Source organism: Phocoena phocoena, chromosome 9 (genome assembly GCF_963924675.1).
Source record: "Phocoena phocoena chromosome 9, mPhoPho1.1, whole genome shotgun sequence".
NCBI lineage: Eukaryota > Metazoa > Chordata > Mammalia > Artiodactyla > Phocoenidae > Phocoena > Phocoena phocoena.
Window position 1 is genome coordinate 50,946,357 of NC_089227.1, and position 1,153,433 is coordinate 52,099,789.

A 1,153,433-nucleotide genomic window follows, 5' to 3' on the forward strand; every position below is an offset into this window, starting at 1 on the left:
TCCTGAACACAAATCTTTATCTACAACTTTCAGCTTTCAATATTTTCACCGAAGAAGTAAGTTAGGACATTAAAAAGTCCAGAAAGAAACATAAAACAGATGGGACTAGATTTTGTGGGGAGTGATGGCCGTATTGAATTTAATGGAAACCTAGTTAGAGGGAGGACTCAGAGGAAAATCCATGAAGCATACATAGGGAGGGCCCTGGCTTGGGATGGAATCTCAACAATGCACAACAGTTGGCTTACAGTTGTAGGTTGTCCTTGAAGTTGGGTGTTCTTTAAGATGGAGTAAGAGGTTGGTCGTAGGACCTTCCTATGGTACAGGGCAAGTATTTTCAACTATTGGACAGTACTGATATTTTGTGAGTCTAGTGTTTATTCCTTTCACTTCCCATCCTGGGCAAGTGAAGAGCCTGGGGCTCTGACCTAGGATGAGGTCCCAAGATCCATGGCTAAGGCACTGGTTGTAGCTATGGTCCTGGAGCAAAGGAGAGGTAAATTTGGAGGGCTGGACTGGACTGATCTCAGAGAGGAAGAGCCCACTAAAGTTTGAAGGATTAGCAAACGGCTTGGCCAAAGTAGAGGTTGCTGGTTCAGGAGGCTGAACTTGGAGGCAGTGCTTGGCAGATAGAGGGACTCTTTTCTGTAGTATCTACCCATAACCCAGAAGAAAGGTATGGGGGAGTCTGCAATTAGTGCAGGGTGATACCGGCAGCAGCGTGCACCCTTAGACATATAACCAGTGAACACTTTTTGTCCCTGTTTGTTCAATCCCTCCCTCTCAACTGGACTATTCCCATCAATATTTAAATATTAAATACCCTCCAGCCTCTCCTATTTAATAATAAGAAAAGAGGCCCCATTTAATGTTGCTTTCCCTTTCATGTACTAGCCCTCCCTTTTCTCTTCACAATGAAATTTGTCAGAACTCTATATCCACTTTCTCCATTTCTTCACATTCCATAACTCCTCTAAAGACACATTTCATTTTGACCTCTGTTCCATCTATCTAACAAAGAGCCATCTAACAAAATGGCTATCTCCACAGTTACCTGTGACCATCACATTGCTAAATCCAGCAGACAATTTCCAGTTCTCATCTTGTTTGATACTCAGCAGCATTAACCTCCACCCCTCCACCATTGATCGCTCCCTGCATCTTAAAACCCCCTCTCCCCTTGGCCTCCCCCCTCCCCCTTCCCCACTCTTCATGTTTTCCTTCTACCTCTCTGGCTGCTCTTATTCAGCCTCTTTGCCAGTTCTCCTCCTCCAACCATTGAATGTTGGAGCTTGTTAGAGCTCAGTTTCAGGCTGTCTTTTTTCACTTTACACTCCGTTGCCAGGCCACCTCATCCATTCCCATGACCTGAGTTACCAGTGCTGATGACATACCTCTCCTTTGAGCCCTAGACAGAATTCTAACTGCTTATGCAGCATCTTCCCTTGGATATAAGGACCTCAAACTCATTATCTGTAAGCCTGAATTCATTCTTTCCTTTCACATGTGTTTTTCTCCATTGTGATCTCTCTCAGTGAATGGCATGGCCATTCATCCTGTTGCTGAAAAGCTATGTAAAAATCATTCTTGACCCTTCCTCTTTCCTCGCATCACATGACCAATTCATTAACAAGATAGTAAAGACTTTTATGTCTTAAAAGTATCCTAAATCCTTTTGTTTCCATTCTCCTTTATCTATACAGTCAACAGCCCAATCCAGACTACCATGATTTCTCACCATGGATCATTGCAGTAGCACCCCAGCCTCACTTTTACTAATTCCTCCTCATCCAGTCTGTGTGTCTTTTCAAAAAACAATTCTGACCACATTCCTACCTTCCTACTTTCATGTGCGGTTAAAACTATTCAAAGTCCCTTCCTTCACTTTTGGGTTAAAGAGCAGTGTCCTAAACACACTCTATAAAGCCATGCATAATCTGGCCTCTACCTACCTTGCTCCTCTTCTGCCTTCACTCCTCTCTCTGTACGTTATCCTTCAGCATAGGGCATCTTTTTATTTCTTGATCCCTCCATATTCTGTCTTCCTCAAGGCCTTGACACATATTTTCCCCTTATCTTGGAACATTCTCCAATCATCCTCACTTGTCCACAGCAGATTGTTGCAGAAGACCAGTATGCTGGCCCACTCTCTGAGCTAAGCCTGTTGTGCTGAATGAACCCCAAGTAAACACACATGTCTTGAATAATGCTCACGCTGTTTTCATTCCTCAGATAAGTTAACAAACCAAACTTAAAAAAAATTAAAGCAACATAAAAAGTCCTAGGAGTTTATTAATTTCTCCATATTTAACAGATTATTGTAAAATTAACCACAATTTAAACTGTGTCATTTTTAACTAGGTAACTAGGAAGTTTCAAACAAGAACTAGTTGCATGGTGATATGAAACAATTCTATATTTTATAGCAACATTTGCAATGAATATGATTGGTATTGCTTTTACTTAGCATGCACTTTAAAATGATACTGACCAGGAGTAGATAAAACTAAACTCTCAGCCTCTGGCCCTCTTGATACCAGACATGTTGAAATAATAGGTCTTGGTCCTGACAAAACGCTTGAAGCAGGCAAGGAGAGCGAGTTAATGAGATCCTGTAATCTGATCTCCAGCAGTCCTGGACAGCTGTTCTCAGAGCCCTAATGAACCCTACACCTTTACAGATCACGGACTGGCAGAATCCGATGCTGGTGGGCGCAGACAAGCCCTGACACCGTGGAAATGGCTTTGCTGGTGTAAATAACAGGGATCTGTTATCATGAGATTACCTGTCTGTAAAATGCCTATTTATCTTCATTATGTTGCTTTTGTGGGGAGGAAGGAGGACGTGAGTGTTAGTGTGTAAGATGATGGAGTTAGGAGAGGAGAAATGCATCTCTGACCTAAGGTGAAACCTGCTTTAACACAGTGGGTTTATTCAACAGCCAGATGGAGTCCATGATGCTGATTCCCAGTGCTGAGCTCCCTTTAGTAGTATAAGCAAGTGTCTAGCAAAATAATGCAAGAATGAATTCATACCTGGGATTCCAACTTCATAGTTTGTGCAAGAAAATAAGATGGTAGTTTTCATCTGGTAGTTTCAATATGATAATTTTTTCATTCATTCATTCATTCATCCATTCACCAAATAGTTGAGTGACTACATGACTGGCAGTGTGCTAGGCACAGGCTATTGTATGGTGAATAAAACAGACACTGTGGTGCCCTGTTGGACATTTGAGTCCATGGGGCAGAGATGACAAAATAAACAATCAAATAAACATGTGATTAAAATGTTATAAATTCTACAAAGTGGAAGGAAAGGGTACTATGAGGGAGAAAAATAGGAAGAACCTACTTCAGAGAGAGAAAGGGAGATGATTTTTTAAATGATATGTGAAGAATAAAATGGAGCCAGCCATGCAAAGGAGATGCAGTGGGGATAGCTGATCAGTTTCATTTATCTTGATTTTAATATGAAATTTAAATAGAGGTGCAATACAATTATGAAATATTCTTTTAATCAAAATCAAACAGTTCCAAAAGAAAAAAGTGACTCCTTTTTACCTGTCTCCCTACAAAAATTCCATTCTTTTATAGGAAGTGTGATTAACAGTCCTGGTGTGTTTTATTCTTACCCGATCATTCCCCATCTATGAAAGAATACAAACAGTAAGGCTCTTGCTTTGGAAAGAATGAGCAGACTGACCCTAAAGTAACAAAGGCAGCATATTACTAACCTCAGAACATGTTTGCAATATCTTAGTATGCTTCCAATCGTATGATAATTTGCATCTGTGAATAATCAGGGGACATGAAGTTCTGTACAATCTACATTCCGATAATCACACTTGCAGATCTTTCAGAAATTTACTTGAAATAAAGTTTATAACTATATCTTTTTGACGATCACTAGAGCTAGTAAAAACTGTTTTACTGCTTGTTTTGGCAGCTCAAATCTCAGTTTTGGGTCATTCAAGTTGCCTTTGCTTTTGCTCACATTTGATTGATTTTGCAATAGTGGGGAATAAAGGAATAAAAAAAGCCCCTAAAGTGGATGAACAAGGCATATCACATTACTAAATGATAACAAATGATAACAAACAGATGACATTCAGAATATCTAATTGATAGCATTCAGTATTTCACTAGATCAAAAATATACTTTAAGCAGCCTGGATTCCTTTTAAAAGTTTAGTTTAAAAAAAGTCAATTACAGACTCATGGTATATCTTATGAGGAGAAATAAATCCAGATTTCTAAAATATTGACTGCTGAGCTAGCTCAGCTTCATGTGAAATTCGGGGTATCTCAGGACCACAAGTTATTTATTTCTTAACACAGCGTGCTGCATGCAGTGAGCCTGACTCATGTGGCGTTCTGGGCCTCAGGGGAAGCCAAACCACAGGGTGAGGAAAGTCGTGGTCCAGAGGCAGATGTCCTTGGCCTACCAAGAAAAAGTACCCAAAATGTTTGACTTATTTTTTAACTATTTAAAGAATAGTGAAATATAACACACGTGGGAAAGTGATAAAATCTAAAGATGTGTTTAATAAGTGTCACCTGTGTAACCATGAACCAGGTCAAGAGACCAACCAGCCAGTACCCCAGAAGCGTCCATGTGTTCCTCCCCAGTCCCAATCTTCTTCTTTCCTTCAAAGGTTAGCACTTTCCTGACTTTTATGGTCATCAACCCTTCACTTTTCTTAATACTTTTGCCATCTGATTATATACCTCTAAACACTGGAGTGTAATAATACCTGTTTTAAATTATGTATAAATGGATTCATAGTGTACGTGATTTTTGTCTGGCTTCTGTCACTTGATATGATGCAGCTGTGTGTGGCTGAGATTCATTTATTTTCGTTGCTGCATGATTTTCCATTATATGCTATACTGTAATTCATTTATCCCTCTGCTGTTGATAGGAATGTAGGTAGTTCTGCATTTTGGAAATAATGTTGCTATGGACATTCTCGTATACATTTCCTGGCACACCAGTATACAAGAGTACATACTTAGGGATGGGATTGCTGGGTCACAGGTTATGCATATATTCAATGTAACTAGATAATTTCAAAGTAATTGTATCAATTTACACTCCCATGGGGAGAGTGTGTGAGAGTTGTCATTGCATCATATCATCAACTATATTTGCTGTTGTCAGACTTTCATTTTTTGTGAATTTGGTGGGAGTATAGTGTTAACAAGGTTAACTTCTATTATCTTTCTTAGGAATCATATATAATATTAGCTAAATGTAATTTTTATACATAGAACAAATAAATTAAAAAAAAATAATATAGAGAGAAGAGAAAAATATAGGTATTTTATTGACACCTGAGTGAACATTAGATTAAATAAGGCAGTGTGGCAATCAGCATATTTCTTTTGCAACTGAACCCATTATTCCAACCATATAATTTGGGGATAAAGCAAGAATAGAAATAGTATGCCTGACACCTTATAATTTGTGCCTATCTTAGTAAATATAGTTAAATTGATGATAAAATAAATAAATGAATGGTCCACCAAGACATGTTAAATGCAGTCTCTACATTTATGTGGATTTGTTTCTTAACTCATTGTTTGTCATTGAACTGTTTATTCTTGTGATGATTCCACACTGTTTTAACCACTAGAGTTTTATGACTGTCTTGCTATCTAGTAGGGCATGACATTTGTCTTAGTTTCTGCTAAAATTAGAGCCATTTTCTCTTGGACAATACTGCATTTTGATTGTTTTTAAAAACAGGGGGACTTCCCTGGTGGCGCAGTGGATAGGGCTCCGGGCTCCCAATGCAGGGGGCCCGGGTTCGGTCCCTGGTTGGGGAACTGCATCCCACATGCATGCTGCAACTAAGAGCGTGCTGCAAATGGGGAGCCCACATGCCGCAACTAGGGAGCCAGCGAGCTGCAGCTAAGGAGCCTGCCTGCCACAACTAAGACCTGGCACAACCAAATAAATAAATAAATATTTTTTTAAAAAGCATAATGAGGTAGAAATTATACACATTAAGACACAGACACTGATGAGAGAATTTCACTTTTTCTATCTTATCAAGTAGAATGTCAGGTGATACCTATATTTTACCAGTTATGCCTCCAAGTCTGCTGAATGGGAGATTCTTCTGTAGTCTGAATCTGACCCACTCTGGTCTCCAGAGCTGGCATTGCTCTCCCATAATGGGGTGGACCACAGAAGGGTGGTTCACAGATGCAGCCAAGTTTCTGCAGGCATGACTGAGCTATTGAACTGCAGGGAGTTTTCTTACCTATGAACATCGTATATACATTTGTTTATTTACTCAAAAATTCTTGTTTCCAAATATGTCTTGAAAATTTCTTATAGGTATGGTCTTAGGTGTAGGTGTTTTTTACTTTTTATGATATTGTAATGGGATCTTTTCTTTTATTACATATTTATTATTTCTGCTATGTAGGAAAGTTTTTGTTTTTAATTGCATCAGTCTTTTGGGAGGGAGTTCATTGAAGAAAAACATACTGAATATTTGTGTTCTCTCCAAATTCATATGTTGAAACCCAATTCCCAGTGTAATGGTATTTGGAGGTGGGACCTTTGGGAAGTGATTAGGTCATGAGGGCAGAGCTCTCATGAATGGGATTAGTGACCCTATAAAAGGGACCCCAGAAATTTCCCTTGTCCCTTCTTCCATGAGAGGACACAGTGGAAAATGGCTGTTATGAAACAGAAAGCAGGTACTCACTAGACGCTTATCTGCTGGTACCTTGATCTTGGACTTCAGTCTCCAGACTGAGAAATAAGTGTTTGTTGTTTATAAGCCACCTAATCTATGGTATTTTTGTTACAGTAGCCTGAATAGACTAAGACATGTACATGTAGAAAAATGCTCAGTAAATTTTTAAAAACTCCATCACCCCTTTAATCAACACCTAGATCAAAAACGGAAACCTTCCTTTTGTCACTTACACCTCCTAAGAGTAACTACTATCTTGACTTATAATATAATAAAACAACTTTGCCTGTTTAGAACCTTAAAAATGGACTTATTTTGTACCTGACTTCTTGCATTTAATATTTATATTGTAAGTAGTTGCAGTAATAACTGCTGTGTAGTATTTTCTTTTCTTTTTTTAAAAAAATTAATTTATTTTACTTATTTATTTTTGGCTGTGTTGGGTCTTCGTTGCTGTGTGCAGTCTTTCTCTAGTTGCGGCGAGCGGGGGCTACTCTTCATTGTGGTGCGCGGGCTTCTCATTGCGGTGGCTTCTTTTGTTGCAGAGCACGGGCTCGAGGCACGTGGGCTTCAGTAGTTGTGGCTCACAGGCTCAGTAGTTGTGGCTCGTGGGCTCTAGAGTGCAGGCTTGGTAGTTGTGGCGCACAGGTTTAGTTGCTCCGTGACATGTGGGATCTTCCTGGGCCAGGGCTTGATCCCATGTCCCCTGCATTGGCAAGCGGATTCTTAACCACTGTGCCACCAGGGAAGCCCTGTGTAGTATTTTCTTTTGTGAATTTACCACAATTTGTCCATTTTACAGTTGATAGGCATTTGAGTAGTCTGCAGTTTGAGGCTATTTCAAATAGTGCTGCTATGAAAATGTTTGTACATGTGAAATATGTATGCATTTTTGTTGGATATTTACGTAGGCATGGAATGTCTGGGTAATAAGGTATATTCAGCATCATATTAATAGATACTGCCAAGCTTATTTCCAGAGTGGATGAACCAGTTTACGTTCCCACTAGCAATGATTATGTTCCTCTTAAGTCAAACGATAGAGCATGGCCCACATTACAGACCCCTGCTCCGGTTAGTGTAGATCGGGAGCACTGATGAGACCACTAGTGTAACACTGCTGGGTTTTGGTGGTGTTTCTCTCACCTCATATCCCAGGAAGTTGGGCAGCTATCTGCTCACCTAGCAAAGATCCAGTGTTTCCCCCAGTGATATATGTGAAGGAAACTGTAGTCAGTGATTCTCTGCTCTCAAGTTAAAAAACTACTGTCCTAATCATGCCCTTGTACTGCATACCCCCTTTAGGCTATTTCAGTGCTTTGAGCAGAAGCTGGTCTGAATGCAAAAACTATTATGAAAATCTTTACAAATTTAGCACAACTTAGGCAGAAATTCTTCCAGACCTTTAGCAATCACAGGAAGGCAACCTGCCCATGGTTCTTCAGTTGATTTTCAATAGCTTTTCTTTATCTTTCAGGCTAGTATAAAAACATTGTCTTTTTAAAGTAACGATATCTTTGTTAAGGAAAGCTTTTCATTAAAGATACCACAGAGTTATTAAAGACTTCTGAGGGAATAATGGCTGATCGAGTGAAGCTACCCATTAAAAACCCTATAAATTTTTTTTATCTAAAGGATTTCTCTCTTCAGTTGCCAAACTATGCAATCTACATTGCCTTTATGAACAAGTGCCCTTAAGTTGGTGTCTACCTGCAGTACCATTGAAAATAAACAATTGTAGCGTTTCCACGGTGAAATCATTAGAATTCTATTCATTTTGAAGCCTTACACTATTTGTCACCTTTCCAAGCTACCAGGCAGACATACTCAAAACCCATTTTTGTGTGAGCACACTCTGTTACTCTCCTTGTCATGGATTTTTTTTTTTTTTTTTTTTTTTTTTTTTTGCGGTACGCGGGCCTCTCACTGTTGTGGCCTCTACCATTGCGGAGCACAGGCTCCGGACGCGCAGGCTCAGCGGCCATGGCCCACGGGCCCAGCCGCTCCGCGGCATGTGGGATCCTCCCAGACCGGGTCACGAACCCGTGTCCCCTGCATCGGCAGACGGACTCTCAACCACTGCGCCACCAGGGAAGCCCCTTGTCATGGATTTTTATTCCTTACTGTGATGCCTCTGTTTCTTCTTAGGGAAACTCAGCGCAGAGAGCCCAAACATGTGGGTCCTATTACAGACTACACTACCCAGTTGCCGCTATGCCTTGCTTTTCTTTTTTATAAAACAAAGGAAGACAAAGCCAGCCACTTGTACTAAGAGATTTAAATATCTGTTCCATCATCTTGTGATCTTGGATTTCCTCTCAACTAAGTTTCCAGGCAAGAGGCAGATAAGCCAATCAAACACATAGTGAATATTAGAATTCGCAAGCTGAATGATGATAAAGGGACAAGTCAGCCCTTGGGCTCTTACGGTGATGTCTCATGAAGCAAGCAGATCCCAGAATAATCATTAGAAGCAACCACAGGGAGAGATAATGGACTTGGACATTGTCCTGACACCACACATTCTGACCAAGGTTTACACATAACATTTTTAATAAGCAGTCTGTCATTGTGACATTTTGAGCAGTGTATTGTTGGCATCTGGGTCATGGCAACAGTCATGCACTTTGTTGGTTGGCCAAATAAAATTGCAACACTATGCAGTGGTTTTATTCCAAGCCTGTTAATTTGGGATAGGTGTTAGCCACATCCTCTTGAGCAACACAAACATGGGGGACCTAACAGCATCTTAAAGTCCAGCACAATGCTTGGCACATAGTGGAAACTTAACAAATGTTTATTGAATTAATGAATGACTGAGTAAACGAATGAAACAGTGAGTTTGATTCTCCCCCTAATGATCTTCTAGGCTTCCATTTGCTCTTGCAGGACTGACCTCTTATGTGAGGAAGGGAAGCGGAATTCAGAGTTCTCTGAGAGGTTTCCACTCTATTCCCCTAGCTGTTCAGTGCAGAAGAGCCCAACTCCCTTTCTGACTAAATGGGATCAGAGCCAACAGGATCCCACAGGGCTGGTCTGATGGAGGGAGCTCTCTCAGAACTGTGGGTATTCCAAAGTCAGGGAATTGAGTCAAGCTCATTCCCCTTGGAGTTGGGGTAGGGGAACCTCTGGATTATCTTCTAGTAATCCTAAAAGAAGAATCCGAATAGATGCCCCCAAACCCAGGGTCAGGAAAGATGTGGGAAACCAGGGAAAAGATGAACAAAATAGGGATCAGGGACCAAAGAGTGAAGAAAAAGGCAGGCCTTTGTAGGTAAATGGCAGTCATGTACAATTACCTAGGCTCTCTGTGTGCCTGAGCGGTTTGGTATGGGAAGGGCTTCTGGGCCTGCCAGGGTAAGAACAGGGCAGATGGGTGATATGTCCTGGGACCCTGTATGTTCAGCACCTGGAGTTTAGTAGCTTGAATGGTCACCCTGAGGTCTGTCTATAGCTCAGTGAATATGGACTTGGTGGGCTCCTAGGTCCAGTACCAAGACATGCAACACAGCCTTCCCCTCATTTCTTCATGAAGGCTTAGGGGGAAGGACATGGGGTGAGTGTGAGTGGAGAGAAGAATGGAATGATATTTGTGCCTAATATCAAAGCACAGGCTTACAGTTTCAGATCTTTTTCAGCAAGCTTCAAGAATCAACATTTTTTTTTTCAAGAGGAAAAAACAATGAAAATGAACTTTTCAGTGGTTTTCCTAAATTAGTTCACTCCTTGGAAACAAATAACTCTGTCTCTGATTAATTCTTCTGACTAATTTACTATGGCTCAATTTATTCCATGCAAATCTGCTTGTCAAGCTACTATGAAGCCCAAGCAGAATATAATATAGAATTGGAGGGAGGGGAGGAATCCTAATTACTGTTTAGTAGAAGTGCTAATTACTCAGAAAATACTCATAATGCTCATAAGGAATCATCTTGTGGAAAAAGAAAAATCCCTCAAGAATTAGCTAGAAATATGCTGTCCTTTCACCTATCTGTGGAAGAAAATCCGGCTTGAGATGTTCAAGAACTCAAGTGAAGGTATTCCTTCCTTTTGTGTGCTTTGGGGCCTCTCCCTTCGGTCATCGGGGGCAGCACACCCAGCACTGACAGTGTCTCCAGCACCTCCAGGTGTCACCTTCCTCTGGGACCCTGGGATTTTGTGAGCCAGATGGTTGGGACTAACTCAGCATCTGTTTACCAGATCTCTGGAGGGGAGAAGTAGCTTCCAATTTCCATCATCTTCTGCCTTGCTCCTTATGGTACTACAGCCCAGTAAAAAAAAATGAAACTGACTAACCATGTCTGGAATTCTCTAGACTTCTTCAAATGTGTGAACAGAATGAGAAACTCCATTTGTTTAACTAACATTCCCAACTACATCATGCCTTGTTAATTTCCCCATTGATAATGCTACACTTGGCAGACACACCTTTAATTATTGTTGCTTTCTCCTTTCCCAGACCTGTTCTTCTGCTTTTCTTTGTGTAAAGGGGTATGTACTGGCTTTGTGAAATCCCTGTAGCAAGTTGTGAATGATGTATGAAGTGAAAAGTCTTTACGCAAGGCACAGTAGGAATACAGAAAGTGCTGTGCATTCACTGCTGGGCTGAGTTTTTGACTGTGTAGTAGAGTCATAGATATCCTGCATTCATCCTACACTGCCTCAAAATCCCAGGAGCTCTCAACTGGGGGCAAGGGGCACCATCCTGCAGAAAAGCAGAGTGTTGAATTTATTGACCTCCAAAAGTCCTTTTTAGCACTGTGATTCTGCTTTCACTACAGGTAGGGTTTTTTTGCCCTGTAATTTTAACAAAGAAACAAGAATAGGAATCCACAGTCCAAGTCCAGAGTGTAGAAAATTAACCCATTCCCTGGCCTGTGTTATGGGAAGGTTGGGGAAGGAGGTTGGCAATTGTCAACGCTCTGCTAGCTAATATCACTTGGAGAGGATATGTCTCTTCACCCCGGCTTGAGAGAGAATTTGTTATTCCAAGGAACCAGGAGGAGAGCTAGCCTTCTGATTTATGTGGTGTTTTCCTTTTAAGGAATCAGAACTCTCTGAGGATTATCACAGTTTCTCTATGAGCTGAGTGTCACATTCGTGTATGATCCAAAATTCTACCATGTTTCAAAACTAGATGCCTAATCATCCAACAAATATCTTATACAATCAATTAGACATTATCCAGTGTTAATTTATGGATTAACTGATTCAGGTACAGCAAGGATGTGGGGCACACACCCACGGGAGAGGGCAGCTGAATAATTAGGCACTGGCTACTTACTGCTAATTGTGACCTCCTTGAAGATGGACAGAGGGGGTTAACAGAGCAGCTCTGGCTGCGACGAGTGGAAGCAGAAGGGACAGAGTCCTCCCACTCTGACTCATTTCTTTCCCCCAGCAGGAAGCCCTGGAACTTTAAGCCTTGAATACTCTCTTCTGGGTGGGGATAGGAGAAGAACTAAGCAACTCTTTGTTTAAGCAGTACTCGGGGGCGAGCATGTTGTAGATCATGCTACTTCTTTTTTTTTTGCGGTACGTGGGCCTCTCACTGTTGTGGTCTCTCCCCTTGCGGAGCACAGGCTCCAGATGCGCAGGCTCAGCGGCCATGGCTCACGGGCCCAGCCGCTCTGCGGCATGTGGGATCTTCCCGGACCGGGGCACGAACCTGTGTCCCCTGCATCGGCAGGTGGATTCTCAACCACTGCACCACCAGGGAAGCCCCATGCTGCTTCTTAATGACACGTATGACAATGCCGAATAACTGAGTCATAATTCTAGTCTCATTTTTATGCTTGATGTTTTGTTACCCTACGTCTCCTACCCAAATCTCACCGACGCAGTTCAATGAGAGTTGCCTACTTTACCTCTCTTGTCTCAGAGGATGGGAAATTGTTATCCAAGCTGATAGACCAACATTCAAACAGAATCCCTGACATCCCGAATTTCACCTTTTTCCAGAATCCTCCAGCATTTATGGTTAGGTTTTAGGCATTCCATTCAAAGTCAGGCTATCTTTATTACGTGACTGAAGAAAGAACAAACCCATGGCCTGCCAGTCTCAGCTTTCTACTTGAATTACCACATCCTGTTCCCTCATTCACCACATGGAGGGTAGCAAACCTAGAGGAGACCTATGAGGGAGCAAGAGGCCTCACAGAAAGCCAGGTTAAAGAAACGATGGGTCCTTTAATCCTGGAGAGAAGAAAGCAGAGACATAACAATGGTTTTCAAGGACAAGAAAAGAGAATCCAGAGAGAATGGGGAGCAGTTCTGTTGAAATCAGTCTGCAAAGAAGGAATGAGCTCAATGCACAACCAGGGAGATTTGTGTGAGAATCAATATAAGTCATTCACCTAACTCTTACCAGCTCTTGCCTTTGATATGGAGAGGTTTCATTTTGTTCCTTGCATCAGTTATTTCAGGGTGCTTAAAGTAACAGAAGATTCTGAAAAGGAGAATACCTTGTAGAATAGTTGGGATAGAATCTTTTGAGGACTTTGCTCATTGTTGTCTGTGGATTAGAACAGAGAACAGCTATTACTTAAAGCACCAAACAGTTTGGTGAGTCTGTTTTGGGAAAATCGGTATTCTATTCATGCGTGGTTTTCTGTGTTGGGGTAAAATGTTATTATGACATTTCAAGTTCCCATCTCATAATGTTTCTTGTCCCAGGCCATTTGCCCATACTTTCCTTCCAAATGAAACTTGGTGCCTGAATTTCCTTCATACACCTCTGGAGTTCTATTTCCTATTTTCCCCTTTTATTTCTCTTGATGATTATTAGGTGCTCATTTATCCATCCTTTGCCTGCCAAAATTCCAGCCATCAAATGCATAAGGCAAAATGGTGAAAAGGAGGGAGTGATAGTAGAGATGCCTGTCACTTAAGTTAAAACAATCCTTTTTAACTCCAAGGGGAAGAGCCAACCTCGGTCTCCTGTATGCCTAGGAATATATTTTCCCCCTGATTTTAAGTAGCCTGAAAATGACTGGTCCAAGGAATAAAATGAAACCTCTCCTTCTCAAAAGCAAGAGCCTTAAGCAAAGATGGTAACAAACCCTGACACACGAAGCTTTGTCTGAACTCAAAATGCAACAGGGTTCTATCACACTCAGCACATTTTTTCAACAAAAATCTGAATTGGATTTTACAAAAATTGACCGTGGGCTCCGGGTTCATTAGGAGCATATTAAACCATTGAGATATAAAACATTTTTCTCTCTAGTAGTAAAGATCAAACAAAATCCCAAATGCAAGTTTACTCCATCTTTTCACCAATAGATCATTTCCAATAACGTAGACAATGCGTGAGGAAGCACCCCATCCTTAGGAAGAGTTGTGTCTCAAGGGCAGGGATAGATAGACCTGTCATAATGCCACTGCTTGGGCTCATCAGTGACAGCACAGCACATTTCACATTTATTTCTAGCATGATTGTCAAAACATTCAACTTGGAAACCACATGCTCCAAAGAGCGCTACTTGATGGAGGCACAGCCTATTCATACCCTCAGTGGCGAGAGATGGCGCCAGTCCATGACATGGGAGATTGCTGAGCGCTCATCCAAGCTCCAGACGAGCCCTCAGTGATTTCTTACAGATATTTACTTTTGCACATGGCATATAGAACATTAAAAGGGTTTTGAAAAATCCCTCAGTTTTTCAACTTCTGAAGGATTATTAACTTCAAAGTCTGAAGAAATGTCGCCTTTCTATCTTTGGAAATGCCAGGAGCCTTTGCATATCCCTACCACAGTACCAAGCAACCCCCAGCAGAGAATAACGATTACTGCCTCGGTGGCGAGAGGATGGCTTTTGATCTCTTAACATATTGGAAATTACTTAAAGGTAAGCCATCTGCTAGCTGAGGAACAAAAACAGATTACATCACACCCTGCTAGAAAGATTGTGTTAAATCCTGTATATCAAGGCTTTTAATAATTCTATATTAAGTCAGCTAATAGGATTAGGTACACATCTTCTTTAGGCTTATTTCCTCAACTATTAAAAAAAAAAACTTTTTGTGTGTGTTTGACGACCTGCAAAATTCAAGAGTATTCCACTGTGAATAAAAAGGGTTCTTTCAAGAGGAAGCATTTCTTCAGATCACCACAGCTCTCCAAAGAGATGTACAGCAGAGGTGCCTTTCCAGAGCAGTTTGTAGGGGGAAGGGAAACCAGTGCACTTCTGTTGTTGCTAATATGATTTATTGCCTGTGCATTACAAACCTGCCTACAAGAACTTCATACCTGCATTGTTCTTCTTCAACAAGTCACAGGTGGGATCCAGGCAGGTGGGGAATGTGAGTTTGCCTGGTTCCCTTAATAGTAGTAGTTAATGGTGACCTTGGTTGACAGTTTACCATGAGGTTGGTGTGGCACAAGTATTGGGGGCGATAAAGGAATAAGCCTTGATTAATAAGAGCTTCGAGCATCTGCAAGACCGGACAGTGCCAGCCTTGAAAAAGCTTGCATGCTAAAATTATACCATGCCCACATCATACATACTGTCCTCCCTACCTGTGGTAAGCTCTAGGTCATGGGAATATTACAGTATATTCACTTGATTACATGTGGGGAATAAAAAGAAAGGGTCTTCTTTATTCTTCGCCCCTTCTTTCGCTAATTTGTTTAGTGTTATTCTGCAATCCCAGAGCATTAAATATGCACATGATATAAATTAACCTCCACTTATTGCTTCTAAATCTTTTATAAGAGGTTCATTTACTCACTCGGGGATACTAAATGTTGAATAAAGTTTTAACAGTGATAACAACAAACACTACCTCTCAATGGTCCTTGAAGTAGTACTTGAAAACAAAAAAAAAGGTCTCAGGTCTTCTGAGATAAGGTAATTCTTATCTTGGTGACAATGAAGGGTTACAAGTAATCATTGAGAGCCAAATAAAATACAGGATTAACATATTTAGAAACCAACATTATGTGTTTGCATATTGAAAGCACTTAAGAAGTGGGGTGGTTTTTTTTGAAGTGTAGTTGATTTACAATGTTGTGTTAATTTCTGCTGTATAGAAAAAAGTTTCAGTTATCAGAATTCTTTTCCATTATAGGTTATTACAAGGTATTGAATATAGTTCCCTGGGCTATGCAATAGAACCTTGTAGTTTATTTTATATAAAGTAGTGGGTATCTGTTAATCTCAAACTACTAATTTATCCTTCCCCCCACCCTCTCCGCTTTGGTAACCATAAGTTTGTTTTCTATGTCTATGAGTCTGTTCCTGTTTTGTAAATAAGTTCACTTGTATCGTATTTTTAGATTCCACATGTAAGTTATATTCGATATTTGTCTTTCTCTGTCTGACTTACTTCACTTAGTATGATAATCTCTAGGTCCATGCATGTTGCTGCAAATGGCATTATTTCATTATTTTTAATGGCTGAGTAATATTCCATTGTATATATGTGCCACATCTTCTTTATCCATTCATCTGTTGATGGACACTTAGGTTGCTTCCATGTCTTGTCTATTGTAAATAGTGCTGCTATGAACGTTGGGGTGCATGTATCTTTTCGAATTAGGCTTTTCATCTCTTCTGGATATATGCCCAGGAGTGGGATTGCTGGATCATATGGTAGCTTTATTTTTAGCTTTTAAAGGAACCTCCACACTGCACCAATTTACATTCTCACCAGCAGTGTAGGAGGGTTCCCTTTTCTCCACACCTTCTCCAGCATTTGTTATTTGTAGACTTTTTGATTTTGGCCATTCTGACTGCTGTGAGGTGATGCCTCATTGTAGTTTTGATTTGCATTTCTTTAATAATTAGAGATGTGGAACATCTTTTCATGTGCCTGTTGGCCATCTGTATGTGTTCTTTGGAGAAATGTCTGTTTAGGTCTTCTGCCTATTTTTTGACTGGGTTGTTTGTTTTTATGAGCTGTATGAGCTGTTTATATATTTTGGAAATTAAGCGTTTGCTGGTCACATCATTTGCAAATACTTTCTCCCATTCCGTAGGTTGTCTTTTCATTTTGTTTATGGTTTCCTTTGCTGTGCAAAAGCTTCTAAGTTTGATTAGGTCCCATTTGTTTATTTTTGCTTTTATTTCTTTTGCCTTGGGACACTGACCTAATAACACACTGCTACGATTTATGTCAGAGAATGTATTGCATATGTTCTCTTCTAGGAGCTTTATGGTGTCATGTCTTATATTTAAGTCTTTAAGCCATTTTGAGTTTATTTTTGTGTATGGTGTGAGGGAGTGTTCTAACTTCACTGATTTACATGCGGCTGTCCAACTTTCCCAGCACCACTTGCTGAAGAGACTGTCTTTTACATGACTTGATAGAGATTATGACCCTAACATAGTGAATCAATTTCTAGTTTTTGTTGCTGTTATTATTGATTCAACCATGCTCTATGGCAGCAGCCTTAATCATATTTACTTACCACTCCAAAAATGTGCATTAATTCTACTCTGTAACACACCTTGTGGTAACATGAAGGATTTTATTAAAGTCTGCCCTTGCTAATCTAGATTTCTGGGAGTGAATCAGCAGCCACACTGTATAATGGAAACGGCAGAGAGGAGCATACACTGATTTAGTACCTCAGCCTTCATTTTAGGCAAGTAACTTATTCCCTCTGAGCCTCAGTTTCCTCAAACAGAAAGTGATAATAATAATGCCTACCTTCCAGAGTTCTAGGTACAGCAATATATATATAAAGAACCAGAATAAAGTAGAATATAGAACGTAGTAGGCACTGAACAAATGGTAGTCATCATCATTAATAATAATGATTGATCATTTATAATGTTACATTCATAATAAAAATGATAAACATCATGCAGTTTTGTTTCCTGTTAGATGTGTTACATAAGAAAGCTTAACATCCAGAGGCAACACCATAACAGAATCTGAGGTAGAGCACAAGTTTTTGCAGCCTCCTGCTGTCATCTGAGTCCCTATTGAGCAGATATAACGCTGGAGACAGAGGACTACCCATCAGATGCCATGTCAGCTAAAAGCTCGAGCTGCCAATTTTACCTCTATTTGCATTGGATTGAGTCAGTCAGCCCTCAGCTTCCACAATGATAAACAGCCAGCAAACCAGTGAAGCTCTTATGACTCAGTCCCAAACAGCCTTATTAAAGGATCTTGTCTATTTCAATACCTGCCAGTAGGTGTGGAATATTAGAATGTACACTCGGAGTCTACTGCTGTCTTGAATTAGTGACCTTGGCTGGGAACTGACATATTTTTATATCAAAATAGTAGAAACCTTTCTTTTCTCTCTTTCCTGATGCATAACATTCTAAAAGACAGGAAGGGCCTTCAGCTAATACAAATCAATTTCCACTCAGCTTCAGTCACCATTTAATTACTGTTGACTGCTTTAACTTTTCTCACTTCCTTTATGGATTATGTTTCTTTCTACTCTACAGCCATTTAATTTATTCAGTGACATAATCAAACTTAAAATGATGTGATGTTTCATATTTTTCTTCTTCTCTCATATTTTTATTATGTTGAATTTATTTAGAAGCAAATTATTTCCTGAAGGAGAAAAAATTTTAATGAGCTGACTTTTTACTTAGTCTCTATATTCACTTGTTAGATCTTTTTTTTTAAACATCTTTATTGGAGTATAATTGCTTTACAATGGTGTGTTAGTTTCTGCTTTATAACAAAGTGAATCAGCTATACGTATACATATATCCCCATATCTTCTTCTTCTTGTGTCTCCCTCCTACCCTCCCTATCCCACCCTTCTAGGTGGTCACAAAGCACCGAGCTCATCTCCCTGTGCTATGCAGCTGCTTCCCACTAGCTCTCTATTTTACATTTGGTAGTGTATATATGTCCATGACACTCTCTCACTTCATCCCAGCTTAACCTTCCCCCTCCCTGTGTCCTCAAGTCCATTCTCTACATCTGCATCTTTATTCCTGTCCTGCCCCTAGGTTCTTCAGAACCATTTTTTTTTTTAGATTCCATATATATGTGTTAACATACAGTATTTGTTTTTCTCTTTCTAACTTACTTCACTTCTTAGATCTTGATTTGCTAAAAGAGCACTCTTTGATTTCTTCCATCACATGTTTCAGAATGATGGACCCCTGCCATTCCCTTTAACACTCCTACAATATTTACCTGTAGAGAAGTACGCTGTATACTAATTTACATATTAAAAAGAAAAACTAAAACTTAAAGTGAAAACCAGCCAATAATAGTGCAAAGGGGGTTATCAGAATGATACAAGAGTGTGAATCGTCTTCTTTCTGAGTACTCATTTTTGTCATCACTGACCTAGGCGTGAAGGTATAGAGGAAGGACCTTGAGCTTTAGAGTTAGACACTTTCTGGGTCAAAACCTGGCTCTGCAACTCATAAGCTGTATGTTCTTTGGCAAAATCCTTGACTTATCTGAAACTGTCTCCCTCCCTGGAAAAGAGAAATAACTGTTCTACCTCTCAAGATCATCGTGATGATTAAATAAAATAAAATAAAATATGTAATGTGCCTGGCATATCCATTGTCTCCCAGCGAGTAAGTATATTTGAACCTACCAGCAGGACAGCAGCCTGAGCTTGGGTTCTCCTGAAAGGGGAACCTGAGGCAAAGGCGTCTGTACTATTCCTTTCTCAGCTTTCAGAGTGCTGGAGTGAGGGACAAGAGGAGTGAATCAGGGAAAGAAGAAGGAGAGTCAATATAAGTACACATGATTAAGAGAGCTGCCACTAAGGTCCTCTTCCTGATACTGGCTATACTCCTCCCTGGCTGTATTCTGTAGCAGCAGCTGTAGCTCCACTTAGTAATTAGGTTGATGAGCACATACAATAACTCTCTTCTTTGTCTGCTGATGCACTGGCATTAAGAGTTACAACATGCTAGTTAAATGTTCAAGTTCAATGGAACCCTTTCTGTGCACGTGGTAGAAAGACCCCTACCCCTTATCCACCCCACAGTGGAAACCAGAACCTTAAGTTTGTGGGGACTGAAATTACAAAATTTCACAAGTGAGTTGCTGCCCCTGCAATGTGAATGTGAGCTGCTTTTGATCCTTCCTTACGGGCATTGAGAAGAACACATTCACCAGATTAATTGTCTCATAGCTGGTACCAGAGTCTCTTTTAATCCACTCACAGGAAAGATAACACATCTGGCATGGTAGATGTGACTGGGTTTAACACCTGGCTAAATTCATGGTAGTTTTACATTATCTGCCATGATCCCTCAGGATTTTTCAGGGCCAGACGGGTAAACTGAACAAGAGATATGATGGAAACAATCACATTTGTATCCTTCAAGTAGGTCGGACAGTGGCACCAAGCTCTGCAGTTCCTCCTGGGATGCAGCATTGCTTCAGATTTGTGGTCTTGGCCAGAGATAGAGGCAGTTTCTACTTGGCTCTTTGTATCATAATGGCCTTTACATTACAGATCTGGAAACCAGTGTGAGGGTTCTAACAGCTGATAAATGTATTTATCCTAATGATACACTCAGAGAATGAGAAATAACCTCAAGATGGGTCTATGAATACTATGGACCCACTGTGAGACAATTTTGGGCCAAAACTTTATTATCATGGTTCTCAGATGAGCTTTTACTCTAACTGAATGTCCTTGATGGCATTCAGGTCTTTTGGTTTCATTTCAGCCCCAACTGTTTATCTAACAGACTTTAAAAGGGCTAGGTTTTTCCCTTTCAACAGTGAACAGTTACTCTAACAAATGGCCACAGGTACATTTGGGGGACAAGTCAGAGGAAGATTTCCTGTATATACTTGTGGTGACATTGAAGGGTTCTTCCTCAAGAGATCCTGGCCTCCCTAACGATCATTGTACTCTGGGTCTGTGAACTGATTTAGATCTGGAAACTGGATGATAGGCTGTGATTTTTCTACCATGGTAGTTGGTGTTAGTATTCTCTTCACCAAACTTCAAGGCATGTCTCAACAGACAATTAGGACTGGCTCCCGGGGTTCTTTGTAGGATATCGAATTCCAGTCATGGATGGGTGCCCCATGTCAGTAAATTTTCCTCTATCCAGCCCCGTACCTGACCTCCTCACTCCAGTCCAGGACTCTCAAGCTCCATTTTCACCTGTGTAGCCCCTATTCTTGCCAGGCCATATTAGCAAATCTCTGCAATTCTTTTGGTGCGTATCCTCCAGGAGTAGTGCTTGGGCTGGGCTGAGACTTCACCTTGGTCAACAGTCTCGAGGCTATGAGGGATGCTGGGGCATATGTTAAGGAGAAAAATTATCATTTTATGAGGCACCTGCCTTAGGGGAAGTACTTGAGTAGTCTCCAGGCAGACAGCCACTTCTGTCCTCTGGTAAGGGAGGGTTTAGTGAGAGCTCAAGATTCTCAGCCTGGTTCAGCCAAATAGTCCCATCCACTCCTTTCCTGCCAAGGTACTAACTTTCATAGCGGAGATTTGTGAGGCTACATATTCACTCTGCCACCTTTACAATTAGATCCTGGGTTTGATTTTCAGCATGGTCTTCCCTATGTTTCCAGGAGATGACCATTTCCATTGAAGCTTTTGTAAAGGATTTCTGGCTTTTACAGACTGGCTTAAGTTGACACTTCGCTTCCTCGAGTCTGTTATTTTCTAAAGCTTCCACTGCAGCTAACAACAGTTGTCTCTATTCCACAATTTCTATCATCCATATTTTATCCATGCCTTAAACTACCATACCTCGCTCATTTACCACCTGCATCTCAGCCCATCACCATATCTGCTGCTAGCAATGGGGTCTTTTAAACTGATATCCAAAATACCCTCCTGAAGGGTTGCTTTCTGGAGCCACTCTGCTATCGGTTGTTTTCTCCTTGGTTCACCAGAAAGTAGAGTTTGAACCAAAGTCTTACATCGTACTATTTAATTAGGCAGTATAATTCAGAACGAGGAATATGGAGTATGAAGCAGAGAAGGATGGAGGAAAACACAAGAATGCTGATCAGCCTGGCTGAGGCTAAGTTCAGCTGATTGTTTCATGTTGAAAGACCATCCTCTGAGAAGCCATACAGCTGCTTCTCAGGACTGTTTCTCTAGGGGGACAAAGGGGAAATACGTCAATTCATGGGCTCCTGTCACTCACTCACTGGTCAAATTTTCATCCCATGGGGGTGCTAAGTCCATTGCATTTCCAGGTTGTATTTACACGAGTGCCTGGAAGTGTCCTGTGGCATTCTGTATGGGGACCCTTTGGCAGCAGGTGCAAAATCAAGACATACAGTGCATCACTGTCAAGTTGAGCCTAGATGAATTTTATCAGAAACTATGCAGAACTAGTCACCACAGCAGTGGCTGGAGTTAGAGACAGGTAAGGCAGAAAGAATTGGAAGTGATGCATGTCAGGTATCTGATATAAGGGTGTTTTCATCTTCCTGAGGTAAGAAATCACTTAGCATTACAGAAGCAGCCTCCCTATTTGTGTCACTTCAAACAAATAAAGAAAACAGCTAAAGAAAAAGTAATTAAAGGCTAACTCCCTATGGGCTCACTCACTTTTTCCTCCAAAAAGAATCTGGTTATGGAGTATGTTATGTCTCATTTTATTCTCACATCAGGGCAGGTACTATTAGTCTTATATGAAGAAAACTAAAGCTCAGAGAGGCTGTGTATTATAAAGTTAATATAGCAAGTAAGTCACAGATCTGGAGCCCATAATCTAATTTGTTTACCTGGAAAGTGATTTTTTTCATGTACCATGTAGCCAATTTATCTTTTCTCTCCCTCTAGAAATTCTCTTTCTCATGACTTTTGCCTTTGTAAATATGCTATTGTAAGACTTATTCATACATCAAAATGAGTCTAGAAGCTAAGCGTTTAAAATATCGATAAATTGGACTTGAAAACATTTTCTGTGGTGTTCTATCTTCAGTTTTATCTTCCTCAGTTTGTTTGTGGTACTTGTTTATTTTCGTGGTAGAAGAGACTTGAGTGGTGGTAACAAATAAGGATGGTCCAGACAAAATGTCGGCAATACACCCACCATGTCTGTGTGACAGCAAATCCTGTCCTGCTGTTTGTCTTCATCTTATCCCTTCTGATAATTTCAGACATTACTCCAAAGTCTTCTTCAAGAAAAGGACCATGCCATCTATCCCTGCATTTTCCTCAGCCTCTAGGAACATGTAGAAGCTGCTCCATAAAACTTTTTGAAGGAGTACATAGAAAGTCTCTCCCCAGGGTGTGGAGAAAAGGGAACCCTCTTGCACTGTTGGTGGGAATGTAAATTGATACAGCCATTATGGAGAACAGTATGGAGGTTCCTTAAAAAAACAAATATAGAACTACCATATGACCCAGCAATCCCATTACTGGGCATATACTTGAGAAAACCATAATTCAAAAACAGTCATGTACCACAATGTTCATTGCAGCACTATTTACAATAGCCAGGTCATGGAAGCCACCTAAGTGTCCATCAACAGATGAATGGATAAAGAAGATGTGGCACATAAATGCAATGGAATATTACTCAGTGCTAAAAAGAAATGAAATTGAGTTATTTGTAGTGAGGTAGATGGACCTAGAGTCTGTCATCATACAGAGTGAAGTAAGTCAGAAAGAGAAAAACAAATACCGTGTGCTAACACATATATATGGCATCTAAAAAAAAAAAAGGTTCTGAAGAACCTAGGGACAGGACAGGAATAAAGATGCAGATGTAGATAATGGACTTGAGGACACGGGGAGGGGGAAGGGTAAGCTGGGACGAAGTGAGAGAGTGTCATGGACATATATACACTACCAAATGTAAAATAGAGAGCTAGTGGGAAGCAGCTGCATAGCACAGGGAGATGAGCTCGGTGCTTTGTGAGTGGGATAGGGAGGGTGGGAGGGAGACGCAAGAGGGAGGAGATATGGGGATATATGTATACGTATAGCTGATTCACTTTGTTATACAGCAGAAACTAACACACCATTGTAAAGCAATTATACTCCAATAAAGATGTTAAAAATAAATAAATAAAATGGATCCCTATCAAAAAAAAAAAAAGTCCCTCCCTAAACACATAAAAGAGCATCCTCCCCTTCCCCCTCAGGGGTAAGGCTAGTTTGTCGGCCATATATTTTATAAAATGTCCTTTGCTAAAATGAAGCAATTTTCAAATGAGGAGAGTCACCTCAGACATTAGGAAGGCAATTAGGGAGGACTTTGTACAAGATGATTATCATCAAATCCTCCTGTGGGTTTTATGACATCTAAAGCCTCTTTTCAAAATATTGAGTACACATATGATGGTACTAGGCAGCCAAGACAGATTCACCTGTCTTTTTTCTAACAACCCTAATAGTTTTGTGGCAGCACTAAAAGCGTCCTCTGAAGGGAATATGTGGTTTACCTCTGGGCTTGGGAATGTGAGACTAGTGTCATTAGCCATTTCTTCCCTGGGTGACTTATATCATTTCTTTGACATCCATCTCCTTTGTGGGTAATGAACCCCAGGAGTGGGAGCTGTGAAACACACTTCCCAACAGTTAACCTCCACTGACCCTCCTGCCTCTACTACAGTAGTCAGTGCCAAGCAGGGGGATATAGGAGTCTTGACTTGTTCCTAAGGATTGAGTCACAATGAGACACTGGTTCACCAGAAACTTTGCTGCTGTTGTTTCCATTTTCTTGGTAGATATTTTCCAAGACTCCCCATCAGCAAAGGAGAACACTCAAAATTGGTGAGAACCAATCCAGTTTTCCTGATTTATTCTGAGTTTTTGAAACCCTCAGTATCAGTCCCAAACCAGTGCAAGGTGTACTAGTATAGGTGGGTGGTTAAAGTGATGGTATCTGGAGACTGACTGCCCGTGTTCAAATTCTTCTTCTGCCACCTACTGGTTGTGTGATGATGGGCTTATTACTTACCCTCTCTGGCTTAGTTTCCTTATCTATCAAATGCAGATAGAAGTAGGATGCACCTAGTAGGATCATTGTAAGAAATAAATACGTAGAGGAACACAGATAAAACACTTAGTGCAGCATCTGGCACATAGTAAGTGCTCAATTAACAGGATCTATTACTGTTAGTTCCTATAAACTGGAATAACTTCCCAGTGCCCTCAGTGACTGCATTTGAGAAATGATCCATAAGGAGCAGCTTCTCTGAAAACATTTGGTTGTAAGAAGAGCGCATTCCTAGAATTGCTTTGAATTTTTTCAGGTCTCATTTTCTTTTCCTCTTGTGAAAAAAAAGAGGTCAACATTCCTTTAGACTTGTAGGTACTGCTCAGCACAAATCACAGAGGGCTTTTAAGTGAATATTCCTCCTTCATATTTCCTCAAAGGATCAGTCCTTCTTTGGGGTAAGACTCCAGCTAAGAGACCATATTCGGTTGGCCTACCCTCTCTTTATTTTGAATTGGTGTCATGGACAATCCAATCGCTAGGCTTTCACTGCAGTGTGAATTATTTTCTCAAAGAGGAGAGCAACAAGAGGACAGGGTCAGCACTGCTCAGCAGTGTCTATAGTAATAGTCCTCAGTAACACTGTTACTCAAGCAGCCTGTGCAAAGAGAATTCACCTCTTGAGCCAACCATTTCTTCCTTAGGGCTGCATCTCTCCTGTGGTCCACATGTATGATAATCAGACTCGTGACAATCTGGTATGTCTAAAACATATGCAAGTATAGATTTATATATAAATGCTCATATAAAATACTTCTAGATATGTACATACATGTACAGTACCTATGCATATGCAATGTATGTGGCTTTCTATAGAGAGCGAAGCTTGGTCTTATATTTTGCTTGCTGCAAGTCCTTATCTATTCTTTGGTCTAGTAATTAAACAATTAAGTGTCATTTATGATAATTAAACATTACAACAAAGTAATAAGTGGGCATTAACTCACTTGAGAAATATGTTCTATTTTAGAGCCAGCAAAACATGGTAGCCAAAGTCAGGAAAGCATTAGTGCTTGGCACATGGCTCACTGTTAGCCTCCTTGCAGACAGACTACAAGTCACTAGAAATGGGAAAGGCCCTATAATCAGTCTGAACCAGCAAGGCTCAATGGCTCACTCTGGAATGTTATCACCACTCTGCTAGTTTCACTTATAAGTGGTTCAGGAGATACCAATTCCTGTGCCACTCTTGAGGATTAAGGGAAGGGTGTGTATTTGCCCATTTCTTCTACACACATTAAAAAGGCTTCTTCATTTACCTTAAACCGTGTCATGTGGAATATTAAGACTGCTGGGCTTAAATTAGAGGAAGGAGTATCCTTGTCTTCTCATCTGCTCGTCTTACCCTGAGCTTAAAGATACTTCATGAACCTCGGCTTTGGAACTTGAGGAATTCAGGGCTGCACTGGCCATATGGCTCCTGAGAGGAGAGGAAGTGAGGGGACTTGGAGTGGCTACACTTGAGCCCACCCCACCTGGCCATTTCTTTCTCTGCTGTGCGCTGCCCCAGCCCTGCCTGCAGCTATGACTGTTCAGGGCTGGAAGCCTTCAGTGCAGGGCAGGAGAAGAATCGGCAGGATTGAAAACATCTCAGAAAGACCATGCCCCAGATGGCCAGCTAGAAGGCAGAAATTTTCACATTTGTTACCTTAATGGATAAAGTCATTGAAAGTCTGAAGAGAAATTATAATATCTGGGGAGGGTGATTATCATACCATTAATAGTTGCTGCTGCTGCTGCTGTTGATGAATAGCTTTTCTTTGATTCAGCCATTATTATTTACAATGAAATGTTTTATATATAATGGTTTGACTTTAAAGCAACTACTCTTAAGGGCTATACTATATTACCCATGTAACCTTATTATGTGCTGGTATATTAAATCTCTTAATGGTTATCTACAAGATCTTGAGAAAAAGGAACACAGGTTGCTAAAGTTTTGCTAAGATAGATGATCTGGCAAGACGCAGAGTTTAATAAAGGAGGTGGGGTGACATTCTTGAGAGGAACTGTTTAGAGAGGTAAGACACTGATCAGGTGCTACAGTGAGGGTGCCATTGGCCAGTCAGGGACGAAAAATGCTCAGCGGGTACTAGAGAAATAAGATATAAAGATGAAAAATCTCCATAGACATAAGTCACCTGGATTGCAGTTTTGACTTCAACAAGTATTGAGGTTCAATCTGAAGCCCTAACCCGAGCCTGGTGGGGAAGAATAGCGCTGGGATGATAACTGTCTTTCTATTAATTCTAGTAGTGTTAGTAATAGTAGAGAGAATTGTTTTATAAAACAATTTTATAAATAAATCAGGGCAAATATTTTAAGGGCACAAAGGCTCCCTCAAGGACATCTGCCATGTCACAGTCACAGGCAGCCACAGATACTGGGGACTTTGTGTTACATCTCTGTTGTAGTTAGGGTATGAAAAGATCTTGAGGAAAACATGGGACATGTCTTGGAAATGCAGAATTCTTAAACGTGTTTTAGTCTCTAAAAACCATCATGCTTTCCATTGTTTGAGTAGAAACCATTGTTTCTACTCAAACCAAAAGTGTGGTGGGCGTCGGGCTCCTATAGTCCTGTGACTTTGTCGCTGACCAACATCAACATGAGCTGACAGAAATTGCCAGAGTCACATATGGTGGGCCATGGACTGCTTGCCTATTAAATGCTATAAAACTCACCATCTTTGCCCTTTCCCTGTCGACAATAATAGAACCCAGAGCAGGAAGATGTCTTTCTTTCTCCAGTGTGAAACTGAACTCCGGAGGAAGGATCTCTCTTATCTGCATCCTCTAGAAAGATCTCAGAAATATGGCTGTGGTAGTAATATGGAGGAAACAGAGCAGAGGTGTTGGAGTCTGCAGGCATCATGGAAATTCCTACTTGACCCATGACAGACTAAGGCAATTTTGTCTGAGATAACCGGGATTTTTAAAATACCTTTCTGGAGCCAAAACATACCACGTGCCAAATATGGACTCATAAGATTGGAATAGCCTCTCTCTCTCTCTTCTTTCTGTCTCTAAAGCTTGTATTATATAAGTGGATATAGCTGGACCTTTTGTTCTCCAACAAACAATTCCCATCAACATTCAGAAAAAGTTTAAAGCTGACCAGTTGGACAAGGGAAGAGGAGAGGGGAAATTGATGATGGTAGAGATAAACGTGAAGAAAGACAAGCCCGTCTATAAGTTCACAGTCTAGATCCCAGGTTAATAGACCCATTAGTGCTAAAAGAAGATCCCACTTCTTTTGAATGAAGTCAGATGAAGAGACTACTCAGTTGCTCCACTCTCAGATTAAATCCAAAGCAATTAAGACAGGTATTTGAAAATACTTCTTTTTTCAAAGCACTTACTTTTAATGTCCAACTGACATTTTTATTGTGATATAACATTCTGTGCTTCAAAATGACTTTGAGACATTAATGTTTGGCCTACTTGGTAGATTGCCAGTTTGGGGCAGGGCTGAAAAGATGGTGGCACTGTTTTTCTCTTTAATTGTATTCAACATCAAGGATATCACATGGAGACAGTTATTTAATATGATTCCAGTCCCAACCATGGTGCAAGATTTCCCTTAGCAGAATCAAGTGGGAAGGCTATGGGGTAGTTCTCCAGGAGCCCTGGGCTGATAGCTATTTCCAGATGGGCCTCAGTTTCTTTGTTTGTAAAATGAGACAGGAATAGCTTCCCTTTCCAACTCTGTTTTTCACCCCAGTTAACATCTTTAAAAACATGAAGTGTGTAAAAGTGATTATAGTATATTTGCCTGATTCTGTATGGTATCACTTCTTGAGACACTCAAAACAGAGTGTTTCTCATTCGTTTTCTGCCAGGTAAAAAGACAGATAAGTCTAACCACATAACCCCAGTTCAAAGAGTGAAGGTGAGATTCAGAAAAATTTTCCACGTAACACACAAAGAAATAAGAAAAGGAGGCAAAACCAAAATGCAACTCAGTGTTAGTCCTGAGCAAAACTGAATTTGGGAAAGTCCGTCTTTGGCCTCTATTGAAATCCCACTTCCTACTTCTTCTTTGTTTTCTACAGAAAGGTTATTGTTCTCTGTTATAGCAGTAATTAAAAAAATTAAAAGTCCTCCCAGGGACATTGTATTTGAGTAGAGTCTAGAAAATGAAAAAACCTTCATGCTCCAATGATGGAATCTGAGGGAAGAAATATACGTTGAACAGAGAGTCTGGCTTACTAACAACTACCACACTCTGGCTTCATGTTTCCATTTTTCTTCATGAATAAAATTTAAAGACACTGAATGGAAATAAACAAAATACGAAACTCTTCCCTCCCCTCCCTATAACAGCCTCCCAGTTGGCAGCTCTCTTTTCTCGGAAACCACCATAATAAAGAATGGATACCATGCCCAGGCTTTTCCAGCTCCTCATGGGCTTTCTGCCTCATCCCTCAAAATTCTCTCAAGGTTTTCTGATTCCCTTTAACTTGCTGCTTCTCCAAGGAGAAACTACGCCCAATGGTAACTTAAGATATATCTGACCAGTGTAAATGTTGTTAACTTCATTAATCTACTTCTAATTGCCTTTTCTATTTATGAAGGGAGCATCAAAGCTCTGGGAAATAAAACTACAGATAGTCTGACAATAGTAGCAGGATGGCATTTCAAAAGAAGGCATTAAAGGAAACTCACCAACAGTGATACTTTTTCCTAATGGTTCTGGGAAGATAATTAAGTTGTTTATCACCTTTGATGCTTATAACCCTAACATAGGTGTTCCCTGGAAACCAATTAAAAATACAGCTGATAAACAGTGTCTCTTAGCTCAACAAATTTAATAATTTCAATCCCATTTGGAAAAGAATCTTGTCAGGTCTTTTGACACCAAAAGGCAACTTTCACACTCATTTACACTTCAGTACCTGTAGTGATAAGCACACACAGGGTATTTACTCAGCCTCTCTTGATCTCAATAGAAGTGTCCTCCAGAAAGCTTCCCTTGGCCATTGAATGGTAAGTTTAGTTTCAAGGTATGAATTGTGCTCGGTAGCCTGGGCTTTCCTTTGAAAGGCAATGGACCAGGATCTCTCTGTTGATATCTTTGCCTAATTGTCAGGAAGTAGTGGTACCTTGAATCTGTGGCCCTAACTTTGTAACTTTCAGTGGGCATCAAGTTGATGATTTTTTTTTTTACATCTTTATTGGAGTATAATTGCTTTACAATGGTGTGTTAGTTTCTGCTTTATAACAAAGTGAATCAGTTATACATATACATATGTTCCCATATCTCTTCCCTCTTGCATCTCCCTCCTTCCCACCCTGCCTATCCCACCCCTCTAGGTGGTCAAAAAGCACCGAGCTGATCTCCCTGTGCTATGCGGCTGCTTCCTACTAGCTATTTATTTTACGTTTGGTAGTGTATATATGTCTATGCCACTCTCTCACTTTGTCACAGCTTACCCTTCCCCCTCCCCATATCCTCAAGTCCATTCTCTAGTAGGTCTGTGTCTTTATTCCTGTCTGACCCCTAGGTTCTTCATGACATTTTCTTTTTCTTAAATTCCATATATATGTGTCAGCATACGGTACTTGTCTCTCTCTTTCTGACTTACTTCACTCTGTATGACAGACTCTAGGTCTATCCACCTCATTACAAATAGCTCAATTTCGTTTCTTTTTATGGCTGAGTAATATTCCATTGTATATATGTGCCACATCTTCTTTATCCATTCATCCGATGATGGACACTTAGGTTGTTTCCATCTCCTGGCTATTGTACATAGAACTGCAATGAACATTTTGTTACATGAATCTTTTTGAATTATGGTTTTCTCAGGCTATATGCCCAGTAGTGGGATTGCTGGGTCATATGGTAGTTCTATTTGTAGTTTTTTAAGGAACCTCTATACTGTTCTCCATAGTGGCTGTACCAATTCACATTCCCACCAGCAGTGCAAGAGGGTTCCCTATTCTCCACACCCTCTCCAGCATTTATTGTTTCTAGATTTTTTGATGATGGCCATTCTGACTGCTGTGAGATGAGATCTCGTTGTAGTTTTGATTTCCATTTCTCTAATGATTAGTGATGTTGAGCATTCTTTCATGTGTTGGTTGGCAGTCTGTATATCTTCTTTGGAGAAATGTCTATTTAGGTCTTCTGCCTATTTTTGGATTGGGTTGTTTGGTTTTTTGTTATTGAGCTGCATGAGCTGCTAGTAAATTTTGGAGATTAATCCTTTGTCAGTTGCTTTATTTGCAAATATTTTCTCCCATTCTAAGGGTTGTCTTTTGGTCTTGTTTATGGTTTCCTTTGCTATGCAAAAGCTTTGAAGTTTCATTAGGTCCCATTTGTTTATTTTTGTTTTTATTTCCATTTCCCTAGAAGGTGGGTCAAAAAGGATCTTGCTGTGATTTATGTCATAGAGTGTTCTACCTGTGTTTTGCCTAAAGAGTTTGATTGTTTCTGGCCTTACATTTAGGTCTTTAATCCATTTTGAGCTTATTTCTGTGTATGGGGTTAGGGAGTGATCTAATCATGCTTCTACATGTACCTGTCCAGTTTTCCCAGCACCACTTATTGAAGAGGCTGTCCTTTCTCCACTGTACATTCCTGCCTCCCTTATCAAAGATAAGGTGACCATATATGCCTGGGTTTATCTCTGGGCTTTCTATCCTGTTCCATTGAGCTATATTTCTCTTTTTGTGCCAGTACCATACTGTCTTGATTACTGTAGCTTTGCAGTATAGTCTGAAGTCAGGAAGCCTGATTTCTCCAGCTCCGTTTTTCGTTTTCAAGATTGCTTTGGCTCTTCAGGGTCTTTTGTGTTTCCACACAAATTGTGAAATTTTTTGTTCTAGTTCTGTGAAAAATGCCAGTGGTAGTTTGATAGGGATTGCATTGAATCTGTAGATTGCTTTGCGTAGTAGAGTCATTTTCACAATGTTGATTCTTCCAATCCAAGAACTTGGTATATCTCTCCATCTATTTGTATCATCTTTAATTTCTTTCATCAGTGTCTTATAATTTTCTGCATACAGGTCTTTTGTCTCCTAAGGTAGGTTTATTCCTAGATTTCTTATTCTTTTTGTTGTAAATGGGAGTGTTTTCTTGATTTCACTTTCAGATTTATCAGATTTTTCATCATTAGTGTATAGGAATGCCAGAGATTTCTGTGCATTAATTTTGCATCCTGCTACTTTACCAGATTCATTGATTAGCTCTAGTAGTTTTCTGGTAGCATCTTTAGGATTCTCTGTGTATAGTATCCTGTCATCTGGAAACAGTGACAGCTTTCCTTCTTCTTTTTCGATTTGGATTCCTTTTATTTCCTTTTCTTCTGTGATTGCTGTGGATAAAACTTCCAAAACTATGTTGAATAAGAGTGGTGAGGGTGGGCAACCTTGTCTTGTTCCTGATCTTAGTGGAAATTCTTTCAGTTTTTCACCACTGAGGATGATGTTGGCTGTGGGTTTGTCATATATGGCCTTTATTATATTGAGGAAAGTTCCCTCTATGCCTACTTTCTGGAGGGTTTTTATCATAAGTGGGTGTTGAATTTTGTCGAAAGCTTTTTCTGCATCTATTGAGATGACCATATGGTTTTTCTCCTTCAATTTGTTAATATGGTGTATCACATTGATTGATTTGTGCATATTGAAGAATCCTTGCATTCCTGGAATAAACCCCACTTGATCATGGTGTATGATCCTTTTAATGTGCTGTTGAATTCTGTTTGCTAGTATTTTGTTGAGGATTTTTGCATCTGTGTTCATCAGTGATATTGGCCTGTAGTTTTCTTTCTTTGTGAAATTGGCCTGTAGTTTTCTTTCTTTCTTTCCCTTGTCTGGTTTTGGTATCAGAGTGATGGTGGCCTCGTAGAATGAGTATGGGAGTGTTCCTCCCTCTGCTATATTTTGGAAGAGTTTGAGAAGGATAGGTGTTAGCTCTTCTCTGTTTGACAGAATTCGCCTGTGAAACCATCTGGTCCTGGGCTTTTGTTTGTTGGAAGTTTTTTAATCACAGTTTCAATTTCAGTGCTTCTGATTGGTCTGTTCATATTTTCTATTTCTTCCTGATTCAGTCTTGGCAGGTTGTGCCTTTCTAAGAATTTGTCCATTTCTTCCAGGTTGTCCATTTTATTGGCATAGAGTAGCTTGTAGTAATCTCTCATGATCTTTTGTATTTCTGCAGTGTCAGTTGTTACTTCTCCTTTTTCATTTCTAATTCTATTGATCTGAGTCTTCTCCCTCTTTTTCTTGATGAGTCTGGCTAATGGTTTATCAATTGTTTATCTTCTCAAAGAACGAGCTTTTAGTTTTATTGATCTTTGTTATCGTTTCCTTCATTTCTTTTTCATTTATTTCTGATCTGATCTTTATGATTTCTTTCCTTCTGCTAACTTTGGGGTTTTTTTGTTCTTCTTTTTCTAATTGCTTTAGGTGCAAGGTTGGGTTGTTTATTTGAGATGTTTCCTGTTTCTTAAGGTAGGACTGTATTGCTGTAAACTTCCCTCTTAGAACTGCTTTTGCTGCATCCCATAGATTTTGGGTCGTCGTGTCTCCATTGTCATTTGTTTCTAGGTATTTTTTGATTTCTTCTATGACTTCTTCAGTGATCACTTCGCTACTAAGCAGTGGATTGTTTAGCCTCCATGTGTTTGTGTTTTTCCAGATCTTTTCCTGTAACTGATATCTAGTCTCATAGTGTTGTGGTTGCAAAAGATACTTGATACAATTTCAATTTTCTTCAATTTACCAAGGCTTGATTTGTGACCCAAGATACGATCTATCCTGGAGAATGTTCCATGAGCACTTGAGAAGAATGTGTATTCTGTTGTGTTTGGATGGACTGTCCTATAAATATCAGTTAAGTCCATCTTGTTTAATGTATCATTGAAAGCTTGTGTTTCCTTATTTATTTTCATTTTGGATGATCTGTCCATTGGTGAAAGTGGGGTGTTAAAGGCCCTTACTATGAATGTGTTACTGTCGATTTCCCCTTTTATGGCTGTTAGTATTTGCCTTATGTATTGAGGTGCTCCTATGTTGGGTGCATAAATATTTACAGTTGTTATATCTTCTTCTTGGATCGATCCCTTGATCATTATGTAGTGTCCTTCTTTGTCTCTTCTAATAGTCTTTATTTTAAAGTCTATTTTGTCTGATATGAGAATTGCTACTCCAGCTTTCTTTTGGTTTCCATTTGCATGAAATATCTTTTTCCATCCCCTTACTTTCAGTATGTATGTGTCTCTAGGTCTGAAGTGGGTCTCTTGTAGACAGCATATATATGGGTCTTGTTTTTGTGTCCATTCAGCCAGTCTGTGTCTTTTGGTGGGAGCATTTAATCCATTTACATTTAAGGTAATTATCGATATGTATGTTCCTATTCCCATTTTCTTAATTGTTTTGGGTTCGTTATTATAGGTCTTTTCCTTCTCTTGTGTTTCTTGCCTGGAGAAGATCCTCTAGCATTTGTTGTAAAGCTGGTTTGATGGTGCTGAACTCTCTCAGCTTTTGCTTGTCTGTAAAGGTTTTAATTTCTCCATCAAATCTGAATAACATCCTTGCTGGGTAGAGTAATCTTGGTTGCAGGTTTTTCTCCTTCATCACTTTAAATATGTCCTGCCAGTCCCTTCTGGCTTGCAGAGTTTGTGCTGAAAGATCAGCTTTTAACCTTATGGGGATTCCCTTGTGTGTTATTTGTTGCTTTTCGCTTGCTGCTTTTAATATGTTTTCTTTGTATTTAATTTTTGACAGTTTGATTAATATGTGTCTTGGCATATTTCTCCTTGGATTTATCCTGTATGGGACTCTCTGTGCTTCCTGGACTTGATTAACTATTTCCTTTCCCATATTAGGGAAATTTTCAACTATAATCTCTTCAAATATTTTCACAGTCCCTTTCTTTTTCTCTTCTTCTTCTGGAAGCCCTATAATTTGAATGTTGGTGCGTTTAATGTTGTCCCAGAGGTCTCTGAGACTGTCCTCAGTTCTTTTCATTCTTTTTTCTTTATTCTGCTCTGCAGTAGTTATTTCCACTATTTTATCTTCCAGGTCACTTATCCGTTCTTCTGCCTCAGTTATTCTGCTATTGATCCTATCTAGAGTATTTTTAATGTCATTTATTTTGTTGTTCATCGTTGTTTGTTTCATCTTTAGTTCTTCTAGGTCCTTGTTAAATGTTTCTTGCATTTTCTCTATTCTATTTCCAAGATTCTGGATCATCTTTACTGTCATTATTCTGAATTCGTTTTCAGGTAGACTGCCTATTTCCTCTTCATTTGTTAGGTCTTGTGGGTCTTTATCTTGCTCCTTCATCTTCTGTGTGTTTTTCTGTCTTCTCATTTTGCTTATCTTACTGTGTTTGGGGTCTCCTTTTTGCAGGCTGCAGGTTCGTAGTTCCTGTTGTTTTTGGTGTGTGTCCCCAGTGTGTAAGGTTGGTTCAGTGGGTTTTGTAGGCTTCCTGGTGGAGGGGACTAGTGCCTGTATTCTGGTGGATGAGGCTGGATCTTGTCTTTCTGGTGGGCACGTCCACGTCTGGTGGTGTGTTTTGGGGTGTCTGTGGACTTATTATGATTTTAGGCAGCCTCTCTGCTAATGGGTGGGGTTGTGTTCCTGTCTTGCCAGTTGTTTGGCATAGGGTGTCCAGCACTGCAGCTTGCTGGTCGTTGAGTGAAGCTGGGTGTTGGTGTTGAGATGGAGATCTCTGGGAGATTTTCGCCATTTGATACTACGTGGAGCTGAGAGGTCTCCTGCGGACCAGTGTCCTGAAGTTGGCTCTCCCACCTCAGAGGCACGTACTGACTCCTGGCTGCAGCACCAAGAGCCTTTCATCCACACGGCTTAGAATAAAAGGGAGAAAGAGTAGAAAGAAAGAAAGAGGATAAAAGAAAATCAAATAAAGTAAGGTAAAAGAAAATAAAGTTATTAAAATAAAAAAATTATTATTAAGAAATAGAATTTTTTTAAGTAAAAAACAAAACAAAAAAAAACCGGACGGATGGAACCCTAGGACAAATGGTGAAAGCAAAGCTATACAGACAAAATCTCACACAGAAGCATACACATACACACTCACAAAAAGAGGAAAAGGGGAAAAAATAATACATGTTGCTCTCGGAGTCCACCTCCTCAATATGGCATGATTCGTTGTCTATTCATGTATTCCACAGATGCAGGGTACATCAAGTTGATTGTGGAGATTTAATCCGCTGCTTCTGAGGCTGCTGGGAGAGATTTCCCTTTCTCTTCTTTGTTCGCACAGCTCCCGGGTTTCAGCTTTAGATTTGGCCCCGCCTCAGCGTGTAGGTCGCCTGAGGGCGTCTGTTCTTCGCTCAGACAGGACGGGGTTAAAGGAGCCGCTGATTCGGGCGCTCCGGCTCACTGAGGCTGGGGAGAGCGAGGGGTACGGAGTGCGGGGCGAGCCTGTGGCGGCAGAGGCTGGCGTGATGTTGCACAGGCCTGAGGCGCAGCGTGCATTCTCCCGGGGAAGTTGTCCCTGGATCCCGGGACCCTGGCAGTGGTGGGCTGCACAGGCTCCCCGGAAGCGGGGTGTGGAGAGTGACGTGTGCTCGCACACAGGTTTCTTGGTGGCGGCAGCAGCAGCCTTAGCGTCTCGTACCCATCTCTGGGGTCTGTGCTGTTAGCCGCGGCTCACGCCCGTCTCTGGAGCTCCTTTAAGCAGCGCTCTTAATCCCCCTCCGACCAAAGCCCGAGCCTCAGTTCCCAGCCCCACCTGCCCCGGCGGGTGAGCAGACAAACCTCTCAGACTGGTGAGTGCTGGTCGTCCCCGAACTTCCGTGCGGGAATCTCTCCGCTTTGCCCTCCGCATCCCCGTTGCTGCGCTCTCCTCCGCGGCTCTGTAGCTTCCCCCCTCCACCACCTGCAGTCTCCGCCTGCGAAGGGGCTTCTAGCGTGTGGAAACCTTTTCCTCCTTCACGGCTCCCTCCCACTGGTACAGGTCCCGTCCTGTTTGTCTCTGTTTTTTCTTTTGCCCTACCCAGGTACGTGGGGAGTTTCTTGCCTTTTGGGAGGTCTGAGGTCTTCTGCCAGCGTTCAGTAGGTGTTCTGTAGGAGTTGTTCCACGTGTAGATGTATTTCTAGTGTATCTGTGGGGAGGAAGGTGATCTCCGCGTCTTACTCTTCCGCCATCTTCCCCCTCCAAGTTGATGATTTTTAGTTTCTTCAAGGACTCATAGAAGCTGGAATGTGTTCTTTGTGAAAATCTCAGGTGGTAACAGGTGGCTTATGTGGCTGACTCAATAGAAGGTGGGCTCTCACTTGATAAGTTTGGTCAGGACCCACTTGTTTACTTATATACTGAGCAGTTGGTACACCAGGCCCCCAACCCTGATCCAGTCCACATCCACTGACTATTTTTCTGGAAGCTATTGAATATTTATAGGAGGCCTTTTCAATCTGGTTGAAAAGCTCATTGACAAAGTTCCTGATTCTTATGCCTGAAGGCTCACTAGTTCTCTTGTGGGAATGTTTGCTGGTTGATTGGCAGATTGGTTTAACTTCTTTCATCTGCCTCAGCCTCATTCTGATCGCTTCTCCATGTCTTTAGAGCTATGGTAATTCTCAGGTCACTTTATTTCTCATAAGTTATTCACTCTTCACTTGGGGCAAGAGGTGTGACTTTAGATTCAGGCATTAATCTCCTAGCTCTACCCTTTAATAGCTTTATGGCTTTAGTCATTCCATGCTCCTTTCTGGACCCTTATTTCCTCATGTCCTTATTTGGAGGGAAAGAATTAGACCAGATGATGTGTGAAGGACCTTTCAGCCCTAAATTTTAGATGATGTTTTTGGCAGATGGCAGATTTTCATATGAAACATTATTTCTTACTACTTCACTCTTTTAAGCGAGTTATTTTGTAATCAATTTCTCATCCAGCCCTCTTGAATGTATAGTTGCATTTAAGAAACTGATTCCTGGCCAGTGTTGCTGCTGTTGAGAGAATGGAGAAGAGAGTGGCATGTGATAAAACTGGAAAGAGAAGTTGGAGCCTTCTAAAAAACCAAGGAAGAATTTTTCACAGGTTGAAGAATCCCTGTGGCTGTAAATGTGGAAAACAAGTTAGGAAGAGGTTGGAGTCATTGAATATAGCTCTTTTGGTTAAGAAGCGATTGCAGTGGTCTAGCAAGAGTTAGTTAATTGTCCTTTGTATTAGGTGACCATGGAGATAAAGAGAAATGAATGGATTCAGGAGTTATTTGGGAGGTGAAATTTACAGGAGTCAAGGATGACTGTTGTTGTCTGGCTTATGCCATTAGATGCACGGAGGTGTCATTCACCAAGATGTGGTACAAAAGAAGAGGACCAGGGCTTAGATAAGCAGAGGATGTATTAAATTCAGTCTTATGTAATTGAGTTTGATACAACTTTGAGATATCCGGTGGAGATATCAAATAGGCATATAGGTCTGGAACTAAGAGGGGAGCTTTGTGCTGGATGTACAAATTTTGGAGTCATCAGCTAATGAACGGCCATTGAAGCCACACAGAGGTTACCTGGAGGAGAGAACATAGAGTGAAAAGAGAAAAGGGCCTAGGACTAAAGTCAAACTTTAATGGCCAGGTAGGGAAGGATACATTGGCAATGGAAGTGATTATGGAGGTAGAAGGAAAACCAGGAGGGTGTGGTGCCAGTGAAATAAGGGACTTATTTCGTGAAACAGGAGTGGTCAATAACATCAACTCTTGTTGAGAGATTAGATGGGGGTAAAAAATGTCCATGTGATTTAACAACATGGAATTAATCCGTGACCTTCGAGCTGCTTTGGTGGAATAATAAGAGTGGAGCCAGGCTGGAGTAGGAAGAAGAGGAGCTGGGCTTAAGTCACAGGGACAATTAGTGTTAAGACCTGTTACAAAATCAGTTTCTGAAGTGGATGAGAGAGATGGGGGAGTAGATCTAGGGGGATTATGGGGTTGTGTGATAATTATTTTAAAAGAAGAGAGAGACTCAAGCATACATTTATTCAACACATATTTATCAGACACTTATCTTGTGCTAAGCCCTATGTTAGGCAAAAGAGACGCAGCAAAGAATTTAAAAACCCCTGTTCCAATGGAATCTACATTCTAGTGAGAAGGTGAAGGGAGAGAGACAATAAATAAACATATAAATACATAATAAGCCCAGTGGTGATAGTGTATGAGGACAAAAAAAGTGAAGGAAGGTAATAGAAACTATCTGAAGTGGGGGAAATACTATTTTATACAATGAATGGTCAAGAAAGACCTCTCTGGTGTACGGTTGCCAGATTTCACAAAAAAAGATGAAGGATGCCCAGTCAACTTTGAATTTCAGGTAAACAACAAGTACTTCTCAATATTAAGTATACCCAATGCAATATTGAGGACATACTTATGTTAAAACATTATTTGTTGTTTACCCTGGATTTAATCTGGCAAGCCCACTCTGGTCAGATGACATTTTCCATGTTTAATGTCAGTGGAAACTCTCCTGCTAAAGAGACCAGTTGAATATAAAGGAGAGAAGGTAGGCTATACTCGAGAGTGGTCTGAAGCCCCTGAGAATCATTAAGGGATGGGATCCAAAGCCCAGGTGGAGGGGTTTACCCTAGACAGGGGAAGGAAGAGGGGATGCATGTGGATGGGCAATGGTTTGTAAGCATGGAGAGAGAAGAGGAAGGCTTCCTGTGTGATACCTTTGATGTTTCTCTGGGAGTGGGGTGGAAAGACAGGGGCTGAGAGGCAGAGGTGTGTGGCAGGGAGATGGGTTGGAGGTTGAAGAGGGGAGATATGAGAAGAGGAAGAGCATGAGTTGGCATGACAGGTTGAGAGCTCTTATGAATAAGGTTGATTATTCATAATCTCCATTACCCTTATGGAGCACCCTGAAGGTGGGAGCAGAGAAGCTCAATCTACTCCCCCACTGACCCACGCTACCCCACCAGAGGCTCCTGTAGGGACTACTTGTAGGACTCACTCCCAGCATCTTTGCCCTGGGACTTCTACAGAGAATTGGACCCATTAAGCATTTAAGCTATTTTCCTTTAGATAGAAAAATTGCTGCCACTGTAAAAGCTACTTTAATAGCCCTACTTAGGAAAGGAGATGAAGATAACATCAGAAGAGCCATTTATGAAGCGTCTAATTTTGACACACAAACTCCATCTTCACAGCCTGAAGTAAACTGGAGATCTGGCAATTAACCAGCTAATTTGAAAAATATTGACAGCCAGTCTGCATAGATAACACATTGAACTTGACTTTTGGGTTTTTGTCTCCATTGTGTTTAGGTTTCTGCCTTTTACATGCTCCTTCAGTGTGGCATCTTTCCTTGTTTTAGTTGCACACAGTGCTTTTAAGAAAGAGACAAATGATTTTCAACAAGTTAAAACACATTTTATTCACTGTTAACATTTTTCATGTCATAATCGTATTGTTGCCTTCTTAACAAGCATAATAATTGCTTTGCATTATTTCATTTATATGCAGAACATTTTTACAACATGTGTTTTCATGTTTCATAAACGCAAGGCTGAATACAGAGCTCCTTTCCAGAGGGAGAGTAACTAAGGCGAGGGTAACCTTCTTTCCTGTGAAGATTAGCTCAGCAGGCCATTACGCAGTGCTCTTATCCGTGCAAATCAAGAGCTCAGCAGGCAGCAGCATTTAGTGACATGTCCCTTCTGCGTATGACCACTTGAGTGCACGTGAGATCAGCGGCCAGCAGGAGACTTGTAAATGTTCACCAACAGTGAAAAGACAGATTTGAGGTGGGGGGTAGGGGGGGAGTTCTGTGCAAAGGTCCCCACTCTTCCCTCCCCCAGGGTGAGAGCAGCACTGAAAACCTTCAGAGGCACACTTCTAGTACCATCTCTGGATGAATTTAAATACAGAGAAGAGGCTATCTGGAATAACCAGTGACTTAGAACTAAAAAAAAAAGGGTCGGGGGAGGGAGAGATCAGGATGGGGAAATTTGATAGTCAAATATTTGATATTTGGTGTCCTTGGCTTCCTTGGGTCCTGTCCTCTATGGACCTTTCCCTTGATACATTTTTACATGATGTAGAACTGAGTTTCCACCTATTATCTGTAACCATCTCATACAAATGCAGCTTTAGGCAGAAGTAAGTCTTCTGGAGTTTGTGGAGTGAGTGAGGGAGCAGAGGGAAATTTTCTTCAGGCCAGATGTTAGGAAATGTTGTCTTATATGTGAGAGAGAAAGACTGGTCCTCTGTCAGCTTTCTGGGTGTTTCTATACAAAATCACTCTGGTTGATCAAAATCCTATGAAGAGTTGTTGCCTGGTTGTGACTGGGATCTTTGTATCTTTCATAGAATCAGAGAATTCAGATGTGAAAGAGACCTGAATAAGAACCTTCTCCAGTGTTCCTGAGACGGCGTACTGGACTACGCTGGTAGGTCACAATCACTTGAGAACAAAGTGTCAAAGTTTTGCGCATCAGAAGGGATTAAAGATTATCCTTAGGTTAATAATTCCCTCACGTTCCCTCACTTGCATTCTGATGTGTTTTCTTACCTGGGTGACAAAGTGAAGGTGCCACTTCCTATAGCTTGTGTGTATCTGTGACTGTGGGCTGTGCTTGTGAACAATATCTACCATGAAGCTATGGAGGGATAAAGGTTGAGAATTCAGTCACCATTAGCATATGGCTGTCCCACATCCACAGGCCCCCTGGCAGGGTCTAGGTTCTGCTGCAGTGTTAGCAACACCCCTTCCAAGTACTTGGGGATGTGGCCTCAGAGATCTAACAGGCAGCCTATGGTTTTGTACTTTTACTAGAGTGGTGGGTAGTAGCAGAGGCCAACTACCCTTGACCTCTGTCTTCCAGCCCTTGGACAAGAAGAAGGATTGCATTGGTTTGGGGAGGATTGTAAACCGTATATCCCAACCCTGTCTTTAGGAGAAGATCCCATTAAATGTCACCACTTACCCTAAGACATGGGAGTAAAGCAAATTCTGCTGTACCATCTCTTGTGTTGCACAGACAAAATGAAGTGGAGAATGGTCCAATTAATTAGAGCATATGAGGAACTTGGAAAATTAAGGCCAAGACCCATATATTCCTCTTACTTCCCTCTTATAAAAACTTTACTGTTCCATTTTATTTTAAATTTGTAGATAGCATATCAGAGATAGAAAATTCAGCTTCCACTTTCTTAGTAAAAATTTCAGCTCTGTCCCTTGCCAGAAAGACCTGCTATTACTCCACTGCTATTTCAGGGACAATTTAAAATAAAGTAAAACAAACATAACACAGACACATATCCAAAACAAGAAACAAAAGCTCATATTTATTCTGTGTATCAGAGCACATCAATACATCTTTCTTTCACATACGTCACTTTATAGTTTTTAACATTCAGTTCTGATTTACTTGCAAGAGTAACGTATGAGATTTAAATAATTTACTTTAGAATATAAGTTATCAGCTGAATAAGTAGAGGTTACTCATTGGATAAAAATGAATTTTCCCCTTTGAGAGTACCCATTAGATGTTGCCTTGTACATTCAGTTATCAACAGTTCTTTCTAAACCCATGCAATAAATCAATATTCAAATGATGATGTTGACTGCATTACAGGAAGTGTATTACTTCTCTCTCTGTATATCTACCAAGTGTTAAATACATTGAGAGCTTAGAAGCTAAAACCAATATAGTTAGGTCATTTATATTTGATAAATAATGAAAATAATCCACTATATTTAGACCAAGTCTTACGGTTGACAAATCACTTTATCATATATTATCTTCCTTGGACTTTACAAAAGACCATAGAAAAAGGAATCACTGAACAAATTATGTAACATCCAGGCAATGTAGTATTTTGCAACCATTAAAACACTATCATGGAGACTTCCCTGGTGGTCCAGTGGGTAAGACTCCGAGCTCCCTATGAAGGGGGCCTGGGGTTCAATCCCTGGTTGGGGAACTAGATCCTGCATCCATGCCACAACTAAGAAGTTTGCAAGCCATAACTAAAGATCCCGCATGCCGCAACAAAGATCCTGTATGCTGCAACTAAGACCTGGCACAGCCTAAATAAATAAATATTAAAAAAAAAAAAAACAGGACCATTAGGAACCAAGACGGCAGAGTAGAAGGACGTGCTCTCACTCTCTGTTGCGAGAATGCCAGAATCACAACTAGCTGCTGGACAGTCATCGACAGGAAGACACTGGAACTCACCAAAAAAGATACCGCACATCCAAAGACAAAGGAGAAGCCACAATGAGACGGTAGGAGGGGCGCACTCACAGTAAAATCAAATCCCATAACTGCTGAGTGGGTGACTCAGACAGGAGAACATTTATACCACAGAAGTCCACCCACTGGAGTGAAGGTTCTGAGCCCCACATCAGGTTCCCAACCTGGGGGTCTGGCAATGGGAGGAGGAATTCCTAGAGAATCAGACTTTGAAGCCTAGTGGGATTTGATTGCAGGATTTCGACAGGACTGGAGGAAACAGCGACTCCACTCTTGGAGGGCACACACGAAGTAGTGGGCACATTGAGACCCAGGGGAAGGAGCAGTGACCGGAGGGGAGACTGAACCAGACCTACCTGCTAGTGTTGGAGGGACTCCTGCAGAGGTGGGTGGTGGCTGTGGCTCACCGTGGGGACAAGGACACTGGCAGCAGAAGTTCTGGGAATTACTCCTTGGAGTGAGCCCTCGCAGAGTCTGCCATTAGACCCACAAAAGAGCCCAGGTAGGCTTCAGTGTTGGGTTGCCTCAGGCCATACAACCAACAGGGAGGGAACCCAGCCCCACGCATCAGCAGTCAAGCGGATTAAAGTTTTACTGAGCTCTGCCCACCAGAGCAACAGTCTGCACTACCCACCACCAGTCCCTCCCATCAAGCCTTTTAGATGGCCTCATCCACCAGAGGGCAGAGAGCAGAAGCAAGAAGAACTACAATCCTACAGCCTGTGGAACAAAAGCCACATTCACAGAAACATAGACAAGATGAAAAGGTAGAGGGCTATGTACCAGATGAAGGAACAAGATAAAACCCCAGAAAAACAACTAAATGAAATGGAGATAGGCAACCTTCCAGAAAAACAATTTGGAATAATGATAATGAAGATGATCCAGGACCTCGGAAAAAGAATGGAGGCAAAGATCGAGAAGATGCAAGAAATGTTTAACAAAGACCTAGAAGAATTAAAGAACAAACAAACAGAGATGAACAATACAATAACTGAAATGAAAACTACCCTAGAAGGAATCAATAGCAGAATAACTGCGGCAGAAGAACGGATAAGTGACCTGGAAGACAGAATGTTGGAATTCACTGCTGCGGAACAGAATAAAGAAAAAAGAATGAAAAGAAATGAAGACAGCCTAAGAGACCTCTGGGACAACATTAAACGCAACAACATTCGCATTATAGGGGTCCCAGAAGGAGAAGACAGAGAGAGAAAGGACCCAAGAAAATATTTGAAGAGGTTATAGTCGAAAACTTCCGTAACATTGGAAAGGAAATAGCCACCCAAGTCTAGGAAGTGCAGAGAGTTCTATACAGGATAAACCCAAGGAGAAACACGCCGAGACACATAGTAATCAAACTGACAAAAATTAAAGACAAAGAAAAATTATTGAAAGCAGCAAGGGAAAAATGACAAATAATATACAAGGGAACTCCCATAAGGTTAACAGCTGATGTCTCAGCAGAAACTCTACAAGCCAGAAGGGCGTGGCATGATATACTTAAAGTGATGAAAGGGAAGAACCTACAACCAAGATTACTCTACCCAGCAAGGATCTCATTCACATTCGATGGAGAAATCAAAAGGCTTACAGACAAGCAAAAGCAAAATTCAGCACCACCAAACCAACTCTACAACAAATGCTAAAGGAACTTCTCTAAGTGGGAAACACAAGAGTAGAAAAGGACCTACAAAAACAAACCCAAAACAATTAAGAAAATGGTAATAGGAACATACATATCGATAATTACCTTAAACGTGAATGGATTAAATGCTCCAATCAAAAGACACAGGCTTGCTGAATGGATACAAAAACAAGACCCATCTATATGCTGTCTACAAGAGACCCACTTCAGATCTAGGGACACATACAGACTGAAAGTGAGGAGTTGGAAAAAGATATTCCACGCAAATGGAAATCGAAAGAAAGCTGGAGTAGCTATACTCATATCAGATAAAATAGACTTTAAAATAAAAAATGTTACAAGAGACAAGGAAGGACACTACATAATGATCAAGGGATCAATCCAAGATGAAGATATAACAATTATAAATATATATGCACCCAACATAGGAGCAGCTTAATAAATAAGGCAACTGCTAATAGCTATAAAAGAGGAAATCGACAGTAACACAAAAATAGTGGGGGACTGTAACACCTCACTTACACCAATGGACAGATCATCCAAAATGGAAATAAATAAGGAGACAGAAGCTTTAAATGACACAATAGACCAGGTAGATTTATTTGATATTTACAGGACAGTCCATCCAAAAATGGCAAATTACACTTTTTTCTCAAGTGCGCACGGAACATTCTCCAGGATAGATCTTGGGTCACAAATCAAGCCACAGTAAATTTAAGAAAATTGAAATCATATCAAGCATCTTTTCTGACCACAATGTTTTGAGATTAGAAATGAATTACAGGGAAAAAAAACATAAAAAACACAAACACATGGGGGTAAAAAACACAAACACATGGGGGCTAAACAATACACTACTAAATAACCAAGAGATCACTGAAGAAATCAAAGAGAAAATCAAGAAATATCCAGAGATGGGGGCTTCCCTGGTGGCGCAGTGATTGAGAGTCCGCCTGCCGATGCAGGGGACACAGGTTCGTGCCCCAGAGCGGCTGGGCCCGTGGGCCATGGTCACTGAGCCTGCACGTCCGGAGCCTGTGCTTCGCAATGCGAGAGACCACAGCAGTGAGAGGCCCGCGTACCGCAAAAAAAAAAAAAAAAAAGAAATACCTAGAGACGAATGACAATGAAAATAGGACGATCCAAAACCTATGGGATGCAACAAAAGCAGTTCTAAGAGGGAAGTTTAAACCTATACAAGCCTACCTCAAGAAACAAGAAAAATCGCAAATTCACAGTCTAACGTTACACCTAAAAGAACTAGAGCAAGAAGAACAAAGAAAGCCCAAAGTTGGCAGAAGGAAAGAAATCATAAAGATCAGAGCAGAAAGAAAACAATAGCAAAGTTCAATAAAACTAAAAGCTGGTTCTTTGAGAAGATAAACAAAATTGATAAACCATTAGCCAGACTCATCAAGAAAAAGAGGGAGAGGACTCAAATCAATAGAATTAGCAATGAAAGAAGAGAAGTTACAACAGACACTGCAGAAATACAAAGCATCCTAAGAGACTATTACAAGCAACTCCATGCCAATAAAATGGACAACCTGGAAGAAATGGACGAGTTCTTAGAAAGGTATAACCTTCCAAGACTGAACCAGGAAGAAATAGAAAATATGAACAGACCAATCACAAGTAATGAAATTGAAACTGTGATTTAAAATCTTCTAACAAAAGTCCAGGACCAGATGGCTTCACAGGTCAATCCTATCAAACGTTTAGAGAAGAGCTAACACCCATCCTTCTCAAACTCTTCCAAAAAGTTGCAGAGGAAGGAACACTTCCAAACTCATTCTATGAGGCCACCATCACCCTGATACCACAACCAGACAAAGATACTACAAAAAAAGAAAATTACAGACCAATATCACTCATGAATATAGATGCAAAAATCCTCAACAAAATACTAGCAAACAGAATCCAACAACACTTTAAAAGGATCATACACCATGATCAAATGGGATTTATCCGAGGGATGCAAGGATTCTTCAATATACATAAATCAGTCAATGTGATAAACCATATTAACAAATTGAAGAATAAAAACCATATGATCATCTCAATAGATGCAGAAAAAGCTTTTCACAAAATTCACACCCTTTTATGATAAAAACTCTCCAGAAAGTGGGCATAGAGGGAACCTACCTCAACATAATAAAGGCCACATACGACAAACCCACAGCAAACATCATTCTCAGTGGTGAAAAACTGAAAGCATTTCCTCTAAGATCAGGAACGAGACAAGGATGTCCACCCTCAGCACTATTATTCAACATAGTTTTGGAAGTCCTAGCCATGGCAATCAGAGAAGAAAAAGAAATAAAATGAATACAAATTGGAATAAAAGAAGTAAAACTGTCACTGTTTGCAGATGACATGATACTATACATAGAGAATCCTAAAGATGCCACCAGAAAACTACTAGAGCTAATCAATGAATTTGGTAAAGTTGCAGGATACAAAATTAATGCACAGAAATCTCTTGCATTCCTATACACTAGCAATGAGAGATCAGAAAGAGAAATTAAGGAAACAATTCCATTCACCATTGCAACAAAAAGAATAAAATACCTAGGAGTAAACCTACCTAAGGAGGTAAAAGACCTGTACTCAGAAAACTATAAGACACTGATGAAAGAAATTAAAGATGATACCAACAGATGGAGAGATATACCATGTTCTTGGATTGGAAGAATGAACATTGTGAAAATGACTCTACTACCCAAAGCAATCTACTCATTCAATGCAATCCCTATCAAATTACCAATGACATTTTTACAGAACTAGAACAAAAATCTTAAAATTTGTATGGAGACACAATAGACCTCGAATAGCCATAGCAGTCTTGAGGGAAAAAAACGGAGCAGGAGGAATCAGACTCTCTGACTTCTGATTATACTACAAAGCTACAGTAATCAAGACAATATGGTACTGGCACAAAAACAGAAACATAGATCGATGGAACAAGATAGAAAGCACAGAGAGATAAACCCCTGCACCTATGGTCAACTAATCTATGACAAAGGAGGCAAGGATATACAATGGAGAGAAGCCAGTCTCTTCAATAAGTGGTGCTGGGAAAACTGGACAGCTACGTGTAAAAGAATGAAATTAGAACACTCCCTAACACCATACACAAAAATAAACTCAAGATGGATTAGAGACCTAAATGTAATACCAGACACTATAAAACTCTTAGAGGAAAACATAGGAAGAACACTCTTTGACATAAATCACAGCAAGATCTTTTTTGATCCACCTCTTAGAGTAATGGAAGTAAAAACAAAAATAAACAAATGGGACCTAATGAAACTTCAAAGCTTTTGCACAGCAAAGGAAACCATAAACAAGATGAAAAGACAACCCTCAGAATGGGATAAAATATTTGCAAATGAATCAACGAACAAAGGATTAATTTCCAAAATATATAAACATCTCATGCAACTCGATATTAAGGAAACAAACAACCCAGTCGAAAAATGGGCAGAAGATCTAAATAGACAATTCTCCAAAGAAGACATACAGATGGCCAAGAAGCACAGGAAAAGCTGCTCAACATCACTAATTATTAGAGAAATGCAAATCAAAACTACAATGAAGTATCACCTCACACCAGTTAGAATGGGCATAATCAGAAAATCTACAAACAACAAATGCTGGAGAGGCTGTGGAGAAAAGGGAACCCTCTTGCACTGTTGGTGGGAATGTAAATTGATATAGCCACTATACAGAACAGTATGGAGGTTCCTTAAAAAACTGAAAATAGAGGGCTTCCCTGGTGGCGCAGTGGTTGGGAGTCTGCCTGCCAATGCAGGGGACGCGGGTTCGTGCCCCAGTCTGGGAAGATCCCACATGCCGCAGAGCGACTGGGCCCGTGAGCCATGGCCGCTGAGCCTGCGCGTCCGGAGCCTGTGCTCCGCAGTGGGAGAGGCCACAGCAGTGAGAGGCCTGCGTACTGCAAAAAAAAAAAAAAAAAAAAAACTGAAAATAGAATTACCATATGACCCAGCAATGCCACTACTGGGCACATACCCAGAGAAAACCATAATTCAAAAAGATGCATACACCCCAATGTTCACTGCAGCACAATTTAGAATAGCCAGGTTATGGAAGCAACCTAAATGCCCATTGACAGACGAATGGATAAAGAAGATGTGGTATATATATACAATGGAATATTACTCAGCCATAAAAAGGAACGAAATTGGGTCATTTGTAGAGACGTGGATGGATCTAGAGACTGTCATACAGAGTGAAGTAAGTCAGAAAGAGAAAAACAAATATTGTATATTAACACATATATGTGGAACCTAGAAAAATGATACAGATGAACTGGTTTACAGGGCAGAAATTGAGACACAGATGTAGAGAACAAACGTATGGACACCAAGGGGGGAAAGCGGCGGGGGGTGTGGGTGTGGTGTGATGAATTGGGAGATTGTGATTGACATGTATACACTGATGTGTATAAAATTGATGACTAATAAGGACCTGCTGTATAAAAAAATAAATTAAATTAAAAAATTAAAAAAAAACAGAATCAGTATGAAGTGGAATGATGCCATATTGTTGAGTAAAGGAAAATGTTATAGAACAACATGTACAGCATGATTCCATTTTTTATTAAAAATTATAAAGTGTGACCCTTACATATATTTAATTAAATATATATTATATATTGGTATGAGCCTAGAAAAATATGCTTCAAGTTCTGGAATGGTATTAGATGGGTAGAGAAGGAACACTACCACTACTGTTTGTATCTACTTCCAAAAGCATAGTTAAATTATGAGTGATTTAACTATTTTATGTCTTTCTGCATTTTTCAAATGGAAAACTATAAAAAATAGTGTTGTCATTTTGAGGATGAAAAAGCAAGGCTTGGAGATTTTAAATGACTCTTGCAAAGCCATGCTGCGTACTCCTAGAATCCAGGCCTCCTGATTCTCTAGCAGCTGCCTTGGCCACAGTATGCCCAGAACAGAGCATTTGAACTGTTGACTAGGTTGGGAAATATTCACAAGCTTCAAACTCTACTCTTTGGTGTTCTTTCACCTTAAGACTTCTTGGTCTACAGCAACCATGTTTTAGCCTAGTTAGCATATTAAAATATAAAATAAAAGCTGCTAACTGCCTGTATTTTCTTTCTGGGAAGAAGGCAGCCTACTTGAGTGTGTCCTGATGGAAATCCAGAAGTTTGTGTTCCTACCCGAGTTGTACATGTTGGGTGAACCACCAAACACTGTATCTCAGTTTCCTCACCTGTGAAAATATTGTGCTGACCTACTTTCTTGGGATAGCTGGGTGGGCTACTTCATGATTTAAAACTGCTTTGAAAATACAAAGCTTCATTGAAATTGTTTGTCAAGAGTTCCTCCTGTCTTAAAGCTTCCTTCCTTCTCATGCCCTTCTCTGGCATATAAGCCCTATAGGCTTGGTATTTTTCTAAACTAAAAGTCTACAGAATTAAGCAGTAATTTTCAAGTCAGAAATATGTCCTCTGGTATTTGGTTCAAATGAGAATGGAGTCATTCTTTCTCTTAAACCTGAATGTAAAATGTGCGTGTGTATGCGCGTGCACTTGTGTATTTAACACAATCAAGCAGAAGCCCCATTGGGCCTGGAGGTAGCTTGGGATGCTAGCATCATGTGGGCACTTCTCTGACTTCACACGGCATTGTGAGGCTTCACATCACCTGGACAGTAAGAATTAGTAGCACAGCCTAAAGAGGGGAGGCAGAAAATGTTTTCTGTTCTGTCTCCCCTTGTTCACCTTCCCTGCCTGTCTCATGATTGTACTCTGTGCCAGTCTATGGGGGAGGTGGAGGCAAAGTATCATAAAGCACAACAGCACTAAGAAGAAGAAAAAGAGGGAATTCCTTGGCATTCCAGTGTTTAGGGCTCGGTGCTTTCACTGTCCAGGGCCCAGGTTCAATCCCTGGTCGGAGAACTAAGATCTCACAAGCCACATGGCATGGCCAAAGAAAAGAAAAAGAAAAAACGATCAGGGAAGGGAAGCTGAGGGTTTGCATGAGCTGCTTTCACCAACTAAAATATGTTGAGTGAAAGGAAAAGCCTCCACTGAGAGCAGAGTGCCTCTTCCACCCCACCTCCCACCCTGACAGGGTCAAGGGATGATGAGAAGGAGATGCGGGTGGTCACATTATAGGTCCACCCCCATGGAACACTTTAAACACGGGTGTGGCATAGATCTGAGGAATGTCAACCTTCTAAGTTATAGCTGGAATCCCCTCAATTGCTCCCTCTTTCATATTTGAATATTTTCAAAATTTTCTCAGTGTTGATCTTGAGTTTGGGGTTAGTAAAAATGTCTTCCTCCAAGTATATTATACTTTCCTTGGGCCATAAACATCCTATAACTCTCCCAATACCTACACCTGTGCTCTGTGTGTAGCAGGCAATTCAGAATGATTAAAGAAAATAGTTCTACATGCTGTCCAGCGTGTGTCAACTGTTCTGCGATTCTGGGATGGTATCTCCAGACTCCTGCCAGCTTATTCCAGCAATGTGTATGGTTTTTGTTTAGGGGAGTTTCTTTGGTTAATGATCATCCCTAGCACATTCATGAAGACCCCACAAAACCCATTTTAAGAAAAAGAGAACCAGTTCTTTTTCCTCTCTAACATGCTCTCAGATTCTTTTAAGTTGTGTTTTCTTAGATTTTTGAGGAAGAAAGGAATCTCCATGGTCTTCTCACCCAGTCACTCACTGGGTTTCCAAAATCCCTCCCCAACTTCTCCATGAGGTGGGCTCCCAGCCTCTGGTTGAAGCCTTCCAGAGACAGGCAGCTCTTTCCTTCTTTGAACAGCTCTGACAGAAAGGACTCTACTATGTTGTGTGGACACAAGTCCACCCTGGAGTTCTGCCTCCCATGACCTTGGAGAATAAGCCGGATTGCTCTTGAAGATGACTCTCACGGGTTTCTTCCATCTCAGAAGCCATCAAGTCTTTTCTCCTCCTCGCTGAACAGTCTTGCTTCCTTCCAAAAGAGAGCTGCTTGGCTGCTGCCAGTGTCATGCCCTGTGGGACAGAGATGAAGCCCTCTGACTCCTGGAACCCAAGCAGTCCTGTTTGTGGAAGAAATGTGAGCATTCACACCTTCTTGCCTTTGCACTCGAGGAGCCCATGCCCAGTCCTCCCGCTGAGGGTGGACACTCAGGGCGTGTGCCCACCCTCCTTCCCTCCATCCTCATGTGCCCTGGGAGGCAGGCCAGTGCTTGCACCCTCTCTGAGGCCTGAGCAAGAGCGAGACTTGGCGTGATGACTGAGGATAACAACACTCATAGCCCAGCTTCTTGTTAACCACAGCCCCTACCTTAGGAGCTCATTGTTCAAAGTATAAGGAGAACCATGTTTTCCGCTAATGTAAGACCCAAGTTTAATCTAACTAGTTAGAATAATTACAGTGTTCCTGGGTATGGTGCCCCTCACGATGTTCTTTGTCACTGGAGATGCTCATAAAGACCGCCGGAGGAAACAAACCAGGACTGAATAAAGCCAGGCTAGTGGGAGTTTTGTTTCTCATTTTGTTTTAAAGTTAGTCATAGAATTATGGCCTAGGGAGATTAAAGCACCTAACACATCACCAACTCCATTCCTTGACTAATGAAGGAGAAATAAGGTAGTATATTCTGTTCGCTTTGGGTTCACGTGGTAAACGTTTTGATTTAGGATGGTTTGTGTAAAGCTAAGCTGGACATATTCAAGTGTACCTTACATGAACTATCCTGTAATCTTTGATTCTGGGAGAAACATGTTCAGAATTATCCAGGGCTGGAGCTACCTAGAGCAGGAAATGAAAGTGCTAGCCTGTAACATTCAGTTAACCTGATTCCCCCAGTGTCTTCTCATTGGCCTCTCAGGCTGGATCACTCTCTGGGCCTGGCTGTGTTCCCTGGCAGCAAAGCCAGGTAAGTAGTTAAAAAGTTTCCTACCTGCCCCATTTGGACACATTTGCACAAACTGGGTCTTCAGCTATAAGAACAAATGCCAACAAATGACCTCCAACATTCGCACAACAAATAAAACTCAAAAGTGTAGTATAAGGTCTTTTGCCTTTGGTACATTTCCTTCCCTCCCCCCTTCACCAGGCATTGTGCTAGGCACTGGGACTACAGGATGAACAAGGTCTGGGCTCTGCCTTGTTCTCACAGTCGAGATGGGATGAAGAATCAGCTATGAAAATCCAGTGTGCTGACTGCTGGAACAGAGGGTGCTGAGGCACACTGGGGAGGGGAGGAGGGTCGAAGGACTGGGGTGTTGAGGGTGGGATGGAAAGCTTTGAGGAGACCTGATCCTGAAACTGAAACTCTAAAGATGAGTAGGAGTCAGCCTGATGCTTGAAGTAAAGAGGGACATTAAGGGCAGAGTGAATAGCATATGCAAAGGCACTGCTAGAGAGGTAGGGGGAAAGTCAGGAAGGAGGGGTGGCACAGGAAAGCTAGGATTAACAGTGTCACATGGCACAGGGTCAAGTAATGTCGGGACTGGACAGTATTTCCTGGCTACCAGGAGGCCCTGAGCCTCCGGACCCTGCCTGCAAACCTCTAGCAGTTGGAGCATCAATTGCATGAAAGTGCATAGAGTTGGGGGAGACCTTGGAGACCCTCAAGTCCAGCCTTCCTCCCATTGTGGGAACTTTCCTATGGCCTTCTGACTGGGGCCTTTCAATCTAAGCCTCATCACTTCCAGAGTCAGGGAGTCCCACCAAATCTCAAGGCCAAGCCAACTTCAGTGGTTAACAAGTTCTTATTTACACAGACAGTAGCTGGGGCCAGATATTTAAGAACAGATAGCCTTGATTGTGTGTGCCTACCTTAACTTCAGAATGTGGCTTTCCCCATCTATTGGAACTGTTCTTTACTCATCTTGGGCTCATAGTACCTGATAGTTACAACAGCTACCATTATTGAAACCTGTTATGCACCAGACACTACAGCAGTGTCAGGCTCTATGTATGTTTTCTCATTTAATCTTCCCAGCAATCTTTTTGAGGTAGGTGTACAGATATGGTTCTTTGTTTTGGCAAACTACAGACACTGATTCAGCTAACTTATGCAAAAACATGATCTATTGGCAGAACATGGGGTAGCTCATAAAATTGAAGAAGCTGAAAAACCAGGCCCCAAGAAGGACAGCAGCCTGGTAGCTCAGGAAATTCTGGCATCAGGAACTGATGGACAGTCCCTTCATGATGTCATTTTCAGAAGGAATCAACTCCAACCATTTTCCATCCTTGGGTCACCCCACTCAGGTTTAAAATTCCAGGGAGGCAAAGTTTGATTGTCCAGGGATAGGCAGGCCACCATGATTGACACAAGGACTCTACTTGACTTGGAGGAAATCAAGGTGATTTTCCTAGAGCAGGGAGAGCGAATTCTGAGTGGACATAACAGCTGTCCATTAGCACAGGTGACATCATCCCTGTTTACAGACCAAGAAACTGCAACTCAGAGAGGCCAAGCAAATCTCTCAGGGTTACACAGACAATAAATGGCATAGCCAGGGTTTCAACCTAGACTCTTCTGACTCCAAAGTCCAGGTACTTCCCATTTCTCCTTGCTGCCTGTTTGCCTGAACTGCATATGGATATTGATATTTAGAGTCAAGCTATGCCTGGTAGGTGGAAACTTTGCTGTCGGTCCTGTGTCTGGGTCAGTCTCCATTAGTTCCCATCCCAGTTCTTAAGGAATGGCTCCAGAAACATCTTTCTGTCCCCTCGTGAGCCTATTTTGCTGTGAGGAAGTAGCCATGCTCTGTTTGCCCTAGTAGGAGACAAGGGAATAGTAAAACACACCCCATCCCTCCAATGTCTCCAATGTTTTGCCCTTGGGAGCAACACACAATACTCCCTTCACTACATGCTGACCTTCTAAATATTTGAAAAGAGCTATCTGTGCCACCCAGATCTTCTCTTCAAAAAGCTAAATATTCCCATTCCTTTAACGATTCCTCATACTGCTGTCCCATATGACAACATGGGGATAATTTCCATATGTTGGCTAATTCTCCAAAACTTACATCAGATGAGAATCTGGCCCTGTATGAAAAGAAACTCTTTCCACTTGCTTTCTCTTTCTGATTCATTAGATTTCATATAAACCTTTCTGATGACTACCTGCTGTTTTCTAATTCAGCTGCAACCCAATATGACTCACTAGGCAAAATTCTTATTCTTTAGTCTTCGTTTATCATTTCCCACCAGGCCAGGGCCCTGAAAAGCACCCTTCAGGAGCCATAGCCAATGGGCAATATATGTCCACTAAAAATGCCAAGTTTTGATTCTTTGCCATGTTCCAGTTTATATATGGTCATATGACTTTAAAATCAAGGTTTCTGTTCAATGTAAATAACTTTAAGTTTGAACAGCTGTAATCACATCCTCCAAAGAAAATGCCCTGGAACTTGGTTGAGGGTGTTGTATGCCAGATTCTCCTCCTAAAATCTCTTTAATTGTTCTTTACATTTTTCAAAAAGGAAAGTAGAGATTTGAAAATTGTTTTGAGGTTTTGAACATTTACAGGGCATTTCCTCATAAAGACATTAATTGCCCTGTTTCTGAAACAAAGTGTCTGATTATATGAATAGTCATGGAACCTCCAAACTTGAGTTGGAAGAAAGGGAAAAGAAGGAGAATTGCAAATGTAGGGAAAGAAGTTTAGGATTTTTCTGGTCTGAATCTTATAGCTGGGCAGCTTGGAAGACTGGAGCTGGCACGTTATAGAATTAAATAAATACTGAGGAGCTGGACTGAATGACTCCATATCCTAGGCTCAGCATGTGACCAGCCCAGTGAAACATTCCCATCCTCTTGCTTTTCAGAACATGGTTCAAAATTCACCGTTTATGATCTGCACATCATAGAAAATGAACTGAACTCAAACAGTGACACTTATTGTCGGCTCTGCCATCAGTGAACTGTCTATCTTTGAACAAATTACTACCTGATTTTAAAGCCCCTTTCCATAAAATCATTGGTCAGTGAGCATCTCTTTAGAGAGATGATCTTTAAGGATGAGTCTGTGGTAAGAGGAAGGAGCAGTTTCTATTGCTATATTGTGTTATTCCACCTGGAACAAAGGGAGAGAAAGTTTCTCCCAGTCCTCTGCTTCACTGGACTTAGTATATGCAGGCTGAAGAATGAATTGCTAAACGAAGCAGGTAGCTTCTGTGGTCACTGGTCATCAGGTTTATGGAATGTAGAAACTCACAAGTGGAAGCCTCATTAGGAATCATCTGGGCAAACATTTGCCTGTCACAAAAATTGCCTCCACAGACCACTGAGCGGTGGCTAAGATGGTGGCTACTTCAGTACATCGGGGTAGGGCTTCTGCCACCTTCCAAAGCAGCTCATTCTGTTCTGAGGTGCTTCTAAACGTTATACCCTTTCAGTATTGAACTGAAGTCCACCACCTCTTTATTAGGGTATGCCCTCTAGAGCCACAGAAAATAATACCTGCACCGTTCCTGAGCTCTCCAATTTCTTTCAACTGCTCTTTATATCAATTCCCAGACCCCTTACTTCCTTGGTCACCTTTTTAGTGCACACTTCATTTTGTTGCAATCCCTTGTGCATAATTTGAATCTAATCCTCCTACTGTGTGAGCATCCTTAGACATGTAGAAGTCTAGAGTATAAGCTCTACGAGGGAAAAGGCTGTGTTTGTTTCACCAGCAACTAGTAATGCCTGAAATGTAGGTACTCAAAAAATATTTTCTGAGTGAATGACTGACCTTTTCTTTAGTTGCCTTGTATAGAACTCTAAGGAATGTCGAAAGTCCGCTCTCCTCCTAACAGGATGGGAAATTATGCCCTTTGTGTTTAATTTGAATAAAGAGAATGTCTCTTTCTCACAGGCAGAGCCAGGTTAGACTTGCTCGAAGGCCAGTAAGTTATGCTTTAAAATGTTAAACTACGTGGAAACATAATTACCAGAGAATAACTTAGACATTGGCAACTTTGGCTCAACATGTGTTGTACTGATGTTTTCCAGTACCTTTGTGATTCATACAATTTTCTAGGCTCTTGATTAACAAGAGAAAAATTTATAAATCAGCAAGAAGAACTGTGGAATTTTGCCTTACTCAATGTAAGTAATCACCTGAAATCTGCAGAAGTTCACCTCCGGCACCTGGCTACACAGCTGAATGAATAATTCACTGATTACTTTGTTGTGCACCCCTCTAAGTGATTTTGGGGGTGAATGGGTGTTTGAGGGACTCCAGTGGAGTAAAACACAGCTGTCGAATTTTTTAGCATTCACTTGAAAAGCAAAGAACACAAAAGGCCCATGATTTCACCTCAACATTTCCAGCCTCCACGGACAGACTCTAGCTCGTCCTTCACCAATAGGAGACCCAGGTCTTCTCTCCACCACGGCCAAATGCGATCTATGACTTAACTCTCTGGGAAGTGCTGTTGATCAGCAGGCACCTCCCTTTGAGGACAAGAAAACGATCTACTAATGGGACTTACTGTCCTTCTTCCATAAGACCACTTCCAGTTTTAGTGAAATTGAGTTATTGTGAACATATTTTTCTGTGGTGCCGTCTCACAGTGAGCTCTGTGTGTGTGTGTGTGTGCGTGTGTGCGTGTATGTGTAGACATGTGTACCTTGTTTCGTTTTCTACTCTCACAAATAGCTGGGAGACTGCAGAGAGCATGGCCAATCAGTCCTCCAATTCCTGGCAAGGAATTACAAACTGTAGGAAATCAGCTTTAAAAGCTTTCCTGGCCCCTCACATTATTATTAAGCTAAACCCAACAAGGATCTGAGTGGGGCAAAGGAGGCAGTATACTTTCTGAGGAAACTAGCCTGAAACTATTTAGAGACATAGTATCTAAAAATTCTGTTGAAAAAGAGAGTTCTCAATACCGTCTTCTCTTCCTAAAGTTTGAAATAACCCTTAACGCCAATATAATGACAGCATTTATTTCTAATAACATCTTTTTTGTCAGCCCTCTCCAACCTCAACCTTGTATATCTCCTGCCACTAGAAACCACCTCTTTTAAACTAAAAAACAAACCAAAAAAAGACTGTAAAACAAAAAGAAAAGCAAAGACTTATGATCGTATGATTCTAGTTTTTAACAAAGACCAACAGTTTATTATAGAAAAATATAAATTAAATGACTAACAACAAAATCTGTTCTTTACTTGGTGATCCTGGGCTGACTTTTCCTGAGATGACTTCTCTTTGTTTTCACTGGGAAGCAATACCTATTGAGGGACAGGATTCTGTCTGTAAAAAAATGATTACAATTCGCAGAGAAGATTAAATTTTCACCAACAAGCTTTTCATTTTTCTTAAACTTCCTAGACCAAAATCCCACTAGACTCTACGTCTGCAACTCCCACAGAAGGATTTCACTAAGGGCTTTGGCTCTCTTCCTTCCAATTCCTCCTCTTCCTAATGCTCTTGGTGGGAATTCTCCCCTGCTAAGCACCAGCAGTCTGACTCACTCTAGGGACTGGGAGTAGAAGGGCCTTCATATTGCGAAGTTCAAGGCTTCTATAAAAGAAGGTCAGACAGCATAACCACAACTGGGGTTAAATAAAGGCCCAGGGGAAAAGGCAAAATAATTCTGGGGCAAACTCCCAGGTTTTACTGAGGACTTGTTGATTTTAGTTTTCTTTTCTGCTTTTATACAGATAAAAGGTTTCATGTAAGGTGTTTATATGTGAATTCTTGACCTTTCAAGTGATTACTGAAAAGTATGCAGTGGGAAGACTTTAATCCCAAACTGTCTATCTCTCCAGCATCAGAGCTTACAATTTTTGGTACAGAGAGCAGAACATGCCATTGTAATGTTATTTACTTGTTTATAGGCCTGTCTCTCCTACTCAGCTGGAAACTTTATCAAAGGCAAGAACTCTGCCCTTTGTGTCTTTTTATCCCCAAAGCCTTGTTTAATGCCTGGTACATAGCCAATAAGTATTTGTTTAATTAATCCATGAAGGTAAATTGAAAGGATGCCATTGGCATTAATTGTTATTACTGGCAAGACCTTCTGTAGGCAGATAAATGGCCCCATGATGGCTCTGGTAACCACCCTGTCTTTTGAGACCCAGTGTTAAGCCCTTTTTCACTCTCCTTCCCAAGCATGGAGCCTGAGAAGGCTCAGTTTGATTTCCATATTTGGATCATGCTGAGTGCAGACCCCAGTTCTATAATCCATTTCTTTCTGAGGCTGTTGGCACCTGCGGAGTCAGGAAGTAACATCTGCTTCAGTGAGCTGATTACCAATGAGAAGAAAAGGGGTAAAGGCCAGCGTTAGGTGGGGTCTGGCTTAGCTTCAAAGCAGGCATAGGGCTTGTATCTTAATGAGAGCGTTTACATATTCAGGAAAGATACATCTGAAGGGCAAATTATCTGGTTCAAGACAAAGTGCATAATGAAATGTTGCTGATTAGATTGCTCTAAGTCAGTGGCACACTGTCATGTAAAAGCTTCCCTCACAGTTCTCATTGCTTCACTCTAGTTGGGGCCCTGGTTGCCTCAAGCCCGGATCACTACAGTGGTTCCTCATGTGATCTGCCCTTGCTGGGTGTCTCTGCACCAAATCCTGTTCCATAAACTAGAATGTTAATAACCCTAAAATGCCATTTTCATTTGCTTAAAAGCCTATTTTCCCCCGTTCCTGATACTCAAGTATTTCCACGAGGGTCTGGTCTTAAACCATATTTTCATTCTACCTTCTGATAGAGTTCCAAGCCAATGCTCCATCCCACCAGCCTGGTGCGCTCACTCATAGAAGTGTCCTGATTCCTTTCTGCTATGCTTGTTGGTCCTATTAGTCTACAAAGTCCTGTTTACATTGCTTCATGTCTCCAAATTCTGCCACCTTTCCAGGTTCACTTCAAGCCTCATCTATTCCACAAAGTCTTCTGCCATCATTCTAGTCCTCAGCAACACTTCCTTCTCTGAATGCCTATAGAGCAATGGGACATTGGGAAGGGATTCATGTGTACTATATTTTAAGGATCCTTGAATTCAAACATATTCAGTGGGGTAGAGCATAGTTTCTTTGAAATCTCAATGTCAGCTCATAGATTGTCCAGTGTGGACAACTCCTGTGATGCAGAGACCAGAGGCTCAGTCTAATGAGATAAAACCAATATGTCAGGATGGGATGCTCTTTCCACATCATCCCCTTTGTCCCTTCCCGTTGTTGTCACATTTAATCGTAGAGTTATGTCTTGAGGATGAGTGGTATTAGCCAGAAAAAGGTTTTAGTCTTGAGAGGACTCCACTCTGAAGAATCAGAAGATCCAGGTGAAAAGAATCTGCTATTTGAGTGGTGATAACTTGAAGTGGGATGAGCTGGTTTGAACATAGGGAGTGGTGGCATAATGAAGTTGAGATCCCCAAGGAGAAATGGGTGAAGGAGGGAAACAGATGAAGGAGGGAATCCCAAGGGAAAGGGTATTTCCAGGCAGCCATGCAAGACAGACACAACACAGCAGAAGATGGCTTGATGAGCACAACAACAATGACAACAAAAATCTGTCCTATCCTTTGGACTCTGTATGGATTTCTGGGCAACTATGAGTAAGACTGGATCGTTTCTGGTGGTGGACTGATTATGTACCCATTTTCAGGAGATGTAGAAGATAAGAGCAGCAATACTCCAGCTTGTAAGAGACTAGATCTGCCACAGAGATTCTCCTGTGGAAAATGGGAGGAAGAGGTAGTGGTGATGGTGGTTGTGGAGATGAATAGAACATCGAGGGAAAATCTAGTTGATGGTTCATGCAGCCATAACAGAAGAGAAAGCCGTTTATCTAACGGCAGTCACATATATCTTGGTGGAAATGCCTAGAAGAAAATAACCTCTAAAGTGCTAGACTTAACATCTAATCCTTGCCACTTATTCCGTGAGCACTCTTGGCACTTATAATGTTAGACCTTGTTTTTTAAGAATATGTTTTTCAAACATTTTTGATGGCTACCCATGCTAAAAAATATCTTACACAGGCTAATGTTTCACAGGGAAAAAAACCTAAACTTTACTAAGAATAAGTACAATGCATTTTGATATTTTCTAATCTGGTAAGGTCTTTTTAATTTTAAAAATGCTGGTCAAGGGCTTCCCTGGTGGCACAGAGGTTGAGAGTCCGCCTGCTGATGCAGGGGACTCGGGTTCGTGCCCCGGTCTGGGAAGATCCCACATGCCACGGAGCAGCTGGGCCCGTGGCGTCCGGAGCCTGTGCTCCACAACGGGAGAGGCCACACAGTGAGAGGCCCGCGTACCGCAAAAAAAAAAAGTGCTGGTCAAGACCTACTAAATTGGCTTCATGACCCACTAACAAGAAAACTATGTCAGAGCAATTAGGCATGGCTGACTTCCAAGACCATAAGACAAGAGTGAAGAGAAACTCAGCAAACCTAGTTCCAAGTATATTCTAATGGATTGTCAGGGGTGCTATTGGTATAAAATTTAAAAGGCTTCTTATACCCTTTAAACTATATCCTTTATTGTTTAACCCTTAAGGCAAACTCCTTAGGAAACCACACAACAATGGAAGGACTGCTTTAGGGACATGGGGAATAACCTAGAATCTGAGAGTCTACATCTCATTCCACGGTGGTTCTTGGAGGGAGAAAAGATGTTCACAGCAGACCAAACCTCACTCTCTGAAGGCAGGACAATGTCCTTCTATCCCCTTCAGTACCCAATATGGTGCTTTTCATGAAGAAAGTACACAATAAAATGTTGGATCACACATTTTGAGACTAATAAATTCTAGAACAGTGGCTTTCAACTTTTGAAGGGTATTCTTCCTTTTGATAAAAGTGCTCACATTTCTGACCATATACCCCCAGATTCTGATCCTAAACTTTCTCTAACTTAACCACTCCATTGTTGATTACTTGAAAATTAGTAGAAGAGGAAATGAGCATTTGTGAAAAACCGTTAAGCTTCAAGCACATAGTGTAGTTAACCTCATTTAAATTGTTTAGCAATTTTATGAGATACATACTATTTCCCTCATTTTAGATGAAGCAATTGGAACCCCATGGGGTTAGGAGATTTGATCAAGAACTCAGAGCTAGGATGTTCCAGGACCAGGATTTGAACCCACACCTAGATAATTCTGAAGCCTACATTCTTCTCATGCCTTCAGAATAGGTCATACATGGAAGTCTGGCCTTTGGGGCCTTGGTGGAATGAATACTGATCTGGGTACGAGAGTTACCTCTCTTAAAACTCTCCTTGTGGCCTGGGCATATTGTTCAACCCTTCTGAGTCTTGGTTTTTCCATTTATAAAATGAGGATCATGCCCTCCTCAAAATAGAACCACTGTGAAGATTAAATGAAATGATGTATATGAATTGTAAATGGATGATTGTATAAATATGAGGTGCCACTTAGTGCCTTGGCTTCCTATAAGGGGTGAGGGTAAATGTGATAACTTTTATAAATCACCTGGCATCCTGCTTGAAAAAATGATATATGCTCGATGAATTTTCCTTTCCTTTTCTTCTTCTTTAAGGTGTATATGACAAATCTACACTGAAATAATCCAATAAAACCATACGGGTAAATGCTAGACTGGCAAGATCCAGGGCAAACATGCCAAGTGGTCCTACCAGAAAGGCAGGGGCCGGAGCTTGAGAGCCCAACCTTAAAAGATACACGCTCATGGATAGCTTCTACTTTGGAATCTTGTCTACAGTTTACAGGAGTGGCAGCCAATTGGTGAAGGTTTAAATTCATGTTGCCAAGCAGCAGTTTCAGAAGGGGCCTCTTTGCTTTTGGAAAATAAATAGAAAAACTGGCTCAAGCAGCATGTCCATCTCTGTCTGTCTTGGATAACCCCGGCATACATGTTAGCTTGAATGGGAAAGATCAAGGGAATAGGAGATAGTTTCGTTTTTATTCAATTAAGGGTCATTAATGATACTTAACTGCTTTCCAGTATCAGTAGGTGTGATCAGATGGTCTCCAAGTTCTCTAGGTGTCTCAGCTCTCCCTCACTATCAGAGTATACTATAGTGCATTACAGATTTCACACCTAGACTCTCCTGGTTGCCTGAAAGTCAGAGGACCAAGGGAACAAAGACATGCTCTTCCAAATCCTCTTTCTTCTCCAGCGTTTCTGCCGTAGCTGCTGGATTTCCAAGCTAACCACTTACAAGTCACATTCCTTTTTCCTGTCACTTCCTCTCAAGTTCATTTCATGGGCATCTTCCTCTATTTATGCACTTTGTCCCCCAGTTCAGAGGGAAGCTCTACTTGAGAGTGTTGCTGAAGAGAATTCCTAGCCCTAACTCACAGGAAACAGAATAGAAGGAATTTTGCTCAAGTCACTGCCAAGGACCAATTTCAAGATGAAGTATAGAGAATATTTTTCTGGTGTCAAAGGACTTGGAAACTGCCACTGAGAAGATCATGGGCAAGGCTAAGAAGATTTTAATATATCTGTCAGGGCTGTGAGAATCAATTGAGCTACTAGAAGTAAACATGCCTTGTAATATATAAAACATTTTACGAATTCAGGAGAGTTTTTGTGTCAGAGGCTAGAGAGCCCAGGACTCACCCCTCCCCTTTTCTATGTTCAGACTGACAAGGAATAAGTGTAAAGATAATAAACTAAAGAGAACCGAGTATAGACTTTGCAACTGGCAGAGAAAACACCCAACATTCCTCAAAATGCAGGCACTGGTAATATTTAAATATTAAAGAACACAGTTTGGACCTGAGGCCAACATGGAATCGTTCTAATACTCTCCTGAATCCAGGCCATAGGATTTATTTGACTGGCTGACTCAGACTGTGGAGCGGGCTCCAAATCTGCTTACACAATCAGCTGTGGACCTGGGAGCAGAAAGGAGCTGTGAGCTACAGTGCTGAGAGATTCTGCCCACCGCTATGACATGGGTTCTAACCAGTCAGCTCACTTTTCCTCCTATGGGGAGGAGGGAATTAGGTGAGTGAGGGAAGGTCCCCAACAATCCCCAAGGGAAGAGAGGGCAGAATACCAATGGAAATATAGGAGGTGAGGTGGGGAATAAACATTCTCTCTTTTTCAACATTTCCTACAGGGGCCAATGGGATCATAAATCATATTTTCCCATATAAAGCAAAAAAAAAAATTAATTTAGGGAACTGACTTCCCTGTTGGCATTTTGGTCTTTCAGTTACCCTCCCTAGATTTGGTTCACTGTGATTAGTTGGGAACTGTATTGTAAGTAAAAGCACAAGGTCAGGATAAAGGGTGATAAAGATCAAGAAACTCTTAATGGGTGGATTAAAGGGAAGGGAAGAAGCATTTAGGTTGTTCTGATGAGTTATGTTTACCCAATATATTATATCCACTTTCAGAAACAAGATTCACTAAGAGCTGTTAAAAAGTCTTATTCTTAAAATTCATGTAGGAAAAATAATTTGTTATGACCTTAAATTTAATAGCCATAACCCCTTTTCCCACTGAAACAATTGTTTTTGTAACACAGATTTTCTCAGGGGGACAATAACCATATTATAGAAGACAGACCATATTTTGTTCATCAGATATCTGCTATGTATCTGGCATGTGTTAGACATCATGAGGGATTTAGAATTAAACAAGACATGGTTTATGTTCTAAATAGCCAATAGGAGAGGCAATGGAAAAATCAATAATAAAATAACAGGAGCTAAATGTATAGAGCTATAACTCAAATTGGAATGGGGTAAGTGCTCAGAGTGGGGTCCATAGTTATAGTAAGTAATAGGGTGATTACTAGCTTGGGGAGCAGGGTTAGGAAGGACTTCGGGAAGGACAGAGAAACTCAGGAAGGACTTCAGGGAGGAGGTAGCACTTGAGCTGAGTCTTTAAAAGGTGGGTATTATTTAGACATATAAAGAGGATGGATAAGACATAATAGGCAAAGGGAGTAAGGAGAGAGGCACTGGGTGGCGTGCAAAATTAGAAAAAGAGAGTAGTTCCCATTGACTAGATTATGGGGCTAACCAAGGGGCACATGAGAAATAGAAAGCTCAGTAGAGGCCACATAGAGAACTGTTCATGCCAAGCAAGGGATTTTAGACTCTGCTCTCCATTGGCAGTAGGGCTTTGTAACAAAGCCAGGAGCAAATTGCAGGATCTCTTGCATGTTTGGTATGTGTAAACCTTGGCTTTCCCTCCAAAGGTTTGGAGGTGGAGGGAAGCCCTTTGGGAGGCTGTCATAATTGTCCAGGCAGGAGTTATGTTTGCCTGAGCTAGGATGGTGGCTGTGAGAATTGCAAGTAGAGAATGAATGGGAAACATGCTACTCAGAAAGAACTGATGGGATTTGATATACTTGATGTCACCCCAGTAAATGCCATGACCCATTTACTTTAACAGAGATGCCCCTCAGCAATGTAATTTGTAAATCATTTTTATCAAGAATCAATATAAAATTATTTAGGTAAATACATGTTGGCTTCAACCCATTAATTTTCCAGCACTGTTTATTGTGCTGCCCCATTTTCTGAGTTAGGCGACACTTTAGAGAGCCACTTGCCCAGGAGTTTGAAATCTGTTTCTCCAACTCCCAAGCTGTCCCTTTTTTATTTCTTTCACATATAGGCTGCCTGTACCATTTCCTTTGCCCAAAGGGTTCCATAGCTATAACATAGTTTGAAAATCACTAACTAATCCAAACTTCATAGATGAAGGAATGAACTGAAATTACATCACGATTTCTGGACTCCAGGTCAGATCACAAAGAAATAGATAATAAATCCCCTTTCCATATTCTGAATTCTCAATTTCTCTTTCAGTGTTGTAACTCCCACTGTGTCATTATTATTCTCTTTTTCATCCTGGCATAATATTAACATCAGAGCTGGTTATAGATTTATCAGCATTCAGATGTGGGAAAATCAGTCATTTACAAAAAGAATGCCAGCATCTAGATGGAGAGCCACAGAGCCACTACTGTGGAAAAGAAATAGAAATTCTTGCCTGCATGTTCTTTGTCTTGTTTAATTATTTGTATGCGGTACCTTTTTACTCAAATAGCTAATATTCCATTAACAACTCACATTATAGATTCAGGTAATTATAAATTCCTATTTGTGGCTGGAAAGTTTGTTTTTTTTAAACAAAATAACTATAACCCACTAATCCTCATGGGAGGTTGTAGGCATAATCAAAAGATAATTTAGAAATCCAAAAATGGTATGAAGGGTCAAAGAGACAAAAGCTAAGTAAAACGTATTATCCTTTTAATAAACTCATACTCCCTGAAGAAATCTGAAAAAAAAAATGCTAATAATATTACACAAATTATTAAATTTCTAAAGAGGATTAATGGAATGCAGCTTTGGCAAAATTTAGCTGCATTCTTTTGGTAATGCCTTACATCTGTGATGACTTTATTGTGTGCTTTCTCTCCCTCTCCTCACACTGCACTAGGGCTTCTCAAAATCTAATGCGCGCACAGCAGAGTATCTTGTCCAAATGCAGATTTTAATTCAGTAGGTCTAGATTGAGCCTTGGATTCAGGTGATGCTGCTGGTCCTGGGACTATACTTTAAATAACAAGGTTGTAAATACTTCACTGCCCTGACTCTATGGAGCCTGGTTAGCTTCATAGGATTTCCTAGATCCATGCCGCAAACAATTGTTTCTCAAACAGTGCTTCCTGAAATTCTAGGGCATAGTGGATATTGCTGAGGGGGTAAGGATAGGGTCCAGAAATAGACTCAACAAATATGGCTGGGACACTGTACCACTCTGCTACAGAAGTTTCATTTTTATGGGCTTGGCATACAGGTTTTGTTTGAAGAAAAACTCCAATGCTTAAAAAGGAAAAAAAAAAAAACAAGGCAGAAATAGAGACACAGATGTAGAGAACAAACATATGGACACAAGGGAGGAAAGCAGGGGCGGGGAGGTGGTGGTGGTGGGATGAATTGGGAGATTGGGATTGACATATATACACTAATATGTATAAAATAGATAACTAATAAGAACCTGCTGTATAAAAAATAAATAAAATTAAATTAAAAAAAACACACAAAAAAAACCCTGGAAATGATGGTTCTACACTTTTCCATCTTCTCTTCTCTTCAAGGAAAGCTGAGAATTTACAGTGTGCCAGGCCCATGCAAAGGGATTGCCCAAGGTCACACATTTGAGAAGCAGTGGAGGAGGCAGGGGGGATCCCAGAACTGTCTTATTTTATCTAAGCCTGGGCTATTGCACATGCATCATGCTTCCCTCCTGTCCTGCTTTTATGCTGTGCCTTAGCCTCAAGGGGTCTAGTGCTCTGATTTCTCTGGTGAGACCTAAATATTATGAAAAACTATTGAGTATTTGGACAAGTCTCTGGTGCAAAACACAATAGACAGAGAAAATAGGAGCCCAAGAGATCTCAGAAGACCCTTAACTTTCCTTAGTTGGTTAGTGAGTACAGATGAGTAGTGTAACTCAGATTTGCAAATATAAAGGGGCTGAAAGAATTGAGTCAATTAGTGGCTGGCCCATCTGGACCAACAGAGACCAGAATGTATTTTGATAACTGGAAATGTTGTAGATGAGCAAAATGTGAAGGCATTTTGATTTTCAATTACTTATAATATTTATATCCTTTCTCATTAGTCTTCTCTCTTAATACTATTAAGTCGATATAGGCAAGTAGAGATTACTATCTCTTCCTGGGAATACTTTAGTGAAAAGTAGTACATTTAAAGACTAAAATTAAGCTGTCAATTCATTCCATTTCTTGGTACCCCAAAACTGGGGATGTGGAGGCTTGGCAATTTGATACTACTGCCCACTAGTGTGAGTGGTGAGAATTGTAGGCATAACAAACTGCTAGATCAGAGATCAGCAAACTACAGTCTATGGCCCACAAGCTAAGAATGTTTTTTATATTTTTAAAGAGTTGTACAAAAAATCAAAGAATGTGTGACAGAGACAGTATATGTCCTCGATAGCCTAAAGTATTTATTGTTTGTCTGTTTATAGAAAAAAGAATGCTGATTCCTGCTCCATTTGATGTGAAACAAAAACACACAAATCTCAGCAAGTAGGATTAGATGGGAGTTTCCTTAACCTTATATACTGCATCTACAAAAAACCTACGACTAACATCATACTTATTGGTGAAAGTCTGGATGTTTACCCTACCATCTAAGATCAGAAAAAAGCATGAATGTCCACACTCCCTGCTTCTATTCATCATTGTATCAGAAGTTCCTGTCAGTTAAATAAGGTAAGAAAAAAATTAAAGGCACCCAGGTTGTAAAAGAAGAAGTGAAACTGTCTTTATAGATTATTCACAGATGACATTATAATCTAAATAGAAAATCCTATGGAATCTACCAAAAAACTACAACAAGTGAGTTTAGCACTTTTACAATTCACATGTACATTACATTTACAATCTATATATATTACACATATATAAAAGTTAATTGTAGGTCAGTATATTAGCAACCTGGATATTTAATTAGCAAGTGGAAATTTAATTTTAACATTTTAAATAATATCAAAATATGAAATACTTAGGGATCCACTTCAGAAATATAAAACATAGCAGAAGGAAATTCAAGAAGACCTAAATAAATGGAGAGATATATTGTGTTCATGAAACATAGGAAGCAAAATTGTTAAAATGTCAGTTTTACCTAAATCAATGTATAGGTTCAGTGGAATCCAAACAAATTCCAACAAGCTCTTTTGGACAACTTGATAAGCTGATTATGAATTTATATGGAAATGCAAAGGGCCTAGAATAGCCAAAACATTGTTTTGAAAGGACAAAGTTGGATAAATTATACTACCTGTATAGTAGTATAATTATTAAAAACAAGCACACAAACAAACACCCATGAAGGCAAACCAGGGGAAGTCATGACCTTCACTGAGCTTTACAATTGTGAGGATAAATTGAAATATGTTTATTAGGTCTGATACTGCATTTTAAGACACACACTACAATCATAAAGATGGGTGATATGTCTAGATATAATACCATTTTAGAAACTATTGAAGTAACTAGTAGTATTAAGGAGACCCAATAACTATATTAAAAATATAAAGAGTCATCATAAAAGGAGAGATACATGACTTATTCTGTGTAGCTTCAGGGGGAAGAGCCTGAAGATAAAGGAGGCAGAGGTAGACTTGGGCCCCAAACAAGGGAGAACTTGCTAAAATGAAATGGGGCTGCTTTGTGGGGTGGTGAGTTCACTATGGCTGGAGGTTCAAGCAGATGCTGGAAACTACTTGTCATGTATGATCTGTTGAAACTAGATCAGTGTTTCTCAAAGTGTAATCTGAGGTCTACTTGCACAGAGAAGTTGTTAAAAATTTAGATTCTTGGGTCCCATCCCAGATCATAAATTTGAGTTTCTAGGGATGGGATCTGGGAATCTGCACTTTAACAACATCCGCAGGTGATTTTTATGTTCATTAAATTATAAAATGCTCTTCGAGATGACTGACAGGGATCCTTCTGAATTTTGTTCATTTTGTTGGGTCAATATGATAGTCTTCCTATAATTTGCAATTATTTCTGAGTCCCAAACAACTTCATGGCAAATGGAACTTTGGGAAATGTTAAATAGTGGGATGACTCAATGTGTTGTCATGCATGTGATTATTATGGTAAAGCAAAAAGACTGCATACTGATTGCTGTCTCTAATGCCAGGATTTCAGCAATCTGTGGGACCAACTGTAGCCCAACATGTAGAAAGAAACACCAAAGGAATGGCCTCACCACAAGAGACATTATGGCCATGACATAGACTACCTTGGGCTGTTGACCCAGCTTATTTTCAAAGTCACAACTCCTGCTTAGAGAAGTGTGCAAAGGAGATCACCAAGTATAGTTCATGAACTTGGGGTTATATCCATAAAAACAGTAACATTTAAAATTTTCAAGTTAAAAAAGAAACAAACAATTGCCACCTGAAATACAGTTTCATGGCAGGAAGAAGCATACCATTTAGCTACATTACACATACAATTACACTCTCTGTAATCATTATTTAAACCATCTCTACTCTCATCATTTCTGGGTATGCAACAGCCACAAAAAGGTGCTCTCCCACAAAAAATGGGGGACAACTTTGCCACTCAACTCAATTTTATATGCAGTTTAATTAGTAGATGTATACACATTTACCATTATTGCAACTCTGGATGAATTGGTTCATTTTTTCATTATGATAAAATATTTTTATCTCTGGTAATATTCTGTCTTGAAGTCAACTTTGATATTAATATGGCTTACACATATTCTGCACATGGTATATTTTTTTTCATCCTTTAACTTTCAACTTGTGTCTTTATATTTAAAGTACCTCTCCTATAAACAGGATATAGTTGGGTCTTATTTGTTGTTGTTCTTCCCAGTCTGATAATCTCTGCCTTTTAATTGGAGTGTTTAATCCATTCACATTTCGTCTAATTATTGATATAATTGGGTTTAAGTCTATTATCTTTCTAGTTATTTTTGCCTCTTCTGTTCTTTGTTTCCTTTTTCCTGTGTTATTTTTTGGATAATCAATGAATTTTTAGTATTTTATTCAATATTCTCCTCTGTTGGCTTTTTTTCCTATACTTTATATCTTTTCTTGGGAATTACAATATACATCCTTAACCTAGCACAGTCTATGTTGAATTAATATTGTACTACTTACAACAGTACAATTCCCTTTATACCCTGGCCCTTTTCTGTGCTATTGTTATCAAATATTTTACTGCTACATCTGTTATAACACTCCACGATAAATTGTTTATCAGCTGACTTATAGAGATTTTTTTTAAAAGGGAAAGTAGTATTTTATAAGTACCCACATATTTACCATTACTATTACTCATACTTTCTTCTTATAGATCTGAATTTCCAACTTATATCATTTCCCCTTTGAATAATTTTTAGCATTTTAGATTAAAAAGTTTTTTAATTTACACATTTAGAATCTTTAGCACTTTTTTGTAGTCAGTTCTGCAGGTGCAAATGTCCTCAGCTTTTATCTGCCTAAAAATGTCTTTATTTCACTTTAATTTTTAAAGATATTTCCCTAGATATAAAATTCTAGATGATGAGTTTTAAAAGATGTCCTTCCATCATCTTCTGGCTTTCACTACTTCTGAAGTCAGCACTTATTGTAATCATTGTCCCCTATATTAAATGTGTCTTTCTCCCTGACTGTGCCAAGATTTTTTTCTTTATCTCTGGTTTTCAGCAGTTTGTCTATGATGTTCCAAGATATGGTTATCTTAGTGTTTATTGTGCTGGAGTTCTTAATATTTATCCACTGGGATTCATTCAACATCTTTGATCCATGGGATGCTAAATTTATTTTTTAATTAACTTTAAAAATATTGAACCGTTAAAAGAATATTGAACCATTATTTCTTGAAGTATTTTTTCTTTCTCTATTATTTCTCCTTCTGGAACTCAATTTACACCTGTATGAGGTCACCTGATACTGACACACATGTTCATTGTCTTCCCAGTCTTTTTGGTCTCTTCATTTCAGTTTGGATAATTTCTATTGGTGTGCCTTTAAGTTTCATGATTTAAAAAATATTTTTTCTCTATAAGCTGTTAATTTTCATTTAAGATTTTTTAAAATGTCAGATAATGTATTTTTCAGTTTTAGGATTTCCATCTGGTTCCTTTTCAGTCTTTAATTCTCTCCTGAAATTCCCATGCCATAATTCCAATATCTGGGGCACTTGTAAGTCTGTTTTTAACTGATTGATTTTTCTCTTGGCTGTGTGTCCCAATGATACATTGGAGAGACTCCATATCCTGTAATCTTATCCTGAAGAGTGTCAAATTTTGTTCCAGCAAGCAGTCAAATTATTAACAGATCACCATAAACTTTTGTAGGCTTGGTTTTATGCTCTACTGGATCTATTTTCATTTTTCCTTAGTTTTAGAGTAAACCCATTAATTCTGTTATATGGTCTTTACTCTTAAGGTCTCTCTGGTGTTTTGATGGCAAGTCCAAAGAGTTTACCAAGCTCTTCTAACTTGTCAAGACTCAAACTGCAGTTTCCTCTGTGGTTCCAGCAGCAGCAATCTTTCCTCAGCTCTCTCAGCTGCCTAGATGTCATTTTCTCCTTGGGATATTTGGAATCCCACTTGTGCCTGTACTGCTCAGAAGTCAATTATGGTTTTGAACGGAGTTTATATGCAGAGTCTAGTCCCCTCCTTTACCATGGCTTCCTCCTTTCTGGGATCCACACCCTCCATTTCCAACCATTCTATTTATCCCACACTCTTTCTTCTGACCCTTCAGGCAAAAAAGACAGTAGGTTTTTTTTTGCTTAAGCTCTAGCACCCTGTGTAGCGTGCAGCCTGGGAATCTCCTCAGAGGACAAACTCCCTTCTTTCATGGGCCAAATTCTTCCCTGTTTCTGCCTACTTCTGGTCACTGTCCAGTGCCTTCCAACAGCTCTTTTTTATATTTTGTCTAGTATCTGCAGAAGCATTAATCCAATAAAAAGCTATTCTTCCATTGCAGGAATTGAAACCCCAGTATGAGTTTTGATGTCAATTATCCTAATTCCTTCACAGTATTTTTCTAGGGACCATTTCCTACTGCTGGTTCAGGGATCACCATCTAATGGTTTATGAAACTGCTCCAAACTCCTTTCAAACCAATTATTTTGTGCTATAAGTGGCCAGTCCAATTACAGGTTTATTACTTTAAGAATTTCCTCTTTTAACTTTAAAGGAATTTTTTTCTGTAACAAAACTCAGAGGATATGTCTAAAACAAGCCTCCAACAAACCCAATGTAACTATCCTTAGGCACAATAGCTCCTTCTTATTTATTATTTACCACTGATTTTTCTTTTTTTCCAAGAATATTCTCCTCCGGCTTCCTCCTCTACCTCTTCTTCTTCCCTATCTTTAAATTCTCAGATCGGACATTCCTCCTTTGAAAACTTCCGCAATCTTCTCCTCTTCCACAATAGCGTTGCCTAGTTTTATCATTGCAGTTTCCACATTGTTTTAATAAATGTAAATTTAAGGCTATGCTGGCATCCCACAAGTTTTTCTAGGTAGTGATTTGTGGTCGTTCAGTTCTAAATATCTCATAAGTTCCATTATTATTTCTTCTCTGATTCATGAATATTTATAAGATGATTTTCATTTCCAAATATATGGGGTATTTTTTGGGGGGGGGTGCGTTTTGTTGTTGATGTCTGATATAATTGCATTGTAGAAAGAGAATGTGGTCAGTGTTCTCGATTCTTTGGTATTTCTTAGGACTTCTTTTGTGGTCAGTATTTTCAATGTGTACTTGAAAACAATGTGAATTCTCTATGTGAGGAATACAGGCTTCTTCTATACAGGTCTCCTTTAAGGCTGGCCAATTACTTGTGTTGTTCAAAATGTTTATATCTTTATCAATTTTTACTGCTTATGATCAGTTTATGAAAGAGACATGCAAAAATATTTCCCATTAAGAGAGATTTGTCAAATTTATTTTCTAAGCCAGGACCCTGTTTTGCTCAGAACATACAGATTCAGCATTGCTATTGCTTCCCTGTGAACTGCTCTTCAGTGATCATATCATGACTTTATTCCAAATGATGCTTCTTCTGCCTTAATATTGCTTCTCTAGAAAAATTATTCTTTACCTGTTTTATCTTTTCTCATGCCTTTCAAGCTTTAAGCATCATTATGTTTTAGGTACAACTCTTGTAAACAGCACATAATGGATTGTGTTTCTTAAAATGATCTGATCTCTACTTTTGAACAAACCAGTTTAATCTGTCTACATCTCCTGAGATTACTAATATATCTAGACTTTTTCTACTATGTTTTGTTTTTTCTTAGCATATATATATTTTTTTTCTTCCTGTTTCTTATTAGATCACTCTAGAATTCTTTAATCATTTCTTTTGCATGTTCTTGTTTGTTTTTTTTTTACATCTTTATTGGAGTATAATTGCTTTACAATGGTGTGTTTCTGCTTTACAACAAAATGAATCAGTTATATATATACATATGTTTCCATATCTCTTCCCTCTTGTGTCTCCCTCCCTCCCACCCTTCCTATCCCACCCCTCCAGGCGATCACAAAGCACCGAGCTGATCTCCCTGTGCTATGCAGCTGCTTCCCAGTAGCTATCTACCTTACGTTTGGTAGTGTATATATGTCCATGCCTCTCTCTCGCTTTGTCACAGCTTACCCTTCCCCCTCCCCATATCCTCAAGTCCATTCTCTAGTAGGTCTGTGTCTTTATTCCTGTCTTACCCCTAGGCTCTTCATGACATTTTTTTTTCTTAAATTCCATATAAGTGTGTTAGCATACGGTATTTGTCTCTCTCTTTCTGACTTACTTCACTCTGTATGACAGACTCTAGGTCTATCCACCTCATTACAAATAGTTCAATTTCGTTTCTTTTTATGGCTGAGTAATATTCCATTGTATATATGTGCCACATCTTCTTCATCCATATCCGATGATAGACACTTAGGTTGTTTCCATCTCCGGGCTATTGTAAATAGAGCTGCAATGAACATTTTGGGACATGACTCTTTTTGAATTATGGTTTTCTCAGGGTATATGCCCAGTAGTGGGATTGCTGGGTCATACGGTAATTCTATTTGTAGTGTTTTAAGGAACCTCCATACTGTTCTCCACAGTGGCTGTATCAATTTCCATTCCCACCAACAGTGCAAGAGGGTTCCCTTTTCTCCACACCCTCTCCAGCATTTATTGTTTCTAGATTTTTTGATGATGGCCATTCTGACTGGTGTGAGATGATATCTCATTGTAGTTTTGATTTGCATTTCTCTAATGATTAATGATGTTGAGCATTCTTTCATGTGTTTGTTGGCAGTCTGTATATCTTCTTTAGAGAAATGTCTATTTAGGTCTTCTGCCCATTTTTGGACTGGGTTGTTTGTTTTTTTGTTATTAAGCTGCATGAGGTGCTTATAAATTTTTGGAGATTAATCCTTTGCATGTTCTTGTTTTGAAATTACACATTTTCCCTTATTCTTTGAGCATTACTCTTAAATTTTAAAAGGCATACTTGCTTAAAGTCTAAATTAAGCCTATCTCTATCTTCCTCCTGAATAGTACAATGAACTTGGAGTTTATAATTTCAGCCTCTCCCACTCCCTTGGTCCATGTCATTGTCATCTAGCATTTTAGTTTCTTGTTGTTTAAACAATGCCCTAATTGATTTTTTTAAGACAATGCTTCTTTAAATTTACAACCATGTTCACAATATTTTTTTGCTCATGATTCCGTCTTACATTTTTACTCTGCACTTAAAGTTCCTGTTTCTTGGATAATATTTATTGATAGTTATTTTGACAAGGGTCTAAAGTTGGTAAACTCTCTCAATCTTCGTTTTTTGTTTTTTTCTCAAAGTGCCTTTATTTCACCCCACACTTGAATAATAATCAAGCTTGATATATTATTCTAAGTTAATATTTATTTTTCCTCAGCATTTTAAAGATATCATTCTGTTATTCTGTGGCATCTATTATTGCTAATGGGGAGTCTGTTGTCAACTTAATTTGAAGTTCTTATATAAATAATCACATTATTTTATATAGAGTTCATATTCCTTTATCCTACAAATCCCTGAAACGCTGCTTCTTAACCTTATTTTTGGAGAGGGTGGGTTTTTCAGAGTTCTGTGAGAATCTGATGACAGAAGTCACCCCCCACATTCCTCTCCATATAAAATCAGAATGTTCAGCAACCCCTTGAAGTCCAACTTTGAATCCTGTTGTGAATCTATGCTTAGAATCGTCCTAAAACAAAAGGGTACATACTCAATAAACATGTTTGTTAAAATAATTAATTAATGGATGCAAGTCTGGATGGAGGTCTGGATGACTGAACCCAATGAATTCTGGGTAATCCTGGGTAAATGCCACTATTTCAGACATTTTTGTTTGTAACTCCTGTTAACGTTACTGAGAAGGATTATTTCTTATTCTGTTAATGCAATAAATTGAATAGCAAATTTGAATAGCAAAATGGAACTGATACCACTTCTTGGAGATACATTTCTATTTAAAGTGATGATTTGAGTATTAATAATAATACCCTGTAGAAAAGACAGCAAATGTTTGCTTTTTAAAGTTTCTAGAACATTTCCATATATATTCTTTTTTAATTCATTTCATCATCAAATAAACCTAGTGAGTTGAGAATTGTTGCCTTCAATTTTTTGTAGCTGAGGAAGACAAAGCCATGAGAGGATTTGAGTGATTAGCTTAAAGTTACACAACCAGATAACTGGACTCAACTCAGATTTTCATTCTGTTCTCTCTGATTTCTCTTTGTCTGCTCCTCACTTCTCATCCTTCATTCCCCTAACATCAGAAGGGCCAGATATCTGTGTGAAGTATACATGGCAGCATGGGCAGCCAGATGAGAGAGAGGGCATCCCCAAGTCTCCAGAGTGGCCTTCAGACCTGAGCGGCCCTTGAGCACACGCCACGTGGACTAAAGAGAAAAGGAAGAAAGGCCTGGGGTGATTCACTAGGACCATGTCACATACTACAGAAGACGACAGAGTCAGTGATAAACATCCATGGAGTCTTCTCCTATCTACCAAATGACCTTGAACGTGACTGCTTCCTCCACCAGGCTTCTTTCTCCAACCTTATCCTTTCCTCACAAGGCCATATTTCTGGAACACTTTCCCTTAGCCCTACCATTCACTCTTCTTCCTCACTCCACACCATCCTTTAAGCTTTAGCAAGCATCAGTTAGAATTCTTTACAACATTCATCCCAACTTCCCTCTAGTGCTGGTGGGGGTGAAAACTGGCACAACTGTTTGGGGAAACTGTTTGGCAGCATCTACTAAAGCTGAAGTTACACACACCATACAGCCCAGCAATTCTGCTCCTAGTATAGACCCAGGTGCATGGATATGTTTACCAAGTGATGTACTCAATATTTATAGCAGCTTTATTCATAGTATCCCCAAACCAGAAACTATCCAAAGACCTATTAACAGTAGAATGATAAATTGTAGTGTTCACACAATGAGATACTATACAGCAATGAGAATTGAACAAATTGCAACAATATAGATAAATTTTACAAACATGGTATTATATGAAAGCAGCTAGGCACAAAACGGTATACGTTGTATGGTTTCATTTAAATTTAGTGCAAAACAGGTACAATTAATCTCTGTTGATAGAAGTGAGGATAGTACCCACCCTTGGAGGGAGTAGAAATTGGAAGGACAAAGGAGGCTTCTGTGGTCCTGGTGAAGTTCCATTTCTTGCTTTGGGGGCTGGTTACATGAGAGTGCTCATTTGTAAACTGGACAGTTATGATATGTGCAAGTTTTCTCTATGTACCTTTTATATCCAGTAAGTTAAAATATTTATCCACATTGGACATTTAAATATACATGCCCAAGACTTAGATATACCACACAAATGTACATACTAGTTATGTGCTTGTCCACTATGGATGAATTTGATTTAATCCATTCTCTTAAAAAAAGAATCAAAGTGAGTGACTAGCTGGACTAGTCACTCACTTTGCTGGGACTTTTAACTTGCTCATTTCATGAGATATTATGTTAGTGGCCTCCCACCAAACCACACTGAGAACAGTAAAGGAACCATGTATATACAATAGCCAGCCCTGATGAAACAGCAATTACATATCTTAGCAGCTGTGTGCTTCTGTTCATGTTAGATAATTAGCCAGAAAATTGTTTGCATAATTATTTTTTGGAGCATTTGGTGATTTAACCACTTAACTCTGAAGGCTTATCCAAAAGTCATTAAACCGTTTAAAGAAGTAGAGATCACAGTTGGTGCTGTTTCAGCAAACATAACAAAGCCCAAATGGCTTCAGAATTCCATGGATCTCTTCTGTGTAACCGATCATTGCAGCTGGCAGGTCTGAGCTGGCTTTTGCTTTTTAAATGTTATTATTTTCTCTCTACTCTAAAGGACATGTGTGTCAACTCTTTTAAAAAGATATACAACCAAATGAGTTCTTGGACCTGCCACTGTTCTTTCTGATTAGATGAAAGTCTACATGAATCAATGCCCTGGTTATTAAATCCATGTGGCTCATTCCCTGTTTGTGAATAGGAAACACGGAGAAAGAGAAATCAAGAGAGGTTGCAAAAGGAGGCACAAATAGGAAGGAAAAATTGACTTTGGAGATTGGTTTGAAAAATGCTTTTGGCCCACCAAAAGTATAGCCAATCTTATAACGTCACGATAACGACACTGCAGTTTAAGAGATGAAGCTTCAACAAGAAATATTTCCTATTTCTTTTTGTTTGTTTGTTTGGCTTAGCTGAAGGACTTGATTCTGTGTACCTGGCAAGATGCTGAATTAAGTCATTGATGGAGGAGGCATGTTACCTCATTATAACATTAAGCTTGGGGTCCAAATACTTGTATTCAGGTCCTAACTAGTTCTTCTTATAAGTATAACCTCTCAAAGCCTCAGTCCTTGCTTCCAAAATGGGAACACTAGAGGCAATTAAGAGTGGTATTTAGAGTTCAGATAGGAATCAAATTGCATATGCACACGTCTCAACTCTGCCCTTACCAGCTCTACGATCTTGGGCTTGTCATCATTTAACCTCTCTGTATTTCTGGCTAATTTTACCAGAGCCCTGTCTCATCTGGTGCTTGAGGATCAGATGAGTTAATGCATGTATGGGAACTACTTAGAGTTGCCAAGCACAGAATAAGCACTTAATAAGTGAATTCTATTGTTATTTTTACTTCTGACTGTTATTTGGGAGAATAAAATAACATTGTGTATATGAAAGTGCTACTAAAACTGTAAATCTAGAGAAGATGATTCCCATAATCCTGTCACTTCCTAAGAATAACCCATTCATGATTCTCCAGGGAACAAGTCAGAAGAAATTCTAAATCAAAATTTACTAAGCAAAGTTCACGTTAGTGCTCCCTAGGGAAGGAAACCCAACTGCATAGCTGCCATCAATTAAGTCTTCTCAGAGAGCCCACTGCAGGCACAGCTCTTCTGAAAGATAGTGACTGAATAGTTAAGTCCAGGAAAAGAACGAAAGATGGGCAAATATTGCTCAAGAAACAGCGTCTGTCATTTTTAAAACTGCCCCTTGGGAGTCAGTGCTATTGGGTATTGGGTTTCTTTTTGGGGCGATGTAAATATTCTAAATTTGATTGCGGTTATAGTTGCGCAACTCTGCGAATATACTAATACCATCAAATTGTATAGTTTAAATGGGCAAACGGTATGGTATGTGAACTATATCTCAATTTAAAAAACTACCGGGGCTTCCCTGGTGGTGCAGTGGTTGAGAATCTGCCTGCTAATGCACGGGACAAGGGTTCGAGCCCTGGTCTGGGAAGATCCCACATGCCGCGGAGCAACTGGGCCTGTGAGCCACAACTACTGAGCCTGTGCGTCTGGAGGCTGTGCTCCGCAACAAGAGAGGCCATGATAGTGAGAGGCCCGTGCACAGCGGTGAAGAGTGGCCCCCGTTGCCACAACTAGAGAAAGCCCTCGCACAGAAACGAAGACCCAACACAGCAAAAATTAATTAATTAATAAACTTCTACCCCCAACATCTTCTAAAAAAAAAAACTACCTATTGTACTTCAATTCATATCATGGATTTCTTTTTTTTTTTTTTTTTTTTTTGCAGTACGCGGGCCTCTCACTGCTGTGGCCTCTCCCACCGTGGAGCACAGGCTCCAGACAGGCAGGCCCAGCGGCCATGGCTCACGGGCCCAGCTGCTCCGCGGCATGTGGGATTCTCCCGGACTGGGGCACGAACCCATGTCCCCTGCATCGGCAGGCGGACTCTCAACTACTGTGCCACCAGGGAAACCCCATATCATGGATTTCTTAAAAAAGAAAGAAAGATAGGGGGAGGGGAGCAAGAAAGGGAAAAGAAAGAAAGAAAGAGAGAGAGAGATGGAGGGAGGGAGGGAGGAAGGAAGGAAGAAAGAAGAAAGGAAGGAAGGAAGGAAAAAGGAAGGAAGAAAAAGAGGAAGGAAGAAAGAAAGCAAGGAGGGAGGAAGGGAGAGAGGAAAGAAAGAAAGGGAGCGAGAGAAGGAGGGAGGGGGGAGGATGGAAGGAAGGAAGGAAGGAAGGAAGGAAGCAAACAAACATCTGGCTTCTTCTGGAGTGGGCTGTGGCTGTGGCTACCAAGGCTGGGCTCAGCAATTCCAGCACTGGCTGTCCAAGAGGCCATGGCAGGTGCTGCAGACTGTAGCACTTAAAATCTTCACTGGACCCTAGGTAGACAGAAAAGAATGACATTTTGTTTCTTTTTAATTTTTTCTCCATTTGTTTCAATATAAGAAAGCAGGACCTGAAAGGAAAAGGCCAACCCCAAGTTTGTGTCCTGTGTGGGAGTAGAGGGGAAAGGACAGGGAGAACACACCTGGGACTGCGGTGGGAAGATCCCCAAATGGGACAAGGGCTCCTGAGGAGACCTGTTTGCCATGCTTAAGGTACAGCTTCTCTCAAGCTGTTTGCATTTGCATAGGGTCTTTTGAAGAATAAAGAGCCTGAGCTCTCACATGGTGGTGGGGCCTTCTCCTTGCCCTTCTGAGGTCCCCCAACTCACGTCACCACTCTAGTCTACCAGTTCAGACATGGGGCTCGGAGCTTAGGGCCCTGCCAGAGGCAAAAGCTAACAATTTCCAGTGTAAACAATAAGAAGCCATCATAAAGAGATCTTTTGTTGAAAAGACAAAAGCTCTGCAAAAAGCTCCCAAAACAAGCCACCAGACTGCAGTCTCAGGGATGGGAGTAAGACAGGCATGGGAGATTCTCTGGAGGCTGGCAGGGGGCCAGTTTGTCCCAGCCCCAGCTTGGAGGACTGTTTGAAAGAGTTCTCTCCCAGGGGGAGTGGAAGGAATTGTTAAAAGACAAAGGGACCTTAGAGACACCAGAGAACGCAAGCCTGGTCTCTGGGCATCTGGGCTCTGTCATGGGACAGCCTCGTGTATCTCAAAGTGCACCCTTCTTATATATGCCTTTCTGGGGACATGAACTTTAATTAATAGTACAACTTTGTTATTTTTTTAGCCAAAAGTTATAAAAAGGGGAAAGCTCTAAATTAGTTTAAAGGATAAAACTAGTGAGTTAAAGTTTGAGGAGAAAGACAATGTTTAAATAGTCTTCAGGTATTTTCCTACAAGATTTTTATTAATTACAAAGAGAACAACAATCTCAAATTAGGACGGTAAAATAGGACAAATTGACATCAGGTGCTTCCTGGTATGACCCGTTGAGAAACAGCCATCATATCTCCAAGGATATTCCTGCCAAATATACATAATCTGAAAATAGTTATGAGGAAACATCAGACAAATCCAAATTCAGGGGCATTCCACAAAATAAATGGCCTATAGTCTTCAAAATTATCGAGGTCCTGAAAGACAAAGACAGAGGAAGAGTTCAAGATTAAAGGAGACTAAAGAGATGAAAGGCAATGTCTGATTCTGGATTGCACCCTTTTGTCATAGAGTCTATTGTTGTGACAACAGTGAAATTTGAATAAGGTCCAGCGATTAGATAACAGTGTTGTAGCACCACTAATTTCTTGATTATAATAATTGTACCATGTTTATGTGGGAAAGTGCCCTTATTTTTAGGAAATACATTGAATATTTAGGGGTAAAGAGGCTTCATATCTGTAACTTGTTCTCAAATGGTTTTAGAAAACAGTAATGATAATTATATATAATTAGATAATAATTAAAACGACTGTGCTATAAACGTTAACATTTGAGGAATTTGTGTGAAGGGCATATAAGATCCCTTGCACTATTATTGCAACTCCTTTGTAAGTTTGAAATATTTCAGAATAAATACTTCTCAAATATCATTATATTTTCCAGGAGAAAAAAAATGAAATAAATCCTACATGGCCGATTGAACTGAGTTTTGTCTGTAGACCCCAAAAGGAGGATGCAGATTTGGATAAAGTACTTCTTACAGAGGCTCCACATACCACGCTGTATTCCTGTTGGAGTTTTGGAATTCCAGAGAAGTCTATTCTAGGAGGCTGCTCTGTGGGTTGCTAAACTCATCCTGTCCCCAAAGAGAGCCAAACTGTTTAATGATTAGGAGAATGTGAAACACTCCCTTGACACTCAACATTTGGAAATAATATCTAACGTGATGGAGAGGCTGGGGACCCTGTCCAGAAAAATCATTTCCCATCCTCCTTCTGTGGGAGACATTGAAGGGCTGTTGTTTTGGATTATTAAGATAATGAGATGCAGATGAGAACTTAAATTCTAATGCTATAGAATCTTGAAATGTTTTCTTACTGTATCTCAGCTACCTCCTCCTCCTTCTTGTCCAGCTTCCTTTTTATCTGTTTTATGTTTCTGAGTTCATTAGCTATCCTCCCAAGACACTGTGGGAAGAACCTTAGGACCTTGTGATGCATCATTTGCCAAACACTTTCAGGAACTTCAGTATAACATTCCCCCTTCCCCAGCCCCACCCCGAGCTGCCCTCGCCCCCTGCAAGCTTTACTTTTAACTGGTGAAAAGAATAGAAGGGGAAAGGAGGGAAGAGACCTAACAAGTGATTTACACCAATATCTCATTTAATTTTCACACAGTCTTGGAAGGTAGGTAGAAACACCATTGACAGACAGAGACCAAGGCTCAGAGAGGTGAAAAAGAGGCTAAAGCCACACAAATTATAAGGAACAGAGCAGGGATTCAACAGCCAGGTTTGTTTAACCCTGAGGCCTATGATGTTTTACACCTCACCATTTAATACTAATGAAATCTGATTTGTTCATTTCTCTTTAAAAATAGCAGTTCTTCGAATTGTGGGAATGATTATATATATATATTTTAAAAGCATAGAAAACACAGAAAAGCACAGTATGAAATCCATTTGGAAGTCAAGGCTAATTAAAAATAGCACCACAATTATCAGTATTAACAAACCCAATCTGATATTCAGTATCTTGGCTCTTTTAAGTAAATCAAGTTTCAGAAAAAAATACATTTTAGATAATTCAGGCTGGAACTCTCCTTTTTAGGTATGGGATCTCCTCCATCTGGCAGGGATAAGAAAACATCCACTTTCTGAACTAAAAGAGAAGTTGGACTACATGATCTGAAAGGTTCCTCGTAAATCAAAGATTTGAGGGCCTGTGTTTCTGTAGATTTGTTTCTCCTGTGCTACTAATCACTAACCTGCATTTCTGAACCAAACACTCAGTTCTTCTGTATCCAAGAAGGCAGTGAATGAAACTTGTACCCAGTGATGAAAGGAAATTTTAAATATGACACCAATCCATCAGTCCTTTCCAGATCTCTTGTCTAAACAACATACATAGTGCTTAAGAACATGAGCTTCAGAGTCAGACAATCCCAATCCTGGGATCCAGTTTGAGTTCTACTACTTTCTAGCTGTGGCACATTATTAAATCTCTCTAGGCCTCCTTCCCTCTTCCATAAAATGGAGGTAATTATAAAGAAAAATGGAAGATAATTCAAGGAGACAGTATATGTATGGGCTTTGTATAGTTTCTGACACATAGGAAATGCATAATGAATAGTTCCTATTATCAATAAATGCTGGGATTAATGTGGGTAGATAGCATCCCAGAGTGAAATAAGAGTAGGTTCTGGAGTAAGACAGGAACAGGTCACACTCTGGCATGGTTTTTGTACTTACAAGCTATGTGGTCTTGGGCAAGTAACAAACTCTATATGCTTCCGTTTCCTCAAATTTAAAATATGGTAATAGTGATTCAAATCCAGGTCTGTTTGACTCACAGGTTTATGCTCTCAGCTACTACACTGCAGTGGTGAAAACCACATCTGCAGGGTTGATATTAATATAGCACTGTAGCCATGCTCTTATTCACCATCAGCAGCATCCAGTGGTCTAGGATGGTATTGAAAGGTGGAGCTAGGCCTGTCTGTAAAGGTGACTGGCGTTGAACAAACTGGTAGAGACATAGCAGTAGCATGGCCCTGGTAGCAGAGTATGACTGGCCATGTCACAACCACTCCAGCTCAGATTCTCCATCCATTTAATGGAGATAATGATGGAGGAGAGTTGTATCCTAGGTTGGTTTCTGTGTCTCCTCCCCTGAAGGAGAAATGACCGTGAAAAGAATAAAAGTCTCTTGTAGCCTTCAAATTCTCAAATTGAGTAACTAGTAAAGTTATTAGGAAACTAGGTTCTGATTTTAGGAAACCCTGGTTCTGAGCCACTTAACCTCTCCTACTCTGTTTTGTCATCTGCCAAATGGTGATAATACAACCTACATCCTCCACTCCTGGCAGGGACCACTTACTCCTCTATATCCTGAATGCCTAGGACAGCGCCTGACCCTAGGATGAGGATGTTGGTCTGTGTTTGTTGAATGCTGAAGCAATGGGGAGGGGGAAGTCCCTGCCAATGCATTTACCCTCTTACCATTAATCAAAAACAACGAGCAGAGGCCACTCACCAGCTCTATTCTTGCAGCTCCTCGCAGAGGAAAGCTCTTTGAGAGTGGAGAATGCCGAGGGTGTCCCCAGGTTCTTAGGTATAGAGGAAACTGACCTGCAAAGTTTAAAAATGATGTAAAAACCCAGCACCTCTGAATTGCCCATGAGAAGGCCAGGTTAGCCCCCCTCCAGTGCTCACCAGACTGGAATGTGATACCCAGGAGGGGGTGTTTAGCTGGACTGTGTAGGCAAAGTCCAGCCCCCTTAAGTGTTTCTCCATGCTGCCCACCAGCCACCCACTGGGGATATTTTTTAGCATCAGGGAACTGTAGCCTCTGTTTTGTGTTTCCATATCATATTTTCTCTTCCTCCCCAGTTCATATCATCATCACCATCATCCGTTGCCTTTAGTAAGGGCCCACCTGTGGGCGTTTGGCTGTCTGTGTACATCAGTGGATCAGCGCCACTCCCACTTTAACGTGATGGGAAACTGCTCCCCATGCATCCCAGTCCCCAAATGTCTTCACCACTCATTTTTACCTATTTACACACACACACACACATACACCCCTCACTATTTTCAGCCAAGGGGTAGGGAGCTAGTTAATAAGCAAATGTTACTAGAGATTGGGAGCACATTAAAGCCATTTCAGGCCAGATTCTCCTACCAATTCTCTGGGACTGGGGGATTCAGAAGCAGGTAGTTGGAGTATGTTTATGCCTGGGGGTGGAGGGTGGTTTGGCAGGGAGAAGGCTGAGACAAAGATCTGGAACAAGGAGCAGGCCTAGAATACACCACTGTGGGAGGATCGGGGGAAGGGGAACATCTTCAAAGTCATATTTCTTCTACCCGACCCGGCCCTCAGCTGCCCTCCAGATATTTGCAGTAGGATCCAGACAGTCATCCCCCAAATTGGACTCAAATAGAAAAGACACTGAAAATAAAGTCAATGTGAGTGACAGCATTTCTTGAGGCAAAATCTCCCACACCAGATGAGAGGATATGTGTCCTCGTTAGCCAAGGCCAAACAGTTCTCAGAGCTGCATGGACTCGAGGCTTGGGTGGTGCCGTGGAGGGACAGTTCTCAAGGTCTGAGCCCACCAGTGTATCTGCAACTCCATGTATGACCTGGAGACAACCCGGAAGGAGGCGAAGCCCAACAGGGCGCCTTCTGCTGGCTGGACGTCACACTCCCGATACCATGCAGTAGCATCAAGACTGGAAGGGTAGGGAAAAGCAAAATTGATGAGGAGAAAAATACGTTTCTCGTTGTAAGAAAGAAAGACTTTCTGTTGAAGTGCTCTTAGGATGTCAGCAATCTTGTTATCGATTTCCCGTGGCAAAGCTCTGGGTCGTAATGCTTTCGTTTCTAATGTGGCTTCACAGTCCTCTCAGACCACCTTCATCTGGGTGGGTGGCAGTGCCATCTTAACCTTGATTTCCTAATGGCATATTTCCTCTTCTTGCTCTTATATGAAATGACGGTTTTCTTTTTGGCTGGGTTTCCAAGGATCCAGAAATGCTGCTGTCTGACTTCTTGAACTAACGAGTTCACTGTTGGGACAGTACAAGTAAAGACGAGTGCTTGGGACATCTTGGCTTACTTTCGAAGGGCCGTGTTTATGCGAGTGCCTTAAACAGTGATCAGAGGAAGAGAGCAGAGAGTTATAAAAGGAACTATGTGTAGTCACTGGGGTGGAGAGATGGGAAAAGCTTAACAGATCTCACCTAGGGGTCCCTAAACAACATAACTAAGCTTCAGATGCACAAAGCCACTTAAATAAATTGATGTTTTAAAGCCAAACAGAAATTAATATGGGAGAGTGTTTGAATGAGGAGGTGCTGTACCTGACTTGCAGAAATGACTTTCAAGATCCCAAAGATGGGGAGGGTGGGAATTGCTCTTTTTAAGACTTTAGAAATTTTCATCTTGCTGTTCTTGTAAAGGGAAAACAAGTCTGTCCTTGGGAGAATTTGTAAGATAGGTTTCTCTTTAAAAAAATGCTCTGAAAACAGTTAAGTGCCACAAAACTTTCAAAGAACTAAGATTAACTTGGTGTTTGACAAAGCTAATATAAGAATGGTAATCAATCCCTTGGCAATGGAAATTTTAAATTTAAAATAAGCTTCAACAAAGCCTTTGAACCTTCAAACACTTTATCCTTAAGAAATTAATGGGTCCCTGAAGAAGTCACATTTCCTTTTCTGTTTCTGTAACATATACTTCAATTACATTAATCAACAATGCAGCAAAATTACTGACATCAACCAACTTCCAAGTTGCATTTCCAAATGCTTCTTTTCTTCAGCAGAGATTTAGCATTTGAAGATAGCTAACTGAGGTTTATATAAGCATGAATAAATATTTGGTGAAGCTGGATTTTCCCATCCTGTTGTCACCCTTTGCTCACCCCAGAATGGTTTCCCATCCTTTTTTTCCTTCTGCTGTCATTTCGGTTGAGTAGGATAAACTAGCTTGCTGAAGGAGATATTATGTTAAAACCTTCCTTCTGCACTGTGAAGTTGCTGAAGCACCCCTCAAATATGTCTCCTTTCAAAGCAAACTGGAATTTGTGAGTCATTTTGTTTTTCCCCAATGAAAACAACAGTGACAACAAAAACAAGTTTCATGACATTCATCTTTTTCAGATGTGATCTCCCTTGAAAATTAGATTTTGCTTTTATTGTATTTACCCGCAAATCTATCCCTAGTAGAGTTTTGGTTTCACTTAACTTGCCTCAGAGAAAGTGACTCCAAGGTCTCTGTTTTTTCCATTTTGGCTCGCTCTCTCTCTTTCAATCTCAGAAATGACAACCTTAACAATAAAATCCTCCAAATACTAATTTTACTAGTGTAGTATATACACTAGTGTGTACACACATACAAAAGAACTTTCATTGTCCATTTGGGTATTCACCTTTTTATTTGGGAGTGACCAATACCTGTCCAGTGGGAGGTCATGTCTCCTTTTTTGCCAATGGCCTATAAGAGAACTGATTCTGACACTGCATGCCACAAAGATGGCCAGTCTTGCTTTGGAGCTCTTTCAGCCCCTGTTGGACATTTCTGCATTTACCATCTCCTCTCTGCAAGGCATAGATACTGAGTCCATTTCACTAAGACCCTTGCCTTACCCATCATCTTAGAAAACAATCAATAAATTTCCCCTCCCAAGGTGAACCAAGGATTTTGGATTTTAAAAGGGGAACCTCCTGAGAAAAAAAAAACAAATTAGTTTCTAAGGTGGAAATACCTGCACAGGGCAGTGTAAGAGATTTTTTTAATAGGTCATGCAATAAAGTAGACCTTTGAGTCATATCAACTCAGCAGCTTAAACCCATACATTCACAAGGCTTAGCCTTTGTAAAAATAATTATGGGTTATCAACTATTGCAAAAGTCCCATTATTTAGAGTTCAATATTCTGCAAGAAAATTCCATGTAATGAGAGATCTGATCCACGGTTGATACTTCAGTGGTTACTTTGTTTTCAAATCTTCTAGTTGCTAAAGGGGAAATCAGGACATTTAGTACCACACAAACAAATCATCTGTAAAAGTGGTTGGGTTTTTCACTTTCCACATAGATGTCTTAGTCAAACAGCTAGAGACATGGAAATTCAGCACTTAGCTGTCAAGGCTGACCTCTCAACAGTCTTATCTTGCTTCTCTTTGCTTTGCTGGAATCAAGAGACTTGAAACCCTTCCCTCTAGCTCCTGGGGAGTGAGAAGGGCTTTTCATGTGCCCTTTTCTTGCATGCCTTGAATATCACTTTTGTTGTTGCATATGTGTGAGTTTTGGTTACTTCTATTTAATAAGATTGGCAATATGTTGTAAATACACCAAGTTGGATGAGACCCTCTGCCCACACACAATTACACACAGAGAGTGTTTGAGTCCAGATCTTTGCTTCGAACTGGAAGCTGGAATTCATTTATCCTACAACATCCTACAGAGGAAGGTTCAGACCATCCACAGCATTTGCCTATCAAGGAAGGAAACGCCAGACACTTAACTACTCTAGTTGGCCTCAAGCAAAGCTCAACGTTTCCACAGTCTCTGGGAAAATGAGATGTTACATGTTCTTAGCAGGAGCTGATAATTAAGCTGAGTGAACAATCCTGTGAGGTGGGGCAGTGGAGTTCTTGCTGCTTTAGCCACAGACCTCAGGTGCTGGGGTGAGTGTGAGGCCAAGGGCCAAATGCTTTCAACCACCAAGAAGCCGGGGATCCTCAAATCTACAACCCTGTGGTTTGCTATTCTGTTTATTATCATGGAGACTGACCTGTTCCTTCCAACTATTTCCTCTGGCATGATAAGGATTTTGTGAGGTGCCAGGGGAGACGTAATTTATTAGAATCAAGTAATGATTTGTAGTATTTAAACTATTCCATTAAACCAGGAAGCAGGCCAGAAACTAACCTTTAAATACAGCCAAGGGAGAAAGTCAGCCCAGCAGCTTAAAATATATATCTTTTGCAGGAAGCATGAAGTGTATAATTAGCTGTAATCTCTGCAACTGCAGTCAGGAAGCTTTATATTTTGGCTGATAGGCAGCGTTATCTTCTGATGGCCTGGGAAACCAAATCCTGGGGTTGCATTGCTGGCTCCCGCATGGACCCTTGTGGGTGGTTTTTGGGGGAAACTGGGCAAAGGAGCAGAGGAAAGGAATGGGCAGGGTGGGACCATGATCCAGAGAAGTTACAGGGAAGGATCTGGGTGATAGCCACTTTGATTCTTCTGTAAGGAGACTCTGAATTTCATGAATTATGTTTAAACATATTCTGATTTCCAGTGTGATCAGTTCCCAAAGACATTTTTAAGGCTTAATATACTGGCAAAAGCTATATCTGCCTTGGCTCCTGCTGGTAGTCATGGAGGAAGTTAAATGTGCTACTGTTAGAGGATCACTTTTATTTTTGGCTGTTTCAACGAGCATGGATTTTTTTTTCCCCCCAGTGGGCAAGTCTCAGTCTGGTAGAGGCATTAAAAATTAGTAAAGGTGGAAATGTTTTGAAACCTTTGATCTCTTCTGGAGGAAGCTGAGCAGAGGGGTGGGCAGTCCCTCGGGAAGGCTTGCTGTGTGGAAGCATATACACCAACAATGAGATACCTTCAATACCTTCTATGGCCTTGAATTCTCCCCTCTAGTCAGGCACCAAAGGGGAAAAAAATCCAGCTGTCCTTTCTGACATTTGATCTAAATCTCTTGAAGTCTCAGGGGAGGCCACGGAGGCTCAGATAGGGGGGCAATAGAGCAAAAACAGTAAATAAATCTGATTCTTGTCCGTTCCAGCCAAGGCTGATTTGGTTTGATGGGAAGTGAGTGCTCTTGCTTTTGTTTTTCTGGAGACTGTCAAATCCTTGCCCTCTGAACCACACCGACCAACTGATCATCCAACCATTAGTTGAACAGAAATCTACCCTGTCCTTAACAAATGACAGTAATTGGCATTAAAAAAATTATATCTCCCAGTTATTTTTCAGGATTCTGCAGTATATTAAAACTCTTTTCTAATTATTTATAAAAACATTTTCTGCAGTCCATTTGGGAAAGAAGAGATGTGATTTTAAAGGATTTAATCTTTAAAAATAGTGTATGCTTAGGCTAGCACCAGAAAAGCCCAAATATCATTTCTCTCTTCTGCTTCCTGGGATGAGCTCCCTTTGATGGAGATCACGTTCAGATGTGTATTATACTGATATTCTCCAGATAATACATCCTGAATTACAAACTCAGGCATCTTCCAGGTACCGAGGAGGAGAGGATAAAGCAAGAAGGTGACCAAACACTCATTAGAAGAGAAGTGGAAAAGTAAGGGGGCATCTTTCCAGGGACCTCTATCACCAGCATTTATTCTGCAGCAGTCGCAGTATGCAAATAATTGCCTCCAAGCCCTGACTTGGTCAGATAAACCTGCTCTCTGCCTCGTAGAAACAGCCTGAGACCAGTTCTCAAAGGCTTGCCCCTCTTCCCCAGCAGCTGTCCTTCTGTAATGCAACAGTTCTGTGCTGTCCTCCAGAGCAGAGCTGCATTGTCCTAGCTATGAATAAATCATTAACCCTATTTTATTAATAAGGCAAAGCTAACAATACTCCCAACCTGGCCCCGCACTTCCTCTCCAGCAGCGCCTCAGAAACAAGTGCCACCCGCTCTTCCTGTGCAGAGAAATGCTGTAAGCCTCAAGGACGCAGCTTGCAGGACCTGGGGTGTGAAGCGCCAGCCAGCTGTTGGCAGATGAGCTCTAACTCTGAAGCCTCAGTGGTCTGCAACTGATGAGAGAGTCAGCTTTAAAGAGAGGCAGCTGCCCAGGGAACACTGCTTCCCTGCAACAGCGGGAGCGAGGCCGTGTCACCGGGAGAGAGTCTGGGTGACGAGGCAGAGCCAAAGAACAGCTTGCTTGGGGCTCATTTTTTAAAGAAGGAAATAACTGAGTTTTAAAAAGATTTTGCTTAGGAAATCCTATATGACCTCAAATTTTATCCCCCACCCTGCCCTTGAAAACAGATGGAAATAAATTATAAGCTTTGTTTTAAGAAACTTTATCAGTGTATGGAGTACTTTTCTATGTCATCAATTCTATTATACTATTTGCTGACTTATATTTCTTATTGTACTAAGGCCTCTTTTGGGGAGGAAATAACAGAAGCCCAAATTAAAAACATTTAAGCCATAAAAAAGGGAGAAGTTGTTGACTAGGGGTAATGAAAACTTAAAGAGGTGGATGGACTTTAGGCATGGAGTCTAGGAGTTCAAGGAATGTCATCAGATTATTCCCTGTCTTTCCACAGTGTTTGTCTTCAGGCAGTTTTTCACATGGTGACTCCCATTGGGAGGCTGGTGAGAGTTTTGGACACTTGGCTGCCCTCTGGACTAGCTGAGGAAAGGACGCTACCGTGTAACATTTCCATGGGAACTTGGACAAGTAGCTCAATCTTAGGAACTTCTGGGCATCCCCAACCTGCTCTTCTCTGAGTCTCACTACTCAGCAAATAATAACCAACATCTACCCAGGGCTCCATATGAAATCTTGGAGCCATTCTTGATCCCTCTCTTTCCTTCACTCCCTACTTCAATCTACCAGCAAGTCCCATCAGCTTTATCTTCAAAATATATTTGAGTCCAACCACTTGTCACCATTTCCGTCACTACCACCCTTGTCTAAGCCACTAGCACCTCCTTTTGTGGAGCAGTAAGGAAGTCACAGGGGGATGACTTGTCTCCCTAGCAACACTCTTGCTCCCCTAAAATTCCTTTTTCATGCTTAGCTATAGTAATCATTTTCAAATGATCATAAGTGGGACTATGTCTCTATCTGCTTAAAATTTTCTCTATTTATTTTCTCACTGTTCTAAAGGCTAGGATTCTGGAATCAAAGTGTTGGCAAGGGTTGGTTCCTTCTAAAAGGTCTAAGGGAGAATTGTTCCATACCTCTCTTCTAGCTTCCTGAGGATGCCAGCAATCTTGGTGTTCCTTGGCTCATAGCTGCATCACTCCAATATCTGCCTCCATCATCCCATGGACTTCTTCCATGTGTCTCTATGTCCAAATCTCCCTCTCGTTGTAAGGATACCAGTCATTGGATCAGGGTCCACCCTAAGCCAGTATGACCTCATCTTAACTTGATTACATCTGCAATGACCCTATTTCCAAATATGGTCACATTCAAAGGTACCAAGATTTAAGACTTGAGTGTATCTTTTGGGGATACACAATTCAGCTCAGTACAGTATATCATCTGGTCTCTCCAAAACTCACATCTGTTCCATGGGCAAAATGCATTCACCTCATGTAAATTGATACAACCACTATGGAGAACAGTATGGAGATTCCATAAAAAACTAAAAATAGAACAACCATATGACCCAGCAATCCCACTACTGGGCATATACCCTGAGAAAACCATAATTCAAGAAGAGTCATGTACCACAATGTTCATTGCAACACTATTTACAATAGCCAGGACACGGAAGCAACCTACACGTCCTTCGACAGATAAATGGATAAAGAAGATGTGGCACATATATACAATGGAATATTACTCAGCCTAAAAAGGAATGAAATTGAGTTATTTGTAGTGAGGTGGATGGACCTAGAGCCTGTCATACAGAGTGAAGTAAGTCAGAAAGAGAAAAACAAATACCGTATGCTAACACGTATATATGGAATCTAAAAAAAAAATGGTCTGTTGAACCTAGGGGTAGGGCAGGAATAAAGACGCAGACATAGAGAATGGACTTGAGGACACGGGGAAGGGGAAGCTGGGACGAAGTGAGAGAGTAACATTGACATATATACACTACCAAATGTAAAATGCAGCTGCATCGCACCGGGAGATCAGCTCTGTGCTATGTGACCACCTAGAAGGGTGGGATAGGGAGGGTGGGAGGGAGACGCAAGAGGGAGGGGATATGGGGATACACATATGCATATAGCTGATTCACTTTGTTATACAGCAGAAACTAACAGAACATTGTAAAGCAATTATACTCCAATAAAGATGTTAAAAAAAAATGCATTCACCTCCTCCCACATCCTTAAAAGTCTCAACTTATTCCAGCATCAACTCTAAGTCCAAAATCTTGTCTAAATATAATTTGACTCCAAAAATCCCAAATCTCATCTCCTAAATCACCTTAAATCAGGTAGGGTGAGACTCTGGGCATGGTCCATACTCAAGCAAAATTTCTCTCCATCTGTGGACCTGTGAAACCTAGAAAGCAAGTTATCTACTCCCACAGTACAATAATGAGACAGGCATATGATAAGCATTCCTATTCCAAAAGGTCACAGGTCCCAGACAAGCCTGAAACCCAGCAGGGCCAATACCATTAAGTTTCAAGGGCCAAAATTCTCCGTGGATGAATGCCCTGTCTGTTGGGCCAGCTGCCTTTGGGGACCTGAACCCTCAGGGGGTTGTAGGAGGGCCTGGCTCCCTTGGAAATGAGGGCAGCATGTACTGAAAAGAGAAAATGGAAAATATCATAAAACAAACTACTCGTTTTTACATGTTGCTGAGGATAAAATCCGAGGAGGGTCCCTTGGATTGGCTTTAACCACATCCATAGTTGCAAACACTCTGGCAGCCCCAGAGCTGCCCCGGAAGCTAGGAGAAGGGAAAGGAGGAGAAAGTCCTGCAGCCAGTAAGTTGTTTATACTTGAGATTAAGGGATAAGCAGGGCTGACTTCATGGGCGTGCAACCTGTACAGTTGCACAAGGCCCAACACTTAGAAGCGACCCACAATTGATTTAATGCTCTTCTGTCAACATCTTGAAGTTCTTAATATTTGAACCAGGGGACCCACATTTTAATTTTACACTGGGCCCCCAAAATTATGTAGCTGGTTCTGAGTATAATGACTGCCTACCACTTACTTAAGACAACTTTGTATATACGTAAGACAAAAGCTGGAATCTCTATCAAATTATTGACACAGTTATTTCTGGGAAGAAGGTAATTTTAGGTTTTCTTCTTTTTGCTCATCTATATTTTTAATTTTTTATAATGAATATGCATTACTTACATAGAAAAAATGATTTTTTAAACTTTACAGATTATTGATTGGAAAAATTGCAGAAATAAATTTCTTATGAAGTATCCTTTCCATCTTGAACTCAACTGGAATGAGTCCTAGAGGCCTTATTTTGCATGTAGAGTTTATTGGGAAGAGTCACCTGTGGGGAGGAAGCTATGCCAGGCAAGAATGCTTCCCGTGGAAGCAGCAGAGAGATGGAGGGTCATAGAAGATGATGTTTACGAGATCCTTAAGCTGTCTCCCTGTAGTCTTCCCCGAAGAAAGGAAAGAGGAACATACCTCCAACACTCACAATCTGTTCTTTCATGAATACCTAACTACTGATTTCTCTGTCCCTGATTTCAAATGTGCTTCAGAAGAAAACCACACAGTTCTCCACTGGGCCGCACTACACAGTTACGGGTCAACATCAGTTGGGCCCAGTGCTTCTCAGCATACCGTGTCCTTGATTTGGAACCATTTCCCATTTTCCACAGCATATGCCAAACTTAACTCTGCTCTTCTTATCCCTGAGTAAACACTCACTTTCCTAACTACCCCAAGAAAACAAAGGGCATTCAGTAAGAATTCCGCAGCCTTGCCCTGCAAGCTTTTCTTTGCGTTAAAGTGTCCCTCTCTCTGACTTCTACCACTTCTAAGTGATTAAGATCCTGTTTCTCTTTCTGTATAATAACATAATTAGAAACCCAAGATCACTCTCATCCAGTTCTTTGTCATGTAATATGTCTTTTAGGATTTAAGAAGATCCCTGTTCAAGCATGAGTATAACTTTCTGTGCTTTGGGGGTAACTGATGCTTATATGCTAGTTAACATGCTTTAATCTGTAAATTAGCTTTTTTCATCAGAGCTCACTTTCCTTATTTTTGCCCCTGATGTTACCTTGGGTATTTATGGTAGCCAGTCTCCAAAGATAGCCCCCAATGAGCCACACCTCCCAGAATTCATAGTTTTGTGTAGTCCCTGACTTTTGAATCTAGGCTGGCCCTGTGATCCACTTCCATAGAATATGACATCAGTGACACAATGCTAGTCTGGGTCTAAACCCTCAAAAGAACTGGCAGCTTTTGCTTGTCCACTCTTGAGATTTAGATTTAAGAAGCTCATTTAAAGAAACCCAAGTTAGCTGCGTAGAGAGACCATATTGAGATAGAAAGAAAGATGTCTCAGCCTTCCAGCCAACCCTGCCAATGCTTGAGATGAGTAGAGTCATCTTGAATGATCCAGCTCATACCACCTTCTCTTACCATGTGAAAGACTCTGAGAGAAGAATCCAGTTAACCTACTGGGGCTATTATAAGAGATAACAAATGGGACTTCCCTGGCGTACCAGTGGTTAAGACTCCATGCCTCCAATGCAGGGGGCATGGGTTCGATCCCTGGTCAGGGAACTAAGATCCCAAATGCCTCATGACCAAAAAAAAAAAAAAAAAAAGAGAGAGAGGTAATAAAATTATTATTTTAAGCTCCTAAGTTTTAGATGGTTTGTTAAGCATTAATAGATAACTAAGGCACTAACTCTCTTCACCAATCTTTTCCTAGTAGCTTCACAACACCAGCTCACCTCCACTGCCTAGTCTCTGCCAGGCAGCCGTAGGCAGTCAACATACTGAATAAATGAATTCCAAGTGGATGGAATTCCAAAGTGTATCTTTGCTTACACAGTTTGACGTTCCTTCCCCTCCTTTTAAAACCCAGCCTTGGGCTTCCATTCAAACATTTACCAATTATCTTATAATCTTGGCAGTTGTATTTTGCCTGACATTTCTGTGGACCTCATTTATATTAAAACTACTTCAATATGGATTTAGTATATATATATATATATATATATATATATATATATATATATATAGTACAGTATAGTGGTCTAAAACACAGAACGTTGTTTGAAATTAATGTGTTTTGATTGCTGTGAATGCCTCGTCTGATACTGAGGTAATTCATAAATGACATGTTGGAACCATTCTTCCAGGGTTTCAGGCTGTTCCATAAGTATATTATTTCTAGCAATGGGTTGCAGGCTTGTGAAAGTAATAGTCTACAATGCATGCCACAGGCAAATGCCAATTTGAAGGATTTAAAGAAAAGTATAACAAACCACCATATTTGTTAGCGTTTGGAGGTACCAAAACCTTTGTGAAATTTCAAAGACCATTCATTTCCTCAGGCCTATATACACCAATGCAGTCACATTATAAATTAGAACTCACAGGCTCTTGCCTGTGGAAATATTTCCAAGGAATGTCTCGTAAGTCTCTAGTGAGGGTCTCACATCCACTCCAGTGAATGCTCCCACTTCTCTGCCGTCTTTCGCCACACATCTGATGGTACTGCCATAACCTCCCAGAACAGATATTTCCCCCTCAGCTGGGGCACCAGAACCCTCCACATGCCAAACCATTTAGTGTTTCATTTTGTTTCACATTCTGTTAGGTAGACACATAGCTGTGCTCCTTGGGCACAAAGTTTTGCAAAATTTTCCTGAAACAAATATTCCAAATTTCCTCACTGCTCCCTGCTTACCACACAATTCACATATGAACTCCTTGGGCTCAGAGAGGACTCGTCTTCATGGACACTAAGTGACAGACACCATTCTGCTCTCAGGACTACTCCCTTCCCTATAACCCTGAAGTTTTAGTACCAAGCCACACTTTTCTAGCTTCCTTTTCCTTTCAGAAGAAGCTTTCCCTCTTCTGGTAGAATCTTTGGCAGGCCTGCTCCACCAGCTCAGAAATGCTCAGCCAGTCTGAGTTGTAATCATGTCTCAACTTATATTCAAATTAGGTCTTCCACCACACACACAAAAAAAGTTAATAATATCATAAGACTCTGTAGACCTGAAATGTGGGCATTGTTCACTGGCACTCCCCTAGTGGGGAATGCAAAAAACATGGAAGTGGGATGTCAGAGGCTATATGTATTCCTAACTCACTCACTCACTCACTGACTCACTAGTTGGATAACTCAGGTAAGATAGTGAACCTCTCTCAGCCTCAGTGCCTAGGTAATTCCAGCAATATTAGCCCATAATTTTGCCTGATGAGAATGTGTGAGAACACCCATCCTGGAGAGGGATGTTGACTGTCTCACATCCATCTTAGTGAGGCTCCCTTCTCACTAAGCATAACACATGGCCTGAGAATGCAGGGGGAGCAGGTGGACAGCCTAGGTCTCAGAAGGCAGGCATGGAGCCAGCGAAGCCACAAAATGCAAGTGCAGAACAGAGAAACTTGGCTTTCTTTTGTAAAACAAGAGGCAGAAAAAAAAAGATGAGAAAGAGATGTATCATTGAAACAAAGCAAAGATAATTTTTCCTGAACTTCTTAATAGGCTAAGACAGGACATCTTTTTAGGATTAAGATGGAGAAAACTACTCCCTTAGGTGGCATGAACTGAAGGTGTTCTCTCAAGACAAAGAGCAGCCCAGTTTGTCTCCCTAAGGCCAGAAGGCTCTGTATATTATAATAAAAATAGCAGCTAACCTAGGGAGCATTTACTATATGCCAGACACTGAGTTAAGCATTTTACATGTATTAGTTTATTAATCATAACATCAACCCCAGTATCACCCCCTGCTTGAGATAATCAAAAATATTACCAGATATTGTCAAACTCTCCCCATGTTGAGAACCATTGTTTGGTCCTAAAAATCCCTACCTAAAAGTCTGACAGTGGCCCCTATCACAACTCTTGACCAGCAGTTCCTGTTCCCAGATTCCTTGAGATTATACAGTTGGTTGTATGTAGGCATTAAACAAATTCATATTGGTATGATGCTTAGGAAAATTAGCAAACACTAATTTAAGTATTAGCTATTATTATTACTGTTTTTGTTATTGTCATCATGACAGGAAAGGTAGCAGAGTAGGGTAGAAGGGAGCCTTTATTGGACAATTGGAGATTTGGGGGATAATTATCCCCACTCTTGGATAATCAAAACCAGGACTGCAGTGTGGAAGGTGCAGCCGTCAGTGACTAAGTCCATCAGCCAAGGCCAGCAGTAGAAGCTTTGCAAACACAGTCAAAACATGAATCTTGTCCAGGCAGAAAATAAAATCATCAAGAAAAAAGTAATTGCTTTCACTGAGTCTTTATTAAAAAGTCATTCTGAGTAAATGATCACTTTCCCATTCCTGCAAATAATCCTTTTCATTGGAGTCTTGGGTGTCTCCCACTTTGATGCAATCAAGCCATTGGACTTACTGAAGAACATGTCTCATGTCAAATAGGTCATGGCTTGAGGAAGAGAAAGGGTAGGTCTGCAGAGGAGTAAGAAGAGTAGACCAGGTTGATGTGTGAGGGACAAAACAGTAAAGAGAATCATCCTATCTTGTTGCCCAATTGCTCTTAATGAGTCAACAAGTAGGCAGCCATCTTTAACTGGTGACAGAGTGAAAAGGAAATGGTAAATCAGGGAGGCTGGAGTGCTAGCACACCTGTATGAAGTAAGCACTGGGACTCATTCCAGACACAACCACAAAGGGCTTTCAAGAGACACAGAGACGCTAAGGCACCCCCGAGATAGCTTGTGAAATGCTAGGTAAAATCCACCCTAAGCCTTCACTGCTAAAACTGAGACTGACAGGCAGGGTTCAATGGCATCAGCTACCTGAAAGCAAGAAATGTTAAAAATTTAGGGAATGTGAGAACACAGGACCTGAGAGAAGATTTTGCCATTTTCATTAAAAGCATCGTGTCAGCTTGGTAATGCTTACAGACTTAGAACAGCCACGCTGGGTTTCATAGGTCAGGGTTGTGAAGAAATCTATTCATTCGCTGAAACAACCACCTTTCTATATGTCCGCTCAGCTTCCCTGTGGCTCAGTTTCTTCATCTGAAATAGCAGCTGTGTTGTACATGATTTTATCTTTTCACATAGAATATTTAATTCATTCTCATAACACTTTGAGAGGTAGGTGTTATCATCTTTAATTAATAGATAAAATTGGGGCTCTGAGAGGTTGTTAGTCACTTCCCTGAAGTCATATAAACTGTCCTCAGTACACCAGGCTCTCTATTTCAAGTTCTATACTCTTTCTAGAATCCTACTGAAAACCAGAGATCAGCTCTCTGAGGCTTCTTTCAGCTCCAGAATTCCATGATTTTATAGGTTCTGTGTTTTTGAAGGCATGTCTGGTCCTTAATATTTTCCTTCCTTGATCCTGAAAGGGTTTAAATCATTGGAGGCAGATGACCCTCTCAAGCAGGGCTGTTTTTCCCTTTCCCCACCACTTCTTAATCCCTTTCTGTTCCAACCAGTTTAGAAGATCTGCAGATGGGCCTGTTCCATTTAATGTTTAGATTGAGAGTCTTACCTCAGAAAAGAACCACAGAGCGTAAGTTAGCTTTGGGAAAGGATAATCCAGACAGCTGCTAACAAAAGTCATGGGTAACTAGGGACAGTCTAGACCTTGTGGTCTTTTCTGGGTGAATGGGGAGTACAGCAATCTGAATTTGCAAGTTCAATGAGATGATACTCCCTTATACCTGGGAAGAGGCCACCTCAGTATCTTCCACATCCAGTGAGTCCTTCACATGGAAGTCAGATGAGCTCTGGAAAAAACAAACCACGTCTCTTCTTGACTGAAACATTTTCATAGGGTTTCAGCAACTTTTAGGAAAATCCAAAATCCCAAGCACAGCCTCCAAGCTCCTCCAGAACCTTACCCCTTGTTCTTTATTTTCCAGCCCTGACTCTCTCAACATCCTTATATTCACATTGTGCTGGAATTCCTGCTCTTCTTCTGACAAGTTGTTAGCTGCTTGCTGTGGACTCCTCTCCATCATGTGAAATGCTCCCAGCCAGTAAGATCTAGACCAAAGCCATCTCCTCTATAAGCACCTCGAGTACTTGGCTCCTACTTTTGGTAAGATCAGCTACTTTGGATTATCATTCTATTTCTCTCCACCATGAGTTGTTTATTTTCTCGTCATGCTGCTGAGCTCACAACAGGTGCTCAGTAAATGTTGGAGTAAACGTGTAAGTGTTAAGTCATTGTTCATGACAAAACATGTCATGAGCGCAGCTGATATTTACACAGACTCCTCTCTTCTGAGTCATCTCAGCTGGTTCGGCTATGAATGTGTCTTGCCTCATCTAGTGTTGTACTGGGTGTAGCTGATTGATGCAATTTTAGAAGCTCTAGAAGCTCTCCTACAGTGAAAACCAAGGCATCTTACTTTTCTTGCACACGGTATGATACAGAGCACAGAATGGACACTAGAAGGTGAGTAAGAAATACATTTTACAACAGTGTATGAATTACATGTGTATTGTTACAAAGACTCTGGGCCATATTTTCTCTCGAATGGTGATTTCTGTGATGTCAAGGAGTTATGAGGAATCCCACAAATTCTACTTCCACATGCAGCTCAAGGAAAAAGCATGTAGCTTTGGTGTCATGCTAACCTGAGATTGAGTCCTTCTCCACCAAGTATTGATATTAGTACAACCTCAGTCAACTTAGTCAATGGAGCTGAATGATGCAACCTACCTTATAAGGCTGTGGCAGTGAATGATTTGACATAGAGAAAGTAATTAGCACAGTGCCTGGTGCATATTAGCTGCTTAGCTCATTGTAGGATTTTTGTTTAAACCCCACCCTCCCTTCTTCATAAGAAAACAAGACAGAATGAGAGACAAGGAAAATTATCCCTCTAAGATGCAGTTCAAAAAAGATCGTTTAGATAGGGAGAGGAGACAAAATTGTCTGTGGGTTCTATTTTAGAACAGGACACGGGTTCTCAATTCAGGAAAAATGTATTTTTTTAAAGTCATGTAGCTTATCTTGAGGCACATATTTTTGGGTTTGTAAACATTAAAAAATTTTACCTTTACATTAAAAGCCAAGATCAAACTATTTTCAGAGTACAGTGTTGGTTCCCTGAGTTATGCAGGGCTCTATGCTTAGTCTATGGCTCCATAAATACTAATGAAGGGTCTAGATACCAGATGCTAACGGCAGCGGTGCTGGGCTAGTTCTCATGCCTTATGCTTGCACCCAGAGGGGTTGGCTATGACTTCATGTTTAAAGAACTGAGCTTCATGATACAATATATCAGGAGATGTGATGTATGTCTTCCTGCTACTGAGCGGTGAACTCTATACAAACTCACAGCCATACACACATACACATATTTAAATCAGTAAAAACCAAACTGGCTGGATTTATACAACTGTTTATTTTGTGTCTGAGTTTCAGTTTTTCACTGGAACTACATTTTTTTGTCCTTAATCTGATTATTTTGCTGATGCCCAAAAAGCCTATGGTAGCTTTCTCTGTGAAAAGCAGCTACTTTCCCTAATTTCCCCCATCTTACTCCAAGGTTTCTCCTACTTTTCAGTCACCATAACTCCTTTCCCACTCCTCCCCCCATCCACACACGACACTCTCAGTTCACCTGTCTTCTGTTTTTTCATCTGACTGTGGAAGTGTTCCTTTAACAGTGATCTAAGAACCTTTGTATTTGCATGTGTCTTCCTGGGATACGCCTTCATATACACACAGACCTGAATAGATGTGCTGCAGGCTGCTGGTCAAGGGGTTGGGTACCATTTTCACACTGAATGGGGATGAGCCGTCCTGTGCCTTCGTCTTGCATTCACGATAAATACACTGGCCATAGGAATCATCTAGCTGTTCGGTAATTGAAACTCCAAAGCAAATCCAACACATGCCTGCCCACACACTACCCCAAATTCATCATGCCCACACAACATCATTAGCTTGAAATTGCAAAATTATTACTGAAAATCACAAAGGAACTTAAAGAAATAACTTCACAATTTTACTTTTTAGCAGCAAGTAATAACTAAAACCCAGGAACCGTAAAAAGGACAACTGATTTGACAAAATAATCATCTGACTATAGCTTGACTTTTCCTTCTAAAAGAGTCTTACATTGTCATTACATATTTTTTCTGTATCACGAAAAGGCAGGAAATAAATATATAAACATCCTTTAATGAAATCCACTGTGGGCTTCCCTGGTGGCGCAGTGGTTGAGAGTCCGCCTGCCAATGCAGGGGACACGGGTTCGTGCCCCAGTCCGGGAAGATCCCACATGCTGTGGAGTGGCTGGGCCCGTGAGCCACGGCCGCTGAGCCTGCGCGTCTGGAACCTGTGCTCCGCAACAGGAAAGGCCACAAGAGTGAGAGGCCCGCGTACCGCAAAAAAAAAAAAAAAAAAAAAAAAAAAAGAAATCCACTGTGGATGCATCCATGGGATTTATCACTAATATGACTTTCTAGAAGACAATATGAGAACATATATCCAAATTTCAAACATTCATAATCTTCAAATCGGCAATTCTAGAAATATATCTTAAAGATGTTATAAAAGTATACAAAGATGTATCTACAAGTACTTTTTAATAATGAAAAAAGAAACCGTATGATTAATACTAAGAAACCGTTTGAGAGAATGCTGTAGAACATAGTTATGGGCATGGGAATTTGAATATGATATGTTCCTAAATGAAAAAAGGAGGTTTTTGAAAGAACATTTGTATGTTTGTTTGTGCTTGTGTGTATTTGTGTGTACACACGCATAGAAAAAATATCTAGAAAGATATTTTTCAAAGTATTAAAGGAGTTATTATTGGTGGTAAGGTAAAGGTTATTTTTACTTCTCTATACCTCTTTGCATTGTATATGCAAATTGTACATGCAGATTGTACTTTGCATTGTACATTCTCTGCTTTGCAAGAGAATAAAAGTAAAACTATTTAAATTTGGGGAGGGGAGAGGAAATACATAACATTAGGGGACATACCAGTATTATTGCCAAATTGACATGGTTAAAGTCCATTATCAAAATGTATACCACAGAATCTTAGAAGCTAAGTACAGTTATTGAAAATCCCCTCTGTGCTCACCCAAGCCCAGATATGTGGTGAAGACTAGGGGAAACCATGACTGTAGAAAAGACTTGGAGCTTTCGCACACACAGCCTTGTCTCCTTAGTGATTTAATATTTGCCACCTCCCCCTACCTTCCCCAATACTCACGGACAGGCTGCTGGCGATTGATGGTCTCTCTATTGCCAGAAAGACAAGCTGAGCTGTCAGGGGAGTGGAGGTGACAGTGAAGAGGGGTGTGTTCTGCGAGGCGGATGACATCCAGAAAAGCATGCCTATGGATGACATGCCTACCAAATCCAGAAGCGCACTTGCTCATTAGGACACAACCAGGCGAAACGTTCAATATAGGTTATTTAGCATGCATCGCAAAAAGTGAAACAGGTGCAGAAAAAAAATCCAGGCTTTATTTTCTTCTCTCTTTTTCCTCTCTTTCTCTCTGCCTCCCTCCCTCTCTTCCTCCCTTCCTCTCCTTCTCTCTCTCAAGTTTCAAACATGTCTTATAACCTGTCATATGGGCCAAGCCATCCCTGGAGAGAGATGTTAAACCATTCTGAGTGACAGCCTGTCATATTTAAATTTTAAAATTATAAGATAAATAAGTACTAGGGATGTAATGTACAATATGATAAATATAATTAACACTGCCATATGTTATATATGAAAATTGTTAAAGTAAATCCTAAGAGTTCTCGTCACAAGGAAAAAGAATATTTTTTCTATTTCTTTAATTTCGTATCTATATGAGATGATAGATGTTCACTAACTTATTGTGATAAACATTTCATGATGTATGTAGGTCAAATCATTATGTTGTATATGTTAAACTTATACAGTGCAGTATGTCAATTATATCTCAATAAAACTGAAAGATAGATAGATGATAGATAGATAGAGAGAGAGAGAGATAGGTGTGAAAACAAACAAAAACAGTTTCCCTTTCCCCCTTGCATCCTGGTCCTGAAGATGGAGTAAGTCCGTTTTGCACACTCTTGACCACGGGCTTGACCATCATCCAGTCCGTTTCTCGCAACACTTCTGCAAGCATCTCCAATCTGATGTGCTGCCTTATTTCCAACCTGCCTTGAGCTCAGACACTCCACCAGGGCATATGATGGGCCAGTTAAAGCTGTACCTCAAGCAGAGACAGAGCACGTAGATTTTGTTTAAAAGAACACATGGCGATCCATTCAAGAGGAAATGTCATCCTGGTCAGGCCTGGATCAAATCTGTGTTGGAGAACATGAAAGGAGACCTGACTACAACACATCACCATGCTAATGTACCCTAGTCAGGTACACCGCTATTTCTTGCCATTTTCTTTTTTCTCATATGAAGGTTGCCATCATTTCACACACATTTTTCAGTGATAAAGGTAGTTCCGTTACTAACCATCTGGTAGGGGTTGGGGAGCAAGCATTTCATAACTGGATTTCAACAACTTTGAATATACTTGCTCAGATCTCTCTCCATCCTAACTCTATCCTCTTTACATGACTTTTCTTCTTTAAATATAAATATGATGTCTTTCTCTGTGACACACAAACACACAAGTTCTGCACAAATAGCCAGGGGATTGGAGACTCTGCTGCCCCATCCACAGTTGAATTTTAAAAATGGAATTAGGAAACTCAAACCATGATTCTCTCAAAGCAATTTGGAGATGCGCCATCACCAGACTGATGGATTGTAGGCGAAGCAACAACTCACTCTAAATGTTAGAAACCAGAAGTCGGGGAAGGAACCTGCAGCCCCAAGGCTCTGGAATTTCCATCACTCACTGATCCTGAGAAGTCCAGCCCACTCACTTTCAGACCTGGAACACGATGGCCAGTTCAAGGAGAGACCAAGGCTTGTAGTGCCTTTAAGTTTGTTGTGGCTGTTGTTTATGTGTTTTAAACGATATAGTTCCTAATAAGGTAATTTAGTGAAATGTTCATCTCCCTCTATGTTTTTGCCATGTCACTCAGTGCTGAAAGGGAAACAATCAAATATGCAGTAACTAAATAGGCTGTTGGATTTTACAGACTTTCTCTCAGAAGGATTCTGTTACTTTCACCTCTCAGGTATGTTACAGTGTGTTTGAGAAAGAAAAAAGGGGTAAGAACAAATAGCATTTACAACCAGCCAATCAAGCAATAGTAATTGGCAACATCATTCACGGATATTCACCTGCAGTGCTAAGCCATATAGAAATGAGTGAGATTAGTTCCATTTCAGTTACAATAACAACAGGAACCAGGCCCACATGTTTTTATCTTAGTGGAGACAGGGGACAGATGGCAAAGAAAGTCTAAATTCAATGATCAAACAGGAATAAAGCCCTCCTCCCCAAAATCAAAATGAGATAATTGCCAGGGGCAGCTTGTCTTGGGTTCTGAGAACTAGGAAGCAAATATATTTGCAGAAACAGCCACAGGGAAGCAAAACAAAAATAAATTGCTCCAGTTTGAGGCATTCTTTGACTCTTTTGGGCACTGGCTGTTTTTTACACAATCCTCAGAAGAATGGATGGTTCAGAAACAAAACAAAACAAAATAGAACATGTAAGGGACCATATCTGCATGGCCTTGAGTGAAAAAATTCAGGCTTCCCAAACTTGTGTCTATGGTGTAATAAAGGTTTTAAAGTCTACCTTGCTATATTTCTAGTTCTTTTTCTCTACAACTGGGTCAAAACACAAAGAACACCAAGTTGTAATAGAATTTTCTAAATTAATACTACACTGGAAAATAGAAAGCAATGTTGGGAACTAAAAAAAAAAAAAAGAATGTCTATTTAGCTTCTATGCCACCCTGAAAACAAGCAACCCTGAAGAGATCTGTTCACTTGGATCTTATCTGAGAATTTGCGATCTACCTTTCCTTACCTCTGCCAAGTTAGTCCCACCCCTTCCTTCTACTCCCACTTATGGGCCCTTTATAATTTCCTTCCTCCTTTACATCTACATGCAGAAGTGAAGTGTGAAAAGCTGTTTAAGTACTTAACTTACTGAGAAAGGAAACTAGCTGGCCATTTTTCATATTCCATGATATTAAAATAATTCATCTGAGTTTGCACTAATGACAGTAAATCTCTCGTGTTGACAAGCGGTGGTCAATTATCCTTTCTACAGCCTTTTAAAGCCCAAGCACTAGGAAGTGTGTCAGTGTTGGAAACTCATGGCTTGCTCATTCAAACGAAGCAGCCAACCAGCCTGAGCAGCTCTCTCGACAGTGTACCACCAGGGTCCTTGCCGCCAAACAGCTCTCCTAGGGGCTTGCAGGTGCTGGGGCACTTCCGCTGGAATTTACATGTATGGGGGAAACGGTTTAAATAAAGTGGTGTGTTATTTATCCCCATAATGATGAGTTTAACAGCCACAATTAGGAAGGAAATTCTACAAGCCTGAACTCCAGTTACTCATTACTGCCACTGAAAGTCAATTAAAGTATCTAAGTAATTACAGGGATTGTGATCCTCTGTCATCTGGTAAATCATACTAGAGGGAAGAGGCTCTTGGTTTGCTTTGAAAGTGTGTGATCTAGTCTCCATCATGTTTTCGGACAAGGGAGTGTGTGAGGAGGCTTGCCCCCCACATCTGTGGATCTGTTCACCTGGGAGAGCAACAGAAGTGTTCACTGGATTTCCATCCAACCTCAGCAGCTGAGCAAAGAAGCAAGAGTCATACAGGAGGTGGGTGGGAGGTGCCCACTTTGCCAGATAAGCCACCCAAGGACATTGCTCTTCAACTCAGGAGCCTCTAGTGGCACCTTGTTCCTTCTGGAGCTCCCACTATACCAGGTCCTTGTTCCTTTGCCCACTGCAAGGCCACCAGCTCCCTGACTACCTCCCAGTGCCTTCTTTAGTCATCCTGGTGAGCTCGCTGTCTCATAAACGTTATCATCATGATTTAAACGACTTCTGTACTTTTTCTCAGACTGTTACTTAAGATGCATGCCTTCCCTCTCTTCTGTCTATCAAAACCATCTTCACCCTTCAAGGCCCAGCCAGAGTCCTGACCTCTCCCTGATGCGGATCCAATACCAGACCTCTCCTTCTATGAGTTGCCTGTGGAATTCCAAATTTATTGCTCAGTGGTTCTCAGATTGTGAACACTAGCAGGGGCTACATCTTAAGTTTCCGCTTCTTGCCCAGCATCTGGGATACATTTACACCCCCAATGTGGTAACCTCCTGATCCTTGATTTCTGTGGTTGCTGTAGTTTAGTCTCATGTTTGGTGAAATGTCTTGATCAGACCTAGCTGGTATTCCTTCATTTAGTCACACCTTCCTTCCTTCAGCAGCATGTTTTGAATGGCTTACTTAGAGCAGGACACCAGAACCATGGCTTCTAAGTTTGAATCCAGTGCTTGCTCTCCAACCATAACGTCCTGATGGGAAACTGTTTGCTCACATCACCGTGCACAAATCAAGGAGTCTCTAAGTGCTCATCTTTCCTTCGCCGGCCAACACTTGTCAGGGAAATCATCATAAAAGCACATGGAAATATAGAAAGAATGAGCTCCATCTCCCCTGTGGTTCCATACTGCTCTCCTCAGAGCATTCTCAGTCCAAGCCAGGAGACAAAGAGAAGAAAATATTTTTAAATGATCTTCCACATGACTTCAGGGCTAACACAGGGTTCAAGTAGGGTGCAAGGGATGGGCAAAACTCAGGTCAGCCAGCTATGCTAGGGTCAGCCAGACATTGGGGTCGACTGGCCATGCTTGGGTTGAATCAAGAACGCCTTGCTGTTCTTCACATCCCAAGACAGATATTGGAATTTTAACTTTCCTTTTTGCAACCTCTTTATGTTTTGAAAATTCATTTCATCTTGGAGTGAGACTTCCCAGAAGATCTCTTCTCTCATTCTCCCCTTTCATGGCATGTCCTTTGGTAGCTCCTGTTCTGCACCTGTGGTGTTTAGACTTCATATTTCCACTAGCATTTGCCCCCAACATGTTGGTTTTGTAAAAAAAAATATTCTGCATGAGTCCAAGGAAACTGACCAGGAAGAAACATGAAATTCAACTGATGGGAAAATCTACAAAATGTTTTCTTTAAAGCTTCTCACTATTTTCTGCAGGAAATATTGCCCATGACAAAGCAGTGAAAATAGAATTGAAAATGAAGGCAAGACTGACAAGTTCAACAACATTGGACCATATCAAAGGACTGCTGAAAACCCTTCAATGGCTCAAGCTCTCTGATAGTAGCTGGTGTATTACAGTGAAACTGTTGTACCTGCATCTAACACCCACACCACCAACATGTAGGGCCTAAGTTCAGTACAGGCCAGGATTGTGCTATGTGTCTCGCTGGTGGCTAGCATGATGCCTGGCACACAGTATGCCCGCAGTAAATATTTGTACAGTGAATATTTGGTCACTATTTTCTTATATAAATACCGTGTGTTAGGTGTGGAGGTTTTAAAATACTAAGATACACGGTTCTCATCTTTAAGAAGTTCAAACCCTGGCACTGGCATTCTCAGGCTTGAGTAAGCATCAGAATTGCTCAGGAAGCTCTAAAAGTACAGATTTCCAGGCCTTACCCGCAGAAATTCTAATTCAGTAAGACTGGGTAGGGGCCCAGAATTCTATACTTTTAATAAGCCTCCAGACACCTCTGATGATCAGCCAGATTGGGAACTCTTGGACTAGTGGGTGGTAATAAAAGCCTTGTTTTTATACCTCTTTTCCCAAATATGAAGTATTTTCATACCCCTCATCTCACTTGATTCTTACTCTCTGAGCGGGGTAGAAACCCTGCAGTTTATGAGTGAGGACATGAAGTGCAGAGAGGTCACATGGTTGGCGAAGTCAGAATCTGGATTTGAACCTAGGATTTCCATCCACAAGCTCAGCACTGTTTCCTTCTCACTCACTCCCTCTTGAGAGTGATGACCCAGGTTAGCTCTGTTGGGTAAAGAGCAACAAACTATATGGGTCATCATTAAATGGACAGCCAGTATATTCAGGTGTCTCTCCTAGGTTCTATGGGAAAGACAGAGTGAGAGGAAAATATTGCCTTCTTCACCTGCTCTACCCCCCATCTTCCACCCTTCGCCTTGGAGAATCACATTGGGAAAAGAATTGATTATGGAGACAGGCTCTCTCAGTGATGCCTAGTAATGAAGGTTATTTCCTTATAGGTATGTTCTACCTAGAAAATAAATCAACTGAGAAAGTCAATCCTACTGGGTGGAATAAGCTTGGTTCACACTCCTCAAGGTCCCTTGACAGGGACCACATGATGAACTAGGCAGCAAACCAAATGCAATCCTTTACCTGAATGTGGCTCATGAACCCAGTCCTCTTGCTTCCCTCTGGTTTGTTACCTAGCTCACCTTGCTCACTCTTCTATCTGTCGTGTGGTTTAGATAAGTCATTAAAGGATTTATTTCACTGTTATCATATAATCCAACATGACATTAACAGTGCATTTGACAGCCGATAGATGAAAATTCCAGGCCTTTCTGGATTAGTAACACAGCAAGTTTCATTTTGAAAATGACAAGCTGTGAGAGAGCAGTGTCAGCAAAAGGTCCCTCCATTTTCCGTGCAGGTATAGGGCCTGAAGCTTTTCCCTGCCACATCCCTGACAAGAAAAGGCCAGGGGTTCAATAGTGTGTATGGTGAGCTATCCCATCATTCAAGGACGTGGACCCTTCAGGCTGTGTCTGAGAGTGAAACAATCCTCTGTGAAGCATACAGAGGGCTTGTGCTGACCACAGAAAACAAGGGAATGGGTTTGGGGAGACAAATCACTAGAAAAATAAGCAGAAACAAATGATCTCCTTTAAATTCTGCTTGGAAGTTTTTCTGGGTGGAGGAGCTTCTCATGAAGGCCTTTTGGTTTTTTCGCTCAGAGACAACTTTCTTTCATGTGCTGGCACCAAGTATTACCTGAGGAAGTTTGGGAAGGGAGATAGAAAAGGAAAAGGCTGACAATTTGCCTAGCCATTTATCAGAGCATAGGTACTCAAGCAAAATAACCAATGGCCCTTATTTCCTTATACTCACAATGGGAAATTTACAACTCTGAAAGGGCAGTTTTGAAGAAGGCAGCATTCTGTGATGTTTTTCCTTTAGCATCTCCTGGGTTGGGATTTTTCCGGCCTCAGCATACTAAAATCAGATCTCACTGGATCGATTGAATTATACACACAAATATACAAATTCAGGACACCTTTTAAGTAATCAGTTTGAGACACTACGTGCTCGATGGGAACCCTTCTCCTTTTAAATTGAGCTTTACAGCCAATGGTATGTTTATTTTAACGACAAGATATGTGTCTACTGACTCTATTATTGCATAGCCCAGAGCAAGGTGCCACTAGGACACGATCTCATTCTAGCAGTGACAGCAAAGCTGGCTGGGGAACACAGCCTGAAGGGGGCTAGGATAACTGAGGAAGAAAAACAGATAAGTGACTTGGAAGATAAGAGAGTAGTAATAACTACCACAGAGAAGAATAAAGAAAAAGGAGTGAAAAGAACTGAGGACAGCCTCAGAGACCTCTAGGATAATATTACAGACACCAACATTTGAATTATAGGGGTCTCAGAAGAAGAAGAGAAAAAGAAAGGGACTGAGAAAATATTTGAAGAGATTATAGTTGAAAAATTCCCTAATATGGGAAAGGAAATAGTAAATCAAGTCCAGGAAGTGCACAGAGTCCCATACAGGATAAATCCAAGGAGAAACACCCCAAGACACATATTAATCAAACTATTAAAATTTTTAATAGTTCAATAAAAAGTTTAATATCAGTTAAATATCAAAAATTAAATGGGGCTTCCTTGGTGGCGCAGTGGTTGAGAGTCTGCCTGCCGATGCAGGGGACACGGGTTCGTGCCCCGCTCCGGGAAGATCCCACATGGTGCGGAGTAGCTGGGCCCGTGAGCCATGGCGGCTAAGCCTGCGCATCTGGAGCCTGTGCTCTGCAACGGAGAGGCCACAACAGTGAGAGGCCCACGTACCACACAAAAAAAAAAAAAAAAAAAAAAAAAAAATGCAAAGGAAAAATATTAAAAGGGAAAAGCAACCAACATACAAGGGAATCCCCATAAGGTTAACAGCTGATCTTTCAGCAGAAACTATACAAGTCAGAAGGGAGTGGCAGGACATATTTTAAACGATGAAAAGGAAAAACCTACAACCAAGATTGCTCTTGCCAGCAGGAATCTCATTCAGATTCGACAGAAAAATTAAAATCCTTATAGACAAGGAAAAGCTAAGAAAATTCAGCACAACCGAACCAGCTTTACAACAAATGCTAAAGTAACTTCTCTAGGCAGCAAACACAAAAGAAGGAAAAGACCGACAATAACAAACCTAAAACAATTAAGAAAATGGTAATAGGAGCATACATATCAGTAATTACCTTAAATGTAAATGGATTAAATGCTCCAACCAAAAGACATAGACTGGCTGAATGGATCCAAAAACAAGGCCCATATATATGCTGTCTGCAAGAGACCCACTTCAGACCTAGGGACACATACAGACTGAAAGTGAGGGGATGGAAAAAGATATTCCATGCAAATGGAAATCAAAAGAAAGCTGGAGTAGCAATTCTTGTATCAGACAAAACAGACTTTAAAATAAAGACTATTACAAGAGACAAAGAAGTACAGTGCGTAATGATCAAGGGATCAATCCAAGAAGAAGGTAAAACAATTGTAAATATTTATGCACCCAACGTAGGCACACCTCAATACATAAAGCAAATGCTAACAGCCATAAAATGGGAAATCGACAGTAACACAATCATAGTAGGGAACTGTAACACCCCACTTTCACCAATGGACAGATCATCCAAAATGAAAATAAATAAGGAAACACAAGCTTTAAATGATACATTAAATAAGATAGACTTAATTGATATTTATAGAACATTCCATCCAAAAACAACAGAATACACTTTCTTCTCAAGCGTTCATGGAACATTCTCCAGGACAGATCATATCTTGGGTCATGAATCAAGCGCTGGTAAATTTAAGAAAATTGAAATCATATCAAGTATCTTTTCCGACCCCAGCGCTATGAGACTAGATATTAATTACCAGAAAAATCTGTAAAAAAAAAAAAAACACATGGAGGCTAAACAATACACTACTAAATAACCAAGAGATCACTGAAGAAATCAAAGAAGAAATCAAAAAATACCTAGAGACAAATGACAATGAAAACAGGATGACCCAAAACCTATGGGGTGCAGCAAAAGCAGTTCTAAGAGGGAAGTTTATAGCAATACAATCCTAACTCAAGAAACAACTCAAATAAAAAAGCTAACCTTACACCTAAAGCAATTAGAGAAAAGAAGAACAAAAAAAACCCCAAAGTTAGGAGAAGGAAAGAAATCATAAAGATAAGATCAGAAATAAATGAAAACAAAATGAAGGAAATGATAGCAAAGATCAGTAAAACTAAAAGCTGGTTCTTGGAGAAGATAAACAAAATTGGTAAACCATTAGCCAGACTCATCAAGAAAAAAAGGGAGAAGACTCAAATCAATAGAATTAAAAATGAAAAAGGAGACGTAACAACTGACACTGCAGAAATACAAAGGATCATGAGAGATTAATACAAGCAGCCATATCCCAATAAAATGGAAAACCTGGAAGAAATGGACAAATTCTTAGAAAAGCACAACCACCTGAGACTGAACCAGGAAGCAGTTGAAAATATAAACAGACCAGTCACAAGCACTGAAATTTAAACTGTGATTAAAAATCTTCCAACAAACAAAAGCCCAGGACAGATGGCTTCACCGGTGAATTCTATCAACATTTAGAGAAGAGGTAACCCCTATCCGTCTCAAACTCTTCCAAAATATAGCAGAGGGAGGAACACTCCCAAACTCATTCTATGAGGTCACCATCACCCTAATACCAAAACCAGACAAAGATCCCACAAAAAAAGAAAACTACAGGCCAATATCACTGATCAACATAGATGCAAAAATCCTCAACAAAATACTAGCAAACAGGATTCAACAGCACATTAAAAGGATCAAACAGCATGATCAAGTGGGGTTTATCCCAGGAATGCAAGGATTCTTCAGTCAATCAATGTGATAAACCATATTAACAAATTGAAGGAGAAAAATCATATGATCATCTCAATAGATGCAGAGAAACCTTTTGACAAAATTCAACACCCATTTCTGATACTACTCCAGAAAGTAGGCATAGAGGGAACTTACCTCAATATAATAAAGGCCATACATGACAAACGCACAGCCAACATCATTCTCAATGGTGTAAAACTTAAACCATTTCCACTACAATCAAGAACAAGACAAGGTTGCCCACTCTCACCACTATTACTCAACAGTTTTGGAAGTTTTAGCCACAGCAATCAGAGAAAAAAAAAGAAATAAAAATCCAAATCAGAAAAGAAGTAAAACTGTCACTGTTTGCAGATGACATGATACTATACATAGAGAATCCTAAAGATGCTACCAGAAAACTACTACAGCTAATCATTGAGTTTGGTAAAGTGGCAGTATACAAAATTAATGCACAAAAATCTCTTGCATTCCTATACACTAATGATGAAAAATCTTAAAGGGAAATTAAGGAAACACTCCTATTTACCACTGCAACAAAAAGAATAAAAAACCTAGGAATAAACCTCCATAAGGAGACAAAAGACCTGTATGCAGAAAACTATAAAACACTGATGGAAGAAGTTAAAGATGATATAAACAGATGGAGAGATATACCATGTTCTTAGATTGGAAGAATCAACATTGTGAAAATGACTATACTATGCAAAACAATCTACAGATTCATTGCAATCCCTATCAAACTACCACTGGCATTTTTCACAGAACTAGAACAAAAAATTTCACAATTTGTATGGAAACACAAAAGACTCTGAATAGCCAAAGCAATCTTGGGAAAGAAAAATGGAGCTGGAGGATTCAGGCTCCCTGATTTCAGAGAACACTACAGGGCTACAGTAATTAAGACATTATGGTACTGGCACAAATACAAATATATAGATCAATGGAACAGGATAGAAAGCCCAGAGATAAACCCACACACATATGGTCACCTTATCTTTGATAAAGGAGGCAAGAATATACAATGGAGAAAAGACAGCCTCTTCAATAGTGGTGCTGGCAAAACTGGACAGCTACATGTAAAAGAATGAAATTAGAACACTTCCTAACACCATACACAAAAATAAACTCAAAATGGATTAAAGACCTAAATTTAAGGCCAGACAGTATAAAACTCTTAGAGGAAAACATAGGCAGAACACTCTATGACATAAATCACAGCAAGATTCTTTTTGACCCACCTCCGAGAGAAACGGAAGTAAAAATAAACAAATGGGACCTAATGAAACTTAAAAGCTTCTGCACAGCAAAGGAAACCATAAACAAGATGAAAAGACAACTCTTGAATGGGAGAAGATATTCGCAAATGAAGCAACTGACAAAGGATTAATCTCCAAAATTTATAAGCAGCTCATGCAGCTCAATATCAAAAAACAAACAACCCAATCCAAAAATGGACAGAAGACCTAAATAGATATTTCTCCAAAGAAAATATACAGATTGCCAACAAACACATGAAAGGATGCTCAACATCACTAATCATTAGAGAAATGCAAATCAAAACTACAATGAGATATCATCTCACACCCGTCAGAATGGCCATCATCAAAACATCTACAAACAATAAATGCTGGAGAGGGTGTGGAGAAAAGGGAACCCTCTTGCACTGTTGGTGGGAATGTAAATTGATACAGCCACTATGGAGAACAGTATGGAGGTTCCTTAGAAAACTAAAAGTAGAACTACCATACGACCCAGCAATCCCACTACTGGGCATATACCCTGAGAAAACCATAATTCAAAAAGAGTCATGTACCACAATGTTCATTGCAGTTCTATTTACAATAGCCAGGACATGGAAGCAACCTAAGTGTCCATCGACAGATGAATGGATAAAGAAGATGTGGCACATGTATACAATGGAGTATTACTCAGGCATAAAAGGAATTGAAATTGAGTTATTTGTAGTGAGGCGGATGGACCTAGAGTCTGTCATACAGAGTGAAGTAAGGCAGAAAGAGAAAAACAAATACCGTATGCTAACACATATATATGGAATCTAAAAAAAAAAAAGGTCATGCAGAACCTAGGTGCAAGATGGGAATAAAGACACAGACCTACTAGCGAATGGACTTGAGGACATGGGGAGGGGAAAGGGTAAGCTAGGACAAAGTGAGAGAGTGGTAGTGTATTTTTGGAGATATATACACTACCAAGTGTAAAATAGCTAGTGGGAAGCAGCCACATAGCACAGGGAGATGAGGTTGGTGCTTTTTGTCCACCTAGAGGGGTGGGATAAGGAGGGTGGGAGGGAGGGAGACTCAAGAGGGAGGAGATATGGGGATATATGTATATGTATTTCTGATTCATTTTGTTATACAGCAGAAACTAACACACCATTATAAAGCAATTATACTCCAATAAAGATGTTAAAAAATAAATGTTATCCTGTAATTCTACTACAAAATGAGTTAGAATTTCAGAACATGTCTGAAAATGACATTGTCCTCTTAAATGATATTCTACTGAGACAATCGTTTTTAAGGTTTCACTAATTTTGATCAAGAAAAATTAATTTTCTAATATTTAAATTATGACAGTTAACTGAAATGACCTTAGTATGTAGCCAGCGTCTATTTTTATTCACATTATATTATATGTATTTTAAGTCTTGGTTCCTCCATGAAGAACTAACGTAGTAATGACAGTTTTAAATGTCAAAGGTAAAATGCTCTATTTCTTTATTGTTGAAAATAAAAAGACATGTCCCTGCATCAGGGTATTAGTCAAGCAACCTACTAGTCAAGTAAGAGTAGAAGTTTTTTAAAATATTGTTGCAACTTTTTGTTTGGGGGAATTAATTTGGGAGAATTTTTGAAAATAGTCTGAAATTATGTGGAACCAGGCCTGGTAGATAGAGTGGGTTATAAAACTTTGTAATAATATTTTGGTTGATTTGTAACTATAATGAAGAGACCAATTTTTCTTTTGGCTCAGAGACGACTCTACCAAAGAGAAATTTTGAAAATGTTTAGAGAAAGGGCAGTACCAGTGGAAGTCAATACATGTGTCCTCATGCATGACTGCCTTGAGGCGGCTCTCATTTGAACTTAAAGATTATGAGATGTTTGCTTACAAATCATCAGTTCAAGAACAGGATGGGAGAGGTTATGTTTAGGTTTAAAAAATCTGATTATCAAAGGTAAGAAGTTTCATTTTTCAAGAAAATGAAAACACTTTTTTTTTTTTTTTTGCAAACAGCACCAGAGTGAAATTATTCTAAGATCACATCTTAGGCAAAGACTCCTAAGAACGCTTTTTACTTTCTAGATTAAAAAAAAAAAGACCCTACACACCCAACATTCCTCTCTATGCCTAAGAAATTAATTTCTCACTACTTTGGGTGATAGCAGTGAAAGTCATTCTGGGGTTAATCAAAAATTTTAAGACAAGGAATATATGACATGGGAACACTGGTATATACAGGCCATGATTAACTAAGAAGTGTACATAAGTAACTAAGCTGTCCATTAAAAACTTAAAAAAAAAAAGGCTGGAAACTTGGCAAAATCTGTGATTTAAAAGCAGTTGATGTTAGTTGTCTTCATTATTAATTTATCTGTTACGATGCATCAGAGAAATTCTCTCTGAATATATCCATTTTACAGGTTTATTGTGGATAAAATAGACCTAAATAAAGTTGCATATATTTAAGTATACAGTTTAATGTTTGTTGGATGTAAACATCCATGAAATCATCACCACAATCAGTATTGTGAATACATCTATCACCCCCAAAAGTTTCCTCATGCCCCTCTGTAATTCGTCCCTCCCCAGACAACCACGAATTTGCTTTCTGTCACTATAGATTCTGTTACAAGATTTTATATAAATGGAGTCATTCCATATCTGCTCTCTTTTGTCTGGCTTCTTTCACTCAGCCTAATTATTCTGAGATTCATCTGTGTTGTTGTATGTATCAGTATTTTATTCCTTTTTATTATTATTTATCCCTTTTTATTCTACTTATTCCAGATATTTCTATTTATTTATTTAATTTCCTTTTATGGATATACCAGAGTTTATTTCTCCATTTACCTGTTGATGCTCATTTGAGATATTTACAGTTTTTAATTTTTATTCATAAAGCTGCTGTGAACACTTATATACAAATCTTTGTATAAACATATTTCTTTTCCCTTGAGTTGTGGTTAAGTGTACGTTTAAATTTTTAAGAAACTGACAGTTTTCCAAAGCAGTTGTACCCTTTCTCACTTCCACCAGCAGTGTATGAGATTTCTGGCTCCTTCCTATCCTCCCCAGTACTTGGTACAGTCAGCTTCTTTCAGTTTTAACCCTTCTAATGCATGTGAAGTGATATCTCATTGTGGTTTTGGGTTTTTTTTTTGCGGTACGCGGGCCTCTCAGCGTTGTGGCCTCTCCCGTTGCGGAGCACAGGCTCCGGACGCGCAGGCTCAGCAGCCATGGCTCACGGGCCCAGCCGCTCCGCGGCATGTGGGATCTTCCCGGACCGGGGCACGAACCCGTGTCCCCTGCATCGGCAGGCGGACCCCCAAACCACTGCGCTACCAGGGAAGCCCTCTCATTGTGGTTTTGATTTGCATTCCCCTGATGGATAGTGATGTTGAACTTCTTTTCATGTTTTTATTTGGCATCAATATTTCTTCTTTAGTGAAGTGTCTGTTCAAATTTTACCAATTTTCACTGGGTTGCTTATCTTGTTAATTAGTCATGAGTTCTTTATATAGCTTAGACACAATTCCTTTGTCAGATATATATCTTGTAAATATTTTCTTCTAGGCTGTGGCTTTCATAACAATGCTGTTTGAAGAGAAAAACTTTTAACTTTTGATACAGTCTCATTTACTGACTTTTTTCTTTTGGGGTTGTGCTTTCAGTGTCATGTTTTAAAGTCTTTACCAAATTCAAGGTCGCTAAGATTTTCTCCTATGTTTTCTTCTAGAAGTTTTATAGTTTTAGCTCTGACATTTAGGACTATGAGCCACGCTGAGTTAAATTTTATATGTGATATCAGTTAAGAGTCAAGGTATATTTTATTTCATTTTTGCATAAGGCTACCCAGTTGTTCCATCACTTAACCTCAGTGGACTATGGTTTCCTCATTTGTAAAATGGGATTACATCTTCCATCTTGAAAGTTTGTTGTGGAAACTAAATAAAACAATACATGTACAGTGCCTAGGACCTGATAGGCACTTAATAAATATAATTTCCGTCCTATACACCCTCCCCCCAAAAAAACTCTTAAAAAAAACTATGGAATACTACTCACTGTGTATTAGAAAATGATTTATCACTTAGTACAAGATTTAAATAAAGATACGAGCAAAGAATTAATAGACTCTTGAAAGTTTGGTGCTAGAAAGGTTTTCAAAGCTTATTTCATCCAACCCTGTCCTTTCAAGATGGAGAACATGAAACCTGAGCGCTGACATGATTCACCCAAGGTCATTCACCAAGATGGTGGCAAAGCTGGGCTAGAACCCAACCCCTTAGCCCTCATCTCACCTCTTACTCATCATTACTTAATTGAAAGGTGGGCTACAAACAAATTTTTCACAGTGAAAAATCACCACATACATTGAAATAGAACAGTTGTAAAAGAGACATATAGGACTTCCCTGGTGGCTCAGTGGTTGAGAGTCTGCCTGCTGATGCAGGGGACACGGGTTCGTGCCCCGGTCCGGGAGGATCCCGCATGCCGCGGAGTGGCTGGGCCCGTGAGCCATGGCCGCTGAGCCTGCGCGTCCAGAGCCTGTGCTCCGCAATGGGAGAGGCCACAACACTGAGAGGCCAGTGTGAGACATATAGTAATTTCCTCACAAAATTATTACTAATTACATCTAATAGCCTGAAAGTGTTAACACACAATCTTCTATCCAACAAAATTGAATTCATTATAGGTGGCTATTAAAATATTTGGGAATAAGTGTTAGGAGTAGATTCACAACATTATTGAGAGTTTTTTTAATGAATAAAAAAGGAAAATATTTATATATTTGGCTATGTGAAAATTAAAAATTTTGCCTGACAGAAGACATCATAAATTAGAATTTTAAAAACTGAGACAAATTAGAAAAAAGTGGCAAGCTATATTAAGAGCTTGATTGATACACTTAATATATGATGAGCTGTCACGGATCCAGGGAAAACATGAAGACCCCAGCAGAAATTAGGCAAGGGGTACATACAAGTCCCAGATAAACACACATAACCATTAAGCAGAAGGAAAGAGTCTCAACCGACTAACATTTAAAGATCATATCTGAAAAAATGAGATATGTATTTACGTCAGAGATTGCCAGAAATTTGAAAAGAGTAATAATACCCCACACCTTGGTGAGGGTGTGGAAAAAGGGCCCCTTTCATGTATGCTGTTGCTGTGAGCCTAGTATTGACACAACTTTCTTGGAGGGCAATTTGGTAATTTCTATGAAAAATTCCATGAAATGATTGACCCAGAAATGCCATTGCCATGAAATTATCTTATAAAAATACCTACCCAAGTGCCTAAAGATGTTTTTATTAAGACATACATTGCAGGCTGGGTTGAATATCAAAAACTGAGAAACCAACAAAATGTCCACTCACCAATGAATAGTGTAAAAATAAATAGAGGGATGATGCATTTGTATGGCATGCTCTGCTGTTCTCAGAAGTATGAAGTTGCTCTATATATACCACCTGGAAAAGTGTCAGTGATGTCAATGACGCATAAGTGAAAAAGCAAATTGTAAAGGTGTGTAGGCTGATCCTACTTTGTAAAAGTGGGGAAGGGAGAAATAGGTATTTGAATATAAACGGAAGAAAGCTTTACTTGGACTCCTTAGTTAAAAGTGACAAAATGAGGAGGAACTAGCATAAGCCAGAAGGAACTGTTTGGCTCCCATCACTGGGAACCCAACAGGTACAGTTGGCCCAAGAGGTAGCTGGATCTGGGGACTCAGGCAATGTTCTCATTGTCTCCCACTGATTCTGCCTCCCTCCATGCTTCGTCCTCATTCTTTTTCATCCTAGACAGCCTCCTCCCTCATGCAGCTCAAAAATATGGCCACTGGTAATCTAACTTCAGAGTAAGAGAATTTCTTGCCACATCCCGCAGGAACCACAGATAGGACTCTGACATTTCCGTCCCACTCCTGTTAGGGAGCAAGCCTTTTCCTGAAGCAATGACTTGGGTCGGGGGGCCAGGGCTCATTCTCAGCGGCAGGTGAAGCTCCTGATTCCACCTCTGGGAGCATTGGGAGCACAAGTGTGGGCTCAGACTGGGGGGCAATGGTTCCCCACAGGGAGGACTTCTACTAAACAACCAGTATCTACTACACACTGGATATCTTTAATAACAATAACATTAGGAAGTGGGTTATTACTGTAATTGAAAAATGCAAAGGTTGGGACTCCAGAAAATGGTATAAAATCAAACAGCAAACCAGTAGTCCTATCTCACCTCTAATCAGGTGCCCTTTTCAAGATTTAAAAGAACGAAGACAGCTTCTGAACGGGCGGTAAATGCCCCAGAATGGATCTTTGGTAAATGGTAAATGCCCCAGAATGGATCTTTCTCTCCAGAAAGCAGTCAGTGCACTCTGTCTGTCGCACTTGCTGCTGACTGCCTTCTCCCCATCAGCCCCCACTGCCACCTCCCAGTAGGTCCGTCAAAGAGAAACCAGGAATCAGGAATGCAAGACCTAAGTTAAACCATTCACAAATCCTGCATTTGAGATAAATCAGACAGGAGCTATAATGAAGTTCCTGTATTTACTACCTTTGAATAAAAGATTTACTTTGCAAATTATAGGGTAAATAAGATTGCAGAGGAAAGGGGAAAGCTACTTTTCAAGCACCCTTCACTATTTCAGAAACATCCATCAACAGGTAATCAACTGATAAGCCAGTGACTAATGATAAATCACTGCTGTCTATTCAATCAAGTATTTTTTTAAAATCCTCTTCTGCTGGACACTATAGCCTGGTTCCTCATTTCTGTGTATATCCTCGAGTAATTAAAGTGTAATTCAGAATGTTTTACTAATTCAGATTACTGGAAAGTTTTTACTGTAGGATAGTTAATACTCAGATGTGACGTCTGATATCAGATGTGATGTCTGATATCAGGTGTGATTTCTGGCATAGTTATAGTGGTTAAGACTTTTGAGTCAGATCTGGTTCAGGTTCTATAATTTAATGCCATCTTGGGCAAGTTGCTTGCCTCTCTGAGCCTCAGTTCTCTCATCTATTTAACTGGATAACCATACCCCTCTTATGGAATTGCTGTGAGGATTCAGTGAGAAGCTTAGCACATAGTAATCCATAAGTAAATATTAGCTTTAGTTTTTAATCTTTTTAGTCATGTATTGTGTTTTAAATGTAACTGACTCTCCTAGGTTCCCAAGACATTTCCTTTTTAAAGTTTTGATTTAGTGAGAACAGAATAGAGTGAGAACAGAATAGGGCTGGCTTTAAACACATGTTGGCCAAGGGCTCAACTGTTCAGTACAATAGGTCATGTAGTATCTGAAGGGAAAAAAGTCTTATCATCTGAATCAATCTGTCAACTTTAGTTCATTGATTTTATAGGATCTGTGGATTCTTTCCTTAAGAGAGCAACCTTCACCATTATGTTCTACCTTTCCATTAACAGACAGATGAACAAATAAACAAACAAACAGACAAGTAAAACTCTCCTCCACAGAGTTAGGCAGTATTTTTATCTATTCAGCCTTGGGAGAGTCCACCAGCACAGATGGTTCCCATTTCAATAATTAGTGTATGGCACTTGCAGGCAGTGTTTACCCACAGACAGCACTGAGTGATGAGCTAGGAAATTGTGAGGCAGGTCAAGCAACTCCGATCAAGTAAAGTGACAAATTGGGAAACAATATTTGGCACATATGTAACAAGCAAAGGCTATAAAATACTAATATCAGAATGTAAAAATATAAAAGAGACTCTACCCATCAATCAGAAATGCCAAACAATCCAAAAGAAGAATGATACTAGGTTAGTCTCTGCCAAGTCACAAAAGAAATTCAAAAGGTTAAGAATTTATGAAAAGAAGCTGAGCCTCATCAGGAATCAGGGAAATTCAAATGAAACCAATAGTGGCTCACCATTTTTGATTATCAGACTTGCAAAAGTTAAAAACAATGATAAATACCTAATGTTGAGGATTTCAAGGAATGGATATTCTCTTAAATTACATATTTTTTCTATTGCTGCAGTTACAAATTGCCACAAACTTAGTTGCTTAAAACAACACAAATTTATTACCTTATGTTGGTTAGAAGTCCAATAAGAGTCTCACTGGGCTAAGATCAAGGTGTCAGACGGGGCTGCATTCCTTTCTGGTACCTCTGAGGAGGATCCATTTCCTTGCTTTTTCCAGCTTCTAGAGGAAACCAGCATACCTGGACTCCTTCCATCTTTAAACACAGCAATGTTGCATTTTTTTTTGATGATTCTTCTGCTGTAGTCACATCTCTCTCTGATCACAGCTGGGAAAGATTCACTGCTTTTAAAGATTCATGTGATTAGATTGGACCCAATCAGATAATCCAGGATAATCTCCCCATCTCAAGGTCTTTAACCTTAGTCACATCTACAAAGTCCCTTTTGCCAGATAAGGTAACAGATTCCCAGGTTCTCAGAATTAGGACGTGGACATCTTTGGGAGGGAGCATATTCTGCCTATCATATTAATGGTGATAGTCTAGTCTATTTGAAGGAGAGTTCGGAAGTACAATCAGCCCTCCGTATTCACAGATTTCTGCATCTGTAAATTCAACCAACCTCGAATTGAAAATATGCGGAAAAAAATTTTAATTTCAGAAAATTCCAAAAAGCAAAATTTGACTTTGCCACACTGGCAACTATTTATATAGCATGTACATTGTATTTACAACTATATACATACCATTTACATTGTATTAGGTGTTATAAGTAAACTAGAGGCGATTTAAAGTATATGGGAGGATATGCCTATGTTATATTCAAATACTACACCATTTTTTATAAGGGACTTGAGCATCCACAAATTTTGGCATCCTGATGGGTCCTGGAGCAAATCCCCCATGGATACTGAGGGACAACTGTGTATGCAAACCTACTAACGCAGAAATTTGACCTTTGATTATCTATCCTACAGAAAACTTGCACATTTGTATGGAAGTATATGTCCAGAGACATTCATTACAGCATCATTTATGAAAGCAAAAGATTAAAACAAATGAAATACACCTCAAAAAAGGATTTTTAAGTAAATTATATCTGTGTTAGCAGGTAGCAGTTAAAAATACAAATACAGGCAGATCTCTATGTGCTGATATGAAAATATCTCCAGAACATATGGTTAAGTGAAAAAAAGAAAAGAAAAAAACAAAACAAAACACAAGTTGAAGATATACTAAAATAAACATTTAAATGGAAACTTATAGTTTAAGAATTTTTAAAATGTCTGGAAGGATCCTCACTAAACCTTTGAGAAGCAGAGTGAAATTGAGGATAGAGGATGGAGGGGATATTCACTTTATCTCTCTTGATAAGCAGATAGATGATAGATAGATAGATAGATGATAGATGAACGATAGGGATATCTATATCTGTAATGCTTGAATTTTCACAGGAGTGTATTCACATTTACTTGTATTTTTAAAAAATATTGTTTAAAATCAAAGTGCACTGGCCTTTGGCTAAGTCATGAACATAGCTACAAGATGTACACTACTCACAAGGCTTGAGTTCACTGGTCTGTAAATTTAGGGGGTTGAACACAAAGACTCTAAATTCCACCTCTAGATTTAATAAGTAGATATAGCAAAACATTTTAACTCAATTTAGTAGTATATTGGTCATCTGTGAAAAGGAAAGCAATAATTACTTTATTGATTTTTAAAATCATGCCCTAAATTTTCTGGAATGACCTTGAGTTTAAACATTTAAAATTTTTGATTCTGTAAATATATTAGTACTTGTCAAATTGTGTGACTAAACTTGGATTCAGAAAATATTATCTCCACAGGTATTCTAGTACACTGCTAGTGGTAATGTAAATTGGTATGTTCTTTCTAAAAAGCAAATCACAATAGTTGAAAGCTTTAAAAAAGTTTAATCTTTGACCTAGTAATCCCACATGTAGACCTTTATTCTAAGAAAAAAAATTAAAAGCAATCTAAATGTCCAAAAATATAGAAATGTTTCAATAAATTAAGTTGTATGTGCAGGGGACATTATTATACAGCCATTGAAATTATCTCAAAGAAATATTAATAACCAGGGAAATTTACAATTAACTATTGAGTGAAAAAATATAGAGAGACATGTATATATACCCTGTCCACTATATAGGTTTTATTCATTGGGCCTAGAATAAAGGTTGGAAGGGAATGTACCAAAGTGGTAATGATGAGTGACTCTAGGTTGTGATATTTTAAATACTTCTAGGCAATCTTCAAGTATTACTTTTATAATCATTAAATAAAATTTATAATAATCTCTGTACTTATAAATTACAGTTAGCTCTTCAAATGAAAAATTTCACTAAGAGTTTATAGAAAAATCACTAATTCTCTTTACATTTGAAAAATCGTCTTCTTTTTCTTTCTTCCTTCAGCTTGTTTTGGGTTTACTCTTCTGTTTCTAGTTTCCTAAGGTGGAAGTTTAGCTATTGATTTGAGATCTTTCTTTTTAAATATAAGTCTTTAGAGCTATAAATTTTCCTCTAAGCACTGACTTAGCTGTATCCCATAGTTTTCAACATGATGTATACTTTATCAAAGTAGTTTCTACTTTCCCTTATGATTTCACCTTTGACCCATTGGTTTTTTAGGAGTGTGTTTTTAAAAATTTCCATATAATTGTGAATTTTCCAAATTTCCTCCTAATATTTTTTTCTAATTTAATTCCATTGCAGTCAGAGAATATACTTTGTATGAGTTCATTCCTCTTTAATGTACTGAGACTTGTTTATGGCTAACATGTGGTCTATCCTGGAACCTGTTCCATGTGACTTTGAGAGGAATGTGTATTTTGCTGCTGTTGATTGGAATGTTCTATATATGTCTGATAGGTCTAGTTAGTTGGTTTATAGTGTTGGTCAAGTCTTACATTTTCGTATTGACCCTCTGCCTATTCTGTCCTTCACTGGAAATGGAATGTTGAGGCCTCCCCAACTATGATTGCTGAATTGTCTATCTCCCTTCAGTTCTGTCCATTTTTGCTTATGTACTTTGGGTTCTGTTGTCAGATGCATATAGGTTTATAATTGTTATGTCTTCCTGACAGATTGACCATAGATTGAAACTTTTATAATATTTTTTATGTCTGGTAACAGATTTTGTCTTAAAGTCTATTTTTTCTTTCTGATGTTAATATAGCCACTTCAGCTTTCTATTGGTTATTACTTGCATGGTGTCGTTTTTCCATCCAATCTGTTTGTATCCTTGAGTATAAAGTATGTCTTCTGTAGGCACCAAGCAGTTGGATTATTTTTTTAAATCTGTTCTACTTCTAGCTTTTTTTTTTCTTTTACATCTTCATTGGAGTATAATTGCTTTACAATGGTGTGTTAGTTTCTACTTTATAACAAAGTGAATCAGCTATATATATACATATATCCCCATATCTCCTCCCTCTTACGTCTCCCTCCCAATCTCACCCCTCTAGGTGGTCAAAAAGCACCGAGCTGATCTCCCTGTGCTTTGAGGCTGCTTCCCACTAGCTATCTATTTTACATTTGGTAGTGTATATATGCCCATGCCACTCTCTCACTTCGTCCCAGCTTACCCTTCCCACTCCCCATGTCCTCAAGTCCATTCTCTATGTCTGCATCTTTATTCCTGTCCTGCCCCTAGGTTCTTCAGAACCATTTTTTTCCCCTAGATTCCATATATATGTGTTAGCATACAGTATTTGTTTTTCTCTTTCTGACTTACTTCACTCCTATCTCTAGCTTTTCAATTAGCAATAATCGCGCCTCGGATAAACCTCATTGGCTACGATACTGCCACTGCGCAAAGCTTACTACCTCTAGCTTTTAATTGACATGTTTAATCCATTTGTATTTAATGTAATTACTGACAAGGTAGGATTTAGAGCTGCCGTTTTCTATTTGTTTTCTATGTCTTATCTTTTTTATTCTTTGGTTGATCTGTCACTGCTTTCTTTTGTGTTAAATAGATATTTTTTAGTGTGCCATTGTTGTCTATTTTACTGTATTTTTGGAGTTAGTTTCTTAGTGTCCTGGGGATTACAATAAACATCTTAACTTAAAATAGTCTAGTTTAGATTAATACCAGACTAATTTTAATAGCATAAAAAACCTTGGCTCCAATACAGCTCCATTTCAGTTCTCAACCCTTCCTGTGTGAGAATAGCTTTTGGAGGGATATTCATTGTCTCCTTTCTGCTAGTAAGCACTGGTTATGTCTCACTTTAACTAATGGGCATGTCTTAAAGAATTCCTAATTTCTAGTTAGGGGTGAAATGAAGAGATAAAGTAACCATATTAGCCATGTAAGCAGAGAACACGGCACCTCCAGTTCACATAGGAGATTTTGAAGGAGGCATCCCCATTCACTGAGCTTTCTCAGTTTTCATTTGGCAGCTCATAAAGTGATTTTATGTGCAACTGAAAAAATGTAAAACCGTTTCCCACGTGCTTTAAAAAAACTATAATGCATTTTCAAATACAAAGGGCTATAGGGAGATTTCCTGACAAGCTTGAATAAAGGTAGGAATTTCAATTTTCTTATGAGATTCTTTAAGCACTGAGTCTAAGGCAGCAGTAGCTCACTCTTGCTAGCTATGAATGCATTGTAACTCCCAAGCTGAAGAGAGGTAAATGAGCATTCCAGGGTCTGCAAAATGAAAAAAATACATTTGCAGTTCATGTGTCACAGAAACAGTTATTCTTCAAGTTTTATCATCAGGAAGTGAGAAAGGCAAATCACCCTGTATATACACATTCACAAACATACATTTATATAATGTATAACACATCTCTTTGTATTGCAATGATATTTGTCCATGGCTTGTATACAGTAGTTTCCATATGGTCTTTCAAACCATGTGCATCAGTTCAACTCAAAATAGCTTGGTGTTGGTGTTAGGCAGATCTGAACTTGAGTCATGGTGTTGCCACTTACTCCCAGTGTGACTTGGTACTTCATCTCTTAATCATTTAATCTCTTTATGACTCAGTTTCTTCAACCAAAAATATTGACTTAAATTTGGTACCCACCTCACAGAGCAACTGAGATGATGAATCAATGTGATTAGCTAATAATATAAATATTAATTAAAAATAATAACAGAAACTATTTTGAGTACCTGCTACATGCAAACCAAGGTATTAGGGCCTAAAGACAAATGGTAGATGGAATATACTGAACCCATGTGTTTCAAATATGCTTCAAGCTAAGTCTGAGAAACAAGAAATAATGACATACAGAATGCTGATATAAATCAAAGCAAATCTCAATGGAATTTCTAGGAGAATTGGGGACAATAGGATTAAAGTAGTAATAGAATTGGCATTGGAATGTGTCTACTTAACGTCTTCAACATACTGATTAAAATAGCTCTTTTTTTTTTTTGGCAAATCTTCACTGTACTTGTACTTTCTTCAATACCCTGAAGAAGTTCTATTAGTATTGATTGGTCTTTGAGTTCAATAATAGATTACCTTCATTTTTCACAACTTAAGGTTTTTTTAAAAATTATATTTATAAATGTTTGTAAAGTAAATTATGATATAAGTGGTTCTGAATGAGTTTCATGCTTTCTAGTCATCACAGTTTGTTCATTTCACTCCTTACTTAAAATATATTCCCATCTCTTATCTGTCAACTCAAATCCTATCCAGGCTTTCAGAATCATCACCAATACCACTTCTTCTCTGAACCTTTTTGACAAATCTGGGTTTTCATCTGGAGCATAGAGTTCAGCAAGGCTTTTAATTTTTTTTTCAGAGATGGAAAAGTGGCCATTTAAAAGTAGTTTTTGGTTTTCTTCACTTTTATAGGAAAACTTTTTATTTTGAGAAAGAATTCTAACATGCATTTTGATTATGCAAAAGTAAACCCAAAACGCTACTCTGGAATGGGGACACTAGGGGCCATAAGTAGCCAAACTACTTTGCACAAAAATGTCAATATTTGACTTTACCATGGCAAGACTTACATCTTGTATAAATTAGCCTTTGCCACAATAATGGTGCATAACAAACAACCTCAAAACACAGTGACTGAAACAAAGTTCTTTATTTTCACAGATCTGTGAGTCACCTGGGTTGGTTTTGCTTCACCAAAAAAAATGCTAATTTTTGCATTGCAGCTGCTAACATCCTACAACCCAAAGCAAAACACATGTCCGAGTCAAAGTCAAGAGGCAGAGACTTTAGTAGGAGAGAATATAAAGCTATAAGGCAGAGGGTGTAGATACAAGAAGTGGTGAAGAATTGGGTCCAATAATTCAATCTATCAGATATCTCCATAAAGATATCAATTGAAACTGAGTGAGGGATTTGGGATTTGGAGTTCCACTTGCTGGAACAGGGAAAGGAGAGCAGAAGATAAACAATCTTCACAATGCAAGAACAGGTGGGAATTAATGAGAGAGTTGGCTGTGACCATTTTGTGATACCCAAGTTCCTTGGCAGAGTCCCTTAAATGTTACTGCTTGATAGTAACTGGGTTGGGGAAATTAAGACAGGCCCACGAGCAAAGCAGAGTCAGGAACGTTGGACAGACAATCTAGTTTTGGAATGATTGTAGAATTTGTCTGCAATAAGATGCCTTGCCATGAAGACAAGCAACAATGAGAGAGAATTGTGGGAAATAAGAGTTTTCCTCCAGGGTTTTTAGAAATATCCAATGTGGGCAACCCAGCGAACACTAAACTTTCTGCTAATATGGGCGTATAGAATCTGCTGTTTGAGATATCACAGTGGTATAATAACTGTGAAGCAAGACATGCCTAATTCAAGCAGCTTTACAAGTGATATTATTAATTATAACTTGTCTATTTTAGATTAGACTAAGTTTTAGTCACTTACTGGACCTCTTAGCCCAAACTCATTTATTTGGATGCAAAAGTAACATATCCCTGTAGGCTTAAGTCATATGTCTCATGATCACTTATATATCTCTTATCATTTACGCAGTCCATACATATGAAACCCAAGCTATATACAAGATAAACAGCTATGTAAAACAAAGTTTCTAATTTCAAATTATCAGTCCAAATAAAGTGATAACACTATAAGACAGAAGATACAAAGTCTATAGATATTTTGAAGAGACAGGCACTATTCAGTGAAAATCTTGACCTATAAAAGTTTAAAACAAACCTGATCGTAGTAAAAATCCCTTAATGTTTTGATTTTTCTATTTTTTTAATTTTTTTTTTTGTTCCAGGCTTACGTTTGTTAAAATCTAAACAAAGGATTCCTCTGCAAGGTACTTTCCCATGTGATAGAGTCAGCTGCCCCACTGCCCTCCTACATTCGCTCTAACTTCCAGTGACAAAAAAGGCAGAGGGTGATACATGTCATTGATTATAAAAATCTATGCTCTGTAATTTAAACACATTCCTTTCCAATGTGTTTAGTTATTTCTGAATAACTCCATGGCTCATCAGTCGGCTAGCAGGCCAATGGACAATCATAGCTAACTACAAAGTACTTCAAGTCTATAAATTCATCTCTCAAGTTTCGACATTTAAAGAAAAAAGCACTGGGCAGAGAATAATAAACAAATAAGGGATGACTGAACCAGTCCACTGAATCAGTCCACACCAAAGTTCTTCATGGCCCAACACCAGAGCTAAATTTCTTCAAAAATCAGATTCCAAATGTCCCACAATCTCTTTCAAATATGTGTTTTTTACAAATTAGGGAATCAGCATTTCTTTATAGGAGCATGTAAACAGTTTTCAGCTCTGAAGGAGGAGTCTATAAAACCTGAGAAACTGTATAACTGAGAATCTCTTCAGAATGACATGTTTAAGCTGAGAGAAGGGACAGTGGTAATGTTCTCTCATGGTTCACAGGCTTTTGTTGATGTGGCTGGTGTTTTTAATCAAAGAAAAGATGGAGTATCTTTTCGAGGTCTTGCAGGCCACTTTCTCTTTTTATCATCTATATGATTGTTCAAGGAGAACAATTACTAGAAATCTTTAAGCTATTATTTCTGGGCCTTCCTTAATTTCCTTGGAAAACAAAAAACAAACAAAAAAATGACACCGGAAACATGCAATACCTTATTATTCAATTAGATGAAGCAGCACAAGAAGAGATCCAAGGACGCCCCTGCTCACATCAGACAGACAACTTGCATCTGAAAGATTAACACATTAAATGACCGCCAAACAATCAGATTCCAAACATTAAAAACAATTACATATCAAATAGACAGCCAAACATGGTGGTATGTTTTAAAAGATTGTGCCCACAATAAGCAAATGCCATAGTGGTGGAACATCAAAACAAAGCTGATGGATAAAAAGGCACACTCTAAAAGTTCAGGAGTAGAAAGAATAGTTGTTTTTGGTTTGTTTTGTGTCTAATGTAGGAGGAAAGGAAAACAGGTGTATTCAAATCATTTTCAGGTGAAGGGTTCAGTTGAAGCAGTTAACGGTGGCTTCTTTCTCCCCGGACCAAAGCAGTCTTTTCTTCCACTGGCCTCTGAGAACATGTTTAGTGTTCCGATGTGTAGAAGTGATATATCAGGGCTATAACCAGTGCTGAGATAGCTGGGATCACCCAATTGGTCCACCAGCTGGAATTAGAATCCATAGTAGTAATAAGAGTTTCAGAAGGCTTGGTTATCTTTGACCTGTCATCCAGATGCAGCTCCCCGGTGATAATTTTGGACAATTTTGGACAATTCTCAAGCATCTCAAAAATTTGCTCAAAGCGTACACCTTGTAATGCAGGATCAGCCAGGTGCTCTTGCTGTGGTTGTGTTTCTGGATCTCTTCCAGCCGTGTATACTTCACGGCTTTGTAGGACTCCTCGGCCATTTGGGAGCGCTGCGAGCCTCGGGCCCTAAAGGGAGCAGCGGAGCCGAGCCAGACCGAGTACAGCCGGTGTCTCCCCGAACTTGTCCCGGGACATTCCCCACAGCCCGGCTCCGTGCTTGGGCCCCCTTAATGTTTTTAAATGGACAATGACAATCAGTAAATAGCTGGCTCAGCATTCAAAATGTTAAGTACATAAGCCAAGCATACATCATCTAGATATTAGAATCCACCGTGAGACTCCCAATGAAGAATATACCACAGAACCCCAAAGCAGTTAAATATGCCCATTCACTTATATATTCGTTCAAAAACTAATCACAGAGCTCTTATTATGTGCCAGACAAGCACAAAGGAAGTAGCAGTGAACAAAGTAGACAAGGGCTCTGCCTTCTTTCCAGTTGGTTGAGAGAAAAGACAGAAAAATCAGCCAGCAAACAAATAAAATGAACAAATCCATTCTGGAAAAACCTAATTGCTACAAATAAATTAAAGAAGGGTGCTATGATGGAGCATGAAGCTACTTTCTATCAGGTTGTCAGGGGAGGCCTCTCTGAAAAGTACCCTTTGGACTGCGACCTAAATGGAGCTAATCGTGCAAAGATGATCTGGGGCAAAAGTACTACAGGCAGAGGGAATAGCAACTGCAAAGGGTCTTAACTGGGTGTGATGTTGGCAATAGGAAATATTAGCTCTTAACATTTCTTTCCTTTTACTTCTTGCTTAGTTTAATAAAATCAGTTTTTAATCCCTCATAATACTGGAGAAAGTCAATGACTCTATTAGCCCAAGACTCATTATATTCATTAGTAGTTTTAGATTTGTAAACACTAGAAAAAGACGATGTTTGACGTTTTGTAAATTTAATATATATACTTAAAAGTCCAAAATATATGAAGAATTCATACAACTCAATAGCAAGAAGACAATCAGATTGAAAAATGGGCAAAAGATCTGAATAGACATTTTTCCAAAGACATACAGCTGGCCATGAAAAGATGCTCTACATCACTACTCATCAGGGAAATGCAAATCAAAACCACAATGACATATCACCTAACACCTGTTGGAACAGCTATTGTCAAAAAGACAAGAAATAACATGTGCTGTCAAGGATGTGGAGAAAAGGGAACCCTTGTGCACTGTTGGGGAGAATGTAAATTACTGCAGTCACTATGGAAAACAGTATGGCGATACCTCAAAAAATTAAAAATAGAACTACCATATGATCCAGCAATTCTCCTACTTCTGGGTATTTATCCAAAGAAAAGAAAAACACTAATTCAAGAAGATATATGTGCCCTCATGTTCATTGCAGAATTATTTACAATAGCTAAGATATGGAAACAACCTAAGCGTTCACTGACAAATCAATGGTTAAAGAAAATAATATGTATCTATACACACACTATATATACACACATATACACAATGGAATGTTATTCAGCCATAAAAAAGAATGAAATCTTTCCATTTGTGCCAACATGGATGGACCTTGAGGGCATTATGCTAAGTGAAATAAGTCAGACAGAGAAAGACAAATACCATATGGTCTCACTTATATGTGGAATCTAAAAAAAAACTCAAAAACTGAACTCATAGACACAGAAAACAGATTGGTGGTCGCTGGAGGCCGGTGGTGGTAGTGGACTTGGGGGTGGGGGAGTAAAATGGGTGAAAGGGATCAAAAGCTGCAAACTTCCAGTTATAAAATAAATAAGTCATGGCGATGTAACATACAGCATGGTGACTGTAGTTAATAATACTCTATTGCATATTTGAAAGTTGCCAAGAGTGTAAATCTTAAAAGTTCTCATCACAAGAAATTTTTTTTAACTATGTAAGGTAACTGATGCTAACTAGACTTATTGTGGTGATCATTTTGTAGTCTATGCAAGTATCGAATCATAACATTGTATACCTGAAATGAATACGTTATATGTCAATTATTGTACCTCAATTAAAAATTTTTAAATAGAATAAAACTGTAGCATGAAATGTTACCTCTGAAAAACTAGGGAAGCTGTCTCACTATTACATCTTGTTTACTCTTGCGTTTCATAATTTTTCACGTCACACTCGGGCTAGCCAACATCACCTCTTCACCCAGGAAAAACAGCCCCAGTGGAACCTTCCCTCCTTCACTTTCTTTCCCTAAACTTGCTATTCAGAGCACCTTCTTGAAGTCTCCCCGGTGCTGGGAAGAAGAGGATAGCAGGATGGTAAAGAAATTCTTTGGATATGCGAACTTACCCCACTGGTGAGGTTGACCTCAAGCCTCCTTCTCGTCCAGCTCTGATAAGACCACAGGCCACTAGAACAGCTTCATTCAGGAGGTGTTCATCTTCCTTACAAAGTGGAAAATGGGCTACAGCTCAGTAGTTTTTACCCTGTTTGTGAGAGCTGAAAGATCTGCTCTGGAAAGCCACAAGGTAGACACTGTATTTCTAGTGTGAAAGGATTTCAATCTAAAATGGAACCAGAGGATATAAAAAGAAGAATCTCACGCATGTGCCCTCAGGAAAATGAAACTTAGGAATTGAGAGACTGATTTCTTGTGAATGCCTGACTGACAGAAAACCAGAACTTCTCTTCTGACCAAGGAACATCCGCCAAGCATCTCTCCCCATCCTCAAGCGAATGAACTTACCGCTTGGACTCTGTCTGGACGCACCCTCTTTGCACTCCTCACTCACGGATAGAGGCCACCCCAAACCTTCCACAGACTCACCTGCAGCTTGTTGTAGTTGGCATTTCCTGAATTGCATTTCCTCTGCTATTGCCAAATAAATTTGATTTCTGGTTATTCGAGCTTGCCTCCGTTTACCTCTTTATTTAGGTTGACTCTGGATAATAATAGTACCTTGTACAAAGTGAGCATTCTACAAATATTCATTAAAGTAATGAATGAATGAAGATTACACAATTCTATAGATCAGTGAAGAAATGTTCAAATAAAACATAGGACAATAATAAATAACTTAAGAGTTGTCATTGTTGAAGATTTATTTTTGCAACCTAAGGGTATGGTCACACTAGTTTCTGTCTTATACCAGATTTCCTGGCTTCATCCCTCTACTTAGGGCCAGCTCCATTAAGCTGAAACAGGAGGTTTAAACTAAAACATGTTAAAAGAAAATCCATAGTACTTTAAAGAAAAGTCCTTTCTCTAGCAGGCAAACATTTTAAGAATGTTAATTGGAACAAATTTTATATTGCAATCTTTTGTCACATTGTAAAATAATCCCTAAACAACTGCAGGGATTCTGTTGCTGAGAAGTCATTGCTGTTGGCAAAATTTAGGTGAAAAGAGAAAAATTGTTGTGTTCTTTTGTTTAAGGGAATTGAATTGATTCTTGCATATGTAAAAAGATGACAGATTCTTAAAAATGTATGTACAGTTTAAAACTCAGTTATTTCCCAACTAAAGTTGGCAAAATGATAGCCTAAGGGATTAGTCAATTTATAATCAACCATTCTCATTCATGGATTCATTAACTATATAAGGAAAATGCATAGTCTTAATGTGTTAGATCCTAGTAAGTTTTGAAGACTTGATTTAATACCAGATCCTTTGATGCAATTCAATCGAGTTAAAATTCTACACCACTTTGCTCCTGCTCTCAAGAGCCGATTGTCCAATTTTCAGGAATTTTGTGAACCAGTTGTAAAAACACGCATTATTATTAACAAGATTTTTAAAACTTACAGTTAAATTAAACATAAAACAAAGGTGATAAATGCTCAAAACTCATCACTTCCTAGTGATTTTACTGTTATTTATGCTCTTGAGGTTATTTACATCTATTGTATATGTATGGCAGAAATATATGTAATGGGATGCTAATGAACAGCTTTTCTCAACTCCATGTTCAGTGATGTCACACTGAAAGTGGCCATGGTGGAAGTATTTATCCCATAGAAATGAGAGAATCAGGGCTTAATTTATTGTTTTCTTGGTTGTCCAGACAGAGAAAGTGATGGAGAAAATAATAATGACGAGCAATAAGCTTAAAAGTGTGTCCAAGAAATATATTGGAGAGCCAATTGTTAGACCTTTACCAGAACACACTGAAGCTAAGGATTAAGATTTCAGGTGCATTAACCTAGAAGTCCCATCCCATGTGTCAGGGTCCATTCTCTAACAGTGAAAGTCCTGACCTTGGGATAGAAGACCACGCTTGGTTGGGAGTTTATATTCATTGGAGCTTGTCTGCTTTTACAATTAAGTCTTAATCCTGTTGCTCAGCTTTTTATACTGTTCCACTACAAGAAATGGGAGATTCTTTATATGCTACCAAGGAGGCCCCTTGGCTTTCAAACTTGACTTTTAATTGCTGAATAATTGCCCTCAGCATTTAAAAAAAAAAAATCTTTTCCCAAGTGTTAATTGAGCTTAGCAATAATTACCACTCAATTCCAAAGTCCTTATAGATATGATTGCTCCCATACTTCTCAAATGCCTATACAATGTGCCAATTAATGCATTTATTTTTCACTAGTATACCATCCTGATTTACCATCAATAAAAGTTTTAACAATTGCACTGCTACCTAGTGTGAGAGACATACCACATACCATCCATGTTGGAGTCCTCATTCCCTGTCGGTTGGCAGGTGGTTTGCTTCCAAAATTCCATTTAAGCATCTATCTTCTCACTGCTACTCCTGACCCCATCTCAGGTGGGGTTCCCCAGAAAGCAGACTATGAGACAGAACTTAGCAGACAGCATGTCAAATAAAGAGTGTTCCTGAAATCCACACCTGTGGAAAGGAGTGGAAGGAAGCAGAACTGGGCAGAAGGTAAAGTGGAGCTCTGATATAGTCTCAAGGAAGGCTTTAGCCAACCCCATGGAAAGGTCTGGAACTTAGGTGGCCCTTCAGAGTTGTCCCAAGGCGGAGCAAGGCATCCAGGCCTTTATACCCCTGCACTGATCAATCTTTGAGGGTGGGAAGAAGAGGTGACCTCGTGCAATTTTCTAAGCTATAGTCAACCTCCCATGAGAGCTATCTTTTGGCAGTAGTCTTCACTCCTGAAGACGAATCTGAGTGGCAAAGCACAGCACCTACCACAGTGCCCACTATGTGCCTGGCACTATTCTAGATGCTGGGGGTACAAACAATAAACAAATCAGTAAGAAAACATGTAGCATGGCAGATGGTGATGAGTGTTATAAGGAGAAATAAAGCAGAGTCACTCAGCTCCAGCCACACTACATCCATGATGTTCTTCAAATCCACTATGTGTGTTTCCATTCCAAAGACATTGCTCTTTCCTCTGCTTGGAATGTTCTTCCTTCCTACAACTTAAGACCTCTCTCCCTTTAGGTATTGGCTCAATGCTACCTTCTCAATAAACCGTTGTCTGACCATTCTGTTGAAAATTGCAGTATTCCCCCAACATACACACATCTCAGCATTCTCTACCTTCCTTTCCTCATCTGTCAGTTTTCTCTGTTTTCCTGAAAAAACCTGTATTCTGCTCCCCTGGCTGCCTACTGCCCTTCTGAAGCCCGAGCATCCTTGGTGGGACCTTGGTAAAATATTTCTTTTCTTTTCCTTTATTTTTTCCCAAACAAGTACCATAGTACTGTTCATGAATGAGAATGGCTACTCTGCTCTGTTCCCCATCCCTCACTCCTGCCCATTTCCACCCCCGCCCCCTCCACTAAAGGATAGAGTCATTTTTCTCAACACTGAAAATCAACTGGAAAAAAAAATCTAATAGGAAACTGATTAAAGCAGATGAGGAGGAAAAGATTTTAAATGGCTGCAGAGCAGTGTGCCCACACATGGCTGGTTTTCCATGAGCAGTTTTACTTCCCTCTTCTGCAGGAACCGCCTTTCCTTTGCAAAATCCTTCCAGGTGGGTTGAGCCCTGTTTCTGAGTGCCCCTGAACTAATGCACATGCTTGTTTAGTGGTCGCCGCGCCTGTCCCCTTGTCTGGATTCGAATGTCTTCATACTTGAAAAGGATCTCTTTAAATGTTTTCAATCTGTTTTCCCAACAGGTTTGTAGTAGCATGAGCTGGTGGGGTGGGGGAGAAGTTTAAGCAAACTTTGTACAGTTTGATTCTCACTGTAAGTTCAAAACCAACAAAATAGTTCAGATCTGAGCAAAAGAGAAATGCCATCCTTTCGATGTTGTACAGCAAGTGTGCGTCACAGTCTTGTCCGTCAGAAAAACACAGGCATTGCCAGCATGTAACCATATGTGTGGTCAGTTACAAGGGTTGGGTACTTGATGCCTTTTCTAACACATCTATTTTCCTTCCATTTTACTTGCCACTTTCTTTTCATGACCAACCCTCCATCATGCCCATTCTAACCCACCACCCTGCATGGTCCAATTCACAAATTAAAGTGTTTCTGCCTGGAGTTATATATTCCACTGGATGACAGGGGTTCCCCGCTAGAGTTCATGTAGCTGAAATATCCAGATGGTTGTCATAATTCTTCACTTGACTTTTCAGTGTGCCTGGCTATTCTTTCTCATTTCATCCATCATCAAAACATTTTTGAAAGTCATCCTCTCCGTAGAATATAAAGGTGAAGCTTCAAGTAAGGTGTTCTACACCAGAATTAGAAATTACGCTTGAACTCAGAGAGCAAGTTTTTCAAAACAAATGTGGGCTGAAATAAGAAAATTAACATTTAAAATGTTTGCCTTTTCTATATGAGTAGGCTTATTAAAGTTTTTGAACAAATATTTATCAAACATTTATTATGTGCCAGACATTTTTCTCAGCACTTAGCATATCTCAGTGAACAAAATGAAGCCCCTAACACCGTGAGAACTTACATTTCAGATGGGACTGCTGAGAATAAACACAAATGTAATAAATAAATAAATTACATAGCTTGTTAAGAAGCTTCCCATGTGATACAGGAAACTTTCCCATACATGATATGGGGGGAAAAATGAGAAAACATGGTAAAGAGGATCAGGAGAACAGGAGGTGTTGAAGGTGCAGTATAAAATTAGGGTGCTGGGGGGGCAGTCTTTATTGAGAAGGTGACATGTGCATAAAGATTAGAAAGGTTTTTCAGGCAAAAGTCAAGCCACGGCAAAGGTCCTGAGGTGGGAGTTTGCCGGGCATGTTTGAGGAACAGCAAGGAGACCAGTGTGGCTGGAGGGGAGTGAATTTAGGGGAGAGAAGGAGAAAAAGAAGGCTCAGCTAGGGAACTGGGGTCAGAACACATAGCGCCCAGAAGACCATTGTAAGGACTCTGGCTTCCACTCTGACTGAACTGGGGAAGTCTTAGGAGATTCTGAGCAGAGACGTAATCTGATCAGATTTGGATATAAATCTGGCTGTCATGCTGAGAATAGAAGGTGGAAGGTCTGAGGGTGGAAACAGGGAAATAGGTTAAGAAGCTGGTAATGGTGGTACAGAACAAGGTGGTGGCAGAGGTGGAGTTGAGAAATGGTCAAGTTCTAGATGTATGACAAAGGTAGAGGAAGAAATTTTCTGATGAATTGGATACAGCGTGTGAGAAAAATAAAAGTCAAGGATGCTGCCAAAGTTGTGTCTGAGCCTCAGGAAGACTGCGTTGCCATTAAGTGAGATGCGAACAGCTGCAGAGGATGCAAGGGCAGGGGCCATGTCAAGAGTTCAGTTTTGGGCATGTTCAGTTTGAGACAACAAAATGACAATATGTTGGGTAACTATATGTGAGCCTGGAGATCAGGGGAGAGGTCTGGGATCAAGAGATGAATTTAGGAGTCCTAGGCATTTAAGTGGTATTTAAAGTCATGAGTTTAGATAAGATTACCAAGGAAGTAAGTGTAGGTGGAGAAGAAAAAGAGGACCAAGAACTGAGACACCAGGGATCTCAGTATTAAGAGATCAGGTAGGAAAGGAAAAACCAGTAAGTAAGACTGAGAAGAAACAACTAGTAAGGTAGGAGGAAATCCAAGAGAGTGTGGTATCCCAGAAGCCAAATGAAGAAAGGTTGAAAAAAGTGAGAAGTGAGAACTGACCATTGGATTTAGCAACAGGGAGGTCATTCATGATCTTGACAAGAGCAGTTTCAGTGAAGTAGTGGAAGGAGACAAAAATTTGATGAGAAAGGATTCAGGAGAGAATGGAAGGAGAAGAATCAGAAATGGCCAGTCAAGACATCCCTTTCAACAAATTTTGCTGCAGGTACCCAAAGAAATGAGATGATAGCTTATAAAATGAAGGTGGCAGAAGAACAGCATGTTTGTGTGCTACTGGAAATGATCCAGTAGAGAATCAACATCTTGATAATATAGGAGAGAGAAAGAACAACTGCTAAAGCAAGTAAGTGAGAAAGGATGGGATCTAGTGCACAGATGGAGGGGCTGGCTTTAGTTAGGAGCATGGATACCTCATCTTTGATAGCAGGTGGGACAGTAATGTATGAGGGGGCAGATGTGAGGGTGGAGATGTGATTGTAAGAGTTGGTGGAAGTTCTTTTTTAATCTCTTCAGTTTTCTCAGTAAAGTAGGATACAATATCATCAGCTAAGATGATAAAGATGGGGGGGAAGACATGGGAGGTTTGAGGAGAGAGATGATGTCACATAGGTGGTGAATAGTGAGCAAATGGACTAGAGAGGTATAGAATGGTTACTGTGAGCACTAAGGGTTCACCGAGTTTGTGCTTCTGCATTTGAAGTGAGACCAATCAGCACAGTCATGTTCTTCTCCAGCCATGATAAGTTACCCAGGTCCCTGTACAGCGTAGGCAAAGAGTTGGATTTAAGCAGCATTATGGTTTCACCAAACAAACACGACAGAACAGGAGAGGGGCAAGGAATTTGAAGGTGTGCACAATGAGAGTGATTGTTGTGGATGGAATTCAGCTGGGTAAAGAGGAGTCTGGACATGAAAGGAGCAAGAGATGGTGAAAGGGTGTTAGAATTGGAGGTCCCGGGGCGGGGGCGGGGGGGTCAAAGAATTACAGTCAGAATACTAAAGGGGGAGATCCAAAAAGTCAAGAGATGTTGGTCAGGGTGGGATATATGATATTGAGAGAGTGGGAATGACATGCCCTTGCAGGGTCTGCCCATGGGAGTGGGTGACTGCAGGAGGGAGGGCACCACCACAAGGGAAAAAGGATCAGGGATCTGAGAACCCAAGACATTGGAAGGATCATTCATTGCAGTATTGAAATCATCAAGGAGGTAAAATCTCAAATGGCAAATTAATGTAAACAGAGTTATGATATAACTGTGCAATGAAATATTATACAATCATTAAAAACAAAATTTTTGAAAGATATTTAAAGATATGAGGAAATGATAAAAGAATGCCAAAGGGGAAAATCTAAGGTATATAATTTTATATGCAGTACAATCTAATTACTTGAAAATATATCTTTACACATAGAGAAAAGACTAGAAGGAGATAAAATGTCAATGGGGTTTATCTCGATGTGAAATTTATTTTTTTCCTTGTATCATTTGTGATTTTTCTAAATTTCCTACAAAAAAGCCAAGAAAAAACATTTTAAAAAGAGAATAAACAAAAGAGAGTAACATTATAATTCCAGTGCATTAAACTTCCTGAGTATTTTCCAAAAAAAAAAGAATTTAGTCATAGATCCCAGATTTTCCACTGTCTTCTGGATGATAGTTTACATAGGTTATGTGAAATGTGACACAATATTGTGGTTAAAGTTTAAATTTTCTTTTATCTTCAGAGGATTTTTTTCATACAATAGATTTTTTTTAGTCAATTGGGACTCTAGGAATTTGCTTTTCTTCCAAAAGTTCTATAAATGAATGTTCACATTTGAAATGATCTTTCCTTCTAGATAGGACAAATATCTTTTACAGAGGATATGGGAACACATAGCTATATTTCTAAAGCTTTAAGCATCTAGATCTGGCGTGGAGAGCCAGAATGGCTATAACTTAGGTCACTTCTGTAGGGCTGCTGCCATTCAAAGCTAAGTTGGGAGAACAAGGCTTCTGGGGGGGGGGGGGTCTTTGTCCCTTGTGGTTAGGGATTTTTAAAGACAATGCAGTTAATTTAAAATCTGTAATTAAGTAATTAATACATACACACTCCTTCCCTACCAGGAACAAATAAATATCAGTGTTTGTGAACCTAGCGGTTGTCTTATGTTGTTTCACCTTTACTTCCAGCTTTTCCCAGAGAATTTTTTTCCTGACCTATTAAGGGTAACTACATGGGAAAAGAAAAAGACCTCCTTTTGACTCTCAGTAGAATAGATTTCTACCAGCCCTTATCTCGAACACCCTGTGTAGTCTCATGTTGACAATAGAGGAATAGGTTAGGGAAGATATTCTAAGAAAAGATTTAGGGTCGAACCATATGACATTTTGGAACACATTAATCTCACACTGACCCAGCCTGAGAAACAAATCCCATTTACCATTTTAAAGATTTATTTTATTTTTAACATGTAAGGTTAAAGAGGAAAACTTTTATTTTTACTTTAAAGCAATTTACAATACAGTTGACAGAAGAAAACTAAAAAGAAAGTACGACTGAACTTTAACCATCAAAAGTTTGTGTGTCTAATCTTCTCTGCAGAAAAGTCTCTGGGGGTAATTTTGAGAGGAAGAAAACATTTTCTGAAAGCTGAAAAATACTAGTTTTAAACATGAAATTTCAAAAGTCATGAGGCTCTAGCGTCACACTGCTGTTTCCCTGGCTACTGCACCTTTTAAATCTTTGGCACCCTTGTCCAAAAACCTAGTGCCTGCAACCTGGGAAGGAGATTAGGTTGCTCCTCCTGTAAAATATTGCCCGTATCTTGTTTTGTCTTTGTCTCTATCCCTAACCACAAAGTCAAGGCTAATGAAAAAGAAGACTCCTATTTCTACATCAAGTTTATAGTCGACCTTCATTCAAAAATATAAGTTTGAGGTGTCTAGGCAACTTATAGCCCTTTTTATAATAATTCTAATTTTTAAAATTACACTTTTATGGTAGTATAAGCAGCCTGAAAGGAGAAAAGACCTGAGGGATAATCGAGAGCCCAATCTTACAGACTAGGAAGGCACATGACTTACGCAGGGCCATGAGGCTGGATAGGAACACGTAAATGAAGACCCCCAAATTAGGTTCTTTTGTGCGCATGTGTCTACAGTATAGATTTTCTGCATGCGCGCACGAAATCTTGAAATAGCTCTATATTAAGGATTGAAAGAAGCAAAAACTAAAAACTTGGTTATAGTTACTGGTTCAACCATCTGCCCACTATAAACTGGAATACCTTCTTATTTAAATGGAACATTTCAATTGCATGAGTTCAGACACTTGGTATTCTGAACAATCGTAAACGTACAAATATTTCAAAATTATACAAGTCTAGAAACTTTCTTCAGTATATTAATGTTGACTTTTTCTGTTTCTTCCCATGCCAGTTTATGAAGTTTCTGTTGATTCTAAAGTAAGAACTTGGCTGTGTAGTCCAAAAGTACCAAGAACCTCTGGCCTGCATGATCTAAGATAAATGGAAGTTTGAGCAACTAACATGATTTTGACAAAAACATAATTTTTTGTTAAAAGAGCCCTGTAGCTATATAAAGAAGCTGTTTATGTTAAAGCTGAAATCAGCAACAATAATAGTAACAAATATTTACTAAATGCAAGACACTGTGCCTAGTATTTTACTTACATTTTCTCATTTAATACTTCCAAAACTCCCATGGAGAGAGCTACTGTTCTTATGCTCATTTTTTTTAAATGTATTTTATTGAGGTATAGTTGATTTACAATGTTGTATTAATTTCTGCTATACAGCAAAGTGATTCAGTTATACATTTATATGTATATACATTGTTTTTAATATTATTTTTCATTATGTTTATTACAGGATATTGAATATAATTCCCTGTGTTGTACAGTAGGACCGTTTTGTTTATCCATTCTACATATAATAGTTTGCATCTGCTAATATCATGTTCATTTTATAGATGGGGGAACTGGGAAAATTATGGAATTTGCCAAGATAACAAGCTAGTGAGTAGCAGAATTTGAGATTGGAACCAGGCAGTCTTAACCACTCCTTCAACCAGATAACATAGAACAGTTATTAGAAAATTGGAAAAGTATGCGTTTGTGTGAATTCAGTTCTCAGTAGAATGGTCTGTGTATTTGTTGGCCGATAGCATGATCAGCACCATATATGCTTTGGAAATGCTGCTTGCCAAGCATGGAAAAGTAAAATATTTGTCCTTGCTCTTCTGTTCCCAAGACAGATTTTATTAATTTCCACTAACATGTTAAGATAATAATACTAAAAAAATGAAACATAATCAAACCATTAGGTTAAGAGTCTACACAGGCATGACCCACCAATTTTCTGAACTGATGGTAGAAATTAATGGGTCGATGGACTTTAACCACTGCATGAAAACAACCCAACATACCCTTGTAAATCATTGTTGAACTCATTACTCATTACAGATTGTACTTCTCATTTTCATGCCACACATGTAAAATCTTGGCAAGATTTGCCTGACATTCAAACCGACTCGTCTCACTCTAGCATCACACTTTTCTGGTGTCAGCCCGCTGCAGGTGTTTCTCTATCACAGTGGATAATTACATCAAACAAAGACAAGAAAAATTCTAAAGCTGACAAAACCACACATCTGAAATTTGTATTTCCTACCTCTTGGGAAATTAAAATCTACAAGTGTAGGGGCTTCAGTGCCCATGTCTTGGGGCCATTCTAGGTTTATAAAGAAAGATCTTTTCTTTGCAAGCCCACAGATTGCAATAATACAGGAAATTAAGCTATATTTATAGACTGGACACCAGCACGCCAGCATGCTTTCTTAGCTCTCTGAATCTCCCAACAAAAACAAAAACACTAGCAATCAAAAGGGTGAGCAAGAAATGACAAGTGTTTTGACAGCTCTAGAATACTTTGAGGTATTTTTAGCATATTTCTGAGTCGTATTAGCTTAACCTGTAATAGAATATAAATGAGCCCATATGGCACAGATGTAATTATGTTCCATGCGAGAAATCCCTGTGGTAGGTTGGGGAGGGGGGCCGGGGGAGAAGAATACACCAGCCCCACCTCCCTCCCCACCCTCTCCCCCTCACCACGTGTGCCTTCTGGAGGGCATGATTTACACATCATTTGCATTGAGAAGAATATGAAGAAACACAATGCTAACAACACGGGACTAAAAAGGGCAAGCGAAAAATTGGGGATCCCTAGGGGTGCTGCTCTCTGTGACTGACATCCAGATAGGAGCAGAGGCAACTTCCCCTCGGGATCGCAGTTGATGAAGCGATCTTTGATTATGTGGGCACAGCAATCATAAGGCGTAATTATTATTACTGCAAGAGAGTGGGCAACACATCTCTGGGGAAAGCCTCTGTCACAGACACTTTGCTGACGCATGCTGGAAGCAAATGTTCTCCCAAGGATCATTTTCATTCCAACCTGATATTTAGCTGAAGCGTCTTTGACTACCAGTCATGAAACATTAAATATAGATTAGAGCCAGAGAGATGTTGAAAGTTGAAATTCACCGGAGGTGCACACTTGTGTCCTTGAGAAACAACCCGAATGCCGTCCAGATGTTGCAGCAGCAAGGCAGAAAGGTCCCAAGCTGCAAGGAGGCCACAACAGAGGAGAGGGGGGATGTTTAGCATTCTACCAGGCTTCTGTTCGGTTTATTTGTACTACATTAATTTAGCAGAGAATCCTAACAGGCTGTTAGTGGTAGATGTTGCAAAGTGTTCACTGTCCGGAAAGAACGAAGAAATGCTTCTGTGCCAGGGAAGGGAGTAATTCAAAGCACGTAATTGATTTTCTACAGTTTCAAACTGTGATAAGACTAAGGCCTAGCAACAGAAACATGTGTTAGCATTTTTTGTCTGTGTTACTCAATGAATCCACAAAAAAGAGCACCCCCAAACCTCGTAGATGGTTAACTGGCTTTGAACATCTCACTAGATATTAACAGACACTTGCAGTGGAATTTGGAATAAAGTGGCCGGCTTTGGAACAGTTTGCAGAAGGGCAGCTGTGCTGTGCCAAGCAAAATCCATCCCCCGGGTGTGTGATGGGAACACCTCTTCCATTTCCTCAATGAATTGCGAGAGAGAGCTGCGTTTACACTTGAGGCTTTCCATGTGCCCCCCTTCACCCACTTTTGAGAACAGGAATCAGAGGGAGACTCTGGCACAAGCTCGAAGCATGTAATTGGCATATTCAGGCAACACTCTTGCTTCCTAGCAGTCCTAGTAAACTAGAGATATGAAACCAGTCACCTAGAGGCAGGAAATGGAGTTAGAGGAGATAAGGAGGTGGGCGGCAGGCAAGGATAGGAAGTGAGACCCAGGAATTGCTTGCCAATGAGGGCTGACAAATGCTGGCTTGGATGAACAAAGGATTTTTCATTCCACAGACCTTTAAAAATGGGAGGTACTGGTTAGCTCCTCGGGTCTTTCTTGGAAGCAAAGAGCTGAATTAGATGTCACGCTGACCCCCCCTTTCCAGCTCTAAGATTTTACCTTCCTTTCACAGGATTTCTGAATGTCTCTTCCACCAAAAAAATAGGGAAAAACCAAAAGCTTTGTCTGAAGTTGCAACAGTCACTGGGGGTCTCTCATCATTGTGCTTCAGGGCCTAAGGTGATCATTAACCATCAGCAAGGCAAGTACCCCGAGGCACAAGAAAATGGAGAGGGGCAGAGCCAGCTCTTACCTTTTAAGCCTCCTCTCCCCTAGCTCACGATGGAGGCCCCTTCTGCAAGGCCGTTTCTTGTGTTTATACTGATGGCAGGAATAGATTTGTATCGAATGACTTTGAAGTCATGTTAAACAAATGTAATTCACCGTAAAGAGGGGGAACGCCAGTCCCTATGGATCTTTGTTCCACTTATATAAGAACCCTGGAAACTGGGCATAAAAGGAACCTCAGGAAATATTGCCATACTCTACCCAATGGACAGCCCTTCCTATAACAGTTCTAGGGTGGGGGGTCGAAGGGTGGAATGGGAAATGTTTCACCAGAGAAGAGCCCCTTGAGTTGGATCTTAAACAGAAAAAGGATTTTCCTTGGTGAATGGGGCTGGGGGTGTCGGGTGCTGAATAGGGCATTCCTGTGGTTGGAGTGGCACAGGCAGGAACAGAGGCTTGGAGCTGTACATGGTCAGGGAACTGCAAATAGTCTGGTCTGGCTAGCAGGTAGTAGTAAGATAGAGGTTAAAATGAGAAACCGGACAGACAGATAGTTGGTGGCCATCCTGAGGTGTCTCCTGCCACTGAAGTGTTCTGCACAGGGGTGGAGAAAGGATTGCACAGAGGTTGTAAGATCAGTTAGATGGGATTACAGTGGTCCAGACGAGAGAGGACAAGTTCCTGAACTAGAGCGGTAACAGTGTGCATGGAGAATAAAGAATGGGTAGGAGAGAAGTTAAGGCCACTGGACTCAGTGGCTTTAGAATGTGAGGGATGAGGGAAAGGAGGCATGTAGGATGATTTGCAGGAGGAGTGAGCAAATAATCTCCAAATCATTTGAATTACATCTCCAAATTGATTTTGGGGTTACTGGGGTAGCAGTTTTATGTTCTTGTGTTTTACTTTTATTTGATTTGGGGGAGGGGCTTGATTTGGAATTTCCTGGGTATCTCCTCAGTGGGCGGCAGAGGGAAGGCACATAGAGGAAGGGCTGGGAAGGGGGCATCTGTGCCGGGAGCCTCGGGATTGTGAACAGAGGAGAAAGGGTGTTTAGAGTCACTGATAGACCCTTTGGGGAAAGTAACATGACAAAGTGTATTAAAAGTCTTTAAAATTTTTGTGTTTTTGACCCAACAAATTATACTTGTAGGAATCTGTTTTAAGGAAATGACCCAAACTACTCAAACTCTCTGCAAATGTTCACCTCAGCATTATTATAATGGGAGAAATTCTAAATGATCGATAATCAAGGTATAGTTATATAGTTGCTTTAGAAATAGTAGTTGATACAGTTACACAAGAGAGCAAAATAAGAAGCATAAAAATTGGAAAGGAGGAGGCAAAATAGTCATTATTCACAAATGAGATGGATGTCTATGTAGAAAACTCCAAGAGAATCAACTAAAAACTACTATATATAACAAGAAAATTCAGTAAAATGTCAGGTTACAAGGTTTGTAAAAATGTTCACAGCTTTCTTACATACAATGTGCAATCAGTTAGAAAATATAATAGAATTTTTAAAAAACCCATTTGTCAAGGGGGCATAACATGACTGAATAAATGAAAAGATATATCCTAATTGAAATGAATTTAAGTCGCCTATTTAGGGGGAAAAAATGATTCAAAGCATAAGTCAGTTCTCCATAAACCAATCTCTAAATTTCACAGGTTTCTGAATAAAGATTGGGTTTTTGTTGGTGCTGGTGTTTTCGGGGTGTGTTGTTTCGTTTTGCTTTTGAATAGGAAAAGTGATTCTAAAGTTCATGGGAAGGGGAGAAGTCATTCAACAATAGCCTGGACATTTTTTTAAATTAAAAAATTAACACTAGTCTTATCTGCCATAATATTACAGTAAATAAAACCCTTGTGCACTGGTAATTAAATACATGGCCAGATCAACAGAAGAGAATTAAGAGTCTAGAAATAGAACCAAATACACACTGGAATTTAGCATCTGATAATAGTCCAGCATTGGTCTGGTCTTAAATTCCAAGGAGATAATGGCAGACAAAATATTTCAAACTTCAGTGGATTTTGAGTAGTTATTTGCCTGTTGGGGAATATTATAATTTGGTTCCATTTTCACTGAAGTCAGGATGGGGAGTATATTTGTTTCAATACAATTGTTTTTACCAATTGATGTATGTAATTAAATATCTATATGTATTCCCCAAGTTTGTATTTGTATATAACCAGATACCCAGAGAGCAGTATATGTGTGACATTTTGGGGCACCCAGAGAAACAAAGCCCTTACATTATCATCTTTAGCAAAAGATTTGATAGGTGAGGCATTTAAAACTTCTGGCTAAAATAAGGCTTGGGGATTATTAACGGATTTAATTTCTGCAAGCCAGCCCCATGATACATTACCATGGCTAGCTAAGCATTAACTGGATTTTCCATCCGTTTCCCGTATTGTTGGGCTCAACCTTAACTTGTCAGCTTGGGCAAATCCCTTAACCCCCGTAAGCCTCAGTTTCTTCCTCTGTCAAATCAAGGAGTTAGGAGAATTGATCCCTCCAGGCCCTTCTCACTCAAAGCTTCTGTTTTTCTGGGTATAGCAGCCGTTGCCATACCCCGTTGCACTAAGCATTAAGTGAAACAAAAGGAGGAGTGTGTTTAGCTAAAAACTGTGTGGACATTTTAGGGAAAGTTGTTACCAGTTAGGAACAATGGTTTCCAAGCTTGTTTGAGCCTGCAATTCTGTGTTGTTTTTCTTTAAGAACATTTGTCTCAATATTTGTAAATACACTTACTTATAAATTATACACATTTATTGCTATATATGTGTGTGTATATTTATGTATATATGTGTTAAGGTATACTGTGGGGAGATATTATGTTCATTTAAACACATCCAAAAATATAAAACTAAAAATCCTAATATTTTCTTCCATGTATATATCCTTTAGAACTGCTGGTTTAGAGAATAAAATTACTTTACACTTCAGTTAGTATATTTAATAGAGAACAAGCTGGTAGAACCCAGAAGGTTTTTCTATTTAATGGCAAAAAGAAAAAATACTCAAAACAATTTTGTTTTTCAGCTTGCCAGATGCTACCAATTAATTTGTGGTTGAGAGGCAGCCAAGTATGGTTTAAAAATTATCTTTGAATCTGAAGTCAGAAAACCATGTTTTGAAGCCCCATCTCCGGGGACTTCTACCACTCTCCTTGCATCTTAATGCTTTGTGCCATAGTTTCTTCATGTATTAAATAGAGTTAATATTACATGCCCTACATAGCTCACAGAGTTATTGTGACCAAATAGATTATATACATAATATATATAATATATACATTGCATTATACACATGTGAAGTATAAGAATTATTATTATCAAGTGCACAAATAGTATAAATTCCAACCCAACTTAACCTTCTACAACTGACCTGAGTCTTACATACATGTAACCTAACCAGAGAGTACCAGGAACAGTATACTTATGTTGAAAACCTCCTGAGAATAATGCTGACCTTCTCATCTTTGTAACATGATTTGTTCCCAGGTAGACAATAGATATTTTGGTAATAGGGGCCCCCTACCTGTTCTGCTCACATCCTGCTCCCCCAGCCCCTCAATCTTAGCCACCCAGTGGCTGTCCGCTTACCATGCTCCTCCTGGCAGGATGGGACTACCCCTTCCTGGACACTGTCCCATGCTCTGATGCTCTCTGTGCCCCATTATCAAATTTACCTGCCATGTGGCCCCTTCTCTCAGAACTTTGCCATCTCCTCACCAAGAGAACAGCATCCCTGGGCAGATGATATCAATCCCGATTACTGATGATAGGTTAATACATCAGACTCAGAGTCAGTGGACTAGCAGCCCACATGCTCTCATATACAGATTCAACTCCAGCTTTATTTGCATGTCTGGGAGCAGTAGGGAGCTAAGTCGCCACATCTCATCTCCCTCATAAAGGCAGTTGTTCAAGGAAATGGGCTGGGACAATGGCAGAAGACTGCATAGTTCTATCCATACCGGCCCTATGGATGGAGGACGAGTTCAATTTCCAATGCCAAAATTTTTTTAAAATTATAAAAGTCACTTGAAAAGAGCTTAAGCCAAACAAGTACACTTTGCAGTGGAAACTTCTAGCTACATGTTAGAACTCACGAAAGAGAATAGTCAACCTAGTTTAAAAAAAAAGAAGTCAACTTTGTGAATTAGAAACAAAGTGAATTAGGATCCTGATCTCCTGGGCACTCTAAAGAAGTTTTCTACCATTAATGTCTTGACAGGACTGATGTGGGCCAGCTATGATCAGAAGCATTGTGTTTCTAAACTGGACCCCCATAAAAACATCCTTTTGGAACTTAAAAGACTACTATCCCAAAGAGAAGACAAAGCAGAGAGTAAAATCAAATAGCGGAAGTGAGGCATACCATGACTGCTGGGACAGTGTGACCATTCTAAGCAAGGTAGGCCACTTTGGGGTTGCCAGGGGGTGAAGAATAATTGACAGACAATAATTTTACAGACATAATTTTCTAGACTGTAATGTGGTGTCAGGAAGTGGGGTACTGGGGTCAACATAACAATGTAAGTATTAATGCTTCTATCTTTGCCCTGTCACTCTTGTGAGACCTCATTCCCCTTAGTTCATTTAGATGTGTAAGTTATATAATTTTATATATTTTTCTGATTAAAAAAAATACATGTTTAGGGTAAAACTGCAAACATTACAAAACTAAAAGAGTGGAAGTGACAGTTCCTAGGAGGAACTACATGTGACTGTACATTGCAATTTGTCCAGGATGGTCTTATTTTACATCTGTTGTCTTGGCATAATTAGCAACATACCCTTCATTCTCAAAGTCATCCCTGTTTGGATGACAAATTACCTGTTACCTATTCATACTCACACTCTAGACTTACGTATGTTAACTCTTTCAGTCCATTTTCAAAATTCACTCTCACTCAGGAATTTCAAGAGCTCTGAAAGGTGTCTCACATGTACTCAAGAACATGACCTTCACTGCTCTTGTAAGATGCCCACCATTTTCCTCTTCCTGAGATGTGCTTCTGAATCTTGCAGCATTCACAGAACTTCTATGAAGCTTTCCTACAACCCCTCTGCTGCCCCATTGGCACTGGGCCACTTCCATTTAATGTCAAAACCAGTCAGTTCCACCTGCACTGATGCTGCTGTAACATGATAGCTCTAAGTGAACCAAATTGACAAGCAGCCAAAGAGCCAACCTTTTCAGCAACATGAAGTCGCGATGAACATCTCCAGTGGCGTAGGGCACCCCCTTCATGGTAATGCTCTGTCAATGCAGTGGGGAAACGTGATACTAGTGTCTTTCACAGCTTTTAAATGAAAACAGCACTCTTAGTGTTCATTCTCGGGCTTCCTTCTTGGTAAGCTTTAGGGAGGATTACATGGGGATCCATCCAAGGGCAGTATACTTATACATCCCACTCCAAAAACTCTGGCACTAGTTTTCCACCAAGCTGGAGGATTTGACTCTCAGCCTAAGGTGAGCTGTTTTCCAGGAGGTGTCTTGGTTCTCATTAAAACAAAATCCTGATGGTGCCCTAGCTATGCAGTGTGATCTTATTTACCACATGCAAGTATTTCTTAATCTATTTAAACCCTTGGTCCCCTTTCTCTTTACCTTTTTTCTCATTTGTTTCCCTCCCTGTCCCACCTTTTCTTGACAGTTTTCCAAGCCCTGTGGTTTTTTATTAGTGTAACGTTTGTTCATTTTGTTAATTCTCATACTTTTTATTATTTTTTTATGGTGGTGGAAGAAAGTACGGGGAAATATCTTTCTTGTCAAATGATATCTCTTTTCAACTGTAAAGTAATAGAGAACAGGATCATGTCATAGCACAGACTCAGCACCACATGCATATGAATCCTTAATAATTGAGGTTCTGGTTCTGAAAACGCAACTGAGAATTTATAATAAATTCTTCATATTATTAACTTTTTAACAGAACATGAATATAGATGTCAAGATATTAAAAATATTGGGTTTGGGAAATAGCGATGTATTTTCTTTTTCATGACAACTGATAGCTGACCAAAGGGAAAGAGAGCAGACAAGAACAGTATTTTTGTCTCTTTAGCATCTGCTAACGGAAAGCTTACTTTTCATTAGGGCTGCTTTATGTTAAGAAGTAAATCATACCTGAAAAACTTCAGTTTGGGTAGTTTTCCACGTTTTACATTTTTCTGCTTTGGTGTTCCAGAAGTTTGTCTCATCAGTTAGCTAAAACCCCTTGAATAGTACCTAAGATGCCCCAACTTTGAAATTCAGCATTGCAGCCTACAGTTGTGTAGACATTTCAGGGCAACAAATAAACTTTGAAATGCTTAAATTCCAAATTGACATTTTGTTTATTGATCAATTATTATATTCCATATTTTTTAGGAGGTTTTAAATTTTGCTGAATGTGAGTCATTATTTGATTAGCTTATGGCAACCGGAAATGCTGTTATTAGAGAAATAATCTGATCTGCCGATTGCTTTACCTTCCCTGAAATAATGTCTCTTGTTATTTTGAGATAGCATACCCCCTCTTGTTAGTGACTGATCCAGTGATGGAACCACACAAAAGAATATAGTATTTGTAAATATTATGTAATTGATCTAAAGTAGATTTGATTCAAATAAAATTTTAGGCAGTGTGCTAAGCAATTGAGATATTGAGTAAGATATAAATATTGAGACTGTAGACTGGTAAGGGGTAGAGACAGTGATACAAACTATGACGTGAGATGTGATGAGCTCTATGTTAGTGAATGTACAGGATGCTATTGGAGTGCAGAGCTGGGACACATAGAAAGTCTGTAGGCATCAGGGAGATATTAGGCAGAGGACATATATATTAAATGATGACATATTTTTCCAGAGCTATCTAAAGCTTTGGTGATGGGTGGAGGGAGAGAGGAATGTAGTTTTTTAGAATCTTGAATTAGAAGAATAAAAATTTCCCAATAAATAATTAGACATACTGGATATTTTTTTCTTTGGCACTAAATACACAATTGCATTAAAAAGGCTAATGCACATATTTCACATTATCCTCCCATACACAGATGACATCAAACTGGTTGATAGAGTAGATGTGACAGATGACAGAATTAAAACTGAGATTTTTCGTTTTGGTCTGGCAAGATAAAGTTATCTTTTCCTGCAGGAAACAAGATTACATTTATCAGGGATACAAATAAAGGCTTACATTTAGATTAGAAAGTGAAAGCCGAGGAAAACCTGGTTTCCAGAGCCGATGGGCACTCTGTACGCCGAAAGGCTAAAATCTGGAAAACATTTCTTTCATTCTGGGATCACTTCTAAAGAGGGACAGTGACAAACCAACGTGTATCCACGGCAGGGTGAGAAGTCAGAAGTGACTGACAAAATCAACCTGACACACCACCCTTTGCTGAGTACCTGCTTTGTGCCAGGCACTGGGGATGTGAAAATGAAGACACTTCCCTCCTGTGAAGCCCATCACTGTCCACCGGGGAAGATCAACACCGAAACGAATCACGTGCATAAAGGAAAATTAATTCTGTCTGGGGGTATTAAGGACCTACCAAGAAAAAAATCACATATGACTTTGGCCTTGAAGACTGCTGTTTGAATTTCCTCAGCGGAAAAGGAGGGCAGGACAAAGAGAGAGTAGATAAGGCCTTGCTGGGCAGAAGGAACTTAGAGGCAGGTGTTAGCTCTTCTACCATCTGGAGTAGTCAGCAACGGGAGGGACTGCATCAGGATTCAGCATCTCCTTGACATTGGAGGGCTCATGCCGAGAATAGATAATGACTCTATGGTAGTCAGTAATGGATTCTGTCTTGTTTTTAACTGTATGAGCATTATGAATTTTACAGTTTATCACTTTACTCTGGCTCCTAGGAAGGTCAAAGACAAAAATTTAATCCTCCTCCGGTGAGTGTACAAAACCTTATAATACACCCATTGCATATTAAAAGTTTCTACTCACCCAATATAGTAAGTTCTATTATTGGATAGTAATGTTTTATATTTTTCTACATTTATGTTTTAATATACATTTTGATAAGCTATATGCATCATTTTATTAATAGAGTTATATATAAAGAAATAAGTAAGCTATGAACTAGTTCTAGAGTCACTTTCCTTTTTCAGTTTATTCTGAGGTATGAAAACTATCATGAACTTCCTTCCTTTTTTACCATTGAATCAATTTCAAAATATTGAAGAGGCAAAATTGAGGTTGTATAACTTTGAGAAATACCAAAATCCACTGAACTTTATACTTTTTAAAAGGGTAAATTTTATGGTATGTGAATTACATCTCAATAGAAAAAGACTGAAAGAATTAGTTGGATCAGGTGGAATGTGTAGGAGACAGATCAATTTTATTTTCCTGTAGAAGTCTTTACTCGATGATCACTTTAACCATCTCTGTTTATTCAGGCACTTTCTGTTGTAAATTTCTTTAAAAACCTCATAACCACATGTACCCTTGAAATGTATACAATTTGTTATTTGGAAAGGATGGCTGTTTAATGACTCTTTTTTTTCTTCTTAGTCATGAGCTGTCCCTTGAATCAAGTATTAAGACTATGTATAGGTAATTAATTAGATCTAATATTTATTTTTGAAATTTAATATCCATCTTAGACCACAAAAACATTTTAATAATAAAAATGTTCATCAAAAAATTTCCAGGGGCTTCCCTGGTGGCACAGTGGTTAAGCATCCGCCTGCCAATGCAGGGGACACGGGTTCAATTCCTGCTCCAGGAAGATCCCATATGCCATGGAGCAACTAAGCCCGTGCGCTACAGCTACTGAGCCTGCTCTCTGGAGCCCACGAGCCACAACTACTGAGCCCACGCACCACAACTACTGAAGCCCACACGCCTAGAGCCTGTGCTCCGCAACAAGAGAAGCCACGACAATGAGAAGCCCGCGCACTGCAACAAAGAGTAGCCCCTGCTTGTCACAACTAGAGAAAAGTCCGGGCACAAACCCAGTGAGCCAAAAGAAAATATAAATAAATAAAATTTATAAATTGTTTCCCATATTACCTAGCTCGATGCTAACGTGGCATTCACCCTTCCTGGAGGAGGTATTTCTTCCCAGTATATTCCTAGCACAAAGGAAGAAGCTACTTGAAACTTTCCAAGCTCCAGTAAGTTCTATGGAGTAAAATTACTTCATTCTAAAATGAAGTGGCCGTCCTCTCCTCTGTAACTGTGATTATTCTTCCCTGTGAAGCAAGTTCTTAACATGCTTAAGACAACATGAGTTTAGATATCTTAGGGGTTTTTTTTTGTTTTTCTTTTAAGTCTTGTAAAATCAGTTGGGATATATTTTAGTCCTGTGTTACTCACATTTCCCAGTTACCTAGATTAATTGATGTGAACAACAATGGTGCTTTGAAGCACTTGAGTACAACAGTGGAAATGATCACATTTCTTAGTTAATGAATGAATTGCTCTTTCATAAGGCTTTGTTTATGGAAACGAATAGAGTATTACCTTGATTAGTGAATTCCCTGGAAAGGAAGGGCCTTCTAAGACGTCAGTCGTACTAAAAACCTAAACAAACAAAATGAGAACGGATGGGAAGCTGAGTTGCCTGAGAGGCCTCCATGCTCAGCTTCTGCCAATGGCTGCCCTGCTGAAAGCGAAGAGGCCCAGCCTGGGGGGAACCAGAACCTTTTGAAATCCCTCCTCTGCCTGCCCATCAATCCTCCACCTGCTGCACTGTTTCCTTCTCTGTGTCGCTGTCAGATGCTGTATGTAAGCAAGAGAGAATCTATACACTTCTCCTTCCCTACCTCGTGATCAGTGAACTGATTGGGCTCTGAAAGTCTTCTAACTATAAGGATACCTCTAAGTTAACCTCTAGTTATGGAATTAGAGCCCTATCCTCTTTTTTTTTTTTTTTTTTTGCGGTACGCGGGCCTCTCACTGTTGTGGCCTCTCCCGTTGTGGAGCACGGGCTCCGGACGCGCAGGCTCAGCGGCCATGGCTCACGGGCCCAGCCGCTCCGCGGCACGTGGGATCCTCCCGGACCGGGGCACGAACCCGTGTCCCCTGCATCGGCAGGTGGACTCTCAAACCACTGCGCCACCAGGGAAGCCCGAGTCCTATCCTTTTTTAAAAACTTAAAAGAATTTTAGACCTGGCCTTGGCGAAGGGCCCATTGGGCACACCAGGCTGACACCTGGCTGTTCTTAATTTAGATCTTTAGGGATAAAGACAGGCAGGATAGGTCGACTCCCTACTGAGAGTTCTAAAAAGCTAGTTCTTATCCTTTTCAGGCTCTGAGTCCAGTGAAGTTTCCACACTGTCTTTATAAAAGGTTTGTAGATAGGAAGAAGGGCTAGGGGCTTGTCTTGAAGTTGTGTTTGCTAAACCCTTCATACAAGCTTGAGAAACATCAGTTGTCCCTATCAAAAACTGAGGAAAGGCTGGTGGACCAGAGAGAGGGTTCTACTGGCACTGCCACTTCCGTTTTTGGGGTGACTGGTTCCATCCAAGGTCCCACTGCCTCTACTTGGGTCTGCTATTGTGTTCCTTCTTTAAGCCATTTCTCTTCCTGGGCTGAGCACTATTGGTCCTTTACTCACTTCCTTAACTTTACCTAACCCAATGTTTCAAAAAACTCCTCAAAAACCACCAGCGTCAGAAACACCAGAATGGAACTTTCTGAACCCCATCCTCGCCCCGGCAAACAAAATCAGAGTCTCTTAAAATGAGGCCAGAAATCCTCATATTTAATAAGCTCCTCAAGTGATTCTACTCTACACTCAATTTTAAGAATTCCTAGTAATCCATTGCCACCTCTGATAAATATATTTCGAGGGTCATATATTTTTTCTTTTAGTTAGCATTGAATGAGTTTTCACTATAACTTGCTTTATCTGAGATCTTCAAACACACCCTATACCTCCTATATTAATTCAACTTGACTCTAATGAAGCTGTATATTATTAAAAACATCTTTATTTATAGAACCATTACTGCATTCAAATGAGCTTTGGTCTGTTACTGAAAATTATCCCTACTTGGGAAAAAAAAAGTTATAGAGAGGATGAATGGTGTAAATTTTAAAAGAGAATATATGATAGAGGTATTTGATGATAACTTTGTATATGCTAACTCATTACTGATTTCTAGAAATTCTCTCTATCTCTATATAATCCCTGCAAATTCAGATGCTTGCAAATAATGCATATTTGGGGATAGCTATGAACATTTGAAATCCTTCTTCTTAAATAAGTTGCTGAAAAAGGCATATTTTTTTCAGACATATTTATATGGGAGGAAAATATGTACTTTTAGCATATATATATGTGTGTATATATATATGTGTATATATATACATATATATATGGGAGGAAAATGTGTACTTTTAGCCATAACAGTCTAGATAGAAAAAAAATCTTGCAGTTGGTTTCTAACATAGACTAAAAATTACATTTTAGAGAACATTTTTAAGGATGCATTTGTAATGCTAGAAAAATTTCTTCTCCAAAAATGTCAACATAACATTTTAAACTAGGAGAGGCGTACTCATTACCTGAATTTGTATAAAATGCAACCCAGGCAATTGAGATTTTTCTTTTTCAACAAAGTGTTTAAATTAAAGATGATGAGAAAAAATTTTCTCTATGAACATGGTGATAACTTCATAAAGAATTAAAATCTATCATCACAGCTAGAAATACAGATCGAATAAATCAGAGATGAGGTTAACTAGGTAAACTATTTCTCACATCCGGCACTTCACCGAAGGGCAAAAATACAGTCACTTGACAGGTGTGTTTCTGATGGAAACCATAGAGTTATATCACTTGTAATTTAAAAAATAGTGGGATTATATTATTCTTCACTTGGAAGAAAATGTTCGACATTAGTCAATCACTGTCTCTTTCTGACCTATTTCTGGGACAGACACACACCATGAATCTAGAGAGAAATGTATTGAAAAGACATATAGGGTGGGTAGCAAAGAAGAGGATCTGTAGCAGAAAGAAGAAGAAAGATGACATCTGGAATATAAAGAAATCTGGTAGAGTTAGAGGATTAGGACCGATGTGCAGACCACTTAACAGAAAATGGGGTGAAGGGAGAGGGGAAATCAATGAGGAATTGACCGTTGACAGAAACATACTTTGAGAGAACAAAATGGAGAACAGAAGAAATTCAGGAAGCCAGTTTCTAAAAAATGGAATTGTAAAGAATGAGAATGTGATGGGAATACTTCTTAAAAAAAAAAAAAAAAAGATCCTCTAGCTATTTCCAACAGCTAAACATAAATGTGGCAGGTAGAAAAATGATCCCCTCAAAATGTCCACGCTCTAATTCTTGGAGCATTGTCCTGCATTGATCTAATCATATGTGTCCTTGAAAGCAGGGGACCAGTCCCAGCTGGAGAGAATCAGACAGTGAGAAAAAAGACCTGATCCATGTTGCTGGTTTGAGTATGGGGTAAGGGGCCCAAGAGCCAGGGGGAGCAGCCTCTAGAAGTGGAAAAGGCAGGAAAACCGATTTTCCCCTAGAGCCTACTGAAGGAAACATAGCCGTGCAAGACCTTGATTTTAGCCCAGTGACACCGATGTCATACTCTGACTTACGGAATTGTAAGACAGTAAATTTGTGTTTTTCAAGTTTGTGGTAATTTGTTACAGCAGCAATAGAAAAACTGATATACTAGATCCTCAGGGGTCACCAAGGCACCAAAATGGCTAGCTGCCTTCTATACAGGGAAATAAAGAAATGACCAATCAACTGCTTTGATATAAGCCCTCAACCCTGCTATACTTCAAGCATCAAAATATATTCAGTATGTTCCAGTAGTATCAAAGGAGCATTTTCATAACCACTATTGAACAAGCTCCCTTTGGCAATATAGTCAACAGGACAAACAAAGGACTCCTGCAATTCTTCAGTTAGTTATCAGTCTGTAGAAGAGTTTATTTCTGAAAGGAAATTATGATTCTCTTCCTGGTCATGATTTAGAGTAGCCTTGAAGAACTGCTGCCATGTTACCCAAGTGTACAACCTACCAGTTAGGTCAGAATTGTTAGCAGCCATAAAGAAATTGAATTTGAAACAGTGTATCTCAAGGTGGGCATGAATGCATAGAAATGCACTTATGCTTTAAGAGCAATATCACTAATATACAGAACATTATTTGTGTCATTTAACCTTAAGATTGCCCATGAACTTAATCTTTATCTGAATAAGTCTTATAAAACATGCTTAGCCTGAAAAGAGGATGCAGGAACAATATGGCATTAGTTTGCATTTTCAATTTCCATCAGCGATAATGGTGAGTTGTAGGAGGAGGAAGGGAAGGGGAGGGCATATGGGTGAGAAGAGCAAGGAGAGGGAGCAGGGTAGGGGAGAATATTAGGTAGAAGAGGAAGAGAGAAAAGAAATATACAGTGGGGGGAGGAAGACTAAGATCTGTAGATGACTCTCTAGTGCTAAAAATGCCATTATATACTGTATTTCTTTAATCCTCCCAACAACCATATGAATTAGTAAAAAGTTGTTAGTATCACCATTTTAGATGAATGGATCTGAGGCTAAGAGCTTGTTGAGATTCAAACCACGTCTTGCAAATCCAAAATTCTTTCCAAGATGACATTAAACTTCTTTGCGTCCAAGTCCCTATTACCTTGAAATTGATTTTTTTTTTTGAAAAAGAGGAAGATGAAAGGTCATATTTCCAATCCAGGATTATGGTCCTATTTGAGAGATGTGTCCATTCAGCTAACACTTTACTGACTCCCATGAGAGCTAGCTCCAAGAAAGATTAGCTGACTTTGGTTTTCATTATATCCCTTTCTTTTTCACCTCTTCCAGTGTCAAATGACCCCAATCTGTCTGCCTTCAGGACACAAAGCATCCCATCCCAAGCTGCTTCTCACATCTACCCCAGCTTCATTAATGAACAAATGGACAGTTCCTGAGGCACTTGTGTCACTCTGTGAGGGCTCTCAGTTGAGTGTCTGCCTGTGAATTTGTCACATTTGGACCTAGAACATATTCTTAGCCCTCTTACACTTCTGACCTTGAAACACTTCTGGAGCAGAATTCTTGCCCCAGACCAGCCCTCTCAAACAAGACCCTCTTTCCCCTTATGAGGACCCAAGCCCAGTCAAATAGTGCAGTTGCTGCACTGCAGACTGGTTTATCCTAAATTTAACCAGAGTCTCATAAAAACTGGGGAAAATCCTATGTATGTCCGGGAGAACCCAAGTGTAGTGACAAAGCCAGAGGACAGGGGCTGGGAAAACTGCAGAAAGGCCCCCATCACCTTGGGTCCCTTCAGTGACTGGAACATCCTTTTCCAAAAGTGGGGGAGGGGAGTAGTCAAAGCTGAGAAAGAGCCTTCAAGATGTCTCAATCTCCTCCTTAATTAGCTCAATGTGAGTGATGATGAAAACCCCTCGCGTTTGTACAGAGCTTCACTGTTTACAAAAGGGTTTTCATGTCTATTATTTCATTAGTGTCTCCATTTGACTCATGAAATCTTGTGAGTTGGACTCACCCAAGGTACCTTAACGTGCTTAGCCCAGTCCAGACTGCAGCCCAGGTTTTCTGCCTCCCGGGCCTAGTTCTTCCTCTGTATCGTAACACCTTCAATGATGCAGGGACATGTGTAAAGATAATGGAAATGTGGAATATGAAGTGTAACAGCATAGTGCTAACACTTGAAAGAGATTTTTTTCAATAAGCTTATTTAATGTAATTTACAGATTTTTTCCACTGAAATTATGATACTGTCTGTCCTTGTCTAGATTTAAGTAATAAAAGCAGATTTATTTTGTTGACTGTTATGGGCTGAATGTTTGCTTCCCCCCAAAATTCATATGTTGAAATCCTAATCCCCAATGTATAGGTATTTGGAGGTAGGGTCTCATACTTATGACTGAATCTGCTGGCACCTTGATCTTGGACTTCCCAGACCCCAGAACTATGAGAAATAAATGTCTGTTGTTTAAGCCACCCAGTCCATGGTATTTTTGTTATAGCAGCTCAAGCAGATGAAGACATTGACTACAATGCAATATTATCAGGCTATTCATCAATGTAAAACAAACTTTGCGGGTCAAAAGTAAAGTCCATGCTGTAGGCATAAGTAAATCCATATTTTTCTCAATCCTATTTTATAAATTTAATATGTTTCATTATTTTAAAATGTGTACTCACAATTTTAAATATTCCTTTAGAGCAGCATTTCTCAACTCTGGCACTTTGAATAAGATAATTCTTTGTTGTCAGGGCCTGTCCTGCGTGCATTGTGAAATGGTTTGTAGCCTCCCTGGCCTCTACTCACTAGATGCCTGTAGAAACCCACCCACCCCCAGTCATGACAACCAAAAATGTGTCCAGATATTGCCACATGTCTCCTGGGGGGTCAAAATTGCTCCCTATTGAGAACCAAGGCTTTAGAGTCTAATGTGTAGGTATCTCCTGAAATAACTACTTTATCTGCCCATCTTTTTTATTTCTTTACCTCGAGTTTAATTAAAAGATAGCAAGAATAGTGTTTTGTTTCAACAACAAAGGCAGTGAAATTTTATATGCATTTATAAGAAGATTGAGAGGAATGGATGAATCAGAAGGATGACAAGAAGGATGAAGTCGATATAAAAAGGGGTGGACCCTATGGAGAACAGTATGGAGGTGCCTTAGAAAACTACAAACAGAGCTACCATACGACCCAGCAATCCCACTACTGGGCATATACCCTACCCTGAGAAAACCATAATTCAAAGAGAGTCATGTACCACAGTGTTCATTGCAGCTCTATTTACAGTAGCCAGGACATGGAAGCAACCTACATGTCCATCGACAAATGAATGGATAAAGAAGATTTGGCACATACATACAATAGAATATTACTCAGCCATAAAAAGAAATGAAATTGAGTTATTTGTAGTGAGGTGGATGGACCTAGAGTCTTCCATACAGAGTGAAGTAAGTCAGAAAGAGAAAAACAAATACCGTGTGCTAACACATCTATATGGAATCTAAAAAGAAAAAAAAAATGGTTCTGAAGAACCTAGGGGCAGGACAGGAATAAAGATGCAGAAGTAGAGAATGGACTTGAGGACACGGGGAGGGGGAAGGGTAAGCTGGGACAAAGTTAGAGTGGTAGTGTATATATGGACATATATACACTACCAAATGTAAAATAGATAGCTAGTGGGAAGCAGCTGCATAGCACAGGGAGATCAGCTTGGTGCTTTGTGACTACCTAGAGGGGTGGGAATAGGGAGGATGGGAGGGAGATGCAAGAGGGAGGAGATATGGGGATATATGTATATGTATAGCAGACTCACTTCATTATAAAGCAGAAACTAACACACCATTGTAAAGCAATTATACTCCAATAAATATGTTTAAAAAAAAGAAAAATATGTGGAATATATATACAAAGAAATATTATACAGTAATGAAAATGAACAAGTATTGACAAATTCAACAGTATAGATGACTTTCAGAAACATAATACTGAGTAAAAGAAGCCAGATAAAAAAGAACACATACTACAAGATTCTATGTATATGATATTCCAGATAGGCAGAACTACTTGATGATATAAGGATAGAGACTGTCTTTGGAGAGGGTTAGTAGTGCTCAGGAAAGTACATGAGAAGGATACTGGTTATGTTCAATTTACTTATGTGGGTCATGTTTTGAAAATTGTGTTACTTTGTGAAATTAGATCAAGTATACACTTTATATGAGTATACTTTTCTTTATATGTTTTACTTTACTAAAATGTACCTATAAGTGAAAAAGAAGTAAAATGGAGAAGTCATTAATTACAACAGAATTTATACAATGATAAGATTTTGGAAATGAAATGGCCTAGAGCATCGGTTTTCAAAGTCTGAGACTGAGTCCGGAATCTGTATCTTTAACTAACTGGCTTCTGCTATAACTCAAATAGTAATATTTGATAAGTACTTGGAATTTGTAAATGGAAGTTTACTTTTTTTACAATAAAATTGGATAATCTTTTTAAAAAATAATTAATTAAAAGGGGTGGACCAATTCTAATTGAAGAGTGTCATGCAAATAGAAATGTGAATGCCATGGATTGCTTGGTCCACACCCTACATCCTACAACTCCCAATAATCACTGTAGAATTTTAAGTTTATTTACTTCTTTTTCCTTCCTGTAGATACAACTTTTCATTTTGGGGAAAACATGCGTGGTAAACCTACTTACCTCTGAGAAAAAGTATGACAATTAAGTGCTGATGTATAGCCATTAGGGATAAACCCTGCTTGAGTTTGTAATCTCATTACAGTGGACTGTTCAGACAGAGAAATAAAAGAGATCTAAACATAGGCAAAAACCTAACAGTTCCTTACAATCTGATAAACCTTAACATCAATTTAAAAAATGCATTTTATTCCAAAGGAATACTTTTGAGAGTCTTCTATAAAAATAGCTACTTGACCTGGTTTCATAAGCAGCAAGAACAGGGCTCAGTGGCCACTTAGGTTCCTGTATCTATGCCTCATTTCTTCAGGAGGCAGAAAACAGAATGGCCAAGATGTCAATGTGATTTATTCCATTATACCTTCATGTTGCACTCAGCTTCTGGTGATTGGTACTCACTGTCAAGATCAGTTACAGGGCTTCCCTGGTGGCGCAGTGGTTGAGAGTCTGCCTGCCGATGCAGGGGACACGGGTTCGTGCCCCAGTCTGGGAAGATCCCACATGCCGCGGAGCGGCTGGGCCCGTGAGCCATGGCCACTGAGCCTGCGCATCCAGAGCCTGTGCTCCGCCATGGGAAAGGCCACAACAGTGAGAGGCCCACGTACCACAAAAAAAAAAAAAAAAAACAAAAAAGATCAGTTTCAAAGGGCTTGTTCACTGGCTTTTCATCTGGTAACGAACGAGACGAAAACTACAGTGGAATATTTTTAGTGCTGGACCAGTGACCACTACAAAAGCTTTTACTCTATCTTGGAAGCTCAGTTTAATCCATGGAATAGGATGATCCATCATTCCAGTTTGCCCAGGACTTTCCTGGTTTTACCACTGAAAATCCCATATCCCAAGGAACCCCTCAGTCCTGGACAAACCTAAACAGTGGGTTACCCTGTTTGAGTTATGAGTTTTTGACAGAATATTTATTGAAGTTAACTTTTAGAAAGTGTTTTCCAAGAGTTGGAAATATAAGGTCAAGAATAATCTCTAAATCTACTTTTAAAGGAAAAAAAAATTCTGTTTTGTGACAATCAAGTAGCACTTGGCATTTGGAATATACATTTAACTAGCCTGTATGACTTCCAGGTATTTGCTGCTGCGTTTGTGAAGACAAGCATTTCCAAGGGCAAAAGAACAATCTTTTTCTGAGTGCTTCCTTTAAGCAAGGACATGCTGCCAACTTGAAAGGAAATAAAGGCCACACTTTGTCTATGGGGGAATCCTACAGTTATTCCCCTGCAAATTTAATTCAAACAGGTCTTGAGATCTGAAACATGGAGATATCCACAAATTAGAGGATACTCGGATTTTAAAAAGGAAAGAAAAGAAATCCAGGCCACAGAGAACTATCTCAAAGCAGCAATAGTGTTTCATTTTCATGTTAATCACTCTAGTCCTAAAAACATGTTTTGAAGGTCTATATTGTGAATAAAATTTCTTGAGATTGTCTCTATATGAAATATGCATACTACAAATTTTAAAACCTAAAAGTTATTGTCTTCCAGCAAGTCAATTTCATTAAAAAAATAGCATGCGTGTATAAAATGTGCAAATCAATGTTATTCTAATACTTCGCTTTTAGAATTATTAATTATACAAATATGCCATTCAACTAGTGTATTAATGATTCCTTTAGAAAATGCAGCATTATTTTAATTTTATCACTCAAAAATATTTAAAGAGGTAAATATACCTCTTTAGAATATCACTATCTTAAAATAAAAGGATTTATTTAGAGAAGTTGCTATTGGAAAATGTTATTTTACTTTTTCAAACAATTTTAAGAATCTGCTTGACTTATAAAACTGATGATAACCTTCAGAACATTTATTATATGTTCATTGTAGAATGTACTTATAGATTATACTTAATCCTGTCCATTACATGAGAAAGATTTGTGATAAATCCTTTTACTTGATCCGTTGTTAGGGTCCCAAACCAACTTATAAACAAAAATCCCCAACGTAAGTGTTATTATATTTAAACAGGAAGTTGATTCTGTAATGGAGTAGAGACACTTGTCACTACAGATCATGATAAAACTTAAGAATATTAGTGTAGAGTCTGTCTTTATATCACCAGGTTACAAATAAGCTATTTTGTCACTATAGTTATGGTTTAACACATCCATTGTCAAAGGTATGACTGAAGTGAATAGAAATATTTAAGCCCCAAAAGATTTAGGGAATTCTGAGTCATGAAGCTCAAGAAATGTTTCTCAAATTCTAGGGGCTATTGGTATCTGCCAACAGTTCAAAAATATAGATATAAATCATAGGAATCACCAAAATTAATTTTACCTTGTCTAGCACTTCCCTTGTAAGACCCCATTTCAAATGTAAGGGTCTTAAAAGTCTTGAATTTAAGGTGGTATCACAATTCCTTTTTAGTAATGTAACTGGAGAACTCTTATATGTAGTCCACATTTTAGTTTGGCGCCTACAGGTTAATCCTGCAAGACTTTGATGTTAGTATATTCCATGAAGTATTTTTTTTTTCTGTGAAGTATTTAATGACAATATTACTAGTGTCCACCTCAAGATGTATGTAATGGTCACATTTTGATTATCTCTCAGGCCCCAGTTACACAGAACATTGTAATCAGAAATGTATCAGAGACGTCCAGTGTCATGACACTGGTTTCAATAAATTGCATGTACATTGCATAAAATCTGGTTTATAGCCAAAAGATGGATTATAAAGCAATAAAAGCAAGAGTAGCTGAAGTTGAACACAAACACACACACTGAAAATATGGCATCTTTAAAAAAAATATGTACCAAGATCGAAACATGATACCAGGGAAAGTGATCTGAAGCCACCCAAGTCCTGAAATGGTTTGTGGTTTAGGCAATTTTTTTTTTAATTGGCCATCAACTCTTCACTGTGTTCTCCTTTCCTAGTTCAACGCTGGAGTTTGGGAATGATGCAACTACAGCGGAAGGCTTCAGTGCTCCGTGGAGACAAAAGAACCAAGACAGTTAACTCAGGCTAACAAGTGAGTGCCTCAGACAAACTGAAAAATCCGGTCCAGCTGTTTTGCATATGTTTGACACTAACTGGCTTTTAGATTAAAAATATGACTTTCTGCCCCCGTAGAAAGTTTAAGTAAAAAATGGCTTTTTTTTTTTTAAAGAGCATCAGAAAGCTTTCATACTATGTATATATTTACTACAAAAGCTGAACCAAGCACACACACAGTAAGGGGGAAAACTGACTCCAATTGATAGCTGGTTTAAAAAAATAAAATAGGCAAACCAAATAATCTGAAAATAGGGTTTGTCATGGAAACAGCATATTAATGGGACCATATTCCCAGTAGCTTTATGGTTTTTCAGGCAAGTCTTATTTTGCCATCACTGTTGAAAGAAACAAAAGAATACACTGGCTTTCTATATGCTACACAATTTAAAACAAGTTGTTTTGTAAAAACAAAGCCTGCTGGTGGCTTAAAAATGTCTTTTCAAATTACTTAAATCCACCATTTTAAAACCTGTCTGCATCAAATTTTATAGTTACATCATTTTAAGGACACCCACAATAAGAATGCTTTGTATTTATTCTTAGAATAGAGACTAATAATCTTAAAAAATTTTTTTCCAGAAACTATCTGTTGAATAATCTAGTAAGAAGACCTGTTTTAATTTAGCCTAAGAATTGCTATTTTTTGTGTGCCTACACAATAAAACCTTCTCCAATATCTACTATATTAGATTAATGTAACAAAGAAAAAAAGAACATAAAGTTGCACCTTGCTAATTAAAACTGAATGCTCTATTTTCAATCAGATTTAAGTTTTTCATTTGCCTTAAAATAAATAATGATGATGACTTATAAGACAACTGCCTTATAACCATGAAAGTAACTCTATTGTATTAAAGGTCTTCATTTTAGCCCCTTGTCATTTTATCACAAAATGTTTTCATGGGAAAATTTAATATAGATATTTTTAGTGTATAAAGGAATAAGAGACTTGTCTTCCAAAGGTATTTGAGGTTTTCCATCTGGCATTCTCCTTTTCTCATAACCTTATTTCCATATTGTAAAATATATAAGTAAACTTTGTAATTTTATAAAAATTAGTATGTGTATACTTATGTGTATATTTTATAGAGAGATATAGACATATGTATATATACAGTCTACATATTATACACTTACATTAATTCTAACTAAGAGTAGACCAACTAGATAATTCCTCTAGGGAAGGTTCCTTGTACAATATAAAAATGGATCTTCAGAAGCAAACAACAAAACAGCCTTATACACCCAACTGCTGCTTAAAATGCTTATAAACACACAGGCAGTTAACCATTTATTGATTGCCTATTTATGGTTTTGGAATATCCAAGATTATGGAAAGTATAATATAATACTTCATAAAAATCGTGACAAAGATGATGGTTGATGATTTAAAAATAAACCTCCATATTATAGAAAGTTATGTAAATTTACCCTTTAAAAGAAAAAAAAGCTGTAATAAAATTAGAGTTCTCTTTTTAATAATCTTCTTTGAGTAAAGAAATAATTTGCAAACTTCTGTTTTATATTGTTACTGTCATGGAAGCAGATCTTTCCTAGGGACTTCACAACATCAATCACTACAATGCAAGTCAGTTAATTCTTTGGAAGGACTGATCTAAAGGTTTAAAGATAGACTTTTTCGTTGAAATTCCTGAATTTATATACTGTGGGATGGGCTATAGACACTATAAAATGTAAAGGTAGTTCATAGTGCATACAGTTCCAGCTCTGTTATTTTCAGGCACAAAGACCATATAATTTTGTACAAAACTTTGATTTTTTTATTTGCGAAATTAAAAATATGGTATTATATATATAAACTTCTATTCCTCTATAAATATAGATGATTTTGTGATAATGAACAGAATAAATGCATACCAAATTCAAAGACCATTGTCATTTTAGGGTATGACAGACATAGATAGATTTAGGTCCTAAGTACCGGCATTTTGATAAACTCTTAAAGTTTAAAACAATACATCAGGAGGATTGCTTTTCTCCTCTTTTTCACAGAGAACTAAAGTGAATATTTTTAAATGGCTTTGAAAGATTTACATTTGACACATTTCTGTAAATCCAAAAAGGAGCACACAGGATTTAGTGCAGTAGACCTGCACACATTCTCCCTTTAGCATGCATGCCCATATTTTGTTTATTTCAGGAGCTAATCCCATCAATTATTCCACCTCCTTTACCTCCTGGAATCTTACCAGGTTATTATTAGTGATGTGGATTGTTTCTCCCTCAGAATGTGTTGTTGAATAATAATCGTAGTAATATGTTGAAAGTGTACAAGTTTTACATTTTAAAGTTTCTGATATATGTCTAATTATTATTTGATTGAAAATAAGAAAGTAGCACTTCATTTTGAGGACGTCCATTACACTGAAATCTCCTTCAAGTTTTTATATTCAGTTTACCGTTTTGCTGTCCTGTTAAGGAAAGCAAAGATCAGCTCCTTAACAAAGCTTTCCAGGTGACCTAATATTTCCATTTTACAGAATGGTAAATCTTTATGCAGGCTGTCTCAATCCTAGAGGCACGTTGCCAGGCATCCGTATGCAATTAGAATTAACATTTTATAACTCCCATCTTTAGTCTCTCCCAACCCACACAAAGATTCATGCCTCTTCCCAAATCTCAGTAACCACATCTTTCCATGACGCTGGGCAAACCCATACCAGGTTTTAGACGCTGGAGAATGAAATGAGCTCATCCACCAAAAATTAGACTTAAAAAAAGTTTGGCATTGGTTATCCCACTCACCCTCTAACCAACTTAGGTGGAAGAAGGGAGTGTCTGGGCGTTTGAGGCCAGAGCTAGGGAGGCTGCAGCTGCCAGTGCCCACATCCGTGGGCCTCCTCGAAGCTAGGGGTAAGGTTCGGGACAGTGAAAATTTCAGCTTCGGATAGTCTAAGGGACAGGCCTTTGCACTCTGGCCCCGGACAAGGGCTGACTTGGGATGGGCGGGGTTCCACTCTCGGACTTGCAAGCTTTGTGGAGTTCTGTACCTTAAGAGCCCAGACCCCAGCAAGGATGGGGAGGGAGGGAGCAGACAGAAGAGCAGGAAAGTGATCCGGGCGGTGCAAACCCAAGCGCTCCCCACCCCGCGTCAGGGAGGGGCGCGCCAGCACCAACAGAAGCAACTGAGCAGTGAGCTCTGGTTTTCTCTCTGCGGTACTCTGCAAAGGGCAAGAAGAAAAAGTCTCAAATGGTTAAACCGCCCTAAATAATTAAAATTTAAACCCTCCAAAAAACCAAAAACAAAAAAGGAAAGTAAAAGAAAAACTCGTGAACAGTCGTCATTTAAATACAAATATACTTACAAAAATCTTACAGAGGCTATTTACAATCATAAAAGCATACAGTCCCGGTACCAGAGCAAGAGAGGTCTGTCCATCCTGCCCTGGCAGCTGGGCCCTCGAGTCCCTTTGCCCTCAGGGACAGAGCTTTTGCAGGAGCCTTGTTGTTAAAAGGAGCCCGCGGAAGTGAATGGCTAGTGAGAAAGCCTCGAGTAGCCAGACTTGGCAAGGATTCCATAGGGCCAGCATTTTGGGGTGGCTGGGACCAGGCCGAGGGCTGGGAATGGGCTGAGTCCCCAGTCTCAGACGGTGGTCTCCCCCTGTTTGCTATTGGTGAGCCTAGTGTAGAACTTCCTCCAGGAGTTGAGGGTCTTGCCGGACCAGATCCAGAAGCCTGACGTGATGCCCACGATCAGCGTCATAAGATACTTGATCATGAAGACTGTGAAGTCAGGGCTCATGGGCGGGTGCGGCGGGGCGCCGCCCGCCTGGAGGTGGGGGCAGGGGATAGCATAGCTCTTGCAGCTCTGGGCCACCCAGCTGCGCTCCCACTGGTCCCGGAAGGCCTGCTCATAGAAGTAGCAGGCAATGACGATAGTGGCTGGCACCGTGTAGAGCACGCTGAAGACACCGATGCGCACCATGAGCTTCTCCAGCTTCTCGGTCTTGGTGCCGTCGTGTTTCATGATAGTGCGAATGCGAAAGAGGGACACGAAGCCGGCCAGTAGGAAGGACGTGCCGATGAACAGGTACACGAAGAGTGGCGCCAGCACGAAGCCGCGCAGTGCGTCCACGTTGTTGAGCCCCACGAAGCACACGCCGCTCAGCACATCACCGTCCACCTGGCCCAGCGCCAGGATGGTGATGGTCTTAATGGCCGGCACGGCCCAGGCGGCCAGGTGAAAATACTGCGAGTTGGCCTCGATGGCCTCGTGGCCCCACTTCATGCCGGCCGCCAGGAACCAGGTGAGCGAAAGGATCACCCACCAGATGGAGCTGGCCATGCTGAAGAAGTAGAGCATCATGAAGAGGATGGTGCAGCCCTCCTTCTTGGTGCCCTGCGCCACTGTGCGCGCCCCGTCCTCCGCGAATTTGTCGTTACACACCACCCGGTCCTCCAGCAGGAAGCCGGCGATGTAGGCCACGGCCACTGCCGTGTAGCAGCCCGACAGGAAGATGATGGGCCGCTCCGGGTAGCTGAAGCGCCGCATGTCCACCAGGTACGTGAGCACCGTGAAGAGCGTGGAGGCGCAGCATAGCACTGACCAGATGCCGATCCAGGTGCGCGAGAAGCGCAGCTCCTCCGGCCCAAAATACATAAGCCCGTATACCTTGGTCGGCTCGCAGGGCGCGCCGCAGTCCTTCTCCCCCAGGAAGTGGTAGTTGAGGTAGGAGGGCACCTTGAGGGCGCGCGGGCACGAGAACTTGCCTCGTTCCGACGCGCCGGCGCCCCCCGCGAAGCCGCCCCCCCTGTACCCTCCGCCGCCGTGCTGTGGGTTGCTGGTCCAGAACTCAGGCAGCAGCGAGGGCGTCGGGGTGCCCTTGTCCGACGTGTTCTGGCCCACGCACAGCTCGCCAGCGCCGTGCACCGGGAACTTCTCGCACTTTAGCGTGTCAGGCCACTGGAAGCCGAACTTGTTCATGAGCGCCTCGCAGCCCTGGCGCGCGCGCTCGCACAAGGAGCGGCAAGGCGGCAGAGCCTGCTCCAGCACGGTGCACACGGGCGCGTACATGGAGCACAGGAAGAACTTGAGCTCCGCGGAGCACTGCACCTTCACTAGCGGGTAGAACTGGTGCACCTCGAGGCCCGCATCCTCCTGGTTCGTGTGGCCCAGCAGGTTGGGCATGATGGTCTGGTTGTACGCGATGTCCGTGCACAGCGGGATGGAGATGGGCTGGCAGTAGCCGTGGTCCGGTATTGAGATGCCCCGCTCGCCGTTGTACTGCTGCCCGCTCTGCTGCTGCTGAGGCGGCGGGGGCTGCTGCCCCGGCCCGGGCCCCTGGCCGGCCGCCTGCGCCCGGACCCCCAGCAGCAGCGGAGCCTCCAGCAGCCAAATCAGTAGTAGCACTCCGCGCGCCAAGCGCCCGGAGTCAACTCGGGGGGGACGGCGGCGGCTGCCCACGTCCCCGCTCCCCTCCGCCACCGGTCCAGTGCGGAGCGTCCCGGCACAAAGTTCCCAGCTTGCGCCGCTGGCGGCGGCGGCCCGAGACTTCTTAGGCGCCTCCTCCTCAGCCATACTTTCTCGGCTCCTTTCTTGGCGCCTCTGGGATGGGGCTGGCTGTGGCGCGGCCGGCGGCTGCTCCCCCTGAGGCCGGGGCGATCTCCTCCCCGCCGGTGCCCTCCGTCGAGCCCGAGCAGTGCTCGGCCCTCTCCACCGGCTCCCGCTCCGCGTCCCGCAGCCGCCGCCGCCGCGGAAACTTGCGATTCATGAAGCGCGGGCTGCGGGGAGAGCCCGGATGGCTCGGGCGCGCCGGGGTCGCGTCCCGCCTTCCTGGCCCTCGGCTAGCTGGCTCCCGGCTGGCGGCGCCGCGCTAGTGGCGGCGGCCGGGTAGAGCGCGCAACTCTCGGCAGCCCAGCAGCCTCGGCTCCCCCCAGCGCCTCCGCCTCCTCCTCCGTCGCCGCCGCCTGACCATTTGTGTCAATCCCTCAACTCGCTAGCTCTCCTCTCCCTCGCGCGCCCTCGGACCGGTTTCCAGGCGCCCCGCAGTCTGTCTTTCACCGGGAGGGAGGAGCCTTGAAACAGACGCGGAACTGGAGGCTCAGGGACCGTCGCCCAATCTCTGTACTGACTTGCCGGCGCAAAGGGCGCCAGCCGCGGTGTTCCCAGAGCGAAAGTCGGAGGCGGGCGGGTGAAGGAGGAGGCGGGAGAGGGAGGAAGTAGTATTGGTGCAGAGGCACCTCTCGGCACAAAGAGTGGGTTTGCTATGAAGCGGGACAGGCTTGGTTGCTTTTGCTTCTGCGGAAGAAAGGGCGAGGACAAATAGGAGAATGGTCCCATATGCTGCTGGAGATAATGAATAGGAGTCGGCGGACCGCGCGATTTAGCTTTTCTTTTATCCATTTTTGTGTTTAAAAATTCTGCTGTTAACGCTGGTTACAAACAGCAAACCAAGTGCTTCGATCAGAACAGATACCTTTGACTTAAGGAACGCAGGGCTTCCTTTGAGTTTATATCTGTCGAGGTTTTGTTTTAAATATTACTCTCAAATCCTAGAGCTCCCAGGCTGGGCTTGGCGGGCTTTGGACGCGCCATTTCCCCCAAGGAGAAGTTCATGGGATCGCTATCAAAGGAAGAAAAACAACAACCAAACACAAACTTTGATGGAATTTAAAAAGTAAAGTCAGATATACAGTCCGCTATTATTATGTTTTCTGTGGTCGAACTCCTTTTTCTCCTCTTTATCAATCCAGAAACAGAAGCAAAGAGAAACTGCCCGTTAAATATTTAGAGAGAAAAACTTGAGAACCCGACGACCTCTCTGAGGGAGCAGAGGAAGCCCGCGCTGCCTGAGACCCCAGAGGTGGTTCGGGGCCGGAACTGCGCCTGGGGGCAGCCTGGGCCCTGGGGGAGCTCCTGGGAGCCTTTCAAAGCCCGGAGACGCCCACGGACCTGTGGGAAATCCTGGGAGGGTCAGACCCGGGCCAGCTGGGTGCCACAGGCCGGGCTGCAAAGTGGTCTTCCACTCAGACGAAGAACTGCGGATGCCGGTTCGCAAAACAAACAAAACAACACAATTCATCTCAGCCGACTTACATTCTTGTTGTTTTCGTGTAAGATTTTTTAAAGTGATGCTTTGACTACGTGACTCAGTTTTATCAATAAAATGCCACTGTATTATTAATTCTACCTAGGATTGGTTGACCTATGATTAGACTCTCTTGGGATACTTTTCTACAGTTATTTTCTGTCTTTTGTTTATCCATTCATTTGTTTAATAAATACTTACCAAGCTCATATTATGCTCTAAGCACTGTGAGGTAGTAGAATACAAAGATAAGCAAGACATGGGCTGGCCTTACAGGAAGGCATAGTGCAGTGGGGCACAGAGATGTAGATCAGTTCTCTTGATGCCCATCCCAAAGCTAAAGGAGCACAGGAAAGCAGCCAGCCAGTGGAAGTGGGTAGGGAGGGTTCTGGTGGAGAAGTGGGTGGAAGGTGCAAAAGACAGGAGCTCTGAAGTGCTTAAATTGCTGCAGGGGAAGGGGGGTGGGTATGGCTGAGATATTATGAGGAAGGCAGGAGAAAAATTTTAATCCATGCTAAAAAGTCTGGGTTAAATTATATAGACAACAGGGCGCTGTTGAGGGTCACTTTTTCCCACATAAGCAGGGGGTGGCTGAACAATATTGTTACAATTTATATCTGTTTGGTATGTTAAACTCAACTAAAATGCAGCTTTTTTGGTCTTTTTTTAAAGAGCGATGCTCCTCAAACTGTGATCTCTGAACCAGCAGCAGCACCTGGGAACTTGTTAGAAATGCAGATTCTCCAGCCCCATCCATCCCTACTGAGTCAGACATCCAGGTGAGTGTGATACACTCAAAGTTTAAGGACCATTGCTCTAGAGAATAACTGTTGTATCCTTTTCTACACTGAGCACTATATTAATCATTTTGAGGTTAATTCTATCTTGAAATTGTCATATTAGTGGGTACCAAATGGTATTTTATATTGGGCCTGATCATTTACTGTCTAATCAATCTGGTCATCAGATCTACAAAATTGAATTGATCATCTAATTCCTGAGAATGAATCAGACCACCGAACTGCCTAGGGCCACAATGACTGAACATAGAGCCCTCATTCATAAATCATTTAAATCATGAAACAGGAAAGTCAACTGGAAGTAAAATTCTTCATTCTCACATAATTCAAAGGATGGATTTTAAAAGACAATTCCAGCTGGATAATGTACCCACTAAAAAAAGTTCAGTTTATCAATATTCGCAGATACTCTCTTAAGAGCCCCAGAGTTTCTCAGAGCTTTGCAGTGGTTCAGCAGGTGGCTTCAGGATGACTGGGAAAAAGGGAAGCTGGGGCACAATGTCATTGGGAAGCTTAAACATTAGTCTACATGTAAAGGTCACTACTTTAGGTGAATGTCATTTGTCCTACATACTAAAAGGTCACTGTAAATTTCATCACCGTGCATGTTGGTGTCTCTAAAGATTGTGCAGTCATATCTTTACCTGTTGAAACGAAATGACATCTATTTGTTTCAGATTTATATATTATCATTTTTCAAATATTCATGGATGTAGTAAATTCATAAAATTCATATTTGTTTTAAAGCATTTCTGGATTCCTATTTTTTTTAAAGAAAATGCAACAGATATCATAATGAATGTACAACAGGTATCATATGTGAATGAGCGTGTGTGTGTGTGTGTGTGTGTGTGTGTGTGTGTGTTGACAATAATTCATGAAAGATTTTGGTATTGATAAGGAGGTTGGGAAGCACAGGTGCTCTCTGAGGTCCTTAGAGCACTCACCGTTCATAACTATTCATTTTATCCTTCAGCATCCTGGCCCACTGTCTCCCGGGGACACCTTTCTCTAGCCTCTCACCCTGATGCTCTTTCTTCTGCTGATAATGTCCCATGCTTAGAAACTTTACCAAGCCATGTTTCTTCTGCCACTCCTCTTGTGTAAAGACTACTCTGTCTTGTGTTCCATTCTCTCAAGGTCATTCTTGGTGACTGGGCTTGGTGAAAAGTCAATTTATTCTAGTGTATTAATTACCAAGAAACATCCAGTGTATTAAGCATCCACCATCACCATCACTTCAGATGCTTCCTCTTCTCCCCCAAGGGGGTAGGGCACAGGGAGTTTAGCAGAATGCAGTTCTGTTCCCCAGAGTAGGTCTGTCCTGCTTCAAAAGTTGTTCTCTTGAAATACGTGAGCTTGTTTTATCTTCCACTGGACAGTGAAGTTTACTAGGGAGGAGGCTCAGAAGTGCAGTCAGAGCTAAAAAGAAAAAGAAAGTCATTTTTGCCAGATCATGGAACCAGAAGGAACCCAAAATATCATCTAAGGACTAGTTAATTTTCTCCAGTTTATAATTAAGAATACTAGACCCAAAAATGTTAAAGGAAGAGATACAGGTTAAATGGCCTTGTTTGGCATGAATTTTGTTAAATGCTCAGTATAATCCTGTCTATATTCTTTTGAGTAGCTATCGTTCTTTTTATTTTTTAAAAAAATCAGTTTTCTGTAGAAGTTTTCTCTCAATGGATTGTGTAAAAAAAGACCTTGTCAAAAAATTGTTTCCTGAGCGTTATTTTCCAAAGTTAAAAAAAAAAACAACCTAGGTTGTCTATCTATTTTTTATACCAATACATTATTTCATTTATCAAACCTACATGATACAGAGGAAGGTATTAAAATCAGGAACAGTTCAGGGTGGTAACCAATAAAAATTAGTGTTATGGAAGGTCTTTTGGGGAGGTGATAATAGCAGTGCTAACAAAATGTAAGAAGGAAAATATGAGCAGCATATTTTGACATTAATCTAAAATATATTATTTTCTCATATATGGTGGAAGGGGTTGAGATCCACAGATAAAAATTACTAAGTAAGTATGAACTATTATGAACTTGGTAATAAAAATACTTCAATTAGGTAAAAGCTATAAGCATAACCCAATTCCTCCTTGATACTGATTCTTCAGGCATCAGTCAAGTTTTCTTATATCGAAGATCTTGTTTTATCAGCCCTTGCCTAAATCTTCTGAAGTTTCTCCAGACTGCTTATGTCAGGTTGAATATGGATAATTACCAGTTCCAATTACGTACAATTGGGTGCACATAGACTCGCCTGGAGTTAGGTGACTGCTCCAGGTGCAACCTGGCAGATCTAAGATAGTTTAAAACTCAACTTTATAAGGTTGGACTCACGCCTCTGTATCACTTTTGTATGTTAGGAATGGAAAGTGAGAACTTGGTTTACTATGCTTTGAGTGTCTGATGCTTATCTTTGAATTCCTAGTGAAGAGATATTGATTGGTTCAGGAGCTGGTAGTGATTAAGAAAGGCTGGGCTATGCTATTCCCACCTTCCTCGGAGGCATCACCTGAGGTCTGTTATACTGTCTTTGTAGAGACACTTTATCTAAGCTTTCAGCATAGATTTCTACTTCTTTCTTCTTGAATTTCTAACCCAGGAATTATGGCAGAAGCTAATTCTTAACTTCCAAAACATCCGTATTCTTTTGCAAAAACTCTAAAACTAAATGTCTTTTCTTTCTTAATTTTTTTCCTCACTCTTACACAAATCTGTTCTTGACATTGGTGAGATTGTTCTTGGATTCATTTATACACAGAACCTCAATTCATAGGCTCTCTTTGAAAGATCCATCTTTTGAGAACATATATTGCTTTCCCTAAAACAGTTTATCAAAGGAGACTGTCAGTTTGACTATCCTGACTTTTATCTTACAGGGCACTTATAGCCGATTAATATTAAGATCCTAAACTAACTTATCTTTTGTGAGTCAGCCGTAGTTTGTTAGAATTTACATTTTAAACATGGTTAAGACTCAAATGTTGAATATAGATGGGTATATTCAGTAGGTCTAGGTTCTAATCATGGATTACTTATACACAAATCTCACAGAACACATTTAAAAAAAATAGAAGTATGAAAGGGAGATCACCATCACTGAATTTATCATCAATAAGGTAGGGTAGTTACTACCCCCAAATCTTCTTATAGTTCAAAGATTAAACTGTAAAAGAAGATTTTGCTAAATATATTACTTAAATCTTAGTTTAAAATACAAAGAGCTATCTCATGACTCTGCTTTAATGAGTTCTGTTGTCATTATGCAATTGGAAATAGTGTATACTATCTGGGAAAACTTTTGCAAAACATGTACACATTTGTATTTGATCTAAAATGCAGCCCTTCCTCTGAGGCCCGGGGAAAGAAATATAGATGATCCCTTGTAAATTAAAATGTTATGTTTCTTAAAGAGGCCTCTGTGATTGGCTAATATGTGGGGAGCATAGTTTGGAGTCATTTTGGTGCCGAAAGAGGTTTTTAAGAGTTCAAGTAAAACTTGTGCCTCTGGAAGTGAGCATGTCTGCTCTCCCTTCTGGATGACTTGACATTTTGTGTGTGTGTGGGGGGAGAGATAATATTATACATCTTTTAACATCATAGTCTGATCAAATTGTGGGTTTTTTTTGTTTGTTTACTTGCTTCTTGCTTTAACCTGAAATTCTCTGGCTGAAGATACAACGTGTAAGTCAATCCATGGTGTCTAAAGTATTAGTAAAAATTCTTCTTAAAATAACATCTTTGGAATTATGATTAAGAACAAATGGAACAGGCAACCAGACATTTTCATTGAGATCCGACATTTCTTTGGACAGAGTAAAGAAAAGCACTGGGCTATTTGTACTTTACTAGACATCTAAGGCAAAAGAGATCCTAATACTTGAAAAAAAGTGGAAAAAGAAAAAAAGATCATTTTCTTCCATGAACGTTATCGTCATATCATGTACCTGACTTAATCTTCACAACAACGCTGATGCAGGTAGTTAGATGATGACCCGCAGTTCGGATGCAGAAATGGAGGCTAAGATGTTTGCCTTGCTCACCCAGCTGGCCATGGCGGGAACTAGAATTCAAATGCAGCTACTACATGCATTACCATGGCAGCACACCCAGGGAAACAAGATAGATCCCATAGCTTCTGTAACCTAATTAAGTTCATTAGAAAAGCCAAAACTCTGCCAAGAATCTACCTCTAAGACAGTTATTTGGATGTTTTAGTATAAAGGATATGGAACACCACAGGTCACTGTCAGATGGCCACCCATGATAAAACCCGAGAAATAATGGTACATTTTAGATGGGGGAAGGTGTCTGTAAGGCGGCAGAAAAATAGATTCAAAATGTAGCTTTCCTGTGATCTGATCTGATCCATGGGTAGACCTTTAGGGGATATACTCGCCATTCTTACATCTATTTTGCATCAGAAGAAAAGCCCCGACACTGGGGTATTCTTTGTGCTCAGCAAAAGGCACTGTCATTTCTTTTATCATGGTGAGTTTTCTTGCTTTCCCGAGACTCAGTTTCCTCATTTATAAAATTAGGATGATAATCTAATGAATACCCATTAGATTGGGTATCTTGCTGGCTTTTGCATACTGTAATTCTGATCACAACAAAGAAGTATGCATGTTTATACTTAAAAATCAGAGTATTAATCAATAGGCAAATGCATTTGGTAAAACTGCCTTCGCACATTGATTTTAGGAATCTCTGCATTATTGATCTGATAGGTTGGAATGCAATCGGGGTCCATTTAAACCAAGGGCTTTTCTTTTCAGCTTTCATTTTCCCTCAGTTCTCTCAAGAACAGAAGTAAGAGAAGTCCATGTTTACATGGGCTTATGAGCTTCCCCTTGGGGCTCTGCAGTGTGTGGAGTTTGTATGTCATTCTGTTTGCTGCAGGCCCTTCAGATTAGCACAGACTTAGCTTAGAAAGAAGAAAGTAAACTTTGCCATCATTAAAAACTGATAGATATTTGAAAATTATGCACACAGATCAAGGTTGGATCTGATGATTTTGATATGGTTAATTTTCCCTTTTACTCCATTGTTTCCCCCCAGATCCATTATTTTCTGAATGTTCCATATACTTATTGCTATATAACAAACCACCTCAAATTTAGTGGCATAAAATAATAGCCATTTTACATGTTCACGAGTCAGAATTATTATGTTCATGGAGTCAGAAATTTGGACAGGGACAGAGAGAATGACTTGTCTGCATGCCATGAGGTCTGGGAACTCAGCTGGGAGGACTCCAGCAGCTAGAGGTGACTCAGGCGGTTGAGGGCTGGAACAGTTGGAGCTGGAGGATCTGCTTTCAAAATGCTTGGCCCCTAGGCAGGGACGCTGGACTCTGATGGGACCGTCAGCCAGAGTGCTGACGTGGCCTCTCCAGCATGGAAGTCTTGGGGTAGTCAGACTGTACAGACTGTAGTCAGACTGTACTGGAACTGTTGTTCCAGCCAGCAACACAGAAGCTGCATGTTCTTTCATGACCTAGCTTTGGAAGCCACATAAGGTCACTTCCAACGTATTCTAGAGCCAAAGCAGTCACAAGCCTGATCAGATTCAAGTGGAGGAGACCTAGACACCACTTCAGTGGGAGCAGTGTCAAAGAATTTATAACAACTTTTAAAACTGCCACACTAAGAAATCTGAATTTATAAAATAATTTTATTTTATGAGGGTTAAAGATAGCTATAATAATAACATTTGCTGAGTGCTTACTTTGTGCTAGTTAATTCTCATATTCATTCTTTGAGGGATGTCCTATTATTATCTCCATTTCACAGAGGAGAAAAATGAGGCTTAGGGAGGTTAAGGAACTGGCCACACCCTACTGAACAGGAGAATGGAGGTTGAACTGAGATTGTCTGGCTATAGACTATAGGAGCTTCACCACTGGACTATATCATTCCTTCTTAGCTAATTAGAGCAAAGCCTTTTAAGAACTGTTAAACAAAAAAATTAAAGCTATGGGCCCTCACCAAATTTTAAGAAATGTTTTGCATACAATTGTTACTAAGACAATTGTTACTAAGATGTGGTGGTCTTGGACCAATAGCAATTGAACAAAATGTCTCACCTCTACCTAGACACCTGTACATTGGCAGAGTATTTTCCTGGCAGGATTGGACAAGCTTAAACTGGTAGAGCTGGAAACTTCCCCAGGAAGAATGAGATGAATCATGGAGTTTGAAGGTTACTGTATTGTGACTGCTGGGAAATCAGGCTTTCGTCTTTTACTCTAGTTGGATATCATTACAAAGTTCAGAGATAGTTTTGCATCCAGAATTTGGCTGTTATCAAGACATATTCTGACACAAAGTTATTTCATCTTTCAGGGCAATTAGAAAGTTGATAGCTAAAGCACAGAGATACAAAGCTCCCGTTTTTGACCTCAGTTTTTACACATCAGACCAAGTAATCTGGCAGGTTCATGTCCTCCAAAAAATGTAAAATTGCAGAGAGACCCACCTCTGTAATGAATTAAAAATCTGTGTCCTGCAGGAACCCTGCTTCTTACTGGAATACCTCAGCATGCAGGTCAGATAATGTAACCCTTGTGACACTGGCCTGGAAATGCTAAGAGCTTGGGGTGTAGTGAGCAACCCCAGAGTTCTGTGGCTTTAGAACCAATGTGGATACTGAAATTTCAACCCTGTCTGCCCTGTTTCCAGGGAATTGGTGTAGACTGGAAATGGGATCTCCTCTAGCCTTTCATTTCTATCCACCCCCAGCCACTCTCCCTGCTGCAAATGGCTGTCATGGCTGCTCTGTCCACACCCTAACCACCAGAGACTTCCGGCATTGTTCCTGCTGCAGAGCTGCCCTCTCACCAGTCAGTTTCTGATGGGACACACAGCCCTGCAGGGTCCACTGCTTCACAGAGCTACCGTCCTCCTCTCCTGCACTGCCCAAGTTTAAAGAGATTTTTTTCGACTATGGTAAGAAAGAGCCTTCATCTAATCTTGGCATCCAAAGGTACACAGGGTCTTTGTACTTGACTCTTTCTACCATCAGGTAATATAGGATGTTTTCCAAAACCTGAGCAATTCAACCAAGAGTCTCCACTGAAAGCATTTCTCACCAACATGGAATCCAAACCCACCATGGTCCCTTAACCCTCCCGCCCAACCAGAGTAAAGTCTCATTCTTTCCCAGGCACTTCCCAAAGAGCTGCATCAGTCTTATATTTCCATTTATTCATTCATTCAGTAATTATTTATGGACCACTTACCACGTGCCAACTACTTCACTTGGTGTTCAAAATACAGCACCAAGCATGGCAGGCATCCTCCTGTCTTCACAGAGCCTTCATTCTAGCACTGAAAAGGACACAAAACAAATACACCATTCATTATACATGCATACCTGAGTTCATTCCAGTTGGTATAAATTATTTTAATTCTTTGGTTGGGAGTTATAGACAATTCTGGATAGTTTCAGGAAAGAACAGAATCCATGGGAAAGTCATAGAAGTGTCTAACGGAATACAAGGAGGAGATAAACTAGTGCAAGTGTCAAATTAGCTCTACCTCTTTGCCAAGAGTTTATGGGTCTTCCTTCTGATGTGCTTCATTACTGTAACTTAATCCTCAAAGCTTCGAGTCTTTCAGTTCAAAAGGGAATGTCTTTGGTCCATCTTAAGGTTAGTGTCTGCTCCTGGACTAATGGATCAGAGCCAGGGAAGCTGGTCTTAGTGTACAGACACTGTTGAGGGGCACCCCTGAACAATGGGTTAAGACCCCAGAGAAGAGGTAAGGCAGCCTCTGCAAAATTATTTATACAGCAGAAGTTGGAATGGCCCCAAGAGCATCTGACCTAATTTTGGGAAGGGGGTGGGTTCAAAGAAAATTTCATTGTGATGACAAATATAATCCCATCACCGAAAGGATGAAGAGGCTTTAGCTAAGGCAAAAGGAAAAGTGTGGGAAGGAGAGAGAGTGGGGCATAATGATAAACAGGCATGGTATCTGTAGCTCAGAGGTAAGAAGGAGTAAGACACATCTGAGGACCCATGAGAAGGCTGGATTATAGCCAACAGCATATCTGAACTGGTGGACTGGAGGTCTTATCTTCAGCCTCACATACCTTTGATCAGCCCTCCCAGGAAGCCAGTGGGACACCGGGTGGCCAGTAAGGGCACTGCTGAGTACCTGGACAGGGCATCCAGAGCAGTCTCTTTGCTACTGTTTAGTAATAGACCTAGTTGACACCTCTGATTTATGACTATCCTTGCCTTTCAGAAAAATACTCATCTTCTTTACAGTGTCAACTACAAATTGGCACTTGCCATGGGCAGTTGCCATCTACCTCTACAAGGTTAAGTCATGTGATTCTGCAGCTGCTGACCTTCAACACCCCCTGAAGGGAATTCAGGGTGGAGAGCAGAAATGAGGCACTCTGTGCTCTGGAAAAACTGGCAGAACAGGTCTTCAGATAGTTAGATATTTTTAGGAGCTGATTTTATGAGTGCAATTCTTGCATCTCCTCATATCTAGAAAAGCACTAAATTCCTTCATGGTGACGTCTGCTCCTCGTGACTAGCAGAAACCTTCTGCAAAAATATGTGCTTGATTGCATGTACTCTCCCTTCACCAAAATCACATATATTCTGACCTTCCCCTCTACCTCTGTGGAGCAGTTTCTCAGAGCTATCTGAAATGCTGTCTCCCGGGATATAGTCCTCATTTTGCCCCAGATAAAACTTAACTCGCAACTCTCACACTGTGCATTTTTTTAGTCATCAACAGAAATATATTGGCTTTTTTTTTGAAAAAAAAAAAAGATTAAAATTCACTTCACCTACTTTCTCTAGATTTTATAGATATGCTACCTGATCTTTGTATCTATAAAACAGACCTATATAAATTCTAGCTGAATTTTAAATAGTTCTTAAAGCAGCTCTTGAATTTTAAGAGTCTATAAAATTACTTTCCTATTAACCTAAGGCCAGAAATTGAGCTGTTTTGTTTTTTTGGAGAAATAATAACCCTAGGAGTTACGTAAGATGATCTGACCAAAATTTATTAACACTTTAGGGAATAATTCCAAATAGCTATTGTGATAACAGTGGTGATTTGAGCTGAGCAAATGTGGAAGTCTGTGGTGGATTAAAATGAGCCACAAATTCCTTGCCGTTCCTCTCATTAAGAGATGGAGTCTATTTCCCCTCTCCTGAACCTGGGTTGGCCTGGAGAGTTGCTTTGACCAGTAGTGTAATGAAGGGGACGCGCTACTGTGCTAGCTTCAGGCCTAAGCCTTCAAAAGGCAGGCAGTTTCTGCTTTGTGCTCTTGGAAGCCAGCTGCCATGCTGTCAGGAAGCTCCAGGACTACTGAATGGTGCGAGAGAACACAGACAGGTCCCAGAGGTTGAGATTCCAGCACCAGCCATGCTCCCAACTGAGTGCAGCTCCTGGTTGATCTAAGTTGTACCCTGTGAGCTGGAGAACTGCCCGGCTCAACCCACAGAATTAATATATCATAAATTTTTGTGTTTTAAGCCATTCAGCTTTGGGGTGGTTTGTTACACAGCAATAGCCACTGAAGAGGTTCCACGTGGATTTCTTTTCCATTTTTTCGGGAGGTAGTGGATTTTTTTCTATGACTCTAATGTCATAGAAGCCAGCAAAGAGAGTGTGCCATGAAGAATGGAACAGCCTTAGAGGAACTGAAAAGACTTAAACCTCTTGGTGGTTAAAGGGAAGTATTCCAGGAAAGAGAGAAAGGCTGAGGTACACAGTAGGATGGGAATGTCAGGGAGAGATGTTTGTAATTGATGGAGTGAAATTCTCAAAAGGTGGTAAGGGAGGGGTTTCTAGCAGAAGAAGGGGTTGATTTAGCCTTGGGAGGGAGGAGGTAACCTCTTCCCATGAAAGTGGGACTGACTGGGGGAGAAAATCCAGGAAATCCTGAGGTGGCAGGGAGAAAAACTGAAGAAGCTAACATCAGAGGATGGGATCCCAGTCAAGCAGAGGTGAAGATCATATGCAGAGGAGGAGGGAAGCCAATGATTGCAATAATGACCTGTTTGGAAGAATACCAATAATAAATAAATAATAAGTAGGCAGACTAAGTATGAAAAATCTTAAATCACAGGTGGTGATTCACTGCAATTGTTCTAGCAGTTGGAAGAGAAAAGTAAACATTTAATAGAGAAAGTAAAAGCTGGCAGATTTGACCTCCAGGGCCCAATGCCTTTCCCATACGTAACTCATCCGAATGAATTGCCTTTTCATTCCTTCTTTAGTGGAACTAATCTTTAGCACAGTGTCCACAACCAGGGGAGAAGGGACACGTTCCTGCAACAAAGGAGATGGCTCTTCTGAGACCTAGAGATTCCCCTCACTCAGGAAGTGGGTAGCATCTGGGCAAATCAGCGGGTATGAGTCCCATGTTTGGTAGAAGTGGCCACATGGAAGCTCTTCTCTTTTTGATGACCCTGGAAAGTCTATTTCATGTTCTCTCGAAAAAGGAGAAGGGAGCTGAACGTGGAAATCATTAAATGTTCTCAAGTGTCCTGTCTGCACCCCTGAGGAGGAATCACTCTTTTATTTAAGTGTGTGATTTTAGCAATGGTATCACAAGAAGTGTTAAGCTAAATATGAGATGAGATAATTTATAGGGTTTAGTAACACATGACACTGGATGTATTCTGCTTCTGTAGCTCATTAGCTGGGTGACTTTGGACAAGTTTATTTAATGACGCTGAGCCTCAGTTTTATCATCTGTAAAATGGTGGTTATGAAAATAGCTTCTCCGATTATCTCACTGGCTGTTGTGTAAGGATCAAATGAGATAATGAATATATAGGACACTTTGAAAGCACTCTCCAAATATAAGGTATATTGCATAAGTCACTTGTGAAAAATACTTTTGCTTACGGTAGAAACTCATCCGAATCCTGAGACAAACTAGTAGGAGAATTTTACTCTTCCTTCCCCAAAGCACAAATGAAGAAAGGATTTTTTAATACTTTCGGGCGATACCTTGTTGGACTCTGCATGGAACGGATTTGTAATTTGCTGAGCTTCTGAAACCTTCTTTTCCAGTCACTCTGCTAAAGTACCAGTGAGTCATCCACCTAGATTATAAGCGCAGTGGGGTTGGGGTCAGGATGATTGGCTACATGGGAAGATTCTGTCTGGAATAGGGTTAAGTGGATAACCACTGACATAGGAAAAAAGCCTTTGAGTGGCATGAGAAAGAAATAGTACATTTTCAGACAAATAACTATTATAAGTTTGATAGCTGCACAGTGTTCTGGTTTAAAGACGTAAACTCAGGGACCAGATCATGTGCATTTGAATCTCAGCTCTGTCACTTACCAGCTGTGGGAGCTTAGGCAAGTTTTCTAACTTCTTTGGTTCTCCTCCCTGTACAATGAGGAACATAATGGCGCCTCCTTCATGGGGTTATTGGGAGGAGTCAAGGAGTTAATATTTATAAAACACTTGGAACAATGCCGGCCTCATGCAAGTGCTACATTAACAATTTATTAAATAAGTTATGGGGCAGATGGTATTTAGTACATCAGACTCCACTTAGACCTCTATGTTTGTTTGCTAATTAGATACACTGAATACAAATTTTACAGAGCCTGTGTGTTTACAGACCTAAATGTAAATATTTTCGGAGACATCCCCTGTATTTGGTGTGAAACCTTTACATGAACACATTACAGAGACTTTCTTAAGACATCAAACCAGGTTTGAGAACCGTGATTGCACATGTGCTCTCAGATTGGGCAATGTGTTTAACCTTCACGCCTCAGCTGCTCTCTCTGTAGTAATACTATAAAAAATGCTTGTTTCACAAGGGTGTCATGAAGATGAAAATGAGATAGTGTTTGTAAAACTCTTAGTGCTTGCCTGGAGAGGCGCCACCTAAATGCAGACTGTAATTATTAACATCATCTGGTGTCCTAATGGTGACTGGCTTAAATGCCATTATCTTACTAAATGACTAAAGCCAATCTTAGAAATTACAGTGTTGGGTGGTTGGATAGTTAAGAACATAGCATCAGACAGCTTCCTGCATGAAGGCTGTTGAGAAGGCACCACCGCTTTGCTGTGTTAAAACTCACTAGCTGCGCTACCTGGATTCACCTGGGGCAGACTCTGAGAGCTTCACGAGTTTGCAAATATGGCTCTCTCGGGGTTACCCTCTGTCATTCCTGAGTGGTCCCAAGTCCACAGGAATCTGGAGCGGGAAGATTTGGAGCGTGAGTTTCCTTCCTGAAATTCATTAGCCACATGGGCTCACAAAGCTTTTTAGAGTGGTTTAAAATTTTGTGGAACCAGTGATATTAATCTTCTCCTGCCTGTTCCAGGTTTACATGAGATAGACAGATAGGTGACAAATGCTTATTGAGTAAATTAATAAAAACTGATAGAGCCAGAAAATCTTTCTATAAAATTCTGCTATCCCTGGGGGGCAGAATATTCCAAAATGGGAGACATGTAATTGGTAACAGGCAAGGTGATTTTAGGTGGTACACAGATGAATATTATATATATGTATATATACACAAACACATATATAGACACATACATATACACTTCTACATGTGTGTCTGTATAAAAATTAAATACTAGGACATAAAACCTGTGCATTCATGGATATTATTGCTTAGGCAAAGATAAAGTTGGTAATTGAAAAAGATGGTTGGTAGTAACTAAAAAAATCTATTTGACTTAAAGGAAAAGATTAGGTAATTAATAGTAATAGGAAATAATAATGCAGTTTTTATAGCAAAAATCATGACTAACATTAAGGAAACTCCATCTTAGAAGAAAGATGAGAGAGCCCCTGTTCGTTTCAGATTTCTGAGTGCGGGATTTAGATCTCAGGGCAGAATCTAGAGAACAGTGATTTCTCTGGATTGATGGCCACTGTCTGCAAAGTCCTTTTACATGCTTTTGCTTATTTTCAGATCAGGCATAATTATTTTTGTTTCATAGACAAGGAAACAGACAGTGTCCTTGAAAAGTTGTGCAAGAGCAAGCTGGCAAGTGAATAAAAATCTGCACATGTTATAATACTGTTTAGGGAAAAGAATCATATGCTAAATGGTTTTTACAAAGTAGAAAACTAGTTACTAAAACTAGCGGTCATTCATTTAACTCCTTGGAAACTGACACTGCTGATGGTGGTCCTGTTCTTCTGGGATCTTTCATGGATCATGTGCTGAGCGCTGTGCTAGAGCTGAGGCCTCAGTGGGCATTACCTGGTCTCTTACTTCAGGGGCTTAAATCTGGTCGTAGGTTACCCACTACTAGCCCAATTGGGCCTCCAGTTATGTTTTGCTTGAATAGTAGAGTGTTACAGTTTTTAAAAAATGTGTTGTTAGTATTTAAGAAGCTGGAGATTTTACATAAATATCTGGTGCCCGGCGTTGCTTAAAAACATGTGAAGATCTGGCAAGACCAGATCGGGTTCTTGCTTAGTTGGCCTTGGGCAGGGACTCTGTGCTCTCTGGGCCAACACGGTCACTTGCTGGACTCACGTTTCTTTCCCTCCTTTACCTTGGAGAGCCCAGGTGCAAAGAGCGGTACAGACAAGTCAGCAATTCTTAATAAATCAGCCCTCGCCAGGGAGCAGCAAAATGAGCACAGTGGACATTAGCCTAAAGTGTAAAAAACACAAGTTGGGAGAAATCAGCCATATTTTCATGGAACCTAAGGTTAAGTATTAAAACAAATGATATATCATGGTGCCTGCAAAATATTTTTACTGCTTTGGCTGTTTCCAGAATTCTTGCACACAATTTGCCATTCACACCCCAACTTTGAGAAATAGACTAGGCGGGAATTATTATCCACATTTTATTGATTAGGAAATTGAATGTCTAAAATTGAAAGAAGTTTCCCAGAAACAGAACCTGAGACAGGGATTTGGGTGCTGTGATCTCTTGAGCAAGTGCTCTTCAGGAAAATCCTGTGGGGGAAGGAGTGAAGCAGGAGAGGCAGGGAGGCGATGTGGTCTCAGATCAAGACCACCAGGACCTGCAACGTGGGGGAGGGCTCTGGAGCTTTAACCACCCACAGAAATGTTCCTTCCTGGGGCCGTGGTGCCAGCATTTTGTACCACTTCCCAATCACTCATTGGCTGTGACTTCCCCCCACCAAATTCCTGAGTGAGGTGGCTTCTCTTTTTAGCCCAGGACAACCTTCCCAGAAATGGGGGCACCTGTGAGCCTTCAGCAGCCAGCACTCAGAGCAGCAAGGGACCCCAGTAAACAGGATCTGGGAGGGGGTACCGCAACAGCATCTTTGAAAATACTGAACACGCAGAATCACAGTGAGTTCAACTAACAGCACTATCTACTCAGGCAGTGCACACACACACACATACCATGCACAGTGTGTTTCAGAAAATACACCAGGGTTCCTTCCAAAACCGGAAAGTTCTCAGTCTACATTTTTTGAGAAATTGAGAGGAAATGGGTCCCACTTCTAAAAATCCAATTTCACAGCTTATTCTGTGTAAACTGTGGAAATGATTGAAAAATGAAGTCTTAGAGTTTATAAATCAATAGATTAAAATATACATATAGATATACATATACAGAATATATGCATATGGATATATAGTGTATGTATGGCTATAAATATAGCTATAAGATGTGATGGTTAATGTTTGGGAAAAATATCTTGCCACATAAAATGGAAAAGCTTTGTGTTCAAAGGGTTTAGAAAATAAATTATCCTTTGACAGAGCCTAGCCCCTTGGGATTTTTCATAAGAAGGAAGAAAGAATTTCCAAGAAATATCAGGTTGTCCTTCTGGCATATTCGTACTTTGTTCTGAAACAATTTGAGTCAGAAGCACGTTTCATCAAGTATAGAAGTTGTAGGTTTTGCTAAGTGTGAACAGAAGAGAAAAAAAATGAGATGCAGGGTTACATTTTTAACCTCTAAAATGTTTAGATAAAGATTTAATAGAATTCTCCTTATTAAAGGATGTGAATTGTGTGTCCATCCTTCACAACCGATGGGACATTGTCAATACCCACAACTGTGGCAAATCAGGGAGAAAATAAACTGGCAAAAGTCCGAGGTAAAATATATTTTATTTTATTATTTTTCTTCTCTGATTTTTTTCTGTAACACCTTCAAGGTGCCATCCCAAAGCTATTATCATAACTGAATATTTTGCATAATGGAAAGCACAGGCACCTCAGATCTCCTTTTGCATGACAAATGCTTAATTAGAAAAATAATGGGATGGAAATGAAATTGGTATTTACTATGACTGGAACAGAGAATTGTCCTGGAGAAGAAAATTCAGTTTTAATTTACCAAAGGCAAAAAAGAAAAACAGATTAAAAAAATAAGCAAGCAAGCAAGAAAAGAATCTTACATGATGGAAATAAATCAGAGACTAAAGGGTATGGCTTGTGCCTATAGTTGGGATGGAATTCCTCTCTCTCTCTGTCTCTCTCTCTCTCTGTCACATCCACCACACACACACATACACGCACATACACATACACATCACATCATAAAGGCCAACACAATTTTTTAAAATGTGATATTAAAGTCCTTTTTAATTGCTTGTGAAAAAAAGAATCAAGCCCTCTAAATGTTACATTTCCATCAGATTAGATAAAATATATACCAAATTAGTGTATCGTCTAATTCTGCACTGCATTAGCAACCTAATTATAACTGTGAAATAATTCAGTGTAAAACCATATGCTAAAATATGGTAATTGCTATTTTATGGTTTTTGAAGAACTAGTTGTATTTTCCTCTGTCTCTTTGAGTTGTTGTTGCTGATTTGTTGCCTCCGGCTAGTGAATCAGAGGCCATAGGATTCTACTTTACCACAGAATAGGAGAATTACATTAATTCCCCCCTTTGCATTTATTTGTAGATTTTCATTCTTTAACAGCAGTACATCTCGTCATACAAAAGAGGATAGGGTCCCACACAAGTTGGGTGCCTGAATCCTTTGTCCATCTCAGGCTTGATCTTGTGAAGCTATCTAAAAATGTGCATGGGATGTACATAGGTTCTCAAGATTCTTTTTTTGGGAACATGTACAAAAAGTAGACAGCCTTGAGTTATTTGTTTGAATGCTGGGCCAGAGAATATTATGTGCATTTCCCTCCATTGCAGCTGATGTCATCAAGTTCACGCTACTGTTGTTTGTTCTGATTTTGTGTTTTTAAATTGTGATGTACTTCTTTAGAGCAGTTTAGATTCATTAAAAAATTGAGAGGGAAGTTCAGAGACTTCCCATCTAGCTCCTACACCACACAAGCGTAGCCTCCCCCATTATCAGCATCACTCACCAGTTGGTACAGTTTTTAATAAGGGTGAAGCTACATGGATGCATCACAATTACCCTGAGTCCACAGTTTACATTACAGTTCACTCTATGGGTTGGACAAATGTATAATGACATATATGCACCGTGATGATATCATACAGACTATTTTTACTGCCCTAAAAGCCCTCCGTGTTCTGCCTGTTCACTCCCTGACTCCACAACCACTGATGTTTTCTTTTCTTACTGTCTCCACAGTTTTGCCTTTTCTGAATGTTAGATAGCTGAAGTCATACAGTAATTAGCCGTTTCAGATTGGCTTCTTTTACCTAGTAATATACGTTTGAGTTTCCTCCATGTCTTTTCATCCCTTGGTAACTCCTTTCTTTTTAACACTGAACACTGTTCTGTTGTCTGGATGTACTACAGTGTATTTATCCATTCACCTACTGGAGGGCATCTTGGTTGCTTCCAAGTTTTGGCATTTATGATTTAAGTTGCTGTAAACATCCATGTACAGGTTGTTTTCTTTTTCAGTTTTTTACTCCTTCTAGGACAAGGACAAATTAAGACTGTCAGATGGGAGAAGCTATTCAAATTTTTAGCTATGAATTGTGTTGCCTTCAAAATGCTGCACAGTAGGTCCTCAACTCATTGGAACGTCTCAGCCATCTGTGTGTGTATGTGTGTGTGCACACGTGCATGCACACCCAGTTCAACTTGTCACCATTCCACCAGACTTGGCCCAACTTTTAACTGGGAAAAATGTGAAGAGAGGGCTCATCCCTGCCTCTGTATCTAGGTAAATAGGAATTTGCACTGAGTTCCACTTCTTTCTCTTCTTGCTAAGGGGTCTGAGGTACACACTGTTTGACATCTTTTTTTCCAGAGTCAAACCCGACAGAGGAAATGATACTATATATTAATCAAGGAGCATGTGCACTGTGACAACCGGATCACCCACACTTCGTGCTTAATCAGAACATCCATCCAGCTTTTGTATCACCTTTGAATAAAGATAGCAACAAGACCGCAATGGTCAGGACCATGAGTTTTATTAAACAGGAAATTGGAAACTGTTTCAGTTCATTCATTCCTCCCTTCAACATTCCTTTGCTAGGTACCCATCCCGATACTAGGCTCTGGGAGTTGAAAACAACATGAGATGCAGTGTAGGGTTGGGGAGGGTAAGGTAACTGCAGACAGATGTGAAGATACCAGGTCACAAGCAGCCCTAGAGCCTGAGCTATAGGTGCGATGTCAGAAGTAGGCATCCAGCAGATGGAGCTTTGTGGGAAAAGCAGTGGGAGGTCCCTTCTTTTCCATCCCTATTGTCAATGCCCAAATTCAGGCCAACATCACTTCTTACCAGGACTACTCACTGTGAGGGCCTTTTACCTGATCTCGGCCACCAGTTCTAGCTCCTTAAATCCACCCTCCTCACTGTTACCAGGCCTCTTCCCCAAATGCATATCAGACCATTTCCCAGCATTACTTACAACCCTTAAGCATCTTGCCCTCACCTTGCAGACCAAGGCCAAGCTCATCAGCAAGGGCCTCCATGGGCTGGCCATCCTGCCTCTGACCACACTTCACCCCACACTCATGTTCTGGCAAAGCAACCGCTTGTGTGCCTGTCACACTAGAGCACTTGGAATTCCCTCCTTCCACTCGGCCTGTGCTTAAGATCCTGGATTTTACTGTCACACGGCTCTAGGTCTGACTGTGGGCTCTGCTGCTTCCTAGCTCTGTGACCAGGTGTGAGAAATTTTGACCCATGAGCCTCAGTTTGTAAAGTGGGGATGATAATGGAATCTGCTTCATAGGACACTGTTGTGGGAATTAAATTAAATAATGAATGTATATCACATGTCAAGTTCCTAGTCCATAGTAAGCGTTCAACATACTTTACATTATTCCTACTATCTTTTAAGACAGTTAGGCTTAACCTTCTCCAGGAACTTTTTCCTGTTCTGCCTCCGGTTTCACAGGCTGTATTAGACACTTCTTTTACGGGGTCCTCATTACCCTGGGTGTAGCTCCTATTGCAGTGTACTATAGTTATTGTCCTGTACCCAAATTATTGTTTCAGACTGTGAACCTCATAAGGGTAGGGACTGTCACTTCACAGTCATTCCCAGACCCACAGTGTTTGACATCGTGCCTAGTGCCAAGCGGTGCTTTGTTTGTATTTGCCCATCAAGAAGCCCTAAGGAGACAGCTGAGGCAAGAAGGAGCCAGTATGTGCTTTGCCAGGCAGAGTGATGCCTCTGTAGCCACAGCTGGGAATCCAGGCCAGGAGATGGAGCCACAAAGGGTCAGGCACCCCGGTATGCATCCAGGAAGTGAGATGGCAGAATCCATCAAAAACGTCTGGGTAACGGGCTCAGGACCCGGGGGCAGGACGGTGGGCCCAAGGCTTCCTGACGCACATCCTTTCTGCTCCTATGGAGGGCAGTTGCTTGAGTTCATCCTGACTAGAGTTAGGAAGAGGGGCAGGAAGCAGGGCAATTTCTCACAACAGACACAGAAGAAAAGATATCCTGGAAAATCAGCAAAGATTTCTCTACTTGATGACCATTTTCTTTCTTTCTTTCTTTTTTTTTTTTTGTAAATAAGATTTTAGCTATAGTTTTTTTTTTTAATATATTTATTTATTTGGCTGTGCTGGGTCTTAGCTGCAGCACGCAGGGTCTTCATTGCCACGTGTGAGATCTTCATTGCGGCATGAGAGCTCTTTTAGTTGTTTCATGCGGGATCTAGTTCCCTGACCAGGGATCGAACCCAGGCCCCCTGCATTGGAGGCTTGGAGTCTTAACCACTAGACCACCAGGGAAGTCCCCATTTTCTTTTTGTTATTAGAAATATTGTGGAAAGAAAGGTCTTCTTTTTAGGGAAGTTCCATGTTTCCCACAGAGAAGGAACCATTTTGGTGATGTGTCCTGCATTATGGTTTTGTGGTTCCAGATTTTGACTCGAAAGGAAAAGAGTTCAGAGGTGGTCATGGACCTTTGCAGGTGCTCTGGTTTAGCCCTAACCACACAGAATAAGGCAGCCGGTTGAGAAAAGGAATGTGATCTCAGAAGAGACAAGCCTCCCTTCCACTTAGGGGTCATGATATATATGTGCATCTTTTCTGGGCAGGCTCGGTTTGGCCGTCTTTTTCTATGTGACCAACAGAAAACAGACAGCCAGAAGAGCAGGAAGTTCTGAGAGCTGCTTCATGATTATTGTTACTAAGGAAACCAATTCTTTAGTATTCATGCGTTCGGCAGATTGTTGCTCTGAATCTCTGAGGCTGAGGCGATATCACAGAATAGCACGAGGGAGAAGAAGGGATGAAAACAGCCAATCAATATGGAAGCTCTTTAAGACTATGTTCCTAATTTAGCCATCATTCGTGATTACTAATGGCTTTAAAAATGAGATCACTGCTAACATCAAGTGATTTATACAGTGATCAGGAGTACGTTTCCCTGCTGCATTTGTATAGTCATATCCCCATAGTATCCATGCACTGGAAAAACCTCTCTGAAGGGGACAAAAGCTTTGAAATCTGGTTCCATTTTGAGAAAATCATCTTTGTGTGAAAAGGGCATCTGAAATTTATCTCTATCTCTTGTCCCTATTGCAAAACGCCTTTCCCTTAGTATCTGAAGTTGGAGGTGGCAAGTGTATCGTTAATGACCGCAGAGGCAACATTTTCTCTAGCAGAGGATGAGGGCATTCACCATAGCTGAGCATCAGTTCCCAAATCTAAGAGAAGTCAATCCCACAGAAGTCACAGTCCTAAAAGGACACTCGTAATCCTGCGGGTGGGCCTGTGGGTGGCAAAAGCCTTCAGAATATTAAAGAGCCAAGTCAGGGAGTATGGAACCCCGTATTGCTGATCAGATAGAGTGAAAGAGAAGAGCTAGAACTAGGGAGAGACAATCCACTTCAAATCCCTACTTGCTCCAATCATCAGAATGATGACCAGTGAATTTTGCAGCTGAGACTGTGGCCAACTAGTAATTCTCATGATGCGAATCCGAGCAAGGGGATCGCTAAGAACTCTTTCTCTCATAGAGAAATAGTATAAACGGAAACATTTAAGTTTAAAACAGAGTGTCCCGCCCCTTCTCTTTCACCTGCACGACTGAGGGGAAAACACTGGGGATTCTAGGAGCGTCTCTTGGTTTGGGGATAAAAGTATCCATTAACTAGATCTCGTTAACCTCCCAGTGCAAGGTTATGTCACTGGCATCCTTTTCACATGTTCAATCACCATTAATTGAGCACCAGATTCCTGCATTGAAAGCCCTCTGCTGGATGCGGTCAGAGATGTAAAAAGGAGTATGATGCAGCCTCATAACTCACAGAACCCACGATCTAGTTGACGGTAATCAGAGTGAAAAGCATCAACCTGAGCTGGTCACAATCCTCCTTAAGGATTTTAAAACTTCGTTATGTGTCGTGAGTTTCCCTGGCCCTGTGCAGCTGCCCCCCTTCATCTCTGTGGGCTCCGCATCCCCTGTACTCCCACACCGGCTTCCTCAGTTCCCCGGCTCCTATCTCCTCCTCTCAAAGTTCAGAGCTCAATTCAAAAGTCACTCCTTCAAGGAAGTTTTTCTGATTCCCCAGGTCAGGCCCCCTGCCATATTTTCTCGTGTACCTCCTTTTGTTCCTTTCCTGCAGTAATTGCAGTTTGATTATGTATTTATGTGACTGTTTGATACTGTCTGCGCTTCTCTGTGTTAGACTCCAAGTTTAGGGGAAGCAGAGGCTGAGGCAGGGTGGGCTCATCACAGAGTCCTCAGGGCCCATCACAGAGCCTGGTATAGAGCTGGCTCTTGACAAATGTTTCTTAAATAAATAAATTATTTAAATTTATGAACAAATGTGCACAATGAAGTAAGTTTGAAGATAAGAGAAACAAGATCCTGAGGCAGAGGGCCATTAAACGGTGTGGCTGGGGCTCTTTGTTTCTCCCCCAAACATTTGCTATGTACACAGTGCCCTGCACATAGGATGCTTGTGGGATGAATGAAATGAATGAGTGAATGAATTGTGAGCTGGGAAAAGCCATCTCTCATTTTCTTTTCTTTGTTTGTTTGCTTACATGATTATATTTTACGTAAATAGCAATGTTCAAAAACACATTTTTGTGTATGCCACAAACATGTGGAAAGATAGTTAAAAAATAAATAACCCAGGATCTGGCTGAGTGACCCCTTTTGGCCATTCCTATAGTAAAACAGAGGTTTATGGGCCAGAGTCTACTTTTGATGGAAATGGCAGAAAGGGGTCACTCAGCCAGATCGTGGGTTATGGACAACTTCAGTGTTCTAAGGAAGAACTCCTGGCTGCTTTGGCTGTGAATGCTGACTTGAGAGGTTTCTGTTTCATATGTGCTTAGACCTGGAGCTACAGTTCATTTATTCATTTGTTAGTTGACTCCTTCATTGATTCACTCAACACACGTTTCTTGAGTATCCACCATATGCTAGTTTCTGAACTATGGGTATCTACCTCTTACCAGGAAAAAAGATAGTTAAAGCCTCTCATGGTTTACTTGGGAAACTAGAGCTGTAAAAAGATGATTCCACCCTAGCATGAGAGTTGAGAAACAGATGCCTTTAGCACTAGTACTTCCTCATCTGTAGCATTGATCAGACTCGTTTTTGCACTTTTAGTGGCTATGAGCTCCGCAAAGGCAAGCCTCATTTTATCTTATCCATCTTTGTACCTCCAGCAACTGGCACTATCCCTGGAACATAGTGGACCTTAGTAAATATTTAACTACTGACTAAGCGTAGCTAACGTTTATCATAGGAGCCAAGCCCTAAGTTCTGCATGTTAGAATGCAGTGCCTCATTTAATCCTCATAACACCACTAGGATGTACTTGCTATGATTATTTCCATTTTACACATGAGGAAACTGAGACGTGGAGAAGCCGAGGAGCTTGACTAGGACACACAGCAAGCGAAGTGACAGAGCCAGTCTTCAACCTTGGTCTGTCTGACATATACCCACCATGGGCTCCTGCTTTTCTGTTAGGTTGGACCATATGAAATTGCTGATATTTGGTCCTTTTGACCTACAGAAATAGCAAACGTATAAGTAGATGAGTAGCATAAGTACTTATAACCTAATATAAGTAAGTGAAATAAAATAAAGGAAAGGTTATATATAAGGCACTGGGGAAGCAAAGCAGGGGAGGGGTCAGGGGTGGCTTCCTGGGGCCAGCCTTGCAGGATGGCCAGGGATGAATTGGCGTTTTAGGTGGAAGGAGGGGCACAGCATGGGTACTGACCCACCCCCTCACTCAACCCCTCTTCCTCATGGGCTCACCATGCGCCAGGTCTCACGCAAAGAGGAAGCAGAGCATGGAGTCGTGCAGGGAGGACAGTTATAATAAAATGAGCGTATTTATTATGCTCTAGTAAAATGCCCTGAGAATACACAACAAAGGCCCAGATGTGAGAGAGACCAAGAACAGGAGGATAGTGGTTGAGACCCATGGGAGCAAAGCATACCAGGCTGGGGAGCAAGATGAGGGCAAGTGGATGCCATTAGGAAGGGCCCTGATGCCTGGCATGACCTGGACACAGAACGCAGGAGAAACCAGTGGAGGGTGTGCGCCAGAAGAGGGCTCCAGAAGATTCCCTTGGCTACAGCATGGGGGAGTGTTTGGAGGGGGATGAATGGGAGGAAGGAAGCGCACTTAAAGCTCTTTGGGTGGGGCTTCCCTGGTGGCACAGTGGTTGAGAGTCCACCTGCCGATGGAGGGGACACGGGTTCGTGCCCCGGACTGGGAAGATCCCACATGCCGCGGAGCGGCTGGGCCCGTGAGCCATGGCCGCTGAGCCTGCGCGTCCGGAGCCTGTGCTCCGCAACGTGAGAGGCCACAACAGTGAGAGGCCCGCGTACGGCAAAAAAAAAAAAAAAAAAAAAAAAAAAAAAAGCTCTTTGGGTGGAAATATTGAGAGCCTCAGGCTCAAAGAGGAAGCAGAAATACGGATGGTCAAGTCCAGTGAAGTTTAGAGCTGAGTAAACCCTGAGAATTATCAATTGCTCTAGGTAGTCTGTGAGACACAGGTGTTCTGATTCAATTGGTTTAAATCTCTAGAAAGGCTCCACTATCTTTCTACACAAAGGATTCTGTGTGCCAGAGGGCTCTTTGTGCTAGCTTCTCTCCTTAAAATCCCTCTTTGGGTATGTTTAAATTCAGTTGGGGTTCTTGGCAGTTAGAGGTTGCTTGTTTTAACATTTATGTTCATGGAGGAAGAGGTTTTTTTTTTTTTAATTTATTTTATTTATTTATTTTTGGCTGCGTTGGGTCTTCGTTGCTGCTCGCGGGCTTTCTCTAGTTGTGGTGAGCTGGGGCCACTCTTCGTTGTAGTGCGCGGGCTTCTCACTGCGGTGGCTTCTCTTGTTGCGGAGTACGGGCTCTAGAGCGCAGTCTCAGTAGTTGTGGCACACGGGCTTAGTTGCTCCGCGGCATGTGGGATCTTTCTGGATCAGGGCTACAGCCCGTGTCCCCTGCATTGGCAGGTGGATTCTTAACCACTGCGCAACCAGGGGAGTCCCGGAGGAAGAGGTTTTAATCAAAAATTATGGAACTTCATCTCTTCTGAATCTAGATCTTTTTCTCACTCCCACATGCCTGCTTGAATAGTGTCAGGAATCTCTGCTCTGGCTTTTAATGTTTGCAGTATGATTTTTGAATTGACTGCCTCATGTTTCCTCTGTTCTATCTCCTGAGACAGACATGGGTCACTTTTGCTCCCCCACTGGCACTCAAAACAGATGTCAACATCCCTGGCACCAGGAAATATCATGAAGCCCATTCAGAGTACTGACATAGCTCTGTAACTCTTCCTGACACGTCAAATGCAGTAAAAGCTATTAATAATTACAGAAGATACGCAGATTTGGATTTTTGAAATCAACCACAAAAAATGTTTTTACATAGAACAGACTAAATCCTAGCTATATCTAAAAAAGTGTTAATGTTATAAAGTATTTAGTGAAGCCCAAGCAACCAAAAGTTGTCACAGAACAGAAAAATGGGACATTAAAAAAATTAAGACAATTCAGCAGAAGGCCATATTCTGGTTAAGTGCAGGATGATAAATTCAAATACGATTTTTGAGGTCCTCTGATCAAAAACAGGGCTGACCATCGGGCTTTCCCTTGCTATAATTAAGGCTGTCTGTTAGCCTGGTATGATCACAGCCAAACCTTTTGGATAGAGGTGGCCAGATGTAACAACCACATCTATTGCCCTGGGAGGCTGAGCAGAAAGGAAGCTGTAGAGCTGCTAATTAGTAAATTTCATTCCAGCCTCAGCATTCTGTTGCTGTTGTAATTCCCACAATTGCAGCCAACAAAATTCCCCCTAAAACAATGAAGCATCTTTATTTCCTGCAGGTGAATCCAAAAGGAGCCCTTGTGGGAAATAGTCACCTCTGATGTCCCATTTACCGCAGAGGGCAACAGCGCTGGGAATCCTCTAAGGAAGCAACAATGGAGATTTATGTTACCATCTGTCTCTGGTAGATTTAAATGTTTATGTCTCCATAGCCATAGGGTTTGGGCAGCAATATTGTTGATACCCAAGAAGAAAAGATGTGATTAAAATTAAGGGACTAAGAGCGGGAAGTTGATCTGATCCAATACGATATTTTGTCATCATAGCTTACTGCTTCTCTTTCTCTCTCTTTCTGCTCCACTGTTGACTTTTTTTCCCACTCATCTAGACAAAATCAATGATCTCGGTGATTTACCCTAGCTGAGTCTCTATCAAAACCTCCTAGAGTCCAAACAACACTTGTTAACTGTGGGAAAGAGAAAGTGAGCCAGGTGGTGTGGAATGAGCCCCCCCTGGAACAATAGAACCTCAGCGTTCAAAATAACATAAGGACACCACTGAAAAACTTTGAATGAAAACTCCCCCTCTTGGCTCCCTCCAAAGCTTTATGGATTTCAGTCGTTTCTCTTCTGGTCCCAGTACAGTAATCTCTGGATTATTCAAAGATTTTTCACATTTTCTGTACAATTTCTTTTCATATAAATTATTCACTGCATAAAAAATGTATATGAAATCTTTCCTTTTTTTTCCTCTGGAGTAACTCACTCTCCCTAAGGAAGTGAACAATAGGATTTGTGTTTGAGCACGTTGTTAAAAATAAGTCTTAAGCTTTAGGAAGGAATCACATGTGACTCAGTTAGTTCTAAAAATAAATAAATAAAGCCTGGGGAGAGTAGGGGGCAGAGAGAGAATGACTTAGGGGAAAAAGAACAAGCAATTCATTTTCGCGAGTTGCAAGACATGGTCTAAATATAGAAGCGGAGACTCTAGTCATCTCTGAGGGCTGAGCATCACTCCCTTGCACCACCCCCTACACTGAAATACACTTTCATTTGTCAGCCTGCAAAGAAAAATCTCTGCACCCCTAGAATTTCTCTACACTTGGAAAATTGATGGCACACCATCTTATAGCTATGGCCACAGAATCAAAACCTTGTAGAAAAGAGATTTTCTTGCCTTGAATGAGTGGGGTTGAAAACTAGAACATCTGTCCTAGAAGATGTTATTTTAGTCCCCTGCAAAATATTTAAAGCTAGACAAGTGTTTATTTAATTCTTTGGCATAGCAGGGTTTTAAAACAATTAGTATTAAAAAAAACTACCTACTCAGGCTAAGTCAAATCCACTCATTAATAAGTCTTAGAGAATAGAGATGGAGGGCGTGCTGATTGTTGGCTACTTGAGGAGGGTTCTTTTTCCTTTGGGACAGTGGCTGCCTGGCTTGGGGACGGAGGAAACTAATGAGGGACAAAGAACAAAACTCCTCTGTATAACACATGGTTTCCTGTGAGGAAAGTGGGACGCCAGGCAGTTATCACCTCCAGATTCAAAAGCAAAGGTTTCCCAAGTGCTTATGGGGGATAACATGCAGTTGGAGATAATTTTTTTTTTTTTTACATCTTTATTGGAGTATAATTGCTTTACAATGGTGTGTTAGTTTCTGCCTTATAACAAAGTGAATCAGTTATACATATACATATGTTCCCGTATCTCTTCCCTCTTGTATCTCCCTCTCTCCCATCCTCCCTATCCCACCCCTTCAGGCGGTCACAAAGCACCGAGCTGATCTCCCTGTGCTATGCCACTGCTTCCCACTAGCTACCTACCTTACGTTTGGTAGTGTGTATATGTCCATGCCTCTCTCTCGCTTTGTCACAGCTTACCCTTCCCCCTCTCCATATCCTCAAGTCCATTCTCTAGTAGGTCTGTGTCTTTATTCCTGTCTTACCCCTAGTTCTTCATGACATTTTTTTCCCTTAAATTCCATATATATGTGTTAGCATACGGTATTTGTCTCTCTCTTTCTGACTTCCTTCACTCTGTATGACAGACTCTAGGCCTATCCACCTCATTACAAATAGCTCAATTTCGTTTCTTTTTATGGCTGAGTAATATTCCATTGTATATATGTGCCACATCTTCTTTATCCATTCATCCGATGATGGACACTTAGGTTGTTTCCATCTCTGGGCTATTGTAAATAGAGCTGCAATGAACATTTTGGTACATGACTCTTTGAATTATGGATTTCTCAGGGTATATGCCCAGTAGTGGGATTGCTGGGTCATATGGTAGTTCTATTTGTAGTTTCTTAAGGAACCTCCATACTGTTCTCCACAGTGGCTGTATCAATTTACATTCCCACCAACAGTGCAAGAGGTTTCCCTTTTCTCCACACCCTCTTCAGCATTTATTGTTTCTAGATTTTTTGATGATGGCCATTCTGACTGGTGTGAGATGATATCTGATTGTAGTTTTGATTTGCATTTCTCTAATGATTAATGATGTTGAGCATTCTTTCATGTGTTTGTTGGCAGACTGTATATCTTCTTTGGAGAAATGTCTATTTAGGTCTTCTGCCCATTTTTGGATTGGGTTGTTTGGTTTTTTTTTATTGAGCTGCATGAGCTGCTTATAAATTTTGGAGATTAATCCTTTGTCAGTTGCTTCATTTGCAAATATTTTCTCCCATTCTGAGGGTTGTCTTTTCATCTTGTTTATGCTTTCCTTTGCTGTGCAAAAGCTTTGAAGTTTCATTAGGTCCCATTTGTTTATTTTTGTTTTTATTTCCATTTCTCTAGGAGGTAGGTCAAAAAGGACCTTGCTGTGATTTATGTCATAGAGTGTTCTGCCTATGTTTTCCTCTAAGAGTTTGATAGTTTCTGACCTTACATTTAGGTCTTCAATCCATTTTGAGCTTATTTTTGTGTATGGTGTTAGGGAGTGATCTAATCTCATACTTTTACATGTACCTGTCCAGTTTTCCCAGCACCACTTATTGAAAAGGCTGTCCTTTCTCCACTGTACATTCCTGCCTCCTTTATCAAAGATAAGGTGACCATATGTGCATGGGTTTATCTCTGGGCTTTCTATCCTGTTCCATTGATCTATCTTTCTGTTTTTGTGCCAGTACCATACTGTCTTGATTACTGTAGCTTTGTAGTATAGTCTGAAGTCAGGGAGCCTCATTCCTCCAGCTCCGTTTTTCGTTCTCAAGATTGCTTTGGCTATTCGGGGCCTTTTGTGTTTCCATACAAATTGTGAAATTTTTTGTTCTAGTTCTGTAAAAAATGCCAGTGGTAGTTTGATAGGGATTGCATTGAATCTGTAGATTGCTTTGGGTAGTAGAGTCATTTTCACAATGTTGATTCTTCCAATCCAAGAACGTGGTATATCTCTCCATCTATTTGTATCAGCTTTAATTTCTTTCATCAGTGTCTTATAATTTTCTGCATACAGGTCTTTTGTCTCCTTAGGTAGGTTTATTCCTAGATATTTTATTCTGTTTGTTGCAATGGTAAATGGGAGCGTTTTCTGGATATCACTTTCAGATTTTTCATCATTAGTGTATAGGAATGCCAGAGATTTCTGTGCATTAATTTTGTATCCTGCCACTTTACCAAGTTCATTGATTAGCTCTAGTAGTTTTCTGGTAGCATCTTTAGGATTCTCTTTGTATAGTATCATGTCATCTGCAAACAGTGACAGCTTTACTTCTTCTTTTCCGATTTGGATTCCTTTTATTTCCTTTTCTTCTGTGATTCTGTGGCTAAAACTTCCAAAACTATGTTGAATAAGAGTGGTGAGAGTAGGCAACCTTGTTTTGTTCCTAATCTTAGTGGAAATGTTTTCAGTTTTTCACCATTGAGGAGATGTTGGCTGTGGGTTTGTCATATATGGCCTTTATTATGTTGAGGAAAGTTCCCTCTATGCCTACTTTCTGCAGGGTTTTATCATAGATGGGTGTTGAATTTTGTTGAAAGCTTTCTCTGCCTCTACTGAGATGATCATATGGTTTTTCTCCTTCAATTTGTTAATATGGTATATCACATTGATTGATTTGTGTATACTGAAGAATCCTTGCACTCCTGGAATAAACCCCACTTGATCATGATGTATGATCTGTTAACGTGCTGTTGGATTCTGTTTGCTAGTATTTTGTTGAGGATTTTTGCATCTATGTTCATCAGTGATATTGGCCTGTAGTTTTCTTTCTTTGTGACATCCTTGTCTGGTTGTGGTATCAGGGTGATGGTGGCCTCGTAGAATGAGTTTGGGAGTGTTTCTCCCTCTGCTATATTCTGGAAGAGTTTGAGAAGGATAGGTGTTAGCTCTTCTCTAAATGTTTGATAGAATTCGCCTGTGAAGCCATCTGGGCCTGGACTTTTGTTTGTTGGAAGATTTTTAATCACAGTTTCACAGTGCTTGTGATTGGTCTGTTCATATTTTCTATTTCTTCCTGATTCAGTCTTGGCAGGTTGTGCATTTCTAAGAATTTGTCCATTTCTTCCAGGTTGTCCATTTTATTGGCATAGCGTTGCTTGTAGTAATCTCTCATGATCTTTTGTATTTCTGCAGTGTCAGTTGTTACTTCTCCTTTCTCATTTCTACTTCTATTGATTTGAGTCTTCTCCCTTTTTTCTTGTTGAGTCTGGCTAATGGTTTATCAATTTTGTTTATCGTCTCAAAGAACCAGCTTTTAGTTTTATTGATCTTTGCTATCGTTTCCTTCATTTCTTTTTCATTTATTTCTGATCTGATTTTTATGATTTCTATCCTTCTGCTAACATTGTGGGGGTTTTTGTTCTTTTTCTAATTGCTTTAGGTGCAAGGTTAGGTTGTTTACTCGAGATGTTTCCTGTTTCTTAAGGTAGGATTGTATTGCTATAAACTTCCCTCTTAGAACTGCTTTTGCTGCATCCCATAGATTTTGGGTCGTCTTGTCTCCATTGTCATTTGTTTCTAGGTATTTTTTGATTTCCTCTTTGATTTCTTCAGTGATCACTTCGTTATTAAGTAGTGTACCGTTTAGCCTCCATGTGTTTGTATTTTTTACAGATCTTTTCCTGTAATTGATATCTAGTCTCATAGCATTGTGGTCGGAAAAGATACTTGATACAATTTCAATTTTCTTAAATTTACCAAGGCTTGATTTGTGATCCAAGATATGATCTATGCTGGAGAATGTTCCATGAGCACTTGAGAAGAATGTGTATTCTGTTGTTTTTGGATGGAATGTCCTATAAATATCAATTAAGTCCATCTTGTTTAATGTATCATTTAAAGCTTGTGTTTCCTTATTTATTTTCATTTTGGATGATTTGTCCATTGGTGAAAGTGGGGTGTTAAAGTCCCCAACTATGAATGTGTTACTGTCGATTTCCCCTTTTATGGCTGTTAGTATTTGCCTTATGTATTGAGGTGCTCCTATGTTGGGTGCATAAATATTTACAATTGTTATATCTTCTTCTTGGATCGATCCCTTGATCATTATGTAGTGTCCTTCTTTGTCTCTTCTAATAGTCTTTATTTTAAAGTCTATTTTGTCTGATATGAGAATTGCTACTCCAGCTTTCTTTTGGTTTCCATTTGCATGGAATATCTTTTTCCATCCCCTTACTTTCAGTTAGTATGTGTCTCTCGGTCTGAAGTGGGTCTCTTGTAGACAGCATATATATGGGTCTTGTTTTTGTATCCATTCAGCCAATCTGTTTCTTTTGGTGGGAGCATTTAGTCCATTTACATTTAAGGTAATTATCGATATGTATGTTCCTATTCCCATTTTCTTAATTCTTTTGGGTTCGTTATTGTAAGCCTCTTCCTTCTCTTGTGTTTCTTGCCTAGAGAAATTCTTTTAGCAGTTCTTGTAAAGCTGGTTTGGTGATGCTGAACTCTCTCAGCTTTTGGTTGTTTGTAAAGGTTTTAATTTCTCCATCAAATCTGAATGAGATCCTTGCTGGGTAGAGTAATCTTGGTTGCAGGTTTTTCTCCTTCATCACTTTAAATATGTCCTGCCAGTCCCTTCTGGCTTGCAGAGTTTCTGCTGAAAGATCAGCTGTTAACCTTACGGGGATTCCATTGTGTGTTATTTGTTGTTTTTCCCTTGCTGCTTTTAATATGTTTTCTTTGTATTTAATATTTGACAGTTTGATTAATATGTGTCTTGGCGTATTTCTCCTTGGATTTATCCTGTATGGGACTCTCTGTGCTTCCTGGACTTGATTAACTATTTCCTTTCCCATATTAGGGAAGTTTTCAACTATAATCTCTTCAAATATTTTCTCAGTCCCTTTCTTTTTTTCTTCTTCTTCTGGAACCCTTATAATTCGAATGTTGGTGCGTTTAATGTTGTCCCAGAGGTCTCTGAGACTGTCCTCAGTTCTTTTCATTCTTTTTTCTTTATTCTGCTCTGCAGTAGTTATTTCCACTGTTTTATCTTCCAGGTCACTTATCCGTTCTTCTGCCTCAGTTATTCTGCTATTGATCCTATCTAGAGTATTTTTAATGTCATTTATTGTGTTGTTCATCGTTGTTTGTTTCATCTTTAGTTCTTCTAGGTCCTTGTTAAATGTTTCTTGCATTTTCTCTATTCTATTTCCAAGATTCTGGATCATCTTTACTGTCATTATTCTGAATTCTTTTTCAGGTAGACTGCCTATTTCCTCTTCATTTGTTAGGTCTTGTGGGTTTTTATCTTGCTCCTTCATCTGCTGTGTGTTTTTCTGTCTTCTCATTTTGCTTATCTTACTGTGTTTGGGGTCTCCTTCTTGCAGGCTGCAGGTTCGTAGTTCCCGTTGTTTTTGGTGTCTGTCCCCAGTGGCTAAGGTTGGTTCAGTGGGTTGTGTAGGCTTCCTGGTGGAGGGGACTAGTGCCTGTGTTCTGGTGGATGAGGCTCGATCTTGTCTTTCTGGTGGGCAGGTCCATGTCTGGTGGTGTGTTTTGGGGTGTCTGTGGACTTATTATGATTTTAGGCTGCCTTTGTGCTAATGGGTGGGATTGTGTTCCTGTCTTGCTAGTTGTTTGGCATAGGATGTCCAGCACTGTAGCTTGCTGGTCGTTGAGTGAAGCTGGGTGCTGGTGTTGAGATGGAGATCTCTGGGAGATTTTTGCCGTTTGATATTATGTGGAGCTAGGAGGTCTGTTGTGGACCAGTGTCCTGAAGTTGGCTCTCCCACCTCAGAGGCACAGTACTGACTCCTGGCTGGAGCACCAAGAGCCTTTCATCCACACGGCTTAGAATAAAAGGGAGATGAAGTAGAAAGAAAGAATTAGTAGAAGTATAAAGAAAGAAAGGAGGGAGGGAGGAAGGAAGGAAGGAGGGAATGAAAAAAAGAAAGAAGATAAAGTGAAATAAAATAAAGTAAGATAAAATATAATAAAGTTATTAAAATAAAAAAATAATTTTTAAGAGAAAAAATAGAAAAAAAATTTAGAAAAGGAAATGGACGGATAGAACCCTAGGATAAATGGTGGAAGCAAAGCTATACAGACAAAATCTCACACAGAAGCATACACATATACACTCACAAACAGAGGAAATGGGGAAAAAATCATAAATCTTCCTCTCGGAGTCCATCTTCTTAATTTGGGATGATTCGTTTTCTAGTCATGTATTCCACAGATGCAGGGTACATCAAGTTGATTGTGGAGCTGTAGTCCACTGCACCTGAGGCTGCTGGAAGAGATTTCCCTTTCTGTTCTTTGTTCTCACAGCTCCCAGGTGCTTAGTTTAGTTTTGGATTTGGCCCCGCCTCTGCGTGTAGGTCACCGGAGGGCGTCTGTTTTTCGCTCAGACAGAACAGGGTTAAAGGAGCCGCTGATTCGGGGGCTCTGGCTCAGTCAGGCCGTGGGGGAGGGAGGGGCACGTAGTGCGAGGCGAGCCTGCGAGGGAGGGGCACGTAGTGCGAGGCGAGCCTGCGAGGGAGGGGCACGTAGTGCGAGGCGAGCCTGCGAGGGAGGGGCACGTAGTGCGAGGCGAGCCTGCGAGGGAGGGGCACGTAGTGCGAGGCGAGCCTGCGAGGGAGGGGCACGTAGTGCGAGGCGAGCCTGCGAGGGAGGGGCACGGAGTGCGGGGCGGACCTAAGGCTGCAGAGGCCGGCGTGACGTTGCAGCAGCGTGAGGCGCGCCGTGCGTTCTCCCGGTGAAGTTGGCAGTGGTGGGCTGCACAGGCTCCCCGGAAGGGAGGTGTGGATAGTGACTTGTGCTCGCACACAGGCTTCTTGGTGGCGGCAGCAGCGGCCTTAGCGTCTCCCGCCCGTCTCTGGGGTCCGCGCTTTTAGCCGCGGCCCGCGCCCGTCTCTGGAGCTCCTTTAAGCAGCGCTCTTAATCCTCTCTCCTCGCGTACCAGGAAACAAAGAGGGAAGGAAAAGTCTCTTGCCTCTTCGGCAGGTCCAGACCTTTCTCCGGACTCCCTCCCGGATAGCCGCGGCGCACCAGCCCCCTGCAGGCTGTGCTCACGCCGCCAACCCCATTCCTCTCCCTGCGCTCCACCGAAGCCCGAGCCTCAACTCCCAGCCCCGCCCGCCCCGGCGGGTGAGCAGACAAGCCTCTCGGCCTGGTGAGTGGTGGTCGGCACCGACCCTCTGTGCGGGAATCTCTCCGCTTTGTCCTCCGCACCCCTGTTGCTGTGCTCTCCTCCGCGGCTCTGAAGCTTTCCCCCTCCGCCACCCGCAGTCTCCGCCTGCGAAGGGGCTTCTCGTGTGTGGAAAGCTTTCCTCCTTCACAGCTCCCTCCCACTGGTGCAGGTCCCATCCCTATTCTTCTGTCTGTGTTTATTCTTTATCCTTTTGCCCTACCCAGGTACGTGGGGGGTTTCTTGCCTTTTGGGAGGTCTGAGGTCTTCTGCCAGCGTTCAGTAGGTGTTCTGTAGGAGTTGTTGCACGTGTGGATGTATTTCTGGTGTATCTGTGGGGAGGAGGGTGATCTCCGCGTCTTACTTTTCCGCCATCTTCCCCAGCAATCGGAGATAATTTTTAAAACAGAGACCTAACTCCCAGAATTTCAAGAAGACTGCAGCCTTGGATTTTCTCCCATTCTACCAAACTCATCCAGATAAGTAAGCAAACGCATGCTAGGCCAGTGCCTGTAAGAGGTGCGGTGGTTTTAACACAAGGCTGCGTATGATTTGAAACACCTCCCATCAATAGGCCTAATTCCCCTCCCTTTAAATATTGGGCTGGTCTTAGTGACTTGCTTCTAAGTAAGAGTAGGTAGCAGAAATGATTCTGTGTGGCTTTCGAGGCTAATTCATCAAAGGTGATACAGCTTCTACCTGGCTGTCTCTCTTGAGGTGTATTCCTTTGGAGCGTGGAAACCACCATGCCAGGGTAACCCCAGAGAGAGAGAGCATGTAGAGACAAACAGGAGATGCCTGTGGAGAGCCAGCAGTTCTGGCCGCCAGCCATTCAGGTCTTCCCAGCCCATGAGCCAGATACAGGAGCGCAGGAGCCCTTGATTTGGCTCCAAGCCCAGAGACCGCCGAGATCTCGAGCCAGAGAACTACCCAGACAGGCTGATCCCGAATGCTGGATCCACAGAAACCAAGAAAGAGAACACAACTGAATACTGTTTTTAGGCTACCAGTTTGGGGGGTGATTTGTTTCACAATAGAGAAATAGAAATATTTTGGTACCTAGAAGTGAGCCACTGCCATAACAAAACTTAAAAACATGCAGCAGCGGTTCAGGGCCTGGGTAGAGGGTGGACATTGGAAGAGCTTTGAAGAGGCTGTTAGAGAGGAATTAAAGGAAAGCGAGGAAGGTGTGTTGGAAGCTGGAGGAAAGGATTCCCTGGTTATGAAATGGTGGAAAGTCTAGGAATACTTTCCCCGGTGGTAACATGGAAAATAGAAAATGTACGTAATAAACTCATGATCCAGTAGGATTTCCAGGAAGAATGTTCAGGCAACCTGATTCTTCCAGCTGCCCATAGGAAATACGAGAGGAAAAAGACGAGCTAAAGAAAGAATCGTTAACTATAAAAGAGCCAAGACTTTGGGTGTTCAAAAAATAAAGCTATTCCTCAGTTTCATCTTCTGCAGATGGCAAATGCAGCTAAAATTAAAATATGTAATTTCTATCTAAAGATGAAGGCAACAGTGAAGAACCCTTTAAGACCTCAGCCAGATTTGAGGTAGTGCCGCATAGATTCTTTCAAACCATCAAAATTCCCTCGAAAGATATGAAAGGCATGCCTTTTAGATGTCTCCGTTAAACAGAAGTGCTTATAAAAATCTTAAGGGCACAGTCCTGCAGTAGCCTTAGAGGAAGTCTAAGGTAGAGAAAAGCTTATCTCGACATTTGAGATAAGCTTTGGATGGATTCGATGTTTGTTTAATGGAGTGAATCCTAACAAGATTGATGAGAAACAAAATATTAAGGAGACTTGTACTAACGAAAACATTGCCAGCTCAGACTAAGAGGAACAGAGGGTATAAAATGAACAGAGGTTTTTGGAATCCCAAAATTCTATGGGAAAGAAGCAGACTGAGAAAACTACACAGCTATCAAAATTTTATAGAACAGGAAGGATAATTCAGGGGGAGGCAACAAGAGCCCAAAGAATGAAGTCAAGAGTCATGGAGAATCATTCCTAGGGAACCATACTGAGCTCTAATCAAGGAACTGGCAACATGTGCCTGGCTGGATTTCAATTTCAGAATTGCTGCAGACTGATTACCTGATTGCTACAGATTCAGAAATGTCTGTAGTGGCCATCCTATGCCTATCCCACCAAAGCATGTTGGATGCGGGGAGCAAATAACTTGTCACTTTAGTTCATACATCTTCAGATCAAGAACTATACTCAGGAAGCTTTAATTGTGAATCTGCACCTACAGAGCCTCGTCTGCAGCACCTGAACCTGATTTGGATGATGGGATACTGGACCTTGAGTGTGAGATGGATGCTATCCAGATGAGATATTTGGGAGTTCAAGGAGCGGGTGAGTGTATTTTGCATGTGGGATCGGGATCAATATATATAACTTACGGTAAGCGGGCAGATTGTTGTGGTTTTAAAACATACCCACAATTTTTTGACATTCTTTCCACCGAAAGGTGGAATCTAATTCTCCTCCCTTTAAATATAGGCTGGCCTTCATGACTCACTTCTAACAAGTGGAATGCAAGGCCATAAAAAGCAATACACCTTCTACCTGGTTCTCTTATTCTCTTGGTGCATGTGCTTTGGAGCCCTGAGCCACCATATTAACTGTGCAGCTAGCTTGAGCCATCATGCTTAAGAGGTCTTGTGGAGAAACCACATTCAGTTAGAGGTGCTCCGCTCTAGCTCTTTTAGCTCCCAGCTCTCCGGGTCTTGCCAGCTCTGGCACCTGCTACGTGAGTGATGAGCCTTAAACGTGACCCCAGCTAAGCCAGCATCTGACTGTAGTCTCATGAGAACCTCAAGCTGGAACCACCCAGCTGAACTGCTCCTGAGCTCCTGATGCATAGAATTATGAGATAATAAATGACGATTGTTTTTTAAGACACTAAATTTTCCGGTGATTTCTTAAGCAGCAAAGATAATCAGAACAAGGGGTCACCAGTCATGTTTTATTCTGTGTGAATGGGAATCCCTGGAGGTTTTCAGCAAGATGGTAACCCAGGATGCTGTGCAAACCTAGCTGTCAGTGTTGGTCGACATCTGCAGGCTTTGTCCGGGCCACTCTGTGTCTCACTTTTCTCTCCTCTTCCCTGGTTTGCTACTTTCATTTGACTCCAGGTCTTGACTTCATTTGACACTAAGCTTCAAGACGAGTCCCTAATAACATGGTGCTCTGGCTTTGCTAATATCGTTTGGACGTTCTGGTCTAGTTCACCCTGGGATTTCCCCCAAATATCGCCCCGATGTCCACTTCAGCACACTTGTGCCCAAGATAGCAAACAGAGGCCCCGTCCCTTCCCATCCCAGATCGTCTCTGCATTGCGGGGATATGGGAGACACACACATCCAAGCTCCGTTTCTACCCCATGCAAACAGCTGCCTCTTGCCTATTCTCTAGTGTGGGCTCAGAAGGTGGGGCATGACCCCAGGCTTCCCAACGAATCCTCTGCCCGACCAAGCAGAGCAGGGGGTAGAGGGGAGACTTGAGAGGGAGGAAAATAGACTGGTTAAGAGGTTATGCATCTAAACTTCCCTAGAGCGATCATCACCATGGATGACTGTCAGAATCACTTCAGGAGATTTTTAAAAGTACACATACCTGGGGCTTCCCTGGTGGCGCAGTGGTTGAGAGTCTGCCTGCCGATGCAGGGGAGACGGGTTCATGCCCCGGTCCGGGAAGATCCCCCATGCCACGGGGCGGCTGGGCCCGTGAGCCATGGCTGCTGAGCCTGCGCGTCCGGAGCCTGTGCTCTGCAACGGGAGAGGCCACAACAGTGAGAGGCCCGTGTACCGCAAAAAAAAAAAAACAAAAAAAAAAAACAAAACACACACCTGGACTGCCACCCCTGTGGCTGCAATTCAGGAGAAATGTTCAGAAAGCTCCCCAGGTGATTTTGGTAGTCAGCCAAGTGTAGGAACTGCTTCAGTGAACTCCTTGAGGAGATCTTTTCCTCTGTGGTTTCCCTTTCTCCCATAGAGCTAGGCCATACCTTGTATATAATTGCATGTCATAGCATTTAGTATACATATAGTATATTCACATTGTTTGCAGGCTTCTAAACCCTTTCTTAGGATGGTAAACTGTATTCAATCTCACTTGTTTAATCTGTATTTATCCTTTAATCATTGATTTATCTAAAAAAAACCCACTGTTAAACGTCTGTGCCTCGGTCACCATTTTCAGGCTTGAGGAGATAGAGATTGTAAAAAGGCCTGTATTGTTACTATTTCCAAAGTGATGTGGGAACATGGAAGAAGGAAAAACTGTTTTGAGGGGGAATTCTGGGATGTTTGGCAACAGAGATAGTTTTGGAACAGGGCTTTAAAAGGATTAATGGGAACTTGCTTGCTCGAAAAATGGGAAAGGGCATTCCAATCAGATGGAACAGTGTGTGCAAAAGAACAGGGGCACGTAGAGGTCTGGGATATCCAGGGATCAATGGGAAGTTTAGGACTTGTGTGTGGAGAGGTACGGGATGAGCCTGGGGAGAAAGAGGTCAAGAAGCAATGCTGTGCTGGAAAACAGGCTCTCTTTCAAAAACAAAACAAAAAACAGCAACAAAAAACAAAACAAAACAAACCCCAAACCAAAATCAAAACCACAAAGGAAAAAAAAAAAACCGTGATATGTAGAGTTTGCCAATTTCTGTGGTGTAAATACTCCCATCTGATTTCAAGTTATTAACGATTTAAGAACTGGCTCACAAAATTCCTAGGTATACAGTTGGTTCTGGTGGCCTGGTATCAGCTAGTTCCAGCACATGACTAACAGGAGGCAGATCCTTTAATTCCAAGAGATGTGCTGAAACAATTTTTTGCCCTTCCCCTTACGATATCTGCTTCCACAGGATCGGAGTAGAGTGGGCAGATGAAATGCCCCATGGACCTGAAAATACCCCATGGACCTGAAAACTCACAGAGTGGGCAGATGAAATGCCCCATGGACCTGAAAACTCACAGTAGCTAATTCTCAGCCTCCTATCGCCCACCGGCAGTGCCCTTAGACCCAGGCAAGAGGGAGCTCTGTTTTGGTTCCCATGTTTAAAGGGCCTGGCTCTGATCATCGGCAGGCATAGCCCTCCTCCAGAGAATGAGGAATCCATGGTGCCATGCCCAACAGGAGCCAATCTCCCCCACTTCTATTCATATTCTCCAGATGCCTGGGACCCTGGAATCCTCTCTGCAATTGGAGTCTTCCCCAAAAACCCCCTCCATAAGTGTATGCAGCTGATACCCACGGGTTGGCCAAGGAGGGGCTGTTTGCCACAGGTACGGACAGAGTGTGGATGCGGGGGGCAGGGTGGGGTGCCCACACATATGTATGCTACAGGCCGCCAAGTTTTGGTGAACTTAGAGGAGTCTGAGAATTCTAAGTGCAGCCCTGGCTTTTCTAGGTCATTATGAAGACATGTTTGTCTTAAATAAATAGAATTTATTTAACATTTTGTCAGCTGGATTTATAGTTTGAAATATTTAGCTATATGGTACATGGGCTTCCATTTTGGCTCTGTCCTGGGCCTGGCAACTCTCAGGGGTGGTCCTGGCCTAACCCCACTCTAAGCCAAGGTAATCAAAAAACAGCCCCCGGGCAAATCCCTGCCCACTGCCTGTTTTTATACAGGCTGCGAGCTACAAATAGGTTTTACTTTTAAAAATCAAGAGCAAAATATTTCATGACATGTGAAAATTATGAAATTCAAGCTTCAATGTCCCATAAATTGTTTAATTGGAACACAGCCATGCTCATTCATTTATATATTGGGCATGGCTGCTTTCACACTCTGACAGTAGAGTGAGTCGTTTTGACAGAGACTGTATGGCTCAGAAAGCTGGATCTATTTACTATCTGGCTCTTACAGCAAGTTTGCCTGCCTGCTCCCTGGAGGAGCAGACAGACAGGAGGAAGGCAAGAGGCTAGCAGTTCTCACGCGAGGTGCACGAGAGAAACACCTGTTGAGCTCCCAAACAGACCGGTGCCAGGGACCCACCCTCAGTATTTCTCGAATGAATTGGTCTGGGGTGGAGGTGTTTTCAAAACTTCCCCATGATTCTAATGAGAGCCGGGGCTGCTAGCTGCTGGGCTAAGGGGATTGGATACCAGAGGGTTTGGATTTCCCCAATGTTGGTCAGAATAAGGGACTTGTGCCTGCTTGCCCCAGGGATCCGCAAGGTACCCAGTTATTCGATTTGTTTGAAGATGGCGAGAGGGAAGAGAGTCATTGTTTCACACTGTAGTAGGATGTATAAGCTAAGTTGCGTTTGAACCTAAATCCTTGAACCGCTGCTTCAAACATATGTCCCTGGATGTCCCCAGCATTGTCTGCATCTGTCAGGCAGGCACACCTTCGCCAGGACCCCCGCTGGGTCACTTCTCAGGATACACTCCAACTGGGAACCCTTACCCCATCTTTGCAGCATGCCCTCCGTAATTATTGGTGGTCTCACAGGGAAGGAGAAAAAAGACGACTCTATCAGAATCCCATTCTCCACCGGCACAGTCAGCACCATTGGCAGAGGCTGGCTCTGGGGCTGCAAGGCTGCTCCGAGCTATTATTGTGCCTGGCTCTCTCTCAGCATGACTCAACGCAGACAATATAGCACACCGAGAGCATGGGGGATGAACAGTAAATACGAAGCCTTGGATTTTTTTTTAATCTTGTCAGTTTTCTCCTGATTTGTGTCCTTTATCCTAGCCCCCTCTGCTGTATAAGCTTCTCAAAGCTAATGCCCATAACGCCACCACCCACTGGTAGCAGCAGGCTGCTGGGCCACGGCGGGGTCCTCACGGCGGAGCTTTACAATGCCCGCCATTCTTCAGCGACGGTACGCGTTAACCTAGTGGCACCGGGTTGCTCCGACACCTTCCCCTCTGGTTTCTCTTTCCTCTGGGGGCCAATGGCAAGGCTGGGAGTGCCGCCCTCCTGACTCTAACTGCTTGCCTCTGCGAGCACACACCACATGCTCCAACCTGGCAGAGCTGGAACAACGGCCCTGCTGAAAAAGAGCAAGGCAACCCTGGGCAATTATGGAGCTGAGAGTTGACTGTCATCTCTACTTCCACATTAAAAAAGTTAGAACTATTTCTCCAAGCTATTTCTTTGGCCTCTGGTAGATACCAGCCCTCCACCTCCTCTCTTTTCTCAAGAGCTAGTGGGATTAAATCAACCCAGGGATGCGGTCAAGCCCACCGCCGAGGCTGCTGGAAATGATGTCAGCAATGGGCATCTGCGCTACTGTCACTGAAGGCGGACGATGGCATACATTTTGCTCCCTTGAAACAGCTCCAAGGAACAAGTTATGCTTTTGACACCTTTCTAGTTCTAATCAAGTTTCCAGGGTCACTTATGGCTCCCATTTAACTAAGAAATGTGCCTGTTATCTCTACCTTGGCTACCACGACGTCTGCCTCTACGCCATCTCCTATCTCAGGATCCACTGGTGGTGGCAGGGCTGTGTGGAAGTGCACGTGCCTTTGGCATAGGTGACTTGCTGCTTTAGGGGAGACAGCACGGGCTGGTGGAGGCTGGAGATGCGGTGGCTCTCACGAGCTTTTGTGGAATGCAATATACAACAACTGAGAACACTTACATTCGGTTCTGTGAGAGTGTCAGCTTGTGAGGGCTTCCAAACTAGGAAATCACAGAGGTTATAGGAAAGGAGCAAGGGAAGGGAAACCTGAGGTGGGTGCTGCTGGGGTGAGGGTCTTCTTAACATGATATATGAATTTTGATTTTTACCTTCAAGGAGAAACATTTTAAAATCACCAAATAGCATATCTAGAAGTTGATGACTGTATCTGGTATGAACTTTATTATCCATGGATGGGGCTTTGTTTGGGGTTATGAAGCTGACAGATCCGACAAGAAGAGGTGATGATAGAAATGAAACTGGCCTCCCCAAGTGGCACTGTCCACCCTAGTGTGGCTCCCAGCAGTGCTGGGTCAGGTGCAGGCGCCCACTAGGCCGTGTTCAGGGAAACGTGCTCAGCTCCGAGAACACTAACGCTTCTGGCAGAATGTCAGCGTGCTCAGGCTTTGATTTGTGTTCAATGGAGGGTAACCTACTCACCTCATCTTAGTATATGTGCAAAAAAAAAAAAAGAAGAAGAGGCAATGAAAGATACTAGTAAGATTGTCATTAAACAAAACCAGATTGGCTCCAGATGCACAGAACATGTGGTGAATGTCAGTAAGGAGCTGGGGGAATTGTGAAGATCTTGGAGCTCACAAGATTTGTTTTGCACAACCTCTAGTCCTTTACCTGCATTCGGCATAGCAAATCAAGCAAAGGGAGGGTTTAACAAATTTCTGGAACATGCCAACTAACTCACTCCTTCCCACATCCAAGAGCATTGTGTGTTTGGTCTCTTGTTTGCATTCTTTTTTTTTTTTTTTTTTTTTGTGATATACGGGCCTCTCACTTGTTGTGGCCTCTCCCGTTGCAGAGCAACAGGCTCCGGACGCGCAGGCTCAGCCGCCACGGCTCACAGGCCCAGCCGCTCCGCGGCATGTGGGATCTTCCCGGACCGGGGCACAAACCCGTGTCCCCTGCATCGGCAGGCAGACTCTCAACCACTGCGCCACCAGGTAAGCTCCTCTTGTTTGCATTCTTTAAGAATGGTTGTGTCTAAGAGTTTTTAAGACAATGTTTCTTTGATGGAGTATATGGTGTTATTTGGTACCCACCAAGAAGATGTAACAAGAAAATGTACAGAGATTGTGTTATACTTTATTCCATATCATGTTACAAGAAAACGACAGTGACAGCTGACAAACCATTACGTCTTTCATAATACAGACAAATTACAATTGGTAACAAATATGCAACATGTGTTATTCCATTCTTCTTACTATGTGTCATTTTGAAGTATAATAATTTTCTGAATAATGCTAGCTCATTTCTTAGGTACCAACCCCGTTAGAAAGTACACATCTCAGTGTATCATACAAAAAAAAGATAAAAGAAAAAAATTTTAAATCCACTCCCAACTAGAGAGAATGTAGATTTTGTATGTGCCTCTAAAATATGCTGCTGTAGGAAGGGAATAAGAATAGGAGATTGCTTATTTTATTTGAATTTTGTTTGGTTTGGTTTTTGGTGTATGAGAAAATTGCAAGGCAGTAACTTACATGGTTTCCTCTGCCTACAAGCTGGTAAGGGAGATGGGAGTTATATGCAATTATGCAGCATATTCCTATGTATAGGGGCAGGCAATAATCTACCCCAGTATGTACAGCCTAAACATCCCCTTATATAACAAAGATTACAAAACCAGTAATATTCACAGATGATTATCTTGTATAGACGCATTACCTAGGGTATTGATTACACTGGCTATCATGTACACACTGAGGAAAGGATACCCAGAGACCTTGCTTTCTCCACAAGCCTGGAGGCTCCTCTGGAAACTCTTCTCGTCACACTTGGGAGGTAGAAATAGCTTCTCATCCTTGTGTCAGGGAACGGACAGCCACCTCCGCCTTATGCCCCCGTTTTTTTTATCTGAGCACTGGAAACATTTTTTTTTCATGTCCTATGTATCTTGTATTTATTTTTAAGTCAACCAAACTCTTCCTTTAAGAAAATGGACATGAAGTCCCAAGTTGCCTTTCAAAATACTGTGTGTGCAGTGACGTCACACAGATACAGCTACCATGCTAACGTGTTCTAACTATTCCAGCTGTTTGAATTCAAGCTACTCCTTCATATAAAAATAATCTCACAAAACATTCCAGTGCCTTCTCAATAGAATAGTAAATCTGTTCATGAACACAGTCTGTAGTGATTTTCATGGCTGTCCTCAGCGAGAGGAGGGAAAAAAAAAGAAGGTGTTCGCAAATGGGAGAGGAAAGAGAGAGACAAAGTAAACTTTGATGTTCTGCACCAATGGCAAGCATGGGGAACCGAAAACCTCCTAAATGAGACCCTTCTGAGACATATGTCTCTGTAATAAAACAGATTTACCCCCCCCACTGAGAAGTATTACGTTTCATTTCCCAAGAGAAGCTGCCAATGACAGGGGTATATATCTCTGAATAACTCTAACATTTCTAATTGAAGTCTTTAAACATTAAATATTTTCAAAATTTCAAGTTAGAAAGCTTATTACATAGCAAGACTGAATCATCGTCAGCCCTTGGTTTAAACTTCATTAAGTACAAAAGTTATGCCTCTCCCCCAAATGAAATAATTCAAAATAAATCACAGGAAAGGCCGTTTTTTGATTGCATGTAAAGTTTTCTCTCCACATTTACTTTAAGAAATCCTAATGTAAATACACGTTAAATCAAAATATCTCCAAAGACTGCCAAAGAGTTGGAATGTATGAAAGAATGGGAAGTATTTCTAGGTAGTGAACAGTAAGCATTCTGGCCTTGGATAACTTTTCCTCTCTTTAAAATCAATCAGTAAATAATTCCTCGCTTAGCACTTAGAAGCTTACAATGAATACTACTTTGGACAAGATGGAGTGTGACCTGACATCTATACTCACACCCCACTCCAGGGGAAGTACTGTTTTAATGTTTAGAAATTCTGGGTCCAGTTTCCTAGGTATACTGGGTGACTATAGAAAAGCTGTTCCTTCACCTGACTCTCAGGGAAAGTTTTTGTCAAACTGGCTCATACTTCCTACTCTTGATCCTAGAAAGTGCGACACGTTTCAAGTTCTCAGCCTCTCCTCCTCTCTACTAGGAAATGTAAAACAATGTACACGAAGGTTTTTCCATAAGAACTGGTGTCCTCAGGAGCTAGGTTTCATGCTCGAGATGAAGTTTCCTAGCTGCCCCAGTGTTATTTGGGGTCTGCAGTGAGGCCTGCCCCCGGGAACAGACCTGCGCCAGGCAGCTCTCCCTCTGGATCAAAGCACGCGCATGCCCAATCCACCTTCCCCTCCACGTCACATACTCGCCTTCATCCTCCAAGGTCTCTCTTAAAGAAGGGAAGCTGGGCCTTTCCTTTTTCCCTTTTCCATCTTTAAAGCAAGACTCCTGCCTTGTTTCTAAAACCTGCATCTGAACAGTTATTCCTGGAGACTGCTTAAAGTTAGGGTACCCAATGACGCCTTCCAATTAGCCTGGAATGTTTAGAAAAATGTAGTTCAAAGGTGTTTTGGTGTAAATAAGCAAATTTCAAACTCTGGATAGCTTTGTAATTTGCTTTTTAAATGTTGACTAGTAAAGACAGCATTCAGGGCTCATCTAGCAGATACAATTCTTTTGTACCCGTGCTTTAAACATTCTGTTCCTCACTCTTTTCACCATTTAGAAAATACTCACAAAGCGTAACAAAGTGGATGGAAAAAAATAAGATGTTGACAAAACCCAGAAAGCATTTAAAAAGCTACCTCAATTTCTAGAGGTTCAAAAGGAAGTGATTTATCCCTGTCTTTGTTCTTAATGCTTCATATTTGTTTCTTCACTTCCAACCTGCTCGGAGAACAGTCATGCTACGTGGCTTGAAAATGCTAAGCAGATTCTGATATCCTATATGAGTGCAGTTATTTCCAAGAAACAAAACAAAACAAAACACACATCTGCCAATGTCCTTAAAGAGACAAGTGGGGTCCCACGGCCAGGGACCAAGGTGTCAAGTCAGTCAGAGAACATGGGTGTTTTTTTAGCTATAGTTTTCCTTCCTGGTGGTTGCAAAATGTGCATTGCTCTCAAAGAAAACACACATTGTTTTATGCCACTATGTGGCTTTCAAGTACAGACATTACTGAAGAAGTGTGAACACTGAGTGTGTTGTCTTAATGTATTTAAGACATGGCTGGTGAAAGCATAAAAACCTTTACAGAGATGCCGTGGTGCAGAGGGAAATCAAAAAAAATCAAACACAAAAGACTGAGAAGAATACATGCCATGTATCAGTAAACAAAACTTAATCTTCACATAGTTCTTGGAAATCACAAGGTATCCAAATGCGTGCAAGGTTTTAAATAAATTGCAGAGAAAACAGGTCTTGCCAGCTTCAATTTTCTTGTAAGCGAAATCCACCACAGGGAGTGAAAGGAGACTGATCCATGATTCCCTTCGTATTATTGGCCACTTCATTAATGGTTTTTTCTTCCTTCCCAGAATGATGACAACTTAATGCTGGAAGGAGGAAGAGAGAAAATTGTTATATGTTAAAAACAAAAGAACCAAAAAAACCTTACATCATTCATTTTTCCTAAATTACATGAGACATCAGAATTGGTCAGGCCAAAGTGAGCCTATCCATTCTTTCCACAGCGGCCTCGAGCACACGTGTTGGAAGCAGAGCAGTCTCCTTAACCAAAACAGTCCTTATAATACGATAAACAAATGCTCTGATTGCATTTTCTACTGTTAAAATAATTTAACTCCATGAATTTAAATGGTCTAACCTCCTCTTGGATTATTTAGAGAAAAAGAAATTCAGCAAATTTCCTTCCCCAAATCATTAGCACTAATACTGCTCTTAATTAAATGCCTGTAGCATCATACAGACCATTAAAAGGATGTATCGTGTTCATTTTTATGAACATGAAATAGAAAAACGGATCACATACATGTTTTTTAAAAAATCCAGCTGTATATCATTCCACAGTGCCGATTATCAGACCTGGTTTCAGCAGAATGAAAATTGGCCCGCGTGACCTGAATTGCCAACCTCTTCCCAACATCCTGCATACAACTGTGCATTTCCGATGATGCCTGCTTAAATTCGGTAACTACTTCCATGTGAACGGTTCAAGAAGGAAGGAATGTTCACTCTGCTTCCCTCTCCGTTTCTTTTTTGGCCCTTAAGCATTTTCATTGAGTTTCTAGGATGGGAAAATAATGTCTTGCCAGGAAGCGTGAAAAGAAACACTGTCAGGGTCAAGTCGCACAGCCCAGAGATTCGATCCATCAGCTCCACTGAATCCCAGAACCAACTCATTATCTCAGTTTAGAAAGCTTGAGGTCACTGAGGGCTGGTCAGGCCTGCTTGTCCCCTTCCACACTGCCACACAGGCATCTTCTCTGGCAGACAGGGAACAGTGGTCTTTTGTCGAGACTTTGCAGTACAGTTGCCCTACTGCTGCCCTTGCAGGCTAGGGTACCAAGCACATCACCCCTGAATGGCACTACCTTGACCAAGGGAGCAACAAGTTCCAATCTTACAGTTAAGAACCATTAAAACAGCATCCTCTCCACCCTCTACTCATTTCCCCCACTTACTATGATGATTTTTGGAAGGTTAACCTTCCACCCTTTTTTAAAAAATTGAGGCTAAATTCATATAGCACAAAATTAACCACTTTAAAGCATATAACTAACTGGCATTTAGTGCATTCACAATGTTGCGCAACCATCACTTCTATCTAATTCCAAAACATTTCTGTCATCCCCAAAGGAGACCTTATATCCTTTATTTACGTATCTTACATCCTTCATTCTCATTCTTCTCTTGCTCCAGGCTCCTTGGCAACAGTGAATCTGCTTTCTTGTCTCTGTGTATGAAATATCCATGAGTTGATGTATATTTGGGTTATTTTCACCTTTTGGCTCTTGTGAATAGTGCTGCTATGAACATTAATGTACAAATATTTGTCTGAGTACCTGTTTTCAATTCTTTTGGGTAACACTTGGTAGTGGAATTGCTGGGTCATATGGTGATTCTGTTTAATTTTCTGAGGAACTGGCAAACCATTTTCCACAGTGGCTGCACCATTTTATAATCCCCCCAGCAATATACAAATGTTCTGATTTCTCTACACCTTCGCAAACATTTGTTATTTTCTGGTTTTTTGTTTTTGTTTTTTCTTGATCATAGATAGCCTAGTGGGTATGAACTGGTATGGCACTGTGATTTTGATTCACATTCCCCTAATAATTAGTGATGTTTGAGCTTGTTGGCCATTTGTATATTTCACTTGAAGAAATATCTATCCAAGTCCTTTGCCCAGTTTTAAATTGGATTGTCTGTTGTTGAGTTGTAGGAGTTTTTTTAAAAAATATATTTTGGATATTAATCCTTTGATTTGCAAATATTTACTCCCATTCTGTGGGCTGCCTTTTCACCGTATTGATAGTGTCCTTTGATGCACAGTTTTTGATGACGTCCAATTCATCCATATTTTTCTTTTGTTTCTTGTGGGTTTTGTGTCATATCTAAAAATCCTTTGCCAAATCTAAAGTTATGAAGATTTTCCCCTATTGTTTTCTTCTAAGAGATGCCAGCTTTTCCAGGAAGCCTGCCCACCCTGGCCAAACAGGAGTCAGGGTTTGTCCTGACATCTGCTTGCCTAGACACAGAGTTCCTACAGCCACACCCGAATGAACTAGTCATTGCCTGGCTCTCCTCCACTCCACCACTTTAATCAGTAGGATGCAGACCTGGCACCCAAGCTGACCTTTCTGAACTACAGACTTCATGTAGTCCCTGTGGTCTGAGGGCATTTGCTGTGAGGGAGCATGTAGGGTGGCAGATGGCATCATTATATTCTTGATTAATCTTGGTTTTGTTTGCCATTGTGTCCCTAGAGCATAGCCCAGACCTAGCTCAGGTAGTTAGTAGACAGTTGTGGAATGAACAGGAAGGGGAAAGGTAGAATCTGAGAACTTGGGAGTGGAATATGTTCTCAGATGTTATTCCCTCCTGGCATGGTGACCAAGGGCAAATGCTGTGCCTATGCTCTTGCTGAAAGAGCACAGTGCTGGGAACAGAGGTGGCCATCCACAGATACACTACAGGCTGAGAAAGGTGGGTAAGATTAACACCTTCCTGTAGGTCAAACATTTTTTGTTTAACTCCATGACATTCTATTTGAAAAAAATGATTTGATTTTCAATATATCTGATTTTATGTAACCATATGTGCGCACCATCATCCATAGCATGTTACTTTCCTATTGGGTTGATTTAAGACTTTCTTTTAGTCATTCCTGGTGTTTGTCCTTGCCTTTGCTCTGATTCTTTGGGTGTAATCTCTAGGAGAATCATGTACCTAACCCAGGGCATAAGCAGAGTTGGGATAATAAAGGATAATACAAAATAACAGTAATTGGATAATAAAAGGTGAACAGAGTGATTATGAGATGTCTATTACTTAGGTTTAGGTTCAGACATTTAATGAAAGGAGGCAATAATACGAAAAGAAGGGAGATGCCAGTGAGAGCTAGACCCTTTCCCATCTCTGTGAGCAGCTGAGCCCAAACTGTGCCCACTACCCTGCCTAATACTGTTCACCCCCAGCATGGGATGTCCTTTCTTCCTCCTTGGGTGGCATCAGCATCTGTTTCAGTTTCCAAGGACTGCATATGAGGTAGGTGAGTTTACTGCTAGAAAAATTCTTTAAAATCTAAATGTAATCATGCATTTGACAGGTGGGGATATAGGTGGAAGGAGAGGGCACACAACATCCATAGGGAAGCAAAGTATAATAGCAAAATCCTTCCTTACATTTAATTGATTATTAAAATGCACCACACCACACACACAATACAAATGAAACTGAATATAAATTATAAACTATGTGCACGTCAACTCCTAGGTATATAAACCATAAGATTAATGGATGCCATTTATATCTTGCTTTCTGTTTTTACAGTGTTCTTTCTCTAGTAATGAATGTTTTAAAGAAGAAATTAGATTTTTATTGATAAAATCCTTATTCAGAAATATCTACATAGAGCTTCTCAGCTATAAATATTAATTAATTGGATTGCTGGTACCCATAATGCAACTTTGTTCTGACCCATGTGCCCTATGAACTAGATATTTTTTGGATTCAATTTTCTTAAAACCAACTGTCAGCATCATGTGATAGAGGAGATGAAAAATGAAAATGAGCAGCCCCGCTGTGCAGGTGGGTGACCTGTGGGAGAGAGTCTGCCTGGTAGGATTTTTACACGAACCATCAGACACAGACCAATTGATTAGATCATCTCATACCCGCCACCAACTAGGCTCAAGAGACTAATTAGAGAGAGTACTGCCTGCGCAGCACCCCATTGACACCTAATTTGCTCAGCCAAAGCCTTTGGGGAAAATGTATTATCTCTGCAGCTGCACTTCATGCATTTCTGATTTGAGGCATAAGCAAGGAGTGCTTCATCACTCTTTTGAGCAAACTGAATGTAGAAGCCCTTAAGTGCTAAATGCAAGCAAACAGACCCAAATTAAAAATGGCCCAGGCTCTTTCTAATTCCCTCTGTGCTCCCTGTTAAATCTCTATGTGTACACATACACACACACACCCTTACACATACACAAACACACGCAGTTTACACGCCAGTGGGACAACACAGCCCAGTACCCCAGCTCAGGGTGCTTCCATGTAATCAGATGGTCTCTCTTTTGCTGGCCTACTTACCCACTCTCAGGTTTTGTGTTTGTTTTACTTTTTATTTTTTTAATCCTGCTGCAGCACTGCCCCTCCACAAAGTATTCTTTTTTCTACAGGAAGACTCTGGCCCCCCCCTTTTTTTCTCTCTCTCTAAGCCTCACTGGAGAGAAGTGATTATTTTGCTTCCAAATTAAAACAACTGTAGGTTTTCTTTCATCGCCTAAATTGTGAACAGGATATTCACCAGGATGTATGTGAAGCTACACATAGGGTAGTGTTGGGTAATCCGCTCATTTCTGTTTGAGGGACTTCTGTGTAAAGATGCCTAACAGAAAGGGAAGCAATTTGATGTAAATAAAGCTACCGCCCAGTAGCAAAGACAGTATAGAATTATAAAATAGTTAACCTCTCTTCAAGAAAAACAATGTATATTATTTGACCACCTTTAGCTTTTATCTGTTTCTAACCTAGAATAAAATTAACTCCACATTTCCTTCTTTTCAAATGTGGAACCCAAAAGACCGGTATATAAGGAGGAATTTAAAGACAGGTGTATAATTAATCACATGCTTTAAAAAAAAAAGGAAATAAAAATGAAAAATCCAGACAATATGGAAAAACTAGAGTATCTCTGTGCCAAATCTAGTGGCTAGGGGGAATGACTTTCCTTAATGCTGGAAAAGGAAAAAAAAAATAGGACCTGCTGTGGTGTTTTAGAGTGGACTTAATGATTTTATGCCTTTCCACTCCCATATTGGATGAATTATTTTACCCACGTGTTCTGGTAAATTACAGTTCTGCTTTGTGATCTTCGTATTTATCTTATTCTTAAGAATTTGGTGAAGATTTTGGGGGATCATTTTAGCTGTCTACTTTTGAAATCAGCATTCATAGTTGTCCTAAATTGGGCGTTCAGGTAGTCAGAGGATTCCAGTGGCCACTGGAGTGATTGTCTTTCTGAAGGTGTATAAAGAGTGGTTGCAGGGGAGATGTTTGAAAATAGTTAAAAAATCAGGGCCTTAACTAACACACATAACCATTTACAGAATTTATTCTGATTTGGTGAAAGAAAAAGTCCAGAAAGCTTCTTTTCCCCAAGTATCATATTAATAAGACTTCACTTAAAAGTATCCAGGAAAAAAGAACTACCAGACTGTGTGAGTTTAAGTTTGCTTAAAATACTAATCTTTTGTACCTAATGAATCTTCAGGCAGAATTTGCTACTGTAGAAAATTAAGTCCACATATAAGATTGCTAAACCCCAAGCACCTAGGCAACTACAAACCTCTCTGAAGTAAAAATATCATGTATATATACATATATGACGCATATACTCATTTGTATATATAATCAAATTTTATACTGTAGATTTGACATGAATGTTGGACTGAAAATGATACGTTTTAAACTTCATAATGATTTTCAAAAATCTGGGGACAGCTTTATTTCTTCATTTTTTGGTGAGTTTAATTATGTTATGATTTGGCTAGAAATATAGGTTTTCTTTGAGAACATCTGAAATCAGTGTTTTCCAGTTGTTTTGACATTGCATTGAAGCTCCTCGGGGGGTGGGGGGAAATGGGATGAAACAGAACGAAGTAGAAAATCAGTTAAACCTACTTCTGTTACTTATTTCTGATTTATGATAATCATGCCTCTCCCCCCCAGAAGAGAATACATTGAGACCAGCAAGAGAATATTAATTAAAATGAATGCAGAAATAGTCAGGCTTTGTTTTAAGCTTAACAGAAGGTCCATCACTCAAATAGCCCAAATCCTTTAAATTGAAAGCTGTTTGGTAACATCCATATGGGTGCACAATGCGCTAATTGCAGCGACTCTGCACATTTTAAGCTTCTTGCCAAAGTGATGATCATAATTAAAAATTTTTAGGCAAAGCTTTTTAAGTCTAACATTTCAAAACAAAGCATTTCTTATACAAGGAGACCAACTTAACATATCATTTTAATAATCATCGTTACCAACAAACATTTATTGAAATCCTCGTTAAAGACCAGGCATTATATGATGTGTAATTAGCTGTGATTGAAAAGAATCCTCTATTTTAATGGTTTGACTGTTTATTAAATCAGATTTATGTAAATATAAAACACTGGTCATATTTTAATCCCCATGTAGATTAAAGGATGGCAATCCTGGGAGTATGTCCTATCTCAATAAAGGCCAAAAGTGTGCAGGGAAAGTACTGATCTAGGTCTTTCTAAGGGTGACCAAGACATATTTTAATCTTTTAAAAAATCATATGTATATATATATTCAATCACACATATAAATAATCATACATAATATATAAAAATCATACATATCATATACACACATATGCATACATACATATAATCTAAGGTTTGAAATAGCTCATAGAAATAATTTTAATGACAAAGTTAAGAATAGGAAAGCCTTCACCAAAGTGGCTTATTTTTTTCAAGGATTTCTTATGTGAAGCTTTATTTGCTCAGCATACCTTTATAATTGACTGGTTCCCAAGTGGGTATAAGTTAATTAAATAGAATTCTGCCCTTTCACCTTCCTTATATATTACAGTCCTACTAAGCTATATTTAAATAAACCAAAGTCATGTAACTCAGCAGTGTGTGCATTTTTTTACAACTTAAAACACACACACACAAATCTCATAAAACCACTTCTAAGTATTTAGCAGTCAGAGAAACACGAGGGTTCATGTCTGACTTTAATTAAAAGATCTGAGAGCAGATGTGACTTCATTTTGGGTGGATTTTTTTCTTTCAAATTAAAAGTTGTCTAGTATTACTGTCCAAAGTGTTGAAGCGCAAGAAAATTTCATGCTAAGGGTTTTGAATTCAATACATATGATCATCTACAACTTTAATCTGTCTCATGAGCCATGAGACAGAAATTTGCAAAGCTAAGATTCAGCAAAAATTTGCAAAGCTAAGATGACTTTCTGTAGTGAAAACTAGATCACATATGATTGGTAAACAGAGAACAGTGTCAGCATAAACCAGAAGTCATGTTGGTTCACGTGAGAGAATTCGTGCTAATGTTAGTTTTGAGCCACTAAGTCACAGCAGCCATGTGCATGAGACATAAACACAGTCGTGTGCAAGCTGAAGGGGTCTGCAGTACTGTACATGCTGTCCACTTACCTCACATATTTCATCTTGGCTTAGTTCGGCCACATGATGCTGTGTCTTGGAATTGTTTATTGTAAGGTTCCCCTAGATCTCTGCACATTTTGCTGTTTCAGCCAAAATTCGGTAGCCTCAACCCTTCCACCAAACTTCTTTCACCTGTAAACTGTGCTAGTATTTTTAGTAGTGTTTTTACTGCTCTTGTGGGTGCCATGTGCTATAGACTGAATGTTTATGTCCCCCCTCAAATTCATATGTTGAAACCTAAACCTAATGTGATGGTATTCTGAGGTGGAACCTTTGGGAGAAGATTAGTTCATAAGGGTGGAGCCCATGTGAATGGGATTAGTGCCCTTATATAAGAGACCCCAGAGAGGTCTCTTGCTCCTTCTTTCATGTTGAGGACATAGCAAGAAGAGGAAGAGGGTCCTCACCAGACACTAGATCTCCTGGTGCCTTGGTCTTGGACTTCCAAGCCTCAAGAACTGTGAGAAATAAATTTCTATTGTTTGTAAGTCACCCTGTCTATGGTATTCTGTTAGAGCAGCTCAAACATACTAAAATACTATGTTGAATACAATTTGAGTAGTCTGCCCCTTACTCTGTTTCTTCCCATAAACTACAATTTTTACTGTGGTAGTTTGCCAAACACATGTAGGAACACGTATGTCATATTATAGCAGAAACACTGATTCTTATGGGGCACAATTTAACACTGTCACAAAGTGACACATTGTGGACACTACCATAGCACATCGTTTCTACCAGGAAATGTCTGCTGACGCGAGGAAGGTCCAACAAGGTCATGCTGAGGGATTCAGACATTGGACACCCAGCTAAGCTCCCCACCAACTCTTTCCCGTGTAGCAGCTTCACAATATAAACAGTGCCAATGAACAACAAATCACTGAGGGCTGATTCATGGAAGTTAAGACACTATCTGCGTGTAAAGTTATCTGAAATGTACTCCCCACAAAATCCTAACAGGCTATTTTAAAGTATTTTGATACTGGTTATCCCATCATAGCAAGTTGCTATATTTCTCTTATACCCAAGGTAAGTACGAAAATATGGGATAGTTATGGAACACGTATCATTATGAGAAATAAATAGCAACCTTTTGTGCACATGTAGCATTTTCTCCTATCCCAAGTACATTTTCATTTACCCTCTCATTTTTTTTTTTTCCCCGGAACGCGGGCCTCTCACCACTGTGGCCTCTCCATTGCGGAGCACAGGCTCCAGACGCGCAGGCTCAGCGGCCGTGGCTCACGGGCCCAGCTGCTCCGCGGCAGGTGGGATCTTCCCGGACCGGGGCACAAACCCGTGTCCCCTGCATCGGCAGGCAGACTCTCAACCACTGCGCCACCAGGGAAGCCCTACCCTCTCATTTAAAGAATGTGCCTGGGGGACTTCCCTGGAGGTCCAGTGGTTAAGAATCCGCTCTTCCACTGCAGAGGGCGTGGGTTCGATCCCTGTTGGGGAACTAAGATCCTGCATGCTGAGAGGTGTGGCCAAAAAAAATAAAATAAAGAATGTGCCTGAAAGACAGGACCATAACCTTAAGAGGAGAACAGATTTTATAAACTGGGCTTTTAAAGAAGTTATGATCCTTTCAGTCACTGGTTCAATGTCTCCTGGCATAGCAGCTGTGTGAGTATACTCCAAGTGTAAGTACCCATAGCATTCACTAAAGGAACCACACCTTTACAGCAACTGGGTCAGCCAACTGTCCCAGTTTGACTGAGGGGGTTTCCAGGGTGTGGGACTTTCAATTTTAAAACTTGGGTAAACCAAAAGGAGTTGGTCACCCTTACAGGAACAACAGGGTCGATATGCTGTTATTTCCAAGTTGATTATAAAAACAGAGCTAGCCAGCTTGGCACTTTACTACATGAACTAAAATATGCTGACGTTCCAATCTCAAATTGTGAGTCACAAAAGTAAGACAAAGGCTCACATCAAGAACGGCAAAAGAGGGCTTCCCTGGTGGCGCAGTGGTTAAGAATCTGCCTTCCAGTGCAGGGGATACGGGTTCGAGCCCTGGGCTGGAAAGATCCCATATGCCGTGGAGCAACTAAGCCCATGCGCAACAGCTACTGAGCCTGCGCTCTAGAGCCCGCGAGCCACAACTACTGAGCCCGTGTGCCACAACTACTGAAGCCCATGCGCCTAGAGCCTGTGCTCCACAAGAGAAGCCACCGCAATGAGAAGCCCGTGCACCACAACGAAGAGTAGCCCCCGCTCACCGCAACTAGAGAAAGCCCGTGCGCAGCAACGAAGACCCAATGCAGCCAAAAATAAATAAATAAATAGATATTTAAAATAAATAAAATGACAAAAAGATTTGTTGAAACGATGTTGAGATCTGAGCCTATAGCATTCTCTCCTCCCTCAAAGAATTTGTCACTGATCTTCCCAAATCTGTGTCTTAGGCTTTCCTCCGTAAGTGTTTTATTGACGCCATGGTGGATCACATTCTGTTCTAATGAGGCTGCTGGATTCAAGACCATCAACTTGCTCCTCACTGCAGTTCTCAGTTGCACTTCCAATAAATCCATCTGTTTAAATTCACACGTGTCTGCGCACCGTGGCATGAGGGAGACCGGCTAAGGCCACCACTCTCAAATGACAAGAGGTGCAAATATCCCCCGAATCTCTGTGCAAATGACACCCCACTCAATAAGCTGTGGCAAAGAAGATATACAGACTGCCAACCAACACATGAAAGAATGCTCAACATCATTAATCATTAGAGAAATGCAAATCAAAACTACAATGAGATATCATCTCACACCAGTCAGAATGGCCATCATCAAAAAATCTAGAAACAATAAATGCTGGAGAGGGTGTGGAGAAAAGGGGATACTCTTGCACTGCTGGTGGGAATGTGAATTGGTTCAGCCACTATGGAGAACAGTATGGAGGTTCCTTAAAAAACTACAAATAGAATTACCATATGACCCAGCAATCCCACTACTGGGCATATACCCTGAGAAAACCAAAATTCAAAGAGTCATGTACCAAAATGTTCATTGCAGCTCTATTTACAATAGCCAGGACATGGAAACAACCTAAGCGCCCATCATCGGATGAATGGATAAAGAAGATGCGGCACATATACACAATGGAATATTACTCAGCCTTAAAAAGAAATGAAATTGAGCTATTTGTAATGAGATGGATAGACCTAGAGTCTGTCATACAGAGTGAAGGAAGTCAGAAAGAAAAAGACAAATACCGTATGCTAACACATATATATGGAATTTAAGGAAAAAAAATGTCATGAAGAACCTAGGGGTAAGATAGGAATAAAGACGCAGACCTACTGGAGAACGGACTTGAGGATATGGGGAGGGGGAAGGGTGAGTTTTGACAGGGCGGGAGAGAGTCATGGACATATACACACTAACAAACGTAGTAAGGTAGATAGCTAGGGGGAAGCAGCCGCAAGGCACAGGGATATTAGCTCGGTGCTTTGTGACAGCCTGGAGGGGTGGGATGGGGAGAGTGGGAGGGAGGGAGACACAAGAGGGAAGACATATGGGAACATATGTATATGTATAGCTGATTCACTTTGTTATAAAGCAGAAACTAACACACCATTGTAAAGCAATTATACCCCAATAAAGATGTTAAAAAAAAAAAAAAACCAATAAGCTGTGGCAGAGCCAAACTATCAGCTGGCTTGCCTATTTCAATCCAGGAAACACTGAACATCTCTTTTTAAAGCATTTAGCAGGGAAGAGGAGACTATTCCAAAGACTGTTAAAGCAAGGTCCCTCCCAGTGGTGGTCTGAAGCTGGCTTGAACTGGCTTGTGAGAGCCCAATGCTAAAATTTTCAGGAATTTTGCAAGCTGTTATTAAACACAGCCACCCTTGAAATTGGCAATGGAAGGAGGTATATTTACACCATGGAATACAGACAATTGACCAATCAGGGCTTTCCTGCTCTTTCTGGAGAGATGGCTGCTAAATATTTACCAGCACACCACTGCCGTCCTCAGGAGCCTCAAGAGTTTGGAAGGAGACCACAGGACAACAGCAACCTCTACGTCAAAATGGAGAATGGAAGTGTTATTCTAGAGGTACCAATGCAGTGAGGAAGAACTGGGCTTTGAAAGATAAATTGAAGTTTAATGTGTAGAAAGGAGGAAGGAGGGCATTCTCGAATAGCCTAGGGCTCTGGGAAGCAGTGAGTGGCCAGTGGGGCAGGCACATATTTGGAGATCAGGAAACAAAGTGCAGGGGAAGCTGACAGGGTAGGGGAGGCTGGTGGAGTGGAGGGCCTTACGTGCCCTGCTTAGGGTTTGGGACTTTATTCTGTATGTAGTGAGGAGGTCTTCGAGGCTTTTAAGCAGGGGAGTCGCCAGGGCAATCCCCAACCAAGGGCAGTTGTGTGCTTTCCACACAGATGAAGTCACAGCTGCCTCTGTGAAATCTGTGGGTAAATAGTTTTTTTCAGGATGACATCAAATCAGATAATGCAGCAGGTTCTTCAAGTGTCTTGTGACTGCTCACAAAGCACCAGATTTTGCAGCACTTAATGTGGAAAGGTCTTATTCTGCCCGTGAGAAATATCTAGAGTGTCCTGGACTCAGGATGACACAGAAACTAAGCTTCTTCCCCAGGACTGCAATTTTCAAAATGTAGCCCGTGGGGAGAATTTGGACATTTTCATGCACCAGAAAGATGCCTTAGGTCCTTGATAAATTGCCTGTTCACTTGAGTCTCTATATTTGTCTACACCTTTAAAAGGAAAAGAATATGCACTAACTCTGAGTTTTACTACTCTGCTGACCTTTATAAGTCAAACATGATTTACTGTTTTTGATTAGCACACAGCCTCAGACAGGCTTTCAAATTGTGGCGTTTAGAATTCTAAAATACTGTCAAATCTTTTAAAGAGCAACTGCAATAAATTCGAAAACGTCATCACGGCACTCTTGTCTTGATTCACTGCGGCTGCACGCTGGGGACTTGGAGTTTCAGCTCCTTAAAAATGTGAAGCCTGTAATGTCCGATGAATAAGACATTCACATCAACACAATTGGTTTCCTCCTGGTATAAAACGATTAAAGTGCCAACAGCTCAGTGGTTTGGTGGCAGAGCAAAGAACAGTGGTTGCAAGCCTGGGGTCCATCTCTCACTTCCACTGGCAACAGAGCTGGAGAATGCAGTGACAGGAGCCAGCACACACCAGGCTCATGGGATTAAGGGATGCTTCACGCTTTTTTAACGTCCGTTTGTGGACGACTGAAACAAAAGCATGGAGTTAAGTGAATCGAGCTCTTATTGTGAGAGACAATGCAATAGCAATACCCTGTCGCCTTGCCCCAAATCAGAATCCCACCCACAATGTGGTGAGTTGGGAACTGACATCTTCTCTTCCACACCTGTGAGTGGAAGCACATCCCAGAAAGATCTGATTTCCTCTTCACACAGATGCTAAAGAACAAAGTTATGTCTTGTCTGGGTATGCTGTTTGTTTTCCAGTCTGTTGGCATTAAAATTGCACCCTAAGCACCTATCACGTCTCATGATGCTCTGTTAAGTCCTTTTCAAAAGATCTGACTTTGAACACAGGGGTCATAGAAAGAAAGAAAGGAAAAAAACCCAAAACAGATCTAGTGACTTAGTTGCTTCATTGTCATGGGGGGAAAAAATCACCACAGTTTTGCTTGAAACATAATAATTAACTATAATGTATACTGTATGAAGTATACAAGTGTGAAAACAAAACAAAACAGCTCATCAGCTCCAATAAGCTGTTTGGTTTTGCTCCTTTTGCAACTCTTAGATTCAGTGGCTCGAATGAGCTGTCACCTAAAATGAGCCGGGCCTGCGATGCTAAAATGGAAAAACTCTTTTGTTTTTTAATTAGTAACCTCCCAAGTTTTAGTGCCAGAGTTTATATGGTTCTCATGATCAATTATTAAGCATGTTGGTCCAAGCAGGATGTAAAACTACTCATGCCTGGATTAACATGGTAAAGTTAAATCTCATCTCGTTTAGTACTCTCTTATTAAGAAAAATTCTAACAGGTTGATTTTTAGAGACTGATATATGCCTCGTAAAATGTAAAGAATAACACAGCACCTCTTTCTTTCACTCGCTGGGATGTAGTGTGTTAAGCCTGTCTACATACTAGAGATGGGTGATTCAGATAAGATGTATCTGAAGCAGATAGGTAGAGGAAAATTACTAAGATTCATGGTGTGCAATCAAGCAAAGAAATAGACTAGAAAATAACTGAAGGCAAGAAGAGCTTTGTGTTAGAACAAGCTCCAAATAAAACTATGCAAACCCTACCAAATCTGGGGAAAATATGCAATCATGGTCACTGTTCAGAGGGCTGTCTTGCTAAGCACACAGATACATCACAGTTAATTCCTCTTGAACATAAATTCTCTGCACTTGAAATTTGAACATTTGTAGATTTACTTCTGTGTACTAAAGAATTACCTCTAAATTGAATCAATAAATATCAAAGTTATAAAATCAACTTCCATTCATTTCTTTTGATCCTTATTCTGTGTCATATACAGTTGTATGCACTCTAAATATTATGATCATATATTTTTCCAACATTTTATTAAACTTTTCAAATATACAGAAAAACAAAAGAATTATACAGCGAACATCCATATACCCGCTACAGAGATTCTACAATTAACATTTTGATGTGTTTGCTTTGTAACATAGCTATTCATCTGCCTATGCTTCTATTCATCCATTAATCAATCCTATTATTTTGATGCTTTTCAAAGTTAAGTTGCAGATATCAGTATACTTCACCCCTAAATATACATATTGTTGAGTGCAATATGTATTTATGGTGTTCAGGTAAATTTTACTTACAGTAAAATGTACACATTTTGCATACATTATTTAATGTTTTTAATGGTACTGCATAGGAACTGTTGCATTGCTATCTAATGGAGAGATCAGTTTTAAGTCAGAATCTGAGATTATGATTTTTCTTACGAAAAAAATTTCTTTAATGTCCTCCCTATTTTTCTACTCTTACCAACTCCTCAGTGGACAAAACACTGATAAATACAACTGCCAGCAAGAGAACAGACACAGAGCACTCAGATTATGATCATTCTTAAACCGAGTCACTGCCAAATCTGAGAACCAGATGAACACCAAGGAATCCTCTCCAGAAAACTCCATCTACACATATAACTACAGGCAGCTTTTTTCACACAATTTCAGTTGGCTCACAGATCTTCTGAATTCCATTCATAGACCCATGGACCGCAGGTCAAGAACCTCAGGATTGGAGAGTCAGAATGCTGAAGCATTAAGCAGCATTTCCATCATCTAGCCACAATTCTAGAGCATACTGCAGAGGAAATAACCTTCCCTGAAAGTTAAGTCCTTGAAGGTAATTCCTTTTGAACAAGGGGCACAGACTATGGACACTCTTGTTAAGAGTGGTTAGAGGCTTACGTGATTTCCTACACCCTCCCTAGATGACAAGAGTACAACCAACCAAACAAAAACAAAATAAAAATGTCACCTAGTCCATGCATCATGTTTCATCAAGAGAGGTAGAACCTAGCCCACTCTATTTGATGAAGGCAACAGCCAACAGGAGAAGCACAAATGGGCATGTATTCTTTAGATCCCTAAGTAGGGATCTAAACAGATGACCTTCAGAGTCTCTTCTCACAGCTTTGCCAATGATGCCGAACTCTTATCTTCCCTATTGAGGTAAAAACAGTATCAGCGAAGATTTTGCAATTGTTCTTAATATGGCCACTCATATTTTCCCCCTCAGAAAGGGTCACAGACAACTCATTTGAGCAGCTGAGGAGGATTTATTATGCCTCTGGTCCCCGCAGCAACCTTCAAGGCAGCATTTCATCTTATGGATGAGAAAGCTGAAGCTCAGAAACACGTGTTGGAAAAGTACATCCCACTCCAACCCTCTGGACAAACCTTTGTCTCTCTTGTCAATACCAGTGTTTCTTCTTAACATCAGAAAACGAACTCATGGTCTTTTATATCTGCACTTCACAGGCTGATCTGGCTTCTATGGCCTCACTTTGGTTCTGTCATTTCAGAGTTGTGGCATTCCAGGGCTTGGCCTGGAAGCTTGGCATTCTGATGATTCTTGCTCACTTTCATCTCTCTGGTTAAACCTTATTTACACTTGTACCCTGTTTATCTCAGGCACATGAATAACTTGTGCCTTCCTTGATATTGCTAGGGGACAGCAACCTCTGGCTGCACGGTGTCTCTCTGTGACCTGCCTTGGTAGCACCGAGACCCCAAGGACTGCAAATCTTTAGGGGCCAGTTAAGAAGAGAAAAGGAAAATGTGGAGCCAGGGATGAATCACGATTCCTCAGTCTTATTCCAATCAGCACATGGTTGCCATAGCAACCACACCTAACTGTCCCTCTACCTTGCTCCTCCCACGGATCTGCGTGCTGGTTTGGGTGATCAAGGGAATCTGCACAGAATTGCTTCAGTTCTCTGATCCACATAATTTTACTTTTATACAGCTTAATTTTATAACATTTATTCCTTTGAGCATAAGATAAAGAGACTAAGTTTCAAAAAAAAACATTTTTTTGACCGCGGTTTTCCACTGATTAAATGCAACAAGACCATTCCCCATTTCCTTTTTTGAAGCTTCACATTTCCTCTTCCCTCATGCACCCTTTCCTCAGCGCACTCACACACATGAAAATACACACCCACACCGTCCGATGCCTGGTGGTGATATTTTTGAAGGAATATTCTGACCAGAGAAATTCTAAACATACAGATACGGGATCCTAACCCTCTTATAGATTTGTAACCCTTCTACAATTAAGCCAAAGTAGAGGAATTTTAGGAAAAACTGGACTTGGAATAATGAAATCTAAACTATTTCCACTTATGTTGACATGCCTTCCTTATACACAATAAGGGAGACTTCTTCCTTTATTTAAAGCACCAAGAATATAGGATGCTCTTTAGAGGTTCTGAGGGGATAGAAAGAAAACCTTGCTGTGACTGTTTTAGTGGCTTGTGAAGCCTGGTGGCCATGGTGTTGCCACCCCTGGACTGGGGAGTGATCTTCCATGATAAAGAGCCCCCAGGAGCTGTGCAAAGGCCAAAACAAGAACACAACGCTAACAGTGAGACCAGATAGCAGAGGCAATAGCAGGAACTGAGCTCAGAGGTGGAGTGAAGTGGCTTTGAGGTCTTCTGTGTGAGGCAGGCATCCTACATCTAATGATATATGGAGGGGACTGAGGAAGAGTTCACCTAGGCTGCAGTTTGCAACCCTCTGCAGACCTAGAAGCGTGGGGCTCAGTCTCTAGTCACACGAGACCCAGCTTGCTTCACTTTGACACTGTCCCTTCCCTCACTTTCTTTTCTTGTTGAATTCCTCACCCTATGTTCCTTTCCACCATGCCTGACTCCCACGCAAGGCTCCCATTTTTGTCCCCAGACTTGTTTTCCTTCCTTGGAAATCTTTCTTGAATACCTTTGGGATCAAAGAAAATAACAAGGAATGACTTTTCACCCTTCCCTTGAAACGCTTTACCTTATTTCTAATGTTTGCAAACATTAGTGGTCATTAGTGCTCTTCACTAAGTTCCAGCTCTCTGTCTTCTGGATCCTGGGTGGAATGCCCTTTATGTCTCCCATGGAAGTTAGGCATGGCCGTTCCACCTGCTCGGACCAATGAGATGTACATATCCATGTGGTTGCCTTAAGGGCCAGTATTCCTCTTGCCAGGTCTCTTCCCCCTGCCACGGTGGCTGAGGAAGACTGTATAGAGATGCAGCCTCCGTTACCCTGCATCCCTGAGCAGAGCCTCTCATGACTCATATGGACAGACCGTGTCAACAAGAAATAAACGTTTGTTATATTAAGCCACAGCAAAACTCAGTCCATCCTGAATGACACAATGCTTATCATGTCTAGTTTGGATTACAAGTCTCTACTCTTCAAAACAATCCTAGTGAGGTAGTTGGGTTTGCCATTCCTTATTCCAATGAGAAAAATGAGGGGTAGAGAATACACATAATTTACTTAAGGACTCACAGCTAGTAAGTGGCAAAGCTGGAACTTGTACCAGATTTTATTACCCCAAATCCCATACTCTTTCTACTGTATTGTAACAGTAGTAACTCTTAAATGATGTGGGCAGGAGAGAAGACTCAATTCTGAAAAGCAATAGAACAGAATTTGATAAGGTAAAGAGAAAAATACCACAAGCCATACAAGAAAATCTATGCTTTTATATTAAAAAATGAATAGTAGTACGGGATACGTCTGTCAAGCTTTACAGTATTCTAGTTTTGCTTGTATTTCTTCCTGCTAGCAATAGGAAAGTTGCCAGATACCTGGTGCAAAAATTGGAATTCTCATATGAATATCACTCTCAGGTTGGGTAACTTGAATTTCATATAATTTGAATCTGAGTAAAATTTAAGTAATGGTATTCTTTGAAATTATAAGCATGAAATGTTATGTATATCAAAAAGCATCTGGAAAGATAATATACCAGCTATTAATAGTGGCTACCTCTGGAAGGAGATCAAGATTTTCTGCAGGTTGGGAATTTTAAAGTTTTACTAGATATTCCTTTGTGTTATTTGAATACTTTCCAATAAGAAAGTTTTATTACTGAAATTTAATTATTGGAATAAATAACTTATTATTTGTATAATGAACATACACACAATGTGATGCACAACTGCTGCATAACTGTGAGTTCGTGAGATGGTTAGTATTTGGGAACTGCAATGAAAAACTACACTTGCTCGGCACTGTTTAAAGCCTTGCTAAATATACTTGTGTTTAAGAGAAAATTGTTCAGAAAAGGAAGGAAGAAGTAAAGTATATTTCCTGCTTCACATTCTATATCGAAATTGAATTATTTTGTGATTTTTTTGGGTAATATCTTTGCAATGCATTAATAATGAAGTGAAATGATAAAGAGGAAACAGAGAGCTACGATATCTAAATAGAAAATAATCACGAATGTCAAATGTTGCTCAACCACTTTAACTACAAACACATAAGACACATGTATGAAGAAAGAAAATCAAATAGGTACACACTTTTAGGCACTAAAATTTGGTTATTACTAAATTAAAGATGAACCCTTCAAATTTAAAATGCTTTAATTTTATCCTCTTATTTACAGAAAGGAAGCAAGGTTTGAATCTCTTATTTCTAAACTGATCAACAATTATACAACATGTGGATAAACTTGTTCCACAGTCACATCTGATTTTAAGGTATGATATAATGTTGACAATAAGGCAATGGAATTACCTTCTTCATCCAATGACTATTTTTTTTACAATCATATTTTATACTGAGCACTGAGATAAAAGATTTGGACTTGGTAATTTTTATCTAAAATTTTAACTACAGATTTTGAAAATCTTACTCTAAACATAACAGCAGCATGTTTCTTATGATTATTTGTCTATCATCTGATTATCTTATATATATCTAAGCTACCTATTTATCTATCTGCACACATACTACACCTTGGTCCTGAGCATCTAGCTCTTAGCTGGTGAATTCAGAATCCAAGGGGAGAAACTGACAACTGATTACAACTCTATCACCAGATAGATATTCCACTACCACGGAGGGCTCCGTTTCATCTGGATAGTGGTTCCAATTGCTTAGTGTGGGAGGGGATAAACAATATATTCCCTCTACTACTTCTTTCCTCTCAGTTCCATTGAGGGTTGATCAACACTTGCATTTTGTCTGTTTGTTCATCAGTAATAAAGGGTATGAGTTAAAATACATGAGGAATGTTTAAGTGATATTCCTAAAAATATTTATTTAACTACTGGAAATTAAATTTCTTTTTTAAAAGAATTACAATGAATCACAAAATAAGTCTCAGCACTCAGGGATTACTCAATAGACGCTGGTTCCCTTACTCTTCCTGATCTGAAAATTATTACCATCCTCAACAAATGAAAGTAATACTTCATAGTAAAAAGGAAGAAAATTACCAGATTAATGGGGAAGGGAACATTACCTTGTTCAGAAATATGTTTGGAAGAAGTTACTGACCATCTGTCCTAAGAGATTTCCACGTACTCCCTGTGATACTTGCCCTCACTAAAGTATGGATGTAAACCTAATGCTGAAGTGGTTGTTTATTGATTCTCATGTGTTTTGACTACAATATGAAAAAAGAGAGGGATGTCTTAATTGTGGCAAAGAGCTTACCAGAGTACTTAACTATATATATATTTTTTTGTTTGTTTGTTTGTTTTTTGTGGTACGCGGGCCTCTCACTGTTGTGGTCCCTCCCGTTGCGGAGCACAGGCTCCGGACGCGTAGGCTCAGCGGCCATGGCTCACGGGCCCAGCCGCTCCGCGGCATGTGGGATCTTCCCGGACCGGGACACGAACCCGTGTCCCCTGCATCGGCAGGCGGACTCTAAACCATTGCGCCACCAGGGAAGCCCAAATCTGGATTTTAGTATGAGGTAGGCACACCAGCTTTTGACTCTCAGGTTTCCCTTCCTTTGGTCTTGACTTGGCTCCCTTTGGACAACTTCCCTGGTCCCTCTAGACAAAACTGTCAGCCTGATTCCTCAGGTGCAATCAGCACTTTCCTCTTTGAACTTAACCAGCTCACTATACAACCCCTGAAGGAAACTTGATCATATCATATTATGTTGTTTCCTTACGTATTTCCACCTTTAGACTTTTGGAGCTTCTCACAGAAAGAACCATATCATATTCTTAGGCACTTAGCGCTGTGCCTGGCATATATATAGCAGGTATACAGCACATCAGTATGGAGAAAATGAATAAATGAAACATGGAGATAGCATCCGATCTAAGTAGAGAAGTGGGACTTTGAGGGTAGATTCTAGTAGGATGGAGTCAGATTGTGAAAGGCCTTGAAATCTAAACAGAAGAGGCTAGAATTGCGGTGGAAAGAAATAAAGAGTCCCTTCAGATCTCTGAGAAGGGAAATGATGTGATGAAAACAACATTTCGGACGACTTATTATGTGTCACCATTCTGGGTGGAGGGGAACAAGGGGGAGCTTGTAGTCACAGCAAGCACTCTATAAATGTTTGCTGTGTGATTGGCTGAGCCCAGAGGATCTCTTACAGGGACACAGGTGTGAGGTGAGAGAATGGAGAAAAGCACAGACATTCAAGATACGGTTCAAGGCAAAGATGGGCAGGCCCTGGAGGCCGATAGGAGATGCAGACGAAAGGAGAGCTAGAGCCCTAGTGAGCAGTGGGACCAAGGATGAGAAGAGAAAAGCTGGGAGGGGAAGCTGACTTGTACGGGGAGAAGAACCCAGCTTCGAATGTACTGCGTTGCAGTGGCTGTGACACAATCCTTGTGCTGTTCCAGTAAGTCCTCCCTCCCACTGTGTACCACACTTGCCCCGGGTTTAGCTTTCTGCCAACAAAAACAAAATTACTCATAACATTAATGGAAACAATCTGCTGTTTCCTTGCCATAGAGAAGATTTTTCTTAATCACTTTATTTTTTGTCCTTTGAATCATATATCCTGTAGCTTAAATCCCTTAGACGTCACCTAGGCATTAGAGGTTTGCAGCGTGAATCTCCGAGCTGGTGTTTACTTAATTCCTGGAAACAGATCTGCCTTGGAAAGCAGAACTTCAGCTATGGTAATGTGAGGGCATGCTTTCCCTCTCTAGTGCAAAATTTATTCCTCAATATTTTCTTTTTTTTTTAAAAGACAGCATCTAGTTAAATTCTTTATTCATTTAATTTATTTATTTTTGGCTGCACTGGGTCTTCATTGCTGCACGTGGGCTTTCTCTAGTTGCGGTGAGCGGGGGCTACTCTTCGTTGTGGTTTGCAGGCTTCTCATTGTGGTGGCTTCTCTTGTTGCAGAGCATGGGATCTAGGCACTCAGGCTTCAGTAGTTGTGGCACGTGGGCTCAGTAGTTGTGGCTCGTGGGCTCTAGAGAGCAGGCTCAGTAGTTGTGGCACAGGGGCTTAGTTGCTCTGCGGCATGTGGGATCTTCCAGGAACAGGGCTCAAACCCGTGTCCCCTGCATTGACAGGCGGATTCCTAACCACTGTGTCACCAGGGAGGCCCAATTCCTCAACATTTTCAAGGAAATGGAATCTGGTTAAAATGTCAGTAAAAACCAAGTCTCCGCAGTATGGTACTGGCACAAAAACAGAAATATAGATCAACGGAACAGGATAGAAAGCCCAGAGATAAAGCCACGCACATATGGTCACCTTACCTTTGATAAAGGAGGTAAGAATATACAGTGGAGAAAAGACAGCCTCTTCAATAAGTGGTGCTGGGAAAACTGGACAGCTACATGTAAAAGAATGAAATCAGAACACTCCCTAACACCATAAATAAAAATGAACTCAAAATGGATTAAAGACCTAAATGTAAGGCCAGACAACATCAAACTCTTAGAGGAAAACATAGGCAGAACACTCTATGACATACATCACAGCAAGATCCTTTTTGACCCACCTCCTAGAGAACTGGAAATAAAAACAAAAATAAACAAATGGGACCTAATGAAATGTAAAAGCTTTTGCACAGCAAAGGAAACCATAAATAAGACAAAAAGACAACCCTCAGAATGGGAGAAAATATTTGCAAATGAAGCAACTGACAAAGGATTAATCTCCAAAATTTACAAGCAGCTCATGTAGCTCAATATCAAAAAACAAACAACCCAATCCAAGAATGGGCAGAAGACCTAAATAGACATTTCTCCAAAGAAGATATACAGACTGCCAACCAACACATGAAAGAATGCTCAACATCATTAATCATTAGAGAAATGCAAATCAAAACTACAATGAGATATCATCTCACACCAGTCAGAATGGCCATCATCAAAAAATCTAGAAACAATAAATGCTGGAGAGGGTGTGGAGAAAAGGGAACCCTCTTGCACTGTTGGTGGGAATGTAAATTGATACAGCCACTGTGGAGAACAGTATGGAGGTTCCTTCAAAAACTAAAAATAGAACTACCATACAACCCAGCAATCCCACTACTGGGCATATACCCTGAGAAAACCATAAGTCAAAAAGAGTCATGTACCACAAAGTTCACTGCAGCTCTACTTACAATAGCCAGGACATGGAAGCAACCTAAGTGCCCATCAACAGATGAATGGATAAAGAAGATGGAATATATACAATGGAATATTACTCAGCCATAAAAAGAAACGAAGTTGAGTTATTTGTAGTGAGGTGGAAGGACCTAGAGTCTGTCATACAGAGTGAAGTAAGTTAGAAAGAGAAAAACAAATACCGTATGCTAACACATATATATGGAATCTAAAAAAAAAAAAAAGTCATGAAGAACCTAGGCACAAGACAGGAATAAAGACGCAGACCTACTAGAGAATGGACTTGAGGATATGGGGAGGGGGATGGGTAAGCTGGGACAAAGTGAGAGAGTGGCATGGACATATATACACTACCAAATGTAAAATAGCTAGCTAGTGGGAAGCAGCCACATAGCACAGGGAGATCAGCTCGGTGCTTTGTGACCACCTAGAGGAGTGGGATAGGGAGGGTGGGAGGGAGGGAGATGCAAGAGGGAAGAGATATAGGGAACATATGTATATGTGTAACTGATTCACTTTGTTATAAAGCAGAAACTAACACACCATTTTAAAGCAATTATACTCCAATAAAGATGTTTTAAAAAAACCCAAAAAACAAAAAACCAAGTCTCTGGATAATCTCTCAGTGTAAAGTTAGGTTTTCTAATATGAATCTCTTGTATTTGCATAGGTCTTTTCTTAAAAAAAAAAAAAGTGCTTCGTTCTTTTTCTGTCAAATTGTCATTTAAAGGAGGCATGACAGGTGGTACAATCCCCATTTGAAAGATATTTTCTGATATAACTGAGACATTAAGGAACTTTCCAGATGACCTAGCTTGTAAGGGCTGGAGCCAGGCCTCAATGGCAAGACAAAGTTCTCTCCACAAGCTCCCTCCCCGTGAATTCCTGAGGGCAAAATGTCAAAATACTTTTCCATCGTTGGAAAAGTTGAGAGAAATATGGGACAGAGGCTCCAGAAAATGGGGCACTAGACCATATATGTAGACCTTGACTCGCCCTCCTTCAGGCAGGCGAGTCTGGAGGCTACAGAGGTCAAGGCCTAAAGTGTATGCCGCATAAGAGCTTCATGGGATGATTCACTTCTGTCTCCAATCCTTCCTGGCTTGCCAGCAAGGATGGAACCTGTTGCCAGAGAACACCTAATGGAAGTGGATCTGATGAGAGTGAGTAGATGGGTGGCTGGCCCTCTCTTCAGGTACAATTACCTCCGCTCTGACCTCCAAAAATGATCTTAAGGGATGCAGGTTTTCCTGTTTGTCTTAATAGTCTGTTGTCCTGTTCACAGCCCATAGCCTCACACCTAAAACCTAGAGTCACCCCAGGCCCAATGACAACAGCTTTATTACCAAAGGGATCTCCTCATTGTAGAAGTTAAACTGTGCAAAAAGGCAGTTAAACTACCGCACAGTTCTACTTGATCAAGAAAGAAAGACTGTTAACATTTTGCTTATAATTTTACTTCCTTTTTTTATGCATATATGTCTATACTTCAGTTACTGAAATGGGATTGTACTATGCACAGCTGTTTTGCAACCTGCTGTTTTCACTTAGTGATAGGCATAGACCATATTTCAATATGTCATTAAATATTACTTTAATGACTATTTAATAGCCCTGGCATGAACTGCATTACTATTTAAACTTTTCATCAAAACGAGAAAGTAAACTCCTTGAAGGCAGGAATGATGTGAATCTGTGACTCATTTTGCATCCCAAGCATCTAGCAAAGATTCTTTCATGATAAATGTTGATGTTAACTCAGGTAATCATGTGGCTGTGCTTCTGGTATCTCAGCTGACAGGGGGAATCTGAAAACTGTGGATCCGTTAAAAATGATCCTGTTACACATTTAACCCACCGTCCATGAGCTCCTGGTACGTGAATGCAATAAAAAAAGTCAAGGCTAGAAAGTTGTATGTTTAATGACAATGTTGGATGTCATTAATTTCTCAACTGTGTAATTCTAAATCCCAATAAGAACACTGAACTCTTGCCCCAGCTTCTTTCATGCTAGATCAGCAGCAAGGACAGGAATTAATAAAGTTGGGAAGAGTAGTCATATGCTTACTGAAGAAATCCAGTAAGTTCTGTACCCACTGGAGATTAGAGGGGCCCTTTGGCATAGGCCCAGCTACAGAGATGTGCAAAAGCCCTGGGTCCTTGGTGGCTACTGATTAGCCTTTGGATAATACTTATTGTTTAGCATAATTAGGAGGAAAGTTATCTCGCCTACTTGTCTATTAATAACACTAAAGTAAAATAATTGTAAAAAACATCCCTTTTAAAGATATAGGGGATACACATTCCATACATTTGCTCAGCGTTTCTAGGATTGGAATCCGATCAGTCTAACTGAATAGTCTTCAATGTTTTTTGCTTGACTACTCCATAAATGTTTTTGTTAAACTATGTACTTTTCTGCACATTTTAAAGCTGAAATAGGATATTTTGATCATAAATTTAATAGTAGCAAAGAATGTAATGTTTGGCTTATTGAAAATATTGACATTTTAAAATAAAGACTTTATATCATTCTTTAAACTTGGTCCATTATAATGTAAATATATTTGATCTCATCGTCCATTTTTAAAAGTACATGATTAAATTATTCTTTAACAGTTGGAAATTTTATATCATACTTTTTTCTCCTTTAGTACTTCCATCCCACTTCCCTAAATAGAATTATATCCTAATATAATACATTCTTATCATGGAATTTATTTATTGTTGTATAATACCCCATAGCATAAATATATACAGTAATTTAAATTTTAAAAATTTCCCAAGACAAATTGGTCAAAGTGCCAAAATACTACAAAATTGAAAATAAGTATTAAACATAAGACTAAACTTTTTATTGGAAATGCATCTCTTAATAAGGTAGATGAGGGTGGCCTCCCTTCTCCCCAAGTTAGTTCATACGTCCCTAGAAGCACAGCATTTATTATTAGAATGAGTCTGGGTGCTTTAATTAGAGGAGGCTTTCTGGGTACCTAAAGTGGGTCCATCGCTTTGTTTGTTACCTGGAGGTTTGTACAGCTCACAGCAATTCTATGCGGTAAGGTTGGGATGGATGAGAGGATGCTCTCTAAGCAGGGAGTGACTGATCAGATTGGTTTTTTGGAAAGAAAACTCTCTTGGCAGTAAGGAAGATGGATGGCGGTGAGGGACAGCATGCGGAGTAACTAGAGGCAGAGGAACAACTTAGGATGAGGGATAAAGAGGGTCTCAGCTAAGGCTAGAAGACAGTGTGGAGTGTCGAAGAGAAAATGGATTTTAAGATAATATTTAGGAGGGACTGACAGGTCTTGGTCATTCACTCAACATCTGGTTAAGAAACAGGGCACATCATGGAGGATGCTGAACTTTATAGTTTGGGCAACTGTGCTGATGATGATATAATTAATGGATAGGAAAGGGAATACAGAATCTTCCTTTGAAGACAATTCTCACTGTTTCACTCATGTTTGTTTCTATACCACCTAACAGGTATTAATGAATACATGAATAAAACTATCAGTGCATTTGACCTCACTAATTCCAAGTTCTGTAAGATGGTACTTCTAGGCAGGTTTTAAATTTTGTTTTATGATAAAATTTGTGGACTACATATAACTGACCCTTAATAATGAAACAATAATCTAAAATCTAGTCCAGTTGTTGAAAATAATAGTACACATTATAAAAAACACCTAAATGTATTTTTAGAAGACTAAATATATCATCCAATTGGAAATGAGGCAGTTAAATATTAAAATTAAGCAGTTTGGCCTAAAATTATACAATGTCAAGAAAGTTGATTCCATGTGTAACACTTTAAAAGAGACTATAGTTTAAAGTGGCATTTTAAAAAAAGATTTTATTAAAAAATGTGTTCTATTTACTCGTAAAAGCATCTTTTAGCTCATATAACAACAGTAGTCATGGTAAATAGAGAGGTAAGGCCTGCTTCAGTTGAAAAACCACTTTAAAAAACAAAAGACTTTTGGGCTTCCCTGGTGGCGCAGTAGTTGAGAGTCCGCCTGCCGATGCAGGGGACGTGGGTTCGTGCCCTGGTCTGGGAAGATCCCACGTGTCACGGAGCGGCTAGGCTCGTGAGCCATGGCCGCTAAGCCTGCGCGTCCGGAGCCTGTGCTCCGCAATGGGAGAGGCCACAACAGTGAGAGGCCCGCATACCGCAAAAAAAAAAAACGAAAAAACAAACAAACAAAAAACTATCTTCCTATTTGGATGGTACCAAGGTGTCTAATATTGGAGTCTTTAAACTACGCTTAAAATACTATTTTAAGATTAGCAAGCCTGAAAACTTACAATGTATTTTATCTATTATGCATGCATACACACACACACAATTTATTTCTGCCATCATCAGAACTAAGGGGTCAATTCTGACACAGTGGAATCACTTACGATACTGAAACAATAAAATACTTAAAAGCAAAATATTTCTCTATATATAAAATTAAAACATAAGTATGTATTTTTTAAAGAGTTCCCAGTCCAGCACTTTGGGGAGAAATATGCCAAAATGAGCATTTATCATTATTTTTAGGCCGATGATGAAATTTGGACTCTGGTCCTTTCTGAATCTGTGAACTCAAAGGGAACAACTTATCATAGCACCACTATTTGACCTCTAAGGAACAGCTCATGTCATCACAGAGCAAAAGTGCTGGCGAACATTTATCTAGATGAAAGACCTCAAGCAGTTAACCTGCTCAGCAGAGGCAATGCAACCAGGCAACAGGATAATGACCTCTATCCAAATGTGGAAGGTACATCAGTTTAATACCCTGACAGCTTGACAAAAGATGATGGCAGCTCAGCAGGAAAACATTAGCCATGATAACGCAGGGTACTGTATGTGAAGAGAATGAATTATAAAAGCACAATGCTATTTGGGCCGAGTAGGGATTTTTTTTTTTTTTTAACCAACTTTATATTTAGGACGGTAGTCATGCCTAAAAGCTCCTTCCATTTCTTTCTACCTGAAGAATACCCTGATAAAAGTAAAAAGGCAGTGTGGATTAAATTGATAGCTTAAACACAAATCAAGCTTCCCAACAAACCCAGGAGATGCTGCACATCATTTCTGGCATGGTTGTTAATGTCTCAGAGTAGACAAACCTGGGCATTGATGAACTGGCTTAATCCATTTGAAAAAGATAGGTAACTCAAATATGTGTGGATGGGACCAGGCTCACTGTGTCTGTTATTTTGTTTTATTTTTAAAAGGAGAAGGTACTTGGTGCACTTTGGGATGACTTGGATCTTCAGCTGTAAAATTTCCCCACTGCAAATTCAGTTTAAAAAAAGCAATTTAATTTTAGAATAGTAGCATGATCATGCTTGTATGTTTATTCAAGGACCTTTACTCTGCGACAGGGTTTCAGCCTGTGAGGTTTTCTCTACACATGGCAGGCAGCTGTCAGAACCAGTGTGAAGGGTGAAAGGGCAGCCCGGCTGCTCTGTTAAATCATGGGGTTCCATCAACATCTCAGAATTCCTGCCGAGTAGGAGCTGGGAGACCACAGATTAGAGTACACTGGAGTGTGTATATTAGGTCACTCAGTGTCTATCAAAGCGATATCACGCCGGTGAGCCGTACAATAGATTTTACTGTGTTCTGTTCAAAGAAAATGTAAGGAAAGTGGACATGTGTGTAGCAGACCACAGCTGAACACTGAATTCTTCTTGTCTTTAAATGGATGGATTTATTATCCACAAGATGAATGAAGAATAGGGGCACAATCAATAGCTTTGGAAATCATGCAAAGCTGGTGGTTTTATTCAGTTCTTAGAAATGACTGTTGGGCAGATGGAAGATGAGGCAGATAGATTCTCTGGCCCAGCACAGTCAAGGGGCTGAAATCAAGGCCCAGCACGACCCAGAACTGGGTTATGGTTGTGGCCCTGGACCATGAACTTGTTTTATGATCTTGGATGGTCACTTCACCTCGGTTATACAAAACTTCAGTGTCCTCTTTTGTAAATTTAAAATAATAAGACCTGTCTTGTCTACCCCCCCAAATGGGTCAACAAACAAAATTTCCTAACTGAGAAAAGACTTTTAAAAAGTTGAAAGGAATGCAGCATGATGGTATAATATGTGGTATTTAAGAAATATTTAAGAAATGAAATGTAAGTTTTATTAATGGATATTTTTGGTCTACATATAAAAATAGAAAATACTCCTTCAATGCTTATTGTTCATTTTTTTTAAATATATATATTTAAAATTTTCTTTTTAACAGAGTAAAATGTATGTTCCCCAAGGAATCTTGCAGTCTTTAACAAGGTAATGGATATAATATGATTAGCACCATGCCTGACAAGTGAAATTTTAAAAAGCTTAAACATTTTGTTTAATATTTTACTTCTCAATTATGACTTCTGCAAGGGACTCCTTAACTGTAATACGCATACCCCCGAATTTACCCTAATAACAATAGCTGACACTAACAGAATATTTACTATGTGCCAGGCACGTTCTAACCACTTTGTAAGTTAATTTATTTAATTCACATGACCATATATAAAGTGGCCCCAATTATTAGTTTTTAGGCTCAATCACCATCTTACAAAAAATATCAGGCTCTGCATTATGATCTCCTTTTGAGATAAATCTATTTTCTAATCTTGTAAAATGTGAACAAGTCAACTACCTTCTGCAAAACAACTTCATTTTATATCCTATGATATAGATACTACTCTTTCCACATTTTTTTTTTTTTTAAGATGAAAATACTATACCCCAAGAAGTTAAGTGATTTCCAAAGCAACCAAGTATCAGACCCAGGATTCACACCCAAGTAGCCTGGCTCCTACCACACTGTACTTCCCCTTTGCATCAGAGGGGCCCAAAGACCCTGTTACTTGGGGGCAATGTCATGATGCCCACTTGGCAGATTTGGAATCCAAAACTGCGACACCAGGTTGAGACCTAATTAGTCACCCAGAAAATAGCTCAAAATGCATCACTGCATTGAGACTGGGTTCACATTCGAGGCACGGCCCTGCTTACATTATAGCAATCGGCTGGGCAGTTAGTCATTTCGGTGTAAATGCAGCAATGGCTGCCAGGTCAAAAGTGCACTTCCCAGGTTGAGGGAGGTGAAAAGATACCTAATGGCCTTCTGTCCACATTCATCCAGGTGAACTCCTAACATCTGCCACTCTGAATGCTGAGAAGATACCATGTAATAGGACAAATGTGGGGGGCTTTGTCTTTTCTGTTTTTAAATTAGAAATATTTTTCCTCACTGTTTGGAAATAAGTCCTTGAAGAAAATCTTTAAAAGATGGTAAAGAAATTCTTAGACTGAATTCCATTTTGTCTGTTTGTTACTGGCTGACAAAAGACAGTGTGAAATACAAATAGGCATATACAGAGCTGCTTTCCTTTCAATAAATTCAGAGATTTTCTTTGTATCCAGTGACCTTTTAGGGGGAATTTAAAATCAAAACTCAAAAGACACAGTACAATTTGTCTATACGAAAAACCCAATTATAATTCTCAGCTTCATCTTTTATGGTTACTTCTCAAAATTCAGCTTAGGTGGCAAGAAGTGAAAAATATTCCTCTTTTCTGAATAATATCCTCAAGTGAAGTAGGGATCTTGGTGCTTCCTTTCCAGCCCTTATAATGGATGCCTTCTCTGGTGATTCTTTAATGGGCTTCACTGGCAGGCCCAGGAGCACAGAGGCTGCCCACCTCTCTAAATTTTAATAACTGATCAATTCAGATGCAGATTGAGCTGTGTCGTTAAGACAGGTTAAAGAAACCAGTGAGTATACTTTATGAACAACAAAAACTGAAATCGAGATGCTTTTACAAACCCATTCACACCTACTCAGAGAACTTACAGATTGAAAGGGAAAATGCCAAATTGCTTAAGTGTGAAAACAGCCCAAATCATTACCTTCTAAGCTGGATCAGCATCTTACCAAAAAATATAAGGCTCTGTATTATGATCCTATTATGGGTTATATTCATTTTCTAATCTTGCAAAATGTGAACAATCCAACTGCCTTCTACCAAACAATTTCATTTCATAGATTTTGTCATCAGTAGGGCAGCTATGCACTGCTTTAAAAAAATTAAGAGGCATTTCAAGTTTAGCCTCTTTGCAAGGCCATCCTATTTATTTATAAATTTTATTAATTCTGAAGCCAGTCACTCCTCAATGGTGTATTTATGTTCAACTAGGTCAGGTCCGTTGGGATGATATTTGGTCTTTCAGAGCAGACACACAGAGCCTGTCTGGGCAGCAGGCTCAAGCTACCAAACACACTTCTGTTCCTAAGATTTGACTACATGAATTCGTTAGACTTTTGTGGGAAAAAAAAAATCTATCTATAAATCGAGATTTGCCTTTCATGAGCCTTTCTGCATGAGACGTTCTACACATAAGGCTGTCATTAACACGTGGCTTCCTTATTAGGCAAACAGGCATTTGGCAGTCCATTTGGGATGGCTTGTGGGGCTTGGTGTAGTTACCAGTAAAGGGTACCCACAAATACAAGTAGAGAGAAACACTGAAAACTGTTCTTTCACGTTACATTAGTTTGCTCAAAAAGTACGCACTTGCTGACCAAACCTACAAACCACAGATTTTCAAGCATGTTGCAATAGAATACAATTTAGTATAGTAAAGACTTAGGTGAGATAAAAAAAAAATCATGTTTATATTTCCCAAGAATGCTGTGATTAACTAACTTTGAGAATGATTCCTTAGAGAGAATTTTAAAAATAAAAACAATGCAGAGGCATTCGACATTTAAAATGTTCAAATGGACATTAACATTCTCATTTCTCCTTTTAGAAAAGGGGATGCATGGCTTACTTGGAGAACTATCTGAGCCATCGCCAGTTGATGAGTGAAGATTACAAGCATCTAAGATGTCCACTTTCTTGGTCTTCCTGTTCTCTGATTTTACTCAGTGGAATGTGATGAATGAACACCATTCCTGTTTGAAACTGTTATTAGCTGGAACTCAGTGATGCCTTATCACAGAATATTAGAGTTGAAAGGGCTTCTGGGGGCCCAAAACTCTACCATTATTTTACATAAAGGGAACCAGAGGCCTCATAGAGATGAAGTGACATGCTCAAGGTCACAGCTAGTCAGTGACAAGGTTAGATTTACTCCCGAACCCATGTCTTTGGACTCCTAATACGGTGCTCATTCATCCTATCACCTAAACGTGATGAAAGACAGATGAATGACACTGATTCCTTACAGTTTCTATGTCAGCACATGATTATAAGAAGTATGCTGTGGACTCTTGAGTTTTCTGAGGTTAGAAGAAATGTGCAGCCATCTAAATGTCACAGGCCTGGAAGTAATCAAAAGGAAGCCGAATGTTAGTTACTACTGTGCATGATGCTCGCAACGTATCTGTGGTCGGTGGCAATGTATTATTAGAGCTCGGGTTTTTGTTGTGACTGTATGAACCAAGCCGCATAGGGAACGCAGAAGAGTGATCACAAAAATACCTTTCTTTCCCTACTGTCCCTCAAGCAGCAGGGATCAAATAACTGTTTCTCAGCTGTCTGTCTCTTAAACAAAAAATATCTCCTTCACTCTACATGTATCTGTGGCAAGTTGGTGTTTGCTTCCTTTTCTCTGTTCTGTTCTATTTTTTTAGACCCCAACCTTGGATCACCAGGGGATACTGGGACTAGAAAGGGCCTGACATGATGTTTTACAAATGTATCTTGGATTCCTTCAGTACATCACAGTTTGTGTTCAATAAAGGCAGGCAGTGTAGAGCAGGCAGGCAAAAAAAATGGTCTGCAATTGGATATTAAGCTTGCAGAATCATTAGCTGCCCATCTGGATACCTGAAGGGCTTTCTACTCAAGAGTATGGCAGTTTCCATCTATATTTTGGGCGGCTGCTATGCTACTATGCCAACACTGCAATGATGGTGTGTTTCATTCACTGGCAACACGGCCAAGTCTTTCTATATTTATCCAGGAAATCACAGAGCTAGATGAGGTGTGGAGGAGCCATCTTTAATCCACTCTTAACTGCACACACGTTCCCCAGTTCCTTTATATGAACTCTGACCTGGCCACTTACTGGCCGGATATGTTTTTTAATATTACTTTGCCTCAGTAGCTTCATGTAAAAAATGGGTATAGATAATAATATTAGCTCTTTCTTATGGGTTGTTCTGAGGATTTCATGAGTAGTTGTAAGTGCAAGACTTACACAGGATCTGGCATACCAGCACTATATAAATATTAGTTATTGTAATTATTATTTCCATTCCACAAAGTTAAGACTTCCCCCTAGTTTTGGACCTCAGCTGGCTGTAATTACTTTTACATCAGTGAAGGAATGGCTTGTGAAACTAATGAACATCATATGGCTATACCATAATTCGTTCAACCATTCACCTATTATTCAATATTTAGTGCGTTTCCAAAGTTCTGCTATGCAGATAATACTGTATGTCATCTGCCATTTCTAGAAATCTATCCTTACAGCTTCCCTGTGAGGTAGTGTTTAATATTGCCATTTCCCAAGTGGGGAAACAAAGACTTAGACAATATAAATACGACATGCTCACACAACTAGTTAAGTGTTCTATGCAAGACTCAAGCCCATGATTCGGATCCCGAAGCCTGAATCTATTCCCTACACAATGGATACAATAACAACAAGTTTGTGCACCTAAAGTTGCAAACTCCATTTATCTAAAATTTTTCTTACAGTGTGGACCACCTAATTCTTCAACAATTCAGAATAACTGCCGTGTTATTTTCCCCTTGGGCCCAAACTCCTCAATTTAAAACCCTTCACCTGCTGTTAGAAATGGTTACACTGCAACCCCCCCAGCAGCTTCACAAAGCACTGCACTGGCTTCTAAAAGACCCGGACACATCCTTGCACCAATTCAGTCCAGACTGCCTGGGCCAACAAGACACAGAGTGGACATGAAGAGCAATTTCAGGGGCCCAAGGAGACAACATAATTACATTTCAGCAGGAAGATCTTCTTTGCTGCTTTCACCTGCTACAGACTTATTGTACAACACATTTCATAAAATGTGACTAAACACCTTGTTGGTCAGGGGTGAAATTCCTGTCCTCACTACTGTGAGCACTGGGTATGAAGCACACAGGTGCTACTTTTAGGATGTCCACTTTCTTGGTCTTCCTGCTCTCTGATTTTACTCAGTGGAATCTGATGAACACCATTCCTGTCTGAAACTGTTATTTGCCACTGATGCCTTAACACAGAACACTAGAGTTGAAAGGCTTCTGCGGGCCCAAAACTCTATCACTATTCTACAGAAAGGGAACCAGAGGCCTCATAGAGATGAAGTGACATGCTCAAGGTCACAGCTAGTTGGTGACAAGGTTAAATTTACTCCCAAACCCACGTCTTTCGACTCCTAACATGGTGCTCATTTACCCTATCACCTTAAATGTGATGGAAGACAGATAAATAACACCGATTCCTTACAGTTTCTGGGTCAGCACGTGATTATGAGATGTATGCCCTCAACTCTGTATCTGTTGATACAGATAAATTTGTTTTTTGGAAGACAGAGATGATAACTGAGGGACAATGATGTAGGTATAATAAATGCACACCCTGTATGTACATTTCCTAGAGAAAGGGGTCTAGAGATGGCTTTGGCAACACCACCATCCCAGCTGAGGCTGTTCTGACTGCACGTCCCTTCTCTAAGGGACCTATGACCATAATAACGGATAAAATTTATCGATCGCTTACTATGTGCCTAACACTATTCTAAGAACTTTATGTATATTGACTCCATTTAATCCTCCCAACAACCCTATGAGGTAGATACAATTATTATTATTATCATTATTTTCTCCATTTCATACATGAGGAACCAGAGGTGTAGAGAGGGTAAGTATCTTCTCCCAGTTAGAGTCAGTAAGTGGTAAGGCTGTGATTTGACCCTCTGATCCTGGGCCTTTGCTCTTTGTCACTACCCTATGCCTATAGGTGTCCTTGGTCCTTGGCTCCCTTGCCCTCTGCCCTCCCAGCCCAGTTCGCAGCAATCCATTTCTGCCATTTGCTCCTCAATGGGGACCTTCACAGGGCCATCCTCAAGCCTGTACTCCCCAGTCTCCTGCCTCCTACTTCTTACCTCCCTTTCCAAAGTCTCTCTACCTGTTCCATGAAGCTTTCCCCAGGAATGCAGAGGTATCACTGAAACAACCACACACAAAAAATCACTTCCCTTCAACACAAGGCTTAAATGATTACTAGAAATACACAGAGAAGAAATAGTTAATATAAAAATGAAAAAGTACTCATCAATACAAATACATATTTTTAGAGAAATCAGTGCTTAACCAGTGCAATTTCTTGTACATACAAGAGGCGATAAATAAATACATATTGAGTGACTGAATGAATGAAGTCAACTTGGGACTATGGAATTTCAACAGAGGCTTTTGAAAACTGACACTTGGATGTTTTTGTTGGATTGCTTTAAGAAGATGCTCTTCTGCAAGAAAGACCATTTTGTCAGAATATGTACAATCTAATGTTGTCACGTGTTATAAAGTCCTCCGTTGAGGGTTTTCGAACAAGTCTGTTATGCTAATGCCACACGCCTGCCAAAGAAGGCAGTGACTGTTCTCTTTCATGTGCCTCTTTCACAAGTTTTTTAAAAATAACAAACATTTGCGATACCAAGAGAAAAGTTAATCTTTCTTAAGTATCAAGGTTGGAGAAGGGAGAATAGCTAAATTGCTCTGTCGACTTCTGTGGAGATTTTATTACTTCAGCGTTCTATAAAAAAATGTACTTACATTTCATGTTGACGTGCCACTTTATGAGCTGTTAATAGAAATTACTGACTCACAAATTGAAGGAAAAACTAAGACTAATATTTTATTTATTATGTTCTAGCCAAGTGCTGAACGCCAAGAAGAATTTAGCAGTATCTACAGCTTTGTTGTTTTAATATTCAGCTTAACTGTTTATTTTGTAATCACATCTTAGATTTAAAAAGCCATTTTAGGCTCATTTGGTTTTATTTATTAAATAGAAGTTGTCTTGCTCAAACTCTTTTGAAACAGTAAAGGTAAGGATTTATTAACAAGAGTATAATTAAAATAATGAAGAGGTTGAGTGACTCAATTGTAAAAGCATGATTTTGGTACCTTCACTCCATAGCTGTTTCAGGATTAGCCTATCACAGAAACAGCTTGTGCTGTTACCTGGAATCAAAATATAAACTCATTCCTCACTCAGCTCTGGTATTAAGGAAAAATGCACTGCTCTGAGCAAGAAACCTTGCATTTCAGGAACCTCATCAGTCAGGTTTTTCTCAGGAAATACGGTAACTTATACAGCGAATGTCTTGATTTCTAAAAGAAGTGAATTCAGTTTTTCAGTTTTACCTTCCACTCTTTCGAAGAAACCCACCCCTTAGCCACCTGCCTGTGCTGCCCTCAAAAGCACACCCTGGCCATCCCACCACTGATCCTATGTCTGCAGCTCCTGGCTGAATCCTCTCTGTCCACCCACCCACTTTTTTTTTTTTTTACATCTTTATTGGAGTATAATTGCTTTACAATGGTGTGTTAGTTTCTGCTGTATAATAAAGTGAATCAGCTATACATATACATATTTTCCCATATCTCTTCCCTCTTGTGTCTCTCTCCCACCCTCCCTATCCCACCCCTCTAGGTGGTCACAAAGCACCGAGCTGATCTCCCTGTGCTATGCAGCTGCTTCCCGCTAGCTAACTATTTTCCATTTGGTAGTACAATGGCCTGGACTTACATATACCACCACCCACTTTTAACCCACAGTATCCATAATCCTGCTGACTCGTCCAGATCAAATTCCAGCTCCATTATGAGCCTCCCAAGCCAGAAGCAGTGTTTCCCTGCTGAAAATATAGACACTGACTGTTCGTATGTCTTCATGTTACTTTTTTTGAATTGTCTTTCCGTGGTTTACGTGGGTCTCCATATCTCTGTCCCCAACTAGACTGTTAACTCCTGGAGACTGGGGATTCTGGGAACAGTCAATAATTTATTTTATCTTTTGTATCATATATACATTTATGAGTTGCCCTCAATCACATGACAAATAAACTGTGGCATAAGTGTATCATGCTTATGACAGGATTATGAAATAAAGAAGTGTGGGTATGCTATGTATGGCCTATAAAAGCAATTGCATTATTGTGTAGTGATACCTTCTACTCTGTAAAATCCATAGCATCTCTGTACCTAAGTGGAGTTGATAAATATAATAACGGAAATGAAAAAAGGAAATACCAAGAGTGGAATATAGTAAAAGGAGTTTGAAATAGACAAAGAAAATCTTTAAAAATATATACCGTGTATAGTGAAGATGTGATTACCTATAAACCTGGACAAATAAAATCAATAGATAATGAGAAGCTAAATGCGGGCTATAGGGTTCCATCACCTATTAAACTAAACATTTTCATACAAGTATTTATAGGCCACAAGTTGATTATTTGGATTTATTCCCACTGCCTGTCATAGCACAACCTTTATATGTATAACACCCACATGGTGGCTGAGGACATTTCTGTCCTTTAAGTCTGGGTAGAACAGGTAGGGACCCTGCTAATTTCTCAAGCCATGGGAGTCCACAGCCTTCAAGATTTCTGAAAACTCCAGGGATGTGGGTGATACTTATGCTTTCAGGCCCTGGGCTCTGGCACGCTCCCCACCTACTAGGACACACGCACTGAAATGCACGCTGAAACTCAGCTTGAGACAGATGCCCTTAGTGGAGTTTGTTGAACATTTGAGGAAGGCAGGGTCAAGAGCACATGGCCTTATACCAGTCAGATGGCTCCTTCCTCCTATTATCTTCTGCTTTTTTCCCTTTTCATTCTATCCTGGATAAAGTCATTCAGATTTTCTAGAGGAAATCTTGGCCCCATCTCATTTCCCCAACCTAGATGGATTTCATCTAAATGTAATCTCTATAATCATTATTTCTTCAGACAAAAGTAGTATCCTTCTTGAGACTAATTCTGATCCCAGCTGTTAAATACTGTAAAAATGTCTTCCCATTACACTCATGCATTAAACCAAAAAACCCCAAAAAACAGTATGTGGTCAAAAAACTGGAAACTAGAGGAAAGCCAGGAGCTCATCTGACCTACTGCTCTGCCTCTACAGCTCCCTCATTACCTGTAACTGAAGCTGCAAGTGTCCTATAAACACCACCATGGGCATATTCCACACTCCACAACAAGCTGCCCTGGGAAACTTCTGTTCCAGGCTGGCAACCCCAGCATCAATCCCACTGCCTGTCTCTGGATTCTTCCCTTTTTCCATAATACTCTGAATTGTGATGCACAAACTTATGCCCAGTTTTGTTTCCTTTTCTCTCTTCTTGAGACCACCATGATCTTCCACCCATGGGCCCGTTTCATTCTCTTTGCTCTCAGCACAGCCTCAGCTCACATCTGTCCAGACAGCAGGCTTGGGACAGTGCTTTAGATGATATGGAATTTGGATAGCTGGCCTATCGGTAATGGGTAATTAGATCTTCTTAATAGTTCAGATATCATTTCTGAATGTCCAAGTGTTCATGATCCTCATGATGCTAAGTTATTTATCTCTACAGAATGCTCTCTTTTTCACCACTGAGGCAACAGGCAGGAGGGTTAAGTAAGCGGACCACAGTGTTATCATGCTAAGTCCTTTAGTTAATAAACCAACCTATGGATATGAGCACCAGAAGTACCCCCATTCCATACCTTCTAACCACCTTTATTTTTCTTGGCAAAACTGTCTCCACAATTTGTTTTTAATTAGAAAACACAGTACCCTATAGTTATGACACCAAGACAGCATTTTCTCTGTTTCCAGTTAAAGGAAATATAAAGATGCCAGAAAATATCTGCCCAAACTGTGCTGGTTTTCATTAGAAGGGTACTTTTAGAACCTAGTTACTACAATATCAAGTCTGTACTGTTCTAGTATCATGAAGCACAGAATTGAAATAGGTGGGGTTTTTTGTTTTTTCTATCAACAGCACATCCCATTTGCTGGGTATTAAAGAAAATGTTCACAGATATTAAACGTTTTTCTCCTCCTTGGGAAAGGCACATCATTGAAAATGCAACGTAATTTCCATTCTCTTTTGGAGCCCTTGAAGTATAAGAGCATAATTTTTCTGAGTTGCTTCAAGATAACCAGGACATTGAATGCTCCCTTCCCCCACCCTGATCCCCCCACTCCCTGCCCCATGACCTGACTACATCAGAACTGGAGAAAGATGTCAACCCTTTGGCCATCAGTTCTTTCCATCTGTCATGTCAGAAGGATCACTCATGCCTACATCTGCCCTGGAATGGCCTCTCCTCCTTTTCCAAAGCAATGTTCATTATAATGTAACCTATCGTGGAAAGAACACATTATTTTGCAGACAAAACTACTCAGAGATTACAGAATATCTCATATTTCATTAACATGTAAATTGTGACCAATTCCATATCTCCAATGTAACAAGTCTGGAGTGCCATAGCCTAACTGGGTGTCAAAAACTTCTGTGTTTGGCAAATGGCTATCAAAAGAGAAAAAGAAAGTTTCCTGTGAGCTGTGGAACTCATAATGGCTTTGGAGAAGGATCGTAGCATCACAGATGTTAATTTAAGTACCAGACTAGATGCTTCTGTGGCCACGATGAACTCCAGAGTGGAGAGCCAGAGGTGTCTAATCAAGCATGCTCCTCACGAGGTGGGACTCCACGCTGGATTACTTTTACATGACAGGGACAGTAGCCTCTACTTACTGTTTGTTCATGATGTGCCAGGAATCACAGGCATTAACGCCCATCTACCTGACCATTCTGCAAGGTCAGCATATGAGAGTATTGAGCACCTTCCAAATACTGGGCCAGTACTGGTCTAAGTGTCTTACATGGATCATCTCTGTCACTTCTCATCACAGCTCTGTGAGATGTGAATGTGATTAGTAGGCTATGCTTCCAAGGCCACAGAGTTAGTAAGCGTCAGAACTCAGATGGCTGACTCTGAAACCAGAACTCCTAATGGCCATGGCACAGTGCCCTGATGCTTCTCAGGTAACATGAGGCACTTGACATTGGTCCTCTCTCAACTAATTCTCCAACAGCTTTGTAGGATCAGTGTTACTATGCATACCTGGAAATGAAGAAAACAAGCCTCTGAGAGATTTAGGGACTTGCCCATGGACACAAAGCAAGAAATGATGCTACTGGGATTTGAACCTGGTCTGAGTGAATCTGAAGTACAAGCGAACCCACTGTGTGGCTTCTGACAGTGAGTCTCTTGCTTGTCACGAATAAAAGCTGATCATGGCCAGAGTTTAGGTGCTCATATCCCCAAATCCCACGGGACATGAGATCATTTTTTAGTTAGACATTGCCTTTCATACTTACATCTTTCTTCTTACAGAGAAAACATGAAACGTGTGATTCAGCAAGTTCCTGGATGAACCTTATCCTCCATCCTAATGTGGACTCAAATTCGAAACTCTCTTTCCACATGTTTCCCTGTTTGAAATGTTTTTGAGCACTTATGGTCCCTAAGTCACGAGGGTAGATATTAATCACTGGAGACATGTAATGCACAAAATATGGAGATAATAGCTGCTTAAAATAAAATATAGGTTGTCTCATCCAAATGAAGGGCGATCCAAAAATGGCAAGTCAAACCACTAACATTTCCTTAAATGCTATTTGCATGTTCTCTCGTCTTGTCTACAGCTCTTTCGTGCGTCTGCTCAATGCTCCAAGTGCAGGTCGTGCCAAGAGGCTCGGCATAAATGGTTTCAAATGCACAGGATGTGATGGGAATCTCATTTGAAACCATATGGCCTTTCACAAATGCTCCAAATGGCCACTACTCAAAGGTACAAGATTTAAAAAATAATCCTGCCACCATTAAAAATATATGAATAAATAAATGATGGCAACAACTTCCTTTCCTCTACTGGATTCGTGGACAGGTTGGGGAGTATGAATTGCTTCTGCTCTGTGGCTGATTTTCAGTTCAGATAACTCATCTTTATTCATTTCCTTTCAGTCATGATAAGCCATATTGAGAGCAGCTGTGGGCAGGAGGAAAATAAAAAGGATCTCCTCACTCCCTCCTTCAAATCACTGTCAAACAGCCATTATAAAGAATCCATCTGGGCTCAGTGCTGTGCCGAGCACCCACGAGATAATAGAAAACAGGAGAAAAAACAGTTTAAGTTGACTCTAACAAAGAGATTTAAAAATTACCCAAACACATGTTTTCAGGCAAAATCAAACTCAGAAATGATTTAACGCAAAGTCAGGTAGACCAAGACTAAAGGAAAATTATACTTCAAATTAAATTCAAAACCCAAACAAAACAAAGTGTACTTTAATGCTGATGGGAAACACCAATCAAATGTCTTGTTACTAGGCAGGTAACTAGTAAGGAGTGGTCTGGTAGCCACATCTAGTAAGAGTTACGTATAAAGTTCAAAGGTGTTAAGTGAGTACCAATAAGCTAAGCCTTAAAATAGAAGAAGAGTGAAATGATCATGAGAAAACAACTTGCACAAAGTGGAAAGAAATAAGAAATGATTTACATTAGTGATTGAGTTTTTATATCTGAAAAGTCTTTCCAGGTTTACAAAGCAAATTAATTGGGAATCAAAACTCAGTTTCGTTTCGTTTTTAAAAATTCTGGATGAATGATGAATATTTTTTGGATCAGGCTTGGTCTGAATTAGGAAGTAAATGCTTTTAGCATTTTACTTAAAATGATTTCATCTGTTTTAATATATAAACGCAATAGAAATCTTGTTTATAGATCATTCTACTACAATGACATAAAAATGGCTTCAGTTTCAAAGGGGAGACATGGCAAATGATTACTGCATAAAATACTCAGTCTTGTTTATTTTATAGCATTTTTGTTCATGCCGTTTTAATGGTTACATGAAGCAAATGCTTAGGCAACTGTGCCGAAGATGATTATGAATGAGAAACAAAGATATCTTAGAGGGCAAGCTGGAAGACTAACTGCTTTGCAAGTGTTCATGAAATGTAACTTATAGGGTAAAGAAGAATTCTAAGTAGTGTTTGAAAATGACCAAGAACACATAGTGACTAAAACTCACAAAGAAAGTTTTAAGATGTTAGGAGAAAAACCAACAAAAAGACCATCATCGAACACACCAAGAAAATTCAAACTTTCCTACTTTGAATTTACTAACTAGAATTAGTAATGGTTTTTATTTCCTGTCAATCTCTGAACTCTCTGCCATTTTGACACTGATGAGTACCCGTTCCTTGGTGACAGTTACCCTTCTATGGTGTCCAAAATCTGATTCTCTGTCCACTCCTGCAATGCCATCTTTTCACTCTCCTTGGCTGGGCTGGTCTGTCTTCCTTCCTGCCCACTCCCTCTCTCCACTTACCTCCAGCAGTCCAAGATCCTAAGCTTTGCTCTCTCCTGGGGGCCCTCTCACGTATGTTGACAGGTCGCTTCTGATCATTCCTAAATCAACATATCCTTCCCTCAGTCTCCACACTGTAACTGAAAGACACCAGCCTATGTCCCTCTCCCACTGTGTCAACTTCAGTATGGTCAGAGCCACCTTACCACTGAGAGATCCACTCTTCCAGGCTTAAAAACTTTGACTCTTTTCTATTTTTTAAACTTTTTTCTCTCCTTTGGCCAATATAGCCATAAGTCATTGAGTCCTACTGATTTGTGTCTCTCTGTATTTTTCCCTCTCAATACAATGCAGGCTCTCATCACATCATACCGAAGTTATTACCATAATAACATTAACAACAGCTCAGTAATGTCAGCTATTATGTGCCAAGCATTGCTTTAATTGCTTTATATGAATTATCTCATTACACAGGAAGAAATCAAGGCACAGAAGTGAGTTTATCTGACTGAGGTCACACAGCAAGCAGAACCAGGATATGAACCAAAGTTCTTCAGCGCTAGATCAAATTGCTCCTCACAGAATCTCTCATCCAAGCCATGCTGCACACTACAGCCACTTTATTTTTCTAAAATAGTGTTTTAAATGTGACAGTATGTACTAGCAACCTCAATTACCCATACGTGTTGGCTCAAAATTTGAGTAAAAATTTCTGGAATTTTATCCTAAGAAAATAATTAGCAACATACGGAAAGATGTATATATAGGGATCTTCATTACAACATGATTTACAGTAGTTCAAAACTGGAGACAACTTTAATGTTCGATGGTTGATTACAGAGAACTGTGGCACATTCACATGAGGGACTATACACCGTTAACAGTGCCACTGCAGAAGAGTATTTGATGACATGGGAAAATGGAAAAAGATTTACTAAGTGGGGGGTCGGGGGGAAGCAGATTATAACTTATATAGAGCCATAGAGAGTATGGATCCAATTTTGTTAAAAAAGGAAAAAGCCCCAAACCCCAAACCAAAGCAAAACCAAAAAATCCAAAATATACCAAAATGTTAACCAAAATTGTTTCTAAGGTATTGGGACCCTAAGGGAGTTATTTTCATGCTTTTCCAAAATTTTATAATGAATATATGATACCTTGTTATCAGAGCCCCATCTTACGATAAATGTTATTTTAAAAATAATATTCAAAGCCCACTATTTCTGTAGTATCATTTCCCTGCTCAAGGACGTGAAAATAAATACTTAATGTCTGTTACCCTAGGTTGAAAGTTTCTCTGCCTACAATTGAAGCTCCTTTGTCTAAGGCTTCTTGTTGGTTCTTCAGTCCCAATCTCTGAGTCCTTCTAGGAGACCATAGCCAAACTGATCTCTTCAGTATGCTTCTCTTACCCATCACCCACCAGCTAGCTCCGTGATGGGTAAGGCCGAGCCATAGCACTGCTCTATCACTCACACCTCACTGCTACAGGTGCATCAGTTCCTCCGTTGGATTCTTACAGTATAACTTGGATTTAGTTAGAAACATTTGGTACTTCTTTCTAGTTTTACCATGTGTGGAAAATGACACTCAACCTGGGGGCCATACAGTTATTATAAAAAGTCATCATTACCATATACAAGCCAGGCCAGTACTATTAATAACGTTTCCCACATTTATGTGCTGCAGTTTTATTATTTACATGCTGGCCTTAGTTGCTCTTCAGTGTCTCCTACATCACATTGTTCACACTTGGGCTATAACACTTCCCACCTCAATTAAAGATATATTTACATGTACGTTTCTCTTGCTCAATCGTCAGTTCCCTGAGCTCAGTAATAATATCTAAGTAAGCTTTACAGCCGTGGCACATAGCACATAGTAGTTACTCAATAAATATTTATTGGATGAATTACAGATTAGAGGAAATGGGTGAATCTGTATCTAAATAATATAAGTTGCTTGAGGAAAATCTGGGAAGCAACTTTCACATAATTGATGACCAGAATGCAACACCAAACACCAGAAATGATTAAAATCTCCATGAGTGATACTGTTAAAACTAAAAATATGTCCTATGCCCACTTAGCTGTGCCAGATATCTAAGAGATGCATAAAAGTTAACCTGAAAATGTACCCATCATATTAATTTCTTATATTACATGATTGTTACTACCTAGAGATTTAGTGATAAAACAGGTGAGGGGAGGAGGAAGAGAAAAGAAGAATTTTTACTGGTTGTGAAAATTCCCAAATGGTAACTCTAGTTGCTACTTTCCCCCCACTATATCCTTAATTACTCTTAAGTTGCTATTTATCTGCAGAAACCAAAAGATCATACCACGATTCACAAGACACAACGCTATATGAATAAGTGGTCTAGATGGGGAGCTATAATTTTCTTGTGGGGCTTTGGAGAAGCTGTAACCACATGAGGAAAGTCTGACTGGTTAATATAGCCAGTCAAGCCATTGCTTGCATTTAAGAACACCGTAACCCCAAACACACAGACTTGGTTTTATATAACGCATGGGTATAACTCCAATGAGTCTGCACACTGCAAGGATTTTTCCATCTCATGTTGGCCCTAATTTCCATTTCTTTAGAGTACTTCACTTCTCTCTTTGAGCTCTATGGGTCCTAACATTACATCCTAAGTGGGCAAAACTGAGACTCCTCTTTCCATCTTAGCTACGACCATGAAATGTAGATATTTAGCTACCTGTGGATTCCGTCATCCAGCTAAACACGAACCTGAATCAAAGGGAGAATATGCAGAGAGAAAAGGGAAGCATTTTTCCTCTTCACCTGTGAATAATAAACAAAAGTACCCTTTTGGAACCCAATGGGTAACTCCAAGAGAGAAGCCATTCAAACCAGTTTTTATTTAGACTGTGGCAAAAGCATAGCAAACATTATTTAAAATACAACTCCTAAGAAACCAACCAGAGAAATAAAAACCAGGAAATTAAAAAGGTATAGTTTAAAATGAAACCCTATCATAACATAACTCTAGAGTCAGGGAAACTCAGGTCCAGTCCCCCACTTTATAGACTAACCTCATTCCCTCAGGCTTTTCACAGGTGAACTTATGTTTTGCATGAATGAGAGCACGATGAGATCCATAGTTACCTGGATTTGAGTAACAACGAACTACTGTGAGTATGGCCATTCTGTATGGAGGGTATGATGTGCAGTGAATGGACTCTGGGATGAAGATGCTCCCCCTGGACCTGTTACTATGTTAGCAAATCAGACTCACTTTGGAACTGGGAATTTGAGTTCTGTCCCAAATTATGAGCCTGAAGATTGGGGTACGAGCAAGATGGGAGTGAGAATACGGGCTGAACAGTATAGCAGAAGCAAATGGAGGTGTCTCCACAAGGGAACTCCAGTCTTAAGAACAAATTATGCTTCATGGGATATACGATCCTCAGGACACTCAGGCACTAAATAGGAAATATTAATAATGATACCTGTGTCCTTTAGTGGAGAGCTTTCCACATAAAATAATACTTTATGTATTAATGAGACAAAAAAATCAAGAAATATGACTCTTGTGTTCATTATAATAAAACCTAATTTGGATAAATGGCCTGAAAGACATATCTGAATCAAAATCTAAGCTGCAACACTCTTTAAATAGATACAATTGTATTATCTTTAAATAAACTAGAAGAGGGCTAAATTTGTCAAGTAGGGGTCTTTCATGGGCTCACCTGGACTTAGCATATTAACAGTAACTTTAACGTGCTTGAAAACAGTTTTCTCAATAGGATAAACACTGTCCTTTGTGTTCCTCTTCAGAACCTTTATTGCCTTAGCAAACTACTTTCCATAGATGGAGGAAAGGCCAAATTCACCAGGCCGTCTGCCTTACCAAAAATTATTATATACTAAAGTTTAAATGTCTGAAAAGTTGTATAAATTTAGTAGTTCCATAAGTGTGTGTGCACACACACAAACGCACCCACATAACAAAACTAGCACCTTAGGCCTTTCTAGTTATCTTAGACCAACATGCAAAAAAATCACCAGCTGTCTGGAAAATAATATAAAAAGATTACATTATTTTGCTACAACAGCAAAAGTAAATGGAATGACAAGACTTCACCTAAATAGATAATTAATTAGCTGACCTAATATATTTTAATCTAAAAGGAGACTTGGAAAAGGGAAATACATTGTTAAAAATACTTTAAACACAAACTGTCCCCTTGTAAACAACCAGCAATCAGGAGGTCTTACATCCCTGGCATTAGAGGGTTAAGACTCCACTAAATGTCTCTTCCACTTCCTCCCAACCAGAAGGTGTTGTAATTTTTTGGATTTATGCATTGGCCAGGCCAATCAGCATCTTGAACACAACAGACTCTGTCTAGATCTATACCTTACCTGCTGGGAAGAGACAAGTCCCCTCACACCTGGAACCCTGAAGCCCTTTAAGCTGCCTGTAACCGTGGCAGCTGGGCCCTACACAGTTCTTCATCTCCTGCTACCAGGGCCTCACTAAATAAAGACTATGGTGCCTCATTAGCCAGCAACTGAGTGTGAAATCACTACATTGCAATTCCCTACTCCCTGAGTCAATCAAAAATTTTTTGCCCATTATAGATCTGGATGCACTGGGTCAATAAAGAGATGGGGAAAAATGGAGTTGAATAAAATGAATGTTTCAGGGCAATGGGAACACACTCAAATGACATATAGTGAAATTAGTTAGTGCATTCATATAAAACAGTTAAGAACTAGCTAACAAGAGACTTCTGTGGTGGCCCAGTGGTAAAGAAAACGCCTTACAATGCAGGGGATGAGGGTTTGATCCCTGGTCAGGGAACTAAGATCCCACATGCCACGGGGTCACTAAGCCCACGCGCCACAACTACTGAGCTCGTGCGCCTCAACCTGAAAGCCTGCATGCCAGAAACTACAGAGCCCATGCGCTCTGGGGCCTGCACACCACAACTAGAGAGAGAAAACCCGCAGGTCACAACTAGAGAGAAGCCTGTGCACCACAACGAAGAGCCTGTGTGCTGCAACAAAAGATCCCGCACATCTCAACAAAGACCCGATGCAGACAACAATAAATAAAATAAATAATAATTTTTAGAAAAGATCTAGCTAACAAAACCAAAACATGGTTACTTAATGTCAACATGTTACTTAATGTCGTTAATACTAAATGCCATCATTGTGCTTAGAACTTGCACAGGATATGTAATGGAGAAAAGTAAAGAGACAGATACGCAGCCAAGAACAAGCTTTTGTCAGGTCTAAAACTGCTAACAGATTAGAGTGTGTTTGACAAGGCACTGAGATTGTAACATACGTTCTTTTGAAGGAGTTTTAACATTTTATGCATTAGCTACATGCTGACCCAGAGGGAACAAGACCTTGAACCGTTAAGAACTATCAGAACGTCATGTGCAATAATCAACAGGTCTTCTCGCCGCTTGGAATCCTGTGTGTGCGTGTGCCCGAGGACTGAAGATGCAAGGAAGCTTGGCACAAGAGGAGGAAAGTCAAAAAGGAGTGAACACGAAGAATAGGCTGTAATGTGTGCTGAACGCAGTGCTTTTTTCTTGAAGAAGCTCCCAATGCGAGGGGCATGTTCAAAAGAAGGTTTCAGAAGAGGGAAGGAATGTTTTGAAATAAAGCTCTTTTCAACTTTTCATCCCACCTAAATAACATCTCTTATCTAGTACTACTTCCCTAGTTGCAGGGCTACTTACTCAATATCCTTTAATATCCCTTTCACTTATATTCTCGAAGATTCTTTTTCAAGAGTGCAAAATTGTTGTATGGCAAAAGTCAGACTGTTGAAAGAATATTACTGTTAAAAATGAATTAGGACTACTGGGTCCATCCAGAGCACTTGAAAATCACTAGGCCATTAATACAGCACAGTCTCCCTAAGGGTAAATTTTCATATATGGAGTGTTATGTCTTTATATAAAATTTCAACAACTTTTGCTGTTAGTCTGCAGACTCCTTATAGACAGCAGCTATATCTTGTCTCCCACAATGCCTGGCAAATAGCAAGAATTGAATAAACATTTGTTGACTTGTATTGCTATAAAGGAAATGGACAACATAACATAATACTTCTAAGCAGGAGTCCCACCAGCAGCCATGTTTACACTCCCCTCTTCATTGCTCCTCTGGGACTCCAGGGTGTCCCTGACCGCAGTCCTCATGACTCTGGCCAGACTCAATGACTGTTGTCTGTCTTCCCCACAAGACTGCAGTAGCACCAAGGCTTACTTGACATTGTAGTCTAAATATCCAGAACAGGACTGTACTTATAGGGGGCACTCTGCTTTCTACCCTAAGGCACCAAAGCTAATTATTACCTCACAAACTTCATATTCACCAAAGAAGCTGCCATCGTATCTTAGTAAAGGGACTGGAAATACAGAATTCCTATATGAGTAAAATGTAATTATGTGCACATCATTATGTGATTTGCAAATTCTCTCTTAAAATGAATTATATTGTATCATACAACTTAATTTTATCATTCACAAGTTATTCAGAACCTGGAGACAATTATTAGTTATATATGAACATATGTATACACATATATATCTGTAGACAGATAGACTGATGTAGAAAATTTAACAGATATAGAAAATTTAACCCTTAGGTCTCTTTTTACTTCTTGACTGATTTCCTGATGGTGATTTTAATGTTAAACATGCTCATTTTCAGGTTAGACATAATTAGAAACGGAGATTAGAAAAATAAAGAATTCTATGAAGTATTATCACACCAAAAGAGAAATAATTTTAGAGTTGGTTGTTTTCCTGGATTATTTATCCATTATCCAGATTTTTAGGGGAAAAAAGAGAGTTCGGTTTGGAGCCTGAGACTCATAGCCTCACTTCATATATGGCAAGTTGGTAACATCTACAATAAAGTATAAGATATTTATCATATATGCAAACATAATCCATTAGGGGAAAGGCAACATGGTTTATATAGAGAGGGGGCATGTCTCTCCAATCATTTTGAGTTATTTGAGAGGGTAAATAAGCAGAGCACATAATTTATGTAAACTTTCAAAACCCTTTGACAAGGTTCCACATCAAAGACAGTTTATAAAAACGAAGTTAACATGGGATTGGGGAAAGTGTTTTCTCATGGAGAGAGGACTTGATTAAAGATGGGAAATAATAAGTAGAACCAACATTTTCCATCACACAAGTGTTAAAAGTAACTAGTGGGCTTCCCTGGTGGCACAGTGGTTGAGAGTCTGCCTGCCGATGCAGGGGACACGGGTTCGTGCCCCGGTCCGGGAAGATCCCACGTGCTGCGGAGCGGCTGGGCCCGTGAGCCATGGCCGCTGAGCCTGCGCATCTGGAGCCTGTTGCTCTGCAACGGGAGAGGCCACAACAGTGAGAAGCCCACAAACCGCAAAAAAAAAACACAAAAAACTAGTAGCCAGCATCAGCTGCATTTTCTTTTTAATATTAAAAATTATCTTGGGGAGAGAGAGAGAGAGCACACTCAAAAAAAAAAAAAAAGCTAATCTGCAGAATCCATTTTATCCTCTTTCAGGTGATAAAATGCTTAAAAATCTGTGTGTGTGTGTGTGTGTGTGTGTGTGTGTGTGTGTGAGAGAGAGAGACAGACAGAGGCTGAGACAGAGAGGTGCTGGTGGAGGTGGGCCTGTTGGGGGACCAGAAAAGTGATAAGCAAATGATGCTTTTTATACCAAACTGGCTTATCTGCACCTACCCAATATGCACAGGTTTGATTACTATGTCCCACAACATACTTGATTAAGAAAGTCCAGTGAAACTGAGGAAATAAAATATTCTAGGTATTATCTTGGAAAATGGAGGGGAAAAAAATCTCAATATTATATATATATACATGTATGTATATATACGTGTGTGTTTGTGTGTTTGTGTGTATGTGAGAGAGAAGAGAGAGATCAAAGAAAAACAGAGGCAGACAGAAGACAATAGAAAAATGGAGGTTGTTCGGTTGTTCAGCTTGGAAAAACAGAAGTTGAGAGGAGCGACTGGAAAAGTTTATAAAATCACAAAGGACTCAAGTGGGGGTAGCTATTATACTCACTGTCTGAACAGTAAAGCCAGGTAAACCCCTTTGAAGTTTAAAAGGCTCTTTCAGGACACCTGATAGGAAGGGCTTAGATTCACACAACAGGTGGCTTTTCAAGAGAAAGCATCTAGTGAAAAACTGAAATAGGCTTAAGACTTTTGGGACATCCAGGGAGGCTAGATTCTTAACACATTAATAAAGGAAATGAGGAGCTTCTTGTTGCATCCCCACCTTTTGAACTTTCCCTCCCCTACACCCATCACAGACAGGGGCTGAAAAGTAGCCAGCCTGGTGAGCCATTGCTTCCTTTCCCCTCTATTAACCAGAAAATGGAGCATGAATTATGAATGCTGCATTACCTATTGCTGTTGTCAACATTAACCACTAATGACTCAATCTGTGGGGAAGAGGGGTAGAGGAGAGAAGGTACCAGCCAAACAACAGTACTATCTAAAGATGTAAACGATCTTTTCTGAGGTAATTAAAAAAAATTCTGGCTGACTTTAAAGACTGACTTTCTTATGTGCAGTGCGGCATAGAACATCTTGCAGGCTGCAGATCAATAAATTCCACCTAACTTTCAAGTCACGTTGGCATGCAGACCCCGCTGGTTTATTAATTTAAATTTCAGCCCTCTAAAAAGATGTGTCTAAAGAAATAAAGCACTATATAGATCGCAGTGAGACTGCTCAATCAGAACAGGTCTTCACATTTATTGGTTATTAACATCAGTGGGAAATCTTAAAACACTAAAGAGAAGAGGTCACCCCTCCTTCCGTCTCATTCAGTTAGTGTTTTTCTTAGGACCCATTCCTTTTTGTTTTTAAGAGTACTTGATATCTGAGCAGCAAAAACCTATGGCTTTCCTCAGGCAAGCTTCAGCAATTAGTTAATTTAGAATAAAAAGGGTGTAAACAAAAGGACAGTAACTCTATCTCAAATTCAATCTCCATGTTGGAAGGATTGTCTGCCGAGGTTGCTCCACTTGGCTTATGGGATCTTAGTTCCCTGACCAGGGATCAATCCCAGGCCCCCTGCAGTGGAAGCACAGAATCCTAACTATTGGACTGCCAGGGAATTCCTCCTCCCTTTCTTTCTCTTTTCCTTGCCCCTCTGTACCCAACACCTATCTAACTATAAGGATATAACCTGAAAGTCTGAGAGTAGAAATGAAAAGCTAGAAATAGCTTATGTTTTTTCTTTCAGTCATCTCTCCTGTGCTTCTTTTCTTATATTTGATACTGCACTTTGCTTTCAATTATACATTTTTTAAAGCCCTCAAATATGTGTCAATGGATTATTCCTTTTGTGGACTTGTTCCAGGTAACAAGACATTCTGGAATTCCTGCTTAAAAATGGTTACCATTTTAAGAAGTACAAACTAATTTTACTATTAGGCTATGACAAAAATTACTGTAGTAGTACAGCTGCATTTCAAACAATGCATCCTCAAACTAAATGATTTCTGAATTATCTGTGTCACTTCTCCCTTGTATTGACATAAATAAGGGAAAGCTGCCTGAATCTATGAAAACCGGTCAGAGACTAAAGCTGCAGCTGAATTCTACAATACCTACTGCATTTTTAATTCTGAAAGAAATATTTATGAAACAACAATACCATCTGAATATGGCCCATAATGATAGTATCTTAAGTATATGTTTTTAAAAACAAGTGCTTATGTGGAAATCTCAGATGTTTTCAGACCAACTGTGTCTTCATGAAGTTTATACAGAATATTATCATTTTATTAATAACTGTGATATGTATTTTAAAAGCCAACTGAAACAATATGAAACTTATGCCACATTTTCATGTCGAGAATTTTAGATAAAACACAGATTTACACTTTTTATTTCTGACTGCACTCAGTTTTAATCAAGGTTCCTGGAGCTTCTCACTAACAGTGTAATTGTATTTAAATAGGGCCTTTAGGGTGTCCGAGTTACAGATTAATTCACTAAACTTAGACAGGGTTTTGGGAGCACTGTAGTTCTTGCAGCTCTAATTTTATCTCCAGAGGCAGTCAAAGTTCCTCTAGACATTAGCAACTAAATACTTGCCTAGGCTTGGACTGACTGTGATTGAAACATCTAAAATAAAGCAGGCTTGTCAGAAATCAGAATAAGACCAGTGATGAGTGCAATGGGAGGACCCACGACTTGTTTATATTTCTAGCACATTGTTGCATTGGGCTAGGAATGCAGCTTCCACTCAGCTGCGGGATGGTGGGGCTGCCTCAGTCTCCTGGTCTGCAAAATGGTGATAAGAACATGTAGAGGGTTGTTCTGAGGACTAAATGAGAGTATTCATGTGAAGTGCTCAGCACAATGCCTGGCACACAGTAACTCAATAAGTGAGATGTTGTCACTATTATTATATCTAATGTGCTTTATGGTATAGCAGAATCTTCTAGAAATAAAAAAGAGAAAAGGTTAAGGGAAAGATAAGTTTGTGGTTGTTCAGACATTGTAGTGAATGATCTTCAGTTAGATTTTCTTTCCTGCTCTTCGCCAGGCACTCGTGTACCTACTCATCTACCCTGCTGTCAAGGTCATCACATTTCTTGTCTGGCTGCAAACATGCCCTGGACTCTCCAGCCTTTCTGTGCCTTTTGATGCCCCCTCTCTGGAAGCCTATTCCTGACTGTAAATATCCCACCTCGGCTTCAAGCTTTAGCTCAGATGCTATCTTCTCCATGAAGCATCCCCTGACTCAGTGAGGTCTGTCCCTCCTCTGTTTTGATTGCATTTTATTTATGCTTGTACAATAGTACTTTTCACATTTTACCTTGAGTTAATCATCTGTATCATATGTCATTTATTGCATTGTAAACTGCTTGACAAGACTGACCACTGTAATGGACTGAATATGTCACCTCAAAATTCATGCTGAAGCCCTCAGCCCCAGTGTGATGGTATTTGGAGTTGGAGCCTTTGGGAGATAATTAGGTTTAGAAGAATTCACAGGGGTGGGGCCCCCATGATGGGATTCTTCTTATAAGAAGAGTCAGAGCTCTCCCTGCTCTCTCTGCCATATGAGAACACAGTGAGAAGGTGGCTGTCTATAAGCCAGGAAGAGAGGAATCAAATCAGTCACTTAAACCCACCCAGTCATGGTATTTTGTTATGGGAGCCTGAGCTGACTAGTACAACCATGTCCTGATATCTCTCACAAATCCATCTGTGGGATTTGTTGGCACTTAATAAATGTTTGCCAATTGTCTTCTCGTTCATCTTGGCTATTTATTTCCATGAATATCTTTCTTCCCTGGAAAACTGTTATATTCTTTTCATTTTGCTTCTGGTTCCCCAGAAACTATATGCAAACATAAACACATATAATAGTAAACCTGATTAATTGCTAAACAATTAGAAAAGATTCTAAGGCCCAATAAGGGCTAAGAAGGCAACAAGTGAATGAAGTGGGCTATGTTATTTACATAAAGAAATATGTTCTTGCCAATTCTTCTTCCAACAAAAGCCTCCTTCGGGCTATTTTTACATTTGTCATTTAGGACAGAGATACGGTTACAAGAAATATTTCACTTTTCTTTTCCCTCTGCCATAAGCTAAACAACAGACAAAAGGTGAAGGTACACAGCAACTGCCGCTGAGCCTCAGTGGCAGGAGGGCAAGTTGTGAGTGGCAGGGGCTGTAGCAAATTTCAGAGCACAGCCTTTTCTAAAAAGGCAGCCTCTGCTCACCCCTCACCCATCACTGTGATTAGAGAAAGCTCAGAATGGCTCAATCATCCTTTTATTTATTTTTTTAATGAGATGCAGAAAAACAGGGATTTTTATATAAGATCTGCATAGTTTTAAATGTTGACTCTTATCAAGATTTAAAACCACTGTTTTAGGCAAATACAATGTGTACGGGTAGTATCTATTAAAGGTTTCCAACTGACAGCCTCCACAAGTGCTTTGGAAAATCGGAGAAAGGCAACACAGTCGCAGCCTGGAAAGCGCTGGCTGGGCATCATGGAGAAGATGGTAACTGGGGTGCACCTCCAGCTTACTTCTTTCTTTCTTCTGACCTTTCTCTCTCTGCTGTCACTGCTGATCTTTACCCACAACAGTTCAGGAACAGTGATCCAGCTTTGGAACCTTTATGTGGATCTCATCAGAGTGTTATCGGGCTGGAGAAGACCAAATCTTCAGTTCTGCTTTTGATTCCTCACTCTCTCTCTAATGATACAGCAACCTAGACTACAGGGCACTTCTTTGCAACCCCAGACTTGGCCTAGCCCTCCTCACCCATGGCTTACCCCTTCAGAGCTCTTCCAGGCCACCAGGGAAGGTGCCTTTCGGCCAATTCGTTAATTCCACAACGTGGAAGGCAATTTTAACTCTTCTCTGGCCTATCTCCTCCTGCTTCAACCACATGACTACATCACAGTACTGATTTCTTTGCAATGGTTTTCAACGACCCCTACTGGGACCACAAAACTTAAATAATTTTCCTTAAAAACTGCCCCCACTTTACTATGTCCTTCATATCTTGCATCCCCTGCATGCAACACATTCAGTTCTATTTTTGTCCTTTTTCACTGACTTAAAGACAAAAAACAAAACAAACCTCTTTGCAAATCAACTACACTTAAAAAAAAAAGTCTCTTGAATGTCTCTTCTCAATTTCCACCAATCCTCTTTCTTCCTTCTCTTTAAAACTCATGCCAAACCATGCCCCAATTTGCCCTTCCTCCCTCATGATTATGTATGGTTTGTACCAAGACATGTGTTGCATTGTAAGAATTTCTAGCTTTTCTTCATTTTAGGTAGAGGAAATGGAAAGACAAACAAAAAAGTATTATCATAAAAGAGCTCAAGTAAATATGTCTTTTGTTTATCACAGACTTCATGAAATTTGGGTTTCATAACAGTTACTGAGCACTTGTTATGAACCAAGCAAGCCATTATGCTAAATACATTATCATCCCATTTAATCTTCACAACAGGCTGATAAGACAGGCACTATTCCTAATCTTGATTTGTAGATGGTAAAACTGAGGCTTGGAAAGGTTAAGACTTAGCTCAGGTCATGGAACTAGTAAGTAGTGCAGAGCAGTCTCAAGGCCCAGGTGGCTGGTCCAAGTCAGAGATCTTCATCCCTACCCTACACAGCTTCCCTGAGTTAAAGAGAGCTGCCTGTAGACCATAAGTGAAGACCACTGCTAACAGGACAGGTGTTAATGCAATGAATGACTAATAAAATATTCACCAACATAAGGTCACATTTTTGGTGTGTATGCAAATAGGCAAAACAGAACTCATAATTAAACAAAAGAGCTTAACATTAGATCCCAATTTTCAGGACAGTCTGTGTCACCATAGAGATCCCCTCAACAGTGTCCAGGGCAGAAAAAAAGTGATTGCTAAACCTATTTCAACTTGCCAAAGGAAGTTCTATAAAACACCCCTTTAAGGAAGTCAGCTTTTTTTCTAGTTTAGTCTTGTTTTCTTACTTTTTTTTTTTTTTTTGCGGTACATGGGCCTCTCACTGTTGTGGCCTCTCCCGTTGCGGAGTACAGGCTCCGGACGCGCAGGCTCAGCGGCCATGGCTCACGGGCCCAGCCACTCCGCTGGGGATCTTCCCGGACCAGGGCACGAGCCTGCGTCCCCTGCATCGGCAGGCGGACTCTCAACCACTGTGCCACCAGGGAAGCCCTTGTTCTCTTACTACTGATTTCTATTAAAGAGACTGACTCTCCCCAGGATGCTCAGTTCTCTGAGGACCATGTGAGGGGGCTGCCACCTCCCTCTCCCTCGTGTCACCACTGCTCACTTCTGCCTTTCATCCCTCCCTAAAGAACTGGACAGGGAAAAGTGCAGGGAGAAGGACTTGCTGATTTTCCCTTTTTAAAATTATAAGGCTGCTTAAAGTCCATTCGGATTTAGTGTTGTCCTGGTTATATGCTAAGTCTCAAAGTCTTCTATGGAATTAAGTAGGGAAACTGCATTTCAGCGTTAGAAAGACAGGAAAAAAAGAACATGGAAAACAACTGAGGGCTGGATGGCTTCCCAGGCCGTCCTTCATACAGAAAACCAAAATAATTCCTGATCTGGTCCTGGCGACTATTGGACTTAGCTCTAAAAATCCCAAGAAGGGACCTGGGAAATCACTTATTCAAACTTCTTGCCACTGCATCCTTTGTTTAAAAGATACCTTAGGTGGAAACATAAAGTATAAAGCAGATTAAAGTGGAGTTGCTTTGATGGGGAGAGTGATGGGCTTGGAGCCCTGCCCAGTGTTTCTCTCCCTCCCTCCCTTCCTCCACCTCCCAAGAGAAACCTTGAAGGGGATCCGAGGAGGAGTCACTGGCTTGCAAACTTGTTTGGGGCACAACTCACTGTCAAAACACATTTTATTAAATGACTTCGTATAGGGGCACTTGCACACACACCAACACACATGTGTCGCTGAAACAAAACTTTCATGAAATATTTATTCTTACTCCATGTGATCATTTCTGACATATTTTTTTCTCATCTAGTCTATTCCATTTAAGAAATACTATTTTTCGGTCCACTAGATTGATGTCACCACCCATGTGGGCAGTTGAAAAACACTGCATTAAACGACTTCATCCTCAAAAGAATTCTAAAGATGAAGAAACTTTTGCTCACATCTGAATTTCCTCCCTCTCCAAGAAACTGATGGAGAAAAAGTATGGTAAGAAGTGGCAAGTGGAGACACTAAAATTTGGATGTCGGGCTGATTCACTTGATCTCTGAAGGGCAGATTCCCTTTTCAGGGAATTGGAAATGCTGACCAAGGGTGATGTCTGGTCTTTTTTCTTATGACATATAAAGGGACAAGTCAACTTCGTTTCCACTGCATGGACCAGAGAAGCAGGGACAGTCAGAATCAAGGCAAGTAAAAGATGGAGAAGGAGAGAGAGTGTGTTCGTACTTCAGTCCCTCTATGGGCTTCTAGTTTATGCCCAAGGCCCAGTTTTATTTTTGTTCTTGGTTCCATAAGCATCTTGTATCCTTTTACTCTCCCATTTTATTAAAATGAAGAAAGGAAGGACAAGAAACGTAGCACAGCCTCTTGCCTTTTGAGACACAGCACATTCTGTCTATGGAATATGTATCTCTCTAAATAATTCTACTTCTTACCTATCAAAAAGAAAAAAAAAGAAATCTAGCACAGTCATGGTAATAAGTTTGAAAATAAGTTGTCATTAATATACATAAAATCTGTTCATGCTACAAAAGTATCACTAACATAAGAAAAAAAAACCTCTTTAAAAGAACAGTACAGACAATATTTTTGGTGGGTTTAAAGAAAGTGAAAGAGAATACAAATATACGCATTTACGGAAAGAATTCCCAATGTCTACTACTTTTCCACCCTTAGGATTGTCAACTCACTATGTCAATCCAGTGGCAGCCACAGGATTTAAAGGTTTTATTGAACTTTCTTCACTAACTTAAAAGATAAATCTCAAATGCCATCTATTTAAATGTGTGCCCCTTTTTACGTTGCATTTTAGCAAGAGGTTGTAAGAAATACACCTTACAAAAAAATCTGGCCATGGCAAACCTATAACAAGACTTCAAACATATGTACTTCTCCACACCAATCACAAAATGGGCTTTTATAAGTTTCTTTCTCCAAAAATAAATAAGAGAAAGTAATAAAAAAAGATAAAGCCTTCATACAGAATTGCAGCAATTATATCCCCACAGCTACACTATAACCCAAAAGTTTGCAAAGGCTTTGATTATTGAACCATGGCTGAAGTGAATAATTTGCTTTTCACTAGGAAAACAAGCACATTCATTCTCACCACAATGGAGAGAGGCAGTTTTAATTAAACCTTATCAAAAGATGAATAAAGAATAAATTCAATACCCATTCCATAGAACTCTATTTTCATCTGTTTAGTTTAAGCTTGCCATGTTCATGCAATAATTATCCACTGTCCAAGGAACGCTGGAGTTGTGTTAATGTTGGTAAAGATTTAATTAGCTCAATTATCTGGAGAATATTGAATTGAGGCTCAGCACAGTACAAATTTCTTCAGGCTTTATACATACCTCTGATCAAAATACACGAAACTGAAATCTCAGTGTACAAAAGACTCTAACTTCAACAATTCTACTATTGAAACAGTTCCATACTTCATAATTTTATTATTCCAATTAAAAAAAATACCACAATATAAGTCTTTAGAAGTAGAACTCATAAGTGAAGGCTTATCTTGGTGCAAGAGTGTATGTGTGTTTGTGTGCACGCCCGTGCCCACCAGTGCATACAGTTAACTTCCTGAATGTGTAAATATGTTTTTAGAAAGTTAATTAAATTTTCCTTTTAGATAAATATTAACACCCAAAGTCCAGTCCTTTTGAAAAATTTTATCTTTTCAATGGAGTCTACATATATTATCTTTTTCTCGGAAAATGAGGCATTTAAAAAGCATTGAAAGCGCAATAACACAGACAACTGTTTCAATCTGTCAGACACCAGGGACAGACAGTAGGGTTCATTTTAGAGAACAGATTGGCCCCCAGCGGCCTGACCTTCCTGGTGGGAAAGAGAACATAGTGCTGTGCTTGACAAGCTCAGCAACAAAGAGGTATATTCAGGTCCCCCCAGTTCAGACACGCTTCTCACAGGGAAAAATGCAAAGCAGGAGAAAGAAATGCACCACTTCCAGCAAAGCAGAGTTTACTCAGATCAGAGACCAGCAACTCACCACAACAAAATATAACGTATTTAGGAAAGTAGCAAGCACCGTTTTATTCACTCACTTTTAACTTTAGAAAGCTCTTATCTGGCCATTGTCAATGTCTTAGCTTTCAACCTCACCTGTGATCCAAGCTCACTGGCATTATCACATCAATTGAAACTCCCAAATATGATTATCCTGATAAAGGTTTTCTTAACTACTCGACCCATGAAGACAGCACAAATTTTCTCTTAGAAGCTGGCTCATGCTAGTTTCAAAGTAAGCATGTCACAGGTTTTGCCTTTATTTTGAAACTCAGATGGATATTTCCTTGTCTTTTAGACCCTTAGATAAACAGACTTTTCATTACTCATTTTAATTTTGAATGTGTGCAGGGTCTTCTACGCAGGTCTCCAAGTGAGCCAAAAATCCAGCAAAAGGATCAACAACAATAAAAAAAATCCATAAAGCAATATCCTTAATTTAAAAAAAATCTGAAGCTAAATTCGTTGCTATGTGTAAATACACGTTTCCTAATTTCTAAGGTCAAGTTTTATTGTATATCCTGCTTGATCAGCTACAAGCAATGTTTAGTTTGTATGTTTTGAATTATACATATAATGTGGTAAGATACCACATTTTTTGAAGCTTTAAGCTCCACATAGAAGACCGTAAGTTTAAAAGGCACTCACAACTGGCCACATTATCCTTATAAACAAATACATTGCTAATTTTTAAAACTCCCATTCTGTGTTTTGAGTACATACTTTCCTGAACTATAAGGATTATGGGTATTTAACTACAAACCAACTAGTGAAGTTGAAATAAGCCCTGATTTCTGACCCATGAATACTGTGATGATGTACTATATAAGCAGGTATTACAGATACACACTCCTCACTACAGACGTGTAGACTATTAGAAAAACTTATGGTGAAGAGTAGACCATTGCATACTATCTAGTTCTTCTTGGGTTAGGAAAGAAGGCATCTTTTTGAAAACTGGACACAGACCATAATCATAAACTCATGTTGCCAGATAAAAGATAACGTTGGTTGGGTGGTGAGAAAACTTGCTCTGCTTAGTGGTCTAAATAACTTGTCTTAACGTTAAACACTTCAACCTCAGAACATTTTGTAAGGAAACAGGGCAAAAATGATGCATGACAATCACAAATTGTATCTGCCACTTTTTTTTTCTTTGAACCAGCTTTTCTGGGAATTACATTAAGGCCTTCGTTGAGGTGGCAAAGAAAGACACAAGTACGGGTTGGTTTTACCTCGTTTTTGCTAGTGTGCAAACGCTTTTATGGTGTGACTCACTCAGTGTGGCTCGAAAAGACACCCTTGGAACTTCAGAGTATTCTGTGCAAGAACAAAGGGTGCTTGGGTTCAGTCTGCAACACGAGTCATTTTTACCACACAAATTCCCTTCTTTTGTGCTGGCGAAGGGGGATACTTTGAGCCCTTTGGGTTTAGAAGATCTTCAAACAGACAATAGTGTGCAAACAATGCTCGAGAACATAACTTTACGAGAACAACCTCAAGGCTGAGACCAAGGCTTTGAGAAAGGCTCCTTCAGCAGATTTCCTTCTGCTCTTCACCCTGAACAAAGCCTGCCTGACAATACTGAAATCTCTTTCTTTCTTTGGATTAAACCCCCTTGGCAGGAAAAGTATGCAAATGCTATCTGTGGCTCCCCTGTCAAAGGCTACTCTCACCGGCTATCTTTTCTGTGTCTGGCTCTCCAGCAGACCATGTACCCCCTGACATGGAGTCCAGCCTTCCAATTCAACATCTTTCACTGCTCTGACAGTCAGCTCCCTGGGCCCGCCACTGCCTCTAAAAGGGGCTCATTTAGTCGTAATTAACGATTCCCTGCATATTTCCTAAGGTATGGTAATTGTGCTAAATGCCAACAAGTGAAGCATTCATTCTCCTTCTCATTTAAATCTTTTTTCCCCCTCAGCAGTCTCCCTCCCTCTGCCTTCTTTTTACCTCACACCACCACAAACCCCTTGCCACACACACACTTTTCTTTTTTCTACTCCTCTCTGGTAACATTTCAAGTAAAGAGATGGAATGAAGGTGGAAATTGGAAACTACAGGAAAACAGTTCAAAAAGCAAAGCTGACTAAATGGTGAAGGAGCGCATGAGAAGTCACAAAGAAACTGAAAGAGAGTTAAAAATGAAAGATTGTTTTCGTTGACACAAATATATAAATATATGCAAATACATATATTTGAATATTATTTATGTAAAATGACCACATAATAAGCTGGTTTCAGGTCCCAAATATGTTGTGTACACACAAAGTATAAAAATCTTACAAATTCATTTCTGGACACATACATTTTCTTCTCAAAATTGATTTTCACCCTGCGTTGCAAATAAAAGGTACAAATAAAAGGTAATGATTTTGTCTCACCAGCCTCTCTTCTTTAAGTCGCAGACAAGAGAGAGAGAAGGTCAAAAATCTTAATTTCTGACCTCTTGCAAACATTTCAAGTCCTGGCAAGTGGGCAGTGGGCCAACGAGGACTGTATTATGTTCTTTCAGGCTGACCAAGGCTACCGTGATCAGGAGATGTTTTCTCTGCTACACCAGGGGAATATCAGTTTAATGTATTTCCTTTGTTATTTCCCCTTACACATAAATTTTACACATACAAGAAGAATTAGTCTACTCTTTTCACATTATCACATGTATTTCTCCATGTTATTTGCCTTTATGACCATCATTTTTTTTATTCTTGAATTTTATTTATTTTTACACAGCAGGTTCGTATTAGTTATCTATTTTATACACATTAGTGTATATATGTCAATCCCAATCTCCCAATTCAGACTGCATAACATTCCATCCAGTTTGGTATACTTAATCTACTTAGTATTTCCTTTTTAAAAATATTTAAGTGGTCTATTCTAAAAAACTTATGCTCAATCTGTCTTATTTTAGCTGTCTTAACATTTTTTCTTTGCCATTATTATCATCATCATCAAAAAAAGTTACTGAATTACTAAACATTAGGTAGTTTTAAGAACTTGGTTAGACTCACTTTAAGATCTTCAAATAATTAACAGTTTGTTTGGATTTAGGCAAAAATGGACATGAAAACTAGAGTTAACTCTTAAAGTTCATAAACATCAGTATGAATTTATTCATGAAAACACTTTTGCACACCTACAGAGTGCTAAGCATATTACAAGTTAGACCATGACAATACTAAATTTTTAAAAATATTTATTCACTTATTTGGCTGCACTGGGTCTTAGCTGCAACATGCAGGATCTTTTTAGTTGCAACATGTGGGATCTTTTTTTTTTTTTTCAGTTGCGGCATGCGGGATCTAGTTCCCTGACCAGGTATTGAACCCAGGTCACCTGCATTGGGAGAGCAGAGTCTTAACCACTGGACCACCAGGAAAGTCCCAAGATACTAAATTCTTAAACATTTCTTTCAACTTCAAAAATTGTCTTACATTTTTATCCTTGGAAAATCTGTTATCTCATTCTTTAGTTTTTGCATTGCCCCTAAATGTTGTCAGTGTGTCTTAATATATGGAATTTTACATATCCACAGAAGTTAAATTAAGGGGGTCATTATTCATTTTACAAAAAATATGCTAACAAAGAAGGCATATTCTTTCAAATAAAATAATGAATTTATGCATAATTTTTCAAGAAACACATTTATGTACATGTTGAAAAATGTACACTAAAGGAGCCATACCCATAACAGATTCACAGAATTTCAGGGCTGGAGAATGAATAGGTTTTCAGCCAAAGAGAAGGGTAAGTGTTGATACAATTTCTAATATTCTAATATTATGTTAATATAAGTATGAATGGAGTTTTACACATTTCTTTACTTGTTTTCAAGACATGATCTACCATAATAAGAAGTTCAAAGAAAAGGAAAAATATCACGTCTTCTTTCAAGGTTATTATATGATCCCAAAAGGATCTACCAGCTTTAAGATATTTTGACTCTCCTATGTCTGACCAGGAAGTCATATATATCGCCCGCCCCCTGGGCAATCACATTAAAATCCAAACTCTTTAGCATGTCATTCCAGCCCTGTCACAATCTAGCTTCAAATCACTTTTCAGTCCCATCTCTTCTCACTCCACCATCCCCACATCTTTCAGCTTTATCAGACCCTTCCTTAGGATGCTGCACTTTGTGACATGGCTTTGCTCAAAGTGTTTCTCTAGTCCCTCCTTTTGTTCAATCTCTTCTTTTTTCTTTTTTTTTTTAAAGGGACATTTGGTTGGGTTGGGTCTTTGTTGCTGTGCACAGGCTTTCTCTGGTTGCAGTGAGTGGTGGCTACTCTTCATTGCAGTGCGCAGGCTTCTCATTGTGGCGGCTTCTCTTGTTGCGGAGCACAGGCTCTAGGCACGCTGACTACAGTAGTTATTGCACGCGGGGTCAGTAGTTGTGGCTCGCGGGCTCTAGAGCACAGGCTCAGTAGTTGTGGCTCACGGGCCCTAGAGCGCAGGCTCAGTAGTTGTGGCGCACAGGCTTAGTTGCTCTGCAGCATGTGGGATCTTCCTGGACCAGGGATCGAACCTGTGTCCCCTGCATTGGCAGGTAGATTCTTAACCACTGCGCCACCAGGGAAGTCCCCCAAATCTCTTCTTCTGTGAAATTTTCTCAAGCCCCTCTCACAGAATTAATTTTTACCTTATTTGTCCTCCCATGTAGCTTTATGAAAATATACTGTAGCCTTTATCACCCTTCAATTTAAATGTTTGTATCTATGTCTCTCAACTGTGATTGTCTTGAAGCTAAAAAACAGTTTTATTTACTACTACTTAGAACAGCACCAAGATAATGGCTACTGAAAAAATACTTGTTGAAAGAACAGAAGATTATGCTATGGTGAGTAAGGCAGACATTCACTCCATTTAAAAATATTTAAGGGACATAAATTATATGCAATACGAGGTGATGGAGACAAAATTGGGAAATAAGGATAAATCAGTAAACAAATGCCTATATTCTGAGATCTAGATGCTAATGGGTAAGATGGACAAATACCAGGGGTCTTCAATACAGAGGGGCTGAAACTCTAGCTTTGTTCTCAACATGTGTAAAATAGCCATACATTTATTTGTGGAATAAAGGTATGTGAAAATGTGCTCGACATTACTAATTACTAATTATCAGGGAAATGCAAACCAAAATCACAATGAGACACTTCATACCCGTTAGAATGACTAGCATCAAAAAGAGATAACAGGGACTTCCCTGGTGGTGCAGTGGTTAAGAATCTGCCTGCCAGTGCAGGGAACATGGGTTTGATCCCTGGTTCAGGAAGATCCCACATGCTGCAGAACAACTAAGCCTGTCTGCCACAACTACTAAGCCTGCACTCTACAGCCCACAAGCCACGACTACTGAAGCCTGCATGCCTAGAGCCCGTGCTCCGCAACAACAGAAGCCATCGCGGTGAGAAGCCCGCGCACTGCAACGAAGAGTAGCCCTTGCTCGCCGCAGCTAGAGAAAGCCTGCGCACAGCAACGAAGACCCAACACAGCCAAAAAATAAATAAATAGATAGATAAATAAATTTATTTATTTAAAAAAATAGAGTTAAAAAAATACAACCCTAATCTGACTTCTACTCATGCTGAGTAGTTACTTTCAATTCTGAACCCCATAATGCACTCAGATTTCCATGAGCTATCTCAAGGTAGTGGGCAGGGAGGGAAAAGACCTGAGTCCATTCTCCTGAAAGAAGTTGAACGTACACTGAGTCTGCTCAGGACGCTGTACAGAAAGTCCTCCCAAGCCCTATAAACAAGCTATGTAAAACAGCCTGATGATTTAGTACTGTAGGATCAGAGCCTCACCATTAGGTAAGGTCAAACCTAATGCATATAAAAAAGGGAAAGTTACAGCCCCCCAAAGTAATATACAGCAAAAGTCTTTTAAGAGTTAGTCTTCTAATCATCAAGGACACAGATTTAAATGGCACTCAACTGTAATTTTCAGATGACATCTGTGTGAACAAGAATTGGGATTTTATTCACTGTACTCCAGAAAAACTGAGATAGTCAATTAGACGGATAGAACGGGAATAACTCTGTAGAGCAAAACAAAAAAATTGCAATGAAGAGTAATTTATTGAAGGGGGAAAATGTTACCAGCAAAATTAGCATATTAGAGTTAATGCATGACACTATGGGTATAGAGCAGCAGCTCTCACACTTTTGGGTCTTAAGGACTCTTTATACACTTGAAAATTATAAAGGACACCCCCAGAACGTTCATTTATATGGATTATAGCTGTTGGTGTTTACCATATTTGATATTAAAATTGATAATTTAAAATATTAATTCATTAAAAATAACCCAATTGCATGTTAACATAAAAGCACTATTTTAATAAAATAACCATATTTTCCAAACAGAATTAGCAAGAGGGGTGGCACTGCTTCACAATTATGCAAAACTTTTAAATATCTGGCTGAATAGCAGACAGATGGGTTCTCCTATCTGTTTCTGCGTTCAGTCTGTTCTACGATATGTTATTATGGTTGATGCAACTGAAGAAAATACCGCCTCTCACAGATATGTAGTTGGAAAAGAAAGAAGTATTTTAATAGCCCTTTCAGGTAATTGTGGATATATATTCTTTTATATTATAACAAAACTCAACAAGTGGTAGTTTCTTAAAGATTAGTTGCACTGGGAAATTTGAAACCGTATCAGTGAATTCTTTGTACTCTGTTACTTTAAAATCTATTGGTTTATTTTGCACTTTCAGTGAGTATTTTACCCAGGCAATGATTTTCTACAATCAGGCACTGGTCATTTGGAAAGTATTGATTCAATGGGTTATACAGCTCTTTTGAACGTTGACACATTTCACTATACAATTTCAAAAAAATCACATTTGCTTATGTCACTACCCATCTCACTTGAAAAATATTTGGCAAGTTGTCAAGCCCACAGTGGCAAATAAAAGTTTTCTATGGTTTCCCCAAATTCTAATTTTCTACTGAAAGCTTTAATTTTATCTTAGGCAGCAAATGCTATTGGTTGTTTTCCTGGGGTGACAGACTCACTTCTTGTTCATTTTTAAGAAACGTCTGCCAAATACCCAAGTCTGAAAAACCATAACCGATAACCACTGTCAGTCAGTCATCCCTTAAAGACCATGTTTCAGGGAAAAACAGCCAGTTCCCCTTGCAACTCAAACACCTGCCCACAGCTTTCCCTTGAGAAAACCAGAGTAATTAGGTACACAGTGGAGATGGTTTATGTAAACTTCCCATTTAGTCACACTGAATATTAAAAAGACATTTACTCAAAGGGTGAGCTTTAATAAAATTAATAATCTTAACTGCTTCATCAAGAACATTATTAAGTGAAACTGTGTTTTAAAAACAATTACCATTGTGTGGCGGTAGAGAAAACAGTGCCTAGGAAGACAGTTTGGTGCCACTGCCTTGATTCATGCTAAGGAGCCAGCGGTTTTACTTCCATTGCTTTTGCACCATTTGTGCAAATGTCAACACAGTGCAAAAGGCAAAGACCAGTTTAATATTATTAAGGAAACAGTTTTGACCCCCATGGAACTTCTGGGGATTCCCAGGGTATATGGACCACACGTTGAGAACTACTGATAAAGAAGACAATTATAAGGATGCCATTTCTTTTCTTTGGAACTAGGGAACTTATCTAAGGGGAACCCATAAATCTGACTGTGAAACTTTCAACAACAAGGTCACTCAATCCATAGAGCTGTGGAAAGATTCAACAAAGGGAATGATAAATATAATGCCAGTATGTATCAGATATTATTTTAGTTGATGGAGAGGAGATTAACTGAGAAGAAGGCAAAATAGCGGAGAGTCTACGATGTCCATGAATGCAGAGCTGACTTTGGAAAGCCAAGGTGAGGGCAGAGCATGGAGGAAAGAGCGAGAAATGAGACCAGGTATGAACAAAGGCCACTAGTCACCTCCGGCTCTGCATGGCTGGACTCCTTCATCTGGCCCATCTTGAGAGGTAAGGGCATCTTACTTCAAGCTTCTGAGACTGTGAAGTCCTTGGGAAGACAACTAGACCCAATCCTCTTATTAAAAATTTTATTGACAGTGTTTTCTTTCATAATAGTTGACATTCATTTTTCTAATAAATCTGTCAGTTATTAACAAATTGACTTACTGTGGAAGAATAAAACATCTTAACTTTAGATGAGCTATTTCAAAAGTCTTTCATAATTTTTTTTTAAAGGCCAGCTCCTGGACCACACAATAAAGCTCCCAAATAAGGGGATGAGTGGATTCACACTGATGTTTAAATTTTTAGATTTGACAAAAGTAATGCAGTGTATCTTGACAGCTATATTCAGTAGCTTAATGCTAAGCTTTTCATGCTGAATACAGAACAGAATGAATTTTCCACCAGTGTTTCCACTAGGAGATTTTAGGATTCCTATTCACTTAAGACAGCAATCTGAGGCCGCTTGATAAAACAAGCACTGGTTATTTCATAACTGCCTCATAAAATGTCTCAGTATTTAAGAGAAAAGAAAAGTCAGGACAAAAACATTTTGAAAATATATGTTATAATCAAAATCTGGATGCTAAGTAAACATCCTTTAGTGTTCAGCCAGAAAGACTTGCAGCTGTGGCATCTGTGACTTAAAATAACAGAATAAAGATCTCCATGTAAAAGATAAATGATATCGTAAAAGTTTCTTATCAAAAGAAAATACATTTTCTGATGGAATTTATGTAGGAAAAAGCTTTACACTAAAGCCCATTTAATGCATTGTAAAAAATACTGAAGCCTTTAAATTTGGAGTTTGGTTTGAGTACATGCTAGGCGATATTATTTTCTGTTTTGCCACTACATTCTCTTTTTACAAATTGCAGATTAATTCTTCTTGTAAGGACACTTTTTTATTTTAGTTTTGTTTGTTAACTATGCTACTGTAAGTTGTTGACTTTATGATAAAATATCAAATTCTATCCAGATGAACTGACAACTAGGCTCCAGTTTCATTACTGGAGAGCTGCTCCTTTAAAAAAAAAGATTAAAGTTTTCACATTGTACCAAAATATGATATAGTCATATTCTAAAATATACATGTATATTTTAACATGGATTCAATCTAAATCTCCCAAAGGGCAAACGCTCTCCTCTATAAATGAGATTTCATGAGAATCTGGAACCCTGGTTTGATTGTGTAGCCTAGCTAAGCACTGAAGATAAACACCAAGCCTGTTATAATTCAGTATGCAACTGAGCTAGTCTTCCACACCAGCAGAGGAAAAAGAAAAAAAAAAAAATCCCGTTATTTTCTAAAGTTGCCCATCTCTATCCGTTTGTCGAGTTGCCACAATTGCCCAGATAAAACATTTGAGAGTATGTCAGCTTTAATTAATGTAACATGACCTGATCATTTCCACAGTTAAGAATAAAGAAGTTTGCGTTCTTTAAATCCAAAGCGCAACCTGGAGATTATGCAAAATTGCTTCATTCATAGTCCACACTCCTCTGCTCGTGTCAGAAGGACAGCATTTGTCCCCTCTAGTGATAAACAAATTATACATGAAATCAATTCCACTTCACAATCATTTTCCCTATTGGGTATTATCTTTCCTTCTCTGCTCCCTCCAGTTAAGCCCGCATCCTGTAACTTGCTAATGAGCTGGGGGCTTTCTGTTCCAGGTGGCACCCCCTGCCTCGAAGTCATGACATTTCCCATTTCGAATGCTGCTGGCATTTTTCGACAGCTCCTGCTAACTAGCCTTTTTGACCTGCACTAAGAGGAACTCATCTGATCGAATCCTCTAACCTGCCAATCATTCCAGCAAATGATCTTCACAGTCACTCCCAAGGCAGGAATGGAAAAAAAAAAAGGAAATGCGAGTGAGAGAATGAGGGAGTAGGCAAGCGGCTGCCTCTGCAGCTACCTAATGAGAATGCTTTAAGTCTCTGAGGCAGCGGAAACACTGAAAAACTGGTGGGAAAATTAGGACACAACTGAATGCCTGGCTCTGTAATTACTGACTTCTTTCCATCCTGAGATCATTTTGAGAGCAACACCTCTGAGATGTGCCAGTTTCTAAAGAACACACAAGAACACCCTACCTTATGTAGAGAAAATAGATTTATTTCTCCTGCCACTATCAATATGCAATTCTCATAATCCCACTCTGTCAAACAGCATCCTTTGCAGAATTAATTATGTGCTGTAAGCTTGTTAAGTGTGCATTTGTAAACTAGGGATGATTATCATGTTGGCCACAGTGAAGAAAGGACCTCTTTTTTTTTCCCCAGGCATATTTTAAATGTTGCCACCATTTAGAGGGTGTTGATTTTCACATGTTTACATAAAAACAAATAGGTATGGTGAAAGTTGGCATTGGGCTCAGGGAGGATTTAACACTGACAACATAGGATAATCTGGACATTCTTGATTTTAATGAAGGTAAAATAATTTTTGTTCCTTCCAGATTTTTCTTGCCTATGCACAATCAGTTTATTTAGTGGGTTCCCAGCCCACAGAATAACCCAATACTTTAGGAAAAAAGATCTACTACATGGATCTTTGGCAATGGATCACAATTCTAGATATCTTAACATGAAGTAGATTTGTTGACCAAGGAATGATACAATATAATTACATGTGATCATTACACCATTTATATAATGTAAAATAAATACTGTACATGATTTAATTGTACATGATAATCACACATCTTTCCCCATTTATAGTAATTACGCCAATAGCCCCATTTACAGTAATTATTATATGTAATTGAGGGCATTTTACTAATTGCATTGAAAATGATAATCCAGAGCAATTAAAAATCCAAGGGCACTATACATAATGCAAACTACATTAAAAGAATGGTGGTAATTTAAAGGGAAAAAATTCAGCCAAGTATGGAATTTAAGAGTACAGTATTAGATTCCATGCTTGGCATGCCCGCTAATATTTTTTATGAGATCAATTTCTCAAACTTGTGTACTGTTTCTGTTCTAGATCTTGTACACTATTTCATCAGCTGGAGAAGTTATCCTTTGTTTAATCTATGACATTCTAACAACTCTAGGACTGTTGAAAAATTATTCTATTTGGCTGTGTGAGTGTACAGTGTGTGTGTGTGTCTGTGTGTGTGTGGGGGGGAGAGGAAACAGCTATCCTAAATTCCAAAGGAGACCCACTAAATTATTCATTTGCACAACCAATTTGATGTTCTTAAAAGCTTTATTCATTGAAGCATCTCAGAGTATTGCAAACATTTTGTTAAATATACTTGTAATAATTTAGCTAAAATGTTTAACTTTGTTAGACTTGAAATACATTCGGGTTGTGGTTTTCATCACATTTGCTATCTGTCTAGAATTTTAATGTGTCTAAGGACCGAATCCCTGGCTTTTGTCCCAGGGCCCCAGTGTCTATCTCTCCTGGATCCCACTCCCCTATTTCTACCCAGACAAAGCTCGTCTGTGAGGAGCATCTCAGGAGTGATGAGCATTTGTGGGACAATGGCAATAGTTTCAAGCTTTTTTTTGCCTTCTCTTCTCGACATTGTCATTTAGACATTGTCCTCTATGCATTCAAATGTCATCCCAGACCATCAGCCCACTTCAACTCAAACAGCCTCCTTTTATGCTCAGACACTTCTTAGAGTATCCGCAGACCACAAAGACTGTCTAGTGGGACTCAGCTGCTATCCTGGTATTAATAATACAATACAGTGCACTTAGGGCATAGACGATTCCCTCTGTATCCCAAATTCATAAGAATCAACATTAAATGAAAAGGAAAAATAGAGCACCTGAACTGATTATAGTTATATGTAATTGTTAACTTCATAATAGCTTGGCCAAGCATTCTAATAGATATCTTGCTAGTAGCCATATCACATCTATGCCCACTACTTATAAGAAAGCTTCACTCATGTTATGCTGCTGGCTAAATAGTCCCTAAGAAATTAATTTCGGTTTTAAAAAGACAGAAGATGCAAGTTGCAGTGCTATTCTCACCCCCGGCCCCCAACACCGGCCCACCATCCTCAGTTTGAAAGCTCATCTGACCTGGAAACATTGAATCTCAAAAACATAGCCAATTTTTGAGCATCTGTGGGCTGATGAACCAATTTGTGGAGCATCAAACAAGTTTCATCTCTTTTAGCTGTTTTGCTTTTAAAAACTCTCAGTCAGAGAAGGGTAAAGGAAAAGCAAGGACAAAAACCCCTCTATTTTTAATGTAAAAAATATCACTCTGAATTCTTTGTTTTTAAGAAAAACACACTGAAATATTTAAAGGTAATGGAGCATCGTGTGAGGAAAAACTGTGTATGTGCACACATTTGTGTGTCTGTGTGAGAAAGAGAGAGAGGGGGAGAAAGAATATGATAGAGCAAATGTAGTAAAATGCTAACATTTGGGGAAAGTGGATGTTGTGTATCAGCCATTCTTTGTACTACTCCTGCAACTTTTCTGTAAATCTGAAATTACATCAATATAGAGAAAAATAAATACTTTAAAAAATGCACTCTGGATGAATGAAGCATGATATATTAAACTTTCTTTTCATTCTGCTTTGTGACAACCCAGGACAGAATTAAGCAAATTCGATAGTAAAGGACTTAGTCTTTGGCGAACCCCTTCACAGGGCTGGTGGACGGGGTGTGGGGTACAGATCAGAGGAGACCCAAAGGAAGGCCAGAGGGGCAGAGAAGGAACAGGGAGAAGAGAAGAGTCAAACTTCCTTAGCCCATTATTTTGCTAAGTAGTGGATTTAGAGGACATAATAGACTCTCTTGGGCAAAGGGGAAGCTAAGGAAAGGAGGGTGGAGAAACTAAACCACATTCCAGCCTTTTCTCAATCAAATGTTCACAAACGTAGTCTGCATGTGTATGGTTCGAAGCACTGTCAAGTTCCTGAATAATATATATTTCTTAATCTGCAGCAACGTAGAGGTAACGACAAAAACCAGGGATTCTTTAAATAAAACCTGCGAGGAACACTAAGGTTTGTTTCTCCCTCTGCCTGTTGTTATTTCCACAACTACTGCTGTCAACTACATGAGACAACAGAGATAATAAACAGAGATAAAACTGTAGTTTGATAGGAAAAAAATTTGCAGAGTCATGCAGAAAATAACAGTTCTAGCAGGAGAAAAATAATAAATCTTTCTGCTACTGAAAGAAAACTAGATCCAACACTTGAATTTCTTATACTGTGATAAGTACTAATGGGTGTTATCTCCTTTTGTGTCTACAGTTGAGAAGACGCAACATGGCTTAAAAAGACCGTTAGTCAAAAATAGCACACATTGAGGATGTTGTTACTCCATGAAAACTGGAGTTTCCCTCTATACTTGTCTGATTTTTCCCTTGGTAGTGTACAGGCCAGGCAAGTGCCTTCCATCTATACTGCTTGCTTTCCTAGAAGCTTCAGAGACTGCTAAGCCCAGAGCCCTCTTCTGAGGGGTTCCTTAAGGAAAGGTTGGCCACACAGTTCACAGCTCAGCTGACTGGACACACCCAACAGCCTTGCTCAAAGCCTTGTTCTCTCTCCATGATGATGGCTACACCAATCAGAGCTGCTCTGGACTGGAGGAGGGTCTGAATCTGAAGAAAAGAGCTTGGCTATAGACTGCCCCAGGAATAGAGGGACAAGAGAAGCAATGATAAGCAGGATTCATGTATAAGCAGAAACAAGTCAGCAAAAGCCACGAGATGAAGAGAAGATAAAAGTACTGTTAGTCAATGCAGGGACAGAAGAGGTCACAGCATGACGGAGAGCTAGAGGGCGCTGTTTCTCCAGGGGCAGGTACCAGAGTTGAGATGGCGGTTGAGTTTGACAGCAGACAAACCAAAGCTCCTGTGGATCCTGACGGACATTCAGGATTTGTGAGCCCTGCCATGCAGCTTTAAGAAGTCTAAGGACTGTCCACCTGTTCTTCCTTACTTCTCTCAGTTATCTCAACAAAGACCACCATCCCTGAGGAAACCGCACCATGTTTCCTTCCCCCGAAAGATCCCCACGCCCGCTTCCTCGTGATGGCTCCTGTCCCTGTGACACAGCGCTTTCTGTGGCTCTCAGTCATCCGTCTCTGTCCCACTCACTTTGCCACCTGCCTCTTTCCTCACTTGAGTGTCTCTCTTCCGCAAACGTTTTGAGCTCCTCTGAAGTGGCTATATTCTAGAACTGAAACATATTTTTACTGATTGAATTCAGTTCAATTTTCCTGATTCCTCAAAGGCAGGCAGGAGAAACGCTCTTCACCCGTGCTGTCCAGCAGAACGTTCTGTGATGCTGGAAAGGTCCTCGCTCTGTCCTGTCCCTATGGTGGCCACTAGTCATGGTGGGTAATGAGCACTTGAAACGTGGTACTGCTACTGGGGGAACAAGGTTGTAATTTAGTTAGTTTTTTTTTTTTTTTTTTTTTTTTGCGGTACGTGGGCCTCTCACTGTTGTGGCCTCTCCTGTTGCAGAGCACAGGCTCCGGACGCGCAGGCTGAGCAGCCATGGCTCACGGGCCCAGCCACTCCGTGGCATGTGGGATCTTCCCGGACTGGGGCACGAACCCATGTCCCCTGCATTGGCAGGCAGACTCTCAACCACTGCGCCACCAGGGAAGCCCTAGTTTAATTTTAATTAATTAAAAATGAACTTAAAATAGCTACACGTGGCTAGTGGTTACCCTGTTGGACAGCACAACTTTATATTAATCTTCCTTAAAAAAAAGGGAAGGGAAAGGAAGGGATGGCTTTTCCTATTTTGTCTTTATCCAGTCCTGGCCCAAATAAGTTGATTATTTTACTTCATAAATGTACAATTCTTAAATAGTTACCGAACAGGTCATAATATGTGGTTCAAAGGTTACCTACATCAACATCCTTTGGGGTTCTTTAAAATGCGGAAGACCCCAGGACCCTGGATTTTTAAAAACTCACCAGGGGTTTTGGCACTGCCCCCCACTTCCCCAGGGTGTGTGAACACCTCTCTAATGAACATTCAGTTAGCGATGCCAGAGACTCTTAAGTACCAATGAATTATATTTTGCCTGGAGTTCGGTTTTTTAAAAAATCTTTCTCTTATTTAATTAAAATTCTTGAGCAATTTATGCATCCTACTGTTTACCTGGCAGCCTACTTTTAGGAAATTATTGCTTGATGACTGAGTCAGACAGAAAGAGTCTACCACATTTTTTTTTCATTTTCACATGATACTTAAATAACACTGATTAGCAAAGATAATATACTAGAAAGCAAGGAGAGGGTCACCAAAATATGCATGCAGTAACTTCTTGCACTTGAACCAAATACAGTTTTTTCATGCACCAGACAGGTATTTCTATATTTATTATGAATTTAATAGGGTTTGAAGACCAATTGATTCATTAAAAAGAGATGTTCCATAATGAGCATATACCATTTCAGGAAAATTATAAAACATCTGTCTAAAAGATTAGAGGCCATTCTTAACCCCTGTATTCAGCAAAAGGAGAGCAGACAAGAGTGACTGTGCACTTCCTCTCTCAATTTAGAATAACTGGAAAATTAAGCTCAGCCTGGGGGTGTATTCAGTATCACTGTGCACAAATATAAGTGATACTAATGGATGTGATATTCAATATAGTTTCCGGTCTTTCCCTTAGGGAAAATTTGTATGCATATTTAAGGCTCTCTCAGACTTTAGGAAAGTCCTATCCTGTAATGCTGATAAAAAGGGTGGGGACAATCTATGCAATCTGTAGTCTATTCATATCTTTAGAGGATAACAAAGTGTAGGAAGCACAGTATCTTGATCATCCATTGGCTGCATTTTTAAACTTAGGTGCATGTGGTTTTCTTTTCGTTTCATTTGGTTACAAGACTCTGAAACCAAAATTGCTCTCTGCTGCAAAGAAAAATGCTTCTCATTAGCTTTTCCAGTAAGGCCAGTTTATGTAAATCCAGGATTATTAACTAAATAACTGAAGTGACCTTAGTATATACAAGTTTAGAAACAATTTGGCATTGTGGTATAAGAGAAAATTTAGGACTTGAAACGCTCCTCTCTACTCAGTCCTCCGTCATTTCAAAACCAGAAGTGATACAATGCATTTTCCACATTTACCTCTGTGTAATTCTCCAGAGAGGTGGCTAAAATGCTAGGTTACAGTCTTAGGCTCTCTGAGCCCTCAACCTCTTGCCCCTTCCTCTCCTTCCCAATCTCTCTGGGCGTTACAAAGAACTGGGGCATTTGAGGAAAATTTAAGATGCCTCAGCTTGTTCTAAACTGTTAGTTAATTCATCAACAACAAAATCAAAATCTAGGGAATTACATATTTTCTTTATGAATACCCTTATTTATGTAGACTTTTTGTTTGTTTGTTTGTTTGCGGTACGCGGGCCTCTCATTGTTGTGGCCTCTCCCCGTTGCCGAGCACAGGCTATGGATGCGCAGGCTCAGCGGCCATGGCTCATGGGCCCAGCTGCTCCGCGGTATGTGGAATCTTCCCGGACTGGGGCACGAACCCATGTCCCCTGCATTGGCAGGCGGACTCTCAACCACTGCACCACCAGGGAAGCCCTATGTAGACTTTTGACTCTATAATGTCTCCAATATAGACACTGGTATTCAGCTATTGATTACAATCAGCTCCACTGTGCAGGATGTATTAGGCCAATATATAGGCTATGCTATTTCATCTCTAAGATGAACCCATTTGATTAAAAGAAAACCCTACAAAGGTGAAAAATTAAAATGATTTCCTTTTTTGCTGACTGACAGAAAACTCTTAAAATCCAGCTTCCATGCAGCTTTTCTAAGAAAAAGAAATTTAGATGTTTCCTTAATATAATGTTGAATCAAACTGAGGTATCTGGATTTTGAAGAAAACAACAAAGGCAGTAATAATATTAAAGCTTTAAAAGTTGATGTGAAAAAGACAAAATTCATAGAGAACATATTTCTAGTATTATTAGATAATTCTAGAGGAAGAGGTTCTAGATAATACCCTTGAATCTAGTTTTAAAAACGTACTACAAAGAAAAAACATCTTTGTAAAGGCTTTTAAATACTGATGACTGTAGTTCCGAGCAGCTTTTTAAAATCTCTTTTCACTTAGCAGTTTTTCAGACCTTATGGGAAATGCTTCTATCCAGTGAGCATGATTTGATTTACATGGCAAGGCTGACCTGACACACATTCTAGCCATTTTGACTGGCCAGGCTCAGGTCAGAGAGATCTCAAAAGAGCAGAGAAGAAAGGACACAGCCCTGCGATGGAAATTCAGGCTTGCTTGTGTGTATGTGTGTATGAGGCAGCAGCACAAATAAGGTCCAATTTTTGTTTTGTTCTACTGAATTGGCTAAGGGATTTATAAAGTCAGGGGCTCTCATTATGGTAATGCAGGTCAAATACTCTCAATAGCATCTGCTGCAACCCTCATGAATTAAAACCATTCTCAGAACCAGGAGGTAACTGGTCAAAAACTCAGCCCCACTCTTTGTCTGACCAATTGAAGTGAGAGTACAAATGCTACTGGGTGAATAAAGTTGTGCTTCCGGGTAACTTTTTATCCAATAGGGAGAAATAACCAGAAGAATGAAGAATCTTACATATGAAATAGCAAGTCTACTAGTAACATTTCCCGACTGGCATTTATACACCATCTTTTATCAATCTGGGAATCTTTTCTCCAATCATTCATAAATCACCACCATACTCCTGAGAGGCCAAAATTGACCTCCACATTGAGCATACACAAAAGCTAAGTCCAAATGTATTGACTAATCACCCACAAGACAATGTGGACATGTAATCTGCTGACAGTTCAGCCTGTTAACATTTCACATTAAGAGAGAGAGGAAGGAAGAGGAGCCCTTGCGATGCTGTCTGTATCTTTCAATTCACTGGAACATTTAATTCCTGAACAGCCACACAAGCAAGTAACAATATGGGCTAGCAAATAAAAAGCCTTCCCCACAAAAAAGTTGGTTCTTTGTTTGCTTCAGAGTTATGTTGCATTAAATGAAAAGATATATATAGGCGTAAACTTCCAAAAAACCCAGACATTTCCAACTGGCACTAAATACACAGCCTTTTCAGAAGTTGCCATCTTATGCTTGTTTCTGTAAAGCCTGTGTGATGACCAGGACAGGCCGACAGGCTCAGAGACTATCTCGTTTAGGTTCTGCTTTACATCTGCAGAATAGCAGAGGCCAAAGAATCAAATAGGAAAAAAAAAAAAAAATAAATGCTTCGCCACAATAAGGTCTGTACTAGGGGCCATTAGAAATGAGTGAAGTGGCCCAAATGGCCACTAAACTAAACTAGGGAGCCCATGTCCTTTCCAAAGGAGGCAGCCACAGTTCAGTTACATACACAAACTTCTGGCAGGAATGTGAGTTTAATGTTGCCAGAGCTGCTGATTTCTCAAGAAAAGCCGGAAACCCAGACTTTGTGTAAAATCTCCTCATTTTAAAATGGGAGCAACCAAGGAAAAAAATTGTGTGGGCCACACAAAGCAGGTCTGTGGCTTAAATATCCTCCGAGGTTAACCATTTTCTAGCCTCTATGAAGGATGGGTGAGTAGTGAAATGATCTGCTTATGACTAAAATGGTTTGCTTATAACTACATAAATAAAGGACCATTGTGGTTAGACTCCAGCAAGTGCCTAAAAATACAGAAATGACTGACAGCACTCCGCCTCACTAGAATCTGTAATGAATGCCATAACAAACATAAGAGATTCATAAGATACTAAGGAAAAAATAAGTCTGAAATAGTTCATTTGAAAGATTGACTCAATGTCTTTTCACAATTACTTTCCAAGTAAAGTAGGTCATCTTACCTGTGCTCTCTTGAGACTGCTGTGAGCATCAGTGCTTGCTATTTGATAGACTTTTGCCATAACTATTGTTTTTCCCAAAGGCCCGCATACTTTCTCCAGCTTCTGGTTGCAATCTTACATTTGGGACGGTAAAAATAGAGGACACTGTGGACAGAATGAAAAGTTTTCATTTACATATTTATAGGTGTATTTAGAATCTTTTCTTTCAAAATTGGAGGCTGAGATGCAATGCTAGATGTCCCGCACATAAAACATCATGGTATGCGTTGTCTTTGAAATGTCAAGTCGTCACAGCCACACACACACACACACTCACACAGATTTACACACACATATGACAGGATAGTCTGCCTTCCCCTCCAAGCCACAGCTCAGGTGATCTCTCACACTTCTCTGATCTAGAACAGTAAGCTTGAATTTGGAAACAACATATTTTGCCCTTTCTTTGTGCATTCTTTCATTCATTCTTTGAAGAAATATTTATTGAGCCCCACACTGTTCTAGGTTTTCAGAATCCTGTAGTGTATCAATCAGAATGAAAAGAAACCCTGGTTTTTGTAGATTCCACTTAGGGGAGACAGATGATAAACACTGAGATGAATATATCAACTAGTTGTAAGTGTTTTGAAGAATAATAAAGCAGGAAGAGAAACAGGAAGTGCTGGGGTGGAAGCAGGTCAGTGAAGGCTTCCCAGGTAAAGGTACCTATGAGCAGAGACCCAAAAAGGTGAGAGGGCAAGTCATGCACAGATCTAGAGCAAGAGCAAGCACGAACTGAAGAAAGAAGAAACAGCAAAGCCTCTCTAAGGAGCAAGAGAAGGAGCAGGCAAACAGTCAGACGGCTATTGTAGAAACACAGGTGAAGGAAGACAGTGAGTGACGTGGGGCAGTGATGGCAGTGGAGAAGTGAGGATGGTCTATTGATCTATTTTGAAGGTAGCATCAACAGGGTCTACAGAAGAACCGGGTTTGGGTATGACAAAAGAAGAGGAGTCAAGGGTATCTTCCAACAACTGGAAGAATGACATTGCCCCTTATTAACAAGGTGAAGACTATAAAATGAGCAAGTCTAAGGGAAAAGATAAGGAACTCAGTTCTGGTAATATGAAGTTAGAAACGCCTACTAGACGTCCAAATGGAGATGTTAAGTAGTCAGCTGGTATATGCAAGTCTGGAGTCAGGGAAGATGGGACTGGAGATTGAAATTTGGAAGCTGTCAGTGTACACAGATGATATCTAAATCACGAGATTAAATGAGATCATCTAGGCTCTAGGGAACATATGTAGATAGGAAGATCTGAGGATTAAGCCCCAGGGCACTCTAAGAGTGAGAGGTCTGGCAGATGAGAAATCTGCAAAGGAGTATGAAAAGGAATGTTTAGGGAGGCAAAAGGAAAATGTCCTGTCCTGGAATACAAGTGAAGGAAATGTTACTACGAGGAGACAGTGGTCAATTGTGATGAATTATGCTGATGGATCAAGATGAGGGCTGGGGAAAGACCAATGGATAGAGACGAAAACCAGCAGTTGTGGAATCTTGGGTATAAAAGCTCGGCTCAAAAGGATTCAAGAGAGAATGGAAGTCTAGAAACCAGAGCAGCAAACATGTTAGAACAGGGTGTGTTTTCTTTTTAAAAAGATGGCATGGAGCTCCATTAATGGCATAATGTTGCTTTAGGGTAATATATGGGACATATATAGGAATAAGAAACCCTACCAACATTAGAGCTGAAAGGTCCTTAGGGATCACTGTGTCTCTATATGAGAAATTGGGAACCCACAGAAACTAAGGCACTTCTCCAAAGCTGCCCAGCTAGTTAACAGCGGAGCTGAAGCTGGAATCCAGGTGGTCTGATTCCCAGTTCAGTGCTCTTCACACTGCAGCAATTTGTTGGCCTTGTTTCACTGCAGATCCGAGTTTTGTGAATTAGCAAATGAATGTAATAAAATCAAGGACTCTACGCTATGAAGTGTATTTTGTTCATTTACTTTGACAAGGGTGGTTCAGCTTCAATAATTTATGTAACTTGATAGTATACACAGGAGAATGCCCTTTGGTGTATTTGGGAAAAATGATGAATTTCTTCTAAATCAGCCCTCCATTTACTTCCCTGCAATTAAATCTTTGTGAAGAAGTGGGGCAAGGCTGTTTGGGTTTTGGGATAGAGGGAGAATGACAGGGTGCCACTAGAATTAGCCAGCTTTAACCGCCAGATCTCCAGGTAACTGTACCATAATTCTTGCTTCATGAATTTATAATTCCTGCTTCAGTGGCACACTAATACATTGCTTCTAAATTTTGGCATTTTGTAAACTGGTGAGGTTTTAAGGACTAGTACAATTAAGAAAGATATTATATTGTTATATGTTCTTCCAAAGCAAATAACAGTCTGGCATCAGCATACAACTTCATTTTTATAAGAATTCATGGAATGACTGCGGTGCTCTGTGTAACCCAGGTTCTAATAACACTTGATACTCCTCTCAAAAGGTCTGATATATTAAAGTAGGCCAAGAAGACTGGAGCCCACTTTGAACTTACTTTTGTTACAATCTTCTCCTTTTACCTGGGTTTGCTTTCTGCTTGCATAAGATTTTCCCTTTGTGGACGTTCTTTAAAAAAAAATGCCATGACCCATCTTTAAGAATGTGACTGCTATGGACTTAACTGTGTCCCTCCAAAATTCATATGCTGAAGCCTTAACCCCCCATGTGATAGTTTTTGGAGATGAGGCCTTTGGGTAGTATTTAGGGTTAGATGAAGTCATGAAGGTGAGGCTCTTAGGATGAAATTAGTGGCTTTATATGAAAAAAATGAGAGAGAGAGAGAGAGAGAGAGAGAGAGAGAGAGGTGTCACTGTTTCTCTCTCTCTGCCATGTGAAGATACAGGGAGGTGGCTGTCTCATCAGGAAACTTGATTTTGCCGACACCTTGATCTTGGACTTCCCAGCCTTCAGAACTGTGAGAAATAAATGTTTGTTGTTTAAGCCCCGGTCTAAGTTATTTTGTTATTGCATCCTGAATAGACTATGTATTAATGTGAGGCTCCTAAAACTGATTAATAGAAACCATGACTTGGTTGATAAGACAATCCATTTATTGGTTCTGCAACACTTCTTTTCAGATGGATCTCTTTCCAAATCTCCTTGAAAAGGAAGCATATGAGGATACTGGCACTGCTGCTGCTGCTGCTGCCATTTGCCAGGTGGTGAACTTCTACAAGACTCCACACTAATGTAAAATTTAATTTTAAGAATTTCAAGAACTTTTAAATATAGTCTGCAGAATATTAACCTAGATAACAGAGTCACCAAAACCAGTCATTTCACTTAAAAGAACTAGTTCCCAAAGTCTCCAAAGCCTAGGAATTCTTTGTTGTGTAAACATGTTTACAAGAACTACCACGTTGTTCGAAATGGAAATGACTGTGGTATTTAATACTGGGATTGTCCTTTCTTGTGACTGGATTTATGCTTCATAATGATTATCTACTAGACACAGAAATAGCATTTCTGTAACTCAAAATTGTTACCGGAGGCGTTTAGCAGAATCTTGCTTTAAAAATATAATGATTTTTCATCTTTATTCTCCCCCCTTCAAAAGGTTTCACTGCTCCTGATGTTTAACGTTATGCAAAGACGTGTTTCTGCCAATGAATATCGCCTTATGGTTATGCTTCTGCAAATAGCCTGCTGTGAGCTGATAAAGGGATTAATGCAGCCAAAATTCTTAATCTGTGAAATTACAAATTAAATTCTCATATTAAAAATACCACCCTGAGGTATTTTTTGTGGTTTTAATTCCCCTCTGGTGTTCTGCATACATTGTGCTTGTTAATGACAGGGACAAGGCTGTCTCCATTGGCAGCCTGCTGCCGAGTGATAATGTGTAGGCATTTACTTACTGATAGAAACTGGATTTAACCACTGGCTGATAAACTAAGTGCCAAGTGGGTAATAAGTCCATATTAACAGAAAAGTACTACTACAGAATTCAGAATTCATAGACCATCAAAATCCCGGCTTAAACTCAATCATCAAGTCAGATGGGATTGAGATGTCACCAAGGAGGAGTGATATCAAGTTGCAAGTTATACTGAATGGGAAAACAAACCATATGTTTGAGTCTGACGAGCAATAAACTAATGAGTCCACTGGCATCAATTTTTTTTTTTTTTTCAGTATGGGAAGATGTGTTACCAATTCATTATTTTTCTATAGGGATTTCATCTTTAATTTTTTTTTAATGGGGATAGCTGTAGTAATGGTCAGTGGGTAGACTTTCAGAAAGGAAGTAGTGCAGAATATGAGATAAATATGGGCTTGGAATATATGAAATACTGAAGAAGATTTCAAAGCATGGGGGAGTAGTGGGTTAATATATCTATAGTTACTTTAGAGTAAAAAAAAGTAATTAGAATTAAATATGAGGTATCAGAAAATATTTAGGGTAGGAATACCCAAGAGCTGTTACTTGGGACTTAGTTCCAAAGTAAAAGGTTATTGTTGTCGAGGAGACTCCAATGCTATCATGGGGGGAAAAAGTCTAAGGGAATAAAGAAATTTTATGTATGTCTATGGTAAGTGATGTGTACACAAGGATTAAAAATGATATAATATCCATCCATATATGCAGTATATTAATTTTTAAGGCAAAAAGAAAAGAGTATGAGGAGAAATATCTTTCACTGGCATTTGGAAAGAATGTATCACCATTGAACAAAAGTGTTCTTACTGCAATAGTGTTTTGCAAAATTTCACAAGAATTTTGTTTCACACTTTGGAAGAAAGATGAGATCCTCCCAGTCATAAATCCTCCCCCAAATATTTAAAATGTAATTGAAAAAGGCTGTGTAAATATGAACACTTTTGTAAAAACAAAACAAAAACCCACCCAGGAATGTGTTTTGTTTTAAAAGATCCAGAGAAGAGCTCTGTATGAATACCAAGAGCATCTGTAGTTGAAATGAATTACATTTCTTCAGTTCTTACATGTCAATTCAGCGCATTAGCCAATTGCCAACTCTGTTCGTCAGCTCACTGCATAGCAGCCCTTTTTAAGGTTATTGTTACAACCAAGATTGTCTCTGAGAATCAAATAGAAATGAATCATTCCTACTCTGTGTACTGCAGCCAGCTAAAAAATACTATACGCATAAGGCACTAAATATGTAAATCATATTTTCCTTTTCCTTTATGACTGCTCATATCATTTTTTTGGACACACACATAATCAAATACAAAGACATGCAGCTGCTGACTGCAGAGCAGAGATAGCAAAAAAGGAATCCATTTTCTTCCTGTGTCTGGTAAGCTAGCAATTGAATGGCAGGATTCCACTAAATATATACACACACTACCCCCCTCCCCCCATTCTCTCTCTGTCTCTCTCTACACACACACACACACACACACACACACACACACACAGGCAATGCATATACAAGCATACGTAATATTAGAGAGATGCACATATAAACATGTGAACCTCTCTACATGTGTGTTACACATAGATGCTAAAATCATGTCCCTGCTTCGATTGGATGTTTTGAATTTGTCATACTCACTATCAGTCAGTTCCCATAGCCGTGGGGGCAGGTCACTAAAATACTCGTGGCTCAAGGCGGCCTGTGCTGACAGTCTGTTCTTTGGGGAACACTGTAGGAGTTTGGAGGCCAGATCCTCTGCATGATTCACATAGCTGAGCCTGAAAACACAAGCAAAAAAGAGAGAAATCAGAACAAACAAGAAAATCCCCTAAGTAAGACATAAGGCTCACCTAATTTTTCAGTATTTATTTATTCCTGGCCAAGAAAACAAGTTAAATTGCCTGTTGAAAATAAAAAGCAGAATTCACATTAGTTCCTAGAGTATCCGTTACTGTAAACCAGCTTTTACTCTCGCTTTCCTCATTGATGTAATGTATTTTACTATAAGCAAAGGATTGATATTTTCAGGATAGAATTAGGTCCCAAGGTAGAAAATTTCAGAAGATAATTTATCAAATAGTTGCCAGAATTTGTTCATAGAATATAGGTACTGCATACACATCTGGATACATTTACAGGAAAATTAATACAAAATAACCAGGAGAATTAAAATAAATCTACTATTAAATTCTCTAGTTACTAAAGTTACTTTTTCCTTTAAGAATTTACATTTTCTTACATTGAAAAAAAATTATTGGAATAAGTACCCTTTCAAATATTAATCATAACATTAACATGCAGGTTAACAAAGGGGATAGGCTTAAACCATATGGGACTGAATCAATTCAAGATGACCTTTAAAACGACAGCAGAGAGAAAATATGTGTCTCAAGATTACCAAAAAAGCAGAGGAGTAAAATCTTTCATGTGGTACTACTTTCAAATGGGTAGCAGACCACACTGTCCAGCCCAGCCTTGTTTTCCATGGAATCTCTATTTCACTGCTCAGGGCAATCAAACCCAAATAGTTAACATAAAAATGATAATTAAAGTCTTCCTAATAATGATTACCATTTATGAGTAGGTGAACATGTGTCAAGCGCTCTCCTAGGCGCTTTTCACACACTCTCCTATTTACTATTCGGACAAGATAACTCTGTTTCTGTCTAACAGCAGGGGGAGCGAAGTGGAAGTCAGAGAAGGTAATGGTTTGCTCAGTTAGCAGGTTGAGCAGATTCAAACCCACCCAGAACCAGTTGACTCTTAAAGTGGTTTTGCATGTGCAAAGCTCTCAGGTCATTCCTAAAGGCTTTTACCCACAGATTCCTGAGTTTCTACAAGATGAAGTAAGTACAGTGACCCTTAAGCAGCCAGAAGAATGTGAAGAAAAGTTGCACCTGCTAGTGGGTATTCTTTCAAAAGCCTTGAAGCTACAAAACAAGCCATGAGCCAATAAACATCTTTTCTAGTGACCAACAATTCTCTCCCTTCCCCTCCTCAAGCAACTCTTTAGCATTGATTTAAAATGTTATGGTGTGGGGGGAGGGGATGGATTGGGAGTGAGGAAGAGGAAAGTAGGTCATGGATTTGGGCAGAGGAAGAAGAAGGGAGAAGAGCAAAGAAAAATATTACTCCAAAGATCCAATCTAAGAGACCTTCTCCCTAAATCTTTATAGGTGAAGGTCTCACCCATTGGTTCAGTGTCTGGCTGCTGTAATGCTGTTTTTTAAAAAACTGATCAGTATCTTGGTTTTAAATGTCTCTACCCGGCAAAGAGAAATTTGTCTACAGGAAACGGAGGCATTCTTAAAATTGTGCGGTTTTTTTTTTTTCTTCTTTCTTTCTTTTAATAGGGTCCAGGGCCATCCAAATTATTCCTTCCTCTTCCTAAGACTCTTTTGCTATTAAATTTTTTTCATTAATATGTTTCTAAATATCAAATGCAAAGTTTGAGATAGGCAGACTTCATGGCAAAAACTGCACTTATATTGAACATACAGTTTGTATGTAACCATGGTGAACACATTGGTATCCATTTTATACAGCTTTGATAAAACACAATGACAGTGCCAGCCAGACTGAGACTAGATCTAAGTTTTAGGCCTGACTCTGTTAAAGAGTGATTAACCACATTATGTCTGCAGTCCTTCCAGCTCCAACAAGCCATAAATCATCCTTGAAGCATGGTTTCACTATTTTGAAGAATTATAAATATTTAAAGTTGTATTTGTTTTTGCAGTCGACTGTTGATCACATTTATATTGAACACATATAGACCTAAATATAAGGAATTACCAAGAAGACATTTCTCCTCCCCCAAACTGACTAAACTTGTTAATAAAGTCAATAAAATAATCAAATGCTTATTTGTGTTATCTGGTTTATACACAAACATCTGAATTATCACACAAAATTTTAATTTAGAAAGTTTGCTATATCCTCACTTGTATTTCAAGAACCATTTTTATTCCAACTCTCCACATGCATTTTCAACATCAGAATCTTCATCATTACCAGAACCACTTTTTGAGTCCATCTAAGTGGTCTGAGACATGATACTTCTGGGATACCTTATTTGGAAGTTTTATCCCAAGCCATAGTTCACCTTATCAGAATGTTAGAATGACTGTGGTTGTTTTCAGTCTCCCATTGTGATATTAGATTTTAAAATCTTTCCTTACAATTCCCCCCAAGTTTTGTTTTATATATTGTAAAGCTGGGTAATTAAGTGCTTAACAGTCTAGCGCTGTTAACTTTTCCTGGTAAATTCAGTCTTTAATCTTTCCGTGGTGAACTTCTTTAATAAAGCTTTCTGGGTTAAAGTTCATTTTTTTCTTATTAATTTAATGACCTCAGCTTTCTTTTGCTTAGTATTTGCCTGGCATACCTTTTGTCACTGTCTTTTAATATTTCATATCCATAATTTTAAGGTGTCTCATAAATATATCATAGCTGGGTTTAATGTTTATCCAATTAAACAATCCTTGTCTTCTAAGGAGAAAATTTAATCCATTTATATGTCATGATTACTGATATATTAATATTTGGAATTACTGCTACCATTTTAATCTGGCATCCTATTCTGTCCTGCCTTATCTTTTTCCTCTTTCATTGCCCTCTTTTGGATTGACTTTTAAAATTCAACATTTTCCATCTTCTATTTTAGAAATTATACATTCTATTTCCATGTGTTTACTAGTTACTCTCTTTCTTTTCTTTTTCTTTTTGTATTTCAATATTTATTTTGATGTTTAAACTCTAGCACTAGGTTTTTACAAGCTGGTGTACAGTGATAAATTATTTCTCCCAAAGGACTATAATCATACAATCCAGATAGTATAAATATATGATATTTATATCATATATATGATTGAACAAACATCAACATAAGCACCATTTATCAATTACATAATAAGACAAATTATCAAGTATACAAATATTAGGTTCAACAGGAATATATACACTTCAACAGGGATATAAAATATCAGATGTCTGCTCAATTTGTCAGCAGAAACAAATTTCTCTTCTTGTAAGAAAGACTGGGAGAAAAGCAAAAAATTCACACTTCTAACAGCAACAGTCAGCAAAACAACTTCCAATAAAAACTGGAAAAAATTAAAGGATTTTCAGAAATTTTGATTCAGAATTATTTAAGCTACAACAACAAATGTCTACAATTAAAAAAAATACTGACTAAAGGGCATATTCCATATGTCCAACATGAGACAAACACAATGTTCTGCCAAAAATACTTAATGCTCACTCCCACTCTTTTTTCAGGCCTTCTCTTTTAAGTTGCACCCTGAAGTGCAAACATTAAATTAATTTTAAGACACTTTTGTCTGGCAACATTAAAGATACGTGCTTCTGTACAATGTGGACTTCCCATGAACTTTACAACCGGAGATTTGTGATTTTCAAAATGGAGGTTTTCATAACAGCACGAAATGAGATTTATAGAAAGACATTAAGAAAAAATCAGCATAAGACATGGTCAAAAGCCAACAAAATCTGTGGTTACACAAATCGGATGTATACTGTTTTAAATATGGGAGATACAGACATAAAGTAGCAGGCAAGTAGCCATATAGGCCCTACTATCAATGTCTGAAATGACTGAGGGGACAAACCACAAAGGATAGTTCCTGGGATTTTAATTCTGCATGATATTAAGAACACACAAGCATTGTGCTGGCTATTTCGGCACCCAATCTCTTTAAATTTCTTATATAATGATAAGATTCTGGAATGGGAATAGATGTGAAGAAGACTTATAACCCAATACTGCATGGTTTCAGGAAAGGTCAATTGATCAAAATGATAAGCATAATTTAAATGCTGAACAGCAAGAATCTTTTGCTAAGTTTCCAAACAGGCTGATCATAATACAAACACAGAGCCTGCAATTCTGCTAAGCTTGAGGCCTGATAAAACTGCTTATCAACGTTCCTGTGAAAGCGTCATTAGACTTATCATTCACCAAGTCTACATGTTGGCTAATATACACAATAAATGGGGTCCTGTCTAAAGTTCTATTTCCAAGGAACTTAAGACATCAGGTAGCCCAGCTTTATTGACTTCAACAGTATTTCTATGGCTCCTGGTATCTATGAAGTGCAGCAGGATTTTAGGACAATATTTCTCCATATACAAAAGTTGCTGGCTTTCAAAATCTCCACTCCACTTTTGCCTCATGAACTTCACTGCATATTCATATTTCATTCCATTTTCAATTAATGCTAAGACAACTCTCCCAAGACCTGCAACATGCTGACAGTTTTTCAGGAAACTTCGTGTTTTACAAGACGTAACCAGTCATTCACAGTCTGGTTGGATGGCAGTGCATCACCATCCCTTGGCCAACCCAGAACTTGATGCCTTTTCTCCACAAAAGCAGTGTTGTAAGTTGCTTCACATATTTTTACCCTTGTGGTAATGCCCCACTTTTTAAGTTCCTCTATAAATTTGTTAAAGTCACACTGGTTGGACTATCCTGTGTATGACTTCACAAAAGTTGGTCAATTAATTTGTGCCATATTAATTTAGGTTAAAAAAAAACACTCGATAGACTATAAAAAATAAAATTTTTTGTATATAGAACACAGAAGTGATGTAAAGGATGATGTAAGGAAACTGAAGTCTACTACAATACACTACATTTGAAATTCTCAGTGCTTTGCATATGAGGTTGGGATTAACGGGAAGTGAAATGATCCTACTGGCAAGCCTCAGCAAATCTGAAATCCAATAATGAGGCAACAGAAGGGAAGTTCCCCCAGGTTTAGCCCACCTAGGTCAGAACTCTTGTAATGTGCTTTCCTGGTTTTAATTCAATCCTCCTGTGTCCTAGCTAAGCCCTCTGATGGACCTTCTTGGTGAAACAGTAATGAATTTGTATAGTTCACTTGTCTGTTTAGAGGTCATGCTGTGTTCCTGGCAATAACTTCCACTTCCCTGCAGAAACTTAATAAATATAAGACTAAGAACACCACACAACTGCCCAAACTGCAGCCAGTGGAGTCGTCTTTGGGGGTAAGTTGGTTTAGTGTTTTTAATACCATCAAGGATATGTGAAGAAACTTCCACACTTTGAATATACCTTCACCCTTATTTCTCCAAGTGTATGGCTCCTTAACTTTTTAACTATTTAAAGTTCAAAGTTACACTTTCTCTTTACCCTCCTGCCAAACAATAAAAAAACATAGGAACACTTGAATTCTGATGACACTAGTCCTATCATGTTATACTGTCTAATATTTTATTTCTACTTTCTACATAAGGACACAGATTAAACACTGTCTTGGTTATTATTATTTAGATTTACCCATGTTTATCATTTATTTAATCACCTTTCTTTTCATGTTCCAGACATTCCTTCCCAGATAACTTTTTTTGTATCTGAAATACAAACTTCAGAAGTTCTTTCTATGACTAAAGAGCTTGGTGGCAAATTCTCTGTTTTGTTTTCATACAGGATAATAGTCAGCTGGAGAAATAATTTTAGGTTCAAAGCATCTTCCCTTAACTCAGAAGCTATTACACAGGCTTTTCTTGTTGCCTGTTAGCTATTCTCTTCCACCTCAGAGGTCTGCAGTTTGCAATGTATGGGGTTCTTTTGATTTAACCTGCTTGGTATTCATAGTGTTTCCTGAATTTGAGGTTTCATGTCTTTCATCAATTCTGGAAGAAGATCTCAGCCATTACTTTCCGAACATTGCCTTTGCTCAATTCTCTCTCTTCCGTCGTTTTATAACTCCAATGTAATACCATCTTATTAAATTTTCCATGTCTTCACTTGTTCTTTCATATTTTCCATCTGTTAGTCTCTCTGTTCTCCATTCTGAGTAATTACTTCAGAGCCATCTTCTAACTCAACTAACTCTCTAATCAGGTGCATCTAATATGCTGTTTTCCTTATTCATTTTGTTCTTATAAGTTCTTTTAAAATCTCTGACAAATTTTCATTTTCAACTTTAATGGTTTCCTGTTCAAGTTTTTAATTTGATCTTTTATTTCTTTACAATATTTTAAATACAGTTTTGTTCTATGTCTGATAATTCCCAATAGCTGAAGTTCTGGGTGAGGTGGAGGAGTCCAGTTTTGTTGCTTTTGCTACTGACCCTCACTCACAATGACTTTTTCACGTTTTATAATTCTGGATTTTGGGCTCATGCTTGGCTTTGATAATCTGTGGGAGTCTTGAAGCACCTGGGTTGAGAATATGTTTCTCTATAGGGATTTTCTTTTGCTTCTGCTAGGAGCGCTGGAGCTCTCTCAACACCTATGTACTCCAAGTTCTTTCTGTTGGCTTCTGAGACCAAGTGAGTTATGTAAATTTAAACCTAAACTTGTAGAATTCTCAGGGGAGTCTTTTTCATCCCCATTCAGAGCCAAGGGCAACACAAACAATTGTCCTTGAAGTCTCTCTTTGCTGGAAGCAGATTTTTTTTTTTTTTTTTTTAGCCAGCCCATTACTGGCTGAAGTGCTTTGAGGGTCTTGACTCTCTGTGGGGAATCTCAACTCCTATGCCCTCCTAACTTTCTCAGGCCCAAAGCCTTGATTCCCGACTGTCAAGCAGCTCCACGTTTCTGTTTTAGCAATACCTCAAGGGCAGCTGCAACTTCAGCACTTACTTATCATTCTGTTCTTTTCATTCTTGGCCCCTGGAAATTTCAGTTAATTTCTTCTTGGTTGAGCTATGCATATGCATTTGAACGGATGTGCTTGTATTTTATCCAACATTTTAGGTGATTTTTAGCGGTAGCAGAAGAGACTGTTTTTCCCCCTACAGATAAATATTTATAATCTGTATAATCTAATTAGTTACTATAAAATCATCCACACTTACAGTTTTTAGGTCTTTCTCCCTGGAATAAGCACTAAATTGGTGGTGTTGTCTTGCCTCTTTTTTTAAAACTAATTCTTTTAGATTACCTCTATTAAGTCTCAAAAACTAGATAATTGAAGTTATTTCAGGCTAATGTTCCTTCCTTCACCACTTAACTTTATAGATGACTCTCAAATGCATTATCCTAAGTGAAAGAAGCCAAAGGCTACACACTATATACTTTCATTTAGATGACATTCTGAAAAACGCAAAATTATAGAAACAGAAAAGTGATCAGTGATTGTCTGAGGCTGGGGGTGGGAGAGGTTAAGAAAGGGGTCCAGAGAATTTTTTCAAATGGCTCTACATCTTGATCAATAGGAACGGAGATCAGGCCATCTAGACGTGTGAAAGGGCAGGGGGACTGGTCAAGGAAATTCAGCACAGGGAGCAGTTTGGAGAGATGGGGTGTTGCAGGTTTTTCACAAGGAACATTCAGACATCAGGGGTGGAGGCTGGCCCTCTGTGAGTGACTGTCACTGGGACTTCTGTGTCCCAGGGGAGCCTCAAGGGATGTCCCAGCAAATGAGGAGATGCAACTGCTAATGGTGAGGCCCTCCTATGGATTTCAGTGCTGGATGCCAGGTTACCAAGTGGGGGTCGGCCTCAGGCGGTCAGAACTGTGCCTGTCAGCTCACAGGGTGAGTTCAGCCAGCTCTACGTTCCTGGAGGTTCACATAAACGGGGAAGGGTACGTGGGACAGAAACCGTCACGTTCATTCCATATTCATTGTTTTTTTTTTTTTTTTTTGCGGTATGCAGGCCTCTAGCTGTTGTGGCCTCTCCCGTTGCGGAGCACATGCTCTGGACGCGCAGGTTCAGTGGGCATGGCTCACGGGCCCAGCCGCTCCGCAGCATGTGGGATCTTCCCGGACCGGGGCACGATCCTGTGGCTCCTGCATCGGCAGGCGGACTCTCAACCACTGCGCCACCAGGGAAGCCCCATATTCATTGCTTTTAAAAGATGTTGTTTGTGGAAACTCCCTGGGAAAAACCTTAAGGAATTTAAAAATTATAAATCTGTATGAAAATGAAGAGAAACAATCTCTACTGAATTCAGAGTATGTTTGTGGAGAAAATCTTATGAGTAACTTTCAATCAAATGCTTTTAATACAGTTGAAAATAATAGTATTCTGCTATTCTAATCATAACAAATTTCATCGTTTTCCTAGTCCTTATCTATGCAACACACACACACACACGTACACTTTACCTGAGTTTTTAAAAAAAAAATATGAAAGAATGTAACATGAATAGCAAAAACAGCTTTAAACCATGACTATAGAGCAGGATATTTTCTTTATTCCTTGTGCAGGTCAGATTTTTGTACCTCAGAAACGAGGAAGATGGAACATATGGTCATTAAGGGTTGTCTAGCTCTAACATTACATGTCCTCTGACCTAGGAAGAACCTGAGTGTGAATTGGAGGCAGGGAGGGTGAGCAGAGTCACACTGGCCTGCCATCGCTCACCTACCACAGCTCCCCTCTCTGCCACCAAGGCAGTGATCCAACAGTGCCTCTCACTTCTCTTCACTCAACCTGTCAACTAAATGCTTTAAAAGCTCACCTAAGTTTCTAAGCCATCTTGAAAATAAAGAGCAAAGCAAAGCCAAAGTCTTTTGCCACACTAAGGAAGACTGTCAACGTTGGGCAGAGAAAACTGAAAGTAGAGGATGAAAATGGTGGCACGAGAAAGAGGAAGAACTGGGCAATGGCAAGCCAAAAAGGGCATTTCCTATGAGGCACGGTTCCTGGTACAGAGTGGGGACATGGCATTTGTTGAATGACTGAATTTTTGATTGAGAACTGACTATATTAATTTTTATACTTACAAGAGGTTTTACTTTACCTGAGACACATGAATTTAAAAGTAAACAATCATTTTGGGGTAAAAACATCTTAAGGTTAAATTCTGGTCCCTAAGGAACATCTTCAAAGTATACATGTCTCAGAGGATGACTTTTTTTTTTTTTGAAGTAGGAAGGAAATTCATCCTTGTCTTTTTAAAGTTACTTTATAAACTGGGCCTGCAAGGTTTTTTTGTTTGTTTTTTCACGTTGTAGTGCCAAAAGACTCCCTCTAAAACTGATGATACATCTGCTTGCAGAACAACTAAAACAAGTTACATTTTGTTCCTAAGAGTTGACTTCTAAATATGTCTATAAAAACCTTCGCTGCGATTTATTAATATTTTAGCTCATGAAAGCTGAACATAAAGGGTAGAGGTGTAGCAGGTTCAATCTACTTATTAAAGCATTCAATGGAGATACTGACTTCCATATAAAGGCTTAAAAGGAAATTAATAAAAAGAACAAAACATTCTAGAATACTCCTCACTTGCAATTTATGATGGGAAAAAACGACATACACTGTGGGCCTATGTCTGAAGCATAAGAGTGTGCTTTGTCTCACAGAGTTGGAAATAGAGCGACTTGGAGTGAATGATGGGGAGGGTCTCTATATTCATGCTTTACTCACTGTCACACTCATCACAGAGCAAAGACAAATGGACTGGGTCCTTTTATTTGACAGTGCACATTTTGTCTCTGTGCCAAGGATGCCAACATGGGCACTGGCCACTGGGTTAGACAACAACTGATCTCTTGAAAATGATTTGTGAAGAAGTCCACCCACCAATAAAAACAAGTCTGACTGTTTCCTCAACTGTACCAACTAGAACTGTCAGATACAGCACTCTTGTATATATATATATATATATATATATATGAAAAGCTAAATGTGCATTTAATCACCTTCTTGTCAAAGTTCTAACTTAGAGGGAAGACTGCAGTCATAAAACCACTCTGATTTTTCAAAAAGTGACTTATTTTTAAAAAACAGGCTTGAATTTATTTATTTTGCAAAGAAGGGCCAGTAATTGGTCAAGCAGAAGATGAAGGGAATCCCTGACACTGGAATAAACTCCTGGGGAAAATAAAGATTAATATAAGGAAAGATTTAGGTCTGTGCAGTGAATCTCAAGTCCAGGAGCTGGGCTGTGCAATGAAATGAGAGGCAAGACTCTTGGGTATGTTAATAATGAAGACAGAGTTGTTTTACACTGAGACTTTCTTTGTCAACACACTGCTGTTAAAAAAAAAAATAAGAGTCCTCCCCTCAAGGTAAGCAGGTAACATTTTTATATTAGCTTCCATAAATAGGTTGTGTTTTGTTGTGCACAGAAAATTGTTCAGCTCTCATTCATTTATTCTAGCTAAACTGTTTAATGACACAATCTCCCTGGAAGACACTCATTCCCATAACGGTCAGCTTACTTGATTGTTAAAATGCTATATCATAGTGCTACTTGTAGAGTGTTCTACAGTCTACAAAGTGTTTTCACACATATTATTTTATTTGATCCAGATAATCAAAGGGCCATACTTACAAAATGGAACGTACAGAAATTTCTGACTCTTTAGTGCCCATTACATGTCATGCCAAAGATTTACTGTATGTATATATGTGTACATACATATACATATAGATTACACACACACACAAAGCTGTATGTTACTCAGTTTGTAAAGGGATTATTGGATTACTTTAAAGTTGTTTTTAAAGATACCTTACATGTTTCTGTATTTCTCTCTCTTCCTTTAATTCTGAACTCTATTGTTATAGAGACTATTCTTTCTATATTCTTTTTAATACCTCCAGTGCCCTATATTAAATAAAGACAACAGGGAGAGTCCAGCCTTAATGTGAACAAGATGAATAATCCCCAAAGCCAGTCATACTAATCTGCACTGCTGGGTCTTGCCTTCAGATCTAACCCTTACTCAACACATAGTTGCCCTTGCAGAAAACTCTATCTGGTGGAAAAATACAGAAAGTGCTGTAGAGCCCTCAGCAGGGTGTAAATGAATTGAGCTTTTGAAAACGCTAGCACTGACACCCTTAGGAGTATTATAAACTGCCAAAAGGTGAGCAGAAAAAGGAAAACACTAAATTCTTGCTTTGGATTTCAGAGCTTAGCTAGATAATATTTACCCCAAATTTCCTAGCTTTGATTTTATTTATTATAATTTTCTACCCTCCCCCCCCAAAAGACATGTCTTTGAATGTTTAAGTTCAGTCTGAAATCAAATGAAGAGCGGTCTGGCTTTTAAAAAATTGGCTAACTTATGCAATTATACTAGCCTTTTCCATGTGCTAATACGGAGCTATAGATTTTCATATTTACACCTCATAAATCTATAGATGCAGATATTATCATAAAATATTCACAAAGAAAAGCTAATATAAGTGAACTTCTTGTTATATTCTTTTCAACAGAAGCCCTGTGTATTTAAACTTATTTTCCACAAAAGTGGATCATGCTTGCATGCAACTTGCTTATAGGAAAGAAACAGTTAACTGGTTCACTACATTGTTTTTGCAGAGACTCCACTTTAATCTCCTTTTCAATTCTTCTCCAGTACCTAGTAGCAGTGATTTTTTTGAGTTGTAAAATTGTGTTTTTTAGTAGCTTATATAAATCTAATCACTTATAATTCTACACAACTATATAATGTAATTTAAAAAATTTTCTCTAAGATTTGTTACAAGCTGCCAATCACTGACATTTTTTATATATAGGAATAGCACAAACCTATCAGGCATTATACCTATATTTTGGAAAAGGTTCCTAGATTTTGTTGACTAGTGATCATATGATTCTATATTTTTGTTTAGTATTTTACTTTAATAATGTGGTTAACAGCAGAAGAGGCAAAAATAATTACTTTTCAATCCTCTGACTGAAGGACATGGTAAAAAATGATGTATCTTATTTCAGTAAAATAAATAAATAAAATACAGAAATAACAATTAATCCTTGTAATCAGGATAAAACTTACAGAATATTTAAAACAAAATCTGTGTATAACATCTTCAAAACCCAAAGGATGTGCATTCAACAGAATTGATTTCCAACTTCCCAGTTACTTTGTTAACTGTTATATCCAATCATAAACACTAGACCTTCCTAAGGACATGACCTTCCCCCATATGGAATTCCATTGCTAACTAAAGGACATCAACAACTCAAACTTTCTGACTTCTGGATACAGATCAGGATAAAATTAGTAGCCCTCTCCTCCACAGGATTGCTGTAAAGATTGACCTTTTCTTACCATAAGTTGTTTAAATCAATTAAAAGGATCATATAATTTCACAAGTTTTCAAAACATTTTTAGTAAATCAAGAGTGAAGCAGAGTAAATTGTTAATGAGTTTTCTACCCTTGTGATGTTTTTGATATTTATGCTATTTAGAGAATAGTGATTATCCAACTTTCCTGAATTCAAAGTGGTTGATTATAGCACTGTTTCATCTGAAAAAGACAACACTCATTTTTTGATGATAAAAGATTGTGTCAAGAATTTAAATTAAAATCTTCATCTATCAAAAAAGAAATCAATCCACATTAAAGTTTAGCAATAGCTTATATTTTTACATTTAAGATGGATCAGTTACAAATATTTAGTCCAATATGAAAAACATTTTCACTCTAAAAGACTCCTGCAAAGTAGTTTACCTTACTGGTGCATCAATATTAGGGTGACTTGAGTTAATGGAAAATGGTAACTTCACAGCCTTTCATGCCTCTGAAACCCTAGAGAAGTTACAAATCTCATCAACAGAGGTTGGTTTTGGAAGGTGATATCTGCTTCACCATAATGGAACGGGTGTGTCCTTTGACTGTAAACAATGCTAAGAATAGCTCCTAAAAAGTATAATTTTGTGTGATATTATTTCACCAAAAGAGAAGAAAAAATATTCTTTAATTCTGAACAAAACCTCTTCAAAGTTTACCTCTTTAAAACCTCTCAATAAATCTTTCACTGAGAACTGAAAATATAACTTAGTAATGCAATAAATGCCCTAACAAATATATCAGATTTTTCACTTAATGCTTTTTACAGACTTAAACAAAATGGACTAAAATGAAATCACCTTTTACAGTCCGACTCCTACAGGAAGAATGCCTTGCTGTTATGCTTTTTAAAGAAGGCATGGTGAATTTACATCAACTTTGGCAAATCTTGAGGCATGATAAAAGGAAGAAAAATACCAGTGCAGTTAACATTCCACAGAACTCTTTCTTCACATGTTTATTTCCTTAGAGACTGGACATGATCCAAGATAACAAGAAAAATGTAAAAAGGAAAGTTTATTTTTTAAGGCAAACAACACACAGTTTAGCATCCTGAGCTGATATAGAAGGGAGAATGTTTCCCTACCCCTTAAAAATAAATAAATAAATAAAAGAATTGTTGTCTTGTAGGTTAAAGATATTAGATGGTTAGGATTGGAGAAAATCACCAAAACCAGTTCTCCCATTTAAATAAATATGAACAAAAATTCAGTTAGATCAGAACTTATGGGTTATTAAAGTTTGGTTCTGGGCAAATGAAAAATATATTTTCTGTGGACTATCATTTCAGCTTCTTTATCTTGTGACATTGCACCTGGAATTTGAAAATATATGATTTCATTATGATACAAGAAGAACTGGCCTGTGTGTTTATGTGTAAAACAAGACTTGGATTAAGACTGAAGAGTTGGGTGTCCTCTACAAGGGCCTGATGATCTTTAGGAAGAAAAATCAAATAGCTTTTAATACTTACTGCTCCTACAAAGGAGCCTATCTTCCCCGTCACAGACTTTCTTGTAGGCTGCACACTGAACCAACTACCTGTTGAACTATCCGATTTCCCTTGATTATCACAAAGGACATGATCAGCCAGCAAATGACACCCTTGTTCTAAATACTATGAGAAGGTATACAAAGGAGCTGAAGCATCTATTGAGGATTTACTGTGTGCTAGAGACTTTTCACAAGTCGTCTCCCTTATTCTGCATCCCCAGCTATGAGATGAACATCATTATCCCTCCTTATAGATGAGGGAACTGAGGCTCAGAGAGGAGAAGCCATACAGCCAGAGTCACACAGCAAATGAGGGTAGAGCATGTTATGTGCTTCAGATGCAGATGCTCTCTTCTCTGTATCATCGTTCTTAAAGCTCTGTTTATATCTTTTTTCCTCATTATAAAAGTATGACATGATCATTCTAGAGAATTTAGAAACATATAAGAGAAATCCTGAAACATATAAGAGAAAATAAAAACATCTCATAAGTCTATAATTCAGATAAATGATTTTTTTATCAACTCGGTGTTTACTTCTATGTGTATAGGTCTGAGCAAACACATCATTTTATTTCTTTGTAATTTTTATCACGCTGTATATTTTTTCCACATAAAATTTCCTTTCAAAACCTGCATTTAAAAAGCTCTCTTTAAATTCCTAAAAGTCAAACTTAAGCCCATATTGAGGTCATATTAGTTTCTGGGGGTCAGGAATCCTGAAACAGCTGAACTGGGTAGTTCTGGCTCAAGGTCTCTCACAGGGTTGCAGTCAAGGTGACGTCCAGGGCTACAGTCATTTGAAACTTGACTGGGCCTGGTGAATCCACTCCTAGGTGGCTCCCTCACGTGGCTGTTGGCAGGAGACCTTAGTTCCTCACCATGGGGGCCCCTCTCCCAGATGGAGGAACTATTCACATGACATGGCAGCTAGCTTCCCCAGAGTCAGTGAACCAAGAAATAGGGAGACAGCTAAGATGGGAACCTCAATCTTTTAGAACCTAACCTTGGAAATAATGTGCCATCATTTCTGCCATATACTACTGGTCACCAAGACCAATCCTAGTAGAATGTGGGAGGGACTACCCAACGGTGTGAAGACCAGAAGACAGGGACCACTGGGGGGCCATCTTGGAGGCTGCTAAACCATAATGATGATTATAGAAGAGATCTGGGTTTTTTTTTAAACTGTGGTAAAATATATGTAACCTAAAATTTGCCATTTTAAGCATGTTCAAGTGTACAATTCAGTGGCATTAACAGCATTCACAATATTGTTCAACCATCACCAATATCCATTTCAAAATCCTTTCATAACCCCAAAAAGAAACTCTATACTAATTTAGCAACATATTTTTATTAAAATAATGTGGCAATAACACTAAAGATAATTTTTGTAAAGTAGAAAAACAATCACCCAAAATTCTGTTACCCTAACACAACTATTTTTATCTCTTATATTACATTTCGATCACAGTTCACAGACAATTTTAGAGTTAATATGCTAGTATGCATAACATTTTTTATTCTTTCTTCAGAGAACATATGAAGCATTCCCTATGTTTTCAAAGTCTTCATAATACTGTCCTAACGTTGTGTAATATTCCACTGGGGTTCATGAACCATGATATACTAAATATTTCCCCATTCCCTTAATCTTGGTTAAGTTGGTGCCAAGTCTTTTTAAATAGTTTAATATACAACACAGTAATGAGCATCTTTGGGCAACTAGGTTTTTACTCCATTGATTTGTTTTCTTGGGAGAAACACTAAAGAGTCAGATTACTAGGTCATAAACTTAATTCCCCAGGCTTCCTATATTGGAAGTAATATCGCAACTGTAGCCTACAAGGCCTTTCCTCACCCCCTTTGCCTCCAGTCTCCAATCTCATCACCTCTCACTCTCCTTACACTCACTACACTCTTACCACCTTCATTCTTCAACACATATTTCTTGAGCACCTACTATGTGATGGGCTCTGTCATAGGTACAAAGGATATAAAGGTAAACAACATAGTCAAAATCCCAGCCTTCATATGGCTTACAATTTTACAATGCTATTCCTCTTTTTAAAAAGAAATCATACTGCCATGTCTTCATGTACTTATCACTCTCTGAGATTGCTTATTTTATTACTTGTTTATTTTCCTAGATACTCTAGAAGGTAAAGCCCGTGAGAATGGGAACCTCATCTGTGCATTCCCAAGCACCCAGAACTTTTAGACGATGCCAAATCATATTTCTTGAATGTGCCACAAATGAGTATCTTTACAGCTTTTAACGTTTCCATGAAGTTTTCTACATTGTTTATCAGTTTACAGTGCCATTAGCAGTAAATAAATGCATCCATTTCTCTATAACCTGACCAGCACTGGGGTTTAGGAAGGAGGAGGCTATGGATCTGGGGGAACGGGTGCTAACGAAGGGTTGTTCGATGGACAGCATAGAAAACATTGAAGCTATCTTTCGGCTTTTTAAAATATTGCATTAAAATGTAATTTATCTTGATTACTATGTTTTTTTTGGAGGGGGGCATCACCTTAAATTCTGAACCCAAGCTGAGTACCTTAGTTGCCTCATCCTACCTAGCCTCAGTCCTTCTGTGAATAAAATGGCAAATGAGGGATATACTTACAGATTTGCTCTTGAGACTACAATATAATTGAGGACAGGGAAATAGACTTTCTAAAATAAGCTGAAATGTTACTATCAGAAAATGTAGAGAACTATCTGAGAGCTATTTTCAGGATTAAACGAGATAATGCGGACAGAGCATTTAGCATGGTATAGGCACATCTATGTGTACCGTGAGCAAGTGCAGCTGTTGATATTTATAATAAATATTACTGCTGCTGCTCTACCACTTCTATGCATGTAAAAAATTAAACTGACCCTACTAAACGCAGTAAAAGGAGTCTTTTAAGACTATAATATTCTTTCCCAAATCAGAGTATATCCCTAAAACTCCTTTGGTAGGAAACACCTCATTGGGAGACTTACAACTAATGGAAAAAAGAGGAGAAACAAAGTTATGAGTAAATTTATACAAAAAAGATCTCATAATTTTTAAATGCTCACTAAAATAAAACAACGAAGAGCACCTTAAGTAAAAATATTTTCAATATTATGTTACATACCTTAAGATGGAAACGTTTTCCTGTTAGATACGTTGCAGGATCTGCCTCTTATTTTAAGATTTTGTAAATGTGTTTTGCTGTGTTACATACCAAGGCGTACTGCCTTCTTTGCCAGTCTCCCCCTTACTCTGACTATATATGTGTCCTCTTTCTAAATGCCCAATGTCTTCCTTGTTTTATGGCTCACCATATGGCCTGTCTTATATGTCTTGATTTCCTTCTGCCTAGCAGCCCTAGGGTGCTGACCTCAATTTCAGATTTATCAAGACAACAAAGTGAAAACATTTCTGCTTCTCTACCATCCTCATTCCTCCTTTCCTCTTCCCAACCCTACTGTTCAAATGATCTCCAAGTAGTGACTCACCAACATCTGAACCAGGGCCCTCAGAGCTGTAGAACATCAAGCTGACATGTACTAAAATAGTGAGTAACTGCAACGCGTGTTTCGAGAGGGATTACTGTAATTATTTACGTGGCCAGGGCTGATGCTAAGGTTAGTATGAAGAAAACATTTTTTTGGTGTGCTTGTTTTCATTTTGAGGTTCAAGACCTGGAAAATGATTTATCCTACTCTGTGATGTAATGTGTGCTACAAATATGAGAGCTATCAGAGGAGAGATTTTTTTAAGTTTTTAGAAAAAATATTTCATATATTTCCATCAAAAGACAGCATTTCCTCCTACATTAGAACGTGCAATTTAAGGAGTGATTTTTTAGTAATGAACCTGCAGAGTGAACTCCAACTTGAGAAGAGTTAAGAACTGGTACCTTACATTCTTCTCCTAGTTCCAAGCTCTTGCCTTTTACCCTTCATTTTCTCTCTCTATACCTATATGAACCTGCACATGATTGCATCACTATTATCAGTCTAAAGTGCTTCTGGAGGTTGCAAATGGCTGTTCTCAGCATAGTTACTACATTAGAGAGACTTTAGTCTAATGACTTCCCTGCAGATAACTCACATGTCCATTAACAGGAAGCTGACCAAGTCTTAAAATGGCAGGGAACTGGCTTTGTGCACAGGAGCCCAGTCTTAAAGCTCATTACTAACAGAGTGTTGACAAGAACTTCATGATCCCTTCCTATTTTGCTCTCTTGTGCCCTGTGGTGTGGGGCTGCCTAGCCTTTTCCAAGAGGCTGGTCTCTTAAAGAATAATGTAGCTACCAATCATCCTTGCTTTCCTCTCTCATCATGTGAAGAGGCTGTGGATCTGGGGGCATGGGTGCTATAAAGACTGGTTTGATGGTGAGCATACAATACGCTGAGGCTGTCTTTATTGAAAGTGAGCACAGCTTTTGGGTTGCACATTCCTTTATTCTTGCCTTTAACTCTACATTTGCCTCTTTATAGAAAATGATTTAAAATGAAGGGTGCCATTCCATATCCATTTGGGCTTAGAGGTCCCCCAAATCGGCATAATCGCTGAGCTGTTTATCTTCTTGAGCACTAATTCTATCTTTTCAGCTGAAATAAAACTAAGGTAAAGGAATAGAATTAAAAAGCTGTATATTTATTATCATCTGGGGTCCAACTACTTATATGTGCCAGGTATATGGAGGGTGTTTTCAGTCATGTCTCTAACATGAGGTAGAAGCTAGTGGCATGACACAAACCATTAAAAAAAAGTCTGCCATGTCTTAAAACCAACAATATCGGCATACTGTGGAAAACTGAGACATGCATTTGCTGATCATGTGTAAAAATATGGAAGCATTTAAAAAATGATTACTAGGGAACTTATAAGAAAATTTAAAAAGAATATTGAGGTCACTTTAGAGTGGATGGAACAAACATAGGCTTTCTTTGTAGTCAGTGTAAATAACTGTTGCATATGTATATGGGGGAACATTCCAATTTAAGAAATATGCTAACTTGTGCCAAGCTTGTATGCAGTTTGACACATTTTAGCACGTTCTCAAGTTTTATTTCTATATTTAGGAAAAACCAGATCTAGAGGTAACAGAGCTTAGACGGTAAAATGGCCAGTGCCCCCAGAATCAGTGCTGTCCAAATGCCATGCTTTGAAACTCCATTCTGGATACCCAGGAGAGATATGTTCAATATTCAACAAAATTGAAGAATTTGAAAATTGAAAATCTCTCAGATGTTCTCAGAGAGAGAAACTCCTTGGTCAGAGTCAGAGGATTTGGATTTAAGCCTATAGCTATACGAGAAAGAAATAAGCGAGAGAATAAAAGCCTGGGCAGTAGGTTTTTAGCTGCAAAATCTAATCCCCCTCACAATATATTCTGGTAAAACATTTGTTATAAACTGATCAGAAGTTATGCTCTATTCTGCACTGTTCAATTTGGCAGCCACAAGCCACAGATGACTATTTAAATTTAAATTAATTAAAATTAAATAAGATAAAAATTCAGTTCCTCAATTGCACTAACCACAATTTTAAGTTACTCAATGGCCCCATATCGGACAGTACAGATATAAAACATTCCTATCAATGCATAAAGATCTATTGGACAGTACTGCTCTATATCTTTCAAAGATCTGCTGCAGCTTCCAGAAATTTCTAAAATTAAAGAAGAAGAACTGTGTAGTTTATACAATGGGAGAATTTATTCTTCAGATGAAAAATAGAGATTGGATTGAGAAAATCAGTGAATGTAGCTATAGAGAAGAGGGCTAGGTCAGGGATTACTCCAAAGGTTTGCCGGCTGGTAGGAGAAAGAGCCTAAAATCACGATGGTTGGAAGATGTCCCCGTGGAAATGTGTTTCACTTCCTTGGAAAAAATAAGAGACATTAGAATTCTTTCAGCATTACAACCTAAACGTAAGGGACATGTAGTTGAATTCTAAGAAAGGAGAGTAAAGCCTGATTTGACTGCCAAATAAAATTAGAACTGTGGGTACAATTTAACCTTCAGTCAAGGGTGACAAGAAATGAGAGATAAATGGAAAAATCCCATTTGTATTCATCTTTATAAATATAATGATGTGCTTAGTTCCATTTGGAGGCAAAGGCATGGAACCTGGTATAATCCTTAATTAAGTAGCCTCCAAGGTAGCTGAGCCAAGTCATAAAAATTGTTGGCCATCCAAGTAGATGCCCAAAATGGCAGATGGGGCAGCCAATCAAACCATGGGGCAGCACTGATTTTTCTACTTGAGATAGCTTACTTGCTTTGCTAAAGGGAAAAAAAAAAAAAAATCAGTTGGTTATCTCACATATGTTATGGAGATAAGTAGCTGGCCTCTAACCTTCCCCCCCACCCCGGACATGCTGCCCTCTAGAGGCCACATGAATATACACATATGTAAAGATAACGTATAAATAAGGTTCAGTTACATCCAAATTAATAGGATATGATGATCCTATTAATAAAGATATGGTGAAAAAGAGGGGAGGTGGTTGATTATTGTCTGAAAGGCTTTAGGATAAAGATGAGAAACAATCAACATTTATAAGCCTCTAGTAAGCTTTACCTGTTCAGCTGACATAAATATGAGAAATCATAAATAGTTCTGTAGTCCTATAATTGAATTTTCCTGGAGAAACTTAAAAGTATGTCAACAGTCATTTTTCCTTTGTTTCAACAAGGGAGGAGAGGGTGTGAAAGAAAGAGGAAGAAAAATGGTTGATGTGGTTTGACCGCTTTTACTAACATCTCCAAAGCTTATCAGTTTTGATCTGAAACAATATATTAAAACTTGGCCCTGAGTTGGGGAATAAAAGCCAATGAATTTAAGGAATATACATGATTTTGTCCCCGCTAAGAGTTTAATCTTTTAAACCTTGGCTGCAGTAAAGTGGTCAAAATCTGGCCTAAGAAATGAGAACTACTCTTCGTCTTTACTTCAAACCAATTCTTTCCCAACAGTCATGCCATAAACACACACACACAGCTGGTATGTTTATTGGTTTAGTCACTAAAGGATTTAGCTGGACAAACATCACAAAGATGATGGCTGATTTAATTGAATTTATGATCAAATGTTTTCCATTGCAGGAAGAGTGGGAAATCACTTATGGGGAATTTGAATAATTTAAGGGAAGTTCTCTATTTGGCATTATGTTTGTATATCAGGTCTTGAGGGATTAAATTCAGCTGAGGACTACATGAGAATTCACATACAGATATACAAAGATGCGCTGTATAATAATGCAGCGAGGGCCAGAATATTGATCTCTTTGTGTTAATATTTCTATTCATTTATATCTCATTTATGGTCTGGGTAATAACATCCACACACATATACACTCACTATGAGACTTCAACTGTAAACCACCACTTGATTTTTCGAATATCCCCAAAATGTTGAAATGATCTAAAAATGCTCTTTTAGGTAAGACAAAAAATAACTGATTTGCAGGATTGTATATGTGTGTGTTTAAGGCATTTTAATGTATTTTGTTGTTTTTGTCAAAGACAAAATAAAATCTATTGTTAAAGTCACTCCCATGACGAATATAACATGGGAGTGACTTTAACAATACAAAGTAACATGGGACTTGTGCCTTAGGGTATGGACTTGGCTCAGTGTCTGAAAGAAAAAAGCAGTTTCCTTTGGTGTCCCCTACCCATTTGCTTGTCAATGATGATATGTGAACCAGAGTAAGGCTATGCTCCCAGCCTTTATTCTCTGTGATTCTAGAGATAAGTCATCTACCCTCCCCATTTAGGAGCCATAACCAACAAGGATAATTACTTTTAGTATCACGAATGAAACCCTCGGGGTCAAGTGGACACCCAAGCTCTACGCACCTGGTTTAGGCTTACCCATCAGTTCAGGTACAGAGTTTGTGTACATGTATGGAAAAGGTCTAAAAGATGCTTTGAACTTGGTAACAGTGTTTGTCTAAGGGCTTCTTTCAATTTAATTAGGAAAACTGTCTAATAGATGTGTTTCAAGACTTAGGGTAAACCACACTTTTACATGAATTATGTACAATGCTATTTGCTAACACATCACTCTTAGGAAGGAACTGCTGGGGAAGAGGAATCTTGTTTCTACACATGAAATATTTTTTAAAAATCATCTGGTGACCGAGAAATTCAGCACATGCTCCTAGAAAGGTAGAAGGAATATTCCAGATGTTTGGGGGCCCTGTGTCACAGCGGTATTCATGTTCAAGGACAATTACTTATCTCGAAATGAATGAAATAGCTGGACTGGCAGGAGAGGGCAGGGCATGCCGAAAACCAGAAGGGGGATAAGCTAACATTCCTCACAATAATCCTGCCAAGGGTCTTAAAGACTGAAAATCTGGGCTCAGATTGGCTAGTGAGCTTCCTGAGTATTATATGGTTCAGTACTGGATCTGTGATTGGAACTTGGCCCCTATCATACCAAAGCTTATGTTACTTTCAGGTGTTTTCTTGCCATTTGTAGTAATAATGAGATTTCTCAGGCATCTTTCCTCTTTTCTATTCTTTCTTGGTTTTTATCAACAATATTTATTGACCGTGTATTTTTACAGGGTCAGTAGGACCAGTGTCTACACAGCAGAAGTCAGATGCACTTGTCAACATGAATAGTTTATTAACTGTATCTTCACAATGAGTGGAAGTTGAGCCCCAGTTTTATAGAAAGTCTCCCCAAAGTACGAGGAGGACCCCCTGTCCCCACAAATGATTGGGCCCCTTATCCTATCCTAATTTTCATGAAAATCAACCAAGGTAAAGTGTGGAGTGGGTGACAGTGGATACAAAAGATGACATTGTTGTTCAAACCATCTCTCTCCAGTGACAACTTATGCTTGTCTTAATTCTGAGGCTGACAATTCACCAGATTCATTAACATTTTCTTAATCAAAAGGAAATGATAAAAATAAATGTTGAGGAAAGGGATCTCACAGCCAGTGTTTTTTTAATAAATAAAGAGCAGTAAAAATTTCTGCATTTCTGTTCATGCTTCAGTTTTTTTTAAATGTGGAAAATTTCAATGTCCGGAAGCTGAAGAGTTAACATATGTACCCAAGGGGCCCATGAGAGGCTTATTTACAAAATGGAGCTCCTCTTGGTAGCATCTTGTATGTGGTGAAGGGGAAGCTGAGACTTTTGGTATTTTCTGAGCAGAGTTAGGGGAGATCAAGGGGGCCGGGAACAACAGCAAAGAGGTGAATCCTTCAGGGAGTTGATAAAGGGTAGACAGCTGTGTGTCTAACCCCTAGCAGTTCCCAGCGAAACGAGAGAGAACAGGAGAAGGAGAAAGGAATGGAGTCGCCTGAAATAGGCAGTGCCCCTCAAGAAGGAACACCATGGCTCTTGGAAGTGAGGGGGAGGGGAAGGCATGTCTGCTAGGTGTTCTCTGATACCTCCACTATTCCCTCCTCAGATTTATCTCTTACTGGGTCCTCCAGAGCTATTATCTTCTCAGAGTGTTTACAAATAAAAGACAGAGGTGAGAAGCAAACACATCAAGCAAGATCCCCAGACACTTGAGTGCAAAATGCAAGGACTCTTGAGCGTAGAATTTCCAAAGCATCGGACACCCACACTTGTATTACACTGTTGGGCACCTAAAATAAATGGATAGTTTACCTGTTGATCTACAGTTGTGCTGCCCAATTTGGTAGCCACCCACGGTGACTATTTACATTTAAATTAATGAAATTTAAGATTCAGTTCCTAAGCCACATTTCTAGTGCTCAACAGCCACAGGGGGCTAGTGGCTGCTGACCTGGGTGGGGAAGGTACAGATTTTCATCAACAGAGAAGGTTCTGCTGGACAGCACTGATCTAGAGGGGACATAAATATCAGGCCAAACTTTTACCATCTCAGAGACTATGAATTTTCTTGAGAATAATCTCTTTGTTTCTCTCTACGGGGGTGGAAAATGATTTCTTCCTCATACATAATTTTGAGCGTAGCTAATGTGAACCAGGCAACATGGAACCATCAGAATCAGGGGCCTGTGCTTGTCACCTGATGGGCCAGAGATCAGGCAAAACGGGCTGTGTCTGACCTGATGAGGGCTGGGTTCACCCCCTCTGCTCTGCCTCACCCCATGACTCCTCACTGAGTAGGAAACCCCACTACAACTCGTGAAAAGCAGAATGGCCCCAAAGATGTCCTCTCACCCATCCCTGAAGCCTGTGAATATGTTACTTTCCAAGGCAAAAGGGACTTGGCAGATGTAATTAAGGTTACAGATCTTAAAATAGAAAGGTGAACTTGGATTATAGAATTTAGAAGCAGAGAACTTTCTCCTACTGGAGGCAGAAGAGATGGGGCAGAAGGGGAAGAGAGAGACTCAAAGGATGAGAAACACTTGTTGAACTGATGCTGCTTTAAAGAAGGAGGTGGCAGGGTGATGTGGAATACACGTGACCTTCAGGAGCTAGGGGAGGCTCTCAGCCGACAACCAGAAAGGAAACAGGACCTCAGCCCGACAGCCATAAGGAACTGAATTCTGCAAGCTATCTGAATAAGCCTGGCAGCAGATTCTCCCCAAGAGCCTCCAGACAGGGCCCAGGCTACCAATACCTTGATTTTGGCCTTGTCAGACCCAGATCAAAGAAACCATCTGAGCCCATCTAGGCTCCTGCCCAATAGGAGATGATAAATTGTGGCAATTTGTTATGGCAGCCACAGAATACAAATGTACCATTTTATATTGTGGAGAAGCAGAGAACTTCCTCCGTTCACATGTCTAGCACCTGTTCTGGGGAACAGTCTGAGAAAACCTAATTCTATCGTCCTTCTTTCAGGGAAACGAGCAGCCCAGCTGCTCCTGGAAACTCTGTGCCGCTTCAGAAACATGGTTGGGTTTTATCCCTTAATGAGCTGGATAGCAGAAGGAAGGTTTTAGCTGCACCAGAAGTGTGTACTTTTGGATGAGGAGTCCAACACATAATCTGAAAGGATGATAAACAATGGCTGTTGCCAACTCCCAAGCCTGGCACGTACTGCCAATTAGTAAGCGAGAAGATGGATAGTTTCTGCCTATCAGAAGGGGAACAAAAAACTCATGCCTGAAAGATAGCAAACAGCATGGGGCCTGCCCTTGGCCATCACCAGGGGTTATTAATGTCAGCGAATTCTTTGCTACGAAAAGAAAAACATGGACAAGAAATCTGGCAATGACACAAAACGATAGAGCATAATTTCCTGGGGCAGTGGGAACTGTGTGGAATGGGCGACAGATCCCACTATCAGGGTCTGTGTGAGTGGCTGGCAGGCCTGTCATCTCCAGTACTTAGCTTGTCACAAACCTGCCTCTATCCCAATGGCACATTACCCAGCAATTACCTAGGACAGGCCCTAGTTGATGGTGTGGGTGGCCAGCCTGCTGCAAACACTGTTCCCCAGGAGAGAGGAAATCAGGTTTGTGCCCAGCTCTCCCACTGCCAAAAAGCTAGACCAGCAATGAATGACGTCAGGTCCCAGAAGAGATCTCCCGACCCAAAGTCACAGTGAGAACAAAATAAAGTCAGGTAATGATAAGCCCACTTGAAGATCAGGGTTTTTTAAATGATAATATTTCTTTCACAAGATTCACTCTGGGGCATGCTCTCCACGTTGTAATTCTCAATAGCACTAATCATTCAACCTCAGCAGGTTTCTTATTTCAAGTTCTAAAATGGAGACAATAATATCTGCCCTGACTACCTCCCAAGATTGGTATAAAGATATGAAGATGTGACAACATATGTGAATCCTATAGAGCAGAAGGCCGTCCGATGGTTTGCTACACCCCTGTCAAGCCAGGACTATGGATTAACAAGTATACGTCAGGCCTTTGACTAGGTACGTCTCGCGTGTTATCACATTTATGCTGTTGCTACTGTTAGTGATCAGGGTTAGAGCTTTGGCAGATTGTCCAGCTCTCTCTTGGAGAGCTTTCTCTTTGTCCTCCTGGCATCTGCCTCCAACCTGTGTCTCTGGACAGACCTTTATGCTGTCTTCTTTGACTCCCACCAAAGCCTGGAAAGCATCTCCTGTTTGAGGACCTCCTCTTTTTCCCCTTCAAGAATCCACTCTTCAATTTTCTAGAATTGCTCTCTGTTCAGTGGCAAGGGGTTTAATAGATCAGATAAACATCACACCTACCCAATGCTTTCAGTGACTGAACTAATGATTCATTCTTGTGAAACTGAATGACCCAAGAAATTGCTCTGAACTGCGACTTTTAAGCAGGCAGGTGAGACTTAGGGGCTTCCAAACAATACCCTGTGTGGGTGTCCAAGGTCAGGACAAGAGACTGGCTTGGATCTGATTGTCCAAGTGTTGAAAACTATTATTTTCAAGGGTGTGGTAAGGAGCTACACCCCACATAGCCTCCCAATGCTGAACTCAAGTCCCCAGAGCTGGGCAGTCGACAATTGCAGCTCCAGCGCATCCTCTGAGTGAAAAGAAAGGAATTCCAAAATGTCTGCTTTACTGTCTGCTTTAGAGCTTGTCACCCTCATAAACCCACCCCTAAAAAAGTGCATGGATGATGTAAAGAATAATTTCTTTGAAAATATGGTGAGAAGAAATCTTCAGGCACGAAATAAATTTAAACTGTTACTTTGAAGTAAACAGAATTATAACAAAAATGATCAACAATGAAAAAAACGTGAAACTGGAGAAAGAGGATTTAAAGATCTGGCTCAACTCAACGGCTCCTCCTAGCGTCAGTAACTGTACTTACCTTCCTCTAACATTTCTAAGCAACTGTAGAGAAACTGAAAGCTTGAACTTACTTTGCAATATATTATTACTTTACAAAATTTTTGATCAACTTAGAACAATAAGGCAGAGTAGGAAACAGGGCTTTTCTTTCTTGAGAAGGCACCTATTTAAATCTTAATGGAATGCAATCAGACATGACAAGAAAAATACAATAGAGAACCACCAATATTAGTATACAGAGTGAAATTTATGTTATTTCTCTAAATATTATTTTAAATACATTATGCTTTATGCACATGTAGCATGACTTTCTAGCAAGTCATCTTTTTTTAAAATTAATTTATTTATTTGTTTTTATTTTTGGCTGTGTTGGGTCTTCGTTGCTGCACACGGGTTTTCTCTAGTTGCGGTGAGCAGGGGCTACTCTTTGTTGCGGTGCGCGGGCTTCTCATTGCAGTGGTTTCTCTTGTTGGGGAGCACAGGCTCTAGGCGCACAGCTTCAGTAGTTGTGGCACATGGGCTCAGTAGTTGTGGCTCGCGGGCTTAGTCACTGCACGGCATGTGGGATCTTTCCAGACCAGGGCTTGAACCCATGTTCCCTGCATTGGCAGGCAGATTCTCAACCACTGTGCCACCAGGGAAGCCCAAGTCATCTTTAAAATATGTTTTGGAAGTTAATCATCGAATTAGATAAAACATTCAAGGAAAGCTCAAGTAGGCCAAGCTGGAAAACACTTCTAAAGCTCCTAAATTAGGGTTTGTGACCCTGCTGGTACCCTCCAATACATGCAGGCAAACATCATCTTCTCTCTTTTTGCATTTCCATAAGGGTAGCCTCATTATAATGTCTCTGAATTTACTGCACATCTTAAAGTATCGTCTGTTTTTAATTCTTAGGAGCAATCCAGTTGGACTTGCTAACCAGAAGGCTTATAAGCAGAACTAGAGCACTGGGTGGAGGGGGCAGGACAAGTTGGCCTACACCTGTTCGAAGTCTACGGATGTGCTTTGCTTTATCAGCTATGACCTGTGTTTTCCAAATCTGTCTTCTGTGACTTGGTGGTTTATCCTTAGTTCTCTTTTTGCTACTTTCAAACCTCCAAAATTGTTCAGCTGCTAAAAAGTTCCAAAACAAGCAAATGCATTCCTGGAATCCTACCCTTAACTTTGCTGGAGAGCATACACTAAGGCTTCTTCTCCAGCCAAAATAATGAAAGATCTTTTAACTGGCTGAAATACTTGGTTGATTGCACATGCATGCCAATGTCAGACAACTATAAATAGAGAGATCAGGAAGAAAAACAGGGAGAGTCTTTATAACTCCAAGGAAATAAAATGGAATGTTTTGAAGGCCATCAGAAAGAACATGTATTTATAAAATTAAGATTTGTCTCCCTTTAGTCTAAAATCCTCTTCAAGCAGGAGAGAACCCACATGGATCACGCACTTCCAGTAAGAGGAAATAAAAGGACCTTCTTTTCTTTTTGAATATGTATTTATTATTCTCAATCCTATAATTAAGACTTCTTTATATTATCCTTTCGAGTTTAGATATCTGCTGGATCTTCTGATATTTTTCTCCTATCACTTCTTTGCTTCCCCAGAATACTAAAACATCCTTCAAAGGATAAAATTATGCCCATGGTTACTGGTATAAATGAAGTCAGCAGGGAATTGCATGGGGTGTTACTTAGGGCAGACTTGGTCCCAAAATAAACTGGGTCACTTGTTACAGCTGTTCAAAGAGACTTGAGGATTCATTTCTCAAGAAATTTTACTCTCGGGCTTCTCTGATGGCACAGTGGTTAAGAATCAGCCTGCCAATGCAGGGGACACAGGTTCGAGCCCTGGTCTGGGAAGATGCCACATGCCATGGAGCGACTAAGCCCATGCACCACGACTACTGAGCCTGCGCTCTAGAGCCCGCAAGCCACAACTACTGAAGCCCGAGCGCCTAGAGCCCGTGCTCCGCAACAAGAGAAGCCACTGCAATGAGAAGCCCGCGCACCGCAACGAAGAGTAGCCCCCGATCGCCACAACTAGAGAAAGCCCGCACGCAGCAACGAAGACCCAAAGCAGCCAAAAATAAATAAAGTTATTTAAAAAAAAAGAATTTTTACTCTCTTAGGCAGGTTCATATATCCACTAGCTTCAACAGCTGTGTTAATAATACCTATTTTTAACATTGTTACTTAATTTTGAACAGCAATTTACATGTGTATATTAACCTGCCCATCTTATATTAACCTATCTAAACTGAATTCAAATTAGTCCTTGCAAATTAGTTCCCTTTATTTTGAACCTATTACTGCTGTACAAGAGAATTTACCAATCACTTTGGTTTCATAATTGTGCTGTTGACAAATTAGTTAGCAGTAGGAAGAAAGCTAGCACTTGCTTAATAGTCTTTAAATGCAATTCTTCCGAATCTAGACCCCACTCTGAAGTGAGAGGTGTTGAAATGTCAATGATGGTTACAAGGTCACAAGTCAGTCTGTAGGAAGAATCAATAATATAATTAATGTCTGAATTCTCACTTCTCCCTAAATTGCATTGGGTTAGAACTGGCTGGAGCCTATAGCTTCGCTTTAAGGGTTCAGTACAAAACAGATACTAGAAAGTCATATTTTTATAATATTTTTAGTGATGATTTTATTCCTTAGCTTTTTCTGAAATAAATCCTTAAGGCAATAAAAGAATAAGACTTACGGGGACTTGAAAATAGCATGGTTCTAAACAAGTCATGTTTATAATTTTAAAACCTTACTTCAAGCTCAGCATTTAATATTTTCTCTAAAATATTTTTAAAGAAATCGAAGGGTGGGACTCTCTTCAATGACTTTGAATTAATTCTCGGGTTTTTAAAAAGCATATGTGATGGTAGAAATTAAAAGAAAGATATTAAATACAATTCTATCAATGGATTTAAAAGACTTTACATTAAAATGTAATATTTCCTTCAGTATTTTAGACCTTGTTTTTGGTAGAAAAAATATAAATCCTATGTTCATGGAAAATGCAAATAATAAATATCTCTGAAGTGATATCTTAAAGAGAAACCATGTTCTTATTTTGTGAAAAATCATATTCTGAAGAACTATCTGCCCTCAAAAGTAAAAGCGTATTTACTGAACCTAGCATCTTTTAAGAAAATTCAGAGATTGAACACAACGCACACAGCTTTTAAAATTTCTAAAGCAGCAATACCAGAGGATCACACAGCCTGATTTTTGTCAAAGAAGTTAACTACTTCTGTTGTGACACGAACAGTACCTCTCACAGAAAGGAAAGCATCAGGTCTTAGGTGGTCAGAATGAAGCAAAGCAACGCAAAGCTTGAATACTACTTCAGTTGTCTTTTTTTTTTTTTTTGAAAGACATGAGATAACCTAGTTTCTCCTGATATAGAGTAATGTAAATGGACAAAAGCATCTTCTCTGAGAGGCATCCCACCAGTTACTTCCAATGGTTGAACAAGAAAGGCCATTCGTCTGGGCATATAGATGACAGGTGCTGAATACAAGTTGCGAAAATGAACAGCTGGAGTGGGCCAGGTGTAAATGCTGTTGGGGTCACATCCACAAGGGGACAGTGGATGAACTATCACTCAGCATCGTCTACAGACCTCCCCTCCCCCATCCTGTCTTTTGTAATCTAAGTGGATAAAAATTGCCATTTATTTTTCTGGGTGATTTGGACGTCATTCCAGTCCTGTCCCTCTGAAGGAAGGAAACAACAGGGTTAGCTAAATTGGAGGCTATTCTCCACAAACGCCACTCTGCGTGGATTTGCCAGATTTTCCTGTTACTTCAGAGAAAGAGTTAGAGATTCAATGGCTTTGTCAAGAATTGTTTCATAAAGTGGTTAGTGGGACAAAACTTTTTGAGCAATTGTGAGAAAGTGTTTGATAATTTAACCAAGACAGGAACTGTTATATGTATATATTACCTGGTATATGAAAGCACTTAATTAAAATGTGTTACCACTGATCAGTGAAGTTAGGGTGAAGGAGGATAAAAGGGTGAGGAACACATAGAGAATGTTCCCTCCCAGCCGAGGGCGTGCTTCCTGTGGGAGATTCTAGATATTAAGAACTGACCCTTCAAATGGAAAATACGAAGTCTTGTGTTAGACAAAAATAATTATACTGGTGTATTCTTCTTAGTATGAATTTAATCAAAATAAACTGCCAAATCTTTCAAATAATCCATGGAAGATTTTAATGTATTCATTCCATGAGTTCCTCACAGTAAACTATCTGCTGTTATCTACTGACAGCATTGATTAAAGGCATTTTTATTATCAAGAGTTTTTCTTAGGCTTCCCTGGTGGAGCAGTGGTTGAGAGTCCGCCTGCCGATGCAGGGGACACGTGTTTGTGCCCCGGTCCGGGAAGATTCCACATACCGCGGAGCGGCTATGCCTGTGAGCCACAGCACAGCCATGGAGCCTGCGCGTGCGGAGCCTGTGCTCCGCAATGGGAGAGGCCACAACAACGAGAGGACCACGTACAGCCAAAAAAAAAAAAGTTTTTCTTATTTTTTCCATAATTGATGGCATCTAAAATTAAACATGTCATAACAGTAAAAAGAGAGACAATAACACTAAATTCCCCATAGACAAAATTTTGTTATGACAAATTATAGTTTACTTAATCAAAGCAGATCTAGTTACCTTTTCCCTAATATAATGCTTGAAATGTGATACAGTCAAACAGAGTGACTCAATTACTCTACTTCCCAACTTTCAATGATTTACTAGCAGTTTGGCTTGCTATAAAAGACCCCTGAATAACTTGAGACACCCAGATCTTCAGATGTCATCAAATTTAGAAACCAATAAATAAAGCTATTTCAACAAGGTCAGATGAGAGATTAAATAAACAGAGTCCATGTATTCCAAGTGATACGTGTGCTTAGCTTCCCAATAAGCTCAGGGGAAAAATAGGTAAACTAAAAACATTTGAAAGATCAGTTTTATCTAGCTCAAAGGTTGTCACCAACATTATTTAGATTAGAAAGTCAGTTGATATATTGTACTTAAGAAATGCTATTTTGCTGATGCTAAAACATTTCTTGGAATCTAGTTAGAAGAAGAGTGAGCACAGTGAATTTCAGGATTAACAACTCTGGGAACCCAAATTCACAGAGTGTTGGCTCAGGTGGAACATGGGGGCTGGTACACAGTTAGGGCTTAATAACTGTTTAATGGTTAAACGAATGGATGAATAGACAACTGGGTGAACAAATGAAAGAATGTCACAACAAATTTATCAGGAGAGTTTTAAAAATTAAGAGAGAGAAAAAGAGAACGAGTATAAGCTGTATAAAAAAACTTACTTATTCCATGCTTGTCTAAGGTTTTTAGAGCTGTACAGGGTAAAGCGTTCTGAAATAAAAAAGAAAAATGATAAACAATCTTTGTTTCAAAAGTCTATATTGCCAGTATGTTAAAAAAAAAAACTTTTAAAAAGCTACTGTTCGATTTAGCCATAGCTATGCTAGACATGCTAGGTACCTTAGATTAAACAAAAGAGTAAAACAGGAAGAGCTAAACATTTTAAACAATGAAGCATTGTTTTCTTTTGTCTAGGGCGATTTGTTTCATAATCTGGTTTCCTAGTAATTATTTCTTAGGATAACTTAAGTTTTAATTGGGTTGAAAAAAGAAATGCAAATTCCAAATATGCAAACTGTAGGTAGATTTACAGAAGAATACTGCCACATTGGTCCAGTGAAACCTGTTGTTTTTTCTATGAAGACATACATCTCTGACCAAACACAGTAGTGCTGGCTCTCCTTGCTTATACTATATGGCATTTACACATACTCAAAGCCAAACCACCAACGTCCTATAGTGTATACTTACATTTACCATTGAACAATCTTTGTATTTTTAAAATGAAAACACAACATGTTTGTTTTACCAAGTTAGACAATAAAGTGGCACAGAATATACATTAATAATCTCTTCTCCTGCTCCCCATTTTTCACTCCTGATGATATAGCAATTGTTAATGGCTTGGTATGTCTCTTTCCACATATTTATGTTTATAAATACAAATCTATCCATATATACAAATATATGTATAGTATTTTAATTTTTAAATGCATTGTACAATAAACATTCTCTGACATGTTTTAGGCATCTAATAATATATAGTGAATAGTCCTTCGAATAAAATAATATGTAACAATTGTTTTAAATCTGTGTAATATTCCATAGGGTAGAAGTACATAAATTATTGGACCATTCTCCTACTGATGAAAATTTAGGTAGTTTCCAGCCCCTTTTTTTCTTAAAAACAATTTTTCAATAAATAATCCTTGCACATCTATGTCTATATACTGATGCTTTCTTTTCTGTCAAATAGATTCCCCAATATAGAACTGCCTGGCAAATGGTATGCATATTTCACATTTTAATAGCTGCTGATTACTTTTCATTTTCCCACCAGCAATAAAAAAATAATCTCTTTTATATTATGCATCCCTGGGATGCAAGGATGGTTCAATATATGCAAACCAATAAATGTGATACATTATGTTAACAGAATGAAAGATAAAAATCACATGATCATCTCAATAGATGCAGAAAAAGTATTTGACAAAATTCAACATCCATTCATGATATAAACCCTCAATATTTCGGGTACAGATGGAACATACCTCAACACAATAAAGTCCATATATGACAAGCCCACAGCTAACACCATACTGGATGGTGAAAGGCAGAACTCTTAGTGGAAAAGACAAGGTGGCTACTGTCACCATTCCTGTTCAACACACTATTGGAAGTCCTAGTCAGAAGAATCAAGCAAGAAATAAACATAAAAACCCCAAACCCCAACCAACCAACCAAACAAAAAAAACCACATCTTAATTGGAAATGAAGAAGTAAAACTGTTGCTGTTTGCAGACGACATGATTTTTTTATATATAGAAGATCTTAATAAAGACTCCACCAAAAACTTGTTAGACCTAATCAACAAATTCAGGGAAGTTGCAGGACATAAATTCAATATACAAAAATCAGCTGCATTTCTATATACTAATAATGATTAATCTGAAAAGGAAATAAACAATCCTATTTACAACAGCATCAAAAAATATAAAATACCTAGGAATAAGTTCAGCGAAGTAGGTAAAAGATCTGTACACTGAAAACTATAAGACATTGATGAAAGAAATTGAAGAAGACACAAGTGGAAAGACAGTCCAAACTCATCACTGGAAGAATTAATACATTGGTAAAATGTTCATACTACCCAAAGGCATCTATAGATTTAACTCAATCCCTATCAAGATTCCAATGGCATTTATTTTTTTACAGAAATAGAAAAAAGCAATCATAAAATTCATATGGAACCACAAAAGACCCTGAATAGCCAAGGCAATATTGAGAAAGAAGAACGAAGTTGGAGGTATTACACTTCCTGATTTCAAACTATATCACAAAGCTATAGTAATATACATACCATGGTACATATATATGCCAGTATGATACTGGCATAAAAACAGACACATAGACTAATGGAACAGAATTGAAAGCCCAGAAATAAACTCATGCATATATATGCATATATATGGTCAACGTTTGACAAGGGAACCAAAATACTCAGTGGAGAAAAGATAGACTCTTTAATAAATGGTGCTGGGAAAATAATGATACTCACATGCAAAAGAATGAAACTGGACCTCTATCACTCACAAAACCTGGAAGAGGATTAAAGACTTACGTAAGACCTGAAACCACAGAAGAAAACCAGGAAAAATCTCTTTGACTTTAGTCTTCATAATGATTTTATGGATACAACACCCAAAACACAGGCAACAAAAGCAAAAATAAATAAGTGGAACTACATCAATCTAAAAAGCTTCTGCACAGCAAAAGAAACAATAAACAGAATGAACAGGCAAGGTACAGAATGGGAGAAAATATTTGCAAATCACATATCTGAAAAATGGCTAATATCTAAAATACAGAAGGGACTCATATAACTCATTAGCAAGAGAACAAATAATCCAATTAAAAAATGGGCAAAGGACCTGAAGAGACATTTTTCCAAGGAAGATATTCACATGGCCAAGTACATGAAAAGGTGCTTGATCTCACTAATCATCAGGGAAATGCAAATCAAAACCACAGTAAGATATCATCTCACACCTGTTAGAATGGCTGTTATTGAAGGGATGAGATAACAAGTGCTTGTGAGAATGAGAAGAAAAGGGAACCCTTGGGCACTGCTGGTAGGAACTTAAACTGGTACAGCCATTATGGAAAAGAGTATGGAGTTTTCTCAAAAAAATTAAAAATAGAATTACCGCATGACCCAGCAATTGGGTACATATCTGAAGGGCACTAAAGAGATTTCTGCACCCCTATGTTCACTGCAGCATTATTTACAATAGCCAAGACATGGAAGCAACCTAAGTGTCCCGTGACGGATGAATGGATAAAGAAGATGTGGCGCACGTACACACCAGAATGTTACTCAGCCATAGAAAGGAAGGAAATTTTGCCACAACATGGATGGACCCTGACGGCATTATGCTAAGAGAAATAAATCAGACAGAGAAAGACAGATACTGTATGGTCTCTCTTCTAGGTGGAATCTAAAGAATATGTAAACTCATAGAAGCAGAGAACAGGCAACAGAAGTGGTTGCCAGAGGTGGGGCATAGGGTTGGAGGTGGGGCAATAGGTGAAAGTAGTCAAAGGGTACAAACTCCCAGTTATAAGATGAATAAGTTCTGGGGATGTAATGTAAAGCATGGTGACTATAGTTAACAATACTGCACTGAATATTTGCAAGTTGCCAAGAGAGTAGATTTTAAAAGTTCTCACTCAAAAAAAAAAAATTGAAACAATGTGAACTAATGGATGTGTTAACTAAACTTATCGTGGCAATCATTTTGTAATATATACACATATAAAATCACTGTGCTGTACAACTTAGACTTACACAGTGCTTTATGTCAATTATAACTCAATAAAGCTGAGGGACAAGACAGTGTTCTAGCAAAATAAAACACGGAGGTATGATGTTGAGTGACTAGTGTGAGAGGGACACTTCAGGTTGGGTGATGAAGGAAAATGAGTTGCAAATAAAAGTCAACCAACACAATAAACAAAGTTCCTGCTGGAAATCTGGTTGGAGTTTCATTAAAATGTATATTTATCTGAAAAGGCTGATATAAAATCTTTGTACATAACAATATGTTGTGTCTTTCCATTTAGAAAGGATTTGTGTGTACATCCTCCAGTAAAATTAAATGATCTCCTTTTCATATTGATCTCATTTCTTCTTAATCATTTAATACTTAATAGGCTTAATTCTTCTTAGTATTAGTTGGTGCCTTTTGTTAGCGTTGTCTGCTTTGAATTATAAGCTTTTAAAGAAAAGAAAGTGATTTATATTGCTTTTGTTATGGTATGTTTCACGTATAAGAATACCATTAGATAAAAAGAACAAAAAGAAATTTAAGAACACACTCAGCTTCCTATCTCTAAGTACAAAGTTTATTCAAAAGAAATCTGTGCAATGATTCATTCATTCAACTATTTACTGAGCAACTACTGTGAGCCAGGTACACCTCTTGGAGCTGAAGATACAGAGAAAGAACCAAACAGAAGACCTTCCTTCCTGTAGGGAGCTCTCATTCCAGTAGGGCATGTGCAGGGCTGGAGTGAGCCTGGAGGATGGGATGTCTGGAGCAGACAAGACAGCCCAGGAGAGATGGGCAGAAGACCAGCTCACACAGACTTTGTGGCCTTTAGGATATGATACAGAATTTTTTTTTTTTAAGGATCACTCTGGCTTCTGTTTGGAGAGTATACTACCAGGGGAAATAGTGTACATTAGCTGAAGAGCAGGCCTGATTACAAATATCCATTGTTCTACAGCTACAGGCAAAAGTGCTCACCAACAATTATGTATTTATTTGTTTCAAAAGAGTGCCTAACATCTGAATTTATTCTCTACTAGATTGCATTATATAAGACCCAACATAATTCAGCCAGTTGGTGTAGAACAGAAATGTAAAGGCATATTCTAGGTTTGAGAATTAACTGACAAAGAAAGGAGAAATGGGAAGAATAGTTTTTTATAGAGGTTTAAGAAATTATTTTTATCTAAAAGTCAGGTATAAAAAGCAAGATATATTTTAAAAATAATTACATCAAATGTCCTTGTAAAACAAATTTGATCTCCTTAACTTTGTACTCCCCACAAAGCAATTTTAATAATTTGCTATGATTTCAGGAAAGAACAAGAATTCCATTACAGATAAAATTAATACAATCTTGGATTTACAAGTAAATTATTATTCTTAGCAATTAATGACTGCACATAAATATGAGTTCTAAGAATTGCCTCTATTTAGAGCTTGACAGGATATGCTAATAGAAAATGTCAGTTTTAGCTACGCATAAAAGAGCCAAAATTGATAGAGAAACATGCCATATGAAAATAGAAAAAATAAGGAAGAACAAAGTCTTCCTACCTTTACCTTCTGTCACTACTCACATAAACTCTTAATTCTTTTAGCAGATGTCACCTGGGCACCTGCTTGTATGCCAGGCACTGCAATGGGCGATGGGCACACAAAAATGAGGACGTCCCGGTTACAGTTCAGTGGCCCAGAAATGTAAATACAGAATTACCAACACGGGGTGAAAATGCTACAATGTGGATATGGACGCAGTCCCCTGGAAGCACAGAGGCAGAGCACTAACCCCATCTGTTTTCTTTTCCAAATGAAGACAGGATAAACTCAAATATCTGAAGCTAGCTCCAGTAACACACAGGACCTGATCTCTTGTATACAACATCTTTCAGATCTTAACTGTCAAAGTACACAATTTCAAATGGAGCCATTTCTAACATTTTCTGCAATAAGCATGCGTAACGTTTATAATTAGATTTTTTAAATTCTATTTTTAAAAAGATTTCCATCATGAGTAAAAACAATGTTCCATTAGAATGTAAGCAACCTAATTTCACTAGGTAAGTTTTGGAAACAAAAAGGTGCTTAAATTAGTGCCCCAAAACAGTAACAGGTGTATTTAATAAAATAGCCAACTGCTTATGAATAATTTTAACAGATTATTCGAGTATTTGATTAGGAGTGTTTTATACTCTTCTCCTCCAGTTAGGTTTATTCTGTCACTATTTTAATTTCAGCTTTCTCTTTCCAATTATGTTTAAACTAGAAGTTTAGAATGCCGTGATTTAAAGCAGAGACTAACTCACAGCATAACTGAGAAGTGCAATTAATTTAAACCTGCAGGCTGATTTTCACCTTCTCCTCTTATTGCAGGGACACTGCAGAGGATGGTCGCACACAGTGGGCGGCCAGGGAGAAGAGCTGGTAGAGAAGAAGAAATCACTAACTCTGTAACATGGTGGGGTAGGGGACAGAGGCTGGAAGGGTTGTGCTCAAACTGCCATGCTTATACACAGCAATTCGTTGAGATTCCACAGGAAAACACTGGAGAACAATGCTATATATTCTAAAGTTTCCTAGCTTAAAAGAGCTAAACCTGAAATGGCTTGAGGCAGTGTGAAAACAGATAAAACCTAAATTGGAATTTACTCATTTGCTTATATATATGTACTGTATACTCTAGGAAAGTAATTTTAATTTTTAATACCCTTATCCCCTTCTCACCAATGTTTTTTGGATCTTATAAGATACTGCTGTGTTTCTAACGTCAATAACAAGGAAACATATGAGTAAGTAGTCAAATCAAGCAATCAAAACCCCCAAGTACTGGATTGGCCAAAAAGTTCGTTCGGGTTTTTCTGTAACATCTTACGGAAAAAAAACAAACGAACTTTTTGCCTAACCCAATATGTTCAAAGGACTTGAAAGGCTAAAGCAGGATTTGTAAGAACACTTTTCTTTCTTTTTTTAGGGGGGAGGGGTGCATGGAAAGGAGGGGTGGCAATAGAGACAAGATCTTTAAAAGTCTCAAACTTGTAAAGCAACTATACTCTAATAAAATTTTTTTTAAAGTCTCAAACTTTAGTACACCTTTTACAAATGGATTTAATAGCATCTGATTTTTAAATAATATCATGGAATAACTATAAGTCAATACAAAAATGAGTAATGTCCAGGGACTTCCCTGGTGGTGCAGTGGTTAAGAATCCGCCTGCCAATGCAGGGGACATGGGTTCCAGCCCTGGTCTGGGAAGATCCCACATGCGGTGGAGCAACTAAGCCCGTGAGCCACAACTACTGAGCCTGAGTGCCTCAGCTACTGAAGCCCATGCGCGTAGAGCTTCTCTTGTGCTTTGCAACAAGAAAAGCCACCACAGTGAGAAGCGTGTGCACTGCAGCGAAGAGTAGCCCCGGCTTGCCACAACTAGAGAAAGCCCACACACAGCAACGAAGACCCAACACAGCCAAAAAATAAATTAAAAAAAAGAGTAATGTCCAAAATGCCACAGTAAATGTTTATTTTATAATGAACACCTCTAAACTATATATTCAACTACTCACCATGTAAATTCTTTAGGATTATTTTGCATTTTAACAAATGCATTTACTCTTTTCTCCTGAGTTTGTAAGAAAGTAGTAATGACTTAAGTCAAGAGCTGCGACCAGACTATCATCTGGTGGAGGTGTTGAACCTGAAGCCTTTCTCAGGATTGCTTCAGTGGAGGGAAAAGAGTCCGGTCCTTTATGAGGATGAACAATAAACACAGTCACGAATCACTCTGGTGATGCTTCCAACAATCACTTTAGTTACTTGTTTATGTAACAGATCATAGCCCTGAATCTTTTAAGGTTAGAAGACATGAGTATTCATTCATTCTCTCACTCATTCTACAAATATTTCTTGTGTGCCTGTTTGCCAGGCACTGTGGACCCCGCAGTGCACAAAACGTACAAGGTCATCTGTAGCCTACAATGAATCATGGGATCCAATACTAAGGGGCCAGCAATGGAAGAAAATCTATTTACAAGTATTCACAAGAATTTTTATGCAAATGTGACTTTCTTATGGTTATAAGGAAAACCAAGCCAGCAGTCAACATTTCAGCTGATATTCTGACCAAGACACAGAAAAGCTGGATTTAAACCATCTATGGTCCTCAGACCAGAAGTAAAACAGAATTCATGCACAGTAGACGACAGTTTATCCCAAACAGAGAGGGCTAGACTTGTTCCAAAATATGGGGATTTTAGATATGTCAATTCCAAAAAAGCATAGTGATCCAAACAGGCATTTTAGAAATAAGATGTATGTCTGCACAACTGTAATTCACAGCTTTAAAACTCTTGCTGTCCCTCATATATATAACGGCTGTGATTTCACACAGCTCCAGCGTTACCAGTGAGAGGCTCTGACGTGACATGCTAACGAAGAACAGAATCTCACTGCCCTGTTGCCGTCACCCAGAGGGGTTTCCTTAAAATGCTGAGTAGCCATCTTCAGTCCTGAAAATAGGAGACTGCAGCATCCTGCCCTGCCCTGGCTGCAGCAAATCATCCTTCGATTACCAACGGTGTGTGTTTTAAAATGAGCAATCTCTGAGCAACTTCTAGAAACAAACGTCTACTCTGTACGTTAAACATTCTTACTTCCTATGGCATTTGGTTTTTCCAACAGACATACAAATGGGTTTGTGAGTGCATATTCCCAGCTGAGGTCTTCAACCACACCTTTCTCAACCTAAAAGTCATGGAACACTTCTCTTTCGGTAAGATGTTTTTCTTTAGAGAAGTAAAGTTTAATCAGTTAGGCATTTATCACAGTCTAAAGTGTACTATTCACGAGACTGAATCTTTACAGCTCCCGGAAAAGAAAGGAGAAGAAAGATTTTGTGTCTCACTCTCCATGCATCCCGACCCATCCCTCCATCCAAACTCTCCACAGGGAGAAAGAGATCAGGAAGACAGCACTCAGCACCTTCTAGGGGAAATGTGAGCAATCAGGTAGTCTGACCACTTCATTCTACAAATGACTAAGCTAAGGTTAGAAAGGTTTATCACTATTTATCTATTCCCAGTTTATCTATTCCCGGTTTATCACTTGTTACCAAAAAGCTGGGTTACCCAAGCTCTTTGGTAACAGTTCTTTCAGTACCTTGAAAATGATCTGTGTCTTCATTTATTCTGATTTCCACTCATAGGTTGAAATTCTAATTCTTTTCTTAGATATGACTGTAACCAAATCACACAAATTGGACACTATACAAGGATTTAATCCTCTTGGGGTGGGAGGGAGCATAATTACTGAAGAAGTCTTTGTTTGGTGACTGGCATTCTATATCAACTTTGGCGCGATGAGGTGTGGATAACTCCCAAACTGAATTTTTCAAAATTGCAAGAGTAGAAGTAATGAAACCAGTATACCTAAGGATTTTTTTGTTTTTGCTTTTGTTTTCAATAAAGCTGCAATCAGAAGAACTTCATTTCTCTTTGAAAATTTAATCTCACTACATTTTCTCTGGTGTTTTCTGGACAGCTAGTCTCCATCATTTGTGATGCCCTCTAGTGAAAATAAATGGGAAATTCTTCAAGCAGATACAGAGAAAGTCAGTACAGATAGTCCCTGCTTTGCACTGAAATGAATTTCTACAATTTATAAAGATATCTCCCCCATAGGTCTGCCCACTGGGGAAGAGCTGAATTATTATTTTTCATCATGATTTTTGGCCATTTAAAATTTTTATTTTATAGCGTTGGCTATATGTATGACTTTTTGCATATCAAATCCTTGGTCGGTTATGGACCTGTTGGGAAAAACCTATGCCCCATGTCTATGGCATCACTGTTAACTGGTGTGAGAATAATTTCCCCTGAGCCAGGACTTGCTATTACAGACCCTTCTCAGCCCAGAGCTTTGGGCAGAAACTACCAACCAAGAGGAGTTCACACTTGAGATGAAGCCCCTTACCATCTCTGAAATAGGTCTGTGACTTTTTGTAGACAGTAGGTCCCTTTGCAAACAAAACATCAATTTCCTCCCCCACTCAAAAACCCTCCATTGATTCCTTTCACACTTCAGATAAAATCCTAGCTCTTCACCTTGACTTTCAGTGACCCACCCCTGCTGCTCTGTCCGTGGTCAGCTTCTCCAGCCACACTGATTTGTAATTTGTCTACTATTTGTCTCCCCCCTCTAGCACGGAAGCCCCATAAGCAACGGGTTTATCTGCTTTGTTCACGACTGTGTCTTCAGCATCTACAATGCTGCCTGCCACCTAGCGAGTACTTATTAAGAATCTGAGCTCATGAGAGTATCTGGCGCATGGTTCCTGCTGCTTGAAACGTGGCCACTCAACTCCAGCATTTTCTCCCCTGCTCTCAGCCAGCAGTGACCCTCAGCATGACTGCCACAATCAGAAAGTATGAAAGTCTAGACAGCCTGACCTTCTTGTCACGCTTAACGTTGTTTTAACTTCCTCTGCTCTATAAAGTTCACTTATTATAAATTTACTAATTAACTGGCTTTTTCACTATGTGACTGGAGTGGCATTTACTGGTAGGATGAAGAATGGCAGAGTTGAAGAAGGTGGTGGTTGATGTTTGGGGGAGAGAGCTCTAAATGTCCTGAGCCTTGGGACAGGCAGACCCATAAGGTTTTTAGCAATAAAATCTGAGATAAGGGCCATATATTTGCAGATTAATTTTTCAAGTCGATTTTTATAACCATCACATAGTTACACCCTTGTACATTCAGATGTTACCCATGACCGTTACATTTGCTATCAATCGCTCAAAAAAAAAAAAAAAAGACATATAAAAAGATTCTTGAGGTAAAGCATAAAGTGGGAAAGAAAACACCGGGCAGAGGACACAGTATAAATGGTACAAAATATTACTTTGTATGTTACATGCCCCTAACAGTTTAAAAGCACTTTTATACCAATTACACAGCCAGCTCAAATCTTCTTAAAAATAGGTAAAGTATAAGTATGTAAAAAGTAATGAAGAGGATGTAAAAATGGATTCTCTCATTTAACATCCACAGGAGTTCCATGAGCTGGAGGGAGCAGACAGGATGCTCTGGAAGAGGAAGGAAGATGGCCCTGCATGTCCACAGGTGTCTCCTGACAGCAGGCGTGGTCTGTGCAGGGCAACATCATGGCACGAAACCACCCTCCTCTCAACCGCCCTGCACTGAACATCCCACCAAACAATTTCTACTGCTTCCGCAGTTTTTCCATCACCTTCTAACAGACTAGGGGAAGTCCAGAGTGTGAACAAAGGCTACAGGTTCAGATCTCCTCTGGTGTGCAAATCATGGAACTGGGCAATTCCCATAATATGTACCAAGGACTGTACATTTAAAACTAAACACCCACAGACGGTGTTTGGAGTGGACAATTTACTGGAAGCACAGTTTCAAAGAAGATACCCATATTTAGCAGGTGGAGGGTGGGTTCTGGTACCTACAAGAAGATATATAGAGATCTTTTCCAAGATGCCACCAGGCAGGGCTGAGAAGAGGCTGACAATTCTCCCTCATCATACTCCTATGTTTGCAGACGGGGAAGCTCTCTTAAAGAGACTGGCAGGCATCCGTAAGAATGGCAGGCATCCGTAAGAGTGGCAGGCATCCGTAAGAATAGCAGGCCAGGGACTGCAGGCCTGGGTTTGCGTTTGGGCTCCGCTACATACTGCAGATGTGGCCTTGGACAAGCCACACAATCTCTCCAAGCCTCAGTCTCCCAGTTTCCTTGTCCGTAAATTGGGAGAACAGTATTAGGACAATAACATTATAATAACTCAAGAGTTATTCTAAATACCAACTGAGATAATATGTTGAAATGCTTTGTAAATAATAAAATACAACATAAAACGTAAGGTGTTATCATCATGGTATTCTGTTTCTTTTTAATTAAAAAAAATTTTTTTTTAATTTTTTTGGCTGCGTTGGGTCTTTGTTGCTGTGCGTGGACTTTCTCTAGCTGCGGCAAGCGGGGGCTACTCTTAGTTGTGGTGTGTGGGTGTCTCATTGCGGTGGCTTCTCTTGTTGTGGAGCATGGGCTCTAGGGCACGTGGGCTTCGGCAGTTGTGGCACACGGGTTCAGTAGTTGTGACTCATGGGTTCAGTAGTTGTGGCTCACGGGCCCTAGAGCGCAGGATCAGTAGTTGTGGCGCATGGGCTTAGTTGCTCTGCAGCATGTGAGATCTTCCTGGACCAGGGCTCGAGCCCGTGTCCCCTGCATTGTCAGGTGGATTCTTAACCACTGTGCCACCAGGGAAGTCCCATCGTGGTATTCTGAAAAAATTTACATCTTCCCTCTGGAATTAAGAAGTCTGAATCTACTTAGTTTGGGGGCCTCAGTTAGGCCTGTGAATAGCTGGAATTGAGGAGAAGTTTTTCACCTCATTACAGAGTCTGAGTACAACTAAGTCCATACTTATATGTTGCCTTCAAGATCAGTGTGTCTGTGAGCTTAGTTTGGGGCACAGAATGTTTAAAATACTCCCTTTTTGCAATTTGCCTCCAACGGCAAATTCGTTGCAAGAAATTCTGACTTTAACAAACTTTCCTTAATCAAACTGCTTTTTGGATTAGATAACTTTCTCTTCAGAATAATATCATCACTTTAGAAATACTCTGTTCCCTTGCTTGATTTGGGAAAAATAGAATTATTTCAGTCTAAATTTCATTACTTTTAATTGCTTCCTGTCTAGCAACATTTTTCTCTCCCTGAATTTTACAGTGCCTTCCTTTTCTGAACTCCTGAATAACAACTGGTCATTAAATAGTTGTTCAATGCCCCTTTTGTTGGAAGCATTTAAGAGATGAAAAAAGCTTCATACATGGACTCCACATGTTATTTCGGGGCCAAAGTATTTCATACAAAGTGATGTTTATGGGTCCATGTTTTACTAAGTACAGAACTCAGATCCTTCCTACTTTTTTGCTACTTTCTTGATAGACTAATTGTCAGTAAACTGTTCATTAGAAGAAGGTCAACGAGAAATTGTAATACAGATGCAGTAGCATGATCATCCGTGATTCATGCTGCAAAAAAAGGGCACTGAACTGAAACCAGGGAGACCTCCTGGGATCTACTTTCATCTCTGACACTGACTTTGGGGAAGTCCTTTAACATCTCTGACCTCAGGTTCCTAGCCTTACAAAGGACTGAGCAGGGCTATATGCCCTCTGGAACTTCTTCCGGCTCTAATGTTCAATTTGCTTAAATAGTTACCGCACAACCAAAACACCGCTCTTACTCCCAGCTCAAGCAGCCCAATGGTTTTCCTTGACAGTAGGAAACTGCAAAATCTTCTCAGAATTCTCAGTCCCTCACCCTGATTCTACTAGTCTGGAGAACCTCAAATGCCTACCTATATTCTGCCCTGATCTGGGGCGACCACAATTCTACAAATCCCAAACAACCCCTCCAATACATACCCAAGATGTGTTTTTAAAAAATATTAATGCTAAGAAGTCTGTCTTATAACAAAGAATTTCAAGCACCACTTCATGAGCCATGTGGCCTCTGTTGACATAAAGTAGCCGAGGGCAAAGCAGGCAGGGCAAAGTGGTCCTGGGAGTCACACAGGGAAGGCTCTTCCCATCCCAGAAGGAAATGGAGCAGAGGGCATTACGCAAAAGCATCCCAGTAGTGAGTCATTATGAAACAAGTGAAAGGGAAAATGTAGTAATTTTGCAGTAGACGCTTACTTTTTGATAGAGAATGGGGTTTGGCCTGTGATGAATCTCATCGAAGGTGACAGAATTACTGAAGTGCTAAGAATACCACGGTGTCACCTTTCACCTCCGAGGCTGGCCCACAGCAAGCATCCTGAGGATAGTGATAGGAGGAGACACTCTAGTATGAGAGGTGGGGAGAAGGGGGAAAGAGGGGGAAGGAAGGACAGAGAGGGACTAGAGAGGGGGGGAGGGAGAGAGCGAGAGACCCCTAATTTTGAGACCATAAACCACAGAACCTGAGGGTGAGGAAAAAGAAGTGAGAAGGCAATCAGGTTCAAAGAAGACACAGACCCATTTCCCACTTCTTTTGAGAGAAATTTAAATAGAAGTAAATGATGGGGAAGTGGCAGCTCCCAAGGTTAGATTTCTTATTATATGTAACACACACGTGTGTGTACGTGCACATGTGTGTGTTACACATATATTTATTTATTTTATGCAGCTGTGGCCTGTCCCAGCTGCCTGGTTGCTATGGGAATAAGCTGAAGTTAAGGAATTTTGTGTTAGCATAAATATAAGTGCAGAAGAGGACACATACAGGCTAAATTCTAAAGAATCAATCCCAGTTGTTATCTAGTTGTTCTTTTAAAATCTTAACAATTGTTCTAAGCCAACACAGAATTTTTTTCTCTTGAGGCAAAACAAGTTAAACAAGACTAGTAAGATATGAGAGTGAGGATTACTTTCAAAATTCCTTAAAAATTAGAAAGAGTCATTTTTAAAATTCCAGAGAAGCAAAACCTGTTTATAGAAAAATGATACTTTCTCTAATATATAAAGAACCCCTAGAAATTAGTAAGAATATGACAAATGACACGTAACTCTACTGTAAATTGGCAAAAGATATTAGTTGCTCACAGAAAAGGAAATACAAGTGATCCTGAAACATATGAAAAGATGCTCAGCCTCGTCATAAAAGAAGCATGTAAATTAAAATTATATTAAGATTTTTTTTGTCACCTAACAGGCAAAATTGAAAAGCTTGGAGTGGAGAAGAAGCGTGGAGTGGAGAAGAAGCGTTCTCATGTATTGCTGGTAACAGAGCCAAATGGTACCATCCTTTTGGACAACAATTTGACAGAAGTGTTCAAAAGTATAATTGTATACAGTTGACCCCTGAACAACACAGGAGGTAGGGGCGTTGACTCTTCTGCAGTCGAAAATCTGCCTATGATTTATAGTCTGTACTTGGTATCTGTGGTTCCACATCCCTGATTCAATCAACCGCCATGGAGTACTGTAGTGGGTATTAATGAAAAAAGTCCACGTATGATGGATCCATACAGCTCAACCCGTGCTGTTCAAGGGTCACTGTATACTTATTAATTCTTCAACCCTACTTCTGGTAATTTATCCTTCAGATATACTTGTACAGATGTGATGCGCATATTCATGTGTGTGTATACGGGTTATAATATTTATAATGGCAAAAACACTGGAAACAACCCAAATGTCCATAAGTAGGGACAGGTTAAATCCATACAATGTAAAACAATGTGGCTGCAGGAAAAGAGGGAAGCCACACTGGCCTCCTCTATACAGTGACATGAGAGGACCTACAGGATGCATTAATGAGAAAAGCAAGACCCCAAATTGTTTTTAATATGGGAAATATGAAAATATATATTCATAATTTCTTACATTTACACAGAGGAAAGAAACATAAGAGAAACTAATAAGTGGGGGCCTGTGGTTGGGGCAATTGTTCTGGGGAAGTAGGCAGGTGGCAGACAGGGTGGGGAGGCTTTGTACTGTGCTCCTTTTTTATACGGTTTGATATTCTGAATTGCTTAAATTTATTAAATTTATTATCTATTCAAAAACTGGACAAAGTATAATTTTTCCCATCACACTCCTTGGTGTTTACCCAAAAGAGTTGAAACCCAGTGCCAGTGATGTTTAGAGCATTTTTATCCATAAATGCCCAAACTTGGAACAATCAAGATGTCCTTCAGTACGTGAATGGATACATAAACAGCGGCGCATCCAGACAATGGAATATTATTCAGTGGTAAAAAGAAATGAGCTATCAAGCCATGAAAAGACCTGGAGGAACCTTAAATGCATATTAGTAAATGAAGGAAGCCAATCTGAAAAGGCAACATCCTTTTCAGATGATTCCAATTATATGACTTTCTGGAAAAGGCAAAACTATGGAGACAGTAAAAAGATTAGTGGTTGCCAGGGCCTAGGGAAGAGGGAGGGATAAACAGGCAGAACACAGAGGACTTTTAGGGCAGTGATGCTACTCTGTGTGATACTGTAATGGTGGATAAATGTCAGTATACTTTGTACAGACCGTAGAATGTGCAACACCAAGAACGAATCCTAACGTAAACTATGGACTTTGGGTGATAATGATGTGTCAGCTTAAGTTCATCAAACTGTAACAAATGTACCACCCTGGTGGCGGATGTTGATAACGGGGGAGGCTGCACATGTGTCAGGGCAGGGGATGTATGGGAAATCTCTGCACCTTCTGCTCAGTTTTGCTATGAACCTAAAACTGCTCTTAAAAAATGAAGTCTATCAAGCAAAGCAAAAAAAGTATGTCCTCATGGCTCAGACTTTCTTCTTTTCCCTCAGACTTTCTAAGGCACTCTTTGGGGGTAGAATAAGGAGGTGGAAAGTGGGGTGGGACAGGTGGACCCTGGCACTAATATTTTCTCCTCTGGGAACGTGTATCTTCTTCCCCAGCACTCCCCTGATGGGTCTGCTTAAGTGCTGCATGAAAAGGCTCGTAGATTTGCTCCCTTTGCCTCAGTCTATTATCCTGCCTCTCCTTGACTCCTCTCAGGGCAACTCAGGAAGCGTTTATCACATCTACTCTCATCCACAAGCACCAAGCACTGCCTGGAGTATCTTTTTTGCTAGTCAGCACCCATGCCTTACATTCATCTAAACACGTTATTCTTTTGGACCCCCATTACCGTTTATATATTATGTGTCTGTGGTTGCACTTGTACATAATATTAATAACTTTTATAGATATATATATATACACACCCTAATTTATATATGCCTACCAGAAGAGTCACATAATGTGTTTTAAACATTCAATAAAATTCAGAGCAGCAGACAGTCATTGAACCAAAATACATACTAGTCACAGTCTCTGATCTCATGAAGTTCCCAATCTGTTAGTTCAATTTGCATTACATCATAGTACTTTCCAGACACATTTAAAAATGCTTTTGTGTGTTGCTTATTAAGATAAACTCTATTCACACCAAAATAAACCAAATACTCCATGTTTTCTCCTCTAGAAACTTGGTGGGCCAAATGACTTATCTTAATTGTTCCTTTCTGCATCAACTTTATTCATTTACACCCTTTTCATATTCTCCTCTGCTTTATTTCCCTAAGACTTAAGATTTTTAGATATTAACATGAGGAAGTTAGGCTTCTTTATGAACCCACACCTGGAACGTTTATAAAGAACTGTGTTCTCACTTAAAATCCATTAGTGAGAGCACTTAGAGGATGCTTCTTGTTTAGTTAAAAAAAAAGAAAAAGAAAAAAAAATCCATCTTAATTTAAGTATCTATAGTGTTTCATAACATAGAAGTTATTTAGAATTTTCAGTAAAAGTGCAAAGGGTCCTTGGGGCAGCCAAAGAAAATAAAAGAATTCTCAGCACATGGTGTACTTTCAGAAGAAAAATATTAAGAGTAACAACAGTTTCTACACTCAGTCATTCTTTGGGATTGATAACTTATTCCTGATGGTCCCCCAAAAGAGGAAGGGGAGAAAAAGAATACACTTGGATCCTGTAACAGTAATTATTCATAGCTCTTTTCCCTCATAAAATAATGGACTATTAGACCTTCCATAAAATCCGTTTCAGTAATTTAATGGTAGGTCTGCATTTTATAATCCATGTTTTGTAAACAAGAAAAAACAAAAAGATTATTTTACAATAATTCATTCCACTAATTTTTATTAAATTCCAAACCTTTCATCCCTCCTATAAAAATTAAATAGCCCATTTTGAGATTCTTCTTCCATTAAGCATAATTATTAAAACTGAAAGTTTCTTGACTGCCACCTACTGGTAAGAAAAAAGTGACAACTTATTTTATATAAAAGTTCTGCATTTTCCCTCAGATTTTCTGGTTTAGGGGTTTAAATATTTAAAATTAAAAAAGATGGAATGTTGAACATACAGAACATTTTATATGTTTAAACTCAAATTAATTGATCATGTATTACTAGAGTTTAAAAAAATAAATAAAAATATGATTTTTCCTTTTTACAATGTAATACTTTCCCTAGTATTATTACTAGAAGTCACACAGATGGATTATAGTAGCTTGATTTAAAGTCTTTATAGACATGGATGCTAGTCTAACTGATGATGAAATGAAAGGTTACTTCAAGATTAGCCAGTCAAATCAAACGAAGAACATACGGTGAAAAACTCTCACGAGGGTTGTCATTCAGTTTATCTTTGCCAACAAATAAAACTGTGAAAACCAAAGGACAACTCCAATAAGAGGTTGAATACACAATGGCAAAAGTAACCAGAATTTTCCCAGGTAATATATTAGCTCGAGGGGGAATATTTATATATTCACCCTTTTCATATCAGAAGCACTTAGTCATTTGTAATTAGTGAAACATACCTGGCTTAAAATGTGGTAAAGAATGAACTCCAGGCCACGTGTCCTCATTTGGCGTTCCAAGAACCTAGTGGAGAGCAGGAAATTGTGGAAACAGACTTATTATTTCCAAAGCACTCAAGATTCTCCAGTGCAGAAAACAGTACACTGCATATGATTTAACTCTGGATTTTTCTTCCCATTATCGTGTGCCAGGGATTTTATTTCAGTAAAACAAACCCAGCTAAAGAGCCACCCAAGTCGAATGTCTGTGTTTTAACAAATGCAGCTAAATGCGGTAAGACAAGTTAAATCTGCTGCATTTTATCAACTCCAAACTTAGTTAGCAGGCTTACGACTCAAAGAATGAGCTGTCATCTTCATGGAACTGAATAAAGTATGTATGTGTCCCTCATGATTCTTTCATGAGCTTTTATCCTTCATTCTAGTATCAGACGTGTCATCATTTAACAGTTCTAAGAATTCTGTTATTTCTTCCCCCACATCCTCTGTCTGGGCATCAGAATGTTTCAAAGAAGCAGAACAGACAGCTTGGGATGCTCACATTCTTCACCGGCCATACTATTTGTTAGAGTTAACATCTTTAGTCACATGATATAGTTTCCTCATCCCCAAATACTGTTCTCCCTACACTGTCTTTCTCTATCCATACTTCCAGCTTCTTTCCGCATCTACTTTTCTATCCCCACAATGTTTGATCTGGTCAAAGGCATTAAAAGGCAATTCCGATTCACGTATAACGAGCACACTTTATTCGAATTTTCAGTTCCATCATCTATTGCTATTATACTCAATGATCATGGTAAATCACTGATGGAGAACAGTGGAGATGAAAGGTTTAAGAGCCCAGATCATGGAGACAGACTCCTCTGATCCCCTACTTACTAGCCATGGGACTTCATCGAGCTTTAATTTCCTCCTTTGTAAACTAGGGGTGATGGTAACAGCACCTTTTTCATCTGTGGGAGAATACTACCTGGTATGCAGTAAGCACTATGTAAGGATGAGATACTATTCAAAGCACCCACAGAAAATGGGGTCAGGTCAAGGAGGTGCCGGCAATGGAGGAGAATCCAGCCCACCCACTTTTTCCATAGGGATTCCCTGATCTGGGGGTCAGTGCCAAATGCTGTAACTCAGACTATGATGGACCAATATGACAGTCAAATGAGTTAGAAAGGGGAAGAGATAAAGCCAGAAGCTGGCAAAACTGGAGGAATGGCAGACATCATGGGGGGAAATGACACCTGTTCACTCATCTCTGAGGATTAGCAGATACTACTAGGCAATAAGGAAATACAGAGCTCTGGCTCTTTATGCATAGACTTCCTAGCGGGTACAGGGCTGTGAAGGCAAGGCGGGGCACACATACAGCAAGTGACTCACTTACTGCTTCCTGCTCTGGCGAATCAGGGTTAATAAACACATGTATTACGTTCCTCACTGAAACACGGAATTCACTGACACACTGGGCGTGAACACAGTGTTCAGGGGATCAGACAATACAGTTCTTGCAAGCACTAATTAACACTAATATTAACAGGCAGATCTACATAAACAAGGTCACACTATTGATGGGCTAGGTGGGGATGGAAGGCGATAGGTGAGAGAGGGCTCCAAGAGTTGTAAGATAGGAAAAGAGACAAAGACAAGCCTGACATAAACAACTGTGACAACAGTGTCTCTGCAAAAGGCATGTCCTCCTTTCTTTCCACTAATTCTGATCATTATTTCAAGAGAGGGAGATAGTCAGGTGTGCGGGCAGCAAACAGCTCATCTGGGGGATGCTCCTCTTTTGAGCTCCCACTGAATTCTGCATGAAGGACAAAGGGGTTTGACATTATTAAACTTTAGCAACTAAAGGGAGAAACTCTCAGCTCAAAATCACATCTTGATCATGACAAATCCATCACGTATGAAATAGACCCTCTAAGGTTTTATAAACAATGAAAAGTCCAGCCAGAACACGAAACTTGTTCTCTCACTCCTAGTAAAAGTATGATTGATACCCTGACTGTACCTGTTTCTACAATGTTTATGTTAACAAAGCTTTTTCAAAGGCACTATCCTCATCCAGATCCAGTGTTCTGTTTCAAAGTAATTATCAAATACTATGGCCATCCCATAAAAATTACCTGCAAAGAAAAAATACATCAGACTTTTTTTGAGTTATTATAGCATTGACTGATGAGATTCCACACCTCAAATTATTCTCCTGTCAACAACTCCTAGGCCATTTGCACAGGAAATAGAAAGTAGGCAAAGGAAAAGAAGAATTAGAAGTCAATGTTGCTTCCTGTAAAAGCCTTTTTGGGAAAGAATTTGGGTTAAATGTATGGTTGGAGATGATAGGCTACTTATGCACTAGGGAAAGTGGGTGTGTATTGCCTCTGATGTCACATTTTCCTTTGTATTAATAACTAAGAAATTCCACTACCAAGATACTTGGAAGTTAGAAGGAAAAAGAGGTACTCTTTAAAAGTCAAAAATTATCTTTTGCAAAAAAACACCAAAAAACAAAAAAACAGTGCAGAAGATAATTACACCTCAACATGTAAAATGTGTGCCTCAACATTTAAAGTGTGGTCCCCATATCTGTAAAAAAGCAGGCTTCTAATATCTGAGGTCACCCTCAGTCTTGAAACAACATGCTGTGATATGCGAAAAAGTCCTCTATGTGTTCATTTAAGCTGCTTCGCCTTAAACCTGTGCCCGTGGCTTGTATGTCTCCCTGTCCCTTTGCTGGTTCGCCTCTGCACTCAGTTAACATTTACTGTGTTCATCACAGAAGACAGAAGGATGAGACTGGGCTCTGCCTTGAGGCGCTGGCTCCTACTCTGGTGAGACAGAGGAGTGGGACGGTGATGAGCTGCCTTCGACATAAGAAGAGCTCTCTCAGAAGTGTGAGGAGAACGGGGCAAGAGCCCAAGGCAGGGTGTGCTTCAGGCTACCTGGGGGCGGGGAAAAGTTGCCAGGGAGAGGATTTTTCAGTGGGAGACGGAACACAGAGTGATGGTTGGCCAAGTAAAGAAAGTGTGTGGGGGGGTGCCCAAGGGGAGGGACAGCTGAGTATTCTGGTTATAAGGAAAGGCTATATTAAAATAATCTTGGGCTTCCCTGGTGGCGCAGTGGTTGAGAGTCCGCCTGCCGATGCAGGTGACACGGGTTCGTGCCCCGGTCCGGGAAGATCCCACGTGCCGCGGAGCGGCTGGGCCCGTGAGCCATGGCTGCTGAGCCTGCGCGTCCGGAGCCTGTGCTCCGCAACGGGAGAGGCCACAGCAGAGAGACGCCCGCATACCGCAAAAAAAATAAAAATAAAATAAATGTAACAGTAAACTGTAAAGTCCCCTAAACATATAACTGTCACTGGCAGAGCCCATTAACAATTCCCAGGGAATAAAAATAGTATCTAGGTAATGAAATAAAGTCTAACCTTTTTTCTTCGCCTTGGCGCTTCGTCTAGTTTCACTTGCTCACAGGGAGCCACGGGCAGAGGCCTCACACCAGCCCTTCGGCCCAGAGTTCCTGGTGCAGAAGCCCCCTGCCGACACCTCGGCTCGGGACCGTGAGCAGAAGTGCCGAACACGGAACGACGCGATTCAAGATGGCGGTGGCGGGCTGTGTGCAGAGAGGCTGCGCCCAGCACCGCGATGATCTGGAGCCTGAGCCGTGCAGCCCCGCCCACCCCTCGAGAGCTCTGCCTCTTCCCCCCCCCCGCTGCCCCGCCCTATAAAGCAACCCTGCCCGCGGCCTGTCGGGGAGTGTGTGTGCTCTAGAGCCGGAGCTTATCCCTCTCCATTCTTCCATCAAAAGAGCTTTCCGGGCTTCCCTGGTGGCACGGTGGTTGGGAGTCTGTTGACGCAGGGGACACGGGTTCGTGCCCCAGTCCGGGAGGATCCCACATGCCACGGAGCGGCTGGGCCTGTGGGCCATGGACGCTGGGCCTGCGTGTCCAGAGCCTGTGCTCCGCACCAGGAGAGGCCACTACAGTGAGAGGCCCGCGTACCGCAAAAACAAAAAACTCCGTTGTTTAAGTTCTCATGATGCTCCTGCCCCCATGCCTTCCCAAGGTGGTTTCCTCTTCTGGAATGCCCTGTCTCCACTGGCCAGGTTAACTCCTACCTCTGTTTCTAGCTTCATGGGTCACCTTTTCCTGAAAGACTTCCTGGACTCTCTGGTCCAAGTTACCTGCTGTGATCTCTGTGTTCTCTGAGGGCTTTGTGCAGACTTCCATTATAGGACCACTCACTGCCTCATAAGCGTTAGATCACTCATCTGTCTCTCCACCGGACCATGGGCCTCCAAGTAGAGACCATGACATTTATCTCTGGATCCCTAGTGCCTACCATAGCCTGGTACCAAACATGCACACAGTAAATGTTGAATGAATGAAGGAACGAATGAATGGTGTGTCTGGGTAACAGCGTGAAGTTTCGTGGGCTTTACTGTTGGCTGGGTTATGGGATGGGAGGCTAGGGCCAGATACTGAATGCATGAAGACTGACTGCATTTTATCTCTCTTTCAAGTTGTCACAAACTGCAGGTCACATGACCCACTGGAGGACAGTAAATTTCATTTAGAGTGTTGATATCAGCATTTTTCAGAAGATGAAATCCAAGAGAAGATGTAAGAGGGTAACAGACCCAGTAAAGATGCATGTTGTTTTTATGAAGCAACATTTTATTCAACTTTTATTCATGTTATATCTGTGCATGTACATAGGTATGTGTGCACTGTGAGTCATGATGTAAAATGCATTTCTTACTGTTTAAGAGCCAGTCGATAGGGAACAAGAAAGCTGAAATCAAGAATGCAAGTTTGGGAGCTGAGGGCAATGAGTTTAGTTCTGGGCCTATTAAATGTTAGAAATACCTGCAGGTCAAGACAAAGGGCCTTTAAAGGACAGGTGGAAATACAGATATGGATCCTGGGAGAGGGATTTAAGATCAAGAAAAACATTTAGCGTATATACATTTGTAGAAAGCAAATACCAAAATAGCTCCAAAATGGTCTCCCTTCCCTATATTAACATGTATACAGTCCCCAAAGGGTGTCTCTGTGATTTCCTGGACTTTTAGCATCTGTTAAGAAAAACAAGGGGAGCCTGAACCAAGATGCCGGAGTAGAAGGAGGTGATTTCACTCCCTCTTGTGAGAACACCAGAATCACAACTAGCTGCTGGACAATCACTGACAGGAAGACACTGGAACTCACCAAAAAAGATACCCCACATCCAAGGACAAAGGAAAGCCTCAGTGGGATGGTAGGAGGGGTGCAATCACAGCAAAATCAAATCCCATAACTGCTGGGTGGGTGATGCACAGACTGGAGAACACTTATACCACAGAAGTCCACCCACTGGAGTGAAGGTTTGGAGCCCTACATCAGGCTTCCCAACCTGGGGGTTCAGCAATGGGAGGAGGAATTTCAAGAGAATCAGACTTTGAAGGCTAGAGGGATTTGACTGCAGGACTTGGAAAGGACTGGGGGAAACAGAGACTCCACTCTTGAAGGCACACACAAAGCAGTGTGCACATGGGACCCAGAGGTAGGAGCAGTGAACCCAGGGGAGACTGAACCAGACCTACCTGCTAGTGTTGGAGGGTCTTCTGCAGAGGCGGGGGATGGCTGTGGCTCACCGTGGAGACAAGGACACTGGCAGCAGAAGTTCTGGGAAGTACTCCTTGGCGTGAGCCCTCCCAGAATCTGCCATTAGCCCCACCAAAGAGCCCACAGGCCAAACAACCAACAGGGAGAGAACCCAGCCCCACTCATCAGCAGTCAAGCCGATTAAAGTTTTACTGAGCTCTGCTCACCAGAGCAACAGCCAGCTCTACCTACCACCAGTCCCTCCCATCAGGAAACTTACACAAGCCTCTTAGATAGCCTCATCCACCAGAAGACAAACAGCAGAAGCAAAAAGAATTACAATCCTGCAGCCTGTGGAACAAAAACCACATTCACAGATAGATAGACAAGATGAAAAGGCAGAGGGCTATGTACCAGATGAAGGAACAAGACAAAACCCCAGAAAAACAACTAAATGAAGTGGAGATAGGCAACCTTCCAGAAAAAGAATTCAGAATAATGATACTGAAGATGACCCAGGACCTCAGAAAAAGAATGGAGGCAAAGACCGAGAAGATTCAAGAAATGTTTAACAAAGACCTAGAAGAATTAAGGAACAAACAAATATAGATGAACAATATAATAACTGAAATGAAAACTACACTAGAAGGAATCAATAGCAGAATAACTGAGGCAGAAGAACAGGTAAGTCACCTGGAAGACAGAATGGTGGAATTCACTGCTGCAGAATAGAATAAAGAAAAAATAATGAAAAGAAATGAAGAGAGCCTAACAGACCTTGGGAACAACATTAGATGCAACAACATTCGCATTATAGGGGTCCCAGAAGGTGAAGAGAGAGAGAAAGGACCCGAGAAAATATCTGAAGAGATTATAGTCAAAAACTTCCCTAACATGGGAAAGGAAATAGCCACTCAAGTCCAGGAAGCGCAGAGAGTCCCATACAGGATAAACCCAAGGAGAAATATGCTGAGACACATAGTAATCAAAGTGGCAAAAATTAAAGACAAAGAAAAATTATTGAAAGCAACAAGGGGAAAATGACAAATAACATACAAGGGAACTCCCATAAGGTTAACTGATTTCTCAGCAGAAACTCTACAAGTCAGAAGGGAGTGGCATGATATACTTAAAATGATGAAAGGGAAGAACCTACAACCAAGATTACTTTACCAGGCAAGGATCTCATTCAGATTCAATGGAGAAATCAAAAGCTTTACAGACAAGCAAAACATAAGAGAATTCAGCACCACCAAACCAGCTCTACAGCAAATGCTAAAGGAACTTCTCTAAGTGGGAAACACAAGAAAAGGACCTACAAAAACAAACCCAAAACAATTAAGAAAATGGTCATAGGAACATACATATCAATAATTATCTTAAAAGTGAATGCATTAAATGCTCCAACCAAAAGACACAGGCTTGCTGAACAGGATATAAAAACAAGACCCATATATATGCTGCCTACAAGAGACCCATTTCAGACCTAGGGACACATACAGACTGAAAGTGAGGGGATAGAAAAAGATACTCCATGCATATGGAAATCAAAAGAGAGCTGGAGTAGCAATACTCATATCAGATAAAATGGACTTTAAAGTAAAGAATGTTACAAGAGACAAGGAAGGACACTACATAATGATCAAGGGATCAATCCAAGAAGAAGATAAAACAATTACAAATATATATACACCCAACATAGGAGCACCTCAATACATAAGGCAACTGCTAACAGCTATAAAAGAGGAAATCAACGGTAACACAATAATAGTGGCAGACTTTAACACCTCACGTACACCAATGGACAGATCATCCAAAATGAAAATAAATAAGGAAACAGAAGCTTTAAATGACACAATAGACCAAAAGATTTAATTGATATTTATAGGACATTCCATCCAAAAACAGCAGATTACACTTTCTTCTCGAGGGCGCACGGAACATTCTCCAGGATAGATCACATCTTAGGTCACAAATGAAGCCTCAGTAAATTTAAGAAAATTGAAATCATATCAAGCATCTTTTCTGACCGCAATGCTATGAATTAGAAATGAATTTGAGGAGAAAAAATGTAAAAAACACAAAAACATGGTGCCTAAACACTACGTTACTGAATAACCAAGAGATCACTGAAGAAATCAAAGAGGAAACCAAAAAATACCTAGAGACAAATGACAATGAAAACACGACAATCCAAAACCTATGGGATGCAGCAAAAGCAGTTCTAAGAAGGAAGTTTATAGCTATATAAGCCTACCTCAAGAAACAAGAAAAATCTCAAATAAATAATCTAATCTTACACCTAAAGGAACTAGAGAAAGAAGAACAAACAAAACCAAAAGTTCGTAGAAGGATAGAAATCATAAAGATCAGAGCAGAAATAAATGAAATAGAAACAAAGAAAACAATAGCAAATATCAGTAAAACTAAAAGCTGGTTCTTTGAGAAGATAAACAAAATGGATAAACCATTAGCCAAACTCATCAAGAAAAAGAGGGAGAGAACTCAAATCAATAAAATTAGAAATGAAAAAGGAGAAGCTACAACAGACACTGCAGAAATACAAAGCATCCTAAGAGACTACTACAAGCAACTCTATGCCAATAAAATGGACAACCTGGAAGAAATGGAATTCTTAGAAAGGTATAACCTTCCAAGACTGAACCAGGAAGAAATATAAAATATGAACAGACCCATCACAAGTAATGAAATTGAAACTGTGATTAAAAATCTTCCAAAAAACAAAAGTCAAGGATCAGATGGCTTCACAGGTGAATTATATCAAATATCTAGAGAAGAGTTAACACCCATCCTTCTCAAACTCGTCCAAAATATTGCGGAGGAAGGAACACTCCCAAAGTCATTCTATGAGGCCACCATCACCCTGACACCAAAACCAGACAAAGACACTACAAAAAAAGAAAATTACAGACCAATATCAATGATGAATATAGATGCAAAAATCCTCAACAGAATACTAGCAAACAGAATACAACAACACATTAAAAGGGTCATACACCATGATCAAGTGGGATTTAACCCAGGGATGCAAGGATTCTTCAATATACACAATTTAATCAATGTGATACACCATATTAACAAATTGAAGAATAAAATCTATATGATCGTCTCAATAGATGCAGAAAAAGCTTTTGACAAAATTCAACACCCATTTATGATAAAAACTCTCCAGAAAGTAGGCATAGAGGGAATATACCTCAACATAATAAAGGCCACATATGAGAAACCCACAGCAAACATCATTCTCAATGGTGAAAAACTGAAAGCATTTCCTCTAATATCAGGAACAAGACAAGGATGTCCACTCTCACTACTATTATTCAACATAGTTTTGGAAGTCCTAGCCACAGCAATCAGAGAAGAAAAAGAAATAAAAGGAATACAAATTGGAAAAGAAGAAGTAAAACTGTCACTGTCTGCAGATGACATGATACTATACATAGAGAATCCTAAAGATGCCACCAGAAAACTACTAGAGGCTATCAATGAATTTGGTAAACTTGCAGGATACAAAATTAATGCACAGAAATCTCTTGCATTCCTATAAACTAATGATGAAATATCTGAAAGAGAAATTAAGGAAACACTTCCATTTACCATTGCAACAAAAAGAATAAAGTACCTAGGAATAAACCTACCTAGGGAGACAAAAGACCTTTATGCAGAAAACTATAAGACACTGATGAAAGAAATTAAAGATGATACCAACAGATGGAGAGATATACCATGTTCTTGGATTGGAAGAATCAATATTGTGAAAATGAGTATACTACTCAAAGCAATCACAGATTCAATGCAATCCCTATCAAATTACCAATGGCATTTTTTATGGAACTAGAACAAAAAATCTTAAAATTTGCATGGAGACACAAAAGACCCCGAATAGCCAAAGCAGTCTTGAGGGAAAAAAACGGAGCTGGAGGAATCGGACTCCCTGACTTAAGACTATACTACAAAGCTACAGTAATCAATACAATGTGGTACTGGCACAAAAACAGAAACATATATCAACTGAACAAGATAGAAAGCCCAGAGGTAAACCCACGCACCTATGGTCAACTAATCTATGATAAAAGAGGCAAGGATATGCAATGGAGAAAAGACAGTCTCTTCAATAAGTGGTGCTGGAAAAACTGGACAGCTACATGTAAAAGAATGAAATTAGGGCTTCCCTGGTGGCGCAGTGTTTAAGAGTCCGCCTGCCGATGCAGGGGACACGGGTTCATGCCCTCGTCCAGGAGGATCCTGCATGCCACGGAGTGGCTGGGCCCGTGAGCCATGGCCACTGAGCCTGCGTGTCCAGAGCCTGTGCTCCACAACGGCAGAGGCCACAGTGGTGAGAGGCCAGCGTACCACAAAAAAAAAAAAAAAAAAAAAAAAAAGAATGAAATTAGAACACTCCCTAACACCATACACAAAAATAAACTCAAAATGGATTAAAGACCTAAATGTAAGACTGGGCACTATAAACTCTTAGAGGAAGACATAGGAAGAACACTCTTTGACATAAATCACAGCAAGATCTTTTTTGATCCACCTTCTAGAGTAATGGAAATAAAAACAAAAATAAACAAATGGGACTTAATGAAACTTAAAAGCTTTTGCACAGCAAAGGAAACCATAAAGAAGATGAAAAGACAACCTTCAGAATGGGAGAAAATATTTCCAAATGAATCAATGAACAAAGGATTAATCTCCAAAACATATAAACAGCTCATGCAGCTCAATATTAAAAAAACAAATTACCCAATCCAAAAATGGGCAGAAGACCTAAATAGACATTTCTCCAAAAAAGATATACAGACTGCCAACCAACACATGAAAGAATGCTCAACATCACTAATTATTAGAGAAATGCAAATCAAAACTACAATGAGGTATCACCTCACACCAGTTAGAATGGGCTTCATCAGAAAATCTACAAACAACAAATGCTGAGAGGGTGTGGAGAAAAGGGAACCCTCTTGCATTGTTGGTTGGAATGTAAACTGATACAGCCACTATGGAGAACAGCATGGAGGTTCCTTAAAAAACTAAAAATAGAATTACCATATGACCCAGCAATCCCACTACTGGGCATATACCCAGAGAAAACCACAATTCCAAAAGACACATGCACCCCAATGTTCACTGCAGCACTATTTACAATAGGCAGGTCATGGAAGCAACCTAAATGCCCATCGACAGACGAATGGATGAAGAAGTTGTGGTTCGTATATACAATGGAATATTACTCAGCCATAAAAAGGAACGAAATTGGCTCATTTGTTGAGACGTGGATGGATCTACAGACTGTCATACAGAGTGAAGTAAATCAGAAAGAGAAAAACAAGTATCGTATATTAACGCATATATGTGGAACCTAGAAAAATGGTACAGATGAACCAGTTTTCAGGGCAGAAGTTGAGACACAGATGTAGAGAACAAACATATGGACACCAAGGGGGGAAGTGGCGGGGGTTGGTGGTGGTGGTGTGATGAATTGGGCGATTGGGATTGACATGTATACACTGATGTGTATAAAATGGATGACTAATAAGAACCTGCTGTATAAAAAAAAAAAGTGATCAAATGTATTCTATTGGAAAGAAGCAAAAATAGAGCATATTTACTGTCTAAAAAAATATATATATATTTGATCTCTGAAGAAAAAAAATCAACAGAAATTAAAAATTCACCTTTGACCTTAATCAAAGCTAGATCCCTCTCCTGAGTTAACTACTGGTTTATTATGTAGCTTTTAAAGACCTTTTCTAATGCATTCATGTACTTCTGAATGTTTGAAATATTAAATATCATTTTGTTTTATTGAGGTGGGTCTTTTCATATGTATGGATACTATATGTATTTCTGGAAATTGCTGAACACAGTTTTACTCTGTCTCAGGTTATATTTTAATCAATGCAACAAGTTGAAATAAGGAACAATGCTTGTAATACCACATATTTTTCTTTTATTTTAATTGAATTTTTTATATGTAAAAGTGATTCCCAAAGTCACTTAAAAATGTTAGTGCCAGTTTGTACTAGCTTTCTAGCAAACACCTGGGCAATTGCAAGCATTGATATCCAGACTCTGTAATTCTCAAAATTCTGGTTGCTTTGGGAATGTTCGGACTTTATTAAGTTGATGACAAGATAAACTGTTATTCACTGCATATTATTACACAGACATATTATTGACTTTATTACTCTATTATTAATAGTAGAATTGGCAGTTTTATAATAAATATTACAGGGATTCATGTTAAGTAATAAGAATTTTCTTCTGGAATCAAGATTTTTGAAGCAAATTATGATGTTATAGAGAGATCATGTAAATCATTATATACTATCTTAGAATATTGAGATGCTGAAAGGTAACTGTAAATAGTGTCGTAAATAAAACTGTTCACTTTATTTCTCTAAAAAAAAATAAAAAGTAAAGTGTACAGTGTGACCAAAAAAAAGAAAAAAAAAGAAAAACAAGGGACTATCTCACCTTCTCAGTAGAGGTTTATACTATCTGACTCTGAGGAACTATAATTTAATGACCTCAAACTTACTCTTCTGGTCTTACCTATGTGCTCACAGGTACAGCATAAATCCCACCCATCATGTCAGCCCCTATGATGGGCAGAGGAAGATGCTGAGAAAAAGAGGGCCTCTCTGCTGAGACAGCAAATAACAGAAGAAAAGTGAATTCTAAACTTCCAGAGCTCAGAGTTCAAGAATTAGTGTCTGTCAGAAACATTGACTTGCCCTTCCAAATTATTAATAGTTCCACTAATTTTCACATTCGCTAGTCTTTGCTTTTGCACAGGCCCCAGGGCTGCTAAAAATGAGTCCCTGGGCTTTCCTTGAACAATGCCTGTGGTTGAAGTAGAACAAGGAATCCTAATAGCTTTCCGGTGTCCAGAAGTCAGGGAGGTCTCTAACATAGAGACTCTAGCGCAGGGGGATTCTGGCCTATCGAGTGTGGATAAACCCAGCTCACACACATCTATACTAATGAAGTGATGGGGATGGAACGTGCTGGGTTCCCAGCTTGGAGTTTTCTGTTTTCTGAGCTGGGAGCTCTACTGTAGTGTTGACGATTTCAAACTGACTTAGCAATGGCTCTAAGGAAATGGAGAACAACCAAGTAAATTCCATGATTTTGAAACTGACACTCTGAAAGTCCACACATACAACGTCTCTCAAATCATGATTGCTTCACAGCTGTACTACTTTAGGTTCCTGAAGATTTTTTTCTGGTTCCTCGGTGAGAAGTCCTAAATGAAACTTGTGAAGAAGCTCAGCAGAACTCAGCTTGGATGTTACACACTCTGCTCTGGTGTAAACTTCAAAGATGAGCCAGGGAGAAAGCAGAACTTCCTAACTCTTACCCTGCTTGTGCGCCCTCTAGAAAAATAATTTATCAAGTGGGTGGAGCTGGAATTCAAAATCAGGTTGGTTTGACTGGAGAGACTACGTTCTTAAGAGCTGTGCTATTATGCTCCCAGGAGGATCAGAGAATGTGGCTCAGATGGTGTTAAATGATTCACAGCCAACTAACCAGTCTCTAGAAAGAGATTCTAAGCATTAGGAGCAAGGCTTTTTTTTTAAACTCTCTCTCTCTAGTCCAACGTGCACGCACGCGCACACACACACACACACACACACACACACAGAGTGCCAATTCCAACCTCTCTGGCATTTTCATCAGGGACTTAAAGGAAGACATAGAAAAATATCTTACATTCTCAGGTGACACAAAATAGAAGTGATATGTAATATCTCTTCTATTAAAAAATATTTAATCAGGTAGGAACAACTGGCTGAACCTAACAGGGAAACCCAATAGCAATAAACATAAAGTCCAGTATTTAGGTTCTACTAATTAGTTGTTCAAGATGGGAAGACCTGGAAGGCAACAATTTGTATAAAAAAAGATCCAAGGCTTTTAGCTGAGTACAAATTCCATGAGACCATCCAGTGGAAATGAAAGATGGGGGTGGGCTGACTTGAAGGTGGCACCTTAATCCCTGACTCCTGGTGTTCATGCCCTTCCCCTTGAGCGTGGATGGGACCAGTGACTTGCTTCTCACCAACAGAATACAAAGTGATGAGATGCCACTTCTGTGATTACATTGTGTGAGATGCTGACTCCCATTTTGCTAGGAGACTCTCTCCCTCGCTGGCTTTGAGGAAGCAAGCAGTCACATGAGGAGGGCTGCAGGACATGGAACTCAAGGCGGCCTCAGCCAACAGCCAGCAGGGACCTGAGGCCCTCTGTCCAGCAGCCTGCCAGAAGCTGAATGTTGTCCACAACCACATGAGCGTGGGAGCAAAGCCTTCCCCAGGAGACCCTCACATAAGACTGCAGGCCCAGCTGACACCTTGACTGGAGCCCTGGAAGACCCTGAAGCAGAGCACCCAGCTAAGCCAGGCCTGGACTCCTGACCCACAGCAATTGTGAGATGGTAAGTGTGCATTCAGTCACTAAGTTTGCGGTAATATCGTTATGCAGCAGTACACAACGAATACCAATTTCACCCTAGAATCATACTATACACTAGTCAGAGCCCATCTGGATTGTTGCACCAGCACCAGGTGCTACCTGTGAAGAGGAACAAAAATAAATAAGGGATGTACCCAGAAAGGTCAGGAAGTGGTGGACCCGTGCCCCATGAGGTGGACTGGAAATGTTCACCCTTGAGAAAGAAACAGTTTGGGACATCATAGACCAAGTAACTGCAATGCTGAGGGGGGCTGGTTTACGCTGTGCTGAGGGCCAATGGGGTAAGATACTAGTAAAAGACAAAGAAGGGCATACTAATGACAAGGGCTGTATAAAATGGAGTAGACAGCCTCATGAGGCTTCATCAGATGAAAGGTTGGGCTGCACCACATTTTGCATCCAGATATAAGAAGAATCAACTTCTGTCTCCCTATACACAAGGGTCGTGTGCAGTGAAAGTCTGAGGTAACACTATGACCAAGAGTTTGGGCCTTAAGGTGAGTTCATGCATTTACATCTACCTTCATTTGCATTTGGCCGTAATTATAACTTATGGGGCAGATAGGGAGAAGTGAGTTGATAAGGAAAAGGGTATATATATGAAAGGGGGTAGAGAAGGTATGGATGAAAGCTTTCCTTCCCCATTTTCTATCCAAAGTATATATCAATGGCAGTTATTTTGCAGGGAACCAGCACAATCAATGGCTGATATCAGAATATTTTCAGTAGCAAGATAAGCAAAATATATGCATGTATATGGTGTGTGTGTATTATGTGTGTATGTCTGTGCATACACACACACATATATACAGTTCCTTTCCTCCATCACGCCTTAGGCCTTACCTAAAGTGCCACTGGATAAGGGGTTAGCGTGTTAGGACTTCATTTTTGGCAAAGGCCAACGACATACAAGTTGAATGTGCGATTAGAAAAGCTGCTTTAACATGCTGTGTGATTCTGGGTTAGAGCAGCATAACCTGCAGTGAGATTCTGCAGAGCAGGGAGCTTTACCTAGGACAGGCCAGCAGGGGGAGCCACTGGACTAAGAAAATGAAAAGCTGCTGGGGCTTCAGAAAGCTGCTTGACTATTTAATCAGCTGCTCAACTGAAGTTGCTGGATTGAAAAAGATGGTGTTTCCAAAATATCCTGCAGAGTTTTCAACGTGACAAAGGTTTAGATGAGAAGGAACCCCAATACATAAAGGACAGCTCTTAAGAGTTTTATTTAAAGTGAGTTCAGTTCACCGGCTAGAAGATAAAGGTCTGGCTGAGTGGTGCTTGGCTGCAAGTGGGAAGCATTTGGCAAGCATGAAAAAAAATACAGATAAAAAAGAATACTAAAGACTGGGACCCACCTCAAAGTTCTGATTTAATTGGTTCAAGGTGCAGGCTAGGTACGTGGAATTTTCCAAACCTCCCAGTGATTCTAATGTCACAGCAAGGGTTGGGCTCGCTGACTGGCCCCATCTAACTAGGCCATCTCTCAGAGGCCTTCAGTTTAGTTAGACGGTATATAGATTTTTTTTTTTTTTAAAGTCTTCAGCCTGGGTCCAGAGGGCTACAAAAAGATTTTCAGTAGATGAATGAACAAAATAAGCAGTTGGCTGTTACAGAAATTAGAGGATACCTAGAAACTAAACTGGAAACTACTCCACGAAACGCTCTTAACTGGAAAATTCTGCAGTGAAAGCAGCTCATTTAAAATGTTTCCCTCCAGCAAAATTTTCCTTCTTTTCCCTCTCCCTTTCCTCCTACCGTTTCTATTCCCTGTCTCTCTAAACGCTGACTCCCTCATTGATTTCACTGGCATCTCAACGGCTTCTCTCTTCTTTTCACTGAGTGATGTTATTCTGACAGGGCTTCAGACTGCCAGCTCCCCGCTGTGGGAGCCACAAGGATGGAAATGTCCCTGCACGTTGTTCAGGAGCCTGAGGGTGGAGGCTGCTGAGGCTGGAGGGGCGGCTGGAGGGGGCGATGTTGCCAAGCAAATGCAGCAGAACTAGGCTGGCTGCCTGAAGCAGTGGTACAAAAAGCAAAAACAGAAGGACACCCAGGGAGAGGCACTTGGAGGTAGGAACACTAGATGCTGGATGGAGCCTTGCTGTTCAAAGCTTGTGGTCCATAAACTAGCAGCATCAGCATCACCTACAGAAAGAAGCTCAGGGCCCACTCCCAACCTGATGAATCAGAATTTATAATTCAACACAAATCCTGGGTGATTCATACACATACTTAAGTTTCAGAAGCACTGCTTTTAAAGAAGTCATTCTAACTGGATTTTTCAACCAAAAAAGAGCAAGCAGTAGGTGGGAAGTAATCACTACAGGTACATCTTCATTCAGAGTACCTGTGGAAGATTATTTGCTCAGATAGCATTTGGAAGAGAGGTGGGCATCTCATATCGGGAGCTAGTACAGATGACAATGATTTGCGTTGGAGGACTGGCTCGGCATTCTGTAAGTCAGAGTTCGCCCACCAGTACCTGCTTTCCTGTCCTTACTTCTACAGTCTTATACCCCAGGTGTCCCTTACAGCAAGAGGCTTCAGATCATTTCTCAAAACTGGCGGGATGTGAATAATCATCATCATAAAAGAAATACTCCATTCATCCACTGATGTTCTTTACTTGGGCTGCAAACTTGAGGCCAATTGAAACTCGACTGACAAATATATGTGTCGTATATGACATATAACACATGCCCAGATTGATTGCCATCTTCTTTTTCTTGCATGAAAGTAGTTTTCCTATTTACTGAGCATTGACTCTGTGCAAGGCAGTGCGCTGATTATTGGGAGACAGAAAAATGTGTATTTATAACTTCTGCCCTCAAAAATGTAGCATGTTAAATATTCATTTTTATTACATTAAAATTAAAAAGGACAAAGCTATTGAACTGATTCATAACATTATGAAACTTTGACACCCTTCAGAGTGTTTTAGAAAATTATATAATTTTCAAAAACATGTTAATGTGAATGTATTAGATTCCTGTGGATGCTGTAACAAATAACCCCAAACTGGGTGGCTTAAAACAACAGAAGTTTAATCCTTTTGAGAGTCTTAAGTCAGAAGTCAGAAATCAGATTCATTGGGTTGAAGTTACTGTCAGCAGGGTTAACCTCCCTCTGGAGGCTCTAGGGGAGAATCTCTTTCTTGCCCCTTCCAGCTTCTGGTGGCTAAAGGCATTTTTCACTCTCATTTCTGCCTCTGTCTTCATGCTGTCTTCTCCTCTTCTGCATCAAATCTCCTTCTGGCTCACTCTTATAAGGACACTGATGGCTGCATTTAGGGTCCTCCTGGATAATCCAGGATACTCTCCCCATTTCAAGATCCTTAACTTAATCCCATCTGCAAAAAATACCCATTTTCTAAATAAGGTATAATTACAGGTTCAGGGATTAAGGTCTAATGTCTTTCATGTTTGTTATTCAGCCTACTACAGAGTAAAATGACCATTTACAAAATATTATTTCTAAATGACACTCAAAGTGGATATTTTATACATATAAAACATGAAGGAAACAGAAAAAAAACTGTGAAAGTAAGTCTACTTGCAGCAATAACTTCACATAAGCTGCCTGACAGTTTGTAATGTTACACCTGTTATTTCATACGAGTTGTGATCAACACAGTAAAATAGGGCAATATTGGCTACTCTGCAGGTGAGAAAACCATACTGCAAAGCAAGGCACTTGCTTAGGTGCCCTTGAAGAGAGAAACAGAGGCAGGACACAACCCGGATTTGTGTCTGGTGCCCCACCCACCTGGTCACTTGGATGCCAGAGCAATTAACAGGACCGTTAATTCCTCTCAGGTGACTCCTAAAACAACTTCCGTATGCAGGACCAGCAAAGACTGAAGCCCAGCGGTCAGCCAGGCCATCTCACTAGCTACGTGACCCCTCTCCCCACAGCATGTGCTGCCATGCTTCTGCTGACCTACTGAATGTACTGAGATTGGTTGCAAAGTCAAGGAATGATTCTCTCATAGAGCTATTTACTAAGAAAACGGATATTGTCATTTATTCTTATTCGATTCTATCCGACAATAGTAATGGAAGTGCTTATCCCTCAAACCAAAAAGAAAAAATAATGTATTATTTTTTTCTTTCTTTGGATGTAGTGCACAGAATTTTGTTTATATTAACATAATAAGCACCCATGAGCTCACCGCCCCAGACAAGAGCTAGATTATTTAAAAACAACAACGTCAAATCCTCAGGCCCCATGCGATCACCCAGCATCTCCTGCCCCCCACCTGCCGTAAGCTCCATTCTGAACCATGTTCATCACTCTACCTTCCTTTTAAATATAATTTTATTGTCCTTATAAAGATTATAAAACATTTTAATTATTTAAAAATTTCTACACAAGATATAGGGCTGTAGCTAATCTTTTGAGATTTTTTCCCCCACTTAACGTTATATTGCTAAGATTCATCCAAACTCTTGTGTGACTGTTATGTGAATAGAATATTATTCATCCACTCTCTTATTGATAGACATTTGTGTTGTTATAAGTTTCTGCCCAGGATTCAGGAAGGAAAACTGCATTACGTACAAATGGCAAGTTGAAAGCTCAGCAGTGATCTCATTATCCTTTCACCACCATAAAATTCCATAATACAAAAATAAAACACTGGCACCTACAATGGAGTCGTGTTCCAACAGTTTGAGAACTGTTTGGGACTCACAATGTATTTCCCCAAAGAAACAATTCTCTACATGGTGGTTAGTCCCCTGGCTGCTGCACAAAAGCCTGTTGAATTCATAACAAACCAAAAAGCACTACGGAGCCAAACCACTCTGCACAACGCGGCTTCCAATAAAATGCAGCCACCGTGGAAATCACAACACTTCCTATGGAGGTGGCCAGGGAGCAGGACAGGGCTCCTGTCCCCAAGACTCACCAAGCTCTAGCGTGGGGCAGCAAGGCCAGCCCAGAGGAGGAAGACCAGGCTGGTCCGAGGCTTCCAGGCCCACGGAGAGGCTGGGATGGGGACTGAAACCAAGAGGAAGGGAGCTCTGACTTGGGAGGAGTGACAAGCACTCTAGCAGAAGGGGTGAGGGGTCGTCAAAAAGGGAATCATGGGCTTCCCTGGTGGCGCAGTGGTTGAGAGTCCGCCTGCCAATGCAGGGAACACGGGTTCGTGCCCCGGTCCGGGAAGATCCCATGTGCCGCGGAGCGGCTGGGCCCGTGAGCCATGACCGCTGAGCCTGCGCGTCCGGAGCCTGTGCTCCGCAACGGGAGAGGCCACAACAGTGAGAGGCCCGCGTACCGCAAAAAAAAACCCCAAAACAAAAAAAACGGGAATCGTTTTCTCTGTGTCTTTTGCACTGGTTAATGGGGGTGGTGGTGGTCAACACAACAGTAAGGTGGGGTCCAGAGGTTGCCCTCACGGTGTCTCCAGTGGGTGAAAGGCTTGGCTTTTCTTTCTCCTCTTCACAACCTTTGTATCTCTTCTTTCACAGAGGCACCTACTTGCATTGAGGATGGGACTTCGGAGAGGCAGAACTGGGGGCGGGGCAGGGGGAGCTCTTGGAGGAGGTGGAGAAAACTGAAAGGAGGTGCCACCTCCGTTGTGTTATGTCTGCAGTGCTGGAGCGGTGGGGGAAGGAGAGCATTAGAGCCTCCTGAGCTGTAGCAGGAGCAAGGGCTGTGTCTGTATCGAGAATATGTAGGTCAGGGCCTGCCTATCAAAAGGAAATCCATACATTTACCTGTTCTAAAAAAAGAGGCTATTATTTTTAGAGCTTTGAATGGGCTATGCAGGAATGTATGAGTTACAGCTAAACCTCTGGTTAGTTTACTGGCAAAAAAAGAGGCTGTTAAAAAAATTTAGGTCAAGATAGTTCTATAGAATGTCCTACATATGCAGTATTTTATTATAGTTTTGGCAGCTGTGTATATACTATTCAGATATATACAGTTTCAACAGATATGTATGTTATTACATATTATTCATAAAAAGTTTTTGTGAACTTGTTATTGCCAAGGACCGACCGTGCTAGAAGTTAGGATGCAATTATGGAAAAGATAGTCCTTGATAAAGGTAATCTTCATGATAAACTCTAGGTCCTCCACGGCCCCACGGGCCTGCTCCTTCCTGATCAAGAATAGATTCACTTCGTTATAAAGTAGAAACTAACACACACATACACACACAAAACAATGATGTTGAAAAGAAACAGTAAAATAAAAGAGAAATTGTTCCTCAAAAAAAAAAAGAATAGATTCCCAATCCCAAAGCAACGTTCTCTTGGCAATTGATATGAAATACCACAGACTTTCCCCTACAAAAGGGGTTACTTATTCCTAACAGATTCAGTGGGTCAAGAACTGGTATTTAGAATACCGATGTTAAACTTTAGTATTCATAACCTAAAATTAGTAAATTACTTAGAGTTGAAAATGAGGTATTCTATCAGGAAGTATGGCTGCCAATGAAGTCCTGACAGCTCTGGATGCCCCTGACAACCACTGGCACATCAAGAGAGCTGGGATTCTGCAATTCTCTGGACAACGCTGAGCTAAAGGTTCATCAGTGTTACAATGACCTGGTTATAAATTTTCAGTTGCTGTTATTCTTGATTTTAAAGCAGATATACCTAATTCTTCTTCACCGCTTAATCTGTGTTTTTCAAATACTCATTGCTATGGACTGAATCTTTGTGTCCCCCAAAACTCAGAGGTTGAAACCCTAACCCCCAATGTGATGGTGTTTGGAGATTGAGTCTTTGGGAGATAATTAGAATTATATTAGGTCAGGAGGATGAGGGCTTCATGATGGGATTAAGGTCCTTATGAAAAGAGGAGGAGACAAAGGATCTCTCCATGTGCACACTCCAAGGAAGGCCATGTAAAGACATAAACAGGAAAAGGGCCCTCACCAAGACCTGACCATGCTGGCATCCTGATCTTGGACCTCCAGCCTCCAGAACTGAGAAGTAAACCTTTGTTGTGTAAGTCCCCCAGTCTATGGTATTCTGTCACAGCAGTCAGTAGTGATGAAGACACTGACATTTACTGTTTTCTCCACAGTTAAACAGGAAAGAATGGGATTGGTAGGCCAAGAGTTTACAGGGTTCAGAGGCATTGGGGGGAGCGGCTTCAGCACCTATGAATATGAAATGTGGTATAATGAATAAAAGCCCTAAACGGGGATCCCTGATTTATACAAAGACATACAAATGGTGTCTGAAACAGTTTGAGTGATTTGCAACAGCCAAACAGCCAATGGTGATAGGTGTGGGGAGGGGAGACAGGATGGTCTCTGAACTCTAGAGATCTAATGGGCTCCCTCCCATTAAATTATACTGTAAAAATAATTTAAACACTCATGATGACCTCTGACCACAAATTTTATCCTCATGTGAAGGACAAAGCGGAGATTAAAGATACCCAGATAAATCAGGGATTGGGCTAACAATGGTATCTCTTCCTCTCCTCCACCATGCTTCTCTAAGACCATCCTGTTTTGTTATTTCTTGAGAAGTTGTTTTCACTCTGGATGATCAACACATCATAAAATATTGCCATCATGGTTTATTATTTTCAGTAAAGGATAAAGTTCCCCAAAAGTTTGGGATCTCGATGTTGACATGTGTGGCCTCCTCACACAGGGGAAGCTGTCAGCAGCTGCTTTAGCTCTCCTCTCTCAAGAAGGCAGCTTCACATCATTCCCTCTCCACTGTGCCCCATTCTCCTGCTGACAGGTTATAGGGGACAAAGGACAGCCTTGCAAGACTGCCTGTCAACAAAAGGAGCAAAGGGCCAGTCCAAATAAAGCACAAAGCCTTCTAATGATCACAGTCACTAAAAAGGCAGGGAACTTAGTTCTTTCAAAGAGGTCACCCAGATTTTCTAATATTCAGCCACCTCTGTCTGTGTCTTATGATTAAAATAGGCTCACAGCGCAACAAGCTGAGGAACAGAGATTGAGGGTGGATAGGCATTTCTGAAAGATAAAAAGTGAGGATGTTGGCCAATGGCGCTGCTGCCTAAGAGTCCTAGGGACTCATTCTTTTACTATAAGTGAAATTAAATTAAAAGCAGAAGGAAACACTCACTGCCGCTCTTATTTTCCTACGTCGCTTTAGAGACAGTGCACACGCAGTTGGCTCAGTCTTACTTGCACAAGATTGTCCTCAGCACGTGCGTTTTCAGACTACACTGTACTTTACAAACAGAGCCATTGGTGCCTTTCTTTCTCCTGCTAGCCTTGTCAAAAGAAGGCAGCAGCCAAATGATCAAGGTCATCTACAGTCCCTTAAAGGACCGGACGTGAATCCAAGTACAATCACCATCTTTCAGCACTTTCTCATTCCATGTACCATGCTTACATGAGTGCAATTTAATGAGACTTAAGTCATAAAACTCACTGTCCTCTACTAGCTTATTCACTGCCTAAGGCTTAAACTACCTCCTACTTGAACTGACAAGCTAGGTTTCCCCAAGATGCCTTTGAAAATATACTTTTCCATCTTTAGACAATCCCCTGGAAGAAACCCATCTCTTCCTTAATTGGCTCTTCTGTCATTGATTTCATAATTAAAAGATCCAAACAGTGCCAAGCAATTCAGTTTTGTTATGGTGTATTCATAACATAAAACAGACTTTGATTCTCTTATTCACATGTCTATTACTAGATTAGAAACAACACTTTGGAAATACTCAGACTCAACCAAGACCTCGCTTATTTTAGATGATGCTAGTGGTGATACAGGTGGACAAACAAAATACCTCAAAACACATATTCCCAATTCTTAAGTTACTTTAAAATTACCCAACAGTATTTGCATTTGAGGCCAGGCTGGACTTTGTCTGAAGTGAGGGTAGGGTAGAAAACTCTTAGTTGGTTGAGTACAAGGAATGTTCATGGTTTTAGACTTCAGAGGGTATGAATGCAAGATGAGAGCATGAAGTATTCAGGGGCTGCTACTAGGAAGAGGTGTTTGGAGAGTGCCCACTGAAGGCTGAGGGAAAGGAGGGTCTCTGTCCCATTGTCAAGTGCTCCTCTTGTGAAGGACATGTTGGAAATCACCTTATTTAATCCTCTCAACAAAGCCTCCACGTGGGTCATATTCCTCCATGTTACAGATGAGGAAACGGAGGCTTAGAGCTACCAACGGACTTGACTAAGGCCTCACCATGCAGACAGAAGAGGCAGGATTTAAAAGGGGTATCCGGATCCAAAGTCTACACTCCTTACTTAATATGACCCTGTTTTGAGGTTCTAGGCTCAGGCTGTATCCTTCCTTCTGGGATGAAACTGTCCACCCCCACTCAGTCATTCTTCTGGTTGGGAAGCCACCATCACATCCTGGAGGTGGCTGGGGGAATTGTTGGGGGGCAATCCTAACAGGATGAGTGAACTCATTTCTTCCTTATCCTTGATAACCTCTGCGTGTTTTCTACTTTTCCCCATTTAGCTCTGAAAAAAGTATATAACCACGTCACATTCTACCAGACAATCCATCAAATGGAATTACCTTAACTAATCAGCTATATTGCTCAGTGATTAAGAGACTGTCTACCAGATCTGAGTTTGGGTCTTTGTGTACCATTTACTTACCAACCACATGGTCTTGGTAGGTACTAGGACCTCCAAAATCAATCTATCTGTACTCAAATTTCTACTTAAATATTTTGAATGCTGTAACTTAACTTCTTTTATTCTAGTTAGTTAACTTCCCTGTGCCTCAGTTTCTTCTTTGGTAAAATGGTGATAACAAAGAGTACCTACCTCATTGGGTTCTTGGTAAGAAAACTAAATAAGGTAATCCATGTAAAGTACTTAAAGTCCCATGTGACACACACTGGCACTCAGTGAATGTTAGGGGCCATCACTATCATCACCATTATCATTTATATGGGTTGATTAGCTTAAGACACACTTTCCTTTTATGGCTATGGGATAATAATAACACGATTTCACAACATTGTGAGAGTTAGTGAGATAATGCATAAAAATGCTTACCATGTCACTTTGTTTAGCTAACAGTAATAGTGATAGTATTAGTAGTGATGAAAATATTTATCTATTTCCTCACTGTCGGACTTTTCTATTCGGAAATCTTTGTGTCCTTGTGACTATTTAGCAACTCCAGGGAGTCTCGTTTCTAACCCAAATAATATGAATACTTAACATTTTTTCTAACTCATTCTGTAGAATCATGCGTCAATTTATAATTCCAGCAAGAGTACAAGAGTCCATCTTGCCAAGAGTAGCATTATTTTGAAAAATCTTCCCTGAAGGATTATATATCTCGCTGAAGCTGTGGAAGTCAACATTATGTGGTGATCTCCACAACCATGACTAGGACCAACAAAAATCAAATTGAAATTTTGTGTCACTATAATACAGAAAATCGATGATGGAGAAGCAGGAGCTACAAGGCATTTGTTATGAAGACTGTAAATCACACATGCTGATAAATGAACAAGCCTGATGAGAACATCATCTTCCCCTGTGTGAGAAGGTGGTGCTGTGATGTGAAAAATACAGCCTCACGAAGTACACTGTGTCCTCAACAGGACAAGGAAATCAATAAAGAGCACAGTTCACATACTCGCAACAAAAAACCAGGGTTAGTATTTTTGAAGTATTCAGTTGTTTCATTAGATGAAAAATGTCTACTTCGAGGGCTTAAAATATCGATGCCCCAAAGAGTTCTTCCTTACTGCCACATGGCATCGGTCTTAGACGAGATCATGGTGAGAGGCTCCCGAGGCCACGGGAATAAGTTAAGGGGATGCAGCTTCTCACTGTGCAGGAAATAATTCTTCTTAAGGGCCATATATCAGTCCAGAAAGAGCTGAGAGGCTTTTTAAAAGATACATCAGAAACAAACTAAAAGAGATTCATTCTGGTCATTTTCTTTTCATCTTGAACACAAATGAAAAAAAAGTTGCTAATAAAAATATAATACACTCGCCCGTGTATCTTACAATAACTAGACACCCAATCTGCATTTATATAAAATTCAGTGGAGATCTCTTGTGACCTAAATTATGGTAACATGTTTGCCTCTGGAGTAGAAACCTGGTACTGTGGTCCTGGGGTTAGAGACATGTTTTTTACTGTTTACTATTTTGTACTGTTTGAATTTTAAAAAATTATCCATGTTTTAATTATTTTAAAGAAACTCATGAATAACTATGTAAATAAATAAATATATAAAGTGTACCGGGACATTTGGCAACACCTGTAGACATTTTTGGTTGTCACAAGTAGGGGTAGGGATTGCCACTGGCATTTAGAGACCAGGCCCACTGTTAAACATCCTACAATGCATAGGACAGTATGCTAAGATGAAGAATATCCAGCTCAAAATGTTAACAGTGCTGCTGTTGAGAAAGCCTCTCTCTAAATGATGGGCCTTTACATAGAGAACATAAACACACAGAGTACGAATTCTACAAACAACTACTGAAGCTCCCTCTTGGCTCATCACTACTCCAGACAGAGGATACCATCCAAAGAGACAGGGAATGGGTCTGATCCTACAGGTGGCACACCTCCCCCATGCCCAAGCAGTTTCCTGCCTGACTGAGGAGAAACAGCTTTCATCAGTGGCTCTTAGCAGAGGAAGCATTAACAGCAAGATCGGGACCTTTCCTGTTGCCTCAAGACATCTTGGAGAGATGACCATAACGTCCTCTCCTCATGGGCCTGTGTGGGTGGAGAGGCAGTTAGGGGGTGTCCTACTCCAATTATTCTTGTTTAAGCAAGTTTGGATAAAAGCCATTCACACTTTTACGTTTTAAATATATCACTAGCACCTATATTCAGTGATAATCCAGTGGCATCAACCAATGGTCTATTTGAGACTCATAGGCTTCAATTAACTTAGGGACAGTATAGTAACTAAAGGAGGAAAGTTTCTTACAAAGCACTATTTGCTTAGAGGGACACTGGTCCCCAAAAAGATCCCTTGACAAGACAACCAAAAAACTTCAAATCGGCAATACTTAGGGAGGTTTCACTGATGGCAAACTAAAAGAGGAATGGATGACTCTTGCCTCCTTGAAACATATGGTCTATTTAGGTTCATTTCAACTTATCCTAATATTGTGCCTTCCCTCCCTCTCTCTCTCAGTAGATGTCCTACCCTTGCTCAGATTTGCATTACAGTATATTGTAATAAAACCACATGTTTCAGCTGAAAGGGACCTTAAAAATCACCTAACAAAATCCTCACATTTTATAGATAACAAAAATAGCTGACACATATAGAGATTTTTATGTACCCAGCATTTTTTTCAGTGATTTACTTCTATTAATTCCTTTAGTCCTCAAAACTACTTGGTGAGTTAGATATTATTATCATTCCCATTTTACTGATGGGAAAATGAGACACAGAGAGGTTAAGTAACATGTTGTCAGAATTCTAAAATGACCTTCAGTTAGTCATGCCCTTGTATAACCCCCTCCCACTGAATGCTGAAGAAGCTATGACTTGCTTCTAGCTAACAGTATATGGCAATGGTGATAGGAGGGTCACTCCTATAAGACTCTTAGTAGACTCAGTAGACTGGAGAGAGATTCTCCCACTGGTCTTGAAGAAGCAAGCTGCCATGTTGTGAGAGGTACTACAAGACAGCCACACAGCAAGGAACTGGGGGCCTCTAGGAGCCAAGAGAAGCCCCTGACTGACAGCAATAAAACAAGGACATCATCCCTACAACCATAAGGAACTGAATTCTGCCAATCACCACGTGAAATTGAAAAAAGATCCCAAGCTCCAGAAAGAAATGCAGTCTAGTCAACACCTAGACTGCAGCCTTGTGACACCTTGATCAGAGGATCCAGTTATGCTGTGTCTGGACTCTTGACTCACACAAGCTATGAGGCAAAAATACATATTGCTTTCAGACACTAAGTTTATTGGAATTTATTAGGAATCAATGGAAAAATAACAACCATGTCCAAGATCACAGACCAAGTCAAAGGAAGAGCAAGGATTCAAACCCCAGTGGTAAGGCTCCACTATCCATCCCCTTAACCACAAACACCAAACTGTTAACAATTGCCATCTCTGGGGCAGGGGGCAGGGAGAGGTGAATTATTTTACTTACCCTATTTAATTTTTCTTCATTGCACTTTTTACTCTCTGACCTATAACACACTCATGAACACATGCACAAATATACAATTTACTGTCTGTTTCTCTGATTAGAATATGAGACCCATGTGGGCAAGATTTCTGATTTTTTTGTTCACTGTTGTATTCCCATCACCTAGAACAATGCCCAGCACTACGTATATGGCAGAATTATTTGTTGAATTCCATGAATGAATGAAATCATTGAGAAGTTGAGGCTTAGAGACTTGCTCAAAGTCCCTCAATGGTTAGCAGCAAAGCCAGATGTGATCAGTTGTGTTACTGATCTTGATTCCTCACCCCTTCCTATAACTGCACCCTCTGTCATGTGACTTTGCAGTTCCTCCATGGCACTCTAACTTGCCTGGTTAATGGGATGGAGCTGGAAGTGAAAGGGGCAGTTACCAACTTAGGAGGTAGCACCTGTTTCCATTCGCCCTTCACGCCCTTCTGCCATTGCCACAGAAAAGCACACCTTGATTAGCCCACTGGTCCAAGGAGGATAAAAAATATGCGGAGCAAACCTGGACTTCGATGAGCTGATCTTGGATCAGCCAACCTAACTAACCCATATGAGCATTTGAACAAGAATAATTGTTTTAAGCTGCTGAATTTTGAGGCAGTTTGTTATGCAGCACTATCATGGAACAGAAAGAGTTCTTTTGCACTTTTAGCCTACCTGAGGTCTTATTAACGTGGAATTTTACAGCATTGGCATTCTGGGGAAGAAAGCCCTAGCAGTAAAGGAAGACAAAATTGATGCTTTAATAGTCCTTTTGTTGGCTATAGGATACTTTGTAACCATTATGTTAAAAGCAGACTTTTAGGCTAGAACACATCAAAGATCATAATTCTACTAAAATAACAAAACCAATACATAAATGCACTTCTGAAATTAAGGCATTACAAAAAAAGTCGTTTTAGATTAAAGGGAGAGTGAAGGTGTGAATTGGAGCCAAGAGTTCAATAGCTAAGAAAGCCCATGTCAATGTAGAGCTGACAATGGTTAATCATCCAGTTTCAAGATCTGAAAAGACTAAAAAGGGTTTGGATTTTTGTAGCCTGCAGTCTCTGTCTATACTTTAAGATATAGTATTATTGTCCATAATTTAGTCAAAATGGAAAATAGATCAAAGATAAGTCTATTTGGTGTAATTTTCCCTGGATAAGGGTGTAGAAGGAGTGTCAAAGCTTAATATTACAGACATGAAAGCAGAAGTACCAGGAAGCTGTTAGCTGGATGGAGCTGTCCTTTCACAGGGCTGAGCTAGCCCACGGGCGGTGATGCAGACTATAGGAGTGGAAGCAGGCTTAGCACCAGGCTGCTACATCTCTGCCAATAAGAACAGCCGAGTTATTCTTACTTATTGGGACCTACTCTATGCCAGGCTCCCTCTGCTAGAATATATATATCATATATATATAAGATATATATATATCATATATATACGATCTTCAATCATCACAGTGATCCCAACAAGTTAGGTACTCTTGTGATCATGATACAGACAAGGCTCAGGAAGTGAAGTTCGCTGTAAGAGGGCAAACTGGTAGTAAGTGGAGGTGAGGAAAAAGAAAACAGAGCTCTGACCCCAAGGCCTAGATCCTTTCTGCACCATCACCTGCTCCTCAGGTTTCTAAATAAGGTGGCTTCCTTTCCTTTCTGTTTTTTCTTGCTTCTTTTGAGTTTTTCCAGTTTGTATCTACTCATCATTAATACCATGACTTATAGAATAAATTTACCCAGCAATACCACTGTCCCCATGCCTCTGTTCAGGAAACAGTGCCACATTTATTTGTCTATTGTTTGCCAGCACAACCCCTGGCTGATGCAAAGCCAATCTAATTTGATTTCATGCAAGCCCTGAAATTGGATGAAGCTGGTTAGCAGCACCATTCTTTACTTATGGAAATAATCTGGAAGGCTGGCTAGCTTCTGCACTCTGGTGGCCCTGTAATTCAAAATGCTCTGTTATCTTTCTGCACAGATTCACCTACTCACAGAACACAAGGGATAACAGAATATACCAGTGTTGGCCCTTCCTCCCAGAGCTCTTTGAATGCAGAGCCCTTCCAGAAGCACTGATACTCATCCATCATAGAGCATTGTCTATTTGCCCCACTTATGTCAAACAGGAACACCCATTCAGGCAGATGAAGTCATCAATAACAGCAACACACACCCAAAGTCCAGCATTTGAGGGAACATCACCAAGCAGCCAGTACTGCTGAGCTGAAAGTTTCTATGAAAGCTCACCAGGAGATATCTTGTTTTAAAGGACTTGCCTCTCTAAAATCTTTGTTTCTAACTTTCAACTGTAAAAAAAGTTATTATGGACGATCATATGCAAATAGACAAATAATAATAATAATTAACAGTATCGGACCATATTTGACAAAAAGTGAGTGTGCTAGCAGAGGCCCAGTCCTAAACCTTGTAGGAAACTACCATCTGGAAATGCTCCCTGCACGCCCTGGACATCATATCATGTCCATCTTATCAGCAGAACGTTCTCTTTTCCTTCCACTAACGGGCACTTAGAACTGTTTCATACTTTTCTTTTACATATCTTGAAAATCTTTCCATATGAGAGAAAACAGTGGGGAATAAAATCTTAGGTCAATCTCTATTGAAAGTGAAATGTTTCTCACTAAGAAGCATTAACTTCAGAGAAAATAGACCTGTGGCCTTAAACAATTTTTGCTCATTACAAATGGATTCCAGCAGATAAAGTGAAGAAAGGAAACATCACAGGACCCACGAGTAGACAAACAAGAGCCCTGTAGGGATTCAGACTGCCTTCCTTCTCGATATTGGGATTTTGCTTCTTATTTCCTTTTCCTCTTTTTCTCAACAGGAACAATAGTCTTATTGACATTTGTGGGAAGCTTAAACAAAGGTCCCTTCTAGGTCACGGTCTGTGCCTCTACAGTACTGGTGCATATGGAGTTACTGTAGACAAGGCTTTGTTAGTTTTGTTTGAAAGTTTGACTGACGAATAAAAATTCATTCACACAGGGCTTCCCTGGTGGCGCAGTGGTTGAGAGTCCGCCTGCTGATGCAGAGGACACGGGTTCGTGCCCCGGTCCGGGAAGATCCCACATGCCGCGGAGCGGCTAGGCCCATGAGCCATGGCCGCTGAGCCTGCACGTCTGGAGCCCGTGCTCCGCAACGGGAGAGCCCACAACAGTGAGAGGCCCGTGTACCGAAAGAAAAAAAAAAAAAAATTCATTCACATACATGCCCTCCCCACCCTCCACTCCTCCTATAGAATCCAGTCTCCAAAACCTTAAAACCTGCCATAAATGATGAATGTAAAAACCATCTTACATATAGTACCACTGGATTTATCACAGCAAGGCCTGAGACAAACTATATGCTACTTAGATTTCAAACGCACCCTGCAATTCTGCTTCTGACCTAGACTGAAAATCTCTCCAGAAGTCCTTACTAAATATATATGATTGGAGCCTGGGTTGGGTGGGCTGAGGAGGAGCAGTAAAAATGCACAACTCACATTTCAGCAGAACTTGTTAGTCCAGATGGAGCCACAGACCACACACTGAACAATTAGAGTATAACCTACAAAGAGTACAAATTAACACGCATAAACTATCCACCCAGTTGACTGCACCAGGTATGCTAACGGCTTGATGGATTTTCATTAACGCTTGAGAGCACGTTTGGAATAGTCTTCCTTAAAATTGAGGGATATACCAAATTCAGTCCTCGAGGCCTGAAAGGCCAGCAGAAATCATGGTAAAATGAGGGGAATGTGTAGAGGGTGGCTGGTAGAAACATGCCGAGTATAATGTTCTTCTTTTGCGGTACACGGGCCTCTCACTGCTGTGGCCTCTCCCGTTGCAGAGCACAGGCTCCGGACGCGCAGGCTCAGCGGCCATGGCTCACGGGCCCAGCCGCTCCGCGGCATGTGGGATCTTCCCGGACCGGGGCACGAACCCGTGTCCCCTGCATCGGCAGGCGGACTCTCAACCACTGCGCCACCAGGGAAGCCCTCAAGTATAATGTTTTTGCCAGCAGAGAAAACATGTCAGATTTCAAATATACCCAAATCAAACTTCACCAGGGCAGAGGCTCTAACCTGCAGGCACAGGTCTGTAGGTGGAGATTGGCTGGAGGGCTGCTTTTCCCATAGGCAGCTCTCTAGTTCCACATAGCACCATGCAGGGCAACAGTAGTAGGAATCTGTTTAGTAGTGGTTAGTATAAGAATTGCTCATGCTAGGTTGGTAATCCATTTCTGAAAAGTTCTGCATGAAATTCTGCATCCATTTCTGCATGAAAATGCTATTGAGAGCCTATTTCCCATTAATATAAGTGAGAGTGAGAGGAATTTTGACATGCTACATGTCAAAACCCCAACCCCCCAATTTCCCCAAGTGTAATTACAACACTGGAGTCTACTAATACATGTCACCAATTATCATTTTAGGATACTTCCTGTAAAAGCAAACAAATGTTTTACAGATGCTCATATACATAGTCTTACCTATATTCCAGGAAGTAGAGTATGAAAAACCAATACATGTTCTACTGGGATAAAACAAAATAAAACAAAACAAAATAAAAAAGCAACCCTGTTCATTGGGAACAGAAATGCTGCTGATGTATATGTAATTATCGTGAGCAATGCTGGCTGCAGATGGCATATAGGATACAACCTGTGTGATCTGAATGGTGAGTAATGAGGAATTAGTAATGGAAGAGCATCTTGAGGCTGCAGACAGCATAGCCGCGAAGAATGCACAGAACATGGATAAGGGAGTAAAATCAGGGAATGGCTGGAGGAAGGGGTGACGGCTGGAGAAAACAAGAGATAGGAATGAGCTTGGTAAATAAGGCGGTTCAATAAGGAGACCAATCAGATTTGACGTAAAGGAACAATGGGCAAGTGAGCTTGAGTCAGATAAGAAGAGATTAAGGTGTCTGGACTTCACCTAATGCAGCAAGACAAGCAAAAGCACAAACAGACTAAGGCAAAGTCAAAGAACACATGAAGAGAACATTCTGTCAGACTGAGATAACACGCTAGAAGAAAAATTACTAAGCATATTAATAAATCTCAGTGACAGTGGAAAGAACTTTTTAAAACTTAGTTTCAAGGATGCTTTAATATGAATAAGAAACTCAAAGACTTTGAGAACTGAAAGGGGCTTTCACAGTTGTCCCAGTCAACAGTGAATCTTCATAAAGGGCTGGTCCGCATAGCCAGGCAAGTGGGCACTCGGGCAGTGGAACCTGAGCTAGGCTGTCCCCTCACACATTTGGGGGTACACACCATAATGGAACTGGATACCTATATCTCATATCAAACAAGCCTCTATTAGTAAAAATAATGACCACTAACCTTTACTGGCAGCTAATCCAGTTTAATGACAGTTAACCACTGGCAAGTTTCTTTAAAATATTAGTTTGTTTAGCGCTCACAAAATCCCTATGCTTGGGTAGTCTACTGCCATCTCTCCGTCACATGTAACCTGGTGACAATGTTCTAATAATGATGAGGAAAAAAATCACCATTGTTGTATGTGATGGCATATTTAATGCCATAGAGTTGGTAACAATTATTTTAAATCTTGGGGAAAAAGAAAAAACATGGGCTAGCCCATCATTCTAAACATGATCTCATGTTTTGACTCCAAGAAAAGAAGGAGGAATTCACAAAGTAATTTCCACTTCTGTTCTGGATGACCTTTGTGTTTCAGTTTTCCCATGTCTATAATAAAAGTCAGCATTGGATTATACTTAAACCAAAGGTGAAGTTTGGTAATAGAACCAGCAGAAAGACATGTTGTTTAATGCGATGTTTTAAAGTTCTAATATCTTGACAACTAACAAAAATGTCATCAGCTTAAACACTAAAAGAGTTTCTGTGAGATAATCTCAGTTATAGTTTCTGTAACTATAAAAGAAAACAAAATTAGGTCACCTACTTTCCAGTCCAATTTTCCAACTCTGAAGATCCAGTTCACTAGTCACACAGATTCATGCAGGGCTGGAAGCACTCTCTAGCATTTTCAGCTGTGCAGAGCTGACCCTCTTCAGATTGAGTCTTAATTACATGTTACCTCAAATTAATCTTGTTACATAAAGTTTGTGATTATTATAGTCAGACACAAAGATTCTCCTATCTTAGAAGTGCCTTTTCTTACCTCAAGGTAAGTTAAGGAGAAGAAGCAAGAGTAAAACCCACAAAGATAATGAGACCATGTGGTCTACAGAAAGATCTTCCCTTAAAAACACTGGTAAATTGATAGGATAGGAACCTAGGCTTTCACCAGACTGAAGTTATTTATGAAGAAAAGTTCAAACAGTCTCAATGCCAGAGTGACATTTTAAAAGAAAGAGGAAGAAAGGTCTCATGTGGGAAATAAAATAACCTGGTAGTTTCCTTTGACAATTTCTAGAATGTCTTTCCGTAAATCTTGACTCAGTTTCTGGGCTTATAAAATTTTGAGAGGCACAGGTAATAAAATACAAAGAAGTTCTAATAATTGGTAGAAGCAAGTGGACATAAGCAAAGAACAATCCACTGCCTGAAAGCAAAACTCAAAAGTAGGAGGACAATGAAAATAGATTAATTCAGCAGTAGCTGATGTCTCTCATAGAAGAACAAATCAGAAGGTCATAAGATCTCCCTGAGGGAGGCACTGGACAGGAAGCTGGGAAGAGGACAGGAAGGGAACAAAGAAGGTAGCAGTGAATTTGAATTTTGTTTACTATGGAAATCTGAGCCTGTGTTTGGGACTTTTCTGGGGCTGGGATGACTTGATGCCTCTCCTGTTGGCTTTGATCAATCAGGTTAGGCAATAAATTAAGTAGTTACATGCCCATGTCATTTCTGCTATGCGGCAGTGCTGGAAGCAGGTAAAGTTCAGAGGCACTGGTGTCCTGAGTGACTGGCCAGGGCATGGTGCAGTCCAAGAAAGCCCTGATCAGAAATGCTCTGGCATCGGACATTTTTACTTACTGTCATACCCTTTCAACAAGTTACACTTTTTTTTTTTCACTTACACACCAGCCAGTTATTTCTATGTGGATCTATGTAAGTGACTATAGTTAGTCTTTGAAGAATATTTACTACATACCAGCATGTTGAATGCTCGGGGGCATGAAGAAACAGTCACAACTTCCAGCCAAGATCAAGTAATAAAGGCTGAATAAAGAAAATATATGAAATAATGGCTCTCAAGTATTTAAATATCAGGCAGTGAAGGACAGTGATTGCTGAGAAACAGGAAACAAACAAGGTGAAATCTATGACTGCTCTAACTGACTGTCTGGAGAAAATTTCTAGGTCATAATGTAGAGAAAGGAAAACCAGGGAGAACTTAGTAACCTCTCACAGTTTAAAATATGCAGCTGGGAGTCCGGGGAAGCACAGGCTGCCAGAATTTGCAGAGCAGACTCTCAGAGAGGAGAAATTCGTACTAAGAGAAAACTCTAAAGATCTTAACTGATGACTCAGTTAATTAGTGATCAGTGCATAAAGTTAAGGAAAACTACCCAATGCTAGGGAAAGAGCCACCCAGATGATTAGAGCGAACAATGCCCAGAGTTCACACTGGGAGAATAGTGCATATTCCCAATAGCCAGAGTGGAAAACCTCATAATTCATAAGGCACTAAGTTTAGAGTACTAAGAAGGATTGTTGACTTTCAGTAAAGTTTCAAAGGCAATTCAGTGGAGAACGGATAAACTTTTCTATAAATTGTGCTGGGACAACTGGATAGCTATATAAGGAACTTTGATCTATTCCTGGCACCACATACAACAAAAAATGAATCAGAGACCTACCTAAAGCTATAACTTCTAGAAGAAAACACAGAAAAATATCTTTGTGACCACAGGATAGATCAAGATTTCTTTGGACTTCATCAAAATTATGTACTTCTGCTCCTCAGAAGAAACTGTTAAGAAATATTTGCAAATCACACATTTGATAAAGTCCATATCTAGAATATATAAAGAAATCTCAATGATTGGGAAAACAAGTAACCCAATAAAAAATGAACAAAAGATTTGAACAGACACTTTCTCAAAGAAGACATATGGATGGCATGAAAAAATGTCCAATATAGTCAGTCATTAGAAAAACACAAATTAAAACCACTGTGAGATATCATTACACTCCAACTAAAATGTCTAAAATTAAAGATGTGAAGCTGGAACTCTCATAAACTGCTGATAACAATGTAAAATGATATATCAACTTTTTTAAAAAAGATAAACATGCACTCACCACATGATCCAGGCTTTCCACTCCCAGGTACTAACACAAGGGAATAGATAACCTTTGCCAATACAAAGATTTATTCACAGCAGCTTAACTTGTAATAACCAGAAACAACAAAACTGGAAACAACCAAAATGTCAATCAACAGGTGAATGGAAAACAAAATGTGGTATATTCACACAATGGAATACCATTCAGCAATATAAAAGAATGAACTACTGACACTAACAACACAGAGGAATCTAAAAATAGTTATGCTCACTGAAAAAAACCAGACCCCCTCACATATATTTCCACTTATATGAAATTTAATAACATGGAAACTTTTTGTCTGTAATGACAAAAAGCAGATCAGTGGTTGCTTGGAGATGGAGGGGTTAAAGAGAAAAGGGATGGAGGAATTACAAGGAGGTACAAAGAAACTTGCAGGGATGATGCATATGTTCACTATCTTGATTGTGGTGATGGTTTCATGTGTGTATACATATGGCAAAGCTTATCATATTGTATACTTTAAACGTAGTATGTCAATTATCCCTCAAAAGCAATTACAATTCTTTTAAAAGGTGAAAATTTAGCATAAAATGAAACTTTGCACTTTTGTTCTAGGGTAGTGTTTCTAAAACTTTAGTTAACTCAGTATCCTCCTATAAAGACAAAATCCTCATGCCTTCCATAAATGTTATTTAACATTTCAGAAGTAATCAAGTATTCTAACAGGAACAAAGAAGAGGTAACTGAACATGCTTTTCCAAACTGCAAATTCTCCTTCACTCACTTTGATATGATCCAGTCCCTTTGAGATTATAATTTTTATGTTTTTGAGAAAAGAATTACTGCCAAATAGGCATTGGAAGATATAATGCAGATACAAGGATGGGAGGAAGGGAGGGTGGGAGAGAAGGAGAAAATTAACAACTAACACCAAACACACAAGAAACTTCAAAGGATGACCTCAAATGTAGTTTCCATTTAAAAGTTTCATTTTGGGCTTTATTCTAAACTTGAATCAAAAGCTGCAATGCTTGTTTAGGTAGTTGTTTGTTCATTTTTCCTCACCCGCCTGTCCTTCTCTCACCCCATATTACTCTGATTATCCCTCCAGCTACACTAAATTTACAATTTCTGTTGCTAGCTGGCTTCACCTTGAGGTGCAGAGCTTTGTGAAGTGTCAGACAACAAATTCCTGAGTGGAACTGTTGCAACTGATGCTGCTGCCACCAGCCCTGTTTTCTGGCCTTCTCCCTCCCCTGGCTCACATTCCCAGACTCTCTGTAAGGCTCTGCTGTGCCCAGAATGAGCAATTCTAGTTCAGTAGTAGGACATGTGGAGAAGCCTAGGTCTTTTCTGGGGAGGCCACCATCACCCTTACCTGAACTAACACACAATGACCACAAAGGCTGCAGCTATTGGAATATCTAACAAAAAGTCAGCTTTAAAGTGAAAACAAAATCAGAATGTAAAGTTGTATATATAAAAGAATTTCAACCATGAAAAATCTTGACAGATGGATACAAATTAGAAGGACACGTGTAAAAATGAAAATAAAGTAGTCGTTAGGGTTTTGTCCCCTCCCTCTTGTTTTCACTATCTTTACTGATGTTATACTGTCCTTATAGAGGAAAAAAATGGTTTATTGACAGCTGCTGGCTTGAAGGCTTTTTTCATTCTATCCAGCTGAAATGAATCTGAGGTTTCTATTCATCTGGGAAAAAAAGGAAAAATAACACATTTATTTTGCTCCTGTGGTGGGTGGTTATAGCTTGGATTTGCTTGACTGCCAATTACTGGTAACAGTTATCTGATTGTTATACATTTTATAAATGTGTCTAGCAGTGTTCTGTCTGGAAATGTATACAGTTTAGGAAAAAAAAAAACTATTATAACTTTATCTCCCATTCCACAGGATGAAGAAAACTGACCCTGCTTTATTCAGTGAGATGGCCGAGGCCTCACTCCAAGCACAGTGGATGTTATAATGACTCCCAGGAAGGTCTGGTCTGAATATTGTCTCCAAGGAAGGATGCTACTGTGGCAATTATCTGATAGGAAATAAGCTTTTGTTGGGTTTATTCAGAAGGGTGCAGAACATGCCACTCCAAAACATGCCACTTTGGCACATGGATTATTTTTTGAGCTGTAGGCACCTGAAAAACAGCAAATGCAGAGGGAGGCTTTGTCTGAACTCATGGCCTAAAGACAGATCTTCTAAAAGGAACTCAACTGTCATAAATCCCTTCCCCGGAAAGAAGTTTCATCAACCAGGGGAGAGTGACTCTTATCACAGGAGGGGAGATGAGAAGTGGACACCAAACACTGACAAACTTTGTCACAAACTATCGTACCTCCCACCTACTCTTCTAAGGGCCCATTCATCTTTCCTAAAAATCATCCACTCTCCCCTAGGAGCCTTACATCTCCTCTCCCCTTCTCCTACTAAGAAGGTATTTAGGTCTGAATTCAAAGCCATATCGGTGAGTTAGTCACTTTCCCCTGGTTATCTCCCCATATACATGAGATATATGTTAATAAACTTTTCTTTTTCTCTTGTTAATCTGTCTTTTATTGCAGGGGTCTCAGCTTAGAACTCAGAAGGGTAGAGAGAAAATTATTTTTCCTCCTGTACAATCCTATCTCAGAAAAGCAAATCATGGGCTGAACAATGACAAGTTGTTGACTCAAGTGCCAACCAGTCCCAGTGGAGTCGAGGGCAGCTTCTAGAGGGGGAATCAGTGGTATCAGCATTAAAAGTGGGACAGGAGAGCACATGCACCGTTGCTAACGGAGTGCAAACTAGTTCAACATTTTTGGAGGATGGTTGGTCAAAATCTATAAAAATGTTCAAAGGACACTCAGCAGTCTTCTTCTAGGAATCGTTTCTGCAGAGATAATGTCTGAGTGCATAAAGTGCATAAAGCAGGTGCTTTCCCCCATGACAGTAAAAAACTGGGAAGTTTCAGGACTGGTGAGATAAACGTGTATCAGCCACAGAGGATCATCATGCAGTGGTTAAAACAAAATGGAGCAAGTTGAAAACAACGTTTGTAACATGTTTTGGTGAGACACATCACTCACAAATGCATACTATTTATGTGAATGACTGCATAGGAACAGAAAAAAGAATGTACATGAAATTTTTAATAAAACTTACCAGGGAGGGGATTACAATGCTGGAGAGAACTTTAACTTTTACATGTACATGCATGCTTTCATAATATAGGAATCTGGAGTGCTTCATAATTTAATAAATCAAAAAAGATGACAAGATCAAATAAATTTAAAATAAATGGGACAGGAGACTGACAAAGAGAATAAATGGAAAAAAAGGGGATGGGATCAAATTAAGAAAATGATTTTGGTAATACAGATGTTGGGAGTAAGACATTTCTATCAAGGAGAATATACAATGCTTTTTTCTGGAGAAAGTAAGCACATGTTAAATGACTTTCCCTCTCCTCCCTAACCCCATCAACTAGCCAGCATCCAAGTTTCTGGATAAATGCAGTCTAATCGCAGACCATGGAATATTAAAGAACAATTAAAAGAGAGGACCTCTGGGGAAGGGGAGTTTCAACATTAAGTTATACTTTTAAGAACTAAAGAGCGCTATGGGGAGAAAAAAGTTCCAAGTTCCTTTCCACATTACAATAGGTAAGGTTATGCTAATTCTGAACATTACCAGCAGGCTGAGTTCCCAGCTGCCCTGCAGTCTAGTCTAGGGTGCTGCCAGTCTGCAGGGTCCAGCAGTGTCTGCCTACAGGGACAGCAGACACAACCTTGTTGCCTGGACCAGCCTGTAGCCATCACTGCCTCTAGGGCGGGACAAGGACAAGACTGGGTGTCTTCATGAACTGCCTCAGATCTTAAACCACAGCCGCCCACAGCACCATCTGCTTAGTGCCATGTGGACCCTAAAAGAAAAATCCGGTCCGGTCCTAAAAATACTACTTGCTTCACCAGGAACCATCTCCTAGGGCTCATGCCTCACGGGTCTCTGTTTTACATAACATTAACTAGGGATGCTAATTCTGTGTCAGAATGGTGCAGTGGCCACACCCTGGAATGTGAAAATGTAAACTGTAAAATTCTGCCAAAATGTGCCATCTTCTCCAAGTGTAGCAAACGCAGTTTTATATGTTCTAAGGCTCGCTGACCACGAGTTATAACTGGAGTCATAATCTTTTTCTTCCTTTGATTCACAATGCGCAAGATGTTTTTCTCCTGTATTTAATAATAAAACTACCATTTAGGGCTTCCCTGGTGGCACAGTGGTTGAGAGTCCGCCTGCTGATGCAGGGGACACGGGTTCGTGCCCTGGTCCGGGAGGATCCCACATGCTGTGGAGCGGCTGGGCCCGTGAGCCATGGCCGCTGAGCCTGCGCATCCGGAGGCTGTGCTCCGCGACGGGAGAGGCTACAACAGTGAGAGGCCCGCGTACCGCAAAAACAAACAAACAAACCAAAAAAACTACCATTTAATAATAAAATTGGCATATGTATTAGCATATGTGACTTAGAAGGATATAAAATCCCTGAAATTGTTAATACATACTCAGTACAGAAGTCAAGAACTGCTTCCTTTATCAATGTAATGCCACTCAGCTCCAAATGCACTTTCCATTGCCCACCTGTGATACTGGAATATTTCTCCCTTGCCAGCTGGTACGATGTAAATTTTGTCAGTAGACAGAGCTGGAGGGACCTTGGAGGAGGAAGGATCTTAGCGTGATTCAGTGGCACATGACCCCCAGACATATACCCTCTCTGCCACCTAGTGGTGCTCACCTTCCAGCTTTCCAGCCCTAGCCAGAAGTTCCCTGCTTGCCCCTCAGAACCCAAGAGGGATCTCCTTCTCACAATGCCCTGCCCACCAGCCTAGGCCTGCTGGCACCCTGGAGGGGGGCCTCCCAACTAGCTAGTCTTGGCTGGCAGTTCCATATAACCAACCTCTATCCTATGGCCATGGACCAGCTCTGGCCCGGGGCAACCCAGTGCACTTCTCCGCAATCCAATGGGTTGCAGACACACCTTTTCCAGTGAGGTCTAAGCCCCAAACTTGGGGAAGGAGACCCTTTCCAAGTTTGTTCCTTTCTTGAGTTCTCTCCCACAGTCTTAGAACATTCTTCAGAATTCTCTTTTCTACCCTTTTAAAAGCAATTCCCTTGTAAATAGTTAATAACTCTCTATATTAAACCACTCCTGTTCAAATTACAGTGTGGTTTGTGACTCCAGACTTGATCCTAATTGATAACTAGCAATTGAAGAAGATAGCGACTTTAAACCTCAAGTTGCCTGAATGCTGTTTGTTAATTTCAGCATTCACTTCTCACTGGTGGTCTGGCACATCACTCACCAGGTTATTTCAGACCTTCTCTTGTGTTCTTTAGATTCCAATTCATTCAACTTACCAATAAATTACTAGTAGAAGATGACATCAATTAATATTCTTTAAGAAAAAGTGGGAGCTTCCTTCAGAATCCAAACTTTATAATCCCTGTATTGTCCTCCTATTGATTTTGCTCACATTCTTTTCCACTTAAAAGAAAAAGCTGAAATTGGCCCTCACCAATACCATACCCTCCAACTTGATATATAACATGCTTGTTTTGTATTCCAGATTTTATCAGTCAGGACCTTCCTTACAGTTAATTGCCCTATCTTTTCTTTCTCTCAACAGATAAAACCTGGAGAACAATTTTGGAAGACTTCACAACAATATTGAGTCTACTAGTTGATGAACATGGTATATCTCTCTATGCAAATCTTTTAAAATTTCATTCAGTAGTATTTTATAATTTGCAGAATACAAATGTTGAACACATTTTATTGGATATAGGTATTTCATTATTTGGATGCTATTATAAATGGTATTTTTTAAAAATTTCAAATTGTTTGTTACTAGTACACAAAAATACAGTTGATTTTGTACATTGGTTTTTCTAGTAGCTTTTTGTAGCTTCCTTAGGGTTTTCTACATAGGTGATCATGTCTGTGAATAAGGAGAGTTTTACTTATTTCTAACCTTTATTGCATTTATTCCTCTCCCCTCCCCTTCTCTTCCCTTCCTGCCTCTCCTCCCCTCTCCTTTCCTTTTTGTCTTATGGAACTTGCCTCCAGTCACATGCTGACTAGGACTAGAAGGAGCGGATGACATACTTGCTTTGTTCTGAACCTTACAGTTAAAACATTCAGAATGTTACCATTAAGTACAATAGTTTTTTGTAGATATCTATAATCAGGTTAAGGACATTTTCTTGTATTTCTAGTTTTCTGAGAGTTTTGGCCATGAATGGGTGTGGAATTTTGACTAATTCTTTTTCTCCGTCTAGTATGATGACCTCATGGACCCACCAGCTTATACTATCCATGAAAAAGAAAACCATATATTTTTCTCTAAGACATGCTATTTTTGCCTCTTTTGAAGCAGCCAAACTAATATGCTAACTAGAACACTTTCATTGCCATTTGCAAGTTGTAGGAGTATTGTCAAGGGTTGGGGGCAAGATAGAGGCCAGACGGAGACTACTGCATTGACCAGGTGAAACATAATGGTGACTTGACTAGCATGGTAGAGAATCATGGATCAACTGAAGACCTATTTTAGAATAGAAGTAATAAAATTAGCTGATAAATTTGATGCATGGGATGAGGAAAGTGTAGAAATTAAGAATGACTTCTAGTGTTTCCCTGGTGGCACAGTGGTTGAGAATCTGCCTGCCAATTCAGGGGGCACAGGTTCGAGCCCTGGTCTGGGAGGATCCCACATACCACGGAGCAACTAGGCCCGTGAGACACAACTACTGAGCCTGCGCGTCTGGAGCCCGTGCTCCGCAACAAGAGAGGCCGCGATAGTGAGAGGCCCGCGCACCATGATGAAGAGTGGCCCCCGCTTGCCACAACTAGAGAAAGCTCTCGCACAGAAACGAAGACCCAACACAGCAAAAATAAATAAATAAACTCCTACCCCCAACATCTTCTTTAAAAAAAAAAAAAAAAAGAATGACTTCTAAACTGCTGGCTTGAACCACTGGATCACGGATACTACCATTTACTGACATCGGAAAACTTGGGGAGGAAAAGATTTGAATGATTTTGCTTGTGATATGTCAAGAGCCATGATTTAGATGGATTATATCTGATTTTCTTATTAGTCATCCAAGTGTATGGATTGATCAGGAAACTGGATACAGGCTGGCACTCAGCACTTACCACACAGTATCATAACGATCTGTTTCCTTGTTTTTCTCCCTGGCCAGACTGTGAGTTCCTTGAAGGTGGGGACAATGTCTTACTTATTTTTACATCCTGGGTTCTAACACAGTACCCTTCATAAGGTTCATATTCAATAAATACTGGTTAAATTAGTCCATGAATCCTTTGCTTTAGTGAAAGGCAATTCATACTATGAGCTATACAAAAAATTGCTATGGGATTATTATACTTATCTATACTTTACACTGATCAAAATAATTAACTAAATAACTAAAGGAAATCAGAAGGCAAGAACAAATATTTTAATGAAGGCAATACACTTAAAACTATTGAGGCATAAAGGGACCCTTTATGACATTAATGTTAAAATGTATGAGAGATATTATACAACAAAAATAACTACAGTGGAGAAAACTGAAAATTTGTGGCGATACCATAAAGATCATCTAGTCTAGTAGTTCTCATACTATGTTCCTTGGAGTTGTACAATTTCTTGGAGGCACACCAGAGCTATCTTGGGGACAGAGCAGGAAGGTCAAGCAGGTGGGATTTGGGATTTCAGGATTATAGGTGACATTTCCCTTCAAAAAAGAAATTATTTTACTAAAAATTTTTTTGGAAAGTTATGAGTACTCTAGCCTCATTCCATAGGTGAAGAAACTGAATCCTACTTAAGCATGTCAAAATTCAAACAGAGACAGGACTAGAAGCTGGGTATTCCAAGAACCAATCCAGAGATCGTGAGCTTTCATTCCAGAATTCATCTAAGAATATACTTGACATACTTTTATATTTACTATCTATCGCCTGGTAGAGTCATAAGTTTCATAAATCTATTACTGATGGTTATATCACTTACACTGGGCTTAAACACAGTATAATGCAAAGAGAAAGAGCTTTGAGGACAACAGCTGGGTTTAAGCTCTGCTGGCTACAGTTACAGGAAAGATTTATGTGCGAGTTATTTTAATGGACGCAGTACAGAGCATTCAGGTCAACTAACTTTGTTGCTCAAACATTACTAGGAGGTGAATATGCAAATTACTGCAACATATCCTAACTTTCCCCCTGAGGTTTCAATGGAATTAATTAAATACTAATCAGAAGTAAAGGACAAAAAGAAAATCTCTTTTTATATTTACATTTGAAAAAGGTATTACCTTTTCCAAGAAAGGAAAAAACAGAAAGCAAGGGTACTACTGAAGGTACCTTCATGTTTTGTTTTCACTATCACTATATTATTTCTCCAGCAGGTTATGCTGCAACACACTGTGGATAAAATCTCTTCATTTGCTTTCTTCTTTCTTTTCTGAGTGATTTTTTTTTATCTTATCGGAAACAGGCTGGTATTATCAAAGCTGTGTATCCTGAGAGTCAGTAGCATGACTGCATTTCCTTTTTTCATTATTTCTGGCAGAACACACAGACCTTAGGGGTAAGCTATCAGTGCCGATATGTCTTCAAATTCTTACTAGGCTCCCTTAAGGGTAAAAGAAGGTAATTAATCTGTCATCTTAGACAGTGTACTGGTCCTTCACAATATTTAAAAGCCTATTTCTTAGGGATGAAATATTATCATAAACAGATGAACCAGAACAAAAGAAAAGGAAACATTTCTAACCAAAAGCTGCTGAAGAGCATGAAGGTAAGTACTGAACTTTTAGGGATTCTAAGACTAAAAACCAAAACCAATAACAACAATAACAAACAAAAGCAATATTTTTGCCTGCTTATTTTTACTTGCTATTTCTGCATTTAGTTACATATTTCTGAAAACTAATCTGCCATATGACTACCTTGCTGCTGCCATAAACTTTATTCCAGTGAAGACCAAACAAATATGAATAAAAAGATTTAGAAATGCCTTGCTTTTTAAAATGCATAATCCTCTTAGTTACTATGTTGATGTCTTGCGGAGTTTCCCGAAGCTCACAGAAGCATTCTGAATCATTCCCTTTACAAGCTGCTCTTTTGAAGTTGTCACTAAATGTGCAGATTCCCACTTAGAATATCTCCTTTTTTAGGGTTTTGGGGAAAAGCCTCTTAAAATGAGTTCTTATCTTTGTCTTTTTCTGCTTTCTAAAACTTGTCCTATATATTGTCATAGGCAGCCCTGAAGCATGAAAAATTATCAAAGAGCAGGCCTGGGGTATGTGGGAGGAAAAAAGTCAGGGTATCCTTCTCTGTCACTGGAGCAACACCTTAATGAACTACTTACACCAATGGGAATCTCAGCATCTTTTTCTATACCTGCAGGGGTAGCCACGTCCTTCTAAGACTTTCTTGGATCCTATCCCAGTGCAATAAACATAAGGCTTGGCTTGTCAGGCCTGGCTGACATCAGTGGAAACAATCTGGAAAAAGTGTGCACATCAGCAAGAAGGAAGGCACAGATGCTTTGGAGGCAGGCATGAGAAAGGACAGTAAAATATCGAGCAGTGAAGTGGAAGTAGCCTATAGTGGACGTATTTGTAGTTCTTTTTACTTTAATATAGTCTTTTGAACACTAAATTCAAATTATAGGCTAGATTCTTGACATTTGTCAAACTCATGGGCTGTAGGCCTACCAGTGGATGGTAAGTCAAAAGGCAAGAGGAAATGAACGTTCTGTTGTGGTTCATTCAGTTCCCTAACTTTCTGAGCAAAGGAATAGCAAGCAGTTGGCTTATTTAAAAATCACAGCTTGCTTCTTGAAGCATTTCATGAATAAAATCATCACTTTGGAAACTCCAAGACAAAGAAACACATATATCAGTACAGAAAATGAAACCATCGCAACGTATTCCTGAGTCATTATTTTTTCTCAAATTGGTATTAAAGAAATGCTAAAGTGATGGCTGAGACAATAGTTTGCTAGTAAGTAATAATTCAATATTTGTAAGTCAGAAATATGTGTGTTTTAACCAATAGGCCATTCTCTATCTTAAAGCTCAAAGGTAAAAGTTTCATTAATTGCTATTAACGTCACGGCATTTTGTGTGTGAGACAATATTCTGTAGCACCTCTTACCTTTTTTTTTAAAGTAATGTTGACACAGGTTTATTCAAATGAATGAATGCTCCCATTGTAACTAACTCATACCACCTTAAATACACAGGAAGAGGACTGATCACCAGCAATGTTCCCCAACCATACTCTCTACTCCCAAAGTACCGATTATAGATTGTTTTTGTTAATGCTACTAAGAACTTTTATTTCCTTTTTAGCCTAAACACATATAGCTAGCTGATGTAAACTAGTAACAAACTAATTATAGGTTTTTAATGCCTCACCTTGACCTTGTTACTATCCTGCTAGCCACTCTACTTCAGGACCTGATACTTACTTATCTTTCCATCTCCCTGCTCCACCTACCACAGCTTCCATTAAATTGCCAGGAAATAAATATTTTTATTGCCTGTCTACTCTCTTCCACATAGTGGCTCATTGACAGAAAAAAAGGTATAATTCCTAGAAGGGGAATCTTACTATTGACTCAAAAGAGGAGAACAGATTTTGAGAACAGTATTCTGCTTTATTTTAAAATAAATTTATTTATTTATTTTGGGCTGCGTTGGGTCTTTGTCGCTGCATGAGGGCATTCTCTAGCTGCAGCAAGCAGGGGCTACTCTTCATTGCGGTATGTGGGCTTCTCATTGCGGTGGCTTCTCTTGTCGCAGAGCACGGGCTCTAGGCGCGCGGGCTTCAGTAGTTGTGGCTCTCGGGCTCTGGAGCACAGACTCAGTAGTTGTGGCTCATGGGCTTAGTTGCTCTGTGGCATGTGGGATCTTCCTGGACCAGGGCTCAAACCCGTGTCCCCTGCATTGGCAGGCGGATGCTTAACCACTGCACCGCCAGGGAATTCCCCAGTATTCTGCTTTGATTCATCTACAACATCTTTTTTTTTTTCCTGATAGATTTTATTTTATGGAGCAGTTTCAGGTTCACAGCAAAACTGAGCGGAAGGTACAGAGATTTCCCATATAATAGCATCTTTTATGATTTGCAAAAATTGAGCTTAATATTTGGAAAGATGAACACTGTATTACATTTGTTAATATATATATATATTTGGCCAGATAGAAGGTTATAATTTCACTAAAGTTAATGCCTTTTCCATTTCACATCCAATTTGACATCATGGTATATCAGGAAGATCACAGTTACGAGAAGAGTCACTGTACATACTACTTGATTATTTGTCTAAAAACAATTTTCACTATAAGGAAGAAAATTAATAAGGAATTGGCAATCAAATTTAGTTCTCTTATGATTTTAGCTTCCTGATTTCCTCAGAGTGGCACTCCCAGTGCAAAGTACTAAAAAGAAGATTCAATGAAAATTTTGTCAAACTTCTTCAAAATAGAAATTTACTGAAGCCCACTTCCGGGCATATAGTAGGCACTCACAACTGCTGAATGAATTGAATCACATTCCAAGAGTCAATAATCAGATTAAAATGTGCAGACATCACCATTCTGTGTGAGAGACAAACAATATTTCCTTTTATTGGGAATAGGATAGGATCCAAAAATGAGCCTAATATTACTCTCCAAAAAAGGTTTTATTAACAACTTTCAGCTATTTACTTTTCACTTGGCAAACATGAAACATTTTTAATATTGAATTTTACTTAGAAATTGATAGTAATTTGTTCTACTGAGCTTCAATAAAATGAACTCTGCATTTGAATGTTAAATGTTATCTGCTGTGAGTGATTTACATATTATTAGAACAATGAACTGCAAAAGAAGAAATTAAAGGAAAATATGAACTCAGATTTATTTTAAAACAAACAAACAAATGAAGGAAGGGAAACTGCCTTTAATTTTAAAAGTGGTTCTTAATGTCATCTCCATAGAGTTCCCTCAAAAAATGCATTTTAAAAAGAACACAATGAAGTTTTAAAAATGCAACAGTTCTCTCATCATGAGTTTATTCCTGCAGCGTCAGGGAACACACTAATTCTTGATTCGCACAAAGTACTCCTTTCTTCTGCATCCCTACTCCCAAATCCTAAACTCTATCAGGGGAATAGGAGCAAAAACAACTGCAAGGCAAGGTTGAAGCTGAAGGGAGACAGCAGAGAGGATCCGGTAAAGAAACCAAGAGGTCCAAAAGAAGGAGAGATAATTTGTAATCGGGAAAACAGAGAGAAATTCATTACAGGGGAAAACATTTCTAATATTTAGAATGGGTTAGATTTAGACATTGGAGATTGGAGGAATTCCCGGCAGGTGTAAAGGCACAGAAGTTTGAGAGCATAGGATGTATCCTTCTACCAATTCTTGCATCTTTACAAAAGACTGGACAAGATGAAAGGCAAAGTATGACAAGACTGCCATTTGCTCTGGTCACAGAGAATAATATCCTCCCAAGCAGAGACTCAAGTTCACTGATAATTTTAATACGTAAAGTTATTCAAAACTAACAGAAGCCTGAGTTTATATTAGACACAATAGAAGAATAAAATTCATTGAATGCTACATTTAAAATAGACAATTCTCAAGATAATGTGGTAATATATACAACAAAATATTATTCAGCCATAAAAAAGAATGAAATCTGGCCATTTGTGACAATCTTGGACCTTGAGGGAATTATACTAAGTGAAGTAAATCAGACAGAGAAAGACAAATACTGTATGATTTCACTTATATGTGGAATCTAAAAAACAAAACAAAACAAAACAACAAACCAAGCTCACAGACACAGAGAACAGATTGGTGGTTACCAGAAATGGAGGGGGGGTGTAGTGGGGGAGGGGTGGGTAAAATGGGTGAAGGGGGTCAAACTGTACAAACTTCTAGTTATATAATAAACTAGGGATGTAAAATAAATAAATGGATAAAAAACAAAATAAAAGACAGTTCTCAACCCTTTTCCAGTACAACTAAACTCACAGATAAAGAGATTTTAGGAAGAATTAAAAAAAAAAAAGCCATAGTCTACACACTACCTGGAAAATGTATGTCTGTCATTTTCAAAAGAGGTGAGTGAAATAAAGAACAAATTCAGCTCCAAGGTCAGATAATCTGTTAACCTGACTTAGGAGAAAACCATTCTCTAGGGGACATGCTCCAATGACTTAGGTGTATTATTTTATGTGATAAATTTTAATCAACTAGCCATAGCTTTCTATCAAGATATAAAATAATGAGACATGAGATTGATTTAAAACAGAATGTTTTGAGGATGCTCTTTTTCCTTGCAGGGGGTTTTGCAGGAGATGATACAAGGTCAGGTTTTAAATGAATTCACACCTCACAAAAAGATTAACAGCCCAGACAGATTTATCCTTTTGGGTAAAGTCTTCTGAGGCATAAGAAAACATAGGCTGCAAAATGAGGGAGGAAACCAGAATGTTTATCAAGTAATCAGGCCAGATAAGAAGTTACAGCAGCTGGAATATGATGATTACATGTGATGATTACAGATATTTGCTTGTATACACAATTCTAATAATAGTTACATAACATTATTAATATAAAGCCATGTGAAAGAAGCCCCCAAATATACTCATTATAAGACATGCCCCTTGAGAATCATATCAAAAGTATCCCTGTAAGAAACACAGGACTTGGTTGGACTGAATTTCTATATTCTGGATAGTAAGCCCATACTACCTAGGTTTTTAGGTTGCCACATGAGGCCAGAAAATTTAAAACATGCATAACATTTCAAAGTATGACATGCATCTTTTAAAGTAAGAGTTTCTTCACCAGAAGGACTCATCAACCAGGGTCTGCTCGTTTGTCTGAACGCAGAGTCCCATCCCTGGAAACCTGATTCTAAAGGCCCTGAGTGGGGCCTAAGAATATGTATTCAAGAAATGATTCCCAACATGGAGACTTTGCTGTGATATTACTGAGACACTAAACCAATGCCAGCATTTGCCTACCCCAGATTTCTCATGACATGAGAAAAAATAAATTTTTATATTGTGTAAAAAATAAATTAAAAACACAAATAAAAATTAAAAAAAGAAATGATTCCATGTCAACCTCCTGCACACTCATGGTTATGAATCAGAGCAAAAACAACCAAACAAACAACTACAAAACAAGAGTATTTTGGTGGAAGAGTCAGCAGACTTAGGATATAGTCTCAGTTCTAGCACTTACTGAACATATCTTCTTAGGCAAGTTCATATAATCTCTGAAGATAGTTTTCTCAGCTATAAAACAACAGGTATAGCACCTACTCTTTCTTGGTCCTGGGATCAAAGGAGATGTATTAGTTATCGATCACTGTGGAACAAGTTACTCCAGAACTTAGTGCCTTTAAGTAACAAACACTTACTATCTCCATACTTTCTGTTGGTAGGAATCCAGGTGTACCTTTGTTGGGTTGTTAGTCAGACATAAGCTGATCCCCACCCCATCCTAGACCAGGTCCTCTTTCTCTTCTCCGGCCCCACCCCTGCACACTTGTGATCAGAACACACTCAGAGATCCTCCCTTTTTGTAGTCAAGGACCGACCAAACAAAATAAAACCCACCAGCACAGGTTGGCGCAGACGCACCAAGACCTAAAAGGTGACTCAAAGTAACCCAGGGTTCACTATGCTGTACTTGTAATAAATTAGCATTGTGGTTTTTGCCCCCCATCCCCAGTGGATTTCACTTTGGTGCTTGTGGGTAAGTGCCTGCACACTAGGAGAACAGTTATATAACCTAAAGCTGTCAATCAACTTGTCAGTTAAATGATGCAGGACACAGGGAGGGACGTTCCACCACTCTGAAACACCAACCCGACCCTCACTGTGGGGCTGCTTCTGGTTTCCAGAGAGCTTGCTCTCCTTCTCTCTCTCAGAAGTACACTTTTGCTTTGCTTAATAAAACTCTTGCTACTTAAAACTGCTCTGTCTCTTGATTGAATTCTTTCCTTTGGGGGACAAGGACCAAGGAAATTGCCATTTTGGCGGTAACACCTTAACTGTGTGCCTCTGGCTCGGAGTCTCTCATAAGGCAGCAATTAAAGTGTTAACTATGGCTGTGGTCTCACATATAAAAAGTTCAACTAAGAGAGGGACCCACTTCCATGCTCACTCACACAGCTGTTGCCAAGTCTCAGGTCTTCAGCAGCTGCCGGCTAGAAACATCAGTTCCTTGACACAAAGGTCCCTCCACAGAACAACTTACAACATGGCAGCTGGCTTCTCTCAGAGTGAGCCAGTGAGACTGTAAGAGAGGGTGAGCAAGAAGGAAGTAGCAACCTTTCTGTAACTTAGTCGCGGAAGTAATATCCCAATCTCTTTTGTCACAGTCTGTTCATTAGAAGCAAGTCTTTAGGTCCAGCCCACACTCAAGGGGAGGGCATTACACAAGGGCATAAATACCAGCAGGTGGGGGTCACTGGGAGCCATCTTAGATGCTGTCTACCACAAGAGCTGACATGTGATGTTCTGAGGAATGAAAGACTTATATGTGGAAACACGTTCCAAATGAAAAAAGAGTTAAGCTAGAATTTGAGTTATAGAAGTCTACTTTATGGATAACATTCTGAGAATTTGCTAAGAAGTGTCATCACCTCACTCACCTCAGATGTGTCACACTATGGCAGTATTTCACCATTTTTTTTTTCAGTCTGACACATCTGTGAACTTGTTGGTCAAAAAAGGAAGAAAAGGAGAGTGAGCAAATAAGGGACCTCATGACCCGCCAATTAACACTCTGACAATTCACACTTTCATATTTATCATGGGAAGCAGTATGGTAATGGCTATAAAGAGTATAGGAAAAACAACAAAAATTTTAGAAGCTTGATAAAACTGTTTTTTCCTACAAAGCTGTTTATCAGCTCAAAATGGTGATATGCCCTAATGGAACTGTATCAATACATAATCAATGTGGCAGTTTTAAAACATGGCCCCAGCATTCTTGACACTCTTTCCATCTAGAACTGGGGTCTATGTCCCTTCCTCACAAACCCTCACCTTCCTAGGTGAGGGTTTGTGACTGCTTTGGCTGACAGAGTCACTGTATGAATTCTGAAGCTAAGTTAAGAGAAACCATGCAGCTTCTATCTGGTCCTCTTAGGACACCCACTCTTGAAACACAACACCATCCCATGAGGAAGCCCAAACTAGCCCACATGGAGAAAACTCACGTAGGGCCTCAAAGACTATGAAGAGAGAGATATTTGGCTAGTCCCCAACTGCTCCAGCTTCTGATTGCTTCTACTCCAGCCACCATCTGTCTTCAAGCATATATCTGCAACCATGTGAGAGACCCCCAAGTCCATAACTGCCTGGCCCATCCCTTACTGAATTCTTGACCCTAAAATTATGACAAATAATTTTAAAATATGACTGCTGTTGATTTAACCCAGAGTTTTAAGGTGGTTACATAACAAGAGATAAACTGCAAAAGCCAGTAAGTAATCCCATACTGACAGTAAGTTAAAACATTCTCAAAACATTTAAGACTGTTAGACTACAGATATGAACCACTGCCTCCAGAAAAGTCTTCGTAAAAACTATTACAATTGGGAAACATTTATAGCTAGGATGGATATGCCTAAAAGTAATCTTATGTTAATAGGAAAGTAAACTATTATACATCATACAAATTGGGAACAAAGCATTTCTATTTCTATAATAAGGTCTCAGATCAACAGCTGATTAACAAATGTGGTCAGCAATGACCTCCTTCTCTTGTCATATCACATATCATAATACCACTTGGTATTACATCAGCTTTGCATATATTATCCATTTCCTTCAACATCTACCCCCACAGATGCACGTTACTGCCGGCCACATCCCCTCCCTTTCATTTAAGAATCATGCAGATCATGATATCTTCAAACTCCTTTTCTTCTCCTCTACAGCATTTATGTAAATCTTCCTCTCCTTCCTTTCCTTTCTTCTTTCTTATCTTCGAGAAAATCTTTTCATCCACATTTTCAAGGCACTGTCTCTTCCACCCATCCACCCTTGCCTCCCAATACCTTGATCTGTCAAATATGCTTTCTTATATCTTTGGTGTCCTTTACCTTCCAAACATCCTGGGCTTCACTATTTAAAACAATATTTATGACACATAAAATTTATAAATCTTGACTTAAAAAATACCCTTAAGGTGACATCTAATCCTATGTACTCAGCCAATACTCAAACAGATTGTCTATACTCAATGTTTTCATTTTTTCACTGCGCACTTACTCTTTAAACCCATTGTAACCTGACTTTAAATATCCAACCCTACTGGAACTATTCCCTCAGAAGTTACCACCTGTGGCCTTTTTTCAGCACCATCCTCCACTGACTTCACTGTACTATTTGGTGCAGTTGATAAAGCTTTCCTTTTTGAAATTCTTCTACTTTTGACTTAAAAAAAAAGTGCTATCTGGCTCCCCTTGAATTCTAGATATTCCTTCTCTGTTCTCTCCTCCAAAGCACTGTCTACTGTCCAAATCTGAAACATTTCCCACTTTCTTGTATCTACACCAACATTTCTGATGAACTCAATCAGGAAGCCCAAATCTCTTGCTGCAGCATAATTCCAACTTGCAACATGCACACAGGTGTACTTCAAACTCTCTTACTGATTTGCTCAATCTGATGTTTGAATATTAACCTATACAGGAATTTAATGTTTTACAAAAAGCAAGGACTTCTCATATAAGAAAATGCTTTCTATAAAGGAGGTCAAAGTAATAAGAGTATTAGAAATCTCTTTGATGCAGTGGGAAGAGTGATCCTTAATTTGACAAAGTCAGGCCTGAGAACTCTGATTTTAATACTCTTATCATTAAGCACAAACAGGTTGCTATCCTCTCCACCTAAATGCTCTGAGCCCTAAATCTGCATGTCTTGTGGCTTGACTAACTTCACTCAATGCACAAGTATCAGGATCCTTGAGAGAGACTTCCCCAGTACGCCATATGTAAAGTGGCATTCCTCATGCAACACTCATGAGATACATTATATATTTATTTGCTCATTGTCTATCTTCCCTCACAGCAATATAGGTTCCACAAGAGCAGGGACTTCGTTTTGTGCAATGCTGTCTCCCCAGAACATGGAAGAGTATTGAGCCCATAGTAACCACAAAATAAATATTTGCTGAAAGATGAATAACAATGAGAAAGTGAATGATTTAATGAAAATCTTCTCATTTTCCATTCACAGAAAGTTTGTAACACTATAAAGTGAATGTAAGAATCCTCAAGGTAAAAAAATATTTTTTTCACCATGTGAGCCTATTCAAATCTGTAGGTAACAGCCAGCTAATCTTCAAATAAATGTTTCTTTGTAAAAAGTAATGTGACTACCTATTCTGTAGTGAAATATCCCTCTGTCTTTGTTTTCTTCTCAAGACAAATGACCTTACTGAAGTTTACTACAAAAATTTCGATAGCTTATTGGCACAGAACTTTCTTTATTAGAATACATATCTAATGTCTCCATATATGAATCAACCAATTTTTATTTCTCTGACATCTTCATTTTCACTGGCTCTGCATCATTTTTCTTCCTCATGGACGTCTGTTTTTCATAGAACACTTGACCTGGGAAGACCCTAAGACAGCGTTAGTCCAGGGGTTTCGAACCTTTCTTTCAGCAGCGAGATCTATCTCACATACAAAATCTTGATGAAAGCAGAGCCAGGAGCGGAGGGGTCGGAGCTGGCCTCCCTTGAGGCTACACTCACCTTGACTCCAGCATCCCTGAGACACTGAGGAGGATCGTAAGTCTCCTTTGAAAATTCATGGATAGTCTAAATTTCCCTAATTAAACTGAGAGGAGTGTTCCGTGTCGACCCTTTCATTTCTCCAAAAGGAAACCCTTCTCATCCTCTGGGCTAAAAGCATTAGCTGCAAAAGTACAGGATGCGTGCCACATACTATACAGGCAGTGGAGGCACACGCTGAGGGAGCACAGAAAGGAAGGGCCCTGGTCCCAAATTCCCCACCAACCAGCTAACCAGACCTGAGCTGATCCATAGCCTCCCTCGAGGGAGTGATTATTTTTCTATTTTATCCTCACTTCTCTGCTGCCTGCCCTTACCTTGATCTTTGTGTAATTGTCCTGATTCTCTCCTACTTTACCTCCCTACCGCCATCCCACCCCCACAAACTATGAGCATCCCTAAAGCCTAGGCAGTGTTCCTCTGCTCCTCCCCCACTTTCTCATTATTTAAGAACCAGTGCAGTTTAGGTCCCAACATTGTCTGGTTTGGGTCAACAATCCCTTGATCCTCATCTTTCTCCTAATTCTGTTCAGTAAGAGCTGTGTACTGGACGTCTCCACCTGGGGTCACCTGCTATCATATAAAGTCCAGTCCCTGAGCTCTCTTCTTCCTCTCCCTCCACTGGCACTCCTTTTCTTTCTTTCCTCTTTCTTTTCTTTCTTTCCTCTTTTTCTTTCTGTCTTCTTTCTTTCTTTGTTTCCTTCCTTCCTTTCTTCTTTCTTTCTTTTTTTTGATAATTATGCCATCACTTCCATTAATCTTTATTTTAATTTTATTTTTTAATTAATTTTATGGCTATGTTGGGTCTTCATTGCTGCGTGCAGGCTTTCTCTAGTTGCCGTGAGTGGGGGCTACTCTTCGTTGCAGAGCACGGGCTTCTCATTGCAGTGGCTTCTCTTGTTGCAGAGCATGGGCTCTAGGCACAGGGGCTCAGTCGTTGTGTCTCGTGGGCTCTAGAGCATGGGCTCAGTAGTTGTGTCTCGTGGGCTCTAGAGCACAGGCTCAGTAGTTGTGTCTTGTGGGCTCTAGAGCACAGGCTCAGTAGTTGTGGCACATGGGCTCAGTAGTTGTGGCTCAGGGGCTCTAGACTGCAGGCTCAGTAGTTGTGGTGCACAGGCTTAGTTGCTCTGCAGCATGTGGGATCTTCCGGGGGACCAGGGATCAAACCCATGTCCCCTGCACTGGCAGGCGGATTCTCAACCACTGCACCACCAGGGAAGTCCCAGTGGCACTCCTTTTCAATGTCCCCATTATTTTCCATGACTTCATGGAGCACTTAGTTCCCCAAGCTTGAAACTCTGAAGTTATCTTTGACTCCTTTCTCTTCCGAATCACTTATGTACAAGATGTATTACAACAGCTTTGCAACAACATCCTCCTGACCTGACTGTCTGGAAGCTGTTCTAATGTAGCACAGCTAACAGTACATTTGAGGTGCACAGGGACCGTGTCTGTCGGTTTTCCACTGCCTGTGGGCACAGAGCCTGGCACGGAATAGATGCCTAAAAATTCTGGTTGAAAGTATAACTGAATGGGATAAAATTTACTGTAGCATAAAAACCGTAAGCAAGTTACCTAGTACTGTAATAGGGTAATGTGTTAGTACGCTTGGGAACATTAATAAGATATTATAGCATAATTAAAATGATATTTTCAAGCACATATTAATGGCTTGGAAATTGCTCCCTATTATGCTTTTATTTTATTTATTTTTTTTTTGCAGTACACGGGCCTCTCACTGTTGTGGCCTCTCCCATTGCGGAGCACAGGCTCCGGACGCGCAGGCTCAGCGGCCATGGCTCCGCGGCATGTGGGATCTTCCCAGACCGGGGCACGAACCCGTGTCCCCTGTATCGGCAGGCGGACTCTCAACCACTGCGCCACCAGGGAAGCCCCTGCTCCCTATTAAATGTGAAAATAAAGAGAAGCTGAATACAAAATCTATAAATCTATTATTAACCCAATGGTGAAAATCTAGAAAAGAAAATACAAAATTATTTAACACTGGTTATCTCTAAATGGTGGTTTTAATTTCTTTTCATACGGCTTTAAAATTTTTCTAGCTGCCTTATTTTTTATAAGCTTAAGACTGAAAAAGATTTGCCACCATGGAAATAACCAGGACTATTGATGAGATTTGAAAGAAACGTGTACAAATTAAAAAAGGCATTTATTTCAGGGTGGGTGGTATTATAATCCATCTCCCCGACTTTGTTTTTCTAAAATCAGCTTTAAAAAAACATTGCTTAATATTTTCAGTATCCTTTACTCCAACATGTATTGCTTAGTTCTCTCCTTCTGTCAGCCTTTATATAGTTGAGTTTATCATTATATCATATTACATTAATTTTGCTGAAATGCCACTTTAACTTTATTATTCTTTTGTTAAAAATTGTACTGTCTCCTTATTACTTATAGACAAAATAAAATTAAAAGTCCTCAATCTATCAAAGTCCAAACTTCAACATCCTATCTCACCTTCCATGCATACAGGACAGACTCCTACTGGGCCTACTCCACTCCTGGACCGTTGCCTGATGTTCCCCATATCCTTTACTCCACTTCAAATCTTATACTTCCTTCCATGCTTAACAAAAATGTTCTTAGAAATTTCCTTTGAACACCCACAGCCCTTATGCATAATCCTGTAATATGCATTTTTAGAATTAAAAAAGGTTAGAGCCGCAAGACACTATTGAAATCATTTAGTTCAATTCCTCCCTTTACAGATGCAGAAACTACAATCCAATTAGAAAAGGTGGCTTGTTCTGGGAAAAAAAAACAATCTAGGATTAGAATTCAATATTGAATGCTTAGAGTTTAGTATTTTAACTAATACAGGATCTACTATATTACTGGATCTCCCATCTGCTGATCAATTGCTGGGCAATTTTTCATGACTCCATTCCTAATGGTATGCCTTGCCTGCCTATCTTGATTGCCCTCATTTGCTCCAGGGCAGATACCCTGGCACAGAATTCCTTTCCATCTCCATTGTACCTAGTGTTGCAGAGGGAGTGCTGAAGAAGTATGGCGGACGTCACCTCAAGCAACCCAATGATGGAAGTGAAGATACAAATCTGTGACAGCAATATTCCATCTTAACAATGTGGCTGCTACATCCAATTGGATGGTAATGACCATCAAAGGAGGTGGTGTCAACTTTCTTTTACATTCTATATGGCCGTTCTAGCCAATCATGAAACCTCAGGGTTATGGTTTCCATTAATATCCTGGAAAGAGAGCCAGGATGGGGAAACAAGGACTGGAACTGGGTCTACAGGTTACATCTCGGCAGTCAGTTCAACAGTAAAACACAGAGGCTTAAGGAAGGATCTGACTCAAAAGCCAGGCTGAGTAGTAGATTTCAAAGTTGCCAGAGGCTCTTTTCACACACACACAAATACACACACACACACACACACACTCTCTTTTAAATTCTGAATGATATATACACGGAAGAGAAACATTCTAACAACTGTACCAATCAAATAATGTACAATATGTTAACAAATAACTGGTGGATGAAACTCCATTGCAAACCAGAAGACCAGGAGACAGGGAAAAGTGAGCCTCTTGGGGTTAATCAACATTCAAAGGCAGGGAGAACTAGAACAGGCCCCCAGAACACAATCATGCCAGCCCCTCTGTCGTGGCTGCTGTACTCTGGGGCCATGAGCCATACAAACCCAGAAGCATCTGCCAAAGGTTTCAGACAGCTGTGCGATCACTCTCTGCCATTTGTTCAGCTGTTCTGAAGTGGCAGAAGAATGCTCCCAGGGTTCCATCAAGTAGAGTTCTTTTTCAATTCAGAACAATATGATTAGAATATGATTAGAATATTAGTTCTGATTTTGTCACTCTGAATATATATATTTACCTGGGTGAATACATCTACTGCTTATTTTCGCAGCTAACAAAGGTGAACAGAAAACATCGTGACACATTAAAACATGAGTAACGCTGAAGAAATGATATAAATCACTCTTTTACTGTAATAGCAGAGTTACTGCTTAGAGAAGTAGGTGCCCGTTCACCTGGCAATTCAAAATGTCTTGAATATAATTTGTCAAAATTCTATCACTTTCCTTCCTTTCTTGTATATGAGCATCACAATTTCAAGGAAAATGATTTAATGGTGAAATCTCAGACTGCAGTATAGCCAGCTCACCTTACATAGAGCAACACAGTTACTATGTTGTGGAAGTGAATGCACTGGACTTGTTAAGAATGTGAACTGCTCCTTCCCACCAAAGGAAGGAAAAAGAAAAAAACAAGAAAAAGAAAACCTTCAAAAGAAAAATATAAAGGCTCTAGTGACTGATCTTTGTTGCTTTTCACATAAAGACTCAGTGTGTAGGAGTTAATTATATTAGTCATCTTGGGTAACAAGCTTGAATTCTGTGCTTCAAAGTTATTAACCAACCACCTTTCTATATACAGTTCACAGGCAAATGAATGGACTTAATCCCTGTATTAAAACACAAAACAAAACGAACAATTCCACGTTTCGTGACTTTTCAAAGTTGATTAGCTCCTTGGCAATGCTTTACGAGAGGCCAGATACACAACTGCTGCTTTAGAAAAGAGTCTCTGGCAGTTTACATGAGAAGCCCGTGAAAGTGGATTTAATCACATTTAAAAGTTATTCCTCTTCAGACCAGACATAAAAGGTCACCAAGAAAAAGCATTTTTTCCCAGTGATTCAACCACATTGGGTTAGTAAAATTTCTACTTCCAATGATCGCACAACTCCTGAGAGTCTGCTTGTTTAATGTGTCATACGGCTAGCATTTGCAAATTTAAACAATTCAGGGGAGGAAATAAAATATTTAAGATGATAACATTTACTGTCAAAAGAAGTTTGCAGATTTCTCTCTCTCTTTTCTTTTTTGGTCACGTCTAATTCTTCAGGGTAAAACGTAACATTATTTAATTCTAAAGCAGCAATTTTATATAGATGAGGATCTTTATCTCCTGATTACCAAAGGACATTTTACTTGTAAAAATCATTACACGCGTAAAATAAACTACAGTAAATGAAGGAGTTATTACCATAAATCATGATGCTTATCCGCATTTAAGCGTCTCTGTGGTCTAATAAGAGCAAACAGTAGCTTGGTGTATCAATATTCCCATAGACAATTTACAATGATGTATTTCTCTGATTTATTAAAAGCCTAGTCATGGCTCAAAGGTCTCTGAATACCCATAAAATTAGGAAATAATTGTCATAAAATTAAGAAATAATAACAAAATCTCCATACAAGAAGCAATTCAACAAGATAGTACCTATTGGAAATGACTTACATTATAAAAATAATATTGAAAATTATAACTTTGACTAAGCTGTATCAATAAACTATGTTTTCATGACACAAAATTTTTGATACAACTGCTATAGAATATATCTCATTTATACAACCATTTCTTTTTCTTTTAAATTTACCCTGAAATAATGTATATGTAGGGATATTTCTTTCTATATAATTTCCCTTTGAAGTTTTCTGATTTCAAATATAGTAAATTAATGATTTTAGCATAAAAAATAGGTAATTTGACAAGGTTATATAAGTATTGTTCAATAGCTATCACAGTGAATAGTTAAGTGGAATCTAAAGTTTAGGAAATTATTATCAGAATATAATTAAGTGGTATTATTATATTTAAGCTTTAAATAAATTAAAAAGCTAAATATTTAAAGATATGTTTTTTGGCATAAAGATCTATATGATGCAAAGTATAGCCCATTAAAATTCCCTCTCCTGTCATGTTTTTCACAATATGTGAACAAGTTAATAAACTTGTTTGGGGAAAATAACTGTGGAAAGTTACTTAAAATAGCTGAATGAAAATAAAGGCTTGATTAGAAAAAAGGAAAAGAGAAATATGTTTATGTTAAATTTATGCTAAGGGCCATGAAATATGAATAAAGAGATTATTTTTCCTTGGCTGGGAAAGTTCATTTTATATCATTTCTTTGTAATATAATCTAGAGGCTCAATACAATCTCAATGAAATCAGTAAGCGACTTTCTTGACAACAGAGAGAAGGAAGTGTTTCATGAGTTTAGATGGAGGGAATGAAGTATAAGAATGGTCAATAGACTTATGAAAATTAAACTGTATTCAATTCAGGACTTTCAATTCTAATAATTTTTCTTAATTAATAGGATAACTGTGCAAAGAATATTTCTGACAGCGCTTTATAATAGTTAAAGACTATAAACAATATCAGGCTGATTAAGCAAATAATTCTCATCCATACGATGAAATACTCATCACTAAGAATGATGATAAGTTTCTGGATTTATTTTCCAATGAAAGGTGTTAACTACCTATTGTTAAGTGAAAAAAGGAAGTTACAAAATAGTATACAAGATACAATTTAATTTTTTTAACATGTGTTGAAATGGAAGATATATACCGAAATACTAAAAGTAATTTTCTCTGGGTAGTAGGACAAAGGGGTTTTTCAACTTTTATACTTTTTGACATAGTGGGAATTTTCCATTATAAGGCTGCATTATTATAATCATAAGACATTATTTTAACACTCTGTGTGGGAATTTATGGATGATAATAATAATTAAGTAAAACTGAAAGGAAGTGGATACAGACAGCCTCTGGGAGAAGAAACCAATAAGATAAGACTTTGAAGAAAGTTTCTATAATATTAGAGACTCTGCTGTTTGTCCACCCACTGTGAATACACAGGGATGCCTGGGGTATAGGATACTGCATGGTGGAATCACGTGTGCTTTGATTTTCTAGTTTTCATATTCCTTTTCTTATCATTTAATGCTGACATCAAGGTGAACACAGCAGTGATGGAGTCTCAATTCATATCACTATACCCTCCTGTGGTCCTTATACTTAATATGAAAGCTACATTTTAAGGGTGTACTTGCATAATCCAATAAGTGCATGTCTTCACAAGGTCCATTCTAAAATGTGCCCCAGTGATTTCACATGGGAGATTTATTTTTTAAAAGTATGATAATGTGGTTAACTGCTACAATGTATATAGTGTGACTCCTTTTAACAAAAAAAATTAATTTGTCTAGCTCTTATTCCATGTTTTAAATAATAAGTTTATATGAATATTAGCTAATGTGGAAGTTCCACTGAATGAAAATATCTGGTATAAAAATGATTTGATTAAAATAATAACAACACATCTATTGGGTATTTATTATGTGTCAGGCATAGTTCTAAAAGCACTTTATGTAATTAAGTTAATTATTCCTCAAAACAATCTATGAGGTAGGTTTTATCATTATCCCTTATTTTACCCACAGGAAAACTAAGGTTCAGAGAACTAAGTCCCTTGCCCAAAGTGACCAGAGCAGGTGACAAAACCAGCTCATCTGGCTACAGAACAAATTTTATTTTTATTTTTCACAGATTAACAAAAATTTTTTAATTTAAAATTTTAGAATAGTTTTATATTTATAGAAAAGTTGTGAAGAGTAATACAGACAGTTCCTATACACTCCTCACCAGTTTCCCTCATTGATGAAATCTTACATTACAGGGAACTTCCATCACACCTAAGGAGCGCACACTGCTATGCTGATATTAACTAACCTGCACGCTTCACTTGTATTTAACTCATTTTTCCCTAATGTTCTTCTTTTGTCTCAGGATTCCATGGAGGATACCACATTACATTACGCTGTCATGTCTCCCTAGCCTCCTCTGGGCTGTGACAGTTGTTCAGACTTTCCCTGTTTTTCATGACCTTGACAGTTTTGAAAAGTACTAGTCAGGTATTTTGTAAATGTCCCTCAGTTTGGGTTTGTGTGATGTGGCTTTCCAGATTAGGCTGGGGTTATGGTTTTCGGAGGAAGACTACAGAGGAGAAGTACCGTTCTCGATACGTTATACAAAGGGTACATACTACCAATGTGACTTATCTTTGATGATCTTAACCTTGAAGACCGGGCTAAAGTACCATTTGCCTGGTTTCTCCATTTTGAAGTTACTATCCTCCCTTCCCTTCTTTCCATGCTCTACTTTTTAGAAAAAAAGTTACCAATCAAAGCCCACATTTAAGTAGGCAGGAGTGGGAGGGAATAAGATACACCTACTTGAAGGGGGGATATCTATATAAATTATTTGGAATTTTTGTCAGAGCCTTCGTTTTCAACCCACTCTTCTATATTGCCTCTGACATCCTACCCTTTCTTACCATTTTGGCATATTATTCATGTGCAGTAGTTTAAAAACACAATTCTTCACTAATTTCCTGCTTTTGCAAAGATCCAAAAATATGTTAGAATTAAATGTGACAACCAACAAATTTGTTTGAAATTATTTTCCACTACCACTGTAGGATTTGTCACTGAGGGATGCATTCAAGTCCAATTTTTTTCAGAAGTATTCTGTAAATAACTTACCAGAAATATTCGTTCAAGTTGATCCTGAATGTCTTTCATTCCTGGAAAAGCAGCAACTCCTTGGATCATTTCAACAAAGATGCAGCCGACTCCCCTAAAGAGAGAAGAAAGAACTGTTACTAAAACATCAATATACTCTGCTAAGAATACTAAATCTGGAATTAGAACATCTAATTAGAACATCTAAATCTGAAATTAGAACATCTACTCCTACAAAGGAGAAACAATGAACAAATAATATTCTAAGTAAGTATAAAGGGCTGTGCCACATGTACCTAGATCCCTTAACTTTCCTTTCCCTTCTCTGTCTACTGCCCAGAAAGGACTCCAAGTAGATGCAACTACATAGGCTCAGAAAATGGTGCAAACCAATAAAATATAAGCCTCACTGACTACGTTACTCACAGGATATGGCCAAGAAACTCCTTAGCTTGATATAGAAAGCCTCCATAGTCTTGTTCTAACACCCTTTTCCAACTCTATTTCACAAATTCATAATGTATTATCCGCTATAGCTGTCCAGGGCTCAAAGCTCTCTTTGCATCAAAATCATTTGGGGAACTTTTAAAAAATGCAAATGATCTGAACACAAACCCCAGAGACTCTGTTTCAGTCAGTTAGAGGCAATGCATTGACTCGGGCTTCTCAGGTGATTTAGGGCAGCTACACTGAGGATCTCTGAGCCATACTGATCTGTCCACAGGCCAAGCATAAACCTATATAACTTGACTCACGTTACTCTAATACCTAGAACTCCCTTTTTCTTCATTTGTTTGCTCTTGACATGTAAATCCAACCCAACCTATATAATATAATTTAAATGTAATCTCTTCTACAAAGCCTTCCATGAACATTCTGCCAGACAGGACAGCTCCCTTTATGAGTTTATTTCTTAAGCTCTTATTCATTATCAGTCATCTACTATGGTCAAATTCTTCTGCCAGGCTCACAGTTCCTATCTAGTAAGGCAGTCGAGCATATCAGGAGACCTTGCCTCCCAGACCACAGAACCCAACAGGAACACCGAATCCATAGTACAGGCAGACAGCCAATCAGATACTTCTACTGAAAGTTTGGAGATAAAGTCACCTGGGACCAGGATGGAAAGAAACTAGCATATGTTGATGAAATAAGTCACATTAAAGGCAAAGAACTTGCAAGAATGACCACCTTCCTGCAGATGAAGTTCCCTGAATTGACCTGGTTCCCACCTTCTTAAGGCCTGGATATTCTGATAAACCAGTGTTTTTGCCAGATCTCTCTAACTTCTAGCAATTCTCTAGGATTTTTTTTTTTAATGGTTCTACCTTTAATGGGTTTATGTTGCCTGAAAGGATACTAATAAAATCATCAACATATTGGGACACTTCGTCAATTGCTGCACTCACATTCAATTTAGAGTGAGCAGTCCCTTGTGTATTTATTTCAGATCCTCTAGAGGTTAAACACAATGCCTTACTTCTCTATACCTGCCCCAGTTGTATGTAAACAATACCTTGAATTAAAGAAGTAATCCATTAGCAGAACTCTCTTCCCTATTACACCACATAATTGTTATCCAAATTAAACACCAATAGTATATACAGTGAAAATGACTGAAAACAAATGGTACTTTATATCATTAAAAAATTCCATTTAATAATGAATTAATTTCAAAATCAGTATTCTAGGGAGATGAGTTTTTATTTTTATTTATTTTAACATCTTTATTGGAGTATAATTGCTTTACAAAGTTGTGTTAGTTTCTGCTGTATAACAAAGTGCATCAGCTATACATATACATATATCCCGATATACCCTCCTTGGGTCTCCCTCCCACTCTTCCTACCCCACCCATCCAGGTGGTCACAAAGCACTGAGCTGATCTCCTTGTGCTATGTGGCCGCTTCCTACTAGCTAGCTGTTTTACACTTGGCAGTGTATATATATCCATACCACTCTCTCACTTCATCCCAGCTTATCCTTCCCCCCTCCCTGTGTCCTCAAGTCCATTCTCTATACCTGCGTCATTATTCCTGTCCTGCCCCTAGGCTCTTCAGAACCATTTTTTTTTTTAGATTCCATATGTATGTGTTACCATATGGTATTTGCTTTTCTCTTTCTGACTTACTTCATTCTGTAAGACAGTCTCTAGGTCCATCCACCTCACTACAAATAACTCAATTTCCTTTCTTTTCATGGCTGAGTAATATTCCATTGTATATACGGGCCACATTTTCTTTATCCATTCATCAGCCGATGGCCATTTAGGTTGCTTCCATTACCTGGCTACTGTAAACAGAGCTGCAATGAACATTGTGGTACATGACTCTTCTTGAAATATGGTTTTCTCAGGGTATATGCCCAGTAGTGGGATTGCTGGGTCATATGGTAGTTCTATTTTTAGTTTTTTAAGCAACCTCCATACAGTTCTTCAGAGTGGCTATATCAATTTACATTCCTACCAACAGTGCAAGACGGTTCCTTCTTCTCCACACCCTCTCCAGCACTGTTTGTAGATTTTCTGAAGTTGGCCATTCTGACCAGTGTGAGGTGATACCTCATTGTAGTTTTGACTTGCATTTCTCTAATGATCAGTGATGTTGAGCATCTTTTCATGTGTTTGTTGGCAATCTGTATATCTTCTTTGGACAAATGTCTATTTAGGTCTTCTGCCCATTTTTGGATTGGGTTGTTTGATTTTTTGATATTGAGTCGTATAAGCTGCTTGTAAATTTTGGAGATATCCTTTGTCAGTTGCTTCACTTGCAAATATTTTCTCCCATTCAAAAGACAAAGAGGATTGTCTTTTTGTCTTGTTTATGGTTTCCTTTGCTGTTAAAAAGTTTTTAAGTTTCATATGTCCCATTTGTTTATTTATTTATTTTTATTTATATTATTATTGTTTTTGTGGTATGCGGGCCTCTCACTGTTGTGGCCTCTCCCGTTGAGGAGCATAGGCTCTGGACGCGCAGGCTCAGCAGCCATGGCTCACGGGCCCAGCCGCTCCGCGGCATGTGGGATCTTCCTGGACCGGGGCATGAACCTGTGTCCCGAACCCGTGTCCCCTGCATCGGCAGGCGGACTCTCAACCACTGTGCCACCAGGGAAGCCCCATTTATTTTTTATTTTAATTCCATTTCTCTAGGAGGTAGGTCAAAAAGGATCTTGCTGTGATTTATGTCATAGGGTGTTCTGCCTATGTTTTCTTCTAAGAGTTTTAGAGTGTCTGGACTTACATTTAGGTCGTTAATCCATTTTGAGTTTATTTTTGTGTATGGTGTTAGGGAGTGTTCTAATTTCATTCTTTTACATGTAGTTGTCAAGTTTTCCCAGCACCACTTATTGAAGAGGCTGTCCTTTCTCCACTGTACATTCCTGACTCCTTGATCAAAGATAAGGTGACCATATGTGCGTGGCTTTATCTCTGGGCTTTGTATCCTGTTCCATTGATCTATATTTCTGTTTTTGTGCCAGTACCATACTGTCCTGATTACTGTAGCTCTGTAGTATAGTCTGAAGTCAGAGAGCCTGATTCCTCCAGCTCCGTTTTTCTTGCTCAAGATTTCTTTGGCTATTTGGTGTCTTTTGTATTTCCATACAAATTGTGCAGTTTTTGTTCTAGTTCTGTGAAAAATGCCGTTGGTAGTTAGATAGGGATTGCATTGAATCTGTAGATTGCTTTGGGAAGTAGAATCATTTTCACAATGTTGATTCTTCCAATCCAAGAACATGGTATATCTCTCCATCTGTTTGTATCATCTTTAATTTCTTTCATCAGTGTCTTATAGTTTTCTGCATATAGGTCTTTTGTCTCCTTAGGTAGGTTTATTACTAGGTTTTTTTGTTGTTGTTGCTGCAATGGTAAATGGGAGTGTTTCCTTAATTACTCTTTTCAGATTTTTCATCATTAGTGTATAAGAGATATCTGTGCATTAATTTTGTATCCTGCTACTTTACCAAATTCATTGATTAGCTCTAGTAGTTTTCTGATAGCATCTTTAGGATTCTCTATGTATAGTATCATGTCATCTGCAAACAGTGACAGCTTTACTTCTTCTTTTCCGATTTGGATTCCTTTTATTTTCTTTTCTTCTCTGATTTCTGTGGCTAAAACTTCCAAAACTATGTTGAATAAGACTGGTGAAAGTGGGCAATGTTGTCTTGTTCCTGATCTTAGTGGAAATGCTTTCAGTTTTTCACCATTGAGGATGATGTTGGCTGTGGGTTTGTCATATATGGCCTTTATTATGCTGAGGAAAGTTCCCTCTATGCCTACTTTCTGCAGGGTTTTTATCATTAATGGGTGTTGAATTTTGTTGAAAGCTTTCTCTGCATCTATTGAGATGATCATATGGGTTTTCTCCTTCAATTTGTTAATATGGTGTATCACGTTGATTGATTTGCATATATTGAAGAATCCTTGCATTCCTGGAATAAACCCCACTTGATCATGGTGTATGATCCGTATAATGTGCTGTTGGATTCTGTTTGCTAGTATTTTGTTGAGGATTATTGCATCTATGTTCATCAGTTATATTGGTCTGTAGTTTGCTTTTTTTGTGACATCTCTGCTTTTGGTATCAGGTTGATGGTGGCCTCACAGAATGAGTTTGGGAGTGTTCCTTCCTCTGTTGTATTTTGGAAGAGTTTGAGAAGCTATTAGCTCTTCTCTAAATGTTTGATAGAATTCGCTACGAAGCCATCTAGTCCTGGGATTTTGTTTTTTGGAAGATTTTAAATCACAGTCTCAATTTCAGTTCTTGTGATTGGTCTGTTTAAATTTTCTATTTCTTCCTGGTTCAGTCTCAGAGGTTGGGCTGTTCTAAGAATTTGTCCATTTCTTCCAGGTTGTGCATTTTATTGGCATATAGTTGCTTGTAGCAATCCCCCATAATTCTTTGTATTTATGATGCAGGGTCAGTTGTTACTTCTCCTTTTTCATTTCTAATCTTATTAATTTGAGTCTTCTCCTTTTTTTTCTTTCTTGATAGGTTTGGCTAATGGTTTATGAATTTTCTTTATCTTCTGAAAGAACCAGCTTTTAGTTTCATTGATCTTTGCTATTGTTTCCGTAATTTCTTTTTCATTTATTTCTGATCTGATCTTTGATGGTTTCTTTCCTTCTGCTAACTTTGGGGGTTTTTTTGTTCTTCTTTCTCTAAATGCTTTAGGTGTAAGTTTAGAATGTTTATTTGAGATGTTTCTTGTTTCTTGAGGTACAACTGTATTGCTATAAACTTCCCTCTTAGAACTGCTTTTGCTGCATCCCATAGGTTTTGGGTCTTCGTGATTTCATTGTCATTTGTTTCTAGGTATTTTTGGATTTCCTCTTTGATTTCTTCAGTGACCTTTTGGTTATTTAGTAGCATATTGTTTAGCCTCCATGTGTTTGCATTTTTTACAGTTTTTTTTCCTGTAATTGATATCTAGTCTCATAGAGTTGTGGTGGGAAAAGACACTTGATATGATTTCAATTTTCTCTAAATTTCCCAGGCTCAAGTTGTGACCCAAGATATGATATAGCCTGGAGAATGGTCCATGAGCACTTGAGAAGAAAGTGTATTCTGTTGTTTTTGGACAGACTGCCCTATAAATATCAATTAAGTCTATCTTGTTTAATGTGTCATTTAGAGCTTGTGTTTCCTTATTTATTTTCACTGGGGTATTAAAGTCCCCTACAATGATTATGTTACTGTTGTTTTCTCCTTTTTGTGGCTGTTAGCATCTGCCTTATGTATTGAGGTGCTCCTATGTTGGTGCATAAATATTTACAATTGTTATATCTTCTTCTTGGATTGATCCCTTGACTATTATGTACTGTTCTTATCTCTTGTAATAGTCTTTGCTTTAAAGTCTATTTTGTCTGATATGAGAATTGCTACTCCAACTTTCTTTTGATTTCCATTTGCATGGAATATCTTTTTCCATCCCCTCACTTTCAGTCTGTATGTGTCCCTGGGTCTGAAGTGGGTCTCTTGTAGACAGCATATTTATGAGTCTTGTTTTTGTATCCATTCACCCAGTCTATGTCTTTTGATTGGCGCATTTAATCCATGTACATTTAACGTAATTATCAATATGTATGTTCCTATTACCATTTTCTTAATAGTTTTGGGTTTGTTTTTGGAGGTCTTTTCCTTCTCTTGTGTTTCCTGCCTAGTGAAGTTTCTTTAGCATTTGTTGTAAAGCTGGTTTGGTGGTGCTGAATTCTCTTAACTTTTGCTTGTCTATAAAGATTTTGATTGCTCCATCGAATATGAATGAGATCCTTGCTGGTAGAATAATCTTGGTTATAGGTTTTTCCCTTTTATCACTTTAAATATGTGCTGCCACTCCCTTCTGGCTTGCAGAGTTTCTGTTGAAAGATCAGCTGTTAACCTTATGGGGATTCCCTTGTATTTATTTGTTCCTTTTCCCTGCTGCTTTTAATATTTTTTCTTTGTATTTAATTTTTGATAATTTGATCAATATGTGTCTTGGCATGTTTCTCCTTGGATTTATCCTGTATGGGACTCTCTGTGCTTCCTGGACTTGCCTATTTCCTTTCTTATATTGAGGAAGTTTTCGACTATAATCTCTTCAAATATTATCTCAGACCCTTTGTTTTTCTCTTCTTCTTCTGGAACCCCTATAATTGGAATGTTGGTGTGTTTAATGTTGTCCCAGTGGACTCTGAGACTGTCCTCAATTCTTTTCATTTTTTTTTTCTTTATTCTGTCCTGCAGTAGTTTTTTCCACTACTTTATATTTCAGGTCACTTATCCGTTCTACCTCAGTTATTCTGCTATTGATTCCTTTTAGAGAATTTTTAATTTCATGTATTGTGTTGTTCATCATTGTTTGTTTGCTCGTTAGCTTTTCTAGGTCCTTGTTAAACATTTCTTTTACTTTCTCCATTCTATTTCCAAGATTTTGGATCCTCTTTACTATTATTACTCTGAATTCTTTTTCAGGTAGACTGCCTATTTCCTCTTCATTTGTTTGGTCTGGTGGGTTTTTACCTTGCTTCTTCATCTGCCACATATTTCTCTGTCTTCCCATTTTGCTTAACTTACTGTGTTTGGGGGTCTCCTTTTCGCAGGCTACAGGTTTGTAGTTCCCATTGTTTTTGGTGTCTGTCCCCAGTGGGTCAGGTTGGTTCAGTGGGTTGTGTAGGTTTCCTGGTGGAGGGGACTGGTGCCTGTGTTCTGGTGGGTGGGGCGGGATCTTGTCTTTCTGGTGGGCAGGGCTGCACCTGGTGGTGTGTTCTGGGGTTTCTGTGAACTCAGTACGAGTTCTGCTAATGGGTGGGTCTGTGCTCCTGTCTTGCTAGTTGTTTGGCATGGAGCGTCCAGCACTGGAGCTTGCTGACCGTTGGGTGTAGCTGGGTCTTAGAGCTGAGACGGAGATCTATGGGAGAGCTTTCACCGATTGATGTCCTTAACTCTACTCTCCCATCTCAGAGGCTCAGGCCTGACACCAGGCTGGAGCACCAAGACCCTGTCAGCCACACGGCTCAGAAGAAAAGGGAGAAAAAAAATAAAAAAATAAAAAGTAAAAACTAAATAAAAATTTTAAATTATTAAAATTTAAAAACTTCGAAAGTAATTAAAAAAAAGGAGAGAGCAACCAAAGCAATAAGCAAGTCCTCCAACAATAATAAGTACTAAAAACTATACTAAGATAAACATAAAAATCAGAACAAGTCAGTCACAGACAGCAAACCCCAAGCCTACAGTTGCTCCCAAAGTCTACCACCTCAGTTTTGGGTTGATTCATTTTCTATTCAGGCATTCCACAGATGCAGGGTACATCAAGTTGATTCTGGAGATTTAATCCACTGCTCTTGAGGCTGCACGGAGAAATTTCCCTTTCTCTTCTTTGTTTGCACAGCTCCCGGGGTTCAGCTTTGGTTTTGGCCCCACCTCTGCATGTAGGGTGCCCTCAGGCTTATGTTCCTACCCAGACAGGATGAGGTTAAAGCAGCGGCTGATTAGGGGGCCCTGGCTCACTCATGCGGGGATGGGGAGGGGTACGGTAGTTATAAGTGGAATGCAGGGCAAGACTGCCACAGCAGAGGCCGTTGTGACATTGCAACAGCCTGAGGCGTACCGTGAGTTCTCCCAGGGAAGTTGTCTCTGGATCAGGGGACCCTGGCAGTGGCGGGCTGCACAGGCTCCCAGGGGGCTATAGATAGTGACCTGTGCTTGTACACAGGATTCTTGGTGGCTGCAGCAGCAGCATTAGCCTTTCATGCCTGTCTGTGGTGTCCAAGCTGATAGCCATGGCTCGCGCCCATCTCTGGAGCTCAATAAGGCAGTGCTGTGCCTTCTGTGGGCAGACAGGGAAGGAATCCCCTCTCCTTGCACACCCTGAAACAATGGTCTCTTGCCTCTTAGGCAGTTCCAGAGTTTTTCCCGGACTCCCTCTTGGCTAGCTGTGGCGCACTAGCTCCCTTCAGGCTGTGTTCATGCAGCCAATCCCAGTCCTCTCCCTGGGATCTGACCTCCGAAGCCCGAGCCGCAGCTCCCAGCCCCCACCCGCCCCACCGGGTGAGCAGACAAGCCTCTCAGACTGGTGAGTGCTGGTCAGCACTGATCCTCTGTGCGGGAATCTCTCCACTTTGCCCTCTGCAACCCTGTTGCTGCGCTCTCCCCCGTGTCTCCGAAGCTTTCCCCCTCCGCCACCCACAGTCTCCAACCGTGAAGGGGCTTCCTAGTGTGTGGAAACCTTTCCTCCTTCACAGCTCCCTCCCAGAGGTGCAGGTCCTAACCCTATGCTTTTGTCTCTGCTTTTTCTTTTTTCTTTTGCCCTACCTAGGTATAAGGGGATTTTCTTGCCTTTTCAGAAGTCTGAGGTCTTCTGCCAGTGTTCAGTAGGTACTCTGTAGCAGCTGCTCCACATGTTTATGTATATTTGGTGTATTTGTGGGGAGGAAGGTGATCTCCACGTCTTACTCCTCCGCCATCTTGAAGGTCCCCCTTGGCAGATGAGTTGTAACACATTGTTTTCATCAAATTTGAAGGAGATTAAGAACAAGAAGGTATAACAGGAAGACGTGGAATCCAACAAACACATCAAAAAAATATATACACGTGGAGCAATTCTCACTGAAAACTAACTGAAAACTCTCAGAAAGACTTATACAACCCATAAGAGAGACAGATATGTAATCAGATAGGAAGGGAAGAGAAGCAGTCAGGTCGGGACCTGTGCTCTTGGGAGGGGACTCAGAAGAGGAGGGAGATCTTCCCTGGGGAGTGAGCTGTTAGAGCCACATATTGGGCCGCCAAGCCCTGAGTTCCAACAGTGGGAAGAAAGACTCCCCTCAGCTGGTTAGAAAACCAGTATGACTCACACAGGGGCTGTAAGAAACCTGGACTCCACTTGTGAAGTGTGAACACACACTTGCTTACTCACAAAACAAGGTGGAGAAAGCAAATTGAAACTACACAGGACTCTGGCCAGTTTCCCATGACCACTCTGGCATGCGACCCAGCTGAGCCAAGTGTTCATTCTGGCCCCACTTGCTTTGCAGTGCAGCTCCACACTAGGTGAGGGCTGCTACAGACAAGCAGAGTGAATTGTTGTGAAGGATGGAGCCAGCTCAGAGCCAGTCAGCTCAGATCCCAAATGGCACCTGAATGGGGTAACAGTGGCCACTTCTGGCACCTAAGGGGGCAATGCACCAGAAGCAGTTCAGTACTCTGCCACAACCCACATCCAGATCCACACAAAGAATCTAGCCAGACCCTCTTGATCCAGCACTATGCCCTTCTGGGGCAAGGGTGCTAGTGCTGGAAGAGGGGAGAACACAGTCAGATGGAGTTGACCCAGCTCAGACCTGACCCTCAGAGCTTCTGCTCCAGCAGCTTGGGACCTGACCTTGCCCCCAGTAAACTGGAGTTTGCCACTAAGAATAGGGGAAGCCCCAGCTCACACCTAGCTCTTGCTCTAGCCACTCCATCTCTAGTCCCACTTCCTACCAAGGTGATAGCTGCCAGTACGCTCTGGGGAAAGACAAGACTCATGTTTACATCAGATCCAGTTCTCCCACCAAAGCCAATGGGCACAGACAGACTATATAAGGATGCTTCCACATAAGGACACCCCTTCAAGATCACAATAGGTAATGGTTTCACCTAATTTCCAAGAGACGGAGAAAGATAAGCAAAATGAGAAGACAGTGGAATTTGTCTTAATTAAAAGAACAAGAGAAAACCCCTGAAGAAAACAATAATGAAACAGAAATAAATGATTTGTCAGATAAATAGTTCAAAGATTAGTAATAAGACTGCTAATAGAATTAGGGAAAAGAATAGATGAACACAGTGAGCATTTTAACAAGGAAGTAGAAAATATAAAAATAACCAGTCAGAAATGAAGAATACAATAACTGAAATGAAAAACACACTAGAAGGAAGTAACAGCAGACTAGGTGATACAGAAGAACACATAAGTGATCTGGAATATAGAATAATGGAAATAATCTAATCAGAACAGCAAAAAAAATTTTTTTTCTTAAATGAGAATAGTTTAAGGGACCTCTGAGACGTCAAGCATACCAACATACACATTATAGGAGGACTAGAAGGAGTAGAGAGAGAGAAAAAAGGGTTGAAAATGTATTTGATGAAATTGTGGCTGAAAAATTCCCAAACCTGAAGAAGGAAAACAGCTATCCAGGTACAGGAAGCACAGAGAATCACAAACAAGATGAACCCAAACAGACCCACACCGAGACATATCATAATTAAAATGCCAAAAGACAAAGAGAGAATTCTAAAGGCAGCAAGAGAAAAATAAAGAGTCCTATACAAGGGAACCCTCATAAGGTGATCAGGTGATTTTTCTGCAGAAACTTTGCAGGCCAAAAGGGAGTGGCATGATATATTTAAAATGATGAAAGAGAAAAACCTGCAACTCTACCCAGCAAGATTACCATTTAGAATCAAAAGAGAGATTAAAAAAAAAATTCTCAGACAAGCAAAAACTAAAAGAGTTCATCAATACTAAAACTATCCAAAAAAAAGTTAAAGGGTCTTCTCTAAGTGGAAAATAAAAGGCTACATCAACAAGTAAGTATCCAGGAAAGGAAAAATCTCACTAGTAAAAGCAAATACTGTAAAGACTGGGGATCAACCACTTAAAAAAGCTAGTAGGAAGATTAAAAGACAAAAATAATTGTAAAATCAAGTATAACTACAATAAACAGTAAAGGGATAAACATGAAGATGCAGATTATGACATCAAAAACACAAAAGGTGAGGGAGTGGAGTAAAAAGATGTAGATCTTTTGAAAGGTGTTTGAACTTAAATGACTACCAGTTTAAAACAAGTAGATAGGGACTTCTCTAGTGGTCCAGTGGTTAAGAATCCACCTGCCAATGCAGGGGACATGGGTTCGAGCCCTGGTCCAGGAAGATCCACATGCCATGGAGCAACTAAGCCCATGTGCCACAACTACTGAAGCCTGCATGCCTAGAGCCCGTACTACGCAACAAGAGAACTCACCACAATGAGAAGCCCATGCACCGCAACAAAGAGTAGCTCCTGCTCGGTGCAACTAGATAAAGCCCGCACACAGCAACAAAGATCCAACGCAGCCCAAAATTTTTTAAAAATAAATTATAAAAATAAATTAATTAAAAAAATAACATTTGCATTTCCATGGCAAGATCCTTTAAAAAAAAAAGCAAGCAGATATAGTTATAGATCAACATATATGAACTCCATGGCAATCACAAACCAAAACCTACAATAGATACATGAAAAATAGAAAGAAAGGAACATAGGCATTCCACTAAAGAAAATCATCAAACTACCAGGAAGAAACTAAAAGAAGAAAAAAAGAACAGAGAAGAACTATATAAACAACCAAAAAAACAAGTAACAAAATGGCAATAAGTACATATCTATCAATAATCACTTTAAATGTCAATGGATTAAGTGCTCTGATCAAAAGACATAGAGTGGCTAACTGGATAAAAAAACAAGACCCATCTATATGCTGCTTCCAAGAGACTCACTTCAGAGCTAAAGACACACACAGACTGAAAGTAAGGGGATGGAAAAAGATATTTCATACAAATAGAAATGACAAGAAAGCAGGGGTAGTAATACTCATATGAGACAAAATAAACTTTAGCCTTTAACAAAGGCTAAAATGAAATACAAAGAAGGGCATTATATAATGATAAAGGGATCAATAAAAGAAGAGTTTATAACACTTGTTAACATATATGCACCTAATACAGGACCACCTAAATATATAAAGCAAATATTAACAGACATAAATGGAGAAATTGACAGTAATACAATATTAGTAGGGGACTTTTAGACCCCACTTACATCAATGGACAGATCATCATCTAGACAGAAAATCAATAAGGAAACAGTGGTCCTAAGTGACACATAAGACAAGTTGAACTTAATAGATATCTACAGGACATTACAACTGAAACCAGCAGAATACACATTATTTTCAAGTGCAGATGGACTATTCTCCAGGACAGATCACATGCTAGGCCATAAAACAAGTCTCAACAAATTTAAGGGAATTATATAAAACATTTTTTCTGACTGCAGTATGAAACTAGAAATCAATAACAGGGAGAAAAGTGAAAAAAACACAAACACGTGGAGATTAAATAACATGCTACTAAAAACCAATGGGTCAATGAAGAAATCAAAGAGAAAATCAGAAAATACCTCAAGACAAATGAAAATAAAAACAACTTTCCAAAATCTATGGGATGCAGCAAAAGCAGTTCTAAGAGGGAAGTTTATAGTGATACCAGTCTAACTCAAGAAATAAAAGAAAAATCTCAAATAAACCACCTAACCTACCATCTAAAGAATTAGAAAAGAAGAACATACAAAGCCTAGAGTCAGCAGAAGGAAGGAAATAATAAAGATCAGAGAGGAAATAAAATAGAAACACAACACACAATAGAGAAGATCAATGAAGCCAAGAGCTGGTTTTTTGAAAAGATAAATAAAATTGATAAACCTTTAGAAAGGCTCATCAAGAAAAAAAGAGAGAGGATCCAAATAAGCAAAATAAGAAATAAAAGAGGAGAAATAACAACTGATATCACAGAGATACAAAAAAATAATAAGAGAATACTACAGTCATATGCCAACAAATTGGACAACATAGAAGAAATGAACAAATTTCTAGGAACATACAAGCTGAACCAAAGAAAGAGAGAATCTGAACAGATCACTAGTAGTGAAAATGAATTTGTAATTAAAAAACAAAACAAAACAAACTCCCAGCAAACAAAACTCCAGGACTGGATAGCTTCACAGGAGAATTCTACCGAACATATAAAGAAGAGCTAATATATATTCTTCTCAAACTATTCCAAAAAATTGAAGAGGAGAAAAAAATAACAAAGCTCCCTGATATAAGACTATACTATAAAGCTACAGTAATCAAAGCAGCATGGTACTGGCACAAAAACAGACACTAGATCAATGGAACTGAATAGAGAGTCCAGAAATAAACCCATGCACTTACAGTGGGGTCTTTTTTTTTTGTATTTTGAATCTTTATAAATGAGTGGTTAATGGGGAAAAATTCAGTTTTCTTTAAAAATATATTTAAAGATATCCTTCCTGACTAACTAATACATTTGCATCTTCACCAGAATATCTATCACATGCTTTAATTTCACTGTTTTTGACCAAATTGACTGAAACCAAGGTTATTAAAGAACTGGAGCCTCAGTTTGAAATAATCTATGACAAAGGAGGCAAGAATATACAATAGAGAAAAAGACAGTCTCTTCAATAAGTGGACAGCTGCATGTAAAAGAAGGAAATTAGAACCGTATATGAAAACAAAAGAAAACACCTCAAAATGGTTTAAAGACCTAAATGTAAAACCTGAAACCATGAAACTCCTAGAAGGGAACATAAGCACAACACTCTTTAACATAAATTATAGCAATTTTTTTTGGATCAGACTTCTCAGGGAAAGTAAACAGAAATAAAAATAAACAAATGGGACCTAATTAAAGTTAAAAGCTTTTGCACAGCAAAGAAAATCAACAAAACAAAAAGGCAACTATGGAATGGGAGAAAATATTTGCAAATGATATGACTGATATGGGGTTAATATCCAAAATACATAAACAGCTCATACAACTCAATATCAAAAAAACCCCAAACAACCTGGTTAAAAATTGGCAGAAGACGTGAATAGACATTTTTCCAAAGAAGATATACAGATCACCAACAGGCACATGAAAAGATGTTCAACATCACTAATCATCAGAGAAATGCAAATCAAAACCACAATGAGATATCACCTCACACCTGTCAGAGTGCCTATCACTGAAGTCTACAAACAACAAATGTTGGTGAGGATGTGGAAAAAAGAGGACCTAGCGCACTGTTGGTGAAAATGTCAATTGGCGCAGTCACTACGGAAAACATTATAGAAGTTCCTCAAAACACTAAAAATAGAACTACCCTATGATCCAACAATTCCATTCCCAGGTATATATCTGAAGAAAACAAAAACTCTTATTGGAAAAGATACATGCACTCAATGTTTATAGCAGCATTATTTACAATAGCCAAGATATGGAAGCAACCTAAGTGTCCATCAACAGATGAATGGATAAAAGGGATATATATATATTTCACAGTATGTATTACACATACTATGAAATAACCATATAAAGAATGAAATTCTGCCATTTGCAACAACATGGATGGATCACTAAGCATAATGGGTATTATGCTTAGTGAAATAAGTCAGAGAAAAACAAATACTCTATGTTATCACTTATGTGTGGAATCTAAAAAATAAAGCAAATAAATGTATATAACAAAACAGAAACAGACTCACAGACACAGAGAACAAACTAGTGTTTTCCAGTGTGGAGAGGGAAGTGGGGGAGAGGCAGGATAATGGTATGGGATTAAGCGATACAAACTACAATGTATAAAATAAACTAGAAACAAAGATATATTGTACAACAAAGGGACATATAGCCATTATTTTGTAAAACTTTAAATGGAGTATAATATATAAAAATACTAAATCACTATGTTGTACATCTGTAAAACAATATTGTACATCAAGTACACTTTAAAAAAAATATAAAAAATAATGATAGTAATAATAATAAAACGTTAAAAAGATTTGAGAGACAAGAACTATTTTATTTGTGTATTTATTTATTTGTGTATTTATGTATGTATTTTATTTGTGTATTTATTTATTTTATTTGTGTATTAAAATGCAATGATATTCTTATAGATATTGGGGCTTCAGACATCCAGTTAGATCTAAAATTTCAATTTGATGCGTTTTTACATTTTTTATACCAAGAATTCTTTTCTAAGACTACTGAGCTACCTTTCTATTGTCTTATTATTTCAGTTTACATAAAATATCTTGAATCTTTAATAGCTACTGGCACCTTCCTTTTCTCTATTCAGAATATACCCTCTATTCTCCACCTATCGGCCTTAGTCCTTCCCACCACAAGCTGCAACTCTGAGTGTGAAGACCCTCAGCAGAACCCACATCCACCCCCATGGTGTATCTGCTAAGCTGGCTGGTGAGGTAACCGTTACACTGTCAGAACCACTTATGGAAATTCTTTTACCACTACTTGTGCTTGGTCCATAACATCTCCATAATATGATACTTAAAACAAAAGATAAATCTATGCTGCAATTCTACTCAGTTGGAATGAGATGATATAGCATTTCTATAGGCACTTATCTGCTTAGCTGGCTAAGGGATTTGGACTTTCATTTCTCATGGATGTTTCCTATTCTGTCATTTTTCAAAGATGCTTGAGGGTATAACTAATGAAGCTGAGAGAATTATATTTAAAGGATTTACAAAAAGAGACAGAAAGCACAAAAAATAAAAAAGTAGAAGTATAAAACATATCAACATCTTAACACAGCAGAATATTTTATTACTGGAGCTTCTTTATTGCTAAACAGCAATAAAAAGCCATTCAATTTAATATGGAGGGAGTATTGCCTGCTTTTCTCCCCCCCCCCCTTTTCTTTTGCTACCCTCCATTAACCCTGTGCTACCTCTCTCGATGGATTAAGTTGACTGCCCTGAGTGGTTTACTGAGAAAGAATTCATCCATTTAAGCTCTATACTTATGATATATAATTTTATTTCAGGAAATAAAATTTATGTATAAATAAATGTCTCCTTTAATTTGTTTCTATTGGGAATTTGAATCACTGTGTAATTATCAAGTGCTTAGACTAAATTTTTCAAGAAAAAGAACTGGTCACAAAAGCTTACAATTAAAGGTGTCACAGGATGCAGTGTGTTCAAAGTCTCATTTTAGGATTACTTACCAGGCAAGGTAATATATAAAACACCCACCCATGCTCACACATCTTTAATTCTTTTGAGCTCAAAATTTCCTAATTTAATTTATGCCACAGCTGTGTAAATATTTTTTTCATTATAATTCAAATCAAGATTTTAAGCAGAATTGATAATGCTTTGTCATTATGAGCAGAGACAGATAATTTTTTTAGTCCCAAAGGTCATACAATTTGGGAGTTCTCATTATGAATAAAAAATTAGGTACAAAAGTGAATTTAGGGTGAGAAAAAATAATAAAAAGAAACCATAAATTTTTTAAGGCTAACGAATATGGCAATAATACATAACTTGGAAAAATAATATAACATACTTATGAACTATCTGACACACCTCCCTAATACTTTTCTTTTTACAGTTTTGGCTATATAATGTTCAATTACCTATTCTATGATAATTCTATAATATATTTTTCTATAAAGAGAACACAGAGATAATTTAGTCATTCCTCTAGCATAATGATAACTTTTATCTTTTCCTGATAGTATGGAAAAAGTGTGTGTGTGTTTTTTTTCTCCCATCTTCACTTATTATTGGTACAGTCATGTAAACGTTTAGGACTGTTGTCAATTTGGGCAAAACGTCTATCACGTGTCTCTCAAGTATGTATGCTATAAACACAATAATTCTAAAACATTCTACACAATTCCCACGATATTGGATAATGAGGTGATGGAGCCAGGAATGGGACCCGTGCATTCCAGGTAGAGAAAACAGGAGCCAATAACTGAGGAATATTGAGAGAGCCAAGTGCTAGTGTTATGTATGGCTCTGCGTGGAAAATGGAAGAAAAAGTTAAAAAGAGAGCCATAGACCATATTCTACTCTAAGAGGTTTGTGTCTTATTCCTAGGCTAGAAGTTCTTGATTTTTGTCTATATCCCAATATTCGTGGTGAATAAAGTTGGACATAACCGTGGAGAACCCAGTTGTTTTACTAGCTTTGAGGGCAGAAGCAATTATAACCACTAGTTGTAAAGCCACCAGAGTGACAGCTGAGCTTAGTGACCTGTTTCCAAAGAGTCAGGTGGGGGACGGAGAGTAACATTATCATGGAGGAACCAGAAAAACAGTACCTTAACCATGTGTTCAAGGTTAACATCATCAATAAGTCATGTTGATAGCATAGAGTCTTGACATGATGTGATGAGACTCATGTCACTTCACCTCTATGGTCTTCCTTCCCAAAACATGAGACAAACCCAAACTGAGGGACGTTCTACAAAATACCTGACTAATACACCTCAGAACTGTCAAGGTTAAGAAAAACAGGGAAAGTCTGAGAAACTATCATAACCCAGAGGAGGCTAAGGACACATGGCAACTACATGTAATGTGGTATCTTAAACGGGATCCTAAAACAGGAAAAGGAAATTAGGAAAAAATAGTGAAATAAAAATAAAGTTTGATTAATAGTAATGTACCATTGTGGGTTTCTTAGTTGTGACAAATGTACCATAGTAATGTAAGATATTATCAATAGGGAAACCAGGTGAGGGTATGTAGGAACTCCTGTCTTTGCAAGTTTTCTATAAATATAAAACTCCTCTAAAATTAAAAATTTATTTTAAAAAAGGCGAAATGAAGGAAGGCAGCCATCTCCTTGGGACCATATATAGAATCAGTCATTTTAAGTGGAAGAGCCATGGCATTTTGAGTTTTCCCTATATGAGAAAAAAAGAACCTGTGTACATTTTTATAAACTTTTTCTTGGAATCAACATGAGCTGTCTAGTACTGCAGGCTAGAATGCGAAATGTCAAAGTTCGATCTTAAATAACTTGGGCAGCAAACTAATTAAAGATTAAGTAAGCTAGATATGAAGGTATTTGAAAACTGATGTACAAGCTCTATGGCAAAAGAATTCAAAATGAAAACATTTATCTAAACTACTAAATTTGGGGCAATGGTGAGGAGAGTGGAATGCAGAGAAAAAAAAAAATTTCCCAAGGAAGGGGCAAGAACTTCTCTCCATCAGAGTAGGAAACATCAAGTTTAATGTCACTTCCTTGGGAAGGTTTCCTGATCAACCACTAGGTTAGGTCCCCTAACTCCATACTTCTCATATGACTTCCTCCAACTCTAATTTATTTACTTGTAAATATAATGGGCACTATCATCTTTCTCAGAACAAGAATTTGGTCTTTCACTTTTAAAGATACAGTTCAAATGAATCAGAGAGGTTTTTGCAATATAGCAGCCCTCCCAGACCTGAATCAAACAGAGGTGGTCACTACAGTCCCCAGCTGAGATGCAGTGTAATGCATCTGATTATTAAAGTCCTGTTGGGATGATATGGTGCAAGATAACTTTACATCTTTCAACTAAAATAGGTTTAATTAGACCCATTACCTCCCATATTCAAATAATACCTGCATTTGACACATGACATTGCAAGTGGAGTATACTCAATTTTCCCAAAAAACATTGTTACAAGATGCTAAATAACCCAATAAGCAATTAACCCACATGATGAAGTATAAAACAGAACCTAGAGGTTATTATTTATCTACTTGACATGAACCTTATTTTGGTCACCAAAAAATAAAACATTGCTCTCCTTCTTCCTTAAGTCTCAGGGCAACAGTTTGGCTGAACCTCAAGAGATAATGTAGAAAGACTTTAATATTTTAAAATATGGTGCAATTAAAATCTCAAAAAGAAAAAAAAACCCTCCTAAATTTTAGCTTCCAATTTCATCCATTTATTAGCAAAGGCTTGAGATTCCTTAGGATAGAGAGCTTTAGGCAGAGAGTAACAGTTTCACCCTCAAGTGGCAGCATTTAGCCACAGAGACCAGGAGGGATCACGACACAGCACAGCCCATGCACTGGAGAGGGTGCAGAGGGGACAGCGACCCACCCAGCTCACAGTATGACCATGAGGGAGACCAGCCCCTTCTCCTACAGACTTCCCTAATTGAAAGTTATGAGGCTTCAATCAAGTTATCATTTACAGCCATTCAGAACCATCTGCACTGTCAAAACATTTGGAAAGAGGGCTGCAGATAAAGCCAGTGTCGGGCTGCATCTGACAGGAGGACAGCAGATGAACAGAACCATAACTCGCCACAAGTCAGTATTTTTGCCTTTCTCTTCTTCAGCACTATGATGGCACCAGAAATCTCCTCAAAGCCTATGTGTTCATTGAAAAAAAGCATCTGAAGTAGTGTTTCTCACTTTTTAATGTATACACCAATCACATGGGGATCTTGTCAGAATGCAGATTCTAGTCACCTAGGTCTGGGTTGAAGCCTGAGATCTTGCATTTTTAACAACCATCTCAGCAATGCCGATATTGCTGTTCAGAAGACCAGAAACTGAAGAGCAAGAATCTAAAGGAATCTAGGTTAAGTCTGTGTTGAAAGGAGTTTTATAACTCAGATTAATTCTCTAAATATGTATTCAGGCTCCATCCAAGGGAACCACAAAGAAACAGGAGACTAATAAAATAAGTTAGATTAAATGCTAAACACAATCTGAATTTAACACATAGGGATGCAATACTAACTCAGAAAGGTTTCATGTTAATTAACCTAATAGGTAATTTTATTTAGCCATGCTTCACTGAAATACATCATTATGTAATTAAAGGTAGTGCAATTTGATGCACAAGGTGGCCATTTATTTATCTTTTCTCTGTTGGAATATATATATTTGTAAAATAGAACAAAGAGGTTTTTTTTCCCCCTAGTTTAGCTTCTAAAAGATCAAAGTTTTTTAAAAAGTGGGTTTTTTTGTTAAACTTGTATGAAAATGTATTACACATAACAAACGTGATCTTTTCATTTTGGCATCTGCAGTATTTGAAAAGTGAAAGATTAAAAAATTACATTTCACATGTCCTTGGTAGCTACTGAAGGGACTGAACTGATTCAACTGTCACTCACCATTTACTGTGGTTAGTGCTTCATTAGGCACAGATAGGCACAATATATCTTAGTCAGATACTTCTATGGAGCACGCAGCTCTCGAGGAATGAAAACAAAACCAATCCAAACACTAGACTGTGGGTGAAAGCCCATCTCAGAGAACATTCAGTTCAAAACAATAAACTTTTTATATATGGGGATACGTTAACATTTATTTTTCAAACTATGAAACAGAATTGTATCTCTAAGAATTGTACTTACAAATGAGGCATGTCAGGACAAAACCTAAACAAAAGCAAAGAATGAAGTACAGGAACCTAACGTAGTTCCATAAAGCCAAGGCCCAGGGTGGCCCGCTGCTGACTGGAGAGGAGGGACCAGGCAGTGAGAGGGAGACCCTTACCAGCATCTACATCTGAAATAAGACTTACCAGAAAGATCTAGAAGCCTAACCACCTTAATGTACCAACTGGCAACAATGCTCATTAAGTTACAATGATAACTCTTGCTCATACATTTTAATATGCAGACATCTATGTTGATATATTTTAGTGTATGTATTTCAGTATACATATATTTTGGTACATATATATTTTAGTGTATATGTATGTGTGTACATATATACTTTATATATATTTATGCATAAATATATAATATAAAAAATGTATACTTAAAATATGTGTATATGTGTGTGTGTGTGTGTGTGTGTGTGTGTGTGTGTGTGTATATATATATATATATATATATATATATATATATATATATGTATTTTTTTTTTTTTTTTAATCACATTGCAAAGCTGTATTTTTGCTTTCTGGTGCAGTTACCTGAGCCAGAAATCCACAAATCATCTGAAACCCTTGCCCTTCCCTTATCACTCTCATTCAATCGAGTTGTCACATCCTAACTATTCCTAAATATTTCTCCATTCTGGCTTCCAACCACTTTCCCCCACTCTCCATTTTTTCCTTTTTCTCTACCTGTTCTTAAACTCTGTCCCTCTTCCCTACCCACAAATATCAGCTGTTTCACCCCCTGGTGGGGTACTTTTGTCCATGGCCTGGCCAATGTGTCCTCAACTCTAGCTTTGTTAACTTTGAAAGATGGCTCTGATGAGTCGGGCCAACTAATTACCACTTGGTGACACCTTCCGTGACCACCCCCCCCCAACCTATCCTCAACTATCCACCAAGGATAAATTTATCACCTTCCCCTCTGAGCCACCACTGTACTGACTGTATATCTGTGTTACAACTTATTACACTGTTTTTCCTTCTGATCTTGAAGGCATGGAAGGATCTTTCTCATCTTTATAAGCTCCAGGACCTAACCTGGTACCTGGTACAAAATAGGTGTTCAATAAATATCTTTCGAATAAAAGAATGAATGAATGAATGAATTATACAAACTATTCTCAGGAGTGTACACAAGAAACTGAAGTAGAGAAAGGAATTTGATTTAGAACTAATATCATATAAAATTAAACATTAGAAAAAATCAGTTCAGTCATTACATCAAAATATCTAAACCCTAACTTCATTTATGTCACTCTGAAGGAATTCCAATGGTCTCCATGGAAACCTCTGGTTCAGCAGTACAATTTACTCGATTTTTAAAATTTAGAAACAGAGGGACTTTAGAGAGTGCCTAAGACAATGCCTTGATTTTTACATGTAAAGAAACCATATTACATGTTTAAATGTCAGCCCCAGAACCTGAAGCTGTGACTCAGAATCCTGGGCCAGTGAGCCTTCGTTATGCCACGCCGCCTCCCCAGTTAGAATGACGCGTCTTTATTTGATCAGTCTGGTCAGATTAAAAAAGAAGAAACGGAGATGGCGAATTCGTTCTCATTCCTGGTGACATAAATGCTAACAAGGATAAAAATATCAAAAGAAAGTCTATAAAATTAAGGTTTGGGCAGAAAAAAACCAATAAAACTATCCCTAAAGACTGAAGTCTATCACCATTGATAGTGTACTGAAAGAAGGATGGGTGTTTAAAGATGCTTGAAAATTTAAAACAGACTTCCATAGATAATGAAAACCCCAGAGATAAAAGTCTTAAAATAACAGCCACACAGGACTTCCCTGGTGGCGCAGTGGTTAAGAATCCGCCTGCCAATGCAGGGGACATGGGTTCGATCCCTGGTCCAGGAAGATCCCACATGCCACGGAGCAACTAAGCCCGTGCACCACAACTACTGAGCCTGCAAACCACAACTACTGAGCCCATGCGCTGCAACTACTGAAGCCCATATGCTCTAGAGCCCGTGCTCCTCAACAAGAGAAGCCACTGCAATGAGAAGCCCACACACCACAAAGAAGAGGAGCCCCCACTTGCCATAACTAGAGAAAGCTCGTGCACAGCAACGAAGACCCAACGCAGCCAAAAAATAAATAAATAAATAAATAAAAGTAACAGCCACATATTATATAGATACCTGGGAATATTCAGACAGGAACATCCAGAAACCATTAACAATTGATACAAAAATTTAAATAGGAAAGGCCCTTACTGAGGACTACAATAAGGAAAAAATATAAAACTCAACATATTGCATTGAATAGCCGAGAAATATTATTTCTTGCACTACGGAACAACAAAGGAAGAGAGAGGTTCCATTCGGTTAGTCATTTAAAATGCTACCACAGAAAGCACTTCTCCAAGGAATAACTGTAGACCAGGCAGGCCAAGAAAAAACAAATTAATAAGCTTTGCACATCTTTAATTTCTGTTTACATGACAGCTGATGCAAAACAAGGAAGTCATATTATAAGATTCCTCCCTGCAAATTTATTAATCGTCCTGCAATAATGTGGGGAATTAGGAAAAAATCGTTCACGGGTAATTATCTTAAAGATCAGAGCAAATGACACATTCAAGCAATCTTTTTAGAGAAACATATCTAGCATATCACAAAGACAAATCACTGCTGAAATCATGTAAATTACTCTCCTGAAAGAAGAATTCTGAACTTCAGTTTACAGAGTGGTAAGTTGATACATTCAGTTCCAGTCATCAAATGGCATAGCTGTACTTAGATGGTCTGTGGTTAAGAATGCTGGAATGAACACCACTAAGGTATACGACCAGATGGATGATACTTGACAGGGAAATGTTTGACACCCATCTGCTATGACAACCCTCTTACATAACACATGGAAGACCTGAAGGCAAAAACCTTCCCACTGTAAATCCTCATTGTCCATTTTTTGGTGAAGTCTATGGCCTTCTTGGAATATACTCAAGGGCTTGCCCTGGAATGTGGCTGTACAGATTAGACAATGCATACAGATTACAATGTGAATGATGCCCCCTGGAGTTGTGTGATGCTGTAACACTAGTGGGTGCTGCTGAAGGACAGGGACCAGGTCTTTTTCACTCTTGAACCTCTGGACATTCTGTAAGGTGTTGTTAAATGAATGAATGAATGGCTGAACATAATCATGTTGTGTAAGGGAGATCTTAGTGGGAAGGAGGCTGGCCCTGAGACTCTAGAGGTTCTTTTTCCCTCTGAGCCACCACCAACCAGCTAGTGTGAACAGCATAACCAAGAATCTTCAGATTTGGGAGGCAGGGGTATAAAATGGCCATAAAACCTAGTAAAAACAAAATTATGAATTGATTTCACTGGGTTGCTAAAATTCTGAAACAGTTTCTAAATTAAACATGTTAGGATTAAAAATGACAAACATGAAAATTTTTATAGTTGATATAATAAAGTTTTTCAATTTGTTGAGTCTACATTAGGCTATGAATATATTCTGTCTTCAGAAGCAAACATGGTGAAAGCTAGCTGTCAAGGAAGAACCACTGAATTTTCAATGAGAAAGAACAGAAATGCCTTGCCAGGCTCTACAGAAAATGCAATTATGTGAGTATCTCATTCTTAGAATCTACTGTCTCACATGGAAATACAGAGAAATATAAATGCCATACCAAAGATGAACAATCCACATGTGTACAGGAAAACAGGAAGCTACTCAGATTCTGTCCTTAGTAATTACTAAGTGCCTGTCACAGACTATAATTAAGTTTTCTTTTATATTTTAACGGAATTTAAAGCAGGCTGTTTCTTGGCCACTGATAGGCTATTTAGTTAAGTTTGACTTTCTTTTTCAATTATTGTACTATTTCTTTTTTTGCCCAATGTCATCTTTACCAATAGGAATCTAAGGACATTCCATTTGAAGAGCAAAACTGGAAAAAAAGAAAAACCCCAAATATCTAAGTTTATTGATTACATAATATAGTATCTAAAATCAAGAAAGCTACTAGTATATTTAAGTTACGTTAATTCATAGAGCAAAATACCAGTAAATGAAAATGTGATTCCCAATTAAAGTACATGCTAGATAATGCAGTGTCCTGAGGAATTAAATCACAAACGTCACAATAGCACAGAGGTCCCCACTTTCGTCCTTCAATGAACAGTATGAAGTAGACACCCAAGTCCCTTTACCAACAATGATGTTTATTTAAGCCCCTAGCTTCTCTCCAATCACACTGTCATTCAATCATATCTTCCCTGTGCATGTAAGATAACAATCTACTTTTTCACCTTCATTGGATTAGAAACTTCATATTGACTGGAACATTTGTTGAAAGAGTTTCACTGATTGCTTTTGCTTGTTTTAATAGTAAGCTCATGGTGGATTCACGCATTGCCATTGATCAGAGAACTACCTTCTGCAATCACTTCTTTCAATTCATGTAAAATTTTTATCTTTTAAAAAACTATCATTTCACATTCTATTCCTTTCCAGCACTAGCTTATCAGAAAGTGCTTGGCTTTCTTTTCACATTTGTTTTCATAAATAAAGTTGTCCTCACTACATTAACAGTTAAATGGTAAGGATTATAAATTTCCACAACCACACTAAGAAGCTGGCAGTCAAGATGCTCCTGCCTGCACCATGCTGTTGATTGGCTCCCACCCATCAGGACTTGCAACTCAAATCTGTGGCCAAGCAGTCACAATTTTCTCTAGGACAAGAACCTTAGCAGTCAACTGTCCATAAGTAAAGCCACGAATATTAAATTATCAACAAGAGTAGGACATTCGGTAAAATGTACACAAACTCCCCCTCCCTCCCAAAAGTGACTGAAGTGTCAGTTAAGGAATAACATTTTAAACAAGGATAAAATAGATGAGGACACACAAGAAGATGAGAGAGAATTTTTTTCATAAGTTGTGGATAAAGGTGTAGCAATCTAGGCAGACCATAAGCAGCTACAACTTCTCAAGTTATAGACTATTTACCTACAACAACTTAGAAAAGGCACACGACTTGGAATACGTAAGTTCTAGAAAGTGTAAAGGTGAGTCTGACAACTGGAAATAGGGTGGAGGATTGAATGTTTGTACAAACCAATTGACCCATAGGCCTTCTCTGACCATCTCTCACCCCAACCCACCAGCAGGACACTGAGTGTTTATCCTCTGGAGAAATTAAATCCAAAAGTCCTCAAATTGAGGATAAAAGGTGAGAGCAGAGTGAGGCACAGAGCTGAAAAAAGGGAAATTAAGTAAAAAATGTGTTTAATTGGTCTGTGTATCTAATTGGCACCAACAGAAAAAGATACAATCAAAGCTCATTATCAAGCAATTTCAGAATACCAGGGACAGATATAAGAACCTAATACTTGCCAGGGAGAAAGTATGATGAGGCACACAAATGCTTGCAAATCTGAATGGAATCAGACTTTTCAGTAGCAATACTAGAAGCTCTAAAGAAAGTAAGCAATACATTCAAAATTCTGAGGGAAAAAAACCCCCTCATTATATACTCAACCAAAGTTTATCAATCATGTGTGGGAGCAGCATAAAGACATTTTGAGAAAACTAAGAGTTTGAAACTTATATTTCTAACACATTCTTTCTTAGGAAACTAAAGGAGGAAGACAAGGAATCCAGGAAACAAGGAATCTATAATCAGTAAAGGTCAGAAGGAAAATGTATCCAACCCAGAACAGACTCTGATGAATTTACTACTTACAGAGGTGTAACAGAACTAATAAGACATACTGAAACACCAAGAGGCTAGCAACAGCAGGAAGTCATTACTTGCCTTAGAACTAAAAGCCGGGAATTCCCTGGAGGTCCAGTGGATAGGACTCCATACTCTCACTGCCGAGGACCCAGGTTGCCATGTGGCACAGCCAAACCCCCCCACCCCCGCCAAAAAAGCCTAAAAGCCATTATTGCCCCTAGGATCATAAAGGCCAAATCTTATGGAAATCTACTGACAGCTAGAGCCATGAAAAAGTGCTTCCGCACAGAAGCTGTAGTTAGCCATTCCGAGAAATATAGGTTAAAGCAGGGAAGAAGTAGGGATGAATATATTCAATCCTCATACTTTTCCATTGCCTGAACTCGATTTGGAACCAGTAGCCAAGGCAGCTTGGAGGATGTATTCCCTAGGGGTTAGTCATCCAGGACACAGGGCAGGGAAGAAGAGGGTAGAGAACAGATTTGGAGGGAAACAGAGAACAACTAGCTTAGGACCTACAACAACAGGAGAGGGGGGAAACGGAAGTCCTAAGATGACAGATGATCAGCTGTGCTAAGGCAAGAAATCAGAGAGCCGAGAGAGGAAAGTTTCAAGGAAAAGGTTGAGGGAGGGAGATGTCAAGAAAATTAAATGGAATTGACAGATTTGCTGATGTGTTTGAGCATTTGGAAAATATTTTCCATATATAATCGACAGATCTTTTATGACTATAAATAACAGTAGGGACAAAGACAACTAAACTAATAAAAAGCAGAGACAATCATAAAGTCCAGGAAAAACCAAAGGTTATACAAGAAAGAATACATAATCATGAATACTACTTAACTTCACCATGAATAATATTAATATTTACACATTAATATTTCAAAATGTGATATAGATTATATATTGGGAGAATGAGATGAAGGTGGAGTTGGGGGAAGGTTGATGGAAGAAAGTTAAATCTTTGTCTACTATACGCCTACTTAGTAGCAATGTCTAAAATAGTAACTTAGAGATGGCAATATAAACAATTATTTAAGACGTGGAGATAGATCCTAAAAGAGTTGAAAGTAGTAGTTACTTCTGAGAAATAGGATTAGAGGATGAGAATGAGTGAGGCAGGAGATTACTAATACTTTTGTTATTGTTACTACTGCGGCAGCTATTACTAACTAGTTATATCTGAAATAGGTTTAATTATTAAAATTTTCTGATTTGGAAACTGAAGATAAGGATAGTTAAGCGATCTGATCAACTAAATTCACACAGGTAAGGAGTGGCAGAGCCTAATTTAGGCTTTCAACGTATTTTCTACCATAACATGGCCTCCTCTATACAGCAAACCACTGTTAGTTACCTTGATCAGAGAATCAATAGCTACATGAAAAAATACACAACTTGTAAAACATAAAAGGCACTAGTGAACATCCAATGCTCTCCAAACTTGGAGTACTAACATATATTTCCAAATTAAACGCACGTGTGCACACACACACTCGCACGTAAGATGAGAACATCCTGGGCCGACATTTCTCTCTAAATCTCCAGACATAGACAGTATGTGAATCTCCCTAAAACCAAATACAACAGCTTTTATTTCTTTGATATATTCTATAGCACCCTTGGATTGTATACTTTAATAGAAATACAAAATATTTAGCTTGGCTGGTTGATGTTCCAAAAGCTGAATAAGAACACGATTTTCAACATTTATGGAGTCATATATTTCTTAAAGAATTTCCGCATTTATCCATCTCTTGCAGCTATGAACCAGTGAGGCAGCTAAGTATACCAAGGGCTATCTTAGTATCATGAAACTTAGTCATTGTGATTGGCTATTTAAATATTATCCACGGCTTCCCTGGTGGTGCAGTGGTTGAGGGTCCGCCTGCCGATGCAGGGGACACGGGTTCGTGCCCCGGTCCGGGAAGATCCCACATGCCGCCGAGTGGCTGGGCCCGTGAGCCATAGCCGCTGAGCCTGCGCGTCCACAGCCTGTGCTCCGCAATGGGAGAGGCCACAAGAGTGACAGGCCCACGTATCACCAAAAAAAAAAAAAAAATCCAAAAACCAGTTGTGGGTGACCAATTACTTTGCCAACTTTGATACAAGTGGGGGGATTTTTATTTGTTTTAAAAATATTTAGTAGTGAAAACTACATATACAATGTCTCATTTTATATGTTATGATTCAGCCAGCCCATCATTAACAGGTGACCAAACACATCCACTGAAAACACACATACACTCTCTCTCACAAACACACACTGATAAACAACATGGGACGTAATAACTATAACCACGCTAAGCTTCTGATAGTATAAGAGAACAGGTTCCCTTCAGCATTCCAAAGCCATCACTAAATGCAGCACTGTGGCAGCCACTCCATAATGTCGTAATAATCTAATATTAGAGAACTATACTTTTGGAGACAATTTGTTATAAAGCAATGTAACAGAAGTTTTCCACAAGGAATAGTTTGTAGCCAGCACTCCTTCGGTGTGTATTAAGCACTCATATGCATTGTCTCTTCTGACTACTAGTATTTAGCAAATTATTTCTCCAGTGCTTTATGAGTAAGAGGACCACATGTCACAGTTATATCCCTGTTTTACACCTATTGTCCTAGCAGAATTACTATTAACTCTAAAAAGTATCCTGGTATGGACAATATACTCTATGGTCATCGCAATTTTAAGGGACTTCAGTAGTGGGAGTGGTTCAGAAAGTACGCTGCCACCAGGAGCTCAGCTTTTGTCCCCCAGACACCCTTCTGACTATCCCTGTTCTTTTGTCATGTTCTACTGCATTGTCAGTGGCTACACTGGCAAGTCATTTGGATCATGTATTATTTGAGCAGCTCTCAAGATCTCTTAAAGAGTTGTTACTTTTGAGAGTGACTAATTTGAATCCCCCTTGGTCTCATGACCTGATTAATTCGAATATGTGTAAATAATGTTGATAGATGATTTTATGTAGCCCATGAACTCAAATTCTCATTTTTTACTAGCATTCTTTTTTAAATGGACACATTCGTTTTAGCAGAAGCGGTAAATGAGTAATGGTTAGAAATTGTGAAAATACTTGCCAGTATAGATATTGGTCTCATTAAAATGTATTCAATCCAACGATTCATGTCTTAAGTTTATTTCAAAAAAACTCCACCCTGAATAAAATTATATAATATAGACTATTGATGTGAGGAGAGAAAGCAGTCTGCAAGGCTGTTGTGTGAGAGGTAAAGCCATCCACTTTGTTTGAAATATGCAAAGGATCCAACATGACTCAGATTATAACCTGAATTCTCAAAGAGGTATTTTACTTACTTGTGTTTTGGAATCACTTTACTAGTAAAATAAAAAACAATTGCTTATAAATCATCTTAAGAGATTATGTAATATGTTATAAGGAGAAAGGGCTTTGGAGTAGGTTAGCTCTGAGTTTGAATGTCAGCTCTATTTACTAACTATGACCCTTACTCTCTTATTTAGTCTCCCTGGGTTTTGTTTTCTTTCACTGTATCATAGAACAGTAGGTAAGTAATTAAAATGCATAAGAGGACTTAGAATACAGTTTGTGTTCAGTAAAAGTATCTATTATTGTTACCATTGTTATTACTATTGCTTAAGATGATTTATGATTCTTTCTCTTAAAACACTGGTAAACAAGCCTGAGTCCTTAGGAGACTTTATTTTATTACATAAATTTCCTTGGTTCAGGAGAGATCATTAAGGATGATGGCAGAACTCTATATTGCCAGTATGTATGGTGATTAGGCTTATTTAATAAAATGCAATGCTAAATGGCCTTATAATACTCAATAAATAGGCAATTTCTTTTCTGATATATGCAAAATCAATTTTGATGCAGACGTTTTTCTATATATCAAGATCGGTATGGAAATTTTTTTCTAACCACCCAGCTGCTACAATGTTAAATAAATTAATTTTAATCCTAAATCAGAGATGCTATAGAGAAAAGGGTGATTTAATATGCAATCTCATTACATTTGACAGGTTTATTTATAAATGATTTGCCCCACATTTTGACAAGCATAGTTAATATGTTAATTAGCTTTGAAAAAGATGATGAAAGGGAGAGACTGACATGCTATCATTCTTTACACACCATGTTGGGGAGCACTGGAATTGACACAAGGTGGTATCACTATATATTGTGCCCCCCCAAAAGCACCGTGATGATGAGATATTTATTAGCTACAGATTAACTTAGTCACTATGCTAAAAATTAATCCCTTAAAATAATCCCAAGTGACCTTCTGCTTTAGAAAACAAATGCCATTCTAAACACATCTATGAGCTTCTATAAAGGAATATAAGGCTTATTAAGAGCAATAACCTCGACAGCTAGAGCAGAACTCCTTGACAAGGGAGGAACTACACAGATAAGCTCCTTTTCACATTTGCACTTCTCTTAATGTGGTTTTCAGTACTTGGTAAGCCTTTTTGGTTTAGAAGCTTAAAGATGATGTCCTATGCCTTGACTTTCAAAGAGTTATAAAATCCAAGAATTAAGGGAAGCTACACATGACACAAAGTCCAATTTGATTCCTCTGCTTAAACCCTCCTTCACGGAGGCAAAGGTGCCATAAAGCTATCTTTCTTGATGAGTTCTCAAATCACACACTATTCATGCATCACCACCATGCTGGAGACCTAGAGCAGTAAATCATAACAGGGAGAGCTCTGACTTCCATCACTTGCTGCCAATGTTAATGAGTAAGTGTCTTCATTAATATTTTTATTGCCCGAAGCTATTTAAACAGAAAACTGGAAATTGTAACACTGTGTAGGGATCCTTAGTTTTCAGTTACTACCCCACTGCCCCAGGATGGTAAATGAACTGTAAAAATAGCCTGAAACCACTGCCACCTGCCCCCCTGCTACTGTCTATGGGTTAATATTTGTACTTCTCTTTGATGCAGCTGAGCCATGACTCAATTATAGTCCCATTTCTAGATCTCTGAATACCCAGCATCAAGGTCACTAATTATGCAAAAATCATTGCCCTGTGAACGTTTCTCTAACTGGAAAAATACATACGTTTTACCTGACTTATAGGAAAATAACAAAATGGTTTTAAGAAAATGGCTTGGAATGAAATCAGATTCAGAGTGACAGGCATAGCACAGACATAACTCAGATTTTAGGGCTTAGAAATGTAGAGCCAATAAGCATGGGAAACTGCTCCAACATAACACATTTACTATTTGCTTTTGGCAATGAATAATATTGGCATGCAGACAAAAGGGCATTTGGGGTCTATTATTTTATATCAGTTTTCCTCCCTTCCACTTAAATAACCATCTTCTTCTTATGCTTCATTATGTCTCTGCTTAAAGCAAATTGGCAGAAAGCAACCAAGCCTTCTTCCTTAAGAGAATGGACACCAACAGGCACATACATGTCACAGAAAGGTTGGGGGCAGGGCGAGTGGAGAGGCACAGACTGGAAGTCAAACATTATATATCACAAACAGACATATTAGCAAGTCCCAATCCACGCGGTTCTCTGTACTTTAAAGAGCACTTTCAAAGGTTTGGGAAAAATTAGCCACTAGTGTATAAAAAATAGCTTCTCCTCATTCTGAGGGTAGAGTCTTAACTGCACTGCCAAGCAACTAAGACAAAACTGGCTCCAAGCCACAAATATTTCCAAACTATGTTCTATTAGCAGAGTCCTTAACTGACCTCACTGAAAAACAATCTAGAATTTCCATTCTCAAAACGTAGAGAAAAACACTCTATAAGTCATACAGATCTACAGCACAGAAAAATAAATATATCCACGTGTACACAAAATGTTGCATATATTTTCAGTGGCTTTACAGATGCCCAAATCCCATTCCTAAGGGGTTGTTGGAATCTAAATTAAGTAAATCTACACTGTACCCTACATCACAAGGAACTTGATTATTTTCTCTCCATAAAACGTTCGGATCAGGGCTTCCCTGGTGGCACAGTGGTTAAGATTCCGCCTGCCAATGCAGGCAAAATGGGTTCAAGCCCTGGTCTGAGAAGATCCCACATGCCACGGAGCAACTAAGCCCACGCACCACAACTACTGAGCCTGTGCTCTAGAGCCCATGAGTCACAACTACTGAGCCCACGTGCCACAGCTACTGAAGCCTACATGCCTAGAGCCTGTGCTCTACAACAAGAGAAGCCACCGTAATGAGAAGCCTGTGCACCACAATGAAGAGTAGCCCCCGCTCGCTGCAACTAGAGAAAGTCCGCATGCAGCAACGAAGACCCAACGCAGACAAAAAGAAAGGAAGGAAGGAAGGAAGAGAGGGAGAGAGGGAGGGATGGAGGGAGGGAGGGAGGGAGGAAGGAAGTTTGGATTAAAAATATCAGGGAAGAAGCCAAGCCTCATCACAGCCTAATTTACTAAAAGTCAAGATTATCTAGGGTAGAGCAGTGAAGTAAGTACAGGGCAAGAAGATAAATGACACATGCTGAAGCTTTATTGAGGTCATAAATATTATGTGAACATGTAGCTGAATTCTGTATGTAGGGCATCATCATTCATGGAAGATGATTCATGCTATCAAATAGCCATGTGCTATGTGAACTGTTTTACTCTGAACACAATTGTGAGTCTAGAAAAGGGATTTTTCTATTAATAAATGACCTTTTCAACATTCACTATTAAGCCTTTCTGATTGCTAAAAAGGAGGTTATTCCCTTATTTGATTTAGATCACACTAGACTGGAAACTCATCGTAGTTTATCATTAATAATAATTACACATTAAACCTTGCCACTCTTTGGGCCTCCTATAATAGAATTTTAAGTTTTGCTAAACCATTGTGTAAAACTGTGACTCTATTGAAATTAAACTTACTCTGATATTTTTAAAAAGTAATCATTTAATTTCATTTTGGATAATTGGTACCAACAGTTTTCAGGGGTATATTGTACCAAATTTAGTACCTTACAGTCACATCAAAATTTTCAGACCACTTATCTGATTTCTGTTGTGAATTTAAACATGCTCCTACGACTTCCAACCTATGCTGCTGTTTGGAGATATACACTTCCTTGTTATAAAATAAATCTACAAACTAAGACCCTTAGGGAGAAAAATCACCAAACTGACAGCTAGAAAAATGTCTCTGCCCCTGTCCATCAAGAACCATTAGCAGACACCATCTGTAAGGGAGTCCCTGATTAGGGAACATTCCCAATTATGTTTTCAAAAACTCCAGTGGTATTGCCACACACAGGCCAACACTCCAGCACCATTAATCTTCATTCAGACTGTTAGGATGTTTGTCTAGGCTTGACCCAGACCAAGCACTATAGATAAATTAGCTAGAGTAAAGCTTCCATTTCTCACCACATGTCAAGGCAGGTGGAATATTCTGTCGAGCCCAGGAGGACATCTGGAGGTCTGTACCACAAGGTAACCACTTCATTGGAGTATGTGTGGCTAGGGACGGATTTTGCTCTTGCAAGACCTGTGGGTTACATGAAACATAAAGAAGTTTAATAGGCATTAATAAAACAAGGGAATTTAAATTTGAATGTTCACAGTTTTAAAAGGTCAAAGGTGATATTATAATACAGAATCACGAATGCAATGTCAAGGTTACTGGAAAGGTTGGGGAAAGCATTATTGTGGTCTACCTGTTTCAAATACATGCTAATAACCAATAAATCATTTATATTTCCTAATATAGCACCAAGAATCTAAAAAAAAAGTATCCCAGGAGAGTAAACAATTCATAAACTATTTGATACTATACAGAAGCTTGGAAATCTCCTGGACTTAACAAAGAATGTCTCATGGTACTTTAGTTCTGAGAGTTACAAATAAGTGTGATATGGAAAAGTCCCAAGGTCAAATACCTTTGAGAAAAGATGGTTTAAAAAGTAAAACAGGTTTCCGTAATGTGAGACTTCTCAGTGCCCTTAATTTTTCTAATGTGTACGGTGAATCTGAAAGATAAGAATATGACTCTTTTCTCAAAGGGTTTTTCCAAAACTTCTTTTGGTTTCAGGGTTCTGTCAAACACTCACTAAGAAATGCTTATTCGGGAGGTTCATTCGAAAACCACATAAAAAATAATTATAAAGGAACCGTTAAATAAATCTGGTATGTGGAAATGATGAGATACCATATAATAAATTAAATTGTTTTCTAAGAATGTTTAAAAATTGGGAAAGTGGTCACAATAAAATGTTAAGTGATAAATTACATGCAGTTTGACCTCACAACCATAAATATTTATGCACTGAAAAAAGACTGGTGGAAAATATATTTGAATAACCTTAGTGGTTAGTTCTGGAATACAAGATTATCTGTTTTTTTTTTTTTTTGCGGTACGCGGGCCTCTCACTGTTGTGGCCTCTCCCGTTGCGGAGCACAGGCTCTGGACGCGCAGGCTCAGCGGCTATGGCTCACGGGCCCAGCCGCTCCGCGGCATGTGGGATCTTCCCGGACCGGGGCACGAACCCGTGTCCCCTGCATCGGCAGGTGGACTCTCAACCACTGCACCACCAGGGAAGCCCTGGTTTTTTAATTTAATAAGTTTTTCTGAGTTTTTTCCAAGTTTTCTACAATTAATACATAATTCCTTTAAAAAACACAAAATCTATAGATACTATTTTTTTAAGAGAAAAAATGTGTGATAGCTTTCTATCTGAGTATGTTCATTATGACAAGTGTAAAGTATTATTTATCACTGTGATGCTCAAAGCGAATAAACATTTTTACAGTGAACCTACCATAACATATTTATTTTAATGTTTTGATTATTTAAATTTTTATGTAGTACTTAGGAACATAACTTTTCTCAGTTTATTAAACACTTGGTATTCCCTTTACTGTATTATATGTAAATGTTAAAATTAATAGAGCATCTGGTGAGAAGATGAATTTCTAATTAGTTCAACTATGGTTACAATAACTCAATTTTTCCTACCATGCAGCTTTTATAACAACACAATGGCATATTATAAATTGACTAATGTTTATAAGTATTCCATATTAAAATATACAGATTATACACACACAAACATACCTACACATGTACTGCCCCTAACTTTTCTGCACATGAATAGAATAACTATTTCTGATAACAGATTTCCATAGTAACCTCTACTCCTTTTCTCTGCAAGGTTTTATCCTACCTCAAAGCAGGCAAAACTGAACAACAGATAAAACAGTCAGGGTGGTAAAGTGTTTCCAGAGTTTAGTAATCTCATCAAAAAGTTTAGTTCCTCAAATGAGCATGTTTCTATACAGACTAAAGAGCTAATAAGCACAAGTCCTTAAGTAGGTTCTGACTCGTTCCATATGCTGTTGTCAAGGCAAATGGGATGCCAAAAACATTCAGGCTAGATTCCCTTGGTTTTGCCAAGTCCCTGTTGACAGGAAGCTAGGCCAGAGGGATAGGAGAATTTAAGAATATGAGATTTTCTTTGACAGCTCAGAAGACCAGACTGGTTACAGAAAATTGTGATACCCCCAGTATATATATATATTTTTTTTGCGGTATGTGGACCTCTCACTGCAGTGGCCTCTCCCGTTGCGGAGCACAGGCTCCGGACGCGCAGGCTCAGCGGCCATGGCTCACGGGCCCAGCCGCTCCATGGCACGTGGCATCTTCCCAGACCGGGGCACGAACCCGTGTCCCCTGCATCGGCAGGCAGACTCTCAACCACTGCGCCACCAGGGAAGCCCAGATACCCCCAGTTTTAAAGGGAGAACCAGACCTCAAAATTACCTAGAAATAGTATAAATCTAAATAATGATATGTGACTTCAGGTCAGTTATGCCCACTCTGAATATAAGTTTGTAAAACTGATTAAATATTTATGAAAAATATAAACAGAAAAAGCTCTTCATCTACATTATTTTTCTCCATCTCATGTTTCAGTCAAGGACTGCCCAAACTCCATTCACATGGGTCACACAGCTTCCCAAATCAACAATGAAAATGAGTTTTCAATATCTAACTCTTCAATGTGTTAAGACAGTTTCTTAAAGTGGTTTGCATGTAAATGTGTCATATTGAAGCATGTTATTATATTTTTAAGATATTCTTCTGTATCACTTGAGAAAAACTCTCACATCTCACTTTAATAGAGTCAATTAAAACAATCTTGTAGAGAGTGTCCTGTATATTGTTAAACAAAAGGTTTTTACCCCAAAAATATTTCTGTTCAGTTAAAAAGATAAATAAATGCCAAAACTTTTCAGGGAGGGAGCACATTATTAAAACAATGACTCAAAAGAAAAAAAAAGTACACCTTGAAGTAGAAATATACAACTGCATTTTTAAATAAATATATTTAGTAAAGATATTGCTATGTATTTATACAGTTCATGCATCAAAACACGCTCACTATGCAAAATTTATTAAACTGCATCCTCCGGCTGAAGGAAAACTGTAGGACAGGATTAATTAGCACAGCATGTGTGAAAGCTTTCTTTCTCTGTTCCTTGTCAGTTGCTATGGTTACACTACAGGAAGAAAGCTACAATACCTTCTAAAAAGGATGAAGTTCATGGGTTATTATCAAAACTTCTTATATTAATGTTCAGTTTGAATTAAGAGTCAAAAAGCAACGTGAAATGCTAACTAGATGAGTATAGGTTATTTATACACTGCTGCTTTGGCTGAGTGTGTACATATGAAAGGGTGCATGTTCCTTAGGGCACCTAAAATGGCTTGCCTAACAATTCAGAGTATCCAACTTGAAGATGTTACCACTTCTAACTAAGGAAAGACCCTAAGAGTGGAGCAAAAAATCCTATCATTCAAGCCCTCTTGCCAATTATTCAAAGTTGGACAACCTTGATTCTAGCTAGCATAGTAGAATCTTAGATATCCAGAAGAGTTAAGAAGCTTTACAGGTAAGCTCTTACCCAAGGAAAAAATTCCTTTTCATATCTCTATAAGATGGTCTAACTTCTGCTGCCACCCTGAGCCTGGTTCTACCCTCTGGCAGGGACACAAAGTAAATCATGTGACAGTTCTTCCAACATTTGCCTCCAGAAGCCCAGCCCTTCCGTGCCAAACAATGGAGATTCTTCAGACTTTATCTTAAAAGTTCTCTCAGTTGCAATGGATACAGCTGACCACTCCCATTCTTTTAAATTTACTCCCTTGACTTCTCAGTTATGGAAGAGATAATAGGAGTGACTTGGTCTGCTTCTGGAATCTTCCTCTATCTGCCCCATAACTGCTGGACTTGTCTAGAGTTATATATTTAAACCAGTGCTTTCTAAATGTATACACTCTGTGGGTAACTGTGGCTAATGCTATGTTTTAACTGTCATCCCTAGGTGACTTCTCTTAAGATTTTATCTCCAGCTCATACTTGTCTGTGGGCTTCAGATCTGGGTCTACCCAATTCCTCACTAGACATAGGGATGAGGATGTCCTACAGGCACTAACCACAAGTTACAACCACTAACCACTGGACCCCAACCACAAGTCTCTATGGCCAATTGCATCGTTAATACAGGGAATATGCTGTGAGTCCAGGGTCAAATGCAATTTACTAGTAAACTGTTATACGTTCCCCAAACAGTAAAATTTCTTTTAGCTGTACACTCATGTTCATTAGATTTCTATTCTATGCACATCTAATTATTCTTTCAAATTCTAATGCATCCTTTTTGCAGGTAGTAACATTGGTTAGAGACTTGAGTTATCCCTCTGACTCTATGGAGAAAATTACTAAAACTAGCATTGGGGTCCAAGAATACTAATTCCCATGTCTTTGCTTTGACTAAGGAATTGAGGAAGAACTGGCAACACTGACTTGTTTCTTTTGAATTAAGTGGAATAATGGCAAAAGGTAGATGGACTTGCAAAAGCCAACTAAAATACAATATAAAGGAATATCTCTCACCACTTCAGTCTTTCCAGAGAATGTGCCACTGTTCTGTGCTTGTCAGTGGTTTTGTATTTTATATTAGAGCAACTCGCACACGTCTCTCTCACCTTACCTCATTCCCCACACTGAATGATCAGAAAAAGAGTGTCTTGCTCTTAATCGCAAAATCAGTATTTCTAGGAAAGGGGCTCCTTTCTTCACAGCTTGATTCCACACAGACATGACATACTTGGGTAACAGTTTACCATTAGGCTGTCAGGCTGAAAAGGGGAAGACTTCTCTATTCTGTTAGCTAGTCCACGGAGTAAGGGCAGAGGAAGGCTTTTGTATTTCTTTCCCATTCCGCAGTCCTGAGAACTGGCCTGGAATTTATTTTAAACTGACACTTTTAATGGTGTCCTCTCCCTCCTAGAGGGTTTACATTAAGTATCTGATGATGTGCTAAAGCTATTTTTAAAAATCCATTATTGCTGCTCTTACAGTATATCAATAAACAACCATCAATCAAAACAAAACAAAACAGCATTTTCTTCTGGTGTTGTCCAGAGTTTTGGCTTTAACCTTTTGCCTCTGCACTTGACAAGTTTTCCTGGAGGATCTGATTTACTCCCATGTGTTCAGTTACTATCTGTCTGCTGAAGATCCCAAATATGTATCTCTACTATCAATCTTCCCCTAAAACTTTAGATTTCTAAATAAAAAATGTCAACTTAGATCCTCCATATATATCTTTAAGATTTTTATTGTCCCCAATTTTCCAACCATTACTACCCCCTCCAGTGTTCTATAACTCACCACTAAACATCACCATCCATCCATTCACCGAAGCCGGAAGTCTTGTTTCATTATAGGCTACTTTTGAAACAGGAGGGAAGGGGGCAGGGCACAACCTTTAAAAGAATGACATAGCCCGAGGACAGACATAAACTGATTAGAACCAAGTAGGTCCAAGATGGCGGACTTCCACTAGACCTCGAGCCTCAGTATACGCTGACTGTAACACATCAGCAAGCTAAATGACACACCCACAGGTGCCATGACAGTTCCAAGGCTGACTCTAAAAGTCAAAGAGTGGGTAGTGGCCCAGTTCCTGGAAATTCCCACCGCTTCCCCAAAATAGCTGGAATACTCTCCCCACTCATTAGCCTATGAAATTACCCACCCCAATAAAAACTGACAACCCCATACCCTGGGCCGCTCTCCCCTTCTGAGATGGACCATACTCTGTGAGGTGTGTTTCTCTCTAAATAAATCTACTTCCTACCTATCAACTTTGTCTCTCACTGACTTCTCTCTGCGATGCGAGATCAAGAACCTGAACTTCATTAAGTCCTGAGACCAGGTGTGTGACCTCAGTTGGAAGAGCGTGGGTTCAAGTCCCAATCTGAGTTGCACAGTTTCACTTCCACTTAAAAAATTTAAAAATTCAATGGATTTTACTTTATAATTGCTCTCTTTTCTTCCTTCTCCTTAGGTCCTCATCATCATCTCTTGCTAGAGTATTACACTAGCCTCAGGTCTGTCCATGGCAAATAGTTATCAACTTCGAAATACATCCTAGACAATAAATGACCTACATTTACTGAGATTAATTTTACTGAAAATTAAAGTTTAACTGGAACACTCTTCAGTGTGAATAATAAAAGACTTGAATGCCCAATCTTCCCCTATAAGCATCCTCCAAACCTCTTGCCCCATATTTGCCATAAAAGAAAGCAGGAAATGTGAGCATTTTAGGAACAGGCCTATGTTTTTTATACACTTAATATCACATGGTGTTTCTTTTTTTTTTTTTTTTTTTTTTTTTTTTTTGCGGTACGCGGGCTTCTCACTGCTGTGGCCTCTCCCGTTGTGGAGCACAGGCTCTGGACACGCAGGCTGAACGGCCATGGCTCACAGGCCCAGCCGCTCGGCGGCATGTGGGATCCTCCCGGACCGGGGCACGAACCCGTGTCCCCTGCATCGGCAGGCGGACTCTCAACCACTGCGCCACCAGGGAAGCCCTCACATGGTGTTTCTTAAAGTGGAAAAAAAGTTTTGAGATAACAATTATAATCTCCTTTTCTTTCCTTTAAATGAAACATCTTTGTTTTTTTTTTTTTTTCTGTCCAGATTTCTACTTTAACAGAAGCTACTCTTTACAGGATACAAAAATCCCTTTCAAATGTTATGACTGGCATTTGTCAGAATCTTTCAACTGAATAAGAGTAACCTCTGAAAACAAACTCTAATTAAAATGAAATTAAGTCCAGAAGACATTAAAACATGTTAAGGCAATATTTTATTTTGTTCTGATTATATATATATATATATATTTTTTTTTTTTTTCTTTTTTTTTTTTTGCGGTACGTGGGCCTCTCCCTGCTGTGGCCTCTCCCGTTGCGGAGCACAGGCTCCGGACGTGCAGGCTCAGCAGCCATGGCTCACGGGCCCAGCCGCTCCGTGGCATGTGGGATCTTCCCGGACCGGGGCACGAACCCCTGTCCCCTGCATCGGCAGGCGGACTCTCAACCACTGCGCCACCAGGGAAGCCCTGAATTTTTTAAGTTAATAAATTATGCCTAACTTCTGTCTATCCTCAAGGGCACTTCTTTTATATCTTTCATTTGAAATAACAGAAATGATCATAATATTTTAATAAAGACATTCTAAACAAGAAAGGAAATTTTCAAAGAATTAAATTTTTTATATAGAAAGACTTTATTTTCTATTTTGCATAGAAGATAAAAACAATATATTCCTCTGGGAAATACTGCTTTACATGAAATTAATAGGAGTGGTGGTAAGACCAATTAGTCAGAGTTCTTTGGCTGCCTACCATATAAGAAACATGCTTTTGCTACCACAGCAGTAGTCTGCATATCAGAAGACTTGTGATAAGAAAAAAAACAAAATGCCTGACAGTCAGACACAACGAGTTAGTTGTGTCTCCTTGATTAAGTCACTTAAGCTCTCTTGCTTATGTGTACAATAAGGGGGCTGAGATCAGAGTCATCAAACTACGGCCTATGAGCTGGCTACCTGTCTTTGTAAATAAATTTTGCTGGAACACAGCTACGTCTGTTCTTTCACGTATTGTCTATGGCTGCTCTTGTGCTCTGCAGCAGAGTTGAGTAAGTACAACATGTAAAGCTACAAAATATAGTATTTGACCTTTAAGAAAAAGTTTGTTGACCCATTGGCAGACTAAGGAAACTTTAAAGTCCATCTGGGTACTAAAACTCAGTGATCCTAAGAAAATATTACTAAGAACCTTGTTCATTAAATGTATGAAGGTCATATATGCTCAAGTTCTTAAAAAGCCCTTTTAAGTAAGTAATTCCACCTCACTGATCCCATCACATCGCATCTGCATTAGCAGAAAAATGCAAAATCATTTTCAAGAGCGTATACATGAATATATCATCATTTTCACAGTTCACTGGTTTACATTTAATTTTCTAGTTTCTGCTTCTCAGTTAATGAAACTCATAGTTATTATTCCAATGCTAGATGACAACAAAATATAGAAAATGAATTTCATAACCTGACTAAATTGGCAATTTTGATGAATTTCCATATCCATGATGATTTGTTTCCAGTTTTGAAAAATTAAAGGTAAAACATACTAAATTCATCATAAGAATCTAAGTTTTAAATCAAGACATAATACTCAGAACTTTTAGGCCATTTGCTTATAAATATGTATTTATATACCAAAAATATTATGAGCATGCATTTGTATATGTTAAAGAGAGATTATTTATTGAACAACTGTAACTATAATTAGGTCAAATAAACTAAGAATAATTACGATTTTATGCCAGAGGTATGCTTTGTGCTTAATATGAAAGAAGCCAATGTATAAAGATGAAATTATCATACATACATAACATTCGAAATAACAACCTATGCTCATTAATTTTTTTAGCTTTGAAGAAAAATAATAAATCAGAGTGAGTGTTCCTCTTGGAGACTTTATGAGAAAATCATTCCCATTTCCTTCCTAAACCACCTAAAATTTTGTAAAAAGGAGGGGGGACAATACCCTTACCTAGTCTTACCATAGGTAATATAAAAATATGAGAATCTGTAGATAATATGCTAGTGATTGTAATAGAGGCAAACTTGATGAGAAATTCCTGAGTAGTTACAATCTGTTGGGTATTCTGAGGGTTTTAAGGTGTGATGTCATTTAATCATTGAAATAACCTAGAAGGTAATATAATTATTAGTATCCCAATTATACAGACAGGAAACTAATTTACCCCTTGGTCGACAGTAATAAGTGGCTATGCCCGGATGTGAATGCAGCCAGTGTCACCGCCTCCCCAGAAAGACTGGGCATCTGGGAACAAACATGCTCCTGGGCTCCAGATGGGCAGTGGCACAGACTGAGTGGGTCCAAACCCCAGAGCGGTGACAGGTCAGTCTGTGAGAGAGGGAGAGGGATGGGGTGAGGACAGGGGACAGAGGAAAGAGAAGTGGGGCGAAAACACAGCTGGTTTTACTGAAAGGAGGTTCCAAAAGAATAAGTAAACTCAAGTGAAAATGACTGACGTTGTCTAGAGGGTCTCATAGAACATTCAGACCAAAAGCCCTCAAGGAAAAGAGAAGTTTGATAAGAGAAATGCTCAGGAACCTTCAAATTAGGGTTTGGTTGCTTAAATACTAACAGTTCTTATCAGCTGCTTTGTTTGTCTGTTTTAAAGTGGAAGTTGGCAGAAAGCAGTAGCCCCAGAAACGGAGTAGTTAGCCAGAAGGCTGCGGTAACTTGGAGAGTAACCGCTAGGAATTCGATTGTTTTTTGGGGGGATGCTCTTTATCTTACAGGACCCCAAAGGCTCATTGTTTTTTTCCAGAAACCCCAAACTTGGGTGTGGTTAAAGCTAATCTGAAGGATATGCTCTTCTGAGGTGTCCTAACTGAAGTGAATTTTTAAAATATTCCATGAGATGAAAATAGGCAGCTATGCTCAAACTTGAACTAAGAGGTTTTTATGTTTTTATAAGGGTAAATGTCCAACTAAATCAGTTCAAATTAATGAGGGAATCATTGAGCCAATTCAAGGGAAAAAAAAGGTTTAGGTCATGCTAAGTCATTATGATATTTTAAAAATTTTATGGTTGTTGCCCAATTTTTGTGAATTATTTTCTCCCATGCTTTCACTTTTTTTCTTTTCTCTTTTCATACTATTTGAACAGAGGTCAAGTTATAGTTTGGGGTCTCAACACTGTACTCAGTACAGGATTTCAGACATCATAATGAGAAGAAAATGCCTACTAAAAGACATGAACATTATTTTGATGATTTTTAAACTTTATTTGGATGATTTTAAAACATGTTTTATGACATCTGGTGACAATCTTGGTTGTCCTAATACTGGAGTTGGGCATTACTAACATATAAATAAACTTTAAATCTCCAAAAGGAGATATATTGAGCATCTGGGGAATATTTTCAAAGATACATTAATTCCATGAAACAAACATATATCACAATCACTGCAGAGATGAGTCATATAGCTTTTGTGCTGGAAAGAATCTAAGATAGTCTGTCTTCTATATTATCATTTTTTATAAGGAAGTTGAGGTCCACAGTTGTATCCATCCTGTCTCTACTGTTTCAAATCCATTCCCTTCTTTTTGTGCTCACTGCACTGTCATTTTAGGCCTTCATACTTATTCTTCTGGGTCTTGAATCTTAGAAAGAGCTCCTCACTGGTTTCCCAGCTGCCACGTTTGCCCTTCCTATTCCTTCTCCATAGTCTGAGGAAGAGACAGTTCCCTGTAGTGTGTAAGAGCTTCCTCTGTGTGCTCATGTGGGACCACCACTTACAAGCTGTGTGATTTGGGGCAAGTGATTAACCTAGCTGACTTTTAGTTGCTTCATGTGTGAAATGCATGTGGTAACTTTGCTGGATATTCTCTATTTGCCTCTCCTGATGCATTCTTTTTTTTTTTTTTTTTTTTTTTTTGCAGTACACAGGCCTCTCATTGTTGTAGCCTCTCCCGTTGTGGAGCACAGGCTCCGGACGCGCAGGCTCAGCAGCCATGGCTCACGGGTCCAGCCGCTCCGCAGCATGTGGGATCTTCCCGGACTGGGGCACGAACCCGTGTCCCCTGCATCGGCAGGTGGACTCTCAACCAATGCGCCACCAGGGAAGCCCTCCTGATGCAGCCTTGACTCTTCCTCCTTCCTGTTCTCTGCTGACCTTAATGAGCTTGTAATTACAGAGTTGTTGGTCCCCTGGCCTCAAGTGCAGTTTGGCCAGTGGGAGGCACAAGGACCAAAAATCAGAGGGAAGGAAAAAAGTGAGGTTGGTGTACATTTTTACCCTTGGCTCCTTCCCAGCTGGACAGGAAAATGGCTGTGGCTAAGTACTCCCTTGGAAGGCTACCACTCTTTCTTTTTCTTTTTTTTGGCCACGCTGTGCAGCAAGTGGGTGGGATCTTAGTTCCCTGACCAGGGATGGAACCCACGCCCCTGCAGTGGGAGCGCCGAGTCTTAGCCATTGGACTGCCAGGGAAGTCCCGGAAGGCTACCACTCTTGCTCAGTGGGTTCCAGAATCTATTTCTCTCATAATCCTGCAGAGCAGAATGGTAAAGGCTCCCCACTACTGCTAGCCTGGAGGGGTTTTACATCTTTAAACCTGCCCACAGTTTCATAAATAGTCCCTTCAACCAACTCTCCTCTATCACCCTGTTTGAGTTGCCCTTTGTTTTCTTCTAGGATCCCTGATACAATGACCACACCTGACTCCTAGAGCAATTGTGTGATTAAATGAGAAATGCATGGAAAGTGATGAATAGTGCACTTGGCCTATAATAACACAGTACATATTGGCTATTATCATTAACTAAAACACCACCTGATCAGGTCACTCCTCTGCTATAGAGCTTAATGGATCCTCTGGGCTTTATTCTGAAAGTCCAAACTCTGAGAAATAACTTCCCCTGCTATTATTACCCCAGCCTTTTTTCTTCCCCTTCCTTTCTATGCTCTGTTATAGAACAGAACATAGGCAACTGTTACCTGCCTATCAAATTACCTGTAATTATCTGATTTCAAGTCAGTTTCTTTGCACAACAGGTCTCATTCCTTGGAATGCCTTACTCAGCTGATGCCTACATGTCCTTCATACCTATACTGTGGCCAAGTCCTCCAGAAGCTTCCCTGACTTGCCCTCCCTCCCTGGTCCAGGCAGTGAGCCTTCCTCTGTTCTCTGAATGACAGCAGCCCTGAGTGTGCATGGACATCCCAAGTCATTCATTTACATATCAGCCCCCCAGACCCCCCGCCCTACATAAGACTGTAGTTTCCCTGAAAGAGGACCATGCATCATTCACCTTGGTAGCTCCAGCTCCTGGCAGGGCGTCAGCCCACAGTGAGTCTATTGTTGGACTGACATAGAGAAAGAGAACAGCACCTATCATGAACCCCTGAGACAGTGTTCCCATAGCAGATGGTACGTGTTTGTCATCCTGGCCAACAGGGTGAATAACCAAACCCACCTCATCCAGAGCACCTCTACTTTTACCTATGTTATAGCTTGGGACTTTGTGTCAGATTTCAACAGAAAAATCTGTTCCTGGGTTTAAAAATTTTTTAAACCTAATGCAAGCAAGATTAAATTACCTAAAAGCTCATGATTTTTTTTTTTTTTTTTTTGCCACAGCATGCAGGATCATAGTTCTCCAACCAGGGATCAAACCCGTGCCCCCTGCAGTGGAAGTGTGGAGTCTTAACCACTGTACTGCCAAGGGAAGTCCCCTGATTCTTTTTTTTTTTGGTAAGAAGTAAACCCAATATATATATACATAGTGCTTTAATCTCTTTATGATGTTCATAAATATGTTAAATAAAAATATAATATCATACCATAAGACTATTAATATACAAGCTACTGGTTCTTAATATAAGTGATGAACTTATTTTCCTAACAAACTCCATGATGTCTCAAACTTTATCTAATGTGATATTTAAAATTTAGATGGGGATTTCCCTGGTGGTCCAGTGGTAAAGAATCCGCCTTACAATGCAGGAAACGCTGGTTCAATCCCTGGTCAGGGAATTAAGATCCCACATGCCGCAGGGCAACTAAGCCTGTGTGCCACAACTACTGAGCTTGTGCGTCTCAATTAGAGCCCGCGTGCTGCAAACTACAGAGCCCATGCCCCCTGGAGCCTGCACACCACAACCAGAGAAGAGAAAACCCACACACCACAACTAGAGAGAAGCCCACGCACCACAAGGAAGAGTCTGTGCACCACAACAAAAAGATCCCGTGTGCCTCAACGAAGATCCCGCATGCTGCCACTAAGACCCCACGCAGCCAAAAATAAATAATCTTTAAAAAAAATTCAGATGAATGAAACCTCAAGAATTAATCAATCTCTCCTCCAAATTTTTATATCACATCTCATTCTCTATTCAACTCATTTGGCAGTAAGTACATAAAACTGTTTTATTCATCTGTTTATCTCTGTTTACCTCTCCATCTATATTATAAGCTCCCTATGAGCAATGATCATTTCTTATGATTGTCTCATTTCTTACCATCACGTCCCACCCCTTCTGCATCCCAAAATAACAGTCTTTTGTAAAACGTAGGACTTAGACAAGACTGTCTAAAGCACATTCGGACAGGAGATCAATTTGCCTCTACTTACTGGAATCCCTGCCTATGAACTGACGTGCTTATATGTGTGAAACCAGCTTAGATCCCAACTACAACAATAGCAGGTGTCTCTTATTCTGCATGGCACCTTAGCTGCCTCTCAAAGAGTTAACTTAAGCATAGAAAGAGGTGTGCCCAGACCTGAGAGTTTCTTATAAAAAACCTTGATGAGCAGAAGTACAAATACACTCATTTCAAAGCTTCCAGCTGTTTAGTTTTACTGATAGGAAGAGACCTGAATTTACCTTAGCTGCTGACTGTTCCTTTATTCTAAGAAAAGCAACTTAATGGCAACTTCTGTTATATAAATGTAAAGCAAGCCCCTACCCACTGTTCTGGAGCAGGCTGTGAAATTAACTTGCATCTGGATGCTTCAAGCAGACCAAAGGGTTTAATGTAAACTGGGTGCCTGTTTTGGCAGAGCTAATAGGTTTCTGCGGCTCTGCAGTTTATTTGAGGGAGATGTTTGCTGCCTCAAGGAACACAAAGACAATGTACCAATGCCTCTCCCAGTTCCTGATCAGAGATTTTCAGGAACCCAAAGGACTGAAGAAAGGGTAGGTGGTGAGAGCTATTCTTCACCCTAAAAAGCACAGGACCAATTAAGCCCAACTTAATAACATTTAAGTCTAAATCCTACTGAGATTACTGATACTGGACTGTTGGTTGTGTTTTGGTGTAAATATTAAGTGCTATGATTGTTTATTGGGGCTGCAGGTCAGAGCACCCAGTCCTGTGGCTAGGGGATGCAAGGGGGACCCCAAGATCTGAAATTAGACCTCTCAGGAGACTTAGATTCTCACAAGGAGGGAAATTCCTCTTTCTGAAGCCTTAGGGCCTGAATTCCAGGTAGCATCACTGGGGTACACTCACTTCGGGGAGAGGAAAGCCAGTCCTAGGCAGAGAGAGGGACGAGCAAGAGATAAACAGAGAGAAAACCCTCTCTCCAATGCTAAGCAGGGGTCTCTAGGTTCTAAGCCAACCACTTTGAACAGAAGTGAGTAGTACCACTACCTTGCCCTTCCCCAAATTCTCCACTTTCATAATTGTTGTTGGAAGTGATACCCTGATGGTGGCTGCCTTGTAGCAGTCTAAGGGAAGGGCCTGTTTTGCCCTTGAGCAGATGGCAAAGGAGACCAGAATGGCTGTGGCAGTGCCAGTCACCAGGGAGGAGCCAGCTGTGCCAGAGGCCATCATAAGAGGCACTTTTACATGGTGGTATTGAGAGGAAGAGCAGAGGGCAGGAACATGAGGCACTGGTTTCTGACACGACAGGACAAGACCTGGAGGGCATGGGCAAATAACCAGGGCCCACAGTGAGGAGCTCTGATGACCTGTGGGCATCCCTGCAAAGGGAGCAAGCCATCAAAAAATCTTGGTGAAGTATTACAGGCAGAAGGCACAGCAAGTGCCCGCATTCTGAGGCAGGAGGGGGCCTGGCACATGGCAAATATGATGAGGAGGCCCTGTGTGTGGAGGGCAGTACACCCAGCATGTGCTTTGGTGCACCCACGCTTCCTGAACCCTCTCCCCATGCCTCCTCTGCCACTTCCCACATGGAATTCTAATTCCAACCCATCCTCAAATTCTTCCCTGATCCCCAAGATCAGAAGTCATTCCACCCTGCTGTGTGGATTTCCACAAGATTCTGCCGCACTTCTGATCTGTCACCCAGCACTTTACCTTGAAGCATCACAGTCACTGGAGAGTGATACTACCTTATTTAAGACAGGGACCACGTCTGATTCTTGAAAGTCCCCATGACCGGCCTAGACAGGGCCCAGCCTAGACAGGATGAGTAATATGTTCACCAAGCTGGCTGGCTGGACTGAACTTGGAAGTCACTGGGTGTGTTTCAGAAGTTTCAGAAAGTGATCAATGGCACCTTTATCCTGTATTTATACACAGAAAAGACTTATGTGCATGGATACCTATTGTGACATTGTTTATAGCAAAAGACCAAAAATAACCACAAATTCCAGGAGGAAAATAGCTAAATAAATTATGGTACAGCTTCAAAATGCAGCCGATGAGGCCATTAAATCTGTATGTACTAATATGGAACCAACTATAATATACTGCTAAGGGAAAAGGCAAAATAAAGAACAGTGGGCATGATATATACTATTTGCATAAAAAGAAACATGCTTATACATGCATATTATGTCTCTGAAAAGAGACAAAAGAAACAGGCCAAGGTGACCTGTCTGTGGGAAAACAAACAAGGAAACAGGAAGAAGGAGGATACAATTTTCACTATACTCCCATTTTGTAGTCTTGGAAATATCTATTACTGTTGTGCGCATGTTACCTACTCAATAAAAATACTTGTTTTTAAAAGAGAGAAAAGGGGTCAAATAAGCCCTAACCCAGTCCTGTGCAGTCTCAGCACCCCCTCCCCCTTTTCCGCCTCCGCTGTAAGAATTCAGCGTATGTATTCTTTATACTTTATAGTGTGGGTCCTAAAATAGTCATGGTTTGTAAACGACAGGCTTTCCTGGTGCAGGGAACCTGATGGCTGGTGCAGTGAGTTAATGACTGGGTAGAGCAGGCTGAAATAAACGATTATTTAAATATTCTCACCACTATAACCAAGTTGCCTTCTAAAGCCCTCGCTTGTCTGCATAATAACCAGTTTAGCTACTAAGACAGAGGATAAGCTTGCATGAGTAATCTGAATCATCAGGCAGTTCTGAAGTTAAAAACAAAAAATCTTCCTTGAAGGGAAACATGCTTCTGCAAGTATAATACTTAGAACAGAGTTCCCTCAGATGAAAGTGTCAAGACTGCCCAAGCAGTTAGGATTTTATTTTAAATTTTTACAATTCATACAATAAAGGCTTCATTTCTATATCCAATGTAACCACATGAAGGCATGATGCTCTAAATAACTAAGAACTAATGGAGGTAAGACTATCAGGTAGATTTTGAGAAGTTCGAACTCAGAATCAGCAGCCTGACAATCTATTTATCCTCACTTGTCAGCAAACATCACACATGCTGAATTTGAGAGGACCAAGAGTGTTCCCAGAAGACTGCCATGGTTTTAAAAGAGCTGTCAGCAATAAAATGTAAACTCATCTTGTGCTATACTAGACAACTGTCTTATCCTTTAAGAATTAAAGACAGAAACCTAACATCTGAAGCACATGTCCTTTTTAGAATCTGTTAAATATACTTTAAATATCCCCATCTTGTCAGTCCAAATAACTTGTTCTTCAAGGCATTTATCTTCACCAGAGAAGCTTTATTTGAAATCCTACAATGTAACTGAAGGCATTTTAAATTTAGAAACTTTCTTCAAACCAAATGTGAGTTCCGGAATCATGAATTCCTCTCTATTTTGCTATCCATTCTTTTATTGATCCTACTCATTCCTTCATTAAACAGTTCATTAAAGGAGCACAAAGGGGTAACTATACTTGAAATATATGTCTGGTGGTTAAGTAAAATTTAGGACATGTATGGATTGATTCATATTTGAAATGATTGTGTACTGAAATCCAAAAGTATTTCAAATCCAAGAGTATGAGACAATACCTCATGGGCACTAAATGACTCTAAATGTATTAACATGTCATTAAAGATGAGACTACATCAAATGTTATGAACAAATGCAGTATATATTTCTAAAAATAAATTTCAAGGGAATTAATCTTCAAAACAACAAAAAAAAAGCCCCATAGACTTTAAAAAAACATATCCTTTACACTATATCATTTTCTATAAACTTGTTTTTTTGTCTTAAAAAATGGCAATTTGGGCTTCCCTGGTGGCGCAGTGGTTGAGAGTCCGCCTGCCGATGCAGGGGACACGGGTTCGTGCCCCGGTGCGGGAAGATCCCACATGCCGTGGAGTGGCTGGGCCCATGAGCCATGGCCAGTGAGTCTGCGTGTCCGGAGCCTGTGCTCCGCAATGGGAGAGGCCACAGCAGTGAGAGGCCAGCGTACCACAAAAAAAAAAAAAAAAAAGGCAACTTTACACATTTCTCACTTTTAAGTAAAAAGGTAAGCCATCTTATGTAACACTTTTTTCCCAAAGCACTTTTTCCTGTTAACATCCAGTTTTTGCAATGTTTCTATCATGAAGTCACAAATGACTATTTTCTATTACAAATTACTGACTTTACCTATGAGTTCCTATGATAAGCCCATTCTTCCTCAATGTGTGAATTAGCAAATTTGGGCTGATTTTTTTTACAATATTACTAGGTTTTAACTTAAAAATGGTTTGGTAAAGACAACATAACATTATAAAGTTGGATTTCTTAGGAAAGAAAAGATACATATGACAAAGGCCATATGTTCAGAGGTTAAAACTCCAACATGCAGAAGTGCTCTAATCACAGCCCAGTCTGTAGGTATGCTCAATTAGCCCAAAGTGTTCTTCTTCCATGATAAGCTCTCAAACCCTCAGGATTTATTTAGTAAGACTCTTCAAATGGGTATGAAACACTCACAAAACACAGGTAGATTATTCATTAAAAAACAAACAAATAACTATGCCATTTAGAGCAGCAATATTACAAGAGAATACAACATGACATATGTCAACAATTGTAAAACTTTTGTAGGTTAGTGCCATGATTTAGGATCTACAATTTACGTTTCAGTTTTTGGTACTAATACTAATTTTAACAACTCTTTTTTCATTAACTCTTTGTTACTACACACAAAGTTGGACAACATTAATTTATTCTAATTACACTTGGCAGGTTTTTGGAATAACACATATCTTGGACATTTTCAGAAATAATAACTTCTAAAAGACAAGTGTGCTAAATTAAAATGCTAACAATTATTTTATTAACTAATGTATTCCTTTGAAAATGTTTTTTACCAGCTCATTGGTTATATTAATAAGAAAAACTGAATTTCAAAAGGTCTAGAGCATGGGTTGGCAAATTACATCTCATGGACCAAATCCGGCCCCACCCATTTGTTGAAATAGTGTCTGTAGCTGCTTTTTCACTAAAACAATAGATTTGTGTAGTTGTGACAGAGACTTCATGGCCAAAAATATTTATTATCTGTCCTTTTAAAGAAAGTTTGAGATCCCTGGTCTAGAATATCTCATAAGACAGAAATTTTGTTTTCCAAGCAGTGTTCTATTATTTGGGGTCCCACTCTTCCAGGCTGACTAAGGTCTGAAAAAAATTTAAAAATAATAGTAAGAAAAATAATATTTACTTGACTGCTATAGCAAGGGGACTTTCTGAGGTGATGAAAGTGCTCTAAAACTTGATTGGGGGGATGGTTTTACCATTATATACCTTTATCAAACTCATCAAATTGTAATTGGTAAATTTCATTTTACATAAAATACTGTGCAACAAACAAAAACACTAAAAGATAACATTTGAAGTAAATTCACCTCATTGTCATAGTTGGATAAAATATTAAAACTGAAAGGTATTAGAAGATCATAAAAAGGAAATCAGCTAATGATTTGATTTTGTGATTTCTGATAGGAATGTTTCTACAGTTTATGATATGAATTACTAAACACAAAACAATGTAGAATTATGAAAACTTATTCTTAACTATTATTTATAATGCCCTATAGTTTGAATTATTAAAAATACTTTAATTTAGATACCAGACTCAACATGAGTATTCATCCATGTACCAGAAAGTAGATAAGGGAGTGGTAATTATTTTGTGATGAAGACTATTTTCTTCCTGAGGACACCCAAGCTAAAGTTTCAGAACTGAAGGGTTTAAAGAATTATTTAGCTTGAGATACACATTCAAAATTAAAATAATGACCATTTAACAAGACTGAACAAATCTATTATCTATTAAGAGAATCTAATGACTACGGTGAACTCAAAGGAAAAAAAGAGAGAAAAAGCATTAATAATAGGAGACCATCCAGGTTAACTGTACAAAAGTTTTCATTAAAAATCTGAGTAGTATGCTTTATGTATATGGATGCATAAGGTAGCAAAGGACCTATTTGTGTTGGAATACAACATTACTGAATTTCAATATAAAGCTTGTGACCATTTTAATGGAAAAACATTTGTCCATTTGTCTACTACATTTCTGATATGTCACATAAATCTCCACGTTACCAAAAACATCATTTTGGACAACTAATAAACTGGTGATTGTTGAGAAAATTCAACAAATTAATAAAATCATATGCCCTTAAAAAGTAATGTATGTGCCATTAAAAATTAAAGCAATTTATCTTTTTTAAGAAAAATATGTCATTATGTAAGTGTACAAGAAAAGCATTGAGCTATGTTAACAGGGGCCATATTATCGAAAAATGATGTTAGATAATGTTTCTCTTCTTCTTTAAAGCAGTCCATAATGTCTATTTTAAAATGAAGAACATATATGACTTACAGCTATAAAAGTTAATACACAGGGGCTTCCCTGGTGGCGCAGTGGTTGAGAATCCGCCTGCCGGTGCAGGGGACACGGGTTCGATCCCTGGTCCGGGAAGATCCCACATACCGCGGAGCAGCTAAGCCCATGCGCCACAACTACTGAGCCTGTGCTCTAGAGCCCGCAAGCCACAACTACTGAAGCCCGCACGCCCAGAGGCCATGCTCCACAATGAGAGAGGCCACCGCAATGAGAAGCCCGCTCACTGCAACCAAGAGTAGCCCCGCTCTCCCCAACTAGAGAAAGCCTGCGCGCAGCAACGAAGACCCAATGCAGCCAAAAATAAATAAATTTATTTAAAAAAAAGTTAATACACAAACTCAAAATACATGGGCTTCCCTGGTAGCACAGTGGTTAAGCATCTGCCTGCCAATGCAAGGGACATGGGTTCGAGCCCTGGTCCGGGAAGATCCCACATGCTATGGAGCAACTAAGCGCGTGCACCACAACTACTGGGCCTGCACTCTAGAGCCCGCAAGCCACAACTACCGTGCCCGCGCACCTAGAGCCCGCGCTCCACAACAAGAGAAGCCACTGCAATGAGAAGCCCGCGCACTGCAAAGAAGAGCAGCCCCCACTCACCGCAACTACAGAAAACCCGCGCGCAGCAACGAAGACCCAACACAGCCAAAAATAAATAAATTTATTTTAAAAAATCAAAATATAAAAAAATCTTGCTATGTTAGTGATTAAAAATAGAATCCATGTTATCAGTGATACAACTGCTACTATGTGAAGATATGCATGCATGTCATCAAAGAATTGAAGGTATTTAGAAAATTTTAAAATAGCTACTGTGACTAGGTTTACAAGTTTATGATTTTAGATTTGTTTCCTTTGGCATTGTTACCTTATTCTCAATGTTCAGAACAACAAATATAGAGAGGGAAAGAGGGAAAGGATTGCGCATTCTCTTTTGGTGCAGTTAAAGATTTGCCTTGAATTTACTTTTAAAAATGAGACTTTCTACAAGCATTAGAAGTTCTTTGTTCTTTTTCCTTATTTCCTAGTTACAGTCATTAGAATGATTACACTAAGAAAAGCAATAAAATCTCCACTCTAGATAAGGCTGGTAGTCAATTCTATATATGTTGGGTTTACATTTTCATGGGCAAAGCAGTTTACTTTGAAGTTGACAAAGGTATTTATAAGATAATGACCACAAATTGTACATAGATGATAGAGAATAGAGTAAACCTACTTAGAAGAACAGTTTTTAAGGGACATTAAAAAATATTAAAACTGGGAATTTAAAGCTTAAAGATCATTAAATCCAGTCTTACTTTTTTTAATTTTCAGAAAACAAAACTGCCTGTTTAAATGACTAGTCCAAGGTCAAACGTCTAGTTAGTAAAAATGTTGGAACAAGCACTTGGACTTCTCACTCCTGCTACCATGTTCTTTTTATTAAATTTCACTGCTTAATGAGCAGAGCTGCCATCTCTGCCTAAGGGAGGGCTTCCAGAGAAGACATAGGTGTCGTAGTTTTTCACCCTCAGCCTTTGCTGTGGGCTTGGCTGCTACTCTTCTAGCCCAGAGGGCTGGGAAACCAGACCAGGACTTACTCTCGCAGCTTGGCCCTCCCCCGATCTGTCAGGTGGCTCTGCGTGGCAAACTGAAGGTTGCAGGCAACTGGCTCATTGCCCTGCCACACTCCCAGGGGCCTATCTGTGCAGGGATGGGGCCTGGCCCAGGCCCTGGCTGACTGGCAGCAGGTTCTAGCTGACAGGAGCCAGAGAAACGAGTGTGCTGCAGCCCGGGAGGCCTCCGGGCCCTGGTACCAAGTGCCTTTCCAGATACATGTGACTGAAGGTGAAACCTGGAGACCAAAACTGGAGAGGCAGAAGTGGATGGAAACAAGTCTGCCTAGAACAGCCTGCAGGCTAAAGAAGAATAAAGCAAGTGGACCATCAGATCAGCAGCTGTTTCAGCACCATTTTGGAAAGCGGCCTGGGATAAATAAATAATAAAACGTATAACCAAAGAGTTGCCATCTGCTGCTGTTGCCACCACTTAACTGACATTTAATCCACTCTCTGACTTTGTTGCCCATATGTCCACCATCATCTCTGCCCGTGGCTAAACAGTCAAAGCTCTGTCCTTTGTCATGGTACTTGTAGAGGGACTGTAAATATTACCATTATATAAACCTACTTACCTTTACTTATATTGACCCCTGTCCCTGTCCTTGTCTCAGAAACCTCATAAAATCCTACTCATGCTTTGAAAAGACTTCTTTACGTTGTCCCCTCTAAGTCTCCCAAGCAAAAACTTTGGCACCCTTTTCTGCCCTCCCATTCTGTATAGAGAAGTCACCTATTGGAAAATATTATAATTAGTGGCATAAATTGTCTATTTTCTCAGTGAGCTGCTTGAGAACAATCTACAGACCTATTGTTTACTTAACTTCCTAATCTTCTATTTTGGTTTCTGGAAAAAGGAGGCTTATGTGAGGATCAAGTAAGATACTACAAGCAGAGGGCTCACCCAGTGTCTGACACAGCACCAATCAATAGGCTTACTTATCATCACCATTTATCATCATCATCATCATCATCACCATCACCAATATCCTTTAAACATCTTTACACCCTAGCATAAGGCCTTACATGCTCAGTTCATTACTCTTTATGGAAAATCATATCAAACAGTATAGCCACCATGAAATAACTGGATAGTACTTTTTACATCAGCAGTGGTTGGCAGGCTCTAAGGTAGTCCCCCTGACCCCCTAACTCCTGTTTTTATGCACTTGTGGAATCTCCTCCCCTTGAGCATTGGTGAAACCTGTTACTTGTTCCAAAAAAAAAAAATGGAACATGGCATAGATAATGGCATATCATTTCTAATATTAGGTTTACATAAGACTATAACTTCTGTCTTGCTGTAGTCTCTCTTCATTGCCTTCTTGGTTTGCATGCTTTGGTGAAGCAAGTAGCCACACTGGAGAGGTCCACACAGCAAGAAACTGAGGGTGGCCTCTGGCCTACAGCTAGCCTGGAACTAAGGCTCTCAGTCCTATAGATGGCTAGCAACTGAATTCTGCCAACAATTATGTGAATTGGGTAGATCCTTTTCCAGTAGAACCTTCAGAAGACACTAAGACTGCAGCCTCGTGAGAGGCCTTGGAGCAGAGGCACCTAGCTAAGCCATGCCCAGATTCTGAATCCACAGAAACAGTGAGATAATAAACTTGTGCAGCGTTAAGAAGCTTAGTTTGTGATAACTTGTTACACGGCAATAAGTTAACCAGGACACCAACATTTCCCCAACGTACTTTCCATAAGTCAAAAATCTGTCCTTAATGCAATAAATCTTGGAGATATAATGTCAGACTTTGGTTTAACTGCAGCAAGGTCAAGGATCTTTAATCACTAGTTAATATATGCTGTGATTCCACTGGGTAGGGGGAAGTGGGGAAAACACACACATGCAGCTCACCTGAAACTGATCTGACCAAGAAAAATTTTTGTAACTTAAAAAATTATTTTTCATTAATTAATGTTCAATGGACCACAAATTTTTAAAATGTCTTTTCAGGTTTACAGAAGCAGTTAAAGAAATAGCAATCAAAAGCTCTCTCTGGCTGCCTCAGTAAAAAGAAGGCAAGTGTACAAAGGGGACAAGAGCCATCAACTAATTGAGGAAATAATTGTCTGGCTCCTTCAAGAAATAATACAAGGATGAAAAAGTTTCACTTCCAATATTTCTATAGTCTTTTCTGGTCTTTTATCACTCTAAGTATACCAAGCATGATATTTTTATGAGCAAAACCAATTATACACCTGTGTTTCTCAATAAAACAATTCACAGCTATAAAGAAGACCAAACTGTAGTTCTCATTCTTTCTTTCCTCATGTTTCCCCATCACATCAGTGACGTACATCACCTGTTACCAGCATCCACGGTGTCTGTCAGTGAACTGACAGATTGAATGGGACAGGGCAGCTTGGAAAGAGGAAGGGAGGTGGTAGATGAAAGTCTAATGAGCACCTTGCTTGGTGTCGCATATGTTAAGAAAAAAGGTTTTGAGTTTTGTTTTTGAATGCCCTTCTGATTTCCAGAAATTTTATCTTTGGCAATGAAAGGACAAGTAGGCAGATAATAGCATGTTTTACTGCCTTTAATGTTTGTGTTTTCAATTTATAGATGACCCATTAGAGCCAGTGGGCAAAAGTGCTACAATTATTTTGGCATTCACTTAGTGATTCAAAGACAATTTCAAATTTTCATTAAAATTTCTCTACTTCTCAGAGGGATACCAAAGAGTTTATTTATACCTATTCCCATTGAAAAGTGCTGGACAGCAAAATGTATTTATCGATAATTTTCAAATTTAGAAGATTACTGATCATAATAACAGTCAGAACAACTTGAACACTCTTCACTTTGTTATTTAAAATATATAAAAAGTCATATGATCTTACAAGATGATTTCAAGACAAATTATTTTCAAGCCTACAGACTCAACAGAAATGCCACTGTTACAATGTCAGTCATTCTGATACCCAAGCTGAGTTACTATTACAAGCACAAATCAATATTCCCATATTAAAAAGGGGGTAAAGAGACTTGTACCATCTACTTCACAGGGTTATAAGAATGAAATAAGAGTTATGAAATCACTTCATGAACTATAAAGCGCTGCTATTATTATTATTAGAAATAACAGAGGTTTGAATCAATTTCATTTCCTAAGAGCATTCTAATGTCAAGTGCATCAGATAAAATGTTTCAATGATTCAACCACTAGAATGCTTCAAATTGTTGAATTTACTATAAAAAATAAGAATGCTTTCAGATACTGGAGGCTGCAATGACTTCTACATCTTATAATAGGCAAAATAATCATCCTCTGCTTCAACACTGCACAGCACAAGTGCCCATATCCAAAGCATAGACATGTCACTCACAAAGAAGCTACAACAAGCAATTCTTAAAATTTAAGAAGTGACTGAGTTTGTTGTCATGGCCAAGGCTGACAAAATGTAAGGTATTGACATTTTTATTGGAATGAAGGATACATGCTACAATGCAATTGACTTATGAATCAGCTAAGGAATCTGCAATCTACCATTATCATAAATCATTCATTTTGACAACCTACACATACTCCTTTTTGACAATTACAAGTATATTCCTTAATTTATGCATATTTCTAGTTGTCTATATTTCCTCTTGAGATTTTTAAAAGACTGATCAAATGAACTTTGACATCAAGGCTAATTTTCAAAAAAGCTGCCACAAAAGTCTTAGAAGACAAGTTATAATGGTCCCACACAGTTTTCTTCTCAACTAATTTCACTGTTTTACAGAGCAGGAAACCTCTGAAGACCCTTAATAGATCAAAATGCCATTTTTCTTTTAGATTTCTGCATTACCTAACAATGTAAAAGTAATTCCTGCAGTAAGATCATCTCCTAAGAGACTACCAACATTGACACTGGACAGAAGTAGTCTTCATGCTAGCAATTTCAAGGGTTCCCTCATTTCTTTACTAAACTGTACGCTAAGGTGTAACTGTATTTTTCATTAGGACTGATTTTTCTTGTGGTTCATAAAATTTTCTCATCTCACAGGTCTCTCCTAATGATCTATTTGACAGAAGCATTAAGATGTTGTTTATGAAGAGAAAATGTATAACACCAGTGAACTTTTGGTTGGTTAACCAAGTGTTCTACCTCTTAAAGGAATTAACATGAAGTATAATTTTATTCTCAAAGAATGACACTAGTGCTACAAATCTATCATAAAATTTTTTTATCATAAGAATGATTCCCTTTTATTAAATTATCCTTAGTCCCTCTACCATGGAAGCTAAACATAATGGCACTGTGATAGAGATATTTTAAAATCTGAACTACAAACCACAGGAAGTTTTTAACATTAGTTTGTAAATAATTATTTTTAAAATCTTACCTTAGCTGCTCATGCAGCTCAATATCAAAAAAACAAACAACCCAATCCAAAAATGGGCAGAAGACCTCAATAGACATTTCTCCAAAGCAGATATACAGATGGCCAACACACACATAAAAGGATGCTCAACATCACTAACCATTAGAAAAATGCAAATCAAAACTACAGTGAGGTATCACCTCACACCAGTCAGAATGGCCATCGTCAAAAAATCTACAAACAATAAATGCTGGAGAGGGTGTGGAAAAAAAGGAACCCTCTTGCACTGTTGGTGGGAATGTAAATTGATACAGCCACTATGGAGAACAGTATGGAGGTTCCTTAAAAAACTAAAAATAGAACTACCATATCATCCAGCAATCCCACTACTGGGCATACACCCTGAGAAAACCATAATTCAAAAAGAGTCATGTACCACAATGTTCACTGCAGCACTATTTACAATAGCCAGGACTTGGAAGCAACCTAGTGTCCATCGACAGATAAATGGATAAAGAAGATGTAGCAGGCTTCCCTGGTGGCACAGTGGTAGAGAGTCCGCCTGCCGATGAAGGGGACATTGGTTCGTGCCCTGGTCTGGGAAGATCCTACATGCCACGGAGCGACTGGGCCCGTGAGCCATGGCCGCTGAGCCTGCGCGTCCGGAACCTGTGCTCCGCAACGGGAGAGGCTGCAGCAGTGAGAGGCCCGCGTACCAAAAAAAAAAAAAAAAAAGATGTAGCACATATATACAATGGAATACTACTCAGCCTTAAGAAGAAACGAAATTGAGTTATTTGTAGTGAGGGGGATGCACCTAGAGACTGTCATACTGAGTGAAGTGAGTCAGAAAAACAGATATCATATGCTAACACGTATATATGGAATCTAAAAAAAAAATTGGTTCTGAAGAACCTAGCTGGAGGACAGGAATAAAGACAAAGACGTAGAGAATGGACTTGAGGACACAGGGAGGGAGAAGGGTAAGCTGGGATGAAGTGAGAGAATGGCATGGACATATATACACTACTTAGTGTAAAATAGATAGCTAGTGGGAAGCAGCCACATAGCACAGGGAGATCACCTCAGTGCTTTGTGACCACCTAGAGGGGTGGGATAGGGAGGGTGGGAGGGAGACGCAAGAGGGAGAAGATATGGGAATATATGTATGCGTATAGCTGATTCACTTTATTATACAGCAGAAACTAACATACCATTGTAAAGCAATTATACTCCAATAAAGATGTTAAAAAAAAAAAAAAGAAACTTACCTTGCCCAGTAATTACACTTTAAAATAGACAAATGAGGGACTTCCCTAGTGGCACAGTGGTTAAGAATCCGCCTGCCAATGCAGGGGACACGGATTAGAGCCATGGTCTGGGAAGATTCCACATGCCTTGGAGCAACTAAGCCCGTGTGTCACAACTACTGAGCCTGTGTGCCACAACCATTGAAGCCCGCATGCCTAGAGCCTGTGCTCCACAACAAGAGAAGCCACTGCAATGAGAAGCCCGCACACTGCAACGAAGAGTAGCTCCCGCTCGCCACAACTGGAGAAAGCCCATGTATAGCAACAAAGACCCAACGCGGCCAAAAAAAACCTTGAAATAAATAAATAAATAAAATACACAAATGATAATATCCATAAAATATATGAGACTCATTTAAAAATCAGATCCTTTAAAAAAGATTACTAGCCCCCAGGGCATCTCTGTACAATGCAATAATTAACATTCAAAATGCTGACTGCAAAACGGTAAGGAAAGCTTAGAGTGGGATTGTAAGAACCATGTTGCCTTGATTTACCACTGTATACTTAGCCATGAGCACAGCTGTGGGTATACAGTAGGCACTCAGTAAAAACTTGTTGAATGAACTATTGAATAACAGCCCATATTATAACCTTGTTCAAGAAAGTATCTTATACATTTTAGGGAAATAAATCACATTAAAAATAAATAACATTTTGAACACTTAAACCCTAAACCCAACCTAAGTGTCCATCAGCAGATGAATGGAGAAAGAAGCTGTGGTATATGTATACAATGGAACATTACTCAGACATAAAAAAGAACGAAAATTTTCCATGTACAGCAACATGTACGGACTCGGAGGGTATTATGCTAAGTGAATTAAGTCAGACAGAGAAAGACAAATACTATATGATATCACTTATGTGTGATATGTGAAATCTAAAAAATACAGCAAACTAGTGAATAAAACAAAAAAAACAGACTCATAGGTAGAGAGAACCAATTAGTGGTTACCAGTGGGTGGCGGGAAGGAGAGTGGGAAATACAAACTACTGGATATAAGATAGGCTACAAAGACGTATTGTATCACATGGGGAATATAGCAAATATTTTGTAATAACTGTACATGGAAAGTAACCTTTAAAAATTGTACTTTAAAAAATATATAGAGAAAAAAAATTAAAAGCTTAAAAAATTTTTTAAATTAAAAAACCCCCCTAAACTCTAAAGGTTAAAAATAAACATGACATTTATATGGACTGTCTATAAGCCAGATACTGTCCTTAAATAATTTGTAAGTATTAACTTATTTAATTAATTCTTCTTATAATTTTGTGAGGTGCCCAGTATTACCATCATCATCCTCATTTTCAAACAGATAAATTAAGACAGAGAATTTCAGTAACTCACAATTTGTAAACAGCAGAGACAGGATTCAAGCACCTGACTCCAGAATCTGCACTCTAACCATTCTGGGATATTTTACTTTATTCTGTTTTTTCGTGTGGTTGAATTTGTTTCCATATAAAAAGTTTTCTCTATCAGACTTAGTGTTTTACTTACTATTTCTGTTACAGCCCCACCTGCCCTGCAGTTGTGTACTGTTTCTTTCCAACCTTCGGAAAAGGTAAGATTTGAATAGAAGATTCCCCCCACTGGGAGGCATCAAGTGTATTTTTCAGCCACAACCCAGCACTGCTGCGTTGTTAAGAGGAACATTGTTAAAACCAATTCAGCCTTCATTTGCCCACAGGGCTTCTCAATGCTTTAATTTATCCCAGGAATGTAATGAAAGAGGGTAGTTCCTTCTAATTCATAAATTACCAAGGCTTTATTCCAATTTGTGTTTCCAACGAGGCTTCCTACAGGTCTACTGTGAGAAACATTCTTTATGTTGTTTCTTGCAGTTTCCTCAAGACACGTGTTCTAGTTCCAGTGTTTAGGACTGGGTGATCTCACTGTTCAGCTGACACAGGTCACCAGGCCAGCAGAGGCTATTTTGACCTGGACATTTGTTTAGCACTTCTACCTTCTCACATGTTTGGGCAACTAAGACCACCCATGCATGTGTTAAGTTATCAATAGTCTGTTGGAACTATACTAGAGCTGTAGAGACACCAGTGATAATAATATTAATAATAATTAAACACAACACTAAGTAACAGGCACAATGTTCACTTAATTTTCCATCTCTGGGCCAAAGTATATACATTTTTTAAATGAGGGGTTTGGACTAGATAATGTGAGGTTCCTTCAAAATCCAGAGAAAATCTAAAATAAAACATTCTGAAAATGTGAATGACAGGCTTTCCTTTTCTTTTATACAACTATAACAGATTTATTTCAACTTTCCCCTCAGAGTTGTTACCTTTATTCTGAAAAACAGTAAGAACAAAATTCTCCCAATGATATGACTCTATGAACAGCTAGATGATGACTTCAACAATATCATACTCTGCTTCCAATTCTTTGAGCAAAATCCTTGCATATCATATTTATTTTGTGTTATTCTTGTAATCTTAATATTAGTGATTCTCATTAGATGCTCCCAACTTATTTTAAGTAGGTTGAGAGCTTACTGGTAACTTTTCAGAAACCATCATAAATATATTATCCTGAAATCTTCCAACTTTTCATGTACCTCTCTTTATACCTCTGTGGTCCCATTCTCTTGATGGGGGCACTTAATTGAGCCAATTCATTGACCCCTTTCACCCTCTGCTCTCCAATCTGTGACTTCCAGGCTGGTTCTAAGCACACTTTCCACATACAGGATGGGCTGGTCTTTGTTTCACACAATAGATTTCTTTAGCTGACAACTCTACTCCAAAACTGGAATAAACACTTCAATCTGCCTTTGATATCAGTATCTTTCCAGATTAAAAATGAGAATGTCAAATAACTTGACAGATATTTAATACAGCGATGCTCCATTTTTAAAGTTTGAATTTCTGCAAAAAGTTATATTTTAGATCTGTAAGCTTAATTATGCACATCAAGGTTATTTTATAGCATGTGATAAAATAAACATAGATTTTTTTAGACATGTATCTAAATTTCCTAAGCAGTACAGATCATTAGCTCTCAATTATATCTTATTTTTAAATTTTCTAGTACTTCATTTTTTCATTAAAATGAAAAAAGTCTTAGCTTCCTATGTTTACCTACTGTCAAGGAAGAAACCACATTCAAGGTGAAAAGGAAATGTTTTTTCCAAATATATATGCCTTTTACTGAATGTTCTTTTAGAAATTATTATTAAAGAACATATTTGTGACCTCCCCAGGAAAATTTTGTCCAGCCTTCCCAGACTTCCAGTCACTACTCACCCCCAAGGGGAATTCCTGTCTTGATATCAAACAGTATTGATAAGTTTTGTCCTTTTTTTGTTCTTTAAGTACAATCATACAACATACACTCTTTTATAGCTGGCTTCCTTCCTTGTATCACTGTGTGTAGTTGTAAATTGCATATTGAAATTTTAAAATATTACTATGAATATGCACTATTTCAAAAGTAGTAAGCCAGCACATACGGCATTAAAAAAAAAACCTTAGAGAACAAAAGAGGAAAGCAAACTAATATTGAACGGACAGTATTAAAGTAAGAAAAAAAATCAAAATCACAAATTTTTCAAGTATGTCTAACGTTCAGAATTTTAAGTATATCTTGGATTTTACAGAGTAGCCAGTAAGTTTTTCTTGCTTCCAGTAAAATTTTTAGAAAACATGCGCTTTAGACTACAATGACTCACTGTCATCCATGATACTAGAGTAAATCAGCAGTATTCATGTATGTATCAGTCAAGTCTGGTTTTGGCTGCATTTTAAAATGCTTCTTGGAGGGCTTCTGGGAAGATGGCGGAAAAGTAAGATGCGAAGATCACCTTCCTCCCCACAGATACACCAGAAATACATCTACACGTGGAACAACTCCTACAGAACACCTACTGAACGCTGGCAGAAGACCTCAGACCTCCCAAAAGGCAAGAAACCCCCCACGTACCTGGGTAGGGCAAAAGAAAAAAGAATGAACAGAGACAAAAGAATAGGGACGGTACCTGCACCAGTGGGAGGGAGCTGTGAAGGAGGAAAGCTTTCCACACACTAGGAAGCCCCTTCGCGGGCGGAGACTGCGGGTGGCGGAAGGGGTAGGCTTCGGCGCCACGGTAGAGAGCGCAGCCACAGGTGCGCAGAGGGCAAAGCAGAGAAATTCCCGCACATAGGTTCAGGGCCGACCGGCACTCACCAGCCCGAGAGGCTTGTCTGCTCACCCGCCAGGGTGGGCGGGGCTGGGAGCTGAGGCTAGGGCTTCGGTCAGAGCGCAGGAAGAGGACTGGGGTTGGTAGCATGAACACAGCCTGCAGGGGGTTAGCGCGCCACGGCTAGCCGGGAGGGAGTCCGGGGAAAAGTCTGGACTGGCCGAAGAGGCAAGAGACTTTTTCTTACCTCTTTGTTTCCGAGTGCACGAGGAGAGAGGATTGAGAGCGCTGCTTAAAGGAGATCTAGAGACGGGCGCGAGCCGCGGCTAAAAGCGCGGACCCCAGAGACGGACATGAGACGCTAAGGCTGCTGCTGCCACCACGAAGAAGCCTGTGTGCGAGCACAGGTCACTCTCCACACCCTCTTCCGGAGAGCCTGTGCAGCCCGCCACTGCCAGGGTCCCGGGATCCAGGGTCAACTCCTCCGGGAGAACGCACGGCACGCCTCAGGCTGGTGCAATCTCACGCCAGCATCTGCCATCGCAGGCCCACCCCGCACTCCGTGCCCCTCCCTCCCACCCGGCCTGAGTGAGCCAGAGCCCCAGAGTCAGCGGCTCCTTTAACCCCGTCCTGTCTGAGCGAAAAACAGACGCCCTCGGGCGACCTACACGCAGAGGCGGGGCCAAATCCAAAGCTGCGTCCCTGGGAGCTGTGAGAACAAAGGAGAGAAAGGGAAATCTCTCCCAGCAGCCTCAGAAGCAGCGGATTAAAGCTCCACAATCAACTTGATGTACCTGCATCTGTGGAATACATGAATAGACAACCAATCATCCCAAATTAAGGAGCCCTGTGGATGAAAGGCTCCTGGTGCTGCAGCCAGGTGTCAGTGATGTGCCTCTGAGGAGGGAGGGCCAACTTCAGGACACTGGTCCACAAGAGACCTCCCAGCTCCACATAATATCAAACGGCGACAATCTCCCAGATCTCCATCTCAACACCAGCACCCAGCTTCACTCAATGACCAGCAAGCTACTGTGCTGGACATCCTATGCCAAACAGCTAGCAAGACAGGAACACAAACCCACCCATTAGCAGAGAGGCTGCCTAAAACCATAATAAGTCCACAGACACCCCAAAACACACCACCAGACGTGGACCTGTGCACCAGAAAGACAAGATCCAGCCTCATCCACCAGAACACAGGCACTAGTCCCCTCCACTAGGAAGCCTACACAACCCACTGAACCAAACTTAGCCACTGCGGACAGACACGAAAAACAACGGGAACTACGAACCTGCAGCCTACAAAAAGGAGACCCCAAACACAGTAAGAAAAGCAAAATGGGAAGACAGAAAAACACAATACAGATGAAGGAGCAAGACCAGACCCACCAGACCAAACAAATGAAGAGGAAATAGGCAGTCTACCTGAAAAAGAATTCAGAATAATGATAGTAAAGATGATCCATAATCGTGGAAATACAATAGACAAAATGCAAGAAACATTTAACAAGGACCTAAAAAATCTAAAGATGAAAGAAACAACAATGAACAACACAATAAATTAAATGAAAAATACTCTAGATGGGATCAATAGCAGAATAACTGAAGCAGAAGAATGGATAAGTGACCTGGAAGATAAAATAGTGGAAATAACTACTGCAGAGCAGAATAAAGAAAAAAGAATGAGAAGAACTGAGGACAGGCTCAGAGACCTCTGGGACAACATGAAACGCACCAACATTCAAATTATAGGGGTTCCAGAAGAAGAAGAGAAAAAGAAAGGGACAGAGACAATATTTGAAGAGATTATAGTTGAAAACTTGCCTAATATGGGAAAGGAAATAGTTAATCAAGTCCAGGAAACACAGAGAATCCCATACAGGATAAATCCAGGAAGAAATATGCCAAAACACATATTAATCAAACTATCAAATATTAAATACAAAGAAAATATATTAAAATCAGCAAGGGAAAAAACAACAAATAACATACAAGGGAATCCCCATAAGGTTAACAGCTGATCTTTCAGCAGAAACTCTGCAAGCCAGAAGGGACTGGCAGGACATATTTAAAGTGATGAAGGAGATAAACCTGCAACCAAGATTACTCTACCCAGCACGGATCTCATTCAGATTTGATGGAGAAATTAAAACCTTTACAGACAAGCAAAAGCTGAGAGAGTTCAGCACCACCAAACCAGCTTTACAACAACTGCTACAGGAACTTCTTTAGGCAAGAAACACAAGAGAAGGAAAAGACTTATAATAACGAACCCAAAAGAATTAAGAAAATGGGAATAGGAACATACATATCAATAATTACCTTAAATGTAAATGGACTAAATGCTCCCACCAAAAGACACAGATTGGTTGAATGGATACAAAAACAAGACCCATATATTTGCAGTCTACAAGAGACCCACTTCAGACCTAGAGACACATACTAACTGAAAGTAAGGGGATGGAAAAAGATATTCCATGCAAATGGAAATCAAAAGAAAGCAGGAGCAGCAATTCTCACATCAGACAAAATAGACTTTAAAATAAAGACTATTACAAGAGACAAAGAAGGACACTACATAACGATCAAGGGATCGATCCAAGAAGAAGATATAACAATTGTAAATATTTATGCACCCAACATAGGAGCACCTCAATACATAAGACAAATACTAACAGCCATGAAAGGGGAAATCGACAGTAACACATTCATAGTAGGGGATTTTAACACCCCACTTTCACCAATGGACAGATCATCCAAAATGAAAATAAATAAGGAAACACAAGCTTTAAATGATACATTAAACAAGATGGACTTAATTGATATTTATAGGACATTCCATCCAAAAACAACAGAATACACGTTTTTCTCAAGTGCTCATGGAACATTCTCCAGGATAGATCATATCTTGGGTCACAAATCAAGCCTTGGTAAATTTAAGAAAATTGAAATTGTATAAAATATCTTTTCCGACCACAATGCTATGAGACTAGATATCAATTACAGGAAAAGATCTATAAAAAATACAAACACATGGAGGCGAAACAATACACTACTTAATAACGAAGTGATCACTGAAGAAATCAAAGAGGAAATCAAAAAATACCAAGAAACAAATGACGATGACATGACGACCCAAAATCTATGGGATGCAGCAAAAGCAGTTCTAAGATGGAAGTTTATACCAATACAATCCTACCTTAAGAAACAGGAAACATCTCATATAAACAACCTAACCGTGCACCTAAAGCAATTAGAGAAAAAAAAAAAACCCCAAAGTGAGCAGAAGGAAAGAAATCATAAAGATCAGATCAGAAATAAATGAAAAAGAAAAGAAGGAAACTACAGCAGAGATCAATAAAACTAAAAGCTGGTTCTTTGAGAAGATAAACAAAATAGATAAACCATTAGCCAGACTCATCAAGAAAAAAAGGGAGAAGACTCAAATCAATAGAATGAGAAAGGAGGAGTAACAACTGAAACTGCAGAAATATAAAAGATCATGGGAGAATACTACAAACAACTCTATGCCAATAAGATGGACAACCTGGAAGAAATGGACAAATTCTTAGAAATACACAACCTGCCAAGACTGAATCAGGAAGAAATAGAAAATATGAACAGACCAATCACAAGCACTGAAATTGAAACTGTGATTAAAAATCTTCCAACAAACGAAAGCCCAGGACCAGATGGCTTCACAGGCGAATTCTATTAAACACTTAGAGAAGAGCTAACACCTATCCTTCTCAAACTCTTCCAAAATATAGCAGAGGGAGGAACACTCCCAAACTCATTCTATGAGGCCACCATCACCCTGATACCAAAACCAGACAAGGATGTCACAAAGAAACAAAACTACAGGCCAATATCACTGATGAACATAGATGCAAAAATCCTCAACAAAATACTAGCAAACAGAATCCAACAGCACATTAAAAGGATCATACACCATGATCAAGTGGGGTTTATTACAGGAATGCAAGGATTCTTCAATATACCCAAATCAATCAACGTGATACACCATATTAACAAATTGAAAGAGAAAAACCCTATGATCATCTCAATAGATGCAGAGAAAGCTTTCGACAAAATTCAACACCCATTTATGATAAAAAACCTGCAGAAAGTAGGCATAGAGGGAACTTTCCTCAACATAATAAAGGCCATATATGACAAACCCACAGCCAACATCATCCTCGATGGTGAAAAACTGAAAGCATTTCCACTAAGATCAGGAACAAGACAACGTTGCCCACCCTCACCAGTCTTATTCAACATAGTTTTGGAAGTTTTAGCCACAGCAGTCAGAGAAGAAAAGAAAATAAAAGGAATCCAAATCGGAAAAGAAAAAGTAAAGCTGTCACTGTTTGCAGATGACATGATACTATACATAGAGAATCCTAAAGATGCTATCAGAAAACTACTAGAGCTAATCAATGAATTTGGTAAAGTAGCAGGATACAAAATTAATGCACAGAAATCTCTGGCATTCCTATACACTAATGATGAAAAATCTGAAAGTGAAATCAAGAAAACACTCCCATTTACCACTGCAACAAAAAGAATAAAATATCTAGGAATAAACCTACAAAAGACCTGTATACAGAAAATTATAAGACACTGATGAAAGAAATTAAAGATGATACAAGTAGATGGAGAGATATACCATGTTCTTGGATTGGAAGAATCAACATTGTGAAAATGACTCTACTACCCAAAGCAATCTACAGATTCAATGCAATCCCTATCAAACTACCACTGGCATTTTTCACAGAACTAGAACGAAAACTTTCACAATTTGTATGCAAACACAAAAGACCCTGAACACCCAAAGCAATCTTGAGAACGAAAAACGCAGCTGGAGGAATCAGGCTCCCTGGCTTCAGACTATACTGCAAAGCTACAGTAATCAAGACAGTATGGTACTGACACAAAAACAGAAAGATAGATCAATGGAACAGGATAGAAAGCCCAGAGATAAACCCATGCACATATGGTCACCTTATCTTTGATAAAGGAGTCAGGAATGTACAATGGAGAAAGGACAGCCTCTTCAATAAGTGGTGCTGGGAAAACTGGACAGGTACATGTAAAAGTATGAGATTAGATCACTCCCTAACACCATACACAAAAATAAGCTCAAAATGGATTAACGACCTAAAGGTAAGGCCAGAAACTATCGAGCTCTTAGAGGAAAACATAGGCAGAACACTCTATGACATAAATCACAGCAAGATGCTTTTTGACCCGCCTCCTAGAGAAATGAAAATAAAACCAAAAATAAACAAACGGGACCTAATGAAACTTAAAAGCTTTTGCACAGCAAAGGAAACCATAAAGAAGATGAAAAGACAACCCTCAGAATGGGAGAAAATATTTGCAAATGAAGCAACTGACAAAGGATTAATCTCCAAAATTTATAAGCAGCTCATGCAGCTCAATAACAAAAAACGAAACAACCTAATCCAAAAATGGGCAGAAGACCTAAATAGACATTTCTCCAAAGAAGATATACAGACTGCCAATAAACACATGAAAGAATGCTCAACATCATTAATCATTAGAGAAATGCAAATCAAAACTACAATGAGATATCATCTCACACCAGTCAGAATGGCCATCATCAAAAAATCTAGAAACAATAAATTCTGGAGAGGGTGTGGAGAAAAGGGAACCCTCTTGCACTACTGGTGGGAATGTAAATTGATATAACCACTGTGGAGAACAGTATGGAGGTTCCTTAAAAGATTACAAATAGAACTACCATATGACCCAGCAATCCCATTACTGGGCATATACCCTGAGAAAACCATAATTCAAAAAGATTCACGTACCAAAATGTTCATTGCAACTCTATTTACAATAGCCAGGAGATGGAAACAACCTAAGTGTCTATCATCGGATGAATGGATAAAGAAGATGTGGCACATATATACAGTGGAATCTTACTCAGCCATATAAAGAAACGAAATTGAGCTATCTGTAATGAGGTGGATAGACTTAGAGTCTGTCATACAGAGTGAAGTAAGTTAGAAAGAGAAAGACAAATACCATATGCTAACACATATATATGGAATTTAAGAAAAAGAATGTCATGAAGGACCTAGGGGTAAGACAGGAATAAAGACACAGACCTACTAGAGAATGGACCTGAGGATGTGGGGAGGGGGAAGGGTCATCTGTGACAAAGTGAGAGAGTTGCATGGACATATATACACTACCAAACGTAAACTAGAGAGCTAGTGGGAAGCAGCCGCATAGCACAGGGAGATCAGCTCGGTCCTTTGTGAATGCCTGGAGGTGTGGGATAGGGAGGGTGGGAGGGAGGGAGACACAAGAGGGAAGAGATATGGGAACATATGTATAACTGATTCACTTTGTTATAAAGCAGAAACTAACACACCAGTGTAAAGCAATTATACTCCAATAAAGATGTAAAAAAATATTAAAAATAATGAGAAAAACAAAATAAAATAAAATGCTTCTTGGAAGTTAAAGAGCAGAAGATGAAGGAAGATCCATAAATAGGGGACATTAGTGAATTGCTGAACTCTAAGCACTTCTACGCTTACCTAAAAGTTATGAAAACTCACGTTGAAGTGTAATCATAGTTGTCTTAAATAGCATGTGAGTGTTACATAATTCTAAGTTTCATTCCAGTGCTATTCTTGACAACATCACTTATAATTCTTCCACTCTGGTCATCACTGCCAGCACTTAGGGTTCCAGTCATCCCATATGCAGATTTTTAAAGGACATATTAGTGTATTTCAACTCATATCTGCATTACTTATCTGATTTGCTGCCTACAAGTTTGCCCTCATATTGTATAGAACAAAAAATATTTTGCATATTGAAATCTTTTTGCCCAGAAAGTTTCCATCAAGAGTAGAGAATGAGATGATCAGCCCTATTTGAAGCAGTCTGTTATGCATTTTCAGATGTCTCGTTACCTCACATGCATGATTTGGCTAAAAATGAACTAACACTTTTGCATTTTCTCATTTACATGGAGTTTGAAGCTGCCATTCTTAGCAATCAACCCCTAACCACATTGCTTCAATCTGCTTTATGGTGACTGAACAGAGATTTCTCATACATAGAGTAGAATATGCTTATTAATTGCAGTTCATATATTTCTTTCTTGTCCCCATTTACAACTTAAAAAGAAACAACGGGGATATTTGGATATGTATAGCTGATTCAGTTTGTTATAAAGCAGAAACTAACACACCACTGTAAAGCAATTATACTCCAACAAAGATGTTAAAAAAGAAAAAAACATACAGCTAAGTTTTTTAGAAGGTTTTTAGAGCAGTGAAACTCTTCTGTATGACACAATAACAGCAAATATATTAATGGCATTATAATCTTTCAAAACCCATAGAATGTACAACATCAAGAGTGAACCCTGGGCTTTTCTGGTGGTGCAGTGGTTAAGAATCCGCTTGCCAATGCAGGGGACACAGGTTCGAGCCCTGGTCTGGGAAGGATCGTACATGTCACAGAGCAAGTAAGCCCGTGCGCCACAACTACTAAGCCTGCGCTCTAGAGCCCGTGAGCCACAACTACTGAAGCCTGTGCACCTAGGGCTCATGCTCGGCAACAAGAGAAGCCACCGCAATGAGAATCCCGTGCACCGCAATGAAGAGTAGCCCCCACTTACTGCAACTAGAGAAAGCCCGCGTGCAGCAACGAAGACCCAGTGCAGCCAAAAAATAAAATAAAAAAATTTTTAAAAGACTGAACCCTAATGTAAACTATGAACTTTGGCTGATACTGATGTGTTAATTCAGGTTCAGCAATTGTAATGAATGTACCACTCTGGTGGGGGATGTCGATAATGGAGGAGGCTATGCATGTGTGTGTACAGGGAATGTATAGAAATCCTCTGTACTTTCTGTTAAATTTTACTGTGAATCTAAAACTGCTCTGAAAAATAAAGTCCATTTAGGCTTAAAGACTTAAATATAAGACATGACACCATAAAACTCTTAGAGGAGATCATAAGCAAAACATCCTCTGACATAAATCCACCAATGTTTTCTTATGTCAGTCACCCGAGGCAATAGAAATAAAAGCAAAAATAAAGAAATGGGACCTATTCAAACTTACAAGCTTTTGTACAGCAAAGGAAACCATAAACAAAACAAAATGACAACCTACAGAGGGGGAGAAAATATTTGTAAATGATGCGACTGACAAGGGGTTAATTTCCAAAATATACAAACAGCTCAAACAACTCAACAACAAAAAAACAAACAACCTAATGGAAAAATGGGCAGAAGAACTAAACAGACATTTCTCCAAAGAAGGCATACAGATGGTCAACAGGCACATGAAAAGTTGCTCAACATTGCTAATTATTAGAGAAATGCAAATCAAAACTACAATGAGGTACCACCTCACACCAGTCAGAATGGCCATCATTAAAAACTCTACAACTAACAAATGCTGGAGAGGGTGTACAGAAAAGGGAGCCCTCCTATGCTGTTGGTGGGAATGTTAGTTGCTGCAGCCACTGTGGAAAACAGTATGGAGGTTCCTCAAAAAACTAAAAATAGAGTTGCCATAAGATCCAGCAATCCCACACCTGGGCATATATCCAGAGAAAACTATAATTGGAAAAGATAAGAGGAGACCTTCAAGATGGCGGAGGAGCCACATGTGGAGATCACCATCCTCCCCACAAATACATCAGAAATATACCTACATGCGGAACAACTCTTATAGAACACCTACTAAACAAGACCTCAGACTTCCCAAAACGCAAGAAACTCCCCACGTACCTGGGTAGGGCAAAAGAAAAAAGAAAAAACTGAGACAAAAGAAGAGGGACAGGACCAGCACCTCTGGGAGGGAGCTGTGAAAGAGGAAAAGTTTCCACACACTGGGAAGCCCCCTCATTGGCAGAGACGGCGGGTGGGCGGGGGGTGGGGAAGCCTTCAGAGCCATGGAGGAGAGCACAGCAACAGGGGTGCAGAGGGCAAAGCAGAGAGGTTCCCACGTGGAGGCTCACTGCCGATCAGCACACCAGCCTGAAAGGCATGTCTGCCCATCTGGTGAGGTGGGTGAGGATGGGACCTGAGGCTCGGGCTTTGGAGGTCAGATCCTAGGGAGGTGACTGTGGTTGGCTGCATGAACACTGCCTGAAGGGGGCTAGTGCGCCGCAGCTAGCAGGGAGGGACTCTGGGAAAAAGTCTGGAGCTGCCGAAGAGGCAAGAGACCATTGTTTCGGGATGCGCCAAGAGAGGGGATTCAGAGCACCGCCTAAACGAGCTCCGGAGATGGGCGCAAGCCGTGGCTATCAGTGCAGACACCAGAGACGGGCATGAAATGCTAAGGCTGCTGCTGCAGCCATCAAGAAGCCTGTGTGCAAGCACAGGTCACTATCCACACCTTCCCTCCCAGGAGCCTGTGCAACCCACTACTGCAAGGGTCCCGTGATCCAGGGACAACTTCCCCAGGAGAACACACCACGCGCTACAGGCTGCTGCAAGGACACGCTGGCCTCTACCACTGCAGGATCACCCTGCATTCCGTACCCCTCCCTCCCTCTGGCATGAGAGAGCCAGAGCCCCCTAATCCACTGCTACTTTAACCCCGTCCTGTCTGGGAAGGGAACAGATGCCCTCAGGCGACCACGCAGAGGCGGGGCCAGATCCAAAGCTGAACCCCAAGAGCTGTGCAAACAAAGAAGAGAAAGAGAAATCTCTCCCAGCAGCCTCAGGTGCAGCGGATTAAATCTCCACAATCAACTTGATGTACCCAGCATCTGTGGAATACCTGAATAGACAACGAATCACCCCAAAATTGAGGCAGTGAAGCTTGGGAGCAACTGCAGACTTGCGATTTGCTTTCTGCATCTAATTTGTTTCTGGTTTTAGGTTTATCTTCGTTTAGTACTTAGAGTTTATTATCACTGGTAGATTTCTTTATTGATTTAGTTACTCTCTTCCTTCTTTTTTAATATAGATATATATTTTTTTTCCCTTTTCTCTTTTTGTGAGTGTGCATGTGTATGATTTCTTTGTGTCATTCTGTCTCTATAGCTTTGCTTTCACCATTTTTCCTAGGGTTATTTCCAACCATCTTTTTTTTCTCTTTTTTTATTACTTTTTAATATATCTTTACTAATTTTTTATTTTTATTTAAATACCTTTATTTTCTTTATTCCTTCTTCCTTTTCTTCTTTCTTTCCTTTCCCTCCCTCCCTCCCTCCATCCCTTCCTTCCTTCCTTTCTTTCTTTCTTTTTCTCTCCATCTTCTTCTGAGCCGTGTAGCTGACAGTGTCTTGGTACTCCAGCCAGGTGTCAGGCCTGTGCCTTTGACGTTGGAGATCCGAGTTCAGGACAATGATCCACCAGAGACCTCCAGGCTCCATGTAATATCAAATGGCAAAAGCTCTCCCAGAGATCTCCATCTCAATGCTAAGACCCAGATCCACTCAATGACCAGCAATTTACAGAGCTAGACACCCTATGCCTAACAACTAGCAAAACAGGAACACAAAAACACCCATCAGCAGAGAGGCTTCCTAAAATCATAATAAGTTCACAGACACCCCAAAACACACCACCGGACGCAGTCCTGCCCACCAGAAAGAAAAGATACAGCCTCATCCACCAGAACACAGGCACCAGTCCCCTCCACCAGGAAGCCCACACAATCCACTGAACCAACTTTAGCCACTGGGGGAAGACACCAAAAACAATGGGAACTACAAACCCACAGCCTGTGAAAAGGAAACCCCAGTAAAGTTAAACAAAATGAGAACACAGAGAAACAGAGAGGAGATGAAGTAGCAGGTAAAAACCCACCAGACCAAACAAATGAAGAGGAAATAGGCAGTCTACCTGAAAAAGAATTCAGAGTAATCATAGTAAAGATGATCCATAATCGTGGAAATAGAACAGAAAAGATACAAGAAATGTTTAACAAGGACCTAGAAGAACAAACGAGCAAACAATGATGAACAACACAATAAATTAAATTAAAAATTCTCTAGAAGGAATCAATAGCAGAATAACTGAGGCAGAAGAACGGATGAGCGACCTCGAATATAAAATAGTGGAAATAACTACTGCAGAGCAGAATAAAGGAAAACGAATGAAAAGAATTGAGGACAGTCTCAGAGACCTCTGGGACAACATTAAACGCACCAACATTCGAATTATAGGGGTCCCAGAAGAAGAAGAGAAAAAGAAAGGGACTGACAAAATATTTGAAGAGATCATAGTTGAAAACTTCCCTAATATGGGAAAGGAAATAGTCAGTCAAGTCCAGGAAGCACAGACAGTGCCATACAGGATAAATCCAAGGAGAAACATGCCAAGACACACGTTAATCAAACTATCAAAAATTAAATACAAAGAAAAGATATCAAAAGCAGCAAGAGAAAAACAACAAATAACACACAAGGGAATCCCCATAACAGGTGATCTTTCGGCAGAAACTCTGCAAGCCAGAAGGGAGTGGCAGGACACATTTAAAGTGATGAAAGGGAAAAACCTACAAACAACATTACTCTACCCAGCAAGGATCTCATTCATATTCATTGGAGAAATTAAAAGCTTTACAGACAAGCAAAAGCTAACAGAATTCAGCACCACGAAACCAGCTTTACAACAAGTGCTAAAGGAACTTCTCTAGATAGGAAACACAAGAGAAGGAAAAGACCTCCAATAACAAGCCCAAAACAATTAAGAAAATGGTAATAGGAACATACATATTGATAATTACCTTAAATGTAAATGGATTAAATGCTCCAAAGATATAGACTGGCTGATGAATACAAAAACAAGACCCGTATATATGCTGTCTACAAGAGACCCACGTCAGACCTAGGGACACATACAGACTGAAAGTCAGAGGATGAAAAAGATGTTCCATGCAAATGGAAATCAAAAGAAAGCTGGAGTAGCAATTCTCATATCAGAGAAAGCAGACTTTAAAACAAAGACTATTACAAGCGACAAAGAAGGACACTACATAATGATCAAGGTATCAATCCAAGAAGATATAACAATTATAAATATTTATGCACCCAACATAGGAGCACCACAACACATAAGGCAGATGCCAACAGCCACAAAAGGGGAAAACGACAGTAACACAATCATAGTAGGGGACGTTAACACCCCACCTTCACCAATGGACAGATCATCCAAAAATGAAAATAAATAAGGAAACACAAGCTTTAAATGATACATTAAAGAATATGGACTTAAATGATACTGAAAGGACATTCCATGCAAAAACAACAGAACACACTTTCTTCTCAAGTGTTCATGGAACCTTCACCAGGATACACCATATCTTGAGTCACAAATCAAGCCTCGGTAAATTTAAGAAAATTGAAATTGTATCAAGTGTCTTTTCCAACCACAATGGTATGAGAGTACATATCATTTACAGGAAAAAAAAATCTGTAAAAAATACAAATACATGGAGGCTAAACAATACACTACTAAATAACCAAGAGATCACTGAAGAAATCAAAGTGGAAATCAAAAACTTCCTAGAGACAAACAACAATGAAAACACGACAACCCAAAACCTATGGGATGCAGCAAAAGCCGTTCTAAGAGGGAAGTTTATAGCAATACAAGCCTACGTCAAGAAACAAGAAAAATCTAAAATAAACATCCTAAACTTACACCTAAAGCAATTAGAGAATAAAGAACAAAGAAACACCGAAGTTAGCAGAAGGAAAGAAACCATAAAGATCAGATCAGAAATAAATGAAAAAGAAATGAAGGAAACAATAGCAATGATCAGTAAAACTAAAAGCTAGTTGTTTGAGAATATAAACAAAATTGATAAACCATTAGCCAGACTCATCAAGAAAAAAGGGGAGAAGACTCAAATCACTAGAATTATAAATGAAAAAGAAGTAACAACCGACACTGCAGAAATGGAAAGGATCATAAGAGATTACTACAAGCAACTCTATGCCAATAAAATGGACAACCTGGAAGAAATGGACAAATTCTTAGAAAAGCACAACCTTCTGACACTGAACCAGGAAGAAATAGAAAATATAAACAGACCAATCACAAGCACTGCAATTGAAACTGTGATTAAAAATCTTCACACAGGGCTTCCCTGGTGGCATAGTGGCTGAGAGTCCTCCTGCCAATGCAGGGGACACGGTTCGTGCCCCGGTCTGGGAAGATCCCACATGCCGCAGAGCGGCTAGGCCGGTGAGCCATGGCCGCTGAGCCTGCGCATCCAGAGCCTGTGCTCCGCAACGGGAGAGGCCACAACAGTGAGAGGCCCGTGTACCACAAAAAAAAGTCTTCAAACAAACAAAAGCCCAGGACCAGATGGCTTCACAGGCGAATTCTATCAAACATTTAGAGAAGAGCTAACACCTATCCTTCTCAAACTCTTCCAAAATATAGCAGAGGGAGGAACACTCCCAAACTCATTCTACGAGGCCACCATCACCCTGATACCAAAACCAGACAAGGATGTCACAAAGAAACAAAACTACAGGCCAATATCACTGATGAACATAGATGCAAAAATCCTCAACAGAATACTAGCAAACAGAATCCAACAGCACATTAAAAGGATCATACACCATGATCAAGTGGGGTTTATTCTAAGAATGCAAGGATTCAATATACGCAAATCAATCAATGTGATAAACCATATTAACAAATTGAAGGAGAAAAACCATATAATCGTCTCAACAGATGCAGAAAAAGCTTTCGACAAAATTCAACACCCATTAATGATAAAAACCCTCCAGAAAGTAGGCATAGAGGGAACCTACCTCAACATAATAAAGCCCACATATGACAAACCCACAGCCAACATTGTACTCAATGGTGAAAAACTGAAAGCATTTCCACTGAGATCAGGAACAAGACAAGGATGCCCACTCTCACCACTATTATTCACCATAGTTTTGGAAGTTTTAGCCACAGCAGTCAGAGAAGAAAAAGAAATAAAAGGACTCCACATCGGAAGAGAAGTAAAGCTGTCACTGTTTGCAGATGACATGATACTTAAACAAAGAGAATCCTAAAGATGCTACTACCAGAAAACTACTAGAGCTAATCAATGTATTTGGTAAAGTAGCAGGATTCAAAATTAATGCATAGAAATCTCTTGCATTCCTATACACTAATGATGAAAAATATGAAAGAGAAATTAAGGAAACACTTCCATTTACCATTGCAACAAAAAGAATAAAATACCTGGGAATAAAGCTACCTAAGGAGACAAAAGACCTGTATGCTAAAAATTGTAAGACACTGATAAAGAAATTAAAGATGAGACAAACAGATGGAGAGATACACCATGTTCTTGGATTGGAAGAATCAACATTGTGAAAATGACTATACTACCCAAAGCGATCTACAGATTCAATGCAATCCCTGTCAAACTACCAATAGCATTTTTCATGGGAATAGGAGAAGAAAACTGCACAATTTGTATGGAAACATGAAAGACTCCAAATAGCCAAAGCAATCTTGAGAAAGAGAAATGGAGCGGGAAGAATCAGGCTCCCAGATTTCAGACTATACTACAAAGCTACAGTAATCAAGACAGTATGGTACTGGCACAAAAACAGAAATATAGGGCTTCCCTGGTGGCGCAGTGGTTGAGAGTCCGCCTGCCGATGCAGGGGACGCGGGTTTGTGCCCCGGTCTGGGAAGATCCCGCATGCCGCGGAGCGGCTGGGCCCGTGAGCCATGGCCACTGAGCCTGCACGTTCAGAGCCTGTGCTCCGCAACGGGAGAGGCCACAGCAGTGAGAGGCCCGCGTACCGCCAAAAAAAAAAAAAAAAAAAAAGAATAAAACTTTCCTTAAAAAAAAAAAAAAAAAAAAACAGAAATATAGATCAAGGGAACAGGATAGGAAGCCCAGAAATAAACCCACGCACCTGTGGTCACCTTATTTGTATTAAAGGAGGCAAGAATATACAATGGAGAAAAGACAGCCTCTTCAATAAGTGGTGCTGGGAAAACTGGACAGCCACATGTAAAAGAATGAAATTAGAACACTCCCTAACACCATACACAAAAATAAACTCAAAATGGATGAGAGACCTAAATTTAAGGCCAGACACTATAAAACTCTTAGAGGAAAACATAGTCAGAACACTCTATGACATAAATTAAAGCAAGATCCTTTTTGACTCACCTCCTAGAGAAATGGAAATAAAAACAAAAATAAATAAATGGAACCTAATGAAACTTAAAACGTTTTGCACAGCGAAGGAAACCATAAATAAGATGAAAAGACAACCCTCAGAATGGGAGAAAATATTTGTAAATGAAGCAAGTGTCAAAGGATTAATCACTGAAATTTATAAGCAGCTTATGCAGCTCAATAGCAAAAAAACAAACAATCCACTCTAAAAATGGGCAGAAGACCTTAAAAGACATTTCTCCGAAGAAGACATACAGATGGCCAACAAACACATGAAAGGAAGCTCAACATCACTAATCATTAGAAAAATGCAAATCAAAACTACAATGAGGTATCACCTAACACCAGTCAGAATGGCCATCATCAAAAAATCTACAAAGAATAAATTCTGGAGAGAGTGTGGAGAAAAGGGAAAACTCTTGCACTGTTGGTAGGACATAAATTGATACAGCCACTATGGAGAACAGTATGGAGGTTCCTTAAAAAACTAAAAATAGAACTGCCATATGACCCTGCAATCCCAGTACTGGGCATATACCCTGAGAAAACCATAATTCGAAAAGAGTCATGTACCACGATGTTCATTGCAGCTTTATGTACAATAGCGAGGGCCTGGAAGCAACCTAAGTGTTCACTGACAGATGAATGGATAAAGAAGATATGGCATATATATACAATGGAATATTACTCAGCCATAAAAAGAAACGAAATTGAGTTATTTGTAGTGAGTTGGATTGACCTAAAGTCTGTCATACAGAGGGAAGGAAGTCAGAAAGAGAAAAACAAATACCGTATGCTAACATATATATGGAATCTAAAAAAAAAAGAAGAAGAATGGTTCTAAAGAACCTAGGGGCAGGACAGGAATAAAGATGCAGATGTAGAGAATGGACTTGAGGACACGGGGAGGGAGAAGGGTAAGCTGGGATGAAGTGAGAAAGTGGCATGGACTTATACATACTACAAATGTAAAATAGATAGCTAGTGGAAAGCAGCCGCATAGCACAGGGAGATCAGCTAGGTGCTTTGTGACCATCTAGAGGGGTGGGATCGGGAGGGTGGGAGGGAGATGCAAGACTGAGGAGATATGTGGATATATGGATATGTATAGCTGATTCACTTTGTTATAAAGCAGAAACTAACACACTGTTTTAAAGCAATTATACTCCAATAAAGATCTTTAAAAAAAAAGAAAGTACACATGCACCACAATGTTCATTGTAGCACTGTTTACTGTAGCTAAGATGTGGAAACAACCTAAATGTCCACTGACAGAGGAATGGATAAAGATATGGCACATACATACAATGGAATATGACTCATCCATAAAAAGAACAGAATAATGCCATTTGCAGCAATGTGGATGTAACTAGAGATTATTATACTAAGTGAAGTAAATCAGGAAGAGAAAGACAAATATCATATGATACCACTTACATGTGAAATCTAAAATATTACACAAATGAACTTATCTACAAAACAAAAACAGACTCACAGACGTAGAGAACAGACTTTTGGTTGCCAAGGAGGAGGGGGTTGGGGGATAGATGGTTTGGGAGTTTGGGATTAGCAGATCTAAACTATTATATATAGAACGGATAAACAAGGTCCTACTGTAAAGCACAGGGAACTATATTCAATATCCTGTTTTAAACCATAATGGAGAAGAATATGAAAAAGAATGTATATATATGTATAACTGAATCACTTTGTGTACAGTAGAAATTAACACAACATTGTAAATCAACTATACTTCAATAAAATAAATTTTTAAAAAATAAAGTCCATTTAAATGGAGGAAAAACACAGGTATGTTAACATACCTGGGAAAAGTTACATTATGATAACACAAAACAGAAAGAACAATATAATGAAATGTCATCAACATCCCTTTTGAATCCAAGAAAACTTCTGAATGGATGAGCGGGGATATTAAACAAGATTTAAATAATGACGCTAAGTGATATTTCATGATCCTAGAGAAGACAATTTGAAGTATCAACACTCCTTTTCAAAAGGGTTACTACATCTTTAAAATAATGAGTCATGGGGATTAACTTTAATTCACATGTTAATCAAATTATTTCTAACATGGAATGTTGATAATGTATTTGATACATTTTAAGACATGTACATTTTGATTTGGAGTTTTAATGAAGCCCAGAAAAATTAGGTAGAAAAACAGCCCTTTCTTTGGTTCATATTGTAGCACAAATTATTATAAAAATATTCTTTGGCTTTCAGATCTTCATGAAAGCAACTGCCTAAACTTTGCATTAAAACTGCTTATGTTAAAATTCAAAGGACCTTTCTAAAAGTAGATTGATACCTCACGTTAGACAATAAAGATATTTTTGCTAATAGAAATTATATTCTAAACCAAATATACAGTAAAATTGAATCCTACCAGTCAAAGCATGGTTAGTTATATCTAACATTTAATATATAACTATGGCTTCAATGGTGAATTTTATAGGCTAACGATAAAAAGTAGTTAAAGGTTTGTAATTTGAGGACTAACAGGCTTTTATTCAGAGACTTTATATTTATCACACAGACAGACTCTACTCTGTATCTGAAAGCAGTTGATTTCTTTCTGTTTTCTACTATTCCCTACATGAATTCTGAGAGACACATTACAAACAAACCCTGCACTCACCATGGCCTCTGCAGTTACATCTCTGGTGTGTTCTGCAAATTAATCTAAAATGTGATTTACAATAATTCCTTTTTCAAATTAAGACAAGGAACAGCCTGGAGGAGGAAACTACCAACATTAGAAAGGTAACATTTTAGACCTCTGGTGGGAAAGAGACCTGTGTAATTTTACTTGATTAAAACCACAGAGCTGTTTAACTTGGTTCCTACATTAGGAAAGCCAGTAAAATAAGCCAAGACCTTAAATGCTTATATTACAGAGTTTGCACTGTCTCTTTTTTTCAGGGGCAAATTTAACCCAGCTGTCTTTCCATGTAGCAAAGCCCTGACCCCTAAAAATAGCAGAAGAATGGCTGGAAAATGTGGGTGACACAATCATCAACATCTTGCAAGAACTGCAGAAAGCTGCAATTCTACAGACTCAGCTATTTTGTTTTCATCTCATTTACATGGAAAAATACCTTTAAGTTTTCATACTATCATGCTGCAAATGAACATTAACTTCTTGGTGAGCTTATTTATGCATTTACTTGTCACACTACGATAATTTTCTTTTAATGTGATCTCAACACATATCATAAAAGTGTGGCTCTCATCTACTTGAATTTCTAGAAGCCAGAATAAAAAAATTAGACCATAGGAAGGGATGGTATAGCCTTGACTATGGATTCAATTGACTGATTTTTATCCAACAGTGAATATCTGATCATTAGAAGATAAGTTAATAATTTCAGAAATGTACAACATAAAAAAACAACTCTGAGAAGAATCTTAGAAAGTATCTGTTCAATGCACTTATTTTTTAGTTGAGGAGTCTAAGCTCAGAGGGGATAAATGACTTCCTGAAAGTCATAAGCTAGTTATAGACAGAGCCAGGTCTCCTAATTCAAGGCTCAACACACTTTGATTTCAACAATAGTACAACCAGACAATCATTTAAGGTCTGCAGAGTAGGAACTTCAAATCTTATACATCTTTTCTACATGTTTACATTCATTCAGTGATATTTACTTCTGCAGCTTTAGGCTATAAATATAATACCAAGCAGATATGCAGAGCCAATGTATAATAGCCTCAAAGCAATCCTGAGGCTCCAACACCATCTGAAGTCATCTAATTCCATCTGCACTCTTGACTATGCCCAGCCAGGAGAGCGCTGATGAAGAGAAAATTAATTTGTAAACTGTTGGTTTGCTAAAGCGAATCAAGCAGAAATTAGTAAATTCACTAGTAATTAGTAAATCAGTGGGTCTTAGTCTTTACACTAATACTGAATTTTGTTATGCATATTGTTTCTTCATTCAACCAATATTTACTGAGCATCTCCTATGATCTAAACATAGCACAGACAACAGTGAGCAAGACAGGACTTCCCTGGTGGCCCAGTGGCTGAGACTCTGCGCTCCCAATGCAGAGGGCCTGGGTCCATCCCTGGTCAGGGAAATAGATACCCCATGCATACTACAACTAAAGATCCCTCATGATGCAATGAAGATCCCGCATGCCACAACTAAGACCCAGCACAGCCAAATAAATAAATAAATATAAGAGTGAGCAAGACAGGCCATGTCCCTGCTCTCATGGAAGTTACAATCAAGTAGCAGAACCAAAAAATTAACCAATAAACAAATGACAAAATAATTTCAGCGTGCCACAAGTGCTACTGAAGAAGTTGAACTGGGTGATCATGGTGGTAAAATTCTATTTTTGGAAAGGTGGCCTTTTTGAACAAGTAACATATGATCTATGATATGTGTGATGAGAAAGAGGCAGCCACGTGAGAAGCAGGAAGAACAGTATTCCAGGCAAAGCGAAAGGCTAAGTAAGAGGCTCTGATGTGGGAATGCGTTTGGCGTTTGGTTGTACTACAGTAGGCAACGAGGAGCAAGGTAGTGAAAACATAGGCTGGGTAAGGGATTTGAAATAGTTTTTCCCCAAAATAATGTAAACACGAACGCTTTTTTAGAAATGGGTCTAAACACTACACAATTTTATTATCTTATTATACACAGGTGGCACAAACTTCTGCATTAGGAAAGCCATAGTGATTCTAAATCATGTGTAATTTACTTATTTTTAAATGCATATAGAAAACAAGTCTCAGGTAAGTGCTTAAATATGATTTTGTTTACAAGGAAAAAAAAATAGTACAGCATTTTGACCACCCGGAATTCAGAACTGCATTCCGTTTAAACATGAATGGGTCTGTGGATACATTATCATCTGGTTTACCTTGTCCAGCAGGTAAAATCTCCAAAAGACTAAGGCTGAAATCACTCATTACTACTGAATTAGTCAAATGACAAAATGTTCTTTAAATTATGTGATGCATTTTTTTGGTATTAGTGCAATCTATTTTCGTAGCACGAGTGTCATGTTTGTCATATGTATAAAATACATAAAATGGTTAATAATTTCCTATAATTATTAATATATAAATATAAATATATACAATGAACAATAATTTACTGGAAGATTAGGCAGGTCTGTAAGGTAAAATATCTATGTATATAAATATAAAGATCCTGGGCCACCTGAAATTGAAGGATGTGGATCAAGCATCTGAATTCCAGTTTTGTGAGCAGCTACCATCATATAATCAAGCCTGTGAGAATTTCTAACCCTCTCTGAATCTCATGTCTCTCTCAAAAGTATAGGTTACTATACATAACTACATTTAAGAGACAATGAAACAAGAATTTCTAAGCATCTGGCACACAGAATAAACTCAATAAATTTTAGTGCTTCTCCCTCCCCCCCATATATTTCCTCTAATAAAAGCAGTAGCATTTATGATAAAGGAATTATACTCATACAGATTTCATTTGTACCTCTGAATCAAAATTTTATGATATTTTTCACATAAGAGATATAGGTAGGACAAAGGAACTGCTGCTAAAGCTCTTTACACATCAAACTCTGAATTAAGACCTAGTGTTTCTAATTGTTCTGCTTCCTGGAACCGTCCCATTTTGACTGTCTAGCTCCTCCATCTCAGACTGTGTTTCCTTCATCTCAGACACAAACACGTGCCCGACCGCAGTAAATCACAGTTAATCGCATGTCTTAAATTAAAAGACAAAAATGATGCACAATTGGGAGAAATTGTCAGTTGGTGAATGAGTCTCCCTCATTACACTTCGTGCACAGGATGCATGCCAAGTCTGTGTTCCAGGCAAGAAGATTCAGTCTATGACACTGAGGTACAACCTTTGTGCAGAGCAGTCTGGTTCAAAGAATCAAATGCTTTAAAACACGCAACGCTGTAATTGCAGCATATATGGAACATTCAATACAGGACTGTGCATAATCATGAACAATTAGAAGGAACCAAAATATTCACTGATGAGGGACTCAATAAAAAGACTAGGTCTTGGCTATTAAAGGAAAAATCTATGCTGTTACAAATGATTTTTTCATGTTGAGTAACAGGAGAAAATGTCCATGAAATATTCTTATGTGAAAACTACTTACAAAACAATGTTTCTTTTTTTTTTTCAGGATTATATAATTGATGGGAGAAGCAAGAAAAGAGAGAGAGAAGGAGGAGAAAGACACTGGGAAAATATACAACAAAAATGTTAACATTTGTTATCTCTGAATTGGTTATACTTTCTAAATTTTCTAATTTTCTAAAAAAATCTTTCTAAGTTGTTTAAAATTACACTTGAATTTATCTCTGAATCTACTGCAAAATGTCAGTTTTTTTTTTTTTTTTTTTGCGGTACGCGGGCCTCTCACTGTTGTGGCCTCTCCCGTTGTGGAGCACAGGCTCTGGACACACAGGCTCAGCGGCCGTGGCTCACAGGCCTAGCCTTTCCACGGCATGTGGGATCTTCCCAGACCAGGGCACGAACCCGTGTCCCCTGCATAGGCAGGCAGACTCTCAACCACTGTGCCACCAGGGAAGCCCCAAAATGTCAGTTTTAAAGATCCATAAGAATCTTTTAAGGTGAACTTACCTATTATAATAAAAACGTCATCGTAAAATTAAAAAACAATCCCTCAGTAAGCACTTAGATACAATTCTATTATTTCCTTGGTTATACAGACAAAATAAACTTTGTAAAAATGTATTCTATAAATATACAAGAAAACCATGTTCAGCAAAATTAAACGTTCAATACAATCATTTATTCCAACATATACCTTATATTAACATACTAGAAAAAAATCATTATAAATTCTTACTAATTTAATAGTAATACCCACAAACTATAAAATACGTTCACAGCAAACCCAACAGCCTTGAATTTGAGGAACTGAAAATCTTCTCTCCTCCACCCACCTACTCTCCCATTATTTTCTACACTGTAATAGAAAGACTTTACATCTAGCCACCTAGTATTATTCTGATGCTAAAACCTGACAGCAAACAACATATACACACACACAAATAAGATGAGAACAAATAAAGTTTTGCAGTATATCACCAATCATGCTAACTTTTGTTTCATTTCAATTTTAGAAGAAAAGAATATAAAAAACCCAAGAGTAGAGTCATTCCAAAGGTACTGAACAGTCTACTAACCTTGAAATAAGAAATAAACATTTCCTGCTCTCGTTTATTTCTCGGGGGGTGGGGTGGGAAAAGATAATCATATTTCGGTAAAAGCCCATATCTCAACCTCAGGCGTCTTTGTGTCCCAAGGGTAATATTTCCATTCCATTCTTAATGGAACAAATTTCTAATCAGAATATGTATTCAAAAATAATTGAGGCAATGCAATGTCAACACATCATGCTGCCATCAGCATTCCTGGTGCTGGGAATTGACCTGGCACACTCTGGTGTGACAGGGAGTCAGGGCAGTGCAGACACATCAGACATGATGATGAAGTGAGGGGAGCCAGCAAGGACAACACAACAGTTCTGCTCCTCTTTGGGTGCTTAAGCCAGTGTTGGATGAAAGCTTCTAAGCTGTAAGAGGCCAACCTTAAAACCTTTAAGGAAGGGATGACTTTTAATGGATCCAGGCCAGGACCTCAACTTTTAAATCAGCAACAGTGTCTACTTTTATAAAGTTACTGAGAATTTTTCAAACAACAGTCACTTTCAGAAAGGTTAACACTGCCCCTAGATTTTTAAATTATTAAAATCTCAGGACAACATACACTACTGAATATATTTTGTGATGCTCTGAAACAGTCCCAAGGTTTAAATCCAGGTTTCTTCAAGTTTGACAATATATTGGTAGTTGTTGAAGCCGGGTGATGGGTAATGGGGCTCCTTATCGTATCCTTCTACTTTTGACTGTGCTTGACATTTTCATAATAGAAAATGGAAAAAATAGATTTCTTTCAATGTATTTTATATTCAAAATTTTACTGACTTTTCCTTTGGAAAAATATGAGATCTGATTTGTGCTTATGATTATTTAATGCTTTAACAAGCAATGTGGATTTTTAAAAAATCTACCAAGCATGATGTTGATCATAAAAAAATTTTTTTTTTCACTCCTGAAAAAATGTTACCAGGATCTGGAATGATAGAAGAAGTGCACCTAAACAAATGCAGTGCCACCATCTGCCTGGCATTCTCACAGTGTGACAAAATAGACTGGTAATTAACTGCTTTCCTACCGAAATCTGCCAGCTTTAACTCCCCCGTGTCACTGATCAGAAGGTTCTGTGGTTTCAGGTCTCTGTGCAAAATATAACGCTGGTGGATGTAAGACAGCCCTCGCAGCAACTGAAATAAAAACAACTGAAAAAATAGGGAGACAAAAGTTAAAATCTGAACACAGACAAATGCCAGTTTCTACATACAGTCTGCCAAGTACTTGTGTTTAGTGAAAATGGGTAACCATCACTAAATTTCCTACCAAACTATTTAACCAGAATTTGCATAAGGGTATGGAAATTCCTAATTCATTAAGAAGTAAATCTGAAAATTTCTAACAACCTATTATGTCAACCCAGAGTGATACCTCCTCAGCCAGAAAGATCTATAATCCAATCTGTGTTCTATAAATTAAGTACAATGTAAAGAATCATTTTTTAAATAATATTTTATTTCTTCAGGTCTAAATTGATGCTTGAGACAGAGAAAAAAAATCTATCCAGAATATTATAAAAAGAAGCAGAATTTTTTACTAAGTTTATGTAAATGTGCATGTATTCAATTCCATAGAAATGACATAAACATGGTACCGAAGGATTCACCCATTAACATGCTTTAAGGAATGAAAGATAAGATGATTTCAAGTAATTAAAACAAAAACAGTCACATGGTCCAATTATTACTGGATTGTAATTATATTGCTTTTGCATATATGGCCATAGAGATTAGGCTGTTGCCTAAAGACAGACAGGTACCTTCACTAATTACAGAACAGACCCATCCTAAAGGGAAAGGAAACAGAAAACAGAGAAATCAAGAATTCAAGAGCAATGGTTTTATAAGAAATAATTTTAAGAAGTGACTGATGGCCTTCCCTGTTTAGTTTCATATTGGATCCTATCAAATGTTCCCAATTTTGATAACAAAAAATGTGAGTCACTAGGCTTTCCAATATTTATAAAAATGTTTATAAAAAAGAGACTATCTTTAAACAATTTACTTGCCAAAATAATCCTAATTGACATAGTTTTTAAAAATCAATCTCCTAAAACAAAAATAAAAACAAAAGGTTTTAGGTGCCATCAATACCGGAGTCTATGTAATCAGCTGGTAACAAAATGCAGTTTCAGGGAAATTTTAAATGAATCAGATGCCAAGTGTGGGCAGTATAAGGATTCCAGGATCTTCAAACGGAAAAGACTGGCAACTCCTTGAGGGCCCTGGAAGCTAGCATTTCTGGAATATTTTCCAACTAACTAGGGGCTCTGAAAGCCAAGTAAATTTTTTAGAGAGTGGATACCTTGAAATAACAGTAGATGAATTCATTTCAAAATCTCTGTATGTGATAATATGCTGTGGAGCAGTGAAGGCCTCGGATCATTATTTCCAGAATCTAAGTACCAGAAACTAAAAACCTGTTCTGTGTTAGCCTGGATTAAATTACTGGCTCAAGAACCTCGGGAAGCAAATGTCTCCTGGACTCCTCTTTTCAATCCTTTCTGTGTAGCAGATGGAAAGACTTAACGCCATCACCAGCAGCTTCCAGCCTCGTTCCTCCCTTCTAATACCCCCTGCATCCTGAAGCCGAAAGCTTACAATTTCTAAGAAAATCCATATCCCTTCAGTTTAGAAGGGAGAAAGGATGAGCAAATAAAGCCGCTTTGTGTTTTCAAAATCTTTTCATCAATCAATCAATCACAAAGGCAGACCACATAACAAACTTAATTTCAAAAATAAACTGATTTTGAAAAGAAAGTTTGCATTCTGCAAGGTGCTAGCAGAGACTTACCAGACTGCGATTATCTATTTCACCACAGCAACACATCTTAGTTGAACAAGCAATGACACGAAGTGCCAGCTGCCGTTCTATGCATCACAGAATACGAACTCATTTGATCTCTGTAATAATTTTAGTGGTGAAGGTACCACTATTAAATCTGTATTAGTGATGAGGAAACTGGGATCAGTTTAAGTGGCAGAGCCAGGACTCAAACCCAACAAGTTTGACTCCAAACTCCATGCCCTTAACCACTCCACTATAGGAATCTTGGCCAGAACACAAGTAGGGAGTGTTGATATAGAAGCTGCTTCCAACTAACAGGATAAAGTCTGGGCATCTAACAGCATGGCCTTCGAGGCTGCTGAGCTGAGCCCTGATTCCAGCTGGGTGCCCAGGCATCACCACTCTACATTCCCTGACTCCAAGCAGTCTCACGTACGCCCATACGCAGAGCATATTGCTCTTCAGCCCTTTACCTTTGTTCTTACCTATTCTCTGACAGAAAAGCGCTGTCTCACCTTTGCCTGCTAATCTCCATGTGTTTCTTAGATCTCTCCTCAAAAACCACTCCTCCCTGGAGGCTTTCCTGACCCTAGGCCTTCCCTCTCCCTACAGGTCTGTGTGAGGGGTTCCTCCTCTGTGCTCCTGGGGCAGCCGCTACATCTGTCTATTGCAGTTATGGTATTACCCTATCTCCCTCAGACTGTGTGCCTTAACTACCTTCCTAACCTGGGTCCACAGCTGGATGAAGTAGCTACAGAAATAACAGATGCCTGGAATGGGAGTCTCTAGAAGCTAAGGGTAGAAGTGGGTAGATCAAGCAGTCCCAAAGGGCTCTTCTTTTAATACCTCTACCAATTAGTGAAAATATATAATCCTCATGCTAATCCGGAAGCTATTCAAATAGGGTAGCGTATTAAAGAGGATTAAGAAAATCAGTGATAGGAAGGATGCAACCACACATCCAACTACAGTTGTATACATGACAAACTAAGCCCCAAACAAGACAAGTAGAACCCCAAACATTAAGTTGGAGCCCCAAACAAATTTTTAAATCTTTGATCAATGCACAAAGTCAGAACAAATCCCCATAGAATAAATTCATTCAGGATTTACTAAGTGCCAACCATGTGCCAGGTGCTGTCATGTAAGAGGGATGCAAAGATGAACAGGATATAAGATGTAGTCCCTGGACTCGAGGAACTCACAGCCCACTGGGTATGACAGACACATAAACAGATAACTACCACCTAAAGAGGTCTGCACTGTGACAGCAACGTGAACTGAGTGTACTGAAGGCACAGAGGAGGGAGGAAACTTGTCACTCTGAAAACAGAATTCATTACACATAAAATTTTAATAGGAAAACAAGCATTCACTAGATGCACAAGATGAAGTGATGTATTATATGACAAACCTCTTGCTGTTCTGAGTGAAAAAATTGAGGGGACCAAGCAAGCAGATCACTAAGAAGACAAATTAAGAAGAAAATTTTAAATAAATGAAAAGAAGACAATATATGAAACAGTAAAATTATCAATGCACCATCATAATAGTAATGGTGGCAAGGGGATAACAGTATACTTCACTGAAACCATTAGTAAACTTGGTGTTTTAGAAATAACATTTTAATGTGTTTAACAGAAAATATACTGCTAGCTAGGGGTGGGAAGGCCACAAGGAATTAGCACTGAGTTTAACAGAATGTCCCATGGAATATTCTTTGGGAGTGTTTTGAGAAAGGCAAGTCTCGGGCATTTCTTCTTTTGGCAAACAGGCAAGTATCTAACTTGCCCATGTAAATTTTTCAGAAAGCCACTTCACTTGGTTGTTGTATAAATCACCACATAACAAGCTATGTTTGATCTCTGTGAAAACCAGAGGATACTATGAAAACAAGAAGGACCACCAAAGAGGGGGCCACATGCAGAGAAAGAGTAAAAATCAGCTTTGCTACTTGCTAATAAAACTTGGTGAACATCAATGCAATCTCAGGTACTGAAAAAAAAAGGAAGGGAGAGTATTACTAATTGAAGGCTTACACTCATTTAAAGGCTGTTTTAAGTAATTTTACATATATTTTATAATCCTGTATTTTTCCTTTTCTTTTAAACAAATGAGAAAACGAAAGTTCTAAAAGCATGAGAAACTTAAAGTCATCCAACCATCACACAGCACTTGTGAACTTTCCACTACACTTCATTATCTTAAATGAGGTTGATGCTTACTAAACGCATGGATGAATACAGTTATACACCCAATATAATCAAAGTGCTCTGATTAAGTGAACCCAAGTTTGTAAGCCTCAATTAGCATATTATGTAATGAGCATATGATTCCTGAATGTCTATTTTTGCTACTTAAAATCCTCTTAAAAATAAATAACATGGCAGAAGACAGCTTTATGTCCTGAAGCTGATAAACTAACATATTTTCATTTCTATCTTCTTATTTTTCTACTGTAGTAGCCATAAGGTCTTCCTAAGAATACCTTGTCCCCTCAGGATATTCTATTCCACTTTATAAAAGGAGATATCTTCAAATCCTACAGTATGATCCTGAAGAGTTATACTCTAGTTCGAATATGTTCACTTTTTGCAATAAGAATCCCCATGGGAAAATGACTTAAATAGCAACGATACGATGAACAGGGACACTTTTACCAGCAGCAGATCTATCTATAGCCACGTTGTCTTGCCATCTCCCGCAGAAAGCAGCTCATATTCTCAGGGCCATGGCATATACTTCTTGGGAATATCCTTTAATACTCCTTCTATTCCCTTCTGAAACTCTTTAGACTTTAAGTAGGTAAAGAATATGAAGATAAGGCTTTTTATCAAAACATTTAGAGCAAGTTGGTAAAAAGCACACACACACATCATTGGACTTAATATACTTGTTACTCAAAAGAATTATTGCCACTTGCAGTGAGCAACAAATTTTATACTCCTCCACCCCCGTCAAAGTCTAAAGATGTATGATCAGATGCTCTTTGTCTCAATGCTTACAGTCATGAGATTCCATGAATGGTCTGAAATCCAGGCATTATTTAATAAATGTGGTTCCATCTAATATGAGACTAAGCACAGTGAACATCTTGCAGATTTTCCAGGCTTGGGTCAACTATCTTCAAGGGATGTCCACGGTCTCTTAGGGCTTATTAGAGTGATTAGCAATGCACCCTATGCCTTATGGCACAGCAGCAATTCTTACAAAGAGAGTTAGTTAAGTTACTTTTCTGTCACCTGGGGACCAAGTTTAAATCTTTGTATCTTAGGTTTTTCATCTTAAAAATGAGATTGTCTCAGATGCCCTTAATATTCATTCATGCTGTAAAACTGTATCCTTTCATTTTACGAATAACAGAAATAGAAGGGACTCTACAAATTGAGCAGCTGTAATAACTGCCATTTACTAAATACTTACTAGTAAATTAATCCTTCCAACACTTCTGCTAGGTAGATACTATTATCTTTATTTCACAGATAGAGAAATAAAGGCTCAGAGAAACTAAATGAATTGGGAAAAGGGACCCACAGCAAGTGTAGTAGAGGTAGTAGAGATAGTTCCCATTTTTGTCTTGCTCTGACACCCACAATTTAAAATACTGCTACCCAAAAACCATGTATACTATTTGATTAAAGTAGTTACACATTGTGTGAATCCAAGGCTAGAAAATGTGACACTGGCAAATAAACCAAAGTTGTACATCGCTAATACATGCTTCAAGTAATATGCTCCATGTTTAGCACCATACCATTTAAAACTCCACAGGATGCACAAACATTAAATTACTCATGCATCAAACTTTCTAGAAATGAAAAATAATTAGAAAATTTGAATCCTCAAAATATCTAGTGAATGTAAAAATATATTAAAATATGCATCAGATAATGATTTTACTGCAATACTAGGTCTTCTTCAACTTTCAAAAGAATGATTCATTCCATTTAGTTGAGTTTCAAATTTGCAAATACCTAATGCAAATATCAAATCATAATTTGTAATACAATGTACATAATACATTGCCAAATAGTTTATATTTTATAAAACATCATTGCAATTTTATGTGTTGAATTTTTTAAAAAGAATACTAAGAAGGTTATATGGAGCTATAAGGGAGACAGAAATAAAAGCCCAGGTAGTAAAACATTATGGTATAATTTATTTGTCACTTTGGACACACTTGACAGTATTAAGTGTGCTACTGGGATAGTGTAAGACACAAACATTCATGCCAGGGCATCGGGTCGTAGATGTGTCCTTTTTTGCCCTGTACTACAGACAGATATGGGTCTTAGAAAATCTGAGTAGTAAGGACAGTTTGTCTTGCCACGTTTTGCCCTTTTTGAGTTCTTTCATTTAACTTTCTGCTTCTTCATTCCACTCCCTCATAAGTCTTAGATACGGAACATGTTCCATTATTTCTAAATAATGTAACAAAAATGTAATTTTCAATCTCTGTGTTATTTATACATTAATATTCTATTCTTAAAGATGATAACTTTCTGGAAGGGAATAACTCAAAGAATAAGAGTTTCAAATACTTGGGCAAACTCTTGGGAAAAAGCTCTTGCACGCTTTCTGTGATCCTTAAGTTGGCCTCCCATTCCGCCCTCTCCTCCTGCCTCAATACAATGGTGGATATCAACAAGGTGTTGCTCTAGGCACCGAGATGCCCACAGTGAGCAAGTTGCCTGGAGCCATGGGAACCAGAACCGGGATACTTACAAGGAGTCAAATGGGGATTGTAAAACAGATCTGTGTTTTGCCATGTTCCTTGAAAGAAGCACATTAGCTTCTTTAGTATGTTAATATATTATCATAATATGTAATATTATATAATAATATACAATATATTATAATACTTAGTATACTAATACTAAGTAGATTTCCAAATTATTAGAGTTTGTATGTATGATGAAGAAAATGGGGAGGGCTGAGGATGAGAAACTTCCATTTAATAAACTTGGTCAGCAGCCTAAAATTAGTATTAGAAATATTCCTTAGCTGAGTAGAAAGAAGATGATCAAATTTAAGCTACTGGCTTTAATAGTTGCCCAACATAATTTTCCAAGAGAAAAACTGAAACACTTATTCCAAGGAATTCTAATAATATAATAATATTAAGTATACAACTGACCTTACTGATAGGCACTTTTTAGAACCAAAAAGAAATAGCATGAAATACAAATATTTGCTCAACCTCATTTGTGAATGTATGCAACACTCCCCCAACTACAGGCCATTCTTTTTACACACAATGAAAAGGAATAAATAGAATTTAAAATGGTTTTATTGCCTAAAGCAACACCTTAAACACTATCAACATGAACTGTCTTAATATCAGTTGATAAGGCCAATGCAACTTTTTCTTTTAAATTGAGAGAGACAGATGCAGACTGAAAAACTGACAAAGGTGATGAATCTTGAGTGTAAGAGTCTTAGAGAAAGATCACTTCTGCAAGCTATACAATAGAGAAAAATATGTTTCATATGGAATGCAGTAAAGACTCTGAGTTTGATAGGTATGATCAATAAACCTCTCTCTCTCTCTCTGCATCTTCTTAGAGAGATCTCAAGTAACAGGGATTTATATATTAATGAGAAAATATCTATGAAATGTACTGGCTACTCACATGAAGGCTGAACTTGTCTAGGACTTTCAGAAAAATCCCTGGAAGTGTGTACATACTCTGTTACTCAGCTAATTTCCCCCCTGGGTCCTCATGTTTGTCTTGGAAAACATGCAAACAAAGGGGTCGAGTGCAAGATCCATCTTAAACGGGAGAGAGGCAAGGTGAATGGCTTGAAGCTTGAAACCCAGGAGGGTACCTGTCCTATTTCCACTGGATACCACCGCCCCTGCCCCACCAAGCTGGGTAATTCCATCTAACAAATAAAATACCACAGGGCATACTTCTAACGACTATCTGTATTTCATCAATCTTTGGGGTGATTTCTTTTCAATCTGGGTTTTAAAGCACCGCTAGGAAAGAGTGGGCTGTTCAGTTAGCTGCCTTGATTCCTTTGTCTGATTCAAATCATTAACAAGCACATCAGCAGATGATGCCAAGCATACAAAAGACATGTTCTAAACAACGGAACGCACGCCCCACATCTTAACCAGAAATTCACTACTCAGACCCTCTCTGAACATCCAACACAATATGAATTGACACATGAATTTCACTTTCTTTTACTGTTAATCCTTCGCTGTCTAGATATGGAAAATCATTTTGTTATAACAAAAATAGGATGAAAAGGCTCAAAAGAAAACTGAGACTAGGTGTCAAATTTTTAAAACACTCCTGAATGGCTCCATGAAATAACCGTATTTCCCAAAATACAGAATAATGAAAGGCTCTATAATATTCGCTGTAATGCATAGTAGGAAATCATTACCAGCTAAATGAGAGTTCTAACGCAAAATATGGAGAAAATCAGGTGTTACTGGATTTTCTATCTCAACATTAGAAAGTCTCATTCAGGAATCAATTCTCAGTGCCATCTGTATGAGACAGTCTTAATTTGGCATAACATTATTCTGACTGTTATACACCTGCTTGCTCTTGGAAAAATAGCGATTTTTCAACCTTAATAATCCTCATATCTTTTTAATTAATATAGATATTGAGATAAAAAATAAAACTCAGCTTTATGTCCAAAGAATTTCAGATACTTCAGAGAACAAGGCAGATAATTCAGAATTACTTTACTTTGGATTACAGTTCTTTAAAAAAAAAAGACAAATGTTTTTACAAAAAAATCTTCTAGAAAAGTCATTAAGGTGACACAGCAATGAAGGTAATTACATAAAAACACAGGAAGACCCAATGTCATCATGGTAATAAGATTCAAGCACCTATATTTCTGGATATGAGCTGGAGACAGTATCAATTAATCTTTCTTTTCTTTAATGAACCTTAATTTTCAGTCTCTCATGCTTATCACTTTTTAAAGAACACATGAAAAGCTGAATGAAAGAGGGAATTTAGACTGTTATGGTCATTTTTTAAAAAACTGATCAATCTGTAAGTCACTGAGAATTATAAAATGAAGAACTCCAATACAAGTCTGCCTTCAACTCAGCTATGACAGTCAAAACCCAAGAAAATTCATAGTGAATGGTTTGTAAAGGGGGCAAAAATGAACTACCTTCTGCCCAAAATTCTAACCAGTTTCCTACATACCAATTATCATGTTCTAACAATTGATTGTTATACCTTTAATCATCATAAATATTTACAACAAGGCCAATGTCCTCAGGCTTTCGATTCAGGCTTTAAATTGTCCTTTAAGTAATTAACTGCTAAAATTACCCATTTGTCTAAAACTGATATAATACAGACCATTAGTTAATAGTGAATATTTATTTCAGAAGGCCATACTGAGAACAGACACATTTTGTAGGCAATTAAAGTAGCAAAGTGATTACAGCAATTTAGTTAACATTGACAATTTTTCTTATGAGTTTATTCCAGTGCTTACAAGGAATATACAGCACGAAAGATAAAACTTTAACAGATGTTTTGCTGGGATTTAATTCAAAATTACCATAGACTGGCCTATGCTTTACTATGAAATCATGAGTTATGCACTCTTTCAATTGTTCTTTTCTTCCCCCTCATTCTTCAGTGATGCATCACCTTTGTAACACTTGCAAGTCTACCTGATTCACAGTAAAGAACAATCGCCTCAATTCTCAGATGCGTGGCAACCCACCTTTTCACAATAAACAAGTATATATGAAACCTAAACAGATATGTACATTTTTATAATCCAAGATGAATGTTTAAAATATTTCCATATACTGTCATGCTGCATAGTGATGAAACCAAAAGTCAAAACTGTCAAATTTAGAAGCAAAAGGACTTGATCGCTATGTTTTCCTTCTGTTCACCATAATAAATATTCAGTATTTATTACATTCCTATCCTTTAATGATCTATGAACTATTTAACCAAATGCAGAGCTTCAGAGTTACTACAAGAACATGCTCTTTTAAAGATAATTGCTTATCTCACCTGGTTTTCACATCTTACATTTATAGAGAACCATTACAAGGTCTTATTTTAGCTCAACTGTTGTTTTTTTTTTTTAATCAGCATCTAGCACAGCATTATGAACAGTTAACTTAGTAAATATTATTCTTATGTTCTTCATTTTGCATTCATTGATTTAAGTGACAAGAAGTATCACCACATGAAAAAAAATGTTAATCCATCACACAGAAATACCCATGAGACATCTGTCACTGTGTCATAGTCAGACTTCTTTGAGAATAATTTCACCTGCAGTGCAGATCCTAAATGTAACCCTGGAGGAGTGCACTGTCTCTAATCAGACAAAACTGTGAAGAAAAGCCAGTGCATGATTAGCTGAGTGGCCTCCCATGGAAACCAACATGGTAATGAGGGCTGTTTACTTTCATGCACTACAATTCAGATGCCAAAACGCAGGCATTAACAAGATGCATTCTATTTTTTAACTTCCCATACCCTCAGAGAAGGTATAACTATTATCTTCAACATGAAAATGATGAAAAACCTATGTGAATGAGTACATATAAAGTCAGGTAAACAGGCTAATTACTGTAATTTAATATATGAATCATGCAATGTAAGGAAAAGAACATTGGACAAAGAATCAAAATGCTCTTTGACAAGTTCTTAATCTCAATGATTCTGGTCTTTATATAAAATGTGGCAGCTGAAATGGATGACTGCTTTAGGATGCTAATCCTGGAATGAGCCTGGCTATAGCAGAATCACTTAAAGAAGTGTTTTTCTAACTACATCAACATGTAATATTGATTACATATTACATTTTATAATATTACATATTGATCGCAATATTGTACTGTATTATAATCATGTAAATGTTATTTACAGCTGAGCCATTAAGTTTTATATGACTACTTTCTTCCCCTGCACAATAATTGTTTTTCTGGTGTTAGTAACTATCTAGTTCTTTTGTTGGTTGGTTTGCTTGCCTTTGTTGAATTTTCTTTGTGGTTATCACTAATTCAACACCAAATTCTTCTTCCATCTTATAAATCTGCTCAAACACATTTGGTATTCTATCTAACCCTTTCATCTTCTTAGAAATCTCTCCTGGAGACTTCTGACCTGCACCAATCAGACTGACTGGTTACCCTTTCAGCTCGATGCACAGTTGTTACCCTGGGATTCTTTTCATCATTGTCTTGAGGATATCCATCTCTCTTTTGTGGTAGCCTCTACTACCTGGTTTCCTTTCCTTTTCTGCTTCGGTTTATTCCCTGAGTTATAGTGCAGTACATCTTCAAGTAGCTTCCTGAGAAAGGATGCAAGGTATGCAAACTTTTCGACTCCTTGAACACCTGAAAATAATTATCCTACTCTCACACTTCATTGATAGTTTGTATAGAATTGTAGATTGGAAACAATTTTACATTGGAATTTTCAAGTTGTTGTCCCACTTCCATCTCCATTCCAGCGCTGCTGTTGAAGTTTAACATCACCGTAATTCTTGATCTTTAGTAGTAAACCTGTTCCCTTTCGGTAGGATCTTTCTTTGAAATCAGTGTTCTGAAAATTTGCAACAATAAATGTTATCATTCATCTATTATCATTAAATGTTCTGGGCATTTAATGGACCCTCTTAATCTTGAAGTTCACATCCTTCACATCTGGAAAAAGTATAGTTTAATGTTTATTGCTTTAATGACTCCCTCCTATTTTCTCCAGTCATTCAGATGGTTGATCCCCTGGACTGGACTCCAAATTTTCTGATACCTTCTTTCTCATGTTTCAGATTTGTATTTTATGCTCTATTTTCTGGTCAACTTCTCCAACTTTTTCTTCCATCCATTTTTACTGTTGTTTTTAATTTCTGTCATCATATTTTGAATTTCCAAAGCTACTTCATGTCCACTAATTTCTCCTTTTTAAAAATAACATAGCCCTGTGTTTTATAGATGTAGTATTTTCTTTTACCTCTTGGAGAATATTATTGATAATTTTTTTGAAGTTTTCTTTCTTTCTTTCTCCGTGTAATCAATGCAAGCAACTTTGCTTCCTCTGAGTTACTTATTTGTCAATTGGGGTCTTCATTGTAGAATCACCTAGATTCTTTAGGTCTGTTCTCTTGGACTGATCAGATTCTCCAGAAAGACGCTTACAACTTTCTACCTTGAGGCGTGGGTCTGATACCTGTTTTCTGAAGCACCACAGTCCAGGCCCTGTCTCTCATATATATATATATTAAAGTTTTACAGATGACTCTGCTGTGGAGCCTAGTTTGAAGACCTCTTTGATGATGACCAAAGTTTCTTGCACCCTTAAACATTCCAAGCACTGAGACAATCCAGTACATTTTGGCAAAACCTCAAAAAGCCAAGATGTCAATAGCTATGGGGAAATGGAAACTTATATACCAACACCTATCACTGCCTTTCAGTTATACAGAAAGGTATAAAAAGAGGTAAATCACATCATGCACTTTTGGAGGCAAAAATGTAGTAGAGTATCAATCTGTAACCATGTGAAACAATTTGTGAGTGAGAGTAGTTCCTGCTCCATATGACTAATATCTAGACTCAGTGTTGGCATCATATCTAATTTCTGTGACATTATTTATGCTAACTGCACATCTCATTCACCAGTGAATTTCCACCACACCTTAGGAGGTACGAGCTCCTGCAGTAATAAACCTTGTTTAATGCCCCAGTACAACCTGAACTTGAAACAGGTAGCAAAAACTAAGTATTTTAAGTACGAGGAATGATCGTAGGGTGAAAGAAAAGCTTGCAAAACTTGGGTAACAGCTGTTGAAACACAATTTCAAGGAGTGCAGCCTAGTAACTGAAAACCAGTAACCTAGAAGCTCAATCTTTCCATGACCATTAAGAGATTAAGGAAAAAAAAAATGTAACGGATGAAGCAGATTTACAAAGGCTACAAAAATCACCAGTGATACTGGCAATGCTTTGTGGAATGAGCTCTCTTTCTTTATTTCACCAACAAACTTGCCCATAACTAATGACACACAGTGTTGGTGAAAAGACAAAACAAGGATAATGGAAATCCAGTGATGCCATGGTTTTTTGAAAAGGCTCAGGCCAGCTCTTTAATCTTAATCCTGTCACTGAATTTGAAGTCTGGATATCAAATTTAGCTCAGAGTAGCCTCTGATTTCCACTGAGGCTGGTAGGCCCTGGGCTTCCACTAGCTGGACTCTCTACAGATTCCCCAGGCTAAAGTGGGAAAAGGGGGTGGGGAGGGGGGAAGGAATTCGGAGATTGGGGTTGACACATATACACTATTGATACTATGTATAAAATGGACAACTAATGAGAACATACTGTATAGCACAGGGAACTCTACTTAATGCACTGTGGTGACCTAAATGGGAAGGAAATCCAAAAAAAAAGGGGATATATATATATGTATAGCTGACGTATTTTGCTGTACAATAGAAACACAACATTGTAAAGCAACTATACTCCAATAAAAATTAATTTAAAAAATAAATAAAAATAAAGTGAGAAACAGGAGTAAGGATGTACTGTACTGTTGATTGTGAACCCAATCAACCCTAAGAAGAGAACATTAAATGTATAAATGAGACAATTTGAGATGTTTTAATGTTAAAAAAAGAATTATGTATTAATTATAATACTAATGTTTAAAGTTAAATTTGAACATGAACAAGATTAAAAAACAAATCTCTTCATCTGTTAAAATTTCTTGCCCAATCTAACCACTAAAAAAACTACCTATGTCAATGGATACAGATTTTTAAGAAAAGTGAATAGTCAAACAATTTAAAAGAAATCTAAACGAAACAAAAAAATCACAACAACAAAAAAGGAGATATATGAAAAAATCAACAAATACTGTAAGTACCATATTGACTCTATTACTTATTTTAAAAACAATGTTTTGTCAGATTTCCTACAAGTTCCTACATTTTAAAATTGTACAACATAGATGACCACCATAAAAACCCTCATTATTAATTTCATATTAAAAAGCACCTATAATTCATTAAGGAAAAGAACCAATCCAATAGAAAAATCAACATATAAGAACAGGTAACTTGTAATAGCAGAATTACAAGTGGTCAAGAGACATGAAAAGATGCTCAATGTCACTAGCAGTCAAGAAAATGTCAACATAAAAAATATTTCATTTTTTACTCATCAGAATGGCAAAAATCTAAATGACTGGTTAGTCAATCCTAGGGAATGTAGAGAAAAACAGTCTTTCTGTAATTTACAACCTTGTGGGCAAAGGTTCCAGTTAAATTCATTAAAACTGACATCACATCTCTAATTAATAAAGAAAACCCATTAACTAGATATTCAAAAGAAATGAGTATAAAGGTTTTATACTAATATCTACTCTAGAATCATTTTTAATAGGAACATTTTGGAAACAACCTCAAGATCTATGAATAAAGAACAGTTGCAAATTACGGTTTATTCATACTATGGAATAATATGCAGTTATTAGAAAGACTGAACTACATAGTCATGTATTGATTTTAAAGGATATCTATGACATATTCTAAGAGGAAAAAAAACTTATACAATATATATATATTATTTTTATAAAGCAAAAAGAAATAAACACATGTAATACCATACGTGCAAATATATCTCTCCTAGCAAAGGGAAAAGTACAGAAGAAAAAATATGCCACATTGCAAGAAAGGTGCAGATAATGAATGGGACGAAATGGAGACAAATAATTTTACTTCAAATACATTTATAAGTTTAGCCTTCAGATAAACTTTGGTATCTTAAGCTTGAGATTTTTGGACAATTTCCCAAGATGGTTGCTAGGTCAAATCTTAAAAAAACTTAGTTCTTTTTATACACAGTAATCCAATTTCTGGTAAAAGAAATGAAAAAAAAGCAGTAGGAAAAACCATTTTTATCTGTTTGTACAAACAAGTGAAATATATGCACCATGAATTCACCATAACACTGTTTTGGATCATAATAATACTTTATCTTGAAACCAACTGGTACTGCAATATGGAGCTCCAAGCTAGAGCTACTGGAGATTCCCCTCTTCTGAAAACAGTGTTATGACAGGATTCCAGTGGATTTTACTCATTACTGGCAAACGTTTCTCCATGAAGAAAAAAAACAGGATAAGGTCTAAATAATAATACCACAGTGAAAATATTTAATGTCAAAGCATGGCTTCCAATGTCAAAGCATAGCAATGACTACGGTTCACTTCAATATTACTCCTCTTTACACAATTTTTTTAAGTTATAGTAGAGAGATTAGATTTTTGCTCAAAACATGCACATGAAGAATGCTAACCCTTGACTTAAAAAGATCTTTTCCTACCTTCACATTATCTGGATGCAGCCCCCCAGGGTGCTTGTCCATGTACTGACATAAATCAGTATGCTAGAAGAAAAAGGGGAAAATGTATTAACATCCCTCTGGCTATAACACAGTGAATCAATATTTTTTTACTTCAAAGTCATCATTACATTCTGAACAAAGCAAATATAAGACAAGTGGGTGGATTTTTTAGTGTATGCAGTTGCATGCCCCTCCGCCCCCTGTTTTAACCACAATCAAATCATTATCTTTACCTCTAGGCTCTGTCTTACATTAAACATATCTGTATGTGTATTAGAAGGAATTCACATCCACAATTTTTTACTTTGTTAAATGCCTAATTTTCTCCTCATTGAACATACATCTCTTAACTGAAAAAAAAAAAAACCCTACCTAAAAATATATGTCTTAACTTAAAAAAACTAAAGCACATACACACACACAATTAACCAATCCAATTACAATTTCAATTATCTTGTATTTTCCAAGTGGAAATGCAGGTTATGATTATTTATGTTATATGAGATGAAAATACTACAAACAGATCATTACAGTAAAATTAATCATTGGATTTATTTGAGTGTTTCATAACTATATTTATTAAAAATAATTTTCAGATTCTCAGAACTCTTGAATATATTTGAGAAAATATTTACTTTATAAAACTTTATAAAGATTTACTTTATAAATCAATACAAATACTTGCAAAATTATAAATTAAGACAAATACATCCAGATATAACTTAAAAGGAATATCCCTAGATAGCAACTTATGCAGTTATTCCTTCAAATATCCCAAGCTCAATTTGCACACAATTATATATTTTCTTTTTAATGCTTTCTCTGTTTATATTATGAGTTACATAAAACTTGGAAAAAAACATGTAGAGTTGCTATATAAATTTTTCTAATCTTATTGGAGGATACTGTAAGATTTGTGACATTAAAACACTTAATCATTCTGTAAACGCCAGTGATCATGATTATTCGTGCCCCATTATCAGGCTTCAATTATTCAGGAATCATAAGTTTTTGATACTTTCAAGAACCTGTACCATGGCTATAGCCACGATGACAACAGTTCAGATTCCTTTATGAGTTTTTATTGCATGCCAGGTGGTAACTCCCAAGGATACAGAGCAGAATTTAGCATTCATTCATTATTCATCACGTATTTCTTGAGCACTTATTATCTTCCAGGCACTACACTAATCACTAAGGGCATAGAATTCAATGAAATAGATGCTGGTGGAAAAAACCAGGCATGTCAGTAATTACAGTGGAGTATGTTGTATATTAAGAACAGTACTGGGTAATGTTTGAGGACATAGCAGGGGGGAACTTATTGTGGTCTAAAGATTTCAGAAAGGCCTCCAGAAAGCATTACTTCTAAGTAAGACCTGAACAGAGAATGAAAAGGGTCAGCCAATGGAAGAACAAAGGGAAAGAAGATGGGACAGAAGAAATGCTCTTAGATATATTTTGAGACAATATTGCCTTTATCTTGCACCACACCCAAGGTGTTTAACTTCCAAATGAAAGTCAAGTTCCATGAGGACAGAAACTACATTTGATTTGTCTCTCTGGTCCAGTCAGTGACAGAGAAGAACAACTAAATAAATACAAGTGGAAACAGCTTTACATATAGTATAGCTCATTAAAAATGAGCCTAAAATATAATTATAATGGGTTCCATGGAGTTTTTCCTGACTATATAAAAGTTTTATTTCATGCATTTAATTAATTGAGGACTGATTTCTGGATCCCAAACTGCCACTTTATAACTCCATATAATTAACCTCTCTGTCCTTTCAACTAAGGCTAACACCTTCCCTAGAGATTTCTGAAGAACATATAAAATAGTACATGAAGCACTGACATATATACACTACCAAATATAAAATGGATGGCTAGTGGGAAGCTCCTGCATAGCACAGGGAGATCAGATCGATGCTTTGTGATGACCTAGAGGGCTGGGATAGGGACGGTGGGAGGGAGGCTCAAGAGGGAGGGGATATGGGGATATATGTATACATATAGCTGATTCACTTTGTTTGTTGTACAGCAGAAACTAACACAACATTGTAAAGCAATTATACTCCATAGATATTAAATAAATAAATAAAAATAAATAAAATAGTACATGAGAAAGCAGTTTTTAATCAATAGCATGATACACAAAAATAAGGTAGTATTTAAGATACTGCCCATTATACAGTAAGACTCATGAGGGGAAGAACTGTAATTTGCTCATTGCTTCACACACAACAAATAAAGTGGTAAATAGAAAGTACACCCAATCATAACAATAATCATATAGCCACATGTTAAAATTCCTATTAAAAATATAAATTTTCAGTTTATAAAACAAAATCAAACTCACACAAGCTAAATATACACAACAAAAAATAACAGAAAACCTGAAAATAAAGAAATAATATATCATATTATATATTACACATTTACATTATTTACGTTTTAGGATATTTATACTGGTAAATATCAATAAAAAAGCAAAAAATCAGCATATCAATATAAATATTAGACATATTAGAATTCAAAGGGCAAGAATCTGGAGAATCTCAAATGGAGGAAGAGACAAGAGGTAGTACAAGGTCTTATTTTTATACCCTAGCCAACTTCTGTTCTACCTGCATTAAAAACCGTTTTTTTCCCCTCTCTTTTGTAATACACAGTACTATGCCTGGAACTGCATTAGATGTGCCTAAATTACAAATTTCATCACATCTCTTCTTTCTTTTTAACTTCTCTCCTTAGTTCAACTCATTGGCTTATGTGACCTTTATGATTTGCACTGGTCCCGAAATACAGAACTAAACTTAACAATAATGCTGGGAGGTACGTCTCTGTCATTCCATTTTTTAAAGTCATCCTACACATACAAGTTCTGAACAGAAGGCCCCTATGGCACATGACCAACAGATCACTATCCACCGATGAGACACAGATAATCTCAGGTCCATCTGACTTGATCTCTGACTATTTCTTGTTCTAACACTAAAAGGAGTATCTTTAGACTAGGTGCCTGGTGACTACAGATCAAACCCAGTAACTCTTCCCCCTCCAATCTCTATCTTGGCTCTTGGCTAACATCGCTTCTTGCCCTCACTACATTATGCCTCACTTCATCTTCCTACACCCTCTTATTCACTCTATCACTGCTGCTGTTCTTCAGGGGAAGGCCTTCAGAAGCACTTGTGTCTGACAGGTTTATACCTGAATCCCTAAGAATACTTCATCAGTCTTCCGTGGAGTGCGTGGTTTTAAACGAAGCTATCAAGTGTGGCTAGATTTGCAGACCAAGAAGAGGAGTGACAGTAAAAAGGAGCTGTTAAGGTTCAGTCCCCACACTTGCATACATTTCTTTCAAAATCAAGTTCCTCCTTCCTCACTGTTGATTACCCATCAAGTAGCATTTATTTGAGAATTTACATAGGTACAGGAGTGTTTCAAGGGGAAGGAATCTGAAGAACGTATCTGAAACCATAACACCCTAAACATAAACATTCTCTGTAAAGGAGCCACATTTACAGTTTAGGTTTCTCCATGTTGGTTTCATTACTCTGTGGCTGGATCAATTTAGAAGGCAGGAGACAGATCTCTCTTCGTAAAAAGGCAGGATACAGAAAGACCACAAAATATCGAAAAGACTTCTTACTCATAAGCACTTTCACACAGTAGAATCTGTTAATTTCAATCATATGTAGACCTGAGAACTGCATGACTAACAGTACACAGCCATGAGTCTTAAAGAGAAAGACATAAAAGGAAATTACAAAGATAAATTATAGATATGATGACAATTTCAAAACAGGCCTGAGTGGAGAACAGCCCTTCAAAAGAGTACCAGGAAAGAAAGTCCAGCCAAAGAAAAAGATGAGAAACTAGCTGGACCATGACATTCACCTTTTCATATTTTCCACTCTCCATTCCTTACTCTTTTTGAAACTGACTTTGGGTGAGGGAAAAGCAGCAATATACTGCCACTGAAAGCCACTGGTAAAAAGGCTCTCTGAAGACCACAGAGTCAGAAAAGCTCTTGGACATGAAAGTTTACCCAAATTCCTGGGCAGAAACAAGTATAAGTCAATTATTAAGTAGGCTTCATCATTTAGTATGTGCTTATGTTTCTTTTCAATCAATGTATCATCCATGAAGTGAGGTTTTCCAACTTTTGGCCCTTCAAATGATCAGACCTCTTACTCAAGAGATATCAAGTTCCTCAGATAAATTATGCTTTTGTATTAGCACTGGTCTTCAGACTGGACTTTTCTCATTAAGCAGGAATCTAAATAGAGCCCCTTCCCTAAAACATGCATTTTTTCCAGTCTCTTATGTTAAGCATGGTGTCTACAATATTTGTCAGCTAATTTTGATGTTTTTCAGAAGCACTGACAAAATATGACATTGAAAATAGCACAGCCCTATTTTCCAGCATCTAGGTTAAAAATAAGGATGTCTTTCCATGGGGATAACCATCAGAAATCCTCATTTTGAAGTTATGTTACACACAGCCTCCACATTCTTAACTTCTTTTCATTTAGTTTTCCATTTTGACAACAAGAGTCAGTATATTCAGGCTTAGTGTAATTTTTAAAACATTAAAAACAAAACTGCTTCGCAAGAATAAGAATATGGAAAGACTCCAGAAGATAATAATACTAATTCTGAATTTCTTTCTTCTTAAGGAATAGGCTTATTTTATGAATAAATACCAAGACTCAGCTATATTTTTATTTTGAAATTAATGAAAAGACTTATAAAACAAAAAACATTAAGTGAAAACACGTGATTTAAAAAAAAAGGATGGGATATGTTAAGAACTAGTTGATAACATGTACAACTTGAAAGCATAAAAATATAGAGCCCTCCTTTTCCGGACTGAGTTTGATTGTTTAAGGAGCTCCCTGGTCCTCATCTCAGTTTGATTACACTCCTATCTCTTCCTTATAATGAGTAAGTGACCCATTATAAAAAACCTTTAAATAGTACTCTGACTGGTAAGAGAGCTGAAAATCAAGAAATCTGCAAATATCTAAAGGACAAGAGCAATTATTTCCACTCTTCAGTGGTACCACACGGGGTCCCAAAATTAATGGCAACGATGGCAACTTTCGTGTCTCTAAGGCAGCAAGTGTGGCAGACGCTTACTTGTGATGCTTAATCTACTACTGGCTAATGTCACCTTTATTACCATTGTCCCATGTCTGGGACACACCACATGCACTCTAACTAAAACCACACTTTAAGAACAGTTGCGCATTTTGGTAGAACTCACTATCGTTTTAGTTTTTAATCTGTTTCACCTGTAGCTCATTAAAGTTGTGTGATTCACTGGGGAATAGCTGCTGCTAGAGGCAACTGAAGAAAACTTATAGAAGTTGAGCGCTCCTTTCTTCTACAGCAGTCAATGCCATTTCCTCTGGCTATAATCTCTGTTTTAATCAGCCTGCATTGCTGTGAGAATTAATACATCAAATTACTGAGCAGCTAGTTTCAAACTGCTCTTATACGAAGTCCACAGGCTTAAACCGACTTTGCATTTTTTTCCATTAAGCTTTATAGTACTCATTTATTTATTCCCAAATCATAATTAATAAAATTTTAATGTTGTGAGTTCCAATACATAAGCACTGTTCATTAGTGAGAAAAAATGAAAAGAAACACTAATCAACTTCCCCTTTAAAACAAAACCATAGCCGTTCAAGATGCTTTATAGAGAAGGTTTGTACCCGCTATATACCACAGGGACCCACTTTTAAAACAGTGGTTAAAAAATAATTTATTTTAAAGTTTGTAAGTATTCTATTAAATGTTATTTAAGCTTTTTGCAAATGCATTGAAATCCCTTTTCTTTAATGACAAAAACAAGACATTCATGAACAAATACAAAAGTACTATCTCTTCCCTCAGAAATAAAAATTCTAATTATGATTACTGTGCCTTAAGTCGCATCATAGGACGTGGTATGACAATAGAGAAAATACGGTCTTCCAATCTGTTCCATACACCCAAAATTATGTTCTTAAATGGAATATTCTCAAATATTCTACTGTTCTTGTAAAGACTTATTTTATATATTCCAAAGCCTGTTTCTAGGTTATTTTATTTTCACCTGTTTTTACGCCACTTAGGAAATGTTTGAAATTCTGCCAGTAAACCACACACATATTTCCTGGGGAGGGCAAGGGTAGTTAACATACACAACAGTTAATACTATATAAAAATCCTCTCATAGTAATCACACTGCCTTGGCTTATTCCTAATTAAATTAGTCATTTTTTATCATATAATGTATTTTTCTCCTTTTGGGACATAACAAACCTAAATGTGACTTAGTGATCCCATCATTCTAACTAATTGGTTTCAGCTGTCATTTCTGAATCTAAAATGCATGGGCAGCCTGGGGATGGTGACTGGAACAGGAAGCACTTCCAACCACATTCCCATTGTGTAAAACCAGCAACCTGAAAGATCTTTTCCATTAAAACAAAAAACTTACTATTTGGCTTCTGGCAATGACACTACGGGTAGAGAGATTGTATAGGTCTACCCAGGCGGTAAGACTGTCGTGAGTCATTTTTCTCACATAAAGAGAATGCAGACATTTATTTTCCAGTAGTTCAAGTGTCTGAAGTAGTTTCAATATTGTAGGGGGTAATTCATAAACCAAACACATATCTATATCCATATATCTATGTCCATATCACTTCATAATACTTATAGAGGGGTATAAATGATAGTCCTTTTTTAAATTAAATAAATTGAAAGTATAGATTTGGGAAGTTTCAAAAATGGTGGAAATCTTCTAGAAGAAGAACACTGTGGTTCTACAGAACCAAATGCTATTACTGCATTAGAAGACTGTGTAAATGTGCTCTCTTGAAACAGTGAAGGAAAGAGTACTCAGCATGGTTTATATGCCCTCTGGCACACCATTCACAAGCCTAAAACATATAATAAATTTTAACAGAGTCAAATAGACACTTTAAAAAGATTTTCATGCTATTCTGAAGCCACGTTTAAAAGGAAAAAGAAAAGGCCAATGGGTATAAAGAATGGAAAGCTCTGATCATCCAACATCCTCAAGAATTTGAAAAAGAAAAGGTTAACAAAGTGGGCCACAAAAAACTTTTTGGAGTCAAAGTATGAGATGGAAAAAAAAAAAAAGGAACTGGAATAGTTCTCAGGAATATATTAACTCTGAAAACCTTTCTGGAGCTGCCCTGCTGGAAATATGAGAGATCCTGAAATTATAAGGTAAAAGTAACATGAGTGAAAAGATTAGAAACAGAGGAAAAGAGGAGAGAGGGAGGAGAAACAGAGGGAGAGAAGACAGAGGAATCAAAGGTGGCTATCCTGGAATAACTTTTTCTGGCTACAAAGTAGAAAAGACGAGCCTTTTTTATAATCTGGGGTCTAAGGGTTAAGAATAACACCCACATAGGGACTGATCATACCAGATGTGTGTTTCAGAAAACTTTATGAAATATACTGTATAATGAGCTTCAGGTACATGGTTTTTTTTTAAATTTTTATTGCAGTATAGTTGATTTACAATGTTACATGTTATTCTTCATTTTAAAAATAGTAATTCTGGAACACGTAATCACAAGGAAAACATTAAACAATTATAACTTGTTAACGTTGTCACCCTTTTTTTTGGCATACCAACTGATATTCAAAATATATTTTCAAACTCATAGTGGGTAAAGTATTGCAAATGTATAAAGATGGATAAACAGTATTCACTATTCAAGAGCTTACTGATGACCATGGGGGAAATAAGAACGATAACTCAATAATAGTCTCTCTCTTATCTTAAATGAAACATTCATAGCTTTGTTCCTATCATTTGACCAAGTAGTGACAACTTCAGGTGTTTTTTTTTCCCAAGGAAATACAGAAGGATGTATTAGAAGGAATGTTATTAAGATTCTGCAATGCAAAATACCTTAGAGTTATTAAACATGGTTATGAATATCTGATTATTTATGGAACAAGAGCTGTGTGCTACAGACTCCAAAATGGGACAAATCAAAATCTCTTGAGCGGGTGAAATAGTTTGAAAGATAAGTTTATACTACAAATGTAAAGCTCATTTATAGCTTCAATTAAATCCCTGGCTGGTGGGAATACAAATAATTTAGAATGATAAAGCTTTCGGGGAAAGTCCTGACAAACAATGAAGTATACGAAATGTATGTTTGTTATATATGATGAAAGAGACAACTTATACTGCTATTCCTGTGGCACACCTGAAGCATAAGCACATTATAAGGTAATGTACTTACATTTAGGTAAGATCTATTTTTTTCATTAAGTTAAATTATTTCAATATAGTACATAAAGGGGCAAAGATAGTTTAGGTTTCCTCAAACTCTGTGAGTAAAAGGATCACACCAACATTATTTTTTTTAATGCAAGTTTTTACCTACAGGGTCTAATGCTCTGAAGCATGAGCAGTTGAAGAGTAGTGAAACATACTGTTAAGGATCCACAAAAAATTGTAAAAGTTTTGTCTGAAGTAGCTCTTTTAATAGCAAAGAATAAAAAGACCTCAGATCACAGAGGGGGTTAAAAAAAAAACCCCATGAATTCTTGTATTCTGAGTACCGCCAAAAGTTAAAATGAAGTAGAGATTCCAAAGTATCTTTTTTCTTAGCATCTACAGTCAAAAGTCAAATTGCTGGCTTACCTGACCTAAAAAAAATTTACCAAAGAATAAATCATCACTCTGTTTCTTTTCTTTCACTACTTGCTTTTGCTCAATCCATGTACAAAGGAAATGTGCTTAATTCCTTGCCATGCAAGAGTATGAAATTAGGGATTCCCTGGTGGCGCAGTGGTTGAGGGTCCGCCTGCCAATGCAGGGGACACGGGTTTGTGCCCCAGTCCGGGAAGATCCCACATGCCACGGAGCGGCTGGGCCCGTGAGCCATGGCCGCTGAGCCTGCGCGTCTGGAGCCTGTGCTCCGCAACGGGAGAGGCCACAACAGTGAGAAGCCCGCGTACCGCTTAAAAAAAAAAAAAAAAAAAGAGTATGAAATTAAAGATACCCTGGAAAAAGAACTGCTTTATTTTTCTTTCTCCATCATTAGACACTTGCAAACTTGCCAAGATAATAACTTTCCCAGGAGCTTGACATATTTGCCAGATATAGTTGATATTCTGAATATGAATTCTGAAACTTCAAGAAGTGAAGACCAACATTATTGCTCCTCATGATGTTTTAAACTTTTATACCAAAATCTGTTATATATTCAGTGAATCAGAGCTAAAAATATCTTTTCATTTTCCTGACTGTACAATTTGCCATAAAAAGGTTACCGAAAAATATTTCAAGAGAAAGAATAAAGTCTCACTGAGTTTGTCTGGGATGAATTCAGGAAGTGCTTTCCTGATGCTGTGGTTGAAAATACCATTTGAAAGTCAGTCTTAGCAAACTTTAATAGAAGTTATTGGAGCTTAAATTTTAAATCAGTCACTAAAAAATTGTTAGAAAATCATAGTGGAGAATTTTGGCCAAAACATTTCAATATTTACTTCAAAATAAATTAGTAGGCCTAGCACGTAATTATTATAATCAACATATAAAGTTGGTTGTAATAATTTGTATCAAGAAAAACATAGCAAACACCATTCTTGACACAGAAGGTGACCACATTTGTACTTGACCCTTGATGCTACGTATGATACAAAAGCTTGTCGTAAGCAAGCTGATTTAGTGCCCTTATTGATAAAACATGTAGTTCTTAAATGTTAAAAAACCAGAATCAAGTGTTTAATATTTTAAAATAATCATTATTTAAAGTTTTATTAAGAATTTTAAATTTATCCAAAATTTAAAATGGTATCAAAGAAAAGCACGGGATTTTTATACTAATGCAAAGGGTGCATGAATTTTAAAATGTGGATAAACTTTGGTACATAACTACATTTACTGATTTGGAACAATGGTAGCATTAACTTCTGTAAGTTTTTAAAAAGGTTAAAAAACAGCATCTGTACTACATAAGTATAGTGTACACATAAATATACACATATACATGCATACAACATGCATGTGAGTATGAATCATAAAAGGAGTCTTCAAAAGAAAAACACATGGTAGCATTGGCTTTCTCTAGAGTAGTTGGATACTAAGTAATCTGGGATATGTCCGTCAAGACAGGCCAACTTATGTCGCTGTGATAACAAATAACTCTTGTTCACAATTTATTGGCCAAAGCAATCCACAAGGCCATGCCCTAGTTTAACAGGGAAGGCAGGTATAATCTTCCTGCAAGGGTTGGGATCCAAATACCAGAAAACAGTAATACAGTCATCTACATTAAGCAAATTACACTCAATTTTTTTTTTACTCTACAATAGTAAGAATGATAAATACATATATATTTGCATTGAATTTTATTTTTAAGACTTTTTTTTGATGTGGACCATTTTTTAAGTTGTTATTGAATTTGTTACAATATTGCTTCTGTTTTATGCTTTTTTTTTTTTTTTTTTTTGGTTTTTTGGCCCTGAGGCATGTGGGACCTTAGCTCCCTGACCAGGGATCGAACCCACACCCCCTGCATTGGAAGGTGAAGTCTTAACCACCGGACTGCCAGGGAAGTCCCTTGCATTGAACTTTAAAAGAAACTTTTGTCAAGGATTTAATAACTTCAAAAAGGATGCTACAGTTTTATGAACTCAATTATTTCTCATCCAAAGTTAACTTTTCTAGAAATTCTTCCTATACCAGGTTATCTTTTCCCCCTCTGAACTCTGAAAATCTTTTGATTTTCTGGTATATGTCTGATATATTTGGATATGTAAATCAGAACCCCATATTTTAACAGTAACTTCCCTAAAAGGTAACAAATCCCTATTAAATTAAAGGGTTAAATTGCATTTTAAAATTAATCTTGGGCTTCCCTGGTGGCGCAGTGGTTAAGAATCCACCTGCCAATGCAGGGGACACAGGTTAGGGCCCTGGTCCTGGAAAATCCCACATGCCTCAGAGCAACTAAGCCGGTGTGCCACAGCTACCGAGCCTGCGCTCTAGAGCCCGCGAGCCACAACTGCTGAAGCCCACACACCTAGCCCGTGCTCCACAACAAGAGAAGCCACCACAATGAGAAGCCTGCGCACTGCAACGAAGAATAGCCCCCGCTCACTGCAACTAAAGAAAACTCGTGCACAGCAACGAAGACCCAATGCAGCCAAAATTTAATTAATTAATTAATTAACTTAAAAAAAATAAAATTAAATTAATCTTTATGACACTATGCCATAGGTTGGGTTCTCCAGGTGGAGTTTGGGGCTACAGTATGCATATTATGTAAAAGGAATGAAATGTTTATTAGGTGAAAGGAATGAAAAGAAAGCAGGACTGGACAAAGGACGTGAAAATGTGATGCAGGCCAATAAAGCCTTGGCCAACCTAGCCCCAGATTTGCCCTGTGTTGGGCAGAAATGGCCAGGCCTTTATACCTCCGCCTCACATAGTCACCAGATACAGGATGCCTGTGGAAAGTCACGACCTCATTCAAGATGGGTCCCTGAAGCTGAGCCAGATCCCTATTTGCTGACGGAGATGCATTCTGGTGACCATACAGCTATGCTTGTTGTAGCTAGGCAGCAAGTTCTCCTTTAAAGAGGATATGGACCCCATATCTTTGTGTCTGTTATGCTCTGTAAGGGTGTTTTAATGAAAACCTTGAAAAATGACTCTACATTTATAGTACACACACACACACACAATCATATCTGGTGCATCCACTTTATGGGAAAAAAATACCAATTTGGCAGAGATGTATAGAGTTTCTAGTGTAATTGTACTAAGAGACACACCAAATGAGAAATCAGCCCCTGCCCTCAGGAAACTAGCTGCCCATGCATCTTACACAGATGTCACAATGATAGAAAAATAATCAAGTTGTCCTGCTCACCCTTTGCAAGATACCACTCAGTTCACTGTATTTTTACTCAGGTAAAATCTGATTTAAAAAAAAAAAAACAAAAAAAACTTTAATCCTCTCTTTTCTTCTTCTAATAAATATTCCGTTACTAATCATCTCTCCCCACACCTCTTCTCCCCAGCATTGCTGACTTTCTGTCTTGTTGTTAGAATTAGATACCGTTCCTCAATACATATCCTAAAATCCTAGCTAAAATACTCAACATTTTGGCTTTCCCTGCTGCTTCTAACTTCCCTATCCAAGTAGAAAGGGCAGAGAAATATAAAGAGGAGAAAAGGGAACCAATTCAATCTTCCAAATGTTCCTGATGATGGCTGAAATGAGACTCAAAGCTTTAAAACAAAGATCACATATTCAAGAAAAAAGGAAAAACCCAGAAGAAGGAAAATTCCTACTTAGCAAATAGCTGCCATGACAAACTTGTTTTTCAGCTTCTCAATTATGAAATAAAAATGAGGCATGAGCATCTGTTGGGGATTTATAACTGGACTCCTATCTGCCAGGGAAAAAGGAGTAAATTACTCAGTTGAAATTGGAGGTTAACTTAGAACTATAAAGTTCATATTTTCAAAAGGAAGTTTCTAATCATACATAGCAATCAAAAACCTAATGAACCTGCAAAATAAGCAACCTATACATTCTTAATAATTATGTTTTAAAATCAGAATGCGTCACCATTTTTTATTCCGTATACATACACTTACATTGTAAAAAGCTTCTTATTGGCTTTAAAATGCTCTCAAATGTATGAGTGTGTGTTTATACAGCCTATCAACATCCCACAATCATCATAACAAACTATAAGAAAAAACAAACAAAATGACTAACTGACCAATTAACAATCATAAATATTTTCCATCAAGACAGGACATCCTAATAAAGGCATGGTCACACTTTAGACACTGCTTGTGTGCCTAAAACTTTACTGATGGGATGATAATCTAATAACAGTTCATTCAAATATCTTCACTCCCACTAGCCTTGTCACATCTGATAAACTCTGATAATTGATAAATAGCAAAGATTTATATACTCCATAACCATTAAAGTGAAAAAATTATCTAGTTACACAGTGGTATACACAATGACAAGCTCAAGCATTTGTTCATGTTTAAACTTATTAAGAATGGATACAATTCCAAGGTAAAGATGGCAAACTGGACATATGTACCCATCCTGTACTCTCTTGAATCCCCACTCACCAAAATTTTAGAAGCTCCAAAACAGATGGTAGCAAGTTTAGCATACAAAATGCAAACAAACAACAAATGATTATTAAACTGGCAGCAGGGAAAGCCTAGAAGCAGCCTTATTTATATGACAGAACAACCAAAAGGCTCAGGGCTGACACCAGGAAGTGGGAATGACCAGAAGGTCTATATACAGAGGTCTAAAATATGAAAGCGTGATTGGAAGTCTTTTCAGTAGATATTTAATCCTTATATCCCTTATCCCCCTCTGCTTACATAGGTAACTGCCTCTACCAAACCCAGAGAGGGCAAAACAGAGAACTGGGAAACCCAACCAGTTAGGAACAGGGATACCATCCTGAAACAGGAGGATTAAGTGGATTTCCATCTCCCACTCTGCTTCCAGAAGATTGTCAACTAGGACTCTATCTTCTAGGCAGGAGTTTAGGAGAATTTTTACCAGGAATCTTACAGCACTGCAGGAAAGATGGATAGTGATATATCAAGGGTTTCTCAACAAAATGGCTTCATCAGTTCCTACAGTGAAATTCATGGTGAACCAGCTACCCAGCACACTTGGAGCACCCAATCAGGTTGTTACTGCACCACTTTTAAGTTATGGCCAGACAACTAAGAATCACCAGTTATCACTCCACAGCCTCTAATATTAAAGACAGAGACCAAAACAAACTAGAAGAAAAAAAACTCAGTAGAAACAGAGAAAATACTATTAAAAAAGCTTCAAAAAAAGATCATTAATATTTTCAGTGAGTTAAGAAAATATATTGCAATCTTGAAACAAGAAAAGGATATTATAAAATGGAATATTCTGGGAACAAAAAGGTCTCTTAGAAATGAATAATATTAAAAATTTTTTAATTTCAATAGAATAGGTGAAACACAAAGTTGAGAAAATGTCCCTTAATGATGAGCTAAAGGAAAAAATAATTAGAATATAAGAGAGAAAAGATAAGAAAATTAGAAGAGCAATCCAGGAGGTCCAACATTTACATAATAGAAGATCCAAAAAGAAACGAAAAAGTGAAGGGAGGAACTCATAACAAAATAATTTAAGATACTTTCCTGGAACAGAAGGACATATGCACATTAAAAGAGCTTGACCTCATTAGTCACCAGTCACGAGGGAAATACAAAACAAAATGACAAGAAGAACCTATTATACACCCCCTATCACCAAAAAGGCATACAATAACAAGTACTGGAGAGGGTGTGGAACAATCGGAAACCCCACACACTGCTGGCTACATTGTAAAACGGTGCATGCAATTTGCAACATAGTTTAAGACAATCCCTCAAAAATTTAAAGATAGTCATCAGATGACTCAGCACACCCATTCTTACGTATATACTCAAAAGAATTGAAAACAGGGACTCAAAACAAATGACTACACACAAATGTTCATAGCAGCACTATTCACAGGAGCCAAAAGATGAAAACAACTCAAATGTACATCAGCTGATGAATGGATAAACAAATGTGATATTATCTTGTTAACCAAGATTTCAGAAATCGAAATCTAATTGAAATAGAGAGGCTTTACTTGGGGTGTGTCAGACTACATGTAGGAGACACAAATTCAAGAAACACTTGAATTGTGTTCTGTAGCACTACAAAATGGAGGAAGCTTATAAAGGCAGAAATTGCAAGGCCACAGTTAGCTACCTAAATTGTTTGTCAAGAATTATAATTGGAACAGGCAAGAAGTAAGGGTGCTTGTTAAGCAGGGACTGGTTGGGGTCTGAAGTGGTTGCATAGTTACAAGGGGTGGGGACCTTGAGACTATATAAAGTTGCAGCTGAGGGATGTTGTTCTAAACACAGCTGGTGGTATCATAGGGTTTGATATAGTTCAGAGCAAATTCAAATGCTCAGTGGGGCAGAGATGTGTCTGAAACCAGAACCTCAATGACTGTCTGACACCCTTTTTGTATGCCTGATCTATGATTATGCCATTATAATTTCAATTTGTCATCAATCCATATACCATGGACAATTATTCAGCCACAAAAAAGAATGAAGTACTGATACAGGCTACAACATGAATGAACTTTAAAAGCATTATACTAAGTGAAAGAAACCTGCACAAAAAGTCACATATTAATGATTCCATTTAGATAAAATGTCCAGGCAAATCTACAGAGATATAAAGTATATTAGTGATTGCCAGCAGTTAGAAGGGTAAAGAATTCAGGGTGACTGCTAATGGATATGGGACTTCTGTTTAGGGTGATGAAATTTTCTAAAATTAGGTAGCAGTGATGGTTCCCAAACTCTGAGAATATACTAAAAACCACCGAATTATACACTTTAAAAGAGTGAATTTTGTTATGTGAACTGTTGTATTAAAAAAAAAGAGAATGGAAAGACATGAGTTTCCAGATTGAAACGGTGCACTGAATGAAAACAAAGCTACATCTTGGTCAACTCTTTGCTTCATCATGAAATTTCAAAACACTGGAAATAAAGAGAAGAATTTTAACAGAAACAGTGGAAACTAGACAACAATGGAGCAATTTCATTGAAATTCTAATGAAATTATTTCCAACCAAGAAACCTATATCTAGCCAAAATGTCAATCAAACGTAAGTGCAGAATAAAGATATTTTCAGCAATGCAATGTCTCAAATAAAAAAATGTCCCACACACTCTTTCCTAGAAAGCTATTAGAAATTGTGTTCACCCCAAAACAAAACAACATGAGATGGAGGAAAAAAGAGCTCCAGCCCAGTAGCGAGGGGAGGGGCACTGCAGGAAACCAGTGACAGGAGATGCACCAGGCAGAGGCTTGGGGAGGTCTTGAATTAATGGTAGAAACGAAAACTGGGCAGTTATTAATTTCAGGGAAAACAAAAAAGCAATCACAGTATACTACATGCCTCAGCTATAAACAAGATTTATACTGACATAATAATGTGAATTTTGAATTTCTGATCTAATCAAAATTATAATATACCTATATCGAGAGGATGGAAGGTTGGGAGGGTGGCAGGATAGGATGCTCACTTGTTTCAAAGCAGAAAATTTTTTTAAAAGACCACTAAATTCCCATTTTTCACTGTAGGAATCAATGGATGATGCCAAAAGGTGAATAATCAAGAAGTGGCAATAAAAGAAAGTCTTATTAAATATTCAGAGGAAAATCCGAAAGAATCAGTTAAAAGAGTTGAAAGTAAAAACTATTTTTCATAACAAACCACAGAATTAACTGGCTCTTTATATGCGTGTGATGTACAACTTGCATAAAAACAACAATCACAGCAACAAAATCAATGATTTAACCCTGGTGTGGGTTTAACTGCCCTTTACCAATGCATAAAGTGCATATTAAACTAAAATATTATGTGATGTTAACTGAATGAATTTGAAATAAATAAATGTAAGAAATAATAATAATCATATGAAAGAAGACCATTCATTATAATGGTTATTATAACGATATGCCTTTATCAAATTACTGATTTTGAAAATTGGTGAGAAGTTACAGGCACTCCATTTCATATGATATATAATAATGTATACTTCGCTTAGAGAGAAATCTGCTAATGATTTTTTCTCCAATTACTTCATGGTCTATTCAAACATAATGTGAAGGTAATTGGAATTAGTGAGCATCTTCATCCTGAACTTGGGCACTTTCATCAGACGGCAACTTTAGTACTTTAGCTGGAACGTTTGTCCAATTTCTCCAAGCTGATCATTACTGTCAGTCACCTGCCCCCTGAAATATGCACAGTTTTTTTAAGATTATTATTTCCTTAACTAAGGAAACTTGGAAATGATTTTTGTGAGGAAAAACAAACGATTAATACGCGAAATATGTTTTTTCCTTTCTAAAGGAATTCTCTTTTTTTACTACTGTTATCTTCCCTATGACTTCCTTCTACAAATGAAGTCTTTTTTTTCAGTCCATTCTTTTCAAATATCACAGATTATACCAGCTTCACCATTAAACGTCTATAGTTTAAATGATTAAATTTGAAATTAAAGTAAGAAAAATAATTTTTAAAGAAACCATAGGGGCATACTGTATTGTCATAAAAACAGTCTAATCTGTAGTGGAATGTACTCATAAACTGTGTGTCTTTGTAAATAAGCAGGCATTTACTATCACAACAGTTAAAGATCAGACACGCTCCCATCTTAAATCATGTGGATTAAAATACTGAACTGTAATCAGGACTTCCGAATAAGGAATGGCAACCATATGAAATAAAACTAGAACACAGAGAAGATAGGTATGATGTAAACAGAAAAAAATACACTAAAATCTCAGCACCCAACGTGACAGTGAACAAACACAGTTTAAAGTGACTAAAGGAGACCATGACTCCCTATTAGATGAGAAAAAGCCATGAGGGAAAAGGACAGAAAAGAAGATAATTGACTCTGTCCTACCAATTAGAGAAATAAGACATTCATAACAGAGCACTGATTGAAAGCTGGCTTGTTTTCTTTTTCATTTCTTTAATTTCTCCTTATGGTTCAAAATTCTTTTATCTTTAGCTGCCTGCACGTTCTGTCATCCACAACGTTTACATCTGTTCACTTGCAGTACTTGGTTCTGCATGGCAACCCACCCCTTCAGAATATAAGATCATAGTATTACACTGCATAACTAGCTCTCCATATATGAAACTAAAACATCCTTGAAAGTCTTCCATAAAGAAAAGTCCATGAGTCAAATCCAGTTTTCCTACTGTTGTCACTAAAACACAAATATATTCTAGTCCATGACATGTGAAGATCTATGACAGCGACTTATAACTCAAATGTCACATGAAGATTATCTAGTCTAAGATCACAGTCCTCCACCAGATTTCAACCTCGTTAAAAATAAGGGCTATATATTTGTATCCCTAGAGCTTAAGAATAGTCCCTGGCACAGAGAAGACAGGCCACGTATGTTGGAGGAAAAAAAAAAATGAATTATTAAGCAAATGACCATAACAAGTTGTGTTTCTGCTTCCCAAAATTATGCCAAATGGGATGAGTTTAAATAACAGTGCAAAAACTTGGGCAGTCCTTTGCTATGTAAACTTGGAGCTATCCAGATTCACACTCGACACAGGAGATGATGAAGCTACTGGGAAGGGCATGCATGGAGTATTGAATATCTAAGCCTGAATTTCCTCATCTGCAAAATGGAAGCACCTTATATCCACCACTTCACGGTTTCAGCTGGCACTGTATGACACAACATCTAAATTACATATTTCAATCCCTTGCATAAAGTACAGGTTAGGAACCCTCTCTACAATATTTCTGATGGAAATCCACTTATCCTCTACTGAATGTTCTTAGTGATAAGGTGTTCATTACACAAGGCACTGAATTTAATTTATGAGTAACACAAAACATTTGAACATTCTTCCCAGGATTAAACCAAAACTAGCCTCTCCAGAACTCTCACACTTGGCTTTCTTATCCTCTCTGGAATATTTGTTACCTTTTCTCTACGCTCTTCAGTATGGCTTCAATTCTCCTGAGTAAGTCTTCCTGGCACCTTTACTGGTTCTATGTTGTATCCGTTCACATGCCCTTCCAGGCGCACTCTCCTGTTTGCTTCAGCTCTTTGAGCCAAAGAAATTACTAGTCTTTTTCACATAAACTGTTTTTAAGTTAACTTTCCTCCACCTTGTTTATCCCTTTTTTTTTTGATGTGGACCATTTTTAAAGTTTTTATTGAATTTGTTACAATATTGCTTCTTTTTTTTTTATGTTTCGGTTTTTTGGCCACGAGGCGTGTGGGATCTTAGCTCCCTGACCAGGGATCGAACCCACACCCCCTGCATTGGAAGGTGAAGTCTTTAACCACTGGACCGCCAGGGAAGTCCCTGCACCCTGTTTTTCTGTATTAGGTTGGGCTGCCTTTTTTTTAAACCAAATACACTGTTTTACTTAGCCCCACAGCAATTCACCTTGTAAGTTCTGCTCATCATTTCACCAGATCTTTTTTCACCCCTGATTCCATCACCCCAAGTGTTAATTATGACTCCCAGCGACAACACACATACAAATAGGTCAAGCACATCATCTCAATGTCTTCATCTGAGTCATTAATAAAAATATCAAATAGGACTAGGCCAAGGACAATGCCCTCCAGCATACACCGATAGACTTTTCTCCATTCCAGTGTCGATTCATTAATCAATAGGCTTTGGGTGAAGTTGTTCAACCAGCAATAAACTGAAAGAATAATCTAACAACTGAATTTCAATTTTATGTTGATAAGGATCTCATGAGAGTCCCTGTCGCAACCTTTGCTGAAATAAGAACTAACACTGTTTCTTATTAAAAGGGAATGATTAGGGCTTCCCTGGTGGCGCAGTGGTTGAGAGTCCGCCTGCCGATGCAGGGGACGCGGGTTCGTGCCCTGGTCCGGGAAGATCCCACATGCCGCAGAGCGGCTGGGCCTGTGAGCCATGGCCTCTGAGCCTGCACGTCCAGAGCTTGTGCTCCGCAATGGGAGAGACCACAACACTGAGAGGCCCGTGTACCGTAAAAAAAAAAAAAAAAAAAAAGGGATTGATTAGACTTGAATGTCTAAAAATCTTTTTTTGCATTTCACTAATGTTCTACAGTAAGCTTACATGTCTACAGATTCAGAGGTGTGTTCCCTACCACCTTTTAAAAACCAGCATTCCTTATATAACCTTCATTCTTGATGATTTCTCAAAGATTACATGCAATGGTTTTCTTTTCACATTCTATATGTAATTTACCTGGAACTACATAATGAATTCATTGTAGTAGATGTTTATATGAGTGTGGGTTTTTTTTGGAGGGAGGGGGGGTTGGGAAGAGCAGGGAATTAAGGAAAGCATGTCCTATATCTGAAATTATTCCCTATATTGGGAAAATCCCCTGCTTTATGAATTTTGGTGGGAGGCAAGACCAAACCGTCATTACAAAAGTCAAAAGGCCAGACACTCACCTTCTCAGAGGCCTGTGCAGTCAAAGCATGGGCATGGGACCCAGTGTCAGCTAACCAAACACAACCAACCCTCACTTAGCATTAAGGGCTAACAACCCAAAGAAGCAGGGAGAATGTCGACACCATTTTGACATCATCAGTGGAGGTAATAACATCCAGTCACCCAGGGCAGCCATGCCAGTCAAGTAAGAGACAGTATGTCTGCAGCCAGCAGTCCTGGGGGCAGCAGGGTGTGCAGTGGGCAGGTCCACGCATGATATTGGTTCTGGGTCTGGCTCTCCAGCCTCACACTGTTCCTGCCCATTTTTAAAGTCTTCTCAGCAGGTCTGTCAGCCACATGTTAACCTCTTGATAACTTTTCAGATTAATTCAGCTAAAGAGGATGTCTGTTGCTTGAAACAGAGAACTCTGACTGGTACATTTTTCAGAGCAGCCAGCCACTTTAATTCCTTTGAAACAACTAGGTGGTTTCTGACTATCCCATTGTCTGCAGTCTGCTCTACCCGTTATGGAGTAAGATTTGCTCTACATCTTCTGCTTGGAAGAGAATTGTTTTGAGAGAAAAAATAAAGACTATAAAATAGGAGCTAAAGATGGAATATAGATAAATAGAAAAATAAAGAAAAAAAGTTTAAATATGAATTAAGTAGTTCTGCTTTCCCTAGGTTGTTCACAATAAGTAGTAAAACTATTAAGAGTCTCTTGCCCTTCCTGCTTCAAATGTCACTCACTCATATAAAACTTACTGGCTAAGCACCTACTATGTGCCAGACACTCTGCTAGGCATTGGAGAGGCAGCCTCTGCTCTTGTGAAACCCCAGTCTATCTAGCTCAGAGTCTCAGGTGAAATAGTTTTATCTGGTTTCATAAAAAATCTCCTTTCTTACAGGTACTTCCTTCTCAGTATCCTCTGTTGGTGTTCCTCATCACTTTTCAGTGCCTTAATGTTATGCTGAATGTTGACGTGCCCCAGCGTTCAGTCCATGAAACTCTCTTCCATTTCTATGTCCATTTGCTCATACAGTGTTTTAATTACTGATTGCTGGACAAGAAACTAATCCAAAACTTTGTGGCTTGAAACAACCACCGTTATATTATCTCTGACAATTCTTGGGTCGAAAATTCAGAAAAGGCATAGCAGGGGACAATCCATCTTGGTTCCATGTGACATCTGTGAGACTGGAATCTGCCCCTTACCCCCACCCAAGAAGCCTTCTTCAGTCACATGTCTGGCACTAGCCTGGAGGGGCAAATGGCTTGGCTGGGGTCCTATGTCTCAGGCCTAACTAACTTCACACTGTCCTCTGGGTTCTCAGTTCTCCTCCATGTAATCCAGGGCCTCTCCCCATGGTCTCTCCAGCAGGACAACTGGAATTCTAACATGGCTGATCAGGATGCTCAAGAGTGCAAAACAGAAGCTGTCAGGACCACAACTGGCAGAGTGTTCCTTCCACCACGCTCTTTTATTGGTTAGAGCAAGTCACAAGCCCAGCCTTAATTAAGGGGCAGGGACTACACAAGGGTGTGAATATCCAAAGGCATGGTTCATTTAGCACCACCAAGGTAACAATGACCATACCTGGTGATCTCATCTAACCCGCTTGTTAAATATTATCTATGACCCAGACAACTTCCAAATCTCTACGGTGGACCTCTCTCCTAAATCCCAGACCCATATGTCTAACTGCCTTGTGACATCTTCACTGCATATATAATAGGCATCGCAAAGTTAACCCCTTCAAGGCTGAGTTGCATCTTCCTGCAGTCTGCCTCATCTCTCCTCACAGCAGCTCCACTGTTATAGTTGTTTCAGCCAAAACAACTTGGGATCATCCCTGACTCTTCTTCATTTCTCAAATGCCACATCAAATGCTATCAGCTCAACCTTAGAAATACATCTAGAATCCAACCACTTCTCACAACCTCCACTGCTGACATCATCCCACACTTAAGACAGCTGTGACAGCCTCCTAACTGGTCTCTCTGTTTCAGAACTTGCCCATCTTCAATCTATTCTTGAGAAAGCAGCCAGAGAGATTCAATTAAAATATAAGCCAGATCAGATCATTTCTCTGTTCAGCATCCTTCAGTGGTTTCCCATCTCATTCTGAGCAAAAGAAAAGTTCATCAAAATAAAACTTTACAAGGCCCGACACAATCTGGACCCCATTGTGTCTTGGATTTTGTCTCCTCCTCCTGTCCTCCTTGCCTGCTCCATTCCAGCACAGGAACCCCGCTGCTCCTCACATAAGTCTTCTATCTGAAATGTTCTTGCCTTGAATATATGTCTTCCTCCTATACCTCCCTCAGATTGTTACCTAAATACCTCTCAGCAAGGCCTTCCCTGATCACTGTCATTTAAAGTTGTACGTGCATGCACGTGTGCACATATATCGTATCTCATAGGAAAGCAGAAAACTTTTCAATTGCCTCAGGATACTTTAATCTGGAAACCAGAATACTGATGGAGAGCTACAGTTTTTGAGAACAGATGTGGTATAAAATCATGCAAATTAAAGCATTCTTTGTAGATTTAGAAATCAAAATGTATGAGGCATAGAAACCAAATAATTAGGTAAATTGTGTGGCACGGTGAAAAGAGAGAACATAACTTTCAGCTGCCAGTCCCATATCCAGCATCACACATACCTCAGGCCATCAAATAAAACTACGAAGATGGTTAACACCAGCAGGCTGCAGAGTGAAATGGAGTAATGAGGAATTTTAGGCACAGCAGACTTGGGCTAAAGTCTTATCTTTACCCTTTTAACTTAATCAAATGATCTAGTAAATCTTAATTTCTCTAAGCATTCTTTTTCCTCATCGAGTATAAAAAAACTGGATAACAAAAACACTTGCCTTATGTACTTCATAGGGCTAAAGATGGAATCTAATGGAATAGCATTTATGAGAGAGTTCTTTGTAGAATGTAAAACACTATAAAAACATATTATGTGGGAAAAAAAGAAGAAAAATACCTTACGTGATTTTTGGTGATTCATAAATCCCTTCATATGACTTTTGGTGACACAGTTTTTTTTCATGTGGCATATAGATTTTTGTATTACATAACGGTACACATTAGCTTGGAATATTTCACAGCAGAAGAAATAAAACTATTGCTCCAAATAAACATGATCAGTTATAAGTTTGTTGCTTTTCTTCTAATATTTATATGTTATTAAATATGTAATTACATATTTAAATATGTAATGAAAAATGTAATGTATTATTAAATATGTAATGAAAAATGCTGCTACACACACTTTGCTCTCATGCAATTTAAAACAGAATGGTTATGCACTTTAACTAATGGTAATATATATTTACATAATCATGTTTACTACTAATATTCTTATTTCCACTTACAGAATCTGTTTTAGATTTTTCAGCACGGTGTTAAGCAGGGTAAGTGGCACTTATTTGTCTTTGGCAAAAAATAAAAACTAAATTGTTTAACTTTTTGTTTAAGTAGAAGAAAATTTTGTTATAGCATTTTCACATTTTTTATATTTCTCTTCCATGTCTCAAACCCAGGCAGGAAAAAAAGATGGCTATAATAATATTTTAGACCATTATGAAACCACATACCTTTTCAAGCTAATAGAGCCACTGCTTGGATAAAGATACTCCTTCACATTTGACAACAACTGGAGAAAGGAAGTACCCAAAAGAGCACCCATCACGAGGGCCCGCAGGTGACACCAATGAGCCATGAGCAGCTTGGGGGCACATTTCCCAGTGTGTGTCAGCCTTGCAGCTTGTAGACCACTATATCTACACATTTTGAAAGTGTGTAAGAAACTAAATTTCAGATGTTTCAGGAGTTTTACCCAGTTCTTAAGAGATAGCCTACACTAACAATATCCTATTATACACTGAATCACTTTAATAGTGACCTCCAAAGTCATTTCCTCGAATATTCTTTCACATCAATAACTTCTCATCACTTATTTCATTATAACTGGCTCTCAGAAGGCTTTTATGTAACCTAAAATGTCATTCATGGCAATAATATAAAGCAGCCAGGCTTAGAGTTCTCTTTTAAAGCAAAAAAACAGAAATATATTTATACAGTGTATACACTATCATAAATAATAATTCTTACATTGTGGAACCCAAATTACATAGGTACCTCAAAAAATGCTTGAATACTTAATTAATTCTAACGTCCAAAGGAAAAATTCAATAGTACCTAATGTATCTTAAATTATGTTACTTTTCCTGCATATCTAGGGTTTTCACGAGTATGAGGTATGAATTTTCCTATACCGTTTAACATACTCAGTCCCCTCCCTCAAAAAATATGCTGTTAATTACATGAAACTACAAAATCAACATTTTTTAGAAAATAACTTTGACGTGAACAATTTTTAAATATGGCAATATCATCATTAAGTTTGGGAAACTGTAGATTAAAATGTTTGAGACTGATTTTAGGGCTTGCTAAATAACAAGATTCTGTGTGTGTGTGTGTGTGTGTGTGTGTGTGTGTGTGTGTGTGTGTGTGTGTGTGTGTGTGTGTCTTACAAGTTTCCTTTATGGAAACTTAAAACATTTCATAATTAAAATAAAATTTTAAGTGGCTGGGTTTTCAACCAGTCTACAAAACTTATTCAACCTATAGAGCAGTTTAACTGTATTTAGGATTTAAATACAGTTACATGTTAAGCGCAGAATAGGGAAGGTTGTGGAAAGAAAAAAGAAAGTTTCCTTTTCCCCTTCTGACCAAAAGCTCAACCTAAGTAAAGCTGAACATAAACAGGAGACACAATATTGCAATTAGGATTCAAAGTAAGATGAATCTGAGTCTATCTTTCATGCCACAAGACCCTAAAAAGCATTTCATCTTCCAAATCCTTAGGTTTCTCCTTTGTAGGGTGGTGACAGTCACAGATCCATAAGACTGCTGAGAACATCAAAAGTGAAAATGAATGCAAAACCCCCAGCACAATGCCCAGCATAAAACTCAATACATTCTAGTTGTTGGTTTTTAGTATTGTGGTCATACTTGTCTTAAACATTATTTCAGCTCCCTTTCTGATCCCTCACTCATCATCTCAAATCCACAAGTGCCCTCCTGTTTCCTACCCTGTGCCCCTCCACTAGATCTGCTATAATTCCCATGGCATGTCATGCTTTGAAACATCTATCACCTTCCCACTGCTGTGAAACATGCAAGAAAAGAGTAGAATTTATTTCTGCTAGATACTGTGAGGAAAACAATCTGATTAAATTAATCCATTAAAGTATGTAAGAATCTTAATTTTCCTTAAGATATTGGCATATGTGGGGGGAAAAAAGGCAAGCAATGAAAAAGCAGTGTAAGAAAAGAGAAACTTTAGGAAATATTCAGGGAAGTTATTTTTGTACTGGGCAATAGCCACAGAGGCAGGTTAATACTGTCAGGGAGTCTACACCTTCCCCACTCTAACTGGGAAGACTCTGAAAGGAATTTCTACAGCATAGAGCTCCCCTGCTCCCACCTCCCCAACTCTGATTTCAGAAACTCACTGGAACATTTTACTTAAAATAAGCCAAACAGGGGCTTCCCTGGTGGTGCAGTGGTTGAGAGTCCGCCTGCCGATGCAAGGGACACGGGTTTGTGCCCCAGTCCGGGAAGATCCCACATGCCGCGGAGCGGCTGGGCCCGTGAACCGTGGTCGCTGAGCCTGCGCGTCTGGAGCCTGTGCTCCGCAACGGGAGAGGCCACAGAAGTGAGAGGCCCACGTACCGCAAAAAAAAAAGCCAAACAAACAAGTGGTAGCAACAAAAAGCACTTCACTAGAGAGAGCAAAAGGATAGGAGATGAAGTAAATAGAAAAAGACAAAGAAAGGCGGGGATGAGAAAGGCAAAGAAATACTGGAAAAGTAAAGAAATAAAGGTGGAGTGGAGAAAGGAAGAAGAGGCAAGGCAGGGCAATCATAAGTCATGAATGACACCAGTGTGCCTCATTCTCTAAAAGAGAACAGGTTAAACTACGCCTTAGCTCCCCCAGAGAAGTTAGGCGTGAAATGCCCGCAGAGTACTGCATATATGCACCCTATTTTGTGGTTTATTGAAGAGGACCTGGGATGTCTCCAGAAGAATTGGGACCAAGGGGAATTTCACTCACACAAAGAAGAATAATTTTAAAAGTCAGTCTTAATCAGTTGACAAATACTGCAGAACAGTGAATTTCTTTCCTTTTATGTGTTAACTTCTACAGAATATAAAATGTTCAAATGACATCTGCTCTGATATGCACATTTTTAGCTTCACAAATATATTTAATTTTCTTTTAAGATTTGAAAGACACGTTTTCACATTATTTTTGTTCATTTCTCTATCAATGTTACTGATTTTAGGGGCCAAACTAATTTTTCTTCCTCTCAATTTAATTAACCAGTTTCAGGGGAGGGAACAAGTATATTTTTGAAATCTCTTTTGTAATGTTTTGTGGAAAAGTTAGTCAAGTATACTAAGAAAAATCTGGATTTAACTGAAATATTGCAACTAGACATACTACAAAATACGAAACAAAAATTCCAATTCTAAATCAGCTGAATACATTATTGACCCCCATATCATCAGTTAAACAAAAGAAATTATATTTGCATTGATGTGTGAATCTGCATCCATTCTTGGTAGCATGTAATATATGCAACTGCTTGGCTCTAGCTGTCCTTGTAGCCACATTACCATATTATTCAAATGTATCTATCATTTATATGTAAATAGACAAGATGAATGGCTTCTTCATAAGACAACAATTTTCAAATGACAAACAGACATAGGCAGACATTAGCAAGATAAAAATGTTGTAAATATTCATTCTATTATATATTTTTAAGGAAAAATGGACACTATTTCAAATGTTTTAAAAAGTAGGGTGGTAATTACAAAATGGGATCTTAATACATTCACAATACCAACAGCTATTCTTCTCAATAAAGGTCTCTACCAATGTCATTTGTATCTTGTAAATTACATGTTCTCAGATCCATCTGTGAAAATTGGGATGTTAATTATCATGGTTACATTTCATGGTTCCACAGTTAAATGCTAAAGTGGGGCTACACAAATACCGTATGTTTTTCTAAGAGAAACGGAGAAAGATTAATTATGAGTTCAAGTCTAAGTCTCAACACAATAAGATCATTACATTGTGTGCTACGCAAATTGGAAGTTTTAATTAATAGCTGAAATACTAACCGAGGGGAAAAACTATGCAGTCTAAATTGTAAGTATCAGGCTTTTCTCCACAAAAATCATCCAAATAAGGATGCTTTTGAGAAACCAAGTTATAAATCCAAAGAAAAAAAATTTTTGTTGTCTGTGAACTTCCTTGATGGAGTGATCACCATCATGTTGTTTAATCCTATTTGATAAACCTAAAAATTACAGTCTATACTAGTAACACATAGGTTATAGACAATATATCTGATGAAAATTCAACTGAACATTTTTTCTGGATTTTTTTTTAAGATACATATCATTCAAAATTATGAAAAATTACAAGTCTCGTGTACTCAGATAAAATACTCACTTCAGTATAGCTAACTAAAGACAAAACTCTATGATAATAAGAATTTTATTCATATTTATAAAATCTGAATTCTCATTTTACTTACCACATATTCAAACACAAGTGTCAGTGTCTCCTTGGTGTGGATGATGTCATGAAGCAGCACTATGTTAGCATGTTTCAGTCCTTTTAACAGAGAAGCTGTAAAATAAAGTGGACATAGAGACAATTTATCATGGGTAACAAGCAACTGATTTGTTTCATTATCATTTTGGTACATCATCAGATGAAATATACCTATTTTCCCATTTTCCAAGCCAATAACAATTCAGAATCAAGGGTAGAGGAACAAGGTTTTCATTTAGATTAAGTTACCTCCAATTAATTCACCAGTTATTTGTTATTAATCTTTAGTTAGATTCCATTATGGTCAGAGAACTTACTTGGTTTGATTTCAATTGTTTTAAATTTGGGTTTGTTTAGGTACCTAGGATATGGTTTATCTCCATATGTATGAAATATATATTCTGCTGATATTGGATGGAGAGTTCTGTAAGTGTCAATTAGAGCCTGTTGGTTGATGGTATCATTGAATTCTTCTACAGTATGTATTTGCTGATTTTCTGAATAGTGGTTCTATCAATGACTGAGAAAGGGACGTTGACATCCCCAACTGCAACTGGCAATCTGTCAATTTCTTATTTGAGTTCTGCCAGTTTTTGCTTTGTGTGCTTTGAAGCTCTGTAGTTTACTATATATACATTTAAGATTGTTATGTTTTCTTTGTGAATTGGCCCCTTTTACCAATATATAATGCATCTCTTTTATCCCTGGTAATTTTCTTTACTCTGAAGTGTTTTGTCTGATATTAACATAGCCACTCCAGCTTGACTTTGATTAGTGTTCATGTGATATATCTTTTTATATTTTTTTTCTTTTGGCCTACACCAATGGCCATTCAGGTAAAATACTCAAAGAACAGAAGCTTCCTCTATCATTGTTAATTATTTTAGTAGCACCATGTCTTCGATTTTGGTTTTTGGTATACAACCTGAAGAGAAAAAAGAAACACAAAACACATTTTTGTGTGTGTGTTCTGTCAGGAACTTGTAACTGCTCATTTATTCATCAAATATTTATTGAGAACCTAGTTAACAGCACGGGTGGCCCTGGACAAACCTCGAACTCTTGATAATAATACTGCAAGACCACCTCTTTAAACAGAGATTTATAACACATGAACAGCATGAACCCTGCTGTAAACTCTGGACTTTGGGTGATAATCACGTGTCAAGGTAGGTTCATTGCTTGTAAGAGATGTACCACTCTGATGACACATGTTGATAGTAGGGGAGGATTGGGGTGGAGGGTAGGGAAGGGAGTATATGAAAACTCTCTGTACTTTCCACTCCATTTTGCTGTGAACCTTAAAACTGCTCTAAAAAAAATAAAGTCTATTTTAAAAAGTAAAAAGATATATCTATATTTTAACATACTCAAAGAAAAAGCAAGTTTAGATTGTTTAATATTTTACTGAAATAAAATGGTATTTTAGATATGGAATAATCATGCAAAGAGGCTATACTGGGCAGTCCCCAGAGGCAGGGACAAAGCCTATAGACTGTTACATTCTCATATGACCCCAATTAATGTGAGCTCCTGTTTTTAGAGTTATTATTGCTATGAATTTCCACTGTCTTCACCAGGTAAACCTATTTCAGGACAATATAATATATCTTTAATCCAAAGATGAACTTCAAACACTTAATTGATCCAGAGAAGGCCATTCAGACTGAGAATACTTGGTGTGGCTGGTTCCAACACCAGAAGACAACAAGAAGTGTGTTTCCTCTGAAACTGAATCAGCAGCATCAGTGTGTCGTCCAAAGCCAGAGAGCTCCAAGCTAACTATCATGGGCAGGCCCTCTCTTCCGCCTCACATATATCTGCCGTGGGCAAGTTAGTTTTACACACTAAAAACCTTATAGTAAAAATATCTACAAATTTATTTTATCTGAGTTTTGTAAATTAGCACTCATGAGAAAATAATTACTAACAATAACAATAAAATCACAGCACACAAACTTCGAAGAAACAACCACTACATAGACGTACGATAGTTTAGTACCGTTAATTCCAATAATTTACAATCTTCCTTCTTTTAACTATTCAAATATTTAATTATATTTTCATTATTCAACCGTCAGCCTCAAACAAGTAAAGCTTTATTACATAGCTAATCCCCAGGCATTAATCATTAATCCGTTGGGGAACCAACTGCACATGTGCTCAAGTTTTAAAAAGGACACTTGGACCTACGCTAGTCTTCTGAGGCAGACTCATCCTCAAAGATCAAGATTTCAAACCACAACAGGGTATTTGGAAGTGACGGTCAGGTACAGTACTTCACACCTAGCCTGTGCACAAATATGCATAGGTAAAATGAATAAAGGACCTAATGAATATTATGTTTATGAAAGGAACCTAGCTTTGTGAGGCAAGTTTTGGAAAGATATCTTTTGTAATCCTGTCTGATTTCATTTTTCAAGTTATCCCTTCAGTTTGTCAAATTCAGTGATGATACTTATCAGCAACAACTCCAAAAAGGTACTGAAGCTTACAATTCATTGAATATCCCATCCCCAGAGAATCGTTTGTTGTTGCTTTTTCTTTTTTTTCTTTTCTTTTCTCCCATTGCCGCCTTTCCTCTCCTACCATTTAGATCTAAACTGTTTCTTCTCATTTCTCAAAGTAACATCTTCACATCCATCATTTCCCACTGTGTTTTGCCTACAATTTCAGTAAAATCAATTCTCTGCCATTATTTATCCTGGGGAAAAAAATACATCTTCCTGATGGTAACCAATATTATAGCAAAAAAGTCATGTCATTTTTTACATCACATTTTTTTTTTTTTTTTTTGTGGTACGTGGGCCTCACTGTTGTGGCCTCTCCCGTTGCAGAGCACAGGCTCCGGATGCGCAGGCTCAGTGGCCATGGCTCACGGGTCCAGCCGCTCCGCAGCATGTGGGATCTTCCCAGACCGGGTCACGAACCCATGTCCCCTGCATCGGCAGGCGGACTCTCAACCACTGCGCCACCAGGGAAGCCCTACATTACACTTTTGACCATTTCTACATGAAGACTCAAAGCCTCCATATTTCATTCTATTAACTCTCAATTATTACAGATTTTAGATTTCTAACTATATTTACATACACTGCTAAAACCACACTATCAGTCAAATAACTACCAAGAACTGTATTTGAAAATAAGCGCTTTTTCTTTTGAGATTAACATAACAAATTTGTATTTGGAAAAGGCTAAAGCCACTAATTTCAAAGCTGATGGCAGAAAAATGACATTGAAGGGCAGAAAACCAACCACAATATCTACCAACATGAGAGTAGGTGACAGACCTGACTAACTTGGAGGCTGCCAAGGCAACAGCCGCTGCTCAAAGCCAGGTGCGAGATACTATCACTCCTGCTGTTACCAAGGCAAGTGAGTCTCCTGGGCTGCCAAGTTGGTCCAGTGATTAACACCTACAAGTCCTAGAGCCAGTATGTCTCCCTTTTCAAGACAAGCACTGTCAAAATACTACTCCATGTAATCCTAATAATATCTCAAATATACCACGTTATTTTCTCATCGTTTACATACAAAACAAATCCTGTAACACTGGCGTTAGTAATTCTAGCACGCTTCGTTTCCCCACAAGTTTTAAGCAAACATATGGCAAACATTTTAAATTCATTTCACCAGTGAGGCTTGAAAAGGTACAAACGTACATGACATAAAAGAATTGTAATTAAGGGTGAGGGTAAAAATGCTAACAATAATTCTGGGGCTGTGATGTCGAAACAATACAGAAACAGAAAAACACTGTTGCTCATAAAGATAACTGCCTTTGACAAAGCCCCAGTAGGACAGGAGGACAAAGGGAGTCCTCCGTTAGTTTAGTAGCAGGATTCAAACACCCACTGTCTGAAGGCATATAGAAACCTTGATCTCCCACTTTCAGAATAAACATCCTAGGTTTCCACTCTGAGGTGGAAGAGTTAAATTTCTTCTAAATGCTAATCTCATCATGATTAAAATAAAACCCTTCTTTACTATTTCCAACAGTCTTCTAGGTCATTATTTGACATCCTACTACTAGGAAAGGAGAGATCACAAGTAATCACAACCCATCCTTGCTCACTCTCCCTTTAGCCTTTGGAAAGAACTAGTGCATTCACGTTTTCCTCTCATCATTTTTATGTTTTCTTTTTCAGTGGGGTGAAAGGGGCTGCTGAGGGGCTGCTACTTGATTTTTCTAGAAGACAAAGATTACTACCTATTAAACCCAAGAAGCCAACTGTATTTCAAGCTACAACCACAACAGACATAAACCTTTCCTTGAAGCCCACAGCTAGATAGCTCTAAGGCTGCTGAAATTCAGTTTATACTAGAAATAATAGTATACTTTCTTTTTTAAATTGAAGTATAGTTAATTTACGATGTTGTGTTAGTTTCAAGTGTACAGTGAAGTGATTCAGTTATACATATATGTGTGTGTTACACATTCTTTTTCATATTCTTTTCCATTATAAGTTATTACAAGATATTGAGTATAGCTTCCTGTGCTATACAGGAGGTCCTTGTTGTTTATCTATCAATATAATATATAGTAGTGTGTATATGTTAATACCAAACTCCAAATGTATCTTTTTACTTATTTCAATAAGTTCTACTTCTCACTTACTTGCTAGTGGATTCTGAATATTTTCATAGTGAAAATATTCTGAATGGGAAAAACAAGGGTGAACAACAAAATACACAGAGAAAGACAAAAGTGCTTGTTTAACTGTGTCTGTGATGAGGAGGTGATCTAGACAGAGAAAGGCACTCGTGCCTGCCCTGAAAACCAATACGAAGCTCCAGGTTAACTTATGCATGGTTCCAGAAGGTATGTTGCCCACTGTGGCTACATACTAGGAGAAATGCTGTAGTTCTACACAGTTCTGGACCTTCCCCTAAATGAGATCTGATCTGATAAACACACACACACACACACACACACACACACAACCATAAACTAATAAATGAAAAGGTAAGAGAATCAGGCTAAAAAATGGAATTGTATCTTTGACTCCATTTTTACTTTTTATACTTTTACACACATACATACAAGAGTCAACTCTTTGTTATGGGGAAAGAGGTCACAGCTAATCCAAAACACAAGGTTAAAACACATGTGATGTCGAATAAACTTAACTTAGCTAAAATCACATGAAGGATTTAGAGACATGTTTTTTGTTCACCACATGCTATCCAAATGTGGAAAGATAATACAAAAGGTCAGGAATACTTTATACATAGCACATAACTTGTTTTCTATCCACCACAAATTCTACTGTTTTACTTGCTCCGTAGCTGAGGTTTTCTATTTGAGGATGGACAGAACTTCAGTCCCACTGCATATCCCCCCTGCTCTGCTCCCCTCCTAATTTCCCCATCACAGACCTGAAAAGTGGTATTGGAATTACAGCCTCAGCCAGCCGCTCTGCCATCACTCCCTGTGCATCCACCACTTGACTACTGGCAAAGAGCAGTCAGCTGGGGGCTATTTCCATGTTGCAGCCTCACAGGACCACACTGACAGCTTGCTAAATCACTCAAAGAACAAGTTCCTCTAACAGTATAGCTTAACCACGTGAAACTGCCAATATTTGACATCTTTGACCTAACTAACACAGCAATTTCGAGTGGTTCAACCTAATAGAGTTTACCTGGTTCAAAGCAATTTTAAATTCTTCACAAATGCATGGTTACTCTTCCCACTGTTAATATTCAAAACAATTAATCAGCCAAGAATTGACTCTGAATAGAAAGAAAAAAAAAAAAAGGAAGAATCTGTTCATCAAACTATGGTTATAGATGAGGCGAGGGATATAGAAACAATTTAATTTTGTATGAGTACCTTTCTATAGCATTTGAATTGTTTATGATAAAGATATATTCCTTTTATAATACAAGAGATATCTGGAAACGTTCTTTATTAGAGTGGATTGGCTAAAGAGAACTGAAATAACGCTATAAAAGGTACACTGATGTTTACACAATTAATGTGCAGCTACAATAATGAATCATTATAACTACAGTGTGATCCTTCACCACTAATTCCTCTTCATGAAGGTATGGTGCAAATCCTTGCATTATAAGGGTCTATTTTCCTGTTCTGGAATGTGACACGCCCTGTGTCAGCCTCTAATTTGCACTCATGTCACACATTTATCAAAAATGTTGAAACTGGGGGTTTCCCTGGTGGCGCAGTGGTTGAGAGTCCGCCTGCCGATGCAGGGGACACGGGTTCGTGCCCCAGTCCGGGAAGATTCCACATGCCGCGGAGCAGCTGGGCCCGTGAGCTACGGCCGCTGAGCCTGCGCATCCATAGCCTGTGCTCCGCAACGGGAGAGGCCACAACAGTAAGAGGCCCGCGTACCGCAAAAAAAAAAAAAAAAATGTTGAAACCATTTCTTGTCTAAATGGTTACTTCCCCGCATTAAGATTAATTTACTCATTGCAAAAGATTCCTAGTTTTGTCTCCAATTACTCCCAGTTGAACCTGTAAATGAGCCACCAGCTGCCTTTCCATGCTCTAGTTAATCTTGTTCCGATTTGCCAGTGGAAAGATCCACACATATGTAGGTAGTACATGAATGCGAGATGTGGTTCTTCTCAAATGTAAACATCTCACTAATAACTTCAGCAGAAACACATCTTGTCAAGCAACAGGGTTGGAGATAGTGGTAGTTATGCTCCATGGACTGTCTTTAGGCAGGAAAGAGACCATTTAGGAGCCGAGGGTTACTGGAAGACTTGACAACACAAGAGTAGTTTTTTGTCTGGCTGTAAAAACTAGGTTGAAAAGCTGTTAGGCAATTTACTTTATTTGAACTATTTTACACTTTGTTACAATGGGTTACATGTACAGTCAGTAAGAATACTACAAAGTATGCAATAATTTAAAAAAAAAGATAATGTGGTTTGGCACCAAGTCCCTTAAGTCTTCTGGTGAAGAAGAATAAACAAATATTTATATCATAATAGCTATCTCTGTTTGACTAGACTTAAACAATCTCTCCTTACACGAAACTATGTGAATAGCTATTATTGTATTCTTTTTCTTTTTAAAGACACCAATTGTACTTGAACATTTGTTGCTTTTTTTTTTTTAATTCATTTATTTATTTATTGTTGGCTGTGTTGGGTCTTCGTTTCTGTGCGAGGGCTTTCTCTAGTTGTGGCGAGTGGGGGCCACTCTTCATCGCTCTGCGTGGGCCTCTCACTGTTGCGGCCTCTCTTGTTGCGGAGCACAGGCTCCAGACGCCCAGGCTCAGTAGTTGTGGCTCACGGGCCTAGTTGCTCTGCGGCATGTGGGATCTTCCCGGACCAGGGCTCGAACCCGTGTCCCCTGCATTAGCAGGCAGATTCTCAACCACTGCGCCACCAGGGAAGCCCATATTCTTTTACAAAAATAAGTTGAAAATCAGAAAAGATATTCCTTGCCATGGCTGCAAGTCCCAGTGCCTAAGGGCCTGACCTTGAGAGACACCAGTCAGTCACTATCAGGCTCCTCCACAGATCAGGGCAATTTTGCAGACACAGGAGGTTCCACCCCCTCCACCGCACAGCCACAGCCACAGGCCCGCCACAAGGTGCTTCTCAAAGTGTGGTCCTTCAACCACCCACATCAAAGTCAACTGAGGCGCCTGATATCAATGCCAATGCATCAGGTCCTATCCCAAACCTACCAAAGCCAAATCGATGGGGGTGGGGCCCAAGAATCATCCAACAAATACTTAATATCTCCTATGTGCCAATCACTAAGCACCGGAGAAACACAGACAAAACTTTTGTTCCCATGAAACTTATATGCTGTATTTCCACAAAGCTTTCTATTCAATCCTTATGTATTCTAAAGTTTAAAAATCACTGTTATGTTATGGTTTTGTTATATAGGAATGGGTAACATACTTACAGAGTGAGTGTGTGTGCCTGTTTATGCACTTAGTTACACTGCGATTTACTCACTGTTCCACAAGCAAATCAACAGAAACAACCATTCAATCAATCATTTCATTTACCTAGTATCTACTTCTGTCTGTCTCTGTCTGTGTGTGTGTGTGTGTGTGTGTGTGTCTCTCTCTCTCTCTCTCACACACACACACACACACACACGCACACAGCCAGTGAGATAGATTCCACTGAAAAATATAAACTCTTGGGCTAGAAGACAGAATTCTTTATTCTGAAAATTTGATGGTATTTTGATGTGTGCGGATTTTCTCCTGCATTTCAAAAACCCCCAAACTGTGAGCTCATATTTGCAACATGGATAAAATGTTAAGGTCATGGTAATAAGACCTTTTCAATCCCACAAAAATTTCTAATATCTATGAAAGAGTAAAGTTTTACGTAAAATGTCTGCAATACATACTGCCTCAGAACCAGTGCTTTGATAAACAGATACAATCAGCAGGTCTGGAGATACTGTAAACAGATTATGAGCAAAGAAGGAAGAGAAGTGAAAGACTAAAAAATGAATATGAATCTTGGTTGGGGTTAATTCCTACCCTTAAATATCCCCTGACTTGAAATTTCAAACATAATACCACTCCATTTGACTGAATAACAAAGTCAAAGCTCTAAAAATGACAAATGAAAGCATAACTCAGTGGAAAGTGCACAGCCCCAGAGCACCATGTTTCTCACAGAATTAGTTCACCTTCAGGCAGTCACGTCACCTTCACTTCTACCTCCCCAGGACAGAACTGAGCCAGCTGTCCCTAGGCCTGGACGAAGCCTTGAATTCCTTCATGCGGCCTGTGATCCGTGGTGGCCCAGGCGGGAACCCAAGTTCAACTCAGCAAAGTGAGCTCTGCCACTTCTGGGAAGGTCGCTAACACAACGAGTCCCAGATTGCTTCCCTCCCACCAGTGCTCCCTCCTGCTCAACGTCCGATGATGCTCAGCTGCTAATGACACAACATTTGGCTGGCTCTAGCACCACGTGCATGTTCAGGAGTTTTACAAGATACTTAAAAAAAGCAATTAAGGATTCATTCAGGAATTGCCTTCCAACTGCATGGAGGCAGGACTGGCAAACGCCATCTCTGAGAGCTCTCACTGCTCTCTTGTTTCATATAACCTCGGCTACGGCAGCATTTGAAGGAGACTTTTCTATATTTGGAAATACATGAAAACAAAACAGGAAAACAAACATACCTATAAAAGGTAGAGTGACATCTTAAGTGTTCAGTATTCAGAATCCTATGATGATGATAATAAAACTGTTTATGCAAAATGGTATTTAATGAGTTTGGGGAGCAGTTCCCAAACTTTTCTGAAAATAAGAACCTTCTAAGTCTCTTCTACACTAGGGAAGTCACTTCAGTACAAAAATAGTAACTTTTAAAATTTTTATTAGAGTCTCATCTTTTTAAAGTCACTACTTGTCAGAAACTGGCAACATCTTAGAAGTATTAGATTTCATGCAATGTATCACAGTTGCTTAAGATAAAACACTAACCACTGTGATAACTATACAAGTCAAGTAAAAGACAAGTAAGTTGTACATGATATATTTTATGTTTCTAAATTAGCAAGGTAACTTCAGACTGTCACTATAGTTAAAAAAAAAAAAAGTCATGCAAGAAAATGACGAAGGGAAAGAAAATTAGTACCATGGTGTCAAATTTTCTAGGAAATTTGTCTCTCTTTCTCCACCACCACCAGCCAGAGGAACTCGGGGAAGGGATAATTTGGCCCTACATTTATCAAGGTAGGCTGAACATTTGAGCCTCAAATGTTGTGACTGTGGAGGGTTTTTGTTAGTGTCTCTTCAAGGTGTACACTTGTGACTGGTACCAACAATAGCTCCCGCTCATACAACCTGCCTTTCCATACATGAAGGCAACTCCTGAGGACTATGGAGAACATCCACCCATGATTAGCCATTTTCTCAAATGTATTCTACCTCCTTTGACCCATATTTCCCTTTTTAATAAAACTTCATCTTGTTTCATATACATCATACACAAGCACATACATACACATATATATAAAACCTTAGTGCATTAAAGACATCTGTTTGACTTAATACAGGGTGACTGAATCATCACGCACAATTCAAACAGTCCTCATAGAATTTCAAAGTGAGTGTCATCTTCAAAAGCATCTAAATCCAACCCTTCATTTGACAATTGAGGAAACTATAATAATACACAGAAGTGTGGTCATAGGATTCAAACCCTGGCCCCCTGACTCCTGATACAGGAGGATTCTGTTTCTGTCAAAGTAAGCATTATCTACTCTCACTGTCTTGGTTTTCTCCTCTTCGTTCCTAGTGTTTTGCTGTGATTGTGGTTTCCCTTTATCTTTGTATCTTTCCAGGTGTTGGGGGCAGAAAAACCTGAAGCTAAGAAGACTAGAAGAACATCAGATATGACAGACATATCTGCACAACTCTTCACTTGTAGCAACACCACCTGGACTAAAGAGGTTTCAAAAGAGAGTAATAAATAAAGAAGAAAGCTGGGGGAGAACTGCTGTTCAACTTGCCTTTTTTAAATCGCCTTTATCTGATCAAGTCACTTCTCTTCTTGAAATCTTTCAATGGCTCCTTAACAGGACTGCCAAAGACTGCGCAATAGGGCTCTTGATGGAGCTCTCCACGCCCCCAGCTGCTCCAACACCCTCCACACTGTGAACTCCAGCTATACAGCGCTTCCTAGAGATCTCCAATTCACCACTTCCTCTCAGACCTCTGGGATGTTGGCTCTTCTGCTCCCTCCCCCATAGCCTCTGAGCCTCACACATCCCTACCATCTCTTCAGATCTTAACTTAGTTATCACTTCCTTTGGAAGTCTCTGCTGACCCCAAGCTCAAATTAGACGTGTTTTCTATCAGTCCCTGAGCACCTTGAGTTGTCCTGTCCCAGTGTTATAATTACTTGATGACCTATCTCCACCTGTCTGTAACCCCCACTCACAATATGATTTGCTCTCACTCCTGCTGTGCTCATAGCACTCAATGCAGTGCTGAGTTTATAGAAGATGCCTATTAAGTGCAGCTTGAATAATGTACGCATGAACAAGAAAAATAAAATCCTTAAATGATCTTCCATAAGTCGCCGCCAGCAACGCAAGTTCTTAGGATTGCGCTCTGCTATGGATTGGTTATCTTTTTATAATGTGTTTAGTTTGGCCTGGATATGCTGATCAAAATAAATCCACTCTCAGTTTTGTAATAACTGACAAACACACTGAGGCTATATATTTCACTGAATTTAAAAAGAAGCGAAGAAACCTCTTACAGGGTGTTATTAGGAGTTTTCCCTTCATAAGTAGGCAAGATGCTATATACAATGCTATATGTAAAAAGGCATTATTTTATTTATTTCCACTCATATTTCAGATTATGGAAATATGGTACAAGATGTGTTTGAAACTGTAATTTATTTCTAAGAACTCATATTAGAAACTAAAATTATATCCTAACACTTTTACCCAGCATAAGATAAGTTCATAAACAATAAGGTGGTAGCAATGAGAAAAGGAAGAAGATGTTCTCAACCATATGTGGGTTTACAGCAGAGTCAAATCCAACCCACGGACTTGGTTTGTTTGGTCTGTGCAATGTCTTAGATATTTATGAAGTATTTAAAAATCGGAGGATTTAATATAAAATGCACAACTTTGGCTCTTCAGAAATAACAGATGTGGGTAAATGTTCTGTGTCTGGAGCTACACAACTGGTCCCTTACACAAGACATCACTATTATGGTTCCCCATCCTCCTTTTCCTCCAAAGTGATAGAGGCTCTTTCAGCCTGTTATTTGATGAGCCTCTACATTTGTGATCTCTGAATTAATATTTTGTGAGTAAAAATACAACATCACTTTGATTGCATGAGCTAAAGTACAATTATGAGGAAACTGGAAGCAGTCAATTCAAAGAGGGCTTTATGAATCCCACAAACCAACAGAGTAAGAAAGGGGACTAGAAGGAGAACAAGAAGTTGTTACTACAGGAAAATCACAATTACTACCAAAGAAGAATAGACTGAAATGAAATTATATCCATTTCAAATTGTTCATCTCAAAGCTCCAACGAGACCCACTAGGTGGAATAGGAACCCCTTAAGGTTACCAGCACAGGACTTTCTCTTCACATCGTTTCAAACATAGATTCATTAACTGAAAGATCTAAACAGACTCTGGAGGACATTTAGTCCAACTGATGCACTTTTCTCAGGTAAAATTTTGTGGCCCAGAGAGACTGTCAAAAACCATACAATTTGGTACATCACTTCCCCTCTCTAGTCCCTATTTCTCCAATTCATTCTCAGAGACTGATAAAAAATGTCAGGTAGGCATTAAACGTCTGATATTTATATCCTAGGAAAATGAGAAATAAAGAAACAAAATGGACTTATTCAAGGTAGCAACCTGGGCCAAGAGCCATATCTCTGATTCCCAAACCATTATGCCAGGCTTCTACCCATAAAACTTCAGAGATAAACGTCTGCCAGAACTACAGGCAATGCTCATGATGGCCTGATAGCCCCTACCCACAACGCACAAACAAAAGGACTGAATGCAGAGGGGGGCAATTATCAGGGAGGGAACCTAAAGCATGAATCTCAGAGCAAATTGATCCAAATAATATTTCATATTGACAAGGCTGTAAGGCAATAGATAGACTCATACTCTATGAGGTCAGATGTTATAGGGGTGGGAAAGGAGATTGGTCAAAATCTATCAAAAGTTAAAATATTTCTCATGAGAGGGAGCTTCAAGATGGCGGAAGAGTAAGACGCGGAGATCACCTTCCTCCCCACAAATATATCAGAAATACATCTACATGTGGAACAACTCCTACTGAACGCTGGAAGAAGACCTCAGACCTCCCAAAAGGCAAGAAACTCCCCACGTACCTGGGTAGGGCAAAAGAAAAAAGAAAAACCAGAGACAAAAGAATAGGGACGGGACCTGCACCTCTGAGATGGAGCTGTGAAGGAGGAAAGGTTTCCACACACTAGAAGCCCCTTCATGGGCGGAGACTGCAGGTGGCAGAGGGGGTAAGTTTCAGAGCCCCGAAGGAGAGCACAGCAACAGGGGTGCAGAGGGCAAAGCGGAGAGATTCCCGCACGGAGGGTCGGTGCCGACCACCACTAACCAACCCGAGAGGCTTGCCTGCTCACCCGCCGGGGCGAGCAGGGGCTGAGAGCTGAAGCTCGGGCTTCGGTCAGAGCGCAGGGAGAGGACTGGGGCTGGTGGAGTCAACAAAGCCTGCAGGGGGTTAGTGCACCATGGTTAGCCAGGAGGGAGTCCAGGGAAAAGTCTGGACCTGCCGAAGAGGTAAGACACTTTTTCTTGCCTCTTTGTTTCCTGGTGCGTAAGGAGAGGGGATTAAGAGCGCCGCTGAAATGAGCTCCAGAGACGGGCGCAAGCCGCAGCTATCAGCGCGGACCCCAGAGACAAGTATGAGACGCTAACGCTGCCGCTGCCGCCACCAAGAAACCTGTGTGCGAGCACAGGTCACTATCCACATGTCCTTTCCCGGGAGCCTGTGCAGCCCGCCACTGCCAGGGTCCCGTGATCCAGGGACAACCTCCCCAGGAGAGCACACGGCACGCCTCAGACTGGTGCAATGTCACGCTGGCCTCTGCTGCCCCAGGCTCGCCCCACATCCGTATCCCTACCTCCCCCCGGGCCTGAGTGAGCCAGAGCCCCAGAATCAGCTACTCCTTTAACCCCGGCCTGTCTCAGCAAAGAACAGACGCCCTCATGCGACCTACGCACAGAGGCGGGTCCAGATCCAAACGTGAACCCCAAGAGCTGTGCGAACAAAGAAGAGAAAGGGAAATCTCTCCCAGCAGCCTCAGGAGCAGCAGATTAAATCTCCACAATCAACTTGATGTACTGTGCATGTCTGGAATACCTGAATAAACAAGGAATCATCCCAAATTGAGGGGGTGGACTTTGGGAGCAACAATACATTTTTTTTTTCCTTTTTCTCCTTCTGTGAGTGTGTATGTGTATGTTTCTGTGTGTGATTTTGTCTGTATAGCTTTGCTTTTACCATTTGTCCTAGGGTTCTGTCTGTCCGTTTTAGTATTGTTTTATTACTTAAAAATTTTTTTCTTAATTATTTATTTTAATAACTCCCTTTTATTATGAGCCATGTGAAGGACAGGCTCTTGGTGCTCCAGCCAGGTGTCAGGGCTGTGGCATTGAGGTGGAAGAGCCAAGTTCAGGACACTGGTCCACAACAGACCTCCCAGCTCCATGTAATATCTAACGGCGACAATCTCCCAGAGATCTCCACCTCAACACCAGGACCCAGATTCACTCAATGACCAGTAAGCTACAGTGCAGGACACCCTATGCCAAACAACTAGCAAGACATGAACACAACCCCATCCATTAGCACAGAGGCTGCCTAAAATCATAAGGCCACAGACACCCCAAATCACACCACCAGACGTGGACCTGCCCACCAGAAAGACAAGATCCAGCCTCATCCACCAGAACACAGGCACTAGTCCCCTCCACCAGGAAGCCTACACAATCCACTGAACCAACCTTAGCCACTGGGGACAGACACCAAAAACAATGGAAACTATGAACCTGCAGCCTGTGAAAAGGAGACCATAAACACAGTAAGTTAAGCAAAATGAGAAGACACGGAAACACACAGCAGATAAAAGAGCAACGTAAAAACCCAACAGACATAACAAATGAAGAGGAAATAGGCAGTTTACCTGAAAAAGAATTCAGAATAATGATAGTACAGACGATCCAAAATCCTGGAAATAGAATGGAGAAAATACAAAAAACGTTTAACAAGAACCTAGAAGAACTGAAGAGCAAACAAACAGAGATGAACAACACAATAAGGGAAATTAAAAATTCTCTAGAAGGAATCAATAGCAGAATAACTGAGGCAGAAGAACAGATAAGTGACCTGGAAGATAAAATACTGGAAATAACTACTACATAGCAGAATAAAGAAAAAAGAATGAAAAGAATTGAGGACAGTTTCAGAGCCATCTGGGACAATATTAAACGCACCAACATTCGAATTATAGGGGTCCCAGAAGAAGAAGAGAAAAAGAAAGGGACTGAGAAAATATTTGAAGAAATTATAGTTGAAAACTTACCTAACATGGAAAAGGAACTAGTTAATCAAGTCCAGGAAGCACAGACAGTCCCATATAGGATAAATCCAAGGAGAAACATGCCAAGATGCATATTAATCAAACAATCAAAAATTAAATACAAAGAACAAATATAAAAAGCAGCAAGGAAAAAAAACAAGAAACACAAACACATAAGGGAATCCTCATAAGGTTAACAGCTGATCTTTCAGCAGAAACTCTGCAAGCTAGAAGGGAGTGGCAGGATATATTTAAAGTGATGAAAGAGAAAAACCTACAACCAAGATTACTCTACCCAGCAAGGATCTCATTCAGATTTGATGGAGAAATTAAAAGCTTTACAGACAAGCAAAAGCTAACAGAACTCAGCACCACCAAACCAGCTTGACAGCAAATGCTAAAGGAACTTCACTAGGCAGGAAACACAAGAGAAGAAACAGACCTACAATAATAAATCCCAAACAATAAGAAAATGGTAATAGGAACATACACATCAATAGGTACCTTAAATGTAAATGGATTAAATGCTCCAACCGAAAGACATAGACTGGCTGAATATATACAAAAACAAGACCCGTATATATTCTGTCCACAGGAGACCCAGTTCAGACCTAGGGACACATACAGACTGAAAGTGAGAGGATGGAAAAAGATATTCCATGCAAATGGAAATCAAAACAAAGATGGAGTAGCAATTCTCATATCAGACAAAATAGACTTTAAAACAAAGACTATTACAAGAGACAAAGAAGGACACTACATAATGATCAGGGGATCAATTCAAGAAGAAGATATAACAATTGTAAATATTTATGCCCTGAACACAGGAGCACCTCAATACATAAGGCAAATGCTAACAGCCATAAACTGGGAAATCAACAGTAACACAATCATAGTAGGGGACTTTAACACCCCACTTTCACCAATGGACAGATCATCCAAAATGAAAATAAATAAGGAAACACAAGCTTTAAATGATGCATTAAACAAGATGGACTTAATTGATATTTATAGGACATTCCATCCAAAAACAACAGAATACACATTCTTCTCAAGTGCCCATGGAACATTCTCCAGGGTCACAAATCAAGCCTTGGTAAATTTAAGAAAACTGAAATCATATCAAGTATCTTTTCTGACCACAACGCTATGAGACTAGATATCAATTACAGGAAAAAATCTGTAAGAAATACAAACACATGGAGGCTAAACAACACACTACTTAATAACCAAGAGATCACTGAAGAAACCAAAGAGGAAATCGAAAAATACCTAGAAACAATGTCAATGAAAACACAATGACCCAAAACCTATGGGAGGCAGCAAAAGCAGTTCTATGAGGGAAGTTTATAGCTATACAAGCCTACTTTAAGACACAAGAAACATCTCAAATAAACAACCTAACCTTGCACCTAAAGCAATTAGAGAAAGAAGAACAAAAAAAAGCCCAAAGTGAGCAGAAGGAAAGAAATCATAAATATCACGTCAGAAATAAATGAAAAAGAAATGAAGGAAACGATAGCAAATATCAATAAAACTAAAAGCTGGTTCTTTGAGAAGATAAACAAAATTGGTAAACCATTAGCCAGACTTATCAAGAAAAAAAGGGAGAAGACTCAAATCAATAGAATTAATATGAAAAAGGAGAATTAACAACTGACACTGCAGAAATACAAAGGATCATGAGAGATTACTACAAGCAACTATATGCCAATAAAATGGACAACCTGGAAGAAATGGACAAATTCTTAGAAATGCACAACCTGCCAAGACTGAACCAGGAAGAATCAGAAAATATGAACAGACCAATCACAAGCACTGAAATTGAAACTGTGATGAAAAATCTTCCAGCAAACAAAAGCTCAGGACCACATGGCTTCACAGGCGAATTCTATCAAACATTTAGAGAAGAGCTAACACCTATCCTTCTCAAACTCTTCCAAAATATAGCAGAGGGAGGAATACTCCCAAACTCATTCTAGGACGTCACCATCACTTTGATACCAAAATCAGACAAAGATGTCACAAAGAAAGAAAACTACAGGCCAATATCACTGATGAACATTGATGCAAAAATCCTCAACAAAGGATCTAGCAAGCAGATCCAACAGCACATTAAAAGGATCATACACTATGATCAAGAGGGGTTTATCCCAGGAATGCAAGGATTCTTCAATATACACAAATCAATCAACGTGATATACCATATTAACAAACTGAAGGAGAAAAACCATATGATTATCTCAATAGATGCAGAGAAAGATTTCGACAAAATTCAACACCCATTTATGATAAAAACCCTCCAGAAAGTAGGCATAGAGGGAACCTTCCTCAACAAAATAAAGACCATATATGACAAACCCACAGCCAACATCATCCTCAACACTGAAAAACTGAAACCATTTCCACTAAGATCAGGAACAAGAAAAGGTTGCCAACTCTCACCACTATTATTCAACATAGTTTTGGAAGTTTTAGCCACAGCAATCAGAGAAGAGAAAGAAATAAAAGGAATCCAAATTGTTAAAGAAGAAGTAAAGCTGTCACTGTTTGCAGATGACATGATACTATACATAGAGAATCCTAAAACTACTACCAGAAAACTACTAGAGCTAATCACTGAATTTGGTAAAGTAGCAGGATACAAAATTAATGCACAGAAATCTCTTGCATTCCTATAGACTAATGATTAAAAACCTGAAAGTGAAACACTCCCGTTTACCACTGCAACAAAAAGAATAAAATATCTAGGAATAAACCTACCTAAGGGGACAAAAGACGGTATGCAGAAAACTATAAGACACAGATGTAAGAAATTAAAGATGATACAGACAGATGGAGAGATAGACCATGTTCTTGGATTAGAAGAAGCCACATTGTGAAAATGACTCTACTACCCAAAGCAATCTACAGATTCAATGCAATCCCTATTCAACTACCACTGGCATTTTTCACAGAACTAGAAGAAAAAATTTCACAATTTGTATGGAAACACAAAAGACCCCGAAGAGCCAAAGCAATCTTGAAAAAGAAAAAGGGAGCTGGAGGAATCAGGCTCCCTGACTTCAGACTATGCTACAAAGCTACAGTAATCAAGACAGTATGGTACTGGCACAAAAACAGAAATATAGATCAATGGAACAGGATACAAAGCCCAGAGATAAAGCCACGCACATATGGTCACCTTATGTTTGATAAAGGAGGCAAGAATCTACAGTGGAGAAAAGACATCCTCTTCCATAAGTGGTGCTGGGAAAACTGGACAGCTACATGTAAAAGAATGAAATTAGAACACTCCCTAACACCATACACAAAAATAAACTCAAAATGGATTAAAGACCTAAATGTAAGGCCAGATACCATCAAACTCTTAGAGGAAAACATAGGCAGAACACTATATGACATCAATCACAACAAGATCCTTTTTGACCCACCTCCTAGAGAAAAGGAAATAAAAACAAAAATAAACAAATGGGACCTAATGAAACTTCAAAGCTTTTGCACAGCAAAGGAAACCATAACCAAGACCAAAAGACAACCCTCAGAATGGGAGAAAATATTTGCAAATGAAGCAACTGACAAAGGATTAATTTCCAAAACATACAAGCAACTCATGCAGCTCAATATCAAAAAAACAAACAACCCAATCCAAAAATGGGCAGAAGACCTAAACAGACATTTCTTCAAAGAAGATATACAGATTGCCAACAAACACATGAAAGAATGCTCAATATCATTAATCATTAGATAAATGCAAATCAAAAGTACAATGAGAGACCATCTCACACTGGTCAGAATGGCCATCATCAAAAAATCTACAAACAGTAAATGCTGGAGAGGGTGTGGGGAAAAGGGAACCCTCTTGCACTGTTGGTGGGAATGTAAATTGATACAGCCACTATGGAGAACAGTATGGAGGTTCCTTAAAAAACTACAAATAGAGCTACCATATGACCCAGCAATCCCACTACTGGGCATATATCCTGAGAAAACCATAATTCAGAAAGAGGCATGTACCAGAATGTTCATTGTAGCTCTATTTACAATAGCCAGGACATGGAAGCAACCTAAGTGTCCCCTGACAGATGAATGGATAAAGAAGATGTGGCACATATATACAATGGAATACTACTCAGCCATAAAAAGAAACGAAATTGAGTTATTTGTAGTGAGGTAGATGGACCTAGAGTCTGTCATACAGTGAAGTCAGTCAGAAAAAGAAAAACAAATACCATATGCTAACACATATATATGGAATCAAAAAAGAAAAGAAAAGAAAAGAAAATGGTCAGCAGAACCTAGGGGCAAGACGGGAATAAAGATGCAGACCTACTTGAGAACGGACTTGAGGATATGGGGAAGGGGAAGGGTAAGCTGAGACAAAGTGAGAGAGTGGCATGGACATATGTACACTACCAAACGTAAAATAGATAGCTAGTGGGAAGCAGCCGCATAGCACAGGGAGATTAGCTCGGTGCTTTGTGACCACCTAGAGCGGTGGGACAGGGAGGGTGGGAGGGAGGGAGACGCAAGAGGGAAGAGATATGCAGACATATGTGTATGTATAACTGATTCACTTTGTTATAAAGCAGAAACTAACACACCACTGTAAAGCAATTACACTCCAATAAAGATGTTAAATATATATATATATTTCTTTTAACCCCTGAACCAACATCTCTCCCAGGAATTCACAGACACAGATGCAGAAATAAGGAGATACATTACCAAAAATGTTCTCTTCAATGTTCTTAATAAACAGTGAAAAACTTGATACCAGCCAAAGAGCCCATTCCTTGTGTTCTGGTTAAATAAAATATGGCATATTCATATAACAAACGAATTGCAGAGCCATTAAAATGAATGCAATAATTCTACTATAAGTAGTAATATTGAAATGCCTAAGATATACTTAGTGGGAAAAAAAAAACATCAAGTTGAAAGTAGTCTGTATTTAAAAGGGGAGTGGAGGGGTGGATATACTCCACAAGTTATGTTACCTGTGCCAAATGACACTGGGCTCAGCAGATGAAGTCTGGGCAGAATGGGAGTTTACTTTACTCATATATTTATTATTGTTTAATGTTTTTATCTAGATATCCAGTATTTTATATTATAATTGTAGGTAATAAAAAATCATTCAAAAATTTTTCAAAACCCTTTTGTTCTCTACTCTCTTCTTAGGTGGGCATCTCTTTAACAAACTACTTATTCATTCATTCAACTAACATTTAGTAAATGCCTGTGATGTGTTTGTGACTATCCAACCTTGGAAGTCATACTATGTGTAGGTTAGCTATGCAGTAGACAAGCATCCAAAACCAACTCCATATTGCTTGGTATGACGTGCCTAGAGAGAAGTTTTGATAAGTACAATTCCTAGCTCTGCTTCTCAAAGTTAAGATAAAGCAACTGAACCAAAAATAAATAAGTATCCTTGCCAGGCCCTTCCCCAGCCTTTCCCCAAAATTCTTTGATGGAGTCTTGGAAGGAAAGAAGGTAATGAGAAATTAGGTTCTGTTTGCCCTTCCTCCATTCATATACAGCAGCTCTGGGGAAATGGACTAGCCAGAAAGCAAGCTGCTCCCGACAAAGGGGAAGGGGAAGGAAGAGGTGGAAATGGCAGGAAATCAGTCTATACATAAGTGGGTTCCCAATGTGAGACTGCTGGGTACCATTTTGGTTATTCACATGATGCTCATTTCTTTCCCAATGAATCACCTCATAAAAACCAAGGTAAGTGATGGGCCTACAACCAGGTGATGACTGATCAAACCCACAGCTAGCCACACCTATCCTCTGCCCAGATCACAGTCCTAACCTACCCTGGTGTGGGAGACTGGGTAACTGATGTGTTTGTATCTTTTTCACCTTTCCTGCTACTTCAATAAATGAACAGATTTCTTTTTCCCTTTTTAGCACCTGAAGTACTGCTCAGTTTAATGGAAATGTGCGGTAAGCTACCTTCGGCACACTGAGGTGGCCTCCTGCCAACAGTCCTGGAACATTCTAGAGAATGTTCAGCAACAGCACAGACAGTGGCGTCTCCAAGAAGAATCTTACCTAGATCCTCACTTTAAGTAAAACTTCTACACGCAAGGGGATGAGAAGAAACACACAAGTTACCTTTACTACCACAGATCTGCATAAGTGTCATGAAAGAGTAATAAATGAACAACTGAAATACTGAGGCAATGAAGAGGAAGGAGAGATAACTCCCAACTGGAGCAAAGTGTGGAATCTCATAAGATAGGTATCATACGAGTCACTCCAGAAGAGCCTATGGATGTGCTATGTGGAGATGGAACATTCTAAGCTCAAGGAACTTGAGTGTAGGGAAAGAACAAGACTCATAAATAGGGAAATATTATGTAGTTTATTTTGGCTGAAAAAGAAGATGTCTGAAGAAAAGTAATGGAGATAAGGTTAGAGACAAAGGTTTGGGTCCTCACACCTTTTGTGTATTATTGTATACAAAAAAGGGGGGAGTGTGAAAGAGGACCTGCACTTCTCAAAGATTCAGAAATAGGATGAGCTGCCATCTGAAAAGAGGGAATCCTTTCACATAAAACTAACTTCTTGAATGTACTATGCTAGTGACAATTTGACAGAACAGCTGTTAATGGACAGAAACTAGATTACTAACTGCCATTCTAGCTCAGTGATGTAACAGTGTCACCAAAGGGGAAAAGAATAATTCTCATTTTATTTTTTCAGAAAAATTAATATAGGTATTATATTAACTGAAGTGGAAATGTACATGTCTAATAAAAGGTTAGCACTGAGTGGTGCCTGTTACTTGTCATATAAGTAACATAACTTACTACAACAAGTCTTACGAGGTTTGTTGGGAATGTATTCAAATGAGTGGCACCAGAAAAGAAAGCTAGCAAAAACAATCTCCACTCGCCTACACATTGTACATTTGAAATTGGATGTATTATTTCCTGCTAGTTTTAAATTACAACTTCATTCTTGAAGAAAAATGGATTACAAAAGGAATTCAAAAAGGAGCCCACTCAATTTTTGGATGGAAATTTCCCCTAGAAAATAATGTTTCCATTTAATGCTTTTAAAAGATGAAGAATATAATGAAGCCTCAAGAATAAGTGGGATAAAAACACTGATGTCAAAAAATGTTTAACCAGATTTACTTAAAGTAATTTCTATCATTTAAATACCTTAAAATATAGAATACATGGCTTTAAGGCACAGAGATGTAATACAATACTTGCTTATAAAATGTCACATGAATTTATTCATTCACTCAATGAATGTTTATTGAGTGACTACTACATGAGAGGCACTGGAGACACAGCAGTGAGCAAAAGACAAAATGAGCAAAACTTCTGCCTTCATGATACTTGTATTCTGTCGGGGAGAGAAAACGAAGAGAATAAAGAACAAGAAAAAGGGGAAACGTGTAAAATATGTAGTTTGTTAGAGTGTGATAAGCGCTAAGGAGAAAACGAAAGGACCTTAAATGGCTCTGAGACTTTCTCAGCCATCATTTGTTGACTTCAGAGAGGGCTAAGATCACATGAACCACGATCTAGAGCTCAGAAATGAAAACTGGTCATCATTCCTAACATCTCTTTGCAAATTTGTGCAAAGAGAATATAAACGTAAGAGAGAAAATAGAGCATTTCCTATCTAGAAGTTCTGAGAAGATAATCTGACTTCATCCTTCATTTTCAAGGAGAGACCAATACCCAGCACAGGAATTTAGAATCCTTGCCTCTTAACTTTAACACCTGTACTCTTTTCACTATCTGTTCTAGATGAACACAATATGCGCTGAAAGGGAGCTTTCGGATGATTTAGACCAAGCTCTTCATTTTGTAGATTAAAACTTGAGATCCTGGGAAGTTAAATCCCTTGGCCAAAGTCAGGGTTTATACTGAAAACACATTTCAAACTCACTTCTCCTAGCATCACCTCCTGACTATGCTTCCACAGGCCCACTCCCTCCAGGCTCCAAGATTAATTGCCTGTGCAATTAGCAATTAAAGTGCTTTTCTACTTTTTCAAAATCTTTCTGAATGAGCTTGCAGAGCCTGGCATTGCTCTGTTGCTCTGTTATATGCCAGTTGCGGAGGGTACTCCAAGGCTCAATGGGAATTTTTTTGAAAAACCCATTACATTTTTTTTTCTTTCACTTTGTTTTTATTATTATTTTTTAACATCTTTACTGGGGTATAATTGCTTTACAATGGTGTGTTAGTTTCTGCTGTATAACACAGTGAATCAGCTATACATATACATATATCCCCATATCTCCTCCCTCTTGCATCTCCCTCCCAACCTCCCTATCCCACCCCTCTAGGTGGTCACAAAGCACTGAACTGATCTCCCTGTGCTATGCGGCTGCTTCCCACTAGCTATCTATTTTACGTTTGGTAGTGTACATATGTCCATGCCACTCTCTCACTTTGTCCCAGCTTACCCTACCCACTCCCCATGTCCTCAAGTCCATTCTCTAGAAGGTCTGGGTCTTTATTCCTGTCCTGCCCCTAGGTTCTTCATGACCTTTTTCTTTTTTTTTAGATTCCATATATATATGATAACATACGGTATTTGTTTTTCTCTTTCTGACTTACTTCACTGTATGACAGACTCTCGGTCCATCCACCTCACTACAAATAACTCAATTTCATTTCTTTCTATGGCTGAGTAGTATTCCGTTGTATATATGTGCCACATCTTCTTTATCCATTCAACTGTCGATGGACACTTAGGTTGCTTGCATGTCCTGGCTATTGTAAACAGAGCTGCAATGAACATTCTGGTACATGCCTCTTTCTGAATTATGGTTTTCTCAGGGTATATGCCCAGTAGTGGGATTGCTGGGTTGTATGGTAGTTCTATTTTTAGTTTTTTAAGGAACCTCCATACTGTTCTCCATAGTGGCTGTATCAATTTACATTCCCACCAACAGTGCAAGAAGGAAAAACCCATTACATTTTAAACTACAAAACCACAATCATAACTTGGTAGCTCTCTGAAAAGAGAGTGGAAACTCTTACCTTTTCTTGACTAAAAGTTTTCAAGATGCCATAACAATAGAAGATTGATAATGGGATATAGTTCTGTAAAAATTCCACTATCTTATACATGTCATAGTCAAAAACTTCATTACCTGAGGCAGAAATAATATAGGAGCCAAACAGATTTATTCCAGGCTATTGGGTCTTCCTATCCCATGCCTTCACAAGGATTTTTCTCCCTCTGATCAGGAGGTGGGCTTTGACTTCCATACCAGAAAGTTCCTGACAGACTCTCCTGGCTCTCTCATGCACAGGGGACTGGGCTTCTGCTTCAGGCAGCCTCCCCAACCATCTGAGTCCACACAGATCCCCTGTCACCATCCCAGCACTAAGGAGGCCAGAGTTTCCGTCACTTTCACATCCAGATGCTTTTCATTCAAGAATATGTTTAGATATGCTGCTTTTCCTAACAAACGTCATGCTTAAAATTCAGAGTCATACAAATATCTCTCTCTATAGCTCATATATATATATATATATGTGTGTGTATATATATATATGAGATATATATAGTCAATCTACTCAGGTGGAGATAGTTAATTCCTAGGGGCTTAAGAATGTCACCATCAATTAACTTTAGAGAATAAAATAATCACATCATTCATCAATTTTCTGAGAAAGCTGCAAAATTAATCTTATCAAGATAAATCACTACTTTTAAAATTGAAACTTGCATCTCTCTGTGTGACAAGTACATATGACTTACATTAAACTAAAAATGTACTTTTTGAAGGAAAAAAGGACTGAGACTAATGACCACTGAGCTGAACTATTAGGGCTGAAAAAGAAATAGCATTATTTGGTGTCAACTTTTTGGTTTATATCAAATGCCTATGACCTCCAACCAAATATCAGCAGCTCCCATTCTTGATGAAGAAAATATATGTTTAAGGAGCTATTACAATTTGTCTCACCTACTTAAAACAAGCAAACTAAGTAATCAGCAGCAGAACACGCCTTACAATACAATAATAATGCCTTGGTCCAATAAAACCAAGTGGGAAAATTACCATTGCTGCAAAAAATCTCTCCAATAAAAGCAACATTAGCGATAAGGCTGTTTGGTTTTCCTGTGAAAGTTCTGTGCTACGACCCAGCAATGTCACGACACTTCTTCCCTCAGATCCCCATCCAACGCAGACACTAACAGAAGGATTAACGGGTTTACAAGGTAGGGTTTCAGGTCCTAACTGTTATCTTCTGGTTAGCCACTTGTTAACTGTGATACCAGCTTTTATTAGAGAGTGCCAATTGTGTGCGTGTGTGTGTGTGCGAGTGCATGTACAGACACACACAGATATGTGTGTTTAACTGTCAGATTGTGTCTAACACAGTCTGATTCTTCCGAGTGAGAAACTTCTTTTTGTTCCAAAAGCCTTTTCTAGCAGCTACTGCTTTCTCTAATTTGTGTCACTTGTTTCTAACTCCCTTCCTTTCTGCCTTCATTTTCCTTAGCTGTGTTACCAAGTATTAGCTGGCCCTCCACTCTCAATTCCTTCTTTTGCACAGCTCACTATTAAGTGAGCATTTCTCTCCTTAAGCTGGCTTCTTTCAAACTCTTCACAGAGTCCCCTGGTTGCCTAGTGGTTAGGATTCTGGGCTTTCACTGCTGTGGGCTGGGTTTAATCCCTGGCCAGGGAACTGAGATCCCACAAGTCCCACAGCCAAAAAAAAAAGGAACCAGCAAACTCTTCACAAAGCCCTAACATTATTGCCAAAACATCAAATGATTGTTTTGTAGGATCAAAATGGCATCTTGTAAGAAAATACATAATAAAAGGTGCTAAATTTGGCTAGTACACAACTACGAATTAGAACTATAATAAGTCAAAAGAACTAGGGTGGGATAGATCTGAATTTTAGGCTCTGGTCTCTGCTAGCTTATGACCTTGCTAAAGTTCTTCCTCATCTCTAACAGAGTATAATAATATCTATATCACAAGACTGCTACACAGGCTACCTGAAGACATGGGAAACACCTAGCACAGTACCCAGTATGGAGTGGGCACTCTGTAAAAATTAGTTTCCTCCTTCCTATAAGCAGGTGTCTGGAACTACCACAGGTATAAGAAGTACCCTCAACTAACCACAATCCAGCTTCTAATCCTTCCAGCTCCCTTCGTTCCACTGAGAAAAGCTGATAGCATAATTTTCATTATGTACAATGAAAATACCATTACCCCACCAGAAATTTCACATGTAAGTGCTACTGTGGGTGAAGTTCCATAACAGAGGCAACTAAGCAACATGTTCGGTTACCAACAAAAATGTAACAAAATTCTATAATACTTTCATTTTTAAATAATGGACTTTATATTTTAGAGTAGTTTTCGGTTTATAGAAAAATTGAGCAGAATGTTCAGAGGCTTCCTGTAGACCCCTTCTTCTCCCCCAACTTCCCACAATTTCTCCTATTATTAACATCTTGCATTAGTGGGCTACATTTGTTACAACTGATGAACTACTATTGAGTATCATTATAAATTAAGGTCCATAGATCACATTCACTCTTGTGTTGCACATTCTGTGGGTTCTAACAAATGTGTCCACCATTACAGTATCACACAGAATAGTTTCACTACCCTAAAAATCCCCTGTGCCTTTAACTTTTAAAATAAGAATATGTTTTACTCTGCTTATGAAAGTGAAATATAGTCACTGCAAAAAAAATTTTTTTCAACCATTTCAGAAGGTAAAAAAGCAAAAAGATCTATCATAATCCCAGCTGGTATATAACCATAATTAAGTGCCTTTCTGCCTTTTTTTCCTATATGCTACCATATATGTATGTAGGTGTAGGGTGTGTGTGTGTGTGTGTGTGTGTGTGTGTGTGTGTGTACGTACTCTCTTGTATATTCTCTTTATTCACTGTAAGTTAAACAGACATAATGTCTACAAAAAAGGAAAGGAAAATTCCTCAGAATTTCTACAGTCTTGGTTAAATCTCTCAAAGGAGACCAGATGTAGTCCTTCAGTATATGAGAATCCATTTGTTAAGTGGCCTGACTCAGTCACAACTCTTCAGAGCTTCTGCACCGTCCTACCTTGATCTCAGGCCACAAATTTCCATGTTGTTTCCAATCCCCTAACCCACCAGCCCTACCTCAACAAAGCAAGGGATAAGACAGACCACAGTTAAAAGACAAGGAGTTATTTCAAGTCCTGTCCTTCCTGCCTTCCTAAGTCTTAATATATCAAAAGGTGTTTATAATTAATTTTAGGAGAGTGCCCTGTTCTGGTTCTTCTGCTGGATACTTTTGGCAAATCACTATAAGGCTTTAAAGAAAACTAAAAGCCTTCTTATATTTTTATTTTTAAAGATCATAAACTTTCCAAACTTTACAGTTCAAGTGACAGGTAAGACTTGAGTTCCGATCATCCCTTTGTTCTTGAAAATCACTCTGCCAATCTACCCAGTGGGGGTAACTGCACTTGCTATCTTTTTTACTCATTTAAAATAAAACAGGGCTTTGAAAGGAAGATAGGGAGGCGCTAGTCTAGAAGAGACAGGAGAAAAGAACATCTTAGCTTGAAAGACTGACAGCTTCCAGTGACAGTAAGAAGGTAATAAGACAGTCAGTCCTTCTTAGCAGGAAAATAGATGTAGCCTGTCCTCTGAAACAAGTTATTTCTAGCCTCTCATCCATCTATCCCAAAGTTTAAATGACAGCTTAACTCTCACCCTTCATTCTTTTTATATCTTTCCAGATGTCTATAGTAGGTACACAATAAGTATTGGCTGCATTGAACTGAATGTCCCAGCAAGCAAACCTGTGTGTCGGTACAGAAAGGAGGGATGAAGAATCACCATAACGCTAGGAAACAATTTCAAAAGGGGAAAAAATTCACTATCCACAAGGAACACATTTCACTTTGATTCTGAATGAAAACGGTGCATAGAACTCTACTGTCTATAATAAATTACATTTCAGTAAAACCAATGGTTTATGTTAGATACATAAAAGTAAGCATAGCATCCAGTGATGTTATTTGGAAGAAGTCTAAAAGATGACCAGAAAATACAAGTGTTTGTTTCTTACATGTAATACATAAGGTTTCTATCACTACAAGACCTCTCTAAGACTCCTGAGGCACAAATCTGCCATTCGTTTCTGAATCTTGAGACATACCTTGCAGCAAGTAGAGACCATTAAAGTACTGCGCTCTAAGGAAATGAACAGTTGGGGTGGGAGGAAATAAGCAAATGGGCTTCCCCGCTTATGACCTTTGTTACTAGAAAGCTATCTTGCTGTGGATTCTACCACATTGGAAGAGCAAGTTCATTACGACTAATGAACTTCGCCATAGGGAGGCAAGGGCATAAGCAGAGTGGGAAAAAGCACAGGGCTAGAACTCTGGAGGCTAAGCTATAGTCTCCATTCTATACTATTGGCTATGGAATCTCGGGTAAGTCAGTGCACCTCTGAGACTTGATTCATTTCCTCACTTCTTAATATGAATGGGTGGGACCAGAGCTCAACATTTTTTTCATCCAAACTTTCTGCCAAACTTTCTCACTTGACTGCCAGCACATCCATCACAGCCAAGGGAATTCTGATCAGTGTATGTTCTGTAATTTATATTATGGAAACAGGCACACTACGCAGTAAGTCCTATTAGTAGTACCACCAAAATACATCCAGACTCCATTCACTTTTCCCCTTCTCCACACTATCACCCTAATTTAAACTACCAACATTTAAATTTACCAATATTTAAACTTCCTGGTCTACTAAAAATACAAATGCAAAGTAGTCTCTTGAAACTTAAATCTGTTTATACCATTCCCCTGTAAACAAACAAACAAATCCTTCAATTTCTTCCCAATTACTCCAGTGGCTTCCCATTGCCACTTAAATCTGTTTATACCATTAAATCTGTTTATACCATTCCCCTGTAAACAAACAAACAAATCCTTCAATTTCTTCCCAATTACTCCAGTGGCTTCCCATTGCACTGATAATAAAGTCATAACTTTTTACACACAAGGTCCTACTTTACCTGACCTGTCTCTCTGTCTCATTCTCTACACTTTACCTCCAGCCTACTTGTTTTTTTACTAATCTTCAAACAAATCAATCCATATTCAGACATATTCCTATTATTTTAACAAACTAAATCTATGTGATAAATCAAGGTTTTGTTCTCAGAGAACACCTATTAGCATCTTTGATTAATGTATTTTTCAAAGTAATTTCTAGGAAGATACATTAATTATATATGCTAAGTAAGAGATACAAAGTAGAAATATGACCTCTAACTGATTCCATCTCATTTTCAGATCACTTGCTTATAAAAGCCCTTACATTAAAGCTTCATAAAATCACTGATCTTTTTAACCATAAGACTATCACAGGACAAACACCAACAACTAATAATTGATTTCATTACCACTGAGGGATCTTTTAGTCACTGCCTGAACAGTTCATAATAAAGCAATTGGGTAAAATAGTCTCCACAGTTTTAAATTGTTGTTAAGATCATGGGAACTATTACGCAATATCCAAAGTTCACACTCTTAAGGAATTTGAAAAGAGATGCAACTTAAATCTATAAAACATGTGGGGAGGGGTATTCATTTTCACAACAAAAACAAATTTAACCAAATGACTGGGTCTATTTTTAAGTCCTTCTTGAAAAACCTTACCAGCTTTGGGAGGGGCGGGGATATTAACACTTAAAAGTCTACTAAACAATATACATGCTTGGAAGCCAAACTAATGATTGACATACTAAACTAAATCTTGCTATACCAATCAGACCATCTGGTACATTTCTACCCAAACTCTCTACCCCACGAATAAATCAAGGACACCCAAACCCATGCTGCCTTATCTAGACTTCCCTCCATTCACATCAATCAAATAAACAAAAAAATCAACTCCATTACATTGTTTAATTATGCCATTCATGTTCATTTTCATTTTCTAACTAGATACAAGCATCTTGAATGCCGAGATTATTCCTTAAAATTCTTGTTCTGTCCCCAGAACAGTGGTTTCAAACTTCAAAACTTTACAAATGAGATCCCTTGTTCATAAGCCTCAAAGATTCTGGTTCAGCATAGCTGGGGTGAGCCATGGAATCTGTGCAGAGCCATATTCCCATTTCCCCAAGGGATTCTGATTGTGTGGGATGTTGGCGAATCAAAGCCACAGAGCCCTTACATTGCACTCATATCATGGCCAGTTTCACAAGTTTTAGAAATGAGGTGGTTTCCAATATCAGTCAACTAATAGTTGGGAGGGAATCCCATCTTTATAGAACATGAAGGAGATCTGAAATGGAAATAAGCCTGTGAAACGGTAAGTGGTAGAGCCCGGTGATTGTGAGTCCCACAATCTCACTGCTCAGCTACTTCTCCAGAGAAAAGACAAGGGCAGTGTTCAGAGCTAAGCACTGACATGGAGGATGACAAGGTGAGTGTAGGAGGTGTGGGAAGCAGATGGCTAAGAGCACGAGAAGAGACTGTACAGGCACCACTGACAGCTCTAGAAAGTTCACCGAGTCCTAACCCATGCGACCTTTCTCATCTCCACTGACCACCCTAGGGATACTAGCCAGATACTAGCCCACTACTCTGAGTACCTTCCTCTAAAAGAACTTCTTCAAAGTCTTTTATATAAGCTCCTCTTCATGACCTACACTCTGAAGTGAAAGTATTTTTATCATACTTGATCTCAGGCCCGTATCTGCTTAAGATAAAGTAGAGAGTGCTTCATGCACTGTACAGCACTATTAAAACATAGGAGCTTATTTTATCCTCAATGATACTTCGATACTTAGCAACACATTCTTTTTTTTTCATCTGAGGTGCTATTTTAAAAATTCAAATTTATTTAAGGGATTTTCAGGTATATATTTTAAGCACTGTTACCTTTTCTAAAATACTAGGTATTTTACTATAAACTACTCCGTATGTAAGGTGACTTTAAAAAAAAACTATAAATGGCAATGTCTAATGTACATTCCATGCTAAGGATGACAAGTTACTTTAGCAATTCTAAGTCCTCAAATAATTTCAAGTATTCCATTTTATTCTCAGCTTTGTGCTTACGCCACTAATTTTACTTCTGTTTTTTTTTATTATTTTTTTTTATTTTTTTGCGGTATGAGGGCCTCTCACTGTCGTGGTCTCTCCCGTTGCGGAGCACAGGCTCCGGACGCGCAGGCTCAGCGGCCATGGCTCACGGGCCTAGCCACTCCGCGGCATGTGGGATCTTCCCGGACCGGGGCACGAACCTGTGTCCCCTGCATCGGTAGGCGGACTCTCAACCACTGCGCCACCAGGGAAGCCCTAATAATGGTTTTTTTTTTTTTTTTTTTTTTTGCGGTACGCGGGCCTCTCACTGCCGTGGCCTCTCCCGCCGCGGAGCAACAGGCTCCGGACGCGCAGGCCCAGCGGCCATGGCTCACGGGCCCAGCCGCTCCGCGGCACGTGGGATCCTCCCACACCGGGGCACGAACCCGCGTCCCCCGCATCGGCAGGCGGACTCTCAACCACTGCGCCACCAGGGAAGCCCCCTAATTCTGGTTTTATATAACATAAAACAAAACAAGAGGAAAATGAAATCAGTCAGCTAAGGGCCCACTGACAAGTGTTTCAATTAGGCTCTCTTATGTGTAGCTTACAAAAGACTCCCTTCAGCCACTTCATCATTCAGGAGGGGTGCAAGCAGTGAGGGAGGTGGGGAGGAAGGTCACTGTCAATAAGTAAGACATGGGGCTTCCCTGGTGGCGCAGTGGTTGAGAGTCCGCCTGCCGATGCAGGGGACACGGGTTCGTGCCCCGGTCCGGGAAGATCCCACATGCCGCGGAGCGGCTGGGCCCGTGAGCCATGGCCGCTGAGCCTGCGCGTCCAGAGGCTGTGCTCTGCAACGGGAGAGGCCGCAACAGTGAGAGGCCCGCGTACGGCAAAAAAAAATAAAATAAGTAAGACAATAAGGAATCTAAAACCAGGAATTGAAATGCCTCACAGAGACTTGAACCCAAATCAGTCCATCATTCACTCAATAAATATTTATCTAGTGTTTGCTATGCGTCAAGCCCTGGGGATGCAGCTATAACTCAAGACAGGCATAGCCCTTACTTTTATTGGGCTTTCATTCTAATGAGAAAGTCATTCATTCATTCATTCATTCATTCAGTATGTTGTATTACAAGTGTTACTGAGCACTTACTGGTGCCAGGAACTATTCTAGGTGCTGGGGTTATAGTAATGAACTTGTAAACAATAAATGAATAAATAGACAGGACAATGCCAATTGCTGGTGAGGACTATGAATAAAAATCAATCAGTAAGAGACCATAGTGATGGGGACTACGGTACAGTGCCGGTGCCGGGGGAGTGAGGAGGGATAGGGAGGGAGTTGAAATCAGAAAGGGTGATCAGATGGTCAGATGTACTCCCTGAATACGTCTCTGAGGAGGTAATTTTTGATGTGATGGACATGTTAATATTACAGAGTAGAGAGTCGCAGGAAGAGGCACAGTTAAGTACAAAGGTCCTGTGGGAGAACCTCAGGTCAAGGAATAGCAAGGAGGCCAGTCTGACTAAGGACACTTAACGGACACGAGGCTGGAGAGAAGCCAGGATCTAGGACAGATAGGTAAAGAATCTGGATTTCAGTCTATTACGATTAAAGCCATACGAGGGCTGACAGTGGTACCTATCTGATTTATGTTTTCAGACCAAGCCAACTGCTGTGTGGAAGACAGACGATGGACAGGAGTGGGGGTAACTGTGGAAGCAAAAACAAACAAATAAACAAGAAAAAAAACCACTAAGAGGCTATTTAACAATAGAGCTCAAGCTAGATATAACGACAGCTGAGGCGGTGGTGAGAAGCTGTTAGATTCCCGATCTGATCTGCAAGTGGAGCCAATAAAATTTATCAATGGATTAGATATAGGAGGTGAGAGAAAGAGGCAAGTCAATCCTAATAACCTCATCTCAAAACTGTCCTTCAAGATGAATCTTTTGTGAAAAGCCTTTAGTTGTATTTGAAATTCACCCTGCCACATTTTTTTTTCATTTTTTATAAATTTATTTGTTTGTTTATTTATTTTTGGCTGAGTTGGGTCTTTGTTGCTGCACGTGGGCTTTCTCTTGTTGCAACGAGTGGGGTCTACTCTTCGTTGCGGTGCGCGGGCTTCTCACTGTGGTGGCTTCTCTTGTTGCTGAGCACAGGCTCTAGGGCACGTGGGCTTCAGGAGCTGTGGCACGCGGGTTCAGTAGTTGTGGCTCGCGGGCTCTAGAGTGCAGGCTCAGTCTGAGCAACTAACCACACGGGCTTAGTTGCTCCGCGGCATGTGGGATCTTCCCTGACCAGGGCTTGAACCCGTGTCCCCTGCATTGGCAGGTGGTTGCTTAACCACTGTGCCACCAGGGAAGCCCCCTGCCACTTTTAGAACAATACATTTACATATAATATAAATGTCACACAAGACCTCAAATATCTGAACTCTAAAAGGATACTACTTTACCTTTCCTTACCATGATTCACGGTCACTGTTTAGTCAGTGAGTCATTCAATAAGCAGATAAGTATCTCACTCAGACATAGCTCGAAACTCAGCATAGCTGTCATGAGCCAGATTCTAGTGTTGCGGCTTGAGACAGACAGGTATGAGAGATACAGAGAATTCAGTAGTAGTAGATCAAAACAGCTTTAAGAGTTCTGACCTAACCAGACAAGAAAAGTATGAAAAGAATATAAAATTCCACAAGAAGTAGAAGAGATTAGCTGAAAGAAGTTAAGTGCCTCTGATTTGTAGCACTGCAGATTCAAATGAGGTAAAAGAATTAAGAATAGAGACCTGGAATCCTCCAGGTGTGATACTGAGTATACAAAATTGTGTAGCATGTCCTCCAGTGGCTAGGGAAGAATACCTGTGACATCCATGCCCTCCACCAGGTCTCAGACCTCTGGCTGGTAAATTACTTAAGTCGCTTTATATAATGAACCTGCTCTTCCTGGGATGACAACTCTAAATCACTCTGGGTGAGAAGAACTCCAGGAATGTTTAGTTTTAAATAGAGACACAGGACTTCCCTGGTGGCGCAGTGGTTAAGAATCCGCCTGCCAATGCAGTGGACACGGGTTCGACCCTGGTCCGGGAAGATCCCACATGCCGTGGAGCAACTAAGCCTGTGCGCCACAACTACTGAGCCTGCACTCTGGAGCCACGAGCCACAACTACTGAAGCCCACGCTCCTAGAGCCCGTGCTCCGCAACAAGAGAAGCCACTGCAGTGAGAAGCCTGCACACTGCAGTGAAGAGTAGCCCCCGCTCGCCACAACTAGAGAAAGCCCTCACGCAGCAAGGAAGACCCAATGCAGCCAAAAAATAATTAATTAATTAATTTAAAAAATAAATAAATAGAGACACAATGATCAAATCGAACCCGTAGTATTAAAATCTCTAATGTTAAGTTTAGGAATCGTTGTGTAAGCATCTGGACAAAGTTCAATATTTACTTGATAAAATGTTTATTATGTTTAAGACAGTTTGATATATTAACAGACTATACTCGTAATTTCAAATTAATTTATTTTAAATTTGTGATTTTCAACTGAAAGGTGTAAGAGAATTTTCCTAGGTTCTCCTTAGTATTGGAATTCTTAAGATGAACTTTATAAATTTTGTATTATGGGGTTTATGAGAATAGTTTAGGTACTTCGAGAAGTTCTGGTTATTAGATCAAGGCACTCGAATGCTTAAAAAGAACAAAATACATTAAATTTATACATGCAATTTAAAAGTGTTTATGGGAATTTAATTAACTAGGTCTGTAATTGGGACTGATTAAGGCTGTTTATTAGTACTCCTCTCGATTGTTTCGAATGGTAACCAAGCAGGAAAACATCCTTCCAGCTTCTCCCCGAAGTCCGCTTACCCACTGGCAGGAGAAAGGCTGGAGTTTGCAAACTTTGCTGGACTCATACTTTAAAGTGTACAATCTTCCCCACTCCCAGCCTCCCACTCGCATAAGAATGGTGTGTTTATCTTGACTTTCATCTATATACTCAGTGTCTATTTGTTCTCTAGGTAAAAAGAACTGAAGTACCCAAAGGAGTTGAAAACCTATGTCTGCACAAAATCCTGCACAAGAATGCCTACAGCAACTTTATTCATAGTTGCCAAAAGTTGGAAGCAACTAAGATGTCCTTCAGTAGGTGAATGGTTAACTATATGTTATATCCATACAATGGAATATTATTTAGTGCTAAAAAGAAATGAGCAATCAAGTCCTGAAAAGGCATAGAGGAAATTTAAATGCATATTAGTAAATGAAGGAAGCCAATCTGAAAAGGATACATACACTATGGTTCCAACTATAGGACATTCTGGAAAAGGCAAAACTATAGGGATGGTGAAAGATCAGTTACCGCCAAGGGTTGGATGGGAGTGAAGGTAGTGCGGTGATTAACAGAGCACAGGGGATTTTCAAGGCAGTGAAACCATTCCGTAGAAGACTGTAATCGTGGATACATGTTATTATGCATTTGTCAAAACCCATAAACCTGTACAACACAAAGTAAAGTCTAATGTAAGCTATGGACTTTAGTTAATAATGTTCATTTATCAATTTAACAAATTTTGTGCCACGGGAGAAGGGTGTATGGGAACTCTCTGTATTTTATGCTCAATTTTTTCTGTAGGCTTAAAACTATTCTAAAAAAGCAAAGTATATTAATTTTAAAAACACACGCAAAAAAAGAAAAAACACATGCGTAAGTAACTGAGTATTCAAGTTTAGAGAAAAAGAAAATTTTAAAACAATAAAAAATTTAAAAATTAAGCCTTTCTTTTTCTCTTTTTCTTTCTTTTTCTTTCTTCTTCCTTTCTTCTCTCTCTCCCTCCCTCCCTCCCTCCCTCTCTCTCTCTCTCTCTCTCTCACCCCTTCCTTCCTTCCTTCCTCCCTCCCTTCCTTCTTTCTTCCTTTCTTTGACCTTCCCCAATTTTGCCTTCAAACTTCTCCACAGATATGGCCAGCAGTGCCAGGGATACTGAGCTCATAAAAAAAGAAATGAAGAAATCAGTGTTTCATTTAAGAATTTAATCAAATAAGTGGACAATGGCATACAAGGCTTGTTGGTTGCTAAATTATAGCATTTAAGAGCTTCCCCCTAAGTTCCTAGAACTTGAACTCAGACATTCACATACAGTTCACTCCAACAGCTGGAATTAATTGGCATCCTTGCTCAATTTCTCTGAAAGGAATTCTCCTAAGATAGCTATAATTGCAAAAGCAGTTTCTTGAAATTTCTATCCAGATGACTAATCAGGTCTTTAATTTAAAAAATAAAACTGCTAAGAGTTTTGACTAACAGAAACATAACTACCACACTCTGTTTGATCATTCTGATGTTAATTTACCCTTAAGGGGTCCTTTCCAAAACAGAATTAATAAGTTTTAAACAATGATAAATAAATTTATGATATAGAAACTTAGTCAAACAGAAGTAGTCCTATTAGCAAAAAAATCCATTAAAAATAATTCACACTTATTTCCCAAGTCCCTAATATTAAAGTTCATCCTATGTGAAAAGTTCTGTTAGTAAGAACTATATTTGCTATACTTTGCGTATCAAGCTATCTTTTTTTTTAAAAAGTCATCCAAAAAATTTTGATCTAAAAATAATCACTTCTAAGTTATCAGCTTTATACAGGCAAGGGCAGGGCAACCAAAACAGTAAGTATGAAATGTTTTCTAGCTCTGAAAAATTCCCTCTAAGAGTACTTGAATTTAATTTTTAGAAATAATTATATGGTTTTAGTGGTTTTCATAAGGCATTTTACTTAAAAGAGATGATTTTCAAATGACTAAAATGTTACCATTATCTCTCATTTATACAAAAATTTTCCTGGAGGGCCCTAGGGACCCATTACAACTCTCAATTGCTAAATTGGAGGCATCCTCCACTAAATTAGCAAGCTCCGGCCCAGATCAGATGCTCACTTACATATAAACACAACTGCAGACTCATAGATGGCTACATTTCAGCCTGTGACTTGTACAAAGTACAGAAGTAGTCTCTACCTCCTGGCTACACTGTGAAACTCACACTTAACAGCTAAGTACATAAACTTCAGTTGTGTACATAATCCTATTCTTTATGAATAGACCTTAAGTGATTCAGATATTAATTTGGCCATGAATTGTGAACTGAAGCCAAAATTTCAACAGCATAGGCTATACAACCAAAGGTAACCTTTCATGATTTCCTGAGGAGAATATAATTGCTTGTTTGAGCCAAGAAGGGCATAAACTGCAAATCCATCAAAACAACTTAATCAGCAAATATCTGACATATTGCCAGCAAAGGGCAGTTCAATCCTTGTGGCCATTTGATGCAAAGCTATTACTGTCTATTTTTATTACTATTTTAAATTATTATTATTATTATTGGTATTATATCATCATCACCATATTATTATTATTATCACCACCATGTGTATTTCTTTACACTGTTACAAACATAACTTCTTTTGTAGCACTTGACAATTCATAAACCCAGGAGAAGGTTACAGTAGTCCCATAGGGCAAAACGGAAAAGTACAATATTTCTTAACCCTTTTTAAAGATACTTTAAAGAAATTGATGCCCTGCTTTGCTGAGTAACTTGTCCAGGACTACTGAAAAGCTAACCAGTGGCAAGGGCTTGACACCAGTTCTTCTCACTCCACACCCACATCCTTTCCACGAAACCATGCTACCTTTTATTAGCTACTGTTCCACTGGAATTTAAAAGAGCAGAGGTAGTTATTGAGAAGGTAGCTTCCCTCAGAGCAGTTGTTTCCAAAACAATTGTGGTTCTATCCTCTACAAATACGTGTTCACTCTTAGGATGATGCAGACAGCTACAAGGGTTTTGGACACCTGTCCCACTCCCTCACTAACTGTGTGGCTCTGGGCAAGCTGCATCCCTTTTCCTGAAGCTTTGTTTTTTTCACCTATAAAATGGAGGCTATGGCAGCAGCTATACCTCACAGGGTAGTTGTGTGGATTCGATAACATATAAAGTAGGTAGTCAAGTGCCCAGCTCAGAGTCCGTGCAGAATTCCTAAAAGGGGAAGAGAATCACAGGGAAGGAACTCCAGGCTGCGCTGGCCCCAGTACAGTGAGAGAGACTGAACTGGGAGAAGAGGATAAGGAAACTGCTATTAATTCATATTGTACTAAAGCTCATCCACTAAGGAGCCACACAAACTCTGTGACTCTGAAACTCTGAAACTTTCTTTCAGAAAATTTCATCCCTTGAGCTCAAATACAATCTTTCTAGGAAACTTCTTCCATCTCATCACTCTCAGCATTAATTTTTTTGGCTGTGCCACCTACAAAAATAATCAAGGAATAAAAGAGCCACTCTCTGATCCTCGACTACGAGGCTAGCATTCTGCTGGATTCTGCCAAGAATACTGAAGAAATGAAATACTACGTGCCACCTTCCAAAATAATATAGCACTGAAGACAAGAACAGCTCACACAAAGCTGCTGAAGAAATGTGATAAAATATACAATGAAGTACAGAATTGTACAGTACTAACTATAAGCAGGACTAACAGATTGGGTATGAAAGAACAGAAGACTTGGAGGAAGGGACATTGCAGATGGGGGGACAACAGAAGCCAAGGACTGAAGGCCTGAGGGTGACAGTGGGCAGTGGAGGTTGTGGGCGGGGATCTCAAGGAGGCTACGGAGCAGACTCTACACCGAGGATAATCCTTACTGCACTGGAGGGCAGGCAGGGGATGGTGAGAAACCGAGTTCAGCAATAGGTATGGTAGGGCCAGATAATGGACGGCCCTTCATAGTCAGGCAGAGACATTGACCCTGATGAAGCAGACCGGAGGGAAGCACTTCAGGTTCCTACACAGGGAAGGGCAATGTTGAATGTGGTTGGAGTGAACCCCGTAGGGCTCAGCTCACAGTCCTCCTCACTGCCAACACACCCATCTCTCAGCTACTGCTCCACCGCTGTGTACTTTAGTGGGAAGAGCCCTTGGCTGCAGGAACAGCCTCCCCCAGTTCATGCCTCCTCTCAGGGGGTGACTTGCTCAGAACCAGGCACTTGGGGAGGCAGAAAGGGAGAGAATAACACATGGTTACAGGGAAAAGGAGAGCCATACAGGAGAGGAAATCAGAGACTGTGAAATGAGTCACATCAGGCGCCTCTTGGTAGAGCTGAGGGTGTTGAAGGGTCTGGTCCTTTGCCTCCATTTGTGAGAGCTCTGAAGACCCATCCCAGGTCTGAAGCACTCTATAGGATCAGTTACACATTCACTGCAAGTGAACTTCTCCCTGTTCAACCTGCCTTCCTTACTTCCTTGCAGGTGAAAGTATCTGCACTTCCCATTAACCTGCATGCAGCCCTGACACTGAGCCTGTTTCCAGGGAACCTGACCTAAGACTATGCTTAAAGAGGATGAATCCAACAGAAGAATGCAGAAGAAACTGAAAGGCTGGACCCATGAATCAGAGGAGCCCAGAATGAAAGTTATTTCATGACCTTTACTACTTTATATCTGGATAGGAAAACAGTAAGGAAGATGGAAAAGTAGAGGATGAAAGTGGAAGTCATTTTTTTTTTTTTTTTAAAACATCTTTATTGGGGTATAATTGCTTTACAATGGTGTGTTAGTTTCTGCTTTATAACAAAGTTAATCAGCTATACATATACATATGTTCCCATATGTCTTCCCTCTTGCGTCTCCCTCCCTCCCACTCTCCCCATCCCACCCTTCCAGGCTGTCACAAAGCACCGAGCTAATATCCCTGTGCCTTGCGGCTGCTTCCCCCTAGCTATCTACCTTACTACGTTTGTTAGTGTGTATATGTCCATGACTCTCTCTCGCCCTGTCAAAACTCACCCTTCCCCCTCCCCATATCCTCAAGTCCGTTCTCCAGTAGGTCTGCGTCTTTATTCCTGTCTTACCCCTAGGTTCTTCATGACGTTTTTTTCCCTTAAATTCCATATATATGTGTTAGCATACGGTATTTGTCTTTTTCTTTCTGACTTACTTCACTCTGTATGACAGACTCTAGGTCTATCCATCTCATTACAAATAGCTCAATTTCATTTCTTTTTAAGGCTGAGTAATATTCCATTGTGTATATGTGCCACATCTTCTTTATCCATTCATCCGATGATGGGCGCTTAGGTTGTTTCCATCTCCAGGCTATTGTAAATAGAGCTGCAATGAACATTTTGGTACATGACTCTTTTTGAATTTTGGTTTTCTCAGGGTATATGCCCAGTAGTGGGATTGCTGGGTCATATGGTAATTCTATTTGTAGTTTTTTAAGGAATGGAAGTCATTTTGATGAAACTCTGCAAACATGGAGACCGATTACATATATGGAGAGAGAGGAGTCTAACGTAACATGACCCCAGCACAGATAAACGAGTTTCTCTCAGTCAGTGAAAATAATGTTATGCCTGAACACAATGAGATAATTGGTCCTGGGGCATCCAAAACACTTGGGTTGAGTTGGGTTGAGTTGGAGAGAGTAGCAGCACATTCAATGAGTTATACTAGGTTGCCTGAATTTGGGGGTATGAATAGTCAAGGCTAGAGATGTGGTTTGGGAAATCGGCAGAGAAGTGACAGCTGGTACCATAAGGGTCATGAACTCTCGTCAGGAAGTGAGGAGAGTCAAAACCATGGATTTCAGGATGCCCTCAGGAAGCACAAAGATAAGGCCTCTGCAGAGAAGAAAGGGGTCTTCAAGATGCCAGATTTAGCAGATAAAAATACAACAGAATGCCCAGTGAAATGCTGCAAGGGACAAACATTCTTCAGTGATAGCAGCAAACAGTGTCAAATAACAAAATAGTGTTAAAGATGACCAAGAATTTGAAAAGGTCAAGAGTTTTTGCTAAGTGGAGTTCACTCGTAACCTTTAAGGGAAAACATTCTAGTTTTTATTTGAAAAATCCTATAAAAGATTTGATTCCTGTGTTTGAACAACCGTGTGCGCTTTCTTAGCATTTTGATTTCTGGTTAAATTATTCTTTTACCAAAATTGCTTCCAAGGGGGGAATTTCACTGCTCCTCAAGAGAAAGGACAAATGTTCAGCATTAGAAATCCTCCTCTTCCAACTGAGAGAAGGTTAACATTCCTCAAAAATCTGGCAGCTCTCAAAAGGCTGGTTTTCTACATTAATATATGCATTTTAAATGACCATTTAAAACCTTTAAAAAATGTCTTCTCTCTCTTCTCTAAAGACTACAAGTTGCTTCGAGTGATTCCATGAACTCAGGGGACCCACAGCAATTAAAAGGAAGACAGTTCCCTACATGTTTATGTCTATGTCTTTTTTTAAAAAATCACACTCACCAGGGAAATGAAAAACATGAATTGCACTTATTAAACAACACGAGTTACCTAAAATAAGCTTTAATTCGGAGGGATGTTTCGATGTGTATTTTCATGTGCACGTATACAGAAAGGGTTGTAGTCTGGAAATATTAGCATTGAAGAAAGCTTCCTAGATATCCTATGGGCCACATATGCATAACAAATCATTTCAGTTACTTACTTGCAAGCAAAGAAAAATAAACATTCTTCATAAGAAAAGTCTATAGGTTTGAAAACCTTAGCTCTTGACTGTCATCTCAAATTTGCTTTTGCACTATAGTCCATCTCTGAAATACAAAAGGCCGTGTACTGCCCTCCAATGACGCATAAAGCTTCCACTAACAACTCCATGCAGAGACCAAGGCAATATATCACCATACTTAAGGATTTGCCTAGATGCTTTATGAAGCCCAAAAGCAATACACAGGTTTATCAAATCATTGAAATAATATACCCATGAAATAATATACCCATACCCATAATAAAATACCCATATATTTCTCTGGTCATATTTTTGCTCCAAGTACAGCAATATGTATAATAACACAACAACAAATAAAGAAGTTGGGTAACAAATTATACGTCTATACACACACACACACAAAAAATTGTCCATTTGTTCTTTGTGGGTTTTAAGATTCTTCTTTACTCAGAACATTACAGATTGAAGAAGGTTTTACTTTAAAAAGGCAGGAACTTGTCAGCCAAGTATTTTCAATAATCTACTACTGAGGTAAAAATCTTCTGGAAACATAAGAAGTATCTGAAAGTATAGTTTTTCAAGCTGTAGTTAAGCTACCAGCGCTCTCTAATTCTGAAAACTTTCAAGCCTGCATGTGAAAACAAAATTGTATCATAAGCAGCTGTGTTTTCATGTTTTTCTATTTTCAGTTTGATTTAGCTCCCCTGATAGAGCAACATTTTAAAAATATTTTCTTTTGCACTAATTATTCCACGATGAGCAGTATCAATAAGTTCTGCAATATTAATCAACTTAAAATTAGCAGGATGTCTAGTATTTGGTTAATCTATGTTCCAACAGTTAATAGGTTATGGGTGAATCCTGCCAGGCAAATTTCGATTGTTTTCTAACACATTCATGATTCTGCTAGAGATGGCTGCATGTGTTAGGCTAAGAAAGGAAGTTTGGAGCATGAATTGGGTACTGATCTATGACTCTGGGCCAGTCAAGTACAAATCACTTAAGGGTTAAGTCTTAATCTCTCCGATCCTGCCTCTAGGAAGTGGTACATCCTCGTGTTAAGAGCTGTGCTGTAGGGTCAGATGCACATGCATTCGAATCCATTTGGTTATCAACTCTGTGGGTTTACAATCTGCTGGTTAGAATGGGTCGGTGGTGGAAGTTACTGGTTCCCTATAACACCATCAACCATCTGTAATATTCCAAATGTATTAATGTAACAGGGGCAGAGGGAAAGAACTACTCCAGATGCACATCAACCCTGGAAGTCCCAGGGAAAGTAGAAATGTTTAACTGTTTCCCACAGGCTTACAACTATTTTGATACATTTAAAGGCACTTGGAGGGGTCTCCCTGGTGGCGCAGTGCTTAAGAATCCACCTGCCAATGCAGGGGACATGGGTTCGAGCCCTGGTCTGGGAAGATCCCACATGCCGCGGAGCAACTAAGCCTGTGTGCCACAACTACTGAGCCCGTGCGCCTGGAGCCCGTGGTCCACAACAAGAGAAGCCACCACAGTGAGAGGCCCGCGCACCGCAATGAAGAGTGGCCCCCGCGTGTCACAACTAGAGAAAGCCGGTGCACAGCAACGAAGACCCAACGCAACAACAAAAAATAATTTTTTAAAAAAAAAAAGTTTAAAGGCACTTAGAAAGTCATGTAATAGACAACTGTTTATTAAATGCCTATTATGCATTTAGAATTTTTAAAATACTACCCAGGTCATCTTAAATAAACAAACCCAACTATCTGCCGCTCATCATGGAAACTGCCTCAAATCTCCAGGAAAAAAAAAAACGCCCCTCCAGAAAAGTTAATCCTGGCCTTCAACAAGAAAATTTTATAATCGTAAGTACTTCTGTGAAACCAAGTTGTCATCATTAAAACTGACCCCTGCTGCTGGTTCCTGCCCATACTAGCCCTAAACTTCAGGACAGAAGGAAGAAGTATCAGCTCACAAACAACAGAACCACTGCCAATTTCTTGCTTATTATTTCCTTTAATTCTTTTTCTTGGGCCCTGTTCAATTTGTTACCACTTTTAAAAAGTGCTATTATCAATTCAATTCTTGTGAGTATACTCAGGGACTTGACTGAGATGGCATGTATCCAAAAATACAAATGTCCTACACTAAAATTTCCTTTAACTTTCTACTTCTAAACTTTTCCCACAATAAACTGTACGGTACATTTTCTCCACATATGGTATTAATCTGCTTTTTAAAAAATTAAAATAGGAATTATTTGATGGGTCTTCTGAAGAGTTCTACCACATTCCAAAATGTCAGAAGAAAATGAGAAATAGAGAAAAACCGAAATGATGTATCTTTTTGGCACTTCCCACTGAGATCAGTTATAATCTGTGGTGAGGGCTGCATTTTCAAGATGTGATTCACCGCCAGATCTCTGACCATCTTCTCTACAATGATGATTCAACATGACTTTCACTCCAGGCCTAGCTCTCCTGATCCTGGTAGTTCAAACTACCTACTGAACTCTCTAGGACTCAGTTTGTTCTTTTGTAAAATGAAGGAACCAGATGACATGGTCACTAAAATTCTTCTCAGCTCTAAAATCCTATGGTTTGGTGATTTCTAACTGGTATAAATGGCTATCACCTCAAGTTCAGCATATGTAACATCTATTCAACCCCTCTGACCATAAAACTGCTGCCACCTCTGGCTTCCTGTTTCTATAAATGGTTCTGTCAACCTCAAACTCACTCTAAGACACTCAAATTGTTCTTAGCTCCTTATTAATCCCCCTCAACTGGACACATTCTTCCTTTTCAGTGTCTTGTTCTAGCTCCCCTTTCTCAGGCTTCATGGCATTCTCTTGCAGATCCCTGGGTCTCTTGGTTTTTTCCTCACCAATTATCCCAGATGCCCCGGCCACATTAATGATTCAGGGTCAACAATGAAACACATAGTAACAAATATCAGAGTAACAACAACAAAAAGTTAAGAAAAAAAAAACCCAGAAGTTTCCAGAACAATACCCAAATTATCTTTTTAGTAGACTATCAAAGAAAACAGGAACAGCTAGACTTTTCATAAGAAAACATTTAGGAACAACCCACACACCCCACTGTCAAGAGATTTACTTCCTCAATGGCTGTCAAACTGGTGATGGGATTGAGGTGGGGGGGAAGAAGTGATATTTACCTTAGTCAGCTACACTAGCGGGCATGCCTTTCTCTGTTCATTTCTCCTTACATGAATCCTACCTATCTGCTATGGTCTAAATGTTTGTACCTCCTCCACCCCTAACAAATTCATATTTTGTAGTCCTAATCCCCAAAGCCGATAGTACTAGTAGGTGAGGCCTTTGGGAGGTGGTTAGGTCATGAGGGTGTTGTTGCCCTCATGAATGGGATTAATGTTCTTTTTTTTTTTTAATTTTTGTTTTTTGGCTGTGCCACACGGCACGCAGAATCTTAGTTCACCAAAGATCAAACCCATGCCCCCTGCAGTGGAAGCCCAGAATCCTAACCACCGGACTGCCAGGGAATTGGGATTAATGTTCTTTAAAAAGAGCTTCCACAGAGCTCTCTAGCCAATTCCACCACATGTGGATACAGTGCAAAGTCTCGACCTGGAAGAGGGCCTTCACCCAACCATCCTGCCACCCTGATCTGGGACTTCCAGCCTCCAGAAATGTAAGCAATAAATTTCTGCTGTTTATGAGCTATGCAGTCTCTGTATTTTGTTATAGAGGCCCAAACCAACTAAGACACTATAATTTAAGCTCAGCCCAAATCTCTTCCATGTCCACACCAGAGCTCTCTTTCTTTTTAATCCAGAAACCACTATGGTCCTTTTCATTACTGTTTAAATTCCATTCAAACACTAACTGGACTCTTGGTTAGTTCCATTTTGGTGGCAGCAGAGAAAGAGCTGGGACATGACTAGTCAATGCTGGCTTCATACCACAACCCTCAGAATACAAAGGCCCCAGAGGTTATCAATAGTTTACAACTGAACACAACTGAGCACATCATAAAGTATAATGCAGAAAGTGCTAAGAGATAAGTTTATGAAGGAGAAAACAACAACAACAAAAGCAGAGCAAGCAAAAAGAGCAGAAAAGGAAAAAGATTATTTCTGTGAAAACCAAAAAAGTTTCAGAGAAAAGATAGGACTTAAATAAAGTCTTAGGGTTTCCCTGGTGGCACAGTGGTTGAGAGTCCGCCTGCCGATGTGGGGGACACGGGTTTGTGCCCCGGTCCGGGAAGATCCCACACGCCGCGGAGCGGCTGGGCCCATGAGCTATGGCCGCTGAGCCTGCGCGTCTGGAGCCTGTGCTCCGCAACGGGAGAGGTCACAACAGTGAGAGGGGTCACAACAGTGAGAGGCCCGCGTACCGCAAAAAAAAAAAACAACAACAAAAAAAAACAAAGGTCTTAAAAGATGGTCAGAGCAGAGTTGGGGAGGGATCGGGAGGATGCAGGCTTGAAAAGGGTAAAGGACGTTCCTTCCTCCAATATATAGCTGCTCTGGCTGCTTCTCCACTATGGAGTCATAAAAGTTCAACCTGTCGATCGCCATTTACAATCAGCTTCTTGGCTGCATAAATTATACAACGATTTTTTGCTTCTGTTGGGTTATTTTTATCTCACTGAACAAATAGTGTGTTGTGATAAAAGCTATTTGTCAAAAACTGACAGCAATGACATGTGGCTTCAAAGGTTCTTTAGCACAGCTCTATAGGCTGTCTCTTTCCTTCTTCCATGTGCTTAGGGCAGCTCAGTTCAGCACACAGAGACAGCTCCTATCCCTCACCCTCTGCCTTCCTGGAATAATGAAACATCCAACCTCACTGATGTCAACACTGTTAACTAGAAGACAATTTCTGGCACGTGAGTAGGAGTAATTTTTTTTTAAGTTCTGACGTAGAAGTGGCCCATGTTTCTTGTAATGACAGGACAGGCTGGGTAACACCAACAGGAGACCCTCAAAATCTTCCTTGTGACTGTCTGAACAACATCACTCAGGCACCACCTCTTCCATCACTAATTTAAAGGCTCTTTGACTTATCAACAGTTTCCCTCTCACTCTTTCCCCTCTATAGACATTCATAATTAGATCCTATAATTCAACTGATAACGTGTTTATCTTTCTCCACTCATCAATTTTAAGATTTTTGAGAATAGGAGGTGTCAGTTTTTATATTCAACAAAATAAGTTTTATTTCTGATAGTAAAAATAACAGTTTAGAGAAGTTGGGATAAAGAGGAATAAAGATCTTCTAGATTTAACAATTTAATGATTAACTTATTATTAATTAATAATTAAAGATTTAATCATCACTAGTGTTATATTAATTTTCTTCTATTTTTTAGCTAAGTGTATAAATATACATTTCAATAGAATTAGGAAAACATTTATTTGAGGTATAATATAAACCATAAAAGATACCCACTGTAAATATAAAATAAAATGACTTTTAGTAAATCTGTAGGGCTCTGCAGCCATTACCATATCTCAGATTTGTCCAGCCATAATCAAAATCCAGTCCTGGAACAATTTTGTCTCACCAGAAGACAGTGGTGACAGTTTGCAGTCAGTCCCCTCTTCCAAACCCAGCCCCAGGCAACCACTGATCTGCTGTCTTTATAGATTTCCCTTTTCTGGGAATTTTATGTATATACAACCAGGCTTATATAACTGAGCATAAATGTTTTCAAGGTTCAAACGTGTTTGTTTGGTTTTTAAAAAATATTTATTTATTTTTATTTTTGGCTGCATTGGGTCTTAGTTTCGGCATGCAGGCTCTTCGTTGCGGTGCGCGGGCTTCTCTCTAGTCGTGGCGTGGGCTCCAGAGTATGCAGGCTCAGTAGTTGCGGTGCACAGACTTAGTTGCCTCGCAGTATGTGGGATCTTAGTTTCCTGACCAGGGATGGAACCTGTGTCCCCTGCATTGGAAGGCGAAGTTTTAACCACTGGACCACCAGGGAAGTCCCTCAAGGTTCAAACATGTTGAAGCATATTATCAGTAGATAGCTCCTTTTTATTGCTATATGAATGTTTGACATTTTGTGTATCAATTCAACAGTTGATGGACATTTAGGTTGTTTCTTGATTTTGCCTATTCTGCATAATAACATTAGAAACATTCATGTGTACGTGTCTTTGTGTGGAAGTGTTTTCCTTTCTCCTGGATAGATTTCCGGGAGTGAAAATGCTGGGTCATATGATAATTTAATAATCCACTTTTAAAAAAGCTGTCAAGGGCTTCCCTGGTGGCACAGTGGTTAAGAATCCGCCTGCCAATGCAGGGGACACGGGTTCGAGCCCTGGCCCAGGAAGATCCCACATGCTGCGAAGCAACTAAGCCCGTGAGCCACAACTACTGGGCCTGCACTCCAGAGCCTGCAAGCCACAACTACTGAAGCCCGCACGCCCAGAGCCGGTGCTCTGCAACAAGAGAAGCCACCACAATGAGAAGCCTGCTTGCCGCAACTAGAGAAAGCCCACTCGCAGCAATGAAGACCCAACGCAGCCAAAAATAAAATAAACTTATTTGAAAAATAAAAAGCTGTCAACATGTTTTCCAAAGTGAGTATACCACTTGATATTCCCACTAGCAATGTATGAGGGTTCCAGTTACTCCACATTTTTGCAATATTTGGTATTATCTGTCTTTTCTATTATAGCCATTGGATTAGGTGTACAGTCACCTCACACTGTGGTTTTAATTTTCATTTTGTTTATGACTAACAACTTTGAGCTTTATTTCATGGGCTAATCAGCCACTGGTATATCTTCTTTGGTGAAATATCTATTCAAATCATCCATTTAAAAAATTTGGGGGAGTTTTCTAATTATTGAGTTTTGGACCTCTTTATATATTTTATATATTTTGGAGATAAATCTTTTATCAGATATATTATTTGGAAATATTTTCTCCCAATTTGTGGCTGATCTGAAAATGTCTTTAGCCTTCATTTTTGAAGGACAGTTTTGCTGGATACAGAATTTTTGGTTGACAGGCTTTTTGTCTTGTCTTTGAACATTTTAAATAAGTCATTACATTGCTTTCTTGCCTCCACTGGTCTGGATGGGAGATTAGATCTTAAACGTATTTTTTTCTCCTGCACGTAATGAGTTGCTTTACTCCTGTTGCTTTCAAGATTTTCTTTTTGTCTTTGTCTTCCAACAGTTGGACAATGATGGGTCTAGGTATGGGTCTCTTTATGTTTCTCCTAATTTTGGTTCATTTATCTTCTTGGATAACAGATTAATCATATTTTTCAATAACTTTAGTAAGTTTGGGCAATTATTTCTTCAAATATGTTTTTGCTCCTTTCTCTATCCTCTCTTTCTGGTACTGTCAAATTCCTTTCTAATACACATGACCTATCAATTTTTTTAATGAATATTAAAAAGTCTCCTTGGGCTTCCCTGGTGGCGCAGTGGTTGAGAATCTGCCTGCCAATGCAGGGGACACGGGTTCGAGTCCTGGTCCGGGAAGATCCCACATGCCGCGGAGCAACTAAACCCGTGTGCCACAGCTACTGAGCCTGCGCTCTAGAGCCCGTGAGCCACAACTACTGAAGCCCGCGTACCTAGAGCCCACACTCTGCAACAAGAGAAGCCGCTGTAATGAGAAGCCCGCACACCACAGGAAGAGTAGCCCCTGCTCGTCGCAACTAGAGAAAGCCCACGTGCAGCAACGAAAACTCGATGCAGCCAAAAATAAAATTTAAAAATAATAGATAAATAATTTTTTTTTAAAAAGTCTCCTTGTTTTCTGTCATCCTTTTAAAGTTCCTTCAACATTCAGGAAATTTATCTTAAATTACAGCTCACAGGTAAATAATACTAAATCCTGTCAGTGGTCATGACAGTGGTCATGAATTAATTACTGTTTAAAGTTTGCCATCTTTTGACTATTTCTAAGTCACTAGATAGAACATAGCTTAAGCAGCAAAACAGTATAACAGTTTCTCAAATACTGAGAAGTAACAAAGGTATACCAATGGATTGTATTTTTATAAAGCAACGGATAGTAGCTATGATAATTACTATCATGACAAGCAGCTGATATGCAGATTATGGATTCCCATCACTTTTTAAAAATTAGCCAAGAAATTTTGACGGGAGGAAGGTATCACCTTTGAAACAAACTCTTCACTTAAAAGACCCCAGTTAAAACCCTAACTTAGCTGTTTCCTAGTAAACTGTGTAACACAGGATAATTTACTTATCTCTAGGCTTCAATTATCTCATCGGTAATACGGAGATACTAATATCTATATTTAACACAGGATTATTGTGGGAATTAAATGAGGTAGCATCTTTAAAATGTTATTAGCATGACAGGTACCAAAAAAGTCTATAAAGATTTTTTGCCAGTTATAAATGCCTTCAAATTAGAACTAGTTACATAGTTCTTCTAAATGTGTTTTAAATATAAATGTATCAGAGCTTAATTTATATTTCCAATAAAATACTTATGTTTTCAAATACAAGTTGGAAACTGTATTTCCAAATAAAATAAGACATAAAATTTTTTACAAATTTAAAGCAGACAAGAAATAAGTTATTTCATTAAAAAAACTTTATCCTTTAAAATTAAAAACATGAAAAAGAAAATACATGATTTTTATAGTTTTTAAAGTCACATGATCTGAGAGCTTGGAAATTTTTTGTTGATATCAATTGGCAGACACCCATCAAATTACTCAGACTTACAAAGAATAACAATTTTGGCAATTTACATAAGCTTACTTACAATCAAAGTCTAGACTCATAGATTTTTATCTTCCACTTAAAAAATTTTTGTCAGTTGTTAAATGCACTGAAGCAATTCATGTTAATTTTTTCAGTGACAGACATAAAGGGTTATTATTAGAAAGTTTAAAAGAAATATTCTAAGCACAGTAATGTGTATCACACTACAGCAGGTGTGGATGAGGAATACTGATGATACAATTATAGATCCTTTATCCAGGAAAAGATCCACGCTGGTACTATTATTTTAATCATGAAGATATAAGATCATACAGTCCAACCCCTCCATTTCCAAGAGAAAGAAACTAAAGACAAAATATGTTAAGTGACTTGCTCACCATCACATAGCTAGTTGCACAGTCTTCATCAAGACTCAGAATTTTGCTGTATGGTGCTTTCCCAACTTCACCTGTCTGCTTCTTAACAGCCGGAAAGTCTCTATATACAATTTTGATCGTACAGGTTTCTGTGTCAACAGTAATGCAGTATAGTAGAATAAAAAGTAAGGATTTGGAATTTATTCACTCATTCATTCACTTATTCATTCAACACATACTGAATGGCTAGCATGTGTCAGCGTACTAGGTAGAAGATGCAAGCTGAACTCCATACCTACCACATAATTATTTGTGTGACTTTGGACAACAATTTCTTTAGATCCCAGCTTCATAATTATTAACATGAAGATAGTAACATCAACCTTTCTCACAATGTTGAGGTAAGGTCCCCAATTTACGTACAACTGGCCTATTATCTGTATTGCACACCATATGAACAACTGCCACATCAACGTCCAACCTCAAACTTAACATGTTGATATTGAACTTACTATCTTTCCCTTCCTGTAACTGCTACCTTTCTTGTATCCTAAGACATTTCATCTACTTCCTTTCAAACCTTTCTTGTATCTCCTGACTCTTTATCAGTACCATCAAAAACCATGATGATATCATATAAAGATTTTAAGTTAAAATAGAAAAGCTGGCCTCAGCATGGCTACTTAATTTCTCTAAGCTCCCATCAAAGACAGAACGAGTTTCAAAGCACTTGAACCTGAATTAAGCCATTAAGCACTCTAGCTCTATAAGATAAAATTCAAAGTCCATCTTAGGACATAAAGCTGGTAAGATTAGGGTTGCTTACAAGTGTTTCCACTTTAGGTGGAAATTATGTGTTAACATCTGAATTCCCAGGAAAGGTTAGAAGTGGCAAGCAGCCACTTGAAAGCTACTTTACTATGCACAGTGCTTTCCTACTTTGAAATCTTCCTTCTATTGACGTTTTGTGAATGAGGAAATTGACCAAGCAGCAGAAAAAAGGCAAACTCAAATTAAAGTGCTTCCTCTCAATTGAACAAGCCATGCCACTCCCTCATCAATGTAAAAAATGTAAAAATGAATATATCCCAAGCATCTACCACCCTCATCCTAAATATTTCAAGTTCTACCACTAGGTACACAGAGGAGTTATTGTGCATGGATTTCTAGTATTAATAATAGCAAAAGAGAGTGAGCAACGGTGCTAGCTTTTGCTTCCACACATAAATAGCAGAAAAATAAGACTTATGAAAGGCAAAAGAGCAACAAATAACCAAAACTGCCCAGAGTTTCTTCTTCTTACTATATGGTCATTTATCTCCATTAAAAATCACTCGGAAGTCAGATTTTATTAGAAAAAATGTAAAATATTTTATTCAAAGGAAAATACAATGTCTTATTGTGATCAGTTCCTTCAGGCCTCAACAATTCTTGTACCATTCATCTCCAGAGAATTCAGAACTCTGAGTTTAAAGACTCCTTGGGAAACCAAAACCATAATGCAGAGGTAGATGGTTCCTGATGGCACAAACCAACTCCTGTGTTCTGCAAGTAGGGTTACTGAGGCCCAACACCATTAGGTGATGTTACAGATTGAACTGTGTCTCCCAAAATGCATATGCTGAAGTCCTAACTCCACCACCTCAGGATATGATGGTATTTGAAATCGAATTTTTTTCAGAGGTAATTAAGTGAGGTCATTGGACCCTAATCCAATATGACTGGTGTCCTTATAAGAAAAGGAAATTTGGACAAAGGCACAAAGAGATGATGTGAAGACACAGGGAAAAGACAGCCATCTATTCACCAAGAAAGGCTTGAAACAAATCCTTCCTTCATGGCCATCAGAAGGTGGGCCCTGACACCTTGACCTCGGACTTCTAGCCTCCGGAACCATGAGATGCTGTTTGAGCCACTCAGTCTGTGGTACTGTGTTATGGCAGCCCTAGCAAACTAGCAAGGTGATGAAAAACAGTCAGGATCAAAACCCAGCTTTCCAGACTCTAATATGAGGCTTTCTAACTCACTACACTGTCTTGCAATTTAGCTCTCTATTTTCACTCAAAGTTCTCTCCCATAAAAATCTTACCACTTGTTCAACTTGTTAAAGACCATGTTAATATATACTGTTTATGCTGGCCTCTTGTGAGCTACACTTCCACATCACAAAAGGACATTTTTGTATAGATGTCTCATGAACTCAAGCCCCAATGTGTAAAACCCCAATCAACTATTCCACAAAGTTAGTATGGACACTGTTTTATAATCTAAGAAAGTCTAGGTCCAAGATTCAAGTCCTTGGACAAGTCATCTAACCTCTCTGAGCCTCAATTCCATATTAGTAATACGAATTCACAAACAATATAAATTCTACACCCCCAAAAAAGAACCTTCAAAAGGCTAATGTGAAGGTTAAATTGGATAATAGCCCTTTCAAACTGCAAAGTATTAAAAGCAATTCTCCATGCAATCAAAAACTATTTCTCTCTCTGGCACCATTGTCTTTACTCATTCAAACTCAAAACCATTGGTATTTCCCTCTCAAATTGCCTATAACTAATAATTCACCTAGGTCTGGCATTTCTTTCTCAGCAACATCATTTTTTGTCACTGCTTTCTAACAAATCCTCATGATTTCAAATCTGCACTGCTCTAAATGACTGATTTATCAGCTTCTGGCTTCCTCCTTATCTAATCTATATCACATCATAATATCAGATTTATCCTCCTAATACACTCAGCTCAAAAGTCTTCAGAGGCTCTCTAACCCACAGAACCAGGTCCCACCTACAGAGCCCTGCATTCTATGACACGACTGCAGCCTGGGGCCAGCTCCTAAGCTTATCTCAAGGTTTACCATGTGCCCAAGAGCCTTGCCTCATACCCAGCCAGTATGAACAGACAGATCATCAAAAACTTTAATATAACCCTACTTGCTTCTTCCCTTGAGCTTCCCACTGATGGACCCAACTGTCAAAGCTGGATCCTCTAATATCGTTAGGAACTTCCTCTTAACCTTGAATCTGGGAAGGTACCATTAACAAGGTTAGGCTGGTTAATTCTAGTGCACACCCCACATGCTAAGGAGCATGCCTGCTGCCCAGTATCATTTTCCTTCTGCTTCTCTCTTGGCCCAGAAACTCTTTGCCCCCTCCTACTCTTTAACATTGAGGGCCTACCATAATCAAATTCACAGCTCAATGGGAACCCATTGCTCCATCTCAGCCAGTGGTTTCCAATCCCATCAGACCAAATACAAATATTTTATTCCTGGAATAAACCTCACTTGAGAGTGATATATTATCATTTTTATATATTACTGGATTCAAGAGGAAATGCCAGGTAGGCAGAAGGATGTGTGAGAATGGAAACAAAGACAGGGTCTTAGCTAAAGAGAGGCATGTGTAGGTCATCATGTTATAGCTGCTATTTAATTCATGAATAAAATCACATGGGAAAGAGTGCTGATTAGAGAAAAAAAGGCCCCTTCCCTGTCCTAAAACTCCATAATATTTAGAGAAGGAGACAACACAAGAGAGAAAAGCTACCCACTTGGAAAATCTGGTGTTAGCTAAACAGGAATGATAGAAACTAAACTGAAGTGGTATGAAAAGGAGAATGGGGGGGACCTTGAAGATGGCGGAAGAGTAAGACGCGGAGATCGCCTTCCTCCCCACGGATACACCAGAAACACATCCACACGTGGAACAACTCCTACAGAACTCCTACTGAAGGCTGGCAGAAGACCTCAGACCTCCCAAAAGGCAAGAAACTCCCCACATACCTGGGTAGGGCAAAAGAAAAAACAGAGACAAAAGAATAAGGACGGCACCTGCACCAGTGGGAGGGAGCTGTGAAGGAGGAAAAGTTTCCACACACTAGGAAGCCCCTCCGCGGGCGGAGACTGCGGGAGACGGAGGGGGGAGATTCGGGACCGCGGAGTAGTGCACAGCGACGGGTGCGGAGGGCAAAGCGGGGAGATCCCTGCACAGACGATCGGTGCCGACCAGCACTCACCAACCCCAGAGGCTTGCTGCTCACCCGCCGGGGCGGGCGGGGCTGCGAGCTGAGGCTCGGGTTTTGGTTTTGGACGGAGCTCAGGGAGAGGACTGGGGTGGGCGGCTTGAACATAGCCTGAAGGGGTTAGTGCACCACGACTAGCCGGGAGGGAGTTCGGGGAAAAGCCTGCACCTGCCGAAGAGGCAAGAGACTTTTTTCTTCCCTCTTTGTTTCCTGGTGCGCGAGGAGAGGGGTTTAAGAGCGCTGCTTAAAGGATCTCCAGAGACGGGCGCGAGCCGCGGCTAAAAGCGCGAACCCCAGAGACGGGCGCGAGACGCGGCTAAAAGCGCGAACCCCAGAGACGGGCGCGAGCCGCGGCTGAAAGCGCAAACCCCAGAGACGGGCGCGAGCCGCGGCTAAAACCGCGGACCCCAGAGCCGGGCGGGAGACGCTAAGGCTGCTGCTGCCGCCACCAAGGGGCCTGTGTGCGAGCACAGGTCACTCTCCACACCCCTCTTCCGCGGAGGCTGTGCAGCCCGCCACTGCCAGGTTCCCGGGATCCAGGGACAACTTCCCCGGGAGCACGCACGGCGGGTCTCAGGCTGGTGCAACATCACGCCGGCCTCTGCCGCAGCGTCACGCCGCCTCTGCCGCCGCAGGCCCGCCCCGCACGCAGTGCCCCTCCTTCCCCCATCCCCCAACCCCCGGCCTGAGTGAGCCGGAGGCCCCAATCAGCGGCTCCTTTAACCCCATCCGTCTGAGCGAAAAAACAGACGCCCTCCAAGCTGAGCTCCTGTGAGCCGTGAGAACAAAGAAGAGAAAGGGAAATCTCTCCCAGCAGCCACGGAAGTAGCGGATTAAAGCTCCACAATCAACTTGATATACCCTGCATCTGTGGAATACCTGAAGAGACAAGGAATGATCCTAAATTGAAGAGGGGGAATTTAGGAGCGAGATCTATGATTTTTTTTCCCTTTTCCTCTTTTTGTGAATGTGTACGTGTATGCTTCTGTGTGAGATCTTGTCTGTATACTCTTGCTTCCACCATTTGTCCTAGGGCTCTATCCGTCCATGATTTTTTTTTTTAATTCTTTTTCTTAATAATTAAGTTTAATTGTAATAACTTTATTATACTTTACCTTCGTTCTTTCTTTCTTTCCTTCCTTCCTTCCCTCCTTTAGACAACGAATCACCCCAAATTGAGGAGGTGGTCTCTGGGAGCAGGATTTATGATTTTTCCCCCTTTACCTCTTTTTGTGAAGCTGTATGTGTATGCTTCTGTGTAAGATTTTCTCTGTATAGCTTTGCTTCCAACATTTGTCCTAAGGTTCTATCCGTCCCTTTTTTTTTTTCTAAATATTTTTTAATTCAATAACTATATTATACTTTATTTTATTTTTACTGTATCATATATCTGTCTTTTTTCCTTCTTTCCCTCCTTCCTTCATTCCTCCCTCCCTCCCTCCTTTCTTTCCTTCTTTGCTTCTTTCTTCCTTCCTTCCTTTCCTCCTTTCCTTCTTTCTTTACTCATACTTCTACTAATTCTCTCTACTTTTTCTCCCTTTTATTCTGAGCCGTGTGGATGAAAGGCTCTTGGTGCTCCAGCCAGGAGTCAGGGCTCTGCCTCTGAGGTAGGAGAGCCAACTTCAGGACACTGGTCAACAAGAGACCTCCCAGCTCCACATAATATTAAACGGTGGAAATCTCCCAGAGACCTCCATCTTAACACCAGTACCCAGCTTCACTCAACGACCAGCAAGCCACAGTGCTGGACAACCTATGCCAAACAACTAGCAAAACAGGAACACAACCCCACCCATTAGCAGAGAGGCTGCCTAAAATCATAATAAGGCCACAGACACCCCAAAACACACCACCAGACGTGAACCTGCCCACTAGAGAGACAAGATCCAGCCTCATCCAGCACAACACAGGCACTAGTCCCCTCCACCAGGAAGCCTACACAACCCACTGAAACAACCTTAGCCACTGGAGACAGACATCAAAAACAACGGGAACTACGAAAGTGCAGCCTTCAAAAAGGAGACCCCAAACACAGTAAGATAAGCAAAATGAGAAGACAGAAAAACACACAGCAGATGAAGGAGCAAGATAAAAACCCACCAGACCTAACAAATGAAGAGGAAATAGGCAATCTACCTGAAAAAGAATTCAGAATAATGATAGTAAGAATGATCCGAAATCTTGGAAGTAGAATGGACAAAATGCAAGAAACAGTTAACACCTACAAGAACTAAAGATGAAACAAGCAACGATGAACAATGCAATAAATGAAATTAAAACCACTCTAGATAGGATCAATAGCAGAATAACTGGGGCAGAAGAACGGATAAGTGACCTGGAAGATAAAGTAGTGGAAATAACTACTGCAGAGCAGAATAAAGAAAAAAGAATGAAAAGAACTGAGGACACTCTCAGAGACCTCTGGGACAACATGAAATGCACCAACATTCGAATTATAGGGGTTCCAGAAGAAGAAGAAAGAAAGAGAGGGACTGAGAAAATATTTGAAGAGATTATAGTTGAAAACTTCCCTAATATGGGAAAGGAAATAGTCAATCAAGTCCAGGAAGCACAGAGAGTCCCATACAGGATAAATACAAGGAGAAACACGCCAAGACACATATTAATCAAACTGTCAAAAATTAAATACAAAGAAAGCATATTAAAAGCAGCAAGGGAAAAACAACAAATAACACACAAGGGAATCCCCATAAGGTTAACAGCTGATCTCTCAGCAGAAACCCTACAAGCCAGAAGGGAGTGGCAGGACATACTGAAAGTGATGAAGGAGAAAAGCCTGCAACCAAGACTACTCTACCCAGCAAGGATCTCATTCACATTTGATGGAGAAATTAAAACCTTTACAGACAAGCAAAAGCTGAGAGAGTTCAGCACCACCAAACCAGCTTTACAACAAATGCTAAAGGAACTTCTCTAGACACGAAACACAAGAGAAGGAAACAACCTATAGTAGCGAATCCAAAACAATATAGAAAATGGAATTAGGAACATACATACCGATAATTACCTTAAATGTAAATGGACTAAATGCTCCCACCAAAAGACACAGATTGGCTGAATGGATACAAAAACAAGACCCTTATATATGCTGTCTACAAGAGACCCACTTCAGACCTAGAGACACATACAGACTGAAAGTAAGGGGATGGAAAAAGATATTCCATGCAAATGGAAACCAAAAGAAAGCTGGAGTAGCAATTCTCATATCAGACAAAATAGACTTAAAAATAAGGACTATTAAAAGGGACAAAGAAGGACACTACATAATGATCAAGGGATCGATCCAAGAAGAAGATATAACAATTGTAAATATTTATGCACCCAACATAGGAGCACCTCAATACATAAGGCAAATATTAACAGCCATAAAAGGGGAGATCGACAGTAACACATTCATAGTAGGGGACTTTAACACCCCACTTTCACCCATGGACAGATCATCCAAAATGAAAATAAATAAGGAAACACAAGCTTTAAATGATACATTCAACAAGATGGACTTAATTGATATTTATAGGACACTCCATCCAAAAACAACAGAATACACATTTTTCTCAAGTGCTCATGGAACATTCTCCAGGATAGATCATATCTTGGGTCACAAATCAAGCCTTGGTAGATTTAAGAAAACTGAAATTGTATCAAGTATCTTTTCTGACCACAACGCCATGAGACTAGATATCAATTACAGGAAAAGATCTGTAAAAAATACAAACACATGGAGGCTAAACAATACACTACTTAATAATGAAGTGATCACTGAAGAAATCAAAGAGGAAATAAAAAAATACCTAGAAACAAATGACAATGGAGACACAACGACCCAAAACCTATGGGATGCAGCAAAAACAGTTCTAAGGGGGAAGTTTATAGCAATACAAGCCCACCTTAAGAAGCAGGAAACATCTCGAATAAACAACCTAACCTTGCACCTCAAGCAATTAGAGAAAGAAGAACAAAAAAACCCCAAAGCTAGCAGAAGGAAAGAAATCATAAAAATCAGATCAGAAATAAATGAAAAAGAAATGAAGGAGACGATAGCAAAGATCAATAAAACTAAAAGCTGGTTCTTTGAGAAGATAAACAAAATAGATAAACCGCTAGCCAGACTCATCAAGAAAAAAAGGGAGAAGACTCAAATCAATAGAATTAGAAATGAAAAAGGAGAAGTAACAACTGACACTGCAGAAATAAAAAAAATCATGAGAGATTACTACAAGCAACTCTATGCCAATAAAATGGACAATCTGGAAGAAATGGACAAATTCTTAGAAATGCACAACCTGCCAAGACTGAATCAGGAAGAAATAGAAAATATGGACAGACCAATCACAAGCACTGAAATTGAAACTGTGATTAAAAACCTTCCAACAAACAAAAGCCCAGGACCAGATGGCTTCACAGGTGAATTCTATCAAACGTTTAGAGAAGAGCTAACACCTATCCTTCTCGAACTCTTCCAAAATATAGCAGAGGGAGGAACACTCCCAAATTCCTTCTACGAGGCCACCATCACCTTGATACCAAAACCAGACAAGGATGTCACAAAGAAAGAAAACTACAGGCCAATATCACTGATGAACATAGATGCAAAAATCCTCAACAAAATACTAGCAAACAGAATCCAACAGCACATTAAAAGGATCATACACCATGATCAAGTGGGGTTTATTCCAGGAATGCAAGGATTCTTCAATATACGCAAATCTATCAATGTGATAAACCATATTAACAAATTCAAGGAGAAAAACCATATGATCATCTCAATAGATGCAGAGAAAGCTTTCGACAAAATTCAACACCCATGTATGATAAAAACCCTGCAGAAAGTAGGCATAGAGGGAACTTTCCTCAACATAATAAAGGCCATATATGACAAGCCCACAGCAAACATCATCCTCAATGGTGAAAAACTGAAGGCATTTCCACTAAGATCAGGAACAAGACAAGGTTGCCCACTCTCACCACTCTTATTCAACATAGTTTTGGAAGTTTTAGCCACAGCAATCAGAGAAGAAAAGGAAATAAAAGGAATCCAAATCGGACAAGAAGAAGTAAAGCTGTCACTGTTTGCAGATGACATGATACTATACATAGAGAATCCTAAAGATGCTACCAGAAAACTACTAGAGCGAATCAATGAATTTGGTAAAGTAGCAGGATACAAAATTAATGCACAGAAATCTCTGGCATTCCTATATACTAATGATGAAAAATCTGAAAGTGAAATCAAGAAAACACTCCCATTTACCATTGCAACAAAAAGAATAAAATATCTAGGAATAAACCTACCTAAGGAGACGAAAGACCTGTATGCAGAAAATTATAAGACACTGATGAAAGAAATTAAAGATGATACAAATAGATGGAGAGATATACCATGTTCTTGGATGGGAAGAATCAACATTGTGAAAATGACTCTACTACCCAAAGCAATCTACAGATTCAATGCAATCCCTATCAAACTACCACTGGCATTTTTCACAGAACTAGAACAAAAAATTTCGCAATTTGTATGGAAACACAAAAGACCCCGAATAGCCAAAGCAATCTTGAGAACGAAAAAAGGAGCTGGAGGAATCAGGCTCCCTGACTTCAGACTATATTACAAAGCAACAGTAATCAAGACAGTGTGGTACTGGCACAAAAACAGAAAGATAGATCAGTGGAACAGGATAGAAAGCCCAGAGATAAACCCACGCACATATGGACACCTTATCTTTGATAAAGGAGGCAGGAATGTACAGTGGAGAAAGGACAGCCTCTTCAATAAATGGTGCTGGGAAAACTGGACAGGTACATGTAAAAGTATGAGATTAGATCACTCCCTAACACCATACACAAAAATAAGCTCAAAATGGATTAAAGACCTAAATGTAAGGCCAGAAACTATCAAACTCTTAGAAGAAAACATAGGAAGAACACTCTATGACATAAATCACAGCAAGATCCTTTCTGACCCACCTCCTAGAGTAATGGAAATAAAAGCAAAAATAAACAAATGGGACCTAATGAAACTTCAAAGCTTTTGCACAGCAAAGGAAACCATAACCAAGACCAAAAGACAACCCTCAGAATGGGAGAAAACATTTGCAAATGAAGCAACTGACAAAGGATTAATCTCCAAAATTTACAAGCAGCTCATGCAGCTCAATAACAAAAAAACAAACAACCCCACCCAAAAATGGGCAGAAGACCTAAATAGACATTTCTCCAAAGAAGATATACAGAATGCCAACAAACACATGAAAGAATGCTCAACATCATTAATCATTAGAGAAATGCAAATCAAAACTACAATGAGATATCATCTCACACCAGTCAGAATGGCCATCATCAGAAAATCTAGAAACAATAAATGCTGGAGAGGGTGTGGAGAAAAGGGGACACTCTTGCACTGCTGGTGGGAATGTGAAATGGTTCAGCCACTATGGAGAACAGTATGGAGGTTCCTTAAAAAGCTACAAATAGAATTACCATATGACCCAGCAATCCCACTACTGGGCATATACCCTGAGAAAACCAAAATTCAAAAAGAGTCATGTACCAAAATGTTCATTGCAGCTCTATTTACAATAGCCCGGAGATGGAAACAACCTAAGCGCCCATCATCGGATGAATGGATAAAGATGTGGCACATATACATAATGGAATATTACTCAGCCTTAAAAAGAAATGAAATTGAGCTATTTGTAATGAGATGGATAGACCTAGAGTCTGTCATACAGAGTGAAGTAAGTCAGAAAGAAAAAGACAAATACCGTATGCTAACATATATATATGGAATTTAAGGGGAAAAAATGTCATGAAGAACCTAGGGGTAAGACAGGAATAAAGACGCAGACCTACTGGAGAACGGACTTGAGGATATGGGGAGGGGGAAGGGTGAGTTTTGACAGGGCGAGAGAGAGTCATGGACATATACACACTAACAAACGTAGTAAGGTAGATAGCTGGGGGGAAGCAGCCGCAAGGCACAGGGATATTAGCTCGGTGCTTTGTGACAGCCTGGAAGGGTGGGATGGGGAGAGTGGGAGGGAGGGAGACGCAAGAGGGAAGACATATGGGAACATATGTATATGTATAGCTGATTCACTTTGTTATAAAGCAGAAACTAACACACCATTGTAAAGCAATTATACCCCAATAAAGATGTTTAAAAAATAAAAAAAAAAGAAAAGGAGAATGAAAGGTGAGAAAGTGAAACAGAAAGTAGACTTCTTGGGAGTTCCCTGGTGGCCTAGTGGTTAGAATACCAGGCTTTCACTGCTGTGGTCCAGATTCAATCCCTAGTCAGGGAAACAAATCAGACCAGTGACAGACTACATTTAGTTCATCAATATCTTAACAATACTATTGAAGTAAATCTCTGTTATTTATCTTGCTGTGGATCAGCAGAAAAGTAACTGTGGTTCCTTCAATGCAAAAATAAACTGAAGTCTTATTTCAAGATTTGTACTTTTAAAAATGTAGTAGAGGTGAAGCTATTAATACTAAAATTTCTGAAAGTGAACTGAAAAGATCCCACTAATAAAAGAAGGTATTTCATTCTCTTGAAGTAGAGAAACTATGCAGGAAGTAATAAAGCAAAAGATAGAGCAATTTCATCTCATAAAGATTTTAAATTTATATGTATCAAATAACTGTTAAAAAGACTTTTTAGAAAAATGACAGAATGGAAGAAAATATTACAACATACATGATGCTGATATATAAAGAGCATCTATAAATCAGTAAGAAAAACCAATAGAAAATATATTAAAGAACAGGAACAAAAATCAAGAAAGAAGAAATACAAAAGACTAGTAAGGTAGCATAATCCCCTCATTTTTAAGAACTTTCCTTAAAAGTCATAAATATAGAGTAACTCTAGATTAATATGTGCGTGGAGCTCTGCAAACAAAATCAGACATGTAAGATTCCTCAGTTAGTGACAGTCTCACCATCAATGCACAGCAGTTTTTTTCTCCACACCTGAGTATACAGCAGGATAGTTTTATTTTATTTAACATGAATTGCTATGATCGTAAGAGGTACTGATTTTTAAATTTCAGTTTACACATTCCAATTAGAAATATAACTATGTAATTTAGAAACGCAGCATATTCAGAGGTGCATAATAGTTAAACAGCTATGAGCATCGTGCAAACACAGAAGCAAAGATAACAAGAGAAAATGCCTACCTTCCCTGATAGCTGTGAAAGGTGTACCTTCTTCTTCTTGCAGCCTGATCACCTTCAGGGCTACCAACTTCCCATTTACCCTGGAGAAACAAAACAAAAGATGAGAAGCAAATCCGTGAAAATATGTTCCCGTTATGGTTCTAATTGTCTTCCTTACAATTTATATTTTATGCATTTTTGCACTGAAAATGTCAGAACTCAATTATGCCACCACAACAAGATTAATTTCAGTAAGGCTGGGAATCCTGTATCATCATCATAAATATTCACACTTTAAATATTCACATTTTAAATATTCGCACTTGCATAGTCCAAGATTTAACTGAAGTTTTCTGTGATTTACTCTATGTTCTTTCCAAAATGAAACTAGTGCTTAACAAAAACACCATGTTCGATCAATTATTCACAGATTAATTAAAACTCAAGTCATCAAAATAACACTCTCCCTTTGTTTCTCCAATAGCGCCTCTGTTTCTTTTGCTGAAATGTCTTTATCTTCAGTCTTAAGTTGAAGTCATTCAATCCCCAAGGACGGAAACCTGACACTCAGTCTTCTTCCTTCTCTCTTCCCTCTTCTTTCTCTGTCTGTCTCTGTCTCTCTCTCAACATCACCCATTCCTCCCTTTTTCACTATTTTTTTTTTACTAGAGCCTCCTAAAATTACATTAGTCTGATTGTGTTTTATAATGCAGTATATCATCAAAATAAAAGTTAAGAATATTTTACTATTACAGAAGACCTATCCAAAGCAGATGTTTCTTCTAGACACATTCCAAATGTGTATCAGCTCAGCTCTAATTAAAAGTAAGATTACGCTAGGCAGATAACTTTTTATCCAATCTACTCTGTTAATAAAATAAAGACATGATTATCTATGTTGGTCTTCTAGTTGACTGCTCTACTTTCTACCTTGACTAGGCTTACCAACATACTTCCTTAATTAAAATAAGTAAAAGAAACACAAAGCATTTAATGAAAAGTAAATCTCCCCGCCACACCCAGTTCCCACCCTCTGAGGTCACCACTTACCTGAGAGAGGTAACTTAGCTTAACATATATACTTAACACACACACACACACAAATGGTAATATGGCATACAGGGTACAGTGTATATTATTTTTATCACTCGATATACTTTGGTGACTTCCTCATAAATTCATAGAAAATTGTCTCTTGCTTTTGAAAGACCACAGGGTGTTCCTTTGTATGAGTGTAGTATCCTTAATTTAACGCCAGTCCTCTAGTGATAGGCATTTAGCAGGTTCCCAATTTTTGGCCATAAAACAATGATATAATAAATATTCTTGGACATAATTTCATCCATGTAAAAATACATCTGTAAGACAAATTCCTAAAAGTAAAATGTGGATGGACCTAGAGTCTGTCATACAGAGTGAAGTAAGTCAGAAAGAGAAAAACAAATATCGTATGCTAACACATATATATGGAATCTAAAAACAAACAAACAAAAAGGTCACGAAGAACCTAGGGGCAGGACAGGAATAAAGACGCAGACCTACTAGAGAATGGACTTGAGGACATGAGGAGGGGGAAGGGTAAGCTGGGACGAAGTGAGAGAGTAGCATGTACATATATACACTACCAAATATAAAATAGATAGCTAGTGGAAAGCAGCCGCATAGCACAGGGAGATCAGCTCAGTGCTTTGTGACCACCTAGAGGGGTGGGATAGGGAGGGTGGGAGGGAGGGAGACACAAGAAGAAAGAGATATGGGGATATATGTATATGTATAGCTGATTCACTTTGTTACAAAGTAGAAACTAACACACCATTGTAAAGCAATTATACTCCAATAAAGATGTTCGGGGGCGGGGGGGGGCGGGGGGGGGGAAACAAAGTAGGGTGTGGACAGCCAAAAAAAAAAAAAAGTGTATTTCTAAATTCTAACTCTGATGACACTGAGAAATTATCCTACGTATAGGTTGTACCAATTTATACAACCTATAGAAAATAGGAGCTCCTGTTTCCCCTTTACCAGTATATACTATGTTATCAACCATTGATTTTGCCAATCTGATAGGTGAAAAATGGTTTCTTACTGCAATTTAAATTGCAACCAAAAATCTTTAGAGGCTACGGAATCAGCAAAGGAGAGCTCGTGTGGCCCAGAGAATCCAGTGCCTGAGTCTGAAATAAAGAATTTGAATGTCTCTTTGTAAAGAACTGCAACCAATTGGTCTGTTTTCGAAAAAAACAAACAACTGCCACAGGCACAAAGGTCAAGGGAATCATCACAGCCCAACCATCCTACTGGCATCCCTCATCAAACGGATTGTTGAAATACATTATTGGTTACAGTAGTCAAAGGACATCCAGTTATAACGCTCCACAATGTGCTGTCTCCTCAAGGCTAGGAGTCATGTTTATTTTCCCTTGTGTCTCTCAGCTGGGAGGACAGGCCTGCCGCTTTTCTGCTCTGCAACTCTCCTCTCCTGAGTACATCACCTTGATTTTCTTCTAATCCTGATTATGCTCTAGGTACCCAGGTGCAAGCAAAAAATTAATATTCACATGGGGTTCAACTGGTGAGTGTGACTTGTGCTGGCCATTTTGCCCTTTATGACTAAAGGAGGCCTCTGGCAGGGCTTGGGGCTGGGATGCAGTCAGTACTCACATCTGCACAGATTTTCTCAGCCCAGCTGAGCTCGTCACTGGCTCCCTGAGGAGGCAGGAACTGATTCCAGGAACTGCTTGGAATTTTGCCTTCATTTATCGATATTCTCCCCTCACCCATAAAAAACACATACAAACTTCTTCCCACAAAGCTTTTCCCTTTCTCTTGAGATCGCTGGCTTGCATATACCGTGAACTGAATTCTAGAATACAGGGAATTTGTGATTTTGGAAGGCTATCTGCTTAAAACACACTCTGAGACCATGAAGCTATGAGTCTCCTGTAATACACTGAAAGAAGAGCCTTTAATTGAACCAGCACTCATGCTTTAAATGCAACTAGAGAAGGAACACCTTTAAGCAATCTCACAGGCTAGTGTGCATTATTTTTGTGGCGAAAAAAATTCTGAACATATTTACTATGATAAACTGCATAAAAGAATAAGATCCAAGTTAATGGGATCCTGATTCTGAAGCACAACTCTCCATGAGTTAAAACCTCCAACTATCAATTTCTTATAGTTACGATAATCACAGCAGTTAAAGACATTTAGATTTTATGTATTATATCATATGAAACTTAAAAATTCCTTAAAATTTATACTAGATTATTAGCTCCAGGAGAATACAGAAAAGGAACTCTTCTTCTGTTTTGTTAACTGTTACATGCCCAGTGCCTAAAACTGTCTGGCACAGAGTAGACTCTCAAAATACTTTTTTTTTTTTTTTTTTTTTTTTGCGGTACGCGGGCCTCTCACTGTTGTGGCCTCTACTGTTGCGGAGCACAGGCTCCGGACGCACAGGCTCAGTGGCCATGGCTCACGGGCCTAGCCGCTCCGTGGTATGTGGGATCTTCCCGGACCAGGGCACGAACCCGTGTCCCCTGCATCGGCAAGCGGACTCTCAACCACTGCGCCACCAGGGAAGCCCTCAAAATACTTTATTGACTGGATATTAATAATGTTAATATACTGATATTTCTTTCCTCATACCTATAAATATCTCAAGAATTCAGTATAAAATTATTTTCAATAATTTCAAAAATATATAAAAAGATTTCAATACCTTCTTTCATGTTTGTTTTCTTTTTTCAAATTAAAGGTTCAGTCTCTTTGTTTTTGATGATGCATGAAGATATAGAAAGTTTTCATTTCCTTAAGATTTTAGAATTTATAGAATGCTTTGTTAATTAACCTTTTTCACCCAACAGACATGTTTCAGAACCCTCACTATCTGTAATAATCTGAGCCCAGACTAGTAACCAGTATTTCCCTCTTCTCCAACTGCTTCATTGGTTTCCCATTAAGAACCATATTGATTATCAAATAGCCTCTAACCTAAGAGTCATTGTGACTCTCTCTTTTCTTAATTAGTTTTTCTCTACATGTCTAGACACTCACCAACCACTGAATCCCTCAGTTCTAAAGTCTAGAAAAAACATAAGTCACTGGTTCCACTTTTGGAAAAGGTACCTTTTGAAAAAATAACATTACACATTTTCTAATATTCTACCTTTGGGGCATATTTTTTTAACTTTAGTACCGACTGAAACACTTGAAATTCTAAGTGACGAACTCTAACAAAATGTCATTGTTTTAGAGATATCAAAAGAAGATACCTATTATTCTATGAAAAACAAAATAAACATGGTATCTAATAATTACCTTGTATGGTTTAAACTATTTTATTAAGTATTCAAAACACATACTTCAAACATTGAATTTCTTTAGAATAATTACAAAATTCAAATTGAATCAATAAATTAGAGCTGTTTACAGGAAAACACTGAAGATTTCTCTTTAACAAGTTTTATTAATTAAATCAAAGGCTAATGAATAGAAGGTAATCAAGGCTTGATTGGCAAATGGAAACATTAATTCAGGTAAATAATATAGCAAAAAAAAATGCTTTCAATTGTGTTAATATCACCACAGAACTTTCTATTGGAGATATTGCCAGGTTTGTGTCTAGTTATTCTAAGCTATCTAGGGAGCTGTTTTAATTTCAGAGATTCTTTACTATTTTCTAATTCTTCCAACCACTGTCTTTCCCAGCGTGTCCTCACTGTGAAGCTCACTTCAGGCCCAAGGACAAGTGACACTGCTTTAGTCCGCATGTCACACAGGAACAGCTGTCAACTGCATCAGGAGGAAAAGCCAGGGGAACGTCCGAGCACAGAGCTATCCACTCACAGACATGGAGAGGCTGGCTGTCCTGGCAAAGCCACACTAGAGTGGATCCAGCTTTCAAACCGGTCCTAACCACAGATCCAAATCTCTGCCAACTTCAGAAATTCTGTCCACAAATCTATGTGCCCTAAGTTTGTAAATAATAAAATGATCTTGTGTGGATTACGCACGATCGAGAAGTTTTGAATAAGGAGCACAGCCTATTCAGTTTTTCATGCATTTGTTACTTTAACATTTTGTGAACCCTATAAAGGAAAACTCCCCACTTAGGCTAAACTTGCCTGGCTCAAAAGACGATGCACAAAGAGAATTTCCTTACAGACAGTCCTCAAAGGAAAGCCTAAAGGTTTTCTATCACATTAGTTACCTCAAATTCATAAGATAACTTAGTACAATAAAACAAAATAACAAATATTATCTAGGTTGTCTTTGAAGATAGTGTTCATGTGCTTACACCTAGAAGAAATTATGTGTAGAGGACATAAAGGAAATTAAGGCAATACACCTAAAAGAAATTTAATATACTCTGGTAAATTTAATATATTCTGCCTCTCTCTTCCATTATGATTTTGTCTCAAGAGAAACTGCTATGGAAAACAATACTGCGTGCAGGGAGATACAATGCTTTTGTTTCCTTACTGTATTGGTTTCGAAGCAATACAAGGAAATGTAGTTACTACTGAGGGATTGACAATGGCAAGGCGGAGTACATCAAGGACAATATTTTGAGCTGAACTTATAAATTTTTGGCAAAGTCATTAAAAACATTTTAAAGGTTTTCCCATTAGTGCTTCTTTTATTAATTCCCTCTTAGGACACTGTTGGAACGCTGACTATACTGTCTCACATACACACTTCAAAAATTAAAAACAACTAAATATTCATGGCCTTGCTATTTCCACCTAAATTCAATTTATATTCAGGTATAAATGAGAAATCATCTCAATACTATTTAACCTTTGATATTCTGAAATATTCTAAAAGTGTTATCTACAATACTTTATTCTGGAAAAGTAAATTTAGAATTTCAAGGTAAGTTGTCAGTAATCACACCTCACCCTAATTCTTTTTTTTTTTTTTTTTTTTTTTTTTGCGGTACGCGGGTCTCTCACTGTTGTGGCCTCTCCTGTTGTGGAGCACAGGCTCCGGACGCGCAGGCTCAGCGGCCATGGCTCACGGGCCCAGCCACTCCACGGCATGTGGGATCTTCCTGGACCAGGGCACGAACCTGCGTCCCCTGCATCGGCAGGCGGACTCTCAGCCACTGCGCCACCAGGGAAGCCCTCACCCTAATCTTTATCAAAATAATGCAGAGAGAAGAGGAAAAAGACTAATGCCATTTCTGTTAAATTAATTTCTTTTAAAAAAATCCAAAGATTTATACGAGAATAGCACAATGGCTACTTATTAGGATGTGATTAATAATGCAAAAAGTCTAATGATTTAATGTACTGAGAAAAAGGGTGTGCTCAACCAACAATTATTATGAGTTTGTACATTTGACACAATATTGATAATGATGTTTTATTAAATGTAAAACCTCATAATACTTTGAAACATAAAATTAGAGGAATATATATTATTCATGGGAGAAAATAAAATAATTACATTTCAATAATTTTAAACTTGTACCTTTCCAAAAATAAAATCTGTCAATAAAGGATTTGAGAGTCTTATTACCTTAAAAAGTAGAAGCAACTTCAGTGATCATTCAAGCTCCTGAACAGACAAAAAAATCCTGACTGGCTTGATTGTCTTTGTCCTCCCACTCCCTGGAGCAAAGTAGCTCCTCAAAAGACTTTGGTGGAACTCAACCCCTCTAAAATACCCAAATTACTTAGTCCTTTTTTATGCTGAGCCAAAATTTGCTTCCTGTAACTTCTATTCTCTGATTCCAGGTCTGAGTCCACCAAGACTAAACTAAATGCTCTTCCACAAGACAGCCCTGCCCTTAATTAAGTTTTAATATCCTGCCTCCTAGTCAACAAATACTAATTGAGAGACTGTGATTTTGTGCTTGGGATAAAGAATAAAACAACCCAGACATGGTCCCTGCACTTAAGTCTCACCGAGGAGACAGACGTAAAACATGTAACTACAAAGACGGCTGACATACACCAAAGGGAGACAGAAGGTGCTCGCTCTTCAAACAGGGGACAATTTAAGCATCACTAAACTAATACCTGTGATTGAAAGGAATTAAATATGTTTAAATCAATAAGTTTATAAGCAGACTTTAAAAGAAATTCATGAGTCACATTTGGAGAGTACTACGGAACCATCTCATTAGTTTAAAAACTGTTAAAGAGAATATATCAAGCATTTACCTTCCCTTTTCATATACTTTCGCATACACTGTACCTCAGTGTAAACAGACAGTTCATAAGTGAAGTTTCTCTGCATAGATGCACTGCATGTAACAAATGAAGAGGTAATGACAGAATTTGAATATCACCATTAATGGTTACTAAAGTCACAAAAAGAAGCTACCAGATATTATGTGCCCCCTGATGGAAGCATTCATCCCTCTCAATGGAATCAATCCAACTGGAATCTGACCACATCCAAATCTAACTACTTACTTCAAGGAGATAAGGGAACAAGTTAAATAACACCATTGGGATATAATCAGAAAACTCCGGACTACAGGAAACCATAGGGAAATGAACCTGTTTCTTCAAGAAATGAATTTCAAGAAAAAAAGGAGGGGAGAACCCATAGATTAAAAGAGAGAGATGAACTAATGGCAATTAATTGCAATGTATGAACCCGATTTTATCTTGATTCCAGCAAAGTTTATTTTAACACTGACTATATATTCGATGATAAAGAAATCGTTAAATTTTTTACATGTGATCATGGTTCAGTGTTTTAAAATAGAGGCCTTATCTATTAAAGAAAAAAATATAAAATGAAATAATATGATGTTTGGGGTTTGTTTCAAAATAATTGGAAGGAATGAATACAGATGAAACAAGATTAGACACAGGTTGTCAGTGTTGGAAACTGATGGGGGTTTATCAAAACTCCGTAAGAAGTTCTTTAAAAATTAAAAAACATACCCAATACAAGTTGGGATAAATGCAATGAAGGAATATCACAGCATGCCGTAAAAAAGATAAAGAACCTATTTTAATGATACTAATGAACTTATTTACAAAATAGAAATAGACTCACAGACACAGAAAACAAACTTATGGTTACCAAAGGGGAAGCGGGGGTGGACAGGGATAAATTAGGAGTTTGGCATTAACATATACACACTACTATGTATAAAATAGGTAACCAACAAGGACCTACTGTATAACACAGGGAACTATATTCAATATCTTATAATAACCTATAATGGAAAAGAATCTGAAAAAGAATATATATACGTGTGTACAACTGAATATCTTTGCTGTACACCTGAAACATTGTAAGTCAACTATACTTCAATAAAAAAAAAAAGAACCTATTTTAGATTAGACAGGGAAGGATTCTCTGAAAATGTGACATTTAAGCTGAAACAAGAAATATAGAAGAGTAAGCAAAGAACATTCCAGGCAGATGGAACAACCTGTACAAAAGCCAAGGGGCAGAGAACACCATGTGTTAAACAAAGCTATAAGAAAGAAAGAGTGGCTGGAGCTTGTTGGCCGGCAGGGGGTAGGGGAGGGGGACGTGCAGAGAGGGACAAGAGAGCCAGATCATGCAGGCCCTTAAGGGCCACAGAAAGGACTGATTTAAAAAAAATCACCGGGAAATCTTAAGAAAGGGGATATGATTAAATTGTGTGTCTGCAGCTCCCTCACTATCGTGTAGAGAACAGCCTGAAGGAGCACAATAGTGGGAGTAGGGAGGGCGGTCAGGCAGCTACTACAGTGGTCCAGGGGAAAGATGGTGGTCACAAAGTACCAGGGTATTGGTAAGAGCAATGGGGAAAAGGAAAACAATATTCTGAAGACAGAATCAAGAGACTGTTAGGATAAACTGAATTGGGCATAGGGCAAGTGGTAAAGGATGACTCCAAATGTCCTGACTTTAGTTTCTGTGTGGATGGAGGCACGTGTACTGACTCAAGGGAAACTAAAGAAGAAGAGATTTAGACAGAGAATCAAGAGTCCTATTTGGGAGGATCTTAGTCTAGACATAGAAGTTTAGGCTAGACATAAAAACTTGTGAGTCATTTGGAGGACTTCAAGGGAAGCAGTAACTTCAAGAGAGAGCCAATTTTCTGTTAAAGCAGAAGTAAACACTCAGAAGAAAGTCGAACACACGTAAGCATTTGTAAATCAGAAAACAGTATTCTAGATCTAGAGCTAGACAACATAAAAAGAGCCTGAAGGACATGAGGAAGGGACAGAGTAGGAGATATAGTGCAAATACACAGGTGAGGTCTGAAAGATAATAAACCATCAGGGCGTTTTATACCATGCCTGTGGTAAACAGTGGTGTGAGGCAGGGGAGATTCCATCCTGACAGCCTCTTGGAAGCAGGTAGAGTAGGGACTACTGTTTTGGCTGCCCTCTGCGTGCATCAGGCAAGGCCTGGAGCTGGCACCAGCCTCTGTGGCTGCACAGAAACCAAGGTACAGGTTCTCACCCCCGACTACATTTTTAAATCAACTGGAAAACTTTAAAACATACCCATGCCTGGCTCCACCCCTGATTTAGTTGGTGCAGTGTGGGGTCCTAGCATCCATATTTTTTAAAAACATCCTGGGTGACTGTAAAGTGTAACCAGGGTTGGGAACCACTGTGTTAAGTAAGCCTTCAGGTTCCGACATCACGTGCTCGTTGTCTTTCTTCCTTTGTCTGGTCTCTCCAACACTGAAGTCTCCTTTTTCTCGGTAAACGTTCAAATTTTTTCAACTATTTTGAGCGCCCTCACAGTCCTAGTTGCAAGCCTTTGGTAAGTTGGGGCTGATTAACCCCTTGTAAAATGTGCTTGCCAAGGTGTACACACTACCAGATGTGGTCTGATAAGTGCTGAGTGGACTGGGAGACTACCCCGCCCCATTCCAGAAACTCGACTGGTACTCATTTGGCCTCAGCATGTATTCGCCTGTGATCAGCACAAAACACTATTAACTCATGGATCTTGCCAACAATTAAAATCCCTGAGTTTTCTTCATGGGCCCCACAATCACACCATCTCTAACATGACCTAGGCCTAATAATTCACTTTTTAAACATAATTTCAGGAATTTGATTTATTCCTAATAAGACTCCAACTTGTCAGCAGCAACCAACTGCTCAAACCTCTCCTGTCTAAATTCTAATCTTGTTTTTGACAAGCACTGGCTGCTCATCCTTCTGTGTGTCCTTCTCTGAGGTAGAATAGAAACACTGAACACGATGAGGTCCAGGGCAGTGCTCTTGGACACCACACTCTTGACACATACCCCATCCACCTCTGGGGGACGTGGCTTCATTGACTGTCTTCTCTTTCTCTCTCTTTTCCCCCCTCCCTCCTTCCCTTTTCACTTTCAAACTCTCTAATCCAGCCCTTCCTCTCCATGGCCCTCTGTCCCAAACCACTGCACTGACCTTCTGCCTCTACCATTGGACTGTGCTGGAAAATCTGCATCTGGCACACAGTTAGGGCTCCATGGTGAACAAATGAGTCAACCCTTTACCATGTAACAGAGGTACTAGAAACCCTACCACTCTTACCAACCTGTTTTAAATCCACCGCCAGAAACAGCATATCACTCAACTGTCTATGGCTCTCTTACCTACCAGAACATAATCAGAACATTTACCCATGTTTGAAAAACAAGCAGATACCCAGCATCTACAGTGTTCCAGTCCACTAGCTTAACAATCTCATCAGAAAGAGGAATTAAGGTTATTTAGGTATGACATAATTTTTTTATGAACTCCTACATCATTATTTTTCTTCCTATTTTGATTTACTCAGAAATAATCTGAGTGATAATCTGTCCTAAAATTTTCCACTGGAGGAGGGGAAATGAGAAAGGCATGCAGGGAGGAAGCCACACCATTTCCATCTTCTTCTGTGAACATTTGGACATCTCAAGGCTGCTAATGTCTCTACAATTTTTCATAGTTCCTCAAAGATGACTAACAATTATGGGACAATCTCAACTCCCAAATTCTTTAAAAGTTTGTGAAACAGTCGTCTCAGGTCTTAAATCAGAACTCCTTAGAAAAACATAGTACTGTCAGACTTCCTAAGACATTTGATAATTTAATTCACTCCTATGTTTGCTTTGCACTTCAGTGCTTAAAGCAAACTCTCCTTGGTAGCAATGATGTAAGCAAAACAGAAGGTAATTTGTACTTGTTTTTACCCCAATAGCATCTTTTGTGTGTAAACTTCAACCTAAGCTTTTCCTGAGTTACTGATGCTTCCTCTCCTTCCCTCACTCAGCTGGATTGTACTGTGGTTATCTGGTCCGATATTTGTTTGCATTTGAGAGACTTTTATCATCCATGTTCATACATTAACCTTCCAGAGTTTTAGGGCAAGGGGTTGTACACATCTCGATATTCTTCTGGAATACCTCCAGTTACAAGGAACCATTCTGGGAAGAGCAAAAAGTCACATGCATACAGCCCTTGAGGAGATTACCAGCCAAAGAAGAAATAAGATAGTATCAGACAACTAAAATGCATAATAAACAAAGGTAAGTTTCTTTAAAAAAAAAAAAAAGATAAGCAAAGTTATCAAAGACAAAGAATGTAAGAATTGTTAACTTATCAAGAAAAGGCAGGAAGCATGGAAAAGATGCCCAGGACATCCATAGATGTGAAGGTGGTTGGTTATACTACCCCTAAAATTACTAGAAAAGAGCCATATTTATTTGATGAGATGGGAGGGTTTCATAAAAAGTAAGTAGGGCTTCCCTGCTGGCGCAGTGGTTGAGAGTCTGCCTGCCGATACAGGGGACACGGGTTCATGCCCCGGTCCGAGAAGATCCCACATGCCACAGAGTGGCTGGGCCCGTGAGCCATGGCCGCTGAGCCTGCGCGTCCGGAGCCTGTGCTCCGCTACGGGAGAGGCCACAACAGTGAGAGGCCCGCGTACCACAAAAAAAAAAAAGTAAGTAAAATGTAGTTTATTATGAGAAGTTTTTATAGATTGATTTTTCACACATAGTGAGATTTGAAGCTTCCTGTATTAGTTAGTTCTATAAGTTTTCAGCTGTAACATACAACAATTCATATCCCTAAATATACATCTCTATACACTCATATGCACTGAAAACTAGGAATTAAGGGACAGTGTGAAGGTAAAGAAAAAGAAGAAGTAGGAGAGTTTTTTTTGTGTTGTTTTTCTCTAGTCCCGTTTTCAAGCACACTTGTGTGGGGAAACATATTACTGAGGTCTTTGGAAAGGCTGCATTTTATATTTCTAGAGAAATCAAATGTTCTACTTCTGAGGTCAAGTTGCCACTTCAAATAGATTTTTACCTTCAGTAGCTTCTTTTTCCCATAGAAAATGCTTCAAACAAGCAGACAAGAAATGGATATACTTCTTGATGATATTATCATTTTTCCCTATCCTGGATTACCTATTATCTTCTGGGTAATTCTTACATGCTATATCTTATACTACATCCAAAAATAAAAATAATTCACAATTCTCTTTTTTAAAAGTCTAACTACAGCACCACAATCACAGTGAGTCATTACATGAGCTGGGACTAAAGAAAAGAGGATGAAGTCCGATGCTCAACCTTACAGCATTTCAAGCTTCCTGGTTCAAAGGTACGTTTAAAGCATGATGTTCCCATTTCTCTAGCAGAGCTGTAAATGTTCCCCTTCCTCTAGTAGAGACATACATATTCAGCATCATGAGAGAGAGGTCAAGCTTCCACTCTCAGGAAAAAAGCATCTCCAAATAAGTTAATTGAGATGCACCAAAAAGCATGTCACTGGTTCACCAAGAGACTTTGAAGAGTCCCCAAATACTCACTGCCAAGTAATGTTAACCACACAGATCTTGCATTTTCCATTCAAACACAGCCTCACAAAGTCAAGTGAAGTTTGGAACAGCAGGATAAAACAAAGCAGCCCAGGAGAGCCATTAAGGTAGGGGTATTCAGAGTTCAAACCATTCTCAACCCATTCTCCCATTCTAATAAAGATGCACGCAGGCACGCACGCACGCACACACCCCACACACACACACCCCCCACACACCTCCAGTTTATGTTACAAACAGGACAGCAAGCTACCGTTTTCTTTTTTCATTTGGCTGCAATGGCCCATGAAGAATCAACAAAGAAAATTATTATAAATACACAGCAGCTTGGTTAAAGGACTAGGGGACTTATATCAAGTCAAAAGGATTATGAGCAACTTTAATTTGCTCCAATTAAAATATATTACTTTCGTAATTATAGAAAATATGTCATTGTTAAATACCTTTTAAATGAAACTTTAAGATAATATCAAGCAAAGCCAAATGTATCTAGTTTGATTTGTCTTTTATGACAAAAAGGATTGGAGAAAAATGCTATAGCATCATGAATTACCTAAAAGACTGTACTCCAAAAATAAAAGTGACACACTAAGGTGGACTGCTTTATATGCAAGCAGAGTGTGAAACTAAAAAATGATTCGATTAACTATAAAGTTGAAAGCAATCGACCTACACATGTTGAAGAGCAGGGTTTATATTAACTCATATATAAGTAAAGAGCTGATTACATAAAGACCTTTATAAAAATCATATATAATTGGTATGATAAGATCTATGCTAGTATTACTTCCAAACCCTAGCAATAGAGCCAGAGTACAAATTAGTCAGTCTGATTTGGAGTAAGATGACTTTATACACAGTCAATAAGTTTAAGATCAAGACAGTTGTCTTTAATTCAAAACTAGCACTCATGTTAAATAACCCTATTGTTAAAGCACCTATAGTGTGGCAGGCCTTCAACAAGGACTTTATTTACACTAATGTGATCACTACAGCACCTCTGTGTGGTAGATACTATGGCTATCTCCACTTTATGAAGAATCTGAGGCACAGTTCTAAATCACACAGCTAGAAGCAGTAGATCCACAGTTTGGTCCTAGGAGACTGGGCTTCACAGCCATACTCATAAATTCTCTGTGGAGTAGCAATAATTAAAGCGTGAACCACAGAAGAAAGGTGTGTGGTTCACACCCTCCTATTTCCCCTTCACTCAAAAGAGGCACTCTGCTTATACCAGACACTTGTGATCAAATTACTTACCCTCAAAGCTATGTCATTCTTCTTTGCGTTTTCTAATAATGTTTTATAAAACTCAAAATAAATCAATATATTTTAGAATGGCATTAATAAATCTTACCCTAATTATAAAAGTAATGCATGCTTATGGCAGAATAGTTGGGAAATGCAGGAAAAAAATTATTTTAAAGAAAGTTTTTTATTTTTATTTATTTATTTATTTATTTATTTATGGCTGCATTGGGTCTTTGTTGCTGTGCACTGGCTCTCTCTAGTTGCAGCGAGTGGAGGCTACTCTTTGTTGCGGAGCACAGGTTTCTCATTGCACTGGCTTCTCTTGCTGTGGTGCACCGGCTCTAGGCGTGCGGGCTTCGGTAGTTGTAGCACACAGGCTCAGTAGCTGTGCCTTGTGGGCTCTAGAGCGCAGGCTCAGTAGTTGTGGCTCATGGGCTTAGCTGCTCTGCGGCATGTGGGATCTTCCCAGACCAGGGATCAAACCCATGTCCCCTGCCGTGGCAGGCGGATTTGTAACCACTGTGCCACCAGGGAAGTCCCAGAAAAATTTTTACATCAACAATAATCCTACTATTCAGTGATAAATTCTTCAACATATGTATGTATCTTCTAGACTTTTTTTCCTGTGTGTAGATTTTTATAAATGGTATCCTACCATATTTGGTCATCTACTTTTTTGTTATGGTTTAATAATATATCTTTTTACTGGATGGGCTGAGAAAAGAACCCAGGAAGCCTCAAATTCAAACAAGCTCACACTTTCCTTTTAAGGAAAATGGCCCCAGGACTTCTTTATTTCATAAAATCTCATGACTCTTGTATTTTGATTTATTGGTGAAAGCAACCCTGCTAGCCAAGCAATAGAGGCCTGAATGTGGAGACAGTAAATGGGGCTGACAGCCACAGGGGGGCAGAGGTGGGGTGGCTAGCAGGGCCTATGGGGCACAGGTTCTCTGAGTCGCCCTGGCCGAGTCTTCTGGGAGTGCTGCAACCCAGTGACAGGAAACAATCACTCAAATCATCTCCAGGATAGACACTCTAGCAGATTTTACTCTATGAACCCAGATATATAACCTTACACTCAGAAAAACTGAAACCCATGATAATCAAATGTATAGCTGAAGAAAGAACTTCATATGTCCTGACTACAAATCTCTACTCCCAAGGGCCATATGTCAAAGTCTCTTCTCACACTTAAAGGGCCTGATGAGAGCATTCCTAAACATTTTCCCCAATCATTACATAGTTAACGTTTGTTAAGCATCTATTAATAGCACTGTAACAGGTGCTGAAGAGTAAGTTATATACATACGAAAATATGTTACATACATATGAGGTAAAGGAGATATCAAGCAAGGCAGTAGCTGAATTAGGAAAAAGAAGAAAAAAAATATTCTGACATTTGTTAAAAACAGTAAGATTTTATTCAAGACTACTGCAACAGTGGAGACAGATATAGGGCTCAACTCTGAATACCACAAGAACAAGTGGGGATTTATAGCCAAGTAGCAGGTTAGGGGATCATTGGTGGATGGAAAATTACTAAGAAGAGACATCACAGGTAGGGGATTCTTGCTAAACTCACCTAACAAGATTCCTGCTGCATACAGGCCAGAGCCATCAGATATCAAGGATGGGGGGATTTTCTCTAAATTGACTTAGCAGGATTCTTGCTAAAACTGGGTTATGCAAGCCTGGCAAGGACAGGGGTGGAGGGGTGGGGGTGAGGCAAAGTCAGGGCCTAGTCAAGAAGCGGGCTTAGAGGAGTATAACTGAAGTTTATTCAAAGAGAGTATCTTGTCAGAAGCCAGGAAAGTTTCATAATATGAGTGGGACTTGAAGATGGGATAGGATGTGGACACGTAGAAAGGGGAGGCAAGCTAGTTACATAGAGGGATCTATCATAAACAGAGATGCAGAAGGGGTGGGGACAGGCACATTTAAAGTACAGAGAGTAGAAATTAGGGAAGCAGTAGGACATAAGGAAAGAAAAGTAGACTCGAGAGGGATTTTGATGCCAGGTCCACTACAAAATTGATCCAATAAAGTAATTAGATATTTGATCTTGTTAGACACCAATATTTTCATTACCTGCCTACATTTTTTTTAGGGTAGAGCTTTGAATGAAGCAAAAGCTAATATGTCAACAACGTTCTTCTGAAGCTAAACATACATTTTTATTCCTAACCAACAAAGGTAAATTAACCGAGCTTATAAGTCTACTAACTATAGCTCCATGATATAAGCAGATTAAAGCAGACTATAAAGTGAATATATTTATAAATTAAAACATACTAAAAATTAATAAATTTCCAGGATTTACATATTATAGTTACATATACATATATAACTATAAAATATTTGGTGGCAAATCTTTACTGTAATGACAAAGAAAGCTGAATACACAACTTGTTAAATCCAATTATGCTACTTCCAGGGCTTTCCAAGCAATAACATGTGTGTTTAACACATCAAACAGGACATTAGCACCCTTTTTTCTACAGAGCAATTTGTTTTGCTAGGTTTAGGGGTACAAAGTAAGGAAAACTGACAAGGTCTTAAAAGGCTATTCAGTAATGCTAAGGCTCGGCCACCAAATCTAGTTCCAAGAAATCTAATTTCTACTCAGTGAGATGACATAATTTAGCCATTTTGGGGAGAAACCATGTTTCATGGCTTTCATGGAGTCTGGCTTCAATAACTGCACGCATGAATGAATGAAGTCAACTATCTCAAACAAGGACTAAACAAGTAACAGCTAGAGATAGGACAGATTACATCAGCTCTCCCTGATAGAACAATTTCTGGAACTACTAAGAAATCCCCAAACTCAGCTCTCCTAAATGTCTCTCCTTTGTGTTATCAATCTTCTCAGTCCTTATAGAAAGCCATCTGAAATGATTTTCATTTAACATCAAGGTGAGTGTTAGAGGGTAAAGTCCCTGACTTCAGGGGAAACATACACTCAAAAGCAATTAAATATTTGCTGGGTTTTCACCTAAAATGAGGGATGAACGCAACTGCCATGACTCTTTTCCAACTGAAGCAGATGGGAAATCATCAGTAGTCATCCAATTGAAGAACTCTTCCATAACAGCACCTTATTTACAAATCCTAGCCCAGAACACAAAAGAAACTTTACCTAGTGTAACATGTTACCTTAAAATGAGTTTAAAAAACAGTATGTCTGTAAATTGGGTAAATTAAATACATACACCTAAATCCTCCTGTCAAAGAGCTGCAGATATTTGTTCACTTGTAACTATCATTTTCCTCTTTTCTAAGATTTATATTCTTTTCTTGTTTAAAAAAATAGAATGTAGCTATATAAAAAAATGCAAGTAAAATGGACCCTAGAAAACTAATGTCCTGTGTCCATGGTAGATAAACAACTTGGTCTGGTTATAACCCATAGGATTGCCTTTCCTTTTTTCTTTGTTTTTAAATACTCAAATATTTAAAGAAAATTTTTTCTTCTTTTTAACCATGATCTTAAAAATCCAGACCACTCATTAGTCAGCTGGACTCAGTTTATGAACTTCAGAAAGTGAGAGAACATAATTAATCATGTATCAGGTAAGCATTCAATCATTATGCTCATAGCTTACTCATTTTGAGTGACTAAGGAGAAAATATGACCAAATTATATGAGACTTGAAAAAACAGGGAGATTTACTCATTTTGGATATAAGGAATGACTCCAACTCTGAAGTACAATAAGAAAGTGACAGATGAGAAATGGAGACATCCAAGTTTTCAGCACAGCACGTTACTGCTCAGGGGTATAAACTTACACCCATCTTTCAACCTGTCAACTCAACTTTCTCCATCTTTCAAAGACAATCTCTGCTACCTCTTTGTATTTTCTTTTTCATATATACACACATATATGAATATGTGTATATTCATATGCTATGTGAATATATATAATACAAGGGAAAGGTTGTGAAAAGTAGAAAGGGAAATAAAACTATACAGGCTGATTATTAAGTAGCTACCGACATTGTCTCTACAGAGAAATCTGGCCATGTCAGCTTCAATAATTGCATTTGTGATGAACATCATCCACATAACCATACTTATTAGACAAAATAACCTTAACTACAGTTGTTCTCTCCAGGTCTTATTAATTAAACAAGCCTTTTATAACAGATGGGTCAACGGTAAATTAGCTCAGGTCATGTCAACCATCACAAAAATCATTTAAAATTAATGAAGTCATCTGAAAGTTTGTGTGAGTAAATACATACAAACAATATAAAGGAACCTGCTTAGACACAAATCCATAAGGAAGTGACTAAATATAAGAACAAGGACCATGAAAATTTGACAAGACTTTCAAAGGACATAACAGGTAGAGAGAATCATTTTCTCCTCTTAATTCAACATTGAATGCTTAACTACATTTAAAACTGGTGCTGGGAGGATACTTTGGATGGGGGCACAAGGGTACCGAGTTTCTGATTTACTCAAAAACCCATTTGAAAGCATTTTATTTTGTTAAGGTACAATTCTTACTATAATATTAGTTCCTCCATTATTTATGAGAAGGATAAAAGGGTTGTAAATGTACTGGCAGATCAGGAATTACGTTTGCCATATGAATAGAATAAAAGAGGTAGTGAGAGAAATGGGTGCCATCAAATCTTGAGCTGAGGTCCGCAATGAAAAGGTAGCAATGACAACAGTGTTGTTTCATTAGCTACGTAGGACCCTGGAACGAATCTAAAAAAGAGTGGATATATGTGTATGTATAAGTGATTCACTTTGCTGAAAGTAACACAACACTGTAAATCAACTATACTCCAATAAAAAATTTTTTTAATTAGCCAGACTCACCAAGAAAAAAGGGAGAAGACTCAAATCAACAGAATTAGAAATGAAAAAGGAGAAGTAACAACTGACACTGCAGAAATACAAAAGATCATGACAGATTACTACAAGCAACTCTATGCCAATAAAATGGACAACCTGGAAGAAATGGACAAATTCTTAGAAAGGCACAACCTGCCAAGACTGAATCAGGAAGAAATAGAAAATATGAACAGACCAATCACAATCACTGAAACTGAAACTGTGATTAAAAATCTTCCAACAAACAAAAGCCCAGGACCAGATGGCTTCACAGGCGAATTCTACCAAACATTCAGAGAAAAGCTAACACCTATCCTTCTCAAACTCTTCCAAAATATAGCAGAGGGAGGAAAACTCCCAAACTCATTCTATGAGGCCACCATCACCCTGATACCAAAACCAGACAAGGATGTCACAAAGGAAGAAAACTACAGGCCAATATCACTGATGAACATTGATGCAAAAATCCTCCACAAAATAGTAGCAAACAGAAACCAACAGCACATTAAACGGATCATACACCATGATCAAGTGGGGTTTATTCCAGGAATGCAAGGATTCTTCAATATACGCAAATCAATCAACGTGATATACCATATTAACAAACTGAAGGAGAAAAACCATATGATCATCTCAATAGATGCAGAGAAAGCTTTTGACAAAATTCAACACCCATGTATGATAAAAACCCTGCAGAAAGTAGGCATAGAGGGAACTTTCCTCAACATAATAAAGGCCATATATGACAAAGCCACAGCCAACATCGTCCTCAACGGTGAAAAACTGAAAGCATTTCCACTAAGATCAGGAACAAGACAAGGTTGACCACTCTCACCACTCTTATTCAACATAGTTTTGGAAGTTTTAGCCACAGCAATCAGAGAAGAAAAGGAATCCAAATCGGAAAAGAAGAAGTGAAGCTGTCACTGTTTGCAGATGACATGATACTATACATAGAGAATCCTAAAGATGCTACCAGAAAACTACTAGAGCTAATCACTGAATTTGGTAAAGTTGCAGGATACAAAATTAATGTACAGAAATCTCTGGCATTCCTATACACTAATGATGAAAAATCTGAAAGTGAAATCAAGAAAACACTCCCATTTACCACTGCAACAAAAAGAATAAAATATCTAGGAATAAACCTACCTAAGGAGACAAAAGACCTGTGTGCAGAAAATTATAAGACACTGATGAAAGAAATTAAACATGATACAAATAGATGGAGAGATATACCATGTTCTTGGATTGGAAGAATCAACATTGTGAAAATGACTCTACTACCCAAAGCAATGTACAGATTCAATGCAATCCCTATCAAACTACCAATGGCATTTTTCACAGAACTAGAACAAAAAATATCACAATCTGTATGGAAACACAAAAGACCCCGAATAGTCAAAGCAATCTTGAGAACAAAAACGGAGCTGGAGGAATCAGACTCCCTGACTTCAGAGTATACTATAAAGCTACAGTAATCAAGACAGTATGGTACTGGCACAAAAACAGAAAGATAGATCAATGGAACAGGATAGAAAGCCCAGAGATAAACCCACGCACATATGGTCACCTTATCTTTGATCAAGGAGGCAGGAATGTACAGTGGAGAAAGGACAGCCTCTTCAGTAAGTGGTGCTGGGAAAACTGGACAGGTACATGTAGAAGTATGAAATTAGATCACTCCCTAACACCATACACAAAAATAAGCTCAAAATGGATTAAAGACCTAAAGGTAAGGCCAGAAACTATCAAACTCTTAGAGGAAAACATAGGCAGAACACTCTATGACATACATCACAGCAAGATCCTTTTTGACCCACCTCCTAGAGAAATGGAAATGAAAACAAAAATAAACAAATGGGACCTAATGAAACTTCAAAGCTTTTGCATAGCAAAGGAAACCATAAACAGGACCAAAAGACAACCCTCAGAATGGGAGAAAATATTTGTAAATGAAGCAACTGACAAAGGATTAATCTCCAAAATTCATAAGCAGCTCATGCAGCTCAATAACAACAAAACAAACAACCCAATCCAAAAATGGGCAGAAGACCTAAACAGACATTTCTCCAAAGAAGGTATACAGATTGCTAACAAACACATGAAAGAATGCTCAACATCATTAATCATTAGAGAAATGCAAATCAAAACTACAATGAGGTATCATCTCACACCAGTCAGAATGGCCATCATCAAAAAATTTGGAAACAATACATGCTGGAGAGGGTGTGGAGAAAAGGGAACACTCTTGCACTGTTGGTGGGAATGTAAATTGATACAGCCACTGTGGAGAACAGTATGGAGGTTCCTTAAAAAACTACAAATAGAACCACCATACGACCCAGCAATCCCACTACTGGGCATATACTCTGAGAAAACCATAATTCAAAAAGAGTCATGTACCAAAATGTTCATTGCAGCTCTATTTACAATAGCCTGGAGATGGAAACAACCTAAGTGTCCATCATCGGATGAATGGATAAAGAAGATGTGGCACATACATACAATGGAATATTACTCAACCATAAAAAGAAACGAAATTGAGCTATTTGTAGTGAGGTGGATAGACCTAGAGTCTGTCATACAGAGTGAAGGAAGTCAGAAAGAGAAAGACAAATACCGTATGCTAACACATATATATGGAATTTAAGAAAAAAAAGTGTCATGAAAAACCTAGGGGTAAGACAAGTATAAAGACACAGACCTACTAGAGAATGGACTTGAGGATATGGGGAGGGGGAAGGGTAAGCTGTGACAAAGCGAGAGAGAGGCATGGACATATACACACTACCAAACGTAAGGTAGATAGCTAGTGGGAAGCAGCCGCATAGCACAGGGAGATCAGCTCAGTGCTTTGTGACCGCCTGCAGGGGTGGGATAGGGAGGGTGGGAGGGAGGGAGACGCAAGAGGGAAGAGTTATGGGAACATATGTATATGTATAACTGATTCACTTTGTTATAAAGCAGAAACTAACACACCATTGTAAAGCAATTATACTCCAATAAAGATGTAAAAAAAAAAAAAAAGTAGCAATGAAATGGAAATCTTGTCCAAAATAAATTTATCCAATAGAAAAGGGAAGGGGAGCAGTGAGTGTTCTATTTCATGCAGGCACCTCCTATATGGAAAGCCACAAATCACTTTGGTGAAATAAGGGGAAAAATAACTATGATGTCACTGTGAAGTTGCTTAGAATAGTGGAGAATACAAATGATAAATAACTAAAGAGAAACTACAATACTGGCACAGAGGAAAGATATGAGAATCACAGGAAAAAAATGGCTAGGTACCCCTAGAGTTTATCATTAACAAAGGGGTAGAGTAAGCATAGATTTTAAGAAAGCAGATTTTAACATTTTTCCTCCCCCAAAAATAAAAGGAGATAAAAATTAAGAACTCAGCTCTGGAGTTGGACTGACTGTATCTAAATCCTGGCTCTGCCCCTTAGCTGTGTGATTGTGGGCAAGTTACTCAAACTTCATGGGCCTCAGTTTCTACATCTATAAAATGAGGGAAATAATCTCATCCCAAAGCTTTTCCAGAACTGGTAAAAGAAACAAAGGAAAAAGTAATAGGTGACATTCATTTAACACGTGAGACACGGTTCTAAGCGCTGCAAAGGTATTCGTTCATAAATACTCTTCACAGCTGTGTGAAACCAATTCCATTATCAGCCCTATTTTAATAGGTGAGAAAATTGAGCTTAACCTAGTGTTCAATAAATATCAGCTTTATTTCATGACCCTAATTACCAAGGGAAAGCACAAAGAGAGACAGAAGATTCACATAAATAGACGTTGTTTTTAAATTACAACTAGTATCAATGAAGAAAAATTGGCCAAGAGGAGAAACCAATGTGTTACACAGAAAGTTTAATGGTGTGTTTGAAGTTTTAAAGAACACCAATAAAAAGAGAAGAGAAGTTCTCTTAGGACTAAGTCCTAAATGAGATGAAGCTGGCAAGAAAAATGATTTCAGATTTATATATTATCAGAACAAGAAAGGGGGTGACCAATTATCAGGGACATATGAAGAGAGATCAAGTGACAGAGAAAGGAGAACTCCTCAAATTTCTTCATCCAGAATATATTTCAAGTGTTTTCTTAATCATTTTCTCTCCCTAAAAAGAGAGTAAAATCCGACTCCCTTGTTATAATCCATATATGTACTCAATCCCCTCCCATTTAGTTTAAAGCCAAAACAACAAAGACACTTTTGCCCTTTCTTCTTGTTCTCCTTTCCTCCTCTGCCTCACTCCTCAAAATAGCTTGCATTTCAGCCTCCATTTTTTTCCCTTTCTCTCTTGGCCCAAAGCAGTAAGGTCTCCAGCCCCACCAGCTCCCTGCACATACTTAAGAAAAACCTTCCTAATTGCAAATTTAATGGGTCCTTTTCAGGACTCATCTGATTTGTCTTTGCTGAATATCTGACACGATCATCTGCATTTTCAGCAACTCTCTTCCTTCCTTGGTGCTTGGCTGGTTTTCTTGTGCTCTCCCTAGGCAATCCCTCTCATACTATTTGGTTCTTCCTTTGTCCAACTCTGTTGGTGTTCTATTCTTTCATCTCTTCTATTTCACTCGGCGATAAGATATATTCTATTTTAATTTAACCATCCTCCGTGCTTTACTTTGGGCAGTGTCCCAGGTGCACCCAACTCTCCAGAGCTTAACATTGAAAGTTTCCCAGGACATAAAGTGGGGGAAAAAAAAACTGTCACTGTTTAACCCAGCCCATTGCCTTCTCATTAGGAATTCAGCTTCCTCTGGGATCCCCAACAGGCCTCGTTTGTAACATTTACTTAGTTTCCCAGTATCTCTTCTTTCTCCTACGAGGTTTAATCAGACACACAACAAAGGCCATTAGTTCCTTTTCTGCTTCCTCAGGGGCTTTTTTGTCTGTCAGTACCTGTGCTGCGTGCTAAGCTGCTTCAGAATTCACTCTCTTGTCTCACCCATCAGGCCAACTAGGAATGACGTCTATCTTATTCTCAGTTGAGTTACCACAGGGCTTTCGACCGTTAACCAAAGTTCCTAGTGTTTACAATTTTCCTTGGCTCAGTCAGTGCTGGTGGATCTGTAGGATCATTGATTAAAATCCCTGAAAACAGAGATAGTTAAAAACACAGCAATCCCAAGGAGACCATTTTGAACTAGAGACAGAACTATCTTTTAAATTTTCAAATAATTTGTTTATACAGGGAAATATGTTTCCTTGAACCACAGAAGGAAGGGAGCACATATTTGCTTGGAATCAAACATTAAGCATGAAAAATGTCTCATGCCTGAGATCTTTAAAATAATTTCCTGTCTATTTGTTGAGCTCAGATATTTTTCTGAATAAAAGCCACTGAGCATGTACTATCTTTCCAGTTGTCAGATTTTAGTGACAAAGGAAGATATCACTCTCCAGTTCATTATGATGGGGCAACAAACAAGAGCCTGAAGTTAAACTTCGGGGGCAACCCAAGCATACTTAAGGAAAGAATCAAATCAAACCCCACTCCTTTTTTCCAAAGACTTCCTTTTTGATCCTGGCCTACCAGATCTCATATTCCTTAAAAAGCAGCCCAAATCGACAGTGTCTACAATCCAATTTTGCACTTGATTACCCTATGCAATTTGGAGTCCTAAATTTTCAAATACATGCCATCTCTCCATTATTATAATTGCTCCTAATGGTATAGTATACTCCTTTTGTATGCATCAGTGCTAAATAGACTGCAAGCATTTGACCAAAATTGACTGACACTACAACCCATTAGCTTTGAGCTCTAAAAGCTCCTGGTTTCACCCAAGCCCCGGCTTACTCATTAATTCATGTTTCAAATTTCCAATATTTCTGCTACCTTGAATTACTCTGAGCCTATCATTTATGTCATGAGTAGTAAGGGATCTGGTTAAGTCATCTGCATTTTAGACTGATCAGTTGCTATTTCACAAACTTCCTGAAGTCTAGTCTCCATACCTTGCTGTCCAAGAGCATGTGCTGTACCTAAAACTCATTAATTGGCCACGACACTTTTTAAATTAATTGACAAATCTTCATTAGAGGTTCAATGATAATCACAAACAATTCAAAAAATCTCCCAAATGTTCACTACAATTAATGCTTCTAAATACTCGACTGGTCTCCATAGTACAATACTTTAATCAAATTTTGTTTTTTTGGCAAAATGTTTTAGCAAGTTCTAGAGGAATAAAGCACTACATAAGGAAGGTGATCATACATTTTATCATCCAAATGGAGACACCGAATAGTAAAAACACTGAATTAGCAAAAAGGAGCACTATTAATAATTACACAAAGACAACAAGCATAAACCAGGACTGTCCCAAGCAAACCATTACATAAGGTCCCCCTCTACACAAAGCACCTTATACCAAACTGGATCTTTATCCTTCTTGGGAATATCATGTAAAAGAGTGAGGTTAATCCAAGAAGTAGTCAATGAATATGTGGTCAGAAAAGATAAGTGAAAGAGCTCTGTGCAAAGGGAAGAACAAAGATTCAATTCCCAACTAAAATGAAATCCAAACTGTACTGTGAGGTATTAAAACATGGCCCAAAGATTATTTGACATTCTTCACCAAGAGGTACAGTCTGTGTTCCCCTCCCCATGAATCTGGTCTCTTCAAATACTTGATAACTAAAGTAGGTGAAAGTGACACTGTGCCAGTTCTGGGCACAGGTCTTAAAATATAAGCAGCTTCCACTTTCTGTACCTTGGGATCTTTCCAGACCGGGGCACGAACCCGTGTCCCCTGCATCGGTAGGCGGACTCTCAACCACTGCGTCATCAGGGAAGCCCTATCACTTTACTTTTAACCTAAGTCTTTATACTTAAGGTGGGTTTTTGGTAAACAACATATAGTTGGGTCTTGTTTTTTATCTACTTTGACAATATCTGTCTTTTAATTGGTGTATTTAGACCAATTACATTCTAAGTGATTTTCATATAAGTGTATTAATAGCTATCCTGTTTGTAAACTGTTTTCTATTCATTGTACGTCCTTTTCCTTCTTTTTCTGCCCCCTCTGATTTTAATTGAGCATTTTATATGATTCCATTTTATATCTTTTTAGTGAATCATATATGGATCCCTCATATCCCAGTCCAGCTGTGCAAAATGATACCACATGGAGCAAAAACAAGCTTTTCCTGTCCGGCCCTTTCCCAAGAGTAGGTTCATGAACAAAATAAATGATAGTTGTTGTTTTAACTCTCTAAGCTTTGGGGCGGTTCATCTTGCAGTAATATGTAAGCAGAACATTCCTAAGACGGTCCTCAAGGCCTTGCCAACTTTTCAAAACTCAGTTCATACCGATCTCCCCTGAACTCCCAGTCACATGGGGCTCTCCAAGTCTGTAGAAAATACCAAGCTCTTCTTAGGGGTCTGGCCTGAAACACTCTTATCCGTGCTCTTTACCTGGTTGGTCACATCTCCTCCTTCAGATCTAAGTGTAAATGTCCCCTCAGCAGCAAGGCTTCCACTGTCCATCCATCTAAGGTACACTCATTGCCCACCTCTCTCCCTTACATAAACATATATAACCCACCGCTCTCTATCTTAGTTATTTTTCATAGCTCTTTTCCTCTTTGCAATTTAAAATTACAGATGTATCTGCTGACTCGAGTAATCTTTGCCTTCCCCACTAGATGACAGGTTCCATGGAAAGAGAAACTCAGTTTTGCCCACCATTACATATCCATTGCCTGGCCCACTACACAGAACACAGTATGGGCTCAGTAAATGTCTCCGACGGAAAGAGCTCTTTTAAATGCACAATGCCTCTCTGCATTGCTTGTTTAGACCAGGGCTTCTCAACTTTGACACTATTGACACTTTGGACCAAACAATTCTTTGTTGCGGGAGACTGTCCTGTTCATTTGTACGATGTTTCACAACATCCCTGGCCTCTAGATGCCAGTAACACCACTACCGCTCCCTGAGTTATGAAACCAAAAATGTCTCCAGATATCAGCAAATGTATCCTGGTTTAAAATAAAAGGATGACAACAACAATGAAGCAACTCAGGAATGTGGGTTTGCTTTAAACTGAAACCAATCTTATCGTCATGTCCTTCCTCTAGTCCTCCTCAAAAACCACTTAAACTGAACTAAGTGGTTTACGTGGGAGAGAGATTCTAGGAGCCCTGACATTATGATAATTGGAAATTTCTACACTAATTCTTTCAAAATATTCCTCCACTATCCAAGGAATGCCTCCATTTTCACCAGCTGGACTACAACTCTGAAGACAGGAAATATCACTGATTGTTTTGAGGGTCTCCCAATCAAATGATCAAAGACCCTGATAATAAAAATGGCTAACAGAGGCCAACATTAAAACACTGTCTAATAGAAAAGTTATCCCTGTACAGTTTGGTCTAATAATTGAAATCATGGTTCTTGCTTAAACAATATACTCATTGTCACTTTTGCCAAAAAGATTAGGTATTGTTTGTTTATCTGCTGCAAGCTAAATGGAACCAGCTGTACCCATGAACCAGCTCCTAATGCCTTACATTCTTCCTGAAAAGGAAGTCAGGGCTGAATCTGCAATTTGAATAGGCTTTAAGGTTTTTGAAGATAAAATTAGCAGATGGTGGTGGGTGGGCTATTATCCTCCTTGGAGTAGGTAAGGATAAGAACTCTACTTTCATCTGTACACAAGGAGCACCAGATCTGAAAATCACATGACACAAAGTCCATTCATTTCATTAGGCTTTTTTAAAAATCCAGTTTCTCTTGCACACTGTAATGCCATATTTTATGCATTAAATTACAAAGTTAACACTGACTGTATTATAGTATGATGCCATTTTCATATCCTGTGACTAATAGTGTGGTTACAGGCTTGATCTTTGAAGTGAGCTGTGATAATAAGCCTATGGACCCAAAGTCTAAAAGAAATCAGAGCAGACCTAATGAGAAACAGAGTACAGCAGAGCCCGTAAAATGTAATCAGATTTGCCTCTTTTGTACAGAGTTTCCTTTGTGGGTAGATAACCTCTCAGGATGCTGGAGTCAGCATGACAGTCCAGGTGTCAACACTTAAGATTGAAACTTCAGTGAACCAGGAGTCCACTGTTTTCCATCTGGGGATTTCTGACTTTCAGAATTCTTCAAACTCCTCCTGATAGTGTTTCAGTGGAGCTGACCTTCAGGGCCAGCAGTAAGAGCCACCTCTTTAATCTCACATATTCTAAAAAGGTGGCTGACTGCTGCTGCCTTTCTTCTTGCTGCTGCTTGTTTTAATTAGCAGTATTTCTTCCTCCTATTTCTCAGGCGGCTTTGAAGAGCTCTTTGAAATGTATTTAGTGTATTTCAGTCTTGGTTTGGCCTAGCCTCTCAATTTATGAGGTCCTTGAATTCAAGTTCAATGATTCAGCACACACTGGCAGAATGAAATGCTAAAAGAAGACTGGCATTTTCAATCACATAAATCTCGTCTTACATAAAGTGACCAAATTCCTCCATTGTTCTTATGGACCTGAGATAACAATTTACAGCTGGTACAGACCAGTTTGGGCCGGCTCCTCTGTTTAGCAGGCTCCCGCAGGAGTAAGGCTTTGGCATCTTCACCTCAACAGAAACTGAAGATAAGCAGGAAAAAAATGACCAGAAATCAGGGTCATCTGTGGGAGGACTTAGTCTGAGTAAGTCCAATACTCTAATTCCAGAGATGGAACAAAGAGCAAACTTTTTCTTTCTGTAAATGACACTAGAAGCATGAGAAAGGCAAAAGCAAGCAGCTACAGCCTCACAATCCTTTAAAGTAGGAAGGAAAAGAGAGGAGTCTGTCCCGGGCAAGAGTAAAGGTTTACAGCTTCTCACCACTCGGGGAAGGGTGTGGAACCCGGGAGAACTGGGGGTTCAGGCATGGGGTCGGGGGGACTCGGGCGCACTCCAACTGCAGATCCCAGTGTGTTGAGGAACACACAGGTCCCACCATACTCCAAGTTTGGGAGTTGAGGTGGCTGGTGCTCATAGCTCTTACCTACAACAGCCAGGCATCCGTGGGTGCTCACATATAAACAACCCACCAACCCGTCCAAATTATACTGTCTAATGCCAATCCCACTTGAACACGCAAACATAACACTTTCGCTTTTATCAAAATTTGCACAATAATTCAAATAAATAATTGATTTTACTTTAAGGCCCTCAGGCTTTAACAGATTTTGTGAAGAGTCTGGTGAAAATTTCATTATAATGTGATTAGAGGAGCAAGTCCCAAAAGGGAACTCTCCCAAGGAGTCCTACAAATATACACAGTGATGAGGGAGGCTTGATTTCAAAGCACATGAGGCTATGAATTCAGTCACCACTGGAGAGCACACATTTAAAATACTTTATTCAACCTCATCCTCTCTTCCTTCCTTTTGAAACCCCACAGCATTTTACCTGGGCCTTTCTTACTGCATTCTATCTTATATAGAATACACTACGTTCTAACTTATACAGAGTTCTTTACATATATGGACCATCTTCCGTCCAGACTGTTAAGTTTCCTGAGGGCAGAATCTGTATCTAAATTCCCTCTTTTTCACCTACAGCACAGAAGGGGCATAAAAACAACATAACAAACACTCGTCATTAATTAAATAAGCTAAAAAACTGTTAACCAGTCTCTTAATGTATTGATACAAATGTCCTTGGGAAACAGATGATTTCAAGGGGCTGAACTAAAGACATTTTTAAATGCCACATGTTTTAAAATGTAGTACATTATACACTGCATGATTTTTTAAAATCCTAAATTAAATGCTACAGGGATTTAGAAGAGAGAACATAACCAGGAAATCAAACTAGGATAAAGATTAGTAGCAAGAGTGATGATAAACTGCCTCCCTTCCCCAGACAGAAACACACACATGCACAAAGAAAGTATTAAGAAGCTGGAGAACACTGGTTTCAAAACAAAACAAATCTCTACTCAAATATAAAACTGTGGGAAGTTCAAAAGTTTTTTTTTTTAATAGGAAAACTTATTTGTGAGTGTTGTATGTTGAAATGGTTGCAGTTAACCAGCCACATTCTTTAGAGGCAAGCTCATTACCAAGGGGGCTACACAGTACAGGAATCTCAGTCAACTTCTCCCCAACCTATGTATCCCTACAGGAATAAGAAACTCAAGAGAATTCAAGAGTAATAAAAAGTCTTTGTACTTCTTCTCAGGTTTCTAAACAATGGCTGACAGCAACTGTATCAAAGTCAACAATTACACAAATCTTTTGATGGGGGGATATCCTTTGCTCATATATTTGAACCATGAAATAAAAGATGACTTACATATATCATAAATGGAGAAGAAGAAGAATATTATCATGAACAAAATGCCAAATTAGTGAGGTTTGAAATTAATGAGTGTTAAAGATTGAACTGTATCCTCCAAAAAAGATATGTTGAAGTTCTAACCTCTAAAACCTCAGAATGTGACCTTATTTAGAAATAGGGTCTTTACAGAAGTAATCAAGCTAAAATGAGGTCATTACAGTGGGCCCTAATCCAAAATGACTAGTAGTCTTACAAAAAGGGGAAATTTGGATGTGGAGACAAACACACCAAGAGAGAGAACACCATGTGACCACGAAGGCAGACATCAGGGTGATGCATCTACGAGCCAGGAATGCCAAAGATTGCCAGCACACCGCAGAAGCTAGGAGAGAGGCATGGAACAGATTCTCCCTTACAGGACCAACCCTCAGAAAGAAACCAACTCTGCCAATACCTTGATCTTAGATCTAGCCTCCAGAACTAAGAGATGATAAATTTCTGTTGTTTTAGCCACCCACTCTATGGTATTTGTTTTAGCAGTCCTAGCAAACAAATACAATGAGGTTTATTGCAAAATCCAAACTTGACACCTGTAATTCAATACACATATATATAAAATGCTCACCAACTGAGTATCATGGGTATCTCTACAAATGCCATGCAGCTTTGTTGCAAGATAACGATAGCTGCTCTTGGGGTAGATGCTAAATATAACGTTTAAAGATGGAGGCAGGGATGCAGACAGCTATGGGAAAGTGGTCAGGCGTACTGGAACAGGGATCCTAACATTCAGTTGACTCTTTAAATTACGTAGTGCTTTAGGAGGCATACCAAATTCAGCTCTCTTAATGTTGCTAGATGGCACGTAACTGTTGTTCTTTGGCCTGACCTTGCCACCATAAAGCAAATAAGCACAAGCAGCCTGTCATCTCCTAAAGCAGGTGAGTGGTCAACGGCTTTCATCTCCAGCTGGAGGAAATTAAATAGTACATGTGATCATCAAGCTTTAAACTGCTTGAGAAATCCTGACAAGATACACTGAGACCTGCTGGAGTGAAAAGTATTAACTGTCCAGAACTATCCTTCTCAAAGATTGCAGTCTTTCTTTTATTTGGGCATAATAAATGGAGAATGTTTCAACTACCTTTCAAGATTTTGTCATAAATCTTAAAGTTAAACATTTAATAGTTATTATCTTGCATTTGGAAATTAGCTGAGCATATCTTTGGTGGGAAGGCACTTCAAAATGATTGGTTTATTTCCTTATAATGAAATAGTATGTTTGCTTCTGTTTGATCCACCATTAAAACAAATCAGAGCATCTGGGAGAACCATCTGGAATACTCAACAAGGACCAAGTCTTTCCAAGAAGGCCTTATCCTGTGGAAGCAGTATGTAAAATGGTTAGGAAAAGATGACCTCAAACCAGAAAGACATGAGCCAAGACAAGTTCTGTCACTAATAACCTGTACTGACTTGGACAAGTGACTAAATTTCTCTAAGCACCAAGATGTCCGGTCCAGCAGAGATTATAATAATATAAAAATGGGACCTTTCTTATAGAGTGTTGTGAAGAATAAATGAGACAATGAATACGCCATATTTTATACAAAATAACTGCTTAATCCAGTGTAGTTATCTTCACCTTATTAACATGAAAGGTTCAAGTAATTTTTACACAGTAGAGTACTATTTTTCCATAGGAAAAAATACAAAAACTTGGGACACAACCACTACTGAAATTAACTCAACCATTTATGCCATTACCATGGATTCCATAATGCTTAAGAGACACAATGAAGTCATTAAAAGCCCTCTAGATATTTTTTTTCCTTCCCCATCATATTTTTTTTCTATTCAAATTCTATCAGAAACATATAGGGGCAAGCTTTTTAAGAACCCAAATCTGTGCCCTGACCCTGAGAGAGAATGTGGAGGAAGAGGACAAAGGGGGGAAGAGTTGTTTCTCTGTGTGGAAATATATGCAGCATGACGCCAAAGGACACAGGAAGAAAGAAAGAGTTTGCAGTTTGTTTAATTAAGTGACTTCTGAAAGATGGAGTAAAAACTCAAGTTAAAAAGATGTCAAGAATAATCAATAATTTGGCTTTGTCAAAACAGTACTCTTATTCTTAAGCAAATGCTAAACCTCCATAAGAAATTAATCACATCATTCACCTGGAAATGAATTCTCATTTGAGGGTTCCAATGAGAGAAAGAGAAAACAAAGTTGGAAGAGAGGAAGAACAGAAAAGATAAATTGGACAGGTCTGCAAACCTGTTTGCTCGCGGAGAAAAGCAATTCTACTGACTTTTACAGTTGTTAAGACAACAACGATAACAACAAAAAACCTGAGGGAGGAAAATCTACTGTGTATTAAATAAAAATTATTTAAACATACTGTTACTTAATAGTAAGAGAACAGGTATATTTTACATGTGAAATATTCAAAAATTAATGAACTTACTTGCTTTTTCCTTTGTATACTGTAGCATAAGATCCTTCTCCTAGTTTTTCCAGTTTTTCATATGAGTCAGCTTTTCCAAATTTGGGACTTGTTGGCTAAAAATGAAGCAGAGGGTAAACAAAACAGATTGTATCAGACTAATTAACAATGAACGGGGGGACGAGGGGAAGATGGCGGAAGAGTAAGACGCAGAGATCACCTTCCTCCCCACAGATACACCAGAAATACATCTACACGTGGAACAACTCCTACAGAACACCTACTGAACGCTGGCAGAAGACCTCAGACCTCCCAAAAGGCAAGAAACTCCCCACGTAGGGTAGGGCAAAAGAAAAAAAGAAAGAACAGAGACAAAAGAATAGGGACGGGACCTGCACCAGTGGGAGGGAGCTGTGATGGAGGAAAGCTTTCCACACACTAGGAAGCCCCTTCAAGGGCGGAGACTGCGGGTAGCGGAGGGGGGAGCAGCGGAGGAGAGCACAGCAACAGGATGCGGAGGGGAAAGCGGAGAGATTCCCGCACAGAGGCTCAGTGCCGACCAGCACTCACCAGCCCGAGAGGCTTGTCTGCTCACCCGCCGGGGCGGGCGGGGGTGCGAGCTGAGGCTCGGGCTTTGTTCAGAGCGCACGGAGAGGACTGGGGTTGGCGGCGAACACAGCCTGCAGGGGTTAGTGCACTCCGGCTAGCCGGGAAGGAGTCCGGGAAAAGGTCTGGAGCCGCCAAAGAGGCAAGAGACTTTTTCTTCCCTCTTTGTTTCCTTGTGCGCGAGGAGAGAGGATTGAGAGCGCTGCTTAAAGGAACTCCAGAGACGGGCGCGAGCCGCGACTAAAAGCGCGGACCCCAGAGACGGGCAGGAGACGCTAAGGCTGCTGCTGCCGCCACCAAGAAGCCTCTGTGCGAGCACAGGTCACTATCCACACCTCCCTTCCGGGGAGCCTGTGCAGCCCGCCACTGCCAGGTTCCCGAGATCCAAGGACAACTTTCCCAGGAGAACGCACGGCGAGCCTCAGGCTGCTGCAACGTCATGCTGGCCTCTGCCGCGCAGGCCCGCCCCGCACTCCGTGCCCCTCCCTCCCCCCGCCTGAGTGAGCCAGAGCCCCTGAATCAGCGGCTCCTTTAACCCCGTCCTGTCTGAGCGAAGAACAGACACCCTCCTGCGACCTACACACAGAGGCGGGGCCAAATCCAAAGCTGAAACCCGGGAGGTGTGAGAACAAAGAAGTGAAAGGGAAAGCTCTCCCAGCAGCCTCAGGTGCAGCGGGTTAAATCTCCACAATCAACTTGATGTACCCTGCATCTGTGGAATACCTGAATAGACAACGAATTATCCCAAATTGAGGTGGACTCCGAGAGCAAGATTTATTATTTTTTCCCCTTTTCCTCTTTTTCTGAGTGTGTATGTGTATGCTTCTGTGTGAGATTTTGTCTGTGTAGCTTTGCTTCCACCATTTGTCCTATGGTTCTAACCTTACTTTTTTTTGGTTTTTTCTTAATAATTAATTTTACTTTTAATAACTTTATTTTACTTTATCTTTCTTTCCTTCTTTCCTTCCTTCCCTCCTTTAGAAAACGAATCATCCCAAATTGAGGAGGGGGACTTTGAGAGCAAGATTTATGATTTTTTCCCCCTTTCCTCTTTTTGTGAGTGTGTATGTGTATGCTTCTGTGTGAGATTTCGTCTGTATAGCTTTGCTTCCACCATTTGTCCCAAGGTTCTATCCGTCCTTTTTTCTTAAATTTTATTCTTAATAATTATTTTTTAATTTAATAACTCTATTATATTTTACTTTATTTTATTTTACTTTATCTTCCTTCTTTTTTCCTTCCTTCCTTCCTCCCACCGTCCCTCCCTCCCTCCCTCCTTTCTTTCCTTCTTTTCTTCTTCCTTCCTTCCTTCCTTTCTTTCTTCCTACTTCTACTAATTCTAATTTTCCTCCCCTTTATTCTGAGCCATGTGGATGAAATGCTCTTGGTGCTGCAGCCAGGAGTCAGTGCTGTGCCTCTGACGTGGGAGAGCCAACTTCAGGACACTGGTCAACGAGAGACCTCCCAGTTCCACATAATATCAAACGGCAAAAATCTCCCAGAGATCTCCATCTCAAAACCAGCACCCAGCTTCATTCAACGACCAGCAAGCTACAGTGCTGGACACCCTATGCCAAAAAACTAGCAAAACAGGAACACAACCCCACCCATTAGCAGAGAGGCTGCCTAAAATCATAATAAGTCCACAGACACCCCAAAACACACCACCAGACGTGTACCTGCCCACCAGAGAGACAAGATCCAGCCTCATCCACCAGAACACAACACAAGCCTACACAACTCACTGAACCAACCTTAGCCACTGGGGACAGACACCAAAAAAAATGGGAACTACGAACCTGCAGCCTGCAAAAAGGAGACCCCAAACACAGTAAGATAAGCAAAATGAGAAGACAGAAAAACACACAGCAGATAAAGGAGCAAGATAAAAACCCACCAGAACCTAACAAATGAAGAGGAAATAGGCAGTCTACCTGAGAAACAATTCAGAATAATGATAGTAAATGATAGTAAATCTTGGAAATACAATAGACAAAATGCAAGAAACATTTAACAAGGACCTAGAAGAACTAAAGATGAAACAAACAATAATGAACAACACAATAATGAAATGAAAAATACTCTAGATGGGATCAATAGCAGAATAACTGAGGCAAAAGAACGGATAAGTGACCTGGAAGATAAAATAGTGGAAATAACTACTGCAGAGCAGAATAAAGAAAAAAAATGAAAAGAACTGAGGACAGTCTCAGAGACCTCTGGGACAACATTAAACGCACCAACATTCAAATTACAGGGGTTCCAGAAAAAGAAGAGAAAAAGAAAGGGACTGAGAAAATATTTGAAGAGACAATAGTTGAAAACTTGCCTAATATGGGAAAGGAAATAGTTAATCAAGTCCAGGAAGCACAGAGAGTCCCATACAGGATAAATCCAAGGAGAAATACACGAAGACACATATTAATCACACTGTCAAAAATTAAATACAAAGGAAGCATATTAAAAATAGCATGGGAAAAACAACAAATAACACACAAGGGAATCCCCATAAGGTTAACAGCTGATCTTTCAGCAGAAACTCTGCAAGCCAGTAAGGGACTGGCAGGACATATTTAGAGTGATGAAGAAGATAAACCTGCAACCAAGATTACTCTACCCAGCAAGGATCTCATTCAGATTTGATGGAGAAATTAAAACCTTTACAGACAAGCAAAAGCTGAGAGAGTTCAGCACCACCAAAACAGCTTTACAACAAATGCTAAAGGAACTTCTCTAGGCAAGAAACACAAGAGAAGGAAAAGACCTACAATAACGAACCCAAAACAATTAAGAAAATGGAAATAGGAACATACATATCGATATTACCTTAAATGTAAATGGACTAAATGCTCCCACCAAAAGACAAAGACTGGCTGAATGGATACAAAAACAAGACCCATATATATGCTGTCTACGAGAGACCCACTTCAGACCCAGAGACACATACTAACTGAAAGTAAGGGGATGGAAAAAGATATTCCATGCAAATGGAAATCAAAGAAAGCTGTAGTAGCAATTCTCATATCAGACAAAAATAGACTTTAAAATAAAGACTATTAGAAGAGACAAAGAAGGACACTACATAATGATCAAGGGATCGATCCAAGAAGAAGATATAACAATTGTAAATATATATGCACCCAACATAGGAGCACCTCAATACATAAGGCAAATACTAACAGCCATGAAAGGGGAAATCGACAGTAACACATTCATACTAGGGGACTTTAACACCCCACTTTCACCAATGGACAGATCATCCAAAATGAAAATAAATAAGGAAACACAAGCTTTAAATGATACATTAAGCAAGATGGATTTAATTGATATTTATACGACACTCCATCCAAAAACAACAGAAAACACATTTTTCTCGCGTGCTCATGGAACATTCTCCAGGATAGATCATATCTTGGGTCACAAATCAAGCCTTGGTACATTTAAGAAAATTGAAATTGTATCAAGTATCTTTTCCGACCACAATGCTATGAGACTAGATATCAATTACAGGAAAAGATCTGTAAAAAATACCAACACATGGAGGCTAAACAATACACTACATAATAACGAAGTGATCACTGAAGAAATCAAAGAGGACATTAAAAAATACCTAGAAACAAATGACAATGGAGACACAACAACCCCAAACCTATGGGATGCAACAAGAACAGTTGTAACAGGGAAGTTTATAGCAATACAAGCCCACCTTAAGAAACAGGAAACATCTCAAATAAACAACCTCCTTACCTTGCACCTAAAGCAATTACAGAAAGAAGAACAAAAAAACCCGCAAAGTTAGCAGAAGGAAAGAAATCATAAAAATCAGATCAGAAAGAAATGAAAAAGAAATGAAGGAAATGATAGCAAAGATCAATAAAACTAAAAGCTGGTTCTTTGAGAAGATAAACAAAATAGATAAACCATTAGCCAGACTCATCAAGAAAAAAAGGGAAAAGAATCAAATCAATAGAATTAGAAATGAAAAAGGAGAAGTAACAAGTGACACTGCAGAAATATAACAGATCATGAGAGATTACTACAAGCAACTCTATGCCAATAAAATGGACAACCTGGAAGAAATGGACAAATTCTTAGAAATGCACAACCTGCCAAGACTGAATCAGGAAGAAATAGAAAAGATGAACAGACCAATCAACAAGCACTGAAATTGAAACTATGATTAAAAATCTTCCAACAAACAAAAGCCCAGGACCAGATGGCTTCACAGGCAAATTCTATCAAACATTTAGAGAAAAGCTAACACCTATCCTTCTCAAACTCTTCCAAAATATAACAGAGGGAAGAAAACTCCCAAATTCATTCTACGACGCCAGCATCACCTTGTTACCAAAACCAGACAAGAATGTCACAAAGAAAGAAAACTACAGGCCAATGTCACTGATGAACATAGATGCAAAAACCCTCAACAAAATACTAGCAAACAGAATCCAACAGCACATTAAAAGGATCATACACCATGATCAAGTGGGGTTTATTCCAGGAATGCAAGGATTCTTCAATATACGCAAATCAATCAATGTGATACACCATATTAACAAATTGAAAGAGAAAAACCATATGATCATCTCAATAGATGCAGAGAAAGCTTTTGACAAAATTCAACACCCATGTATGATAAAAACCCTGCAGAAAGTAGGCATAGAGGGAACTTTCCTCAACATAATAAAGGCCATATATGACAAACCCACAGCCAACATCATCCTCAATGGTGAAAAACTGAAAGCGTTTCCACTAAGCTCAGGAACAAGACAAGGTTGCCCACTCTCACCACTCTTATTCAAAATAGTTTTGGAAGCTTTAGCCACAGCAATCAGAGAAGAAAAGGAAATAAAAGGAATCCAAATTGGAAAAGAAGAAGTAAAGCTGTCACTGTTTGCAGATGACATGATACTATACATAGAGAATCATAAAAATGCTACCAGAAAACTACTAGAGCTAATCAATGAATTTGGTAAAGTTGCAGGATACAAAATTAATGCACAGAAATCTTTGGCATTCCTACACACTAATGATGAAAAATCTGAAAGTGAAATCAAGAAAACACTCCCATTTACCACTGCAACAAAAAGAATAAGATATCTAGGAATAAACCTACCTAAGGAGACAAAAGACCTGTATGCAGAAAATTATAAGACACTGATGAAAGAAACTAAACATGATACAAATAGATGGAGAGATATACCATGTTCTTGGATGGGAAGAATCAACATTGTGAAAATGACTCTACTACCCAAAGCAATCTACAGATTCAATGCAATCCCTATCAAACTACCAATGGCATTTTTCACAGAACTAGAACAAAAAATTTCACAATTTGTATGCAAACACAAAAGACCCCGAATAGCCAAAGAAATCTTGAGAACGAAAAATGAAGCTGGAGGAATCAGGCTCCTTGACTTCAGACTATACTATAAAGCTACAGTAATCAAGACAGTATGGTAGTGACACAAAAACAGAAAGATAGATCAATGGAACAGGATAGAAAGCCCAGAGATAAATCCACGCACATATGGTCACCTTATCTTTGATCCAGGAGGCAGGAAAGTACAGTGGAGAAAGGACAGGCTCTTTAATAAGTGGTGCTGGGAAAACTGGACAGGTACATGTAAAAGTATAAGATTAGATCCCTCCCTAACACCATACACAAAAATAGGCTCAAAATGGATTAAAGACCTAAATGTAGGGCCAGACACTATCGAACTCTTAGAGGAAAACATAGGCAGAACACTCTATGACATAAATCACAGCAAGATCCTTTTTGACCCACCTCCTAGAGAAATGGAAATAAAAACAAAAATAAACAAATGGGACCTAATGAAACTTCAAAGCTTTTGCACAGCAAAGGAAACCATAAACAGGACCAAAAGAGAACCCTCAGAATGGGAGAAAATATTTGCAAATGAAACAACTGACAAAGGATTAATCTCCAAAATTTATAAGCACCTCATGCAGCTTAATAACAAAAGAACAAAAACCCAATCCAAAAATGGGCAGAAGATCTAAACAGACAATTCTCCAAAGAAGATATACAGATTGCCAACAAACACATGAAAGAATGCTCAACATCATTAATCATTAGTGAAATGTAAATCAAAACTACAATGAGATATCATCTCACACCAGTCAGAATGGCCATCATCAAAAAATCTAGAAACAATAAATGCTGGAGAGGGTGTGGAGAAAAGGGAAACTCTTGCACTGCTGGTGGGAATGTGAAATGGTACAGCCACTACAGAGAACAGTATGGAGGTTCCTTAAAAAACTACAAATAGAACTACCATATGACGCAGCAATCCCACTATTGGGCATATACGCTGAGAAAACCATAATTCAAAAAGAGTCATGTACCAAAATGTTCATTACAGCTCTATTTACAATAGCCCGGAGATGGAAACAACCTAAGTCCCCATCGTCAGATGAATGGATAAAGAAGATGTGGCACATATATACAATGGAATATTACTCAGCCATAAAAAGAAACAAAATTAAGCTATTTGTAATGAGGTGGATATACCTAGAGTCTGTCATACAGAGTGAAGGAAGTCAGAAAGAGAGAGACAAATACCATATGCTAACACATATATATGGAATTAAAGAAAAAAAAAATGTCATGACGAACCTAGGGGTAAGACAGGAATGAAGACACAGACCTACTAGAGAACGGACTTGAGGATATGGGGAGGGGGAAGGGTGAGCTGTGACAAGGTGAGAGAGAAGCATGGACATTTATACACTACCAAACGTAAGGTAGATAACTAGTGGGAAGCAGCCACATAGCACAGCGATATCAGCTGGGTGCTTTGTGACCACCTAGAGGGGTGGGATAGGGAGGGTGGGAGGGAGGGAAACGCAAGAGGGAAGAGATATGAGAACATATGTATATGTATAACGGATTCACTTTGTTATAAAGCAGAAACTAACACAACATTGTAAAGCAATTATACACCAATAAAGATGTTTAAAAAAAAAACCAAAAATCAATGAATAACCCAATTTTGCTGAAAATGTAGATCCTGTCAGTTTTTAAATAACTTTTTTCTGATACAAGAATGTTTATTTTTAAAGACAGCATAATAAATATTCAGGGTACAAAACTCAGAAAATGCAAATGAACACAGTACAGAAGTTTAACTTTACCCATAATCTAATCACCAACAGGGAGCCACAGTTAATATTTTGATAGTTCTTCTTCTAGTGCTATCTGTATACTGATGATTGCTTTTTAACATAAATGGGACTACACTACAGATAGTGTTTTGTAACCTGCTTTTTCTTAACTCAATATATTATAAATATTTTCCATGTTATTACACAGTCTAAATTAGGGGCTGGAAACCAGCCCACTACCGATTTTCATATATCCCATAAACTTAGAAAGGTTTTTATATTTTTTTAATGTGGGATATCTAAAAAAGAATAAAATTTCATAGCATGTGAAAATTATATGAAAAACAAGTTTTAGTGTCCTGAAGTTTACTGGAACAAAGTCACACTCATTCATTTACATATTGTCTTATGACTTTCAAGCTATAACAAAATTATATTTGCAATAGAGATCATATAGCCAACAAAGCTGAAAATATTTACCTGACCCCTGTCATAAATCATGACTATATAAAATTCAGTCATACAAAGTTACTCCTCTGTTACCTTTTAGCAGTAATGCAAACAAATAATCAAAATATTCAGATAACACTAATTAATACAAAAGAAACTCTCTTATGCTTACATACACCAATCCTTAAGCTGCAACAAAATCACTCTTCCTTAAGAAACTGTACATTCCATCATGACCACAGAAGTGCTAAGAGTGAGTGGTCTCATAACTCTTGCTGTGCTCAACTCCCACCCCAACGTTCACCAGAGAGCAAGAAAAAGGGAGTGTTGTCCTCCATGAGGACAAATTGCCTATTATTTTAATGTCACTATAAAAAGATAATATCAAAGCATATTAAAAATGATAATTGTATAAGGAATTAATAACATTTTTAAAGGATTATGTAATCACAGTTATAACTATGTTTATAAAAAGTTACTAATGCTTGTGGTACTCCGTGAGAAACCAATTTTAGAAACTTAAGGAAAGAACTTCTTGCAGAAAGTTTATAGTACACTATTCTTGACCCTGAGCTCTTATACCACTTAGGAAAAAACACAACATACTCACAATGAATCTGACTCCCATGGTTTATAAGGATTCTATTTGGCAAATTGAGCAATGCTGCTTACCTCCATCTCCCCGCCCCCCACCCAATGCCACATAGTGAATGAAAAGATATTTTTCAAAAATAATAAATTAGGAATAGGAATGTGAAACAAAAGAGTGTCAATATCTAACCAGATATTTAGAGGAATTCTAAAAGATAAAAAGTAATCAGAATGAAAACTTCAGAGAAAAGAATGGGGGAATTTAAGGCCCTAACATGTAGGGGAAGACGAGTACAGATAAAAGAAGCAGGAGTCTCTAGATAAATATGAGACTTATCAACACAGGAGAACACATGATGTCCTCCCAAGCAAACTGCACGAACATGTGAAGAGGAGACAGCAGAGAATGTAGGTATTCAGGCTAGAAGGGCAGAGCAAGGACTCAAGTAGCCAATACTCAGAGAAAGGATGACATATCCCATCCCCAAACTACAATCCCTACCTCTCTCACACAATCACTAGAGACAGTTATACAGAAAACAGAATAACTTGATAGCAATTCTGAAATACAAAAATGAGTACACAACCAAAAATCACGAATCATTTCAGGAACACCAACAACTTGAAAGAAAACTATAAAATTCAATGGGCAAAGAGATAAACCCTCGCACCTATGGTCACCTAATCTATGACAAAAGAGGCAAAAATATACAATGGAGAAAGACAGCCTCTTCAATGAGTGGTTCTGGGAAAACTGGACAGCTACATGTAAAAGAATGAAATTAGGACACTCCCTAACACCATACACAAAAATAAACTCAAAATGGATTAAAGACCTAAATGTAAGACCAGACACTACAAGACTCTTAGAGGAAAACATAGGCAGAACACTTTTTGACATAAACCACAGCAACACCTTTTTTGACCAACCTCTGGGAGTAATGAATATTAAAACAAAAATAAACAAATGGGACCTAATGAAACTTAAAAGCAAATAAACAAAAGCATATAAACAAAATTGATAAACCATTAGCCAGACTCATCAAGAAAAAAAGGAGAAGACTCAAATCAATAGAATTAGAGGGGCTTCCCTGGTGGCGCAGTGGTTGAGAATCTGCCTGCTAATGCAGGGGACACGGGTTCGAGCCCTGGTCTGGGAAGATCCCACATGCCGCGGAGCAACTAGGCCCATGAGCCGCAACTACTGAGCCTGCACGTCTGGAGACTGTGCTCTGTAACAAGAGAGGCCGTGATCGTGAGAGGCCCACGCACTGCAATGAAGAGTGGCCCCCGCTTGCCACACCTAGAGAAAGCCCCCGCACAGAAACGAAGACCCAGCACAGCAAAAATAAAATAATTAATAGAATTAGAAATGAAAAAGGAGAAGTAACAACTGACACTGCAGAAATACAAAGGATCATGAGATATTAATACAAGCAACCATATCCAATAAAATGGACAACCTGGAAGAAATGAACAAATTCTTAGAAAAGCACAACCTTCCGAAACTGAACCAGGAAAAAATAGAAAATATAAACAGACCAATCACAAGCACTAAAATTGAAACTGTGATTAAAAATCTTCAAACAGAAAAAGCCCAGGACCAGATGGCTTTACAGGCAAATTCCATCAAACACTTACAGAAGAGCTTACACCTATCCTTCTCAAACACTTCCAAAATGTAGCTTTTGACAAAACTCAACACCCAAAACCCTCCAGAAAGTAGGCATAGAGGTAACCTACCTCAACATAATAAAGGCCATATATGACACACCCACAGCCAACATTGTTCTCAATGGTGAAAAACTGAAACCATTTCCACTAAGATCAGGAACAAAACAAGGTTGCTCACTCTCATCACGATTATTCAACATACTGTTGGAACTTTTAGCCACAGCAGTCAGAAGAAAGGAAATAGAAGGAATCCAAATCAGAAAAGAAGAAGTAAAACTGTCACTGTTTGCAGATGACATGATACTATACATAGAGAATCCTAAAGATGCCACCAGAAAACTACGAGAGTTAATCACTGAATTTGGTAAAGTAGCAGGATACAAAATTAATGCACAGAAATCTCTTGCACTCCTATACACTAATGATGAAAAATCTGAAAGAGAAATTAAGAAAACACTCCCATTTACCACTGCAACAAAAAGAATAAAATTCCTAGGAATAAACCTACCTAAGGAGACAAAAGACCTGTATGCAGAAAATTATAAGACACTGATAAAGAAATTAAAGATGATACAAACAGATGGAGAGATATACTATGTTCTTGCATTGGAAGAAGTAACATTGTGAAAATGACTATACTACCCAAAGCAATCTACATATTCAGTGGAATCCCTATCAAACTATCAATGGCATTTTTCACAGAACTAGAACAAAAAATTTCACAATTTGTATGGAAACACAAAGGACCCCGAATAACCAAAGCAATCTTGAGAAAGCAAAACGGAGCTGGAGGAATCAGGCTCCCTGATTTCAGACTATACTACAAAGCTACGATAATCAAGACAGTATGCTACTGGCACAAAAACAGAAATATAGATCAATGGAACAGGATACAAAGCCTAGAGATAAACCCACACACATACGGTCACCTTATTTTTGATAAAGGAGGCAAGAATATACAATGGAGAAAAGACAGCCTCTTCAATAAGTGGTGCTGGGAAAACTGGACAGGTACATGTAAAAGAATGAAATTAGAACACTCCCTAACACCATACACAAAAATAAACTCAAAATGGATTAAACACCTAAATGTAAGGCCAGACACCATCAAACTCTTAGAGGAAAACATAGGCAGAACACTCTATGACATAAATCACAGCAAGATCCTTTTTGACCCACTTCCTAGAGAAATGGAAATAAAAACGAAAACAAACATATGGGACCTGATGAAACTTAAAAGGTTTTTCACAGCAAAGGAAACCATAAACAAGACAAAAAGACAACTCTCAGAATGAGAGAAAACATTTGCAAACGAAGCAACTGACAAAGGATTAAACTCCAAAATATATAAGCAGCTCATGCAGCTCAATATCAAAACAAGAAACAACACAATCCAAAAATGGGAAGAAGACCTAAGGAGACATTTCTCCAAAGATGATATACAGATTGCCAACAAACACATGAAAGGATGCTCAACATCACTAACAATTAGCAAAATGCAAATCAAAAATACAATGAGGTATCACCTCACACCGGTCTGAATGGCCATCATCAAAAAAATCTACAAACAAAAAATGTTGGAGAGGGTGTGGAGAAAAAGCAACCCTCTTGCACTGTTGGTGGGAATGTAAATTGATACAGCCACTATGGAAAACAGTATGGAGGTTCCTTAAAAAACTAAAAATAGAACTACCATATGACGCAGCAATCCCACTACTGGGTATATACCCTAAGGAAACTATAATTCAAAAAGAGTCATGTGCCACAATGTTCTTTGCAGCTCTGTTTTCAACAGCCAGGACATGGAAGCAACCTAAGTGTCCATCAACAGATGAATGGATAAAGAAGATGTACCACATATATACAATGGAATATTAGCCATAAAAAGAAACGAAATTGAGTTATTTGTAGTGAGGTGGATGGACGTGGAGACTGTCATACAGAGTGAAGTAAGTCAGAAAGAGAAAAACAACTACCATACACTAACACATATATGGAATCTAAAAAAAGAAGAAAATGGTTCTGAAGAACCTAGGGGCAGGACAGGAATAAAAATGCAGACTTAGAGAATGGACTTGAGGACACGGGGAGGGGGAACTGTAAGCTGGGATGAAGTGAGAGAGTGGCATGGACACATACACACTACCAAATATAAACTAGATAGCTAGTGGGAAGCAGCCGCATAGCACAGGGAGATCAGCTCGGTGCTTTGTGTCCACCTAGAGGGGTGGGATAGGGAGAGTGGGAGGGAGACACAAAAGGGAGGAGATATGGGGAGATATATATATATATATATATACATGATTCACTTTGTTATACAGCAGAAACTAACACACCATTGTGAAGTAATTATACTCCAATAATGATCTTTAAAAAATAAATAAATAAAGATATCAGGTATATCCTAACTCTAAAAAACAAAGGCCATGAAACTGGGTCATTTGTGAGACGTGGATGGACCTAGAGAGTGTCATACAGAGTGAAGTAAGTCAGAAAGAGAAAAGCAAATATTATATAATAACGCGTACATGTGGAATGTAGAAAAATGTTATAGATGATCTAAGTTGCAAAGCAAAGAGACAGAGACATAGAGAACAAATGTATGGATACCAAGGGGGAAAAGGGTGGGGTGGGAGGTATTGGGAGACTGGGATTGACACATATACATTATTGGCACTATGTATAAAATGGACAACTGATGGAAACATGCTGTATAGCACAGGGAACTCACCTAGCACACTGTGGTAACCTAAATGGGAGGGAAGTACAAAAGGGAGGGGATATATTTATGTGTATGGCTGATTCATTTTGTTGTGCAGTGGAGTCTAACACAACATTGTAAAGCAACCATACTCTATTAAAAAAAAAAAAAAAATTCAGGGACTTCCCTGGTGGCGCCGTCGTTAAGAATCTGCCTGCCAATGCAGGGGACACAAGTCTGAGCCCTGGTCCGGGAGGACCCCACATGCCGTCGAGCAACTAAGCTCGTGAGCCACAACAACTGAGCATGTGTTCTAGAGCCCGCGAGCCACAACTACCAAGCCCATGCACCACAACTACTGAAGCCTGTGCGACTAGAGCCCATGCTCCGCAACAATCGAAGCCACCACAATGAGAAGCCTGCACACAGCAACTAAGAGCAGCTCCTGCTTGCTGCAACTAGAGAAAGCCAGTGTGCAGCAATGAAGACCCAACGCAGCCGAAATTAATTAATTAATTAATTTTAAAATTCAATGGGCAAATAAGTTAAACCCTGGTAAGAAAGTTGACACTGAAAAAGTAATCATAACTTTGAATAAAAATAACCAGTATCTTTTTTTTTTTTTTTTTTGCGGTACATGGGCCTCTCACTGTTGTGGCCTCTCCCATTGTGGAGCACAGGCTCCAGACGCGCAGGCTCAGCGGCCATGGCTCACGGGCCTAGCCGCTCCGCGGCATGTGGGATCTTCCCGGACCGGGGCACGAACCCGTGTCCCTTGCTTCGGCAGGTGGACTCTCAACCACTGCGCCACCAGGGAAGCCCAATAGCCAGTATCTTAGAGATTTAAGAAGATATTACATCCTTTGAAAAGAAACAGAGATTTAGAGATTAAATATTTCATCAGCGAAATAAAACATGTATGGCCAGTGACTAAAAGAACGTACATAGCTGAAAAAGGAAAAAGTTCAATGGTTGAACAGAATTTTCCCAAAAAGCTCCAGGGAGAGGTTACATCTAAACAGAAAAATTATTCAACAAGCATAATATTTTTATACACAACAATGGCTGAAAAAAAGACAACTAAGCAATACTTTTAAAATGAAAAGGGAAAATCGTTTTGGATTACTAATACTCAAGATAGTTCCTCATTTGGGATGGAAACGTTGCAATTTTACCACCTACAGGAAAAAAAAGATATAAAATTCCATTTTATCTCAATATAAGATGTAGTTGGAGTGATGGGTGAAGTGCAGGAAGGCAAATAACAGTAGTAAAAGAGAATAAAAGCATGTTGGGATTTATTGGATTGTTAAGGACAGATTGCAGATACTGATTAACTCCACATTCATAAATTTTAGTGTATTTCTTAACACTTAAAAGGTAATTACTAGAATAAATATGATGTACAAATCCCAAACAAATTAAGGAGGGAAGGAATGGAAGAGAAAAGTGCAAGGAAGAAGGGGGAAGAGGGTAAGGAATGGGAGAGTTAGAGAAGGGGCATACTCAGTAAGGAAGCATATAAAGTAGAAAACCATAAAATAAGGAAGTTAAGTCCAAATATATCAATGCTTACAATAAATATAAATTTTAAATTTTCTCTATTAATATAACGTTCTCAGATTGGAAAGACAAAGAAAATCTAGCAATGCGCTATTGAGAAGAGACCAAAAAATTAAAAGAGTAAATCTGAAAATAAAAGGGAAAACATAGCAAAAAAAAGTATTTTTGCGAAATCACGCATTATAGCAATACTGATGGCAGAGAAGACAGAATTTACAAAACAGCAAATAGATTAAAATCCACCATTAAAATCCACCAAGAAATTTAATAATCACAAACTAGTATGAGTCAAACAACATAGTTTTGCGGTGTATGAAACAAATGCTGGTAGCAATAAAATGAGAAATTGTCAAATCCACAGTGATAATGGGAGACAGACATACATCACTCAGACATCAACAGAGCAAGCAAATGACCGATAAGTGAGATATATGGGCTTGAATAGCAGAATTAATATTTTAACCTAATACGTATATTAATATATATTCTTTTCAAGTACACATTAAACATTCACAAAAAATGGCCATAGATTAGGCCACCAAAAAAAACTCAATATTCAAAACTGAAGAAACATTCCAAGTTACTTTTTCTGAACACAATGCAATAAATTAAAAATTAAGAATAAAAGGAAAACTAAATAGTCTGGCCATATGGGTTAAAAAGAAAATCAAAATTGAAAATTCATAAATAAATATGTGGCACTGAGGACATGACATTTTAAGACCCATGGGATGCAGCTAAATCAATATATAAAAAAAATTTAAATAAATGTGCACATACTAGAAGAGAAGAAAGGTTGAAAGTATTATGATTTTAGACATTTAACTGCAGCTAGAAAAAGAACAACAAGGGACACTGTAGGAAGGAATTAATAGACAATGGACTACCTATTCTTTTCTTCAAGAAACTTGTGAAGTACCAACCATGTGTTGAGTTGAATCAAGTAAAACTTAATGGAAAACTACATTCAAAAGAGCCTGACTAGTCCTGTGTGGGTTACGTTCTCATGCATTTTTCATCACCAAGAAACAGCTTGTGAATGTCGCACTTTACCATCACCCTCCTGAGCCCAAGTTTTAAATAGAAATTTTTAAACCTATATTAAACTTCAGTATAAAATGATCTTCAATGGGGAAAATATTGTGTTCACAGTTCCATTCTAAATTATTTAAAATCGTAATGAGAAGTCTGTCTGTTTGCTTTTGTGCTCCTTTAAGAATAAATTCAATCTAAATTAAAGAAAAAAAGCAGCAGCAGAAAATGACCTGTTTAGTCTTATTAGAAGATAAACTGCTAATGCGTATTTAGAGCAAGGACAAGACACAATCACACAAAATTGGTAATAGATTAGGAAGTTATTATTTTCTCTTCCTGGAAAGGCACAAATAATTTTCTAAAAAGGATATATTTTACTCTTCATAAACTGCCTTATATAAGCTTATGTAATCATTTTAAGACTTAGACCATACTAAAATTACTACTTGAAGAAACTGAATTGAGGAAATTAGAAAAGCAAGGATAATACTCTTTTTCAGAATATATCCCATTTATCCACTAGAAAAATAAAGAGATGCTAATGGCATCTAACTGAATGACTTGGAGGTATTAACTGCCATCGTTAAAGTACATCCTATTAACAATGTGATGGCAGAAAATTAATATTTTGTCTCATTTAGTGGAAAAACAGTCAATGTGATCTGCCTTTGAAACTGATATGTACACATTGTGGAAATATACTGTAAGTTACAGATCTGTAAAATAAGAAGAATCACACACATGTAATGCCTCTCTAAAAGTTATTCTAGTCAATGAAAGAATGGGTCTATGGAACAGGACATGTCTATGAGATAGTCTGCGCTTTAAGAGTTAGATTCTTGTAAAGTTCATCTCCTATTTTAAATACACAGAAATGTTCTGATCTGTAATTATTATGCATATAAATAAGGAAGCTAAATGCCAAGTGTTTAAAGAGGCCAATAATAAAATCCTTCCAATCAAATGACTAAGAATAATTCAGAAGGAGAGGTCCTATTTTGTTTGATAATTAAAGTTCAGGCCTTTGGTTTGCCTTTCTTTTTTCTTGCAACTTTATTAAATCATCACATTTAACTAAAGATGCTAGATCAAGCCAACAGGCAGTCAACCCTAACATTATCTTTGGCTCTTTGATGTCAGGTGCATGCATGGATGGGAAACAGCTTTAAGGAGCCACTATTCTCTGCTTACCACTTCCCTACTTAGACTGCAGGTTTGAGACAGCACTTTAGAGAAATGGAAATACAGAGGGCTAATCAGCAATTATTAACAGACACTAACTGCATGGAGATGTAGAATTTAATGAGATAATGTTAATATATTTTTTTTAACAGAATAAAGGTACAGAGAACTGTCAATTGTCTGGACCAGTGGAGGGGAACATTGGCATGGATAATGAAAAAGCCAAGATAATATTCCAGCTGAATGGTGTTTGTCACCCTGCCCTGAAGGAGATGCTCCTGGCGTGCTCCAATTCATTGTTTGTGCAATCAACAAAAACAACCAGCTAATATCAAGTGTTTACTGTGTTCCATGCTTTGAGTTTATCACTTTAAATACATCACCTAAGTTTAATCCCTATAACACCACCCTAAGGTTGGTTCTATTAGTGTTCCTATTTGAACATGAAGAATTTAAGACTGGAGAAGTAAAGTTACTCATCTAAGATCCTACAGCTAATGGCAGAGCTACAATTCAAGCCAAGTTGATTGGAATTGAGAACATATTTTCTTTACCACTACTACATTGGCAGACTCTTTCCATGGAGACCTAACTCCCACCCAAATGGAGGAGTTATTAAGTCATGCTTGTCTGTCATCCACTGAAACCCCATTCCTAGAAACAAGGATGGGGTTTTTTAGTCAATTTTTATAAACTGCATGAGTATACCTCAGTGTTCACTATAATGATACCATGATATGGTTATAAGAATGTCAACAGTTTTACAATGAATTCATTGAAAATTTACTTTAACCTTCATACATAACCCCTTACTTAAGATTGTTGATGACCCCCTGAATTGTAGGAAAACCACAAGTAAGAACCACTTCTCTATCACATTATACTAAATTGTGAGAGTGGGTGTGAGGGTAAGGTGGGAAGGATTCAGTCAGAACTATGTGACCTCATCAAACAACAAGGATTTTTGAAGTCAAACCTTCCTGGGCTAATTTTTCTTCTGCTTTTGATCTTCACAACAGGCTCTATCATCCTGCATTTCTAACCCTTTTAGACACAGCCACACTGAGATAATTCATAGTTGATGGATAACTTGGTTACAAAATATATCTAGATCTAGATAGAGGGAGAGACCCAACCACCACACATGCTAACAACCTGACAAGGGGCTAGTCCCCACAAGAAGGAGGCAATGCCAAAATGAGATCCCCAAAGATGAGCATCTGAGGACTGAAGCGGGCCTCTCATTTTCAAGTCTGCACCATCCTCCTCTCTCTCCAAATTGAGCCTGACTGTCATGGGATGCAGATTTTTTTTTGGTAAGGAAGAGAGGTAAATTTGGAGAAATTTACAGAATGTATAGAGGACCTTAATCTAAACCTGAATTTCTGAAAATATGGTCTCTTGAAGCACAGCTCAGTGAAATCCCTTCTAAATTGGGCCAGCAAGACAGGCGAGACTCTCCTACAGCACTGCCAATAGTTTTCGCTGTTGAAGGGCACAGCTGAGTTGGAGGAGATGGTAGGAAAAGGGGAGCAAAAGTCTGTCCTGTCAGTGACAGTGCTAATTATGACCCAGGGACTAGGCCCAGGAAGAGTAGGCACTCAAAAATCATCTGAAACAAATAGGATCTGTTAAACACCTCTTGAAATATACCAATTTAAATAAAATCACATTCTTTACATTCTGCCTGAATTTTGAAGTGCCACCGTCTGGACAAAATCAGGAAGTCCAGATGATTGTGATGGTCACTGAGGCCAAGGCACTCTTGATTCCTTGATTTGAGGCATGACTCCTCACATAGACATGACCAGTATGTGAACAGCAGAGAGATGTATACACAGTTGGGAAGATGTGATATTGTACAGTAGTTTCTACCACAGTATTCCAAGAAACAAGAATGACTATCCTGAGTTCCTCACCAAAATAGGGGCTGGATTGCTACACTGCTACTCATTTTCTCCTTCCTTCTCAACTGTACTCTTGGAGCCTATTCAAGATAACTAATACTTTCAAATAAATAACAATAAAATAAAGCTATAACATTAATCCTGGTTGTCCTTAGGTAAAGGGTTTCCTTCGATGCTTATCAGCCTTTAAAAACTCTTTAAAAATAACAAAACCTATGTCATAAAACTCTCATGCCATTGAGTATGAAATGATCAAACCCATACACTGTTGGACAGGATGTAAAATGGTGTTGCACAAGAAGTGTAACCACGTCCATTTTCGGCCCAATGAGGAATCGAAAGGAAAATAGTCTTTCCATGAAAAAGAGTATAATAAAATCCCCCCCTCCCCCGTCACTGAAATAGGGGAGAGAACAAAAAGGTAGTAGACAGAAAGGACTCAGAATAAAACAGAATACTGTAGCATCGTGCTAAAAGAGAAAAAGAAACTATTTCCAACTTGATCAGGAAAGAGCAAAGACCTTTTTCCAAGGCATACTGAATGGAAGCAAAAGTTCCCAAAATGAAAAGAAAGCAAAGCACTCTCCACACAAAATAATATAAGCGCCCTGATATACAAGACAGACATCCCAGATTGGATCAGAAAAGGGTAAACCCAATAAGAAACTCTCAGGAAAGAAGATCTAAAGGAAGTTAATATAATAGGAGAGAAACAGTGGACATTTCCAGTTCAACATGGTGGCTTGAATACAAGTATTTATCTCTCCCCCTTACCAATCTGTACTAAAATGACAGTACTAAGTTATAACTCAGAAGGGCAAATAAAATGAATAAGGAGAAGACTGAAGACAAGATACAAACAAAAATTTTGAGATGGGAAACAAATGGACAGGAGGTCACTGACAAGGATGATGACTAAAGGTAGAAACCAGTAAGAACTAAGTCAATTCATACTTCAGAATCCCAGAAACACTCAAGAATTGGAAGTTGAACTTTAAGGAGGGGCTAAAACCAAAATGATAAGTTAGTGGATTTAAGGAACAGGTCCTTTCCCCTAGACTCTCCCAGTCAGGTGTCTGCCTATCCCTGATCCCAGCAGAGGTTTATTCTCTTAAGAGGTTGAACTTGAGAGGCTCAGAATTAGGACACCAAGCATAATGAAAACCAGGATGAACAGTGAGACTGAACAAAAATGAAGCATAAAAAAGGCACTGAGCCCCATCTTGGTCATCTCAGGAAACAAACTGCAGCTAGGCTTACCTATCCTAAAAACTAGATTGGTCCATCAGCTTTGGAGGAATAAAGGGACGTCTCCTGACAGGAATTTGGAGATCAACCAGTCCAGATTGGATTAGGACAATGGAGAACCACAAGGAAAATTTCAGGGGGAAGAAAAACTGACAGATTATCTGATTCTGATTTATTTCAGAGGAGTTTTCTAGTTTTATCAAATAGTTTGAGGCCTCAATTTGCGATTAAAATTCTATTAATTAATTGTATTAATTATGAACAAATGAAAAGAAGAGACAATTATAACTAGGAAAATCAAAAATTTTTGCAACGAAAGAAAGTTAATCATAGTACACTATGTGATCTCACTAAGAACAGTATTTACATCATGTTAAGATTGTAAATACTGTATACAAATTAAAGTCAAAAAGTAGGGTAAACATACTTGGGGATAGGAATAGAGCAGAGAAAATCCGGTCTCGATGTGTTCCTTTGTACCCTGTAACTCAGGTAGTTACATCTAGAGGCTTGTTCAGATTCAGGCTTAATTCTATTGGTGGTTATTGCATACTCCCATGAGGACATCATAACCTCTGGATGTCCCTCTTTTGAGGATGTTAGCAGGTATTGATAATCTTTGCCTAGATGTATTAATTCTTCAGGGGTTGTCAAATGGTGATTCCTAAATCTATTATTCTTTCTTGATTTATTAGTGGGATTACTCCTAAAAGAGAAATTTCCCTTCATCAATGACTAGATTACCATCAGGTGAATTTCATATAGAAATCACTGAAAATAAATGCTTAGTTATTTGATTTATTTGCCAGTTTTCAACACTAATTCTTATTTGTTTTTATAATGGTATCTATTGGGTTTTGTATATTAATGTTATAACCTGCAATTTGGCTAACTTCTCTCACTGTTTGTAGTATTTCCACTGATTCTTTTGGTTTTTCTAGATATATCATCATAAATCTGCAATAACGATAATTTTGCCCCCCTCTAGCTTGCTTTCATTATCTGTAGAGATGGTATGCTACTCGTTACTCTCTCTCTTTTTCATAGTTTTGTATGGGATTCAACCAATAATTTTTCTATTGGTTATTTTTAAGTAAAATGAATTTTTCAGTAATTTGAGAGGCATATGGCCAAGATAGCTTTTCTATCTTTATGGAATGAAATTCTTTTCTCTGTTTCATGAATTGAAAAAGAAAAAAATGACAATCTCACACACACTGAGCTTTCCCCACTTGTTTCACTTCAACACTTCTTTCTGGACTCTCTCTTTCCCTTTTGCCCTACTGAACCTTCCCTGCACAGAAGTCTACTCCAGCACTTTCTACTCAGTGCAGGGCTTTGTCCTGAAAAGGTGCTTCAATCTGATGTTCTAGAGAAGTCACAGGAGGAAGACCAGCAGACACCCCATGGTCTCCGTGCACTCATCCACTCACAGGTGCCATCAAAGTCCCCACCCAGGTGCTGTTGCTGTCCTAAGAATGGCCCAATGAGCCACCAGTATGTACCTGATGGCAATTTTGGGGTTTCCTGGATCTGAGCGTAGGCCCTAGTCCCCTGGCCTTCCCTGAGCTTCCTCCCACTCACTTTCTGATACCACATGGTTCTTAAAATTGTTCATGCTTTGTTCCCCTCACTCCTAGTTTGAGGTTCATGGAGAAACCTCGTCACCTATATTTGTTGTTGATGTTATCCATTGGTTTTGGTTTTACTGCACTAGTTGCCCTCTCTAATTATATGAGGGGTTTCTAAACCTATGCCACTGCCATGCTCCCTGAGTCCTCTCCTATCTGACGTGTACACACTGCTATATTTAAAATGGATAACCAACAAGGACCTACTGTATAGCACAGGGAACTCTGCTCAATATTATCTGACAATCTAAATGGGAAAAGAATTTGAAAAAGAATAGATACATGTATATGTATAACTGGATCACTTTGCTGTATACCTGACACTAACACATTGTTAATCACCTATACTCCAGTATAAAATAAATGAATAAATACAGAGAGAAATACAGAACGCGTCAGACAAGTCTCAGCTTTCTTTGACAAGTATTTTAATTAACTCCTTATTAAACATTAAAAATAAGTATAAAAATCCCACTGTTATTATTTACACTATGATGTACACACTGACTTGATGACCCCCAGTAGCAGCAAGCACACCCAGCACCCAATCTTAGTTTCTAAATACCATTCTTCAATCAAAGGAAACAGGGATCTTTGGAGAAATGACTGATTCTAGGTCTGGGGCGGAAAAACACAGTGTAAGCCAAGAGCAACTTGTAGGACAATAAAGTAAGAAAGTGTTCAAAAAACAAAGGGATGAAGACATCTCAAAAGGACACAGGGGCCAAGCTAAAAGAGTTCCCAGTGACCAAAGCAGGAGCAATTTGAGTAACAAAAGAAATAATGTACCACTGGATAATAACTAGGATTGCAAGTACAATACAGGATAACTAGCTAAATTTGATTTTCACATAAACAGTGAATAATTTTTTAGTATAAGTATGCTTCGTTGCAATATCTCAAGTGCCAATTTCTATATATCACGTAGACTGACATATAATAATACTAAGATAACTATGTAGTAAAATATATGTAATTCTCTTTCCATTACAGAAGCTTAATTATTCTTCAATGATTCTTTTCATTTCTTCTAAATGATACTAAATCTAAAAGTCTCCCAGGAGTTAGTGCTGTATCTGTGACCTAAATGGACACTACCTTGCAATCATAGACAAGATTACAGGGGCCAATTTGGGGAAAGCCAAGATAATCAATTCTCCTCACAAATGTTGCATTAACGAATTTATTTTCGATTCATTAACCAAAAAATGTGACACAAGATTTGTGAGGTATCATACACTTTAATTAAACTGAATTAAACTGTCAATATTCTCCTAGCAGCTGACATCTCTTGCTCTGTTTTGGCCCTCATGGAATTTAATATTTAAAATTTGTGAAATGGAATATGTTTCTTAGCAAGATGACAGAATCAAAATTCTCTTCGCATTCTTCACTTACCCTTTAAACTCTTAGACCATCTATGTCAAGAAGTTCTTAAGTGTGGGTTAAATTAGAAAATTACTTAATTTCAAAAGATCATAAGTTTTTTTTTTTACAATGTTAAATGCAGGCCAGTCTTGGAAATATGAGTTTCAGTAAAACTTCTACAGTCAAAAAGCAGCAATCACCTCAGAACTTTATACCTCCTTGGGTCCAAAGGCAAGACTTGCTTTGATATAGTTTGGGTTTAGAAAATTTCACTGTGATGAAAAGGATTTCTCTTTAAGAAGATCAGTTTCAATGTCTAGCTCGTAATTTGTAGAATATTGACAATGAGAACAAACTGGAATAAGACAAGTGAACACATTCTAACATGTAGCCTGGAATGAAATTCTTTGTGAACCTGCCAAATTCAAAACGACCCTTACTGCCCGCAAACACAGTGAAGTTCAAACATCCTCTCCAGGTGTTCAAAATAGCAAAGGATTTTTAATTATAAATTCCTCTAACTAGAAACAACTAGAAAGAAAATAATCTTTCCCAAAATAAGTTGAATCACTTCTCATTTGCTTGTTGGGTGCTTATGAATAAAGAGTCTGTATATAGTTGGCACTGGCGCGTGCCTGCACTCTTTCTTCCAAAAACATTAAACCACCTAAGGAGACAATGCATAATAATGTACTGATAAAGCCACCTGCTGTCTTCCTGCACAGCATGCCACTATTATAAGAGGGATACTCGTTCTGTTCACCCACTGATAAGTGAGAAGACTGCACTTACCGAACTGGGGCTGGAGTGCCGCCGAACTTTAGGAGACTCTTTGCCAGTGGAAGAGGCCTTAAAGTTAATGCAAGCATTGTTCTCAGAATGCACCCTCTTAACTTGATTAGTTGGTTTCTCAAATGGGTCAAAAGTGCTCTGTGTCCTCTGAACCCTGACTTTTTTATCCTCAGGAATTGTGTCCAGGGGTTTGATCACTGAGTCCATTCCCGGGCAGTTCCGTGTAGACATCTTTGTGACACATATCTGGGAAAAAAAAGAAATTAAACTCAACCTCTCCACTGAAACTTTAATATCACTAACCATGCTGATTTGTTATCCTAGAAAGCATGCCAATTTTGATTCCAGGAAATACCCCGAAAGGCCACAATTTAAAAGCTACACTAGCTTAAACCTCAATATGAAAAATTCCTCATAATCATTCTGCTTATACTCACTTAGGGCTGACACTAAAATTGCTATCCCTAAAACAGGAAGCTTAAGGTCTCTACTGCTAGTGCCCTAAGGTGGTTCTTGAACTCTGTCACATATTTTACCATCTGACTGCAACTGGGATTATTTCTGAATCATTAAAAGTTGGATAAGTTGCCTTAATTAAAACAAACAAACAAACAAAAACAGCTGAACTAAATCAGATGGGCATTTTAACTGATGGGCCACCATGGAAGCAGCTAACACAGCTAGAGAAAGTCATTATGTTCGTCAACACTTTAATGCTTGAATACATGTTTAAAATCTATCCCAATCTTGATTTCATCTCCAAACTAGAATGGAGCATATGAAAAGGCTAAAAGGTAGAGATAGTAAAAGTTGAAAACAATGTTTATTCTTTTTTCCTTTTTTTTTTAACATCTTTATTGGAGTATCATTGCTTTACAATGGTGTGCTAGTTTCTGCTGTATAACAAAGTGAATCCGCTATACGTATACATATATCCCCATATCCCCTCCCTCTTGTGTCTCCCTCCCATCCTCCCTATCCCACCCCTCTAGGTGGTCACAAAGCACCGAGCTGATCTGCCTGTGCTACGCGGCTGTTTCCCACTAGCTATCGGTTTCACATTTGGTAGTATATATATGTCCATGCCACTCTCTCACTTTATTTTGTTCATATTACTCCACTAAACTCCGATTTCCTTCTCAACTTCATTCATTCTCTTACTGCATAGTCTGCCCTCCTCTCTCATTTTATTTTAGTCTCTTTGACTTTTGCTCCTTGTTTTCCACTTTACGTTCTAACTCTTTCATTCTCCCTGTATTCTGGAGACTTTGTTTTTCTTTTTAAGTAATTTTATGGCCTCTAGCTTGCCTGTAAAGCTAGGTAACTTTATTATGCTGTTTAGAGAAAAGACAACTCTGAAAATGCTTTTAAAGTTTTTTTTTTCTTCTTGTGAAAAGTTTCCACATCCTTATTTAAGAAGGCAGGAAAACAAAGTATCTAAGAAAACCCCATATTGTTAAAGTAAACATATGAAGTGTCTGAGTAATATGTATAAGATGATTCCATATCAGAAAGAAATGTATGTGTATGGATAGATATAGATACAAATATACATACAGACATTGATATAGATATTTGTATGTGTATGTATGCGCACATAGAAAGGTATAGAAGGAAACACACCAAAGTGTTAACATAAGATACCGCCAGATATGTAGAACTGAACGGATAAAGGGTAAGATCACTTATTTTTTACATACCCCTATATTGTTTGAATTGTATAATTAACATGTCTGACAACGTAATTTTTGAAAATACTAAAGTGGGAAAGTATGTATAATAAATTAAGGTCTTTTAAGTTTTTGAAACAAACAAAAAATTTTAATTAAATATTAAGCATCAACTCTGTCCTATGAGTACGTCTCAACTACTAAGCATAGGTTGCATTTTAATTAAATCAAATAAGAAGGCTATCATCACACCTTTTAGCATACCACAAAATTGCTGAAGATATCTTTAAAAGACTTAAGGCAGAGTCCTCTAGTCGTGATCAAAAACTAACAATTTATCACAAGATTAGATGCACTGACGTGTTTCACTCAATTTTCACTCAAGAGTTCACGTGTTTCTCTTACAGATGTGAAAGCAAGAGGCAGCAGATGTGATATGGATACAAAACCACCCACACCACTGAGGCAACTGAATTATAACTGTAAAATATAAACACATGAATCTGAGGAGTCAATGAACCCTAAACACAAGAAATACAAAGAAAATAACATGTAGGCACATCAAAATCAAGTTGCTTAAAACCAGTGATAAAGAGAATATCTTAAAAGGGAGCCAGAGGGAAAAAAGTACTTTAAAAGATAAGTAAGACAGCAAATATTTGGAAACTAAACAAAAGGGGAATTAGAAAGTATCTTGAACTAAATGAAAATAGTTAGAATATCAAAATGGCAGATACAGCTTAAATAGTACTTTAGCTGTAGAAAAACTTATAATGGTAAATGCATATAGTGGAAAAAAATTCAAATCAATAAGATTACACCTTAAAATACTAGTAGAAAGAGAAGGGAAATTAAAACCTAAAATAAGCAGAGAATTAAAATGATTAAAAAAGTATCATTATGAAAATAAATGAAATAGGAAACGAAAAATAATAAAGAAAATCAATGAAACTGAAAGCTAGTTTTCAGAGAAGATAAAAAAAAAAAATGGATACTCCTCTAGCCAGACTGATAAGAGCAGAAAGGTAAAGAACTTATATTGCCAATAACAGGTATCAGAGAGATGACATCACTACAGATTCTACAGATATCATCAACAACTTTATGCCAATAAGTTCAGCAACTAAGATGAAGCAAATTCTGTGAAAGATGAAAACAACCCAAGCTCACTTGAGAATAAATAGATAAGTTGAATAGTCCTATGTCTACCTATGTCTATTAAAGAAATTAAAAGTGTAACCAAAAATGTTATCACAAAGAAAATGCCAGGGCCAGACAACATTACTGGTGAAGTAAACCAAACATTTAAGGGAAAAAATAACATCAATTCCACAGAAATGCTTCGAAAATATTAAAGAGAAGGGGATACTTCCCCACTCACTATATGAAGCCAGCATCATTCCAACACCAAAACCAGACAAAAGCATTAGAAGAAAACTACAGGTCAATTTCTCTCATGAATAAAGATGCAAAACTTATTGGCAATTTTTAAAAAGTTGAATCCAATAATATATAAAAAGGATAATAAATAATGAAAAAGTAGTATTAATCCCAGGAATGCAGGGTTGGCTTAACACTCTAAAATGTGTAATTCACCATTTTAGTATACAATGTCAGGCAATCTCTAAAATGGCTCCCAGTGATAGCCACTTCCAGATACTCACATTCTTACTTAGTACACAGATCTTGAGTTTGGGTTGTATTTGTTGACTTATATCCAATAAACAGAATACGGCAGAAATCATGGGCTATCACTTCTGAGAAAAGATGATTAAAAAAACTGTGGTTTCTGTGCTGGTACGCTCTCAGTCATATTCCCCTTCTCTTAGATCACTATCCCAAGGCAAAGCCAACTGCCATGTTAGGAGGCAGCTCTGTGGAGAGGCACATTTATGGAAGGACTGAGGACTGCAAACAACCACAAGAGTTGAGCCTTCAAATGCAACCACAGCCCCAGCCTCCTGCTTGACTGGAACCTCATACAACACGCTGAGCCACAGGCACCCAGCTAAGGCGCCCTGGATTCTAAACCCACAGTAACTGTTAAACTGAATGCCTTTCTCCTAAGTACAGAAATAAATCAAGGATGTCCGCTCTCATTATGTTGACTCAACATTGTATTACAAGTTCCAGGCAATGCCACAAGGCAAGAAAAAAGAAAAAAAAAAATCTACATTGGAAAGGAAGAAATAAAACCAACTTTATTCACATAAGACATTATCATCTCTGTTGAAAATCCAATGAAATCTACCCCCCCCCAAAAAAAGCACTAGAATTAATAAGTTTATCAAGGGTACAAGATATAAGATCAATATACAAAAATCATTTGTATTTCCAGGTACTAACAACAATCAGAAATTTTAAAAACACAATTTACAACAGCTTCAAACAATTTAAAATATTTACTGATAAATCTGACAAAATATGTGCAATATCTGTACACAGAAACTATAAAGTATGGCTGAGAAAAAGAAAAAACAAAGGAGCCAATCAGGGACTTCCCTGGTGGCTCAGTGGTTAAGAATCTGCCTGCCAACACAGGGGACACGGGTTTGAACCCTGGTCCAGGAAGATCCCACATGTTGCGGAGCAACTAAGACAGTGTGCCACAACTACTGAGCCTGCGCTCCAGAGCCCAAGAGCCCCAACTACTGAGAGAAGCCACCACAATGCAAAGTGCACACACTGCAATGAAGAGTAGCCCCCCTTGCTGCAACTGGAGAAAGCCTGTGCACAACGATGAAGACTGAACACAGCCAAAAATAAATAAAATAAAAATAAATTTATTTTAAAAACCCAGCAACCTTGACACAAAAATAATAAACAATATATTCATAAAATGCTGTCATAAAAGTATTTTTAAACTACAAGTTCATTGTGATAGGCAGAATTCTACAATGACACCCAATGTCCAGCCTTTGAATAATCCCCTCCCCTTTGAGAGTGAATATGTTGAGATATCACTTCATGATTCTATTATGTGATATGGCAAATGGGCGATTACCCTGGGTGGGCCTGACCTAATCAGGTGAGTTCTTTCTTTTTTTAAAAAAATTTTATTTATTTATTTATGGCGGTGTTGGCCTTCGTTTCTGTGCGCAGGCTTTCTCTAGTTGTGGCAAGCGGGGGTCACTCTTCATCACGGTGCGCGGGCCTCTCACTGTCGCGGCCTCTCTTGTTGCAGAGCACAGCCTCCAGACGCGCAGGCTCAGTAATTGTGGCTCACAGGCCCAGTTGCTCTGCGGCATGTGGGATCCTCCCAGACCAGGGCTCGAACCCGTGTCCCCTGCACTGGCAGGCAGATTCTCAACCACTGCACCACCAAGGAAGCCCCTTAGGTGAGTTCTTTAAAAGCAGAGCATTTTCTCTACTTGGCCGCAGAAGAGAAAGTCAGAGGTGTGATCTGGCTAGCCTGGAAGAAAGCCAACATTTCATGCTGTGATCTTCCTATGGGGGCCACACGGCACAGAAATGGGGGACAGGCTCTAAAGGCTGAGAGTAGTCACTGGCTGACAACCCGCAGGAAAGCGGGACCACTGTCCTACAACCACAAGAAAATGAGTTCTGCCAACAGCTACAAGTTCTGCTTGTAGGAGGATCTTGAGCCCCAGGTGAGACCAACACCTTGATTTCAGTCCAGTGAGACCTAAGGCAGAGAAACCAGGTATGCCGTGCCTAGTCTTTTAAACTACAGAAACTGTGAGATAATAAGCTAGTAAGTACTTACACACCAACTGAAAACTAATACACTCACTTTACTGAAATTGCCTATAAGCACTCCAATATTTGAGCAGATTGTTCTTAGGAATATGCTGCAGATACCACTTTCTGTATTTGATACACTGTATCAGATCCAGGATAGATAAGCAATGATTCTTAGGACTGCTATCAATAAATGACCATATATTGAGAGTTTTCTGCACGACATAACTCCATCAGCACCATAAAGCCCACGAACAAATTCTCCACATAATTATATTTATACGCAATTTATGGTCTCCATTTCGCCTGGCTTTGTGCAAATAAAACCAGTATCAGGGACGAGCGGAAGATGGCGGAAGAGTAAGACGCGGAGATCACCTTCCTCCCCACAGATACACTAGAAATACATCTACACGTGGAACAACTCCTACAGAACACTTATTGAACGCTGGCAGAAGACCTCAGACCTCCCAAAAGGCAAGAAACTCCCCCACGTACCTGGATACGGCAAAAGAAAAAAGAAAAAACAGAGACAAAAGAATAGGGACGGGACCTGCACCAGTGGGAGGGAGCTGTAAAGGAGAAAGGGTTTCCACACACTAGGAAGCCCCTTCGCGGGCGGAGACTGCGGGTGGCGGAGGGGGAAAGCTTCAGAGCGGCGGAGGAGAGCACAGCAACAGGCGTGCGGAGGGCAAAGCGGGTAGATTCCCGCAGAGAGGATCGGTGCCGACCGGCATTCACCAGCCCGAGAGGCTTGTCTGCTCACCCGCCGGGGCGGGCGGGGCTGCGAGCTGAGGCTCGGGCTTTGTTCAGAGCACAGGGAGAGGACTGGGGTTGGCAGCGTGAACACAGCCTGCAGGGGTTAGTGCGCCACAGCTGGCCGGGAGGGAGTCCGGGGAAAAGTCTGGACCTGCCGAAGAGGCAAGAGACTTTTTCTTACCTCTTTATTTCCTGGTGCACGAGGAGAGGGGATTAAGAGCGCTCCTTAAAGGAGCTCCAGAGACGGGCACGAGCTGCGGCTAAAACCGCGGACCCCAGAGACGGGTGGGAGACGCTAAGGCTGCTGCTGCCGCCACCAAGAAGCCTGTGTGCGAACACAAGTCACTATCCACACCCCTCTTCCGGGGAGCCTGTGCAGCCTGCCACTGCCAGGTTCCCGGGATCCAGGGACAACTTCCCCGGAAGAACGCACCGCGATCCTCAGGCTGGTGCAACGTCACGCCGGGCTCTGCCGCCGCAGGCCCGCCCCGCACTCCGTGCCCCTCCCTCCCCCCAGCCTGAGTGAGCCAGAGCCCCCGAATCAGCGGCTCCTTTAACCCCGTCCTGTCTGAGCGAAGAACAGACGCCCTCCGGATACGTACACGCAGAGGCGGGGCCAAATCCAAAGCTGAACCCCCGGGAGCTGTGAGAGCAAAGAAGAGAAAGGGAAATCTCTCCCAGCAGCCTCAGGTGCCGCGGATTAAAGCTCCACAATCAACTTGATGTACCCTGCATCTGTGGAATACATGAATAGACAACGAATCATCCCAAATTGAGGAGGTGAACTTTGAGAGTAAGATTTATGATTTTTTCCCCTTTTCCTCTTTTTGTGAGTGTGTATGTGTATGCTTCTGTGTGAGATTTTGTCTGTATAGCTTTGCTTCCACCATTTGTCCTAGGGTTCTATCCATCCGTGTTTTTTGTTTTTTTAAATTTTTTTCTTAATAATTAATTTTAATAACTTTATTTTACTTTATCTTCTTTCTTTCTTTCATCTTTCCTCCCTTCCTTCCTTCCTTTCTTTCTCTTTCTTTCTTTCTTTCTTTTCTTCCCTTCCCTCCTTTAAACAATGAATCATCCCACACTGAGGAGGTGGACTTTAAGAGCAAGATTTATGATTTTTTCCCCTTTTCCTCTTTTTGTCAATGTGTATGTGTATGCTTCTGTGTGAGATTTTGTCTGTATAGCTTTGCTTCCACCATTTGTCCTAAGGTTCTATCCATCTGGTTTTTTAAAAATTTTTTTTCTTAATAATTATTTTTTAATTTAATAACTTTATTATATTTTACTTTATCTTCTTTCTTTCTTTTTTCCTTCCTTCCCTCCCTCCCTTCCTTCCTTCCTCCCACCGTCCCTCCCTCCCTCCCTCCTTTCTTTCTTTCCTTCTTTTCTTCCTTCTTTCTTCCTTCCTTCCTTCCCTCCTTTCTTCCTTTCTTTCTGTCTTTCTTCCTACTTCTACTAATTCTTTCTCTCTACTTTTTCTCCCTTTTATTCTGAGCCGTATGGATGAAAGGCTCTTGGTGCTGCAGCCGGGAGTCAGTGCTGTGCCTCTGAGGCGGGAGAGCCAACTTCAGGGCACTGGTCAACAGGAGACCTCCCAGCTCCACATAGCATCAAACGGCAAAAATCTCCCAAAGATCTCCATCTCAACACCAGAACCCAGCTTCACTCAATGACCAGCAAGCTACAGTGCTGGACACCCTATGCCAAACAACTAGCAAAACAGGAACACAACCCCACCCATTAGCAGAGAGGCTGCCTAAAATCATAATAAGTCCATAGACACCCCCAAACAAACCATCAGACGTGGACCTGCCCACCAGAAAGACAAGATCCAGCCTCTTCCACCAGACAACAGGCACTAGACCCCTCCACCACAAAGCCTACACAACCCACTGAACCAACCTTAGCCACTAGGGACAGACACCAAAAACAATGGGAACTACGAACCTGCAGCCTGCAAAAAGGAGACCCCAAACACAGTAAGATAAGCAAAATGGGAAGACAGAAAAACACACCGCAGATGAAGGAGCAAGATAAAAACCCACCAGACCTAACAAATGAAGAGGAAATAGGCAGTCTACCTGAGAAAGAATTCAGAATATTGATAGTAAAGATGATCCAAAATCTTGGAAACAGAATAGACAAAATGCAAGAAACATTTAACAAGGACCTAGAAGAACTAAAGATGAAACAAACAATAATGAACAACACAATAAATGAAATGAAAAATACTCTAGATGGGATCAATAGCAGAATAACTGAGGCAGAAGAACGGATAAGTGACCTGGAAGATAAAGTAGTGGAAATAACTACTGCAGAGCAGAATAAAGAAAAAAGAATGAAAAGAACTGAGGACAGTCTCAGAGACCTCTGGGAAAACATTAAACGCACCAACATTTGAATTATAGGGGTTCCAGAAGAAGAAGAGAAAAAGAAAGGGACTGAGAAAATATTTGAAAAGATTATAGTTGAAAACTTGCCTAATATGGGGAAGGAAATAGTTAATCAAGTCCAGGAAGCACAGAGAGTCCCATACAGGATAAATCCAAGGAGAAATACACGAAGACACATATTAATCACACTGTCAAAAATTAAATACAAAGAAAGCATATTAAAAGCAGCAACGGAAAAACAACAAATAACACACAAGGGAATCCCCATAAGGTTAACAACGGATCTTTCAGCAGAAACTCTGCAAGCCAGAAGGGACTGGCAGGACATATTTAAAGTGATGAAGGAGATAAACCTGCAACCAAGATTACTCTACCCAGCAAGGATCTCATTCAGATTTGATGGAGAAATTAAAACCTTTACAGACAAGCAAAAGCTGAGAGAGTTCAGCACCACCAAACCAGCTTTACAACAAATGCTAAAGGAACTTCTCTAGGCAAGAAACACAAGAGAAGGAAAATACCTACAATAACGAACCCAAAACAATTAAGAAAACGGAAATAGGAACATACATATCGATAATTACCTTAAATGTAAATGGACTAAATGCTCCCACCAAAAGACACAGACTGGCTGAATGGATACAAAAACAAGACCCATATATATGCTGTCTACAAGAGACCCACTTCAGACCGAGAGACACATACTAACTGAAAGTAAGGGGATGGAAAAAGATATTCCATGCAAATGGAAACCAAAAGAAAGCTGGAGTAGCAATTCTCATATCAGACAAAATAGACTTTAAAATAAAGACTATTAGAAGAGACAAAGAAGGACACTACGTAACGATCAAGGGATCGATCCAAGAAGAACATACAACAATTGTAAATATTTATGCACCCAACATAGGAGCACCTCAATACATAAGGCAAATACTAACAGCCATAAAAGGGGAAATCGACAGTAACACAATCATAGTAGGGGACTTTAACACCCCAATTACACCAATGGACAGATCATCCAAAATGAAAATAAATAAGGAAACACAAGCTTTAAATGATACATTAAACAAGATGGACTTAATTGATATTTATAGGACATTCCATCCAAAAACAACAGAATACACATTTTTCTCAAGTGCTCATGGAACATTCTCCAGGATAGATCATATCTTGGGTCACAAATCAAGCCTTGGTAAATTTAAGAAAATTGAAATTGTATCATGTATCTTTTCCAACCACAACGCTATGAGACTAGATATCAATTACAGGAAAGATATACAGACTGCCAACAAACACATGAAAGAATGCTCAATATCATTAATCATTAGAGAAATGCAAATCAAAACTACAATGAGATATCATCTCATACCAGTCAGAATGGCCATCATCAAAAAATCTAGAAACAATAAATACTGGAGAGGGTATGGAGAAAAGGGAACACTCTTGCACTGCTGGTGGGAATGTGAATTGGTACAGCCACTATGGAGAACAGTATAGAGGTTCCTTAAAAAACTACAAATAGAACTACCATATGACCCAGCAATCCCACTACTGGGCATATACTCTGAGAAAACCATAATTCAAAAGGAGTCATGTACCAAAATGTTCATTGCAGCTCTATTTACAATAGCCCGGAGATGGAAACAACCTAAGTGTCCATCATCGGATGAATGGATAAAGAAGATGTGGCACATATATACAATGGAATATTACTCAGCCATAAAAAGAAACAAAATTGAGATATTTGTAATGAGGTGGATAGACCTAGAGTCTGTCATACAGAGTGAAGGAAGTCAGAAAGACAAATACCGTATGCTAACACATATATATGGAATTAAAGAAAAAAAAATGTCATGAAGAACCTAGGGGTAAGACAGGAATAAAGACACAGTCCTACTAGAGAACGGATTTGAGGATATGGGGAGGGGGAAGGGTGAGCTGTGACAAAGCGAGAGAGAGGCATGGACATATATACACTACCAAACGAAAAATAAATAGCTAGTGGGAAGCAGCCGCATAGCACAGGGAGATCAGCTGTGTGCTTTGTGATCGCCTGGAGGGGTGGGATAGGGAGGGTGGGAGGGAGGGAGACGCAAGAGGGAAGAGATATGGGAACATATGTATATGTATACCTGATTCACTTTGTTATAAACCAGAAACTAACACACCATTGTAAAGCAATTATACCCCAATAAAGATGTTAAAAAAAAAAAAAAAAAAAAAAACAGTATCAGGCCTGCTTTATGTAGGCATCTTCATCCAGGAAAGTCATCTATACTTGAGTTTTCCGCATACGGCAAAGTGACTGTTCTGAAAAAGTTTCAAGTTTCCAATATTTGGGACAAACAACTTAAACATGATCTGGCCATCTCTGTTAACCACAAGCACAGCAGAAAGCAGACTCCAGGCCCTTCATAAGGCTATGGGGAAGCAGCCTCACTGACCTCATGGGCTTGTCAGACCCTGAAGAGAAGAGGGAGGGCTTAGGTGTGGGGAAGGATCCAGACAAGGTGAAGTAAGAATGGCACACATTCCCCTTAGCTGCAATCTCTGGCATACTATGGAATAAAATTATTGAAGTGCACAAGGTACGTGAAGAGAAGAGTGAGCTGACTAGAGTCCTAGCAATGAAAGAGGGTTCTAGAAGACAGGTTATACATTGGTGCTACTCCCCAGTGCCCAGATCTTCATTTGAATCTTTCCATCAACCTGTCAGCAATCTAAATAAACACTTCCCCTCCCCAAATAAAATCTTTCTTCCTACAACAAGATGCTTGTGGTCGGTGCAGATACAATCTCATAATATAAGAAAACTAGAGGACAAAAGCATGTATGTCAAATTGGAAAAAAATCAGTAGGAACCCATAACCTCAAAAAGGCAGATTTTTCAACCACCCACCCAATAGTAGCCCTTTGATCCACTGCTAAGTTTCATGTGTACCCCCAGTGCCTAGATTCTGGTCTATGTTCCAGTTCCCCACTATGAAAAAAGAGGAATCCTTGGAAGTAACCTGATTCCAGTTCACAGGGCAGGAAGCGCAGAACAGCTGTGAAATATCCAGCTGTTACCAGAAAACTAGGATCCTTTCAAAAATGTCAGTGACCATGCTAGAAGGACAAAGGAATCTGGCTATAGGGATTCCTACTGGCCAAACTGTGATTACATATTTGAGCATCAAAAGGAAAATAAAATTATGATTAAATGGAACAAGAGAGTTATTGAAAGACCCTGAGTTCATTATGATTTTGAGAAAGAAAAGTCAATATAAACGACAAATGGCAGTTATATGGAAGGATGAATATAACAGGATATATAGTTGGTTTTCACACATAGAACTGTAAGCCAAGTAGTGCCAGAAAAAGTAGGAATTGCACCAAGAATAGGAATGATTGCTCAAAGCTTGTGGAGAAGGGGTCTACACAGCGCAAGTGTAGAAAAAACAACAACACAGATGTTCCACTAACAGACCAGGTCAGTATAACACAGTAATAAACAAAGGGTATGTGATGTTGCCTAAGCAACATTTTACAAAGAATACATTTAGTGGAGAGACACCAGATTGTAAAGAAAATTTATTGTGAAGTCAATGTGGAATGCATTTTTTGGAAATAAGTTAAATTTTAGTAACTAAGTGAAATTTAACCCTTAAATAGAAAATTCAACTTGACTGCTAACCAATGACTTAGATCTGAATCACTTTGGAAAAATCAACCAAGGCCCCAACCGCGTCAGATCCTGTAATCCCAGCTATTCGGAGAAGGCATTGTTTTACTTGTGGATTTGTAAAGATTACACAACTCCAAGAAGATTCAAAAATATTACTAGTGAAACCCCTGGAAGGAATCTACTAATTAGATCTATAACCCTAGGAAGGCATAAAAAGAAATATAGAAATAATACGAAATTAATGAAACCCACAGTGTTGGTGTTTTAAAATAGGATGAGTTTAAGTGTAGTAATATTATGTGCAAGAATCATATTTGTGCATGTTTTCTTTGTTTAAAGTATCTGAAATATGTTAAAATAATCAGTCACACTAAATTAGTATTTGAAATTAAGGGAATTTAGTTAAGTCAGTCATCCATGCTTAAGTAGACTGAGACAAATTGTTTTCCAAAATTACATTTATTAGCTACATATATTTTTAAGGATGTGGGCACTAGCTGTGGATGTTCCAGGCACAGAATACTCTTGGACATGACATTCACCATCAGCTTTCACTGTTCTTTACACATAGTTTGTTAGTGCCCTCTGCACAGGTCACAACAAGCCATAGACTTCCCCATACACCAAGCCATGGACCAAGCCAGTCACAATAAATAGCTATAGTAGCAGTACTGCCTGAAAACCATAGACATTCCAGTATCAACGGGAAACAGGATATGTTTTCTCTATGATGGCATTTTTTCACACTTCCTTGATCCATTTAGAAACTGAAGTGACAAAATTTATGAAAGCAGGGATGTCTGATGGTACTTGAAAACCATCAGACATAAAAAGAAGAAATAAAACGATAAAAAGAAGAAATCATCACAAATACCAACATAAACTTCTGTTCCTTTATTTTTTCCAGTAAATTCAATAGAACCTGGAATTTCAAACATGGTTAGAGATGCACCCACACGTTTAGGTGTTCATCTGAATCAATTATTTTGGTTCACTCATCATTAACAGGGGTCTGTACATTAGCTGGCAGACTCAAAACTCAGTAAAAATTGTTAGCAATTCAAACAGTGTTGGAGGCTCCAAAAGTCACAGTTTGACCTGCAATTTTAGCTTGGAGCTATGTAAAATCCAGACAACTGTCCCCCAAACTCACAGCAGTGGATTTGAACGAGCACAACTTAATTCAGTGAAGGTTGGCACTCATTTCCGGCAAATTCATTGGGGCTGAAAATTGTCCCTTTGAATCAACCATTTTCTGATGATTGGCATTTTACTGGGTTCAGAGTGTGATCTTCTGTACTTCTTCACTCCACCCTCTTCGTGAAGGCAAACACCATAACAAGAATCGGTTTAAGTCATGATCTCTTGCCATTCATGAAAGGAATATCCATGACAGGCCAAAGCAAAACTGAAATCAGCAAAATTCTTGACACTGAAACAACCTCTTACAATTGTTTTCCCCTCATCTGTTACCTGATGAGGGCCTGACAAACAGCTTTCTCTTACTCAATATCTTCTCTCAAAATCTGTTCCCAATTAAAAAGCCACCATCTGTCATTTACAAGTTTGTGAACACTTAAATCAGAGCATTACCTCTCCCTGGATTATCTGAACTTGAAGCATTATAGCATTAAAAAGCTCCACCCCTTATAAAAGAAATTCAGCTTTCAGGGGTAAGTGGACAAGGTGTTTTGGTAGGAGCGGGGAATGAAGGGGGCGAGGGTAGGAGAAATTTCTAATGCCACTAGAATCATAACCCATGACAGCCGCCTTCACCTCTAACCTAAACCTGCAAGATCGAAAAGTACCTTGTCCTCTCTTTGGTTGTAGTCTTCTCTTTTCTCACCCGTGTGTGTGTGTGTGTGTGTGTGTGTGTGTGTGTGTGTGTACAGAGGTGGCAGTGTGAATAGCTACATGGAACAAAAAAATAGAACGTGTTGTCTATGTATATAAAGGGATATATGCCTGAATGTACTTTTACTTATAGCTATGTTTTATCAGAACAAACATATATACGGGCAAGCCTGCGGCCCCATATTATGTCAGAACTAAGTGACTCAGAACAAGTCACTACAACTCTCCGGGTCTCAGTCTTTTCATCTGTAAAATGACACAGCTGGAGTAAACAGCTCTTCAGGCCTTTCAAAGCTCAACTATTACAAACTCCAGGCAGCAGCTTACAGCTGGTAAATGATTTTAAATAGAGCAACTAGAGAGCTAAGACCAGACACATAAATTCACTTCTTTGTGCTTCCTTTTACTTCCCCTTTGCCTTAGGATTTTAGGGTTTAGAGAGGAGGCAGTCAGGTTCACACCATAAACACCTCTCCTGAGAGCTCCAGCCTCTGCGGGTGCTCGTTAACTCTAAACTCCTGGCATTGTCTCTCAGTGATGGCATCCTGGGCCTTTTGACTGAGGAATTATTTGTGAGCAGCATGGGGTAGCAGTCACACTGTGGGACGCTGGCAACACTAGTTCTGTCTACTAAACACCACTCATGCCCCTATGTCACTGTCACTGTCGCAACCAGAAAAGCCCTCACTAAGAACTACATCGTTTTCAGACTGTACCTCATAACCCGTCACTTAAATATACACTGTCTTACATGCTTTCATATAAGCTACTGTGGAGTTTGTTTTGATGCGTTTGGTTTATCTGCTGGGGTGGGAGGAGGTCTTTGTCTTGCTCTGTTTCTCATGTATTTGTATTTCCACAACCAGACTGTAAACACCAGAGCACAGAAACCGCTTCTTCCATTTCTTTCACATTCCCAAAGCTCAAATGGCAGCACAAAACTGGGTGCTCTGGTAATATTTACTCAAAGATGGATTGTTTTCCTTATTATAAGCCTTCCCCTTTAACTAACCATGGGCCATTACAAAAATGAGTCCTAAGAAACTACGAAACGATGAGGCACCTTCTGAGCCGAGATCGTTTCCAGTCAACAAAAAGGCTTCACCAGCTGTTCCCACTTACCAGAATTCAATGTCCACTACTGGGATTTAATTTTAAAATGCTTATTTTTCTACTGACTAGTTTCTTTGGGGTTTGACCTAATTTAATTCAATCCTGAATCCATCAGCTAATTGACACAGTTGAATGGAGAACTCTTGAGGACATCACATTCCTTTATGCCGCTTCAGTGACTGTAGTTTTGTTACAACCTTACTGGGCTTCAGTGCTTATCACCAAGAGATTTGACATTGCTGATTCTATTATGAAATATTTAGGTGGTCTTCCCAGGAGCTGGTACTTTAATATGCATTACTAAAATAATTTTATTTAGTTGCTTTTCCTTCTGTTACAGTGAGACACTTGATTTAGATATAAGAGATACAGTTTGCTTAAAGGCTGGCATAGATAGATGCATATATTTACTGACCTCTAGATTCTTTATTTTACACTACTTCCACTAAAAAGTAACTAGCCCATGGGCTTCCCTGGTGGCGCAGTGGTTCAGAGTCTGCCTGCCGATGCAGGGGACACGGGTTCGTGCCCCGGTCCGGGAAGATCCCACATGCCGCGGAGCGGCTGGGCCCGTGAGCCATGGCCACTGAGCCTGCGAGTCCGGAGCCTGTGCTCCACAACGGGAGAGGCCACAACAGTGAGAGGCTCGCGTACAGGAAGAAAAAAAAAGTAACTAGCCCAAAAAGGTAAGGGAAAAAAGAAGAAGATATGTGAAATTTTCTCACTCCCATTTGGCATCCATAATTATATGCTGATTAAAATTCCATGATTTCATAATGATAAATTTAACATGAAGTTTAATGAATACTCACAGTAAGGGTTGAAATGCCCTCTCTCTGTTGTTAGTTGTGGCCTATTTAGGTTTTTTGGAATGTAGTTATTTTGGGCGATCAGGATTTCATCAGGAATTATTCTTTAACCCCTGACTGCCTTTGGACCAGCAGCACAGTCATCACCCAGGATCACAGCCCTCACCTCACCTCAGTCCTACTGAGTCAGAACCTGCATTTTAGCAAGATCCCAGAGGATTTGTATGCACACTGAACTTTGACATGCAGTGCTCTAAACCATGTAATAATAGATTCTGCTACTACGGTCAAATAAAGAGTTGAGATTGTGAAAGAGGCAAAATTTGTCTCTGGGTACAACAGGAGTGATAATCATTTCAACATTCCTTGGGTAGCATTTTTGCTCAAACTTCCCACAAAAGACCATGGTAATTTCAGATAACTCTTTAATATAATTTTGAACTCTGAAATAAAATTTTCCAATAAGCTATCCCCAATATATTCAGGAATTTTTAAAAAGCAATAGGATTGGAGTGTGTGAGGAGTAGAGAAAGAAGACTATACATAGGTTATAATAACATATGTAACATTACTTCCTGCATAGAAACTTTTATTTGTTTCTAATACAGAAGCATTGTTTTACCATGGACCACCATATCTATAAAAAAAAAAAAAATGACCACAAAATTATTCTAAGGCGAAGTGAACCCAGAATTTTGCTTTACTCTTTATTTACCAGAGTTTATGTAGTAGCTTTGGAAAAAAAAAATTCAAAGGAAGTCACTTCAGGATCCAGAAATGAAATTTTAAAAGGAACTTACATGCATGAAGAGTGCCATGTACTATAAAACAGGTCCTCCCTTGTGCGGAAAAAAAAAGAAGCCCTTTGCCTGAGAGGCATAACTGAACATTTCCCACCCTGGTCTGGACAAGGACCCGAACCCCTACTCCCAAACAGAAGGACAAGGCAATTCTGTGGAATTCTGGGCCTCTTTCAGTCACTGCTTCCACTAAAAACTTTAAATATCCCCAAGAAGTCAAGGGGAAAAAGAAGACGATGTGTGAGTTTTCTCATTCTCACTTGACATCATAATCATATGCTGGTTAAAATTTCATCATGGAAAAAGAGTCAGGAGTATAGCAGTCATATCATATGGCCCAATGAACATACTGGGAGGTGAAATATTAGAATCGACATCTACATTACTTCCCCCCGCTCATTTAGAGCCAGAGGGCTCAGAAATGGGGCTCATGACATGAGAATCCCCACACACAGCACAAGAGTGGCTTTGTTGAGATTCCACAAAGCAAAAGCCTATTCCAACCTACGAAATCCCCATAGCTGCAGTGGGGAACTGGAATCCCCATTCTCAACACAACAGAAGACTCGAGCTACAGAAAGTGGCTCACACTGCATGGCTAATTAGTTTCTTCATCAAGACAATATTCCCTTATAGCCCTTGCTCTAGAAAAGAACAAGTCTGTTCCTGCAAATAGGGACTTTTCCCCCTCTCTCATAGAATTTACAGGTTTAAATATAGCTTTTCTTTTTATTAGGTTTTGTTTTGGGTCCTATCTGAGAAGGAGAAACCAGGGTGTTTTCAAAGGACCCCACACCATGCAGAGGTACAAAATAACCTGGGAGAGGAGCTGACTAATATTAACTAGGGCAATTTTAAAACGTCCACTGTGTCAGAGCACTAATAACCAATAAACAGATCACGCTGAACTTAGATTCACAGATGTTTAAAATCACTAACATGGTCCAGAATGCTTTCTGTACACATATGCTTAGCGTTTGAGGGCTTTTTTTTTTTTAACATCATGAGGACAAGAGAAACTGTCATTTGTCTCAGAGGCTGTGCAAACAAGAGTCTCGGGTGCCTTCTGAATTCTGTTTTCTGTTCCTAGTTTCACTGCACCACCCACAGCTTCTTTGTACTAAAGTAGCCTAGTTCTTCCTTCATGTTTATGCCTTTCAAATATCTGTAGCTCACTGTTCTGTCCCTCATGTAAGATAAAGCATCCAGAAGGTAAAATAACATTAAAAAGTGGAAACTTGTAAAGAAGACACTACTGGAGGTTCTGACTGATCCATTAAGACCTGAATTTCTTTCCCCTGGTAACCACATGAACAGCATTTAAAAATAAAGATTGTAAATATTTTTAAATTCCTTCCCTGAAGGAGAAATAAAATTGTGTACTCTCTTCTTACTCTGAAACAGATGGTTATATAAATAAATATAACCTTTATCTCCTCACCTATATTAACCATCTTTTTAATAACATTTAACTGCATTATTAATGCTTGGAAAATAACAGTGATTAATGTCAAGAGTGATGTTAGAAAGTTTAAAAGTTTAATAGTTTTATTCTAATAAAATAAATCTAGATGCAAACCCCACCAAAGAATTCAGAAAAATATAGGGCACCACTCAATATAGGATTGACTTTTGAAGCTCTTAAAATTTTCAGAGAATCATATATGGGTCACTAACCACACAGAGCTTATGAAGAGAAACACAGGGAACAAAGAACGCGTGGGGAGAAAATGGAAGTATCTTTCAATGTAGCTTTAACAACTGGCCCATCTATTGTAAAGAGCTAAAATTTCAGTGATAATAAATTTGACAGAAATCCATTAATAATAAAGTCCTAACTGCTTCCATGAGGACTGGTTCTTTAAATCTTGCCTATGACTGAGAAAATTCAATAGTGAATCCTGAGATATCCAAGGTGAACAGAGCAGAACAGTGGGATACACATACCCTGCTGTTTGTCTGCCACCTGAAAACAAACCCCAGTGCTTCCAGGAGCATTTTACAGTCGTCTTTGTATCTTTAGCAAGATCTCATTTAGCTGTGGAATAAGCCACTGGGGCAAACTTGTATCAGTTGGGCCGAAGAGGAAGTCTATAGAACATATAATCCTTCCCAAACCTGCCAGATGATAACTAGAATACTGGAGCATTCTTTCACACCCTCCTTTTATCCACTCAAACCCAATAACATTAAGAAATTGTCATATATGCTCAATAAACAAGCAAACTGGAGAAGAATCTTGGGCAAGATATAAGTTGATAGAAAAGAGAGATGGAAATTAAGGACTTCTAGATGACCATGACAATGATGATGATAGCTATTATTGAGCTCTTATTATATGAGTTACTATTAAAAATACTTTATAAGTAGTTTCTCAATTAATCTCTACAACAACCCCATGAGGTATTATTATTGTCCCAATCTTACGGATGATTAAATTGAGGCACACAAGAGTTAAGTAACATGTCCAAGACCACAAGAGAATTCGCACAGGAAACGGGATTTATTCCAAGACTCTGACTACAAAGCCCAAGCTCTTGACCACCAGGCTGTCTTCCTTACATGTCCCCTGGGACTTACATCCTGCGAGAAATAAGGAAAGCAGAGGCCTGATCTGCAACACTTCTCTCGTTCTTTCTTCTCCTGATGCAAAAGAAAAGCATTTTTTAAACTTGAGCAAAATCACTGCTCTGTGTTTTAAGGTTTTCTGACCCATCCTCCCTGCCTGCTCACCACTTCCAGCATGTAAATTTAACATGCTTTTGACTAATCTGACTCTCAATCAGCCTCACATCAAAAGTCAGGCCTGAACATCAAAGTATTAGGGGGTGGGGCAAGGGCAGAAAGCAAAAAGATTTCTTTAGAAGGACAGGCTGACGGGGAAGATGGGAAGTCTCAGGCATTAGACACTGCCATGTTGAATCTTCCTCTTTTCATGTATGTTTGTGTTTCCTGAATAGTATGTTAAAGGCGCGGATATAAACTGCTGATTGATTCCATCTAAGAATCATCAAATCAGTCAATGATAGATAGAAAGACAGCTCTAGGGCCTTAGCTGGGCTTTCTAAAAAGGATCTTCTATCAGAAAACCATCTGGATTTAAAAGCAGCAACAGGAAGAAATATGAGAAAGAGAATGCTATATTGATGAAGCCAGGCTTACCTCATCCAATGGAAATCTGCTTAAGACGGCATCAAGCTAATACCCTCTCTCACTCCCCTCTAAGTCAGAGGATACCTGGGATTTGGGGATTGAGTGTCCACTGAAAACAGCAGTGGGGAGTGACAGAGGGCTTGCAGTGGGCGTCAGGAGACTGAGTGGAGTCTCGCTCTCCAATTGGCCAAATGAAATAAAGATGAGCCAATCAGATAACACAATTGCTGAAAAACCTCCCAGTCCTAAGAGTCTCTGATTCTGCAAGAGGACTTCAGCATGATCAGTCTTTGCTTATAAAGTTAGATAAAGTAAAAGACTAGAAGTAGAGTGGGTAAAATTTGAATGTTAATGACAAAAGCTACAGTCCAGCCTTCCATTGAATAGTTCAGCTGATAGTTGCTTTCTATAAGCAAAGAATTGACATGAAAACCTAACTAGCCCAATTACCATGCTCAATTACTAGCCCACGTAAAGAATCCAAATGAATACATCCTTAGATCATTCCCTCAGTGCATTTCTATTCTTCATTCCTTGCCCTTCCCCCCCCAGACTTTTATTTTTAGTATCTCTAAATTATCCGCATTTATTAGATGTCCACAGAGGTCCATATGGGAACTTGATTCAGTGAAATCATAAGGGGGGTGGGGAACTGCTGTCTTTTCCATATAAAAAAATCAAAGCATACATTAAAAAGGAATGAAATTCTGATACATGGTACAACATGGATGAACCTTGAAAACATGCTGAATGAAATAAACCAAACACAAAAGGACAAATACTGTATGGTTCCACTTGATATGATATGAGATACCAAGAAGAGGCAAATTCTTAGACCCAGAAAGTAGACTGGAGAGATTACCAGGGGCTGAGGAGACGGAGAATGGGGAGTTATCATTTAATGGACACAGAATTTCTATTAGGGATGATGAAAAGTTCTGCAAGTGGGCAGCGATGATGGCAGCCAAACACTGTGAATGTACTTATGCCAATAAATTATATACCTAAAAATGGTTAAAATGGAAAATTTTGTGCTATGTATATTTTATACCACAATTTTTAAAATGGAAAAAATCTAAGCATATAGTGTCTGTTTCATAATTGCCCAAAATGAAGAAAACTTGCCTCCAAATTCTTCTTGAAATATTTTAAAAATAAGTAGATTGTAAGTTTTATGAGGGCAGGGACCAGCTCTGTTTTACTTACTGTTACACAGTAGTTACACTGTTACACAGTAGACTCTCCATAAATGTTTGTTTAATAAATAAATGATTAAAAGAAAATAGAGGAAGGAGTCTCCTAAGGAGGAAAATATAAAAAACATCAAATTTACTCATTCATGAGAAAGTATAATGGGGCATATTCCTGAGAAAAATACCAAAGCTACTACATCTAAGCTCCTTCAGCGAAGGGAGTGTATCTATTTCATCTATACTTCCTTCACAGCACATCTTATGATGTCTTAGAGTAGACGACTGATAAATCTTTGCACAATGAGGAATAAAAACCTGACTGTAAAATCAATGTCATATTAATGCTCTACTACCCCTTTTTTAAAATGACTTACTTTTTGCAAATGTACAACTCCTTTTGTCACAGGGTGAAAAAAATAAACCTCACAGCTTACACAAAGTGAAGGTAAAAATATAAATAGCCAGAAACATCACTCTCAGAAAAAGAAACAGCAAACACATGGCACATCATCTTCTGAGTAGAAAAAAAGTTTGTTTTTTTAAGGAACAATTGAAGTATAGAAAAGAATAGTTTATAGATCATCTTGATATTTTAGGAAATAGTAAATGGTCAAAATAAAAGAAAATTTGAACTCTCTTTGGAAGAAAATCCAAATATTCATTCCCTAAAATCAATGTCCAACCTTTACAATAAATAGTTGAGTGAATACAGAAAAATATTTAAGGCTCCTCCACTCCTCCAAAAAAATTCTAGTGAACCCAAACATTATCAATATTTCTCTCAATTAGCCTATCAAGTAATCAGGAGATCTTTCTTAAAAATACTTAACGTCAAAAAAATTATATACAACTGGCTTGTGGCCAACATGCCACATCAAGTTACTGATGCTTTTCTCAACTAATATTCACTAGCTACATCATTTACATTTTACACGAAGTACTCAGTTCTAGTATACATAAGAAGAATATTTTTAAAGCAAAAAAAGAAATCAAATGCTGACATCCTTAACATTCAGTACCTGTATAATAGATGGATCCTTATAAACTCACCAGGACCACGTAATGTAGTAGTCTCACTTTGAACAGTATTAAAACATGTCCTTCAACTTCAACCACCTCCAACCCCAACACAGTGTGCCCATTAACAAAGGAAATAAGGAATTCACCCTCTGCAGATATCAAGGTTTACATTTCTGTCTCTCAACTGTTATCTTCTCCGCGAGCAGGTAAGCATCATTTTGGAGGAGGCTGTCTGCTGCTCCAGTCCTTCATGCATGCAGGAGTTCTCCATTAGCATACAAAACGCTAACAGTCCACTCTTAAGAGTCAGCACTTCAAGCAGAACTGCATGAAGGATTATCACTTCTGTACATGAAAGCATAACCACTACAGGTGTAATGATGCAAAATACCAGCACACTGACCTCTGCCAGGCAGCACACACTTAAAGCAGGTGCCTTTCTGTGCCAGAAGGGAGGGGGCGGGAGAAGCAGGGAGGAAGCCCCAGATCCCTAATATATTAGAGATGTTCATTGCGCTCAGAGCCAGTCCAGCTAATTCATGGACATCAGTTTACCCAAATGAGAAAAGTCGTATCCCGTCCTTCACTGGCTTGACTCAGAGGGCATTCGGCCAAGCATAGCCAGGCAAAACAATCTGTCAGATCTCTTTAAGCTATAATAAATAAGACGAATCTCAGAAGAAATAAGATTCAGCTATGGCAAAGAAGCACAGTCGCAAACCTTTTCTTCATCTTATCGCTGCTACTGGTGTTTACAAACTACAGGCAGCAGCCTCGGGAACCTCAAGAGACTTCCGTGGGTAACCTCTTGTCAGATCTTTAGTTTAAATAGCCCCTTGATCAATCTGTGATGTTTGGGGCAGTTAAATAGAAGGGGGTGAGTAAAATGACACGCACAAAATGAATCCTTTTCAAGTTGTAAATGAGTGAGTCAGGATTCAGTCTTGCTGAGATGCTCCAAATTAAAACCCCTGCTCTGATTTTAAGCATGCTCGGTCTTACCGTTTTGCTGTTGTCTCTCTCAGGCTCGAATCACCTGGAACTCTTTAACATGTCTCTAGCAATGTGCTTGCACCAAACCAGGCCCATACAGCAACTGAATTCACATCTTTCTGCACTAGCAAGCTGAAATGGTACGGCCGTACTACAACCAAGAAAGGGGGAAGCAAAAGCAAAAAAAAAAAAAAATTCACCCAGAAACCACCTACAGAAGCTAATCTCCATGGAATAAGACCAAATATGGTTCAGAAGAACACAAAGGACATGCTAACATTCAGTATCAATAGCTTTAAGAGTTCAATTTTTTCCCAAAAGAATCTTTTTTCTTTTTCTCCAAACACGATGGACTTGCCTCTGGAGTTCCCAGGAAGGCAGTGTAGCCAGGCTCTGCAGCAACGTTGCAGCCAAAGTAACCGTGCATATGCTGTCCAGGCAATTCACGACACACTGTCCCTTCAGAAAGATATTGATTTGTAATGCAGGGCTGCTTCAAAAGAATACAGAATGGGAGCCAAACAGCTAATGGTGATTGCATAGGAGGAAAAACATTTAATCAAGGGGATGCACCTCATCATGCTCAATTCAATTTTTTAAAAGCACTGGTGAAAGCCAGTACGTGTCTTGAGTGACAACCCCATTAAACAGTAATCTGAGGTCCTATAGAAGGCCAAGTTTAGGATACCATCATTCGTGCTGCAAAGCCACTAAAATGGTTTAATATGTCTATGTGCATAGATTTCTCATATGCAAACGGGGCATGATGAGAACTCTAAAATAACTATGCACCAAATACGTGAGGTAAAAAAAAAAAAAAGCACAGGTGTAGCATTTACGGAACCAAAGTGATAAAATACATAGTTATGAGCCTGCAGAATTCTTGATGGAGTTAGAGCTCATATCACCCTCAAAAGTAAAATATCAACACAAACCAGAACTCACAATCCTTAGACTAATTGTGTCAAGTCATACCACACGGTGCTGAGTGGCAAGGAAGGATGCCAAATTGCTACTCCCATAGCGGCCCCTACAGGAGAGTGGTTGATCTACAATTCATCCTTGCTTAAAGTTATTTCCTATCCTTAGAGAACAGAATCACAAAAGGGCACAAATTAGATTAAGGCATAAGGATACAACTGAAAAATACATTAGGCAAGAAATCAAAAAAGTCAGGCATGAAATATGACCTCATAGATATTCATTTAATTAAGAAATTAAGTACAAGAAGAGGTAACTGCAGTGTCAAATATTCATTTAGCTCCCAGGACTAGGTGCACACTTATAATCAGAAATCTCAAGGAAAAGCGCTTTCCTTTCACATCGTAATTGGTTTAAGGGAATCATCTCCCGCATCCCCTATTTCCAAACCATCTTCACTTTCATCCTTTTGAATGCCACTGGGAAGATACTGAACTTTATTTTTTTCTGCAACACAAAAGCTCAGCCCTCAGTACTTGTTATATACATAAATATTAGGAGGATCTGCTGATGATAGTAGTTCAAACAAATTCTGTGGACTCCTGTAGAGTGGAAATGGATGGGGAGCTTGAGAAATGTGTGAGAAGAATGTGTGGGGAAAAAACAGTGTCGACAAATGTATAGAATTATACAAGAAGTTTGACCATAGGACAGAAGTAAAGATAGAGGCTGAGGGTGAAGCTGTGGGAAATAATCACTATGTTCATGTCTTAGAAGCTTTGCCACCTACTGCTATTAAGAATATCTTGGGCTTCCCTGGTGGCACAGTGGCTGAGAATCCGCCTGCCAATGCAGGGCATATGGGTTCGAGCCCTGGTCCGGGAAGATCCCACATGCCACGGAGCAGCTAGGCCTGTGTGCCACAACTACTGAGCCTGTGCTCTAGAGCCCAAGAGCCACAACTACTGAGGCTGAGTGCCACAACTACTGAAGCCCGTGCGCCTAGAGCCCGTGCTCCGCAACAAGAGAAGCCACCACAATGAGAAGTCCGCACACCACAAAGAAGAGTAGCCGCCACTCGCTGAAACTAGAGGAAGCCCATGCACGACAACAAAGACCCAACGCAGCTGAAAGTAAATAAATTAATTAAAAAAGAAAAGAATATCTTTATTAGGGGACATTGAGATGTATATAAAACCACACCACAGAAGAACAATAGTAGAGATTAAAATAAGGGGTCCATCTTCAAAGAGAAGAGACAAAAAGTCTTTTGTAAAAACACCATCTCAGTGGATATAGAGAAGAAGATGGGAAAGAAACTGACAAAAATACTAGATACTAACATCTACTTCGGTCATTTTTGCAAGTAAACAAAATTTGATCCCTTGAAATGCCTGCTTTTATAATTTTTTTTAATTCTAAAAAGTATTATGCACTTCTCTGACATTTTAAATGGCTTATAATAAACAACATCTAATCTTCAATTGATGATGGAGTCAATTACGAATACCAGTGACAACCATGAGGGTCTAAAGGCGGGTATACAGGACCACTGTCTCCTAATCTCAATAACCAACATATGTGAGTTCCACCGCTTCATCATGATGGTCCAGCCTCTCTTTGCCTTCAGTCTTTCCTTCTTATGGCTGTAAATGTGCCACTTCCTTCTAACACCACCACACCCTTCTCAGTCTTGCCACAGCTTCTTCAACCATCCCTGTCCTGGGCGTCCTAGATAAATAGACTGATTAGAAGACTGTGTGAATAAAGGTCTGAGTCAAATGGTGGGTTCAAAGCAGAACTAGGAACTTTCTCCTGAGTGGAGAAATACTAGCCTAGGCACCCAATGACCACGGCTTTACCATACAGGCTTTGTGGTACTTTTCATCTGTGCAGAAACCCTTTGTTTCCTATCATCCTACATGGAGCTATCTCAGACATATGAGGCTGCCAGATGTCTAACCTTCACAGACAGATGGGGCCAAAGAAAACTAAACCTGGAGAAAAAAGTACTTGGAAAAAGGGACAGAGAAGGGCTCTTTTTTTTTTAACTGAAAAAAGACAAGAAAACATTAAATAAGAAAACTCTTCAAAGGTTAGGAAAGGGGTAAGAGAAAAGGCTACTTTATACATATACATTTAATACAATAAGTCACCTACATTATGAATTAATTTCATTCAATCTTTAAGTCTAAAGGAGGGAATATATTTTATTTTATTTTGGAAAGTGATAGAGAAAAGATTGAAATTTCCCCAAGAGGTTCAATTTCAAATTATAATAGTTCCATGTAACCCTAGCAATTTCTTCTGATTGTAAACTTTTACAGTGAAATGTTTACATTATGATTGATTTTTAAATATTCATAATGTTTTAGTAAACCTAAACCCTAATTTTTTAATAAGCCCTAAAAATTTTGACTTAATTTTTCTCAGCTAGTGTCAGTCATTACTTATATTCCCATATATTCAGAGAAATGTTATTCACTTAAAATGCTTTCTCAAATGATGTGACTGACAAGGGATTAATCTCCAAAATATACAACAGCTCATACAACTCAGTATCAAAAAAAAAACCAAACAGCCCAATCCAAAAATGGGCAGAAGATCTAAACAGACATTTCTCCAAAGAAGACATATGGATGGCCAAATGAAAAGATGCTCAACATCGCTAATTATTAGAGAAATGCAAATCAAAAGTACAATGAGGTATCACCTCACACCAGTCAAAATGGCCAACATCAAAGAGTCTACAAATAATAAATGTTGGAGGGGGTGCAGAGAAAAAGGAACCCTACTACATTGTTGGTGGGAATATAAATTGGTAGAGCCACTATAGAAAACAGTTTGGAAGTTCCTTAAAAAAACTAAAAACAGAGCTACCATATGATCCTGCAATCCCACTCCTGGGCATATATCCAGAGAAAAATATAATTTGAAAAGACACATGCACCCCAATGTTCACTACAGCACTATTTGCAATAGCCAAGACATGGGAGCAACCTAAACGTCCATCAACAGATGAATGGATAAAGAAGATGTGATATACATTCATATACACACACACACACACACACACACACACACACACACACACACACACACAATGGAATACTACTCAGCCGTAAAAAAGAATGAAATAATGCATTTGCAGTAACACTGATGGACCTCAAGATGATCATACTAAGTGAAGTAAGCCAGACAAAGACAAATACCATATGATACTGCTAGTGTGGAATCTGAAAAAAAAATGATCCAAGTGAACTTACATACAAAACAGAAATAGACCCACAGACATAGAAAACAAACTTATGGTTACCAAAGGGGAAGATGGGGAGGGATAAATTAGGAGTTTGGGATTAACATATATACACTATTATATATAAAATAGATAACCAACAAGAACCTACTGCATGTCACAGGGAACTATACTCAATATTTTGTAATAACCTATAAAGGAAAAGAATCTGAAAAAAATCGATATGTATGTATGTATAACTGAATCACTTTGCTGTACACCTGAAACTAACACAACATTGTATATCAACTATACTTCAATTAAAAAACAAATTTCTCAAAACACTGTGAAATTCTGGAGGAGTTTGAATTGCATGTTTAAAAGCCATTTCTTAACCACATACCAAAAACATCCACATGTCATTCATGGCATTTCATGGAAACTTTGGGATTTTCTTCTTAACACTACACAATTTTCAGTGTTTTCTAGATTCTGGAGGGAAAAAAATGAACTAATTTTATCAGTAAATATGAATAATTCTATCAACCAATATATTTGTTCCTGAGAAACGCTGCATTCTATTAAATTGCACCCTGAAAGCAAGGTAATTTACTGGGAAAATAAGACTGAGGGCAGACCATTCAAAACCCATGCTTCCAGAGCACTAATTTAAAAAAAAAAAATCCTTACAAACACACCCACACAGGCCATATCCTCTTCATCTCTGCATTCCCTACAGGGCTGATATTAGGTCCTGCATACAATAGATGCACTATAAATGTTTCTTGGCTAGAGATAAATCCTGTGCTGATCCCTGTGAACTGCAGAAAACATGTCCAGGTGAAGAAAGTTCAGTTATGAACTTCACTGTAGGTTGGAAATTAAAAGTCCAAAAATAGATAAGGGGAGCTTTAGATTGTGTTTGTTAAAAAGTGGCATGGAAGGTTGAGAATCATGAATCTAAGAACAGAAACAGATAGATGCAGGTTACAACAATTAAAAGACAGGCCTTATTTTTGCCTATATTCCAAAAATCGGATATCTGTTCACAGTTCTGCTTCTATTCAAGGTTTCAGCCTAATTCTTTTTAGGGAACAATTTTCCTCCTTCCTGTATGTTGTGTTTCCTGGTTGTGTGTCCTGAATTACCCTGGGTAACAACCTGTTTGCATCTCAGTCTTTGCTTCTCCTTTTCCAATCCCTGTCACATAAGACTTGTATTTGCACTAAAACATATATTACATGGCTTCTACATACATATACACACACATTTATGTACTCAATAATTATTAAGGTGATATATAAAAAGCATGGGCATTTACAATGGCCCACTATAGTTTTTTCTATTAACACACAAGCAGAAACATAACAGGATTTTTTTTTTTTTTTAAACATCTTTATTGGGGTATAATTGCTTTACAATGGTGTGTTAGTTTCTGCTTTATAACAAAGTGAATCAGCTATACGTATACATATGTTCCCATATGTCTTCCCTCTTGCGTCTCCCTCCCTCCCACTCTCCCCATCCCACCCTTCCAGGCTGTCACAAAGCACCGAGCTAATATCCCTGTGCCTTGCGGCTGCTTCCCCCCAGCTATCTACCTTACTACGTTTGTTAGTGTGTATATGTCCATGACTCTCTCTCGCCCTGTCAAAACTCACCCTTCCCCCTCCCCATATCCTCAAGTCCGTTCTCCAGTAGGTCTGCGTCTTTATTCCTGTCTTACACCTAGGTTCTTCATGACATTTTTTTCCCTTAAATTCCATATATATGTGTTAGCATACGGTATTTGTCTCTCTCTTTCTGACTTACTTCACTCTGTATGACAGACTCTAGGTCTATCCATCTCATTACAAATAGCTCAATTTCATTTCTTTTTAGGGCTGAGTAATATTCCATTGTGTATATGTGCCACATCTTCTTTATCCATTCATCCGATGATGGGCGCTTAGGTTGTTTCCATGTCCGGGCTATTGTAAACAGAGCTGCAATGAACATTTTGGTACATGCGTCTTTTTGAATTTTGGTTTTCTCAGGGTATATGCCAAGTAGTGGGATTGCTGGGTCATATGGTAATTCTATTTGTAGTTTTTTAAGGAACCTCCATACTGTTCTCCACAGTGGCTGAACCAATTCACATTCCCACCAGCAGTGCAAGAGTGTCCCCTTTTCTCCACACCCTCTCCAGCATTTATTGTTTCTAGATTTTTTGATGATGGCCATTCTGACTGGTGTGAGATGATATCTCATTGTAGTTTTGATTTGCATTTCTCTAATGATTAATGATGTTGAGCATTCTTTCATGTGTTTGTTGGCATTCTGTATATCTTCTTTGGAGAAATGTCTATTTAGGTCTTCTGCCCATTTTTGGATGGGGTTGTTTGTTTTTTTGTTATTGAGCTGCATGAGCTGCTTGTAAATTTTGGAGATTAATCCTTTGTCAGTTGCTTCATTTGCAAATGTTTTCTCCCATTCTGAGGGTTGTCTTTTGGTCTTGGTTATGGTTTCCTTTGCTGTGCAAAAGCTTTGAAGTTTCATTAGGTCCCATTTGTTTATTTTTGTTTTTATTTCCATTACTCTAGGAGGTGGGTCAGAAAGGATCTTGCTGTGATTTATGTCATAGAGTGTTCTTCCTATGTTTTCTTCTAAGAGTTTGATAGTTTCTGGCCTTACATTTAGGTCTTTAATCCATTTTGAGCATAACAGGATTTTGATGTGGTGTGAAATGGAGCAGAGGAACCCAGATGTAAAAGAGTTTTTATTATGACCGCGTTCAGAAAAGGACGGTATCAGAGAGTTCCAAACATGTACAACGTATATGTTCTGACAAATGTGAATTAAATTACAAGATTTCAGAGGCCGACACAAAATCCTCAGGTAGCAGCAAGAAGAAAGGCAAAGGCACTGAGAAAAGATGTGAGGGTTTTCTCTCTTCATGATGCCAAGATTCCACTAAGGACAGAGACTACAAATCCATGATTATCTGAAGCTTCTTAAGGAGCTAAGTGTCTTTTTTTTTTTTTTTTAACTTCTCCAAGTTTTTTAGTTAACCATAAAAAGAAGAGAACAAGTTTTCTAGTTCAGGGTTATAAGTCAGCTTTATTATTTTAGGGAGTTTATCCTAGCTCTCTAAAATTTCACTTGGTTAGAAAATCAGAAAAATCCCAAAAGGAAGAAAATTTTCTTAAAAGAGCTTGCCAAATAGACATACAGAAATAACTTTAATGAATACTTTTTTTAATTATGTTTTACATTTTTAAATCTAGAAATACCCTACCACTGATCTAGTAAGTACTTTAAAGTATTAAAACAAAAGGTATTCATTAAATAATTTGCTCCCTTTGTCTCATCTACACACTTAAGAAATAAAATGAAATAGGATGCTGGACCATGGGAAAGAATGGATAACAATGCTGTACATTCAACAATAAACACTCATGACAATGAAAAGATAACCAACTGAAGAAACTCACAATTAAAATGAAAATATGTGCTCCTATGTAATCTAAATAACTTTCCTGTAGAAAATGTCTTAGTATTTGCCATTTCAAGCCAATACAGCTATAGTTTAGATAATTCTGAAACCACATGGACACCACCCTCAAAGAAGAGAAAGCAAACCAAAGTGATCATTTGTCTAAGGAAGAATCATCATGAGACCATATAACCAGTCCAATCTCACTGGTGCAACAGAGGATGAGGTTTGCTGCAAAAATGCATAAGTAACAGGGACATTAACAACTCTGAAAGGCTTTAACTTCCCCCTACACTCATTTTGTATCCAGTAAAACAGTGACAACAGCAGCACACAAATATTGGTTGAATCCTTTCTACTACTCCTAGTGAAATGTTTTTCTTGAGTGGTTATTAAAATAAGATAGGTTCCTATTTCTAAAAAGAAGTAGCACCAATTGTTCTGAATGGTCAGCACATCTTTTCTCTTTGCCTGGAATGACTCCTGCCCTGATGCCATCCACCACAGTCTAGGGAGGGCTGAGCCCTGTCTAGGAGCAGACAAGGGATCCAACGTAGGCCAGTCATTCCCTGGGACTTTTCCAACTAGAATTGCACCCCACCTCCGCACCCCTGATGGTGGCAAAACAGAGAAAACACCAGCTTAGAAGCAAGTGTCTCTAGCTCTGTAGAGAAACTGGACAGGGATCCTGAACTACCAAGTACTAAGAGTAAAGATGAGGATAAGTAAGACAGCACAGATAACATGGGATCCCTGGTCCTAGCCCTTGAGGACCAACTGCCTGGTTGCCTGACTTTCTAAAGCGTGGCTGTCAAGTTCCTATTTCTATTCTGTCACATTACCCTCCCAATAAATTCCATTTTTTTCTTAGTGACTTCAAGTTGATTTTCAGTTATTTGTAACCCAGAGTGCTAGTGTTGGTACACGTGAAAATACATGTACAAAAGGATGCACAGCTACTGTGAAGCACTAATGTCAGAGCTAGAGCTAAGTAACAATAGATGTGTTGTTTTAAAATCTAAGAAAAGAGAATTTAAGGTTGATTTTGACTTATATGATGGCAGGAAAGGAGGGTTTAATAGTAGTTAAAGGTTTCACAAAGCTACCTCACAAACCTACTATATATAATATTCTATAAATTTTTACTAAATTATCATATATTAAAATTATTTATTTATTCTTATAATTTACAGGGGAATTTATATAACTGCCATAAGTCATGGAGCATGACCTATTAATCAGTTATCTGCACCTGTAGGATGCCTGAATGCTTGGACCAATTACTTTAATCTGGCATCCAAGTTGCTATGATAGCATGTATTCAAATTTTAGGCATGGCACCTAGAGGGAAATAAACTGACTTGGCCTTGTAGATACCACTTATAAATTGATGGCACCCAAAAGTAGCCAAGAAATGTCATAGGATTTATGAGAGGGAAATCAGTTTGTTATACCAACACTGGCTTTAAAAGATTTCTGGCAATGAGGGAAAGAGGGTTATTAAAAATTAAAGAACTAACAGCAAGGGGATTTTGGAAAAAGCCACAAAAGTACACCAGGGACTGATGGAATATGTAAAGAAACTGCTAAGAAGACATAAAGTAAACTACATTTTCTGTATTTCATTACCAAAGGATTTTTTTTCATGTTCAGTTCATTTACCAACCATTTATTGAACTTGATATTAAGCATTATGGGGGATATCAAGATGAATGAGATACAACTGATACTCTCACAGATGCTTACACAAATAAGTACAATATAAGAAGTAATTGCCAAAGAAGAAGTAAAATACTATGGGAGTTCAGAATGAGAGAGACCTCAAAGAGGGAGGCTCTGAATGATGGCTCAAGCAAAACTGGAAGACTTTCATTTTAGATAATCAAATTCTGAATACTAGAGTCACAAAGAATTCAATAGGTAAGATGTTCGGGGGAAATGTATATCCAAAGACCAGCAAAGACCACTCGTAGCATAATAATTGTTATCGATATTTGGATGTAATTTGATAATTTAACAAAGAACCTTTGTAATATTGTAGGAGCACAGCCTAGAAGAGTTGAACAATTTCCATGATTTGAACCCTCATGAACAATGGTTCTTTTCTACCCTCTGGTGGAAGATTGTTTGGATGGACTCCAGGGACTCCATGTACACTGCCTGCCCATACGGTTCAAAGATGTGTTTTTTCCTAGTTACCCTGGACACAGACAACCAAACTCTTTCTTCATATTGCTTAAGGAAAACTGAGCTTTGAGAAGTGTTGCAACAGCAAGTCACAGGGAACTGAGAGATCATCTTTACTTATCATTCCTCTCTCCAATATTGATTCTAGTTTAGGGAAGGTGGGGTTTTACTTATTGAAACACAAAGGTCAAATCGATCAACTTAGTTTTATCAATCCTCCCCTGAAGCACCTGACTCCCTCAATAGTCACTGTTTCTCCTAATCATTCAAGGAAGACTCAATCTATATAAAAGTTTTTAAAAAATAATAATTCAGTTCATACTTCTTGACTGACCCCATCACAATTAGTTCCTTCTATGGGCACAGAGTAACTATGGCATCGGCAGGACAACCTGACTTTAAGGAACAACAACCAGGTGGCTAGCCACCCCGGTTCAAATATGTCCTCTCATATCAACCACAGGCCCTTTAAATTCAGGCCCCTGAGAGATAAAACAGGTTTAATAAGGTCAAAAGAGACAGCATCATAGATGAAACCATATAAACAGACACACTGAAGCATAATTTCAACATAAGCTGCAGAACAGCTACATGGAGAACATGAGCTCAAGAAGCAGACAAACCAGGTCTTGGGCAAGAAACTTATGCGGATGATAATAGTTTGTATACTTTAGAGGGTGGTTGTGAGGCTAACTCGTGTACAAACTGCTTAGAATAGTGTCCAGTAAAACAAAGGCTTTTACAACCCAGTGATAAGGATAACGTATATTTAGAGGGACCAAGTACTAAGCCTTTAGGCATCACAGACAATCCTTTATCCTGGGGCTCCGACTCTGCCTGAGGTCTGGTACTGGTCTTGGTTCTCTTGGTTCAGATCAACCTGGGCATTTCATTCTGTATCAGCTGTGGGCTGTTAGGCTCATTTGCTCATTCACTTCTTAGGTCCATCAGTTCCTATTGATTTTTCTCCAGTACTTCTATTTCTGTTGTGGATTATACTGTGCTTTTGCACCATTCCATGAAATTCAACCACTTATTCAAACACTTTTTTTTAACAGCTATAGGTACTACCCTACAGCCTTTCTTGATACCTCCTTTGGCTAAAGTAAAAGGAGCTATGTATTTACAGTTCTTTATGAGTTTTATTGAGAATGTTTAGTTCATTCCCTATCTACCTATGTATCTATCTCTATCAATTTTCTTCTCTTTCTCACTATCTATCATATTTCTCCATTGTAACTACAAAGCTGCCTCTAAAGAATCAAATCAGAACAGAGAGCCCATGGTTACATACTGACACTTTCAACATAAAGTTTATTGAACAAGTGTCCTTGTCCCCATGGTGAGCAATAGCCACCCCCCCACCTCTGCAGGAGCCCATCCAACACTAGCAGCTGTGCGGCTAACAGGGTCTTAGTGCTCCAATCTGGTGTCAGGCCTGAGCCTCTGAGGTGGGAGAGACAAGTTCAGTACACTGATCCACCAGAGACCTCCCAGGCCCACATAATATCAATTGGCAAGAGATCTCCCAGAGATCTCCATCTCAACGCTAAGATCCAGCTACACCCAACAGCCAGCAAGCTCCAGTGCTGGACACCCTATGCCAAACAACTAGCAAGACAGGAACACAATCCCACCCATTAGCAGAGAGGTTATCTAAAGTCATAATAACTTCACAGACACCCCAAAACACACAACCAACTAAGGCCGTGCCCACCAGAAAGACAAGATCCACCCCACCCACCAGAACACAGGCACCAGTCCCCTCCATAAAGAAGCCTGCAAGAGCCACTGAACCAACCTCACCCACTGGGTGCAGACACCAAAAACAACAGGAACTGCGAACATGCAGCCTGCAAAGAAGAGACCGCAAACACAGTATGTTAAGCAAAATGAGAAGACAGAGAAATATGCAGCAGATGAAGGAGCAATGTAAAACCCCACCAGGCCAAACAAATGAAGAGGAAATAGGCAGTCTACCTGAAAAAGAATTCAGAGTAACGATAGTAAAGTTCCAAACCTTGGAAATAGAATAGAGGAAATACAAGAAATGTTTAACAAGGGCCTAGAAGAACTAAAGAGCGAACGAACACTGATGAACAACACAATAAATGAAATTACAAATTCTTTAGAAGGAATCAATAGCAGAATAACTGAGGCAGAAAAACGGATAAGTGACCTGGAAGATAAAAGAATGGAAATAACTATCGCAGAGCAGAATAAAGAAAAAAGAATGAAAAGAATTGAGGACAGTCTCAGAGACATCTGGGACAACATTAAACACACCAACATTCAAAGTACGGGGTCCCAGAAGAAGAAGAGAAAAAGAAAGTGTCTGAGAAAATATTTGAAGAGATTATATTCGAAAACTTCCCTAACATGGCAAAGGAACTACTCAATCAACTCCAGGAAGCACAGAGAGCCCCATACAGGATAAATGCAGGGAAAAACATGCCAAGACACATATTAATCAACTATCAAAAAATAAATACAAGGAAAAAATATTAAAAGCAGCAAGAGAAAAGCAACAAATAACATACAAGGGAATCCCCATAAGGTTAACAGTGGATCTCTCAGCAGAAACTCTGCAGGCCAGAAGGGAGTGGCAGCACATAGTTAAAGTGATGAAAGGGAAAAATCTACAACCAAGATTACTCTACCCAGCAAGGATCTCATTCAGATTCGACAGAGAAATTAAAACCTTTACAGACAAGCAAAACATAAAACAATTCAGCATCACCAAAGCACCTTTACAAAAAATGCGAAAGGAACTTCTTTAGGCAGGAAACACAGGAGAAGGAAAAGACCTACAACAACAAACCCAAAACAATTAAGAAAATGGCAATAGGAACATACATATCGATAACTACCTTAAATGTAAATGGATTAAAAGCTCTAGCCAAAAGACATAGACTGGCTGAATGGATACAAAAACAAGACCCGTATATATGCTGTCTACAAGAGACCCACTTCACACCTAGGGACAGATACAGACTGAAAGTGAGGGGATGGAAAAAGATATTCCATGCAAATGGAAATCAAAAGAAACTGGAGTAGCAATTCTCATATCAGACAAAACAGACGTTAAAATAAAGACTAACAGAAGAGACAAAGAAGGACACTACATAATGATCAAGGGATTAATCTAAGAAGAAGATATAACAATTGTAAATATTTATGCACCCAACATAGGAGCATCTCCATACATAAGGCAAATACTAACAGCCATAAAAGGGGAAATCGACAGTAACACAATCATAGTAGGGGACTTTAACACCCCACTTTCACCAATGGACAGATCATCCAAAATTAAAATAAATAAGGAAACACAAGCTTTCACAATACATTAAATAAGGTGGACTTAATTGATATTTATAGGACATTCCATCCAAAAAAAACAGAATACAGTTTCTTCTCAACGGTTCATGGAACATTCTCCAGGATAGATCATTTCTTGGGTCACAAATCAAGCCTTGGCAAATTTAAGAAAATAGAAATCGTATCAAGTATCTTTTCCAACTACAACACTATGAGACTAGATATCAATTACAGGAAAAAATCTGCAAAAATTACAAACACATGGACGCTAAACACTACACTACTAAATAAGCAACAGATCACTGAAGAAATCAAAGAGGAAATCAAAAAATACCTAGAAACAAATGACAATGAAAACACAACGACCCAAAACCTATAGGATGCAGCAAAAGCAGTTCTAAGAGGGAAGTTTAAAGCAATAAGATCCTACCTCAAGAAACAAGAAACATCTCAAATAAAAAACCTAACCATACACCTAAAGCAATTAGAGAAAGAAGAACAAAAAATCCCCAAAATTAGGAGAGAAATCATAAAGATCAGATCAGAAATAAATGAAAAAGAAATGAAGAAAACAATATCAAAGATCAATAAAACTAAAAGCTAGTTCTTTGAGAAGATAAACAAAATTGATAAACCATTAGCCAGACTCATCAAGAAAAAAAGGGAGAGGACTCAAATCAATAGAATTAGAAATGAAAAAGGAGAAGTAACAACTTACACTGCAGAAATACAAAGAATCATGAGAGAGTAATACAAGCAACTATATCCCAATAAAATGGACAACCTGGAAGAAACGGACAAATTCTTAGAAAAGCACAACCTTCCAAAACTGAACCAGGAAGAAATCAAAAATATAAACAGACCAATCACAAGCACTGAAATTGAAACTGTGATTACAAATCTCCAGATGGTTTCACAGGCGAATTCTATCAAATTCCTTCTCAAACTCTTCCAAAATATAGCAGAGGGAGGAACACTGCCAAACTCATTCTACTAGACCACCATCATCCTGATACCAAAAGCAGACAAAGATGTCACAAAAAAAGAAAACTACAGGCCAATATCACTGATGAACATAGTTGCAAAAATTCTCAACAAAACCCTAGCAAACAGAGCCCAACAGCACATTAAAAGGATTATACACCATGATCAAGTGGGGTTTATCTCAGGAATACAAGGATTCTTCAATATACACAAATCAATCAATGTGATAAACCATATTAACAAACTGAAGGAGAAAAAACATAGGATCATCTCAATAGATGCAGAAAAAACAAAATTCAACACCCATTTATGATAAAAGCCATCCAGAAAGTAGGCATAGAGGGAACTTACCTCAACATAATAAAGGCCATATTTGACAAACTCACAGCCAAAACTGAAACCATTTCCATTAAGATCAGGAACAAAACAAGGCTGCCCACTCTCACCACTATTATTCAACATAGCTTTAGAAGTTTTAGCCACAGCCATCAGAGAAGAAAAGGAAATAAAAGGAATCGAAATCAGAAAAGAAGAAATAAAACTGTCACTGCTGGCAGATTACATGATACTATACATAGAGAATCCTAAAGATGCTACCAGAAAACTACTAGAGCTAATCAATGAATTTGGTAAAGTAGCAGGATACAAAATTAATGCACGGAAATCTCTTGCATTCCTATACACTAATGATGAAACATGTGAAAGAGAAATTAAGGAAACACTCCCATTTACCACTGAAACGAAAAGAATAAAATACCTAGGAATAAACCTACCTAAGGAGACAAAAGACCTGTATGCAGAAAACTATAAGACATTGATAAAGATATTAAAGATGATACAAACAGATGGAGAGATATACCATGTTATAGGACTGGAAGAATCAACACTGTGAAAATGACCATACTACCCAAAGCAATCGACAGACTCAGTGGAATCCCTATCAAACTACCAATGGTATTTTTCACAGAACTAGAACAAAAAATTTCAAAATTTGTGTGGAAAGACAAAAGACCCCGAATAGCCAAAGCAATCTTGAGAAAGAAAAACGGAGCTGGAGGACTCAGGCTCCCAGACTTCAGACTATACTACAAAGCTACAGTAATCAAGACAGTATGGTACTGGCACAGAAACAGAAATATAGATCAATGGAATAGGATAGAAAGCCCAGAGATAAACCCATGCACATATGGTCACCTTATCTTTGATAAAGGAGTCAAGAATATACAATGGAAAAAAGACAGCCTCTTCAAAAAGTGGTGCTGGGAAAACTGGACAGCTACATGTAAAAGAATGAAATTAGAACACTCTCTAACTCTGTATACAAAAATAAACTCAAAATGGATTAAAGACCTAAATGTAAGGCCAGACACTATAAAACTCTTAGAGAAAAACATAGGCAGAACACTCTATGACATAAATCCCAGCAAGATCCTTTTTGACCCACCTGCTAGAGAAATGGAAATAAAAACTAAAATAAACAAACAGGACCTAATGAAACTTAGAAGGCTTTTGCACAGCAAAGTAAACCATAAACGAGATGAAAAGACAATCCTCAGAATGGGAGAAAATATTTGCAAACAAAGCAACTGACAAAGGAGTAATCACCAAAATGTACAAGCAGCTCATGCAGCTCAACATTAAAAAAATGAACAACCCCATCCAAAAATGGGCAGAAAACCTAAACAGACATTTCTCCAAAGAAGATATACAGATTGCCAACAAACACATGAAAGGATGCTCAACATCACTAATCATTAGAGAAATGCAAATCAAAACTACAGTGAGGTATCACCTCACACCAGTCAGAATGGCCATCATCAAAAAATCTACAAACGATAAATGCTGGAAAGGGTGTGGAGAAAAGGAAATCCTCTGACACTGTTGGTGGGAATGTAAATTGATACAGCCACTATGGAGAACAGTATGGAGGTTCCTTAAAAAGCTAAAAATAGAACTACCATATGACCCAGCAATCCCACTACTGGGAATATACCCTGAGAAAACTATAATTCAAAACCAGAAATGTACCACAATGTTTACTGCAGCACTATTTACAATAGCCAGGACATGGAAGCAACCTAGTGTCCATCGACAGATGAATGGATAAAGAAGATGTGGCACATATATGCAATGGAATATAACTCAGCCATAAAAAGAAACGAAACTGAGTTATTTGTAGTGAGGCGGATGGACTTAGAGTCTGTCATACAGTGAAGTAAGTCAGAAAGAGAAAAACAAATACCGTATGCTAACATATATATATGGAATCTAAAAAAGAAAAGGTTCTGAAGAACCTAGCAGCAGGACAGGAATAAAGACTCAGAGGTAGAGGATGGACTTGAGGACATGGGGAGGAGGAAGGGTAGGCTGGGACCAAGTGAAGGAGTAGCACTGACATATATACACTACCAAATGTAAAATAGCTAGTGGGAAGCAGCTGCATGGCACAGGGAGATCAGCTCTGTGCTTTGTGATCACCTAGAGGGGTGGGATAGGGAGGGTGGAAGGGAGACACACGCAGAGGGCATATGGGGATATATGTCTACGTATAGCTGATTCACTTTGTTATACAGCAGAAACTAACACAACTCTGTAAAGCAATTATATCCAATAAAGACGTTAAAAATTAAATAAAGTAAAGTTTATTGAACAAGTTAGAACGATAACAAGATTCTACCCTCGGGACACACAAGAGAAATTATGAAGCAGCGAATGCTAAAGGAGAAGTTTACATTTACTAACAGGATAATCAGCCACATGATGTATCCACACCTGGCTGCTATCCAAAACTGGACAAGAGAAGATTTAAAACAAACAAACAAACAAACAAAAAACCCCATCAAGAATCAATTTTGCCAGTAGCAACCAGGTAACTTTTCAAATAAACAGTACTAAATTGGAAGGTGCACATTTCAAAAAAAATTGGGGGTGTTTTAAGATAACTGATGCCAATCAGGAAGCAGGACTCTGTCTTCTGAGACTGTACTAAACAAAATGTTCCATCTGATCAAAGAAGGAATAAAATTCTGAGGCATCAGCTTTCAAAATATACACAAATAATTGCCTTTCTTATAAAAGTCTGGGAAATCATCCATGATAATATCTATGTAGAAGCAGAGTCTACCCACATGTGCTAAATCTCAGTCAGAGGAACCCACCACCATTCTGCTCTTTCTCACATTTGCGAAAGTATTTTCCTTCTATGTGCACTAAAGTAGCATAAGATAGTACAACTAAGAAACTGTATTTTAATAGTAGAATGGAGGGCTAGTGGGAAGCAGCCACATAGCACAGGGAGATCAGCTCAGTGCTTTGTGTCCACCTAGAGGGGTGGGATAGGGAGGGTGGGAGGGAGGGAGACGCAAGAGGGAAGAGATATGGGAACATATGTATATGTATAACTGATTCACTTTGTTATAAAGCAGAAACTAACACACCATTGTAAAGCAATTATACTCCAATAAAGATGTAAATAAATAAATAAATAGTAGGTAAGAAATTTATAGGTAGAATTCAATATTGTGCTATCATTTCAATTAGCATGAAATTAAAATGAAAATATAAACACTAGTAAAAAGCAATTAGTGGTAGAACAGTATATGCAAGTACAGGTGAAAATACCAGCACCACAGTGATTCCGAAGAAGACCTCTTCTCCAAGAGATCCACCCCCCAACACCGAAAATGTGAGATAAGCGTATAAGTGTGGGGGCAATTAATTTTAACTAAAACTAACCCTTCTTATCAGAACAAATATCAAGTAGCATGTATCAGGTAATTTTCTTCAAGCATTTAAGTACTTCTCAATTTTTTTTTTTAACAATTGGCACATCCATCCAACACTTCTTTTTATTGGGAAAATGTTTGATTCTTTTAATCCATGTAGGTATTCTAAAAGAACTAGAATATTACTATAACTGCCACCAATTTTGTTTCAGACATAGAAGTCCTAAAATTTTTATTCTGAAATTACTTCTGGCTCACAGAAAATCTCACACAGGGCAGTTGAGCTTTATACCAGTTCAAAGATACCATCTGACATCTGAAAAGTTACAGAAGAAAGCCCTGAAATCTGATACTTTATTATAGATTTTAACACCATAGAGAACGTAAAAAGCTCTCCCTCTTTCCATGACAATTTTTGTCATGTTTATAGGGACTGTAAATATTAAAGCTAAGGAGTGCTTCAGCTATGCATGTCTTCTTGTTCTTTAACAAAAGAAGAGGTGAGGGAATGAAATTGTAATTATTCCCAAAGTTATCTTCTACCTTAAATCTCCCTTGATCTCTGAACCCCTCCCCCTTTCACTTCTCTGTTCCCCTTACACCAAAATTCCCCAAAAAGAGTAGTTAATCCTAATTGGCTCCACGGTCTCTTCTCACTGTCATTCTTTTTTTGTTTGTTTTTTAAATTGAGATATAATTGACATATGACATTTTATTAATTTTAGGTTTATAACAGAATGTGTGTGTGTGTGTGTGTGTGTGTGTGTGTGTGTATAAGGCAAAACAGTTACCACACATCAGTATTGGCAATGATTTTTGACACTGAAAGTAAATGCAACAATCATTTCATTCTTAAACTTATTTTAATCAGGCCTCTGTCCTCTCACTCCATCAACGGTCAGCAACGGCCTCACTCTGTCAATTCCATGAGCACTTCCCTGGATCTCTCAGCAGCAACTGACACACCTGACCACCCCCCTCCATCCTTGGACTCTTCACTTAGGCTCCAAGGCTAGTTTTCTTCCTACCTCACTGGCTCTGCCTTCTCAGTCTCCTTTGCTAGTGGCTTCTCTTCCCAACTTCTAAAGATGGAGTTGTCCCAGGAATGGAACCTTGGACCTCTTTTCATCTCTGTCTATACTCCTTCCTTAGGTGATTCAAAAGTCATGTCTCAAATGGTTTGAATGCCATCAATGCACTGAGGGTTCCCAAAGTTATACCTCCAGGCCCTACCTTTCCTTCATCCTCAGACTCATATATCCAACTACTTATCAATGCACTGACAATTCCTTACAGATATCTGATAAGAATCTCAAACTTGACAAGTCCAAAACCAAATTCCTGATTTCATACCTTCCCAACCCTGCTCCTCCCCCCACCATTCTCCTTTAGGCTCTACCATTAACACACTCGATGATGTCTCTAGTCCAAACCTTGAGAATCCTTGATTGCTCTGTCCTATATCCTACATCCAATCCAACGGCCAGTTCTCTTGGGTCTACTTTCAGAACATATTCCAAATCCAACCAGTTCACAGCACCTCCACTGCTTTCCTCCTAGTCCAAGCCACAATGTACCTCTGGATGATCACAACAGCTTCTTAACTTGTATTTCTGCTGCTACTCTCCTACTCTTTCCCCTGCCCCAATCTACACACAGCAATCAGTTTTTGAAAATACCACTGCCTTGCCGAAAACCTCAGTTTCTGACTTAGAATAAGATGCTACACTCTAACCATGACCAGCAAGGTGCTATCTTTCTCACCAGTCCCCTTGTTTTCCGTATCTATGCTCCTTCTTGTTTCTTAAGAACATTAAGCCCCTCTAGACCTGCACTCTTTTCCTCCAGATACTCCCAAAGTTTACTCCCTCCCTTCTTACATATCTGTACTCAAACATCACCGCAGAAGTACCTTCCCTGACCATTTTACCAACACTCCCCTCCATGTTGCTCTTTCCCCTTGCCTTGCTTTCTTTGGTTTATATTCCTTGCACTTCTGCCTGACCATTACATTATAGGTGTTTATTATCTGCTTCTCATCCCCACTAAAGTAAAAGTTCCATGGTGACAGGGATTTCTCTATTTGCTCACTCTTAAATGTCCAGGGCCAAGAACAATGCCTGGCAAATAGTAGGTGCTCAAAAAATATTTGTTGAATGAATACATGAATGAATCATTTCTGTACTCTTACTCATTTCTTACTGGGGTAGAGAATATATATTTCAATTATTTATTACTTTAATACATACAGTATAATGCCAAAAGGAGCCATTAAATATTTTCAAGTTATATTTTTAGAGCCTCATAATGATAGCGAGGGGATTTTTAGACAGAAAGAAGAGCATGGGTGCAACAAATAAGGTTGGAAATATTATAACATATTTATGGGAAGATAAGTAGTGCCCTACAGGAAATCTGGGGAAAGTTGGGGGAGAAGAAAGCAAGGTAGGTGAAAGATGAGGCTTGGAATAAGGCTGAAAGCAGACAAAGGGCAATCATGAAGGGTCTTATGTGCTGGCCTGAGTTTTGAGTGTTATCTTGTAGGCAATAGAGAGTCATTAAGCAGGGAAACAGCAATTAGAATTTCATCTGAAAAAAATTACTCTGGTCACATAGTTTATATGACCCACATAACCATGTCTGTTCTTAGTTGAGGTAGCAATTTTGCTGCTCGAGGTCTACACAGAAATAAGACATGCCACGTAAGTCTTAAATAATTATTTAACCTCTTTTCATACCTAAAAGGTATTCATAGTTTCTTGATCACAAACCTTTAACTAATTTTCCTAATGAAACATTTTCTCAACACGTTCCTATTTGAATATCTTCAACTTTAAATCAATTAGCTCTCCAATTCAAGAACACTTACATGACAGTCTTTAATTAACGCACACAGAGCCTCATGTATACACAGTGAATCAGTTAACTTACAACACTAAATGTTAATACTATATTGGGTATTCAACAAGAAAATTCAGTTAAGGCTTTTTTTAATTAGTGAAAAACTGGCATCTGATCATTCAGATAACAAAACAGTCTAAACTTTATCCAATACAAAACTCCAGATTAAAGTAAAAGAGGGCTTTCCTGGTGGCGCAGTGGTTGAGAGCCCACCTGCCGATGCAGGGGACACGGGTTTGTGCCCCGGTCCGGGAGGATCCCACGTGCCGCGGAGCGGCTGGGACCGTGAACCATGGCCGCTGAGACTGCATGTCCGGAGCCTGTGCTCCGCAGGGGGAGAGGCCACAACAGTGAGAGGCCCGCGTACCGCAAAATAAATAAATTAATTAAATCAATAAAGTAAAAGAGAGCTCAGTTGGTCTAGACAAAGGCATATAAGAAGTCCTGGTTTTTTTTAGATTAAAACAGCACCTTGATTTAAATGTTCAAGAAGCAAAAGAACTTTAATATTCAAGGAAGCAAAATAACTTAGCTAAATGAACAATGTACGGTATCAGAGCCAGCTTAAATATCTTTTCTTTGCTTAGTAAGCAGGTTTATGATTAATACCAAGTCAGAGAGGATCTAGAAAGGGAATCATTAGGAAGAATAAACAAAGACAGGACCCAAAGTCCATGAGCAAGTGGATATTCTCTCACTGGGACTTCTTCATGTGTGCCTAGGACATTCACTGAATTGAGTCTAGGGACAAAGAAGTAACACACCACAGTTACGCCGTAGCGCAAACTAGCTCAATGTCTGCCTTCCCCATCCACTTTCTTAATAAGCCTTTTCTGGAAGTTCCCAACAATACAACCATGAGTGTACGGCTCTGCATAGCTATTCATTACAAAGATTCAAATTACAAGAGAATGGGGAAACCCCTAAAGATGTCTGTCCCCAGCTGGGAACACTCACAGAGTAGGTGTTAATCTTGGCCCGTTTCCTCCAACTCTATGTGGGCATCACAGACGAGGGTCTATTCCAGGACTCACCACCAGTTTACATAACTTATACAACTTCTGTTCCATAAATATTTAAGTATGAAGGAGCGGCATAGATGTTTTAAATTTTAAAAATGACCTTTAGACATCAACCTTAATATTTACATTCCTCAGAAGTCATCACATTTTAAATACCTTTGGCAAGAGGACACAGAGCAACCATTTCAAAATGGAAAAAAGCAAACATGTATAAAATCTGAAATACTTCCTATAATAGCATGAAAAAGAAATCTGGCTTTTCACACACAGGCTAAATGAACTATTCTTTCCTTCACGTGCTTCACATTTTCATGAACCCTTTCCTAGTACACCCCACAAGCTGTAGAACCCTGCTGGCAAAATGCTTCTCTCTGGGGAGAATTTTTTTTTAACTTGATAGAAAAAAGGCCTTGAATTTAAAGCAGTTTTTCTTTCACATCATAACAGTGCAGTGACCTCTATGCAAAATATGATGAAAAATGCAAGTCAGTGCTATTATGTAAGGTAGAAAATGAAACTTGAGTTTGTGTCTACAAAGATATCAGATCTATAACTTTAGAGTTCACACAAGTGAAACAAAGAAAATATAAAATAATCCTATGAATGTAGGACCCCCTCCTGATCTCAAGGGAGACCCATATACTGCTGGGAAGCCAATTCTGATTACCAGCCTTCATCCCAAATTTCCTATATTGTCAAAAGAGATATATAGAAATGCTGGTGGAGTCAAAATAAGATAAAAATAACTAGTACATAAACTGTACGTGGTATAACATTCCAATAAAATTTCCAACCCACAGTAAATTCAAAATTTATTTAAATGAAAGGGGCATCAGACTGAGATTCAGAAAGAACAAGTCTAGTCTAATTTGTGAAATTCATGGCCAATAGTCCATAAATGCTTACTGACTTGGCTAAAGAGCTGTATGACCATGAGCAGGGAGGAGGTATCAAGATCATTATCTCTCCTTCATAAGACTGGAAAACGTAGCAATGAGGAGTGCTCAGTGGTTGACTTTATGATCTAAAATGTAGCAAGGAAGCAGAACCCATTGTCCCTTTCTCCAAGACTGTGAATGGCAGTCTGTAATAGCTGAAAATAACCACCTGGGGCTTAAACCTAAGGAGAGACTCTCCTCCTGCAACTAGGAGAAAGATCACCTTTATCTTGAAGGCTATAAAAAACACTGAAAGGGACTTAGCAGTGAGGGGCAATGTCACATTTGAGTTTTAAAGTGATTACTAGCTAGAATTTTGAGGATGGATTTCAGAGGTATGGAATGAGTCACTGAAGCCAGACAAGACATTACTGCAGCAGTATAGGTGAGAGATGAAAACTAAGACTGAGGTGACAGGGGAGAAAAGAAATTTGAGAAACACTTGCAAATGAAATCAACAGGGTGAGTATGTGAAGGAGAGGGAGATGTTGCTGCTGCTGCTGCTGATGGCTGCAGCTAATACTATTATCACTAAAATGTACTGTGTTTCAATGTGTCAGTCATTGTACTAAATGCTTATCCATATTATCTCATTTAATCATATTGACATCCTAGGAGGTCTATACTATTATTCTCCCCATTTAACAGATGAGAAAAATGAAGCTTAGAGGGGTCGAGCAGCATGTCCAAGGTCACATTAAGTGGTGGAGCCAGGATTCAAGCCTGAGTCGGCTGATGCCAAAGCCTGCAGGCCAAATCGTTCCTTATACTCCAAACCTCCCAGGATTCTGAATTTGTGGGTAACTGGAAAGTATTATTTACCTAAACATACCTAGTTTTTATTGTAAAACACTTAATCTCATACTATTTTTCATATTCTGTTCTTTCCTATGAGTATCTTGATGGTGCGATCTTTCATGATCTAACATGTTAGTCTCTCCTTAACACAGCACATAGTGGGCGCCATGCTGGCTTTAGACACAAACGGGTATTCTGTAATTCTGTCTGAGCCCTGTGAACTTGTAGCTATAGCTGCTCTGGGATTAAATTGTGGAGAGTCTTCAATCCAACATACTCTTATCTTCTAACGCAGGAACCAGATAATCTGCATTCCCTCATTGCCTAGAATGCTTTTTAGTTTTCTCCAGGTTGATACAAGATCTGAGTAATCCTGATATTTACTGCAGCCCTACAAACACGGGAAGGATCCACCATCATGCTATCAAACTCTAATGCCTATGCGCACATATTAGGACCTCACAAAGAGAAAATAAAAATATTCTAAGTTGAAGGCATGAAAGTTTCTTTTATCACTTCTGAAAAATGTGCTCTTCAATCCATTCTCTCCTAGTCAGACAATGCGGATGGTTACGGAGAGAGGAGAGTGTAACCCTGTGCTGAAGGAACCCATTAGGTTTTGGTCAACAATAAATACCTTTGAGATATTTAAGGTGTCACACCTCCTGCTTTCTGTGTGGTTCATTGCCTATGGAGGGATAATAAAATCTGCCAGGTTACTACCAAACCAGATTTGGTTCTGTCTGCTTTTAAGATATCCAAAGGGTCTCAATAATTACTAAGAAGGAGTCCTGTCTCCATGAGTACTAGCTGAAATCACAGTAGAACTGCTGAGTAGTACCTGCTCTATACCCCTCCTACCTCCAGAGAGGTTTTATAGATATCAATAGTTTAGACAGGTTCATGCTTTCCTTTTTCAGGTTCATTAAATGTAAAGTTTGACATGGTTTTTTGTCATTTTTGTTGTACTAGCACCAAGACAGTCAATAGCTTTGGAGTTTTTTTTGTTTTGCTTTGTTTTCTTTTGGTAGACTTTTACTTTACTTGGAATCTTACAGTTACTCCACAAGTTCTTTAATGAATATCAGGGTTCACATACAGACTTGAAGGGGAGCTGTAACAGCTTTATGTTGACACAGAGTCATCATTCTGGTATGAGTTACTATTTTATTTCATAGTGGTCAAGACCATGGACTCGGGAACTAGACTGCCTGGGTTCACATCATGACTCTCGTTTACCAGCTGTGTGACTTCCAACAAGTTCCTTCACCTCTCTGAGATTTCCTAACCAGAAAATGGAGATAATAACAGTACCAACTTCAGACAACTGTTATAAGAATTAAATTAGTTGATCTTTGTAAAGAACTTAGAATAATGCCTTGGACTTTGGTAACACAATATATATGTATTTATTACATAAAATAAAAATAAAAATACCTCTGGCCAAATACTGAGCTTTCGCCAATGCACTATACGGTGAGATGGAAAATCCAATTACAATGTGCTCAAAAGCTAATTAACCTTCAAATAAAATGTTTTACATCTATATATCATTATAAGAAATACACTCCAGCAAGGAAACTGCTCTTAAATAAATGCATTACTCCCTGTTTAGGAGACGTATACAAAAATGTACTAAATCTACATAATGTATAGAAAACAAATATAAGGAGGATTTGGTCTATTTATTATTAGACTCCATATAAGTAGATAACCTCAGCTACCCTATTTGAGAAAACACAAATATAAAATAGTTCTTGTACAATTTCACTTGCCTACCTAAATTTAAGTCACATGACACCAAAGATTAAATTTATCTCTGAAAATTAACAGGGTCATAATTCATCACTGTGAACTTTCATGGAATAGTTCTGTCAAAAATAAAAATACATACAGATCAGACCTAGAAACTACAAAACCTGAATTCTTTTTATTTTACAATCTATTTTTAGTAATAGAAAAAATTATAGTGGTCAGCAAAAAAATCACACTGCTATTTGTCAAAATTCCCACATCTCTAAAGTACTCACAAAGCAGGGAAAGAGAGGGGGCAATGGAAACAAAATGTGCCTGAGAGGCATACTCTATTATTCTTTGGCATTTTTTCCCTTTTTTTTTTTTTTTTTTCCTAAGATAGCCTGGGTAGAAGGAATGGTGATAACATACTTCAGACAACTAAAACTACAAAGGTTGTCTTTAATTATACTAAATTCTGTTCACTATATATCACTATCTTAAGGTTTCATGGAACTCTCAATTCTGTGTTCTGTTGCATCTTGAAGTTCCATACCCGCTCACAGCACTATCCTTTAAAAGGAGCTTTTAAAGCATTCTGTACCCAGCCGTATTCCAGAAATGACTTTTAAGGTAGATAGTAAAATACTTAGAATATACCAAGATAAAATGAAAATTTTAATAGCTGAGTAGGACATCTGATAAAACATGGCAGATTAACCACCCAGACCTTCTGTCTTCTCTCCCTCTCAAAAATACATGCCAGTAAAGGAACAGAGAGTATGTACACCCACCAGGACAAAGAGAAAGTCAGAAACATTCAAAAATGCCGAAGAAACAATTACAGGTTTGTCAGAGCTTAGAAAGCTGCTGGTCAAGTGCCTGTCAGGGGGATACCAGTGAGATGTGAGCCAATTCACACACAAAACACGGACAGGCCGGGTTAACCAAAGACAGAGTGAGGAGCAGAAGTGTAAGCAGGAGGGCTGGGTAAAGTCTCCCTATGGAGCACATGAAACCCCCAGGCCTCCACCCTTAGTCAATGCAGCCAGCTTATTCTCTGGAGAAAATAACCTTTACAGGCTTGAAGATCAGAGTTATCATCAAGTGAGAGAGGACTGAGAATCAGCATTGAACAAAGAGGGACTGAGTGAAAATTTGCAAATGGAAAAACACTAGAACTCTCAGATCAACTCCCTTGATCTGCTTCAACACATAGGGCCCAACTTCCCCATCTAAGAGGTTGAAAGAGTCTCCTCTAGAAAAATTAAATCTTTCTAAGAAAAAACAGTCTTTACATACTGACATTTAAGAGTCCCCTGATGAAGCACCTTGCTTACCACTTCATCACCAGCCAAAATGACCTGCCAATAACCTGTACGCAAAAAGAGGGGCGCTAGTCATGTCAGGACTCACTCTTAAAAAACACCTGAGACTTCCCTGGTGGTGCAGTGGTTAAGAATCCGCCTGCCAAAGCAGGAGACATGAGTTCGAGCCCTGGTCCAGGGAGATCCCACATGCCGCGGAGCAGCTAAGCCCGTGCACCACAACTACTGAGCCTGTGCTCTGGAGCCCACGAGCCACAACTACTGAAGCCCGTGCACCTAGAGCCCGTGCTCTGCAACAAGAGAAGCTACCGCAATGAGAAGCCGGCGCCCTGCAACGAAGAGTAGCCCCTGCTCGCCGCAACTAGAGAAAGCCCTCACGCAGCAGTGAAGACCCAACACACCCATAAATAAATAAACAGATAAATAAATAATTTTATCTCTTTAAAAAGAAAGGGAAAGAAATGATAGGGAATATTGAAGAGAGGTGATTAGCAAAGTAATAAAACCAAAAAATTCCCAGAAGTCTCCGGATTCATCCCAGAACCAAATGTTATTATAAGTCTCCAGATTCAAAGAGCTCACCAAGTGTTCAGCAGAACAAATGAAACAAAAAGAGACCTATGATAAGGAAAATTACTATGAAATTGTACCATACCAGAAATAATAATATACAAAAGACTCCAAGAGCATCCAAAGAAAAGAAAATGTAAAATACATATATACATATCTAATTAGCAATCACAATGGCAAAGACTTCTGAAAGTAAAAATGGAATCTGGAAGACAATATAGAACAATGATTTTTAAATTCTATAGGAAAAAATTACTTTCAACGTAGAATTCTATTTCCAGCCAAACTATCATTTAAGTGTGAGAACATAAATATAGGTAGCTTTAGCCATTTAAGGAACAAAAAATTAGCGTCCAATATTCCTTTCCTTAGGAAACTACTGATTGAGTGTTCTATCAAACAAGAAAGCACAAGGCATGGAATCTTGATTCAGGCAATCCAACCTGACAGAGCCTGAAGGAAGTCCCAGAATAATGAATATTCTTCTGATCTAAGGGATAAGGCATCTAGCCTGGTGCAAGAAAAGTGGGAGCTATGAGACAGAGGTCCCCAAAAGCATTTAATCATTTAAAAGATTGCCATCACATTTGGTGGGAAAAAAGAAGGGTAGGGATTTAGAAAAGTAACCAAATGGGCAACAGAGTCTTAATTATTAACTCAAATTGAAACAAGGAGTTGTACAAGAATGGCAACATATCACAGTCTACCATTGCACTGGATAGTAAATACTAATGTAGTCTTCATAATGAAAATATACACTAATTATTTAAGTAAGAATGGTGATATAAGCTAAAAATACTTGAGAAACAACATAAAAAGTGTTGAATTTAATTGTCTACATAGATTAAGAACTAGTAGAGGAAGACAGGAAGCTATAGATATATGGAATATACCTATACATGGAAAATAGGAAATTACTGTTTTTTTCACAGTCATCTAATATTTAGGATGTATGATTTCACACATTTTAATGCTCTGTGTACATGTGTTAGATTTTTTTTTTTTAAGTAATCCTTAAAACTAAGTGGATAAGAGGGAGGGGGAAAATGGGAATTGTTCAACAGATGAGAGTTTCTGTTTTGCAATTTGAAAAAGTTCTAGAAATCCTTTGCACAGCAATATGAATAGAGATAACACAACTGGACTGTACACTTAAAAAAAGTTACGATGGTAAGTTTTATGTTATGTGTTTTTTTACCACAATTAAAAACTAAAATTAAATTGAAAAATAAGTGCATGAGAAAATTAAGTCAAAGGAAAAGTATTTCACATTTTCTAGATGACAGATTTGACTCGGCTTTTTAGCAGCCATGATAAGTGACATGATGTAGTGTCCATAAAGATTTTTTTAAATAAAGCCATTATTTTCAAGAGAATTGTTAACTAAATCCTGATATAGGAAATCAAAAAAATTTGTGGCAAGGATTCCACCAAGATGATACTATATAATTAAAGAATCATACAAACGTAGCAATATGCCTCACTTACTTTAAAAGAATCTACTGGGAGTAAATAGATTTTTAATATATAATATCCATTTCAGAGAAATAAGAAGGTATTAAATGCCGAGTAACAGTTCCTGCAGACCCCCTCTATCCTTGGCCCCAGAGATGAAAATAGTCCTGGTGCCCAGCAGTCCTGGGGCAGGAGGCAGAGGGCAGGAAGGGCCCAGCACCTTCCCCAGCACAGGCTCCAGCAGGCAGCGTCTGATGCAGGCTCATCTGTGCACATCATTAGGCTACTGATGAGTTTAAGACTAAACTTGGCACATGAAAAGTTGTCGGCTCGTAAGGAGTATCAATGTACAATGTGCCAAAGCAGAGGTTGAATGAAAGTCAATGTCCAAAAACTGAAACTCTCTTTAAAAGACTAATTTTCCTGAGTGGTTTATAAGCTAGTTGTGAATTAATATAAGAACAGAATTCCAAAAATATTTGAACAATTGTGGCATCATTTGGGGATAAACACACAGCTATCCAACGTAGATCATACTTGAAAGATAAGCCCGTGCAAGATAAATATGCAGTGGAATGTTTGGGTATATTTGTCTAAAACCACACAAACAAAAACATACACTCTTGGCTTACAAAAAAAAGAAGTGTTGGAACAATGACATAAGGAAGCAAACCAGAAGAAATATGGCTTCCTAAATATCTGCAATCAAGTGAAGCTTTAAATCTTTAAAATAATTCCAAATATAAGATGCATATATTTCTCAAATTGGAGCATGCCGTATCACACTTTATTTTTTAATACCTCTAAGTGTAACAACACATGTGCTATGGGATTATACACAGAAACCTGCACCTCTCCCATCAAACTCAACACATCTGACACTAAAATGCTGAGCCCCTGCCCCACAACAATCCTAAAACAGACTCCTCCAACAGTTTTCCAAAAGGTCCGTTAATAGTCATTCCATCGTTCAAGCTGTTCAGGCCTAAAGCTTTGATAATTCTAATTTGATAGCCAATCTGTTAGCAAATCCTTTTGACTCTACATCCAAAATCAAGACTCCAACCGCTTCTCAATATCTTCAGAGCAGCCACCCTAGTTGGATGGTGATGTGATCCACCATCATTTTAACAGATTACTACAGGGGCCTCTCAACCAGGCTCCTGTTGCTCCCTACCATCTTTTCTCAGAATAGCTCATGAAGTGATTCTTTTAAAATGGAAGCCAAATCACTTTACTCTGCTCAAAAACTTCCAATCATTTTCCATTTCATTAAGAGTAAAAGTCAGTTTTACAGCGGCCTACAAGGCTCTATACAATGTTGCTTATTTTTCTGATCTCATTCCTACTACTCTCCCCTTCGTTCATGCTGTTCCACCCACAGAGACCTCCCTGCTGTTTCCTCTACCTGAAATACTCTTCCCCTATGTACCCACATAGCTCCAACTCTCATGGCCTCCAAGTCTATGCTCAAAAGTCACATTCTCTGTTGAGGCCTTCTTCGACCATCCTAATTAAAATTACCACCTTTCCTATGTACTCCCTTGCTTTATTTCTCCCCATAGTACTTACGCCATCAGACAGACAAAGTTTACCTATGGATTTATTATCTGCCTCCCTTCACAATTCAGTTCCATGATGGCAGGGATTTTTGTCTGCTTTGTGCACTGCTGTACCCTCCTTGTTCAGCACTGAGATAAACATATACTAGATGTTCAATAAATATCTGTGAATGAAGTAATTTCTATCTGCAAATCACCAAACTGCATGTGAGTACATTTTAGAGGGTTATTTTAATATTTTCAAGTAATTATTACCATGAATAAAAATAAAATAGAAAAATCACAACATAGAGTATACTAAGGGGCTTCCCTGGTGGCGCAGTGGTTGAGAGTCCACCTGCCGGTGCAGGGGACACGGGTTCGTGCCCCGGTCCGGGAGCCATGGCCACTGAGCCTGCGCGGCCGGAGCTTGTTCCTCCGCAACAGGAGAGGCCACGACAGTGAGAGGCCGGCGTACCGCAAAAAACAAAAAACAAAAAAACAGAGTACACTGAGGACTTAGAAATCTGAGTTGAGCATCAAGAGTATCATGGTCACCTTTATAATCAAACTTGCAGGTTTTTTCTGTTTTTGCTTTTATTTGCTTACTTTCTAAAGTAATCTTTGTCAAAATAAGCCCTTACAAGTGTAATTATTTTAATGCTTTTGTTTTAACATCTTTATTGGGGTATAATTGCTTTACAATAGTGTGTTAGTTTCTGCTTTATAACAGAGTGAATCAGTTATACATACACATATGTTCCCATATCTCTTCCCTCTTGCGTCTCCCTCCCTCCCACCCTCCCTTAATGCATCTTTTTGATGCTCTTAAAATACAAAAATGCAAAAATAATTATTTACAACTGAGTGGAAAATTCTATACAGTTGCCATTATCGATTTTTTAATTCCATATTAATTTCATTTGAAAATAATGTATGTGATTGCTCCTAAGATGACACACAGCTAAAGGATTCTTTATTCTGTAGCTAGAGAACGCCATCTGGCTCAATGTGAGAGAAACCACATTATTATACTGAATATTGCCATAGGTACAGTATTTAGTGTTTCTAAAAGAATTTCCTTCTAAGATGAAATAAATTACATTATGGTATTTTATTTAATTCATTAAATAAACACTTTCTAAATAACAATTACATAGATATATAGCAAAAGAAGTTAATAATAATATTAATAATAACAATATTAGGTAGTTCTAAGCATTTTACATGAATTGCCATTCTTAATCTGTACAACAATCCTCTGAGGTAGGTAGGTACTACTGTTACTCTCATTTTATAGATGAGGAAACTAGAGCACTGAAAAAATAAGCTACTTAATTGGAATCCTTGTAGAGCTAGAATTCAAATTGGAGCACACCATATCTGGAGCCAGGGAGTTTGGCTCCAGAGCCCACAGACTTAACTGTTACAGCATCTGCCTCTTCTAAGACAGCAAATACCAAGCAAACCCACCTTGCATGCCCTTCAGAGCATTAAAAATAGGCTGAGATCTACCTTAGAGGGTTTGTAGTCTAAAGATGTGGGCCTTCAATTTTGGTGACACATAGCTTTATCAGAAAGTAAGATGTGGGGCTTCCCTGGTGGCGCAGTGGTTGAGAGTCCGCCTGCCGATGCAGGGGACACGGGTTCATGCCCCGGTCCGGGAAGATCCCACATGCCGCGGAGCGGCTGGGCCCGTGAGCCATGGCTGCTGAGCCTGCGCGTCCAGAGCCTGTGCTCCGCAACAGTTGAGGCCACAACAGTGACAGGCCCGCGTACCGCAAAAAAAAAAAAAAAAAAGTAAGATGCTCAGAACAAATGATCAGATTCTTCTAACGCAGTTTCATATGTATCCATAAAAAAGTACATTAACTTCAGAAATTTTAAATAAAAACCAAAACTGTAGGTTCAAGCATCAAGAGAGCAGTTATACTACATAATCTCCTATAACAATCATAAATTCTCAAATTCTATAAAAATTTTCTTAAAGAAGACCAAAAGTTTCTCTTCTTATTGGATCATCAAAAACTGACTTCCAAGTGATCTGCAATTTATTAGCAACCTTCAAATTCTTTCATCCGTTCAGCAAACAATGATAAGTGCCTAGAATTTACCTAGGGAGGAATCTGAAAATAAGTAAGACGTACTTTATGTATTCAAAGTAACTGAAGTAAATACCATAGGTTTTCAAATATTTTGAGATAAGATGCATTTCATGTCTTCAAAGACATGAAAGACATTTCATGTCTTCATGAAGCAAATTCTGTAGATTTTCAAAAATTCCCTAAGTTATGGAAACCAAGTTTCTGAACACTGAATACACAAAAGCCGTCTGTCACCAACAACCATGAACTTGCTATGCTTTCCCAAGGCAACTAAATGACTGGGTTAACAGTTCTCCCTCAGGGCCAGAATGCGAAGATCTGAATAGTAAAAATGCCTTCAGTCTATCTCCTCAAAGGAGACCAGGGACTCAAAGACCACAGGCCACTTAATTAAACATTTTTATTTTAATTCCTGCGTACCCTCTTACTGAAATCCCTTTCCTCCATTCTCTGTCATTTCTTGCTTAACAACCTAAACAGCTTCTCTACCCATGCCCAGCCTCCCTAAACACCCCTTCAGGCCATATATAAAACAATAAATGATCCTGATGACAACAGATAAAAATAAAGGTAGTGTTTAATCTGTACCAATATCAAAATTTTTAAAAATCATAAAGTTGAGATTAAATTAGTCATTAAAACCAGCACCATCATCTTCTATGGTTCCCCAAAGTACCCACAGGTCCCTTTTAAGAACTCTACAAGTCTCTTGCTAGCTTTTCAAGCACATTTAGGCATACTTGCTTCTCCTAGAGTGCCAGAATTCAACATGATTATATAAATGACTCCAATATTCATGTTAGCGTGAACAAAGAAAAACAAAGAGCGTTGCTCACCACACAGTTCTAGAAGGGTTAACTTGTAACCCACTGCAGCTGCCCACTGGCAGTGCACCCTGAGAGGAATTCAGGATGAGAGGATGAGGCATCCTGTGCTTTGGATACACAGGCCCCATAAATAGTTAGATGTAGATCTCAGGAAGAATTTCAATGATCCCCAGATTCTTACATCTGCCCATGCATAGAAAAGCACTAACATCAGTAACTTGAGATATCTGTTCTTTATGATTAGCAGCAATTTTTTTTCTACCAAGATGTATGCCCAGCCATTTTGATGTGTGGGACAGAGGAAAGGAAAGAGGGAACGGGGGGGGGGGGGGGGGGGGGCAGGGAAGGACTCTGCAAATTCACTATGGCATACAGGTTGATATAATAATATAATCACATTGTAAATATTGTTCCTACACATGAATGCTATTCTAAACTGTCTCTGAAGTCACCACTGACTCCACCAATATAGGTATTTATGTCTGCAGTCTCAGAAATCCCGTGTTAGGGGCTTCCCTGGTGGCGCAGTGGTTGAGAGTCCACCTGCCGATGCAGAGGATATAGGCTAGTGCCCCCGTCCGGGAGGATCCCACGTGCCACGGAGCGGCTGGGCCCGTGAGCCATGGCCGAAAAAAAAAAAAAAGAAGAAGAAATCCCGTGTTTGGACACCCTTCCACTAGGTCACTATGTAGGACATTTTTTACTACATGATAATAATACATTTTCAATATATCACGTTTACTTGCAATATATTGTATTCTCCAGTTTACTTCTGCAATAATCTGTTAGCAGTGGGGCTTTTTTTAAACATCTTTATTGGAGTATAATTGCTTTACAATGGTGTGTTAGTTTCTGCTTTATAACAAAGTGAATCAGTTATACATATACATATGTTCTCATATCTCTTCCCTCTTGCGTCTCCCTCCCTCCCACCCTCCCTATCCCACCCCTCTAGGTGGTCACAAAGCACTGAGCTGATCTCCCTGTGCTATGTGGCTGCTTCCCACTAGCTATTTATTTTACGTTTGGTAGTGTATATATGTGTATGCCACTCTCTCTCTTTGTCACAGCTTACCCTTCCCCCTCCCCATATCCTTAAGTCCATTCTCTAGTAGGTCTGTGTCTTTATTCCCATCCTACCCCTAGGTTCTTCATGACCTTTTTTTTTTTTCTTAGATTCCATATACATGTGTTAGCACACAGTATTTGTTTTTCTCTTTCTGACTTACTTCACTCTGTATGACAGACTCTAGGTCCATCCACCTCACTACAAATATCTCAATTTTGTTTCTTTTTATGGCTGAGTAATATTCCATTGTATATATGTGCCACATCTTCTTTATCCATTCATCTGATGATGGACACTTAGGTTGCTTCCATGTCCTGGCTATTGTAAATAGAGCTGCAATGAACACTTTGGTACATGACTCTTTTTGAATTATGGTTTTCTCAGGGTATATGCCCAGTAGTGGGATCGCTGGGTCGTATGACAGTTCTATTTTTAGTTTTTTAAGGAACCTCCATACTGTTCTCCACAGTGGCTGTATCAATTTATATTCCCACCAACAGTGCAAGAGTGTTCCCTTTTCTCCACACCCTCTCCAGCATTTATTGTTTCTAGGTTTTTTGATGATGGCCATTCTAGCAGTGGGTTTTTTATTAATGCTGTTATTATCATTGCCATGAGTTATTCACTTGGTGCTTTAACACACACGATTGTTACGCCATTTCCATGTGCTATATAAACAATGAAAAACAATTTTTTTATAAAACCAATTATTAAACAGATTTTAATTAAGTAATTTAATAGTAGTGACATACAGGGAAGGCTAATTATGACATAAGTGAAAAAGATTAAGTCTTTAGGTTGTTAGGTTTTTTTTAATATGATCACAAGAGACATGCTATTTCCACTTATATGTCTATTTCTTATTTATTTTCTTAGGTGTCATTACTGACTTCCATTAGAAATCTGTATTCACTGGTCTATTATTGATCCCAGGTGTCAAAACCAGATATTGGATGTCCACAGGAAATGTGTGAAGCAGTAACTGTATTCAGTTCATTTTAGATTCAGGAAAGGGCCACAGGAATGTATTATACGTGTGTATTCTGACTGTTCTGTGATTACCACAATCCAACCTGGATTTCGTGAACTTCCTTCCTAATACCTCCCTTGCGGCCTAAGCTTTTTAACTTTATACTTTGTTATTCTAATATTGTTGGTATTGATTCAGGTGACACTGAGAGAAAAGAAATCATAATTCTAAGTCATATTTATCGGTTGTTAAATCTGGTGACTTAAATCAAGTATTAATTGGCTGTCTTTTCTGTCCTTCAGCAGTTATTGCTTTAAGCTGCAGCAACTGTTCCTATTTGTTTTAGATCATCAGAAAAAGACCCCACCATTTCCCAATTTTATTTATCAGAGTATCTCAGAAATTGCTTTTTTAAAGCAAGTTTCTTTGTGACTAATAATGTCTTTCTCTTTCAAATTCCTTTGGAATAAGTTAATTAAATTTTAAAGGTAAAATGTTATGCTTAAATAACTGCCTAAATCCTTCTTTGGGGGTTGGGAGTGGGGAGCTGCTACCCAAAGTACCACGGGTAAAAAACCTGCCTGGCAATCAAGACACTCCAAAAATCTAGTACATGGCTTCCCCATCTCCCCATCCCATTACACATTTAGTTGTTAATATGCATCTAAATAGATCCATTCTTGCTCTGATACACCATTATTCCTTCTACTTTCAGTATCATCACCCCCAACTTTTCCCCTTGTCCAAAAAGCCCCCCTTTTCCACCTTCTACCCAAACCCTGCTCAACCTTCAGAACCCAATTTAAATCCCATCTCCTAAGTAAAGCCTTTTTTTTTCCCTCACAGTTCTTGGTTTAATTAGCCTCTCTCAACCCCAAAATTCACTATCCCACAGCTTCTTCTTACCTAGCCTGTCTTTGAAACCCTTAACAATGGATGACGGACTTCCCTGGTGGAGCAATGGTTAAGAATCCGCCTGCCAATGCACAGGACATGGGCTGGAGCCCTGGTCCAGGAAGATCCCACATGCCACGGAGCAACTAAGCCCATGTGCCACAACTACTAAGCCTGCGCTCTAGAGCCCGCAAGCCACAACAACTGAACCCGTGTGCCACAACTACTGAAGCCCGGGTGCCTAGAGCCTGTGCTCTGCAACAAGAGAAGCCACCACAATGAGAAGCCCACGTACCACAACAAAGACCCAAAGCAGCCAAAAATAAAGTTAAAAAAAAAAAAAAAGAGTGAGTAACATAACAGACCCATGTTGAAGATGATTTCTTTGGTCTAAAGGGAAAAAAAAAAGGAACACATTCCACAGCTCTAGCCATCCCTTAAATCTTCCTATTTCTCATGTTTACATGGGGTTGGCAACCCACCCAGGTCATGGATTGAGAAATACTGAAATCCATTTTTGAATAAATGATCCCTTCTGCCCTGATGTGGATGGTTTGACTCAGTTGCAAGTTAATGTTTCTAAATTGCATAAGTCACAGCTGCTGCTTTAAAAAAAAAAATTTATTCACAATTAGATCATGCATTCACTCGTGAGAGGCAATCATGGGGAATGGATTTTTAAGTCAGTCTTCCTTCCTTGTCTTTAGTTCACGAACAGTTTGGTATCTGGTTAGAGTTTTTCATTTTCTCTTCTTCATACAATATAGTGGAACTGCATTACTCACTTAAAATTCACTTTAAGCATGACAGAATGTTTGACACATGGAAGATTTTAATTGGAGACAAAATAATATTCCGCTGACTTTCTCAACAAATCTGTCTCAGGATTGATGGCTTTAGGAGCAATCTGAATTTATCATCTTTTCCACATCTTACTTTTAGAAAATAATAACAAATAATTTTATATCATCTTATGCACCCCATATAATAATTTTTTGGTTAATCCACTTAGTTGATAAGATTTACCAGCACTCATGAAGGGAGATGAGATACAAACAAAGGAACAAAACAGAGTCCTTCTCTTTTAATAAGATAATGTTGCCTTCAGCTTTTAACTAGGGCATTCTGGAGAACACACTTGCTTACAGACCATCTCTTCCAAAAGCTTCCCGAAGAAATAAACAAAGCCAAATTATATAATTCATTTATCACAAGTTAATTCCCCAAATTCATTCACATTAAGAGATGGCTGACATTTTGATCAGTAAGTCAAAGACAACTGAAAATGGTAATGATCCAGGACACCTTTTCCCTGAATTAAACTGCTTTGCAGAAAGGTTCTTTGAAATCTTACCTAACTGGAAAGAGAAGGCAAAAGATTTATATAGGAGTAAGTGACTAAATATTTGGAAATTACCAAAAATCAACGGAAAGAAACTACTAGAAACAATAAGAAAATGCAGAAAGAAACCTGTCAAAAACTAAAAATCCTAATAACAGCAGTTAACATTTGTTGAGAACTACCATGTGCAAGTTCCTTTTAAATATCATCTCATTTAAACTTTAAACAATTCTTATTAAGCAGTTACAACTATTAAAGATGAGAAAGTTGGAGCAAGTAACCCAAAGACACACACTATGCTCTACTGTTTATTAAAATTCATATGTAGACTAAAACAGCTTTCAACATTAAAACAGACAAAAAAGATAACTGAGTAAAAAGTACAATCAAAATATCAAGAAAAGGAAGCATAGACTATCAGGGAATAAATATTAATAAAAAATCCATAGTACCTACTTGAGGAAAACTAGAAAATACAAATAAGAAACAGAGAAGAAAACAGATAATTGGAAAGATAACTTAGTTTTGAACAGAAAGATTTCAATACTTTTAATTCTTCCTAAGTAATTTCCAAATTCAATGCCACACTAATCAAAATCTCAGTAGGAAATGTTTTCTATTTTGAAGAAAATATTCTAATGTTCACTTGAAGACTAAATGTATGATAAATGTATTATCATGCTTTGGTAACTAAAAGAGTGGTACTCACACAGGTACAGAAAGACAAATCAATGTAATATCATCACCAAGATATAGGCCCAAGTATATATTGAAAATTAATTTATGATAATGGTGGCACTTCAAAGCAGGGGGAAAAAAATGGATTATTCAGTAAATGTCACTGAGGCAATGGAAAAGCAGTTTGAAAGAAAGGAAAAGATGAGTTCCCTCCTCAAACCTTACACTAAAATAAATTTCAAATAATTAAAAAATATAAATGTAAAAAATGAAATTATCAGAAGAAAATAAGAGTGAATATTATTCTCATATAGTATAGGGAAAACTTTTATAAACATGATCCCAATACCAGAAACCATAATAGGAATGATAGATATGATTCCCTTAAAATGAAAAAAAAAATGTACATTAAAAACATTATATAGGACTTCCCTGGTGGTGCAAGGGTTAAGAATCCTCCTGCCAATGCAGGGGATACGGGTTCGAGTCCTGGTCCGGGAAGATCCCACATGCCGCAGAGCAACTAAGCCCGTGCGCCACAACTACTGAGCCTGTGCCCTAGAGTCTGCGAGTCACAACTACTGAGCCCACATGCCACAACTACTGAAGCCCGCGCACCTAGGGCCCGTTCTCCGCAACAAGAGAAACCACTGCAATGAGAAGCGCACGCACGCAACAAAGAGTAGCCCCGCTCACTGCAACTAGAGAAAGCCCGCGTGCAGCAACAAAGACCCAACACAGCCAAAAATAAATAAATAAAAAAGAAATTTCAAAACTAAACTAAACTACATTAAAAAAACATTATATATATTTGAAGGCAAGATGACAAATTGTAAAAAATTATTCGCTATAAAAATACGGAAAGCAAAGATCGCTGGCCCTAGAAAAACAATTAGCTCTTAAAATAATAAGAAAAAGTACTACCCCAATGGAAAAATTGGCAAAGGTTAGGAACAGACTAGTCACACACACATACACACACATACACACACATAAAAGCAAATGACCAATAAGCAGCTGAAAATAAGTTCAACCTCAGTAGAAATCAAGGTAATACAAATAAAAACTAAATATTTTCATCACATCAATTTAGGCAAAGAAAAAGAAGATCCAGAAATTGCAATGGTATGAGGCTCCCATACAATTAACTTGGTGCAATCTTTCTGGAGAACAATTTGGGTATTTCCATTAAAATATAATTTCACGTTGACTTAAAAATTTTATTCTGAGAGATGAAACATATATAAACATACATGGATGCATATTTACAGCCTTGATTTTAATAGCAAGAAAAGCAAAAAGAATCTAATTGTCCACGATCAGGGAATTAGCTAAATAAATCATGATGCATCACAATTGTGATTTTAAAATGAAGTATTTATTGGCTTTAAAAAATATGCTTGGCATTTCTGACGAAAAAGCAGATCTCTAGCTACTATATACAAGAAAGTTACGCCCAAACAAGTAGGTGGGAGGGTAATGGAGTAAAAAAGAAAAAAACAGAAGCAGAGTTTAATGGATTTGAAAGGAAAAAGAAAAAAAAAATACAAGAAACACTAAGTACTAAACTTTGGGGAAGAAAAGTAGAAATAATAGATTAAATGGAGGAGACTGCAAGAATATAAATTGCCAAAATTAATCCAAGAGACGTAAAAAAGTTGGTATATAAGAAATTGTAAAGTCATCAAATATCTATCTTCCTAAAGGATACTTTGGGGGCAAGTGCTATTGAATCTTCATGGAACAGATAATCCCTTAGTCACTACCAGAGCCCTCATATCCAAACATGATAAAAGTAATGCAAATTTTTAAAACTCTAAACCAATCTCATTTATGAATATGAATACAAAATTCCTAAAAACACTGGCAAATCAAATTAAGGTGAAATAGGGTGTACTTTACAGCTGTCCAACATTAGGTAATACATCAAAATAATATATTACACTAATAGGCCAAATCAGAAAAATCATAGGGCATCCAGAAGTGTAAAAACGGCATTTGGAAACTTTCAAGATAGTCCTGCTACTTCAAAAAATAATCAGTCAACTAGTAATAAAAAGAAACTTATTTAACATGATGAAAAGACGTATAAGAAAACAATAGCAAACATCCTACTTAAAGATGATAGCAGAACAAAGTTTAGTTGTGGGAACACTAGTTCCTTAGGAAAATTTTTAGAAGTTAAGGGTGGAGTAGGGAGAAATTTTATGGTCAAGGTCATTTTAAAATCTTGAGATTTAATTCTAAAAAGTTTCTCAGAAACTTTAATATGCTCATGTGCACAGTACATTATAAATTTTAAAAAGCAGGTACAGGACATAGATAATCTCATTTGTGTTACAGGACATAGATGACCTCATTGGGTATATGTGTGTACGATTGGAATCAGACTGTGTACTAGATAGACAGGTCTTAAAGAATCATAAACACAGTATGGTGGTTTTAAAATATGTCCCGCAATTCTTTGACATGCTTCCCTTCAAACAGTAGATCCTAATTCCACTCCCCTTCAGCGTGGACCACACCAGAAAACAAGAAGCTGGTTGCTTATATGGGGGTTGAGGGTTAGGAACAGAATGGAAAGGATGCTAGAGGGGGTGGAACTTTTCTAAGTGTACCTTTTTGTGTAGTTTTGACTTTGGGAAGCACGTTAATGTTACTGACATTTGAAAAATAAAATTAACAAGGATGAGGAGGGAGGAGTAAAACTGAAAGCAAACCAGAACAAATCAACCCTAAGTGTATTTGAAATGAATAATATAAGCACACTACAAACATCAAAAAAGAAGGAAGAAGAGGAGGAGAAGGAGGAAGATTTATATAATTTATGATCACGGAATTCTTGGTTGGAGGGAGGGAAGCGGCAGAGAACTGTAAACAGCCCTAAACTCTTTTATTAGGAGTGATTTGTAGAGTTATGGCAAAACAATTCTGAAACTATTTCAGATACATTACAGATTTTAGCAAATTAGTAAGTACACTGAAGTCATTAGGAGCTAGGTTCTCACCATGGAAGAAGAGAGATACAAATAGGAAATGGAAGAAGACAAAGAAAAACTCCATGGGGATGGATTAGAATTGGGATTTGGTATGGACTCAGGATTTCTATATGTATGCTTGAAGAGGCTCCCATTGCTGATTCAGACAATTGGAGCAACAAAATAATTTTTAAAATAGGAATGAATTATGAACCATTGACGAAAAATGGAAATCTATGAGTTCACACCAATAATAAATGGATAAAGAAATAAAAGAGAAAAATAAAAGAAGGGTTCTTGCTTACATGAGAAGGTGAAGTATTGATGGGTCAGTATGGGGGAAAAATCATCATTTTGCAACCTCCACAGTAAAGGATAATCCATGAATGCTAAATCTAGGGGGGAGTATTTTGATAAGAAGAAAGATATTTATATAGAACTAAAATGTCTTCCTACATATTGCCTATTAGTAGGAAGGGGAAAAGATAGTATACAGAAATCAGCTAACACCTTGACTGGATGATCAAAATTAACATCCAAAGTAAGGTGCAGATGGATATCACATGCCTCCAGGTGTGAGACCCTGAGAACACACCAGTTATGAAATATTCCAGCAGGGAACAGAACATGTAACCTGAATTTAAACAAGAGGAAACATCACACAGACACAATGTGAGGGATAGTCCATTGGGGGGGGGGGAAATGCCTATTATTAAAAATGTCATTGTCATAAAATATAGAAGTTGAAGAACTGTTCCAGATTAAAGGATACTAAAAAGATATGGCAACTAAATGCAATGTGTGATTCTAGGCTTGGTTTTGCACTGGAGGGGAAAAATGCCATAAGAAGATGTTACTGGATCAACTGGCAAAATCGGAAAACAGACCGTAGATTAGATAAAAACTATTATATCAATGTTAAATATGCTGAAGTTGATAACTGCACTGGGGTGATGTAAGAGAATATCTTTATTCTTAGGAAATATACACTATCTTTTATGTATCTTACTCTCAGATAGTTCAGAAAAAGAGAGAGAGACAGCGAGAGAGAGTGTGTGAGAGAGAAAGAGAGTGATTGTTGTGTGCATCTATATTTATCTATCCATCTATTTATAGACAGACAGGCAGGAGAAATAACAAAGCAAATGGTAAAGGCTATTTAAATATTCTTTGTACTATTCTTACAACTTTTCTATAAATTTAAATTATTTCCAAATAAAAAGTTTTAAAATGTATTTGTCTTGCTTCTACACATACAAGAAAAGCCTTCTTTTAGATATTTATACATTTTCCCTACAGGTTTAACATATTTTTTTAGGTTATTGCTGTTTTCTAGCTATTTTCTCACTAGATAGTGAAATGTAAACTTCAGTATTTGGGGGCTCTATATGAATTATTAAAAGCAACCAATGAATGAGACTCGAATACAAACTCAGGGCATAAAAAGACAGAGGTATATTAATGTGAAGCAATAATCTACCACTAGTGGATGCCGCTACTAAAGGGACCAAGCAAAAATGTTATTTAAAGTAGCAATTCACCCAGAAAAAAAAGTATAATATATGCTTAAACATTTTACCTAACTTAATTCTTATAAATACACATTCACCCAAGTATTTTTCAAAATAGAGTGAAGTAATTTTCTGTGAAGACGATCTAGAATTCAGCCTTTTTCCCCCCACGTTAACCATAACCGTATAGCATCATCTACAAATTCCAGTATTGAGTTTCATAAGGGGAAGATTTAAAGACACTTGGGCAAAAGTCTTCTAAATCGGTACATTCTTTAGAGCTGTCTCTCCCACACCAGAGTCAACAGGGGGAAAAACAAGTTTAGAACATGCCTGTGTCATATCTTTCCAACGTGTTTAATTTACTTTTCATAAAACAACCACACTCTATCTTTATGCACTTATATTTTACTAGTTTATTGTTACTCCTTTATATTGTATTATTACAAACACAAGGACGATTAGCAAAAATAAGCAGCTCGACCAATAAAAGCAGAGGGCATGGGCATCCTAGAGGGTAGCTGAGCACTGCCAGTCAGAATGTTCTCAGAAGCAACAGACAGTATCTATCAGTCCCACGATACTACTAGGTAGAGTTCGGTTATGAGAGTGTCTGGTGAATATCCAACTGGACTCACCTCTACCAGGTAATTAAAATACTCGTCTCAAACAAGTGAACTAAGCACTTCATAAATAGCTCTTAGTTTGTCAGAAGTGTACAGGGATTAAAGTGACATTTGATCAAGTTTATACACAAGTAGGTTCAATTTAAGACCCTCCCTGTTTTCTTTATAGACCAGCAATATGAGAGGGCAGAAATGTCTGGTGCTAGATAATATACAATAGTTTGAAGTTCATACCCCAGCTAGCCAAGTCTTAAAGTAGTTCATTAAAAATAAATATACAAATCAAAAATGAATAACAAGAACATAGGACAAGAGGAGAGTTAAAACTCTGACCTTGATACTCTCTTACAAAACAAATCCAAGCATCCATACTTTTGACATGCATACTACTTCCAAATGCAGGAATTTATCTCTTTGCAGAATCCATAAAAGATGCTTTAATTTTCCAACAAGGTTTTTCAGAAAACGTGTTACTTGCATACATGGTCATATTCTAAAGCATACCCAGGCATGGCTGAAATCTGGTTGGCCCTACAAAGTTTCAAACCTTTAAAAATAAGTTATTTAGTCTTCTAATTTGGGATCACAATTGTGTCTCCATTAGAAATGTGTCAATAAAATAATGATCACTGTCAGAGTAACTGGAGCTAACTTCTATCACACCCACCTCTTCTCCATCTTCAAGGACCCAAAGGAACAAAAGTGTCCGAACACTCCAGCAGCTGATCTGAAACACTACATATTATGCATATCTGACACGTGATGACAACAAGACATGCAACTTAATGCACTGCCTTGTTATGAAGAGCCGACAGAGAGAATTTGATTAATTTACCCAACAGATTTCCATATAACAGGGTCTCCGAGAGCAAAACAAATAGAAACTCATTTTGTCTGACCCCAAGTCTCATCTGGCTGCTTCTATACTGTGATTTTAAATGTATTATTCTTGCTATATTTTATTTCTCCAACCAATGAAAAATTGGTGCTCTTCTGTCCACATTATTTCATGGATGGAGAATTTTAATTATATTAAATAATACTTGACAACCTAAGATAACATCGAAATAAACTATTTTTAAATCAGACATCAGAAAATATATCTAGGACTTCCCTGGAGGTGCAGTGGTTAAGAATCCGCCTGCCAGTTCAGGGGACATGGGTTCGAGCCCTGGTCCAGGAAGATCCCACATGCCGTGGAGCAACTAAGCCAGTACGCCACAACTACTGAGCCTGTACTCTAGAGCCCGCGAGCCACAACTACTGAGCCCGCGTGCCACGACTACTGAAGCCCACGCGCCTAGAGCCTGTGCTCCACAACAAGAGAAGCCAGTGCAATGAGAAGCCCACGCACCGCAACGAAGAGTAGCACCACAACAAAGAGTAGCCCTCACTCGCCGCAACTAGAGAAAGCCCACGCACAGCAACAAAGACCCAACACAGCCAAAATTAAAATAAATAAATAAATTTTAAAAAGAAAATATATCTAACAATACAACAAAATTCCATTTCACCTCAAAGAGGTTGTCATAAAATCCACAGTCGATATAAACTGGTGTCCTTCTAATGTCATTAGTTGAGCTAATATTTCACAATATAAAGTCAGATGCTATGAGATTCCTATCTTAATATAGACACTCTATTTAGTCCTCAAATTTCTCTATATATATGTATGTATATGTAGTGTATTTGTGTAATACACACATATATATATAATATACATAAACAAATATGTATACAAATATATATAAACATATAAATAAAAATTATATTTTATATATATTTATATATATATAAAAGGGGAATACTAATGCTATAAACCCCTCATACTCAATTACACAGAATCATTTTTAATCACATCTAAAGCACTAGGAGAAAAATAATGAAGATAATGGCCTCTGAGAGCCACCACACATTACTGAGTTGTAGACATCCATCCTCACTACGAGGCAGCCTCTTTAATAGCCTGCGGTGACTATGAATCTATATGACAAAAGATCATTTTAAAGAGTCATTCTTAAAAATGAGAGCTTCACAGCTACATAATAACACAGGGAAATCAGCTCGGTGCTTTGTGACCACCTAGACGGGTGGGAGGGAGACGCAAGAGGAAGGGGATCTGGGGATATATGTATACGTATAGCTGATTCACTTTGTTATAAAGCAGAAACTAACACACCATTGTAAAGCAATTATACGCCAATAAAGATGTTAAAAAAAAGAGAGCTTCAAAGATTTATAAAGCAAATCATATAACAGCTGCACTATGCCAACAAAAATGGGTTGACTTGTTAAAGAAATAATAATAAAAGAAAATATTTTTTAAAAACAACCTGCCTTCTCTCATCCAGTAAAACTACTGGGGTCACTTAATAGTATTTCTTGCATATCCACAATATACAGAGTATTTTAAGAGGTTAAAAAAATCAAATCAGTTGGATTTCTCACCATTCTTTGCAACATTACCTATAATTCTCTTTTAAAAGAAACTGCTTTGGATGAAGGTAGTCAAAAGATACAGACTTCCAGTTATAAGATTAAAAAAAAAAGTACTAGGGATGTAATGCAGGGGACACGGGTTCGAGCCCTGGTCCACAAAGATCCCACATGCTGCGGAGCAACTAAGCCCATGCACCACAACTACTGAGCCTGCGCTTTGGAGCCCGTGAGCCACAACTACTGAGCCTGCATGCCACAACTACTGAAGCTCACGAGCCACAACTACTGAAGCCTGTGCGCCTAGAACCCACTCCACAACAAGAAGCCACCGCAATGAGAAACCCGCACACTACAACGAAGAGTAACCCCCACTCGCCGCAACTAGAGAAAGCCCATGTGCAGCAACGAAGATCCAACACAGTCAAAAATAAATAAATAAATAAACTTATTTTTTTTTAAAAAAAGTAAATCTTAAGAATTCTCATCACAAGGAAAAAAACTTTTTTCTATTTCTTTAATTCTGTATCTATGTGAGATGATGGACATTCACTAAACTTACTGTGATGATCATTTCATAATGTATGTAAGTCAAATCATTACGCTGTACACCTTAAACTTATGCTGTGCTATCTCTCAATTATATCTCAATAAAACTGGAAGAGAAAAAAAAGACAGAAACTGCTCTGGGGACTGGTGTTTCCAGAGGTCCTTGTAAGAAGTAAATGATTAACAATTTGACAGGGCTTCCCTGGTGGCACAGTGGTTAGGAATCCGCCTGCTAATGCAGAGGACACGGGTTCGAGCCCTGGTCCGGGAAAATCCCACATGCCACGGAGCAACTAAGCCCGTGCGCCACAACGACAAAGCCTGTGCTCTAGAGCCCGTGAGCCACAACTACTGAGCCTGCATGCCACAACTACTGAAGCCTGCGTGCCTAAAGCCCGTGCTCAGCAACAAGAGAAGCTAACACAGTGAGAAGCCCGTGCACCGCAACAAAGAGTAGCCCCTGCTCACCGCAACTAGAGAAAGCCTGTGTGCAGCAACAAAGGCCCAACATGGCCAAAATAAATAAATAAAATAAACTTATTTAAAAAAAAACAATTTGACAGAATACACATTTATTCAGTTTCGAATAACTTCCATTACAGGTTTTTAAAGAGACAATATATTACCTACCCTAATAAGTCATTAGTTTTATTATACAAAAAGAAGTACTTTGAGTAAATTATCAGAAAAATTTATCTAAAGTAACAAGCTTTAAAATGTTATGTCTAAATATGTAACTGAAATTATTTTGTTAATTCAAGTTGCTATCAGTTAATACATTTTAAGTTGATCACACAAAATATCTCTGAGCTACATTTAAGAACTGTTCCCAACTCTCCTTCAACTCTACATAATACAATTCCTTTGGAGATAATTTAGGTGGATAATTATTCTCTTGCTCTTTTTATTTCAAATAAAGAAACCTGTGAGCTCCTTCGTAAGCCACTGATAAGGCTGTGTTTTGTATCCCCAGCACCTGGCACTTAATAGGTACTATCCAGTATATGTCTGATGAATGAATGAATGAATGAATGAATGGATTGATGCACAATGAACCAATGATAATTTCTTCATTTATATAAAGATGCTCTTTATATAAATGCAATCCTCTGCTCTTGTGCAACCCTTCATCATTAAATCTCATACCTTTTAAAAGGGACAAAAGTAAATTTACACACTGTGGGCTCCTCAGAACATATCTGAATAACAAGTTATCCTCAAATGGAAGAGGTTAAAAAAACGACGTTAAAAAGAGAAATTCATCCCACCCTTCAGTTCATTTCAGTAAACAATGCTGATATAAGATGAATATGCACGATCACCACTCTGAAGGCATCCGTAGTCCGGGGCAGGAGACAGAAACAAATAATAATACTGATACATGCATGTGGTCACTGTACCCTCAGTTCCTGCTACTCCTCCTCTCCCCTAAAGCTTTGGGTCAGGTTAATCCATTCGTGTAGCACAACTGGTGTGACTGTGAAGGGTCTTGGCAACCGACACCCTGCTTTCAGCCCAAGCATTGGCCAAAAATGCCAGGCAAACCACTTCCACTCTCTCCTGTCTGCTATCCTTCTACTCAGCCTTGTTGAACCCACCAAGAGCCTGTCCTCCAACACTGTGGCTTTGCTTGATATTCTGAACGTAAGTGGCTTCCCTTAAAGCCCCTGTGTTATTGGCTTCTAACAGCACTGTTCTCCAAAAAGAGCTGCAGCTTTCCTCCACTTCACTCTTATAAGACCAGAAGCTTTGCTCCTAATCATTCAAACTAAACGAATGTTTACACTCATTGCTGATTCACAGCCTTTCTGGCCCAACTGTTGACTCCGCCAAAGAGGCGCCTCCGTGGTCCAGCTGCTTGCCAGCCACACAGCTGGCACCACTGGGCATCTTCCTAACCCATTCCCCTGACAGCCTAAAACAACAACACGGCCTGGAGTGGGGCACTAATGCATCAACCACAGAGACCTGACATTTCCAACACTCGCCCCCATCTCCCCTTTCCATAAACAAAGTAATAAACTCCTCCTATTCACATGAAGAAAGAACAGCTTCCAAGCCTTTCTTACCTTATGTATTCTTCCCCCATCACCTCGAAAATGCCAAGTGATGTGATGTTTTCCTCCTTAGTGAATACATGGAGGAGACCTCAGTAAAATGACTACCAGGTTAGATTCTGGAACCAAAACCATGATTTTATAAACCTTGCTCTATTTTCTTTAAATAAGCAGATAACAAACAGCCAACAACTGTGAAAATGACTATAGGACTTGAACAACATAATCTGTCTGGAAAAAAGTATAAAATTAGTCTGAAATTGACTGTTACAAGCATCTTGAGTTTCACAGTAAGTTTTATAGGAACCCATAAATTTAGAGGGAAATTGGCAGGTAGGTGAATGACAGGAAATTATATTTCAGGGATCATTATTTGCAATTCTGACTGTTTAAACAAGATTGCAAACCACAGAGTTCACCAGCTTAGAGCACAATACTCTCTTAGTGGGTATTCATAATGTCAAATAGATCCAGAAAGGTCTTTTCTTATTTGCTTCCAAAAGAAACAGTGGTGTACCAAATTTAGAAGTACATCCTAAAATGTCTGCTAAAATTTCAAAATGGTCTATGTCGAAGTAAATAGAAAAGAAATTGTAAACCTGTACCTGTACACATCATTACATCTTTTCATTCTTCAGTTAGAAATTCTGAGCACATAAAAAACTTGATATATAACTGAATAAAAATTAGAAAGTAAGGCAAGGCTAATTTCCTTGCTTTTATTTGTGGCCCTGCCCTTTCCTACCCAAAGAACCTTGAAGGCATCCAGGCCTGGTCCTGGGGTTGCAGGTGCTAACCATGACCCCTGCCTCCCTCTACCCAGGCTCTTCTCCCTCCATGCTCCTTCAAAGACACCAGGGCCTTTGCACTAGCTGCTCCCTCTGCCAGCACCTTCCCCTGACATCCCTACCGCTCCTTCATGGCCTTCTGGTCATTTTTCCAAAGTCAGTATCTCAGGGACACCCTCCCTGACCACTCCATCAAAAAGCTAAGCACCCTCCCTAACCTCCTACCTCCCTTCCATGTTTTATTTTTTCTTCTCAGCAATTATTAATATCTAACATTCCACATAGATTATATATTTTGATTACTATGGCTCCTCCACTAAAATGTAAGCTCTGTGAGGGCAGGGATTTGTGCCTGATTTGCTCACTATTCTCTTTCCAATGCCTAATGAGTGACAGGCATATAGCAGGTGCTCAATAGATATCTCTTGAATAAATGAACGAATCTGCATAAAGATTGTCCTTAGATTGGTGTACCAGTTTGCCTTCTAGACAAGCTGTAAAGTTTGCTAACTCCACTTCACAGGACCTTTGCCTAGCCAAAAGTTCTTGATAGCCTCACCACTCACTCCTTCCTCTTCCAGTTTTCTTCTTCTTTCATGCAGTCATTGTTTTAGGTCTTATTGAAAATGAACTTTCATTGTAAGCAACCTGAAATTGTTGGTGAAAGAAAGCGGGATATAAAGAAATCAATAAATAGAAGAAAGATCATGGTTGGCATGGAAGGTTTTCTCTCTCTGTGCCTTTTTGCAATTTTTGAATCATTTTATAAAAGCTCACCAAGAGGTGGCTGATACGTAACTGATGTAGAAAACAGCCGATTTGTATATATGCTTACACATATAGAAAAGAGAATAAATGGTGTTGGTGCAGTGAATCAGTTCTATTTCTGAGTGCAATTCAAGAAGGTGCTGATTAAAAGTGAAGCGTAAAAGACCTTTAATAGAGTTACAGCTGGGATAGTTAGGGAGTTTGGCTGGTTATTTTATAGAGCACGTCCCTTCCTATCAACTTCATGATACCCCCAAATTGGCTAGTGTTACTTTGCTAGCAATAGCTAAATTTATATTTCAAGAAAAAAGCTCTAAATAGTCTAGATGAACATTCACTTGGCATGGTGGGGGGGGGCCTATATTCAGACCTTAAAAGCAAAGCATTCAAACAGATGAAAATAGTTAAAAGAAGTTTGAAAACAGAATGAATTAAGGCCAGCCTGGCCATACCAGATATCAGAATATCTTATACGCCTACAATAAACAGCACAGTATTAGGACAAGAACGTACAAGCAGATAAATTGAAAATAATATCTCAAGGGGAAAAAAAAACCCTACTATCTATATAAAAGGTTAATATATGGAAAAAGACGGTTGAATGGACAGGATTCCAAGCTTTCTGATCCTCAAAGCCATCCCCAACCCCAAACCATCTCTCAATATTAATAAGATCTACCTTGTTGATAAGTCAGTATGGTTTCCCCACCACAGCCAAAAACACCACATAATGACAATGAACTATACTCAATAAATGGGGCTCCCTAAAATTGACTATTGCCTGGGGGGGTGGGGGGATGGGGGAGATGAACCTATTTAAATCTTCTACACCATATATCAAAATAAATCCCAGATGGACAGGGCGGGGCTCTACCTTCAGACTGGGGTGGCATGCCCCATCCCGGTGGGGAAGGACTGGTAAGAGCCAGATTGGGAGTGCAGGGAGGGGTCTCGGCCTGCCCCAGGAGGTCTGGAGCTGCCAGTGTGCAGGGTAGGAGTGGGTGGTGCTTCCTCAGGGGAGGCAAGCGTGTCACTGTGGTTTCTACCCACCATTTGTAAAACTGCTTAGACAAAATGTTTTGGGAAAAGATCCTTGCACAAACCATAATTATGCATTTTATGATATTTTCTTAGCCCTCTGAGAAGAGAACCATCCCTTAAACAGCTAAATCTAAGGGTTAAACATGTTTTACCTTCCCATTTCCAAGTATAAATATGGAAGTAAATTAAGCTGCTGAGGTTAGTCAATAGTTCGTTTCTCTTCTCACCTTGAACATGCCTTCATCTGCAGAAATTCATCTTTCATATTCTTCTAGAGGAATTTGTGGTCCCACCTTTCCTAACTGATTGGTTTTCTCTAGCTATGACTAGGCTCTCTCTACACTGATATGATTTGTTCAGGCTGAAACTACTAATCCAAACTCTGACAATCCCACCAAGTGATCCCCAGCCACCTCCATTAGCCAGAGGTCTCCCTCGTGATCCTACCCCGGTGGACCCATCACCCATTAACACACGACTGTGATTCAAAGGCTGTAGTTTTCTTCTTGCTACACAGATAACTATATTCTTAAAAATACTGTTCCATTTTGGAAGCAGGCCTTTCATAAGACTCATTCAAAATTTCCTCACAATTTTATATCCCCCTTAATTACGAACAATAGGCCATCTCACTATGGAACTAGGGCCCAATACAGCCAACTCCGTTAAATGCCCAAATGTCAAAGAGTGTTTCCATAACTAAACATTTATCCCAATGCAATCAGAGTGATTGAACATTCTATAAAGGCAATAAGTGGCATGTATTTGGAGTAACAAACAAGCTGTTAATTCAGTTTATTAGATTCTTGGTATCTACATAAAAATAAGTCTTAACTTTGATATAAATTTAGTGGATGCCAGAATACTTAAAAATACATCAGTTACAGTATTCCATCATTTTACTGGTGCAATCAGTAGTAACCATGAAAGAAAAGTAAGGATGTGTTACATAACAAATAAGGCCTGATATTTATAGTTTTGTGATTTATAAAAGATGGATTTGTGGTTATTCACATACAAATTATTCTCAGTGCAATGATGCGTGTTGGAATAATTATCATACTGAAGTCAGAAGACTTCTGGAGAAAATCTTGTTAATAAGCACCATCTACTGTGTCTCTGAGCAATGAATTAATCAATTTTAAGAGTTTCTTCCAAATTCCATAGCTTCTAATATAACGAAATAAGCAATTTTCATAGCATCTATAAATAAGACAATAATTAATTGTTCTTTAAAAACTAACCCAGACTTCAAAATATCATTTGTGTAGTAAAAATATACTGAGAAAACTTATGCAAAAATTTGTATGAATTATAACCCTAGAACTAACATTTTAAACTCTAGTAAAATATATGATTCCAACACTAAGAAGTCACCTTTCCACATAAAGCTCCACCTATTCTACTCCATTAATATCCAAGTTTTCTGTTCAATAGATGGAAAAAAAAAAGCTTATCAAAATATAAATATAAAATAGCTCAGAAGAAAGGAGCAATAACAGAAGTTCATAGAAAAAAAATTTTAATTCTGTACACCTGACAAGGTTTGGTAGTTTATGTGAACATGATTTATTTTATTTTGTTTCCCTAATAAAAAGGGGAAGGGTGGTATTAGAAAAAATAAAACACGTTGAGTGCTAAACAATAGTGATTATTATGATGGTAACAAAAAAGTAGAGAGCAAAAATATAAACTGTTTTATATTGTGGCAAAAAAACCAACAACATATAAAAAAAAACAAAAACAGATTCTCATTCATTTTTGAAAAATTCAAATTTGAATGTGACCACATCTGTGAAGTACAGTCTTCACTGATCCTTCCAGGATGAAGCCATCAACACTCTTCTTTCTCCAATAATGGCTTCCCACAATGCTATCTAACACACTGAAGTCTATCCATGTGTTCGTTTCCTCTACTTACTGCTCCTCCGTGCTCCTGGAGCATCACTAGCACAAAGCCAGCCCTAGTGTCTGACGGGAGAAGGTCCTATCCCTTAGGCAGAGTCATATGATAAGAGTGTGAGAACCACTGTCTTGAAAGTGATGTGTCGGAAGGAACAAATTTAATAATTCCTTAAAAGGGAACCAGTTGAAAAGTTCCAGCTCCATAACTTGAACTAAAACCAGACTTCTGAATTTTTTATAACTCCTTAGAAGTAAATACACAATTTTTGTGTTATAAAAGGTCAACCAGAATTTAAACCATGGTAAGCTAAAATGTTTCTGACATCTTTCTTACAATAATTTCCCACTGACCTGTGTACTACATCTGTGTAAAAATAAAATGTATAAATAAACGCTTAGAGCAACATTATTCCTAATAGCCAAAAGGTGAAAACAACACAAATGTGCATCAACTGATGAATGGATAAACAAGATATATCTAAACAATGAAATATTATTCAGCCATAAAAAGGAATAAAATACTGATGCCTGCTTCAACATGGAAGAATCTTGTAAACGTTAAGAAAAAGAGGCCAGAAATATATAAATGTGTCCAGAATAGGGAAATCCATACACATAGAAAGTATATTAGTGATTGCTTAGGGTTGCAGGGTAGGGCAGGGAGAGCAAGAGAGGGGTGATAGGTAAATCATACAAGGCTTCTTTCTGAGGTGATACAACATGCTAAAATTGACTAGGGTAGTGGTTGCACAACTCTGTGAATATACTAAAAACCACTGAACTGTACACTTTAAACGGGTGACTTGTATGGTATGTGAATTATATCTCAATAAAGCTGTATACAGGATTTTCTATATTCTTATACTCTATATTCTATATGCCTATATTCTTCTCCCCCAGCTTCACTCAGATTTCACCTCTCGCAGTCACCTTTCTATACAAGGCCCAAGTAATTCCAAAAGTTGTACTTTACTCCCACTTCATTTATTCCCCAAAATAAACTACATTCGACGGTGAGTACAACTGACAGGCTATTCTATTTCCTAAGCTCTGGCAAATGGTTCCTGGACACCAAAGGGAACAGAATAATTTGCAGCTAGCTTAAACACAGTTGTCTTTCTGTGTCATCCTCAGTTTTAGACAGCAAACTTTTAGTGAATGTACGTCATGTTATTTCATTTTTCGTTTGACATACTACTAGTAAATGTGCCAAAGGAACTTCCTGTTTGTTAGGCTTAGAGCAAGTTTCATAACCACAATAGCGGCAAATTCACTAGAAACAATTCCATTGAGCAACAGGAAAGATATGAAAAAATAACCAGTGGTGTTAAATACCAATGTCTGCTGGAGGAGAGGGAGGGAAGAGCATTATCACCCTTCCTCCCAAGATTCCATCAGTTGCCCCTATTCAGCCACCCCAAATAACATACAAAATAAGAAATTATGGGCTTGCTGTCCAAATGAAACTTCAAGACTTGTCATCTTGACTGCTACACAAACAGATTTCCCCTTCTTTTCTTTGTTTTTTTAACAACTTTATTGGAGTATAATTGCTTTACAATGGTGTGTTAGTTTCTGCTTTATAACAAAATGAATCAGCTATACATATACATATATCCCCATATCTCCTCCCTCTTGCATCTCCCTCCCACCCTCCCTATCCCACCCCTCTAGGTGGTCACAAAGCACCGAGCTGATCTCCCTGTGCTATACGGCTGCTTCCCACTAGCTATCTATTTTACATTTGGTAGTATATATAAGTCCATGCCACTCTCTCACAGATTTCCCCTTCTGAGCCTATTCTATATAAAGATTTTGAGTGCCCACTACAAAGGAGCAAATATTAGCATCAACTTTTCTTAAGAAAAAAAAATTCTAACTTTATTTTGTCTACTTACATCTTAATAGTTTCATACTTACCTCTGATAATCTTATTCGAAGCTACAGCGAGTCTGTACGACCTTCTTATTACAGAAGTTGCAGAGGGGAGGAGACAGTGGCTCAGTAAAGAAGATCAAAAAAATAATCTCCCGAGAGTTAGAAAAAAAGAATATGTAACTTCTAATAATTGCTTGATCTCAAATTCAGTATGCTGGAAATCCTGAACGCTGGAAATAGGTGTGCTGAGAATCTGCACAAGGACCACAGCTTCCCGCCTGATTTAACAGACACAGGGAGCACCATCTGGATGAAAGGTGGCAGCCATCCAGCCATTCCAGCGGAGTCTGGGTACCAAACTCAGAATGATGAAAACATCCAGCTGGCAATCTGCGAAACAAAAGGCTCATCCACATAAAAACCTCCCCTATTCTTTACTTTTTCCTCAAGAATTTTACTGCAAGCCCCACCAGCTTCTGTTCTTAAGGAAGTGATTCTTTCTTCAGAAGAAGCCTCAATAGGAGAAGATATGAAATAGAAGAAAGACTGCACTAAGAATAAAGAAACCAAGATTACAGTTCCTTCCCTGTTGTGTGACTTTGGATACATTCTATAGTCTATATTGGGCTATAATTTTTTTCTCTGTGAAATGAATGAGTTGGACTGAATGATCTTAAGTCTACAGAGTTAGAACAACATAAAGCACAATACTACACTGGGCCTTTATCTCAAAAATACACTAAATAAACATAATTAGGTTCTGAAAACCTTAACGCCACTTCCCAAATTATGAATTTTCTAACTACCTGCTAGGTTAGTTCCCACCTTCTCTTCGTGGCTGTTAGAAAAGTGCCATGGTATGGCCCATCTGACGGTCAGTTCCATACCACTGATAAGAGTGTAACAACGTGTCCTTCTTTGACAGCAAAATGGAAATGACTTCTTTAAGCCACAGTGGAAAAATCGGTTTTGTTATCTGCAGAAAGACTTAGTGAATGTCAATTCATTTTTCAACCCCAAGTCAGTAATTATTTTTTGAAGACTTTTTCCAGTTCCCTAACCCCTCCCTAATAGTTGTGCTGTTTGCCTATTTTATTCAGATGTCTAATCTTGCATTTGCCATATATTTATTTATTTGTCTCTCTGTTTCCCTTCTAAGTTGTCAAGTCCACGAAGGCACAAAGCATCTCATATATCTTGTGTCTTCAGCTTCTATCATTCTATCTGCGTCAGAACCACAACTCTTTCAGCTGCGAATCTAGAAAGGAATATACATGTATCTCATGTATTTGAAAGGTCCAGAAATAGTCTAAACTTCAGGCAAAGCTGGATTCTGCTGTTCAATGGATAGTTAAGATCCAATCTCTCAGCTCACCTTTCCTCATGTTGGTTTTATAAACAGACAGACACCGCTTTCTGGTGATAAGACATCAGAATTTCCAGGCTATACCAGTTAACTTTCCCACTAATTCCCCATATGTCTCTGACCCTTTTTGGGTCTGTATCCATCTCTGAACCAATCACGATGGCTCTAGAGATAAAATTCTCATTTGTCAAGTCAGTACAATTTGCCCACTCCTTGAGCTGGAGTATGTGTTGTAAGTTCAGCCTATAGACAGAGACTGTGGGAAGCGGACTCCACAAACCAAGTGCCATTTCCAAAAAAAACAGAAAGAGTAGGCAAGTAAGGCAAAAACACCAGATGTCTATTACAACTTGGTTGTTTGCTTAATTAAATGTAATCACATTTGTAATAAAGACTTTGTCCTCTCATATACTCTGATTTTACTACTCCCTAGTACACAAACAGATTCTAATAAATTATGTCATGATTAGCTAAGGATGGAGGAGTTGGAACGGGGGATGGGGTCCACAAGTACATGCAGGCAGCGGGAAAGCAACTGTCTTTCTAGGTCACCCTGAAAGTTGAAACTAAAATTTTACTTTTAAAAGTGTGACCCCTTCCTTACATCATAAGTGGGCTTGAAATGTATCGAAGGCCTAACTAAATAAGAGCTAAAACTATTAAAATCTCAGAGAAAAACAGGCATAAATTTATATGACCTTGAATTAGACAATGGTTTCTTAGGTATAACACTAAAACCACAAGCAACAAAAAAATAGGTAAATTGGACTTGACCAAAATTTGAAATTTTTGCTATTCAAAGGACACCATCAAGAAAGTGAAACGACAACTCGAAGAATGGGATTAAATACTTGCAGCTAATATATCTGAGAAGGGACTAGTATTCAGAATATATAAAGAACTCTTGCAATTCAATAATAAAAAGACAAACAACCCACTTAAAAGCTAGGGAAGGATTTGAATAGATATTTCTCCAAAGAAGAAATACAAATGGCCAATACCCAAATGAAAAGCTGCTTAATATTTGTCATTAGGGAAATATATAAAATCAAAACCACCATGAGATACCACTTTGCACCCACTAAGATGGCTAAAATCTAACAGACAGACAATAAATAACAGGTATTGGTGAGGATGTGGAGAAATTGGAACCCTCATAAGTTGCTGACGGTAATGTAAAATGTTGCCATCACTTTGAAAACAGTTTGGCAGTTCCTCAAAAAGTTATATATAGAGTTACCATATGACCCAGCAATTTCACCCTTAGGGATATACACAGAAGAAATGTAAACATATGTCAACACAAAAACTTGTACATGAATGTTCATAATGGCATGTCTCGTAACAATCAAAACATAAAAACATCCCAAGTGTCCACCAACTGGTGAATAGATAAACAAAATGTGACATATCCATACCATGGGACATTACTCAGCCATAGAAAAGAATAAAGCAACAATACATGCTACAATGTGAAGAAACTTTGAAAACATTAAGCTAAATGAAAGAAGCCTGTCATAAAAGACTACATAATGACCAGAATAGGAAAAATCTAGAGACAGGAATTAGATTAGTGGGGGGAGGAGAAAATGGGGAGTGACTGCTAATGAGTATGGGTTTCTCTGGGGGGTGATAAAAAGGTGCTGGGGGCTTCCCTGGTGGCGCAGTGGTTGAGAGTCTGCCTGCCGATGCAGGGGACACGGGTTCGTGCCCCGGTCCGGGAAGATCCCACATGCTGCGGAGCGGCTGGGCCCGTGAGCCATGGCCGCTGAGCCTGCGCGTCCAGAACCTGTGCTCCGCAACGGGAGAGGCCACAACAGTGAGAGGCCCGTGTACCGAAAAAAAAATAAAAGGTGCTGGAATTAGGGGTGATGGTTGCATAGGTTTTTGAATATCCTACAAACCACTGAATTGGCCATTAAAAGACTGAATTTTATGTTATGTGCATTATATCTCAATATTTTTCAAAGTTTGAATATGGACTGGGTAATAGACATTACCAAGAAATTATTATAATTTTGATAAGTGCAACAATATTACTGCAGTAATGTAAGGCAATGCCCCCTTTTGTGAAGACGCACACTGAAACAGTGTAAGAGTGAAATAATATGATGTCTTGGATATGGTTTAGAAAAGTTCAGCAAAAAAGGAGGGTAGACAATAAAGAAAAGAATGAAGAAAAATTTTAATAACTGTTGAATCTGGGTAATAATTATATGAGAGTTTAACATACCCTCCTCTCTACTTTTGTGTGTGTGTGAAATTTTTCAAATAAAAAATTATTAGATGAGATTGTGATACAAATTTGCATTTCTTGTGGTTGGACTATGTGACAATTAGGCAAGCCATGACTTTAAAGGACCTGCACTAATAATGGTGTAAATATTGAAATACTGAAACCAAGTTGGGAAATCCATTCCGAGAAATGGACAATAATTCCATTACTTTGAAGACATTCTTTCCTAAGATATTTCCTCTTATTAAGTAAAACCATGTTGTAAGGCAAGATTTTCCCCAAACTACCTTCCCAAATCAGACTTTCCTCAAGACTTTAACAGATGTTCTCAAACAAAAGTGTTCCATTGTCAAATAAGTTTGAGAAACATTGAATCAAACAAAGCTAATGCATTTGCTACATTCCGAGTTGTTAATATGCTCACATGCACTGTGAGTCATCCCAAAGGAGCTATAATATGCCTCATTTGGGAAACTCCTGTAAATCCATTTATTTATACAGCACATCTATTAAGCTTATGAAATACTTATGTTGCAACCCCGGCAGAGAGACAGAATCACTTCTAGTGCCTGATATAAATACAATTTTCTCTGTTTTTTTAAGATCCACTTGAACCAGAGTTTATGAAATGCTAGTTTAGAGATAAGAAAGTTTTTGCTTAAGAAAAGGTATTTGAGCTGAGTCTGGAAATCAGAGAAGCTAATCAGGCAACATTATATTCAAGACAAAGGGAATAACAAGTATAGGGATGCAAAAGCAAGAAGCATTTGGGAACTGAGAGTAGCCCCCTGTTACTGGGAAACAGGAATATACGAGGGCAAGAGGGCTGGCAGAAGATGAGGTTGAAGGGGCAGGCAGGGGCCAGGCTGGGAGGGACTTTGCTAGGCTACTGAGTTTAATGTGTGAGCAGTGGAAAGCCACTGAATGACTAAACAGAGGAGTGATGTGGTAAAACATGCAATTCCTTTCAGTGTCCCCAAATGTAGATGCACCCACCCTGAAGCATGATGATTTGCTCTGGATAAGTCACGTATCTGTATTAAAACTGATATGCCAAATGAAGTAATTCCCCAGTCCACACTGACAATTATTCAAACTACAGCCTAGGCACGATTCACTTATGCAATACTACTACTGTTCCAACTCATCCTACTATTGGCTGCAAATGCAAAAAATTTTTAATGTGTGATTCTCCTGTATTGCACACATGGAAAATACGTCTCCAAAAATCTCTCTTTTTTTTCTCTGATGCTTGGATTTCTGGAAAAAAGAGAAAGCTTCAAGGATATGCTGCAACTTGAAAGAATTTCCCCTCATTACTTAAAAGCTACTCTGCAATCATTTCCCGAGTTGCACTTTCAATTATCGACCCAGACTGCAGCTGAGGTTAAAAACTGTCCCCTTACTGCGTGGCTGGGAATTGTTTTTTAACTGGTTTGTTTGCCATCCTTTGTGCTCTTAAAAATCATCATCATCATCATCATCATCACCATCATCATCAAATAAAAGTATTTAAAGATCTAGTGATTTAACATAAAGTCTGGATTTCGAGAGTTCCCTGATATTTTTATAGACCTGACAACACTGAGCTTGGATTTGTGTAGGATACAATCAGCTAGAGATGAACATAACAGCACCCCCTTAGATGAGCCTTCCAAATACACCAAGCACCCAGCCACCCTGCACTTGGCACATTCACATTCATGCAGTACGGATTGTGCTGCCTGGTTTCATTTTCATTACATAGGTTTATACTGACTTACATTTCATGCAAAAAAATGTAAGCAGTTTAGCAAATTAAATACATAACATAGGATCATTAACAATAAAAACAATACCCACCAATTAAATGGAACAAGCAAATAGATTTTCCAGGCATTGGGTGAATGTAATTAGGTAAAATGCAGTAATTACTTACTGCAGTTGAATCCTGACTTTGCCTAAGTAAAATATTTTTTTTAACATCTTTATTGGAGTATAATTGCTTTTCAATGCTGTGTTAGTTTCTGCTTTATAACAAAGTGAATCAGCTATACATATACATATATCCCCATATCTCCTCCCTCTTGCATCTCCCTCCCAACCTCCCTATCCCACCCTTCTAGGTGGTCACAAAGCACCGAGCTGATCTCCCTGTGCTATGTGGCTGCTTCCCACTAGCTATCTATTTTATGTTTCGTAGTGTATTTATGTCCATGCCACTTTCCCCCTTTGTCCCAGCTTACCCTTCCCCCGCCCCATGCCTTCAAGTCCATTCTCTACATCTGCGTCTTTATTCCAGTCCTGTCCCTAGGTTCTTCAGAACCTTTTTTTTTTTTTTAGATTCCATATATGTGTGTTACCATACAGCATTTGTTTTCCTCTTTCTGACTTCCTTCACTCTGTATGACAGTCTCTAGGTCCATCCACCTCAGTACAAATAACTCAATTTCACTTCTTTTTATGGCTGAGTAATATTCCATTGTATATATTTTCCACATCTTTTTTATCCATTCATCTGTCGATGGACACTTAGGTTGCTTCCATGTCCTGGCTATTGTAAATAGAGCTGCAATGAACACTGTGGTACATGACTCTCTGAATTATGGTTTTCTCAGGGTATATGCCCAGTAATGGGATTGCTGGGTTATATGGTAGTTCTATTTTTAGTTTTTTAAGGAACCTCCATACTGTTCTCCATAGTGGCTGTAACAATTTACATTCCCACCAACAGTACAAGAGGGTTCTCTTTTCTCCACACCCTCTCCAGCATTTACTGTTTGTAGAAGTTTTGATGATGGCCATTCTGACTGGTGTGAGGTGATACCTCACTGTAGTTTTGATTTGCATTTCTCTAATGATTAGTTATGTTGAGCATTCTTTCATGTGTTTGTTGGCAATCTGTATATCTTCTTTGGAGAAATGTCTATTTAGCTCTTCTGCCCATTTTTGGATGGGGTTGTTTGTTGTTCTGATATTGAGCTGCATGAGCTGCTTCTAAATTTTGGAGATTAATCCTTTGTCAGTTGCTTCATTTGCAAATATTTTCTCCCATTCTGAGGGTTTCCTTTTCGTCTTGTTTATGGTTTCCTTTGCTGTGCAAAAGCTTTTAAATTTCATATGGTTCCATTTGTTTATTTTTGTTTTTATTTCCATTTCTCTAGGAAGTGGGTCAAAAAGGATCTTGCTGTGATTTATGTCATAGAGTGTTCTGCCTATGTTTTCCTCTAAGAGTTTTAGAGTGTCTGGCCTTACATTTAGGTCTTTAATCCATTTTGAGTTTATTTTTGTGTATGGTGTTAGGGAGTGTTCTAATTTCACTCTTTTACATGTAACTGTACAGTTTTCCCAGCACCACTGATTGAAGAGGCTGTCTTTTCTCCACTGTAGATTCTTGACTCCTTTATCAAAGATAAGATGACCATATGTGAGTGGGTTTATCTCTGGGCTTTCTGTCCTATTCCATTGATCTGTATTTCTGTTTTTGTGCCAGTACCATACTGTCTTGATTACTGTAGCTTTGTAGTATAGTCTGAAGTCTGGGAGCCTGATTCCTCCAGCTCTATTTTTCTTTCTCAAGATTGCTTTGGCTATTCGAGGTCTTTTGTGTTTCCATACAAATTGTGAAATTTTTTGTTCTAGTTCTGTGAAAAATGCCATTGTTGGTTTGATAGGGATTGCACTGAATCTGTAGATTGCTTTAGATAGTAGAGTCATTTTCACAATGTTGATCCTTCCAATCCAATAATACGGTATATCTCTCCATCTGTTTGTATCATCTTTAATTTGTTTCATCAGTGTCCTATAATTTTCTGCATACAGGTCTTTTGTCTCCTTAGGTAGGTTTATTCCTAGGTATTTTATTCTTTTTGTCGCAATGATAAATGGGAGTGTTCCCTTAATTTCACTTTCAGATTTTTCATCATTAGTGTATAGGAATGCAAGAGATTTCTGTGCATTAATTTTGTATCCTGCTACTTTACCGAATTCATTGATTAGCTCTAGTAGTTTTCTGGTAGCATGTATAGGATTCTCTATGTATAGTATCATGTCATCTGCAAACAGTGACAGCTTTACTTCTTTTCTGATTTGGATTCCTTGTATTTCTTTTGCTTCTCTGAGTGCTGTGGCTAAAACTTCCAAAACTGTGTTGAATAATTGTGGTGAGAGTGGACAACCTTGTCTTGTTTCTGATCTTAGTGCCTAAGTAAAATATGATTTCAGATTCTTTTTCCTCAAGTAAAAGATTTTAGGTTTCCAAGATAGGGCTGAGCTGATCATCAACTGAGATTTACCAGAATTTTCCCCCAAGACTAGAGTTCCTTCAACTAGCTTTAATCTTCAGATCTTTACAATTTCTCTCAAGCACAGGGCAGACTCCATATTTCTTTGATCTTGCCATGGGTTACCAATCTGAACCATGTAGGTAATGTCTAATAAAAGATAAAGGCCATAAATCATTTATGATTGGTAAACTTTATCAAATGTGCTAAGTTCTGTTGGCTCTTCCTTCAGCTAACTCAGTCTTAATAGTCAATCCTCCTAACTGCTTTCAAAAAAGTGAAAGAAAACATTTTACACTGGATGTGTATATAGCTTTCATAATATCATCAAGCTGTGAAGAAACAGGGGAACCTGGAGAAATTATTTGCTCATGCTTTTTTGCCTTCAGGAGGGTGACTGTCTGTGATAATTCAGCATTATAATTATCAGATAAATCTAGCACAGAGTAAAGGCATCCAAAATTTCATCTAAATGTGGAGTTGGGGACTTCCCTGGTGGTGCAGTGGTTGAGAATCTGCCTGCCAATGCAGGGGACACGGGTTTAAGCCCTGGTGTGGGAAGATCCCATATGCTATGGAGCAACTAAGCCCGTGCGCCACAACTATTGAGCCTGCGCTCTAGAGCCCACAAGCCACAACTACTGCAGCACGCATACCTACAGCCCAACCTCTGCAACGAGAAGCCACCGCAATGAGAAGCCTGCACACCATAACGAAGAGTAACCCCCATTCGCCGCAACTAGAGAAAGCCCATACGCAGCAACGAAGACCCAACAATGAAGACCCAATGAAGCCATAAATAAATAAATAAATAAATTTATTAAATGTGGGGTTGTCCATTTTCTGATGGAAACAGAAGAGTCACCTGGTCTCTCCCTGTGGTCTTGTGTTTTATAGAAAGATGCTTTTTCCTTTCCCTTGATTTGCTTCACAGTGAAGTTCAAACACTCTGCTTCAAGGGGTTAAATTTGTTGTAGATGTCAGATGGCCACACAATAATGTCTAAAACCCTTCGGGTTCTGTGCCACATAAAGTTTAGAGATAATTTATTACAGTCCTTGCAAAAGTAAACAATCACGGAGGGGAAATGTATTTGTCTTGACCTATTTTCACAGTCCATCACATCTTGAACGCTTTTAAAAAGTATTCATTAGTTTCAGTAGTAGTACAGTTTAGCAACTTCTGCTGACTTTAACCCTTCCTTACCCATTACTTCATTTGAAAGCTACTTTTTTTCCTACTTTCCGCTAGATTGTAAACTCCTCAAGGGCTAAAACCAAGTTTGTGTCATTCGTTATTATATTCCCAGAATCCAGCATAGCACCTGCCATAGAATGCATAATAAATACTGAAGGAATGAATGTTCCTTAAATACTATTAACAATATAATTTTAAGCAACATTCAGAGAAAAAGATGCATTTAGAAAGTTTTTAAGCAAAATATGAGAAATAAAATGTAAAAATTTATTACAAAAAATATTTAGAAAATAGTATATTTAAAAGCACTCCAGATTGAGAATGTAAATACTTTCTCCACTGGCTTCAGACTCTGTAACTGTAAAAACCCAATAGTTTTTAGAAAGCAATTTCTATTCTGCAGAGAAAAGGTTCTATAAAGTGCAAGCATTACCAAGGAGCTCCTGAACCATGAAAATGACGGAAATTTGGTTTTGTTTTATTAAAGGTGACTAAAGGTTGCAATGAATTTTTAGAGAGACTTTCTGAATAGAAGACTATGGCCAAAAATCTTACACGGAAATTTTTCTATTAACAAGTCAGTGACTGAGAATATCTCTAGTTTCTTACACTAGAACAACAGAGACAAAGAAACAACGGCTTCTCAGAGATCAGAAGCAGAAAGCACTAACACAGAGGTACTAAGATTAAAAATAGTGACTGAGAAAAAGAAAGCTGAAGAGGGCAGGTTCTCAATATGCTGGCAGAAGAAGACCCACTCCCTGCTTACTTTGATGAACTTTTCCATCAACATCAACAGTTCCTTCCTGAGCAACTATTACACACTCAGTACCAAGGTGAGTATGATCCAAAATAAGCACAAATCTTTTTTTTTTGGCTGTGTTGAGTCTTCATTGTGGTGCGCGGGCTTCTCATTATGGTGGCTTCTCTTGTTGCTGAGCTCAGGCTCTAGGCTTGCAGGCTTCAGCAGTTGTGGCATGCAGGCTCAGTAGTTGTGGCACACGGGCTTAGTTGCTCTGCAGCATGTGGGATCTTCCTGGACCAGGGATCGAACCCATGTCCCTGCACTGGAAAACAGATTCGTAACCACTGCGCCCCCAGGGAAGTCCCCAAAATAAGAACAAATCTTAATGCTCTTTCTCAGAGAGAGAAAGTGGATACACGACAAACTTTTTAAATAATTCAAGACAATATACATGAAGTGAAAGAAAGCGAGGCAGGTGTGTTATAGTTTATATGAAGAGAGATTTATAAAAGTTGGAGAGTAATGGGGAAAGGGGGATATCATAGAAGAAACAGAACTCCACCTGAGTGTATGTGTGTGTGTGTGTAGACATTCCACTCAGTGCAAAGGGAACAAAAAGCACCTGCCACCTGTGTGCTAAGGCTGGTTTCACATCCACTTCCTCTAACCTTCACAACCTCATGAGCAGATGAACAAACTGAACAGGTGGCATGAGATGAATCAGTTTGCATGGCTAGAAAGTCAAGGAGCTCAGACTGAAATCTACAGTTATCCGGTGCCAAGGTCTCTCCCCTCCTCAACCTCCTAATACAAACAAAGTCTCAAGATGACTGTTTAAGCTTCTCTACAGATACTTCCTCTCTTACAAATGGGTTTTAAAAAATTAAAAGGGGAGCTTCCCTGGTGGCGCAGTGGTTGAGAGTCCGCCTGCCGATGCAGGGGACATGGGTTCGTGCCCCGGTCTGGGAAGATCCCACATGCTGCCGAGCAGCTGGGCCCGTGAGCCATGGCCGCTGAGCCTGCATGTCTGGAGCCTGTGCTCCGCAATGGGAGAGGCCACAACAGTGAGAGGCCCGCTTACCGCAAAAAAAAAAAAAAAAAAAATTAAAAGGAAACTTTCAACACATAATCCTATCAGCTCACGATTGCATAGCACCTACTCTATGCCAAACGTTGTAGTAAGTACTTTACAAGTATTCACACACAGCATCCTTGCATCTGAATGAGGACGGAAATACGATTTTTCAGATTAGAAAACTGAAGCACAAAGAGGTTAACTAACCACCCAAGGTCAGTCTTCTATTAAGTGACAGGGCCTTTTATAAGCATACTCCACACCATTCCCATAAAGTGTTCAAATGAGAATCACCTCAATTGCACATTGGGGTTCCATAAATAACCCCTGGCAGGTCTCTGGCTTCTCCAAGGGCACCTGACCCAGGAGAGAAATGAGCAGGACTTGCGTCTCTCTGGCACAGCATGGCCTGAGTGCTGGTTGAGATTCCACCACCCATCAGTTCTGTCACTTTTGCACAGTTATTTAGCTTCTCAAGGTCTCAGCTTTGACACCTGTAAAATGAGGAGCTTGTGATAAATGATACCAGAATTCCTTCCAGTTCTAAACTTGTCTGTGGTTTAAATCAACCAGGCTTTGCTTTATACCAACACACCTAACTACCAAACATGTGAAAAAGAAAAAAGAAGGAAGGAAGGAAGGGAGGGAGGGAGGGAGGAAGCAGGGCATAAACGGTGACCTAACTAGTGGACGAGTAAAGACAAATTCATAATAACCTATATGAACAAAATGTATCATCCTGGTTCCAATCACCCCAAAGTTAATAGAGTTATTTTTCTAATCTCTCTAAGTTAGAATCACAAACTTAAAGTATTCCTCAAAGTACCTAGAAAATTGGTTAAAATAAGGAGAACACAAACTTTTTGTCCCGAGTGAAGTGACCTCATGGAGATAAGTGCCAACATTTCTTACTCCTTTGTGGAAATACAATTTTGTTTTTCTTTCCTGGAAGTGTTCTAAGACTCTTACCAGACACAGCTCTAGCAGATAGCATATTTAATCCTTGTGCAATGCAGGAGAGTGCTTTGCAGACTCCTAGGGCAGCTGTTGCAGCTGCTCGAGACCCCGCCTGGAGCAGCTGGAGGCAGGGCTGGCCTTGTATGAGAAACAGCAGCCTCTTACACAACCATCAATACATTTATAACCTCGCAGACCTTCGAGAAGGATCGATCCCAGCAACAACGGCTGTAGGAACACAAATCAGGCTTACAAGTGAAGAATGCTTAGTGAAGTCCTGGCACACAAGGGTTAGAATTCCTTTAAACCAGTCACCAGATGACTTACAGTGATAAGACATGTCATAATAACCTGGGTGATAACAGTGAGAGTTTGGGTTAATGCCAAACCAGACGTGGAAGGCACGTGGGTTATCTGAGTATTTGGAGTTTAAGACCTTGTCCAGTTAAAGGTCCAATTTCATCCATAAGACCAGGACACATTCCAAAGAACTTGTAACAACAGGTTCTAAGAACAAAACTAAGAGTCAAATTCAGCACTAGGTCCGTCTTTAGCAGCTGTGCAGCCTATGTTCTGCACAGTTTCAGGGAGTGCACTATACATAAACTATCTAATAAATATTGTCCCCTGGAGTTGTGTACTGCAGTGGCCCCGCTCAGCACACTTCTAAAATAGCAACAACGCCAGAAAAAGAGCAGCAGCAGCCACGAGCACCTTTGGCCAACAGAAATTGTGCAAAATACATCGGTTCTTAATTTCACCTTAAGAAGACCTCAATAGGCAAATCTTGGCCTCTCGAGTTTTCACAGGATTCCGGTAGCAGACACAGAATTCAATTTATCTGTGTCTCAACATTCTATCATGAAAGGTTTCGGAATCCTTGGAAAATGACTCAATGACCAATGTATGTCCCGTCTCTAGGTGCCAAGTGGTATGGCTGAGGGCACCTCAGGCAGTGGCTTCACTCCATGGTTTTGCCAGTTTCCACTTCCTTAGACTCAGGAGCCACTGTTTTGCAGCTGGGCTGTAAAACAACATTCAAGAAACATGAGCATCGCCTCCTAATTGGTACATTCACCAGAGACATAAGGGTAAAAGTTAGTGTGCATTTCCCCAGTGGGCCAAATAGTCCAATTTCAGTAAATCAATCCAACTAGGAGAAGGTCATCAGAACTTATGGAAAAGTCTAAACCATAGAACATGTTATAAGAAAAGTTATTACTTTTATGTTGTCTGAAGGGATTCAAACTAGGTTTTTGAAAGTCCACTGAATTAATTATAATTGTTAAATTGCAAACTAGAAAGAAAATATGCACCTGTCTGTATTGTATTGAAGATGTATATACATTATATATCAATATGTGTTATGTTACCTGCTAGTCTGAAAGATCTCTGACACCAGAAATTCTCTTATATCTCCCCACTGCACTTAGCACAGTGCTAGGAACACATTATAATAGTCAATACTTAATGAGTGTTTATCAGGCACGAAACTCGGATCTAAGCATTTAACACTCAATCCTCACAGAAATGCTACAAGGTAAGCAAAACTGTTGTTCCCACCTTACAGAACAAGAAACTGAGCCTCAGAGAGGTTAAGTAATTTGCCCAAGCCACAGAGCTAGACGATAGTAGAGCCATATTTGAATCCGGGGAGTCTGATGCTAGAATCTATGCTCTTAGTCATCACACTATTCTTTCTCAACATACTCAATAAATGTTGCTGGAATGCTTATGTATGGGTCCTTCATTACAGAAGTACTTTAAACCATTATCTTCTCCTAAATAGGTTAAACATTCACTTTATGTCATTGATGCTATTAATTTCTTGGAAAATCCTATCTAAAGTTCAATCCTTACCCAATATTTCACAAAAATTTCCTAATTAGTGGAGGGCAAACTAATGAGGTTGTGCTTTTACTGTAAAGAGTCAATTCAGTGTTCCTTCTGGTAAAAAAAAAAAAAAGTACCATTTTGGTGAGTGATGTTGATAATGAGGGAGGCTATGTGTGGATGGGGGCAGGGGGAGTGGTTTGCGGGAAATCTCTGTAGCTTCCTCTCAATTTTATTGTAAATCTAAAACTGCTCTAAAAAGAGTCAATCCAAAAGATTTACAAACACACACTGTTCCCAGCTCCAGGATTCCATCCCCTCCAAGGACCCCAGACTGCTGAGCTCTTTCTGAACTACTGAAACTTTCCCACAGCCCTCTGTAACATTTGTGGAGCCTTTCTTCATTTCTGCTTTATATCATTATTTGCATAAGCTCCTTGAAGACAAGAACAACATATACAGGGACTTCCCTGGCGGTCCAGTTGTTAAGACTGTGAGCTTCCATTGCAGGTGGCACAGGATCCCTGGTCGGGGAACTAAAATCCCACATGCCACAAGGTGCAGCCAAAAAAAAAAAAAAAAAAAAAAGAACAACAAAAACATATACGCTTTTACGGTCTCCTTGACACCTAGCATACCAAAATATATAGTAGAAAATATTTGGATGAAACAGGGGAAATCGAAGCAATATCACAAGTGTGAAGATTCTGATCACAGGACTTTTTTTTTTAACCAACTGTACTGTAATGCAGGGCAATATTCTTGCAGGCCAGAGTACTTCATAATCTTATTTTAATAAGATTACTTCTGGCAACATTCACAGAGTTAAACTACATGTATTTTTAAAGAGTAGTTTCAGACTTCTGTCATCCCAGCAAGAAATGTCTATTTACTGAACCAAAAAAAGCTATGTTGCTTTACAATTCTGCTGTTTCTTGCAGACAGATCAGCAGGGAGGCATGCAGTCCAACCCTTTAGGGTCTGAACATAATAATGCCTAGGAAATGCCATAAACTAACAGAGATTATCCCCAGCTATCGTTAATACTCAGAAGTGCAGAATCTTATTTCAACTGGTGTTCTACCAACAATCTGTAGACTCCAGTTGTCCATATTACATTAGGACCACACTTATATAAATACCAACATATATATATATATATATATATATGTATATATACACACACACACATATATATTTTCAAATGTTAAAAAAGACATAAGAAGGAAGACTGTCATGCATTTTTAAAAACCTCATGTATGTGCAGAAATCTGAAAATAAGTATTAATTATTTTTATAAATGTTTTACCTGGCACTAAAGGAGAATACGAGATACACTATTATTGTTGTCTTGAATCTAAGTCCACTGTAACCCTAACTCACTAGTGGATAGAAACCACAAGAAACAATAAAGAATCAAACACATTTATAAAAAAGGAACCACCCCTACCTCAGAAATGCTAAACACAGTTACCATATGACCCAGCAATTCCACTCTTAGGTATCCACTCAAGCAAAATGAAACCATATATCCCCACAAAAACTTGTACATGAACGCTTATAGCAGCATTATTCACAACTAAAAAGTGGTAACAACCGAATTCTCTACCAACTGATGAATGAATAAACAAAAGACATCATATCCATATAATAGAATATTATTCGACCATAAAAAGGAGCTAAGTACTGGTACTGACATACTTCAACAGGATGAACCTTGAAAACATGTTAAATGAAAGAAGCCAGTCACAAAGACCATATAGTGTATGATTCCATTTATGTGAACTCTCTAGAATAGGGATATCTATAGAGATAGAAAGTAGATCCCTGGTTGCAAGGGGCTGGAGGGAGGGGAAGATGGGCAGCTTCTGCTAATAGGTACAGGGTTTCATCTTAGGGTGATGAAAATATTACAAAACTTCAATCCAATCATAAGAAAACAGCATACAAACCCAAATCAAGAGACTTCTACAAAATAACTGATGCTACAGTTTGAACCAAAATTAGATCCTGTGACAAAACAGAAAGAGCATGCCTGGTGCACTAGCTCTATGACTTCTGCCAATACTTATGCTCCCTGGGCCTTGCTTTCCTCACAGGAAAACAGGAGCTCACAGGGTTGTTATAAGTTGTGAAAAGTAAATACCCAGTGACGTCTCCAGCACAAAGTAAACAGATGCTCAATAAATTTTTATTTCTGTTGTTGTCGTTAAGTATGCCAGGACGTTAAGATAAGTTAGAGACGAGCCTTTAGCAACCAAATGACTCACTTGAGCTGTGCTGTCCAATACAGTAGCCACTAGCCACATGTGGTTACTTACATCTAAGTTAATTAAAATAAAAAATTCAGTTCCTCAGTTCCAGAAGCCACTTTTCACGTGCTTAAGAGTCACAAAAGTCTAGTAAGTACAGTAACAGCACAGATCCATAAAAATATCAAAAGATGAATTTCTGTAGATCTACAACATGATTATCATCACTGCACTAGAGACCTGAAGACACTCCGATGAGCACACGTTAAACCTAAAAATAAATAAATAAACAAACTTTACACCCAGCTTTAAACTTTCACATTTAGCCTAAAACACTGTAAGCATCAACTACAAAAAGTTCTCTCAAGACAATTATAAGATGGAGGGAAAATTAAGTTAAGGAATGTTCACAGAAAATATTTGCAAAATATATTTCAAACTAGAAGAAATAATGATAAGTCAAACTGCAACCAAAGTCCTTATCACAGTTGAATGGTCTGGGCTGTTAAATAAGCACTTTCCAAGGGTGAAAGTATGACAGTCTACTACTATTACAAAGTGAAAAGGAGAAGGAATGAAGTAAATGAGCAACAGCGATCTCTGAAATCAACTAAATGTTTGTGACACCAATTTCTCATACATAAATTACATCTTTTAGAAAATATTTTAAATACCTATTTCTCTGCAACTATTTCCAATTCATTCTATCAGTTGATGTCAACATAAGGAGGCTTAAATCTCCAAGAGATGCTGTGTCATATTTTTAAATACAACAGTATTTAAAAATGCTTTAAAAACATGGGCTCATCCACCTTTATAATATCCCCAGGCAGCAGAGAGGCTTGGTACTCTTGACAACACAAAAAAAGTTGAAGTGATTTCCCTGACATTATATACCATTCAGACTTTGGTGATTCAAGATGGGAATTTATATGCTCTGGCTCAGCACTCACATACCCTGAACCAGAAGCTTTAAACAGACCACTAGAAACTCTAAGGGCATGAGTCAAAATCTCTGAAGAAAGACTAGTAAATTCCCAGTCATTTTCTATGAAACAAAAAATAGATACAATTTACAGACATAAAAATCTTGTTTATGATTTTTATTAATAATTGAAAGAAATTACAAAGTCATTCCTCAATGTTTCTCACTTTTATTATCACACCAGATGCTTTGAACTACATGGAGAATCTGCAGACTGGAATGGTTCCCCTAAACAGGCAAAACCAGATCAAGAAGCTTAGTCTACTAGTACTCTTCAGAAACAGGAAGGAAAAACACCTGTCCACTTTAGATTAAGGAAGATTCTGGGCACTGTGTATGATGCCTTTACGTTCAGATACCAAAATGATAATGAGTCCAAATTTTTGATGAAATATTCAATAATAATTAAAATCTCTCCCACTGCAACTCAAATGCTCTCACATTCAAAATATATTACCCCTATGAAGGAACTAAATGAAGTCCTCAGAAGAAAAGGGTTGAGCATTTGGCTTTAAAGTGACTGCACTTTGCTTGCCTTATTCCAGCTGGAATACACCCAGTAATTATGCCTGGAAGTTGCAAGGCACTTTCCCCTGGGGAGCTTTAAGTGCTTTAAAAACATGGGCCAATCCACTTTTATAATATACCCGACAGCAGCAGAAAGAGGCTTGGTACTCTGAAAAACACAAAAAAGCTCAAGTGATTTTTATGAAGTTACACCACTCAGAGTTAGGTGATTCGAGATGGGAATTTGTATGTTCTGCCTCAGCACTCAAATACCCTAAACCAGAAGATTTAAACAGACCACTAGAAGCTCTGAAGGGTGTTTCAGAATGAGGCAAAGTCTCTGAAGAAAGGCTGGCAAATTCCCAGGACGTCAAATCCTTTGGCAGAATTATTGGTGGCCACAGGAAGTCTGGAAAGAATGGCTCTTTGCTTACTCAAAAGCAAGGGAGAGCCACATTAACATCCCAAAGATGTGTTCATACATCAGATACGCATTTGTAATGTGTCTACTTTCCTCAATTAGAAATAAAAGTCATCGGGTAAATTGCTCTTATAAAATTATAAAACAGGTAAGTATTTTATACTTGATTTACTATGTCAGATATTCAGTTTGTATTTCCCCTCTAATTCTCAGGTCATATGTAAGCATGTGATTAATTAAGTGATTAATTAAGACTCAGTGTGTCTGGCAAAGAAGCCAGTATCTGCCCTTGGCTCTGACTAGTTCAAAGAAACCCATTTTCAGTATTACTGCCTAGACTTTACATCTGAGAACAGGTAGTATACTTCCTTTTCCTGTGTTATCTTTTGATGTTATGTCTTTGCCTTAGTGCTTGTTTAATCAGCCAAACCATTATAACAGGGTAAAAACTGAACATTAGCAGAGGAATAATGGCATTTCTCCTGGCTGTTAAAAAAAATAATAAAAACACCTGATAGACCTTCCCAAACTCCACTTACATCTTAAATCCTGGGACACCAGTTCAAAACTTAGGTCCACACAAAAACCTACACACAAATGTTTACAACAGCTTTATTCATAGCTGCCAAAATTTGGAAGCAACCAAGATGTCTTTCAATAGGTAAATGGTTAAACAAACTGTGGTACATCCAGACAATGGAATATCATTCAGCGATAAAAATAAATGAGTTGTCAAGCCACACAAAGACATGGAGGAACCTTAAGTGCATATGGCTTAGTGAAAGAAACCCATCTAGAAAGGCTACATGCTGTATGATTCCAACTGCGCGCCATTCTGGAAAAAGCAAAAGTACGGAGACAGTAAAAAGATCAGTGGTTGCCAGGGGTTCAGGGGAAGAGGAGAAGGAATGAATAGGTGGAGCACAGAGGATATTTAGGGCAGTGAAACTATTCTGTATGATGCTGTAACAGTGGACACATGTCATTATACATTTGTCAAAACCCATAAAACTGTACAACACAGTGAACCCTAATGTAAACTATGGACTTTAGTTAATGAGTTAATATTGGCTCATCAGTTGTAATAAATGTACCACACAAATGCAAGATGTTATTAGCAAAAGGGGAAATTGGAGAGAGAGGGGATATAAAAACTATTTTCTATAAACTTAACATTGCTCAAAAAAATAGTCTATTACTTTAAAAAAACAAAAACAAAAACCTGATAGACTTTCCCAAACTTCATATGCATCTTAAATCCAGGGACACAAGTAGATAATTTTATTTGATTGACAACTCTTATGGTGAACTTAGCTTTTTAGTGAATATGATGAGTTCTAAAAACCACACTTCCAGTTACTTTTTGAAAAAGATTTTGTCCCCTCCTTGATGTTCTTCTAGTAAACTTAATAAAGATGAGTTTTTCAAAATTCTGGGCAAGGGACAAAGCTAACATACAGGTAGAAAGAATAAGCGACCAGTTTGTGAATTGCTGGTGACATTTCACCTTCAGTAAAACAACTCATTTTATGTGCTAGATTGTCTCTTCGGTCACTCAGCTTCTCAAATCCATTACAAGTTTCTTTTCCATTATTATTAATTAAATTTTAACCTACACTATAAGTTCCCTGAGGGCAGGGGCCATGTCTTAGCTATTTCTTTTTTTTTTTTTTAATTTTTATTGGCGTATAGTTGCTTTACAATGTTGTGTTAGTTTCTCCGGTACAGCAAAGTGAATCAGCTATACGTGTACATATATCCCCTCTTTTTTTGGATTTCCTTCCAATTCAGGTCACCACAGAGAACTGAGAAGAGTTCCCTGTGCTATACAGTAGGTTCTCATTAGCTATCTATTTTATACATAGTAGTGTATATATGTCAATCCCAATCTCCCAATTCATCCCACCCCCCTTCCCCCTTGTTATCCATATGTTTGTTCTCTACATCTGTGTCTCTATTTCTGCTTTTGTACCCCAATGTTCATTGCAGCACTATTTACAATAGCCAGGACATGGAAGCAACCTAAATGTCCATCAACAGAGGAATGGATAGAGAAGATGTGGTACATATATACAGTGGAATATTAGCCATTAAAAGGAACGAAATTTTGCCATTTGCAGAGATGTGGATGGACCTGGAGACTGTCATACACAGAGAGGTAGTCAGAAAAACAAATATTGTATAATATCACTTATATGTGGAATCTAGAAAAATGGTACAGATGAACTTACTTGCAAAGCTATTTCTTATCCTCAATGCTGAACATACTGAGAAAAGACAGAAGCAGGAAACCAGGAAGAAAGGAAGGGATGCTTTGCAAATATTTGCCCATACCAGTCTCAACAGGAAACATATCACACACACACTCAAACTGGGTATAATACATTCAAATTGAGTTTGATCAAGAGACAACTTTCAAAGTCAGGGCAGGGTTAGTGCTACGTTACCCACACTGTGGGTAGGGAAGGGTCAAGGAGTGAGAGGGAATTCAGAGAAAGAGAGGGAGAAAGACAAAGAGGGGAGGGAGGCAGGAAGCAGCGGAGGGAAAGAGAAGTATGGCACCAACAGGCTGGGACCCAGTAGAGAAGAGCTGAAGGAATAAACACCCAATATCACTCTCGACCTGCCCTCAGATCTCCTGATTTCTTCCCACTGTTCAAATCTGTCTGGAAGCAGAAAGGCAAAGGTGTTCACTAGTGTAATCCAGGTCAGCCGCCCAGGGCACAGAGCAGGATGGAAAGGATGGACACAGAATCTAGGGGAGTAAACAGAAGATACCCAGCACATCTCAAAACACACATGCACAGGAGCATGGCCCAAGTGCTCCCAACCTCCGCTTCTACCTATTATAGTCTTTAGACTCAGACCAATCTAGGGTTCAAATCCCAACTTCTGTCACTTTGTAGATGAGTATCTGTAGGCAAGTGATTTAACCTCTAAGACTCAGATTCACCACTTGCAAAACAGGACTCACTAGAGGAACTGCTTGAGGGTTATAAGGATTAAATGAGACAACAAAGAGTGCTTAGTGGCTGTGTACAGGAAGCACCGTTACTACATGTCCCACAACACACACTTAAGTACAGTTTCCAGCACATCATCTTCCACCTATTTCAGTCCCTTAGCTGTTTAATGTATGTGTTCTATCTCTCCGGGTACACAGCATAGTCTTTCAAGACAGGCAAAAGGGACTTCCCTAATGGTCCAGTGGTTAAGAATGCAGGGGACGTGGGTTCGGGCTCTGGTCCGGGAAGATCCATGTGCCACGGAGCAGCTGGGCCCGTGCACCACAGCTACTGAGCCTGTGTTCTCGAGCCCGCGAGCCACAACTACTGAGCCCACGTGCCACAACTATTGAAGCCCACAGCCCGTGCTCCACCACAACAAGAGAAGCCACGGCAATGAGAAGCCCATGCACCACAACAAAGAGTAGCCCCCGCTCAGTGCAACTAGAGAAAGCCCGTGCACAGCAATGGAGACCCAACGCAGCCAAAAATAAATAAATAAATAATAAAAATAAATTAATTATTTAAAAAAAAGAAACAGGCAAGAGCTGGGTCATTTTACTCCTTTGCTACCCCCCAATGCACCTACCTGATATAGTGCTGTGTAAACAGGGCAACAAAATAAATATTTACTAAAGAAACACATAACCCCTCCAATAAAAGTAGAAAGGCTTAATTAATTAATTAACCTGCAGAACAGAAGTATCACTAATGAAATCACTTTCTGTCTCCTCTGGTCTATAAAGTGCTCACTTGATTCATAAGTGGATATACCTTTTCAGCATGTGCTTCAAATTTTAATATATACAAACTTGGCATCATTCCAATCGGGGATAATAAGAAAACGAGGGACCTGGAATTGGGAATAGAAACAGAAAACAAAGCAGACGGCAGAGCAGGAGTAACAGTCTTGGGAAAAATTAATGAAGATGAGGGAAGATAAGTGCGGGTCCCACAGGTGCCCACTGGTGGGCAGCGTCTGCGAGGATGGAGGCCACTAAGAAGTGTGCAGAAAAGGCTCAAACAGCTGGTGCTCAGGCAAGACCTGTTAGAGCCAAGGCTATTCAGTGGATACACCTTTGTATTGGGAGGGAAAGAGAAAAGTACTGGGGTTAAATAGATTAAACAAAACTACTCAGGCATACCTGATAATCCCCATCTCTAAGACCACTATGGAAACAAGGAAGTAGGATCCCAGAGGCCGGCCCATGCGTGCAGATCCGTAAAATGAAGTCAACAGCTATAAGCACTAAAAACCAGAAAAACACTAAACATCTGGACAAAGAACCAGATGAAGAAAAACAGTGGCCTCCAGCTCTGACCTTGCAAGAAAGAAAATAACTACAAACAGATCACAACAACTGTGAGGGAGGACATATCTAGCAACCCGAGTGATTGTTTCAGTCAGTGAGAATGCCGAAACATTAGGTATTTTAGAGGTCAGAGAGTTAATAGAAGAAATTACATGGGTATTGAAAGACTAAAAAAGTAAAAAGGGGACACAGAGATAACCATGATATTAGTCACTGCAAGAAGCAGCCACAACCTTAGGGCTGAAGAAACAAAAGGGAAGATGTGGGGTTACCAGGACCTGGGTGCTCAAAGCAGGGACTGATAACAGGTCTCAAAGCAGGGTGGGGAGAACAGGACACACACAGTATAACTGATACTTGGACCTTGGTTGGCGCCATGGCAGACCTGATGCCAAAAATTCTTAAATAAACTACAGACTAGAGCTGTAGCGACCACAGGAGAAACGCTGACAGGAGCTGAAAACAGCAAAGCCCTTTCTCCCCCTTGCTCCTACATTTCAGCCTTCTGCCAGTGCCTCCTACTGCCAGAAACCAACAGGAATCTAGCTGGCAAGGGAATCTGGGAGATGGATTTCGCAGAGCTCCAGCCCCAGCCTCACAAAAAAAGGCAGAAAATGGTGGGCTTGAAGCTGAAACCACAAATAAACAGCCGGCGCAGTTTGATATCCACACTTTCCCTATTAGGTTTCAAGTTCCTCGACTGAAAACTCTCCAATATTGGTTTTCCAGGAACCTAACCTTGAGAACCAATGAATGTCATGAAGCTTTTCTGACTAAAAATAAGTTGAAATACTTCACTAAAACTCCTTTCCTCTGTCCGGACTGTAAATATTTCCTATCTATTTGGGACAGAAATTTCATAGGATAGAGCATAAAGAAAGATTTATAATTGAGAACACTGGCCAAATACAACAATTTCTTCCAACACAGGAAAATTCTTCATAGACTCCTAGCATTTCCAAAATCTGTTTTAATTCTCCTACACAAAGAGTTGGCCTCTGTATTGGGATGAGATTTCGGGGCGCTGAGAGGAACGAGTGTATTTGCTTTGCAGGTTAGAGAGGTGTGAATCCTTGGGGCCCAGGAGGTGAGTAGTCACTCTCTGAGAAAGCTTCCAGTGACCCCAGTCTCCTAGAGCTCAGACTTGTGGAGGCCCCTGCCATACTAAATAGGGCTGACCTGTGTAACCACAAGGATATTACAGAAACAACCACGTGTGATTTCCGCCGGAAAGCTGTAGCTTCCATTTCGCTTTCTCTCTGATTACTCACTCTGGAAGAAGCCAGCCACCAGAATGTGAGAACCTTCTCTGTAGCTCTACAGAGACATTTATTTAAGTGGCAAGGAACTGAGCCTTTCTGCCAACAGCCATGGTACAAGCACACCCTCCAGGCCCAATCAAGCCTTCAGATGACTACAGTTCCAACAGCTTGACTACAACCTCTGAAACACCCAGAGCCAGCACCATCCAGCTAGGTTGATTGCAAATTCCTGACCCCCAGAAACTCTGTGAGATAACAGATGTTTATTGTTGTTTGAAGGCATTAAGATCAGAGGCAACCTATTATGGAGCAATAGATGACTAACATACTCTCAAAGAGCCCTCCTTGGGACTTCCCTGGTGGTACAGTGGTTAAGAATCCACCTGCCAATGCAGGGGACATGGGTTCAAGCCCTGGTCTGGGAAGATCCCACATGCCACAGAGCAACTAAGCCCATGCGCCACAACTATTGAGCTCATGAGCCATAACTGCTGAGCTCACAAGCCTCAACTACTGAGCCCACATGCTGCAACTACTGAAGCCCATGTGCCTAGAGCCCGTGTTCCACAACAAGAGAAGCCACCGCAATAAGAAGCCTGTGCACTGCAACGAAGAGTAGTCCCCACTCGCCACAACTAGAGAAAGCCCACATACAGCAATGAACACCCAATGAGGCCAAAAAATAAATAAAATTTAAAAAACAAAAGGATCTGCCTGCCAATGCAAGGGACACGGGTTCGACCCCTGGTCCAGGAAGATCCCACATGCCACGGAGCAACTAAGCTTGTGTGCCACAACTAGTGAGCCTGCAGTATAGAGCCCGCGAGCCACAACTACTGAGTCCGTGTGCTGCAACTACTGAAGCCCACGTGCCTATAGCCCATGCTCCACAACAAGAGAAGCCACCGCAGTGAGAAGGCCGGGCACCGCAATGAAGAGTAGCCCTTGCTTGCCGAAACTAGAGAAAGCCTGCGCGCAGCAACGAAGACCCAACGCAGCCAAATAATAATAATAATAATAAATAAATAAAAATTTTTAAAAGAAGAGCTCTCCTTAGTCATATTCTCTCATTCCTTAGTCAAGTGGACAAGATTCGTTTCACATGCATTGCTCCTGGTCCCCTGATTGGGCCTGAAAGCATCTTCTAGTTTCATTAATGTGGTTTATTTAAAGAGTCCAGCTGCTCCCACCCTCTACACTAGTCTTTTAACATATCTTGAATTTTCTGTCAACTAAGCCAACAGAGGAATTAGATGATCATGAGGTCCCCTTTAATACTGGAAGCATTCAAGCAGATGATCAAAGGTTATAAAGTACTTCCTATACCAACTGGAAGGTGGGACTAGATGACCGGCAAGGTTTCTAATCACACTAAGAAGGTTCTAAGACACAAGTCTCTGGGTGTGCCCCCCAAAACTGTGCAGTAATTCTCATCAGGTACAACTAAGTATTGAAAGTAGCCTGGAGTTCACAGGAAAAAAAAAAAAGAATTAAAATGGCTTATAAACTTAAAAAGAAAAGATGCTCAGACTAACTAATAATTAAAGTAACGCACATGTAAGAGAACTAGTAAAGCATTAATTTACATGTGCCAGATTGGAAAAATCTACAAGTTTCAGAAAAGACATCAGGGCAAAGGGTAGAGAAACAGACGTGGGGGGTGGGGGGTGAATCAGTGCAAGCTCTTTGAAAGGCAATTCGGGCAATATTAAAATTTTAATTCCCCTTAGCCTGAGTGACTCAGCACTTTCAGTTGAAATTATCTATTCTGTGTGTAAGGACAAAATCCTATAAATGACGTAAATGGTCACCAATTTTAAAAATGGGTAAATAAATTTTAGTACAACTATGCAATGAATAGCATGCAACCTATGAACAGAATGAGTTGTGTCTATATATGGGCTGATATGAAACATTCTCAAGATATATCGTTAGAAAGAAAAATAAGATACGTCTTAGTATAAAACTTCTGCAAGGAGTTTTTAAAATGCTGTTCATATTTGCCACTAGGAAGGGGTACTAGGGACTTGGGAGAAGGAAACCTCTTTGCTGTATGCTCATCTGTTCTGCATGAGTACTCTCTATTTTTAATTTTTTTAAAGTGTTGGGGGGAAGCTTAATGCAGAGAAAAAGAACAAAAGAAAAAAATACAGGGTTAAGTTATAGCTACTTTCCAAGTAATTTAAAATGCAGTCCATCAAAGTAGCCAGGGTCTGGCTTTGGGCTTAAGACACTCACATGCACATTCAACCGTTAAAAATCATCTCGGAGAAGAAAGGTCCTTCACACTGTCAGTGTGCCTCTCACTAATTGGGGAATGAGAGCTGTCTAGCCATCATAATGCAAACCACTAACTCAATGACTGGAGGGATCCATGAGATGAACATCTTCCTGCCCAAAGCTTTGTAAATCATGAAATGTGATAAAATTGCCTTTCTTTGAATGTTTAGGCAAAGAATGGCAAGGTTAAAGAAATAAAAAGTAGTCAGCATTCATTTTACTGACTGGTGGGGGTCATCCAGAGCACACAACTGCTGTTAAAAAGCTGGCTGCCCCCGCCGACTGCCTCCGCCCATAAATGTCAGCCATGATTTTCTTCTCCATTGACCAAACCCTTCCTGAGACTACGCGAGCACTTCCCAGATCAGTGATCTGCGTAAAAGAAGTCTAGTAAGTGGCGGTTAATTATTCTCAGGGTATGTGACACAGAAGGGAAACTGCATTCAAAAAGAACATTCTTTTTCTCTTTGGGCCAATATGTTAAAGATGAGACCTTCGTGTCTTAGAATGGGCTTGTATTTGCTAACAGGTGAGGCACTTTTGTTCACCTCGTGAAAAATAAATTGTAACTGTCTAAAAACATTCATTTAAATGTTATCGAATATGACCTATTTAAAAAAGAGGAAAATACCCAGAGTTTCCTAAAAACTTATTTAAGCAATGCTATCGTGAGACTAGACTGAACCCTCCCAAAAACAACTTTACCAAGGCCTTCACCCAGATGTTCAGATTCTTTTTCAATTCAAACCTGACAAATGTCTAGAATTTTAAAAACTCCTTTTGAGTTACAGAAAAAGAGGGGGGAAAGGTGTAGAACCAGTTTTAACCAGTCTCTCTGGAGATTTTTAATCATTTTAAAGTTTAAAGAAAAATCATTCTTTTAATAATTAGAAATGTTTTAGTTGTAGATGAAAAACTGTCAACCAAGCACAGGCCCAAAGTTAGTTTCTATAATCAAAACACTAATACCTGAACTGAAGGCTTATTTATCCAGAAGAGGCCAAGTGCCCAAAGTCGTAATAAGTAGAGAACCTTCCAACTATAATAATTTGTCAATATGTATATAAACATGTTAAAAAGGACACATGTAACCCCTAATCACCACATCTCTGTACAATGTAAATTCCATAAGATCGGGACCCTCATCCTTTCCTACAAAATGCCTAGCCCATGTGGGTGCTCACTAAAATCAAAGGAGCTCATTTTTATAAAGGCATCTACTTTCTTTTCTTAGAATTAGGATCTCGAAAGTTCATAACTATGTACCTTGTGAGTTTTGCCTAATCTTTATGCAAAAATAAAAGCTAAATTCAACTGAATTTTTCAAAGTAACATGAACTTTTATTCTCATTATATGTTTAAATTCAGTAAGTTGTAATGTGTCCATGATCATCATTTAGGTACATTAGAAATTCAACAGGCCTTTGGTGACCACTGCAGGAATCTGATGACCACTCTGGGCTGCACTGCCCAAATGGGTGCCCATAGAATGTTCCTCCACATTGAATCACTGGGGGTGCCCCTATGAAGTGATCTAAGAGACATGAGAGTAAGGTTAAAACCAGTTTCCTCACTGAAGAATTTCTCAGAAATTTGAACATTAAATGTGCATCCATCAAGCAGAGGAGGTAAGTTTCCCAAGATTTGAACAGGAAACACTTTGTAATCTATGTGTGGTTATTGTTGGGTCTTTCTTCCCCTTAACATATATAAATGAATTATAGAGCTGTTTCCTCAAATTGGACATAAGCTCAACAGGGATCCACAGATTCCCTTCCCAGCATTGAGACCTGAGACAAGTTATTTAGTCATCAGATTCCCCACCTGTAAAATGGAAATAAAGATATGACTTAACTCATACTTTGCTGTAAGGAAATCAAAAACTAAAATATATTAATCAATCAATAATGTTTTGACTATTATCATCATTCCTGTTTTAGACTGCTTGGATTGCCATAAGAAAATACCAAGACTGGGTGGCCTAAACAACAGAAATTGATTGTCTCAGAGTTCTGGAGGCTGGGAAGTCCAAGACCCAGATCAGGCAGGGTTCAGTTTCTGGTGAGGGCTCCCTTCCTGGCTTGTACCTTCTCATTGTGTCCTCACATGGTAGAGAGAACAAGCTCTCTGGTGTCTCTATAAGGACACCCATCCTACAAGATCAAGGCCTACCCTTATGCCCTCATTTAACCTTAATTACTTCCATAAAGGCTCCATCTACAAATACAGTCACATTGGAGGTAAGCCTTCAATTTAGGAATTTAGGGAGGACACAATTCAATCCATAGCAATTCCCCTTCCATTCGATTTCTATTCTTTCACTCCTTAGTATCTACTACATTGCTGAAAGAATAAAAATCTCAGGCTGTTGAGGCATGAACAAGTTTGTCCCTTTACTGTTGCCACAGACCCATACAGAGTAAGGCTGTTGGTTTGACTCTCTGGGTCAAATAAATGAAGCCACTCGACCTTGAGAAGACAGAAGAAAAAAGAGAGAGAGAAAAAGTATCCCCTGGCTTCCTGACTCAGCCATCAGAAGAATATCAGGCTGTACAGCAAAGTGATTCAGTTGTACATTAAATCAACTATACACCAATAAAATTAAAATATTTTTTTAAAAAAGAAGAATATCAGGCTGTTTATCATAAAGGGATCAGACATGGAAAGAGTTGGGTGTGGGAAACATGGGCTCCACATACATTTTACAACTCCTCTCATCACCTAGTGGGGAAACCACTTTCAGATACAAGATTTTGCTGCTGTTGTAGCTGCTGGATCAGCCAAATCCATAATTTTATGAATTAAGAAATTTCCATATGGTGCCCATCAAAACAAGTAATCATAATCCTATGTGATGAGAATGTAAAAATGAAAAGTAACTAAAAGTCAAAAAACAGACTAAAATAAAATGTTTGTCTTAAGCGTGACAATAACTAACACTAATATTAACATTTGAAAGGAATACAAAGAATGGAAGCATATTAAAAACAAAAACAACTGCATGTACTAATGAACAAATAGGAAACACCAAGGAGCCAACAACTCTTCACCCAGAGGGAACCTCTGGGAACTCCTTGTCGGCACCACAGTGTTTGATGGCTGTGTCTATAATTCACACTCTCCTTAGGATGCCCTCCCTTTGCCCCTCATCCTTCCTCCAGGCAAAGACTGGTCCATCTTTCAAGCTGCACATATATATAACCTCGCTCCTATACTGGCCACATCCCCCAGGTTCCTCCTCAAACACCTTTTTATACTTTAATTGAAGCACTCATTTTACCTACTGTAATTAATTATCTCCTCATGAGATGTGGGATTTTTTTGAGTGCACGGGCTAAATAAGTCTTTCTCATCTTGTACCTCTAGTATCTGGCACAAGGCCTGACAGAGAGTGGCTATTCAGTAAATGTTCATTGAATAAATAAAAATGTCCATCTGGGACTTCCCAGGCAATCCAGTGGTAAAGACTCTGCGCTTCCAATGAAGGGCGTGGGTTCAATCCCTGGTGGGGAACTAAGATCCCACATGCTGCGTCATGTGGCCAAATAAATAAATAAATAGAAATAATTTTAGGGACCTCTCTGGTGGCGCAGTGGTTAAGAATCTGCCTGTCAATGCAGGGGACACAGGTTCAATCCTTGGTCCGGGAAGATACCACCTGCCGCAGAGCAACTAAGCCCATGGGCCACAACTACTGAGCCCACGGGCCACAACTACTGAAGCCTGTGTGCATAGAGCCCATGCTCCACAGCAGGAGAAGCCACCACAATGAGAGCCCGTGCACTGCAACAAAGAGTAGCCCCTGCAACTAGAGAATAAATTTAGTTTTTTTAATAATTAATTTTAAAAATAAAAATGCCCATCATTAATGAGGTAACCGCAGGAAACAAACCCAAGTTTAAAAACAACTTATTTAGTCAAAGAAATATCATTTAAAGCAACTTTGACTATGGTAGGGGATACTGTACTTAACAAAACAGTAAAATTTTATTTTAAATGTTAAAAATTGTTCAACCCTTCAGAAAAATAACATGGCACTACTTATTTAAAGTCTCAGCAATCTATTAATTCCTGAGAGTCAGCTAGAATTTTATCCAAGGAAAACAGCCAATAGGGAAAAAAAAAAACAAAAAACTCGTACAGAAATTTTCATTATTTAAAATATCAAAATAAGAGAAAATCCTTACACAGGAGGAGAATGAGCAAAGTATCCTTCATCAACTCAATGAAATATTATGCAACAAAAAAACTGATAATTTAAGACTGCAGAAATATGGGGCTTTTTCTTTTCAGTGTCTAAGGTTACATCTGGAACAGCTCACCATAAATTTATGTAAAGGATACAAAGTATGTCATTTCTGGCATACTGCAACCATTGACATTTTAAAAACAGAACTATTACATTATTGTTTAAGCAGCTCTATTGAGTTATAATTCATATGCCATACAAATTACTAATTTAAAATATACAACTCCAAATACATTCACAAAGTTGTGCAAACATCAACATAATAAATTTTAGAACATTTTCATTGCCTCAAAAAGAAACCCCACACTCCCTAGCTGTCAGCCCCCAATCCTCCCATCACTCTCCTACCCAGCCCTAGGCAACCATTAATCTACTTCCTGTATCTACAGGTTTACCTATTTTGGAAATTTTGTATAAGTGGAAACATACAATATGTTGTCCTTTGTGACTGGCTTCTTTCTTTTAGACTAATGTTATCAAAGCTCATTCATGTTTTAGCATCTATCAGTACTTCACTTCTTTTTATTAACAAATAACATTCCATTGTACAGGTATATCACTTTTTATTTATCCAATCAGTTGACGGACATTTGGATTGTTCTCATTTCTTAGTTATTATGAACAATGCTGCTGTGAACATTTGTATAGATGTTTGTGTGTGGACATGTTTTCATTTCTTTTGTGTATATACTGAGGAGTGGAATTACTGGACCATACCATAACTTTATGTTTAACAATTTGAGGAACTACAGACTGTTTTCAAAAGCAGCTGAATCACACGTCTTCGCCAACACTTGTAATTATCTGTAGTTTTTATTCTAGTCATCATAGTAGGTGTAAGGTGGACTCTCACTGCGATTTTTACTTGCAATTCTGATAGCTAATGATGTTGAGCATCTTTTTATATGTTTATTGACCATTTGTATATCTCCTTTGGAGAAATGTCTACTCAGATCCTTTGACAATTTTTAATATGATTATTTGTCTTTTTATCATTGAGTTGTAATAGTTCTTTATATTTTCTGGATACTCACCCCTTACCAGACACATGATGTGCAAAAACTTTCTCCCATTCTGCGGGCTGCCTAAATATCATGGAGATTTCATTCCCACCATAATCCATATAAAACATACATGAATAAGGACTAGGGAATTTTACATCATACCCTTTTCTCTTTGAAACGATATTTCATTCCTCTTTTCCCTCAGAATTTCATACTAACATATTTAGGCTTGAAAGTCTTATTTATTAATTCTCTATTGTACTTCTCTGCAACAAAGAGTTTCATACATACTTTAAAATTTTAAATGCCTTTGATCTCCTGTGACCACAAAACTCTAAGCTTTAATGTTTTTCTTCTGGATTCAGTTATAATTATTTTTATATTTTTTGTGTTTTTATTATAATTACTTATAATTATTAATAGGACACAGTAAGCATAATATTTACCATGATAAATACTTATTAAGTATAAGGAATAAATTTCATTGGTAATGCATCGCTTAATAAGGTGAATGGGATTGGGGAAAATTAAGAGGCATTAAGATTCACCTGACATCAAAACTATGAACTGGTCCTTTGTTTGATTATCAGGGCTTTGAAAATCTTAGATCAATATGCCAATAGTAAGATTAGAGACGGAGGAGAGTGTTTTTTGTAAAACAGAAGGCTATAGTAGAAGAAAAGGTGAGAAAGAAGATTCTGCATCATGCCCAGACCATGGATGTGTTTTCAGGGAGAGGAGTTTCCCGAAAGAATACATCAGAAGTTAAGGATCTGGAAAGAGATTCCCTGGATAGTTTTATCCAGGCCTACATACCTCTTGGAAAGTCTTTGCGTAAGTGTACATGTTACCCAGTTGGGAGACGCCTGCATCAGAGGGTCTTGTGCTCCTTCGGATGATTATGCATACTAAATACTTACTATATCACACAAAGTCTCTCTTTGCTAACACCTCTTTCTATACAGGACAGAAGTGGTACCTTAGGTGGAGAACGCAGCTTACTTTCTCCAGTATTTCTTAATAAAATACGATGGGTCAAAGCAGTCAAGATAATTCAAATAATCAAGAAGGTTTATATTAAGCAGTTGGTAAGAAAAGATCCAAATGCTGATTAATTTTATGTAATTTTCTTTTACTCTAAAGTTTGATGGCTTCAAATCAGTTGCTACACTAGACAGCAACATATAATAAGCCTAAAATAGCTACTTTTAAAATCAGGCTTAAGTTTGACAAGAGCTTATGAGTGGATTAATATTGCTTACACTCGTCTAAACATCACTTTGACAAACTACATGTTTGTCTTGATGACATCTCCCCCAGGCATATGGCGCTTCCATTAACTCTGGTGTTATCTTTGCAGCAGGAGAATATGCCTAATCGTTTTCAGAATATTCATAAATTACAAGGCCTCTCGTTGGTCATGATTCATAATTGCTTATAATATTGAGGGGAAAGATCCCTACACAGATGCTATCCAGTGTGTGGGTTTTTTTTTTTAATTATTATTAATTTCAAAGAACAAACTGTTCTCTTTGAGGCAAACATTTAACAGTCATGATCCAAATTTTAGATGAAAATGTTACCTTATAAAGTGTAACACAAAAGAGATGTTAGGCTGAATTTTATCATGGCAACCTTGGGCAACTGAGAGAAACTGCAAATAGGAAGTCAAAGAAGAATAGAAATTCATGATATTCAAAACAATTCCATTCAAAAAGTATTTATTAATAACTCTCCTTGCATAATACTCTACGATAAACATACGCAAGATAAACACACTTCAGCCCTTGATTATATCACCTAACTGGCAACATGAAATACACAAAGAATGTGAGGATTATAAGGGGATGTGTGATCCAAATATCCATCCCCAAACTCAGGTCATCATAATGCAGAACTATCCTCTGGGGAACGGATGACTCATAAAATCAGTTCCACGGTCATATTCCTCCCCATCCACCTTTCCTGCAGCGACACAAAAATTCAAACAAATCAACTACAAATCTTGCCAAATAGACAATCTCTCATGAGATTAATTAAAGTAACTTTGGAAAACTGCTTGTCACACACAAGACCACAGAAAATGAGGATCTCGAGATCCTCTTTATAATTATCAAAGATTTTTAAATCTACAAGTTTACAGATGCTTTAAAAGGGAATGAAATGACTATCAACTTTTTTTTTTTTTTTTTTTTTTTTTGGCCACACCAGGCGGCTTGCAGGATCTTAGTTCCCCGACCAGGGATTGAACCCGGGGCCCTGCCAGTGGAAGCTCGGAGTCCTAACCAGTGGACCGCCAGGGAATTCCCATTATCAGATTTTTTAATCCCCTGGAAAAATATAAATAAATAAATAGGACCCTCTTTATGATTATACGTAAACAAAAGATAGCATATGTGTTATACAATTTCAGAAATGATTATTCCCAAAAAACTTAATTCATTTCTTTTTTTTCTAATTATTCGCACATTTTTTCTAATTAGTTGCAAACAAAAACTAGAATGAACTTAATCTTATGATTATCAGTTAACTTTCTAAAAGACCGAATCCCAATCAAGCCTTATATGCATAGTAATCATGAAATGTTGTTCTTCATTGTAAGTGGATTCACCTTCAGTAAATTTTTTCCACTGCCAATCATCCTTGAGCCTCCTGTATCTTTCTAGTTCCAATTAATGAGCACCATTCTAGCCAGATCTAAGCCTACTCGAATTATCTGTGCTTAAAGGGGTTTTCTGCTGCGGAACCTGCTGCCATCTTTCTCCAACTCAGTCCCAGGAGCCCTTCCTGGCACGAAGTGTATGCTGTGTACTCCTCCCCCACCAACTTTGGCCTTTGTGCCCAGTGGCCCACGCAACCCAACCACTGAGCAAGACACACAAGCCTCCCCAGACCATGAGTCTTCATGGATTCCGTTGTTAATCACTCTGGAGTAGACAAATGTATAACTGTCAAAAATTCTTACAACAGTGGACCCTGGTCTAAGAATCTTAAATTCTTCCTGGGAAGCTACAACATATTCTACATTTACTCACTTGACATGCTTGAACTTTAATTCATAAAACTACCCCCCTACCACCACTACCAGCACTCTCCACCCCTTCACACCTCAGCATTTTGCTAATCCCTTTCTCCAAGGCGGTCTGTCTTCCCAAACTAAAACCACAAGGGAAGCAAAACAGTGGGTCTCAGGTAGGCACTCTGCCTTTCTGAGGAGCTCCAGGCAAGAAGTCACCAAGTAAGCTAGGGCACTTTACCACATGTTCAGTCATTCACAAATCATTTACCACAACTTGTATGATGCACAGCATCTAGTGAATTCAGAGATGTTAAATGAGCAGCTTGGAGAAATAAGCCAAAGCCAGAATGTAAGAATCCTTGATTCCATGATGTTCCCATAAGAACAGGGATTTTTGACCCTACCAGACCACAGCCACATTTTGATAGCAACCTTTGGAATCCATAGACACAGTACACACAGAGAGAGAAAACTGTAGTATAAAGGCAAATAAACAGGAGTAGTTTTTACCATCTTTCATACGTGTAAATTTTGTGTATACATATTTTAAGATACAAATAGGCATGACTACACTAAATGACTTAATGATGTAAGATGCTTGCAACTATCTTTAATGAGTAAATTTGAATTTAAAAAGAGTAAAATTCATTCACCGGACTGTTCAACACTTTTTATTGGATATTTTAAAATAAAGGCAAAGTGTGTGTGGGGGGGTATATTCATAATCATATATTGCCCACAATGTGTACTGGCACAATTCAAATACCACAAGCAGCACTGCTACAGGTGAAGGGATTTGCCAAAATGGTGGACACGTCTTTGAAAAGTTACCAATAAATCAAAGTACAACTTTTGAAGTATTCAGCAGTTATATTTCTGAAAATTTCAGAATATATTAAAACTGGGTCAAAAAATTTTTTTGTATGTTAAATGGGGTTAGGTTTTTGGCTCAGATAATTATAGACAGATATTTCACCAATAGAATCTCTGATTGGGATATTCTAAGATTTTGCAGGATGCACAGGATAAGCTTTCACTTGTTTGGTATTGTTCTGTATACTACAGAATGTCTAGCACCTCTGGTCCTCCACCCACCAAACACCAATAGCGCACTCCATTCTTTTGGACAACTGAAGTCAGTTCCCACCATTTCCAAAACACTACTTGTGAAAGCAGTACCCCTCCCACTGAGACCCACTGAATAAAGCTGTTCAAAAAGTACTGGCTGGGGACTAACAGGCACCAGACCCAGTGAGAGGCACTAGGGACAAAGTGGTGAAAAAAACAGAGCTTAGAGCATAGTGGAGAAAGTAACATTAAACAACATCCAAGGGCTTCCCTGGTGGCGCAGTGGTTAAGAATCCACCTGCCAATGCAGGGGACACGGGTTCGAGCCCTGGTCCAGGAAGATCCCACATGCCGCGGAGCAACTAAGCCCATGCGCCACAACTACTAAGCCTGTGTTCTAGAGCCCATGAGACACAACTACTGAGCCCGTGTGCCACAACTACTGAAGCCCACATGCCTAGAGTCCACGCTCCACAACAAGAGAAGCCACCACGATGAGAAGCCCGCGCACTGCAACAAAGAGTAGCCCCCGCTCGCCACAGCTAGAGAAAGCCCGCGTGCAGCAATGAAGACCCAACGCGGCCAAAAATAAAATAATTAATTAAATAAATTTATTTTTTAAAAAAAACCTAAGTAATTATGTCAATACAAAACATTCTAAGTACTATGAAAGAAAATTAATAAACTAATAGTTTAGATGGTGGGGTGGCATCTGACTTCAGAAGTTTGTGGATCAGTGGAAATATTCTATTAACTTGGAGACATAAATAGGGTTGTCAGCTTTTTGATTTTGTCATGAAAGATCATTTTTTTAAAAAAATAAGAACTACCATTTACAATCACCGTGGTAACAAGAAGGCAGGAAAATTATTTCTGAATTTTAAAAAGTGGATAAAACAAGAACACTTTTAGTGTAGTGGAAAGCCTCACTCACTACATTATTATTTTTCTCTTTTTGTTGCAGGCTAATAAAAACTTATCAAAGATTGGCATTTTTGTGACCATAGCACAAAATCCTTGCTGCTCCAAGTGTGGTCTGTGGACCAGCAAAATGAGCATCGCCAGAACATTTTTGAGAAATGCAAAATCTCAGGCCCCACCTCAGACCTACAGCATCAAAATCTGTTAACAAGACCCCCAGGTGATTCACATCCACATTAAAGTTTGAGAAACACTGTCCTAGAATAGATACTGACCCTCCAATGGCTGAAAATCAGCCATACCCATCTACACTGAAGATTCAAAAATGATCTTTAACACTCGAGAACCATTTTTATCAAAGAAGGTAACTGAAGGATCCTGGAAAAACCAGGGCACAGGATGAAATATAAAGCAGATGAGCTGGCATCCTAAGGATCAAACATCTTTCACCTTTTAAACTTGATGACCTTGAAAAGTAGTGGGGGGCATGGTCAATCACAAACAACATTCACAGCTTTGCACTAGACTTCAGTAGCGTGAAACAGAGTTCCCCAGCTTCCGTGCAAGATAGCGCATCCAGGGAGTGTGCTAAATGCTGAGTCTTGTTAGGACTGCTAAGTCTTGCCATAAGACAAAGCAATTTTTATCACTAGCTATCGACAAGTCAACCAACTGTTTAGGTAGGTTGACACCTGCTACATTTTAATTCATGTTTTAGGATATTTTATCCCACAACTGGTTTTTCTAACAAAGAAAATCCCTCTAGATACGTGTTAATTACTGCCAAAGACATGAGGCACAGACTCATGCCTCTTTTCTAAGCCCCTTGGTTGGGAAAATAATTGCCAGTACAGTGCAGTGCTTTTTCAAGACAAAAGGAAAGTTTAAGTATAGATCCCTGCTAACCAATAAGGTAGCTGCGAGTCACATATGGCTACTAACCACCTGAAATGTGGCTAGTCCAAACTGAAACACGCTGCAAGTATAGAATACATAAGTGGATTTTTAAAACTTACTCCCCCAAAACGTTAAATAACACAATAATAATTTTTATACTGATTACATGTCCAAATTATAATACTTTAATATATCGGGTTCAATAACATAAAATTAAAGTTACCTATTCCTTTTACAGTTTTAATGTGACTACTAAAAATTTTTCATTTTCTAGTAAATTTTAATGTGGCTTGTATTATAGTTCCACTGGATAGCACAGGTCTAGAAGCACATGAGATTTACACATGCATTGACCTTAAGTTTAAAGAAAGTATGGAGATAACTGCAGAAAACATGTATTTAGGAGGCAGTCAAATTTAAAAGGGGACAGAAAGTGTTCAGCAGATCTTTTTTATTTTAACAACTGCTGAGCAAGACAGCCCTTTCTGAAGTGGGGGGGGGGGGGTTCCTGGATTTACATCCAAAGAAGAGAGAAATAAAAATAATATTTAATAAAAATAAAGTATTAATATTTAATAAAAATAGAGAAAGGGGAGGAGTTCATACAAACTGAAGTGCAATCCCAGTGATGATGAGTTCTCTCAGAGTCTAGGAATGCAGAGGAGTGGAAAAGATAAACAAATTCCATTGACAAGAGCCAATAATTTCCTGGCCTGAGCCACGCAGATCACCAAACTTTCCCACCCCTACATGGGGAAGGTAAAACCACAATCTCAATACTTGAGTCAGATCAAGAAAGGTGCTACATGTGGAGCACAGCCAGGGGCTAACCATGTTGGTTTGCAGAGATGACACTATAAATGGAAGTGAACTCACACTTCTTCTTCCGTTGTACAAAGAAAAGCAGAAAAACTTCCATGAGCTTAAAAAGTAGATTCAAAACTTACTTTTTTTAACACGAAGACCTTACATACCTGCGTTAAAACAGCATCCCCAACAACTGGAAAACGGTGCTGATCGGTTAGTTCAGGGACGAGGCTACGAATATGAAACAAGCAAAGGAGCTGAAACCATCTCCAATCTGGGCAGATTCCTCTCATTCCTGTCTCGGGAACAATCCCATCACTTAGGAAATCTGGATCTCTGCCAACATGCTGCCTGTGCAGTCGGCTGGGGGATGGGGGAGGAGGGTGGAAATGTCTGGGCAGCTGGCTTTTATCACAAAGCCTTCTCTCTTTGAAAGGCTTACAATGAATTTCCTAGACATGATATAACACAATATTTTAAGGGTTTAGTAGTACAAAAATATCACATTTTAAAAAAAATGTGTCCAAGGTATAAGAGGCCAATAACGACATAAACAGAGTCTGATGCAAATTCCAGCGGTTTTTAAGTTCCTTTCATTAGGCTTAACCTCAACACATCTATATGGGAGAAAAAGAAACTAATATACTGAGAGCTTAATAGAGGCACCAAGTACTTCCCTACCTTCTCCCACTTAAGAATGACTAACTTCTGACAGGAAATTTACTGTGAGCCATTCATGTACTGAAACTCATGTGACCCTAACAACCCTATGAGGTAGGTATTATTAGTATCCCCCTGTTTCAAGATACATGGAGAGGTTAAGTATCACACAACCAAGAGGTGTTGGAGCCTGGACAGGACTGCAGGTTTATGACGTCAGGCAGCTGGGCACCAGCACCCTGAATTCTCACCTAACACATGAAACTGCCTCACAGCCTTCACTCTCAGAGGAGGAGACTGAGGCTCGGAGAGATTAGGAGACGTCTGTTCATCGTAACAAAGGGACTGCATGGTGGAGCATGGACTCGAATCCATATCTAACGCTGAATTCTCATAAGCAGCTTCCTGTTTTCACCAAACCTTTGCCCCAGCTTGCAATACTGTCAGAAGTCATTTATCCCTATTCCTCAAGGGAGGGTTGCTAGCCAGGTCGTCTCCCTTCTCTTCTCTTAGCCAAACTGCCAATATTCCTACTATAGTATGAGCTTTTGGCCCTTGAGGCATCTGAAAAATACAAAATAGGATTTACGCTCTTCACAGCTATGTAAAATTAAGTATTCAGGTCTATAACTCTGTCATGGAATACGGAAAATCAAATGCATTTGTCTGAATGGAGAAATTAGTGGCTGATTCATATTATTTCTCATTAATATTATAATATTCAGGAAATTAAGTACCATTTTGAAATCCACATTATTAGAGCTTTTAGGTCACACACCTTGCCTGATTTGATCCTAAATGCACTGTCCTTAAATCCTGACTTTCTTGGGTGAAGCAGAATAATGGGGTCAAGGTAGGAGGACAGGAAACTTTGGTTCCAGACCCAGCTCCACTGTAAGAATAGAAAATTGGGGCTTGGGGCACAGCACTCACCTCCTTGGAAGGCAATTTCCCCCTCTACAAAACAGGGATGAAAATATTTATCCACTACCTCACAGGGACTGAACTGACTGAGATAACATGTGAAATTGTTCTGTGAACTCTGAAGCCCTGCAAAATCTGTTATGAATATGCAGTGACGCTCTTGCCTGACGTTAGCCAGCAGGAGAAGGGGCTTCAGGACCTCTGATGATGGCAAAGAGGGAGACAGCAGTCTGTCCCCCTAATCCCACATGCCCAATAATTCACCCTCCAGGTGAAATCACCACTGGATTTTCAGGGTCAGGAGCTGTGTTCTTAAACAACAGTGAGAGATAATAAGCACTGATTTAAATAAAAGGCTTGAGAACTCCTGGAAGGCACAATCACCACTGCAACTCTCATCCAAACAAGTCTCCAAGGTACCTCTGAGGATGCTCTAGGGGAGCTTTCATTGCTAAACCCTTTGATCAAGTGCAAGATGGGTGAAGATTTTAACCTTAAAATTACTCAAAAATGAATTGACATGCATAATGCTTAGGTGCCTTACTTTTTTTTTTTAATCCACTGGAAAAAAAACTTAAGAAAAACAAACCTAATACCTTAAAATCTAATGTTCAGAACACTTCAGATATTACTTTTCAGATGTTTTTACTTTCCCTCCTTGTGTCACATTATCGACATGCCAGTATCCAAGTCTATTACCAAACCTACCAAAGAGATGCATATATGGAGAATAGCCCTTTTTTAAAAAGGCGCAAAATAGCTAAAGATCTTCAAATTCAACTATAGTAACAGCTGCCCCTCTCTTAAAATAAAAGATGCCTAATTATTGGTATTCATGTGGTCAGACTATACCCTCAGAAGACACAGAGCCACCCTTTCAGACCACAACAGAAATCCTTTTAAGCCATTTGACATCTTGCACAGTACAGTTTTAGACCTGCACATATGTCTCAGTTAAGGGCAGAAAATTCACATGATTACAAACCCTAGAAAAAAAAATGTTTAAGACAAAGAGGCCAAAATTTTGAAAATAAATACATAAAAGAAACAGAAATTTTAAAAATTATAGTACAAGGAAGCCAGTGCACTGACAAATGGCACATTACTACATTAATGATGGAAACTATGAATATTCATTGCACAACAGTCATAAATAGAATGAAGGGATACCAGAGAGTGCAGATGGGGCAAAAACTCAGATAGCTTTTAAAAGAAAAAAAAGAAGAAGAAAGAAGGAAAGAAAACACATACAGCCTTAGACAATGCTATTTAAGTAAGGGTCCCTGGGTGGAAACTTTGATCTAAGATAAGATAGGACAGTAAGGAAGGAATTTCCTTTCAAAAAGGTAAATAAATAAACAGTATAAAATACCCAGAATGACAGGAAGAGCTTTCAGTAAAAACACACTCAGGGTAGTCTTTGCTTAGGATGTTTGGGATAATCACTACTAAGGTTAGTAAGTACTGCCACACCCCCTCACATCCCCAACTCCCCACTTACAGAAGGAACAACCCCAGATAAAAATCCAACGCACTGATGTGCAATCTTGAATGTTTAATTTGTATGTATCTTGGGAATAAGGAGGAAAAACCAAAGATGCAAATAGAATTAACCCCAAAACACATGCTCATGAATCACAGATTGTGTTTCTCCCATTAGAAGCTAGAGACTTCTGGGAAAAGTTACCACACTGGACAGACAGTTGTTCTAAAGGACAGTTTCAAGATATGGACAGAAACCCCATAAGCTCTAGATGAGCAAAAACACTACCACACAAACGGACAGTCGTTACCTGTTTTTAAAATATGTGCACAGATTATTCTAAATTGCTGTCTCCAAACTAACCATAGGGGCAAAAAGACATGGGTACTAAATTATTGACAACACATAACATCTGGCCTGTACTGTTTAATTAGATGAGAAAGAATCCTTCAGGCAAATGCCACAGGATGGATGGGACTGGAGGAAGCACCTACTCTAAGTAGGAAAATCCATTTGTTTGCAGCACTTTCATTTTGTTTCTCAATTAGTCCCACAGCCAAGGGCTACCCTAATACACTCTTAGCATTCATTTGCAACTTCAGAGTCACAGAATTCAAGTAAATGTAATTCAATCGTCATTTAAATGCAAGGAACTTTCAGCGTTCCTTTCAGAAGGCCAACAATCCAGCAGGTCCCTTCCAGCGGCTACTTTAGCCGTTGGGAAGGGGGCTGTCTAGGTCACCCACAGTTCTGCCACTTCACCAGCCCTGGAACCCTGGGATGGTTGCTTAACTTCTCTAAACCTTAGTTTCCCCGTTTGTAAAAGTAGAAATACTAATGCCAATTATGGGGAAGACTAAATAATGTGCACAAAGAAAAATCATTTAAGGGTTTATCATTTATTTTTTCAAGTCTCATCATCAATAAATGACTGGTGGGACTTCCCTGGCAGTCCAGTGATAAGACTCCACGCTTCCAAGGCAGGGGGCGTGGGTTTGATCCCTTGTCGGGGAACTAGGATCCTGCACGCCACACAGCGAGGCCAAAGGACTAAAAAAAAAAAAAAAAAAAAAAAAAGTTTGAAAAACATTTTTTAAAAAATGATTCGTGGGCTTCCCTGGTGGCGCAGTGGTTGAGAGTCTGCCTGCCGACGCAGGGGACACGGGTTCATGCCCCGGTCCGGGAAGATCCCACATGCTGCGGAGTGGCTAGGCCTGTGAGCCATGGCCGCTGAGCCTGCGCGTCCGGAGCCTGTGCTCTGCAACAGGAGAGGCCACAACAGTGAGAGGCCCGCGTACCACAAAAAAAAAAAAAAAAAAAATGGTGAATTCTAAAAAAGAGAGGGAGAAAGAAATGTTATGTCTGAATTATGGAAATAAATTCACCAAAAAGACCAAAAATATGTTCTGTTTATTCTTTCAAGCAACATTTATTCAGCACATACTAGGTGCAAAGCACTAAGCTGAACAAACGAGTATAGAGAGAGGAAGAAATGATCTCTGCCAGGAACCAAACACCCCCGTTAAGGAAATAAAAGATGATTTTAAGGACGCGAATATCTGCTCAGACAACAGGTCCCAAGATCTTGATATGCAGCGCCTATGAGGGGATAACATACCGATGGGGGGAAAAAAAACACCAAAAAACAATTCCTCAACACATGGGCACAGGACACACAGATAGGGACAAGGGGTCTACCCCTGCCAAGACAATGAATAGGTTCCAGGAAAAATGTTGGCAACCAAGAAAGAAGAACCAAATAGACATCACCAGGAGAACCTATAGGGGAGGCATCGACCCAGAAGTGAGAAAGCACGGGATGATTTTCCTCCCTCTATATAAGAGGTAATCACCGTAGATCTTTCTGGCAACTCCTGTCGACAGATGCACACTGTAGATGTGATGTATGTGAGCACTGTTTCCTACTAAAACATTAGTTAAGAATGCTCACAAATGGACTTCCCTGGTGGTGCAGTGGTTAAGAATCCGCCTGCCAATGCAGGGGACACAGGTTCGAGCCCTGGTCCGGGAAGATCCCACATGCCACAGAGCAACTAAGCCCGGGCACCACAACTACTGAGCCTGCGCTCTAGAGCCCACAAGCCACAACTACTTAAGCCCGTGTGCCACAACTACTGAGCCCGCATGTCTAGAGCCCATGCTCTGCAACAAGAGAAGCCACCCCAACGAGAAGCCCGTACACCGCAAGGAAAAGTAGCCCCCGCTCACCACAACTAGAGAAAGCCCGCACGCAGCAACAAAGACCCAACTCAGCCAAATATAAATTAATTAATTAAAAAAAATAATAATGCTCACAAATGCAGAGCCCCTGACTGTCTCTTAAAATCCCATCCACGCACGGAGCTGACAAACCCCACCAGTGGACACTCCTTTCCGCCAGATCCAGTCAACACAGGGTCATGGCAAGGCCACTGAGATGGGGGAGAAGGGGAGCAGGGGCAGGAGGAAGACTCAGCTTGGACTTCACAGTTTCCCCATCTTTAAAATGAGGAGGTTCCTAAAATTTGATCACTGGTGTTCCACGATCAAGTCAGCCATCATGTGACCTACAGACGTGTGAGGGCTCACATGGAGAGAAGCATGACACAAATGTCACTGAGTATGAGGGACGGTGGCCTGCTATGTGCCAAGTCTGTTATAGGGTTTACAGGCGTTATCTGATTAATAATAATAACATTGCCAGGTACATGATCCTTGATGTACAGATAAGGAAAAGGAGATACACAAAGATTGTCTGGAGGGTGGGAGTGGGGAACCCCAGCTGGACTACAGGAGAAGTGAGATCCCAAAGCTCCTGTTCTTGTGTTTTCCCGCTCTCCACCCAGCTTCAGAGAGAGCTCAGGGTGGAGATGTGCAGCTACACAGCCCTGGAGGGCACACAGAGTAACAACCAGGACAGCCAGCACCAACCACTTGAAAATAAAAGGAATCTCGGGGAAAAAAAAAACACCCAACGCATCAACCATTGTATCAAAAGTTCCTGACACTCATCTCCAAACTGGTGCTCTTCGCTGATCCCCAAAACAGTGGTAGAGGTCCCACTAAAAGTTCATAAACATTTTTCAGGTTTCTAAAAATACCCTATGCTAACGGCAACATCTTGCAGGATACACTTGTGGCTTTCATCACAGAAACATTTAACATACAGACTTTTAAGACCAAAGGAATGTCAAGAAGATAACGAATAGAAAGGCATCTCTCGATCTTTCAAAAATAAATGTAAGAATTCCTCAATACAACCCTCAACTCATTAAACATAATTGGCAGTTCTCTAACACAGAAGGCTTAAAGAACTCACCAACAAAAACTATGACATGTATCTGAGGATCCTTTGATTATTAAATATCTAGAGAAGTAGAAATAATCACTATCTTATGCTCATTAAATTTTTTAATTTGAAAAAACACTCATCTGAGACCTAATAAAAATGATAGCCTTCATTTAGAAAGTAACAAGCATCAAGAGGAAAAAAAAACGATAAAATCATTCCGTGTAATACTGGAAAGTAAGAGCTAAAAAAAATCATTTGCAGATGACATGATTATATACCAAGAAAACCCAAAGGAAACCTCTGAAAAACAGTGGAGCTAATACAGTTGAGTAAAATAACAAAATGCAAAATAAACATGTCAAAATCTACAGGAGCAAAGCAGAAACAAGAGAAATTCATTCTCATCCTTAGTTAGCAATTATTTTCTAAAAGATGTCTCAAAATAGAATTATTGACAAATACAAAAAGCAGGTCATAAAAAATTTTTAAACTACAATACTTTACAAAGAGATCTTTAGCTTTAAAAATGGCTTAAACGATATTAAGAATATCTTATGTTCCGGGATGAAAAAAAAAAAATGTAAACTTATGGAAAGGATATTTTTTAATAGCACTGAAAGAAAACTTTTTACTAAATGTACAACTTAAGTTTTTAAGCTTCAATTTTTTTATATCATCTGTATTTTTTTAACTTTATCATTAATGACCAGGTGTTGTTTTACAATGTAAAAATATAACAGTGTTAGAATTAATAATAAAAACACCAAAAGTTTTCAAATGCAATCTTTGAGTTTTAAGGCTGTATTTTAATCAAATTTCCAGTTTTCTTAAACCCCTAAATATGTGTCAATTGAGTTATTAGAAATCAGTTTAACAAGACTGAGCAGCGGCACAAAGAAACAGGGAAGAACTAAGTTTCACTTCTTTCCCTTCCTTTAGTCTCAAGATAAATGTAATTTGAAGTTTAAAAAAAAAGACAGGCGTTAAAACAAGGAGCAGCACATCATACTAGTCACTGGCCTCCGAGGTGAAATGCCCAGTGGAAGTGGAAACCAGTTAGAGGCTCTCACATGTGAGTTTAATGGTCCCCAAGCAAACAGCAGGAAGGGCTGGCAAATACATTCATTTTAAAAGTAAATATTAACTTAATGAGCTTGCTGACCGGAAAACTGATACTGCTCTCCTGAGATTTTCACTTCCCTGCTCCTTCTCATCAAAAAAGAAATAAATACTAAGAAGGCACACATTCTCCTATTTCTGAGCCCACTGACAAGTACCAGGGAAGAATCTAAAAATCACTCTTTATGTCTGTGTCCGCAAAACTTCCCAACTCGACTGGTTGTAAAAGCAGAAAGACAAAGTAAATCAAACAATATACATGCCACAACTAGTCCATGAAACGCAGTAGGGAGCATAAGGAAGTTCAGGTCTCTTTTTAGGGGCCATAATTCTGCTGTCCCATTGCAGAACCAGGGCCAGTCATTATAAAGCATCTGTCTTGCTTGCCTGCCTGCCTCTTTGCCCTTCTTCTACCCTTACCTGCACCAGTCACGCACCAGAAAAGAATCACGTCTGTCACAGTGGAAGGATGGCACAGGCAGCCACAAAGGTCACTACATTGGCTGGACCCAGTGCATGGATTGTGAAAAAAACTCAGGGCAAAAAAAGCCCAGTGGCTGGCAGCTAGACCATTTGCTTCAGAGAAGATGGAGATGACTGCCCCCACCAAGATCAAGCAGTTTCAGGATAAAAAGGAAAAAAAAAAAAAGAAAACACAATGGAAGAGGAGAAAGAAAGAAAGAAATGCTCTGTTTCTTTTCTCAGCACCCACCTTACCAATAAAAAGGAATAAGAAGCATTCAATGTCTCTCTCCATGCCCACCTACAAGCTTTTTTTTTTCTTACTAAGATATAACTATTGAAAAGATCTGCCTGTTTCCTCTATAGTTATAGCCTTCACAAACATTTCAGTTGTCACAATATGAAATAAAAATGAAGCTAGATTCACTTCACATGCACGAGCTAATAATCCAAGCGTATATATAGCCAGGCCTTGAAGTAAAGAAATGAATTTCTCATCCGACACTTTCTGTTCAATATTAACTTTTTACCTTGTTTAAGGAAGGCAACGTACACCCATTGAAAGATGTCCTGACATTATGTTCTGAACATGCCACTTAAAACACATACTCTCATAATGCCTCCCAGCTCCAACCAACCTGTAGGCAGGCCGGTTGGTGATCCAGGGTACCTCATCCAACAGTTAACCTTCCATAACCTTCACTGTGGGCAATGCCCTAATGTCTAACTGGAAATTTGTATTAAACGACCAAGGATCAAGCTTGTATCTCAAAACCATTCCACCCAATCCCCGTCCATATACAGATAAAAATGGCAATACAAGCACAGTTTTAACATAAGCATGAAACTGAAATCTAAAATGTAAAGAGTAATTGAGAGAAGAGACCTCCTTGATCTCACACTAACCAACCACGTTCTCTGTGGCAACTTATTTAATCTGCCTGGATGGACCTCAGTTTCCTCTCTGTAAAATGAGTATAACTTGACTCAAAAATGACCTAGCTCCACTGAAGGAATCTTGTGCCTTATTAGGAAAACCATTCAACTGTTAGAATTATTACCAAACATCAGTTGCATCTTTGTAAGAACGCTGGGTCCTTTCTCCATCTACCCGCCATACACCACACCGTACCACCCGTGTATTGTTTCTCCCTTCTCCTGGGAAGCAGCCTAGTAAAATGCCAAGCACACACTGGAGTCAGAGTGACTAGGCTGGAATCGTGGAATAATGGGCTTTCTAGCTGAGGGGCTTTGAGCAAGTCACAACTTCAATGAACCTCAATTTCCATATTATCCTTCTGTTGTTTTTCCTTTTTTCAGATGTTTCCCCCACGCAGAGGAAACATATGCTTTACAAAGCTGAGATCATACTTACGGTTGCTTTCACTTAACATTGTAATTTTTATTTTTTGCTTTTTAATATTTTATAAATTTTCTGCAATGTGCATACTTACTTTTCTTAATAGCAAATATTTAAATTATTCAGTGAAAAATATGTAATTGTGATAGGAAGGGAAAATTCTGAACCAGAAAAAAAGTCCAGGGTGATGCCAATATGCTGTGTTGCCTGAAAAAAAATATTCAAATGGAGAGAAATGTGTGTGTGTGTGTGTGTGCACATGTGTGTATGTATATAATAACAAGTGAAAGAAAAGGAACGCTGTAGATACTAAAAGTGAATCACCCAAAATTGTGGTCATCCAATGTCATTCACATGGGTTTTAAGATTTTTATTTTCTAATAACTGTAGAGAAAGTAATGTAAAGGCAGACTTGTGTATCTTGCAAAGTACATATTTATTTATTTTTTCCTTTTATGACCAAAGCACCTTTTTGTTGTACATGTAACACACCATTTAGATAAAGTAATGCAAACCTCTGGGGAAAGTTCTGAGCTAAATTAGGGCACCTGGGGACAGGCCATATGTTACCAAGCCTTCTGCACACCTGAACCCCAATATCTAATGACCCAAGGATGCTCATTTATAAAATTAAAGAGTCTGCCTTTCAGGAGAAGAGAATCAAGCACTACAGAATGTTCTCCACCATATTCATTTGAAGACAATATAAGGAGAGCTATAGAGCTGAAGAAGATTTAAAATAAATGAGCAACTATAACACAAAAGATGCTGTAATTCATGCCCTGAATGACTATTACTAACATACAATTTTATCTCATCAATCTTACCTCTTCTTTACCTATAATGTTTTTAATTAATGCAATTTCCATTAAAATTGAAAAATAATCGTTACTCTTATTCATTTTTATCTGTTGTAGAATATTCTACCTAGCCCCTTCTTTGTTAAACATTTCTTTATCACTGTCTGAGGTTTTCTTTTAGCTAAAATACCTAAAAAATAAATGTGATATTAAGAAATATACAATTGTAGAACTAGGACTATATTTTCGGAACCAAAAATCAGGATGCATGATCTGAAATCAAGAGCTGTTCAAAAAAATTCAGACTGCATGTGATTGTACCAATATCCATCTTCAACTCACTTCTAATAGTAACTGATATGTTAGAAGAGTGGTCCTCAAACATTTTTATCACCAAATGCACTTGCAGGATATGACACACTGTCAAAAAAATAACCTGTGCTAAGCTAACTGCAGGAGCAATGTTCTTAAGGTGTGTGATTTTGGGTAGGGGGAAGAACCCTGCTCCAAAATCTTCATTCAGGGAGCATTTAGAAAACTTCCACCCTCCACACCATCACTGTTTTATAGAGCGGGTGCAATTCCCTATTTTGAAAATCATTTAAAATAGAACAAATAATGCTCTGAGGTAACTAAGTTATGGCCATAGCCCAGCCTTAAGGCAAGGACTAGAGGAACATGCTTAATTTTGTTTCCACCAAGACATATGTCATGGGTGATCATTTCATACTTGGTACATCACCACGGGCAAACTCTGGAATATGCCAAATTCCTGGTACTCTAACTGCAACTCAGCCCCTTTCTTTCCCCCTCAAGAAAATATATCAAAACACAATTGAGAGACTGACATCAATCTGCTCTATATTTTTTTAAAGGAAATGATTTGCATACTTCAATATTTCAGCTGATGGAACACAGAGTTGTAACAATGTGTTTGATGCAGGCTAGGCTACACTGAATATGAAGATACATTCTAGACATCACACTTTATAGACATCTCACATGAGGGTATCCATAGATTGAGAAATCACAATCAGCAGATTGAAAAACACATGGAATTGACGACTCCAAGAGACTTCCACGTTCTCCGTCCAATTCCAAGTCCCTTTTAATACTTAGAAGTCTGATTTGCCAGGCTGGAAAAAACCATCAGTGGAAAGTTAAATAAGTACTCTACCTGATACAATTTAGGCTGAGTATACAATTACATGTTGAAGCAGTTTTTTCTACTTTAACTATATGGCCACGAAAGCCTTAAAGTTTTTCCCCACACATTCATTAGCATGCATATAAGATTTAATATCATGGAATTTAGAATTTAGAGTAGCTATTTAAAAGACACAAGAAAAAACTATTAACCTCATTATTAAAAATTAAGCATATAATGTTGCGGTGCAAGACAGTGAAACACTGTAGTAAAGAGTACTGTCATACTTTCAGATCATAAAAAATACATATTTTTAAGAAAATCCCCAGGCTCATATGCTGCGAAGGAAGGAAGGAAGGAAGGGAGGGAGGGAGGGAGGGAGGGAGGGACAGAGGGAGGGAGGGAGGGAGGGAAGAGGGAGGAAGGGAAGAGGAGAGAGACAGGGGCAGGGAGAGAAGAGGAGGAGAGAGGGAAAGAAAGGGAGAGAGGAAGGAAGGAGGGAGGAAGGCAGAAAAAAGTAAAAGAGAAAATAAAATTTAGAAACTAAATAAAGAATTGAAGAATAAGCAGAACCAACTTTATACATTGAAAATAAGATAGATTCAGAAGGAAAAAGTGAGTATTCCTTCAATTACTGTCTTTACATGGGAAGAGCTCCTTCAGGAAGCCTGACATTGATGCATTCTAGAGAAATCAAGCTTGCAAAATTAAGAGCATTTTGCTGGTTCCAATTTTTGGTAACTGTGCCTTTTGTAAATTTTATGACACAGAGAATAAGAAGAGTTAAGTGTGTTTTTGGACTATAAAAAAATATTTAATAAATGTATCCCTCAGAGAAGGATCACTTAGAAAGGAATGTCTGTCACAATGCCCTAAAGGTCATCACACTCCAGATCGAGTGCAGACCACGATTCCAGTCCTCAGAGAACCCTCACCCCCTAACTTAGCTGATTTCAATTATCATTATGGCTCCATGAAAAACGGGCCATCTCAAACACAACCAAGCAATTTAAGGATTTGAGGATTATGAATCAGTGGCTCAATTTCAGTCAGAAGGAAAATGGGTATAATGTGCTGCCTATAGCTGGATTCACTTTGTACCTGTTGAAGAAAATCCTAAGTACTTGGGTTACATAGAGAGACTTCCTAAGCCAAAGGTCGGCTTTCTGCAAATGAATTCAAACATGCAAATGAAAGCACTGCCTGGAAGGGAACACCACCCACCTTACAAGAGAGACTTCCTACACCCTAATGGGCCTACTTGTCAGGATATGCACTGCCCACAAGAGAGACAGGACGCTACTCAATGCTTTCAACTTCTGTAACATTCTGTCTTTGGGGAATGAAGAATATAAATGTGACTAATTCTCCCAAATGTCATACATTTTGCATTTTGTGACATGCACCTCCTCTCTGAATCTTTACAGCACTACCCAGACATTTTAGCCACTGTCTGGGACTAGATATAATTATGGTAATTATGTCTACCATAATTAGGGAGAGGGTAAATATGATCAAACATTTATAGAAAGGAAAAACTGAAGTGCAGAAAGTTTTAAGAATCAGAAAATTTCAACTAAATTTCCAAGGAGAGAATTAAGGAGGAAGTGAGGTTCCTTCTCAGCCATCCAAAATGTTGAATTTTAAATATAATGACTTACCAGATTACTGGCATGATCAGAGAACAGTCTGTTAATTTCTAGACCTCTCTCATGCGATGGGTTCATATCATCCAGGGTTGGCAAACATGACCATCGTAAGAGTAAAATAGAATATAAAGTAATATAAAATCTTACTATAAAGAGAAAGTGAGATTGAATCTGTGCCCAGGCCCAACGCTGCAAGATGACAGGAGCTGGTCAACCTGAGAATGCCAGCGCAATGAAATCTTGTGAGACTGACTAGACTGAGAGTCAGGTTCTGAGCATATCCAGAGACTAACATAAAACAGACATCAATACAGTTGTCCCTCAGTATCAGCGTGGATGCTCAAGACCCTTATATAAAATGGCACAGTATTTGCACATAACCTACACACATTTTTCCATATACTTTATATTTTTATACATCTTTATTGGAGTATAATTGCTTCACAATGCTGTGCTAGTTTCTGTTGTACAACAAAGTGAATCAGCCATATGCATACATATATCCCCATATCTCCTCCCTCTTAAGCCTCCCACCCACCCTCCCTATCCCACCCCTCTGAGTCATCACAAAGCACCAAGCTGATCTCCCTGTGCTACACTGCTGCTTCCCACTAGCTATCTATTTTACATTTGGTAGTGTATATATGTCAATGCTACTCTCACTTCCCCCACAGCTTCCCCTTCCTTCCCCTTTAAATCATCTATAGGTTACTTATAATACCTAATACAATGTAAATGATATGTAAATAGTTGTAAATACAATGTAAATATTTATTTTGTAAATACAATGGAAATGCTATATAAATAGTTGCCACCATGCAACAAATTCAAGTTTTGCTTTTTTGAACTTTCTGGAATTTTTTTTTCCAAATATTTTCAATCTAAGTTTGGTTGAATCCATGGACACAAAAGCCACGGATAGAGAGGGCTGACTGTAAATACCTGATGTACAAATCTCTGATTAGGAAAGGATAATGACAAGAAAGATGTTTTGGGAAGGCTGGAGTGGAGGACTGAGAGACGGAACAGTAAGACCAATTAAGAGGTTATTGGGATAAAACAGGTAAAAGCGATAAAGTTCTGAACTGAAGTGGTGGCAGCTGGAATGATGATAAAGGTGTTAAAATAAGAGATTACTGTTTGATAAGGGTAGAAAGGTAGGCGAGAGATGGATGATGAAAGGCCTTGAAAGCCAAGCTAGGAATTTAGACTTGAACCTGCAGTTGACAGGGAGTTCTTCTTTTTGCTTTTTTTTAAAATTTTTATTGGAGTATAGTTGCTTTACAATGTTGTGTTAGTTTCTGCTGTACAGCAAAGTGAATCAGCTATACATATACATATATCCCCTCTTTTTTGGATTTCCTTCCCATTTAGGTCACCACACAGTAGAGCATTGAGTAGAGTTCCCTGACAGGGAGCTTTTAAAGTATTACGCAGGAGAATAACACTATTTGTATTTCAGATCCGTCATTCTGTTGGAATAGGAGGCAAGCTGTAGGCAGGGACGCCAGTTAGAACACTACCGCAGTCCAGACAAGAGAGGCTGAATGTGCACTTCAGCAGTGGGAATGGGCATGACGGAGGGAACAAGAACTAAGCCAAAGCTTGGATGTGGGGCTTGGAGGAACATTTAGGATGGTATCAGGTTTTTGCCTTGAAAAATCATGTGGTTGTGAAAGCCAATCACTGAGATAGGAAAGAGAAAAGGTGCATGTTTAGAGAATATAGGAATTAGTAATACAGATGACCCCTGAACAACTCAGTGGTTAGGGATGCCAACCCTCTGTGCAAAAATGTGAGTATAACTTTACAATCGGCCCTCTGTATCCACAGTTATGCATCCACAGACTCAACCAACTGCATTTGTTGAAAACAAATCCACGTATGAACCAACCTGCACAGTTCAAACCCATGTTGTTCAAGGGTCAACTGTATTTTTTTTATTTATTTATTTATTTTTGGTTGCACAGGGTCTTCGTTGCTGCACGCGGGCGTTCTCTAGTTGTGGCGAGCAGGGGCTTCTCTTCGTTGCGGTGCGCAGGCTTCTCATTGCAGTGGCTTCTCTTGTTGCAGAGCATACAGGCTTCAGCAGTTGTGGCACACGGGCTCAGTAGTTCTGGCTTGTGGGCTCTAGAGCGCAGACTCAGTAGTTGTGCCCCACCGGCTCTAGAGTGCAGGCTTAGTAGTTGTGCCCCACGGGCTTAGTTGCTCCGCGGCATGTGGGATCTTCCTGGACCAGGGCTCGAACCTGTGTCCCCTGCATTGGCAGGCAGATTGTTAACCACTGTGGCACCAGGGAAGTCCCAATGGTCAACTGCTTTTTGTATGCACTGAAATCAAGGTGACTATAAGATACAGAGGCAGAAACATCTAATGGGCAGCTAGATATCTGGGTTTGGAGTTCAGAACAGAAAGCTGAGCCACCCACACTAACGTGAGTATAATAACAGAGCAGACAAAACCAAGGGACAAACTACTCAAGGAGAGCATGAAAAAATGACCACAGAGCACAGCGGTTTCCATTACGATGGAAGAGACGGGGAAGACTTAACCACACTCAGAGCCTCGGCTGAAATACCTGTAAAGGGGAAGAGACAGGAAACGTAGATAAGAAAGGAAAGAATCAATTACACAAGCTTCTGGAGTGGAAAGGAGGGAAAGGAATCAAGAGGATAGGAGGAGAAACCAGCCCAGAGGAGGAAAAGACACATCCTCCTCTCAGGGAAAAAAAAAGAAGTATGATTAGAGCAAATAAGGTATATATGTAGGCAAGGGGCTGATGTGTAATATTATTGTGTTCTAAGGTGAAGGCTGTTATCAGTTGAATTGTATCTACCAAAAATTCCTATGTTTAAGTCTTAAGTTACCCCAGTACCTCTGAACGTGATCTTATTGGAAAACAGGATCACTGCAGATATAGTTAGTTAAATTAAGACGAGGTCATACTGGAGTAGGGTAAGCCCCTAATTCAATATGATTGATGTCCTTATAAAAAGGGGAAATTTGGATACACAGACACTCACTAAGTGAAGATGATGTGAAAACACATGGAGAAGATAGCCATCTACAAGCTAAGGGAACGGGCCTAAAATAGATCCTTCCCTCACAGCCCTCAGAAGGAACCAAACCTGCCAACACTTTGATTTTGGACTTCTGGTCTACAGAATTGTGAGACAATAAATGTCTGTTGTTTAAACCACCTAGTCTGTGGTATTTTTCTATGGCAACTCTAGCAAATTAATAGAGAGGAGAAGTCACCTAGTAAAGGAAGGAGGGGTGGAGGAGGGTGGCTAGAATGTTTGAGGGAAGTGGAAATGTTTCAGCAGGAAACAGCCCAGCCGCACAGTGCAAGACTGGGCACAGTTGCCTCGGGTTCCAGCGAAGGCTGGAAATGATAAATTCATTTGCAGAGTGATTTCCTCAAGCAGCTTTTGGCAACCACTGGGTAAAGAAGGAAAAGATGCCAGGTCAAAATCGAGAGCTGGCAGAGTAGATTACAAGCAAAACACAAAGGGGTAAGGCCACTGAGGATACTGTCAAGGGAGTGATACACCATGAGTGAACAGAAAAGGAAATCAAGGAGAGAGGATGGGTTGTGGGATGGAAGAATGGGACAGGGCAGGCAGAGGAGGAGTCCTCCGGAAACTGGAAGCCAGCAAAGAAGAGATAGAGGGAGTATAACAGGAGCAAGAGGGCTAAGGAATGACTGTTACTGAGATTTAGTATTTTAGATGACGAAGTCAGGGAAGTCTGAAGCTGGAACACTGTATACAACAAATACATCATTCACAAGACACTGAGGCCTCCAGTGATGAAGACAGTTAGAGTGAGAAAAGACTGCAACAGCTTCCACCATCCTCAAAAGATGGAAAAGAATGACCATGAATATCCCCAAATCATATTTGTACCTAACCCCTAGACTTCGGTTCTCATAAAAATCACTGCCGTATTTATCATCTTGGGTATTAGTTTTCTCTTTATACAAAATAACAAAGAGGGACATGGACTAGAAACTGAGCTCAATGTACATTGCCCGCATCTATCTCCCAATCTGGGTTGGCTGAATCCGTGGATGTGGAACCCCAGATATAGAGGGATGACTGTAAAGTTCTGTGTGGATTTTTGACTGTGCGTGGGGTCAGTGCCCCTCACCTTCACATTGTTTAAGGGTCAACTTTATGCAGAGACTAAACAACATACTACTGAACAACCCCAATGGATCAATGAGAAAAGCAAAAGTGAAATAAAAAAACACCTTGAGACAAACAGAAAAGAAAATACAACATATCAAAACTTATGTGATGCAGAAAAGGCAGTTATAAAAGAGAAGGTGGGGAGCGGTAAGGGTAAGCTGGGATGAAGTGAGAGAGTGGCATGGACTTATATATACTACTAAATGTAAAAGAGATAGCTAGTGGGAAGCAGCTGCATAGCACAGGGAGATCAGCTCGGTGCTTTGTGACCACCTAGAGGGGTGGGATAGGGAGGGTGGGAGGGAGGGAGATGAAAGAGGGAAGAGATATGGGGATATATGTATATGTATAGCTGATTCACTTTGTTATAAAGCAGAAACTAACACACCATTGTAAAGCAATTATACTCCAATAAAGATGTTAAAAAAAAACAAGGCAAGGATGGCCCTTTTCACCACTCTTATTCAACACAGTACTGAAAGTCCTAACCAGAGCAATTAGGCAAGAAAAAGAAATAAAAAGCATTAATTGGAAAGGAAGTAAAGCTGTCACTACTTGCAGATGACATAATGCTAGATATGGAAAACTCTAAAGACTCCACCAAAAAACTGTTAGAAGTAATAAATGAATTCAGTAATGTTGCAGGATACAAAATTAATGTCCAGAAATCTGTTGTTTCTATATACAAATAATGAACTATCAGAAAGAGAAATTAAGAAAACAATCCCATTTACAATTGCATCAAAAATTAAAAATATTGAGGAATAAAAAAAAAAAAAAAAAATATTGAGGAATAAATTTAACCAAGGAGGTGAAAAGACCTGTACACTGATAACTATAAGACACTGATGAAAGAAATAAATGGAAAGATATTCTATGCTCATGATTGGAAGAATTAATATTGTTAAAATGTCCATATCACCCAAAGCAATCAATGGACTCAAATTCCATTGGCATTTCTCACAGAAATAGCATGAACAATTCTAAAATTTTTATGGAACCACAAAAGACCCTGAATAGCCAAAGAAATCTTGAGAAAGAAGAACAAAACTGGAGGTATCATGCCCCCTGATTTCAAACTATATTACAAAGCTATAGTAATCAAAACAGTATGGCATAAAAAGAGACACATAGGGCTTCCCTGGTGGCGCAGTGGTTGAGAGTCCGCCTGCCGATGCAGGGGACACAGGTTCGTGCCCCAGTCCGGGAAGATCCCACGTGCCACGGAGCGGCTGGGCCCGTGAGCCATGGCCACTGAGCCTGCGCGTCTGGAGCCTGTGCTCCGCAACGGGAGGGGCCGCAGCAGTGAGAGGCCCGCGTACCCCCCAAAAAAAAGAGACACATAGATCTATGGAACAGAACAGAGAGCTCAGAAATCAACCCACACATATATGGTCAATTAATGTACATCAAAGGAGCCAAGAATATACAGTGAGGAAAGGACAGTCTCTTCAATAAATAATGTTGGGAAAACTGGGCAACTACATGCAAAAGAATGAAACTGGACCCCAATCTTATACCATACACAAAAACTAACTCAAACTGATTAAAGACTTAATACAAGACCTGAAACCATAAAACTTCTAGATGAAAACACAGGCAGTAAGCTCCTTGACATTAGTCTTTACAGTAATTTTTGGATTTGACACCAAAAGGAATAAAAGCAAATATAAACAAGTGGGACTACATCAAACTAAATAGCTTCTGCACAGCAAAGGAAAACATCAACAAGGCAATTGGATTGTTGAATTTGCCAGCAAAGGAAACCATCAACAAGGCAACTGGATTATTGAAAGGAATTAAAAGGCAATCCACTGAATGAGAGAAAATATTAGCAAATTGTGTATCCAAAAGGGATCAATATCCAAAATATATGAAGATCTTATACAACTTAAAGGCAAAAATCAATCCTATTAAAAAATGTGCAGAGAATCTGAATAAACACTTTTCTAAAGAAGACATACAGATTACCAACAGATAAAATGTAGAGCATTGTGACTATAGTTAATAACACTATTCTGCATATTTGAAAGCTGCTAAGAGAGTAGATCGTAAAAGTGCTCATCACAAGAAAAAAATTCTGTAACTATGTATAGTGACAGACATGAACTAGACTTATTGTGGTGATCATTTTGCAGTATATACAAATATCGAATCATTACTGAAACTAATATAATGTATTATACTTTAATAAAGAAAGAAGGAAGGTAAGGAGAGTGAGAGAGAAGGAGGGAGGGAAGGAAAAGGAAAAATAAATAAATAATTCTTTCAAACAGGTCCATAATTCTTTTTCTCCTCTGTTCAAAGTCAAACATTTACATACACCTAGAGAAATCCTCTACATGAGTCAGGAAATAGCAACTACACTCCCTCTCCAGGCACTCTGGAGAAAGCCACTCCTTGAGATAAGGAGCCCTCCAGCTCATAAATACTGAGTCAGGAGTTGCCACACCTCCATGCATATCCAAGAAGCTGACCCAGCCTCCAGATTCCAAGACTCAAATCTTAACTGGATTCCAATGGACTGTAAGGTCCTCCAACTCTGACAGGAAAAGTGGAAGACCAAGAAACGAATTCAAGAAAACATCTACCATTATAATCTGAAGATGATCACAGAAGAACTCAGTGACTTCCTGTTCATGTAATCACAGATCTAGTACTCATTTCTGATCTTGGTAAAATTGTAATTTTATGTTGATTGTTTTGTATGCTGCATTTAAAGACAGAAAGCAACTTGAAGATCATAGTTTTACTGATTGGTTTTACAAATGAGAAAACTGAGTCTTGGGTAAAGTAAATGACCTGCACAAATAGCTAGGAAGTGGCAAATGAGAATCCACATTGGCTGACCCTGGGATGAACACTCTCTCTTCATTTGCAACAGATATTCATTCATATTCAATAGATATTTATTGAATATTAACCATGTGCAAGACACGGAGGGACTACAAAGCAGAACGCAGGCAGTGATTCTCTCAAGGAATCTAAAAAATGGTGTGTTTTAGACAATATTTTTACGGTTTTAATATGCAAATCATCACATGAAGTCTTACATGGAATTTTAGGGGAATATTTGAAAGTAATTCTCCTCAGATCTAATACTTAACTTTGAACTAAATCTTTCCATCCTCCTTGCAGCCCTTCAACTACAGAAGGCAGATGTCACGGTAAGAACATCAATAATGATGGCGAGGACAAACACAAAGACAATGACAAGACCAAATATAAGACATTTACTGCGTGCCAGTGACTATTCTGGTACCTTTATACACTTAGCTTATCTAATCCTCCCAGTAACCTCAGAAGGGAGGTATTATTACACCTCTATTTTTTATAAAAGGCCTGGGGAAAGGAAGTCGATTGCCCTTGAGAGGGTGGTTGAGCTGGGGTTCACACTCAAGCATGTCTTTACTAAGACTGTCTCTCAGGCTCCTGGCCTTGGGCCTTCCCTGATTAACTGAAAATTACCTGTCCCCCCGCCCCCGACCTCAGTGCCTTCACCTTTGAAATGCTGAAATCGGCCACATGATTTCCAGGGTCCCTTCCAGATGGAACATTCTGTGATTTACTGACTTAAGGTATCTAACCAATCTCTTTCCTTTAGCCGAGGAAGGAAAACACTTTATAAAAGCTAAGGATAATTTTGCCCCAAATTACAAAATCCAGGCCTTCAGCTTTGCAGAAGTTTGGGGGTAAGGGAGGGCAGGTAGTTACGGGTTTGACTCATACATTCTTAACTTCCATCTAGGTTCCAGCCTCAGGTGTTTTTGAAAGCTGATGTCACAGCCACGTGGCAGAATAACATACAATCGTTAATAGTGGTGTTTAAACAAGACAAAAGGTTTTTTAAATTCCTAATAATGATTAGGAGTCATCTGTAAAAACATGCAAAAATATATTATAGGTTAAAAGAAAAAAGTAGGATGTAATACATGGGCTATAGTTTGGGTGGGGGAGTTGTTTTTGTTTGTTTTTTACGTGAGAAAAGAGGCAAGAAGGACATTCAACAGTGGTTGTAATTGGATAATAGGATTTGGGAGTTTTTTTCTTTTCCTTTTCCTTATTTTTTTTAATGTAAACTTAAATTACCTACATAATTAAAGGGGAGACTTTTCCTTATGAAGAGAGAAAAGGTGCCCAAAATTCTCACATTGAGTTCTTCTGAGAAGAAAGAAAATACTCTCCTAAAAACATCTCAGTAACACTGCAGAAATTCCAGAAATACAGGTTTAGAGGGGAACATCATTATTACCCACTACAGATGGGAAAGAAAAGACTCCTTTATTGCTTCAGGTCTAGAATCACTAAGTTTCACAGGATGTTTCAGGAATGCTGGCAGGGGAAGTTGCTTTGGAGTCCAGGGACACACAGCTTTGTAGAGCTGGACCCGGGGGGGAAAGAACAGGTGCAGCAGACACAGCAGCAGACCATGAGAGCCAAATGTCATGGGCCCCGTCCAGAAATCCCAGTCTGGAGCAGGTTCCCCCTCAGTGCTCTTGCCCTGCACCACAGCCAGCCACATGGCCAAGGGGACTTTCCATGAGCACAAATGTCCTTTCCTCTCTGAAGCACTTCAGCAGAGGGAGGACAGGTAGCGTATTTCATGGAATCTGCAACTGCTAAAACAAATCAAACCACAACCAAACTAATCTATGCTTTCATCAGGCTGCAGGATAAGCACATTGTGTAGATACATCTGTGTTCATACATAAACACTCAATATATATACATATATATAAATACGTGGCCCAGTTTACAACACAGGTCAGTGACTGTGGCTTTGGATGGCGACAATCAAACACTTCACTCTACAGCACTCTTGAGAACATTCTGTAAACACATTATACCTCTGGTGATTCCCACTGATACTACCAAAAACTCAGGAAAGAGTACAACTGAAAAATCACATTCAGAATGTTATTAATTACATAGGAACCCTCTGCCTTTCTTGAACAGGCTTTTTTGCTACTTTGTGGCAAGTAGATAAAGAGAGATCTGATATACAAAGAATAGGAAAACTGGAACAGGAAAAGTCAGCTCCTCCTTTGGGAGTCTGACAGACAATATGTGGCGTCAACATCGTATCATAACCTAGTTCAGAGGAGGGCTGCAAGGGAGCCGTGGAGCCCAACTTGCCACAGCTGCAGACATGCCCTGAGTACACACATCACACTGGGCTTCACCGGCACTAACAACATCAGGAAAGCAACAAAACAAAGGCCTGCGGGTGCCTTTTGTTTATTAATTTCAAAAGACACATTTCTGTTGATTGATACCAAAATTCAATTTGAACAGTTATTTAAAACTGGAAAATAACATAATGTAACTAAATAAAGAGACGCCATGGCTTGTTTTTTGTTTTAAGGCATTTTTTTGTTTGTTTGTTTCTAAGTGCAAAGCTGGCACCTACTGACTTTACCTGGCCGTAATTAAATACTTCTAACATTAGATAAAGAAATTTAACCTACCTCATCAAAGGTGTTGTCGTCTTTCTTCAAAGCTATAAAATAAAAGGGGAAAGGAAACAGTTATTGTGAAACATCTCAAAGACACTAAGTATCTAAGTTCTAAAAAACAGAAAAAAAAACCCAAATCAGTATGGTGTTTTCATTTCAAAAAGTAAAATCGTACCCCAACCTGAATAACAATGTTATGATACAAATGTGAAAACTGCAAATGAGAGAGAGAATTGCACAGCACGCATCTTTGTGAGACACTTTCATAAATATGTAAATGGAACTATCCTCCCAGCTGTGGAAAAGAAGTATGCATATCTTTCCTCTATTTCTTCTTTAGTAGGAAAATGTTTTAATGAAAGTATTAAAGAATCAAAAAGCAATCTTAAAAAAATTTCCCCTTAAACTTCTGGTGTTTGCTGGTCTATCATTAAGCATGGTGGCTGGACCTCCCAAACCAGTTGTCAGGAAGACATCCACTCTGCACAGTGCCCGGAATGAGATTTTCATACTGAGAGCAGTTTAAGTTTGATGATGAAAGATCAAGCGTGTAAAATAAGCACTGCAGAAACATAATTCAAACAGTTTCAACATGATAACTATTCTAACAAAGTATCACCAAAGGAAACAATACATGTGGAATATGTTATAGGTACTAGCAAATACTTAAAATTTATTTTAAATATTCATGACTTCAGAATTGAAATTTTATTACTCCAAAGAGAAAGAGAAGTATTTCACATATATGGTTGGCAAACACCTAGTTCCTTAAACCCTACAATTACTTAGAATGTTTCAGATTAAGGAGAATGCACAAAGGAGTGAATTTAGCTGAAAACACAAGTTGGAGAAATGTTTCAGACGTACAGAATTGTGCATAAGTGTTTACTGGTCTATAATGGATAGTTCTATTCAGGATAGAAGTGCTTGGGTAGCTCTTACTTGGAAAGCTATGTTCTGACCAAAGCAATGGAAAACAAATAGTTTGGGCAGTTAAGCTCTGAGAGAAGTCCTGTGCCTAAACTGAAGCCATCACATCAAAGCTTATATTATATTGTCTAGCAATCTTGCAAAGGTTCTTTTCTCTGTGTCATACTATAAATTTGTCTTTTTAAAACATCAAGAAGTCTGTGGTTGTGGTGATGAGTTAAGGCAGAAAAGGGTAGGTCAAGGGAGATAAAATGTTTCTCAAAGTTTAATTCTTAGTCTTCCCCTTTTGCCTAAGAAACTGATCTTGTAATAATTTTCTCTACTTCCTTTATTAGAGAACCATTTCTTCCGAATGGAAAATAAAAAGACAGATCTTTGTCCCAGTTTCAAATGGTTTATCTTGCATCCAATTACCCATATTACATAATGTATTTGACTTAATTTATATTAAATCTAAAATAACCCACTTTGGGGAATTCCCTGGTGGTCCAGTGTTTAAGATTTAAGACTCCATGCTTTCACTGCCAAGGGCACAGGTTCAATCCCTGGTGGAGGAACTAAGATCCCGCAAACTGCTTGATGTGGCCAAATAAATAAATTAAATTAAATAACCTACTTGGATAGAAAGGTAGAAGATCCTAGGTGATTCTTAATGGTGACATTTTTAATTCACAATATAAAACTTCTAATCCAGAAGGCTTTCTTTAAATACCAGTCAACAATGTTACTAGACTATACCCCTCACTCTCTCAACCCAAGGTGTGTCCTTTAATTAACATACTTGACTAGTGATTCCTTTATAAAATATTAGTGACCTACGTAAATATAGACAAGTTGTTCCATCTAAAAAAAGAACAATTTTTGGAATAAGAAATGATTAGCTCACTGATTTCAAATACAAAGTGAATTATTGTACAGCCTCATACCTCACTCATTTAACAAAGATTAAGGTAAAACACATTACGTTGCTGCCATGCAAAGTGCAAAGCTACAGCAGCAAGCTTATCATTCACAGCACAGACGTTTAAATATATCTTCTTTACTTGGGACATGATAAAAGTTCTAGAGATTGAGCCATGGGTTTTCCTAAGCAAAGTAACCAGTAACAACTACAGTTGATAACTTCTCTCAGGGAATTGCAAACAAGAAACGAAGACCCTCAAGTTGAGAGATTAGGAGAGTAGAAACTAGAATGTCTTTAACACCCAGACTGGACTATTTCTCTCTTGCCACCTAAATCCTGCCAATTCCTCCAACATTCTGGATAAAGGGGTGGGATCTGTAAGTAGAAAGAAAAGGAGGAAATAGAAGGGTCATTGCAGGTGTATTTCCTAAGATATAAAGAGCAGGAAGCCAGATTATCTCCCCTGTACATTATTCTCAAGCCCAGGACACCAGAGGGGAGAATATTTTAAGACCAAGAAGTCTACCCTTTCACTGAACTCTTCATTGCTAGATTGACACCTCACATAGTTTCTTTAAATATTGTATCCTTTTCCTGAACAGCAGTCAGTGGTAACAAAAAAGACCAATTAAAGATATCTTTGCCAAATATCTATCAGGTCATTGATGAATAAACTCTGACCTAGACAAGCACACAACATCTCATTATTGATTACATTCTCTGATTGTCATTAATTATTCATGTAAATACAAACCCACAATTGTCTTCAAGGATACCATGGAATAACAAGCATATTACATTTTTCTGGGTTAACAAAGGGGCATATATTAAGCCATCTAAGATAATCAGATATTCTATTCAGTCCTCTGCTCAGACACTGCTCCCGGCAGAAGTTTTTCCATGATCTCACCAAGACTAAAATGGTATCCCCTCCTATGTTCTTCAACAGCAAGTTATGCTAATCTTCATGATAGAATGTGTCCATGCTCATTCATTGGCCTGTCTTCTCTTAAAGTCCTTGAGGACAGGGACCAGTAACAATGGTCACTGAATCTGAATGCCAGCACAATATCTAGCACATAGGAGGTACTCGATAATTACTGGCAGAATTAATGAGTTGCACTTCAAAGGCAAAAGGATAGCATCTTACCCTTTGAGATACACTAAAGTTTTGGCATATGAAAACCATGTACTATTCTCTTATGAAAGAATCATAAATTCCATTTCACAGTTTTCAAATTAAAATCTTTTGAAACTACATTGGGAGAGGATATGGTACGATAGTTAAATTTTGCCTCTGAACCTTTAACCTTACATTTTTCTTTTTGACAGAACGGATTTATCAGGTGACAGCTGGACTCTAAAATTACACTCTTACAGAACAAGGTAACAAACTCCCAAATTCAGTGTAACCACAGCCTCTTCCTTTTATTCAGTTATCTCACAAACTGCATCTTTCAAAGAAATGGTATACGTAGGGTTCATCTCATATATCACAGAGTATAAACTTCCTTTCTCTAGAAGATCATCCAACTAAGTGTGAAGAAATGCATTCAAATGAATATGAAGAAATGTCAGTTCGACCTTAATCTTACACGGGCTATTACAGAAAGCCTTTCTCCTTCTAGGCAATCTTTCAAAAATAAAAAAGAAACAATGAAAGAAAAGAGGAAGTGAATTTTAATATAATTTTTTTAAACAATTAATTTCCCATTTGCCTTTGTTTATGCTAACCTAAATTTTTAAAAAAAGCGGGAGACAACTATAGTAATTCCTAATAAGTGAACACACTGACACTATTTAGCAGAAAACCATAAATACTCACTCCTGAAATCAATGGATGACTTTGAAATTCAATTACACCCATCTTATAAAAGAACCATAGCTGTGTTATAGTCACTCCCTGGCAGATGTAGTAAATTAGAGTGCTATGGCTTGAAAGCCAATGTGTTTTATTGGACCTTTTATAATATAGTAATCTCAGATCAGCTGTATTTGAGGTGGGCAGTGACAAAGTTGGCCTGATCTTTCATGTGTGAGTAAATTAAACATTAGCATTGTCGCTTTTATATAGTTAGAATTATTATTAATCTTTTATAATAATGGATTATTAATCCATAATTAATGAATATCATAGACTTTCAAAAATTGTCCTCATTTTCTATAGATGATCACTAACTTTTCATGGCTAAACAATGATACTGTATATTTTACCATTTAACAAACTACACTTCTGAATCATACTAAAAAAGCAAAATAAAGTCAGTATGTTTATTTCAAAAGCCGGAGTAGATTGGTTAAAGGGAATGAATATACTGAGATGTTGGATTACTCAGCAGGAATAAACCATTGACTCTTTGATCTCCTCATGAAGTACCAACGAAGAAATGAGGAAGATAGGAGATAAACAGAGAAATCAGAAGGAATAATAGCCTCCAATACTGATCTTCACCATGTGACAGATATTGCACTAGATATTTTATGTATTTTATCTGATCTAATCTTCACAACAACCTTAAGAAAACTGACAGATAAGGACTCTAGGATCTAAGGAAATTCTGCTAGTTGTTGCCCAAGGCACACAGCAGGCAAGGAAAATGGGATTCGAACCCAGATCAGCCTAACTCCAAAACCCATCCTGTTTTCAGGTTAGCCACACTGTAAAGTCAGTGGTCACTTCTCTTACTTGTCTTGCTTTCCACCTAGAAGATCCATACGTCAGCATGTTGTAATCACCAATAATGATAATAACACATTATGAACATCTATTGAGTCTTTATTCCATACAACACAGGACATCATATGCATTATTTCACTAAGTGCCAATAACAAAACTGACTTGAAAAACTGAAGCTCAGAAGGTGAGGGACCTGTCCAAGGTCACTCCACTACAAGCGGCAACACCAGAAATCCTAGTCCATCTGACACACAGCCCACACCTTTAAATCCATGCACTACGTAATCCCACAGTAAAGCCTCAATTCAACAGCCTCCAGCACCTTAAAAATCCTTAAATAGTCAGATTGATTGCATGCTTTTTGATTTTACAAATAAAACTTCAAAAAATAAATAGATAACAAAGACTTATTTTCTGTACTGCTACTCTAATGAATGTCTTGAGCTTGTTATACAATCATAATCATTTAAAACCTCTTTATCTCCTTTTACAGTATTCTGGAATGAGATATGCTATTCGAATCATGACCCTCCATCAATACAAGAAATAATCAGTTATGATCACTTCACTGTACTGTTTCTGAAAGGGAGGAAGTAAAATCTACTAGAACTTAGAAGACATTTTAACAAGAGTTGTAATCAAAAGGAGTTTCACATCACTAAATCTCTGTAAGCTAGAAAATCCAATTAACTATAATACCCCATTTGCCAGCATTGTAGTTAATCTAAATTTTACTGATTGTCGATCAAAACCTTGAAATTACCTAAACATAAGGAATTTTTATATTAATGTCCTTGGTTTCTTACTGAGATTCAATTGCAATGAATTATTTAACACAAAACTGGAAGAGTTCCAACAGAGTCATTAGCATTAGTAAATATACAGTTAATGCCTTATAGAACAGGGCTTAATGGACTCCAGAACCCGCCTCTGTGATAGTTTGGGTCAGGGACTGAAACATCCTCCTTAATAAAGCACAGCGACTCAACACCTTGCTTTCTCACACTCTTCTTGACTTCAAACTTCATTTGAATGCAGGGGCTCTTCATACACATCCCTAACTACTAAGAGTAAAATTGCAAATATCCCATACACAAAATAAATAAAACCAGGGCTAAATATTGGTTTCACAGCATAACTTTACAGTCATCTTGGGAAAGATTATGTATACCAATATGGAATTTTCAGTTAAAAAACAACAAAGAAAAGTAGGCTAAACATTTTTTTGACTTGAGGAAAGTTTGCATATTTCACGATGCACTTATACAATGATTTTTAAATGAATGGATGGAAGGACAAGGACAATACTCATATGCACTCCAGGGTTTTATTTTAAGGAATTAAGCACCTTATGCTTAATTTCCATTAACACCTTCATTAACATGGATGACATGTTAAACAAGTGAAACAAAGGCTAGAGGCTCCTTAGGGACTCTGAGGGGTTATTTTGTACGATTTTCTTGCTGAAAGCAGTTACCTGTGTAAATGAAAGTTAAGATGTTAGAGAAGATAGCTACCGTCTTAAGGTTAAAAGGGGTTTTTATGGCCAACCCTAGAAATCTAACCACCCATTCCACGTGACACTGTTGTCACCCTGTTATAGTCCGTGACATGGATTTATTCTTAAATGTCCTAAACATTTCTCGGTCGGTTATCTGTCGGTCAATTGGTTGGCTGAGTTAAAGACAATAGCCTTGGTCTAGTAAATGAAATAAGTTTGCGAGACTTATTCCTAAATGTTCAGACAAGTTCACGGCGCGAATTTCTCTGCAGCAATGTAAAGATTCAGAGGACTCGAGACTGAACGCCCAAATCTCGCTTTCGAGGACCCGAAGTACCGAACAAAAGGTCCCAAGGTATCTGTCCCACTTCTCTTTAGGTTGGATGTGTTAAACAATACCAAGGTACAAACTCAACATTTCACCAATTTCCAAAGCTAAATTATTGACCAAACACCCAATACCAAAGCCTGCGTGCAAAAAAATAGGTGACCCAGGCGGCCGGGCCGCCTGTCCCCGGCGGACGCGAAAGCAGGAGCGCTAGTGGCGAGGAGAGGGAACCCAAATTGTAGCCTTAATACCATGCACAAATGAACCCTCAGGTCCTGAGGGAAAGAGGTGTCTCTCCTTTTTGTCGTCGCCCTCCCGCAGGTCCTGGGCACTGTTCCCTCCACCCTCCGCGCGCAGCGCCCCCCACGCCAGTCCCGGGTGGCCGCTGCACCGCCAGTGCCAGAAGCGCGGGGCCGAGGGCGCGGGCATGGGGGCGCCGGGCCGGGTGCCCGGGACAGCACGCCACTCACCAATGCGGCTGAAACTATCCGACAAAGTTCTCCGCAACTTCTTCATCTTGCCGATCTTCTCGGGCGGCTGCGGCTCAATGAGGTCGCACATCTGGGCGACACGGGGCTCGACCAACTTCCCCAAACTGGTCCAGAGCGAGCGCAGACAACGGCGAGGACGCGCGGCGCGGCGAAGGCGGCGCCTCCTCCTCCTCCTCCTCCACCTCCTCCTCCTCCTCCTCCGGCCGCGAGGCGACGCGCAGGACTGGGGAGGCGAGCGGCGAGAGGCAGGCTGCACTCCGGCCTGGGCCGCGGCTCGACGAGTGGGGGCGTTCTACGTGGTGCCGGGGGCGGCCGCGATAGCCGCCGCAGTGGTGGCCCAGCGCCGCGCCGCCGCCGCTGCCGCCGCCCGGCTCATTTTCCCTCCTTTGTAACCGAGAGAAGCGCGGCCGGCGGCCGGCTGTGGGGGTGGCGCGGGCGGAGGCGGGGCGGGGGCGGGGGCGGGCCGGGGACTAGGTGCGAGAGCCTGGGGTCGCCGAGGGCGCGGGGCGCGGGCGGGAAGAGTTTCGGGCGCTCGGGAGAAAGAGCCGCGGCGCGGAACCGCCAGCCGCCCCGCCCTCAACCCCCTCCCGCCGCCGCCGCCGCCGCCGCCGCCGCCGCCCCGCCTCCCCCTCGGCCAAGGCCCCTGGGCGCGGGACCCCGGAGCGACCTCGGCCCCCCGCTTGGAGCCCGAGTCCTCTGCCACCGTCCCTGGCCTGCTCGCGACCCCGCGCTGTTCCCTCGGCTGCCAGCCCAGCCTGCGCCCGGGCCCGCGGAGGGCCGCGAACGGGCAAGGCTGGGAGCGGGCCGCCACTGGGGACCCGGTTCTCGCGCTGTGGGGAGGCCCCGAAAGGAAAGGGGCTGAACCTAGGTCGTTCATCGTAGTGGTTTTCTCCTTGACGCGATCGCGTGTGAAAAGAGCTTGGAATTGGGGGTGGGGGGTTGGCCGAGACCAATGCCTCCGGGTCAGGGGAGTGGAAAGGCCTCGGGGATGCGCTCAGGTTTGACGTTGACTTTTTGTTTTTCTTCAGTTTTGCCAAGGAAACTGAAGCGAAAGAGCTAAAGGGAAAGATGAGCCCGTTTCTTAGGAGAGTCAAGTGCAAAAGCAGAAGCGTCAACTGTAACTCCCCAAGGCAGGGCTAGTGCTCTGTTTCCTTCATCCCTCTGTCACACTGAGTGACGGACGGTAATGTAGCTGATTTCTGAAATGAACACCCAGTTCTATAGTAAATAGCAAACAGAAGGCCTTAGTCTATTTACCATTTTTAGAATATATTTCTAAACTGGAAGACTCAGAGGCATAAACATTCTGACCTCCTCGTCCCCTACCACAAAAAAAGCAACTTTAAAAAGCGGGGCTGGGGGGAAGCTTTATAAAATCCCAGAACCTACAGTTCGGGCAGCAAATACACATCGTCTTCATTCGGCTAAAACATGATGCAGCAAACCTCCAAAAGTCAGTCTCCCAGGGGAGAGAGAAGGAAGATGGGGGAAAGCCTGAATGTGTTGATTTGGGGCCAGCAAACTCCTTATGAATAGAAATGTAGTAATCTTGAGTCATCTAGCTGTGTAAGTAAAAAGAGCTTGTGAGCGTGTGACAATGTTGTTTGGTTTAAAGGAAGTTTTGGGGAGTTTATGTTTTATTAATAGATTTTTATCTGAAAACAAAAACTAGCCCCCTGCCTTCCTTAAATTGTGAGGTAGAACACTGATTTGTTCTGCTCTGCACTGAGCACATTATAGGGACTTGATAAATTGCAGCTGATTAAAGCCAGGAAGTCAAGCCAAGTGGGAGCAGAGGAGGGTGGGGAATTCCTCAAGAAAGTCCATATGACTTAAAATGGATGTTGAGTCCTGGGGACTATAACTAGATATCACTGAGAGCACCAAGCATGGCCTCAGAAAGGAAAAAGGTTGACTTTCACCACTTACTCAGGTTAGTTAGGGAGAAAGGTATCAGCTGCTTTGAATGAAAAGACAAAAGCAACCAGTCAAAATACTGATGGGCTCTACCTATCCATCAACAAAGATGAAGAAGTAGTCATTAACTGAATGAACTTTGACAACTATACATCTGTGGCTATCCTATTAATCATATTATTCACTCTGATAATGGCTGTTTCATATATACGTGTGTGTATGTGAGAATATATATAATATATTCATATTCTGTTTTACCTTCCCAGTGTTTAGTATTATTGACCTTTTAAAAGATAAACTTCTGTTTGAATAAATTATGGTATATGCATACTATAGTACAACAGGTAAACATTTTCAAAAATGAGATAGATCAATATGTATTGTGTAAATATGTCTAGAGTAAGTGAAAAAAATTTACCATTAACCTGTTTTCATATTTATAAGAAAAAGTTAGACATGTATATGTTTCTATATGCTTAGAAATTTTCTGAAAAAGAAGAGAACAACAAACTGTAAGTGTGTACACCCAGAATACAGTAAGTCCCCTACATATGAACAAGTTCCGTTCCGAGACCACATTTGTAGGTCCAATTTGTTCATAAGTCCAATGAACTTGGACTTGGAGGAAGAGGAGGTGAGAGATGGTAGAGCTGAAGGATCGTTCGCAATAGGAGATGGAGGGCAAGATGCAATTTCACTTATGCCTGTTGTTGACAGCACTGGTTTTGGCTCCTTGCTGGATTCAATTCTATCTACCCTTTTGAAAAAATGATCCAGTGATGTCTGGGTAGAAGCTCTTTTTCTCGTCATAGATGACGTGGTAGCACTGGATTGCATTCTGAAGAGCTGCTGCAACCTTCGTGTATCCTCCTATGTTCAGGTCATGTGCCTCAAGGACTAACAGTGCCTCCTCAAATAAAGAAAATCCCCTTGCCATTTCCTGCATCACGAATCTCTTTGGTTCTTCAGTTACTTCTTCTTCCTCTTATCTCTCTTTGTCCTTTCTCTGGGCCTCCAATTCCATCAGTAAGCTCCTCATGCTGCACAGCAAGGAGTTCAATGAAATCGTCCTCTTACAGATCTAGCTTGAAATAAAGATACTGTACTACTGTACTCTATACAGTACTGTACGGTAAAGTACACAAAAGTACAACCACTTGTAGAGGATGCACACACGTGACAATGTATGCCAGACACATGAACTAACTTACGTGATTAGACATGCGAATACATGTTTGCATCTTTGAAAGTTCAGAACTTGAAGGTTCGTATGTAGGGGACTTACTGTAGAGAGAACATTTTCTTTGTACCTTTAAGTATAATTTGAATGTTTTATGCCCCCAAAATGCATTGTTTATAATAATAGAAATAGTAATTTAAAACATAAACATAATATTTACTTCATTTTTACCTATCCCACGCCAAAAAAATTTCACCTAATTACAATGGTATACCTTGCAGGAGAAACAGTTGTTAGTAATGGACCAAGTAAACCTTGGCAATTATGAATAACCAACTCCCAGCACATGCTTATCTGCTTCCTTTGTTGGTTATAAATTAAAATGGCTAATTTTGCAAGAAACTGTGATACAAAGAAGGAAATTTTTAACTGGATGCTTTTACTATATGTACACTTATGTTATAGGATTCAACTTTTTTTTTTTTGGCCATGCCGCCCAGATTGTGGGATCTTAGTTCCCCAACCAGGGATAGAACCTGTGCCCCCTGCATTGGAAGCCCAGAGTTCTAACCACTTGACCACCAGAAAATTCCCAGATTCAACTCTTTATATGGTTATTCGTTTCACATTTGCCTTCATCTTAGATTGTAAGTTCCCTGAGGGCAAGAGCCTTAGATACAAAAGGTATAATACCTGTTTCATAGTGGACGTAAATTAAATGTCTGTCAACTAATTAGAGAATATATTGCTGCCACTGAGAAGTAATGTGTTGTCCTCAGAAACAAAGATGACTATTCAGCATCTGTGTGGCATATGTATTTTCAGTGGGAGGATGGATCTGTGCCAGTTCTCCATCTGAACTTCTCATTCACAAGGTTATAGTTTTGGCTGGCCTGAATTAAAGGTGCAGTGTCTGCCTATAAACAGATAAACTTACCGAGGGGCTGAACCCAGCATGGGTTGAACTGAATCGAATTCATCAATTAAAGCATGTGTGTGTATTAATTAGGCCTAGAGTGATAGCAGCAGTGGCTGGAGACCCAGGACTCATGGGTTTTCATCCCTATTCTATCACAAAGTGTTGTGTGGCCTTAGACAAATAAGTGATTTACCCACTTCCTTATCTGTAAAATGAGAGTCTTGAACTAGCTGACCTCTAGGGTCATCCATAGCGGCCAAATTCTAAGTTGAATGGTGAAATTTCTGCTCTCCCAGCTTAAACACTGGGATATATAATGAACAGTAATTAATACACAAATAAGAGAGACAAGGATCCAATGATAAAAATTATGAGAAATTTAAGATACATTATTTCTAGTCATGTTATACATAAATTATGCTTTTCTTATGAATGGATCTTGTCCATATAAGAAAAATAGCAGGCTCATATGCTGGCAGTAAATTTTAAGGGAATGAATCCTAATCTAAATCAGATGAAATATAGAGGATTTGATTAGAATCTAAAGTACCAACAAAAGCAGAAGCAGATTTACTGACCTGAAATAGTATCAAAAGATATTATCAGAGAAAAGAAATCTATGAAAAAAATGATGCCAAGGATGTGGGGACTAGAGTTGGGAAGTGAAGTTAAAGTGAAAACATATGTTAATTAATGTAAAATTTTAGAATTTAGCCAGTGTAGATAGCTAAAGATTAAGACATATTGTTGACTGTAATTACTAAAGTGGTAGAAACTAACGTAATTAAATATCCGCTTAGAACTCTAAACAGTTACCCCAGTTAATTATTTTTTTAACACTTTATTTTTTTATTTTCTTTTACTAAATAGAAATCTAATTAGTCCAATTACTTAAATGCAAGCATTTACATTAGAAAATGAGTTCTCTTCAATCAAAATTCTGTAACAAGAATTTAGCACTTTACAAAATTCTGTAATATGTCACATGACATACATAGCTATAACTTTTTATGTTGTAGCAACAGGTACTTAAGTCAAGACTTCAGATTTTATTAAAGAACAATCTAAAACAATAGTAGAGTACAGATATAAGAAATGAAAAAGACCTCATGAATGGTAGTTAAAATAGAAAACAGGACAAAAGCAAGGTAAAATATAATGCTCCAAGTGGCCTCTACATTTTGGTAAAAGATAGAACTATCTGAGAAAAATTATTTTTACTTTGAAGAAAGTTATAAAATTACATTAATTTAAAAACGTTAACAGATGCATGATGTATGCAACTTACTTTCAAACAGTTCAGAAAAAAATAGACATACGTAGAGTGGAAAAGATCAATAGAGAAAGCATACAAAAATGATAAAGCAAACAGTACAAAATGTTAATAGGCAAATCTAGGTAAAGGTTATATGTACGTTCTTTGTGCTATTCTTCTTTTTTCTTATTAGTCATCAATTTAATACACATCAATGAATACATGTCAATCTCACTCCCCCAATTCATCACACCACCACCACCACCACCCCCGCAGCTTTCCACCCTTGGTGTCCATACGTTTGTTCTCTACATCTGTGTCCAATTTCTGCCCTGCAAACTGGTTCATCTGTAGCAATTTCTAGGTTCCACATATATGTGTTAATATACAATGTTTGTTTTTCTCTTTCTGACTTACTTCACTCTGTATGACAGTCTCTAGATCCACATCTCAACAAATGACCCAATTTCATTCCTTTTTATTGCTGAGTAATATTCTACTATATATATGTACCACAACTTCTTTATCCATTCATCTGTCAATGGGCATTTAGGTTGCTTCCATGACCTGGCTATTGTAAATAGTGCTGCAATGAACATTGGGGTGCACGTGTCTTTTTGAGTTATGGTTTTCTCTGGGTATGTGCCCAGTAGTGGGATTGCTGGTCATAATGGTAATTCTATTTTTAGATTTTTAAGGAACCTCCATACTGTTCTCCATAGTGGCTGTATCAATTTACATTCCCACCAACAGTGCAAGAGGGTTCCCTTTTCTCCACACCCTCTCCAGCATTTGTTGCTTGTAGATTTTCTGATGATGCTCATTCTAACTGGTGTGAGGTGATACCTCATTGTAGTTTTCATTTGCATTTCTCTAATAATTAGTGATGTTGAGCAGCTTTTCATGTGCTTCATGGCCATCTGTGTGTCTTCATTGGAGTAATGTCTATTTAGGTCTTCTGCCCAGTTTTGGATTGGGTTGTTTGTTTCTTTAATATTGAGCTGCATGAGCTGTTTATATATTTTGGAGATTAATCCTTTGCCCGTTGATTCGGTTGCAAATATTTCCTCCCATTCTGAGGGTTGTCTTTTCGTCTTGTTTATGGTTTCCTTTGCTGTGCAAAAGCTTTGAAGTTTCATTCGGTCCCATTTGTTTATTTTTGTTTTTATTTCCATTACTCTAGGAGGTGGATCAAAAAAGATCTTGCTGTGATTTACGTCAAAGAGTGTTTTTCCTATGTTTTCCTCTAAGAGTTTTATAGTGTCCAGCCTTACATTTAGGTCTGTAATCCATTTTGAGTTTATTTTTGTGTATGGTGTTAGGCAGTGTTCTAATTTCATTCTTTTACATGTAGCTGTCTAGTTTTCCCAGCACCACATATTGAAGAGACTGTCTTTTCTGCATTGTATATCCTTGCCTCCTTTGTCATAGATTAGTTGACCATAGGTGCATGGGTTTATCTCTGGGCTTTCTGTCTTGTTCCATTGATCTGTGTTTCCGTGTTTGTGCCAGTACCATACTGTCTTGATTACTGTAGCTTTGTAGTATAGTCTGAGGTCAGGGAGTCTGATTTCTCCAGCTCCGTTTTTTTCCCTCAAGACGGCTTTGGCAATTTGGGGTCTTTTGTGTCTCCATACAAATTTTAACATTTTTTGTTCTACTTCTGTAAAAAAAATGCCATTGGTAATTTGATAGGGATTGCATTGAATCTGTAGATTACTTTGGGGAGTATACTCATTTTCACAATATTAATTCTTCCAATCCAAGAACATGGTATATCTCTCCATCTGTTGGTATCATCTGTAATTTCTTTCATCAGTGCCTTATAGTTTTCTGCATATAGGTCTTTTGTCTCCCTAGGACGGTTTATTCCTAGGTATTTTATTCTTTTTGTTGCAATGGTAAATGGGAGTGTTTCCTTAATTTCTCTTTCAGATGTTCCATCATTAGTGTATAGGAATGCAAGAGATTTCTGTGCATTGATTTTGTATCCTGAAACTTTACCAAATACATTGATTAGCTCTAGTAGTTTTCTGAAGGCATCTTTAGGATTCTCTATGTATAGTATCATGTCATCTGCAAACACTGACAGTTTTACTTCTTCTTTTCCAATTTGTATTTCTTTTTCTTCTCTGATTGCCATGGCTAGGACTTCCAAAACTATGTTGCATAATACTGGTGAGAGTGGACATCTTTGTCTTGTTCCTTATCTTAGAGGAAATGCTTTCAGTTTTTCACCACTGAGAAAGATGTTTGCTGTGGGTTTGTCGTATATGGCCTTTACTATGTTGAGGTAGGTTCCCTCTATGCCCACTTTCTGGAGAGTTTTTATCATAAACCGTTGTTGAATTTTGTCAAAAGCTTTTTCTGCATCTATTGAGATGATCATATGGTTTTTCTCCTTCAATTTGTTAATATGGTGTATCACATTGATTGATTTGCGTATATTGAAGAATCCTTGCATCCCTGAGATAAATCCCACTTGATCATGGTGTATGATCCTTTCAGTGTGTTGTTGGATTCTGTTTGCTAGTATTTTGTTGAGGATTTTTTCATCTACATTCATCGATGATATTGGTCTGTAATTTTCTTTTTTTGTAGTATCTTTGTCTGGTTTTGGTATCAGCGTGATGGTGGCCTCATAGAATGAGTTTGGGAATGTTCCTTCCTCTGCAATTTTTTCAAACATTTGAGCAAGATGGGTGTTAGCTCTTCTCTAAATGTTTGACAGAATTCACCTGTGAAGCCATCTGGTCCTGGACTTTTGTTTGTTGGAAGATTTTTAATCACAGTTTCAATTTCATTACTTGTGATGTGTGTTCATATTTTCTATTTCTTCCTGGTTCAGTCTTGGAAGGATATACCTTTCTAAAAATTTGTCCATTTCTTCCAGGTTGTCCAGTTTATTGGCATAGAGTTGCTTGTAGTAGTCTCTTAGGATGCTTTGTATTTCTACGGTGTCTGTTATAACTTCTCCTTTTTCATTTCTAATTTTATTGATTTGAGTCCTCTACCTGTTTTTCTTGATGATTCTGGCTAATGGTTTATCAATTTTGTTTATCTTCTCAAAGAACCAGCTTATAGTTTTATTGATCTTTGCTACTGTTTTCTTTGTCTCTATTTCATTTATTTCTGCTCTGATCTTTATGATTTCTTTCCTTCTGCTAACTTTGGGTTTTGTTTGTTCTTCTTTCTCTAGCCCTTTAGGTGTAAGGTTAGATTGTTTATTTGAGATTTTTCTTGTTTCTTGAGGTAGGCTTCTATAGCTATAAACTTCCCTGTTAGAACTGCTTTTGCTGCATCGCATAGGTTTTGGATCATCGTGTTTTCATTGTTATTTTTCTCTAGGTATTTTTTGATATCCTCTTTGATTTCTTCAGTGATCTCTTGGTTATTTAGTAACATATTGTTTAGCCTCCATGTGTTTGTGTTTTTTATGGTTTTTTCCCTGTAATTCATTTCCAGTCTCATAGCGTTGCGGTCAGAAAAGATGCTTGATATGATTTCAATTTTCTTAAATTTACTGAGGCTTGATTTGTGACCCCAGATGTGATCTATCCTGGAGAATGTTCCATGCGCACTTAAGAAGAGAGTGGAATCTGCTGTTTTGGGATGGAATGTCCTATAAATATCAATTAAATCTATTGGTCTATTGTGTCATTTAAAGTTTGTTTCCTTATTTATTTTCCTTTTGGATGATCTGTCCATTGGTGTATGTGAGGTGTTAAAGTCTGCCACTATTATTGTGTTACTGTCGATTTCCTCTTTTAGAGCTGCTAGCAGTTGCCTTATGTATTGAGGTGCTCCTATGTTGGGTGCATATATATTTATAATTGTTATAGCTTCTTCTTGGATTGATCCCTTGATCATTATGTAGTGTCCTTCCTTGTCTCTTGTAACATTCTTTACTTTAAAGTCTATTTTATCTGATATGAGTATGGCTACTCCGGCTTTCTTTTGATTTCCATTGGCATGGAATATCTTTTTCCATCCCCTCACTGTCAGTCTGTATGTGTCCCTAGGTCTGAAGTGGGTCTTTTGTAGACAGCATATATATGTGTCTTGTTTTTGTATCCATTCAGCAAGCCTGTGTCTTTTGGCTAGAGCATTTAATCCATTCACGTTTAAGGTAATTATCGATATGTATGTTCCTATTACCATTTTCTTAATTGTTTTGGGTTTGTTTTTGTAAGTCCTTTTCTTCTCTTGTGTTTCACACTTAGAGAAGTTCCTTTAGCATTTGTTGTAAAGCTAGTTTAGTGGTGCTGAATTCTCTTAACTTTTGCTTGTCTGTAAAGCTTTTGATTTCTCCATGGAATCTGAATGAGATCCTTGCTGCATAGAGTAATCTTGGTTGTAGGTTCTTCCCTTTCATCACTTTAAGTATATCATGCCACTCCCTTCTGGCTTGTAGAGTTTCTGCTGAGAAATCAGCTGTTAACCTTATGGGAGTTCCCTTGTATGTTGTTTGTTGTTTTTCCCTTGCTGCTTTCAATAATTTTTCTTTGTCTTTAATTTTTTCCAATTTGATTACTATGTGTCTTGGTGTGTTTCTCCTTGGGTTTATCCTGTATGGGACTCTCTGTGCTTCCTGTACTTGGGTGGCTATTTCCTTTCCCATGTTAGGGAAGTTTTCGATTATAATCTCTTCAAATATTTTCTCTGGTCCTCTCTCTCTCTCTTCTCCTTCTGGGACCCCTATAATGGGAATGTTGTTGCGTTTAATGTTGTTCCAGAGGTCTCTTATGCTGTCTTCATTTCTTTTCATTCTTTTCTCTTTATTCTGTTCTGCAGCAGTGAATTCCACCTTTCTGTCTTCCAGGTCACTTATCCGTTCTTCTGCCTCAGTTATTCTGCTATTGTTTCCTTCTAGTGTATTTTTCATTTCAGTTATTGTATTGTTCATCTCTGTTTGTTTGTTCCTTAATTCTTCTAAGTCTTTTTTAAACATTTCTTGCATCTTTTCGATCTTTGCCTCCATTCTTTTTCCGAGGTCCTGGATCATCTTCACTATCATTATTCTGAATTCTTTTTCTGGAAGGTTGCCTATCTCCACTTCGTTTAGTTGTTTTTCTGGGGTTTTATCTTGTTCCTTCATCTGGTACATAGCCCTCTGCCTTTTCACCTTGTCTATCTTTCTGTGAATGTGGTTTTTGTTCCACAGGATGCAGGATTGTAGTTCTTTTTGCTTCTGCTGTCTTTCCTCTGGTGGATGAGTCTATCTAAGAGGCTTGTGCAAGTTTCCTGATGGGAGGGACTGGTGGTGGGTAGAGCTGGATGTAGCTCTGGTGGGCAGAGCTCAGTAAAACTTTAATACGTTTGACTGCTGATGGGTGGGGCTGGGTACCCTCCCTGTTGGTTGTTTGGCCTGAAGCAACCCAACACTGGAGCCTCCCTGGGCTCTTTGGTGGGGCTAACGGCAGACTCTGGGAGGGCTCACGCCAAGGAGTACTTCCCAGAACTTCTGCTGCCAGTGTCCTTGTCCCCCCGGTGAGCCACAGCCACACCATTCTCTGCAGGAGACCCTCCAACACTAGCAGGTAGGTCTGGTTCAGTCTCCCCTGGGGTCACTGCTTCTTCCCCTGGGTCCCGCTGCACACACTACTTTGTGTGTGCCATCCAAGAGTGGAGTATCTGTTTCCCCCAGTCCTGTCAAAGTCCTGCAATCAAATCCCGCTAGCCTTCCAAGTCTGATTCTCTAGGAATTCCTCCTCCCATTGCTGGACCCCCAGGTTGGGAAGCCTGACGTGGGGCTCAGAACCTTCACTCCAGTGGGGGACTTCTCTGGTATAAGTGTTTTCCACCCAGCAGTTATGGGATTTGATTTTACTGTGATTGCACCCCTCCTACCATCTCATTGTGGCTTCTCCTTTGTCTTTGGATGTGGGGTATCTTTTTTGGTGAGTTCCAGTGTCTTCCTGTCGATGATTGTAGAGCAGCTAGTTGTGATTCTGGTGTTCTCTCAAGAGGGAGTGAGAGTACATCCTTCTACCCCGCCATCTTGGTTCCAATCCTCACCCTAGTTATTTTTAGGATCAAATATTATCCTTCTTTTTTGAACACATCCAGGAACTGAAATAGCACAAGGTTAGGTGACCTATACCAAGTTCCCAGTGAGTCATCAGTGAAACTGGTACATGGAATTCAAAACTCTTGTCACCAACTTCTTTGTTCCAACTGTTGGATAACGTCCAGTCTTAAGGATTTCTTTTTGTTGTTGTTATTGTTGTTGTTTTGACAATGACAAATTTAAAATCAAAAAGGGAGGCAAATGGAAGATTGAAGAAACCAGTGTATTCTCACAGTTAAATGGAGGCTCTCCCACTTCTTTCCTCCCTGTTCTATCAGCCATCTGTTGCCTAGTCACTCATAATTCAAATCCTTTTCACTTTTACAGAAATCACTCACTGCTGACACAAATCTCCAGGCTTGTTCAGCAATAAGACCTGACTGTTTTATAGGTAATTCTATATTTTTTCATCATATATTTCAAGAGACCTTGGGATGTAAGTAAATTGACCTACTTGCAAATGACTGTAGGAAGAACAAAGAAGTTGCAAACCCATCCAAACGGTGTCAAGTATAAATTAGCTCAGAATAGTTTTGAAGAAAATAGACTACCAAGGTCAAAGTGTGCATTGAAATACTGGTAAATTCCCCTCTCCTACTAAATCATACTTAAATATTACAATGGCCTATCATTCCTGTTTTTCATTTTGTATAATTTGTAAATAGAATTTTATATGAAAAAACATCTACTACCGTTTCAAACTAACATACAATTCACTCAGTTATCCCTTTGGTGTTATTTGTGTGTGGGGAGAGATGTGTCATTACTAAAGGGTCCTCATTTATGATTGTCATCAATTTCAATGCATCATTTTGCACCCAGCAGAATTAAAATTCAGAGGCCAGTCCTGTAATTGAACTGTGGACATGGATGCAAAAGTGGTCAGAAGCTAATACTTCAGGGAAACCAAAACTTTTGGTCAGTCTAGACAAGTCCTGTTAGGAGCAATTAAATTCAGAAATGTAGCTTTTCTATCAAAAACATCCTAGTCTTTGTTCCCAATGCCCTTGACAGTTCATGTGCATTCACACGCCTATTCTTTTTTTTTTTTTTAATTTATTTTTGGCTGCATTGGGGCTTCATTGCTGCATGTGGGCTTTTTCTCTGGTTGCGGCGAGTGGGGGCTACTCTTCGTTGTGGTGCACAGGCTTCTCATTGTGGTGGCTTCGCTTGTTGTGGAGCATGGGCTCTAGGCACGTGGGCTTCAGTAGTTGCAGCACGCGGGCTCAGTAGTTGTGGCTCACGGGGTCTAGAGCACAGGCTCAGTAGTTGTGGCTCACAGCTTAGTTGTTCCATGGCATGTGGGATCTTCCTGGACTAGGGATGGAACCCGTGTCCCCTGCATTGGCAGGTAGATTCTCAACCACTGCGCCACCAGGGAAGCCCCACATGCCTGTTTTTTTTTTTAATTATTATTATTTTTTTTGGCTGCATTGGGTCTTCATTGCTGCATGTGGGCTTTCTCTAGTTGTGGCGAGTGGGTGCTACTCTTCGTTATGATGCGTGGGCTTCTCATTGCAGTGGCTTCTCTTGTTGCTGAGCACAGGCTCTAGACACATGGGCTTCAGTAGTTGTGGCGCATGGACTTAGTTGCTCCGTGCCCACATGCCTATTCTAATCAAGTGCTTACAAGCCAGAAAATGTATCCATAGGATAACTATATTGATGATGTTGTTGGATATATCATGTTCCCTAGCTAAAATGGCTTACTGTTTATAATTTTAAAATGTAACTAGAATAACTTGTGGCTTTATAATGGGCTACAAATTGATGATCTCATCTTATTTTAACCCATACTACTCCAAGAGACATTATCATTATCACTATGTTACACAAAGCAAATGGGCATAGACATGCCAAGAGACTATCCCCAAGAGGTTCCAGTTTTAGACTGAGACACACTTTGGTTACCAAAATCTTTTCTTCAATAAAGCATTTTTGTAGCACGATGTATGGCATTTTCTTTTTCTTTTGATATATTTTGGGTATAATTATTATTGTCCTTATTGTATAGAAAGGAACTATTCTGAAGCAGAGAGAGTGCAAGGAACTGGCCAAACTCAAACAGGTTTATGGATGGGTCAAAACTCCTAAACTCTAGCACTGTAATTTGCCTTTTTTTAACCTTATGGGAAGAAATTAGAAGTGTGCAATTAAAAGATGTACAAGTGGGGCTTCCCCTGTGGTGCAGTGGTTAAGAATCCACCTGCCAATGCACGGGACATGGGTTCGAGCCCTGGTCCGGGAAGATCCCACATGCCGCGGAGCAACTAAGCCCGTGCGACACAACTACTGAGCCTGCACTCTAGAGCCCGTGAGCCACAACTACTGAGCCCGCGTGCCACAAGTACTGAAGCCGGCGTGCCCTAGAGCCCATGCTCCGCAACAAGAGAAGCCACCACAATGAGAAGCCCGTGCACCACAACGAAGACGAGCCCCCGCTCGTCGCAAACAGAGAAAAGCCCCCGAGCACAGCAACAGAGACCCAATGCAGCCAAAAATAAAATAAATAAAAAATTTTAAAAAGATGTACAATTGACTTTGAAAAAGAGGCTCCTTTCTACTCTAATTGGTGTTTGTAAATGAACTAAATATTCTAAAACTATCAGTTGAACCACCGTGGCATGTGTCATAAATGGATTAGTGCATTTTTGCTCATAACTAATATTTAATCCAATATTCCTCACCTATGAAGATTAGTCATATCAAAATTAGTTGGTGTCTTAGTCTGTTCGGGCTGCTATAACAAAATACCATAGACTGCGTGGCTTATAAACAACAAAAATTAATTTCCCACAGTTCTGGAGGCTGGAAGGCCAAGATCAGGGTGCCAGCATGGCTGAGTTCTGGTGAGAACCCTCTTCTGGGTTGGAGATTGCCGACTTCTCACTGTGTTCTCACATGGCATGGCAAAAGGGGTGAGGGAGCTCTTCAGGGCCTCTTTTATAAGGACACTAATCCCATTCATGACAGCTTCAGTCTCATAACCAAATCATCTCTCAAAGACCCTTCAAATACTGTCACATTGGGAATTAGTTCTCATTGTATGAATTTTGGGTGGCGGGAGCAGGGAGGAGACACAAATATTCAGTCTATAGCACTTGGGTAGCATTTTCAAAGAACCACTATAGAACACCTTAGGCAGGGACTGGAGGGACAGGAGGAGGAAGGGGTACATATGGATTGGAAAAGCCTCCAAGGTGATTCTTGTACAAGCCCCACCAAGTGAGAATCGCTGATTTTGTCCCTTAAATAGCAACATGATGATAGTTACTTGATGAAAGACAGATATAGAGAACAACACAGAAATACCCGTGAAGCATAAAAGACAATGAGGTTGGAGACGTAACATCCTAGATGTGTTTCAAACAGTAAAAAAGAAAACAGTATTAGGAGCCAGAAGATACTAATTCTCAGTTCTAGAACCTTCTCTCATGCGTTGTATAATATCACTAATCCTCTGCTTCCTAACTTATAAACCAGAGATAGACAATTATCCTGGTACGACCCACCTACAAATTTAAGAGATCATTACCTCCTTTTCCTAATCAAGACTATCTTGATTTCTTCTAATTGCAAACCAAGAAAACAGGGATAGGCCGATACAGTTGAACAGAAAGGATTGATTGAATCAGTTTCCAGTACTATCTCTGTTTTCTTATCATAAGCAAGTCCTTTCACTTGTCTTCATTTGTTTATTCATCAAATGCACATTGAGCACCTACTATGTCCTCGGCACTCTGCTAATGGCTGGATATACTGCAGTGAAAGAAGTGGAGCATGGTCACAACCCCTACCTCCACAGAGCTTACAGACTAGTGAGGAAAAATAAAAGGTGACCCATTTTAAAATAGGGGAAGGACTGAGTGGTATGGATACCCCACAGCAGGGAGATTTCACCCTAATATGAGGCTCAGAGGCATCCACTCTGAGCAATCACACCTAAACTGAGACCTGAAAGATCCATAGAGGCAGTCGGGGGGCAAACAGGAGCTCCTGGCAGAGGTATCAGCACTTGTTGGGGCCAGATGGCAAAGGCAGAATGTGGTACACTCAAGAAACTGAAAAGGTAGTCTGAATATAGAATGGACATGAGATAAGGTTGGTGAATTTGACAAGGGCCAAAAAGTAGACACTTCAATAATCATACAGTAAAGACTCTGTATGCTTTAATTCCTATTAGAAATGTCAGACAACACTCATGGGAGTTTCTGTTCCTCCTGAAAACCCACTAAAACAATAATGAATGGATTTTTTTTAAAGTCAAAGTCCCCAAGCACATAGATAATAAAAGAAGAAACAGCACCAACACAATTTTGGAAGCTGGAAAAATTATGGTTGAGTAGTAACTCACCTGTCCGTCCCAAGAAAGCTGAATTCTAAGCCAGCAGTTGGCAAGGCTGGGAGGCAACCTACTGAAAGTTTATAACTGACTGTCAAGACACCTAACCTTCTTTCTTCACTTTCTTCCCATACTTCTGACCAACAGATTGCCCTATAGTGAAACCCACAGTTGACAAGCCAACCATGTAAATTGAGCTTGCCCAAAGCTTTCTAGTGCCTCTCTTCTAGATATGGGCAGACAGTAAAGGATCTCTACAGACAGTTGATGGAATATTCTAATAAGAAAGACAGAGGCCAAAACAAACTAACATAGAAAAGCAACAAAGAAGAAATAAAGACTATGCAGGAGGAAAAAAATAACCTACTATTGGGCTTCCCTGGTGGCGCAGTGGTTGGGAGTCCGCCTGCCGATGCAGGGGACGCAGGTTCGTGCCCCGGTCCGGGAGGATGCCACGTGCCGCGGAGCGGCTGGGCCCGTGAGCCACGGCCGCTGAGCCTGCACTTCCGGAGCCTGTGCTCCGCAATGGGAGAGGCCACCGCAGTGAGAGGCCCGCGTACCGCAAAAAAAAAAAAAAAAAAAAAAAAAACCCTACTATTAATATCTTCAAAGATTCAAAACTAGTGAAATATTGTAAGATATTGCAGTCATCAAACAAGAACCAGATGGTATTAGTGTTTTTAAAAGTAGCAGCCAGAGGGCAAAAATGAACTCTTGGATATTAAAAGTATCACAGTATAAAAGAAAACTTCCAGTGAAGGTTTAAAATATAAAGTTGAGGAAATCTCCCAGGAAGTAAAACAAAAAGATAGAAAGAGAAGAAAAGATAAAAGATGAAAAAGGTACAGACTAGTCCAGGAAGTACAATATCTTAAAGTTCTGGAAAGAAAGAACAGAGAGGGCTTCCCTGGTGGCGCAGTGGTTGAGAGTCCGCCTGCCGATGCAGGGGACACGGGTTCGTGCCTCGGATCGGGAAGATCCCACATGCCGCGGAGCGGCTGGGCCCGTGAGCCATGGCCGCTGAGCCTGCGTGTCCGGAGCCTGTGCTCCGCAACGGGAGAGGCCACAACAGTGAGAGGCCCGCGTACCGCAAAAAAAAAAAAAAAAAAAAGAAAGAACAGAGAAAATGAAGGGGGGAAACTATCAAAGAACCAATTCAAGAAAATTTCCTACAATGAAAGGACATGACTTTCCAAATTAAAAGAGTCTATCGAGCTCCCAAGACAATAGATGTCTTGGAGCTACATTGAGACACATCATTATGAAATTGCAAACCCTGTGGACAAAGATAATATTCTAGAAACTTTCAGGAAAGAAAAACAGGATTCTAAAAAGAATCAGGTATCAGAATGGCTTCAGATTTCTCAACAGCTGCACTGGGTGCTAGAAAATAGTAGAAGGAAATGATTTCTAATGTAGAGTTCCCCAGCCAAATTATTAATTAAGTGGGAGGGCAGAATATATATTTTTTTCAGACATGAAAGGTCAAAAACAGTATCTGACAGGTCCATTTCTAAGGGAGCTATGAGAGAATTTATTCAACTAAAATAAGAAAAGAGAAAATGGAATCCAGGGAATGGGATTCTGATACATGAGAAAGTCAGGGTGATGATGAAGGGAAAATCTAAGACCACAGCTCCGAAGGAAGCCTAAAGATCAACCAATCTGCTGGACTGGAGCAGGGCAGATGCCCTGGAGAAAGATCACCAAGAAAATGACATGGATAGAATGACTGGCATTTAAAGAATGTTGAAGGAAGAATTCTTAAAACTGGGGGTGGGGCAATTTGGGAATGTATTGATGATAAGTATATATCAATGCATAGATCAGTCTGCCCAGAGGTGAGCATGATCTCCCACTTAGGAATTTATTTGGATGTCCAGACACATGACACAATGTACCCACCCATGACTATAAATAAAGTATACTTAGTACTAATACTAAGCTAGGGGTTCCCAGCAGGGAAAGGGCTCATGCAGGAGTTTGATGAGAAAATGACAAAGGATGAGGGGTGATTTGGGGCTTTCACTGTGGTTAAAAGGTGGAGCCAGCATGGTGGGGAATTACCCTAACATGGGCTAAAGTCTGCCCTGTTTGAAATTCCCATCAGCTCTTACAGGTAAAGGCCTACACAAGTCTTCTCATCTTGGCTGCCCAGACGTGGGAAGATAGGGAAGAGGGATGGAGGTTGAAAGCTTCCAATAGTCAAATATCAAAAATGGAGTTACAAACTTGTTACAAAACCCAAGTTACAGGGGGGAAAAGTTATTAACTCAAAAAAAAAAGTTATAAAGAAAAAGTATTTGTAACATAGTATTCTTTGGCTCAGATGTGAATAACATTTACAAAGTCATATCAGTGTAACTACTGAAGGCAACATAGTTAAGTCATGGCCATGTTGAGAAGATGAGGAACAAAAAGTGTTCATGTATGTGGTGGGTATCATAGGGTTTAGTGAAAATAAGCTAAATCTTCACCTTCTAGAGTGGAAGTCACTGAAATTTTTTAAAAATAGCAATGTAAACACGTTCTTTAGAGATACGGAGATAATCCCAAAAGAATCAGGTAAAATAGTTGATAGCGGTTGCCCCCAGGGAGGCTGAAGCACAAGAAATAGTGAACAGTGCTGTAGGAGAGGGTATGCTGGAGGAATGCTGTTCTGTTTGTTTGTAACAAGCCTGCTAGTATAACTTTGCAAACATATATAATTAAATTGCCCCCCAGATTTGACTTTATCTTAAAGGCAATAGGGAGCTACCCATCACCTTGGAGCTCTAAGCAATGAGGCTCTGAGCATGATAGTGAGATCAGATTTGCATTTTATTAAGATTACTCTTGGGGCTTCCCTGGTGGCGCAGTGGTTAAGAATCCGCCTGCCAATGCAGGGGACATGGGTTCAAGCCCTGGTCTGGGAAGATCCCACATGCCCATGCACCACAACTACTGAGCCTGCGCTGAGCCCACAAGCCACAACTACTGAGCCTGTGTGCCACAACTACTGAAGCCCGTGCGCCTAGAGCCCGTGCTCCACAACAAGAAAAGCCACCACAAGGAGAAGCCTGCGCACCACAACGAAGAGTAGCTCCTGCTCACCGCAACCACAGAAAAGCCCACGCGCAGCAACAAAGACCCAACGCAGCCAAAAATAGAAAATAGAAAAAAGATTACTCTTGTTACTTTGTGGAGAAGAAGTGGAGGAAGGAAAGAATGGACACAGTGGTGTCTGTAAGGAAGCTTAGCTAGTCTAGCCTGGAATCTAGACAGGAAATTGGCCTGGACTCAGGTATGGCGACAGGGGTAGGTAGAAGTATGCAGATTGCGACTGATTGGATTGTGGGATGGAAGAGGGAGGACTCAAGACTGATACATACTGCATTTTCTGGTTTGAACAATGGGTGAGTGGGGAGCCGTTTATTAAAATAGGAAATTCAGAAGAGGAGCAGGTTTGGATGAAGTAGAATGATTTTAGTATTGGATATTCAATAGCTGAATGGCTATAAGGCCATTGCAGATACAGCCTGGAGCTCAGGAGAGAAAGCCAGGCTGGTGATGGAGATTTGGAATCAGCAGCATAGAAATGACCATTGAAGTCCTAGGAGTGCGTGAGATTGTTCAGGGAGTGGGCGTAGAGTAACCAGCATCAAAGACAGAGACTGAACTAATATAAACAAGGGAAGGGGAAGAGCAGTCAGCAAAGGGGAGTAAAAGGGAGTAGGCAGAGAGGCAGTATAAAGTTCTGTGTACTACAGAAGTCAGGCAGGAGAATGTTCAACAGTATCCAAGGAGCCGAAAGGGAACACATACACTGGAGAGACAAAGAGGAGGGACTGTTAGTAACCGTGACAAGAGCAGTGTCTGTGAAGCAGTGAGGCAGGTTGAAGAATACATGGGAGCCAAGGCACTCATTTTCATCACTGTTTAAAAGATAATAACAGGAAATTTTCTTGAGTGCTTTTTATGGGTGGGATACTGAATTAGGTACTTAACCTACTTTATCTCATTTAATTCTCAAAACAACATCATCTCTACAAAATGGATGCTACTGTTGATAACCACATTTTTCAGATGAAGCACCTAAAGTTGAAAGAAGTTAAGCAGTTACTCAAAAGGACAGAGACAGTAAGCAGACAGGCTGGAATTTGACCTCAAAGAGTCTGACTCCATATCGTACACTCTTAAACACTGCACTACACCCTCTAAATGATCTGCCAAAGATAACATTATCACTCATCTATTCAACAAACCTGCTGTGTGCCAGGCACTATTCCAGGTGTTGGTGATCCAACAGTGTACAAGACAACGCTCCTGCCCTCACAGATCTTACTTTCTGGTGGAGGAGACAGATAGTAAACAAATTTAAAAATGCATGTGTACTTTCAGTGTTTAGTGTAATGAATACCAAGAGATCACTCTGGAGAGTGGCTAGAGAGGAGAGCTATTTTAGGTCACAGGCCTTCCTGAGATGACATTTTGGCAAAAACCTAAATGAATTCAGGGACTGAGGCAGGAGAAGATGCATTCCAAGCTGAAGGAGGTGGAAGTGCCACAATCCTGAGATGGGGGCGGGGACAGGGGGGCGCAGAATGAGTGAGGGGGAAATTGGTAGGTCAGATAGTTGGTAAGGAAGGTGGGGCTGCATCATGCTCAGCCTCAGAGATAAGAGTTTAGCGGTTGTTTTGGGAGTGATAAGAAGTCAGGAGGATTTTGAGCAGGATAACGACAAACTCTGACTCACATTATATTGATATTAGCTTGCAATAAAGCCTGGACTTTGGATTCTGTGACCATCACCCTTTCCATATTCTCTAGAATTGAGATGCTATGTGGCTACTGAGCCCTTGAAATGTGACCAGTCCAAACTGAGATGTGCTCTAAATGTTAAATGCACACCAGATTTCAAAGACTTAGTGCCAACAAAAGAATGGTATAGATCTCATGGCCAATTTTTTACATTCATTATATGTTGATACGATAACATTTTAGATACATTGGGTAAAATATAATATTCAAATTAATTTCACCTATTTCTTTTTACTCTTTTTAAAAAGATGTGGCTACTAGAAAATTTTTAATTACTATTTATGTGGCTCATGTTATATTTCTTTTGGATAGCACTGGTCTAGACAACTTCCCTTCTGCTTTCGGCTTCAGCATGTTATAAAGAAAATGACATAACTTGTGTAGGGCTCTTTGAGTTTTCTTAAGGAAACATATTATGTAACAACAAGACAAATTATCAAGGATGATAGTTGGCCAAAAAATGTACTGTTCTTTATAGGCCAAAGATAATGTTATTGACTTGATCCGTGGTTTTGTGTTGTTTTTCCAACAGCGCTGATGAGTTGACACAAAGTCTTCTGTAATGTTTCTCTCCCTACCCATTCCACCCCCTCCTTGTGCTCTCTCACGACCGAAACAGCATGTTTTTGAAATACCTGGCCCAGGTTAAGAATGCAGTTCTCAGCCATGGAAATTTTTCCCTGTGCAAAGCATTGTCTTGTACAGGTTTGAACCTCAGCTTATTTAACATGATATTCTAATTATCTGGTCTACTCAAGCAAGCAAATTCCAAATGTCAGTGATTATATCTGTAATCATAGTTATAGAATACTTTGGCTCTTTTATATTTAATTCTAAATATGGTCAGTTAGAATGTACTATTTAGGACTTCCCTGGTGGTGCAGTGGTTAAGAAAGCGCCTGCCAATGCAGGGAACACGGTTCGAGCCCTGGTCCAAGAAGATCCCACATGCCGCAGAGCAACTAAGCCCGTGCACCACAACTACTGAGCCTGCGTTCTAGAGCCCACGAACCACAAGTACTGAGCCTGCCTGCCACAACTACTGAAGCCCGCACACCTAGAGCCCGTGCTCCGTAGCAAGAGAAGCCACCACAATGAAGAGCAGCCCTTGCTCGCCGCAACTAGAGCAAGTCCGTGCACAGCAACGAAGACCCAACAGAGCCAAAAATTAATTAATTAATTAATTATTTTAAAAAGGGGAAGGACACCTAATTAAGTCATCAAGATGAGAGATTACTAAAAATAATCTTGATGATATATTACCATGTAATTTTTGGTATATAACTGAGAAGAATTCAAAGAACTGAGTCCCATTGTTATCACAAAACTCCATCAGGGACTTCCCTGGTGGTCCAGCAGTTAGGACTCCACACTTCCAATGCAGGGGGCCCGGATTCAATCCCTGGTCAGGGAACTAGATCCCACATGCATGCCTCAACTAAGGACCCAACAAGCTGCAACTAAACATCCCACATCCCGCAACTAAAAGAAAAAAGATCCTGCATGCAGCAATGAAGATCCTGCATGCCACAACTAAGACCCTGCACAGCCAAACAAATAAATAAATATTTAAGAAAAAAAAACCCCTCCATCATTCCTATTTACGTATTTAGGTGAAGAGCTTCTCAGCACCTCTATTTGCCAAATCATACATTCAACATTGACACTAAATCCTGTATATTTATCCCTGGATACATGGGGGAGAAAGGCTTCACTCATCTCATTAAGATCTGCAATTCCAATACAATTTTACATTTTATGTTTAATAATTATTCATCAGTATTTGCAATATATTTATGAGGTTTTGAGAAATTGTGCAGAATTTTCTAACACTTAGAACCTTATGATCACAGGAAATTTAAAATTATTTCCATATTTCTGTTGCATAGAAGTATGTTATTCATGAAATACTTTAAAGTATAAAATATATATTAGGAAATGGAATGGAAATACAATTTCAAGAAGAAAAACGAACAAAGAAGAACTTATTTATGTGTATTTAAAAAGTATTATGGGGCATCAAATTGCTATAATATTTAGATTCTACTGGATAGATTCAAATAGAGATGTGACAGTTTATTTTTAAATGTCATTATTCATAATGTACTGGAATATATATATATATATATATATATATATATATATATATATATATGTAACCTAACATGATAAAAATTTTAGGCATCAACTTAAAAATGTGGTGAGGAATGTATTACTTCTTAAAATATTTTAGGAGTACTTGAATGAACATGTCTGGAGACAATGAGAGGAGAAAATTGTGTTAGACAAGAAAATGATGAAGGAAAGAACAGGCCAGCTGTTGAGACTGACTGCACAATGAAATATGATGACAAAGGACCTGTCTACTCACATTTGCTTTTGTGTCCTTTATCAAAGAGAAAGATCTAACGAGAATGATTGAATGGACATTGTTAAAGAGGAAGAGAAGTTCAAGATGGAAAAAGAAATTGTAACAGTGTACTCATCTCTTTGGCAGCCAACAGAAGGTGGTGAGACTAGCAAGGATTTGAGTCCACCAGGACTGACTCAGAATTCTGACTCTGCCAGTATTAGTGATGTGACCATGGCATGATGCTTAACCCACCTCATCTGTATAATGGGCATAAAGCGATTTACCACATAGGGTTAAATTTCATAAGTTTCAATGTAAAGTGCTTTGCATAGAGTCAAGCATAGCCATACATAAATAGTGGCTATTTTAATTATTATGTAGCTGTGGGCCTTGGAACAACTTATCCTACTTAAGTCTCACTTTCCTCCTCCATAACACAGGAATAATAACATCAGCCTCCTAGGATTACTATGAGGATTAAATTGATAATAAACCTGAGAGCACTTATAACACAAAGAAGGCATTCAATAAATATTAGTTCTTTCTGCACCCCTTCCTTCTAGCTTCCTATTGATTTAGACAATCCTATGGTACACCTGATGGGACGTGATGAAAAAGAGTCTAATTCCAAATACCTGTTTCTAGAATAGTACATTACTTTTATTGTGTCTACTAATAAAAAAGCTAAAACTGAAATGATTCTCTTTCTTGTTAAGAGACCAGGGTCTCATATTACAAATGACTCTATCCTTGTGGATGTGACCTTTCTGTTTTACTAGCAAATCTCATTAATGACAAAATTATTTTCCTGAAGTTGTGGAAGATAAATATACTGCTGATCTATGACCATGCAATCAATCCTCTCACAAAGAGGACCGCCTCACAAAGAAAAAATTCTTTCCAAGTGTTTCCTTTTCTCTCATGAGTGAAAGGACAAAGCATTTATTAATCTATGGGAATAAACACTGTTGATTAATGTGATTCACATATTTTGAATGGTACCAAGTATGCCCTCTCTTTGCAGCTTTGTGTACAAAACAAAGCCTGGTTTAAGATGAGCTAGGATGCCCGGGAGGGAGTTAGGGAACCAAGTTTCACTGAACAGGCAGGAAATATGTCTAAAGCCACTTCCTCCATTTTAATCTGTGGGATAATTTGGTTCTTTTCAGAAATAATCTGAATAGTTGCTGTCCCTGTTGAAGAGAGGGGTGTAATGACTCTGAATAGTGGTCCAAATGCATAGGAAGGCCCTATATCAGCCAGGATCCCAGCAAGAAACAGATGGCACACTCCAAAGGAGTGAAAGAAGTATCGTTGAACCCGGATAATGGCTATGTGGGCATCTATTATACTAGTTTCTCTATATATGTCTATGTTTGAAATTGTCTACAGTAAAATATATGAAAACGGAGGCGTGTAAAAGAGGGACTGATGGGGCTTCCCTGGTGGCACAGTGGTTGAGAGTCCGCCTGCCGATGCAGGGGACACGGGTTCGTGTCCCATTCCAGGAAGATCCCACATGCCGCCGAGCGGCTAGGCCCGTGAGCCATGGCCACTGCGCCTGCGCGTTCGGAGTCTGTGCTCCACAACGGGAGAGGCCACAACAGTGAGAGGCCCGCGTACCACAAAAAAAAAAAGAGGGAATGATGAAAGTGATTTACAAAGGTGTGGGCAGAGGTTAAAGGAAAACAAGGGAAGGCGATATATCCCTCTTTTCCCTCCATACCCCTTCCCTCTCACCCGCACCGGACTGGCAAGAGTGGCAGGTGCTACCAGCCGCAGGCTTGAAGGAGCAAGGGAGAGGGACCAGCTCTGGGCACCCAAGGAGACCTGTAGCTGTAGAAAAGGGCCACCATCAGGAATTGTGGCCTTGGGTGGAGGAACGCAGACACCGTTAACCAAGTACATAAATTTGTGAAGCCCAGTGCAAACTGAAAAATCAAGAAAAAAATGTAATTAAAGGTCCTGAAATATAAAACTTTAGGTTTTCTTCCACAGTCTTTCTTTCCCTTTCACTTGACTGGTCATGTTTTAAATTTTTTCCATTTAACACCATTTAAAATAAAGAAAAGAATTAAAAGTTTAAATTATCAGCACTAACTTTACCACTTACATTGTGCAATGTCAGTTTTAAATGCAATATAAGAGCATTTAACTTGTATGCAGCAGAATCACCGAAATTATCTAATTCATATTTCAAAGTTCATACATAACATATGCATTTGTTTTCTTGCTGGAACAGTGGAAACACCCCTCAGAACTAACTCAACTATTCCATTTAACTTCTTTATACACACACATTGTACCAACCCTGTCTGCCTTTGGCTTACTAATGAGTAAAGAGGGACTGAAAGGAAAAGGAACTATGGATTGTCCTGTCCTCCCTTTTCTTCTATGGCATCATTTTTAGTGTAAGTGGTTGGCTAATATAGGGACGTAACATGAGTAAGAAAGGATATGATAGAGTTCCTTGGTTAGTTGGGTTTCTTTAGCATGCCACAGCCTTTTGTTTGTTTGTTTGTTCTGGTTCAAGAGGAAGGAGAGGCATTTCGGGCTTAATCAGTCGCAGAGGTTTACCTTGACCTTGCTCTGAGTCTCAATGGACTCCCAAGTGTCATGGATGCACAGGAATGCTATGCCCGTGGAGTACTGGAAATGCTGTATGCAAATGGGGCAATCAGAAATGGCATAACGTGTATCACGTGTACCTCCTCTTTAGTAATCAGACTTTACTAACGAAACACACATTCAAAGATAAAATTAAGAATTTCAAAATGGTGTCAGCAAAGCATTAAATCAAATGCAGGACCCCTCTGAGTATGGGGCCCTATTGACTGCAGAGGTCACACACCGATGAAAGCTGCCCTGCTGCCAACCCATGGCCAGGCAAGGAAGAAGCCAGGAGAATTAATGTTCTTTCCTTCAGTCCTCCCACCTCCTGCACCACTTACAATAGGTCTTCGTACATGTGAGATATAACAGAAGATATACATATACTGGTCTGTGCCCCTAGTTCATGGTACAGAGCTCCTAAAACACTTGTAATTTCCTAAATGATAAGCGCTTAGGAGCATCTTTTGTTCTAAAATTTGGTCTTTGACCCCAGTTCCTGACACCCGATCTCCTAAATCCTTTGGAATTTCGTGGATGATAGCAATGTCCTTTGTTCTAAGAAGGTGACTCTTTTTTTTTTTAAACAACTCAGAATTTTTAAAAAATAAATTTATTTATTTATTTTTGGCTGCATTGGGTCTTGGTTGCTGTGCGTGGGCCTTTCTCTAGTTGGGGCAAGCGGGGGCCACTCTTCGTTGCAGTGCGTGGGCTTCTCATTGTTGTGGCTTCTCTTGTTGCGGAGCATGGGCTCTAGGTGCATGGGCTTCAGTAGTTGTGGCATGCAGGCTTAGTAGTTGTGGCTCGCGGGCTCTAGAGTGCAGGCTCAGTAGTTGTGGTGCACAGGCTTAGTTGCTCTGCGGCATGTGGGATCTTCCCAGACCACGGCTCGAACCCGTGTCTCCAGCGTTGGCAGGAGGATTCTTAACCACTGCATCACCAGGGAAGCCCCTAATAAGTTGACTCTTGGTGGGCTCTTGGATGGGGTCTGGTCACCAGAAAGACCAAGCCATGATTAGAAGCTTGGAATTTTCAGCTCACCTCCCATTCTCTAGAGAGGGGAGAAGGGCTGAAAATGGAATTAATGGTCCATCATGCCTACATGATGGAGCCTCCATAAAAACCCCAAAATATGAGATTCTAGAGAGCTTCTATTCTAAGTTGTTGAATACGTGGAGGTGCTGGGAGAGTGGAGCAATGGGGGAGGACATGGAAGCTCCGTTCCCCTTCCCACATGCTTTGCCCTTCATATCTCTTCCATCTGGATGTTCATCTGTATCCTTTATCATACCCTTTAATAAACTGGTAAACAAGTGTTTCCCTGAGTGCTGTGAGCTATTTGAGCAAATAATCGAATCTAAGGAGGTCACGGGAATCTCTGATTTGTAGCCAAGTTGAACACAAGTTGTGGGTAACCTGGGGACCTACTACTTGCGATTGGCATCTAAAGTGGTGGGGAGGGGGGCAGTCTTGTAGGACTGAGTCCTTATCCTGTGGCATCTGATGCCATCTCCAGGTAGATAGTGTCAGAATTGAGTTACACTGTAGGACACCTAGCTGGTGTCTCAGAAAACCCACATGTCTGGTGTCAGAAGCATTGTGAGTGTGGCAGTAGTGTGAGAACAAAACAGATATGCAGGAGAAGTGTAGGTTTTGCCTACACAGTACACAATTAGCGCTTGGTAAAAGTGAGAAATTATTATTATGCAATGGCTCGAAATATAACACTTATACACATTTGGGCAATACTAAAGTTGTAACATTTCTGCAACAGATGAAGACTATGATCTATTCATTTTTACTATGTATAATTTTACAAAAACTATGATTATGAATGGGTGGATCTTTCCACGTTTAATCTCTAGCCAAAGATAAGTATTGTGAAGTTTTCATTAACAAAACACAGTCACTTCTGAACTTTTCTCACCAAAAAGCAGAGGTACACCTTACCTTTTTTTTGTTTTGTTTTGTTTTTGTTTTTTTTTTTTTTGCGGTATGCGGGCCTCTCACTGTTGTGGCCTCTCCCATTGCGGAGCACAGGCTCCGGACGCGCAGGCTCAGCGGCCATCGCTCACGGGCCCAGCCGCTCCGCGGCATGTGGGACCCTCCTGGACCGGGGCACGAACCCGCGTCCCCTGCATCGGCAGGCGGACTCTCAACCACTGCGCCACCAGGGAAGCCCCACCTTACCTTTTTATACCTTGCAGATAAATTGTCCTACTCCACCATCCCCAAACATTGAGGAAAGATTTTTTTCTCTTTAACCTTGGTCAATTTATACACTAACATAAGGAGATTAGATGGAATACCAGATCCCACTGAGCAAGTAGCTAGGTGGGGCTCTTTTCTCTTTAAAGGCAACTTTAGATTAGAATCAAGTGTGAATAAAATAAACAGTTTAGAAAACGTTAGAGAGGTTTGGTCGTCAGTCTTTCTTACTTCTGGAGGTCAAGTTGAAATAAAATAGTAAGAGTCAGACTTTCTGGATTCCTGTGCATATCCAAGCAAGCACATCACACAACCTCACTAATTTCCATGTCCTCATCCACAGAAGAATCATGTGGAAAGTGCTGCCCAGCCGCACTCCTAAGGTTCTTGTGAGGATTTTAAAAGATTTTTTGTTCGTTAAAACAAACCTGAGAAACAAAAGCACTCTACAAATGCAAAAAAAAATTTATTCAAATAACTTTCTTCTTACCCAATTTCTTTTTTGCACATCATTCAACAGCAGGTAGACTGGCTTATCTGTCAGGAGCAACAGCCCTGAATTAATCCCATTCACGTCTTTGAAGTGTTCTTACCAGTATCTGTAAGAAAAAAATCATACTTGATTAACCAAATAGTGTTCTTTAATGTTCATTATAAATAAATGGTGTCTGGTCAATAACAGGTTCTCAATAAAACTTTGTTGAATGAATTCGGAAGTTCTATAACGTAAAACATTTGACATGATTTTACTCCCAAGGCTGTTAAAAGTCAAAACAATGGCTAAAACAATTTAGTTACTAGGGAGACCTAACTTTCATGTAGAGAGAGTTGAATAATAACAAGAACCAGAGCCTTGCAGTAAACACTCTTCTTCTGGCCAACTTGATCACTGTGGTGACTGTCCAGCATGAATGTGTAATAGCAACACATTTATTTAGTATTTCTGTTTAAAAAAACAGTGAATGGTAAAAGTAAAAATCTGAAACGGTATCAAACTCTTAATTGAAACATATTACAGCATAACATTGGCAAAAAAAATGCACGTGGATTTCATAAACTCTGTGAATAAGCAGGACATTTGTAATGTGAACAGTGGAAGAAGGGAGAAAAGGGTCAAAGGAGTCATTATAGATTCAAGATGTTGGTAAATGCTGTCTATAATTCATAAAGAAGGCTGAGAAAGGAAAAAGGGATTCTTTGTGTTTTGTTTCTTTGGTTTTTTAACATCATATTAGCAGAGACTTTCTACCATCTGTCTTTCTTCAATATTTGTCTCAACATTTTGCTATTTGTTAGCATTTTTCTTTCTTTAAACAGTTTTATTGAGATAACATTCTCACATACCACATAATTCACCCATTTAGAGTGTACAGTCCAATGGTTTTTAGTATATTCACAAGATTGTACAACCACTACCACCATTTAATTCCAGAATATTTTCATCACCCCTAAAGAAGCCCCTACCTATTAGCAGTCACTCCCCATTTCCACCCCTTCCCGCAGGACAACCATTAGTTTACTCTCTTACTTCTATAAATTTGCCTATTCTGGACATTTCACACAGATGGAATCATACAATATGTGGTCTTTTGTGATTGGCTTCTTTCACTTAGATAATGTTTTCAAGGTTCATTCTGTTGCAGGATGTATCTGTATTTCATTTCTCTTTGTTGCTGAGTAATATTCCATTGTGCGGAAATACCACATTTTATTAATTCTTTCATCAAGTGATAGACATTTGGGTTGTTTTCATTTTAAAGCTGTATTGAATAATACTGCTGTGAACCTTCGTGTGCAAGTTTTTGGGAGTATACATCTAAGAGTGGAATGGCTGGGTCATATAGCAGCACTGTGCCAACTTTTTAAATCAACTTTAAAAAATTTGAGATACAATTCACATACCACAAAATCCACCATTTTAAAGTGCACACTTTACTGGGTTTTAGTATATACACAAGGCTATGCAACCATCATCAACATCTAATTCTAGAAAAATTTCACCACTGCAAATAGAAACCCTGCACACAATACCCTTGAATTAACCTTGGATCGGTAAGCCTAGATGCCTCTGCTCTTTCTTTTGCCTTGGAAAAATGATTTAAAACACATTGTCATTTTTATTAAAATCAAAATTTCAAGTGGGTATTTGAAAAATAAGCACATTGACTTTCTAAAATAAGGGGTTGGGCTTCCCTGGTGGCGCAGTGGTTGACAGTCCACCTGCCGATGCAGGGGACACAGGTTCGTGCCCCGGTCCGGGAAGATCCCACATGCCGTGGAGCGGCTGGGCCGGTGAGCCATGGCCGCTGAGCCTGCGCGTCCAAAGCCTGTGCTCTGCAATGGGAGAGGCCACAACAGTGAGAGGCCCGCGTAAAAAAAATACACAAAAAAATAAATAAATAAAATAAAATAAAATAATGGGTTTATTGAGATGTAATTCACATACCATAAAATTCATACGTTTAAAGTGTACAATTTAGTGGTTTATAGTACATTCACAAAGTTGTGCAATCATTACCACTGTCTAATTCCAGAACATTTTCATCGTGACAAAAAGAAACCCTTTACCCACTACCAGTCATTCCCCATTCTCCCCTTCCCCTAGCCTCTGGCAACCACTAATTTACTCTCTGTCTCTGTAGATTTTCCTATTCTGGACTATGTTTAACTTTCTGAAGTGTAAAAAAAAATTCTTATACCATTGTCCATTAACCATTTCTTTGAAGCATAAATCATTCAGTTACACACACGTGCATTCACACATACACACGCACACACACCTATTGTTTTTGTCACTACTGACATTTTTACACCTCCATGCCACTTTGTTGTACTCACAGGTGAGCTCAGCACCTGTTAAAATACCAAAGTGGGGAAAACACAAGCATCATATGGCAAATTATTGGTATCCTCAACAGAGAGATTTACTCATCTCTCCAGTGATCATATACTTACAAACTAAAACAAGATAATTTTTCTTTTTTAATATATTTATTTATTTTTGGCTGTGTTGGGTCTTCGTTGCTGTGCGCGGGCTTTCTCTAGTTGTGGTGAGCAGGGGCTACTCTTCGTTGCGGTGCACAGGCTCCTCATTGTGGTGGCTTCTCTTGTTGTGGAGCACAGGCTCTAGGCTCACGGGCTTCAGTAGTTGTGGCATGTGGGCTCAGTAGTTGTGGTTCGTGGGCTCTAGAGTGCAGGCTCAGTAGCTGTGGTGCATGGGCTTAGTTGCTCCGCGGCATGTGGGATCTTCCGGGAGCAGGGCTCGAACCCATGTCTCCTGCATTGGCAGGCGGATTCTTAACCACTGCACCACCAGGGAAGTCCAAAGCAAGATAATTTTTAAATCAAAAATACCTCTTCCAGAAGAGAATCTAAACACTATAATACCCAGAATTGCTGAGGATGTAAACAAAGAGGCACTCTCATACACTGTCAATTGGAATTTAAAGTTTTATAACACTTCTCAAGCCCAATTTGGCCACATGTGTCAAAAACCTTTAACATATGTGTCTTTTTGACCCAGAAATTCCACCTTAAGGAATTTATTATTAGGAAATTATCTTAGGAACCCTTAAAGATATGTGTGTGTGTGTGTGTGTGTGTGTGTGTGTATGTGTGTGTAGGGTTGTTCATTATCTCACTGATATTTAAAATATCAGAAAACAGGAAAAAATTCTAAATATTTTTTAAGAGAAAGAGGTTAGTTACTTAGCTTACCAAAGAGCCATATGATCAATTACCAAGCTGCTGATAAAAATTATATTGAGGACCAGTGATGAACAGTGAATTTTAAATAAAAACCACATCATCATTTATATTAGCACCCCGCAAAATGAAATACTTAGGTATAAATCTAACAAAATATGTACAAGAGCTATTTAAGAATAACTCCCAAACTCTAATGAATGAAATCAAATAAATGGAGAGATAGTCTGTGTTCCTGAATAGGAAGAGTCAGTATCATCAGGATGTCAGTTCTTCCCAACTTGATTTATAGATTCATTGCAATCCCAATCAAAATCCCAACAAGTTCATTTGTGGACACTGGCAAACATATTCTAAAGTTTATATGCAGAGGGAAAAGATAGAGAATAGCCAACACAGTATTGAAGAACAAAGTTGGAGGACTAATACTATAGATTTCAAAACTTACTACAGTAAAGCTACAGTAATTAAGACTGTGTGAAATTGGCAAAAGAATAGACAAATAGATCAGCAGAACAGAATAGACAGTCCAGAAATAGACTCACATAAATATAGTCAACTGATCTTTGACAAAGAAGCAAAGGCAATACAATAGAGCAAAGACAGTCACTTCGACAAATGGTGCTGGAACAACTAGACATCCACACACAAAAAATGAATCAAGACATAGACTTTAGGCCCTTCACAAAAATAAATTCAAAATGGATCATAGACCTAAACATAAAATGCAAAATTATAAACTCCTATAAGATAACATAGGAGAAAACCTAGGTGACTTTTTTGATACACAAAAGGCACAATCCATTAAAGAAATAATACTGGATTTCATTAAAATTTAAAACATTTGCTCTGTGAAAAATGATGTCAAGATAATGAGAAACAAGCCACAGACAAGAGAAAATATTTATGAAAGACACATCTGATAAAGAACTGTTATACAAAATATACAAAGAATTCTTAAAATACAACAATAAGAAAACAAACAACCCAGTTAAAAAATGGGCCGAAGAATTTAACAGACACCTTGCCAGAGAAGATATACAGATGGCAAATAAGCTATGAAAAGATGCTTCACATCATATGTCATTAGGGAAATGCAAATTAAAACAACAACGAGATAGCACTATGCATCTATTTAGAGTGGCCAGAATGTGGAACACTTACAACGCCAAATGCTGGCAAGAATGTGAAGCAACAGGAACACTCATTCATTGCTGGTGGAAATGCAAAATGGTACAGCCACTTTGGAAGACAGTTTGGTGGTTTCTTACAGAAGTAAACTGACTCCTACTATATCATCCATCAATCATGCTCCTTGGTGTTTATCCAAAGGAGTTGAAAGTAAATGTCCATACAAAAACCTGCACATGGATGTTTATAGCAGCTTTACTCATAATTGCCCAAACTTGGAAGCTACCAAGATGTCCTTCAGCATGTGAATGGATAAATTGTGGTACATCCAGACAACCGAATAGTATTCTGCAATAAAAAGAAGTGAGCTATCAAGCCACGAAAAGACATGGAGGAACCTTAAATGTATATTACTAAGTTAAATTAACCATATAAGTTAACTATTTATATTTGTTCTCTATGTAATATTGTATTTTAATTTTTAAAATATTATGCAACTTAGCAATAAATATTTTTATAGTTAAAAAAAGGCCACAAAAGTGGCAATGAATTTTTTTTTAACTCTGAAATATTACAAGATAAATAACATAAATCTTGTGAAAGAGGAAAGGCTTCATCTTTCACTTTGTCAAAAAGTAGTTGCTAAAAAGCAACCAGAGGTTTCAGGAGGGAAAAAAAACGAAACAAGTCCTCATGTACCCTTTTGCCATGGCATTGGCCAACAGGAAGAACTGAGGAAGGCTGTCAGTCTTTTTAAAACGACGCAGCCCCCGCGGTAAAGACTATTCAAGCGAATTTATGTGTTCTTGAAGGAAGTCTTTGAACTAGGGATCCTTCCCCGAGAAAGTTCCTTTTTCAATTACCAAATAGAAAGGAACCCTTTCTGAAGATTGTCTTGGAGGATTAGATGTCTGTGGGGAGGGATGGATGGATGAATTGATAGGTGGATGGATGGGCAGATGGACAAGTGGACAGATGGATGGATGGAGGGATAGACAGATGGACAGATGGACGGACACAGGGATAGATGGATGATGAATGGATGGGTGGATAGATGGGTGGATGGGTGAATAGAAAGCATAGCTGTTGACTACATGAAAACATGGAATAGTCTCTAGAAATGTTAATTCCTTAAGAATTTACAGTTAATTACATAATTAAATCAACAAATAATTATTGAAAGCCAACTGCTGGACACTGCATTTGGCAAGGTCCCTGAAGTACATGTCCTTGACCTCATGAAGCATTCAAACTAGAGGCAGAGACAAAGAGCATGCAAATTAATACATCAATTATTAAAAATTATGAAAAGTACTTTCAAGAGAATTATCATTATCATCCTAATTTTTAATTCCATTAAATTAGAAACAAGTTAGAGGTGCCAATTCCTTCTTACAGGAGGAACATTGGCCACCACAGAGAGAGGGGGACCTAAGATCACATTTTAAAAATGTGAATATTGGCCAAGTTGCTTGACCTCTGGGCCAACTTTGCTGCTGCCAAAAAAAAAAAAAAAAAAAGTGAGAAAGATAAATTTAATTCACATTTGTATTTGAAGATCAACTAAAAAAGTGCACTGCATATAAAATATATTGCATATATATCAACTCAGAAACATTTATTATAACTGAAATTTTAAAATATTTTTATTAAATATATCTCTTTTCACTTTGTATATCTATAATATCTAACTCTTGGAATTATTTTTAAAATACTGCTACCATACTTAAAAGTATTCGATCACTATTGTATTAAGCTGCCCTCTGGTGGCTTTTAATTTAGTATATATCTTTAACTACATTAGTATCTGATGTGAAGTATATTTAAGGTACTGTAGTTTGTTTAATACCATATTAATTCCTACTTTCTAAATGTACTTATTTGGCAGAGGCTTTGAAATTTTCATTTAATAAAAATAGACACTGGCTAATGTCTAGAACAGGGAAAAACAATTAGAAAATTCATGAAGCAGAGTTTCTACAACCAGTGCAATGAATCATCACTTATTAGCATTGTTTCTCTTATTATCATTATAGTACAGGAGTGACTGATATGAGCCTCAATCATAAAGCACAGAATATAATAAAAAATGTCTGAAAACTAAAATACGTTTATTAATGGTCCCTCATACATACTAAAGGCTCTCGTATCACACAATACAGTTAACCTTGGCAATGAACGTATAGAATATTCTCATTAATGAATTGGCTAAATGTTTGTCACTGCCCCAAATAATTTTATAGAGCTGTCTTTTAACTTCCTGCCAAAGATAAACGTGATGTACCTGTTGAAAAGATACTTTTGGTCAAACCAGTCTCTTGTCTTTTGATAATAAAATGGAAATTGTCAATCACTTTTGTTTTATTTTGTTGAACTTTCTCTAGTATAATGATTGTAATGTACAAAATGACCTTGATTACAAGAACAATATATTTAACCATAAGTGTTTGAAAGTTAGAGTATCATTCAAATTTTCCTATTATTATTCTTTTTAGATAAGGCAAGATCTATTTGGACACAAATTATTTATCTTACATGTATACTCTTTAGTTCAGGGAAAGGAGATCCACATTACATGAGATTAAACATTTTTTAAGTTCAGATGTTTATTTAGGTATTTGAGTACCTTCTGTGTGCCTAACCCTGTACTCTAGAAAAAATGTCCATTCCAGAATAGAAGCTCCAAATACATTTTAAGCTGTTGAAAATCATGGGAATTAGCACTTGAGAGGAAAAGTGCTCCAATGGTTCAGGAAAGAATGGAGAGCTATATTAGCTGCAGGGGGGGGGAATAAACGCCTCTAGAGGAAATGGCACTTGAACTGGGCTGTGATAGATTGATGGGATTTTGGTGGCAAAGACTCAAATGTTGAACACATTTCAGATCAGAAAATAAAGATGAACAAAAAGATGTAAGGGGATCACATGTTGGTGAAAAACGTCGAGGGAACTGAGCTGAACATCAGTCATCTTTTAAAACAAATCTACACAGTGTTGTAGTTGAATACAGAAATAAATCTGCAGCTATGTTTAGCAAAATTCAGAAGATTCAAAGCAACAATAGTTTTACCTACTTAGGTAACACATATGAACTGCTATTCATCAGCACCATTGAGCAATTGACCATTATTAGTAGAATTAGTAGGATCTATGGATCAATGGTTATAACAGAGACTAAGTACAATTATTATGTTATTTTAAGCAGCTCAAGTTTTTCACAACTGAGATACCATTCAAACAGGGAAATGCACAGATCTTATGTGTACAATTTGGTCAGTTTTCACAAAACTGACACACAGGTTTCAGTTCTGACACCTGTGCTCATCCACACTCCCATCAAGATAAAGAATGTTCTATCACAGCAGAAAGTTCTCTCAGCTCATTCCCAGTTATCCCCATCACCACCACCCGCAAGCAACTGCTGTTCTGATTTCTGTAACCATAGATTAGTTTTGCCTGTTCTTGAACTTCATGTAAGTGAAATCATAAAGTATGTACTCTTTTCAGTCTGGGTTCTTTTACTCAGCACAATGTTTGTGAGACTCATCCTTGTGGTTGTATTAGTAGTTAGTCCCTTTTTATTGCTGAGTTGCATTCCACTGTATGAATATATCACAGTTTATCTACTGTCCTCTTTATGGATACCTGAGCTGGTTCCAAGTTAAGGCTACCAGGAATAAAGCTGCTATGAACACTTACGTATAGGTCTTTGTGTAGTCGTCTTTTCATTTCACTAGGGCACATATTTAGGAGTGGGGTTGCTGAATTGTATGGTAAGTATATGTTTAACTTTATAAGAAACTGCCTAACAATTTCCCAGAGTGGTTATATCATTTTATACTTCCACTAGCAAAACATGAGAGTCTATAGAGTTTTTATTCTCTTTAGTTTCAGTCATTCTAGAGGGTGTACAGTATCTCATTGTGGTTTAAAATTGTATTTTTATAAGAACTTAATGATGTTGAGCATTTTTCAAGTGGCTATTGGCCATTTCTTGTCTTTTTTGTGAAATGACTGTTCAAACATTTTTAACTGTTTTTTTTCTTCAATATTTTTTATTTTATTTTTTGCTGCGTAGGGTCTTAGTTGTGGCATGCGGGATCTTCTGTTGCGGCGCACAGGCTCCTTGCTACGCTGGGCGGGCTTCTCTCTAGTTGCGGCATGCAGGCTCCAGAGCACGTGGGCTCTGTAGTTGAGGCACACAGGCTCTCTAGTTGTGGCCCGCGTGCTCATTAGTTACGGTGTGCGGGCTTAGTTGCCCCGCGGCATGTGGGATCTTAGTTCCCTGACCAGGGATCAAACCCGCAACCCCTGCATTGGAAGGAGCATTCTTAACCACTGGACCACCAGGGGAGTCCTTTGACTATTTTTAAGATTGGATTTTTTAATATTCTTATCAAGTTGCAGGTATTCTTCATATATTTAGGGTGCAGGTGTTTGGTCAGACACGTGTTGTAAACGTTTTCTCCCAGCCTGTAGCTTATCTATTTGGTCACTTAACATTGTCTTTTTGAAAATGTTTATTTATTTATTTATTTGCCATGCTGCATGGCTTGTGGGATCTTATTTCCCTCACCAGGGATCGAACCTGGGCCCACAGTAGTGAAAGTGCTGAGTTTTAACCACTGGACCACTGGGGAATTCCCTGTAAGTGTTTAATTTTGATGAAGTCCAATTTACCAATTTTTTTTTCCTTTTGTGGTCAGTGTTTCCTGTTTTCCTCAGGAAATCTTTGCCTACCCCAAGGTTGCAAAGATATTGTCCTATGATTTCTTCTAGAAGCTTTCTCGTTTTAGATTTTATGTTTAGGTCTATAATCCATCTTGAATTAATTTTTGTGTATGGTGTGAGGTATGAGTTGAGTTCCATTTTCCCCAACATGAATATCTAGTTGTTTCAGCACTGATGAAATGACTTTATTAAGTTTAATTTCTCTGAAATTATGTCAAGACACAGGAAACTTTTAAAAGATTACTGAAAAAAGGGAAATTAGGAGTAAAAAGGGCACTTGACTCATACTTGAGTCACTCTTTGAACTCATATAGAAAACATGCACAAATGACTGTTAATATTTTTAAAAATACAGCCACCACACATATGAATTTCTGACAGCTCTATTCCCTGAATGAACTAACAAAACTATTTTATATGGAAAGGGTGCTCAATCTGTAGGAGAATCCTGACTTGTTTGAAAACTTGCAGCATCTTTCTATTTCACTAAGTGCCTCTGAAGCCAGTTAAATATTTTGGAGGTGGGGAGGAACCTTGAGTGGACCTTTTGACCGTGCAAAAATAAACCCCAAATCTCTCTAAATAGAAGTGTTAAGGACTCCTAGGAGCTAGACCGCACACGATGACACACAATGGGCTGGGGCAGGCTTTAGACCAGGACAAGAGAAGAAAACTAGATTTTTCTCTCTCTTTGGTCCTCAGATGAGATGGGGGTTTGTGTTCTGGGTAGGTGGTAATTTGGAGGAGGCATAAACATGGGGTAGAAGGAAGGGGTCGAGGGTGGGGTAGGTGAGCAGCATTTTATCAACAAGTCAAGGAATAAAATCAAAGGTCAGAATCCCCCCTTGGGAAAGGTTTAGCTGTGAACCCCTGAATTACTCAGTTCCAGTGGCTGGTTTCCTGCATGTTTTTCCACTCCATAGACTCCCAAGTTCTTGGTAAAGTTACAGCTAGATCTTGCTTAGGGAAGTTAAGAGAGGGGCTGTGCTTCAGCTTGGAGTGAAATTGAAAGGGTAGGGGGCAGCAACCTCAAAAAAGTGACCTGTGAGAAGCTGAAAGAATAAACAGAAGAGCTTTGCGAGCAGAATATAAACCACAGAGAGAATACCAAGTGTTTGTTTTAGATGTAACATATTCCAACTTATATGAGGCACCGTGTATTTATTGTGAGGATTTCTATGTTTTCAAGTAGAAAATTTAGATTTAGAGAAGGATTAATTAATGAAGCAAAGACTAGGGTCACACACGATTTGACTCTTTTTTAAAAAAGCAGTTTGAAAGATGAAAGCTAAATGAAGGTATGAGTGTAATTCTACAGCACAAAAGTTATATTCATGGGGTCACCTTGGAATTGTCTGACTTACACAAAATCATCTAAATGAGTGCTTCTCAAATTTTAATGTTCATTCTGAAACGAATATACGTCAATTATACCTCAATAAATTAAAAAAAGAACTTTAATGTTCATACAAATAATCTGTGGATTCTGATTCAGAAGAACAAGGATCGGACCTAGGAGTCTATATCTTTAACAAGTCTAAAGCAGCGCTTCTTCAAGCTCTGTGCCTAGACCAGCAGCATCAGTACCACTTGGGAACTGGTCAGAATCAAAATTCTCAGACCACACTTCAGAACTGCTGTCCTGACAACTCTTGAGGTGGGGCCCAGCAGTCTGACTGAACAAGCCCTCCAGGTGATTCTGATGCACACTCAGGTTTGAAAGCCAATGCTCTAGAGCTGCACTGTCAGTCATATGTATAAATTCAAAATGTATAAAATTAAATAAAAGTTAAAATTCACTTCTTCAGCATCATTAGCCACATTTCAAATACTCAATAGCCACATGGGGTAATGGCTACCCTACTGGGCAAAGAAGACATAGAACATTTCCATCATTGTAAGAAGTTCTATGAGACACTGCTGCTCTAGAGTACTATGTATTTGCAACGCGGGCTTCACATGAGAATCACACAGTGGGATTTTTTTAAAGTACCATTTCTTGGGCCCACACCAGACCAACTGAGTCAGAATCTCTGGAAGTGAGATCTTAATCCTCAAAAATTCCTTCTGCACTTGCCCTAAGCCATGAAGATCACCAGCAGCAGAAGTGGGAATAGGAGGTTGGGTAGATAATCCCATCTACTGCAGTATCAAGGAATAAGAGATGGGTTTTTCTAAAATCCCACACTGGGACTTTGAATGTTTTACCTCCATAAACTTCCTTCCTATGAACAAAACAGAGAGAGTATCTTCCTTCAAAGAGTTTATAATTCAGCTGGGAAGTCAGTCCTCAAGTAAACTATAAATAATAGAGAGAAACAAGAATTATGAAATGAGGTATACTATGTGCTTTAGGAACCCACAGCAGAGGAAACTAGGGGTCAGGAAGGATCTTCCCAGACAAGGGACATTTAAGTTGAGTCCATAAGGATGAATAGGAATCTTTCAGAAGAATAGCAGGGGTGGAAAGTTTCCCAAGCAAAAACAACAGTATGTCCAAAACCTCGAAAGCAAGACTCTATGGTGAGTTCAAGGAATTGAATGAAGTTCAGAATGACTGGAGTGTGTGGTAACACAGGAGATGGGCTGCAGACGTTGTTGGGGACCAGACATCACAGGGCTTTATAAATAAGGTGATCTTTTAACCCATTTTCTCAGACAGTCTCAGCTTACACACCTGTTCCTTCATAATTATTAACAGCACTTCCTTTCACTCTCCAAAGTGCCCCGTTTGGATGATAAATTAAATGGTCATATTTCCTACAGGTAAAACTTCAACTTTATCCTAATGGGAACATATTGACGAACTTTAGGCAGAGAATTGACATTGTTAAAGTGTTTTGAAACAATTCCTTTGGCTGCAGAGAGAACAATGAATTGAAGACCAGTTAGAAGGCTGTTACAATTATACAGGCAAGAGACGATAGTGTCCTGGAGTTGTGGCATTGTGCATGGAGAAAAGTGGACAGAACTGTGAACTACTAAGAAAAGAGGAAGATAACAATTGAGTGTATGGACAGATGGGAGTCAAGTTGACCACTTTTCTAACTTGGGCAGGGAGTAATATCATTTGCTATGACAGAAGAGGAAGAAGGAAGGAAAACATTTTTGAGAGAAATGAGGTGTGCTGAATGATTCAAAAATGTCAAGTAAAATGAGGTCTGAAAATTCAGTGGCCACATTGTTGAGAGAAGTTTTTCTGGATTTTATGGGGCTAATGACTACATTGCAATGGGATGAATAGGAGGTGAATGGAATGGAAGGGAAATGAAGGGAAGAAATTGAGTGGAGGTAACTCAAGAAGCTTGGCTTTAAAGAGCAGGGGAGGGCCTTCCCTGGTGGTGCAGTGTTTAAGAATCCGCCTGCCAACGCAGTGGACATGGGTTCGAGCCCTGGTCCGCGGAGCAACTAATCCCGTGCGCCACAACTACTGAGCCTGTGTTCTAGAGCTCGCGAGCCACAACTCCTGAAGAACGCATGCCTAGAGCCCGTGCTCCACAACAAGAGAAGCCACTGCAATGAGAAGCCCGCGCACTGCAACAAAGAGGAGCCCCCGCTCACCGCTAGAGAAAGCCTACGCACAGCAACGAAGACCCAGCACAGCCAAAAAATAAATAAATTTATTGTTTAAAAATAATTTTAAAAAAATTAAGAGGAGGGGAGAAATTTAGCTGTGGGAAATTTAAATTGGAGGTTTCCTTTCTTTTAAATAGTTTTTCCATGTGTAATTGCTAATTAGAAGGATCAGATAGAGAAGATTTGAAGATGTGGAAAAGAGAAGCAAGAGAGAAGGATCCAGAGCATAAACCAAGGTTTATTAGTTATCTATTGCTACGTAAGAACTTATCCCCAAATTTAGCAGCATAAAACAGTAAATATTTATTATCTCACAGTTCCTGTGTGTCAGAAACCAGGGCACAGCTTAACTGGCACTTCTGGCTCAAAATCTCTCATGAAGTTGCTGTCAGGCTATTTGCTGGGTCTGTGGTCTCATCTGATGACAACAATGGGGCAAGAGGAGGGAAGAGGATCTGCTTCTATATTTCCTCATGTATTATTGTCACCATTCAGCTTCTCACAGGCTGTTGGGCTAAGAGCCTCAGCCCCTTGTTGGCTGTCAGCCAGTGGCCTCCCTTAGTCCATGAACCTCTCCATAGGGCACCTCACAACATAGCAGCTGGCTTCCTTCAGGGTCAGTAAGTGAGAGAGGAAGAGGGAGCTAGAAAGTACCCAAGACAGAAGTCATAATATGTTTGTTAACCTAACCTCAGAAGTTACATTCTATTACTTTCACTGTATTCTATTTTAGCAGAGAAGTCACCTATGTCCAACCTTCATTCAGGGGGAGGGAATTTCACAGGGTATGAATATCATTAAGTGAGAGTCATTGGGAGCCATTTTACAGACTGCCTGCCACAGAGTAATAAACTATCAACAGAAGAGGGAGACCTCTTCTCCGGTAATAGAAAGGAAGGGGAAAGAGTTGGATGTAGATTAGGGCAGTTTTGGGTAATTGTAGTGAGAATGGAGAGAGTACTTTTCAGATGGCTTCTATTTTATATGCCAAGTAAGACACACCATTTTTAAAATTTTTATTTATTTATTTTATTTATTTAGTTTTGGCAGTGTTCGGTCTTCCTTGCTGCGTGCGTGCTTTCTCTAGTTGCGGCGAGCGGGGGCTACTATTCGTTGTGCTGCATGGGCTTCTCATTCCATTGGCTTTTCTTATTGCAGAGCATGGGCTGTAGGCACGCGGGCTTCCGTAGTTGTGGCTCGTGGGCCTTAGAGCTCAGTCTCAGTAGTTGTGGTGCACGGGCTTCGTTGCTCTGCAGCATGTGGAAACTTCCCAGACCAGGGCTTGAACCCATGTCCCCTGCACTGGCAGGCAGATTCTTAACCACTGTGCCACCAGGGAAGCCCCACACCATCTTTTTTTGAGAATTAAGAGGAAATTGTTGTTTTGATAGTAGAAAAGCTTTGAAACAACCACTGTTGGGTATAAGAGAAAGAAGTGAGCTGAGAAACAGAGGATTGACTGGGAATATTATGGGCCCAGCTGAAGTGGGGATCCACAAAATTATAGTAAAATCAATCTGCCCAGAAGGGTGATTTTTCTCCAGCAGCACTTAGTAATAGGCAAGAGGAAGTTCTTCATGGTTACTTTCTGATGATTGCCCACTTTCCCTTAGGGTGACATGGAAAGCATGAAAAATTGCTGAGGCTGACACCAAAATTTATATAACCATAAAACTGAACAAAATAGCTTCCAGTGTCAGAGTCTAAAAAAGGAAACTGTCACACAGAGTTTCATTTGCCACAAAATTCATGGAGAGTCAGGTTAGCACAAAATAGGCCAGGTTGCTAAGTTATTGGGTTAGCCAAAAAGTTCGTTGGGTTTTTCCATAACATCTTATGGAAAACCCCAATCTAACTTTTTGGCCAACCCAATATATGCCATAAAGTTGATTATCTGCCTTCACTAGAATTCATGCTGGCTAAAGATAGTTAAACCCATCGACCACAGGAGAGTGTTATAAGTCTTTCATCGCTTATTTTGGAAAAGATTTTTTTTTAATGAAAAATCCCCAAAATGAATTTTTGAGAAACAGGTTCACCGGTTTACTCTGCCTTCTGAACAAAACCTAATTAAAGCTCTACTCTGATGCTTCTATTTCTTATATATAAAACTTGTCCTATTCTAAGAAGAATGAGAACCTTTCCCTAGACTGGAGGCCGGCCTAGTGACTGGGAGGGGCTATCAACCTGTCATGGTTGGCCCTCTGCCAAGTGAGCTAATCACGTGTCAGCTCCCTTGCCGACACTTGGCCACTGCAGTGGAGGGAAGGCCCTGACAAAAACAGGCATATACGGCACCGTCTCCCACCCTTGTGTGCATGTGTTGTTGGACCACAAAAGTGAAGATATTCAGGCTCCCTAGCCTGACTCCACTCAGCCTTGCCTCACCTCTTTCTTTATATTCTAGTACCTAGGGAACAAAGGACGTCCAAAGAATAGAACATAAAAAGGCAACGTGGGACTTCCCTGGTGGCGCAGTGGCTAAGAATCTGCCTGTCAATGCAGGGGACACAGGTTCGATCTCTGGACCAGGAAGATCCCACATGCTGCAGAACAACTAAGCCCGTGCACCACAACTACTGAGCCTGTGCTCTAGAGCCTGTGAGCCACAACTACTGAGCCCACGTGCCACAACTAGTGAAGCCCATGCGCCTAGAGCCTGTGCTCCACAACAGGAGAAGCCACCGCGATGAAAAGCCCGTGTGCCTCATCAAAGAGTAGCCCCCGCTCGTGCAATAGAGAAAGCCCATGCGCAGCAATGAAGACCCAACACAGCCAAAAATAAATAAGTAAAATAAATAAATTTATATTAAAAAAAAGCAACGTAAGGCAGGAGATAAACTTTTGCTACTCCAGAGACAGTTCAAAGCCAGAGCACAAACATGTTGAGATGATAGGCGTTGGATTTCTCCATAGTTGAGATTTTCTCAGACAGGAAAGTCTGAACAGCAGAGAAACAAGGAAGTTTAGGGTTAGCCAATAAGCATGGTTGACACATTGACCGTGATAGGGTAGGACCTGGAGACCGGAGGGCCTGAGAGATGTGAAGAGGGCAGTATTGTCGATGAGTGGGTGGTGTTGATAAAGCAGACCAGAGGTGCCAAGGGTAACTGAACCACTAAGCTAGAAGGAGAAGGAGTTGTAGCCCTAAACTGGGCTTTGAATTCACTCCCTCTGGGAGGTTTACAGTGTTATCATGGTATAATGGCTTTTGCCCACTAACTGCTATGCATGACAGGATTTATACAGGAGAATGCTTTCCAGATTCCAGTGTTTTTACAGAGATTTAGTCACCTCTCTTCTGTAGAGTGGAGACTCCTACCTAGATCTTGAGGGAGGAACAGAGCAGCCGAAACACGCCTGGGTAATCACTAGATATGACAACTGAGAGAGATTAAGTTATGTAACAGGTAAAAGTCCTTCCTGGTACAAGATTGCCCTTCAAGCAACATATTCCTTCTAAATATCTTTTCCTTACTATTGAAGGGGAAATGCTCGCTGTAGAAAACTTAGGAAACTGATCCATCCACTTACCCATTCATTCAGTGAAAACACAGAGAGCCTTGGTGGCTTTGTTGGAGTCACAGGGATACAACAACAAATACGGCAGATAAGGTCCCTGCTTTCATGGGCCCTGCTTCCTAGTGAGGGAGACTGTTAATTAAAAAGCATATTTTAGTTAAGGAAAAAATGATCAGGGCAATGAGATGAAGAATGACTGCTGGGTGGGGTGGGGAGTGGAGACACAGCAGATGGGGTGCTCAGAAGAGGCCTCCTACAGGAGATGACAGTTGAACTGAGATCTGAATAATGAGAAGGGATCAGTCAGAACTGGGAGAAGTGTATGTTAAGTGAAAGTAATACTTGCCAAGCCCTTAAAATGGGAGAGATGTTAGCCAAGGCTAGGAACTGACCACAGCCCACTGGGGCTGGAGTTGAATGAGCCAAGCAAAGAGCTGTCGGAGATTCAGTTAGAGTAGTCGGCAAAAGCAGGACTGTGAAAGACCCTGCGGATGGTGGGAAGGATTAGCATTTTGTTCCAGGTGCAATGGAAAGTCAAGTTGGGATTTTAGTCAAGGAAGACACATGATTTTTCTACATTTTTAAAAGATGACTTTGGAGAAAGGAGGGGGGATAAATTAGGAGTTTGGGAGTAAAATATATGTACTACCATATATAAAATAACCAACAAGGACCTATTTTTATATATGTAAATAAACTGAATAACTGTGCTGTACACCTGAAACTAACACAACATTTTAAATCAGCTATACTTCAACAAAAATTTTTTTTAAAAAAGATGACTTTGGCTGCTTTGTGAACAATGAATAGGGAAGGTATAAGAAAGTATTAAAAAGAAAACAAAATCTATGAATATGTTTCCAGAATCATAATTCCAATGCACATAGAGTTTTTCTGTGTTTGTTTTTATGGGGCTTTGTTTGTTTTTGCTCCAGAAAGCTTTATTGTTTCCATTTGGTCCCTGGCTTGGGAAAGGGGCAGGTACAGTTTTGTGTCTACTTTTATCATTCCATATCATAAGGATATGACCATGTCATTAAAAGTCATATGAAATAATTTTTCAAGTGAATGCATGAAATTCTTGTCTGTGTCTCACCTTAATTTGTTTCACCAGCCCCCTATTGCTGGGCAATTAACTTATTTCCAATTTTGCCTGTTTTAACTATGGCAGCTATAGTGATATTTTTATTTAATCTTCGGCTACATTTTCCACCTCATTAGGATCCATTCCTATATGTGGATTGGGACTATAGGATCAAAAGATACGAGTGCTGGATTGTTCTATTTTCAACTTGGTGAAGCTGGAAACTACAGTGCCCAGAATTCCTTTCCCTGCACGCTTAGAGGTCCAGCTGGCCAAGAGAGGAACTCATGTGAGAGGAACTCACCATGAGTGAGGCAGCAGCTTTGCTTACTCTTTGGAGGTCTCTGTTGTCAGAAGCTGAGCTGGCTGGTGGGCTCCAGGTTGTCCTTACTCTTCTCTTGGCATCCAGTCCTTTTTCCTGACTGCTGGCCCTGCTGATGGACAGTGGCCCCGGATTGGCTGCCCAATGCCCAGCTGCAGATCCCCAGAGTCAATGGCCTCCCAGAGACCTCCAAACGGATCCGAATCCCCTTTTGCATGCTCACAACAGTGTCTCAGATCTGCTCTCCCTTGCTCACTCACCCCAGTTCTTGAGGGTTGGTGTGTCGCTCTGACTCAAACCCCTGTCAGGGTTTCACGTCCCCAGCTTTCCCCACAGCTGTATAAGGTCCATTCATATCATAAATCCCATACTCTGTAACACTCATAGTTCCGCTTGCCTGACTAGTACAATACATGAGTATTCTGATGGTTCTTGTGACATATCGCCAGACTGCTTTCCTGAAAACTCATGACCAGTTATACACCCACCAGAAGTTTATGAAAATGCTCATCTCATCACCTTCTCAACAGTACTGATATTTTCAATCACTTTCAATTTTATGGGGAAAAGTTGGTATCTAGTTTTAGTTTACTTCTCTTTGGTCACTAATGACATTGACCTTTTTGTGTGTGTGATACTTTCTGTGATACTTTGATACCTTCCCTTTTCTTTCCTACTGGGGACAGTTACCATGTTTGTAAAGATTTTTGAAAAATTTGAGAAAACTTAGTAGCAACTTTATTTATACTTCTCCCCTTTTGTCCATTTTGTTGGCACTTCCTGCCTACGTTTGTTCAGATTATAGACTATAGGTTATTGTTGGTGGTGGCGGTGGCAGTGGGGTGTATGTGTGTTTTAGTCTTATAGCTCGGTATGGTCAATTTATAGATCAGTACAGAAAAATGAATCAGTTAGGGCTTTTAGATTAAAAACAATAGACATCAAATCTGCTGGAATTAAGGAAAATGGAATTATATGGGAACTCATGGAATTTATGCAAATCTTTAGAGGCCTAGGCCTAAGTTTAGTGATCAGAGTGCTAGTGAAGGAATGAGTTAATTCTACCAATGTCAGTTTCATTTTCACTCTGTTCTAGATTTAAATTCCCAGGAGTGAGCTTGAAATTGACCTAGCTTACACTGGAGCACTGGCCCCTAGTTCCATCTGGTTGTTGAGTGAAAGGATCTGGGTGAAAGAACATCCGAAGGCCCCTTTCTCAACCATAGTGGGAGGGAAGGCACTTGAACTGACCATTTTACCAAAATTATTTCCAAAGCAGAGGGGGTAATTTCCCAAGGAAAACTGAAGTGTTTTTAAGAAGCACCCCAGTGCTTCCTGTATGTTGGGTAGCCAAAGTCCAAATACGCATAAGCAAAATCTAGCAGTGTCGGGTGAATTTTCACCGACACTGATTACGTAGTGAACGCATTTTGGAATTTCATATTTCTCTTTAACTACAAGTATTCTATGAACCATCATTTATAAACCTATCTTGGAAATATAATAAGTGAATTTCCCTTTTACATTTTTACAATATTATCTGAGCTTTATGGCTTTCAACAACCACTAGTAGATCAAGACTTTTGATTGGGATGTATTACCTGTATTTATCATCCCATATAGGAAAGCCTTATTGCTTAAAAAACTATACAGTCCTGGAGTAGCAATTTTTAATATGTGTGAAACCTTTTCCATGAGGATTTCTTTAGAAAGATGTTTTACTAAAAAATAGAAGGGATTAACAGAAAGCCCTACCAACAACTTTCAGCATCTTTTATACATACTTTTTTAAAAATACTGGTGGCACAGTGGGTGAGAGTCCGCCTGCCAATGCAGGGGACACGGGTTCGTGCCCCGGTCCAGGAAGATCCCACATGCCGCGGAGCGGCTGGGCCCATGAGCCATGGCCACTGAGCCTGCGTGTCCTGAGCCTGTGCTCCGCAATGGGAGAGGCCGCGACAGTAAGAGGCCAGCGTACCGCAAAAAAATAAATAAATAAAAAAATTAAAAAAAAATATATATATACACACACATACATACCTTCTTTTGTGGTTATACAGTTAAAATACCCATATATATTATCGAGCAGTTGTGGAGCTGACTTCTGTCCCATTTGCTTTTATGGCAATTACTCTCCAGTAAGAATAAGCAATAAGACCTAGTTTTCTGAATTGCTGGTTGAAAGCAAGTTCTTGTTTGGCTGGTAAGTGGGCATTGTAAATAGGAAAGCCACTTTGAAAAAAACTAAAACATGAATTTATAAGCAATTTAGGACTAAAAAATAAGGAACAAGAAAGTGCTCCCATAATATAAGGGATTCAAATCAGAATCTAAAAAGCTCTGGGAACCCAGGCAACTTCCTTCTCAGTTGCCCTCTGTGGTCTTGGGTCTCTGGTTTCCACTTTTCTGGACTTCTCTGACTTTTTCCATTTCTTTCTTTATAACAGCCTTTTCTGCTTCTGTACATAGTAGCCCTTTCTCACTTACTACACTATATAAAGTCATAGCCTGTGATTATAGTCTCTGTCTCCATTAATTGTCCTCTAATATTCATTTGCCCTTTTATCTACAGTAAATCATGTTTTAGCTAGGCCCAAGACTACTTAGATAAACACTACATTTTTCAACCTTCCTTGCAGCCACCTGTGGATTTATGACTCTCTTTTGACCAGAAATATTAAGTAAAAATTCTAGGTCAAACTCTTAAAAGGAATGTGCATTTCCCTTTCCACCTTCCCGTTGGTTGTGAGGTAGGGACGTTGAGAGCCAGGGAAGCTGACTTGTGCCCGGAGAGGAAGCCAGGTCAAGATGGCACAGCCATCCTGTGGGCCTGGCTGTCTACCTCAGGGCTCCAACGTGGGAAAGAAATTTCCACTTCTTCTACTCTGGGGTCTCTCTGTCACAGAGGCTTACACAGCATTCTAGGTAGAATACACCCTTCAAGATTTGAACCTCTGCAAGGGTGGGTGGCACGACTTTTCTTTTTCATAGTTGTCCCCAATCTTTAGAACAGATCATATTTGGCACTCAAAAAATGTTGGTTAAATGTTGTTAGGAGCTGAATTGTGTCCTTCCAAAATTAGTATGTTGAAGTCCTAACCCTCAAGTACTGCAGAATGTGACTGTGTTTGGAGACAAGGTGTTTAAAAAGATAATTAAGGTTAAATGATGTCATTAGGGTGAGCCCTGATCCAAAATGACTGATGGTCCTTAGAAGAGGACATTTGGACACAGGCACAGGGGAAAGACCATATACAGACACAAGAAGAAAACAGCCATCTACACCAGCTACAAGTCAAGGAGAGAAGCCTCAGAAGAAACCAACCCCACTGACACCTTGATTTCAGATTTCTAGCCTCCAGAATTGTGAGAAAATAAATTTCTGTTGTTTAAGCCATCCCGTCTGTGGTTCTTTGTTATGGTAGCCCCAGACAACTAATACAAATGTTTAAATGCTAGGAAAGTTTTTATAAAAGTTTTGTTTTGTTTTGTTTTGTGTTTTAATAAAAGAAGACCTGGGGGATTAATCAAGGTTAGAAAAAATAGGTAGATAGAAAATGTTTTTCTTCTTTTACTCAAGGATAACTTCAATGTGTGCTAGAATCACTTAAAGTAAAAAGAGACCATTAAAGCTAAAAGGCAAAGTTCAATATTTTCAAGTTTGCTGATGATTTGAGTCACTATGGACTTAGCAATTGACTAGAAATCTAATTACTGCTAAGAAATTCAGAGGAAAGATCGTTCTGTATTTTAAAATCCCCAAGAACATTGCAAATTGCACCACTCACATTATCCACAGTAAAAACGACTGCTTTAAATAGAAATTTCTTATGTAGCTGAAGAGCAAATTCTTACTCAAGCGACAGTAATAGCAGAATTTCAAGATGTGCTCAGACCAAAAAAAGTTACTCCTAAGATTTTCTTTAGAGCTTAATGAGCTAAAAATCTATGACTGCACTCAAGTTAGAAGACAAACTTTTATAAAGTATATGTTTGTTAAGAACTTTCATTTAAAGTAGTAAAAACCTAAAGAGTAAACAAAAAACATATTTTACTCGAAAGTTATAGGGAGTCTCTCAGAACCAGTAGGCAGAAACCGAAGGTGGCCTCAGGCGAGAGTGGAAGCAGGAACTGGAAAGTAGTCAAGATCTTCGGCCATCACTCTTACTTTGTGTGTGTGTCTCTTTCTCTGGGCCCTCTTGGTCTCTCATTTCTGTTCCTTTATTCACTTTACTCCCACTCCTAGCCTCTTCCTTCTCTCTTGCTCTCTGTGGCCAAAGGTGAAAGTGGTAGTGGTGAGGCATGTTATATAAATAGAGCAGACATACCTTCCATCTACAGAAGCAGGGGAAGTTGTTTCTTGGAGAACTGGGGATGAGTTGTTTTCAGGCTAATATATGTTATCATATTCACTTTAAAAACATCCACTTGACTTCTCATCCTTGACATTTTCCTTGATTAGAAAAATCACACACTTTTGGTAGATGAATATAAATACTTTTAAAAAATTCACATAATTGTCTTCCTATTTTCTTAATGAATTGTGATTTGAAACAAGATGAAAATGAGCCAGGCATTCCAAAAGATCTTGCTTACAAATTAAGAATTTCATCTTAAACCAAATAAGAGATTAAATAGAAGAAAAATGAATTTAGCTTGCATTTCTGTTACCTGATATCAAGAACAGAAGGTAGGAGAAGGCAGTCTACATTTATGATGCTTGTAGGCAAAACATGAGGAAAATACTGTTTTGGAAAAGAAAAAGTGAAGTCCTATTTAGAGTTCACTGAGGAATCTATATTTAGAACTTTTTCCCAAGGCAATTTCAATTGTATTTATGAGGAATCTATATTTAGAACTTTTTCCCAAGGCAATTTCAATTGTATTTATGAGGTGGTTTTGTTTTGTTTTGTTTTTATCATCTCAGTGTGTGTTTTAAGTGTCTTTTATGTAATGCTAAATATGAACTTTTGGACAGTTTCAAGAATTTAAAAGACTAAGTGGCACTGTATTTTTATAACGTCACCGAGAAGACTAATGAAATATCATACCAATTTGTTTACACTTTTCTTATGCTTCAAACAATAAAGGCATTTTACCTTTAAAAAAACCCACACACTTCATTAGGGCATGATTTTACAGGGAACATAGTGATTAGTCATTGAAGTTGATAAAGCTCTATTCTCATGTAGTGTTCCATATGACCTTAAGAAGTTAGTTTCTGGGGTTTAGAGTCTCTGCTAGGGGACTAGAATTCTGAGCTGAACCTTCTTAATCGGTACTAAAATCAGACAGGCCATTGGAGATGAGGAATGAGAAACAAAGCTCTTTGTACACATATATACATCTTAAATGTTGACACAAACAGAAGAACCAGTTTTCAAAGTAGGAGTATTTCCTTCCCACATGTTTAGACTGTCCTTACTGAAGAAGCTGATGATGAAGAATTGATGCTTTCAAGAATACAGAGTTTGGGGCTTCCCTGGTGGAGCAGTGGTTGAGAGTCCGCCTGCCGATGTAGGGGACACGGGTTCGTGCCCCAGTCCAGGAAGATCCCACATGCCGTGGAGCGGCTGGGCCCGTGAGCCAAGGCCACTGAGCCTGCGCGTCCGGAGCCTGTGCTCCGCGACGGGAGAGACCACAGCAGTGACAGGCCCGCGTACCGCAAAAAAAAAAAAAAAAAAAAAAAAAAAGAATACAGAGTTCATTAAATTGTTTGAGTCTTTCTCTGACATTTATCACATTGTAGCATATTTTCAACTGGCCCAACTGTTGGGTGTTATAAATTTAGCAATAATTTCATGAGTAGATTATTGTTTGGCAGTTTATAGCTCCTTCTCCTTGGAAACTAGGAGGATGCAGATATGAGGCAGGTTGGTACCTAGGTAAAATGGGGCTGACGAAGAAGAGAATTTACACTGACATAGGACCCCTCCCTACCAGGGTGCAGGGGAGGGAGATGGGGGAGCTAATCCACATCCTTAGGAAGCAGAGCAGCCCAGACATGGGTCATTCACAGAATCCCATCAAGAAGCCTATCAGACATGATTCTTTCAGTCAGCAAGTGACAGAAACCTCAGCCCAAATTGGCTTGAGCAAAACCCAAATGAATTAGCTCATAAAACTGGACAGTCCCAGGAGAGTGTTGGCTGTAGGTGTGGCTTATGTGGAAACTTACATGATATAACCATAACCCAGTTCTCTCTGTCTCTTGGCTTGGCTTGGTTCTTCTCTGATGTGTTGGATTTATTCTAAGACAGGTCCTACCCTCATGGTTGTGAGATAGTTGTCTGAAGCAGTGCCATCCTTCAATCCAGATAAAAGGGATCCTCCCGTGGACCCTGTACTATAGGGAGTTCTTCTCTGGCTTTCCTTCAGCCATGCCCCACCCCATGGGGCAAAGAGCCTCAGGAGCCAAAGGCACATACTCCCCCAGAACCCTCTCACATCCCTCTAGATCACACTCTGGATACCACAGACCAAATGATTCCCTGCCAAAAATCTCCAAGCTATCTCAGCCCTCAGTGGACCTCTCCTTTTAGCCCATCCCCCGGAAGGTGAACTAAACTGACAATGTGCATACCTTTGGGCCCAACAGTGAGCTGTTTGCACATGATGTGTAGGGAATTTAGATGAGCAGGCTGCGGTGTTCATACATATCTTATGAGTCCCCTTTTGGCAGAGAATTAAGGCTGGAGTGAGAAGAGAAGGAGTTGGGCCAAAATGTGTGTGATCTCTTCATCCAGCCACGTTCCAGATCAGAAATCTGAAGAGTCTGAGAATTTGAATATTGCTTTCTGGGCCATTATGAAAGTATATTCGTCCAGGTAGGAGAAAAGAACAATTTGTATATAACATTGTATTGGATTTTTAAGCATATGGTTCTATGTTTAGAACATAGGCCTCCATTTGTTTCCTTGCTCTGTGAGATACAAATATTAGAGTCAAATCTGATTAGGTTACAACCTTACAGGTTTAAGTTTAACCAAAGAAGAGGGAACAACTATCCTACAACTTCCAGAGGAAGTCCTGACATTTTCTCTGCTTGGGTCATTTTAGGTCACATTCCCACTTTTGAACCAATCACTGTGGAAACAGGATATCTTGGGTCCCAAACTCCATCCCTAGGGATTAGAACAAAGGCCCACCCAGTCTACTTGAACTAAAATGGGGGAAGGCTGAATCCCAAGCAAAAGTTGGAACTGTCGCTAGAAGGAGGAATGGGTGTTTAAGCTAGAAGGCCAGCCATGATCCTGGGAAATTTTATCTGGTTCTCAGTTGTAAGATATTTATGACTTGTTTTACAGGATGGCCTGGCAGGAACTGTTTGATCCTAGGAGGAGGGCCATCACTATTAGGTAAGGAAGGTGAGAAGGCAGACAAGGCAACTGAGGCAGACCCTGTACACATGGAGAAGCAGGAAGGGGAGAAAGAAAGCTCTAGATAAGGAGTGCCTAGGCATCCAAGACACACCAGAGACTCTAGGTTTGTCAGAGCAGCCCAGGGATCCAGATCTGGTACAATGAGTTAATTTTGAAAAGTTTGCAGATAGTCTGAGGAACCTATGATTGGACAGAAATGGGTGAAACTGTGCCTATGAGTAGAGGGCATCTGTGGAAAAGACAAAGGAAAGGAGATGAGGCAGGGAAGTGAAACCAGTCTGGCTTTCCCTAACATTACTTACAGAGAGAAAACTGTTCAAAGAAAAGCTGGTCTCTTGAGTGTGATATTTGCAATGTTAGAACCATTAAGACCAAAACAGAGTTTATACACTTTTTAAAAAAGCATTAGATGAGAATATTATTAGTTTTAAGATCCCCAAATCATGTTTATGTTTGCTCTACCATAATTCATAAAGTTCTAAGCCCTTTATAAACAGGTGGTTTTTATTAATAATCAAATATATTCAATTTACTATCATTACATAGATGGGGAACTAAAGCACAACTTAATTTAAGCCACAAATTGTAGGATTTACTCCCAACCCCTTCCCTATCACTTGCTTTCTTTGCAGGGTTTCTAACGATGTTTCCATTTCTATTGGCTTAATTTTCTGGTTATAACATTTTAAATGTTGCATGAAATAAAAGCATAGTACCTCATATATTATAGGGTCTCATCACATATACGATTTATATGGAAGAAAGTAAGATGGCCTTTACTAATGTCCTAATTCATATCATATTGACTCATAGAAATTTGAACTTAGAAAAATATTTGCCTTAACACAGGCATTTCAAACGCAGGTACTGGATAATGGGAACGTCCCAAGATATCTGAAAATCAACCACTTCTTTGTCAACACATAAGAGTGGCTTTAGATGGGTTAAGACTAAAAGACTTCCTTTTCTATCAATAACTGAGAAACATTAATAGTTGTTTGTGAAAATAGAAAAAATTCTATTGGGGGAAAATATTTACTTCTCAGGAACTCAAGGCCTGGGAGATGAGTTAACTTAAAACCCCATCTGATGCAAGAATCCTTTTTCCTTTTTTATTGCCTTGAAAATAAATAAATTATTGCAAGGTCAGGCAATTCTGAAACATCATTAACAAAGAGCAAATGGCTTTGAAACACTGGATGTAAGTTAATAGTCAGGTAGTAGCAGCAACACCACAGAAAGCAAAAGAGATAGACTGGTCCTGGAATGTTGGGAGTCCCAGTCTAGATTCTGCTACTCGGCAGTTACTCAAGTTTCTTACCAATTATTTCTCACATTATATCAACACTGGGCACATATCAGCTTTTGATATTTGAAATGCCTGGAAATCTTTTAATAGCTTGGCCCTAGGCAACTTTTAAAACTCGTGTTCCTAGAAATTACACTGAAAATTATATTAAAACTCACTGATGTTGGGCTTCCCTGGTGGCGCAGTGGTTGAGAGTCCGCCTGCCGATGCAGGGGACACGGGTTCGTGCCCCGGTCCGGGAAGATCCCACATGCCGCGGAGCGGCTGGCCCGTGAGCCATGGCCGCTGAGCCTGCGCGTCTGGAGCCTGTGCTCCACAACGGGAGAGGCCACAACGGTGAGAGGCCCGCGTACCGCAAAAAAAAAAAAAAAAAAAACTCACTGATGTTTTCATTTTCCAGGTTATATATTTTCACCAGTAAGAAGTGCTCAGTAACTTCACTGCCATGGTTTATGGATTGCAAGAAGCATGGAATGATGATAGAGCTGAAGGGTCCCAGATGGATCAAATCAAAAAATCATCTTTCTCATTTTATAGTTGAGGAAACTCAGGCCTAGATCACTTGGCTGGTTAGTAGCAACCCCAAGGATGGGTAAATTAGTGGCTTAATGACACCACTTAAGGACCTAGGTAATTTCCAGTTTTCAGTTCTGCCGCCTTCAAGGTAGCAACTTTTTCCACATGCTTATCTCATGATAGGAAAGTAGCTGAAGCAGCTCTGGGAATCACACCTAGATATAACATTACCCAACTAAAGATGAGGAAGCTGTCCTTCTTGTGTCTTGTTTAAGAGTAAGAAAGCCCTTCCTAGAGGCTTCTAGCAGATTTCTCATTTCTGACTGGGTCATGTGTCCTTTCTAAAACAATGGCAAGTAAAATAAGAATGCGATAGAGCAATTGGGATTTACCTTCTGGGGCTGGAATAGGGCCAGCCTCTCACTAGTATGTGGCCACATGGAGGAGAGTGGCTATTTGAACAAAATCAGAGTCATGCTTTTAGCACATGTGTGTAGAGAAATAGATATTGAGTAGGCAACCAATAAAATCTTCTATAATTAGGAGCCCAAAGCCTCAAGTAACAGCTAGAGATCACTGGAAATGATTTATTTTAGAACCTACAGAGCATTTCTTCTGCTGTCTCTTGCTCTACTGCACCTAAATTTTCCCTCCTCTTCTCTATCTGCCTTATCACCTTCTCTTTCCCTATCCTTTCCCTAAACTGGCTATGAACTAAAATTAGTCTACTCCACTTTGAGGGCCTACTGTATGCAAAGCATCATACTAATATAACAATCTTTGGGGAGTATATATTAAAATGCTATAAGCCATATTCCTTAAGTCAGTTTAATTATTTTATCATATTAATCAATTTCTAAACTAAATTGCTATTTAACGTCAAAGGCTTGTTTCTTTTTCCTTTTTTTTTTTTCTTCTTAAACCGGGGTAATCAAAGATCTTCCAAGAGAAAAGATTTACACTGAGTTGCTGCCACCAAAATACATAAAAATCCACATCAATGCATGGAGTTTTTTCTTAAGCGTTCACTGTATCTCAAAAGGCTGATGAATATATTATTTTCTCTACTGGTCATTTCATCCTATGATCAGAATTATTCTCCACTAGTGGGAGGTCCTTTGTTTCCTTAAAATCCTTTTTTATTACAGTTGATTTTCCCAAAGACCATATTGGTACCATTGTACTAACTGAGAAGGGGTCAGTTGCTTTGTGTTCCAAAATTTGCTATAAATATTGAAATGAATATTATTCTTTAGCTCTGAAGGAATCTAATGTAATCATCATGAATTATGATATAAATGTATAAGGGATGACTATAAAGGAATAAGGCCTGTTATTTTTATTTTTTGGCGGTACGCGGGCCTCTCACCACTGTGGCCTCTCTCGTTGCGGAGCACAGGCTCCGGACTCACAGGCCCAGCGGCCATGGCCAACGGGCCCAGCCACTCCGTGGCATGTGGGATCCTCCCGGACCGGGGCACGAACCCGCGTCTCCTGCATCGGCAGGCGTGCTCCCAACCACTGCGCCACCAGGGAACCCGGCTTGTTATTTTTTAACATAACAAACCTTTGTTAAAGATAAGCCAGTTCGTTCACTGGGCAGAAAAGCATAGGAAAGCACCTAGATTTTTCAGGAAAGAAAAACCTACCTGAAGTCTCCACTGAAATATTTACTATTTTTGTGGCTTTTTACAAGGTGTTTCTAACTCTTAGTTTTCTTTTCTCTAAAGTAGAAAAATTAAAAACACAAATAGGGTCGGCCTATAATTTATTGTCCAACTGGGACACTTTCTGCATGTTGCCCTCAGAAATTCTTTCAGGTCCTTTGCAGGGAAGTTTTGGTTGAAGTTTAACATGTACACAGAAAAGTGTACATATCATAAATGGATTTTCAAAAACTGAATAAATCTATGAAAACAATAACCAGATTTAAAATCTATAAAATTGGAGGGGAAGGAGGAGAGAAGGGCTGAGAGCCACGGTGAGAGGTGGCATTCCTGAATTGGTTGTACGGACGCCTCCCCTTGGGTCCTAGCCCAGCCGAAGCCCCCTGCCTCAGCGGGGAAGGTTCTTTCCCTGTTGGATTCCCACTGCCATCAAGGAAACCTAGGCTGAGATACTAACAGCACATGCCTGAGTCAATGGCCAGAGGATGAAGAAGCAGGAACTTGGTTGGCAAATCAACTTTGCCTCCGGGGGCTCACAAAGAAGGAAGTTTAAAGCCATGTGGCTGACAGGGTCTTGGTGCTCCAGCCTGGTGTCAGGTCTGAGCCTCTGAGTTCAGGACACTGGACCACCAGAGACCTCCTGACCCCACATAATATCAATCGGCGAGAGCTCTCCCAAAGATCTCCATCTCAACACTAAGACCCAGCTCCACCCAATGGCCGGCAAGCTCCAGTGCTGGACAGCCTGTGCCAAATAACTAGGAAGACAGGAATACAACCTCACCCGCTAGCAGAGAGGCTGCCTAAAATCATACTAAGTTCAAAGACACCACAAAACACACCACCACCGGGTGTGGCCCTGCCCACCAGAAAGAAAAGATCCAGCCCCACCCACCAGAACACAGGCACCAGTCCCTTCAACCAGGAAGCCTACACAAGCCACTAAACCAACCTCACCCACTGCGGGCAGACACCAAAAACAAAAGGAACTATGAACCTGCAACCTGCGAAAAGGAGACCCCAAATACAGTAAGTTAAAGAAAATGAGAAGACAGAGAAATATGCAACAGATGAAGGAGCAAGGTAAAAATGCACTAGATGAAACAAATGAAGAAGAAATAGGCAGTCTACCTGAAAAAGAACTTAGAGTAATGATAGTAAAGACGATTCAAAATCTTGGAAATAGAATGGAAAAAATACAAGAAATGTTTAACAAGGACCTTGAAGAACTAAATGCAAACAAACAATGATGAACTACACAATAAATGAAATTAAAAATTCTCTAGAAGGAACCAATAGCAGAGTAACTGAGGCAGAAGAATGGATAAGTGACCTGGAAGATAAAAGAGTGGAAATAACTACCACAGAGCAGAATAAAAAAAAGAATGAAAAAATTGAGGACAGTATCAGAGACCTCTGGGACAACATTAAACATGCCAATATTCGAATTACAGGGGTCTCAGAAGAAGAAGAGAAAAAGAAAGTAGAGACGTAGAAGAAATGACTTGACTGACATACAGAATGGACTTGAGGACATGAGGAGGGGGAAGGGTAAGCTGGGACAAAGTGAGAGAGTGGCATGGACTTATATATACTACCAAATGTAAAATAGCTAGCTAGTGGGAAGCAGCCGCATAACACAGGGAGATCAGCTCAGCGCTTTGTGACCACCTAAAGGGGTGGGATAGGGAGAGGGGGTTAGGAGATGCAAGAGGGAGGGGATATGTTGATATATGTATATGTATAGCTGATTCACTTTGTTATAAAGCAGAAACTAACACTCCATTGTGAAGCAATTATACTACAATAAATGTTAAAAAAAAACAATCTAAGGAGAAGGCGAGAGGTGGTGTAAGTTATTTCATGCAAGAATTTTTCTTAGCTTAATGTGTGAATAAACATGTACTATCTAGGGGGCTTCCCTGGTGGTGCAGTGGTCGAGAGTTCGCCTGCCGATGCAGGGAGCACGGGTTCGTGCCCTGGTCCGGGAGGATCCCACGTGCCATGGAGCGGCTGGGCCCGTCAGCCATGGCCGCTGGGCCTGCACATCCGGAGCCTATGCTCCGCAACGGGAGAGGCCACGGCAGTGAGAGGCCCGTGTACTGCAAAAAAATAAAAATTAAAAAAAAAACATGTACTATCTAAAAAAAAAGGAAAGCGTCTGAGAAAATATTTGAAGAGATTATAGTCGAAAACTTCCCTAACATGGGAAAGGAAATAGTCAATCAAGTCCAGGAAGCGCAGAGAGTACCATACAGGATAAATCCAAGGAGAAACACACCAAGACACATATTAATCAAATTATCAAAAATTAAACACAAAGAAAAAATATTAAAAGCAGCAAGGGAAAAGCAACAAATACCATACAAGGGAATCCTCATAAGGCTAACAGCTGATCTTTCGGCAGCAACTCTGCAAGCCAGAAGGGAGTGGCAGGACATATTTAAAGTGATAAAAGGTAAAAACCTACAACCAAGATTACTCTATCCAGCAAGGATCTCATTCAGATTTGACAAATTAAAACCTTTACAGACAAGCAAAAGTTAAGAGAATTCAACATCACCAAACCATCTTTACAGCAAATGCTAAAGGAACTTCTCTAGGCAGGAAACACAAGAGAAGGAAAAGACCTACAAAAACAAACACAAAACAATTAAGAAAATGGTAATAGAAACATACATATCGATAATTACCTTAAATGTAAATAGATTAAACGCTCCAACCAAAAGACATAGCCTGGCTGAATGGATACAAAAACAAGACCCGTATATACGCTGTCTACAAGAGACCTACTTCAGATCTAGGGACACATACAGACTGAAAGTGAGGGGATGGAAAAAGATATTCCATGCAAATGGAAATCAAAAGAGAGCTGGAGTAGCAATTCTCATGTCAGACAAAATAGACTTAAAATAAAGACTATGACAAGAGACAAAGAAGGACACTACATAATGATCAAGGGATCAATCCAAGAAGATATAACAATTGTAAATATTTATGCACCCAACATATGAGCACTTCAATACATAAGGCTAATGCTAACAGCCATAAAAGGGGAAATTGACAGTAACACAATCATAGTAGGGCACTTTAACACCCCACTTTCACCAATGGACAGATCATCCAAACTGAAAATAAATAAGGAAACACAAGCTTTAAATGACATATTAAACAAGATGGACTTAATTGATATTTACAGGACATTCTATCCAAAAACAACAGAATACACTTTCTTCTCAAGTGCTCATGAAACATTCTCCAGGATAGATCATATCTTGGGTCACAAATCAAGCGTTGGTAAATTTAAGAAAACTGAAATTGTATCAAGTATCTTTTCCAACCACAATGCTATGAGACTAGGTATCAATTACAGGAAAAAAAACTGTAAGAAATACAAACACATGGAGGCTAAACAATATGCTACTAAATAACCAAGAGGTCACTGAAGAAATCAAAGAGGAAATCAAAAAATACCTAGAAACAAATGACAATGAAAACATGATGACCCAAAACCTATGGGATGCAGCAAAAGAAGTTCTAAGAGGGAAGTTTATAGCAATACAATCCTACCTCAAGAAACAAGAAAAATCTCAAATAAACAACCTAACCTTGTACCTAAAGCAATTAGAGAAAGAAGAACAAAAAGACCCCAAAGTTAGCAGAAGGAAAAAACTCATAAAGATCAGATCAGAAATAAATGAAACTTGAGGACATGGTGGGGGGGAGGGTTAGCTGGGACAAAGTGAGAGAGTAGCATTGACATATATACACTACCAATGTAAAATAGATAGCTAGTGGGAAGCAGCTGCATAGCACAGGGAGATCAGCTCGGTGCTTTGTGACGACCTATAGGGGTTGAATAGGGAGGGTGGGAAGGAGACACAAGATGGAGGGGATATGGGGATATATGTATACATACAGCTGATTCACTTTGTTATACAGCAGAAACTAACACAACATTAAGAAGCAATTATACTCCAATAAAGATGTTTAAATAAAAGAAATAAATGGAAAAGAAATGAAGGAAACAACAGCAAAGATCAATAAAACCAAAAGCTGGTTCTTTGAGAAGGTAAACAAAATTGATAAACCATTAGCCAGACACATCAAGAAAAAAAGGAAGAAGACTGAAATCAACAGAATTAGAAATGAAAAAGGAGAAGTAACAACTGACACTGCAGAAATACAAAGGTTCATGAGAAATTACTACAAGTGACTATATGCCAATAAAATGGACAACATGGAAGAAATGGACAAATTCTTAGAAAAGCACAATCTTCCAGGACTGAACCAGGAAGAAACAGAAAATATAAACAGACCAATCACAAGCACTGAAATTGAAACTGTGATTAAAAATCTTCCAACAAACAAAAGTCCAGGACCAGATAACTTCACAGGCAAATTTTAACAAACATTTAGAGAAGAGCTAACCCTTATCCTTCTCAAACTCTTCCAAAATATAGCAGAGGGAGGAACACTCCCAAACTCATTCTATGAGGCCACCGTCAGCCTGATACCAAAAGCAGACAAAGATGTCTCAAAAAAAGGAAACTACAGGCCAATATCATTGATGATCATAGATGCAAAAATCCTCAACAAAATACTAGCAAACAGAATCCAACAACACATAAAAAGGATCATACACCCTAATCAAGTGGGATTAATCCCAGGGATGCAAGGATTCTTCAATATATGCAAATCAGTCAAAGTGATACACCATATTAACAAATTGAAGGATAAAAACAATATGATAATCTCAATAGATGCAGAAAAAACTTTCAACAAAATTCAACACCCATTTATGATAAAAACTCTCCTGAAGTAGGCATAGAGGGAACCTACCTCAACATAATAAAGGTCATATATGACAAACCCAACGCTAATATTATTCTCAATGGTGAAAAACTGAAACCATTTCCTCTAAGATCAGGAACAAGACAAGTTTGCCCACTCTCACCACTCTTATTCAACATAGTTTTGGAAGTTTTAGCCACAGCAATCAGAGAAGAAAAGGAAATAAAAGGAATCCAAATCGGAAAAGAAGAAGTAAAGCTGTCACTGTTTGCAGATGACATGATACTATACGTAGAGAATCCTAAAGATGCTACCAGAAAACTACTAGAGCTAATCACTGAATTTGGTAAAGTAGCAGGATACAAAATTAATGTACAGAAATCGCTTGCATTCCTATACACTAATGATGAAAAATCTGAAAGAGAAATTAAGGAAACACTCCCATTTACCACTGCAACAAAAAGAATAAAATACCTAGGAATAAACCTACCTAAGGAGACAAAAGACCTGTATGCAGAAAACTATAAGACACTGATGAAAGAAATTAAAGAGTATACAAAAGTTTCAAAAAGTTTCGTACACATACACACACATACAGTATGTATCAAGTAGTATACATAGTATATACGAAATAGTACAATACAGTAACTGTCTCATAACACTGTACTTAAAATGGCTCACTTTCATAGAACATTGTAAATTGTTCCTCCTCCTAAAACAATTCTAGCCTTTCTTTTTCCCTTAGTGCAACAAATCATAAAGTGTAATATTATAGAATGCTGAGGGCTCTTTTGGAGAAAGTTTGGCAGTCATCTTTGAGACAATTGGGAGAGAATGAAAGACACTTGATTACGCATTTTTTTTTTTCTTTTTGCGGTACGCGGGCCTCTCACTGTTGTGGCTGCTCCCATTGCGGAGCACAGGCTCCGGACGCACAGGCTCAGCGGCCATGCCTCACGGGCCTAGCCGCTCCGCGGCATGTGGGATCTTTCTGGACCGGGGCACAAACCTGTGTCCCCTGCATCGGCAGGCAGACTGTCAACCACTGCGCCACCAGGGAAGCCCTTGATTATGCATTTTGAACTATGGATGCTTTGTTTTTCTGCCGTCTTCTTGTAAAAAACGAAACAAATATTGGGTTTTTAAAAAAATCATTTTTCCCCTTCTAGTTTTTTTTTTTAATTGAGGTATAGTTGTTTTACAATGTTGTGTTAGTTTCAGGTATACAGCAAAGTGATTCAGTTATACCTACTTATACATATCTATTCTTTTTCAGATTCTTTTCCATTATAGGTTATCATAAGATCCTGAATATAGTTTCCAGTGCTATACAGTATATCCTTGCTGTTTATCTATTTTATAATATATAGTAGTATCTGTTTTAAAAAATTTGATTTAACTCTCATTTCTCAACATAAAAGCTGATACAAGATTAGGAAAAAAAAACATTCCAGCTGTGAAAAGACTGAGACTAGCCATAGTCCTTATTTGTTGTGTTTGTTTTTTTATGAAAATCTTGGAAGAATTTTCAAGTAAGAAAAATCAAGTCAATAAGATTTCAGAATTTTAAAAAGGAGTTATATGCAACAAAATATCTTTATTATTGGCTAAAAATACATAAAATTAGAAAAAAATATTGGCAATTGCTAATGTTTATATATACTCCACTGATTTTTTTCTATTGTAATTATCTTTTCAAATGAAACAACCTCTGTCTGCGGGATAGAGCATGAAGTTTATCCAAGAGAACATGAAAACATCCTATTAGCTAGAATCTGTATCTACAGTAAATGATGTCCAGGGGTATTGTGTCATATTTTTATATGAAGTGTTGTTATTGCGATTATTCTGAATAACCTGTAATGCTCTGTACAGAGTAGGGTCTCAAATGTTGTTAGGATTAAACATTGGACACAAAATTATTCTTAAAAATGGAAACTGTTTCCCTAAGGTTTTAGTATTTGATTGCCAGATGACTAGAAGACTGCCTTTAGTATAATCTTATGTGATTTTGGATTTTCACCATGATGAACAAAGTAAACATTTGAGCTGGAAATCAGTGGAAGTGTTTGAACCAACTTAAAGGATAATAAAAAGCATACTTAACTTTAAAACCAAGCATGGGTTTTTCTGGTTTACTGTGGTACAGTTGAAAAAGCATTTTCCTCCAGAATTTTTCAGTTTCACTGACAGGGATGTCTTTTCTAGCACAGTAACCTCTTTCTTGTATGATTTTAGACAAATTGAAAAAAAATTTCTGAGCTATTTCTCACAGAGAAGCAGCTTTTTTATGAGACAAAAGCTGTATCCTTCTAAGCCTACCTCCATGTCTTAAACCCATTATGATCTTGGACAATTCATTTTGCTGTGGCTGGCTTGTTTAAATTCCTTATCTAACTCAAAAGATCAATTTAGAAAATGAGAAAAACACCATTTTCTTTAACTTGTCACGATCACAAATACTTTAGGGTCAGAACTGAAATTAGGACTAGGTTTCCTAAATCTAAAATTTGATCTCCTCTTCCAAGCATACCACTCAATCTCATGAGGTAAGACATAGAGAAACTTCGATAATTAGTATGAAATTTCAGTTAGCAGCTTGTATTAAATTGCTCATTTTTGATCCCTCTCCAGATCGTATCTTCCTAAGGTGAAAACCACCCGAAGTTCTGGTTAGAATGGAGACTCTCTCTGAATCTAGGCTCCTTTCCTCCTTTCTAAATTTACTTTGCTTCCTCTGTTCAAAGCTGACATTTCCTGGAGCCATCCTGATTCAGCATTATCTATACAACTCAAGAGTTTTCAGAAACTCAACAAAGCTAAGATGTGGGAATTCCCTAGTGGTCCAGTGGTTAGGACTCGGGCTTTCACTGCCATGGGCCCGGGGTTTGATCCCTGGTCGGGGAACTAAGATCCCGCAAGCCGAGCAGTGCAGCCTAAAAAAAAAAATAAATAATTTTAAAAAAAAAAACACAAAGCTGCCTTCCCAGTAAGAACCAAACAGGATGGTACAAGGTGGAGAATAAGGCTTTTGTCCAGACTGATGCCAGATGAGTGAAAGAGCCTTAGGAAGAATTAATCAGATTCAGTTTTGAGTTATATGCTGTTTACTTTAAATCCCAATATGGATATGAGCTCAGAAGTACAAATGAAAATCATATAAAACCTCAGTGCTTCAGGGGCTGCCAGTACTTCCAAATGTTTGCATTCTTTCAAAACAGTCACCATGGAAAATTCAAAGCTTTTTTCAACAACTGCTAAAATCTTTTTGAATTTTTCTTTTCAAATTGCTATCCTATCATAATCAATTTGGGACCCTCCTTTTCCTCCCTGCCTTTTCATTTTTTCTCTCCCAAACACACAACAAGTTCTTTATAGCATATCCTTGACTTGGACCAAAAATGGATTATCTGAAACAATCAGTTACCTGCTCTCATCACATATGGCTCTGAATGCCTGTCTGCCATCTCTCAACCATCCATAAAAAATGAAGATGTATTTTATACGTTCTGCAGGTTTTTAAAGACATTTCAAAGGAATAGGTCCAAAGACATTTTAAGTAATATCAGCAGGAGTGAAATAAGCGAATAACTTCAAATGGTGAATATTCTCAAGGGAGAAAATTAATTTTGGTTTAGTGTTTGTTAAAAGATGAGTCAGATTAAATTATAGCTATACTTTATATATGTATACACACAAACTACATGTGTGTGTGTGTGTACATAATCTTGAAATCTCTTGTGTAGTTTTAGAAGGAAAGTTAAAATTGAAAGACAGCAAGAGAAGAAAAATCAGCATGTAAAATGCCATGGGAGGAAACACCTGCTGGGAAAACATAAATGTAAAAAAGATCTGACAGGTTTCTTTCATAATTTCACCCAGTAAAGCGGTAATATTTAGAAATAAAAATGTGAGGAAAAGCAGTAACATTTCAATACTTTAACACATTTAAAGGCTCTGGTTCCATTGTCAACTTGTCAGGAATCTAAAAATCTTTAAGAAAACCTTCTGTTTTTCCAATAATCAATTTCAATATGCATTTTACTCCATTATTTTACTTGTTTTATTTGAATCAGTGAATTTTTAAGAATAAGTTTTAACTTTATAAACCTCAAATTTTGTCTTACTGATATGCTTGTAAAAACTGCATTTACACTTTATCTATGTGTTTCATTTTGTTACACACTACTGAAAATCCAGTAATCATAAATGCACAACCTTTTATTCCTGAAGCACACACGCAGGGTCTCTTTAATAATTCAAAGTGCTTTCTATAATGATGAAGTCATACTGATGGACTCAGTAGGAAAATTCTAATACTATTAAGTATAACTTAAATAATTCACTGTAGAAACCAGGCATAATAGAGCAAGAAAAATAAATTCTAAGTGCTCAAAACATTTTGCTTTTTCTTACACCAATGTATATTTCTTAAATCACAGTGACAGCTCTCCTCTCTTTTGTTGGAGTACATGACAGCTATTCATATACTGGAGCAGGTGCAAAAGATAAATGCTTTCCTATTAAAGTCAAGAATGTCAGCATTCTTTGTGCAGTGATGGGCAGACCTCCATCATTTTTGCATAAGATGTCTCCTGGGAAAGCTATCACCAGACCATTACTACACTATCAACTTACTCTCATTTCAAATTATTCTTCTTCAAAGACAGCCAGCTGAGTTGCACTTTACTTTTTTAGATTTCCTGATAGGTGATGAAAGGAAAATGTCAAACAGAGCACAGAGAACAAGGTTATTCATAATTTCACTTAACACCAAACAACTCCAAAATCATTAATCCTATAAATATAGTATTGTTCATTTTGGAATTATGATATATTGATAATTATTCAATCTGACTATATAAAATAAGTGATTGATAAAAAAGTTTAAAAAAATAGTCAGTAAATTTTTTTTTTTTTTTTGTGGTATGCGGGCTTCTCACTGTTGTGGCCTCTCCCGTTGCGGAGCACAGGCTCCGGACGCGCAGGCTCAGCGGCCATGGCTCACGGGCCTAGCCGCTCCGCAGCATGTGGGATCTTTCCGGACCAGGTCACAAACCCACGTCCCCTGCCTCGGCAGGCAGACCCTCAACCACTGTGCCACCAGGGAAGCCCAGTAAATAATTTTTGTAAATACAGAATTATGGCAAATTCTAAAATGAATTAATTAGGACCAGTAATGAAGAAATTAATTGAAACATTCTATTAAAAGTAAAATAAAATAAATTAAATATGGCTTAATATTTTATTATTTCCTTTGGTATTTATTTATAAAAGCCCTCTTTTTTTAACTAGATTAAAAATATTTTAATTGGTTATTTTTGTTTCACAGAGATATCTTAAGTGTACACACACAAAACATTAACTTACATTTCTTGAGTGCTACATTTCCTAAATATTACAGATAAAGAAAAAAAAATGTAGGCTGATTCATTCAGTTATTCTTATGCTCATTCTATAACTTAAAAACAAACAAACAAACAAAAAAACTACTGTATAAATTGCAAAGGCCCAGGTCTTGAAGACACAACATTGAGCAAACAGGATTGGGTATAAACCTTATAGAGATTAACTTGTTATTTTAATAAACTGATAAATGCTATGATATAAGCAGTGTGGGTATTGGGGGGAAATACTACAAAAGTACCTCTCTTAGTCTAAGGAGGATCAGAAAACCTTCCTGGAAGAAATAACTGAGAACTAAGGAATAAGTAGAAGTAAAACTCCATGGTGTTGGGGAGTGAGGAAGGGGAAAGGATATTCTGAGCAGAGGGAAGTAAATGTGTGGAAGATGAGAGCAAAAGACAACTTGACTGACAGAAGAAACTAAGTGAGGTTCAATGTGGCTAGAGCATAGAAAGAAGAGAGTAGGGTGATTTGAGGAGGCTGAGGGGAAAGAGACTAAATGACAAGTTAACGAAAGAATGTTACTAGGGTTGATGTAATTTAGAGTTTCTCAACTTGGGCAATATTGACACGTTGGGATTAAAAGCCCTCTTTTGGATGATTGAAAATCAAAAGCCATACTCAGGTTATGTAATTAAAACATGGGGCTTCCCTGGTGGCGCAGTGGTTGAGAGTCCGCCTGCCGATGCAGGGGACACAGGTTCGTGCCCCGGTCCGGGAAGATCCCACATGCCGCGGAGCGGCTGGGCCCATGAGCCATGGCCACTGAGGCTGCGCGTCCGGAGCCTGTGCTGCGCAACGGGAGAGGCCACGGCAGTGAGAGGCCCGCGTACCGCAAAAAAAACCCCAAAAACATGATTTGTTTTTCACAATTTAGTAGCGGTGACATGACATATAGAAGACAACACAGCCTATACTGAATTGTTTTGAACAAAGAAGCAAATTAGAAATTATCTTTGTGAAAGGAGAAAAAAAGAAACTCTCCCCAAAATATGAATTAATGAGATTTTGAAAGATTTGTAAAAATGCCCCATATGTATTAACAAAAAATGAATATATTTTTAACATTCTGAAACTTAGCATGCTATTGAGATATGAATCCCTCTAATGAAAAAGATATATTTAAATCTGGCAAGTGTAATTTAATAAATACTCAATATATGTTATATGTGTATATGTTATGTGATATGTATGCATTATATATGTACATATAACAATGGAATATTATTCAGTCATGAGAAAGAAGGAAATCCTGCCATCTGTGATAACATGGATGAACCTGGAAGATATTATGCTACATAAAATAAGCCAGACAAAGACAAATACTGTCTTGTATTATCTCACTTATATGTTGAATCTTAAAAAAAAAAAAAAAGTCAAACTCATAGAAACAGAGAGTAGAATGGTGGTTACCAGAAGCTAGGGGTGGGGGGTGATCCTTATCAAAGGATACAACCCTTCAGTCATAAGATGAATAAATTCTGTGGATATAACTTACAGTATGGTGACTATTTAATAATACTGTATTTTAACTTGAAATTTGCTAAAAGAGTAGTCTTAAGCATTCCCATCACACACACACACACACACGTCACTATGTGAGGTGATGGATGTATGAATTAACTTGATTATGGTAATCATTTCACAATATATATGCATATCAATCATCATGCTGTACTCTTTTATACAATTTTTTTTTTTGGCCACCCCACCCAGCTTGTGGGATCTTAGTTCCCCAAAAAGAGATTGAACCTGGGCCCTCGGCAGTGAAAGCACAGAGTCCTAACCACTGGACCGCTAGGGAATTCCCTATATATGTAATTTTATTTGTCAATTATACCTCAGTAAAGCTCGGTTGAAGGGAATAAAGTGAGGACAAACACCAGGAAACAAGCTAAAGTGCAAAGAAAGAGACAGACAGGAGCAAGCTTAGGCTTATAACTTCATGGGAAAAAAGACAGGACGTTCTCAGATTTTGGTGGAACAAAGGAGATTACTTATTTCTGCATTGCTGTTTCAGTTCTCTAATCAAAGTCAAATTTTCTGCCTAGCATAGAAATCAATCTCTGATCAAGTGTAAGGTCTGTCTTGCTGGAGTTACAGCCACCTCAACTTAAACAAATTTGGTTTTTCCTAGCTCAAGTTATTCCTGCCTTGATAGCATGGGAGAACACTTCTTTTTTGCTTTTTTTTTTTCATGTGTCTTTCTTGGCAATTTTTTTTCATTTTACATCTTTATTGGAGTATAATCGCTTTCCAATGTTGTGTTAGTTTCGACTGTGTAACAAAGCGAATCAGCTATATGTACACGTATATCCCCATATCCCCTACCTCTTGTGTCTCCCTCCCACCCTCCCTATCCCACCCCTCTAGGTCAAGCATGGGAGAAAACTTCTAAATATATATAGAACCAAGTTTTATTCCCCCCATTGTGATAATCGATTATTTTCTTCACAATTTTTGGTATCACATCTCCCACCCCCAGTTTAACTGAAGCCATATTAGTTTTATATTAAAGTACTAAAAGTAACAAAAATATCAAATATAAGTTTAGGCCTTCTTTTTCCAAATTTTGCCCAACAGGGAGAGGTTAAAAAAAAAAACAACTGGTGAAACATACTTATTAATGAATATATCAGATCATTACTGAATTTTAATGAAGAAATTATTTGGTATTGAAACAAGCCTGGCATAATTTGGCTGTATTAAAAAACCCTCTAGTATTTTTCTTACATTGTTAATAGTCATTACCTCTTTTATTTGAAACTATCTATAGCATTAAAAATATATTATCATTGATATATATTCATCAACACAGATTCTAATAATATCTGTCATTACCTAAAATTTACTATTGTATGGAAGATTTTGAATAGTGGTGCATTTTTTTAATAATAAATGTAAACAGATAAGAGTATTTATTTATCGTCTGGTCATACTGATGAGAAAACAGCAACGTCAGACATAATCATGGGGTGTAGCCTCTAATCCTTCTGCCATATATAAATTTATATGTCAGGTGCTTGCACATTCTATTTTTATACCGCTTTATGTTCAAAGGGAAGAATATTAAGATTGTAAAGCTAGCTAGGAAGGAGATTATTCAAAAGTTTTAAAAAAATCTTTTAAACTAACCATAAAATCTTGTTTCAAGAGCTTTTTAACCCTTATAATCACAAATTACTGCACAAGTCACAATGTAAAAGTAATGAAATACTCTACAAAAATGTTCAATAGAATTTAAATTTTTAACTTAAGGGAATTTGGAAGTTCAGTCATTCTCAAAGAGGCTGTAAGGATTATTAAAATCCTGAAGGAAATCTGAAAGAAAAAGGACACAGTCATTACTGGAAATGTAATACAGCGTTAACTCTCAGGTTTCACGTTTATAGACTAGAAAGCTTAAGTTCAAGGCCATTACACCAATCTTTATAGAAACGTAATGTTCTCCGACTCATGGTCCTTCCCTTGAAAAGCTGTGAGTGGGTAACCGTGATTATCAACTCAAATTAGTCACACACACTGGGGTAAATTGGAAATGAAAAGCTGCTACAATTACTCAAGCCAACATAAATGATTTATTTCCTTCTGCTGACATGAAAGGAAAAGAGTTGAATGCTCGTGAAGGATAGCATTTACCCACTCTGTACTAAGGTCAAAGAGCTCACTCAGCACAAATATTCCCAGAAAAGGTTCAACCTGGCAGAAAAGAAACCGTCTATTCCAAAAGGTCACCACATCAGCTTAACTTTTCGTCTGCTGTGAGAAAAATCTGTCAAAGTCCATTACTGTAAGGCAGCAGCTGTTCGGTAGAATGATAGCCTCCAAAAGAGAATAGTTTCTCATATGCCCCCGTGCAACTCCTCCACTTCACAGACTACTTGTCTCATCCGACACCATTCTCCCTCACAACCCCATGGCTTTGCTCTTCCACCTCAGATGCCTACTCCCAAATATTTCTCTACATTTTACAGTCTTAAACCCAGCTGAAAATCCAACCCTCTCAGTCAAGTCTTATGCAACCCACACTGCTTTTAGTGGCATATAAATCCCTCCATAGTCTGACCCCTGCCTATGTATCCAGCTCAACCCTTGCTCACTCCAGCCACACTGAACTTCAGTTTCTCCAACACCCCAAGCTCTGGCTCGCCTTGGAGCCTCCACCTGGCATTTCCTTCGCCTCGCTCTGCTGCTGGCTGACTCCTCATCATATTTGGGTCTTTGCTCAAACTCAACTCCCTCAATGCCTTTGATATTTATCTCAAGTACGTTCCCCACCTTCCTTTCCACCAATTTCAGTCCTTTTGTTTCTTTCCAGCAGTGTCACAATTTCTAAATTATTTTCCTTTGCTCCTCACTTCTCTTGTATTTATACTGGGATCATTGTCTTTTTTTCCCATTATTGAGATATAATTGACATATAACATAGTGTAAGTTTAAGGTATACAATGTGTTGATTTGATACACTTATATATTGCAAAATGATGATTACCATAGCATTAGCTAATACGCCCATCACCTCACATAATTATCATTTCTTTTTTTTTTTTGGCGGAGGGGTAAGAACATTGCAGATTTACTCTCTTAGTAACTTTCCAGTATATAATATGGTCTTACTAGCTATAATCACCATACTGTACATGAGATCCTCAGAACTTATTCTCTTTTAACTGGAAGTTCGTACCCTTTGACCAACATCTCCTCATTTCCCTGACGTTGTCTGTCTTGTTCACATTGTATCCCCAGTGCCTGGCACAAAGCAAAATGCAATAAATGCTTACTCAATCAAATCCACCCTACCCTGATCTTTTTCTAACTCCCTTTGCTCTCACTGGAATCAGAGCAAAATGAACTCATCATTTACTCAATTTTATCATTATTATTCAAATCAAAACATACACCCTACTATATGCCAGGAACTGTAAGCTGTTGCCAGAACAGTGATTATTTACTGAGTATTCATTATGTGTTAGGCGCTGTTATAAGTACTTTACATATGTTATCTCATCGTATCACCACAGCTATGTAAACAAGCAATTATTTTTATCCCTATTTTAAAGATGAGGAAGCTGAGACAGAGAGAGTTTAATATGTGCTCCAGATATCACAAACGATGATAGAGCCAAGATTCTGTACTCTATCCAATAAAACACCATTTCCACCTTAAGATAAGTACCAAGAGAGAGCGGAAAGGAAAGTGATCTGAAAAAAGGAAGACATAACAGTTGCTTAAGGGAGGTCAGGAAAATGTGTTTGAAGGTGGCATTGAAGATGAGATTTGAAAAAAAAAAAAAGTTAGCATTTTGACAAATGAATATCAGGAATTGGTACAAGAGCCCCTCACCAGAAAAATAAATAACAGTGAGAACAAAAATACAGGGAAAGAGACAGTAAGTGTGCAAAGGAAATAGTAATAGTAGGGTTACTATATGTTGTCATATCTCTTGAAAGTCCTTGCCTACATCATTGAGAATTTATCTGTGGCTGATGAAGGAATGAAAATGAAATCAAGGTTTTGAAATAGCAATTACTGTGGACCTATTCTCTAAGCTATTAATTACCTCCCTTGTTCACTATCTATTTCTGGTGACTATTCTCTCAGCAACCGGATTTTAAGTTTTTTGATGGCAGATACCATGTCCCACACCTTCATCAGAGGGGTTATGAAAGCTGACTCTTGAAAATGTCAGTGGACAGGAAGAAAAGTCAGAGGAGACTAGGGAGAGGCACTACACATAGCGATGTCAATAGTATAGTGATGAAATACTGCCCTTGCCCTCAAGGAGTTATATACTGACACAGAGATGAAATGATTTGTGTAAATTCATATAATACAGTAGATATGTTAGAAGAAATACAAAGGGCTACAGCTCTAGGATTCTGCAAAGCAAAATTGTTTTTAAAATTAATTCCAATAGGTATTTAAATTACAATGGCATTTTCCAAAAGTGTTTATGGACAACTTTTTCAAGACTAAGAACAGTAAATTTCTATGATAATGAATACTTATAAAATAAAAGCTTCTCTGCAATAGTTATTTACATACAGCAGTGAAGAGTCTCATCTAAAACTTTATTAATGTGGTTACTATGAATTCTCCTCAGTGAATAATCCAGCTCAGCATTGGCTTTTTATGTCCCCCGCCTGTGGCTTTCTATAATCAAAGTTCTTGACTGAAGAAATTTAAATAACTTTTTTCCTCTTTCTGTAAAAAGCAATTACTTTCAATTCCTTCACATATTACCACCATACTCCCATTAGAACATTTATCTGAAGTCCCAAACAACTGAATACACACACACACACACACACACACACACACACACACACACACACCCCTAACCCTTTTATTAGGAACCAGCTGAGTTGAAGGTGTGTCGTGACTTTCCCTTATTTACCCTATTGAATGCACATAATTTCTCTTCATTCATTCACTCTAGTGTACCTGACGTTCAGTCTCATTTTGCAAGCCTCACTGGAAAATTGTGCTACAAAATCATGAGGAGTCATTTGCCTTTTTTAAAAAGGTTGATGTGTATGATAAACTAGGCTCTGATGATCATAGAAACTTAGAGCTTTAACAATACCTTAGGAAGCATCTAATCCAGAAAAGACCAACTTTGACACAGTATTTCCCACTCCCACCACAGAGGGTCAATATTGCTAATAGATTCTAATGTTCTTTCCCACTGAGCCTGGGCATTACTCAGATCTCTTCTCTACATGATGCTCCAGGCAACCTCTGTCCTGTAAGATAAATCATTTATCGCACATGACCCTTCTCATAGGATAGAAAATGCACTGTAGAAAGCTACAATCTATTTTCAGCTACCATAGTACCTAGTATGCACCAAAGTGCTCCTTAGTATCCTGAAACATCCTAATTGTTTAAAGGCATTGTTACAGTTTACAAAATAGATTATGTGTATGAACAACTTTGCCTGTGCCACACATTTGGTGTTCCTGACCACCCCTGTCCTATACCTTAGCTCTGCTCTATTCTGACTTGATTACTCTGGGCCGCTGCTCCATCTTCTTGGGTGACACCATAACTTCTTTCCACACTCTAGATTAAGGCTATCCTGAAGGATCCTTTCTTGTCCTGCTGTTCTCTTGACATACTCCACAATTGCTCTCACTCACACCCATGGCTTCCTGTAGACTCTTTCTTCATTTAGCTCTTCAGCTCAAATTTCCCCAGCTCCACACCCACAGTCCTAACTTTTGGTTGGAGTTTCTACATGCATGTCTTGCCATTACTACAAATTCAACATGAAAACTTTAACCTTCTCACCAAAATGTCCTTGCCCTTCCTCCTGTTTTCCTTCTTTATCTTAACAGCATCATTGTCTTCCAATTACCCAAGTTGGAAGCCTTGAAATCTCCTTCATCTCCTCCTTTTGACACTCTACTTCTAAATCAAGAGGGTCTGTGAATTCTAATCTAAAATGTCATTCAAGGCTCCTCCCAATTTCATGCCACCATTCGCATTTGGGCTTTCACCTGTGCCCACTTGAATGACTGGCACTCTCCTAACTTGTCTTCCTGCCTGAATCTCCCCTCTCTAAATCATCCACCCATCCCATTTCCCTGTCCCCACCCCAATAATACCATCGAGATATATTTCCTTACAAATAAATGATTGTTATTCCTCACCTTTGCTAAAAAGTGCCTCTACGTTTCTTCAAAATAAAGTCAATGTCTCCTTTTACTTTTAAAACAAAGCTCAAATTCCTAAGTGGGGATTTCAAGATTACCCACAAATAAGGACCAGGTACCTTTCTCATCACATAGCATCATGATTAAAAGCCCAGACCCTGGACCCAGATTGCTCAGCTTTAAGACACTAAGCAGGACTGCTGCATGCACTAGTGTAGGCTGAGGGGTCCTGAGTGAAGCATCTGGCTGAGGGTGAGGGGTGAGCGGGGGTAGAAGTGTAGCCCATGCACCACTCACCAAGCTGTATCTCAGCACAGGGCTGCTACAGGCTCAGAAGAAAGGACATCATCTTCTATTTCACATATAGGCACTATAAAGGCTCTATTTCCTTATCTATGAAGTACTAAGACTTTTCTCATGGGACTGTTGTGAGGATTCAATGAATTAAAGCCCTTAGAACAGTGCCAGGCACATGAGTGCCCAGTAAGTATCAGCCATTAATCCTTCACCTTCCCTGTTCCTTATACTTTAAAGAAATAGGAGAATTTATTTACTATTTTACTCACGTATAACTGAGCTTATTCATCTTCATGACTTGCATTGCTCCTTCTGCTTCCTTTCTCCCAAACTCCCTCCCCTAACAGCTTTAATCTCTGTTGATAATTCTGACCACTCTTCAAACTCAGCTGAGCTGACATGACTGCTTCCATGAAGTCTTACTTGACCCCTATGAATATGAGTTGTATAGACTTTAACTCAACACTTAGGCACATATGGACCCCTGTTGTGGAACTTACTATATTTTGTACTACCTAAACATACTTATCTCAAGGCCTTCTCTTCCTTGAAAGATTTTAAGTGCCTAAAGGTAACCTGTAAGGTTCCTGGATATGTTCCCATAGTGCCTACAGACCTACAGTGACATAACAGGCAATAACAGAACTGTTTACTGAGTACCTACTATGTGCTAAGCACTATAAAAAATTACTTCTCACACAACTTTTATAGTATTGTTATTTCCCTTTCATATGGGGCGACTTAGTATATAAATAATTTGCTTAGCATTGAACAGTTCAAAAGTGGTAGGCAGAGATTAGAACCTAGGATCTTGCTGGTTCAGGGACTAGACTCCTACTTCACTGTAGTATCTTGCCTGGCTCCTTCCCTTGCCCAGGAGCTACCACATAGTGACTGTATACTATATTCCAAGAACTTTTCCTACATTTTCCCTCAACTTCCTTGCAAAGTGGTTATTATTACTCCTATATGCATGAGGAAATCAAGGCTCAGAGGTATTAAGCAATTTACCTGAGATCTTACAGGGAGCAAATTCCAGATGCATCTTATAAACCTGACCACAGAACTCCCCCATCTCCCAGAAAGCACTTGTCACCTTCTAGGAGGAGTCCCTTGAGAAAAATGTTATTGCCTTCACTAATTTTTAAGAATTACTCACAGGGTCTCATTTATATGGTTCTATCTCATTTAGACACCATTCTGACAGAAACCATCACTATATACACTTATTAAAAAAAAAGTTATTCCTGCATTATATTTTATCAATGTTTATCTTTGTATAACTATTAATCCTACCTATTATAAATAACTTGGCAAAAAATGCTTGTTCCCGAAAGAATTTGATGGAGGTTTACATAAAAATAATCTTGATATCAGAAAGACAAAAGTTATTGATATAAAATGATTGCTTAAATAAGTACTAGGTCAGGAATATGTTGAGAGATTCATATTTAATACTTGTCATTATTAATTTCACCAGATCATTAGGTTTTGTCTGGTATTTCTATTGCATTCAAGTTATTCGGAAGGTCAAGATAAAATATTAAACCTAATGAAACAAATAGGCACTGATTTGAATACCAAAATGAATCTTGAACTAAATACCAAGCACAGAGAGAAGAGGGGAAAAAGGAAAGATGCAGGATCAGAGTTAACCATAGATTTTTTTTTCAATTTATATTTTATTTTTGGCTGTGTTGGGTCTTCATTGCTGTGTGTGGGCTTTCTCTAGTTGCGGCAAGCGGGGGCTACTCTTTGTTGTGGTGTGCAGGCTTCTCATTGCGGTGGCTTCTCTTGCTGTGGAGCAGGGCTCTAGGCTCACAGGCTTCAATAGTTGTGGCATGCAGGCTCAGTAGTTGTGGCTTGTGGGCCCTAGAGCGCAGGCTCAGTAGGTGTGGTGCACGGGTTTAGTTGCTCCACAGCATGTGGGATCTTCCTGGACCAGGGCTCAAACCCGTGTCCCCTGCACTGGCAGGTGATTCTTAACCACTGTGCCATCAGGGAAGGCCCTATCCATTAGATTTTTCAAAAATATAAGAATATAATTTTGAAAAGGGAAAAATGGGCGGGGGGGGGATTTTACTGGAAATTAGTCTGATTTATTTTTGGGAAAACAATAATACCAAATTAATATGCAGCAACTACCAAGGTAATTAAAAGATACTTAAAATAAAGATATTATTTAAAGTTACATGACTTGAATATCATTATTCAATTTTGCCAGGGCTCACTATTTGATTGGGAAAATCCTATTGGTTTTGAGGGAAACAAAAAAAAAAGGATAAGTGAAAGTAGAAAAAAATTAATAGAACCAAGATCTTCCCGAGCAAAGAAATAACTCCAAAAGAGTATCCCTCATTATGAAAGCACTAGTTTCTAGAACTCCCAGAGGATTCTGAGTAAAACTGGACATAATTGCAATGCATTATAAATGTGTAATTACCATTTAAATGGAGGGAGAAACTGGTGAGTGAAATGAGAAAAAGGCATTTGCTTACAGCCAACCAGAAGCTGGCATTTTGGGCAATGATCATCTAATCTACAGAGTCAGGTTAACAAAGCTATTGTCATTCTGCCACTCACCCTCAGCCTTTTAACTGTTTGTTCTCCTCTACCAGGAGGAAACAGAAGGTTAAGTCTGTCTCCACGATTTTCAGTCACAAATTTTCTCATTAGCCTCTGGCATGCTCAATAGATAACTCAACAGCGTGTGTTTACCAAAAAACACAAGCAACATAAACGCGTCTCTTTAATTCTCCCTTTTTATTGTTTGGGCACCCAATTTGTAAGAGTAAATGAAATTTAGTCGTGACGATTAGGGTCATCTCATCTCACCTACAGTCCAATGAAGACTTTCCTTAATAACATCCCTGTTTGTGGATTTGGCCAGGCAGCAACTTGGATGTGGAAAATACTGCCTTACTCCAAAAAGGCAATGAACATCCTTTTCAAAGAAGTTTAAAATTTGTCATGTAGATTTCAAAACTCTGGAAAAGTATCAAAGGTGTTTTTATTGGACAGCTGCATAATAAATGATAAAGGGTAAAAGATTTGTCAAGAATCCACACCAATTTCCACACAAATTAAGTGGAAAGACCCCTGTCACATGTATTTTTCAGAAGTCTAATCTATTCCTTTTGGATTACTGCTACATTTCTCATGAGATTAGTTACTTTTTATGATGTGTTTCTCAAAACCCCTTTGGATTTATCAGGATGGCGTATGTTGGCTGGATTAATTGTTGCTTCCATCTCAAAAAAGTCAGTATTTAGAAATAAGAATATAAATGTGAAGGATGACAAATTAGTGAAAGGCTGTGCATACTGTGATCAACCATGTGACAAAAGTGATGGGATTATTAGTTACATAATGGTTACTTTATTCTAGCTTTCCCTTTGTATCTTCTTTTGGATATTTTATTTGGAATCTTTAAACACATTTGTTACAAGTCAGTGTAACAAGATAGGCAAACACCAGTTAGCCATTCAATGGTCTTTTTCATCATCTAAACCAGGGTTCCACAAACTATGGCTCACAAACCAAATCTGGCCCTCTCATGTTTTTGTAAATAAAATTTTACTGGAACACAGTCACATACATTCGATTATGTATTGTCTATGGCTGATTTTACACGACAGACAGTAAAGTTGAGTAGACCAGAAGACCCCAAAAGCCTAAAACATTTACTATCTGGCGCTTTATAAGAAAGTTTGCCAATTCCTGACCGAAGCTGTTCCATCTCCTAGTGTTCTAGAAGAAGTTTTATTTTCTGGCGACAACCTTCTACTTCACCATTTTCTGTCCCATTAGATCTGCTTTTTCTACTTCTCCACGACAACCTTTTTTCAATTACCTTCTTTTCTTTATAAATCTACCATCTTCTGTTTGTATATTTTTCCCTTCTTGGTTACCATCACAATTAATTCTATTCCAAAATTTATTTAACCCAGAAATAAAGCCGGTCACATATGGCCCAATCTCTGCATAGGGTCAATCAAATAATAATAATAATAATGATTTCAACAACAACGGAAAGACATAATTGAAAGAAATGTTAATGTTCACTTCGGTTGTAAAGAAAATGCTAAAGTGGAGAGGGAAGAGTGTGCTCTTAACGAGTAGTAGAACATTTCAAATCCTATCTTCCTAGCATCACTATTCTCAATATTCCCCCAAATGAATAACAGCTGCTATGGTAGATGTCTGGACTTCCCTTTCCAGAAGAAGGCACTCATTCCTCCAGCTGCCAGGCTCTCTTTGATAATTGCCCTCAGTCAAAGGGAGTTGCTGCACTCAAAGTTAAGTCTCCTTTTGGAGAGCATCCCACATCTAATGATAGTTGATATGAAGGTTTGGGCCCCTTTGCCTCAATTAGGGAGGCCATCTAGGTTCCAGAACTCTCCATTAAATTTACTGAGGGCTCTGTTGTGACTATATGACAGTTCAATTATTCCCCCTGCCCAAGTCTGCTTCTCTCTCTCTCTCCCTTATATGTGTTATTCCTAAGAGCATTCTCCAATAAATTCTTGCAGGCAAAGCTCTGTCTTGGAGCCCACTTCCCAATTTAAGATAGTCCTCCCTTCAAATACTCTTTCCCTCATTCCATTCTCATCACTCAAACAAAGCCTTCCCTGAATCCCAGTCTTTCCAGCTCTTTATTCCTCTCTCCTCATAGCCCTGTTTCCTCACAATCCTGGGTGAAAACTCTCAATAGAGTTCACTACCTTTTCTTTAAATTTACTGATTAGATATGAACAAGAATAGAAAACTAGGTTCTATAATCTGTCCTAGTATATTTTTATGTCTTATTCTAAGATTTCAAAATATTGTTTTATAGAAGACAGTTTGGGGCTGGAATATCAGGTCTAATTTTTAAAAATGTTTCACTGTTTTATTTTTAACAGAATATGTAACCAAAAAGCATTAAAAATTATAACTTTTACATTATGCATTTGAAAGTCTTTCTATGATTATTATATGGTCAACTGTATAGTAAAAGCTCTCCTGCAACATTTTCTCCCTGCAGTAGCATTTTATTCAAAATGAAATGCTCTGGTACAAAAGTTGGACAGCAAGGCAGCATAAGAAGACATAAATTAAAAAAAAATACTAATATCATCAAGTCCTTCTTTGGTAAGACTGCTCTGGAAGGAAGAGATGAAGGAAGTAAGGGAAAAGAAAAGACAGAAAGAAGAAAAAGAGAAAGAGGAAGAGGAAGAAAGACAGGATGGGGAGGGGAGGACAACCAAGATGAAACAAATCAAGAGGAAATCACTGTAAATTCATGAATTACTTTACATGGAGAACCTCTGAAGTTCTAGAATGATTATCTTTTCCAGAGAACAAATGTTTAACTTTCTGAACTTTCCAGCACTGGCACAAGTTAGAATAAACAACTCATCTTTATTATGCTTGAACTTAAAATTAAGAAAAAAACAGAAACAAAAAGAATAATGTGAGGTGGGGAGAAGTTTAATACCTTTTCCAGATATTAAAATAATTTATACATCCTCCATAATTAATTATGGTGTTAGGCAATGATTAGCCAGACAAACCAATGGCAGTGAATAGAATAAAAATATACTCAAATGTGTATGGAAATTTAATTTATGAAAAAGAATCCATCTCATCACTGGCGTAAAGATGGGCTTTTAAAATAAATTGTGCTTGATAGCCATTTGGAAAAAGATAAAATTGGAACTGAATCTCACACCATATATCATGTTTAATTCCTAATGGATCATAGAGCTACATGTTAAAAATGAAACTATTTTAGATTATTTTCATAGGATAAATTCCTAAAAGTGACATTATTGGGATTTAAAGAGTAAAAAAGGTTCATGCTCTTGATTCATATTAGCAAACTAATTTTTAGAATTCTTGTACTAATTTATACCCCCAAACATATGACAGTTCCATTCTTATTCAAGTCTAGACAAGAATGTGTGTGATGTGTGTGTCCTATTTTTAAAATATTTAATAAAATATGTGTGTGTGTGGTATAGCTTAAGCTTTAGGAGCCCTCATTTGCCCTAGGCCTTTTAAGGTTATGGGAATATGTGTTATCAGAGTCAAACATTTTTGTAAAATTAACAAAAAGAAGATTTAAAAACAATTTTTACAAGGGTCTCAAAATTTCATAAGCTTCAGGTCCCACAACACATAAATCAACTCCTGACAATTTTATTAGCTTGAACTGTATGAAATTGTATGTCACAAATGGACAAATCTAGAAATTCATCTGATTCAACTAATACACATAATTTTGGTGACTCATAAGGGGAAAAAATCTCCAATAACAGAATTACCAGGTCAAAGAGTACCCAAAAAATGTTTTAATAGACACTGTCAGATTGCCTTTTTAAAAGTTTGTATAAATACCCAATCCCTCCAACTGCAAATAAATGCACACATTTCCCTCACAACAGTGGGTGTTAACCAGCGTGACTATATGTTCTCATTATTGCGCAAGATACTCCTGGTTTATAACTTTTCTCCCAGAATAATTATTAATAGTACCCCCTTTTACTCTCAAAATGGTCCCAGTTTGGATGATAGATGGTCATCCTAGTGTCACTGATCTTTTAAACTCTAATTTCTCTCCTGGAGATCATTCTGGCCTCTAGGGGGCCTGCAGGCTTCTGGGAGTTACCTGCATTCTCCTTCCTCTTGTTTCTTATTCACCTACACTGACAACTTCAGGAGCCATACAATTATGGAGCATGCCTCTAGCTAGGGTCTTCCTTTCTGTGTAGGTGGATGTAGGAAGTGGCAATAAAAGTATGCCTGTGTGTTTACCCTGTTGAAAATCAAGCACCTGTGCGTGCACACATTCATATACACACGCGCGCACACATACACAAAGCCAAATTAGTCATTGTTTTCATACAAGTGACAGTCTCCAGCTGTTCACCATCAAACATGCCAGAGATACGGGCAAGAGGGTCCTAGCACTGGAGGAGGAGTTGGGCAGGGTAACCTTCATATGCCTCCAAGGGCTGAGATTCTGTACTCCAGCAGTAACGATTAACATTTATTAAGAACTTACTGTCAGGGAAATTCTAAAAATTTTGCCCATAAAACCTCATTTTGTGCCTCAGAGCTACCCACTGATTTATTCACTATTACTGGAGAATATTAACAAATGAGTAAACTAAGACACAGACAGGTTAAGTTAGTTGTCCAATGTGACATACTTAGTAAATGAAGCCCAGATTTCAACTAAGGCAGCCTGACTGAGGAGCTGTTACAGCTCCATTTTCTGCTGCCTTCTATTACATGTGTCAGGCGTTGAATATCAGTTTACATTTTACAGATTTATTTCCACTTACTTTCTTAATGATTCTGATTACATTTCTGAAAAGTTACATAACAGGAGGGAGGGAAGTCATGCAGAAAATTCATGCAATATAATTTGAAAGCTTACCATTGAAGAAACTTCCCTCTTCTCTCTCTGGATGATCTAGCTTTTCAGTTATCTATTCATTATATACTATGAGAAGAGAGAATCAATTTACATTTTCAAAGTCTTTCTAAGAAAAGTCAGTGATGACTTAACTAATTTTAAAAAAATGCTTAACATAAAATACTTAGAAATAATCATATGATTTCTATTCTGATACTGCAATATTACTGCTATTTTAATATTTAGGGCTCAAATGACTTAAGGTATTATCAACTTGGGTATGAGTTTAACAAAGACGAAAAGGCCAAACATTTGGTGGTGACCACAAGACTAGTTGTCTCTGCTGACAGAAAACCTGTGGATGCTCAATGAATCCCTAATCCCTTCAAATCATCTTCTGAATTCATTTTCTAGAGAAGTTTGGACCAAGGACCAAGAGGGGTGATATTACTATCACTCCAGGAAAATAACTCTGTGGGTGAGAGGTATCGTGGTCAAATGTGCATAGTGTATGACGTTTTTCAGGTTCCATATTTTCTTCTTCCACAAGTCAGAAGTCTGTTTATACTGTGTCTCGAATAAACACTCATAAGACTACCACATGCAGTTACGGTATCAGTAACCTCTCAATTTGTAAGTCTAAAGGACACTCATACATTCAGACCCTCCTTTCCTGATCTCTATGACACCACGCTTCCACTTTCCATCTTCTTCTCAATTCCTTTTGAAGAATCTTGTTTCCTTTATTCAACCTTTTAATGTAGGCTATCCCTTGGGCTTGAGATTTTTCTCCTAGGTGGAAAATAATCCTGCTTTCTGAATGTGATCACATTTTACTCCCTACAATGAATCTAGTGTAACTAACTGCTCTCAATCTGTGAATAGATAACGGTTTCTATCTGAAATGAATAAATATCCAACCCTGTGCTCTCTTCAAAGCACTTCTCCTGGTTCACTTTGCTGTGGAATTGAACATGGAGGGAGACAAGTTGAAATGCCGCATCGTCCTCTGCAGCCCTCTGGTGTGATTTCAATCCTAGGAAGCAGCAATCACCCTGTACTTCAGCTCCTCTCCTCAAATAGCTTTTTGAAACAGTTCGTGATCCTGTTACCATCAAAACAATTTCTACGTAACAAGATCTAGAAGTTAGCAATGGAGTATGTACATGCCTGACAGTTCATCCTTGCCCCTACAAGGTTTACCCTGCTTCTCACTCAGATTTAGTATCATGTCCCAGAGGCCCAGAGCAGCACAATAATATGGATGTCCCCTGATGTTATTTTTAATGGAAATTATAAAGGACCTTGCAGTACCCTTTCATCAGTCGACACTTTATGGTTCAATTACCCAGGTGAACAAGGGGGCTATGGTTCTGACTTCAGTTGGGTTCCCAGGATCTAGGCCTGGGCAGAGAGTGTGAGGACCTGCCCAGAGCTGTGCATGTTGAGCTGAAGGGAGCTAAGATCTGAGTTCTGGGTAAGCAGGAGCCTTGTAAGTACGGGAAGGTTTAAAGCATCAAGCTGAAAAGAGTGGAGATAGGGTCAGTCAACTAGGTAGGATGAATTGATTTGGGAAAAGTCTTCAAGGATTCCTTAAAGCAAAGTGAAACTTTTGTTGAGTTGCTTTTGTGGAGTGGGAGTTGGGGTAACTGGGAAAGGTATTAATATCCAATTTAGGTTGGAAATTTTAAACTCTTCTCTATCAATATTATGTTTTTTACCATAATATTGGTACCCATCCTACACTAGCTATTGAGGTTATAAGAATGTGTTTTAGAAATGAGAACAGTGTTTCCTACTCATACTTTAATTTTGATGCCTGGGATAAGTAAGAGGAAGACTTCCAGCTGTGAGTTACTGGAAGTCTGGGGCACCTCATCAAACAAATTATAATACTTGCCAGGAGCAGTCCCACGAGGAATGTAAATCGTGTGTGGTCTTCCAGCAATATAGACTTGAGTTCTGTTCAAAAGGATGGTAAAGTTAGAGTTAGTGAGGCTTATTTTCAGAATAAAGTTATAATTGGAATTATCTTATTAGATAGACTATATTTATGTAACTTTTTATTACCTTTGCTTTATTACATTAAGTTCTCCTTTTATTTATCCACCAGGAGACTTAAAGTGTTAGATTAAGAATATAGTAATACAATTAAAATAAATGAAATATCATTTGAAATATCAATAAGTTAGCAACAGAATTAACAATTGCTTGTTTACTTCTCTATGTCTTCTCTTAGTAGGATGTAAGCTCCACGAAGGCAAGAATTTATCTTTCTTGTTATAATTATGTCCCTAGTGACAACCATACTACTTAAGGCATAATAAATACTCAGTAAATATTTACTAAAATAGATGAGAGTCAAAGGAGGCAGTGAGAACACGAGCGGCTAAACATTTATGTTCTCTAACACTTGGAACTTTAAAAAGTGCTTTAACTTAAAATCATATCTGCTAACTAACAAGACTATTAGATCAGATGTAGTAATCAATCTTTTGATGCCCCATTAGTCATTCATTTTTTTTAATGAAAGATGGATGTTTCTGGAACCCAAGCAGCATCTTTGGATTATGAAGTACAATAAGTCCTTAAAAAGACAAATTCCTCTAACAGAATGCAGTGCTCATGGAATTAACAAGGTCTAGGAGATCTCTAGAAGAAATCAAAAAAGAAGAGATAGCAGATGAATAGCAGAGCTAAACCAGAACTGAGGGCAGTTGTTGGCCCATATTTGCAGAGAAGCTTCAGAGTTTTCCTACTAAACTGCAGAAACTTCAGTGATGGATATTTGCTTAGGCCCCTATTCTCTTCTGGGAATAATTAGCCACTTTACTGATAAGCACTATGCAAAAAAGTGATGACACTTATAAGAGACCAGGATCCTGGGGTGTGGGGGGGAAATATATATATATATATATATATAAATATAAATATATAAAGCAACACGTTTGTCACAGACTCTTGCCACATATGTAATGTACCCTTACTGGTTCTTCCTTCTGGGTATATTTTTTTTCCAAGATGTAAAGAATAAGGAATTATCTTCCGTCTTACTCTTTCTTTTATCTTTATATGTTAATAAGAAAAGGATGTAAGGTCTCATAGCCAGAAAAATACAAAGTCCTAGACAAAGAAGTAGTCTTAAGTAAGCAAACAGAACATTTGGCCAACACTTATCTTTTCATACAAGCACATTTCACTTACAGATGGGCCTATTAAAGCGCCTCTGCCTTATCTATGGATCTTTCTACCTTGTCTCTGGGTCCTTCTTGAAAAAGGTGTACAACTTAAAGAAAGAAAATAATACTGTGTTGGCCTGAAGGAGAATGAAGAAAAACAAACTTCTCAATGTGTATGGACTATGAAAATATTTTCCATACCTCTGTGAACTACTTTTGAAAAAGTTACTTGAGAATATACTCCAGCAAAAGGGAAAAAAAATGAATCCTAAAAAAAAAGGAAGATATGGGATGCAAAAATTTCTTCTCAGTAGAGCAGTGAAAAGAAACGAATTTTTGTAAATTATAACAGGAAGTCACAGGACTTTTAAAAGAATATCTATAAGAAGACAATGAATATATTTTACCAAATACTAGATGAGTAATCACAGTGACAGGAATAAAGATACAGGTGTACTGTGTCCTTCTTGACAAGAAATAATGGGGCTTCCCTGGTGGTGCAGTGGTTGAGAGTCCGCCTGCCGATGCAGGGGACATGGGTTCGTGCCCCAGTCCGGGAAGATCCCACATGCCGCGGAGCAGCTGGGCCCGTGAGCCATGGCCGCTGAGCCTCTGCGTCCAGAGCCTGTGCTCTACAATGGGAGAGGCCACAAGAGTGAGAGGCCCGCGTACCGCAAAAAAAAAAAAAAACAAGCAAAATAATAATATCCCCTAACAACAAAATAACAAAAAAATATGGATAGTGCAAGACAAATTTTTCAGCTTTCATGATGGGGAGTTGATAGATAACATGTAAAGTTAAGAAATCATGAAAAGGAGATAAAACCATATTGTTCAAACACATGGAGGTAGCCAAAAAAAGAACTACAAATAGAATCATATTAAAAGGATTATTTTTGGAGAGGAGGTGTCAGAGGTGGAGTGGGAGTGGGAAAAACAAACTTTTTTTTTTAATAAGGTAAGGAGTTTACTTTTTAAATATTTATTTATTTATTTTTGGCTGTGTCAGGTCTTAGTTGAGGCACGTGGGATATGCAGCACGCGGGATCTTTTGTTGCGACATGCAGGCTTCTCTCTAGTTGTGGCACACGGGCTCCAGAGCACGCAGGCGCAGGCTCTCTAGTTGTGGCATGCAGGCCTAGTTGCCCCGCGGCATGTGGGATCCTAGTTCCCCAACCAGGGATTGAACCTGTCTCCCCTGCATTGGAAGGTGGATTCTTAACCACTGGACCACCAGGAAAGTCCCAGAATAACCTTTTTATTTTATAATTTTCTGTACCTTTTGAAAATTTCTTCCTTATCATATGGATGCATATACTATTTTTATTACATAAAAAAGGTAAAACATTTCCTGATTACTGGCTTAGCATTCTCTTCAATGATACTATCCTAAAGTGCATTCTTACTAAGGATAAAAGGAACATACGTCTGCAGGTAATATTGATAGATGAAGCATTGACAAATGAACACTATAATCAATACTGCAATGAGTAGAAGCATCAGGAATCCAAACATGTCAACTGAAATGTATGAAAAGAAAAGAAATATATTTTAAGCTAACAGAAGGTTAATAATTTCTCATAGTTTCATCGTTCCTAATATCATGCAGTCTGATTCTTAAATACAAATTCACCGGTCATTATTAAAAATGATACAGTAACATACATCATATTCTCCAATAAAACTACACTTAACACAATAATCACTAACATTTGAAAATAATCTGGGTTGCTAAAAAGAGGAAACATTTAATGTCCTTTATCTCCAGATAGGTAAACTATTAGGCCACAGGCTTATTTTTTCCTTTATTTTGTCTCTAGACTCATTCCAGGCAATATCTCAACAGAAAGAATAGATCTCTCAGGTTGCTGTTTCTATGAAGATAAAATAGTAGGTAGCAGGGGATGGTTTGTTGTTTGAGTTTCAGCAGTTCCTTATCAAAAAGGCAGCCAACGCTTGCCGGGAAAGCAGATTTCCAGCGCACCTGTAAACTGTATCCCCTCTCAATACTATTTAACTTATCAGCCTGGTGTACCTGTAAAATGAAACTAGAAGGGCAGAAGATGAAGTAGGAGACTAGGGTTCCCCATTCATACTAAATACATGAAGTGTCACTTGCTATATATAAGTTCTTTGCTACAACTATGATTTAAATTTACCTGATGGTATCTGAAGAAAACATGGATTTGTGAGCAAAATTTATATTTTTTCACTTCAATATTTTTAAAAAAACAAAAATACAACATTACAGATATAAAATTAAATACTCTTTAATGATTGAGATGAGTTCAGTCCCAGGGAGTCTTTGTTCTGAATGTCAATTCTCAGTATTGAACACATTAGCTGAGGAAATATAAGTTATTAATAATGCTATTGGGCTCAATATGTCCTCAGGACTAGCTTACAAGAAACTCCTGGAGTTTCTAAAACAACTTAAGAACACAAACCTCCCTTTACTGGGTTACGGTTATTGTACATCAGAGTACTTTAGAGATGAAATTTAAAGTATTTAACAATTGGTATGGTAAGGCACCCACAAATCAGAATGAATGTTGACCTAGTTTGAACCAACACTGGCTGGAAACAATCAGTATCAGTCTGTATCAGAGGAAACACCAATGAACAGACTTGCTATATTTTAATAAAGCAAATATAATAATTTATAATCCTTCAATTGTAGCAAATCACTAGTTTGCAAATCAATTGTCAAAAGTACAGGGCTTCCCTGGTGGCGCAGTGGTTGAGGGGACATGGGTTCGTGCCCCGGTCCGGGAAGATCCCACATGCCGTGGAGCGGCTAGGCCCGTGAGCTATGGCTGCTGAGCCTGCGCATCCGGAGTCTGTGCTCCCCAACGGGAGAGGCCACAACAGTGAGAGGCCCGCGTACCGCAAAAAAAAAAAAAAAAAAAAAAGTACATAAAATTCAAATAAGGACAACTCACCACGACCGTGACAGTTCAACCAAAATATAGAACTGAAATGACACCCAAAATATGGAAAACAAATTTTTTGCAAGCCCTTTCTTCACTGCACCGAAAACACTGTATTTGGAAAGAAAAAAAATAAAAGCAGTGTCCAAGTATAATAACCACAATCCCAGTAAGTTTCTAGTACTAGTTCAGTAAGTATTCAATATATAACAGCCATCATCATCATCATTTTTTTATTATTATTTGTAGTCGATGCTGTTGGTGGTCTGCCGCTTTACCAGATCCACTTTACCAGGCCCATGCACACAAACCTAGATGCAATGAGCGCTGACTGCCAACGGCTCAAGCTGCCTTTCTTCTTGCATTGTCCTTGTGGATAGGGACCATCTTGCCTGTGGTCAAGAGTTGACTTCTGTCAGGAATTGACCAGTATATGCGGTTCCAAACAATGGACATCCTTGCTTCAAGGCAGGCACAACTCTGCTATGTAACTTTTTGCCCCAGGGCTGCCCATGGTTCAGGCCAAGTGTAGGCTTTGGCTGAGGTCACATCTTTGCTTGGCTCTTGTCCCTTAGTTTCTCTGGGTCCCTTACTCCTTCATAGAATTTTGCTGAACAGCAGTCACTCAAGAAATCACATGTACCTGAATCCCTTTCTCAGGCTCTGTAGTTAGAGAACTAAATCTAAGACATTATTTCACAAAGTAGTAATAATGACTTCAGAAGATAGGGTGTTTTTCGTTGTTGTTGTTTGTTTGTTTTTTCCCTCTCTCTTTCTAATACTCTTTCCCATTCCCCTTGTCTGCAGCATTCACACTTTCCTCTGGGGATTCCTCTTCTGTTACATGTGGGCCTGGTGGTGCTGTCAACCAGCCTTGCTTTACCCCCTTTCCCCTTTTTGCTCACTGGTGGCCAGATGACCATGTGGAAATAGGAAAATTGAATTCTTGCTGAAGTAAGCAAAAGCAAGGTACAATGGTGGTAACCACCGTGGAAGATAAGACTAGAACCTGGAAGAGTAAAAAAAATGAGGACAGAGTGGTAAAAATGGCTGTCACTTACATAGGACCTACCATGTGACAGGCACCGTCCTGAGCCCTTTATATATATTAACTCATTTCATCTTCATGTCAACCCTGTAAGCTAGGTACTGTTATATCCACTTTATAGAGGAGGATACTAAGGCACAGAGCAGTCAAATGACTCACATAAGGTCACATACCTAGTAAATAGGGAAGCTTAGGTTCTAATGTAATCAATTTGGTTCTATGCTGGTAACCAATCCTAAGACTGATCCCAGACCCCTCCCAATCACTTCTTGCTGTATATCCTGAGACCAGCAGGATACACATTCCATTGTAAAAAGTCACCCCATAGACACTGCCTGAGAGCAAGAGATATATCACAGGCCAACTTTTGTTTCATGTTAACCAAGATCAAAGGTCAAGTGAAGGCAAATTTAAGATTGAAGCCATTTTGGCTAAATAGTCCTCTTAGACTGTTGCTTAAAGACTGGAACTTCAAAGTCAAAGTCTACATTCAAGGATTACAGCCCAGAGACTTCAGGGCTTGGTTATTAGATCTCAGAGTTTTTAGGAATCAAGTTCATGCCATCTAGCAGGGTTTTAAGGGAGATGAACAGAGCCAGAAAAAACCTGAACCTGTCAGAGAAGAGTTTGTGGTCACTTAGTGCTAAGCTGATTCCCTGGCCCCGATAACCAGGTTCACAGCACATGAGCTCCTAAAGCAGTGCAGTCCCCAGAAGAGACATTCTTCCCTGTGCCTCTCTCTGATAGGAGCTCAGAGAACAACGGAAAAGGGAGCTCCTTCGCAGGTTAAGCCTGGGGCAGCCAGATTGGTGACCAATAACTCACTGCTTGGCCAGGGAAACTCAACAGAGTGTCTGCACACCACGTACATCTCTCTGACATTCCAAAGTTATAGCTGGGGGGCAATAACTGACAACGACTCTGGGTAAGTACAATTTTACTTGAGGGTAGGTTGCATTAATTAACAGGAGCATTTTTTTAAATGTAGGGATGGAGAAAATACTTCCTGAAAGGTCAAAGGGTGAAACACAGTAGCCTAAGGTAGTTTATTTTTTTACTCTCTGTCTGCCCAGATTGTGTCACCATCCTTCTTCCTATGGTAACCCACACCCTCTTACCTTTTCGGACCTCTTCCCCACCTTTATGTGTGTCTGCAGCTATCAGTCAGCTAGGCTCCACCACTTTCCTCCTCCTGGAATCACCTGACCCAGGCAATGGCACTCAGAGTAGCCCATCCCTCTGGCTCAGTAACTAGTGCGGGACTGGACATAAGACCCAAATAGGGTCAATCAGAATCCTCTGTGGAATTGTATACAGGCATTGGCAGAGGTCTGCTGGGAGCCTGCCTCTTCCCCAGCTATATGGAAAATGTTCATTTGCCATAGAAGAAAATGAGGTCAACACCCAGAGTGAGGCAGAGCTGGGAGATGAAAAGACAGAGAGGAAATGGGAATAACATCCTTTAAGACTCAGCTGTGCATGATGTCAAGGCCACACTGGACTTACCAGTTTTGTGAGTGAATAAATTCTCTTTTTTAATAAAGTAGTTTGAGTTTGGTGTCTGTCAGTTACCTCAAAAAGGTTTGACCGATTCCTTTATTTTTTTTAAGATTATTTTTTTATGTGGACCATTTTAAAAGTCCTTATTGAATTTGTTACCATATTGCTTCTGTTTTATGGTTTTTTTGCCTGGAGGCATGTGGGATCTTAGCTCCCCGTCCAAGGATCGAACCTGCACCCCCTGCACTGGAAGGTGAAGTCTTAACCACTGGACCGTCAAGAAAGTCCCTGACTAATTCCTTAATTAAGGCTAAAAAGTCTTCAAAGAGAAAAACTTCAAATTAACCAGAGGAACAGAAGAATATATTCAACATCTCTAAATTAGTAATGCGTAATTTAAGACAAATTACATGAATTTTTTTCTTGTAGCTAAGGAAGATGACCCATATAAATACAAAGCCATGCTAACCTCAGACCCTTAAGAGAGTGAGAAGTGAGAAGTCAGCTAACAGACTTTAGAATGATGGTTAATATCATTAAAATGAAAAAATGCAGAAGGGGGGAAGGTACATAGTAATGTTTAATGGTTTGTTAACATTGTATAAACTAAATGGTTTAATACTTATACTGGCCAAAAATATTAAATAAGTGTTATTGTGCAAAGAGGAATTTTAAAGTAGTGGACATAGGATAAAAAGAGCATTTACTAATTATGGGCAAATGCTAGATATAATGGAAGTTAGGTTACATTGATATATAAAGCATTGTTTTCTAGAGGCTGAAAATTTAACTGGCAGGTATAATATTTCCACTCTATAAAAAACAAATGTTTCTAAATGGAAGAATATTAGAATTTCAAAAGGAGTGGAACAGATAATAAATGTAATAGGAGTTCATAGCGAAAGTACTCACTTCTAGTTGATTGGTTAAGATTTCTTTCAGAGAATAGGAAGAATTTGTCTGAGCTTTGAAGAAAAGGTAAAATCTGTGCAGGAAGGAAGGGCTTTAGACACAGAAGCTATGGTAGAATAAAGAACAGGTTTCCACTGTGGCAGGAGTGAAATCCGTCGTCATGAAATTTTGTGGAATTATTTGGAAAGGTAAACTTTTCTCAGATTGTGATGGGTTTTGAACCAGACTAAAGAGTGTGTTTTTTCTTTTCTTTTTTTTTAAATTGAAGTATAATTTTTTCAAACAAAAAGTTCTTTTGTTTTTGAAGTACAATTTTCTAGAAGCAAGTACATGTTTGCACTAAACTTTTCCTTTGTTTATTTCTAGATTCTCAAGGAATGGTTTGAAATGCAGAAATACTTCTTAATAACCACTATTAGTCATTCCTACTATCAAAAAATTGTGTAAAACAAAGTTTGGCATATCTTTTAGACTACAACTGTAAACTGTGTAACTTTATAACATTCCCAAGACAATTTCCTCACATAAAAGTTAACTTACTTTATTATTTTCTGTGCACAATTGACAATTTTTCCATACAGTACATGCTGCAAAAAAATTAAGTACAAAAATATAAATACAAAGCCTATTTATTGCTCAACTTTATATAAAATGCGTTTCATTAAGTCATTCCTGTTTCATGGCAAATGTATCCATACCCTGAGCATTTTCCTTTATTATTTTCATATGTCTAGACACTTTCTCATTGATACCATTTCTCACTAATCCTAACTCCTTACTTTCTCCTGTTACTCAGAAAAATATGAAATAGCATCATCCAACTTTGATTAGCCAAGTAAGTTCTAAAAATTAACTTTCTTCTCCTAAACTAACTCTCTGGTCCCAACCAGGCATCTAAAGCTACGCACCTGAATCAAACTGGGCTAATCCCACAGCACACTCATTGATCCAAGGAGAAGGAATCTGAGCAAGTCAGCCCAATCAGGATCCTCCTTCCACGATTTACAGATTGGAACTTGAGGGGTAGGGGTAGTGCGGAGCCTCTGTTTCCAACTTTTCAAAAATTTAAACAGGATTGTCTCTATGTAGTTATAAAAGTGACACATGTTCAATATAAGAAATAAGTATACATTAAAAAATAAAAATCAGCTGAAATTCCACCATCCAGAGAAACTCTGATGCTTCATCTTACTTTAAACAAATTATTTCCATGATCTAAACTTGGATTTTGCCATCATTCCAAATGACTGCAACCATGAAATCTTAAATACCAATATTCTAGTCTCTGACTAGAATCTTCTTTCCTTTCCTCTCTTGTTTGCCTTTTGACATGACTCAGACCTTCACTTTTCTTGACCTTTCCATTGTTTTCCAAATCTGTTTGCCCCTGATGGCCTCATTCCCTTCTCTTTAGTCTGAACTTCATGTCAGTGAATGACCCAATCTGGGTCCATCTCAGAGATTTACACTGAGTATTTGTATAACTAACCAGCAATCTTTCTTATAGTCTTTCTTGCTGTTACTGAAGAACCAATGAGGGACAGCTGACCTACATGACAATGTGCTACATGAAGCAATAGGTTCTTTTCTTCTTTTACTCTCTTCCTGAAGAAAGAGGCACTAGCTATTTCCACAGCATTCTCAGGACCAGATTCTTCCTATACCCTGTTAAAGACCCAATTTTTTTGTGTATTTTTCTCTCCAGTCACTTCCTTCCTCTTGATTACATTTTCATAATTTCTGCAGCATCATTCTCTCCTAGTTCTCTTGGAACATTTCTGGCCATTCCTTTTTGAGTTTCCTGACTGGTTCCATTCCCTCTATCAATGTCTAAAATGTTGTTATTACATAAAATTCCATCCTTGTTCCTCTTCTCTTCTTCCATGAGGGATCACAATTTCAAATACCTAGAGATGCCAGGCGTCAATGTATATTATACCAGATATCAAAACAAAAACTGTCTTTTTGATTGGCAGTGCAAAGAATTAATTAATAATTTTATAAAATAGAACAACTGAATCAGACAAGCTGATTCTAAAGTTTATCTGGAATTAAAATTTTTTGATGAACAGCTAAGAGAAAAATTTGGGGGGAAGATAACAAGATTTCACATATTACTATTCTCTATATTACATCCTTACATTTACTTTGTTGATTTCTGATATAGGCATGTAAAATGAGTCCATATGGCTTTTAATTTGTTAAATGTTCTTTTTATTTCTATCACCTTTGACTGCATCTATTTCAAAACTATGTTGTTAGGTGAACAAAGTTTCATAATATGTCATCTTCATATATTGTGCTGTACATCAGTATGGAATATGGCTTATTCGTCTACTTAAACATTTTTTTTTAATTCGATGTTATCTAACATTAATATTGCTACACTTGCTTTATTTTTCATTAGCATTTGCAAGGTATATATTATTCCATCAATTTATTCTTTGTTGCTTTATTTCCTCTAGTCACACCCTGAAGTCACACCTGTTTCTATTTCTATATGAGCGGTTCCTTAAAAATTTTTGAGAGATATATTTTATCTTCTTCTTTCTATCATTGCTTAATCAGGATCTACATTCTCTACCTATATAAGGATCCTAGTATGCTTTAACTTTCTTCCTTTCCCTTCCCACACCATTCCCCAGGTAGAAATCATCTGGAATTTTAATTATTATTAAGTCCTTATCAATTATTATTAGACTGTTAATGTATTTAAATTGCTATTGACTTGTAATCAATCATTTATAAAAGTTTTACTGGTTTCTTTGCTTACTAATCTTTCTTGAATCCCACATTTCCCCTTAGCTTATATTCGTTTGCTGAATAATATCCATGAGTACACCTTTCTCAGAAAGGGTCTGGGAGTGACAGAAATCACTCTGATTATATATAACATAGGGAACTTAGTACTGGGAATCAGGTATGCAGGTGATAGAAGAGACTGAGAAATCTACCTGGGGAAAGACAATGTAGACCCATCTCCCCCCAGATATCAGCATATGCTAGACTAGAGGGCAGAGGAAGGAGGCAGCTACCAGAATCCAATACAATAAGTATATGTAGAGTCTGCATGACAAATATTCTTGGTGTGTTCACCAATACAGAAATAAACAAATGGGTACTACAGAAATAAAGAGAAAACCTGGAAGCCTTGCCTCATTTTCAAATTACTTAGCCTTCATTTCCTTGGAGAAATCTGCCTTTTCATCTCATTCTGATATCTTGACTTTGACATATGTTTCACGGAATCTATTTCTCATTTGGTGGTTCTCTAGCTCAGCACTTGTGGGGAAATTTTCATCTGTTCCTTGAGTTCTGTTTTCTTCTAGGACAGATTAGCTGTTTTTCTGCATGGGAGTATATATATACTCAATTATTTATTCTGTTAGCTATGCAGTGTTTGCATAGGTTCTATATTGTCTATTTTCATCTTACTAATGATTAGATAGTCCTGTTCAGACCTTCTATTTGTGTTGACACAGTAGAAGTGACATTTTGACCACCTTACCACTGTCCTTGAAATTTTTTTCTGACAAACTACAGTTTTACTGTATTTTATGCTCTATTCACTTGGTTGTTCTCAGTATTTGACAAAGGGAGAGAACTCAGGTGAGTCTGTGCCAGACTTTGTTAGAATATCTGGGCTCTACACTCTCTTCTGAGGTTTTATCATTTTCCACTGCCAAGGTTCACTCTAGCTAATTGGAGATATATCCCATTTCCATACAGGGAATATTTCTGGATTGTAGATCTGCCCCTAAATCCAGTTTGTAGCCCAGGAACTTGTGTTTCCATGAGAGTCAGATCCACTGTTCAGTTTCTCTATTTTTCTTATTTCTCCTCCGAAACCATTTCTCTGTAGGTCTTCAGAACTACAGGAGTAGTACTGGGAGTACTGATGAAAATTCTTGGAATTTAGTGACAGTCATTTCTAAGGGGTGATGGTGGCATCTGGAGTGTTACCATGCTGTGCTATTCTATTTTGATCTAGAATCTTCTATTTCTTTCCTAGCTTGCCACTTGCTTTTTAGGCCATACCCCTTTGTTTTCTGGTTGCTCCCAGTAAGAGAATTTCTCTACATTTTAGTATTTTTTAATGCATTCATTAGGTATTGGAAAAGAAGATTCTTAACCCAAAGTTCCAAGAGCAAACTACAACTTCTTGGGATATTGCTTACTAAGCTCTCAAATATAAATAAAACATCAGGCTTAAAACCCCGGGGAATCAAAGCAACCCGCTTAGTAGGGGATCTCACTTGATGTGGGATCATTAACAAAGTCCTGTGGGTTGCCTGTGGGAAGGGTCTATCACTCAGACCACCAGCAGGGATGTAGGTGGAGATCTCAGTGAAAGGTTAGAATCCCTTTCGCAGTTTTGGAAGTGAAAGAATCGTAATGTCTAAGAAACCATATCCTTGTAAAACAGGAAGGTTGAGTGCAAGTTCAAAGGGGAAATTACCCCAGGCTAGGAAGCAAACACTCAATGGAGGCCCAGGACAGGCTGACCAGGCTTTCCCTCCCAAAGGGAAGCTGTTTCCTCAGAAACACTGACTGGGTTCTTCAGCCCTAGAATCAAGCTAGCTAGAAGACCAGACTATGTTATCCATGATTCTTGATTTATTTTTGTTTACTCCCTTTTTGTTCTTCCTCAACATTTTAACAAGGTTTTTTGAAAAATTCTAGTATGACTCCAATTTGTTAGGGAACAAAGGGAGGGATTTGTTTCTATGTTTGGCCTGTTTTTAGGCATTCTTCCTGGGAAGAACATGGCAAGGGATGGCATGAGAACATTGTTCCTCTTGAAGTATGTATGGGAATGACTGAGAGGTTAAATGAGAGAAAAATGTATGGGAAAGATAAAACCAAAGGAAACAAGCCAGATCTTTTGATTCAGCCTCTCCTTATCCTCCATCCTCTCAAAGGAGAGTTTCATTTCAGTGCAAAGCTAAGAGCTTTGGGTTTGGATTTAGGAAGGAAGACACTCACAGATACTATCTTTTTGACTCTGAAAACCAGAAAGCGGTAATTATTCTCTCTTAGAGTCTTCATAAAAATGGCACTCTTGGCTTTACAGGGCATTTTCCAAGTAGTTCAAATCCTGTCCTTATTCTATCTGTACAATTCCAGTTTAGGATACTGAAAACGTTATCTCCAGTTTCATGAATTTAACTCAGTACAACTTTTAATGTTTCAGAATTTCTTCAGTTGGGGAGGGGAACAAAGGAAGTCTCCAAACCAAGTAATTATTTCTTAAGATAAGACCCAAATTAAGTACTTTATTAACTAAGACCGTACAACACTAAGAAAGACTAGCTATGGCCATTGAGTGGGGTCTGATTAGAACAAAACCCAACACCTTATTCACAGCACAAAGCTTTAGGCTATAGGTCATGCAGAACGAAGTGGGTGGGGAACATGCTTTCCACATTTAAAACTGTTTTAATCCACTTTTCACACTTCAGATAAAGCAAATGAATTTGAGTCCAATTTAATTGGATTTCACCAAAAACGTTAAGATCCTTTAAAAATGTCTTCCTGCCAACACCAAAAGGCAACTTTAGAGATGAAAATCTCAGCCTGCCAGTGTGCCACAACCAGCAGGACATACAACGGCAGCGGCACACCTGGGGCAGCAGCCTCTGGGCTCAGGATGGCTTACCATCATCCATAGATTTTGGTCTGTGCTTGTTCTTGTGTCTGGAGACTTGGGAAAAACTATTCTCTGAGAAGCTGATAAACAGTTGGAGGAGAAAGAGGGAGAAGAATACTGGCAGGAGGATTTGACTCCACGACTGCGGCCAGCACATGCCTCCTTGGCCCTGGGTTCTGCCAGCTGCCGGCCAGTGGGATTGCGGTGGGCACCAGGTACCGAGCTGGACCCGCGGACCCACTCATGGACTGTGACCTGTCCCAATCCCAGCCCCTTTTGAGGCAGCCCCTTCCGAGCCCTGGACCCCAGCATAATTCGAAGAATTTTAGTACCTCTCATGTTCCGGCCAGAACGCGAAATGTTTGTAATGCGACCCTGGTCCACACTGGCCTCGGGCTCGCGAGGGCTCTGACCACCGCCTACAGTTTATCCACTGGTCTGGATGGAGGTCTATTTCCCTCCAAAGCCCACAGCTTTTTCCTGCTTGGCCGTTGCTTTTGAAGAAGGCCTGGATTCTAATTTCCACCATTCAATAGCTGGAAAGCAGTAGCAGCTTTCTGTGCCGCTTTCCGCAGATGTAAGGGAACCTACCATCTACCACGCACCATGGGAGTTATTGTGCGATTGATAGGTGATGAGGTCCTGAAACTCACAACTCTCTCAATCCTTGATCTTGTCTTTGACTAGTATGTGGCCCTGTGGCATGCTCTAATGTAGTTTCCCAAAGTATGGTGTATTTTAAGTGGTATGCAGATGAGTATCTTTTATTTTCATAGTTATGAATTTAGTTTTAATGTGTATGGGGAAAAATATAACTAGTAGTTATAATGGCAACAATATATGCTTTTCTTTTAAAGTAAATCTATGTAAAAATGTCAGGTTTCAGAAATATAAATAGTAGCATAATTTAAAGGGTAAGGCAAAATTGTGAAGGTGGTTCCAGAATGACTGAAATTTGAGCAATACTGCCTCATTGTGGAGGGGGTATGGTAGGGAGGAACAGGGCACAGAGGTTTGTCCTTGTCCGGGATCTATCTTGGTTTGTTTTTTAAGACTGAATGATGGAGTTGTCCCATGGCACCCTTGACATATTGATCTAGACTGCACCCTGAGGACTATGGATCCAGTACTGACAATAAAGATGGTGAAGGGGAAGATGTACAGAGTCCCAGGCTGCCTTTTCCTTGCCTCTTTGTAATGCAGAGGACAGACAGAGCTATAATATGAAAAGTGCTCTTATAAACTGACAAAAGGACAAAAAGAAAAACAATAGCCATTTCAGAAGAAGAAACATGTTCCTGCTGATCCTTTTGGACACTGTATCAGACTGTCCCTGGAATCAAATTCTTCTATCATCTAAGTCAATAATTCCCCTTTTGCTTAAGCCAGTTGGAGTTACGTTTTCTGTCTCTTTGAGCATTCCTCAACAGCAACATATCAAGATTCCTCATAGGGGGATTTCCCTAGTGGTTAAGAATCTGCCTGCCAACGCAGGGGACAAGGGTTCGAGCCCTGGTCCGGGAAGATCCCACATGCCACGGAGCAACTAAGCCCGTGTGCCACAACTACTGAGCCTGCGCTCTAGAGCCCGCAAGCCACAACTACTGAAGCCCGCACACCACACCACAACTACTGGAGCCTGCGCGCCTAGAGCCCGTGCTCCGCAACAAAAGAAGCCACCACAATGAGAAGCCCGCGCACCACAATGAAGAGTAGCCCCTGCTCGCTACAACCAGAGTAGAGCCCACGCACAGCAACATTTATTTAAAAAAAAAAAAAAAAAAGACCCCTCATAGGAAGGAAAAATGGTGATAACATATTTGTGATAATCGTTCTTAAGCGAAGTCCCTGTACTCCTTCCTGGCGCTGATGTAAATATCTGCAATAAGGAAAGGGAATATTTAAGTCTACAAGTCCCGTGTATAAAGCTCGGTCTACCATAACAAAATACTAGACTGGTGGCCTAAACAACAGTTAATTTCTCACATTCCTGGAAGCTGGAAGTCCAAGCTCAAGGTGCCGGCAGGGTTTGTCTCTCCCGAGGCCCCTCTCCTTGGCTTGTACACAGCCACCTTCATACTGTGTCCTCATATGGCCTTTCCTCCCTGTGTGCACACACCTGGTGTCTATTCCTCTTCCCATAAGGACACCAGTCCTACTGGATTAGCGCCCCACCCTTACGACCTCATTTAACCTAACTTGCCCCCTCAAAGGCCCTACCTCCAAATACAGTCACATTAGGATTAGGGCTTCAACATATGAATTCTGGGGGGCACATTCAGTCCCTAACAGTCAGGCATAGCACTTCTCCCTCATCACGAGATTCACTCTTTGTCCTTCAGAATTATTCGTTTTAAAAAAATTCATTCCTTGTGCACATGCAAACTTTGTTGTTTTCTCTCTACTTTGCATTTTTTCTAAATCATCATCATTCTTGCCTTTATCAAAAGCAAATGTGTGCCTATTAAAATAGTTTTTTCAGTACTTTCACTGCTTTTGTGTTTATCGGGTAGAGACAATGTTTGTAAAACATTTAAAAAATAGTAAAAAAAAAAACAAAAAACAACTCTTTTAGGTTTTGGTAACTAATTTCAACATGTGTTGCTGGGGGATTCCCCACACAACAATGCTCTGGACGACTGCTGGGTGTCCCTCAATTCAACTAAATTCTGATGCTGTCTACCCAGAGGTAGCATTAGATTCTATGGGGTAAGGGGTTAGTCCCACACGACTGCACCCCTACCCCTGACACACTTCAGACACCAGCTGAAAGTCCACATTATCACCTAAGTTACTGACCAACCCGCTATAAACTCGAGGTTCTGACAACCTTCTCCTCAGGTTCAATTAATTTGCTAGAGTGGCTCGCAGAATGCAGAGGAACATTTTACTTTCAAAATCACCAGTTTATTTTAAAGGGACACAACTCAGGAGCAGCCAGATGGGAGAGATGCATAGGGCAAGGTATGGGGAAAGGGTGAGGAGCTTCCATGTGCTCTCCAGGAGTACCACTCTCCTTGCATTTCCTTGTGTTCACCAACTAGGAAGATCTTCAAACCTAGTCCTTTTCTGTTTTTATGGAGGCTTCGTTACATAGGTGTGCTTGATTCAATCACTGGCCCCAGGCAACTGATTGAACCTCCAGCCTCTCTCTTCGGTGGAAGGGCGGGGGGCGGGAGGGGGGGTTGGTAGGGGTAGGGGATGACTGGCAATCAGCCCCCATCCTTCGATGGGGACTCCAAAAGTCACCTCATCAACATAACAAAAGACACCTTTATCACTGTCCTCCCTTAGGAAATTTCAAGGGATTGACTGAAGTACAGTTGATTTCCAATAGTATGTTAGTTTCAGGGATACAGCATAGTGAGTATTTTTATAGATTATACTCCATTAAAACTTGAGTATTTTTATAGATTATACTCCATTAAAACTTATCACAAAATAATGGCCGTAGGAAATTCTAAGGGTTTTAGGAGCTCTGTGCCAGAAATGGGATGAAGACCAAATATATATTTCTTATTATAAATCACAGTATCACAAGAACCAACAGACTCAAGAACAATGCACAGCCCTAAAGGACTGACATGACTGCTAATGCCATCTGTTGGTGGCAACAGAAATGACATGTTTATAGTCTGGATAATAGTTTTGCTCAGATCTATCAAAGTGTATACACTGAACATTTGAAGGTAAAGGAACATCTATATTATCTTTCTTGACCTTCTGTATTTCGTTCTGTGTTAATCAAGGGCCCAGGAAGGCTAACTGAAGGGAATTCAATGAAGGAGTAATGAAAACAAATAAAGGATGGTGGAGCACACTGAGACATCAGAGGGAAGCTACTACCAGAGAGGCTGATATCCAGAGAGAACTGAAGAGAGGCTACCTGACAGGAGCTGTGGCCATAAGGTAGAGAAAATACAGTTTGGCTGAGTAGTGAGAATAAATACCCTGACCCCTCTTTTCTCCTACTATCTAGGCTCCCAGAGTCAAAGAGGTAAAGAAACTAAGGTAATGCAAACTATAGAGGTCAGGGCAAGGCAGAGAAGGGTGGAGAATGGATTTGGAAGGTTGGCTGGTGAATAATCCATACCTTTCCTTCACAAAATAAATAGCCCTCTCCTCTGATATACATTTATACACAAATATGTATTTGCATATAAAATCACCTCGTATTATGGGTACTCATTTTATGTGTTTGGCTCCCTATACTAAACCAAGGTTGAATTCTTACATGTCTCATTCATGGTGTTAAGTACTCCATTACAGAAGGAACTCATAAATAAATGAGTGAATACTTATTGTCTGTCCCCATGGCTTAAAATTTTGCTGGGGGTAAAAAGGGCAAACGTACCCTATTTTATGTTATGTCTTAATGCCCAGTGAATTCCATCTGGCTCCTAAGTATAATAAGGACATCAATAACACAAACAGGGGCTTCCCTGGTGGTGCAGTGGTTAAGAATCCGCCTGCCAAAGAAGACCTAAATAGACATCTCTCCAAAGAAGATATACAGACTGCCAACAAACACATGAAAGAATGCTCAACATCACTAATCATTAGAGAAATGCAAATCAAAACTACAATGAGATATCATCTCACACCAGTCAGAATAGCCATCATCAAAAAATCTAGAAACAATAAATGCTGGAGAGGGTGTGGAGAAAAGGGAACCCTCTTACACTGTTGGTGGGAATGTAAATTGATACAGCCACTATGGAGAACAGCATGGACGTGCCTTGAAAAACTAAAAATAGAACTACCATACGACCCAGCAATCCCACTACTGGGCATATACCCTGAGAAAACCATAATTCAAAAAGAGTCATGTACCAAAATGTTCATTGCAGCTCTATTTACAATAGCCCGGAGATGGAAACAACCTAAGTGTCCATCATCGGATGAATGGATAAAGATGTAGCACATATATACAATGGAATATTACTCAGCCATAAAAAGAAACGAAATTGAGCTATTTGTAATGAGGTGGATAGACCTAGAGTTTGTCATACAGAGTGAAGTAAGTCAGAAAGAGAGAGACAAATACCGTATGCTAACACATATATATGGAATTTAAGGGAAAAAAATGTCATGAAGAACCTAGGTGTAAGATAGGAATAAAGACGCAGACCTACTGGAGAATGGACTTGAGGCTATGGGGAGGGGGAAGGGTAAACTGTGGCAAAGCGAGAGAGAGGCATGGACATATATACACTACCAAACGTAAGGTAGATAGCTAGTGGGAAGCAGCCACATAGCACAGGGAGATCAGCTCGGTGCTTTGTGACCACCTGGAGGGGTGGGATAGGGAGGGTGGGAGGGAGGGAGACGCAAGCGGGAAGAGATATGGGAACATATGTATATATATAACTGATTCATTTTGTTGTGAAGCTGAAACTAACATACCATTGTAAAGCAATTATACTCCAATAAAGATGTTAAAATGAAAAAAAAAAAAAAAAAGAATCCGCCTGCCAATGCAGGGGACATGGGTTCAAGCCCTGGTCCGGGAAGATCCCACATGCTGTGGAGCAACTAAGCCTGTGCACCACAACTACTGAGCCTGCGCTCTAGAGCCTGCGAGCCACAACTACTGAGCCTGTGTGCCACAACTACTGAAGCCCGTGCGCCTAGAGCCTGTGCTCCACAAGAGAAGCCACTACAATGAGAAGCCCATGAACTGCAACGAAGAGTAGCCACTGCTCGCCACAACTAAAGAAAGCCCGCATTCAGCAACAAAGACCCAATGCAGCCAAATATAAATAAATAAATTTATTATTTTTAATTTTTGAATTTTATTTATTTTTTTATACAGCAGGTTCTTATTAGTCATCCATTTTATACACATCAGTGTATACATGTCAATCCCAATCTCCCAATTCATCCCACCACCATCCCCAGTCCCCCGCAGCTTTCCCCCCTCGATGTCCATACGTTTGCTCTCTACATCTGTGTCTCCATTTCTGCCCTGCAAACTGGTTCATCTGTACCATTTTTCTAGGTCCCACATATATGCGTTAATATACTATATCTGTTTTTCTCTTTCTGACTTACTTCACTCTGTATGACAGTCTGTAGATCCATCCACGTCTCAACAAATGACCCAATTTCATCCCTTTTTATAGCTGAGTAATATTCCATTGTATATATGTACCACATCTTCTTTATACATTCATCTGTCGATGGGCATTTAGGTTGCCTCCATGACGTGGCTATTTTAAGTAGTGCTGCAATGAACACTGAGGTGCATATATCTTTTTGAATTATGGTTTTCTCTGGGTATATGCCCAGTAGTGGGATTGCTGGATCATATGGTAATTCTATTTTTAGCTTTTTAAGGAACCTCCATACTGTTCTCCATAGTGGCTGCAACAACTTACATTCCCACCAACAGTGCAAGAGGGTTCCCTTTTCTCCACACCCTCTCCAGCATTTGTTGCTTGTAGATTTTCTGAGGATGCCCATTCTAACTGGTGTGAGGTGATACCTCATTGTAGTTTTGATTTGCATTTCTCTAATAATTAGTGATGTTGAGCAGCTTTTCATGTGCTTCTTGGCCATCTGTATGTCTTCTTTAGAGAGATGTCTATTTAGGTCTTCTGCCCATTTTTGGATTGGGTTGTTTGTTTCTTTAATATTGAGCTGCATGAGCTGTTTATATATTTTGGAGATTAATCCTTTGTCCATTGATTCATTTGCAAATATTTTCTCCCATTCTGAGGGTTGTCTTTTCAATGTGTTTATGGTTTCCTTTGCTGTGCAAAAGCTTTGAAGTTTCATTAGGTCCCATTTAAATTTATAAAAATTTATAAATTTATTAAAAAAAAGGATCAGTCATGGCTATATACTAGGAATTAAAAAAAACTAACACAAACAGGATAATTTTTCCTGACTGCTGGCTATAAGTGTACATGAGAAACAAATTCAAATAGCAGAATCTAAGAGATTTTCCACCAGAATTTAGCTTTTAAAAATTAAATTTGCAATATTTAAAAAAAAATAAGACTAGCTCACTTATCTTTGCTTTTGGCTTTGGAAGTCCACACTTTTATTTTTTATTTGTTTAATTTAATTTTTTATTTTATATTGGAGTATAGTTGATTTACAATGCTGTGTTAGTTTCAGGTGTACAGCAAAGTGATTGTTATACATATATCCAGTCTTTTTTCATATACTTTTCCCATATAGGTTATTAATGGAAGTGAATTGAGTTTATCTCCAATGGAAACACTGAAGTCAAAATTTATAGCATTTGACAATGAGATATCATCTCACACCAGTCAGAATGGCCATCATCAAAAAATCTAGAAACAATAAATGCTGGAGAGGGTGTGGAGAAAAGGGGACACTCTTGCACTGCTGGTGGGAATGTGAATTGGTTCAGCCACTGTGGAGAACAGTATGGAGGTTCCTTAAAAAACTACAAATAGAATTACCATATGACCCAGCAATCCCACTACTTGGCATATACCCTGAGAAAACCAAAATTCAAAGAGAGTCATGTACCAAAATGTTCATTGCAGCTCTATTTACAATAGCCAGGACATGGAAACAACCTAAGCGCCCATCATCGGATGAATGGATAAAGAAGATGTGGCACATATACACAATGGAATATTACTCAGCCTTAAAAAGAAATGAAATTGAGCTATTTGTAATGAGATGGATAGACCTGGAGTCTGTCATACAGAGTGAAGTAAGTCAGAAAGAAAAAGACAAATACCGTATGCTAACACATATATATGGAATTTAAGGGAAAAAAATGTCATGAAGAACCTAGGGGTAAGATAGGAATAAAGACGCAGACCTACTGGAGAACGGACTTGAGGGTATGGGGAGGGGGAGGGGTGAGTTTTGACAGGGCGAGAGAGAGTCATGGACATATACACACTAACAAACGTAGTAAGGTAGATAGCTGGGGGGAAGCAGCCGCAAGGCACAGGGATATTAGCTCGGTGCTTTGTGACAGCCTGGAAGGGTGGGATGGGGAGAGTGGGAGGGAGGGAGACGCAAGAGGGAAGACATATGGGAACATATGTATATGTATAGCTGATTCACTTTGTTATAAAGCAGAAACTAACACACCATTGTAAAGCAATTATACCCCAATAAAGATGTTTTAAAAAAAAAAAAAAATTTATAGCATTTGAATGTTGTCTAACAGCTGAACTTTAATAACTAAACAGCCTGTTGAAGGCAAGCAGATGAAAAGTCCCCAGGATACTACAGATTAATTAGTGAGTACTGTCAAACCTGGTGTCTATGCCCCTTTCCCCCAAACACATAGAGAAATTATGTTTTGGTGACCAATGTTCTTTTGTTATTTTTATTTTATTTATTTATTTATTTTTACATCTTTTTTGGAGTATAATTGCTTTACAATGGTGTGTTAGTTTCTGCTCCATAACAAAGCGAATCAGCCATACATATACACACGTTCCCATATCTCTTCCCTCTTGCATCTCCCTCCCTCCCACCCTCCCTATCCCACCCCTCCAGGCGGTCACAAAGCACTGAGCTGATCTCCCTGTGCTATGTGGCTGCTTCCCACTAGCTATCTACCTTATGTTTGGTAGTGTATATATGTCCATGCCTCTCTCTCGCTTTGTTCCAGCTTACCCTTCCCCCTCCCCATATCCTCAAGTCCATTCTCTAGTAGGTCTGTGTCTTTATTCCTGTCTTACCCCTAGGTTCTTCATGACATTTTTTTTCTTAAATTCCACATATGTGTGTTAGCATGGGGTATTTGTCTTTCTCTTTAACGTCCTATTGGACAACGTTTACAGCTCAGTGGTCCGCAGGTAAAATGGCCTGAACAAAAGAACAGTGGTGTTTTGGTGACCAATTTCTTTTGTTCAGGCCATTTTACCTGCGGACCACTGAGCTGTAAACGCTGTCCGATAAGACGTTTAAGACAAACCCGCAACTGTACTCATCACTTGCTGTCTAATTACTACAGTTGTCTTAATGACAGGGCTGCCATCAATATTTCAGTAGTATTGCAGTAATAGAGCAGATAGTTCTCCAAATGTCACATTCTTTTTTATGTGCCCAACCAGGGGAAAGAAAGCATGGTGGGGATTGATTTCTTGGTACTCTGTTGTTAGAGAAAAAAGGAATGTTTATAATCTATTAGACATTTCTGAGGGCACGTATAACATGAAAAGGGCATTTCAATGGAAAATGTACATTCTGATTGGTCATTGTTATTCAGTGCATTGTTCAGCAAATGTTCCGTGATATTGAGTTTCAGGCATCAGTTGAATTGTATTATGGTGAAATTTGTGATTAAGGTAAGCTAACTCAAAATGACAAGCCAAGGGCTTTTAAAACCCACATTTCAATGAAATCTGGCAGCACAAAAACAGCTGCTCTAAGTCTGCTCCTCTAATATTTCAAAGGAAGGATAGCAATGGATTTCTGATACCATATGTGCCAACTGCAGAAATTCTAGAACAGCCTGAGAGACCCTGGGTGAAAGGTCACACTCTGCCTTATACAGATGGCACATTTAATTATTAAAGAGCAATTTTAATCATTTAATCATTTCAAGCCCTGAAATGAAAGGTCTTCTCGGATACCTCGAAGCTTGTTGCAACCTAAACTCTGCTGTCATACTTCTATGGAACCAGTAAGAAGCATATGTGATTTCATATCCTCACTTGATTTACATTCTCATGTGAGTTGAATTTGTTTTGCAGGATCTAAAAGACATTGCTCAGAAAAAAAGAAAAAAAAAAACCTGAAGGTCATGTCTTTGGCAGAGAATTTACCTACCCCTAGCAGGAAAATTAAATCTAAATCCTTGCTTCAGACTTAAATCAGGCTCAGTTTCCTCAGGAGGATGGCTGAATGGCCCCTTCTTTCAGCAGACTGTTTGCAGTTCTGCTGGAAATTTTTGCATCTAGCCTCGAAAAATTTTTCAGAAAAATCTCCTTAGCTTTTGTTCATATCGTTGCACATCTGGTATGCAATGTTCCGTAAATGTTAGGCCCTCCTCTCATCCTCTCATCAAATGCGTGCATGCACAGGTTTGCATGCATACATTGGAATTTAAGGTTATGTGACTTGGCAAGAACCATGGAATAAAATCAAGGATAATTCCACCAATTGATAAAGGCAAAATGAAATGCAAATCTTAGAATTAACATGTCCATTAGATAAAGAAAATGATACTATTACTGAACCAATAATAATAGCAAATATTTATTGATTATTTACTATGTGTCAGGCACTGTCCTAAGCTCTTTACATGTTAAAACCATAACAGTTTGATGGAAAGGTGTTATAATTATCTCTATTTTGCAAATGAGGAAACAGGCACAGATAGGTTAAGATGTCTATAAGGTCATATGGCTGGTAAGTGGTGGAGCCAGGATGCCAAACCAGGCCACTGAAATTTCAAAACCCATGAGTGTGTCAATACTCTCCAGTTAAAGACCACCAGGAACACATCTGTAGTTGAACAAGTTGGGTTTATTTCTTATTACAGAGAGGGAGGATGCACAGTATGGGGAAACATGGGGTATCTCAGTGAGTGCATGTTTAAAAGGACTTATTAAAGGATCTGGCCTTGGGAAGAGCTTAAGGAAGCAGGATTTTTCTCTGGATTGGATGCTATCAGGAAATGGGGGTAATTCTATGATTGGCTATCTTAATAAATCTTATGTAGAAAGGAGGAGATTAGAGAGCTGTAAGTGGTAAAGCAGCAGCAGTCACTCATATTAGCCAAGATAGGGGCACAGAAGGACACCCAGAAAATAGGCAGAGGAGTCTGGATTTGAACCCAGGCAGTCCACTCTGGAGTCTCCACATTTACCTGCTCTACAGGCAAAGGCAACAGGAGCAGCAGCAGAAGCAAAACAGGGGTGATGCGAGAGAAGTTTTAGGAAGAACCTTGGCTATATAGTCAAGCCGAGTGTCAAAGTGGGAGACGAGCACCACAGAAGTCTCCTATGGTAGCTAACTGCTCTAACAATAGGCTGAAGTGTTTTGTTTTTTCTTAAGTCCCTTTAGGGTACCTTTTTGCTTTCCTGGAAGCCTTACAGTTCAGCCTAACCATAAGTACTCACCGAATGGGCTCTTCTCAGTTTTGAAAGCTCAGCCCCATTATTCATGTGTGTCATAAGGCTACTTTCTCTAAAAGGACTAAGGTCCATGCTGATGGCCTGATGTCCCCAGTGGACTTGATGGAGGCTCCCTTCCCAGCATCCTCAAGCCTATTTTCCACAGGAGTCATCTCCTTCTGGGGTCCTATATGCCTGTCCTGCAATTGCCAGGAGGTTCTGCCGGGAGACTGCTATATTAAGCTTTCATAAAAAGCAGACTAAGGAGGAATGAAATGGACATCTGTTGTGTGCTCCTGTACAGCAATTTTCCTCCTTTCTTGGGTAAGAAAACCCTGATTTCCCTTGGGAACTTCCCCAGCACGTGTAGTCCTGGAACGACTTGGAAGTGAAGGTGACCTCCCTGCTACCCTCCTTCGGCCACCAACACACATACCAGCTGGCACAAGTCAGGCAAATCAGTCTCTCTTTTCCAGGGGTCTGGATCTTGAGTGGAGTGACACAGACAGGAATATGTGTAAAGCTGACACGTGGCAGTTATCTGCAGAGACTGTCCATTCGTTCCTGTTACCCAGATCCCCAGAGCTGCCTTCATCCCTTTCCTTCCTGAAGCCTAACTGTTCAACATTTTCTTTGACTCTCTGAGCTACCCAGGATATTTCCAATAACTTTTTTCCTTAAGTTAGTCAGTTCCTATTGTTTGCATCCAAAGAATTCTAATTGACACACAGAGTTTATTAGATAATATTTTCTATTGAGTAAAGTTTGGGGGGAAATGTCCTTTAACAATGTCAGTTCAGGGCTTCCCTGGTGGCGCAGTGGTTAAGAATCTGCCTGCCAATGCAGAGGACATGGGTTCAAGCCCTGGTCCGGGAAGATCCCACATGCCGCGGAGCAACTAAGCCCATGTGCTACAACTACTGAGCCTGCGCTCTAGAGCCCGGGAGCCACAACTACTGAGCCCGCGCAGCACAACTACTGAAGCCCGCAAGCCTAGAGCCTGTGCTCCACAACAAGAGAAGCCACTACAATGAAAAGCCCATGCACCGCAACTAAGAGTGGCCCCCGCTCGCCACAACTAGAGAAAGCTCGCGCACAGCAGCGAAGACCCAACACAGCCAAAAATAAAATAAATTAAAAAACAAAAAACAATGTCAGTTCAAAATAATAAGAAAGGATATATAGTTAAACCTCTGGCTTCCAGTTCACATGGAAACCAGACTATGTTCTCCCAGGAGACTCTTGCTTTATTAAGACTACTGATCATTTTGCCCAGCACTGATAGGTGGTCAGAATAAATGGCCACAAAGATAATGGGTCTTTGACCTTGATTTTCATTATGTGACTATTTTTCTTCTCAATGGGAACAGATGATGTTGACTTCACAGCTCTTCTCCAACTTGTTTTTACTGACAAACAAAAAGAGAACAGCTTTGTTTCATTCTGTTTACAGAGAAATGTGATTAGGAGCTTCATAAATCTAAAGACGATTTCTCCACAAAGTCCACTGTTCTATAAAAATCACAGATATTAAGTGGGATACTATGCTCTTCTTGAAATAAAAGTCACCCATTTGCTTCCAATTCTTTGGCCTTGTGGTGCTCCATTTGTAGTCACACCAAGGAATAAAGTCTTTGGGCAACACAGCAAGAAAAGAACATGGTTATAAGTATACTTCTAGAAAGACATTTGGGATGGGGACTAGAAAGCACTTCCTGAATATCTGCATTGGAACATATGCTTGTAGATACTGGAGACTGATTTTATTTTAGAAATCAGATATCCTTAGGAGCTCTTTATTCTGCAAAACAGCAGGTCACACTGAGAAATATGATCATTCTAAAAATGCTTGCCTGTTCTTATTTTCAGATGATTGCCCACATGGAAAATCCAAGAGAATCTACAAGCTATGAGAATAAATGAGTTCAAAAAGTTTTCTTGATTCCAAATCAATAGTGTTCTCATATGCTAGTCATAACCAATTGGAAAATGTAATTGAAACGAAGGTCCCATCTACAATATAATAAAAGCTAAAGGTATAAATCTATCAGCTTCAAATATCAACATAATTCCCACAGCAACACTGACTGTAAAAAATAAACTGCAGAATGGTAGATACAAGATATTTATATAAATGATAATTTATCTTTTTATATAGATACAAAACATATTAAAAAATTTAAATGCTACAGTATTATATAAACATTTATGGATTAATGTAAAAATTTTAGGTTGCTGGTTACCTCTGAGCAGTGCAAGAAAAGAATGGGACGGGGGAAACATTCACTGGGACTTTATTACTTAAGAAAAAATCTGAAGCAAACATATGGTAAAATGATAAGGTGTGTTGTAGCTGGATGGTGAATATCATTATTATTTTCTTCAGGGGATCATCATTATTTACTATAACTTTATTTATATGTTATAAAAAATGTTTTTAAATGCCACTGTAATTGTAAGGAATAGGACAAAAATTTTTTTATTGTTCTCTTTTGCCAAGTGGAGAATCCAAATATGAAGATGTGAATGGTTTTGTTTTTCTTAGGCACTTCACCAGCAATTTAGTCAGCAATTTAGTCAGAGATGAAACATGCAACAAGTTGGAACCTACGTGACCAGAGTTGATGCTCTTTAGACAAATAACCTTCTAAAAATTCCCCTTACGGAGAAAATTATCTCTCCAGCTTTCTTAAAACAGAAGTGGTTTTCGTGGCCCTGGACTAGGGAGAAAAATGTCCTGAGTCCTGGTGCCAATTTTACCACTATTTGGTGACCTCTCTCATCCTCAGTTTCTTCTTTTGTACAATAAAATGCAGGTACTCCCTGGTAACCCTTCTCACAGGCTTGCTGTGCAGAATAAATGAGGTAATGCAAATGTGAGACTGTTTACTGTTGTAAAAATGTTAGAGCATTCTGTGTACACAGTTTTCATTGACTCTCAGACTGAATGTTATGAAAAGCCATGTAGTTAAGATGTTGGGGGAGTGCAAACACAATCACTTTTGGGGGAAAAAGAGTAAACTCTGCCTAATATCAAAGGCTCGATATCAGGGGAATGATAATATACAAAGAGGATTTAATCCTAAGGATTCTCTTTAGAAGAAAGTGTACAGAGATGTTAGTTTAGTGCTTTTTTTCCTAAGTTACTAGAGGATATTATTTGAAAATTTTCATTCTTCTCTTATCAGACTGAGATGTTTGGTAGAAATTAAGATGATTTAGGTTATTTTTGTTGGGATAAAGGCTATCCTCTGGGAGTTACTTTAACTGGAAAGAGAATGTCAACTATTTTTAAATTTTTATCTACAGATGTAGAAAGGCAGTGGTTAAAAGCAAGAACTCAGTAGTTCCACTGTCTGGGTTTGAATCCAGACTCTGCCACTTGTAACTGATGCCAACTTATTAACCTCTTTCCCTCAGTCTCTTCCTAAGTAAAATGGAGATGATGACGGTACCTAACTTTAGGCTATTGGGGTTTTAGAGAAGGCAATCGTACCTCTCCCCAGGAGTGGACCTAGGTTTTGTGGGGTCTGAAGTTTATATTTTTGAGGGATCTCTTTAAGAGAAAGAATATAAAATTATAAATACACAGTTATAGGGCCACAGAAGGAGGCCTGAAACTTAAGCTTTATTACCTTCGTGGTATATCTACCTCTACCTTTCTCTACCCTCCAAGCCAGGAACCAACTGAGAAAGTAGACACAGTTGGAGATCAAAATACAGCCAAACAATCCTTTATCTACAATTCAAAATTCAAAAAGTTCTAAAAATCAAAAGTGTTTCTGTAACTCATTTGGCAGCAAAATCCAACATCATCTGAACTCATTTGACAATAAAATCTGATCTGACTTAATATGATATAGTCTTAATTTATCCAACTCTGTGTGAATATTCATACCTTTTATTGCAGAAATAACAATGTGTTTGACAATGAGGAGTTGTCCCAGAACCTGTAAATGAACCATATAACCTTTCTAAAATCTGAAAATTTCTTAAATTTGAGACCCACCTGGTCCCAGGAGTTTCAGATAAGGAATTGTGTACAGTGTCAGGCATATTACAGATAAAGCTGAATTGAGGAACACATTGGAACCCCAGGAGTACAGGAGCAGGGTTCTCCAGTGTGTATGGAGGGGCAGAGAACCCCCTGGACTAGGGAACAGGTCTCCCTGGGGAATGAGCTGCTGCTGCTTTTCCTTCTCTCAAACTTACCAACTCTCCCAAGCTCGTCCTGAGGAGGAAGGAGTTACATGAGGGGCACATTTGAGAAGCCCAAAGAGGCACTCCCAAAGGAAGAACCTGGAGAGTGGAGAAGAAACATGGCAAACAGGAAAAAATGTCCCCCACTGAGAATAGGGTTATTGTGAAGACGAAATAAAACCATGACTTAAAGAGCTTAGCCTTGTTCCTGACCCATAGGAAGCCTCAGTAGAAGCTGGGGCCACTGTTATTGTCATATATAAACCTCATGCACCGAGTAATTTCCCTTTGGCCTCATTCTCAGCATAGCTTGACCCTTCCCAACTTTGGTCTCTTTCTTGGAGGGTGAGGGAGCTATTTAGAACAGTTAGATCACCCTCAAAACAGTGACGGCTCTTAAGGGACAGATTTCATCTTGTGGTTTCATTTTTTTTTCTCCTTCTCTCATATTTTCTTTGTCCTGATTTCTTCATCCACTTATTTTATATTTTACTTTATCTGGTTACATTTTACTTATTTTTAAACTTTGTGTGTTTTTACTAATGACTTTAAATCCTTTCTGGAACAAGGCTGAGTATAATTATATATATAATTTTAAAAGAATTCAAAGAACGTCAAAAGTATTTGCTACTTATTCCACATAAAGTATAGATGAAATCAGTCACGTACAGAGGAGAAATCCTAGGATTAAGATGTCTTGCATGACTGAAATTTGGAGGAGGAAATAACCTTCATGTCAGATATTTTTGTATCCAATTATCTTCTGGCTCCATGAACCAGAAATTTCTCCTTTTAAAACTATTAAGGAGTATATCATCTTATTTTATAAGAAATGCCTGATGAATCAAACTTCTTAATGATAAAATAGGTTGTTGGAGTGGGGAAGAGAGAGTGGACAGTGCTAGGCTTTTGGGTAAGTAAACCATAAGCTACATGAAATTATAGTTAATGTATCTTACAGAGATCCATACACAGGAATTAATCAACTCTAGTATATATATATTTTTTTACTTTTTATAATCACAAATATAATATGTGTCCACTGTAAAGTATTTGGGAAATAGAAATTAGTACAAAAGAAAGCAATGAAAATTACCCAAATCCTTCAACTCTGAGATCACTGTTAACATTTTGGTGTATATCCACCCAGTCTTTTTTCTTTACACAGACATTCTTCTATTTTCTAAAGTGGGATCATGTTTTACTTACCATTTATAACTTGCTTTTTCAGTTAACTACATATCCTAAGATATCTTCCCATGTTATTAACTATTACTTTAAAATAATTTTTATAACATACATAATACATGTTCATGGTGATATGTTCAAGTTGTAGAAAACTGTGCCATAGAGACAAAAGTAAAATTCTACTTATCTCACCAATATCTCATGTGCACTCCCTAGAAGTGTCCACTGCTAATAGTTGTATGTGTGCCCATGTCTAAATGTGTGTACTATACATCCTTTCAGATATTTTCTGTGCCTTTGCAGGGAAATAATTTTTCTACATAAAAGGAATCATATTATCAATATTATTCTACGCTTTGCATATTTTTGACACCTTTTCTCATCAGTATGGATACCTACCTCAATATTAAGAGCTATATTTACATTTACCAATCTCCTTTACATTGTTGGGGAAAACAAAGTTACCTACTTTACTAAAATACCACATAGATAAAAGACTAAATGTAAAAAACAAAACAAAAAACTATAAATAACATACATGAGTATGTTCCATAACTAAACGTACACAATTTTTAATTTTTATCCTCTGGGAGAGGAGACAGCCTTTTAAAATATGACATAAAACAAAAATTATAAAGGAAAAAACTGATATACCTGACTACATAAATATTAAACCTTTCCAAAGCAAAACAAACAAAAAAATCACAAAGTATAAATAATAAATGACAAACTGGGAAAAATATTTTCAATGCAAATTACAGATAAATGACTAATTTCCTCAATGTGTGTTGGCACTTCACTGACAAAGAAAAAAAAGGCCATACAAAATAAAAAAGAAAGAAAAAGGAAAAAAAGCCATAAAAAGATGAACTGCCCATTCATAAAGAAACGAAAATTAAAACAAAAATGAACTTTTGGTAATTGCCATTGTTGGTATGATGTGAAGAACTATGTATTCACAGTTACAGTAGGAGTATAAATTGGTGCAACCTTCTTTGGAAGGTGAATTGATAATATCAACATTCTAAATACACACATCCTTTCACTCAGGAATTCCACTCCTTTGTCTTTATCCCATATAATTAAGTATGTAAAAGGTGTGTATAAGAATATTTGTTATAGTGTGGTTTATATAGCAAGTTCTCACATTTAAATGAATTTAAGGAAAACATGTGAAACCATTTCTTACAATTACTTAGAATAACCACTAGATGTCACAATTGTTCCACAAAAATAAAGCTATAGCCAAGGTAGATCAATCAAATTTGAAGGCTAGAAAGAACTTTCTATATATAGTCCTTAACTTTAAGATAATTGGTATGTATACATGCCACCTAGTGCAACTCTACAACAAGGACAATTTAATATTATCACAAAGCACTTTGCAAAACAGAACATTTCACAAAGTGATCTTCAAATTATCTTTTTTTTTTTTTTTTTTTTGCAGTACGTGAGCCTCTCACTGTTGTGGCCTCTCCCGCTGCGGAGCACAGGCTCTGGACGCGCAGGCCCAGCGGCCACGGCTCACAGGCCCAGCTGCTCTGCGGCACGTGGGATCTTCCCGGGGGCACGAACCCACGTCCCCTGCATCAACAGGCAGACTCTCAACCACTGTGCCACCAGGGAAGCCCCTTCAAATTATCTTTTTTAAAAATGTTTTTCTCATAAAGAAGTCTCAATGAATTTTAATATGTTTTTACAAAAGTTTAGCCTAAAATGCACTAAAATGGGGTAGGCTTATATGATGTGATTTGGGAGCTTCCAGGAGGAACTCAGGCTTCAAAGAATCTCACCACAGACATGCATAATACCTTAAATTCCACCACTGAAGATTAATTTTGAGGAGTTTAAGATTTTCCAATCTTTAAAAGTATTAACTGTAAAATACCTCTGGATGAGGTGACCCTTCAAGTACTATTGCTGAATAGTTTTAAAGATTCATTGGGTTTAAACAAGAACAAGGCCCACTGTGAAAGAACCATAAAAAGAGTGCCTAGAAAAAGAGATGAGGTGGGGTGACAGCACACTAGAAAGCAGTGGCTCTTAGCCTGGGCTCTGCATGTCCACTCTATTGTCCTTTAAGCCAAATACAACACAATTCAGTGTGATCTTACTTCTGAGAAATGTGAATACTTTGGGGGAACGTATGACCCTAGATAACATTTGGCTTATCAAAATCTGTATTGTCACAGATATTTCCTAATGCTCTTATATCGAGCTGTATTATTTTATGTTGATCTAAAGAAAATAAGCACAAATATATTAGGAAACAGATACCATTTATTTGTTCTGTACTCATAAACGAATAGCTAAAGCAAATATTGAAACATAATCCATATTTAGTTCCAATTAAGAAGTTCCAAATATAAGCAACTGCATGTAGACATAGGGCTAAATAAATGTTTGGCTTTAAAATAAGAATTCACCAAAGAAAGAAGCAGGAGATGCAGATTAAACAGGGAAGTGAATCAACAGTGTTAGGTGATAACTTTTACAAGTAGTTGCTCATTAATTTAGTTTTATATCAAATATAAACTACAATCATAGTAATGAAAAGGGCTAAGAAGATCTCACCTTGCCAAAACAAAATATGGAATATCAAACCTGAAGATACAGCTGCTTTTTAAAAATCTTTCATCTGCAAGGAATTACATTAACGAAGTGATATGTGTAAGGATATTTAGCTATAGATACCAGTCAGTTCCTAATACCTTCAGTCCATGGTGCTTTCTACAATTTTCAAAGCAGGTTTACATACTTTATGTGATTTTCTCCTATAGAATTACTTTTTTTGGATTGGCATAAAAAATACTAACAGTCTATTATCAATTTTCTCTATCCAATCTACAGGTCAAACTAAATTAAGTATCTTTAACCTTAGGCACTTCAAAAAGAGGAAAATAAGTCTGCCTACTGAGTTTGTGGACAAATTTTTTAAAGCTAGACATGACATTAGCACCCAGGCCCCTAGCCACCTAACCCCCAGCTCAGAGTAGAACCCACTCACAGCTCTGGCACATGTCTCTTTCAGATGGACATGGTTTATAACTGATGAAATAGTAATACCTTTTCCTGGACCATGCCATGTTCCATTTTTCCTGTCCTAGAACTAAAGGGTAAGGGGCTGCATCTTTATCCTAACATGATGGAAGAACAGTGTGGTAGCTCTATACTGTTCAAGGGACAGGTCTCTTTTTCCCCCTAATTTATTTTATGTCATATTATTGGAGAACTGTGCAAATACACACCCTTCTCTCTTATAGACCAGGGGTCTTCTAAGTGGGATGCACCCATGATGATCCACTAGGGCAGTGGTCCACAAATTCCAACCCAGCCAAGTCCAGCCTACCACTTTTCTTTTCTCGAAATGTTTTATTGAGGTAAAATACACATAACATAAAATTTACTATCTAAACCATGGTTAAGTGGACAGTGCAGTGGTATTAAATACATCCTAATGCTGTGCAACCGACACCAAGGGCTGAGTAATTTGTAGTGTCTCCTCCACCCACTCAAACTCCTGTCCATCAAAGCAGCGTCAACTTTTCACTGGGCCCCTTCCCCAAGTTAAATAAGTTGTTTCTCATTCCCATATTTGCCCCTAAAATTGTAGTAAAAGGGGAGGGGCAGGTCTTATAACTATTGGCTCAATTTGTATTCCCTTGAACTTATAATGCATTTTGAAGAGAGACATACTTGTTATCTAAATCCAAACATTAGCATGGACTGCACTATTGTTTTTTCTGGGGACACAAACCATCTATAAAGGAAGTTTCTGATATGCGACATGACACCCTGCTTAACCTTCTTCATTCTCAGCCCCAACATTAGGTAAGAGTGAGCAGAACTTAAAGAAAAATCCATTGCACCCTCACAACCACCTTTTAAAAGAAGTAAGGTGGGGCTTCCCTGGTGGCACAGTGGTTGAGAATCTGCCTGCCAATGCAGGGGACACGGGTTTGAGCCCTGGTCTGGGAAGATCCCACATGCCGTGGAGCAATTAGGCCCATGCGCCACAACTACTGAGCCTGCACTCTAGAGCCCACGAGCCACAACTATTGAGCCTGCACGTCTGGAGCCTGTGCTCCACAACAAGAGAGGCCGCGACAGTGAGAGGTCCGCGCACCGCGATGAAGAGTGGCCCCCGCTCGCCTCAACTAGAGAAAGCCCTCGCACAGAAACGAAGACCCAACACAGCCAAAAATAAATAAATAAATTTATTTAAAAAAAAAAAAAAGAAGTAAGGTGGATGTTACTGGTCTCAACGTACAGATGTAGAAACTGAGAAACGGGAGCAGGGATTTTCACATGCTTGCGCAAGGTTGCCCATTTAGTGAGACAAGACCTGGAACTACAGAGGTCTCAGTGCTCCTGACTCCACATCCAATGCTATCTCTGCTACATCCCACTGGAACAAATTAAGAATTTCAAGGCAGCAACCAGACTATTAAACCAAGGGTAGTGTCCTGCTGAGCACAGGGCCTCACGTGACTGCACAGGTCCCACGAAGCCAGTACTGCCCTCATGACACAATGCCTTCCAAAAGCACAGATCCAGCAGGAGCTGGGGGAGCGCAGGGGGGTGCTTCTTATATGTCCTTGGTATAATTTGTCTCTATGCCACAGTAAAAGCATTGCTAATTTCTCTTGGCAGTGAGAGTGACTTTGCTTCTAACAAAAAATTCAGAGGCATCTGTAGAAACAAAAACAAATATATAAACACAGGAAAAAAAAGGCTGCCAGTCTCTTGATAAGTGACTGACAATAGCAGGCTTTCTAAGTAAAGATGATTTTTCTTTTTTCTTTGCCATTTTTCTCTTTGGAACATCTTAAACTTTGATCCCTTTACTTCCTTAACAATCACATACTTTTGTTCTCCGAATAAACTGAATTTCTGTTCATCACTCTTTCATGGTATCACTTCTAAAAGCAAGAATTTCACTTGAGCTGAACTATAGATAATTCTTATTTACCACAAGGTGTTAGGTCTTCCTTAATTCTTGCTCTGTTCCCTGTCAAAGCTAGTTTAATTCCACTGGCATTGCGGTTCCACCTGGGGGGGCGGGGGGTGGGGGTGGTGGTGGTGGAATTTACTAGTCTCTCCCTACTCCACTTTAGCATTAATGGTGTTCTCCACCTTAGTGCCTGACAAGTTGTACAGGCTGGGTGGGGAGAGAAGCAACCTAAAAAGTGTAGGGAAAGTTGGCTTCTGATGCTTTCCATTGCCCAGCCATCCACTGCCGCCCACCATCCCCAACCCGGGTCTCATTTTCTCCTATGAATCTCTTTTATTCCCCAACCAAGGAGCTCAGTGGCCTTAGGCTGCTGCCCTCTGGGCATCCGAATCCACCTAGCTTGCCCCCTTTACAGGCCAAGTGTTAGGAAAGCAATCAGATTAACTTTACTGCACTGAAATATCAATACAATTCAGCTTCCCTCTCCCAATGCTTATCTCACAATTGCTGCCACAGGCTTTTATCTTGTTATTTGTTCTACCAAAGGGAGGTATTACTTGTCAACTCAACAGCCTAATGAGTCTCAGAATCAAGCTATTTCATCATCTACCTAGGAAACTATCAGTTTTATTTTCTTCCTGAAGGGCTGACCCCAGAAATAATTGGACGGTTAGATAAAAACAAATGATTTTTTTTACAGGTATAGTTTAGTTGTTCCTAGTAACCAGAGAACAACATAACCACTATGAATATCAGATTGACTGTAAATGCATTTAACATCTATTCCAAACTCCATGAATGTTTATTCTTCAATTTATTTCCCTGACAGCAAAGGCAGTCACTTATAACCTTACCAGAATTAGAGAGAACTCTGCTCCCAACCTAAGCTCAGATCTTTCTCACCTCCCACCCCCAACATACACACTTCAGATTAGGCTCTTTTACCACATTTTGGCAAAAAATATTCAGCACTTTCCAAGAGAATCTGGGATCATGAGAGAGATTTTTTTCTGATATGGAGCAAGGAAATCTCACAATACCTCTTCACAGCATAAAAACAAATATTCCTCAAGATTGCCCCCCTGCATTTGCTTTATGCTCTTTGTATTAGTCATCTATTGCTGTATAACAAATTGCCCCCCAAACACATCATCTTAAAACAACAATAAGCATTATTTCACACAGTGTGTGTGGGTCAGGAAGTTGGGGGCAGCTTGGCTGGGTGTTTCTGGCTTGGGATCCTTCAATCAGGTTGCAATCAAGATGTTGGCCAGGGATGCAGTGATCTGAAATCTGCTTCCAACATGGCTTTCTTACATGGCTGGCAAATTGGTACTGGCTGTTGGTAGGAGGCCTTGGTTCTTCCTAAATTAACCATAGGGCTGTGTATGTCCTTACAACATGGCAGCTGGCTTCCCCTCAGAGCAAGTGATCCAAGATAGAGAAGCAGAAGCTACATCTTTTATGACCTATAACCTCAGAAGTCACAGGCTATCATTTCTGCAAAATTTTATTGGTAACACATGTCAGCCCTGTTCAGTGTGGGATAGGACTGCATAAGGATATGAATACCAGGAAGCAGGGATCATTGGGGGCCATCTTAAAGGCTAGCTATCACATTCATCATGCCATAAAACAGAAATTCCTTGAATAATGTATGTAACCAATCTAGAGGTCCCTGAGAAGGGATATTCCCTATTATTTATTCTTGAATTTGCATTGTTACACATTAGACTTGTGAGATATTGTGTCAATAATTGCTAAAAGTCTCATCAGCTGTGGACACAGTGAAAAAAATCTCTTTCTAGATAACTTGTGTGGCTGTGCTATGCCAGGTAGTTTGTTTTTCCTGGCTCTATATTCTTTGATGAACTCTTATCTGTTCTACTGCACAAGACCTACCACTCAGACTTAAAACAAGAGTTTAGACTCTGTTCTGAGAGGTAATTGCTGAATTATTTTAAGTAGAGGAGAGATTAGGTCATACTTGTATTCATTAGGTTCCTTCTGTTGTCTGTGTACAGGATGGGTTGGTGTTGGGGAGGGACATAGAGCAATATTGGAGGTAGAGAGACCCATTAAAAGTCTATTTCAGAGAGTCCCTTTATCACAGATAAGGTTTTACAGCTCTCAGCACTTGCTATAATTCCCAGTTTCCCAGGAGAGGAGGGCAGGGAGGGAGGGAGGGAGGGAGGGAGGGAGGGAGGAAAGAAAAAAAAAAGGAAAAAAAACCCAAACTCTAACTTGTAGCATTTGCCAATTTCTGTGGCATCAATACTTCCACCATGGCCAATTTCAAACTACCAACATGATGTCATTGGGCGAGGAGTTGGGAAGAGATGTGCACAACCGGCCAGTACAACCGGGCTCCAGCATCCACTGCTACCTTCGAGCTGTTAAAGCAGAAGCAGCCAGGAGCAAGTCAGCAGGTCAGAACATGAGCCAAAGCCCTCATTCACGTGGCTAGCAAAGGGAAAGACAGGCTTCCTATGCGCCTGCTCACCCCAGAGGGGGACTGCCAGGACCCGGGGTCCCCACTATCTGCAGAAACCTCCTGGTGCTAAACTCCCCACCTGGACTGTCCAGAACACAGGATTAGCCTGAGAGTGAGGACAAGAAAAGGGACATGGGGATAGAGGCAAAAATTATTTTTAAATTTAAATGAATTATCTGGATTTATTTACTAGAAGTACCCTTTCAAACTGTTAAAGAGTGAATCTTGGAGCGAGGCCACTATATATAAAGCAGTTGAAGTATCAATAATGCCTTTTCTCTTAATGAGAAGCTGTTAACTTTTTTCTATAAAGCAAAACCCTGGAGACATGAATCTATATTTTTTTTCTATAGAGGATTTTAATGAACAAGGACCACTCAAAATCATGATTACTACATTCCTGCTAACAGGACCCAGTCATACTGGGTTTTTCATACAAAATAAGAAAAAACTTCTCTCCTCATTCACCATCTCATTTTCTTCGTCAAAATTTGCTGAAGGATTTGTTTCACATAACAGTCTGGAAAGCTGGAATATTTCCAAACAAATTCAAACAAACCCAAATTTCCTGTTAATAGCAGATTTGGATATGACTATTAGGCAGGCTATAGTTGTGCTTTTTCTCTCTGAGTTCCACAGTCCTGCGGTGAGGTTTTAAAGGGCTCTGGCATGCTATGTCACTGACAGAGAACCTTCCTGGGCTGGAGGGTGGTGAGACACCCACCCGGGACAGGGAGAATGACCTTCTCCTAGAAAGGTTACTCCAGTGTGGGGGAGGGGAAAGAAGGGGAGATAGCCCTTAGGCTAACCTATCAGTATACTTCAGGACTGAAGATACTGCTAAGCAATGAAATGGCACAGCTAATTAAGATCCCATGAGTCCTGTGGTTCTGTCACTTTGATTTACATCTCTTCTGCAAGGACCTTTCCTTTTTTTTCCCAGAGAAACCTGACACAAGCTCTTCAAATTCTCTCCTAAAAGAGTTACTGTAGGAAATATTTTAGAGACAACTTAGACTGTAAGGTTTTATGCTTTTCTATTAAAATGAAGAGGTGTGAGATTAGGAGAGGTAGAGAAGGAGGCAAAAAGTAAAAGTGGAACTGACAAACTGCACGTTTCCTCAAGATTAGTCTCAAGCTATGTATTTTTAATGGAAACACCACAAAAGCAATGATCTGACCTTCTTGTTGCATCATATTAGAAGGTGCATGGTGTTGGTTTGTTGTACTGGTGATAAATTTAATCACTTGGTTAAGGGTGTGTCTGCCAAGTTTATCCACTAATAAAGTTACTACTTTTCCCTCCGGAATTAGTAATTTGTGGAGCAGTATTTTGAGACAACGTAAATATCCTCTTTCTCATCAAACTTTCATCAACTAGTTTCAATTCTATTGATGTTTTCCCAACTCCATCTATTTTTCCATATTTATTATTTGGTATTTTACTGTAAGAAACAACTTTTCTTTCTTCCCATTTGTATCAGTAGGGATGCATGGATTTTTGCTTTATTCAGTGGATTATAACCCATTACTATTATTTATTTTGATGCTCAGATTGTCCCAGATTTGGCCAGTGGGAACCTCTTTAAGCCGGCTTCTGTGCAATTGGGTAAATCCCCATCATTCTTTGACCATTTTCTTTACAGAAGACGCTGGGCTAATCTTGTACTTTCCCTACCCCAGGAGTAGAATCAGTCCTTTCTCCAAGGAGCTCTGTGTAGGGTGTATTTTTAAAACACTGGTCTTGGATAGTGGTTGCAAGGCATCTATATTTCTCACTTCTGGTTGGTAAATCAGTCTCTTGTGAATTTGTTTAGCATGAAGAGTTTCTCTAGCATTTCAGCCACCCTCAGTGAGACTGTGCAACCAAGGGGCAGGCTCCGGACTGTGGTACGTTAGTATAATCAGCTATGGGGATGGCCAGCTTGAAGCAGCTTTGGATTTCCAGTGCAACGTACGGCTTTGGCATCTAATGTCCCACCAGAGAGCCTTGGGTTCAGTGAGGAGTGCTTGTGAGTGCTCTCACCAGGAGGCAGAAAACTAAGAACTCATTCCAGGCTCCAGAAATTCTGAGGTGACTTACCTGTTAGGATTGCTTTTCCTGTTAACCTCAAGTTCTGAAGAATAAGGAAAGATCTGCCACTTAACCATCTGAGAAATCCCAATCTCCAAGATCACAGGTCGCTGAAACACTCCATCGATGAGGCAAGTCTGGCACATTTGACTTTATTTGGTGTTTTTTTTGTGGAATATTGAAATAGTCCAGTAAACTCCTAAGACCACTCTTAGAAATGAAGGGTCCTGATGCTTCTGAGATAATAATGCCAAGTTTTCCAATTCTGTTCCAATTGCTATTCTACAGGGCTTTAAGTGGTGCTGTCTTTTTCAATTTGCACATATTTGAGAAACATTTCTCGAAATATTTCAACTTAAAGCACTGACGAAATGAGGATAGAAACAGAAACTTGTAAAAATACATCTTTTAATAAACATCAAGTACAGTGCAGTTTTATCGAGGTTTTACATTGCAGTTTACAGCAAACATATTATCTATTATAGTGTATATTTATTTACAAGTAAAGTAAGCTCAGGGTTTTGTTTTCTCCCATGGTTGGATAAACCAGATCTGGTGGATCATACTACGTTTAAGGTTTCCCAAACTTCTGTAAAAGGCCTTTAACATTAAGAGACTTGTAACAACAAAAAAAGATATCCCGCATCACAATGATAGACTGATGAATGCTCAAAAGTTATTAAAAAGAATGATAAATACTTGATTTCCTTTGATGGCTTTGAAGAATAGCTCCTGATAGCAAATCTGAAATATTAACGACAATAAGGGAAACAACTGTTTCTTTTGCCAAGTGAATCTATAATAAATACTAATTAGAGGCTACAGATTATGAAAAGAATCCGAAAGATTCTTACAGGAGAAGTTTAACATTTTATATACATGATCCCATGGACTAAAAACTGTCTAGAATATTAATGGCTGAGTCTGCTTTTAACATTGTTTATACAAAGAATGGTGGAACTCTTGACACTTTTGGACAACTTCAGTGAGAGAGGGGACAGAAATTAATTAGCAAAGGGGGGAAATTAATATTAATCTCAAAATTCTACCTGCCGCTGTCTTGGAATGATCAAGACTCAGCTGTATCTGAGAAGAATTAAAAGAACTGAAGGAAATCAGAAGCTATAGCTAAGAAAACCATAGTTTTGCGTGCTTTCAACTGATGGCATTTAAAAATTATACAACTGTATTTATTTGCTATATACATAAACTAGTGTTTGTAATTAGAAACAAAAGTACCATTTACATCCACAGAAGTACCAGAAGCATACTCAGATTTGCAAAAGAGGCACAATAATCTGTTAGCCATGCAACTAGCTGTCTGTGAATTTTGTAATGGGTAATAGAACAAAATCCCCATGAACATAGCACTAATGTGTAGCAAATTACATCAAATAAACAGCTCAAATTCATAAGGGTAAACACCCAATATCCCTGAATTTCTAAGCATTCATCTCGGTGTTAACATGGTTTCCTCTAAATGTTACCCCATTAGAAGAGAGATTTTAAATATTCCTCCCTCTTTAATACATCGTCATACTTTCAGAGGTGAAAAGGGAACAATTTAATCTTTACCACTTTTGCCCATCCATTCTTATGAATCTGATATCATGTTATTACAGTGTCTAGGCTAATGTAGGTGCTCTAAAGGATCTAACAAACTGAATTTCTGGGTTCTAAATATTGCTGGTATTGTACAATAAGCCTGTCTGCCAGAAAGCCATGTCTCTGGGTGAAATATATTCCTAGATCAATGATTGAGAAGTGAAGACCAGCTGTCACTGAAGTCAGACTGTTCCCTAATTGTCAGATAACAATTTGATCTTCTCTATTAAATTAAAATTTCTTAGTAGATGGGACCAGATCTCATTCTTTGCATGTATCCTCTATAGCACCTAGTAAAGTGTTGGGCAAAGATATATCCTCAAGAAAATAATCAGTGATGGGGGCAGGAACTGAATCAAGGGTGAATGCAGTCATGGTGAAGTCATGCCTCACTTCACCCATCACCCAAAAGGCAGTCACCAGAATGAATCTCTGATGTTGTCACTGAAGAACAGATGCTTGTCCCCTACCACTGTCTAAAGGAGAACTAACCACTCGGGCCTCTTTATTTCTTTCTCTTAGTCACTAAGAGATTATACGTGGGCATGAGTACCACTTGGTGGATGATATCTGGGGAAAAGTTTTTCTGCCTCAGAGGAAGCACCAACCCATCGCATGGCACACTTTAATAATACAACTTATAGAACTATTAACTTTTAAAATTATGTTAAATGTTATCCATACTAATAGATATTTTAAATGTTAGGTTTATTCTCTCTGACATCACTTAAAATACATTTTATTTTTAAACACAGGCATGAGGTAGAAGATAAGAACTCACAAAAGAAAGTCATCTTCAAAATACCGAACTCTATTCAATACATTTTGCCCCGAGAAAGAAGTAAGAAAAGTTACAGCCTAAGCTGGTAGACTGGCTACTGTTAAAATATCACCCTTACCTGAAAAAAGATTTTTATTTTGAAATTGCCCTTTTTTCCCAATTTAAGGTATTATAGCAAAAGGACAAAACACATTCTGAAATACTCATAAGGATCGCTTATAAGAGCTTCTCTTAGCAATCATTTTTTACTATGTTGCTCTAAATCACCTCAGTTGAGACACAGGTCCTTTCCACCGAAATAACTGATCAGATATCAACCTGGAGGCTAAAAATCCTTCTAGCATAAGAAGATAAAAGGAATGATTCACATTTAAATATTGTACTTTTCATAAAAACTAGCAGCACTTCATCCTACTAAGACATACTAATTTGGCTTCACTGACTGTGATCAAAGGAAAATGTATATAGGTCCAAAATAGCTCCTTGCACAAGGGAAATGTGAGGCTACAAGTTTTCTTTAGCAACTATTTCCCCACTAGGTGCTGTGTGAAACTACTGGAATGTCAATTTCTATGGCAGAGAGGCGGGAGCGTGCTGAATAGGGCTGTGAATATGTATGCATACTGGGAGGATGGGAGTACAGCGGTTGCCAGAAAGGAGAAGGCAAAGATTTGCATGCACAGTACCAAATAAACAGTAGAAGGGAAGTCGTAAACAAGCCCCCAGCACTAGCAATAGTGACATACACTGCATAGTCAAACATAAAGACTGGCTCGAACTTCCTGTTCAGATGGATGTTATAAAAGATGACCCAGATGGATGGGGAGAGGCTCACAGTACCTGCCAGGAAAAACAGCAGCCCGGCCACCAGATGGCAGCCGGCACTATTGACCAGACACTTGGCCAGTTTGATGTTGGGCACCGAGGACCTGAAGGCGGTGTTACACATTCCAATCAGGCAGAGCAGCAGGGCCCCCATTGCAATCAGGATGCTGAGGGGCAGGGCAAACTGGAGGACCCGCAGGTCCAGCTGGTCAACTGATGAGTACCAAGTAGTGTCGTACATCAGGCAGTCATTGCCCCCGTCGTACCGGGCACATTTCACCCACAGGCCTGTGTAAACAGTCAGGTTCTTCTCATTTCTGTTGAACGTGATCAGTCGTAATTTTCTCCAGTTGGGAAGCAGAGTCCCCGCAAAGAGGCCTGCTACCGAAGCGATTCCACACAGGAAGGAGAGGACCGTGGCTGCATGGACATCCCGACAGCCCATGGCAGGCAGGCTTGTGCAGTACTGCCAGTCAGACTAGGGGGTGACACACAAGAGGACAAATCATGAGGGGACAATAGGAGAGCATGGTGCTGACTGGAAACACAACCAATGACATCAATGCAAACAGGGAAATTCTGTCCCTTGTCTCCTCTCCATGTACAATATGAATGTATATAAGCACACATGCATGTGACCTCAGAGCACAGCTGCACACACACACGATCGCTTACTACTGCCTGGGTCATATAGCAACTAAAGTCTTCACACATGAGTATTTTTCTACACAGTGAATCAGAGGAACCACCAAAATAATTTCAGATTCTCTTAACATCACATCAGGAATTCTCTCAGTTGTCCAAAATCACTCATTCGACAACCACATATCAAACACTTTGATGTGTCAGACACTCAAATATATAGGGTCAAAGCACTCATCAACCGTCAACTACAAACAACACAAATTCGGCTTCAAATGCTCACGCAAATGTAAAATGGGACCAGCATAAAAGACAAAGGCATAGGGAAAGAAGCACTACAGGGCAGCAGAGTGGTTGAGGGCAGACTCTGAGCCAGACTACTTGGGTTCCAATCCGCAATTACTCACTTTCTAGCCAAGTGACCAAAGACACCTTGGGTCAACAACAATACTTCCGTGTGCCTCATTTTCCTCATCTGTAAAATGGGAAAAGTAACTGTGCCTACCTCACAGGGTTTTCTAAGTATTCAATGAGTTAGTATAATGTCAAATGCTTAAAGTTACATCTGGCGCCTTATAAGTGGGATGCAAGCGTTAACTACTTCTTAGCACTCAGTGATCAGCTCAGTGCCTGGCATCCTGGAGCAGTTCAAAGAACATCTGTTGAACAAACGTTAAATTAAAAAAAAGCAAACATCTCATTCCTATATACCGGGCATACCAGAAAATCACAAAACATAAATAGACTCCTCTCCAATGAGTTACTCAAACGAAAAAGAGAGAACAAAGGTCCCTGAAATTATTCTACTCATCTACTTCCTGACTGGTTCAAGATGATGGGCATGCATTTCAGGTTATTAAACTATTGGTTATTATACTAATATACTATGATTGGTTAGTCTACTATTACTGCTCATATAAAATGAATACAGAGATTTCTGAAGTAATGACAACCTATCTCTATTAATGCTATTATAAGGAAAAAGAAAAAAGGTAGCCAGGCCTTTCATCTCAAAAGGCTGTGTTCTTTTTCTGTATATGACAAATTATAAAAACCAGTGTATTATTCACCTTTATTTATTCAAGAGTTTGAAACTCACTCTCCAAACACCACTCAAATGTATTTTCTCTGCCTTCCATCATGCCTCCTATGAGACAACAGAACAGACTATTTTAATTTACTATATATTTAACACAATCACATGAACTAGGAATAATTTTACTAGCAGAAAACATACACGTATGTGTACATACCTATACACACACACATATATGTAAGTGTACAATATAAAAATCAGAGTTTAAGCACAAGTGACCACTTTTTAAAGTCCTCAAGTTAAGCATAACTAGTTCTAAGTTTCTCTGTTCTTAGTTTACTACTTGTTTATCATGTTGTCTTCTGTCAATATTACCAAAAGTAGTAATTGTTTAAGAAAATGTTAAGGATGAAAATACTTCAAACAGAGGAATTATGGTCCTAATTTATTTTTTCCTGCAAATTTTAAATGCTTAATTTTAGCAACCAACCGACCACCTTAGTCCAACAATGGAAACTCTGGTGCAAGTTTGAGGATGTTTACCCTGGAAAAGGCCACTACTGTTGTCAGTCTCTAGAATCCAGCTTCCTGTTGGTTTCTGCTCATTCGCCTGTCCCCCCAGTATACTGTAAGTAACCTGCACAGTGCCTGGCACAAGAGTCATTTTAGGAATATGTAAATAAATAAATACTGGGCCCCGGCCCAAGGCCACAGCAACTCACAAAGGTAGGCTATTAATGACGTAGAACTGCACAAGGAAGTAGCCATTACTAAGCAATCATTCATTCAACAGGTATTTACTGAGTATCTAGCACATGCAAAACACTCTGTTAGGCCCTAGAGGGACACTAAGGCCATTAAGATCTGGACCTTGCCCCAGTGTGTTAACAGTCAGACTGAGGGAAAAAATATGCTGTTTTATAAGAACTCAAAATGCTGATAATGAAAGAGATGTCTGATTATTACATATCAAGTGATTATTGTTAGGTATTAAGCAAAGTGACCCAATAAGATACCTGTTCATAAAAATGTATCATTCAGTGTTAGAGAACAACTGAGCAATGAAAGAGAATGAAGATTTAATCAATGTTGTGAAGACGTAAGGAAAAAGGTTCCCCCAGTTTCTTTCAAAGCTTCAGAACTCCTTCACATAACCCATGCAAAGTCCTAACCCAATCACAATTCCTTCCTGCTTTCAGAGGTAGGGGACAATTACTTGGAGTATCAATGTGATTGAGATTTCTTCAATCAAGCTGCCCTGTACCCCTAATTCCTACAACGCAAATGAAATGAGAAACAAGATCAGTATGAATGACTTTGTTATTGATAAATAATTTCTGTAGTTCTTAGCCTACAGACTATCAAATGACACTAATAAACAGAGGTGGGTCAATAGTCAATATCTATTTCAGTATCAAGTATGTTCAAATTTATCCTGCATCAAATCAGTACAAGTGTTATATCAGTCCCCTGAACTTGTGTCTGCTGAAGTATTCTTAGCTCAGATCCCAGAGACTAACGAACAGTCCTATTTTATCTTATTTTATTTATTTATTTATTTTTTTTGCGGTACGCGGGCCTCTCACTGTTGTGGCCTCTCCCGTTACAGAGCACAGGCTCCAGACGCGCAGGCTCAGCGGCCACAGCTCACGGGCCTAGCCGCTCCGCGGCATGTGGGATCTTCCCAGACCGGGGCACAAACCTGTGTCCCCTGCATCAACAGGCGGACTCTCAACCACTGTGCCACCAGGGAAGCCCAACAGTCCTATTTTAGAGAGCCAGCAAGTATACCATGGCATTTCTCAGAAGGGAAATACTATTAACCTCTATTTAACTAAATTTCAGTCTCAGTGCTGGAATTAATGTCCTTGCTCTTTGTAACTTTCTTTGGCTGCTGTACTTTTTATATACCCTGCTCTTAACTCCACATATGTATGATTTGATGGTAAGTAGTATATCTCACTAGAGGGATGAAGTAACAATTTTATAGGGATAGTTGAGAAAAGGAATATGTTTAGTGATTTAAAACTGAAAGATAATGCTGACTCTTAGAGCTATACCAATTAATTTCGAATTTGGCATAATTTTCTCAAATGCAAATCTGATCATTTCTTACCATTCAATAGCTTCCTACTGAATAGCTTCCTCAGAATAAAGTTTTAAATCTTTTCCATAGTTTCCAAAGTTTTAAATCCCACCATTTGGTTCCTGCCAGATTCTCAATCTCCTTATTGTGTCATTCTCCCACATTACATATTACAGTCTATGCAGCCATACTGCTTTTCCTTTAACTTCTCAAATTTTGTTTTTCAACTTGGCTAAGGGCTTTTTCTCATGCTGTTTTTCCTCCTAGAACTTTCTTAATCCCATCCTATTCTTTGCTTAGCTAACTCGTACTCATCTTTCTGGTTTCCAGGGAGTCTGACCCTAAACTTCCCGTCTCTTCCCCCACCCTTCACCTTCCGCCTGCCCCTAGTTACACCTTCGTACTTTTTCTTTGGTAGCAGTGATTATTCTTATATTCCCTGTTCAGTGTTTATCTTCCTCACCAGACTGTAAATTTCAGGAGGACAGAGAGCCTTCTGTTTTTTTCACTGTGTCCAACACTGGCACATAGAAGGCACTCAATTATTTGTTGAATGAATGAACAAACAAACAAATGGAAGGTCCATGTGAGTATGGTCAGGGCACAGAAAGTTAAAAATTTGCTCTAGGATCAGTTCCACTCATTTCATTCATTCATACTCTGTGTGTTGAAGCCTTCAAACTGCTTCTAGAATGTGCCCCTGCTTTCCATTCTTTATTGGCCAAAGCCTCTCATTTTTAAAAATAAAGTTCATTTTCTTCCCCCAGAAACTTCCCAAGAAAGATGAGGCCATGACCAGGTATTTACAAACAGTCTATGCTTGTAGAAACAAATATCTAAGTTTGGCAACACTGGTTAACTTCCACAGTGGTTAGAGATTCGATCAATTATGGCTCTGTTGATTCTCATGTTTTCAACTTAACAGGTATGTTACATACGGGATTCGCCCCTTGCCACTAAGACTGGTTCATATATAAAATTAATGTTTGCTTATCAAAGTTAAACAATTTATTATATTTTTATTTCCTCTTTAAAATATTTCTCCCAATGAGGAAAAAAACATCTTTTTGCCATATGAAAACCCCTTATTAGCGACTGCAGCAAATGTGCAAGGCTAAGAACACAGTTTAACAATCTGAGGAGCACCCATGAACACTAGCTGGCTGACAGTCTTGAGCTGGGTTGTATATACAGATGTGTCAGCTTGCTGTTTCCATCTGGGAGGCAGCTTGGTATTGCAACCCAGGCAACCCCAAGACTCATATGCAAGTCATAAACTACTATTTGCAAACTGGGAAAGTCACCTATGTCCTCTGCATCTTAAATTTCTCACATGTCCCCCAAGGTAGCTGTGAGATCATATATAGTAAAGCCCTTTGTAAAGCAGAATAGGGTCAGGAATTTAAGTCTGTAATGATTATTGGTAGGTTTATGAGAACATTCTCTTTGAGAGTAGTTACTGACCAAATCAGACAAGAACTCTGTTCAAAACACCCACTTAACATCTGTCATCTAACTGTTCCACAATGACTTGCAGAGAAGTAGACGGATAAATTTTTGTACACAATTAAAGGTTATCAAAGACATTTCAAATAAAAATATTTTCAAAAGAATACCTTTCCTGTGGTTTGGAATAGAGTTCAAAGAAGTCTGAAGCAGGAATAGTGGCTAAGAGCTTAAAGAATTACCAGATCCACTATTATTTTTTTTTTTTTTTTGGTACGCGGGCCTCTAACTGTTGTGGCCTCTCCCGTTGTGGAGCACAGGCTCCGGAGGCGCAGGCTCAGCGGCCATGGCTCACAGGCCCAGCCGCTCTGCGGCATGTGGGATCTTCCCGGACCGGGGCACGAACCCGTGTCCCCTGCATCGGCAGGCGGACTCTCAACCACTGCGCCACCAGGGAAGCCCCAGATCCATTATTGTATTGTTTCAGGAACAATTCTAAGGAATAGCTACGTAAGCATACATCTGTGATAGCAGCTACATTAATCCTTGGTAGTAACACTAGCAGTCCCTTCTACCGTAATTCTTCCGTAATTTGGGTTTTCTTAGAAACTGTAGATCATCAACATAGCACTTGCAATGGAGGTCTGTCCTATAACTTTATTTTGTTAAACAAGAGAAAAAAGTGTCATCTGATATATGGTAGCAAAAGGAAGAGATATAATCAAGGAATGTACTTACTCTTTGAGGTACTTGATAGTTCTAAAACTTTAATCAACTTAGAAGAAATATATGCACATCTGAACACACAGCACAGATGATCTGGACCTAAAGAAACAGGAAAAGTACTTCAGATTAAAATGGTACTAGTTTAAAAACTCAATTTGAATTCACAGAGCATTAGGAGAAATAATTAGCAATCATCTGAAATCAATGAAATCTTAAACCAAAAAAGGTGGTTAATGAGTTAAAAAAAAAAAGGCAGTTTATTCTTAAATTCACACAATATCTATATGTGAGATACAGAAGAAAAAATTAACCCTCATTTTGTGATTCGAGAAGATAGGAAAAATAAGGATAAAAGTCACTTTACTGTCCTGGAAATAGATGATCAATATTTAATGAATTTTTTAGATCCTTTCATGACTATAGTGAAAGAATGGAGGGCCAATGAAACACTGTGTGATTAGTTGTCTTGTCATAAAAGACATTCATGATGTTTTTTTTTTTTTTTTTTTTTGGCGGTACGTGGGCCTCTCACTGTTGTGGCCTCTCCCGTTGCGGAGCACAGGCTCCGGACGCGCAGGCTCAGCGGCCATGGCTCACGGACCCAGCTGCTCCGCGGCATGTGGGATCTTCCCGGACCGGGGCATGAACTCGTGTCCCCTGCATCGGCAGGCAGACTCTCAACCACTGCGCCACCAGAGAAGCCCCCATGATGTTTCTTTAATACCTTTAAAAAGGATACTGACAACAAAACTAGTCCAAGCTGATTCGCACTGTGCCTACTAAGATTTGCATCTAGAATGTTTTTTTCAGTTTATAGCTCCACCAATAGCTCAAGCCGCCATTTAAACGTTTCCATATATCTTTCTTAAGCATCAACAACTTCATCTTCAAATACTATTTACCTCAAATAGGAGGATGAGAAGGAAAACTTGTAAACACCTGAAAACTTCCTGGATTAAGGCTGTATCACTAGCCCTACTACGATCATTAAGTAGAATGATGTTCCCAACAGTCTGCACAGAAGTGATTTCAATCAGGTGGTTTTTTTGCTTTTGTTTTTGTTCTTCTCTTTTCCAGATGTATGTCTGGGTTGGTTTCAAGCACAACTGCTCAATCCAAAGTTAAGTGAAATCATTTTTACAATAGAAAACACACAACAGGATCTCTGAGCAATCATTTTTAAGTGGGGTCACCAAGTCTGGCTTTCTAATGTCATGACTAGCCTCTTGCAAAGCCTGTAACACAGAACGTGGGCTTCAGAGGAAAGCAAATCAAGCTTCCAGAGAAGCCTCCCCTCCCCCACACCCTCCTCTCACTCCCTTTGAGCTGTGTCCTCAGGAGCACCAGAGCGAGCAGAAAAAAAGAGAGAAAAAAAAAAGAGCTTTCCAGGTTAGAACCAATGGAAAGAGACCGCAACAGTGACTATGAACGCTCTCAGAAAAACCCATCTCTGCAACACTGAGTGGGTTGAACAGTGAGCAGGTCATCATTACACAACCAGCATGAGCTGCTGATTCAAAAATAGCAACCTGCAGCTCCACACCGCACACCCGGCCAGGCAAGCCCCAAGCCCCTGGCTGCCCCGACCAGACCCCTAGCCATTTTCATACTCCTGGATCCAAAATAATTTTTTAGAGCTCTACCAAACACCTCCTCACTCAGTGTTCACGTCCGCAAATGTGGTCAGCATTTTTCAAGGCTAAATGACTCCCGTCGTTTAAGCAACCTTACACAAAATCCTCAGCTACTTATGCAAAAGACCCAGAAATTAGAACATTCTTGACCAGACCTACCTGTTTCTCACATCCAGAGCATTTTACTCGCCCACACTGAGGAAGCTCTTACAGCGCCTACCTCTCCGCGTCCCAGGAAGTGCGTTCCCAGTGAGCCACACCGGAGGCTTCTGGGACTCGTAGTCAGGTTCCCTAAACCAGCATGTCCTGGATGACTGGGAGACTACAATTCCCAAAATCCACTGGGCCGGCAGTCCCAGGCAATATCCTGGGACCACCTCCCGCCCTCTGCTCCGCTTCCCACCTCCACCATTCCTCTAGCACCTTCAGTTCCGTCCAGATTTGTTACAGGTCTAAAAAACAGTTAAAGGAAACAAAACTAAAAATAGTTTTGAGTTGGGTCCCCAAGTAAATATTTCCCACTAAATGATTTATTTACCACTTTCAGTGGGAAAGGGGGAGGGAGGGTCAGTGTTTTTTTGTTTTTATTTCATTTTTTTTTCCACCTGCTGTTTCTCAAGTAACTTTAATTCAAAACAATCAATATGCCATTGAGGCATATTTGGAGGTGGCCTTGCCCTGGGCAGATGCTGAAGTGTCATGATCACACATACACATAAATGGAGATAAAGTAAATGTGGTAAATATTGATAATCGTTAAATCTAGAGAGAGTAAGTATACGGGTGTTCATTGTACTATTCAATGTACCTTTGAACATTTTCAAAATAAAAAGTTTGAGAGAAAGCATCATAATTTTAAATGAAAGTAAAAGATGGCATCCATCCCTATCCCACTCTGCCGCTGTATGACCTTGGGCAAGTTAAATAACCTCTTTGTAGCTCAGGATCTCATCTGTAATAATAATGTATTTATATCAGAAACTATGGTGAGGATTAAATGAGTTACTATACATAGACAGTATACGTGTCTAACACACAATAAGGACTTTACATATTTGCTATTTCCATTTGACATTTTTGTGTTGCTCTAGTAACAGGACTATGTGTTAGTAATGAAAAAGGCTACTATCTGCACTGCTACCACTTTCTCATCTTCCATACTGCTTCAGAGGATGTAAGGTGATTTAAGGCCAGAAGCAATCCGATCCCAAAGCCAGACCTAGAGATGTAACAATGAGAAAGAGGGACAGCATTGGGTGAAAAGGATCTCTGGGTACAAAAAGGCTCTGGGCTCCAAGCCAGCTCTGGCAATAGCAGATGCATGATGACGATATGACACAGGATTCTTTGCTCTGAACTTCAGTTCTCTAATCTATAAAACTGAATTGAATCAAATAACTGTGTACAAAATCATTTTATAATTTATTTCCCAGTCACTGATGACTACCTTGTTAGCAGACTTTAGCTGAGATGTATATGTAGTTGATAATATGTTTTTTTAAAGCTATAAAAGGAAGGGAAGACAACCCTATTTTTAGACTTATTGATCAAGTTCAGGTCTATGTTTAGCCTGCCTTTGGTATGGAAAAGATGAAGTGAAATACTTACATGCCCTAGTGGGACTAGAATGTTGGAATATCATTCTCAGAAGTACTTTAGGTAAGACTTTGAGCAATTAACAATCCTGGCTTCCAAGTTCACTGCAATATACCGTTCATCACCAAAATTCTACGAAGATTCTCGTTTACTCTATTAGTTTCCTATTGCTGCTTCAACAAGTTACCACAAACTCAGTGGCTTATAAAACGCCACAAATTTATTATCTTACAGTTCTGGAGGTCAGAAATCTGACAGGGTCTCCCTGGGCTAGAATCAAGGTATCAGCTGTGTTTTTTTCTGGAAGCAAGAGCTGTGTTTTTTTCTGGAAGCTCCAGGGAAATCTCCTTTTCTTTCTACTTCTCCAGTTCCTGAGGACACCTTCATTCCTTAGCTTGTGGCCCCCTTCCATCTTCAAACCCAGCAATACTGGTTGAGTCTTTCAATATCTAAATCATTTCACCCTACATTCTTCTGCCTCCCTCTTGTAGCTTTTAAGAAACTTGTGATTAAAATTGACCCATCTGGACTACCCAGGATAATTTTTCTATTTTATGGTCATCTGACTTGCAACCTTAATTCTGTAACAGAGCATTTTCAGATTCCAGAGAGGAGAAGAAGGACATCTTTAGGGGACTATTATTCTCCCTACAGTCACTAATAACCTCTTTCTGCTTGAATTCAAAGGCTTCTTTTTGGTCCTAATTCTCTTCCACCGGCTTCAGGTCCACATTACACAATTCAGACCACCTTTTTTCCCTAAACTTTTCTTCCTTGGATATGGAAACATCAACATTTCTACCTTTCTTCTAGTTTATCTGATTAATTCACTGTCCACCAGCTGCTTTCACTTCTTCACATAAAGATATTTTAACAGTTTCCTTACATATATTATCAATTAAAAAAATAATAGATAACACTGAATATATACCAAGCACTTTTTCATGGACTCTCTAATTTAATTACCATAACCTCATATTAATGACAAAGAAATTGAGATGCAGAAAGGTTAAATAATTTGCCCAAAGTCAAGAAGTGGTTAAGTGGCAGATCTTCCTAAAAGATGGCTGTCACTATTCAGAATTCTCCAGACTCAGGACAGTTTCCTATTTTTGGATTTCTGCCTCTAAGATCTAACTGCTCATTGAAGCTATTCCTGAACTTGAAATGACCTCATACTATCCTCTTTGCTCACTCAAATCCTACCTACCTCCCCGCTGCTCTGAATATTTGTATCTTCACTAAACTACATAGTAAACTACACAGTTCAACCTCAAATTGTAAATTAACTTGCACACACTGTTCCTTTTCCATGTTAGTCATATTTCACCATAGTATTTCTCCAACTCCACGACTGAAATTCAGCAAACTTAGATTAATGAAAAAACCCATAAACTTGTTTTTAGACGAGACTGTCAAATAAAAATAATAGATAACATTATAATTGGGAAGTTGGCAAGTATAGTTGGGAAGTAAATTTTTACTATTAGTTGGGAAGTGTAGAAAGAAAAGAAGGGAAGCCTTGTGGGTTGAATATGTCCCTCAAAAATTCATCTACTGAGGTCTTAACTCCCTCAGCATACATCAGGATATAACGTTATTTGGAGATAGGGTCTTTACAGAGGTAATCAAGTTAAAAAGAGGTCCTTAGTATTAGCCTTAATCCAATATGACTGGTTTCCTTAGGAAGAGGGGAAATCTGAAGACAACCTCACACAGAATGCCATGCAAAGATGAAGGCAGAAATTGGGGTGATGCTTCTATAGGCCAAGGAATGCCAAAGATTGCCAGCTAATCACTACATGCTAGGTGAATGGCATGGAAGATTCTCTCTCCACAGCTCTCTGAAGGAATTAATCCTGTTGGCACCTTTATCTCCAACTTCCAGCTTCTAGAACTGGAAGAGACAGAAGATTTCTGCTGTTTAAGTCCTCAGTTTGTGGTACTTTGTTATGGCAGCCTTAGCAAACTAATACAGGAAATAAGGGAAGAAGGTTCTGGATAAATCAAGCAGTGAGATGTCACTTTAAAAATTGTTAGGCGAGCGAGCAAGGGCACCTCTTTCTTTTCGGTTCCTCGTGCTGCAGCAGCACACAGAATGAGCTCCCCCCTGCTTGAAAAAAAAACTGTTAGGAATGTGTCCTCTACTATAACATAGCTAGGACTACAGCACTTGTTCCTGACCTTTAATAAAGTTACTAGTGAAGAGGGGAGGGAGCCGGAAGGGGACGGGACTGTACAACAGAATTGGCTTAAAGTACAATAACTGAAGGCTTTTTCCTGGAATTGCTTGCAGGTGTTTTAAATCGTTTGTCTTTTACCATGCCTATTACCCCTCCTCCCACCACCACTATTTTTTGTATGGATTTTTTTTAACATCTTTATTGGAGTATAATTGCTTTACAATGGTGTGTTAGTTTCTGCTTTATGGGAAGCCCATATACCCCATTTTTAAAGAGAAACCTGTATGTTAAACATCTGATGAACATGTTGCAAATTTGGGATTATGACATTAATGGTTCTTTTAAGTCTGTGAGTTTTCTGGTTCATATTTTTATAGGAAAGGCCATGTGTGCTCAGTATTGTTCTTACTATTTCTCTTGACCCTGGGAGTAGTACCAGTTCACAGAAAGATTTGTTTTTGAAGCTGAGGCTCAATTATTATGCAGTACTCTTATTTCCCTCCATTAGGGTTTGGTTGACCAGAGGCTTTTATTTACTCTATCATTTAATCATGCTTCAAATCCATCCAAAGCCATAAGCTTTTACTCAATGTCTGCTCTTGATTTAAGATATTTTCAATCTCCCTCAATTTGTAGCAAACCATAAACAAATAAAACTGAAGGTATGTTTTAGCTTTATAATCATATCCTTTTTCTTAATATAAGAATATTACACCATGGCCTTTCTAAAGCCTTTTATATAGAAATAATACCAATAACAATGTTTGACAACAAATCAGAAAATGAAGGCACTGGTCAGAAGATACTGACAATTTCAGAAAAATATATTGAAATATGTGCCATGAACAAAGGAAGCTCTTGTCCTTTGCTTTCAATTTTCAATGCACTCAGAGTTTACAAAATAAATAGGAAAAAACTGCCTTGCTATATTTGCTCCAGAATTAGTTGTAATATAAATTGCATATGCTGTTCTTCAAATTCCAAGTATTTCAAAGGAAAGGACATGATTCAGATAACACCTATGCTTCACATAGCTTGGTATCTGGGTACCCCAAAAGATTTCATTTCTATTATGAACACATTAATAATATACACAAAGGAGATTACTTCCTTTGAAGTCTTCCAAATACCCAACAACTATTAATTAAGCAACTGTCTTACAATGAGAAACAGAAAATTTTTTTTAAAATTAGGACACCCTAAAATTAGTGGTTATAGTCAGAAAAGGTAGTTGAAATTGCCGCTGGCTTCTCATCCAACTGAGACAATGAGCCCATCTTTTACTCCTAAGTTATCCACAAGGAAATACTCCAACTTTCCAACAAACATACTTTTCTTTCTCCTTTTCTCATTTCTATTAGCTATTTGATTTTGCTTTTCCTTCAGCTGGCTTGTGACACTCACTAAAAAGCTAAAAAGAGTCCACTGATACTTTCCCTGTACTTGCTACCTCCAATCACAAAACAGAAAATAAATAGAACGCTTCCCTGAAATATCTCTTTAAGAAAAAAAAATAGATATTTTTCATCATTAAACTCTGCAGTAAAGATTGTAGCATGTTGTCTGCCAATATTTATCAACTAGGTTTACCTCTTAATTCCCAAGGTATATAAACTTTTGTAAGGCAAATACTTTTTTGTAATTATAAAATATTTTAGATCACAAAAAGGTCAAAAAAACCCCCAAAACACTCATGTACCTACCATCCAACTTAATGATTTGGACTTCAAAAAAAATGTTGCCATATTTTTAAATTGTCTTTTGTATAAAGTTTACCAATTTATATTATTCCCCATTTTCATTTTGTTTTTTAAGCTATAACTTGTAAGTATATTTCTATGCTGTTGGTTTGAAACATTATTTTTTATTTTTTTTTTTTGCGGTACGTGGGCCTCTCACTGTTGTGGCCTCTCTCGTTGCGGAGCACAGGCTCCGGACGCGCAGGCTCAGCAGCCATGGCTCACGGGCCCAGCGGCTCCACGGCATGTGGGATCTTCCTGGACCAGGGCACGAACCCGTGTACCCTGTATCAGCAGGCGGACTCTCAACCACTGCGCCACCAGGGAAGCCCTGAAACATTATTTTTAATGTACCTCAATGGTATTACAAATTTCTTGATGGAACTTAACTTTGTTAACTGAATATTTTATCTGAACTTTGCAAAAACCCTGTGAAACTACTTGGAAAATACTCCATGTCTTTGTGTACATTTTTAGCAAGAAAACCAAATCTGTAGTTTTCATTAACTTTCTCTGACCTCTATCCTCACAAAGCAAATGAACACTGAGCTAAAAAAAAACATAACTTTACAGGAAAACTAACTGGATAAATCCTGAAATAAAATACCCTTGACCTAATTTTGCCCATTATGAAAGCAAATTTCCCCCCTTGATTATATAATACATGTTTACCACTTAAAAGAAAACATTTATTTTACAAAAAGGTCATTTCGCTATGATAAATAATATGGATATATATTACAAAAAGAACAATAGGTTTCTGAATTTTTTTTTTTCATAGGTGAAATCTTCAGAGCACAGATCCAACCTCACAGTTGGATACTTGACAGTGTCTGGTAGCATAAATTTGTAATTTATGATGGTAAATGACTCTGAAATAGCAAGCTCTGCAAGAATGACTGGGACTTGGTAAAAATTTGTTAAACACAGTGTATTGATACCCTGGCCATTCAGTACTACAACAATTAAGGATCCAATTAAGGATTCAGTATTATAACAATACTTTTTAACAAAAAAGTATTAAGGACAAAATAAATGGCAGTTAAAATATATATTTCAAAATAAATCTTTAAGTGTTTAAAATTTATTTTTTATTTTATAAAAAAGGAATTCAGATTTTCTTCTTTCATTTAGAATAAAAATCAACCATCAGAAAAAGGTACATAGAGTACACTTTTGGTAAGAAGAAAATACAAATAATGGAACATTTTAGTGAGTTACATAAACTGTTTCAGTTAGTCGTGGAGTGGTAACCTGGGCAATACAGACACAACAAATAAGCTACAATTCCTCTTAGTCCTCAACACACATCTACTATCCTTTGCCACAGCAAAAAATAAGATTATGGTGTCAGAACTTCAGAAATTCACCTGATCAAACTGTCATCACACTGCTACTTGTTCATACTTAGGAAACAATAGAAGTGAAAAAGAGAAAAATGACACTCAAGTTATAAATGTAAAACGTACCCAATATGAAACATGGTCACTGTGATCAGTAAAGATGTTCAAATTCCAAACGCTTTCCTCACTCTTACTCCTTTGCTGTAAAGTGCTCTAATCCCCTGCAGCTTCTGATGTTGAACGTGAGATCCATGAGGGCAGCAGGTCCTGTCTATTCTCCTTAACATTGGACATGCAGCGCCCCGCACAGTGCCTGGCACAGGGGAGACACTCAATAAATAGCCATGCAATGAAAAGAAACACAAGAAAAGCCAGTGATCTGGGGACTGGGATGGGAGGTGGGAGTGGGGAATAGAAAACAGAACAAATAAAAGTGAAATAACAATTGTAAGAAGTCACTCACATTGTCACATCAGAAGAAATTTAAGTAGAATGATAGTGCCATTTTTATTTAACACTTACAGCCACATGTTAAGGCTTCACTTAGCCTTAAATTCCAAAACAATTCCTAATAGTTTAAAAGTAGCACTGAAGAATAATTTTTAGAAGCTCATTAACTTGCTACTATTTTGTAAAAACCAAAAAACCTTGGAAAGTCTTATATAATGAACTCATTTAGGCAAAAAGATATATGCATTAAAAAATTCTGCAAGAACATGTGGTTTTCTCTGAGAACTGGAGAGCCTGATGCAGAAAGATGGGAACTTTTCTTTTTTACTTTATATGCTTTTGCACTGTTTAAATTTTATTTTATTTCACAATTAACATGTATATTTTATAATAAAATGCATTAAGAGAAAATGTATAATATGTAAGTATTTTTGAAAGTCAGGCAGAAATTTAGAAATTATAATCTCCTGAGAATATACTGATGATGGATAATACTGCTTAATATTGTACTTCCTATTTATTCTCCTTACTAAAATATGAAAGTAGACAGTGAAACGACTAGGACACAATAAAATGAGATATACATCAGTGTGTCCAAAGCAAGAAAAAAATACTTTTTTTTTTTTTTTTTGGCAGTACGTGGGCCTCTCACTGTTGTGGCCTCTCCCGGCCATGGCTCACGGGCCCAGCGGCTCCGCGGCATGTGGGATCCTCTCGGACCTGGGCACGAACCCGTGTCCCCTGCATCCGCAGGCGGACTGTCAACCACTGCGCCACCAGGGAAGCCCAAAAGGTTCGTGCCCAGGTCCGAGAGGATCCCACATGCCGCGGAGCCGCTGGGCCCGTGAGCCATGGCCGCTGAGCCTGCGCGTCCGGAGCACGCAACGGGAGAGGCCAAAACAGTGAGAGGCCCGCATACCGCAAAAAAAAAAAAAAAAATAATCTTATACTTAAGAAAGAAAAATTTCCAAAAGCTGAAATCACAAAGATATATCTACTGATTATCAATGGTCTTTATTATCACTGAATATGTTCAAATTTAGGGTTTGAGGTTTTCCAAAAAAGAGAACTATTATATATTTAGTAGAACCAGGTACATGACAGACTTAAAGACAAACAAACAAAACCTAATTGCTCATAAGGAATCCTTTATATAATTAAAAAAATGATCTCACTAGAGACATATGTACAGGAATATTATAGGATTTTATTATAGGTGAATTGGCCATAAAATAATAAACTGTCATTTTTAACCCTCAGTTACTTTTTTTTACTGTTGATAGACTTAACTACAAAACATCTTTAAAAAGTATGGTTCTTGAATGATGGCATATACACCAGGTTAGTAACAACTAACATTCTAAAAAGTATGTCTGTGGAAAAGCTTCCAAATGAACGCAATTTCAGTATCACTTTTAACATATTCAAGTTATATCTATTCTGGCACTAGTAACAGCATTCTTTGATGGTAGCTCACTATAAGATATTGTATTGGAAATATGTAAATTAAGCAACTGCTTCTTATGATATGCATCATTTTCCTGGTTGGTGTGTTCATCCAGAGATTTCCTTATACAATTCTTTAGTTCACCAATTCCTTCTCCAGTAACTGCAGAGATGGGGATGATGTGTTGGAACTCCACAGTCCTCTCTGGAATCATGTTTTTTTCAAATAAATGCAAAAAATCTGAAACAAAGAACACAAAACTAGGCTGATTTTCACTGTCTCTGTAAGTAAGTCAAAACTATGCTAGAGGTTTGATTTGTGAACCAGTGAACCGAAAACTAAGCATTTTAAATTTCTTTTTTCCTTCTCTTTCTAATAAGGTCTCAGAACCTTTGGTTTTTACTAGTGACAATGGTAAGGTTCTTGGCACATGACAGGTACTTAATAAATATTTGTTGCATGAATATATTTTAAACAAAATTAAGTGTAAGTAAAAGATGAATCACAGAAGATGATTTACTTACAGAAGCAATAAATTTTGTTTTGGGGCGGTTCAATAAAGTAAGACAACATAGATTTTCTGAAAGAACTTTCCTATAACATAACATCATTTGTGATTTGGGATATTCTAGCTTGCTTCAGCACACAGGTGGCCTTTAATTGTCCTAATGGCTTATCATCACTGGTGCTATGAGCCATACTAAAATTGAAAAGAGTTCAAGGAGTTCAATTCATCATTTTAGATGAATCCAATCTATCACCCCACAGGGGCTGACAGCCATTATATAACTTTTCGTTCTTCCCTGCCACCAAGGCAACAGAAGTAGGGATGCCATACTGATGGGATGGATCAACACTGACATGAACTGGAAAGGCTGCCTAAAAGAGGTTAGCCAAACCAACACAGAGCTTGGATTCTGAGATTCATTTACCCCCAAGGAAGTCTGAGAGGCTAACTCAGGAATTATCACTGAGGGGACTACATTGTTTTATGATGGTCCAAAATAGCCACAAACTCCTGAATTACCCTCCCTTGTGGTACCTCCTCTGAAAGTTCCCTTTTCTGCAAGACCAGCCAGCAAATAGATCTAATGACCTCATAAAGCAAATGACATTAAGGAATAAAGGTTTATTTATAAATATTCCAGAGAATATTTACATCCCAAAGTAACTTATTAACTCAAGGACAGCCCAATATGTAAATTATACGGGGTGTGGGGTAGATTTTGAGAGGGGAGAGAGGATCTTCTGGTGCTGCCTGATAGTCCTAGTACATTATAATTTAGTTTCCCCAATTTTTATCCCAAGGATAAAAAGAGAGATTAGGTCTATTTAAAAACATGTTAACTACTTACCTTCCACCCTACTTTCCTCATTTGTGCAAAAGGTCCTCTACTAGGCTCAGAAAAATGAAAGTGTCATCACTGTACGATAGAGAGTGTTCTGCAAAGGTCAATACTCAAAACTATGGAGAATCCCTTTAAATTTCTTTACACATAATGGTCTATTTAGGAACAAATTTCAAACAAATCCTTTTGGAGTAACAGCATCTATTATTCTGTACCACACATACATAGTGACTCAAGTTCTTTTTAGAAGATTAGTACTCTTCGGAGATCTACAGACCTGGCACTGCAAAGATACATACCTCTTTTTTTTTTTTGCAGTACGCGGGCCTCTCACTTTTGTGGCCTCTCCCGTTGCGGAGCACAGGCTCAGGCTGTGCAGGCTCAGCGGCCATGGCTCACGGGCCCAGCTGCTCCGTGGCATGTGGGATCTTCCCAGACTGGGGCACGAACCTGTGTCCCCTGCATCAGCAGGCGGACTCTCAACCACTGCGCCACCAAGGAAGCCCCATACCTCTTTTTAGAACTACTAGCTCTGTTTTAAAATTCATGATGTACTAGGGGAATGAAGTTCTAGAACTGGTGAAATATGTTAACAGACTTCACAGGTAGATGCTGACTTTATTCTCTTCTGATCCAAATTCCATTAACTCTTTAAGAGCCCACTTTAAGTTTTACTTCTTGATGATGCCTGACATTTTCAGCTCAAATTAATCTTTCTTTCCTTCTGTCTCCTCTAACTTATTGTCCATATCACACATTCTGAAATGGGATATTATTTTTTACAGTGTTATTTAGAAGTTTCATATGGTATGTGTTCTTTCTTCAAACATACTTTTTTTTAAGAGTAGCAACTTTCAGTTTTCTTTTCCACTGATTATAGTACCTAGCACTCTCTGCAAATAGCAGGTATTCATTAAATTGGCACTAAATGAATGAATGGGTTTACCTTTAGGATTCTGGAGTTGGTTCATCAGTACATGGAATTTATCTTGGGCATCTGGCAAGTCCATTTTATTAACTGCCAGGAGCGCAGGTTTTGTCTGAAGTTCCTCTCTGTACAACTCCAACTCCTTTAAGCCAAAGAGAAAAACCAAATAATTTTATTACAATATCTATATAAATGACCTATTTGGTAATGTCTTTCTTTACTTTATAGGCCTGGGTAATCTAGGGCCCATTCTCACCTCTGAAATGCAGTAAGTCCCAATACCCACAAAACTAATTAACAAAGGAAATGCAGAAAATGCTTACTAGTTAAGTCATATGTTAATACATTTTAGCTCATATGACATCCTAGAGACAGTTGTGATTTTGTGCCTAGAGCCAAATACAGATATCTGGACGTCTAGTAAGCACATAAATAAAATTCAGAACTAGATAGTGACAGCTTAATGCTATACCTGTATTATTCTTGGAAAAAGTTAAGTATGCTTAGAAGTAAATCTTTGTGACTATGGATTACGCAGTGGTTTCGTATATCTGATGAAAAGCATGAGCAAAAGAAAAAATAAACAAAGGGGACTTCATTAAAATTTAAAATTCTGTACTTCAAAAGACAACCTAAAGAAAGTGAAAAGACAACTGAAAGAATAGGAGAAAATATTTGCAAATCATATATCTGATAAGGGATTTGTATCTAAATTATAAAGATCTCCTACAACTCAACAATTAAAAGACCACCCATTTTAAAAATGGGCAAAGAATGTGAATAGATATTTCTCCAAAGACATACAAATGTCTAATGAACACATAAAAAGATGCTCAACATCATTAGTCACATTTCTCAACATCACTTCTCATTAAAGAAATGCAGGGCTTCCCTGGTGGCGCAGTGGTTGAGAGTCCGCCTGCAGATGCAGGGGATGTGGGTTCGTGCTACGGACTGGGAGGATCCCACATGCCGCGGAGCGGCTGGGCCCGTGAGCCATGGCCGCTGAGCCTGCGCGTCTGGAGCCTGTGCTCCACAACAGGAGAGGGCACAACAGTGAGAGGCCCGCGTACCGCAAAAAAAATAAATAAATAAAAAGGTAGAGGCAGACTATATATTTATTCGAATTATCATACGTTATTCCATACAGTCCTATGTGCCTACGTATTAGACCAGATATAAAACAGAAAACCTACTTTTGAAAGCAGTAGTATGGTTTCAAAGGCAGTTCTGTACTGAGTTTGGGAAGAAAGCTGAAATCCAGAAACATCAACCTAAAAAAAAAAAGGGAAAAAGACTGCTTTTAACATAAGAACAACAGCTATACAATTCTGTTTTGAAATGTTTTACTCGCTCAAGCTAAAAATAATTTCTTAATCTATACTCTACTGGTAATTTAGTAATTCGAAATGAGAGAAACTGACGTTTTAAGATAATTATAATTATTCTGATAAAACCACAATCATTAATGAGAAACTAGTACAGATTCAACAATTTATACCAATACAGACAATCTCATATATAACTGAACACCAGAAATGAAGTAGGAAATTGATCCTATATAATTTAGTAGTATATTGAAAATCTTAATGAATTAAGCCTGACAAGTATGGCCAAACTTTAATCTGACATAGTAAACAATGCCACTTCCATCCCCATATTATAAATAAAGATTACTAACTGTATCTGACCCCTATCTAAATAGATTTAGTGGAATAATATATGCTGCTACTTTATCTTTAAATGTTATTATAAAAAATTTCTAGGAAAACTAAATTCACTGGTTCTCACATTCATTTAAACATTACATTGATATGCATATGACTTACAACAAAAAGTAGTTGTTTAGTTCTTTCTATATGCTTGAGGAATTTGTGGCCCATTCCTTTGTTCATGTGTGCTCCTTCTATTAAACCAGGAAGGTCAGCTACTGATATCTAACACAAAATTAAATGGTATGATAATAAAAAAAAAATGAAAACCACAAATACAATTACATCCAACAATTTTCATGATATTTCAATTATAAACAGTTCTTAATTTGTGATTACCACTGCATCTCTATAAAGTCAGGATACCTTTATAACAAAATAAATGTATTAAGAATCAAAGTCCTTTGTTATCAGAAATTAGTCCCATTTTTTACTTTAACAATCTAGGAATTTTATGGCTTAGTTTAACAATTACTAATCACATAAATTCTCTTTAGAATTCCATAAATTATATTGTTCAGTATGAACTTTTCAAAGAATTTCAATTTTCTAAATTCTTAAATATATACAAGGATATTAATTCAGCAGAAATTGACTTAGTATAGCTTTGTAGTTTTAAGTTTTATTCTATATGTAAATGGTTATTTGGTACCATTGTTTCTTTATTGTTCATATTCTACCAGAACTATTAACCACTCTTAAAAAGTAAGGGAAATAGTGTTACTGTACTCCTTTTGGAGGTTATAAGAGTTACTAACCATTATTCTACACTTGTGGTTTTCAAACCTCACTGCACACCATAATTATCTAAGAAACTTTTCTAAACTACAGGTGCTCAAGCCCTATCCCCAAGGGGTTTGGTTTCAAATCACGGGGGCCCAGGCTTCATTTATCATTGTTATTCTTAAGCTACCCAGATGATTCTGATGTACAGTAAGGGATGAGAAACACTGCTCTACACACACTGCCTGTGTGGTTAAAAATTTCAGTTTTAAAGAAAGTTGGAGCTATGTGACAAAGCAATGTACATGTAGGTCTCATGTCCTGAAATTCTCTTCAGAGGTTTTCTACTGATTTCCCTTAAAAATTACCAATAATGTTGTCTTTTCCTCTAAATATTGTTCTCTAAATTCATATTATCCTGTACTTAAAATTTTAATTATTATTTAACATTCTATATAATTGTTGAAGTTTTAAAAAATTTTTACTGTTATACCACTATTATAAATATATATCTTCTATGTCTTTTGAATTATGTCAATGGATTGTATGAAAGTATACTGATACATCATCACTTTAAGCCCATACTTTACATTAGGGTTCACCCTTGGTTTTACACATTCCATGGGTTTTGACAAATGTATGACATGTATCTAGTATCATACAGAATAGTTTCGCTGCCCTAAAAATCCTGTGTGCTGCTTGTTCAACCTTTCTTTCCTCCTAATCCTTGGCAACCACTGACCTTTCTGCTATTTCCATAGTATTGCCTTTTTCCAGAATGACATATAGTTGAAATCATACAGTATGTAGCCTTTACAAATTGGCTTCTTTCACTTAGTAATACACATTGGAGGTTCCTTTGTGTCCTTTCATGGCTTGATGGCTCATTTCTTTTTAGTGTGAATGACATTCCATTATTGAGATGTACACAGTTTATTTATCCATTCACCTACTGAAGAACATCTTGGTTGTTTCCAAGTTTTGGCAATTATGAACAAAGCTGCTGCAAACATCTGTGTGCGGGCTTTTGAGTGGACGTAAGTTTTCAGTTTATTTGGGTAAATACCAAGGGATGCACCTGCTGATCACACATTAAACATTTAAAAATTTTTGTTACTTTCCTTTTTAATTTGTTTTTATTCTAATTATTCAAAAGTTCTTCCGTAGCAGGGAAAAATAAATTTTAAATAGCTAGTTAAGACGAGGATCCCATTCAATTAAAAAAAAAATTTTTTTAAACAGTAAGTTGGAGTAAAATTACATCCATGAACTTTAGAAAATGTTTTTAGGAAATGAAAATCAGTAATCAAATATGGCAGTAAAATATGGACTTGCAATGAGGACAAACTGATTAAGGCAATGAAGATACAATAAATGTTGAAACGACAAACTAGACCCAAACTTTAGATGAACAAGAAATTATATTCTAATACAATATTTTTACTCTGATAGTGGTCAGCAGAATTGATTTGATCATGGCTTCACTTATCAAAAACAAAATCCTGCTACTTTTTCCCCCTAACACCACAGAAACTCCCAAATATTATAAAATCTAAGCACTAAGGCAAGTACTTTCATTACTAACCAAGTGTCTTATTTTAAAAATACCCACCTGCTTGAAATCATTATACATAATTTTTCCGAGTTCAGGCTTTAATGTTGTAACTAAAAGAAAAACAATAATAAATTGAGGCTAGAATAAAGGTTTATACTCTCAAAATTGTCTTAGCGTCATGTATAAAATAAATAATATTTTGTTTCTGTGAACAACCTAATTCAGATTATGTTCTCATTTGTTGAAATTAAAGGTATAATTATCTTTGCTATTTATCATATACTTGGAAAAGGACAAAATACAGATTTTTATAATCTTCGAAAGCACAGGTGTAATTTAATTAGTGGGCCTCAAAGTGCCTGTCTCAAACTTTAAGGAGCATGGTAAAGGTGCTGAGGATGGGGGCAGAATTTAGGTTTCTATCACTTGGGCTGTGGGTGAAATCTCTCTATGGTCGTTTCTCATTTAGTTATCCTCACGCTTCATCAATCCTGCCCTAGCCTCCTTCCTAGGACTTTTTGCTTTTCTTCTTCTTTCCTTCTCAAGAATCCCCTGTATTGTAACAATAAATATTGGCCATGTGATTTATAGCAGTTAGTACAAAATTAACTCTACTTTATCAATTTTAGAACGGTTTAATTTTATTTTCCATGTTAATGTCAATCTGTGCCATTTTGTTTAATGATGGCAAAGATCCTATCACATTCATTCACTACTCTTAGTCTAAGCTTCCATTATATCTCATCCAGCTACTGCAACAGCCAGTTCTACTAACTGTTCTTTCCAGATCCATTTATGTCCCACACCACTCCATGTTCTACATTACACGCCAATAGATCTTTTTTGAAAAGCATATCTAATCACTGTTTTCCCTTGTTAAAAAGCTATCAACTACTCTTAAGCCACAGAGATCAAATACAGCCTATATGGCCTATATCACAGGTCTCCACCTGCATCTCTAGCCTCATCTTGATTCCCTCTTCCCCTTACTACATGTTCTCTAGACAAACAAATCTACTCTCTGCCACCAGAGTCTTTGTGTACATGCTATTTCCTTTGACTGAAAGACTCTCACCTCCATTGTCTGTCACCAATTAACTCATATTTATTGCTCATATCTCAGCCCCATCATCACACTTCCCCAAAGAAATCTAAAGCAGTCACCTACACTCTTTCATAGAACCATATCACATTCTCTTATATTCATTAGTGAGATATGCGCCTTCCCCCACTTGTCTGTAAGTTCAATAAAAATCAAAACAAAAGAAGTATTCACTTCTGCTTACCAGCCTTTGTAACTCCAGAACTTATTGTTACTGATAGTTCCTAGAAATAAATACTTGCTAAATGAATGAAGGAATTGATCTCTGCCTTCGTAGCATTTATCGGTGTTTGATAAAGGGTAGGTGCTCATAAAATTGTTAACTAAACTGAATAATGATTATACAACAGACAAATAAATGCAACAAAGTGTCTAATAGGCAGTACTAGGAACTTTGCTGAGAGCTTTAAAGGTTTCAAAGATTAATGGGAAATACATGTACTCTGTCTGCCAAGAGTTTTCAAACTAAGGCTACCCCAGTTATCATTTTTTTCATACTCGAAGATTAGTCTTTAAAAATTTGCCTCTACACATTAAAAAAACAAAGCAAATTATACTTACATGCATAATCTGCAATTGCAGGTTTTGCATGAGAAATCTTACTTAGCAAAGAGGATTTTCCAGCATTTGGGAATCTGAAACAAGAAAATAAATTTATACATTACAACAAATATCAGCATTATAAATACTTGCTTATCTCTGAATTCCTAACATTTCAAGAAGCAGACTTCTTGAATATTGCTGGGATTAAAAGTAGAGTATAAATTTAAAATAATCTTGAAAAACTTGAGGAACAAAATATACTTATAGAAAAGGTAAAGATAAATTTATGGTGAACACTAAAGATGTTTCAGTATTGACAGTAAATCAAATAATGTTAAAAAAAACAGCTTGTAAATCATAGAAAAACATAAAGAAACTAATAAAAATACCTGCAATTCACTATCTCTAGCCAAATACTGACAAAATATTTCTTATATTGTTTTTTGTATTTTTAAAAAAAAACATTTTATATGGACATTTCACTAGCAAAGTAATGAATCCTATTTAGCCATCACCTAGCTTAAACAAATATTAATACATTCTTAATAATTTTTCTAAAGTTGGTTTCTTTAAACAGAGACCCAAATAAGGTCTGCATATTACAGTTGGTTGATGTGCCTTTGAAATTTCTTTTGGTACAGGCTCCCTCTCCAGGTTTTTCCCCTTTGCAATTTTATTTTTAAAGAAACTGGGCCATTTGTCCTGTAGTTTCTTTGCCATAGTCTGGATTTTTCTGCTGATGCCCATGATGTCAGTTAACATGCTCCTATAAATTGGTAGATATGAAGCTTTGATCAGATTCAGCTTTGATTCCTTTTTTGGCTGAAAAACTATTCACAGTTGGTCAGCCTCCTTTCAAACTGAATTATATAAGGTGAATGCATTTCAAGGGTGTAGTGTAATTTACTTAACTAATTTCTTATTGTTAGGCATTTAGGTGGTCTCAAATTTTTTACTGTTATAAATAACTCTGCAAAAAATACGCATACGGCTAGAAAGACATACACCAATGTTAAGTCACCTTAACATCAAATGGTGCGATAAACATTCAACTCTTTTATTCTTTCTGCAAATGAGCACTAATTATTTGTCAAGCTTTTTTTTTTTTTTTTTTTTTGCCGTATGTGGGCCTCTCACTGTTGTGGCCTCTCCCGTTGCGTGCTCCGGACGCGTAGGCTCAGCGGCCATGGCTCATGGGCCCAGCCGCTCCGCAGCATGTGGGATCTTCCCAGACCGGGGCACGAACCCATGTCCCCTGCATTGGCAGGCGGGCTCTCAACCACTGCGCCACCAGGGAAGCCCTGTCAAGCTTTTTTAAAAAAACTTTAAACGCTGAAGTGAACCTTTACATATACCTTTAATTTCTTTCTTGAGGTAAATTTCTAGATAAGGAAATACTAGATTAAACTACATGGCTGTTTTAAAGGCCTTGATTTTATTGCTATATATCCCTCAAGAAAGGCCCACAATGGATGAAAGAAAGTACTAGGAATGGGGGCCACTTAAGAGATGATTTCCTAAATTTCATTCAGATATTTTCATTAAATTTATTCAACCAATGGGAATGTAAATTGGTGCAGCCACTATGGAAAACAGTATGGAGGTTCCTCAAAAAATTAAAAATAGAACTACCATATGATCCAGCAATTACACTTCTGGATGTTTATCCAAAAAGAATAAAAACCAAAAACACTAACTCAAAAAGATATATGCACCTCATGTTTACTGCAGCATTATTTACAATAACCAAGATGTGAAAGCAATCTAAGTGTCCATCAATGGATGAATGCATACAGAAAATGTATGTATGTGTGTGTGTGTGTGTGTGTGTGTGTGTGTGTGTCAGCAGGGGGGGAGGGGGTTACAAAATGGGCAAAGGTGGTGAAAAGGTAAAAAAAAAAATCCAGTTGTGGGGAATTTCCTGGCAGGCCAGTGGTTAGGAGTTTGCACTTCCACTGCTGAGGGCTTAGGTTCGATCCCTGTTTGGGGAACTAAGATCCCGCAAGCCACATTGTGTGGCCCCAAAAAAAAAAAAAAAAATCTAGTTGTAAAAACAGTATCATGGGGATATAATGTACAGCATGGTGATTATAGTTAATAATACAATATTGTAGGTCTTCCCTGGTGGCGCAGTGGTTGAGAGTCTGCCTGCCAATGCAGGCGACACAGGTTCATGCCCCGGTCCGGGAAGATCTCACATGCCACGGAGCGGCTGGGCCTGTGAGTCATGGCCGCTGAGCCTGCATGTCCAGAGCCTGTGCTCCGCAATGGGAGAGGCCACAACAGTGAGAGGCCCGCGTACCGAAAAAAAAAATTTTTTTAAATATAATATTGTATATTTTAAAGTTGCTAAGAGAGTAAATCTTAAAAGTTCTCATCACAAGAAAAAAAATTTGTAACTATACATGGTGTCAGATGTTAACTAGATTTATGGTGGTGATCATTCTGCAACATATACAAATGTCAAATCATTACACTGTACACCTGAAACTTATATAATGTTATATGTCAGTTATATCTCAATTTAAAAAAATTATCCAACAAATATTTATTGAGCACTGCCTTGGGCCAGGCAATATACTAGGCAGGAGAAATATAGCAATCAATAAGACAGACGTGATCCCTGTCTTCACAGTTTTCATTCAAATCAAGGTCTTTCAAAACTCTGCCACATTTTCATTTGGAATAATGGTGTAATATTTTACAAATATTAATTTGGAATTCTATAAAAATGTATATGCTCTTAATGGAGATCTTTAAACAATTTTTCTCATTAAAATATTTCTATAATAAATTTAGAATAAAACTATGTGAGATTTCTTAATGACTTGTTTCCCCTAGAAATACAGTATTTTCTTATATCCTGTTACACTTAGGCTCTTGTAACTTTTTGAAAAGCAAATTGCAATCATTTTTGCCATGATTATCATTAGTTGGACTTGCTTATTTCTAATATCCTCATATTTTCATAACAATGATTAAACACAGAAAAATGCAAGCAACTATTTCCAAAGATATCAAAATACAAGAAGAAAAAGGAAGCTACCAGGTGAAGAACAGATACCTGAGACTTTTATTGACAAGTACCTAATGAAAATTTTAGAGGCTGAAATCCAACCTATGCAAAGACCAGATTTGAAAACAGCAGTACAAGTGTATTAGTTATATGATACCTTTCTTCTAATGTTCAGTTCATTCCTGAAACCGGCTAAAAGGACATCTGCTTATGCTGGTATTCACATTAGCAACTTTTTAAGAATAGTTACCTAATTTAAAAGCACCAGCATACATGTTAAACATTGTGCTCTAGAATCATGATGCTTGCTATTGACTAATATCAAGTCCACTTCTGAAAAGCTTAGTGTATCACTATATGTAGTCTCCAGTAAGTTGGCAATGATGATGATAATAGCAGCTACCATTCATTCATCGAGCATTCATAAATCCAAGGCATGTATTATGCTGCAAATGCAATATCTTGTCAGCAATAACATTTTAAGGTGAGAACTACTGCCGTCCACTATTAAAGATGAGAAAAAAAAAAAAAAAGGCTTTAGAGAGACTGTATCCAAAACCATCCAGCCAGCCTCCAGAGGATTTGAGATTCTAACCCAAACAGTCTCACTTGAGTCTGCCATCGCCATCCCACTTTTATTCACTACTCAGCCTTGCTATGTTCTTCTTAGGCTGTAAAGGTGTCTCTATGGAACCTGAAACATATTTTCCTACAAAATGAGAAAGTGAATGGCTGGATTCTCAGTCTTATCCACAAAACCCTATTAAGTCCATAATGTTCCTAAAAATATATAGTATTACAGAACCTATGACTCATAACCCTCATAACTATATTTCATTGAAAATATTAAATGCGAATGGCAAGCTTAAATGCCAGGATCACATCTTTCTCTGTTACAATTTCAGCAGGAATGAGGCCTCTGTGAACTCTAAGCCACTGCTGGTAAGACTTAAACAGGCATGGAAAGAGGTGAGGGATTCAGAGTGAAGAGTGTGGTAAAGAAGCAGTGAGATGCGGGAAGAGGAAGATGAAAGAGCTTAGAAAGAAGCTATGGAAAAGCAAGGCATGGAACTGGCAGCTGGAGTAGAGCGGCAGTTTCCCCTCCCTTTTCCTGAGGCCTTCCATCTGACTATTGTGTAATGCTATAGTGGGACTTGGGAGAGGAAGGGAGAGGAGACATGCAAAGCTGAAGTTTTCCCTTCCTTTATCTACTTTCTATCTTGCTATTTATCTCCCTCCATTTATGTGCCAGCACTGCAAACCCTACAGCTAAGTAGCATTGTTTGATGAAAGAATGGAGGCTGGTGGAAGAGGACAACATTGGAAGGCCTGCAGCACTGAGAATGGACAGCTCCTAAACAGAGAGTGAAGGATAGGGAAACGGTCATAGCAAGATCCAGCTTAGTGCTCAATAGTGTGTAAAGTTGATGGTTGAGATCATCTGTACCGGCCTTTAGCCATCTGATTAATGATACTTCAATACCTCTATTAAGATTTGTAAGAATATCTTGGTCATTTTCCCCCTACTTTTTATTTCCTTCCATACACTTTTTAATATGTGGCTTGTTTGGATTTCTAATTTTATTCTTTAATACTTGGTAACATTCTTTTGTATTTGATTGACCTGTGTTTATTTATTTTCTAACATTTCCACTGCCCTATTCAGTTGCTATGATCTTTGACAAATGAATAGTGACTATGAAACTCTATGTTGGCAATATTAGCAGCATATTCTTTTTTTTTTTAAGCAGCATATTCTTAAAGTACACAACAATACACAAATTCCATGAACTAGAAATAATGCTGGCCCCAAATTACCATTTATATTTACTTCCTATTCATGAACTATCTCTCTGAAAGTATAAAAATAAAAATATGAATGATACTTACCCCACCAAGCCTATATCAGCTATAAGTTTTAGATCAAGGTGAATTACTCGTTTCTGGCCTTTCAATGGTAAGAAATTTGTAAGTAATTTACCACCAAGACCTCCTTCAGCTACCAAAATTCTGTCTTTCTCTTTATTGAGTTCTCCTTAAAAAGAGAGATAAAGATACTTAAATCAAAGATTAGTAAGTGGAGCTAATCACTAATGACATTTTTCTTTCAGAAACAGATGCCAGGAAATTCCAGTTTACAAATCTAAAGGGCTAAACGATAGCGTCAAATTTCTATTAAAAATCTCACCCCAAGAAAACACTTTTGCAAGTGGTTGAAAAAAATGCTAGTTATTTGTTTTAAAACCGAGTAAATACTCTTACATCTCTAAAATAATTTTAAATCTAGCAGCTAACTCTGAACTGTTATATAATGTTTTTAAAAGCTGTTTTATAAACTAGCAGCTAAAATACTTAATGTTTAAAAAAAATCCTGAAACTTAAGAGGTGCTATTCCCCACAGATCTCAATTTTAGAAAACGTGCACATTTTTCACAACCTTAGAATCTACAATACACTTACCTATAATTTTACCATTTTCATCAGTTATTGAAATACCCAAAGGTACAGGAATTTCACAGTCTTTTCCTTTGGAGCCTTTCAGTGCACTAACTCTATAAAAAAATAAAGCTAAATTAACATAAAGAAAATCTGCTAGATTAAATGGTTGATGTTTCAAGCAAATACAATGGTATACAAAGAAGACTAGCAACCAATTCTTATAATGCAGATGTTAAATCGCCAAATAATGGAGAAAAAATAAAATTATCCCTATTTATTTATTTGCATTTTAGACTACTGTATCTCAATAAAAATAATATTAAGTAATGATTTAAGTTACTAAGCTAACTACCAAAAGTCATTTTAACTAACTCATAATGAACTAAAATATTGTACATTTGAAAGGAAGAGATCATTGCAACATGAATAAACTAGAAAAAAAAAATGGAAAATCCAGTGAATAACAAGGCTTTTTAAAAAATGACCTGAAATGAGAGTACTTTAATTATAGGAGGCTCATATGGCGATTCTTAAACTGCTCAAGAGAGGATAAAGTGGTATAAGCTTCTAACTAGTAATTCCACTTCTGGGAATTTATCCTAAAAAAAAAAAAAAAAAAAATTGAACAACCATGTAAACTATTATATACACAAAGATGTGTACTGCATTGTGACAATAACAGTAAAAAAAAACAATAATTACTTAAATAGATGAATGACAAAATAATTTATGTTATTTCCAATACTATAAGACTATGCAGCCATGCTTAACAATTCTCTGGAATGGAAAAAAAAGTTACAAGAGAAGGTTGCAAAATTTTGTGCTCTTGTTTTTGTATCCCCCAATTTTACAGACACAGTTAATTACATTTGGGTAGAGACACACAAAAGTCTTAGAAAAGTCATGAAAAGGTTAATAGTGGTTATTTCCGGGTAGAACAAGTCTCGGAAGGGGAATAAGATTTTGCCAGATACTCAAGGCAGGAAAGTGCTGGCAAAGAGAAAGAAAAACAAACCAAACACACACACACACACACACACACACACACACACACACACACACACACCCCAGATTAGGAGGGAACAAGGTATTTCGTGAAATAATTATTTCTAGCGTAAGCATAGCAGAAGTGGGGTGGAAGACACTGTGGTCCAGATCACGAAGAGCCTCATATGCTATGTTAGAGAGTTTGAATATTATCTTAGATTGATGGGGAACATTGAAGGATTTTAAATATGCAAGTGACATTAATAAATTGGTGTTACAGAAAAAGCACTGTAGACATAATTGGAAAAAGAATGGACTGGAGGTGATGACTGAGACTGGAGAAGGAGACCAATTTGGAGAATACTGCAGTATTTCAGAAACGATGAAGGTCTGGCTTGTACCTATCTTTCTAGTCTCATCTTCCTCTCCATTCTGTGTTTTCTGCATTCCAGCCACATTGAGCTTCTTTTAGTGTTTTATACTGGTATTTGTCTTCTATCACTGGGCCTTTGTTCATGTTGTTATCTTTCCTGTAATGCTTTTTCCTTCCCTTCATCCAGTTGGCTCCTATTGATCCTTTAGATTTAAGCCTCTACATTCTAAAAATTCCAACACACAACCGCAGTAACTGTTCTATTTAAATCTTTCTTAACATTTAAACATTATACACCATCTTTAGCATACCACTTATCTAAACACAGAGTAAGGTTGGAATCACAGCAACCTTAATTTTCAAAAGAAATTATAAAATGATGAAAAATTTTACTTTAGGATATAAACTGCAGTTATTTTCTACCTGTAACATCAAAATAATAAAACAACATTCTGATCTTAAAGCTTTGATTACTGAATTCTAATATAGGGCTCACAAAATTTGCCCTGTAAAGACTATTCATAAACAAAAATGCTCAAAAGAAATTTAAGGGGTTTCTCCAAGGATTCCTTTACCAGCAGAGGATGCTGCTGGATATTTGGGGCAGGATAATTTATTGTTGGGGGCATTCCTCACCCTGCGTTACAGGGTGTTTAGCCTATATCCAGGCTCTATCCCTTGCTTACACTCATCACCCAAGCAAGTGACACATTACATCCTCTACGACTGTGACAAATAAATATACCCAAACACTTCCTTGGGAAGGGGAAAGAAAAAAGGAACAGAAAGCCTAACTTTTACACCAACACCTCCTAAGGAACAACAGAATGACAGAGGCCTGAGGAACCATAGACTGCATTTTGATGGAAGCTTTAAGAATTTTTTTTCCTCGTTTTCTTTACAATGAAAGAAAAAATTCTTCTCATATTTTGAGGCCAACATAATATGTTCCACAGAAAATAGCAAACATTAACAAAAAACAAAGGGAAGATTTTGCTGTCACAGAGAGAAAATCAAAACAGAGTCAAAAGGAAAACATTCAAGAGATGTAGCAGCAAACAGGCTCTAAATTTTAAGTACTGCCTACAAGATGCTGGCAGAACTATGGGTGGTAGTGGGGTGGAGTAGCCAGTTAAGATTCTAGAAAGTTTCCTAAAGACTGTCAAAGATAACTTTAGAAGAAAACAGTAGGGATTCAGATCATTTTCTGGTTCTACAAAGGAAGTATACAAGAATATAAACAGACACTGGGAGAAGAAAAGGATAAAAAGTTTAAAACGTCAAAACATTCCATAGTACCTATCTTTTATATTTACTAGAGACAAAAATAGTAGATTTTTGCTCAGTTACAAATCCAGGATATTATTTACTTCAAATTACCAATAAAATTTTTATCTCAACTTTTTTTTCTTCTTCTGGGGGGAATTAATTTCATACAAAACCATTCAGTTAAATACTTACCGACTGTTTGCTCCTTCTCCAGCCACAAACCGTTTCTGAGGATATTTATTTTTAAGTTGTTTTAAAGTCATTTTGTTATGGGCTACAACCCAGACGTCACCGCCTTTTCCACCTTCTCCACCTAAGCGAGGGTAGCCCATTCCACCACTTCCTCCCCTGGTGAAGAGTCTCAGGTTATCAATGAAGTCTCCATACTTAAAAAGAGAAAGAGGACATTTGTATAACACATGTGCTTACCAATTTTGAATTCCTTTCTAGTTCTTTGTTGCCACTAAAACTCCTTAAAAAAAAAAAATGGCTTTCCGTATGCCACATTTATTGTCTTTTCTTAGTTTACCTCCTGTCTGACCTCACTTTCCCATTAGATTAACTCTCTTAAGACCCTGTTTTTCACTATCAATTGTCCTTCCAATCCTGAAGGTCTATGACACTGGCCCACTTTTCAATCTAGACTTTCTCCCCTGGGTGATCTCAGTTTGTACCAGTAACTATCACCTAGGTGAGATATTCTCTATCCCAGTTAGTTGGACATCTCCACCAGATGTGAGCTTAATAGTCTAAAGCAATTGAGAACAAGATCAGTATTTAACTTATATTTGAAACCCCTCAAATATATAACTTGTTCTTAGGTATTGAAAGGATAATAGTCACCTAAATACATGTTATATAACAAAACCAAACTTTTCCCTAGGTAAATTCTGTTCCTCCAATGTTCTCACAAATAATGAAACGATAGTTTATCTACTCACTGAGACCACATATGGGGATCTTAGACTATACCTGCTTCTCTTCCCGAAGCCCTACTATCTTTCCTTTTTTGGCACAACTAACTACCCTAGTATCTTGATCATTACATTAGCTCCTAACTGGTCTTTCAATGTCTAGTCATTCCTTCCTCAACACATTCTCTGTCTCACTGCCTGAGCGATTTTTCTGACAATGGATCTGATCTCTCAACATGTTTCTCCCTTACTCAAAAACCATTCATGGTTTTTTGCTGTTTATGAAATAAAGTCTAAAATTCTCAGTGCTATATTCAAAGCTCTTAACCTACCCTTCACATTTCATTTCCATTCATTCAACCCCTCCTATATCCTCTTCCTCTTTGCTCTATGCTACAAAATATACTGTCACTTCTCCATGGCATTCTGCTCATGCTTTTTCATCTACTTACAATGTCATTTGTTCTTTTCTATCATAAACCCACCTGAATGTCATTTTTTCCTATGTTTTTCTTAATTCCTTTAACCAACACTTACCATTGATTTTCCTGGGCTCTCAGTAATTGGATTATATCTCTATTATTAGATCTCTAGAAATCATACACTGTATTTAGGGTTTATTTCTGTTTCCCTCACTAAATCAAGAACTTCTTGCAGGTAAGATCCTATGTCTTAACCCCCTGGGCTATCAAAATTCCTCACAAAGTAATTTCTTAAATTCATAATCTTCACATCTTTAATCATTTAGGATAGTTTTAAGTATCGAAAACATCTGGGAACTTTTTTCAAAAATGCATACACTCCACTGACCATTCTGATACTCTGGAGGAGGGGATGAGAATAGGGTAAGGCAGCACATTTATCAAAAGCTCCTTTGCTGATTCTGATAAATCTGTCTAGACTTGAGATTGCAGTGGATAGTTACACAGCAAAGATTCAAAGCACAGCTTTTCATTTGAGTATGTAAATATAATCACGAAACAGAGTATTGTAAGGGTGGAAGAAATACACAAAACATGAACTTAAGGGCTAGCCAGAGTATTTTTCTCTGGAGGCTGACAAACTTGTGCTTTGGCTGGGTAGAGCTAGATCAGAAATACATCACAGGTAAGTGAAGAGGTAGATTCACCTTGCAAACAACATTGACTGGAAGTGACTGTTATGGCAGTAAGGTACACAGCTAGCATTTAAAAACGTATCCAGCAAAAACTGCAGTAGTTCATTTTTTTAGCTTACAGATTAGTTATTCTATATGCCCAAGTACTATCCTTCACAAGTCTCTCTTCTTCTGACCACCTGTTTTCTGGAAAATAGAGGGTTGAATAAAGTAAAACTTTATTAACCATGGTATTACTAACCATGCCTTTCCTCCGACAAAAAGAAACCTCCTGTTTTTGAAGTTCCTTTCAATACGTGACACATTTTTTACTGCTCTACATTTATCAGGTTCATAGATTTAGAACTCAAACTTAAAAGTAATATCTCAATCTTGTCCTTAGTAATAAGGTAATGACCAAACCTGATGACAGCAGGTTTCAAAAAACATTGCTAGTAAGGATCTTAAAGAGGTTTTTAAATTTGAAAAGCAACTGTAAATTTTTTACAGAAACGATTCTAAAACCCGCACTGCACAAAAGCTGACCTAGTTTCTTGCAAGAAGGCAAGTCAGTTACTTATTTTCGTTTACTGATGAAGTTGTCTTTAGAAAGCTCTTAATAACAATGCACTCAATGAAAAAATATGTAAAAACAAGTTATGGATATTATTACTTAAAAGGAGGAAAATACACTATTTGAGCCAAAAGAAAAAGTCAAACCTACACTTCACATACATCGTATTGCATGTATAAACAACAGGCAGTTACCCCAGCTCTTCATCCCACGTGCGCACAATTCCCCTGAAAAATCTCAAACCACCGTCCTAACCATGCCCGGTAGACTAGACACGCCCTTCTCACCCCTTACAGGCCAAGCCCGACTTCCTGAGGGGCGAAAAGGAGAGGACTATAGTAGAAAAGAAGCACGAAAGAGGCCCCCAGGAAGAAAACAGTGGGGAGGGATGGAGGCGAAGGAGAACCAGAGCCCTCAAGTGGGGCTAGAGGCACCAGGTGTCGGACATCGGGCTGAGGGGCACCAATCACGGACCTTTCTGAGCAACACCCGACTGCAGCACACCATGCTCGCGAAGGTCGAGAATTCACTCCCGCGGAAGCTGTTCGCACCGAAGTGCGGCGCGCTCTTCTAACGTCACCACCACCCGCCGCTGCTGTTTTGTATCCGCACGATGCCGCAGGTTAGCCTCAGCGGCCGTAAGGCGCGCGCGCTCACGGAAACGTGCGCATGCGTTTTGCTGTGCCCCACGGGGAGGGAACGGTGGTGTCTGTTAAGAAGCAAGCTGAGTGAAACGCTGAGGAAATGTTGAGCGGCAATGTGACAGGGGACAGTCAGGTGCGGAGTAGGTACCTCAGGAATATTTTGAATAGGATGGCACTGGAGACTCTACTGCCTTGGAGGAGTTTTTATGCTAATTGAGGAAACCACAAGATACCTCAATCTTTACTCTCGGCGAAGCAGAGTGGAAAAACAAAACAAAACACCTCCCACGGACAATAAAAGCAAACGCGTAAAAGACTCAGGAACTCAACTGGGAAGAAAGCTGTTAATTCATTGACCAGCTGAGTAATATCCAGCAAAATCTTCCAAGAGACAATGAATTTAAAATTTGGGACCCAAAGGTCAGGATCTGAGATCTGTAAGAATTTCACTGTGTTCTGTGGGGAAGGAATCTTGCAACTGTTTGTCAGATAGCTTCTAGGGGTCCGGTAGATACTATGGGTCATTATTCAACTCTCATTTGCAGCGCGCCTTTGTGAGAATTAGATTCCCTTTTCTCGAGCTGGGCAGGACCAGCAGAGTGACTGGGTCTCCGTCCGCCCCACCCACCCCGTCTCCCCCTGCCCTCGCGCAGTGGACAGGTACACAGCCCTGCTAGGCGGCCCTGCACTACGCTGCCAGCCTAATAATCTTTCTGAACTCAAAACTGAGAATCCTTCTCCTATTTCTACCCCTCACTTATGACAGTGATTGTTAGGAAATACACGGTGTAAGAACTATTCCTTTCAGTCTTGATTCCCTTCCTGCTACTGAACCTCCCTCTACCCCACCCCCATCAATAAAACTATAATTGTCACTTAACCTGTAATGATTAATTAATCAGGAAATTAGGATGGGAATTCCCTGGCGGTCCAGTGGTGAGGGCTCGGCGCTTTCTCTGCCGAGGGACCGGGTTCAACCCCTGGTCAGGGAACTAAGATCCCACAAGCCACGCGGCAGGGGAAAGAAAGAAAGAAAGGGAGAGAGGGAGCGGGAGGGAGAGGGAGAGGGAGGAAGGAAGGAAGAAATTAGGTTGTTACTAAGTAGGTGTTTAGTTTAATAACATTTGCTGCCATTTGGATTATTATCTTTACTAGGTCTTACAATCTCAGAATTATGCTGAGCCCAGTCTGTTTATTTTCTAAGGTTTATTTTTTTTATTAGTGAACACAAGCCCAAATTGTTTTCCTTGTCATAACATTTACGTGGGAGCATAATAACAGCAGATAAAAATAAATGGGAAGTTGATATAAAAACATCTCAAAATACTGAGGAACATTAGGTACTATAAACAAATAAGAAAACATAATATTTTTCTTGAACAAGACACCATCAGTGCCTGAAATATTTATTACAGCTCTGGTTACCAGATAGTAAAAGAAACACGAAATGTAAATCGTCCCCTTTAAATGTTGGGCTAAAATGAACATGAGGTGAAATGACCCTGATGCATAAGTCATTACTGACAGAAACTATTATTAGTTCTGCCACTGAGTGGATAGAATGCCTTCCCCATGGCTGCTAAGATTAAAGTACAGGCAAACCATTAAACTCAGGCACTAGAGAATTTTGCATAATAAGCAATAGTCTCAAATGAGCCAGTGGCATACATACAATTTGATTTTTTTAATGTTGTAAGCTAGAGTTATTCTAATAAAAATAACTAATAAGCATTCTAATAATCATTTTATTTTGGAATAATTTAAATTTACAGGAAAGTTACAGATAGCCCAGAGTCCTATATACCCTTTACTCAGTTTGCCCTAAAGTTAACGTCTTGTATAACCATTTGTCAGAACTAGGAAATTAATATTGCTACAGTGCTCTTAACCAAACTATAGACTTTATTTGATCTCACTAGTTTTTCAACAATAAACTTTTTCTGTTCCAGGACTCAATCCTGAATACCACATTACATTTAATCTAATAAACATTTTAGTGTAGTTTATTACTTTAAGCATAAAATGAACAAATATAATTAAGAAGTCTAGCACTTTATAATGCTATTTTATAATCATCCTGCTTCTCTCTGTTAATATAGTTACTCAAGAGGTAATTTACCTCAGCATTTGCTGTGATATTAACTTTCTGATACTCTTCATCATCTATAATTTTTGTTATAATGATATAGGTTAGCAAGAAGTAATCATTAAATTGGATTTACTAGTACGTCCTAAGAAAATGCTTCTTCTCTGCAGTTCCTCCTCTGGAGCCACCCCAAGGATAGAACGTTGAAATAATTGGGGTTTTTTTTTAGTTCTTAACCTCCCTTTTCTGCATCCCCCACTCCCTTTCTTTTAATTGCCTCTTCTTACTACAGGTACTAAGTACCCTTCTGCTTTCCCCTCACAGTACCTATCAAAACTGGATCTCAGGCATAGCTTCGATACCTGCATTTTACAAGCTGATGTGATTTTAAGTCAGTGTGTTGATTCTCAGGGCATTTACTTTTAGTTTTTATCTCTAATTGTGAAATAAATAAAAGGCTCTAGCTTTTACTAAAAAAATTCAAGCGTGAGTGTGGGAGATCCTTCCATGGGGGGGAATATGTGAAAGAAGCGGAGGCTTTTTGTCATCCTTTGTATAAGAGAAGGTAGCAGCTGACATTGTTTCTATAAGATTCAGTCTAACTTTAATTACTTTATTGATTCTATAACCCAACTTAGCAGGTTTCACTAGCTTTCATGTACAAAGAAAATAATACAACACAACGGTCTTGTTCACTATAGTCCTTTATCCATATGATCTCCAGAGGAGTTTTGGGGGGTTTTTTCCCTTTAAACATACAGATTTAATCAGATCACTGGATTCAAGATCCCCTCATGGGTTCAGCATGACTGCTGTATCCATGTTTCAGATGGACACATTTATAAAGTTCCTTTCTTGGACATTCCATCTTTATATCTTACTGCCACCTTGATCTTGAAAAGATTTTTTTTTAAGGGGATATGTTACCATCAACTATTCAGATGTCTACACCTTACCCTTTTTTATATTTCCTAACAGGTCCTTTGGCTCAATATATACTCTCTGAATATTTGTTAGTTAATTTATTTTTTTTAGGAAAGACAATAGCTAGATTGCTAATTCCTATGACATATGAATTACCTGAAGTGGGGCATAAAGTTATTCTCACTCACAGCCTTATAATCCCCAAAACTAACGTCAAATATTCTTTTAGTTTCATACTGTTAAAAATATTGTTACTCTGAGAATCATTATAAATTGGGTCTTACACTCTACGATAAAATGAAGTTTTCCTAGATGATAAAAGTAAATGGACTGAACAAATGAGAGCTATACACCATCTAAGTTCTTCATCTCTAAGTTAAAATGTTGTATTGTCAAAGTAAGGGCCTCAGATCATGTAATTATTGTCCTGAAACAAGGCCTATGTGAAGAAAAAAAAGTGGATTTATTGCCTTTCTTCCTAAGGATTTATAGTTTCTTCATTTATTCACTCATGTAACAATTACCAAGTTCCTAATTTGTCCCACACACTCAGGTATGTGCTAGAACACTGCCTTGGTTACTGGAATAACTAAGTAAGAATAATTAAGCACAGTAGTTGTGTTAATGAAAGAAGCAAATTTTAATATTATTGATACCTGAATTCATAGTGAGTGGAAAAAACTTATTTCTGTTGAACATGATTTTGCTTTGCTTTTAATGCACCCTGTTTTTAATTTGAAGGGTATCACTGAAAGGTTATTTTCTTAGAAATATATATATAGAAATCCTAAGAAATAGTTGAATCATGTTTTGAAGACCCCCATTGTCAACCATTTGTACTAGAGGAAAGAAAATATTTTAAGGGGCTTCTGCTATACTATGAGTCACTGAGTGCTCTTTTTTTTATACTTTCTTTTAATCATCTACAGGTATAAGAATGGCAGTGGAATTATCAGAAGGGCCTTTGATAATGATGCTTCCTGCTTGTCCAAAACAAGGGTACTCATGCAGCAGGAAAGTTGGTAGTGTATTGAATTCTCATTTACCTAAACCATTTTCTTTGTTACTTATTACTGATATTTCATAAAGCAGTAATCACTTACTGAGAAATAGAATTCTTAGATAATTTGAATAGTAATTCAAAATAAGGAAATTAATGTTTATATTAGCTTATTCCTGTATTATTTTGTTTATTACTACCACATCATAAATTAATCAGCTAAAATATTCTCTTCTAGAAAAAGGTATTGTAAGAATATGTAAATCATTGTCCTAGGCATGTGTGTTAGACTATCACTCTGTACATGGTAAGCTAAGCTACAGCTTTGGAATGGAACAGCATTTGTACACATTGCACTCATTATATAGCCTACTTAGACTCATGGCAGAGAATATACTCTGAGATGGTGCAGAACACATAACTTATTGGAGGATATGGTTGGAAATGAAGTTTATTGAGAACTCATTTTGTTCAAGAGTTTTATAGAGTATAACTACCAAATATAGAATGGATGGCTGGTGGGAAGTAGCTGCATAGCACAGGGAGATCAGCTTGATGCTTTGTGACCACCTAGAGGGGTGGGACAGGGTGGGTGGGAGGGAGACGCAAGAGGGAGGGGATATGGGGATATGTGTATACGTATGGCTGATTCACTTTGTTATACAGCAGAAGCTAACGCACCATTGTAGAGCAATTATACTCCAATAAAGATGTTAAAAAAAACAGAGTTTTATAGAGCATAAAATATATACAGTTTTTTGAACCTTTCTTAAGGGTCATAGACACTTAAAAGAGATATACTTTTAAAAACTTAAATCGGTAATAATTCCTTTGGCCATTTACTTATTTAGTCTAGTTCTTGCAACAGCACTAAATCTTTCATTTGGTTACTGCAGAGCTCCCAGATATTTTAGTATTAATTTCTTATATCTATTTCCTTATCTCCCATTCAGTCTTTAATTCACTAGAACTTTAATTCTGTTCTTACTATTTCACAAAAATTGCAGTCACTAGGTCCTTTTCTCAGACCGTATTTTATTTGACTTGGAAATATCTATTAGACAGGATATTAGATATATTGGATATACCCCATTTTTGTTGACCAAACTCAGTGCTAACAAAGGAGAAAAAAATGAAGGTATCAAAAGCTAATATAATCCATAGAACTTTTTATTCTGTGTAATGCTTTTACATACTTCTTAGTAAGAAAGGTTAGGCTCTAAACCTTGTATGTGACAATACTTAGGCTGGGGGAAACCCACAATGTTTTGCAATTACACTAAGCATAGCCCCCCCCACCACTATCCCTTGACCTAACAGAATGCTAAGACAGTTTCTGATGAGTTAGAAGGACATGGCAGTAGTTGAACAAAGGAGAGGATAAGGCTATGTCTAGAGAGAGTAAAGAATAAGTTGTTTACTCTAGGGAGCATTATAGGATAGAGCTGGTATAAGCTTTATATGTGAATGATTTTTTTTAATTACTTTAACATCGAACAAACCCTAAACATAAAACCTAATAAAACACATTTTTTGGCTTCCCATTATCTCTTTAAATTAAATATTTTACGCTTTCATTACATTTTACATTGAACAAGCCCTAAGCATAAGACCTAATAAAACATATATATATATATATATATATATATATATGGGGTTTTTTTGTTTCCCATTATCTCTTTAAAGTTTTTCAATGATGGAAGCTTCCCCCCCACCATTTAATTAGAGTTCTAAGATTTCCACTCACTCTTAGATAATAAGCATTCCTGAAGACATTTGAAGGCCCAAAACACTGTCTGGATTCAGAAATTAGAGTGTTGGTTCCTGTATAATAATTGAAACTCTGGGGCTTCCCTGGTGGCGCAGTGGTTCAAAGTCCGCCTGCCGATGCAGGGGACACGGGTTCGTGCCCCGGTCCGGGAGGATCCCACGTGCCGCGGAGCGGCTGGGCCTGTGAGCCACGGCCGCTGAGCCTGCGCGTCCGGAGCCTGTGCTCCGCAACGGGAGAGGCCGCACCGGTGAGAGGCCCTCGTACCGCAAAAAAAAAGAAACTCTGCATTTAACTTAAGAGTTACATCTTTTCCCCTCTCTCAGCTATTGCTGGATTTAGTTGCCAGCTTGCTAACCTTGGCTTTAGACCTTTCCAGGTTTGGTTGGACCATGAAAGGGAGAAAGAAAAAGATAATAAGAAAATCCTTACTTGAACTTTGTTTGGTGGGCTAGATATGAGGTCCTGGGATCGAGAACTATTTAGGGCTGACTCTCTCATAGGTGCTTTTGTGGGTACTTGGAAGAGTCCCATCACTGGAGCCTCTCACCTCTGGTTTCCTAATGGATAGATCTCTATTTGAGTGGTAGATTTAGACTCTTCTTGCCCTTGCTACCTCTAGAAATCGGGGTCCACACAGATCTTATCCTTGTGGATCAGGCCCCTTGATCCCTTTCTGTAGCCCTGTTGGACTGAATCCAAGGTGAGCTCTTCCTTATATACTACCCACCTCCAGGCCATGGGAAACCCTCATGTAGACTTTACCTGGGCAAATTTGAGAGTGCAGGCCAATCCCCAAAGAAAAGAAACTCTCCGCCATTACCATCAAAGCAGTTGGTGAGCCAATCTCTTGGCTGCTTGACTTCTCTGTAGTCTTGAGTCAAGACTACAGCCATTTTGCCTGACCACTGCAGAGGTAAGGCAGTAAGTTCTCTCGGTAGGCTTCTCGGAGGCACATCCAAATGAGTATGAGGAAAGGGAACAGGCACACTCAAATCCCTGCCTATCAGGGATGGAGGACCTGAGAGGTCCAGGAATTTTGTGAACATTTCCTTTAAAAATCTGAATTTGGGTCTGGCACCTTACTTTGGTAAGAAGTATCTCCGTTCCCTTGATGTGTCAGCTGTAACTTGTCATTCAATATCCTAAGATATTCCCTCTTTGAAAAATAAGAAATTGGGGGCTGGAATTGAGTTTGACTAAAACATTAACACATTATTTTCTATTCTTTCTTGCTTCTCTGAGTGATCCAAAAGTTGTCATTTCTCTTCTTAGTTAATTAATAATTTAGTTATGGGGAGCTGGAGAAGGAATTAATATGAATTTTTCTCTTTACAACTTTTGTATTATAATAACTGATATATATTTGGGGGATGATATTTCCCACCTCTTTTATTATTTTTCCCCTTCTGATATGTAAAAGAAATAATAATAATCCTTCAAGTAAACCTCTGAAGGCTGATCTTGGACTGTGAAAACTGCTCTCTTGTGTGCCATTCATTTCAAATTTGGACTTCTCTTTAGCTACTGTGTAAATTGTCTTTCCAACAGATAGGAATGATTGCATAACTTCATTAAGGAAATCATCTCACATGAAATGTCATCTTAGAAAATAATGTTAATATTATCAATCTTGCCATATAATATTTTTGACAGAAAATTCTCTCACAGATGAAAGGTAGTTTTTCTTAATCAAAGGAAAATGGTGTCTTATTAGCTGATAAATACTCTTTTTGTTAAAAGAAGATGAGATCTATGATGTATAGAAATTACAGTTCACAGAGTAGAAAAACCAATAACTACATCAATTTCGTATTACTTCCTCCTAAGATATTAAAGTGTTGGGACAAGAAAGCAAACAAAGATTACTTATAAAACATTACTGTGAGGCTAGATATAATAGGCTGTAGCAGAATTAGGTAGGATATAAAATTGAGTAACCTGACCCATTTTATTTATATAGGCACATAGGAATTACCACTGTGGTCCATCCAGCCCCGCATTTTACTAACAACTGTAGCCCAAGTTTATAAAAACTGCTATGTTAATGCTAGTCATAATGTCTGAGAACTTCAGATGAAATTGTTGGGTTGTTGGAACCAGAAAGTTGAGTTCATTGAGTTATTTTGTCCTATCACACTCCATATACTTAAATACATCCAACCTCATTTCATGTCTTTTTTTTTTGCGGTACTCGGGCCTGTTACTGTTGTGGCCTTTCCCGTTGCGGAGCACAGGCTCCGGAAGCGCAGGCTCAGCGGCCATGGCTCACGGGCCCAGCTGCTCCGCGGCATGTGGGATCTTCCCAGACCGGGGCACGAACCCGCGTCCCCTGCATCGGCAGGTGGACTCTCAACCACTGCACCACCAGGGAAGCCCACTTCATGTCTTTTTAAGTAGGGCCATAATTGGGGTCAAAGTGAATCACTGCCTTCTTTCTCATGGTATGTTTGGTGAAGAACATGACTGTGGTAATTTAGTACTGTGTCAATTCATCAGGAACTATGGCTCCCAGAATTCCCTTCCCTTTAGTAGTTTCAGTTTAGAGTTGGCCATTAGAGAAATTTGCACGAGATTTGGAAGGGAGAAGCAGCAGTCGTTATGCAGGAGGTTACTGCAGCGTCCCAGGCATTGCTCAACACATGCTTGCATATGTGCACACACCTGAGTGTGTGTGTGTATGTGTGGTTCCTGATGTTCTGGCTCACCTTGTTCACATGGAGCAGCACCCAGGCCCATAGCTTCTCTTATTCCTATAAGATCTCCTCCTTCAGTTTTTCCAGTTCCTGGGCAAGTAGCATGTGTAGCAAGGCTGTCAAAAGCACCGACTTTTTCTGCAGGTGGCCTGCATCCTTGGAGTTTGACATAATGAGTGACCAGTGTAGGTTCCAGTTTGTCCTTGTGGAAGAAAAATGTGCCCATGCTCTACCCAACTGTCTGTCCAACTTTTCTTCCTGACTCTCTGACTTACTAACTTATGGTGACTTCAGGCCCACTGCCAGATGCAGGGGCAACAGCCTTCCACAGCTCTCTTTATGGTCCCTTGTTATTGGCTTTTCTCTAATCCTCCAGGTATTCACATTCACACCTGTATTTCCTCAGCTTTTCACACAATCGTGTAAGTTCTAATACCCATATTAGTCCCTTACTCCATTCTATTCATAGTGTTGTTTCCTTGGCTGAACCTCATCTGATAAAATGCCTATTTATAGAAAGGAGTGCAAGAGTTACCCTTAGCTGTACCTCAGTGGGAGAGCTCAAAACACCCAAGGTATAAGATGTCCCTTGGACATGGCAAAGAAGGAGAAGATACGTGTTTGGCCTAGTAGGAGAGCCCAGGAATGCTACAGACTAGCCTACACCTAGGACTGCCAACGGATCTTAAATGTAGCAAGGAAATTAAAATGGAATCCAGAAATCTTTTCAAGTCTACCCTGTATATGTACTTATATTCTCAATGAAGTAAAATTAAAAAGAGAGCTAACTTTCAAAATGTGTCCTTTTCTTTACATATATTTTTCTTTACTAACAATTCAGTCTCTACACTCTTTTCTGCTTTTACATAATTATAAACAGAAAAGAAGGAAGAAGAAAAAGAAAATCCAGAGGGTAATATGTTAGGAATTGCCTAACTTTGCTTTCTGGAGATAACTTTTCAAATTCTCTTAAGAATTTGATGAAACTTGTGTATGCTCCCAACCTGAAGTCCCTGTGAATATATACCAAAAATTTTCATTCCACTTAAGGGCATTCAAGGCTCCTGCAAAACTCATCCATGTAAGCATAGGTAGTTTATGGACCCCAACTCCCACCACTTCCATAACATCATCTTTCCCCAGTTATCCCCATCTTAGTTATTAGAATCATCATAACTAACTGATGAAGCCCAAACCCTCAGAATCAACCTCAGTTCCACTCTTCCTGATTTCTCATATCCAATCCTGATTTCTCATATCCAATCCATCAAGAATCTAGTTGGCCAAACCTCCTAAATATTGCCCAGTTCCAATACCCTCTTACCATCTTCACTCTTACCTTTATTTATCCTCTGCCTGGACTGTAGTAAAAACCTCCCAATTGATTCCTGCTTACACCCTTGACCTCTTTGGTTCATACTCCACAGAGTAGCCTGTGGGATCCTTTGAAAACATAAATCAGATTATTTTCTTTTGTAGCTTAAAATTCACCAATATCTACTCGTTGCTATTAGAGTAAAATCCAGAGCTATAAAGCCTCACATGACTTGGTCCCTGAAAATTTTTTCATGATGTTCTCTTGACACACTAAACATGTACCGAATTTAAGGCCTTTCTGCTAGCTGTTCCCTCTGCCTGACATCTTCTTATCTTCTTGGCCAACTCTTTCATATCGTTTTAGTCCCTGCTGAAATGTCATCTCTTCAGAGGTGTCTTCCGGACCACCACGTCTAAGATAGTAGCCACCTCTTGGTCATCTTCTATTTTATTATTTTCATAACACTTGACACTATCTGAAACAATCCCTTTTCTTTATATATCTGTTTACTTATTTACTGTCTGTCTCCCACCTCTAGGGCCTTGTCTGCTTGTTTTCCACTGCAACTCCAAACCTAGCTCAGCACCTGGCAAGCAGTGAGTGCTCATTAGATACTTGTTGAATGAAGCATGTGATGGCTTTATTTTGTAAAAAAATTATGAAATTAGTTGATGCCACAATTATACTCCTAGTTTTTATAACATATGCTTATAGAAACATTTACTGTGAAGACGTATATTGCATGCCTGAACTGTACATAATTCTGGATTGCTTGGATCGCAGTGATTAGAAATAACAATAATCCATAATGCCCTTTTCCAACTGCTCTCTCAATGCCTGCCGTACCAGCATACCATTCTTTCTGTAACTGTTCCCTTCAGGAAGCTGGTCCCTCATTATGGTAAATATCTAACCCCCTGAGCCCTAAAACGTTCCTTTGGCTTCTCTATGGTGTTGCCTGGCCCACAGTAATCCCCAATTAGTCATATGTTATTTTTATTGGCTGTGTTTTTGATGATGTCCAGTTTACCTCAGGTCTTCTAAATGGTGTAAATAACACCCCCCAAGCTAGATGTAGGGGGCCAAATGTGCTGTGAGTCTAGCTAAAAATTAACAATAAGATACAGATTTAAAAACATATTTCCTCTAATCTCAAAAGGACTAAGCATCAAATTGTCCTATATCTCTGTAGAATTTAGAGGAATAATAGTCTACAAAGCAGTTCCAGAAAGCTTCTCTATATCTATTATTTCAGAATTCACAGGTGGATCTACACCCCAGTTACCCCTAAGAAAATCCTCCACATCTAATAGGGAAACTCCAATATAAAGCACACTATTCTTATTAGTGTAACAGAGATAAAATTATTAACTAATTGTGTAAGGAAGTCATAATTACTAATTTACGGACATTCATAGGCTCCCTCTTCTTCTTGACAGTCCACCTACACTTAAGAGAAAGGATTCTCTCTTTTTGGCCGCTTGGGGCTATTGTTTGCTATCCAAAATTCAATTGTAAGTCTAAACAAACAAAACAAATGAAACCAGAAAGGCTACATGGAGCTACATAATAATAAGCTACAGAAGAAGGAAAGAGAGAAGATAGAGAGGAAAGGCATATGGGGAAGCTGTCAGAGAAGTTTTGGAGGGCAGGGAACTCTGAAAAGTTAGAGTTTCTGGGAATAGCTGTGGTGCTGGAGAATATTAAGAGGAATGATGATGGTCTGAGAAGATTTTAAAGATGTGCTGTTTATTAAGAATGCACCAAGACCCCGGATAGCCAAAGCAATCTTGAGAAAGAAAAATGGAGCTGGAGGAATCAGGCTCCCTGACTTCAAACTATACTACAAAGCTACAGTAATCAACACAGTATGGTACTGGCACAAAAACAGAAATCTAGCTAAATGGTACAGGATAGAAAGTGCAGAGATAAACCCACCCACATATGGTCACATAATTTATGACAAAGGAGGCAAGAACATACAATGGAGAAAAGGCAGCCTCTTCAATAAGTGGTGCTGGGAAAACTGGACAGCTACATGTAAAAGAATGAAATTTGAACACTCCCTAACACCATATACAAAAATAAACTCAAAATGGATTAAAGACCTAAATATAAGACCAGACACTATAAAACTCTTAGACGAAAACATAGGAAAAACACTCTTTGACATAAACCACAGCAAGATCTTTTTTGACCCACCTCCTAGAGTAATGGAAACAAAACCAAAAATAAACAAATGGGACCTAATGAAACTTCAAAGCTTTTGCACAGCAAAGGAAACCATAAACAAGACGAAAAGACAACCCTCAGAATGGGAGAAAATGTTTGCAAATGAAACAACGGACAAAGGATTAATCTCCAAAATATACAAACAGCTCATGGAGCTCAATATCAAAAAAACAAACAATTCAATTAAAAAATGGGTGGAAGACCTAAATAGACATTTCAACAAAGAAGACATCCAGATGGCCAAGAAGCACATGAAAAGATGCTCAACATGACTAATTATTAGAGAAATGCAAATCAAAACTACAATGCGGTATCACCTCACGCTGGTTAGAATGGCCATTATCAAAAAAATCTAGAAACAATAAATGCTGAAAAGGGTGTGGTGAAAAAGGAACCCTCCTGCACTGTTGGTGGGAATGTAAATTGATACAACAACTATGGAGAACAGTATGGAGGTTCCTTAAAAACTAAAAATAGAACTACCATATTACCCAGCAATCCCACTACTGGGCATATACCCTTAGAAAACCATAATTCAAAAAGAGTCATGTACCACAGTGTTCATTGCAGTTGTTTTTACAATAGTCAAGACATGGAAGCAACCTAAGAGTCCATTGACAGATGAATGGTTAAAGAAGATGTGGTACATATATACAATGAAATATTACTCAGCCATAAAAATAAACAAAATTGAGTTATTTGTAGTGAGGTGGATGTACCTAGAGTCTGTCATACAGAGTGAAGTAAGTCAGAAAGAGAAAAACAAATACCATATGCGAACACATATATATGGAATCTAAAAAGAAAAAATGGTACTGACGAACCTAGGGGCAGGGCAGGAATAAAGACGTAGACATAGAGAAAAGACTTGAGGACATAGCGGGGCAGGGAAGCTGGGGTGAAATGAGAGTAGCATCGACATATATACACTACCAAATGTAAAATAGTTGGCTGGTGGGAAGCAGCAGCATAGCACAGGGAGATAGGCTTGGTGCTTTGCCATAACCTAGAGGGGTGGGATAGGGAGGGTGAGTGGGAGAGAGGCTCAAGAGGGAGGGGATATGGAAATACATGTATGCATATGGCTGATTCACTTAGTTGTACAACACAAACTAACACAGTATTGTGAAGCAATTATACTCCAATAAAGATTTATTAAAAACAAAAAGAATGCACCCTCCCCTCTCCCTTTGACATTCCTGTCAGAAGACCTATAATACTTCTAATAATTTTTTGGTTACTAAATGTGTATCTGTTCTGAGTCATGTGGAGTACCAGATGACCTAATCCAACCAAAATAAAGGTGGTCTTCATGTTGTTAGTTTGCCTTTTGATTTTGCAGAATACGTCTTTGTGCCTGGCATATTTTTCTGTTGCTGGACCTTGTTCTTTAGTATTTTGCACTGTTTTTCATTCTCTCTGTGGTTCCTGCTGTACAGCATTCTCTTGCTCCTGCACCATGGGCTTACGCAGAGGGTGTATGAAGGGAGCAGCATCCCTCAGGGTATAGAGGCTTCCCTTTCCAGAGTACTGGTTGGTACATTCTATTTTCAATCCTTATAGTTCTAAACAGATTTAGCAGCAAAGAAAGGTTCTAGGAGATTATTTTATTCTTATACAATGTTTGCAGTTTTTTAGACATTTCCCCAGAAAATACCATCTACTTCTCATTGGTTCTCTCCTGTTTAATTAAAAGAATTGTGTTTTAACTACCTTTTATAAATGGGTCATTTACTGCCCTGAATTCTCTACCTCATCATGCTGGTAAATAATCCAGATCTCCAATATTTATTAAATATGGGCGTAAAGATTTACTTGTTTCAATAAAATGAGAAAAGAGGCAAAAATAAAGACCCCTGGAACCAATATTCATCTTTGTATCTCTCCGGTTCAGTGTGTGGCTGAACTCAGAGCAGGTGCTGGATACCAGTTTGAAGAAAGCAGAGAGAATTGGAAGGAAAGCTGGATGGAAGGAAATGTAGAAAGAAAGACAAAAGGGAAGGAGAAAATCCAGGAGGCTGTGAGGGGCACCTGGTGGGTGTACTTTTAAAAATGTGAAGAGTGTCTGAAAATGGAGTGAAAAGGCTGTCACACCTGGGAAATGTGGCCTGACTGACATTCACCTGAGTACTGGCTTCTGCAGGCCCACAATTGAGTGTTATTTGTAAATTTCACCTTGCCCACCTTGCCACAACATGGGATTCTCTTGGTCACACCCATTTATAGGACATAGTTATTAATTATTGTGCAGGACAAAGTGAGGTGTAATGTTATGTCTTTATATTTGTATTTAATAATAATTAAAATGAAATCAAAAAAATATGTATATATTTGTATAAAAAAAAAGATTTGTTTCCTACTGAACATTGCATTGAGTTGGCTTTTCCAGTAGAAAGGAAAGTTCGATTGTGGTAAATATGGAGATGTAACACCAAGATCCCCCTTCAAGGAAAGACTTAGCTCACGTGCTGGAATTGATGTTAACAAGCAGCTTTTAGCAGTAGGCTCCTTCAAGAATTGTCTCAGCTGCAAGAAGCCGCACCCTTCTGGGGGTGGCCTTCCATTGACTAACAGAGGGAATACAGGGCCGACCAGCTTGACACAAGGTGAACAAATCTGACAGACCTTTCCAGCTTCAGCACTCCCTGTGGGATTCTCTGAGGACTTCACGGGAAATTCGTCACAGCTCAGCTTCTCTCTCTGCTTAATCCTGCTTCCTTCCCCTCCCTTCTGCAGGTATGGATCCCAGATTCTTATTTCTCTAAGAAATATCGTGCCCCCTAAATGCTATCACAGAACCTGCTTCCTGGAGAAGCCAGCCTATGATAATGATCCTTAAAACTTAAAAAATATTCTACTAGTTGGAAAGAAATGTAAAGCCTGAAGTTTTCTTCAAAATCTAGAAGTTATTGTTAACTTTTGAGTACAACTAGAAGGTTAAAAGGTTACTAATAGAGATCTTTCCTTTCAGAACATCTGCTTATTTACTTTTACATTATTCTCCATATTTTTCTTACATATAACATTTTTCCTATAAAAATTAAGCATCTTAATCCTTTCACTGTTTAAAGATTTTATGGTATAAGGACATAATTAACTGCAAATAGCTCAGATGTTTGCTTTTATTTTAGTAGTATTTTTAAAACCGATAGTAGTTTAGAATTTCTAGTGATTTGGATGGAGCATTAAATGTACAACCTATGAGAAAAGCAGGATAAAATTTTTAAATGCTTTAACGGGAATAAAATTTTTCATGATTTATTTTATTTTTAAATCACTCTTTTCCTTATTGCAAAGCAATACAGGCTCAAAGTTGCAAACAAAAGAAAAAAAAACACCCTAAATTCTATCATCCAAAGAAGTAATTATTGTTTGTTTTTGTGTGTATTATTTTAGCGTTTTTTTAAACATCTTTATTGGAGTATAATTGCTTTACAATGGTGTGTTAGTTTCTGCTTTATAAAAAAGTTAATCAGCTATACATATACATATATCCCCATATCTCCTCCCTCTTGCGTCCCCCTCCCACCCTCCCTATCCCACCCCTCTAGGTGGTCACAAAGCACCAAGCTGAGCTCCCTGTGCTATGCAGCTGCTTCCCATTAGCTATCTATTTTACATTTGGTAGTGTATATATGTCCATGCCACTCTCTCACTCCATCCCAGCTTACCCTTCCCCCTCCCCATGTCCTCAAGTCCATTATCCATGTCTGTGTCTTTATTCCTGTCCTGCCCCTAGGTTCTTCAGAACCATTTTCTTAGATTCCATATATATGTGTTGGCATACGGTATTTGTTTTTCTCTTTCTGACTTACTTCACTCTGTATGACAGACTCTAGGTCCATCCACCTCACTACAAATAACTCAATTTCATTTCTTTTTATGGCTGAGTAATATTCCCTTGCATATATGTGCCACATCTTCTTTATCCATTCATATGTTGATGGAAACTTAGGTTGCTTCCATGTCCTGGCTATTGTAAATAGAGCTGCAATGAACATTGTGGTACATGACTCTTTTTGAATTATGGCTTTCTCAGCGTATATGCCCAGTTGTGGGATTGCTGGGTCATATACTAGTGCTCTTTTTAGTTTTTTAAGGGACTTCCATACTGTTCTCCATTGTAGCTGTATCAATTTACATTCCCACCAACAGTGCAAGAGGGTTCCCTCTTCTCAACACCCTCTCCAGCATTTACTGTTTGTAGATTTTTTGATGATGTCCATTCTGACTGGTGTGAGGTGATACCTCATTGTAGTTTTGATTTGCATTTCTCTAATGATTAGTGATGTGGAGCGTTCTTTCATGTGTTTGCTGGCAATCTGTATATCTTCTTTGGAGAAATGTCTATTTAGGTTTTCTGCCAATTTTTGTATTGGGTTGGGATTTTTTTGATATTTAGTTGCATGAGCTGCTTGTAAATTTTGAAGCTTAATCCTTTGTCAGTTGCTTCACTTGCAAATGTTTTCTCCCATACTGAGGGTTGTCTTTTCGTCTTGTTTATGGTTTCCTTTGCTGTGCAAAAGCTTTGAAGTTTCATTAGGTCCCATTTATTTATTTTTGTTTTTATTTCCATTTCTATAGGAGGTGGGTCAAAAAGGATCTTGCTGTGATTTATGTCATAGAGTGTTGGGCATATGTTTTCCTTTAAGAGTTTTAGAGCGTCTGGCCTTACATTTAGGTCTTGAATCCATTTTGAGTTTGTTTTTTTTTTCTTTTGCAGTACGCGGGCCTTTCACTGTTGTGGCCTCTCCCGTTGCGGAGCACAGGCTCCGGACGCGCAGGCTCAGCGGCCATGGCTCACGGGCCCAGCCGCTCCGCGACATGTGGCATCTTCCCAGACCAGGGCACGAACCTGTGTCCCCTGCATTGGCAGGCAGACTCTCAACCACTGCGCCACCAGGGAAGCCCTTGAGTTTATTTTTGTATATGGTGTTATGTAGTGTTCAAATATCATTCTTTTACATGTAGCTGTCCAGTTTTCCCAGCACCACTTATTGAAGAGGCTGTCTTTTCTCCATTGTATATTCTTGCCTCCTTTATCAAAGATAAGGTGACCATATATGCGTGGGTTTATCTCTGGGCTTTCTATGCTGTTGCATTGATCTATATTTCTGTTTTTGTGCCAGTACCATACTGTGTTAATTACTGTAGCTTTGTAGTAGTCTGAAGTCCAGGAGCCTGATTCCTCCAGCTCTGTTTTCCTTTCTCAAGGTTGCTTTGGCTATTCAGGATTTTTTGTGTTTCCATACTAATTGTGAAATTTTTTGTTCTAGTTTTGTGAAAAATGCCATTGGTAGTTTGATAGGGATTTCACTGAATCTGTAGATTGCTTTGGGTATTAGAGTCATTTTCACAAAGTTGATTCTTCCAATCCAAGAACATGGTATATCTCTCCATCTGTTTGTATCCTCTTTAATTTCTTTCATCAGTGTCTTATAGTTTTCTGCATACAGGTCTTTTGTCTCCTTAGGTAGGTTTATTCCTAGGTGTATTATTCTTTTTGTTGCAATGGTAAATGGGAGGGTTTCCTGAATTACTCTTTCAGATTTCTCATCATTAGTGTATAGGAATGCAAGAGATTTCTGTGCATTAATTTTGTACCCTGCTACTTTACCAAATTCGTTGATTAGCTCTAGTAGTTTTCTGGTAGCATCTTTAGGATTCTCTGTGTATAGTATCTTGTCATCTGCAAACAGTGACAGCTTTACTTCTTCTTTTCCAATTTGGATTCCTTTTAGTTCTTTTTCTTCTCTGATTGCTGTGGCTAAAACTTCCAAAACTATCTTGAATAATAGTGGTGAGAGTGGACAACCTTGTCGTGTTCCTGATCTTAGTGGAAATGTTTTCAGTTTTTCAGCATTGAGAACGATGTTGGCTGTGGTTTTGTCATATATGACCTTTATTATGTTGAGGTAAGTTCCCTCTATGCCTACTTTCTGGAGGGTTTTTATCATAAATGGGTGTTGAATTTTGTCAAAAGCTTTTTCTGCATCTATTGAGATGATCGTATGGTTTTTCTCCTTCAATTTTTTAATATGGTGTATCACATTGATTGATTTGCGTGTATTGAAGAATCCTTGCATTCCTGGGATAAACCCCACTTGATCATGGTGTATGATCCTTTTAATGTGCTGTTGGATTCTGTTTGCTAGTATTCTGTTGAGGATATTTGCGTCTATATTCATCAGTGATATTGGCCTGTAGTTTTCTTTCTTTGTGACATCTTTGTCTGGTTTTGGTATCAGTGTGATAGTGGCCTTGTAGAATGAGTTTGGGAGTGTTCCTCCCTCTGCTGTATTTTGGAAGAGTCTGAGAAGGATAGGTGTTAGCTCTTCTCTAAATGTTTGATACAATTTGCCTGTGAAGCCATCTGGTCCTGGGCTTTTGTTGGAAGATTTTTAATCACAATCTCAAATTCAGTGCTTGTGATTGGTCTGTTTATATTTTTTATTTCTTCTTGGTTCAGTCTTAGAAGGTTGTGCTTTTCTAAGAATTTGTCCATTTCTTCCAGGTTGTCCTTTTTATTGGCATATAGTTGCTTGTAGTAATCTCTCATGATCCTTTGTATTTCTGCAGAGTCAGTTGTTACTCCTTTTTCTGTTCTAATTCTATTGATTTGAGTCTTCTCCCTTTTTTTCTTGATATGTGTGGCTAATGGTTTATCAATTTTGTTTACCTTCTCAAAGAACCAGCTTTTAGTTTTATTGATCTGTGCTATTGTTTCCTTCATTTCTTTTTCATTTATTTCTGATCTGATCTTTATGATTTCTTTCCTTCTGCTAACTGTGCGGGTTTTTTTGTTCTTCTTTCTCTAATTGCTTTAGGTGTAAGGTTACGTTGTTTATTTGAGATGTTTCTTGTTTCTTGAGGTGGGAATATATTGCTATAAACTCCCCTCTTAGAACTCTGCTTTTGCTACATCCCGTAGGTGTGGGGTTGTCGTGTTTTCATTTTCATTTTTTTCTAGGTATTTTATTATTTCCTCTTTGATTTCTTCAGTGATCTCTTGTTTATTAAGTAGCATATTGTTTAGCCTCCATGTGTTTGTATTTTTTACAGATTTTTTTCCTGTAATTGATATGTAGTATCATAGTGTTGTGGTTGGAAAGATACTTGATACGATTTCAATTTTCTTAAATTTACCAGCGCTTGATTCATGACCCAAGATATGATCTGTCCTGGAGAATGTTCCATGAACGCTTGAGAAGAAAGTGTATTCTGTTGTTTTTGGATGGAATGTTCTATAAATATCAATTAAGTCTATCTTATTTAATGTATCATTTAAAGCTTGTGTTTCCTTCTTTACTTTCATTTTGGATGATCTGTCCATTGGTGAAAGTGGGGTGTTAAAGTGCCCTACTATAATTGTGTTACTGTCAATTTCCCCTTTTATGGCTGTTAGCATTTGTCTTATGTATTGAGGTGCTCCTATGTTGGGTGCATATATATTTACAATTGTTATATCTTCTTGGATTGATCCCTTGATCATTATGTAGTGTCCTTCTTTGTCTCTTGTAATAGTCTTTATTTTAAAGTCTATTTTGTCTGATATGCGAATTGCTACTCCAGCTTTCTTTTGATTTCCATTTGTATGGAATATCTTTTTCTATCCCCTCACTTTCAGTCTGTATGTGTCCCTAGGTCTGAAGTGGGTCTCTTGTAGACAGCATATATATGGGTCTTGCTTTTGTATCCATTCAGCCAGTCTGTGTCTTTGGTGGGACATTTAATCCATTTACATTTAAGGTAATTATCAATATGTATGTTCCTATTACCATTTTCTTAATCGTTTTGGTTTTGTTATTGTAGGTCTTTTCTTTCTCTTGTGTTTCCTGCCTAGAGAAGTTCCTTTTTTTTTTTTTTTTTAACATCTTTATTGGGGTATAATTGCTTTACAATAGTGTGTTAGTTTCTGATTTATAACAAAGTGAATCAGCTATACACATACATGTGCCCCCACGTGTCTTCCCTCTTGCGTCTCCCTCCCTCCCACTCTCCCCCTCCCACCCCTCCAGGCTGTCCCAAAGCCCCGAGCTAATATCCCTGTGCCCTGCGGCTGCTTCCCCCTAGCTATCTACCTTACTACGTTTGTTAGTGTGTATATGTCCATGACTCTTTCTCGCCCTGTCAAAACTCACCCTTCCCCCTCCCCATATCCTCAAGTCCGCTCTCCAGTAGGTCTGCGCCTCTATTCCTGTCTTATCCCTAGGTTCTTCATGACATTTTTTCCCCTTAAATTCCATATATATGTGTTAGCATACGGTATTTGTCTTTGTCTTTCTGACTTACTTCACTCTGTATGACAGACTCCAGGTCCATCCATCTCACCACAAATAACTCAATTTCATTTCTTTTTAAGGCTGAGTAATATTCCATTGTGTATATGTGCCACATCTTCCCCATCCATTCGTCCGATGATGGGCGCTTAGGTTCTTTCCATCTCCGGGCTATTGTAAATAGAGCTGCAATGAACATTTTGGTACATGACTCTTTTTGAATTTTGGTTTTCTCAGGGTATATGCCCAGTAGTGGGATTGCTGGGTCATATGGTAATTCTATTTGTAGTTTTTTAAGGAACCTCCATACTGTTCTCCATAGTGGCTGAACCAATTCACATTCCCACCAGCAGTGCAAGAGTGTCCCCTTTTCTCCACACCCTCTCCAGCATTTATTGTTTCTAGATTTTTTGATGATGGCCATGCTGACTGGTGTGAGATGATATCTCATTGTAGTTTTGATTTGCATTTCTCTAATGATTAATGATGTTGAGCATTCTTTCATGTGTTTGTTGGCATTCTGTATATCTTCTTTGGAGAAATGTCTGTTTAGGTCTTCTGCCCATTTTTGGATGGGGTTGTTTGTTTTTTTGTTATTGAGCTGCATGAGCTGCTTGTAAATTTTGGAGATTAATCCTTTGTCAGTTGCTTCATTTGCAAATGTTTTCTCCCATTCTGAGGGTTGTCTTTTGGTCTTGATTATGGTTTCCTTTGCTGTGCAAAAGCTTTGAAGTTTCATTAGGTCCCATTTGTTTATTTTTGTTTTTATTTCCATTACTCTAGGAGGTGGGTCAGAAAGGATCTTGCTGTGATTTATGTCATAGAGTGTTCTTCCTATGTTTTCCTCTAAGAGTTTGATAGTTTCTGGTCATAAAGTTCCCTCTATGCCTACTTTCTGGAGGGTTTCTTAGCATTTGTTGTAAAGCTGGTTTGATGGTGCTGAGTTCTCTTAGCTTTTGCTTGTCTGTAAAGGATTTAATTTCTCCATCAAATCTGAATGAGATCCTTGCTGGGTAGAGTAATCTTGGTTGTAGGTTTTTCCCTTTCAGCAGCTTAAGTATGTCCTGCCAGTCCCTTCTGGCTTGCAGAGTTTTTGCTGAAAGATCAGCTGTTAACCTTATGGGGATTCCCTTGTGTGTTATTTGTTGTTTTTCCCTTGCTGGTTTTAATATTTTTTCTTTGTATTTGATTTTTGATAGTTTGATTAATATGTGTCTTGGCGTGTTTCTCCTTGGATTTATCTTGTATGGGACTCTCTGCTCTTCCTTGACTTGATTGACTATTTCCTTTCACATATTTTCTCAGTCCCTTTCTTTTTCTCTTCTTCTGGGACCCCTATAATTCTAATGTTGGTGTGTTTAATGTTGTCCCAGAAGTCTCTGAGACTATCCTCAATTCTTTTCATTCTTTATTCTGCTCTGCGGTAGTTATTTCCACTATTTTATCTTCCTGGTCACTTATCCATTCTACTGCCTCAGTTATTCTGCTATTGATTCCTTTAGAGAAGTTTTAATATCATTTATTGTGTTGTCTATCATTGTTTGTTTGCTCTTTAGTTCTTCTAGGTCCTTGCTAAACATTTCTTGTATTTTCTCCATTCTATTTCCCAGATTTTGGATCATCTTTACTATCATTACTCTGAATTCTTTTTCAGGTAGACTGCCTATTTCCTCTTCATTTGTTTGGTCTGGTGGGTTTTCACCTTGCTCCATCATCTGCTGTGTGGTTCTCTGTCTTCTCATTTTGCTTCACTTACTGTGTTTGGTGTCTCCTTTTCACAGGCTGCAGGTTCATAGTTCCCATTGTTTTTGGTGTCTTCCCCCAGTGGCTAAGGTTTGTTCAGTGGGTTTTGTAGGCTTCCTGGTGGAGGCCACTAGTGCCTGTGTTCTGGTGGATGAGGCTGGATCTTGTCTTTCTGGTGGGCAGGAGCACATCCGGTGGTGTGATTTGTGGTGTCTGTGACCTTATTATGAATTTAGGTAGCCTCTCTGCTAATGGGTAGCATTGTGTTCCTGCCTTGCTAGTTGTTTGGCATATGGTGTCCAGCACTGTAGCTTGCTGGTCATTGAGTGGAACTGGGTCTTTGTGTTGAGATGGAGATCTCTGGGAGGGCTTTTGCCGTTTTATATTACATGGAGCCAGGAGATCTCTGGTAGACCAATGTCCTGGACTCAGCTCTCCCACTCAGAGGCACAGGCCTGACACCCGGCTGGAGCACCAAGACCCTGTCAGCCACACGGCTCAGAAAAAAAGGGAGAAAAAAAGAAAGAAAGAAAGAAGAGAGCATCCAAACCAAAAAATAAATCCATCAGTGATAACAAGTGCTAAAAACTATACTGAAAAAAACAAGAAAAAAAAAACAGACAGAACCCTAGGACAAATGGTAAAAGCAAAGCTATACAGACAAAATCACACAAAGAAGCATACACATACACACTCACAAAAAGAGAAAAAGGAAAAAAATATATATATATATATTTTTTTTTTTAAAAAAAAGGAGGAAGAGAGCAACCAAATCAATAAACAAATGTACCAATGATAATAAACTCTAAATACTAAACTAAGATAAACATAAAGCCAGGAATAAATTAGGTGCAGAAAGCAAACCCCAAGTCTACAGTTACTCCCAAAGTCCACCGCCTTAGTTTTGGGATGATTTGTTGTCTATTCAGGTATTCCACAGATGCAGGGTACATCGAGTTGATTGTGGAGGTTTAATCCACTCCTCCTGAGGCTGCTGGGATAGATTTCCCTTTCTCTTTGTTCGCACAGCTCCTGGGATTCAGCTTTAGATTTGGCCCCGCCTCTGCGTGTAGGTCACCTGAGGGCATCTGTTCTTCGCTCAGACAGGACGGGGTTAAAATGACAGCTGATTCGGGGGCTCTGGCTCACCCAGGCCGGGGGTGGGGGTGGCGGTGGAGGGGAAGGGCAGGGTACGGAATGCGGGCCGAGCCTGTGACGTTGCAACAGCCTGAGGCACACCATGTGTTCTCCCAGGGGAGTTGTCCCTGGATCACGGGACCCTGGCAGTGGCGGGCTGCACAGACTCCCAGGAGAGGAGGTGTGGATGTGCTTGCACACAGGCTTCTTGGTGGGAGCAGCAGCAGCGTTAGCGTTTCATGCCTGTCTCTGGGGTCCACACTGATAGCCACGGCTCGCGTCCGTCTCTGGACCTCGTTTAGGCGTTGCTCTGAATCCCCTCTCCTCGCGCACCGCACAATGGTCTCTTGCCTCTTCGCCAGCTCCAGACCTTTTCCTGGACTCCCTCTCTGATAGCCGTGGCGCACTAGCCCCCTTCTGGCTGTGTTCACGCAGCCAACCCCAGTCCTCTCCCTGGGATCTGACCTCCGAAGCCTGAGCCTCAGCTCCCAGCCCCCACCCGTCCCGGCGGGTGAGCAGACAAGCCTCTCGGGCTGGTGATTGCTGGTCAGCACCGATCCTCTGTGCGGGAATCTCTCCGCTTTGCCCTCCGCACCCCTGTTGCTGCTCTCTCCTCCGCAGGTCCGAAGCTCCCCCGCTCCGCCAGCCACAGTCTGCGCCTACGAAGGGGCTTCTAGTGTGTGGAAACCTTTCCTCCTTCACGGCTCCCTTCCGCTGGTGCAGGTCCCGTCCCTATTCTTTTGTCTCTGTTTATTCTTTTTTCTTTTGCCCTACCCAGGTACGTGGGGAGTTTCTTGCCTTTGGGGAGTTCTGAGGTCTTCTGCCAGCGTTCAGTAGGTGTTCTGTAGGAGTTGTTCCACACGTAGATGTATTTCTGATGTATCTCTGGGGAGGAAGGTGATCTCCGCGTCTTACTCCTCCTCCACCTTGAAGGTCTCCTTTTATTTTAGCTTTTGAAATAAACATTTATGTTAGATTTTTTGTTTGCATAGGTGTATATACTAGTTTCAAACAGTTTTTAGATCCTCAATAAAACATCTTTTAGGAACTTTTAGCACTTTGCTAGCCAAGTCCTTTAAAAATAATAAAAAGTTATAACATTTCTTTTACAATATTTTAAAATATAGAATTTTGATTAACATTGACTGGGTGTAATGCCAACGAATTCAAACTAGTGATGTTTATTAAATTTAAGGAAATTGCCCGATAACATCTATCTTACTACATCAACTCAGCTCTCATGGTGGCAAGCCCCAATTCCAATAAATTCCTTATGAACCGGGAAACACCTCCTTAGGACTTAGTTTTCTTAACCTACAAAATGAGGGTGATGAAGGAATTCTGACATGAGTTGCTCTTGTCAGATGATCCTTCTACATATAACAATGATAAACTGTAAGTTTATCCTTAGAATGACCAGAAGTAAGCAGATTCTGGAGGGCAGTTGACCGTTTGTAAGAAGGGAGATACTCAGATCCCTGTTTTCACAGTTTATAGCCTAAGAACTGGCCTCAGTCAGTTCTTTTAGGTTGGCTAAAATTCTGCTGCAAAACGCCAGGTATTTTGGCTTGAAGAATGAGAGGTAAGAGTTTGGGATAAGTATAGTTGCTGGAAAGTAATGGAAGATCCAAGGTAGGAGGAATCCAGAGAAGGGAATCCTAAAATCTTTTTAATAAATCTTCTGCTGATGCCTGCACAGGACAAACTTTAAGCAACCAAGCCCAAAAGATATAGCCCAATTAAGTCAATTGCATGCTAAACCAAACCAAACAAACATACAAAAAAACTAACATTCTTTGGGAAAGTATTACAGACTCCAAGATGTTTGGAAAATAACATTTACAATGTTAAGGATACAACCTAAAATTACTTAATAAATCAAGAAATATGGGAATGTGACTCATTTTTGAGACAAAAGACAATCAACAAAGATCAACCCGGGGATGCCCCAGATGTTGAAGCTGGCAGACAAAGATTTAAAGCAGTTACTATGAAACAGCAGTCTCCAACCTTTTTGGCACCAGGGACCGGTTTCATGGAAGACAGTTTTTCCTCAGGGGGGTGGGGCTGGATGGTTCCGGGATGATTCAAGCACATTACATTTATTGTGCACTTTATTTCTGTTATTATTACACTGTAATATATAATGAAATAATTATACAACTCACCATAATGCAGAATCAATGGGAGCCCTCAGCTTGTTTTTCTGCAACTAGATGGTCCCATCTGGGGGTGATGGGAGACAGTGACACCCGAAGTATGTTGCTTATATCCAGTCTACTCTGTAATCTTGTTTTGGTGGCTGTTACTGCAGAAAACCCTGCTTCACAAAGATAGGATATTGGAAATGGAAGCAGGCTTTTCAGTGCTTTTGTGGCAGTCTCAGGATATTCCGTCTTGACTTTAATCCAGAACATATGGAGATTTGAAGTTGTCTCAAACATACTTTTAAGGCCACCATCATTTGCAATCTCAAGCAGTTGATCCTTTTCTAGCACGGACAAAGTCGATTCACCTGGCTTATTTACAAATGGGTTGCGGATCCATTCCTTCCCAGTTCGGGGGTCTTTGTAGTTGGGAAGTAATGCTCAAACTCTTTTGAAAGCTGAGATAGGTGATCATGCACCAGCTGGGAGAAAGAAGGCCCTGGTTGAGTCCCTTTCAAAATCTCTGCTAATGTTTGAAACATGTCAAAAATCCCAGTGTTCACTTGTCACCCACATAATTTCAGTTTGGCTTTGAATGGAGCCACTTTATCTGCAGACTTGAACACAGTTATTGTTCTCCCTTGAAGTGACAGATTGAGTTCGTTCAGCAGGTTGAATATGTCACACAAGTAAGCAAGTTTTGCAACCCATTCAGTATCACTGAAATGTGTTACCAGTGGTGACTGTTTTTCTAAAAGAAATCTCTGGAGTGGCTCTTATAACTCAGATACTCTGGCCAGTGATCTACCTTTAGAAAGCCACCTCACTTCTGTGTATAAGAGAAGACGTGTGTGCTCTGCGTCCATCTCCTCACAGAGCTGCGTGAACAGATGTGAGTTAAGGGCATGTAGTTTAATGTGGTTGATAATTTTAATCACCTCCTGCAAAACGTTGTTAAGTTCAGGTGACATTTTTCAGCTGGCCAGCATTTCTCTATGGATGACACAGTGCATAGACTCAGGTTCAGAACCAACCTCTTTGGTCCAAGTAGTGAAACCAGAAAACCATCCAGTCATGGCAGCCGCTCCATCCGTGAATATACCAACACAAAATGACCAATTCAGTTTTCCTGATATGTAATCATTCAAAGACTTGAATAGTTCTGCAGCTGTGGTGTTGCTTGGCAACAAAAGTGCACATAACATATCCTCCTGCACATCCTCCTGAAAAATATATCACACAAATACAAGCATTGTTGCCTTGTTGTCAACATTGGTAGACTCGTCAACCTGGACTGCATACCACGGTGACTCATTAATCCTCTCTAACAATTGTGCCTCAATATCCTCTGCTATTTCATCAATTCATCTAGTTATGGTGCTAGCTGAAAGAGGAACATGTGCCACCTTTTGAACTGCAGCCTCTCCTAAAAGTTGTCCTTTAGCAGCAGGCAGGATCAACTCTTCACCAGTAGTGAAGGGCTTCTTAGCTTTGGCAATGTAGTTAGCCACTAAGAATGATGCTCTCAGGGCAGCCACATTTGATGAAGTGGTGGCCTTCAATAATTGCTTCTGTTCTTTGTGTGCACGTTTTTTTCTTTTGAAAAACTCCAAAGGCTTGTCTTTTAATGCAGGGTGCTTGGTCTCCATGTGGCAAAGCAGTTTTGAAGGTTTCATGTCTTCGTTAGATAGCTGGTTGCCACATATTATACAAAGCAGGCTTGGAGAATGTGAACCACCCGTTGCAATGAACCCATAATTTAAGTAGGACTCTTGGTATTTTCTTTTAAATGCAGCTTTCTTTTTGTTGGCAGTCTTAGAGTCTTCTGTCTCATCACTGGGTCTTTCCCCCTTTTCAAAGAAGCTCTCCAGAGACGTTTGTTTTTTACTCATTTTGGCTAGGGTTAACTTATGGGCTTACCAAAACTGTGAGTGAGACAAGCGCACAGTGTGGGGAAAGAGGCACAGATGGAAGTGATAAATAAAATAATGGGCGGGCCCTGCATGGACTAAAATAAGTGTCAGATTCTGACTTAAAGACTGCCGCCAGATGTAGCTTAATTGTCATTTGCCACTCACTGATAGGGTTTTTTTTTTTTTTTGCAATCTACGCGGGCCTCTCACTGTTGTGGCCTCTCCCGTTGCGGAGCACAGGCTCCGGACGCACAGTCTCAGCGGCCATGGCTCACGGGCCCAGCCGCTCCGCGGCATGTGGGATCTTCCTGGACCGGGGCACGAACCCGTGTCCCTGCATCGGCAGGCGGACTCTCAACCACTGTGCCACCAGGGAAGCCCACTGATAGGGTTTTGATATGAGTCTGCAAGCAATTGATTTATTATGGTCTCCCTGCAGTCAAACCTCTCTGCTAATGATAATGTGTATTTGCAGCCGCTCCCCAGCACTAGCTAGCCTCACCACCTCAGTTCCACCTCAGATCATCAGGCATTAGATTCTCATAAGGATTGCGCAACCTAGATCTCTCACATGCACAGTTCACAGTAGGATCGCACTCCTATGAGAATCTAATGCAGCTGCTGATCTGACAGGAGGTGGAGCTCAAGTGGTAATGCGAGTGATGGGGAGCGGCTATAAATACAGATGAAGCTTCGTTCACTCACCCACCACTCACCTCCTGTTGTGCAACCCGGTTCCTAACAGGCCATGGACCAGTAGCGGTCTATGGCCCGGGGGTTGTGGACCCCTGCTATAAAACATATTCAAAGATGTAAAAGAAAATATGTGCATTATGAATGAAATATAGAATATTTAACAGAGAAAGAGAAACTATAAAAAAGAAACAAATGGAAATTCCAGAACTAAAAAATGTACTATCTAAAATAAAAACTTACCAGATGTATTTAACAGCAGAATGCAAACAAAGAAAGAGTCAGCAAAGCTGAAGATATATTAATAGAAATTATTGGGACTTCCCTGGCAGTCCAGTGGTTAGGACTCCACGCTTCCACTGCAGGGGGCAAGAGTTCAATCCCTGGTCAGGGAACTAAGATCCCGTATGCTGCATGGTGAGGCCAAAAAAAGAAAAAATTAATTAATTAATAGAAATTATCTAACCTGAGGAACACAGAGAAAAAATATTGAAGTAAAAATGAACAAGCCTCAGGGACCATATTGAAAGCTCTAAGAATGTGTAATTAGAGTCCCAGAAGGAGATGAGAAAAAGGAATAATGGGCAGAAATAATATCTAAGGAAAACATGGCTGAATATTTTCCAAATTTGGTGAAAGATGTAACTGTACATTTTCAAGAAGCTTAACAAACCTGAAATGAGATAAAAACAAAGAAAACCACACTGTTGTATAATAAAGAATTTGGCTCGTCTTTGTCCCTAGTTCCTGGGAAATAACCTCTAAATCTCTGGAATTTCTTGGAGTGATAGAAATGTCTTTGTTACTCATGGTGAGCCTCTAGACCCACACCTGAGTTTATGCTGATGAGATGACTCAAAATGGGGGCTAGCCACGCCAGAAAGACCAACCAGGTAATTACAGGGTTGGGGCTTTTTAGTCATGTGATATGAGCCCAGCCTCTGAAGAGGGCAGAATTGGCTGGAGATTGAGTTCAAGCACATGGCCAATGATTCAATCAACAAAGTCTATGTAATGAAACTCCAGTAAAAACTCTGGGCACTGAGGTGAGAGAGCCTGATTGGTATTTATACCTTAATGTGCCTGGAAGTTGAGGCATTCTGAGGACACAAAAGCTTTGTGTGTGGGACCCCCAGACCTAACTCTATGGGTCTTTTCACTTGGCTGCTCCTGATTTACATTCTTTATAATAAAACTATAATTATAAATGTAATACTTTCCTGAGTTCTGTGAGTCATGCTAGTGAATTATAATACTTCAGGGAGTACTTGGAACCCCTGAATTTGTAGCCAGTTGATCAGAAGAATGGTGACCTGAGAACTCTGGGATTTACATCTGGCTTCTGAAGTGAGGGTAGAATTATGCTCCTAACTTCTGAAATTTGACCTAATTCTAGCTGGTTAACATCAGAATTGCATTGCACACACCTAGGCACATAATCATCAAATTTGAGAAAACTAAAGGTGTTTTGAAAGCTGTCAGAGAAAAATGACACATTGCATACAAGGGAACCATGATTTGAATTATTGATGACCAGAACACAGTGGAACAACATCTTTAAAGTGCTGGAGGGGAAGGGAGAACAAGCCCACATCAAATCAGAATTCTACATCCAGTGAAAATGATCTTCCAAGAATGAAATGCATTTTCAGAAAAAGAAAGCTAAAAGGAGATATTGACAGTGGGCATGTACTATAAGAAATACTAAGGGGCTTCCCTGGTGGCGCAGTGGTTGAGAGTCCGCCTGCTGATGCAGGGAACATGGGTTCGTGCCCCAGTCCGGGAAGATCCCACATGCCGCGGAGCAGCTGGGCCCGTGAGCCATGGCCACTGAGCCTGCGCATCCAGAGCCTGTGCTCCTCAATGGGAGAGGCCACAACAGTGAGAGGCCTGCATACTGCAAAAAACAAAACAAAACAAAAAAAAACACTAAGGAAGTTCTACACACTAAAGAGAAATAAAAACAGATGAAAATTCATATCTTGACTGTTGGGGGGGATGAGAGCACTGGAAATTATAACATTGTATCATAGAGTTTTAATGTATGTAGATGTTATACATTTGACAACTTTAGCAAAAACAGGCAAGTGTGAGTAAGTGAACTCCTACCTTGCAAGATTTCTGTATTTGACATGAATTGATTCAATATTAACCCTAAGTAGGCTGTTAAAAGTATATGTATTGTGATCCTTAAAGCAACCACTAAAAAATAATGCAAAGAGGTAAAGTAAGGATCCTGGAATACATAATGTTTATACATATGCTATGTTTCAGCTAAACTAAAGGTAAACAAACCTAAGCTAAACTTTTTATTTCTTGTTCTTCTTAAATGATGACAACAAACTATTTCTATTAATGGTCTTTTTTGTCAGGGGTAAGGATTATATGATATTTTTTTGACTTCTCTCTTGAACACTTTTTCTCCTGTATCAGAGTCAGTATTTTGTTCTTCTTTGTCTCCTGTGTTCCTGAAAAATATGTCTACTTTCCCTTCAATTACTCAGCAGTCAACTAGTGCTTGTTTTCTCTGCAGGGTACTTATTTGTTTCAACTTCATTTCCTGCCCTCTTTCTCCCCAAGGTCATTGAATCACACTTTGATAAATACATTGTTATTAAGGATTACTAGAGGCAATTGCAATCATAGATTTTTAAAATTAATGTCTTTCATTATAATGAGTCAGAAAGTCAGTGAATTGAAAAATTATTCTTTTTGTGGGTATTCAGCATTAGCCAACATGTCCTTGCTGTCTGTGGAGTGCTCTTCTGAATTCTCTGGGGGTGTGATTATGGCAGTATTTCCTGGAGAAACAAGCTGTATAAAGAAGAAATGGGATAAATAGATAGCTAGTGGGAAGCAGCCACATAGCACAGGGAAATCAGCTCTGTGCTTTGTGACCACCTAGAGGGGTGGGTCAGGGAGGGTGGGAGGGAGATGCAAGAGGGAGGAGATAAGGGGATATATGTATACATATAGCTGATTCACTTTGTTATACAGCAGAAACTAACACACCATTGTAAAGCAATTATACTCCAATAAAGGTGTTAAAAAAGAAAAAAAAAGAAAAGAAATGGGATAAACAAAAGTGTGACAGAACTTCAGCTAAGTGATTGGAAGGTAGGAAGAATGGGGGCAAATGAATAGGCCACTGGCCTGACTAACCCAGGAAGTCTTCACAGGGAGCACTAGAGTTCTGAAAGACTTGGGTTTGCCTTGTGTAAAGCTGACAAAACTCCCTAAGTGGAGGGAATATCATGGATATGAAGTAGAAATCAGCTAAAGATATTTATTGAGTGTCGATTGTGTCATATGCCAGTCACTAGAAGAATAGGAAGTAAAGATAGTATTATTATAAACTAGTAGGGAAGATTACATGTTCTCATAGAAAGAAAAAAAAAGACAACCAATGTAGTAATAGATGCCAAATATTGTAGTGAAAACAAATACCTAATTGCAGAGGAAAGGCTGAATTAAATGGAAGGGACTTAGAAGTGGGATCAGTGCCTAAATTGACAGAGAGAAAAGGAGACATATGATATAACTCAGAGATGAAATCTGGGGACAATGGGAATATGCTGGGAACAGAAGGATGATGATAGGGCGGTGATGAATATGTTGCTGCTGGTGAAGATGATTTTATTTATTTATTTTTAAAAATACTTATTTGTCATCCATTTTATACACATCAGTGTATACATGTCAATCCCAATCTCCCAAATCATCACACCACCACCCACAGCCCCGCCACTTGCCCCCTTGGTGTCCAGACGTTTGTTCTCTACATCTGTGTCTCAATTTCTGCCCTGCAAACTGGTTCATCTGTACCATTTTTCTAGGTTCCACATATATACATTAAGATATGATACTTGTTTTTCTCTTTCTGACTTACTTCACTATGACAGTCTCTAGATCCATCCACATCTCTACAAATGACCCAATTTTGTTCCTTTTTATGGCTGCGTAATATTCCATTGTCTATATGTACCACATTTCTTTATCCATTCGTCTGTTGATGGGCACTTATGTTGCTTCCATAACCTGACTATTGGAAATAATGCTGCAATGAACATTAGGGTGCATGTGTCTTTTTGAATAATGATTTTCTCTGGGTATGTGCCTAGTAGTGGGATTGTTGGGTCATATGGTAGTTCTATTTGTAGTTTTTTAAGGAACCTCCATACGGTTCTCCATAGTGGCTGTATCAATTTACATTCCCACCAACAGTGCAGGGGGGTTACCTTTTCACCACACCCTCTCCAGCATTTGTTGTTTATAGATTTTCTGATGATGCCCATTCTAACTGGTGTGAGGTGATACCTCATTGTAGTTTTGATTTGCATTTCTCTAAAAATTAGTGATGTTGAGCAGCTTTTCATGTGCCTCTGGGTCATCTGTATGTCTTCTTTGGAGAAATGTCCATTTAGGTTTTCTGCCCATTTTTGAATTAGGTTTTTTTTTTTAATATTGAGCTGCATGAGCTGTTTATATATTTTGGAGATTAATCCTTTCTTCATTGATTCATTTACAAATATTTTCTCCCATTCTGAGAAGTCTCTTTTTGTCTTGTTTATGGTTTCCTTTGCTGTGCAAGAGCTTTGAAGTTTCATTAGGTCACATTTGTTTATTTTTGTTTTTATTTCCATTATTCTAGGAGGTGGATCAAAAAATATCTTGCTGTGATTTATGTCAAAGAGTGTTCTTCCTATGTTTTCCCCTAAGGGTTTTATAGTGTCCGGTCTTACATTTAGGTCTCGAATCCATTTTGAGTTTATTTTTGTGTATGGTGTTAGGGAGTGTTCTAATTTCATTCTTTTACATGTAGCTGTCCAGTTTTCCCAGCACTACTTATTGAAGAGACTGTCTTTTCTGCATTTTATATCCTTGCCTCCTTTGTCATAGATTAGTTGACCATAGGTGCGTGGGTTTATCTCTGAGCTTTCTATCTTTTTCCATTGATCTATGTATCTGTTTTTGTGCCAGTACCATATTGTCTTGATTAATGTAGCTTTGTAGTACAGTCTGAAGTCAGGGACTCTGATTCCTCCAGCTCCGTTGTTTTCCCTCAAGACTGCTTTGGCTATTCGGGGTCTTTTGTGTCTCCATATAAAATTTAAGAGTTTTTGTTCTAGTTCTGTAAAAAATGCCATTGGTAATTTGATAGGGATTGCATTGAATCTGTAGATTGCTTTGGGGAGTGTAGTCATTTTCACAATATTGATTCTTCCAATCCAAGAACATGGTATACCTCTCCATCTGTTTGTATCCTCTTTAATTTCTTTCATCAGTGTCTTATAGTTTTCTGTATACAGGTCTTTTGTCTCCCTAGGTAGGTTTATTTCTAGGTATTTTATTCTTTTTGTTGCAATGGTAAATGGGAGTGTTTCCTTAATTTCTCTTTCAGATTTTTCATCATTAGTATATAGGAATGCAAGAGATTTCTGTGAATTAATTTTGTATCCTGCAACTTTACCAAATACATTGATTAGCTCTAGTAGTTTTCTGGTGGCATCTTTAGTATTCTCTATGTATAGTATCATGTCATCTGCAAACAGTGACAGTTTTACTTGTTCTTTTCCAATTTGGATTCCTTTTCTTTCTTTTTCTTCTCTGATTGCCATAGCTAGGACTTCCAAAACTATGTTGAATAATAGTGGTGAGAGTAGACATCCTTGTCTTGCTCCTGATCTTAGAGGAAAAGCTTTCAGTTTTTCACCACTGAGAATGATGTTTGCTATGGGTTTGTCATATATGGCCTTTTTTGTGTTGAGGTAGTTTCCCTCTATGCCCCCTTTCTGGAGAGTTTTTATCATAAATTGGTGTTGAATATTGTCAAAAGCTTTTTCTGCATCTATTGAGATGATCATATGGTTTCTATTCTTCAATTTGTTAATATGGTGTATCACATTGATTGATTTGCGTATATTGAAGAATCCTTGCATCCCTGGGATAAATCCCACTTGATCATGGTGTATGATCCTTTTAATGCTTTGTTCGATTCTGTTTGCTAGTATTTTGTTGAGGAGTTTTGCATCTATATTCATCAGTGATATTGGTCTGTAATTTTCTTTTTTTGTAGTATCTTTGGTTTTGGTATCAGGGTGATGGTGGCCTCATAGAATGAGTTTGGGAGTGTTCCTTCCTCTGCAATTTTTTGTAAGAGTTTGAGAAGGATGGGTGTTAGCTATTCTCTAAATGTTTAATAGACTTCACGTGTGAAGCCATCTGGTCCTGGACTTCTAATTTAATCCTGGATTTCTAATCTCATAGCATTGTGGTCAGAAAAGATGCTTGATATGATTTCAATTTTCTTAAATTTACTTAGGCTTGATTGGTGACCCAAGATGTGGTTTATCCTCTAGAATGTTCCATGCACACTTGAGAAGAAAGTGTAATCTGCTATTTTAGGACGGGATGTCCTATAAATATCAATTAAATCTATCGGGTCTATTGTGTCATTTAAAGCTTCTGTTTCCTTATGAATTTTCTGTGTGGATGATCTGTCCATTGGTGTATGTTAGGTGTTAATGTCCCCTACTATTATTGTGTTACTGTCGATTTCCCCTTTTATAGCTGTTAGCAGTTGCCTTATGTATTGAGGTGCTCCTATATTAGGTGAATATATATTTATAATTGTTTTATCTTCTTCTTGGATTGATCCCTTGATCATTATGTAGTATTCTTCCTTGTGTCTTGTAACATTCTTTATTTTAAAGTGTATTTTATCTTATATGAGTATCGCTACTCCAGCTTTCTTTTGATTTCCATTTACATGGAATATCTTTTTCCATCCTCTCACTTTCAGTCTGTATGTGTCCCTAGGTCTGAAGTGGGTCTCTTGTAGACAGCATATATATGGGTCTTGTTTCTGTATCCATTCAGCAAGCCTTTCCATTTTGGTTGAAACATTTAATCCATTCACGTTTTAGGTAACTATCGAGATGTATGTTCCTATTACCATTTTCTTAATTGTTTTGGGTTTGTTTTTGTAGATCCTTTTCTTCTCTTGTGTTTCCCACTTAGAAAAGTTCCTTTAGCATTTGTTGTAGAGCTGGTTTGGTGGTGCTGAATTCTCTTATCTTTTGCTTGTCTGTAAGGCTTTTGACTTCTCCATCGAATCTGAATGAGATCCTTGCTCCATAGAGTAATCTTGATTGTAGGTTCTTTCCTTTCATCACTTTAAGTATATCATTGCCACTCCCTTGTGGCTTGTACAGTTTCTGCTGAGAAATCAGCTGTTAACCTTATGGGAGTTTCCTTGTATGTTATTTGTTGTTTTTCCCTTGTTGCTTTCAATAATTTTTCTGCGTCTTTAATTTTTGCCAATTTGATTACTATGTGTCTCCATGTGTTTCTCCTTTGGTTTATCCTGTATGGGACTGTCTGTACTCCCTGGACTTGGGTGTCTGTTTCCTTTCCCATGTTAGGGAAGTTTCTGATTATAACCTCTTCAAATATTTTCTCAGGTCCTTTCTCTCTCTCTTCTCCTTCTAGGACCCCTATAATGCGAATGTTGTTGTGTTTAATGTTGTCCCAGAGGTCTCTTAGGCTGTCTTCATTTCTTTTCATTCTTTTTTCTTTATTCTGTTCCGCAGCAGTGAATTCCACCATTCTGTCTTCCAGGTCATTTATCTGTTCTTCTACCTCAGTTATTTTGCTATTGATTCCTTCTAGTATAGTTTTCATTTCAGTTATTGTATTGTTCATCTCTGTTTGTTTGTTCTTTAATTCTTCTAGGTCTTTGTTAAACATTTCTTGCATCTTTTCGATCTTTGTCTGCATTCTTTTCCCAAGGTCCTGGATCATCTTCACTATCATTATTCTGAATTCTTTTTCTGATGGTTGCCTATCTCCACTTCATTTAGTTGTTTTTCTGGGGTTTTATCTTGTACCTTCATCTGGTACATAGCCCTCTGCCTTTTCATCTTGTCTATCTATCTGTGAATGTGGTTTTTGTTCCACAGGCTGCAGGATTGTAGTTCTTGCTTCTGCTGTCTGCCCTCTGGTGGATGAGTCTATCTAAGAGGCTTGTGCAAGTTTCCTGATGGAAGGGACCTGTGGTGGGTAGAGCTGATTGTTGCTCTGGTGGGCAGAGCTCAGTAAAACTTTAATCTGCTTGACTGCTGGTGGGTGGGCTGGGTTCCCTCCCTGTTGGTTGTTTGTCCTAAGGCGACCCAACACTGGAGTCTGCGCAGGCTCTTTGTGGGACTAATGGCAGACTCTGGGAGAGGTCACGCCAAGGAGTACTTCCCAGAACTTCTGCTGCCAGTGTCCTTGTCCTCACAGTGAGACAGAGCCACCCCCCACCTTTGTAGGAGACCCTCCAACACTAGCAGGTCAGTCTGGTTCAGTCTCTGTGGGGTCACTGCTCCTTCCCCTGGGTCCCGATGCACACACTACTTTGTGTGTGCCCTCCAAAGAGTAGAGTCTCTGTTTCCCCCAGTCCTGTTGAAGTCCTGCAATCAAATCCCAGTAACCTTCAAAGTCTGTTTCTCTCGGAATTCCTCCTCCCGTTTCCGGACCCCCAGGTTTCAAAACTTGACGTGGGGCTCAGAACCTTCACTCCAGTGGGTGGATTTCTGTGGTATAAGTGTTCTCCAGTTTGTGAGTCACCCACACAGCAGTTATGGGATTTGATTTTATTGTGATTGCACCCCTCGTACTGTCTCATTGTGGCCTCTCCTTTGTCTTTGGATATGGGGTGTCTTTTCTGGTGAATTCCAGTGTCTTCCTGTCAATGATTGTTCAACAGTTAGTTGTGATTCTGGTGTTCTCACAAGAGGGAGTAAGAGCATGTCCTTTTACTCCACCATTTTCGAAGATGATTTTAATAAAAATGGTACATAGCGTGGAAAACATAGTTGCTTATTACTTAGGGATTGTTTTAGATATAATGATAATTAGATGGATTAGTTAACTTGACCTTAACCACCTGTTAAATCTAAGCTTCCACATGAATTTATCATGGCTATTTTTAAAGGTACTATGTACTTTTGAGTTTCAGCACTACACCTTCTTTTTGCCAAATGAAAAATATTATTTCAAGACCAATTCTTCAGGTGTTTGACCTATAGCAGTCTTCTGATTCTTCAGCTGTATCTTCTGTCTTAGTCTATTCAGGATAACATAACAAAATACCAGAGACTTGGTAGCTTATAAACAAGAGAAATTTATTTTTCACTGTTCTAAAGTCTAGAAGTCCAAGATCAGGGTGCCTGCATGGCTGGGTTTTAGTGAAGGCCCTTTTCTGGATTGCAGACTACCTACTTATTGCTGTGTCCTCACCTGGTAAAAGAGGCTGGGGATCCCTCTGGAACCTCTTTTATAAAGCACTGATCGCATTCAGGAGGGTTCCACCTGCATGACTTAAACACTTCCCACAGGCTCTACCTCCCAATACCATCACCTTTGGGGATTAGAATTTCAACATATAAATTTTTTGGAGGACACAAACATTCAGACCATAGCATCCTCCCTTTAGTTCTGTGACATCATACTACCCTGGAGCTTGTATAGGCTGATTGTTCTATCTCTTCTTCCTTCACTGATTCTATCTGCAGTTCATGGACCCCTAAATTTGGACATAGTCTTCCATCTTCATCTCAACTTTCTTTTATCAATGTATACTCTCATAGCAAAAGTAATTTTCTATTAAAACAGAGACCTTTCAACTTAAATTTCTAGCTAAATTTTAGATACTTCAGAAGATCCAGAATCAAATCTAATGCAACACATCCTGAATCAAATGTATCCTCCCCACTAATCTTCCTTTCCATTTTTCATATTATCACTGTCACCCCCATAACGATGCATGCCAAAAATGTTAGTTCTCTTTTCTTTCCATCTCATATCAATATGACCAGTCACCAAGCTTTGTCTTTATGTATTTGAAATATGTCTTGTCACTATCCTAGAAGTTTTGACATGCATTATTTGACAGTAGAAAAGAATATAGCTATTTGTTGGCAACTGTAATCATAAAGACTAGTAAATTTACCATCCATAGAAGCTCTCTGTGCGTTCTTCTACATCTCATTCCCTCAAACGTAACCACTCTCCTGAATTTTGTGTTAACCACTTCCTTACCATTAAAATTACATTATCATATATATGTATTTATAGAGAACATGTGGTTTCATTTTGCTTGTCTTTGAAATTTATAAAAATGGTATCTTCTGCAATTTGCTTTTTTCATCTATAATGCATATAGCTGCAGTCTATTCATTTTCACTGCCGAATTACATCCCATTTTGTGAATGTACCATGGTTAATTTATCTATTCTCCTGTTAACCATTAGGTCATTATGATTGTTTCCATGTTCCTGGCTTTTATGAAGAGTGCTACTATGAACATTCCATTATAGTGTATGTCTCTTGGTGCCCATGTACAAGAGTTTCTTCAAGATCTTTCCTGGGAGTAAAAAGATTTATTGCAGATTGTGTGCTTGTTCAGACTCACAAGATAGTGCCAATTTGTGCTCTAGACTAATTGAACTAATTTACACTCCTCCTAGCACTGTGTAAGAAGAGTCCCTGTTGTTTCATGTGATGGTTAAGTATATATGTCACCTTGACTGGGCCATGGAGTGCCCAGATATTTGGTTAAATAGTATTTCTGGGTATGTTTGTGATGGTACTTTTGGATGAGATTAGCATTTGAATTAGCAGACTGAACGAAGATGGCCCTCCCTTGCTCTCTCTGCCTGACTGTTGATCTGGGACGGTGGTCTTCTCTTTAACTTGGACTATGATTTACATCATTGGCTCTCCTGGTTCTCAGGCCTTGGGACTTAGACTGGAACTACACCACCAGATTTCCTGGGTCACGAGCTTGCAAACAGCTGATCATGGGACTTCCCAGCCTCCATAATCATGTGAGCTAATTCCTTATACTAAATCAGTCTCTCTCTCTCTCTCTCTCTCTCTGTCATCTCTCTGTTTATTTAGCCCATGTTTCTCTAGATAACCCTGACTAATACCCTTCATATGCTCACCAACACTTGATTTTGCTAGACTTCTTAATTTTTGACGACCTGATGGGTGTGGGTTCATATCTTATTATGGTCTTTCACTATTTGAACTTCCTTGCTTGCAATGAGGTTATGAATATACTTATTCAATCATTCATTATTTATGTTTCCTTATCTATGAAATGGCCCTCTAAGCATTTTGCCTAGTTTTCTGTTGTGGTATTTGTCTTTTTCTTGTTGATTCCTTGGAAGATTCTTATATCTTGGATCCTAATTCTAATCCATTTGTGGTTATATGTGGCGTAAATGTCTTCTCCCAGATTATACTTATCTTTTATCTTTATTTATAGTGTCTTGTGATTAACAGATTTAATTTTAATGTAGTCAAATGTATTAATTTTTCTTTTATGCTTAGCACTACTTGTATTTTGTGTAATGCTTGCCAACCTCAAGATCAGAAAGATATTCTGAATTTCTTCTTAAAGTTGTAATGCTTTGCTTTTCACATTGAAATTCTTAATCTACTTGGGATTGATTTTTGTGATTGTATGAGGTAGGAATCTACTTTTTTTTGACCACATCGCAGGACTTGCAGGATCATCGTTCCCCAACCAGTGATCGAATCTGAGCCCTTGGCAGTGAAAGCAGAGTCCTAACCACTGGACCTCCAGAGGAGTCCCAGGAATGCACTTTTTTTTTTTTTTCTCTGTATGGATAACCAATCGTCTTAGCCTCAATTAGTGAAAAAGACACTGTTGCCTTACAGATCTGCAATGCTGGTTCTGTCACATATAAGTCTATAAATGTATACGTCTGTTTTTAGGCTCTCTAATCTACTCAGTTGGTTAATTTCTCTTTTCCTGAGCCAATGACATCCTGTTTAATCACCAGTGAGTCCCCTTTCCTTATTGTTGTTCTTTAGGAAAAGCTTAGCTATTTTGGATCTTTTCTCTACCATATACCTTTTAGAATAACTTTTCATTAACCCTGGTATGATTTTGGTTGAAAATTTGTGTATTATTTTGGGAAGATAGATATCTTTAGACCACATATTAACATTCTTTTTGTTGAAATTTTTTAATGCCTTTCAAGAAAAAAATTCTCCATAAGGATTTAATGTCCTCATTGCATTTACTTCTAGATATATTTTTTTCTTATTATAAATAACATCTCTTTTCTAATTTATATTGTTTGTTTCTCAGGTATAGAGATGCAGTGGATATTTTAGATTGAGCTTATATTCAGACACCTTACAAAACCTTACAAAACTCTTGTAAAATAGTTTGTGGATATAATTTATTATTTAAAAAACCAAACACATACATAGCATTCTTACTATGTGTAGGCACTATTCCAAACACTTCACAAATATTTATTTAATTATCTCAACATCCCTATGAAACAGGTTTATTTATTATTTATTTATTTATTTTGCGGTACGCGGGCCTCTCACTGTTGTGGCCTCTCCCATTGCGGAGCACAGGCTCCGGACGCGCAGGCTCAGTGGCCATGGCTCACGGACCTAGCCGCTCCGCGGCATGTGGGATCTTCCCAGAGTAGGGCACGAACCCGTGTCCCCTGCATCAGCAGGCGGACTCTCAACCACTGTGCCACGAGGGAAGCCCCAGGTTTATTTTTTAATCCCCATTTTACAGATAAGGAAACTAAGTCACAAAGAGATTAAGTAACTGCCCAAAGTCACAAATTTTCATTTGAACCTAGAAGGTGGGATTTAAATCCAGGCAGTTGATCTCTAAGCTCCATGCTAAACCAATAGCTTTGCTGCCTCCCCACTAGACTGAAAAGTTTTGTTTCTTCCATTCTAATCCTTATCTTCCCTCCTTTTTTTTTCTTTTTAACCTTTTTTTGAGGGTATTGTTTTGAATGTTAACAAAGATAATCCTTGTCTTGTTATTAATTTAAAAGAGAATACTTTTATTTATTTATTTATTTTTAACATCTTTATTGGAGTATAATTGCTTTTACAATGGTGTGTAAGTTTCTGCTTTACAACAAAGTGAATCAGTTATACATATACATATGTCCCCATATCTCTTCCCTCTTGCGTCTCCCTCCCTCCCACCCTCCCTATCCCACCCCTCTAGGTGGTCACAAAGCACCGAGCTGATCTCCCTGTGCTATGTGGCTGCTTCCCACTAGCTCTCTGTTTTACGTTTGGTAATGTATATATGTCCATGCCACTCTCTCACTTTGTCACAGCTTACCCTTCCCCCTCCCCATATCCTCAAGTCCATTCTTTGTTAGGTCTGTATCTTTATTCCCGTCTTGCCCCTAGGTTCTTCAGCACCTTTTTTTTTTTTTAGATTCCATACATATGTGTTACCATACGGTATTTGTTTTTCTCTTTCTGACTTACTTCACTCTGTATGACAGACTCTAGGTCCATCCACCTCACTACAAATAACTCAGTTTCGTTTCTTTTTATGGCTGAGTAATATTCCATTGTATATATGTGCCACATCTTCTTTATCCATTCATCTGTTGATGGACACTTAGGTTGCTTCCATGTCCTGGCTATTCTAAATAGAGCTGCAACGAACATTTTGGTACATGACTCTAAAAGAGAATACTTTTAATGATTTACCATAGAAAGATGCTTGCTGTAGGGTTTTGGTGGATAACATTTGAGAGGTTAAGGAAATTCACTTCTATTCTTAGTTTACTAAGAGGTTTCTTATTGTTTTTTATCTTGAATGGGTGTTGCATTTAATCAAGTGGTTTCTCTCTTCAGTTTGTTTTTGTGGTGAATCCACTAATTGATTTTCATATGTTGATCTTTGCATCCCTGGAATAATCCCAGCTTGATACTGATGTGTATTTTCCTAAATCCTGCTGAATTTGGTTTGATAATATTTTGTTTAGGATCTTTCATCTATCATCATTAGTGAGATACTCTTGTGACTTTACTCTTTTTCACACTGTCCTTGTTCCTGGGTCTCGGGACTGGGGAGGTGGGCAAGGTGAGGGCGGGGCCTTGAGAGCGGCCACACACTCTGCCCCCTCACTCAGTCTCTAGAAAGGGAGCGTGGTTCGGGCTGCAGGGCTGACTTCGAGCCCCCAGCGTCTGCAGCAGATTCCTCAGCGGCGGCAGCAGATTCCGCAGCGCCGCTCCCGGGGAGCCTGAGCCGCTTGGCTCCGGAGCGCGGTGCGGCCGAGACGGTTCCCTAGGTTGAGTTCAGGGCGCCCGGGGTGCGCTGGCGGCAGGTCGCAGAGCACCGCTTCCACCTGTCACCAGCCTGTAGGGGTGGGTTCGGCTGGGCAGGGGGTGGGAGTCCGCTCAGAGACCTCTTGTCCCTTCCAGTCAAGAGCCGCCCTCATCCCTCGAGGGAGCGCAGCGCACGCACGACATCGCACCCGGAGGCTCGCCTCCGCCGCCTAAGAGAGGTACCATTCCCCGCGGGCTCCTTGTCCGCGTCCAGGTGACCCGACCCAGCAGGAGAGCACTGATCGGGAGGGTAACCTGAAATTCTTGAGGAATAAAATTCTCTGGTCCCACTCAGTCCTTTGTATTATAAACTGGCCACTGTCAGCTCTGTTTGGGAAACCTGCACAATTTTCCACAACGTGAAACGACCCGACTAACCTAAGTTTAAATTTGTTTCGTTGAGTTTGTCTCTTTAATCTAACTTCTTTTTTTTGGGTGGGGTGGTGGTTAGGGGGGAGTGGAGGACGGCGGTTTACGGGGAAGAAGGTGAGCACTGTCTTCCGGATCTGTCCTCGCCGCTCCACTCCTCCGACCTGGCTGTCAAGGTTGTGTCAGGGACATTTCCAATGCCAGCCTGGAATGGTAGGGCCATTCAAAGCGAATTTAGACCTTGACTTCACCTATAGGCTTCAGGCCGATTTACTGAGCAATCAGTTTTCAGGGAAACTTGTGCAAAGAATCGTGAGAAAATACCTAGATTTTGCTGAATGTTATTGGTGCTGCACCATGTCGTATTGGCTTATATCACTTTTATTGTCTTCGTGCTCCTTTGTGTATGTATGTTAATCTTCTCTAACCAGCTCCTGAACAACCTGAGAAAAGTCAGGGATCCACCAGATATCAGTGCATAACAAATATTTTTTCAATGAATAAATTTCATCAGTAACTTTGAAACCTAAAATGGTGCTTGAGCATCCAACACTTGATAGATTGGAAAGCGTCAATTTAAAGAAAACCACACACACCATTTTTTATGGTTACCTGTAGAAAGGGCTGCATTTTGATCTTCTTGGTTGAAATGTATTGTGGTAGGAGTCTTGGATAGAGAGACAGGAGACCTGAGAACTTGCTGAATCATATCACTGAGAATTTTTCTAATCTGTAAAAGTAGAAGGTTGGAACACATGCTTTTTAGAGTTTCTTTCAGCTCCAAAGGTCTTTGATGAAATGAATGTATCACAACTTCATAAACACGTGTTGGATTTCAGTGGCTCCTGAAGACTGTTTATCAGAATGTTGGTAAAGCTGTTGTTATATCCTTTCGAAGGAAAGTCTGAGAGTCAGCAACTTAGAGGAAAACCAATAAATACATAGTAGGCAAATTTGACTTGATCAAAACCAAATACATAAGTATTTATAATTTTTTAGGTTTGATAAAAACCAAATACATAAGTAGTTATAACTTTTTAGGTTTAAACAGATCATCAAGTAATTGAATAATTTTAAGTTAAAAATATATCTTCATTTTTTTTTCTGTATAGAATGTGAATTTTGCCACAAGAAGATGGTTCTACCTGCCTCTGGGCTGCATGATGCTGATAAATCTGATTAACGCGGATTTTGAATTTCAAAAGGGGGTGCTTGCCAGCCCAGGGATCATGGAAGACATTGATCTCCAGTGCTGGAATGCTTGCTCTTTGACACTGATAGATCTCAAGGAAATCAAGATAGAGCACACTGTGGATTCTTTCTGGAATTTCATGTTGTTCCTGCAAAAATCCCAGCAGCCTAGACATTATAATGTCTTCTTAAGCATAGCTCAGGATTTCTGGGACATGTATGTAGACTGCTTGCTTTCAAGATCCTATGGAATGGGCAGAAGACAGGTGATGCCTCCCAAGTATAATTTTCCACAGAAGATAACAGGAGGTAATTTAAATGTGTACTTAAGAGAATAGCAGTTTAGTTTTCTTAAAAATTCAATATTTAATCTTTCTGATTTTTAAAGTTTATCTAATAAGCTAGCAAATTTGCCGTATTTTTTCCTAATATGATCACCTTTGATTTTCATTTTTACTGATTTTATATTATTTAGAAACCAGAGGAGCTCTGATGTGCAAATACTAGATTCTAAATGATCTTGGAATGATATATTTTTGTAGATCATTAAATTATCATCTTATTTTTTTCCCCATGAGTAGTTCATAAGAAAACCATTTAGCCGTGTAATTATTCATATTACATTTTTTGAAAAAATTTTAAAACATCAACATGTATTTAGGCTTTTGAAATTAATTTTTTCAATAGGGTTGTTTAAAGGGAGGGTATATTAAGAGTTCATATTGGAACAAATGTTAACAATTTTTCCTCTCTAATCTTACAGGACTGGATTTTACAAAACATGAGTTTTACATTTAAGAGCACACAGAAAATACCTCAAGCAAGATGACACCAACCTGAAAATTTAACCCTGTGTCAGTATTTATGAGCTCGAATATTTCCTGTAGCATTTATCAAAATTATTTCTAATTCTTTAATATTGATGAAGATTGTATTTTTGTTGATATGTAATTGTTTTATGGCTATTGAATTATAATTTCCATATTTTGGGGTATTTTGTCAATAATTTTTTATTTAGAAGGCATCTTTGTAAAGCCTCTTTTTTTTTTTTAAAGAAAAAACCACTTAAAATGCAAATACAACATATTTTTTAATACTACAATCAGTGCAGTAAAATTGTAACCAGTTTTATCAGGTATCTTCTACATAATTTTGACTTTAAAACTGTGCCAAAACTAATGCCAGTATTATCCTAAAAAGTAATATTTAATCTTGATGTAGTGTACTGTGTGGCTTCTGATATATGTATCTCATCACCAAGCTATATATTATTTTTTTATGCATTAAGGCCTAAAAATTTGTTTTATGTTCTCATTTTTATAGTCCTCATTTAAAAAAAAAAGGAATAATAAGCAGAAAGGCAGTTAATTTATTTATTTATTTATTTTTGGCTGTGTTGGGTCTTCGTTGCCGCATGCGTGCTTTCTCTAGTTGCAGCAATCGGGGGCTACTCTTCGTTGCAGTGCGAGGGCTTCTCATTGCGGTGGCTTCTCTTGTTGCGGAGCACAGGCTCTAGGCGCGCGGGCTTCAGTAGTGGTGGCACAAGGGCTGTAGAGTGCAGGCTCAGTAGTTGGGGCGCACGGGCTCAGTTGCTCCGTGGCATGTGGGATCTTCGCAGACCGGGCTCGAACCCACATCCCCTGTATAGGCAGGTGGATTCTTAACCACTGCACCACCAGGGAAGTCTCCATCTTAAACCTTTTTGATGGTACTTAGATATAATGTTCTGTTAAATTCCCCCAGTTTTGGGCACAAATCATGTCATTTGTATATAGAAAATTTTATTCTTTTTTCATCATTTATTCATTGAGCTTGGAGGTACACTGCTGAGCAATCCAGACAAAATCCTTGACTCCCAGAGTTGTCATTGCTGTGGGACAAAGATGCAGCAGGAAATAATATAATTCAAAAGCACTTTTATGATGTCAAAATATGGGTTTTTTTCCAAGAAAGAGGAATTGTAGCCAACATAGTGTTGAGTGGGGAACAATATGTATTTCTCTTTTGCCCTATTCAAAATCATCAGACTAGATCAGACAGATCATCCAAAAAAAATAAAACCCCAAAACCCACCAATTCTTGCAGTGCTATTATGGTAAAGACTCAGTCAGTTTCTCAGTTTTGGGTTTATGCTAAACTCATATAGCTTAACTCATAATCAGTTATTTTCCAGAGCACTGAAAGCTGAAAAAAGACAGCAAAACATCTAATATTGCTCCCAAAATATTTCTTCATGAGGTGATACAATGGATAAAAATTGAGCATCTATGCTTAAAGTTCCTCTGCTCTTCCTATAGAATTTTTTTTTCTTTAAATAAACTTTTTACTTTAGAATAGTTTTAAGTTTGCAGAAAAGTTGCAAGGCTAGTGCAAAGACTTCTTGTATATGCCTCACCCATTTTTTCTTAACATCTTACGTTAGTCATGTTTGTCATAACTAATGAACAAATACTGATACATTTTAAATTAAGCTTCATATTTTGTTTGAATTTCACTAGTTTTTCCCCTAATGTCCTTTTTCTGTTCCAGGATCCTATCCAGGACACCACTTACAATGAGTTAGGCTCTAAGAAGATGCTTTTGATGACCTTGATACTTCCCGATGCTGGTCAGTTGTATTGCAGAATGTCCCTCAATTTGGGTTTGCCTAATGTTTTTCTCATGGTTAGACTGGGGTCATAGGTTTTTGGGGGAAAACTACAGGAGTAAAGCACTGTTCTCAGCACTTCCTATCAAGGGTACATGCTGTCAACATGACATAACACAGATGGCGTTTAACCCTGGCTGAGATAGTATCTGCCAGGTTTCTTGGCTGTAAAGTTACTTTCCCTTCTCTTTCTATGTTGTATTCTTTGGAAGCGAGGCGCTAAGCATTACCCACACTTTAGGGAATGGGGAGTTATGTTCCACCTCCTTGAAAAGGAAATATCTACATAAATTAAAGTAAATACAAGCGATTATGAAACATGGTTGCCAATGAAACTAATGTAAGCCTAGGCTATGTTGGCAGAAGGTGTGTAAAAATGAGAGGGACTAGTTTCATTATACCCTCCATGTGTCCTGTTATACCTGTAAATTGTTGCTCGGTTCTGTTGGTCTCTGTATAGAGGAATAATCACAAACTGTAGCACTTCAGAAAGGGCTGGCCAGGTTCATAGTCTGGAATGACTAAATAAACTGGATATTTGACCCAGAAAGACTGAGGGTGAACATTATAGTTTTTTCCTGTGATATGAAAGGTACCCTGTGTTTCAGAAGGCAGACTGAGGACCAGATGAACAAAAGTTGTTCACCTAATTATTCACTGGTTTTCATCCAATATGAGCAAGCACTGGCTAACAGGGTCTAATCATGGAATGAACTCCTCCCTCATGTGTTAAAAATCTCATTACCGAAGAGTGTTGAAGCCACTTTCATCTGTGCTCACTCAACTCCGTTTTTATTTTCTTGACTTTCTTTTCATTTAGTTTATTAGCAGAAGTCTGGGAGCTGAAATTTTGTATCAGTTGACTCATGGAAGGAAATATACTGTCCACCTTTCAGCCAGGCTGGATGGGAGAGGCACAAACCCCCTAGGGCTTAGAAGTGGTATGATGGGAGCACAGGATGTGAGGAGAGATGGAGACGTGTTAGAATTAGTGACCCTGTCAGACAGAGGGACTGATTTCACTGGCTCGCTGCTGGGTGGCTGGAATTGTAATATGTGAACTTGGGTATTGTCTGTCTACCAAGTGCAAGTGTCTGGATTAAGCAACCTTACTACCCTCCATCTGTGTACATTTCTTCCTCTGTTAAATGGCTGCTAGGTAGTAACCTGCCCTATTTTACCTTTCCTCTTCCTGATGGGTAAGATCTACAACAGCAGGGAGAAGTTCTACAGAACTCACAGACTATTTTGACTGCAGTCAGTCCTAATCAATCTGGAGATACCAAGTTGTACTACATCCAAAAAATAATGTTCAGCCAAGAAATATCAATTCTACTTCTACCCACTGGTTATATTAATGTAATAGTATTTATGTCTCATTTTAGAGAAAGTCTATCACTGTTACGAAGCACATACATTTGAACTACTTTAACATGTCCATGTTTAGCATTCCTGGTACAGTATTTTGTTGGCTGAACCTTCCCTTTGAGCTCAGGACTTTGCTGCCTTTGCAGAAGTTGAGGGTAAGGTTGCCAGGAGCTGAGGCCACCATCACACTTATTCAATAATTTATTTACTGAGGTGTTGGTTACAATAATGAATGAGATGTGGTTTCTATCTTGTCTTTAGGGAGCTTAGAATCTGAGGAAGGAACTTATAGTCTACAAATTGGAGTAAACATTCATTGCTTTTAGCCATGGACACTTCATCTCAATTCTATGTGTATCTCAGATGTACCTGAACGTGTATCTGGTGCTTTTTGTATGGGCATCTCATTGTTGCATGTTCCTACCCACATCCATTCTTGTGTCTCAGTAACTCCCCTTTACGTGGAACCTTTGTGCTTAGGGCTGCCTGTGAAGAAGAGGAACAAATTATGCCATCTCCTATCTTCTTGGGGGTGGTGGTAATAGAGAAAGGGATTCAAGAAAGCACAAAGCTCACTGATAAGCTGATGCATATTATGTACTCCTGTGAGCCACAAGGAGAATGGGCAGCTGGGCCAGGGTGAGAGGCCGCTGGTAACTCATTCTAATTAGAACAATAACAACAATTGCAATTTCTCCTCTCATAGCAGATGCTACTATCCTCACAGACAGAATAATGAAAAATTCCTGGAGGAATGTGAATTGGGGGAGGAGGGGTGAGGGGAAGAGGGAGGAGAAAGTAAGAGAAGGTGGGCCCAGTGGGGTGTTGGAGCCGTCTTTTATCTGATAATGAAAGTGGATTCTATGCATGTCTTCCCAACTCTGCATTCAGTAGCACCATATTGGTAGCTTGAAATTGGTCATAGTGGGATTGGCAAACACTACAAATAAGGGTTTTTTTCCCCTTGCAGAGCTGGTTGTTATACATTTAACCAGTACACTGCTGTGTGCACACTATGGGCCTAGAGTCTAGACTCAAATTCCGGTATATTTTCCTTTCTGAGAAAACAGATTCTTGTCTCTCCCAGCCCTGGACATGAACTCAATTTTGCAGCTTCCTGAGTGGAGAAGGGGGTTGATGGAAATGGAGACAGGCTGTGGAAACCGCATAATGCCATACAGGGACACAGACACTTTGCTCTACATCTAGCATTAAGGCATCTACCTCCTATTTGGCAAGATACCTCCACCACCAAAAGAGCTTCTCCCTACTCCCCCTTTTCCTTCCCCATTAAGGAAGAGAAGTAGCATTAGAATTTATTTATATATTAAGAGTTAAAACATGTTTATTTTAGTTTTATTGTTTAGCTTATGAATAACATTTGCTTTTTATAGGAGAACTTATTTTACGTTGACCAACATATTTGTTGCAAATGTTTTTGCTGCCCAGTATTTATATATACTTATAATAACATATATTAATAATATCCTGATTCCCTACTCCATCCATATGCTTTGGATGGGATTGGCTTCCTTCTGTCTCTGAGTGTAGGCAGTTCTCAGATCTGGCCAAAGTCATGATGAATGGTTCAGGAGTGGGCATATGGCCAATCAGGGGTCCCAAGATGCAGAGACTGTTGCAGACTGTTGAGAGATAGGCATGCACTCTTTTCTACTGGATATCAACCTGGGAGAATATAATTCAGGAGCTGCTAGGGAAGGAGAAGAGCCTACTCATAGAGTTTCAGTTCCTAGATCCAACAATGCCTGTAGTTTTAATTAGTCCTAGATTTGATAGCCCCAGAGCCTGTAAAAGTTGGGGTTTTTTGTTTTTGTTTTGGTTTGGTTTTTGGCTTAAACCAGTTGGAGTAGTTCACATCAATTGAAAGAGTCAACTGATACAATATGTTTTACAATTTTCAGTTAAGAGAATTGTAATCTTTAGAAAGAAATTGATGATAACTCTTCTCACAGTATGTGTTGATATTTTCAATAAAAATACATTATATGTGCTTTTATTTTAATAGTATTTTACTAAAATATTTATTCTAAAATATTTTCTTTACATTTATATATACAGATATTTAACTAAAAAGTTATAAGCAGAATTTATTTCAAAAAGTCTCCAGAGTATTTTATGCGGGAACGCTCTTCTCTGGCTCATTCACAGTTTTTACTGCTTTTACTCTCTGTAAGGCTCCTCCTCGAATAGGAAGTTTTTTAAGAGCAATATCTGTATCAGCCAGAGGTCCTCCCACTAATCGGGCAGGAGTGCTTTCCACTGTTACTACACCACCAGAGGGCACCTAAAAAAAGCAAAAGTAAATATTTACGAGTCCATTTACAAAATTTTTCACTAAGAGGAAAACTCATTCATCCTTCAGCTAACTTTGGAAGAGACACAAAATGAACATAGTAACTAGGAGACAGCATGGACTAATGGAAAAATAAGGGCTTTGGAGCCTTTGCAATCAGGGCCAAATTATGTCCAGAACAGGACACCAGGAACACTGGAATATGGCATGGATCTATTTGCCAGGCAAAGGAGGCACTGCACACTTTCTGTCACAGAGATGTACAGATATATTTTGACTAGTGTTTATAGCAGTTTCTTGGGAATCCTGGAGGGCTGGGTCTGGTCTAAACCAGAACTAGGCAAGGGTAGAGATAAATATGCCTTAACTATTTGATATTTGAACAGCAAAAAGAAAAATATATGAGACAAAACCCCATAGAAATAACATTCTTTGGGGATTAAATTTAATATCTACTAAGAAAAGTTATGGAGAAAAAAGAATCTTACTGTTGTGTTAAGGCCTTTAATATCTGTCCGGTGAAATATTGCATTTGATGGATGCTCACTGTATCTAGAGGATTCTATACCTTTCTCTTGAAGTCTTTTTGCTTTCTGAAGATTTTTAAATTAGAAAGAAAATAAATTAATTGCTATTAAAGCATTAACTATGGTACTTACAATGAAGTATACAAAATATATTTAATTGTGTCTGTTTTATGCTTTATTAGTTAGCACTAGCATTTACTCATTTAGGCTAAGAAAATAGTTATTAACAAGTTATATCCTTTGTACATTGCAGAAAACACCTGAAAAATGTTACTGAGATTTCCATAGGTACTGGTAATATATGACCAAGGGATAAAGCAGGTCCTAAGGAAATCAGGTTCAATTTTTTGTACATAATTGAATAAGCTACTAAATTTACAATAGATGATACATGTTTTCAAATTATTTTGCATAAATTAAATACTAATTCAGTACACTTAAATGTTTCAAGCATTCAGAATAATGCAAACTATATAATTTGCTGCAGTTATAGTCAAGCTCAATAGTTGAGACACTAGAACAGGCTAAATTCGAGGTAACAAATTATCCGCATGGAGGGGGCTGATTTTAAAGTTGGGAAGAACTTTTAGTGACAAAGGGGAGACATGGTACCTTGAATAAGCTTGTTCTTAATTTTGGTTTTGCTATTTTAATGATTCCACTATTTTCGTGGGCTAATATAACATTTAACAGTTTCATATCTAGAGGAAGAATTGTAACATTATATAAAAGTGTATCCCACGTATTAATGAAAAAGTTGGGAAAAAAGTAATGAGATTTTGGAAATCTATGCTGCCTCTTACATATTTCAAGTGAACAATTAGCATTGTAAACTGTTTAGATTAGTTTCCAGTTTATTGCTGAAGCAGGTTATCACATTTTCCCAAAGGGGTGTTTATCCCAAATTCCCACTTAAGCTTTAATATAATGTTCCTTTTGGTGGTCACAGAGGGGAAGCATCCTTGAAGGAGAGAGTAATATGGACAGTTGTTTTTTGTGTCCTTCACTCTGCTTCTTACAGAAAGGATCAGTAAATAAGAAGGCTCAGAATGGAAAGTAGGAGCACATTTCTCCTGCTTATTCCTGGCTAACTCTCATCTCTTTTATGCAAACCAGGAACACCATCCTTGCTTCGCTCCCTCCCACTGCTAAGCCAAATGAAACTCAGAGTGGTATCTTCTGTAACTGTGAAAAATGCAGAGTTTCAGTTAACGCCCTAAACTGCAAATGAGGATCAATAGTGTTGGTATTCCACAGAAAGATCAACAGAAAAAGGTGAATGAATAGTTATCCCTGAAAAAGTCTGTCAGAGTTGACTGTTTGTTGTGGATATTGTAATATTTTAAAAATCCTACCTTTAAAGTTTTAACATTTGATGTTCTAGCCAAGAAATTTTCCCATGATTTATTAGCCAATTCTCTTTGCTTGTGTGTGGCTTGTACCTGAAATGAGAAAGATAATTAAGAGTTCCACTTTCTATGAAAGGATACCAAAGGGCTTGAATACTTGTATTTTGAAGGAAGACCTAGTTTTTGCCAACGTAAATTTTAAGGTCAACTAGCAAAAGGGTTAGAGTTCAACAACTTAAAAAACCAAAGTCTTAAAATGGAAAAAAACTCCTTCCCTTACTATGTGGCCAAGGTTTGAACTGCTTCCCATGAAACGTAATGCAAAACTGTTGCTATAAAAATACAAAATATGAAAATAACAATAATCCTTCTTAGCAAGACTGATTGTTTCACATGATTATCACTTGTGAAGACAGATTATAACCCAGAACAAGCTACATAAATGACCCAAGAGCAAATTCACAGGAGAAAATAAAGAGTTTTCTGCTGCCACTGATAATAGTTTAGGCAAGATTATATTGGTAAAAGTGCTTCTAATTTACACCTTCAGCAAGACAGCAGTTTTGTGAGAGTGCTGAGTTGGTTGTCGTGATGCAGTCTAGGGAGGTAACTACTGACAAAGGACAAAGACTATGGTTCCCAACAGGCTCTCCACTAAATATATATATAATCCGAGGACACATGCCCTTGGTTGGTATATAATAGACTATTAAGTTTAAATTATTAACCTAAGAGTATTTAATTAACCAACTGCTAAAAAATAAACTGGGTCAGAGCCATGATAACAAATCAACGATAACCAACAAATCAGTAATAGCTAGCCCACATAGCAGAATCCTGCCAATTCAATAGAACTAATGAGGAGCAAGAACTTCTAACGGGGTACTCCACTTAAAAGCAAATGAATGGGTTAAACAGCAGCATCCTTGCAATAAAAACTCTTCACAAACAAAACTTTTAAGCAGGGAGTTATCTAAGAATTTATAGGTGGATGCTAAGTTCCACTAGACTGAAGATGTAGACATTTAATAGTAGATGTAAAAAGATCAGGCAATAGAAAACACTTTGGAAATCACCTTAAAGTGTTTTAAATACTTAAGTTTAATCATAAAAGATCACCAAGCAGAAGTGGAGAATCTACATCATCTTTGTATCTGTGGACAAGTTCACTTAAATAGTCACTTAACCTATTTGCTCAAAAACTTCTGATGTGTTGTTTCTTACCTGTGTAAAGCTTTGGGAAAATGGCTTATATTTTCCTGACAGGCTTTTTCTGATTAGCTAAAGTCAGAGACCAGATTTGTAGAGTGCTCACAGTATATGTTTTGGCACTGAGGTGAGGAGAGGCTTGTCGGTGTGCCTATGATTGGCATGCTAGTAAGGGCCTATCACAGAGTGAGGGACGAGGGCCAACTTTCTCAATGAGGTTATACATACAGTCACAGAGAAACATCATTTGTCAGAATTTGCTAAGTGTATACATTTAAATAGACCACAATTTTTGGAACTCTGTTTGACCTTTCAAAAAATGGAAATGTCTCAGGTGTCTACCTTTTAAAATGTAAGCCTATAGAAATCAAATTATAATCCCATAAAGCAGCACTGAGTATAGTAATTGAATTTCAAGCTATTAACTCCATGTTTTCTTTAAAAACTACACAAAGACACTGAAAGTAACTATAAAAGAAAATTACAAGGTAACTCTAAGTGCTGAAGCATTCACAAGTAAGGCAAATATAACTTATGGATAACTTCAACTAGTTTATACATTGAAATTATTTTCTTGTGCCTCAGTGGCATCTGTGGCTTACTTTTGTATATACTTTTTGTTCATTTTGCACATCTTGGCATGCTTGGCTTTCAATCATCTTGCTTTGCAGAGAAGCAACCATCTTTCCAATATTTTCTGATGCTGTTATAATAGATTCCAAAATTTTTTTGTCTGTAGTGACTGGTCTTAACTTTTCTAATTTTATTTCTTCATATATTTCATTCCATATTTCTCCAATCTGTTATAGCAAAGTTTAAAAGAGTTTTAAAAAGTTAAATTAACCAAAAATAAATAATATAATTTTACATAACCTGAAATTTATTTGGGTGATCATTCCAAAGTTAACACTTAACTGAACCAGCTTCTCCTAACTTACTCCTTGGGAATAAGTTAAGTACATTGAGAATGATTTGGGGCAACAGTTACATTTGAGTATTCAGAAGTAATTTGCCTAGTGTCTTTCAATGATAGGTACTCACGGGTAAGGTTCCACTACCTAAATGTAGTTTATTGCTATCATCACTGCCCTCTCCTTTATAGACACTGTTTTCACAGCTGCACAAGTTGTTGCTTTAGTTTCATCCTCCTGAAGTACAGATGCTTTCCTTCTTAAAGCCCTGTTTGAAGGCTAGGTCAAGCTGAATTTGTAGAACAATGAACATGGAGATTCCCGGGACTCTAGTACCCAGCCACCCTGAGAAATAGGGCCTTGTCCCTCACTTTCCAGCTAAGGTAATACTTGAATCTAAAACTCTTAACATGTTGGTTGCATCATGCTGTAGCTCCATCTCATATTCTGGGTTATCTGGAAATTACTGTGCTTGAGTATGTTTAAATTTAGAAAAAAAACATACATCCAGAATACGGATCAAATTCAGCCTTGTTTTCCTTTTTTATAGAGGTTTATTCATTTACAGCATTCAAATACATAGTACTAATACTAGTAGAAGAGAATGTTTACTTGGAAAGACTTTCCTAAAATTTCAAAGGCATTTATTTACCAAAAAGTATATAACCAGCAAAGTAAGCAACTCCTTAACTGATATTTGATCATCATACAATGAAATGATAAAATAATACTTTAATAAGTATAAATCATTTATTTTAATAAGTAATAATTCATTCAATTCTAGCTCTTAATACCCTCTAAAGAGAAGAAATTATATTTTAAAGATTCTGTTAGGCTTCTATGTCAGTAACTTCCATCTTCTTTTATAAACTAATAGTTGGATGAAATCTTATCCCATGGAAAATACCCAATCAGTTAATTGTATGTTCTTTGAATAGTATCAGATGTAAAATGAGAAATAAAAACTACACAGTTCATGGATGATTGCTCACAAATAAAAATAGATCTTTCCCAACTGATGTCTTGCCATACTAGATTTTAATAACAAGGTTAAGAAGGTACTCACTTTAAAATCAAGGTATCTATGTATGATACAGAGGGTAACAAAATCTTCAGCAGATAAGCCAGGTAAATTTTCAAAATCTAAACGAAGTTTATAAAGAGAGATTTACTTTAACAGAGCAAGTGATTCCAAAAGGCATATATTTATCATAAAAACAAATGCAAATGATTGCTTTTGATTTCATCCTGATTTATGAAAAAGTTACTTCTGTGAGCTTCTGGCTTCCTCCTATAACAAACAGCTGCCAGGTCATCCTTATCTAGTCATTAGAAGAGGAATACTTTCTAGGCTGTGGTCAGACCATGATATTGTACTTTCACAATCTGAAGAGTGAGGACTTTTTCTTTAATAAGAAGCAAGGTCAAGTCCTCAGGTGATTCAGAATTCTAGTGTTTAAGCCTAACCATCTAAAACTAACTGCCTTTAATCCTGGCTGCACTCTGGAATTACCTGAGGAGCTTAAAAAATACTGATGCCTGGCCCCAAACCCAGAGCTTAACGGTGTAGCCTGCGTATTGGGATAACAATAGAATATGCATTTATCTGTATAAAGGGACTTTTGTTCATCATATATGAAAAATGGACTCCAAAGTGAAATCAATTTACAACACTCAGCAAAAAAGAGAGGCTCTTGCGCATTTGACGAGTAACTTCTTACCTAGTTTGCCCAACACAGCATAAATTTTTGCTCTGATATTCTCAGCAACATCCATAACTGCAATGGTTGGGCAGTTAGCAGGCAGTGGTATGATTTTTTGCTCTTCTTGAAAACTAGTAAATAGAGGTTTCTTTGTATCTAATCATTGGATATCATGAAAATATAGAAAGGACAGATAAAAACTGTAGTAAATTAATACTTAATTTTAAGATTTTAGTCTAGACATCATAAAATATATAAAAATATTGTAAGAGTACAATACTGCCTGATACATGGTTACTCCTTTAAAAGCATAAATAATCAATAATTTCTTCCCCATTCTGTTGCAAAACTTAAAGCTTTCATTTTTAACTATTTATGTAAAATATAAAAATTTCACAAAATTACTTTTTTAAAAGTGAAACTTTCACATAAAAAACTTTTCTAATTTTGAGATCCAGAAATTGAACACTGTCAGTTTAAAAATGATGTAATTTGCTTCTGGTTTCTATATATTATGCTATAAATATAAAAACTATTTTATGATGTTATAGATCAAAAGTTAGAAACAATAAAAATGGTTTAAAGATAGAAATCATCAGAAGTTAAAGGGGAAAGTATTTTCACTTAAAAATAAACAATACTAACAGATGAAACTATAATAAGAATTGTAAGAGGTTTAGAAAATATAATGTAGCATTATAAAATAGATAAATGAAATATAAATTCTGGTACTATTAACTTCATTAATTTAGAGTCTAGTAATTAAAATTTATGACCATTGGATTTATTTTTATTTAAAAGTTTCTTCTTTCATATAAAAAGTAAACTGTATAAATATGAATCAACAGAAATGTATAAAATACAATAAAAATTGTTCTCAAGCACTCAACTTATGTCCCAAATTTTATTGGTAAATGAAATATTACTGAATATACTTACAAAAGCAGGTAACTCAAAGAAAGTTCTTTAAGAAGTATTGTTAAGTTTTTTATTTTCAATTTAAAGAATATAATCAAATACCATTTCCTGAAAATATTCTATAAAAATATGAACCTGCTACTAATTTACTTAGTATGGTGTAAGGCCCCATACTTTCCTAAGATTGCTTTTTAAAAATACGGATCTAATTGCTTCTACAAACAATTATAAATACACTTACCAACGATCTTCCCATGTTTATCACGTTTTACTCCTAGTTCTTTTTCTTCCTTTCTCCACAATTTAATTAAAAGACTAGCAGCTGTTTGATCCTTCTTCCCTCGCCAAGCATTGACATGAGCCACAGTTTTGGGATTATCACAAAATTCAACCATTATTCCAAGTATTAGATTACAGAATTTTTTTTGGTTCAACTTTTGCAAGGAAACAGAAAAAGAAAAATGTTGCAATTAATATTTAGAATTATTGTCTTAAAAAAGGAGAAACTTTTGTATTAATCAGTAGGTTTCTTCTAAATGACTGCCTTATAAAATTAAGACTCTAAGTATGATTTGTGACCATCTCCTATTAAAATAAATACCATTGTAATGAGTCCATTTTCAAACATTAGGGATTCTTAAAAGATAGAAAGAAAAAGATTCAATATAATTCTGATGTAGTCATAAACATATGTCATGAACAAAAATGTAATTGATTTAGCTGAGTAGGAAAAAGAGAGATTGTCAAAATAAGTGAAAATGTTCATTTTAAGTGGAGCAAGGTAAATGGTGCTATGCATAGGACTCTGTAATTACAGGATCTTTCCAGTTTACCTGCTTAATTAAAGTTTGTAAAGTTGTCTCATCCTAGCTATAACCTCATTGTTACTAAGATACCAACTGATGGTAACTCCAAGTGGCAGTCACATGTGAAAATAAATCAAAATGAGGTATAATTTTGTATTTTGAAACTCAGCATCCATAAAAGAGTATTTAAACACTTAAGAAAAATTATTGTATTAAGCATATTTCCTCTGTTTTCCTGCAAACAGTTTTCAGCAAACCAAAATTTAGGTATAGAGAAGTCCAACCAGAGCAATGGCCTCCACACAGTAATGGTTTCTGTGTGAAATATTTTTGGTTGATTAACTCCTACAGTATACTGCTAATAGAATATAGCAAAGGAAACATGTAACCTGTTGTCTGAATTGCAAACATTATCAGTTTCCTCTTTCATTAAATTAAGGGTAATAATATTACCTGCTTTAGAGAGTTATTATGATGAGTTATATGAGACTGCCTGTCACATAGTAAACGCTCAATGATATTTAACCTTTACTAGCAATTACCATTTCACACTGAATAAATATTTTAGCAGATTGTATTAAGCAGAATCCTCAATCAAATGAGTTTTTTACTCCGATACTTCACATTCAGGAGAAAGAGGCAAATGTCAAGGGTTGAAGTTTATACAGGAACTTCAGTAAAGAAGATTTGTAATCTGTAGTTAACTTGGCTGGTTTAATCCATGTTAAGTGCAATCTAATGATTACCTTCATAACTATAGAAAACACAACAAAAATACCTGTCAGGAACTATTCTAACTAATGCATGTATATGTGTACACACACACACACAATCACTCACATAATCCTTCCACCAATGCATAAGGTAGATAAATGTTATCTCTGTTTTATAGATGAAGAAATTGGTAGCAGAGATGTTAAATAATTTTTCAAAGTTACACAGCTAACAACTATTAGAGGCTTCAGTCAGACTGATTCCAACCTGTGCTCACAACCACTGTGTTATATGGCCTCTCCTACCAGCCTTCATGCCTTTCCATCCAAGAAACCCTGATGGTGAAGGAGAGTGGACACAAGTAAGAAATGTCTTTTATGTCTTCTATATAATATTAAAATAAAATATAGTTGTTTAATATGTACATGCATAATATCATTCCTTGCTTCCAAATCTTAAGTATAAGCTAGATTCCAGAACGATATGCCAAATTGATGTTGTAGCTTTGAGAATCCCTGACACTGACCATGTGCCTCTGGGCATACTTGTACGCTAGTCAGAGAAACACGGTGAGCTGTATGTCATTTAGGACTACATACGTCCTTCTGTATTATGTTCAATTTTCTGAACTTTCAAAGGGTTTCTGGTTATGACTCATTCAAGGTGGGTTATTATTATTATCATTATTATTTACTTGTTTTTTGTTTGTAGTGTTTTATATCTAATGAGTTCACTCTCATCTCTAGTGTAAACTAATTTTCTTTCAGAGTTAAAAGGACACAGATAACTTTAGTATCTTTGCTAAGTCAAAGTAGGTTTGTTATTCTGTTAATAAAATCAAGAATGGTGGCAATCATAGGCAGTGACGTAGCTAGAACTCTGCATGAGAATATCTCCCAAAGTTTTACTGAAACAAAAGTATACTTTCTCTTTCATATCATCTTAACTATGGACCCACTTAGAATTGAGGGTAGTAGGGGATTACTGTAAGGATCTTTGCCATTCTTCTCAGCTGCCTTCCTGGAAGGCTTAATATGCTCACTTCTGCTCATTCTGTAAAACAGTGTATGACACACTAGATTCTTCACATTACCTACAAACTATACACAGTTTTTTAAAAATGCTGGTCTTTACTCCTTTGTCTAAGGTGACCCTTTTAATACTAAGAAGCTAGAAGTTATTAATAAATGATTATTGATTTTTAAATAATCTAGCTGTTACTTTAAAGTTTCATGGGGAAAAACAAAACAAGACAGAACAAATTCTCGGCTGTCATGTGTTTGGGAACACTGACCTAAGTAAACTGGTTTCTTCACTGGAGGAATTTTCAGACTCTACTATGCCAATGCATACTATGAAACTCCAGGAGGGATTTTTGTTTAAAACAAATATTTGAACACTATTTGAGGGCACATTTAATCACAGAGTAGTGTTCTGTGATACTCAGTTTGGAAAGTTAATAAAGACATTTATTTTTTGTTTCACAATTGTTATAATCATACTTACTGCCATTAAATCCAAAAGGAGAAAAATGCCTTCCTTTTCAAGAAAGTAATCCTCTGAGGGGTAACATCCAAAAATGCAGCACCTTAAGTAAAAAGAAAGTTATTCATTTAACAAGGCTTTATTGTTCAATTCAATTTGTGAGTCTATTTCTATTAAAAAATCTTCTCAAAGAATATTTTTCTTCATTTCCTTAAATCAAGTAGTTAATTTCTTTGCTTAAAAAATTGAACTTTGGGGCTTCCCTGGTGGCACAGTGGTTGAGAGTCCGCCTGCTGATGCAGGGGACACGTGTTCGTGCCCCGGTCCGGGAAGATCCCACATGCCGCAGACTGGCTGGGCCCGTGAGCCATGGTCGCTGAGCCTGCGCGTCCAGAGCCTGTGCTCTGCAACAGGAGGGGCCATGGCAGTGAGAGGCCCACATACCGCAAAAAAAAAAAAAAAAAAAAAAAATTGAACTTTAAAGAGACTTTGTCAGTGTAGTTTAATTTCAACTATTTAAACACTAATATTGTTTAATTATTTTTCATAACTGCCTATTTCTTTTCTGTAGATGCAATATTCTCCTCTGCTTTCCTGATATTAATTATTCTTAAAGGTCTCCTCTGTTGCTCTATTAACTTTTTCTTCAAGATTTATTCACTTACTGTGTATCTTTTACAGTGCTGGCATGCCTGAAACATTTGTTGTTTTTAATTACATCCCTTCTTTGCATATGATATTATTTGCTGAAGTGCCTGCTGCTTAGGCCTGGGCAGCTCATATGGAGTGAGAGACTGAAGTTGCTGTCAGGGCTACTTTCACTGTTTTCCTGGGTTGGGGGTGGATATGGGCTGAATAGGCTGGTGCTGGTGGTGGTGTTGGTAAACAGAGCCTAATCTCCCTCTAGCCCTCCCAGGCCTTGCAAGCCTGCTGGGGTCAAACTGTATTGTATACCCTTCCTATTTAACGTGGTATCTATCTATCTATCATTCAATAATAATGTGATAATTATTCAACATGGATCCCTCTTCAAAAAAACAAAGAGACCCGGGCTTCCCTGGTGGCCCAGTGGTTGAGAGTCCACCTGCCGCTGCAGGGGACACGAGTTCGTGCCCCGGTCCGGGAAGATCCCACATGCCGCGGAGCGGCTGGTCCCGTGAGCAATGGCCGCTGAGCCTGCGCGTCCAGAGCCTGTGCTCTGCAACGGGAGAGGCCACAACAATGAGAGGCCCACGTACCGCAAAAAAAAAAAAAAAAAAAAAAAAAAAAAAGAGACGCTGTTTCTGCTGGCTGTATTGTGACGGTGGTTGTGTGAGGGTCAGTGCATAAAGGCCATCAGCTTGGCCCCTCTCACTCAGGTGCTTCCAGGTCTTACAATCTATGGGTATGAATCACACTGTTTTTGTTCCCACTTTTGAAGTAGTACTCTCTGATGCCTATCATGGGCTGCCTTTAGACTCTTTAATTCATAACAATTACAAAAAGAGAAAAAAATAGAACATGCTTCTCTGTTCAGAAATTAAATAATATACTTCTAAAATTCACATAGATTGAAAAGAAAATCACACTGAAAATAGTTTGAACATAATGATAATACAAATAGAACATATGGAAACTCAGCTTACAGGAGATTTTACAGCCTTAGATGGATATATTAGAACAGAAGGAAGGTTGAAAACCAATGATCCTGGCATCTATCTCAAGAAATAGAAAAGGCTGAGATTGGTTCAAGATGGTGGAGAGGAAGGACATGCTCTCACTCCCTCTTGCAAGAACAATGGAAAACAACTAACTGCTGAACAGTCATCGACAGGAAGACACTGGAACTCACCAAAAAAGATACCCCACATCCAAAGACAAAGGAGAAGCCACAATGAGATGGTAGGAGGGGCGCAATCACAATAAAATCAAATCTCACAACTGCTGGGTGGGTGACCCACAAAGTGGAGAACACATTCCACAGAAGTCCACCCACTGGAGTGAAGGTTTTGAGCCCCATGTCAGCCTTCTGAAACTGGGGGTTGGGCAACAGGAGGAAGAATTCCTAGAGAATCAGACTTTGAAGGCTAGCAGGATTTGACTGCAGAACTTTGACAGGACTGGGGGAAACAGAGACTCCACTCCTGGAGGGCACACACAAAGTAGTGTGTGCATCGGGACCCAGGGGAAGGAGCAGTGACCCAACAGAGACTGAACCAGACCTACTGCTACTAATGGGGGGTATCCTGCAGAGATGGGGGTGGGTCTGTCTCACTGTGAGGACAAGGACACTAGCAGCAGAAGTTCTGGGAAGTACTCCTTGGCGTGAGCCCTCCCAGAGTCCGCCATTAGCCCCACAAAAGAGCCTGGGTAGGCTCCAGTGTTGGGTTGCCTCAGGGCAAACAACCAACAGGGAGGGGACCCAGCCCCACCCATCAGCAGGCAAGCGGATTAAAGTTTTACTGAGCTCTGCCCACCAGAGCAAAAGCCAGCTTTTCCCACCACCAGTCCCTCCCATCGGAAAACTTGCACAAGCCTCTTAGATAGCCTCATCCACCAGAGGGCAGACAGCAGAAGCAAGAACTACAATCCTGCAGCCTGTGAAACAAAAACCACATTCATTGAAAGACAGACAAGATGAAAAGGCAGAAGGCTATGTACCAGATGAAGGAACAAAATAAAACCCCAGAAAAACAACTAAATGAAGTGGAGATAGGCAACCTTCCAGAAAAAGAATTCAGAATAATGATAGTGAAGATGATCCAGGACCTTGGAAAAAGAATGCCGGCAAAGATCGAAAAGATGCAAGAAATGTATAACAAAGACCTAGAAAAATTAAAGAACAAACAGAGATGAACAATACAATAAATGAAATGAAGACTACATGAGAAGGAATCAATAGCAGAATAACTGAGGCAGAAGAACGGATAAGTGACCTGGAAGACAGAATGGTGGAATTCACTGCTACAGAACAGAATAAAGAGAAAAGAATGAAAAGAAATGAAGACAGCCTAAGAGACCACTGGGACAACAATAAATGCAACTACATTTGCATTATAGGGGTCCCAGAAGGAGAAGAGAGAGAGAAATGACCTGAGAAAATATGTAAAGAGATTATAGTCCCAAACTTCCCTAACATGGGAAAGGAAATAGCCACCCAAGTCCAGGAAGCGCAGAGAGTCCCATACAGGATAAACCCAAAGAGAAACACGCTGAGACACATAGTAATCAAATTGGCAAAAATTAAGGACAAAGTAAAAATATTAAAAGCAGTAAGGGAAAAATGACAAATAACATATAAGGGAACTCCCATAAGGTTAACAGCTGATTTCTCAGCAGAAACTCTACAAGCCACAAGGGAGTGGCATGACATACTTAAAGTGATGAAAGGGAAAACCTACAACCAAGATTACTCTACCGAGCAAGGATCTCATTCAGATTGAATGGAGAAATCAAAAGCTTTACAGACAAGCAAAAGCTAAGAGAATTCAGCACCACCAAACCAGCTCTACAACAAATGCTAAAGGAACTTCTCTAAGTGTGAAACACAAGAGAAGAAAAGGACCTACAAAAACAAACCCAAAATGATTAAGAAAATGGTAATAGGAACATACATATCGATAATAACCTTAAACGTGAACAGATAAATGCTCCAACCAAAATACACAGGCTTGCTGAATGGATACAAAAACAAGACCCATATATATGCTGTCTAAAAGAGACCCACTTCAGACCTAGGGACACGTACAGACTGAAAGTAAGGGGATGGAAAAAGATATTCCATGCAAACAGAAATCAAAAGACAGCTGGAGTGGCAATACTCATATCAGATAAAATACACTTTAAAATAAAGAATGTTACAAGAGACAAGTAAGGACACTACATTATGGGGAAGGGCTCAATCCAAAAAGAAGATATAACAATTATAAATATATATGCACACAACATAGGAGCATCTCAATACATAAGGCAACTGCAAACAGCTATAAAAGAGGAAATCGACAGTAACACAAAAACAGTGGGGGATTTTAATACCTCACTTACACCAATGGACAGACCATCCAAAATGAAAATAAATAAGGAAACAGAAGCTTTAAATGACACAATAGACCAGATAGATTTAATTGATATTTATAGGACATTCCATTACACTTTCTTCTCAAGTGCACAAGGAACATTCACCACGATAGATCACAACCTGGGTCACAAATCAAGCCTCAGTAAATTTAAGGAAATAGAAATCATATCAAGCATCTTTTCTGACCAAAACACTATGTAATTAGATATCAATTACAGGGAAAAAAACGTGAAAAACACAAACACATAGAGGCTAAACAATACATTACTAAATAACCAAGAGACCACTGAAGAAATCAATGAGGACATCAAAAAATACCTAGAGACAAATGAAAATGAAAACACAACGATCCAAAACCTATGGGATGCAGCAAAAGCAGTTCAAAGAGGGAAGTTTTTAGCTATACAAGCCTACCTCAAGAAACAAGAAAAATCTCAAATAAACAATCTAACCTTACACCTAAACGAACTAGAGAAAGAAGAACAAACAAAACCCAAAGTTAGCAGAAGGAAATAAATCATAAAGATCAGAGCAGAAATAAATGATATAGAAACAAAGAAAACAATAGCAAAAATCAATAAAACTAAAAGCTGGTTCTTTGAGAAGATAAACAAAATTGATAAACCATTAGCCAGACTCATCAAGAAAAACAGGTAGAGGACTCAAATCAATAAAATTAGAAATGAAAAAGGAGAAACTACAACAGACACTGCAGAAATACAAAACATCCTAAGAGCCTACTACAAGCAACTCTATGCCAATAAAATGGAAAACCTGGAAAAAATGGACAAATTCTTAGAAAGGTATAACCTTCCAAGACTGAACCAGGAAGAAGTAGAAAATATGAACAGACTAATCACAAATAATGAAATTGAAACTGTGATTAAAAATCTTCCAACAAACAAAAGTCCAGGACCAGATGGCTTCACAGGTGAATTCTACCAAACATTTAGAGAAGAGCTAACAGCCATCCTTCTCAAACTCTTCCAAAAAATTGCAGAGGAAGGAACAAACTCATTCTATGAGGCCACCATCACCCTGATACCAAAACCAGACAGATACTACAAAAAAAGAAAATTACAGACCAATAACACTGATGAATATAGATGCAAATATCCTCGACAAAATACTAGCAAACAGAATCCAACAACACATTAAAAGGATCATACACCATGATCAGGTGGGACTTATCCCAGGGATGCAAGAATTCTTCAATATATGAAAATCAATCAATATGATACACCATATTAATAAATTGAAGAATAAAAACCATATGATCATCTCAATAGATGCAGAAAAAGCTTTTGACAAAATTCAACACCCATTTATGATAAAAACTCTCCAGAAAGTGGGCATAGAGGGAACCTACCTCAAAATAATAAAGGCCATATACAACAAACCCATAGCAAACATCATTCTTAATGGTGAAAAATTGAAAGCATTTCCTCTAAGATCAGGAACGACACAAGGATGTCCACTCTCACCACTATTATTCAACATAGTTTTGGAAGTCCTAACCACAGCAATCAGAGAAGAAAAAGAAAGAAAAGGAATCCAAACTGGAAAAGAAGAAGTAAAACTGTCACTGTATGCCGATGACATGATACTATACATAGAGAATCCTAAAGATGCTACCAGAAAACTACTAGAGCTAATCAATGTATTTGGTAAAGTTGCAGGATACAAAATTAATGCACTGAAATCTCTTGCATTCCTATATACTAATGATGAAAAATCTGAAAGAGAAACTAAGGAAACACTCCCAGTTACCATTGCAACAAAAAGAATAAAATACCTAGGAATAAACCTACCTAGGGAGACAAAAGACCTGTATGCAGAAAGCTATAAGACACTGATGAAAGAAATTAAAGAGGGTACAAACAGATGGAGAGATATACCATGTTCTTGGATTGGAAGAATCAATACTGTGAAAATGACTATACTCCCCAAAGCAATCTACAGATTCAATGCAATCCCTATCAAATTACCAATGGCATTTTTTACAGAACTAGAATAAAAAATTTAAAATTTGTATGGAGACACAAAAGACCCCGAATAGCCAAAGCAATCTTGAGGGAAAAAAACGGAGCTGGAGGAATCAGACTCCCTAACTTCAGACTACTACAAAGCTACAGTAATCAACACAGTATGGTACTGGCACAAAAGCAGATACATAGATCAATGGAACAAGATAGAAAGCCCAGAGATAAACCCATGCACCTATGGTCAACTAATCTATGACAAGGAGGCAAGGATATACAATGCAGAAAAGACAGTCTCTTTAATAAGTGGTGCTAGGAAAACTGCACAGCTACATGTAAAAGAATGAAATTACAACACTCCCTAACACCATACACAAAAATAAACTCAAAATGGATTAGAGACCTAAATGTAAGACTGGACACTATAAAACTCTTAGAGGAAAACGTAGGAAGAACACTCTTTGACATAAACCACAGCAAGATCTTTTTTGATCCACCTCCTAGAGTAATGGAAATAAAACAAAAAATAAACAAATGGGACCTAATGAAACTTCAAACCTTTTGCACAGCAAAGGAAACCATAAACAAGACGAAACGACAACCCTCAGAATGGGAGAAAATATTTCCCAATGAATCAACGGACAAAGGATGAATCTCCAATGTATATAAACAGCTCATGCAGCTCAATATTAAAGAAACAACCCAATCCAAAAATGGGAAGAAGACCTAAATAGACATTTCTCCAAAGAAGACATACAGATGGCCAAGAAGCACATGAAAAGCTGCTCAACATCACTAATTATTAGAGAAATGCAAATCAAAACTACAATGAGGTATCACCTCACACCAGTTAGAATGGGCATCATCAGAAAATCTGCAATCAACAAATGCTGGAGAGGGTCTGGAGAAAAGCGTACCCTCTTGCACTGTTAGTGGGAATGTAAATTGATACAGCCACTATGGAGAACACTATGGAGGTTCCTTAAAAACCTAAAAGTAGAATTAACATATGATCCAGCAATCCCACTACTGGGCATATACCCAGAGAAAACCATAATTCAAAAAGACACATTCACCCCAATATTCATTGCAGCACTATTTACAATAGCCAGGTCATGGAAGCAACCTAAATGCCCATCGACAGATGAATGGATAAAGAAGCTGTGGTAAATATAGACAATGGAATATTACTCAGCCATAAAAAGGAACGAAGTTGAGTCATTTGTAGAGACATGGATGGATCTAGAGACTGTCATACAGAGTGAAGTAAGTCAGAAAGAGAAAAACAAATATCATTTATTAACACATATATGTTGAACCTAGAAAAATGGTACAGATGAACCAGTTTGCAGGACAGAAATGGAGACACAGATGTAGAGAAGAAACATATGGATACTAAGGGGGGACAGCGGCAGGGGCATGGGGGTGGTGGTGTGATGAATTGGGAGATTGGGATTGACATGTATACACTGATGTGTATAAAACGGATGACTAATAAGAACTGCTGTATAAAAAAATAAATAAAATTAAATTCCAGAAAAACAAAAGAAATAGAAAAGGTGAAATTTAATGAAAGAAAAAAATCCACAGAAATTAAATATAAAACAAAATAAAATAGAAATAATAATGCACACAAATTGATTCTTTAAAAAGACTAATAGGGCTTCCCTGGCGGCGCAGTGGTTGAGAGTCCGCCTGCCGATGCAGGGCCAATGGGTTCGTGCCCTGGTCCGGGAAGATCCCACATGCCGCGGAGCAGCTAGTCCCGTGAGCCATGGCCACTGAGCCTGAGCGTCTGGAGCCTGTGCTCCGCAACGGGAGAGGCCACAGCAGTGAGAGGCCCGCGTACCAAAAAATAATAATAATAATAATAATAATATTGATCAACTCCTGGTGAAACCCATCAAGAAAAAAGCCAGAAGGAGAAGGCAGAAATGATTAATACCAAGAAAGGAAAAGAAAGCATCACTTTGTGTCCTACAGACATTAAAAATCCTAAGAGGATATTACAAATAGCCTTATGAGAGTAAATATGAAAATTCAGACAAAATAAATGAGTGCCTAGGAAAAGACATCAGAGCCTATGCTAGAAAACCTTAATAGACACACACATATTAAAGAAATGAAATCTATACTTCAGAATCTTTCTACAAAGAGAACTCCAGGCACAGATGACTTAATTGGTGAATTCCACAAATTATTTAAGAAAGATATGAAAACAACCTTACACAAACTCTTTCTAGAAAAAAGATTTCCTGTTTTCTGAGGTCAAAATAAACTAAATACCAAAACCATCCATGGAACATTAATAAAAAGGAAAATTAAACTCACATTACATGGTACCAAAAAAAAAAAATCTAAAAACATTAGCTAATTGAATCCAACAACATAGAAAAAGAAATAATACACCATAACCAGGTCAGACTTATTCAAGGCATACAATGTGATGGACCACATTAACAGAATAAAGGAGAAATACTATATGATATCTCAATAGAAGTAAAAGTGTTCGATAAAATGTAAAGTCCTTTCATGATGCAAATGAATAGACAAGAACTCCTCAGTTAAGTTCCTAAGAAAAGGAAAAAGATCCGATGCCCAGTGTTACTAATTAAACATTGGACTTATCACTTATCTCTTAGCCAAAGGGATTTGAGTTGTGCTGTAATAAAAGACACAGATAAATAAAACTATTTATCTTTATCTTAGTATAACTGTGAGGTATTAAATAAAAAAGGGGTGGGCTTCCCTGGTGGCGCAGTGGTTGAGAGTCTGCCTGCTGATGCAGGGGACACGGGTTCGGGCCCTGGTCTGGGAGGATCCCACATGCCGCGGAGCGGCTGGGCCCGTGGGCCACAGCTACTGAGCCTGCGCTCCGCAACAAGAGAGGCCGCGATAGTGAGAGGCCCGTGCACCGCGATGAAGAGTGGCCCCCGCTTGCCACAGCTGGAGAGGGCCCTCGTACAGGAGCGAAGACCCAACACAGCCATAAATAAATAAATTAATTAATAAACTCCTACCCCCATCTTAAATAAATAAAATAAAAAAATTTAAAAAAAAAATGGGGTAAAACATCAAGTCATTTTCTGCAGTAACCACTGAATCCCAATGTACTGGTAGATAGTAAGGGTGGTACTCATTAATATTCATCTCTAAATTTTTTACTATGCTTAATACAGCACTTTGGTCAATAAGACTTTGCTATTGAAACCTAAGATCAGGTTATCATTTTATCACTATATCCCTCTCTTCTCTGCAGTAAAAAAGAAACTAGATATTTGATTAGCCCCATTGTTTATGTGTATCTGGAAGAGAGCTGAGTATTCCAGCTCTCTATATAAACAGAGAATTTGCAGGGGATAAATCTAGTTACTTCATCTTATGGAAATTAATATTCATCAGAGTTTCCCCCCACCCCATGTTTACTGAAGTATAACTGGAATTTTTTAATCTGCATATAATTATTATATATAATTTGGTGAGTTTGCACATATGTATATACTTGTGTTACTATCACCACAATCCAGGTAATAAAAATATTCATCACCTCTAAAAGTTTCCTTGTATCCCTTTGTGGTTTTTTTTTTTTTTTTTTTTTTAGTAGTAAGACCACTGAACATACTAGATCCATGCAATTAACAAATGTTTAAGTACACACAATACCTTACCTTAACTATAGCCGCTATATTATAGAGCAGATCTATGGGCAATGTTGTACTGCAGATCTCTGGAATTTACTGATCTTGTATGACTATAACATTATACCTGGTGAACGATAACACCTCATGCCTCCCTCACTCCATCATTCCACTGTCTACATACTGTTATCTACTTCTACAATTGACTATTTTAGATGCTTTTTTTTTTTTTTTTTTTTTTGCGGTACGCGGGCCTCTCACTGTTGTGGCCTCTCCTGTTGCGGAGCACAGGCTCCGGACGCGCAGGCTCAGCGGCCATGGCTCACGGGCCCAGCCGCTCCGTGGCATGTGGGATCTTCCCGGCCCGGGTCACAAACCCGTGTCCCCTGCATCGGCAGGCGGACTCTCAACCACTGCACCACCAAGGAAGCCCTTAGATGCCTTTTATAAGAGAAATTATGTATAAGAGATATCCTTCTGTGAATGACTTATTTCACTTAGCACAATGTCTTCTAGGTCCATCCATGTTCTTGCAAATGGTAGGATTTCCTTCTCTTTTAAAGCTGAGTAATATTCCATTGTATGCATATACCTCATTTTCTTTATTCATTCATCTGTTGATGGACATTTGGGTGGTTTCTGTATCTTTGCTATTGTGAATAATGCTGCAGTGAACATAAGATCTCTTCAAGATCCTGATTTCAATTCTTCTGGATATATACCCAGAAATGAGATTACTGGATCATATGGTAGTTCTATCTTTCATTTTCTGAGGAACCTCCATACTGTTTTCCACAGTGGCTGTACCACTGTGTCTTTCACCCCTTGGTTATGTTTATTTTTAAGTATTTTATTCTTAGAAGTTGCAAATGTGATTATTTTCCTAATTTCCTTTTTCTGGAGTAGTTCATTATTGGTATATAGAAATGCAACTGATTTTTATATGTTAATTTTGTATCCTACAAATTTACTGAATTCATTTATTAGTTCTAACAGTTTTTTGGTGGAGTCTTTAGTGTTTTTTACATATAAGATCATGTCATCTGCAGAGAGAATTTTACATTTTTCTTTCTGATTTGGATGCCTTTTATTTATTTATTTTTTCTTGCCTAACTGCTCTGGGTAGGACTTATAGTACTATATTGAGTAGAAGTGGTAAGAGTGGGCATCCTTGCCTTATACAGATCTTAGAGAAAAAGCTTTCAGCTTTTCACCATTCAGTGTGATATTAGCTGTGGCCTTTTCACATACAGCCTTTATTGTGTTGAGGTAAATTCCTTCTCCACCTAATTTATTGAGAGTTTTTATCATGAAAGGGTGTTGAATTCTGTCAAATGCTTTTTCTGTATACATTGAGATAATTATGTGATTTTTGTCCTTTTGTGATATACCGCATTAATGTGGTATATCACATTGACTAATATGCATATATAGAACTATTCTTGCTTTCCAGGGATAAATTCCACTTGGTCATGGTGTATAATCCTTTTAATGTGCTGTTGAATTCAGTTTACTAATATTTTCTAGAGGATTTTTGCTTCCATGTTCATCAGGGATATTGGTCTGTAGTTCTCTTTTTTATGGCCACACTGCATGGCTTGCAGGATCTTAGTTCCCTGACCAGGGATCGAACCCAGGCCCATGGCAGTGAAAGTGCTGAGTCCTAACCCCTGGACTACCAAGGAACTCCCAATTCTTTTTTACGATGTCTTTGTCTGGCTTTGGTATTATGGTGATGCTGGCCTCATAAAATGAGTTCAGAAGTGTTCCCTATTCTCCTACCTTTCAGAATTCTTCTTCTTAAAATTTTTGGTAAAAATCACATGTGAAGCTCTCTGGACGTGGGCTTTTTTGGCTGGGAGGTTCTTGATTACTGATTCAATCTCCTTATTGTTATTGATCTGTTCAGGCTTTTTATTTCCTCTTGATTTAGTGTCAGTACATTGTATATTTCTAGGAATTTATCCATTTCTTCTATGTTCTCCAATTTGTTGGCAGATGGTTTATAACGGTCCCTTATGATCTTTTTTATTTCTGTGTTATCTGTTGTGATGGCTTCTCTTTCATTTATAATTTTATTTCAGTCTTCTCTCTTTTTCTCTTAGTTTAGCTAAAGTTTTGTCAATTTTCAAAAAAGTTTTATCTCTTCAGAGAAGCAACTCTTGGTTTTGTTGAGTTTTTCTATTCTCTATTTCATTTATTTCTGCTGTAATTGTTATCATTTCCTTTGTTCTGATAACTTTGGGCTTGGTTTATAGTTCATTAAGGTGTAAAGTTAAGATGTTTGACTCTTTTTAAACATAGGGATTTTTCACTATAAACTTCCCTCTTAGTGCTGCTTTTGCTGTATCACGTAAGTTTAGGTATGCTGTGTTTTCATTTTAGTTTTTCTTGAGAAATTTTCTAATTTCCCTTTTATTTTTGTCTTTGACCCAATGGTTGTTCAAGGCTGTGTTGTTTGATTTCCATGCATTTGTGAGTTTTTCTGGTTTCCTTTTGTTATTGATTTCTAGTTGTATTCAGTTGTGGTCAGAAAGGAATGATTTCAGTCTTCTTAAATTTCTCAAGACTTGTTTTATGACCTTACATGTGATTTACCCTAGAGAATGCTCCATTTGTGTTTGTAAAAACAAAAAAGAAAAAAACCCTCTGTGTCTCCTCTCAAAACTACTCTAAATACTTCACTTAGGGCCACCAAATGTGTAGGTTTTTCCTACACAAACCAATTCTTCAATTCTCAGTGGACATTAACTGGGTGTCCTAACAATTCAGTTCAATTCAGAAACTATCTACCTAGGTTAGCATCAGATCTCACAGGTTAAAGGTTCAGTCCCACAAGACTGTGCTGCTTTCCTTCCCCAACCTTAAATTCCGGTCCAGGTTGTCACCTGTACTTCTGATAAAACAGCTATAGAGTAGCTCACAGATCTCAGGAAAATAGTTTACTTACTAGATTACTAGTTTATTATAAAATGATCCAACTTGGGAACAGCCCGATGGAAGAGATGATCAGGGCAAGGTATATGGGGAAGGGGCGTGGAGCTTCCATGCCCTCTCTCAGCACCTCCAAGTGTTCACCAACCTGGAAGCTCTCTCAATCTCATAGTTTAGGATTTTTATGGAGGCTTCTTTATGTAGGTGTAATTGATGAAATCAGTGGCCATTGATGGTTAAACTCAATTTTCAGCCTCTCTCCCCTCCCTGGAGGTTGAGGGTGGAGCTGAAAGTTACAACCCTTTAATTAACCATATAGTTAGTTCCCCTGGCAACCAGGCTCCCATCCTGTGGTTATCTAGGGGCTTTCCAAAATTCACCTCATTAACATAAACTCAGATGTAGTTGAAAGGGGCTTGTTATGAATAACAAAAGATACTACTTTCATCTTTATTACTCTGAAACTATTATAGGAACTGAGGATAAAAGAGCAAATATTGTAACAAAAGATGTTCCCATTGCTCTTATTAATTAAGAAATTATAAGAATTTTAGGAGCTCTGTACTAGAAATGGACCAAATACATATTTTTAAATTATAAATCACAATATCACAGTGATTTAAAAAAATGTGTTTTCTGCTGTTATTGGTAGAATGTTTTACATACATCTGTTAGGCCCATTTGGTCTACAGTCATGAGGGTTTTTTTTGTTTGTTTTTAAACTAATGTGTTGTAGTGTGGCTCTCATGAATTCTACCCAAATAGAAGAAATGTGTCAAGTGTTAATGATATAGGAAACTCAACTAATTTTCCCAAAGACAAAATTTCATAAATTAATGTTAAGAAAAGTAGTATATATATATATATATATATATATATATATATATATATATATATATATATATATATATATATATTTGCCCTTTGGAATGCTAAAATGTTTGGGAAACAATATTGATTAGGAAATACCTAATCAACTGGTTTTCAACTTTTTTTTTTTTTTTTTTTTTTTTGTGGTACGCGGGCCTCTCACTGCTGCGGCCTCTCCCGTTGCGGAGCACAGGCTCCAGACGCGCAGGCCCAGCGGCCATGGGTCACGGGCCCAGCCACTCCGCGGCATGCGGGATCCTCCCGGACCGGGGCACGAACCCGCGTCCCCTGCATCGGCAGGCGGACTCCCAACCACTGCACCACCAGGGAAGCCCTGGTTTTCAACTTTTTAAGATAAGATGAGTGAGGAATTCAGCAGTCTTCAAGAATAAGAATAGTGTATGAGTAATAGTAGATGCTTGTGTTTTCCCAGGCCAGGGCAAAATGGAACGCATTCAAATCACAAAAAACAAGGATTTAATTTTAGATACAAGAATAGTTTTATATTTGAGTGATAGACAAGACTACTTTCCAAAGGATAGTGTCATTTCTGGACTACTGAAAAGAAAAAGGCTTATCTTTCTGCTGTAGTTTTGAGGGAAAAAAATTGGCATACATAGCTACCAAAAGAGGTAATTTTCTTTTACTGTGATTCTATCTAACATGGGTACAGTAATACTCACCAAATGCTGTCCAGTGTACTAAAAAGAAGTACATTATAGCCTAATCCACTCTGTAACTTCTTGGGGTCTGTTTTCATTACATGAAGAATTATATCCACTCCTTCAGTTCCAAAAATTTCCTAAGAGATTTATTTAAAAGTATTTCTTGAAATAAATAAATAATCCTTTCCTTTCCCATTTCATCCTGTCCCCTAAAAGTTTTTCTACCAGAAAAATACAACAACATTTTTAGGAAAATAGTACTGTAATACAATTTTTCTTTTTTAAATTTGTACTCACTTGTTCTCAGGAATTTAAGACAAATTACTGTAAAGCTAGTCATTTTAGAGAGGATATCAATCAACATGCCAGCTTAATGCCCCTTTATATTTTTTCCCTTTCTCTTTCTTTAAAAAAAAGTAAACCATAAGACTTATCCCATGGTTTTCTCCACATTGTAATGAATGTAATCTAACATCATGTCAGATGAGTACTAGATAGCAACAACTAATTTAAGGGGTTAAAATTCTATCATGGAAGATTTTCCAATGTTCCCAAGAGAGAAATAAATTTATAAATAGCAGTTAAAACCTTTAATAATTTATGTGATGTTTTCACCAATTAATATTTGTCTGTTACCAAGTACCTTTCCTATTGTCTTGTCGTTCAGTTCTGGTTCCCAGTAAGCAAGACTATGAGTATTTTCCAGAAGAACACAGGTGCAGGGTGATAGAATATAAGAAGTTCCACGAAAGCCTGGAGGTAAGTATGTGTTTACTGTCCTTTTTGCCTCTCCCTCAAATCACTCTATTGAAACCTTCATAATTTTTAATTTTTATCTTTCCAAATCTATGTCTTGCTATTTAAGTTATTAATCTCTGAGACTCAGAGTTTGCTATGGCATTAAAAAGATCAAAGGGAATTAAGCTCTTTTTCTAACTTTTAATTTTAGGTATGAACCGAATTCAAACCCAAAACATCATTTTTAATGGTACAGCCTCTCTGGAAAACTATTTGCCAGTTTCTTCAAAACATACACCTACCTTATGATCCATTAGTTGCATTCCTAGGTATTTATCCAAGAGAAATGAAAGCATTATGTCCACAAAAAGACTAGTACAAGAATGTTAATTAAAGTTTTAAACATAGTAGTCCCAAATGGAATCAACCTAAGTGTTTATCAATAAGGGAATAGAGAAACAAATTTTGTTGTATTCATACAATACTATTCAGCAATAAAAAGGAATGAATTATTGATACATGCAACAACATGGATATATTTCAGAAATATGGTGCTGGCTGCTAGAAACCAGAACTAATAGAGTAAGTAATTATGTGATTACATTCATATAAAGTTAAAAAATAGGCAAAACTAATTTATGGGAATAGAAATCAGAAAAGTGGTTGCCTGTAGGCAAGTGGGGGCATGGCTGCTAAGCGGCATGAAAGAATTTTACAGGGAGATAAAAATATTCTATATTTGGGGCTTCCCTGGTGGCGCAGTGGTTGAGAGTCCGCCTGCCGATGCAGGGGACACAGGTTCATGCCCCGGTCCGGGAAGATCCCACATGCCGCAGAGCGGCTAGGCCCATGAGCCATGGCCCCTGAGCCTGTGCGTCCGGAGCCTGTGCTCCACAACGGGAGAGGCCACAACAGTGAGAGGCCCGTGTACCGAAAAAAAAAAAAAAAAAAATTCTATATTTTAATTGTGATATTGGTTAAATGGATGTATATATTTGTCAAAACCTATCAAACTATATACTTAAGATCTATATATTTTACTGTATGTAATTATACTCTTAAAAAAGAATATTAAATCTGCGTAAGATTAAAAAAACACCAACATTTATGGACATTTACTAAGGAAAAGTTCATAGTGTTATGTGATTGAGAGATCTGAACAAAACTTTGATTCACAGGCATACATACCTTCCTAGGAATATGATGTTCACAAAGACCAGATAAAATAAGTAAAATATCAGATTGAATTTCCAAAAGAATGGCCTCTTCCTTATCATTATACTTGCTTATTGTATTTTTAAAGATTCCTGATTGAAAAAAGTTAAAGAATATAAAGTTACTGAACATTGTATTTTTATTTTGATCAATTACTGTTCTGAAATTCTTTCTTATAAAATTTCAACTAGAAAAATTACTTTTAAAAGGGCTATTTTCATTGTATGTTTTCCTAGAAGCTGTAGACAGAAGATGATAAATGGATTCTTTGGGCTCTCAATACAATCAGTAGCCCCATATATATAGAATTTCTAGTACATAATTACCGGCGTGTCATTAAAAGAAGCCCTTAACAACCTGATACTTCACCAAGCAAACAAAACTGTTTGAAAATATGCAGTTTCATGAGGCAAAGATGTGTGCCTTTGCAAATATATGACTAAAATGCCTGATCATACCTTGCCTCATCTCTTCTTGTCCTTGTGGTTAACAGGGTCAATCTTAAGCAAAGGTGGAAGACATCCCTAAGTACGTTTTCTATTCCTGTTACTTCTTTCTGCATCGTCTCCTTATGTCCACTCGAAGGCATCTTCAACAACTTAGGTAGCAATATTCCCATGTTCTTTAAAAGCTCTTCTTCCAATCAAAATTTTAAAAGACTTGAAAATAGCCACTTACGCTGATGGAATGTCATTCACAATAAAATTTTGCCTCAAAAAAGGACTTTTCCTTTAAGCTTTGTATAAGGAACAAAAGTCATTTTTCCTCAGTTACTAAGGGATCACTGGCATTAGCAGGAAGGTGTAGAGCTATATTTCAAAGTAAAAGGGCCATGGAAATCACAGCCTATTTCCACTGTTGGCTCTGAATTCTTGGTCCTGTTAGGATGAATTACAGCAGGTGAAGGATCAGAGGCTAGGAAGGCTAGGTGAGCATGCTGGAGGCCAGGGGAGAGGCATGCCATGGACAGAGGGCCTATGCTCCCTTATTAGGACACCTTCTAGGAATCCAACCTGGCTGGCCTTGCATCTGCTTCTCCTTTCTAGATTATCTCCTCTTCTTCCTACCTGTGTGCAGGGATGTCACTTTCCCTGTTGTCTGTAATAAATGTTATGTTAATACTGAATTATTTTCTTAATATTTTGGTATCCTTTAACTCCCTACGTTTACCTTCTCCTTGCTCTATTCTAACCATTGGATATATTTTTCAGATTTCCTCTTTCTAAAATAGCATTGCACATATAACTTCCCTAATCCAAACCACTAATAGCTCCCCGTGCTTAAAGAGAATGAAGTTCAAACTCTATTATGGTATGCCATTCAAAACTCTTTCTAGCTTGGCCTCTGACTAGACAATTAACTTTATCTCATATTTGTCTTCATAAAACTTTGACTCCACTTAAGCTAGCTCTGAACACATCATTAGGTATATTTTGGCTTCATGTCTCTGTTTATGCTGTCCCCTTGCTTGAAAGACCATCTCTCTCCCTCCCTCTCTCTCTCTCTCTCTTTTTCCTCTTGAAACCAGCCTTACCCTCACACCCTAACTCATAAATATTCTTGTTAAGATTGCCCAGCATTGAAAACTACCCTGTGGCATTTACTCTCTGTATTACTCACTAGGTGCCTTACTAACAGTGCAGGGTAATGCATGCTATCTTTCTATGACATACACCTTTCCTTTTGTTTTCATTAAGGCAAGGTCCTGAGAGTTCTGTTCTATACATGTTTATGACACCAGTGCCTACACAACAGGTGTATAAACATTTATTTACAATGCAATTACTATTTGTTGAGCTTATTACTACTATAGAGCCTCTGTTAGACTCTGTAAGAGAAGGTTCCTGCCCCTAGGAACTCACATAATAAAGATCAGCTTCTTTCAAGTTAAAGCGAAAGGTCCTGAGAAGAAAAGAACCCTTGCTATTTGCTTTCCCTTCCCCACTTGCTACCCAGGTAAGATTAAGACTTCTTCTTGGATATATGGAAAATTGTATTCATCCAGTTAGGCTGGGGCCTTCACACTGAGTTCTGTATCATGAAATGTACACAGAAGTGATAAAATCTACTTTCAGGTTTGGTCATCCCCCAGTAAACTCATCAAGAAAGTGAATGTTTTTGCCTAGCCCCCTTTTCAATATCCTCATTTTGCTTACTAGTATTATTATTAGAGGGCACCACCCCAATCCACTAATGATGGAAGAGCAGGCACTGAACAGGTAGAAGAGTTTTTGAGTAAGCATTTGTAATTAATTGACATCCAGCAAATTATATCACCTTCTCATAAGGCAGTCACTGAACATGGATATGACAAATATAGCTCTTACTTCTCAAATTCAGGAAAGATTAGGGCCAGAGAACTATTTATTTTTTAAATAACAAAAGGTAGAAAGCTTCTGCATAGGGGTTCTGAATTTTACACTGAGCTCACATGTATGTATGTTGGAGATAAAGTGACTTAGCACAGTCAACTCTTTAAGCTGAAAATTAAGGATATCCTGATATTTCACATCAGAAAACCTATGTACATTTCTATATACACCAGTGTACCAGTGTTCTGGTAATGTCAAATGCACTGGAAAATGTAATGTTATCCTCTTTTAAAATGACTCCAAAAGGCCTGGCCAAAAAGTGGTGATCTTACTCCTAGAAGAGTGAAATATAACACTAGCCCATTAAAAAAAAAAAGATAAAGATAATCCTAAATGAAACGGTATCTGAATTAAGTAAACAAATGTTTAAAGGATAAGTGATCATGATGTTTCAGTAAAGACAAACTAATTTATAGCAACAGTATGAAACAAAAATCAAGAAAATATTCAGGAGTTTGTCAGATATAGGACAAAATAAATGTGTAGAAAAACATTTCAAACAAAAGTTCTAATTTATAAATATTCTACTTTCATCAGGACACAAACATGTTATGTTTTTACCTATCAGTTGCTGAATTGCTCTCTTTTCACAAAGATCCTTGTTTATGGTCTCATGCTCAAGGTAGACCATGGCTCTCAAGAGTCTTAAACTGTAACGCATCTGGGCAAACTTGTTTCCACGGCCACCTGTACCATGAAAACTGTTCCCATGACTAAAGAAGGAATCTGTAGAGAAATATTAATAGTTACTTTACATCAAGAAATTTAGATTAGACATCTTTTATATCTATATAAGTTTAAAGAGATATTAAAATTTTGTCATACTTTAGGGTTTTTTTTTTTTTAGAGAAGTAAATATGATTCCATCCCCCTCCTCTTTCTATTTCCAGTACAGAAATATGTTTTTAAATTTTACTCAAATGTATCATTATTGTATGTATCTTCTGTGACTTGTTTCTGTTACTCAACGTTGTTTTTTTTTTTGCTGTACGCGGGCCTCTCACCGTTGTGGCCTCTCCCGCTACGGAGCACAGGCTCTGGACGCGCAGGCTCAGCGGCCATGGCTCACGGGCCTAGCCGCTCTGCGGCATGTGGGATCTTCCTGGACTGGGGCACAAACCCGTGTCCCCTGTATCAGCAGGCGGACTCTCAACCACTGCGCCACCAGGGAAGCCCTCAACGTTGTATTTTTAAAATTATTCACATAGTTACAAGTAGATCTAGGTCACTCAGTTTTAACTGCTTTCTACATCCAGTTTATAAATAACAGTTTATCCATTCACTAGTACAAATTGATACAATGAACATTCTAGTTCATGTCCTCTTGTTCCCACTGAGAAGTGTTTCGCCTGTGACACCAGAATCATATACCCACGTGGAATTTTATTAAAGTTGCCAAATTGTTCCCCAAAGTGGTTATATGGATACAATGTATAAGAAATAGATTTTTTCCCAATCTATTAAATGTGAAATGGTGGTTCATTGTTATCTTAATTTGCAGAGCGATTACATTTCTCTGATTACCAGTGGGGTTGAGTGTCTTTTAATTTTTTTTGGAAATTTGAAATTTTCTCCAAAAATTTTGAAGAATTTTCTTGGCAATCTCTATTGTTTGCCTACTTCTCTACTGAGTTATTTTCTTTTTGATATGTAGGAGTTCTTTATGAACCTGAATTCTAATCATTTATCAGTCAGAGTGGTGAGTAAATGTCTTCCCTCAATTTATAGATTATCTTATTCAGATTTTGTAATACAGATATTTCTGTTTTACAGTACTTAACACATTTAATAATCTTTAATAATCTTTTTTGTAGTTAAGCTCTTCTGTATTTAAAAAGTCTGTTTCTACCCTGTTATCATAATTTCCCATGTTTTCTTCTAAGATTTTTACAGTTTAACTTTTTGCATTTAGGCTTTAATTCATTTTGCAATTGACTTTTTTAAACAAGTTGAAAGGATCTAATTTTTATTTTTTCACATGGAGGGCCAACTGCCCAAGAACCAACCTTCTCTCATTGATTGGCAATATAATCCCTGATGATGCCAACCTCCCATATATTCCATTCCACTGGTCTATGCCTGGTCAAGTACCATACAATTTTAATTACTATAGCTTTATGGTCAGTCTTGATAAATAACAAGGCAAGTTCTCTTTCTTCGTTATAATATGCTTTCTTTGAAAGGTTCTTTTAGAAGTAGCTTTTTGTTTAATGCTAAAAAAAAAGTTCAAAATACTGTTCTCAGTAGTGTGTATAGGTTTAGAAATGTGGATTCTGGAGCTAGACTGCCTGCATTAAATCACTTACTATGTGGCAAGGAACAAGTTATTTAACTTCTCTGACTGAGTTCTACCCACTGACCAACAGGGCTAATAATAGAACCTATAACTCCTAGATTTGTTGTGAGGCCTAAGTGGTTTAATACTGCTGAGGGGGTTAAGGCCTATCACATAGTAGGTACTCAATAACTGTTAGCTATCAGGATTCTTCTTGTTAGGCAGCATTTCCTTTTTTTTGCCTTATAGACTTCTGTAAACATAAGTAATATAAAGGAGAGACAGGAGAATTGTTTTATTTAATGCACAGTAATTTAACATGACTAAATTTAGTAACTCAGCATATTAAAAACTAGAGAATAAAAATAAGCTATAATTTTTTCTTCCTCATGGATGAGTGCTATTCTTGATCTAATGAAAATGTACCATACAAAATTATTTCCAGAGCAAAGTTACTACCAGAGAAGAATACAGTATCTTACTTATAATTTTTTTTAAAAAAGAATGTATTTCTTATTTCCCTTCTAAGAATTATGAGAATTGAAATGAAATATTCATACAAATTAGGGCTCTGCTAATTTGGCAGACTACATGTGGCTAGAGATCTAGATCTGAAGCTCCATGAAGGTATGGACTTCATTTATTTTGAACATAAATGTTTCGTTAGTAGCTAAAACAATATATGGTTACTAGTAAGCATTCAATAAATATTTGTTGAATGATTAATTAAAATATTACAGGACAGTATAATTATTGGATGGGCCTAATAATATAAAAATTTAAATCAGTTTATATGAATGATTTATTTTACTGAAAGGTATGCATCAACTATGCTAACATTTACTAATGTCTGACTATAAATGAAATCTCAGGCTTTTTTCCTTAAAACACCATTTAAACACATTAAGATCACAGAAGGCCAGATCTACTAGTTCTCCTTTTAATTGTATTTCTTTTTCTACACCGCCATTCAGTTGAAATATGTAGATTAGAATTTTGACAGGAATCTGAAAGGCCACTTACCTTCACCGTCACACCATTCTAAAAATGCAAGGACGTGAGCATTTCCCTGATACAACATGTACTCGTCTATTAAAAAAGGAGCCACTGATGACAAAGTGGCAATTGCGTGCAGTTGTAATTCTTCGTACTGTGCTGCAGACCATTCAACTATTTTGTGTTTCTCAGGCTTTTTAACATAGGTAAACAAAGCCAAAATAACTTTGCCATCAATTAATAGCTATGAGAAAGGGCAAAAAGTACTATGTTAGAAACATAATTAAAACAATTTTATTTAATATAAGAAAATTTAATAAAAGATTTCCAATTTGATGTGTTATTGATGATCATTTCAAAATACTTTCTTCCTAAAGATTCCAAGCTATGTTAAGTACCAGAAATTAAAACAACCCAAAACCAAACTCACTAATAACAACAGTTCACTATGATCCCCCTTTCTGGGATATACACTCTATGGCTGACAATAATATAAAGTAAGTATTAGTTTTTTTAATCTATGCTGCTTATATATGCAGTTTACCTCCCGCTTACGATAAAACCACAGGAGTTGAAAATTTAGAGCAAATAAACTGCTGGTTATTTCTGTCTTCCTTACTTTTGTTTCTTAAAGGAAACATTTCAGAGACTCAATTGTATATATACTTTAAGAAGTCAATTTTGTCTGAAGTTATGATAATAGACTATGGCTATTTTTAAGCATAGGCAACAGAACTTATACAAATACTCTATCCAGTGAATACCAGTCAGGTCACAAGCCATAGTTAATTACACGCCAAGAATTTTAAAACTGTACTGAATCCATGATGTCAATAAAAATAAAACAAAAATGCAAAGCTATTATTCTGATTGATATATATTTATGGTTCACAAGATAGTAACACACCATGTGCTATATTCTATTCAATTTTCTTTTCATCTGGCATTATTCTACAAAGATTTTTTCACAATAAATCTATGAATTTTTCTAAATTTTCTACTATTCCACATGGAAAGAGCACAAGATTTAGAACTGAGAAAACAAGAATAGCAATTAGTTCTAGCACTGCTGTAAGTAGTAAGTGGATAATTTTTTTGAAATACTCTGTGAACTGCACATAACAGTACACATATTCATTATCACTACCATTACTGAGCCACAAACACAAACATATGACAGAAAAAAAATTAGTTGATTCCATTGCTCACATAGTGCTTTAAGAAGCTTATCAGTCTTTGTGCCATTTGACTTTGTTGTCAAATAAAATTGGTTTATAAACTATAGTGTAAATTTTATCTTTGTAGCTGTCATTTTAATAGTTATATAATACTCCACAATAATAATAAACCATATTCTATTGAATGATTTTCTATATTGCATTTCAGAAAATACATTTAGCTTCTATGGAGTGTACGTTTTTGATATGAATAATAAAGTTATAACTGTAAAGACAGTTTTTTTCTGAGCATTTTTTAGTATATTCTTCAAAGTGGCATTACCAAAAAAAATTGTTTTTAGCTCTTTTAATCCTCATAATAAGTCCATGAGATAGGTGTTTTGACCACTTTGAAGTTGAGATAACTGGAAATTTAGAGACGCTAAACTATGTATTCAATATCACATTGCTAGAAAGCGACAGCACTGGATTCCACCTGACTAAAGCCTTAACCACCATATTATACCACATTTATATTATCACTAATGAAACTGATAGAATGAATCCTCCCTTGGAACTTGAAAGAGTTTTAAGACTAAAATGAAATTTCAATTAATGCAGTAATAACTAAACTAATGGAATTGTTAGTAAGTAGTATATTTTTTTCTGTTGCTTTATAGTTTACAAAGCCTTTATCTCAGTCTCACAACAGAAGGAGGAACTGAGCGTCAGAAAGTTTAGGTGACTTTGCCAAGACCATACAGCTAGTAGGCAATAAGACAGAAGTGAAATTAATTTCCAGTGCTCTTCAAATTATACCATACTTTATGTAGGATATAAAGTATTAAGATAATTCATGGGTAATAAAAATATGTACATAAGGAGGTTAGATCTGTGTGGAGAAAAAGCAGGTTCATACAGTTTGAGATGGGCAGCGTAGAGATGAGCAATTTCCTCCAGCATTAAATCATCCCTCATTACTATGGTCAAAGATAGACTATTAGGCTGGGTGGTCCTATATGGATTTTCTTTCAGTTTATGTTCTCTTATTCAGGAGCTCTAAATATATAAATCTCCCCGGTTCTCCTGCTTTTCCTTGGTTTATGTGGTTTAAATTTAGGTAAATTCACTGTTCATTAATAGATAAGAGACATTTTGAAAAAGTGAAATTCCAGTGAATACGAGTTTGTTACCTTCTATGGTAATATATGGGCTGATGAAAGATTTGCAGCTGTGGCTTTTAAAACATTATACTACAAAGTGAGACAATTTTAATTTTTATTTTGATTACTTTTTACCTGTATAGTAGATAAATCTTTACAAAAGGTCACAATTATATTGAATAGCAATTTCTTCAACTCAAAATCTTCATAGGAATTAGAAAACTTAAGACCTTTTACCAAAGGATTTTGGTTTTTAACTGTGAGAGGGGAAAAAAAGGCAGAGTGAAATAAAAGCTGAAATGATGTATGACTCATTAAGGTAATTACAAGTTGAAAGTTTTATGGTTTTTACCTTCATTAAAGGTTGCAAATAATATCAAATCCCTGGTAAAGCCACACTCCTAATATAAATACACAAAATAAACAGAAGGATGAATTAATTATATGGAAATTAAGTTACAGATGCCCATATTTACTTAATATGTAGGTATTTTTTTATCAGACTCTCCTTGTCATTCATCTGAGTTCATAAAGCACTAATAATAAGGGATGAAAGAAAATAAAAGCATATAGCCAGATAAACTTTTAATTTATTTAATATTAAACGTACTTCTGTAGGTTCTAAAAAATATTACATTATTCTATGAACATTTTACAAGATACTGTTTAAAATTTGGTAAGAACCCAAAACGTACGGCTAGAAGTAACTTATGTAATTCATTATCTATACCTTCAAGGGATGAAAGAAGGGAAGAAAACAGTTATTTTCAACAGCTTTTCTTCTTAAACACCCCCTGGCTCCCCACCCTGACCCCAACCACTCTCAAATATGTCAAAGGTTTGGTCAAGAGACAACAAACAATTCCTACTTAACATGAAAAGCCCTGAAGAATGACCAGAAAACATTTCAGCGTGAGGGAACTCATTCCTGACAGAGATATCCTAGTTGGACTTCGGACATTAGGGAGAATTTATAGGGACAAACCTTGGGCTTTTGAGTTTGCGACTATATATTCCTACTACTTTAAGATCCATATGGTTTCTTTAAAGTGAGAAGATGTTATTCCTATTGACTCACATTCATGGAATTCACCTGAATGTTTGCAAGGATGCTAATGAGAATTTATTGACTGACCAGGGGCTTCCACAGAAACATAGGCCCACCTACACATTGCAACCTTGACTAGGAAGCTATGTAGGACGTTTTCCCCATTTGCACAGTATAAATTCCATGACTGTTTGGTTTTTTAAAAAATTTTATTGAAGTCTAGTTGATTTACAATGTTGTGTTAATTTCTGCTGTACAGCAAAGTGATTCAGTTATACATATATTCTTTTTCATATTCTTTTCCATTATGGTTTATCATAAGATACTGAATATAGTTTCCTGTGCTATACAGTAGGACCTTGCTGTTTATCCATCCTAGATATAAGTTTGCATCTGCTCATCCCAAACTCCCAATCCTTCCCTCCCCCACCCCCTCCCCCTTGGCAACCACAAGTCTGTTCTCTGTATCTGTGAGTCTGTTTCTGTTTCATAGATATGTTCATTTGTGTTGTTTTTAGATTCCACATATAAGTGATATCATATGGCATTTGTCTTTCTCTGTGTGACTTAGTATGATAATCTCTAGGTCCATCCATGTTGCTGCAAATGGCATTATTTCACTCTTTTTTATGGCTGAGTAGTATTCCATTGTATATATATACCACATCTTCTTTATCCATTCATCTGTTGATGTCTTGGCTATTGTAAATAGTGCTGCTATGAACACAGGGGTGCATGTATCTTTTCAAATTATAGCTTCGTCTGATATGTGCCCAGAAGTGGGATTGCTGGAGCATATGGCAACTCTATTTTTAGTTTTTTGAGGAACCTCCTTACTGTTTTCCATAGTGGCTGCACCAATTTACATTCCCACCAACAGTGTAGGAGGGTTCCCTTTTATCCACACCCCCTCCAGCATTTGTTTTTTGTAGACTTTTTTTTTCAATATTTATTTATTTTGGCTGCTCCGGGTCTTAATTGCAGCACGTGGGATCTTCACCGGGGCATGCTGGATCTTTAGTTGCGGCATGTGGGATCTTTTTAGTTGTGACATGCAGACCTCTTAGTTGTGGCATGCGAACTCTTCATCATGGCATGCATGCAGGATCTAGTTCCCCTACCCCCGACCAGGAATTGAACCTGGGCCCCCTGTGATAGGAAGCACAGAGCCTTACCCACTGGACCACCAGGGAAGTCCCTGTTTTTCTGTAGACTTTTAAATGATGGCCATTCTGACCAGTGTGAGGTGGTACCTCATTGTAGTTTTGATTTGCATTTCTCTAATAATTAGCAATGAGGAGGATGTTTTCATGTGCCTGTTGGCCGTTTGTTTGTCTTCTTTGGAGAAATGTCTATTTAGGTCTTATGCCCAGCTGAGTAAATTATATTTGTGAGTAAATTATAATACATGAGGAGGATCTCAACCTTCCAAAGGGATGCAAAGAATAACTGGTAGAGTGCAAGTATACTGGTGACCATAATGACATTACAATATAACTTGGCATTACAACAAAGTACATAAATGTTACAACATAGTTCAGGACTCCCTCCTCCCCCCACACCCACCACTTCCACAATTAGAATTAAAATGCAATTTGATTCATACTTACAATCATTGGTGCTCCAGGATTTTGAGATATAATTGTTGTGATCACTAATATGTCATTTCTAAGCTGACGATCATAATTACTAAAACCTCTTGTAAACAGATTTTTAAATACTTTCTTCAAAGCCCTAAAAAGTGAAGTCATATCTTTAAAGCCATCTTTCTATGGAAATACCACCTAAGTGTCTACCAACAAAATCTCCCTTTTTACATTTTACTACTCATTTCAAAATATTTCTAATCTTTTCTATACAAATCTGCCTCTAGTTCTCTGAGGGACTAGATAAGAATCCCTCAGTCCAATCTATACCTGGTGGTCAAAGTGACTGCTCTAAAATAAAGATTCAATCACGTCATTTTCCTTTTTAAAATTACTGATACTTAAAGCCTTTTCTTTGTTCTTAGGATAAAGTCCTACCTCCCTACCAAGGCTTATCATGTCTTTCATGTTACAGTCCCTGCTAACATTGTTAGCTTCATCTTTTACTATTCCACCCTGTAGTTTTTGCTCTCACTATATTGAATTTCTTTCAATTTTTTTGATTTTGCTAAATTCTTCTTTCACTTCTGTTCCCCTGTCTAGGATGCTCTCTGCATGCAGAACTCTTGTGTTGCTAAGTCACATTTATCATTCAGATACCAGATTAGGGTTTATTAGGAAGTGCTGATTAACTCTCCAAGTCTGGGTCAGGTTCCCTGTACAATGGGCATTTGTTGCGTTATCTTCTAGGAGCCACTTGTCCTTCTTGTGATAATAGTACCCTTATGTTTATTTAGGCATTCACTCTTTACCCACTTTTGGTCTTGTAAAGCTGCCTTCCACTAAAAGGAAGCGAGTTAGAGCATTCCTTCTTTCTGTCACTGTAACTCACTCTGAAATGGGCATATGGCCAACACCAGACCTAAGGGTCAACAGGGACTCAATTAGAAGGATTTCATTTGAGCTTTTGGAATAGCAAGTCTTATCTTCTGCTTGGTTTGGGGTTGTGATTATGTGAAGCTAGACTTTGTAGGTCTTACCATATGGATCTTGAGACTAAAGCCAACACCGTGGAAAATAGTGCAGAGGGATGAAGAGGGCCCAAGTCCTGATATTTGCTGAGCCTTGAATACAGCTGCACATGAAACCAGTTTTATCCTTGACTTTGTAGTTACATGAGCCCATAAAATTTCCTATTCGGTTTAAATCAGTTGGGTTGGGGGTTCAGTTGCTTGCAAACAAAACTGTGCTGATCCACCATCTTCAGGAGAACATGAAGGACCTTGCAGTAATCTCTTTCATAACATTTAGTATGCTCTCTTTTAGTTGCCTATTTACTTGTCTCTATCCCTTAACATAATGCAAGTGCCGTGAAAGCAGAGACCATTTCTGTATTGTTTTCAGTTGTATTTCCACAGCCTAGTACTGAACTTGGCACAGAGCAGACAATAATTATTTGATGAATATATGAATAAGTAACTCAAAGGCTCACTCATATTTTATTGCTAATGCTTACTGTAGTATCTGGAAGACAGTAAGTACTCAAAAATGGGTTTACTGAATGAACAAATGAAATAGTTCTTTTAAATATCTAATTTTACTTTATACATACTCAAGGACATAATTTAGTTTTGTTAACAAGCTACTTTAAAAGCCTTCCACATAGAAAAAAAAGACTTGTTATTGTGCAGATGCATTTATACTATGGTACAAAAAATGTCCTGAAACATAGCCATTACATGAATCAAAAGCCTAATTGAACATAAATTTTTAAAAAAATTTAGTTATGTCACTGGCTATCGTTTTAAGGTTAAAAATTCCTATCTAACCACATATACTTACAGCAAACATTCCAAGTTACTAAGCTGTTGTATGATTTCTTCTTTTGAAGACTTTTCCAATAAGTTCCAAAGTATTTCGGATGAACGAAATAGAAGCTGTCCAGAGGGATCTGGGTCATTGAGGTGAGCACAGATTGCACCGGCTGCTTGTGCTTTCACCATTAAAGTACAATTAACTTCTGAAAATAAATTTTAAAATTATTTATGCTGTACAGCCTTGACATTACTAGATAAAAACAAAAATAGTTGAGAATGAAGTGTTCAAATATGTACAATAATATACAAACCAGAAGCTGAGAGATGTTGTAGAGTTTTAAGTACCCAAAGTTTCTCAACAAGTTGATTTTCAAACAACACCAATGACTGGACCATTGTTTTTGCCAATCCTCCAACTTCAGCCATTTTAATCTTATATGATGAACTAGCCTGCTGGTAACCTAACAACAATTAGTGAATAAATATGTACAGTTATTTCACATAGTAATCATCTACATTAAACAAAAGAATGAGTAAACATTAAACAACAGCAACAACAAAAACTTTAAAAAAGTGTATGGCATGTTAAGATGGTATAGCACAGGGATTGGCAAACTTCTATAAAAGGCCAGGTATCAGTATTTTAGGCTTTGCAGGTTATAAGATTTCTCTCTCAAATACTCAACTCTGCTACCATAGCATGAAAGCAGGCATAAACCATACAAAAATAAGTGGACATGGCTGTGTTCCAATAAAAATTTATTTACAGAGGGCCAATTTTGGCCTAGGGTCCATAGTTTGCTGATCCCTGGTGTAGCATTTGAAATAGGACTGCAGAGTTGGAGGCATATCTTAAATTCTAAAAAAGAACAATATTTCTTTTCTCTAGATATACCTTTCCATAAAGGAAAATGGCATGATTAAAAATACTAAATGTTTTCACTATTCAAGTCAATACATTACTTTAGTGCTTTCAAGGGACCATAATTAGGTGATGAAATAAGAGGTGAAAATATAATGCTGTTCTGATAAATGCTAGTGAAAATGGTATCTTAGGGAAGTTTGATTCTTGGCGACATGTCTTATAATAATTTCCTTCTGCTGTAGCGCCTGTGAGAAACACCACCTCTCCTTTGATACAGCTGCACAGGTACCGGACCAACTACACTCAACTAGAGAGATTAAATACACAGCAGAGGGTACCTGCTCACGTGAGACGCAGCTATTTTCTCTCTTAGTGATATACTTATCTACCTCCCTGACTTCTTGACTTTTGAGACCAACTAGATTCTTTAACTTTGCCATAGTTCTGAGATGTCTGTCAGTTTGTCTTGTCTTTCTGAATTTGATCTTTAGCCCTGGACAAGGCCCTGTCCACTCCTGTGATGGGTTCTCTATGGTAAGGCCCTAGCTACTCACTTTAGGCATTTAAAAAATATAAAGAGAAAACCACAAGTTGCAGAATTTCACCATCCAGAGAGAACAACCTTAACATTCTGGTATATTTCTTTTGTTTTTTTTTTTGATCAATAGATATCTACTAAGCAGCTACTATGTTACAGATTATTGTAAATCTGGTATATTTTTTACTGATATTTTTAATGTATGCATATAACTTTAACAATATACTATATGCAGAATTTTACATTCAACTGCAGCCACTAAAGATTTTATTGTAAGCCTTTTCTCATTCTATATTTTCCCAAATCATGATTTTATTTGCATAATAGCCATAATGGTCCATATGCATGGACCAACCAAAATGTACTTTATACTTACTGTATCTTTATATATTGAGTTTACATTTCTACAGAAGGATATAGTAATATTAAGGCTCATGGACCTGATTCCTGTCTCCAGGGCTACGTCTCTTACTATTGCTCTACTGAGGACTTTTCAGCTGTGGTCCCAGCTATCCAGCCATGCCCATCACCTGAAACCAACTGTGTGACAGCTAGTGAGAGCATTGCCTAAGATTCCCAATTTTCAGAGCCTGGTCAAATTAAGGTCAACCTCACTTCTCTGCACCTTAACTCCTCTGTCCTATCTTATACATCATTTGTCTCCCTTTCTTTCTATTTTAAAAAGACTGTGTATATATTGCCTAGGTTAACCCTAAACTTGTGCTCTTAATTCCATCCTCTCATGCCTTCTTTGGGAATTTCACCCTCCAATTTTCCATGTACTAGCTTCTTATTCCTCTGCCTATAGGGGAAAACTTCATTTTTCCCTATCCTAAAAATTATAAATAATAACAAAACCAAATATCTTCTTTGATTTTGCTACCAGTTGAATTGTTCTCCATCTTCCTTCTTTTTCTTCTCCATCTGATTTTAATATATAAGTCTGCATTCACTGCCTCTGTTCTCACAATCCTCTCATTCTTTAGTCCTGTATCTGCCCTGACCACTTTATGGCAATAGATCTGCCAAAAATGAACTACAACTTTTCAGATATCACATCAGTTGGCGTTTTCATTCCTCAATTACAGAAGCCTCTACAGTATTTGACACTGAGACCACTACTTCCCTCATCAAACATTTCATTCACTGGCACACAAGACATGGCAGTCTTTAGCTTTTCCTCCTCCTCTCTGAACCTTCCTTCATTGCCAGTTTCTTTGGATTGCTTTTTGTTTTGTTTTGTTTTTCCCCAGATCTCAATATGGGCACTCTCCATGTTGCTGTTCTTGGTCCCTTGCTGCTTACATGCTTTATCTCCTGGAAAACTCAAGCATCCTGATGGTTTCAATTTTCATCTCTATTTGGGTGAAATTCAAACCTGTATTTCTGGTCTCTGCTTTTAGTATCCAATGTCTACTATCTACCAAACACTTCCTCCTGTTTATCTCATCAATAGCTCAAATCTGACAGTTAATAATGTCTTTACTCATTTCTCTACTTCAGATGTCCTCCCATTTTTCCCTATTCATAAGTTAGCTTTCTTTTCTACCAGTCTTATTGCCACCCATTTAAAGGAACATATAACTTAAAAATGTATTTTATATCTTCTCTCCTTTCCTAGATTGATTATGAATTACAGAAACTATGAAGGTAGGAAGTATGTCCTAAGTAACATTATATCCTCTACATTGCAAGTGCCCTCTATCTTGATACCACCCATTTCAGTGTGACTCATTTTATCATTATATATTATGATCCCTTAGCTGTAACATGCAGAACTCTTTTTCCAAACATGGTAGAGAATGTTATTAGCATTAGGAATTTAACATCTAGTTGGGTGGGACAGATAAATGTTAGAAAATAATAATATTATCAACAGTATTAAATAACATGAATAGTAATAATTATAATTAAACTAACTTGGGTATGACTTTAAAAATTCTGTTATATTTAGCATCAGAATAAAAATCTAAAGTTGAAAAAAATACATAAGTTTTTTTGTTTAAAATGACTGAAGAGTTTGAGACTACCAAAAGAACTGTTTTGATGTGTTGCATTTATTTACTTTTTAAAAATTAATTAATTATTTTTTATTTTTGGCTGCGTTGGGTCTTCACTGCTGCACACGGGCTTTCTCTAGTTGTGGTGAGCGGGGGCTACTCTTCGTTGCAGTGCGTGGGCTTCTCATTGTCCTGGCTTCTCTTGTTGCAGAGCATGAGCTCTAGAGCGCAGCCTCAGTAGTTGTGGCCTAGATCTGGGATCTTTCCAGATCAGGGCTCGAACCCATATCCCCTGTATTGGCAGGTGGATTCTTAACCACTGCGTCACCAGGGAAGCCCGATGTATTGCATTTATGATCCCACTCTGTCTTTCCAAGTTCAAAGAGAAATGAGAAAGACTGTTCTATTTTATAAAGACATAAGTTATTACTGAAAGACTATTGAAAACTTTACCTGTAATATGCTGCTTTGGTGGTTCTGCATGATAAAAGTCAATAATACACTTACAAATTTGTATCCTCAATTCAGAACTTGGTATTATCATTAAGTCACCTGCCAGAAAGATAAACAAATGCTATTCAACAACAGTGCCATAAGTTTATTTGCAGTTTTAAGCATACAGTGTTAGTAACATGATTAAAAATATCATCAGAGATTCAAACTGGATCATGTAATTTTATACACACACACACACACACGTGCGTGCGCATGCATGCACAAAACACCCTGAATATCTATCCTTGTAACAGCTGGCCCCTCAATCAACTCAGTCTCTCCTTCCCAGGAAGAAAAGAATGGTAATTAGCAGCATAAATGCTAGAACTAGATTGTCTAAGATTAAATCCTGGCTCTGCCACTTACTACCTGTATAAACTTGTCTTTTAGTTTTCTCATCTATAAAATGGTATAACAATAGTTACCACTTTAAAGATTGCTGTGAGAATTAAATGCATTAGTATGAGAAAAGGGCTGAGACTTTTCCTCCCTAACTAGAGAGTCAGTAATCTGTTGCCTCTAATAATGCATCCTTTCCTTAGAGAAGTTCCAAGTGAGCTTTTCCTCCCTAACTAGAGAGTCAGTACTCTGTTGCCTCTAATAATGCATCCTTTGCTTAGAGAAGTTCCAAGTGAGCTTTGCTCCCTCAGTTTATTGACAGACTGGAAGACAGTGAGTTTCTAGGCAGTCTTTGCCCTGCAGGTAATAGTTTTATGTTCAGGTTATTGCGGTGGGGATGGAGGATAGGGAATATTCCTTTTCAGTCATATTTAAACTACTTCTGAATTGGCTTCAGCCTATATTTCAAACTGGATTGTATCTGCTCTGGTGAAGTCCTACAAGTATGATCCCTAAGAGAATCTGAAAATGATCAGTAGGATTCTGGAAATGATCCAGAATGTCCTCTGGGAGCCTGAGGACAACTGGAGTCAGGAATATCAGCTTCAGGACTGAAGCAGATCTGCTTGGATTCTCTGAGGGAAAGAGATAATTAGGTGTGCCTTGAAGACTTGTGTTTTGCATTAGGCGTTGCATAATGTTTATCTCTGGGGGTAGCCAGTGGGTGGGGAAACAAGCAGACAGAAGGAGGGAGCACGTAGGAAAGGCTCACCCTAGCTTGAGAAGAATCTATCAGCAAAAGCTAGCACTTAAAAAAAAAAGATAGGTTCAAGATTATTCTCTTAATTTTTTTGGACCCATCCTTTGAAGGTGAAAACTCACTATGTTTTGAAAAAAATTAGGCAACAGGAACAACAAAACTTTTCTAATAAAACTATCCAAACGTTCAAGTTTATGGGAAATTCTAAGGTTTCTCATCTGCTTCACCACCCTTTTAGTTCCTGTAGGTTTAGATCATCTCTCACAGTTTCCTGTTTATAATCTCAGGGCAGAGTACCAACTTTTTCCTTCATATGTTTCCAGAATCCTGTTCTTAATTCAGAAATATCTATCATTTAGAAGAAAAAGTAATATAATTTACTAGTACGTAGTAGAAACTGGAAGTTACTAAAAATGAATAGCCTTTGTTCAAAACTTTGTACTACAAACAATTATTTTAGTTTAAACTCATGGTTCCAGCAATTAAAAAAATGAGGGACAGAGCAGCAGTACTTACGGTAAGTAATCAGTGAAAGGAGTCCATTTTAAGCTAAGAGTTCATACTGCCCTCAAATGAGACAGTAATATGTTCTGTAGGCAGGCATTCAGCAAAGAGTAGACTGACACAGTAAAAAAGCTCCATGTATTTATTATACAAATGCTATTTACAAATAATAAGGGCAACAGAGATTTTTTAAATGTTATCAACCAAACCTACACTTTTTATCTGTTAATACTATCATATCCTCTTCTAGGTTGGCTTCTCACTGTAAATTTCCACTGATGAGAGATTCACAGAATTAAAGTTTCCCATTAGTTTCTAGTCTTCCTGCTCCTTAAGGTCATCTTACTTAACTCCCCATGTTTATTCTAATTTCCTTGATACCTTCACCAACTTTAGGCCATAACAATTCCTCCCAAAGTATCTACAGTTGAAGATTATGAAATTTATTTAGACATAAAAGTGTTAGTGTCTATGTTAAAAATTTTTAATGCCTTTTACTTATATTAGTTTCTATCATCTTTCAGTATGGAGTATAATGCTGGGAACATAACTATTCAGTAAATATTTATTTTTAATTTGTTAGGCCATTTGTATATCTTTTATTTCTCCTGTACAAAGACCTAAATTAATAAGCATAAATTTAATGTGGGATTTGTTTTGGGAACATGCTGTTATGTCTCAGGGGCTGATTCAAGGAGCTATAGTGTTTGATCTCATTTCTAAAAAATTATTTTCTTTCTCTAGAAAACTGAGCAATAACCCAAATATGAAACCTGCTTATAATATTTTTCATATTTTTTATACAAAAACACAGGCATCGTTATGTATATTATACTAAAGCTCCCAATATCCCACCATTTTATGATTTTATTTAAGACTTTAAATTATTTAATGAACAATTTGGCCCTTGCTAAATTGTTAGAATTGCTAACAATTCCAGCAATCAGTTAGGTTCAAGCAATGATTAGAGTTCAAAGATGAAAATATTTTTGTGATTACTGAAAGAGAGGAACACATACTTCTGATTTACAAAAAAAATGTCCCCAAACATTTCATCAAACTAAATATATAACATCAAAGCAAATAAGTGCACATAAGTATCTGCCAGTCCTTAAAATTAAGGAACAAAAAATCCTGTTGGTATCATGAAACACCCGAGTAGAAGATAATACAAAAAACGTCACCAAGCACACTGTGATTAATTCCCAACAAGAAAAGAGCCTAGATTTGGAGAAGTATCCTTAGTGAAACTTTGTGCAAGAGCTATTTCCTTCTTGTCAGTAGGGCCTATCATCTCAACTCACCCAGAAGTGCAATTGAATTAGCAGTATCTTCAGCATATGTTATTTCATCCGATACTTTCTTTTTCAAAAATGGCAAGCTTCAATAAGAATGAAGAATATATGAGTTATGTTTAATGAAGTCCTTAATTGAAGCATCATTTGCAAAGTAGAGGAAAATTTCTTTTCTAAAGATTAAAATGAGGATAAATATCCTGTTTCTTTAGCCCTGGAGAATTAACAACTACCAAAAATATTTCTGTGTTTCTAACCAGTTGACCAAAATAAAATAAAACAAAATAAAATAGGTTTATAAAAATGAAGAGACATGGACATACAAGGCAAGCGTTAAGAAAGCCGTCTTGAAACAGTACATAAATAAAAAAACTTAAGAATCTTCTTTCTCTCTGAGGGCAAAATAATACTAGATTATACCTGTACTATTAAAATTAGGAAGACATTGGAAAATCTGATACAAATCACAGATCTAGTCTCACCTATAACTTAAAGGCTGTTCAAGGGCTTTTTCTGAAGTTTTTGAAACTCCAGTTAATAGATCAATGGTCTATTTGTTCTTAAAGGTCAGTGACTTTTTCCTTATTAATTGGATCAGTTACCATCCATGAAATAACAAATATACTTTTTGAGACACTAAAGAATTTAACAAATATTAATTATATTAGAATTACATTTCACAGCTAATATAACCAAAGTTATCTGAAAATAATTTATTCACAAATCATAAAAGATAGGGCACTCGAACCTAGGTCATTAGTCTAACTGTCAGAGGAGAGAGAAAAGTCACTTCCTAAACAAAAAATATAAACTATTTCAGGAGTTCAAAATTTGAACTTTGTATCCTATTTAAAGATATTTAATATATCTTATATATAGGACTTTAAATTCATGTTTTTCAAGAAAAATTAACCAAATAGTTGAAAAAGAGCACTTGGAACTATCACATGTGGATGTATATAGGTCAACTGGAATTAAAAGATATTTCAAGGGCAAGTTATGAAAAGGAATATTTTATAAATACCATAGAGGTTCATTTCTGGTGTTTGTTAGAATTTTTCATTTGAAATAAATAACTTAATTACTTGATATCCAGCTCATTGTTGAATCTCTAAAGTGAAGAACTATAAAACAAATTGTTCTTGTCCTCAAATTTTTTCCTTTTTTACCAAAGGAAACAACCTAAAAGATAAAGCATCAGAAGAGTTTTCCACCAAAAAGGTTATGAAAAAAAATAAGCATTATACTTCTGATGCACTGAGAGAAACATACTACTTAGAGGCCAAAACAGAAGGGTTTGATTTTATTTTTTAATTTCCTATGTTTTTATCTCCCAAAAATGTCCTGAAAAGAGAATCAAGTGAGGGTGTGGTGTGGAAAAATGCACGATGAAAGTAGAAATTAGGAAAGTTAAAAAAAAAAAAATGATGTGAGTAATTATGAAATATGAAGGAAAGTGAAGAGTGCATTTCAAAAGATTTCTCATATTATGCAATGAAACATTCAGTCACAGCTTTCATAGAGAACCAATTCTTGGTGGAGCTCTGTAGGAGTACTGATGTTGAAAGTAATGCTTGCATATCTGGTGTTCTAAGACTTGCATAGCCTCAAAATCTGAAAGTGTTTTACATAATATTATCTCACATCAATATAACAATAATTTCCAGTTAGTACATTACAGTTCCTTGAGAGCATCAGAGCAATAATTTATTTCTTTATTTTTCATGGTCTCTATTAAAAAGTAAGGTGTGGTAAGGGCATTCAATAAATTTTTTTTGAACATCTATTCAGATAACAAAATCTTAAATGTAATTACTTACAAAATTGCAAATATTATTGCTACTAAATCTAAAAGTGAGAGATAAACCTACCATATATACATAGTCCTACTAATACTATTATTTATATATTAAAAGAAACTCACTATTTAAAAAGTAAATTGGTAGAAAGGTTTAGAAGGTTAAATTGTCAGAAAAGTTTATTCCTTGTTTAAGAAATTTCTTCTACCATATTATATTGAAAACCAAAAACATATATTTTAATATACATCTTGATTAGCCACTATGTGGCTAGTTCCCCCAAATCATTGAAGAAAAAATAGTACAGAGGATGGAATATATAAATTTTATAATTCTGATCTCTAATTTACATTTTGAAAAAAATATGCCAAAAATAATTTGGTGATAAATCATTCTTTATTCAAATTTGGAAGATCAAATAAAACGTTTTGACTCTCATGTCTTTGAGAGTCAAATTTCTTAGAGAGACAGAAAAAAAACTAGGCAGAAACTATTAAGTATTGTCCATAAATTTTCTCAAGGATTCTCTAAAAATATTATTTCTTTGTTTTATCTCACATTTATCATTCACTTGAGAGCAATTTATTATGAGAAAACATTCAAATATACTTACAGTTTAATCTCTTGTGGTCAGCAATCTCAGACTACAATAAAATAAAATGAACTACCTTTGAGATACCAGCTGCTGGAATCAAGTGATCAAGTGAAGTGTCCTGAGTTCTGTATCACTTTGCTATACCATAATGCATAATATTTTTGTAAGACAAAATAAAACAGAAAATACTGCATGCTAATATAAAACAAAGTTAAAAAAAAACTTACCCACATAATTTTAGGATATTACATGCAGGTTCTAAAAAATAGGGCTGTTTTTTAATTTTTCCTGCACACAGATTCAGAATTTTAAATATCTGTGCTAAATCCCTTAGGGGCTTTAATATTTTTAGTTAAGAAATAAAATTAAGATTTTTATTAAAATATCCTTTACAGCACTTCTGTCAAGAAAAGTCTATAGAATTCCATCTATTTTGTTAAATGTGGTTTAATTATACCAATTTTGAAATCTAAAGAGGAAAACAGAACCATGTTTTTTAAGGAATATTATTTAATTTTTGTCTCAGTAACCTCTTATTCAAAATATTTTTTTCTCTTCTCACCACATCTTTAGAATTTGACTACCAACTACTACACCACATATTCAGTTGAACAATAACTTATTGGCAATGAGTAATAATACTTTGAAAACAAAACTAACTTAATGGCTCAATTATATCCTTAATCTCCACCCACATACAAAACATATATTGCTCGGGAATAAGCAACCCAAACCTACCTTACTTTTATGCGTTATTTTATTAACATTACTCAGGTGTGTGCTCTTGTTTTTAAGGTTTAAATTGGTTGAAAATTTTATTTAAGACTAGTTTATGAAAGCAAAATGTACCCTCTCTAGATCTTCAGGTAAAAGCACCTTTTATTTTACCTATTTAAAAAACCCAGTTGGTACATAAACAAATTTCACATTTTTTGTTTTGTTTTGTTTTTTAATACAGTTAAGGGGACATGGTAGCTGTGACTTGCACTTCTTGATTGAATCTGATCACTTCTAGTCTCTAGGAGCTTCTTAGAAAAAGATAGGAGAGCTGGATATATTAGAAATACAAACCTCTGTTAACTTCCTAGAGAAATGATCAAGATACCTCTCTAACTTATGTTTGCTTTATGTGGTTATAACCTCTAAACCCAGCCTACTAAAGGCATTCAGAAACAGTCATTTGCCACCAACTCTCTAGCCTGAAGAAGAAAAAATAAGGGAGGTATTGAGTTATTGGGTTAAGATAAGAAATCACTTGCTAGTAGACTTTCTTGGCTACCAGTAAACAATGCTTGATATCGACAAGCCCTCAGGTAACTGACTGAACAAATCCATACAAAACAAGGCTAAAATAAGGTGAGAAAGAGATAAAATTATAAGACACCACTTCCCTGAATCGGAGGCTTAAGACGTTTTGAAATCTTGGAACAAGATAATATTAGAGACTGCTGTCTTCTTGGGACCAGACTGGACAACTGTTAGAGATTAGTTAGATCAATACTACTGTTAAGTGTGGTCTGTGGACCATGCCAGTTCTGGAATTGTATGTTACCAGTCTGTGGAAAAATAACTGCAGAAAGTGAGTTTCCTGTGACAATTTCATTGCATTTTTACAATAGCATATATATGCAAAGGATTAAAAAAAAAGAAACAACCCCCAACAGCAAACTGGTTCTTAATCACAGATAGTTTTGAGACACACTGGTTTCTACGTATTCTGATCAGGGTGGTATCTTCATTGAGGATAACATATTTATAGAATGTTTTACAGATTATCAAGAACTTGCTCATACATTATCTCATCTAGTCTTCCTAGCAACCTTATAAGGGGCTGTTATCCCTATTTTATAAGGGTGGAAAAGTTAAGAAGCTTATCAACAGTGCAAATACTCAAGTAAATTGGTAGAAACAAGACTTTGACTTGGCCCTGCTAACTACATAAACTGTCTCTCTGAGTCTATAGAAACTGACACTATCTGCACAGTTAATATTGTATTATACTGTTTCTTCAAATTTATATCTCTGATAAAAATATAAGTTTGTAAAAAGCACAAAATGTTAGATATTTTCTGTGGTAAACAGAATAATGGCCTGTCCTAATCCCTAGAACTTGTAACTGTTACCTTCCTTACATGGCAAAGGGACTTTTCAGATGTGATTAAGTTAAAAGCATTGACATGGGAAAGTTATCCGAGGTTATACAAGTAGGCCCAATGTAATCACAGAGTCCTTATAAGGAAAGGAGAGGCAGGAGAGGGTCAGAGAAGGAGATATGATGACAGAAGTAGAGGTGAGAGTGATGCTACTTCAAGGAAGGGCCCAGGAAGCCTAGGAATGCAGGCTGCCTCTAGAAGCTAGCAAAGGCAAGGAAATGGATTCTCCCCTAGAGCCTTCAGAAAGAACCAGCCCTGCCAACAACACCTTGCCTTTAGCCCAGTGAGACCTCCAGAACTGTAAAACAAAAAATTTATGTGGTTTTTAGGCACTAAGTTTTTGGTAATTTGTTACAGCAACAATAGGAAGCTAATGCGTTTTCTAATAAAAATTCTCCCATTTCAGGATAAACAAAACAAACATACACATATAAGTAAAGGATACAAGTCCATTCTGATAACACTGCACCATTTTCTTGACAGATTTAAGTTGTTTTTCTTCTAAATCATCCTAAAACAAATTATCTATTTTAGTTCTTTTGTGTTATTAATTCTGTTGAGATTTCAAAAATTTTCCTTAGTGTAAAAAGAGAGTAGACATGTTATCAAGTAATTCTTAAATTACTATATTATAATGTAAGCATTAAAAATGTTTCATAAAACAGTGAAGGTAAAAATAAACTACCATTTATATTTGAATAAGAAATTGCAAATCAAAACTAGGTTAATATAAAAGCATTAATTGTTTCCAGAAATAATATTAATAATACTGAAGTATGCTGAGCATTTTTCTATGCCATGTACCATTTAGGCAAGGTATATACATATCATTTCATTAATCTTCAAAATAACCCTATTAGGAGGTACTTTTATTATCCTTCTTTTTCAGAATACGAAACTCAAGCTGAAACACTACGTAATTACCCAAATCACACAGCTAATAAATGGTGATGTAAGAAGTCAAATTTGACAATCTGCCTCCAGAAATTGTATTTTTAACCTCTAAAATATACCCAATGTAATGGCCCAAACTAAATATCTTCAGCCAATTAAAACAAAACAAAACAAAGCAAAGCAAAACTCTGTATACTGATGCATTTTCATGACTGAATCACTTTTTTTTGTGTGTGTGTGTGGTACACGGGCCTCGACTCTCACCGTTGTGGCCTCTCCCGTTGCGGAGCGCAGGCTCTGGACGCGCAGGCTCAGCGGCCATGGCTCATGGGCCCAGCCGCTCCGCGGCATGTGGGATCTTCCCGGACCAGGGCACAAACCCACATCCCCTGCATCGGCAGTCGGACTCTCAACCACTGTGCCACCAGGGAAGCCCCCATTTCTGTTCTTTTAACCTTCTTGTTTGTGAGAAACTGTGGCGTATATGTGTGTGTGTGTGTGTGTGTGTATATCTGTGTATATAGACATATGTATGAACATATACATACACACACACATATTTATTATTTAACAGCTAGTAGGAGCTCTACATAGTTGGGTTTCCTTTTTTAAAAACTGCAGATATATTCACAATTAAAAATAACTTTCACAATAATCATAGCCAACAAAAGAGAAATTATTCTTATAAAGTCATTATTCTTAATGTGTTTTTTTCTTCTTTCTATGTAAAAATGTAGAGACTAAAAAATGTTAAAACAATGACTAAATTTTTGCACCTGCTAATCACAGGACATTGTCTTGATCTGCTATACCATGGTCAGCCCATTTCCCACTTACTGAAAGTATGCAATCTTCATCCTGTAGTAATTTTATAGTGGCTTTTTAGGCATTCAGTCAATTCTTGGGTAACATCAGGAGAGTGTCATATAAACATGTATGCATACACATTTATTATCCTTTCTCCTAATGCCTAAACTTCAATTTTGAGTCTTGTATCTTTATTTCCATTACATTCTGTATAAGAGTTCTCTCAAAATAAATTACTTATGACTGGATATGAGTATGTACATATCCTAATTTCTTATCAGGAAATTTTTAAGTACTACATCATGATACACTTTTTCTACCCTTGTGCCCATATCCTACTTGGTAATAAGCTATGAACAGAGGCTAGATCAGTCTTTCTTTACTCTTATGATTTCTTCTGTTTATATCCACCATGGATTTGTCCATCCCATGTAATCAAATCTATTCTTTTCCAGCCTCCCTACCAGGTTAAATATATTCATACTAAATTTAAATAGTTCTTCAAGATGAGACATATACTATTTGAAATGTTTTCAACAAAAGGAGAGAAATGAGACATATTTAGGGGAATACATGTTACCTTGCAGGGAAATCACAGTTTCTAAGTGAAATAGAGAAATTTTCTCTCAAAGCTTACTTTACCAGTCTCTTCGAGGAGTTTGATGACACGATTTAGGTCCATAGGCTTGAAAACACCCTAAAAAACATAAAACTCATAGTATTCTATGTCATGAGAAACAAGAAATCACATCAAACACACTATTTTTATATGGCATTATCTCTTAGCAACTTAAAAATATCTTATGACAAAAAGATAGTAAGGGATAATGAAAAGCAGATGAGACTTATAGGAGTAAATAAATTTTGGAGTGAACCCCCCCAAACCTCTTGAATTCTAGTATTACCTTACAATCTTTTTTTTTTCATTTTATTTTTCTTTATTATTATTATTTTAACATCTTTATTGGAGTATAATTGCTTTACAATGGTGTGTTAGTTGCTGCTTTATAACAAAGTGAATCAGCTATACATTACATATACATATATCCCCATATCTCCTCCCTCTTGCATCTACCTCCCACCTTCATATTTTACAATCTTAACGTCTTTAAATTTCTTAGTCCCGAAAGGCCCAAGAGAGCATCTGGAATAATAGCACTTCCATGCTTTGGAAAATAAAACGATCTCATTCATACATATTACATATCTCATGCATACACATTACACTGAGTTTGCCTATGCAGATATACATAAGACGAGCTTCTAAACTACAGGTAGGTGATCGCCTTCTTGAACCAGGTATCCCCTATCCCAGCAGTCTTACATCACCTGTAGTAGAAAACAGGAACTGCCAAGTTCTACAGAGTTTACATCTTAAATATTTCTTGAGCCCACTCCATCTTTTTTTTAAAATTATTATTGGAGTATAGTTGCTTTACAATGTTGTATTAGTTTCTGCTGTACAACAAAGTGAATCAGTTATACATATACATATATCCACTCTTTTTTAGATTTCCTTCCCATTTAGGTCACCACAGAGCACTGAGTAGAGTTCCCTGTGCTATACAGTAGGTTCTCATTAGTTATTTATTTTATATATAGTCATGTATATATGTCAATCCCAATCTCCCAATTCATCCCACCCTCCCCCTTCCCCCCTTGGTAACCTTAAGTTTGTTTTTTATATCTGCAAATCTATTTTTGCTTTGCAAATAAGTTCATCTGCACCATTTTTCTAGATTCCACATACAGTATAAGTGATATTATATGATATTCATCTTTCTCTTTCTGACTCACTTCACCCTGTATGACAATCTCTAGGTCCATCCACGTCTCTACAAATGACATTATTTCATTCCTTTCATGGCTGAGTAATATTCCATTGTATATATATGTACCACAACTTCTTTATCCATTCCTCTGTCAAGGGAAATTTAGGTTGCTTCCATGTCCTGGCTATTGTAAATAGTGCTGCAATGAACATCGGGGTGCATGCATCCTTTCAAATTATGATTTTCTCCAGATATATGCCCAGGAGTGGGATTGCTGGGTCATATGGTAGTTCTCCTTTTAGTTTTTTAAGGAACCTCCATAGTGGCTGTACCAATTTACATTCCTACCAACAGTGTGGGAGGGTTCCCTTTTCTCCACACCCTCTCCAGCATTTATTGTTTGTAGATTTTTTTTTTTTTTTTTTTTTTAATATTTTGTAGATTTTTTTGATGATGGCCATTCTGACTGGTGTGAGGCGATACCTCATTGTAGTTTTGATTTGCATTTCTCTAATAATTACTGATGTTGAGCATCTTTTCATATGTTTTCTGGCCATTTGTATGTATACTTTGGAGAAATGTCTATTTAGGTCTTCCGCCCACTTTATGATGGGGTTGTTTGTTTTTTTTGATATTGAGCTGCATGTGTTGTTTGTATATTTTGGAGATTAATCCCTTGTCAGTTGCTTTGTTTGAAAATATTTTCTCCCATTCTAAGGGTTGTTTTTTCATTTTGTTTATCATTTCCTTTGCTGTGCAAAAGCTTTTAAGTTTAATTAGGTCCTATTTGTTTATTGTTCTTTTTATTTTCATTACTCTAGGAAGTGGATTGAGAAAGATCTTGCTGTGATTTATGTCAAAGAGTGTTTTGCCTATGTTTTCCTCTAAGAGTTTTATAGTATCCGGCCCACTCCATCTTAATGATATATTCAGTTCTCATTTCTCACTCAGTTTTGAAGGCTTCCTGCTGTTTGTTCTCCCCGCCTCTAGTCTTGCACCCTTACGGTTCTACCCTCTGATCAGAACAAATAAAACCCAAATCTGAACACAACACATCTAAATCATTCAATGACTCTCCACTAATGCCTTTCACCCCCTCCTCTGTTTTCATTATGTTGTTACAATCCTATCTGTCTCCTTAGTTAACCTCCCCAGGTCCTTCAAGACACAGTTCAGGTGTCACCTCCCCAAGGGAGGAAAAAGGATACAACAAATGTCCCTCCTGAGTACTCCCATAGCACTTTGAATGTATATCTATCACAGTTCCCATCACCTTATTCTAAAATGGTTTACATCCTTATCCCCTGTCCCAAAGTTTACTTTGAGGGAAGACTTTTGTTTTCTGGCATCCTCAGCACCAAACACTGGGTGTAACATATATAAGTTATTTGTAGGTAAATGGGGAAGGAAATAGAAGGTGTTATCCAAAGTTTAAGTACTTATGATAGTATAAAATGTCAAAATTCTAAATGCAGTTTGGGCTATATTTATCTTGGGGATTAATGCTTTGCTGCATGGCGTTTTCTTTAATTCAAATGTTATATCAATACTGCTCACTCCTATTAGAAGGGTTAAGCTATCCCAGTCTCTTGTTTCCTTCTTCCCATCTCTCCTGCTTTCATACTTATTTCTACTTTAAAATAACTGTTTGAAAAGATGATGTAATAAAAAATATTCAAAAAGAAAAAAATCTTATTATCATCAAAATACATTTTTATTATTTTCTGCTTTATATATGTATTTTAATATTTTATTTTCTGTTTTTGTTTACATGTATAAATACATTACATAATTTCACTTAGTGTTAACACTATTGTATATTCTGATTTTTAAATCTATAATACATACTGTTCCATATTTCTACATAGTCACCTTTCTACACAGTCATTATTCCATTGCCTCTTAGCGCTAGAATTTCCTTTCCTTTCACAATTACAAACTCACATGCTCTGATCTCAAGAAATCTCTTTCAAAACCAATTTTCAGTTAAGCGTTCTAACATTAAGTCTGCAGAATAAGTATCTGAGTGAGTTTATTTACTCAATATGATTTTTACTTCAAAAATTAACAATCAAAAAGGATTTACTCCCATAATTGCTGGGTGGGTGACTCGCAGACTGGAGAACACTTATACCACAGAAGTCCACCCACTGGAGTGAAGGTTCTGAGCCCCCACATCAGGCTTCCCAAGCTGGGGGTCTGGCAATGGGAAGAGGAATTCCTAGAGAATCAGACTTTGAAGCATAGTGGGAATTGACTGCAGGACTTCGACAGGACTGGAGGAAAAAGAGACTCCACTCTTGGAGGGCACAGACAAGGTACTGTGCGCATCGGGACCCAGGGTAAGGAGCAGTGACCCCCGGGGAGACTGAACCAGACCTACCTGTTAGTGTCGGAGGGTCTCCTGCAGAGGCAGGGGGTGGCTGTGGCTCACCGTGGGGACAAGGACACTTGCAGCAGAAGTTCTGCGAAGTACTCCTTGGCCTGAGCCCTTCCAGAGTCTGTCATGAGCCCCACTAAAGAGCCCAGGTAGGCTCCAGTGTTGGGTTACCTCAGGCCAAACAATGAACAGGGAGGGAACCCAGCCCCACCCATCAACAATCAAGTGGATTAAAGTTTTACTGAGCTCTGCCCACCAGAGCAACAGTCAGCTCTACCCACCACCAGTCCCTCCCATCAGGAAACTTACACAAGCCTCTTAGCCTCATCCACCAGAGGGCAGACAGCAGAAGCAAGAAGAACTACAATCCTGCAACCTGCGGAACAAAAACCACATTCACAGAAAGGTAGACAATATGAAAAGGCTGAGAGCTATGTACCAGATGAAGGAACAAGAAAATACCCCAGAAAAACAACTAAATGAAGTAGAGATAGGCAACATTCCAGAAAAAGAATTCAGAATAATGATAGTGAAGATGATCCAGGACCTCTGAAAAAGAATGGAGGCAAAGATCGAGAAGATGCAAGAAATGTTTAACAAAGACCTAGAAGAATTAAAGAACAAACAAACAGAGATGAACAATACAATAACTGAAATGAAAACTACACTAGAAGGAACCAATAGCAGAATAACTGAGGCAGAAGAACAGATAAGTGACCTGGAAGACAGAATGGTGGAATTCACTGCTTCGGAACAGAATAAAGAAAAAAGAATGAAAAGAAATGAAGACAGCCTAAGAGACCTCTGGGACAACATTAAACACAACAACATCCGCATTATAGGGGTCCCAGAAGGAGAAGAGAGAGAGAAAGGACCCGAGAAAATATCTGAAGAGATTATAGTCGAAAATTTCCCTAACATGGGAAAGGAAATAGCCACCCAAGTCTAGGAAGTGCAGCAAGTCCCATACAGGATAAACCAAAGGAGAAACATGCTGAGACACATAGTAATCAAACTGGCAAAAATTAAAGACAAAAATTATTGAAAGCAGCAAGGGAAAAACGACAAATAACATACAAGGGAACTCCCATAAGGTGAACAGCTGATTTCTCAGCAGAAACTGTACAAGACACAAGGGAGTGGCATGATATACTTAAAGTGATGAAAGGGAAGAAACTACAACCAAGATTACTCTACCTGGCAAGGATCTCATTCAGATTCGTTGGAGAAATCAAAAGCTTTACAGAAAAGCAAAAGCTAAGAGAATTCAGCATCACCAAACCAGCTCTACAACAAATGCTAAAGGAGCTTCTCTAAGTGGGAAACACAAGAAAAGAAAATGACCTACAAAAACAAACCCAAAACAATTAAGAAAATGGTCATAGGAACATACATATTGATAATTACCTTAAACGTGAATGGATTAAATGCCCCAACCAAAAGACACAGGCTTGCTGAATGGATACAAAAACAAGACCCATTGCAGGGCAATAGTTGACACACAGATGTAGAGAACAGATGTATGGACACCAAGGAGGGAAAACTGTGGTGGAGTGGGGATGGTGGTGTGCTGAATTGGGTGATTGGGATTGACATGTATACACTGATGTGTATAAAACTGATGACTAATAAGAACATGCAGTATAAACAAACAAACAAACAACTAATACTAAACTTTCATTGGGTTATTTGCATGGAAATATGTTAATATAAATGTGTCAGACATTACATGTAGATTACATGTCCCGGTCCGGGAAGATCCCACGTGCCACGGAGCGGCTGGGCCCGTGAGCCGTGGCCGCTGAGCCTGTGCGACCAGAGCCTGTGCTCCGCAACGGGAGAGGCCACAACAGTGAGAGGCCCACGTACCGAAAAAAAAACAAAAACAAAAAAAAAAACAACCCAATCCAAAAATGGGCAGAAAACCTAAACAGACATTTCTCCAAAGAAGACATACAGATGGCCAAGAAGCACATGAAAAGCTGCTCAACATCAATAATTATTAGAGAAATGCAAATCAAAACTACAATGAGGTATCACCGCACACCAGTTCGAATGGGCATCATCAGAAAATCTAAAAACAATAAATGCTGGAGAGGGTGTGGAGAAAAGGGAACCCTCTTGCACTGTTGGGGGGAATGTAAATTGATACAGCCACTATGGAGAACAGTATGGAGGTTCCTTAAAAAACTAAAAATAGAACTCCCATATGACCCAGGAATCCCACTACTGGGCATATATCCAGAGAAAACCATAATTCAAAAAGACACATGCACCCCAATGTTCATTGCAGCTCTATTTACAATAGCCAGGTCATGGAAGCAACCTAAATGCCCATCGACAGATGAATGAATAAAGAAGATGTGGCTCATATATACAATGGAATATTACTCAGCCATAAAAAGGAACGAAATTGAGTCATTTGTTGAGATGTGGATGGATCTAGAGACTGTCATACAGAGTGAAGTAAGTCAGAAAGAGAAAAACAAATATCGTACATTAACACATGTATGTGGAACCTAGAAAAATGGTACAGATAAACCGGTTTGCAGGGCAGAAGTTGAGACACAGATGTAGAAAACAAATGTATGGACACCAAGTGCGGAAAACCGTGCGGGGGTGGGGATGGTGGTGTGCTGAACTGGGTGATTGGGATTGACATGTATACACTGATGTGTATAAAATTGATGACTAATGAGAACCTGCTGTATAAAAAAAGAAAAAAAGGATTTACTATATACTTATTTATCCTTGGTATTATGATTACCATTAAGATTGTTACATCTTACTATTAAATTGTTTAAATTATTAAATTTACTGTTACAAAGTTTTTTGATAAATAGAATTTTGCCTTCTAAGGTTTTGGGATTTAACAGTGCCATCTGCCACTACCTCAGTTGTCCTTTTTCTTCCTGTGTTCTCAGAGAAATAAATATATATAGTGAGTTTTTATTTTCCGATTTTCTGCAATATTGGCTTTGAGGGTTGTAAAAGATATTGAAATGTCAGAGCAAAAATTTTTTTTTTAATACCTGTATGTATTTTCAGAATTTTTTCCCCCAAATGAGCAGGTATAACTTTTCCAAGAAAGAGTGTATAAAGATTAAAGCATAGATTTATCTTGTATTATCTCTAAATTTATCTTATATTACTACTTCATGTTACCCTGTGTTTTACTTGCATGGCACATATTATATTTTTAAGGTTTCTCCCTCTCTCCCTCCCTCCCTTAGCCTTTTCCTCCTTCTATAAATAGTTATAAGCAGCTTCGACATTTCAGAAACTGTGCTAGGTGTGGGGAACGCATTGCCCTGACTTCAGGTACCTATCAATCTGGCTGAGAGGTGTGCTCTGGAACTATATAGATGGGGACAGAATGGTATGGGGAGGAGGGATGCGAATGGGAATGGGATGGCAATCTGGGACAGCTCCTGGAAGAAGTAATCTTCAAGCAGAGGTGAGACGGAGTAGGATTTGCGAGATGAACTGAAGGTTTGAGAAATGCAGCAAAGGAAGTAGCACGTGTGAAGGCCTGGAGACAAGAGAAAACATGGCATTTACAGAACTGGTGAGACATTCAGTAGGTTGGAGAAGATAGTTCAGAGGATAGTAGCTACAGATGATGCTGATAAGGTAAGTAGAGGTCAAATCATGAATAATAATGATGACAATAACAATAATAGTTATAGGTAAAACTTATTAGACAAAGTCTATTTCTAGGTACAGCTGTAAGCACTAAATGAATTTACTAACTGAATTCTATGAGGTAGATACTATTATTAACCCCATTTTACAGAGGGCCTTGTATACTATGCTAATGATCATCAGAAGCTATTGAATGGTTTGAGAGACTGGATATAAAAACAGACAAAGGCCAGACTATATCTAGCAACAGAACTCTGTCCTACAACCTCTGTAGTAACCAACCTGGGGAGTCAAACCACAACTTCTGCAGCAACTGGCTCAGAAAAGTCAGTATCTGGTCAATGATTGTCAGATTCCCTATTTTTTACCCCAATTTGTCTCTCAGGGCCAACCAGAAAAAGACAAGTATGCTTCCCAAATCAATCACACAGGTTGCCTTGCTTCTAGCTGGCTCACTTCCAGCTTCCCCAAGGCAACAGCCTCCAACCAGAGCAATATAGAAGCCTCCCTTTTATTCACTGTAAAGCTCCCTTGCCTGCCTTGGGAGTCTCTGCTAAATGTAAGCAATGCTGGCAGATTCTCTTTCTATAGCAAGCTCTGAACAGCAAGCCCCTGTTCGTTCTCACTAGGGTGGTCTTCATTGATTTCCACAGGTTTTAACCAGAGGAAGGTAACAATAAAAAAGATAATTCTGTCTGCTGAGACTGAACTGGAAAGATCTAGACTGGAGGTGGGAGACCAGTCTATGACTTCAGGCCTTGACTAAGGCAGTGGCAATCGGAATACACAATGAATGGAATGAAAAGCATCAAGGAGGCAGAATCAGCAGGACCTTATGAGTGATTTGATTTGGTGGGAAAGAGAAGGAAAAGGTAAGGAGGACGGACACGCTTGAGGAATTACATAAGTGGTTGGCACCATTTGCTGAGACAGGGATGCTGGAGGGAGAAGCTTGTGTTGAGGCTGGAGATGAGTTAAATTTGGGGCAGAGATTTCTAAGTCACAGGCTTAAAGTAATAATTGGAACAGTCTGGGTAAATGAGATCACACAGGCAGGGTGTAGAAGAGAGAACATACGGATGTAAAAATAAAAATAATTGCTGTTATTATCATCATAAGATGTTTATGGAGAAATTGTAAAAACATTTAACAAAACCTTTTAAGATCAAAAGCTTAATAAACTGCTTTGAAGAAAACCAGACCTCCACTTACGTCAAGTTATAGAATGAACTTATTTTCCCACTTTACCAAGGAACATTTCAAAGGGGGAAAGTCCTGCTCCTTTGATACTTAGTTATAGGGAAAGGATCTAACATTTATTGTGGTCCATTAATGTGTCTGGTACTTTATATCTTAATTAATCCTCAAATATACCATATGAAGATAGATTATCCCTGTTGTTGAAACTGAGGCCCTGATATCTAACTTGTTAAGGTCACATAGCTAGTATATGGGCTAGCAGGGCTGTCTGATGCAGAAACACTGGTTCTTTGCACCTTCATTCTCTGCCTGACTTCTCAGCTGACCACAGAGGCTACTTCTAGCAATTACTCCAAAGCAGGGGTAGGCAATTTAAGGACACAGCCCATGGCAGTATTACAGACAGTGGCAGGATATGACATCAACTAGCAGATTGTGCAGGTTCTCAGAGGGAAAGCAAATTTGGGCAAGGAAGCTCAGCCATGATACTATGCAAGTGAAAACAAAAAACTAATCGCAATCATATTTATTCTACAAATATTACTGTGTGCCTCCATTGTGTCACTGTTCTAAGTGCTGAAGATATGGTATTGAATAAACAAAAAAATCTCCTGCTTTTATAAAGAATTGATATGCTTTGGGGGAGACAATAAGTTATACAGTGTATTGCAAGATAACGCTCTGGAGAAACGGGAGTAGAAAGTGCTAGCATGCTTAAGCAGTGGTCGGCAAAAGACTCACAGAGTGGGTAAAATTTCAGCAGTCTTGAAGGAGGTAAGGGAACAAGCCATGGATAAGAAGGGGAAAACTTCCAGGCAGTGGGCATAGCAAGTGCAGAGGCCCTTAGGCAGGGTATACCTGGCATGGTTGAGGAGATGCTAGGAGGCCAGTGTGGCTGGAACACAGAAGGCTTTATCAGCTACTAATGAGGACTTAAATTTCTACTCTGAACTCAGAGTTGAGAGGGGAGGGACACTCAAGTATTAAGATATATGTTCTACACTTAAGGAGAGGGAGAGACAAAACAAGACAAATGAAATAGTAACAAACATAAAACAACTGATAATTAGGTGAGAAACTCAGACCAAGGACTACACCCATTTATGAGAAGAAGGTCTGTGAGAGTGAAAATGAATGGGAAGTTTGTCCTATTGGGGGTTACTTTATGGTGGAGAGGTAGGATCTGAAGGTAGGGTAAGATTTAAATTCAGAAAAAAGGGGAGGGCATTCATTCAATACATATTTAATATCCCCTCCTGTGTACCAGGTGTTGTGCTGGGTGCTACTGGGGGATAATAGGGGACACTACAGAAAAAAACAACAGGGAAGGTTTCTGCCCTCATGGAGGTGGCACTAAGCAGAGTACATGGTACAGATAAAGTACCGACTATACACTGGGAAACCTCGCAAACAGGACAAGAAGTGGACCTGAGGCACTTTGAGGACGGCAAACCCCTTAGATACCATCTAGTTCAGTGGTTCTGAGGCTAAAAATCACTTAAAGGATTATGATTAAGTAAATCTAAGGAAGGACCCAGCTATGTACAGGTTTTTTTTTAAAAGCTCCTCAGATGACTGTGATGGTCACCCAAGTTTGCGGGGAACACTCATCTAGTACAGGCTTGTTTTACAGAAAAGGGAACAGGTTTAGAGAGTTGAGTGATCTGGTCAATGTAATGGTATTAAGTGAGGGAAGCAATAAGGAGCTACTGCAGAAGCCTGAAAGAAAGAACAGGCGGGACTCAGAGGTAGCAAGGAGGATGGTAATGTGGTGTTTATGGAGAATGGAGTGAAAAGAGAGGAAGAGGTGAGACCCAAAGGATGTGACATTAATCCAGGATTGACTGAGGCATTGTGGTGACAGAAAAGGAGAACAAGTAGTTCTTTTAAAGCCCCATTTGGTACCATATCATCTGACCTGGCAGGGGGAGGGTTGGAATTTTTATTGTTGTTGTTATTGTTTACTTTGTTTTATAATCTGAGTCCATGTAAAACCATCTCCTATGGCTTTCCAGGAGTTAGCTGCTGTGAAACTGTCACACTGTACATACCATACTGCAGCTATGATACACTAAGTGTTGCTACTCTGAGTGGAAAATGGAGTCCTTCAACCAGTAGCAATGGCATCACCTGAAAACCTGTTAGAAAAGCAGAATCCAGGGCTCCACCCAGACCTACAGAATTAGAACCTATATCGCTTAATAAGTTCCCCAGGTGCTCCAAATGCACATTAAATTTTGAATAATCACTGCTCCAAAGGGCTTCTGATTCTTTATAATAAGAGGAACAACATTAAAATAAATAGGAAATATATAAAGGGTGAACAATTTGTGATTTCTCAAGCACATGATGCAGCTGGCTTAATGGATTGAGGTAGACTCCACATTCTCACTTTTAGCTACTAGGATATACTGTACTGTCACTGTAGGAAGAGGAGGAGGCTGCAAATACGGAAAGCTTTGAAAAGATTGGAAAAATTTCGAGTTCCAAGGCAGAGGTCTATAAAGGTTATCATTTTAAGTGGCAAAGAGCACTAGACTCCACTCCCAGTAAAGAAACTGAGTAACTCTCGGTTAACTTCTCATGGCCTTAGGGTCCTCATTTGTAAAAACAACCACAAACAAAACCCAGGAAGGCTTAGAGACCATTTCTCCCAGCTCTAAGATGTCTTTATTCGATTTCCTTTCTTTTGCTAGAAACTGCCTTTTTCTTCAGTACTATAAAAAATGTTAATATCCCTAGAAGCAGTTATTAACAGGGTAGGAACTTTAATTAATACAAACTGATTTCTTCCTGGAGCAGAAACCTAGGCCCTGTAAGAAGAGGCAGTAATGAAAGAGGAAAAGAAAGGGAAAGGGAAGGGAGAAAATAAACACACATATTCTTGTTCTGCATTATTTGATACATTGTGGACTATTTTGGCAACAGCCTGTTAAAAGTATTTCCCCTTTTTTCTTCTTCTTTTTAGCCCACTCTTGCCTGCCTCCTATAACCTTGAGACCCCATCCCTTCTTTTTTTTTAATGCCAAGTAAAGGAAGAATGACAGCCATCAGATACCAAATTCACCTACTCGTCAGTTTTGCCCCATGCCTGGGAGAACAGCAGTAGTGTTGAGCCCCCTTGCAGCCTTGGGAGTGAAGGGACAGCTGTTGTTCCTCAAAATCATCTGCACCTGGATTGGAATACTTCCACAAACCCGATTAGGTAAATTCCCCTAACACCTGCTCCTCCTCATGCAGAAGTGTTGTTTCTCTGTGGGCTGAATGTCTGGCCCTCTTCAGAGAGTGCAACCCTACTCCCACCATAGAAGAGGTCCCCAGTCAACTAGCCTCTCCTAAGGAACTCTCCAAGCCTCCAGGATGTGGACGCAGGAGACAAGGTTCCTGACGCAGCCTGAGACTTGTGAAGCCTCATTGGGAATTCCCATAGTAGCCCCACACCATCAGCGTGAGGAGGTAGGGCAAATTTCCTCCATAGAATTCACGTTAATTTAAGGCTTGATCATGGATCTCTGGGGAAGAGCAATGGAACCCTAGTATGAAACAAACGCCTTGGAATTTCTAAACACCCTCGCTATGAGTAGAGATCCAAGCCAGGGTTCTGAAGTGAAATTTCTCAACAGAAATTCCAAAGAACTAGTTTTGTAAGACAAAGAGTAAACTAAAAACCAAATACAAGCACAATAAATCAATTCTATTCGATCCCAATTCTCTCCGACGCACTTCTAACCAGCTTCCAATTTCATATAAAAATGTTGCTAAATTTCTAATTTTAATAGTATTTCCCTCCCCTCCAGGTGCAGGTTTTGGTAGCAGCAAATTTAAACACGGGAGGATTTACCCCGATATCAAGAACATCACACGATAACAGCGATCTACATATAAAAGCCCAGTGCAAACAAAGGGGTCATCAAATCCAAGTTTTCGCTAAGAATGTTTCCCTCCCTCTCAGGTCCTTCGTGGGGTCACACTTTTCGAAGAAAAGCAGCCAAACCTTGCCTACTCAGTTTACTGGGACGCTCCGGGAGGACCTCGAGACACGAGTCCCCAGACAGGTTGGTCGACGACAGCCAAGTCCCCTCGCAGGCGGCGCAGTTCTCAAAGGGATCAGCTTTGAGCTTGGAACCACAGTCCCCCGGGCTCCCCTGGTTTCCCCTCAGGCCCCCGTTTCCTCCCTTGCTGCCCCCAGGCATCATCTCCGCCCCCGCCTTCACACCCTCCAAAGCACAGACACCTGGCCATACCTGCGCTTCCTCGTCCTCCGTCACCACCCCGACTACCGGGATTTGGAGAGGGCTGCTGAACTTGATCGTGCTGCCGGGTGCCCGGGCCTGTGCCGTCGCCGCAGCCTCCGCTGTAGACATGGCTGTGCGGCGGAGTGAGGGGTGGGGGGTGTCCTCCTGTCCTACATTGTGCCTGCAGCCGCGAGACTGCAAGAGGCCCCGCCACCGAGAAGTGAAAGCCTCCTGAGAGCCACTAGAGTCGCGAAAGGTCCTGGGGGTCCGGCCGTGGACTCGGCCACCGCGACGCCACCCGCATCCCGCGGAGGCAGCCCACCGGCGTACCTAGCAGCCTGCTTGCTGGCAGGTTGTTAACAAGCCAATGCGTTGCTAGGGGCGGGGCCAGAGGCTGCTGAAGCGCCAGCACCTACGGAAGCCCGAGGATCCAAACTACCCCAAACTCTTATCTGAACCTCTAAACTTGGAGGGGCTGGGTTTGCTTGCGTACCAGAGGAAAGCGGGGGAAGACCTCGGTGTGTAACAGTGGAGTGTTACCTTGGCGACATGTGCGTCTCAGTCTTTGTAGTTTGCGCTGGGCCTCCTTGAAACAAGCATGGGCGGGTGGAGGGATGAGGGATGGATGTGGGATGCAGGAATGATGGATGATGAACTGATAATGTTGGAAGCTGAAGCAGTTTATCTCACCCCGGAGAGGTGACTAGTGTCACCTACATTCCCCAGCCTTTTACCTCTTCTGTACTTTAGTGGTTCTCCCAGACAATTAAATAACCACCAAGGCATTGTACACAATGTTAGAAGGCTTTCGAGTCAAATTATTGAATCTAGAGCAAGTAAACCCCTGGAAGCCCCATTTTTCTCATAATTTTTCACTTTTCTCATCAATAGGATTGCCATGAGAGGACAGAATGAAATGATAGTTTTGTAAAGTGGTACTTGGCACATAATAAGCAAGATGATCTGAATGACATTTCTGGCCCTACAAATAAAAAGAAATGGAAAACCTAGATTGGGCTTGGCAGCACTTGATGTGAATCACAGCCAAAGAAACCAAGTTCCTTTGAAAGAGTACTGAGCACTTCCAATCCCTATTTACTCAATTCTATTCATTCTTCGGCTTTCCTCAACTGCCCTAACTGAGGTCACAACACTTGTGGTAAAATTTCGTGGACACTTTCTTGTCCTCATTTTGGTGTACTTGTCTGTAGTATTTTACACTGTTGACCACTCACGCTTTCTTGAAACTCCCTAGCTTGGACTTCAGCATTATTTTTGTTTTTGTTTTTTTATCTTTACAACTACTCATTGGTGCTTTTAGAGCTCCTCTCAGGCCTTACACCTAGAAGTGGTTCAGTAGGTCTAAGGTTGCTATTAACCCGAGAAAGTGCAAAGGGTGTGTCAAGTGTATTATTAACATAACCTTAATTGTTGTTGTACATTCCAAGTATACTACATCAAGAGGAGACTGAAACCACTTGGATAAACACAGTGGAATCCTGTGAGAACAGCACCCAAGCCTAAGATGGTGGTGGGAAAGCTGATAATCTGATGATTTGCTATCCTTTGTGTGCTCATCTGGCATCTCAAGATGAGGAAGGACAAAGAGGAGGGATTGCCACGGAAAATTTCCCACTTAAAGTGGAGCTTGCCTAGGAGATATCACCTGACTTTTGTGATTCAGCACAGTAGACTGAAGCTGATAAGGGTCCATAAATCTCAATGGCCCTGAGAAGTCAGACTCTCCTCACTGGACTTTACAGAAGACATTTCCCTAACGAATGAACAATAGGATTTTTGTTTTATTTTAACCAACTGTGTACCGACCTATAGATTCATTCTGTCCCATATCCAGAGCACGAGTTTCCCATCCTTAATTAGCACTACTCCCATGAACTCCCCCTTTCTAGCACTTAAAAACTTTTGACTTTTCCCCATCAGTGACATTCTTCATAGAATGGGTTCCCTTACCAGGAAGTTAATAGATCTAACTTTGTAATTTTTATCAGCTCTAATGGTTTTTGTTTTATCTTTTGACAGGTGAAAAGCAGCCAGAATGGAAGTCCTCAAACACCCCACACTCAAGCCATCTGGACTGAATTACTTGCAGTTTTTCACAGGTGCCAAACTTCCTCCTGCATTACCTTTGCATATGTTGTACATGTGACTGTCTTCTGATGTCTAACTCCTTATAAGACTCAGCTCCTGTGACCTTTTCTAGGAAACCTTCTTTACATGCTCTGCTGTGTTAGGTGCCACTTTGTCTGTCATTCTGGCTTTGTACTGACTGCATATTTGACCGGTATTTACTGGCTCAGCAGACTTCCTACTAGACTGAGATTTTTTTAAAGCAAGAAGAGTCACATACCCAGGTTTACATCCCAAGCCCTCAGCATAGTGTCTAGAGTAGTGTTTCTCAAAACTTAGTATGCATCAGAATCATCTGGAAAGCTAATTAAAAGACTCCTGAGCCCTACCTTCAGAGTCTGCTTCAGTAAGTCCGGGTGGGGTTCATGGGTTTGCATTTACAGTTGACCCTGGAAGAGTACAGGTTTGAACTGCAGGGGTCCACTTATACGCAGATTTTTTTTCAATAAATACAGACTACAGTCCCACACAATCTGGTGGGTTTAATCCGTGGATATGGAACCTTGGATACAGAGGGCCAACTGTAATGTTACACCTGGATTTTTGACCGAGCCAGGGTCGACACCCCAACCCCACGTTGTTCATGGGTCAGCGTATAACGAGTTCCTGAGTGATGTTGGTGCTTCTGGTCTGGCAACCTGGGACCTCCTGGTCTGGATCCTTCTAGGTACTCAATAAACGTTCATTAAAGATTTCAAGGATTACTTTTTTATTTGGTTTGAAACCAAATTAAAGCATTTCATAAGTTTACCCAGAGTAAGGTACACACTAAGTCCTTGCTACTCAGAGTGAGGTCCTTGAACTACCTACACAGCTATTACATAGGGACTTGTTAGGAACATGGAAGTTCTGGCCCTGTGCTGGACCTACTAAATCAGAATCTCCATTTTAACAAGATTCCCAGGTAATTAGTATACATGTTAAAAGTTGAGAAGCACTGCTCTGCTGTGTGTTGTATATTTTCATTAGTATTGTTTTGGCAGTTGCTGTAAAATTGGCTTTTTTTTTTTTAACATCTTTATTGGAGTATAATTGCTTTACAATGGTGTGTTAGTTTCCGCTTTACAACAAAATGAATCAGCTATATATATAAATATGTTCCCATATCTCTTGTCTCCCTCCCTCCCACCCTCCCTATCCCACCCCTCCAGGCTGTCACAAAGCACTGAGCTGATCTCCCTGTGCTACACGGCTGCTTCCCACCAGCTATCTACCTTACTTTTCCATTTGTGAATTTTCCATGTCCTCTGTTTTCTTACTGATGATAATGTTGAGTGTATTTGTTTTTCTTCTTGTTAAATGCACCAAGCTTAAGCTTTTAAAAAGCTTTACCTGTTTAAATTAGCTAATGGATTTAGGTTTAATCATTATTCATTGATCCTTCTTTGCTATCGATTTTTGAAGGCCTTAAGTTAAGAGCACAAGAGACATTATGACACCAGAACACAGAAAGAGGTAGGGGTAAAATGGCTAACTATTGAATTGGTAAATTATTTCAGCAAAAATATAAATTAATAGTAGAGAAATATATGAGAGATGAATTATACACAGAGAATAGAAATGCTTCAATCTGGTAACAGTTCAGCAGAATTTAACATTTCTGTTAAATTACAGATTACAATTTCTTAAAAGCTGTTGTATACTTAAAGATTAACTACAAGTTTTAGTAATTTATTGACCTGTGCACCACTTTGTTACTTCTAAAAGTAACAAAGAAAACTATATTTTTAACATAAATATGTTAAGAAATAATATTCTTCTTCTGATTTTTTTTCCTGATACTTGTTTGCACCCTGCCTAATTAGCAATATTTAGTTAAAATTATAATTATTCATTAGCATGAATTAAGAATGTTTCTAATTACTATTTTAGATTATATATGAATTTGGTAGTTGCTAACCTAATGCCAGGTGTCCTAAATGTTCAAGCAAATGTTATTCCTTTCTGAGTCAGAGTAATTTGTTTTAAACAGAAAAAGTTTATAGCACATGTGAAATGTAATTATATAGTCTTACTAGGTTGGATGTAGGGGAATTATGTAACAGAAGAAGTACATAAAAGCTGGAATTTAATCTACTTTAGTGTTTTAAAATATCTTTGAGGTTGATTGTTGCAGAAACAATGCATAAAAAAGAAACAAAAGTAATTACCTCTTACTAACAGAATCATTAATGTAAATTTGATAATAAGTACCTGGAACAGAAAACAAAAGAACAGCCACCCCTGAAGTCAACCATTCTACTAAAAAAGTGTACTAATAATCCAAGTTGCAAGTTATTATTTTTTTTAACATCTTTATAGGGGTATAATTTCTTTACAATGGTGTGTTAGTTTATGCTTTATAACAAAGTGAATCAGTTATACATATACATATGTCCCCACATCTCTTCCCTCTTGCATCTCCCTCCCTCCCACCCTCCCTATCCCACCCCTCTAGGTGGTCACAAAGCACTGAGCTGATCTCCCTGTGCTATGTGGCTGCTTCCCACTAGCTATCTATTTTACGTTTGGTAGTGTATATATGTCCATGCCACTCTCTCACTTTCTGCAAGTGATTTTGAAATAGGAAGCTGCAGGAGCTATTCATGTTTAGTGGAGCAACTAAATAAATGGTAATAAATAAGATTAATTTAAAAAGAGCGACTTTTATCTGATCAAAGCTTCAGTTTCATAACATAGTTCCAGTTCATAGTTCCATGAACTGAAAATGTTCTTGAGCTTTTAGATCTAAAAACTATTTATTGTGTTTACATGGTGGGTTGTTATAGTGAAGTACCCCCAGGAGAGAACTGTCTTTATTGTGGAGCAGGACTAATCAGACAAGCTTATTCCAGTGACATTAATTATTCAAGTTCTGTAATTAACTTGACTTGTTTTGATTCCATGAACCGTGTTTTAGTTTTTGAAGGCTGTGGGAACAAATACCACAAACTGGGTGGCTTATGTAACAGAAATTTTATTTCCTCACAGTCTGGAAGCTAGAAGTCCAAGATCAAGGTGTCCAAGATTGGTTTCATTCTGAGACCTCTCTCTTTGGCTTCTCCCTTTGTCATCACATGGTCTTCCCTCTGTGTCTTAATCTCCTCTTCTTATAAGGATACCAGTCATGTTGGATTAGGGCCCACCTCTATGACCCCATTTTACCTTAATTACCTCTTTAAAGGCCCTTTCTCAAAGCTCTCAGCCAGTCTGGATTTTGAGTCTGCAGGGCCCTGTGCCTGACTTTGTGAAAACCATCATTTATTTCATGTTTTATTTTCCAGTTGAAGAATCCACTACCAAAATTACTATGCTAGCCTAGGTTTCCTAGAGCCTGCCACAAACAAGAAACATTCACCTGCTGCCAGTTCATTGGGGGGCACTATTTCTGGGAAGCAGAAGGGAGGAAAAGATGGAAGTGAGGCAGGCAGTGGAGGAGGGTGTACAAATATAGGTGTTACTGAGCTGCCATAGCTTTTCAACAAGAGTGGTTAATTGCTCAGTCTTTTAGGATATTTTCATGGATTATTGCACTTTGGAACAGCCTATCTTGGGGAGATGAAGGGAGAAGAATTTATCTACCAGCTCCCTCTTGTGCTGCATCTCTTTGGTCAAAATTCACCCTCCAGGTCTTCCCTGGTGGCGCAGTGGTTGAGAGTCCGCCTGCCGATGCAGGGGACACGGGTTCGTGCCCCAGTCCGGGAAGATCCCACATGCCGCAGAGCGGCTGGGCCTGTGAGCCATGGCCGCTGAGCCTGCGCGTCTGGAGCCTGTGCTCCGCAACGGGAGAAGCCACAACAGGGAGAGGCCCGCGTACTGCAAAAAAAAAAAAAAAAATTCACCCTCCAAGTAGGGTTGCCAGATTTAGAGGGGGAAAAAAAAGTCCCATGCAATATTTGTAACAGAATTATACTAAAAATGTTATTTGCTGTTTCTCTGCAATTCAAATTTGATTGAGTATCCTGTATTTTACCTGAACCCTACTCTCAGGACATTAACACCCACGTACTTCCAGGCAGCTGCAGGGGGAGCCATAGCCTCCACAGATCCTGTGCTCAGGCACAAAGGTCAGTTTCTTTTCCTCAGTACAGCAATGTGGCAGGGGTGATGGTGGCGGCAGTGGCAGCAACAGCAGCGGCTCCACTCTGGGACCACAGGGCAGCTCCAGGCCACTGGCCAGGAGGAAAAGCAAGAAGTTGAGACAGTGATGGGGAGGGGCATGTGCAGGAGGATGCAGGTATGGCTGCATGGATGTGGGGTGATAAATAACATAATTTTCTGTAAAAATGAGGCAACGTTCATTAAACTATCTCGTTAGTGTCGGTAGGACCATGTTGCACAAGACACTAGGAATATAGTCGTAAGACAGAGTTCCTGCTATCAGGAACTTACAGAATATAGCTTGAATATTGTGTTCAGTCCTGGTTTAAAGATCTTAATAGGGCTTCCCTGGTGGCGCAGTGGTTAAGAATCCACCTGCCAGAATGGCCATCATCAAAAAATCTAGAAACAATAAATGCTGGAGAGGGTGTGGAGAAAAGGGAACACTCTTGCACTGCTGGTGGGAATGTGAATTGGTACAGCCACTATGGAGAACAGTATGGAGGTTCCTTAAAAAACTAAAAATAGAACTACCATATGACCCAGCAATCCCACTACTGGGCATATACCCTGAGAAAACCATAATTCAAAAAGAGTCATGTACCAAAATGTTCATTGCAGTTCTATGTACAATAGCCAGGAGATGGAAACAACCTAAGTGTCCATCATCGGATGAATGGATAAAGAAGATGTGGCACATATATACAATGGAATATTACTCAGCCATAAAAAGAAACAAAATTGAGCTATTTGTAATGAGGTAGATGGACCTAGAGTCTGTCATACAGAGTGAAGTAAGTCAGAAAGAGAAAGACAAATACCATATGCTAACACATGTATATGGAATTTAAAAAAATGTCATGAAGAACCTAGGGGTAAGACAGGAATAAAGACACAGACCTACTAGAGAATGGACTTGAGGATATGGGGAGGGGGAAGGGTAAGCTGTGACAAAGCAAGAGAGTGGCATGGACATATATACACTGCCAAATGTAAAATAGATAGCTAGTGGGAAGCAGCTGCACAGCACAGGGAGATCAGCTCGGTGCTCTGTGACCACCTAGAGGGGTGGGATAGGGAGGGTGGGATAGGGAGGGTGGGAGGGAGGGAGACGCAAGAGGGAAGAGATATGGGAACATATGTATATGTATAATTGATTCACTTTGTTATAAAGCAGAAACTAACACACCATTGTAAAGCAATTATACTCCAATAAAGATGTAAAAAAATAAAATAAAATAAAATGTATTAAATCTATAAAAAAAAAAAAAAGAATCCACCTGCCAATGCAGGGGACACGGGTTCCAGCCCTGGTCTGGGAAGATCCCACATGCTGCAGAGCAACGAAGCCTGGCACCACAACTACTGAGCCTGCACTTTAGAGCCTGCGAGCCACAACTACTGAGCCCATGTGCCACAACTACTGAAGCCTGCGCGCCTAGAGCCCATGCTCCACAACAAAAGAAGCCACCACAATGAGAAGCCTGCACACCGCAACAAAGAGTAGCCCCCGCTCGCCGCAATCAGAGAAAGCCCGCACACAGCGATGAAGACCCAACACAGCCAAAATTAAAATAAAATAAATTAATTAAAACAAAAGATACTTAATAAATGCTAGTGAAATGAAATACTTTTAAGAATACCATCTCATTAGATGGATGTTTTTCTAAATGTCTACTTTGGCAAAAACAAACAAAATTCCCCCCAAACCCAAAACTGTTACATGCAATTGCTTTCTGGATGCTTCTGAAAAGAAACAGAAAAGTATTAGATGGCTTCCACCAAATACTGGAATTATTATTCAGTAAGAAAGAAAAATCCATTTATATATAACATTTCAAAAAAGAAGTTAAATCACATTAAACAGTACTTTTTTATTTAGATGTTTATAAGGCAGATCTATGAGAATGATATAAAAACATGGCATAAAATTTGATAACGATATTTTACAGATTACAGAGTTTTAGCAAATATCTATTACACAGTTATAAAGAAGACAGTATTTTCCAAGCAGATATAAAATACCTAATGAAAGGTCAAGGCAGGAAAATGAGTATAATTAATTAACAATGGAAAATCAATTCTAATGTGAATTGCACATTATCCTTTAAAAACGTTTAAAGGTAAGAATTATTGCAATCTAGTTGATTCAAACAGTGTTAAACGGCATCGTGATAAAGAACTGAAGGCCGGAATGGATTAGTTTTGATTTCATAAAAAGAAACCCAAATTTACAATGGCTTAAATACAGGAAAAGGCAGTTGAAGTAGTGAAGTAGTCAAGATCTTTTTAGTTTCTAACATGTCGTCCTTAGGCCTTGGTCTACTTGGATATTTGCAAGGGCTCCTGTTATATCACAGTTCGGCAGGAAGATGGAGGAATAAGATAAAGGAACACATGCTGCTTTTCTCTGAAGAGACTTCCAAGAAGTCACTCATTTGTACCCCTACATCTCGCTGGCCAACACTCAGTCATACAGGAACACCTAATGGCAAGTGCAGTTGAGGAATGTAATGGGCAACAGCTTTTAAAGTAGGGTAACTAGACATTGAGACAACTTCCAGTCCCCATTCAGGCTGGATATCTGTAAAGCTATGAAAGACCTTTAAAGAAAATCCTAAGAGAATCTTCCTTGGAGGTGGTAATTTGGAAATCATAAAGAAAGAACCTGCATTGGTAATTTAATTTAGCCCATCTAGCCATTAGGAGAATCCAAATAGTCTGCCCTAATTTTGGATGACTGTATGTTGTTAATCCAATGATTTGGAAAGTTAAAAAAATCTGAGTACAGTAGTCTGCAACCCCCTTATCCACAGGGGATATGTTTCAAGACCCCCCAGTGGATGCCTGAAACCAGAGATAGTACCAAACCCTATATATACATACATATGTTTTTTCCTATACATACATATCTGTGACAAAGTTTAATTTATAAATTAGGCACAGTAAGAGACTAACAACAATAACTAATAATAAAATAGAAAAATTATAACAATATACTGTAGTAAAAGTTATGTGAATGTGGTCTCGCTCTCTCTCAAAATATCTTATTGTACAGATTTAATGCCTTTTCCATCTTAATTAAGCACTTGTCACACACTGTGGCTGTAACTTTTGCAGCATGAGGTCCAACGCAAAACTAGCTTGAATTTCTTTTTCCTTCTTCATAATTTCATGGATAGAAGAATCTTTCTTACCATAAATCTTAGCAACCTCAGCATACAATTTTTTTTCTTATTAAGTCAAAAACTTTCACCTTTTCGAGGAAGCACTTTAACAGCTTCTCTTTGGCATATCTGAATTGCTAGCATCACTACTCTTGTACTTTGCGACCATTATTAGGTAAAATAAGGGTTACAAGCACTGTGATACAACAGTCGATCTGATAACCAAGACTGCTACTAAGTGACTAAGGGAAAGGATACACTGAACAGAGGGATAATTCACCTCCCGGGTGGGTGGGATGGAGCAGGAATGCCCGAGATTTTACCAAGCTACTCAGAATGGCACACAATTTAAAAGTTATTCATTGTTTATTTTTGGAATTTTCCATTTAATATTTTCAGACCATGGCTGATTCTGAGTAACTGAAATCACATAAAATGAAACTATGGTAAGGGGGGGACTACTGTGTGTACATGTGTTAAGCTGAACTAAATGTTTTTTGGTATCATATAGACAGAATCTCTGAATATTAGCACTTTATAGTTTTCTTGCACTTAAAAAAAACTGAAGAACCTATTCACCCCTATAAAATTCACTGTTCAAAGGTATGAACAAATTGTGTTTCCACTAAAATTATTACAGTGTCCTCATTTGGAGCAATTACATATACTGAAGATGTATCAGAATTTGCTTTACTGACTTATGAACAGCTGAGGGTGGAGCAGCTCATTTTCATGACAACACATCGCAAATATAAATCTTAACACTAGACTCAGGTTATTATGCTATGTGTGCTTTAAGTCATGAATTTACAAAATAATTTCAACACGACATTTTAGGCTGTTTAAATACTTATTTCAAAACAGAGATTTTATAGACTGACACAGTTTCAGTGTTCATAATATTCCTAAAGAAATATTTATAAGTTACATTGATGGTACTTTATTTAAAACATCACATAAGAATCTAACTTTCACAAATAAAACTTTTTTGGAGGGGAAACCTCTGTACAGAATTTATTATGAAATAATTTAATGGCAAAAGGCAATTAAAAAGAATTAAGATTTTTACATATTATATAAGAGATAAACAATAAAAAAACTGGATATGATATATTCTTAAAAGCCCTTTTACACAAATAATTTTCATAATTTGACTGTAAGGATTAATATACATTGAGTTACTATTATCAAATTAATTTTAAAAGTAAAATTCCTTAATCAACCCAAGATTATGCTAATTTTAAGAAATTAATCAGGTAGTTTAACACTGGAGCTCATTAACCAATCCCATATGTAGCACAAAATATTCCTCTCTGATAAATACCTATAAATATAATTTATTCATACTTTAAAATATTTTAAAATCTAAATAAAAACCTCTACATGTAGACAGTCTAGGCTAATTTCCATATATGCTTTGAAAAATATATGCTAGCATGAATATATTCTTATTTAAACATGATTTAAAATATTCTTAATAGAGGAGACATGGAATCTGCACACAAAAGCTAGGTAGCATGATTCAGTCAATGATTAATTTCCTCTTAGGAAAAAAATTACTTAATTATTTTGCATAGGATTAAAACTAGGTATATTTTCTACATTCTTATAATAATTTTCTCAGGGGCGCTTCTCAAAATACAGTTAAGGAAACAAAAAAATCCCACTACTTTAAAGTTCCCACTACTTTCTCACATCTAGCAAGAGCAGAATTCAGTCCTACTTCTGAGGCCAGAGTAATGATTTTTAAAGAATGATTATGAGAAATAATGATTAAGAAAAATAATCAGGTAGGAAATAGTAAAAGCAATTAAAAGTCATTTAAGTAAAGCAGTTAAAAGTCAATATTTTTTTGCATTTTTAGAAAAGCTTTTAAACACTTAGAATTATAATGAATATATTATATTTATTCTAAAACTTCAAAATTATTTCCTCTTTATAGTACTGAAAAGGAGATATCACCATTTCAAACAACTGTTACATCTTATATACATTTTCATAAACTTTGTTTTTTCATATTTTCAAAGGCCCCACTTACCTGTAATAGTGATAATTTTATTTATCTTATTGGCTAATTAATATATACATGCAACAATATACTTCAGTAGTCATCTAACTTTTAAAAATATTTCATTGTATTTTCACGTTAACTGGTGCAAGTATGGGCTTAAGGGAGTGGAACTATAGGAACAAGAAAATATTAAAAATATGCTCTTAATTTCACTAGTCCACTATACAGTTTATAGGTGTTTAAGTTATCACCCAACTGAATCCCTACTGAGAACTAACACGTAAATGATTATCAAGAGGGAAAGAATATAATTAAAACAAAGAAAAAAGAAAAGCTCAGGTAAAAAGTACAAGCTACTAAAATTCAGCAAGAGGACATCAGAGAATTATGAGTAGTTTACCAAACTGACATGATGTGGTACTAGGGAAAGAGCCATTGGTGGGAAAGGTAGCCTCCACTAAGTAAAAGTCCATTTATCTTTGGCAGCTGGATTCAGCAGAACCTTACTGGGTAAGTTTAAAAATGTTATAATTTCAGGAAGAGGAATACATATAATTGTATCTGTCTGCAACTTTCTATTTTAATAAGGAAAGAGCAAACGGAAAAAAAACATAGGGCTTTCTAACCAAAGTATGAACAAAATGCAATTTTAATGTGGAATGTCAGCACTGAAAACTTTCATGAATAATCTGTATGATTCTATGTCTCTAGAGTACATTTATAATTAACTGCTCATCTAAATATCCTTCATGCTTGCAAACTGGTCCCTAATTAGTGGCTGAGCAGGCAGGAGGACTTCTCAAGAAGAGAAAAAGAGATGACCAACTCTACAGGGACTTTTTAAGATTCTGTAGGACCTCAGCCATTCATTAAAACTGCTGTGGTCCTATCTGCTGTAGTCCCTCACTGCACAGGGAGGCCTATGGACTGCCATGGATCTCCCGGGTCCTGTCCCAGGCAAGATCCTCTCCTAGGGTAAGTGTGGATTATCCCACAGGCAATGATAAATTTATGATTTTACTATTCTCATATATCTTTTGACACCCACAACGCACTATAAAAGAATGTCAGTGCCTTTATATCAAAGAGGAAGCATCTAGATTGGTATGCATGGGGATGGGACAGGGGCCATACAGCCTAGCGGCTAAAACTGTAGCCTCTGAAATATGACTGCCTGGACTCAACTGCATGACCTTGGGCAAATTACTTAACTTTTCTATGCTCCAGTATCCTTATATGTAAAATGAGGAAAATAACTACCTCTGTCATGGGGTTGTTGTAAGTACTAAATGGGAAAATACAAGTAAAGTGCTTAGAACAGTGCCTGGCAGGTTATAATCCATCCATGAATGTCAGTAAAATCCTGTACCATTTGGAGTATGACTGGCTAAGGTGCAACAGCATAGATCAGCTGACAACTCCTTGTGTGTAAACATAACACTTTCCCTCTAACTAGAAACAATTATAAGATTCCCAAGATTGGTACTAGGTGAGAAAGATCAGTTTTGGAGGCCAGATGTTACTGTCTTCTCCCTGATCAGTAGATTAATATGCAAATAAAACTGCTCCGTAATAAGATAAAGAATAAAATCTTTCATGAGGTACACATTATCAGTATATAGTTCATGTCTCCAATGCATTTTAAACATAATTTCAAGTTCAGTTTGTCTCTTTAATTTGTGTTTGTTTATAAATCACATTGGTTCATACAATTGATTACATTCTTCAAACCCGATCTTATGAAAGAAATATAGGGATTTTAACCATGTACCCTTTCCTAGATGCTAATGTAATGTGTCCTTTCTTAAAAATAATGCATGGTTATGCATTTCTATTTCTTAAGCTAGATAATAATTACAACCTTACTGAAGCTTCAGAAAAGAAATATATCTATTGATTTATATTAAAACTTAAAGTTCTGGGCTTCTCTGGTGGCACAGTGGTTGAGAGTCTGCCTGCCGATGCAGGGGACATAGGTTCGTGCCCTGGTCTGGGAAGATCCCACATGCCGCAGAGCGGCTGGGCCCGTGAGCCATGGCCGCTGAGCCTGCGCGTCCAGAGCCTGTGCTCCGTAACAGGAGAGGCCACAACAGTGAGAGGCCCGCGTACCACAAAAAAAAAAACAAAAAAACCCTTAAAGTTCTGCTGGTGTGCAAAGTTTTTTAACATTATGTTGTATCTATATTATTAACTACAAATATTTCTGCCTGATTATGGAATAAAGTTTGTTAAAATAACAATAGCCTTACGATTGTACAAAACAAAACAAAACATACCTACATTTCAACAATGAGTTGACAATAAAACCTCATATTGGCAAAATGTGACATTAGTGAAAATAAATTTGAAGAAAATTCTACCACTAATTCAGCTGAGATTTCACTGAAGAGGTATCAGCCCATAGCAGTTTGACAGTGCACTTGCAACTGAAGATAAAGGAAGTCATAAAAATAATGGCATGAGGAGAACTTTATATGGCATCAGGGAGCACCATTTATCATCACATTACTGTAACCCTCTCTGGTGAGAGATGAGGAACTGCTCCTCCAATACCTTCTTCTAGAAATTGGCTCTTTTCCCAGCCTTTTTTAATTCTCTTTAGCTTTTGGCTTATACATGGAAGGAGTAAAATGATCTTACCCAGAATTACAATTGAGGGCAAAACAAGAGCAAGAACAAAGTTTGGTGGTGTATAAAATCTGTAGTACTCTTCTTCAAAAGCTCGTTTCCATCCATAAATTAAAACATGGAAAGTACTTATGAGCAGAGCAACATAGCCAAGTGTAGACTTGAGATAGGGGAGGAAGAAAAAGAAACAGAATAAGAAGCAAATTATTCAAACTCATAAATTAACCCATCCAGATATACCAAGTTTATATTTTGATAACACTATTTTATCTTAAATTACTGAGTTATTCTTTGTTCTCTACTGCATTAAACAATTTTAGTATTTTCATATATTTCTTATATATTTTTTTTACACAAATAAGGCTGTATTGCATATAGCCTAATATTCTGATTATTTATCACATCCAGAACCTTTGCCTCATGTCATTAAATATGAAAACATGACTTTAATGCTGCATGATATTCTATTGAATGGATGTGCTATAATTTACCTAACCATTCCTTTTTGTTGATCATTTACTCTGTTTCCTACTTTCCTCAACTATAATATCACTTTAAGCCCTTTTCTATATTTTGGTTTATTTCCTTAGAATTGATTTCTAATAGTGGGATTACTGGTCAAAACATCTGGGTTTTCCTTAAGGATACTGATAAAAACTGGAAAACTCCTTTATAAAAGTTATCCACATTTCTACCAGTTGTGTATTTTTTTTAAATGTGTGTATGTGTGTATATAATACATGTATACATACATATATACACACGTATATAATAAAATTAAATGCTGAAGAACATTCTCATAAGTATACACACACATACATACTAGTTGAAGATAAATATGAAAAATCTTACAGTATTAATATATAACATAAAAAGCATTTCAAATGGCTTTATCAACCATATTATATAAGATTATTAAGAGCACTTTGTTAAACAGTTCACAGGTTAAAATCAAAAAGTTCAGCATTTTGGGTTCCCTACGTTATGTTTAATTGCTTATTTAAGAAATGGTCTATGTTACATAAAATGTAGTACTACATCGGCATAATAATGTAACTTCTAACTTCCCTGGGGAAGGATCAACTCTCTCGCAGAAAACTGTTCTATTTGCAATTACTCATCTAAATTTATGATACTTTGCACCCGTCTAGCACCTTTTATCAGTGGGCCTTCTATTTCTTTTCAGGTGTGATTAAACTAGCAGTTGGGAAAATATTCACATTTTATTTCCCTCAAAAAGGAAAAATGAATTTAGACGAGGGATATGCCCTTAATTTGAATGAGATTTTTAGATCACTTAAAAAAAAACTCAAGCGAAGAGGCAAAAAACAAAACTAAAAACAAACAAAATTTAGTGTACCACCAAATGACACCCATCCACATATTGTGCTATAAACCATTTGGATACAACTAATACTGATTTTATGGTAATTTAGGTAGGGTCTCAGTTTGAGTTATATATTTTTATAGTATGCAAATGTATTAAATAGCTATTACTGGAGAAAGTGAATGTTTAACTTGTCAAAGAACACAATGTTATCTTGAAACCCCTTTGTAGACACTCATATACATATGTATACAACTGATGTACCAAATACATATACTAACAAGAATGATAAGGCTGGTTGCTTGCCATAATCCATTAACTACCACTTGTGTTTGTATGTGTATACACATTTCCTTTAAAATATTCAAAGTGAGCTTCTCTCCACTTGAATTACAATGAATGAGACTTTTCTAGACAGATTCAGATGACTCAAAATATAAAGTAAGTCTTCATTCATTTACCCAATAATAAATTGACTTTGGTATTAAACTTGATCTAAGCTCATTCATCCCCCACTTTTTTTTTTTTTTCTTTTTCAAATAACCTTTATCTGTAACATAGTAGGCAGTACTATCAAAGCTTTCTAGTAAAGTCCTGTACTGGTCTTTCACTTACTAAACCAGAATGGTCCTAAGCTGGCCTCTAGAGACACACATTCCACGAGCTAGATGCATGAACAGCAGTCCCAGGGGCACTCTTTTATTAGCAGCATATTTAAAATCCAACTGTACTTAACTGGAATTAAAAATCTATGCCACTCAGTCCCTCACCAAACAAACCCCACATACCTGAATGAAACTGAATTCCCTCCAGTTTAAAGCATTGCTCACTGAAGGGATGGAGGTGACCGCCAGGAGGGAAAGTAAGCCAAGGCTCATTATACCAAAGGAAATATACATTTCAACTCTCCAAACTTCTTCCTCGTTCCAAGAGTTTTCAATATTTGCATGAACCTAACAAGAAAGCAAACATGAATTTCCTTTGTTTGGTAGAATATTAACTGATTCAGCACAGAGTTCACTCTTGGCCTAACAATATGTCATATATTGACATAGAACATTTGAGTTGCACTAATTCAATTTAACAAACTGTTATGGAGAACCTATTACTGGATGGTATTGTTCCAGGTGTGCGGGAAAGAGAAGGGAGAGTTAAACAAAAAGAGGGCTAAGATTCTCTCCTTCCTCACCCACATGTGAGAAACGTGGGTAAATGTGTCACCACATTTGTAATACATCATGGTGACAGGGACTCTGGAGTCCCAAGACCATGAAATACTGAGTGGTTGGTTCCAGAGGGACACAAAGAAGTACTGGCAGTTAGACTGTTTTCTGGCGCTTTTATAAGTTAGTTTAAACTTGGTTGAATATTTTGGGTACACTCTGGCCTTAGTTCAATTTAGAATCCAGGCAGGGAATTTCTAAACTATGTCTGTGCCTTCCTTTCTTACTTGAAGATTATTTATATGTTGATTTACCTCTTCTTACCTTCTTTTCCCCAGGAAGCTGAGATTTCCCTCAGGATAAAGCCCTAAGGAGTGCAAATACTTACCCACTTGAATGGCCTCATTAATATACTTTCCAACTGTCCAGTTGCCTCATTCAGTACTTTCCCTTACATTGATAATGCACATATAATCAAGCCAGAGTTTAATTCTGAATATGTTGTATTCTGCACAGGGGCTACTTTTAGAATTGTCTATTTACATGCAAACAATATAATTAGAGTATAAATCAAGGCTTGGATTCCTTGGGTTAAAGCTTCGGTTTAAGTAATCTATTCATGGAAAACATTCTAACTTGACACCAGCTTAACTTTTTGTCCAATTCCAGGTAACCAAACATAGTTGAAATGAAAAAAAAAAAAAAAGAGAGAGAGAAAAGCTATTTCTTAGCCATTAGTTCCCTGAAGCAATCATACCAACATCCTGAAAAGAGCCACAGAGCTTCTCTGTGGATAAAGGCTCTTATTATCTCATTTGGTGTCTATACAACAATACAGAATAACAGCATACTCCAGTATACCTGGAGATTACAACCTGAATCTATCTACAAGCCCTCCCAATTCATCCCTTTGTTCCATGAGTATGTTTTTTGAGTGTCTACAATGTGTCAGGCACAGTTCCAGGCATTAGGCATATATCAGTGAACGAAACAAAGATCCCTCCTCTTGTGAACTTACATTATGATGAGAGAAGGCAGAGAACAGTAAATAAACAAAGAACACAAAGTATCTTAGAAGGTGGTAAATACTATTGAACAAAGAGAAAGAAGAGCAGGTAGAGTAAGAGGGGCTGAGAGTACCAGGGTTGAGTCAGAAGCAGGTGGTAGAATGTAAATTGGTGTCCAAACGAAGGCCTCGCTGAGGAGGTAAGAACTTGATGGAAGAAATTTTCACATATTGAGGTATAGGGAAGTCATTCTGGCTTATACACGATTTGGCTTGAACTTTATGCTAATTAGAACAGCCTGTCTTATGGCCTGTCAAACATACATTGTATATCAGCTTTACCATTAAAGAGAAGAATGTTGCCCATCATCAAGTTATACAAAGGGTTCAGTCACAACCCACTGTCAGTTGACAGCGGGCCCTGAGGGGAATTCAGGAGGAAAAAAAACAGGATGAGGCTTTCTGTGCTTTGAAATATTGGCCCCTAGGTCATTAAGATGCATATCTTAGGAAGAATTTCAATGACCCCAGATTCTTGCATCTTCCCATATATAGAAAAGCACTAAAATCATTAACTTGAGATATCTGTTCTTTGTGATTAGCAGTAATTCTTTATCAAAGATGTATGTTCGACTACACTTATTTCCTAACCAAAAAATTCATATACACACTGGCTCCTTCCCTGCCTCTTCAGAATAGTCCCCTCAGAGCTACTGAGAGGTTGTCTTCAGTTTGGCACAAATAAAACTCTCTTCTATTCTTATTATTGATTGTTTATTGATTATTTGTGTCAACAAACTGAAGACTTGAAAGAGGTGAGGAAGCGGGTGGAGTAGATATCAAAGCCTTAGTATTCATTTAAGTGGTTATTTTTAGAGAGAATGGCTTAAAGAACATCAATCTAGTAATTTTTTCAAACTATTTTAGGTTTTATTGTTGAAACAAGTGTAAGTACTGGATGCTACATACTTGGACCATGATGCCTTGGTTTCTTATAAAATGCAAAAGCTCTTACACATTTGTTTAGTACACACACGGTCCTCTGCTTTCACTGAGAAGTGCTACATCAAAGAGCTTCAGTTAAACCCCTTACATTTGCTGAATGGAAATTATTGAGGAAAATCATAGTCTATTCCATCATCAAGCCCCTTCTATGAAGCTCTCCCAGAGATTTTCTTGAAGAGCTAAGTGCTAGAAAAGGTTCACCTGAGGAAGCAGTATCTTTCCTGCTTTATGATAACAAAAACCTTGTGTGTCTCCTGATCTTGACTTCCTATTCTGTTTTATATTTTCACTAGTTCTAATTTTATTGTGTATGTTTACTGAGAACTGCCTTATTATTTCATGGAACATAGACAATTATAAAATAATTAACTGATGCTGAAAGTAATCACTGCAATTGTAACATTAAAAAAAGAAAACAAAACCCAGCCCTTTCTGCAAAGAAAGGGATAGTAGCAGCTTTTATTCTAAATGATTCTGAATTAGCCGCATAATTCTTGTGCAGAACATTGTTTAAAGAACAATTCTTTCTCTTCCCTAAATATACCAAAATTTCTATTACAAGATATGTAAAGTTTTATTTTACACTGTTTTAAATCTCACGTTTTACAAATTCTAATAATCACGTATTTTACTAGCATCAGATAAATATCAAGCACGTCCCATACCTGCTGATAAGCCATGTTGAGAAACAAGTATCTTTCTGACCTTCTCACTGGTAAGCAGAGGCTGTAGGCAACATGGACTGAAGCGAAGAAAAAGCTTAGTAATCCTAGCTGTTTTCTACACTGTAACCAGGTCTCCAACCAAGGTGGAAATCTCCTATACTTGGTGCCATAATAAAGCTGATGAGCAGCTGCCAGGAGACCTGCCAGGTACACCAGGGACAGCAAAGTAATGGCAACTATGGGCAAGGTTTTATTCACAATTTCAATAGGAATCTTGTAAAAGTCACTCTGCTGGTTTCTAATATATGGATAAATCACATCTCTGACAAAAGAATACAGAAAGAAAAACGTGGCCAGGCTTATGGCTACCACCACTGGCCCTCTCCAGAGAGTAAACAGTCGCAGGGGTAAATTTTCAATCTCCCTGGCTGATGATAATGATCCCAAGTCAACGGGAATGAAATTCAACTGACGGGCAAGTTCAATAACCTGTTGTCGAGCTTGAATATTGTTGCTGCATATATAAACCTATGGAAAAAACAGAAGACTCATCATTACTATTATTGCTTATAAAAATGGTAACAATCACACGTTCCATTTAATCCACAGAGCATCACTTATGATGACCCTGCATGATGCAAAAAAATTAAGGAGATAAAGCATTTATTAATCTATTTATAGGTTAAAATAGTATTATAAAAACAACAAAGTCCTTGCTACCATCAATGACATGAAAAGAAAATGCAGAAAAATCTAGCTTGAACCTGGGAATAGAAGTCCTCAGGGGAAGGGAGGCGGGAAGAGAGAAAGGTTTCTGGATCACCAGGTTCTGAGCAGACAAGGTAAGGTCTTCCCTCCAACAGTCTAGGTGGAGTTTGAGCTGCAGGCCATGCCCCTCCCCCATCCAGCTCTCTCACTCCTGCAGGGAACCCGGTGGGGCTGGCTTCCCAGGCTTTGGTGGACAGCACTTAGTTCTAGGACTGTAGTGATTCTGCCGAGTAGAGTGATTTCAAGCATTGCCCTTTATGGCTATTCAGCAAGGGAAAAGATAAGCATGGATTCTGAATGGTTGAATTTGTAATTAAAACCTCTAAATGATATCATGATGCTACACTATTTATAAAATTTAACTTTTGGCTTAGAAACCAATTCACCAAAACCATGGATAATCTCAGGTATATTATTTCATTGGTCAGAATTATGAAATTCTTTCATCTTTAAATGAGGATAATTTAAAGTGGGGAAAAAATAGCATTAATAGGCTTAGTTAACTTAAACAGTAAAGTAACTGCCATTTTCTAAGAGCTGTTACCTCTATAGGAACTCTAAGATGGGATTGTGATCAGTGCGGGTGAGGGTGGGCTTTCAAACTACCAAAACCTCTTAGATATTGTAATGTAGTTGAGAATTCACAAATATTTGTTGAACACCAAGTTCACAAGTTCCTGGCTGGAGTGAGACAGGATTAGAGTTAGAAAAATTTTGCTATAAAATCTCTGAGCTATGTTCAGGGAAAACAAATTCCTAAATGTATCCCTGAGGATGTTTATATAAAGGCTCTGAAACAGACCACACTGAAATGCTTGCCTACTAAACCTAGTTACATAATGGTGAGAATGTAGAGCTCTTAGGATTTTTAATTTTATCTAACGTTAACCATATAAATGACAAAGTCTATACTATTATACAAATGTTCATGAACTTCTAAAATGGAGCAGGGAAGGTGGAGAAATATATACCAAAGAAGTAAGGAAAAGCATTCTCAAATTTATTACAAGTGTGACAATGGTGGATTAAACTGTTTTTACTTCACTGGGAAAAAAAACTACAAATTATAAAATTTTATAATAAACCTAAAAGAATAAATCAAACATTCATAAAGCCACAAGGACTACAAAATACAAATGAAACTCTTTCTGTAGCTCACATTGAACTTAATCTCTTGTTCTACAATTTCTTTTGTTGAATAATTCAAATTATCACAAATATGGGCAAAGGATTAAATTCAGGTTTATCTCTAATTTGCTAGATTTGTATCCATTGCCAAACCTTGGCTGATATGCAAAAGAAAAAAAGGATTCAGAAATACTCTCTAGGAAAGTAAGAAAGTATACATTCTTCCAAATTAAACACTTGAAAATGAATGGTTATCATGACTCTGATATGCAGCATACAGTGATGTAATACTTGAATTTATTTTCTAAGACATCTAATCAACGGTCTTTATGGACAAAAATAAAAGTATTTTATCATCATGCTTCATTATAATGCATAACCACACTTTTGAAAGATTTTTAAGGTGCACTATTTTATGTGTTTACTTATAAAAGCTCCCATTCCACAAAAGCATTGATGGAGCTCCCCATCTGCTTTATTCTCAAACTGAACTAAACAGAACTCACAGATTAAAGGAGAACCTGAGAAATCCAATCTGCTTCTACCTTCCCCAGGCAGATTGAAATCTACCCTTAAAATAAAACAAACTGGACTATTTAAAATTCTATGAATAATCTACATAAAATAAAAGGTACTTCTAAAGCATTCTTCTTCAGGATCATACTACATAGCATTTCGCTCAGAGATGGGATACTGTTTACCAAATAGCTTCAAGGAAGGAAGAAGGGAGGATGGAAGGATGGGTGGGAGGGAGAGAGGGAAAAAAAAAAAAAGACATGATTGAGATTGTTTTAATATTTGAGGAAGCAAGGAGATGGCCCATTATTCAACTGCCAACCTTGCCTTTTTCTTGAATTAGCTGATTATGATAGGAATGTTCCAGTTATTTTCTCAGCTTTTCACATCATTTTGGGAATAGAAATGTGCCCTTACAAGGTCAGGACACAAATCTTCAGGAGCTCATACACAGTTTTCAAAATGATGATCATTGGAGAGTGTCAAAATTCAGTTTTGAAATATATGATATTTGTTTTAACTATTTCAGTACAAAATACCATCTAACTAAGAATAAAAGTTAAAAATACATACTTGTCGGCTGGCATCCTTTGGTCCTAACTGAAGTGCCCAAGCTGAGATAACATTAAATCCTTTCACAATCAAGGAGTCCGGGAATAATGAAGCCAAATATTCTGCATTGGATTCTGGGTATTGGTTTATCCTCATGTTATTGCTCACATCAATCAGGATTTTACCCACAAGCAGATGTCTCAGGTCCCACAGGGAGGTGTAATGTTCTCTATGTATAGCAACAAATATTATATTTGTTTTTATTAGAGCATCTTCATGGTGAGTAACATCTACTACATGAGGAAAAAATTCAGAAGCAAACTTAGGATTTCTGCTTCCTATGACCACATGATAGCCACATCTAATAAGTCGAATGGTCAGGGATTTAGCAAAATCCCCACTTCCAATTACACCTACAGTGACCTTCCTTGCATCTTTGATACCATTTATGCCATTAGGCAAAAACGTTTCGCTAAGGCTCTTGGGGCTTCCCATCATAGAGATCGATTCCATGATACGGACTCTTCTAAGATCACCAGGGATATCCTAGGGGAGAGAAAATAAAATGCTCATCAATTACCTATTAACAAACATGAATACACGTCTAGATGTTATAACAACATCCCTTGTTTCTAGAGGTAAAATAGTTTGGCAAGCTATGTAACCTCGAACACTGCAAGACACAATTTGTAAGCTAAAAATGGATCTCGAAATAGAAAAATGACCTGTCACAAAGTTGATGCGCTAACGTGGAGCTTCTCAAATTTTAATGCGCACTTAAATTACCTGCGAATCGTGTTATAATGCAGATTCTGATTCAGTAGGTCTGGAGTGAGGCCCAAGATTCTGCATTTCTAATAAGGTGATGCCAATGTTGCTGGTCTACGGGCCCCTCTTTGAACAGCAAGGCTCTAGAGTGCAAAAGGAAAGAGACTGAAGTTTTCAGCAAGGGAGACCTTTTTAAAAAACACAGTTCTAACAAGTGTGATTATCCAGTTGCTCAGCAGACCAGAGGCAGCAAGTCAGAAATGCCACTAAAGGTAGAGAAGGACTATGACAGTTCATCATAGCTCACAAGACAACAGGAAACAGAAAAACAATAATAAAAACCAAGAACTTATTTATAACCCCAAACTGTCTACAGTCATTTGTGATAGGGTCTACCTCAGTAGCTAGTGAGGGACTTTATTACTAAATGAGAGTAAGCTAAATCAGCTACTAAAGAATGAAACCTTGCACTTAAATAATATTTTCAGAAAAGTAGGCATCAAAATACAAAAAAGAATTAATTAAATACAATAGACTTCTATCATTCACCCTATGTCCTATTAACTTATCATAGAGAAAGATAGCTTCCCTGTGTAAAGGGGGTTAATAATGTGTTGATGGTCTTAAAGTACACAGTACTTTTGAAATCTTTTTCTTCCCGTTTTTTTGTTTTTCCCCCATTGATTACATACAACATGATGCAGTTATTTTTGCTGGAAAAATCTGTCAAATTGTTTTCTGAGTGACTAACACCTTATAGGCTCATATTTGTTGTAACTTGCTCGAGCACACCAATCAGATCACCATGAATCAGTGTCACTGCTGGGTCTGGATAAAAAATACTCTTCCATTTTATCCGCAATGCACCATTTCCTTTATGCTAACAGCAGATGTGGATCACTTCAGAGAACTTAATGGATTTTACAGGAATAGGTGGAATGTTTTAAAAAACATTTTTTTGGGTTTTTACTAAATGAAATTTGAAATTACTGGAGCAAGGAAAATCCAACTTTTTACCCTAGAACTGGAGCATGTTCAATGACTCCAAATACATCAGTAAATTAATCTTTAAAAAGATAATAATAATATTACCTAATACTCATATAGCATACACTATGTGCCAGCTGTGTGCTTTACAAATTAACTGAGTGAATCCCCACAACTACCCGATGAGATAGGTACTAATACTGTCATGCCCATTTTGCAGATGAGGAAACTGACACATGCAGAAGATAATTTGTACAAGGTCACAAGAGAGAAACCAGAGGAACCAGGATTAGAACCCAGGCAGTCTAGCTAAGGTATGTGTCATCTGGGTGCATGTAAGGAATTTCAGGAAGATATGGGGTCGGGGGCAAGGTGGAAGAGTGATGGTTGTGTTCATATTAGTGTATTCTCCTTCTCTGGTGATGTCGTTGCTCCTTAGCATTACCTACTCATCTTAATGTCTAACTTGGATCTTGGGAAAGGAGAAAACTCACTATTTTTTAATCTATTACATGTTTCATTTCATACTTTTCAAGACATAAGGGGTGATAATTATTTCTTGTCCCTTGGAGTGACCCCATACACCCTGAAAGGCAGGCGGGGGTCAGAGGCACCAGGTTAGTACAAAACTGTCAACATCTTGGAGATATTGTTGGCCACTTGGAGAATCAGGAGCAGTTAAAGGAATCAGAAGTAATTAAATCAATGCTCATTTCATTAAACAATTCAAGGTGAACTGACCAACCTACCCCTAGTCGTATACATTATCTAAGGGTAAAAAGAGTTAACTAGACTCACACACCAGAAACCAAGTTTCCTATATCCCAGTCCCAAGTTCTTCTGAGTAGAGACTGTAGCATCTCCCCATACGTAAGAATTTCAAAACCTTTAAATATAAGAATCATGATGATCAAGACCTTTTCAAATGAAAAACAAAACAGTATCACTTATCTGCTTATTTTACAAAGCAAGTTCAAACCCCTTCTGCACATCAGAATGTGAATAGGTTAAAATACATTAGGGCCTAATAATGTCATCTCTGGGTACCTCATTATACCCTGTATTTTATACATATTAATAAGTGACTCTGTCCTAACATGTCTGGGCCTTATTCACATTGTATTTCTAATGGCAAGTTCTAACTGAACCCTTTAATAGTATGACAGTGCCTACAAATAGAAGTTGGCCTAAAAAATGAGACTCTTTCCATCAAAGTGTTAAGGAATGTAAAAGCATTCATGAGAGGAAAATACAAAAACCAACCTTTAACGATCGGAGAGGTGGATTATTTGTGTATTGCTGAAAGCATATAATAATACCATGTGCTTGTGTGCTATTTCATAGTTCACAATCTTTTCACATATATTACCTTATTTAATTCTCAGATGGCTGTGAAGTACATATTATACCCATCTTAAAGATGAGGAAACAGAGGCTTAGAGAACCTTAGCAATTTATCAAAGACAGTACAGTTGGTAGTTAACACAAGTCTTCAAATACGAGTCTTTTGACCTCTGCTCATTCTAATATTGCAGTGCAAACATTGTATGGGGAATCTTAAAACTGTCTAGATCACCAAATGTAACCCATTAACTTTATTCTCCAAAAGAAATACTAACTCTAAATAGTTCAAGCTTAGGATAGTTTTAGGTAAATCCAAAGTTATAAGGTTAGGAATTCTAGCTACCAATCAATCAATCAAATCAATCAATCAACAATAAATCCAATTATTAGATCAAAACCAACCAAAGACCTAAATTTATTAATACTACAAAACAAAACATGATTGGTTGATGGGTATCTCTTGGAGAACCCCCAGATAGCAACTCATTTTCTTTTGGGGGCTCTGCAAACACTGTGAAGGTGTGTACTGCTTCAAGAGGGAAAGGAATAAGAGCCGAGAAGTATGTCCGTATCCTGTGGAACCCATCTGTACACAGACTTAAAAGCAATGCATCTCCACAAACTATGTGGGCTGAGACACTGGAGCAAAACCTCATCAATCACTTTACAATTTGCTAAGCCATCATTTTGGATCACTTGATTAACAGCTGAGTTGAAGTTTACAATCATGATATCCATAAAAAATGGGGTTGTAAGAAGTGAATTATGTCAATAGCTGAAAAAGGTTTACCTATTTACAAAATAAGAGTAATAAGCATCTTACATTGTACATTTCCACTGACAAGGAGTGATGTAACTATAATCTAAAGGCAGATCTACTCTGCTGTGATCCAGCGTGAATTTATCCAGGCCACCGTGTGCTTTGCACATAAGAGATAAAGAAGAGACGCATGGTGCGTACACTTAAGGAGTTTACATTCCAGTTAGGAAGAGACAGTATGTACTTGGAATAAAAAGCAGAAAAAAAATCCTCATATCAGCATATAATTAAGAACTAGACTGTATGACCAGAGCATAGTTATTCTAGAAAATCAGGGAGAGAAAAATATCACATGGTGTTCCCTTACCTCAAGTCATTCTATATATTTATGAATTGTACTTGGGAAATAATCCCTAAATTACACAGAATGTCTTCAAACCAGGTTCATGACAGTACACTACAGGCTCATTCTAGCTTAAAACCATAAGGATCCAAAATTAAATTTGGCTTTCTGTGACCTTACTTTAAAAGTGCTAGGGCACTGGTTCCCAAATATGAAGCTACCACTGGTCGACAGCAATTAAGAAGTATATGGATACAATAGGGAGTTTTTCATAAAATTATTCAATTTAACAAATTGTCCTTTACTCTGAGAGTATCTCTTAACTACTGGTCAAAATGTCCTTTTTTCATAAAAGGATAGTGATAACAGCTGTTTGAGTTGGCAGTCCTATATAGATCCTCTCCCTCTCCTTTTTATTTTACTGGTCTGACATTAGGAAACTCTTTATATAAAGTACACCTTAAACCTGTTGGAGAGAAAACATTTCTGGGGAGGGGAGAAAAGCACCTTGGAACAAACTCCCTGATGCTAGAGATGTCTGCTTAATCCTCACATGAAATATCAAATATCCCAATCTAATTTTCTGTGACTAAATTGTGATTCTTACCATCATGATCTTTGGGTTGCAAAAAGATATTCCCTACATTCTCAGCATTTAAATAAACATATAAAACCCATCTGTTTATAACAATAAAGTATTTCTTTGAGGGAAGAGGTGGGGTTTTTTTTTTAGGTTTTTGTTTTTTGGAAGAAATTCTTAAGTCCTTTAGACAATGCCAGAAGCAAAGCTGCAATTCTGCTTGAAAACTTAGAATTTCTTAACGCATGGTCCCTGAACCAGCGGCATCAGAATCACCTGGGAACTTGTTAGAAATGTAAATTCTTAGGACCTGCCGGAGACCTCCTAAATCAGAAACCCTGGGAGTGAAGCCCAGCAATCTGCATCATAAAAAGCCCCCAGGTGATTCTGATGCACATTAAAGTTTGAGAATAACTGTCCTAATATAATGCAGTCCAATCACTATTTGCTATTTGAATATTAAAATCCACTTAAGTCAGACTATTAAATTCTTTCCCTCAGCTGAAACTTTTGCGTAATCTGTATGCATCCTCATTTAAAAATCATTTTCCAAAAATTACAAAATAGTAATTTTATTAAAACTATGCAGATCTATTCTTTGAAATTCTGTTTATAAACTATGGTAATCACAAATGATTCATTAATATTTCATACTTGGATCTGAGTGTCTTTTTGTGTTAATGTTTTATAGAACCAAAAGATTTTCAGAAAATAGCATTAAAGCAAAAGTTTGACTAACTCCAAGCCTTCCAGACTTTTCAAATAACCAGAATTTTAATGAGATATTCAAAATTACAAGTAACTTCCAAGATATTTCCTAGGCTTAGTATGTATTCAATATATACGCTTATATGGGTATGATTTTATGATGTTTCTAGGTCCTAAGTCATCAAAACAAAACTTTATATGTTTATCATGTTGCAATTGCTAGGGTAAGAAAGCAGTCTAGTTCACGGTAGGAAGATTTTCAACAAAAAAGCGTTCTGGTTAAATTTAGGTTAGTCTAGAAATTCAATTTTTAAAATGTATTACTCAAGGACTTCAGTTAATAAAAAATTTTAGTATCTTCTTCAATAAATTAAAGCAACAACGTCCCAAGACCTCCCCACCAACCCACTTTTCTTCTGTGTTTAGGCCAGAGAAGAAGCTATACACATCCTTCCATCCACTTCACAGTATATATAGCCTGCTACATCAAGCACAGCCATGTCTCCTGTGCATGCCTGGGCTTTCATAGCACTGCAATTTAACATGACCAGGGGGTATGTCTAAAATGAAGCTGGGAGTAGCAGGTCTCATAATGGCTGAAATAATTTCCCCATCTTATAACCTTGTTGCAGATGGTACTCTGAGATAAGGACACCTATATTTATTGGCTAGCAAATACAAGTTTTTCTACATTGCAGTAACTTATTCATAAACAAATAATCTTCTATGATGGGCCTGCTATTCTAGTCTCTACACAAACCCCTTTCCCTAATTTCAATACCATACCATAAACAGTTTACCAATGGCACCAATGCCCACTGGGTGCTATGAACTTTAGGGGTCTCTGATGATTGACATCAATTTAGAAATCAGTGCACAACCAAAGGTCATAATGATACTCATCCATCCATCCCCAACCATTCCCCCATCCAATGTCTTACTGAGCCCTATCCACCAGGCATGCAGCTAGATGTTAACACTCCAATGATACAAAACAGGCAGTGGCTTCCTGGCCATCCAAGCAACATGATTAAATTATGAATATTGAAGCATATATAACAACTAAAAAATAAGTTTTATTGAGGTGAAATATACATATCATGAAATTTACCCATTTTAAATGTATAAATTAATGATTTTCAGTATTTACAGTTATGTAACCATCTCCACAATCCAATTTTAGAATATTCCCACTAGCAGTAACTGTTATTACTCAAATTTTAATAAAACCTGCCGAGAGTATACGCCTATTTAAAAAAAAAATCCTACTTCCCACAATGTCCTGAAAGCCCCACTGGCTTTTATACACACAGCAGATTGTGACTTCAATTTTGCTGACTGTGCTGGATGCTATGGGAGTACCAGAAGGTCCCACTCACTGCTTGGGTTAAGTGGAGAGGCAGAGCCTCAGTCTCAGAGCCGCCTCTTCCCACAACAGAGAATGACCTTCTAAAGCAGCGGTTCTCAGCTCCAGCTGCACCCTGGAGTGACCTGAGGAGCTTTACCACATAGTGATACCTAGTCACCACCGCCCCTCCACCCAGATTTTTATTTAATTGGTCTGGAGTTCAGCCTGGGTATCAGGATTTTTTAAGAGATCCTCAGGTGTTTTAATATGCAGCCAAGATCAAAAACAACTCTACTAAAAGCGTTAGGATTCAACCTCATACTTATTTTGGTATTTGGAGATAACAGATGTGGCTTTTTGATCCTCAGTTACACTCCTTTTCACACTGTTGTTTGTAATAATGGAAAATAACCCTAGCAAGAGACTAACAGCTGCCCTTGAATGCTGGAAGCTATAGAATATGCATGCAGCCCTTTCCCCTTTCTCACGCAGGCTCTGAGCTATCTCAGAAGGTCCACTCACTATTTTGCAATTTCCTCTCTTCATTTTTTGGAAAGGGCAGTGCCATTCCTTAAAATGTGTCATCCCAGCACACAGCATACTTTGTTCCTGTTAGCTCATAACATTCAAAATTCAGAATGTTCCAGTGAGGGTGTCTCTTCTTTCCACTTGACGAGGGGCTCCTCTCCTCAGTTCTCCAGGCATCAGAGGTTCTGCTGACCTGAGCAGACGAGAATTTCCAGGTGGACCGACTATCAAGCTTTAATGTGGGTATGATCATCTAGGGATCTTGCTACAATGCACATTCTAATTCTCTAGGTCTGGGGGGGGCTTGAGAGTATGCAGTTTTCCCAAGCCCCCAGGTGATACCCATGGTCCTAGTTCATGGGCCACATTTGGACTAGCAAGGCGCTAGAGTTTCTGTACCTTTTGTTTTGATCTTATTCACAGGTAATACAGACTAGATAATTGAAAAGACTATGACATTTATAGAAAGTTTTGTTTATGTGGTGTCGAGGAGAAAGAATAGGCCCAGGCTTCTGAAATCACCTTGTTTTCTGAGTCTTAGTTTCCTTTGTTAAATGGAAAACAAAGAAGTTGTACTTGACTCTGCATTCCTTCCCAACACTAAAATTCTTTTGTTTCCAAGAATTATAGCTAGATAATAATGGTAATTGCTAGCTTTTATATATGATGTCTTTCACCTCCTTAAAAATCAGTGGCTTCCTGTTGCATTTTGAACTGCAGTCACCTTCTTGACCTAAATGAACCTGACCTGAAGACTCTGAATGAACTAGCTAGTCTTAGCACAACTCCTTTTAAAAAATATTTTATTTATTATTTATTTATTTAGGCTGCACCAGGTCTTAGTTGGGGCACAGGACATCTTCGTTGCAGCAAATGGGATCTTTTTAGTTGCGGCTTGCGGACTCCTTAGTTGTGGCATGCATGCGGGATCTAGTTCCCTGACCAGGGATCGAAGCCGGGCCCCGTGCATTGGGAGCACGGAGTCTTAACCACTGGACCGCCAGGAAAGTCCCCCAGTACAACTCTTCAATGTCATCCTGTATGACTGTTATTCCCTATGGTCCAGCCACAGCATCCTTTTCTTGAAGTAGAAAAGACCAATCACTTTCCCATCCTGTGAACACTGCACATCCTATCATGTCTCTTCAATACAATGATTCACTCCAGTTTTGTTGTTTTGAGCCCCTGTTAGGTTTCCTTTCTTATGTAACTGTTCTTTACTCATTACTATTTCCCCCACCAGAAAATAAGCTCCTTGAGGGCAGAACCATGTTTGTCTTGTCCATCGTTGCCTCCACAGTGCCTGGCACATAGTATATACATAAGAATGCAATAAATATTCTTTGTTGTCAAATGCATCCAAAAATGTCAGGACCAGAAGAGCTGTAATAGGTCTCTAGATAAGATCCCTCATTTTGCTGATGAAGGCTTGTGGGCCAAAAGCGGGTGATATGTCAATGTCATGGTTAAGTCAATGTCATGGTTACTGGCTGAGCACAGACAGAATAAATGCATCTCCTGATGCCCTGAATGCCCTTTATTGAAACTGCAGTATTAAAATATAATTACGCTCATTCACTTCAAGTCTATTTTCCATGTCACTAGTACAATAAAAAGTGACCTGGATACAGTTTTTCATTTCCTTTCTGCACAATTAGCTCAATTCATCATTATTAATACTGTCTCATTCCCTTACCCCTCCACCCCCCCAATGACTGACAAGCTAAGAGAAAGAAACTGCAGCCATTCCAGTTATGTTTCTAAATATGCTGCAAAATCTCTAGGACGGGTGTTTTTCTTCTGTAGACAGCTTTTAAGCTTTGAAACAAGAGAGAGCTGTAGAGTAAAAAAAAAAAAAAACACACAGCCTTAAAATAAAGAAAGAAAAAAATAAATGGAGATCAACACGACGAGGAAATAATAAAGGTGAAAAAAGTGTATGGGGTGTGATGGGGTACTGGTTTGGAGAGAACTAAAAAGGTTCCCAGCATCAGGGCTGTTAACAGGATTAGAATCCAATCAAAGTCAAGAGGGTGGCGGTGGGGCAGGAGTTCGAATTCTACTTGCACTTTCACCCACAGCAATGAGTGATAATTAACCATGGCTTGGAATAAGTTTTTCCATCTAAAAAATGTACGGCCTGAGGAGTAAAAACTGACATCAATCCTTCTCCAAGGGGTGGGGAAGATAATAAATGGAAATCTCTCGACAAAAATTCTCTTTATCTCCCTGCTCTATTTTAAGAGCAAGATTTTGGGGGCATAATTTTGAACAAGTTTTGGCTGTGGCTGAATACGGGGTTCTGATAATTTAGGACACTCAAAGACGAGGCCAATTACTTTCTAACACATAATGGCCTAAACACACCACGGTCACATCACTGGGTAATAAACAAAATGACTACTAGAAATACTTAGATTTTGAAAAGCAGCGCTGCCCGATCTTCAATGAAATGCCCCGCATAAACCCAAAGTGGTAAGGAGACTATCAGGGAGGCTAAGGTAACCTGCCCGTCCTCTCCCTTTGGGGCGCATCCAACCTGGGACAATGTCTCTCCTGGCCTCCTTTCTCCTGGGCCCAACCAACCTCAGGACTTTCTGGGAGCTCGGGGAAGTAGGGGGCGGGATCCGTGGAACAGACACCCTTCCCACTCCCCGCCTCTAGGTACCAGGCGATCCAGGACCCCAGCAGCTCAGGCGGACGCCGCAGACGGCGCGGAATCCAGGGGAGGAGGGATGCAGTGCTTGGCGCCGACCGCATCTGGCCCCCCAACTCCGCCCTCGCCACCGCGTCTAGAGCTCTCCCCAGCCAGCTCACCTCCGCGCCCTCCGCGCCCTCCGCGCCCCGTAGGGGCGGGCCTCGCAGCTCTCCGCAAGCAGCGCCGACTCTCCAGGGGCCTCGCCGCGCTCTAAGGCCTAGGAACCGCGCCTCCGGCCCGCGGGTGCACACTGGCTGCCGCGGCGGTCACGCTCGGGCAGCTTCCCCGCCTCCCCAAGCTGGATCGCGCAGGACCGGGGAGGGGAGGAGGAGGAGAGAGGGCGGGAGGAAGGGCGGTGCGCGGAGCCCGGCCTCGCAGGACGCGCCGCTAGGGGCTGCGCTCAGTGAGGGCGCAGAGCGCGGAGCTGGCCCCGGGACGCCGAGTGGAGGGCCTAGCGGGCGAGGTGGGAGTGCCGAGGAGCCGGGGAGGAGTCGGAGAGCTCGGAGCGGGGGCGGGGCAGGCGTGGGGAGAGCGCTGCAGCGCGGAGCGCCGAGAGGGCCAGCAGAGGGGCGGGGAGTCTGGGCGGCACAGCTCCAGCTTCGCGCTCCCCGCCTCCACCCACCCCCAAACCTTCTGGGAGCTGCCGCGTATCCGCCCTTGGCCTGCGCCTCCCTGCAGGGCTCTCCCAGGGTTCCTTTTGAAGCCTCTCTAGAACAGTTGAGCCCACTTTTCTCCTCCACTGCGTGAGTGCTGTGTGGTCGCCTTTCCACTCTAGACTTTGCTTTTTATTACACTCCCACCCCCTTCCCCACTCAGTTCGTGACAAGTCTCCAAGAAACTGCGCTTTTTATCCTGTACGTGTTCTTTCCCTCACCTCTACCCACCCAAATCATCTTTTGGATGGACTGCGTCCTTGGAGTAAAATGTTCAGAAATGCCCTTTCGTGAACCACATTTAAAAACTCCCTGGGATAGGAGAAGTCGGCGGGCTGCATAGTAGTTTGTTAGCTTTGACCTTTACTCTAGCTGGTGGCGCTCGAGCTTTGGTGTTGGAGGAAAGACGGTTAGGCCTGGCGGTCAGGATACCTGGGTTCCTGAGAAAGACATTTAACTGCCAGGGCCGCAATGGCCTTGAGTGTTCAGAGGATTCCTGAGCTGTAAGGCCACCTTTGGTTTGGGGAGTATGTAGATTTTCTCCCTGCAGATTGCCAAATAGTCAGGTATCCTTTATTTTTTGTGCTGAAGATGTAAGCAGAAGCAAGAGATTTTTATTCTCAAATATAAAATCAGTTCACTGAAGATTCTCAAATTTGGGGAATTTGTTTGCATGCATTAGTGAATCCCCATTTCAGCAAATTTAAGTTTAAAAAAAATCTCTCCTGGTGGTTTATTAACCAGGAAAAAAAACTCTTGAAGTCGGTCTTGGATTGATCTTGGACACTGCACTTTCCCCTCTGTAGTCTATAGAGAGATTAACCTTTGCAAATGCTGCTTTGGAAATACATTCTTTGTTTGCCTTGACATGTGCCCCCTCCCCCCCCACAAATATTATCGAGGTTTGAAGTTTAGACAAGCTACCTTTCAATGGTGTGTCATGATGTGGCAGCATTGGCATCTGGTAAAATTCTTTGCACTTCGCTAAGTGGAAAAAAATAATTAAATTTTATGTCAATTTTTATTATTTTTGTTTCAACACTACTCTGAAATAATGAAATTAGCATCTTTATAGCACTTCTGTAGGACAAGTGGAGGAAATTCATGAATCTTAGTAGTTGATGAAAAGTAGCTTTCCTATGTTCTTAAAAAATACAATAGCATTATATCAATTTCACAAGAGGTTATTAAAAAATAAAGCATTTTTTAACCTAAACTATAAACTATTGTATAATACAGGTAGGAAAGCTATATATTTTAAATATTTTTAATAACTGTCATAACATGGACTATTCAAAAAAAAAAAATCAAGTTGTATGTGAAATCACTTATCCTAAAAGAGGATCAATGAGTCAATAATTTGCAATTTCCAGAAGGAATGTCTGCTCTTCGTACTTGAACTATTAAAATAAGAAGACATCCTCGAAGGAAAATCTCATGTCACCAAATGTGTTCCACAAAATTGTTGGTATTTATGAAAGCATGATTCCTTTCAATAACTTCTTCCGTGGTTACTGTCATTTTTACTACAGTTTTCAGTTGGAGTTTCAGAGTGTAAAAATGATTTTGCAAGATTTTACCAGGTCATGATGTGCTCTCTGAGAAATCTCTTTAGTTCCCTGAAGTAGTAATGGGTTCCACTGAAGTGCAGCAATAATTTATTAAATGGATCTCTAGTGGCCTAGAGGTTTTTATTTTTTTAATAGATCTTTATTGGAGTATAACTGTTTCACATTACTGTGTTAGTTTCTGTTGCACAACAAAGCAAATCAGTCATATGCATACACATGTCCCCATGTCCGCTCCCTCTTCAGCCTCCCTCCCACCCTCCCTATCCCACCCCTCTAGGTCATCGCAAATCACCTACCTATCTCCTTGTGCTATGCTGCTGCTTCCCACCAGCCAAATATTTGACGTTCTGTAACGTATATATGTCGATGCTACTCTCACTTTGCCCCAGCTCCCTCCTCCCACCCCATGTCCTCAAGTCCATTCTCTACGTCTACCTCTTTATTCCTGCCCTGCAACTATGTTCATCAGTACCATTTTTTTTTTAGATTCCATATATATTTGTTAGTATACGGTATTTGTTTTTCTCTTTCTGACTTACTTCACTCTGTATGACAGACTCTAGGTCCATCCACCTCACTACAAATAACTCAATTTCATTTATTTTTATGGCTGAGTAATATTCCATTGTATATGTGTGCCACATCTTCTTTATCCATTCATCTGTTGATGGACACTTAGGTTGCTTCCATGTCCTGACTATTGTAAATAGTGCTGCAATGAACATTGGGGTACATGTTTCTTTTTGAATTATGGTTTTCTCAGGGCATATGTATCCATTCAGCCAGTCTGTGTCTTTTGGTTGGTGCATTTAATCCATTTACATTCAAGGTTATTATCGATATGTATGTTCCTATTACCATTTTCTTAATTGTTTTGGGTTTGTTTTTGTGGGTCTTTTTCTTCTCTTGTGTTTCCCACTTAGACAATTTCTTTAGCATTTGTTGTAACACTGGTTTGGTGGTGCTGAATTCTCTTAGCTTTTGCTTGTCTGAAAAGCTTTTGACTTCTCCATTGAATCTGAATGAGATCCTTGCTGAGTAGAGTAATCTTGGTTGTAGGTTTTTCCCTTTCATCACTTTAAGTATATCCTGCCACTCCCTTCTGGCCTGCAGAGTTTCCGCTGAAAAATCAGCTGAAAACCTTATGGGGATTCCTTTGTATGTTATTTTTTGTTCCCTTGCTGCTTTTAATATTTTTTCTTTCAATTTAATTTTTGTTAGTTTGATTAATATGTGTCTTGGTGTGTTTTTCCTAGGGTTTATCCTGTATGGGACTCTGCTTCCCGGACTTGGATGACTATTTCCTTTTCCATGTTAGGGAAGTTTTCAACTATAATCCCTTCAAATACTTTCTCAGTCCCTTTCTTTTTCTCTTCTTCTTCTGGAACCCCTATAATTTGAATGTTGGTGCATTTAGTGTTGTCCCAGAGGTCTCTGAGATTGTCTTCAACTCTTTTTGTTCTTTTTTCTTTATTCTGCTCCTCAGCAGTTGTTTCCACCATTTTGTCTTCCAGTTCACTTATTCGTTCTTCTGCCTTGGTTATTCTGTTATTGATTCCTTCTAGTGTATTTTTCATTTCAGTTATTGTGTTGTTCATCTCTGTTTGTTTGTTCTTTAGTTCTTCTAGATATTTGTCAAACATTTCTTTTGTTTTCTCAATCCGTGCCTCCATTCTATTTCCAATATTCTGAATCATTACTGTCATTACTCTGAATTCTTTTTCAGGTAGATTGCCTATTTCCTCTTCATTTATTTGGTTTTGTAGGTTTTTACCTTGCTCCTTCATCTGTGACATGTTTTTTTGCCATCTCTTTTTTTTTTTTTTTTTTAATGAGTGGGATTGTGTTCCTGTCTTACTGATTGTTTGGCCTGAGGCTTCCAACACTGGAGTTTGTAGGCTGTTGGGTAGAGCTGGGTCTTGGTGCTGAGATGAGGAACTCTGTGAGACCTCATTCCGATGAATATTCCCTGGGGTCTGAGGTTCTCTGTTAGTTCAGTGGTTCAGACTTATAGCTCCCACCACAGGAGCTTCAACCAGACCCCCAGATGATGAACCAAGATCCCACAAGCCACGTGGGGCAGCAAAGAAAAAAAAAAAGAACAGTAACAAAGTAAAAAATAAAATTAGACTAGGAAATTAACAGATATGTTAGAAAGAATATAAAAATAAAAATATAGATGAATCAACAACCAGAAGGTACATCAGTATCACAATAGTAAAAAAGAGGAGGAGGGAAAAGAAAAAAATATATAGAAAGAAAGAAAAAAAAAAGGCGGGGATGGCCTTGGCTATGGAGGGTGGGGCCTAAGCAAGGGTGAAGTTTGGGCAGTGGATGGGGCCTATGCTTAGGACTTTTCCAGCCCTGTGGGCTGTGGGGGGTGGGGCTTAGGCTCAAGGAACAGAAGGGGCCCCAGGCGTGCCCCCTATCCCTGGTCTCAGAGGGCGGGGGACCTCCTCTGGGAGCCCAGCAGGCTTCCTGGGCTTGAGTGGGCGGAGCAAACGCCTTCCACTCCTCTCCCGCTCCTCTCAGATGTCTCCTACCTCCTGCCTTTCCTGATCTCCCTGGCCTCCCTCCTATGCCCCCAGGACCCACCCGGCCTGGAGGGGGGTTTGGAGAGCAGGGGACCGGCCTGGGAGCTCAGCAGTCTCCCTGGCCCGAGTGGGCCAGGCGATCACCCTCCGCTCCTCTCCAGCTCTTCCTGGAGAGTGCCTCCTGCCTGCCTCTCCTGATCTCCCCTGCCTCAGAGGCGCCGATCCTGTCTGACCTACAGTTCTCCTCACCCCTCAGTCCCCCCACATCCTACCGGTTCACTTGGACGTTCCTCCCATCTCCTTCGGCATCAGAGTCTCCCACCATTGGCCGGCAGGCACCCTAATTGTGGGGTGATGCCAACTCCGTGTCTTCCCACACTGCCATCTTGACTCTGCCGCTGGTCTAGAGGTTTTAACACAAATTTTTCTTTGAAGTTATTATACAATTGAATAACTTTAGAGTCGTAGTTTCCAAAGTGTGTAACTTCAAGCCCTTGTCCCTCAAGATGCTCCTCCAAGTAATACATTCACTACAAAAGTATTTATTGAGCTCCTGCTGTATGCCCTGGCTGAGGCACTAGGAACAATGGTGAAGAAGAGAGATATACTTACCTGTCCTGTTAGAATTTATAGTTCCATGGAGAAGATAAATTAGTAAACAAGTGCAAATGAGGTTTACACAAATTTGTTTATACAAGTAAAATAAATGTAAATCATGATGAAAATAACAGACTTTGAAGTAAATAATATGAAGAACCTCTTTCTTTTAGAGATTCACAATGCATATTAGTGGATTAAAGGCTCTGAGGACTTCTACCTAAAAACATTTGCTTAACATCTTCCCAACAAATTCCCAAATTTTTTTTAGCACTGAATCTTTGTGAGCAATGCTATTAATAAAATAGAACCATATTTGTGGAACAGTGCTTTTTGAAACCAAAGAATCCAATAAACATAAAATTCTTTTAACATTACCTTACATTTTTTGCCAAAGCACATTCACAGATTTTAATAAATTTGTATGTATATAATCTGTTTGAAATAGATTGAAGATAAAATTATATACAAACATGTATACATATATTAATAAATTTTAATAGATTTATAAGAATATATTTTATAGATTTTGTCTGAAGATAAAATGATGTAGACACATTTATAAATCTATTAGAGTATATGAGTATATATCTGTATAAGATAGATATTTTGTAGCTAATGTTGTTTCATGAATGGATTTCCATATATCAAGATAGTCCAGATGCTTATAATTATTAGTTGCTCTGTAGTCTGTAATATTGGTATAGAATTGTTTTCTTAACCCTCAGCTTTAGGATAATACATTTTCTGACTCTTTTGCTATTGTAACTAACACTGCCTTAACTTCTTTGAAAAATTTAGTCTCTGTGATATTAAGTGGAGGGAATATTTCTGATATCAGTATTTTATTAAACATTTAAAATGTATATTTTTTAATGATAAGCTTCAAAATTTCAGTAGAAGCAGATTTGATTCTGGATCTCATAGATGACCACTTTATAACTGAGTACAAGTATGCAATTTCAGAACCCATGTTTTTTGCATTTATCATTGCATTGGTGCCTAGCAGTATCACCCTGTTAAAGCCTAATGAGAGAACTCACAGCTGAACAATAAAAAGACAAATAACCCAATTATAAACTGGACACATTATTTGAATACATATTTCTTCAAAGAAGATATGCAAATGACCAACAAGATCATGGAATGATGCTCAACATCATTAGTTCTTAGAGAAATGCAAATCAAAATCACATGAGGTATCACTTCACACCCACTAGTATGGCTATAATCAAAGTCAGCATTATAATATTAAGAGTTGATGAGAAAGTAGAGAAATTAGAATCCTCATACATTGATGATGGGAATATAAAATGGTGCACCTATTTTGAAATAGTTTAACAATTCTACTCTTAGGTATATACCCAAGAGAATTGAAAACATGTCCTTAGGAAATCTTGCACTCAAATGTTCACTGCAATATTATTTATAATAGCTCAAAAGTGGAAACAACCTAAACGTCTTATCAATTGATAAATGTACAAATGAAATGTAGTATATTCATATAATAGGATATTATTCAGACATTATAAAAATAAATGAAGTACTGATACAGACTACAACATAGATGAATCTTGAAAAATTAGTTCAGGTGAAACCTGCCAGACACAAAAGCCCATATATTTTATGATCCCATCATATAAAATGTCCAGAATAGGCAAATCCATACAGACAGAAAATAAATTAGTAGTTGTTAATTTACTGGCTGATGGAAAAGGGAATGGGGAATGACTCCTTAATGGGTAGGGGATTTCTTTTTGATATGATGAAAATATCCTGGAATTAAATAATGGTGATGGTTGCACAACTTTTTGAATATACTAAAAACTACCGAATCGTACACTTTAAAAGAGTGAACTTTATAGTATGTGAATTATATTTCAATAATAAAAAATAGTATCAGGAATTGTCTAAAAAAATTTAATGAGTGAGCAAATATAGACTTAGTTTCTAACAAAGCATTTGCTTCTAGCGAAGACCAAATAACATTAATTTGTGCTCTTCCAAGGTATATTTAGCAGTTGACAGAAGAGAAAAAAGGGATGGGAGAAATTAGTCACTATCCAGCTCATTTTAACTAAAACTTTTTTTATTACGTAAATTACAGGTATACAATATAGTGGTTCACTATTTTTAAAGGTTATACTCCATTTGTGATTATTATAAAGTATCAGCTATATTCCCTGTGTTGTACAATATATTCTTGTAGCTAAGTTTATACCTAATATTTTGTACCTCTTAATCCCCTACCCCTATATTGCCCCTCTTTCCTTCCTTCTCCCCACTGGTAACCACTAGTTTGCTCCCTATATCTGTGAGTCTGCTGCTTTTTTGTTACATTCAACAGTTTGTTGTATTTTTTAGTTTCTACATATAGGTGATATCATATAGTATTTGTCTTTCTCTGTCTGGCTTATTTTGCTTAGCATAATGCCCTCCAAGTCCATCCATGTTGTTGTGAATGGCAAAACTTCATTCTTTTTTATAGCTGAGTAGTATTCCAGTGTGTGTGTGTGTGTGTGTGTGTGTGTGTGTGTGTGTGTGTACCACTTCTTCTTTATCCATTCATCTGCTGATGGACACTTAGGTTACTTCCATATCTTGGCAATTGTAAATAATGCTGCTATGAACATTGGGGTGCATGTATCTTTTTGAGAGCTCATTTTAAGTATGTTAAACCAGAAGATCTACGAAGTTTCAGTCAGTACCACACTCACATTACAAGCAGCAATTTAATTTCTGTCCAACAATATCATTCTTTATACTCAGTTGTCTGTGAACTTTTTGTGAAACCCACGTCCCCACTGACCAGTTGTGTCTTGATTTCCCCATTTACTAAATGAATATAATAGTGCCCACCTAATAGAGTTGTTGTGAGTTTTAAATGAGTTGCTATATGTAAAGTGCCTACTACCCATTAACTAGTATATATGTTAGATATTACTTAACAAACTTGCACATTTGTTTTGGTTTCATAGTTACATACATGTTCTAATCATAAGAAATTTACACAAAGTTTCATATTTGAACATAATCATGTAATTTTTAAAAGAGAAATTTAAGTCAACAATGTGGCCATTGAGAGTTTTTCCCCCTTCTTTTTTCTTTAAAAGGAGTTCATACTTTACTCAGATTTGAGAATCACTGGTCTAGAATAAACTTGGGCTTTTTTTCTCTCTCTGTACACCACTTTGTACCCTCTAATACATCACAGGTATCACTCTGCAGTCTTAAAAATTAATAAGGATCAACCATACTCAAGCTCAGTTGTCTTGTTAGTAAGGTTTCAGTTCAAATACTACTGGGTAAGTGAAAAAGGTAGCATGTTGCATGCAAATTTGTTGACTAGGAGTTAGAATGTCTTCAACGACTTATGTAAACCTTTAGCAAGTTGTTTAACCACTCTTGGCCTTAGTTAGAGTGTCTTTGAAATAAAGGTTGGCTTTCAGGAATTCCCCGGTGGTCCAGTGGTTAGGACTTGGGGCTTTCACTGCCATGGCCTGGGTTCAATCCCTGGTCAGGGAACTATGATCCTGCAATCCACATGGTGTGCCCAAAAAAAAAGATTGGCTTTCAAGTCCCTTCAAGGTCTAAAATTTTATGACATTTTCAGTATACCTACTATTATATTATGATAAGTTGTTATGTACACCTAGTACTTAAAAACGAAATGTGCCTTTCAAGGGGCCAGACTTTCATTTGGTATCATTCAGTTGGGTGTTTCTAGGTGTTGTTCTGTCCTTTTCTCATTGCCTGGTATCAGTTTGAATACACGGTTAAATTCCCCAAAGTAGCAGAAGAGAATATAGTCAGAAGGACAAGTTATAGTGATTACTTAAAGATTGTAAAATTAACTGGAAAATTCACACTTGGCTGCATAGGATTAAAGAATCATTCCTGAATTTTTCCACTTCTTTTAACCCATCATATTCTTTTGATGCTCTTTTGGGCACCTTTACCAGCTCTATGTCAAATGTTGTAGAAAGCACTTGTGGTAGCTGGTCTCCAAAGATGGTCTCCCTTGAATTATACCTTCTAGTATTCATACTGTTGTTCAAGATTCCTGGGTTGGCCCCATTTAACAAATAGAGTACAGTAGTGGTGATGATTTGTAATATCTAAATCTGGATCACAAAAAAGCCTTGTAACTTCTGCCTCGGTCTCTTAGAGCTCTTGTTATAGGCGAAACAAGTAGCCACTTAAAATTTACCTTAGACCACCATGCTGTGAGAAAACTCAACCCAGGCTCATAGAGAGGCCATAGGAAGGGACAGATGCCTGACCAGCCTACCCAGTTAAAGTGTAAATCGTGTGAGTGAAGAAGCCATCCTGGATGTCCAAGGCAAGCCTTCAGATGACTTCAGCCCCATCAACTACCTGAGCAAAAGCATGAAAGTCTCCAAAATGAGAATCACCAAGCTGAAGGCAATTTACAAAACTGTGACAGAAAATAAGTTGTTTTAAGCTGTCAATTTGGCAGAAATTTGTTATGCAGTGATAGATAAGCTTGTTTAAGGACCCAAAAATGCTCATTTTCTCTTTTGATCAAGAATATCTACTTTAGGGACTTCCCTGGAAGTCCAGTGGTTAAGACTTTGAGCTCCCAATGCAGGGGGCATGGGTTCAACCCCTGGTTGGGGACCTAAGATCCCACATGCAGCACAGGTTGGCCTAAAAAAAAAAAATCTATTTTATATCCCTCTCATACAAACTCTTTTAAATAAAGTACAGCCATACTTTTTTTTCAGTAGACAATTTCCTTCTTTGTTTCATTTTTTAAATTTTTTATTTATTTTTGGCTGAGTTGGGTTTTCGCTGCTGTGTGGGGGCTTTCTCTAGTTGCAGCGAGTGGGGGCTACTCTTCATTGCAGTGCGCGGGCTTCTCACTGCAGTAGCTTCTCTTGTTGCGGAGCACGGGCTCTAGGTGGTCAGGATTCAGTAGTTGCAGCACACGGGCTCAGTAGTTGCAGTGCGCAGGCTTCAGTAGTTGTGGCACACAGGTTCAGTAGTTGTGGCCTGTGGGCTCTAGGGCGCAGGCCCAGTAGTTGTGGCACATGGGCTTAGTTGCTCCACGACAATTTCCTTCTTTGTTTCATTATTAAAAAAAAAAAATCACAAAGACATTATCACAGTTTCATGTCATTTCATCATCTTTTTGATGCCTGGTTTAAGATGCATTTTCCAGGAATAATTGAGTCATCATCAACATTACGAATCCTGTTGTTAACACCCATGAAAGAAACTTGCTTTAAGAAACAAAACCCAACTGCTCTTTCTATAAACATAAATGTTTGACTCTTATGACTGTAAAAGGGTCAGAGAAGATTAGGAGTGGGAGAGATATTAAACAGGAGTCTATTTTAATCTGTTTTCATTATTTTTGACATTGTATTTAACCTAGGTCATTTATTTTAAAACACATTTAAGTAAAATTGAAATGTCATTTAAAATGTTGGAATTTTATAACTCTAAATCCAACTATCTCTAAAAAAGAGATTGCCATTTATTTTTATACAAATGTTTTAAGAACTGACAAAGTGCTTATAAATAACAAAGTTTTTAATAATACTTAATTTCATACAGTACCACCAAAATAAATTCTATTTAGGTCAAAGTGTTAAAATTTAAAGTTTTATTTTTAATAAAACGTAAGTTGAGGGGGAATGTTTGCTGTAAATTTAAAAGATTGATGTCAAATATTTAAAATAGCTCATACAAATTCAGAATAGAAGCAAAAGTTTAGGCTCCAATAAATGAACAAAAGAATTGAATGAACATTTTAATAAAGAAGAAATAAAATTGTTTAATAAACAGAGACACTGGGAAAGATACTATCTACGGGCTTTCTATAATCTCTTTATTCTTTTCCTGTTTATTAATTTTGAGCAATTAAGTATTCACCTCTCTAAGCAAGTCACCAAAGGTTTTACCATTTAAAGGACCTTTTTAAAGTTTGCAATACACTTTGTTAAGGCAAAAAGTAAGAGGTAGGCCATTGGCTTAAAAATGCCAAAGACGACATTTCTCTTATTTTTATTATGCATTTATTTAATAAAGGAGTTACCAGACTTCCAGTATTCAGTATATTTATATACTGGGCCTATTGTTTCCTAGATTATTCGACTCCAGTAAATTTACCCATTTTATGAGCATCTATATGTTTTGAGTCATCTTTTCCAGAAGTATGTCATTAAGAGGGTTCATGTTTATTTTTAAACATTAACTAATAACTTTTATTTTTTGTGTTTTTCAAACTATTGATTTATTCAACAAATATTTATTGAATGTTCTTTTTGTGTCTCTCTAAGGGGCTGGGGACACAACAGACAAAGCAGATCCCCGCCTTCGTGAAGCACGCATTGGCGTCTCAAATGTTTAAACCACGAATTCACCAATGGAGTATGAGTAGTTAGAAAAGAAAATAATTCCAAGGATTGAGCTTTGGAACATTCCAACGTCTGGTGGTGAGAGAGATGAGGAGTAAAGGACAAAGGAAATTAAGATGCCACTAATGAGGTAAGAGAAAAAGTGGGACCGTTGAGTGCCCTGGAAGCCAAGTGAAAAGAATATTTCAAGGAAAGGGGTGTAATCAGCTGTGTCAAGTGCTTTTGTGTGATCAATTAGGATGAGAAATGAGAACAAGATTTAAAATGTGAAGGTCACTGATAACTTACCTCATGGGAGTTGGTTTAGAGAAGGGGAGAACAGAAACTGGAGACAAGTCAAAGGACGGACCAATCCAAGTATAGACAACTCTTCTTAAGACTTTTGCTGTAAAATAAAGAAGAGAATTGGAGTGGTGACTGGAGGAGAAAACAGAGTCCAGAGCCAGGAACATTTTATGATGGAAAAAAATTGTATACATAGGCTTATGGGGACGATCCCATAGAGAGTAGAAGATGGATGATGCAGAATATAGAGTGGAGAGTTGCTGGAGCCAGGTCATTGAGAAGGCAAGAGGGGATGGATTTAGTGCACAAACGGTGGACTTGGCCTTTGCTAGGAGGATGAACAGTTTATCCTCAACAGAAGAAAATGTGCTATAGATGAGTCCAGATGCAGTGAAGTGGCTAGATGTTGTGGATGAGCTTGGGGAAGTTCTCCCCTGACTGCTGCTTTTTTCTCAGTGCTATAGGAAGTAATTGTCTGCTGAGGGTGAGGATGAGGGAAAATGAAACTTTGGGAAAGGAGGGAAAGGCATGAAAAATGGGACAGATAGCACATAATAAGAAGGTAGAAATAGGTCTAAATGTATCGGTAATCACCACAACTATGAATGGAATAAACTTTCCAATCAAAAGGCAAAATTTTCAGATGGGATTGAAACAAACATTTATGCTATTTACATAAGTCAGATGTAAATTGCAAGAACAGAGAAAAACTAAAAATTAAGGATTCAAAAGGCGTACCTGTGAGATATCAAGTAAAAGAAACATGATCTAACTATATTACCAGATAAAATGACTTTAAAGAGAGTTATTACATAATGATAAAATATTCAGTTCACCAAGAAGATAAAGTAATTCTAAATTTTATGTCTCTAATAATGTAGCCTCAAAACATAATATGACAGAACCACAAAGAGATTTTTAAAAAATTTACCACCACAGTAAGAGATTTTAGCACAATTTTTGAGCAATTGAATCTTGAATTAAAATCTTTTTATAAAGTAAAACATAAACAGCAAACAAATAAAATCAGGCACAGGAGGCTTTCCTGGTCAGTTATCCAAACATTCAAAGAACAGACCAATCCAATATAGCACAAACTTTTCCAGAAAACAGATGAGAAAGAATGTTCCCCAACTTGTTTTATGAGGTTAGCACAACCTTGAAACCAAAGTTAGTAAAAAAGAGTACAATTTTATTTTTTAATTCAATGTAAAATTTTTTTTTAAATGAACAAACTGATTTGCTTGATAGCAAATTTTAAAAAAAGATAATACATTATGATTAAGTTTATTACAAGGATGTTAGATGATTTAACATTAGAAAATATATTACTGTATTGTAATTCACTATACTAACAGTTCAAAGGAGAAAATCATATGATCATCTCAATAGATGCAGAAAAAGCATTCTGCATAACTCTATTCATAAAAACAATTTAGCAAACAGAATAAAAGGGAACTTTTAAAACTGAAGCGTAGGGGCTTCCCTGGTGGCACAGTGGTTAAGAATCCATCTGCCAATGCAGGGGACACGGGTTCGAGCCCGGGTCCGGGAAGATCCCACATGCTGTGGAACAACTAAGCCCTAGCACCACAGCTACTGAGCCTGCGCTCTAGAGTCCGCGAGCGACAACTATTGAAGCCCGCATTCCTAGAGTCTGTGCTCTGCAACAAGAGACGCGACCGCAGTGGGAAGCCTGTGCACTGCAATGAAGAGGAATCCCCTCTCACCGCAACTAGAGAAAGCCCGCGTGCAGCAGTGAAGATCCAGTGCAGCCAAAAATAAATAAATAAAATAAATAAATTTAAAAACAAAAAACCCCTGAAATATAGTTGATTTAAAATATTGTGTTAGTTTCAGGTGTACAGCAAAGTGATTCAGTTATATATAGAATTTTTTTCAGATTATTTTCCATTATAGGTTATTATAAGATATTGAATATTATTCCTTGATACAATAAATCCCTGTTGCTCGTGTATTTTGTATATAGTAGTGTATACCTATTAATTTCATACTCCTAATTTATCCCCCCCTCCCTTTCCCCTTTGGTAACCATAAGTTTCTTTTCTATGTCTGTGAATCTGTTTCTGTTTTGTGAATAGATTCATTTGTATTATTTATTTTTATTTTTTAATTTTTTATAAATGTTAACTCCATTTCATTTTTTTTTAATATTTATTTATTTATTTGGCTGCACCGGGTCTTAGTTGTGGCACGCAGGATCTTCGTTGCTACATGCAGGATCTTTAATTGCGGCACGTGGGATCTTTAGTTGCGGCATAAGAACTCTTAGTTTCAGCATGTGGGATCTACTTCCCTGAGCAGGGATCAAACCTGGGCCCTCAGCATTGGGAGTGCAGAGTCTTAGCCACTGGGCCACTAGGGAAGTACCTGTATTATTTTTTAGATTCCACAGATAAGTGAGATCATATATTTGTCTTTCTCTGTCTGACTTACTTCACTTAGTGTGATATTCTGTAGGTCCATCCATGTTTCTGCAAATGGCAATATTTTATTCTTTTTTATGCAATATTATATGTATATTATATATATATATATATGCAATGGAAAATATATATATATCACATCTTGTTTATCCATTAATCTGTTGATGGACACTTCAAATAGTGTGCTGTAAATAGTGCTGCTGTAAACATTGGGGTGATGTATCCTTTCAAATTATCATTTTCATCTCTTCTGGATATATACTCAGGAATGGGATTGATGGATCGTATGGTAGCTCTATTTTTAGTTTTTTAAGGAACCTCAATACTGTTTTCCATAGTGGTTGCACCAATTTACATTCCCACCAACAGTGTAGGAGGGTTAAAAGGAAACGTTTTTAACCTACCTTTGGGCCTGCGCCCAGCACTTCCTAATGTAGTGTTGAAAGCATGTCCTTAAATAATGAACAGGACAAAGATATCCTCTATTCCCATCACTGTTCAACATTGTACCTGTAGTCCTAGCTTGTGCAGTAAGGAAAGAAGAAGAAATAAAAAGTATAATGATTAAAAAGGAGGAAACAAAATTGTCATTATTCTTAGATGAAATACAGTTGACTCTTGAACAACAGGGGGTGGTCAAGGGGGTTAAAGGTGGAGGTTCCACTTCAACACAGTGGAATGTAAGCTCTCTGTATCCATGGTTCCTCATCTGTACGTTTAACCAACTGTGGATCATGCCGTATTATAGTATGTACTTATTGAAAAAAAAATCCATGTGTAAGTGGACCTGTACACTTCAAATCCCTGTTGTTCAAAGATCAACTGTAATTTTACATAGAAAACCCGAGAGTCCACAGATAAAGTATAAGATTTAATCAGAGTTTAGCAAGATTGCTAGATAAAAACATCAACATACAAAATTCAATTGTATTTCTATGTAGCAGCAATGAATAGTTAAATAATGCAATTAGGAAAGATACCATTTCTTATAGTAACCCCAAGCACCAAGTACCTACTAATAGTTAATGAAAGTTAAGCAAGCTCCTTATGGAGAAAAGCATTAATTGTATGGGAAAAGGAATTAAAGAATATCCAAATGAACATAAAGATCTTCCATAATCTTGGCGAGAAGAACTCAGTATATTAAAATAGCAATTCTCCCCCAATATATCTATTTTTTCAATGTGATTCTAATGGTTGTCCTATCAGGGTTTTTCATGGAACTAGACACATTAATTCTAAATTATCATGGAAGAGTAAGAGGTCAAGAATAGTCATGAAATTCCCAGAGAAGAAGAACAATATAAGATGATTTGCTGTTTCAGATATCAAGGTTAACATAAAGCTGTGAAAATTGTTTAACACAGTGTTAGGCAAACAGACCAAGGGAATGGAATAGAGAACACTGAAACTGACCCAGGCATAGAGGAAAAATTTTATTTGTACCAGCGCTTGTATGTCAGTGGGCTGTTGTTTATGTTAATTTATAAAACATCATTTTTTGAAAAAAAGAAACTGTACTTTCCTCCACAAAAATCAAGTCTAGGAAAAATGAAAGACTTACTCTGAAAGGAAAACTTGAAAATATAGGAAAATATCTTTAAAGAGGAAAACATAGGAAAATATCTTTGTAACCTTTGAGTGAGGATAGATTTATTAAATAAGACACATATAAGAATGTGAACCAAAAGAGTAAAAAATTTATCCATTTTACACTAATATTAAAACTCCTCATAATCAAAAGAAACCATGGCGGGACTGAAAAATATTAGTTGCATTGCAAAATGGTATTTGCAGTGTGTAAGCAAATGATTAGTATCCAAAAATAAAAACTGTATGAATTAATAAGAGCAGCATCCATCCAAAAGAAAAATGATCAAAAATATGTGCACAGTATTCAGCCTAGCAATACCATTCCTGTTATATGCCTCCAATACTTTTGTCTCTGAACCTATTTACACTCTTAAAAATTATTTGAAGAACCCCAAAGGGTTTTTGTTTCTGTGGGTTATATCTGTCAACATTTATTTATAAATACTTATTTCGTTTCATATAACAATAATAGATAATTACATGTTAATGTAAATAACATTTTTATGAAAAATAACTATATTTTCCAAAACAAAAGTGAGAAAAGTGGCATTGTTTACATTTTTTCAAATTTCTTTAATGCCTGGCTTAATAGAGCATGGTGTCTACCTCTGAGGATGGGCGTGGGGAGTCAACTATAACAAAGAAGGGTACTTAGGAGACCTCTGAGACACTAGGATTTTATTCTTAAGCTGATGTCTGCTGCATGAGTGTTCATTTCATTAATAGGATTTTAACTACGCAGACATATTTCATACAAATTTTATTTAAATATGATATAATTTAAAACATATATCTATAAGGTAATACAAATCAGTTCAAAATGACAAAGCAATATTAGAAACACATTGGCTTTGAAATGGAAAGTGAGAGCTTCAGGGATGGTTTGATCCGGAGTCCATATCTACAGCTGGGGAAGAGATCATTTTCCTTCAGAGCACAAAGACTACATTGGGAAAGGCTGAATACCAGAATGAAGAACCACTGAAAGAGGAAGAGTCTAGGCAGGGAAAATTAGTAAATGTCCAGAGCCACAAAATATAAAACAAGTGCCACAAATACTTCAGTTAGCATTTCTCATCTTGCACTCAACTTTTAAAATGCTTGTTTTTCCTGTTTGACTTCTGCTAACCCGGATTTCTAGCTGGAATGAAACTTATTAAGAGGTATAATTATTTTATAATATCCCTCAATTATTTTGTACCTGTAACATTCCAACTTATGCTTTAACTTTTTGCTCAAAAGATATTTTGATTCAATAATAAGCACTCCTTTTAAGTGTGGTGACATTCTGACTGAGAAATAGTGTTAAAAGCTTGTTAAAATAGTGACTGCTGTGCCTTGTGTCCTTGTATTCCAGATATTTTTACAAGTCATAAATAGGATCATATTGACTTTGAATATAATTGCAACTTTAATTTATTTTATCTTATTTAATTTTTCATGTTTTTCTAGTTTTAAAACTGTTATTATAATAGACAACTTTCCCAAGCTAATTATTATTTTTTTTTAAAACAAATTTATTTATTTTATTTATTTATTTTTGGCTGTGTTGGGTCTTCGTTGCTGGGTGTGGGCTTTCTCTAGTTGAGGCGAGTGGGGGCTACTCTTTGTTGCGGTGTGTGGGCTTCTCATTGCAGTGGCTTCTCTTGTTGCAGAGCAGGGGCTCTAGGCCCATGGGCTTCAGTAGTTGTGGCTCATGGGCTCTAGAGCACAGGCTCAGTAGTTGTGGTGCACGGGCTTAGTTGCTCCACGGCATGTGGGATCTTCCCGGACCAGGGCTCAAATCCGTGTCCCATGCATTGGCAGGCAGATTCTTAACCATTGTGCCACCAGGGAAGCCCCCAAGCTAATTATTATTATCACAGTTTATCATTTCTTTTGAATAATTGTGGATTTAAATAATTTAAAATTTCCCCTTTAGGTCCAAAAATTTTAAAGAAAATTATTCTTTTTCAAAAATTTTAAATTGAAGTATAGTTAATTTTCAATGTTGTGCCAATGTCTGCTGTACAGCAATGACTCAGTTATACACATATGTACATTCTTTTTTTTATATTCTTTTCCATTATGGTTTATTCCAGGATATTGGATGTAGTTCCTTGTGCTATACAGTAGGACCTTGTTGTTTGTCTATTCTAAATGTAATAGTTTGCATCTACCAACCCCAAATTCCCAGTCAATTCCTCTCCCGCCCACCCCTCCGCCTTGGCAACCACAAGTCTGATCTCTATGTAAAGAAAATTATTTTTGATAGTAATCTCTCAGGACCTTAAACAGATTAAATGCTATGTAATATAATGTTTTGTTCATGGCTCAGGGTCATTAGGAATGTAAATTACTTTGTAATAATTACAACAATTTTAAATGCAAGTAGCTGTTTGTTTCTATACTTGAGATTGTTCTAACTGGTGAGTGTAAATTTTTTATGTTTTTTAAAAATTGTATTGTTTTATTGGAATATAGTTGTTTTACAATGTTTTGTTAGTTTCTACTGTACAGTGAAGTGGAGTACCCTGTTCTATACAGCAGGTTCTCATTAGTTATCTATTTTACACATATTAGTGTATATATGTCAATCCCAATCTCCCAATTCATCCCAACCCCCTTTTCCCCTCTTGGGGTCCATACGTTTGTTCTCTACATCTGTGTCACTATTTCTGCCTTGCAAACCAGTTCATCGGCACCATTTTTCTAGAGTCCACATATATGCGTTAATATAGGATATTTGTTTTTCTCTTTCTGACTTACTTTACTCTGTATGACAGTCTCTAGGTCCATCCACATCTCTACAAATGACCCAATTTCGTTCCTTGTAATGGATGAGTAATATTCTATTGTATATATGGACCACATCTTCTTTATCCATTCATCTGTCAATGGGCATTTAGGTTGCTTCCATGACCTGACTATTGTAAATAGTGCTGCAATGAACACTGGGGTGCATATATCTTTTTTTTTTTTGCAGTACGTGGGCCTCTCACAGTTGTGGCCTCTCCCGTTGCAGAGCACAGGCTCAGGACGCGCAGGCTTAGCGGCCACGGCTCACGGGCCTAGCCGCTCCGCGGCACGTGGGATCTTCCCGGACCGGGGCACCAACGTTCATCCCCTGCATCGGCAGGCGGACTCTCAACCACTGCGCCACTAGGGAAGCCCCATATATCTTTTTGAATTATGATTTTCTCAGGGTATGTGCCCAGTAGTAGGATTGATGGGTCATATGGTAATTCTATTTTTAGTTTTTTAAGGAACCTCCATACTGTTCTCCATAGTGGCTGTATCAATTTACATTCCCACCAACAGTACAAGAGGGTTCCCTTTTCTCCACACCCTCTCCAGCATTCATTGCTTGTAGATTTTCTGATGATGCCCATTCTAACCAATGTGAGGTGATACCTCATTGTAGTTTTGATTTGCATTTCTCTAATAATTAGTGTTGTTTAGCATGTTTTCATGTGTTTTTTTTGCCATCTCTATGTCTTCTTTGGAGAAATGTCTATTTAGGTCTTCTGCCCACTTTTTGACTAGGTTGTTTGTTTTGGTCTTTACTCTCAACATGAGCTTTAATTTTCTGAAGCTGTTAATATGCCAGCACCTAGCAGCAAAACTTTTCTAAGTTGTTACAACTGAAGTGCTACAAACTGATAAACTAGTTAAAAGCGTGAGATAACCATGTCAAAAGTATCTGTGAATAGGCTTTGAGTAAAGTTCTCACAAAAATGAAGTACTTGAATTTTAGAGCAATTTTAAAAAAAATTTTATTTATTTATTTGGTTGCGCCAGGTCTTAGTTGCAACAGGTGGGCTGCTTATTTGTGGCTCGGAGGCTCCTTAGTTGCGTCATGCAGGCTCCTTAGTTGTGGCATGCGAACTCTTAGTTGCGGCATGCATGTGGGATCTAGTTCCCTGACCAGGGATCAAACCTGGGCCCCCTGCATTGAGAGTGCAGAGTCTGAACCACTGTGCCATCAGGGAAGTCCCAGAGCAAAATTTTTGATACCCCTTTTATTTTTTATTTATTTATTTATTTTTGCAGTACTCGGGCCTCTCACTGTTGTGGCCTCTCCCATTGCGGAGCACAGGCTCCGGACGCACAGGCTCAGCGGCCATGGCTCATGGGCCCAGCCACTCCGCAACATGTGGGATCTTCCTGGACCGGGGCATGATCCCGTGTCCCCTGCATTGGCAGGCAGACTCTCAACCACTGCGCCACCAGCAAAGCCCCCTGATACCCCTTTTATATCACAACAGTTTAAAAATTTTTACTTATAATTTTCCTTCTTACCAAGTTTCTAGTTATCTTTTACATAGTTAAAATTTCTAAGGAATCCTATGAATATGGATTGTTTTATAATCAGGAAAGAGTACTAAATATGAATGAAAATGCTGAATTATTTCAGTTATATATGATTTTACCACTGTAATGTTTAAATTCTATACTTCCTACTCATAATGTTGACTTTCAGCTTTATTAATTCCTTTCTAAACTATCTGTGATTTCTGTTTAAAAAGATTCTGTTTTTAATTGTCTATCTCTTTTTCTTCAAAAATTATTTTAGTGATTTTTTATTTCTCATATTATATTAAAACTGTTTTGTTGGTGCTCTGAAACTTTCAAAAATCTCCATTGTCTGTAGGACAAAACACACTACCAAAACTCTTCTCTAGTGTATTCCCAAATTACCTACCTTCTTTTACCAAGCATATCCCTGTCTAAGCTCTCTTTTCACATCCTATTGGTCTAGAATATGTCATTTTCAGTCCTATTTCTTGGTGAGCTTCTACTAAATTACCTGCCTGTACTAAGTGATCCACTGGTTAGATCCCTTTTCTTTATGAGACCTTTCTTGAGTTCTCCCAGCCCACACAAAACTCTCTCTTCTCTAATTATGTATGACACATTATCCTTACTACGGACGTAGATCTTGCATGCTGTTTTGGGTTGGCACTCTTTCTAGAGTAACCTTTGGATGATTTTATATATCTATAACACTTAGTTCAGTGTTTATCCATAATACCTAGAACAGTGTCTTAGTAGCTACTTGGTAAGGATATAAAAATGGGTGGGTTCTTTTCATTTAGAGTACACACCAGTAGCCTACCTGGGAGAGTTCTTGTCCTTTCATGATGAAGTGGTGTGGGTTCCCTTTTGGCGAGGAATCCTGGCAGGCAGAATACTGTGAGTACACGTTTCTACCAGGAAAGCAAAATACAGACTGCGAGCCAAAACTCAAGTAATTCTGGCCAAAGACATAAATAGCCAAATTCCTTCAGAAATAGTTTCCTAGAAGCCATTTGCATTGACTGTGCTTTGCTCCAAACAGCCTCCTTTAAAAGTGTAAATCTTTAAAACTGTGGTGAATCTAATCATTGCAGATTGATAGCTTGGAGTAGTAGTGTTTAACTGTTGACTAAAATCATCCAGATTATTGCTTCCATAATTCAATACAGTTTGGAAAGTCACAATTCGTTTTCTGCAGATATGTGGTTGAAAGTACACATCTTTTTAGAACTGGAGTACCTTCTAATTTCTGAACAGCCTTTCCTCAGGTGTGGAATTTGTTGAACCTAGGGTGCAGAAGGAATTAAAAAAATACGTGAGTGTCATTGTATAGTGATTAAAGAGTCAATGGAAACAGCATTTTTCCTTAATGTGTACATTGACCAGAAAGTTGAATTCCTAAACTGGGTTAAAGACATTCATATGTATAAATACCCAGAGGTGTACAATCAAAATCAAATAAACAAGTGTTTATTAATTGCAAGCCAAGCCTTACATGGGATGAAAAGAAATCCAAGCCATAATCTTTGTTTCTTAAAGTTTGCAATCTAAATAAGTAGCTATAGGTAGATAATGTGTTATTTATTGAATGAATTCATGATAGAATAAAGCAGTACATCATACTTGCCAAAGAATGATACAACAAAAATATTACCACCAGAGAGAAAGGGAGAGGAAGTTCCTTCAGGCTGGGATGAGTATAGAAAGCTGTATGAAAGTAAACTCAAAAGTTGTACTTGAAGAATGGGTGGACTTTGAATAAGGGAAGAAGAGAGAAAAAGGCATTCTTGGAGATAAGGAATGAGAACAATGTGAACAAGGCCATGGAGTCAAAGCCATTTTAGGAGGAGAGTGAGTAAATTGGTTTTTCAGAGAGGTGAAAAATTATAGATTAGACTAGGAAAGGAGTTTGGAGTCAGATTGTAGAAGAGTGTGAATGCCAGATTAAGGACTAAGGGCTTACCTTATAAGCAGTGAGGAGCTATTTAGGGAAGATTTTGATAAAAGAAACAGCTTAATCCAAGTTGAGTTTTAGGAAGATTAATTTGTTAGCCACGTGCCATTTGAAAAGGAAGGCAAAGAGGCTTAGAAGACTAATAAAGCAGTTCAAGTGTGAAGTAGAACAGAGGACATATGTAATTTTTCTGTTCAGCATCCCCTCTTTTCTGATTCAGTGGTTTAGGTGGAGATGACACCATTCTCCCTCACGAGCTATAGGTAGGCAGATGACCCTGATGTGCTCAATTAAAGGAGTCCATTCCTCTGGTCATAATTATTGGTTCATGAATGGGCACACACTCTAAACGGAGCCAGTTAGCATTATCTCTAGAGCTTTTTTTCTAGACCTATCGGGAAAGATACCCACTTCTTCAAGGATCCTAACATTGTCAGTGGTCATCTTTCCTGCCACATTGTGTGGTTGCCAGCCTCCAAGATGGTCCTCAGTGTTCCCTCCTGATGGTCATGACCTGTATAATCTCCTTCCATATTGTATTAGAGCTGGTCTATATCAGCAGTCCCCAACCTTTTTGGCGCCAGGGACCAGTTTCGTGGAAGACAGTTTTCCACGGACCGGGGTGGATGGCTCCAGGATGATTCAAGCACATTACGTTTATTGTGTACTTTATTTCTACTATTATTACGTTGTAATATATAATGAAATAATTATACAACTCACCATAATGCAGAATCAGTGGGAGCCCTAAGCTTGTTTTCACTTGCCACTCACTGATAGGGTTTTGATATGAGTCTGCAAACAATTGATTTATTATGGTCTCTCTGCAGTCAAACCTCTCTGCTAATGATAATCTGTATTTGCAGCTGCTCCCCAGCGCTAGCATCAGCGCCTCAGCTCCACCTCAGACCATCAGGCATTAGATTCTCATAAGGAGGACGCAACCTAGATCCCTCGCATGCGCAGTTCACAGCAGGACTCGCGCTCCTGTGAGAATCTAATGCTGCTGCTGACCTGACAGGAGGCGGAGCTCAGGAGGTAACGCGAGCGATGGGAGATGACGCTTCGCTCGCTCGCCTGCTACTCACCTCCTGCTGTGTAGCCTGGTGCCTAACAGGCCATGGACCGGTACCAGTCCATGGCCCGGGGGTTGGGGACCCCTGGTCTATACGATGAATGAGTATACAGCAGAAGTGATGGTATGTTATCAGTGAAACTGGGTAGGGACAGAAGCTATAGATTCCAAAGTGGAATCAAGTCTTGGTAAATCAAGACAATTTTTAGATGGAAGGGAACACAGAGTTTTTTAGTTTGACAGTTATATCATTAACAGATGTAGCAATGTCTGGAAAGGGGATTTGTTGTTGTTGTGGGAGATGGACAGGAGGAGATAAAGAAATTATTTTCAGGTTGAGACTCTGGATAGCAGCATTAGGAACAATGGCTGGTATTTATAGAAATAGATTGTCTCACAAAATAGTGAGTTCTCTGTCACTGTATGATTCCTTATTGAGAATGTTAGAGACTGGACTTATTATAATAATATAGCATCTAAAGTCACATCCAAGCAGATGGTTTGATTTCTATTAGTTGTTAGACACACACTCAAAAGAAGGGATACTAAAAATAAGTGGAGGCGATAGCCATAATCTCTCCTACCATAGAGCTCTTAACAGTTTTTTCCCTTGTTTCTCACTTGTTGCATCAGGTGAATTATAATCTCTGTTGGAGCGTACCGAGTTCAGTAGACAGACTGGAACCAAGATCAGGGGACTCGTCACAGCCATCTCTCAACTTTGCAAATTACTTTGGTTCCATTCTCACTTGATTCTATGCTGTATAAAACTGGCCATCTCAGAAAATACTCAGAAAAACAGAGAAAAACAAAAGATACCCTAGCCAATTGACAAACCTATATGTCTTCTTTCCATTGGAAATGATTTTATGTCTTGTAAATATCTTTCCTATATTGCTCAATACACTCAAATCCCCCTTTTCCTTAATTTTCTTTTCTTTTTAAAAAAGTTATCATCTATTCCTTTTTTCTGAAAAATTTTCCATTTTCTTTAACATAACCCCAAAGCAAACAAAATACATTGCTTGGAGAAAATAAAACAAAAATGTAGAATGAGGAAATTAGACTAGACAATTGTGAAGATTCCTTTTAGCTCATAAATGTAAATAGCAATCCTAAGTATTGATATTTTGTATTCAACAGCACTGAACTCCTTTAGTAATAGATAAAAATTTTTTTTAATGACACAATTATACAAACTATGTTTTTCAATACTTTTTCATCAGATTGTTGTAAAATTCTGGGAACATTTAAAAGGCATTTATGGGCTTGAAAAAGCTAACGTGCTTCTCTATAAAGCATCTTATTCATAAGAAGCCAAATCTTGATATTCAATAGGATGTGTGAAAAAAAGCAAACAAGGAAGTGGGACAATGAGAAGAAAACAGGTTCATCAGATTCTTGACTCATTCTCAGCCTCCCTTTACCTCTCACCTTGGATTCACTGAGTACTTGTTCTTTCAAGCCTGGAAAAATCTCTCCTGCTTGTGAGATCCCGTAGATGCCTACTCTGGAGATTTATTTTTTACTTTGCTTGCATCCAGTTGAATATTTTAATGAAAAATAGAGCCTTCCTTAGAAAATATTTGTTTTGACAAGTGGGAAAGGATTAGCAAAAGCATTGATAATTTGAGTGATTTTATAAAACCACACAGCAGAGTTTTTCATCACTGGAAAGACACTTAACATATTAAGGTTTTCTTATGCCATCTAGGAACAACAGAAAGACCAAGCTGTTGCAATTTTCACTCATCAATTATTTGATGAAAGCAAGGGAATTCCCAGTCAGCCATTTTTAAGTACGCCGCAAGGCTAAAGGGGCTATTTGACTTTTAAATTCTGTTTGTGTAAACAAACGCAAACCAAGACCCAAATCGTGGGTCAGTTGACCTCAAAATTTTCCCTTCTTGATGTTGTTCTTTTCCTCTGTCCCTCCCTGCAGCCTCCCTCCTCTTATTGACAGTTCTTCTTACCATAAGCTATTATAATGTAGAAGGTATTATCTTTCCGGATAAAGGCAGAATGCCAAAGTGGGAGGCAGAATTTTGGCAGTATTCCGAATTTTCTGAAAGACAATGTTCATTCTTCTTCCTTTATCCCCTTAGAAGTGAAAAATAAATCTCACTAGCCTTAATGGAACAAATTTAGCTCAGCTCTCAACAGACAATGTGTTCTTTTTTTCTATAGTCACTTCAGGGGGAAGATTCCTGAGCCTTCATTGTACAAGACTGTTTAAAAAATATTTTTCTCTTTCTTTTGGTATGACTTGTGCAGTATACAAGTGTAACTGAGTAATAAAATTTTAGTTTTCATGTTGCAAATCTGGTTGCCCTAATTTAAAATTATATGTTGAATGATGAAAATTAAGCATTTAGTTGCCAAGGGAAAAAGAGAATTCTATCTTAAAATTGTTTAACTACACAAGCTTGGTGTCTTTACCACTCATATTTTCCATCCAGAAAGTTGTCGGGAAAACCATTCCCCCTCTACTAGAGATATTGCACAAACGTAATGAAAACCTAAAATAATTTTGGTTTTCACTGCCCTTTTCTTATGAATTAGTCACAGTTTCTGTTTATTCTTTGAAAAGAACCAAAGGATGGATTTTGTTAAAAGATTACTATGAAGAAGGAAATGTGGTTTGGGACTGACTAATAGAAATATGAGAAGAAGGTAAGATACTAGCTATATGAAAACAGTTGGCCTTAAAGAAAATTCAGAAAGACTTGATTTGCCTTGTACAGATAAAGACATTTTATTTTATAGCCTATGTGATACAGATTTAGGAAACTTTAGTAGGTATGGCATTTAGGTATGCCTAAAACTTAGGCACTAACCAGCTATTCTGTATTTGAATTTCAAGTTTTTAAAACAATATTCAATGAATTTTACACTAGATTTACTTTTTGGTAGATTAAAAAATAATTTTTTAAAAAGAAGAAATAGTGTCTCTTAATTTGAAAGCATGTCTCACTATCTTGACTAGTCCATGGGATTTTAATGATTATTCTGGGGTTGCTTTTGAAGAGAAACTACTGCTAGAGATATTGCTTAACTTTTATCCGTAATGTCCAGGGATCTGAAAACCAAGGAAGTCATGGTGGTGACTGATGGGTGTGTCAGACTGTTTGTGTCTGCCCCAATAGAACAAAGTATTTAGTATTAGTAGTCATGGAACAAGGTCCAGATGCAAGTTTTCAAGTGGCTGTTTTCCCAACAGTATTACACACCTCACCCCTTTGGTAACCTGAAGCAAGATCAGATTTACTGCCTTTGGCTGGTGAGCTTGTTAAGCCAAGAATGAGGATTTCTTGCAGAGAACAGAGAGATTTGCTCTGTTGTGAGTCTCTGGACTCTTCACCAACCCTTCCAGTGGCACAAATGCACACCCTTCATCACAAAGGAGACCAAACACAAGAGTGTAGAAAGATCATTGCCAAGCTCTCAACATGACACAGTGGCTACACAGTCAAGGAGCCTTGGATCTCAGACCTTGTTCTGCCACCTACAAGTGTGTGATTCTGGAACAGCCTCCCCTCTCTGGCCCCAGTGGTGTCTACAAAATGAGATTCATGGAGGATTTATGATATGAACTTACGCTACATATTTAGAATTACAGAAATTATTTTGGATTAGGAATATGTAGACATTAGAATGTGATCTTATTAACTCTCCTTCTTATGTGAGATGGATTTCGTATGAAAAGTTGCGTGATGGGGTATTAACATTTTGGCACCAGTTCATTGACAGCCAGGACCAGAATAAGTGCCTTATTCCTGCCAGAATGTGAGGTTTTATGAGGAAAGTGATAATTTTAGTAGCCTTAGTTCATTATTAATGACATCCCTTCTGGCAACACTATCTACTGCCTAGCTTTTTTCTAGAGCCAAATTTTAGGAATATGTGTAACCACCCACTCTCTCTTCAATTGCTTGGAACCTAGATACTTCTCCCTAAAGTAATTAGTCTGTTTTTTCTCTATGGAAGGTTTTGGGATTTTTTTCCTTATCCTTGGTAGCCTGAAAATTCACCAAGTTTGAATAGGTATAGATTCCTGAGCTCCCCCACTCCCTAAATCATCTTAGAAAGCCCTTTGATCTGAAGTCTAGTGTTTTTCTGTAGCTCCAGGAAATTTTCTTTTATATTTATTTTCACATTTCCATTCCATGCTTCTGAGGACTTACATGAGAGGTATTTCAAATCATCTAGATCTCTTTTCCATGTCCCTTAACTTTTCTTTAACATTTTCCTTTTTTTTTTTTTTTTTTTTGTACTGCATTCTGGGAGGAGTCCTCAGTTTAGTCTTTTAGTTCTGGAAGTTGGTCCTTAACTATATCTGTTATGGAATTCAGTTCCTCTACTAATACATTTTTTTTCCTTTTTGAATCCTGAATGTAAAGAGTTGTCTAGGGCCATACCACCCTGAATGTGCCCAATCTTGTCTGAGTGTAAAGAGTTGACTTAATTATAACACCTTACTTCATAGTGCAGTGTTATCATTTGTCCAGGTAAGAATCTTGTTTCACTCATTTATTTTTCTAAACTTCATCCCTGATTTGCATTTTCATTTTCCCCACCAGTGTTTCTATTTAGTATATTTGATATGTGTTCTTAAATATGCATGTATTCTTGCATGCCGAAAGGTATTTTGTTGTCTTCTGTGTGTGCTTTTCTCCTATATTCTACAATATTGTGCTATGCAGTTTTAAAAAATTTTGGCAGTAATAGTTTTAATTCCTAAGAACTCCAATTGTTCTCTTTTTTTATAGCAGTCATATTTTTGCTTATGAATGTACTATCGTCTCAAATCTCTCCAAATATATGTTATACTTATTTTAAGGTCTTATTCTGTTGCCCCTATTAATTTTCTGTAGGTTTTAGTTCTGTTATTTGAATCAGATGATCCTTCCCAATAGGGTTCATTTTCCTTAAATACTTGGTGATGATTATCTGTTCTTATTGTTGGTAAGGTCTGTTTCCTTGGCCAGATGAGAATCCCTGTTTACTTGTCTTTTAATGCATGTTCCACTTTTGCTGCTAAAGGAAGAGCACAGTGGAATGTGGGCCCAGAGTGCTGGTGTATTAGTTTCCTAGGGCTGCCTTAACAAAATACCCCAAATTAGGTGGCTTTAAACAATAGAAATTTATTCTCTCACAGTTCTAGAGGCTAAAAGTCCAAAATCAAGGTGTTGGCAAGGCCATACAATCTCCAAGCCCTAGGAGAATATCCTTCTTTGCTTCTTCCAGCTTCTGGTAGCCCTAGGCACTGCTTGGCTGTGATAACATAAATCCATGCTCTGCCTTTGTCTTCACATGGTCATCTTCCCTCTGTGTCTATGTGTCTCTTTGTATTCACATGGTGTTTTCCTCTCTCTGTCTCTGTCCTCTTCTTATAAGGACATATGAATCATATTGGATTAAGGGCCCACCATACTTCATTAGAACCTTATCTTAACTAATTATACCTTCAATGACCTGTTTCCAAATAAGGTCGTGTTTTGATGTACTAGGGATTAGGACTTCAACATATCTTTTTGAGGGATACAATTTAACCTGTAACGGTGGGTAAGTAGCATGTTCACTGAGTAAAAGTGGGCTTCCCATCCTTACCTTGCACATTGTCCCTCTCCATTCCCAGAAGCTACTCTGGGAGTCTCTGATTCCAGAGCACCCAGTTTAGAGACCTGTACATGACAGTTTACCCTAGTGGCAAATGCTAGAGTCAGGATGCCCTTTTTTTCCTGTCCTCTGCTGTCACTGTGGAAGCCTTGCTTGACTCTGCTTCTCAGGCCCCAGAACTTAAGCCAGGAGCCTTTCCCAAAGCCTTTTAGCTTGGTTTGTAAATGAGGTGCAGCCAACTGCACAGATCTTTGCTCAAATGTTTACTGGCTAGATCTTCTGACTGGTCCTTTAATGACTCATCCAATGATTTCTCCAGGACTGATTTGGTTTGATGAGCTCAGAGCATAAAACTCATTCAGGATTTTCTTAGGAAATTTTGCTTCCTTTTGCAATAGCTTCTACTGGGATCTTGTGTTGCAGTTTCTCCTACTCATTTCTCTGTAAATCTGCTTTCTCCCCTCCCCCAAACACTATTTGTGTACTGGAAATTCCTCATATTTTCTGGTCCACTGATGCAATGCTTTCCTGTTTTTTTGTTATGGATCCTTCTTTAACCATATCTTTCCTTTAAATGTCAGTGGTATTTAGATGGGAAGGAGATACATGTATGTGTTTACTCTGTCATAAATATATGGTGTAAGGTATTAGTCTAAACTAGGGATAACTAAACTTTTTCTGCTAAGGACCAGAGAGTAAATATTATAGGCTTTGTAGGCTATAAGATCTCTGTTGCAACTACTCAACACTGCTGTTTTAGTGCAAAAGCAGCCTAGACAATATGTAAATGACTGGAAGTGGCTGTGTTTCAATAAAACTTGACTTACAAAAATAGGCAGTGGGCCATGTTTGACCTATCCCTGAAACCAGTGGTTCTCAAACTTATCATGCATCAGAACCTCTAGAAGGACTTGATAAAACATAGATTGCTCTCCTCACCTCCAGTTTCTGACTCAGTAGGTCTGGAGTAGGGGTGGGGGTGTCCCAGAATTTGCATTTTTAATAAGCTCCCAGGTGATGCTGATACTACTGGTCCGTGAACCACACTTTGAGAAACACAGATCTAAATAACTTCTGTTTCCTAAACACCACCATCTCAACCATTTATTGATAATACAACTGTGTTCCTTGTTCATTTGTTCATTCATTTAACAAATATTTTATTGAGTTTCTCCTAGTGCCAGGCTCTGTTCTAGGTTGTGAGAATATTGTCATAAATAAGACAATGGCTCTGTTCTCATGTGTGGGGGAACTAGACAACCAGACAAACACGAGTACACCTATAAAAGATATAACATTGGATAGTAATAAGAACTTCTTAAATAAAGCCAAGGGAAAGGGGAGAGTGGTACAGGAACAGAACTATTTTAGATAGAATAGTCAGGGGAGATCACTTGGAAGAGATGCCATCTGAATATAGATGTAATGATGTAAAAGAATGAATCTTGAGAAAGGTAGAGCATTCCCAGCAGAAAAAATAGCAAGTATGAAGGCCTTAAGGTAGAAATGAGTTTGTGTTTGAGAAAAAGCAAGGGGACCAGTGTAATTGGAGTGATTTGCATAAGGTAAAGAGTGGCAGGAGTTAAGTTCAGAAAAGTGGGCACGGTGCAGATGTTTTAGGGATTTGTATCCCATAATAAAGAGTTTGCATTTTATCTTGTGTTATGGGAAGACATTGGAGATTTCTGTGCAGAGGAATGACATGATAACATTTACAGTTTTGAAGCATCACGTTGGGTGGGAAATACTTTGTGGGAGTGGTGGTGGTGGCAGGGGATGAAGATGAGGGTGGGAGCAGAAAGACCAGTTGGGAGGTTTCAAGAATTCTAGGAGAAGGACTATAGTTTTTTAAACCAAGATGATTTTAATGATGAGACACAGTTGGATGCAGAATATATTCTGATGGTGGAACCAGTAGGATTTGCTAATATATTTGATGTGGAAAGTGAGGTAAAGAGCAGTATTGAAGGTAGCTTCTAAGTGTCTGTTTTGAGAAGCTGGGTGGAGATGGGTAGGAAATTAAGATTTCATTTTTAGAACTTAATGTTTGAGATGCTTTTTAGACATTCAAGTGAAGTTGTCAGGAAAAGAGATGTAATAGTCTGGAGCTCAGATGAAAGGTCAAGACTAGGGATATTAGTTTGGAACTGATCAACATACTTTTGATGTTTTATATTTAAGGCCATAGACTGAAGGAGATCACTTGCATTGTGAGTGTAGATAGAGAAGAGAGGGGGTCCACAAGTTAACGCTACTAACATCAAGATGATGGGGAAAGGAAGAGGAGCCAGAAAAGGAAACAGAGAAGGCATGTCAGAGAGTATGGTTTCCCAGAAGCCAAGTAAAGAAAATGTTTCAAGAAAGAAAGTCATCTCAGTTAAATGTTACTGGGTGAGCAAGTAAGATGAGGACTGAGACTTGATCACTTTGTGATCTTTTTTTTTTTTTTTGCGGTATGTGGGCCTCTCACTGTTGCGGCCTCTCCCGTTGTGGAGCACAGACTCCGGACGTGCAGGCTCAGCGGCCATGGCTCACGGGCCTAGCCGCTCCACGGTATGTGGGATCTTCCCGGACTGGGGCACGAACCTGTGTCCCCTGCATCAGCAGGCGGACTCTCAACCACTGCACCACCAAGGAAGCCCCACTTTGTGATCTTGACAAGAGAGCATGCAGTGGAAGAGTGAGGGATAAAGCTGTTAAGAATAGAAGAGAAAATGGAAGAAGAGGACACAGAGACACTGACTACAGTCAGCTCTCTTTATGGATTTCTGCTTCTGGCAGTGCTTGCCTAAGTTTTATATATGAATTCTGAGAACAACTAGAAAAGCAAGACTAATTACAAAATCTCTTTACCTGAAGGTATTGGATATCTAACAAAATGGTGAAAAACATTAAGTTTTGGAAGAGGACAGAAACCCAGAAGGGTAAAACCAACACTGAGGTCTACTTTTCCATTAGGAGATTATGAAGATGTAGTTGAGAGGCTGAGAAAGTGAACAGCACCTTTAACAGATTCAAGAGACTAACAGGCCAAAATATGTAATCCAGAGTGTGCCAACAGGGAGAACCATGTAGTCATCTTCCACCAGGCTTTGAGTTGGAATCCCAAGAAGCTAACTCTTGGAATAAGTGTGAATCAGAAGTAGTTCAAGTTTGGCAGGGAGTGAAGCCCAGCTTCAAATAAACTCAGTCCTTAAAACTGAATTAAGGAAACCTCACATTGCTAGTGCCCCTTAAGTACTTGCCAGAAGAAAACATAAATTCTTGAGTAAGATAACATCGTTCTAGGCCTCAAATTATTTTACAGTGTCTTAATATACAGTGTTTGACACTCAATAAAATAACCAGTCATATTAGGAGATTAAATGACATGAGTGAAAACAAAGGAAAACAAAACCAAAGCCCTAACAGTAGAAACAGACTCAAAGGAGCATCAGATAATGGACTTATCTTAAAGATTCTTACTTTGCTCATGGAGATTAAGGTTAGATTAGGAAATCTGCCAGAAGATTGGAAGCTAGAAAAAAAAATTGAAATTTCTAAAGCTGAATTTACCTGAAATTAAAAACTCAGTGGATGGATTTAATAACATTAGACATAGTTGAAGATAGAATTAGTGAACTAGGAGATAGGTAAAAATGATTATAAGAATGATATATAAAGAAAAAAAGGAATGGAAAATACAAAAAGAATGTTATGAAATAAGAGCGTGAAAATGAACAAATGAAGAGTAAATCAAAATGGAGTCAGGAAGCCATGAAGGGAGGGCTCTCATGCACATATCACTCACCCCAGCTTGCAGACCCCAGAAGAAAGAAAGAAGATTTCCTTCTGATCCAGCAACAAGCTTCCCACTTCTTGCAGCCAATTAAAAAACAAAACAAAACAAAACCCGCCACAGCCCTCCCCAGTTTCCTCCTAAAGCATAATAAAAGCTGACCTTCCCTTTGTCTCCTTAGATTTGCTTATGGCTTTTTATAGTTTGCTTGTCCCAAATTGCAATTTAAAATGAGCGTTTGGCTCATTTTAGCTAGTTAAGACCTTGTTATTTCATTTTTAAGGTTGACAGGAAATAGAGTATGAACATCTAGCATGAACAATTGGAGTCTTGGAAGAAGCAAGGGAGAGAGAAAATGAGACACAAGCAATATTTGAAAAGACAATAGCTGAGAATTTTCCAAGCTTGTTCATGAATATCAAATCACAGATTCAAGAAACACTACAAAATCCAACTAAGATAACTGAAAGGATAAACCACACTTAGCCTAACAATAGCAAAAGGACTGAAAACTAAGCCACAAAGAAAAAAAAAAAAAAAACTAGTCACAGGAACCTCATGAAGCAACAGTTAGAATGAGATTTCTCTTTTTTATCAGAAACAATGGAACTTTCTACAAAGTTTAGAAAGAAAATAACTGCCAAGCTAGATTTCTAAACATCTAAAAAAAATCTGTCAATAATGAAATAAAGACATTTTCAGACCAAAAACTTGTGAAGAGAAGAATTTTTTCCAGCAGACATGAATTATGCACTGAAAGGAACACTAAAGATTATTTTTTCCAGGTAGTGGAAAAAATGAAACCAGACGGGAACTAGGAGATGCAGAAAAGAATAAACAGCAACCAAAAGGGTAAATGTGTATAAATCTAAACGACTGTATAATACAGTAGTTATAATTTCTTTTGGGTCTATATATATATAGAATTAAAATACACAACAAGAGAGAGAAACAAGTTTCTCACATTGTATTAGGAAAGGTAAAAGTGCCAGTTAATGTTGGGTTTTGCTAAATTGTGTGATCTCTAGAGTAACTTCTAAAAATAGTAAAAAAAAAATGTATAACTGTTATAGAGGGGAAAACTGGAATAATGAATATTCTCAATCAGAAAAATGCTATATAATAAAGACATTAAGAACATAGAACTTGGTGAGGAAATAGGTAGCACACAGTAAGATGGCAGAATGAAGTCCAAACATGTCAATAATTACATTAAATATATATAGCCTAAATGCTATCATTAAAAACAAATATTACCAAACTGAATTTAAAAATGACAATTATATGTTGTTCTCAGAAGACATACCTAAAAATATGGGAAAACAGAAAGGTTGAAAGTAATAGGATGGGAAAATATATGCTGTGCAAGTACTAATCCAAAGAAAGTTGAATAAATTAATATCAAAGTAAGCAAATATTAAAATTTTGTTTTAAAGTTTTACAGAGAAATGGGTCAAGAACTAAAGGGAGACATTGATTCAAAGTATTTTATTTACTTATTTTTCAATACTGTGTATTAATGGGAATAATACAGCAGAGATGGGTAAATTGATGACATAGGAAAGATGTGTATAAGCTTTTTAAGTAGAAAAGGGGATTAGATTTAATTCTGAAATGGAAGAGTTGGCCTTGGGGACAGGGACAGTGTTGTAATAAGTGGAGGTTAAGGGTACCAGATGTATGTACATTGGTGGATACATTTGCTGGTGAGAAGATGAGACAGTTCTTTTCTGATTATGTCTATTTCCTAACAAAAATTGACCGGTTGAGTGCAGGAGACAAGGTTATTATTGGTTTAGCAGAGGGAAGGTATAATACAGCAATTTTAACAAGAGGAAAACCAAATTCACTATGGAAATATACAAAGATTAGACAGTGTAGAGAGTTCGCTTAAGTTTTCTATCATAAATTTATTGTGAGGTTAGTCAGTGTGGTAGGCAAGTCCATCTTCTTCAGTGAGGATGTAGAGTAGGTGAAGGGTTTAACCTGTGATGAGGTGAAGTGAGGTAAGACGTGGACACAGTTTCTCTTCATAATGCTAATCTTCCCAGACTAAAGGAGACCTTCACGGCTCCCTCTGTCCTCTTTTATATGTATTAGGAGTGAGATGGTGAGTTTTTGTAGCACTGGTTCTGCTGAAAAGTACCTCTCAGCAAACTCTGTCTGACCCCACAGCTGGTTGTTCTCTGAAATTAGAATGAGGACTATTTAGCACTTTTGTTGCCAGCTATGCGTCTAATTGTCAAATTTGAGGAAATAGGAAAGAACCCACTTTGAACTTCATAGCATTGCTACATCTGTCTGCAGAGACAGAACAAGCAGATACACTTAGACTCTTGTGGGATCCCAGCTCTAGGGTCTGGGAGGACAGATCATTCACTTGATGTGCAGGTTATATCAGCATCCCCCTTCTGCTGTCATACTTAAGAGACTTTGAGTAGGTTTTTGTGCCTTGCAAATAAGCAATCCCTGACAAAAAGATCCATTTCCTCATCTGTATAAATGAGGAAGGGTTTTCAAATCATGTACCATGGAGCTCAAGTTGTCACAAGGGCTTGTGAGTGGGGTGAAGACATAACAAAAAAGAACATCTCCTGGTCCTGTGAGCCCACTTCCACTCTGGCCCCTATTACATGGTGGGCTTTTGTTAGGAATTTCACTCACATAAGTTCTATTTAAAAAAATGAAAATTAATCCTACTCTTCCAGCTCTTACACTGTATAACTAACTCACTGTGTAAATCCATTATTATTTATCTTTTGTGATAGTACAACTTCAACTTACAAGGGAGGTCTGAAATCATTTCCCAGGTCATGTGCTGGG

At 38.8% G+C, this 1,153,433-nt stretch overlaps 8 protein-coding genes, 1 non-coding gene and 2 pseudogenes across 14 annotated transcripts; 1 reads left to right on the top strand and 10 right to left on the bottom strand.

Annotated features, from left to right (window-relative positions):
* Positions 1–125,299: 125,299 nt before the first annotated feature.
* On the bottom strand, positions 125,300–125,368 carry LOC136128636 (U4 spliceosomal RNA; annotated as a pseudogene).
* A 4,677-nt stretch (positions 125,369–130,045) lies between these two features.
* LOC136128422 (cytochrome b5 pseudogene) lies at positions 130,046–130,371 on the bottom strand (annotated as a pseudogene).
* Positions 130,372–167,012: 36,641 nt separating this feature from the next.
* Positions 167,013–171,221, bottom strand: FZD1 (frizzled class receptor 1). Its single transcript, XM_065883911.1, has one exon. It carries the CDS (start codon positions 170,786–170,788, stop codon positions 168,854–168,856), a length of 1,935 nt encoding a protein of 644 aa, XP_065739983.1. The 5' UTR covers positions 170,789–171,221; the 3' UTR covers positions 167,013–168,853.
* A 20,935-nt stretch (positions 171,222–192,156) lies between these two features.
* TRNAW-CCA (transfer RNA tryptophan (anticodon CCA)) lies at positions 192,157–192,229 on the bottom strand. The gene has a single exon. It is a non-coding gene; the product is annotated as a tRNA-Trp (tRNA).
* Positions 192,230–217,320: 25,091 nt separating this feature from the next.
* On the bottom strand, positions 217,321–809,259 carry CDK14 (cyclin dependent kinase 14). Of its 6 annotated transcripts, XM_065884381.1 has the most exons (15): positions 809,045–809,259; positions 802,247–802,278; positions 664,346–664,591; positions 640,491–640,585; positions 607,871–607,950; positions 544,872–544,966; positions 517,126–517,188; positions 502,015–502,138; positions 447,676–447,796; positions 414,103–414,196; positions 351,361–351,424; positions 333,379–333,427; positions 301,441–301,580; positions 295,874–296,017; positions 217,321–218,451 (listed from the first exon to the last, which is right to left on the bottom strand). In XM_065884381.1, exons 1-14 carry the CDS (start codon positions 809,133–809,135, stop codon positions 295,902–295,904), a joined length of 1,410 nt encoding a protein of 469 aa, XP_065740453.1. In that variant the 5' UTR covers positions 809,136–809,259; the 3' UTR covers positions 217,321–218,451; positions 295,874–295,901. The 6 variants fall into 6 exon arrangements, with proteins under 6 accessions (XP_065740453.1, XP_065740456.1, XP_065740454.1 ...); XM_065884384.1 differs by lacking the exons at positions 802,247–802,278; positions 809,045–809,259 and adding an exon at positions 687,484–687,607; XM_065884382.1 differs by lacking the exons at positions 217,321–218,451; positions 802,247–802,278 and adding an exon at positions 741,618–741,624 and having other exon boundaries at positions 295,902–296,017; positions 664,346–664,613; positions 809,045–809,135.
* An 83,364-nt stretch (positions 809,260–892,623) lies between these two features.
* PTTG1IP2 (PTTG1IP family member 2) lies at positions 892,624–906,601 on the bottom strand. Its single transcript, XM_065883554.1, is given in 7 exon segments — positions 892,624–892,746; positions 893,031–893,187; positions 895,831–895,924; positions 897,353–897,409; positions 897,412–897,445; positions 901,335–901,381; positions 906,454–906,601. Coding segments are annotated over 7 exon segments (660 nt in total).
* Positions 906,602–932,811: 26,210 nt separating this feature from the next.
* CLDN12 (claudin 12) lies at positions 932,812–943,449 on the bottom strand. Its single transcript, XM_065884061.1, has 3 exons — positions 943,361–943,449; positions 941,580–941,666; positions 932,812–936,109 (listed from the first exon to the last, which is right to left on the bottom strand). The coding sequence occupies exon 3, from the start codon at positions 936,074–936,076 to the stop codon at positions 935,342–935,344; it is 735 nt and encodes a 244-aa protein (XP_065740133.1). The 5' UTR covers positions 936,077–936,109; positions 941,580–941,666; positions 943,361–943,449; the 3' UTR covers positions 932,812–935,341.
* An 8,060-nt stretch (positions 943,450–951,509) lies between these two features.
* On the bottom strand, positions 951,510–971,120 carry GTPBP10 (GTP binding protein 10). The gene is made up of 10 exons (XM_065884075.1): positions 971,014–971,120; positions 968,148–968,341; positions 965,348–965,439; positions 964,778–964,922; positions 959,890–959,963; positions 958,284–958,336; positions 956,066–956,173; positions 955,433–955,510; positions 954,255–954,378; positions 951,510–952,199 (listed from the first exon to the last, which is right to left on the bottom strand). The coding sequence occupies exons 1-10, from the start codon at positions 971,044–971,046 to the stop codon at positions 951,937–951,939; spliced, it is 1,164 nt and encodes a 387-aa protein (XP_065740147.1). The 5' UTR covers positions 971,047–971,120; the 3' UTR covers positions 951,510–951,936.
* A 28,859-nt stretch (positions 971,121–999,979) lies between these two features.
* Positions 999,980–1,015,210, top strand: FAM237B (family with sequence similarity 237 member B). The gene is made up of 2 exons (XM_065883555.1): positions 999,980–1,000,012; positions 1,014,794–1,015,210. The coding sequence occupies exons 1-2, from the start codon at positions 999,980–999,982 to the stop codon at positions 1,015,208–1,015,210; spliced, it is 450 nt and encodes a 149-aa protein (XP_065739627.1).
* A 5,811-nt stretch (positions 1,015,211–1,021,021) lies between these two features.
* Positions 1,021,022–1,085,741, bottom strand: CFAP69 (cilia and flagella associated protein 69). Its single transcript, XM_065883556.1, has 23 exons — positions 1,085,622–1,085,741; positions 1,073,018–1,073,077; positions 1,071,125–1,071,190; positions 1,068,754–1,068,863; positions 1,066,142–1,066,218; positions 1,063,193–1,063,291; positions 1,059,648–1,059,797; positions 1,059,362–1,059,539; positions 1,057,544–1,057,667; positions 1,055,238–1,055,286; positions 1,055,021–1,055,142; positions 1,052,593–1,052,809; positions 1,049,856–1,050,020; positions 1,046,896–1,047,014; positions 1,044,988–1,045,106; positions 1,030,845–1,030,926; positions 1,028,060–1,028,252; positions 1,026,919–1,027,056; positions 1,026,264–1,026,340; positions 1,024,889–1,025,086; positions 1,023,084–1,023,170; positions 1,021,690–1,021,794; positions 1,021,022–1,021,192 (listed from the first exon to the last, which is right to left on the bottom strand). Exons 1-23 carry the CDS (start codon positions 1,085,739–1,085,741, stop codon positions 1,021,022–1,021,024), a joined length of 2,826 nt encoding a protein of 941 aa, XP_065739628.1.
* A 13,777-nt stretch (positions 1,085,742–1,099,518) lies between these two features.
* STEAP2 (STEAP2 metalloreductase) lies at positions 1,099,519–1,108,289 on the bottom strand. Its single transcript, XM_065883984.1, has 4 exons — positions 1,107,798–1,108,289; positions 1,104,813–1,105,340; positions 1,101,762–1,101,926; positions 1,099,519–1,099,806 (listed from the first exon to the last, which is right to left on the bottom strand). The coding sequence occupies exons 1-4, from the start codon at positions 1,108,287–1,108,289 to the stop codon at positions 1,099,519–1,099,521; spliced, it is 1,473 nt and encodes a 490-aa protein (XP_065740056.1).
* Positions 1,108,290–1,153,433: the final 45,144 nt, after the last annotated feature.

Bases quoted from the DNA above. Each gene is read 5' to 3' on its own strand.
- CFAP69 (XM_065883556.1), bottom strand. From the start codon at position 1,085,741: ATGTCTACAGCGGAGGCTGCGGCGACGGCACAGGCCCGGGCACCCGGC. The intron at 1,050,021-1,052,592 runs GTAAGTGGCCTT...ATTTCTCTACAG, and splicing joins AGAATGGTGTGACGGTGAAG to ATTCCTTCTTTAGTCATGGG. The intron at 1,028,253-1,030,844 runs GTAAGTATGATT...TCCTTGCAAAAG, and splicing joins TCCTTTTGGATTTAATGGCA to TTGAACCAAAAAAAATTCTG.
- CLDN12 (XM_065884061.1), bottom strand. From the start codon at position 936,076: ATGGGCTGTCGGGATGTCCATGCAGCCACGGTCCTCTCCTTCCTGTGT.
- FAM237B (XM_065883555.1), top strand. From the start codon at position 999,980: ATGGGGGCTAGCCACGCCAGAAAGACCAACCAG. The intron at 1,000,013-1,014,793 runs GTAATTACAGGG...TTTTCTGTATAG, and splicing joins ACGCCAGAAAGACCAACCAG to AATGTGAATTTTGCCACAAG.
- CDK14 (XM_065884380.1), bottom strand. From the start codon at position 688,015: ATGCAATCACCATTAGCTGTTTGGCTCCCATTCTGTATTCTTTTGAAG. The intron at 351,425-414,102 runs GTAAGTTATTTA...GCTCTCCACTAG, and splicing joins AACTTGAACGAATATTTCTG to GTTCTTGGAACGCCAAATGA. The intron at 296,018-301,440 runs GTGAGTATGACA...TTCTGTCCACAG, and splicing joins GCTATGGGAACTGACTGATA to TGTCCTCTATTTTTACCGTC.
- GTPBP10 (XM_065884075.1), bottom strand. From the start codon at position 971,046: ATGGTGTGCTGCAGTCGGGTGTTGCTCAGAAAG. The intron at 968,342-971,013 runs GTCCGTGATTGG...TCTCTTTTTAAG, and splicing joins GTCGGGTGTTGCTCAGAAAG to TATGGAGACTTCATTGATAA. The intron at 955,511-956,065 runs GTAAGTCATATG...TTTTTTTTTTAG, and splicing joins CTAAACAACTACTTTTTGTT to GTTGATGTTTCTGGATTTCA.
- STEAP2 (XM_065883984.1), bottom strand. From the start codon at position 1,108,289: ATGGAATCGATCTCTATGATGGGAAGCCCCAAGAGCCTTAGCGAAACG. The intron at 1,105,341-1,107,797 runs GTATGTATTTTT...TTTTTTCCATAG, and splicing joins CAAAGGATGCCAGCCGACAA to GTTTATATATGCAGCAACAA. The intron at 1,101,927-1,104,812 runs GTATGGGACGTG...CTTTCTTGTTAG, and splicing joins TCAACATGGCTTATCAGCAG to GTTCATGCAAATATTGAAAA.
- FZD1 (XM_065883911.1), bottom strand. From the start codon at position 170,788: ATGGCTGAGGAGGAGGCGCCTAAGAAGTCTCGGGCCGCCGCCGCCAGC.